This window comes from Oryctolagus cuniculus, chromosome 6, assembly GCF_051225735.1.
Source record: "Oryctolagus cuniculus isolate XC-2025 breed Fujian yellow rabbit chromosome 6, ASM5122573v1, whole genome shotgun sequence".
Lineage (NCBI taxonomy): Eukaryota > Metazoa > Chordata > Mammalia > Lagomorpha > Leporidae > Oryctolagus > Oryctolagus cuniculus.
In genome coordinates, this window is record NC_142872.1 from 14,428,223 (window position 1) to 15,581,655 (window position 1,153,433).

The window sequence follows — 1,153,433 nt, forward strand, 5'->3', positions numbered from 1 at the left end:
GCCACTTTTGTGATTTAGAAGCAGACACAGCTCATCTTATAGGTTTGGGTGTGTGTGTGTGTGTGTGTACGTGCGAAACTATTGGATTTGACTAACTGCAATGAAGAACAGTTCTGTAAAATCAGGGAAGCTTAGATTTGTCCTTTGAAAGTTAGTTTTCATTGAATTGCTCAAAGCTACTGAAATTATACGGGAAGCACCATTATATTCTTCTTTTTAAAGAATTTGTTTTCTTTTATTACTATTATTATTATTTAGACAGATAGAGTTAGACAGTGAGGGAGAGAGACAGAAAGGTCTTCCTTCCGTTGGTTCACCCCCCAAATGGCCGCTATGGTTAGAGCTGTGCCGATCCAAAGCCAGGAGCCAGGAGCTTCTTCCTGGTCTCCCACGCGGGTGCAGGCGTCCAAGCACTTGGGCCAACATCCACTGCCCTCCCGGGCCACAGCAGAGAGCTGGACTGGAAGAGGAGCAACTGGGACTAGAACCAGGTGCCCATGAGATACTGGTGCCGCAGGTGGAGGATTAACCTAGTGAGCCACGGCGCCAGCCCCAGCATCATTATATTAGAACTGTACCTGTGAACTATATTAAATCTGTTCTCATTACTAAAAAAAATATACTTATCAAATAAAGCTGTGATTTGATGTTTCTTTATTTGGAAGGCATCTTTCCGGTTAGAAAATGTGGAATTTGATCTTCACCTGTGAATTACTGAAAATGGGCCCCAAGATGTTCCATTTTGAAAGAAATTATAGCACTCCATTCTGGAACAAATTTCTCCAGGGCTTTTGAAATGGCCTGATTTTTAATGCACAATAGTCTTAAAATTTTCCAATTTGATCAATTCCTTTTTCACTTGGAATGAGATTCAGCTTTTCCTCACGTACTCAGATAAGCTATCGACCCAGTTCACAGGGCAAGCACGTTGAACAGATTCTGCAGTCCGGGTGATGCGAACCCACGCAGATCCTGAAGCTGTCACCCAGCTCTCCCTCATCTAACTAGCGGCACTGCTGATCAGCTAGGACGTAGATCTCGCCTTTAGAGATGGAACAGGCTGTGGGGCCTCCTCTAAGCCTGGATCGTGGGGGCACCACCTTCTGATCCGCAGAATCAGCTAGCAGCACGTCGTTATCTTCCATCTCTGAAGTACGTACGTGTACAGATATCCAGACTTCCACCCTCTCTGCTGCTCTCTTACTCTTTCCTTAGGTTGGAAATTTTTTGTTTGCTAATACTTCCTAGCTTAGGTTGCGTTTCCAGCCAAGGACGTTTCTGCAAGAGCGGCAAGAATAGAAAATCAATACCACATCGATTGCCAGTAAAAATGGCCATGAACAGCTTCAGTTACCTCTTTGTAGTTTAAGGCTCACTGCTTTGTCTTCCCCATCTATGGCTCTCCGGGTTTTTGAAACAAAAATGTTAAGATTGAATCAAATATCTATACACGCTTGTAAATTCCTAAATGGTATGCTTCACAAAAGCCTTGCCACCTTGGACTTAAAAAGGATTATTTTCCTCTTTAGCTTTTTGATTAAGAAAAGCGTCACCATCTTGGTTACAGTTATAACAGAGTGGTCATATGAGCCTGATCTAATTTAAAGTAAAAATATTTACCTGTCCACAGTATTTTCACTTGATTTCAATACTTCAACAGATGCTTCCATGAAAATCTACTTGGTTTAGACCTGACGTTTCTTTTAGACACTGAACCTGAAAAGCACTATTTACCTATTCTATCAACACAGCAATGTTCTAAATTTCAGACAAATCATAGAGAACTGGGTTGTGCTTTAGGCATACGGGGCTTAGGAAAACGTATTTGTTAGCTCTAGAACCAAGAGTGAGGAGCTGTGAAGATGGAAAAATCTGCCTGATTTGGTCGGCTCCCCGAGGAAAATAGGACGCTGCAGATGACAGCGGCTCTTTGGGGGCTTCCTGTATTGCAAATTCAAGGACACCGACTCGGACTGCATCTTTGGGGAGGCGGACTCTGAAGAGAATCAGAATCTCGTTGACCTTGTCAAGAGTAGTCACTTATGATATTTGGTTACAAGCAACAGAAACTAAGTTAGCTAATTTAAATGAAACAACACCCAGACAGGATGGAGATATTCCAGGATCCAGGGGGTATTGAACATGCAAATTTCAAAAAGGTCTGGAATGAGAACAGCTGTGGCCAACTAGGTGTCCACTGTCCCAGCTCGGGAATGAAACAGCGTCAGTTATTTCCTTTCCTTTCCTCTCTCAGCTTAAGATTTCAAATTCTGGGAGCCAAAGTCCAACTTACCTAGTGAGGACGCTGGGCTCCGGTAAGGGAGAGACACCTTCACACTGTGTTTTGCCTATATTCCCAGGGGACAGGGAGGGGCCCAAAATGCCAGATGGAGGGCAGGAAAAACACAACAGCTATCCTGCATACATATTACTTTTCTCAGCTGGTGTTAGGCATCGTCCCGATACCCTCCTCTCTCGATTGCCCTATACTCTTGGTACCACCCTTATCCCTTCTCCAACTATTTCCCTTGTAGGCTCACCACCCCTAGAAACAACTGAACATCTAGCTCAACTTTGAGAGAGGTCTGTGCATGGAGGAGCTCTTGCTGTGGCTGGGATGCCCCGTATGGTTTAATTCTAGAATAACTTCTGCCCTTTTCTTAGACCCAGCCTCCTTGTTTCTGACAAGAGCCTCAGCTACCTCCAGGACCTCAGTGGCACGGTGACACTGCTAGATTTCTTGCCTGGCCCTCTCCTGCACCAGAGTCTTGGGTGCTTTCCTGACTCTCCAATAGGTGCCTGGTGCCCCATTTCTGCCGTGGAATTCGCCTGGGGCTCTCTGGCTGATCGCTTCTGTATTTCCTAGCACAGTGTTTCTTCTATGAGAATACATCTGATATTCCTGGTGGGAGGCTGCTGATGCCAACTGATGCTCTGCCAGCTTTTTCCTCTCAAATTCAGAAGCATCCCTTTATACAGTTCTGGCTCATCCAGAACTCCCACTCTATTTCATTTAAAAAATTGTTTTGGCAAATATTGAATAAAGTCCCAATAATATGAAAGGTTTAAAGAAATGCTAAATAGTGATCGAAATGTACCTACCACTGAGCCTAAGAAACAGCATGGAGGGGGCTGGCGCTATGGAGTATTAGACTAAGCCTCTGTCTGTGGTGTTTGCATCCCATATGGGTGATGGTTCATGTCCCAGCTGCCTCTCTTCTAATCCAGCTCTCTGTTAGTGGTCTGGGAAAGCAGTGGAAGATGATGGCTCAAGCGCTTGGGCCCTTGCATCCATGTGGGAGATCTGGAAGAAGCTCCTGGCTTCTGGCTTTGGATTGACTCAGCTCCAGCTGTTGCAGCTATCTGAAGAGTGAACCAGTGGATGGAAGACCTTTCTTTCTGTTTCTTCCTCTCTCTGTCTGTAATTCTATCAATCAAAATAAAATATTAAAAAAAAAATTTCAAGAAACAGCATGGAGTATCATCCTCTCTCACAGTAACTCTGCCTGAACTGGTATGGTAGAATGAGGCCCCACCTTGGCAGTCAGGGAAACTGCTAGAGGCTCAGCTCTGACAATACCTGTGTGATCCCAGAGAGGTTGTGCACCACCATGTTCACCATAGGTTTATTTTTTAATATTGATTTTATTTATTTGAAAGACAGAGTTATAAAGAGAGGTAGAGACAGAGAGAGAGAAATCTTCCATCTGCTGGTTCACTCCCCAGATGGCTGCAATGGCTGGAGCTGCGCTGATCTGAAGCCAAGAGCCAGGAGCTTATTCGTGGTCTCCTATGTGGGTGCAGGGGCCCAAGGACTTGGGCCATCTTCTACTGCTTTCCCAGTCCAAAGCAGAGAGCTGGATCGGAAGAGGAGCAGCTGGGACTAGCACCGGCACCCATATGGGATGCCGGTGCTTTAGGCCACAGAGCCGGCCCCACCATGGGTTTAAATGAGATGCTATGTAAGGTGCTCCACATACACAACTGTGTTTCTTTTATCAGATGGTGCTCGGTTAATGGGTCTGTGTCCTGCACCTTCAACACCTCCTACCCACTGCCAACCTGCTCATTCTGTCACAAGCTAGCACTTCTACGGTAGTCAAACCAGGGGTCCTTAAATCCTTTCTAACTGAATGAATTGCTGGTCTTTAAGCAGAGCATAGCAGGGACTTTGGGGTCCTGAGTGCGGGAAGTAGGCCTTCACTGTTTGAGGATTCACTCCCCACACCCAAATTTACAAGGCTGCATAGAGAACTGAGAGTTATTGCAGTAGAACATTAATCTAGAAACTGACCACTTGAACACTGCCCCATTTAACCATCCCTCCAATCTCAATACCGGTGTTTACTCCCGCCTATGAAATCATCTTTGTTGGACAGTGTTTCCTGGGGTACATGTCCCCAGTATAGAGTTTACTCTGCCAGATGCTACTGTCTGTTTAAATGCCTGTTTTCACACTAGACGTAGCTTCTTAAGTGCAGGGCTCTTTCTTGCCCTTATTATCTTGTCATGGTCTGCACTCAGCACCAAGACTAACTGGAGGTGCTCAGAAAATGTCAATGCCATGGGAGGTGCAGAGGATGAGTTCAGCAAACCTTTATTAAGGAAGCTCTGATCTAAAAATAGCACTGCACTGTTGCAGGGGCGAAGACACCAGCCCTAAGACAGATGCTTTGGGACTTAACGAGAACCAATAACCCTACTTGCACACATGACTCACGCAAAGATGCAGTGGTGTTAACCTGCCTTTTTGCACGGATTTTAAAAGGCTCAGCCTCTACTCCAAACTTCCGCCTCATGAGATATTCTGCCATTTTCTCCCCCCAGTTTGAATTCTCTGCTTCAGGCTGCCCTTGTCTGTGCTTGAGTGGGCGGGAGAATACTTCAGCTTCGGCCTGAAGCAGCAAGCAGCACCACTGTATCTGCCCCCACGCCCACCCCACACGAGCGTTGGGGGTGCTCTAAAATTGCTGGTAGACAGAGTCACTCTCATAAGTTAGTTCATTTTGCTTAAATGAATATGCCCATGTGAATTGCCACCCACATCTGAAATTCCCCAGTTTTCATAGTAACAGCGTTTCCCTCCATCCCCCAAAAGAAATCTCATTCTGCTAACAATAAAAATTATTCAAAATTTAAATAATTTTGATACTGTCTTGTCAAGATCACTAAATCCTTTTCAATCATATTTAGAAAAATGTCTGTGCATATGTATAATGTTGCTTTTGATTAGGAAAAACAACAGACTTTAACATATCAGATTCTCAGGCAGACATAATAAGCACTTTAGCAGTTACTGTGTGGGGGCTGATTGTGTAGTGGCTGAGCCGCTCGGAAGATTCAAAGAGCAGTATTTTTCCGCGTGGGTGGTGGGCGGGAAGCAGTGTCTCATTTGCAGGCAGCTAAGCCGCAAACATGTTTATGACTGCAGTGCCAGGGAAGGCATTGGTAAAGCTTTGGACTGTACAACAATCGCTTATGGATCTCGTGCCAGCGGCAGGCGTTAAAGCAAGGATAGGCAGCCATGAGCCCGTGGCCTGATTCTGGCTCACTCAAGTGTCTTAAACCACCATCCAGCTCTTACCACACCAGACTAGTTCTAGCCCACACACACTGGTGGTTTGAGATACCATATCTGTCCTTTTTCCTTGTGTTCTTGAGAGCTAAGAAACATGATACACTTAACTCCAACACAATGTTTCTGAATTTAGAACTCAGCTGGGGTTGGCTTTATATGAAGAAGCCCATGGACATTCTGATGAATAAATTCCAGAGTGCTGTTGTTCTTAGAAAGATGAATTTCTAGGGTTTTTGGGAATTCTGAGCTTCTCGTTTTCTTTCTCCCCCTCATCCCCATTGTCAGCTCCTGTGTGTTTAAAGGCCTTAGGTAAGTGAGATCCAGTGCCTTGGTGTTGCAGGATGGTGGGGCAGGGTTCAGAATAGAATCAGATTTAAAAGCAATTTGAATTCAGAAATCATTTTAAAATGAGGATAATTACTGTTTAGCACACCAGAGAAAAAAAAACAATCTGAAAATGCAACATTCATCATATAAGAAACATCAAGCAAAAATGACCTTTAAAATCAAAAAGTAGCTTGAAAATATGTGAAGACGGGAAAAGAGGAGGATTAGCCAATGGCAATTCTCTAGGACAAAGATGTTCTGGGAAAACCCAGTTTGGCAAGGCCAGCCATCGTATTCATGGAGGCAATGGGATGGAACACTTTCAGAGTCTGAGTTCAGGGCCTGGGGAAGGTTTGCAACAAAATTCTCACCTATTTTAAGTCCATGTTCTGCTCTTACCTTGAAATATCTACAGCTGGGTAACTGATGAGGAAAGAATTTTTTTGGCTCACCGTTCTGGAAGCTGAGAGGTTCAAGAGCATGGAGCTGGCAGCTGCATGGCTTCTGGTGGTGGCCTCATGCTGCTTCAACTCCTGATAGGAAGGGAAGGGAAACGGAAGCATGGAAAAGAGAAAGAACTGGGTGGACTCACTAACAACCTGAATTCACTAAGTAACTAACCCAGCCTGCTGACAACTCACACAGAAAGGAACACCCATTCATGAGGGCTCCAACTCCAGGATATTACCACATTCCACCAGAACCCACCTTCCAATGCTGCTGTGTTAATTCACAAATGAACTTCCGGGTGACGCTCAAATGATAGCACCTACTTCTCAGTGTCTCCTCCCCTTGAAATTCTTACAAGAGGGAGTCTCCGGGGCAGGAGTGGTTGGGGTTGTGCCCTACTACAGTCATGATATAACTTGCAAATATCCCTGGGATTGGTGATACATTTCTATTATTAATAGTGAATTGTTTTATCTCATTCCTAAAGGAATAGCAAACTGTCGCTCCCCCTCTTCGTGGAGGAACGACACTAAACCCTGCCTAGGTTTCCTATCCGAGTCACGGCACCATTATGTCGCTCCCTGTCTTCGTGGAGGAACGACACAGGACCCTGCGCTGTTCTTTTGTCTGCTTGGCCCTCCCCGGATTTGCTGCTGGTTCTTCCCGGGTTGGCTACTGTCCCTTCCACCTCCGTGGAAGGGCGGTTCCCCCTGCCACTTTCCCCACTTCCGCGGGGGAGTGGCACACCGCCGGCCAGCTCTCTCGGGGGCTGCTCAGGTGTTCCCTTTAGATGTTCCTGGTGCATGGTGTCTCTCTCCTCCTTTATAGTCCTCTTCCACCAATCCCAACTCTGCTACCCACACGCCGAGTACGCTGCTCTCCTCCAATCAGGAGCAGGTCCTGCTGTTTATTGATTGAACTGGAGGCAGCCGTGTAGAAGCTGTTTACTCCTCTCCCAGCGCCATATTGTGGGAAAGCAGATGCATAAAATAAGTCTTAATTCGAGTAACAGTCTAGTCCGAGTTGCTCCCCACAGCAAACCAGTGAAAATTTAGAGAAAATTTTGGAACACAGATCACTGTCTTAGGAGTATGAGAGCACTCGGTGGGAACAGTGGTTGTAGGACAGGGGTATGGAAGAGAAGGTATTTTATTTATTTACTTTTTAAATGTTTATTTTTCATCTACTTGAAAGGCATAAAGAGATATCTTCTATCTGCTGCTTTACTCCTCAAATGTCCCAGTCCGGGTTAGCCCTGGCTGAAGCCAGGAACTGAGAATTCCACTGGATTTCTCATGCAAGTTGCAGGAACCCAGGTGCTGGAACCATTATCTGCTGCCTCCAGGGATGCTTCAGCAGGAAGCTGGATCAGAAGGGGAGCAGCCAAGACCTTGAACGAGCCTTCCAGCGTGGGATGCGGGCTCATTAATCTGTTGTGCCACAGTGCCCATCCCAGCATGTTTCACTTAAATCAGACTTTTTCCTAGGACAAGATTTCACTTTTAGTTTTCCACCCTGGGACAAGGGTGATCTTTTATACTATCTAGTAGTTTTTCCAAACACCTGATACAATTTAGAGTAGAAAGAACTCAAGCTTTACAATTAGGATCTAGTTTTAAGCTACTCCCCCTCTTGGGCAATTAAACTCTTAGAACATGATTGGAACTAACAGTATGTCTACTGGACTCATGGTGGTCACCCACACAGCTGCAGTTCTCTTGTTTCATAGACTATGACTCCCAGCCATGGGTAGTTTGGCAGAGATCATGCCCAATCCAGCCCAAAGAGTTGGCTTTGGCGGATTCAAGCAACTTACTCCATCTCATGAGCACGTGATCCAATTTAAACTGAAAATATAAAGTGAAGCATTTTGGGGGAAATGTCTGGCATACACACTAAGTCATCTGAGATATCTACTATGACACGTGCTCTGTCCTTACATACTGTGTGATCTGCTGATGTGGGCCTGGGAATGACTCTAGCCATTGTTCTAACACAGATGAAATTGAGTTTGACATATAATGGAGGGAAAATCTGAGAGAAACGATGAGAAATTCACCCAGAGCAATGATAAAATTGTACCTGCAGGGGCTGGCACTCTGGCATAGCAGGTTAACCCTCTGCCTGTAGCAATGACATCCCATATGGCACCAGTTTGAGTCCTGGATGCTCCACTTCGGATTTAGCTCCCTGCTAATGCACCTGCAGAAGCTCTGGAAGATGGCCCATGTCCTTGGGCCCCTGCACCAATGGGGGAGACCTGGAGGAAGCTCCTGGCTCCTGGCTTTGTCCTGGCCCAGCTTTGGCTGTTGCAGCCATTTGGGGAGTGAACCAGCAGATGGAAGATCTCTCTGTCTCTCCTCCATCCCCTGCACCAACTCTGCCTTTCAAATAAATAAATAAATCTCTAAAAAAAAGTATACCTGTGGCCTCACATACTACCACACTTTTTAGTTATGTGAGCTAGTAAATTCCCTTTAGTACCTAAGCTAGGTTTTTATTTAGGGTTTCTGTTTTTTTTTTTGCAACCATAGCATTGATAACAAATGCATAAATCTCATGTAGTTTCTCTGAAGTTGACGATCTAGCACACTACTGACTAGATGAGTATTACCTGGAGTAGCATTTCTCTACTAGTTCTTTTAAAAATTAATTGAACAAATATCTAGTGAATACCCGTATGCCATTATGTACAATATATGGCACTTGGGCCGGTGCTGTGGCGCAGTGGATTAACGCCCTGGCCGGAAACACTGGCATCCCATATGGGTGCCGGTTGTAGTCCCGGCAGCTCCTCTTCCAATCCAGTTCTCTGCTGTGGCCTGGGATAGCAGTAGAGGATGGCCCAAGTCCTTGGGTCCCTGTACCCATGTGGGAGACCAGGAAGAAGCTCCTGGTTCCTGGCTTCGGATCAGCACAGCTCCAGCCATCACGGCCAATTGGGGAATGAATCATCGGATGGAAGACCTCTCAAAAGTCAGAGTTACACTGAGAGAGGAGAGGCAGAGAGAGAGAGAGAGAGAGAGAGAGAGAGAGAGGTTTCTTGGGTATCACTAGAAAAGTAAGAGCAGAAGATATGGGATTCTTTCATTCCAAATAGAAAGTTAGGCTTCCTAGAACTTAAAAAGTTTACTCTTGAATGCATTAGTCCGTTTTCTGTTACTACAGCAAAATACCTGAAGCTGGATACTTATAAAGAAATGTGGATTATTTACCTCACAGTTTTGAATGTGAGGACCTCATGGCAAAGGAAAGGGAGAGATCTCATGGAAAACAAGAAGGCTGGGAAGGGAAGGACTCTTATTCATGTATTTTTGTGTATTTACTTTTATTTACTTGAAAGACAGGGAGAGGGGGAGGGAGGGAGGGAGGGAGGGAGGGAGAGAGAGAGAGAGAGAGAGGAGAGTGCATGCTAGAGAGAGCTTCCACGTACTGATTCATTCCCAAAGGCCTGCAACAGCTGAGCTGTGTCAGGTCCAAGCCAGGAATCCAGAATCAGTCCAGGGGTCTAAACTGGGTGGCAGGAGCGCAAGCACTGGAGTCATCACCTGTTATTTCCCATCACCTGTTATGTACACATTAGCAGGCAAAGGAGTGGAGCAGGCCTAGGACTTGAACCCAGGCACTGAGATACGAGATGTAGGTGCCACAACTGAGTCTTAACTGCTTGTAGGAGGGACTCTTTCATAACAGGGGCTCTCGTGTGAAATAGTTTAAGGTCCCAAGAGGACTATCTTAATCCCTTCCAATGACAGTGCTCCCAAGGACTCCCACTAGGCCCCACGTCTAGGTGGTGCCACCACCTCTTAATATCCCCACACAAGGGACCCATCTGCAGCCCATGAACATTTAGGGGGCAAACCATATCCAAACTGTGGTTCTAAATAGATGCTGATCACAATGTTAATTTGCATGCACATGACTATAATAAAAATAATCTAATCATTTCTTTAGAAGTCGACAAGTAATGGGGAATGATGCTAGAGAGGTTTTAGTGTGCTTTTCTCTTTTTTTCACAACATTCCAACAGTGGTGTGGTTCCTTTTAAGATCATTTGTAAACATCCTTTTGTGATTCAAAAAAAATAGTGCAGTAAGCTCAGTACCAATTTTTCCTGTTTAAGTATAAATAACTCAAAAGAACCTGAAGCACTTTCAGAATACAGACGCTTTCTTCAAGACTTCTAGCTGAACTGCCGCTGCTACTGTGAGAGAAGTGGGAGCGTGCTATCTTTAGAGTCAAAATATACTTGCTCCTACGAGCAGTTCCTTAAGGATGATGCTACTCATCAGTCGATGTTACTAAACACTCCGTTGGCTTCCGTAGTGATTTGCTTCTGCTTCCTGATGGCTGTGGGGATTTTCCCCACGTTTCCTTTTCTCTCCAGTAGTTGAATACACTGAGCTGCTCAGATAACACACACAATACAGCTACGCCTGACAGAATACTCCAAATGGCCTTGTTACATCACTGATGACGCAGCTTGTGCTACAGTGTGGTAATATAATTTCCATTTGGACTTAGTTTTGAGGCACCGATCTCACTAATTCCTAGTTTATAGAAATGTGTTTCAGGATCTAAGTCTGATCTGAGGAAGGTATGGGTTCTGGAAGGTTCCTGAAACAACAACAAGAAAACAATATATAAGAATGCTGTTCCAGCCCATAAGCAGACCAGAAATTAAAAACCTAAAAGGCTTCCCATTTGGTAATGGCCTCGGTTGTTGGGGACTCTCCTGGCACTCCACCTCTAGCAGTCAATGGAAACCAGATCCATTCTCAAGAGAATGTGCCCAATAGGAGCAGTGGGCATGCTGCCAACACAATCTCTCCACGGTGCTCAGCCTGTTACAGAATCACCCGTAAGAGAACTGTCAGCCTTGCAAGAGACAGCAAATGCAGAGGGACATTTTAATATCCAAGGCACAGAGGTCTTAGTTAACATTTTAAAAATACATGTTAACAGTATGTTTTGTTGTTGGCACAAATCTCATTGGCTTTGTAAATTTTATTATGATTTAGACTTTTAGCACTCATTGTATTGCTTGTTAAACTTACCAAAATACACTCTAAAGCTTTTAAATTACTTTTTTTGAAAAAAACTTATATACTTATTTAAAAGCAGAGTGACAGAGAGATAGAGGGACACAGAAAGAGAAAGAGAGAGAGAGAGAGAGAGAGAGCGAGAGAAAGATCTTCTCTCTGTTGATTCACTCCCCAAATGACCACAACAGCCAGGTCTGGGCCAGACCAAAGCCAGGAGCCAGCAGCCAGTAACTCCCTCCTGGCCTCTCACATGGATAGCGAGGGGCCAAGCGCTTAGCCATTTCCACTGCTTTCCCAGGCACATCGGCAGGAAGCTAGACTGGAAGCAGAGTAGTGCTGATGCAAACCCACAGTTCAATAGGGGATACAGGTGTTGCAAGCTGTTGCTTAACCCGCTGCACCTTAATACTGGCCCCTGCTTTTAAATTCTTTAGTCAGTTACACTAAAACTAAATGGTATCCTCATCGCCAGAGAGCAACTTTACTGCTAGAAAAAATAATGGGAGGGCTTTAGTTTCAGGATTTTTTCTGTGAAAAAAGGCAATTATTCTAGGAAGGAGCATCCTTTTTTTAAACTTTTATTTAATAAATATAAATACAACTTTTGGATTATAGCAGCTTTTTCCCCCCATAACCTCCTTCCCACCCGCAGCCCTCCCATCTCCCGCTCCCTCTCCCATCCCATTCACATCAAGATTCATTTTCAATTATCCTTATATACAGAAGATCAATTTAGTATATACTAAGTAAAGATTTCAACAGTTTGCACTCACACAGAAACACAAAGTATAAAGTACTGTTTCAGTACTAGTTATAGCATTAATTCACATAGTACAACACATTAAGGACAGAGATCCTACATGAGGAGTAAGTGCACAGTGACTCCTGTTGTTGACTTAACAATTGACACTCTTATTTATGACATCAGTAACCACCCGAGGCTCTTGTCATGAGCTGCCAAGGCTATGGAAGCCTCTTGAGTTCGCCAACTCCAATTTTATTTAGACAAGGTCATAGTCATAGTGGAAGTTCTCTCCTCTCTTCAGGGAAAGGTACCTCAGAAGGAGCACTCTATTACTACTAACTTGAAGAATAAAGGATAAAAAGTCGATGTTGACTAAGAACAGTACCTGCAGTTTTCTCCGGCACCTATGTTAGTACTCAGATACAGTTTTCTTATGATAGACAATAAGGCAAATCGACCCAGTGGTATGCTAGAGCCAAATGTTCAACAAAGAAGAAGTCTACAAGATGGCTGATGTCACACAGGAAGATGCATTCTATGGAAATTAACAAAGTCTGCAAGTCATCCCGTTGACCCGCCACATAGACCTGGTTGCTAGACATTAACCTGCGTAGCCCAGACACCCACATATTGATGGGGTGAATGACCTCTCACATTTGTGAATTTCAGAAGATAAACTGAAGATGGTCTTGTCTACTTTCAAAGAACTCCTTAACTAATCTTTGGTAGAAATCACACCGCTGTTCAGTAGAGGAACTGTGGCCAGAACGTCTGTCTGATAGGGATCTATGACTTAGGAAAGTACAGTCAGCCGCTTCCATATAGTCTTTTTATTATTTTTTGACAGGCAGAGTGGACAGTGAGAGAGAGAGACAGAGAGAAAGGTCTTCCTTTGCCATTGGTTCACCCCCCAATGGCTGCTGCAGCCAGTGCACTGCGGCCGGCGCACCGCGCTGATCCGAAGCCAGGAGCCAGGTGCCTCTCCCAGTCTCCCATGCAGGTGCAGGGCCCAAGGACTTGGACCATCCTCCACTGCACTCCCGACTTCCATATAATCTTACACAGATTACAAATTGCTCAACAGGTTGGAGCCATCTGATCTTTATGAGTATCCTAAGAAGCAGGTGTATTATTATTTCCATTGTACAGATGTGGTACCTGAAGCTCAAATGGATTTGTTGGCTTGTCCAACATCACATAGCAGGGATGGAACTGATAAGGAAATGTAGATCTTCTATTTGACTTCAAAATACTTTCTACCTGACCATGTTTCAGAAAGAAAAGTACACTAGGATTGGCAAGAACTACTAAGTTGGTTTGGACTGTGGCTGAGTCTATTTCGTGTTGCTCTAACAGAATGCCCGAAACTGGGTAATTAAAGAAGAGATTTATTTGTTACTGTCTGGAGGCTGGGAAGTCCAGGTCAAGGACCTTCTAGCTGCAAAATTCTACAGAGTAAGGTAAAAGGCAGGTGTGAGTGCATGAGAAAGGAACGGGGTCACGCCTGCATTAATGGCCTAAACGCACTCCCGAGGGAAAGCCCTCAGGACCCAATCACCTCATAAAAATGCCACCCCTCAGCATTATTGCCATGGGATTCAGTTTTCTAGCTCATGCACTTTGGGGGACACATACAGACCATCACAGATTGGGAAACCGGTGCTGGAGGAGGTACGGAGCACCAAGTGCCTCTGTAGCAATGGTAGCATAGTCCCAAGCAACCAGCGAACATGGCAACAGGTACGTAAGCAGCAAACTGCCCGCAGGAGAACCTGGAAAATCAGGAGGAGACTAGCAATTGTGCCAGAGGCAAAGCTGCCAGCTGAAAAGAAAGAGAAAGCCGACTTGGAAGAGCACTTCAGCCCCTGGGGCTGCATCTCCGCAGGCACCACAGGCCTCTACGAGCCAGTGCCCATCAGGAGAGCAGAAACCACGGCAGGTGTTCCCAACACAGGTGATTTAACAAGGGGACTTTTAACAAAAATAAGAGATCATAAGCTCTGGAGGACAGGATAGGCAAAGTGCTGACTAGCAATTAGTAACTGCAAGAAGCTACTTCCACTTTGACCTGGAAGAGAGCTAGAGAGCTAACTCTTGAGCAACTCAGATGCTTCCAGACTATTGGGTGGTTTTGGGAGAAGGACAGGAAAAGTGAGTGAAGCGATCCGGGGACAATTTCCCTTGGGACTTTGAGTGTGGGTCCTTGGCACTCACCACATGAATGATTGGAACCAATGGGTTATCTTAGAAACAGCTCAGGTGGGATTAAGGTAGAAGAGGTTTTAGAACGTTCAGATATGACATCGCTTCCCAAGACAGAGGTGCACTTGACTTCCAGGGCTTCACTTCTGGTACCCTTCCCGAACAGCCACCACAATCCAGTGAGGAGCAAGGGAGCCAAAATGACCTCAGAGGCCCACTTTGTAAAAGGAGATGGAATTAATGCAGACCAAAAAAATCCAGGTACTTTGCAGAGGTCAGCAAACCTTCCTTGGAAAAGGATGTGGGCACAGGAGGTTTCTCTGAGGTCAACGCGGCTGAATTTGTTTGCTTACCTGAGTGATTAGTCAGAACCACTAAACATGTGCGTGTGTTGAAGAGGATCACACACAAAACAAACACACCATACAACAAAACAATTACCTAACTATTGAACACTACATGCATATCCACCCATATACAGTGTACATATATCCTGTGTGCCATTTAATACACTATAGATATCATATATAAGCAGTATCTATATACCATCCACATATGCAGTGTACATATACTCTATATGGCATATAATACATATGCATATTGTATATAAGCAGTATCTATATGCCATCCACATATACAGTGTACATATATCCTGTGTGTCATTTAATACACTATACATATTATATATAAGCAGTATCTATATACATCCACATATACAGTGTACATATATTCTATATGCCATATAACACACTATGTTTACCATATACAAGCAGTATCTATATACACCCACATATACAGTGTACATATATTCTATATGCCATATAATACATATGCATATTGTATATAAGCAGTATCTATATACATCCACATATACAGTGTACATATACTCTATATGCCATATAATACACTAAGTCTATCATATACAAGCGTTATCTGTATATACTATATCACACACATAATTAAGAGTACAGATAGCTACAGACTTACAGTAATGCCCTTGATGACTGCCCCATCCCTCCTCGGATCTTGGTTCAGCCTAGTCCGAGAGTCTGGTGGCAGCTTCATGCCACATTAGAGAATCTATGAAACCTATAATCTAGCTGCAGACAGTCGAGGGATATATGGGAAACCCATATTACCGAGACCACAATGAGGAGATCATAGAGGAGGAATACTTGTTTGAGGAAGACGAGGGCAGGAATTAGGTGAGGTCAGTATGTCGACATCATGCTCAGTCATCTTGAACTGCATTTTGCTCTGGGGGAGGGGAAGGCAGGGATTTGGTAACTCAATAAATCCACTTCAGTCTCATCCCTTAGGCTTGAGACCGGGCAGAGATTTCAGCTGATTCTTACCTTTCTGTGTAAGACTGTCCAGGCTGCTGGACTCCCCAGGGCTCTTATTTATATGGCAAAGCTCTATATGCAGTAGGGGCAGGCTTACAGAAGGGAAGAGTCGAGAGGTAACTAAGAAGTGTTGGGATCTTAACCCACTGCCACGTTCTCATCTCCCCAGCATCCGTTCCTCCAGGCCCCAACACAGTGGGTCCAACGACATGCTCATAGGGGAAATGACGTGGCCTTCGTGAAAAGGGAGCAGAATGAGGAGGCTGGAAATATTCTCTCTTCCTTCCCACAACAAAACCACAGCCCTTCCTGAGAAGGCTGCCTAGATGGGTAGCATTGCTTCATCAGGAAAAGGCCCTGGCTTTACCTGGAGCATGGACTGGAATGACAGGGGACTTCACTGGACATTTGATAGCCTTCATTTAGTCTACTGGGAGGCTACTGGTACCCTCTCTGGTCTAGGGGCCATACTGTGTGCTTTCTATTGCAGCAGTCTCCTAACTGTCTGCTCTTATCATCTGATCTCTTCACCGCAAGCCAGGAAGACCTCTAGATGCATATCACATTGTGCTGTGCTCCAGCTAAAGGCCTCCTCTGAGTTTCCTTTACATTCTCATGTGCAAAATGGACTGAACAGTCACCTACTTTCTGAGATTCTGAAAGTTAAACAAGATAAGGCAGGCAAAATATTTCACACAGTGCCTGGTATATAGTACACACTCAATAAATGATCAGTGCTATCGTGAGTATTCTATTTCTTCCCCATGTAATGAGTTGATGAGTATTTTATACTTATAATTCTTTTTCAGTTACTAGTGACTGCTTGATATTGCTTGGGAGAATCATTAACTATTGCTAAATAAACAAGGCCTCTGCCACTACACATTTGGAAGCAAGATGCAATGACTAAGTGAAAACAGCTTCATAAGCAAACGATTGCCTCTCATCGCTTCTTTCTCAGTTTTCTCTGATCCTAACAGCTTCATCTAATAGCACATTATTCCCAGTTAGGTCTCTCCTTCACCTCCTCGTGTCTCAACTTTGCCTGCTGTAGCAGATACGTGCATTTCTCCTTGAGGGGTCCCTCAGGACCACCCTTGTGTGAAATTTAGGAGTGCCACATGTGTAGCAGAGTAATCCAAGTACACTCTTCAAATGGGGGCGGGGGATCAGCCATTTTCACTGGATGTGCTAAATAAGCAATCAGAAATTTAATTTTTTCCACATCTTTTCTACATGTGCTTCAATAGAACCAAAGGAATCAAGGTAGTTTATAAAAACATACATTTCATGACAAGATTCAAATAAAAGGGGGAAATAAAAGATCAGATGAGATTATATCAGGGCTAGTTAACTGACATATGTGTCATCAGGTACACAGACCACCTAGCAGGGGTGGGGAACATCTGGCCAGGTGGGGAACACCTGGTCATTTGGGCTGGTGTTGCCAAGGCAACCACAGGCTGGATTTGAAATTCCACACATCAGGCCAGAGCCCCGGCTCACTAGTCTAATCCTCTACCTACGGCGCCGGCACCCCGGGTTCTAGTCCCGGTTGGGACGCCGGATTCTGTTCCGGTTGCTCCTCTTCCTGTCCAGCTCTCTGCTGTGGCCCGGGAAGGCAGTGGAGGATGGCCCAAGTGCTTGGGCCATGCACCCACATGGGAGACCAGGAGGAAGCACCAGCACCTGGCTCCTGGCTTTGGATTGGTGCAGCATGCTGGCCTTAGCGGCCATTTGGGAGGTGAACCAATGGAAGGACGACTTTTCTCTCTATCTCTCTTTCTCACTGTCTAACTCTGCCTGTCCAAAAAAAAAAAAAAAAAAAAAAAAAAAAATTCCACACATCTACTGCTAATTTTTAAGTTGATAATTTTGTAAGGTCCATGGATGTTATAAATATCCAAATGGCCCTTGGCAGAATGAAGCTTCCCTACCTCTGTAAGAGAAGTTGGCTCCAATCGGTCACATAAATCCACCTAATAGTTGCGTGATTTATGACACATGTAAGGTAGAAACAAATGAGCTGCTTTAAAGAAATTTAGTTCTTCCTGTAATGGCAACTTCACAAAAATTGGTTCCCTGGATTTTCATGGAGAAGATAGGGTGTGATGTAGTAAACATCATCCTTAAAAACATTCCTACGGGGCTGGTTCTGTGGCATAGTGGGTGAGGCTGTTGCCTGCAGTGCCGACATCACATACGGTGCCAGTTCGAGTCCTGTCTGCTCCACTTCCGATCCAGCTCTCTGCTATGGCCTGGGAAAGCAGTGTAAGATGGGCCCAAGTGCTTCGGCACCTGCTCCCACGTGGCAGACCTAGAAGAAGCTACTGGCTTTGGATCAGTGCAGTTTGCAGCCAACTGGGGAGTGAACCAGTGGATGGAAGACCTTTCTCACTCTTTCTCTCCCTCTCTCTCTCTACCCCTGCCTTTCTGTAACTCTGCCTTTCAAATAAAATAAATCTTTAAAAATATATTCCTATAGTGTTTAATAAGTTTCACAGAGATTTGTTTATAATGCTCCTAAAAGTAAGTAGTTGTCACAATAGACATGCACAGCTTGGTAAAACAAATCTATACCAAGTGTATTTGCTGGAGGGGTGGGAGTGGGGGGGAGGCACAAAACCATGAGACCAGAGCTATCTGACTAAATCCAAGCATAAATTTGAGAGTTCTGTAGAAATAATGCTACAGAAAATGCTTTTTTTCCCCAAACATTTTCAGTGAGTATTATGTGACAAGACAGTTTATAGTTATATTCTCAAACGCTCCTCTTACTAATTAATGGCAAACCCATTCATTAGATTTACATCCTTTTTTCAAAGCTGAGCCTAATCAGGGCATGTCAGAGCAGATACTACTTGATTTCAAACAAGCCACTTCCCTCTGCGTCCTCAAGGGTAAAGTGGTTAAAAAGAGTTCCCAGGGATGTGAATAGTTGAAAGTTGGAAGCCATTTGCTAAAAATAATTATTAATAACTGTATATATATATATATATGGCTGAAAAGATCCATTATATAACTAAGCCAATTGTGCACAAGTAAATATTAGTTCTTTGGCTTGAAGCACCTGTCATGGTTTGGAACTTCACTTTTGGATAAAATATCTGACTACCGACCACAGTAATTCTCACTGACGGTGCTCCCTTGAGTGTTTGCTCCTTAAAGCTGTGCTTATAAAGGTTCTCCAGTTCTCCTTTGGCTTCCCCCTTTTCACTGATCTCCCATCTACATCCTTACAGCTCGTTCCAGTTCAGCTTGGTATAAATCTCTAATTTAGGATCCCTCCCTCCTCTTCTTCCAATTCTCCTTCTGTACTCCTCCTTCCTTTACCTAAACAGGTTCACCCGGAGGTGTGGCCTTGCTGTAGGTAGCTGCGGCCTGCCAGTGGGTCTCCCGTTCACATCATGAAAGGCAGTGTAAATGCGTGGCATTGGAGTTGGACATATTTGTATATAAATCTTAGCTCTGTCACTTCCTAGCTGAGCGATCTGAGCACTTGAGTCTCAACTTTCCTCACCTAGGGAAAGGGGACAACGATATCTCCCTAGGAAAATTAACAGAGACGTTACCTAGAAAAACGCCTGACATTTTTGAGTCAGGCACTCAGCAGCTCTTACATGCGTTTTAGTCCATTTATCATTACGTGAGCCTTCCAGGAAATGCTGATAAAATTATTCTAAAAGCCACATGTGGCATTTGTCGGTATCAGGTCCTTGTGTCAGCAACAGGGGTTAGATTCTACCTCTTTTTTAAAGATCCAAAAGCCTTCTATTTGACTTAGAGCTTCTGATAGGCAGAATAATGGCTCCTCAAAGATGCCCACACAGTAATCCCCAGAAACTGACTACATTATCTCACACAGCAAAGGGGACTTTACATCAAGTTAAAATTAAAGATTTTCAGACAGGGAGATTATCCTGGATTATCTTGGTGAGCTCCGTGTAATCACAAGAGTCCTCAGAAATCAAAGAGGGAGGCGGGAGGGGATGGGATGATGGAAGCAGGATCCGGGGCCTGTGATGCTGCCTTTGAAGATGGAACAGGGAAGGCAGAAAGCCTCAGGAACCTGGGGAGTGCAAGCAGATGCATTCTCCCCCAGAGTCCCCAGACGGCACACAGCCCTACCGATGCCCGGATATGAGGCCAGGGATAACCTCTTTGGACCTCTGACCTTGAGATCGATGAGACAGTAACTCATCCTCAAGGCACCACGTTAGTACTGACTTGTCTCAGCCACAACAGGAAACTTACACACTGCCATGTTACACTCGTTTCTTTGCAGTCTGCACCGTGAGGGCTGAAGAGACTCCTCCCAGGTGAGCTGGGCTTGCCTCTGGGCCTCTTCAGTGGACTGGGCTGGGACATATCTGCATAACATACCTGTGGATACATGATGATTCTTCCAATTCAAACGCAGGACTCTTACACTGTTTAGCTGGTTTCTCTCTTTCCATCTGTTTCAATAGAGAGAGCAGAATTAGAATAGACAATACACAATTTGCTAGATCTCGCATTAGAAATACAACAGTCTTAGAAAAACAGTGTCAACACTAACACCAACAACATGAAAAGTCAATACTCTTTTTTTTTTTACTTTTATTTATTCTTACAATATCCTCCACTAAAGATATGCGAATTACTGTTTCAAAATCACTCCTAATTATGATCTTTTGGAAAATTTATATGTATAGGATGAAATTCTTACTTTTCCCTTATTTACCAATCATCATCCTGGTATGTGCCACAGAAATGTTTTATGACTTTGGTCAATGCGTTAGCTTGTTGAGTTTAGTAAGAAATAACACTTACAATCATTTAATTATTCACAGTTGGGCTTTCTGATGTCTGGAAATGAATTCTCAAGTCAGCTTCTTTTGTGCAACCCTGACAGTGACTCTGTGGAGCAGCCTGTTCCACACCATCGGATTTCCACTGAGATGTTCATGTCGGGTTTAAAGGTAGGTAACAGGAAGCCGGGGACTGCACCTTTAGTTTGAGCCCCAAACACTCTACAACTGGATTCTCTTTAATACTCCAAAAACAGTACTGAGCACACTAGGCAGCTTGTTGAAACAAGTATAGCCCTCTCACCAAGTACCTCAACTGCTATTATAACCGTATAACACAGAATTTATTCCACTGCAAAGAGACCAAGTTGACTTCTCATTACCAACATGAGTGAAGAAGATCAGATGAGTATAGGCAAGCTATATATAAAGGAAATGGGATACAGGATCATATTGGCTTTTATTATGAAGATAAATTGATAAATATCCACTAAGATGTGTTAAAGCAAAAGGTCTAAAAAGCAGCAAGCATTTGTATTTGATTGAAATTTGTTCTCAGTTAGCTCAGGTCACCCAAGTTAGCAGAATAGAAGGCACAAGTTCATAGTCCAAAGGGTTTGGTCTGCTGTTGGCAGGGTTTCAGCAAGGAGCAGAGGTAGGACTGCCTGGTGACAGGAGACAGCGGCCCTGAAATGTGGCTCCTGCACAGGGTGTGACCAGCTCTGTTACTTAGAACACACGCCTGAAGTCAGGAAGCCTCACAAGAGTGAGACGGTCAGAGATTATGTCCGGGTGAAGCCCGCGATGGAAAGCTGAGTTGAGCCGTGGAAGCTCAAGAGGATGCTCCAGGAAGGACATGGACATTGGAACAGCTGGGGCGACACTCCCTGCTGAGCGCCTCCCCCACGGGACTGCGGCTGTGAGCCTGCTGTGATCCCTGGCTGCGAACCATGGCTTTGAATTCCAGTGTTCATGCGGACCTAGCACCAGACCACAAGACGAAGGGACAGAGTGAGCTGAACTGAAAGCGAGGAATCAAAGTTGGCAAAACAGAATTTAGTGAGAGGGACCTGGGAGGGGAGCAGTGGGCGGTATCTTCCAGAGGTGACGGCAGCTAGACGACCTGGTCTAGGCAGAACCCAGAATGGGAAGTCAGAACACAGCCACAGTTCTGTGGCAGGAGCTGCGTACTCAGGGTGCTGCTCTTCTCCCTCTGCTGAGAATTCATCGCTGGGAAGAGAGCATCCAACTGCACTGCATAGGCAATGTGGCCCTCGCTCTTGCTCTGTGATGTCATATCTGCAGGAAGGCAGAGCTCCCGGTCAGGGAAAAGGATGGGATCCAAAGGAAATCTGAATGCCTTCAGAGAAGAGGTAAAGCAATGCCCATGTGGGTGACAGGGACCTAGGTACCTGGGCCATCACTTAGGGCCTCCAAGGCTGCGCATCAGCAGGAAGACTGGATGGGAAACAGAAGAGGCAAGATTCAAACCAGAGTGGGTATCCCAAGTGGTGGCTTAAACTGCCGTGCCACAGTACCCACTCTGAGATGAGAGCATTCTGACTGGAGTCTTTACCAGGCCGACTACCCTCTGCTGATAGAAGTATTACTACATTGTGCATCTGTGCTGAGGTCCAGACTACCAAATAGTTTGTAGCAGGCAGGAATACAGACGGAAACCATCGTCTTAACCAGAGTAGAAGCAGAGAGAGAACCAAATGAAGTGAAAGCTCTAACTCAATTCTTCTTTTTTGTCAGTTTTAACTTCTGTTGACCTTGTGACCTTGTGCAGTCAGAAATGGCATCAATACCAGAACGGGAACCAGTGGGAGGCTGAAGACACGCCAGGAATTTCGCAGTCCTGCTTGCTGGAGACAGGGATGAAGTTAAGACGGAGCTTGATCAAGCGTGACAGAGACTAAAGAAACATATTTAGACAAAGAGACTGACCCCAACAAGGTGGTTCTTTGTTCAGCGTCCAGAGGGCACATGAAGTTCAGACATGGCTTAGACGAGCTTTGGCACCAGCGCCGTCCTGTGCTGCAGAGGCACACAGTAATCCAGCAAGCCTGGTCGGGGGTGGGGTGGCATGGGGGTAGGGGATGCTTGAAGTTGATAGTTTGAGGGGAATTCATCACAGTAGGCGCCTATCCAGAGCTGCAATCCAGTCTGCGCTGACTAGTCAGAAATTTTCCAAACCAACTTTATACTTTCTCTACACTGAACAGGGTTAGGCCAGGCTACAGTTTCAATCAGGAAAAGAAAGTCAAAGAGATGCCCATCACTTGGGACTGGGAACACATCCGAACAGTTGCAGTCCACCTTGCAGCCAGCGCTTGTACTTGGCCATCGACACCTTCAGCCAAAGGACTGCAGGATTCCTATGAGGGGGCTGATAGACACTGTGTCTTGCTTAGGTTTGGTTCATGAGCTGAGATGAACTTCTGAGGGAGACACAGGTGCATTTACCAGGAGCGAAAGAAGACAGGGTGTTGGGACGGAACAGGGACTAATCACCTTGGTCATCCTCAAACCTCGCATTTATGTATGACCCAGATGCAAGCTACTCTTGAAACCATCACACGTACACGATCACAGCTTCAGCTAACTCCTGCATTTATCACAAGCAACATTGTTTGGATAGCCAAACTTGCTTAAAAGCTGGCAAAATTCAGGTCTGCTAATGGAAAAAACCAAATATTAAATTGTCTAGCTAGAGATTTAGCCACTCTTTTTTGGCAAGATGTTCTTAGACTTTTATGGTTATAGCTTGTCTCTGTAGAGTTTTCTTTATTGAAGTCCTTTCTCTGAAAAATGTATTCTTTTGCTCTGTGACATTTTAACATTGCGGTCTGTAAGTTGTCTTCCCCCAGTAATATCCCAACTTTAGTTCCTCTTTCAATTACAGAGAATATATTCTCTACAGGGAAAGTATTCCTTTGTGGAGAGCTATGGACTGAATTTTGTCTTCCCCAAACTCATGTTGAAGTCCTTAATGGGATGGTGTTTGGGACCAGGCCGTTTAGTAGGTAATTAGGTAGAGATGAGGTTGGGAGGATGGGACCCCTATGGTGGGGTGAAGATGAGAAAAAGAGGAATCGTTCATTGTCCATGCCCTCATGCTGAGCAGAGGTCACGTGAGGACAGAGAGAGAAGGCAGGAAGAGAGCTCTTCACCAGGTTATGACCATGCTGGCACCCTGATCTCAGCCTTCCAGCTTTCAGAACTGTGAGAAAATAAATTCCCGTTGTTGAAGCCATGTAACTTCAGACAAGGGGTCCTAGAGCGCCACTTTACTAAGCGTTTCTGAATGTGCTTATTGGAAAATGAAAGTTCTCAGAAAAGGCTTGTGATTTGGGGAGCACTCTTCTACCTACAACATCCTTTAGCCATCCTTCCAAGGATGTATAAATCAGGGTCGTGGCACTTGCTCGTTGCATAAACTTCTGCAGGAAAACCTGTTCTAGCTGCTGTGAGACTGGCCTTCTGGCTGGCGCCGCGGCTCACTAGGCTAATCCTCCGCCTTGCAGCGCCGGCACACTGGGTTCTAGTCCAGGTCAGGGCGCCGGATTCTGTCCCGGTTGCCCCTCTTCCAGTCCAGCTCTCTGCTGTGGCCCGGGAAGGCAGTGGAGGATGGCCCAAGTGCTTGGGTCCTGTACCCACATGGGAGACCAGGAGAAGCACCTGGCTCCTGCCTTCGGATCACCGCGGCGGCCACTGGAGGGTGAACCAACGGCAAAAGGAAGACCTTTCTGTCTCTCTCTCACTGTCCACTCTGCCTGTCAAAAAAAAAAAAAAAAAAAAAAAAAAAAAACCAACAACAACAAAGAGAGAGAGAGAGAGAGAGAGAGAGAGAGAGAGAGACTGGCTCCCTCCCAGAATCCTTCCCAGCCTTTCCTTTGACTCCAGGCTGAACTACAGAAGAGGTTATTTTCCTTTCTTAGTAAATACTATTGCTCTTCTCTCAGCCCCTGACTACTCTTAAAATGCCTCTTTTTGCATCCTTTGTCTTTCTGCTTGATCATTTACTTTTCCTTAATAACATCTTTCCCCTAGGTACCTGACCTTACTGAGAAATTGAAAAAGAAGTAAGTATAGTTTGGAGATGTCTCAGGCGTTTTCCTCTGTCAACCAGTGAATCAACACACGAGGTTTACTATTATAGTTAAATCATTTGGAAGAAGAAAGTGAATGTGTCATCTCTTTATTTTGAAAAATTTTAGTAAATTCCTTAGTTTCATCATTTCCTCTTTAAAACTCTAATCAGAGGGCAGCATTGTGGCATAACGGGTTAAGCCATTGCCAATGACGCCAGCATCCCATATGGATACCAGTTCAAGTCCCAGCTGCTCCACTTCTGATCCAACTCCCTGCTAATGCACTGGGGAAAGCAGTGAAAGATGGCCCAAGTGCTTGGGACCCTGTACCCACGTGGGAGACCCAGCTGAAGCTCCTGGCTCCTTGCTTCAGCCTGGTCCAGCTCTGGCTGTTGTGGCCTTTCTGGAGAGTGAACCAGCAGATAGATGATCTCTACCCCCCCCCCCCCGTAACTCTACCTTTCAAACAAAATAAATCTTAAAAAAAAAAAAAAACCTAATCAAACTATTCCATTGCCTTCTTTCATTCACTTGAAGACTTACTGCTTATGGAGAAGGGAGCAAGGCAAGTTTTATTTTCCACATAATCCACATACCATTCTCTCCCCCAAACAAAGCATTTGTAGGACATGAAAAGAAAGCTTTTGTCAAAAGAAAATTTGATAAATCCAAGTTTCCACTGGACTACAAAAAACTGACAGCGTTAACACAGAGATTTATGCTACAATCATAATGAAAAATATTCAGACTACAGACACCTGAGGAATGGCAGAGCTAGGAAATACAGGGTGACATAACAAATAAACTGTATTCAATTTGTAGTGCGGCACATGGGAAAAGTATGTTGTCAGCTTACGTTGAGAAATCATACCATAAAACAAAGTTTTGGTCCAGATGCCTGTGGTTTGGCTAGTCTGTCATTAACGTCAGTTGTTCTCATACTGTCACCCTTTCCTTACAAGTTAGTAGAATGACCTGAAAATTTCATCACTTCTTACCTAGGTTACTTAGGAATTTTGACCTACAGGAGCTGCTAGGCCAAATTTTAATAACATCAAAAAAATCTTTACTAAAGTGTTAAAAATGTAAACATTTATCCACATCCCTATGTAAAAATGTGACTTGATTATATAATTATTTTCGTGTTTGTTTACCATTTACCAAAACATAATAGGGGCTGGTGCCACGGCTCACTTGGTTAATTCTCCACCTGCGGCACTGGCATCCCATATGGGCGCTGGGTACTAGTCCTGGTTGCTCCTCTTCCAGTCCAGCTCTCTGCTGTGGCCCGGGAGTGCAGTGGAGGATGGCCCAAGTGCTTGGGCCCTGCACCCACATGGGAGACCAGGAAGAAGCACCTGGCTCCTGGCTTCAGATCAGTGCAGTGCCGGCTGCAGCGGCCATTTGGGGGCTGAACCAAAGAAAAGAAGACCTTTCTGTCTGTCTATCTCTCTGTCTATAACTCTACCAGTCAAATAAATAAATAAATATAAAACATAATAGGAAGGTTGTCCTTCATCTAAACTAATCAGTTTTTTGAGCCAGCGAACATAAAATGTTGAGGAAAATATTTAGATGATCATGTATTTGCCAATATTTAGAGTTTCATGTATTCCAGACAAAGGGATACAAGGGTAACTTGACTTCTTGTCCAGTATTGCATCCAGGGATGAATCAGAAACTGCAGGATTATTCCCATGTCTAAACATGCATCCCAGGTCTTAGCTGCTTTATGAGTCTCTTACAGAGTGATGGTGTGTACGGTAAGCAGGAACAAGTGATACTTGTCACTTCCCTTTTTTAATGTCAATTTTAAAAACATACATTTATTTTTGTCACATACCAGTAACTTGTCTACCTCTGGTTTGGAAAAGAGTGTGAGGACAAAAGTTAAGAAGGCAGTGTTAACTACAAAACAAAACCAATCCAGCAATTTCCCATTCTGGCCGCCACTCTGAAGGTAACATGCTAATCCCAGCACCAGTGTGGATGAGATAAACCCTCACTGGTTTGAACGTTCCTTTTGCTTCCCTGGAGTCTTGGAGTTTTGAAGGAGATACAAGGGTAACTCAACATATCTCGAATACGGAATTAAAAGATAAGTTCATTTCGGTGCAAATTATTTTTTGGAAGTCCGTGCTTAGTTTTTCCATAATATGCATCTGTATGAACTTTCAAAAGACCCCCTGGACTGCATTTCAAGTTTGCTTCGCTCCAGAGTGAAATTATCTTTTCATTGCGTTTCCCACTGCGTTTCTGGCTGGACTCTCAGACAAGACCCAGGTTTCCGGACGCACTGAGCGCCAACAAGAGCATACGAAAGCCTGGTTCTGGAGTGCGATTTTTCTCCTCGCACGCCTTAACGCCGAACTTCTGCGAAAGGTCTGGAACCCTACGTGGCACTCAGAGCTCAGAGACCTTGGCAACGCCTGCACGGGCACGGTTCGCGGCCCGCACGCGCGGGAGGCAGGGGCTGCGGGGGCTGGGCGCTCGGGGCTTCGGGACGCCGGCCGGAGAAACTGAGGCGAAGCCGACGCCAAGGTGCACTGCGGGGATTACCTGAGCTCACGAACGCCACCCGGGGCGCACACGCCAGCCTCCGCTGCGGCCGCGGGTGTCTGCGCGTGAGTGTGTGGCGGGGACGCGAACCCGGTGATGTCACCCTCCGACCCACTCCAGGACCGGCCGTGGCACCCCCAAGGCCGCGCGCCGCCCCGCACGCACACGGCGCCCGCAGGGCTCTCGGCTCACTCAACCGCCAGCAGCGCCCCTAAACCGCGGGCTCGTGTTCTCCCACTTCCCTCCGGGAAGCCCCCTTAAGCGTCGCCGCCCACGGCCTCCCTCAGAGAAACACGCCCGTCCCCGCGTCAGCTCCCGGGTCTCCTCACGGCCCGCGCGAAGGTGGCGAGGGGGGCGTGGCCCGGCCTCGCCTGGCCTCGGCAGCCAATGAGCGCGCCGCCTACCTTCCGGTCAGCGATCCGACCAATCGGGCGGGCCGGTGTAATCTTCGGCTGGACTCGGCTCTTTCCGTGGCTGCGGGCTGCCTGGGGGCCGCGGCGGCCGCTGAAGAGACGCTTTCCTTTTTTTATTTTTTTTTTTCCATGCGTTCACTTCCGGGTCCGGCGCCGATCCGGATGCCCGAGGCCGAAGGATGTTTGACCTCCGGATAAGCGAGGCGCCGCTGTGCATTCATTGCCGGCTGCATCGGTGGCGACAGCAGCGGCCCGGGCGGCGACTCTCCGGCCAGCGGCGGCGGTAGGCGGCGGCGGCAGCGGCAGGAGCGCGGGCCCAGGGTCCGAGCGGCGCTGCGTCCCCTCCCTCTCGCGCGCCTTCCCCTGCCTCGCTCGCTCGCTCGCTCGCTCCCTCCCTGCGTGGCTCGCTCGCCTCCTCCGGCCGCCGGCGGCTGCGATGAGCGGCCGCTGCCCCCGCCGCCGCCGCCGCTGACCGAGCGAGCGAGCGAGCGAGAGGCCGGCGGCCGGGGGCGCCGCCCGCGCCGGGACCCAGCCCGCGGAGGTAAAGCCCCCTGGGCGCCGGCGCTCGCTCGCTCGGCCGGCCCCGGCCCCCTGCCTCGCGGGTGCGGCTGGGTGGGCTGGGGTCGGCGGGGGGCCTGCGGGCGGGGGTCGCGGGCCCGGGGGGCTCCGGAGCGGGCGGCGGGCCGGGCCGCGGCTGCAAAAGTTGCCCGAGCGGCGCGGCGCGCGTGGGGACGCGTGGGGGCGGCCGAGCTGGGCCGGGGTCGAGGGGGCTGCGCGGCTACCTGCGGAGCTGGGCTTGGGGAGGACCCGCCGGGCCCGCCTGCGGTTCACGGGCGAACTTCCCGTGGAGGTGGTTTTTTTTTTTTTTTTTTTTTTTTTTTTGTTATTGTTGTTTCGGGAGGGGGCTGGGATGTACCTAGGTAATGGAGCTTCTTTCTGATCGAGCTGCGAACTTCGCCAAGGCGGTGGTCAGCCGAAGGGGGCCGCACGTCCACGGCTGCCCCCGCACGCGGGGAGGGGACGCACCACGGCCGTGTGTGGGCCCCCCGGCCCGCGGCGCCCTGGAGGGCAGGCCCGTGTGGGGCAGGGGGCGAAAGTTGGAGGGTGGGAGAGGGAGAGGGAGACGCGGCGACCGCCGCCGAGGCCGCGCGGGCGGAGGCGTGGGCACCCGGGCTGTGCTCGGTGCCCCGGGCTGTGCTCGGTGGCCAGGCGCTGCCGACCCAGGCCGCCTTTGCAGCCCGGGGGTTCGGATGCTGTCGGAACGTCCCCTGGAAAGCTGGGCAAGTGAAAACCTGCCTGTCTGCCATACGGGAGCAAAACGAGTCCCCAGTTGTGTTTCTTTTGTGATTGTGGCCACAGGCAGGAAGAGTGGTTGCGCTGTATCTGCCACTTTTTGAAATGAACATTGGGGTTTTAAAAAGTTCTCCGGGTTTCTCTGAAGACTCTGGGCTTTTCCCGTAGCTAGTGGGACGGGTATCACAAAGGTGATGAGTAATTGAGGATTAGAAAGAGGTGAGGCCAGTGTAAGGAAAGGTGTTCCACCAAAAAATCAGATCTGGTTTGCGACATTCTTAATACAGTTTTTTTTTTTAAGATGTACTTTATTTGTTACATTGATTTTCGTAGTGTACTCTAGCTGTATCCTGAGCTAATGTAAGTTGTCTTCAGATTTTGTATGTAAGCCTTTATGGTTGCAAGAAAGATGAAAATTAAGTTTCCAGGCATTGGAAGAATGATGTTATCAAATACTTTGGGTGACTTTGGCATGAATTGTGACAGAAGGGGTAGACAGTTAGCTTTAAGTGGGCTTGCATTTCTGAAGAGGCATCAGGTAGTAGTTCTTATTAGACTTAAGGACATTAAGATTAATTTCAGTGTTGATATGTATAAGACTTTTGGCATGATATTGAGGGATGATTATCTTTACTGATATATTGCTCTCATTGGCCTCTTCTGCCACTCATGAACTTAAGAATTAATGCATTATGTAATTATTGATATTTTCACCATTAGACTTGCAAACAATAATATTAACCGAGTCTCCAACACATGAAAGTCATTTATTGCTTGCTTCAAAATAACAGGTTGGTGTTAGAATCAAGGAGTAGTTTCATCCAGTAAGGCCTTTGCTGTATGTAAGGGACTTTTATGATGTGGTGAGGATGGAAGAGTGCATAGAATACGAAGATGAGTGAGACCAGGTAGCTGCCTGCAAGGAAGAAGCAGATAATGCCCAGAGTATGGCAACACAGCATTCCTGCGGGTTTTATTAGAGGTGCATCGAAGCGCGGTGAGTGTGTGTGTGTGTGAGTGAGTATGGGGGCACTTTCTGTTGGAGGTTTATGAACATGTGTGGAGTTGGTAACCCCCTTTTAGGGTCTTGAAATAGTTAAATAGGCAAAGCGGGGGCTTGGGAGGGTTAGTCTTCTAGGTAATGAGACCAGGATGAGCAAGGCGCACGACTGCGTGTGGTGGGGCCTGTTGAGGTGGACGTAGGCTCCTGGGCCAGGAGGTCTTTGGAAGAGGAAGCTGGGGAAGTAGGTGGAGATGACCCGTGGAAGTCCAGAACATCTGTGTGTGTGCATGAGTCAGTTTAGGGTGTGAAGGTCCCAGCATGTGGCCTCTGCGCTGGTAGTAGGTAGGCAAATATGGATGGTAAGTTTAAGGAAACCCGATTAACGCGAGAGGGCCGACTTGATGTCACTCATGGTACCAGAGCAATGCAAGGAAGTGTCTAATCCAGAACAGTTTGTGCATGGTGGTGTTCTGTTTCTCTGGTTGTCTGTGAATGTGGGTGTGTCTGGTAATGTGGTAATTGGTTCTGAATGAAATAAATTCAGACTGTAAAAGTGTGACTCAGGGAGGAATAGGAAGCTCTCCAGTTACTGCTCTGTGTCTCTGATCCATATGATCCCCTGCAGGCTGGGGAGAGACCATTATTCTGGTATCTTTTATTGGTTCAGATTTTTCTCAAAATGAGACAAATGGCTGCTTAGCATTTGAGGTCTTCCCAAAAGGATGTATCCCACGAAGTAGAGGAATGGTGAAATATTAAATAGCAAAATACAGGTTGCTTGATAATTGTATTACTGTTAAAATGTTTGAAAGTCAGGTTTATTATGGATAAAAGTGAAATGTGAAGAATCTGCCCATGAAAAAAAATTAACTACAACAATGATATAAAATGAGAAAGTCCCATAGTTGAAGATAAATATATGCCTGTTTTTTGGTCATCTTAAATATCAGGTGACCCTAAAGCAATGTAGCCCTAAACGTAATCATTTTCAAAGGAAGTGCTTAGAAAAATGTCACTCTGATGCCATTACTTTGTTTTAAGATTTTATTTACTTTACTTGAAAGGTGGGGGGGGGGGGTTGGAAGAGGGTGGGGCGAGGAGTTAGGGCGAGAGAAATAGAGAGAGAGGGAGAGAGAGAGATCTTCCTTTCATTGTCTCACTTCTCATTTGTCCATAGGAGCTGGGGCTAGGCCAGCCTGGAAGCCACATTCCAGGGCCCAATTTCAGTGTGGGTGGCAGAGGCCCAACTGCTTGCCATCCTGCTGCCTCCCTGGGTGCACATTAGCAGAAAACTAGAATCTCCAGTGTAGCTGGGACTTGAACTCAAGCCCATTGATACGACATTTGTGGGCATCCCAAGCAGGATCTTAACCACAGTGCCAAACTCCTCTCAGCACACCACCAGCTTCCACTTGTATATACAATCATGTTACAGGGAAGGCTGTTTGATTTTTTTTTTAAACTAATTATTCTCCTCTTAGCATTCAAGAAGGACTTAACATTATAACTGAATTTGTATTACCTTGAACTTCCCCATAACAATACTGCCTGTTACAATTTAAGTGCCTACTTTGGATAAAGACCGTAAATGATACATTTGAGACAGCTCTATGCTGTGGTGGTGTAACCCCATTTTTGAGAGCAGGAAACAGTTTTCTAGAGCTTAAATATCCTGTTGAGGATTTCTTCTGCAAGCAGCAGAGTGCATAGTTGGGTCTTTTTTTCTCCTCGACTTCGAAGTCTTAAACCACCAATGATCTTTTTTCTTTTTCTTTTTTTTTTTCTTTTTTGTAGACTTCTGTCTTCTTTTCTCCTTTCTTTCTCTCTCTCTCTCTCTTTCTGCCTCCCTCTCTCCCCTCCCTCCCTCTGTCTTTTCCAAAGCAGTTGGCTTATGTGATATTACTTGTTAGTGTGTGTTTGAATGTTGGCTGTTCATGATGTCATTTCTTTGAAAGTGGCACTTTTGGGGTATGTATTTGTCTCTGTAGTTGTAGGAATTCAGACAACGTAGTTCCAGTACCTTCAGCTATCAGAGAGTATTCCCTTTGTGCCCATCTGCTGGAAAGACCCATACACAGGAGTCATTGCCTTTTCTTTTTAATCAAAAAATGTTTTTTCAATTTATATGAGAGTCAGAGAGATAGAGAACAGAGATAGAAAAGAGAGAGAAGTAAAGGGACAGTCAAAGAACGAGGGTGAGAGAGAGCGCATCAGCCAGGCTGGTCTGGAGCTGTTACCAGGAGCTGGGAATTCAGTCTGAGTCTGCTGTGTGGGTTGCAGAAAGCCAGTTACTTGGGCCATCACTGCTGCCTCCCAGGGTCTGCATTGGTGTAAGCCAGAGTCAGGGGCTGGAGCCAACAACAGAACTCAGGTACTTTGTATGGGATGTGGGTGTTTTAACCACTAGGCTGAACACTTCAGTCCCATACTTGGGATTTTCAGTGTGTAAGATCAAGCGTGTAATGAAGTGACTTTGGGGAGCCTATGACAGTACTCAGAGAAGAGGGGATGGCAGGTAGATATGAGGAGAGAGAACTTTCAGAGACATAGTGGTAAGCTGTTACATGCTTTATCTAGCTCCCTTCTCAAAGCTGAAATTTAGAAACTGTAAATATTTGGAATTCCCTGCTATTACGGGACCTGAGGAAGGTGCAACTGATTTGTTCTTAGAGTGTAGTAAATGGTTGGTTATAGTATTCTTTTCTGCTACTGCCTGCCTCATATCTGAGTTACGAGATATAATTTTAACAATGAACTTGAAGTGTTTGTGTAATTGAGGGCTAAGACATGCTTTCTGTTCATTTTCTTTACTAGTGATACATTACATAACTTCATTTCAAGTGGTGAAATTGATGGCCAGATCATGTCCACAAAATCATGTCTATCTTTTTAAGTTGCTCTCAGTGCAGCTAAGTAAGGTCTCATGATAGATACTGGTTTTAAATACAGATTTTTTGTGCCCCCCGCCCCCAGTGTAGTGGATGTCAGATATGAAGCTGTACTCAAGCTTTCTTAAATTTGCTTAGATGATTTTGTATTACTGGGGCTGCTGTTTTAGCTGACAGTTACGTTTGCTTAAAAAGGCAGTCGTTAGGGGGTTTGGATGAGAAGGGTTGGGGGGGTGTGTGGAGAGAGGGACTAACTCTCCCATCATGTTGTTTATCTAGACTGAGAAAATTCATGTAAAGTGACAAGGTGTGGTGCCTGGCAAACAAGAGGCGCTTATGTAAATCTTCTTCCTTTTCATTGCAGAAGTTGCTGATCTGTATGAATTATCGGAGGGTTGAATGGTGAGTAGAATAAGCAAAGACTCTTGGGAACAGCCTGCTAACGGGACTTTCTTAACTGACCTCTGCTTAGCATCCTCATCAAATTATACTCCTCATTCTCTCTGTAAAATGCATTGACTGATGCCCATGCTACACTGAGTGGCAGGACACTACTGGAGTTCACTCTTGAATTTTATTCTCACCAGTATACTTAACAGAGAATCATTTGTGTTTGTACCCAAAAACTCTTATTAATGGCTAATGTGTTTGATGATGATGGAATTACCTAGTCTAGTGGAACATTGTTCAGTGAACTCTGAAGGCAAAAAGGTGTTTGGGAAGAAGTTGACTGCTTTGAAAACAGGGGAACAGCTAAGGTGGATTACTGTTGAAACAGATGAGGGTGAAATAATCTTGATCCCCTGGGCCGGTGCTTTGGTGCAGCGGGTTAACACCCTGGCCTGAAGCGCCGGCATCCCATATGGGTGTCAGTTCGAGTCCTGGCTGCTCTACTTCCCATCCAGCTCTCTGCTATGGTCTGGGGGAAGCAGTAGAAGATGGCCCAAGTCCTTGGGCCCCTGCACCTGCGTGGGAGACCCGGAAGAAGCTCCTGGCTCCTGACTTCAGATAGATGCAGTTCTGGCTGTTGTGGCCATTTGGGGAGTGAACCATCGGATAGAAGACCTCTCTCTCTTTCTCTGCCTCTTTTCTCTTGGTGTAACTCTGACTTTCAAGTAAAATAAATGAATCTTTAAAAAAAAGAAAAAAAAAAGAAAAAAATCCCCAACTAACATGAAAAGATTCCACAGTAAGATTACTTTTCAAGTGTTTGTGAAATGTTGTTTCCTAGTTAAGAAACAGAAACTGTAAATCCCAGGTGAAGTACCATGACTGTGGTTTTTGTAAGGTGAAGAAAGTAGAACTGCATCTGTCGACCCGCAGTTGAAGAGGCTTTGACCTGGGGTTGTAAGGTTCTTCTTGAGAAAACTTGTGTATGTTTTAATTGCAGTAAAATGCTTAAAGTGTATAGATTTTGAAGTGTTTTCTTTTTAAGCTAATTAAGCATATGAATTAATAATATGAATAATAACAACATGGTAAATGAATAGTAATAGCATATCTGCTTCGAAAACACTCCCTTTCCTAATTTGCACTCCCTCTCAGATGTTTATTTAGTGGCATCCCCTTTTAAAAAAGAAGTGGATTTGGGTCTTGCTAAACCTACAGGGGTTGGTTATGGAGAGTGCTTTGTTTAGTCACGTGTCACTTTGCAGTTCTTGCATGTCCCCAGGGTGGTACCTCATCTGCTTTTGTGATACCTCTCAGCTTTTATGGAGCAGGAGGGGTGGGGAGGAGCCATCTCATAGTTTCAGCATCTCCTCAACCCAAGTGGGGATTTCACGGGAACTGTTAGAGTCGATTGTTCTCTGGAAGGGGACATGCCATCCCCTTGGTTTGTACCGGTTGCATTTGACATTGCTGTGAAGCATGGTGGCCTAATAGCTTGCAGTAGCCACTCTTCTCCTGTCTTGCCTCACTCAGCCCAAGTGGAAAGCAGAGAAGTACAGGTAAAGGAGACCCAAGCGTGTGGGGTATGCTGTTTAAGGTGGTGTCACCACAGTCCAATCAGTGATGTGCAGTGGATTCGGAAGTGGAACATTAAGATCGGATAGGATGGCTCTGAGCCAGTAATTGGGAGCTCTGTTCTCTGGTTCTCTTGGCCGTGCTGTCCTCTGTGTTGGATCCATCCTTAGGCTGTCAGTAAGATCCCATCTCGATATGCATCAACCAGAGGGAGAACTGGAGCTTTCTCTCTCTCTCCCTTTTTGCAAAAGCAAGGACATCTGGTCAAGCCTACCAGAGTACTTTTCCCTGCGTGTTTTGTTGATTAGAATTAGGTCACAGACAGTTCCTGAGTAGTTAGGACAAGGGAGGTGTGTTACCCTTGTTGGTTTCTGCTAGTTAGGTCGGATCTCCTGCAGTTGCTGGTGGGATCACTTTCTCTGTGTTTCATAGTAAAGGGAGAATATTTTAAAAACTTGTGGAAAGGAAGACTATGAGGGAAATGGGTGTTAGAGAGGCAATCAGCAGTGGCCTCTTTATCTGTTTTGGGGATGAAAGTAAATAATGCACATGAATGCACTTTGAACTTTGAGGTACCCTGCAGCTGTCAGGGGTAGAGAGTTAGAAGGCGCTTCCCATTGCTATCTTAAATATGCTAAGGCCTGAGTACTTTTGGAGCAAAAAACACTTTTTTTTTTTACTAACTTTTTAAAATGAGTTATCTTAAGTAGTAAGAGTATGCCTTTTTCCCCTTCGATCTCATGAAGCTATTTTTTTTTTAATATTTATTTGACAGGTAGAGTTATAGACAGAGAGAGAGACAGAAAGGTCCTCCTTCCATTGGTTCACTCCCCAAATGGCCGCTGCGACTGGCGCTGCGCCAATCCGAAGCCAGGAGCCAGGTGCTTCTCCTGGTCTCCCATGCGGGTGCAGGGCCCAAGCACTTGGGGCATCCTCCACTGCCTTCCCGGGCCACAGCAGAGAGCTGGAGTGGAAGAGGAACAACCAGGACTAGAACCCGGCGCCCACATGGGATGCTGGTGCTGCAGGTGGAGGATTAGCCAAGTGAGCCACACCGCCAGCCCCTCATGAAGCTATTTTTATATTAAGTTAAAAATTTGTACCTACATACATTTTTTTTTTTAGTTCTGTCTTCTCCCCCTAAAATTGCTCACACTTTGCTCTCATCACTTACTAGGGGAGAATCAGTGCTTTGAGGAGGTGGCAGTTTGTGGGAAGGATGTGGGATGTGTGTTGAATCGTGGAAACCCAGTGAGCCCGGAGGAGAGGATTTATTTATTTATTTGTTTGTTTTGTATATCTTGAGAGGAGCAGAAAAGATGGTGGGGAAGAGAGAGGCAGGGGAGAATCCTGGCATTTTGAAATAGAGTGAGTCACAGGAAGGTTGAGTGAAGCGCACAGGTCACGAGCTTGGTCAGTAGAGCTCTCAGATCCCAGTTACAAGGAGACCGCTCTTTGTGTCAGGAAGGCGAGGCCCTTAAAGCCGACTTGTCTGCTGTGCAGTTTTGTCAGGACCATAACCTGCTCCTGGGTTCCAGGGGGCCAGCCTTCTTTACTACAGATGTCTGTGTTCTCAGGCTTTGGAAAACTCAGCCAGGGTCTTCCTTTTCTTTATCCTTTTTTTCATCCTAAAAAAAAAAAAAAATAAAACAAGCAAACAGACACAGTTTTTCATCTTCTCTTAAGCAGTTGACAACAGTAACCTGTGCGCGTGCATACACACTATTTCATATCTGGCCTGCTTAAATGGAAGTACATAAGCGGAATGAGCGGAATGAGGTATATGTTTCTGATTTTCAAAAAATTATCTTAAGCTGTTCTTACATTTCTTCAATATTTGTGAAGGAAAGGACTGTGTGTGCATATATATACACATATATGGATGTGTTTACATTGATTCATATATGTGTGGTTGTGAATATATAGAGCCCATCCATCTTCTGGAATGATATTTATGTTAATGATAGTTACTTGTGAATAGTGAGATTCAGGATGATTTTATTTTGTATTTTCTGTATTTCTGTGTGTTGTCGGGTTTTCAGCATGATTCCTTTTTTTTTTTTTTTTTAAAGATTTATTTATTTAAAAGTCAGAGTTACACAGAGAAAGAAGGAGGGAGAGGTCTTCCATCTGCTGGTTCACTCCCCAATTGGCCACAATGGCTGGAGCTGCGCCTATCCAAAGCCAGGACCCAGGAGTTGCTTCCCAGGTCTCCCACACCAGTGTAGGGGCCCAAGGACTTGGACCATCTTCCACTGCTTTCCCAGGCCATAGCAGAGAAGCTGGATGGGAAGTGGAGCAGCCGGGACTCAAACCAATGACCAATATGAGATGCCAGCACTGCAGGCGGTAGATTTACCTGCTACACCACAGTGCCGGCCCCCTCAGCATGATTCTTACCATCTGAAAACTGAATTTATTTTTTGAGGAAAGAAAATGGAATGTTGATGGGGATGATGTTTTCTGCCAATTTAGAATTTAACATATCATTCTGTTTAACTGTATATTATCTTGAATAAAGTCAACTTACAGTGCATTGATAGTTTGTAGTTTTCTCTATTTTTAAAATTTAATTTATAAAAATTACTTACCTTAAAGTTTTAAGTTGAAATTGACCATATGACACCTTTTAGGACAAGGGCATTTTGTAAAAGTAGTGGACTCCTGAAAATTCTGAAGGCATTAACTGTGTTATTTATTTTTTTAAACTTGTTTGATTTTGACTTCAGGTAGTAGCCTAGGTTTTGGATTAGAGTGTGATATATTAAAGTTATACTCAGAATTTCCTTTAGTAAAAAGGGAAGTAAAAATGATTTTTTTCTTACACCCAGTCTGTGTGTAATGTTTATTTTCTATTTTTATGAAGTACTTATTTTATATTCTAGAGATGAATACTGCCCTTTCAAGGGGCAGGCAGATACACTAGGTAACGCAGTAGAGGGAGAAGAGAGGACATTTATGGTACTCTGCTCACTTTAAGGTGCAAAAATATATGACTACAAGTCCTTTTAATAAAGTTCTAATTTGGAGGACAAAAATAACTATAATTTTGGACCTGAAACTTGTATCAGTTGTGGGTGACCTTTACAAAAACCTGGTATTTCTAGATTCATACTTTTATAAACCATTTTGTTTTCTCTTATTTGCTCCATGGACCTGAGATATGAGTCCCCTTACCCTGAAAGTGCGGATTTTAAAGATGTGGAATGTTGTGGCACCAATTTCTGTTTACAGAAACAGTACATTATTGACTGAGTTGTTTTTCCAGCATGTGATTGTCAGGGTGCATTGTGGCTAATAATCTCTATAGGATTGAATACTGTTAATAAAGTATAAGAATGAAGTTAGCCCTGTAAAATTATTCTTCTGAGTGTTTTTGATAATTTATTGAAAGTTGATCGATTGGAGTGTGTAGCGTGTGTTTGCGTGTTATTGTGTGTTTGTACCTTTATACCCTTCTAAGCCTATTTTTATGACTGAAATGAAAACTTGAACATATGGGAATGAGAGTATAAAGTAAAATGAATTTTTACTTTTTGCACTTGTTAAAAAACTTCTAATCAGAAATTAGGATTATTTATTTATTTTTTCTGTGACAGAGAACTATAGTTTTAAAGGTAGTCCTCACCGTGGGGCCTGGAATGCTGACAGTAATAGATGAGAGCAGTTGTTCTCAGCTGACTTCATGTTAAAATTTCCTTGTGATGGTTAAAAAAAGAAAAAAAGGATGTTGGGTTACTGCCCATGCTCATTTACGTTTCAATCTAGGGATAGGATCATGGCATTGACCTAATTTAGAATTTTCACAGGATATTCCAGTGTGCAGCAAAGTTGGAAAAAAATGGGTATTTCTCCTTCCCATTGTGCATGTCTTAGCTCTTTTTTTTTTTTTTTTAAATTTTAAGTTGTCTTTTTAATTGGGAATGGAAGTGTGAAGATGACAAAGAAGAAATGCATAGAAAATATTAGCAAGAGGACTGCATTAAAGAAGTGACTTCTGTTCGTTACTTCATACTGGCATCCTTAATGAGGCCAGTGTATTCATTACTTTGTGGCAATTTTTAGTAAGTGCAGCACCAGAGTTGGAGAGTTGCTGAAGTTTGGAAAGATTGTTAAAGGGAAATTTACCAAGAGTAAATTAATGTATCCATTTAGAAGGAATCCTGAGAGACCTAAGTGACAAAGATTTGCCTATCTTTAAAGTTATTGTCAACTCAAAGAAGGTAAAAAGTGTTGCTACCCAAAGTTACTCATTTTAGGTTGTATTTATCATACTTACAGTATCTTTGAGATAGTTGTATTTTTCATGAAGTGTCAGGAAAGAAGCTTTTAACGGCTGTTGTGTGTAACTACTTCTGCTTTACTGTCCCACATACTGTTGCTGATGAAGACTTGTCTCTGTTTTTTTCCCTTGGTGGGAATATTTTACCTCATTTATAGAATGTTCTGGTTATAGTGTAGTATCCGTGTCATGTATAGTCAGCAGTTACACACATTGGTGCACTGTGGTAATAGGTTTAATGGGTTATTGTATCTTGACATTTGTGTCAAATTGGTGTCCTTTTTGTGAATCATCAGATGCTATTTCTAAGGGTGTAAGAACACCCTTACTGTTACAGCATTTTTCCTGGGACAGAATGGGGGCATACCATTTTATGATTTCACTAAGTTCAATTCAAGAAGCATGGTTTTGCTTGGTGGCAAAACCAGATTTGGCAATTGTTCTCTGCATTGCAAGCTCTAGATTCCTGAACACTACCCTGATGTGACAATTTGTGGTAGAGAAATTTAACACTGAAGTAAAGATTTAAAGGGCGTATTATCTGTGAACCTGTGAAAGACTTAAGAGTTACTCTGGGATCTCCAAAATATCCACACAGGTACAGAATAATGGTTATTGTTCTCCATAATTATTATTCTTTATTCAAATTTTAGCATCCAGCATGCTCTGAAAACCAATTTTTTTGTGTGTATGTTTGCTACCAACTGAGTTTTTTTTAAACCAAGTCTATTGTGAATTGTTATCTGTATTGTCATGTATTTGTAGGTTTCACTGCAGAAATAGCAAATGTCTGGTGATTGCCTGCTGTCCTTACCCTCCTGGGCCATCCCAGCTTTCCCTAGGGCCTGTGCACACTTTATCACCTGTGGGAATCCCTTCACAGTGTGGGTTCCGAGACATGATTGACCTTGAGAAAGGTGCAAAGGGACTGTTGGACTTTAATAGAAATGCTGGAGTAGAAACTACTTACATTTGACTTCTGAGATGCAGCTTCTGTAAAATGCCAGTAAATTGCATTTGCTTTTTCTTTTTTTTTTTTTTTTAAAGATTTATCTATTTATTTGCAAGTCAGAATGACAGAGAGGTATCTTCCATCCACTGGTTCACTCTTCACAAGGCCACAATGGCCAGAATGGGGCCTGTCTGAAGCTAGGAGCCAGGAGCTTCTTCCGGATCTCCCATGTGGGTGCAGGGGCCAGCCAAGCACTTGGGCCATCCTGCACTGCTTTCCCAGGCCACAAGTAGAGAGCTGGATCAGAGGAGGAGCAACAGGGACACATTTGGGGTGCCGTCCTCACAGGTGGTGCCTTCACCTGCTGTGCCACAGCATCCCCCCCCCCCACCGGCCTTTTAACTTATAAATATATACATACTGTGAGACATGTTGTTTTAATTGGTGTTGCTTTGAGAGTTGTTGAAGGCTTTTCTCTTTTTTTTGGGGGGTGCTAAGTTATTAACCCCAGTCCTGTGGGCCCCAATGTATTCCCAGAAGCACTGTGTAATTAGGATGCTTGAGATGGAAAAAGTTTCAGATAACTTTGGCATAGCTGAGTGTTCATCAGATGCTCTCTCTGGTCCTCGGGGTAGTATGGTTTTACCTCTGAACATGGTAACTTCATGGCAAAACACCTGCAGGCGGTCCTCTTTTTACATATCCTGGCTTCCTTTTTTTGTAACAGAAAGAAGCAGGGGTGTGGTTCTAATGCCTCTGTTTTAGTTTCCTTGCACTTCCTTGATTTGTTTTTAAGACTTCATTGCAAAAATCTTTATACCTCCTTTGGCTTGTTTTTTGCCTCCAGTTCCTGTTCCTATCCTTTTTTAAATTTTTTTTCTGTCCTTTTCATTTTCTTTCCTACTTCTCTTCCCTTTTTCCCCTCCCTTTTAAAGTTATATTCCCCAGAAAGAGTAGCTTACAGTTATGGTATTCTTTATCAGATGTGTTTACTGCTCCTGGGATGTGACAGTAAATCTGCATGTTCCAGGATTTCCCTAAAGAAAGCCTTCCTAGAGTGTGGTGGTTATCTTAATGCTGCTGGTAAAGAGATACCGTCCTACTTGCGCCGTCTCTTTGCTGTCTTTCCATCCTTAATCCCTGAAGGGTGATAAGATGGTGACCACTGGTGTTGCATGCTCTGTCAGTTGTGTCTTTGACTTCGCAGAACGATCAGGCACTCTGAGGCCCAGACCCTGATGGGCGCATGTGGACCTCACGGGCAGCCATCTTCTCTGCTTCAGACGAGATTCAGAACTTCCACGGTTAGGTGACAGGTGCCTGCTGCATGCTCTAAAAGCAGTGCGATTCTGCCAGATTCATGTTGTTGCTCATTTAAATTTTGTGATACCAGGGGTGGTTTTCTTGTTTACCTTTTGTATTTCCTGTTTGGGCACATAATAGACCTAATATTATTTGTTGAGTATGTGGATTCATTATTTCATCTTTTTTTTATTAGAGAGAATTCTAGGAGGGAAGAACCTTAATTAAATGCTTCCTGAGGTACCCATTTATTTTGCATTGTCACAAATATATGAGACAAATCCAAAAAACAAAAAATTGACCTCAAGTAAAATCATAAACAAAAGCACCTGTTACTAAGGCTTAAACATGCAAATACTTCATGGTTTTTTTTTAACTGATGAAGTTGAATACATTTGTGAGCTGGCCAAAAAATTTCAAGGGAATAGTTCGTTTTTTGAGCATTTCAGTTAACTGTGACTTTGTGTTAAAATATGTTTATAGGGGCCTGTGTTGTCGCATAGAGGGTTAAGCCGCTCCCTGCGATGTTGGCATCTCATATTGGTGCCAGTTTGCGACTGGCTGTTCTACTTCCAGCTAATGCGTTTAAGAAGGTAGTGGAAGATAGCCCAAGTGCTTGAGCCCCTGCACCCATGTGGGAGAACTTTATAATACTTCTGGCTCCTGGCTTCCACCTGCCTCAGCCCTGACCATTGAGGTCATTTGGAGAGTGAACCAGTGGATGAACAATCTCTCTCTTTGACTTTCCTCCTCTCTCTGTAACTCTGACTTTCAATAAAACAAATAAATCTTTTTTTAAAGGATGCTTTTATACTTTAGATAAAATTTTCTCCCTATTTCTACTTATAAATTTATACCCACTAATAGTTACTTAGTGTAGACATAAAACAATCCCAGCACCACCTGGAATTCCCCATGCAGCTCTCCGTAGTCAGCATCCATGCTCTGTTTGTCCCTCCTATAATTGCTTCTTTTCCAGAACATTACGTAAGTTGAGCCCCCCAGCATTTGTCCTTTAGAGCCTGGCTCTGAGTCTTTCTGTAGAGTGCCTTGTGGTCCCTCTGTCCTGCTTGGTATGTCAGTAGGCCCTTTCTGCTGAGCACTGTTGCATTGTGTGTGTGTGTGTGTGTGTGTGTGTGTCTCAGTCTCAGCATGCATCTTTTTTTTTTTCTTCTATCAGATGAGTTCATAGAATTGGGAGCATTGGGTTGTATGGAAGTGTGTGTTTATGACACTTTTTTTTTTTTTGACAGGCAGAGTTAGACAGTGAGAGAGACAGAGACAGAGAGAAAGGTCTTCCTTTTTCTGTTGGTTCACCCCCCAAGTGGCCACTACGGCCAGTGTGTTGCGGCCCGCACACTGCGCCGATCCGAAGCCAGAAGCCAGGTGCTTCCTCTTGGTCTCCCATGCGGGTGCAGGGCCCAAAGACCTGGGCCATCCTCCACTGCCTTCTTGGGCCACCCTCCACTGCCTTCTTGGGCCACAGCAGAGAGCTGGACTGGAAGAGGAGCAACCGGGACAGAATCTGGCGCCCCAACCAGGACTAGAACCTGGGGTGCTGGTGCTGCAGGCAGAGGATTAGCCTAGTGGGGTGTGTCGCTGGCGCAGCCTGTTTTCTAAAGTGGCTTACCACTTTGATTCACACCTCAGTGTATAAGAGCTCCAATTACAGGGAGTTTCTAAAATTTAAATTGGCAGTATCGAGTTACTTCAGTTAGGTATAAGACTTGCTCACCAGCAATACTATGTACAGTATATACAATGACAGTAATATAATTCTGAATAGGTTTTTGTTGGTCTAGGTCTGTCATGGTTAGTGATTTAAGGGGAATAGCTTATTTTTCAGTGAAAAAGAAGCAATCTTCAGTGTACTATGGGACTACCTTTTTTTTTTTTTTAAGCTTTATCTGTTTGAAAGGCAGAGTTAGAGGCAGGGACAGAAAGAGAGAGAGAAATAGAGAGAGAGAGGGAGAAATCTTCCATCTACTGGTTCACCCTCCAAATGGCTCCAACTGTGCCTGGCCCAGGTTGAAGTCAGGAGCCTGGAATTCCGTCTGGGTCTTCTACCTGGGTGTAGGGGCCCAAGAACTTTAGCTGTCTTCCACTGCCTTCCCATGCGCATTAGGGAAGTGGATCAGAAGTAGAGCAGTGGATTTGAACTGACATTCATATGTGATGCTGGCGTCATAGGCATTGGCATAATCTGCTATGCTGTAACATCTGCCCCAGGCCAGGTTTTTTTTAATATATCTGTATCTATATCTATATGTATATAGATACAGATATAGTTCTGTATATCTATTTATATATATATATATGTTTTTTAAAGATTTATTGAAAGAGTTACACACAGAGGGGAAAGAAAGAGAGAGAGAGAGGTCTTCCATCTGCTGATTCATTCCCCAATTGGCTGCAACGGCCAGAGCTGGGCCACTCCCAAGCCAGGGGTCAGTAGCTTCTTCCAGGTCTCCCACGCGGGTTCAGAGTTCCAAGGACTTGGGCCATCTTCCACTGCTTTTCCAGGCCATAGCAGAGAGCTGGATCTGAAGTGGAGCAGGCGGGATTCAAACCGGCACCCATATGGGATGCTGGCACTGCAGGCTGTGGCTTTACCTGCTTTGCCACAGCGCAAGACAACTCTGATCTAAGAAAAACTAACCTCTTAACTCTGTTACTCATGTGTGTTTGGGGAGGAGGGTGTGTGTGTTTAAGGTTCTTTCAGATCAGATTTGTGTGTTTTTCTCCTCAGACCGTCAGACATACTTTGGAAAGAGGTTCTCTGGATTTGGTCTGGGCAGAGGAAATTTCGTCTGAGTAGAAGTAGTTGTCGGTTTAGCTTGTTTCTGTTACTTGTTGCATATTTCATTCCAGAATGTTGTGGTACTTGGTTGGTTATAATTTGCACTCAGTTACACTATTAAGTCTCTTCTATCATGAGAGATGAAATTATTAGTTTCATAATCAATGCCCATGAATGAACTATTCAAATTTGTGATCTTTGCCTAAAGTAGGCTGTTTGTAGTTGCATTTTTTGTAAATTGGGAAATGAGCCTTGTAACTGAGACAAAAGAATATATCTTTGTTATGCGAACAAAGGTAGCAGTCCTGGCTTTTCTGAATGTACATTTCTTTATTTGAAGGTACTTTCTTATTTACCAGGTATTGTAGGGAAAAAATAAATTAGAAGATTGAAGTATGCCCTTTATACCAAAATATATTTTTATTTTAGTTTTTTTAAATGAGAAATTTTACAAAGTATTGTTTTCTAAATATTCAAGTCTTTTCCTGCCAATTCAGAGTTCTCATTCTGAACATCAGTTATAAAGTGTATTATAAGGCAGAGATATCTAAAGATTTACTAATGAATTAGGGATGTCTGTTTTTCTATTCTCTGCCATATTTTTATGAGTCATTTCAACTTTTCCCTTTTCATTTGATTTCTAGGGTAAATTTATTAGAATTATTTAAAAATAAAAATGAACGTCTTTAGATGGAGTTTAGGGATATTCTCATTTAGTTAAGAAAATGTACATTTTGTCACCTCTTTCAGTGACTTTTTTTTTTCTGGTTCATAACTGTGCTTTGGAGAGTTGAAGTCAGTATAAATGAGCTTTTATTTGTGAGGTGTTTTCCCCCTTTTTGTAGTATTTCTTAGAGCTATAAATTACTGTCCTGTCTACTCAATCTTTTCTTTTCCTCCTTTATTTGAGAAGAGATAGCATATATAAGTTAACATTCCTAAATTTCTAAGAAGTTCTTCATTATCTTACTCAACAGACTTTTTTTTTTTTTTTTTTTTTTTGACAGGCAGAGTTAGACAGTGAGAGAGACAGAGAGAAAGGCCTTCCTTTTTCCATTGGTTCATCCCCCAAGTGGGTGCTAAGACCAGTGCGTTTCGGCCAGCACGCTGCGCCGATCTGAAGCCAGAAGCCAGAAGCCAGATGCTTCCTCCTGGTCTCCCATGCGGGTGCAGGGCCCAAGGACCTGGGCCATCCTCCACTGCCTTCTTGGGCCACAGCAGAGAACCGGACTGGAAGAGGAGCAACCAGGACAAAATCTGGCGCCCCAACCAGGACTAGAACCTGGGGTGCTGGCGCTGCAGGCGGAGGATTAGCCTAGTGAGCCGCGGCGCCGACCCCAACGGACTTGCAGTGGGTGTCACCTGTCTGCTATATATTAGAGACGGAGTTCCATAAAATATGACCCCTGCTTTTAAGGATCAGATTATAACATTGAAGTATCTTAATGTGCAAGAGTAAAAGCATTGTCCTCTATTTTTCCTCTAAATTGGCAGTGAGCTGGAGCAGTTTGAACAGATTCACTTTCAGTTTTTTTCCTTTTGTTGAGAAGATCCAAGATTTTCTCTCTTGTTGTGATGCTAGCAGTCACTGAGGATCCCTGCCTAGTTCCATCAAAGCATTAAAAATTGCATAATAGTGATCTTTAATTCTCTCATTTCTTATTTATTTGTTAGCTGGAATACTTTTTATTTGAAAAAAGATTTATTTTATTTGTAAGACAGAGTGGCTGAGAGAGAGGGAGGGAGGGAGAAAGAGTGGGACAGCTTCTCTCTGCTGCTTCGCACCACAAATAGCAGCAGTGGCCATGGCTCGGCCCCACTGAAACCGGGGCCTGGAACTTCACTGGTTCTCCCACATGGAGGCCACATCGATGGTTATCATCTACTGCCCTGCTACGTGTGTTAGTGGGAAGCTGGGTATGAAGTAGAGTAGCCTGGACCCAAATTGGTGTCACAAGTAGTGGCTTAATCCACTGTGCCAAAATGCCAGCCACTGGAACAGAGAGAGAGAGAGAGAGATCTTCCATCCACTGGTTTACTATCAAAGTGGTCTCAGCAGTTGAGCTGAACCAGGTGGAGGCTGGGAACCTGGAACTCTAACCTGGTCATGTTGGTGGCAGGGACCCAAACACGTGGCCATCTTGTACTGCTTTTCTAGGCATCTTAGCAGGGAGCTGGATTGAAAGTGGAGCAGTCAGGACCAGAACTGGTGTTCACATGGGATGGTAGTGTCACATATTAACCTGCTGTGCCAAAATTTCTGAGCCCCTAAACTATTTTTATAGAGAAAATTTTCTCTATCAGTTAGAGTTCGGCCTTGTTATTTGAAATTTCCATATTTGCCTGCTTCCTAAAATTTATTTGTAACCCCAAATCTGTGGCCCAGGCTTAGTTTTGAAGTACTGTCTGGTGTTCCTAAAAATGAGAGAGCTATGATATGTCTTATGAAGAAAATGCATTTTTAATAAGCTCAGTGGATTTATGATAGGATGCTGTTTGCTGTGAGTTCATTGTTACTGAGTCAATAATATACGCAAAGTGAAGTGTTTGAACACGCACACACCTACACACCCACACCCATCAACATGGTTATATATTGCCTGCTTAGTGAAAATCTTGTGGTGAGGGCCACTGGAAGGAACCCACTCCCCCTGTGTTTTCCTATGAGCAGTAGTTCAGTGTCTGATAATTCTAATTACAGTGGGTTTATAATACATAAATATTGCAAATGAACTGCTTTGGTTTTCCTAAGGTACTACTGCAGAATATTGTTTTTAATTAGTATAAAAATATACATCAAAAAGTGGTGTGCTATGAAGTCTGATGAGACTGTTTTTGGGGGACACATTCATTACTATATTTCTAGTAGCTAGGCTAAATCTGGCACATCGTAAATACTCAATAGAATGAATTGGAACTTCTTTCCCTGATGGTGTACAGTTTAAGTTTGCTATTATTGTTATGATTAGAGTTTGCAGTCAAGTTTGTGGTTATGGGTAAATGAGATGACTTGCTGTAGAAGTTAGTGTGGTGAGGATTTCAGTAATGTGAAGTTAGCGTGACCTCTGTTGAGGCCTTGATTCTTGTCATTCTTTTTTTTAAGACTTACTTATTTTATCTGAAAGTCAGAATTAGATAGGAGAGACACACACACATACAGATATCTTCCACCTTCTGGTTCCTTCCCCAGATGGCTGCCATGGCCAGGGCTGGTCCAGGGCAAAGCCAGGAGCCAGGAGCTACTTCTGGGTCTCCCACACAAGTGGCAGGGGCCCAGACACTCAAGCCATCTTCCACTGCTTTTCCCAGGCCACTCCCAGGGACCTGGATCAGAAGTGGAACGTCTGGGAAACGAACTGTACCTGAGCCCGTATGGGATGCCGACATTTCAGTGGGTGACTTTACCCAGTGTGCAACCATGCCAGCCCAGACTCTTAAAGACAGGAGATAAGGGAAATCTGTGCATCTTAAAATATAATACTTAGTAGGCTGATCATTTTTAAATTGAACATCTCTTTCCCTTCTACCTATTAAGACACCAATGAGAATGTAAATTCACTTGAGAAATTGGGAATAAATGACACAAAAGGTGTTTTGAAAACCTGTGAAACAGTTCTATCCTGTTTATGGAGAACAGTCAAACCTCAATTAATTAGAATATTAATTTAATTAGACTTCCAGTAATATTTATGTTTACTGAGGAAATTTAGATTTTAGTGAAGTTTCTCATTTAAAAACTGGCTTAATTATGCCAAATTGTAAGAGTGTGTTTTGATACTCCATGCCTTTGTATAGTAGCTTTGAAATTGTAGAAATGTTTATTGACCACAACTCATAGTAATGATTTTTTTCATGATTTATTTATTTATTTGAAAGGCAGAGTTACAGAGAGGTGGAGAGAGAGAGAGTGAGAGGGAGAGAGAATGAATGAGATTCTTCTGTCTGCTGGTTCACTTCCCAATGGCTACAACAGACAGGGCTGAGTGAGGCCCAAGCCAGCAGGCAGGAGCTTTTTCTGGGTCTCCCACATGGGTGCAGAGGTACAAGTAGTTGGGCCATCTTCACTTTCTCAGGCCCATTAGCAGGGAGCTGGATCGAAAATGGAGCAGCCTGGACTGGAACTAGCTCCCATATGGAATGCTAGTGCTGCTAATATATTTTAACTATACCATACGGAAATATTTTATGGTGTGATCCAGTGATTGTGTGTGTGTGTGTGTGTGTGTACATGCATACATACACATTCATTTAAAGAATGAAAATAGCATTAAGTATGACTTACCTTTATTATACATGCGCACCATATTTTCTGTTCCACACTATTTGTAAAAAACTCTTGAGACCCTTTATATTGCTTACTTTCCTGCTAATGAATCCTGATCCCCAGTTTGGAGAACACTAAGAGAGCTGGATGGTAGTTTTTAAAGGCTGGAAATTCCTGGATCTTAATAGGAGTACACAGGGACATGACTGAAATCAAGTTTTGAAAATATAAAATGTGTCGATGATAGTTATAAAGTCTTTCTGAGACAAGAAAAGCTTCTGTAGTATGTAATTAGAGAAATTGATCTCCATTTTTGACATTATAGTAAATGATTTAGCTTTTAAAAATAAGTGTTTATTCTTTTCTTAGACAACCACAGTTGAGCTAATGCCAGAAGCAGTAGCTGGGACACTTGCCGCTATGGAAGCATGTGCTGGAAGGGCACCCCCACTTCAGGAACAGGGAGGTTTGAGGACATACATTGTAGTGACCTTTTTATAGAGACTGAACATAGCATTTGAAACACTGCATAAATAATTTCATATACTAAGTATGGACTTTTCATTTGGAATAGTAAAGCAGTGGGAAATCCAGTGCTTTGACAAGTAGCATTTGAACATAAAATTTGATTCTCCGATTTCCATTTACTGTGACTTTGTTTTTGCAGAAATATTGAATATCGCGGTAACCATGAAAAGGGTATCTGTAGAAAATCTTAATGCTCAGTGTTATGGGGTACTCGGCATTTCCTTTGCAACAGGATTTTGGAAGCTAGGAAGAATATTACTAGTCATATAAAAAATTAGAGTTTGTCACTGGTGTGCATTTGAAAATTTCAGTGAGGTCTTGATGGTGTTTTTTGGGAATGTGCTATACTGGTACATGCTCAGATTGCTTTCTGTGTTTTGTCTGGTCACAGCCTTAAGGAGGTCAGTTGGCTCCGTAAAGCCCTGCATTACTGGCTGTGCAGATCAGAGAATCTGATTTTCTGTTTTGTGGATTGATCAGTGGTCATTGGATGAGACATATGCCAGCCTGCGTTTCTGCTCACCTCATCAGAGCGCGTCTTACTTTTTCTGTATTTCGCAGCTTATTTTTTTCTCTATCAGTGGATGCTACCAGGTCAAAATTATAATTATTTCTGAAAGCAAGGCAATTAATTGTTCATATTTGTTTATTCTCAGGGGTAATTTTAAAAAGCATGCTTTTGATGATTTTCCTGTCTTTAATTTAGATTTCTAAAATAAGTCAGCTGAGAATAATTATAGAAGCAAATATGGTTGTAAATGCTTTATTACTATTTATGCCTACTCATGTAACTTTATGCACATTGATCCTATTACCTGTTTATTAGTTTTGGTAGTAGCAGAATTAAGGTTTCAGTTAAAGGAATAATTTCTCATAAAAATGAGAATATCATTAAGCAGTATAAGTAATTATTTTGCATTACAGCAAACTTTAAGCATGGCATATTTTTGTGAGACTTCTCTTGGTAGTGTTTGTTTCTATGGATGCATAGTTTTTATGTTTTTGAGATATATTTTTCCATTTTCCACCTGTATCTTTTGACTTGAATCTTTTCTGAGGCAGATTTTCGGTTTTCACTATTGGCCACGTTCCTAGCTGTCATCTATTGCTGGGGCTGTGCCTGGGTCTTTTTAGCAACTTGTGTTGCTACAGCAGAGGCTCTGAATCTTGTAACTGATCGTATTTCCATTTTCTGCTTGGCTACTAAGAAGATAAAGAGAGAAACTTGTTGTGTGTGTGTACTGAACTATATGGTATATTAACTTTACATGGTTTTATTTCTAGCAATACTTTTTTTCCTTCCTGGTTTCCTTATGTAAGTCTTTCTCCAGTCCTTTTGTAGTGCACACATTGTAAATTGCCCTAAGTACTTTTTTTTGGAAGGAGATTGGCTTTTAAATAAGTACAGATGCTACTTAGTTTTTAGGCTGTTTCTAAGAATGTATTTATAAAACCACGCAGTGATTAAAAAAAAAAAAGTGTTCTTTTCAATGTTCTTAACTTTTTTAGGGTCAGATAATCTTTGGATAATCTATTGAAAAATACTGAGTATCTCTTCAAAAAATGCTAAGGGGATCTAAACTGTGAGTTGTAGAGACACTTAATATGTTACTGTCCCATCATTGAAAATATGCTGGCTTTGACAGTGGTTTTTAGAATGAAAGCTTCTTGTTTTTTGATACTAGAAATTGTTTATTAAACTGAAGCCTACATACAGAGAATAAAATATAGAAATATATAAGCAATATATTGCTAATCTTTGAATTTTTCAGTTGAAGAAGGACTTTAATTATTTATTTTAAATATTTTAGGTGGTTACTTTCATGATACCAAACAGCATGCATAGACTTGTCTCTTTGATACTTCTAAAATTTTTCCATTTTAAAATAAAAAAAATTATTTATTTATTTGAAAGAGTTACAAAGAGGCAGAGACAGAGGGAGTGAGTTCTTCCATCCACTGGTTCACTACCCAAATGGCTGTAATAGCTGGAGCTGGGCCGATCTGAAGCCAGGAACCTGGAGCTTCTTTCAGGTCTCCCACATGGATGAAGGGGCCCAAGGACTGGTGCCATCTTCTGCTGCTTGGCACATTAGCAGGGAGCTGGATCGGAAGTGGAGCAGCCGGGACTTGAACCAGTGTGCCTATGGGATGCTGGCATTGCAGGTAGCAGCTTTCCCTGTTACCCCACAGCGCCAGCCCCTGCATTTATCTTTTAAATCTCCATCAAATATGATGAGATTTTAGCTCATATTCCCAGTTCTCCATCTTTCTTTAAATGTTTTGATAGTTATTATGTATACTTCATGTGGTTACTTACTTTGGACACTTTAAACATTCTCCCCTGTGTTTCTTGTTGTAGTCAGTTTTCACCTTAACTCTGCACTGCTTGAGGTGCAGTTACTCTTGCCCCTGTCCTTCCCTCTACCTTACATGTGCAGCGGGAACAGCTGAGCTTCTGTCAGTTGTTGTGTTATTTTAACACTGTCGAAGTCAATAACATTTACTTTCTTTTTTTATGACATTCCTCTTGCATTTTTTTAGTAAGATTCGTTCTAAATGTTGAGACTCAATTGAGCATACTTAGATGAGCTCTAGAACCAAGCGGTATGCCAGGGTTACTTTTCTTTTCTGTTTAGCATTCTGTAGCCCATTTTTGTTCCAGCTAAGGGAAAACAGATTTTTTATCTGAAAAGCTGACCGAGAAAGAGAGAGGGAGAGAGAGCCAGCGAGCAAAGAGATATCTGAGAGAGACAGGCAGAGATTTTCTATCTACTGGATCATTCCCCAAATGGCTGCAGTAGCCAGTTGTGGACCAGACTAAACCCAGGGCCACAAACTCCATTTGTGTCTTCCACATGGAGGCAGGCTCCCAAGCACTTTGGGCATTTTACACTGCTTCCCCAGGCGCATTAGCAGGGATCTGGATTGGGAGTGGAGCAGCTGGGTCTCAGACTGGTGCCCTTATTGGATGCCAGCATCACAGACAATGGCCTAATCCTCTGTACTGCAACGCCAGCCCGTAATGTATTATTTTTTATTCTGTTGTACTTTCCTAAGCTTCTGAGGAGCTGGCTGTTTTCGTCACCCCGCCCCCCTGCCCTTTTGGGAGTATAGCTGCCTTTCATGTTAGATGTGTTCACTTATCTAGTGATCCTTTAAACTTAAAAAAAAATTTTTTTTGTTTAATTAGTTTTACTTACATGAAAGTCAGAAAGAGAGAGACTGGGACAGACCTTCCATCCTCTAGTTCACTCCAAGGGCCTGCAACAACTGGGCCTGGGGCAGGCTGAAGCCAGAAGCCTCCAGGTCTCCCGTGTGGGTGATAGTGACCTACATCCTTGAGCCAGGACCTCCTGCCTCCCAGGATGTGTGTTTGCAGGAAGCCAGAACTAGGACTCGTTCCTGGATTCTGAATTCCAGCACTCAGGTACATGATGCAGGTGTGTGAAGTGGCGGCTTAACCCCTGCTCCACACATCGGCATCACGGCTGACGCTGGGCTGTCAGTTCCTGTTTGTGAAGGAAGGATTAGGTTGATATTTCTGGATTTGGATTTGCTTTGTTTTCCATTTCTTCATGAATCTCTGGGAGCTGTGCTAGGGCTTGCTTACTAGAAACGTTCAAAATAGGAAGTACTTACTTATTGATGTATAATATGTATTTAACCATACTAGCTTGTGGGCAGTGTGCTACGTTCAGGGATAATAAAGTGACATATAATAGAGTCCTTGTCATCAAATACAACAGAAAATTGTACTACTGTGCATAATGTGAGAATGCCATTATAAATCTTCTGTCCTACCCCTGCTATTTGTAATTATTAAAGTAAGGTTAGATTAAGTCCCTTGCCCAAGGGCGCAGATAGTTGCTAGCTAAACTGGGTTTCTACGATTTCTCTTGTCTAATACTATGCTCTGTTAAAATGATAGGCAAGCAGCATGAAATGGTCTGGAAGCAGACAGCTAGGATCCCAAGACTTTGCAAATTTGGAGTATTACAGCAGAGTACAGAACCTGGGTCTTAGGTGCAAGAGAAGGTTACCTTATCTAAAGCTCAATCTTAGGCTGGCACCGCGGCTCACTAGGCTAATCCTCCGCCTGCGGCGCCGGCACCTTAAGTTTCTAGTCCCAGTTGGGGTACCGGATTCTGTCCCGGTGCCCCTCTTCCAGTCCAGCTCTCTGCTGTGGCTCAGGAGTGCGGTGGAGGATGGCCCAAGTCCTTGGGCCCTGCACCCCATGGGAGACCAGGAGAAGCACCTGGCTCCTGGCTTCGGATCAGCGCAGCATGCCGGCCCCAGCGGCCATTGGGAGGTGAACCAATGGAAAAGGAAGACCTTTCTCTCTGTCTCTCTCTCTCTCTCTCTCACTGTCTAACTCTGCCTGTTAAAAAAAAAAGGCTCAATCTTGGACAATTGCAGCTAGGTCTTCCTTTTAGGGGCTTGAAGAAATAAGTGACCATGTTGGAGAAGCTTGAAGAAATAAGTGACCATGTTGGCGAGGAACGGAAGAAAGCCTATAAAATCTGAGAGTAGCCTCCATGTGACTCTTAGGACAGGGTGGTGGCACTCAGATGGGCACTGCAGGGCCTGAATTCTTCCCACCGTCTGCAGGAGCTTGCAAGAGGACCCCCCCCACCCCCAATTTGAGCCTTCATAAGGGAATGCAGCCCAGGCCTTGAATACAGCCTGAGCAAGTGACTCAGCTAAGCTGTGCACAGGCTTCTGATCTCAGAAAGTGTGAGGTAATAAAGTGTTGTCTTGAACCTCTGTATTGTTGGTAATTTGTTACTCAGCAATAGACAACTAATACATTTGGTCATGTCCAACTAGATTGTATTTTTAGCATGTGTCATTGTGCAATAAACACAATGCTTTCCCGCATAATTTGATAACAGTCCTCCACTGCGCCTCGAAAGTGTGACAAAGTCCACTTTTCCCTTCTGGCTTTGACATGATAAGTATGCACTGATAATAAAAAAGGAACACAATGGTACTTTGTCACGGTGTGACTATAGTGTGGCCTGTAAACACTATCGGTTGTCCTGGTACCCCTGCAGTTGAGGATGCCCTGAGGAGCAGAGGGAGGTGACAGGAGTGCCACATGCTGTCTGAGCTGCTCGGCTCATGCAGTGAGAAAGCAGCATAGCATCTGGAGTGAGTGCATGAGGCCTCATTTCTGCACAGCCCTTGTTGTGGATACTAAAATTCAAATTTCTTATGATTTCCAAAGGTTACAAAATATTGCTCATAACTGTTTTACAACTATATCAAAACATAAAGTCCATTCTTAGATGGAAGTCTGTACAAAAATAGGAATTGGACTGGATTTATCCTGTAGGCTACAGTTGATTGACTCCTGTTATTGACAAACATATAGGCGATTGTAATATTGTTTGGTAGGTCTATAATAGGGAAAATGCTAGCAATATTTGAAGCTTTTAAAAAGATAATATTTAAAATATTAAATTGTTAACAGTATTTTTAAAACCTTAAAAAATCTATTCTTAGAAATTTATGTATATGTTGAACTGGATGGAGTACAACAGGAAATGGTGTCATTTCTCACTAACCACTTTTGTCATATTTATACTTTTCGCCCTCATGAAGTTTAGTCAATTTTCACTGATTTCTTATCATGAAGTTTTATAAGAATATTCCAGTTTGGGAAATAGTTGCATTTTCAGGCATTAAAATCACCCGTTGACTAAGCATTAAAAAAGAAAAAGAGAGACACACACACAGACACGCATACACAGAGGGAGAGGGAGAGGGAGAGGAAGAGGGGGAGGGGGAGAGAGAGGGAGAGGAGTTCCCGTTTACTGGTTCACTCCCCAGGAGCCCATGGTGGCTGGGCCAAGTGGAAGCCAGAAGCTGGGAACTCAGTCCAGGTCTGTTGCTTGGCAGTCAGGAATTCGAGTGCTTGAGCCCTCACCAGTGTTTCCCAGGCTCTGCATTAGCAAGAAGCGAGCCAGGAACCAGAGCTGGGCGCCGACCTAGGCACCACAATGTGGACTGTGGGTGTCTCAACTGCTAGGCCAAGGCCCACGCCCTGTTGCACTTTTACTTCATTTTAAGTTAATTCGTCGTTTCTTCCTACCTCTGCCTCCTCTCTTCCTGTTTCCAGGCTTGGGTCCTTACTGTGGACCCTCTTTTAAGGAAGGGAGTTGGAGTCTATACTTGACTTTTCTCCTCACTCATTTTGCTATCCTTTGCCCTCCAGGGTTTATGCAGGGTGGAAGATGTCAAGGGAGGGACATAGAAGTCTTTCAATGTATGATACGATTTTAAATACTCTCTTTGTTGTGGGACTGTTTTGTATCTTCAGATCTTCCTGTGTAAAACAAATCAACCTGCAAATATTTCTGTGCATAAACATATGTAGGTACAAACTTCACAAGAAAAGTGTTAGAATGTGTTTTAGATACTTGAGTCATTAAATAAACATAAATGAAAAATTAGTTGCTGAAGATAACACAAAAATTTGCCAAAGGGAAATTACATCCTTCTAAATAAACTACAGGATTCTGATAGAAAATCCGCCAGATCACATGCTACTCATTAACTGTTTAAAAGAAAGTAATGTTTTTAGGTAGATTTCATAGTGATGGTATAGTGAGGAAAACAGGAATTTTGGCGTATGAAACTCAGTTTTGGAGTATGTTATGAAAAAATCACAGTGAGGGGGTAATTTACATATAATACGATGCATAGATTTCATATGTAGTTTGATGGATTTTGACAAATGTTTGCTTATCTGTTTTGTCAGTGGATATTGGAATATTTTTGATTTTTGGCTATTGTGACTAACGTTGCTATAAACATTGGTGTACAAGTCTTTCATTCTGTTGGGGCGATTCCTAAGAATGGCATCAATAGGTGGTAGCATAGGTGTATGTTTCACTTTTTTAAGAACATGTCACAATGTTTCCCACCGTCATATGGCTTTATAATCCCATGAAGCCATTTATAAGCTTTCTAGTTGTTGTTCATTTTTGTCAGCATTTGATATTGTCAGTCTTTTAAATGTTGGCCATTTTGATGGGTGTGACATGATATTTCATTATGGTTTTAATTTATACTTGCATTATTAGAAATGACATTGATTACTACTTTATATGCTTACTGGCTTCATGTGTAAATTATTTGAGAAATATATTCAATTGTTTCCATGTTTATAAAATGGAATTACCTTGGGGCTGTCGCTGTGGCATAGTGGATAAAGCCACTGCCTGCAGTACCAGCATCCCATTTGGACACTGGTTCAAGACTCGGCTGCTCCACTTCTGATCCAACTCTCTTCTGTGGACTGGGAAAGCAGTAGAAAATGCTTTGGGCCCCTGCACCCATTTGGGAGACCCAGAAGAAACTCCTGGCTACTGGCTTGATCGGTGCAGCTCTGACCGTTGTGGCCAATTGGGGAGTGAACCAGTGGATGGAAGACCTACCTCTCTCTTTTGCTCTCTCACTCTCTCTCTCTCTGTCTCTCCTTCTCTCTGTGTAACTCTTTCAAGTAAATAAATAAATCTTTTTAAAAAAATGAATTACCTGTCTCATTCAATTTCCATGGATTTATATACACACGTAGTTATGTCATATAATACTTGCATTCTGTAGTGTTTCTGGTAATTGTCTTAATGCTATTTTTTGATGAATGGGTGTTTTTAATTTTCATGAAGTTCTACTTATTTCTTTTTTCTTGTATGAAAAACTGAGAAGTTTTTGTTACTTTGAGTAGCAGAGAAATCCTCTGTATGGTTCTGACTTGGTGTTTAGCTTTTTTTACTCCCTCTTTCATTCATGCAGTGATCTAGCATTCAAATTCATTTTCTCCATGTTAGAGAAATGATTATTCTGGCACCATGTTAAAAATGCTTTCTTGACACTATTGAATTGACTGGGTACCTTAATGAAAAATCAGTTGTATACCTGTGGGTCTGTTTCTGAAATCCGTATTGTTTCATTCATCTATTTGTCTATTTTTATGGAACTTCCACATAGCCTTGATTACAGTAATTCTTTAATAAGTCTTGAAATTAGATAATATGAGTCTGTTGACTTTTTCTTCTGTTGATTTATTCTGGATTTTGTATTTCCATATCAATTTTAGGACTGACTTATCAATTCCTCCTGTGAACATATTGTTTGGAGTTGGTTGCTTTTCATGTAAGTCATTGACTTTATTGGCAGAAAGTTGTTAATAATTGTCCTTTATCCTTTTACTATTTATATTATTTTTTAGATATCTCTTTTTTCATTCTTTTACCTATAGTTTGTATATAATTTTTTTTGTTCATGATCATTTTTGCAATTCACTGAATTTTTTTCAAAGTGTCATTTTGGCTTCATTTCTCTATTGTGTCTGTTTCCTACTGTATTGTATTAATTTTGTCCTCTGGACAGTTTCCTTGGATCTCCCTTTAGCTTCATTGCTATCTTCTTCTTTATGCAGTTTGCTGCTGTGTGTATTCAGTGAAAATTTTCATTTCAAATGCGATTCTTTTTATTTTAGGTTCTCTGTTTTGTAGTTGTTGACTTGATTTTTTCAGTTTATCTGTTGAGAATTGCTGTTTTCACTTAATAAGATGTTTTCCCTAAGCCCATGGATTAGCTGTATTAAAGCACTTTCTCTTATGACCAGTTTGTTCTCTTTCTAGCTTGACTAAAAACTTCTGTTTTAATGTAAGCATTTAAAACTTCTATTTTCCTTCTAGGCACTGCTTTAGTTTCAGCCTACAAAATTAAAATGTGGTATTTCATTATTCTGTTACAATTTTTTTCTGATTTTGTTTTCCACTAATGAAGTATTTAAAAGTGTGCTTAGTTTTCTGATGTTTGATGATTTTATAGCTATGTTATAATTAATGATTTTGAATGCTTTTTTTATCAAATAAAATTCTCTGTAATGTTCCAGTTATTTGAGTCTTATTTCAGAAATGGCTGGCATTTGATCTTTGTAGGTGAACCTTGAAAGAAAATTTTATTTTGTAGTTTTGGATGTTATACTTTTTTTTTGACAGGAAGAGTGAGAGAGAGACAGAAAGGTCTTCCTTCCGTTGGTTCACCCCCTAAATGGCTGCTACGACCAGCGCGCTGAGCCGATCCGAAGCCAGGAGCCAGGTGCTTCCTGGTCTCCCATGCAGGTGCAGGGCCCAAGCACTTGGGCCATCCTCCACTGCACTCCCTGGCCAAAGCAGAGAGCTGGACTGGAAGAGGGGCAACCGGGACAGAATCCGGTGCTCCAATGGGACTAGAACCTGGAGTGCTGGTGGCGCAGGTGAAGGATTAGCCTAGTGAGCCGCGGCGCCGGCGCAGATGTTATACTTTTTGAAAAAGATTCATTTATTTATTTAAAAGACAGAGTTATGGAAAGAGAGAGGGAGAGACAAAGATAGAGATCTTCCATCCGCTGGTTCACTCCCCATATGGCTGCAGTAGGTGGGGTTTTTCCTGACTAAAATGAGGAGCTTCTTCTTCAGTCTTTTCTTCAATCTGTCTGTCTTTAATTTTGAAATTGTTTCCTGCAGCTTAAAGTTGAGTCTTGCTTTTTAATATAGTCTGAGAATTTTTGCCTTTTTTTTGGAGAAAATTGGTCTATTGCAGTATATGTGTGTTTTTAAGTCTATTGTATTACTCTTTTTCTTTTTCTCTCATATGTCTTTTTTCTCTTTTGTTTTAACCAAAGAATGTTTAATATTCAGTTTTATTTCCTTTCTTGGCCTTTTAGCTAATCCTATTGTATTTAACTTACATATTAGGTTTGTTCTAAATATTACAGTGTATATTCTCAGCTTATTACTGGCTACTCAGGATTAATTTGGAACTATATCAACCCTTGGCAAATATAAGGCTTTCAAAACTTCTCATCTTTTTCTTATTTATTTTTTGACAAAAATTGTATATATCATGTGCAGTATTTTTATTTTTAAAGACTTTCTTATTATTTGATTGGATGTTAGAGTGACACAGAGAAATCTTCCATATACTGGTTCACTCCACAAATGGCTGCAGTGGCTGAGGGTGGGCCAGGCCAAGGCCAGGAGCCTGGAACTCTTTCAAGGTCTTCCATATGGGTGGCAGGGGCCCAAGCCCTTATGCCATCTTGGGCTGGTTTCCCAGGTGCATTAGTAGGGAGCTGGGTTGGAGGTGGAGTACTCTGCATGTGAACTGATGCTCATGCAGGATGCCAGCTTAACCTGCTGTGTGGCGCCAGCCCCATGTGCAACATGTTTTACCATAGTCATTATCATATACATGTAATTTTTTTGTGGTGAAAATACTTAAAATCTCTTTTAGAAACATATAAAACAGTGTAATCTTAAAACAGTGTAAGTACATTTAGGGTGTCATATATTTTACTTCCATATAAGTTATAAGTGACAGTAATGCATTTTTTTTTTTTTTGACAGGCAGAGTGGACAGTGAGAGAGAGAGAGAGAGAGAAAGGTCTTCCTTTGCCGTTGGTTCATCCTCCAATGGCTGCCGCGGCCAGCGTGCCGCGGCCGGCTCACCACGCTGATCCGAAGCCAGGAGCCAGGCCCTGCACCCCTGGTCTCCCATGGGGTGCAGGGCCCAAGCACTTGGGCCATCCTCCACTGCACTCCCTGGCCACAGCAGAGAGCTGGCCTGGAAGAGGGGCAACCGGGACAGAATCTGGCGCCCTGACCGGGACTAGAACCCGGTGTGCTGGCACCGCAAGGTGGAGGATTAGCCTAGTGAGCCGCGGCGCCGGCCAGTAATGCATTCTTTATGTTTTAAGTAGTAATTTATTTTAAAGGAGAAGAATACCCATGCATTTCCTGTTTCCAATGCACTTCATTTCTTCTTGACATTTCACATTTCCGCCTGGTTTCATCTGATTTACTTCAACTTAAAAGACTATTTAAAAATATTTCTTCTTGTGCAGGTTTGCTGGTGACTAATTTTCAGCTCTCTTCATCTGAAAATGATTTGTTTTCAAACCTTTTTTTAGAGAATAACTTTGTTTGATATATAATTCTGGATTGGATTTTTTTTTTTAACCTGTACCCTCATTGCTCAAAAATTATCTTTCTTTTTTTTTCTTGTGGGTCACCACTATTACTGACGAAAAGTTTAGTTTCACTATATGACATGCTTCCAGTGATTGATTTTATATGTGTGTGTGTGTGTGTGTGTGTCTGTTTTGGCTATGATGTGCCTAGTTTTAGTTTCTTTGCATTTCTCTCTTATGATCAGATTGCTAGAGTATCTTCAATTTGTAGGTTGATATTTGACCAAATTGGGACGTTTTCATCCATCATTCGAAAATTTTTTTTTACTGTAGTATTGCTTTTCTTCAGTTAATGGGGCTCATCTGATTTAGAAGCTTTGAAATCTTGTCTTCTCATTCAAACATCAGGGGCTTCTTGAGCCTCTGACATCTTTGTTTCCTGACTGTGGGTCACATTTATTGCTTCTTTGCGTGTTCTACAATTTGCAATTAGATGGCTTACATTAGCCAATTAGATGGTTTACATTATAAATTAACATTATTGAGAGTCCTAGTATTTTTGAGAATGTTGACACAGTTAAGTTATGGGGAGCTATTCTTAATCCTTCCTAGGCTTGGTTTTCAGTTTTAGGCTGGTCTGGAGTAGTCTGTACTTGAGAGCGTGGGCCTCACTTATGAGACTTGGTCTTTGTAATGCCTCAGCTGGGTGCCTTGGATCTCCCTAAGGCTCCTCAGCAGGACTGGACCAGACCTGAAAGTCCTTCAGTCCTGTGCAGCCTCCAGTATCTCATTACCCGTTATCTGCAGAGTGTTCCAGAGTATTCTCCTTTACACGTCACCCAGTTTTCTGCCCTGCTGCCTTCTCATTGTCACCCACTCTGGGACACACTCACGTTTGGTACTAATGTCCTGCAAATTCCACTCTTCTCAACAGCTTTAACTCTGTAGTCTGTGGTCTGTGTGTGCTGCCTGAGCCTCATGCTGAGGTCAGGAAATTATGCTGAGCTTGGGTGAGGGTGGGACCCACCTGTGTGTCTTTTCCCAGGGATCACAGTTTGGGCTGCCTGTTATCTGATGCCTGCAAACAGATTTTGATGCCTGCAAACAGTTTTGTCCAGCTGTGTAGTTATCTACAACAGGAGGGGTTGTTCAATATCAGTTACTCTATTACAGCTGGAAGCAGAGATCTCACTCAGTTTTACATATGGTAAACAGGAGCTCACAGTTTCATCCACAAATAGAGTTTGGCAAAAACCCAGAAAGTTCATAAACAGGTTGTGTTGTAATTGTATTTTGGGGGTTGCTTAATATTAATTAGAAAATACTCAAAAAAACCCTTTAGATTATTATTAGATTAATATTAATATAGTATAGAAAATAATAGTAGAAAACCCTTGTTATGGTTAAATTTTTTAACTAATTTCAGAAATAGGAAGTCCTTATCATTAATGCTAGTTTCTACATTAGTGGCTTACTTTTGAAGTCAGAGCGTCTTTAATGGCCAAAAAATAGGAACCCACTCAAATCTCTCAAGCAAACGAAAGTAGACCACGCAGAGTTATATATTTACTACAGAATTGAGTGACGATTTATGGCTAAGTTTTCTACAGGAAAGATGGATGGGGCAGAATCTTCAAGTCTTGAACATTTTCCTGAACTTTAGTGTTTTCATCTGTGTATTAGAAAATTTCATATCTAACTTCTAACTCGTACGGCTTATGCCCTCTCCGAATTTCTTAGTCTTCTGAAATTGCATTTTTTTTAAGACCCAGTTCAAATGTTACATAAAAATTATTTTCCTTGGGGGTGGGTAACAGGAGTGTGCATTGTATTATCAGTTCTGTGATGCTTTACTGTGTAGAGTGAAACATGATAAATATTTGAAGAAATGAAGATCAAGTGAGAATGTGTATTTGAAAAGACTTTGAAAATTATTACATGTGAACATGAGGAAGATATTTTTATTAAAATGTTTTACTAATTTTTGAAAAGTATTCTGTTTTTCTGGTTTTGAATTGAAGATTTTATTTTTTTAAAGATTTATTTTATTTGAAAGGCATAGTTACAGAGAGGCAGAGACAGAGAGAGAGGTCGTATATCTGCTGGTTCACTCCCCAGATGGCTGCAGTGGTCAGAGCTGTGCCTATCTGAAGTCAGGAGCCAGGAGCTGCTTCCAGGTCTCCCATGCAGGTCCAAGAACCCAAGGACTTGGGCCATCTTCCACTGCTTTCCCAGGCCACAGCAGAGAGCTGGATCAGAAGTAGACCAGCTGGGATTCGAACTGGTGCCCATATGGGATGCTGGCACTTCAGGTCGCAGCTTAACCTGCTATGCCACAGCGCTGGCTCCCTGAAGATTTTAGATAGGACTTTTGGAACTTTTTGAGTATCTTTTTTTTAAGGATTTATTTATTTATGTGAAAGGCAGAGATATGGCGAGAGAAGAAAGAAAGAAAGAGAAATAGAAATAGAGAAAGAGAAAGATGTCTTCCATCCGCTGGTTCGCTATAACAGCCAGAGCTGGGCTGATCTGAAGCCAGGAAGGAGCCAATAGCTTCTTCGGGTTTCCCATGTGGGTTTAGGGTCTCAAGGACTCCAGCCATATTCCACTGCTTTCCCGGGTACATTAGCAGGGAGCTAGATCGGAGGTGGAGCAGCCTGTTCTCCAACTGGTGCCCACATGGGAGGCTGTCACTGCACGTGGAGGCTTAACCTTCTGTGCCACAACATGGCCCCAAGTATTTTATTTCTAATTGAGGTGATTTTAAGTTGAAAGTTCTAGATTAGTGAATGTTTATTAGTTTTTGAAACAGTGGGTATATGTTTATTCCTTTAGTTTTAAGAAATAATCAAGCTGGCACTGCGGCTCACTAGGCTAATCCTCCGCCTTGTGGCGCTGGCACACTGGGTTCTAGTCCTGGTTGCCCCTCTTCCAGGCCAGCTCTCTGCTGTGGCCAGGGAGTGCAGTGGAGGATGGCCCAAGTGCTTGGGCCCTGCACCCCATGGGAGACCAGGAGAAGCACCTGGCTCCTGCCTTCGGATCAGCGTGGTGCGCCGGCCATAGCGCGCCAGCCGTGGCGGCCATTGGAGGGTGAACCAACGGCAAAGGAAGACCTTTCTCTGTCTCTCTCTCACTGTCCATTCTGCCTGTCCAAAAAAAAAAAAAAAAAAAAAAAAGAAAAGAAAAAGAAATAATCAAACCCTGTAATTTTTTTTTTGTGTTGTCTTTGGTAGAATAATGGTTAATTTAAAAGACTACTGTGTTTTTAAATTTTTAAATACATTTATTAAATTTATTTATTTTTGAGAGAGAGAAACAAAGAGAAAGTAGAGACCTCATAACTGCTTATTCACTCCCCAAATACCTGCATCAGCTATAGGCTAGGATGAGCCAAAGTCAGGAGTCTGGAACTCAGTCTAGGTCTTTGATGTTGGCTGCCTCCCAAAGTCAGAATTAGCAGGAAGCTGGAATCAGGAGAGGAGCAGGGACTCAAACCTAGGCCCTCTGCTGTGGGTGCGGACATCCCGGGTGGCATCTAACTAACTGCTGTGGGTGTGGACATCCCGGGTGGCATCTAACTGCTGTGGGTGTGGACATCCCGCGTGGCATCTAACTAACTGCTGTGGGTGTGGACATCCCGGGTGGCATCTAACTGCTGTGGGTGTGGACATCCCGGGTGGCATCTAACTGCTGTGGGTGTGGACATCCCGGGTGGCATCTAACTAACTGCTGTGGGTGTGGACATCCCACGTGGCAACTAACTGCTACGCTTAATGCCCACCCCTTGCTGTGGACATCAGCAAATAGCCGTAATTTATTGCCCAACATTTTGTTACGTTGTCTAATTTTTCCAAACATATTTTGCATTTCTTAGCTGACTGATTTTCTTTTCATTTTCCAGCTCTGTATCAATAGCACCTCACGTCATTAAAAAGATAACTTTGAAGACATGTTTTGCTGAAAAGACAGCTGAGCAAAATTTTCACGAATGGGATGAACACGCTCCAGCTAACTGACTACCTACTGCAGTTTGAATGTTGACGTTGCCCACTTGGTGCAGCACCCTAGTGATGTACCTGCTCTCACAATACCCTATTTCAGTGTGCTGGTCTTGATTCAAGAATTCAAAGTGGAGTACCGCAAACTTGATATGGATAATAAAAAGAAAGACAAGGACAAATCAGATGACAGAATGGCTCGGCCTAGTGGTCGGTCGGGGCACAGTGCTCGAGGAACCGGTTCTTCTTCTTCTGGAGTTTTAATGGTTGGACCTAACTTCAGAGTCGGAAAGAAAATCGGGTGTGGCAATTTTGGAGAATTACGATTAGGTGAGTTAATTGTATTTCCATATGTTAGAAGCTTTACTTTTTAAAGTGGAAGATTTTTTTTTTAAGAAAATGATTTAGTTGTTTATTTGTAGTGATTTTAAAGAATACACATGTAGAAAATTTCTCATGCACTTATATTTTTGTTTGTAAGGAATCCCCTAACATAGGCATATTTACTTTGTTGAGATTAAACATCCAGAATATAGAAAGTCAATTAAAAAAGCCCAGCAGGCTGTAATAACTGCCAGTGAAACCTTTGCAGTTTGTCCTTTAGGAAGATTTTTTTTTGGTTACTTTTACAGATATGTTCACTTCAGGAGCAGTTGTTAAATGGTTGTTTATGACTGAAAGTCGAGGTAGTGTACTGAAACTGCATAAAGTTAGTGAAGATTACGTTGATGAACTTTAGTGTATTTTCTCTGTGAGCTTCTCCATCCCCATGCATGTCTGCGGTGGGGCTCAGGGATCTATATCTGGGCAGGGGCCTGAGCGTATTGGCTCAGACTGCTGTAAGCTGGCAGCTTCAGGAAGCACGGGTCGAGTGAAACTGTCTAAGTCTACACTTAAGGCATTAGAAACAGAGAGGGAAATTTTGCCAGAGGTCAGAGCAAGTTAATGACAGACTTGGGATCAAAATCTAGGCCTGTGAACTCCTGCCCTCTCTACTGGAGAGAAATAAAGAGAGTGGCATGGTTCTGGCGGAGTTAAGTTTTGAGGTACCAGGAGGGCTCTGGCCAGTAGACCACCAGGAATGCCAACTTCAGAAGTAAAAGGAAAAACAAAACTGGCTTCAGAATTTTCTTTAGATTGGACCCTGCTGCTATAAATAAATCAAATTGTATGTTTATCTACTTACCTGTTTGTCTTCTTCATCTTGTAAAACACTGATTTGTAGTGACTCCTTCCCTGTGCTAGTTTGGTATCTTAAATGTGAATTCATGTTAATTTGAAGCAAGCCAATAAAAGACAATGACATACTTTATGCATAGATGTAACCGGATGTCTCTGGCAGGCTCTGTGACACGTTGTAGGGACTCATATATTTGAAAGGGGAACATTCTATATTTTGATTTTGAACAATATTGAAATAAATACTTTGAACTTCTTAAAATGTTTCTGACTTTGCAGTTAGAGAAACCACATTATCTAGTTGTCTGACTTTGAACAGCATCCAGCCAGTATTTAAACCATGTGTGTCGTGTGCAGGCACAATTAGTCACCAATAACACACCAGAACAACAGAAATATGTTACCTGCCACTGTGTTCTAGTGTCGTTTAAGCACTCAGGGCCTCAGCTTTCTTAACTTTAAAATGGGATTTTTTCCACTTCCCAGGTTATTGAGAGGATTCAGTTTAGATGATAATGTAAGAAGACCAACACTGCATATAATTTAGTGATTTTTATTCAGAATTTATTTATTTCAAAATAACTGTGTATAGGTGTAATATACATATGTGCATGTATATTCATGAGCCATTTTTAACTAGGGCAGCATGAGAAACTACATGTACCATATACTAAAACTGCAGGTGCTGAGTACCGGAAAGACAGTAGAACAACCATTTCTTTCATAGTCCGTGAATAAGCAGGATAGGAATAGTATGGCAATTTGAGGTTGTTCTGTCTAATCTTTCAGTGTTTGATGTAGATTTATATATATCCACATACATTTGCATGTGCACCTATGTTTCATATATATATTTACAGTACATATACTTGTTAAGCTCATTAAATCATCTTTCTTTCCTTATTTAGACGACTAACCGGTCATTTCACTGCTTTTGTAAAAAGTCCACGGTGGTTTCTCAGCTTAGAAGAAGTTAGTATAAGCATTATTCTTTCTATACTAAAAAAAAAACAGGTTTGGATTCTTAAAATTCTTTTCCTTAAAACCTTATTTTGTAGACTTATCTTGAATATTTGGTTCCTGAGACTAAAATTTTTTGTGGTTAATGTTAGATAAGAAGGTATTCATTTATATGTAAGCAGGTTTCAACAAAGGTGCTGTTGGTATTTGGGCTGAACAGTTCGTTTTTTTTAGTAGAAGTTTGTCCCACACCTTGTAGGCCGTTCAGCCTCTTGTGCGAAAGCTAGGAGTTGGCAAGTCTACCCACAACTTAGAATATTCTCCATGTCCAGATGCCCCAAGGAGAGATGGAACCTAGTATCCCTGTTGAAACAGGTTTTTTTTTAAGTTTTTTAAATTTATCTGACAGTCACAGTTACAGAGGGAGAGGGAGAGACAGAGACAGAGGACTTCCATCAGCTGGTTCACTCTGCAAGTGGCTGAAATGGCCTGAGCTGAGCAAGAGGCTTCATCTGGGTATCCTACCATGGTGCAGCAGCCCAGACACATGGACCATCTTCTGCTGCTTTTCCCAGGCCATTCGCAGGGAGCTGGATCAGAAGTGGAGCAGCTGAGACTCCAGCTGGCACCCATATGGGATACTGGCGTCGCAGGCGGTAGCTTTACCTGCTGTGCCACAGTGCTGGCTCAGGAACAGTTATTTTTAAAAAAGATTTATTTATTTATTTGAAATTCAGAGTTACAGAGAGAGGGTGAGACAGAGAAAGAAATCTTCCATCTGCTGATTAACTCTCCACAAGGGTGCTGGCCCTGGAATTAGCATTTTCTGCTTTGATTTTGTAGATAACAGAGTATGTAAGAGCCAATGAAAACAATACTCTTAGGAGTATTTGGGGGCCCGGCACTGTGGCATAGCAGGTTAAAGCCCCAGCCTGCAGCGCCGACTTCCCATATGGGCACTGGTTCGAGTCCTGGCTGCTCCTCTTCCAATCCAACTCTCTGCTATGGCCCAGGAAAGCAGTAGAAGATGGCCCAAGTCCTTGAGCCCCTGCACCTGCGTGGGAGACATGGAAGCAGCTCCTGGCTCCTGGCTTTGAATTAGCTTAGCTCTGGCTGTTGCAGTCATTCAGGGAGTGAACCAGTGGAATGCAAGACTGTTCTCTCTCTCTCTCTCTCTCTCTCTCTCTCTGCCTTTCCTTCTCTCTCTGTGTAACTCTGACTTTCAAATAAATAAAATAATTGTTTTTTTAAAAGAGTATTTGGGCCAGGCTGAAGCCAGGAGACAGGAGCTTCTTCCGAATCTTCCACATGTGTTGCAGGGGCCTGTGCACTTTAGCCATCCTCCACTGCTTTCCCCAGGCCATTAGCAGGGAGCTGGATTGGAAATGGAGCAACTGGGTTTGGAACTGTTGCCCATGTTGTATGTCATTGCAAGTAGTGGCTTAACCTGCCAATGCTACAACACTGGTCTCTGGAACGGTTCTTACGCATAATTAGTTAAAAAATTGAACATGAGTTTTTTTTAAAGGTAAGAATTTAATACAATAATTTAAGTAATATTTAAATTAATGTATTTATTATTTTTATATGTACTTGATTCTTTTTTGTTGTTTTTTTTGTTTTGTTTTGTTTTATTTTCCATTTTTTTTTTTTTTTTTTGATGGGTAGAGTTATAGACAGTGAGAGAGAGAGACAGAGAGAAAGGTCTTCCTTCCGTTGCTTCACTCCCCAAGTGGCCACTATGGCAAGCACTGTGCTGATCGAAGCCAGGAGCCAGGAGCTTCCTCCTCGTCTCCCATGCGGGTGCAGGGCCCAAGCACTTGGGCCATCCTCCACTGCCTTCCTGGGCCACAGCAGAGAGCTGGCCTGGAAGAGGAGCAACCAGGACTAGAACCCGGTGCCCATATGGGGTGCTGGCGCTGCAAGGTGGAGGATTAACCAAGTGAGCCACTGTGCCGGCCCTATACTCAATTCTTTTTTTTTTTAAACTTTTATTTAGTAAATATAAATTTCCAAAGTACAGTTTATGGATTACAATGGCTTTTTCCCCCCATAACTTCCCTCCCACCCGCAACCTTCCCATCTCCCGCTCCCTCTCCCATTCCATTCACATCAAGATTCATTTTCAATTATCTTTATATACAGAAGATCAATTTAGTATATATTAAGTAAAGATTTCATCAGTTTGCACCCACACAGAACATAACGTGTAAAATACTGTTTCAGTACTAGTTGTAGCATTAATTCACATTGGACAACACATTAAGGACAGAGATCCTACATGAGGAGTAAGTACACAGTAACTCCTGTTGTTGACTTAACAAATTGACATTCTTGTTTATGGCGTCAGTAATCTCCCTAGGCTGTAGTCATGAGTTGCCAAGGCTATATGGAAGCCTTTTGAGTTTTTCGACTTTGATCTTATTTAGACAAGGTCATAGTCAAAGTGGAAGTTCTCTCCTCCCTTCAGAGAAAGGTACCTCCTTCTTTGATGGCCCATTCTTTCTACTGGGATCTCACTCACAGAGATTTTTCATTTAGGTTTGTTTGTGTTTGTTTGTTTGTTTTTTTTTTTTTTTTTTTTTTTGGCCAGAGTATCTTGGCTTTCCAAGATAGTCTCATGGGCTCTTCAGCCAGATCTGAATGCCTTAAGGGCTGATTCTGAGGCCAGAGTGCTGTTTAGGACATCTGCCATTCTATGAGTCTGTTGTGTATCCCGCTTCCCATGTTGGATTGTTCTCTCCCTTTTTTATTCTATCAGTTAGTATTAGCAGACACTAGTCTTATTTATGTGATCCCTTTGACTCTTAGTCCTATCATTATGATCAATTGTGAAATGAAACTGATCACTTGGACTAGTGAGATGGCATTGGTACATGCACCCTTGATGGGATTCTTAAAAAGTTGACTTGATGTAGTTGTGGTGTCATTTGATCTTTATGTGTTGGTGCCAGGGCCTGCACAGTTGGTGGTAGATGTATCTCTAGTGTTGGTTAACTGGAACCCTGAGGGGTGTTTTTTCACAGGCACTGAATGAGACCAAACATGGCTAAAAAACAGGGTTTTATGGCATACATTTTAAATGATTTTCTTTGTTATGAAGTTTAGACGTCTTAAAAAAACCTTTCTGGCTAGAACACCTGGCCCCTTCTGGGATCTGCCAGTTCCTAGAGACAGCAGAGGATGATGCTGCGTGCACATGTTTGATATGCAGCCAACCAGCTCATCAGCACACGGCCTCTCCCTGGTCAGTACACCATTTCAGGACCAGGCAGCAGGCAGGTGGGGACCACCTCTCTAGCGCACTGGTCACTGAGCTAGTCCAGCTAGCTGGCCCCCCGCTGTTTGTTGTATCCTGCCTTGCCTTGCCGTGGAGTCTCTGGTAAAGGCCTCGCCGAAGCCCTCCTGGTGCTCCCGTTCTCTGCCTCCCTAACTAACACCTGCTGTTGTCTCGGTGACCCTGTGTGGCCTGCAGTGCCACTCCGTCGCTTTAGAGCTGTGAGACTGGGGCACTGGGGCCTTTTCTGCGTCCTCTTGTGCTACACCTGACTGGTCATCACCCAGAGAACGCTGAGCAGGAGTGGTGCATGTTATTTAGGAATCGCCATATCTGAAATAAGCCGTTACAAATTTGGACACAATTAACTCTGCTTCAGGAGTTTGCCCAACTTCTCATTTTTGTTGCTTCTCTTTCTATTGCTGTATAGCTCGTAACCCTACTTATTTTGTTGTATGTACTGGAGAACTGTTTTGTTCAGAATTCTGCAGGCCATTCAATAAAACATCAAATACATGGGCAGATTTGGCTGTGTTCTTCATTTTAATGTGTATAGGTTTTCTGTTGTTTCTAACTGAAGGGTATTATAAAACTTACATGAAGAAATAGCTAAGTAAAGAAGTAAAGAACCTGAAGTTCTAACAGAAAGTTCCCAGGATAGTGGTTGTTATTGAAAAGTTCATTTTTTTCTAATGTAACACAGACCAGAAGGAGAGCATTCATGGCTTCTGGGTCCTCTGGATCGATCCTTCCTTCCTTCCTTCCTTCCTTCCTTCCTTCCTTCCTTCCTTCCTTCCCTCCCTCCTTTCTGTCTGTCTGTCTTTCTGTCTGTCTGTCTGTCTGTCTGTCTTTTCTGGCACAGTTAGACAGTTGAGAGAAAGAGACAGAGAAAGGTCTTCCTTTAGGTGATTAACCCCCCAAATGGCTGCTACGGCTGGTGCGCTGCGCCGATCCGAACCCAGGAGCCAGGCACTTCCTCCTGGTCTCCCATGCGGGTGCAGGGCCCAAGCACTTGGGCCATCCTCCATTGCCTTCCCAGGCTACAGCAGAGAGCTGGACTGGAAGAGGAGCAACTGGGACTAGAACCCGGAGTACCGGCGCTGCAGGCGGAGGGTTAGCCTAGTGAGTCGCGGCGCCAGCCATGGGACCTCTGTATTCTTAATGTGTGACTCAGTCTGTGCCGCGTGATTGCTCCATTTTTTGCCATCTCCCAGCTGGCAAGAAGAGACATTCCTGGGAGTGGGGAGTGGTCTAGCTCAAGTCCACCCAGGCCAGAACTCAATCACCTGGCCACGCGGAACTGAGAGAGAGGCTGGGAAATGCTGCCTCTAGCTGCAGCCATTTTCAAACGTGGGTATTCAAACGAAGGGGACAGTGGGTATCGATGGACAATTAGGAGACCCTGCTATAAATACATGAGCTTACATAGTTTCTGAAGAACATGATTATCACTTCAGTACCACAACATGGGTGAAAGTGTCATTTGAAGTTCAATGTCGCAGTATGTGCTACTAGACATGTCTTTTGAAATTGGATTAAAACTTGGGTTAACTGGCCCCAGACCTCTTGGAGACTTGTTTGAATGTGATTCCCTCCGCACCCATATTCCCTCCCTCTCAACCATACCATACACACACATAGTTTGTGCATCATTTGTTTGTGTGTGAAACACACACTCATTGAAGGCTAACTGTGTGAGGCTATGGCTATGCTAAATGATGAAAATACATTTGTGTTTAATCTTTGTTCATGTATATAACTGTGACTCCCATTATCTTGAATGTTCAAAAATAGAAGATGCTTTTAAGATTTAGCACTTGATAATCCTCCACCTTGCGGCGCCGGCACACCGGGTTCTAGTCCCGGTTGGGGCGCCGGATTCTGTCCCGGTTGCCCCTCTTCCAGGCCAGCTCTCTGCTATGGCCAGGGAGTGCAGTGGAGGATGGCCCAGGTGCTTGGGCCCTGCACCCCATGGGAGACCAGGAAAAGCACCTGGCTCCTGGCTCCTGCCAGGATCAGCGCGGTGCGCCGGCTGCAGCGGCGGCCATTGGAGGGTGAACCAGCGGCAAAAGGAAGACCTTTCTCTCTCTGTCTCTCTCTCACTGTCCACTCTGCCTGTCAAAAAAAAAAAAAAAAAAAAAAAAAAAAAAGATTTAGCACTTGATTGATTTATTTATTTGAAAAACAGAGTTAGAGAGAGAGAGAGAGAGAGATGGAGAGGTAGAGAGAGAGATGCTCTTTTATCCACTGGTTTACTTCCCAAATGGCTGCAAGACTGGAGCTGGGCCAGTCCAAAGCCAGGAGTGTCTTGCAAGTTCTTCCATGTGGGTGCAGAGGCTCAAGCCTTCTGCTTTCCCAGGTGCATTATCAGGGAGCTGGATTGGAAGTAGAGCATCTGGGACTTGAACTGGCGTCCATCTGGGATGCCCACAATGCAGGCGGTGGTTCTACCCGCTACACCACAGTGCCGGCACTGAATTTAGCACTGTATGCTGTGACCTAAAAGGTAGATACCAAATTATGTAAGAGCTATAAAAATAATACTTTTAAAAGCATTTGATGTGTTTGGATTTGTGGAGTCCATATTTAATGTAACATCTTGTGAATTTTTCCCCTGCATACTTGTGAATAATGAAGATAAACAAAACAGTTATGAAAAGATGATAATGTCTTGATGAAACAGAAATTCCATCTTTGAACTCAAAACCAGAGTTATTCATTTGTTAGTTAGATAACAGTTCCTCAAGATTACGTTCCTCATTGTAAGTATCTTTACTCACTGTAAGCTTATTAGGGGATACCTGAATCTTCCTACAAAGTGGATCTTTGGAAATGTAAATGACGGTGTGCTTATATGGTGAACTAATCAACAAAAATATGAAACAGTCTTTATTATATTTGATAAGTTCGGTGAGTACTTGGGTAGAGATTAATGTTTCCCACCCTTTGTACTGGCGTGGAGTTCCATCTTTGTGCCAACTGTATTGAATTTGTGAGATTTTAGGCCTTAGCATTAGTAAGAATGCTTGTTTTTTTTTTTTTATCTTCACTCTGTTTTTGCTCATTTTTGTGTAAAATGACAAAATTCAGAGAAGTGTTATGATATGGATATGAAGAAACACTGTTGTCCAGTGGTGGCGATTGTGTGAGGCTGAGGTTCTGCTGGGAGGTGTTACCACCATCCGGCAGCTGCCGTGTGCAGAAACACGAGTGTGAAAGCTGCTGCTGCCCACCCCGTGTTCTGTTACCACTATGACCAGGGCCAGTTAGTTCCAGTCTTAAAAAACGTTTCATTGATCTATTTTTATTTAATATAAAATATAATACATGTTGGAAAAATGTTAGAAATTCAGAAATACCAAGTTGTACTACTCCTCATTTTCATTCTTTTGAATATACTTATAAAGAAACATATTAATTTATATATTTATTAAGTTGTTATTTCTTCCAAAATTCCCTGTAGTTTTTTGCTTAGGCTACAGATGTTGACACGCTGGACTTTTCTGCATTAAAGTTGATTTAACATTGCCACAGATTACTATAATTCATGGGAATCTTTTACATGTTCATGATATTAAATCTCTATTCTGGTTTGTCATTCACTTGTTCTTTCTGAAATATGGTCTATTTTTTCAGCATTCCAGAAGTTGAAAATTTCCAACCAAATTTGTTTAAAAATTGGATCTTTTTTATATCCTGTAATGCTCAGAAATTACTCCCTGTCTTGGGATGATAAAAAGTTTTTCTTACTTTATAGCATATATTTAACTCTTAAAATACTTGCAATTAATTTGGGTGTGAGATGAGCCACAAATAATTCTTTTTTCCCTCAAAGAGGTTAAATAATTTATCAGCGCTCATTAGTGAGTAACGGTTTTCTCTTTATTCATAGTATTTTTTTACAAGAAGTTTTCTTTATCCAGGTGAAAGCCAGAGTTACAGAGAGAGGGAGAGACAGAGAGAGCTCTGCTGGTTTACTCTCCAAATGGCTGCAACGGCTGGGGCTGGGCCAGGCTGAAGCCAGGGTCCTGGAACTCAAACCAGGGAAGTGGAATGGGAATTGAAGTACCTGGGACCGGAACTGGCAACCGAATGGGATGCCAGTGTTGCAGGCAGCGTCTTAAGCTACACTATACCACTGTGCTGGCTCTATGATTTCATTTTATTTTAAATGTATGCCGTGTTTGCTATATGTACTAGATTAAACATGAACCCTAATAAGATTGTATCCCATAATAACGAAGAAGTTAACATGAAATGATGGTCAGGAAAGAAATTTTGTATTTCTGTTTTTAGGTAGGAGTTTTGGTTTCACAGTTCACTTAACATGTGTTTGACTGTTGATTACTTTCTTATTTGAATACAGTGGTACAAAAAATCAGTGTGTTTCCATCTGTGTATTTGTTAGTATCACTTTCTGCTCTGAAACTAGATGAAATACTAAATACAACACGGAGTTGATCATGAAATTAAATATTTCCTCAGTAAAGACTATTGTTGCTGAATAGTTAGAAGCAAAAACGTATGCTTCACTTCAATATATTATGTGCTCTTTCCTCCAAAAGCATAATTTTACATATTATATCTTTAAAAATTAATTACTGACAAAATCTGACTTTTTTTCTTTCTTTTTCAAGGGAAAAATTTATACACAAATGAATATGTGGCAATTAAACTGGTAAGTTTATGTTTCTTTTTCCTTAATTGGTTCCTTGTTATTTCCTTAAAAGGGAAAATGATGTGCATAACTGATGTTTTGCTAATTAGCTTCTTCACATCATTCTGCTCTTCACATGCAGGTAGGATGTTGATGATTTTCTCTGCCACAAAAATCAGTCTTTGTACTTGGCCAGTATTGTAGACTTCAGTTTGTGAATTTGGGCATTATTTTTTTGATTAAGGGATACGTTTTTAATTTTGTGAAAATTAAAAAGCAGTACCTCTCTGTGATTCAACCATTTGGACACTGCAGTGTGGTCCTTTTGACTTAGGATTGCATCTTCTAAAAACATATTTCCAAGAACTTTCTCTGATTTCTTTTTCTGGTGGTATGGTTGGCCATTGCTTGGCACCCAGGGCTTCAGAAGTCCTGGATATGGGTTGGGGTAGCAGGGAAAGCGAACTCCTGTGCGATTGTTCTGAAGTCCTACGTGGCCAGCATGGCAGTTGTGCAGCAGAGAGATCTGTGGGATTAACCGGGCCCAGGGATTGTTTTTCTGTGATGTACTTTGTTCAGGGACATATTTTCTCTCTGGCTTGCCGGCTTGATTTTCCCATTTGTCCTGCTTTTGTCAATGTTTGTGCCCTTACAAGCTCAGATAGTAGGGTGATGTGAATTAAAAGAGGCACCAGTAGAGGAAGGGGCAAGTGAGAGAGAATAGAATACCTTTTGAGATGAAGTGAAGAAACTGTGCTACTCAGTTTTAAATGTCTGTGAATGTAGGCCCAGTGTCAGTGAAGTAATTACTGTTTATTTTCACTGGGAAATAAAGATGCACAGCAGGTGTTGTGGTAACATGGGGAGAGCCTGGCTGGATGACATTTGAGTTCCAGCTGGGCTTTTCCTAGATAAGTCAGTGTTGTAAGGGCTGATCCTTGGCTTTCTGACGCAAAGTCTGGGTGAGTGATCCCACCAAGACTGCCATGTTTCTGATGGGTGGATTCATGGTATTCTTTCACAATAATCAGTTCACAGTCCAGTGCTCAGGGATTTAGTAAGTATTCAGGAAAAGAGTTAAATTTCTAATTATGATGAGGCAAAATAAAGTGTGTTCTTCTGTAGTCTGATCTACTTAGAGAGCCATGTGAAAATTACAAGCTTCCTTCATGTGTGTGACATCAGGACAAAGGGAGTGTGTATGAATATTGATAAAGCAGCCCAGGATACAGGGGTTGACAGTGTTTGAACCGGTGTTGCTCGCTTTCATTTCTTTGGAATTCTTCCTTTTCCCATCTTCTAGGCCAGTGGTCTTGAGTTTAGATACTGCGCAGCACTGGGGTGGGTGGAAGTGCCAGGATGGAAGTGTGGCAGTGGGTGTATCCTGTTACTGATGGAGGAGCCTGCAGAGAGGCGCTCCACTCCCGGGAGTAGGTCTTGTGTGTGAGTCAGCTCTGACTAGGATTGGAGGATGCAGTGTGTTCTGTAGTCATGGTCTGCTCAGAGTCATCCAAAGCATATGCTGGAAGTTCAGAAAACTCCATGAACTGTTGGACTGTAGTTTGTTAGTTTGCGTTTCCCTGTTATGTTTTTATTTGAATGAATTTTATGTGTTTGTAAGCATATAATTTTGTGCACAGCCTGCAACCAAAGTAATGAGTTAGAAATATTACTTTTGTATACTCTCAGTGGAATCTAATTTTTCTATGTTGGTACAAGTGAAGGCAGTGTTTGATAACATGGTGTTCAGAGAGCAGATTTCCTGTGACTGTTTTCAGCTTTGTCATCTCTTTTAAAGATTTTCACATTTATTTAATTTTACTCTGGTTCAGTTTGAAGGTTTGTTTCAGGGTAGTTTGTGGTTTTGACCTCATCCACCATTCTCATATCTTGCTGTGTGCAGTTACTTAGTAACTGGTTTTCATGAGTGATGAAAATGTCAGCTGGAGTAAGGTGACTGTTGTTGTAGTGTAGTATATTGTAGTGTAGTAAAATTTTACTACTAGGAAGGTGCTGGAATCAAGTTGAAGTGACTCACTTGAGTCAGATCTGGGTCTCTATTTTTAATCTGGGGAATATTATTGATTGAATAAGTTAGATACATAATTTCACTTGTGATTGCAAAAGTGGGCATCTTTTTATTACATATTCAGTTTATGTACTTTTGGTAGTTAACTGAAAAATTGTGGGCAATAAAGCCCTTTGCAGATGATACCGTTTTAATTACTTTATACATATTTTGAGAAAGATAAAATTTTAACCTTATTTTATAGATGAGAGAACTGAAGAGTATAGATACATTAAGTAACTTGCTGAATATCACACAGCTAAGCAAATAAGTAGTGTTTTTTGAATTCAAACCTAGTACAGTTTAGTTTCAGTGTCTGCGCTGTTAACTGCTGTACTATCCTGCCTGTCAAGAACTAGGATCCTTGCTTTATTTTATAGTAATCTTTTTTTTTTAAAAGATTTATTTATTTATTTGAAAGAGTTACACAGAGAGAGGAGGGGCAGAGAGAGAGAGAGAGAGGTCTTCCATCTGCTGGTTCACTCCCCAGTTGGCCGCAATGGCTGGAGCTGCGCCAATTCGAAGCCAGGAGCCAGGAGCTTCTTCCCGGTCTCCCACGTGGGTGCAGGGGCCGAAGGACTTGGGCCATCTTCTATTGCTTTCCCAGGCCATAGCAGAAAGCTGGATCAGAAGTGGAGCAGCCGGGTCTCGAACTGGCACCCATATGGGATGCCGGCGTTTCAGGCCAGGGCGTTATCCCACTGTGCCACAGCGCCGGCTCCTATTTTATAGTAATCTTTATGATGATTGGTTTCCCAGTGAGAACTTCCTAGTTGCTTATCAGAAGTCTGCTGTTGGTCTGTGTGTGTTAGTATCCATTTCTTTTTAGTTATTCTGTTTGGGATTCATGTTTTTCTTCAATCTATGGTTTATCATCATCATCAGTTCTTCAGTATTCATAGAAATTATTTCTTTGGTTCCTACCTCTGCTCACCTTCTTTCCCCTGTCCTCCTGAGACTGTTATCCTGAGATGCATATTAGACCTTCTTGCTGTATTGTCATAAGTCTGTAATCTTTCTTTCTTTCTTTTTTTTTTTTTTTTGACAGGCAGAGTGGACAGTGAGACAGACAGAGATAAAGGTCTTCCTGTTTTTTTTTTTTTTTTTTTTGACAGGCAGAGTGGACAGTGAGAGAGAGAGAGACAGAGAGAAAGGTCTTCCTTTTGCTGTTGGTTCACCCTCCAATGGCCGCCACGGCTGGCGTGCTGTGGCTGGCGCACCACACTGATCTGAAGGCAGGAGCCAAGTACTTCTCCTGGTCTCCCATGGGGTGCAGGGCCCAAGCACTTGGGCCATCCTCCACTGCCTTTCCGGGCCACAGCAGAGAGCTGGCCTGGAAGAGGGGCAACCGGGACAGAATCCGGCGCCCCGACCAGGACTAGAACCTGGTGTGCCGGCGCCGCTAGGTGGAGGATTAGCCTATTGAGCCGCAGCGCCGGCCTGTAATCTTTCATATATGTGTTCTGTGTTTTTATTTTTAGAAAGATTTATTTATTTATTCGAAAGGCAGTATTAGAGAGAGGGAGAGACAGAGAGAGCGAGCGAGAAAGAACCAGAGAAAGAGAGAGAAACCTTTGATTCACTGTTCCATTCCCCAAATGGCTGCAATGGCCAGGGCTGGGCTAGGTCAAAAACCAGGAGTTTGGAGTTTCCTCCAGGTCTCCCACATGGGGCAGGAGCCCAGGCCCTTGGGTCACCTTCTGCAGCTTTTTCCAGGCTATAGCAGACAGCTGGAATGAAAGTGGAACAGTTGAGACTGAAAGTGATGCCCAAGTGGTATGCTGGCCTTGCAGGTGGAGGCCTTACTTACTGTGACACAATGCTGGCACCATCATTCATTTTCTTTATGTGTAATTTTTGTGGCTACCTTCTAGTTTCCACACTTTCTCTTCTGTTATGTTAATCTTCTGGCAAACTAAGTTTCTGATTTAGTTATTTATTTTTCAGTGTTCTTTTTTTTTTAATTTCTTATTACCATGTTATCCTTTCTTGTTGGTTCTTCCTTAAATTTTGTTAGCCTGTTGTAGTTTTCTGTTTCTTGCAGATATTTTCACTATTTAATATTATTTATAACATATGAGCTCTGTGCTTCTATTCATGTCTTTGTGTCTGTATGCATCTCAGACACATTTGTAAAACATATTGCAAGGTGTCCGGCGCTTTAACAAATCTTCCCAGGCAGATGAATCAATTAATTCACAAGCTTTTATTGGAATTCCGCTCCCGGGCGAGGTTCCCAGGTCCCAACAGAGCAACAGAGCGGGGGCCGGGGAAGTCGCGCGTCAGAGATTGGGAGAGCTCCTTTTATAGATTCAGGGCGTGGAGGTTAAAGGTTGAGGCAGGTCTGATCCTCATTGGTTGACCTTTAGGCACCCGTGGGGACCTTGACAAGGACTTTTCTTCCCCGGAAGTACAGATAGGGACTCTCCATTCCCAGAAGTATAGGCCTTCTCTCCTTGTGGATTCCAAAGCTACCATCCCGACCTTTTGATGATAGGAAAGGCGGCGATGATGAGTCTCTCTGGCTACTTCCTGCTGATTGGGGACGGTGAGGTACTCTTCGCTGGCATGGGGCGATGTCTCAAGCCACTGTCTCCTGGGTGGGTAGCCAAGTATATCCCTGTAGCAGCATTTGGTTGACCACCTGGTTGCTGAAGGCCTTGATTCGTTTCATTATCACCTGCTGTAAACACTTAACTAGACACTGTAGTATACAAGTCAGGGTGAGAATAGCAACCAATGATCCTGAGTGGCATTAACCAGGTAATGAGAGGATTTCATAGAAGAGAAGAAATGGGCGGGGGGGGGTCTCTGGACCCTTGTGAGGATTGTTTGATGGATTCTTAAAATTTATAGAAGGCATTAGACCTTCTGGTAAATGTTTTCCTAAGTTGTTATCTAATGATTGAAACTGCTTTCTAAGTTTTCATTTGATATTGCTATTGTCAGTAAGTGATCTGGGACTGGCACCCCCATTTCTCTATTCTAAGTCCAGCTTGTTCTCTCATTTCTCTATTCTCTTCGAGGTAGGAAACTAATTCTATTCTGAAGGACTCTCCAAGACGCACAATTTGATTTTTAGATCTTATAAAAGGGATAGCTAACATTTTCTGTAATAATAACATAGCCAAAATGAGAGCTTAAATTATAATTTCACAGCTAGATTTACTTCGCCATGGGCACAGTGAACAGGCAAGACCTCCCTTTCAGACTGTCGCTCCCCGTCTTCGTGGAGGAACGACACAGGACCCTGCGCTGTTCTTTCGACTGCTCGGCCCTCCCCGGGTTTGCTGCTGGTTCTTCCCGGGTTGGCTGCCGACCCTTCCACCTCCGTGGAAGGGCGGGCCCCCCTGCCACTTTCCCCACTTCCGCGGGGGAGCGTCACACCGCCGGCCGGCTCTCTCTCGGGGGCTGCGCAGGTGTTCCTTCAGATAGATGTTCCTGGTGCATGTTGTCTCTCTCCTCCTTTATAGTCCTCTTCCACCAATCCCAACTCTGCTACCCACACGCCGAGTACGCTGCTCTCCTGCAATCAGGAGCAGGTCCTGCTGTTTATTGGTTGAACTGGAGGCAGCTGTGTAGAAGCTGTTTCCTCCCTTCTCAGCGCCATATTGTGGGAGAGCAGATGCATAGAATAAGTCTTAATTCCAGTAACTTAGTCTAGTCCCAGTTGCTCCCCACACAGACCACACAAAGGGAAAGAAAGTTTTGAAGCGAGGACATAGCTCTCCCCATGAGCATGTCTACCTCAGAGAAAGCACTGTCAGACCTGCCCGTGACTGCAGACTTCTAGTTCAGGCCACAAAAATCAGAGATGGACTGAGCACCCCCGTGACTTGCATCCTCTGGTCTGCTTCAACAAAAATCAGGAGGAAAAGAAAGCCAGGCATCAGAAATGTAAAGATAGGTGGCAGGCCTATTAATGGCTGTTCTGTACAGTGATCTGCCCTCATAGAGACCCAACAGGCCAGTCCACCTCCATGGCTTTCGATGTGGTAAGCTTGGGCTTCAGCAGAAGTCAGCTTATGAAGAGCCCTGGCAGCTCTGCCAGCCAAGAGTTGGATCACTGGAAGTGGACCTGCCCTGGAGTCAAAGGATGCCCAGGTCAGAGCCACAGATCTTGCTGGCTCTAAGCTGAAAAACCCTTCACTCAGACCAGCTTCCAAAGTGACCACCTCAGCCAAGGGGACGGCCAAGTAGGGGCAGCAACATTGCAGGCAGAACTGTAAATTTCCCGTTAGAGTTGCCACCTGCCTTTACCTGGCCAGCTCTCCTCCCAGGCCAGATAGGTAATGGAAGTCAACAGGGTGCCTTCCCCAAGGAGATTCACACCTCCCTTAGGATGTACCCCATGTGAAGGGATAGATAGGTCTGGGCCTCTTAACTTACAAGGCCTAAAGCCCACCAGATTATTATCAAGCCCCTTCTGTCAGTTTCTATTTGTCTCTCAATCGGAGAACTTATTTGTGGCTTACACAGCACCTTTCTTGGGTCCTCTAATAATGACTCTGTTCTTTGTTCTAGACCCTGTCTAGCCCACTTGGGTCTCATTCCTTTATAATTATAGCCTCTACTCTAACATCAATGTCTCTACTCCCAACCTGTGTGTACTGATGGTCCTCTCTCTCCTCCACTTAATGTTGTATGATTATTCAGAATTTCTCTACAGACAAACCCCTCTACCTGCAAAAGTTGAGTGGCCTTTCTCCCGGTCCTGGCTAGGATCAGCTTCAAACCATGTCCATTTGTTATGCGCCGAACACCTTGCACATATACTGCATAATATCATTTAGATGGCATCCAACATCAGGAAGAACTGATTCAAATGTGTTTACATTCAGAAGCCATCACCTCTGAGGGAGGGGTGGTGGCTATGCTCTGTAGTGTTTGTAGGACATGTGCAGTTTACAGAGCTCATGGATCTGACAATTAGGAACTGTGTGTTCTATTGCATGTAAGTTACAACTCAAAAAAAAAAAACTTAAAAAATATCTGAATTTCCATATCACCATTTTTGTTCTTTGTTTTCTATGACTTTGCTTTAACCTAGAACCTTCACATCAGGTGTATGCATTTCAGTTGAGGCACAGTAGGTTAAGCCACCCCTTCTGATGCTGGCATCCCATATTGAGATGCTGGTTTGAATCCCAGCTGCTCTGCCTCCCATCCAGCATCCTGCCCAAGTGCTAGGGCTCTTGCCATCCACATAAGAAACCAAGATGGGATTTCTGGTTTCTCACTTTGGCCTGGCCCATGTCTGCTGTTGTGAGCATTTGATGAATGAACCAGCAGATTGGAATAGCTCATTTCTCCTTTCCCCTGCCCTCCTCTTCTCTCCCTTCCCCTCCTCTTTTCTCCCCTCCCCCCCTTCTCTGTCTCTCTCTCATCATTCTCTGTTGCTCTTTCAAAAAAATGAATAATTTTTTTTAAAAAAGACATGCTGTTGAGTGTTAGGCATTAGGCTAGGGTTAAGACACTGGTGGAGATGCTGCATCCACATAGGAGTTACTTACATTCAATACATGTTTTGGCTACTGACTGTAGCTTCCTACCAATGCACTCTGTGGGAGGCAGTGATTGTGTTTCAAATAAGGGGAACCTGCCTTGCACTTGGAAGACCTGGATTGAGTTCCCACCTGGCGGCTATCTGGGGGTACTGTGTGCATCTGGGGAGTGAACTAGCAGGTGGGAGCTTTTTCTGTGTCTCTCACTCTGTCTTTGAAATTAAAAAAGTAAACAGTTCACAGGTGATTTCCTGGGAACAGCAGTTACAGTGTTACTGGCACCATTTCCTTAGTTACCAAGGTACAAGTGTATTTTTCTTCACAAATTTAAACATAAGAATTCCTTCCTGCTTGTTCCTAACCTCATGCTTAGCTCCTTAACCTTATGTACGTTTACGAATGTCCTCAGTTTATTTTACTGTGAACATTTAGTTGATTTTTATATTGGTCGTCTTTCAGAGATACAAAGAATCTTGATGGAATATTATAGAAGAGTTGACACCCGAATTTAATACATTTTAAAGTGGGGCTTAGTTCTCTTGGTAACTTTTTTTTTTTTTTTTTTAAATTAGGAGCCCATGAAATCGAGAGCACCACAGCTGCATTTGGAGTACAGATTCTACAAGCAGTTAGGATCTGGAGGTAAATCTTAAGTTAATGTTAAACTTTGGAACAAAGTGAATTATCACAATAAAAACTCGTAGTTTCAAGGAATAGTATTTTAAATTTGTCTAAGAAGAGTCACTTCTTAGGGCTTTTGCTTACTACAGATTTTCTTATTATAGTTTTAATGATTCCATTTTGTGTTAAATACAGTGAAATTGGAGGTTTTTTTTTTTTTTTCTTTGCTATTGCTTGTATGAATGGAGAACATTGTGGAAATAATTGCTGGGAGGACATGAGATGTAAATAGCTTCCAAATTCTTAGCCTTTTTGGCAGGACTATAGCTTAAGATATTGGTGGTGGGCTGAGCAGTGGCCCCATAGAAGATATCTACATCAGAATCCCTGGAACCTGTACATGTTACCGCATAGCACCAAAGACTTTGCAGCTATGACTGCATTGAGGACTTTGAGATGGGTGTTACTCTGAATTAATCAGGTGGACCGAAAGTGCAATCACAGCTCTGCTAGTGAGAGAGGGGCAGATGGGCATTCTGCCTACACGGAGAAGGAGAAGGCAGGAGAGCAAGGAGCAGAGATTGGAGTCATGTTGCCATTAACCAAAGAATGCTTGCAGCTCTGAGAACCTCTGAGAGGCTCTGGAATTCTTTCTAGTAGCAAATGAACATAAGTATATTTTTGCATAAATTCTTCAGTGATATTTTGTGCCATTGGAAAAAAAATTAAAGCAAATCTTTTCTACTGTATGTTGCATTAGCTCTGTGTTTCTTTACACTCTTATTCTATTAGTTGTAATGATTTTCTTTGTATAATCTTTTATAAAATACGGGTAAAGGTATTTTGTTTCTGCAGGTTTAATAAAAACGAATTTCTTCCTGTATCTTTTTGTAAATATGTTTACATTTTTGTCGGTGAAGCTGTTCATTTGTTAGTGCGGATATTGATTTTGTACTCTAATTTTCCAAAAGCCGTATGTTTTCCAGATGGGCAGTCATTTCGGGGACAATAACTTTGAGATTCTGAAATAATATATTTATCAGTATAGACTTCTTACACTGGATTTTTTTTTTTATATGTATAGTCACAGTGGATATTTTAATTTGGATACAGATGGGCCTTGGGGAGTTGTTAAAGTTATCATTGATAGAACTAAGATTTAAAGGATATGGGCTGAAACTAATTGAATGTGAAACCCTACACATTAGGACTAGCAAGTAAGGGGGGTGAGATTTATTGACTCATTATTGAAATTTTCAGGAAATAGCCAGACATATGAGACAGCCAGAGCTTCGCATGCTGTCTCATCTTGAGCATCTGATCTCCTTTTTCCATGTAAGCTTCTCTGAGCTTGGTCCTTCTTGGGACATGGCAGCAGTATGGCCGTTAGTGGTCTAGGTTTGGCAGTTAAAAAGCCACTCTTTCCTGAAAGTTCCAGCAGAAGCTCCAGGACTGAATGTCGCTCCAGTGTGCTGTGTGCTGCAGTTGCCTTGACTGCATCCCTCGGAGCAGGATTGCTCAGGGCTAGCTCACCTGCGCATCAGCCCAGAGCTGCCTGCACTCGGGACCTGAGCGTGGAGGGGGTGCAGTGGCTGCTTGGTGGGAAAGGGAGGTGTTATCAGATGGGAGATGGGCTGCTGGGAGATGAAAACAACACATCTGTCTTCTCAAGTAGTAGATTATCTCTTGGGAAAATAGGATGGAATGATTTAATTATTTGAGAATGAGTAAATCAGTCTGGAGTTGTTGATCTGAATAACAAAAGTGCTCATTGCATTATTTTAATCTTTCCTGTTTTAAGAATTCTGTCAGTTAGTAATAATAAAAATGGGACATATATCTTTTAGTACTGCAGTGCTGCGCTGTTACAGGTAGCAGCATTTACTGGGTGGTCCTTGTATGTGGATTGCACCCCTATACTCCATGGGTGTCAAGCATGAAGAATGAAATATGGATAGTCTTTCCAGAAGACATGTATTACAATGGCCCTGAAACTAACAACTGTGAGATTAAACTACCATTTAATCTCAAATACTGCATATGTGTATATGGGGATTGAAAGCAGAATTCCAACAGAAAATTGTACACCAATATTCCTGGCAGTATTGTTCACAATAGCCAAAAAGGTGGAAGCAACCCAGTTGCCCATTATCAGGAAAACTGGCAAACAGAAGTAGTATATACATATGAAGGAATATTATTCAGCCTTCAAAAGGAAGGACATTTTGAGATATGCTATATATATGGATAAAACTTGAGGATATTAAACTAAGTGCAGTAAGCCAGTCACAAAAGAACAAATGTGCTTAAGTTCCACTTATATGAGATACCTAGAGTAATTAGGTTCATTGAGGCAGAAAGTGGAATGGTGGTTTCCAGGGACTTGGTAGGGAGAGGAGGTAGACAGGAGAAGTGAGGAGTCATCGTTAATGCATGGGCATTTCAGCATAGAATGATGCAAAGGTTCTGGAAATGTATAAGGCTGATGGTTGTACAATAATGTGAATGTGCTTAGTGTCACTGAACTGTACGCTTAAGCAGTTAAAATGGTAAATTCTATGTTAGTGTATTTGCCACTAATAAAAATACAAATTAAAAATCAGTTTATTTAGAGTTATTTAGTGAAATATCTGTGAATAAATAAGCAATTTGTCCGGTTCTGCCTTGTTGGGCTTTGGTCTTGCTGTTAGTCCATATGTCTCTGTTTGCCTTTATGTAACTCTCTTACTTGTTCAATGAATTTGTTATACACGTGATGTTTTCAAAAAGTTCAGGGGAAATGTGTATTGTAAAAAAAAGAAACATATGTATGGGTTTAAACTTTCTTTGGTACAAAATAATCTTTTCTTTCTGTTTTCTGTGTATTTTTTGCAGTATTCTTACATAGATATGGCACTATCATAACTTCATACAGCAAATATTTGATGTATTTAATATGTTGAATAGTCTTATCTGTCATATCTATTCAGTGTTCATTGAATAAAGTAAAGATTCAGGTTTGCAAGTCAAGAGCACATAGATTATTTATTCATTTAATTTATTTGAAAGGTAGAGTGAGAAAGAGACCCAGCAACGGTCAGAGAGATACCAGAGATCCTCCATCCACTGATTCATTCCCCAGGTACCTGTGACAGCTCAGGCTGGGCCAGGTTAAAGCCGGGAGCCTGGGACCTAATCACAGTTTCTTGTGTGGGTGTCACGGACCCAAGTACTTGAGCAATTATCTGTTGCCTCCTAGGGTGTGTATTAGTAGGAAGCTGGAATCAGGAATGGAACTGAGACTTGAACCTAGATGCTCTGGTGTGTGATGTAGACATCCCAAGGCTTCTTTTTTTGTTGTTTTATTTTATTTTTTATTTATTTGAAAGTTAGAGTTACAGAGAGAAGGAGAGACAGAGAGAGAGAGAGAGAGAGAGAGAGAGAGATCTTCCATCCACTGATTCGTTCTCCAAATGGCTGCCATGGCCAGAGCTGGGCCAGGCTGAAGCCAGGAGCCAGGAGCTTCCTCCAGGTCTGCCTGCAGGGGCCCAAGCACTTGGGCCGTCTCCTGCTGCTTTCCCAGGTGCATTAGCAGGGAGCTGGGTGGGAAATAGAGCATTGGGGTTTGCTGCAATGCCTGCTTTCATAGATTCTTTTTAAAGCTAAGAGAGTGGACGAGACATTTAGGGGAGAGTTAAGTATAGAGAAGCAAGGACGCTTTCTACTAGGACCTCTGAATTGAGTAGGAATGATTTTGGCTCTCAGTGACAAATTATGAGAGGTGCTTAACCAAGTAAAGGGATGTTATGTGAAATATAAGCATATGAACAAGCAGTTCTGAAGCAGGTGATGGTAGGTTGGGATAGGGACTCACACATAAGGAACCAGGCATCTATCCTTTGTGTGCAGCTTTTATCCTACAATCCTGGATCTTTTGTAATAGGAGAGAGGGAAGAGAGAATGCAATGATTATTTTTATAAAGATAATTTCTAATTATTTGCTTTCTGACTCTGTTCTTAAATCTAACCATGCATGAATGTCCCTCCTGGAATCAGAAACTTACTATTTCTATAAGTGAATTCTCCACCTGCTTTTTTTGTTTATTTTTCCATTGATTATTCTCTGTTAAAAGGCTTGCTTAGAGGCTGGTGCCATGGCTCACTTGGTTAATCCTCCGCCTGCGGCACCGGCATCCCATATGGGCACCGGGTTCTGGTCCCTGTTGCTCCTCTTCCAGTGCAGCTCTCTGCTGTGGCCCGGAAGGGCAGTGGAGGATGGCCCAGGTGCTTGGGCCCCTGCACCCGCATGGGAGACCAGGAGGAAGCACCTGGCTCCTGGCTTCAGTTTGGCGCAGCGCTGGCCGTAGCAGCCATATGGGGAGTGAACCAATAGAGGGAAGATCTTTCTGTCTCTCTCACTGTCTATAACTCTGCCTGTCAAATAAATTAAAAAAAAAAAAAAAAAGGCTTGCTTAGTCTCTGCATTACCTGTTGGAGACTCATTGTTAATCTCTCTTGATTTTGGCCCTTTGGTGTAGTCAGAACATTCTGTGACTTCTCTCTCTTAAGATCTTTCTGGACTTCACTGTCTTCTTGCCGTCCTGATTGTCACATTTCTTTGAATTGGCTTCTTTATCATTGGGCATCTTGCCTCCTCCTTACCTTCACTTCCTCTTTGGGGCTGATCAGTTAACACAAAGTCCAAATTTTCTTCTTTCTACTGACCTGCTTTTTAGTTGTACTAAATTACTACTACTAAATCCTACTGTTGTCCATCTCTATGATTTTCATTGTAAACTTCTTTTCTCAATGAATTCCTTCCTTTAAGCTAGATGTCACCTGCTTTGTAATGTATTTCCTGAGGTTTGTTCTTTCCTCCTCAGGAAAGCAGCTGCTACTTCTGATCTGATGTTATTTTGAATAGACCTGTGTTTTCCTCCTACCACAGAGGATATTATTACTGTTTATGTTTGTTTCCTTCACTGAATTTTGAACTCTTTGAGGGCAGTAGGAATGATATGTTTGTCTTTTTCTCTTTGAAACTTAGCCAGATGATTGACAGTTGCAGGTTTGTAGGTTTTTGGGTAGCGCTTGAAACAATAAATTCCTATATGACAGTAATAGATTATTTTCTTTCATTACATGTGAAGTTGTAATATATGATATCTGAATTTTCTATGGTTTTGTAATACCAATAACTGTTATAGTTACATTTTTATATTTTAATGTAATATACGATTGTTACCAATTTTGAGTTTTAATTACCTCTGGACAAACAATAATACTTAAAAATTATTTTCTGTTTGTATTATCCTATGTATGTACTTTGAGAACTAGTTATAGAATAGGAAGAAAAATATGATAAAAATTGTTCAGATTTATAAAAATGGTAAATTAAAGGGATATGCAGAAATTTTATATTTAAACACAGCATTCTGAGCTGTACAGTTTGACCTCTGTAAACAGTTACTTTCTGTAGAAGCACATACTTTAATTTTTAAGGTTATTGATGTTTCCTGAAAATGCATGAAATATATTGTGGAATTTGTGTGAAATTTTTCATTGAAAATCTGTAATTTGGAACAGTGTTTCTTTATATTAAATTGTTTCCTTGATATCAGATAGCTGAAATAGGCTATATTGTGAGAAATTCTATAATTAATTCATTATGTGGAATTTCTTTTTAGTGAATCTTTATAAGAACTAAAATATTTTTTGTGTCGTAGATGACCACTTATCAGAGGAAATAAGCAATTTTTATTTTGTGTCATAAATTACTGTTTTTGGCAAATTTGTAACTATAGAAATAATATTGAAAATACTATTTTGTACCCAACAGTGCTGTCCTTTAGATAGGAAGGAAAGAGAAAGCCATTCCTATGCAAAGATTTAGAGAACTTGTTTCCACCAGACCTGTCCTTCACCATACGGTAACGAGAATTCTTCAAGCTGAAACAAGTGCTAAGAAGTAAAAAGTAGGCGGCGCCGCGACTCACTAAGCTAATCCTCCACCTGCGGCGCCGGTGCTCCAGGTTCTAGTCCCAGTTGGGGCGCCGGATTCTGACCCGGTCGCCCCTCTTCCAGGCCAGCTCTCTGCTGTGGCCCGGGAAGGCAGTGGAGGATGGCCCAAGTGCTTGGGCCCTGTACCCGCATGGGAGACCAGGAGAAGCACCTGGCTCCTGGCTTCGGATCGGTGCATCGCGCCGGCCGTAGTGGCCATTTGGGGGCTGAAGACCTTTCTCTCTGTCTCTCTCACTGTCTAACTCTGCCTGTTAAAAAAAAAAAAAAGTAAAAAGTAAATATCAGAAACTAGAAAACCCAGAATAATAGAGATCCTCAAAGTAGATCTGTGTGTCTACAGCTAACTGATCTTTCAGTTAGAGAGGCTAAGTGCATGCACTGGAGAAAGGATAGCTTTCAATTAAAGGAATTATCTACATGCAGAAGAAGGAAGTTACACCCCTGTCTATTATCATTTATCAAAGTCTGCTCAAAATGAATTAAAAACCCATATGCAGGACCTGAAACTATGAAACTTTCCAAGGAAACAGAGAAAACACTTCAAAATGCTGGAATAGGCAAAAATTTTATACATAAGACCCCAAGAAGCAGCAGAAACAAAAGCAAAAGTAGATACATGGGATTTCAGCAGTTAAAAAGTTTCTGCACAGCCAAAGAATGATCAGCAGAGTGAAGAGACAACCTACAGAATGAGAAAATACCTGTATTTTCAGACTGTACCCCTGACACAAGGCTAATGACCAGGGTATATATCTTCAGACTGTACCCCTGACACAAGCTTAATGACCAGGGTATGTATCTTCAGACTGTACCCCTGACACAAGGCTAATGACCAGGGTATATAAGAAACTCAAAAGCACAAGAAGAAATGATCTGATCAGAGTGAATGAGAACCAAGGTATCATCTCATGCACTCTAGGCAGATCATGAAGAAGATGGAAGATAATGAGGACTAGCAAGGATGTGGAGGAGAGGGAGTACTTGGATGGCCTTGCTGGAACTCTGAGTACAGCTCTTGTGGAAAACTGGAGGGTCTTTAAAAAGCTAAACAGCACTGTTATCACCAGGCAGCCCTGTTACTGCCACATAACCCAAGGAAATGAAGCAGTTTCTCAGTGAGAAGTGTGCGTTTCCATGTTCACTGCAGCGCTGTTGACAATAGCCAAGAAATAGAAGCCACTTAAGTGAAAAGATGGATTGATGAAGAAAATGTGATACATATACACAATGGAATATTATTCAGCCATAAAAGGATGAAAACCTGTCTTTTGTGACAATGTGGAGGTCATTATGTTAAGTAAAATAAGCCAGGCAAAGATATTCAAGTACCGTATGATCATGCTTATATGTGGAATCAAAACATGGATCTAATGCATTTTGAGAATAGAATGTTGAGTGGAATGTGGGTACCAGAAGCTGGAGACAGGAGATGCAGGGCTGGTGAAATGATGAATGGATACTAACTTAGGAGAAGGGAGTTCTGGTGCTCTGTTGCACAGTGGTGTAACCCTGGGTAACAGTAATGTGCTTACAACTTTATACTACACCTGTATGTGTATATATAATCCAGAGAGGATTTTGAATGTTTTCACCAAGAACGTGTGCTAAATATTCGGGAATATATTTCTGTTCACCTTCTTTAGTGTTGTACAATGTATACATGTATTGAGACATTACATGTAACCTCAGAAATGTGTGTAGTTCTTATCAGTTCAAAATAAAAAGTTAAAAATACTGTTTCAGAGCATACATATGTTGAATCATTATTTCTCAGGTGGGTGGCTTGACTTTTCAAGGTTCCCTGAACTGTGTAGTACTGAACAATAATTTGAAGACAGCAGCAGTGGCTGCTACTAAAGTTACGTTTCTTTGTGCTTTTGCCTTCTGAGAGGTATTAGAAAGCCCATCTTCCTTCTTCCTGTTGACTCCTCTGCTTTGCTGATGTGTACGTGTGCCTTGTGTGTTTGTACTGGTTTACAGACATCTCCATTTTCACATTCTTCCCAAGACTAGTTAGTTCTGTCTGCTAATTAAATGAATGCTAGTGATTCCAGAGTATATGACATTGTTGTATTCACTTTTTTTTTTTTTTTAAACAGGCAGAGTGGATAGTGAGAGAGAGACAGAGAGAAAGGTCTTCCTTTTTGCCATTGGTTCACCCTCCAATGGCCGCCACGGCTGGCGCGCTGCGGCCGGCACACAGCGCTGATCCGAAGGCAGGAGCCAGGTGCTTCTCCTGGTCTCCCATGGGGTGCAGGGCCCAAGTACTTGGGCCATCCTCCACTGCCTTCCCGGGCCACAGCAGGGAGCTGGCCTGGAAGAGGAGCAACCGGGACAGAATCCGGCGCCCTGACCGGGACTAGAACCTCGTGTGCCAGCGCTGCTAGGTGGAGGATTAGCCTATTGAGCCACGGCGCCGGCCTGTTGTATTCACTTTTGAGCACTACTGGTAATAGTTGTTGTTATTGCTAGCAGAGTCCTGAGGTGGCAGAGGGTGTCACATTGCTGAGATATGCAGTGCATGTGGCCTGTCTTGATATTCTCTCTCCTCTTATAAAGCCATCAGGATTCAGTCCCCAAGACTATACCCTGATAACCTAGTCCACTCTGCTCTCCAAGGGGCCCACCTTTATGTTTCTCTTGGCTTAATCCCATTAAGATAATACTTTTAGGCATAGTAGGCTAAGCCTCCGCCTATGGCTCCAGCATTGTCCCGGCTGCTCATCTGCTGATCCAGCTCTCTGTTATGTATGGCCTGGCCAAGCAATGGAAGATGGCCCAAGTGCTTGGGCCCCTGCACCCATGTGAGAGACCTTGAAAAAGCTCCTGGCTTCGGATCAGCCTGCCTTCAATCATTGTGGCCATTTTTGAGGGTGAACCAATGGATTGAAGAGCTTTGTCTCTGTAACTCTACCTCTTAGATAAATAAATAGAATCTTAAAAAAAAAAAAAAGATAGTACTTTTAATCCCCTACGTGAGTTCAAGGGACACATCATATTCAAAGCATAGTAGATGGTGTCATGGTTGGAATGCATGAGGAAGAGAGGAAACACTTGGGAGAATGGAAGGTAGAGAGGTTCAGCCCAAGCTCCTTTTTTTTTTTTTTTTAAAGATTTTATTTGAAAGGTAGGGTTACAGACAGTGAGAGGGAGAGAGAAAGAGAGAGAGAGAGAGAAGTCTTCCTTCCTTTGGTTCACTTCCCAAATGGCTGCAATATCTGGAGCTGTGCTGATTTGAAGCCAGGAGCCAGGAGCTTCTTCCCAGTCTCCCCTGCAGGTGCTGGGGCCCAAGGATTTGGCCATCTTCTGCTGATTTCCCAGGCCATGCCAGAGAGCTGGATCAGAAGAGGAGCTGCTGGGACTAGAACCAGCACCCCTATGGGATGCCAGCGCCACAGGCAGAGGATTAACCTACTGCACCATGGCGCCAGCCCCTCAAGCTCCTTTTTGTAGCTAATTCTTGCAGGGGTAAACCAGGACCTCGTGAGATCCACATTAATATATTTTTTTAAATAGATTTATTTATTTGAAAAGTGTTTATTGAGAGAGAGGGCTAGACACATACACAGATTGTGATTTTCCATCTGCTGGTTCACTTCCCAAATGACTGTGGGTACAATGGTTCACTTCCCAATGGCTGGGGCTGGGCCAGGCCGAAGCCAGGAGCCAGGAGCTTCTTCCAGGTCTCCCAGGTTGGTGCAGAGTCCAAAGCACTTGTGCCGTCGTTCATTGATTGCCCAGGTGCATTAGCAGTGGAGCAGCTGGAACTCAGTCTGGTGCCCATAAGCGTTGCCCGCACTACAGATAGTGGCTTAAGCTTCTGTACCACAGTGTCAGCCCCAGCACATTAATAACTCCTCAGTGAGCTGAGGACTTTGCACCAGACCTTAAAGGTTCCATCACTTGAGCAGGGCTGCACTGGGGAACAAAGCTTCCAGACAGTGGGCTTCTGGGGGACACACAGGACCATATCCAAACCAATACAGGGAACGGGTACACTTAGAAAGTGCTGTGCATGGTCAGTAAGAAAGAAGGGTTAGCTGAGAGATGTTTCAGTTTGGAATGTACAGTGCAGGCAGTAGCACATTCCTGTGTGTCAAGTGGTAACTGTATTTTCAGCCATCTGTTAACCCCGTAAAATGTTAAAGTAAAACATATTTTTGAATAGAGTATATCACTAAACAGTGATGACAGGTATAGTTTTCTTAAATGCTGAATCATTTTTTGTAATTTCCATAAAATAGTAAGAAATAGAAAATATCAAACCATGACAAAGCATGTGATAATTTTATATTTCTTATTTATTTTTGCTTTAAGTGTTGTAACTTATTGTGAAAAGGTTTGTAAGCTTTTTAAGTATCTTGGGGACTTTGGGGTAAGGATGATAGAGAAAAACTTACTTCCTTAATTATTTAGGTCCAAAGAGGATGATAATAAATTGTTTTCAGTTTTTGTGGCATGTAAATTTTATGTATTTACAGATAATATTATTTCGTGTTCTTTGAGTTTGAGGGTAATTTTTAGTTGTGTTATTAGTGTTATCACAGATAGGACCATTGTTTTTCTGCATTTCAGTGACTTCATTGCTTTTATTTGGGATTAATGAGTAGAGAACGTTGCTACAGAATGGATGTGTGAGGTTTTAGTGGAAGACTGTTAGCAGGTCTGTACCTCTCTACACCTGTATGTTCATTTAGGTGCTTACGGATGCAGCAGGTTGCAAACTTTGGAGTGTCAGGGTCCTTTTATACTCTGAAACTGGCGATCTCAGCTTTTGTTGCTGTGAGTTATAGCTATTGATATCTACCATATTCAAAATTAAAACAAATATAAACTGTTGCTATATTAATTCATTTTAAAATAACAGTAGTCCAGACATTTTAAAATTAAAATGAACTGCACTTTCCGAAAACAAGACAAAAAAAATAATTGAGATAGGTGGCGTTTTTACATATTTTACCAATCTCTTTCATGTCTGCCTCAGTAGACAACAGCTAGATTTTTTATGTTCTGTATTCTTTCCCTTGCAACTCCACATGTCCTGTAATCTTTGGAAAATTCCACCACTCACTTTTCAGAGAATGAGTAGAAAAGGTAAATAACATCTTTGTGTTCCTGTGGACTAGTTTTGGTGGCATTGATCCCTGGAAGGGTTTCATGGACCACTCCCTCTCCCATCACCTGTGTCTTCAGACTGTGCTGGGAGCTGCTGACCTAGGAGTGGAGTAAGCATTTGTGCTAAAGGTTAAGATTATTATAGCACAAAATGTGAATAAAAAGGAATATAGCCTGTGTGATGATTTCTGTACTTAGCATTTCTAATCAGATGTTAGGTTTTCTTAATCTGAGCTGTGGAGTAGAAATTTCATAATCTGCATGTTAATAGTTTTGCTCCAGATCTTCTCAATTTAACATTTTATAAAGGCCAGTGCTGTGGTGTAGATGGTAAAGCCGCCACCTGCAGTGCCAGCATCTCATGTTGGCGCAGGTTCAAGTCCGGACTGCTCCACTTCTGATCCAGCTCTCTGTTGTGGCCTGGAAAAACAGTAGAAGATGGCCCAATTCCTTGGACACCTGTACCTGCATGGGAAGTCCTGGAGGAAGCTTCTGCCTCCTGGTTTCCGATCGGTGCAGCTTCGGCCCTTGTGAGCAGTTGGGGAGTGAGCGGATGGAAGACCTCGACCTCTCCCTCTCCCTCTCCCCCTCTCCCCCTCTCCCCTTCTCCCCTTCTCCTTCTCTCCCCTTCTCCTTCTCTCCCCCTCTCCCCCTCTCCCCCTCTCCCCCCTCCCCCTCTCCCCCTCTCCCTCTCCCTCTCCATCTCCCTCTCCCTCTCCCCCTCTCCCCCCTCCCCCTCCCCCCTCCCCCTCTCCCCCTCTCCCTCTCTCCCCCTCTCCCCCTCTCCCCCTCTCTCTCTATCCCCTTCTCCCCCTCTCCCCTTCTCTCTCTCTCCCTCTCCCTCTTTCTGTGTAACTCTGACTTTCAAATAAATAAATGTCTTTTAAAAAATAAGAAAATATTTATATGAACAGTTCAGGAACTGAAAATGGATCATGATATTTCCTTTAACGGGCTACTCAGCGAACGCCACCTATAATAAACTATAGTATTTCCAGACAAGGCACAAGATACCTGTGCATCCACCCTCCAGTGGGTTATTGTTATGTGACTTAAACTGATCATTGTTGTTTTGATGCTTGAAGGCAAAAATGAAATTTGAAATTAATGAAGTGAGTTTTGGGGGAATGAGAGATTGTATTTTAAAATGTGAACTCGGGCTGTGGCTCCGGCATCCCATATGGGTGCAAGTTCTAGGCCTGGCTGTCCCTCTTATGATCCAGTTCTCTGCTATGGCCTGGGAAAGCAGCAGAAGATGGCTCACGCTCTTGGGCTCCAGGTTCCTGGCTTTGGATCGACCGAACCAGCGGATGGAAGACATTTCTGTCTTTCATTGTTTGTAATTCTTCCTCTCAGAAAAATAAAAATAAAAAAAAGTGAATTTGTCTATTTTTACTAGTCTGAAGATGTGGTGGTGGAAATACACTTCAGACATGCAGGGTAGCATCCCTGAAAACTGAAGTGATCAGAGTTAACTTTCCCAAATTCACAATGGGTGGCTTTTTATAGCAGTCTCCAGTAAAAATAATTTTAGAACAATTGGACATGGGTGGAGTATGAGTCTATGGTTGAAAATTCACCAGGGTAAGAACAAAAGCTTGCTTTTGCTTGTGAAACTCATCCTGAGAAATAAAATTATAGTATTTTTACGTATTATTACGTATTTTTTTCTTACTCAGGTTTTTCTTTGAGGTCTCAGAAGAGTTTTTAAAATGTACATTTTCCCCCAATAGCAAAAAATGGTATATATTCTTCAAAAAACTTGGAAAAGTCCCAAAGCTGTGAAGTGAAAGCAGAAATCACCTGTGCTTCCAGTAATCTCTGTCCGCTTTCTGGTTTTTCTTTCTAGTCTCTTATTCACATGTATATTAATGACTCATTAGATATATTTCATTTTGAAGGTAAGACAGAGTTGTAAACCACAACAAAAATTTAATCATCTGTGTTATAAGAAGTGAATAATAAGTTTGTCTACAGTTACGTCCAAACATTGTTAAGGGCTGTATTGTATTCCACAGAGTGCGTATTCTATAATTTGTTTAACTTGTGATGTGTGTTCTAGTACTTGACGGTTGTAGGAAGCAACATAGCTGGAATACAATGATAGGGAAACTTGTCCCGACTTTGAAAAGGGTAGTGTAAATAGCCAAAAAATGTGGCTACTTCATATTCTCACCTGGGGTTTAGTCCACAGCTTTGTGAACCTTGACTAATTAAACTTAAATTATGAACATCATTTTTATTGTGTATCATCACCTGAGAAGTGCTGGTTTCTTAAGGTTAGTGCAGCCTAGTTAGGGGCTGTCTCAAAAGTCCTGCTCACTTCATTCAGATGCATTTGTCTTTGGATGTCTCATTCACCCATGCATTATTCTCTAACTGCATGCATTGGTCTTTTGGAAATACTAGCATACTGATTTACACATATATTTGAAATATTGATATGTTTCATTACTCCAAATTAAATCATAAGAATTAATAGCACCACCGTTTGGTCTGTACAAGTCTGTACATATTGGAAATCTGACAAGATCTTCAAATTGTACATAATTATGATTATTGCTTGAAAGCTTGAATTTAATTATCAGTAACAAACACTTTTCAATTTTTCTTGAAGTAATAGTCTTTTCATTCTCAAGAATGTTTTTTGTTTTTCTTGCGTCACTGCAATCTGTCAAATGACAAAATTATAACAGTTTGGTTTTAAAAGAAATCTTCTTTGGCTTCATTTTCAATTCTAGAATCAGGTGAAGCTTCATGCCATCGAACAGACTAAGTGCTTCTGTGGGCTGAGCCAAAGAGTTCAGCTTTATGGAGAGAGAAAGGGCTGAAAAAGGCAGAAACAGAACAAAAGCAGATTAGTCACTTCAAAGCTACTTTCCTTGTATGATGGGGACCTAAGACAGAACAGTAGAAAAATAACTTACTGGTGAACCTTAGGATGTTTTAGGTTACACCTTGTGGAAGGTAAAGCAGAGGTTATTTCATTGTGCTGACCAGATTCACCCTGTTTGGGAGATTTGAAAGTTACCTCTTGTTCATCTTATTCTGGAAGGTCAGCTAAACAGTTAGTCACAGTTTGATGACATGGCACTTTAGCATGAGTGACTTTTTGATTTTTAATCTCTTGGGGCCTGCTGCAGGCCTAAGCAAAACAGTAGCCTCCTTTAATTTTTGCTTTAGCGCACTTTTGAGTAGAATAGACAAAAGCGGATGTCCATGATTGCTCCCAGTCCCGAATGGAAATTGTTTCATATTGTACCAGGCTAGTTTTTGGTTGATTTTCTTTTAAAAATATTTATTTATTTATTTAATTTGAAAGTTAAGATTACAGAGAGAGAGTGGAGAGACAGAGAGGTCTTCTATCCACCAGTCACAAAGGGCATCAACTGCCAGGCCTGGGCCAGGCCAAAGCCAGGAGCTAGGGGCTTCTTCAGGGTCTCCCACATGGGTGCAGGGCCCCAAGGACTTGGATCATCTTCCTCTGCTTTCCCAGGCTCATTAGCAGGGAGCTGGATCTGAAGTGGAGCAGCTGGGATTCAAACTGACTTCCATACGGGATGCCGGCGCTGTAGGCCATGACTTAACCTGCTGCTCCACAGCGTTGGCCCCTTGGTTGATTTTCTTTATCAGATTTAGGAACCTTCTGTTCCAAATTTGCTGAGCGTTGTGTTAGATGCTTTCTTTAGAACTATTAAGATGATCTTAGAGTTTTTCTATATTTATTCGGTTAACGATGTTGAGTTCAATTGGTGGATTTTACAATAGTAACCCAGCTTTACGTTCCTGGGATAAGTCATCTTAATCATGTGTTTTCTGAACTTTGGTATCCCAACTGTCCAACCCAGTGTGACTGGTTATGATGCTGATCGGGATGCTTGTGTCCCATGTCCATGTGTGTGGATTGGAGTTATACAGGGTGTGTGTACCAACAGATGGGAATTGTGAGGTGTGAGATTAGCGGTACTCCTTCCACAGGATTAATTAAGATAGTGGCTCACTTGTTCAGTTAAAATGGAGTATTCCCTATGTGCTGATAAGCATTTTAGGCCATGGAGATTTGAGCATACTTCAAAATGTGCTTGGAAAAAGGACTAAAAGATTAGTTTGGTGCAGAAATACTCTAGAGTCTGCTGCTTTTATAATATGCGTTTTCGATGAACGTTTCGAAGGTGTCTCTAAAGCTAAGCAGCCTGCAGGTGGAGAGACGGTGCAGTACCATGGATCCTGTGGTTCACTCTGTGTGTGCCGCGGGGGTGGCACCAGGCTGCAGGAGGGCCTCCCAGAGGAGATGTGGTCAGGAAGAACTTGTGTTTCTGGAGAATGGACAGATACTGCCCTGGAGCTTGGAGCTATAAAATTAAAAAGTCTTTATGTGTTGTTTTCCTGGGGTGGTGGTGAAGCTACTAAACAACTGTTTCTTTTCTCCCAGATGGTATACCTCAAGTTTACTATTTTGGCCCTTGTGGTAAATACAACGCCATGGTGCTGGAACTGCTGGGTCCTAGTTTAGAAGACCTGTTTGACTTGTGCGACAGGACGTTTTCTCTGAAAACGGTTCTCATGATAGCTATACAGCTGGTAAGTAAAGCCCGGCGCTGTCCGAGCGCTGGAGCGGTGGCGTGCTTCCTTGGTTACACATTTGGATTACAGGCTTGTGGTGTTATCTTACATACCGGTCGGTCTAGTACAGATGCTTGTGTGTTTCGTATTGTCTTTCTAAAATGTATATATAGCTTAAGGAAACTGAATCAAGTGTATTTTATTTGTATGAAAATTAACATCTTAATTGCTTTAAGATCAGGATTGATATTTAAATGACAGCTGCTCCTTTCACGTTTTCTGTGTAGAAGATGGATCCAAAGGGAGTGCTGAGTAACATGAATTGTTAATCATGATGATGGAGTATTGGTCTAGAAAAAGAAGAAACAGACTAATGAAGGAACATTACTACATTATTTAAATTTCAGGGAACCTGTGGGAAAATACTTTAGAGATTGAATTGAGGGCGGTTTTGCAATGAATGCCAAGAGGAGCACGCTGTGGAAGCCGTGAGACGGTTTCTGTCCGTTGACTCGTTCCTTCCACGTGGACGCGTTCATCCTGTGGAAGCACTCAGATGCACTTGAAACTTCGTGTTCAAGGGTGTCTGTAATCAAAAAGCGAAGCAGCCCAAATGTGCAGGCCTAGCAGGGTTATTTGGATAAATTATTAATAGCCATAAAATAATATGTAGCTCGTAAAAAGTGTATGTTAAAGGAACATTTCATGACCTGAAAAGTGCTTGTAAAATTGTCAGTTGAAAGGTCAGGAGCTAGCATTGTGGCGTATAGTGGTGGCTGCATCCCATATGGGCACCTGCATGTGCTGGCCACTCTTCTGATCTGGCTTCTTGAGAATGGCCTGGGAAAGCAGTGGAAGATGGCCCAGGTGCTTGGGTCCCTGCTCCCACGTGGGAGACCTGGAGGAAGCTCCTGGCTCCTGGCTCGGGCCTGGCCCAGCCCTTGCCGTTGAGGCCCTCTGTGATGTGAACTAGCAGATGGAAGATCTCTCTCTCTCTCTCTCTCTCTCTGTCTCTCTCTCTCTGTCTCTCCTTTCTCTGTGACTCTTTCAAATATATAAATATTAAAAAAAAATTGTAGGTCATAGAAGTTACAGACTACATCATCAGAAGTTTGTTAATAAACTGGTTAGAAGGGCCTATAAATACATTGTGTTTACATTGATTATTAACTATGATTATCACTAAGTGAATCAGATTTTATTTTTGTAATGTTCTATTTTGTGACAGTTTGTCAAATGAATATTACTTGAAAATCTGTAAAACAGCTAACAATATACCGTGTTATTATTATAGTTGGATTCTAAACTTTTCTAGGTTCAAGATGTTATTTTTAAGTGTTCTCAATGCTTAGGAAAAGTAAAGAAAAGACATTATAAACAGGAAAAAAAGAAATATTGAATGGTGGTGTTAATTATTTAACAGTTCAGACTCTTAAGTTTCCATAATATGATTGTTATGTTGCTGGGTTATTGAACTAATGAAACATAATGCAACTTTATTAAGATGTCTGCTTATACTTTGAGTTCAAAATTTTGTGTGATTATAGCTTTTAGAGTTCATGAGACAGCATCCTCTGGAACTGTTGATTGAGTCATACTTGCTGATCAGAAAATAATTCATAAAATCTAAGCGTTTAATTGTCATAACCATAATAGTAAAGGCAAATGTTTTAATATAATTGGATGGGGTATATGGGGAACTGTAGACTGATAATGCATACTGTTAAAGGGTTGAAACCGTTACTGATTTTTTTTAAGTGTTGGTTTCATTGTGAAAGTTCTGTCTTGCCTCTATCATGCTTTCTTACACTCATCAAAGCCTAAAATAAAATTTCTCTTTTTTTCCCCCTTAAACCAAGATTTCTCGCATGGAATATGTCCATTCAAAGAACTTAATATACAGAGATGTAAAACCTGAGAACTTCTTAATAGGACGACCAGGAAACAAAACCCAGCAAGTTATTCATATTATAGATTTTGGTTTGGCAAAAGAATACATTGATCCAGAGACAAAGAAACATATACCATACAGAGAACACAAAAGCCTTACGGGAACAGCTAGATACATGAGCATAAACACGCACCTAGGAAAAGGTATGTGTGTTTTTCGTAAGTATGGAAGCTTGAATTCAGCAGTTACATTGACAATGTGATTTTTTATTTCTTATTATGGTTCAAGTTTTGAAGATTACAATAGCTTCTCGTAATTTTCATTTATTACATGTACGTAGAATGTATTTTCATTTATATTTTAATAAATCTCCGTTAAAGTTAGTTGCTGTAGAGTGAATGAATGACAGCTATCCTTACATTAACTTATATGTATATTTCTGTAGAACTTGAAATGTTGAAATTACATTAGGGGGAGACATTGGAATATTTCTGTTGATGAATATGAGATAATATTGTTCCTACTTTTAACTGAATTTAGTGTGTAAGAAAATTTTTGTTTGCAACTGTAGCTCCCTGATAGGGCTAGCTAGGGCAGTAGCACCTGCCTAGGAAGTGTGATGCTTAGAGCGTGCGCTTTGGCAGTGAGGAGAGCTGGATTCCTACTTGAGCTTTGACTTTATGTCTGTGACCCATCTAGAACTAACTTTCACATGGAGTGAAATAAGGATTGTTCTTTCTGTGACACCGTATTCTTTCCTATTGACAGTTTTTTAAGTTTCTAGATTGTATTTGAAGTAGTTTATTCTTAAGTCATGGTCACTGCTCATGTCAGAGGAAGTACAAACTTAGTTTTCTACTTTTAGGTTGTGTTCCTGATATCTTTGAAGGAATAGATACGAAAATAAGCCCAGTCAGTTACATATCCAACCCCTGTGCTAAGAAGTCTCTACAGTGTGGAATCGCAGATTTAGATAGGCCCTTAGAAGTTACATCATCCACTTTCCAAATCTAGAGCTTAGCTCCTCTCCACCGTCCCTCTCAGATTCACTGTTTAGTGTGTGCCCCTGCCCTGCCTTTCACTCAGAACTCACTTGCCTGTGTAGTCTTTGCCTTCAGCAGTCTTTGCCCTCAGCCTGCCTGATGGTAGGCTTATGCATGTTTCTTTTCAGAATTCTAATACACTTAAGAAATGCAAATTTGCCTTTCTTTAAGGAAAGTATGTTTTCCAACATCTAAAATTATAAAACACAACTCAGATAATTTTGGGGATACCTTTCAATGGCAAACTTTCATGATGGATTTGAACGGCAGTTGGGTGGTTTGTAGCCTTCTGGAGTGTACCCTGTGGTAAACCCAGGCACACCTGTATTTGCATATGAAATGTCTGTGAGAAATTTTCATTGCATGGGAATTGTTAACTGACTGTGTTGTAACAACTAACAAAGGTTCGCCACTAGCCACTAGTTTATTGTGAGCCATGAAGTCACAACTTCCTTATGGCTTAATGTTCTTTATCTGAACAATGGTTAAATATAATCTATTTGTAGAAGCAGCAAAGCAAGACTGATGTATTTGTTCTTGTTGGGAAAAGTCTTTAGAGTGAGGGAAATGGTACTTAATGTTTGTAGTCTTCTCTTTTTATTCCTCTTTTAAGAACAAAACAGTTGTTTCTTTGGCAAATATTGAAAACAGAACTTTTTTTAAAAAAAGATTTATTTATATATTTGAAACTCAGAGTTACAGAGAAGGAGAGACACAGAGAGGGAAAGGTCTTCTTCCATTTGCTGGTTCATTTCTCCAAATGGCTGAAACAGCCTGGGCAAGCCAAAAGCCAGTAGCCAGGAGCTTCATACTGAGGCTTAACCTACTATGCCACGATGCTGGGCCCATCACAAGATTTAATGTTTACTTTTCCCTATTTATAAAAGCCTTGCTTCTCAGTTTCCATTTAGATGGAAAAGAAAGGTAATATTAACAGGAAATTGTGTGTTTTTTTTTTTTTTTTGCCTGAATACTTGATTTCCTATTATTAATGAAATAAGAGTTTGCTAAAGTGATCTGAGTTTGAGTGCTGAAGAGTTCAGGCATTCTTTAACATGAATTTTTTTGTGGTATTGAGGTCAGAGTACTTATGTTTATGAGGTGTCAGAGATAAAGAAAAAGGAATAGAGAAAAATCTGACTTTTTAATGTGATTTTAATTTGTATATACCTAGTTGTTGTCTTCACTGCTTTGCCTGAGTCTTGGTGATTACTTTTAAAGCCTTCTCCCATCTGTCATTCACGTATTCATCCTTGAGTGCTCATCAGCTTCTTTTTAAAATAGAGAATTGGTTCAGAAGAGTGTTGTGTGCATTTATGTCTTCTTTTCTGTTTGTAGACTGAAGCTGTATCAGATTGAAAACGGACAAAATTTTCCTAATTTTTTAGGAGATGTGGAAGAATAATGTCAAATTATATTGTAGAATTCAGCATTTTGATTCCTGTGGTACCCATTGATCTGTACTAGGTGGTGTGCATTCAGAAGGCAGGTGTAGTGCCTCACTTCACACCCTTCTGCAGTCTGTTCATGCCACTGTCAGTCAAGAAATCTGGACAGTAGCTTTGGATGTCCACAGTCTGTTTGAACAGAAGCTTTACTTAGTATTGTCATGCTGAAATGTTATCAGATCTTATCAAATGGTCTATTTTTTCTTTTAAAATATTTTTTGTGTATTACATTGAACCTTATTTCATCTTCTTCCTTTGAATCCTTTTATATCTTCTTTTGTTGAAGTCGTTTGAGATTAAGTAAATACTGCATGGTTCTCTAATTTATGGTCATGAAATAAAAATTTAATCTTTTGGGGCAGCCATTTGGCACAGTGAGTAGGCTGCCACTTGGGACAGCTGCCTCACATATCAGTGCCTGGGTTGGAGTCCCAGCGCACTCTCTCTCTCTCCCTCTCGCTCTCCCTCTCTGTTTTTTAAATGTTTATTTATTGAAAGAATTACAGAGAGAGAAGGATTGAGAGACAGAGAGAGATCTTCTATCTGCTGATTCACTTCCCAAATAACCACAGTGACCAGAGCTGGGACAGGCTGAAACCAGGAGCCAGGAGTTTCATCCACGTCTCCCACGTGGGTGCAGAGGCCCAAGCCTTTGGGCTGTGCTCTGCTTTCCCAGGGAACTGGATCTGAAGTGGAGCAGCCGAGGCTTGAATGAGCACTTACGTGGGATGCTGGCGCTGCAGGCAGTGGCTTAACCCTCCGTGCCACAATGCCAGCTGCCCAGTTCCCCTGTTTCCAGCTTCTTGCTAGTGCGATGCGTCCTGGAAGGCAGTAGGTGATGGCTGTAGTAGCTGGGTTCATGCCTCCCGTGGTGGAGACCTGAACTGAGTTCCCGGCTCTTGAGTTCAGCCAGGCTCAGTCTTGGCTGTTGAAAGCATTTAGGGGATGAACTAGCAGAGGAACTGTTTCTGTCTTTCTGCCTCTCAAATAAATTAAAAGGAATTTATGTTCCTTAGTAGAATATTTCACGCTTTTTTTTTTTTAACATTTTATTTATTTATTTGAGAGGTAGAATTACAGGCTGAGGGAGAGACAGAGAAAAAGGTCTTCCATCTGCTGGTTTACACCCCAGAAGCCCATGGTGGTTGGAGCCGAGCCAATACGAAGCCAGGAGCCAGGAGTTTCTTCTGGGTGTTCCATGTGTGTGCAGGGGCCCGAGTGCTTGAGCCATCTTGCAATGCCTTCTTAGGCCACAAGCAGAGAACAGGATCAGAAGAGGAGCAGCTGGGACACGAACCAGTGCCATATGGGATGCCAGTGCCATAGGTGAAGGCTTAGCCTATGAAGCCACAGCACCGGCCCTTATTTCAGGCTTTTAAGTGGTATGCTTTTTGACTAGGAGAAAAGGAATTGCAGAATGACTATGTTAAAATGCCATTTTTCTGTGCTGTTGTTCAGTGATGTGATTCATTTAATTTATTTCTCGGTTAATTGCCCACATTCCTGAGGCCTGCTCATTAAGCTGCCCAAACAGCTTTTTTCCTTGAAGGTTTATTCCTTCATTGGGAGGCAGTGTTACAGAGAGCAAAGGAGAGACAAAGAGATCTTGGATGTGCTGATTCATTCCCCCAGCAGCTGTAATGGCCAGGGCTGGAAAAGGCTGAAGCCAGGAGCCAGGAGCTTTCTCCAGGTCTCCCATGTGGATTCAGGGGCCCAGACACTTGCGACATCCTCAGCTGCTTTCCTAGGCACACCAACAGAGAGCCAGATTAGAAGCAGAGGAGCGGGGCCAGTGCTATGGTGCAGTAGGTTAAAGCCCTGGCCTGAAGCTCTGGCATCCCATATGGGCGCTGATTCTAGTCTCGGCCTCTCCTCTTCTGATCCAGCTCTCTGCTGTGGCCTGGGAAAGCAGAAGATGGCCCAAGTCCTTGGGCCCCTGCACCCATGCGGGAGACCCAGAGGAAGGTCCTGGCTCAGCTGTGGCTGTTGTGGCCATTTGGGAAGTGGACCAGCGGACAGAAGACCTCTCTCTCTGTCCCTGCCTCTCTCTGTAATTCCTCTATATTTCAAATTAATAAAAATAAAAATATTAAAAAAAAAAAAAGAGGAGCCAGGATGTGAACCAATGCCCACATGGGATGCTGGTAATGCAGGCAGTCACCATAATGCTGACCCAGCCCCCTCCTCCCCCAAACAGCTTTTTCACAGTTTAAAAGCATTACATTTTACAATTATATTTTAATAGCTTCAAAATGTTTTTTTTTTAAAGTGTGAAGAACGTAGTGATACTTTCTTTTACTTATTTATTTATTTGAAAGGTTGCAGGGGTGAGCAAGAGTGAGAGAGATACCTTCCACTCAGCTGGGTCAATCTTCAGATGCCTGCAGTAGCCAGAGTAGGGCCAAGTTGAAGCCAGCATCTGGGAGTCTAGGTCTCCCCTGTGAGTGGCAGGGACCCAAGTACTTGAGCCATCACCTGCTGCCTTCCAGGGTGCATATTAGCAGGAAACTGGAATGGGGGTGCAGCCAGGATTCTAACCCAGACACTCCATTATGGGATGCAGCCATCTTAACCACCAGGCCTCATGCCTACCCTGATGATTTCTTCATGTTTCAGGATAAAAATTTTCGTGTGATTTTTTTTTTATCTTGTGTAGTAATATTATCAAGATTAGTTGGAATATCCTAGGATGTGCATATTTTTCTAAGAGAAAACACTGTTTTTTTTTTTTTGTTTTTTTTTTTTTGTTTTTTTTTTTTTTTTTTTTTTGGACAGGCAGAGTGGACAGTGAGAGAGAGAGAGACAGAGAGAAAGGTCTTCCTTTTTCTGTTGGTTCACCCACCAGGTGCTTTTCCTGGTCTCCCATGCGGGTGCAGGACCCAAGGACTTGGGCCATCCTCCACTGCACTCCCGGGCCACAGCAGAGAGCTGGCCTGAAAGAGGGGCAACCGGGACAGAATCCGGCGCCCCGACCGGTACTAGAACCCAGTGTGCCGGCACCGCAAGGCGGAGGATTAGCCTATTGAGCCGTGGCACCGGCCCACTGTTTGTATTTTTAATAGTTTCTTCGAAGTTTTATTTTTGGGTTTCACCTCTGTTTGTTTTTTTTTTTTTTTTTTTTTTTTTTGATATTGTAGGCAGTACACTGTTGGCTGCCAGCACTTTCATTTTGATTTGCTTCTCCTAACCTGGTAACAAAATTTATTGGAATTATAGCTGTATTAAGAGAACTACATTTCGGCCGGCGCCGCGGCTCACTAGGCTAATCCTCCACCTTGAGGCGCCAGCACACCGGGTTCTAGTCCCGGTCAGGGTGCCGGATTCTGTCCCGGTTGCCCCTCTTCCAGGCCAGCTTTCTGCTGTGGCCTGGGAATGCAGTGGACGATGGCCCAAGTGCTTGGGCCCTGCACCCCACGGGAGACCAGGAAAAGCACCTGGCTCCTGCCATCGGATCAGCACGGTGCGCCGGCCGCGGCGGCCATTGGAGGGTGAACCAACGGCAAAAGGAAGACCTTTCTCTCTGTCTCTCTCTCTCACTGTCCACTCTGCCTGTCCAAAAAAAAAAAAAAAAAAAAAAAAAATTGAAAAAAAAAAAAAAAGAGAACTACATTTCAAAAAGGACCACTTTAGTAATGAACTGAGTGTATGTACTGGGTTCAGTCATTCAGAAAATTCCTTTTTCTTACTTTTGAAGATTTATTTATTTAATTTTTTGGGGGGCAGTGAGTGAGTAAGAGCACATCAGAGTGCTCCCATCTGTTGGTTCTCTCTGTATGCCCACAACAGCTGGGGCTGGACGGAGCCCTAAACTGGGAGTTGAGAATCAATCCAGGTTCCCCAAGTGGGTGGCAGAAACCCAGCTGTTTGAAGCAACATCTGGTTCCTTCCAAGGTCTGCATTAGCAGAAAACTGGGGTCAGGCACTGAAGACAGGCTTCTCAGACACTTTGACAGGGCAGGAAGGAGTCTCAACCAGTAGTTCCAAGATTTGTTTTGATGTTGGTAGATTAGCTGTCGGCATTTGTGAGCTGTTGTTGCATTTTGTCTTGAATATTGTAGTTTTTCTTTTCCCTTTCAAGTTTATGTTCTCATTAAAAAATTTCATTTTTATTATATAGTTTTTAAAAATGTGAACTCAGTGCATCTTGGTGAAAAATGTATTTTTGTTTCTGTGGGGCGCCAGGGAAACTTTTACTTGCTTGCAGTAGATGGACTTTATTTTTTGATTCTTAGTGCGGAACTTTCTTCCAGGAGAATATTTATTATTTGAGCTCTGTTGTCATATCTGTAGTCAGTTTAACTAAAATGTCCTTTGACGTCCGTAGTGAGGTTAGTTTTGCTAATATATGCAAATGTAGCAGAGAGTTGTTTACAGAAATAAGGCATTCATTTAATTTTTTTACAGATAAGATTTTTTTTTGACAGGCAGAGTGGACAGTGAGAGAGAGACAGAGAGAGAAAGGTCTTCCTTTGCCGTTGGTTCACCCTCCAATGGCCGCCGCTGCAGCCGGCGCACCGCGCTGATCCGATGGCAGGAGCCAGGAGCCAGGTGCTTTTCCTGGTCTCCCATGGGGTGCAGGGCCCAAGCACCTGGGCCATCCTCCACTGCACTCCCTGGCCACAGCAGAGAGCTGGCCTGGAAGAGGGGCAACCGGGACAGAATCCGGCGCCCTGACCGGGACTAGAACCCGGTGTGCCGGCGCCGCAAGGTGGAGGATCAGCCTATTGAGCCATGGCGCCGGCCTACAGATAAGATTTTAATGAATGAAAAAGTATTTTTCTGTTGTTGAAATTGAAGTAACAGTTCCCAAAGAAGTGTAAGAAGTGCTAGTCATGGAATGAAATGAGACAGGAAACATAATGTTAGGTTATGAGATTTGAAATTTCACATACAAAAACATTACAGAAGGTTTGCAGTAGGTATTTAACTTACTAATGGATTCTTTCTGAATTCCTACAGTGCGGTAAGTATAGGCAATGGGCTGAAACCGTGCTCTTATTAGGTGCATGGTTGTAGTAGGTGAGTCACTTAACCTGTCTGAACTTTGCTTTCCTTGTTGGGGGTTACTAATAACAATTTTCAGTGTAGTTGCAATTTCAGAACATGGCAAGTGTGAGGTGTAGAGAGGCATTAGGCTTCTAATATCTGATGATTGTTTTATGTTTGCATATACTCTTGAAGTGCAAACTTTTTAAAAAAAATATTTATTTTGCAAGTCAGAGTTAACAGAGAGAGGGAGAGAGAGGAAGAGAGAGAAAGAAAGAGAGGTCTTCCATCTGCTGCTTCTTCACTTCCCCAGGTGGCCCCAACTGCCAGGGCTGGGCCAGGCCAAAGGCAGGAGCCAGGAATTTCATCTGGGTCTCCCATGTGGGTACAGGCGCATTAGCAGGGAGCTGGATCAGAAGTGGAGCAGCCGGGACTCTTAATGAGCACCCATATGGGATGCTGCCATTGCAAGCAGTGGTTTAACTTTTTAGGCCACACCAGCCCCCTTCCTAGTTTTTTATTTTCATAGCAACAGTCTTTGTAATGATTCTTGTCTTTGAGAAAAGATCCCTTTTCAAATAGGCCTTTTTAGTTAAGTGCCTTAAAAAAATGTGAACAGGGTTTATTTAATAAGGGCCAGATTGCCTTTGGAGATTTTTTTTCATGTTACGGACCTGAGGGAATGTTCTTTAGTTACTGTGTTCCGGAGCCTTCCTGTGATTCATATTAATAAGTACATGGTGAAATTTATTTCCAGATATGCCTGTTAGTGAAAATAACACAAAGAATATATGAGAGTAAAGAGAATTTCAGAGTCAGTTTCAGTAGTAGATTTATTTTACTACCTTTTATTTATGGCTTGAATTTTGAGTGCTTTGCATGTTATGAGACTAATGCTGCCTCTAATTTAGAACCATGTGAATGAAATCACTATAAGGTAATTGGTTGTTGATGCTATTGTAGCTGAAGCCCCTTTTGGTTGGGATTCAGAGAGGAATTGCCTTTTTGTACTGAATTTTTCTCCTTTTGAAGAGTCTTATTACAGGGTCCTGTTGTACATTTAACTCTTTTAAACTTTGTGCTATAATATAGTGATCTTGCATATATAATGATCAACTTATTCCTGAGTATTTCTCATTTTTTGATGCTTTGTAAAGACATTGATTTTTAAATTTAATTTTCAGTTATTGCTATTATCAAAATTAAGTTGGTTTTGGCCGGCGCCACGGCTCACTAGGCTAATCCTCTGCCTTGCGGCGCCGGCACACCGGGTTCTAGTCCCGGTCGGGGCGCCGGATTCTGTCCCGGTTGCCCCTCTTCCAGGCCAGCTCTCTGCTGTGGCCAGGGAGTGCAGTGGAGGATGGCCCAGGTGCTTGGGCCCTGCACCCCATGGGAGACCAGGAGAAGCACCTGGCTCCTGGCTCCTGCCATTGGATCAGCGTGGTGCGCCGGCCGCAGCGCGGTGGCCATTGGAGGGTGAACCAATGGCAAAGGAAGACCTTTCTCTCTGTCTCTCTCTCTCACTGTCCACTCTGCCTGTCAAAAAAAAAAAAAAAAAAAAAAAAAAAAAAAAGGGTGAGAGTGGGTATGTTTATTTTGTTTCTGATCTTAAGGGTGTCTTTCACCATTTAAGAATTATGCTAGGGGCGGATAAAGCCACTGCTTGTGATGTTGGCCTACCATATGGGCATTTTTGCAACTCCTGCCTTCTCCACTTTGAATCCAGCTCTCTGCTAATGAGCCTGGGAAAGCAGCTGAGGATGCCGAGGCCCTGTTTCCCACATGGGAGACCAGGAGGACGCTCCTGGACCCTGTCCTGCCTTTGGTCCTGTGTAGCCCTGGATGTTGCATCCGTCTGGGGAGTGAACGAGCAGATGGAAGATCTCTCTCTCTCTGTAACGCTTTCAAATAAATAAATAAATTAGTAGATCTTAAACAGAATTCCACAGTTACGCTAGTTGTAAGTTTTTTTGTGGTTGTCCTTTATCAAAGCAAAGTTGTTTTCTTCTATTCCTGATTTGCTAAGATTTTTTTTTTTAATCACAAATGCTTGTTGGATTCTGTCAAGTGCTTTTTAAATATCTGAGATGATCGTATGATTTATATATTTTATTCTTTTAATGTGGTGAATTACCATATTAGTAATGTTTTTAATTTTATTTGAACGACAGAGTTACAGAGAGAGGTAGAGACAGAGAGAGAGGTCTTCCATCCTCTGGTTAACTCCCAAAATGGCTGTAGCAGCTGAAGCTGAGCTTATCCAAAGCCAGGAGCCAGGAGCTTCTTCTGGGTCTCCCTTGTGGGTACAGGGGCCTAAAGACTTGGGCCATCCTCTGCTCTCCCAGGTGCATTAGCAGGGAGCTGAATCTGAAGTGGAGCAGCCATGATGCGAACTAGTGCCCATGTGGAATGCCGGCGCTGCAGACCGGGGCTTTAACCCATTGTACCACAGTACTGGCCCCAGTACTGCTAGTTTTTGAAAGTTAAGCCAACTTTACATTCTAAAATGAATTTTACTTGGTTATGGTGTATTATCTTTTTCAAGAATTTTTATTTCTGTGTTTGTGAGGGATATTTCCTATAGTTTCCTTTACTTCTGATGTTATCTGTTTTTGGTGACAAGGTAATGCAGAATTGGGAACTCTGATTATTCATAAGAGTTTGTACAATTGGTCTTGTTCATCAACTGTTTAGCAGAACTTACCATTGATACCACCTGGTCCCTAGATTATATGTTGGAAGATCTTAAACCATACTTTACATTCCTTTAATTGATACAGAGCTATTTGTATTCTCTTCTTGCTGCAGTGTTGGTAATTAGAAGCTTTCACAGTATTTGTCCAGTTCAACCAGGTTATTGACTTTATTGGTATAATGTTGGTTCACAGTATTCTTTTTATCATTCTTTTAATGTCTATAGAATCTGCTCTGTTCTGGTATTGGTGACTTGTGTTTTTGCTTTTAGCCTAGTCAGTGAATTTATGATGTTACTGAACTTTTGAAGTAGCCTTCTTTTGTTTTCATTGTCTGTTGGTTGTCCATTTTTGTCATTGATTTCCTCCTTTACTTACTACTTATCTACTCCTTTCTTCTACTTATCCTGGGTGATATTGATATGAAGACATAAATAGGTCATTAAATTTGTGACACTTATCTTCTTTTAAACATACTCTGAAGATAGCAAGAAAGCACCCAACCCAAAAAGGAAGCTTTCGTCGTAGAGGGAGAAAGTGGTTGCAAAACTTACATCTAATAATGACTTGTATTCAGAATATACAAGAAACTCTTAGAACTTTATAATCAGGCAACCCAATTTAAAAATGGGTGAAATATTTGGACAGTTTACAAAAAGGTGAATGAACGATCAGTAGCAAATGAAATGAAGTTTAGTGATATGCATCACCAGCATGGCTACAATTTGAAAAACTGGCTATACAAAGTATCTGCCAAGCTCTGGAACAACAGCAACTCTCCTGCTCTGCTGGTGGTAGTAAGAAATGGTACCATCTTTTTGGGAAGCGGTTTAGAGCAGTCTCCCAGAGTTAAACCTACAGATCTATGGTGTATGATTCCATTCATATGAAGCATTATTAATTACACATGTAATCTGTAGTGACAGATGCACATAAGCAATTGAAGTATGAGATTGTGGGGAGACAGGAGGGTGCCAGGTACTGGATAAGGGAATCTTTTGAAAGTGTCAGATGTGCTTCCTGATTGTGGCGGAAGTTCTGCAGGTGTGTGTTATCAAAAACCTAGGGGCCGGGGCCGCGGCTCACTAAGCTAATCCTCCGCCTGCGGCGCATGCACCCCAGGTTCTAGTCCCGGTCGGGATGCCAGGTTCTGTCCCGGTTGCCCCTCTTCCAGACCAGCTCTCTGCTGTGGCCCGGGAGTGTAGTGGAGGATGGCCCAGGTGCTTGGGCCCTGCACCCGCATGGGAGACCAGGAGAAGCACCTGGCTCCTGGCTTCGGACCAGCATGGTGTGCCGGCTGCAGCGGCCATTGGAGGGTGGACCAACGGCAAAAGGAAGACCTTTCTCTCTGTCTTGCTCTCTCTCACTGTCCACTCTGCCTGTCAAAACAAAAACAAAAACCTAGGAAACAGTACTCTTACTGTGTGTGTTTTATTGCATATAAATTATACTCAAGTGAAAGCAGTTACTTTGTAAGTTTGTCAGACATGACTGTACTTGAGAATCATCTGCTAACAGTTATAAAAAGCTCTCTGTCCCTCCCCAGAACCTGAAGGGTCTAACGGGTGATTCTCGTTCTCATCTCAAGTTCAGAAATATTTTTCTCTTTGCATGGTTTTTAATTTTTAAGATGCTCAGAACCCAGTGAAGTGAAATTTCATTTGAAAGACATCACTAGTTCACTGAAGCAGTTCACATCCACACTTCCAGAAGTGGATTGAAAATGAACTGTCAATTTCTGCTTTTTCTAGAAGATATTTATTGATTTCAAAGGCAGAATGTCAGGAAGAGGGAGAGAGAGAAAATCTTCTATTCACAAATGGTTGCGACAGCCAGAACTGGGCCAGGCGAAGCTAGGAGCCTGGAACTCCATTCAGGTTTCCAGTATGGGTGGCAGGGGTATAAGCACCTGGGTCAGCCTCCGCTGCCGTCACAGGTGCACCAGCCAGCAGGAATTTGCCATCTGCTGGTTCATTCCCCAAATGCCTGCAATGGCCGGGCTTCAGCCAGGAAAATCCAGGAGCCATGAGTTTCATTCATGTTTCCCACATGTGTGGCAGGGGGCCAAGCAGTTGGACCATCTTCACTGCTTTGCAGGCCGTTAGCAGGGAGCTGGTGTGGAGGTGGAGCAGCTGGGACACAAACCAGTACCTACATGGGATGCTGTAGTTACAGGTGGCAGCTTTACCTGATCATGACATAATGCTGGCCCCTATGAAAGCATTATTATACTCTTACTGTTAGCTACTGTTTTTGTATTATTTCAAAACATGTAGAAATCTTCAGTATTTAATAAGCAAAAATTGAAATATTGCTCAGGCAACAAATATTTATGAGCATTTTCCTGAGCCGTGGTTTGTGATTACTGCTTAGTTATGTGCTGTTATACAACATTTGGTTGCTAAAACGACAAAAATAACTTTCAAAATGATAGTTTTTTTTTCTAGTAGCATTTTTTTGTTAATAGTGGAGGGGGTGTTGGGATTTGTGTTAAGCACAAATGTTTCTTTTAAAATTTTTTGTTTTAATTTTAATTAATTTTTAACAGATTCAATACGATTTGTAAATCCTCCCTCCTTTCCTCCTGCCCTTCCTCCCTCTCTCATATCCTCCTTCCTTCTACCTGTCTTTTTTTGTTTTGTTTTTGTGGTAACATGTTGTAAGTTTACATTACAATAAAAAATTTAACAAATAGAAAGTAAAAGACTGTTGTTTAGTGGGAATATAGACAATGGCTGTAAACCGTAATTGAATGTATAAATGACCATTTTGCCCAAATATAGTTTTTTTTGGTCAATTAGTCATTCATAATTTTTTTCAGTGAAATACAACCAATGACAGTGTAGCTTGTAAATATTTCCTGTATGGTTATAAGATAATAATTAAGTTCATTTAGACTTGAAGCTATTTCCTCTCAAGAATTTATTCACAGGAGTAATTTAATGCAGATTGCAGTGTAAATAATTATACGTTACATCTTTTTTGTACTCTAATAGTTACCACAGATTAGGGAAAACATGTGATATTTGTCTTTTTGGGACAGGATTATTTCACTAAGAATAATCGTTTCCAGTTACATCCATTTTGTTGTGAAAGACAGGGTTTCATTCTTTTTATGTCTGAGTAGTATTCTGTGGCTGAGTAGTATTCCGTAGTGTATGTGCACCACATTTCCTCAGTCCAGTCATTGGTCGATGGGCATCTGGGTTGATTCCATCTCTTAGGTATTGGGAACTGATCTGCAGTAAACACTGGGGATACAGGTAACTCTTTCATGTGCTGGTTTCATTCATCTCCCTAATGGCTAACTTCTTGCATTCCCACTAATTGTGGATTAGAGAACCTCTTGCTCCAGTCCTCACCAGCGAGTATTGTTCTTTGCTTTCTGTTTGAGAGCCATTCTGACTGGGGTGAGGGGAAACCTCATTCTGATTTTGATTTGCATTTTCCTGATGTGCAGTGATCCTGACCATTTTTTCATGTGTCTGTTGGCCATTTGAATTTTCTCTTTTGAAAAATACCTGTTCAAATGGGCCGGCGCCATGGCTCACTTGGTTAGTCCTCTGCCTGCGGAGCCAGCACCCCATATGGACACCGGTTCTAGTCCCGGTTGCTCTTCTTCCAGTCCAGCCAGCTCTCTGCTATGGACCGGGAAGGCAGTGGAGGTTGGCCCAAGTGCTTGGGTGCCTGCACCCGCACAGGAGACCAGGAGGAAGCACCTGGCTCCTGGCTTTGGATCCGTGTAGCTCCGGCTGTAGCAGCCATTTGGGGAGTGAACCAACGGAAGGAAGACCTTTCTCTTTCTCTCTCTCTCTCACTGTTTAACTCTGTCAAATAAATAAATAAATAATACCTGTTCAAATCCTTTGCTGATTTCTTAACTATGTTATTTGTTTTGTTGTTGTTGAGTTTCTTGAACTCTTCATAGATTCTGGATATTAATCCTTTATCAGTTACATAGTTTGGAAATATTCTCTCCCATTCTGTTGGTGGCCTCTTCTCTTTGTTAAGTGTTTTCCTTTGCAGTGCAGAAGCTTCTCAGCTTGATGTAATCCTGTTTGTCTATTTTTGCTTTGCCTGCCTGTGCTCCTGGGGTCTTTTCCAAGAAGTCTTTGCCTATGCCGATGTGTTGCAGAGGTTCCCCAGTGTTCTCCTCTAGTATTTTGATGGTGTCAGGTCATAGATTTAGATCCTTGATCCGTTTTGAGTTGATGTTTGTGTAAGTTGTAGGTAAGGATCTTGTTTCATACTTTTGTACGTGGAGATCAGTTTTCTCAGCACCATTTGTTAAAGATAGTGTACTTGTTCTAGGCATTGATTTTATGTCATTTGTAAAAGATTAATTGGTTGTAGATGCATGGAATGATTTCTGGAGATTGTATTCTGTTCCATTGTTCTGCATGTCTATTTCTGTGCCAGTAACAGGCTATTTTGATCATAACTGCCCTATATACGTCTTGAAATCTGGTATTTTGATGCCTCCAGCTTTGTTTTTGTTAAGATTGCTTTAGCTATTCGGGGTCTCTTGTGTTTGCATATGAATTTTAGCATTGTTTTTTTCTAGATCTGAGAAGAATATCCTTGATATTTTGATTGGGATCTCATTGAATCTGTAAACTGCATTCAGTAGTATATACATTTTGATGTTAGTCATCCTTCCATTCCATGAACATCGAAGATATTTTTTCTCTTTCTTCAGTGTTTTGTGATTGTGAGGCTCTTTGATTTATTCCGAGGTATTTAAAATTTTTGTAGCTATTGTGAATGGGACTGATCTTACAAGTTCTTTCTGAACCATGGCATTGTCTGTGTATACAAGGCTATTTATCTTTGTTTTGATTTTATATCTTAAATGTCACCAAACTCTCTTCTAAGTTTCAGTGGTCTCTTACTGGAGTCTTTTGGTTCCCCTGTATAAGGAATCATGTCATCTGCAAATAGGGATAATTTGACTTCCTTCTTTCCAGTTTGTATCCCTTTGATTTCTTTTTCTTACTTCATGGCCCTGTCTAAAACTTCCAGGACTATAATGAATAGCAGTAGTGAAAGTAGGCATCCTTGTCTGGCTCAGAATGTTAGTTGAGCTGCTTCCAACTTTTCTCTGTTCAATATGATGCTAGCTGTGGGTTTGTCATAAATTGTCTTGAATGTGTTGAAGAATGTTCCTTCTTTTTTTTTTAAAAAATTTTTTTTGACAGGCAGAGTGGACAGTGAGAGAGAAAGAGACAGAGAGAAAGGTCTTCCTTTGCCGTTGGTTCACCCTCCAATGGCTGCCGCGGCTGGCATGCTGCGGCCGGCGCACCGCGCTGATCCGATGGCAGGAGCCAGGTACTTCTCCTGGTCTTCCATGGGGTGAGGGCCCAAGGACTTGGGCCATCCTCCACTGCACTCCTGGGCCACAGCAGAGAGCTGGTCTGGAAGAGGGGCAACCGGGACAGAACCTGGTGCCCCGACTGGGACTAGAACCCAGTGTGCCGGCGCCACAAGGCGGAGGATTAGCCTAGTGAGCCGTGGCGCCAGCTAGAATGTTCCTTCTGTACTCAGTTTGCTTAAGGTTTCATAATGAAAGAATGTTATATTTTTTCAAATGTTTTCTCTATAACTATTGAGGTAGTCATATGATTTTTATTCAATTTGTTAATGTTATATATCAGATTTGTTGATTTGTGTATGTTAAACCACCCTTGCACATGAGGGATAAGTCCCACTTGTCCAGGTGATGTTTCTGATGTGTTGTTAGATTTGATTAACTTGTATTTTGTTGAGGATTTTTGCATCTATGTTCAACAGTGTTATTGGTCTATAGTCCCTTTCTTTGTTGTATCTTTTTCTAGTTTAGGAATTAAGGTGATGCTGGCTTCATAGAAGGAATTTGGGAGGATTCTTTCCCTTTGAGTTCTTTTTTATAGTTTGAGAAGTGAAATTAGTTCTTCTTTAAAGGTTTGACAGAAGAGCAGCTGGTGCTGTGACGTAGAGGGTAAAGCTGCCGCCTGCAGTGCCAGCATCCCCTGTGGATGCCTGTTTGAGTCCCAGTTGCTCCACGTCCGATCCAGCTCTCTGCTATGGCCTGGGAGAGCAGTGGAAGATGGCCCAAGTCTTTGGGCCCCTGCACCTGTGTGGGAGACTTGGCGGAAGCTCCTGGCCCCTGGTTTGAATCAGTGCAGCTCTGGCCATTGCAGCCAATTGGGGAGTGAACCAGTGGATGGAAGACCTCTGTCTCTCTCTCTCTCTCTCTCTCTCTGGCTCTCCTCTCTTCATGTAACTCTTTCAAATAAATAAAATACATAAATATTTTAGAGAAAAAAAGGTTTGGTAGAATTAAACAGTGAAGCCATTTGTCCAGGCTTTTCTTTGTTGGGAAGGTCTTTTTTGCTAATTCCGTCTCTTGGTCATTGATCTGTTTAGATTTTCAGTGTCTTCATGTCCCAGTTAAAGTAGACTGTGTGTGTCTGTAAGCCTATTAATTTCTTCCAGATTCTCCAATTTGTTGGCATCTCCTTTTTCATCTCTGATTTTATTGATGTGAGTGTTCTTTCCACCTCCATTTTTTTTTTGTTAGGCCAATGATATATCAATTTTCTTTCTTTCTACTAATTTTGAGTTTGGTTTGTTCTTTTTCTAGGTCCTTGAGATATTGATAAATAATTTATTTTATATCTTTCCAGTTTCTTTCATTTTTTACATCCAACAATACATAACTTTATTAATGTTAGAAACATTTACTCTTTTGAAATATCAAAAAGGGTCCTTGTTTCTCAGATGGTTACATTATTAATTCCATAATAGCATTTATAGTATCATTACTGTTGTTCTTTAGGGTCAGACTGCCTTTGCTCTTGACACACTTGCCTGTGACATGATCAATTCTGTATCCTTAACTTGTACACCTGTTTCATCGACCACTTCCTCCTCACTCTCCTCCTGTACCGTTGTAGTCCGTGTCTTTTCCTGAGACAGCTTCACACTGAGCTTTGTATTTCTCAGCCACTGCTAGCTGTGTTTGGTGAGATCAGTCCTGAATCTTGGCTTCCCCCAAAACTATACAGGTATCTGAGGCTGGGTACTTACCTAGACATTTGGTTTTGCAGTAACAAAGAGGATATTCTTAGATTTCTGGATAGTGACTCTAGTAACCCCTGTATCCTGTTGAAGACCAGTTTGGACATGGCCTTTCATGCCTTCTTTTCACTCCGACTCTGTTTTGATTTACTGACTGGTTGTTCATCAAGTTTAGCTGCTTTGCCCAGCTGAGCCTGTGTTGTGGTTACCTGCATGGAATCTTGTTCTTCAGGCTGAGCCACTGACTTGTCAGTCAGATTCTGTTCCAGACCCTGGCTAAGCCTGGGGCCAGTGCCACTCTTGCTTTGTAGAAGGCGTGGCTTCTGTGGGTTCGTGGCTTCTGTGGTTTTACCATGCATTGTGCGGGGAACGTGGAAACCAGATGAGGACAGAAAGAGAATGAATGAGAACATGGCCTTTGCATTTTCTTGATTGCTACAAATTTCCCTGTTAACATTACTTTTTCCTGTATCCCATAAATTTTGACATTTGTATTGTCATATTCATTCATTTCCAGGAATTTTTTTATTTCTTTTTTTTTTATTTTTTATTTTTGACAGGCAGAGTGGACAGTGAGAGAGAGAGACAGAGAGAAAGGTCTTCCTTCCGTTGGTTCACCCTCCAATGGCCGCTGTGGCTGGCGCGCCACGCTGATCCAAAGCCAGAAGCCAGGTGCTCTCCCTGGTCTCCCATGCGGGTGCGGGGCCCAAGAACTTGGGCCATCCTCCACTGCCTTCCCGGGCCACAGCAGAGAGCTGCACTGGAAGAGGGGCAACCGGGACAGAATCCGGCACCCTGACCGGGACTAGAACCCAGTGTGCTGGCGCTGCAGGCAGAGGATTAGCCTATTGAGCCGCAGTGCCGGCCTTGATTTCTTTTATGACTCACTGTTCTTTCAGGAGCCTGTTGTTCATTCTCTGTGTGTTTGCATATTTTCTAGAGATTCTTGAGTTGTTAATTTCCAGCTTAATTGCATTGTGGTCACAAAAGATAAATGGTATTATTTCAATTTTTTTTTTTTTAATTTGCTGAGACTAGCTGAAGGCCTGGCATATGGTGTATCCCAGAGGAAGTTCTATGCACTGATGAAAAGAACGTGTATTCTTCAATTGTGGGATGAAATGTTTGGTAGATATGAGTTAGGTCCATTAGGTCTGTAGTGTAGATTAGCTCTGTTGTTTCTTTTTTGATTTTATATCTAGTTGATCTGTTCATTGATGAAAGTGAGGCATTGAAATCCCCCATTACTATTGTATTTGAGTCTGTGTCTACCTTTAGATTGATTAACATTTGCTTGAAATAGCCAGGTGCCCTGGCATTGGGTGAATGTACATTTATTGTAGTTATATCTTCCATTTGAATTGATTGCTTAACCATTACGTAGCACCCTTTGTCTCTCTTAATAATTTTTGTGTTCAAGTCTATTTTGTCTGATATTAGGATGGCTACAGCTGATCATTGTTGCTTTCCATTAGCATAGAATATCTTTTTCCATCCTTTCACTTTCAGTGTGTGTGTATCTTTGCTGGTGAGATGTATTTCTTGTAGGCAGCAAATAGATGGGTCTTGTTTTTTAACCCATTCAACCAGGCTGTGCCTTTAATTGGAGAATTTAGGCAATTTTTTTTTTCTTGACAGGCAGAGTGGATAGTGAGAGAGAGAGACAGAAAGATCCTCCTTTTGCCGTTGGTTCATCCTCCAATGGCCGCCATGGCTGGCGCGCTGCGGCCAGCATACCACGCCCATCCAAAGGCAGGAACCAGGTGCTTCTCCTGGTCTCCCATGGGGTGCAGGGCCCAAGGACTTGGGCCATCCTCCACTGCACTCCCGGGCCACAGCAGAGAGCTGGCCTGGAAGAGGGGAAACCGGGACAGAATCCGGCGCCCCGACCGGGACTAGAACCTGGTGTGCCGGCACCGCTAGGTGGAGGATTAGCCTATTGAGCTGTGGCGCCAGCGAATTTAGGCAATTTACATTCAAGGTTCCTATTGATAAGTATTGATGTAGCCCTGCCATTTTCCCGTAAATATTTCTATTGATTGATTGCTTTGGGTTTCCTTTGTGCTTTTACTAGGAGATTTTCTGCCTTTTTTTTTTTTTTAAATAATGATGACTGTCTGTGTGTTTCTGTGTGTAGCACATCCTTAAGCACCATTTGTAAGACTGGACCAGTGATAGCAAATTCTTTCAATTTCTGTTTTTTATGGGAGTTCTTTATTTTATCTTCATTGATAAATGAGAGGTGTTGCAAGGTAGAGTATACTGGGTTGACAATTTTTTTCTTTTAAGACTTGGACTATGTCTCTCCATTGTCTCCTAACCTGTAGGGTTTTTGATGAAAAGTCACCTCTGAGTCTAATTGGAGATCCTCTGAAGGTAATCTGTCTGTTCTCTCATGAACGTTGTAGAATCTTTTCTTTATATTTAGCTGTTGAAAGTTTAACTACAATGTGTCGTGGTGAAGATCTTTTCTGATCATGTCTATTAGGAGTTCTGTGTTCTTCCTACACTTGGCTGTCTTTTTGTTTCTCCAAATTAGTGAAATTTTCTGTTATTATTTACTGAATAGGCCTTCTAATTCATTCTCTGTTTCCATGCCTTCAGGAACTCCCCAAGACCTGTGTATTAGTTATTTGACCGTATCCCATAAATTGCCAACACTGTTTTTACACTGATCTTAGCAGAAAGGCCCAGAGCAATGCCTACACTCTTTTTAATTTGTCTCATTTCTTCTGTGTTTTGGTGTGACTGACATGTTTCCAAAGGTTTGTCTTCTAGCTCAGATATTATCTTTTCTGCCCCACCAAGTTAAGGCTTTCCACTGTATTTTTTTATTTGACATATTGAATTCCTCATTTCTAATATTTCAGTTTGATTTCTCTTCACAGTCTCAATCTCATGGGAAAATTTTTCCTCCATGTCATGTATAGATTTCTTTAACTCATGAATTTGCTTCTCATTGCTTCTGCGTAATCCTATGATCATTTTTTTGAATTTGTTCTCAGGCATTTCATCTGTCTCTTTGTCTGCATATTCTCATATTGAAGGGTTGTTGTGTTCTTTTGCAGGGGTCATGTTGTTTCCTTGTTCTTGTTTCTCCTATTTCTGTTTATTTTTAAGTATTTGTAGAAGCACTTGTTGATTTTCTCTACTGTTGGGTTTTATCTTTGCCCTATGCTTCTGTGGCTTAGTGGAGTATTGCTCTTTCACTGGATACCCAGAGGCGTGTTGTGAGTGTGTCCAGGAAACGGGTCAGTGCTCAGAGTTGGGGCGAGAATCCAAGGGTATGATAGGTCTGCTCTGTTGTCAGCAGAGGGAGGGTATCATCACATCTGTTGGCGTAATAATAGCCTCATCTCCTCTCTTCCAAGGTGATCAATACCTGGGGTTAGCCCACAGTGGCTACAGCCCTCATCCACCCTGAAGCATGAATCAAATAAGGAATCTGTACAGTCCTCAGTGTGAGCACAGATACCTCTGCATTTAGCCACGCCAGACAATCAGGGAGCTCTGAGCCTCTGACACCAGACACAGGGATTGCTCAGAGACTCAGGTATACGCCATACTGTATTGCACAGTTGCACAGTTCCCACAGTCACAGGGTACAGAGGACCCCCTCCCCACTCTACCAGCTTGCCCTGTCCCAGAGAGCCAGATGCCTGTGGGTGCTCCACTTTGGCAGTTGGAGCCCCAGACCATGAAATACGTTGAGAGGTTAGGGGCACCTCACAACCCGAAGTTGGTACCCAGCCCTCTGTCAACTCTTCCAGCCCATTCAAAGGCAGTGGGAAATGCAAAATCCCTTGGTCGTTCATGTGAGACCTGCTACAGCCTCTACTTGTGTCAAGAATGCACCTCCCCTTTGGTTGCTGGGTGCCATTGTTGGGGGGTGGGGAGAAGGAAATGTGCTTTTTCTTTGCTGGAGCAGGTTCTGGGCCGAACTGAAGGACAGTGTGTTCCTCAAGGCTCTCCCATATGCAGTATCAGCAGTGGCGCTGGCTGCTGCAGCCTGCATCGCCTCACTCTCAGAACCTGGCGTCTTCTCCAGTCTGCAGCTGTGGGAGTTGTGGATAGTGTCCCTGCTCGGTGTTGTGCATCTGCACTTCCCACACTGCTCCACGACGTTCCCTGCTTTCTCTAGAATTTCCATGGCAAACTCCTCTCCAGCTCTCCCCTGGGAATGCACTTCCTGTGTGTGTTTTTTCTTTCCTCTGCTGTCCTCTGGTCAGAATCAGCACGTCTTTTCCCTATTCAGTCACCTTGGAATCTCTGAGATTGTTAAGGCAAGGTGATGTGCTGCAAGTGTTTCTTAAAATGCATTTCAGACTACCGTTTGGATTTAGTGTTAATGGAGACTGTGTGGGATGGAAGTTTGTGCTCATATACATTTAGAAAATACAGTGTTAAATAAAGTTAGATATCTTGAATTCTAGTGCATCTCAGAAGCTCTTACTAATGCTAAGTTCTAAATCTTCAACATGGAGAAATAGTACACAGTGACTGTGTTTGGCTGTAGAGCCCTTGTCCCTTCAGCCCGTATTTCCATTAATAAGTATCTAAGCTGGTGCTGTGGCATAGCAGGTAAAGCCACCACCTGCAGTGCCAGCGTCCCATGTGGGCACTGGTTCAAGACCTGGCTGCTCCACTTTGGATCCAGCTCTTTGCTATGGCCAGGGAAAGCAGTAGAAGATGGCCCAAGGCCTTGGACTCCTGCACCCGCGTGGGAGACCCGGAAGAAGCTCCTGGCTCCTGGCTTCAGATATGCACAGCTCCAGCCGTTGCAGCCAATTGGGGAGTGAACCATCAGATGGAAGACCTCTCTCTCTCTCTCTCTCTCTTTCTCTCTCGCTCTCTGCCTCTCCTTCTCTGTGTAACTCTTTCAAATAAATAAATCTTTTTTAAAAAATAGGTATCTAAGCAGATATATAAATTTTTAATAATATCTAAAAATTCATAATGGTGTGTTTGAAACATGCACAGTAATTTTAATATAAAAACTAATGTAATAAGTGAATGTAATATAGTTTGGACACAATTGCATCACTTATAGGCACTAAACCTGTAATATATATTTACATATGAAACTTTTGTAAATTTATATGCAATGAAAGAATCAATTCTCCATTCTTATATCCTTAACTCCTAGAGAAAAGTCAAGTTTCCGTTTCTCTTGCATTTCAGAACAAAGTAGAAGAGACGATTTAGAAGCTTTAGGCCATATGTTCATGTATTTTCTGAGAGGCAGTCTTCCGTGGCAAGGCTTAAAGGTAACTTTTTGTGTTCTTTTTAAATGAATTTCAGAAAATGCTCATATATATTAAGGTCCTTTCCTCCAACTAAACAGTTCTCAGATGACCTCATTCACAATTTTCTGTTTCAGGCTGACACATTAAAAGAGAGGTATCAGAAAATTGGAGATACGAAGCGAGCCACCCCGATAGAAGCACTGTGTGACAACTTCCCAGGTAAAGGCTCCTGCCCACTGACATGCACTTCTGAGCAGAAAACCAGAGTCGCTCATTTTCATTGTTTAGATTCGTAAATGCTTCTTATCATACTTTAAAAAAATAAGTTTAAATCATGATTTAAAATACATCAGAATTTGGTGCATAGACCACAGAGATGTTTTATATGTTTGCTTTGTAAGATGTTACTAACGTAGGCATTATTAACATAGGCAAATTGCATGTTTTAATAATGTTGGCCAGTCCCCATCTGAAGTAATATTGTATTCAGTAACTTGCTTTGAATAGCTTAAAATATTTGCTATAGAATACCAACTATGAAGTTTTGCTGTACAGTGTTCTGTGATTAAGTCATATATCACTAAACTGTTGATTGAATCTCTGACACAATTATCCAAGGTTTCTCTTGAAAATATTATAAAGACTTTCTAAACTTGAAACAAAAAGTAGAGGTTGTTACACTAAACCCATTAGTCTTCTTTTGTCTCTGTTTCCTTTCCCCCTTTTTATTTTGTTATAAATAGAAAATTTTAAATTTGATAGAATTTTGTTACTTCTTCATGATTTTCTAGTCCATTGTACTTTCAGCAATTGAAATAATTTTATTACTGGGTGCTATAGAAAAATATGCAGAATAATTTTGATATTCTTTCTAGAAGAAATGGCAACATATCTTCGTTATGTAAGAAGGCTAGACTTCTTTGAAAAGCCAGACTATGACTACTTAAGAAAGCTTTTTACTGATTTGTTCGATCGAAAAGGATACATGTTTGATTATGAATATGACTGGATTGGTAAACAGTTGGTGAGTAGTTCATGCTATATAACTGATTATTTTTTAAAAGATTTATTTTATTTATTTGAAAGATTTACAGAGAGAGGTAGAGACAGAGAGAGAGTGAGATCTTCCATTTTCTGGGTCACTCCCCAAATAGCTCAGCCAGAGCTGAGCTGATCCAAAGCCAGGAGGCAGGAGCTTGGGCCATCTTCCACTGCTTTTCCAAGCCATTATCAGGGAGCTGGATTAGAAGTGGAATAGCCAGGTCTCGAATTAGCATGCATTTGGGATGCTGGTTTTGCAGGCTGGGTCTTTAACCCACTGTGCCATAGCACTGGCCCCCATAATTGATTATTTATAGTGTTTATCTTCCTTTCCACAGTGCATATCCTTCAACTGTATACAGTTGAGAACAAATAATTCTTTACAAGAATTTATTTCCTTTTTTAGGATGTTTCTTAAGCTGGTAACCTACTGTTATTTGAATTGTGTAACAGTCCTACATTTGGACTGTTTGCTTTTTAGAACTTTTTATCCAGATTTAATATCAGATGTACTCTTTGTGGATAGTATTCTCATTATCACTTCAATATTTTGATGAAATTTAAATTATATCCATTTAATTAGTTTATTTGAGTGACAGAGATTGTCCGGAGGAGGGGATTAAGATGGCAGAGTAGGGAAGGAACTTACTGCCCCTGTCTAGGAGAAGAGAGTTTAAAAAAAGTGGAAAAGTGCAGTCTCAGGAAGAGTTACAGAGAAAACAGCAGAGGAAACTCTATGCAAATTAGAAGGACACAGTGGACCTACATGGAGGGGGAGGACACACACAACTCAGGACTTCAGCTGCTTAGAGCCTTCGCCACATTGGAGAGTGAGGTGGGACCAGACTGTAGCAGCCTAAGCTGCTGGTGAAAGAGCTGCAGGAAGAGCCTAGAGGGAGCCCAGGTGGAGCTGCGTGGGGTATAGTGTACCTGGAAAACTAGAGGAGAAAAATCGAAGGGGAGGGGCTACTTTTCTCTCTCCTGGTCACCCTGCAGTTGCATCCTGCAACAAGCTGACAGAGAGCAGGTGCCATGTTGGACATATGTAACAGCTGCGCCAGCTTTTATCTGCACCTCACAACCCACCAAGTGGAGACTCCTGAGTCTGGTGGGGAGGAAAGACAGGGGGCTCCAGTGCAGGGACTGTGAAAACACTGAGGCTGCGTGGCAGGACTGAGGGTGTGGCTGGGACTTTGGGCTTTCAGTGTGGGAGGCTGCACACATTCGGGGCTCCCGGTTTACCTGGTGAGAGACATTGCTGGGGATCTGAGCTTACACTGAGGACTGCACAGATGCTTTGTGTGGTCCTGTTGGCAGAGCGGATGAATAATAGACTCAGTGGGGCTAGCACCCAGGCACTGGTCTCCTTTGTGGAGAGGAGCTCAGCTGAGCGTACACCAACAGACAATAAAAACCTCCCCTCTGATAAAAAAAAAAAAAAAAAAAAAAAAAAAAAAAAAGATAACTAGAGATTTATCACATCAAACCTGGGTATGTCACCTCAGACTTGCCCTTCACCCTGGGGCACTGAGTAGAGCTCCTTGGCCACACCTACTACAGCCTCTAAGGTATTCCCTGACAGCAGACACTCCACTAATCCACACAGACATTTTCCAAAGATAAAAGGCACCACAAGCGATAAAGCAAAGAAACCAACGAGTATTTCCCCAAATGCCAAGTAACAAATGCACCGACTTAAGAAACAAGAATAAGAAAGACAACATGATGCCCCCAAAAGAACACAACACTTCAATACTAGATTGTGAAGATGGTGAAATTGAAGAAATGCCAGAAATGGAATTCACAGAATTGATCATAGGATTACTTAGAAGTAATCAGAAGCAAATACACGAACTAATCAAATCCATACATGACATGAAGGAAAATTTCTCCCACAAGGTTGAGATCCTAAAGAGAAATCAGAATGAAATCTTGGAAATGAAAAATTCAATAGAACAATTTAAAAAATGAGTGGAAAGTCTTGACAACTGAATTGGTGAAGTAGAAAAAAGAATATCCGACTTAGAAGACAAAGCACAGGAAATTATGCAGTCAGACCAAACAGAAGAAGAAATTAGAAAACTTAAAAAACACTGTTGCTAATGTGCATGATACTATCAAAAGACCCAGCATATGGGTTCTAAGATTTCCTGAAGGTGTGGAAAGAGAGAAAGGGTTAGAAGGCCTTTTTAGTGAAATAATAACTGAAAATTTCCCTGATTTGGAGAGAGGGACATCCAAGTACTGGAAGCACATAGAACTCCTAATAGACATGAGCAGAAAAGATTTTCACCATGACACATTGTAATCAAACTTTCCACAGTAAAACATAAAGAAAAGATTCAAAAATGTGCACGAGAGAAGTGCCGCATTACTTTCAGAGCATCTCCGGTGAGACTCACAGTGGACTTATTAGAAACTCTACAGGCAAGGAGAGAATGGTGAGATATATTCCAAATCTTGAGAGGAAAAAAACTGTAAACCCCAAACACTATACCCTGCAAAGCTCTCATTTATGAACGAAGGTGAAATAAAGACCTTTCATGACAAGTAGAAAGTGAAAGAATTTGTCACTACACACCTAGTCTTGCTGAAGATACTTAAGGATGCTGCACACAGAAATACAGAAACATGGTCATTACTATTAAAGAAGGTAAAGGAAGGAAATCTCCCAGGAAAAGTACAAAGGAAATCCAAAGTAAAAAATAGGAATATTTATGGAAAAATGGCAGGGCAAAATTGTTAGTTATCAGTAGTCACATTGAATGTAAATGGACCCAGCTCTCAAGTTAAAAGACACAGACTGAATGGATTAAAAAACCCATCTATTCTCTGCCTACAAGAAACACACCTCACCAGCAAAGAAGCACACAGACTCAAAGTGAAAGGATGAAGAAAGATATTCCATGCCAACAGGAACCAGAAAAGAGCTGGTGTATCATCCTAGTATCAGACAAAACAGACTTTCATACAAAGCTGTTAAAAAGAGACCAAGAAGGGCACTGTGTAATGATTAAGGGATCAGTTCAACAGGAATATGTGACTATTATAAATATATATACACCCAATTATAGGGCACCAGGCTATTTAAAAGAAATGTTAAGAAATAAAAGGAGACAGACTCAAATACAGTAGTATTGGGGGATTTCACTACCCCATGTTCAGCCATGTACAGATCAGCTAGACAGAAAATCAGCAAGGAAACAGCAGATTTAAATGACACTATAGGCCAAATGGAACTAGCAGATATCTACAGCACTTTTCATCCTATATTTGCAAAATACACATTCTTCTCACCGGTGCATGGGATTTTCTGTAGGATAGACCACATGCTATCCCATAAAGCAAGCCTCAGCATATTCAAAAAATTGCAATCGTACCATGCATCTTCTTGGACCACAGTGGAATAAAGCTGGAAATCAACAACTCAAGCATCTAGAACATATGCAAACACATGGAGAATGAACAAAATGCTCCTGAATGAACAGTGAGTCATAAAAGAAATCAAAAGAGAAATCAAAGAATTTCTAGAAATAAATGAAGATGAAAGTACAGCATATCAAAGTTTCTGGGATATAGCAAAAGCAGTGTTAAGAGGAAAGTTTTAGCAGTTGGTGCCCACATCTAGAAATTGGCAAGGCACCATATAAATGAGTTATCAAAGCATCTCAAGGATCTAGAAAAACAACAGCAAACCAAACCCAAAACTAGTAGGAGAAAAGAAATAATTGAAATTAGAGAAGAAATCAATAATATTGAAATCATAAAAACAATACAAAAGATCAGGAAACGAAGATCTGGTTTTCGAAAAAATAAAATTGACACACCATTGTCCCAGCTAATCAGAAAAATGAGAGAGAAGACCCAAGTAAATAAAATTAGAGATGAAAAAGAAATGTAACAACAGACAGCACAGAAATAAAAAGAATCATCAGAAATTACTACACAGAGCTGTATGCCAATGAAGTGGGAAACCTACAAGAAATGGATAGATTCCTGGACCCATACAACCTGTTTAAATTGAGCCATTAAGACATAGAAAAACTAAACAGACTCATTACCAAGACAGAAATTGAATCAGTAATAAAGACCCTCCCAACAAAGAAAAATCCAGGACTGGATGGCTTCACTGCTGAATTCTAGGAGACATTTAAAGGAGAACTAACCCCAGTTCTTCTCAAATTATTCAAAACAGTTGAAAAGGAGGGAATCCGCCCAAGTTTTTTCTATAAAGCCAGCATCACCTGAATTCTCAAACCTGGAAAAGATGCAACAGAATAAGAGAATTACAGACCAATTTCCCTGATGAACATAGATGCAAAAATCCTCAACAGAATTCTAGCTGATCGAATCCAAAAACACAACAGAAAGATAATTATCCTGGACCAAGTAGAATGCGTCCTTCAAATGCAGGAATGGTTCACCATTTGCAGATCAATCAATGTGATATATCACATTAACAAACTGAAGAACAAAAACCATATGATTATATCAATAGATGCAGAGAAAGTATTTGATAAAATACAGCACTCTTGCACGATGATAACTCTAAGCAAATTGGGTATAGAATGAACATTCCACAACACAATCAAGGCAATTATGACAAACCCACAGCCAGTGTCCTATTGAATGGGGAAAAGTTGGAAGCATTGCCACTGAGATCCGGAACCAGACAAGGATGCCCATTCTCAACATTGCTATTCAATGTAGTCCTAGAAGTTTTCATTAGAGCCATCAGGCAAGAAAAAAATATCAAAGGATACAAATTCTGAAAGAGGAACTCAAACTATCCCTATTTGTGGATGACATGACTATATACATGTAGGGAATCCAAAAGATTCCACCATGAGACTGTTGAAACTCATAGAAGAGTTTGGTAAGTTAGCAGGATATAAAATCAATACACAGAAATCAACAGCCTTTGTACATACAGGCAATGGTATGGCTATGAAAGAAGTGTTTTGTTTTGTTTTGTTTTGTTTTTTTGACAGAGTTAGACAGTGAGAGAGACAGAGAGAAAGGTCTTCCTTTTGCTGTTGGTTCACCCCCCAAATGGCTGCCATGGCTGGCGCACTGTGCCAATCCGAAGCCAGGAGTCAGGTGCTTCCTCCTTGTCTCCCATGTGGATGCAGGGCCCAAGCACTTGGGCCAACCTACACTGCCTTCCCGGGCCACAGCAGAGAGCTAACTGGAAGAGGAGCAACCGGAACTGAATCCGGCACCCCAACCGGGACTAGAACCCCGCAGGTGTTCTAGAAATAGAACCCCAGCGCCACAGGTGGAGGATTAGCCTAGTGAGCCATGGTGCTGGCCAGTATGAAAGAACTTTTAAGATCAATCTCATTCACAATATCTACAAGAAAAAATTAAATAACTTGGAATAAATTTAACCAAGGATGTCAAAGATCCCTACAATGAGAATTACAAAACATTAAAGAAAGAAATAGAATATACAAAAAAAAAAAAAGGAAAAGTCTTCCATGTTCATGGATTGAAAGAATCAGTATCTCAAAATGTCTATTGTTCTAAAAGCAATTTACAGATTCAATATGATACCAGTCATAATACCAAAGACATTCTCAGATCTAGAAAAAAATGCTGAAATTCATATGGAAACACAGGAGACCTCAAATAGCTAATGCAATGTTATTAAAGAGAAATAAACCAGAGGCATCACAATACCGGATATTGAGGCAAACTACAAAGCAGTTATAATCAAAACAGCCTGGTACTGGTACAGATACAGATGGATAGAGCAGTGGAACAGAATAGAAATGCCAGAAATCAATCCAAGCATCTATAACCAGCTTATATTTGACCAAGGAACTAAGGCCAATCCTTAGAGGAAGGACTGCCTCTTCAGCAAGTGCCACTGGGATAACTGGATTTCCACATGAAGCACAACCTCTAGTTTCCCCTTACACAAATATCCACTCAAAATGGATTAAAGACCTAAATCTATGACCTGATATCATCAAATTATTAAAGAACATTGGGAAATTCTGCAAGACATTGGCACAGACAAAGAGTTCTTGGAAAAGTTCCCAGAGGCACAGGCAGTCAAAGCCAAAAGTAACAAATATCATTACATCAAATTGAGAAATTTTTTTTTTAAGATTTATTTTATGTATTTGAAAGACAGAGTTACAGAGAGGTCTTCCATCCGCTGGGTTCACTCCCCAGATGGCTGCAATGGCTAGAGCTGTGCCGATTCGAAGCCAGGAGCCAGGAGCCACCTCCATGTCTCCCACGTGGGTACAGGGGCCCAAGGGCTTGGGCCATCTCCTACTGCTTTCCCAGGCCATAGCAGAGAGCTGGATTGGAAGTGGAGCAGCCGAGATTCGAACTGGCTCCCATATGGGATGCTGGTGCTTCAGTTCAGGGCTTTAACCTGCTGCGCCACAGCACTGGCCCCAAGAAGATTCTTTACTTCAAAATAAACACTCAGGAAAGTGAATAGGCAACAGTCAGAATGGGAGAAATTATTTGCAAACTATGTAACTGATAAAGGATTAATAACCAAAATACATAAAGAGCTCAAGAACCTCCACAACAACAAAACAAACAAACCAGTTAAGAAATGGGCCAAGGGCGTAAACATATTTTTCATAATAGTAAATTCAAATGGCAAACAGAGACATGAAAAAATGTTCAGGAACACTAGCCGGCAGGAAATGCAAATCAAAACCACAGTGAGGTTTCACCTCAGGCTGGTTAGAAGGGCTTTCATACAGGAATCAATAAACAACAAATGCTGTCAAGCATGTGGGGAAAATGTACACTAGTCCACTGTTGGTGGGAATGCAAACTGATAAAACTACTATGGAAGACAGTTTGGGGATACCTCAGAAATCTGAATATTGACCAACCATATATCCCAACCATCCCACTCCTGGGAATTTACCCAAGGGAAATGAAATCAGCAAATAAAAGAGTTATCTGCACCCCCATGTTTATTTCAGCTCAACTCACAATAGCTAAGACATGGAATCAACCTAAATGCCTGTCAACTGAAGACTAGATAAAGAAATTATGGGATATATACTCTATGAAATACTCCACAGGGGGGAAAAATGAAATCCAATCATTTGATGAAATCCGATAATTTGCAACAAAGTAGATGAATCTGGAAAACATCAGACTTAGTGAAATAATCCAATCCCCAAGGGACAAATACCATATGTTCTCCCTGATCTGTGCTAACTAATATAGCACCTAAAAGGAAATCTGTAGAAGTGAAATTGACACTTTGATAAGCAATGACTTGAAAAGCCCTTGTCTCACTATCAAGGAACAACTTTTTTTTTTTCCTTTTCTTTATACTATTTGTTGAACTCTTTACTTAACACAGAGTTAATCATATGTGTATAAAGTCAATTGAAAATAGGTCTCAGTAAAAACTAAGAGTGGGAATAAGAGAGGGGGGAGGAAGTTTGTAACTGTAAAGCTGTATAGTTCTGCATAGATTCCTATGGACTTTTAAGGGTACAGTTTAAAAACTTGCCATGAGATCCCAAATCTCATTAAGCTGGGTGGTAAAAACACCATCTTAAGTGTTACAATGACCATATTAATTGATAAAGTGATCATATAGATCAGATTAAGTATTAAAAGGATGATATAAATAAAATCAAATATTGGTAATAATAATAGATAGAAATAAAAAGGAGAGGATGTTCCAACATGGGAAGGAGTTCACTCCAAGACTCATAGAATATGCTTTAAATAGCATGCTGACCTCAGAATCAGCCCTTAAAGCATTCTGGTCTGGCTGAAAATCTCATGAGAGCTCTTCTGGCATGGGAAGCCAAGACACTGGCAAAAAAATGTCCTACATCAAGGATCTCTGTGAGAAAGACTCCAGTGGAAAGCAGTATCCTTCAAAGAATGATGTACTTTTCTCTGAAGGGAGGAGAGAACTTCCACTTTGCTATTGTGTTGACTAAATACTGACAGAGATTGTGGATTCAGAAAGGTTCCATAGCCTTGGCAGCTTGTGTCAAGAGCCTTGGGTGATCAATGATGTCATACATAAAAGTGTTCATTGTTAAATTAACACCAGGAGTCACCGTGCACTTTCTTCCCATGCAGGACTTCTGTCCTCAGCAAGTCGTATTATGAGAATTAACTGTAAAACTTGTTCCCAAATAGTTGTGTGTGTGTATGTGTGTGTGTGTATGTGTGCAAGTTGTTGAAATCTTTGTTTAGTTTAGAGTTGGTCTTCTGTGTATAAAGTTAATTTAAAATTAATCTCAATGGAGAATGGGACTTTTGGCCAGGCCAAAGCCAGGAGCCAGGAGCTTTTTCCAGGTCTCCCACATGGGTTCAGGGTCCCAAGGCCCTGGGCCATTTTCCATTGCTTTCCTAGGCACATTAGCAGGGAGTTGGCTCAGAAGTGGAGCACTTGGGACTCAGACTGGTGCCCGTATGGGATTCTGGCACTGTAGGACACTGTGCCAGCCCTATCTTTAGATATTTATTTATTTGAAAGGCAGAGCTAGAGAGATGAGAGAGAGGGATACCTTCCATCAAGAGAGAGTGAGAGAGAGCGGTACCTTCCATCTAGTGGTGCACTCCCCAAATGGCCCCAAAGGCCAGGTCTGGGCTAGGCTAAAGCCAGAAGCTTCATTTGGGTCTTCTATGTGGTTGGCAGGGGCTTAAGCACGAGGGCCATCTTTGGCTACTTTTCTAGGTTATTAGGGAGTTGGATTAGAAATGGAACAACTGGGACACAAACCAGTGCCTAAAGAGGATGTTGGTATTGCAGGAAGTGGCTTTGCCCATTAAGCCAAAATGCCAGTCTCAGCTAAATGATATTAATTAAGCAATGTTAAGTAGAATGAATTGATGCTCATTCTTATTTCATTGTAGCCTACTCCAGTGGGTGCAGTTCAGCAGGATCCTGCTCTGTCGTCTAACAGGGAAGCACATCAGCACAGAGACAAGATGCAGCAATCCAAAAACCAGGTTTGATGCCCTTCTTAGATATGGAATATGCTCACTTGTCCCAAGAGTAAACCACTTAGTTTTCTTCAGTAGTTAAAATAGATCATACACAATTTTTTCTAATTTCACAATTTCTTAGTTTAATAATACATTAAAATCTTTAATCATAAATTCCTGACTAATGGCATAAGTTAGTTTAAACTTTATGCAATGTTTGGTGTCCTATTAGGGTGAAGATATTTGTATACACTATTGAAATGAATTTTAACAGCACTTGATCTTTTTAACTATAGTCTAGTTTAATTCAACAAATTATTTACTGAGTTCCTACCATCTAAAAGCTATTTTTGCATGTGTTGTAGGAATGCAGAAGAAAAGAAGATGGTATAACCTATATGAAGTTATTTTTTAATAAGTGACTAAGAGCAATATTGTAGTTAAAATTCACTCAATCTTTGGAATCAGATATACATGGATAGGTGGGACCCTGGGCATATTAATTTCTCACAGCCTCAATTTCCTCTCTGTAATTTGGAAATAAGGCGAGTTGATTCCTAGTGTTTAGCAAGCTCTCAGTAACTCCCACCTCTTGTGGCTGCTATTATTGTCATCATGATTACTGAAATAAATGCTCAACCTTCTGTGTTTCAAAGCTCAGTAAGCCAGCCATCTCATATGGAACAGACTCATAAACTGCTTTGGGGGCATCTGTAAAGATTTTCTGAAAAGGTAGCTTTTGAGATAAGCCTGAAGGATGAGTAGAATTTTTAAAGGCAGTTTAAGGAATAAAGGCATTTTGGTGAGAGTAAATAGTATGCAGTGTGAAACAGAGTTTAAACGTGGTGTTTGAGGAATAGCAAATTAGTATAGTGTGGTTGGTGCACAGAGCAGGCGCAGAGAGAGTACAATGAGCTTGCATAGACAGAGACCGATGGAAAGTGAAAGCTTCTGTTTCTTGGGTGGAAAGCTGTTACATTTTTGAGTGGTGATTAAAGTGTGAGTTTCTTGAAGCCATCTTTGACTTAAAATTTTTACTATCATCCCGAGTTTAAATATACATGAATTTTCAGTCCTACTTCTTTTTAGCTTTTTTTTAAATATTTATTTATTTATTTGAAAGAGTTACACAGAGAGAGAAGGAGGCAGAGAAAGAGAAAGGAGAGAGAGAGAGAGAAAGAGAGAGAGAGAGGTCTTCCTTCTGCTGGTTCACTCCCCAAATGACTGCAACGGCCAGAGCTGGGCCATTCCGAAGCCAGGAGCTTCTTCCGTGTCTTCCACGTGGGTGCAGGGGCCCAAGGACGTGGGTAGTCTTCCACTGCTTCCACTTGAGACTTCCCAGAGACTTGGGAAGTCTTCCACTTCCCAGGCCATAGCAGAGAACTCGATTGAAAGTAAAGCAGCCGGGACTCGAACAGGTGCCCGTATGGGATGCTGGCACTGCAGGTGTTGACTTTACCCTCTATGCCACAGTGCCGGCCCCCTGCATCTTTTTGAAGAAGGGTAGTATGTTGTGCTTTTTAACTCTGACAGGTTTTATTCCATCAAATTTCAATTGAGGATTAAGACAAGAATTAGAGGAAAGAACACCACTTGTTTAGAACCATAGCAAAATAACATGCTGCATTTTAGGGAATAGTTTACCATATTCTGTAAATGATAGTCAATATCAAACGATCACTTTAAAACATTTGACTTAGAAATATTGGAAGCTTAAGTGTTTCATGAGTAAATTATTTTATATATAAAATATAGTTAGTTGATGGCTTGAAGCACTCTGATATTAAACTGGCTTTAGAAAGAAATGGCCCAGCAGTCTAGACTCAAAAGCTTGTGTTTTATAAGACAGAGTTCATTTCTTGATTGCACTTTAAAGAAAATCGATTGTTTTCTCTAAATTCCTTGAGTTGAACTGTTAGTAAGAAAAACACATTGTTGTATTAAATATTTTTTTAAAGATTTATTTATTTCCTTGAAAGAGTTACACAGAGAGAGAAGGAGAGGTAGAGAGAGAGAGGTCTTCCATCCACTGGTTCACTCCCCAGTTGGCCACAACGTCTGGAGCTGCACCAATCCAAAGCCAGGAGCCAAGAGTTCTCCCACGTGGGTGCAGGGGCCCAAGGACTTCTGCTTTCCCAGAGCATAGCAGAGAGCGGGATCAGAAGTGGAGCAGCGGGGTATCGAACTGGTGCCCATATGGGATGCCAGCACTTCAGGCAGCAGCTTTACCTGCTACACCACAGCACTGGCCCCATGTTTTATTAAAATGTAAAATTTTTAACTTTACATGTTTCAGACATGTGTTGTGAGCAAGACAGGAGGCTTACTGAGGGTGGGATCCTTAGTTTATTTGTGTAAATCCCCACACACTCTGAAACTCACAAACCTATACACCTTTGCACACACACACGAACACAGACTCACACATACACACAAATATACACACACAGAACTGCAAGAAATTCTTTAAGATAGATTTATATTTGGAATTTGAGGTCTGGATATACAGATTCTCATCATGTTATAAAAGTGTAGTATTTAAAAAAAAAAAAAAACCTCTCCTTAAATATCTGTAATTCAGTAAGTAAGTTAAGTTCTATGAGATATACATAGTTTACAATCCCAAAGGGGGAAAAAAATTCTTTCAAATGATTGATACCTTTGAAAGGCCCCCAGATCAACAGTTAATAATCCAGAGTTCGTGGTTGAAGTTCAGGGGATTCTTCTGTTGTATGTGAAATGCTGCATGGATGTACCTGTTCATTTGAATGAGAAGTTGCATAGCTTTTAGTATATTTTTAGAGTTCCTTGGCTCCAGTTGCCTATTGTGCTAGATATCTGTCTCAGTGTTAACCATCGTTTTCATTCTTTCATCTTGTTTAGATTTGATTTCTTCTAATTTATTTCAGTGTAAGTTACAGATCTTCTAAGTGCTGGTTGTAAATTTGGAAAGTTTAAAGTAAATATATCGTAGAACTATAATTGTTTTGGTGACCTCGTTTATGCCGCTGAGTATGTGATTTTGCATTCTACAATTTAATTTAGAAAGCTTGGTGGCAGAACATTTATTCTCTCCCTCGGAAAGTTGCTCTGGCTACTTGCCCTTACCCGGACTCGGTATAGCCCAAAGGGCTTGGCACTTAGTGGCAAGATTTTCTTGGCTTTTGTTGCAAAAGAAAGCCAAGGTCACTGAAAGCTTTAAGGAATGAGTAATTGTGATGAGGAGCTAGGTGGTATTATTGCAAGAGAAGTAGACTCTGAGTTGGAGTCCAGGGTTGCACTTTGCTAGCTCTTGAGCTTAGGGAAGTCTGAGTGGCTTCATCAGTAAAATTCGAGTTAGACTGTCCATCTGAAAATGAAATAGCACCTGTAAAGCAGCTTTTGTAGAAGCCAACCATTTTTTTGTTAACACTGTCCACATTAAACTTGTTTCATAAAAATGGATTCCTTAATTTGAACCTGATAAGAAGAGATTAAGAAAGCAAAGGGATTTATAAGTAGGATTGCCACTTTTTAAAAAAATTGATGTTTTCAAAGAGCTTTTGCTGTTTTTTCAGTTTGCTGGCACAATCAGAAACAGGGTATTAAGTGAGAGAGAACATTTTTCTAGAATCTCAAGTACAGCTATTTAAGGTCTGTCTTTCTTACCTTGATGAAATAGCCCCTCATCAGAAAGCCAGTGGGACCTCTACTGTGGGCCTTTCAGGGCCTTCTTGGTGTGTTGGGAGTGCTGTCTTGGGCACTCCCTCTTTAGCTCCCTGGTTGTTTGTTGACATCATTTATAGAATTAAAGCACAGAGTCTGAGATCTCTACAGTCCTTTTAGTTCTGAAATTTTAAGGTTCAATTTTGTTTTTGTTGATCATTGCCTAGTTTAACAGTTTAATTGAAGTCTCTCCACATGCCATTTGCAAAAGATAACGACACTGATGATTCAGAATAGTAAGATTACCTTAACTTTCCTTTTATACATTTGTTTTTCACATTGTGAGGATGAGCTGTTTAACATATTGGGTTTTTCTTCTTCCATGCATGCCACATGCATGAAACACATGGCAGTCGGCAGACCCCAGGGCAGCTTGGGACTCCCAGCAGGCCAATCCCCACCATGTGAGAGCTCACCTTGCAGCAGACAGACATGGTGGCTCGGTACAGGTATTTTCTGATTTTTGCATGAGTGCTTATTCCCCAAATTTATACAACTAACCCTTTTTTTGGAACTCGTGGCATGATTTCATATCCTAATGGAAAGCTTGTTGCTGAACTCTATCTATAATTCTATTCTTTTGTTATTTAACCAGAAAACAAAGTTAACATGGTCGAGAAAGACCACCAGAGATACTAAGATTTTGCCTTTGTTTATTTTTTACAAGTATATGCAGTAGTATTTAAGTCATATTTATAACAAATTAGAAAAACAAACTGTATTACTTAAATATATTAAATTTTTTTTAATAATAAACTCAGTTTTTAATGCCTTAAGTAATTATATGTTTTCCCTCACATTGATTTTACCTTTTTCAGTCTCAAGTCAGTTAAGTAGATATTTATTTTTTATCTTCAGTACTCAGAACTTACTTCCTGATTCAGTCAGATAACATGATCTTAATTTTTCTAAAGGCATTAAATTTTTTTTTTTTAATTTGAACGAGTGAGACACACAGAGAGAGAGAGAGAGAGAGAGAGAGAGAACTCCCATCGCTGATTCACTGCCCAAATGCCTGCGGTGGCTGGGGCTGGGCAAGGGCTATGGCTAGGGATAGGCTAGAGCCAGGAACTTGAACCTTAATCCACATCTTCTAAGTGGGTGGCAGGAGCTCTGTTACTTGAGCCATCACCACTGCTTTCCAGAGTCTGCCTTGGCAGGAAGCAGATGGAGTTAGCAGCTGGAGCCAGGCACTGAGTCCAGACATTCTGTTGTGGGACAAAGGTGTCTTAACCAGTTTCTTAACTGTTAGGCCAAATGCCTTTCCGTTTTTAATGGCATGTTAATTGTTGTAGAAGATGCTGGATAAAGAATAATTTATGTCATAAGTATTTATTAAATACTCCTCGATACACTTTGTGGACCTTTCACACAAGTTTAGAGCATTCCTTTATTTATGATTTCCTCTTTTCCTTTTTTTTATACCCCTGGGCACAGGTGCTATATTCTGCCCTCCCATGACCTTAAATTTTAATTATATGTGTGTATTGTGGAAACAGGGAAAGATGACTGTGTCTCATGTCTTTTAAAATGTCAGTTTAAGATAATGTGAATGCTTGGTTAGAGTTGTTGAGATTACAAGTGTTACCTCAGTCCATTTCATTTTAGAATCATTTTGATTTTTCCTCCATATAATTTCACTTGAAAAAATTTTCATTATTTTATCAAATTTGCATTTTTCTTGGTATGCACCAATGGATTCTGTATTTTAGATGTTATTTCTTGCTTCAGTTACTAAAACATCAGTTTGCGGTTAAGTCTTAAGAGCACACATTTTTTTCCCACCATTAAATTTTAGAGATAATTTAAAATGCATAGCCGGATATTTTTACAGAATTTATAGTGTGTGGAGTGTTTAGTAATGAGTAATGGAAGTATTTGAATACTTCTTAAAAGCCTAGGGTAAAAGACCCAGAAATAAGGGTTCCTGAACTGTAAAATTTTTGATCAACTCAATTTCTGTCATTGGACAAGCAAACGGAGCAAGTTGTATATAATTTGCACAACACAAACTGATTGTACACATTTCTGTGATGCTGAGTTTGTGTGCACACTATTCTTTCTAATGTTCTGCTCAGGCTCAGGGAAATGTGCAGCTGTTTAGGCACTATATTAGAAAGCCTTCCTACCACTTCTGTAGCTTTAACTCCAGTGTACTTCCTTAACTTCTTCCTCTTCTGTGATTCCTAAAGGGGCATCCTTGGCTCCCTTTGGATTGTCAAAGGGTGAATAATGGTTATTGGCTCATCACTCAGTCCTTCATGGTCTGTTCTTTCAGATTGTTTCCATAGACGTATTTGGACTTTGTTATTTTCTTCCAGTTTCTCTCCCACACATCTCATTTCATTCTAACATGCAAAGAAGTGATCACTTTACATACTAGAATTGCGATAGTACATAGAATAAATACATATATAAAATAAGCAATTGTATACTATTCATTGAGTTCATAAAACTGTCTCAAAATATTAACTGACTTGATTTGATGGATATCAAAATAGTTTGATTTTCATGAAAAATTTACTAAGTAGGATCATGCGTGAGTCTTGTACCAATTCAAAATAAGGACTGAATTCATTTATAATTTATATCCTACATACTTTCAAAGTTACTTGAGAAATTATAACTCTTGTATAATTTAACTAATGAAATTACAAATTTAAACTAATGAAAGGAAAGAAAATTAGCTAAAATGTGAGCTAATGTGATTATAATTGAATACTATAGTTAAAACAGAACAAAGGAAAACAGTATGTTCTATCATTTTACATGTATGATAAAAACAAGAGATAAAAGAAAAGACCTTATTACAGCATGAAAGAATTAGAGGAATTTGCCTGTTAAAGGACTTCCAAGCATTGGCTTTGCAGGAAGTAGATACTGATACTTTATATGGCAATTAAAAATATTCTCAACAAATATTAAGGGCATATTATCGGAATAGGTAGCTGGTGGGTAGTAAGGTGTGATGCAGATCTGTGATCCTCAGATAGAGCCTGCAGATGCCTGCGGTGAGGCTCTGGGTGCCTGTGGCACGTGTCTGTCCCTCACCTGTCGTTTCCTTCTTTCTCTGGACCTGATTTTTCTCTCAGTCCAGCGCTAGAAACATTGCAGGCTAGTTGGAGCTGACGTGCGGGGTGAAATCTTGCCCTTTCAGACTACAGGAGGTCCTCAGGTGTTTGTGACTCCACTTGAGCTTCGAGTAGCAGCTGAGAAGCAGAGCTTGGATTTGACTCCTTGCCTTTGCAGAGCTAGCAGAGCACACACAGACTGCCCGGTGAGGCTGTGCCTCGGAGCGTAAGCGCCACAGTCCGATTGGAATTAAAGTCCTCTGTTTTAGAGGGTTTATCATTAAACTGTGGTTTTGTGAATACTCAGTGTTTTAAAGATGCATTAGCTTAGAGGCTGCTCCTTATGAAGTGCTAGATAAGTAGAATTTATTGCTTTTGCAAATTTTAAGGAGCCTGTCTAATGTTTTTCTTCATCTCTGGTAAGTAAAGTATACAGACATAGCCAAAAGAAGGCATTACCAAATGGAATCTTTCTAATTTAATTTTATCTCTGTAGTGAAATCATGTTAATTCATTAGCAGGAAGGATATAACTACACATCTGTTGATCTTTCCCACTGAGAAGACTAAGAATGATATTTGAATGAGTGAACGTGTTTTGGAAAGCCCCTAGGGCCATTGTATGTGCCCCTCTGTGGTTCCCTTTAGAATCAATGCTGATAAATTGCCTGAGAAACTTAGAACCACCACATTAAGATTCTTAGCCATTCGTTATTGAGCAATTATCTATATGTTAAAAATTTACCAGGAGCAAGATAGAGTGTTCTGAAAGAAGAGCAGAGAGCTTTAATGACTGTTCTCATGGCGCTTTTTATCAGTAGAAAAGGCTGATAGGCAGGCACCAGGGTAAGTGGGGATTGCACAGGGTGCTAGGAGAGTCTACAGGAAGAGAACCTCAGCAGGGTTTAAAGGATCAAGGTTTCCTGGAAAAAGTGTTCTCTAAATTGAGGCTTGAAGAATCTATAGATAGTGCTCAGTGAGGAAGACAGGAGGAGACCAGAGAGGGGTGTCCCAGGCAGGAAGAGAGCACGCACAAGGTGGAATTCAGGAGTACTGGTGTGTGCTGGGAAGTGGGACTGAGCACCAGGCAGGGTGCAGGTCATGAAGGAGCTAGTCAGTCTTGGTATTAAATTTGGACTTTGGGCTGAGGATATTGTGGAGCCACCAAGAGAATTAGGAGGCAGACTTGATTGGTCTAACGTTTGTGAGGACTGTGCTGTAGACTGGATTGGAGGGAGAGAGTGTGGCAGAGTCTCGGGCCTGGAGCTGGGGAGGAAGGGTGGGTGGTGGAGATGAAGAGAGATGAAAAGGCCTGAGGAATCATTGGAAGGCAGAGTTCAGTTGTGTGTAGGGGTGAGAAGAAAGGAAGAGTTCAGTTGTTCTCCTTTTTGGTGTATTTCTGCCTAGCAAATCAGTATATCCAAAATTTGGTTTTGGGATCGCACTCGAAGCAGACAGTGTGACCTCTCATTCCATCGCAGCTGTGCACTCCCCTGTAGCACAGCGCGGCTGAACTCAGTGCCCGCTGCAGGTCTGATCCATGAAGCTGGGCGGCAGCTCCGGAGGCAGAGGGAAGGGGGCAGTAGTTACAGACGCTGCTGAAGAACGGTTGTCATAGCACAGTGTGCACCTGCTTGTTGTTGGGAGATCTCTTGCGTTTGGGCAGCCTGTGGTCCGAATCTAGGGTATCATGTGGCAGGAGGGCAAAAAGGGCAGTCACAGGTTGTGCAAGACAGGTGCTGCCAGGCACTGTTGGGGAAACCAAAGGACACTGTTAGCTGTTGTAACGCACAGTGTGATATTTTATGCAGGAGAGCATCAGAAATACAAATACAGGTGGTGTTAACAGGAAAAGGATTAGACATGTATCTTGAGTGGTAAGGAGAGTATGTGGTTCATAGAGGTGTACTGATGGAGGCCACATCTGAATCAGTTCTCACGGTCGTGCCCACTGTGAATGCTGACTTTTCCAGACCATTTCTAGAACTGCCTTCTCTGTCCAGTCTCTGAAAACTGATGAGTTACTACAAGGAACAAAACGGGTACATCAAAACGGGTACATCATTTTGTTCCTACTCTTCTGGGGGTGCTGTAATGTGCAGAAGAGAAGTTGTGGAAGGAGTGTAGCTGTCTGCCGTCACTGCAGAAATGATTTCCAGTCCACTTCCTTCAGTGTACTTTAGGAAGTTCCTTGTCCAGTTATTACTGGGAGAGATCAGTATTGTGAGTGTGTTTTGATGTTCTTTTATGATAGCATTACAATCCCATCTTCAAGGATTGGAATGCTCAAAGAAAACAGAATTCTAATCAGTTCTTCTATACACAGAAGTTCAGTTGAACATCCATCAGGGTTAATCTCTGTGCTTGGGGTCATCTTCTGGAATATCAGGAACATCAGTTAAATAACTCTTGCTATCATCTGTGGAATGTTTAAGAAAGTTTATTTCATAAAGTACCTTGGTACCATGGCACAGGTCCAGTAAACTCTGAAAATTACTCTTTCAACTCTGTCTCATTTGTTAATGTGCTTTCTTATAGATCTCTTTGAGAAAGAGCTGAGTATGTAAATAAAATGCATGATGTTTAATGTTTCCAGTGTATTTATGGAAGAGATAGAGATCTGGTGACTTAATGGAGCCTCTGCTATGCCTAGGTTATTACACTCACAGGAAATCAAATAGAGACTAGGAAGACAGTCACCTGATTTGTGTGAATTCATTAAATCTGGAAAATATGCTAATTAGCCTTTAAAATATATTGACTACAAAGATCCCGTGTTTATTGTTTAGTCAAAAGTCTGCGAGAGGAAATTATTGCAAAATTAGATCGGACAAGCATCTGTTACATGAACTACTGTGTATCTCCCTCCCTTACCTGTGGACTGTGTTCCCAGTCCCTCATCTTCAACTCTGATCAGATAACTGGAGCCTGGCTGCTTTTTTTTTCCTTCCTTTTTTTACTTGTTAAAATAAGAACTGCTCTGAGTTTCTTGACAGATTGGAAATGTCAAAAGAAATTTTTTCAAGAGCAACACGAATCATGTAAAACACCTGACTGATAATTTTCAAATGTGAAACCTCAGATTATCTGTCATTTTTCATATTCTTTCATTAAAGGAATGATCCTGATGAATAACCACTATTTCAGAGATTGCCTTATCCTAGGTCAAGTTGGAATTTTAGGAATATCACCTAAGAAGAGGCATTCTTTAGAGCATGACTTATAAAAACAATTGATATTTGCAGTTATTCCTCCATTTCTGTTCCAAAGTGCCCCACCCCAGCACACGGCACAGGTATCCAACTGCACACACTCACGTCTCACAGACAGGAAGTGCTTGTGTGTAAGCTGTGTACACCCTCCATGACTTTTAGGTTTTCTCTGGGTTACTTCAATACTTAATACAGTGTAAATGCTGCAGTTAACAACACTGTGTTATTTAGGGAATAACAAGAAAAATGTCTGTGCACACTCAATATGCACAGAGATTTTTTTTCCTGGATCTTTTATCAGTTAAATCCATGGATGTCAAACCCATAGGTAAGAAGGGCCAACTGTATTTGCTTGATTGATGTATTTAGACTTCCAGGAATATAGTGACATTATTTACAGTAAGACTTCATTTCTCCTTTCCAAAGTGACCACTCATTTTAGGTGACACAGTTTTAATGCCATGCCACACTCTTACGTCATGGTGTGGAGCTGGCGGACTTGAGGGAGGGTGACAGTAGTGCGAGGTCTTTGTTACCATGTCTGTCTTGTTCTCACTCTGCCACTCTGGCCCCTGCTTGGTCTGGGAAGGGGGAAGGAATTTGGGGAACTCTGCAAATTTTACTAAGTAAAGATGCTACTTCTTCGGGTCTGCTTTGGTCAGGCAGTTACAATGAGGCTTGGAAGATTTCAGCAACAGAAAGTGTATCCAAGCCAGCGTGAAAAGTCTTTCTCTGTGAACGAATTATCTAACTAAAAAGTTTAGGTAGTTAATATTGTTGGAAAATATGTAGATCTCGTGGTTGGATATAGAATACCTGGGTTTCCAGTTTGCAGTTAGCTGCCTGCAGGGAAAGCATGTTGGAGGAGCTGCCTGGTCCTTTCAGCAGTTGGGGGCCAGAGACCCTGAGAGAACAGAAATGCTGAACGTGTCCCTGAGGGGCCGGCGGCAGGAGCTGCTCTGGGAGCTGCTTTGCCTCTCTCCTGTAGCGGCACTGTGCCGGGGAGAGCGAGGACAGAGCAAAGACCTAAATAATGCTGAAGAATTAGAACAAATAATTGTTTTTAAATGTCTCCAGAAAGAGAAAGAAACATAGAGAGACCAGTTCACTCCAAGTCAGTAGAATGACCGAAGTGGGAACATGAGGCCCCTCACGCAGGGAGGCGGGCTTAGATTACGTGAGCTTTCCCTGGGTTGCCTCTGTAGTTGATTAACAGTTTGGCATGTCTTCAGCTGTAGGGATGAATACAGGGTTCATTTCTAAGTTTATATTCCATGTAGAGATAGCAAACTGGATTTTCATAATTCCTGAATTTCTCAGATACACTGGTTAGTTCCGAGTTTTCCAGTTACTTTCCTTTGGATGGGGGAGAGTGGCCTGTTGCTTCATACTAGACTACCGCCAGGTCCTCAAGCACAGGATGTTTGTCCTGTTTGCTCTGGCAACAGTGCCCGCTAGGAACGTTTGAATGAAGATATGACGCTCTGTGAATAATACTCACAGGTCTAGTAGTTCGCTCCCCGACTTTGGTGTCCATGCCTTTGTGATAGTAACCTTTTTTCTCGTAGAAAAAGTGAATGATAGATGGGGAAGGTAGATTAGCTTTTCATTACTATAATGAGATGCCCGAGGCAGGCCGACTTCATAAAGAGAGGATGTTTGCTGTTGCTCGGGTTCTGAGGGTTCTCAGTCCAGGGTCAGGCAGGCCACACTGGCTGGCACTCGGGTGATGGTGTGCTTGCTGATAGAGTCCTGAGGCCCACAGGCCATCGTAGGACAAGAGATAGCAGGTGTTTCTGTCTCTGTGCTTTCCTGGTTTATCCCTCCTTTTAAATCCACCAGGATTCAATTGGGGGCCCACCCTATTCAGCTGACCTAACTTTAATTTCTTTCCAGAGAACATTGACACTGGATTAAGTTTCTGTCCTTTTGGTATCATTAATTTGTGATTTTGAGGATTAAGCTGCTGTATGAGTTTGGTGGCCAGTTCTTATATCAACTATGGCAGACAGCATCAAAGACTGTTCTTAGAAGCCAGTGGTGTGGCATAAGCAGGTTAAGCTGCCATTGGCAGTGCCTACATCCCATAGGGGATCCAGTTTGGATCCTGGCTGCTCCACTTCCAATCCTGGGAAAGCAGCGGAAGAGGCCCAACTCCTTGGACTCCTACACCCATGTGAGAGACCCAGAGACCCAGATGAAGTTCCTGGCTTGGGCCTGGCACAGCCCTGGTTGTTGCAGATGTCTGGGGAGTAAAGTAGTAGATGAAAGATGCTCGCTCACTCGCTTCCTCTATCTCGCCCTTCCTTCCTCCCTCTCTCTCTGCCTTTGACTCTCCTCTGTAACTCTGTCAAATAAATAAATAAATAAATGTTTAAAAATTAAAAAAGACTCCTTAGATTTGGAGCCTGGATTCTGGGAAGGTGCTAGAGCTTTAACTGGCATACAGACCATGGGAAAAGTAACATTTTCTTTTAAAAAAAGAGAGATTTATTTATTTGAAAGTCAGAGCTATAGAGAGAGTGAGAGCAGAAGGAGAGATCTTCCATTGCTGGTTCATTCCCCAAATGGCTACAACAGCCAAGGCTGGGCTAGGCCAAAATCAGAAGTGTATCAGGGTCTCCCATGTGAGTGGCAGGGGCCCGAGCGCTTGGACCATCTTTAGCTGCTTTTCCCAGATGTGTTATCAGGGAACTGGATCAGCCAGGAGCTGAACTGGCACCCACATGGGATGCTGCATCTCCTTCTCTTTAACGCTGACTTTTCGAATAATTCAATTTTTTTAAAAAAATTTTGATGCAAAAAATTGAAATCCATGCATATTTTTCATAATTTACATTTTCCATGAGTTATTTCAACATTCCTAGTATTTCGCGCCCAAGGAAATTTAACTTTTAATTCAGTTTTCCTTGAGGATTTTGATGTGGACTGCCAAGGCCGTAAGGAGAGAAGACACTTGATGTATTGGATAGAGGTTGGTGCCCTGAGGGGAAGGTGAAGTATGTCAGAGAGGTTGGAGGCATTAGATCATAAGGGGCTTTGTCATTTGGAGTTGGGAGTGTGACTTGTTACTGTAAATGAAATGGGAAACCAACAGCTGGAAGGCATTGAGCTGGGAATTATACCCAAAGGAGCACCCTGGTTGCTGTGTGGAAAATACATTTGGGAATGGGGGCAGGGCAGCAAGTGAAAGTTGGAGTTGATAGTTTGTTGTTGTTACTTACTGAAGATTTGTCGTGACCTGGATTTAGTAATAACAGAGATGGTGAGAACTGATTAGATATGAAAACGTAACTGACCTGCTGATGGTTTAGATATGCGATTACGGTCAAAGAGGAATCACAATGAGTTCTTGAACAACTGGGCAGAGGAACGCATTGCCATTGGTTTAGGTGAGCAGTATGAGATGGAGACCTGAGCATGACGTAGCTGCAAGTGAAGCATCACTCGGGAGGAGCAACCTTATAGTTTCCAGGGAAGTAGTTCTCGATGTGGCAAGAAAGCGACATAGACGGGTACACAGAGGAGAGCTGGCTGAGAAGCAAGTAGGAGAGTTGCCTGTAAAAACTAGGAGAGGAGACAAAAGACAGAAATTCCAAGAAAGGAAGTAAGTCAGAAAGTACATATTAGCACTATTATTATATTCAGTTATGAACAACTGCCTACTAATTATTTTGTACTGATTATATTAACTCTCTTATTTAATTTTGTTTATTAGTGTATATCCTCTGACTTAGTTTGTCTGCATGTGTATGTGTGTAATGTGTGTACCTATATATGTACAATTCCTTTTCTTTACAGGTTGTAAGTTCTACAAACGGAGAGTTAAATACAGATGACCCTACTGCTGGACGTTCAAATGCTCCCATCACAGCCCCTACAGAAGTAGAAGTGATGGATGAAACTAAGTATGTTTTGCTTTTTTTTAACTAATGTTTTCTACTTAAACTGCGCATGTTTGAGATTTCTGGTCACTTAAAATTATTGCAGGAATTTTTTTCTTCATGAAATCGTTGCATGCAAAACAAAGTAGTGTGCTGAATTGTTGTAATGACTAAATTTTAACTAGTTCTGTTTCAGTTACTACTTTAACAGTATAAAGAGTTATTTTAAACCTGGGTTCAAGTTCTTGTTTAGAATTAACAGCATAGTTTAGCTTTTGATCTCTTAGGAGTATTAGTGCATGAAAGTTCTTGCTGTGTTGTTGATGATAATTGTTCCCCATAAACATAAGAATAGTTGCTAATCTTATACAATGCTGCATGGTTAAATATTAGTTTAAATTTAATTTTTAAAAATTTAAATTATAGTGTTGCTTGGAAAAAATTAAGCATGAAAAACAATGTGATAATTTCAATATGGGCTGTTTCTGATGATCTCTCTCTCTCTTTGTCTCTCTCTCTTTGTTTTCTTGTGTTTTGCTTTCTTTTGTTTTTGTGTATAGCTGCCAGAAAGTGTTGAACATGTGGTGAGTTCTCAAGTGTAGGCAGGCAGAAATAGCTCCGTTGATTTTCATTTCAAAGATACAGCATCATTTCGTGGCTTTTAAAAACAAACCATTCAACATAAAAATTATAATTGGTAAAAGTTACTAAATGTATTTGATGTCATTAACATTAGTCTGAAAAGCAAGACGTAATTAAGGAGCCGTTTTGCCTGCTGCAACTTTTTTTGCTTAAAATGCTGTAGATTTGGGGACATTTTCTAACCAAGTAGATAATATGCCAATCCTGCTTGTGCATTTGTTTTGTAACACAGGGTTTTTGTTTGTTATTTTAAACAGAAACATATTTTTGAGTTAAGTTTTCTTTTTTCCTGTTTATTATTAAGAACATACAGCAGTCCACTCCTCTGTAGTATCACTAAAACAATATTTCATTTACTAACCAATTGTCATTGCCATTAAGTACAACACTGATAACATTTTATGATAAAATATAGAAGACACATAAAAAAATCACCATCCAAATAGCCTGTGTTAATTACAGATTTTAGGGAAAATAATATTAGTAGAAGTAATATTGAATGTAGATTAATTTTTGACATATGCTTTTAGTTGTGTTACAGTGTTTAAAATACTTCTCTCAGTTTCTGTCAGTTTCAGAACAACTTTCTAATCAACCTTGGCATAAATAAAGTTGCCTTGATTAGTCAATTTTGAAACCTCTTGTTCAGATTGAAAAGGAACCTTAGCTGTAATTTCCCAAATAATGCTTATTTGTTCAGTGCGAAATGAGGAAACTTTTGTGGATGCTTCTTGAAGAGCAGCGAACAAGTATCCGTTTAAGTCAGTTTTCACTGTAGAATTTATTGCTGATGTGACTTAGTGTATTTGAGAATAAGGATGCTTCAGAAAAGCATGTATGTTAGGAAAAAGCTATGCATAAGTTTCCAAACTTTTTGCACCAAGGTGAACTTACCTATTAGTTCCATTCCCACAAGGTTTTTGAAGCACCTGTATCATCAGTCAGCGATGCACTTGTGTGTTTTTAAGTGAAGAATAAGGCAGAGTGGCTTGTGTGTTCCTGTAAGTCTCAGTGCAGTCCCAGGCAGCTCTGAAAGCACGTGCCCTGTGTGCCGGACGTCGGCTGTCGAATGTCGCCTCTGCACGTCTTTGTGGCCTTCCTTCCTCAGGAAGTTGTTGAGAACAGGAAGTGAGGGGTGCCAGAGCTCTGGTGTTCTGCCTGGTGCCTGGCGGTTCTCAGTAGCACTTCGCAAACGCCTCCTTGTTTCCTTGTGCCCACCTGCCAGTGCCGTCTCCCTTCCGTGTTCCTCCCATTCCCTGCCAGTATCCTGTGTTTTCACTGGCTGTGCTGTGTTCACGTCCTTTTCAAGATTACTCTCAGTCCAGACTACTACGTTCATCCGTCTGTTCATTCAAAATCCATCCGTATGAGATACTCAGAAATATCTCATAGAGCCCTTGCTCTTAAGTAGACTGCACACCAACAGGGGGCGCTGCAGATCATCAGCATCTCCCAGCATACCCTAGATACTATCAAACAAGTATTAACCAAACCTGTAAGAATTTGCAAGGATAAAGATTCCATCATGGCCCAGGTGATCAGAGAATGTTTGTGGCGGTGGCTTTGGAAATGGCATAGTTGTGTGCAGTTGGGGTGGGCGTGGGTAAGTATTTTTATGGGGTTGTGTCTCTGTCTGTAAGTGGTGGAGGATGGGAAGGCTGTTTGTGTAGGGATGAACCTCTCCTGCCAGAGAGCTTGGTATAGCACCAAGGCCCGCTGTGACAGAGTGCAGCCCTGCCTGGCTCTCCCAGCCCGTTTCCTTTCTGGTCCCTATATTCCATTGATTTTTTTAAGGTTGCCTTTGCTGTGTTCTCTGTGTATCTCCTGCTAGACAGTACTTTTTGAATTTCTTGGAACAAGGTTTTAAAAATCTTTACATCCTCAGTGTCTAAGACAGTATGTCCATATGAATTATTCCTAAATAATTAACTAGTGTGATATACCCATATGATAGATTATCTGAGGTGAAATTCAGAAGGTTAGGGTAAATGAAAGACGCAGACACAAATGTGTTACATATTATGTGATTGCGTGTGGATGAGATGTCCGGAATACTCGCATACAGAGGCACAAAACGCAGATGAGTGATGCCAGCAGGAGAGGACGCTGGGTGACTGCTAGGAAATCGCAGACTTTCTCTGCAGGTGGTACGAAGGTTTTGAGTTAGATAGTGAACATGCGGAACGGCACAGGCTGTATAGTTTAAAGTGTGAATTTTATGACTGAGGCTGTGTCTTAAAGCGATTATTTAGGAACATTAGGAACACTCCTAAGAGTTCATCATTGTGTTCCTTTTAGTCTATGACTCAGACTTTTCTCTGAGTCGCCTCTGTTGCTCTCGGGTCTGCCACCAGTGGACGTGCTCAGCATTGTCCTTTGGCACTTCTTTCCCCTTGAGCTCTCCATAGCTGTGGCTGGCCACCCTCTCTGATAGTCACCCGTTAATTAGAACATACGTGGGGCCAGTGTTGTGGCACAATGGGTTAAGCTGCCGCCTGCACTACTGGCATCCCAAAGGAGAGCTGGTTTGAGTCCCAGCTGTTCCATTGCCCATGTAGCTTCCTGATAATGTGCTGTGGAAAGTAGCAGAAGGTGGCCCAAGTACGTGGACCCCTGCCACCTATGTGGGAGACCAGAATGGAGTTCTTGGCTCCTGGTTTCCTCCTGGCCCAGTTCCACCATTGTGGCCATTTGCGGAGTAAACCAGCAGATGGAAGATCTCTTTATCTTTTTCTTCTTGTAACTCTACATTACAAATAAAGAAATAAATCTTTAAAAAAAAAAAATATTCTCTGATAGATACTTTAGTATCCGCAAGTTTTTAAGAATAGTTCCTCACTAGAGTAAATATGAGGGTACTTCAAAAAGTTCATGGAAAAGTAGAATTAGAGGATAAGTTTATTTTAGTGCAAAATCCATGCATAGTTTTTTTTTTTGTTTGTTTTTTTGTTTTTTTTGTTTTTTTTGTAATACGCATTTTCTGGGACTAGCATCATGGCACAGTAGATTAAGACAATTCTGCCATTCCATATGAGTGCCATTTCTTTTTTTTTTTTTTTTGACAGGTAGAGTGGACAGTGAGAGAGAGAGAGAGAGAGAAAGGTCTTCCTTTTGCCATTGGTTCATCCTCCAATGGCCGCCGCGGCCGCGCGCTGCTGCTGGCACACTGCACTGATCCGATGGCAGGAGCCAGGTACTTCTCCTGGTCTCCCATGAGGTGCAGGGCCCAAGCACCTGGGCCATCCTCCACTGCACTCCCGGGCCACAGCAGAGAGCTGGCCTGGAAGAGGGGCAACGGGGACAGAATCCGACGCCCTGACCGGGACTAGAACCCGGTGTGCTGGTGCCACAAGGCGGAGGATTAGCCTAGTGAGCTGCGGTGCCGGCCATGAGTGCCATGTCAAGTCTTGGCTGCCCCATTTCTGATCCAGTTGCTCCCTGATGAACCTGGAAAGGCAATGGAGGATGGCCCAAGTGCTTGAGACCCCTCCCACGTAGGAGACCAGGATGGAGTTCCTGGCTTCAGCCTATCTCTTCTCTGGCTGCTGCCGCCATTTGGAGAGTGAACCAGCAGATGGAAGGTCTCTCCCAATGATTCCTTTCCCTTTCTGTAACTGCCTTTCAATTAAATAAATATTTAAAAATTACATTTTCTGTGAAGTCTGGAGACCCCTCATAAACATGTATTTCAAAAAATTTACATCAAAATAAACTTATAATTCCATTCTCCATGAACTTTTTTTTTTAAAGATTTATTTATTTATTTGAAAGTCAGAGATACACGGAGAGAGAAGGAGAGTCAGAGAGAGAGGTCTTCCATCCGCTGGTTCACTCCCCAATTGGCTGCATTGTCCGGAGCTGTGCTGATCTCAAGCCAGGAGCCAGGAGCTTCCTCCGGGTCTTCCCATGCGGGTGCAGGGGCCCAAGGACTTGGGCCATCTTCTACTGCTTTCCCAGGCCATAGCAGAGAGCTGGATTGGAAGTGGAGCAGCTGGGACTCGAACTGGTGGCTATATGGGATGCAGGCACTGCAGGTGGCAGCTTCACCCTTTATGCCATAGTGCTGGCCCCTCCATGAGCCTTTTGAAGTAAGGTTATATTTAGTTTCCAAATGATGGACAATATTGTCTTCCCCATGTATAGAATATAGAATGGCCCCTTCATTAATAATGAGATTTTGTCTTACTTGTTCACAGTAGCTGAAAATTTTATTTCAAAACAAGTGATAGAAATGATAGCACCACCATCATTCTTTCTAGAAATTTAGGGTAACAAGGCTTCCTTTATTTATTTAAGACTTTTGTTTACTAATGTGAGAGACAGAGAAGCAGAGACAGAGACCTAGAGAGAGCTCCAATGTACTACTGATTCATTCCCAAAATGGGCCGGGCTGAAGCCGGGAGCCATCCTGGGTGCCGCAGTTGTAACCTGTTCTTAACCTACTGTGCCACAGCCATGGCCCCAGTTTACTTTTTTTTTTTTTTTTTTTTTTTTTTTAGATTTTTTTTTTTTTTTTAATTTAAAAGGCAGAGTAACAGAGAGAAGATGAGACACATAGAGAGTCTGTCTTCCATCTGCTGGTTCACTCCCCAAATGGCTGCAGTGGCTAGGGCTTGGCCAGGCTGAAGCCAGGAGCCTAGAACTGCATCCAGGTCCCGTGTTGCTGGAGGGGCCCAGCCACATGGGCCGTATTCTGCCTTCCCAGGCGTGTTAGTAAGAAAGAGCAGGATGAACTGGTGCTCAGGTGCGGGACGCCAGCGTCACAGGCAGCGGCTTGACCTGCTGTACCACAGCACAAGCCCAGGTACTTTGGCTTGTTTCTGTTTCTTTCCCTCCCTCCTGCCGCTGCTGCCTCCTCCTCCTTGTTCTCCTCCTCTTTTCCTTTTCTTGACTGTAGCGTGGGCTGTCTGGCAAGGAAGTCTAATGGAGGGTGCCACTGAGAGGAAGTAGGTTGAGGAGCTGGATTTTTAATAGCTGTGTGGACTCAGTGCTTTAGCTGTAGGAAAACGATTGATGAGATGTGAGAGGACAAGGAAGTGACTGCATTTCAGTTTGGATGGCAGATGAAGAGATGTAGGAGACTGGAAATCTGTTAGGAGGCTGTCGGCAGTGCCGGAGGTCAAGTTGAAAAGCCCTAAGCTAAGCCGCCGTGAGAAGACGGCAGAACTGCTGGTGCTTGGAGACTTGAGGGTCTTGAAGCTGGAGATGAGGGGGGGTTCACAGGCCCCCACCTGGTGTCGGTAGGTGGCTGATCTTGCTCTTCCTTACTCATTCTTAAAGTCAAAATCCAGAGATACGAAATTGTATTTCTGGTGTACATTTTAAGAGGAAAACGCTTTGTCAAAGAGTTAAAGATTAGATGTCACAGAAGCATGTTCTCTTTATACTCGTCGGCCCAGCCGGAGAGGCTGGGTTGTGGAGATCTGAGAAGGGAGGGTGGGGAGGTCCCAGAGTCCCTCAGTTGAGGCGTGAGCCAGTGTGACAGACGCGGGAGGATGGCCCATCACAGGCGAAGAAAAAGGTATGCATAAAGGCAAAATGGCCGTACTGTCTTGGCCCTTACGTGAGTGTTGTCTGCCTAACAGTACTTAAAGAAACAACCTGAGGGTTCAACAAGAACAGGACGTAGCACTTATTCGCAGAGGATTCTGGGATAGACACTTAGCTCACGACCTCTAGACTAGCTACTGAAAGATCTTGTCGAAGTGAGGACCTAACTTGGGAGAGCACATTGGCTCCCTAGAGCCATGAAAGGAATGATAGATAAAGAGCCACAAGAAAAGACGTGTAGACAAGAACATGACTTCAGTATCTGGTGAGTGTAGTTGCTTTCCCCAGGGTCGTGTCCTGGGCTGGATTGAAGAGACATCACGTGCGTGTGAACTAGCTCATCAGAAAACCAGGCCACTGCGTCGTGGGCAGCAAGGGGAGAGGTACTGAACATTTCTGTAGGTGCCCGTCATTTTCTCAGAGCAGCTGATTGGATTTACTGGTAACTTGCACACACTGTGTGAACCGCTGTGTGTGCTTATTCCTGGAAGCCCTGCTGTCACTTGCAGGAGTTAGGATCAGTAACTGCCGAGGGCCTATTTTGCCCCCCAAGTTGTACTGGTGTGAAATTGCATTGTGCTTTTCTGCACACTCACTTGCCCTCAGGTACACTGGAGCGGGGATCCACTCCGTGTCCACAGTACTCAGCCCTGCATCCGGCACAGAGGCCCTGATGGAGCTCTGGAAGGTGGGGGACTGACGAGCAGCCATGTGCTCAGGGCGGTGCTGCCTGCCAGTGCCATCAGGCCCTGTTAGTGTCTGCAGACAAGTCTCACACGGGCACGGAAGTCCCCATGTGACGCTTCATGAGGGTTTGTGGCTGTGGAACACGCTCTAGAATGATGGCAGGGTTCTCGCTGTCGGCGTTGACCGTGTTTCTGAGGCACAGCGTTCACCTGGTAAATGTTAAGTGCATGCCATCGCTGCGCCACTTCTGTTGGGATGTGTCTGTGCACAAGTGTGCACAAATGGAAGAATTTCAGTGTGGCAAGAAGTGAGAGAAGTAACAGACAGCAGTGGGACGCAGCAGCTGTGGGGGAGCGGCAGTTGCAGATGGAGTGCTCAGGACAGTTAATGGGAGACTGCACTAATTGATCTCTAAGACCATACATTATTTGTTTTGGTAGTTAATTTCATCTTAAGAAATTAGCGGCAGGGCTGACGTGGTGGCACAGTGGGTTAAGTCATGGCCTGCAAAGCCACAGCCTCATATGGGCACCAGTCTTTGTTCCAGCTGCTCCAGTTCCAATCCAGCTGCCTACTAATGCACCTGGGATTGCACAGGAAGATGGCCCAAGTGCTTGGGCCCTTGCACCCATGTGGGAGACCGGATGGAGTTCCTGGTTCTTGGCCTCAGCATGGCTCAGCCTGGCTGTTGGGGCTATTTGGTGAATGAACTAGCAGATGGAAGATCTTTCTCTGTCTCTCCCTCTCTCCTCTCTCTCTCTCTCTCTCTCTCTCTCTCTCTCTCTAACTCTACCTTTCAAGTAAATGTTTTTTTAAAAAATGAAATAAATTAGCTGCAAGGTTAAATCATCAATTTACTAAGTACATATTTTGAGGGAATTTGTTGTTTTATTTGTGTGAATTCATAGTGCCTAAACCAATGCTACCCTCTGGTGGTAGTCACTGTAATAGCAGGCACCCTTGAATTTGCAAATACTGCAGTCAGACATGTAGAGGCTCAAGGCCTCCGTATCCCACAACTCATGTTGCTTAGTTTATTTTTCCAGTCTGGCTTTCAGTTCTGAGAATTGAGTTCTTACCTTTTCCTAAATAGCCTTTCCTTCAATAGCATAGATATTACTGAACACAGAAAGCCATGCCAACTGTTTATGTGAAACTGAAGAAAATTTAGAAGTCATTCTTAATAATTGAGTCCATTTAAATTCAAACACAGTGTAAAAATTACATTTGCATGGGTTAAAAGGTAAGTTTATTTTGCTACAAGAATTTTTGAGATCCAAGCATAGTTTTTTACAGCATACATTTTCCATACCTTTAATATAACATAAAACATCTTTTTAGTAGAAAAATTTTAAGAGAACAAACTCTGGAATTTGAAAAGGCAAGAGATAATGTAGAGGAACAGAGAGAATTATTCAGTAACTTTAATAATGAATTTTCACTATACTGTGACCAGGTTCTTACACTTAAAATTCCAGCTAGTTGATGTCTTTCTAATGTAACAGTTTTTCTTGTTTTGTTCTCTTTTCTTGTTTCTCTTCCTTTGCTTTTCTTTGTTTTGTTTTCTTGTTTCTCTCTTTTGGATCTTTAATTGAAAAGTTCATTTTAAAGATTTTTTTATCTCAGTAATTTCTCTTGAGTAATGTTTTGCTTTCCTTTTTCATTGAAGAAAACCTATGTACTGAGGAGAGTACGAGGAGTCTTCAGAAAGTTCGTGGGAAATGTGTATTATGAAAAGTTTGTGCCTGGACTTCAAAATCCTTATGCACAGAAATAAGCTCCTTTAACCTTGTTCTTCCATGAACTCTTGGGCGCACTCTTGTGTTAGGTAGCTGATAGTTACACATCAGGACTGAAGGGTCGCGCCTGTCCCGTGTACAGCAGGAGCTCGGCTTGAGGGCCTGGCCTGGGTGGTGACTGCAGTTTCTGGTGTGCACCTTGGCGAGGTGAAGTTCACAGAACTTCACAGTTGCCCGCGTCTTCCTCATCCCAGAGGTTGCCGCTGGATGGCTCAGAGCCCTGGCAGTGCCAGTGCCGTGGGAACAGGCGCAGGGCTTGCCGCCTGGGGTGCCCCGTCCACGGGAAAACTTTGTGCATGCTCAGTGCGGAAGCCGTGTCTGAGGAGGTTGCTCCCACAGCTGCAGGCCTTGGTGGGGCTGTCTCACTTCCTGTCTGTAAAGTGATGAAAGATGGCTGTTGGCAGGTGCACTTTAGCTCTCTCTGTATGTTTAGAAACTGCGCTGGTTGTCAGTGGAAGTAGCGCCTCCTCCCCCGGCATTAGGGTCATGGCTGCCTCTCCCTGTGGCTTCAGCAGTCCATAGTGGAGTGGCCTGTCCAGCAGCGCGGGGCTGCTGGCCCAGGAGCAGTTCCTGAGCCTCCTAGGGACGGGCTGGTCAGCTGGCGCCCAGACTTCAGCTGCTTCCATCTGAATTTCGTGTTTGCCTCGGGTGGTAGGTAGGATGTTTTTCGCTAACCGAGACGCACGCTCGTGGACTCTAACAGTACTAATCAGCCGGCTGTGTGCTGGGGGTGCCTCGCCCTAGCCCGCTGCTTTGGGTGGCCCTGGACGTGAGTGTGGTAGATTCGCCCAGACCCCGTGCCGCCCCCGTGCTTCTGTAATAAAAGGACTGTCTCCCTCCCCTGCAGGTGCTGCTGTTTCTTCAAACGAAGGAAAAGGAAAACCATCCAGCGCCACAAGTGACCGTGGCCGCAGACGCGTCTCCCCGCCGTCTGGTCTGACGGAATCATCGCTGCAGTGCCCACGGTTTTCAAGACTCGCTCCCGGAGACGGAGGCGTCCTATCCCAGACTTCACTTTGTGCTTGTCTTACATCCATTTTTTTTTTTTTTCTAATTTTTATGGAAGCTTTAAAGTTTTGTGCAAACACGAGCGCTTTGCCCGTCGGTGAGTGGAGCGGACCAGTGAGGTGGTGTCCAGATACGCTCGTGCAGAACTTTCTTCTCTGGCCAGCTGTGTCCTGGATCTGGGATTTATGGCTTCGGTAGGAGCCCCTCACGGAGGGCTTCCTCCCCGTGGACAGCACAGCAGACAAGCCTAGTTGCCCGAGTATTTAAAAGCCGCTCCTGTGTTGTGACACCTGCATCCCTCGCAGGTCAGACTGATGCCCTCTGTGAAGTCCCGGTGCAGGCACCGCCCATGGTCCAGAGGAGAGCGCCCTGGGTCCGGAGAGAGCGCCCTGGGTCCAGAGAGAGCGTCCTGTCCACAGGAGAGCACCCTGGGTCCAGAGAGAGCGCCCTGGGTCTGGAGGAGGGCGCTCACGGCCCAGAGAGAGCGCCCTGGGTCCAGAGAGAGCGCCCTGGGTCCAGAGAGAGCGCCCTGGGCCGTGCGCAGCCCCCTGTGGCAGAAGCGGCAAGATGGAGTCTTTTTTCAAATGCAAAATATTTGTAAAATGTTATCTTTATGCTTCCAGATAATAGTGTGTGTCAGACAGCAAGAAGTGAATACTTGGAGATGTGATGTGTGTTGAAGTTTTCAGAAAAACACAAGCTACACTATGGAGAAGACCTGAGCGTGCGGCCCCGCGGAGTGAGGCTGAGCCTGGTCTAGCGCCCGGCCTCCCCTGCCCTGCCCGGAGACGTGGCCATGCAGGCGGCCGTGTCTGTTGTTGGTTATTTTTCTCTTTGATACAAAGGCCCCCTGCAATAAAAACTGGGTCCCTCGATTGCCCTCGGCGCGCGTTGGTGTCTTGCATTCGGCTCTGCTGGTTCCCCGGAATGCCCCTGCTCCTCAGCGAGGTTTCCGAGGTTGAGGATCGCGTGGAGAGGATGGGTCAGGTGCTGCTCCTGGTCTTTTGCAGTCTTTCGAAGTGCCTGCATATGAGTAGAGTGACAGTTCTGTGAGGAAGGAAGCCCATTCCACCTTTCAAGTCTGCTTTGTTTTAAGCCATAAAGACACAGGTGTACTTTTGTCCTAGCCAGGATTTTCAAGAAGGGTTACAAGAATACATCTGGCTGGAAAGATAATTACATTGCTCAAGTCTCGTGTGCACCCTTCATTTATAAATTGTCGCCTGCTCTCTCTGTCTCTAAGCGCATGTCTCCAGGTGTGCGTATTTATTTTTATTGTCTCAAGGTAACATTTAAAATGTGTATTAAAGGAAAAGAAATCCACAGTTTTTACTTTACTATTACATTTACATGGATTTAATTATACTTTGTAATTTATTTTTCTTCTTAGCCAGAAGTTCAGTGCATTGTTTCTGAAGAATTAGGCACCCGTCTCCAATCAGGACGTCTGTATCGGCTCTGATGCCGAGGAATGACCTTTTTTTGATTTCAAAGACCTGTACTCAGCCTCGAAAACATTTGCTGTATAATTTGGTCAGCAGTTTCCATCCTATTTATATACTGTCACAATAACTTAAACTACAGGAGCTATATACTGAGTTTTTATTTTTGTTTGCTTGGAGCAAGGTAGATGGATGTTTTGGCCATTATAATGTGAAACCACTTCTTTCTTTACAGTATTTGACCAAATGTGTGTGTCTATGATATTTGTAAATACATGCGATATGTGTATTTCTTATCATAAGCCTATTTAGTTTTATCCTCAGTAAGGTTTTTTGGACTGTACAGTGTTTATATGATCTGAACTCCTTATACATAAGAAGGTGTGTATATTAATCCAATTATGGACTTAAAATATTTTAAAAGTATAAATACCCTTATTTGCTGCAATGACCAGTGTGTAGACATTTGCTTTTTAGCAATATTTTTAAGTGCTCCATTTTAATGCCAAGGAGTCAGTCTTTCGGCAGCACAAACTGGTCAATAATAGGTAATGCAGGTATGTTCAGGTTAAGCCAACAATGTTTTGCATTTTTATGCTTCTTTTCTGTCAACACTAATGAAGTCAACATTGCCTGAATGTCTGAATAATGAAACACATCCCTGTTTAAAAATATGTAACTGAAAAAAAAAAAAGAAATAAAAAATAAAGGTAGTTTTTTTAAACTCGCTTTTCCCCTTTCCTCTAATCATGGGTAAAATAATGCCACTCAGTAATTTAAGACGGATTCCATCTGTTGTACATGAGAAGCAGAACTAAAAGAATATACTTTTCATTTGTTGTTTTTGTTTTCTTTGTTGGACATAGTTGTAAAGAGCACACACCAGGAAGGATCTAAGCTTTCTTTGTCTTTAAACTGTTTTTTACTACTTCTCTGAACTACTTAGTACAGCAATTGACTAACAATAATCTCTTCTGATAAACTAAGGGAAAAAAAAAAAACAGAATTGTTTATTCCTCCTTGGAAGTGGAATCAGACTATGTTCTCAGAAATTAAGCATTATTAATCCAGCTTCAGGAATGACTGAAAACCATTGCCGACAGTGTCCCTCAGGTTGTCACCGCGCTAGGGGCTGTAAGAGGTTCTACAAAGTGGCAATAGTGGCGCTCAGCTTGCTGAAGCGGGCTACAGGTAAGATGAGGTACAGCAGCAAGCTCCCGGCCCAGGGTCAGTGCGTCCCGTAACCGCTGCAGTCAGTGAGAGGCGGAGGAGGATCTGGAGATGACGCGTACCGCTGAAAGGCCCTCTCTGGGAAAGCCTCCCTTAGGATTGGGCCTGCAACCTGAGTGAATTACGGGTGATAGAACAGTAGCCTGGCTCAAGCAGGAGTAGTGTAGATGAGCTTGTTTAACTGCAGGTGCAGTGCTAGCACTGGATTCTGTGTGCTTCGTCCTGGTGTTGAGAGCGGGAAGCTGCATGTCTCTTGGTCGTGTGTTCACCCTGCTGTCTTATTTCAGACACACTCCCCTTGTGTGATGACTTGAGACTCCCACTGTACCCCCATACTAACCTCAGCAAAGACAAAGGGCCATGTTCCTCAACAGTTGTAGCAGAATCCCAGGACTGCCTTTATTTCCCCACTTCTTCACTTGCTGTCTACCCTGTGCTCGTTACTGTGGACAAGGGAGTGCTGGTCTCTTGGTAGCTGGCCCTCAGGCCTACGTCCACTTTCATCACCCTGAGAAATGAGTGAGAAAGAGGATTAAGCAGAAGGAAATGAAGACACTGTTATGAGAAAGATAGTGAACTACTAGGGGCAAAATCAGTGGCTTTCCACTTTTGTGCTGGGAAAAAATGTATCAAAATGGGGAACCTTATTTTAAATAGAAAGTATTGGAAATTTTCTCAGTATTAATACATTATATTAAATCATTTATGTGGTGAATGTGTAAATTTGAAACGTGTTTTGTGCTTAGGTGAAAAGTTATAAAGATCCCTGCTTGGTGTGCTTTTTGTTTAGCTTTCCAGGGTTCTGGTGATAGAATTGAGTTAACAGAGTTAAGAAGCAGTGATTTTTTTTTTCCGACCAGAGTACAAAGAAGTGGAATGACAAAGTTTCACTGTTTTTCATTGTATCTGGTTTCTTCTCTGCCCAGTTCTTTTTTTTTTTTTTTTTTTTTTTACAGGCAGAGTTAGACAGAGACAGAGAGAAAGGTCTTCCTTCCATTGGTTCACCCCCGAAATGGCTGCTACGGCCGGCACACTGCGCTGATCCAAAGCCAGGAGCCAGGTGCTTCTCCTGGTCTCCCATGCGGATGCAGGTCCCAAGGACTTGGGCCATCCTCCACTGCCCTCCCGGGCCACGGCAGAGAGCTGGCCTGGAAGAGGGGCAACCGGGGCAGAATCCGGCACCCCAACCGGGACTAGAACCCCGGGTGCTGGCGCCGCAAGGCAGAGGATTAGCCTAGTGAGCCATGGTGCCGGCTGCCCAGTTCTAATGCACACCCACAGTAGTGCTCTTAGGAAATTTACTTCATAAGAATTCATGGATTATAACCAAAGACAAGATTAGAGAAGAATGCTAGGTAATCTTGATGGGATATGAAAGTAACTTTGCTGGAACAGTTGGTCATAGTGGTGTTGTGCCATTCCTTGAAGGGGAAAATGCTGCTGCCGTTTTCTAGTCTGGGGCTGCCAGACATTTTTTGGGGTGCAGGTCAGGCTTAGTGGGCCTAGATGCTGTTACCAGGAAGACAGTGGGTTCCTATGATATTAACAGTATGAGGATGGAAGGTTTTACACTTAGGAGAGGGAAAACAAGTTCCCACAAATACTCTGCTGATGCATTCAAACTGAATTTAAATTTGTCTTGTAATGCAGGACTACTAATGATGAGAACAGAATTATTTTGAAGGAGTAATATTTTACTTAATTAAGTGAAATTGATTAAGAATGTTCATCTATTAACTGCAATGTGATTTTACATATTTCATCATTGAAAATATGTTTTCACACAGATAGATACCACCAAATACTGTCAGTTCTTCAGCATGTGCTTTTGAGCCGAGTCATCATTTGCAGTGTATTTGTAGCATTCTGTTAGGTTCTGCTCTTGGTATTTACTCTTCAGCATATCCTCACATTGCAGGTTAGTCATTTCCTGTTCAGGGTTAGGTGGATGCTTCTTGATTGTACAGCTGAATAGGTTTTGAAATATGGAAACTTTCTGTGCACTTGGATTGAGGTTCATAAGTGCAGCTGGAATTGTAGTTGGATGTAGAAAATACAGTCACTGGAAATATGTGTGAGTGTAGGTCTTGCTTCTTTTAACTTGACAGCATGGAAGTATATAAGCCAGCTTGACATGGCTTGTGATTTAAACATCAGTTGCCCTTAAAATGATTTTGTTGCATTGTAAGTTGAACATACATATGCTGGTTAGCCTTGTGATTATAGCTTCAAATTTTTAAAGAGACATTATCAACCCTTCAGTATCAGCTAATTTCTAAAGGTGTTTGTTAATGGTCATTGAAGGCGATTCTTTGATTAAGAGACATTTCAGTCTTGTTCTGAGCTCAAAAAGTCGCATCTAAACTCCACTGCCATCAAACTGCTATGTAGTTGTGCAGGCTGTTCTGGCAATATTTAATAAACCTGTAGAGGGGATGAGATTCACCATTGAGTTTATTAATTCCATTAATTTCACTGAAATGTTTTCCACAAAGTCCCTGCTGATGAACAAGTACCTGTTGATGTGCAGCCATCAACCTTACACATATTCTGTTTTCACAGTCTGTCAAATAAGCTGCTGTTTTAATCCATATATATCTTTGCCATCATCCGTTACAGTACCTCGTAGCAGATTCCACTTCAGGTTCTAATGAATTGGTGTTTTTCTCAACTTCTCTGAAAATTTTCGTACCTGTAATTGTTCCGTGCAGACTGAATTCTTGGGTCACTGCAGCCTCAGCAATGGCTTCTCAGATAAGACTGGGTAACCTCTGTTGAGTCATCAAAAGCCAAGCACAGGCAAACTCATTTTCCTTATTTTTAGTTGACTGTTGGTGACACCTCCATGTCCTCAGGCCTCCCAGCCGACCATTCTTGCTGACAAGCTGCAGTCAAACAAGTCAGTTAACCCTGACCCACCTGTCAGTAAGCAGCATTCCTCCCTTGGCTAACAAGCCGCTTGGAAAGTTAACTTTGATTACACCCTTAATTATATTTTTGTGTGTGTGAATAAATTCTCCTGTGATGAGGTATTTTCATTTTCTAACTGCTCTGACTGTTGCTTCCTGTGAGCTAGGAATATTGTGATGAGTGCTTATTCTGCCAATGTTGAAATCTATTTTAGCACAGCTGAAGTATCATTGCATAATAAATACAATGCTTTGCCATGTAATTGTGTAACAAAAAGATCCACACTCCACTGTGCCTTAAATGCGCAACACTCAAAGTTCACTTTTCTTTACTTTTTGACATGATGAATATGCACTAGTAATAAAAAATAATAAAATATCTATGACAATATGTGTGTCACTTGAAATACTGTCAAGTTACCATTACTGAGGTTTATGGTGTTGAACAGCAGTGAGAAGCAATCAAAGTGCCACATGTGGTCTCTGTCACAACTCTTCCACTCTGCTTTTGTAGCATGAAAGCAGCCATACATAATATGTAAACAGATGAGCATGGCTGTGTTCCAATAAAATTTTTATTTGTGGACACTGAATTTCATATAATTTTTCTGTGTTCTGAACTGTATTCTTTTGATACTTTGAGCCATTTTAAAACATCAACATCCTTCTTAGCTCATGGGATAGATGAGCGGGATCCAGTCTACAATGATGGTTTGCCAACCTCTGTTCTTGTCCACCGTGGGAAAATTGGGATGTTTGAGGGAGAAACTATGTAAGTTACTGGCCATGGCCTCAGCCTTCTCACCTCAAGTTGGAGACAGTGCCTACCCTCCATGTGGTCTGAGTATTGGCAGTGATGTTATAATAGCTCTCAGTTCAAGGTTCCTTTTACCATTACCCTGCTAACAAAATGAGCAACTCCTTGCTTTCTCATACGGTGTTTCTGTTCTTCCACATAAGGGTAAGGCTTGCTAAATTTTGCTGCCACTTCCACCTGTTTAAAATATTTGGACACTAATTCTAACACATTGCATGCTGGCTGTCTTACCTTAGTTAACAATGCTGATAGATTAAAAATCCTTAATTCTATACTTTCATTGACAAAAATGACTAAGCCCCCTATTAAGCCACTGTAGTCCCACGTCAAGGTCCACCTCAACCCACTGAACCAATCAGTGCCCGACATCTGGGAGTTCTCCTGATGGATGATCCTTCTGCGCCCCTGGAGTACGGTTAGGTTTTAATCAGACACCTGGCCGAAATCCAGGTAAGCCACTTTGTCTCCTTGCCCTGTCCTCATCTCATCAAACAAGGAGCTTGACTTAGTTCAGGAGGACTTCTGTTGGTAAACCCATCTTTTCTCCTGAAGATTGCCTTTTGTATTTCTAATACTTAGAAATTGCTTTTGACTAAACATTTTATTTGGGATCAACACTTACCAGTTTGTAGCTGTGTAATTCATCTTTTTTAAATTTAGGAATTCCTTTTTCTGGCTGTTGCTTTGTTGTCCTCCTTTTGCCACCCACAAGATCTCTTTGTAAATGTGTGCAGGTCTGCGAACTTAGTTTGGTGTTTTAAAATACCTGTACCTGTTAGGGGTATTTTATTCTGGCAATTTCCAGGTTTAGCTTGAAGATTATACTTGGTTTTAAAAGGACAATAGGAGAAAAATAAAGCTGAACTTTGCATCCATTTTGTTAGCCTTCAACCCTTCTCTTACGTCTGCCTCTGCATACAATTTAAAAACTCTATCTGGCTTTAAAAAATACTGCAAGCTAATTGGAAAGCTTAAGATTGTATTGTTTCTCATGATTGTATTGTTTCTCCTGTTCTTTTTGCTACACTGTTTTTCAGCTCTAGTATGTATCTTGTGAAAGCGGAGTTTTTCAGAGAGAAGAGACACTCTAATTTCTCTTTTGCAAAGCTCGCTCCTTTTGTTCCTTTTCAGGATCATTTTAAATTGCATAATTGGCATCAGAGCCTTGATTTCCTTTGCTTCAAGATGCCTTTGAGATGGGATGCCCGTCTTCTCTCAAGGTGCTCTCTACATCAGTTTCTCTTGCTGGTCCTTTGTGGGACCCAGAACAGTAACTTTGGTTTTTGCTTTCTGTATTTTCTGGGAGGTGATCTTTGGCTTATAAAGAGCTGCTAGATGTTCTGGCTTTAGTAGAATAAGAGCTGCAGGTGTCTGGACAGTTGGAGTCTTCTATCACTCCCTGAGTCTCATTCTGGACACTTGTGTCAGGGAATGGGTTGTGCCCTTCCAATCTGACTCTATCTGTGTGGTCTGGCATCTTGGGAAGTATTTGCATAATAGGATCTCAGTTTCTCTGTTTTTGTTTGCCCTGGTTTTGTAGATTTGTCCAAACTGTTTATCATGCTTTTTGTCATGGGTGCCCTGAGTGTCACTGCAGTGTTAGTTCCCTACATAAATATGTGTTTCAGTAGGAAACTTCATTAGAACAGGATCCATGGCTTCATGGTATTTATTGTGCCCTGTTTTTATGCAAGCCTTGTTCAAAGTTCTTACCTGCGTATGAGGGTGAAGACTTCCTCGTTGCTTAGTGAATCACATGGTCATCTCTAAGCTGATGACACATGCGTGCAACTACCACTTGTGATTTTTGTCATTTTCGTGTTGTATTTTTACCTTCCTTGCTGTTCACTGCAGATAGCATTTGAACCCACCGACCGTGCTTCCGCCAGGGTCTGAGCAGAGTGCTGTCTAGGCATCATCGATCAGGCTTGCAAGTCATTTTGAGCACCATTTGCGTAGGAATCAATCATTTCTTTCTTGTATTTTGTTCTGCACTCAATACTGAGTTTGTCAGGATTCCTTAAGTGTCATGTGTTGGGCATTTCTCAGAAAATTGCAGATACTCAGCCATTAGAGCTGCTTTGCCTGCTCAGGAACGTGGAGTGCTTAAATTGCATCAAGTGTCAACACCAGCTGAAAACTGTGCCTCCTTAATAAACCTCAGCACAGCCCTTAGTGTCTCTGTGCAGGTGGAGCTGAGGGAAGTTACTGAAGGTGGGAAGTCTGAGAATTCAAAGCACTTACTTTTAATATCTAAGAAAGGAAAGACTTCTTTAACAAAAGCCCTAAGCTGTGAACAAATAATCAGTTCTGTTTTTGAAAAAAAGATTTATTTTATTCACATGAAGGCTGAAAGGGAGAGCAAGAGCGAGGAAGGGAGGGAGAGAGAGGTCTTCATTCCTCAAATGCACAAAAGGGCCAGGGCTGGGCCAGCAGAAGCCAGGGGTCAGGAGTTTCTCCCAGGTCTCCCACATGGGTGCAGGGGCCCAAGCACTTGGGCCATCTTCCACTGCTTTGCCAGGTGCATTAGCAGGGAGCTGGCTCAGAAGCGGTTTAACCTAATGCACCACAACGCCACCCCTGGTAACCCCTTCTTAATTCAAGAGAACCTTCGGTCGTCACGTGAGCTCTGGGAGTCAGTGACATCACTCCCATGGTTCCTTCTAAAACAGCTCAGCCACATGGGCCTTGGGAATGTGAGCAATCACTGATGCCTGTGGGTCCAATAGCAGCAGATCAGCCAAGGCCGGGTTCTCGGCATCAGTGGCGCACCGTGGCCATCCTCCAGGGACCGCACTCGCCCAGGTATTGTGTCAGCCTTTGTCCCTAAGCCCCTTCCTCCACAGCCCCTTGATCTGTTACTCTGCCGGAGTGCCCTCCTCTCCTCCCGTGAGCCTGACTCTTGCATTGACGTTCCAGAAAAAAAAGTTTGATTCTCTTAAAAAAGTTAGCAAGGTGGTGCCCCAAATAATATGACAGATTTCATTTATTTCCTCTGTAGTGCTTGAGAAAGCAGAAGGCTACATACTGTATATTCTCGGTACTTAATCATCTGTCGAGAGATTTCCATCAGAATATATTGAACAAGCCTGGCACCTGGACTAGCAGATAGCCACGGTCAAGGTGATGCACCTGGGCGGAGTTCGTCCTCAGGAGGGCCACCTGGCTCAGGAGGTTGAGACTCCTGTGTGCACATTTTAGGAGAAAAACGGCTCTGAGTTTTAGGTTCCTCGCAGAAGGAGTTTTGTCCATGGTTTAGCATAATTGAATCTCCACAGCTAGGGGATTAGGGCACCCTGAAGGTGCTACTGTGGGTGAAGGGCCCCAGGGTGGGAGTGGGGGCGGGGCTTGAACCTGTGTTTGAGTCACTGTTGGGACAGCTGCTGACTGCCTGACCTCGGCCACACTCTCCAAGCCACGTTCCCTAATTTCTAGAGGGAAACCATTAAAACCCGTTTCCTGGGGAGGAATAGGTGGCTGGTGCCCAGCAGGTGCTCGGTGAGCGCCAGTGCTCACTGGCCTGCGCTTGGTTAGGCAGCGCAGGGGAGTGGAGCCGCCCAAGAAAGTGAAATGCATTCGTCAGCACAAAGCTGAGGCACAGGTGTGCCGTCTCCCGACTCGGCGAGGAGGGTGTTTGTGGCGAGCTCCAGATCAGTGGGAAGTGGAATTTATTTTATGGACAACAGAAAAAGCTGCTGAGAGGCAGGGGTTGGAGCCACTGGGCAGGGGGTGTTGTGGCTTCCCTCTTCCTCCGTCTCCACACAGTGGGCTCAGCAGTGGGTCCCTCATCCCGGGACCCATCCCTAACCCCTCTTTCACCTAATCTTCCCGCCTCCATCACATCTCCGTGAAGGAATGGTGCAGGCATCTCCCGGTCTGCAGCTTCCTCCCAGGCTGTGCCCTACCCGGGAAGGGAGGAGGCTGTCTTAGTAACCAGTGTTTGCCATCCTGACTGGCCTCCCCCCTCAGATCTGTACACAAAGCCACGCCTTTCTGACTCTAAACACAAGCCAGCACCCTCCCTTGGTCCTGCTCTTCCATCCGGTCAGCCTTCTGTCTCTCCTTGCCTCCCAGCGCAGCTTCTGGAGAGAAGAGCTATCGTGTTGCCAGAGAATATTCCAGGGCCCAAATCCGAGGCGGCGCCAGCACTGGCCCAGCCTGCAACCTGGTCTGCTGCAGGGACCCAGGACGTGGGAAGCAGCAGGGGCTGCCCAGGCTTAGGGTGTGTGGAGATCATCCGAGGGGGTGCTGAGAGCATTGTTCTGTGTTTGGCTCCGCTGCCTGATGGGTTGGCGTGTTTGTGAGCCCCAGAGGAGGCTGCCCCAAGTTTGCCTGGGGGAAAATGACACTCAAGAGACTGGGGGTAGCTCTCAGAAATGTCAAAAACTAAGATTGATTTCTTGCTTAGTTTCGTTAATGTATTTGCTACCCATGGCTTTTGGATTTTCTTGAGGCAATGTATAAAGTTACTGACATAAAAAGCACTGAGCTATAAGTGTGTTAACGCAAAAGAAATATTTTGTATTTTCTGTAAAATGAATAAAAATCTTTTTGGAATGTAGCTTTATATACAAAATGTTCCACAAGCAAATGACTGCTATAGAGTACTTGCTAGGGGCTCACGCCATGATGTAGCTAGTAAAGCCATCGCCTGCAGTGCCAGCATCCCTTATGGGCACTAGTTTGAGTCCTGGCTGCTCCACTTCCAATCCAGCTCTCTGCTATGAGCCGGGAAAGCAGTGGAAATGGCCCAAGGGCTTGGGCCCCTGCACTCAGAAAAAGTTCCTGGCTCCTGGCTTTGGGTCAGCTCTGCTCTGACCATTGTGGTCATTTGGGGAGTGAATCAGCGGATGGAAGACCTCTCTCTCTGCCTCTGCCTATACTGTCCTTTCAAATATATAAATAAATCTTAAAAAAAAAAAAGAACTTGCTAATAGAGTGCACTTTCCATCTACCTGACAGTTCTTCAGTGCTCTGCATTAATCATCCTCTCTTTTTTCTGGCACAGATGTAGAATCTAGTTATCTCTAGATATAAGAATTCAGTGCTAATGCAATTCATTTTCAGATATGTGTAAATCATAAATTGCTATTCTTATGTATTTACCTTGTGAGGATTGTACACATGGGATAAAGTCTTCCCAGACCACATGTTAACCAAAATGAAAACAAGAGAAATGCATAAAATTCCATTGCTGCTAACTGATTTTGGTTAATGGAAAACAATAAGGAAAAATAATTAGGTAGAATAGCAAAATGAGTTCATATTAGTTCATTGCATATTTATTATTGGTTAAAAATAGAAGCTTTAATTTTCATTTTATTTCAGAGCAAAACAAAGTTTATGTTTTAGCTAGTTAAGGTCTTAGTCTCTTGCCGGCTAAGACATGTTAAGTTTCCATTTCCATTCATGCACGTATGCAAATGACCACATCAATTTCCTCCTCCGGGGGAGGAGTCAAAGTTTGCTTAGCTCTTCCTTCCTTTGTGCTTTCCCAGTGAATAAAGTGTGCATGGTGGAAATGGAGATAAAACACAGGGGGCCAAAGAGACTATGAGTGCAAATCGGCAACACTTCTCCACCGCCAATCTGATAGGGTTTTTCCTTCTGGGCATTTTAACACTGCAAAAATTGTCTTGAATTTTAAGAAATCCTTGAACTGGGTGAACTCTTATAGGCTTCCTCCATCTCAGAGCACTTGGGCACTGGCCTACTTCTTCCCATACCCCATCATTATCTGTCCACTATTGAGATCCAATGTAGCCATTCAGCCATTGTAATTTAGCCATTTGTAAAATGTGCGATCAGTGACATGACATACTTTGTACAATGTTGTACGGCATGACAAGCCCAGAATGTTTGCATCACCCCAAGAAGAATCCCAGTACCCATGAAGCAGCCACTCCCCATGGCCCCTACACCCTAGTCCCCAGCAGCTGCTAATCTACTTTGATTTTGTGGACATTTGTATCAATGAAATGATACTGAAACTAGAGACTTTGAACTGGCACGTTCTCAGAGTTCAGGCATGTATAAATTCACCATATTGTGTTTTCCCAAATATCTGTTCAGGGATATTTGGTATATGTGTGTGGTTTTTTTGTTGGCTGTTATGAATTGTGATGCTGTTAACAAATTTGTGCAAGTGTTTGTGTGAACCCATGTTCTCAGTTCTTGAAGAGTAGAATGTGGCCATGTAATGACTGTTTTTTAACAGTTTCTCAGACTGCCACATTTTCCCACAGTGAGTCACTGTTTTACAATCCCATCAGAAACGCATGAGGATTTTAATTTCTCCACATCGTAGCCAATGCTTATTATTTTCTATTTTTAAAAATAATTTTCCGGCCGGCACCGCAGCTCACTAGGCTAATCCTCTGCCTTGCGGCGCCGGCATACCGGGTTCTAGTCCCAGTCCGGGCGCCGGATTCTGTCCCGGTTGCCCCTCTTCCAGGCCAGCTCTCTGCTGTGGCCAGGGAGTGCAGTGGAGGATGGCCCAAGTGCTTGGGCCCTGCACCCCATGGGAGACCAGGATAAGTACCTGGCTCCTGCCTTCGGATCAGCGCGGTGCGCCAGCCGCAGCACGCTGGCCGCAGCAGCCATTGGAGGGTGAACCAACGGAAAATGGAAGACCTTTCTCTCTGTCTCTTTCTCTCACTGTCCACTTTGCCTGTCAAAAAAAAAAAAAAAAAAAGGGAAAAAAAAAGAAAAATAATTTTCCTTTATTATAGACATCATAGTGCTTCTGTAGTTTTGGTGTCGTTTCTCTGCTGACTAATGACATCAAACACATATTTGTGTTTATTGTCCATTTGTGTGTGTGTGTGTGGTGGGGCAGAGCATTTGGAAAAATGTCTGTGTGAGTCCTTTGCTCATTTTTGGATTGGGTCATTTGTCATTTTTGTTGAGTTGTAAAAATTGTTTAAATATTTTAGATAACTGACCTTACTCTGTTATAATTTACAAACTTTGCGGTCATTCTTTGGGTTGTATTTTCAGTTCTTGATTGTGTCATACAGTTTTGCAGCACCCATTTAATAACTCTAGTAGTTTTTTTTGACGCTCCCCCTCTTCATGGAGGAACGACACAGGACCCTGCGTTGTTCTTTTGTCTGCTCGGCCCTCCCCGGGTTTGCTGCTGGTCCTTCCCGGGTTGGCTACCATCCCTTCCACCTCCGTGGAAGGGCGGTTCCCCCTGCCACATTCCCCACTTCCGCGGGGGAGTGGCGCACCGCCGGCCGGCTCTCTTGGGGGCTGCTCAGATGTTCCTTCAGATGTTCCCCTTAGATGTTCCTGGTGCATGCCGTCTCCTCCTTTATAGTCCTCCTCCGCCAATCCCAACTCGGCTGCCCACATGCCGAGTACGCTGCTCTCCTCCAATCAGGAGCAAGTCCTACAGTTTATTGGCTGAACTGGAGGCAGCTGTGTAGAAGCTGTTTCCTCCTCTCCCAGCGCCATATTGTGGGAGAGCAGATGCATAGAATAAGTCTTAATTCCAGTAACTTAGTCTAGTCCGAGTTGCTCCCCACAGTTTTTCTTTTCTTTTGTTGGTGGATTATTTAGGATTTTCTGTGTATGAGATCATGTCGCTGAATAATTTTACACCTTCCTTCATTTCCACTCTGGGTGAGTTTTACTCCTATTTCATTTCTTTTTTGTTGCCTATTTGACCTGCCTAGGACTTCCAGTATAATGTTGAATAGAAGTGGGGAGGGCAGACAGCCTTATCTTGTCCTTTAAAAAGTAATTTATTTTCCAACTTACTTGAGAGAAAGTGAGAGTGACAGTGACAGTGAGGGAGAGAGAAACAGAAACAGAGGGAGCCCCAGTCTGCTGGCTCGCTCCCAGAGGCCTGCAGTGACCGCCCTTGGGCCAGGCTGAAGCTGGGAGCCAGGATTTGAATCCAGGTCTCCAAAGGTGGCAGGGACCCAAGTGCTCAGACCATCTATCACCTGCTGCCTCCCAAGGTGTGTGTCAGCAGGAGGCTGGAACACAGAGCAGAGCCGGGACTCAAACCCAGGCTCTCCCATGTGGAATGTGGGTGTTGCAACCATCAGTGTCTTAACCATGCACCCACCCCCTTGTCTTGTTCTCCATGCTTGGGAAGAGATTTGAGCACCATGCCAGTCAGTGCTAGGTTACTTGAAGAAATACCCTGTACTTTCTAGTTGCTTAAGGGTTTTATGTTTATGAAGAAAGCACTTGGGGTGTCACTGATGCTTTTTCTCTTTTGACTGAGATGATTATGTACTTTCCCTTCATTATTAATGTGACGTATTACAAGGACTGACTTTATGTGCCGAGCCAGTCTTCAGTACGCTGTTGGGTTTAGCGCTGATTGTGATATGTAATCCCATTAGTATGCTGTTAGATTTAGCTTGCCTAATATTTTGTTGAAGACTCTGAATTGTTGTGGTCTGTGCTTGTCCTGAGAAACCTTTATCCAACCTCGTAGTGTCAGTCGATGAGTTTCCCCCTTCTTTTTTATTTTTGGAAGAGTTTGACAAAGATTGGTGTTGATTCTTCTTTGAATGTTTGGTAGAATTCACCAGTGAAGTCATCTGGTCCTAGAACATTTTTTTTTTTTTTGCTTGAAACTTTTCTTATTTTCTTTTTTTCTTTTGATTAATAAAAAATAATGTACTTGTTACTGGCCTGTTCAACATTTCTGTTTCCTTTTCGGTTTGGTAGGTTACATTTCTAACAAGTGGACCATTTCATCTAGGTTATCTAACTTAGTGGCGTATAAATGCTCTTAGTAGTCTCTGGGATGGTGTGTTGTTTCTATAAGGTAGGTAGTAAAATCCTTGCTTTTATTCCTAGTTTTAAGAAGTTGAAGCTGTGATTTATTCTTAGACCCATTAGTTATTTGTGGATATGTTGTTTAATGTCTGAATAGTTAGGAATTATCCTAATTTCCTTCTGTTACAAATTTCTATTTCCGATTTCACTTCATTGTGGTCAGAGTATATACTTTGTTTTGATTTCAGTTTTTTTTGGACAGGCAGAGTGGACAGTGAGAGAGAAAGACAGAGAGAAAGGTTTTCCTTTACCGTTGGTTCACCCTCCAATGGCCGCTGTGGCCAGTGCACAGCGCTGATCCGAAGCTGGGAGCCAGGTGCTTCTCCTGGTCTCCCATGGGGTGCAGAGCCCAAGGACTTGGGCCATTCTCCACTGCACTCCTGGGCCACAGCAGAGAGCTGGACTGGAAGAGAGGCAACTGGGACAGAATCCAGTGCCCTGACCGGGACTAGAACCCGGTGTGCCAGCGCTGCAAGGCGGAGGATTAGCCTAGTGAGCTGCAGCAGCGGCCTTGATTTCAGTTTTTAAAAATCTGTTCAGACTTGCTTTGTGGTCTAACTCGCTTTATCCTAAAGGATGTTCCATGAGCACTTGAGTAGAAAGTGTTGGGAGGAGTATTCTATGGTTGTCGATTTTCGCTTCACATATTTTGGGTATCTATTGTTAGGCACATAAATAAGGCACTTCAAAGAGTTCAGGGAAAATGAATTCAAAGATAAATTTATTTATTGTTTTTTGAAGATTTATTTTATTTATTTGACAGACAGAGTTACAGAGAGAGGTCTTCCATCCGCTGGTTCACTCCCCAGATAGTCACAATGGCCGGAGCTGTGCCGATCCAAAGCCAGGAGCCAGGAGCTTCTTCCTGGTCTCCCAAGTGGTTGCAGGGGCCCAAGGCCATAGCAGAGAGCTGGATCGGAAGAGGAACAGCCGGGACTAGAACCGGCACCCATAGGGGATGCTGGCACTTCAGGCTAGGGCTTTAACCCGCTGTGCCACAGCACTGGCCCCAAAGATAAATTTAAATTTTAATGTAAAATATTTCACATGTGAGACATCATGAAAAAGCATATTATTAAAAAACTATGCTTGAGTACATCTCTTCTGTTTATAATTGTTTTATGTTGCTGAAAACTGATCTTTTTATCATTATATAAAATTTTGCCTTATCCCTTTTAGTATTTTCTGTCTTAAAATGTACTTCATTAATATGACTGTATTTATTCCAGCTCCTTTTTGGTTACTGTTCACATAGGATACCTTTTCTTGTACTTTGAACCTATTTGAGTATTACGACCGCCTGGCCTTTACTCTGGGGTGGGCAGGAGGAAGGCCTTTTTCCCACAACATCCTTGTGCATTGGAATATAAATGTGTTTGGAATATAAGTGTCTTTTATTTGAGATCTTATTTAATAGCTGCTGAGATTCCCAATCTCCCATTGAAGGCTGTGTGCTTGGCTCCTAGTATTGTGTATGTGGTGGTGAGAGAGGGATCATCTCTTTACGTTATAATGAGGTGAACTTGGCCTAAATTGCCCTCCATACTTGAGTAATAAAAATTGACCCCTTGGCCGGTGCTGCAGCTCACTTGGCTGATCCTCCACTTGCGGCACCGGCACCCCAGGTTCTGGTCCCGGTTGGGGCGCCGGATTCTGTCCCGGTTGCTCCTCTTCTGGTCCAGCTCTCTGCTGTAGCCCAGGAAGGCAGTGGAGGATGGCCCAAGTGCTTGGGCCCTGCACCCGCATAGACCAGGAGGCATCTGGCTCCTGCTTCGGATCGGAGCAGCGTGCTGGCCTTGGCGGTCATTTGGGGGGTGAACCAACGGAAGGAAGACCTTTCTCTCTGTCTCTCTTGCTGTCTAACTCTGCCTGTCAAAAAAAGAATTGACCCTAAGTGCCGTGGTATACAGTGGGCTATAATCTTGCTTGATACACAAACAAGTAAGGACGGAACCTGAGAGTATAACCCCGTAACTAAGCAACAGAGGCAGTTAGAGCAGCCAAACCATCAGCCAATTCCAGACTGACAAACTGCCAGAGTCTACCCACGTGAAGCATATTCTAACGGCACCCGTCGGGTCACCTTTGTATATCATCGCCTGTCTCTGTGGTTATAAAAATTAGCTTACCCTTCAGAATCGTGTTTGGTTTGGAATGCTTCCCTGTTCTAAAGCCGTTTGCTTTCTAAACCAAACATCGCTAAACTTAACGAGTCTCGGGTGTTCTTTCAACACCTCCTGCTGCATACGTCACCTCTCTTTTTAATCTGTTTTTCCACTCAAGACCCCTCCTCGCCTGGTGTCCCCAAAAGCTAGCCTTTTAAGGATTCTGTGGGATAAATTGGCTCTAACATGATCTGTGCCCCTCTATTGGGTTCCTTAAGATGAGGACATTGTCAGAATCTAAATCTTTGTTATTTCCCATTCTACTAGCATGCGTGTGTGTGTGTGTGTGTGTGTGTGTGTGTGTGTGTGTGTTTGGGGGGAGGGAGAAGGGGAGAGGGAGGGAGGAAGAAGGAGGGTGTGTTTGTCTAACAGCTCCACCATCTGAGTGGGGAGTCAGGAAGGGAGTATTCCTTACCTCTCACTGTGCCTTCTCTATCTGGAAGCCATCCGTGTGCTTAACCCAGAATGGAGACCGCTCTCCAGCGGCAGTGAGGCTTCAAGCTCTGCCTTCAGGCTGGAGCAGGGCCTAAAGCTTTTCTGCATTTCTGAAGCCACGGTGGACTGTCACCACCATCGCTGAGAGCAGACAAGCCCCACGGATTGCTGATCTTTCTACCTCACAGTCTGCCGAAGGAGGGAAAGTGAGACAGGATTGTCCCCTGGAAACACAGCCTCAACTCCAGGCAGTGGTCCCGTGATCATGTTTGAAGTCAAGGAAGGGAGTTTCCTTTTTAGGAGAGGTCTCCAGCTGGAAAGGAAAAGTGTGCTGAGCCACTGGGGAAGGGCAGGGGTCTTCGGGAATGCTCGGCTGTGTTAGGAGCCATGGCGGGAGCACCGCGCTGCCTGTCTCCGGGCAGGGTACCGAGGAGGTGTATTGACGGCAGTCGCTCTTGCTGGTTTCCTGACTTCTGCATCTTTTTTTTTTTGGACAGTGAGAGAGAGAGACAGAGAGAAAGGTCTTCCTTTGCCATTGGTTCACCCTCCAATGGCCGCCGCAGCCAGCACGCTGTGGCCAGCGTACCACGCTGATGCGATGGCAGGAGCCAGGTACTTATCCTGGTCTCCCATGGGGTGCAGGGCCCAAGCACTTGGGCCATCCTCCACTGCACTCCCTGGCCACAGCACTGACTTCTGCATCTTTGCTTTGAACCTGGAGACCTGGATTTTGCCTCGGGGGATAAGTGCTCCCTTCCTATTCCGCCATCTTGCCTCCACCCCCGCCCCGGGGGATAAATGAATCCTGCTTCGGTTCCCTGTATTCAGTGAGAGACTCTGAGTCGTGAGGGTACATGTGATTTTCTGACTGTTCTGCCTGCTGGAAAACAGAATAGGAAGCAGTTTTAAAAAATCCATGTGGACCCACTCTCCTTCATTCTCACCCTGCCTGAAATGTGAACACGTAGGAAGCATAAAGTCAGAAAAAGAATTTAACGAAGCAGATCTTTTCTAACTGTATCCTTCCTTAGTTTGACAGTACTCCAAAAAGTTCATGGAAAAATGAAATAAAATGTTTATTTTGGTTCAAAAATGTTTTGAAATCATGCATGGTTTATTCATAATATGCTTTTTCATGAATGTTTTAAAGATCACTCACATACATGAATTGCAGTTATTTTTATAGCAAAATAAACCTGTAAAAGGTTCTTAAAAGATTCGTTTATGGGGCTGGTACTGTGGCACTACATTTAAGCTGCGGCCTGCAGCACCAGCATCCCTTACGGGCTCCGGTTCGAGTCCCATCTGTTCCTCCTCTGATCCAGCTCCCTGCTAACGCACCTGGGAAAGCAGCAGGAGATGGCTCAAGTGTTTGGGCCCCTGTCACCCCCAGGGGAGACCCAGATGAAGCTCCTGGCTCTTGGCTTTGCAGCTGTTTGGAGAGTAGGACACGTGAGAGATGCAAGATAGAAGATGCCACTTCCTGTCTCTCCTCTCTCCCAGTCACTCCACCTTCAAGTAAGTACTTTTTAAAAAAAGATTGATTTATTTATTTGCATCCAGTATGGGATGTGGGGGTCCCAAATGATGGTTTAACCCGTTGTACCACAAGGCTTATTCCTATGAAGGCAATCAAATCTTCCAACAAGACCAAGTCACCCAAATTTATAAATCATGAAAATTATATCCCTAGGTATTGCAATATTCTTTTCATTAGAAGCCCGTCACAGGTGGAGCCCACACTTAGAGCAGGGAGCTACGCAATTGTCAACTGGCAGGAATCCGGGACCTGCAGGTGTCATGTCAGAGGTGCCAACCACACACTGGAGGTCGATGTTGGACTGGAAGATAAGAAGAGAGGAAATAACAAAATGAAAGCTTGTGACAGACAGAAGAGATCAAATACAGGCTTTGGGTATGGGAGAAGCATCAAGGGACAAACCAACACTCAAGGACTGGATCAAGGGGCTATGCGCAGGCTCTAAAACACCGCTGTTGTGTGGATTTCCCGGATTTCTTCATCAATGGCACAGGTTGGGTATACCAGATGGCCCTGGAAGTGCAGGAGCTTTGCCTTACCTGGGGTCACTGATGCTGGGAAGAAGCCACTCAAAGTAGATTAGAATAAAATGGAAACCATGATTTTATAACCAAGAATGACTTTGTACATTTTGATAGTTTGTATGAGTCTAAGTTTTAAACATGAAGCAGAAATTTTATAAGTCTTTATTTTTAGCAGATTTAGGTTAACAAATTCAAAGTACCTGTAAATCAAACAAGGGATTGATATTTTGATCCGTAACAAAATTGTGCGATGGCAGGATCTAAAATTTTTCTCTTTGGTTTTACAGGATGCTTGCAAAACAAGTCAGTTTTGTAAAATTATTAGAAGGAGTTATCATTTTAACTTTCTGACATTCAATTTAAACCTTTGCGTTTCAAGCATGAATTCTGGAGTTCTGTTTTTGATACGGCTGAGTGAACTCCTACAAAACCTGCTCCAACCGTAGAAAATCAACTCTGGCCCTGAAGTGTAAAAGAAAGCAAGGATGTACCGTGAGATCGCCGACATGAGACTTTTAACCTGAAAGATGGCAGCAGCTGGTATGTGGTTCAGCTAACATTCAGATAGAAAACCTGTGCTACATTTTTTTTTAAAGAAATACCAGAGAGGATGCCCAACTTCTGTGCAGGATCTCTGACAAATCTATAGGTGTTCCCCTAGCCATATGTATGAGGGACAGGTTCCAGCTAGGGGTAAAATGAATGAGATCAAAAGGTACAATTTGAAGTTTGAATACAACCTATCTATTCAATCAAGCAATTGAGCAAGTAAACTAATGCACTAATCTTCATCTTGAGAGGAGTAGAACATACTGTAGGGGCTCCACAACTAGGCATCCACATGTGCACGATATGACCCAAAACTGTTGAATATATTAAGGATATGACCTGAAACTATTCAATATACTACAAAGCAGAATAATGTACCTTGAAAGAAGAGCCAGTCAGTGAAAACCCAACCTGAAATGGCCCAAGTTTAAAATGAGAAGATAAGAATTTTAGAGTGGCTGTTAAAATTATACTCAAGGATATGAAGACAAATATGCTTGCAATAAGTGACACAATAGAAAAGCTCACAATATCAAAAATAACCAAGTAGAAATTCCATAACTGCAAGCTAGAGTATCTACATTAAAAATTCACAAGTATAACAGCAGGAAGGACATGGTGGACAAAGGTCAGGGAACTCGAGGCTGGAGCAATGGAAGTTCTCCAGAGAACATGAGGGAGAAGATTGAAACCTAAGAATGAGAGTTTCAGGCACCCACTGGACAAAAGCAAGAGGTCTAATGCATGTGTAATTGGAGAACAAGGAGGTAAGAAGATAGAATGGGGCTTACAGTTATGTGAAAATATAATGACCAAAAGCCTCTCGAGTTTCATTAAGTTGTGACTTTTAATAATGAGAAAGCTCATCGAGCCCAAACAGGATTACACACGAATGGTTTATTGCCTTTTCTTCTTCCATGTTTGTTAAGAGTTTCTGAGCAGTTCACAAGTTTCAGCGCGGTGTTCAATGACATCATGATGTCCTTTTTTAATTTTGTTTTGGAAAATTTGGTATTTTAGTTTGCTGTTGGTAGCCACTTTGCTTGTATCATGTTGTGAGATATTGTAAGTATCTAATGAGAAAAGAATGACCTGCAAATGTATAAGCATGGTATTTGACAAAGAAGCAGCGATAAGGGGAGAGAAGTATACACACACATATACACACACACACATTATATATCTCTATGTAAATACAAATCTGCTGGATTTTGTATTCTTGATTTTTACTTTAAAAATAGGTCCTAGAAATTGTTCTGTATTAATGCATGCATTACTTGATTGCAAATATATAAGTTGAAAAATCCCTAGAATCAGAGTTGCTGAGCTGGGGATATGTGTACTTACGATGTTTTGAAACTTAATCTGTTTGGGGTTTATTTTAGTAGGGGTGAGGCAGGGATGTGAGTTGATCCATTCCAGATGGCTGCTGGCTTTCTCCAGCACTCCTGTTGCCAATAGACCTCCTTGTGCTGTTCTAAAATACAGCTTTTACGAGTATCAAATTCCCATTGTCTATCTCTATTATTGGACTTGATTCTGTCCACTTGATTTATTTATTCAGATTTTAAAATGATCAGGGTTTTGTAATATATGTTAAACTTGTCACCTATGTTTGAGTGTTTTTTAAAAAAAATTCAGTTTTCAGAGAGATGGAGAGAGAGCTCCCACCCATTGGTTCACTCCCCAAATGCCTGTGATGGCTGGGGCGGGGGAGGGGGCACGTTGGAGCAGGGAGCTAGGGACTCAGTCCGGATCTCCCACGGGGGCTCAGTCCGGGTGTGTTTCCTTTGTCTCCAGGGTGCGCATTAGCAAGAAACTGAACTCGGGAGCAGAGCCAGGAGCTTGAGCCAGGGCCCTGCTGTGCGGGATACAGGCCTCCTAAGTGCTTACTGCTAGGAGAAATGCTTGCCCCTGAGTAGATCGATTATTGGATGTAATCCTTAAGCAAATTTTTTTTTTTTTTTAGTTAAAACAAAAACAATCCTGGAACACAATGTGGAGATTTGAAGTCATTACAATCTACCAGTCTCTTCTGTAACAGGTGAGCATATTGTTTTAACTTGCCTGCGTGAGTGTCTTTGAGTGTTTCCCTTTGTACTCGAAAATCAGATTATCTCTGCTACTTAATTTACAACTTTATACAATCCAGTGATAATCTGCCTTGCAAAATTAGAAAAATCAATGTGCTTATCTTCCGTACCCCATGCTTTCCCTTCATTCTGTCAGCATTTATTAGACTGTTCTTCACGTATTCCTGATTTATAGCATTTATATTTCATTTCTTCACTGCAGTTTCAACAGCTTTTATATTTAAGTGGAATCAATTTGCTCCACCAGTGCTTTACTGTTCCTTCAATTATTCTTGGTGTCCTCATGTTTAACAATTTATGTTGTTGATGAAAAAATAGCTTAGCTGGGACTAAATGCCTGCACCACCCTTTGTCTTCTACCCGCTGAAACTGGTTCCCTTTCGTCTGACAACAAAGTTTGCGTGCAAGTGAGCTCAGTTCCTTGTGCGACTGTGTGAAGCTCTTCTGCCCAGCAGCTTTTTAAGTGCATCTTTGGAATGTTGGGGTTGAATGTGTTGAACAACGTCAGGGGGGCACGGTTTGCCTTTCCAATCTTTTATTCCGTGATAATTCTTACTGATTTTAGCCAATTTCTGCTTCATTTGCTACGTTTGCTTTTTAAGCAACAGCAGTCATGCTTATTTGGAAACTGTTTCCCTATTATATTCTTGCATTTGTTTCCTCAGTTACTTACATAGTATTGTCTCTTTTCTATTTTACTTTTCTCCATTTCCTCAACACAGGGCAACGCGGGGATGGACAGCATAGGCTTACAAAGCTAGTCTAGTGTACCTGCGATTTCTTGAAGATTGAGTGTGATGGAATAGTTGTTAAGAGTGAGCTGGGTTCATGAGTTGTCTTTATAGGCCTTGCAAATGAAAAAGAAAGCCCCTTTTTCTGCCGGTCTGATGCTTTACTATGTAGTGGAGTATCTTCTGAGGTCACACTGGAAGTCCCTGTGTCTTGAGATTTCTTGTGCACTGATTTGATGTCCCCCCTTATCTTACTAAGAATCGCTGACTGTTCTCTTTTGTCCATTCACCCCAACAGGAGGGTTTTTCTTTGAATGTGTCCATGCTTTCTTCCTTAGCCCCATGTCTTTTGCTGTACTTTGTTGTCAAATGGCTATAGGGGGGCGGTGCCGCGGCTCAACAGGCTAATCCTCCGCCTTGCGGCACCGGCACACCGGGTTCTAGTCCCGGTCTGGGTGCCAGATTCTGTCCCGGTTGCCCCTCTTCCAGACCAGCTCTCTGCTGTGGCCAGGGAGTGCAGTGGAGGATGGCCCAAGTCCTTGGGCCCTGCACCCCATGGGAGACCAGGAGAAGCACCTGGCTCCTGCCTTCGGATCAGCGTGGTGCGCTGGCCGCAGCACGCTGGCTGTGGCGGCCATTGGAGGGTGAACCAATGGCAAAAGGAAGACCTTTCTCTCTGTCTCTCTCTCTCACTGTCCACTCTGCCTGTAAAAAAAAAAAAAAAAAGGCTATAGGGACTCTCTCTCTCTCTCTCTCTCTTTAAAGATTTATTTATTTATTTGAAAGGCAGGGAGTTACAGAGAGGCAGAGCGAGAGTTCTTCCATCCCCTGGTTCACTCCCCAGATGGCCACAATCCCCTGATACGCTCCCCAAATGGCCACAATGGCTGGAGCTGGGCCGATCTGAAGCCAGGAGCTAGGACCTTCTTCCAGGTCTCCCACATGGGTGTAGGGGCCCAAGGACTTGGGCCATCTTCTGCTTTCCCAGGCCAGAGCAGAGAGCTGAACTGGTGCCCATCTGGGATGCTGGCACTGCAGGTGGTGGTTTTACTGACCACGCCATGGCACTGGCCCCCGTGGGGACTCTAAGAGCTCTCCGTGCAGGTCAGCAGTTGTTGGCGTCACCCTCACCCGGTGACCTCCCTGTGATGCTGCAGATTCACCTGGTCCTGTGCTTCTCAGCTTTTTCCCTCCGTGCGGTCTGACACACTTGGCAAACTCCTGACCCCCTGGTTCCTCTCTGGGACTGTGCGTGCATTCCTACTCAGATTTCCCATTTCTGACCTTGCTTCACATTGACATTTTGTGTTTGTTTCAAAGAGGAGAGCCTGGGCTGTGCTGCATTAAGTAGAAATCTCCAGTGGCCAGATGAGAAAGCGGCTCCGTGGTACAGGGCATGGCTCTCTCACTGTCGGTCGTCTTCTAGAACAGACACATGTCTGCAACACTGACCTTGGAATTTATTTCCATTTCATTCCCAAGGCCAAGTGCCAGAAGTGTGCATGCAAGGTGAAGAAGCCGAGGGAGGGATGCGGTGTGTGTTCCCGGCACCTGCTTTCACCACGATAGCCATCAACGTCCTGCCAGTGACTCTGCTCTGCAGTGGGTCCTGCGATCGTAGCAATCCTGTGTTCTTCCGTGGAGCTAGCAGTGTTGCCCACAGGGCAGCTGTAAGCCCGCGGTGTTCGGATGGCCTCCGAGGCGCAGGAATACCTCCTTCTGCTGCAGCTTGTATCGTGTTATGGGACCATGCCCCGCCAACTCTGGACCCTCCACAACTTAGCTGCTGAATGAATGAACACTTTGACTCCAGCTCTAGAAGGGAATCAAGTTTCCAGCTTGTTCAGTCCTATTTTTGTGCTTCTGTCTTTTTTTTTTTTTAATTTTTATTTTATTTGAGAGGTAAAGTAACAGACTTGGAGAAAGGTCTTCCATCCTCTGGCCTCAACAGCCAGAGGTGGGCTGATATGAAGCCAGGAGCCAGGAGCTTCCTCCAGCATGTCTCCTACATAGTTGCAAGGGTCCAAACACTTGGGCTGTCCTCCACTGCTCTCCCAGGCCATAACACAGAGCTGGATCTGAAGAGGAGCATCCAGGACTAGAACTGGAGCCCTTATGGGATGATGACACAGCACCGGCCCCAAGTGCCTTTGTCTTCATAGGGCTTTCTATTCTATCGCCTTTGTCATCTCCTGTTGTTTCTGTAACAAGCAAAGAATGAATGTTGAATGTAACACGGTATTTCAAATCTACCTGGTTAATTGTGAGGAGGTCATCTTGAGATCTGTAACTTAATTACATCTGTCAAGAGCTTGTTATTGGCTGGTGCCATGGCTCACTAGGCTAATCCTCCGCCTTGAGGCGCCGGCACACCGGGTTCTAGTCCCGGTCGGGGTGCCGGATTCTGTCCCGGTTGCCCCTCTTCCAGGCCAGCTCTCTGCTGTGGCCAGGGAGTGCAGTGGAGGATGGCCCAAGTGCTTGGGCCCTGCACCCGCATGGGAGACCAGGAGAAGCACCTGGCTCCTGGCTTCGGATGGGCGTGGTGCACCGGCTGCAGCGTGCTCGCTGCGGCGGCCATTGGAGGGTGAACCAACGGCAAAAGGAAGACCTTTCTCTCTGTCTCTCTCTCTCACTGTCCACTCTGCCTGGCAAAAAAAAAAAAAAAAAAAAAAAAAAAAAAAGAACTTATTTAAATAAGGCCACATTCACAAGATCTGGGTGAATTCTATTTTGGGTGCTGTTGTTCAGCCCACGACAGCTATAAGGTGCGTGTTGGAGAACATTGTCCTGCGGTACTGGAGCATGTCCGTCATAAGAAGGTGCTATATGGGACAGTCACAGCTGAGATGTATGTAATATTCTTAGGGGGTCAGACATGGCCTCACCTGCTTACTGCTCACTGATAACAAACATAACCATGAATTAGACCACGGTGATTGAAAACCAGTGGATTATTGTAAAGCTACTTAACTGCCTGCGTTTGAATGTAGCTGGGTTTTTACTTGTTGCTGTGTCTCCTCAACAGGTTTAGACTCCTCTTGTATTGATACTTGTCCCAGCCTGATCTAAGTTTGCTCTGTTCTTTTTTTACCGTGCTTTGGTTTGGCACCATTGTGCCTGGTCTTGTATATCATCTTCTCTTAGCTGTATTGCGGAGCTCCTGGTATACTTTTAGCACCTGGATTGTCAATGAACTAAACACTTGGAAATTTTTCAGTTGTATCTACACTCACTTTGCTGAAATTTCATAAGGTAGGAGTAATAATAAAAAAAAAATGCAGGTGTTCCTTTGGTTGAATGCAAAATAAAAATTAGGCAACTTGCCTGGGTTCTCTTAGCCAAAGACTGGTAGAATTAAGTTTCCGATCCAAACCTTTCTAACTCCAGAGCCCAGTATTTTGCCACTAGGCCGTGAGGCTGCATTGGGAAGGAGCCACCTGCTCCAAGGCCGGGCTTATGCCATTGTGTGCAAGTTTAGAAGGAAGCCAACAGTAGGCAATATCCACGTGATTGTGTCACTCCTCAAAACAGTGCACAGAGGGGCAGGTGTATGCGGTTAGGATGCTGCTCGGGACGCCTGCACCCCATATCGGAGTTTAACTCCCTGCTAATGCACGTTCTGGGAGTCTGAAATGATGGCTCAAATATTCACATCTCTGCCACTCCAGTGGGAGACCGGGATTGGCTCAGGCCTGACTATTGCAGCCATCTGGGCATTGAACCAGAGGATTGAAGGTACCCCCCCACCCCCGTCACTCTGTCTTTCAAGTAATTAATTAAAAATAGTATGGATAATGAAACAATTTATTTAACCTAAGTGATTAATTACTTGACTAAAGAAGTTTGTAGCACTATTTCATTAGTAGAATTCTTCTTGCTTTCTGGTTCTAAAAAAGCCTCCTTTTAACTGAAAATTTTAAAGGCTGCATGTGTTACATAATTTCTGTAGTTTGTGGAGAATTAAAAGTAACCTTGCACAGTTTAACAAAAAAAAAAAGGGGGGGGGGGGAGGGCTGGAGAGAACAATGGTAAAAACAGTCAAACGAGGAACATCGGACGGCTCACCATCAGGAGTAAGGAAATATGTGAACTAGACTCCACTGCCTAAAGACACAAAACATTTCATTTCCCTTTGCATGGAACTAGTCTGACCTTCATGGTTCTGAAATAACAGGAATTCTGATTTCCCGGGCAGCTGTGCTGCATTTTAGGCTAGTAGTTAAGCAGAATGCTCAGCGTGAATAAATACAGTTAGACATTGTTAGGGTAGATCTCTACGAAGAGCGCATGTTAAGCAGTAATATAAATGTAAGAGCTTACAGCAAAATCAAAGTCGTAATATAAAGGTCAAACCTACCTAAGAGAGACTTTGAGGCAAACTATCGGGTTGAAGAACCGATTCCTGTTCATTCGGATAGTCGGTAAAGCCTGGTGTTGGAGAGCTTGCTTTGCCGACCGGATCCGGGAGCGTTCTCGCGTGTTCCATTCAGCGGAGACGGGTCGGATTCTGCAGCGCTGTGAAACGTGCCTGGATTTCCTCGCCCTGAATCTGAACTTAGTGACTAAAAACAGTATCAACAAGGCAGGTTATAAAAAATAGCATATTTACTCTAGAAATAGTATGTTTTTCCTTTAACACTGAGGACTCCATGGGATTGTTTAGGATAAATTTATGTATTTTTCAATTTATCTGCAGTGTTTGATGAAACAACAGGGGTTTGGGTTCAGCGAGGCTGGATTCCCTGAATGTGCAGTATGTCACTGAGGCTTGTTCCTCACTGAGGAGGTTGAATGGGGTCACACACATTGTTGGAGGATGGGAGTGTTTGGGCTGGTGCCTGAGCCATCACATGTAGCCTTTATCTTTCAGCCTTACTTAATGAGAACATTTTGTGCTTACTTAGTTCTACATTTACCAAACCTATATGGAGCTCCAATGACCTACTGGCCATGCGTCTGGAGATGTAGAGAAGAACCAGTTCCCGCCTTCGTGGTGGGCATGATGAAGAAGCAGGGCTACCAGTTGCTGTTTGAAGAGCTTAGGGGGTGCAGGGGTTGTGAGAGGGCCCCGCTGATACCACCTCACCCCACTGGGGGGAGGAAAGGGGAGGGGGAAAAGCTTTGTAGAGACCACGCAGTTTGAGGAAGGATGCACCTGCTTCCCCTCCTGCCAAATGTTGGCCATCTCCTGCATCTCTTTCAGGCTTCAAGAGAGGATGACACAAGATAGCGTGTGTGTGGGAAAGCCTGGGACACATGAGACTCTACATTTTTACTATGATCTTTGTGGATGGGTTTCTGCTCTCTTCCTAGCCCGAAAGGCAGGAATTCCAAAATCTGAATAAGAAAATCAAACCATGTTAGCCCAGGTTCAGTCTGGGGTCAGCTGTACGGACAAGCAGAATGTCAGTGATCAAACACCCCAGGTGCATATGGGAAAGGAGGGCTGTGTATCAGTTCCCTACTGCTGCTGTAAGAAACTGGTGCGGAATTTGTGGTTTCAAATAACCCTGGTTTGTTATTTTACATTTCTGGAGATCAGCAGTCTGAAATCAGTTTTTACTGCACTGAAATCAAGGTGCTGACAGGGCTGATTTCTCCTGGAGGCTTCACGGGAGAACCGTCCCTTCTTCCTTCGGCTTCCAGGGGCTACCATATTCTTTGGTTCACCACAGTGTCACTCCAATCTCTGCTTCCACAGTCGCCTTCACTTTGCTTTCCTCTGACCCTCTGTCTTTGGAGAGATACGTGGGATGACTTGGGCACCCTCGGAACATCTGGGATAATCCCATCTCCAGATTCTTCATGATATCTACAAATTCTCCTTTCTCATATAACATTGACAGGTTTGGGAGAATAGGATATTATTCTGGGGACTGTTTTTCAACTTCCCACAAGGAATGCCAACCAGAAGAGAGTATCTTTGCCTGCATTGCTACAGTGTTTTGCCCCAGACAATTTTAAACTACCCCCATCAGGGGCCAGTTCTGTCTGGGCCAATGACAGAACTGACTCAGAGGGCACAATGCCTACTGGTGACTGTGCTGGGATACTGTTATCTACCAAGTTGATTTTCAGGCTTAGCAAGTCAATGCCAAGTGTTGGTTGTTGGCCTTGAACTTGGGCTCCTGATCCATTCTCACATAGATTTTATCTGTTGATTGCTCCTAGGTCAGGATAATGCTCAACTTGGTTTAAATGTGTACAAGAGCCAGCTGTGAGGAAAGTACAAAGGGACTTCAGTGAGTTCGTGGAAACATGGAATTAGAAGATAAGTTAATTTTGGCACAAAATAAGGTTTTGAAGGACTTTTTGCAGTCCTCAAGTCTGAACAGAATTCGGGATAACAGTTGAATTTAGTACATTTATGCTGAGGGGAGGCTTTGCTGACCATGAGAAGGTAAAGCAAATGTGGCAGCATTGTTGTTCTATGACCATCAAGTGTAAGACATGCATATTGCTTTATTTTTCTGCAACAAAGGAACATTAGGCCCCTGTTCACCTCGGTTAGCAAGGTTATCCAACATCAGTCTCCACTGGCGAGGCCCTCTCCTACCCTACAGTTGAACACATCCTTGAAAGCTTATTTGGGCCAGAAATCTGGGCAAGCCCTGTCTGGCTGGGGAAGTGGCCAGTGTGCTGTTGAGAGTGTCCATTTCTGTGAAAATGTCTCTGTGGGCCAGGGGCCATCGATCCTAGGGGTCATTTTTATCACCCTCAATCGTATCAGGACAGTATGTTTTGGGAGACAGACTGGTGTCTTCCAAACGAGAACCACAACCACAAGCATCCTCGCTAACTCTGAAATGGACAATTGTTGTTTCTGCTACCTCCAGCTTTACCTCTTACAGCAAAACTCCCTATCTTTTTGAAGCCCTTGAATTCTCTCACTCTTGGTCTACCGTGAGATGTGTGAGAAATTTGGGCACCCAAGGGCATTCTGGGTTTTCATGATGTTCATTGTTTGCCACTTTCCTTAGGATTTCACACCAAATACATCCTAGTTGTATTTGTCTCTTATGCATACCTAAATCAGTTATTTGAAGTATAGTATAGAGAAGAATTACGTAGACTGTATCAGACAGTATGGATTTAGGATCATGGCTTTAATACCTTTATGCATATATACATTTATAAGTATATCTGTCACATATTTGTGTATGTGTGTGTGTGCATATATATATATATATGATACAAATGGAGTGAGATAGCAGTCCCTTCTCCTGATTCACTTACCAAATGCCTGAAATAGTAGGGCCCAAGCCAAGAGTTGGAAATGCCATCCACTCAGGTTGCAGGAACCCGACTACTTGGGCAATCACTTGCAGCCTCCGAGGAAGCAGAGCGTCGAACCCCGACACTCAGATCTGGAATGTGGGCATCTTAACCCTGATGCTAAAAGCCCACTCCCAGACCGGGGCTTGATGAGTAGAATCTTCCTAATACTCTTCCCTAGGAATCTAGGTCATCTCTGAGTTAGCAAGAAGTCTTTCTGGCACATTGTGAGGCCGCGAGTGTATTTACCGCTGGGAATCCATCTTTTATCCACTGGTTCACTTCCCATGCGCCTGCGACAGCTGGAGCTGTGCTGGGCCCCAGCAGCAAGCCCGGAGCTCAGGCAGTCTGATTCTCCCACCCAGCCCTGCCTGTGTGAGCCACCATCTGCTGCCTCCCCGGGTGCATTTTGGGAAGAAGCTGGAATCAGCAGCAGAGCCACCCTGGTGCTCTTGTGGTCACGGTTCCCCCTGGCTTCTTGGCATGACTGCCTGCTGCTGCTAAAGTATCCAGCATTTTGGCCCACTGCCGCTCTCCTGGAGAGAAACTGTGGATTCTTTCCTAGCCTGGCAGTATCTGCCATTCGGTGGATACTGCCAGGTTTATTGAGGGTCTCACAGCCTGTGGGTGAGGTCCAGCTGGCCCGTTCAAGCAGAGGGTGATTCTCTCCACCTTGGTATGTCCCGTTGCCCGTGAACAACGTCTGACTCTGCTCCAGGCCTGGGCAGGCTTGCGTCTCTCACAGAACCCTCCCTGCCCTTGCTCCTTTCTCTGCACTTGACAGCAGTTGTGGTTGGGCACTGTGGTTGTTTAGACTTAGGTTATTCCTTAGCATATGAATTAGCTATTGTTTTGTAACAAACCACTGCAAAACTTGGCGACTTCCTTCTGTTGAATGGGCACTTATCACACCTGGGTTCAGTCACAAGGCTGTGCTCAGCTGGTGGCTCAGCGGGCATGGCTGAAACAGTTTGAATGAATGGGTGAGGCTTCCATCCTGGGGGGTCTTCATCGAGTGGTGGTCTTGTTCCAGGAGAGTGAGAAGCTGCAGGGCCACTGAGAGCTGGCGCTGGAAAGACCGACAGCATCACTTCTGTGTTCTAAGGGAAAGGCAGTCAGGGCACTAGTCCCGTTGCAAGGTAGCCAAGCGATATTGTAAAAGAGCGTGCATCCAGTGATACCTGGAATTATCAGGCCTTTCTTCAGGCAGACAGTCTGCCACATTTACATTCATCTGGACTTTTTTTTTTTTTTTTTTTTTTGGACAGGCATAGTGGACAGTAAGAGAGAGAGAGACAGAGAGAAAGGTCTTCCTTTACCGTTGGTTCACCCCCCAAATGACCGCTACCACCAGCGCACCGCACTGATTCGAAGCCAGGAGCCAGACGCCTCTGGCCTCCCATGTGGGTGCAGGGCCCAAGCACCTGAGCCATCCTCCACTGCACTCCCGGGCCACAGCAGAGAGCTGGACTAGAAGAGGAGCAACTGGGACAAAATCCGGGACTCTGACCGGGACAAGAACCCGGGGTGCCGACGCCGCAGGTGGAGGATTAGCCTAGTGAGCCGTGGGGCCAGCCTTATCTGGACTTTTTTTAGGGGGGTTGATTTCCTAGTAAATAAAAAAAGGTGCAGAGAGATCATTGCATTGCTGCCCTTAATAGGAAGTCAGGTTATTAGTTTGAATGTTGATGAATAATAATAAAAGAACAGCCAGATAGTTACAACCCCAGCATTTCATTGACATTGCACCTCTTCTGTTTCTTTTTTAAAGACCATAAGATAGACTTCAGCACGTGCCTCTACTGTGTGTGTAGCTGCTCGCTCCCAGTCATGATACAAGGATTCTGAGAATTGCAATGGGAAATAATTTCCAGTTCAGGACAATGAATTTTGGACTAGAGGGCAGGAAGGATACTTCTTCTTTTGATCTTCATTCTCATTTGGGATCTTAAGAAATGCAGTTTTTGTTAGTCTCTTGTTTACTAAAATGCAATGATTCTTAAACTGTAAGGCCATAGAAGTTATCCACAGGATTTTTTTTTAAAAGTTCAGATTGCTAGTCCTGTTCTCCCTTGAAATTCTGACTTAGTAGGTTCAAGATAAGTTCTAAGAATCTCATTTTTCAGATAAGTGCTTCATGGGGCCAGTGCTGTGGTGTAGTAGGCTGTTTCCACCTGTATGCATCCCGTATGGGCGCTAATTCGTGTCCCGGCTGTTCCTCCTCCCATCCAGCTCACTGCTGTGGTGCAGGAAAGCAGTGGAAGATGCCCAAGTCCTTGGGCCCTTGCAGCCACATGGGAGACCCGGAAGAAGCTCCTAGCTCCTGGCTCCTGGCTCCATATCAGCCTGGCTTTGGCCGTTGCAGCCATTTGGGGAGTGAACCAGAGGAGGGAAGACCTTTCTCTCTGTCTCTCCCTCTCTCTGTCTGTAACTCTACTTCTCAAATGAACAAAACAAATAAATAAATCTTTAAAATCAGTACTTTTTGCTATTTTGTTGTAGGCAATCTGTTGACTAGATTTTGAGAAATATTTTATACCACAGGTTTTATCCAAATTTGGAAACTTTAGAGCTTTCTCCTACTTCCAAATTTCTATTAATTATGGAGTACATATTTAAAATTCTTATTGATCGTGTAATTTCCCTACACCATTTACAGTATCTTTGGGATTCATCCTAACTTATACTTAATGCTTTTTTGGCATCTTCCATTATGTAAATAATAGAAATAAAAATAATTAGCTTTTGATAAATATTGTTAAAATCTGTTGATTAAAAATTCACATTTTATGACTTCTATAGCATACTTTTCTTCCATGCCATGACAAATGGAAATAAGTTAGTATTACAATTAATCTTAGGGACAGGGAGTCCAATCTTCAATGAGTTTGAAGCCTGTATCTCCCAGTGTCTGATATGTGAGAGTTCCAGGCTGCCTTCCCAAGCAGCTGTTTGTCATCCCTGAAATGCATTTCATCCGCTTCAAAGTCGGTGCTAAGAGATGAACCGTCGAAGTGATCACGATGAAGTTGGCACGTATCGGTGTTAGGACTGTTCCATAAAACAGTGTTTTAATATTAGAAAATAGGAGGAGGGGAGCAGATTAGTGATTATTAGGGGCTAGGAAGGGTGGTGTGGGGAGTACAGGGACCCAGGATGGCAGGGATCAAAGTACCGGGGGCTGGGAGGTTGACGTTCCAGTGTTCCACAGCACAGGAGGGTGTACTTCATGACAATCCAGAGAGAGGAGCGTGAAGGCTCCAAATGCAGAGAAGTGGGAAATGATGGCGCTGATACTCACCCTGTGCCATCATCACACATAGTGGACACTGTACTCCATAAATATGCACTGTTATTAAATGCCAATTAAACAGAAAACGGAGTCCAGTGACTTAACATTACAAAGTAGAAGGCCAATGCAACCAAAATACATCTTAGCGGTAGTTAGACTTATTGGTGTGGACATGTCATGCAGTAACAAGGGACTCTGAAAATATTTCCTTGTAGAGTTTGGTTGTAATTTAGTTTGCTTTGTTATGCTCTGGGGCCACATTTTTAGCAGAAGGGCACTGTAGAAAGACGCCATATGTTTCTTTTGGCCTGTGTTTAGAACAAAAATCTACATCAAACTATGAATAAGATTGATTCCAGGTTTAAAGATGTCTGTAACGGAGTTGACAACTTTATTGTTCTTGAAGACAACTCTCTATGTGACCACTTGATGGCAGCATTTACTTCAGCCTAATATTGAACCTCAATTTTTTTTTTTTTCCCTCTCTAGGTTGTTCAGCCTCGTTTAACATCAGTGGTGGAAAAGATTGATAGCAATGCAAATGTATTTATAACCACGAGAGATAGTCACCTTCCACCCCAATTAGCCTTTGCATTGATTTACCGAGGAAAAACATCTATTACTGAAAAACTCTTACAGATTAGTGTTGCATTATTTGGTTACAGTTAAAATATCTGCAGGAAAAGTGATCTGACAGATCTCACTTTAACCAAAAACGTTCTCTCCCAATAATTAAGCAAAATAAAAAGATGTAGCATCGGGAATGCAGCTCTGGTTCAGAATACCGTATGACATTTCCCCCTTCACTCTTTATACTTATTTGAATATTTTTTAATAATGAGCTTGTGTCACATTTTAGATCTTTAAAAAGATTTATTCATGAGCTGTTGCTTGGATAAAGCCATTGATCTACCAAAAAAAAAAAAAATCCCATTTCTCAATTTCTTTGTGAGAATATAATTATGGTTTGAACTTGTCTTTTTTTTTTTTTTCCTCTCTATGAAAAAGCTTCCTGCCTCTGGAAATACATTTTTGCATCCCCAAAAGGATGGGGCTGCAGCTGAGTGTTTCCTGCAGAGGAAAACCTACCAGTAACGATTTTATAAACATCCTGGCAACCACTTTCTAAGGGAAGGGGAACTAGGAGAACTCCCGTTGGAGATTTACATGGAGCACAAATTGGTAGAGATTTATAAGGCAGTAACGATTTAGTGCTTTCGGCTTGGAAGAAGGGAATAGGTTTTTTATTTGTTTTTCAACCGCCCCCTCCTCTCCCTTGGCTCCTCATTTCTCTTAAAAAATAATGGCGTTTGGAAAAGTTTGGTGGCTTTTTGTTTTCTGAGCTGTTACTGGGGAAGATTCCCCATATTATAATTCATTGCCGCTGGAATTTATATGTCAGAGCAAGGTTAAGGTCCTCAGCAGTAGTGTTGTAAAGCAGACTCGGCCGAGGCCACCAGGGCTGCCTACACGGCCAGCAAGCAGCAGAGGAAGTCTGGGGCTGTGTGTATAAATATCTCGGTGAGTGTATATAAATATTCCGGGGCTGCGATGCAGGCTCTGTGTTTTCACAGGCTCAGCTCTGTCTTCCGGAGCCCCGTGCCTGTTTACGTACACACAATTGTACATGTGAGCTTGGGCGTTCTGGGTCTCTGTGCAGAGACTTATGTTCCATATTCATCCTGAGCGCTTCTCACGCTAGCGTAAAACAGTGCTTTTACAACAGAAGTAATCCGCGGTTATGGAAACCTGAGAAAATATGTGCAAGTGAAAATAAAGCATGCCATATCGCGCTGTGAGCTGAGCTTACGGTCTTCTGGTTTTTATGTACACACACGTATATCTAAACAAATATATATTATACAAATTGGATCACAGATTAGCCTTGTGTCGCTTTTCCCATCCCGGCTGAATGCTGCACAGCTCACTTCTGTTCCTTATCTCTTTTAACACAGTGCGCAGTTCTCATTTCTCTAGTTCTCATTATGAGGACTGCTCCCTGGCTTGGATCCCTGGAAAAGAAACCTTGAAGTGATCGCACCGTAGATGATCCCCGGGTCTGATTGTGTACATGCGGGGATTCGCAAAGCCAGCCGCACTCCAGATGGCCTGATGACAACAGGGGATACTTTCACAATTGTATAGGAAGTTTAAGTCTTGATTTGACAGGCATAATTGCTGATATGTTCAGTCTCAGATGGAATCAATGTGGAAAAGAAAAGGAAAATAATAGCTCTGACAGCTTTCCCAAGCTGCAGTGTTGGCTGTCTGTGAAGCCCTGGTAAAATCCAGCCAGCAGTTTGGGAAGAAAAAGCTTAAGTGAACACAGGAGAGAGGGGCTGCTTGTCTGTTGTGGAGTGCTTTGTTTTCAGTTTGCCCAGTGCTCTGAAATACCGAGTGCCACAGAGCTGCGCTGTCCCCATCACCGATGGAAGGCATACTTGAGCTGGTTACCCACAGTTGCCTACGGCAAGTCAGAATAGCCCCAACAGCCCTCTCACCAGTCACTCCCTGCTGTGCTTTGTTCCTGAACACGCATAGCCTGCCATGGACTGAGGTTTCCACTCAGAGCCTGGCCACTGGAACTGGAGTTGGTGTCGATGTGCTTGGTCTCCCAGCGTGTGGTGGTCTGAATACAGGTACCCAGTCTGCTTCCAGTGAGGACTCTGCCTTGATCCTCAGCTGTGTTGGATCTCAGAAAAGAGAAGGGAGAAATGTGCAGGTGGTTTATGTGGAGGGTGGAAGTAGAGAAAATATTGAAGTGACTGAGGGGCCGGCCATCACATGTTGGGACTCTCCCAAAATTCTGAAGCGATCGTATGATTTGGCAAGTTTGTTCAATGGGAAGGGTATGCTGTGTAGGATAAGGACAGTTTCTGGTTTGGAGCAGTTGACTACTGGGTCTGATTTATTAATTTATTTTCTATATTTTATTGAAATACAATATACACACAAAGAAATGCACATTAAGCATATAGATAAATGTGTTTCTTTGTCCTCTGATCACATTCATAACCAACACACAAAAATAAAACATTACAGAAGACTGTATTATCTGCTACATGGTATATTCAGTGAAGCAACATTTATAAGTCTTTACCAAATGATATGATATCCATACAATTTTTATACTCTATTAAGATAAATAATAGAAACTGTGATATTTGTCGTTATGGGTCTGGCTTATTTCACTTAGCACAGTTGTATCCATTTTGTTGGAAATGTCAGGATTTCTTTCTTTCTTTCTTTCTTTCTTTCTTTCTTTCTTTCTTTCTTTTTTTTTTTTTTGACAGGCAGAGTGGACAGTGAGAGAGAGACAGAGAGAAAGGTCTTCCTTTTCCATTGGTTCACCCCCCATTGGTGGCCGCAGCCTGTGCACTGCACTGATCCGAAGCTAGGAGCCAGGTGTTTTTCCTGGTCTCCCACATGGTTGCAGAGCCCAAGCACTTGGGCCATCCTCTACTGCACTCCTGGGCCACAGCAGAGAGCTGGCCTGGAAGAGGAGCAACCGGGACAGAATCCGGCGCCCCAGCTGGGACTAGAACCTAGTGTGCCGGTGCCGCAGGTGGAGGATTAGCCTAGTGAGCCGCGGCGCCGGCCAGGATTTCATTCTTTCCTAGATCTGAGAAATATTCCACTGTGTGCATATCCCACATTTCCTTTTTTCCAGTAATCAGTTGACAGACATCTAGGTTGATTCCATATTTCATCAGCTGTGAATGCTGCTATTCCTAGGGGTGGGATAGCTGGATCATATGGTAGATCTATTTTTAGTTTTCTGAGGATTTTTTATACTGTTTTTCGTAATGGTTGTACCAATATGCATTCCCACCAGTAATATATGAGGATACTTTTCCCCTCACATCCTTGCCAGCAGCACTTGTTTGTTCATTTCTGTATGAAAGCCATTCTACCTGGGGTGAGGTGAAACCTCAGTGTGGTTTTTGTTTGCATTTTCCTTATGACTAGTGATCCTGAACATATTTTCACTTGTCCTATTTGTATTTCATCCTTTGAAATATGCCTGTTCACACCTTTTGCCCATTTATTATCTGGGCTGTTTATTTTTTTATTGTGGAATTTCTTGAGCTCCTTCTATATTCTGGATATTAATCCTTTATTGGATGCATAGTTTGCAAATATTTTCTCCCACTCTGTCAGTTGCCTTTTTACTTTGTTCAATGTTTCCTTTCTGTATAGAAGCTTCATAATACATTTATATGTTTTTGATTTTATTGGCTGTGCTTCTAGGGTTATTTCCTAGAAGTCTTTGCCTAGGCCAGCATCTTGTAGCTTTTCCCCTATTTGTTCCTGTAGTAATTTAATGGTATCAGGTCGTAGATTTAGCTCTTTCATTCATTTTGCATTGAGTTGTGTACAGGGTGTAAGGTAGGGATCTCACTTCAAACTCCTGCATCTGGACATGCAGTTTTCCCAACACCATTTGTTGAAGAGTTTGTCCTTTATCGAGGGAGTGATTTTAACTTGTTTGCCAAAGATTAGATGATTGCAAATGCTAGTATTAATATCTAGGTTTTTATTCTGTTCTATTGGTCTACATGTGTATTTTGTGCCAGTGTGAGGCTGTTTTGATTGTAACTGCCCTGTAGTATGCCTTACACTTTGGTATTGTGATGCCTCCAGCTTTGTTTTTATTGTTTAAGAATGGGCTTTTCAGAGTCTTTTGTGTTTTCCTGTGAGTTTAAGGATAGTTTGTTCTAGAGCTGGGAAGAATGTCCTTGGCATCTTGTTAGGAATCATGTCTGCAAATTGCTTTGAGTAATAAGACACTTTGATGGTACTAATTCTTCCAATCCATGAACATGGAAGATTTTTAAATTTCGTGTCTTCTATTTCCTTTATTAATGTTTTGTAATTTTCACTGTAGAGATCTTTCACATCCTTGGTTAAATTTATTCCAATGTAGTTACATTTCTTACAGCTATTTTGAATGTTCTTTCTCACACAGAGCATTGCTACTGTATACAAATGTTAGTGATTTTTGGATGCTGATTTTATGTCTTACAACTTTGCCAAATTCTGAGTTCCAAAAATCTCTTAATGGAGTCCTTTGGTTCTTCTATGTAAAGGATACTGTTATCCACAAATTGACTTCCTACTTTATAACTTGTCTGCCTCTGATTTCTTTTTCATGCCTAATGGCGCTGGCTAAAACTTCTAGAAATATATTGCATAAATGATGTTGGCAGTGTGCATCCTTTTCCAGTTGCAGATGTTAGTAGAAATGCTTCCAGATTTCCCATATTCAATATGATACTGACTATGGGGTTATTATAAATTGTCTTGATTGTGTGGTGGTATGCTCCTCTTAAAATCTCATTTAAAAATTTCTTTTTTTTATCATGCATGAAAGAGTACTACATTTTATCAAATGCCTTACCTGCATCTATTGTGGTAATCCTTCATTTTGCTGATGGGATGTGTCATGTTTACTGATTTGTGTATGTTGAATCATTCCTGTGTCCCTGGGATAACTCCTACTTGACTGGGATTGATAATCTTTTTGATGTTGGATTTTGTTGAGGATTTTTGCATCTTTTGCAGCTCTTCTGCAGCTGTGGGAGGAAATGTTGTGCAGATATTTATTAGGTCCATATGGTTGTTAGAGTAGATTAGCTCTGTTGTTTCTTTGCTATTTTTTTTTTTTTTTTTTGGGTCTGGGTGACTTCTCCATTGATGAAAGTGTGGGGTTGAAGTCTCCCATTATGGTATTGTATGTCTGTCTCCTTTTAGGTCCATTAACATTTGTTTTATAAAACTGGGGGCCCTGGCATTGGGTGCATATACCTCTATTATAGTCACATTTTCCTGTTGAATTTATCCATTAATCATTACATAATGATCTTCTTTGTCTCTTTTAACAGTTGTTTCCTCAAAGTCTCTTTTGTCTGACATGAGAATAGCCACTCCTGCTAGTTTTTTATTTCCATTTTCATGGAATATTCTTTTCTATCCTTTCTCTTGCAGTCTGTGTTTATCTTTATTGGTGAAATGTGTTTCTTGTAGGCAGTATACAGATGTCTTATTTTCTCTTATCCATTCAGCCCGTCTGTATCTCTTAATTAGAAGTTAGTCCATTTACATTGAAGGGTATCATTCATAAAAAATGACTTTTCCTAATCATTTTCCCATAAAAATTCCTATTGTTTATTTTGAATTTCCTTTCTAATTTTACTAGGTGGTTTTCTGCCTTCACATTCTTTCATGATGTTGAATGTTTCTCTGTTTCTGTTTGTAGTATAACCTTTAAGTATCATTTGTAAAGTAGTTAGTTGATGATGAATTATTTCAGTTTTTCTTGTGTTGGAAAGTCTTATTTCACCTCCACTCATGAATGAGAGCTTTGCAATGTAAGTTATTCTGGGTTGGCAGATTGTTCTTTTTGGGCTTGAACTATATTTCTCCATTCTCTCTTGGTCTGTAGGGTTTCTGTTGAGACATCTGGTATTAATCTGAGGAAGATCCTTTTAAGGTGATCTGGCATTTCTCTCACACATATTAGGTTATTCTCTTTATGTTTTACTTCTGATAGTTTGACAATAATGTGTTATGGTGAAGATCTTTTCTGATCATGCCTACTTGGGGTTATTTTGGATTCTCACGTCTTTCTCCAAATTGGGGAAATTTTCTGCTATGATTTCATTAAGTAGGTTTTCTAAGTCATTCTTTTTTTGTTCCCATACCTTCAGGAACTCCGAGGACTCATGTATTCGGTTGCATATTGGTATACCATAGATCCTGAGTGCTGTTTTCAGTGTTTCTAAGTGTTTTACTTCTTTTGGTCTGATTGAGATACTTGAAAAGACGTGTCTTTTGGATGAGATATTTTCTTCTGCCTCACCAAGTGTGTTGTGAGTGCCTTCCACTGTGCTTTTTATTTGACTTATTTGTTACTTCCTGTCTAAAATGTGTTGGATTTTTCTTCAGCATCTCTTATCTCTGCAGAATTTCTCATCCATCTTGTATATTGGCTTCTTCTTTCCTTTAACTATTCTCTGTGTAACCTTGCAGTCATTCTTTTGAGTTACTTTTCAGACATGTTGTCAAACTCCTCTGCTTCACAGCCTAATATTAATATATTCCTCTGTTCCTGTTAGAGAGCCCTATTGCTTTCCTTATTCATGTTTCTTGGGTTTCTACATTTTTTTTTTTTTTGACAGGCAGAGTAGACAGTGAAAGAGACAGAGAGAAAGGTCTTCCTTTTGCTGTTGGTTCACCCCTCAATGGCTGCTGCGGCCAGCGTACTGCGCTGATCTGAAGGCAGGAGCCAGGTACTTCTCCTGGTCTCCCATGCGGGTGCAGGGCCCAAGCACTTGGGCCATCCTCCACTGCACTCCCTGGCCACAGCAGAGAGCTGGATGGGAAGAGGAGCAACCGGGACAGAATTCGGCACCCTGACCAGGACTAGAACCCGGTGTGCCAGCGCTGCAGGTGGAGGATTAGCCTAGTGAGCTGTGGCGCCGGCCTCTACATTGGTTTTTATGCATTTGGGGAATTTCTTGTTTCTATCTCCAGCCTCTGGAGGGTGGGTTTTTTGTTGTTCATTGAAGGCTTTGTTTCTGGAAATGTGTTTCACATCAGTGAGTACCTAATGCTTGCCCTTGAGTTTCAGAGGTATCTGCTGGGTGGGGTCAGAGATCTCCAGCCACGGTTTGTGGGTGGGGCAGAAGCCCGGAGGGATGTCCAAATGGGCATAGTGGAGCACCTCTGGTTACAGTCCATAGGTGGAAGGAGTGTTGCAGCTGGCTAGTATTTTCAGAGTCCCTGCCCTTCTCTGCCAGGGTAAAACAGTTGACTAACTCCCTAGAGTGAGCTCACAGTGGCAGTGGACTGAACCCCCCAGCACAGGCACGATCAAGTGCACTGACCTACTTCACAGTGTGTCCCCATCCCCAGTGTGCAGGGAGCTCCACGTCTAATGTCAGACGGGAACCCAGCCACAGCCACAGCCTTCTCACTGGTCTATGCTTAGAACTCCCACAGTCACAGAGTACAAGGGATCTGTGCTCCTCTCTGCAAGCTGCCCCGTCCCTGGCGACCTTTATCAGCAGTGGGATTGCCCACCATTCCCTGAGACAGCAAGATTTCTTTGTGACTCCATCACAGCAAATTGAGTCTGGTGCTTTGGTCGCGGAGGGGATAGAGGCAATGTGGCCTCCCCTCACAAAGAAAGGTGTTCACCCAGAAGCCTGACAGTTCCTCAGGCTGTTCGGAGCCAGCGGGGACAATAGAACCCCCCTCAAAGTCACCAGCCGCAGGGTCTGTGGCAGCCCCTCCTACCTTACCCTGGTCAGATGGTGTTTCCTCGCCGGCTGGTAGCATGCAGCTGGTGACTATCCTCGCTGCCCCGTAGAGTGTTTTTTCTGTTACTTCCATTCTCTCCTAAGTGTTTATCTGAATTGGTTCCCTGAGAATATGGCCCTTCCTTAAAAAAAATATTTTTAAAATTTATTTGAAAGGTAGAGTTAGAGAGAGAGATCTTCCATCTGCTGGTTCACTCCCCACATGGCAGCTGCAGCTGAAGCTTGCATCAGGGAGCTTTTTCTGGATCTCCCATGTAGATGCAGGGGTCCAAGGACTTGGGCCATCTTCTGCTGCCCTCCCAGGCGCACCAGCAAGGAGCTGGATCGGAAGTGGAGCAGCCAGGATTTGAATTGATGCCTATGTGGGATGCTGGCACCATAGGGGGTGGCTTCACCCTCTATGCCATGATGCTGGCCCACTTTTTGCTTTTCTGGTATCTTTCTGTGCCTGCTGTCACTGCGGCTTCTCACTCTTTAGCCATTTTGGATCCATCTCCCTGTTGTTTTCCGTGTTGTTTTGCCATGTGCCCATGTTCTACCCCTGTGAAATTTTTATCTCTTCATAAAAAAATTGCCCACAGAGTTGTAATTGGCATTGATTTTTAATTTATACAGAAGTTATTAGAAATATATATCAGTGTCAATTAAAACAGTTACATAGCCTCCTACATATAGGAAATCAAATTTCATAATTGCATTTAGCATGTGGGCAGTAGCGCTGGTTTCAGAGTGTAAAGGCCATTGATGATTAGGCTGTGAGTTTCAATTAAATTGCATTACATTTTCTCTTTCTTCATCTGGCCTGTAAATGGGATGGACAGGAACCACTGGCACAAGAGAGCATTACCTAATAAAAGAAATGTTGATGCCAGTTTCCCTTTGCCTTCTTTCTGGTATCCTGTTCTCCAAAATTGCAAAGATCACTCAGAGGTAAACATCCTGTTGTTTTAACACTCAGAACAATAATCCCAAGGTAAGTCATAAAACAGAAATGGGAACATTGGCCTAGATTTGTAAAATGACATGGAAAAAGTCAGTTACCATTTTTTATCATATGGTAACTTAGTGTTGTCGTATTCATATTTCTGCGGATTCTTCCTCTAAATTGTTTCCTCTCTTACCTTTGCCTTTTGCCACATTCCCTTAGTCACTACGATCACCACAGAGTTTGTGGTTTCTAGTAATTCTCCTCCTTTTCTGGCATGTTTGAGTAAGGGATAGCGCTTCCGTATATTCTGGGGCTGTGATCAGAGATCTCGGTAACTCCTGGTCACTGCTGCATCGTCTCTCTGGCCTTGGACTTCGACATTGAGGGCAATGAACTATACCTGATTGCTGTGGTCACTTCTAACATTAAATCCTATGGTTCTAAGTTTAGTTTCTTTGCTCCTATGAAAAATTTCAGGAATGGGTATGAAAGTACTAATTTTACTTGACACAAAGGTAAGATTTCTAAGTGCAGGCACATAGAAGGTGTACAAATAGGAACAGGATTTATTTAACAGCGAGAGACAAAGAATACACTCAGGTACAAATGGGGGCTGTCCCACAGAGAGAAACATCCCTCATGAGTTGGCTAGACGATTGATTACCTGGTGGAAGAAGGGGTGAGGGAGAGGGAGAGACAGAGCATGTGTGTAGCACTTCCAGCCATGGTCCATGGTGAAAGAGAGGAACGGAGCTTCCCCCACTTGTTGGCCCCTTTTATGAGGTGGAGAGTGGTACCCCTACATGCGTGAAGCCACCTGGGAATTCTATGATACCCCCACAAGTTCCACATGGAGCTGAATAACAATGTTTTCATGAAGTTCCCTTCTTTATCCCAGGATGAAGCAGGTGCATTCTGGGAAAGGGAGTGTTTTGATGACAGGGAGAGGGATTGGGTGACACTGGGGGCGTGCAGGGACTTTAAGCTCATGTAGACCTAAACCAGCTACCTAGTTACACCCCATCAAATTCACTCGGCTTTTTTTTTTTTCTGTCTTTCCTTTTTTTAAAACAAGGAAAAAAAACAAGTACAGGAAATTCGCCTGCAGGATACACTTTGATCCATGGAAGTAGCAGTGATGTTTTTGTTTTCTTTGGGAATGTGATTTATGATAGGGAGGATGCCGTCTGTCATGAGGTGGTGGCTGCTGAAACACAGCTGTTGGATGAGCAACCCAGAGAGCCTGAGTGTCCCTGTGGTTTGTCCATCTGAACAACGGGTGACAAAGATATGGTTTGGGTGATATGAGGGGCAAGAAGGCTGGCAAATGAAAATGCTGGTCGCAGGAAAGACACTTTGCTGGTCTTGAGCTCTACCTAGATGTAAAGAAATTCGTGAGTTGCCTGATGATATTTTGAACTTAAGGCTACATAAGGCATCTTTCTAACCAAAATTTCTGGATGTCTTTAACTTTCTCCAAAAGAAAACAAAATCAAGAGCCATTTTGAAGTGACTGATGAAGGGTAAACCTCTACCAAGACTGATCTACCTTAGATAAGAAGAGAGGAGATAAAACATGTAAAAAATGCTAGTGGTTACAGATGATGCTGGATTTAAAATACAAATGCTACAAAGAAATATATGCATATAATTAGAAGCATAGTTGAAATGGATGAATTCTGGAAATGTCAAAATTTGTGTGTGAATAGAACAATAGTCCTTTAAAAGTTAACAGTGGATATTAAAGGGCTTCTGCCAAAAAATTCTCACACCCAGACTATTTTAATAGAGTTTTCACCAAAAATGGGAGTAACAGAATATACTGGACTGTATACAGATTGTTCTAGAAAATAGAAAAAAATTAGAGTCACCTCACTCATTTAGAAGCTGCCATAAACTTGGTTACAGGCCAAATGAAAGTATAAAAAATTAAATTACAAACCTCTCTTACCTATGAGACTAGATGATAAAGTCTTAGTAAAATGTTAATTAATAGCATTTAATAGCCAATAAAAATGCAATAGCTGGTATTTTGTCTATCTAAACACAGTGAAAGCCTTTCTACTACAAAATATTTTGCAACCTTGGAAAATGCATAACGAATCAACTTAAATGTATTACTGTGCTCCAGTAAATTAAAGGACATCAGTACAGGTCCAACACGGAGGTGAGTGGGGTCACGGATGTCCAAAAAGAAAGCATGAGGTGATGTCGCCACCCTAGCGAGGGGTCCTGGTCACTAACCAGGGAGCTTGATCCAGGTGGTCCAACCACACAGGTCTGTGATGTGGGAGCCTGGATGTTTAAACCTTCCAAGGGCTGTGCTCTGAGTGCAAACAAAGGAATAGAAAAATACTGCAATTTTCTTGTTTTATTTCCCCAGCATAGAACAAAAAAAAGTTCTTTTTTTCCCTTAAGCAATTTTAACTGCAGAATGGTTTGCTGCATCTGCGCACTTCTAAGTGACGTTAATACAACCAGCCTTCAGAAGATACGCTTGATGGAGAACACGTGAACTCACAGAGCAGCTTGCAGTGGGATGCTAGGGCTCAGGTGCCCCTGAGGAGGTGAGGGCCTGCCAGCACCCAGGCCGCGTGGAAAGCCTCAGCCGTGCACAGGGATCCACGGCTGCTCGCTGGAGTCTGCCTGATGCGCATTTTTATGAAATTTAGACTATAACCTAAAGGGCTTAACCATCTGAAGAAATGGGAAGTAGAACTGAAGACCAACCAAATAGATTATTTGAAACAAAAACTGTAGTCATGAAAATTATGACAAAAGTGGGAGAAGCACAAAAAGCACTAAATGTTGAAGAAGCTATGAGAGGTGTGTCAAAACGATCAACAAGAAAGCCAAGCAAAATTAAGTGTGAATGGGAAGAGATTAAATAGAAGATAGTTCTAAATTAGATAGAAAATAAACTAAAAACACTTAAATAGAAAATAACAGTTAAAAAGTAAATAACTTAAATAGAAAATGACAGTTAAAAAGTATCCAATATGAGCACAATTGCAGACTTTGAAGAAACCTAAAATGATTAAACATTTTTATGGCCTACATTGTCTTCTGTTATAATTCCACTTAATCATGGACAAGCACAAAACTTTATGCAAAGTCTTTCTGTTTATAGAACTTAGACATATATAAATCAAAAATGAAATAACCATAAGACTAAGAAAACCAATAAATTTTAGTAATTATTAATGTGATAAAGATTTAGATTTTCAAAAGCTTTGTAATTCAGGAAGTTTTTCTAAGATTAGTATAATTGAATTTATATACTAAAAGTTCATTCTATGTACCATAAAAATTGACCTTATTAAACTGTCAGTTTTAAAGTAGAAAATTCCTAGAAAAGTCGATGATTTTTAAATTCTCTAAATAGTCAAATAAAAAGATCAAATCACTTATCTGAGAAAAACAAAACAGGTTTAGACTTGGATTTTTTGACAACAACTTATAATAGAAAATACACATTCAACATTTTCAAATAAAAAAAATGAGAAAGATTTTTCATTCAGCCAAGCCATCCTGCAAAATGATAAGGCTACAGTTTTGAATGTTCAAAAAGTCAGGCTGGGGTTCTGTGCCTCCTGGGTTTTGTTGTCTGTCTACAGGACTGTGTCTAAAACAGGTGTGAGTATGCTAATGGAATAATACAGTGCTGTTTTCCCACTGATACTGAAGTGGCACAAAGAACAAGAGCTGGAGTAGAGGAGGGGAAGAGGTGACAGGAAAAGTAAGCCTGCCAAAGTCTTTATTCATAAGTGCTGGAAGTTGAAGTTCATCATTGAGAATTTATATATCAAATAAGAATCAGATGCAGGATGAAAAGATAAACAAGCAAGATTTGCATGCGAAGGTCTACAAATATTTATGAAAACAAACAAGAAAATCTGTATAAGTGGAAAATGATAGTGTATGTATGGATTTAATATTGTTGTGATGTCAACATTCCTCCAAGCAGTCTACAGAGTCATTGCAATAATTAAAACATTCCAGCTGTGTGTGTGTGTGTGTGTGTGTGTGTGAGAGAGAGAGAGAGAGAGAAATTGGAGAATGGCAAAGCACACTGAATAGCCAAAGGAATTTTGAAAAGAAAAAGGAATTTGGAGGACTCGCCCAAAAGGCTTTCTTTTTTTGTTTTTTATTTTTATTTTTTTTGACAGGCAGAGTGGACAGTGAGAGAGAGAGACAGAGAGAAAGGTCTTCCTTTGCCGTTGGTTCACCCTCCAATGGCCGCTGTGGCTGGCGCGCTGCACTGATCCGATGGCAGGAGCCAGGTGCTTCTCCTGGTCTCCCATGGGGTGCAGGGCCCAAGCACTTGGGCCATCCTCCACTGCACTCCCTGGCCACAGCAGAGAGCTGGTCTGGAAGAGGGGCAACCGGGATAGAATCCGGCGCCCTGACCGGGACTGGAACCTGGTGTGCCGGCGCCACAGGCGGAGGATTAGCCTAGTGAGCCGCGGCGCTGGCCCCAAAAGGCTTTCAATTCCTTCACTGGAGTCTTGAAAGGAAGAGAAAACAGCAGCAGTGAACAGGATGAGCCCTGTAGCATCAGAAGCAGAACACCTACAAACGTGTGGGGAAGGACAGTAGGTGTTCTTTCGGTCCTTGAGTTTTGAAATCGTCGAAGCAAAAATTCAAGCAGGGTCTGATGTGGTTCTAAATGCATGTAGAGGAAGCGCTTAAGACAATTCTACCATAGAAGGTGGAGGGAGAAGGGGAGCAAGGTCTTGTACTTGACCGGACCCGCCAGAATGGTCTCCGTGGACGGTGGTGATGAGACATGGGACAGCAGGCACCCAGCTCTGGTCTTCTCTCAGAGAGGCGTCCCTCAGGGTTTGACTGTTACTGTGAGGTTTGCCATAGCAGCCACAGACATCATCTCAGAAGCTAAGCTGTTCTCATCTGTTTCTAGGATCGTAGCAATTTTTGTCATGAATAAATGCTTAATTTAATAAAATCATTTTCCTGCATCTACTGCGATGATCATCTGATTTTTCTAATTTAATCTTTGGGTGTAGTGAATTACATTGATTTTCAAATGTGAAATCTGCCATGTATTACTAGAGTAAGCCTAATTTGATCTTGATATATTACCTTTTTCATTTATCATTATACTTTGCTAATATTTATATAAGACTTTTACATCTTGAATCCTTTCCTTTGGATATGTTCTGGGTAAGCCTACAGTAATACAGAGAATGTATAATTTAGCAAGATTTTAGCTTCAAATCACAAGAAATTCAGCCATGCTTAAACAAATAGTGGTTAATTTTCTCACATACAGACATTATTAAAGTTGACAAAATTCATTCATTTGCTTAGTGATGCCACAGGAATCAAGTTTATCCAACTTCTTTTTATCTGCAATTTTTGTTGGGGCTTTTTAAAAATCATTGTGGGTGTTACTCGGTATGGTGACTTAGAGCCTCACCATTTTAAACCAGAGTCCCTAGGAAGGCAAGAAGGCAGGGTAAGACTTTTCCTGCTTGAGGTCATTGATGTAGCATGGAAAGGAGCTCTAGAACACGTGTGTCGCTGGCCAGAACTGAGTCACACGGGGATTCCTAGAGCAGTCGCTGGCAGAGGAGGGTTGAAATCCTAGGACTGCGTCAGTGGTCTAAAGTCAGAGAGAGACCTACTTCCCCCTGCAATCAAGGGGTGTGTGCTCGCTACAGAGTTGGTGTTCTGTAGGCTGGGGAAAACTAGTGGGATTTTTAAAAATTATTATTTCATTTGAAAAGCAGAGTTACAGAGAGGGAGAGGAAAAACAGAGGAAGAGAAGTCTTCCGTTCGCTGATTCCCTCCTCAAATGACTGCAGTGGCTAGGGCTGGCTCAGTCCTAAGCCAGGAGCCAGTAGACTGGAGTTTTGCTTAGGTCTCCCACGAAGGTGTGGAGTTCCAAACACTTGGGTCATCTTCTGCTTTCCCAGGTGCATTAGCAGGGAGCTGGATTGGAAGGGTTGCAGCCGAGACTCAAACAGGTGCCCATATGGGATGCTGGCTCTGCAGACAGTGGCTTTACCCGCAATGCCACAACACCGGCCCCAACCAGAGGGATTTTAACTGCTATAAATATAAATATAAAACTTTCCTATAAATATATAAACTATAAATATAAAACTTTCCTATAGTTCATAGGAACATAGATCCAAAACTTCTTACACAACTGTTAGCAAGCTGAATCTAGCAACTAATACACACATGAACACACACACACATACACATACTCCAGCACATAGCTGAGTTTATTTCAGAAAAATCTCAGCCATGAAATGGACGATTACAACTATGCCATCTAAACAGAGCAGAATTGAGTGCTTACAACTAAGTCCATGTAGACACAGGCACCTGACCCCTGATAGAAGTGGATCTAACAGATAAGGATTATTTCTTTATTAAATGATATTGGGGAAATAGGCCATTGTATAGAAAAGTGTAGTTGGTTTTCAGATACATGATTCATATTGATTAAAGATTTAAAAATAATAAGTAAAAGTTTAGAGTGAATAAAAGTATATCAGAAAATACTTCAGTAATTCTGAGTTGTGGAAGATTTGTTAAATAAGGCATCCAAAATGTAAGATATTAGATAAAAATGATGAATTTGGCTACATAAAAAATTGGGAATTTCTGTTCAATAAAATGTATCATAATAAAACTAACCAACAGATTGGAAGAAGTTATTTGAGGAGTCAAAGACAGACAAGGGATTGATATCTAACAAGAGAAAACCTTCTAAAACCAAGGAAAGCAACAGAGAAGTGAGTGAAATAGAACCTATGGACTCCGAGAGCTAACCTGGGAACAGTCTGGAGCTACCTGGCTTCAGTGAGCATGTGCCAATCCTGTGACCCACTTCCTCCATGCCTCTCCTAGGGGACTCTTATTCCAGGGGGCAGGTGCAGGAATATTTGGCTAAGCAGTATTTGTGTGGTGGTAGGTACTCCAGGTGTCTGTAGGGAATAGATCATGTGGATACTCACAGAGGTTACAAGTTAAGGCTAAGGTTACGTGGCTAGGTCTTTCAGGCAGTATCTGGAGAAAAAATAAAGATAAGGTCTTCACTGCTTACTTAGAAAATTTAGAATATAAATGTGTAACTAACCAGTAATAAATACTTACAAATATATGTACTTAAAAATCTAAGAATGTTAAACACATAAGAATGGTTTCTAACAGGTAAAGGGAGGGGAGTACAGACTGAGAAAGATGGAAAAAAATATAAAAAATAGCAAGACCTGGATGACTCTGTCATGAACTTGGGAGTATGTTCTCTGTGCTAAGTTACAGTTACCAGCCAAGTCCTATTAAGATGCTAACTCACATGGTAGTTCCTAGTTAAAAGTTGGCACTCTTTCAGTATTTGTTGCTTGGAGATAAAGTTTAAGGAGAGACTTAGTTATAATTATTATTATTTTTTTTTATTTGACAGATAGAGTTAGTGAGAGAGAGAGACAGAGAGAAAGGTCTTCCTTCTGTTGGTTCACCCCCTAAATGGCCGCTACAGCTGGCACTGCGCCGACCCGAAGCCAGGAGCCAGGTGCTTCTCCTGGTCTCCCATGGGGTGCAGGGCCCAAGCACTTGGGCCATCCTCCACTGCACTCCCTGGCCACAGCACAAAGCTGGCCTGGAAGAGGAGCAGCCAGGACTAGAACCCAGTGTCCATATGGGATGCCGGCACTGCAGGCGGAGGATTAACCAGGTGAACCAAAGCCCTGGCCCTATAATTATTTTTTTTTAAGATTTATTTATTTATTTGAAAGTCAGAGATACACAGACAGAAAAGGAGAGGCAGAGAGATAGAGAGTTCTTCCATCTGCTGGTTCACTCCCCAATTGGCCACAGTGGTCGGAGCTGTAGCAGTCTAAAGCCAGGAGCCAGGAGCTTCTTCCGGGTCTCCTACATGGGTGCAGGGACCCAAGGACTTGGGCCATCTTCCACTGCTCTCCCAGGCCACAGCAGAGAGCTGGATTAGAAGTGGAGCAGCCAAGACTTGAACTGGCACCCATATGGGATGCTGGCACTGCAAGTGGTGGCTTTACCTGCTAGGCCACAGCGCTGGCCCCTGTTATAATTATTTAATCTGTAGAAGCCACTATATGCCAACATGAGTCCTCACGTCACTGCAGACAAATGCATATCTCCTTCCAAAACCACACTTTAAAATTATTGTTGCAAATATTTTCTTTTTTTCCATTCTGTCTCAAAGGTTTTTTTTATTTCTGGGAAGTGACAGTCAACTTCATGTATAATTTTACTGTGTTTCTGTAAGTTCTGTCTTACTCTGTATTCCTAGTCCTTCTTGACAGTAAATATTAAAATGTTAAATCTATTCTGGGATGTATTAGTCAAGGTTTCCAAGAGAAGGGGAAAAATATATTGTTATTTTGTATACACACACACAGACACAGGCTTCAAAATTTTTGCATAAGAATAAACTTTTGATTCAACTTGCCCATGAACTTTTTGAAGTACCCTTGTGTGTGTATGTGTGTATGTATGTATATGTGGTACTGAGTATTGGGGTGTGTGTACTCATTATCAGGTATTGGGGTTTGTGTATTCATTATAGGGCTGGGGAGTATATATATTCATTATCAAGTATTGGGGTGAGTGTATTTGTTATGAGCTATCAGTGTGTGTGTGTGTGCAGCACTGGGGTGACTGGGGTGTGTGTATTCATTATCAGGCATTGGGCTGTGTGTATGGTATTGGGCTGTGTGTGTGTGTGTGTGTGTATTCACTATGAGGTAGCAGCCCACGTGACTGTGTAGTCTGAGAAGTCCCACAATTTCCTGTCTGCAAGCTGAAAGCCGGTGGAGTAAAGACCCAAGGCTTGGAGAGCTCACGGTGTAGCTTCCAGTCCCAGTTTGGAGAGCTCAGCAGCACAGGCACTTGGCTGAGGACAAGCTTGGTTTCTCAGCTCAGTAATGAAGCCACGTCAGAGGGACTGTGACGCTCCATTTCCTGTCTGCTCCAGTCATGCCCTCAGTGGGTTGAACGATGTCGGCCCACACTGGCTTCACCCCACGAGCTCCACAAACACCCCTGTAAGAGCTTGCTGTGTGCTGTGTGGCAGTAACCTCTTTCCACCATGACTCTGTTCTCCCTATTCGGTGGTTCACTGTAAAAACTGTGTGCCACAGCTGTGCACACTTAGATAGTCCTTGATACCAGAAGCGCTGAGTTTCTCAGGAAAATCTTGCGTCTTCTTAACTTGCCTGATTGTTACAGCTCAAAGAACAAGAGGAAGAGGATGTGAGTGTGGAAGTGACAAGCAGCTTCAAGCAGGAAGCAATGCAGTGCTTAGCAAGTAGTCAGGGTTCAAGACGGGGCTTGCAGCTCAGCTTCCCAGAGGAAGTCAGAGTGACCCTTGGACACGCCCATCAAGCCAACAGAGCTCTGTAGCACCTTGGAGGAACAGCCACACCGATGCTTGTTGAGGGCTCCTGAGTGCAGATGTGCCTGTGCTGGGAGGTGCCTGGCTGCTGTGGCCTTGCTCCCTGGCATGTACGGGGCTAGGAGCAGACACAACAGCCTTTCCTGTTTTTGCAACAGAAAAGTGCAAACCTTCCGTGACTGCACCAAGGGCTGCCTCCCATCCCCCACCAGTCATGGGTGGAAATGGAGTTAAACTGCAGCCAGTGGAGTCCCAACCTTTTGTACCTCGATGGGCCATGAAGCGAATTCCAAGAGGAGAGAAATTTGACAACAGTTGTCATGGAGCAGGCAGGCGAGATGTGTGTGTAAGCTGCATGACGGGATGGGATTCTTGCCGGAGGTTGAAGAACTGGCAGAGAGTAAGGTTTTCAAAAGTAGCTGCCATTTGCTCTCATTTGAGTTGTTTTCTCCTTAAAAGGCAGAGCATATATAATATTCATGGCTATAATTTCTCTGTACTACACCAGGGGTCAATCTCTCTCAAAGCCAAATGGTAGGCCTGGACCTCAATGACCAACTTTTATGTTGACTTACCTGAGACTGATGTTGATTAAATAAAGTTTGACTTTGTACACATCTGTGGAAGATGAGCTGCACTGGAGGCATTGTGGTTAGTAACAAGGGGATTCTTTCCTTGGCTACTCTTATCAAGCTATTCAATTCTGCAGCCATGTGAGAAATGAATAGGCAAGAAAATACTTATTTAAGTTGTAGGGAAGACGAGGAACAGGGTCGTGACATAAGCACGACCTAACAGCATGCGTGGCAGAGCTGTCCTGAGGGTGTGGCAGAGGAGAGAGCAGTACTGGGATTCCAAGCTCCTGTTGTGCTGTGAGAGCCCCAGGTCAAAGCTCTTGCAGTCACCTCTGCAGCGGTCCATAGAAGAAAGAAAACGCTTTGATTCTTTAGCATCCGATTCATGAAACTGGAATTTGATGGTCTTGTCGGTGGCTCCCCACCCCTCCTTTCAGGAGGCAGCCTGTTTCTGTGGGTTGCTCAGATGTGTGTAAGCCACCTTGTCTAGCACTCAGGGAAGGCATCCTTTTCACTCCCGAGACCTTGGCCTTGTGCTGGCTTTTACTGCACAACATGATCTCTCTTCCAGGAGCAAAGACCCTGCTGGGTTCACTGAGCCAGTGGCGGGGTGCCTGCAGCCTCTTGGCACGCAGAGGCAGCTGTTTGAGCACTGGACGGCCCGGCTTCCTGAGATGCAGCCGCATTGCTTCCCTGGACTCATCTGGCTCCCCCTGTGGTTCTGTTATACTTAATTTATTCATTGTCGCCGTGCAGAAAGGACAGGTGGCCAACAGTTCTTCAGTGAGGGAAGAACCAAAGACTCTGCGGAGCAGTTTCAAGTCTTGTTATCAAACAAAATATGCCCATGAATCCATTTTAGAGGCCAGTGTGTGGTTTCCAGGGGGCAACCCCTGTGTTCTGTGGCCAAGGCCCAGTCTCTGTGAACAGGTGCTGCCCGGAGAATCTGCTTCCCTACCACCAAGGGGTGCCTGATCCCCTCCAAAATCCAGGGTTCCAAAAGTGAAGAATGTGAAGTATTTTATTTAGTTATTTTGTTAGGGACATAGTACAGTACTACAGAGAAAAGAAGACAACTCACTTGTCAACATTCACTTGTCAAAATTCAGGAGTTTGAGTCCCAAGAACCTGTGTACCTCAATGATGCTGTTAACATCTGATGCTTTCTTGTCTACTGTAGGATTTTGCAAACTGGTTCTATCTTTTTGATGTGTCACAGGGGTTATTTTTGGTTCTCTGGAAATTCCCTAGAGGACAAAGTTCTACCACTGACAGGGGTTGTCTGGACTTTTAATCTCTCACTGAGCATATGTTCTAGAAAGCCTGGGAGAGGATGGCAACAGCTTGCTTTGTTTTTGCTTTTCTTTGCTTGTTGCTGTGAGACTTGCATTTCAAGTTACATCTCTGTGGTGTGACATCATGTGGTTTGACATCAGTGCCACACAATTTGAGGTCAAGCCTGTACAGTGAAAATAAGGGAAGAATAGGAGTTATTTTCTTGGTAATTCAGGCAGCTGAAAAATGGCTTTCACCTTGGATTCAAGGGGACGTGATTATTTCTGGTTGCTTGTATGTGCTGCTTTTTGTGTCTTTGGGTTAAGGATGTCCATTTTAGGGGTTAAACTTCAACCATTCTCACTTTCTGCCATTGCACACAGACTTAGGAATTCTTGACAAACTAAAATTCCAAGTCAGAATGAAATGAGGTAGAGATAGGGCCAGTGGGCTTGAATAGCACACTGTGATATATAATTGGAATTCCGAGTATCTATTAATCTCCAAGTGGAACCAGGTCTACTCAGTATGGGCATGAATTTACTTAACTGAGCTGGACAAGAGATTCTGGCTTGGAGTGTATTTTTTTTTTTTTCCAATCAAGATACTGATGCACTCTGTGGTTACAGGAATTCTCTGAGTGTGAGCTCTAAGTTATGTTTACCTACCTCACACTCACAGTTTGCTACCAGCAAAAGCTGGACGCAGCCAGGAGTTTGATAAAGAACTGAATTAGCAGCTCCTCGCACTGTTAATGGCAGCATCTCTCCAATCCTCCTATGAGGCCTGCACATACTTCTTATAATAAGATGGCTTCTTTTCTAAGCTGTTTCAGTTAGGCGGTGAGGGTTTCGCACGGATAAAAGAGCTATTTAGGCACGCGGCCACAGGAGATTGCTAACAAGAGAAGCATGAAAGGTGAAAGCCGCCTGTGAGGAAAGGGATTAAAACAAGACAGAAAGTAAACATGACTGTGAGAAGCCCGCGTGTCTGGCTGATCTGACTTTCCCCTAGGTCTGGAGCGCATGCTTGTGTTCTTGTGCTGGGACTGGTGCTCATCATCAGCGTCCTGAACACAGCACAAAGATGCCCAGGGGCCAGCACTGTGGCGCAGCGGGTTAATGCCCTGGCCTGCAGTGCCGGCATCCCCTCTGGGTGCCAGTTCTAGTCCCGGCTGCTCCTCTTCTGATCCAGCTCTCTGCTATGGCCTGGGAAAGCAGTAGAAGATGGCCCAAGTCCTTGGGCCCCGGCACCCACATGGCAGACCTGGAAGAAGCTCCTGGCTCCTGGCTTCGGATCGGCGCAGCCATCTGGGGAGTGAACCAGTGGTTGGAAGACCTCTTTCTCTGTCTCTACCTCTCTCTGTAACCCTGTCTTTCAAATAAATAAAGTAAATCTTTGGGAAAAAAAAGATATTTGCTCTCTTTGGGTTAAGAACATGAAATTCATTTTTTGTTAAGTTTGTCCATCAGTAATTAAAAATTAAACCTTGTGATACACAAAGGGTTCTACTCTCCACTTTTTGCAAAGCTGGGTGCTCTCAACAATTCTTTCTTTGCCTGTGGCTGGTGTTCAACCTACATATACATGTGATCTAATGGTGACATAGCTTGGGATAGAGCCTGGAACCCTAACTAGCACACGGCCATGTCCGGGCAGCGGGAATACTGCTTTAGGAGGGCCCCTGGGCAGGGAGTGAGCTTTCTGCCTGTTCACACTCAGCTCAGCAACATCACCGCCCCCTCCTCACTCAACCCCTTTTCTCACTTGACTGGCTCAGATTTAGTTTTCTGAAAGGCCAGGAAGTATTATTAGGATTTTATTTCAATCTTATGTAAGACATTTCTTTAAAACTCGAAGTCATATGTCTTCAAGAATATAAGATAGTTAGGAAAGAGCAGACATAATAGTATAGATTTGAAAGAATCCAATAATATTTTTCTGAAAAGATGGCTTTTGTGATTAAGGAGGATTGGAAAACATAGAAATATGCAGAATTAGAAAAAACAAAGCTATGTTTGTGACAGCAACTGAATACCCAGAAGTTCTTGGCCAGAAACTTCTTCCTTTGTTTGAGCCTCATTTTCATTGATCAGAGGTGCGGGGTGGGGGCTGGCCCAAAGCCCCCGGGGGTGCACTGAGCTTGTCTTGTGGATCAATGCGGGGGGGATACCCTGTGGCTTATTGTTTGTTCAGAGAAGGAAGGTGTACTGACTGCTAAATGCTGTATTTGACAAAAGCCTTGTAGTAGCGGGAACGTTTTCCAGTTTTGTCAAGTGTGTGCATGAATAAATGGCTTTATGTTCCCAGGAGAGGGCTGTTTGCTTCCCAGGGGCCTCTGGGCCTGTCCTCTCTGTCCCTCTCCTCTTCTTCTGTCCCTCTCCTCTGCTTCGCTTTCTGGTCTGTTTCCCCCGGGTTAGCTGTTGCCTTCATGCTCTCTGTCCACTTTGTGTAATTAAATGTGTTCTCAGAAAGGGAACTGGAGGTTATTTATGCTACAGGCTACAATGAATGAAGTGAACAGAAATTCGGTCATCAGCCAGGGGTTGGAGGAAGGATGTGGTGGTTTTTAGCCATCCCATCCCTACTCTGTGTACTGTACATTCACATAGACCAAGGGATTCCAAAGCTGGGGAGGAGGCTGTGAGCATCCCAGGATGGGCTCCAGGCAGTGCACCATAGGACACATACACATGCCAAAAACATACACACACAAACACAAACACAAACTCCTAGCTTAGGTTTACCATTATGGGCAAGGTTTTATGGTATGTATATACCATATATTAGTACTTCATGCTCACGTATAATATATAAACAAACCCATGTGGGGGTCAAGATCAACCGTTGTGTTTTTCTGATCAATCATGTCAGGTACTCTGTAGATGATTTGTCTAGGTGATGATCTGTGTCTTTTTCATGAAGCTACTCTGTTTTCTAACTATTTGGTGCAGTGTTTTCTTAATGGAATTGTTTAAGTTCTAGGTGCCTCTTACTCTCTGTCATAGTCAAATGTTGTTCTACGTCAGATGGGGTGTGGTCTGCCAGAGCTTCCTAGTTGAGGTCGGGGGTTCTGGACTCTGTAGACTGCCTTTAGTTTTTATATCTCAGTTATGCCCTTAAAACATGTTCACTGGGGGACTGGAGTTGTGGTGTAGTGGGTGGGTTAAGTCACCGCCTACAACACCAGAATTCCCTATGGGCTCTGGTTTGTGTTCCTGCTTTTGCACTGCCCATCCAGCTCCCTGCTGTAGTCTGTGGAAAAACAGCCAATGATGGTCCCTGTGTTTGGGCCCCTCCCACCCACCTGGGAGAGCTGGAAGAAGCTGCTGGCTCCTGGCTTCAGCCTGGCCCAGCACTGACCGCTGGTGACCATCTCGGGAGTAAAGTGGCAGATGGAAGATCTCTCTGTCTGTCTCTCCCTCTCTCTCTGTAACCTGACTTTCAAATTAAAACATCTTTTTTAATAAGTTACTTTTCATCTACTATTTCTAGGAGTTTAAAAAATATATGCATTAATGAGTTTTTTGGTACTTAAAGTGTGATTGAACATTTGGGGAGGCAGAGAAGGCTTATTTTGGTTTAGAGTTTGATGGGTCACAGTCCACTTGCAGGTGGCCCCGTGGGTTCAGGCTTCTGGTGAGGCAAGAGCAGGGTGGAGGGGCTGACCACACGGCAAGCCAGCAGGCAGGGCGACAGAGGAAGCTCAGTGTTTGAATCTGATCAGTGCTCTGTTGGGAACTCCCTTCTTCGAGAAAGCTCCCAGTGGCCAAAAAACTCCCCCTGGGCCCACCTCCCAGACACATAATTGGATCAAGTCTCCACCCTTAATCCATAAACTGTTAACATAAGACTTTGGGGTTTAAACATTTGTGTGAGTTTGGAGAGCCAAATCTTGTTCAAACCATAACAATATAATAGTTCCAGAAATGGAGTGTATTGTATTTCAATCAGGATAAATGCTTTCTCATTACTCTTCTATTTAATACATAGCTGAATGGATTTGCCATTATTACCCCTTTCTCCCTCTTAATAGTTAACTATTATTGTCTGTTCATTCTTCCAGGAAAATTTAGTATTAATTTTGTCAAGTTTGAAAAGATATTGCCATTGAGAATTTCATTATGTGTGGATTACTGCTCGGATTGTCACAGGCAGGAGATGTCCACCAGCCATTTCCTCTCATTCCCAAACAGAGAATTACTTTGTCTCGGATAAATATAAATTTAGAACCATCATTTCCTCCAGTTCTGACACTTATATTTATAAATGAGGCCATTACGAACATTTTCAAGTGGACAGAAAAGTTGAACACATTTGAGGGTGAGCACCTCTGTACTCACCCTCTATCTCTAATGTTCTATTGTTCTTGCTTTATCATCTACTACTATCCCTTATGCCATTCTTTCAATTCATAGCCTAGTTTTTGATGCATTTCAAGGTAATTTTCAGATACCTGTGTACTTCTGTATAGCAGCTTCAGCATGTATCATAAATTAGAATTCACTTGTTGTAGCTTTTATTCTTTAAAATCCTGATGTCATTAAAAGCACTTGGCTTTAAAAAATGGTTGCATGAACTTCCTCAAGGATATGGAACACTGCCATTCCTGTCACTGGGTATATCCACCATCCCATAAATTTTCCTCACACCTTAGGGGTCTTTTTGTATATGCCCGGTTTATGGAATTGTAGAATACAAAGTGACTTTATTGACAAAGAATGTTTTGGCTGCAAGAAGCAGACAATTGGGCATGCAGCAAATATGGAGTAGAGCTGATCACCAAAGGAGAAGCTTGGAGGGGCACCCACTGTCGTCAGTTCAGTGCCACAATGACATCAGGGATGCTGCTGCTAAACCTTTCTGATCGTCTCTCTGTAGCAGCCAAGTAGCTCTTGTAACTTACGACATCCTTCAACCATATTTTTACTTATTCAGTAAATACTTACATGTGCTTGGCTCTCTTCTCAGGCCTGGGATAGAACAATAAACAGAAAAGCTCTTGTGTCCAAGCAGGAATCAAAAGGAAGGAGACTGGGTCTCACTGCTCAGTACCCTTCCCTTGCCCCTCGCAGAGTTCCTGTCTCCTGTTGAATGCTGGGGAAAAATGATGGTTTCTGCTTTGTAACTTCTGGTCTAACAGGGGGTTTGGGATAACAGTGGGGTCAGCCAGTAGACGTTGTCCTGCACAGGAATGTTGGGAACTGGGCTGTGTTGCAGTTTCCTTACAACAGTAGATATTTAGATGTCTGGGTTTTTTCTTCATTTTCTAAAGGGGTAGGTTCTGTACTCAACCTCTTCCTAATGCTTATGGTAAGAGAGGTATGAAGAAGAGCCCCAACCCCGGAATGCAGCCTTGCATAAGAGCAGAGCCCTGAACTGGGAGCGGAGAGACGTGGCTCAGGGTGGAAGTCCTGGTGAGTTACTTCTTGTCTTCCGGCCTTGGTCTCCTGAACTGTGAGCGAGTGGCTCTCCTGCTTCAACGTGGGTGTCACAAGGATGATGTCTGAGCATAGCCAGTAGATTAACGATCGCTGTGTTGCAGAAATGTAGACGTTGCCATCTGCAAAGCCAGAGCTTCAGTCCTTCATACTCAGGATGGAGGCATCGCCCAGGAAAATGAGGCGTTTCGGTTTTAGAACAACAGCAGACCGTTACTGTCTTTGGAGAATTGATGGCCTTGTGAAACTGCTTTGCATACTCTTTGGTCTTTCTCCAGCTGAATCTCCCTGTGACCTCCCACCTTCTACTGTAGGCAGAAAAAGGGCCCTCCTGAAATGCTCACATGCTACGCCTGGGACTTGTGACTATGTTGTGTTAGCTGGCAAGGGACCCTTTAAGTTGCAGATGGAGTTAGGATGGCTGATCAGCTGACTTTGAGATGAGAAGATTATTTGAGATGGATTCTTGCAGGTAAAGAGGGGGAGGGGGACAGAATCCAAGTGATGTGAGCTGAGAAAGCCTTGACTGGTCAATGCTGGCCTTGAAGACGAAGGGGCTGCAACCCATGACATGCAGGCAGCCTGGGTGAGCTGGAGGAAGTGAGGACTGATTTCCCCATAGAACATATAGAAGGAGTACAGCTAAGTGGACACCTTGATTTTAGCTCAGTGGGACCTCTTTCAGATTTCTCACGTCCTTAGATCTGCAAGAGCATATATTTGTGTTGTTTCAAGCTATTAAATTTGTGCTAATTTGTCATCACAGCGTTAGAAACTAAGACGCTTTCCCACGTTACTATACCAGGTACACGGAGTGCAATAGAACCGAGTTGGCTCTGGATCAAGGAATATCACCAGGCTGAAGCAAAGATCTGACTGCACATTGGCAGGTTGGATCATTTATCATGGAATGTGCATTTTTTAAAGTCATCAGAGGAGATGATTTATTCTCCATGTGTTACACTCCACCACTGCTGAGAACAGAACGAGTGCAGAACGTCTCTCACTGACAGGAGCTGTTGGGTGTCAGCAAGGTGTGGCTCTCAGAGGTAGCTTCAGTGGTCTGACAATGCTGGAAGCTTCGGATCCGCTGAGAGACAAGACGCAGACAGTAGTGGGCAGTCCAACAACTTGGAGCAGCATCCCCGGCCTCCAGCATCTCTGACTTCCGGGTCCTTGGCCATTGTGGGCACACGGGCCAGCAGTTTGCTTCTGCCTCTGCCTCATTGTTTGCAGTCCAGTTTGTGCATTCGCTTCTTCCTCTGCTCGGCTGTCATGGCGTGGAGGCTTCTGAGAAAATGGCGCTAAAGCTGAGAGAGAGGAATACACATTTTAACACAAGGAGACGCAAGGGAAAGTCAAGCCTCACCTCTAGAGAATTAAGTAGGACCCGACTTCCCCTAAAGGGAGATCGTGTCACGGAGTAAATGCTTTGGCAGGCCCTGGTTGCAGGAGGAAGATGATGCCAAGTGCTACAGACCAGGTGGCCACCCAGAAGAGCTCAGCTAACTCTGCCTGGACAGATGAGGAAGGCCACGAGTAAGGTACTGACAGGCCAAGTTCATGAAACCTGGATGGAATTGTGATCGCTTTCTGTCCTGGGTCATTGTAGGGATGACGTCAGGAGGGGTCGCACACCACCAAAGGGACAGACAAGAGGGGAAAACTGGGGGTACAGAGCTTTGCTGCTCTTATCAGGATGCTTGTCCATCCTGCTCTTGCCTGGGTGTTTCCTGTCTGCCTGCCGGCGATCTAAAGTACTTGCTTACAACAGGTTCTCTCCGAGGCTGCTGAGTGTTTGTTTTGATGAGAATGATTGAAGACATGGGGAATCCTTCACATGTTGTGGGCTGCAGAACAAGGAGTGCATCTTCCATAAATACGTGCTGAATCCAAGTTGGCTTAATCAACATCTGTTCAAGGCAAATCAATGGGAAAATTATTCATTGGTCCCCAGGCCACTTCTTATGTTTGTGAGTGAGAGAGACTCCTGCTGCAGCCCAAGAAGAAATTCTGTTCAAGAATAATATTACCTTGTCTCCCCTTAATGAAAAGAGAATTCTTGAAAAGAGGGGATTAGCCGGGTAAATGCATGTTTCCAAATAGCAGAACAGGCAATAAATTGTACCATGCGCTTAGGTTTGCGTAGTCCTTGGCTTTTCGCTGAGTTGGGAGATGAGAGAGGTGGGGCCGAGGCTGTGTCATCACAGTGGCATTCTGGGCTGGCTCACACGCTGGTGGGGGTCTGTTGCATACCTCCCTCTCACTCCGTGTCCCATTGCAGAGAAGACATTGATGGTAATGGAGAGTCTACACAGTGTGATGTCGTAAAGTGGGCCGAAGGAGGTTAAGTGTTTTGGCAGAGGTGTCAGTGTGGCAAATCCCTTGGATCCTAGAAATAGCTGTTTGTTAGGGCTCACGCTTCTACCTTGACCTTTGGGTATGGTCCTCATTCCTCAGAGGTGAGTCTGTGGGTTTGCAGGAATTCTAGCTCCCATAACAGGGTGGGGCCTTGGTCTCCAAGCCCTGTCTCCGCAGCACCGGAGGCCGCTCAGCTCTGAGCTTAGCTAGTGTAACCCTGTGCACACACAGCTCAGTCATCATCCAGCTACAGCAGCCTGCAGACCTCGAGGTTCTTTTCTCTGGGCCCCTCTACTCCGTGACACTTTACTCTTGTCCTGTTCAGACTTGCACCTCTGCTTTTGCATGGGCTCCCTTTGTCCCTGACTCTGTAACCTGGGAAAGTGCTCAGGTGAAAAACAGCCAAGGTGAATGCTGAGGTCAGTTTCTGTATTTCCCTCTTCTGAAGGAACACACAGCACTTCCACACAGCCTGCGTCGGCTGCTCTCTAATGCCTGCAAACCATTTTTTAATAAACTGTGCCACTTTCACGGCTGACTCAGTAGGGAGGTTAATCCCGTACCATCTACACTGTCACAGCCAGAGCTAGAAACGCCAAGAGAAGCTGTAAAGACGCGAATATTATCAAGTCTTCAACAAAACCGATTTCAAAAGCCATTCAGTGTCTGATTATCATAGCTCAAGGTGGTTCCCATTCAGGCTTAACCCTGTGTTCAGAAAGTAACAATAGAACTTGGCCACTGCTGAGCCACAGAATTGCTGTGTGGCACAAGTGAGGACGTTCATCTTGTGTTCTGTCAACATCACAGGCCTGACCATGGTTTCATGTAATTTTCATCAATCACATAACAGCTTTCTATGGATTTAAAAAAAAAAGTTCAAAAATTCAAAAAACATTCTTAGCTCATGAGCCATACAAAACCTGTAGGCTGTAGACGATGGTTTGCCTGGGGCTAGTATTCATTTTGAAACTCAGAAATCAAGAATCGGGTCTTTTCTCTGACTTCATCTGCTCTCCAGACTTCCCAACGTTGTCTTCCTGTATCTCTGTTGTAGACTCTTTGACCTTGGGAAAGTTAGCTGACTTCTCTGTGTAAACTAGAGATTATAACCGTCCTACGGCTCCAGGTGCTTGAGGTGCTTGAATGAGTGAGGAAGGATAAATTAATGAGCGCAGGTACCATGAATACCTTGAGAAATACGTGGGGGGAAATCCAAGGAGAAGCTGCAAAAGCTAGGAGCGACCTGCGCATTAGGTGTCTCCAAATTATCATCTCAGTGATGTAGTTGTTCTTTATTATTTGAGGGGTGGAGAGTGAGAGAGAAAGCAACAAGGAGGGAGGAAGGAAGGGAGAGAGAAACAAAGAGATGAGACGTACAGGGGTGGAGAGTGAGAGAGAAAGCAGCAAGGAGGGAGGAAGGAAGGGAGAGAGAAACAAAGAGATGAGACGTACAGAGAGAGCTCTCATCTACAGGTTCACTTCTCAATATCTGCAATGGTCAGGGAGCTGGAACTCGGGAACCCACTCTGTGTCTCCCACAGGGCGGCAGGGACTGAATTACTTGAGCCATAACCAGCTGCTTCCCAGGGTTTGCATTAGCAGGAAACCTAATTTGGGAACCAGAGCCAAGAATTGAACTCCAGCACTCTACTGTGCCTTAACCACCAGGCCGAACACTTGCCCCTACTATTTTTCAATATAGGTAATTACAGCTATAAATTTACTTTTTTTTTTTTTTTTGACAGGCAGAGTGGACAGTGAGAGAGAGAGACAGAGAGAAAGGTCTTCCTTCTATTGGTTCACCCTCCAATGGCCGCCGTGGCCGGTGCGCTGCGGCTGGCGTACCGCGCTGATCTGATGGCAGGAGCCAGGTGCTTCTCCTGGTCTCCCATGGGGTGCAGAGCCCAAGTACTTGGGCCATCCTCCACTGCACTCCCGGGCCACAGCAGAGAGCTGGCCTGGAAGAGGGGCAACCGGGACAGAATCCGGCATCCCGACCGGGACTAGAACCCGGTGTGCCGGCGCTTTTAAATGCTGTTTTAGTCATGCCCTGTAAGTTTTGGTGTATTGTGTTTTTGTTTTCACTAGTCTCAAAGTATTTTCTAGTTTCTTTTGTACTTTCTCCTTTGATGCTTTGGTTATTTAGGAGTGTGTTGTTTCATTTATGTATATTTCTTTTATTTTTTTAAAGATTTGTTTATTTATTTGAAAGTCAGAATTACACATCTGCTGGTTCACTCTATAAATGGACACAACAGCCAGTTCTGGGCAAGGCTGAAGCCAGGAGCCAGGAGCGTCCTCTGTATCTCCCATGTGGGTGCAGGGGCCCAGGGAATTGGGCCATCTTCTGCTGCTTTCCCAGGCACATTAGTAGAGAGCTGGGTGGGAAGTGGAACAGCTGGGACTGGAACTGGCATCCATACAGAATGCTAGCAATGCAGACAGCAGCTTAACCCACTTCTGGCCCCCTTATATTTCTGAATCCCCTAATTTTTCTTCTGTTGCTGGTTTCCATCTAACTCCAGTTTGGTCAAATAATATTTGCATAACTTCAATTCTTTTCAATGTAATTAGGTTTTTAAATAACCAAGCATGTGGTCTGTCCTGGAAGGTGCACCACGTGCTCTTGAGATGAGTGTTTGTCTGCTGTTATTGGGTGGTGTGTGTAGATGTCGATGGTCTAACTGGTTTCTAGTGATTTTTTTTAATGAATACAGACTTCATGTATTTCATAAGTACAACTTTAGGAATATAATGATTCTTCCCACCATACCTGCCCTCCCACCCACACTCCCACCCTCTCCTCCTCCCTCTCCCTACCCCAGTCCCATTCTCCACTAAGGTTCATATTCAATTAACTTCATACACAGAAGACCAACTCTACACTAAGTAAAGAGTTCAGCAATTCAAATTAAAACAACAACAAAAAGCCTATTCCTCAGCAATCAAGACAAGGGCTGTTCAAAGGCATTGCATCTTGAAAAATTAATTTCACATCTTATTTTTTTCTTTTTTTCGAAACTTGATTAACATTAAAGAAGCACCCAAGAATGATACATCTTTTGCAAGTACTTCGACATAATTATAATACAATTCTTTGAGGACAGAGGTGTTGCATGGGAAGTTAGTGCACAGTGACTCTTGTTAATTGAACAGTTAGCACTCTTATGTATGACATCAGTGACCACCTGAGGTGCTTGACATGAGCTGCCTAGGGTATGGAAGCCTTGTGAATCCACAAACTCTGTCAGTATTTAGAGGAGGCCATAAACAAAGTGGAAGTTCTCTCCTCCCTTCAGAGAAAAGTGGCTCCTTCTTTGATGACCACTTCTTTCCTATAGTGATGTTTTAATATGATACAATTTCTTGATCTGTCCAGTTGCTGTATCCATTATTGAAACTGGAGTATCGAAGTCTGCAATTATTACTCCTCAACTGTTTTTTTCTTTAATTCTGTCTGTCTTACTGTGTGTATTTTGAGTTTCTGTTGTAAGGCACATAGATTTATAACATAAATTATTGATGACTATGCATTTTGTCATTAGAAAATGTCTTTTTTTGTCTCTATGAAGAATTATTTTCTTAAAGCATATTTTGTTTGATATTAAAATATAATCTCTAGCTGTCTTGGTTCTTGTTATATAGTATTGTTTACCACCCATTTATTGTTTTTAAGATTGATTGATTTATTGAGAGGCAGAGTAACAGACACAGAGGAGGAGAGACAGAGAGAGAGATCTTCCATCTGCTGGTTCACTCTTCAAATGTCCACAGTGGCTGGAGCTGGGCCCATCCAAAGCCAGGAGCCTGGAGTTTCTTCTGGATCTCTCACTTGGGTTCCTGCAGGGGCCCAAGCACTTGGGCCATTTTCCACTATTTCCCAGGTGCTTTGCAGGGAGCTGGATTAGAAGAGGCGCAGCCAGGAGTAGAACAGGTACCCACGTGGAATGCTGGTGCCGCAGGCAGAGGCTTAACCGACTATGCCACAGTGCCGGCCCCTGTACCCTTTTACTTTCAAATTGTTTGTGTCTTTGACCCTAAATTGTGTTTTTTTTTTTTTTTAAATCCATTGTGCCAATCTCTGCATTTTGACCAGAGTGTATAATACTTTCCTACAGCAGCTGTAACAAACTGCTACAAATTTGTTGCTGAAAAGAACATAAATTCATTATCACAGCTCTGGAGAGCAGAAGAGTGAGATCCAGAAGGGTCATGCCCCCTTCGGCTCTAAGTGATGATCGCTTCCTTCCCTCTTCCAACGCATGACTCATCAATTCTTGACTCATGGCAGTATCATTCTCGTCTCTCATTGTACCTCATATTCTTCCTCCTTTCTTTACACAGATGTTTGCCTTATGACTTAGGGGCCCCTTGGATAATCCAGTATGATCTCACATCAAGATCCTTGATTACTTTTATGTAGATCCTTTTTCTAAGTAACCTAACAAGGTATCAGGGCCTGGACATACTTTCTAAGGAACCACCATTCAACCCAGTGCAGTTTGCTGTTAGGTCCCTTCCCCTACCCCAAAATTCTTGTAATATCTTATATGAAAAATCTGTGCACCTCCTGCTGATGTCATCCTGAGAGTCTCAGCTTTGCTTAATATCATCTAATTATCATCAGCTCAGAAGTTACAAATATCATCTTCTAAATTTTCTTAATCAGGTATGGGTGAAACTCTGGATGTAATCCTTCCAGGATCAAAATTGCCTTGTTATTTCTCTTACTATATTTTTTGAGTTATTTTCTTAGTGGTTGCACTGGGATTAAAATAAATATCTTAATGGAAAACAATCTAGTTTGTAATAATACTAAGTTAAAGATTTATATAATTTTTTTGAAAGGCAGAGTTACACAGAGAAAGAGGGAAGGAAAGAGAGATCTTCCAACTGCTGCTTCACTTCTCCAAATGGCAGATACTGAGAGAAAAGTAAAGTCTGGAGCTGGACCAGGCTGAAGCCAGGGGCCAGGAGCTTCTTCTGGGTCTCCCACGTGGGTGACAGGGGTCTAAGAATTTGGGCTATCTTCTGCTGCTCTCACAGGCATCTTAGCAGGAAGCTGGGTTAGAAGTGGAACAGCTGGGATTCAGACGGGTGCCCCACTGGGATACCAGCATTGCAGGCGGTGGCTTAACCCATTATACCACAATGACAGCCCCTTAATACCAAGTAAATTTTAGTCATACACCAAACTTTGCTATAATGTAACTCCATTCTTTACCCACTTCACTGTGTGATTATTGTCAAACAAATTGTATCTTTGCATATTATAAACCCATAAAGATAGTTTTGTTTTTATTGTCTTATATAGGTGTCCTATAAATCAAAGGGAAGAATAGTGTTAAAAAATACATTTAAACTTGCCCCCATAATGTCAATGCCCTTTATTTGTGTTGACTGAAGTTGCTACACTGTATCCTTTCTTTTAGTTTAAAGGAATCCCTTTAGTGTTTCTTATAATAAGAGTAGTTAATTTCTCTCAGTATCTGCTTATTTGGAGTATTTTAATTTCTCCTTCATTTTTGAAGGGTAGATTTTCTGGACACAGAATTCGTGATCAACAAGTCTTTCTTAAAGCAACCCATCTTGTCAACCCACTGTCCTGAGACATCCATAGATTTTGGAAGAAATCAGCCATTAATCTTACAGAATCTCCAGGGATGTCATGAGTCATTTTTATTGTACTGCTTTCATGCATTGTCTTCAAGAGTTAGTTGTGATATGTCTGGGTATTGGTATCCTTGGGTTTTTAAGTTTCTTGGGTTGTATTAATATTTTAAGTCAAGTTTGGGAAGTGTTTTAGCGATTATTTCTTCCTGTGTTTTGTCTTTTTCTTTCTCTCTTTTCTAAGACTTCTATGGGCCCATGTTGGTGTGCTGGATGGCTTCTTAAAGATCTCACATGTTCCATTCATTTTTCTGCTTTCTTTTTCCTATTAATTAGGCTAGATAATCCCTACTAGTGTGTCTTCAAATTTGTTGCTTTGGTCTCTGCTATTTTGCATCTGCTGTTTAACTCACCTAGTGAATTTTTCATTTCAGTTATTATACTTTTCAACTCTAAATTTTTTAAGTTGTCTAATTCTTTGTTGATATTTGCTATTCTGTGAGACATTGTTGTCTTTCTTCCCTTTAATTCTTTTTTTTTAAAACACATAGACTATCTTTAGAGTAGTTTTACATTAATAGCAAAATTGAACATAAAGTATAGAGAGTTTGCATCTACACTCCCTCCCTCCCCACACATATCTTCCCCTACCATTGTCCCATACCAGAATGGTACATTCGTTAGAATCAGTGAACCAGTACTGACATATCATTATCACTCATAATCTACAGTTTGCATTAGGGTTCACTTATAGTGTTGTATGGATATGAGTTTTGACAAATGTATAAATATATGTATCCACCCTTACAGTATTATACAGAACAGTTTTTCTACCATAATGTCATTTCTGTTCTGCTAACTTCATCCCTCCCACAACCTGGATGCCTGGTAGACACAGATCATTTTGCTGTCTCCACAGTTTTTGCATTTTGCAGTGTCATGTAGATGAATGGTATGTGGTCTTCATAGTGAGTTCTTTCATTCAGGGTTATGCAGTTAAGTTTCATCTGTGTTGTTGCATGGTTTGATGCCTCATTTTCTTTCGTGTTCATGGTTTGATATCTCATGTTGAATAATATTCCATTATTCAATAAAATAATAAAAAATTGAATCATTTTCTATACTTGATTTATTTATCCATTCACCTATTGAAGAAATCTTGGAAGCTTCTGAGTTTCCGTAATTATGAATAAAGTTGCTGTCAACATCTGTGTTCTGGGCTTTGAGTGTTACATGTTTTCAACACATTTGGATAAATAATAAGTAGTGAGATTAATGGATTTTATGATAAAAGTATATTTAGTTTGTAAGAATTGCCAGACCATCTTCCAAAATAGCTGTAGCGCATGTGTTTGTACCAGCTGTATCAGAGTTCCTGTTTCTCCATAACCTTCCAGCATTTGACGTTGTCAACATTTTTGATTTCCAGCTTTGTAAAAGATGTATAGTGGCAGTTCATTATTGCTTTGATTTGCAATTCCCTATTGTTCTTTGATGTGAAGTGTTCTTACATTTCCTTATCTCCCATCTGCATATTTTCCTTGCTGAAATATTGAAATCTTTGGCCCATTTTTTGGTCACATTGTTTAATTTCTTGAGATTTAAAAGTTTTATGAATATTTAGGATAATTGTCCTAGGTTAGATATTTCTTTTGCAAATTATTTTCTCTCAGTTTGTGGCTTATCTTCTCATTCTCTGGGTCCTTTAGTTCTTTATACATGTTTGAGTTCTGTGAATGTATTTATAGAAAATATTTTTTTGTAAACTTGAAAAAAGTTCTTAATTTCAAATTAAAGGTGTTCAGTATATTTTTACCACATTAAATGAATATGGAAACAAATTTAAATTTATTATGGAAAGTTTTTCAAATTATAGGGTTTAAAATAACTTCCTGTACATTTCCAGGCAGGAAAAAAACAGTGCTATATTCCACAGGATTCAAAGTAAGGCTCAACACTCCCTATAGTGCAGAACTCCAGAATGTTATAAGAGTTTCTAATGTTACAAAGAGATTTGAAAGAAAACGTCTGCTCTTCAGTCTTTTCCCAGGAAAGAGTTTGCTCGTGTGTATAGACAACAGAGTGACATTTTCAAATATGCAGGGAGTCTGAAGCTGTGCGACCCCTCCCCCTTGAAAACTGTGATGGAGCTTTGTGCTGGGCAAGGCGCTGCATCAGCATCTCTGGGAGCTTGTTAGCAATCAGTATGTCTAGCCCCACCCCGGACCTGCTGAAATTACAATCTGCATTTTAACAAGATCCCCCAGGTGATTGCTATGCATATGAAAGTTTGGGAAGCACAGTTCCTGCTGATCAAAATAAAAGTAGTGAAAAATGGGACATCAGACTATAAAAAGACATGGATATATGTTAAACATGTACGGCTATCTTAATACTCCTTGTGCATTAAAAATTATCCTTGAAAGATATGATATATAACATGAAAATATAGTAAAACAATACTTCTTGTTTAAATCTGTAGGTTTTATTGGCCAAGATAACTATAATGTGGGAAAAAGTTGTGCTGTATTCCTTGCCTTTAAAAGGGTAGTGTCATTTTACCAAGGAAGTGACATGAAATGCTTAAGATAGGAACTTTGTAGCTATGGAAATTGAAATGAATAAAGTAAGCCACTTTTGAAAATATTAAGATTGGAGGGCCCGGTGCCGTGGCTCACTTGGTTAAACCTCCACCTGAGGCGCCGGCATCCCATATGTCCCGGTTGCTCCTCTTCCAGGCCAGCTCTCTGCTGTGGCCCTGGAGAGCAGTAGAGGATGGCCCAAGTGCTTGGACCCCTGCACCCACATGAGAGACCAGGAAGAAGCACCTGGCTCCTGGCTTTGGATTGGCATAGCTCCGGCCATTGCGGCCATTTGCGGAGTGAACCAATGGAGGGAAGACCTTTCTCTGTGTCTCTCTCTGATTGTCTGTAACTCTACCTGTCACATAAATAAATAAGAAAATCTTAAAAAAAAAAAAAAGAAAATAAGAAAGAATAAGATTAGATTGAAAAACACCTCTGAGCAGAAGAAGTGGAAGCAGTTGTTAAGGTTTGTTTGTGTTTGTGTTCCATGGCTAGCCCACACTGGTGATGTCCATCCTCTCTGGGAGAGATCATTCCTTGCCTCTTTTTGTTTATTTCTTAAATGCAACAAAGGGGGGATTAGGAAGACCCTGAAAGACAACAATGGCCAGTGCCTTGTGTCAGAGAATTTCCTGCTGATTACAAGGCTGTGTACTAGTGGACCAGTTCCTGTTCTGCTTCCAGCCTTTTCCTGAACAAAGTCCTCTCCACAGATTGACGTGGTGTGGGCAGTGGCAATGGCAGAGGGTCTGGCCTGTGGTCAGCACCCAGCTGCCAACAACTGTGGGACAGCGAGAGATCTGCTCTGGGACCGGGGCAGGAAGAAGTCAGAAGTGGGAACAGCGCGGCCTGGTTTTGGAAAGTACCGTGTTCAGGGTCAGTGGTAGGAACCCATGTTCTCTAATTTTGCCTTAGCACAAAGGCACAAATTTCATGTCATTTTATTTTGTTTTTGCTTTCACTTAAAAGCCGGCGACATTGTTACAAGCTATTTCACCTGTGTCATGAAGTGTGGAGGCTAACCTGTCTGCGGATCTTGAAGTTTCCAGTCTCCAGGTATTTTATAAAGAAACGAAAGCCCACGGTGAGAGTAGAGGATAGCAGGGTTTCTATCAGGCGTCCTGCACTGGGCCCAGAACCTGGAGCTCCCAGGCTACAGTCCCTCATGCTGAGTGCCCTGTGATACAGCTATACTGGGAGAAGGGCCAGTTTTCAAACAGTCCCAGGGACACTCATCAGCCTGAGCCTGTGCAGGGTGAGCACATCCCCTGGGTTTTCAGCCTATAAGGAAAACCAGTTTGAAATGACCAACCTGCTTTCTTGTTCTGTTTGCGTTCTTCCTATAAATCCCATCACTCCTGCTGTGTTCATCAGAACATCCCACTCTAGAATGAAATGTTGGCCAGTTCTAGAATCTAGATCTAGAAATCCAGAAATAAAAGCCAATTAAAGCTCTAGACTAAATTTATGATAACCGTGAAAGTCATAGTCCTACCCTTCCCCCCTTGTCCCTAACACAGAACTACCAGCATGAATTTGAATGTCTTTGATTTCAGTTTTTAAATTTTTTTTCATAAATACATGTCTCTATACGTGTTTGGTATATGCTTGCAGATTTTTTTAAAAAATATTTGTTTATTTGTTTGAAAGTCTGAGTTACAGAGAGGGGAGGCAGAGAGAGAGAGAGAGAGAGAGAGAGAAACAGAGAGAGAGAGAGAGAGAGATCTTTTATCTGCTGGTTCACTTCCCAGATGGCTGCAATGGTCAGAGCTGTGCTGATCCAAAGCCAGGAGCCAGGAGCTTCTTTCAGGTCCCCCACATGGTTGCAGGGTTCCAAAGACTTGGGGCCATCTTCTACTGCTTTCCCAGGCCATAGGAGAGAGTTGGATCGGAAGTGGAGCAGCCGGGACTCGAACCGGCATCCACATAGGATGCCGGCACTGCAGATGGTGGCTTTACTCACTACGCCACAGCTCCAGCCCCACTGGCAGACTTTTAAACTATGTTTTTCTGTGTTTTTTTTTTGTGACTTAGTTTTATTTTCACCATAATCTGTCTCCATGTTAAAATGGCCCCAGTTCATTCATTTTAGCTGCTGTGGTTTTCCACTATTGAATATGCAACACTGTGAGTGGCTTCAAAGAGTGCCTGGGAAGGGGAATTAAAAGATAAATTTATTTTGGTGCAAAAAGTTGAAATCCATGTACAGTTTTGTCATTGTATGCATTTTCCATGGACTTTTTGGTCACCTGTTAATGAGCATTTCATTTGTTCCCCAACTGTAGCAAAATGCTGTCAATAACGTAATTACAGATGTCCTTGTGCTTAAATCTAGGTTTTCCGGCAGAACAGAGCAAGAGCTCAATATCTGTAAGTTTGCTGGGCATCCCCAGATCACTGTCTTGTGCCAATCTCCCCTTTCCAAGTCTTTTTGTTCCCCATCTTCATCAACATTTGATCTTGTCTGACTTGAAACTGTTTGCCAATTGAATGGGTGCACCATTGTGTCACATTGTTAGAATTTATATTTTCCTTACAATTCTAGGAGTTGAATTTCTTTTTTAAAAAAATTATTTATTTGACAGGAAGAGTTAGAGAGACGGAGAGACAGAGAGAGGTCTTCCATCAGCTAATTTACTCCCCAAATGGCTGCAATGACCAGAGCTGGCCCAATCTGAAGCCAGGAGCCAGGAGATTCTTGGGTTCTCTCAAGTGGGTATAGGGGCCAATCACCTGTGCCATCCTCTACTGCTTTCTCAGGCCATAGGCAGAGAGCTGGATGGGAAGATGAGCAGCTGGTACACGAACCGGCACCCATATGGGACGCCAGTGCCACAGGCGGAGGCTTTACCTTCTGTGCCACAGTGCCGACTCCAAGAGTTGAATTTGTTTTCAGAAGTTGTTGGCTATCCAGACTTTGCCTTTGAATTGCTGTTCATATTCTTTGCCCATTTAAAAAATTTGGCTTTTCGTGTTTTTTTCCTCTGTAGTATACAGGAATGCTTTATGCAGGATGCAACTTCTTTTTTTTTAAACTTTTATTTAGTAAATATAATCTTACAAAGTACAGTTTATGGATTACGATGACTCCCCCCCCCCCATAACTTCCCTCCCACCCGCACTCCTCCCATCTCCCGCTCTCTCTCCCATTCCATTCACATCAAGATTCATTTTCAATTATCTTTATATACAGAAGATCAATTTAGTATATATTAAGTAAAGATTTCATAAATTCTTTGTTACCTGTGTGCCTTCTCTCCATCTGTGACTTGATGTTTATGGTTGTTTGCAGAAGCTTTTTATTATTATATGGTCAGGTGTGATATGGATTTTGGTTTGTATCCTGATTAAGAAATTACTTCCCACTTTAAGTTTCTCTAATTATTATTTTACAGTTTTTCTGAAAGGTCCTACCTGTTGATTTTGTGTCTAATGTGAGATAGAAACCTAATATTGTTTTATTGCAAGTGGATGGACAGTGGTCCTAACACCCTTCATTTTCCATTTCATTCTTTGTTCTCTCGGTAATGTCAGTCTGTCCTAAGCCCAATATCTCTTTGCTTGAGTCTGAGACCCATGATGGCAGTGGTCATGGACAGGGCAGTGATGCACCTAGGAGACTTTAAGTTTACTGGTGAGTCAGTGAAGATGTGCGTGGTGTTTCTGGTGTGCAGCATCCGCCAGCAGGATTTCTGAGCAAAGGGACTCTACGCAGACATTTAGGGTGTTCACTGCTCTCTGGTCTCCTTCCTGAGAGCGGCCCCTGCCTCTGAAGGATCCCAGATGCCTGAGAATCTCTCCTCTGAGGACAACAGCCACATGACCTGCATCTGTTGTAAAGAAACGTAAATGTTCCACTTCAGTGGTAGCTACCACAGAACCCATTATGTGGACCCTTAAAACTTGGTTATATGGTTGTATTCAGATTTGAGAGTAGAAAGATAAAGGAGGACATTCGATTAATTGGGCACAAGGGACTTTTACCTGTACTTCTTGCTTTATTTAATTTAAAGATTTTAGTTATTTATTTGAAAGAGTTACAGAGAGAGAGAGAGAGAGAGAGAGAGGTCTTCCATCTGCTGGTTCACTCACCACAGGGCTCCAGTGATTTACTGAGGTTGTCTTGGGAGAAGCAGTTGGCAGGTGGAGAGGGACCTGTCAGGTGATGAGCGTGCTTCACGTGTGTCCCATTCCAAGGAAATGGCCCGTAACCATGTCCTCTGGGACTTTGTTCAAGTCTAAAACCAAAGGGATTTGAGTTCAATTTCATTCATCGTGACTGGTGAAGGGCATCTTTGTTCATGCAAAATCATAGGGAGAAACAAAAGGGAAAGGTGGCTTTGAATAATCGATTCACTGAGCAGAGCCCATAAAGAGAGTTTTGGCATGAATGCCTTGAGCAGGAACTTGGCTTTGAAGGGAGGGCTTTAAGTGAGCGTGTCTACCCAGTGAGCTCCGTGCTGCGATGTCTGGGAAGTCAGCTGTCTGAGGGCTTTGAGTCTACTGCCAGCCGTGAGATGGTCTATACAGCACCAGGGCCTGGCCAGAGAGGTCTCATGGCTCCCCTAGACACACCGAGGTGTGCTTCCTTCCCTGTGCATGGTGGTGGGAGGGGAGGCCCCTCTCTGTGCTGGCCAAGCTGCTGCCATGACTGAACCTGGTGATGCACCTGCTCAGGGGGCATCAGAGTGGGAACAAGGGGCTCCGGCTCCTCCTCTATTCCAGCACAACGTGCTGTTGCTGCAGCGTTCCCAGAGTTTATGTCAGCAAGCAGCAATCTGCCCACCCATTGCAGCCAATGACCTTGTTTGAATCCCTCACCAATCGTCCAAGGCAAGAACCTTCACAGATCGTATGACACGAATTGGCTGGGCCGTGGGTGCTTGCCTGCTCGGTGTGAACAGGGAGGGATGGAGTGCTCTGGGCTCGTGGAGGATACGGGTACAATCTTCAGTTTTTTTGCAGTTAGAAGGGTGCAGGTAGGAAGGAAAGCATATGCCTCTCTCCCCCTCATTTGATTTTCCTTCCTGAATGTAGGGGAAGTTGACTCTGTGCTAACATTGGGTAATGTCTATGTGGAGAAACACACCCAGAGAATTCTCCCAGAGAGGCAGCCAGCATGGCATCTCAGGGTGACGAGGGACCTGTGCGGGGAGCTAGGGAAACTGGGGCCAGCTCAGGGAGCAGTGGACCCTGCTTGGGCAGGGGGCTGGGAGCCAAAGGTGAGAGGAGGCAGGGGCCCCAGGAAGCATTGGGAAAGGATTGGCGCTGCAGTGGATGTGGGAGGAGCTTGCCAGGTGCTGGGGAAGGGGTCTTGGGGCAGGAGAACGCAGTGTGAGGGTAGGTTTGCAGGTGTGAGCGAGACCTGCATGGAAGCGCTGAGTTCCTTTGTGCTGGCAACTTTCTCCACTCTTCCTACCCTGCCAGGACCCGGAGGAGGGGTGAGGTTTCCGTTCTCTCTGATACCCCGCCCTGAAGATCCTTGTTTTCTAAGGATTTGCACTTTATCTCCTCCCTGTTAGTAAACTCGAGAGTCTCTGAGAGCATGCATTCGGCGTCACTGTTGCATCCAGTGGCCTAGGAGAGCGTCCCCACCAGGTGGGAGCAGAGGCTGTGGCGTGAACCAGGTGGATGCTTCCCAGGTCCGCTGGGGCTGGGACGTCTGGCTGGGCCACACCAGCTTCTGATGAGCCAGACTAGGCGCCTGCGATTAATCCGCTTCTCTCCATTTCCACTCGTGTGTGTTTTTCACTGTTGTTTGCTTTTAGCAGCCTCCACGTTTGGAATGGTGATAGAAATGGGTAGAGTAGGCACGCATGTCAATTGTAAAGAGCAATGATTTCTTTAAGGTTCCGTCTAGCTCTGGTCTTGCCTGAGTCGTTGGCGAAGAGCGCCAGGACAGTTTATAACATTAAAACAAGCGTCACATTGCAAGGGATGGCATCAGAGGACATGGTGAGAACTGTAAATTTATCCATAGATCAGAGCTTGTAACCAGAGCTGAAGCCCATCTGGACAATTTGAATTTTTATGTCCATCTCTCTAGGGCATTTATCATAGACCCGCTCTCTGACACGAACTATCTGGGGAGGAAACGCGTGATGCTGGTGATCAGAGCCAGTAGAGTTTGAGAGCTTGACTCAGCAACATTTGACCGAGTCATTTACCATGGTGGGTGAGAATAGAACCGCCGAGGGATGCTTTTTTATACGGGCAGTGAGACTTGACATACATCAATGTATAGAACCTGGGAAGGCAACAGGAACTAAGAAGACATTGAATTCCACTTTTTTTTTTTTTTTGCTGATGGGATATCTTTGTTGATGGATTACATTTCTGGGAGATAGGAGGTTTCGAGATAAGTAGTACATTCTTTCAAATTGAAAAATATGAAATGTGTTAAGAGTTCCTGGGGACTTGACTGAATGATCAGTTCTAGGAGCCTCGTCTGTCTGTAAGACCCAAATTTGCTTCCTGCAGGAGTGTATTGGTCCTTGGAGCCTACGGGAAGCAAATGTTGACAGCAGCACTTAAATCAGTGTGTCGTTCTTTACTGCGGGCGTTTTCGCCTTGTAGAGACATCATGGTCTTGCCCGTGCACACGCTTTCCCTCTCTTTGTAGATTACATTTTCCAGGTGAATAGAACTGAAGCCCTGGGATGATAGAGCATCCCTGCGAGAAATTATGTAGCTAGTCTAGAGACCTATTCCGCAACAATTACCCCATAAAGCAGCCGGCAGAGCCTGCCGTTACACTGTTGCTGTGCGCAGTCAGCTCCTGCCCTCTGCACCATTTCTGAGGCAGGAAGCACATCCTGTTAGTGGCGTGCTGTGGCCCCTCGTGTCCCATCGACTTTGGGTGTCAGGCCAGGTAAGGTCTTTTTGCTGTTCTGCCAAGAGCACATCTTTCATCCGCCAAACCGCTTGTAACGAGGAGGTGCGAGTGGTTACCTTGTGCTTTTCCACCTCCTGTCAGTCTTTATGAAGCCCAGGACCTGCAGAAGTTTGTGTGCTTGCATGGGTATACAGGTTTCGCTAAGTGCTGACGCCTTTTTTTTTTCCTGGAGGAATCAGCTGTCTTCTTTTTGCTTACTTTGCTACACTTTTCATTTTTAATACGTTGGCCACTCTTTGAAATGCCTTGGGGAAGCAAGTTGACGGTTCTGTGAGAATGCCGGTCGGAAGAGATTTATAGAAATGTTTTCAGGGTTGTATTATTTATGAATTTATTGGCGGTATTTATTATCTTTCTGATAGATGGAGAGTTTCAATATTTTACAGCTGTCATCGGGGTTCTATAAGCAGCAAGCTTAAATCAGAATTTTGTAAGAAAAGGATACTTGAAAAAAAAATCCCCAAAATAAAACATTAAGAAGCCTCACACTAATTGACTGATATGTATGTTTCTGCAGAAAACATAAAAATTGTAAAAGCTGAGTTTCTTTGATCCAAATCATATTGAACAGCAGTTTCTTTCTACCTGCCCCAATGGTTTTACCCAATTATTTGTTTACTTAGAAAAGTGACCTTGATTTGGTCTCAGTGATGTCTGTATGACCTAACTGTGTCATTGATGATTGCACACCTTGCTGGTTCAGGATTTTAGTAATCAGTGAGGCTGATCACTACTCGTGAAACCTTCCGAGTGCGGCAGACCCTGCAGGAGCCCCTATGATATAGAAAATATGCCAAAACTACAAAGAGAGATGATCACACACAAAGAAAATCACAGGACAGAGTTCGTGCCCTGAGCACGCTTCTGCCTGATGCCATTACGTTTCATACGTTACTTTGCAGACCTCTCATTTGATCCTCAAATGCGGCGAACAAGGTGCTGACCCCCCCTTTTTTTTAAGACTTTAAAAAAATTTATTTGACAGGCATAGGGAGAGACACAGAGAGGTCTCTATCCACTAGTTCACTCCCCAAAGGGCTGCCATAGCTGAAGCTGGGCTGATCAGGAGCCTGGAACTTCTTCTGCGTCTCCCACGTGGGTGCAGGGGCCCAAACACTTGGGCCGTTTTCCACTGCTTTCCCAGGCCATAAGCTGGATCAGAAGAGGAGCAGCCGGGACTCAAAGTGGTGCCCGTATGGGATGCCAGTGCTGCAGGTGGAGGCTTGACTTACTACACTGCAGTGTCGGCCGCTGGTGACCATTTTTCTGATGAAAATGAAGTCCGAGGAAGGTCAGTTCCTGGCTGAAGAACAGGAAGGTGAATATCCCAGGCCCATGTTCTGATGCCAACGCATTCGCTGTATGGTGCTTACGCAGCCAATCCCGAGAGGGGGGTGGGTGGGCTGCTGTTGGAGAATCTGCCAGTTATTTTACCTTCAGAATTAGTTTCTGGGGACATGGTGGGTGGGACTCCCTACTCCTCAGGGTTCCACTGGGAGGGAGGCAGGGAAGAAAAACCTTAGAAACCTTTTCTGAGCTGTGCTACTCAGAAGTTGGTTTGCTTAATTTGTTATCTTCCCAGTGGGTGGAGAGTTTCTGTATCTCAGTTGTTACTTTGTGTTCTCTGGAAGCAAAACAACTCAAACCCCAGGCCTTGATTAAGTCATTTAAGATATTCCCCCACAGGCCTGCGCCTTGGCTCACTGGTTAATCCTCCGCCTGCAGTGCCGGCATCCCATACGGGCGCTGGGTTCTAGTCCTGGCTGCCCCTCTTCCAGTCCAGCTCTCTGTTATGGCCCGGGGGGCAGTGGAGGATGGCCTAATTGCTTGGGCCCCTGCACCTGCTGAGAGACCAGGAAGAGGCTCCTGGCTTCGGTGTAGCGGCCATTTGGAGGGTGAACCAACGGAAGGAAGACCTCTCTCTCTCACTGTCTATCTGTCAAATAATAATAATAAAAAAGATACTCTCCCACAAAACAGTTTTCATCCAAAGCATTATCTTCTTAGTCTTTGCCTTTTTATTTGCTGACAAAAGTCCGAGTTTTCAACAGTTTGTGGATGAATCCTGCATTTATTTTTGGCACGATTCCTCTGTCGTCCCAGCCTGATGGTGTTCTGACTCTTATGACCATGAGCTGGCATTGCTCTGAGCTGACACTGGATATGAGGGGTCCCAAGCTGACCTTGGCCAAGCTGACCTTAGCCAAGGCTATTCTGTGGCACACTGGGGGCTGGCTGTCTCTCTCTGCTTGAATGATATGTTGACTTACCATTGACAATGCCACTGATCTGCAGGAGAGACATGTAACATACACACAAAAAAAATTGGCTTATTTGAGGGGTTGTAAGTGATGATAGATACATAACGAATAAATGGTAAATGTCAAGAGATATGTTTTGTTTTCTAAAAGGAAAAAGAATTTGAAGCCTATTCACTTCGTGTGAGCCAGCAGGTTGTGAATATCACTTTCCTCCTCGGTAGCCATTGTTCATCCTAACCTGCGTGCACAGGCATCACCTTCATTTTTAATAGGTGCATTCAATAACGATGATCACTTTTAGCTGGAAGTTAAAGCTAAAGCAATCTTTTAAAATGTATTACTTTCAGATGCTGGATTTAAAAAATCCCTGCTTACTTTTTTTTAACATGTACTCTTCCTGTTTCTCATTCTCCAATCCAAATGTTAGAATGCTAATGGTTTTCAGTCTGTAGGTAAGAGCATTAGATTCTACATCTGAATGCAATCATGGAAGTCATGAAATTTTAAATGTAGTTGCTCTCTAAATGGCATCAACAAGTAATATTATAGTAAGACTTTGACTTATATTGAATGTCTCTGCATTCAGGAATTGAAACTCATGTTTGACCTACTCAATTCAGTTGACTGAATCTAAACACAAATCAATTTTTATGAAGCATGTTGTGCTGTAACTCCATATACACAGAAACAGCAGGGGATGCAGAAAGAGAACCATCAGGGCTTATCTCCATGGGCTTTCGTAGCCTTGTTTTTTAAATCATCATAGCCCAACCCATGGACTCCCCTGGGCATTCTGGGATCTCAAAGAACTTGTTGAGCTGTCCCCAGAGTCAGGAGTCAGGAGAAGGCACCTCACCAAAGCCTGTCATTGCTTTGTTGCCTGTTTCATCTGATGCCAGACTTTCCGGAGAATGTTGCAGATAGTAGTGATTGCTACATAGTTGATTCTTTGTGTAGTTGTTTCTCTTAAAGTTGGAGTTAAGTTAGTATCCCATGATATTTCTTTTATTTTTATTTATTTTATTTATTTATTTTTTAATTTTTTTTGACAGGCAGAGTGGACAGTGAGAGAGAGAGACAGAGAGAAAGGTCTTCCTTTGCTGTTGGTTCACCCTCCAATGGCCGCTGCGGCCGGTGCACTGCGCTGATCCGATGGCAGGATCCAGGTACTTCTCCTGGTCTCCCATGGGGTGCAGGGCCCAAGCACTTGGGCCATCCTCCACTGCACTCCCTGGCCACAGCAGAGAGCTGGCCTGGAAGAGGGGCAAGTGGGACAGAATCCGGTACCCCGACTGGGACTAGAACCTGGTGTGCCAGCGCCGCAAGGCGGAGGATTAGCCTAGTGAGCCACGGTGCCGGCCTAGTATCCCATGATATTTCTATTTTAGCTTAAACTACAATTGGTGCATAGAAACTTCTATGGAAAGGAAAGGTAACCTGCAGACTATCTAAGTGTGGCCCATACTTGCTTTTTATAATGTTGACTACACTAAGTGTTCAGCATAGTTTCTTGCATGAATATAGAGACATGTGTGTAAGGGAAATCCCAGTTAAAGATTTGTATGCTGTATACTAATAGAATGAGAAAGACCAAGGTGACCTCACATTCCTTTTTTAAAAAGATGTATTTATTTATTTGAAAGGTAGAGTTACAGAGATGCAGAGGCAGAGAGAGAGAGAGAGAGAGAGAGAGAGAGAGAGAGAGAGAGAGAGAGGTGTCTTTGATCTGCTGTTTCACTCCCCAGATGGCTGCAATGGCTGGAACTGGGCCAATCTGAAGCCAGGAGCCAGGAGCTTCTTCCACGTCTCCCAAGAGGGTGCAGGGGTCCAAGGACTTGGGCCATCTTCTACTGCTTTCCCAGGCCATAGCAAGAGCTGGATTGGAAGTGGAGCAGCCAGGACTCGAACTGGCGCCCATATGGGATGCCAGCACTGCAGGTGGCGGCTGTATCCATTATGTCACGGCGCCAGCCCCATGACCTTACAGTTCTAGAATGGCCATCTACAGCTCCAGGCAGAATAGCGTTGAGCCCTCTCATTGACAAGGTAATAGGGTGTCAGAATGAGAGCTATTGGCCTCAGCCTCAGAGCTGCCTTTGTCCTGGTAGGTGAAACAGAACACAAATGGGTGTCAGTCAGTTGATGCTCGCGATGCACCAGGCAGACCAGTGGAGGTCGACTTCTCTCCCACATGCTGAGGAGGCTCATGGGTCATGTGGCATTCAAAGTATTCTTGTTAGACTTCCAGGAGGAAGTAAATCTGTTTAAAAATCTTTTTTGCGTGTTTTTAAAAAATATTTATTTATTTATTTGAAAGGCATAGACAGAGATATCTTTCATCTGTTGGTTCACTCCCCAAATGCCAATGGTGGGGGCTGGGCCAGGCCAAAGCCAGGAGCCTCGAACTCCATCAGGGTGTAACTCATGGGAGTCCAGGGTCCAAGCACTTGGGCCATCTTTTGCTGTCTTCCCAGGTACATTAGCAGGGAGCTGAATCAGAAGTGGAGCAGCCAGGACTCGAACCAGTGCTCTTAAGGGATGCCAGCGTCCCAGCTTAACCTGCTGGACTATGATGCTGACCCTGAAAAAAAGTTTTCAGTAGCTTCACCCAGTAATACATATGTTAAACACTTTGAAAATTTAAACAATTCAGAATTCCCTCTAATATTCAAACACAGTTCTACACCCTTGCCTAAAAGTAACTGTAAGCTTTCCTACTTTACAATGTACTGTAGTTCTATGCAGGTGTCTATACGGGAGTTAGACAGTGAGGGAGAGAGACAGAGAGAAAGGTCTTCCCTCTGTTGGTTCACCCCCCAAATGGCCACCACGGCTGGCGCTGCGCTGATCCAAAGCTAGGAGCCAGGTGCTTCTCCTGGTTTCCCATGCGGGTGCAGGGCCCAAGCACTTGGGCCATCCTCCACTGCCTTCCCAGGCCACAGCAGAGAGCTGGACTGGAAGAGGAGCAACCGGGACTAGAACCAGGAATACTGGCGCCGCAGGTGGGGGATTAGCCTAGTGAGCCATGGTGCGGGCCTCAATTTGTTTTTAATTCATCAGTATGTATTACAGATCATGGATGTATCATAATTTAAACCTTCTGTGATTGATTAATTTTTACATTTTTAAAATTCAATAAGCAACATTGCAGTGATAAGCCTTGTAGTTAAGTTATTCACTTGGGAATATAATAATAGCAGATTACGTGATTGCTGCTAGCATTGGGACTGGGATGAAGTGAAAGGAAATATTTACCTTAGGCACAAAACTTAAGGAAGCACTGGAAATTTTAGGAATCAAGGTAAATGAGATCGAGGCTGGTGTTATAGTATAGTGGGTAAACCCTGAGCTCTGTTTCAAATCCAGCTGTTCCATTTCTGATTCAGCTCCCTGCTAATGTGCCTGAGAATGCAGCAGAAGATGGCCCAAGTGCTTGGGTGTCTACCATCCATGAGGGAGACCTGGATGGAGTTCTCGGATCATGCACCTGGGTTCAGCCTGGCCAGCCTTAGTCGTTGTAGCCATCTGAGTAGTGAACCTGCAGATAGAAGATATTTTGTTCTTTTTCTCTATGTAACTCTGCTTTTCAGATAAATAAATAAATAAATAAATAAATCAGTCTTTTTAAAAAAAGATAAATATTTTAATGTGATATTAAAATTAGTTCAAAAATTCTTATAAATGAAATATGAAAATTTTAAATAGTGTATAGTCTATTTAAGCAGAAATTAAGTAAATGCAAAATTCTTATTATTCTTGCTGTTTCTTACACATTGTCATAAAGGAAAACAATAGAGCAACAGGAAAGCGGGTCTTGTGCTGATTTGGGTTTGGCTGCGTCGCTCCAGAAGCTGGCTCTGACGAGAGCGGCATTCAGGGTTATTAGGGCGTGCGCTTGGGAGGGAAGAGGAGGAGGAGGGAGACGCTGAGTTGCAGCGCTGACCCTTTGGGGTGTTCTGAAGATGTGACAGTCTCTGATTGTGCCACCGAGTTAGGACGAGAGGGCTGGACTTTCAAGACCTCATGTCAGGTCACCTCATGCGGATGCCTTGGGAAGGGAGCGTGCCCTGGCACCAGGCAGCTTGCTTCCCTTAAGCCTGAAGCTGGCTATAGCAGAAGGCTGGCTGCTGGTGCCACTCAGTGCAGTGGGATGCTCTGTCCTTGGTTCCTGTGGGGGAGCCAGGGAGGCGCACCTCCCAGGTGGTGCATCACAGAAATGTATCTCAGGAGAAAATTCAGCGTGGTTAGGGTCTCTTGATTTTTGTCTACTTTATCATTATGAAATGCTCTTACTTGTCCTTAGTGATATTCTTAGTCCTGAAAATTTTGTCTAATATATATTTTTTAAAGTTTTTTTTTTTTTAAATTTATTTGAGAGGTAGAGTCACAGGCAGTGAGAAGCAGAGACAGAAAGAAAGGTCCTCCATCTGCTGGTTCACTGCTCAAATGGCCGGAATGGCCAGGGCTGGGCCAGGGTGAGGACAGGAGTTGGGAGCCTCCTCCAGGTCTCCTACACGGGTGCAGCAGCCCAAGCACTTGGGCCATCCTCCACTGTTTTCCCAGGGAGGAGCAGCCGGGAGTAGAACCAGCGCCCATATGGGATGCCTGTGCCACAGGCGGAGGATTAACCTACTGCACCACAGCGCCAGCCCCTGTCTAATATTATTATAGCCATCATAGCTATGTGTTTTATTTTTGATGATTTCACATATTTGTTTCCACCATTCTCTCATTTTCTACCTATGCATGACTTTCTTGAAGACAGTGTATGATTTGCCCTGGCCTTTTTTTTTTTTTTTTTAAATATGTATTTACTTGAAAGGCAGAGTCAGAGAGAGAGAGAGAGAGAGAGAGAAACACCGAGACACCTTCTAGTTGCTGGTTCACTCCCCAAATGGCCGTAAGAACCTTGGCTGGGCCAGGCCAAAGCCTGGAGCCAAGAGGTTTATCCTCGTCTTCCATGTGGGTAGCCAGGTCCAAGCCCTTGGGCCAGTTTCCATTGCTTTCCTGGCACATTAGCAGGGAGAGAGAGAGGTCTTCTGTCCAATGGTTCACTCCCCAGATGGCCGCAACAGCCGGAGCTGTGCTGATCCAAAGCCAGGAGCTTTTTCCGGGTCTCCCATGTGGGTGCAGGGGCCTAAGGACTTGGGCCATCCTCCACTGCTTTCCCAGGCCATAGCAGAGAGCTGGATGGTAAGAGGAGCAGCCAGGACTCAAAGCCAGCGCTTCAGGCCAGGGTGTTAACCAGCTGTGCCACAGTGCCGGCCCCAAGTGGCAATTTAACTCTTTATAGCGTGGTGCTGGCACTCAATAGCCAATTATGAATCTTTCTTTATATGGTACCCACAGTGCTGCTAATCCTACTGAGTTTTTATTTCCAGTAGCATCCTTTTCCCATCTACAACTTCATTTAGTCATTTCATTCTATAATGTCCATTTTCCTCTTCTTTCTGTTCTTTTAAATCCTTGAGCCTGTTTAGCTATTTTAACATCTTTGTGTGATAATTCCATCATGTCTGTCACTTGTGGCTCTGTTTCTATTTTTTCTTGAATGAGCTCCCTGGGTATTTGTCATGTTTTCCTGCTTTCTCAGGTGTGCAGCACTTTTTTTTAAATAAAGATTATTTATTTGAGAGTCAGTTACACACACACACACACACACACACAGACTTCATGTGCTGATTCACTCCTCAAATGGCTGCAATGGCCAGAAATGGGCCGATCAGAAGTCAGGAGCTGGGAGCTTCTTCTGGGTCTTCCACTCAGGTGCAGGGGCCCAAGGACTTGCATCATCTTCCACTAATCTCCAAGGTGCATTAACAGGGAGCTGGGTGGGAAGTGGAGCAGCCGGGACTTAAACTGGCACCCACATGGGGTGCTGGTACCATAGGCGGAGACCTAACCTACCACACCACAGCACCAGCCCTGCAGCATTTTTCTTTCTTTTTTTTTTTTTTTTCTTTTAATCATGTGTTGGTCATTTGGTTGAATTTCTAGACTTGCTCATTTTCCTTTAAAGAGTGTAGGATTTTTGTTTGTTATTCTGGACTTTATCTGAGGCCCCTTCACTGCATTGTCTAAGAACTTGGCCGTCTCTCAGCCCTGTGTGATCTTGGGAAGTGTGCGCATCACAGGCCCCCAGAGCTCTCTGTCTTATGGCTTTGTGAGGCTCAGAGTGCTTGCCAAGTGCAGTGTGCTTGTGTCCCGATTTCCGAACTCATGTCCAGAAGGCCCTCATCAGAGGCGGGGCCGCCATGGCCACCTTGTGTTGCCTTCCTTGGTGGTCACAGACATGTGCTGTCACCCAGTGTCTGACAACATCTGCTTCCTGCGATGTGTCCCGTTTTCTCTGTATTTCTGGTGAGGGAATCAGAACCGGTACCAGTGACTTCTTCACTGCTGAGCTAGATGTTCTCTTCTTGGTTTTAATTCTGTTATTGTAAAGTTGTGCTGCTAATGACTGCACTGAGTTTTTGGAACCCTACTTCTCATTTAATACATTTTTTGGTTAATTTCACTAATATTTTATTTTAATTTTTGTATTTGTATCCTTAATTGAAGTTAATTAATGCTGCTTTAAAATTCTAATTTTCCATGACTTTAATATCTGAGTTATGATCATGTGTACTTTATTTAGGAAGTTTTAAAACTTTTTACATACCCTGGAATAGTTTTAGAAGCAGAATTTATACAATTGTGTCTTAAATATCCTATGAAAATATCTACATCACATGATTTTTTTTACAGAGATAGAGGAAGGAGTTTGATTTTTGGGAGTGCCTTTTGCATTCTTTTTAACCCCTTCTTGCTTCTGTTTTTATCTTCCTAAAATGTTTTTGGTTTCATCTATGTTTTTAAATTTATTCATAAGTATTTATATCTACAAATGTCTCACATTTCAACAATCTTTGCCAATTTTCTATGGTCCTTTCTCGTTTTTTATACTTTAAAATACAAAAACCTCACTTTCTGTGTTGCCTTGGCTGAACTTTTGCCTCTTTCATTGTCTTTTCCCAGAGTACCTTGTGATATTTTTGTAGTGAGGCGAGTGAAGTCTAGGAGACAAGAAGGGTGAAGGGAGCTGTGGAGGGAGACGAGAGGCGGCACAGGCAGAATCTTGCAGCCAAGAGTGCAAGTGTGGGCCGAAGACATGAGTGAGGGGTGCAGGGGAGCATTTGAGGGGGTGCAGAAGGCTCAGCGAGGGGTTTCTCAGTGCAAACAGCAGGTTATGGGCAACAGGACAATGTTTATAAGCTTCGCAGTCCTATCATAGAATTAGACACTAAAAAAGTTATTCAGTGGCTTTGATGTGTGGCCACGTGCAGATATTGAAGAGGGAGAAGTCTTGCTGCTGGTGTCTGTGCGGAAGGAAGGTGAGATCATAGGACTCATTGAGATGGGTTGCTTTGGAATTGACAAAACAAAGTGCAGACCCAAAGATGCTATTGATGAGCACGTGGTGTCTAATGACCGAACACGTGTGTGTGATGATAGTGCTGGGACCAGGTGTGGGAGAGAACCATGGAATAGGGAGAACTCTGCAAAGTGGTGAGATTCTGAGAACGTCGATGAAGAGGTGGGGTAGGGGCACGTGGGGTCAGCTTGGGATGTATCGCTGATGTGAAATATTCACGTGCAGACGTGCTACAGGTGCCCTAGAGAAGCAGTGGAATACAAGGCCAAGGTCTTGGGTTCTACCAACTGTATGGGTCAGTGGCCTTCAGAACGATGGCTTTCTTTTTGTGGCTTCTTTTAACCTTAAAATAGAGTGAGGCATGATATTTGCAGATGAATGTAAGCATATGAGCACATAAAGGTCAGATGAATTAAGCTGTTTTTATTTATTTATTGAGAGAGAGATCTTCTGTCTGCTGGTTTACTCCTCAAAGTCCCGCAGTGTCCAGGGTTGGGCCAGGGCTAGAGCTGGGAGCCAGGAACTCCATGTGGGTGGCAGAGACCCAGTGACTTGAGCCTTCAGTGCTGTCTTCCACGGTCTGCATTAGCAGGAAGCTGGAGTCAGGAAGTGGAGTAGGAAATGCAAATCTGGTCATCTGATGTGCTTGCAGTCATCTTTTTTTTTTTTTTTTTTTTTTTTGACAGGCAGAGTGGACAGTGAGACAGAGACAGAGAGAAAGGTCTTCCTTTGCCGTTGGTTCACCCTCCAATGGCCGCCGCGGCCGGCGCACCGCGCTGATCCAAAGGCAGGAGCCAGGTGCTTCTCCTGGTCTCCCATGGGGTGCAGGGCCCAAGCACCTGGGCCATCCTCCACTGCACTCCTGGGCCACAGCAGAGAGCTGGCCTGGAAGAGGGGCAACCGGGACAGAATCCGGCGCCCCGACCGGGACTAGAACCCGGTGTGCCGGCGCCGCAAGGGGGAGGATTAGCCTAGTGAGCCGCAGCACCAGCCACTTGCAGTCATCTTAACCAGTGTCTTAACAGCTGAGCTAAATACCTGCCCCTGTTTGTTCTCTTTATTTTCCTTTTAATATTCTGAATGAGGTAAGAGAAGCTTTCATTGAGAGCGTTTAAGAATCAAAGAGATCAATACGGGAAAAAATCAGGAGCAAGAGAAGATGAGGTCCTTGAATTCCTGTTGGTGTCTTCATGACTGGCAGGAACGCTGACGTCTGGGCAGATGTCACTGTGCTCTGATGGTCTGTGCTGTGTCCCTGCACTTGCTCTCAGGAGGAAGGCCAGAGACCATCGGGGAGCCTCTGTAAGTGGAAGCATGTGAGGTCCTGACTGAGAATGTACCGTGACCTCGTGTTTTCGGCGCAGTCATAGCTGTTGTTCAAATCACAGCAATTAATGGCACTTGTTTTCCAAATAATGTAACATGTTTTCCCCTTCCCTAATAGGTTATTTAAAGATCCATTTTCCCAAGTTACCCACGGATGTTGGAAATCATTTCTGCGTTTCCCCTGGCTTATATTCTGGTTGTCAAAAAGTCAAAACACAAACACTAGCTGAGCAGACTCAGTTACATCTCAACATGGTAATTGTTAAATCACTCAGTAGGAGGAAAACCAAAAAAAAAAAAAAAAAAAAAAAGTCACACAAGGAGCTGTTATTATGCATATGCATTTTTAATGTCTGATTCTCTGTATAACCTTAAATTACAATGCAGGTTAAATTTCCCTTGCTGATTTATAAGCATAATGTAAACTCTAGACACAGTTAATGATATTGCAATGTAAAACTGTTCTGTAGCAAACTAAAGACCTTGCTTAGCGCTGCAAAGTTCCGAGTTCATTTCAATGTGATCATTGAGGCACTATGCAGAGATTATGCATTTATTTTATTTTTTTCATGAATACATGAATGAATAATAAGTTCAACAAACAAGAGTTTCCTACTGGGAATGTCAAACAAATCATTCTGCAAAGTGCCCTGAATTTCAATCAATCACTCTCCATAACTCTTGCCCCACTTCCTTCTGCAGCTTCAGCAGAGTCAGCACTGGCAATCACTGCAGGAGACACAGGGCGCCACAGGGCAGACCAGGCTGCCCCTCTCTCCCCAGCAGCCCTGCCTTGCCAGGACCCAGACTGGTGATCGCCGTGCTGGTGGAGGCCTAGGGCACTGTGTGTTGCATTCCTGCGGTCTTGCTTCAACCATACCCTTGCTATTCCTCATGGGCTGGAATCAAGGGGGCCTAGAGGAAGGCTCAGTGAAGGGATAGGGTCCCCTTGGGGTGCATGGCAAGCAGAGCAGCCCTGGGAAACAGGACTGCACGGCTGTGACACATGTAAGAGCTGGAGATGCAGAGTAAGGGTGAGTTCATGAGTGTGAAGACAGCACCAGGCCAGTCTTAGCTGGGGGGCCTGGAGTCATTATTTTTGAGTCAATATTGGGAAATATTATTGGAATCAGTATTGGGAAGTATTGCCTGAGGTTCTGACTTTGAACTTCAGTGGCTCTGTCTTAGGAAATCACCTTGCACCTGAGAGTTCATGTGTACCGTGAAGATGCTCTTTGTTCCTACTGAGGTCAGGGGAGAAGGGGCTTGAGGAGAAGTCTGTACTTGGAATTGTTGGGCCAAAGGCAGTTTGGGGACAAGTGACTCTTTCTATGGAGCTGGCCCCTTTGCCTATGTTGTGGCCTGGGGCAAATTATTGTGGAGAAGACAAGAGGCTTCTTGTAGGCGAGGGGCCAGTTGAAGGGACTTCTAAGTGAGGCAGCACGTTCAGTCCCAAGACAGTTGTCCATGTACCAGGAGAGCCTGGGTCTCATTTCCTAAATCAGTGAGTGCTCAACCAGTTTTGAGTGAAATCCAAAGCCTGTGATATCAGACTTCTACTTCAGCATAAATGTGCATTTATTTATTTATTTATATGGCAGACAGAAAGAGAGAGAGCAGGAGAGAGACAGAGACAGAGAGATCTTCTTCTGCTGGTTTCCTCCCCAATGCTCACAACTGCTGGGTTGGGCCAGGTCTAAGCCAGGAGCCTGGAACTTAATCCAGGTCTCCCACATGGATGGCAGGGACTTAACCACTTGGAGCCAACGCCTTCTGCCTCCTGGGGTGCTCATTAGCAGGAAGCTGGAATTGGAAGAAGAGCTAGGATTTGAACTCAGGCCCTCCAAGATGTGATGTGGGTGTTCCGAGCAGATTCTGAACAGTTGTGCTAAATGCCCGCCCTCGGAATCTTATTCTTACTAACTCCAGTTAGACCCCCTGGCTGCAGGACCCATATCTGCTGCTTGTTAGTTTCTGTAGGGCAAAGCTTGGTGCCTACTTGATAGCAGTTGGCTCCCTTCCTCATGTCCCATTCCCTAATATTTACCAGAACAACAAATACTGTAAGTTGAAAAATGTATGAATTGTGTCACAAAGACACCTTTCTCACCATGAATCTGATATGAATAAAGAACGCCTGTCACTATTGTCAAATTTCAGTATTGTCTATAAGATACCAAAGTTTTGCATATTTTGCATATTTGCTTCAAGGACCCTTCTTGTAGCGGATTTTATTTTATTTGAGATTTATCTGAAAGTGTGGAGTTTGGTTATAAGTAATTAATTCAAACCCTAAGTTAGCTTAGATTAAGGACACAACAAAAGGTGAAGTGACAGAGAAATAAGAAGTCGTAATAAGAAACCATCTGCTGGTTCTCTCCTCAAACAGCCACAACAGATGGGGCTGGGGAGGCTGAAGCTGGGAGCCAGAAACTTCATCTTGGTTTCCCCTAGGAGTGCAGGGGCCCACGCACTGGGGCCGTCTCCTGCTGCTTCCCCAGGCGCATTTGCAGGGAGATGCATGAGAAGTGGAGCAGCCAGGACTCGAGCTAAGTCCTCATACGGGATGGTCATTTCATAGGGGAGCCTTAAGCTGCTGTACCACAATGCTGGCCTCTTGTAATAGGTTTTAGAGCCCAGAGTCTGCAGCTGAAGTGCTGATGGCTGGAATCCTTGGGCAGTTGCTTAACCTCTTTGTACTTCAGGGCCATTGGCTATAAAAGGGGTAACCACTAACAGAGCTGGTAGGTGTAAAACACTCACCTAATGCAGGTAACTTCTATATGTAAGCTATTGCTATTCTGATTCTGATTTCTATGTTTTTGATAATAGCTATCACTGATGGAATAGCTCATGTTATTGCCACAAATGGGCTGAGTAGTATTTATATCTCATAAAAATATCAGAACAAGCCTATGATAGACATCCTATAATTACCTCCGTTTTAGAAACAAGGAAAATGAGACTCAGTACCAAGTTAGTTCCTGGTCCGACAGCTTGTAGTGATGGAGCAGGAACCCAAGTCCAGCGCTGGGTCTCCCCCGACATCCCGTGTGGTCGCGCCAGCTCTCCAGGGCTGCTGGAAGCTGCGCAGGTGTCCAGATGTGTGGGAAGACAAAGGCAGAGGGAGGAGGAGAAAGGCCAATGGCTTGCAGGTGACTCCAGGAGTCGGCTCCCACCAGTTTCATGGCTGACTTTGATACTTTGTTTCCCATTTCATCCTGGTTAGCAAAACGAGTTCAAGTCATTTTCCTCCTTCAGCTAATCCCTAGCAACCTCTGGCTTCCACGTTAATTGTGAATTCCCTCTGCCGGATGACTCTTGCCTTTGCTTCCTGGGTTGAAGTTGCTGTCGTTGCACGGTTACCTTTACCTGCCTGCCCTGTCTGCTTCTTCTCAGCTCGCACTGGCTCACTCGGAGCTCTCAGATTCCCCACCGCTCCCATCCGTTCCTCTTAGACAGTTGTTGCATGAGGCTGTGTGTGTGTGTGTGTGTGTGAAAGAGAGAGAGAGAGAGAGAGAGAGAGAGAGAGAGAGAGAGAGAGAGAGGAGAGAGAGAGAGAGAGAATATATATTTCATTCTCTGATGCACTCCCCAAATGGCTGCAACAGCCAGGACTGGGATGGGGTGAGGCCAGGAACCAGGAGCTTCTTCTGTCTCCCATGTGGGTGCAGCAGTCCAAGCACTTGGGCCATCTTCTGCTGCCTTCCCAGGTGTATCAACGTGGAGCTCGATGGGAAATGGAGCAGTGGGAACTGAACTGGCACCCGTGTGGGATGCCGGCAGCACAGGCGTCACCCGCTACAGCATGACATGGGTCCCTGCTCAGATCTGTTGTTCTTTGATTCGCTCACTCTCAGACTGTGGGTAGGGAACCATCTTGAAGCTGAAAGAACATAGCGTATTTAAGCTGGGCTTCCTTTCGACTCCGGATCCAGGAAGTGAAGGATTCTAAGGTTCTACTCTCCTGTCCAGCTACGCAGTCAGTGAGAAGCCCGTTCTCATCTTGCAGTGTTCTCTACCATTTTTCTTTTCATTACTGATATTTAATGAGTTCTATGTGTGTTTCATCTTCGTAGGGACAGATGTCTGTCAGTATAGTGAGAAGAAATACGGTGAGAGCGAGTTGGACGAGGCACCATTTTTTGGGAAATGGGGTATTGCGCATTCTGAACGCGTTTTATCACTTAGGAAGGAAAATGTGCAATACCTTGTCACCCTCACACATGTACAGGTGGGACATATTGGGGCTGTGTGCCCCCAAGTCTAGAAATGGTAAGAGTGGGTCATGAGCCGGCAGAATCCAGAGAGAGGAGGGGCTTTCTGTGCGTGCCCCGTCTGGGGCTCCAGCACCCCATTTTCTGCTGCTGCTGCTGCTTCTCTCTCTGTCTTTCTGATGTTGTCTCCTCTGTCCTGAAGGTTCAGTTTTCTTAAACTGACCCAGGCTAATTGCCCTTGGGCGTGTCCTTTCTGAGGTGCCTCACACTTCACTGTCCTCGTAAGTCTTCCCTCCTGTCTGTATGTCCTTCGAAAGGTCGATGCTTTCTGTTTTGATACTGAAATTTTCTTTTTTTTTAAGATTTATTTATTTTTTAAATTTTTTTATTTTTATTTTTTGATGGGCAGAGTGGACAGTGAGAGAGAGAGACAGAGAGAAAGGTCTTCCTTTTGCCGTTGGTTCACCCTCCAATGGCCGCCACGGTTGGTGCGCTGCGGCCAGTGTACCGTGCTGATCCGATGGCAGGAGCCAGGTGCTTCTCCTGGTCTCCCATGGGTGCAGGGCCCAAGCACTTGGGCCATCCTCCACTGCACTCCCTGGCCACAGCAGAGAGCTGGCCTGGAAGAGGGGCAACCAGGACAGAATCCAGCGCCCTGACCGGGACTAGAACCCGGTGTGCCGGCACCGCAAGGCAGAGGATTAGCCTAGTGAGCCGCGGTGCCGGCCGATACTGAAATTTTCTAGTTTGTCCTCCACCTGCCGTCTTGCTGGGAACAACAAGTCCTCATTCCTTCCTGCATGTCGGTGTCACCACTCCAACTCAGGGGCTCAACACGAAACTCAGGGGCTCTTTGATTTGCTCGCCCCACACTCACTCTCTCCCATCCTGTTTCCTCTTGGAGTTAACAGCACCAGCATCGCTTCAGACGCTCTGCTGGGAACCTTAGAGTCATTCACAACTGTTTTACTTCCCTCATCACCCATCTCACACGCACACACACACACACACACGGACATACATATACATACACACGGTCCAACATGCATACGCACACACACTTGCTAACATGCATGCACATGTGGATAACACACATGCACACAGAGCACATATAGGCACAGCACATGTGCACACATTATACACACATAGGCATACACATGCCCTGCATGAGCACACCCATGTGTGCACTCAAACACAACACACATGTACACAGAGATTTAGTGAATATCTGTGTGCACATACACAATATATACACATATGCACACATGTACACAATCAGGCACACACAAGCTTCTGCCAGTTTTGTCCTATAGCTCTATCTACGTCTCCTAGAACTTCAGGGTCTTGTCTCTTCACTGACACTTTAATATCCTCTCCTTGGATAGCCTGTGTTCAGCCTGTTCTCTCTTAGATCTGCCCTTTCCTTCAATTCCAGAGAAATATTCTAAAATTCAGGTCTCCTTTTGTTTCCATTCCCAAATGCTTGAGGTAGCCCAGGGAACAGACTTCCAAACAAGATAGACAGATAATCCTGGGTATCTTCCCAACACTCCCCACATTTCCTGCTCTGTGTGGCACAAACTGCTTACTTACAGTTCTGTGAAATTACCATGAAGTTTTCTTTATCTGTGCCATTTTTTTCCCTAAAAGGCTGTTTCATTTATAGTTAGAAAATTGCGGCCAAGACACCATGTCTCTCTCTTCCAGTGTTGAATCCCAGGAACCCAGAACAGTGTCAAACACGGAAGGTACGCAGAATAGACTGAATTACCCAAGAACACACAAGTACGCAAGAGAAAGACTTAGTATTTGGACTTCTTAGCTCTTAGTCTTATATTTTCTAATCCAAAGCAAGTGAGAAAGATTTCCCAAGCGATGTGAAGGAGAACCATTGGTCTTGACTTGGTTAGCCCCAGGACTTTATAAAATATGGATCAAATTCAAGTTGACAAATTCTAAGGACTAAAGGAAAAAAGATACTATGTTGGGTTTAATTCGTCTCTTTGTTTCTAACATCTTAAAAATAACTATGTCAGTGCTTCTTACATTTTGATGTACATGTAAGTCATCATGGGGATCCTGAGGCAGATGGATTCTGCTTCTTGAGGTCCTGTGACTACCAAGCTACAGGTGATGGCCATGGTGCTGACCCCTAGGATGCACTTGAAGTACAAGGTGCTCGTGATTTAAACATTGTTTGAAGTTAACGATGAAATTTGGTGAATTTAAGAACTATTCCTGTCTAACCCCTTGTGGTGGATGACAATGAAGAGCTGAGTATTATAGCAACATGCAGAAACAAGGGCAGAGCTGTGAGAAACTGGTCCTGGTACAGGGAGATGATAACACGGTTGGGGTGGGGAGTGGGAATCGATGTTCATCCACAACAGCTCTCTTCCCGCACCTTATTTCAGAGCAGTTTTCTTAGCTGCCAGTTCTCCATGCCCAGCAGCCAGTGACTACTGCTCAGTAATTCTTCAAGGAGATCTTCTGCATGATTGGTCTGGTGGTCTATCAATCCCGACCTGGGGAAGCCATTAGCAACTGCCCTTTAGCAAAGGTGCCTCTCGCTGCTCAAGCGTCTGCCTTTCACAGGGTTGACATCATCTATCCCATGGCTGGATTTTTTCCAAGTGGCTAAAAGCAGACCCTTAATTTCACTGTTGCCTTGAGGACTTTGATTTTAAAGAATCCCATGTGTAACAGACCCGATATGTGGTTCCTCCACAAAGTTTGCGTTAAAAGCAAGTGCAAAGGTTAGTTAACTTTGGTGCAAAACATTTCTGAAATCTCTGTATTGTGTTTTCCTAGTATGCATTTTTTCGTCAACTTTCGAAGACCCTGTGTGCTAAGTCCAGAAGAGATGGGACAGCCATCCTTAGCGAAAATTCCGAGCCGAAGCTATACATCTTTTTGCAGTACCACTGTCAGGTAAACTGATGAGTGTCTCCTTACTGATGAATGACATTAAATTTGCTTTGTGCAGCTGCTGCATTGTAGCGGTGATACAGTGGGTACATTCTGTAATCATGTAACTGCTATGACTCTAGGTGTAGTGATTATTCATTTTTAGGAAACTGACAACAAAAGAAAACATGGCTAGTGAATAGCTTGGTTCATAATGATATTCCTATATACTACATTTAATCTATTTTAAAATAAGTTTTATTGAAAGTTAAAATAACATAGGGTGATTTCCACTGTAATTGGATCGATGGGAGAGTGGGGGTTGATGGAGCCAGGGATGGAATTAAAGTGATTAATCTGAAAGCAGAATCCTTTTATATGTCTGGTTAATGGCACTGTTCAGAACTATAGGAACAATGTTGAATATTGAATTATATAATTTGATGGTTGGGGAATGATTTTAAACGTACTAACAAGTCCTCTTAAGCCTTATCTGGGAGCTCACATCTCAGCAGTCTGTAGAAAGCTGGGTGTTTCTGTGATTGACATGCAAATTATCTGTTTGGGAAATATTTTAAGCATCAACAACCTCTCCCTTCCTGCTAGTCCAAGCTGGAGGCTTTCTGGTGTGATCATTCAAGTTGAACAAACTGAATTCCTGTTCTAATCCCGGCTTTGAGGGGATAATGTAGGCTGGATCTGTGTCTGCCTTGAAATGGAAAAGATATTCAGGGAGAAAGAGTTGTTACACTGTGTTTTTAATTCGCTAAGGAGCTGTCTGGATGTTTGCCATTTCAGGACGAGAAAGGTCCCATAGTTCTGTTGGAGAAAAAAGTGGGAGTTGAGTGATTGGCCACGTTCCCTTCAAGTCGCTGTTTCACGTGTCACTACAGGTGAGGAAGTCCGTCTGGTGATTCCCTACCCTCCCAGGGTGCTGGGGGCAGGAGTCCTTCTCTGTGACAGCAGAGGTACATGATCCCGAGGGCTGAGGGGTGCAGTTGAGAGCCAAGCGTTCTGCTTACACTTCCAGGCCTTTCTCTGCCCGGTGGCAATGGCTGATGGCTCAGGCCAGGCACACTTTGGGTGTTGCCTCAAGTGTGTGGGTAAGAACAAAACATCCCCTCCAAGGCATTCTCTGTGCAGCCTGTTTCAGAATTAAATACTTTGGGGCTCTCTTTTGACTCCCTTAGAGAGAGGTATCTGTTTTTCTTTAGAGAATCTATGGGAAGCAGGAGCTACAGGCACCTACAGGCACCACCCCAGGCACACGTGGGTGGTGGTGTTGGGTGGTCTTGCTCATCAGCCCGAGTTGGACATCTCTGTGGGTGCTGAACGGCAGAGGAGCCGACCCAGACTGTGAAGTGTATGTGTGTGCATGCATGTATATGTGTGTATACATGTGTTTGTGTGTACATGTGTGCGTGTGTTTTAGTACAGAGGAGCTCATCAGTGCACCTTAGTTGTGGGCCTGGTCTGCCGAGAGCCAGGAAGTCCACGGGCTTTGTATTCCTGGGCAAGCACCTGGACATTTCTGGGCTTCAGTTTCCCTGTTTAAAAATAAGACTCCATGACCTCTCACGTCCCTGCGAGCAGAATGGTTCCGTCATTTCCCTTTCCCTTCGCTTCCAACAGCCCCAGAACAGAAAATTCTCTGAACACTTACTTTTAGCACCAAAGTAAAAAAAAAAAACATTAATACATGCATATGGTATTTTAGAGTATTTGTTTCTTAGATGCTAATCTTCGGTAAATTGCTTGATCATTTGGTGCGCTGTGAGTGTGTTGCCTCTTGTATTTGTGTTTTGCACTTGGAAGTGACACTGAGCAGTGCATATGGCTCTTCTGGACTTGCCAGTGATGTTCCCTGTGCATTGCATATGGGAACCACGGTGCAACCCTGATATGGTAATGCCGCTGTTACTTTATATAGCCTCACAGTTTGCACAGTGAATGCATATGGATTGCGTAGTCTTGCACTTTCCCGGCTTACGCCTCTGAGGAGGAAACTGTGGTTGGAGCTGTGCTGTGGACCTGACGTCTCTGCCTCCTGCCTTCCTTCCCACCTTCCCTCCCCCTCCTCCCTCTCTTCCTGTCTTCATCTTTCTTTCCTGCCTCTCTGTCGCTGTTTCTTTCTTCCTCTCTCCTTCGCCCTCTCCCTCTCTATCTCTCTGTCTCGCCTTCCTCTCTATCTCTGTCTGTCTCTCTAAGATTTATTTTATTTGTTTGGAAGGCAGGGTGACAGAGGGAGAGGAGAGACATCTTCTATCCATGGGTTCACTCCCCACATGGCTTCCCTGGCTAGGGCTGATCCAGGCTGAAGCCAGGAGCCTAGAACGCTCTCTGGGTCTCCCACGTGCCTAGCGGGGTGCCAAGTAGTTGGGAGATCCCCAGCTCTTTCTCAGCACTCCAACATGGGATGCCAACGTCCCAAGCAGTGGGCTAACCCACCATGCCACAATGCCAGCCCCGGTCTCCATCTGCTTCTTTTCTCTTTCTTCCCCACACCTCTCTAAAAAAGACCTTTCTGCAGAGAAAAATCTGTAGTCACATTGTTAACTTTCAGGAATATTTTTCAGTAGCAAAATCATATGTACTTGTATATTACTAAATTTTGGTTGACTATAACTTCGGATCGCATTTTAAACCTATAAATGTGCTATTTTAATAAGGCTACACATGGATAATTGTGAATATACTTCTTTACATATTTTGCATAATGTACTTCCATGTACACCCATGCGAGAAAGCATGGGTGGTTACGGTTCGGGAGTAGCTCGAAAGTAGTCTCCTTCTCAGGGCTTTGCGGGACACAGGCTGGGCCGGGCTGTTGACAGCCAGGGAGCCAAGTGCAGAAATCACTTCTGTGAGAAGAGCCAGTTAGGCAATGGCAGGGCCCCAGTAACGCACAGAAGATGGTTACGCCCCTTCCCACCATCATGTCGACCCCGCCCCCCCCCCCCCCCCCCATGCATGTGGCTGGCCTGCAATTTGAGATGTTCTGAGCCACAAGTCTCTTCTTTGTTGATGGCCATTTGTATCTAGTTAATGAGCTAGCCAAGTCCATCCAGGTTCCTTTGCTTTGCTTGCATGCTCCTTGCTCAGAAAAGCTTGCTTCTTGACGACAAAGAGGCTGTCCTCTGCCTGTCCTGTGCATACTCCTGCCACCCCATTCATTTCCCTCACTCATCTTAGGTTCGGAAAAAAAAAAAAAAAACAAAAAAAAACTGCATATTTGTTTGGCTGTTTGAAAAAAAGCCTCCCAGTGGTGTTTTTTTTTTTTCTTTCTCATGTCTGAAATGGTTCATATTAAAGCTTTCATAATCCCCTTCAGTTTCTGTGTTAAATTGATGTTTAAATTGGAAGGAAAGTGGGAAGCTTGGCAGTTGGGCTAATTCACTTCATCTGGTGGCCAGCTATGTTAACAGGCGCGGCATATGCCAGCACTTACTCCAGATGAAAGTAGCCCTCGGGCAATGGGGCTGCGCTGTAGCCGGAGCCTCGGAGGGAAAACACAGGCCGAGTTCTTTGTTTCATCATTCTCTCGTAGAAAATGGGAAGTTATTTTGACCGAGTTTTGCAGTGTTAAAAGAACAGTTTCAGGTTCTGCGGTGGCTCTCCTGTGTAGCCCAGTGCAGCCTGGTGATCTGTCTGCCGGGCGGGCAGTGCTGAGCCCCTGTCAGCAAATGATGCCTTTTATTCCCTGGGAGGAAGTGGGGATATTGTTAGCATATGAATAACATCAAAGCCCTCTGCTGGAAGATAAACCTTCATGTTCTGAAATACAGGGCAGCCTCCCCGCCTGCGTTCAAGGGCCTCTCTCTCTGGCTGTGCTCTGTCCAGCCCCAGAGCGCTCGCAGCCGGCACAGACACGTTGACATGCAGCCCTGGGTTGCTGGTGCGTGACTGCACATTCCATCACTTAGGAGAAAAACATTTTCACGTCAAATTGCCTTGCTCCAGGAAGGCTGGGAAGGCTATTAGCTTTTGTGTGTTCCCCCTGAAGTTTGCTGGGGAAGGGGGTGCAGAGGTGGGAAGCAACCTTCTCTTTAGAGATCCCACAAGATGCTCATGATTTTATTATGATGTGTTCTAAAAACGAGAGACTGATCTCACCCATTGACAAGAAATAGAGTGGCTAACCGCCTCTCCATCTCGGAATGCAGACTTGACGCTTTTTCTGTGCTGCTGAATTCTTCAATCAATACTGACATCCTGGCCAGACACAATTTAAAAATAATGCCCTCGTCTCAGTCCTCTCTGCTGTGCACATTATCCGAGCATGATACGTAGTTCTGTTCGAGCCCCTTCTCCTGTCTGCTCTGATCCTCAACAAAAGCTGCCGCTACTCAAAACAGAATTTTAGTGCAGTCGCAGAAGGACTGGGGCTTTTAAGAGCACCAGCCAGTCAAGTAGGTCTTGGGATGATAAACTGTATGACAGCCCACAGCAAAGCAAGAATTCCAGATGCCTGCGATGTTTAGTCTATTAGTTCACAGGGACAGGGAAGACATAGTCAGTTTGCATTAATGTTCCATTTATTATTGGCCAAGATGCTCAGGGTCTGATGCTGCGAGTCATTTTCTAGAACAACTTTATTTATAGGGGGAGTCTTTTGTGAAAGTTACATGCTGGAACTTCATTTCTGAGCTCATATGTTATGTTGACCGAAAATGGCTGTCAAAACTGAGATCCATGTCATGTGCTACAGTCTTGTTTTCATTACTCGTGGAATCTATTGCTTGGTTAATTCGTGTTGCCGGCTGTTGTATTAACGTTCAGGAAAGTTTAGGTTAGCTGAGTTCCAGCCTATGGTTTGGAAATAAGCAGAACATAATATTGATGTGATTGATTTCCAGCCTCTCGCTGTGGTTTCTCGTGCACACTTACAGACCTGTCTGTGTACAAAAGCGAAGGAACAACACATTTGTTTCATAAAGAGCCGGCTGAACTACAGATGGAGGGCTGGTTAATCGTCTCTGCGTAAAATAGCCTTTCTCACTTTTTGCTTCTTACTAAGGCCACCAGATTAGTTCTCCCCTATTCTCCCTGAGTGAGATGCATTAAGAATGTGAACCTTGGCTAGGCAGATTTGTTTGATTGTTAGATTCTGGGTTGCTTCCAAATGGGAGATTGGAACTGAAAGAACAACACAAAGGCATCCGGGACATGTTAGGAATATCAAGTACTATCTCCAGATTTTCTAATTAGTTTTCAAGTCAAATGCTTGGGATATTACAACAATGCATCTGATTCAGTGCAAATTTTAGCCATAGTGGATCTTTAGTAAGTTAGAATTCCTGGCTTAAGGTGACTCTGATTTAAGCTTTAGTTTATTTAGCTCTTATATTTGAAGTCCCAAATTATTATTATTTTTTTGACCCAGCAAATGCCATTGTTCTGGGCTGGATTTTCCTTTCTGAAGAAGTGGCAGCTTCATTTATATCTATTCAAGGAAGGTGAAGAAGACACTATATTTCATTCAGTAATGGATAGGTCCATGGACATGGCATGGCAGAAGCGGCTGATGTTACTCTTCAAGTTATTTTTCTATAATATTCCTTGGTGATAATTCATACATTTTCAAGAATATTGCATGCAGGAGTAGGAGGAGAGGTTGGACAGAACCAAGAGACTTCACTGATAAAAAGAATAATCTTGGTTAATGATGTCAGAGTTAAATGAACTGGTGGTTTTACATGTCACAGATTTCAAGGCATCTAAATTATCCTAAAGTTATTGCCAGCTATCCTGATTATTTGGGAAAGCTATTAGACATCACATGCAATCATTAATCTCTAGGCTGGCAAAAAAGATGATTGGAGTCGCCTGTGAAAGTAAGAAATATCATACTAAAAAAAATTACCTGGCCAAGTATTGTTTTGCGATTAAATAGAGTACGGAAAAAATTGTTTTTGTCCTTGCAATTTGCATCTGCCCTTCGTTTTTGTGACTAATGATGAAAGACTATCATATTTCTGTCCTGAAATCAAAACCCTGGTGACTTGATAGCTTGCCAGCAAGTCTAGTGACTAATTTTGGAGCCTGATTAAGCTTTGAAAGCACCTCTCTGTATTTTATCCTGTGAACATTACTGATAACCCCATCTCCCCAAGCCCACCCTCCCTCCTGATTGGCTGTGCAAGGATTCTGTTTTAAGGTCACGGGGAAATCTCAAATGATGAAGCTCCTAGTGTGAGGAGTGAGATGGTATCTGCATGGATGGGCAGGTAGTGGTTGATTAGTAATGTCTCAGACATCTTCAAAGTGTTTTTTTACTTAAAACTCTGCTGAGTTATTCCTACTTCCCTCGTAAAGTGTTTCCTTCCTATTCCTATGAAGGATTACTACCTGTGCAGACAAGAGTAATGTTATTTCGAAGCCAGATGGCAGCCTGTAAGACTATATGCCATAGTTCTTCAGCAACATTATTTTATTTATTTCAACATTTAAAAGATTAGAGGAGTATAGTTTTCTCTTTTATTAGCACTGTATGTCACTTGGTCAAATGAACTGTTTTCGGTAGTAAATAGTCATGAAAGAATACAGAAATATCTGTGTACCTAAGTCAATATTTTAGTTTTGTGTGTATGGCCAGAAAATATACTAATGTGATTTAAAATAGATTAACACTTAGGTAGACATTTCCATAAGAGAACAGAGTTTCAAATACTAAGTAAGAGGCTTAGACTGAGCATTTTTTTATTGGACATCTAGGAGGGTCGTGAGCTTGGAGAATCAGGAACAGAATTTAGTGAATCAGAATCAGTGGTCATGCATTTGTTCATTCATTCATTCATTCATTCACTTTAATAAAAAATTATTGAGGGAGGCAGGCACTGGGCTAGGACAAGGCGTAACACAGCAGCCAACCTGTTGATTAAGGCAAGCAGTGAGAAGGGTTTGGATGATAATCAGGGCAGAGTAGGTCAGGATAGGGGAGGGGCATTGAGAGCTACCCAAGAGGACGAGTGGGGGTGGTTTACAGCCCAAACTGCCAGCCTCAATGCCAGAAATACACATCTGAGGTGCGGCCCCTCACTGTGTCTGAGGCCAGTGGACGGCCCCACGTGTTCTCGGGGCGTCCCTCCCTGGCCTGCTCGTGGTACTGTCACATCACATCTCTGGCGAAACTGCTCCTTCACTGGGCACAGAGCTGGTTGGCCAGCGTCCACCATTTCTGCCATTTTTCTCTCATGGAGAGCTGACACTGCTGTGCACAGAGACACTCTTTGGCCAAAACAGGTGCATTGGCACCTCCATAATTCCCCGTGATCCAGAGTGCTAGTGAGGATACTGAAATGCTCTATTGTATGGGGCACAAGACAAATTCTGTGTCCAGTTATGCTTTGGTAGTTGTGGGGGATTGGTTCCAGGACCTGCGCTGCCCCGTCCATGGATACAGAAATCCTTAGTGTTCAAGTCCCGTAGAGAAAATGGTGTAGTATTTGTGCATAACCTCAGAACATCCTTCCACACACTTAAAATCATCTGCAGAGCACTTGTACATGCAATGCAAATAGATTGCACATTCTGTGACTTCAGGAGAAAGGACAAGACGAATGTACGCACAGATGCATTTTCCCCAAACCTTTGCCATCTGCGGTTACTGCATCTGTGGCTGTGGAACTCACAGATGTGCAGAGCGGCCTCCCGACGCTTCTCCGCCCTCCACAGTCCCGGAGGGAGACGTTAACACTCGGGAGAGTGTGTTAGTGGAAGGGAGTTCTATTCTGAAATACATTAACATTCTCCCCTCTTTTGCAAGTCCTTGTCCATGGCCTTCTTTTTGGTTAGCTCAAGACATCCCTTTTCCTTGGGGGCTACGGTTAAAATTTTTATAGTAAAAAAATGCAAAGAGGAGGAGGAGATTTGTGTATTCAGCTTCTGATACCTACAAGGGGATAGTTCAGGTTAAGGCAGTGACAGGCTTGGAATTTAGGGATCTTAGAGGCAGAGAAACACTTTTCACATTGTTTTCTCTCTCTGTCTCCAATAAGAGAGGTCTTTATAAACTTTATGGAAAATGTGAATTCTGCAAAACTGGGTATGGGTTTCAAAAAATTTTTTTGGTACCAAAATGTAAGTCATTATTTAATTTCCTTCTTCCATGAACAGTTTGAGGTACCTTGTACAGCAAGAGGCAGGCCAGGGAGATGAGACTGCAGGAAATTAGAGGCCTAAGTAGGGCAGGGGGAAGACAGAGGTAAAGGAAGCGAATGTTTCAAGGCCGCTCCTGACACCGCTGTGGGCCGGCGACTCAGCAGAGCACGCAGGAGGGGGATGCCAGCGGCAGGTGTGACTTGCACTGTGCCATCTGAGCTTTTCCCTGGACTGGGGGATGATGCGGAAAGGGGCGAGGGGAAGGCTTGTCCTGTGAGTGGGGCAAGCCTCCCGAGCCAATCTGGGAACCGGGGTTTTACAGTGAACGGAGACGCCCAGCGTGGTTAGGAAGCAGGAGGCAGAGTTCATATCGGAGCGATCCTGGGTTTCTGGGAGAGAAACAGAAACAGCTAAGCTGAAATCAGTGGGTCCCGGTCAGCTGTGGCAAGAGGTGGGGCATGAGTTCCAGAAGCTGTCTGGGCCAGGATCCAGGTGAAGCCCAAAGAAGAAGTGCAGAATGTTCCACGTACCTTTACAACTGGGCTGAGGCCTTGGTGTCTGGGAGCCTTTCCCTGTACCGCCCTGAGTCCCTCCAGCTCTGCCTTGGGCCTCAGCTTGCTTTGCCAGAGTCCCTGACCGAAAGGGACAGGGCTTGGTGGGTAGCGGAGAGGCCACAGCACAGGTAGGATGCACCTGTGGTAGGGTTCCTCCTGGAAATGTCCACACTGCTGCCTGCTCACACCCTCCGTGTAACCTGGCCGTCTGCGTGTTTGGGTCTAAGCAACCTTCAGGGTCCTTTGTCCTGTTTTCTCTTTCAGCTTCTTGTTCCTTTCTCAGCGTGCTGGTGGACAACTCCAAATACTCTCTTACGTTATTATACAGAGAGTTGTCGCCTTCTGTTTCTAAACTTCTCCCGTCTGCCTAATGAACTCCATAGTTTCCCAAACTCCAACAGTTTCCCTAACAAATAACAGCCACATCTTAGAACATTCATGCATATCTATCATTGTCACCCATCTGTATCTGTGGGACACTATTATAAATGGAAGATTTGAAAGTATACACATGTTTTGTATTTAATTCTAGAATTAGCATGTCATTATGCACTTCTTTGAATCACAACATCTCCCAATGTGGATATACAATACTTTCTGTCATGTGTTTCTACAACGAGAGGTGCATATAGGCCCCTCCTATCCCTAGTAGTTCTGTTAAAGTGAAAGAACTAAGAAACCTGATGTGGTTAAAGTCAGCAAGTCTTTATGTCAGAGGAGAGACAGGTTGTAACGTTCACTAAGTGAGAAAGTCAGTGTCCTAACCAGTTTTGAGCCTGTATGAGTATTTTTAGAAGTTGCCTGTGGAAATTGCTGCAAAAGAGAAGGGCATTGCATGGGAAAAGTTGTTCGAACTCAAGTCAGGTCAAAGTGAATATTGTTTGGTTGCAAAAAAATAGTATTTTCCCTTTTGCAGAATTTTTAATAACAGAATACGAGGAATCAGAGGGTTTAGAATTCCAGCTCCTCGTATCTTTGATCTTCTCTGAGGCATCCCTTTTATTTAATAAAAGCAGATAGAAAAATAAGCTCAGGTGAACTTGGTCACATCACTGGCTATTTGTATGGGAGGAAATTTCAGTTTGGTATAGTCCCAATGAATGATGTTTTTAAATACCGCCAACACAGTCTTACCTGTGTTTACTCACAGTCTTACTGTGGACAACCTTTACATTTCACAGAGCTGAGAAGCAACGTATTCTGCTTCTTTGTATTGTGCAGTTCCTCTTATTTATTCAAAGATTGAGGCTTCTATTTCAATCCATTCGCTTGGTACTTGGCATTGAGTGAAAGTGCCGTGAGACATCTCAGCGAAGCAGATCAATTTTGACTAAATGAGATAAACGCTCTTGTCGAAAGAGTATCAACGGACAGCCAGGCCTTGCATCTTGCTTAGTTTACTGGGGTTTTTCTGGTGGCTACTTTGCTCTCAGTTATCTGGCTGGGAGCAGGTCACAGGAGCAGCTGGAGAGAGGAAGGTTATGTGTGTTTGCACTCTGAAATATGTCAGTCATATTCACAGTTCCAAAAACAGACAGAGATAGGGTGTAGGATAGGACTTGTGTTCCTACTTCATTTGATTGAGTAACTATATGTTGGATTTTTATTGCACACAATGCACTCTGAAAAATAAACAGATAAAAAGAAAACACAGAATAACTCCCACTTTGGTCTATAGCTTCCATTTCATTGTGCCCAGTAACTTTAAAAATCTAGAAGCACAAGTGTAGAAATGAAGGAATTAATATATATGGGGAACCCAGAAATAGTCCTACTATTTTGGAAAATTAAGTTCAGAGTATCTGCTGTGGGAATTCAATAAAACTTTTGGCCTCCAATATAAGGTAGACTGTAAATCAATGAAGTTTAGATAGTTCTGCTCTCTTGAACACCTGCTTATCTGTCTTGAGAAAATTCTGTAGTGTTTGAACCATCATTTTATGACATTAAAAAGTAATGCTCGCTATTGCAGTACTTGGAAAGGCTATTAAAGTTAAGGGTCTGTCAGCCATTCCATTATAAGCCCTGATTTCCCGGAGTTTAATATAACCCAGACATCTCATGTAATAAACCCTAATGCAGGAATCTCAAAGTTGGATCATTATTTTCTCTATTTAAAGACCAATGGCCCCACAAAGACTGGTTTTAGCCATGGCAAATATCTTTGGATATTGCAATTTTAAAAATTCACCAAAAGCTATTTTTTCCTTCTCTTGATGTTTTATCTCTAATTTAAGAGAAGCCCTCAGGAAGGAAGGCTGTGGACTTGGAAAGGAGCTCCCTCTCACACAGTTTCTTGCTGCTTTTCAGGGAGCAGAACCTGTGCTGTACAAATGTGAGCTGTGAGCTTTTGATTTTGGACGTGACAAATAACCACAAACACAGTGGCTTCCAGTGTGGCGCACTCATTCTCGTGATAGGGCTCGCGAGGCCTGAATCAGACAGAATCAGTGTGCCCAGCACAGTCGGCAGGGCTGGCTCCTCATGGCATTCCTGGGGGGAGCGTGATGCTCCCCTTCATCAGCTTCCAGGGACAGAATCCCTTCCTCCTGCATCAAAGTAGATCACTCTCTCCTCTGCTTCGTCTGAGGAATGGAACAGAGGTGGGAGCACTACCTTTCATTGTCTAGAACATAACCTCTTGGGTGGTCCAGGGGTGGTGCTTGGGTAGGGTAAAAGTTAGACCCCAGAAATGGCTACTTTGGTGTCACAGAAGAGTTTCCAGAGCTGTGCTTTTGCTTCTGACCTGGGCATTTGATTTTCTTCAGTCTCGGGGGTCGGTCACCTGTAAAGTCATCCACATAAATTTATAGGCACTCTCTCTTTTTAACTTAACTTTAGCTTAGGATGCATCTCGATGGCACCCCAAATCTCAGCTATTGGGCTTGTACTTGCAAATGCCTCATCCAGCCTGCCCAGAACTTGGAGAAGGGCATGGGCTTGGGAAGAGGGGCCCCAGCTGTGCTACTTGTTTACTGCCTGTCCTCGCTTAGGGCTGGCAGGGCTGGGGCTGCCCCCCAGGCCCCAGCTGGCCTCACAGCTCCTTTGTCATGCATGACAAGGAGAAGCCTGGGGTCCCAGGATGGCTTGCAACACAGCTTTGTGAATCCCAAGATAATTCTTTTAGGGAATGAAGTGTAAAGAGTGGTAATAGGCAAATAGGCCAATTCAGGAACATGTGCATCAGGGGCGGGTGTGTCGCTCCCCCTCTTCACGGAGCAACGACACTAGACCCTGCATTGTTCTTTTGTCTGCTCGGCCCTTCCCGGGTTTGCTGCTGGTTCTTCCCGGGTTGGCTACCGTCCCTTCCACCTCCGTGGAAGGGCGGTTCCCCCTGCCACTTTCCCCACTTCCGCGGGGGAGCGGCACACCGCCGGCCAGCTCTCTTGGGGGCTGCACAGGTTGTTCCTTCAGATAGATGTTCCCCTTAGATGTTCCTGGTGCATGTTGTCTCTCTCCTCCTTTATAGTCCTCTTCCACCTATCCCAACTCTGCTACCCACACGCCGAGTACGCTGCTCTCCTCCAATCAGGAGCAGGATCAGCTCCTGCAGGTCATCACTCAAGTTGGCGAGAGGCAGCTGCGTAGAAGTTGTTACTCCCTTCTCAGCGCCATATTGTGGGAGAGCAGATGTATAGAATAAGTCTTAATTCCAGTAACAGTCTAGTCCGAGTTGCTCCCCACACGGGTGCTGTGGCACAGTGGGACATCTGCGTCCCGTGTTGCAGTAGCTGGTGTGAGTCCAGGCTCTTTTGCCACGTGTGACCCAGCTTTCTGCTGAAACGCATGGGACACAGCACATGATGGTCCATGTGGGAGATCTGGTGGAGTTTCTGACTCCTGGCTTCAGCCTGCCTAACCCTAGCAGGTGCAACCATTTGGGGAATGAACCAGCAGATGGAAGATCTCTGTCTGTTCTTTTCTGCCTGTTACTCTGCCTATTAAAAATTAAAACAAAAAAACAAAATGAAATTCTTTTTTTTAAAAAAAGAATGCATTTGGGGCTGGTGTTGTTGAACAACAGACTAAGCCAACACCCGCAATGCTGGCATCCCATATAGGCGATGGTTTGACTCTTACCCTCTCTACTTCCAATTTAGCTCCCTGCTAATGTGCCTGAGGAAGCAGCAGAAGATGGCCTGAGTGCTTGGGTCCCTGTCACACAAGTGGGAGAACCTGATGCAGCTACAGCTATAGCCTCTTGGCTTTGGTTTGGCCCAGTCCTGGACATTGTGGTCATTTGAGGAGTGAGCCACTGGATGAAAGATCTCTCTCTCTCTCTCTCTCTCCCTGCTTCTCTGTAATTCTGCCTTTCAAATAAATAACTTTTTAAATAGTGTATATTAAATTAGTTACTACTTCCTGATGATTTAAATGGTGTTTTGTTTGTTTCACTGTATTGTAATGTATTGCTTTATTTCGTTGTATTATTTTATTTTTGAGCTACTGAGAAACCAACTATTCTGTAGATCATCGTTGCTCTGAGTAAAATATTTTCTGAGCAATGAATGACTAATTAAAGGACAAGTGTTCACAGGTCACCTGATAGAAACGAGACAACGTCCTTATGTCCTGGGTCAGGAATCTCAATACCACCTTCAGATGCCATACCTCACTAGAAGGATTCATGGGATTTATGCTGTTAAAGCACCTAGCTATTGTTTATGACAGCAAAAGAATGTAGACGGAAATCAGAGATGGGGAAAAGCACAGGGCCTATCCAGGAGAGCAAGCCCCGGCTTCTGTCCTCTCCTAACAGAGTCACATGGGGATGCCCTCCGTTATCCCCAAACCCACGTGTGAGCCTTGGTGTCCAGGTATTTTGTGGGGGGCAGTTGCACGGGCAGGCAACACCTGTGTGAGCTGACGTTAGCCACTTACTTCCCTGCCTTACCGATGCCAAATGGGTACTCCTCTTTTCACGAGGAAAACCCTAGAATTCCTCGGGTCCAAGGGAGAGTGACACAGATCAGGCATACATCTTCCAGAAAGAGGGTTTTGCTCATCACTGTCTCTTAGGTGCTCTCTGTCTTCCTGTCTCTCCTGGTGACTGGCTGACTTGTCACACACGCATGGGAAGGGCACACAGAGCCACATCCGTGTGAGCTGTGCAAGCGCAGTGCATTGTGGGGCAAAGCCCATACTTTCTGCATGTGTTAAGCTTCCTTCCCGGAGTGAGCGCAGAGTTGATTGCACATTTCTCACTTCCGTAGTCCACGTGCTCAGAGAGGATAAGCATGTGAGGCGACATCTCCAAACAACCCTCAAGGAAAAGGTATCTTCACTAATTCTGCTGCTCTGCAGGCCTGTGGTTCTGAGCCCTGACTGTTTTTTAACCACCTGAGGGGTGTCTACAATTCCAAGTCCTGGGAATCTGCCTCAGAGGTTCAGCTATCTACGAGGTGACTTGAGAGCTGCTATTTCAAGGTGTTTCTCCAGTGATTTTTAGTGTACAGGAGCTGAAAATCATGCAGTTTATCAAAAGAAGATAGAGAAGTGTGACCTTCCATTAGTCAGTGGTCCTCAAGCCTGGTGTGATGTATGACTCACCTGGGAAATGGGGGCTGTTTACAGAAAGACTGATTTTCACACGGAATTCCCAGGGGTTCTCGTTCAGTTGGTCTGGATAAATTCTGAGCGTTGATGAGTCTAATGTGTGGTCCTGGATGAGAAGCCCTGGTCCAAGCAAATCCTTGTTTCTGTGGTTTTGCTCTGTTGTGTTCATGATATCATCCAATTAAATGACAGCAAATAGGTTGCAATCTTGAGCTGTCTCAGGGGACAGACAGTGAACACATTGGATACCCATGGCCTATATGCAGGTGGCATTTGATTGGAAATTAGAAAGATAAGAAGGCAGTTATAGGAAGACCTTGAAGCAGGTGCACTATGCAGAAAGAATGGCAGGTGCCAAGAGGTGTGAGGGAGGTTCTTGTGTTCAGTGAGTAGGAAGGTGTTTGTGTTCAGTGTGTGGTTGCAGTGAGGTAAGTGACTGGAAGAAGTGGCGCAAGTGGAGGTTTGATGGCCATATGAACCAGGTCATAGAGAGCCCTGTGTACCATTTCCAGAAGTTCAGGATGTATTGTAAGGTTAATAGGAAGTATTGCAAGGGTTTGGTCCTATGATAGAAAGACTGTTCTGTCTGCACTGTGGATAGTAGATGGGGACCAAGAGAGAAAGTGGAAAGATACGTGGGAAGCTTTGCAATGGTCTGAGTAGGAATAGAGTAGCTTCTGGGTATGGGGGTGGAAGAGGAGGAAGGAGTTCAAGACAGATTCTGGAAACAGAAATGACAGAAGTCCAGGATGTTGTGGGCACGGCGTCTGTTAGAAGGGAAGAAGTAAGGAAGCTTGTGGGAGTATGGAGCCATTGCTGAACTGAGAAGAGTAGAGGAAGACAGAGCTTGGGGAGAAGGAATCGATTATTTTTTTGACTCATTAAAGTTGACACTACTAGGTAACCAAGGGGAACTGTGAAGTTTTCAGTTGTACATAAACAAATGTGGAAAAGAAAGGTTGAGACTGGAGATGAGATGTGGGCAGCATCAGTGTGTTCCAGACACTGGGAGGAATGAGATTTCCTGTGAGAGAATGAGCCAGGGATGTGGGGGTAGGATGGAGAAACAGACGTGGGCATCGGGTGTAGCATCTAGAGCGGTTCTTGTGGCAGATAAGAGATGGGGTCCTGGAGTTGTGCATAAATGAATGGGAGCTGAGGAGGTACACAGTAAGCTTAGAAGAGCTTTTAAGAATTGGTTATGGAGGGAAATAGAGAAATGAAGCAGTAGCTGCCAAGGACGGCTGGAATCAAGGGAGAATTTTTGAAAGGGGGAGACCCAAGAGAGTATTTATGGGTTGGTGCCAAATGCTCCTGTATAGGGATTGAGGAAAGAGAGGAGACTGAAGAAAACTCCCCAAGACAATGGCAGGGGAAGGGCCCAGAGCCCTGGTGGAGGGACAGGTTGTTGACAGGTGCATTTTCCATTGCATCAACAGGGAGTGTGGGAACGTGCGCCTGGGGACCCCTGTGTAAGGCAGACTTCCTGTACTTCTCAGCCGTCTTCATACTTGTAAAACACTCCATACTTTCTGCATATGTCAATATCACATTTTGACTCTAGATCAAAACTATGCTTAAAAACAGTTGAACCACTTCGTGAATTTCTCCCTTGGATTATCCCAAGACTTCTCCTCTTGTTTCCACAGGAAGTCCTCAGTAAGGGCCACTTTCCCTCTTCTTGGGTGGATGCTCCCAGTCTCCCATTTCCTCCCTGAGCCGTCGGCTCATCATGGTCTCTCTACACGTTCTGTCCACTTCCTTGCAGATTGCTTAGTGTCTCCTCTGGACAACTGCTTGTTTAATTCATGGCTAATGTAATCTTTTTCTCTAAATGCTTCAATTTCTCTGGCCCATCTCAAATAACTACGTTGAGGGTTATCAAGAAAGCTTAATTTCATCACCGGCCGTGGTTTTTTTAAGCGATTGATTTAATTGATACAGCCAACACCTGTTTGTTGAACTCTATGGAAGGTGGTAGGTTATGTTTACATTTCTCATAACAACACACCTTTTAGCACAATTAATGATTTTCATCTTTGCTCTCTCTCCCACTTTATTGCTTGGTAACTTGAATCCCATCGTGTGATGCTCATATATTTTTGCTTAGAGTTTTCAGTTACTCCTGCCTGCTGATACTACCTTGGCCAAAAGCAGAATTCTCACATCCTGTGTTCAAAGACCTTCCCATTGGAAAGGCTATTCTATGCAATGGCTTACTTGGCATTTATCCCAATATTCCAATAATTCTGTCTGAGAAGAAATCAAGAGGAAAAATTCTTCTTTTCATTTTCACGAGGAAAACCCCAGAATTCCCCGGGTCCAAGGGAGAGTGACACAGATCAGGCATACATCTTCCAGAAAGAGGGTTTTGCTCATCACTGTCTCTTAGGCGCTCTCTGTCTTCCTGTCTCTCCTGGTGACTGGCTGACTTGTCACACACGCATGGGAAGGGCACACAGAGCCACATCCGTGTGAGCTGTGCAAGCGCAGTGCATTGTGGGGCAAAGTCCAGGAAATGTACTCTTAGGTATTTATCGGGCATGTCCTAAGGTCTCGGTTTGGTCAAGGAAGTAAGTGGATTAAACTTTGTTGCCCCTAAAGAAGGCCTTCAAATGGAAAACCTGCTCTTAACTTGAAATGGGCTTGTTTGGGTGGGTAATTCAATTCCTCCAGCTTATGTTGTTTTTAGAAGATTGAGTTTGTGTGTTACAGTGTAGGCCCTGGGGGTTATGTATGTGATTGAACTATTATGTCATGACTTTGGAGTTGTTTGAAGTCCACTGCTTATTTTTATTAGAAAAATATCTGGACTTTTGGGAGAGAGCCAGACTTTCTCAAGTTTCACGTGGTCTTAGTAAGGGCTGCATTTCCCTTGTAAATAGAAGCAGCCAAACTTTATTGGTGTTCACCACATTTTCAATTCAGAGAGCCCTCGGTTCGGCGCAGATGTCTGGTTCTGGGTCCTGTCCGTTGTCACAGGTGTGCATTGGCGGGGGACCAGGAGGCTTTGCTGCCTGCACCCAAGGGCAGCAGCCCGGCAGTCTGGGGCTGCAGGTTCTGTGGCTGGTGCACCGGGCGCCCTGCGGGCCTCCCTGCCTGTCCCTGAATGGGACGGTCACCCGGGTACACGCCATGCCACACAAGGCAGGCACACATGTCACTGAGGATCGGAACAACTTGCTTTCTGTTTTTGCAAGGGGTTTTTAAACATCACTCACATCCGTCAGCAATGTGAAAGCTGTGGGATTTAGGGAAAGCATTTCCTTAAGGACTTTACGTCGCTTCCCTGGGGTCTGACGTCAAGTTTGCTGGGCGTCTTTCCGTAGCTCTCTACCTTTGAGCCGTAAGACAGTGTTCTGAGGCTATTTTTGGAACGAGTGTGAGGAAATGGCCCATCTGCAAGCCATTGCTCAGGGAGACCATGTGTTCCTGGTGATGAATCCAACAAAAAGCCACGCGAGCGATGCTAACGGGGGGGAATCTGGGCTCCCCGCCTCCACCGGCCCCCTTGCGTCCTGAGCCAGGGAGACAGCTGTTTTCTCCTCCACGCTAGAGGACAGAGATGGTGCATAATGAACTGTGCTACCTACCTGCCCAGCAGCACAACAGCCAACCGCACAGCTGTGGGCTCCTGGCAGGCGGGCGTGGCGAGATGACTCACATTGTTTTCTGAGCTTCCTCTTCTTCCACACACACCACACACCGCTGGCTTTGTTTCTCTCTCCTTCAGTTCACAAAGGCTGACATTTCTCTCCAGGGGCACTGGGGGAATTCAGCTGCTCCCGATAAACAGGAGAAGGCGGATTTTCTTGCAGGACCTGGGTTAGTGCCACTTCTGCACCCCTCTCCACCTGGGCCCTCTCCCCCTCCCCGAACTCCTCACACAAGAGTTCTTTCCCTCTTTCCAATGCCTGCTTTGCATCTGCAAGCATTTTCCCTGGGCAGCCTCTCCGGCTTCCTAGAGGCGATCCAACAGCCCCTTGAGCTAATGGCTCATTTAGCGATCAATTTGTCAAATAATGTTCACAGATGTTTTTCTGGTGGAGCAACATGCGGGGCAGGTAATGATGGAGTGAGTGATCACTTGTGATAGGTGACAGATCAAGGCATTGCCTCACTGGGCAGATCCACGGTTGGGGCTTCCTGGTCAACCCTAGAGAGGAGGTGCGCCTTTTCATTTTCAAACATTAAAACAGCCCCGTCATTCCTGGCGTCCCGGGCTGGCAACTCAAGCAGTTCCTTCTGTCCACAGCGGGGAGTCACACTGGTTTGAGGCAGAGCAGGAATTCAAAGCTGTTTGTCCCTGGGTCCCGTGCTTCCCCACTGCTGTGCACTGAGCATTGTGTCTGAAGCTGGGAGTGGGCACATAGCAAGCGCATAAACCTGTTATCGATGCAGGAATATTATCCCAGCTGGAGATAGCGTTGATACCTGTTGACACGTTCCTGCCTCAAACAGAATTCAGAATTAGGGCGTTACTTGGCAAGAAATGTGGAAAACAAGGTAGCCGCAGATCTGGAATGGCTGATCAAAGATCTGGTAGAATGGAATCCCTGTGTACAGTGGCCACTTCAACCCGGGCAGGGCCACCGAGCCCAGTGCTCTCCAATCCCCATAGCTGTTCGCGCTGGGCTTTCCATTCGTGGTTCTGAATCATTTCCATTAGCCTGGGAAGGGTTATAAAACCTACAATCAAGTTAGTTTCTGGGGCATTGTGCTTTGAATGCCGTTTAATAGGGTGTGACAAAAACACATAATTTCTCCACATGTTCTTGCATTGCAGGCAGATCTTGCGTGGCGCTCGGCTGTGCACCAAATAATGTGAACAGTACCGGAAGCGCTGGGGATGGGAAATAAAGGAGCAGCCACAGACAGCTGGAATGCTCAGGGTATGAGCAGAATGTTAAGTGTGCTAGCTGAACACAGATCAATAACCAAAACCTTTATCGTCTGCTTTCAACTCAGCTCGGCTTTAGCCAGAGATAAACAAATTTAATTATTTTGTACATGAAAAGTAAAATGATGTTTCACAGTAAAAAGATGAACTTGAACACAGATGGACAGAATCCATTTAATAAGAACATTGACAAGGAGCTGTGGGTAGGCTCTTTGCAGCTGTGAGTGTGAGTGTATAAGGACTTCTGCTCCTTTTTGATGAGTAGAAATTGAACTGCTCTTCCAACTCCATGTGCCAACCCCCCTTTTCCCTTCCGATGAGCAGGCTCGTTTATTTTAATGAGAGTTTTTGACTAAGGAGAGAGACCAGCTTACCTCTGCAACTGCTCTTAATCCATTTAGGCACTGTCTGAATTTCTCACTTTTATGGTTATGTTGTCTCCTAACACTGCGTTGGATTACAAAGGAGTAGGGTCTGCTGGTGCTTGCTAAAATGGGTAAATTTGCATACTCTGGAAATTGCATTATTTGGCATCCGTGTGATAGTGGTACTTTAGGTGACTTACAGCCACCAGGAACGTGGATTGCTCGGCTGTAATAGACAATGCACTGTGAGAGTGCTCCATCTCTGCTCAGAGCCTGCGCGATGTGCATTTCTTGTGTTTTGTCTGAATTTGAGATACAGTAGGGGCCAGGGGCTCCTTTACTTGACCTTTGCTTACAGGATATTCTAGGATATTTTTTGTTTTTGTCTTTTAAAAAAAATTTTAGCTCCCACGTTTAAGGGAGAACATGCTGTATTTGTCTTTCTCTCTCCAGCTTATTTCACTCAATATTATGTCCTCCAGGTGCAACCATTTTGTTGCAGATGATTGTATTTCATTTTTTAAACAGCTGAACAATATTCCATCATACATGTTTACATAGATATCATATTTTCCTTATCCATTTTCTATATCTGATGAGTGTCATCTTAGTTGATTCCATATTTTGGCTATTGGGAGTATGGCTGCTATAAACATGAGGGTGTGAGTATGTCTTTGATACAATGTATATATGTCTTTGGAAATACTCCCAGTGGTGGGATTGGTGGATCATATGGCAAGTCTGTTTCCAGTTTTTGAAGAAATCTCCACAGTGGCTGCACTAATTTACATTGCCACCAACACTGCATAAGGGTTTCCCTCTCTTCACATCCATACCAGCATTTGTTACTCTGTCTTTTGAATAGGGGCCTCTCTAGCGAGGTGAAGTGATGTCTCATTGTGGTTTTGATTTGCATTACCATGATGGTTAGTGACATTAAACATTCTTTCATATATCAGTTGGCTTTTGGGTCTCTTTATTTGAGGTCTTTTTCCAATTTCTGAAGTGGAATGTTAATTTTAATTGTTAAATCTTTGGAGTCGCTGATATATTCTGGATATTAATCTTCTGTCGGATAGGTGGCTTACAGATTTTTTTTCCCGTTCTGTCAGTTGTTTCTTTATTCTGTTGTTGGTTTCCTTTTCTATGCAACAGCTTCCAAGTTTGATATGGTCCCATTTGTTTAGTTTTGCTTTTGTTGCCTGTGCTTTGAAGGTCTTATCCAAGAAGCCATCACTGCAAGTGTTTCCCCTGCATTTTCTTTAAGCAGCTTCACAGTTTCAGGTCTCAAATTTAGGTCTTTGATCCACGTTGAGTTGATTTTTGTATGTGGCGAGAGAGATGGATCTAATTTCATTCTTAGACCTATACACATCCAGCTTTGCAGCTCCATTTGTTGAAGAGATTATCCTTTTTCCAATGTATGGTCTAGGGAGTTTTGGCAAAAATCAAGTGGCTGTATGTACATGGACTTACTTCTGGGCTGTCTATTCTGTTCCAATGACCTATGTGTTCATTTTTATGTCAGTACCATGCTTTTTAAGTTACTGTAGCTTTGTAGCCTGCTTTGAAGTCAGGTATGATGATTCCTCCAGCTTGATTTTTTGTTGTTATTGTTATCGCTCAGGATGGCTTTAGCTATTCTGGATTTTTTTGTGGTTTCATAAGAATTTCAGGATTGTTTTGCTAATTCTGTGAAGAAGGTAATTGGTATTTTGATCTGGATTTCATTGAATCTGTAAATTGCTTTAGGTAGTATAGAGATTTTAATATTAATTCTTCCAATCCATGAATAAAGAACATTTTTCCATTTTTTGTGCATCCTTGATTTCTTTCATCAGTGTTTTATAATTTTCATTGTAGAGATCTTCGTGTCTTTGGGTAAACTTATTCCTAGTATTTGACTTTTGTGTGGTTGTTACGCATGGGATTTCTGTTTGATTTCTCTTTTGGTGACAAGTTCAGCATTAGCACATAGAAGAGCTACTATTTTTTGTTTGTTGATTTTGTAACTTGCAACTGAACTGAACTGGTTTATCAATTCTAACAGCTTTTTGGTGGAGTGCTTAGGTTTTTTTCATGTATAGCATTGCATCATCTGCAATCATGGAAATTCTAACTTCCTTTCCAATGTTGATGCCCTTGTTTTCTCCTTCATTATTGTGAGAGTAATATCAATTTTATTAATCATGACAAACAAAATTTTGGGCTGGCACCATGGCTCACTTGGCTAATCCTCCACCTGCGGTGCTGGCACCCCAGGTTCTAGTCCCAGTTGGGGCACCAGGTACTAGTCCTGGTTGCTCCTTTTCCAGTCCAGCTCTCTGCTGTGGCCCGGGAGGGCAGCAGAGGATGGCCCAAGTGTTTGAGCCCTGCACCCACATGGGAGACTGGGAGGAAGCACCTGGCTCCTGGCTTCAGATCAGTGCAGTGCCGGCCGTAGTGGCCACTGGGGGGTGAACCAACGAAAGGAAGACCTTTCTCTCTGTCTCTGTCTCTGTCTCTCTCTCACTGTCTAACTCTGCCTGTCTAAAAACAAAAAGCAAATTTGGGGGCTGGCATTGTGGAGTAGTGGGTAAAAGCCACCCACTATGATGCTGGCATCCATTATGGTTGCTGGTTGGAGTCCTGGCTGCTCCATATCCAATTCAGCTCTCTGCTGATGTGCTGAAGGACAGGGAAGATGGCCCAACCATTTAGACTGCTGCATCCCTGTGGGAGATGTGGGTCAAGCTCCTGGCTCCTGGCTCCTGGCTTTGGCCTGCCTAGGTCTGGCTGTTTGGGGAGTGAACCAGCAAATGGAAGTGATCTCTCTCTCTTTCCCCCTCTCTCTTTCCTTCTCTATTTCTTTCTCTTTTTCTGCAACTCTGCCTTTCAAATGAATATTTTAAAAAACACAAAATTTTGGCTTTGTTTTTACTAAGATCTATTTTTAGTTAACTTTATACACACTATACTAAGTAAAAAGTTCAACAAATAGGTCCCCCCCCATTATCTGTTTTCTGCTCTACTTTCAATTTTTGTTCATGTACTTAGGTTTCTTTTGCTCTTTTTTTCTGTCTTCCTAGGGTTGATTGTTTTAGATTTTTTTTTTTAGCTTTTTAAAAATATTTATTTTATTTACTTGAAATGCAGAGTTACAGAGAGGGGAGAGACATGGAGAGAGAGAGAGAGACAGAGAGAAACAGAGACAGAAAGATTTTCCATCCACTGGTTCATTCCTCAACTAGTTACAAGTCAGTGCAGTGCCAGGCCATAGCCAAAAGCCTGGAATTCCATCGGGTTTCCCACATGGGTGGTAGGGGCCAAGCCCTTGGGCCATCCTCTGCTGCCTTCCCAGGCACGTCAGCAGGGAGCTGGATCAGGCACTTTAGCAGGGAGCTGGCTACGGGGACTTGAACTGGCACTCACATGGGATGCAGGTATCTTAGGTGGTTGCTTAACTCACTGACCCACAATGCTGGCTCCTGTATTTTTTCTCTTAAAACTATAGATTTCCTTCTAAGTGCTATTTCATGCAACCCCAAAATTGATAGATAGTGTCTTCAATATTATTCACCTGAAGATAGTCTAATTTCCTTCATGACTTCTTCATTGACCATTGAATTATTTAGAAATGGTATTAATTATTACTGTGAAATATTCCCTTTTTAATAATATTCTTTGTCTTGAATTCTCCTTTATCAATATATGGTTACCATGTGCATGGGATCTTCTGTAATTTTATTTAAAATTGTATCTTTATGAATCAGAAAATATACAGTACACAAAAACAGAGAAGTCCTAAGCACTCCTTGCATGGCTGAGAACTGTGGCAGGCACTTGGAACAGCTGGTGGGCAGCAAATCCCTAGAGATGGCAAAGTCTCTCGGCATGGGCACTCTGCCTCCTCTGTAGAGCTCCCAAATTGTATCCTTGCCTACCAGTCAGCCTCTGGCTTTCCTGTCCACTGCTCCATTGCAACATGCTCAATAAATCTAATTCTACTCACTCTGACTGCTCTGGTGAATTCTTTAACCACCCACAAAGCCAGCATCAATCAGTAGCTTCCTGAGATTAGAACTAACCTCTGTTACTATTTGAGGCATGCTTCCTTCCAGCTTTTCTTCTTTAACACTGGTATACTTATCTCTATTTGTGCTGCCTCCAGGACAGGGGTGATGAATTGGTGAAACAGAGATGATGAGGCTTCCTATCACCAAGCATTCTGCGAGCTGGAGAGGGGTGTGGGGGTGTACCGATCTGGCCCACAACAGTACAGCAAAGGAAAAGAAGCACAGCCCAGAGATGGGAGAAACAGATGAGCAGTGGGCAACTTCCGCAAATGCATTGAGTTTGGAGACAAGATCTTATTCAGTCTCAGGACTCTTTTGTAGAGCTTGGAAAAAATAAAGCAAATAAATTCAGGTGACAGAATCATTGTGTTACAAAGAGGGAGGGGTGCTTTTGAATGGCACCTAAGTCTTAGTAGAGAAAGAGATGGTTAAGTGTTCTGAGTGCATTCAGATGGAGAAGTCAGATTCTTGGCTTCATCACACGAGGTATGAGGGTTCTGTGTGTGCACTTCCTGTTCTTTCCAGTGTTGGCATACGCTGCTTCTGTTCAGGAATTCCCAGTAAATACATTCAAGTGAGCTGGGAGATTAAGTCAGATTTGGGACTTTGAACTCAGTTGCCTCTTTTTAGCTCTGCAGTTTATAAAGTCTTGAGACCTGTAGGTGCTGTGTCAAACACCTACACAGGATTCTATTTGCTGTTTTAATGACTTGGGTTGGATTTGTGCTTTCTGCTGTTAATATATAGCTCTTTAGATACTGAGAGTTGGTGGAATGAAGTACCAAAAGAAGACAGGCGAATGAGTGATCTTTGTCAATGAATACGATAGCAGCCCAATCTAAGAGGAAATGATAGCAGCCCAATCTAAGAGGAAATAAGATTGACAAAGATGGTTTTCCAGATGTGTACAAAGTAGAGTCAGTGTAAGGAAGTGAGTGTTTCGTGGGCTTGGATATCAGAAGGCTTCAGATGTGGAGAACTTGGGCTGGCTTTTCTTCTCTGTTGTGAACCAGCTGAGTGATCTTTGGTAATGCCTGGATTTCTGTGAGGCCTAATGCTTTCTCAGGCATGAGAATGATTGTCAACTGCATGTCATAGGCTCTGGGTTTTTAACTAAATTTGTGTAGTGTAACTAGGGTTGACTGAGAAATGCCTATGTGTGGGCCCCATTATGCTTGTAGCTGATGTTAGAACATGAGACCAAACTTCTCGTGTTCCAGATGACTGCAGAGTCTAATGGAGAAGCTCACTGTTGATGATTTACTAATACTTCAGGACTTAGAAGGACAGTCTGCCACTTCAGCAAATAGCAAAGGAATGCATGTTATTTAGAAGAAAGCATTAGAGAGAAACGCAAAGAAGAAGGGGGGACGTGGGAATCTAGAATCTACCGCTGTGAAATCCTGTAGCTATGAGGTGGGCAGCACTGCATTAATCCCACTGTGAATGTACACATTACAAGTCGGGTGGAGACCGTAAATAAGCCCAACTTATTACGCAAGAATGGACACTCTTGCATATTTTAAAATAGAGTTTTAATTTAATTTTATCTGAATCTAAATTTTAAAAGTAAAACTAAAATAATAGCAAAGGAATTGATGAACTTTAATTTTTTTTAATTGCAAATTATGTGGAACTTCAAAAATTCTCTCCATGATTAAGACAGTATAAGGTCAGAATTAGAGTAACTTTTTTCAAATTTAATCACTAACAGTTCTTGTTATTATGAAACTTGATGAATAAATACTTGCTCTACTTTTTATACCTTCTCTCCCCTACTTAAATCTCCTATTTTATTATCACTTGCTAATGTGACTTTCATTTCGTCTTAGTTCTACATTGAATCGTCACTGAACTCTACCCTGATAATCACTTAAATTGAATGTTATGTTGATGCTCATTGCCAGGCCTTTTTTTTTTTTTTCCTTGACAGGTAGAGTTATAGACAGTTAGAGAGAAAGACAGACACAAAGGTCTTCCTTCCCTTGGTTCACCCCCTAATGGTCACCACGGCTGGCGCTGCGCCAATCCGAAGCCAGGAGACAGGTGCTTCTTCCTGGTCTCCCATGCAGGTGCGGGGGCCCAGGCACCTGGGCCATCCTCCACTGCCAGGCCTTTTATAATCTTAAATTTCTTTATCTCTTGGCTACATGGATCACACACACACACACACACACACACATTCAAGTGAATCAGAGAGCTATGTAGAAACCAGAGAGCAACCCAGGCAGCCAGAATGCAAATGAGCAAGATCCTTATGAGAATGAGGCAGAAACAGGAGACCTGTGCTCACCGTTTTAAAGGGTGAGATGCTAAGGTGGAGGAGACTTGGCAAGGGAAGAGAACTGGGGAATGTAACCTGACAAGGAGGAGCGCCCTCGTCAGCTCTCAAGATACTCAGTTAAGACCCTGGGAAAGTCACATCCTATAGATCAAGGTGAATCAGAGACCCAAACCTTTCCAAGACTGTAAGGTTAGTGCAGTGGCTATAGAGAGTAAAATAAAGGACCTAATTTTACCTTCTTACCAGAGGCTAAGGATGTGAAAGAAGACATTTTTCAGAGTTTCTATTACTTTTCACTTATATTTCTTCTATTTTTCAGATGTGATATTAATCCTTTAATAAAATATTACCATGTGACAAAAAGCAGGAATACAAATGGTAAAAATAAGCTCTTAGAGGGCCTGAAATTGGAAGTATCAGGTGCAAACAATATCATAATTGTTATCAATATGTTGAGAAAAATATATGGCAGGATGAAGAATTTCATCAGAGAACAGGAATCTATTTTTCAGAAGACTCAAATGGAAATTCTAACACCAAAATTGTGTCAAAGAAAGAACCCAGTCATGACTTCTGTTAGAGTTTGAGATCTGGATCAATCTTCTCCTGTCTTTAATGAAAACACCCTTTGTTCCTCTTTAATCTATTTCCTGTCTCTTTTCAGAGTCGTCATCTCTGTTATTCCCTCTGGAAAGGAATATAAAAATGTTCTTCCGTGTATTGCAAAGAGTCATAATTCAGCGCCCGGAACATCAGCCTTGTCAACCTCCAACCGCTCACAGAAGGAAAATTAAGAGTTTCATGTGATGCGATTGAACATATGGTTGAGAGATACTTTCTTTAAAAATCGTCCTTAACATTCTCGAAGTCGGTGTGAACATTTGGAAGTCACTGCTTCTCCAAAAAAGGCCATCATTCATTTTTGCAGTTTCACGTTTTATTACTTTTTAAGCCCAATTTTGACTGGAAACATTACCAAGGTGGCAGTACCACATTTAGGAGATCTGCCAACAAGATGGGAACTGCGAGTTTTAAGCTTGTTGAGAACCACGTACACCACCTTCTGGTGTGAATACGTGTGTTTTTCCACGTAGGCTAAAATAAAATAGGGAATTTCTGTGTCATTCCTGACTGTTGGTTATGTAATTATCCATAGTCACCATCCAAAGCGGCCTTGGATTGCTTATTTGGGATTCATTCATTCAGGCATTTGCTAAGTATGTATTACAATATTGTCCTTGGTTTTGAGAACTTTGACATGGAATGGTAGAGGCAGACATTTTTTTAGTTTGACAAAGTAAGACAAAGGTGGTGAGTATGAGTCTGGACCGGAAACCCTCCCAGTTTTAGGGCTGAGTGGATTTGGAAAGGGGGCCTTCGAAAAGTGCTCTCAAGGAGTGTGGGGGGGGGTTAACAGGAGGCCCCCCGATTAGAAACAGCATATACAAGGACACAGTGGTGGCTTGATGGGGTTGGGGGTGTGTCAGTGTTCGTAAGGAGTGCTGGGAAGTGACCAGGGTGTCCCAGTGTCCTGCATGAGAATGTGCCCCCAGCTCAGCCTGCATTCTGACTTCATGGAGATGGGACCCCTTCCATGGGCTCGCTGTGCTGCACCCTGTCAGCACCCCTTCCCTCCTCTTTTCCCAGCATCTGTGCCTGGAGCTCGCTATTCCCTGAGACGCTCATCTCAGGGGTGATGGGGACTGGAGGCCCCACAGCACTGAGTCGGGCACGCCTGGCACTTGGGAAGACACAATGAAACCCTGTGGGAGGAAAGCCAGTCTTCCCATGTGCAGAATGGAGATTGTCCAGCCCCAGCATGCGTGCAGAACCCCTGAGGGACTTAACAAGACACCATGTGCTCGCTGGGTGATGACTGGTTGCTAAGAAATGATGGAGTTCCATGCCACAGGTGTGGAGAGGCCTCAGCATTTGCATATGCCCCAAGTTTCTGTCCACGTGATGTCCTCGCTGCTGGTCCTGGAACCCCACTTTGAGAAACTCTACCCTAGTGAAAATGTATTGTCCTTACCTGGAAACAAACCATCATACAACCAAGAAAAAAAAATAACAAATCCTCCTCTGATGATTTATCTAGGTTAGCATTCAGAGACTTGCTGATTCCGAAAATCTATTTATCATTACGGTTGTCTTTGATGAAGCTAGTTTGATTTGACAGCCTTTGGGTCTCCAAACTCATACAGATGTTAAAACCCCAAAGTCTTATGTTGATAGTCAATAGCTTAATGTTAACTGTTGATGAATTAATGGTAGGGTCCTGATCGAATTGTGGCCTCTTGCAGGTGGGACTAGTCACTGGGGCTTGACCTTGGAAGGTAGTTCTCCTGTGAGCGGTGGATATATAAGCCGAGTGAGTTTCCTACATCTCTCTCTGCTTGCTGCCTGGCCTGCCTCTGCCTGTGCTCCACCATTCGCTGTCCTCATCAGACACTGCAGTAACTGTGCTGCCTGATACTGAACTTTGACCCTCCGAAACCGTAAGCCAAAGTAAGTCTGCTTCTTTCCTAAGTAGCTCCCATAGGGTACTGCAGTTGAAGTAACAGAAAGCCGAGTCAAAGGGCAAGATGTTAGGGAAGGCAAGCCTTCAGCAATTTTGGTAGAGGAGATAAATATAGCTCAAACTACAGTGCTTTCAAGGTAAAAGTTTCTTAAAAGGCAATGGAAGTGCATGGTACTTGATTAAGAAAAAAATCCCAAATATGCAAGATCTTCACAACGTTTATGGAAAATGAGTATTATGACAAAACTGTGTAGTGATTTCGCCTCTTTTTGCACCCAAGTACATTTCTGTTTCTGTGAGCTTTTTAAAGTGCCCTCCTAACCTGTAAAACTTGATCTGGTAGCGTGTTCTTCCTGCGATCCGTCTGTTGGTCATAAACATTACTATAGAAGCGGTAACTCGTATGATGGGATTGCCAGCTATCCTGCTCTGTTCCGACGTCTAACCTCCCTCCATGTCCTACTAAACAAATAGGCAGGCACTTACTTATTGGCTAGACCTGTGACTCTCAGCCCTGGCTGACCCTGGGAGCACCTGGGTTGGGATCTGGGCTCTGTGAGTCCGTGGTGGGGGCCAGGTGTCTCCATGCTTCTAACAGCCCTGCAAGTGATGCGGAGGCACATCAGCAGTTGGGAATCAGTGGTCTGTCACTGTAGAAGAAGTGACTTAGGCTTCCTGGGTGAAGATCCTATTATTTTTCTGTGAAGCTGAGAGTCTATGAGGGAATTTTATTTTTCACGTGTCACCATGAGCCGAGATTTCTCGAACTTAGGTAAGCAACACTTTGAAATAATTCTGTACACCTTTTATTGCCAGCTGGTGCAGGAATCATGTTTTTTCTTTCTAATGAGTTTCTTTATGCAGATTAGGAATAAATTTTTTAAATTACAACTCATCGTAATACTGAAACAAGAGCACGTTCCAGTGACATGACAAAAGTGACGGAAGTTCTCAGAAACTGCCTGGCAGCAAACCCACTGCCGAAGTTCCTGTGAACGCCTTGTTTGCTGTCATCCTGTTCATTACACTGAAGGGAGCTTTTGATGAAGAGTATGGCCCAACGTAGATCAAAGTGGAAATGACTCCTGACACTTGGATTCATTTTAAGAAAGAGGGGTTTGGTCATTCAGGGGCTTGACTGACCATGTGAGTGGACATAAATTAGGCAGTGAAACAGGTTCCTATTGAGAATCGGAGATGAGAAATCTCACCAACTACAATTTAACCCTTCATGATCTGATTTTCTGCTTATCCTGGATTCCATGGTTTGCCTTTTATACCCTCACTGTCACATTCCCAAATTTTTCTCCTGCTTATGTATTAATAGACGTGACCCAGGTGGAAGGAAGGAGTTGGAATGTGCGAATGTCCTGGGGAACTGTTTCTAGTTACATGGACATAGTCTCCCTTCATGCCTTCTCTGTAGGAAATCCAGTGTCCAGTGCCAGTGGGATGAGAAAACGAAGCTGTCTCTCATCTTCATAGGGAAAAAAGCCGATTGTCTGTGCCTACTTTGCCTTTTTGGAAGTTGTGGTTTCCAGGAGGAAGTCCCAGGCAGTCCTTCCCGCGGGCAGTTCTTGTCTCTCCGTCACTCTGATGACTTCTGTACAAAGGAGGTTGTTTTGCTTTCTCTTCTCCCGTGGCCATACTTGCCACATTCAGAACTTGGCCAGTCGTGTGATGCTTCTGCTCGCCCTAGGGCTGGATGCATTCTGTTAGCATGGGCTTGCTGCATGGCTATGCAGACAGACCCTCTGGGCATTCAGTAGCACCTGTTAACTGCCTCACATTCATGGTCCCAGAGTGATAATCAGAGGTGCTCCAATGTCACAACTCCGCTCTAAAGCCAGCCCACATTGCCATGGGTTTATCTTTGGGCACGTGTCTGGAAAGTGTTGTGATTTGGGCTAGTTCATGTTACTGTTCATGTCTCCATGGGCAGCGTTTGTGAGACAAGAAGTCGGTTATGTTAAACCCTTGGTTTGAAGGCAGGATTTTCTCCCATGATACTGCATGTGGTGGAGCTGGCCATTTGGATGCAAACATCTTGAATTCTTGAGAAACAGCCGGCAATGATAACACCGTGGGTCAGTGATGCCAGTGGGCTGGGGAGGGCTTAGGAGAGCAGTTCAGTAAGTACCCGCCCCCCAGCTGGGTGCCGCTCGGTAGAAAGTGGGTGCATGTCATGCGGAGCACCTGGTGCTACACTGACAAATGTCACATTGTGTGGTATCTCTGAGGCCAGGCCTTCGAGCCGGTGAATTCCAGCGCCTGGTTTTCACTGAACAGCAAAACCCTCTCGGTGAGTCTTCCTGGGGAGGACAGCCCTGTTCGCACAGTGCTTCCTGCGGGGAGCTTGGGTCGGGGGAGGGGTACACTGCTCCTAACTTGGCACCTGGGCATCAGAGTAAACACCAGAAACGGGAAGGCCACTGGCAGGCTCCTGCGTGCTTTGTCCCATGGAGCAGGTCGTCATATACTGTGGGGTCACTCTCTGAACTTCTTCCCTGTAGCAGGTGTCATGGGACTCTCCCGGGAGTGGCCCCTCGCTACACCCAGATGACGGAACACTGTTAACACTGAAGACACAGGGAGGCCAGGATGCATCTGAACAGGCTGGCCTTGCTGAGTTCCACCCTCGTAGACGACCTTGAGTTCCCATTGCTTTTATCAGCCATACTGCTCCAGGACTGTGCACTTCGTCCTTAAAGCTACAATAAAAGTACGCAGGTTTCTAAGTTTGGGCCCTCACTGAAAACTTGAATGTATTTGCCCACTTCTCTTTCTCTCTTGCTAATCTGTCTTTTGTTAGGAGAACCCAGTTCAGTGGAAAAACAGAACTCTCCCACTCTGAGCCACAAAGCCCCTGGCATGCCCAGATAATGGTTTGTCTGTGTACAGCTGCTTGCAGCAAGCCAGGTGGTGATACCTCTGATACCTGGAGGTCAGAACTTCCCCTCCAGGTGTGTTACAGGAGCCCTGACAGAAACAGCAGCTCAGTGCAACAAGGATGCGTCCTCGCATGTGGAGCTGGCTGAGGGGCCTCCGGGCACTTATGACGATGTACACGCCGTTCAGCAGGGAGATTGTGCAAGAGACGTGGGGGAGTGCTGTGAAATGGGGCTGCGCAGCTCCCAGAGCAGTTCTGCAAGGCGGTGGGCAGGAACGGATGTGCGGCTCTAGCTCTATGGTCCTTGTGCCAGACACGAAACAAACCGGCACCAGTGAATGGCCCAAGAATGTTTGTCACTGAGACTACGGGTCATGGTGATGGCAGAGGGACACAGGGGGCTGCTGGGAGCACAAATAAAGTCCGGGCCAGATAATTGCACCTGTGTGTATTTCAGAACTGGGTCTGATCTTAAAAACCTGCTCTTGCTCTTTGGAGAACATTGTAGTGCTGGAACACATTTGGGTCACGTTTTCTTGTGTTATTTGAGGCTGCTAAGGGCAACGCTTATAGTCTCTGTTAAAATTCACTTGATGCATCAAAGGGAAGATTATGAAAAGGAACTTTGACTTAAATATTTATTATCTCGGGTGGCTCCAGAAAATCTGAAATCCCATGATTTTAGTGGAATGTACTTACAGTGGGAATGAAGAACTCTTTGTCCTAAATACCTGTATAGGCCACTGGATATGGAGAGTACATAAATGGAAAAATAACCTATGTTGCCAATGCAAAATAAATCTTTTAAAAAAGTGATGGGATGAGAATCAAATCTGAGAGTTGGCCACACAAAGCCAAGACAGGGGTCGAACGACAAAGCTGAGGATTTCATTGGCATTCTGTGATGTGTAGTGTATCTTCTGTGACTTTCTCTGCAGCCTCCTCTGGGCCCTTCTGTGTGTGATGGCTTGGGCGCGGGGTGAAGCAGGAAAAGATGTTTGCCAGATGTGCACTCCTAAGTCTTGGCCTTGCTGCCTCTGGTTCTGGGGGCCTTTTAATCTCTGTTCAGTGTAGGTTAGCCAGTCCTGTTGGTTCTGCTGGAGCAGCACAGAGTAGACTCTGATCCTGCAGGTTCTTCTCCCTCCCTCCCCCTCCTCTCCTCTCCGTCCCCTCCATTTCTCCCTTTCTCTCTTCCCTCCCTCGCTCTCTCCCTCCCTCCCTCCCTCTCTGCCTGGAGGAAGATGAAGGTTGTCTCTTGAATTCCATAGGAGTCACTCCCAGCACTGAGTTTTGTGGGTCAGCCTCGCTCCTCTGCCTCCCTACAATTCCTGTTGCTTGTGCCGGACGTCGTGGGCTGTGTGTGGGTGGAGAAGCCTCCCTGTGGCTTGCATGCGCGTGGGAGCCAGTCATGCCTGGAATTTCCAGGGCGCTGTGGGAGGCGGCATTGCAGAAGCCTCTTGATAAGAAGACAAAGGCGCCTTGTGAGCACGTTCAACCTGAAGGAGGCAGGGGCTTGGCGCAGCTGTGTGGCCCTGTAAGAAGGGCCCAGCTGTGGTGCCAGAGAGGACACACGTGGGCCCGTGTGGCCCCTGTCACGCGGGTCTGTGTCCTGCCCCTCTGTGCACTGGATTCTTGACTAATTGCTCAGGAGTGTAGGGTGAGCTGTGCCTCCCTGGAGACTCTGGAAGGCATCGTGGCCCATTGGTGACCCTCGAAGGGAGGACACCCAGAAGACAGAGTGGGGCTGGGGCCATGTGGAGCCACAGTGCCTGACACAGCAGCCCGGTGCCAATGGGGTCAGGGTTATGTAGGAGCACAGGTGACTCCCTGCCTGGGGACCGCCAGAAGTGAAATTTGAGCGGTTACTGCTCACGGGACCACATGTGTACCTGTGGCTGGCGAGGCCTGGGGAAATGCTGTTTGCACCTCTGCTCAGAGCACGTGGAGTAGTAATTACTTGTTTATGCATTGGCTCCTGTGCTGTGGCCTGAGAACCTGGAGTCCAGTTCTGATGTTGATGCATCTCTCATCTGTGTGTGTGTGTGTATGTGTGTGTGTGTTTAGAATCCAGCCTTTGTCCCTGGGACATAGTAGGTACTCAATAAGTGGTCTGATTTTTTTTTTTCCTTGCACTTGAGTTTGTTGATTCTGGAAGTCAGAATTCCTTGGTGACTTTGTATTTGCACCACGGCTGCTGCTTTGTGGATAGCTGGTGCCATCCGTATGAGTACGCTGGTGCAGAGTTTCTCAAGGGGAACGTGTTGTAGGATTTGAGGAGAGCAGCTCAGGATATCCCGTTCGCTGAGAGCAGTCGTGGTTTTGTGGTGTCGTGGAGTGGGGAGCCGAACGAGGCTGACAGCGTGCACAACACGACTGTGGTGACTGTCGCCTACACATCGGCTTTCCTGGGGGAGAGCAGGCCCGGCCAGTCCCAGGAGGAGGTGTGCGTCCCCAAAGAAAGGGATGTGAGCCGCGAGCGGCCTCTGCCATAGTGCTCAGAGCACCCGGCTCCTGCAGGCAGAGCGCAGCCAGCCGCGGCAGGCGTGGCGGAGACGAGCGCCGTCAGAACGCTGTAATTAACACGCGCTGGTGTAATTCATGAGGAATGCGCTGTGTAGCCCGAGCCCACGCCAGCGTGAGCCCACACAGTCAGGAGCAGCCTTGTCTCTGATGCTGGCCGCTTCCTTCCCAAAGGCTCTATAATTTATTATTATTATTATCATCATCATTATTATTATTTAACTCCCAAATGCCTTTGTCACCCTGAGTGTGTTCTGGACCAGGCAAGAGCGAGCCTTGCAGGCGACCCCCGTGTCTGCCAGTGAGTCAGGCAGGCTGGAGGCTGTGCAGACCGGCTCCGCTGTACATAATTAAGCAGTTCCCAGCGCTCCGTGCAGCTCAAATGGGATGGCACGGCGCCTGGTAATACGACAGTTAATGGGATGAGACCAGCACTGCCTCTGCCTCTGTAATAAGCAGCGGCTTTTTGCTTTCCCGCTGAGGATGGGGAGGGAAGGCAGCAGCCACGAAAGCGAACAACACTGACAACATGGGGTTAGGGGCACCTCTCCCCACCTTGGGTGCCTGTATCCAAAATGGAAAATGCACCCTCACTGGAAGAGGTTACCTCTTAATTACCCTTGTTCAGCGGCTGTAATAAGCAAAGGCTTTTTATTTGTGCATGGCGGCAGATCGGTGTGAGATACATTCCCAGCAAATAGCTCTAATGGGAGGCTGTATGCCTCCTCACTCTCCTCCTGCCTCCTGCAAACCTTGACGTGAGCTGAGATACGGCCCGGATCCTGCTACCCGATGAACAGGCTACTTAAGAACTTGAGGTGCTCTTCTGCTTTGAGGCGATGGTCAACGTACGTTTTGCTCACAAAGGACCATTTGCTGGGTCTGTGGTTCGCCTTCCCTGACCCCCAAATACAAAAGGGGCACCTTTTTCTTCGCCTGAGAGGAAGAAAGTGGGGGAAATTACCTCGGAAGCCAGGGAACGCAGAGACAGGAAGCAGCGGTTGTTGGAGCTGCGTGCTCTCGGTCTCGGAGATTACAAATGCTCCTTGGCTTTGTCCCTTGAACAAGTTGATGAGAAAAATTCCCTGTGCTGTGTACACTGTAGGCATAAGAGGCGTAATGCGCTCATTAAATGATCCCGCAGAGGAGAAAACAAACCAGACATTCGTCTGCGATGCAACTGAGCAGCACCGCGGGGCTGTCCTCTGCGTGGGGAGACGTTCGTGGGGTGCCGACCCCGAAGGAACAAAACCCAGTCCTGCTAGTTGGTGCCGAGTCCCTGTGACTATTTGGGATCCCTGGGGGTGAAACTGTCCACGGCAAGATGCAGAAAGGGAGCTTAGGATTCCACAGGGCGGGGGGCAGGGGGCAGGGGGGCAGCGATGGTGGCTAGCTACACCGGCTTTTGAGGACCCCGAGATGGGGATGTGAGGGTTGTACGTGGGGCTGTGCTGCAGCCTTCGGCACTGCCGTTAGCAGGTACTTTGGTTGCTTGCAGGGTGAGCCCGAGCATCTCTGCTGGTGCTGTGGGGCTGGCACTGCTCAGCATCCAGAATTCTCTGTCTTTGGGGACTACGTACGTGAGAGAGCGCCTGGCTCCCAACAATCTTTTCTCTGGGTTCAGTGGGGAATGCAGGTGTTGGGCTTCAGAAACCGGGACTGGAAACCGCGAGGAACGCTCTGGTTTTTGAAAGGGAACGATTGAGAGCCCTGAAAGTGTTGTCTTCCTTTCCATAAGGAAGAACAGAAGTCCTCTCATTCACACCCATCGTATTTTATTTCACATTCAGAAACCTTTTAATTTCAGCAGAAATCTCAGCATATGTTATCTCGCTCCAAAACAGCAAATGGTGGCTTGAAATACATTCATGCGTTTCAAGTACTTGCTCTCCAAACAATACAATGTATCGCTACTCACAGGACACACGTTTCAGCAATTTTGTGGAGGAGCTGTTTCTTTGTCCCTCCCTCTCTCCACCCCCTCCTGTGGCGTTAAACCACACAGGCACGGAGCACATGTAAGGAGAATTCAAGAGCGTTTTGTAATTCCTGAAAGGTTAATTGCACTATTTATAGACCCGACTGTAAAGCACAAACCCTCCGCGTGACCCTTCGGGGTCATCCCAGTAATAGCAGCGTCAGTGGAGCCCTGACCAGCCATGAATTACTGTCTGTGATAGTGAGAATGCTGACAGTTCAATCACAGCACTGTTTCAATAGAGAACTCCATATATTTAAAGCGCTGATACTGTTTTCCCTCTAAATGACAGCCTTGACAGATGGGCCGAAAGCAGCGCAGACGTTTGAACAAGGAAATAGAGAGGGAGCCTGTTGGAAGCTGGGCTCCGTGCAGCCAGCCGCGGATGATGAATAGAGTGTGATTGTGTCTGACAGGTAGTAATATAACTATTCATTCAGCGCAGAACACCTGGAGCACACTGTATTAAATGCTACAAGATGGAGAGGTTCTGTGACAAGAATAGGAAGTGTGAATCCCAGCCTGGGTTTAGGTACAGCAAGAGGAAAGGGCACGGGTCAAGCGGCAGAAAGCGCCTCGGAGAAGGCTGTAATTAAATTATTTGCTTACTAAAGTGTTTCTAATGTTTTGCTAACATGTTGCCGGGATCATTACTTCAGCATGTCTGAACACTTCAAATGCAAGCCGCTTCCCCCACCCCCACTCTTTCTCTCCCTCCCTGACAATTGTGGTTATTTTTTTTTTTTTTTACTTCCACTCCTTTTTTTTCTTTTTTCTCCATTTTCTGCCTCTGTTACTCCTGCTGCAGCTAACAGTCCTAGAAAAGTCAGACAGGGTGAGGAGCCAGAGGGTCCTTATTCGGGTCCTGGGACCTCCCCCCACCCACTGAGCCCACTGTGGTTCTGTTCTAGAACACCCCAAAAACTGGCTGGATGAATGGCTCCTGTGTCCTCCTCCCACCAAGGCTGGGTGTGCCCCCCGACCCTGACATGGGGTGGGAGAAGAAAGCAGGTGTTGACTGCATAGCACAGAGCAGAGCGAGGAGCTGGGCAGTGACCCCTTAACTCCCAGGCTACCAGCAGGTTGGGCCTTGAAGCTTCTTAGAGATGGAAGGCGGGGTCGAGAGGCAGAGTTCAGCTCGTGCCTAGGTCTCTGGTTGGTCACCATTGCTCGTGGTGACCTTTGATTGGTGAGTGATACCATGTCCTCCTGGGCAGTTAGAGCATGGCAGGTGTGCCCCAGTTGATCAAGTGGTAGTCACTTATCGCTTAGGGCCTGGGGTTCCTGGAAGGAAAACCCAAGATGTGGAAGTGTTACCTATAGGAGAGAGAAACGATGCTTGGAGTCTTGATGTTTGGAGACTCTGTGTGGCCGGCTGTATCACTTCTTTAACTTGGAGTTAATTTTAGTGAAAGCAGGACGAGGAGTCTTTTTAACCAAGGGAGGGACTGGGAGATGGGGACTTGATGACATCCAGCATGCACCTCCAAGGCACAGCACAGGGATTGAGTTCTGATTTGATAGGGGTGGTGTGGGGTGTGTCAGTACAAACTCAGGTAACAGGTGCGTTCTCCCAGGTGCAGCTTCACCCAGGATGAAGGGCTCTGTGCGAATGTTTGCCTTGGCCTCTGAGGTCTGAAGCAAAGCAGAGACAGTTTGCAAAAGCAAACACATAGGATGGGGTGGGCATTCCAAGAGATAGGACTCTTTGTCAGCACATGTGGCCTCTTGTGCAACCTTCTCCTGCCCTGCTTGCCAAGTATTTCTTCACCTAGGTTAGCATTAAGCGTCACTGCCTGTGTTTGACTGTCACATTCTGAAAGCTTTAATTCCCAGGGAATCTCCTATCATGATTGAGCTAACTCTTTAAACCTTGGCATTTCAGTTCTCCCTACAATTGAGTGCCTTCTAGGTCATGCATGCATGCAAAGCAAGCAACACCAAATGTCAAAGCCACGATAGGGTGTTCCTTCGTACTGTGTGTATGTGAAGGAAGCACGTCCCATTGTGTTGTGGGATTCAAGCCCTGCTGAGACACAGGAACCTGTACAGAGCCCTCCTTTGTTTCCAACATCCTTGGGAAAGGGAGCACTTGGCGGTGGCTCTTAACGTGGCCAGTGTCCATTGACTGCTGCCTCACATTAGCTTTGCTTGTCATTTTCTTTATTCACAGGCTCCTGTGACAGCCAGGGACAGTCACAGTGCTGCCATCACTGTGCTATGGGGAAGGTCCCCCTGGGAGCGGGGATGCTGGACACTTTTGTCTTTTCACATTCCATTTTCTCTTCTTGTCTCTGGGGCTGCGGTGGCTGGTGTGAGCCTGAGCATGGCCCCGACAGCACACACTGCCCATGGAGAGGGCTGTGGGCTCCCAGCTGCACCAGTTCAGATGTCCCTTGGTCAGGAAGCACTGTGTCTGCAGATGCAGGTCTCCTCCCAGCCTACTGCAGGGAGAGAGACCAGAGGTTAACACTGGGGAAGGATTTTGCAGGTGCCTACTCTGATTAGCTATGGAAAACTTAATCCAGGTCAAGTTGCCCTCCTGCCCATACACACCCTGTTAGTTCATGCTCCTCCACTCTGCATTCACGTCCTTGACACCCTTCTGTGCCAACCAGTATTACTGAGCTGCGTTAAATACTGTTGGCTATTGATTTATGGCCTCACCTATAACTTCTTCTGAATCTACAAATTTTATCTGACTTGTCGTATGAACGAGTGCTTAATAGCTGTTAGCGCTATGCTGGCCTCAGAAGAATGCGGTTTTGAGAACTGGGCAAACATGCAAATTCTGGTTTGATGAAGAGACCCCCAAATGAAGGCTTATAATAAAATCTGTCATTTTTTTTTTTTTACAGCCTCTGTGTGCTTTCTTCTCCTGGGTAGACTGCTTTGTGGACATGGAGTGCATATGCTTACAAGCTACAAGCAAATGCTTCTCACTGCGTCTCCACTTTCTTTTCACATGAACTCTGCCTTATTTACTGAATTGGGCACAGTCATTGTGTGACTCTTTCTAATGCATATCCTTTTTTCCTTCTAGTTGAGAGGCTGTACAATGCTTAGTGCTGCCAAGAAGGGAAAAGGGGCTGTTTTGCAAAATAAGCAAATTGGATTATCCAGTGTGTAAATAGGCACTCAGTCTTTTTTTCCAATGTAAATCAGGAAAAGCAATTTGCGTGTGCAGAAAAAACCCTGCATCAGTGCTCGGCGCTCCCCCATCTTGGCTGGCGTTGGGAGTTCATTATAGGTGAGGAAAAGGAACTTGTTAGCATCCATACGGCTGGAGACAGTAATTAACTAATTTGCTTTCATTTTTCTGCAGTTTAAACATAGGCACTATGAAAAATATTCTGCTGAGTGACTTGAAATCTTTCGTGTTGTGTTCATATTAAGATAATAACAGGATTTTTATTCTTAAAGCTCTGTTAAAAAGAGTACTCGATGCAAATTTGCTCAATAATTTATTTTTAGTGGGAGTCGGACTTGGGCATTGCCAGGACAATTGAAACCTTGTTTTCCTTTAAGCAATGGGCCCAGGTTGCCATGGTGTAAATTGGGCATTATTTGAAAATGAGAAACCACATGGCCTCATTGATGCATTAGAGAAAATTGCTACTTTTTAAGAACTGTTTGCATCGTGGGAGAGTAAACCAGAAATACGGTTCAAATTAATGTTATCGATCTAACAGTCTTGGATATACGGACTGATGAGGGCTTCTTTTAATCATTGCTAAGAATGTGGAATTACAAAGTAATAAAAGGAATCTGGGTGGGAGTCATTTTGTCCTGGTCTCGAATCAACAGTTTGCGTGCTGCCTTGAGACTCGTCCGAGCAGGAACCTAGCTGTGCTCATCTCGGTTCCCTGTTTGCTCATCTGACTGTAGTGAGAAAGAGTTGAGGCAGAATTCACCACCAGTTCAGAGAGATGTGACACAGAACTGTCGCAGATCATGTGGGATCAGTTTATAATGTTTAGCAGTTTAAGATACATAATGAGCATACACACATTGGATTAATTAACATTATTCTTAAATGTTTACTTTTGATAGTGTTAAAGGTAGGCATTTTTTTTTCCTATTCTTGAATTCCACTACTATTATTGCAAAGTTTCAAATAAAGAAGCCCAGAAGGGGCCGGCGCCGCGGCTCACTAGGCTAATCCTCCACCTTGCGGCGCCGGCACACTGGGTTCTAGTCCCGGTCGGGGCGCCGGATTCTGTCCCGGTTGCCCCTCTTCCAGGCCAGCTCTCTGCTGTGGCCAGGGAGTGCAGTGTAGGATGGCCCAGGTGCTTGGGCCCTGCACCCCATGGGAGACCAGGAAAAGCACCTGGCTCCTGGCTCCTGCCATCGGATCAGCGCGTTGCGCCGGCCACAGCGTGCCGGCCGCGGCGGCCATTGGAGGGTGAACCAACTGCAAAAGGAAGACCTTTCTCTCTGTCTCTCTCTCTCACTGTCCACTCTGCCTGTCAAAAAAAAAAAAAAAAAAAAAAAAAAAAAAAAAAAAAAAAGCCCAGAAAATGAGAAGACAGAAATCTGAAGTTGTACTAGGAGGAAAGTTGCGGTCTGTAAACAGGTCATCTTCAAAAAGGAGGGGGAGGGGGAGGGGGATAAAAGAGGGCGACTCTTGGGGCAGATAGGTGAAGGATTACTCTGTTCTTATCTACTGTACTTGCCTGACTTGGTGGGGTTTTCTAATCTCCACTGCAGAAATACAGATGCTGCCCCCCACAGCGATTTCTGTGTTAGAGATGGGAATGTGATTCTGAGTGTTTTCAGGCCATTCCTACCTTTGTATGGAGCCTCACGTTTGATGTCTGAGCAGTATTTGTAAGCAAAGATGATGACTGGTGCAGGCATTTCTAAGTATGGGGTGTTTGTAGCACTTACCGAAGCAGCAGGCTCTGAAGCAAACCGCAGTGTCCCCAGGCAGAATGAAGTCAGAACTATAAAAAGCAAACCCAGCAGACAGCCAATACTGGGGCAAAACCACAGCTTGCCAGAGCTTTAATTTATGAGGGCAAATTACAGGAGATAACTAAAAAAAAAAAACACCCAGATTTAATGAGGCCTTTTGCTGACTATTGTATTTGAAAGTGCAAATGACTTGCTTGTAATGAAGAAGGGAGGGAGAGAGGATAAACCTGGTAAAAGAGCATTGTGCTCCAGCCTGCAGGTAAATACTGGGCTTGAGGCTGAACTGCCTCTTGGATGAGTGTTATTGATTGGAATTTGCTCTGTGAGTACCCTTGGAGGACGCGTCTATAGGATTTACTCCGTACAATAGAGGCTTGCAGACATGGTGTCAGGATCCGCCTTGCTTGGGCATCAGACTTCAATTAGATAATGACCATGGCAGGGAGGGAATGGCCGGGGAGTCATTCATCTTGCCCGTACATGACACAGTGGAACGGGTGTTTCTGACCATCGCTGCACACTGAATTAGGTCAGTGCCGAGCTTGTTGGCCTTTGAGAGAGCCGCTGCGCTTACGTGTGATGTGTTCGCCCCCCTCAGCCTCTGCTCTCCCTCCTCTCCAACGGCATCTATTGTTCCAGGACCCATATTGCGCAGGGATCTGAATTTATGTCCGTGGATTAGAAGCCGGGGACCCCACCGCAGCCCATAATCAGCTCATTAGCATTCTGTGTGTGTGAGCCAGTGTGAGTACAATTTTCAATGGCCTAATGTGACAGGTAATCATAAATTAGTATTTGCTTTAAAACAACAGCAGAGCGCAGAGCCCGCATGCCTAAGGAGAGTGACGCAGTCAGTAGCACAGCCCGTAATGAAGTGGAAGCTCATTAAGCAAATGCTGTCTACTTCACTGGGCTGCAGCAGCAGCAAACAAACCAAATGGAAATGTCTCAGCAGAACACTGCAGTCCTCCAGGACAAGTCGGGTTCATTAGCCGTGGCTCCATCTACAGGAATCAGAGTAATAATTAAATAGTCGCTTGCTAATTTATCATTTTATATTTGTTAGGATGTTTGCATGTTGTTGTCCCTCCCATCTCCAGCTGTGTGTAAAAAAAAAAAATTAGAATGGTGAGCTTGCTTTTTTTTTTTTATCTTGAAAGATATTTTATATCAGAAGTGGCTTGCATTTGGCACTGGGTCGCTGGTAACCTTGCTGATGGCTGCAGAATATGGACTCTGTGTCAGGTTTTAGGATTTTGGGGTTCAGAGAAGGGAGGAGGTAGCTAGTTGAAGGAGAGAGGACTTTATTTTATGGAGGACAGAATGGGCTGGGTGCGAGTAGAGGCGGAGCCTGCCCAGACAGGGCAGATGGTTTGAAACCGGGCTTTACAGGGCGGGATCTTTCCTTAAGCTGCTAATTGGGAGTGGTACAGAGCATCCCATGAACCCAGGTCAGGCAGGTGGGGGCCATGCAGGAGGCTCTCACAATGCACTGTCTTAACATTTTGGAATGTCCCCAGGTGCAGGGCTTTCCAGAGCAATCAACATTCCAGTAGCCTTTAGATGAACTATCAGTGTCCAGTTTCATCAGGCCCCCGGGGGCTCAGGCTGGGGAGGAGCTGAAGACAGGAGCCTGTCCTTGAACAGCTCCGCGGCAGAGCTGGGTGGGATAGGAACTCAGCCGCGAAAGCCGCTGAATGAACCTGCTGGTGGAAAGAGCTTGGCATGCCAACTGTGCAATTTCAGTGTCCAAAAATAACAAATCTGCAGAGTGAGCCTTATTGCTGTAGCAACAGTGGACGGGAACAGGTCCTTGCAGGTGCCCGCGTTTGTGATGGGGTCATCGGCCCTTGTGGAGAAACATCAGGTGTTGTCCTTGCTGTAAAGCAATTGCTCAGTGCCTGTTGAAACTAGCACATTTAGGGCTGGTGCTGTGGTGTAGCAGGTAAAGCCACCACCTGCAGTGCCGGCATTCCATATGGATGCAGGTTTGAGACCAGGCTGCTCCACTTTGATCCAGCTCCCTGCTAATGGCCTGGGAAAGCAGTAGAGGATGGCCCCAATCCTTGGACCCCTGCACCCACGTGGGAGACATGGAGAAAGCTCCTGGCTTCAGATTGGCCCAGCTCCAGCCATTGTGGCAAATTGGGGAGTGAACCAGCGGATGGAACCCTCCCCCCCACCTCTCTGTGTAACTCTTTCAATTAAATAAATGAATCTTTAAAAAAACCAAAGAAATTAGCACATTTCGCTTCCATGAGGGAGGACTCAGGGTTCCCAGACAGAAATACTGAGAACTATGGCCGTCGGCCCTGGGACATCCAAAGGAGACACAGGACCTGGGGGTGGGGATTGAGAACATCGCTGTGTGGGATAGGAAAAGTCGGATGAAAACTGCTTCAGTGCCCTGGCCCTGAGTGGGTTTGAGGATAATGTGGCAATAAATTATGCAGTGGGACAAGGACAATTTTTTCAGGATTTTAATTAATTATCTCTTATTGTTATTGATATGAGGTCCCTTTATAATGCAAAATAAACCATTGGAAGGTTTTTCTATGCTCTCATTCTCTTAGGAAACTTTGGTTTCCCAGCCTCGGAAAGATGTTTGGAGAGCAAGGGTGATAGGGAAAGCTGGGGTTCCATGGGCCTTGAGGGATAGAAACCAGGAGGGAGGTCAACACCCACGATGAAGTTGATGGATCGGCTTCTGTGTGGTAAGGGGGGGGGTGCAGGCAGAGAATACCCGCTCTGTTGTCTCCCTGTCATTTCCGTGTCCTTTGGACATCCTGTGTTTGTAGCAGTGCTGTGAGGTTCTCAAGTCTTCCTGGAGCATTTGTGGGTGCACTCTGAGAGCAGGGAAAGGCATTCGGGAAACAGGAGTGGCCCGTTCAGAAGGAAGGTGCACAAACTGGGGAGCGTCGAGCAGTGTTCTCGCTGCAGAACGAGCGAGCAGGCAGTCAATCCCGTGTGCTGCAGGGACCACCAGCGCCTTATATTGGGAAATGCAGACGTGCGCTTTGTCATGACGAGCCTCAGAATGTACAAATGGCCTCTTTGCTATAAGGATACGGAAGCAGGATACAGTAACTGTTAAAAATGTAAAATGATGGGGCAGGCTTTGGGCCTTGTGGTTAAGAGGCCGGTAAGACGTCCACATCCAGTATCCAAGCTGAAACCAAGCTCTGCTCCAGATTCCTGCTTCCTGCTAACAGACCCCAGGGAGGCAACAGCTGATGTCTCAAGTAGTTGAGTCCTGGGAGACCTGGACTGGGGACTCCCCTCCAGACTTCAGCCGGACACAGCCCTGGCTGTAGTGGGAGTGTGGGGAGTGAGCATGGGAGATTTCTCTGTTGCTCATTTTCCATCTCAAATAGATAAATAATATATAACAGTTTAAAAGAGGAAGAGGAATTCACTGTAGTGGTCATTGAAACATTTCATCGGTCCAGCAGTGTCTTTTCCTTTTGGTAGTTACTGCTCTTTTTCCTAGGGGGCTGCACCTCAGCTGGTCTCCTATGTCTGCCCCAGGAGTGGGCGTGTTAGCTGGGCTGGCATCAGGGCCACGCCGTTCCCCAGGCCACAGTGATTGGGTCAGGCAAGGGCATGTGACCACCTCGGCCGAGTAGAACCACTCGGGAACGTTTGATGAAGTTCTGGGAGGAGTATTCCACTTGGCTGGGGCCTGGTGGCTCTAGTGTCTGAGCTGCAATGGGCTCTCCGTGAATCCTTGAGGAATGAGCTCAAATTAAGAATGAATTCAAGGCAAGAGAAACTCAAGGGAAATACTGAAGAGACAGATAAGAGCCAGCCCATGTTTTCCCTTCTTCTTGGGCCATTGTGTGATGTTTCCTAGCATTGTAGCAGGATGAGCTCTGGACAACAGTACTACCCCCCACCCCTTGGTTTGATGATGGCAACTGAGGTGCCATTGGTGGGATGTGGCTAAGTTCCAGCCTTGCTTCTCATGCTCTTCTATCCAAATCAACGTATTTTAGCTTTGTTGTGCAACCTAAACAAGTCCCTGTGGATAGCCATTGCTCCTGATACTCACTACTACTACTTAGAATGGCAGTAATAGTAATCAATAAAAATACACTACTGAACAAGATGTAACCTTTGAAGAAACCTAGTCTTGGGTTCATTTTGGGAAAACTGCACCATCATTTTCCTCGACTTCAACTCATGTTTATCCACTTCAAAACCTGTTCTGTCGCTTTTAGCCCATCTTCATCCCCTGCACCTGTCTACCCTCCTCCCCAGCCTGGGGGAAACCAGTCCGCCAGTTGTACGGGCCATTGTTTCTATGAGCATTCTTCTCTCCTTTGAGGCTTTGGGTGTTCCCCTGTGTTGACTGGGCTAATACTTGCTCATAAAGTTACTGAGTGAATGGCCTAGTAAAATAGAATTTCTGGATTAAATCCCAAAAGCTGCATCTGAAGGTGAGCAATTTTGACAGGTGTCACAGTGATGTGAATTTGGTTAATTATGATGCGATAATGTTGACATATAAGTGGCACAGTTTAGGCTATAAGCTGCCAGGAAAGAAGAGAGAGTATGAAGCCGAAGCCAGACCAGGTTCATCCAGAGTAAAGCCTGGGAGAGCTGTATCCAAGGTGCACGCACGGCAGAGGGTCCCCAGCACACACCTAGCAGAGAGCACACCTCGCCTTACAGACTAGTGGTTTACATAGTGCAAAGAGGTGGTCAGGGGCTTGGGGTCTGGGCCCAAGATAAGCTGCCGAGATAGAGGGAGAGCTGGGGCTCCTTCTAAAGGTCCTGTGAGATCACGGTGTGAGCTGGGAGGGGTTGATCTGAGGCTGAGGCTGGACTCTGGGACTGAGCTGCTGAGCTGGGGGGAGAGGGCTGGGGTGGAGTGGGGGACCTCAGGCTGATGGCTGGATTCCTCAGATAGTGTTGTGTCCAGCAGTCTGGGCAGGAGTGGCCAAGGCAGGGTGAGGCTGTGTCAGCAGGGCAGAGGAATGGGAGCCTGCTTGCTGTATGCAAGAGGTCAATAGGAATCTAAGGCTTTTTTTATTTTATTTTATTTTTTTGGACAGGCAGAGTGGACAGTGAGAGAGAGAGACAGAGAGAAAGGTCTTCCTTTGCCGTTGGTTTACCCTCCAATGGCTGCCGCGGCCAGCGTGCTGCGGCCGGCGTACCGCGCTGATCCGATGGCAGGAGCCAGGTGCTTCTCCTGGTCTCCCATGGGGTGCAGGGCCCAAGGACTTGGGTCATCCTCCACTGCACTCCCTGGCCACAGCAGAGAGCTGGCCTGGAAGAGGGGCAACCGGGACAGAATCCGACACCCTGACTGGGACTAGAACCCGGTGTGCCGGCGCCGCAAGGTGGAGGATTAGCCTAGTGAGCCGCGGCACCAGCCTGGAATCTAAGGCTTTTTGTTGCTCCCTCTTAAGCCACTGAGGAGCTACTGAGTGGGCAGTGACAGTGATGGTTTGCTAATAGCTGCTGTAAGAAACATTAACCTGACGCTCAGAAGCAAAACTGGAACAGTGCTAACTCAGCATGGGTCTTGAATATTCCTGAACAAACAGTTAGGACTGATCTGACTGTTACATCTGCATTTCTAAAAAGGTTAGTTCCAATACTTCATCTTTGTGTTCTAAGAATATAAGCAAGGTATTAGAATTAGAGCTAAGAAAGTCCTTATTTGACTATTTGGTTGTCTTCCTACAGCTCCATTGTTAGGCAGATAAATGACTTGACCTTTTGCAATAACTTTAACTTCAAATTAAAGATAATCAATGACTCCAGTGTGTTTTCTTCTCTCTGTGTCTGTTTCTGCCACCAAAGATGAATTTTACACTAGGAGTTCTGAAGTAATAGTTCTGTGTAGGTTCTAAAATTGTAACTGAAGGAATAAAATGCCTCCCCTGCCTTATTTGGGAACACCACCGCTGAGGACCACTCCAGAGACTGAGTACTGAATCGGTGTTTTAGACCAAGTCTCTGTCTTCCGGTGCGTTGCTATTCCATCACAAGATGGGACTGAAACACTGAAGGGGTGTTGGAGAGCAGCATGTGTCGCTTTGGGAGTGGTGAGTGAGCATTTGGAAAAAAGTTACAAGTAATGTTAATCCACTATATGAAGTCCATCTCCACTACATTAAACATCATTTTATCCTAAAACTCAGGGTCTTCCAGTCACTACCACGTATCTGGAGTGCTGATTTAATGCTTGCTTGAGATACCACCAGAACAGAGGCTTTGATGAATATCTTGAAGAATTGTGTAGGGTAGTAGGGCAAGAAATGTCTTTATTCTTCTTGGTCTGATCTCATGTTTTCTTGTTTAAAGCATTCCGAAATGCTTTGTTTTTGAAAGAAATGGCACTTATTGGGTAGCACAGAATTGATTGGCTGGGGTCTTTTTTTTTTGACAGGCAGAGTGGACATGAGAGAGAAAGGTCTTCCTTTTGCAGTTGGTTCACCCTCCAGTGGCTGCTGTGGCCGGCGCACTGCGGCCGGTGCACCGCGCTGATCCGATGGCAGGAGCCAGGTGCTTCTCCTGGTCTCCCATGGGATGCAGGGCCCAAGTACTTGGGCCATCCTCCACGGCACTCCCTGGCCACAGCAGAGAGCTGGCCTGGAAGAGGGGCAACCGGGACAGAATCCGACACCCCAACCGGGACTAGAACCCGGTGTGCCGGCGCTGCAAGGCGGCCAGATTGGCTGGGGTCTTAATGGTATATCATATGGTAGTAACTACCAAGACGTGGCAGATCTAAACTTTCTAGTAGCTAGCATTTAATCTATGGGTTATGAATTCAGTCATCATTGCCAACTATAATCAGGAAGAAGGCTGAGTGTCTCCAACTGGTCAGTAAGTAGCACTACACCAAGGCTGTAATATAATCCTCATATTTTAGGGGAAAATACTCTACAAAGAATTGTTCTAACTGCTTTATAAACTTTTCTAGCCCAGGAGTTGGGAAGTTGACAACTACACTTGACATCCTTAATACATTTAGTAACTGGATAAGTATTTGACAGATCTGAAGCTTCTTCCTTTAGAGAAGAGAAACTTGGTTGTACCTCTAAAAAAAATTGTTTATTTGAAAGTCAGATAGAGGGAGAGACAGACAGCGAGATCTTACATCTGCTGGTTTACTTTCCAGATGGCCACAAAGCCAGGAGCTTGAAAATTCTTGCAGGTCTTCCATGTGGGTGGCAGGGGCTGAAGCACTTGGGCCATCTTCCGCTGCTTGTCCCAGGCCATTTGCAGGGAGATGGATTAGAAGTGGCACAGCCAGGACACAAACCGGTGCTACATCACTACATTGGCCCCTTGGATCTACCTCTATGACACAAAATAATGAAAGAAAGGATCTACTCATGTAGTGATTCATGTCCCCTAGCACATTTCAAAACATGCACAAACTCACGGACAAGATAAGCCTTGCAGACAATTTGTCTGCAGTCTGTACTATTTTTTGATGCTTCAGCACAGCAATTAGAAGAGACCTTAACCTACAGTTTATCTGCTATCAAGTATATTTTTTATAGGTACAAAATTTGCTTAGTCACCAGGATTACCAAGCAATTAGGAATTGAACTCTAATCCTGTGGGAAGTTTGCAATGATGACTACTTGCAGTGATCAGTCTTACATTAATCAGATGCAATGCCCATGCAAGCAGTTCAAATTCCTGATTTTTAAAATTATATCGGTATAGATTATGCATTTGCTTCGTTTGATCATTGTACTTCAAGGTTATGTTGAATTAAGTAGGGCAAGCAATTCTGTTGAACTGCCACCCTTCAGTGATTAATTAGGAAAGAATAAAAACTAATAACAACTCTGAAAGTACCTAGATGATTCTATTTATTGAAGTCACATATGAGGGCACTTTAAAAAGCTTATGGAAATTGGATTAGATAATTGTTTCACACCAAAATTATATTTGGAATCCATGCGTTGAAGTGGTCTTCAAAACCTTTATGATGGAAGTATATTAGGAAAGAAAAATGCATAGAATTCTGTTTTTATACTAAATCACAACTACCTTTTTTTTGTTTGCTCATGATGCTTTAGAAGTACCCTCACGTTTGTCCATATTCTAGAAAAACACATTGTACAGCACTGACATTTTGCCTGGTTTGAACTGTCGATTTGCAATGCATATTGGAAGCAGAGTTACAGAACTAGCTAGCGCTACAGAATTTCTTTGGTATCATATTAGTGCTCTCTGTTTACTTTTGGATGATAACTTAAATATGAGGTAAAGTCCATGTCTCTCTATCTTTCTACACTTTAGTACTGGGCAAATGTAATGTCAATCCTTGTTCCAAAAAAAAAAAAAAAAAAAAAAGCCGTGAATTACCTGATGTCCTAGGAAGACCCCACCAATCAATTCTGTGCTACCCAATTTATCCGCCTTCAAAGGGGTGAAGGACTGGGCTGAAGCTTTTCAGATTGGAATCTCTGGCTCCAGGGAAACTTGAGTATTTTGACCCTGAGGTCTCCACCACTAAGCCAGTCCTCCAGCATCTGACAGTTCATATTTGTTGAATTCTATAACCTTGATCCCGGTCCTGTTTCCCTGTGAAATGTGTCATCATTTTTGTTCCTCAAATGCACAGCACATGAGAAAAAAATATCGGCTTGTCAAGGGCAGCCAAGCCACAGGAATTCTCAAACCGTGTGACTAAAATGGCATCAGCAAGGAGCTGAATATGTCTGCGTTCATGGCCTTCACGTAGACGAGTCTGTCCCAATTCACAGTCCCAGTTGTAGGGCAAGAACTGTTTGTGTGATTTCTACATCCCCATGCATGCAGATAGTAGATGGCAATTTCAAATAGTTTGGTCTCTTAATTCCACAAACTCTTCCAAGCGAACGATCTGCAACACCTGCTATGGTTTGCGTGTATGTGTACCTCTGAAATTCATCTAGAATTTAATCCACACTCTGAGACGATGGGAAGATGGGATCGATGTTCCACCCTAATGAATAGAAAGTGTGAAAGTGGCATTACACAGTAGTCACTCTTTTTTGGCCTTCTGCCTGCCACCATGTGAGGACACAGTGTTTGTCCTGCCCGAATGATTCAGCCACAAGAAGTCATGTTGGAAGCAGAGAGACCTGGCTCTCACCAGACCCAGAATCTGCTGGCGTCTTGCTCTTAGATTTTCATCCTTCTCAGCTGTGCGAAATAGATTGCTGGGGCCAGTGCTCTGCGATACAAGGCTAAGCCTTCGCCTGCAGTGCCAGCATCCTGTATGGGCACCGGTTCGTGTCCTTGCTGCTCCTCTTCAGATTTAGCTCTCTGCTATGGGCTGGGAAAGCAGTAGAAGATGGCCCAAACCCTTGGGCCTCTGCACACAAGTGAGACCCGGAAGAAGTTCCTGGCTCCTGGCTTTGAATCAGCTCAGCTCTGGCCATTGCCACCATTTTGGAGTGAACCAGCAGATGGAAGACCCTCTGCCCCTCCCCCCCCTCCCCATGGAAGACCCTCTCCCCCTCTCCCCCCTCCCTCTCTGTCTCTCCCTCTGTACGTGGCTCTGCCTGTCAAATAAATAAAATTCTTAAAGAACAGCAGTCTATCTCTTACACATTTTACCTATGCTCTATCTTGTTACAGCAGTTCAAAAGGACTAAGATATCACCTCATTCATTGCAATGGGAATACTTGAACTCGTTATTCTCAGTATTTGTAGTGGGAGGGAGAATAGGGTTGGAAAAATAACTGTTCCTAAATTTGTGTATATAAAATGCATCAAGTTTGTATACCTTAAAAGGTTTCTGGGTTAAAAAAAATCCATAATCATTCCGTATTCTTAATTTGAAGAGTCTTGCTCCTCAACCATGAGCTGCTGTCTTTCAACTTCACTTCTTCTATTCTACTTCCCCCAAAGTATAAGGAATCTCCTCGGACCCTCTTATCCACCAGTCCTGCTCTGTCCTGATCCTTGGTGTCCTCATTTCTATGCTGATTCTGCTTAGGTTCTCTGGTGCACCCTTTGCATACACACTCAACTCCCTTCGTCTTGTCATAGCATACCCTTATATCAATTTTTATTTCAGAATAACTCAAGCCTATGCCTGTTCAGTGAAACACAGTTAGGAAAAAAGCTTACTCTCATCGTTTTACATTTATGCTGTTTATTCCAAAGTGGCTCTCAGTGCTAGTCAGCAGTCCTACTACGTTTCACTCTGCTACCTCTTGGGTGGTCATGTATACATTCCTTTTCTTCCTCAAAGCCCCAGTGCCCCCTCCCCACCTCTTACTTGATGTTGTCAAGCACATTTCCTGTTTCCCTGAGAAAAAAGGAGCAGAGCACCTCCAAGAGCTGCTGACGCTTCATCATTGCGACCTTCAAGCAGCTGTGCTCATATTCTCTGCCTTCCAAGCCGTTGTTGCCCATCCAGCCTTAATTCCTTCATTGGTGGGTGAGAACCTATTCCTGGTTGCTCATTTCTGGATTCCTCCATTCTTTGTTTTGGGCAGCCATTGTTTTCACTTGGTCTTTTCCAACAGCACACAATGTAGTTGCTAAATTTTTCTATCTCTAAAAGCCCTATTTCCCCGTACTTCATCAAGGTTTTGCCCGTTTCTTGGCTTTCTTTCACTGCAGATTCCAGTCTTTGGCTTGCTTTTTCATTCTTTCAACAATGTCTCCTGCAGAATAGAAGCTTTACATTTTAATGAGTTTTTTTTTTTTTTTTGACAGGCAGAGTTAGACAGTGAGAGAGACAGAGAAAGATCTTCCTTCCGTTGGTTCACCCCCACAAATGGCCACTATGGCCGGCATGCTGCATCAATCCAAAGCCAGGAGCCAGGTGCTTCCTCCTGGTCTCCCATGCTGGTGCAGGGCCCTAGCACTTGGGCCATCCTCCACTGCCTTCCTGGGTCACAGCAGAGAGCTGGACTGGAAGAGGAGCAACCGGGATAGAATGCAGCACTCCGACCGGGACTAGAACCTGGGGTGCCAGCACCACAGGCGGAGGATTAGCCTAGTGAGCTGGAGTGCCAGCCCATTTTAATGAGTTTTAACTTAAAATGTTTTATTTCTTGGCTCGTATTTTTAGTATCGAACCTAAGTTCATCATCAGATCCAAGATCACCTTGTTTTTTTTCCTGTTATATTCTGGAGGGAGTTTTAATCTAAGTACAAAAGTCTATGATCCATTTTGAGTTAAATTTTGTGAAAGGTATGAGACTTTCTAGATGCGTTTTTCTTGCATCGAGATGTTTAGTTCTAGCTCAGACTGGGCTTCCCAAGTATTGCATTTGCTCTGTATCTGTCTCTGGGCCCTTTATTTTGCTGCTTTGATCAAGTTATCTATTCTTTTTACAAATATCATAGTATCTTGATTACCTTAGCTTTTTAATAAGTCTTTTTTAAAAAAATATTTGAAAGGAAAAGTTACAGAGAGGCAGAAAGAGAGAGAGAGAGAGTCTTCCATCCTCTTATTCATGCTCCAAATGGTTCCAATGGCCAGAGTTGGACTGATTTGGAGTCAGGAGCTTCTTCTGGGGTCTTCCACACAGTTGCAGGGGCCCAAGGACTTGGGCCGCCTTCTACTGTTTTCCCAAGCTGTAGCAGAGAGGTGGATCTTCTGAAACAGCTGGGACTTGAACCATTGTCCATATGGGATGTGAGTGCTGCATGCAGTGGCTTTATCTGCTGTGCTACAGCACTGGTCCTGGCTTTTAGTAAACGTTGACATTGGGTTGTGTCATTCCTCTAATTTTTGTTCTTGTTTTTCAAAATCAGTTTGACTGTTGGGCCCATTGCCTTACCAAATGAACTTCAGAATTAGTTTGCTGATAGCCACAAGTAACCACTAGGATTTTTGAATCTATAGATTAGCTTGGAAAGAACTGATACTGTAATGATGCTGAGTTTGCATATCCATGAACATGGAATATCTTTTATTTAGAACTTTGATTTCCATTATCATAGTTTACTTTACATAGATCCTGTACATATTTTATTAGAATCACATAAAGGTATTTAACTTTTTGGTGCTAATATAAATGTGTTTTAAATGGGAATTTTTAAATATTTATTTTTTTGTTCTAAAGGCACAGTTAAACACACACACACACACAGAGTGAGCTTCCATTTGCTGGTTTACTCTCCAAATGGCCACAACATCTAGGGCCAGACCAAGTCAAAGTCAGGAGACTGGAAATCCATCCAGGTCTCCTATGTGAGTGGCAGGGGCTTAATCACTTGTGTCATCTTCTGCTTTTGCAGGCATATGAGCACAGAGGTAGATTAGAAGTGGAGCAGCCAGTTCTCGAACCCATGCTCATAGGGATTCCAGTGTTGCTGCACTGTAATACCAGTCCTGTGAATTTAATTTTTAATCACTTGAAAGGCAGAGAGGGGCAGAGAGAGAGAGAGATTGAGACAGACAAAGATAAAGATAGCTGTTTGCTTGTTCTCTCCCCAAATGCCCACAGCAGCTGGGACTGAGCCAGGGTAAACTAGAACCCAGGGACTCTGGTCCTTTCACATGGAGGATATGGACCCAAGTACTGAGCCATCACCTGCCTACTCCCAGGGTGCACACTGGCAGGAAGTTGGAACTGGGAGCAGAGCTAGCACTGAACCAAGGCGCTCTGATCTGGAATGTGGATATTCCAAGTAGCAGCTTCACTACTGCACCAAATGCACACAGTACTTTAATTTAAAATTTCAATTGTTCTTTGATGGTATCTAAGAAAAAAATAAACTTCATAAATACTAGCCTTTATCCTGAAACCTTGTTATAATCACTTACTAGTTTTAAGAGAGTTCTGTTGTTAATTCTTGGCAAGTTCCTACATGGACAATGACATCATTTGTCAACAAAGACCGTTTTATTTCTTCCTTCCCAATGTTGTGTGCGTTTTCTTGCCTTACTGAATTTGCTAGGATTTCTAGTATGATACAGGAAAGGTGAGAAGGGGTGGTCTTGACTTAGTATTAGGGGGAAATTATCTAATATCTTGCTACTAGCTATAGGTTTTTGTGGTGGTTATATTTGCTCTTTATTTGGGTGAGGGAATTCTCTACTATTTGTATTTTATGAAAGCCTTTCTCATGAATTATTTGTCGAATTTTTGGCATCTATTGATATATGATATCTTCAACCTGTTTTTGTGCAGCATCACATTAATTGATTTTTGAGTATTGAACACATCTGGCATACAGTATATGTTTACAGGGCTCCAAAAACCTTCAAAAATTCCTCCACTTGGATCTCCAGCCTAGATGCATCCCACAGCCATCTGTTAGATCCTGTGATTTCCTGAACTAAACTCCAGATCCTGTTAGGAAAAATCTGCTGCTGCTCTCCTTCTCATCCCAGTAAATGTAAACTCCATTATTATGTTGTCTTCCCCTGGAAATATTGCCTGGCTCTTTGACAATGGAGCCCCAGACTACAGTTACCAATATTGATGTGTTTTTGCAGCACGCCTGCATGCTGGGATTGGCTCTCTGGGGAGGGGAAGACATGGAAAAAGCAGGGGCAGATGGCCTGCCCTGACTCCAAGACTCTTACATGAACAACCAACAAATGGGAACTGTGTAGAGACAGAAGGATTGTGGTATTAGAGTCCCCAAGGGAGCATGAAGTTAAAAATGAGAAGTTTGAGCTAGTGAGCCAAGAATCTGCTTTACTGTGTGGATCCATCAGGCTGATTCCAGCAGAAATTTTCTGCATGAGATAACAAGGGAAGGTAGCCCATGGCAAGAAGATTATAATTAAGGAGCCCATATGTCTCCCAGGGCAGTTTAAATTTATGCTTATCATAGGTCAGTTATTGACTTATTTACAGGGACTTCTTGTTCTCAGTGGTAATTCAGTTTGGGTGATATGTAATTTAGTTAGTTATTAATAGCTCAAGGGACACTTAAAAAAAGTTGGACACTTTCTGCAGGTGGAAACTCCATATGGACGATTTGTGATGGGTTTCCAAACCCTCTTCCTGACGGCATCAGGTCCTTCAGCAGGTACCTTGGAGGAAGTAACGGGAGCCGGTTCTGCTGGATGCTTCCAGATACTGGGTCTTCAAGGTTATTTCAGTGGGATAATGATGGCTGCCATGGAAGAAAAAAACCAAAACCTGTAGGATTAATTAGGGACATGCATGTAAGTGAAATGTTTGAGAGACTGAGAAGTTCTGCCATATTGTGGAGACTTCAGCCTGGGGTACAACAGCCTGGGGTAGCCCCATGTCTTGGAGAGGGTCTTGCCTCTGGCCTGAGAATTGGTTCAGGATGTGGGGCAGAGAGGGATGATGAGCTAGATTGCTGATGCTGGTGAACCAACACCTTGCTGTGTTTCTCCTGCCTTGGTTGTCTCTGGCCAGTCTCACAGACGACACACACAAATACTAGCTTGGAAGGCAAGAGTATCCCAGGTATTTGAGAGAAAGAAACCCACGGCTTCTGCTAGTGAAATCACATTCTGACACTGGGATCATACTGTGCTGGAGTGATTTTAGGAGTATGTTCATATATACATGTAATATACACATGATATAGATATATGTAGAAATACAGAATATATACTATATACAAATAGAAATATACAAGTGCATGGAGTATGCATAAAATACAAAACACAGGGTCTGGTCTCGTGGTGTAGTGGGTTAAGCTGCCACCTGTGATGACGCCAGCAACCCCCATGGGCACCTGTTTGAGTCTCAGCTTCTTGACCAATCTAGCTTCCTGCTAATGTGCCTGGGAAAGCAGCAAAGGTGGCCTAAGTGCTGGGGTCCCTGTACCCATGTGGGAGACCTGGAACAATCTCCATGCTCATGGCTTTGGCTTGGCCCAACCACTGCCACTGAAGCCATTTGGGGGGTGAACCAGTGGTTGGAAGAACTCTCTGTATGTCTCTCCTCTCTCTCCGTAACTCTGACTTTGAAATAAAATAAAGCCTTAAAAAACAAAACAAAACAAAACAAAATACAGACACTGTACAAATGAGGATAGTGTAGATTGAAGGAGATCCCAGAAGGACTTTACAAAGCAGAAGAGGTGGACCCGAGCCCTGTGGTCTGACGTCTCAGTCCTGTGTGTTGAGTGGGGTGGGTTCCAGCCAGGGGTGTGCTGGAGCCATGTGGCTGGTGGTAGCTGTTCGTGCATCTCCTCTCTTCTCGACTGTTTAGTGGCATCAAGCAGATAGTCATCCTCGACCCTTGGAGAAGTATTCCATATTTACACTGTGGAAAGAAGCAAATTACATAAATCAGCTTGGTTTTTAAAAAATTCTTATTGAGGACCGGTTGCTCTTTATTTCCCAGCATACCATGGAATCCTAGACTCTGCAATAACAGAAACAGATGCACCTGCCGGTTTGCTTCATAGCGCACTCTGGAAATTCTCTGAACTTGCTTCGTTGGCAGAAAGGAGGCATGACCTTTCTCCAGAGTGAGGGAAGAGGGTCTCGCCCCTTAGACTCCAAAGGTCCGGTGCTTATGTCTGGGTCTGAGCCAGGTGTTTCTGCGAGGGGCTAGGCTCTGACTCCAGACTGAGCTGGTCGTGAGCTTGGTGCCCTGAGCATTTTGTTGCTTCTGAACTGCCGGGCTGTTTATCTGGAGGTGAGAAGGTCGGATAACAACTCTGTTGCCTCTCCTGAATTACATCGCATGCCAGGAAACCTGCCGCTGGTAGGAGCCTGAATAAGCCAGGGTCTCACAGGACTCTGTGTATGAGTTTCAGAGCCATTTAAAGAACTGAGCACTCTACAATTTCTGTGTGAGTTTGATGAAACACAATTTGGTGCTGATCTGATTTTTGCCAGGATGTTAATCCCGACTATCTACTGATTGGGCACACAGGTCTGTCTCTGTCTCTATTTGATAAAGGAAGGAAATTTATTTCAGCTCATGTTCTGCAGGCCCACAGTCCAAGATTAGGTGGCTCCATTAGTTTGGCATAAGGTAGTATTCTTTCTTTAAATGTTGATGTGAAGGGGGGTCGGAAGGAGACAGAGGAAAGAGAGAGAGAGAGAACAAGTGAGAGAGTGACTACCTGAGAGAGATCTGTTGACTGGTTCACTTCCCAAATGATTCAATGGATGGGACTTGGCTGGGGTGAAACCAGGAGCCAGGAACTCAATCACATCTGTCGTGTGGATCTAGGTACTTGGACCATCGTCTGCTGCCTTCCCAGGCATGTTGGTAGGGAGCTGTGCATAAAGCTCTTAAACATACTTTTGATATGTCTTTTTTCTCCAGTATTTAAATGATTCTAAGTGAAAGATTGATTTTTGTCAATGGAAAGGACTGTTAAAACTTTCTTATAGTAAGTCTGTAGGATCAAGAATTAAACCCTTCATTTTCATACAACGGAGAACCATGTGTTTGGTATAAAGAAAAAAAGTATCTTTATTTTATGGGAGGGAAAACCAGTGCAGAAATGCGTGCGTATCTTAGCAGACACTGCCAGGAGGTACATAGCTTGCAGTATTGGCACCTCTCGCTGCGTGGAGTCTTCTGAAGAGGGTGTGGTACTTGGGGAGAAACAACAGGGTGGTGAGTTTACTTGTGGATCCCAAATGATTTAACAGATACTAGATTGTGAAGGAGAAATCTCATGTTGTTCACTTCTACATTAAGTCATGGGAACACAAAATAATTGTTCCTGGAAGCCCCTGGAGCCTTGGAGAATGAGAGTATTCACATTAATACTGGATTTCTCCATCCTGGGTGCCCTTGCAGTGGTCAGAGAATAGACAAGGTCATTCAAGATGTCTTCTAAAAATGTACTGACGTGGGAGGGAGGGATGAGGGAGGGGGAGAGAGGAGGAGAGGGAAAGAGAGGTCTGCTAGCTGGCTCACTCCCCAGATGCCTGCAGCAGCCATGGGTCGGGAGGCCAGAGCTGAGTCAGGAACACAGTCCAGTTCTCCCATGTGGGTGACAGGACTTCAGTCACTACAGTCATAAACTTGGGCCTCTCGGGATGCAAATTAGCGGGAAGCTGGAGTCCGAGATGGAGCCTGGCACTGAGCCCCGGCACCCTGCTAAGGACTGTGGATTGCTTAACTGCTAGGCTGAACACCCACCGCAAGCAATTTCCATTGCTGGAAGAGTTGGTGTCAAAGTTGGCAACCAGTAGTTCCTGCTGCCTTCCCTTAAGCCATGTGACTTTCTTCCAAACTCAGCAGAGGCTGAGGGAAGGTGGGATCAGAACACAGGGAGGCCAAGCCCTATTGTTAAGAACTTGAGTGCGTTTGTTTCTGTTTGTTGATTTTCTCTGCCTTAATTGGCGGTAACGTAGGTAGTACAGCCACTGTGAGAACCAGTATGGAGGTTTGTAGAAAACTAGAGATAGAACTGCCATAGATCCAGCAGTGCCACTTGGGGGTATGTATCCAAAAGGCATGGCAGGTTCATATTAAACAGGCCTACTCCTGCATGTTCGTTGCAGCACTGTTCATGGTAGCCAAGACGTGGAATCAACCAAGATGACTACCATCAGATGAATGGATAAAGCATATATGATGTGTATATGCACATGATGGAGTATTATTGAGCTATAGAAAAGAATGAAACTCTGTCGTTTGCAGCAACATTGTTACGACGTGACAGAAGTCAGATAGAAACAGGAATAACACATGTTCCCCTCACATGTGGAGACTGAAAAATCCTGAATCTGGACACAGAATGCAGATGGCTGGAGGCTTGGAAGAGGGCAGGGGGATGAAGAGATTTCGGATAACGGGTCCCAAACCAGAGCTGGATCGAAGGAATAAGTGCCTAGCGCAGTAGCCTAGTACGTGTTACATGGGCAAATAGAAGAAAGATGCTACAAGCTGCCAATCATAAAGTTAGAACAAAGAAGAGGAAATACTGATAGCTTGCTACTTATCAGGACACATTGTATTCCTGTATTTAAATGTCACACTATAGCCCATATTTTGGTACAGTCATTAGCAAAAAAATGGAGACATATTCCGATAAAGCTTTAAAAAATGCAAGCCACGCAGAATGCATTTCAAATGGGACAGATGCAGTGGTGTGGTAAGGGCGTCTCTGGGTCCTGCTCCCGGCTGCATGCTGTGTGCGTGGTCACCTGGGGGGACATGCAGGGCCCCCAGCTCTGCAGCAACCAGCCCAGAAAGCAGCACATGATGGGCTCCATGTCTTAGAAGACACGTGAGATCAAACCGAACAATTGCCGAGGAGAAATCAAAGCTATTCCTGCCCCTCAGTAAAGATGGCTCCTTTGGGTGCTTGCAAGGAGGACTGAGAACAGCACTGAGTGGTGTCCCCACAGCATCCTTGGTGTGGGGGCACAGGGTGTGTTTCTCGGGCTCTCACCGCAGTGGGCCAATGGCATCACGGCACAGGTGACCTAGAAACAAAGACGGGCAAGGCCACTGTGATGCAGGAGGCCCAGAGCTTTGATGAGTGAACTTCATATAGGAATGGGTTCTAAGTGTTTAGCAGAATGGGTAGAATGGATATCCTTCAGAGAATTCTCCGTAAGTACTGTATCTCTCAGATGAAATTTTGGTTAGTGTGGGGCAGTGTGGGGAGCAACTCGGACTAGACTAAGTTACTGGAATTAAGACTTATTCTATGCATCTGCTCTCCCACAATATGGCGCTGGGAGAGGAGAAAACAACTTCTACTCAGCTGCCTCCAGTTCGACCAGTAACCTGCAGGAGCTGATCCTGCTCCTGATTGGAGGAGAGCAGCGTACTCGGCGTGTGGGTAGCAGAGTTGGGATTGGTGGAAGAGGACTATAAAGGAGGAGAGAGACAACATGCACCAGGAACATCTAAGGGGAACACCTGAGGAACATCTGAGCAGCCCCCGAGAGAGCCGGCTGGCGGTGTGCCGCTCCTCCGCGGAAGTGCGGAAAGCGGCAGGGGGAACCGCCCTTCCACGGAGGTGGAAGGATCGGCAGCCAACCCGGGAAGAACCAGCAGCAAACCCGGGGAGGGCCGAGCAGACAAAAGAACAGCGCAGGGTCCTGTGTCGTTCCTCCGCGAAATGGGGGAGCGACAGGGCAGTACTTCAATATTAAGTTCCCCGAAAGAGACTGATACTGTAGAGAGTCTTTAAGTGAAGCCTTTGTATTGTATTTCATTCTGTGTCTCACTATTGTTGTATTTCTTTTAATTTTTTTTTATTTTTTTAACTTTTAGTAAATATAAATTTCCAAAGTACAGCTTATGGATTACAATGCCCCCCCCCATAATTTCCCTCCCACTCGCACCCCTCCCATCTCCCGCTCCTTCTCCCATTCCATTCACATCAAGACTCATTTACAATGATCTTTACATACAGAAGATCAATTTAGTATATATTAAGTAAAGATTTCATCAGTTTGCACCCGCACAGAGCATAAAGTGTAAAATACTGTTTCAGTACTAGTTATAGCATTACTTCACATTGGACAACACGTTAAGGACAGAGATCCCACATGAGGAGTAAGTACACAGTGACTCCTGTTGTTGACTTAACAATTTGACACTCTTGTTTATGGTGTCAGTAATCTCCCTAGGCTCTAGTCATGAGTTGCCAAGGCTATGGAAGCCTTTGAGTTTGCCGACTTAAATCTTATTTGGACAAGGTCATAGTCAAAGTGGAAGTTCTCTCCTCCCTTCAGAGAAAGGTCCCTCCTTCCTTGATGGCCCTGTTCTTTCTACTGGGATCTCACTCACAAAGATCTTTCATTTAGGTCCTTTTTTTTTTTGTTGTTGTTGTTGTTTTTCTTTTTTCCCCCAGAGTGTCCTAGCTTTCCATGCCTGAAATACTCTCATGGGCTTTTCAGCTGGATCCGCATGCCCTGAGGGCTGATTCTGAGGCCAGAGTGCTGTTTAGGACATCCGCCATTCTATGGGTCTGCTGTGTATCCTGCTTCCCATGTAGGATCGTTCTCTCCCTTTTTTATTCTATCAGTTAGTATTAGCAGACACTAGTCTTGTTTATATGATCCTTTTGGCTCTTAGTCCTATCATTCTGATCAATTGTGAACTGAAATTGATCACTTGGACTAGTGAGATGGCATTGGTACATGCCTCCTTGATGGGATTGAATTGGAATCCCCTGGTATGTTTCTAACTCTGCCGTTTGGGGCAAGTCAGCTTGAGCATGTCCCGAATTGTACATCCCTTTCCTCTCTTATTCCCACTCTTACATTTAACAGGGATCACTATTGTATTTCATTATGCCCATTTTACAGAAGGGTAGACTGAGATCTAAATAAATTTCATACTGATTTCAAGGTCACACAGCTGATAAGAGGAGCAAATGAAGTTGGGCTTAGACCTATTTGACTCCAGTGTCCATGTTCCTCGCATCTGTCCCTCCCAGGTGTTTGGTGATGACATCGATGATGGCCATAGCAGCGTGGTTGAGGCTGTGAGAGCCTCACAGAGGGGTGGGCCCTCCTCACCTCTAAGAAGGACCGTATGGAGAAGTCTAGGCTTCTGTCTCTGCTCAGAGACAGAGTGTGTCTGTACGACTCAAACTTTGGTTAGAGAAGCATGCTGGTGCGGCCCTAGGCGCAGGTATAGGCAGGCTCGGTATCTCCAGACTTACTCGGGATGACCTCCGGGGAGCACAGAGGGGTGGGGTAGCCCTGTGCACGGTGGTGTTACTGAGTGTGACCATCACAGACAGGGGAAGGGGCTCTTGCCTGGGGGATTGCTCAGGGTGGTGGGAAACATCCTTAGACAAAGTGCACCCTAAATACAGCGGAGCCAGAGCTTGTTCTTTGCAGAGGGTCTTACAGGACCACTATGGTGTGTGATTCAGTTTGGGAAACGTTAGCCTAGAAAAATGACTTTATTCGAGCCACCTGAGGCGTCCCTAATGAACCTCCTAATGCCTGGGACCCAAGCCAGAGCGATTACGCTGCCATCTTGGGGGCGGGGACCAGCATTGGTATTTTTTTTTCAACCTCCCCAGATGATTGTACTGCATAGCCAGGGCTCTGGGAAGCTGATGGCTGAGCTCCAGTAACTCAGAGACATATTAAGTCCAAAGCTCTAAGAATTTTGGCCGTTCTCTAACTAGTGTTAGGGGTTCAAAGTTGTCCTTATCAGCATAATTGTCTAAAACCTTCTCAAGTTGGTTGCTTTTTCCTGCCTTTGATTTTGCCTTCCAGCTCAAGCCTCCAAAGCTTCGTGTGTACTCTGCATCTTGTACAGCCTCCATCCACTCTGACATCAAGGCCTTTCTGGCTCCTGTCCATTACTTGGCTAAACTCACTCTTGATCAGATTAGCAACTAATAACCACCTTGTCCAGGGCAAGTCCAGATCGCTGTGCCGCTGGGAAGTAATAAAGCCTGAGATTTATATGGCAACATGTAACTTTCAACAGTACTATATATAAAATCCCTCCTTTCCTTGTTACTTCTTACTCCCCTGCCTCTAGCTTGGACTTAAACATTATAAAAAAGATGGAGATTTCCCAGAATTGGAAGGTGCGTATCAGTCCACTTCTTGTTCATCATTATTATTATTGATTAAATGTGCTTTGTAGTTTGTTTCTAGTACCATGTTGTTACCTACATCCAAGCCATTGCTTCTTACAAAATCACTACCACATAGATGGAGCAAAAATATGTATCTTCCAGAGAATACATATTTCAGTTTTGAATGCTCTGATGGTTATTTGTTTTAAGTTTTTGTTTGTTTGTTTGTTTGAAAGGCAGAGTTAGAGAGAGAGAGGGAGAGACAGAGAAAGATCTTCCATCTTCTGGTTCACTCTCCAAATGGCAGCAATGGTCAGGGCTGGGTCAGACCGAAGCCAGGGGCCAGGAGTTTCCCCCGGGTCTTCCATGTAGGTGCAGGGGTCCAAGCACCTGGGTCGTCTTGTGCTGCTTTCTCAGGTGCATTAGCAAGGAATTGGATTGCAAGTAGAGCACCGGGACTGGAACCGGTGCCCATATGGGTTGCTGGTGTTAGAGGTGGAAGCTTTACTCGCTACACCACAATGCCGGCCCGTAATGGTTATTGTTAATCAACGTCCAGAGCATAAATGCAGGGTACAATGGAATATACCGTGGTATGTCAGGAGCACATGGATTAATCTTTCCCAGTCCAGCATCAGACCTGATTCAAATGCAAATATTGTGGGAGAAAAAGATCTTAAAGATGTCTCCATGTGCCACCATATGTGTTCTGGACTCACCCTCAAAGGTGTTTGCTGTAATAATGCCTTAAACAGCAGCGGGCCATGATACCACCTAAAAAAGTGCGTGTGAAGTGCACTGGAGAGCATTTGAGGCTAATATAGACCCTACTAGGGGACAATGACCAAGCGTGATGACCATGGAGGTTGGAGCTGCAGAAACCCTGGTGTCATCGGAACAATGGAGAGAAACAATGAGAGAGCAGAGGGAGCTGAGACTGCCAACAGGCAGCAAGCGACCTGTGCCAAGCCAAGAAGCCCAGTGTGAGCGAGCCGTGGAGGGCAAGTGTGAGTCCCGATGTGGCTGAGAAATCTCTGATCTGGCAAGCTTTACAAATGGATGTAATCAAGGAAGGCAGATCAGCAGTCTGAGGATTCTCAGATAGTCAGGTGACAGCAAGCTGAGCATAACTGAAATTAGCCCAGACGGCACTGTGCTCTTCTAGGAGCGAATCAGCATATGGGCAGCACTCGGGAAAGGGGCTGTAGAACACAGAGTGTTGAGGCTAGAAGTGATCCAATGCACTGTGCCCTGGCTACTCTGGTTGGTTGGAAAGAAAAGTGAGTGCATGACATGAGGCGGGGCTTGGGGGACAGAGGAGCAGAAGTCCAACATCCAGGACCTGGCAGGGTCTGGTGGAGACCTGTAGTGGTAGATGGCTGTCTTCTTGTGCTCTGATGTGTTGGAAGGGGGCAAGGAAATTCTCTGGGCATCTTTTTATTAAAGGTTCCAATGCCCTTTACCAAAACTGCCCTCATGACTCAATCATAGCTTACAAATGGATTTGGAAAGGAACACACACATGTGAGCCATCACACTCATCTATGTGGAATGAGCTGAACAGCACCAAGCATTATCTGTGCTGAGGCTCTGTTACGAGATGTGTGTGTCCCCTCAACTTCTGTGGGTTGAATTCCTAACCAGTATCTCAGAATGTGGCCCTCTTTGGAAACAGGGCTATAGCAGATGTCCTGAGTTAAGGCAGGATTGTACCGTAACTCAGTGGAGTGAGCCCTGACTGGATGTGACTGGTGTCTTAATAAAATGAAACACTTGAACCGGGAGACCTCCTCACTGGGAGAAAACCACATGGACACAGGGGCAATGCTACTGCAGGGAGAAGCTACCGGAAACTCTGAGAGATCCCACTTTTGTGCTTTCATGTTGGTTGTAGAAGACACTCTGTGTTGTTGTGACCAGACTCCAGGAAAGGAACACAGCCTCCTATGGGGTCCCTTCCTGGGGCCTGACTCTGAATTGCCTAGTGGGTCCAGAAGAGAACAGGGCTCGGGGAAAAGAGCACCCTGGCCAGGGTGCTGGGGGCAGTGTGTGGAGAAGTGATGGAGCAGCATGTGGCTAGTTTGGAGCAAAGACTTAGAAGGTGTGTGTTGCTGTATATGTGAAGGCTCCTCCAGGGGATGTGGGTTTGGACTCCCTGCAGCATATTCCAGGCCTGGCCATGGTGGAGGAGTTTGAGGGATGCTCCAGGGATTGCAAGATTGGCAGCTCAGAGACTGGCTGTGTGGGCAGAGACTGAGGAGTCTTGTGAATGGAGTTTTGGAGGTATCTTTTGTTTTGTTGTTTGAGAACAAGTTTCACACTTAACTCTCATAATACAAGTCATTGAGGGCAGAGGTCCTGCATGGGAAGTACGTGCACAGTGACTCCTGTTTATTAATTTAACAATGAACACTCTTATATCTGAGGTCAGTGATCACCTGAAGCACTTGACGTGAACTGCAAAGGCAATGAAGTGTTTTGAATCCACAAACTGTGTCAGTATTTAGATAAGGATATACGCAAAGTGGAAGTTCTCTCCCCTTTTCAGAGAAAAGTGCCTTCTCCTTTGATGGCCACTTTCCACTGGGGTGCCTGTCATAGAGATCCTTCATGTAGCACATTTTTTTTTTGCCACTGTGCTTTGGCTTTCTATGCTGGAAATAATCTTTCAAGCTTTTTAGCCAGACCAGAATGACTTAAGGGCTGATTCTGAGGTCAGAGTGTTACTTGAAGCAATTGTCATTCTATGAGTCAGCTGTGTGGACTGCTTTCCAAGTTGGAACATGCACTCCTTTTTAATTCTGTCTGTTATTATTACCATACAATGGATCTTATTTATATGATCCCTTTTTAAATTTTTTATGTATTTATTATTTTTGACAGGCAGAGTTAGAGAGACAGAGAGAAAGGTCTTCCTTTTCCGTTGGTTCACCCCCCACAATGGCCACTATGGCGGGCGCACTGTGCCGATCTGAAGCCAGGAGCCAGGTGCTTCCTCCTGGTCTCCCATTCAGGTGCAGGGCCCAAGCACTTGGGCCATTCTCCACTGCCTTCCCGGGCAACAGCAGAGAGCTGGACTGCAAGAGGAGCAACTGGGACAGAACCTGGTGCCCCAACTGGGACTAGAACCCGGGGTGCCGGTGCCACAGGCAGAGGATTAGCCAAGTAAGCCACAGAGCCGGCCTATATGATCCCTTTAATAGTTAATTCTATCTGTATGATCACTTTAACATTTAAAATGATCACATCACTTTAACACTTAAGATGGCATTTTTACCACTGAGCTTAATGGGATTTGGGATCCCCTGGTAAAGTTTTAAACTGTACCCTTAGAAGTCAGTCCCTAGGAATGTATGCAGAACTATATGGCTTTACAATTACAAACTTCCTTCTCCCTCTCTTATTCCCACTCTTATTTTTTACTGGCATCTATTTTCAATTGACTTTATACAACTATGATTAACTCTTTGTTAAGTAAAGCATTCAACAGATAGTTTGAAGAAGAGAAAAAAAGAAAAAACCAAAACTGTTCCTTGACAGTCAAGACAATGACTGTTCACGTCATTGCTTCTCAAACTGTCCATTTCACTTCTATAGATTTCCTTTTAGGTGCTCTATTAATTCTTACAGATCAGGGAGAACATAAGGTATTTGTCCATTTGGGAATGGCTTATTTCACTAAGTATGATGTTTTCCAGATTCATCCATTTTGTTGCAAATGGTTGGATTTCATTTTTTTAACCATTGTGTAGAGTCCTTTAGAGTACGTATCCCATAACTTGTTTATCCAGTGTTTGGTTGACAGTCATTGAGGTTGATTCCATGTCTTAGCTATTGTGAACTGAGCTGCCATAAACATTAGTGCAGATAACTGTTTGATTTGCTGATTTCATTTCCCTTGAGTAAATTCCCAGAAGTGGGATGGCTAGGTCATATGGTTGGTCTGTATTCGATTTCTGAGGTACGTCCAAACTGTCTTCCATAGTGGTTTTACCAGTTTACATTCCCAGCAACAGTGGATTAGGGTACATTTTCTTCCACATCCTCACCAGCATTTGTTGTTTGTTGATTTCTATATGAAAGCCATTCTAACTGGGGTGAGGTAGAACCTCATTGTGGTTTTGATTTGCATTTATTTCGATGACAACCAGTGATTGTGAACTTTTATGTGTATGTTGGCCATTTGGATTTCCTCTTTTGAAAAACGTCTGTTTAAGTCCTTTGCCATTTTCTTAACTGGGTTGTTTGTTATGGAGTTTCTTCATCTCTTTATACATTCTGGCTACTAATCCTTTACCAGTTGCACAGTTTGCAAATAATTTCTCCCATTTTCTTACCTCTTCACTTTCCTGAGTATTTCTTTTGCCATACAGAAGCTTCCCAATTTGATGTAATCCCATTTGACAATTTTTGCTTTGATTGCCTGTGCTTCTCATGTCTTCAAAGAACTCTTTGCCTGTGCCAATATCTTACAGGGTTCCCCCAATGTTCTCTAATTACTTGATGGTATGAGGTCACAGATTTAGGCCTTTAATCCATTTTGAATGGATTTTTGTGTAAGATGTAAGCTAGGGGTTCTGCTTCATACTTGCATATATGGAGATCCAGATGTCCCAGCAGCAACTGTTGAAGAGACTGTCCTTGCTCCAGAGATTGATTTTTATTTCCTTGGTCAAAAATAAGTTGCTTGTAGATACTTGTATTGATTTCTGGAGTTTCTATTCTGTTCCATTGATCTGTCCATCTATTTTTGTACCGCTACAAGCTGTTTAGATTACAACTGCCTTGTAGTATGTCTTGAGATCTGGTATTTTGATGCCTTCAGTTTTTTTTGTTGTACAAGATTGCTTTAGCTATCTAAGGTCTTCTGTGTTTCCATATGAATTTCAGCATCATGTTTTGTAGATAAGAGAAGAATGCCTTTGATATTTTGATTGGTGTCGCATTGAATCTGTAAATTGCTTTCAGAAGGATGGACATTTTGATGATACTGATCAGAACAAGAACATGAAAGATTTTTCCATTTTTTGGTATGTTCTTCTATTTCTTTAATATTTTGTAATTCTCTTCATAGAGATTTTTGACACCCTTGGTTAAATTTATTCCAAGGTATTTGATTTTTTTTTTTGTAGCTATTGTGAATGGGGTTGAATATCTTTTATTTCTTTTTCTTGCCTAATGGCTCTGGCCAAAATTTCCAGGACTATATTGAATAACAATGGTGAGAGTGGGCATCCCTGTGTGGTATCAGATCTCAGTGGGAATGCTTCCAGCTGTTCCCCATTCACTATGATGCTGGCCATGGGTTTGTCATAAATTGCCTTGATTGTGTTGAGGAATGTTCCCTCTATATCCAATTTGCTTAGTGTTTTAATCATAAAAGATTATTGTATTTTATCAAATGCTTTGCCTGCATCTATTTATATATCATATGGTTTTTGTTCAGCAGTTTGTTAATGTGGTGTATTACAATGATTGATTTGTGAATGTTGGACCATCCCTACATATTAGGGATATAATCTGTTTGGTCTGGGTGAATGATCTTTCTGATGTGTTGTTGGATTTGAGTGGCTAGAATTCTGTTGAGGATTTTTGCATCTATGTTCATCAGGAAAATTAGTCTGTAGTTGTCTCTCTCTGTAGTGTCTTCTCCAGATTTAGGAATTAAGGTGATGCTGGCTTCGTAGAAAGAACTTGGGAGGATTCCCTCCCTTTCAGTTGTTTTGAGTAACTTGAGAAGTATTGGAGTTAGTTCTTTAAATGTCTGGTAGAATTCAGCAGTGAAGCCATCTGGGGTCCTTTAGTTTTCTTTGGGATGGTCTTTATTATTGATTCAATTCCCATGTTGGTAATGGGTGTGTTTAGGTTTTCTATGTCTTCATAGCTCAATTTAGGTAGGTTGTATGTGTCCAGGAATCTATCCATTTCTTCGAGGTTTTCCAGTTTGCTGGCATAAAACTCTTTGTAGTAATTTCTGATGACTGCATTTCTGTGGTCTCTATAGTTAAATTTCCTTTTTCATCTCTAATTCTATTGATTTGGGTCTTCTCTCTACTTTTTTGGTTAGTTGGGCCAATGGTGTGTAATTTTATTTATTTTTTTGAAAAACCAGCTCTTCATTTTGTGGATGTTTATTGGTGCCTTTCCAATTTCTTGTTGTAGGCACCAACTTTTCTCTTAACATTGCTTTTGCTGTATCCCTTAAGTTTTGTAATGTTGTGTTGTCATCTTCATGTGTTTCCAGAAAGTTTCTGATTTCTCTTTTGATTTCTTCTGTGACCCACTGTTGATTCCATAGCACGTTTTTCAGTCTCCATGTATTTGCATATGCTCTAGAGATTCTTGAGTTGCTAATTTCCAGCTTCATTCCATTGTAGTCTGAGAAGATGCATGGTATGATCTTGAGTTTTTTGAATTTGCTGAAACTTTCTTTCTTTATGGCCTAGTATGTGGTCAATCTTAGAGAAAGTTCCATGCAATGCTGAGAAGAATGTGTATTCTGCCACTGTAGGATGAAAAGTTTTGTAGATATCTGTTAGGTACATTTGGTCTATAGTGTTGATTAAATGTACTGTTTCTTTGTTGATTTTCTCTCTGGTTGATCTGTCCATGGCTGAAAGTGGAGTATTGAATCCCCCAATACTACTATATTGGAGTCTAAGTCTCCCTTTAAATCCCTTAACTTTTCTGTTACATAGCCAGGTGCCCTATAATTAGGTGCATATATGTTTATAATAGTTAAATATTCCTGTTGAATTGACCCCTTAATCATTATATAGTGCCCTTCTTTGTCTCTGTTAACAGTTTTTGTGTTAAAGTATATTTTGTTTGATGTTAAGATGGCTATGCCAGTTCTTTTTTTGGTTTCTATTTGCGTGGAGTATCTTCTTCCATCCTTTCACTTTCATTCTGCATACATCTTTGTTGGTGAGATGTGTTTCTTTTAGGCAGTAAACAGGTAGGTTTTTGTTTTTAATCCATTCTGCCAGTCTTTACCTTTTAACTGGGGAATTGAGGCATTTACATTCAAGGTAACTATTGATAAGTAATGATTTTACCCTGTCATTTTTCCAAAAATATTTCTATTTTTACTTTAAATTTCCTTAGAACTTTTACTGAGAGATTTCCTTTCTTAACCTTCTTTCATAGTGATGACCATGTTTCTGTGTTTGTGTGCAACACATCCTTAAGCATCTTTTGTAGGCTAGATGGGTGGTGACAAATTCTTTGTTTCTCTTTATTATGGAAGGTCTTTATTTCACCTTCATTCACAAATGAGAGCTTTTCAGGGTATAATATTCTGGGATGACAGTTCTTTTCTCTTAATATTTTGAATATATCTAGCCATTCTCTCCTAGCCTGTAGGGTTTCTGATGAGAAGTCTGCTGTGAGTCTAATTGGAGATCCTCTGAAAATAATCTGCTGTTTCATTTGTGCACATTTTAGAATCTTCTTTTTATGTTTTACTGTGGTGAATTTGATTACAGTGTGTTGTGGCGAGGATCTTTTCTGGTTATGTCTTTTAGGGATTCTGTGTGCTTCCTGTACTTGGATTCCCCTTTTTTTCTCCAAACCAGGGAAGTTTTCTGCTATTATTTTACTAAAAAGGCCATCTAATCCTTTCTCTCTCTCTATGCATTTAGGAACTCCTAGAACCCATATGTTGGATCTTCCTATAATATCTTGTAGATTTCCAGCAGTGTTTTTTAGTTTGCTAATTTCCTCTTCCTGTCTTTGGTTTGACTGTATATTTTCCTGTGCTTTGTCTTCCAGGTCTGATATTCTTTGCTCTGTTTCACAGTTTCTGTTAAGGCTCTCTACTGAATTTTTTATTTGTTTTATTGAATTTTTCATTTCATTTTGATTTCTCTTTAAGATCTCAATTTCATGGAAGAAATTTTCTTTCATGTCCTATACAGATTTCACTATTTTGTGCTCTTGATTCTGATTACTTGCATGTAATCTCATGATCAATTTTCTGAATTTTATTTCTGGCATTTCTTTGGTCTCATCATTTTCACAGTCTAGTATTGAAGTGTTGTGTTCTTTTGGGGACATAATGTTGTCTTCCTTATTGTTTCTTGAATTGGTTCATTTGTTATTTGGCATTTGTGGAAATACTCATTGGTTTCTCTGTTTTTTCACTGTGGCAGCTTTTATATTTGGACTACATCTGTGTGGGTTAGTGGAGTGTCTGCTTTCTGGCACTACCTAGAGGCATGTCGTGGGTGTGGCCAAGGAGCTTTGTTTTTTCTCCTCTAGTTTGGCTGGTACACAATCACTCATGGGAGCTTCAAGCCAGATCCCCTGTAGGCTCTTCCTGCAGCTTTTTCTTCAGTGGCTTGGACTGCTTTAGTCTGGTCTCAACTCATTCTTCAGTGCTAGTCAGAGGTTCTGGCTGCTGAGGTCCTGAGTTGTGCGTGTCCACACCTCCATGTAGGTCCACTGTGTCCCTCTATTTTGTGTAGAGTTCCTTCTGTTTTTTTTTTTTTCCCTAACTCTTCCCTGAGACTGTGCTCTTGCCACTTTTTTTTTTTAACTACCTTCTCCTAGACTAGAGCAGCAAGGTCCCTCCCTACTCTGCCATCTTCAGGTGATTTGGAGGTGTCTTTTTATTAAAAAAATTATGTGTTTATTTGAAAAGAAGAGTTGGATGTGTGTATGTTGGGAGGAGATGTTGCATGGACTGGTTTGCTTCCCACATGGCTGCCTTGGCCAGGGCTGAGCCAGGCTGAAGCCAGGTGCTCCTTTCAGGTCTCCTGTGTGGGTGAAGGACTTGGGACATCCACTTCTGCCTTCAGAGGCTCATTAGCAAGGACCTGGATTGCAAATGGAGCAGTCAAGACTCAAGCTGGTGCTGGAATATGGGATGTGGCTATTGGAGGCAGCAGCTAGACTTGCTGCACCACAACACCTACTCCATGGTATCCTTTATTTTCTAAAAAGATGTATTTATTTATATATTTGAAAGGCAGAGCTACAGAGAGGAAGAGGCAGAAACACAGAGGGATCTTTGATCTGCTGGTTCACTCCTCAATTGGCTGCAGTGGTTGGAACTGGGCCAATCCAAAGCCAGGAGCCAGGAGCCAGGAGCTTCTGCTGTGCTTCCTACATGGGTACAGGGATCGCAGCACTTGGGACATCCTCTGCTGATTTCCCAGACTTATTAGCAGGGAGCTGGATTGGAAGTGGAGCAGTTGAGTCTCGAACTGGAGTCCATATGGGATGACGGTGCTGCACACAGGTGCTGCACCCACTATGTCACAGCGCTGGCTCCCTTTCTTCATTTTCTTAAATCAGTTTGAATTTTAGAGCATGATGAAGAGATGGAACAATTACACACCAAACAACATAAGAGGTGGGATGGGTAGGGCAGCGGAGGTGTCTGAGTGCACACAGCCCAGCCCTGCTGCAGGTTTGGTTCTGCAAATGTGCTAGTCTTTGGGTTTGGAACCTGGGTTTAGTTTTTGATCATCTCCCCTCCCACGCCCATCCATGGAAGGAGTTCTGTGCTCATTGCCTCCGTTTTCTACCTCTGATAAATCTTGGAGTCATGGGATTTGCCTATCGCAGGGAATGCTCTGTGCTTAATTGCCATAGATTCCCTCCTGCTTGCTGCTCTGAAGAGTGTCTTCAGATTTCTTTTTGGGATTAAATCTTTGTATCTAAAACATGATCTTTTATTTTCGATGTTTGGATACCTTAGTGACACTTATGCTAAGGGTGCAAAATAAAAATACTCAATTGCCATAACAGGGAATCGGAATATGTTACTTGATACAGTGCTACAGTTAAGTATGGTTGCAAACGTGAAGTTTCACCTCAGGAGATAAGCAGGTAGAGGATGGGTGGCTAGATGAGTAAGCTCTAGAATTAAAACATGCAGTCCAGTTTGGGGGTCTTGATAGATAGTAACATTGCTCTGACTGAAGATCCAGATAAAAGAAGAAAAGATTAAGTCGATTATTTCTCTAGAAATGGAACAATCAGGAAATAGATGGAAGATTAAACAAATAAGACTAAAGACCTGTTGAAACGAAAGAAGAAAGACTACACAGAGCACAGCAAACTATTTTAAAAAATACTTATTTATTTGAAAGAGTTACACAGAGAGGAGAGGCAGAGAGAGGCAGAGAGAGACAGAGAGGTCAGTCTTCCATTGGCTGGTTCACTCCCCAACTGGCCTCAATGGTCGGAGCTGTGCTGACCTGAAGCCAGGAGCCAGGAGCTTCTTCTGGGTCTCTAACACAGGTGCAGGGGTCCAAGGGCTTGGGCCATCTTCTGCTGCTTTCCCAGGCCATAGTAGAGAGCTGGATCAGAAATAGAGCAGCCGGAACTCAAACCAGCACCCGTATGGGATGCCGGTACCGCAGGTAGCAACTTTACTCGCTATGCCACAGCACCAGACCCAATTGAGTGGCTTCTTTCTCTAGAGATGGAACAATCAGGAAATAGATGGAAGAGTAAAGAAGTAAGACTGAAATCCTGTTGAAACTAAACAAGAAAAATGACTACACAGCAAACTTAATACTGGATTTGAACTTAGTTGTCAGTCATGTTATTCTATATTTTCTCTATATTTGAAAAGACTATCAAGAAAGTAGACATTTCCAGCATAAACTTCAAAAGCACTTTTTTTTTTGGTACCCAGATAAGTAGGCAAAGCCTTAAGCTGCATGGCTTTGAGGCTGTGATAGTGCCAAATGCCCCCTTGGCGGACAAAGTTAGTCCCCACTGAGAAGGGGTTGTGGTTTTAATGCTTGGGGCAGACAGAGGTGTTGCTATTTTTAGAAAATCCCAAGGTGTCTTTACTGTGGAATCAGAATCAAATTTGGAACAGTTTGACAGGGAATATGTATTTTTAATTGACTTGGTTACTGATAACTAAGTATTCTGAATTAGAATTCTTTAATAGATGAGGGGTGTTTCTAGAGTTGAACAGAAGTTGTATAAGGTAGCAGTGAACAAAGAGTATTTCACTGCTACTTCCACTTGGGTAGGAATATTTGGGGGTGGGAGACAGGTATTTGGCACAGCAGTGAGCATGCTGATTGGCATGCCCACAACCCGTGTTGGAATGCCTCTGTGTCCTGACGGCACCGCGGGAGGCAGCCGATAATGGCCCAAGTGTTTGGTTCCCTACCACCTGCATGGGAGGCCTGGAAGAAGTTCTGGTGTTCTGGTTTTGGCCTGGCCTAGCATTGTTTGCTGTGGGCGTATGGGGAGTGAACCAGCAGATGAGAGGTCTCTCTGTCCATTTCTGTCTCCCAATTAATATACCCTGTCTACATGCCTTTCAAATAAATAAAAATTAAAAATTTTAAAAACTTAGGAAAGAAAGAGGGAAAAATTGTGTGAATTAAAAAAAGACTAGGAAATACATTGAAGAAATAAACTTCAGTGGAATTAATGAAAAAGAAAACAAATAGCTTAACACTTTTTTTCTTTTGCAAGCATTCTGAACAATATTTTGTTCACAACTGATTATTGAAATGACAAGTATAATCCGGTAAGCACTTGATTAAGGCCAAAGTTTTGAAAAACACTCTAGGTTTAGTCTTTAAAGTAGCAGTATTTTGATTTCATAATTTGCTTCATTTGATAGAAAAATGATTTTGTATCCTAGAAAAATGGGCAAGAATAAGATGACTAAAACGTACTCGTAGCAGCCATGTTTTATGTAAAGTTGGTTGCAGTTGGCAATAATTCTGCATGTGCCTATAAGCCTGGAATTGGGCAGTGTAGGCAGTCATGGCTCCCCAAGGACATCACATGGTAATCCTCAGAAAGTGTGAATTTGCCGCCTGTGGTGGCAGGAGGGACGTGACAGATAGGACTGCATTAGGGGGCTGGGTAGGGTGAGATTATCTGGGTGATGTCTGTGTAGTCATGGGTCCTTAGAACTCCAAGAGGGAGCTGAAAAATCAGAGGAGAAAAGGTGACAATGGAAGAGAGAACGAGAGATGGGAGTGGGAGAGGGGCGTGGTGATGACATCACTGCTGTGAAGATGGAGGAAGGAGACTGTGAGCCAAGGCACGTGGGAACAGCACACGGATCATCAGCTGGAGCCCCCCGGTGAGAACATAGCTCTGCCCACAGCTGGATTTCAGCCGAGAGAGGACTGTGTAGACTTCCGACCTTCAGAACTGTCAGATAATACATTGTTGCTACTTTGAGCCAGGAAGTTGGTGGCCATATGTTACAGCAGTATCAAGAAATGCATCTCAGATAAACCTTCGGCTTTCACTGCTGTTATGAAGTCATATGTAGGATCTTATCCTGGACATACTGATACAGTAAACAGTTTTTGAAGGAGTGGGATTTGCTACATGACAGAGAAAACAGCAAATCTCAATTTCCAGGAGCAGAAGAATGACTAAACTGAGTTTTTTCTATTGAAAGGAATCATAGAGTGCGTCATTTAGAGTTATGTTTTGAATGATGTATGAAATGCTTATGATGACATGAAAAAAATAAAAAGTGAAACACGTAACATTGTATCTACAATGACAATTAATTGATCCAATGGATGATTTCTTAGAAAAATACCTTCATAAGGATTTTCAGATGAATTTCAAAGGCTTACAAATGGCCTTAAAGGACCCTAGAGCCCAAGATAAAAGAAACTAATTTAAAGAACCATCCTAATTCTTAGAAATAAATAACTTTCTGTATGCTGATGTAAATGTATGTGATTATGTAGAGGAAATACATGAAAATAATACAGTGATAACTAATTCCAGAATTTAGTTTATACTTCTGTTACCTATAGTGTAACAATTTATTTTATTTTGCCAAAAATATACTTTGTTCATTAAATTAAGGCACATAAACAACAACAACTCAGCATTTACAAGTTGGTTTAACTTCCTATAAATTGCATTTAAAGGCAGCAGTCAGATGTCAGTTAATATCTTAGGTTTTTCTCTACTATCAAATCACAGCATCTTATTCACATGTGAAGTGTTAGGAATCCTCTCTACATTGGATTTTTTTTTATTTGACAGATAGTTAGACAGTGAGAGTGAGACAGAGAGAAAGGTCCTCCCTTCGTTGGTTCACCCCCCAAATGGCTGCCATGGCTGGAGCTATGCCTATCTGAAGCCAGGTGCTTCTTCCTGGTCTCCCATGCGGGTGCAGGGGCCCAAGCACTTGGGCCATCCTCCACTGCCTTCCTGGGCCACAGCAGGGAGCTGGACTGAAAGAGGAGCAACTGGGACCAGAACCTGGCACCCCTGTGGGATGCCGGCACCGCAGGCGGAGGATTAACCAAGTGAGCCACAGCGCCGGCCCCAGTCTACCTTGGATTTTGATTTGAGTGTCCGTTCTCTGAAATAAACCATATGTGTTCTTGGACCTGTAGCAAGTTTAGGTATAGTACGAAGTTAAGGGCCTGCAAATGAGTGGGCCCCATGAATCTTTGCTCTTGCTCAGTAGCAAGAACAAACCCTTTGGAGCTATGTCAGGGACAGTAATAAAGGTTTCTCCTGGTACCCTGAGACCATCATCCCTGGTACCCATCCATCCTGACAGGAGGAAACTAAACCACCATAGAGACGGACTGAATGGGCCACTGCTGTGGTGTAGAAAGTTAAGCTTCTGTCTGCAGTGCCAGCATCCGGTACGGGCACGGGTTTGTGTCCTGGCTGCTCTACTTCTGATCCTGTTTCCTGATAATGCGCCTGGTCTAGCAGTAGAAGATGACCCACGTACTTGGGCCCCTGCGCCCATGTGGGAGATCCGGATGAAGCTCCTGGCTCCTGGCTTCAACCTGGCCCAGTCCTGGCTGTTGCAGCCATTTGGTGAGTGAATCAGTGGATGGAAGACCTCCCTCTTCTTGTCTCCCTCTATCTCTCTGTAATTTTGCCTTTGAAATACATAAAATCTTTGGGGAAAAAAAAAAAGAAGGAATTGAATATTCCAGTCCTGTTCCCAGCTCGGGTCTAGCCAGTAGCTGGCATCAGCTACTGGACATGTGCAGGGCGAGCCTCCAGATGATTTCAGACTCCAGGCTTTGATGTGCCCTGCTGACACCAACTGGAGCTGAAGTCAGCTGTCTCTTGTAAGCCCTACCAAACTGCACATCTCGTGAGTAAAACAAATGTCACTGCTTTAAGCAACTCATTATGTTTTGGGGTGGTGTATTACATAGCGATAGAAAACTTCAATAACCTCCGTATCTCCACCAAACAAGGTATTCGTTTCTTTATCTCTGAGTACTCAGTGGCTCTGGCTTTAACTTAGACTTAAAATCTGATCTCTGATGCCCCACTGCTGTGTCCACATTGTTAATTTTCTTCAACCCTCATAATAGAGAGCCCAGTGATGTTTGTGTCCAACTATGCTCATCTACGTCCTGCTCTGTTGTCTTGGCTCTTCGATATACAAGGCGTTAGGTCTGGTGCCAACTGAATGGTTTTCCTTGAGTGGAACCATTTCTTCTTACCACTCTATCCAGAGGCTCAAACCAGGGCAGACTTTACCTTCTCATTTGAGGTGGGTAGTTGGCCCAGAGCTGGTCTGTTGTATTCTGTCTTCCTAGCCCGTGTGATTAGTTCGAGGGTGAGTGAATGCCACTGATGGCTCCACTCAGACCGAATCCTGGACTTTGCCCAGAACCGTCTTTTGGCAGCACCTGCCGAGCCAAGCGTGTGTCAGCCCAGGGTGGCCAGTGGCCAACACAGAGTGAAAGCCTTCCTGAAAAGGAAGCCGGCGCTCAGGAACGTGGGGCCAAGCAGCAGGTTTTACATAGCATCATTGCAGCATCTGGATCCACCATGCCTGAAGATTGTCTCCCTCCAGCCCTCAGCTTGTTAGTTTTGCCAGACAAACCATCCTTTTTATTGCCTGGAAGCTAGCTTGAGTTAGATTTCTATCACTTGGTAAATAAGGGTCCTGGGTAATACAGGGTACTTCAGAAAGTTCATGGAAAATATGTGTTAAGAAAAACTATGCAGGTGGATTTTTTAAAACATTGGCAGCAAAGTAAACTTGTCTTTTAATTCCATGGTTCTACTCGAGCTCTTGGAAGTGTCCTTGTGTAGACCACGTCTTCCTAGTCAACGAGGGAATCCCTGATGCCTATTTCAAATGTGATTCTGGGCTTGGAGTTGGGACATGGACAGTGAGCACCACAGGTGCACAGGTTGATGCTTATCTGCTACTCCCTCCGTCCTTTGAAGGGCGTTGCTCATGTTGCAACTTGATGGCAGCATTTCCCAAAGTTGTTGGGCAGTATCACTTGCTATCATGAACTTGGCAAAGATGACCTTGCCTGATGAGCTAAGAACCCCATGTAAGAAAGTGCTGGGTATACAATGTATCTCAGTAGGAATCATTTCCTATTTGTTTCACACTGCACCTAGCCTGGGTCTTGTTTGTAATGGACATTAATTATGATTACATGTACATTATCCTATGTCTAAGTACAGTGGAACATGTTTGGGGCAGTGACTAAGATGCTGCTTATCACGTGATGTTTAAACTCACATTCCATACCTGGGTTGGAATCCTGATTCAAGTTTCCTGCTGACGCATACCCTGGGAACAAGCAGGTGATGGCTCAAGTACTTTGGTCCCCTGCCATCATGTGGGAGACACAGAGTGAGTTTTCAGCATGTGGTTTCAGCTGGCCCATTCCTGGTTGTTGGCGATATTTGCAGAATGAACCAGTGAATGGGAGATCTCTGTAGGTGTCTGCCTTTCAAAAAAAAAAAAAAAAAGAAAATATCTAAGTAATACTAGGAAATTTCTATGGAACAATTATTATGTGCAAGGTATGGGAACTATCTCATTTCTCATAACACGAGGTATGAACTAGTCTTCATTTTGCACAGGTGGGAAAAGAAACCAACAAAATAAAACATGGAGAGTTTTTAAATGTTTAAAAAGTTTTAAAATGTAGCCTCACAACTGGTAAGGTGTGAATGAAGGCTCCAACTCAAGTCTCTCTCACTCCAAGCATTTGGCTCACGGTCACTACACTGTATGAAATACATGGCATTTCCTGCCTGAGAAGTGTTTTAAATACCTATGCCGAGTGATAGTGGATTGACGATCTTAAGAGCTTTGAAAGCATGGGAAATCGGCCCTCTGGTTAGGGCAGTAGTGCTGCCCAGGTCACAGAAGCCGCGTGATAGCCGGTGTTTGGAAACATTGCTGTGCGCCCAATAGCAGAAGCAAATGACCTGAGCTTTGTTTTTCTTGCATTGAGTGCTGAAAATGACAGGAGTAGAAATTGCGAAGCCTTTGTTAAAAAGTATTACAAATTTGGTGGCTGTCAGTTGGGAAAACAGAGCATCCCTGGTTGTCACATAACAGAATAAAGACTCTCAGGCTGTGGGCAAAGATGATAGACCCAGAAAGGAAGGGCTTCTGCAGAAGCAGAAAGTAAAAATGTGACCAAGGGTCCATGAGGGGGAAAGGGACTTTTGAGTCTGGGGAAGCCCTGGACAGGGTCTGAATGAGCAAACGTAGGGAGACACGCAGTTAGAGTTCAAGGTCAGCTGCTCCCACCACCCCCTTGGGGAACAGAATGGACTCGGAAGTCTGCTCCTTGTTAGGCAGAAGGAAATGCATTCACAGGCAAATTGAAAAGGATGACCATGTAATCTAGTTTTTTTTTTTTTTTTTTCCTACAGTGCTTTGTAGAATTAAATGTGTATAACAGATTAAAAAATACTCCAGAAAAGGTCGGATTTCTTCATCTTCATTTGCTGGTGGCTCCAGTGCAGAGCTGCTCAGATGAGTGGGCTTCTGAGTCTTGGTCCCTTCCCCAGCCTCTGCTGTGGTCCCATTGCAGGGTGGAGACATGGGAAATACACAGGTGTGTGGGTGAACCTTGCCCTGGGGATGGGGAAACAGAGAAGAAACTTCTGTGCCCTTGACACTGTAGATCCTTGTGTTTTGACGTCTGAAAAATGAGCCATAGAAACGCCAAGTGGTGCTTTGCAGAGTTAAGTGGACACTGTGTGTGTAAATCCTTGACTGTCTTGTTCACTCCCGCCCTTTCCCACAAGTCTGAGAGCCCCAGGTGGGCGGAGACTCCCTTGTCCCTCCCAGAGCCTGGCATGGAAGAGGAGCTGAACAAACAGGTGTTGGTTGAATGAATACGTGTTGGTTCTGCATGTGGGAAGATGAAAAACTGAGTTTTTCTTCATGTATTCAGAAGCTGTTTGGCTAGGCATGTGTTTTCCCAAGAATATTAAGTTTCCCCTACATGACCTAGGGCATCCAGTAGATGGGTTCAAAGGGCCATTCACGTTGAGTAACACAAGTGGGGGAGCCGGGTCATCTTCCTTGCAACAGTGGCAGGGGCCTTCCTAACCTGTACCCAATGTCTAGGACCATCTTCCTAAAAGGCACTGTAAGTGACAATTCACGCGTGGTCCTATAAGGTTAGAAATCTCTGAACCTCACCCTGCTTTGTGTCTGACCTCATCAAGGAGGAAAAACAAGGTAGCAATTGATAATTGCTAGGTTTCCCTTAAAATCCTTGCATTCTAATTTCAGCTCCAAGAAACTTCTTCAGAAAACCCTTTTTAGCATAAGTGACACAGTCATGCGTTAGAGGCACGGGCCGGAGAACCTGATAGCGCTGATGGATACACTTCAGAGAGTTCTGGGAGTGCAGGAGGAGGATGGCTGGTGGGGAGGGAGGGGGCAAGCCAGAGAGCTCACTTGAGAGGAGGGTGATGACCAAGGGGGATATAGAGGCAGACGAGTTAACCAACTCATTGAATCATCCAAAAGCCACCTTAGGAAACCACGGATCATGTGTCAAACTTGATAAAATGCTTCAGCTTTGTGACAATTACTTACCTTCTAAAATTCATATTTTTCTATTTTAGTTATTTACAGTTTTGTTTTATTTTTATTCTTTGATCCATCTATGCTTTCCACAAGACTAAACACTTAAGAATTTATTAAGGATTATTGTAATGACTTCATTTTTGCATAATATTTAGCAAATTCTAAATTGTTTTGTAGGTGAGTATAATATAAGTGCCCATGCAGTATGAACGTTATGCTTTTATAATCTTTGGTTATATTTAGAATGTAAAATGATTGGCTGGCGCCGCGGCTCACTAGGCTAATCCTCCGCCTTGCAGCGCCGGCACACCGGGTTCTAGTCCCGTTCAGGGCACCGCATTCTGTCCCGGTTGCCCCTCTTCCAGGCCAGCTCTCTGCTGTGGCCTGGGAAAGCAGTGGAGGATGGCCCAAGTGCTTGGGCCCTGCACCCCATGGGAGACCAGGAGAAGCACCTGGCTCCTGCCATCGGATTGGCGCGGTGCGCCGGCAGCGCAGCAGCCATTGGAGGGTGAACCAACGGCAAAGGAAGACCTTTCTCTCTGTCTCTCTCTCTCACTGTCCACTCTGCCTGTCAAAAAATAAAAAAATAAATAAAAAAAGTAAAATGATTAACTTTGCCTCATTTCACAAATACTGGGTACTGTTTTATGTTCATGCCCAATTTTTCTTCTTTTTGTAGTATATTAAATTTATAAATATTATCATTTTGGTTTTGCAAATTGAAAACATGGTAAAGTATAGATTTAGTTTAGATACTGATTATGATATCAACACTGATCAAAAACTGTCTTCATGTACTATTTGGAAATGTTGCTTTTCTCAATTAAGAATCAGTTGTCTGATTTTGATAATTTTCTTGTTTTATTTTTGAATTAGGTGATGATCTGGAAAGTATTAGGCTGCTATTTGGAATTATTCGCCCGTAAGTAAGATGTTCCAGATGTTTGGTAGCCTTTATTCCCAGTGAATAAAAAGCAAAATCATTTATAATTGTTAATGTCCTTTTATATTTTTTTAAAGATTTATTTATTGATTTGAAAGGCAGCCTTAGAGAAAGAAGGAAGGAGAAGCAGAGAGGGGAAAGGAAACAGATCTTCCACCTGCTGGTTCACACCACACACATGGCCGCAATAGCCAGGACTAGACCAGACCGAAGCCAGGAGCTTCCTCCCTGTCTCCCATGTACATGCAGGGGCCTAAGCACTTGGGCCTTCCTCTGCTTGTCTCCCAGGTGCACCAGAAGGGAGCTGGATCAGAAGTAGAGCAGCCGGGACTTGAACTAATACCCATACGGAGTGCTGGCATTGCAGGCTGTGGCTTTAACCACTACGACACAATGCTGGCCCCATAAATCCATCATGCTCTTAACAAGAGGATCAGAGGAGATCCCAGTGAGTGAGGTGGGACTGACTCCTCTTGCGTGGATAGCAGCATGTCTACACGTGTGCTGTTATGGACTTTAGGTTTGTGCCCCACAAAATGCGTATTTTGAAGCCCTAAGCTTCATAGCAATGCTGCTTGGAGATGGGGCCTTCAGGAAGTATCTCGGTGTGGGTTCCGTCAGGAGAGTGTCCTCTCATAACGGGGTTACTGCCCTTACAAGAACAAGGGAGGTGGGAAGGCTCCCTCCCTCTACCACACTGCAAAGCGGCTGTCCCTAAGCCAGGCACCAAGCCACCTCCGGTTAACAGAATCAGCCAGCACCTTGACTGTGGACTTGGAGCCTCCAGAAACCACTCCATATTTTCGTAGGACAGCTTGAATAGACTATGACATGCCTTGCAATGCCCTGGTAAGGTCTATGGGTCATAGGCATTGCTTACGCAACACACCAGCAAAACGTCTACTGAGAACCCGCCTGCTCCCTTCCATAACACTGAGTGCCTGCAACCTCGGAATTGCCTGCCTGACGACTTGGCACCGGCTTTAGGCTCTGTAAAGGGGCCTTTCCTCACCCGAGTGCAAGCTGCACTGTCCGTGTAGGAGCCAGGAGACGGGCAAGGAGTGAGAGTTGGCAGCCAGGGAAAGTTCAGTGCTGGCTGGGCGTCCACGGGCTGGACAAGCAAATGGAATCGAAAGAGCAGGGGGAAGGAGGCAGGCACTCTTCGTGCCACTAGGTTCTAGCACCACACTCAGAAAATGCAAGGATTCTACATGCAGACCTGAACTTCCAGGCGATGGGGAAGGTTCCTAGTGCAGTAGGAAGAGAGAGAATGTGTCGTATTTAGCAGCTGGGTTAGGTTGGTTGACAATGTGTAAATCTTGGGACGGATGGCGGTCCTGCTCGGCTTTCACAAATGTCGGGGTCGGCTCTGACAATCCCTACTGGTTCTCATGAACGTGTGCAAGGGTACTTCAGAAAGCAAAAAAATGCACCTAAGCTATAATATTTTGGTGCAAAGAATTTTGAAATCCACTTTTTTTTTTTTTTTGACAGGCAGAGTGGACAGTGAGAGAGAGAGAGACAGAGAGAAAGGTCTTCCTTTGCCGTTGTTTCACCCTCCAATGGCCGCTGCTGCCGGCGCACCGCACTGATCCGATGGCAGGAGCCAGGTGCTTCTCCTGGTCTCCCATGGGGTGCAGGGCCCAAGCACTTGGGCCATCCTCCACTGCACTCCCGGGCCACAGCAGAGAGCTGGCCTGGAAGAGGGGCAACCGGGACAGAATCCGGCGCCCCGACCAGGACTAGAACCCGATGTACCGGTGCCGGCCCACACTTCTTTTTTGATAATACACATCTTTGGTGAACTTCTCAAAGATTCTCCTATATTTAAACATGAGTGATTTTCATGTGTCTTCTCTCTAATATTAGAAAGAGAAGTTAGGCTACTTTTTTTATTGCCTGAAAATAAAAATAGCCACATACCTAGCTCTGGTCTAACCATCCTGGTGGCTGGTGGGGTGTCACTGAGGGCTGGAGCATGCTCACCGTTGAGAGTTCTAGAGTTCTGAGTGCCCCCGAGGGTTCGTTTGGTCCGGAGGCCTGGGACCAGATTGTTCTGCTTTGCAGTTCCATGGGCGGTTAGCAAACGCCCGCCATCTTCACTAATCATTGATGTTGCCTTCTTTTCAGAATTACTGAAGAGTATCTCTTACTGAGTTGAGATTTTGACACTACCATTGATGTCCCACAGGAATTTTGAGGCATTCTTTGCAAAATGACACTTGGCTTTTGTGTCCTCAGGTTGTTTGTGTGTTTGCCTTTTGTCTGTTTGTTTTCATATGTTCTTACCCGCTGGATAATAAGAAGTCATTTATTCATTCAGCAAACATGGTGTATTTGACTCATTCAACAAACATGATTTGTGTCTACTGCATGTCAGGTACATAAAAACAATTTGGCGGTCTTGTGGAACAGGAAGTGCTGCTCTGTGTGTGTGTGTGTGTGTGTAATTTACAAAAGGGACATTGAGCTCTTAACTCATTCTGTTCCTGTTGCTTTTCTTCTTCCTCTATTGTTTTCATTTCCTTTCTTTCTCCTTCCCTTCCTCCACCAGTCTGTCTCCTCCCCTCTTTATCTTCTTCCTTGTTTTTTTGTCTTTCTTCCTTTTCATTTGTTTGACATAATTTTACTAAGCAGCCATCTTGCTATATATAACAACAACCGTACTTAAGTTCGCAATTTCTGATTGATGTTTTAGGCATTTGTTGAGCTTTCCCAGTAGAAGATTCTGTGACTTCATTCCATAAGAACAGCTGGAGTTCGTGAGTAGCAGCAGCAGAGGAAAGATTAATGCTGAGATAATTCTGGGATGTTTGTCCTTAAAAAGAAGACCATCTCTGTGACTTTGGGGAGAATAGGCCCATGATGTGGCCATTCACGTCTTACAGACAGGCAGGGTCCCTGGGGTAAGACAAGACAGGTGTTGTGGCCACCAGGAACAGGAGCTGCAGTAGTCGAGTGTCTCGTCCCCTCGTGTGGAGTCAGAGTGACCCAGTGCGTCCCCATGAGACGGCTCGATGCTGAGGCAGGGCACTTGATGCAGTCACACTGCACGTTTGCGGTGATTTCTGGTCAGCTCTGGTTTTCCTATTGATGTCCCTGTTGTGGGCCTTTAATTGGGATGCTTACGACGCATGGCTTTCTTCTGTGCTCTCTGCCTTTGACCTACTGCCTCTCCAGCTGACCTGGCTGCTGTGTCGTTCCTGGAATGCCACGGATGGTTGTGAGGGAGAGAAAGGAGCTTTCAGAAAGGGGCATTGGGCTTGTGGGCAGACAGGATTTTTATTTATTTATTTGTTTATTTATTTATAGACAGAGGGAGAGACAGAGAGAAAGGTCTTCCTTCCATTGGTTCACTCCCCAAATGGCCGCCACGGCCGGTGCTGTGCCAATCCGAAGCCAGGAGCCAGGTACTTCTTCCTGGTCTCCCACGTGGGTGCGGGGCCCAAGCACTTGGGCCATCCTCCACTGCTTTCCCGGGCCACAGCAGAGAGCTGGACTGGAAGCGGAGCAACCAGGACTAGAAGCCGGCACCCATATGGGATGCTGGCGCCGCAGGTGGAGGATTAACCTAGTGAGCCACGGTGCCGGCCTCTACAGACAGGATTTAAAAACCAGTGATTATTCTGCAAGGCAGCAGTCCCATCAGAGATGCGTGGAGGCATTCTTTTTTGGAAAGTCAGAAGTCTGTACTGCCAGGACGACATTCCATGCTCTGGGTGCTCACAACCTCGAGAAGAAGGTTCATTAATCTGCAAGTATCGCCTCTGTCTCTTCCCACCTAAAACTCATTTTGTAGTAGAAGCAACTCTTTCTCGCATGGTGTCCTGTGCATTTTGGGGGCTCTGCCTGGTAGAGTGCGACTTCACGACAGAGCTCATTTGGAAGCTTTGCGGAGTTTTCCACATAGACTCATGTGATGGCTGTCTGCCTATATTTTTGTTGCTAAATGATAATGCTCAATTTATAAACAGATCTGTCTTTTTGACCAGTATGGTAACGGCAAAAGAGACATCAAAATCTAGAAATAGAAAAGTTCTCTCAGCAAATACAAAGTTTAAACAATGATGGGGTATGTGCTGCTGAATGAGGCGTTACTGTCTTCTTAGTCTCAGGAAGAATTATTTGAGTAACTTTTATTTTTCACTTGCTTGAAGAACTGGATATGGAAATGAGAAAGTGCGTGGCTTGCAAGTTTTCTACCCAAATATCCCTTTATTTCTTTTGCCCCTAGCTGTCCTCTTCAACTAGGGGCCAGCTTGCCTGTCGCTAGCTGGGAGTAAGCAGACACCCATCTTCAGCAAATACCAACATTCTCAGTGTTTTGCTCAAACACAGAAAACAAACAAACAAAAGACATCCAGAAGGAACAAAAAAGACAGTCAGTAGAAGCTCCTCGCAAATCCATTTTTAGATCCTATGTCTGTGAGTTTATTTTCACGACTCCTGGAAGCAAACAATTTTGTTTTTCTGTTGGTAGGTCCTGGCAGAGTAGTGTGGATGTCTGAGTGAATTGGGTGGGGCTTGCCTCCTATTGCCACAGGACTGTGGTTTCAGGGTGATGGGGGGCAGCCTTCCACCCCTGATGATTGTTCTGCCCAGTCCCGATCCTGCTGGGAGCTCTCTGAGATTTAGCCCTTGCATTTTGTTAGACTTGTCGGCCATTCTTAGTTTACTGTAGATGGGTTTATCGGATGTTTCCTTAAGGGAAATGTTTTTGAGGATGAAAGCCAGGAAGAGGTAATAGAAAGAAAGACATTGGGTAATAGCTTGGGATAAGAAATGATGGCAAGAAAACCTCCTGCCAGCTCTGGTTTTAGCCTGGAACAAACGGGCAGCTTGCTTCCTTTGTTTCTTGCCAAAGGTTCATGTGAAAGTGCTGGGATGCAGCTAAGCTGAGATTAATGTCTTGACTCTGATCTGATCTCTTTTTCCTCTGTTACAAAATAAAAATAATACTCTTCACAGAGAGAGCCAGTCTGATGGAATGTGTTGAAAGGTAGTAGTATTGTTACTAAGTCTACAAAATATTTCCCTGTGAAACTCTGCTCTTCCAACAGCAAGATTTTCATTACAACTCAGCAGAGACATTTCTGCTCCTCAGAGTGGCTTGCCAGCTCCTCCGTGTCCTCTTAGTAGTGTTTTGACATATCTGGTTAGGTGTTTGACAGTGTGGAAAACTCTTGTTACTGCTCTAGCTGTGGTGGCCGCTTTTTGGGTTTCATGATGTCATTTCTGGCCTGCTTTGCTTTGTATGTATGTTATTGTATGAGGTGTTCTTTTCACATGTAAAAAACGTACTGAGCTGTAGAAATCGTGAGCGGGGACTCCAGGCATGTAGGAGGAAGTAGAGACATAGTCGCTAACGTGTGCCAGTATGCCAGATTTCAGAGCCCATCTTAGGTCTAGCTCATTTCTCCTAACATCCCCAGAAGCATGGCTGAGTGTTTAAACTATAATATGTTCAGATAAGCAGTGGTGTATATCTGCATGTTCTTTGATTAGCCAAATGTAAAACTTTGTTGCCTTTTAAAAGCACTGTTATTAATAGTGTGGTACCTCCTGCTGTAGGTTTGGGAAAATCACACTCTCCGGCCTGAATGTAATAACCAGAGGTTGAGAGAAGCAATCGGACTTCTTAAAAGCCGGCTTTTCTTGGGTGAATGAACAGCCATCTGCCTGCACCTGTGTCAGAGCCTGGAGTGCCTCAGGCCCTGGCTGCGCACAGTGGGTCCAGTACTACAGCATCAGCATCCCCTGGGGTTTATTAGGAACGCAGACTCCCAGGCCATCCCTGACATGCAGAATTGGAATCTGCATTCTCACAAGAGGTCTGCCGATGAATTGTGCTTACGTCAAAGTTCAAGAACACTGCCTTAGTAGACCTTGCTCTTGGTTTTACCAAGGAATGAAGAAATCAAGAGTTATTTGCTGCCCGTCACACAAGATTAAGCAAGGTCAGTTAAGCTGATTTATTAGTGACTTAATCATCTGTGTAGCCCAGCACCAACCAGGAGAAATTTAGGGTGAGTTATGTGTGTGTTTGAATTTTCTAGTTGTTGTGTTAAAAAGGTAAAAAGAAATGTAAAATTAGTTTAAATAATGTATTTAACCTAATTCATATAAAATGTTCTTTCACCAGATAATTCATGTGAAGAAAACATTTTCTCAAATTATCTATTCAGTTATTTATTAAGATTTATTTATCTGAAAGAGTTAGAGAGATTGAGATCCTCCACCTCGTGGTTCACTCCCCAGATGGCCCCAACAGCCGGGGCTGGGCCAGGCTGAAGCTACACCCTTGAACTCCAGGCAGTCCTCTTGCTGGGGGTGGCAGTGGCCCAAATCCTTGAGTCCTTGTCTGCTGCTTCCTGGGTAGGGAACTGCATCTGAAGTGGGGGAGTCTGGACTCTGCCATGATCTGACAGTGTTGCAAGCTATGACTTAACCCCCATGTGCTATGATGCTGGCCATGTGAAGCAAATGTTAACGGGATACTCTACAATCTTGTTTTCAGCAGGATGGTAATTTTCACCGTAAGTCCTGTTGCGTGTACGGTACAGTCGAGCTGCCGTTGAAGTGCTCCGTGGCCTCGTGGAACAGCAGAGGATGCTGCTGTGTCCAGCATCCCAGTCCAGGGTGCATCATGTTGTCTTTGCTGAAAAGCAAGGGAAGTGATGGACCCACTTGCCCCATGGTTTGTGTGTCTGTCATTAAGTATCGGATGCCAGGCTTTGTGCTAGATTGGAAGGAAGCAAAGATGATTAAGAAGTCACAGTTTACAGAATAATTCCATGGGGTTAACTTGCCACTTGGGATGCCCACAACCCATTTTTGGGAGATCGGGTTCAAGGCCCAGTTCTGCTTCTAATTCCGGCTTCCTGCTAATGTGCACTCTCATGGCAGAGAGGATGGGTTCCGGTGGTTGGGTCTCGGCCACTCTGCTGGGAGACTTGCATTGAATTCCCAACTCTATGCTTCAGCCTGGCCCACACTGGGACAGTGAAGTGGCATCTGGTAGAACTGCCACTTAAATAATAAATAATAAAAGTAAGGAAAATACGCAAAATATCACATGATAAATGCAATAGAGTTGTGTAGATGCTTGGGAATCACATGACCCAGGGCAGACATAGAGCATGAGTTTTTAAAAGAAAACCAATTGTAGAGTCAATAAATCTAGGCTCCAAAACTCAGCTCTGTCCTATGGGCTCTCACACATGGTTAATGTCAAAAGCTTTTTCTAGGGTTGTTAAAACAGTGAATAAGATCTCATATACATATGTACATATTTATATGTACATGTAAAGTAATGTAAAATATGTAAATAATGCAATTCTATGAACACTTTCTCAGAAATAGGTAAAATTTCAGCAAGTAATTCATATGAAGAAAATATTAGTGAGGTAGTCTACATTCTTCACAAAATTTTTCACAAATCCTGTTGTATATATTATACTTAAATCAATCTTAATTTGCATTGCATGTGTATTAATACAACCCAATAGGTGAGTTGATCATTGCTTATAAAATTTTGGGATCAAGCCGGTGCCGCGGCTCACTAGGCTAATCCTCCGCCTGCAGCGCTGGCACACCGGGTTCTAGTCCCGGTCGGGGCGCTGGATTCTGTCCCAGTTGCTCCTCTTCCAGGCCAGCTCTCTGCTGTGGCCAGGGAGTGCAGTGGAGGATGGCCCAAGTGCTTGGGCCCTACACCCACATGGAAGACCAGGAGGAAGTACCTGGCTCCTGGCTTCGGATGGGCATAGCATGCCAGCCGCAACGCGCCGGCCATAGCATCCACTTTGGGTGTGAACCAATGGAAAAAGGAAGACTTTTCTCTCTCTTTCTCTAACTCTGCCTGTCAAAAAAAAAAAAAAAAAAATTGAGATCAAAATGTCCTCTGCTGGGACTGACACTTGGCCTGGAGGTTAAGTTTCTGGTTGGGCAGCACAGGTGTTGACTGAGTTCTGGTTGGGGCAGCAGCTGCAGAGGAGGGGCCACCAGACAGAATCTGTTTGGGAGGGATGCTGCCTCCATCTGAGATGGCAAAGTGCAAGGTTGGAGCTAGAGGAGGAGATGCGGTGACTCCGGTCTCTGCCGGCGCTTGCAGGTGCTCCCACTGGTGGCACCGAATAAGACATGGATAGTGAAACCCATCCTGGCAATTGGGCCTCACCAGTCGGCACCCGGGAGCGATGAGGATGGCTCAGCAGAACGAGGTGGATCCTGCTGGAGTTGGTGGAAACCGAGGGCAGCCAGCGCACTGAGGAGAGAAATGGGGAGAGCAGAGAGAACAGGGTGTGCAAAGGCACGGAGGCAGGAAAGATTGAAGAATGCCGAGGGACCTTCTGGAATGCGTCAGGGAGCTGGAGCAGCTGGACCAGGTCCCTTTGGTAAGAGTATTGCCTGTCAGCCAGGGACTTTGGGTTGGATCCCACAGACGAGAAGATTATTAAGCAGGGTATTTATACAGTGTGATTTATGCTACGGAAAAAATAGCAGTGGTGGCAACAGAACAGAATGTGGTGCTAGAGAAATGAAATTTGTGTAGTGGTCAGGGCAGAGATAAGGAAAGCTGCACGACATCAGTTGTGAGGGAGAGATGAAAGAGGCATTTGGGACGAGTACAGTTGGAAAGTAGAAAGGGTCAGCCATGCTTGAGGTTTAATTAGTAACAGTACTATTGACAATGGCAGCTAACACAGTTGACTACCTACTATCTGACAGTAAACTAGAGATCTCATTAATCTTGAGGGCAACTCTGAGGCAGGTGTTACTATCAGAATTTTTTAACTGTAAAAAATAAAAATGTAAGGGGGGATGATGATGCGAGTGGAGGGGAAATGTCTCCAGTTGCCAGCGGCACATTGAGTGAGCTCCAACCAGGAAGATGCTGGAGACGGCACATGCAGCTGCGAAGGCAAATCCGGACTGAGACTGGAAATTGGGGTCAACGTTCTGTTGCTGATATGACGGCTGCAGTGGTTTAATGTATTATTTGACCAGAAGGAGATAAGGAAGAAGAAGAAACACTATCCTATTTTAATAAATGTTCAGGCTGGCGCCACGGCTCACTAGGCTAATCCTCCGCCTTGTCGCGCCGGCACATGGGGTTCTAGTCCCGGTCGGGGCGCCGGATTCTGTCCCAGGTGCTCCTCTTCCAGGCCAGCTCTCTGCTGTGGCCCGGGAGTGCAGTGGAGGATGGCCCAAGTCCTTGGGCCCTGCACCCCATGGGAGACCAGGAGAGGCACCTGGCTCCTGGCTTCAGATCGGTGCTGCACCGGCCACAGTGGCCATTTGGGGGGTGAACCAATGGAGGGAAGACCTTTCTCTCTGTCTCTGTCTCTGTCTCTCTCTCACTGTCTAACTCTGTCAAAAAAAAGTTCAAATAAGAAACATGTGTTTCAGTGAGAAGAAGCCTGTCCTGGCGCCATTTCTGTTTTGGCTGTAATTGGTCTATCCAAGGATAGCACTTGTGAACTTGGGTCTTATTAGCACTGTGCTTTTCGACCAGCCCATACTTGTAAAGGAGACTTAATTTATTAGTTTGGGACAAACACCTTGTTAGTCTCCAGGAGTATGGAAGGAACTCTAGCCCATTACTGAAAGTGCAGCTTGTTTTGAAGGAGTGTACCTGATTTGTGCTAGCCTCTGCCAGGATTTTTATCAAGTGACTTTTCATATGCCATTTAACTTCTAGGGCATTAAGTGCTTTTTGAGCTCCTAAGTGTGGAATGATCTCTTTCTCATTGGAAAAGGATTTTAGGAAAGTATTTCAGAGTTCTTAATTTAGAAAGGATAGATTTGTAAAATGTTTGTTTTATGTAAGATTATGTCTGGATCCCGATCAGAGTACAAAGGTCTCTTAAATAGTTCCAAATTAGTCTGTCTTAATAGCCTGGAGTAGAAGTATTACTCATTTTTCATTTTGGGGAGCCAAATGGAAAACATGTTACATGTGGAATAGGAGTCATGTTAGGAAGTATGCAAACCACTAATCTAGCTTAATGCTCTCTATTACTTTGGAAACATTTATTTTTATCCCTTGGTTACTGGCAGTTCTATTATGGTTGACAAAGACAACAATAGAAGGCTTTATGTTTTATGCTTCAGTGGGAAAAAACAGTTTCCAGATACCTGACCTCAGATAATTGTCAGTCCCACTGAGGGTGCATCACCTGTTTTCTGAGACTGGGCTTTTTTTCAGCCACAAAGAAGCAGCGCACACAAGTGGTCCTGGAAGCTTCCCTTTTAGATGTATGGTATCTTTTTGTGGATTGTTAATATATATTCTATATGGTTGTATTGTGTATTATATCTCTTATTAACTCTAGTGCCATCACTAATGCTTTAATATATAACTCTATGTGCCTCTGGGGAGCAGTTTGTGTGTTTTACTGGCAAAGGGCACAAAAAAATTCTGCCTGCTGCTTCCTTCTATTATAAATTAATATCTACTACCAAGGGACCTCTTACGATATAAAATTGTCATTCTGTGAGTGGTATGGATGAAATTACCATGAAGAAAACTGAGCAGTAACCAGAGTATGAATTCGACAGCACCTATTGTGCTGTGAGACCCCTGATGTCTTGTGTTAATTTATCACAGATAATTTATATTGTTAATTATAAAGTTTAATAATCTGTGTTATCTTTTCAGGCACAGACTTTTCTTAACATAAGGCCACTTTCTGTACTAAAATGGAATATTCCGATGATTCTAGTAGAATCATTTTTGCCAGCTCCAGGGTACTGTGCAACTTTAGGCAGCGAGAGGGCCTGGAGGAAGCAGCCTTTTAAGTGACATTGCTGCCTGCATAGCTTTTCATTTTGGCAGAAAATGGGTTAAAGGAGAGGCAGATTGATCCATCATGACAGTCTTGTGTGTTGTAGTGTGGTGGTTGCCTGGCAACTGTACCGGTGGAAACTAAATATTGGACTTGTATCTGTATTAATCCCCTCTATTTGTCAAGGTTTATAGGTATTTAATATATTAAGCTTGGAAAATAGTTAAAAGCAAAAAGCTTTGCTCATCTGATGATCTCTTGAAATTGTGTACGGTTGTTGGGCATCCGCAGGTGCGGATTTAGAGGAGGAGGTGGCGTAGCATGCTGTGCACAGAAGCTGCACGTATGCGAACGTTTCAGGAGTCACACGGAGCCTCACCTGGGGGTCGCACATCCCTTGTTGAAACTCCTCCAAGAACTCAGCTCTCACTTAAAGGTTTCTTGTTCGTCTCCCATGTGTTAACTGTGCTAGACCAGGGTGCGTGCACTCACAGGAGAAACGTAGAGTCCCTGTGCTGGAGTTGGAGTGGAGACTTTGTCACCATCCAGCGCCGAGCACAGCTGGAGAGGAATGTCTTCGCTTGCCACACACTCAGGGCCCGCGCCCGTCAGTATCCGCCGTTTTTATACCTCCGCCGAGAGCAAAGCGAGCTGTGGATTCTAGCCTGCGGGCAGCCCACCCTGCACCAGATTGAGCCTCCAGCCCTGCCCCCTGGTGTGCCGTGCCATAGCCCTGGTTATCGCGCTCATCAGGTGGTCCCCAGATCTTGTTCCCTCAGCTCTCATTTCAAATCTCCACTGTTTTTGACCTCGGTGTGGCCCCGTCCCTATCGCTTATCTCCCTTCTATTTAAGTAGAACTCCCCTGAAAACCTGAGAGGGAAAGTTGGCTAAAGAGTGTCTCACTTCCCCATCTGTCACACAGCACCCCCGTCCCTGTCCCCCAGCTGTGGCACAGCCCCCTGCGATGGCTGCTCTGGCTTTGCCTGTCCCCTGCAAAGTGAGTTAGACTCAAGTTCATTGTGCTGGTCTGCAGGAATCAAGATAGGGCATCAAGCGCCTGCTTTGATGGCTTTTACGGGATCCGCAGTCCAATGGAAGAAGGGTGATAGAAAGTCACGGCAGATTAAATATTAATAGTGACAGAAAATAGAGATGAGGCTTTCACAAATGCCGGGTTCACAGGCAGCAGGGCCACTGTGGCTCAGCCCTGAAGGGAAGGTTTCCGGGAGGCATCTCAGGGGAGGGGGTGGCTTGAGTCCTGGAGGGGCAAGGCGAGCTCGGCTCTGCCAGCAGAGAGGCAGCTCTGGGGGCGCAGGGTGCGTGTGTGACCTCAACATGTCTGTCCAAGGAGACAGTGACCAAGGCAAACACAAGGATAAAAAAAAAAAAAAAAAACAAAAAAAAAAAACAAAAAACTAAAGACTGAGGTCAGAATAACTTTGGAAAGTAGGACAAAGGTTATATAATGATGAAATGAAAAACACAGGAAAAAAAATCTGTCATCTATTTTGAATCCATAAAAATTGAGTAAAATTGATAACACCCATATCTGAAAAAGTCTATATATTGTGGGAACTATCTTTGTTGTGTAGTTGAGACATTTTGTCTTTCATATATCAAAGTATAAGGTTAGGGTTTCACTCTCTGAAAAGAATTATAATATTGGATCATTGTACAGTGCTTTGCATCAGAATTAGAATTAAATGCTATAGCTGACTTGGCAATTCAGGAAGATAAATAAACCCCAGGAATGATCTTGCAGAATAAAATAGGCCCAAGCTTACAGAGTTGAAGCCCATGAATGGGGTCATTTTTTCAATGTCCCATTCCACTCCGGGACATCGTAACTCATAAATTCCCTTTAATTACTTCCCATGTTTTACTTTTTTTTGATTTCAAGGTCTGGAACATTTACACAGTAGGTTGGCAGATTGGCTACTATTGATCAAAAAATGTGTGGGCATGTGTTGGGTGCACTGGTTGATATGCCTGGGATGCCCACATTCCTTGCTAGAGTGCCTGGTCAGAGTCTTGGGCTCCACTTCCAATTCAAGACTCGTGCAAGTGCACATCCCGGGAGGCAGTGGATGATGGCTGTAGTACTTGGGCCCTTTTCTCTCACATGGGGGACTGAATGGAATCTTCAGCCTGGCCCACCCTGGATTCTTCAGGCATTTGTTGAGTGAACCAACAGATAGAAGGTCGATCTCTTTGTCTGTCTCTCCCTTCCCCATTCAAATAAAATAAATACATCAAAAACCTAAATTATAAACGTCCAATTTTTCTTTTGCATAATTACATTTAATTTGTAGTTTGCATCTACATAGACTACTGATTTCTAAGTAAAAACAATGGACATACTAAAACTACTTAGCAACGTAGTCACTGCATACACACACACACACACAGGTTCCGTGCTTTGGGATCAGCCAAACAGACACAAGGCTGTCCATTGCTCTCGCCTCTTTGGCCTCAAAATAAGACCCTGAGAGGATATGATAGCTTATCCCTATTCAGGAGCTGAGAGCGGGGGAACTAATGAACACATCCAGGAAATTTACAGCCACAGGTCTGTGTTAGAAATCCCTTCCCATGAAATGCAGTTGCACTGAGGCTGTAGAACCATTAAGAGCTTGTCCTTGCTTGTCTGGTGTGGGCTGGGATGTGACTGAGCTGTTAGGGTGAAGTAAGGTAATGCTGATGGGAGCTTTTTGAAAACCATAAGGCACTAAGCAAATGTCAGTCACTCATGGCAGAGGCAGCCCGCGAAACTGTGTGATGATATGAGAAGTAAGAGATAGATTGACTGAATACAAGATGCCTCAATAAATACCTACTGACTATAAATAGATGGTCACAGGGGAATCACAATACCACATTGTGACAATGTGGCAGAATGTTGAAGCTTCAATCTTGTAAAACTTTGAGTAGTAAGTGGTTGCTTGAGTTTCTACCCAATGTCAGGACTTCTATGATTATGAGCCAATCAAGTGTCTATTAGAGAAGGAGCGTCAGAGAGAAAGGGGTCTTTCATCTGCTAGTTCATTCCCCAAATTGCTGCAATAACAGGGGTTGGGCCAGGCCAAAGCCAGGAGCTTCCTGCATGTCTCCCATACGGGTGCTGGGGCCCAAACACTTGAGCCAGCCTCTGCTGCTCTCGAAGATGCATTAGCAGGGAGCTGGATCAGAAGTGGCGCAGCTGGGACTTGGTCGCTGCCCGTGTGAGATGTCGGCATTGCAGACGGTGGCTTAACCTGCTGCCCCACAGCACTGGCCTAGTTTTTGTTTTGCTATCTTGTTGTGATAGGGCATTGCCTGCCCACCCACCCCTGCACTTTGTTGAGGTCAAATCAATGATCTCTTGGCTTCTGAGCAGCTGTGTATGTTTCTTTCTTCATTTCTTTATTTCTAGATTTTATTTATTTGAGAGGTAGAACTACAGACAGAGAGGGAGGGGCAGAGAGAAAGGTCTTCCATCCTCTGGTTCACTCCCCAAATGGCTGAAATGGCTGGAGCCAGGAGATCGGAGGCCAGGAGCTTCTTCTGGGTCTCCCATGTGGGTACAGAGGCCCAAGGTCTTGGGCCATCTTCTACTGCTTTCCCAGGCCATAGCAGAGAGCTGGATCAGAAGAGGAGCAGCCGGAACACCAACCGGCGCCTATATGGGATGCTGGCCACTGGCAGCTTAGCCTACTATGCCACAGTGCCAGCCCCTAGGTTTTTCTAAGATCCATGGCAGGGTGGGGGGTGGTTAGTGATAAGGGCAGGTGGAGAGGATGGTGCCACAGAGTCTGTGATCAGAGTGACAAGCAGGAAGCTGACACAATCACAGCCCCCCCTTCTGTTCACTGCTGTGTAACACACAGCCCTGTTACTAGCAGAGCTAATCTGTGCCGGGGGATATTGTGACAGAAACACAGCTCCCCTCATTTTAAAACACTGGGACACGTGATGCTGGCTCCAGGGGGAGGGTGTGGAGTGGAGGCCGCAGAGTCTGGACCGTTGGCCGAGTGTGTTGGAAAGCATCAGTGGGGGGAATTACCTGAGCCCTGGCCAGAGGGGTGTGTGTTTCGAGACAGTCCGAAGTTGAGCACCACAGGTTGCCTGGTGTCTGCTGGTGAGAAGTCGCTTGGCTGCTGGTGAAGCAGAAAGCCGGCTGCCGACAAAGCTTTCCTTTCAAGCTCTCCAAATGAACACATTTCTAATCTGAAATTCAAATAGTTGACAACCGAGAGCCTGTGCACCGGGCTTTGAACAGGAAATTGCTTCATGGTTTTAGCATAATGAATTAGGCAGTTAGACCAAATCCATTTAGCAGGAGAAGAATGCTCTCCCAGGCTTTGTGGAATAAACGTGGGGAGGAGTGGGGGGCAGGGACTGGACTGCTGAATTTCCTAGCACTTAGACACCCATGTTCTGGGTATGTGGCATCTGCTGGGTCCCGTGATGGGTGTGTCAGCTGTGTAAGAAGAGGCAGCTCAGCTCGCGGTGGGGAAGCCGAAGGTGACGCCCGTGGTCGCGATGGACTCGTTGTTCCCCTGCATGCTGTTCCTCTTCGGCCACTGGGGAAATGCAGTTGCCTATGACTGAAACAGACCCTGGGTTGGGACAGCAGAGGTGGGACAGCCGTCAGGGCTGTAGGAGGCAGTCTGCTGTTAGGGGAGGAGAGTGAAGTGCACTTGAATCACATCTTTGTGACCTTGAGGGAGACAGGTGACAGACATCCACTAGGAGGGGGTGGGCTGGAAAAAGTGGGGAAAAAAAAGCAGAGAGAGAATTTACATACTGATAGCAAGGCAAGGGGCCTGCAAAACAGAGTGCTGGTGTGGACTCTGTCCCCAGAGAAGCCTGTCCAAGCAGCTTGGTGAGTGTAAACTCTGTGGTGCAGGGAACCGTGGTCTGGGGGTCACTCTTCCCCTCGGGAGGACGAATACACAGGAAGGTCTGCTTGGACCCACAGCTTGCTGGGTAAGGCACCCACACTTGGTGCTGCTCCCCGCCTCGAGGGAAACCCAGCCTTGGTAAGTATAGCTGCTTTTTCACCAGTTCCAACCCCTGTCACAGGGAGCATCAAGTCCTCCCAGCTGGCGTGGTGATGCAGGCACTGTGACACATCACGTTAGGAAGAGATGCTTTCTCAATGATTAGTGCGTGCGAGGCGTCAAGGTCACGGTTGCAGTTAGAAACTGGAGGGGCTGCATCTCCAAACCCTCAATGCAGAGGGTTTGCCCCTCTGGGAGGGGAGGCTGACCTTGGTGGGCAGACAGACTGGTTGTGAGGTCACCTTCCTGAACGGATCTGGATTAATTAAGCTGAGAACCGGTGCTGTTTGCATGATGGCACCCTGTGCCCATGAGCCGTGCCAGCCAGACCTAGTGGAAGTCTGGTCAGCATCACGCCTCAACCCAAGTAGTGAGAGATGGGCAGAGAGGAGACAGGGAGAACTCAAGTGGCACCAAGGTAACCTGGGGAAACAGGACAGAATTGCAGCCATATGCCTGGTGCCCCAAGCTGGCTTGGCTTCAGATAGCATTGCAGAGTCTGGGAGAACAGATGCCTACAAAGGGGTTATGGAGGGGAGGGGTATGCCTGGAAGCTGGCCCTCAGTGAGGCCATATTCTCACTCCAGTAGAGAGCTTGGGAGCAGGCAGGGGGTAAGTGGGAGAGGTTGGTGAACAGGAACAAAACTAGAGTTCGATCATAGGAATAAGTTCTAGTGTATCCCAATCATAGTAGCATGACTTCAGTGAACGGTAACCCACTGTAGATTTCACATTAGCCAGGAGAGAGGATTTTGTATGTTCCCAGCATAAAGAAATAGTAACTATTTAGGGTGATGGATATGCTAATTACTCTAATTGGATCATTGCACACTGTATACATATGTTGTACAATTACTGAGTCAACGAAAAATTTTAAAATGACCCACATCCAAAAAGACAGGAAGCAGGTCCTGCCATACCAGCTTTCCTGCCTGTGGAAGCTGAGAGTGCCTTGTGTTGGTGCAGGGTCTTTAATTGTATGTTGAGAAGAAGCGTAAAGCAGAGGTGGCCAGGGAGGCTGAGAACTGGGTGTGATTCCTGCTGAACTATAAAGGCCCACCTGTGAGCTTGGTTATGGGGAGCACAGAAATCTAGATCCTCACGAAGGCTGCGATTGTCCCTGTAGAGCCCCAGAAGTCCTGCAGATGCCAGCACAAGGAGCTGGAAGCACGGGGAGAAGGCGGTGATACAACCAAGGCTGCCTGGGAGCAGCAGACACGGTGACAATTCAGACCCCAAGGCCTTGTGCTGCCTACCCCAGCTTCTTCGACTCACCTGCAACCAGGCATTGAGGTCAGTAGGGAAGCCAGACAAGGCTCCTTGAGGGGTAGTGCACCTGCACAAAGGAGGCAGCACGATGGGAAAGGGTTCCACCCCTGATCTTGTTCTCTCACAGCATCAGGGAGGCATGGAGGCTACCCCCTCTTGTTTTTGTTTTTGTTTTTTTTTTTCTTTGACAGGCAGAGTGGACAGTGAGAGAGAGAGACAGAGAGAAAGGTCTTCCTTTGCCGTTGGTTCACCCTCCAATGGCCGCCGCGGCCAGTGCATCGCGCTGATCCGAAGCCAGGAGCCAGGTGCTTCTCCTGGTCTCCCATGCGGGTGCAGGGTCCAAGGACTTGGGCCATCCTCCACTGCACTCCCTGGCCACAGCAGAGAGCTGGACAGGAAGAGGAGCAACAGGGACAGAACTGGCGCCCCAACCAGGACTAGAACCCAGGGTGCCAGCGCTGCAAGGCGGAGGATTAGCCTATTGAGCCGTGGCGCTGGCCCCCCTCTTGTTAAGGTGGATTCTTTCTGAGAGGAGGAGCATGGTGGGGGCAAGAGGCATGGAGTCACCACACAGACCCTGGGAGTCAGGTAAAAGCAGGCCAGAGGCAAGCAGCCTGCGGACTCATTTATTTCAGTTGGCACAGCAGCTTATATAGCCAAAGCAGCCAATCCAGTCAAGGGACAGTTTATGCCCTAACCAATCACAGCCTGTTGCCAGGCACTATCTGAAGCCATCCAATCACAGCCTGTTGCCAGGCAGGCTTGGTTGCCATGTGGTTTCCATCCAATCACAGCCTGTTGCCAGGTTCTGTTGCCAGGTGGGTTTCGAAGCCATTCCTGAGTAACTGATGCTCATGTTCCAGCAGCCATCTTGGCATGGCCTTCTCATTCTACCACATGCTCTGCCAGTGGCTTTGCCAGCTGCACCTGTATTGGAGTTCAGCTCCTCCCCCTCAGCTTTGAGTTGCCCCCAGCTTTCTGTTCTGTGCCGGAACCTGCTGTAAATGGTGGTGGCTGCTCACTGCTGCCATCCTGGAAAGTTCACACATTGGTCTCACGGGGCTATTCCACACAGGCCTGCAGGTGGGAGAAGTCCCTAACAGGGCAGTGGGAGGTGGGAGGGGGATCTTTGGTAGTTAGGGTCTTAACTCTTCTTGGTCCTGACTGGTTTTGGGGGAAGATTTATATGTAGGTCAGGAGGAGCTTGATTGGTGGAGTCCTGTTTCTATGCTGTTGGATTTGCAAAGGCAGAGGAGAGAGAAGGAGTGTGTGTGTGTCCCTGGAGAACTGGGAGTTAGGTTAAACAGGCCTATTACAAGCTCAATATTTCCTTCAGATTTATCCTGAGAATCAAGAGTAACTTATTTTCAGTTCCGGTATGTGCGGATGTGAATCTAATGTGATTGACAAGTGTCCCACTCTTAGGCTCATTTATGCTTCAGCAGGAGGTGCCCTGCCTGTTGGGAAGCTTTGCAGTTACCTGGCTCCCTGCTGTTGGGCTAAGTCTCAGGTGAGGGACCAGAGACCTGGGATGAGCTCTGGATGTCGTCATTGCAAAGTGAGTTGCTAACAGCCCAGCTCTGGCTGTTGCTTTCTTACTCAGTTCTAACCCAGTTCTTGCTCAAATGAGGCAAAGCAATGTAAGGAGAGCTTCTCCCTTCTTCTAGAACTTCCATGTTGCCCTTTTAAAAAAAAGATTTATTTTTATTTGATTGAAAGGCAGAGTTAGAGAAGTAGAGACAGAGATTTTTCATCCCATGGTTCACTCCTCGAATGGCTATAACAGCTGGGACTGTGCCAGCCTGAAGCCAGCAACCTGGAGCTTCTTCCAGGTCTCCCAGGTGGGTGCAGGGGCTCAGCCACATGGGCTGCTTTCCAAGGCACGTTAGAGGGAGCTGTATCTGAAGAGGAGCAGCCTAGTTTCGAACTGGCTCCCAGATTAGATGCTGACATCATGGGAGGCAGCTTCACACACTGCGCCACAACACCGGCTCCCTTAGTGTTTTTTTTTTTTTTTTTTTTTTTTTTTTTTTTTTTTTGTTTTTTTGACAGGCAGAGTGGACAGAGAGAGAGAGAGACAGAGAGAAAGGTCTTCCTTTACCGTTGGTTCACCCTCCAATGGCTGCTGCAGCCGGCGTACCACGCTGATCCGAAGCTGGGAGCCAGGTGCTTCTCCTGGTCTCCCATGGGATGCAGGGCCCAAGGACTTGGGCCATCCTCCACTGCCCTCCCAGGCCGCAGCAGAGAGCTGGACTGGAAGAGGGGCAACCGGGACAGAATCCGGCATCCCGACCGGGACTAGAATCTGGTGTGCCGGCGCCGCAAGGCGGAGGATTAGCCTATTGAGCTGTGGTGCCGGCCTAATGAATCTTTGTTCCTACTCCAGCTCCTGGAGGTTTAGCACATCTTTTGGAATGACTTTTTCCCCTTCTAGCATGTAAAATACCATTAGAAGCACATCTCCACTATGAAACATACTTATTGCCAATGCAGATTTATCCCATCCACCTTGGTGATCTGTCCTTTCTCACCTTTTTGGAAACAGTGGACTTCTGTGAACTGTCAGTAAGGCCAGTGGCAAGCCTTGTGAGTACCTTGTTGTTGGAAATCACCCAGTGTTGGCAGTCCATTTTTCGGCTGGGTTTTGCCCTGGGGTCCCTTAGCCTGGGGTCTGCCCCCGTCTCTCAGGCCCGAGTGTCAGACCTTCCCTGAGCAGCCGACGGTGCTTGTCCAGCACTGCAGCGGGTCCCTTGAAAAGAGGAAAGAACAGCAAGAACTGATGAAAATGCATTAGCCACCTGTTTGAATCATTTTGTTAGTTTTTCATTGAGGTTGGTCATAAAACAACTAATATTTAGTGTTCACATTTGGCCTTACTCTATGTCCCTTCTTCCTTTCCTTAATTCTTTTCTGCAGTTGGTGGACAAGCAGTATAATACTCTGGTTCTCAGCCAGAAAGTTGAGGGCACCCGATAGTTAGGATAGGAAAACAGACTTTTCCAAAAGTTCACTTGTAGCTGCAGTACTTTCATATATCACATGGGCATATTTAATTTTTCATTGCACAGCTGTAATGGCAGAACTTCTGTAAAACTAGTTTTGATATGCTGCTGTCTGTCTCTTTCTTTCTTTCTTTCTTTCTTTCTCTTTCTTTCTTTTTTGACAGGCAGAGTGGACAGTGAGAGAGAGAGAGAGAGAGAAAGGTCTTCCTTTTGCCGTTGGTTCACCCTCCAATGGCCGCCGCGGCCGGTGCACTGCGGCCGGCGCACCATGCTGATCCGATGGCAGGAGCCAGGTGCTTCCTCCTGGTCTCCCATGGGGTGCAGGGCCCAAGCACTTGGGCCATCCTCCACTGCACTCCCTGGCCACAGCAGAGAGCTGGACTGGAAGAGGGGCAACCGGGACAGAATCCGGCATCCCAACCGGGACTAGAACCTGGTGTGCCGGTGCTTCAAGGCGGAGGATTAGCCTAGTGAGCCGTGGCGCCGGCCTGCTGTGTTTCTAAATGCAGTGAAGAGAGTACACAACTATTAACACAGACGATCACTCGGTGAAATGCCAGCAGCTCAGTGAGGCAGCCACAGAGGGCCGCGCAGTGACTTATGGGACAGGGACAGTGTCAGACATGGAGGGAGCGGAGGCTGGCATTGCTGGCACGCGGCAGCTGTCAGCAACATCTGTGTTCCCAACAGAGAGGAGGGAAGTTTGGGGACATAGCGGGGCCAGCAGGAGGGAAATTGGGGCCTTCTCTGGGAGTTTTCAAGGGAGGCTCTTGGCAGAAGGAAGTGCCTTCCGGAATCCATAGGTATTCAGAGCTGCACAGGAGCCTGGGTTGCCGTCTTTGTCTGCTCCTATCATCCTGGCTCGTGGCTGCTACAGGGGTGGAGGGAGATGATGAGTGGTGTTTGTAAGATGCGGTGGAAAGTGCCCACCAGGCTGTCCCTTGGCTCTGCATTGGCCAGTCGCTGTGGGTTATCGTCCCCTTGGACCAGTCGAGGCTCAGATGAGGGTACCTCCAAGCATCACACTCGCGTGTGCTCAGCGGGTTCGTCTGGAGGACACTGGAAAAACCCCAGGAGCAAAGTCACTCTCAGTCCTGTCTCCTGTCGCCTTCTCTGCCTCAAGGCAGGCTGTAGAAAGGAGAGACTGTTTTCCCCGAGGGGAGGCAGTAAAATGAGAACCTCTGTCCTCAAAAGCCAGCTGGAAAACCCAGAAATAGCACTCCGATCTCTTCTCATCTTTCTGTGCAAGCACTGGCCAGAAGAGACATAGCCTGACCTACCTGGGCTAGTGGGTCAAGACCTCCAACGGGGGAGGAAGGGATGCCATTACAGTACGGAGACAGGCCTTGTTGGCTGGGTTTCCCCTCTCTATTACCTTAGGTTACAGCGTTTTTCTCAAATCATTCTTGCCTGCATTTCTGCATAGCTGTCTGTTCTTAATTGTAATTGTAGAAATAGCTTTCCCTGTGTCTTTGGGTCTTCAGTTCTGAGGGTTCCCTTGTCACATAAAATTTAGGCTATGTAAATTCTCTCATTAATTTGTCTTTTGTTCTTGGGGTAAGGCCGTGACATGTATAATGGGTAAGGACAGATACCATACCTTTATGCCCTGTAGAAGTATTATTGCAATAGAATGAGCTTTACTGGGGGCAAGCCAGTTTTAAGGGCTCATAAGTGAACTTGGCCTTGTCTGGGTGATAGAGGTGAATGGGAGGCGGTGATCCATGAGCAGGGTAAGAGATGGATGCTTTCTTGGGAGGATGTGCAAATCCTGCAACAGTTTCCAGCCAAAGACTAACGCTACCTTGAAAGGGAGCGGTCAGCTTGTCCACATGAGCGATCAAAGGGTTGTGTGTGGCCCTGATGTTGACCAGACAAGAGAGCAAAGGCGCATCCCATGCACAGTGACCATGGGGGGCCTGGGGAAGGCTGCTAGGGGCTGTTTCAGCCAGGACCAGCCCTGTGTTCAGCCGTACTCTTGTTGAAGTATCTACTTAGGAAAGTAAGAGAAAGGATGTGACAGAGTGGGGTTCAGGATGAAGTCTGACCACTGTCCTGGGCTTTGTTCTTTCTTCAGTACGTCAGTAAGCAGGTCAGAGTTCTAAGACTGTTGGAGGATTTGCTAAGGGCTCAGCACAGTGTCCCAGGACACCGCTCTGCTGCTACTACTTAAGACCACAGTGACAAACACCATGCTTACTACCCACAAGGAGTCTTCAGACCTTAAGAAAAAGCTATGCGTGGATTTCAAAACATTTTTCCAGCAAAATAAACTTAATTCCATTTTCCATAAACTTTTTGATGTACACTCATGTGGGCAACTCTTACAAATTGTTCGCACATAGTGATTCCTTTAATCCTCACCACAGATTATCTTCAACACATGTTATTCCTTGAATAAGAGAAGCAAAGGCCCAGTGTGGCTGCTTCGCCCATGTCCTGTGGCTCTGGTGGGGTTAAGCTTTTGAGATCCTGCAGCCTGGCTTGTGTTGTCACTCTGCTTGTCTCACTATCTGCGGGATGCAGTTGGGGTTTACTTGACTTAGCAAACTTGATGTGCTTCATCCTGTGTCACCCAAAACTTGGTGGCTCTGACTTCTTTATTTGTCCTGGAAAGGTGCAGGGTTCCCTTTCTCCCCACATTCATAAAGTAAGGAAGGTTCAACTCAGGAGAGCCTTGGGTATGTTGGGGGAAAATTTATTACCAGGTTCCTGTTAACCACAGCAAACACTGGGTGGACAAACACTATGTTTCCCAATCTTAACAGTTGCCTTTGAGACATTAATAATAAATTAGCAAATTCAAGATCATACTTTGTTGTAGAGTGCAGACAGGATATAAATAATTGATTCTGTGTGTATTTTCTTGGTTCTATGTCCTTACAGAGGTTCACTCGGAATAGTCAAGTTCTTTGAAATAGAATACACGCACACAAGCTTTCTTGAGTATTATCATCGGGGTTGAGCTGTTTTACGTTTTAGGCACAGTTGGCACAATTGGATCTTCACATTGAAACCCTGGGTAAGGGTTTGGATATTAAAGTGTTCGAAGCGTAACATGGCTGGGTCGTTTTTCTCCTAGTGGCATTCGAGGTCCATGGGTGAAAGGTAGCCCAGAGTTCCAGAACCACACCTCCCGTTGCAAATCTGCTCTCAGGCCCTGTGGACTGAGGCAGCTACTCAAGCTCTGTGAGCTTCTGTCTCTTCGTGAGCAAGATGGGCCTACCATAACCGACCATCACGAGCTGCCCCATGCAGTCAGCTTTCCGTACAGTCTCTGTCACATTGTCATGGCTCAGTAGATGCTAGGTGACAACGCAGGAAGACTTAGCCATTGTAATTTATAGTTTAATAAGAGCTTCGTTTGACAAAAACATGTACATGAGAAGAAGGTCTGGCTCTAGTTGGTTCACAGACTGCAAGCTCACCAGGTGTTAACTTTGTATCTTAATTATCTAATTGATGGCTGTCTGGTTGATACTCTGTCAGATTGGCTCTGTGTAAAACTGTGGCTGCTCCCCAGGCATTTCACTGTATAAAGCAGGCCAGTAATGGGAGCATGGCTCCCTATAGTAAGCACAAGTGGGGCTTGAAAATAGCCATTCAGTAAGGCAACATTATTTTTCCTTGGCAGTTTCACTCCTACAGTCATCTAATAACTTCGAAGCAGATTAATCCATTAAAAGGTGTACTCTTAGTGTTCAGTAATTGCCAGTAATGTCTAATCAGATAGCAACTGCTGAAGAGCCTTCCAGAAATAGTATAAGATAATTAAAACATAAAGGTTATGCAAAAGTAGCAAATCAATAGACACAGTAAACATAGTTTATCAACAGAGCTGAGAACATTTTTTCAGTTCTAAAATGTAAATGGACTGGGGATAGAGCACACGCTAGGATGATGGATAGGATCCTGGTAACGGTTTAATTAACTCCAGTTTCCTGCATGTGAAAGGTTGCCTCAGCCCACTGGCTCATGTAACAAACCCTCTTAGGATTTCCTTGCCCGCTGTCTGGTGTGAAGCCCAGCAGCCCGGCAGCCTGCCTGCCTTCCAAGTTAGCTTCTGCCCATCTTCTCTGGAGGCCTTATCAAAACACAGCCCTCTGTTGTCTCTCTAAATACACAGATATTTCTAATTTCAGCTAAAAGGGTTTGACTTTGTAATCAAGGAAAAGGAAACAACACACACACACACACACACACACAGAGCTGATGTAATGAGAAGCATTGCTAGGAAGCATTGCCTAATTAAAATTATATATTAAAATTCACATGCAGGCTGTGCAGAGTTTTAGCAAAACCACGGCAGCTCTCCAAGTGACTCATTGGCTGTTTTAATTCTCCTGTAATATAGGCTATTTTATAATTAGCTGCAGAATTGTGCCACTTGGTTAGTTCGACCTGATGAGAGGGATAATAAGGAATATTTACTATTCATGGGTATGGAAACTGCTATTCTGAGCAGGGCTGGTAAGGAGTTGTTATTGACTGCTCTCAGCTAGCTGTTAGAAATGGAATGCACCCAACATTTGGCTTGCAATCATACCTTAGTTAAAACAGTAGAAGGTGAGGGTAAGTCTCATTGGAAGAATTGCAGTTTTTCATAAAAATCACGATGATGGGCAAGTGTTAGTCAAAAGAAAAATTCTTTTTCTGACATGGTAGATGGAGGTTTCACACAATTAACTTTATCATTAGTAAATAAAAGAGTTACTTAACCTCTGCACTTGGAGAAGTCTTTGATATTTTGCTTAGTGAAGGGCAAGGAACCCATTATGGTTTATTTATTCACTTTGTGAAAAGGTTATTCTTGAAGCCGGTGGTATAGAAGCGCATCCTAGATAATGCCTGTTAATAAAGACGCATTTACTCCGAGATAGAAAGGGGCTGTTAGATAGTGCTCATTAGCCCCGTGAGCAGGAGACCTTTTTCTGTTGTTCCCACGGGAAAGGTTATCAAGCTGTTGGTAAAGGACTCATTTTCTTTAAATTAAAAATCACTGAAGTCTCCCATGTGGAGAGTATTAAAAGCAAGTGTAGTCAGCTTGTGGAAAGGGCGGGGCTTTTGCTTTTGAAACGAAATGTTAAAAATGCCAACCACCTGTGATGTAGAAAATTTCTCTTTTTTTCCCCAGCAGTTAGATTTTCCTCCCGAAGCATGAACCCAAGCTCCTCCTTTTAAACCTTGATGCAGAGGAAAGACTCTAACACCCTGCTGCTTGCGACCTGCGTTTCTCAATAAATCTATACTCTCTCTGCCTGCTCCGTGTTATCAGTCATCCACACCCCAGGAGAGATGCTTCAGGCTTGGGGTTCAATTAAGGTCCTATCTCTGATGGTCTAGAAAGCTGTCTGCATGCTCAAACAAACTTATCTGCATTATAGATGCACGTAAATGCTTCCTGCCAAGTGGACAGAGCTTGTTTGTTTGGCTTTATTTTTTCCGTTGGTGTCAACAGGGAGGTTATTACTTGCCAGCTGAAAATTAAAAGAATCAATTCTATCTGATTACAAATTGTAAGTTGTTTGGACTTCAGTCAGTATAGTTCTGTGATGCTGAAATTGACCTGGGGCATGGGTGTCCCGTATTCTTAAAGAAAAATAAGTGTAGTGTATCTACTAGATAGGTCTATTGTATCTGCTAGATACAGTCTATATGGTCAAAATAATAGTTCAAGTTCCACCACTTCTGTCTTTCTTGCCAGTTCTGCTCATTTGGGGTAAATACAGCATCTGAGAGGAGCATTATTTACAACCTCTTCCTTAATAAACAAGAAATAGGAAAACACACCCAACATGAATTAGATTTACTAAATAGAACTGCCTCTGTTACCAGGGTTAGTCAAGATTAAAGATAACTAAATTTTCTGATAAATGATTTTAAAAAAATCATTTAAGACAAAAAACATGCTGATGAATACTTTAGATGGTCTTCCCTCAAGCCAGACACATTTAAGTGCAGTTTGTAGATAAAGCCAAGTATCTTTTATTCTACTTATCCAATATAATGAGAAATTAATAACAGTCTGATTAGGGAGCTAAGCAAAACATGCTTTACCAAGTGAAAGGGACTCCACAATAATTTGCTAAAAAATTCCAGTAGAGGAAGACATCACTATGAAGTATGCATATGGGTGATGATAGTTTATTCTGTTTCACAAGCAAATCGTGACGAGGTGGAGAGTAGGGAGGAAGACATTGTACTGTGTGTGCAGCAGAAACCATTAACTCATTCATTCAGTAAATAGGAATTGGGTTCCTACTATGTGCCAGACGTAGTTTTAGACACTGGGATACAAAACAGTGTGTCTCCCTGGAGCTTACGTTCTAGTGGGAAGAGAGAGATAATAGGTAAACTTACAACTGGTATTTTTGTGACTATGGAAACACTTGCTGTGTATGACTGCACGTGTGCCCAGTGATACCTAGTGCTGTGGAGAACAATGAGGTGGCAGAGGCTACTGTTGGGTATGCGGGGCTCAGGGAAGGTCTCAGAAACAAGGAGACCTTGGAGCAGGATCTGCAAGGGTGCTAGGTAGACGGTGAGCATGAATGGGGGGAGAGCATTGCAAATGGAGAGAACCACAAGCACAGAGGTCCTGGTGTAAGCTCAGCAGACCAAGGAATTTGGAGTGGCCCGCTTAAGGGAAGAGTGGTGGGAGGTGAGGGCTGCAAGGTGTTAATCGGCTACCACGTGATGCAGGGGTAGCTGAGTCCTTCGGTTATTCTGAGCAGAGGAGTACCATGAAGTGACAGATGGTTTTGGGGGCCTGATATGTGCATCATGTTTTAGGGCTGCTGTGCACAGAACAGATAGCAGGGTGCAGGGAGATGGTTGGGATCACTGAGAGAAGAGATGATTGTGGCTTGGGCCAAGTTGTTAAAAAATAGAGGTGAAAAGCAATTGGAGTTTGAACACATTGGGAAGGGGTGAAAAGATTGTACTAGCAGATTGCAGATACTATTGAGAGAAAGGTGCTTCCAAGGATTTGGGCTCCAAACTTGGAGTGATGTGACTATAATTTACAGAACTTGGTGTGCTCTTAGGAAAGGCAGGATTGTATGGGTGGCAGGGGTGGAAGTAAGTGCTTGGTGGTGGCCTTCAGTTGGAGATGTGTATTAAACAACCAGAGATGTCAAGCAGAGAATTGGATTCATGGCCAGCCTGGAGACATATATTCGAAGTCATTGAAATGTAGATGCCACTAAAATGCGTGATAATGGATGAGCTCACCTAGGAAGTAGATGTAGACAGACGAGAATTCTCAGTGCCAAGCTTGGGACACTGTGTGGTTTTAAGTTCAGAGAGCTTAATAAGAAGGAGCAAAAACATGGAGAAAGATGACTGGTGAGGCGTGGAGGACAATCGGAATGGAGCGTTGTTCTGGAAGCCGAATGAAAATGCTTCAAGGAGGGAGTGGTGCCCTACGTCAGTGCGTCAGTGCGTTGCTCTCTGAAAGCCACTCTTGACAATGGTGGCAGTGAAGTGATAAGGCTTCAGCCTTGTTTCAAGGTAGAGTGAGAGCAGAGAAGGTAGGAAATGCAGGATTCTTGCTGGCACTGAGAGCAGAGAAATGGGTGGTAACTAGACAAAGGCCTAGGTGGAAGGAACGGTGTTAACGTGAGGAATATTACAGTGTACTCATACATGGCTGAAAATAAGGACACATCGCTGCTGCATAACAGAAAGGAGGTAGTGGCCTGTGTGACTACTACGAAAGTACCGGAAACTACTAGAAAATTCTACTCCATAGAATGTAAATCTCTGGTATTTAATGGATTCACATACATTTATGTAGACAGAAATGCTCCTTGTCAGACTTGATGGTTTCAAAGCTCCCCTTTTACTTGTACTCACAAATCTACATCTACGATCCAAGTACGGGGCAGTAGTAACTTTGTAAAGGAAATCCACTAAAGTATCCAAAAGCATCAAACATGCAGTATTCCCGCTTTCTACAGTAAATTCATTTTTGATTAAAGAAAGATTTTACTGTTGATCTTACATAAAAAGTATGAGACTTTCGCTGCCTCTGTGCACTGCTGGTTCAGTTTGACTTCATCAGCCTGAAGACACGAGGGCGGTAGCTTTTCCGTGGCATTGCTATAGTATGTTCTGTTTGACGGTATCTCTGAGATTATTAGCATAGTCTAAAGTTGCAATTAGAAGAGCTTAATGATCAGGGACCAGCCCTGTAGCAGAGCAGGTTAAGCTACCTTCTGCACCGCATCCCGTGTGGGTGCTGCTGTGAGTCCTGGCCAGACTGCTCCTCATCCAGCTCCCTGCTGATGGGCCTGCGAAAGTAACAGCGTATTGTCCATGTGCTTGTGCCCCTGCTCCCACGTGGGGAGCCCAGAAGAAGAATCTGGCTTCAGCCTGGCCCAGGTGTGGCGGTTACAGTCATCTGGGGAGTGAACCAGTGGATGGAAGATCTCTCTCTCTCTCTCTCTCTCTCTCCCCCTCTCCCTCTCTCTCTCCCTCTCCCTCTCTCTCTGTAACTCTTTCAAGTGAATAAACAAATCTTCTTTAAAGCACGAATATAATGAACAGGATGTTTGGAACCCGGCTGTATCATGAACACTCCAAGTCCAATTCTGGGTGCAGTTGGTGCTTCCCCGTCAGCTCTGTTTGTGACATCATGGGCCATCTCTGTGACCATCTATCAGGCCACATCAGAAAATCCCTTTCTCCTAGGGTTTGTGCCTCTTGAAGGTTATATGATGGTGCTGGGAGTCTGGCCAAGCCGTGAGTGTTAGTGCTGGGTTTCACTGGCAGACTTGGTTCCTGACTGTAGTAGCTTCACACTAACGCAGACTGTGGGAAGCAGCGGTGATGGCCCAAGTGGTTTGCTTGCTGCCACCCACGCAGGAGATCTAAATTGTGTCCAGCCCCAACCAGAGGCCACTGTGCGCAACTGGGGTGTGAACCAGTGGATGGGAGCTGTTTTTCTGTGTTCAAAGATGAAAACCTCAGTGTTTCCGTGGACGACCGAGTCAGCAGCTAAGAACATGATCTGTGTTGCTCTGATGGACGCGTGTCAGCGCCTTGCTGTGCCTTCCAAATATGTTCACTGACAAGTTACAGCGGATACGTGGTGTAGAAAACAGCATGCAAGGTGCGAATGCTGGTGTGTGTGTGTCTTGATTTTCAGAATGGGAAGTTGCTTCAGCCGAGAGATCCTTGCTTCATTCTGTTCAAAGCTGTTCCATTGGAGCAGGCGTGTCGACAGCTGAAGAATCAGTGACCTTTTTCTAAGATCTGCAAGTGATTACTCCTCAGAGCGCCGGCTTCTCATGCTTTTTTTAACCAAGAAAAATTATTTAAGGAATTTATGAGTTTTGTTTTGAACCCTCTCCTCATTTTAACTGATTAGAATAAAAGCTGTTTAATAACAAGTTAGCAGCTATAACTAACTCGAGTTGGAGAGAAGAAATAAAGCTTGCTCTTGCATTGGCATGTGCTGTTACTGATTTAACTTTCATTTTCAAGATCATATTTTTCCCATAAGCTCTCTGGAGTTGCTTAGTTAAATAAATTGTGCTACTTAAAAAAAATAGTTCAACTCCAAATGCAACCAATCAATTGTATGGAAATGAATAATGTGGCTCATGTTACTATAAGGCAAAAGATTATTCACAAATCTAAAGCAGTATATAGTGTGCTTGCCAGGAGTGATAGGCCAAAAGCATTTATTGATTTTGTTTTGATACAGAATGAGTAGAGACTTTACTAATATTATTAAAAAATTAAATAGCAGATAAAATTATAAAAATAAAATTGCAAATTCAACCCAAATACAACTATTCATATATTAACAAGTAATTTGATAAACAGGCTGGTAGTGATACAAGAGGACTTATAGGTAGAATTTTATGGAAACTATATCATGATTGCTATTTTTAAAGGCCCTGTTGCAACTGTTTGAGAAGTGAACCAGCAGATGGAAGATCTCTTTCTGTCTCTGTTACTCTTTCAAATAAATCAGTAAAAAAAGAAAAAATGATCATGAAAAAACTTAAGGAGTTTGGAGTTAATTTGAAAAGTCAAATTCTTTAGCTTTAGCTAGCATTTTTCCATGACCTACTGTGAGCACATTAAAATATGTCATCTAACTCTTTGTTAATTACCTCCTGGATTTTGGTAGCTTTTAATATTAAATCTCAAAATTCATAACATTTATATTTTGTAATAAATTTCCCCCAATTTTAAAAGTGTTGGTTCTGTATTTCTTGAGTTCTATCTATTGGTTTCTCCATTCTTAGGTTCTTTGCTTTATTTATTTAAAAGAGTATTTTACAACACAGTAGTTTTTAAAAGAATATGGGTGTTTTGTCCTGAGTTTTGGCACTCACTGGTATGCCAGTTTTGTATATATTCAATGAAGTTTCATTAGAGAAACTGAAAATTATTCCAGGCACCCCAAGACAGGAGGAGTTTGAGGGAGGCAGGTAGAGGTTTACTAAGTGTTGAAAGAGTTGCAGAAATGGCAGTTGGGGATGGTGACATTGGGAAATCAGAAAGGACAGTAATCACTGTTATTTATTTGTAGAATTATAGACAGAGAGGGAGAGACAGAAATGTCTTCCATCTGCCGGTTCACTCCTTACATGGCCGAAATGGCCAGAGCTGGGATGATCCAAAGCCAGGAGCCAGGAGCTTCTTCAAGGTCTCCCATGCAGGTGCAGGGGTCCAAACACTTGGGCCATCTCCGACTGCTTCCCTGGGCCACTAGCAGTGGGCTGGTTTGGAAGAGGAGCAGCTGGGACAGGAACCAGTGCCCATAGTGGGTGCTGGTGCTGCGGTGTGGAGATTGAGCTTACCATGCCATGGTGATGGCCCAGTCATCACTTAGCATCAAATGTACGATTTGCAGGAAGATGCTAGCAGCTCCCATTTGCCAAAGCCTGTACGCTTGCCTCCCCCAGCACCACACCACGTGGCTCTGCCTTCTCAGTCTTGTGCAGGTTCCTCTCAGTAGCGGAATCCAATCTGGAGATCTGCTTGCTGGGATGGCAGAAAATGGTGTGTATCCCAGTCCTTAGATCTTGTAGTAACCGGAGAGAACATGGAAGAGAGAAAGCCATATCTCACTGCCACCAGGCAACCTGGGCACACCTAGAATTCTCAAGTCATGTGTTCTTTCCCATAGAAACATTCTCCAAGCTCCGCTTTTGTGGAGTAGTACCAGAGAGCCTACTCAGTTTCCTTCCATCCTCCTACTTTTTTGAAAAAATGAACTTCGATACCAAAAGACTTTTTCCTTTATTTTTAAAAAAAGACTCATGAATTTATTTATTCAAAAGGCAGAGTGACTCAGGAAGATGGCTACAGATATATAGATATAGCTATATAATGATAAAGAAATAGATGGGTGGATTGATTTTTCTTCCTCTGGTTCTCTCCCCAAATGCCCACAACAGCTATGTAGGGTCAGGCCAAAGCTAAGAGCCTAGAACTCTATCTGGGTCTCCCATGGGGATGACAGGGACCCAGTTTTTTGGGCCATCATCTGCTTGCCTTGCCAGGAATATTAGCAAAAAGCTGGATCAGAAGTGAAGTAGCCAGTCTTGAACTGGCACTATAATGAGGGATGTGGGTGTCCCTAGTGGTAAATTAACTCATGGTACCACAGTGCCCACCCCTTGTGTCTAAGTTTTTCAAGTTACATATTATGCAGGTGTTTATAGTTGATGGCATTATTCCTGCTCATCCACCACTTTACTTGTTGGACGATTGTGTTTTCCCAATGCCTTACCATGCTTGATCGTGTGACTGGCATAGACCAGTGGACTGTGAAGAGAAAAGACATGGTAGGAGTTCCAGCCAGAAGCATTTTGATGCTGCCGGTTACTGCTGCAAAGCTGACATTGCTGTCTTCCTCATTTTACATCCGTTCCCAAACTGTTCCTTCTACTGTATTACTTAAAATTCTTCTTAATTTCAGGAAACCTTGCTGCCTTAATATTTTAAGATTGTTTTTGTTGTCCATTTTTTTCTGAATTATTCAGATCACTTAAACATGGTAAGACATTTGCTTTTGTCTTTTTTTTAACCAAAAAAATGGTTTAGTTGTTGGTGTCTTCACTGTCACCCAATAAAACGATGGTAAGGAGCAGCTTATCCACTCCACATCTAATACAAAGCCGAACACAGAGGAGTCAGAACAAACGTTCCTAGAATTTGTTCACAAAGGTTTTTTTTACTACATCTTTTCTGCAATCATACATATGTTCTTTTTTTTTTTTTTTTTGACAGGCAGAGTTAGAGAGACAGAGAGAGTTATAGACAATGAGAAAGAGACAGAGAGAAAGGTCTTCCTTCTGTTGGTTTACTCCCCTAATGGCTGCCACGGCCAGCGCACTGTGCTGATACGAAGCCAGGAGCCATGTGCTTCCTCCTGGTCTCGCATGGGGTGCAGGGCCCAAGCACTTGGGCCATCCTCCACTGCCTTCCTGGGCCACAACAGAGAGCTGGCCTGGAAGAGGGGCAACCGGGACTAGTACCCGGGGTACCGGTGCTGCAGGTGGAGGATTAGCCAAGTGAGCCACAGCACTGGCCAATCCTGTATATATTCTTAAATTAAAATATTGGTTACATTGTGCATTTCAGATTATTTGTAACTACTTCAAGCACTTCAACTATGAATTGTTTTCTTGTATGCTGTTTACTGAAACATAACTTACTTATCAACTTTTCCATTTGTTTATTTTTCCTGCTGTGGTGTAGGCTTTATAGAAAGGTTCATTTTAGCATTTTATTTATGATTACCACATGTCTTTGAATTGGGGAAAATGTTGGTTAATGTGAGTGTGTGTGGTTGTGGTTGTCTCATTATTGAGAAAGGGTGATCTGTGATTTATAGTTAGATTTATATTCCTAAGTATGTTCTCATAGCTATGATTGCTCTCTGGTGTACAACTTCCCTCAGTTTTGAATGGTCACAGTTAGAAAGTCTGTTGACAGCAACCTGAAATCTGGTGGCTCCAGGGGTAGACGCAGCTTGCAATTGTACTTTATTTGGCTTGACAATTATTTATCTGTATAGTGTATTTTTGCAGTTAAAATTAAAAACTGGTAAACCCCTCATAATTATCTATCTGCAATCTTCTCTCCTCCCCACAAATGGAAAGATTTGAAAATAGTGGGTCGGCTTTGTTGGTTGAATGCAGAGCAACACTGCAGCTGAACAACACCACTTTTCATCAAGGAAGTAGATGTTCTCCAGTGGGCCACAGTTCCTGCTCTTAACTGGCAGTGTGGTGCCCAGAACGAGGTGACCCCGTTGAGTCAAGACCTTGTAAAATCCCCCCTCACTGAATGTAGGCAGAATCTGTGACTAGATTCTAGGCGAGACAATATGGCAGAGGTGGTGGCATAGTCACTCACAGAGTTGACTTGCATCCACCTGGGCACAGAGGCGAGCGATTGTCCTTGTGACACGGAACAAGTGAGTTGTTGGGTTGTGAGAGGGTCTGTGTGAGGACCTGTGAGAGGCCTCCCTGAAAGACAGGTACGAGCATTCTCAGATCCTAACGGACATTCTCAGCGAGGAAAATAGGTCCTCCGTCTTAGAGCTGCAAGGAACTGAACGGTGCCAGCCACTCTGATCGTGAAAGATTATCCCGGGTTGTACAAAGGGATGCAGTGTGATGAACACACGGACTGCAGCCTGGGGAAGTGGTGAGCAGAGCACCCAGCTCAGCTGTGCAGAGCCTACTGACACGCAGAACCCCAGAGAGAATGAAGGTGAGGTGCTTTACGTCACCAAGGTTGTGGTACTTTGTATGCAGTGGAAGAAAACAAATAGAACACCCACAGTGGGGTCCAAGTTCAGCCATCAGTTGGCACTGATCTTGGCTTCAGTGTGCGTTCACTCTGGCCCCGTCCATCAGTTTACCTTATCTGACAGGCCCAAACCCTTCTGTTGTGACTAGAAAAAGCCAAATAGCCTTCAAACTACCATATTTTAAAGAAATCATAGATCAGCAAAACCAAAGAGAAGCAGCTGTGCTCAAATTTCAGCGAGAGGAAAAATGCTGTGAGTTAATCTGTTAGAAGAGATTTGCTCCCTGAGGCCATTGTTCATTCTGGACACAAACAGGGGATTGGTCCCAGCTTGGGAACAGAATTTGTTAGGGGGAAAAGCAACCTGCAAGGCTCTCACCGACAGCCTGCGCTGGGACGACAGGGTTAAAACGTGGGAGCCTTAACGGCAGCGCTGCTTTTCTGGGGAAACTGACGGTGTCCTGGTTCTGTCGGGAGCTCTGGAACCCAAAGTTGCGAGAAATCCTCATCTTCGCAAGTCACAATAACTGCCAGTGTAGTAAATACAAGGAGACCCACATCTGGGAATATCAGAGGGAAAGGTCTGCAAGTCAAAGGAAAGATTCTAAGCAGCCAGCAGGCCGCAAGGCTACTGTGCGGGTACTGGGTGTGGTACTTAGGATGCTTGCTGCAGTGCCCTTACTGGAGTCGTTGGCTCTGAGCCCCTCCTTCACTCAATCCAGTTTCCTGCTGATGTGTACCCTGGAAAACAGCAGGTTATGGGTCAAGAATTTGAGTCCTGGCCGGCGCCGCGGCTCACTAGGCTAATCCTCCACCTGCAGCGCCGGCACCCCGGCTTCTAGTCCTGGTCGGGGCGCCGGATTCTGTCCCGGTTGCTCCTCTTCCAGGCCAGCTCTCTGCTGTGGCCCACGAGTGCAGTGGAGGATGGCCCAAGTGCTTGGGTCCTGCACCCGCATGGGAGACCAGGAGGAAGCACCTGGCTCCTGGCTTCGGATCAGCGCAGTGCCGGCCGCAGTGGCCATTTTGGGGGTGAACCAACAGAAAAGGAAGACCTTTCTCTGTCTCTCTCTCTCTAACTCTGCCTGTCAAAAAACAAAAAACAAAAAACAAAAAAGATTTTGACTCCCAGAGCCAATGCATCGAGTTAACACCCTGGCCTGAAGTGCTGGCATCCCATATGGGCACCGGTTCTAGTCCTGGCTGCTCCTCTTATGAGAGCTATGGCCTGGGAAAGATGTAGAGGATGGCCCAAGTCCTTGGGCCCCTGTACACACGTGGTAGACACGGAGGAAGCTCCTGGCTCCTGGCTTCGGATCGGCATAGCCCGGGCCATTGCGGCCAATGGGAGAGTGAACCAGTGGATAGAAGGCCTCTCTCTCTGTCTCTGCCTCTCTCTGTAACTCTGTCTTTCAAATAAATCTTTAAAAAATGAAAGAATTTGAGTCCCTGCCACTCACTTGGAAGACCTGGATTGAGTTTGACTCCTGGCTTCAACCTGGCCTTGAGCTGGCTGCTGTGGGCACCTGGAGAGTGAGGCTCTAGATAAAAGATAACCTAGCTCCTGCCATTGGATCAGTGAGGTGTGCTGGCCGCAGCACGCCGGCCGCGGCGGCCATTGGAGGGTGAACCAACGGCAAAGGAAGACCTTTCTCTCTGTCTCTCTATCTCACTGTCCACTCTGCCTGTCAAACAAGAAAAAAAAAAAGATAACTTTCTCTCTCTTTGCCTTTAAGATAACAGGAAAAAAATAAAATTTTAGGTGATCTTACCTTGCAAGAAGCAATAACAGAGTACAACTGATGTGTCCCAAGAATGATGCAAGTTAGAAGACGGTAGAATGCCATCTCTGAGAGTAAACAGTAAAAGTTGATGGTGTAAAATGATTGACCCAGAGGGACTGTCCTTCAAAACAGAGGCAAAATAAAGGTAGTTTTTAAGGAACAAAAAAGGAGGGATGTGCTCTGAAATAAAAGAGCTAGCAAAAGGGGGAGGGAAAATGAACTCAGGTACAAACATTGTAATACAGGAAGCAACGGAGACCATAAATGATGAGAAGAAGTTGAAATAAACACTGACCTTGCAAAAACAGTAACTGTCATGTTTTGTTGAGTCTAGAATATACATAGAAATAAAATAGTAACACCAGTAGAAAAAGTGAGATGAGGGTAAGTTACAATATTGTAAAATGTTAATAACATCAGGAAAATAGGTTAAAAATAATCTCTTCAGGCTGAAATACAGCAAGGATCCATGCTTTAATGTTAAGGTGTCATTAAGATGGCTGAAAGTGTTCTTCCATTGAGTTATACTTGATATTCTCTTGTATCCAACAGGGTCCTTTTTGATTCTTTTGTGTTCTATTAGCATCTTTAGCTTTGGTATGTGTGATGACTATTTTTTAAAGATTCCTCTATGTATTTGAAAGGCAGAGTTACAGAGAGGCAGATATAGAGAGAGGTCTTCCATCTTCTGCTTCACCCTCCAAATGGCCTGAATAGCCGGTTCTGCACTGATCCAAAGCTAGGAGCCAGGAGCATCTTCTGGGTATCCCACGTGGGAACAGGGGCTCAATAACTTGGGCCATCTTCTGCTTTACCAGGCCATATCAGAGAGCTGGACTGGAAGTAGAGTAGCTGAGTCTCAAACCAGTGCCCATATTAGATGCCGGCAATGTAGGAGGTGGCTTTTCCCGCTATGTCACAATGCTGGCCCCAGTGACTATCTTTTGATAAGATAGAACTGTGATATTCTTACATAAAATCTATTTTGCTTGGCACCTGAGATAACACAGTATGACACAGATTTACTTCTACCTTACACCTTATAGTTCTTTGAAAACCTCTATGTAGTTCCACTTTGAAGTTGTGGCCAGCTTACTGTGTTATTGAATATGAAACTTTTTTAAAAAATTTATTTATTTGAAAAGCAGAGTTACAGAGAGGCAGAGGCAGAGAGAGAGAGAGAGAGGTCTTCCATCTGCTGGTTTGCTCCCCAAGTGGCCACAATGGCCGGAGCTGTGCCAATCTGAAGCCAGGAGCCTAGAGCTTCTCTAGGGTTTCCCACCCAGGTGCAGGGGTCCTTGGACCATCTTCCAGTGCTTCCCCAGGCCATAGCGGAGGGCTGGATTGGAACAGGAGCAGCTGGGACTTGAACCAGTGCCCATATGGGATGCTGGCACTGTAGGTGGCAGCTTTACCCTCTGTCACTGCACTGGCCCCTGAATACAGGACTTTAATGATCGTCTAACTTCAGTGATTGTCTGAATTTTCTGTAAAGAACAGTACACTAAAAGTGCATTTACTTCATCTTTAACCAGAAGACCTAAATTGATTTTTATAATTTTTTAATTTTAAATATTTATTTATTTATTTGAAAAGTAGAGTTACGGGGCCGGGGAGGAGTGGGTAGAGATAGGGACCCTTTCCACCTGCTGGATTACTTCTCAAATGGCCACCCCAGTCGGGGCCCTGCTGATCCATAGCCAGGAGCTTTTTCCAGGTCTCTGATGTGGGTACAGAGGCCCAAGCACTTTGGCCATCTTCCACAGTTTTCTCAGGCCCATTAGCAGGGAGCCAGATCCAAAGTGTAATAGTCAGGACTCAAAACAGCACTCCTATGGGATGCCAGCACTGTAGGCAGTGGCTTTATACCCTATGCCATAGCGCTGTCTCCTATAATTAAAATTTCTAGATGACTGGAACATAGCATTTTTTTTCTCATTGAAGGAATGAAGAAATGAATGGAGAAAGTAAAGAAAATCTCTTAAAATATGCTAACATCTTACTTATATTGGAATGGCCTGATAGGAAGCTAAAAACAAAGAATGGAAAGTTGAGAGCAAATCAAAAGTGTAGACAAGAGTCTCATTATAATCTATAGCATCAATTTTGACAGTATCAATATATCTATATGTGTCTACAGGAAACAGCTAACAAATAAATATGCAACTGCTGAATTTGTGACTTCTGGAGTAAGGATGATTTTGTAGGCAGAAGAATGAGTAGGCAAACATTTTACTCTGCATACTTCCATACTATTAGATATTTTTACAGTGACAATACATACAGTAATGCATGTGTCAGTAATCATTTAATGATTCAACTAAAAGGGAGAGAGAAAGCTTATTGTTAAAGGACATTCTTATTTCCTAATGACAGATGAGTTGAAGAAAGAATTGAAATGAAAAAAAAAGAGGGAAATCAAAATTTATCAAGAAGAGATTGCATGCCTGTGTCTGTGTCTGGGACAGGCATTGTAGTTAGTGTTGTTCATGGTGGTCTGTGAGGCGGGTGGTGCTGTCCCCATGTTAACAACGAGGAAACCTGAGTGATTTTAACCTGACATCATGCTGTCAACAAGTGGCAGAGTCAAGATCAAGATCCAAGATCTAGCTACTGTATTGCTGCTGTCTGTTGCCGACGGTGATTGCCTAATCATGAGTTTCTTTTTTAAACATTCTTGCTCACATCCAAATGACTTTTTTATTTTAAGATTTATTTATTTGGGAGAGTTACAGAGAGGTAGAGACACAGAGTGAAAGAGGTCTTCCATTTGCTGGTTCACTCCCCAAATGGCTGCAGTGGCTGGAGGTGAGCTGATCTGAAGCTAGAAGTTTCTTCCAGGTCTCCCATGAGGCTGCAAGGGGCCAAGGACTTGAGCATCCTCTGCTGCTTTCCCAGGTGCGTTAGTAGGGAGCTGGATCAGAAGTGGAGCAGCTGGGACTCGAATCAGTGCCCATAAGGGATGCTGGCACTGTAGGCTAGGGCTTCAACACCACAGCGCTGGCCCCGCTGTTCCGGAGTTTAACTTTATTGGTAACAACTGCCGTAAGCCTGAATTTGTGATGGGCACTGAATGGCATGTGCAGTACTGCGGGTTTCTAGTTTCTCTTCCTTTGCCCTTGTTTCTATTGACCCTTGTACTTCCTCTCACTGTTCATACTTTGTCAGCTTTAGTTCCCATATTTCTCCTCTCCCTTGATCTTCCATACTTGCTTATTCTTGTCTATCAGATTCTTGAACCTAGTTAGTCTTTGATGTAGTTGCCCATTTCTCACAGAGTTAGTCTCCTTATATTGTGTGGATCTCTACAGAAATTAAACCTCTGTGTGAACTAAGAATGGGTGAACCAGGAGGATTTGGTGCCTTAAGATGTCACTCCACAAGATCATAAAGGCTAATTGAAAGTACCCATGGAAAAACCAGCTAGTGTTCATAGAATTATTTTGTGATACTATAAAGTATCTCTAATTTTAGCAACTTTATTAACTTGGGTCTTCTAAACAAAATAATTTTCCCTGCTCTGTATTTAGCAAGTTTATATTGAGCTGGGATTTTCAGAAGCAAATGACAAGAATTGAATAATTTTCTTGTTACTGGCCTTAAATAACCTCAGAAATTTATTACAGGGATATTAACTAATGATGCTAAACCGTGTCAATTGTGTAAATGGACTCATCCTATTTTATATGTTTTTATACCTGTTTATTTGGCTTCTGACAATTTGCAAAAGGCTTTATGAGTTCTCCTTAGTTAAATATTAGCCAATACATTATTTTTCAAACTGAGAAACTTAGGAGAGAGGCCCTGCTACTGGTTGTGTTGACAGAAACAGCAATAACTGGCAACAATTGATTTACTATGGAATCTCTACAAGGCCATTCCTTGTCTTCCAGGGAATAATGCTGTCGGGAATGAGGAATTTTTCTCCAGAGGGTGGAATGATTAATACGGGACTACAGTGTTCCCTGGGAACTGGGCAATGAGTGTCTAAACCATACCTCCCTGTACTGTGACTAGAACTGGAATCTTCTCTTACGCTCTCTGTTACCCCAGCTCTGACACTCCTTGCTTATTCCAGCTTCTGACTGCTCCAGGAAGGCCCTGTCTGGCGATCCTCTGTTCTAAGGTTGCCGTATGGATGTAAGACACTGACCTCTCTTGGGTTGGTGGCCTCCGGAGTTCTGGTCTCAGGAAAAAAGGATCTCACTGTGCAAGGCTGACCTGCTTCTTGTCACTTTGAGAGACAAAATTAATAGCAGTCTCTGGCTGGGACACGTTGATGAGTGAAAACAATCTTTGCGTGGTACACTTTCAGCTAAAACATTCTCACTGTGTGAGTAGTGGTTTAGTTGGCGAAAACAGAGTTCTGATGGAAAATTACCAGTTTTAACTTTTTCTTCACAGTCTCCAAGATGAGTTGATAAGGACAGAACTCTAAAGAAAGCCACATTCCCATATCAGTATGTAAATTTATGGCATTGGCATTGGTTAGGTATGAGGATTTTTATTAAATAAGATAATTATTCTTCTTTATTTGAGAGGTGGAGTTAGAGATACAGAGAGAGAGAGGGGGCACCAAGTTCTGCCGATTTGCTCTCCAACTGGCCACAACAGCCAGGGCTGGGCGAGGCTGAAGCCAGGAGCCAGGAGCTCCATCTGAGTCTCCCAAGTGGGTGCAGGGGCCCAAGCACTTGGACATCTGCTGCTGCTTTCCCAGGTGCATTAGCAGGGAGCTGGATGGGAAGTGGAACAGCCAGGACTTCAACTGATGCCACAATGCTGGCCATGCAAAATACAGGTTATTGTAGAAAAATGGAATGAAAAATAGTTTATTTTGAGGCAAAGAAATGGTTGGTATAAAAAAATCTGCATACTCTGTGAAAAATGCATATTGGTAATAAAACTATATATATTTGAAAATAGTTGATGATAGACACTTTTCCTTGCCAGTTGATAATCAAGAGTATTAGCAGTGCCATGCATTGATTAGAACAGCATAAAGATGAAAACAAAAAACTTGACCAAGCCAAGGTATCTTTCCGGGTCTTTATTTCACCCACCCCCTGTGCATTCACTCACCTCTACCCTCCCCCCGCCATTGCTACCATGGCTGTTGAGGAGTGGCTGTAGGCATGGAAGAGGCGGGGCTCGGCAAACCTTGAAGTCCCTTGATTGTCCCTCTATGTGGTTATTTTTTTAAAGGAACCATCTAACCTTAAATTGAAAGTGTTTTCTGTTACCGTGATTTATGAAAATTCATCTGTAGTTGTCATTCGGAAGGTACTAAATGCATAACCCCAACCTCGTAGATGCCTTGACATTTGTCAAGATGTAGTAAAATCAGAATTTTTCTCACTGTTTTTGAATAGCATTGTGTTGTATGAAATTTATGTATATTTTTGAGAGTAACATTTTTTAAAAAATTGGTGAAGGTTAGGGATATTATAGGAAATATATCTTCAGTGCAAGAGAAGTTAATACTACACGTAATTTTTGAGGCTACTTGACCATGTGCTAGCTATTTAAGAGCAATGACTAACTGTGAGGCCTAATCCAGAGATAACTTAGCATGTTTTAATTTTTAAATTTTATGTTAGTTGAAGGAAATTAAAATGATTTTAAAGAATATATCATTTGGGGCCGGCACTGTGGTGCAGCAGGTTAACGCTCTGGCCTGGAGTGTCGGCATCCCATATGGGCGCCAGTTCAAGACCTGGCTGATCAACTTCCCATCCAGCTCTCTGCTATGCCCTGGGAAAGCAGTGGAAGATGGCCCAAGTCCTTGGGCCCCCGCACCTGCATGGGAGACCTGGAGGAGGCTCCTGACTTCAGATTGGCGTAGTTCCGGATGTTGCAGCCAATTGGGGAGTGAACCATTGAATGGAAGACCTCTCTCTCTCTGCCTCGCCTCTCTCTCTGTGTAGCTGACTTTCACATAAATCTTTTTTTTTTTTAAAGAATATATCATTTGATATGTATCCTAGAATTGAAACTAAGAATTTAATGTATGGCAAAGAAGTGACTTTTATATTCTGTATGTAATATTTACTTTAGAGAATCAAAAATCTAAATTTGCTATATGTAAACTTTAAAAATAATATTTCTTGGCCTGTGCCATGGATCATTTGGCTAATCCTCCACCTGTGGCACCGGCACCCTGGGTTCTAGTCCTGGTTGGGGCACAGATTCTGTCCCGGTTGCTCCTCTTCCAGTCCAGCTCTCTGCTGTGGCCTGGGAGTGCAGTGGAGGATGGCCCAAGTCCTTGGGCCCTGCACCCACGTGGGAGACCAGAAGGAAGCAACTGGCTCCTGGCTTCAGTTCGGTGCAGCGTGCCAGCCGTAGCAACCATTTGGGGGGTGAACCAACGGAAAAAGAAGACCTTTCTCTGTCTCTCTCACTAACTCTGCCTGTCAAAAAAAGTCAAAAAAAATTTCTTTTTATGTTGATATGCAGTCATATTAGGTGACCAAAAAAATAGTCTATGCTTGGTATAATGTTGCATATTACAATATGGTTATTCTAATTTTAATATATCTGCCATGACATAGGTGCAGTATTCTACTTTTCTATCTCATCTCACTCTGAGATGGAACTATACCTGTTTCCTAGACTTCATTGAAGTTAACACGCTCATGATGGCTTATATAATTAAAGATAGCACATAACTTTTTGAACTTTGTCATAAGACCATGCAATATGTGGTGGCTACAGTTGTATAAAGCATCAAGAATTGGAAACAACCTTCATACAAGGAGATCAAAGAAAATAATCAAAATGCTATTTGATAGAAATACGGTCAAGTTATTACCTGGAAGATTGGTAGGTACTTCACTGAAGTTCTACCTGAATAGGCTAGTATTTTTGTATCGTCTAATTTTTTAAAAACATCATATGTATATATGCAAGCATGCAACTTGAGGGGCAGAGAGATGGAGCCAGAGAGAGAAGAGGACTCCCATCTGATGCCTTAATTCCCAAATAGCTGTGTGTGCCAAGGCCGAAACTTGGAGCTAGGAGCCAGGAGCTCAACGCAGGGCTTTTTGGATGGTGGAAATTTGATGACTTGATGCATGACTTAGGGTTTCTCAGGGTGTTCGTTAGCAGGAAGCTGGAATCGGGGGTTTGAGGCGAGTGTTGAACCTCGTTACTCCAAAACAGGCCACAGGCATCTTAATGGCTAGGCCAAATGCCCATTCTTGTTTTGTTTGTTTGTTTTTTGATGTAAAGTTTTGATCATTTAGAAAACTCAAGGGGCCGGTGATGTGGCATAGTGGGTAAAGCCGCCGCCTGCAGTGCCAGCATCCTACATGGGCACTGGTTCGAGTCCCAGCTACTCCACTTCGAATCCATTCCTTGGACCCCTGTATGGTGTGGGAGACCCGGAAGAAGCTCCTGGCTCCTGGCTCCTGGCTTCAGATCAGTGCAGCTCTGGCTGTTGCGGCCAACTGGGGTGTGAACCAGCAGATGGAAAACCTCTCTCTCTCTCTCTATCTCTGCCTCTCCTTCTCTTTGTGTACCTTCGACATTAAAATAGATAAATCTTAAAAAAAAAAAAGACAAGTAGCCATTTGTAGCTTCTTAACAATAAAAAATTAGAAGAACTGTCTTTTGTAATCTTTCAACTCATTACTGAGCAAATTTAAAGACATGTTAAAATCAGTTTCACTTAAATTCAGTTTCTAGATGAAAAGTTGATTGCAATAATCGACATTAAGCGTTGTTGTGAGTAGCAAACCAGTGACTCCTTAATTGGCATTACACAGGAAAAGTTTGTGAACTGGTATTAAATTAGGATTTATATTAAATTAATGAAAACAGGAGATTGAGAAAAGAACTTTCCCATTAGTGGGAATTGCCATTAATAGCATTGCTGCTGAGTGAACTTGATAATAGTAATTTGGCAAGGGGAGAGATATCAGAGAGAAAGGCACCGAGCACAGTACTGCTAGAAACAATGTGAGCTTTAAGGAGGAAAACTGGATTGGCTGGTGTGGTGGCAAAAGCTATAGCATGAGCTGTTGGCAAAGAAATCAAAACCAAGATTCAGTTAAGCAATCCAGAGGAAATGTTTAATAAACTATACCTTCCCGATTCTTATTATGGTATTGAAGGAGCAGTTAGCAGAAACAGCTACCTCGATAGGTGTTGGAAAAAGGTTAGTATTTCTGATGGGCATAATGTGACAGGGCCATTTTACTGTCTACTCAGCTTCATAATATTTGTTTCTCAGGTTCTCTTTATGAACCTCAGACTGACATGTTGAGTCTTGGATATGTATTGAAGTGAGGTGTTCAGTTATTGAGCCATTTACTTGCTCTGTGTTCACAGAGTCATCCGGTAAGTGTACAACAGAGGAATCACCTCCTGGGAGGAGAGCGGGAGAACTGTTTGAACAGTGGTCATCCGAGTGCCTGCTGGTGCCGTCCTCCGAGGGTAAGGCCAACTGTGCTGTGTAAATCTAACACCAGTATTGCAAATGGCTGTTTTTCTATTGACACACATTAGAATTGTCATGTGAAAGAAACAATAGGTCATTCCAGAGATTGATAATTTGAGCAAATATGGAGGCTTCAAAATACAAGATACTCATTCTGTTAGAATGAAACCAGTCAGATGTACCCACTGTTGATTTGACTTCTGGAGCTAATGCCATACACAATCCTAAAGAGAAGAAAACTGGTTTCTTCAGTGACACTGGTGACGGCATCAGTACCCATCTCCCGGGACTGCATTGTTGGTGGAGCAGCTGTAGCTGGTGCAAGTTCCGGTAAACAGTGTGCAGAAGTGGGCTTGATGTTCCCGCTGCCTGGGGCCCGTGGCATGGGCCATGGCTCTAGCTTTGTGGGTTTCCTGTTCTGTGCCAGGCTGTCCTGTACTCTCAGCGAGTCTGTGGCCTACCCATTGAAGTTGTACTCGTTTCCTGTTCTCTTGAGTAAGCCTGGATTAGACTCTGTTGGTTGCCAATCAGGAACGTGAGTGATATAAATAGCTTGCATTTAATTATGTGGGAATATGATACGTAATAGGCATTCAATAAATATTTGCTGAAGGTATTGAATATGTGAGTAAGCCTGTTGATCCTCAAATATAAATTTACTCTATCTTGACACGTGTCACTGCTAATAAATGGAACATCTCAAGGAAATGTGTGAACTGTTCTTGAAATACCTGTACCCGTGACAGGCAGTTTTGACTTCTCACAGTGAGAGTGGCATGGCAAGCTGTAGAAATGCTCCCAGGAGCTGTCATCTTGAGACTTCTCTGATACGCTTTATAGGGACACGTGTGCAAAAGCAAATGTGTGCTAGTGGGATTTTTACCTTTTGTGGCTCACCATCTCAGTATCAAGCAATGCATTTTACAAGTAATTTTAGTAGTTTTGCTTTGGAAAAATGCCTAACCTATTAGACCTAATGTCTATGTTCTCAAAGACACTAACACTGTATAGGCAATTATCTTGCTATTAGTTTGCTTGTCCCTTTTCTCACTAGAACTCTGCCACCAAATTACCACTTCATATTAAGTTTCTTGATTTGAGTGCACTTTGTTGCAGCCTGACATTTTATCCTCTTTACCTACTTTGTTCTTATTTAATAATAATAAGGCCGACGGTTTCTTGTTGCTGTCCCTGGGGTACTTTGCGTTGCTGTTATTACTGGAAATAATCTGTGTCTGGAGCTTTCCGCACTGTCTCATCACAGGGCGAGTGATGATCCTCTCAGAGATGCCGATGACCTCTTTTAGAATATGTTTGCTCATTACGGATGAATCTCTTTGAGTTTTATGAAACATCATTTCATTATGCCGTCAATCTGAAAACTGGACAAGACATGGACTGTCATCAAGGGACTTAGAGGAAGCTTGGGCAGCCAGGAAGTGCTGACACAGAACACTATGTCAACTGAGTGCTGCAGGACAGCTTAGGGGAGGGGAGGGGGGGAGTGTTAGAATGGCCAGGGGTCAGTCTCCACGAGGAGCTTCAGTAGATAAAGGCTCTCAACAGTGGGGCTGGGCCCCGGAGGTGTGCCAGTAAGGAGGTCGAGAGAGGCGGTGGGATTTGCTGCTTCCCAATTGCAATGCTTCTCCTTCAGTTCTCCCCTAGATGAGGTTAAAGAAAATTCCAGATGGGGTTGACGTCTGGATAATAGAGCAAAAACTCACTGGTAAATCAGGCTTCATCTGGCCCCCGCTTCATTGACCATGTGGAGGGTCACAACATTTGGACACGTGTTTGCATTGTTGACTCAGTTCTGCCCAGAATAACTGATTTATAGTCAACTTCTATAGAGGCTGAAAAAAGGAACCGAAGAACACGTTGGAAATTCCAGGAAGCCGTGCAGGTCCCCAGGTGGTCTTACCAGCAGGTGCTCAGTGCAACTCACTGTGCAGGTTAACGTCAGCTAAACAGAGCTGCGCTTCTGAGCTCCCTGACCCGACAGTGGCAGGAAGTAGGCTGTTTTCCATCTGCTTCTCTTCTGAGGGGTCAACCAATCATGCTAATTAGGGATTCTTTGGTATTTAACTTGTTCAGCTTAGGAAGAGAAGACTTGAAGACAGTCTCGAAGGTGCTATCGCTCATGGGGTCCCTCAGTATTAATGAGACTTTCAGGAAACGGACATGCTTCCAATGTTTTGAGTCCTGAGTGTGCGTATCTTCACTGACTTCAGATCGATTTCACGAGAAATGCTTTTGATAGTCATTGTGAACACAAGGACAACTCCGGAAAACAAGATAATCCACAGTGTGTTAATCGCACTACCTGCATCGACACTCAGATGACAATGTTTGTGAGTTCACACTTCTCAGACGTGGCTTTGGTAAATAAATACACACTGGCTCTTTCTCATCAGCATCCGTCTAAATGATAGCCATTCTTTGCTTGTAGTTTTCTACCAAGCTTGATGACTATGTGTGTCTACTTAGGCAATGCACATGTTGTTAAGATTTTTTATTTTTTCAGCAAAAAAAAAAAAAAAAAAACCTGTTGGAACATTGGACTAGTTAGATGTTAAGGGTGGGAACCAGAGTTTAGAAATGGGATGAAAGGGGAAATAGAGACTTGAGGACCCCCAGCTGCACAAATTCAGTGTTGACAAAGGCAGCTGAAGTAGTTGTTGTCTTCCTGTAAGGAAAGAATGTAGGTGTGAGATTGAGGGTAGTGGTAAGGAAGGTTTAATGCGGGTAGTGTGTCCATCAGAACAGATGGGCACCTCTCCACATGCTCTGAGACCAAGTGCCCAGTCATCCAGCCTCTGCAGCAAGTACTGTTGCTAAGTTGAATGGAGAGAAGACACCTGACAGGCCAGGTGGGCATCTCAGCAAAGAATTCATAGCTGAGAGAGCTGTTTGCATTCAGACAGGGGCCAGGTCTCCATCCTGTTCTTCCAGACAGGGTTTGCTGGGTGTGAAACAGGTGAAATTCCTCTGAGGTACTTATTCCCAGTGTTACCAGAGTGGGTAGCCTTCTTGGACCTGGGCAGAGAGGGTTTTCCTGGGATGCTTTCCTTGTGGGAAAGGCTGGGAGTACCTGACAGTTACTGGAGTAGGGGTAGGACTTTGAAGTGTAAAATACTGCACTTCTTCTGCAGGTGCTTTGGCTCATGCTCCCCCCTTTTGGGCACTCTTCTCTGAGGCTGGTCCTTTGACGTCCTCTTCAGATGCTACCTTGTCTACAATTGCTTTCCTGAGTGTCTTATTCTCAACTGTAATCCTGCAGCCCTAGGATTCTCTCTCCCCCTTCTCTACTTCGTAGAATTTAGAAGGATCTGACTTAACACAAGCTTTATTTAGTTACTGTCTCTTGAAAATCGAGGTCAGAGGGGTTTGTCTCTTTTGTTCATTGTTCCAGCTCCAAACCTAAGAGGCCTGCTACCCAGGAATTCAATAAATATTTGTTGAATGGGGGAGAAGAAAGAAGATTTGGAATTTCTCTTCAAGAGGTATACTTTGAAAAGTATACCAAGTCTCTGCCGTGCCTGCAAAGATGGGAAGCAGAAGTGTGAACATGCAGGCAGAGTTTTGATCTAAAGCCACAGGAGCCAAAGGAAAGCTGGATGGTTTTTCCGAGATAACAATTATTGTGATGCATCCCTGGGACCACAGAAGGTGGTCAAATTACAAAGTGGGAGTAGAAATAGCAGGCTACGGTCTAGGAGGGTTGAGAACTGCAGGGGAGCAGAATCCCTTCCAGTGTTACTTCTGTGTTCCTCTCCTTTGTCTGCTCGCCTATGTAAGCCTTAACACAAGCAAGAGTTCTTCAGTGCGTAGGCGTTGGTTTCAGCCTCTGTAGATCTGATGCTGTTAGCTTTCTAGTCCATGTGGTAGCTAACATGCCATATTTGTGTTACAATCCTGCTACCTGAAAATAGACTTAATTATTTTATTTTCCTTTTTATTTTTTAGTTCTTAGGGAAGGACTCTGATCAGCTGTGCCACTGGCTTACTTATAAACTAAGCTTTGCCCAAGGGACAGTCACATTTGTAGGGGGATCAAGTAATGCATCAGCCCAATCAGGTGCCAAAATAATAAAAATTATGGAGGATATTTTCTCAATTAAAAATGTGTGATCTGTAAAGTAGAGTCAGCTGATGGTGCCCAGTTTTGAATTCTGTTGTGGGGCCTGTGGGTGTGCTAGCGGCTGCAGTGCCTGTGTGCAGTATGGAAGTGCCTGGACTCAGTGCACATCGCTGGCTCCTGACCCCAGTTTCCTGCTGTTGCAGATCCTGGGAGGCAGTGCTGATGACCCAAGAAATGAGGTTCCTGCCACCCATGTGGGAGACCTGGATTGGGTTCCCAGTTCTGGGCTTTGACTGCAGCCTGGGCCTGGCACTTGCAGGCAATTAGGGAGTGAACTATTAGAAGGGAGCTCTGTCTATTTGTCTCTCTATTTCTCTGTATTGGTCCCTCTCAGATTAAGAAATAAAAACTACAAATAAACAAAAAAAATTTCTCTTTACACCTTGAGAGATAAAGAAAATTCTAAATGAGAGGTTTCAATTTAGATCTATTTTTTAAAAACGGAGAGAGATCTTAATCTGCAGTTTCACCCCCAAAATGGCTCCAACAGTTGGAGCTGGGCCAAGGCTGCAGACAGGAGCCAGAATCTTCACTTTAGTCTCCCACATGGGTGCAGGGACCCAATACATGGGTCATTTTTTGCTGCCTTTTGCATGCACATGAGCGAGAAGTTGAACTGGAAGTAGAGCAGCTGGGACACAGGCACTATGATTGGGGTGCCGAAGTCCTAAATGGCAGCTTAACTAGCCCAATTATATATTCTGATTTCTATTTTGGAGTAAGTTGGAATATGAAAGTATTTCATATAAAATAGTTTCACAGGTCTTGTCTTCAACTTTTTTAAAGTTTGAAGTGATTTACAAATTCAAATTATGAAAAGTATTTTCACTGTAATAAAAACAGCATGATTAGAACATTCTACATTGAGATCCTGTATACTGCTTGAACTCTCCTCATAGCAGCTGGCAGCTACCATGTATTACTATTAGAGAATGAAAGAAAGAGACAGAGTGAGCATGAGTAAGCGCTCTGGGAAGCTGGTGCTCTGCCTGATTCCCCACAGTGGCTGAGGCTGGACCAGCTAAGGCTCGGCTTGCTTTCGTAATGATTGTTCTCAGTTGCTCATCATGGGCTGAGTGGTAAGAAGTCTGTTGACTGTTGGTTCCCCTTATATACCATTGGATGTGACCGTGGTAGAAGTTCAAGTATAAAGTGGAGTCCACGGGACCTATCCTGGTTTATTTGTGTGCAACGATTGGTGATGATGTCTCGTTAACAAATGGGAAATCTTGGATGAATGCTAAGCCCAATGACATAACAGATGTGAACAAGGGCTGTGAAACAAACTGGATGAAGGGATATTACAGTTAGAGAGTGCTGTGAAAGTCATGTGCATAGACAGGAAGGGAGCTGATTCCTACAACAGGGATGGTGGTGAATAATCCCAAAGATTTCTCTCCACCTGGTGATGTTGGGAAAGCAAGGAAGGTCAAAACAGCAGTGCAAGTCAGTCCTGCTCCAGGAAAGGATACCAAAATAGAGCTATACTGTTTCCACAGTTAAAGGTCAGTAAGGGTTGGCATTTGAAACATTTGCTGGCAGTTCATATGCATTCTTTTTTAGAAGTAGTAAAAATATTATGTTTGCACTGTCAGAAGTAGACGAAAAACAACAATTTTTATTTTGCTGTTACCACTGGTATTATTCTTTCATATTTCTATCTTGGTGACATTCAGTTTCATTTCTTGTTTTCTTGTGAAATTGTACTAGTGGAATAAGCTGTCAAGTGTCAAATGTGGAAAAGTGTCTATTGCTACTTCTAGAGCAACTCTGCCTTCGATTATACAGGATGACAGTGTATAGATGTGCCCTCAGTTGCACCGTGGTTAAACAGTGTCATGAATAAACTACATTTCTAGGGACGCAAATGCTCCAAGTAAGGGCAGCAGGTCAGGTCAGTGCTGAATGAGGTCACCAGAAATACCTCCCCACCCCACTGTGCTTCCTCATATGCTAATTTAAGTCATTTTAGTGCTCTCTGGGTGCCAAACTGTAGTGATTTACATGCATTCTCTCATTTTATCCCTGTTCCAGCCACAAGAGGTAGGTATCACCCCCATTTTATAAGAAAGATGACACTGGATGGTGGAATGATGACTCACTTCAAAGTCGAGCAATGAGAACCAAGTGTTGGTAGAACCAAGAATTGATGTCAAGTCTGACTCTAAACCCTAGACTTAAAACCATGACAAAGTTTGAACTCCCAGTGACCTTTATCCCTGGGTCATTGATTATCTCTTTGAAAACTGCATTTAGGGGAATGAATTCATCCTTTTCCCATCATCAAGAATATAATTTTGACTTCTCTAAAGTGTTTTTGACATTTGTAACCGTATCAATTTCAACAAGTCAGCTGTTCTAGGGATTTGAATAATAACGCAAGAACCTTTATTGCCAGAGATGGATTTATTTCTAACACATTCTACTCTTGAAGACTTTTAAATCTTAAGACAGTCATTTTCTGAAATAAGTCCAAAACTCACTCTCTATAACTAAATTCTAACCATCTATCCCTGTCTTCTGGAAATTGGTTGAAAAAGTCCAATTCTTCCTCTGTTTTGCAAACCTTCAAGCATTCTAGAACACTAATATTTTGCACTCCCTACCCCCTTTTATCCAAAAAACATCCTCAGGTCATATGTTGCTGATCTGGTTCTCAGGAAAAAAATCTGATTTTTTTTTTAAGCCACAAAAGTAGAGGTTAGGAAAATAGTACTTACAGCTTTCCCCCTTCTGAGATGAGCCTGCCTTACAGCCCTGGGAGCTGCTTTCAGGCGTTTGGCTGCAACTTCCTATCGGACTCTGGAACAATTGCACCTGCTCTTCTGCTCCTTCTCCTGAATTAGAATATTACCACCAGATCTCGCCTGCGCTTAGAAATCAGGGTGCTGCCGCCACCCTGTTCCCACAGGTTTGCCATCTCCTGAACTCCGATTAGCCCTGTAGCTTGAGTGACACCACACTTCTCTCCATTCACCTTCTCCTTTATTGCTTACAGTACTGCTGTGAAGGAAGAGGATGCTGGAGGGTGGAGCATAGCACCTGCCCCAGGAAGCCTCAGAAACTGAGCTTCCTCTTTGTTTCTGGCAGTCTAACTGAGGTTTAGAGTCATTAAGTACTTCGCCCAGTACACATAATCCAAGATGCCACATGAACTCTGGATTCCCAAGCTGCCTCTTTTTCTATCACTTTCCAAACTCTGACAACTCTCTGCTCAAATGAAGTAACGTGAGCTGCACAATGGCCAAAGCAGATGAAGGTGGCACTTCAGAGTAAATCATGTGTGTCTTATTTCTAGTATATGCGCTGCCGAAGTGAGCACCATCATGTGTGTTTTGTAAGTCAAAATTGTAGTGTATAGTTTTCATGTATTTCAAAGCCAGTTAGGGAGAACAATGATGTTTCTTTGATGTAGAACACAAAATCACAAAGTTCTGAGCTTGTAGTGGGTAACACCACCTAGGGTCTTACCATCTCAGCCTGTCAAAATGACTGTCAACGGTTTGCACATGTACTTGCAGGTAAGATTTTTGAAAAACTCATCTTTTAATCAGAGCACCTTCATTTAAACATTCAGGAGTGTCAAAGTGTAGTAGTAGGATTATTTATTTTCCTTTTTGTTTATTTAATGAATATAAATTTCCAAAGTACAGCTTATGGATTACAATGGCTTCCCTTCCCCTTTCCCACTCCCTCTCCCCTTCCATTCACATCAAGATTCATTTTCGATTCTCTTTATATGCAGAAGATCAGTTTAGCATACATTAAGTAAAGATTTCAACAGTTTGCTCCCACACAGAAACATAAAGTGAAAAATACTGTTTGAGTACTAGTTATAGCATTAAATCTCAATGTACAGCACACTAAGGACAGAGATCCTACATGAGGAGTAAGTGCACAGTGACTCCCGCGGCTCAACAGGCTAATCCTCCGCCTTGCGGTGCCAGCACACCGGGTTCTAGTCCTGGTTGGGGCACTGGATTCTGTCCCGGTTGCCCCTCTTCCAGGCCAGCTCTCTGCTGTGGCCTGGGAAGGTAGTGGAGGATGGCCCAGGTGCTTGGGTTCTGCACCCCATGGGAGACCAGGAGAAGCACCTGGTTCCTGCCTTCGGATCAGCAGATCAGCGCGGTGTGCCGGCTGCAGTGCGCCAGCCACAGTGGCCATTGGAGGATTATTTATTTTCCAAGTTGAGTCATTAAGATCCACAAATGATCAAATCCTTATTCTTGAGAGCTATGAGGAATTAGAAGTATTCTGAAAAACTAACATTTCTAAGAGTTTGACCATGGGAAAATCAAGTAAACTTCTTTCCTAATCAGTACAACAGGCACAGTGTTAGGACTTTGAAAATGCTAGCTATATCACAAACTCTCCAAACTGTAAATGAGTCAGTATGGATAATATCATCCTATGTGTTGACACATTCTTGTGATTGCCAGGATCAACTTGTTTGCCAAGCAGATCTACCTGGGTACACTAGGAACCATCTTGGAACAGTTGAAACCTACTTTTTAAATTTCACTAAAATGAAATTTCAAGAGGGTCAGGCCTGAGCTACTCATCTCCTAATAAAAGAAATTTATGAGAAGTCCAAACATAATCCCAGTATAGTAAATGAAGACTTTATTACAAAGTTCCAGTGAACCTATATGTGAATGTGTTATATAATAAACTTTGTCCAATAAATATATAAATACACATTTATGACAGTACTTCAAAGAGATCATGAAAATGGAATTAAAATGTGAGTTTGGGGTGGACATGTGTTTATCAGTGAAGATGCCACTTGGGGCACCCTCAGCCCATATTTGAGTGCCTGAGTGGATTCCAGTACTGCTCCCATTTCCAAGTTCCTGTTAAAGTGTACCCTGGAAGGCAGCAGTTGATGGCTCAAGTAGCTGGATCCCTGCCACACATTGGGAAGCAAAATTGAATTCTTGGCTCTGGATTTGGGCATGGTTGCAGGTTTTTTAAACCTGAAAGATGAGTTTATTTTGGTGCAAAGAAATCTGAAATCCAAAATTCATGGAAAATATGTATTATGAAAAATACACGAATTTCAAATTTTTTTGAACCAAAATAAGCTTATCTTTAATCCCAGTTTCCCATAAGCTTCCTGAAATTCCCTTTAAGAGGTATAAATCAAGAGCTATGAGATGTCATAAGCACCTATATAAGAAAGTTCCAAACTACATTCTATATCTTGAGGCTATAAGATTTCCTCATTTATTTATCAAAATATGTTTCAAAAGGATTCCTTTTAGGAAAAATCTGCTTTTGGTTACCAATCATCTAAATCTGCAGTGATTAATTGGATACATTTCTAAATTTCTCTTAAACTATTTCCTTAGGCAAAAGCAGGGATGTTAACAGCTCTGTGACAACAAGGTTGTTGGGGAAAATTACATGAAACAGTATTTATAGTGCATTTAACACTTGCTCACGACATGGTAAGTATTCATTAAATGATAGCTAAGTTCATTATTGCTGTTGCTTTTTTTTCCCCTTATATTACGTAAGGTTTATGTGTTTTGAAGTGGACGCATTAGAAACAGCATTCTGAGAAGGAAATTAGAAAGGGCCCCATTTCCCTGTCTCCTCTCAAGGAGCAAACATACTAGTTACACCAGCTTCGAACTGAACTTGTTGCAAATTAAGAGAGTGAACTCTGGGAAACTGCCTTCAATTATATGTACGCCGATGGTTTTCTAATTCAGAATATCGCCCATGTGGGAGAATTTGTTAGGTGAATGAAATAAGAATTTTAATGACACAATTGCTTTTTATGTGACCACAGATTTATCTAATTTACAGTGTTTGGCTCTTAGTGGCTTGCAGAGAGTACAGCAGTTGGTCTGAGTCTAAATCAATTCTACTGCAGTGGAAAAGCGACCTCCGAACAGAACTATAAAATCCTCCAAGAAGTCGGTTCTCACCCGTCACACAGGCAACCTTTACCAGTAATAGGATCTTCTTTGTCTTAAAAACCATGGTACTTGAAATACTTCAACACTGCTGTCCATGTTCTAAAAACCAGGTCTCAAAAAATAACAAGTATTCTGAAATAATAAGCTAGAAAATAATTCAATTACAACATGCTTTAATATAATCAGTGTGTATGAAAACACGTATTAACATAGACGCTCTATCTCATTAACATTCAGCAGACATCTGCTCAGCTGGAGCTGGGCTTACATCCGACTCCCACATACAGAAATCTAAGGTTACAAATGTATGGGCCTGCATCAAATTAAATAGAAAATACTTTGTAAGTGTTTAAGACCAGAGATTATTTTGGTGAGTGCATATGTATATTTTTATGACACACTGTGCACTGCCTCTTCAAGTCTGAGTAAATTATAGTTTTGTAAATCATAATTACATTGGCTCCTACTTGATGGTTATGCTTTGTGATACTGAGCCAGTATTAATCAAGATTTCTTAAATTTATGTCTCATTCCCTGTCTGTCACATTCCTGCTTATGTGTGTTAGATAATTACACTCATCTATTGCTTTTATTATGTGGTCACATTCCACTCCCGTGGTCCTGTAGCTTTGATTTGTCTTGTGGTGCTCAGATTGTGGCTTGAAGTCCCCCCACCCCTCACTTTTGGAAGGGACTCACTCTTAGACTCAGTGATACTTTGCACCTTTCTGTCCGCCATCCTTCTGACTCATCAAAAGCAGATTGCATTTTGCTGCAGAAAAAGGATGTGTTCAATACAACTTTGCCAAGAAGATGTTATTGATAGGTCTTTGAAAGGCAGCTGTATTGCTTATGTACCACTGGGGACTGGAGTGGCGAGACTTTAATTGCTTGTGGTACCCAGCACAAGATCTGATTCCTTGCAGCTTAAACATTTGAACTAAAATCATCTCTCTGTCTTTTGCCATGTTTGAGAAAAAGAGTTGTTAAATAAAGAAATAGTCCCTGGAGAGAGCCTAAAGAATTAAGTTATCATTATAGCTAATGTTATTCATAGCCTATCCTAAAGTACTTTATGGTTAGAGACTGGAGAAAGTAATTAGGTTTAGATCTACTGTAGTAAAGACACTTGCAGTTGAGTTTTAAGTCTTTTCCAAATTTCTGTAAAAACATCTTTGCAAACATGAATACATATTTAATATCTCTAGACATGCCATAGTATTTCTGTATGAAAAACTTGAGGAATATTGCATTTGAATGAGCCTTCACGAAGCTGAGTAAGGATTGTTCGAAATTTCAGGAGGCTAAGTAATCCTCTGATGAATATACAGGAAAATGAGTGCTTGTAAATATGTGAGGAATCATCAAAGGCTGCTGGAAACCATTCAGACACGGAGCAGTTACGTAGAAATGAGACTTGGGGAGGGGACAAGTGACATGCAAGAATGGGCCTGTTGATGCTGTCCAGTGGAAAACTGTGAATTACAAAATATGTTTCTGCAAAGGGCGACTTCGGAAATTGCCTGTTAGCGGCCCAGTCTGAGATCTGAAAATGCCTTTTCTAAGGTTTTCCTGAATAGTATTGTCATAAAGTGTTAAAAACATTCTTGACATTTTATAATTCTGCCTAATCTCTAACTAAATACTCATCACTTCAAGTTAATTCAAACTATTTTCAACATTAAAGATTTGATTTTCTTTATACTCTTCTGCTAACTAGGCATGGTGCATCTGATTTTTCACTTCTTCGCCAATTAAAAATAGTGGAGAAACTACTTGCACATTTCAGGCTTTGTGCAATGTATATGGGAAGATACAGTCCTGGCACGAAGGAGTTTCTCTTCTGATTGTGTGGAATTTCGTTCTTACCCGCCACTTTCGTCTCCAGATAGTTCTCTCTCATACCGCCTTCCAGAATGTCAGCAGACACACAGATGCAGACCTCAGGTCCCCTGACGATGTGACGGATTTGAAGTCTCTGTTCAGTCTCCTTTCTGTATCTCAGCCCATGCCACAGGGCCCAGCAGAGACAAAGATCAGGGCAGTCTTGAAGACAAAGTGGAAGTTGAAGGTGCTTCCTTATTAACTTACACGTGGGCCTCTGTGGGAGAGGACTGCAGTCTGACATCATGACGCGCTCACGAACAACCTCTGTCCAATCACTGGATGACAACTAACTGTGCGACCCAGCGACAGCTCTAGAAGGCAAAATTAAAAATAGAAACAATGACAGCAGTGACGGTCACTTGAATCCTGAACCGACGTCCCAGTGGCCACGCATTGCCCTGAAGCACCTTTCACACACTGGGACCCAGGCTGTCGCTACAAAACGTAACAGCAGAACCCAAGTGATCGGTACTGTAGCAACTTCAGCAGAGACCGCAGAAGCCATACTTGGTGCATTGTGTCACCTAAAGGTATAGTTTTCAATAATAAAAAAACCTATTAGAGCACATAAAGAATTAGGAAAGGATGACTAATGGAAAATAAATCTGTTGATGATCAGAGTGATCATCTGAAGACAGGAGATCCAGGAGAACAACACCTCAAAGCAGCTGTCATGAATATATGCAAAGAACTCGGGGAAGCCGTGTTAGACAAATGAAAGGAAAACATAACAGTGATGGATCAACGCATAGAGTATTTCAATAAGGAGATAGGAAAAAGAACCAAGTGGGAGTTCTGGGATTCACGAGCACAGGAATACATGTAAAAACACAATAAAGGTTCTCAACATCTATGAGGGAGAGAGACAAGGATCCATGAGCTAGAAGGTGGAACAGTAGAAACGTCTGTTCGGAAGAACAGAGTGAGAAAAGACTCATAAAAATGACTTGAATCTCAAAAATAGGAGGACAGTTAAATGAACCAACATATTTGTAACTAGAGACTCAGAAAGGGAAGAGCACAAAGAGGGGACAGAAAACTCGTTTTAAGAAATAATGGCTGGATGTTTCCCAAAGTAGGATAAATAAAAAAATAATCCATACTTAGGCACATCATGCTGTTGAATGTCAAATATAGGCCAATACTTTAAAGCAGCAAGAGAAAAATAATTGAGCAGCTGTTAATGGCCGAGTACTCAGATCAAAGAACTGAAACGAAAAGTTAGTAAAAGAGCATATTCACAACGCTGAAAGGAAGGGTTGTCAGTGAAGAATTCTCTCTGGGTGAACTGTGCTTCAAAAACGAGGGCCAATAAAGACAACCTGTTAGAAAGACTGGGAGAGTCAGTGGCTCTGAGTCAGAGGAGGTGACAGTTCAGGACGGGTAGGAGGGAATGAGGGAGTTGGCCCCACACCTCTGGCAGATCAGATCCCTGGTGGAGGAGGAAATGCAAAGAGCCCAAGGAAATTTGTGCTTGGCTTCCTGTAGGAACGATAAAGGAATTCCTATGAGTTTACTGGAGCTGGGTGAATGATGAAAACAGTAGAAGCAGATGATATCAGAGAGTAGGTGGCCAGGTTGTGTATGGCACTCAGGGTTTGGCACTATGGGGGAAGACGGGGGAAAGTTTTGAGGTAGGGGGCAGTTTGCCTTGAGTTGACTCGTGTTTCAGCAGACTCTCTGACCACTGTGCTGTAAGTATTTTGAACAAGGGTAAGGGATGAAGACCAAATAGGAAGATAGTCCTTTAATCCAGGCAACACGTAATGATAACTCAAACCAGATGGTCTAACTAGAGAGGAAAAATGGCTGTGTTCTTAATGTAGCTTTAATGTAGAACATGCAGAGCTTTGGTTATGAGAAAAAAGACTGGGCCAAGACAGATTAAAGATTTTGACCTAAGTATTTAGAAAGATGGAGTTCCCAGGGCTGGCGTTGTGGTACAGCTGGCTAAGCTGGAAGCTATGAGGCTAGCATACTGTATGAAGACGGTTTCAAGTTCTGGCCTCCACTGCCAATCCAGTTTTCTGCTAATGTTCCTGGGAAAGCAGCAGATGACAGACCAAGCACATGGGTCCCTGGCACCCATGTAAGAGTTACAGATGGAGTTCCAGCCTCCTGGCTTTGGCCTGGATGAGCCCTGGCTGTTGCAGCCATTTAGGGAGTGAATCAGATGTTGAAGATCTCTCTGTCTCTTTCTCTTTCTGTCTCTCCTGCTTTCCCTGTAATTCTGCCTTTCAAATAAGTAAGTCTTTAGAAAAATTGAGAAAAGAGAGGGAGTTCCTGTTAACTATGGTGTGAGGCTAACGGAGAAAATACAACAGGGAGAATATCAAGAGTTGGATTCTGGACACGTTAAGCTTGAGATGATAATGACACATTTAACTGGGGTGTCAGCTTGCATTTGGGGAAGAGGGGAATTGAGGTTGGAGACAACTTAGGGATCACACGCATTTGGGTGAGACAGAATCATGGTGTGGATGGGATACTACAGAGAAGAGAATTCAGGGCTGAACTCTGTGGTACTCCTGCATGCAGGGAACACGCTGTGGGGAGGAGGTGGAAGAGAGGCTAAGAAGCAGTTGCCAGTGCAGAAGGTAGAAGATCAGGTGAATGAGTCTTCAGACCCAAGGACAGAAAACTCTACAGGAGAGGGTGTGATCAGTTGTCTACCAGTCATTTGGGATGAAAATTGGGAATTTCTTTTAGATTTTTGCAATGTATATGTTTTTGTCAAAATAGGTAACAGCAGCTGGTTGACTTATGGGAATAAAATGCTCACAGTTTGAGCTTAGGAGAGACCAGAAGGGAAAAATTAAAGGTGTTCAAGAACAGAGAAACCTGATCGGTATTCTATTCAAAGGGTAAGGAGAGAGATGGGTGTTAGCTTCATGGAGTGGGGAGTGAGGTTTAAAAAGATTTATTCTAAGTGGGAAAAAAGCAATAGCTTGATTGCTTTCATAGTAACTCAGCAGAGAGAGGCATACCTGGTGATTGTTGGCATTGCTCTCCTGAGCAGGTGAGAGAAGAAGAGAGCTCTGGAGGTTGGGGGTACTCTGGGTGAAGGGTGGAGACCCTTTATCTGCACTTGCGGGACTGAACATAGAGTATGTGGGTGCAGGCGTTGGTAGATGGGCAAAGTCCCTTTGTTTTCCATTAATAATTCACTTGTCCTCTCGCTCTGGGGTGACAGTTGCTCATCGTGAGAATCCAAGTCTTCGTCTCTTGACCAGTGCTGCCCACATTGCCCTTTGGATGAAGATGACTTTACTGCCTGTCTTCCTCTTTACACGGCACACGTTAGTGCACTCGCATTGTTCGTTGGAGCCAGGTGCCCCACATCTTTGATGGTGAATTTCCTTGATGTGCACAGGGCACTTTTGTTCTTATTTATAGGTTTGTTATTTTCCGGATAGTTAACTACAATGTGGCCCTCTCGTAAATAGGATATTAAAATGGCTAACGTATTAATAGTTGCTATTATTGCTGTAATGCTGTGTAATTCCCTTAACATATTCAACTATTTCACCTGATAGAATCATCCTCCTAAATCTGCAGGCGAGAGAAAATAGTTATTAATTATTATTACTGCCGTACAGATTAGGAACCTGGGATCAAGTGACAAGTGCAAGTTAAAACAGCTAGTACGAGTGAAACCAGGATTTACATGGCAAGTTGATCAGAACATTCTGTGCTAGGGGACCTAGGCCCCATAATTTCCATTTTACTATAAAAGAAAGTCTTCATTATAAAGGAGGAAAAATGTAACTCACTTGCAGGAAAAGCCTTTAGCCATGGACAAGTTAACCAAGAATGTGCAAAATGCAAATGGAATATTGCTGACAGGGGAAGGAGAGGGTGGGAGGGTGGGAGTAGAAGTGGAAAGTGTGGTAGATTTCGGTAGCTGTTCTGCCCAAATGGACTGCAATGCATTTATGATGTTTTTGGCTGTTTTTATAATATCATAATCGTTATTGAGTAATTGTTTCTGCAATAGTCTATGGTAATGGGATACACTGTTGAATATTTTACTGGTCAGTGCTAACAATGTCCTCAGGGCAGAGGAGGTTTTTATTTGACCTTGGGGCGTATTGAACAGAGGTAGGATCACTCTATGGTAGGGAGAATTGGGAACTGCAGTCTGAGGATATGGCCCTTGCTCTAATTCTGCTTCAGGAAATACGTTCTGTTGAAACTGCTGTGCTACGTCTTGGCCAGAGTCTCTTAGGTGGAGAAATAGAGGAAAGTAAATGGAGTCAATCAGTAGCAAGGCTGGGGAGCAAGCTTTGTAGTCTACAGATTTTTCTGTCTTTTTCTAGCTTCATCCAGTTGTAAGCTGTGGCCTGACTTCAAATTCTTTGCAGAGGAGTATTTGAGTCTTAAAGAGAAAAGAAGAAAAGAATACTTAGGGTAATTTGCCTTTGAGTAAAAGTAATTGAGTCACTAGTTTCTCAGGTAGGAGGTGATTTATTTTATTTTTTTACTTTATTATTTTGAAGCCTTTGAAAACAGGCAGCACACACAAATGCCCTTCTTCTCCTTGTTTTTAAATGACCCAAGGTTGTTCACTTCTTGGAGTCGTGGGGAGACCAGGCACTCCTGACTATGGTGTCTTTTCTCCGTCCCACAGAACCTGGTTTGACACATCCACCGTGCTGTATAGATCATTCGTGTGGCAAAGAGGAACCCATGAATTGTAGCTGCTTTTTTTCTTTTTTTAAAAAAAAGGTTGAAAAAAATCAATAATAAATTATCTTCCATCCAGCAGTTTAGGCTCTCTGCACGTCCCCTCTGACATGTAGATGTAGTTATAAATTGATTTAGTTGGGGACCGTAAAGAATTTCACTTGCTTTGGACGGCCTGGTGAATGTGCATTAGTGAAATAAAAATAACCTCCCTTGTCAGAGAGCCTTCTAGGAGCTGCGGAACCCAGCGAGTTATTTTTATAGTTTAATGAGCTAGGTCCCGGCTTCCACAGGGAGACACAGCAAGTGGAGTGCTTCATCATTTACTGCTGTAAAATGATCGGGATTCATGTTGTCTATAAAACATGAAAAACATTCTTCATTCCTTACCAATTAGATCATAGTTACAACTCACAGTTCCTTTGAGCTTAAAAGAAAAAATTTAACTGCTAGACATAAATGAATGCTGTGGTTAAATTAAACCCTGCAACAGCCCAAACAGGCTTGAAAGAAATGCCTTCTGGATGTTATTAACACACATATTTAAGTGCTATTTTTAAATTTTAACTGCAAGCCATAGCAAGCACAAATGTTTAGAATAGCAATGTTGGCATCAATGTGTTGCTTTCACATTTTTTTCATCTTTGCTAATTCTTTCCCATAATTACTTCACCTTTGGCATTTAAAAAATAATCTCCAGAGATAGAAAACCCACTTTATGGGAATGTTGTGTTGCGGAAGCAGAAAACAATTGGTGACCACGCGGTTTTCTTGGGAAAAGTTGACTTCAATTATCAGGTCAATGGGATCCTGATTATCCATTAACTATGTGTAATCTACTATTTGGAAGAATTCAGTATTGCAACTCAGTAACTTCTAGAATGTTGATTTATTTATAACTATTAAAATACATTGATTATAGAAAAATTTAAACAAAACTTTGAAGAAGGCAATGGAAGCCAGCCATATACCATAACGGTTGGAATATAAATATTTCCTGTGTGTGTTGCGTATGAGACAGATCAAGAGACAGAGAGGGAGAGACAGAGACAATGAGACAGACTTAGTTTTCTGTCTTGTCTACATCGCAAGAGACATTTCCTTAGGATATTACTTTCTGAACGTGTGATTGATGACTTGGCTAGCATTGCCGTAACGCAATACAAAAGACCAGGTGGCTTAAAAGGAATCTGTTTTCTGCAGTTCTCGAAGCTGGAAGTCTTGCTTTGGTTTGGGTTGGTGTCTTGCGACGCCTCTCTCCTCGCCTGCCCTGCAGAGTGCTGTCCTCTCCCTGTGGGGCTGGGTGACCTTGCCTGTGTGTCCACGCCTCTGCTCTCCCCTCCTCTCTTCCAAGGGCACCAGCCCTCTCGGTGTAGGATATCAGAGTAGGTTCTCATCTCCTTTAACCTTCAGTACCCACTTAGAGGCCCTGCTACTATTAGCACAGTCACAATGTGGTTAGGGCCTGAGGGCAAGAGTTTTCAGAGGACACACTTCAGTCAATAACACATGATTTCAAAAGTCTATTTCATAGCTATTCTTAAAACTGCCTGATTAATAATTCTCCTGGTTTTTGAAGAGTAAAATTGTGTTCTTAATTGACAGACTAAGATTAAGTGTTCTATGGGATGTGATGAGGTATTTATAAAAATGATTGCATTCATGGAAGGATTGTTTAACATCTCTGTCACCTCACATACCTACTGTTGCTTGTGATAAGGACATTTAAAGTCTATTCTTTGCACAATATTGAAGTATATGACACGTTTTATTAACTATGGTCACCCTACCATACAGTAGCTCTCAGAGGCTAAAGCTACTCAACCCTTTAACGGCATCTCCCCTCCCCTCCCCTCCAACCCAATCCCTACCCTCTGTCACCACACTTTGATGAGTTCAATTGTTCTGGGTCCCACAGAAAATGTGAAATCATGATATATTTGTTTTTTTGTGCCTTGCTCATGTCATTTAAGATAAAGTTCTCCAGGTTTAGCAATGTTGTTGAAAGTGACACAATTTCCTTCATTGAGAAGGCTTGTCTTTTGTTGTCTTAGACTCCCTGTTCAGAAAACATGTGAGGTAATACCTCACTGGGAATTGAACTTGCACTTCCTAGGTGATCATGGTGTTGAGAATGGGTTTCTAAATCTGATGGCCATTGTCTGTCTTGTTTTTGAGGATGAATCTAATGATTTATTTTTAAATTTTATTTAAGGTATACAAATTTCATGTATTTCCTATATTCAGGTCCAGGAGCATAATGATAATTATGTGAGAAATGTCTGTTCAGGTCCTTTACCCACCTTTTCGTTGGGTTAATTGGTTTCATAATGTTGAGTCATCGGAGTTCTTTGTATATTTTTTATATGAATTCCTTATCAGATGTATGATTTGCCGATCTTGCCCCCTCTCTGTAAGTGGTCTGTTCTTTCTGTGGACTGTTCCCATTGCTCTGTAGATATATTTTAATTGGATGTAATGTGATTTGTTGATTTTTTTGCTTTTGTTCTTTGTGCTTTCAGGGTCATTGCCAAAACCAAAAACAAGCAAGCAAACAAAAAATCCCAAATCAATACCCAAACCAATGTCCCTGTGTGCTTCTAGTAGTTCTGCAGTTTCTGGTCTTAGATTTGTGCCTCTAATCCATCAGGAGTTGATTTTTATGTAGTTGTTAGGTAGGTGAGAATACATTTTATAGTTATTCTCATAATCACTGCGTTTGGTGTGCTTCATTCCTTCCTATAGATGCACCTTTCCTCAGATGCTATTTCTGTTCAGCCTGAAGAACTTCGCAGCATTCCCTGTGGTGTCGCATGTGGGGGAGATAGTTCCTCATTACAGAATGTGACTGGGCCGGCGCCGCAGCTCACTAGGCTAATCCTCCGCCTTGTGGCACCAGCACACCGGGTTCTAGTCCCGGTCAGGGCACCTATTCTGTCCCTGTTGCCCCTCTTCCAGGCCAGCTCTCTGCTGTGGCCAGGGAGTGCAGTGGAGGATGGCCCAAGTGCTTGGGCCCTGCACCCCATGGGAGACCAGGAGAAGTACCTGGCTCCTGCCATCGGATCAGCGTGGTGCGCCGGCCGCGGCGGCCATTGGAGAGTGAACCAAAGGCAAAAGGAAGACCTTTCTCTCTCTCTCACTGTCCACTCTGCCTGTCAAAAAAAAAAAAAAAAAAAAAACAAAAAACAAACAAACAAAAAACAAACAAACAAACAAATAAAAAAGAATGTGACTGAACCTGCTGATACTTTACCTTGCTTTTCATGGTTTTTCTCAAAGGGAATAAGTGCTAGTTGATGCTTCTGGCCTCTTGGGTGGCTCATGAGAAGTTCTTCCTTATTCAGGCTGCCTTGTGTAAATTCTCTCATTTTTTTTTTAAATTTTCTTTATTCATCTTGGGTTCAGATACACAGAGAGAAACAGAGAAACAGAAGGAGTTCGGTTCTCAAATGCCTGCCATGGCTGGAGCTGGGTTGGGGCTGAGCCTGGGAGCTGGCTCATTGGCCACAATGGCTAGAGCTGAGCTGATCCAAAGCCAGGAGCCTCTTCCAGGTCTCCCACATGGGTGAAGGGTCCCAAGGACTCAAGCCGTCTTCCACTGCTTTCCCAGGCCATAGCAGAGAGCTGCATCAGAAGTGGAGCAGCTGGGTCTCCAACCAGCGCCCATATGAGATGCTGGCACCACAGGCCAGGGATTTAACCTGGTGTGCCACAGTGCCAGCCCTCTGCTGACTCTTTTTAAATATTTTTTTCTGCACAGCTTTTCACAAAGTTTTGAGTTCAATTTTGCCTGAAGTGTGAGGCATGTATCAAGATAGGAGTTTTGTCTGCATATGGCTTTCTGGTTATTCCAGATTATTGATGGAAAAGTCTATTCTTTCCATGTTATGCCACTTTATTTTTTTCTAGAACTATGAAGTGAAAAATCTTTAATCGTCTTTTAAAAGTGATCGTATTGTTGTGTGTAAATAGCATTTCACTTCTTTCTTTTGGATCTGAATGTTTTAAAAATTTTTTTTTTGGCTCTTACATTTTAGGGCCATCAGTGGAAGAAAAATAGATATGCTAAGCAAACATACCATTGTACTGTGACTGATTTTAGGTATAATGGATCGTGTTTTACCTATAAGGAAGAATGTTAGATGTAGGACTTCTGTATATCACTTTTATAAAGTTAAAGAAATATTTTGTAATACTAATTTGTAGGGAGACTTTTAACATGAGATGGATATGAATTCTATCAGCAGCAATTTCTGCATCTATAGGATGATCATATGATATTCCTTTTTAAATCTGATTGATAATATAAATTATATTTATTTTTAGCTGTAGTGCTTATCAGCTTTATTTTTTAATAAATTTCACATTTATGTAAGGTGAACGATGTCATGTATTTCATATACATAGATTTAAGAACATAATGATATTTTACGCCTTGTTCTATCTGCTGCCCATGCTCCCAACCTCCCTCCTGCTTTCTTTCCTGTTTATTCTTTAAAATTTTTAATGACATACTTTCAGTTTATTTAGTAATCACAAGCTTAGCCCACCACCAAATGAAGAATTCAGCAAGCAGTAAGTAGAAAAATCATTGTCCCTCAAAAGTACAGAAAAAGGCTTTAAAATTCAAATCTCAAAATGATACCTTTGATCATATGTGTTACTTTTTTGTGCTCCATATATTAATTACCACAAATCAGGAAAAACATAAGCTATTTGTCTTTTTGGTCTGGGCTTATTTCACTAATCATAGTGGTTTCCAGTTGCAACCATTTTGTTGTCAAAGACAGGATTTTATTCTTTTTGTACAGGTGAGTAGTATTGAATAGTGTATAGATGCTGTAGTTTCTTTATCTAGTCATCCATTGATGGACATCCTGGTTGATTGCATGACTTGGCTATTGTTAATTAGCTGCAGTAAACATGGGGCAGAGATAACTCCTTCATATGCTGAGTTTGTTTACTTTGTGTGAATTTCCAGGAGTGGGATGGCTGGGTCTAGGGTAGATATGTTATCAGATTTCTGAGTTACCTGCATACTGCCTTCCATAATGGTTAAACTACTTAATATTCCTACCAACAGTGTGTTAGGGTATCTTTTTCCCCACATCCTCACCAGCATTTATTGTTTTTTGATTTTTGTGTAAAAGCCCTTCTAAATGAAATGAGGTGAAACCTCATTGTGGTTTGATTTGCATTTCCCTGATGGCTAGTGATTCTTAGCATTTTTTTTTCATGTGTCTGTTGGCCTTTTGAATTTCATCCTTGAAAAAATGCCTGTCCATGTCCTTTGCCCATTTTGTGATGGTGATGTGACTTGATTGTTATGTTGTTATTGAGCTTCCTGAGTTCTTTATACATTCTGGGTGTTAATCCTTTATCAGATACACAGTTGGCCAATATTTCCTCACATTCTGTTGGTGGCCTCTTCAAGTTGTAGAGTGTTTCCTTTGCAGTGCAGAAGCTTCTTAGCTTTATGTAATCCTGTTTGTCTATTTTTGCTTTGATTGCCTATGCTTCTGGAGTCTTTTTCTGTAAGTCTTTGCCTACGCCAATGTCTTGCAGAGTTTTGCCAATGTTCTCTAGTAATTTGATGGTCTCAGGTTGTCAATTTGGATCCTTGATCCATTTTGTGGTGATTTTTTATAAGGTATAAAGTATGGGTCTTGTTTCATATTTTTGCCCATGAAGATAGAATTTTCCTAGCACCATTGGATAAAGAGACTGTCCATTCTCTAGGGATGGATTGTCAAAGATTAGTTGGTTATAGACATGTAGACTAATTTCTGAGATTTCTATTATGTTCCATTGGTCTACATGCCTATTTTTGTGCCAGTACTAGGTTGTTTTGAGGATAACTTCCCTGTAGTCTATCTTGAAATCTAGTATTGTGTTGTCTATAGCTTTGTTTTTGTTTAAGATTGCACTAGCTATTCAGGGTCTTTTATGTTTCCATATGAATTTAGCATCATTTTTCCTAGATCTGAGAAGAATGCTGCTGGTATTTTGATCGGGCTGCATTGAATCTGTAAATTGCTTTGGGTAGTATGACATTTTGGAGACATTAATTCTTCAAATCCATGAACATGGATGATGGAACCAGTAATAAAAACCCTGTCCTCCCCCCCACCAAAAAACCCTGCCAACAAAGAAAAGCTCAGGACTGGATGTCTTTACTGTCAAATTCTACTAATTTTAAAGAGAAACAATTGAAAAGGATGGAGAACCTCTCAGACTTTTTCTATGTGGTCAGCATAATCTTAATTCCAAAAGCAGAAAAAAAAAAGGATACAGTGAAGAAAGAGGTCTCTAGACAAATATCCCTGGTGATAGTAGATGAAAAATCCTCAACAAAATACTTGATAATCCAATCCAGCAACACATCAGAAAGATCATTCACACAGACCAAGTGGGATTTATCCCTGGTATGAATGGATAGTCAACATATACAGATGAATAAATGTGACACATCATATTAATTGAAGAATAAAAACCGTATATTATCTCGATAGATGCAGAGAAAGCATTTAATAAAATACATTATCCTTTCATGATAAAAAACCTTTAGCAAAATGGGTATAGAAGGAACATCCCTTAGCACAATCAAGACAATATATGACAAACTCACAGCCAGCATTATATTGAATGGGGAAAAGTAGGAAGCATTTCCACTAAGATCTGGAACCAGACAAGGATGCTCACTTCACCATTGTTATTTAGTATAGCTCTAGAAGTTTTAGAAGGAGACATTAGGCAAGATAAAGAAATCAAACGGATACAAATTGGGAAGTAGGAAGTTAAATTATCCCAGTTGGCAGACAACATGATTATATTGGGAAACCCAAAGACTCCAGTAAGAGACTACTGCAATTCATAACAGAGTTTGGTAAATTTGCAGGATATAAAATCAACACACAAAAATCAATAGACTTCGTATCCACAGAAAATAACATGGCCGAGAACTGTCTCATCAGTTCCATTCGCAATATCTACAAAAAATTCAGTACCTTGGAATAGATTAACCAAAGATGTGAATAATCTCTACAGTGAAAATTGTAAAACATCAAAGAAATAAAAGAAATAAAAATGGAGATTACACAAATATGCAATGACTTGGGTATTCTAAGATATTAAGCCATATAGATTAAATTAAAAATGCTTTAATGAGATATTGTGTATAGATGCTACTTAGCATTTTCCTATACAGAATCACTCTTTCTTTTATTTAATAAATATAAATTTATAAAGTAAAAAAAATGGAGATCACATTGATTGGATTTCAAATATCACTCCAACTTCTATTTTTGGAATTGATGTAATTTGATTGTAATGTGAATGTATTACTTTTGGTGTGTGCTTGTGAATTAATTAAAAAAAAAACTTTATTTGAAAGACGGGGCATTAGAGAAAGAATGATTGATTGATTGATCTAACATTTGCTGATCCACTCCCCAAAGATCGACAAGAACCAAGTCTTGGCTAGGCCAAAGCCATATGCCAGGAACTCCATCTTGGGCTCCCACATGGGTGGCAGGGTCCCAGGTACGTGGGTTATCTTCAGTTGCCTTCCCAGGTACAATAAGAGGGAACTGGCTTGGAAGCATAGCAGCTGGGGCATCAAACTGTATTCTGATGTGGGATGCTAGTGTCATTAACAGCAGCTTAAGCAGCTGTGCCACAAAGCTGGCTTCTTCTGGACTCATTTTTTAAAATAGTTATATTAAAATATTTGTGGCTACATTTAGGAGAAGTATTGTTCCAGTGTCTATTTTTAAAAATATCTTTGGTTTTGGTATCAAAGTAATTGTAACCTCATAAAATGAATTGATTTGGGAAGACTTCATGTAGAGTTGTCTTCTTTATTAAATGTAGATTTCATCAGCATGGGTTTGATTTTGTGAGAATATTTTGTGTCTGTAGTCTATATATAGTAGATACAGGGTTATGAAGGCAATTTTTTAAAAAGATTGATTTAATTTGAAAGGCAGGTTAGAGAGAGACAGACAGACAGACAGACACAAGTCTTCCATCTGCTGGTTCACTCCCCAGATGGTCGCAATGGCCGGAGCTGGGCTGATCTGAAGAGTAGCCCGGAGCTTCTTCCCCGGGAGCTTCTTCCAGGTCTCTGTTGTGGGTGGAGAGGCCCAAGGACTTGGGCCATTTTGCACTGCTTTCCCAGGCTATAACAGGGAGGTGGATAGGAAGTGGAGCAGCCGGGACACGAATCAGTGCCCAAATGGAATGCCAGCACTGCAGGCGGTGGCTTTACCCACTAAACCACAGTGTTGGCTCCTGAAGGAAGCAATCTTTTTAACGTGAACTTTGATATTATCTATGTTTATAGTGACTTTTTGATTTTATTTAAATATTAATTGGCACAAATATATTCAATATTCTTCCAATCTTTTTTAAAAAGATTGATTTGAAAGGTAGTGTTCTAGAAACAGAGAGCAGGGGAAGAGACGGAGAACTTCCACCTACTGGTTCACTCGCCAAATAGGTGCAGTAGCCGGAGCTGGGCTGACCTGCAGCCAGGAGCCAGCAGCTTCTTCTGGGTCACCCATGTGGGTTCAGAAGCCCAAGGTCTTGAGCCATATTGTGCTGCTTTCCCAGGTGCATTAGCAGGGATCTGGATCAGAAGTGGAGCAGCTGGGACTTGAACTAGCACCCATTTGGGATGCCAGTACCTCAGGCAAAGTCTTTACCCACTGAGCCACAGTGCCAGCCCTTTATTTTAACATCTTTAAAATCTGTGTAAGATGTGTAGCAATGTTCTATCTTTGATTCCTGATATTGGTAACTGTGTCTTGTCTTTATATTCTTGGTCACTCTTGGTACAAATTTATGATTTTTATCCATCTTTCCAAAGAACCCAAGTTTGAGCATCATGTTTTCCATTGCTTTCTATTTCACTTATTTCTGTTCATCATTATTGATTTCTTTCTGCTAGTTGTTGGATTTATTGTCATCTTTTTTCCATATTTTCTTAAAGCAAAAATTGTATCATTGACCCGAGTGCTTTCATTTCTCTAAGTATTTAAAGTTTCTTCTGAGCATTGCTTAAGCCATGTCCTATAAATATTTATGTGCTATGTTTTGTGTTTATTCAAGTCAAAAATATTACTTTTCCCTTGAGATTTCTTTTTTGGCTCATATGGTTTTGGTTATGTTTCACAAGCTTTTTCTTTACTTTCATCATAATTATTTTGAAATTCTTCTCTGAGGGTTACCTGGTCACCTCAGCACCTTCTTTGAGAAACCATGTTCCTCTTGTTCCTGGGTGTAAAGTTTTCTTGATGCTTTATATGTTCCACAATATTTGATCATATGCCAGTCCCTGAATTTATGATACATTTTGATCAAATGACACTTAGTAAATAAGAGTGGCCGTTAAAAGGGCATACTTCTGTCTTGCTGCTAGGGTGAGTGCCCGAATCCAGCCAATCTGTCGTTAAGCTCAGTTGGGGTAGTGTTGCAGCTTCAGCTCAATTTAGTTTATTATTGGCTTCAAATGGTTTGAGGATGGAGTCAAGACTTTTATTTCTGCAGGGCTTGAGATCTGAGCTCTGGCTAGATTTTAGACATCTCTTTATGCTTTCCATCCTTAAATGCCAGCTCCCTCTCTGCTTTATAGCCTGGCTGACAGCTCCGTGGGCCTTCAGGGACTTGATTTTTCCTCTCCAGCACTTCCTGACTTTGTGGGCCTTGAAAGACTTCTCTCCACTCTCTTCTCCAGCTTCCAGCACCTGGCTATCAGTGAAGGGTCAGGGCGCCTTTGAGGTTCTCAGTCCTCCTCCTGCCCTGCCCTCAACCTTCAGCTGCCAGCTGCTGGGCACTCTGAATGTCTGAGTCAGTGCGGGCCTCTCTGGCTGCTCTTCTTGCTCTCAGAAGTCACTAATAGTGACTTTCCAGGGTAACCTGGAAGGATTTCTCTTAACCTTCCTCTTCCACCAAAAAGGCTTCCATTGAGTGCTTTACACACTCATGTGGGCTTTTAGGGAAGAGTCACTGGGTAGGTGCCGACTTGCTCTGTGGCCAGTGATCCTAGGCATCATCATCCATGCTGTCTGCCCACAAGACCACTGGGACTTCATTACCGTCTTCTCTGGTTCCTCCCTGCCTTTACCTGTGATGGATTTCCTGTTGTCACAGTGCTCCCCAAAGCCAAAATCACACATAGGTCTTGTTCTGCTAGAATGGGTCCAACACATAACTCTATGGAAAATACACGATTCTGATTTCTAAAACATCTAGAGTTTTGTTGCTTACACAGCTTATTGGCGTTGGTAGGAGAGGAGCAAGAATATGTGTGGCTCTATGCACCGTAGTTGGTTATGTGTGACCCACTGGAATTTTCTATGGAAAACAGAGGTAAGCTAATCAATCATTTTGTCAAAAATAGATAGCACAGAATTATCTTAAACTCACCTTCCTAATACATACTTTGGCTGTCCACTTGAAAGTTTATACAAATTGACTTTGTTCCCACTGTCAGCTGCTTTTCATAAGACATTCTAAAAAGGCATTTAAAGATAAGAATGCTTGAAAACAATAGCATTTGTTGTTGTGTGAAAACTGCAAAAAAGCTGAATATCTAATAATTAAATAGATTATACTTCATTCTCACACTAAAATATTTTGCAGCAAAGAAAATCAATTTTGAAGGGAGTATGGCAGCATGCAAACATGTTCAGATTTAATCTTTCCAATGGTATTTAGTGAGCAACCATTTTAAGTCCCAAATATTGTAGCAGGGGCTGACTATAGGTAGGCAAGTAAAATATACATGGTTTCTGCCTGAATGGAGCTTTTAACCTGGTGGGAAAGACAAGTAAGTCAACAAATACATAATAACAAACTTTGATGTGATAGGAATTTAATGAAAGGAGTACACATTACTAGTATCACATAGTCCCAAAGGCATCTGCTAGTTAAGGCCTCCATGGTTAGAGATTTAGTCCCATAACGGAAGGCATTATTACGTTCAGTAGGTGGAAGCAACATGTATGAAGACTCCAAAGAGGAACTGGCTCTGCAGGTGGTTTTGAAATATTGGAAGGTAGGATCAAAGTGCAGTTGACCAACAGGGAACCTGTGATGTAAAAGGGACCTGTTCATCCAGTGCTTTGAAGGTTTTACAAGGTTTTAAATTGAAGGAATACAGATTTGTGTCTTACTACAAGTGTTTACATTTATTTTGAATATGATATGGTTTATGTTACCACAAAAAGGTGTTTGTCTTCTGAGTAGAGAAGTAATGCAGGAGAAACATATGTTAGGAAACCAAAAGGAGGCTACCTTGTAGTCCAGGATAAAGAGTGGGACAAACAGTTGGCATTCTGTTTGTGCATGTGGCCAGATCTGAAGCCTGTTTGGAACATGGATTGGGTAGGACTTTCTGGTCATTTGGATGAGGGCATATGCAAGTCACAGCTGAATTCCAAGTTTGTGGATTATGGAGAAACTAGTGGTGTTATGGGTAGAAGGATGGCCAGCAAAGGCAACCTCTGTTCTATGTCTCACGTGAAAGAAGAACTTCCAAAAAAAAAAAAAAAGAAAGAAAGAAAGAAAGAAGAACTTCCATGCAGACAAGACAGTGAGCAAAGCAAGATTTACTTAAGTCAGAAACCTCCTGCTGAAGCAGCCTGGAGTGGGACTCTAAGAGAGGTAAAACCTGAGGGACTGGTGCAAGTGGGGTTTTTAAGCACAATTTTGGGGGAAAAACCCTGGCAATCAGCTAACATTCAGTTACAAGGCAGGAACAAAACCCATGGAGAGTCCAGCTTTGGAGTCCTGTCTGTCCTGTCTGGCTTGTTCACGATAAGACTGAAAAGCCATCAGAAGGTTGGAATCTCCACTCCCTTGCTATTTTGTGATAAGATTGGGAGCTCCCAAGGAGTGGGATAGGCACGTTCTACCTTGCTAAACATAACTTTTGGGAAAGGCAAGCATTTTTACACTCTTCAAGGAATTCCCTTTCCCCATTTTCCACTGAGACCATCCTAACTGCTTATGGACCTGTGTGACTCCTCACAGGGACATTTGTAGATGATCATTATCTACATCACCAGACTTTTTTTGTCTATTGCCTCTTATAAGGCTATTTATGTGGATCAAAACTTGGATCAACTGGATCAACAGAGAATCACCTGGATTCTCTGTCTTAGAGGATCAAATGTGAAGGTAGCTGAATGAGCTCCTCCTTTCTGGAGATCACGTGGGAATGAAGTCCCCATTCTTAGCTCGCTATCAGCCAGCATCTGCCTGCATTCACGATCATGTAGCTCCTATGACAACAAAGCCCCAGGAGCATAGTGTAGTCTCCTGACTCCCCAGGTATCTCTGGCTCTTTGTCTAATCCTCTCTTCTACTTTTAAAAGCTTCTATGATTGTACGGGGCTCAGAGCTAGTACAGGATGCTATTTCTTAAAATCATCTGCTTAGTAAAAGGAATTGCATCTACCAGATCCTTTTTGCTATGACTTGTGACATAGTCAACAAATGGCACAGAAGCTGGGGGCAACATGGTGCCTACCAGAGAGATCATCCCAGAATATATGAAAAGGAATGAGAGAAAAGGAATTGGGTAGCACAGACAGACATCCAGAAGGCAGAACCATCCACAAAACACAGTAAGTGCCACCTGACATGCCATTTCACTCACTGTGAAGAATGAAGCAGCTAAGAGAGGTCAGGATCTCATATCCAAACATGCCCAAAAGAGAAAATGGGCGCAAAGACCAAGAGTCTTAAAGTTGCAATCAGCTTTCAGTGGCAGGCAATTTTTTTTAATGAGTTGAAAACAAAAACATGAAAGTTCATAGATCAGGTAGGGAAAATGGATGTCTGAATAGTCCATTCAAAACTGGGGAGGAAGGGAGAAAATGTATCTAGTATTTAGTAACTAGTCATTCATTGAAATGTTAGGTAAATTAGACTTTACGGAAGGAAGGAAGGAAGGGAAGGGAGGGAGAGGGGGGAGAGGGGAGGGATCCCAAAGGAGGATGTTTCTGTGAGCCCAAGATGCTGGTTAATTAAAATGCACGCGAGGCTTAGGAAAGTGCAGGGAACTTGATCAGGCTGTCTGGACTCACCTGGCGAATGCCATATGTGGGGCAGGGAGGAAGAAGAACAGACTTGGGAATGCAGCCTCCTCAGGGCGGGTGTGCATTGTGATTTTAAGAGACTGCACGCACTGTTAACACAACTACACTAAAAGCACCCCCAGGGTTGTGCGAATAGCCCAACTCCCAGGCCACCCACTTCTGATGTTTGCAGGTGACTTCATACTCTGGCTCTTTCTTGTTTCATCCAGCTGTCATTTGCATTTTGGAAAAATTAAATGACGCCAGGGAAAATAAACTAAAGTTCCAATTGCAACTTAATTTGGGGGGAAGAAATGGGAAACTTTTGAAAAAAATTAGAAAATGAGTGTGTAGACCATTTTCTTTTTCCCTGTGAGGCTGAACAATATGACAGCCAAAACCCAATTTTTAAGAAGCACAAGAAACAGGAAGTAGGGGTTTAACCTAGTGGTTAAGATGCCCATGTGCCATATGAGAGTTTGATTCCCAGTTCTGGCCCCTGACCCTGGCTTCCTGCTACAGCACAACCTAGGAAGTGCTGGTGATGGTTCAAGTAATTGGGTTCCTGAACCCATTTGGGAGACCTGGGTTGTGTTCCTGGCTGCTGTGAGCATCTGGGGTTAGAAAACCAGTGAATGGGAGCTCTCTCTGTCTCTGCCTCTCAAATAAAAAAAAAATTATGTGAGGGGAAACAAAATCCCATATCATCATTCTTGAAACTAAGCCACTGCTTCAAGTTAAGGAGTGCCAGACACGTAGAGAATGGGTTAGACAGAACAGGATGGACACAGCGGTTACCTTCAAGAGAAACCCTGTGTTGGTGCCGAGGTTGTCGCTTGGCCTTTCTGAGCCTGCTGCACGAAAGTCATCCTCAGTAAATGACGTTGCAGGTTTCCGCAGAGAACTGGAGAAGCAATGGATGCAGCGTGGACTCGAACTCCTTCACCACCAAAGTCCATTCCCTCATCTCAGAGTCTGCTTTCCCATCCCTTCGTGGCACTTCCAGGTCTCGGCATCGCAGAGGTGTAGGACTTCATCCTTGGGCCATGTCCCTTCTCTGAGTAAACTCCCTCTGCAGAGGGGCATGCTGCCCCAGAACTTCAAATCTCCCCTCCGAGCTGATGTCGTGTGGGCTGTTCCTCTGAGTTCCAGAACCCCGTACTCGGTCCCCGGGTTAGTATCTCAAGGCGGCTGTTTCATAGGCACCTCAAACCCAGCGTGGCCGAGATGGCACTCCCAACTCATTCGCAGCCCAAACCGCTCCTTTCCAAGTCTTTCCCTCCCCAGTCCAAGGCACCCCCGTTCTTGAAAGTCCTGATGCTTGTGCTTGGCTCACTGAGTGTGTAGTCTACCCACAGTGTTTGTCCTCAGTGCGTCCGCTCCTCCTCTGCTCCTTAGGTGACCACAGTAACCTCTCGCTTCCTCTTTCAACCATGCTTCCCACACCTTCCTTCCCAGGGAGTCTTACTCAGGAGTCAAGGGAGCGGGAGATGGGAGGGGTGTGAGTGGGAGGGAAATTATGGGGGGGGGAAGCCATTGTAATCCATAAACTGTACTTTGGAAATTTATATTTACTAAATAAAAGTTAAAAAAATAAAATAAAATCAGGCAGATGAGGTGATGCGCCGGCTGTTCTGCAAACTCCGCAGGCCCCGTCTGCTCCCAGCCCTTCCTTCCTCTCTTCCGGCTTCTCTGCTAAGATTTCCTAGACTGAGTAACTTAAAAACAGAAGAAATGGATTGCTCATAGCGTCGGAAGCTGAGAAGTGCAGGGCCAGGACACCAGCACCCTGAGTGTCTGCTGGGGCCCAGCTTTCTGGTTGCTGCTGGCGACTTGGTGCTGTGTTGGCACAGGGTGGGAGGCCAGGCAGCAGTCAGGGGCCTCTCTCCTAGAGGGCACTGATCCCAGACCAGAGGGCTGTGTCCCCCTGACCTATTGACCTCCTAACCCCTTTATGTTTGTTACTAGATTTCCACAAATGAACTTTACGGGGCACAAGCATTCAGAATGTGGCAGCTTTGCAGCCTTCCAGAACAATCTGTGTGGAATGCTCTTCGGCCAGGTATCGATGCACTTTGTATCTCTATCTCGCTTGCTTTTGGTGTCTGTTGCCAATGCCTTCTCACCTACATACAACTTTTCATCATTTCTTTCTCTTTAGTTTTCTTCCAGCAAGGGTCACTTTTAAGACTTTTGTATTTATTGGGTTTATCGTCTGCCTGTGCTAGTGCAATGTCTGTTGTAGTTAGTGCTGTAATGTCAGTGTTTAGAATAGTGCCTGATACACACAGGGACACAGAAATTTTTGAATGAATGAATGAATGATCAGCTCATGACTGGGAAGAATAAGGGCTGAACAGAGCCAGGCATGGTCAATTTGTTGATCTAAGCTGACTGTCAGGGAGAGCAAAGGAACACACGGAGGCCATGCTGTTGAGGCCCTTGGAACTCTCGGAGCAGAGGCGGCAAGATAGGAGTGCGACATAAGGTACCCCATGATATTTTCCCTGTTACCATGCTGTGAATTAAAAGCCAAGGTAATGGTGTGCTTCTAATCTGAGACTCTCTACAATAGCTGTCTATTGATTGCAGCCTGAGGGTCCCTCCTAGCCTGCAACCTCTTTGCTGCATGGCCCGTGAGATACAAATTGCTCTCGAAACAGGAAGAAGAGGAAGAGCAGAGAGTTTTCCTGTTGAAATCCCTAAGCTTCCTGTCAACAGGACACCTCGCTTGTTCAGTTTAATTTCATTTAATTTTTCCATATATGAGATACCGTTTTTGCCATGCCAAAAAGCAAAGGAAGCACACACACGCTGAAACACACACACACACACACACAAACATCTTTGGAATCAAGAGTCATTCTGCGCCCACCCCGATCTGAGCAGAAAAGCTCAGCCTCTCCCTGAAGTGTTCTGGGCCTGAGCAAGGAGCAGCAGGGTGGAGTCTGTGTTTGCCTTTTGCCTGCAGGTGGAGATACCAGGTGCTCTCGAAAGGGCACTTTGAAGACTGGGCTGCCACTGGCATGCATTTGGGAAATGGTGTCTGAGACACAATAATAGGGGCCCTGGCTTAAAGTGCATGACGGGATCACAGGAGCACATCTCGACTGCGTGTTCAGATCTGATTCAGAGACGCACGTCTTCTGATCTCCCGAGGGGCGAGGCCACCCCGGCACAGAATAGAGACTGAGCCTCGCAAATAGGGTTACGGACTGCACATCAGACGTAATGAGCGAAATCGCTGTGCCAGGCGCTGTCCGCGGCTCAGGGCAGGGCAGATTGGTCAACAGATGGGCATTGTTTTCCTGTAGAGGACTGGGGCAAGGGCAGAGCATGTGAACACCCGAGGAGGGCAGGATACAATAATTGAATTAACCTTTGAGTTTTGGCTGTGTGTACAGTCAAGGCTCACAGCCCACTACCCTTATATTTTTAAAAGATATATTTATTTGAAAGGTAGGGCAGTAGAGAGAAAGGGAGAGATGCAGAGATAACTTCTCTCTGCTGAGTCCCTGCCTCACGTGACTGCAATGGCCAGCACTGGTCCAGGCTGAAACCAGCAGCCCAGAATTCCATCCTGGTTTCCCACGTGGCTGGTAGGGGTCCAGGCAGTTGGGCCATCATCTGCTTCCTTCCCAGGTACTTTAGCAGGAAGCTGGATCAGAAGCAGAGCAGCCAGGACTTGAAACTGTACTCCAGCGTGGATGCTGGTGTTGAGAGTGGCCGTGAACTTGACATTCCACGACTCTGGCCTGCCAAGCAGCCCCTATATTTTACATGTTGTCTTTGCATGTGCCACTTTCCTAATCAAATTTAAGATGCTTCACCATAAACAGCATGCAATAAAATTAACAGATATAAACACTTAAAATTGTAAAAGGGAAAAGAAAGCAAATACAAAACACTGGAGGCCCAGGAACAGTTGTAATTAACTTTGAAATTTCCTGCAGAGCTTGTTGGTAGCCAGCTGCACTTTTCCCTGGGAAAGGCACTCGGGTCTAGCATCTACTCATCTGCTGTAAGCCATTCACCAACCACCGTGGAATGTGCTCTTCCCATTCCTCCCTGTAGCCAGTTGCCCAGGAAATTCATGGTCTGGTTCCCTCCAGAAATGACCTGGCTTTCCAATTAGAGCTGCTTCTCTGGATTCAACAGCGCTGCTTTTGCCAGTGAAATGATTGGGAAATGGGATGAACGGAGCCACAATTGATTTCAGATGGCCAAATAATAAATGAGGAGATGATCGCGAGGGGATATTCTCACACAGTTGGGGCTGCCCTTTGCTTCTCATATGCTCCCGATTCTTCTGAAACTCACTTACTGCTTAGAGATGCTCTGTATGGATTGTTGTTGTTGGATTTGATTCCCTTCCGCCATTCCTCTGCACTTTAATTGGGCTGCTATCTCACCTTGCACGTCCTGTTTGCGCAGCCCAAGTGTTCTGCCTTCTCTCCTGCCGGAACAGAGATGGGTGAAGATTTCTTTGAAGTCGTTGCCTCTCCCACGAGAGTGTACACACCACCTCGTTATCAGAAGCCTCTGTAGTGCACCTGCAGCTCAGCCAGGCAGTTAACCCGCAGTGCTGAGGGTTTTGAGCCTTGTCTTTGTTCTCTAAAATTGTGTCTGATCTCATTAATAGATGACTCCATGAAGGTAGATGCCAATAATGCCAATATTTAACATTAGAAATCATCCCAGATTAATGCTGCTGCTGTCTAAGGATTGTTTCTGGGGACCTGCTTATCTTCGCAGTAGTAGGAACTCTGGGACTCCCAGACACTGCCACGCAACAAGTGGGTTTCAATACCACAAAGACTTCTCCAGCGCTAATGTATTCAGGAGTGAACCACGACATCCTCCACCTGTGTTGGCCTTGTTCAGCGCCTCCTGCCCTGAGATTTAAGTTTGCGTCTGTTCCTCCAAGAACACCATATCCCACCTACAGAGTCAGACCCCTTGCAGAAAGCCCTGGTTCCCAGACTTCCTCCTCAACAGCCTTGCTCTTTGGTTCCACATCTTTTTTTTTTTTTAAAGATTTATTTATTTATTTGAAAGTCAGAATTACACACAGAGAGAGGAGAGGCAGAGAGAGGTGTCTTCCACCTGATGGTTCACTCCCCAATTGCCCGCAATGGCTGGAGCTGTGCTGATCTGAAGCCAGGAGCCAGAAGCTTCCTTCAGGTCTCCCATGTAGGTGCAGGGGCCCAAGGACTTGGGCCATCTACTTCTGCTATCCCAGGCCATAGCAGAGAGCTGGATCGGAAGAGGAGCAGCCAGGACTCAAACTGGGGCCCATATAGGATGCCAGCGCTTCAGGCCAGCGCATTAACCCGCTGCGCCACAGCGCCAGCCCCTGGTTCCACATCTTGCTTGTCTTGGATGGATGCCAGTGTGTCGAATGCTTGTTCTGTGTACTGTGAATGTGTGTTCTGCAAGGTAACCAGGATGAACATTTAGAAATGCAGCACTCCTCAGGGAGCTAGCATCCATGTGCCACTTACAGACACACAGTATTTAAAATCCACCAGTGACTGACTTTGGTTCTATAGGTCAAGACCAGACTCTGAACATTTTACTCATAGCCTCTGCCTGTGTCAGCATCTGTCTGCATCTCAGTCCTCCCTGAGTGCATCCCTCAGTCTCCCTGCTGCCCCGTCCCCAATCCAGCAACGTTTCTCTAAGTCCTTCCAACATGCCATTCTTGTTCCACTCCAGGACCTTGGTACACACTGTAGCTCTGCCTAGAACACTTATCCCCAAACCCAACCCTCTGTAAGGAACTAGGGGAGGCATCCTTTAGACCTTAACTAAACGCCCCTGCCTCGGGGAAGCTTTCGGGCCATTGGGGTGAGTTTCTTTGATGCTGTCACTGTTCTCCCTTTAGATCACTTAGTAAGATTTGTCACCTCCTTATTTCTACCAATAGTGTGATTTCTTTTTTTTTTTTAGTGCATAAATATTTTATTATTTTAAATTTTCTCTTTGAATTTTTATTTTATTAATTTAGTAAATATAAATTTCCAAAGTACAGTTTATGGATTACAATGGCTCCACCCCCCATAACTTTCCTCCCACTCGCACCCCTCCCATCTCCCGCTCCCTCTCCCATTCCATTCACATCAAGATTCATTTTCAATTCTCTTGATATACAGAAGATCGATTTAGTATATATTAAGTAAAGAGTGCATCAGTTTGCACCCACACAGAAAAACAAAGTGTAAAATACTGTTTCAGTACTAGTTATAGCATTACTTCACATTGGACAACACATTAAGGACAGATCCCACATGAGGAGTAAGTACACAGTGACTCCTGTTGTTGACTTAACAATTTGACACTCTTGTTTATGGCATCAGTAATCTCCCTAGGCTCTAGTCATGAGTTGCCAAGGCTATGGAAGCCTTTTGAGTTCACCGACTTAAATTTTATTCAGATAAGTTCATAGTCAAAGTGGAAGTTCTCTCCTGCCTTCAGAGAAAGGTACCTCCTTCTTTGATGGCCCATTCTTTCCACTAGGATCTCACTCATAGAGATCTTTCATTTAGGTCTTCTTCTTTTTTTTTTTTTTTTTTTCCAGAGTGTCTTGTCTTTCCATGCCTAAAATACTCTCATGGGCTCTTCAGCCAGATCTGAATGCCTTAAGGGCTGATTCTGAGGCCAGAGGCCAGAATGCTCATCTCTGCCCCTGAGACTGTAGACAGCAGCTGTAATGTGTGATCACATCCCAAACCAGAGTCTAACATTGTATCTGGTAACCATTGTCTTAGTGTCTAGCACATGTATGGTAGGAGTGTTCAAATAAATCCCCAGTAGACGATTCTCTGAAGTCTGCTTGGGCGTTTTTAGTGTGCCTGAACTGGGGGATGAGTAGTTTGAGGTGGGCAGTGGGTGATCAACACTGAAACAGCAGTGTATTTCCTTTGGGAAGAGCCCTCATGGTTGAGGAATTTCATTACATGGAGACATCACCTTAAATCTCCCTTTACTGGCCCAGATTTTTCTGAAGAATAGCAGAGATGAGATGTTGTCTGCACTTTAGAGGTCAGTCCCTCAGATATTGGAAGCATTTCTATTGTTGTACAAATACGTTAGGAGCTACACCCAACAGCCCCAGATCGTGTGTTGGTTTTGGTTTCCAGACCCTGAGCTACTTCTGTATGGACACTGCTTGGCCATATGTCTCCTGCAGTTGCTGCCCAGAGCAGATCCAGACTTGGAACTATCCTAATCAATTCACATTTCAATGATGCTGCTCCCTTCTTACTTCCAAACTGGAAAGTCACATGATCTCCAAGATTACATCAGCTGTAGAGATACTGGGTCACAAAATTGGCCCAAAGAGTTTTCCCGCAACTAAACCTCCTACCTCCTTTCTCATGTAACTCCTTGTATTTGTTTTATTTTTTCTAAATATAAGCATGCATCGTGTATACGTATTTTGTATTCTACTTTGGTCATCCAAGAGCAAGCAGCTTGTACAGGCTTTCAGTCATCAAGACATTGCATGAGCCTGCTTTCTGTGTTAATCATAATGCTTCTGGATTTTTCAAAGGTTTGATCCAGAGAAGTTGCTGTAGGGAATCAGTGGGATGTTCCTATTAGAAAGCTGGCATTCACTGGACAGTGGACATTGTGTTTGTATTTGTTCAAGAATGCTTTGAGTTTATGTAGTTGTCTTTAAGCCTGTTTGTTTGTTAGAACTGCAAAACATTAGGATGTTTCCAAAGTTCCAAGGAAATCGGGTTACTTACTCGGTCGCAGTGGGATTATCATCATGGGATTTGGGAAAGGGTTACTTTAGCTTCATACTTTCATTTATTTTACTTCTTCATCCTCTTCCAAAAGAATAAACAGCATTAATTATGCCTGATGAGTGTCAACAAAGCTCCCTTCACTAAACACCAACTTCAGGGGTCAGAATTCACTCTGCTCTGCATTCTTTGAGCTGCTCTGCCTGCAGTGGTCCTTGACTCCTGGTGCTAAGCTCTGCTGTATATCCTAGTCTCTGCAGGTGCCCACTCTGCCTTGTCATAGAATTGAAGTGGGACTGAAAGTGACCACCAAAGTGAGTTAAGGGATCCTTAACACAGTTTCATCTCATGGCACGGTTCACAGTGATAGTTGTGAAGAAGCCACGGTATCCACATCACACAATTTCTTTTAAACCATTGTAGTGATTCATTGTTCCTCTTATCGTGCTTGAGAATTACAATCTTTTTTTAGGAAGACGTTTAGTGTGTGTGTGTGTGTGTGTGTTAATATTTCTTTAATTCTCTCCAGGAAGAGCATCCATAAGTCACTGTACCGCATGTGGGGTCCCATGCTGGAGGCATAGTCGCCAAGGTGGCAGTGTTGAGGTGGTAGAACTTTGAGGCAGAGCTTGGGGAGCCATAACTCGGCCCCCAGGCCATGGCTCTTGGAAGAATTCATGCTGCTCACTTGCAGTCAGGAGTGGGTTGGTAGGACAAGGTCAAGTTTGGCTGCTGCATTAGTCTGGCTTCCTGTCTCAACTGTGTGTGCTCCCACCAGTGGGAGGCCACCACTATGAGCTCTCACCAGGGTCCCAACAGGTGGGGTTGCTTAGTGTTGGACTTCCAGCCTCCAAAACTGTGAGCTCAATAAACTTGTTTTCTTTCTAAAATGCCCAGCCTCCAGTATGTTGTCATAGCATCCAGAAATGAGAAAATACAGCACATAAAGTGGTCGGATGGTGCCATGGAAAGAAAGTTGAATTTGGATTCTTCCACCCCATGGATTTGTGTGACAGTGCAGATTCACTTCACCTGTCCGGACCTCAGTTTTCTCCTTGGAAATCGTGTGGATCTCAACGACCTGTTGAGAGATAAAGTACTGTCTGTAAGAGCAGTGTGAGAAAAATAGTGTGCTGTGTTGATGTAAGATGTTAGGAAAACGTGAGACTTCCTGCCATGAGCGAGGCAGCAAACAGCTGGCAGAACCCATTCTTAGCGACTGAGAAGGGATCAGAGGATGCCACTGGCTTCCAGCTGTGCCACGGAACTCAGCACCTGCGAGTTAGCAGAGCTCGCCGTGGAGCTCCCTGGATGGGAAGGGTGAAGAAATTATGTGGATCATAGAAGGGTGCAGAGCCCGTGGACTAGAAACACGGAAACGGCCCCCTCCAGAAAGAGGTACTTCGACACCAAATTCCACCTTGGAGCACTTCTGAGACCTGATGGTCCAGATCCCACCAGTGGAAGGATCCTCACAGAGAGTCCTGAGGGCGTGTGGGAGTAGAGGTAGGAACCTCGAGAGACACCGGTGCTGGGGACCAGGAGTTAGAGGGAAGGGAAGGGCTCATGGGAGGCTGGGGCTGAAGAGGAGAAGGGAGGCCGTTCTTGGACGTGAGGGGTTCTGTGGAAATCGATGAATCTGAAAATCCTGAAACATAAAATACTCCCTCTATTCCAAAAGCAAGAGTTGTTCATTCTCGTACAAGTTCAGTTCCACATACAGAGAGGAGGGGACATCCACAAACTAAGAAACCCTGCTGGCCAAACATCCCACTGGCCTCTGCCTGGTATCTTCATCATCACCAATACAGCAACAGGTGAGACACTCAAAGTTAGCATAAACTAGCATTCAACAATGCAAAAGTAGTGTATGGAGAAAAAGAGGCTCAAAAGGGGAGAACCAGATGTCAGCCAGTAAAAATTCTCCAGCAAAAAGAAATCAGGTGAAAATTTCAGTGTAACACCAGAACCTAACCTAGATAATCCTAAGTATTTATGGATGTAAGTAAAACATGTCAAATCAGAAACTCAAAAATGGAGAAGCAAAATGGACAAGAAAAAAAAATGAGAGTAAATGAACCCAGAAAAAATGAAACACACAAAATGAACTGGAAATTAAGACTAAATTACAAGATGACTAAGAAGGAATAGTCAACTGGAAAGATAATACAACAGATGAATACATAGAATACAAAGATAATATGTAGATGAAAAGGATACAGCCAAGAGATGGAAAATGAAATAGATTAAAAAAAATCAGAGACGATAAATGTAGAAGACACAATGTCCACAAAACCAGAAAGTCTGAAGAAAAAGGCAGACAAGTAGAATATTTAAGTTTACACTTTGGATGTAAGAAATCTTCCTAGAAATAAAAGGAGGATCCTAGACACCAGTAAGACCCCACCATATGCATACGCAAGTTGGTCCAGTCATTATCAGTTCTAAGATGTAGCCACTAAAGCTGTTAGATGTAAACGTGAACAAAGATCCCTCTGGCCCTCTAGGTAACTGACTGAATTACTTTTTGTTTGTTTTTTTATATTTTATTTATTTGACAGAGTTAGAGAGAGAGAGAGAGAGACAGAGAGAAAGGTCTTCTTTCCGCTGGTTCACTCCCCAAATGGCCGCTATGGCTGGAGCTACGCCGATCTGAAGCCAGGAGCCAGGTGCTTCTCCTGGTCTCCCATGTGCGTGCAGGGCCCAAGCACCTGGGCCATCCTCCACTGCACTCCCGGGCCACAGCAGAGAGCTGGACTAGAAGAGGAGCACCTGGGATTGAAATCGGTGCCCATATGGGATGCCGGCGCCGCAGGCGGAGGATTAGCCAAGTGAGCCATGGTGCTGGCCCCCAAACTGGGTTACTCTAAAACAACCAAATTGACATAAGATTTTTGAAGAAATAAAGCAAGACAAATGAAGGTAACATTTGTAAGAAGCTCAAAAGAAAAAGCGTGAGTCGGACTTCTCTGTCTAGCCAACCTCTTACGATGCAGAGGCCACAGACAAACAGTGTTGGCACGCAAACTCCCCGGGAGTACACGCCTCAGGGACAATTCCTAAGAAACCTACTGTAGCTTCGTTTGATGAAGGGGTGACAGAGGAGAAAGAGTAATAGTGCGAATCAAATAAATTTAATTGGAGATCCACATTAAAGCAAGCAGAGGCAGGGGAGGTGGAATTTTATAGATTCTGACAAAATAGTAATAATTCAACCAAAACTTGAGCAAGAAAGAGACAAAAACTGGGTCAGCTCACAGATTGTTGTGTAGTAGGTAGGAGATAGTGATGTCATGTAAAGCTGAAAAAACAAACAGCAGGTATCTAAATGAGGGAAAAGAGGACTATGGGTGTTACGCAAACTAGTACCATAAATATAGTAGCACAAAAATAAAAATCTTTATAATAAATGAAAACACTATAAGGAAAAAATACATAAGGAAAAAAAGCACAGTAACTATTAGATAAAATATATGACCTATGCTGACACCAAGCATCTGTGTCACACAAATAAGGCAAATTAGCCTTATCTTGTATTTTTAAAAATTCAGACTGGTTCAACAGCTTTTAGGGTATACGCTGATGCCAAGTGATACATCTAAGAAGAAGTGATTCGGACAAGCTGAAAAGAAGATGGAAAAATGCATACAGTGAGATTATAAGGGGAAGGCAGGGTGGCAGTCCTGATAGCAAACAAGGTAGAATTGAGGCCATGGCTCAATAGGCTAATCCTCCGCCTTGTGGCGCCGGCACACTGGGTTCTAGTCCCGGTCGGAGCGCCAGATTCTGTCCCGGTTGCCCCTCTTCCAGGCCAGCTCTCTGCTATGGCCAGGGAGTGCAGTGGAGGATGGCCTAAGTACTAGGGCCCTGCACCCCATGGGAGACCAGGAGAAGCACCTGGCTCCTGCCTTTGGATCAGCATGGTGCACCAGCTGCGGCGGCCATTGGAGGGTGAACCAACGGCAAAGGAAGACCTTTCTCTCTCTCTCTCTCTCTCTCTCTCTCTCACTCTCACTCTCACTGTCCACTCTGCCTGTCACAAAAAAAAAAAAAAAAAAAAAAAAAAAGGTAGGACAGCGTGCGCTGTAGTCACCGGAGCGGCCTGTCAGTACTAACCCGTGGTCTCACGTCCGGGAATTTTGGTTGTTTGAATTGCAATATAACTGGATCCTCAGTTTCTTCACAGTTTCCCAAATGTTTTCAAAGTGCTTAGAGGGTTGAAAATCACAGAAATAAGGCAAAAAGATTGTAGAAGAAGTAGTAGAACAGTAGGAAAATAACATTCACCATAGCAAGTAAGTAAATAAAATACTTAGAAAAAATTAGTAACTAATGTGAGGAAAATACATAAAAAGACATGTTTAGTAGGCATTTATTTATACTGAATGTGATGAGCTGTGTATATATTTATGTATGAATATCAGATTTATAAAACTTCTAAGATATAAACTTAAAATAATCCCAGTAAATATACCAGCAAATTATCCGGGAGCTCAACTAGTTAATTCTCATAGTTACATAAAAGGTAAACATGTGTACAGCTGTAAAGCTCCTATAAAAGCATTTGTTAGTGTTAATACATTAAAACAAAGAATGAAAACTAATTAAAGGAGTGATACTGGTGAATGAATACATGGACTATCTGACCAGTGGGCCAGGAGAGGAAATCCAGGAGTAGCCGCCTACACATGGTGATCTAGTGAGTGACAGCATATAGGATGACTGGGGGCAGAGATGGACTTTATGGAAAATGGTTCTTGGGATTCATAGTTTATACCAAATTGATAGGAATTGTAAAAACTGATATGTGTGTAGAAATACTAGGAAAACTCTTGAGTAAATTTCTTGGCAGTTTGGGTAAGGGAAAAGCTTTTCTGACAAAAAATTCAGTTGCAAAAAAAAAAAAAAAAAGGATGAAGGCATTCTATTATAACAAAAAAAAAACCTCCTTTTGTATTGGAATAATCATTAGAATCAAAGAATAAATGAAAATTTTGGAGAAGACAATTGAAACTTCTTTAATAAGTAAAATGCTAATTTCCCTATTATACATGAAGAAATAAAAATAAGGGGGAAAAACCACCCCTTCACTAAAATGAACGAGATAAGGAGGCAGTTCAGAGAAAATATTTAAACAAAGAGTTTTTAAGCTATGAAAAGATGGTCAACTTGATTGACGAAGATTATCACACACTCAAAAAAACTACAGAACCATGGGCTGGTGCCGTGGCTCACTTGTTTAATCCTCTGCCTGTGGCGCCGGCATCCTATATGGGAGCTGGGTTCTAGTCCCGGTTGTTCCTTTTCCAGTCCTGCTCTCTGCTGTGGCCCAGAAAGGCAGTGGAGGATGTCCCACGTTCTTGGGCCCCTGCACCCACATGGGAGACCAGGAGGAAGCACCTGGCTCCTGGCTTCGGATTGGCAAAGTGCCGACCACAGCGGCCATTTGGTGGATAAACCAATGGAAGGAAGACCTTTCTCTCTGTCTTTCCCTCTCACTGTCTAACTTTATTTGTCAAATTAAAAAAAAAGAAAGAAAGAAACTACAGAACGAGAGGACAATAATCGGTATTGTTTTGACTGCTGTTACTTTGCTGCAATATCAATAGGAAATTCACTGTGCACCTGCTCCCCATGTAGGACCTCTATCCTTAATGAGTTGTACTTTGAGAATTAATGGTAAAACTAATCTTCAAACAGTACTTTATACTTTGTGTGTCTGTGTGGGTGCAAACTGTTACAATATCTACTTAGTATAGAGTTGATCTTCTGTATATAAAGATAATTAAAAATGAATCTTAATGAAGAATGGGATGGGAGAGGGAATAGGAGGTGGGATGGTTTTGGGTTGAGAGGGTGGGTATGGGGGGAAGAAGTGCTATAATTCAAAAGTTGTACTTATTAAATATATCTTATTAAATAAAAGCTTTCTATTAGAAGAAGAAAAAGACCTAAGCCAGACCCTTGTTTCTGTCTCTGCCTTGTTGTTTCACAGTGGGACTTCTTTCTCCTGAATGTACTCCCACCATTTACCACACAGTCCTATGCTCACAGCCTCCTCAACAAGGAGCTAAATAAACCTCTTTTCCTTATAAAGTTGCCATTTCTCAGGTATTTCATTATGGTAATGAAAACCAAACTGAAAAAAAAAAAAGAAAGAAAAAACCAAACTAATCCATATTGTTTCTTAACTCTGTGAGAAAGTTTTAATTATATGACCTTCAAGGGTTTGGTTTGCTGAAATTATTTTTGTAGATGTATTCTCTGTGATTCACAAACTTTTATTCTATTTTTAGCTGTTAAATTACTATTATAGGTAGGCTGGCACCACGGCTCACTAGGCTAATCCTCTGCTTTGCGGCGCAGGCACACTGGGTTCTAGTTCCGGTCGGGGCACAGGATTCTGTCCCGGTTGCCCTTCTTCCAGGTCAGCTCTCTGCTGTGGCCCGGGAGTGTGGTGGAGGATGGCCCAAGTGCTTGGGCCCTGCACCCCATGGGAGACCAGGAGAAGCACCTGGTTCCTGGCTTTGGATCAGTGCGGTGCGCCAGCCGCAGCACGCCAGCTGCGGCGGCCATTGAGGGTGAACCAACGGTAAAGGAAGACCTTTCTCTCTCTCTCTCTCACACTGTCCACTCTGCCTGTCCAAAAAAAAAAAAAAAAAAAAAAAAAAAAGTACTATTATAGGGGCCAGCACTGTGGCACAGCGGGTTAAAGCCCTGCAATGCCAGCAATGTGTTTGGGCACCAGTCGAGACCTGGCTGCTCCACTTCCAATCCAGCTCTCTGCTATGGCCTGGGAAAACAGTGGAGAATGGCCCAAGTCCTTGGGCTCCTGCACCCATGTGGGAGACCCAGAATAAACTCCTGGTTCCAAGATTCGGAATGGCTCAGTTCTGGCCATTTGGAGAGTGAACAACGGATAGAAGACCTCTCTCTCTCTCTCTGTCTCTACCTCTCTCTGTAACTCTATCTTTCAAACAAATAAATTAATCTTAAAAAATATAGCGATATCAAATTTTCTTTTAAAAAGCCCTGTTCCTCAACAGTAGAAGCGAGGGCTGTAAACAACCATTGAAGCTCAAAATGTCAATTTTACTAATACACATTACCTTTTAGGAACTCTGTTAGTTATCACAGGTCAGGGAAGCATAGGGTATTTGTCTTTTGGGGCTGGTTTATTTCATTAAGTATAGTGGTTTCCAGTTGCACCCATGTTATTATGAAAGATGGGATTTCATTGTTTTTTTGGCTTAGTAATAATCCATATACATACCACTTTTTCTTTATCCAGTCCTGGGTTGATGGACATCTGGGTGATTGTATGTCCCAGCCATTGTGAATTGAGCTTCAGTAAATGTGGGGGTACAGATAACCCTTTCATATGCTGATTTAATTGCATTCTGTTTGGGCACATTCCCAGGAATGGGATGGCTGGGTCATGTGGTAGATCTATTTTCAGCTTTCTGAGTTATGTCCATTCTGTCTTCCACCTGTTTGCTTGACTTCTGGCATCTAGAGGCTGCTCGCATTCTTTGGGGTGTGGTGTCTTTCTCCATCTTCAGAGCCAGCACTCTGGGTTCTCTCTGTCCTTTCTTCCTTGGTCACCTAAGGAGCCTGACTCAACCATCCCTCATCTTAACACGCTAACAGTTTCCAGGCTTTGGAAGCAGGCGCTACTCAATCATAGTTGGGGAAGGAAGTTCCTGTGTTCTCAGAATTTTACAAAGTAGATTAATTACTGATTGAAAGGTAAAAAAATGCACCTTTCCAACAATTGACTTGAGTTCATTAAAAATGTCAGTGACATAAAAAGAAAAGCATAGCAAGTGACCTGTGGCAGCTCAGAGGGGATTAAAGAGATGTGCAGATAAGTGAAATGAGTTGTTTTTGTTGGATTCCGGATTTAAGCTGTAAATCGGTAATGACAATGTTTTTTAGACCAATGAAGGATTTCAAATATGGGCTGGGTAATACACAAATTAATGTTTTCATATTAAATATGTAGACAACTGATGACATTGTGAAGATTGTCCTTGTTCTGAAGACAGTAGGTTGTGGAAGGATGTCTTCAGTTTACCGAGGTGTATGTGATGTGTCAGGGAAGGCATGGAGTGAAAAAAAAAAAAAAAAGAAAATGTGAATATGAAGATGTATTAGTGTTTGTGGAAACTTAGTGAAAGATTAACTTGATGGCTGAAGCTTTTTGCCATGTTTCCTGTGTGAGTGGTCATTTTTGCCATTGCACCGATAAAAATCAGCTATCAGTGAATTGTTTTAAACATTTGACACTCAAAAGTATGCTAAATGTTGACCTCTTGATTTTCTGAAAACCTAAAACCTTTCCTGTTACCCACTTTTGATTTTTTTAAAAAGATTTATCTATTTGAAAGTCAGAGTTACACAGAGAGAGGAGAGGCAGAGACAGACAGAGATCTTCTATCTGATGGCTCATTCCCCAGATGGCCACAATGGCTAGAGCTGCACTGATCCGAAGCCAGGAGCCAGAAGCCAGGAGCTTTTTCCGGGTCTCCCACGTGGACGCAAGGGCCCAAGGACTTGAGCCATCCTCTACTGCTTTCCCAGGCCATAGCAGAGAGCTGGATAGGAAGCAGAGTGGCCGGCTCTCAAACCGGTGCCCACATGGAATGTGGGCGCTTCAGGCCGGGGCGTTAACCTGCTGTACCACAGCGCCGGCCCCGTAGTTTTGAATTTTAGTCTATTGCCATTTTGACAGGCAGAGTGGACAGTGAGAAAGGTCTTCTTTTGCCATTGGTTTACCCTCCAATGGCTGCCACGGCCGGGTGCACTGTGGCCAGCACACCGCGCTGATCCGATGGCAGGAGCCAGGTACTTATCCTGGTCTCCCATGGGGTGCAGGGCCCAAGCACTTGGGCCATCCTCCACTGCCTTCCCTGGCCACAGCAGAGAGCTGGCCTGGAAGAGGGGCAACCGGGACAGAATCCGGCGCCCCGACTGGGACTAGAACCCAGTGTGCCGGCGCCACAAGGCGGAGGATTAGCCTGTTGAGCCACGGCGCTGGCCCTATTGCCATTATTTTTTAAGTTGGCTTAAATGCTTCACACTTGGCCTTTAATTAACTGGCTGGTGTGGGTTGAACATGGGCTCCCTTTGGTTCTTGGGAGCCTTCCCTGCAGCTCTGCTCTCCTGTAGGCAGGTCGTTAGGATCGATCCAGGAGGTCACCTTCCCTCTCTCATGTGTAATGAAAGGGTTTTCTTGCCTCCACCTTGGTAAACAGGATACCAGGCATTTCTCTCCCGGCTCCACGTGCTCTGAGTTGATGGCTGTTTGCAAACTGTGTCCCGTATCAGGGAAGACCCCTTTGCAACCTAAGTAACTTCCCCCATCTCACATCTCACACAAACATGTGCATTATGGCAACTTTTTCAAGCCACAGTTCTGCATGTTCTTAAGAAGGGAAGCTTTTTAAACCAACCCTTTGTCGTCGTTTGCGGATGTGACTTTGATTTCCAAACAGTGAGCATGGGCGAGAGAGAAGCCCAGGACTGGGCTGTGGACAAAGCCAGCATACATGCCTGAAAAGCTGTTCACCACTTCCGGCTGGCTTTTTTTCCCCTTACAGAAGTTTCCTCAGGGTTCCAGCGTTGTATCACCTGATGAGCTACACAGCTCCTTACTATGTGAGATTAGACGCAACTGGGTTTTGGAGAACTCTTTATTAAAATGCCCTGAAGTCATAAAAGTGCACTTTGAAGTAGCACGGGAGGCAGCTGCCTGAGTAAGTTGCAGATCAAAACATGCCGCTATCCCTGTGGCCAATGAATAGGAGAACTGGGTTTCAGTGCACAAGTGTTTGGGGCGAAGAAATGATTTTGTGCTGATAAAAGCAAGTGGAGAATGGAGCACGGAGGCTATGGACCTAGCTCCTTGACCATGGTGGTTCGTAGTTCCAGTATTTCTCCAATAGCCTATCAGGCTTTTTACATTGAAAACCTTTCTTTTCAATTCATCACTCCTTCTCTGCTCCACTGCTGACCTCCTTATCTTTATTCTTGAAAGAGAGCCCACTGGCCTACTCCCCTACAGACAAGCCCTCTGAGGCCGGTGTGGGCCATTTCTGCTTTTCCCTGCCCTTGTTCTGATACAAGCCATCCCACATTAGACTCTTTTTCTTCCTCATTATTTTCCCATTCATGCTTGGTGAAAGCCTGCAATAGGACATCAGAATAAAAATGCTCACAGCAGTCTCTGTGAGAAGCTGTGCATTATCGACTTGGGAGACAGGCTGTTGACTGGCCATTCGCTTTGGACTTCAGAGCTTACTGGCTAGTGAGTGAAATTGAGGCAGTTGAAAAATCTCTTGATCATTGTCTTCCTGGGGTTTTTCTGAATTCAGAAAACAAAATGGAAATGGTCAGTTCATCTCGGCGCATGGTGTGAAAGAACGTTGGAAAGGGATGGGGAGACCAGATTGGCAGTGACACAGTCCCCGATCACTAGGTACTGCTGTCCATCCCAGTGCACCTTCTGGGCAGGCCACGGAGAGCAAGTCCGGCTGGAACTGGCCACAGGCTGATCCTGATGAAGGCCCTGTTTTAAATAATGCACTCATCAAGCTATTTGATACTTCATTCACGTTCAAGTACAGTTACCCAGTCGTGCAAGAGAACAGTGCAGATGTGAGGATAACCCACTTTGTATTCTTTCTCAGAACTGACAGAGGTTGTAGCCTAAGGAGCCACTTTGCTGAAATGTCTGAGAATTCCCTCTACTACCCAAAGACCGCATGGGGATGCCCTGAAGATGCCAGCAAAGCCCAAAGCCAGTATCACATACCCCCTGCCAAGGATGTGCATACATCAACAAACAGAAAACTCACTAAGCATGTGTCTGAACTCAGTTCTGCCCTACCACACCCTTACAACATGTTTCTGTCTGGATGAGAGAGAAAGCTCAGAATTGATGATTACTTGTTCCTCTAGGATAGGACGTAATTCTGCATGTAAGCACTCTCAGTATGCAGAATATGGATTTCAACCTACAATGTGAATCTCTACAGTTAATACACTTTTTGTTTTTTACGTAGCCTTTTCTCCAGTTTTATAAAAAAAAAACAGTGGCATATAGACTGTGAAGCCTCAAAGATAACCTGATAGTATAAATGTTCTAAGTGCATGTGAATGATACATGTGAATGTGTTTTGCTATGTGCATACAAGCAATCTTCCACAAATAACAGCTCTGTTCCGTCTTGGTTGTCTAAGTCAGTGTGTTTGTGGACCGGAGTTCTCTCTGGATGGAACATTGAGTCACTGAACAGACTCGGACTCTTGATGTTGGAGCAAATGGCGCCATCATGACTGCAGGCCTGGAGGGTCTGAAGTGGGTGATCTGAGTCAGACTGGCAAATCCGTGTGGCCAGCTCAGTGGCTCCGTCTCTTCCTTAACCATGACCACCTCCGTTGACCACCACAACACCCAGAACAAAGAGCTCCATAATAAAGAGTTGTGCTAGGGACAGTGTCTGGAGGACAGAGGTTGTGGGGAGCAACTGGGAGCAACTTGGACTAAACTAAGTTACTGGAATTAAGACTTATTCTATGCATCTGCTCTCCCACAATATGGCGCTGAGAAGGGAAACAGCTTCTACACAGCTGCCTCCAGTTCAACCAATAAACTGTAGGACCTGCTCCTGATTGGAGGAGAGCAGCGTACTCGGCGTGTGGGTAGCAGAGTTGGGATTGGTGGAAGAGGACTATAAAGGAGGAGAGAGACAACATGCACCAGGAACATCTAAGGGGAACGCCTGTGCAGCCCCCGAGAGAGCCGGCCGGCGGTGTGCCGCTCCCCTGCGGAAGTGGGGAAAGTGGCCAGGGGGAACCGCCCTTCCACGGAGGTGGAAGGGACGGCAGCCAACCCAGGAAGAACCAGCAGCAAACCCGGGGAGGGCCGAGCAGACAAAAGAACAGCGCAGGGTCCTGTGTCGTTCCTCCACGAAGAGGGGGAGCGACAGAGGTTACAGAAGGGGTGAGGTGGACTTGTTGAAAACGTTGAAACTGTTCACATTTAGAATGCCCTTTCGAGAGGAAAGCAAGGAGACACACTGTGTATTCCTGACATGATGCTTTTGTTTTTGTGAGACTTACCTTCACTGTTAAGGATGACATCATCCATACCAATTCTAAAAAGTTAACCATGGGAATAGACAAGATCATCACGAACGCTGTCATGTTTGCTGCAGCTATTTTAAATAATTTTATTTTTACATAGTCTTAGACACACAGCTGAATTGAGCAGAAATTTCAGGGAGCTCTCTCATACCCAATGTCAGCGGTAGATGTGTTAGAATCAAGGAACCAACATGAACGCATTGTTACTACCTGAAGTCTGCAGTGAGGGTAGGGTTTGCTCTTGGGCGTTCTGCAGTTTTGGACAGATGAATAATGGCATGGATCTACCGTTCCTATAGTAGCACAGAGAAGTTGTAAAAACCCTTGATGCCCATTTTCTGACCCCTCTGACCTACTCTTAAACACTGAGCAACTACTGATCCTTTTATTGTTCCTAGTTTGATGCTTTCCAGAGTTTCACGTTGTTGGATTCACGCACGACTTAGATTTTCCCCAGGTTGGTTTGTTTGATTTACCAACAAGCATTTAAGTTTTTTTTTTTTTTTTCCCATGTCTTCTTGTGAATTAAGAGCTCATGCCTTTTTTTAGGACTGAGTAATATTTTACTATATAAATGTACTACAATTTATCCACCTTTTCAAGGACATCTTGATTTCTTTAAAATTTTGGCAATCATGTATAAGGATGTATAGACATTCAAACAGAGTTTTGTTGTTAGTGGTGATATGTGTGTAAGTTTTAAGTTCGGGTTAATTCCAAAGAGAGTGACTGTTAGATTGTGGGGTAAGGGTAAGCGTTGGTTTAGTTTTGTAAGAAACTGCCAAACTGTCTTCTTCCAATGGCTTTGCATCATTTTGCATTCCCAGCAACAATGAATGAGAGTTTATGTCGCTCCACATCCTTCATCGCATTTGGTGTTAACAGTATTCTGGATTTTGACCATTTTAATTGAGGTGCTATGATATCTTGTTACTGCTTAAATTCTAATTCCATGGTATTTTTGCTATTTTTTATGATGTGTTGTTTCATATCTTTTGCCCATTTTTAAAGTGAGTGGTTCATTTCTTTACTGTTTAGTTTTATGTGCTCTTTATATTTTGGATGATAGTTCTTTAGAAGATATGTCTTCTGCAAATACTTTGTCCCTATGTGTGGTTTGACTTTGCACCCTCTTAACTATTTTCTTAAATCTTCTTTATTTGACCATGGGTGCTGAAAACAAGGCTGAAGTATGGGTAGCTCCAGTCCATTGTCAGGATTCAATGCTAACATCGTACAGGTCTGCACTGTCTATTGCTTGTGTGTTGGTGGCAGTAAAACCTTTTACAGACATAAATCTAGTGTAATCATGAGAATGAAAGTTGTTTCTGGACTTCGTTAAACTCTTCCTGGGAGGAGTGCCGTGTTGAGCATTTCCACAGTTGACAGATGAGAATGTGGATATTCGGAAGCTTAAAATATCTCCTGGCCATTACCTGATGAGTGAACAACCAGACTGATTTGCAGCTATTTCCTTCATTGGGTTGTTCAAGATGAAGGAAGAATCGTAAACGTGCATAAATTACAGTAGATTCAATGTGTTGCAAGGTGTTTAAACACCATTACATGGTCATGTTAGTCACTTTGTAGTGTGCTTTACTACAGGGTATTAAAGGAAGAGTAAGAAGCAGAAAATCATTCTGATGGAAAAAGATTTGATCAGTACATGAAATGAAAAAAATGATTCTTGAGATAAATGACTGCTTTGATGATACGGAGTAGCAGCCAAAGAAAAATACATTCTACTGTGGCGTGCTATTTTTTTTAAAGAGGGCCAGCATGTAACTGTGCTACCAAAAGATATAGGATGCTTCTTATATTAGCCACAAAACTCTCTGATCCTGTGTTTGCTCTTCTGGCCTTAAATGTGTATTTATCCACTGGTTTTATAGTGGAAAAGAATTGAACATAATACCACTTGTACCTTAAAAACCTACACTGTGATTATTTGTGTATTTCCTTTTTCTGACAGAAACAGAAAACAGAGCTCTTTCCTGTTGCTCCATCCGGCCATCTTCTCCTCCACCCCCACCCCCTGCTTGGAAATCCTAGGTTCTATCGCTTCAACAGAGCGGGCTCATCCTTTTTCTCTCTGCTCAGATCAGGAAAAAAAATAGCTCTTGCTATTTGACAGTGAGAAACTGAGGCACCCACTTCGCAGCTGGTGTGTAGTGGCCTCACTTCCTTCCCCTCCTAAATCTGTGAGATTCACATACACGGTGCTGCTAAACCCGTGGTCCTGTCCTCATTCACTTACAAAACAAAGGTAACTGGATAATATCTTGAAATTAATCATGTGTTTCCCTCTATTGCCTTCAGAGTGCAAAATCCTCACCCTAGTCTGTCTTTGTATGGGTGATTAGAAAGGCAAGGAAAGAAAGGTTAGAGCCATGCAAATTCTACTCATGCAAATAAAAAAGCAAAACTGTAGACATTGAAGCCAGGTTATTTCCTTGTGAGATGATTTGCCTTATTTTTCAGTTACAACTCCTGCCCTTTTAAAGCTACCACAAGCTAGGACTGTGTGTGTGTTTGGTGAAAAATCCACTTTCTTGCCCGCAACCCCCAGTCCATTACAATGAATTATTTATACAATACAATCAAAAGTCACTACTGGTAAAATTAAAGTAGAAAAGCACAGATGTAAAACATAAGCCCCAATTATTTTATTTTAATTTTTTGCGTCAGCAGACAAAATTACTCTGTCAAATTGCTATATAAGTATGCACAAAACCCACTTAGGTTTTGTGCTTGTGTCCTCATGGAGTAGGAACTTGGGGTTGGCAGGGTGGCACCAGCCCTCAGACCTCATTGAAAAAGCCCTGTGTTAGTCACGGCTTCCATCCTGAGGGTGAAGATCCACAGTGCAGTGCCCTTACCTTCCAGCTGGTGTGGGCTTGTGGAGAACTTCAGAAGGGCATGGGTAGATGGAGAAGCTGAGAGTAGAAGCCAAGCTGATGCTCACAGTAGGAGCGACAGACTTGTAGGGAGGCTGTTGGGCCAGGGAAGGCAAAGGGGGGCTGAGTGAACAGGGGGGCTTCATGGTTCTGACCACGGCGAGAGAGAGAGACAGGCCAGGATCAATGGTTCAAGTATTCCAATCTTCTGCCTCAGTAACCATAAGCTTGCTGCCAGTGACTTGTCTTCCATCTTCCCATGAGGGCGCAGGAGCCATGGCTGCCTTCCTCCAACTGCAGTATCACCTTAGGGAGAGAGACAGAGGGAGGAAACAAACTAAGAGGCTGAAACATTGTTTTCAAGTAGAAACTGAGTTTTGCCTGGAGAAACCAGCTGGTCTCATCAGAGGAAGTTTCTACTGCATGTGACATTTCTTTTCCCCTTGTCACTTGAGAGCACTTAGCCCCAGTTTTTCTAGGACCTTTGTAGTTCTGAAAAATCTCCACCTGGGAAACCCCTGAGTCCTGGGAAGACTGGGTCTCTCCTGGCAGAACAATCAGAAGGTGGGGGTTTTAGGGAGAAAAACCAAGCAATTCTATATGCAATAAATAACTTGGCATTCCAGGCACATCAGAAGTGCAACATGAGCAGTAGTTTGCAACCCACTTGTGCTGTTCTCACGTGTGGTGAGATGATTCTAAGGGCACCATGATAGCTAGTGTAAGATTGTGTCTCTGAGATTTGCGTTTGAGTCAGTAGGGAGTCCAGAGCATGGCTCTTATCTCTGTGGGTAGTCAGCATGCGATCTGTGCACTACCTGCAAAGAACAAAAATGTAGGGGGAGGCGGATCCATTCTCTCAGCCTGAGCAGAGGGAGGTCTGCTCCTGCCCTTCGTCACCACTACTCCTGGTTTTGAGGATTTGGGCTCAGAATGGGATTGAACACAGCTGGCTCCTGGTTCTTGGGCCTTTGGACTGGGGTTAACTTTACCCAGTGACTCTCTAGTGTTCCCATTTACAGATGTCATATTGTGTGACTTTACTGTCAGCATCTATGGCAAACGTGAGTGACATGACAGGTTAAGCCACCCCTTGCAGTACTGGATCCCATATTGGAGTGCTAGTTTTTGTCCCTGCTGCTCCACTTCTGATCCGACTCCCTCCTAACACATCGGGAAAGCAGCAGAAGATGGCCCAAGTACTTGGACCCCTGCAGCCATGTGGAAGAACTGGAAGAAGCTCCTGGCTCCTGCCTGGCATAGTCACAACCATTGCAGCCCTTTGGAGGAGTGAATCAGTGGATGCAATCTCTGTTTCTTCCTGTCTCTCACACTGCTTTTCAAACAAAACAGTAACCAAAAAACTCACGTTCACTGTTTCCCTGGTGAATTCTTAGTAATAATCAACTATCCTGGAAAATATGAAGAGTCTTTAAAAACTTCATGGAAAGTAGATATTATGAAAAACTATGCATGGATTACAATTTTCTTTGGCGTCCAAATAAACTTAGACTACCTTGTTACGACATGGCTGAACAGGATCTTGATTGAGGCACTGAAAGAGAATGTTGAAGTCTTGAGGTCTCTTGCATGAGAGAAGAGGGAAAACACTGATACTTTACAAAAAGCTTGCGGTGCCAGAGAAATCATCAGCTGACAAATGAATGAGTCATTTTAAGGAGGGAGGAGGCAGTGTTGTCAATGAAGCCAGCAGCAGCAGCCCATGCACATTAGTTGGCAAAGAAAAGAAATCTTTGGTGTCCATGCCCTGTTGGAGGGGACTGGTGACTGACTGCAGAGACAACAGCGAATGCCGTAGACAGTACAGCTCATCGGCTCACAGAGTTCTGACTGGCTCGGTGGGTTCAAAGCTGATGCACCCAGAAGGGCTGCAGACGAGAGCAAAGCTTCTAATGGGAGACTTAAGGAACTGGGATCTAGATCCTCAAAGAATTGTAAGAAGAGATAAAACGGAGCTTTGCTGAAGATCATGCATAGTCAAAGTAATGGCTACCAAAGAGTAAAGTGGAAACAAAAACATATTTTGGAAAGCAGTCTGCTCAGCCACAGAGGTCATAGGTTGGATGTTGTCCTGCTGCAGGTTAAGCCACCACTTGGGACGTCTGAATCCCGTATTGGAGCGCCTGTTCAAGTCCCAGCCTCTCTACTTTTTTTTTTTTTTTTTTTTTTTTTTTTTTTTTTTTTGAGAGAGAGAGAGATCGAGAAAGGTCTTCCTTTACCGTTGGTTCACCCTCCAATGGCCGCAGCAGCCAGCGCACTGTGGCCGGTGCACTGTGCTGATCCGAAGCCAGGAGCCAGGTGCTTCTCCTGGTCTCCCATGCAGGTGCAGGGGCCCAAGGACTTGGGCCATCCTCCACTGCCTTCCCGGGCCACAGCAGAGAGCTGGCCTGGAAGAGGGGCAATCGGGACAGAATCCGGCGCCCCGACCGGGACTAGAACCCAGTGTGCCGGCACCGCAGGTGGAGGATTAGCCTAGTGAGCCATGGTACCAGCTGCCTCTCTGCTTCTGATCCAACTTCCTACTTAGACATTGTGGAAGGCAGCAAATGGTGGCTCCCGGCCACCCCAATGGGAGACTGAGTTTGAGTTGCAGCCTTCTGGCTTCAGTCTGGCCCAGTCCTGACTTGTCATAGCTCTTTGGGAAGTCAACCAGTGGATAAAAAATCTCTGTCTATCATGTGAATGAAAATCAATAAAGAAATATAAAGAAAGAGCAAAGGTCACAGTATTAGTTCTTTGGGGACATTGGAGGCATTTTGTTTGTTGACTTACTGGAGGGCCAAAGAACAAAAATGTCTGCTTTTTATGAGTGTTTTGAGAAACTCAGCCAAAGTAATAGATGCCCAGGAAGGCTTTCCCTTGGCCACCACAGGGCTGCTGATCATTCCCCCCATTAAACAGGAGTGATTTTGTACGAGTTTCAATGGGAAACTTTTTGGCATCTCCCAAAAGTCTTGATTTGGCTCCTTCTGACTTCTTTTTGCTTCCTAATCTGGAAAGAACCTTTAAAGAGTGCCCATTTGTTTTCTATTAACACAGTGAGAAAGAGGACACTGCCAAGGTTACACCCCCAGGAATCTCAGTTCTTCATGGAAAACATGGCTGACGTAATCAATTACAGAAGTGGTTTGTACTTGATGGAGCTCAGGATGAGAGACAGTTTATCTTTTGTTTATATCTCATCTCAATTTTATTTTTCAAGAGCCTTTGGAATTCCCTCATTTTTATTTATGTAATTAATAATTAATAACCAACTAAAATTTATTCCAACAGTACCATGTCACATTAAAGATTAAAGAAAATCATGTATCTTTGTAAATTTTTATTTAAGTTAATTTTGACGAGATTCAATATGATTTGGAGATAGATGTACAAGTACAAGAACATAATGATATTCCCTCACAACAAACTTCCCAGCCTCCTTCATTCTAGCTTCCCTTTTTTTTACTTTTTGAGATAACATATTTTATATTAAAAATAAAAAGGCTTAATACTTAACTGAATAAGAAATTTAACAAGTAAAGAGTAAAATAACTTAGTCTAGTGAGAATATAAACAATGGCTATACAATAATTGAATGGAAAAATGGCCATTTCACCCATATACAGTTTTTTTGGTCAATAAGTCAATCATAATTCCTTTCAGTGAAATACAACCAGTGACAATGTAACAGCTAAATGTTTCCTGTGTGATTACAAGTTAGTAAGTTCATTTAGACTTTAAGCCACTTCCTTTCAACAGTTTATGCACAGGAATAATTTAATGGAGATTATAAGTCAAATAGTTATACATTACATTTTTGTGTACTCTATTAGCACAAATCAGGGAAAACATATGGTAACTGTCTTTTTTGAGACTGGGTTATTTCACTAAGTATAGTGGTTTCCAGTTTCATCCATTTTATTGAAAAAAATAGAATTTCATTTTTTTAACAGCTGGGTAATAATACATAGTACCTATGTGTGTATGTATATATCTATATATGCATATATATATCTATATATATATATAGATAGATATATGCACACACACACACACCCCATACTTTATCCAGTCATTGGCAGATGGACATCCAGGTTGATTCCATATCTTAGCTATCATGAATTGAGCTGCAATAAACATAGGAGTATGGATAACTCTGTCATATGCTGATTTCATTTCATTTGGGTAATTTCCCAGTAGTGAGATTTTTGGGTTGTATGGTGTATCTATTTTCAGCTTTCTGAGGAATATCCATGCTGTCTTTAACAATGGCTGTACTATTTTGCTTTCCCATCAACAGTCAAATAAAGAATATTTTTCCCCACATCCTCGCCAGCATTTATGGTTTGTTGATCTCTGTATGAGAGCCACTCTGACTGGGGTAAGGTGAAAACTCATTGTGGTTTTGAATTGCATTTTTCTAATGGTTAGTGATCATGAGAATTTTTTCATGTGTGTTGGTCATTTGAATTTCCTCTTCTGAAAAATGGCAGTTCAAGTCTTTTGCCGATTTTTTTGTTTGCTTTGTTGTTGAGTTTCTTGAGCTCTTTATAGTATCTGGATATTAATCCTTTATCGGTTGCACAGTTTGCAAATATTTGTTCCCATTCTATTGGATGCCTTTTCACTTTGTTCGCTTTGTAGTGCAGAAGCTTCTCAGCTTGATTTAATCCCATTTTTCTATTTTTGCTTTGATTGCCTGTATTTCTTGGGTCTTTTCCAAGAAGTCTTTGCCTATGCCAATGTCTTGCAGAGTTTCCCCAATGTTTCCCTCGAATAATTTGATGAAATCAGGTTGTAGATTTAGATCTTTGATCCATTTTGAGTTGATTTTTCTATGAGGTGTAAGGGATGGGTCTTTTTTTTTTTTTTTTTTGACAGGCAGAGTGGACAGTGAGAGAGAGACAGAGAGAAAGGTCTTCCTTTTGCTGTTGGTTCACCCTCCAATGGCTGCCACAGCTGGCGCACTGTGGCCAGCGCACCACGCTGATCCGATGGCAGGAGCCAGGTACTTATCCTGGTCTCCCATGGGGTGCAGGGCCCAAGCACTTGGGCCATCCTCCACTGCACTCCCTGGCCACAGCAGAGAGCTGGCCTGGAAGAGGGGCAACCGGAACAGAATCCGGTGCCCCAACCGGGACTAGAACCTGGTGTGCCGGTGCCGCAGGTGGAGGATCAGCCTAGTGAGCCACGGCGCCAGCCCCAATAGTATCTTAGTGGAGTGTTTTGGTTCCCCAGTGTATAGAATCATGTCATCTGCAAGCAGGAATATTTTGACTTCCTCTTTTCTAATTTGTTTCCCTTTGATTTCTTTTTCTTGCCTAATGGCTCTGGCTAAAACTTCCAGGGCCATATTGAATAGCAATGGTGTGAGTGAGCATCCTTGTCTGGTGGCAGATCTCAGTGGGAATGCTTCCAAGATTTCTTAATTCAATAGGATGACAGCCATGGGTTTGTTGTACATTGCCTTGATCGTGTTGAAGAATATTTTTTCTCTCCCTGATTGCTTTAGGTTTTTATAATGAAAGGATGTTGTACTTTATTAAATATTTTCTCTGCATCTATTGAGATAATCATGTGGTCTTCATTCTTCAATTGGTTAATGTGATGGATCACATCTATTGATTGTTGAGTGTTGAACCATCCCTACATAGCAGGAATAAATCCCACTTGTTTCAGGTGAGTGGTCTTTCTTTTTTTTTTTTTTAAACACACACACACACACATACACATACACACACAGATTTTTTCTTTTTTTTATTTATTTATTTATTTATTTATTTTTTGACAGGCAGAGTGGACAGTGAGAGAGAGAGACAGAGAGAAAGGTCTTCCTTTGCCGTTGGTTCACCCTCCAATGGCCGCCGCGGCCGGCGCACTGCGGCCGGCGCACCGCGCTGATCCGATGGCAGGAGCCAGGAGCCAGGTGCTTTTCCTGGTCTCCCATGGGGTGCAGGGCCCAAGCACCTGGGCCATCCTCCACTGCACTCCCTGGCCACAGCAGAGGGCTGGCCTGGAAGAGGGGCAACCGGGACAGAATCCGGCGCCCCAACCGGGACTAGAACCCGGTGTGCCGGCGCCGCTAGGCGGAGGATTAGCCTAGTGAGCCGCGGCGCCGGCCTTGGTGAGTGGTCTTTCTGATGTGTTGTTGGATTTGATCAGCTAGTATTTTGCTAAGGATTTTTGCAACTATGTCCATCAGAGATGCTGATCTATATTTCTTCTTTGTTGTATCTTTTCCAATTTTTTTGAATTATGGTGATACTGGCCTCATAGTTTGAGAGTATTCCCTCCCTTTAAATTGTTCTGGATAGAGAAGACATGAATTAGTTTTTCTTATAATTCTGGTACAATTCAGCAGTGAAGCTGTCTGGTCCTGGAGTTGTCTTCATCAGGAGGGTCTTTATTACTGATTCAGGCTCCATCTTGGTTATTGGTTTCTTTAGGTTTTCATTGTCGTCATGCATCAGTTCTTTGCATCAGTGTATGGAACTTCCTCTAGGATAGACCATATGCTAGGCCATAAAACAAGCCTCAGCAAATTCAAAAATGAAACAAAAAAAATCTGAAATCCTGCCATTTATCTCTTTTAACCACAATGGAATGAAGCTAGAAATTAACAAGCTAAGAATCTCTAGAAATAGACAAACACATGGAGACTGAACATTGTACTCTGGAATGACTAGGAGGTCATAGAAGAATTCAAAAGCAAAATAAAAAAAATTCCTGGAAATGAATGAAGATGACAGTATAACATATCAAAATTTAGGGATACAGCAAAGGCACTGTTATGAAGCAAGTGTATAGCAGTTAGTGCCTGCATGAAGAAATCGGAAAGGCATCAAATAAATCATCTAACAATGCTTCTCAAGGACCTAGGAAAACAACAATAAACCAAACCCAAAATTAGGAGTAGGAAAAGCATAATAAAAATTTGAGAATAAACAAAATTTAAACAAAAACAACAACAAACCCCACAGAAGATCAGTGAAGTGAAGAACTGGTTTCTTGGAAAAAAAAAAAAAGATATGGATACACCATTGACCAATCTAACCAAAAAAACAAACAAACAAAAAAAAACAAAAAACAAACAAAAAAACCAAAAAAACTGGGAGAGAAGACCAAAATCACTAAAATCAGGGGTGAAAAGGAGATGTAACAAGATACTATAGAAATAAAATTAATCATCAAGAATGACTACAAATAGCTATATGCCAACAAACTGGAAAATCTAGTCCAGAAGAAATGGAGATATTCCTGAACACATACATTCTATTATTTTTTAAGATTTATTCACTTGAAAATCAGAGTTACAGAGAGAGGGGGAGAGACAGATCTTCCATCCACTGCTTCACTTCCCAGGTGGCCACAATGGCTGGAACTGGGCCAGGCTAAAGCCAGGAGCCAGGAGCTTCCTCCAGGTCTCCCAGGTGGGTAGTGGGCCCAGGAACTTAAGTGATCTTCTGTTGCTTTTCCAGTCCATTGCAGGGAGCTGGATTGCAGTAGCATAGCTGGGACATGAACCAGTGACCCTATGGGATACCAGCGCTGTAGGCAGCGTCTCTACCCACTATGCCACAACACTGGCCCCTGAAATTCCCTCTTTTTATAGTACTGCTGCAGGCCAGACATGTGATAGGCATCACTGATACAGTAATAAATAAGGTAGATATGATGACTGCCTTCATGGTGCTCTTTATTGGTAGACAAAATTTTTGAACATTCTTCTCTTTGGTTAGGATATGCTTCATTCAAGCCTGAAATAAAAAAGGGAAAATAAAGTCCAAATGCAAATTTCACCTTAATACAAGAATCACTCCCCAACCCTTCCCAAATACTTTGACCTTTCATATTCCTCTGTGTGCTCTGTGGGGTTTTGCTTAATTGAAAGTCTAATCAGTTATCCTGCTAATCACTAGGTATTGTTGCCAAGTCACTCTTTTTAATAAAGGGAACCAAGACTTTTGAAAACCAATCTTACTAAACCTAATTATTGTCAGATTTCTTTACAGAAAAAAAAGTAAACTACATTCAGCAGTTTGTAAGTGTAAGGAACAAAGGAATGATTAGTCACACCTGTAATCCTACACTGAGATGATCACCACTCTTGACATTTTGATGAATAGTCTTCTATCTACCTGTTTGCACAAACATATCCAAACGTGTATGATTTAATGAGCTGGGTTGCTCTTATGGATTGAACAGGACTCTGCTTCTCAAATTCACACAGTAGTTTAAACCCCACTATCTTATTTTAACAGTTAATTGATAAATGCTAGGAGTGCATGGATTGGAGTAGAGACGTGTTCTTAGACTGGCAGCCCAGAGGCAGGTCTAGTGTGAAATGTGGATCATTGGGTGTTTATACTTCTTACAAGAAGGTTGGTTATGTAAACTGAGTTCAACTTGATAAGGCAGCGAGGTAGATATTAGCCTATGTGTGTAAGAGAGGTCAAAGACAATAAATTTATGAGCAACTAGATATGGAAACAAATCCTGACAGTGGGACCCCAGCCTCTTCTCTGTCTCCCCTAGCCCAAGGAGTCCTTGCCTGTCCTTTATGAATAGGAATTCACTAGACTGGGGGAGCACTCAGCTGGCTTGGTAATGTCAGAATCACTGGACTGAAGGAGCCACTTGCTTCTCCAATCGATAAGAACCTTGATGGCCAGTGTTGTCCTAGGGTTTGTTTAGGGGAATTCCACATCCAAAAGTCCCCTGCCCAGACTTTCCCAGAAGAGGAAGGAGGGCAGAAGAAATGGGGCGGGGGTGGTGGCGTGGGGTGGTGGTGGGGGGAATACTCATGTCCTTAAACACCACAGTCTGCATGCACACTGGGCTGTCAGAGCTTGACTGAGACACCCGTCTGGGTGGCAGGTGCAAGAATTTCTGTCTCTTCCCTTTTTCCAATAAACTGCGCTAAAATCACCTTCTCATCTGCTCATCCATCAACCACATATTTCATTGATGATAGAACGAGTTCCCAGGATTCAAATCAGCGGTAACAAACCCAGTTCTTCTCTCTGCTCCCTGGCTTGCCGTGCCATCCTCCCTCCACACATGTGCTGCTGTCGCCAGCCCCCATCAGATGCCAGACTCCTGAGCCCGAACTGTAAACCTCCAAAATCTAACCCTAAATACACTGTTTGCTTTACAAGAAGCTCCTTTGAGGTATTTTTAGGTAAAAAAAAAAAAAAAAAAAAAAAAAAAAAAAAAAAAAAAAAACAAGCTGACTAATTTAGATGCCAGAACACAGGGTTGGGTGTTCAGTGGAGTCCGTTACTCATGTGTTGCCAACCTGATACATATCCTTTCAGACTTTTCTCTGCATTGCTACAAATCTTAGCTCCTATTGTGATTTTGGCACAATGCAACTCAGGCTTAGGTACTGGGATCTCCCTTTTCCCCCCATCCTAATCTTGGACACTGAAGGACCCCCTTCAATCCCGTGTTTGGAAAGCCCTGGGAGAGCATCTTGTTACTGAAGGCTTGATCCTTGGCAGTGATGCCAAATCAGAATAGCACAGACAAGGCCTGAGGATGCTGGCAGGAGGAAGCTGATAGTGAGGAGGTAGACGACCCAAACCTGCAAAACTCCCGTCCTCCTGAGTGAGGCTGCTGTGGGGTTTTGAGGAGGCTGAGAGGAAGAGGGATCAGAAATACTGGAAACAAAGAAGCGGCAACGCCATGCAGGCCTCAGGCCAGGCAGGGAGAGGCAGCTTGGAGTCGCAGTGGGCATTTGGTCTGGGTGTGCGTGCAGGTCGTGTCCAGGTTCCTGGTTGGTCGGTGCTGCTTGTGGCTTTCCTTTGGTTCATTAGCAATTCTGTACTCTTCTGGGAGTTTTTACTATAGCCCGATGGGCGTCAGTGTGGCAGCAGCTACATGCAGGTGGTAGTTAACGTTCGGGCCAGGAATTCCCCTGCCCAGACCTGGAATTCCCCCTAAACAAACTGTTTTGAGACATATCAGCCATTTATTGGAGAAGCAGATGCCCTCGTGGGCCTGGTGATTGTAGCCATACAGGGCTGGCTATACCACTCCCTCAGTTCAGTGACTCAATTTTAGTGCCATCAGAAGGTGGGGCAAGACACTGGAAGCTTAGGGAGGGAGGCCGGGAGACTGGGGCCTGATGGCATCTAGAGTCTGCATCCAGAGCCCTGTTGAGGGGCATCTGTTTTTGGGACAAGTAGGCTGCTCAGTCTCCCTCAGTTTCAGTCTCCTTGAGCCTGGTGAAGATTAAATAATACGCTGACACGAGTCACCGAGTTCTCCGTAGATAGCATTTTTCATTAAGCACTTGTCACACTGCAGAGTGCGAATTTGTTAACGGATCTGCCTGTCCCAGCAGAAGGCGAGTCCCTTGGGAGCAGAGTCACAGTTTATTCATATTTTCGTTTAACATCCAGCTCCTAGAGGGTATTAGAAAATGGCTTTGAAGGAATTGATGGTTCTCGAACAGTGTGTTAACCGCTGGCTAGCCTATCAGAAGCAAGGGTTCATTTTGGCCATGATGGATGTCTGTTCACAGAGCAGAAGGCAGTGGGGGTGACTGAGGAAAAAGGCCTGACTTCCCCACTCACCAGGAATGAACAAAATATTCCCATCACTGTTGTCATCTAGCTCTCAAAGGACCATGATGCAACAGGATGGGATCGTTATTCTTAGGTTCATACCAAAGGAAATGGAGGCTCAAAACAGTGAAGGAAATTGGTCTGGAATTAATTAAGCATTACTGCTAAGCATTAATATGGACTGAAATACTGTGTACCTCAACATTCATATGTTGAATCTCTGACACATAGGGTAGCTGCATTGGGGGGGGGGCCTCTGAGCCACGAAGTAAGATTGAATGATGTCCTGATCTAGTAGGATTAACGTCCAAGAGCAGACAGTAGAGCTGGCTCCCTCCTAACCCCACATGCGGTCCCCAGGAAAGGCCAAGAAAAGGCCTTGGAGGACCTAGCACGGGGTGGTCTGAACGCCAGGGACAGAACACTTAAACTCAAACCGGCTGTCTTCTAGAGTCCAGAACTGTGTGCAAACAGCATTCTGTAGTTGGAACCAGCCAGTCTGTGGTATTTTTTGGGGGCTGTCTGAAGTCACTAACCCAGGAATTACTCTAGTCAATCTTAGACTAGACTGCAAAAAAAGTGCCATAAACTGGCTGTCTTCTGAACAACACATATTTGTTGGAGTTCTGAAGCCTAGAAAATCCAAGATGGAGGTAGTGGCAATGATCATGCCCTCTGTACATGCCTGGTGGAAGAGGCCAGCCAGCTATCTCATCTCCTCGGAAGGGTGCTCACCGTAGATACAACCCAGTCACTTCCCAGCGGCACTACCTCCTAAACCAGTCGTGTTGGTGATTGGGGTTCAGCAGATGTGTACAGGAGAGACACACTACGTAGACAGTAACCTCAGCTATTGACAAATAAGCGTTGATGCTAGAACTTGAGGTCCATGAGATTGGAATGACTGGGGCCCGGCTGGGCATCTCCTCATGGGCTCAGGGTCACCCCTGGGGGTCTTGCTGCCTGCACTTGCTCCTGGAAGAGTCTTGCTGGGAGAGAGATGGATCCCATGTGTTTTGTACTCTCAACACCTGGCCTCGTTCTTGATGGTATGAAAACATGAACAAAAAGTCGCTCTCAGAAGGTCTGGACTTGGCCCACAGAGAAACCTGAAACACGGCTAAGGCTGCTGATCACCGTGTTAATCGAGACCTTGAAATAATGCTTGCAGGTAAACCCCCTGCCAGCGCTGCCCCAGCACCAGTTATCCAGGTGCAAGTCCCAGGGCTAGCTGAAGACTTGAGGTGCATCAAGGTGATATTGATTCATAAGTTTTTTGAAAGGCAGAAAAATTGTTTTTTTAAAATAAAAAATTTAAAATAGAATCTGACAGAGCTGCAGAAGTGAACAGTGATAAAGTTGATTATCTGGCACTCCTTAAACTCTTGCATGAAATCAATGATATCTTAGTCCATTTGGGGTACTGTAGCAAAATCACATCATCTGGGTGGCTTGAATACAACAGAAGTTTATTTCTCATGGTTTTGCAGGCTGCAAAGTCAAGATCAAGGCACCAGCATATTCTGTGTCTGGTGAGGGCCCACTTCTGGTTCACAGTGCAGTGATTTCTCCCCATGTCCTGCTTTTTATTTTAAATAGTGAATTTCCCTAAGCAACAGTATACTCCTCAGGGCTCAGCTCAGCTCAGAGAAGACTGAGGTGCAGTAGTTTAGGGATCAGGGAACATTTCATTGTCATTTCCCCTTTCCTTCTCGATTTTAGAAGTTGCTCTTCTGTAGGCGGTAGATTCGTGTGAAGTCTTGTGAACTTCATTTTTCCTCTCATGTGTGCATTGAAATGGGAGGGGGGGTTAAAGTAATGCAGAGAAATAAAGCCCAGAGAGTTAGGCCTTAGGGAGTAAATTCTAATTTTTATTCAATATTTAGATGTGCAGAAGAAAAAAGTGTATCTGTTGATGTAATTTTCTTCCAAGTTCAGCTCATTTTCCTTGGTCAGTTATCTTTCATGACAGAAACTGATGTCCAACCCTTTGTTCATGTTCTCTAACCATGTTGATGATCCAAAGGGATTCAACGAAGCATCTTTGATCTGAGAGCCTTGATCTGATGAATAAGGAATAGTGTTTTTGCCACCAGTGAAGGTTGTCCTGCTCAGTTAGGAGAACGATTTGGGGAAAAGAGAACACCACAAAATCAGTGATTGCATTTCAGTGCTCCAGGGAGGGAAGAGCTGGCCTCGCTAATTCCTACTGTGCTTGCCGTAAAGGTCGCTCCCTCCTACCTGCCTTCCCACCAGTTCACCTGCCGCACTTCTGATCACCCACCGGCAGGAATTTCCCGCGAAGGGTTTCCTTTAGAATTGATTGCTCCAGGAGAGTCACATCCCTGGAATGGTTTCTCATCATGTTTCCACAACCCAGATTTTAGAGTGGAATTCAGAGCCAAATGAATGGGAAGCCAAGCTGAGTATCCACCTAGGATGCATATCTAAAAAGGGAACTGAACATCACTGACATAAATTGGCAGAATGTAAATTGGATTCACTCCTCCTGGATGTCAACCTGTCTGTGTTAAGTACTTTTGTGACTCACACATGAGCTTGTCATCGGCTCAGTTCCAAAATCAATACTGCATGTTGTTTTGCTTAGGAGGAGTGAGTAACTTAGTTTAATTGTCTAAATGTTAAACCTCTTAATTCATTTCCCAAGATTCTGTTTCAGCTAGAAAACTGCAGGAGAAAAACACAAGAAAAAGGTACCCAAAAAGTTGGAAAGATTTTGTGGTTTTCAGTCTGCTTCTCTATAGCAAGTAAAGTTAATAAGTGACTATTCTTAATGCAGCTTTTGATAAGAGAAAATCAGTTCCTTTAAACTTCCTTTTAAAAGGGTGTGAAATATTTAAAGAAAAGGGGTAAGAGGTGTCATGTCCTTAGTCATCCTAGAGTAATCCCTGGTCTTAAGTCAGCCCCAAATGACACAAGATCTATTTGTTAGCCGTTCCAGCATCTGTGTTGTGGGAGGAAATCAAGGCTCGGAAGGTGCGTGTTTGTGATGCTGACCCTCAGTGGCCCATTTGCTAGGTGTGTTCTGATCAGAAAATCGATTCCTGGAAGTTTAGGGAAGCATGCTATGGACTTTTGCCTCCACTTACTAACTTCTTCACTTTTACTCTAGAAATTTTTGTCATTTGGCCAACCGATAATCAATTTTGAATTCTTTCCTTGTCTTTTATGAGCTATTCAGAAATACTCTGAAAATTCATCAAATTCATTTGATTTTTTTTTTTTACTCAATCGTTGGGTGACCTTCATAGTTTTTTGAGGACTTACCATGTGCCAGACACTGGGCTTGTATGTTTAAACAATGTTCATTTTATGTTCACAATACTTAACACAGATATTACTATATCCATTCAAAATTTAGACAATTGAAGCTAAAGCAAGTTGCCTTTTTGCCTGAAGTTGCGTGGACAGTTAGAAACCAAAAGTAAAATCTGACTGCTGGTGTATTCCAGTTGCCTGATGTTGAAATCCATGCTCTGAAACTGTGCTGTAACTTACCTGTCACTTATTGAACGAATGGTAAGTACCACGCTCTGCACTGAGCACTTAGCATCCATTCCAGATGGACTCCCCAGAATTCGGGGAGGCTAGATAATGGTTTAAGTGGGCTCCTTACCTGTGCATGGCAAAGCTAGAGTGCAAAGACGTGTCCTCTCCAGGGGTTTACACGACCATGATGTACTCCGTCTTGAGACAGAAGGTTGAGGATTTGCTTAGAATGACTGGATCTCCCTCGGTATCCCCATGGCTTAAATGATGAGCTTTATGCTACTGAACTTTCAGTCCTTGGAAGTTAGAGTTGGCTTGATAAAATTGTGGAAACTTTTTTTTTTTTTTTTGACAGGCAGAGTGGACAGTGAGAGAGAGAGAGAGAGAGAGAGAGAAAGGTCTTCCTTTGCCGTTGGTTCACCCTCCAATGGCCGCTGCAGCTGGCACACCACGCCGATCCGATGGCAGGAACCAGGTACTTCTGCTGGTCTCCCATGGGGTGCAGGGCTCAAGTACTTGGGCCATCCTCCACTGCACTCCCTGGCCACAGCAGAGAGCTGGCCTGGAAGAAGGACAACCGGGACAGAATCTGGCGCCCCAACCGGGACTAGAACCCGGTGTGCCGGCGCCGCAAGGCGGAGGATTAGCCTAGTGAGCTGTGGCGCCAGCCAAAATTGTGGAAACTTTTGTCTGTATCTTGGATCCTCCATTCTGAAATTATGACAGAAAGTTCTAGATGCAGACTGACCAAAGTTTCTGACGTATTATAGTTAGATGTATGAGGATAGTTCAAGAAATTCATAGAATGGAATTAAATGATGGGTCTATTTTGGTGCAGAAGCTTTTGAAATGAATAAAGTGAAGAATCTTCAATATGTTCATGAAAATGTATGTTATAAAAAACTGCATGAATTGCACTTTTTGCTTATTTTTTAATTCCACTTCTCCAGGAACCTTTTCAAATGCCCTCATTTTACTTCTCTGAGGATTTAACCAGAATTTTTCTCTGTCCTTTCCTTCCTGCTTTTCTTTCTACTAGGTCAGGTATATAGGTAAGTGGGAAACTTGGAAGTACTGATCCTAAGTCACTTTTCATTTAGCCTTCCTTTTCTTTTGATTTTTGGCAAAAGCAGAGAGGCAAAATCTGTCTTAGAGACCGAAGTTGCTAACACTGCAGTATTTAGCACACCCTGCCCATTTGATTAGATGTCGGGCAGAGTTTCCTGTTCTGTTTGCTCTGTCAGTTTCCCTTGAAGGACCATGTACTTTAAGCCTTAGGAAACATTTCCTTTAATTCTTCTCAGTTGCCAAATATGGCTAAGCTTGAATCGCTGTCTTAAACAGACATTCTTCTAAATGGATTTTTGTCATTATCAGTTTGGGTGGGTGCTGGATTGAGGCCTGACTGGGGCTCTTGAGAGGAGCAGTTTCAGATGTGGCTTCTGAAAACTCTTGGTACCTAGGCCCTCGAGGATGCGCTGGGTCTGGTGACCGACTTCTGATGGGAATGAGCTGACGCCATAGGTTAGGTGTCGTTTCCATGATTAGGTGATAAAAAGGTGTTGACTTCGTTTTTGCAAGAACCTTCTTTCTTTCTTGTACTCTGTCTTGCCCTCTTATTTGCTCCCTGCCGTGTTGAGAATGCTCTGGGAAAAGTCCTGCGTGGCAAAGAACAAAGGGGAACATTTGGCCAAAAGCTTGTGCGGAGCTGAGGCTTTTGTCCCACAGCCTGCCAGGAACCGAATCCTGCCAACCACTGTGTGAATGTCAGGAGCAGTCAGTCCTCCCCAGGGGAACCACGAGGTAACTGCAGCCACACGAGGGGCCCTGAGCTGGAGGACCCGGCCAAGTGCACCCAGGTTCCTGTCCTGCATGGGAGATGATGTGTGTGTCTGGGTGTGTGTAGTTCCAGGCCATTGCATTTGAGGGTGGTGATGGTGGTGATGGTGGTGGTGGCAAATTGCTATGCTGCCATAGATAATGAATACAGACTATGGTACTGGGAACGAGTTGATTCCATAAGAAATGAGTAAAAATGTAGGAGTGGCATTGGAACTTGTGGATGCTGAGAGAATGTGGAAATGGTGGTGAAGAAAACTGAATGGTCTGGGATGGACTATTAGTAGAAATCCGGACTTGAAGGATGTTGGAAGTGATGGCCAACAGGAAGTGAGGAACGTGTTCCTGGCATTTGAGAAAGGGGGATCCTTGGTACAGAGGAGGTAAAAAATGAAAGATGATGCTGTCTTCAATGCAATGTACAGAAGAATATTTTGTTTAATAAACTTTGTCACAAAGCTAAGAAGATTGACAAGCAGAGTGTTGCAGGTGCTGCCTGGTTTCTTCTTGCTGTTGAGAGGAATACGGAGTGTGTGAGATAACTTGGAAGAGCCCCTGTAAAACAGTAACTTAATGACTTTGAAAGGTTTCACCTCTTCACACAGAAAACAATTCTAAAATTAAGAAATATTATCTGAGCATTGTGAGAGAAACATGACATAGAGAAAGAGAGGAGGGAGTAACTGTAGGGCTCCCAGGCCTCTGAAAGGTCATGCAATGAAGTCTCAGTAACAGAGCAGGTGAAGTGTGTGCCTCACAGATCCTCTCCTGCAAGCAACGTGGTCTCCAGGAAGCTTCCAGCATTCACCCTCCTCCTCCTCAGCAAGGCCTCGAGACACAGAAGAGCTTTTTTCAAAACCATCTGTGGTTGTGGTTTTCTTTGTTTACTTCTTTATTTCCATAGACTCAATGCCAACAGGCATCACAGAGGTCCACAATTTTTGGAGAAAACTGTCTTATCAGATACATCATCAGTGGAAGGGGCAGAGAGCACACAATGATGAAAAGCGGGGTTGTGGTGCCCCCAGTTATACTGTCAGGAAGCTACCTGGGAAAACCCATCTACGTACATGTTGCCACCTTTTATAAAAAAGGAATAAAGACTCAGAGCAAGGAACTAAGAACTCTAAGGGTAGACTTGGGCGCCCTAGAGATAACTCCCAGGACTTGAGACACAATCAAGTAAAGTAAAACATTTGTTCAGCTGCATTTTAGAACTTCTAAGAACTATTCTACCATTTCCCACTTCTTTGAAGAAGAATGTCTAAGATGCCTATCTGATGTTGCATTGTTCTGTTCTTGGGTGTGTTGAGGCAGCGAATGTATCTCTTTACATGGAAAGATCTACAGATGGGAAGTGTGTTCAAGGCACTACACCCAAGGGACTTCACCCACACGTGAGCTTGATTCAGTAGACAAGCCTTTGGTGGTTGAACTGATGCTGTAATGGGGTGAGACTTCTGGGGATTTTCGTACAGGTTGAAAGTACTTTGCTTATGGGAGAGACTTGAATGACTGGGCAACAGAGTACCCTGTGGTAGGCAGCTGCGGTCACGGCACCCAGTGATCTATCCTCCCCTTTTCCCCAGTGTGTGATCTGGACACAGTGATTGGCTGCTAAGGAATCGACTGTGCCCGAGCGCTGGGGCATACTCCCCTGATGCAGCTACAAACTGGAACTTGCTTCTCCCTGGTGCACCCTGTCTTGCTGACCGTCTGTCTTGCCCTCTGTTTTGCCTGCCCTGATGAAGCAGGCTGCTGTGTTGTGAGAAATTCAATGAAAATGCTCATGTGGCAAAGAACCAGGAGAAATCCCTGGCCAAAAGCACGTGAAGAGCTAAGATTTAGTTCATTCCTACCAACAGCCCTAAGGATGACTTAGAACAGTGCTTTTCACAGTCGTGCTTTGAAAGCATTGTCCCCTGGTTGGAGTCAGAGACATGGTGAAATCAGAGACATGGTGAAATGAAAGACGTGCACTGGTTGAGTCTTCTGAGTCTGTGGTGATTTGGTACACCATAGCAGGTAACAAATAGAGCTCTTGACTTCCAACCTCCCCCAGGAGAGCTGTGGTTCATGGCTCCGCTCAGCTGGGGCTGCCCAGGGAACACCTGTTCTCACATGCCCTGGTAGACACCTATCTCTTCCATGTCTTAAACTCCATGTTTATGAAATCCAAGCTCATTTTCTTTCTTTTTTTAAAGATTTATTTATTGATTTGAAAGGCGGAGTCACAGAGAAGAAGAAGCAGAGGAAGAGAGGGTTCTTCTATCCACTGGTTCACTCCCCAAATGGCCACAATGTCTGCAGCTGGACAAGTCTGAAGCCAGGTACCAAGAGCTTCTTCCCCATCTCCCATGTGGGAACAGCAGATCAAAGACTTGGGCCATCCTCTGCTGCTTTCGCAGGTGCATTAGCAGGGAGCTGGATCGGGAGTGGAGAAGCCAGGACTTGAACCATTACCTCTAGGGGATGCTGGTGCTGATGGTGGCAGCTCTATCAGCTACGCCACAGTGACGACCCCAAAGCTCATTTTCTTTAACTTTCTGTTGCTTAGAGAAGAAAAAGTCCATTTTCTTCAGAAATGTAATCCTTGATATTGGGGTGTCATTGTGTCATTGTCTCCTGCCTTCTCCTCTTAGTTCCTAATTTGGACCCCAAATAAGAACTAACAGATAGACTTTCTCCCTTGACCTTCAACCTCCAAATTTTTATTATCAATTTTATTTTATAGTTAGAAAGTTATTTTTATAGTCATGTTATAAATTCACAGTAATAGAATATTTAATAACTAGTAGTTTTCAAGAATTTCAGTGTCTTTAATGAGTGCTTAGATTGGGTCAGACAATATGCTAATACTTTTGAGTTATATTACTTAAAAGTTAAAGCCTCTATTATTACTAATTTTATCCCCTATTCTATGTTTCCTAAATTATAGATGAGAAAATGGAGATTTAGGGAGGTTATATGACTTGCTCGTTGTCACAGATAGTATGAAATGGAGTTGGAATGTGAACCTGAGTTCAGATATCCATCTCCAGAGATCAGACTCATGTACTCAAAAGTGGGGAAAATTTAAATAACTTGGCTACCACAAATCCTACTATTGGAAATAATGTCTGTTAATATATTGCCATATTTATTTGATTTGGCTTGTCATTCTTTTTCTATGTAAATTGTTAAGCATGTATTTTATAGGGTAAAAATTCTGTTCCTGTTTAAAATTGTATCATGAATATTTTCTTAAGCCACTTTTGAGAACATGATTGCCACCTTGCATAAAATATGCAGTGTATTACATATCTTAATAATTTAATCATTATCTCATCAGATATTTCCTAAATTTTTTCAAAGAAAAATCTTAGAATATTTTAATTTGAAGGTTTATATTCAGGAATATAATTTTTTAAAGATTATTTAAACACAGAGAAAGAGGAAGAGACAGAGACTGAGGTCCTCCATTCTCTGGTTCACTCTCCACATGCTGTCAGCGGCTCAGGCTGGATCAGGATGGAGGGGAGGAGCTAAGTACTTGGGCCATCACCTGCTGCCTTCCCAGGCACATTGGCAGGAAGTTGGATCTGAAGCTGAGTAGCTAGGCCTCCAACCGCTGGTCAGGATGTGGGTGTCTCAAGCAGTAGTTTAACCCGTGGAACCACAATACTTACTCTAAAAATATAATCCTAAATTCTATATTTCATGCTAGGTTATTTTCTTAGCATAAATTGTAGGATGTGGCAACACTGGGTTGATGTACAGACATTTTTAAGGCTCTTTATATATATGAACCATGATTCCTAGAGAGGTAGAAAACCAGCTCTCACTAACAAAATAGGCACTGTCCTGTCTTGTCAAAATCCTCAATATTTCTATTACTTCAAATTTCCCAATGATACATTTTCTAAAAATGTCAATTTTAGCTTTATTATCCTCAAAGTATAAAAAAGTATCTGAGTATTCATCCACGTATTCCTAGCCCCTTGTTTTCTGTTGAGGAGGAGGTGGGGAGGGACGAGCAGCGGCGGGGGGGGGGGGGGGACAGACGGACATGGGCAGTTAGGAGGCGCAGGTGGGGAGGAGGCGAGATTAAAGGCAGGTGAGAACCATGCCAGAATTGTAATCATGGAAGTCACGGGTTAAGAGTTCCCGTATCAGAAGACCGTTCTGAACTAGAGCTGAACCGCAGGAGTGGCAGCAGCGTGAACAGGCAGCCATCAAGGCACAGAAGTCAGTTAAGAAAGTCATTTTCTCATCGCCGCAAGGAAATCTGCATGAAGGGGGAAGACGGTGGTGGTGGCCATGAACATGGAGTTACAGGGAAAGACTTAGGGGGACGCTAAGGGGCAAAAGAAACAAGGGAGTGTGGGGAGGCTTCCAGGACGTGGGAAGAGCAGCCGTGTGAGTGACGAGCAGATTGCTAGCGGGAGATTGGGGCAGCAGCATCTCACTGGACTGAGAGAGCCTCTGGGGCAGGCACAGGTAGACAGCCAGGGGCCTGCCGGTTGTCTAGGACTGCCACCTAGAAAAATGTGGGGACTGGAGATAGAGGCTTAGAGAGTGCAAGGTGGTACTTCTAAAATAGTTTTGTTTTTTAGAGATTTATTTGAAAGGCAGAATGGAGAGAAAGATGGGAGAGATAGAGACGTAAAGAGAGAGCTTCCATCTGCCGGTTCACTCCCCAAATGGCCTCAGTGGCTAGAGCCGGTCCAGGTGAAAGCCAGGAGCCCAGACCTGCATCCGGGTTTCCCACATAGGTGGCAGGGGCCCAAGCCCTTAGGCCATGTGCTGCTGCTTTCACAGTCATTTTTTTTTTTTTTTTAATTTTTTGACAGGCAGAGTGGATAGTGAGAGAGAGAGAGACAGAGAGAAAGGTCTTCCTTTGCTGTTGGTTCACCCTCCAATGGCCGCCGCGGCGGGCGCACTGCGGCTGGCGCACTGCGCTGATCTGATGGCAGGAGCCAGGTGCTTCTCCTGGTCTCCCATGGGGTACAGGGCCCAAGCACTTGGGCCATCCTCCACTGCCTTCCTGGCCCACAGCAGAGAGCTGGCCTGGAAGAGGGGCAACCGGGACAAGATCAGGGGCCCCGACCGGGACTAGAACCCGGTGTCCCGGTGCCACTAGGTGGAGGATTAGCCTAGTGAGCCGCGGCACTGGCTCATAGTCATCTTAGCAAGGAGCTGGACTGGAAGTGCAGCAGCCAGGACTCGAGCCGGGATTCTTGCATCACAGGACGGGGGGCTTAACCCACTGGGCCACGCCGTCGGCTCACTCAGTGGTACTGGAGGTTACCGCTCTGAGCCTGCGTGTCAGCATTTCTAAAGTGTGGTCGACAGTGTGTATTTTCTAGCATAATCCGCAGCAACAAAGGAAATCACATAAATGAAGGCTTAGTGCTTGGAGTGTGGTAAACACTTAATAATGACAGCTGCCTTGCTATTATGAAGAATGGCTGTGGTCATAAGCATAGCGCTACCTGGCAGATGGTCAACACTCAGCCGGTTCACCCCTCAACGAAGAGAATCTAAGCGACTCCAGCTTCTGGGGAGAAGGAACTGTGGCTGGCAGAGTCCAGGGTTGTTGTAAACGGTGCCACACGTATATGGCAGAGGAGCGAGAGGCACAGGAGGCTGGAAATAAAATGGAATGGGAGAGTAAATCCTGGTGCTTGGTCCCTGTAATGAGTAGCATTGCCCATACCCTTATGTCTGGAATGGAGGAATATGGCGCGGTGCAGAACAAAAGTTTTGCAGCTGTGATTAACTTCAGGATCTTGAAGAGGTGAGAGGATCTCAGGTTATGTAAGTGGTCCTCTCAGAGAGGCGGGGGCACAGAGTGTAAGGAGGGGACCTGCAGCGATGCAGCCAAGGAATGTCACGCAGCCGCAGAAGCTGGACAGCTCGGGAGCAGCGGCTTCTGTCTCAGGCCTGCTAGAAGGGGTGGACGTGTCTGCCCACACTCGGATTTCAGCCCCACGAAACCCATTTCCCTTTTCTGGCCTCCCACACTGCAAGACAACCCATGTATCCATGGCCACTAAATTCTTGGTAAACTGTTAGAACAACTGGAGAAAATGAGTGTAGTCCCATAAGAGTTGGACAGAGGAGGAGAGGTGAGACCCCGAGTTCAGGACACGGGGTCAGCCTTGGCGTGGGCGGGCACCAGGGCAATGTCCAGGATAGGCAGTTGTCCAGATGGTGTCCACATGGCTGAGCAGCTCAGCTGTGGTTGCACCCTGGAACCACGACCGACACATGGACGGCGCTCCATTAATACGTGCTGCCTGTGTGTCCTTTCTGCTCCTGTCACGAGACGCCACTGACTGGGTCGTTTGCAGGTAGCAGAATTGTATTCCCACAGTTCTGAGTGCTGGCAAGTACGAGATCAAGGCACCGGCTGATCTGCTGTTCGGAGAGGCTGAGCCTTCTTACTGTGTCCTCACACGGCATATGGGACAGGTGCGCCTGTCAGCTTCTGGAAGCTTCACAGATCCATGCATGACGTTTACCCCCTAAGGCCCACCTCTCCTGCCTGTCACCTTGGGGTACAAGTTAAGATGCCACCACCTGGCTGGCGCCGCGGCTCACTAGGCTAATCCTCCGCCTGTGGCACCGGCACACCAGGTTCTAGTCCCAGTCGGGGCTCCGGATTCTGTCCTGGGTGCTCCTCTTCCAGGCCAGCTCTCTGCTGTGACCCGAGAGTGCAGTGGAGGATGGCCCAAGTACTTGGGCCCTGCACCCACATGGGAGACCAGGAGGAAGCACCTGGCTCCTGGCTTTGGATCAGTGCAGCGCACTGGCCGTAGAGGCTATTTAGGGGGTGAACCAACAGAAGGAAGACCTTTCTCTCTATCTCACTGTCTAATTCTGCCTGTCAAAAAAAAAAAAAAAAAAAAAAAAAAAAAGATGCCACCACCTTGGAGGGACACACATATTCAAAACATGGCACAGAGTAAATTAAAAAAAAATCAGAAAATTTTTATAATACTTTCTAAAAAGATTTATTTGAACGGTAAAGTAACAGAGTTGGAGGAACAGAGTGAGATCATCCACCTGCTGGTTCCCTCCCCAAATGGCCACAATGGCTGGAGCTGGGGACCCAGAATTCCACCGGGGTTGCCCACATGGGATGCGGAGACCCAAGAACATGGGCTACCATCTGCTTTCGGAGGGCCCAATAGCAGGGAGTTGGGTCAGCCGTGGAGCAGCCGGGACTCACATCAGTGCCCCAGTTCAGGATACCAGTGTTGCAAACAGAGGCTTACCTTGCAGTGCCACAAAGCCAACCTCATTTTATTATCCTTGGGCTTCATTTTTTTTTTATCTTTCTAGCCTTGTCAGGTGCTCATGGAAGAGCTCAGATGGTAGCAGCTATTTTACTTCTGTTGGAAATTGTTTGCATCTCACGTGTGTCGCTGAATGTGAAAAAGTAGACTGAAGTTGATGAATTCCAGCGCGTCGCGGCAGGAGAACTAATTCAAACAAACCTCTCATTTCTCTCTGCCTTGAATGGAAAGTTGATCTGAACAATTCAATCTCCATCGAGATGAATGAGAAATTAGAAGCTTTTGATGCAGGTTTAAGCAGTTCCGGGATTTGTCATTACAGGGTTACAAATTTCTTTAGAGGGAGCGAACAATGCCGATGAAAAGCAATAACCCTGCTAAGTACACAGTGGAGCTGGACTTGAAAGGACACAAGCTCCCGCGCGGAAGCTCAGTCCCCGAGGCTGCGGGCTCTGGCCTTCTGTGGATTCGTGTCTTGCTCCCACTGACATGCTTTTAAAGCAGCAACCACAGCGTTGGTTTTGACATTCAAAGGAGACTCTGTTATCTGTGCTGCAGCCTGGAGAAGTCAAAATGTGTGTGTGCGGTGTTTGCTCCGAGTTGGAAGCCGGGCCTGGCATCCGTGTTGCTCCTCAGCCCCAGGCCTGCCTGCCTTGAAGCTGAGTGCTTGAACGTGAGGACTTGGAGACCGCGCACCTGCAAGAGATGATGTTTGTAGATCGTCTTGTCTCCTGCAACCGTTCTGTAGTTGATGAAGTTAGGTGGTTTTTAAATTATTTTTTAAAATTTGTTATAATTGTAAAGTAGAGTGACAGAGAAGGAGAGATGGAGGAAGAGAAAGACATCCTCCTGTTGGTTCACTCCCCAGATGGCCCCGACAGCCAGGGCTGGGCCAGGCCGAAACCAAGAGCCTGGAACCATATCTTGGTCTCCCATGTGGGTGGCACGTGGACCACTTCTGTTGCTTTCCCAGGTGCATTAGCTGAGCGCTAGGGTGGAGGATTCTCCATAGCTCTACAAGTCCAAATCCTTTTGTGTGTCTACTTTAAGACACACGTGTTCTATATGTTTTAACAGTTGATATATAGTGCAATGCCATGGTTGCCTTTTTAAACACACACACTCACACTCACACATGCACAAATTCTGGGGAGAGACTGTGCCCTTGTTGCCAGCTAGTTCTTGCTTTTGCTGTCCAAACCAACCGATGCTGCCTCTGTCTGGCCCCTGCATCCCAGAAGGTGATCCTCTTCTGCCTTCATTATCGCAAGCTCAGGGCCAGGAAACCTGCGAGCAGCAGTGTAACCCAGTGCCTACCAAAAGTATTCAGACCAGCCAATCCTACGGTTACGACTGGAAAAGGATTTGACCCTGAACGCGTGAGGGTACTTAAACTGCAAAGTCGTAAATTAATGAAGCTGAGAGTAGAAGTTTTATCCAATTGTGGTATTTAGAAAATGGGCCTACTGAGAGATCCTTAGGGTGCATAGTTGGTTATTTGTTGAGCTTTTTTACTTAGGGTAGGGTTAGCTCTACTAAGTGTCTTGAGAAAAGATCATTGTAAAAATTAAGAGTGAGAACCTGAGAGGGAGGGGGAGGGAGGGCTGGAGTATGAGTGGGAGGAGGGGTTGGGGGAAGTGCCACTATGTTCCTTAAACAGTATAAAGGAAATACATGAAACTTGTATAACTTAAATAAATATATCTTGAAAGCATAGTTGGGCACAGGTGCTCTGCCTTCTGGCTTGGCCTGGGACTTCTTCGTGCTTGCCACGTGAAGGCCATCCACCACACCCATCAGGGGCCAGACCAGTGTGGCCACCTCATCTTGGACTTGAACCTCCAGAATCATGAGCCACATACACTGCTTTCTTTCACGGAAGCCTGTGTCAGGTTTGTTTTTTTTTTTTTAATTTTGTAATTACAAAATATTTCCATGCCTGCTTTGTTCTGTGGCTATCCTTTGCTTTTCCCTGAGAAGTCTCCGTAAAGACAGTGGGCGACACTTTGTCTCGCTCTGTCTTCTGCCCAGGAGACTCTGGAAGCTGTGAGTACATGGCAACTACGAAAGGGCAGTTCCCTGAGCCCCGTCTGTCACCTCCTCTTGTGGTTGCACCAGAATGACCACTACACAAGGACACAAAGCAGACCCCTGCTCTGAGCCCGGCACTGTCCCAGCCCACAGAAACAGCATCAAGTGGACCAAGTCCCTGCAGCCGTGAACTCCCAGGCTGGTGGGAGACCCACACTAATGAATAGAGAGCTCCCGTGGCAGGTGCTGATAGGTGTTCTAAAGGAAACTAAAGCAGGATGGAGAGATACCTACGGCTAGGAGTGGGGTTTATTTTATGTGGGGTGGCTAAAAGAAGGCCTCTCGGAGGAGGTGACATTTGACATTTGAGTCTGAAAGAAATGGTTTTGCAGCATGGCTAAATGCTCTCAGACCCGGAACCACTCGTCAGTAAATCTGAGGATGAAACTAACATCTCCCAGATGAAAGCCGGGAAAAGACAGGAAACTCGCATGATAAATCCACATTGATCCAATTCAGGGGCTAATTTATGTTTCCAAAGCATGTTGAGAAAAAAGTTAAAAAGAAATCCCCACCCGAGGACTCTTTGATGAATCACCGGTAGCTAATTGTTGCTGAGCTCCCACAGGCTTGGCACATCATTGGAAATCTGCGTGGATGGCAGAAGAGAGATGGTAGTGCATTTTCAACAATGCCATTAGCCAATCTGATTTCACTTACTGGCGTGCACTTTGTTCCAGCTATCTCGTCTCAAGATGAATTGGCGGATGGTTCTATTGTCAAAATGACAGCGTGAAAAGAGAGGGATGTGGGTTGTAATAATAATGCGGTACATGTGTAGAAGGTCAGGGAAGCAACAGATTAACATTCCAGGGACAGATTTCCCCGGGGACAGCTCTTGAAAGTATCAAAGGCCAAAGGTCAGGACACTGATAATGTGTCTGGTATTGGTGGTGAAATTGTTGTATGTATTTAGCTCAGCCGAGGACAGGGATGTGTTCCTTTCAATTAGTCGATGAAATCTCTCCTGAACATAAAGAAGCCAACCACGGCAACGGGTTTCAGTGCAGTTGAATGTATGGAAATGAGGTTGTGTGAACATATGAGTTGCTTACTTTAGATTAATGAAACAGAATTGAACATGTTCCCTGGAGAAGCAGGCTAAATATTTTCCCACCTTGGAGTTGAAAGCCCCACAGAAAGAGCATGGCATTGCTCCATTGCATTTTCAACCCAGTTCTGATGCTTTGCAACCTAGCCGAGAGGTAACTGGGGATTCTCGGGTGGGAGAATCTGTTGTGCCTTCCTGAATACAGTCATTGTGCAGCACAGAGGTGGGAGCTGGGAGAGCACTCCGGCTCTGCAGGGAGAGAAAACTGGATTTGAAAACTAAACCCACACCTTACACTCCTGTAGCAGTAAACCTCATTTTCTTTGTTTTTAGAATGAGGGAAATATACAAAGCCCAAACAGTTGTAGCGCTGATAGAGAAAGCCAGTGTTTGTGGACTGTTTAATAAACAGAATGAATGGGAGATATTGCCACATTTCTTTGTTGCTTTCCTCGGTGTTTCTGCTGCTGTGTTGAGCTTTCTAAGGACCTTTTAGGTTGATGAAGGAAAAAGATCGGCTCCATTGTTTACTCTCAAAGATATCCTGAGCAAACAGGCAGAGGTTTATCGGGAAACTTCAGGAAGTAGGTGAAATACGGCCAGTGGTTTCCACAGTACAGAGGAGGTGGATCAGCGACTGTTTCGGAGGCGGTGTGTGTAATGGTCAGAGTCGTCTGTGGCCAGTGGATGGGCTTGAATTCCAGTTCCTCTGTTCCCAGCTGAGTAACCTCAAGCAAATCATTTGACTTCTGTGAGTCTTGCTTCCTTACCTGTGAAATGGGCGAGTTATAGCACACACCTCACAGCATTGATAGGCTGATTAACTGGATTTGCAGAGAGCTTAGAATAATGCCATGTTACTGTTTGCACTTTGTTTTAATTTTTTATTATTTGAGAGGCAGAGCAACATAGAGTTCACATACAGTGGGGCACAGCCTAAATGCCTGTGATTACCCAGGGACCAAAGGCAGAAACTCAATCTGCATCTCCCTGGATTGTCAGGAACCTAGTTACTTGAGTCATCACCACTGTCTGAATTAGCAGGAAGCTGGAGTCAGGAGCCAGAGCTGGGAGCCGAACCCACATAATCGGGTGTTGGCTGTGGTATATAACCAGCGTCCCAAGTGCTTGGCCAAATGCCCACCCGGGGAGTCATTCATGATTACTTTTTTTTTTTAAAGGTTTATTTATTTATTTGAAAGTCAGAGTTACACAGAGAAAGGAGAGCCAGAGAGAGAGAGAGAGAGAGAGAGGTCTTCCATCCAATGGTTCACTCCCCAGTTGGATGCAATGGCCGGAGCTGCACTGATCCAAAGCCAGGAGCTTCCTCTGGGTCTCCCACATGGGTGCAGGGGCCCAAGCTCTTAGGCCATCTTCTACTGCTTTCCCAGGCCATAGCAGAGAGCTGGATCGGAAGTGGATCAGCTAGGTCTCAAATTGGCACCCATATGGGATGCCGGCGCTTCAGGCCAGGGCGTTAACCCTCTGCGCCACAGCACCGGCCCTGATTATTTAATTTGTTACAAGTATAATTCCAAGCGTGGAAGTGTTTCAAGGGAAGTTAATAGTGTTTTCCGTATGGAAGCTGTAATTGTGGTTGATAACTTGGTGCTGATGTGTTACCTTTTTGCCGTACATTCTGCTGCTTTTGACCAACGTGAGTTCCGTAAATACCAGTGCAGTGGATTGAGAATGAGCTGTCTTGGCTCTGAACCTTTGGGAGAGAACAGGTTTCCTGTCCCTTTATCAATGAGAGTCCGCATTTCTATCCCTGGAGACACCCAGAGCCATGCCTGGAAACACAGCCCCTCGCCCAAGCCCCACTGAGAGTCAGAAGTCACAGCTCCATTCTTCCATGCCCGCCTTCAGGGCAGACAGCCGTCAGATCAGGTTATGACTCGAAGACGCCAAAGAAACATCCCATGAAAACATAATGTGTCCGTGTGGAGTGTACAAATCTCCCTTAAAAAAAAAAAATCTGGCTTCTGTTATGACTCAGCCCCTGTCTGGGTAAGATGTTCGAGACCAATGGAGTAGAAACCCTCGGGGCAGAGCTCCTAATCTTTTAAGTTGCTGCACAATGGTGTCCGTGCCTGCTCGGCTGTTGACAATTATCGCTTGATGGTCTTTGCATCAACAATCGAAGAGATAGTGTGACCTGACCTTAAGAGAAGGCTGTGGGGAGCTTCCAGTGGTTGCCCGGGGAAGATGCAGGCTGATGAACACCCGACCAAAGGATTAATAGATTCAATAGCTGCTTGATGAATTTCTCCAAAGAGAACGGCCCGAAGGACGTTGGCAGAAAGAAATGGGAGAAACATAAATGGCTCAGAAAGAGCCAAATGCCCTTTTCCTGTTTCCTAAGAGACTGAATCTCCTGAGAGGCAGAATGCGCTGTTTCTTACAAAAGCTTCTGGAAATGCACTTCTTTACCCAAATTCAAAGCAGGGCCACAAATCATTTATAGGAGACAAAAAACAATAAGTAGTGTCAGCACAGAGGAATATATTTTACTTTGTTCTGCCATGAGGAATTATGGTGGGTTGTGATGAGTGGAATATAAAGTAACATCAGTTGCCTGTTGACAACAGAGTTTGAAATTGTAAAATGTAAAACCAATATATTTCCTGCACACTGTGAAACAGCTGGGGTGTTTTTATGGCTTGTAGTGGGATACCGTGCCATCTCGCAGGACCCTATAATTCTGTATGCACGTTAAGTGCATCGTGTTATTTAGTTTGTTTATTTGGCTTCAAGGATTTCACAGGCGACATGGCACAGAATCAAATGCAAAGAAAGTGAACAACACTGAATTGTGCTGTCTTCAAGAATGTCCAGTCCCAGTTCTATTGTAGGGTGGCTTGGAGTTTATGTTCAGTGTGCCAGTGTACCTGGGCAGGCTGCCATCCTTTTCCTGTAGCAGAGAGAGAGAAAAAAAAAAATGACCCAATCAGAAATGCTGCGGGATTGTTTGCCTCAAGAGTCTGTCCAGGATCTAAGTATAGAAATTTAGTCTTTTATGATGCTGACAGCAGTGTAGGTCAAAGAAGATCCTGGAAGTGACAGATGGCGATAAGCAAGTCAAACAGTTCTTAGATGCTGGTTTATGTGCTAGACATCAGTAGACCCATGTTAATGCAGCTCACAGAAGACAGGCCCAGAGCTCTGTGCTGAGCCTCCTACCCCAAGCAATAATATCCTCCCATTTTGGTTGCTTCGTTGAAGCCCAGTGCATGTCAATCAATCAGGCCAAAATACTTTGATTGCTCTAAATGATTTGGCTGTTCCGTTTGTTGGGTTTTTATGTTTTGCTCCTGTTTCAAATTTTCCATGATTATTTATGGGCCGCAGGACCGTGATCCAGAGTGGCTGGAAACATGTTGGGGCTTCGGCAGTACAAGCTGCTGGTGATTGGAAGTGCATATGTGGCTACCATGAAGAAAGGGTTGGCAGGGAGGTTGGGGTGAGGCCAGACAGTGCTCTGCTTGGGGACAGACAGCAGCCGTCCTACCCCTAAACAGACCCCCGCTGCATGTGCACATAGCTGCCACTCTCCGCAAATACCCTTTCCTTGTTGGAAGCAGGGGCTTTTTTTTTCTTTTTCTCTCTCTCTCTCTTTTTTTTTTTTTTTTTGCCTTGCAGGCTCAAGAATTTTGTGAGGATAAGTATCACCCTTCACACAGCAGCTTGTCAGCTGTCAGTAGTGCCTGACACGACAAAATCCCAAAGCAGAGAACAGGGCTGCATCCCACCGAAGGGCCCAGTTGTCTGAGTTGAAAAGACAGGAGGCATCAGATGTCGCTTTTCAAACAAAGACCTAGTTTCATGCTTAACACCACAAAGATAACTTGGTTTTCTGTTCTTAGGATTAAAAACAGAAATAACCTCTCCCCACACCCCCCCAAAAAATGCTTTGTTCCTTTGAAGCCAGAGCAAGCTATGTGAAATGAATTTTAACCAGGGCCTGCCAATATCTATCAGCACACAGCATTTCATAGTGCAGATAATCAGAGACTGGAGAAAATGACAGGCGAGAGACAGGTGCGGGCGTTTCAGGATCCCGGTGGGACTTGGGTCGAGAAGGCCTGGAGGATGTGGGTGCAAAGCTGGTGATGCTGAATTGCCCCTTTTGCAAAGCATGGAATATTCTTACATCAGAACTCCATTAAACCAAGAATCTGGGAGGATTTTGCTCCTTCTGGGCCACTCCTAGGGAAAAAAAATGCTGGCGATCCAGAGATGTACTTCTAAATGAATGGAGTGTGTAGTCGATTATTTGGGGCAGTGATTAAATATCGTTCAGGAAGGTTTGGGAAGAACTTCCCAGCTAGGTCAAAGAAGTGATGATTCCGTCTCAGGGCAGACAAGAAGCCAAGGTTTTGCTAGATAAGAGGATGACACATTGGGCAAAAGACAGGCTGTTACAAGTCTTAGGGCAAGTGACATTGTCAGGGGCAGTTGAGACAGCAATGGAAAAACAAGCGGAAATAGAAACAGGAGGGCTTCATGAAGGCTCGGGCTAAAGTACCCTGTTTCTGAGTCGCTCTGTGCCTCTAGAGAATTTAAAAAGGATGTGAAAGAAAGATGACTGAACTGTAGCTGGTGGAAACAAATAAATGAGAGCATGAAATTCGTTTTATGCTACCAGTAGCTGTCTCTTGGTTACCACAGAAGTCAGACAGCCAGAAGCAAGTTCAAGGAGGGTCCCAAGTAGGATGCTTTTTGTGGGTAAATTCTCCACTCGGGGAAGCAAGGGTTAGAAATCACAGCTCTGAGACTTTCAGCCAGTCCATCAACTCTGTTTCCCTCAAGAGTGTTTTTTTTTTTTTCTCTTTTCTTAGATTTAGCCATGCTGGGATAGAAATGAGTGAATACAGAAAGAACGAAGAAAGGTGGTGTGGGCACAGGGCACTGAAGTACATCAGAGGGTCAATGTGCAAACCACCTGGCTGTGCACACTGGGGGTGCTTCCTGGGCCTCTCTGTCTTCCACAGAGGGAGGTGCCGCACGGGGCTTCTCTCCCATCCTTTCTAGGCCTGACTCCCACCAATCCCAGCATTGTCCTCATTTTCCCAAGGACAGCATCATCAATGGCATATGCTTAACCTAGGATAGGAGTTTAGTAGTGCATGGAGAGAGTGATAATAATTTTAATGGCATTTTTGGCTGCTTACTGGGAATCAGGGAACAGAAGTGCTATGTGTTAAGGCAACTGGAGAGGACTTGGTAGCCTAGAAAATAATTCAATTTACTGTAAAATGTTGCCTTCATGTCACAGTAGGTACAAAGATGCTGGCATTTCTGGGTCTAACTTTAGTCCTCCTACACTCTGGGCCTGCCTTGTTTTCTGTTACTACAGAGTAAAGGCAATGATTGGGTTAAAGATGGCTTAGATGACTTCACCATCCCCGTCTGAGATATGTGTGGTGTCATGGAAACTGTGTTTCCAGGCAGTGAGACCAGGACTGGAGTCCTGGCTTGGAAGCCTGCCCCCATGCCCCGTTAGATGGCTCAGCTCTCTGGACCTGTCTCGGGCGTCAGGATTAATTGCAGTGTGAAGACACAAACCAAGTGGCAGGAGAAGATGTAACTGGAAGTTAGGGAAAGTTCCTGATTCCAGGAGGCCTGCTCTGATCCCTTTTTTATTGTGTTTGTAGATCCATTGTCTGCACGTAACCACCTCTCTGCAAGTCTCGTTTTAATGTTCTTTGTACAGTTTGAATGGTTCTTCATATGGTGTGAATGTTAGCATCTGAGTTTACCTTCGACCTTGAACACATGCTTTCAGAATTCTCAGGTCCTGGGCGGCTGCCCTGTTAACTTTGTCTTCAGGAAAGAGCAAAGCCTGAAATGCTGAACGTGGGCAGAGTTAACCCAAGGGGCACAGCTCCACCTCGGCAGGGAAGCCGCAGAAGCCACGCCTGACTCTCGAACCCACCAAGGCAGTGAAATTCCTCCAGTGAAAGGGCTCCCAAGCTGTCCCCTGGAGACCAGTCAGATGGACACATACTCACCATCTGTCCACAGTACCCACTTCATCCAAACTACGCAGCTGAGAGACCCTGGGCCCAGAGCTTCTGCAGAGTCAAATCTGCACTGCAGAAAGAAAACTGCTAAAGCAAAAACAAAAATGTAAACAAGACCATTAAGTAAATTTTGTAATAGGTAGGTGTATTTTTTGCATGTACACGCTGCATTTGTAGGGTACCTCTAGCGAAGAAGTACAAACAAAATGTCAATTTCCACACTGCAGAAATGATAGAGCAATGTTTCTCCTTGGTGTGCTTACCCATGCATTAATAACATGGAAACTGAAGCGTGGAAGACGGTTTCGAGGCTATGTAGTGTAACATCATCATGTGTAGATGTGCAAACTTCCATCAAAACAGTTGCCTTCACTCGACCTCCCTGAAGTTTCCCATGCCCGATTTCAGACAGCTATGACATATGATGGAGTCGCCAGGATACGTTCTCCCCACGCAGTTCAGTGGTACATGTCTTTACGTCGATACTCTTCCACATGCAGAATGCCATCTGTTGGCCCACACATTGTGGCGGGAACCTTAAAGAAACAGCACATTCTGAGCATTCTAGACAAAAGCTACAGGTTCACCGTCAAGCTTGGTTATTCAGAGGCTTAATTTCAACCACTCCGAGAGTAAATGCGTATCTCAGATGATAAAACTGGTACCTAAAATTAGGTGTTTTTTTTTTTTTTTGTACTAATTGTCTCCAGTTTGAGCCACTTGCTAGCATAGAAGTTAACCTTTGTGAAGAGATTGTGGTTTTAGTGTGAAGAAGAAAGCAATGTTTGCTGTGTTAGACAAAATCACATCCTGCAGCAGGTGAAACAGTTGGAATGTTTATTTAGCAGAAACAGAAAATACTGATATTATGGAAATCATACACACATCCCTCCTAGTACCACAGTCAACATGGAATTAAATACCATGGGAAGCAACATGGAAATATGGACAAATTCCGTGAAAATCATGCCTTTGGGTATAAGATAATTTCTACTGTTACAGACCATGTATAGCCACCTAAGCTTCTACTGACTGACTCTACCCAAGCCTGAAGAAATTGTCAAGTTTTTCTGGGCCATTTGCTGGTAGAATGAAGCCTGAACTGAATGGTATCTTTGCTTCTGCAGGATGTGTTTGTCTATGCTTGCTTTTTCAGATTTCTAGCAGGAAAATCAGCCAGGTGTCATTCAAAATTAATAACAAAATTAATTTTCCTGAGTCTGTTTATATGTTAAGCAACGCACAATTATAACTAACATTCACTGAGTTTAATTTGTTTATAAGTACTTTATTTTTGTGTATGGATTGTCTCATAATTAAACATATGTAGAAAAGGTGAAAATTTGATTTGGCTAAATACTTACACAAGATTTTCTTGAAATGCAGAGAAAATCTTAACTGGATCTGCAAGCAGATATTATAGACTAAAGGTTCTTTTTTTTCAGAATTTGATTATCTCTAAAGTATGTATACATTAACACTGTTTGTAATGTTCTTTCCAGCTATTTATAATGCTTACATAGGAGAGAGATACTCAGATAAGCTAAAAATGTTTCAAGCACACACACTTTTCATCTGCCTGTAGGCCCTCCTTGTTTGCCTGTTATCTGTGAATAGATATTAATAGTTTCTGTCCCCTTTCAAGTTCAGAGATGTTCAGGTAGGGGCAATAAGCTGTGTGGGCAATCGACCAAAAATGGCAAGTTTCATTCCAGGATATGCAGGAAGTAAGAAAGTGTAGGCATCCATATAGCCACCCGACGGTCAGGTGTGCTGGAAAGCTGACACTTTTATCAGAATACCACAGCACTCTGGAGAGCCAATGCTAACTTTGTGCAGTCAGATAGCAGAAATAACAGCAAAGAAATGATTAGGCTACAAAAAAGTCAGACAGCTCTCAATGGGTGGGAAATGTTGAGAAAAATCGTATTGTAGGTTGGAAAAAGTGACTCATGTAGTAGTGAGACTACTAGAAAACTGTTGCCTGCAGAAAGTTGGAAGAAAGCAAATGCACTTAATATAATTGTAGAACTTGATAACATGATTTTCAATTAGAATGTTGAAAGTATCAGTTGAGGTTTAATTAAATACGTGTGGGAGATCAGTTAAATACATGTTCAAATGTTTTAAGAAAAATTTAAGGGGACTCTACAGACAGACTAGGAATTGCTGAGTTGGTAAATAAAACCATTTCTTATTTCCTCCATTCTGAAAGTGCTCTTTTATGAAAAAATTATTTATTTATTTGGAAGGCAGAGAGAGAGAGAGAGAGAATCTTCCATCTGCTGGTTCACTCCCTAAATGACTGCAGCAGCCAGGAGTAGGCCAGGCTGAAAGAGGCCAGGAGGCAGGAACTCCATCCACCCTTGTGGGTGGCAAAGACCCCAAGCACTTGAGCCATCTTCTACATTCCCAGGCATATTATCAGGGAGCTGGATCAGAAATGGAGAAGCCAGGGCTTGAACTGGCACTGTATGGGATGCCAGCATTATACACAGCAGCTTAAACAGCTGCACCACAATGCTGGCCCCCTAAAAAGATTCTTAAGGTAAAATTTGAACCTAGGGGATTGATGAAACTACATATATGGCTATTACTTTTTTAAGAGCTCTAAAAGATTTAAGGCACTATCAGGTAGATACCCTCTCTCCAAGTATAACAACAACAAACAGGTTTTCTAGGAATCTCAGGGGAACTGTCCCACTGCAGTCTGGCATTCTGAATATAAGGAGAGGAATGCCTAAGAATTGTGCATGTGGTTTTTAGGGCATGGACCCAAGTTGAAAACATAGGAGACACAAAAATGTTCTTAGAGAGGTAACTAGTGATTACTACGGTACTAAGATTTTTGAAATTCCTAAGGCTTGCTGGACACTTAAATTTCATATAGATGAGAAGTAGGTTGAGGAACTTTTTTTTTTTTGACAGGCAGAGTTAGACAGGAGAGAGAGACAGAGAGAAAGGTTATTTTTCTGTTGGTTTACCCCCAAAATGGCCTCTATGGCCCGTGTGCTGCGCCGATCTGAAGCCAGGAGCCAGGTACTTATCCTGGTCTCCCATGGGGTGCAGGGCCCAAGCACTTGGGCCAACCTCCACTGCCCTCCTGGGCCACAGCAGAGAGCTGGACTGGAAGAGGAGCAACTGGGACAGAATCCAGCGCCCCAACCGGGACTAAGACCTGGGGTGCCAGTGCCACAGGCGGAGGATTAGCCAAGTGAGCAGCAGCACCAGCCAGAGGAACATTTTTAACTTATAGCCATGAGCTATGTATTAGGGGAAAAAAAGCAAGTTTATTGTGCATTTATAGGAAAATACAAAGGTTATACAAGACAATTTGGAAGAAAAACTGCAAAAAACTCAAAACTGAACCTTCTAACTACAATTCATATTTCCTTTATATAATGAATAAATATTAGTCATAATAAAGGACCCAACAGTCATTATACATGATCCTTAGAGTCTGTGAAACCTCCAATAGTGAATAATTATATCAGGGATTATAAAGTTTTCCTTAACAGATACCAGAAATGTGAGAAAAAACACTCTCTTCAGATCTTTAAATCTGAACTCATAACTTAGGGAGCTGGCTGGGCTCAGGTGGGATTATCACTCCCTGTACTGAACCTCCTAATTCTTTTTGTGCAGTGAGTTCGAGCAATTGAGAGTTCACCTATTTTGTTCCCCTATTCTCAAGAGTTGCTCCTCTGTACTGCCTGTTGCCTAATGTCTGGAAACTGTCATTCAATTTGTTTCATTTGGTATTAATTTTTTATGGCAGTTGAGAAAATCTGATCCTTTTTCTCCATCATAGCTGAAAATGGTGTCTTCATTTTCTATTAACTTCCATAGTTGTCAACAAGAAGTCTGCTGTCATTCTTATGTTTGTTTCTCTTTAAGTATTGTATCTTTCCCCCCACTACTGGTTGCTCTTTAGATTTCTTTTTCAGTATCAATTTTCTGAAGTTTAATAATATGTCTTGTCATGATTTTGTTTATTTTGCCTGGGGTTAATAGGTCTTCTTGGATCTGTGAATTGATGGTGTTTAAGAAATTTGGATAATTATTTCTACTTCCCTCATAGACCCTAATTACACATTAGAATGTTTACAGTGTTTTCATTGATCCTGAAGCTCTGTTACTTTTTCTTTGGTCTCTCTCTTCTTCCTCACCTCTCTGTACTTCACTGTGAATAATTTCTGTTGGTATGATTTCAAATTCAGCTTTCTTTTCTTCTTCAGTGTCTAATATGTTAATCCCATTCTGTGAATTTTTCAGTGCATTCGTTAAAATTTTCATCTGACTTTGGGTCTTTAAAAATACTATAATGTACATTACCATGGAATCAGATACAGTTCACGGAGTTTCTCAGACTTACTTAACCATAGCACCCTTTTAAACACAGAACACTTTATCATCTCTGTAAATAGTAGTTTGGACAGTCAGTTTGGAAAATGATATTCCAGACAGGAAAAAAAATCTTCTTTAACCTTTTCCATTAATGGAAAGGGTTCTTTAGGCACTGGATTAGTTGTATGTGGTTTAATATCTGATAAAATAAATTTGGGTAAATATCATTGCTAATTGACAGGGTATGTAATAAAGCATATACTGAAATTATAAAATACATGATATCCTATCTGGATGAAGGCAAGAAAAATAATGGATTTGATTATGTCCCAATATGGTTTGAAGTTGTCTTTTTATGCTCCTATTTAAAGATAGCTGTCTTATTTCTCTCTGACTACTCTCCATGCTTCATGTTCAGTGTTCCTATATCACGAATTTCAGTTTATGCTCCTCATGCCATACTTGTACTAGGTTAGGGCTGTGACAAGAATCATTTGCTTAGGTTAAACTGTGATGAATGAAGTTGAGATAGGTAATGTACATGATAATTTTGGCCCATACAAAAATTAAAAAATACAGATTTTAAAAGTATCGAACTCATACATCACATACTTATATTGGCTCTTATATAAGTGATGTAAATAAAATGCCAAGCATCCCAGACTAGTTACCTTAACTCCCTAACATATGTCTCACTTTTTAATTATTACAAATAAAAACTTAAGACATTGATTTTGTTTCTTTGCTTCATAGGGTCATTTCTTTACATTCAAAATTCTTGCCTTAGTTATGGGAGAAAGCTAATTCTTCTCTGAATCTATGTAAAGCTTACTTCCAATAAAGGACTGCTCTTAACAAATGCCCAGTTGTTTTCCTTGATCTCGTCTCTTTCATACATTTTATTTGTTGGAAGATAAAAGATGTAATCATGTTTTAACAGCGTAATTAATTCAAATATGTACATAACTCAGTTCCTTATGAGTGGTGTTTTTAACAGTCATTTAATTTCCCTACAACATATACTACATTGATGTATTGTACTTCAGCTCCAGAGTGATAGACAAAGGAACAGTTTACTTTAGTTCAGTGTTAGACATGACATCTTATTCCTGAAGAAAACATCAGTTCCTAATGATACTAGATTGATTTATACTAGTGATGATGTCTTTATTATCTGGAACAAAGGATTAATCTTTCTTTACCAAAGTGGCTGTTTTGCTTTCTCAACCAGGCATTTTAATTTTTACGTTGACAACCAGTCAGAAAGAATCTATTATAAATTATCAAAGCACATGCTTCATAGGCTAGTTTCTTAAAATGTCAAGTAGGACATTTTTGTGACAGAGAAAAGTTGATGTGTGCTTTAATCTCCGTATTTTGATGCACTGCACACTGTGTTACCTTAGCTGAAATGCATTTTGTTCTTAAAGCTTCCCCTAAGTGTTTGCTTTTAAGCAGTTTGTCAGATGGAGAGATGATCTGGATGGTCTGTGTTACTAATGGAGTAATCACTGTTTTACTATCTGACATGTTGTAAAGAACTGACTTGTCTTTCTAGTATCTGACCTTAAACTTCAAGTCATGAATTGAAAGAGAAATGAAAACATAAAACATAAAAGAAGGAAAAACTGAGAGTTCCCTTTTTATAATTTTAATATTTAGAGATTAACTATAGATGAAGTTAATACAAAGAAAATTAAAAATGGCATTAGTATTCAGAGTTGGTTAGCAGTGAGCAGGTGTGGTTTGGGGCATCCAAACACAAAGTAGCAGATGATTTTAGGTGATCAGGTAAACCATCCAGCTGCCGTATCTGAATCAGGGAGGGATTTTCCTCTGCCATTTGAGGAGGAGGAAATGTAAGATTTCTTCTTAGTCCTAAAATAAATCGTACCCAGCTCCAGGCTGCAGTGGCTAGGATTCTAACTCTTGCGTCCTTTCTAGTGGAGCGCCAGGCCTTCCAGGAGAATGGTGGAGCAGCAGCCTCTGCCGGCAGTTCAACTAGTTGTGTTGTTACTCATCACTAGCCTTAGGTGGTTCCCATAAAGGTGAGAAAGTGACTTGGCTGATGGCATGCAGCCCCACATAGAAGGGCCTTGTCCCAGCCAGAAAGGGCCATGGCATTGTTGATTAGCAGGATGAGAATGAGGGCAAGTGTGTCCTACCAGTCACAAAGCAACAGAGCCACACAGTTCCTGGGACTGACCCACCTGTCGCTGCCAGAGTGGACATTGAGTGCAGTTCCTGTTCTCTCTGTGGACAGACTTCTCTCCCGTTCTGATGACCCTTGTGCAGATTTTCTACCCTTAGAAGAAAACCCCATCTTGATTGTCTCTGTTACCCAGGGCCTTCAACAAACCAAAGCCTGACTGCAGTTGTTTTGCAAATACCTGGGAAAATGACTTCTTGCTTTGAGCCGTGTAAGCTGCCATTCTTCCCTGACATGAGGGATCAGAGACTACAAACCACAGCCCTGTCTGCATCTTCAGTGTGAGAAAATTACCTTATAATTCTTCAAAAACAAAAAGCTTAACAAGAGCACGCTGATTGATTTCTTATCACTAACTCCATTTTGAGTTCATCTCAAGATATTTGGTAGAGTAAAATGCCCACGTGGAAGAAAACCTAGTAGAAATCAAAGGATACTAGAACAAAAGGGAAAAAATTATGAATTAAAATGTGATGTCAGGGCCTGCATGAGAGGCCACTCCAGCTGGGAGGAGATATGGTAGGAAATCAGAGCTGCTCACACACCACTCCTCTAGATTCCTACCTCCTAAAAATCCAGGGTTTGCAGTTCCATAGGTTTCTTTGCTGGGTTAACAGCGATAACAGTAACAGTAGTAGTTATGTTTAATTAAGGACTTGCTCTGAAACTAGGCACTGTATAGACTTCGGTGTTCAATATGCATTTTTCCTTTAATCGTTATAAAAACTTTATGACATAGGCTTGTTCTTTTCTCCTGTAATACTGAGTGTTTGATGGCCAGTATAAAAAGAGAGAAGAACCTAGAACTCAAACTCGCTGTGAAATAACCAGAAGTATAGATGGAGGTGGAGCAGGTATCCCAGATTTATTAAGGGCCTTTCAACTCCATCTTCTCTCTGTAATGTCGGCTGCATCACCTCACACTCACAAGGTATCCGCCGTCAGCATTGGGACATCAGGAGTCTGTTCACCTCCAACACAGCTCGGCACTCTTGTGTGTCTTGTTCATCCCAAGTAGCTCAGGCTTGCCCTTCCTGGATGCAATCACTCACAAGGGGCTTAGATGGCAACAGATACCTTAGACCAATGAGTGAGAGAGGAATGGTGTTGGGGAACCAGTTGTAGCGAGGGAACTGGAACGTTAGAGTTCACTGATGGACGCAGGATCACACAGTTAATAGGGGGCACTTGCAGGTCTGCCCAGCTATGAAGCGCACGCTCCTAACCTTTGTACTACAGCATGTAGACGTATTCTGGAGATGAGAAGCAGGTTCTCAGACTGATTGCTCCAGATCAAGATGATCACGTTGCTCTTGCCTCGAGAAGTCCCATTGCGACAAATGCCAGTTTCTGATTATTGGCGACTGAGATGGTTCTCTGAGATAAAAAAGAGAAATTGTCAGAGGGTAGGGGATTTCAGAGAATGGAGAGGGAAATTTGGAAGTGGGAATCTGGACCACCAGTTTCTCGCCTTTCAGGGTCCCCGGATAATGGTATTGCAAATTACAAAAATGGTGCTTAGAAGATGCTAAGAATGAGTCAGACAAAATGGCCTGTTCTGTGTCTACCCAGAGACATGGGCCTGTCGGTGACTCTTGCACTAGTCTTTGATCTGCTGAAGAATGTGCTGGAACCTCTCTGGACAGCTCAGTTTTGTTGACTACTGGGTTATCAGGAAAATGAAAAAAAAAAAAATGGAGTTGTAGATACATTAATAAATGGCAACAGAAAAGGAAGTTTCATGTGAGGCACAGAACGTTGTTGCAGGAAAACTCTGTAAGAGAGATAAGCTAGCCATAATTTCTGAGGAGGTTGGGCTACAATGAACATCTAAACCCTTGATGAATATTTTCTTTGCTAATAATTGGATGGTCTAAGCTGGGAAGTGAGTAGTATCTGATTTGACACTTGTTAGGTGACCTGGGATCTGGAACTGCAAAACCCTCATTAAAAAGCAAAGTGGTGGAGGCCGGCGCCACAGCTCACTAGGCTAATCCTCCACCTTGCGGCGCCGGCACACCGGGTTCTAGTCCCGGTCGGGGCGCCAGATTCTGTCCCGGTTGCCCCTCTTCCAGGCCAGCTCTCTGCTGTGGCCAGGGAGGGCAGTGGAGGATGGCCCAAGTCCTGTGGGAGACCAGGAGAAGCACCTGGCTCCTGCCTTCGGATCAGCGTGGTGCGCTGGCCGCAGCGCAGCGGCCATTGGAGGGTGAACCAATGGCAAAGGAAGACCTTTCTCTCTCTCTCTCTCTCCCTGTCCACTCTGCCTGTCAAAACAAAAACAGAAACAAAAAACAACAAAACAAAAACAAACAAAAAGCAAAGTGGTGGTGGCCATGGCAGACAAGGAGCCAGGCTGGCAAGGGACAAAGCATGTCTTTCTGTCAATGTGCTTACTATACTCAAGTTACACAATGTTCAGGGAGGGAGGCTCATCAGAAATGATACCCAAACAATGACAGGTTTCCTTTGGGCTGCCCTGGCTCTTGCTGAATGCAGGTGACAGTGTTAAGGATGCTGTATTAATGGAGGATGTTCCAAAGACTGTGCCACAAACCCATCCAGACACAGAAGCCTGAGGCCCTGTGGACCACATCAGGTCTGACTCCCAAATCTCCCAGGCAGCACTATCTGACCATAGCACGGGTACCAGATCTGCATGTGTACAAACCTAAGCTCACGCTTGACCTGAAATCTGCTTGTAGTATGTTGCCTCTCTCAATAGGTGGCAAGTCCCTGAGTCACCAACCCAAATCCAATCATGGATTGCTGGAAATCTTTGAAACTAAGCTGTCCTAAAGTGGTTTGCCTTCAGTCAAGGTTGTGTTTCTGTTTCCTCTTGAAGCTGCCACCCACCACCAGCACAGCCCCCATAGCAACGGAGTACAACCCTCTGTTGAATCTCTCTCTGATCCTGGACTTGCATCATCTTGAGGGCAAGCCCTGTGTTTTAATCACCTAATCACCTAATGTTCATTTAAAGCCTGGGTGATGACCAGTGTTGGATGAATCTTTTTTGAAGAATGAATCATTGAAAGTTTGACCTTGTCCAGCTTTATCAATTGGAACCATTTCTGACAATTCTGAATATTTATTAAGTGTTTCTCAGTTACTGAGACACATGCCTAATCAAGTTCTATAGCTCTAAGTTTCTGGTCTAGTCCTGAGTTTTCTAATACTGTAAGAGACAGTGCTTTTTGCGACTCACAGACATGGTAACACCTTTGAATGATTCTTCTGAGTGCAAGTATGAGACGAGCTGGGGGCACAGATATCTGTATTCAAGAGCGGTTCCCAAGAAGAGTACTACAAGAACAAAACAAAACAAATCACAAGGAAGGCATTCCTGTTAGCACTAAATTCAAAAGCTTCACGCACATTTTATTTACAATTCATTCTGATTTCAGGAACCTTTATTGGTATTAATTGCAAATACAAACAATTAGTCAAAGAAAAACTGCACTTCCCAGGGTTCCCCTCAATGTGTAGGTTGGGTTAGCATTGGCCACAAGAGAAATCAAAAGAGATTTGGAAGGCAGAAATGAAAACTAGCCTCTTTTTTTTTTTTTTTTTTTTTTTAACAATCTGCTCAGGGTGAGGGTCGGCTGCAGCTCGTGCACTTCTCACAGGCGTGCCAGTGCGACTTCTTGGCAGAGAGAGGGAGGGTGGCAGTTCCTTTATCACCCCCCACCCCCGCTCTTCCTCCAGCTTCCCTAATTCTGGGCCCGCTGTGTGTGTGGCTCCACGGTGGGGAGTGCCAGTTATCCTACAGGCTGCCTGTCCCAAGATTCCAGTGATCAGGAGCAACTCGTGTTCACAGGGTCTAGTTTGTCCCTCTTGTGGGCGTCACTGGTCTCTTGATTCTCCTTTGTCAAGTCCTCTTTGCCCCCCAGTAGCCTGGCCTACTGACTTCAGGTCCAACACGAGCAAGCTTTCCACAGATTGCTTAACCGAGCCCCATAATCGGGTCGATTCCAATCACCCCATAAATGCCCCTTGCTTTGTATTTTCCAGAGTAGCGCGTCTTCTCTCAGCAAAGGCTGACACCCCGAGTGGGTTTGTGTCACCGTCTATGCTGGAATGATTTCTTCCAGACCATCTGACTGCACAGTTGTTTGCAAGGAAAATGTCAAATTCTGGTGTCTCTGAGTCATCTGCTGTGACACATTCTAAATTATATTAATTCATTTCCTCTGCGATTAGTAGTGTTTGGAAGATATTACCAGAACTTCTAGGCCTGCATTGTCAAGTTGTCTGGGTACCACGTTGAGACAGAGGCCCCCGCAGTAGCATCTGATGTTTTTAAAGGAGGTTCACACATCAATGTTTACTTAACCAAGTTGCCTGAGGAATTTTTTACAAGACATTAACCCTATTGTTTTCCAATAAAATTGCCTTGATGGGGAAAAAAGCTAATATTAGTCCAAACATCTGTCATTTTATTAACTTGGTTGCATAACCTTATATTTTCAGTCTTTTTGGAATGAAAATGTTAGGCCAGTGTTCGGTGATGAATGTTGGTATAGAAGAAGTTAATGCATATGACAGGCTATCTGACACACTCTATCAAATCCACTCACATTTTTATGGGATGTGACCAGAACTCTTAGCTGAGTATCATAATTATTTTGTGTTCCAAGGAATTAGAAGCATCTCAGTTATTGCAAAGCTCTTGATATGAGTTAGTTTCTCATGTCTTATCTCTTAATAGAAAATATTTTTAGCTATGGAGAATGACTTGTGATGTACTGGTATTTCTAGAATTTTTTTTTATTTATTTTTTTATTTTTTAACAGGCAGAGTGGACAGTGAGAGAGAGAGACAGAGAGAAAGGTCTTCCTTTGCCGTTGGTTCACCCTCCAATGGCCGCCGCGGCCGGTGCGCTGCGGCCGGCGCACCGCGCTGATCCAATGGCAGGAGCCAGGAGCCAGGTGCTTTTCCTGGTCTCCCATGGGGTGCAGGGCCCAAGCACCTGGGCCATCCTCCACTGCACTCCCTGGCCACAGCAGAGAGCTGGCCTGGAAGAGGGGCAACCGGGACAGAATCCGGCGCCCCGACCGGGACTAGAACCCGGTGTGCCAGTGCTGCAAGGCAGAAGATTAGCCTAGTGAGCCTAGGCGCCGGCCAATGTACTGGTATTTCTGAGTTTAAGAACTCTGTGGTTAAATGGTCACCATGTATGTGGACATTGTCCACCAAATTATTAGACTGAAGAGTGGCTCAGATGGCTTGAAATGCTCTGTTAAGTTTGTTGATGAAACTTTTGAAAACATTGTTTGAAAGGCAGAAAGAGAAGAAGACACACGGAGAGCTCCCATTTCCTGGTTTCCTTCCCAAATGGCTACAGCAGCTGGAGGTAAACCTGAGAGCAAAGGACAAATCCAGTTCTCCCACGTGGCGACGGGGAACCAGCTACTAGAGCAGCTGGTGTGAGAAGCCAGAGCCAGGAATGCAGCCCAAGGACTGCAGTGTGGGACAGAGGTGTCTTATCCACTGTCTAAATGCTGATCCTGGAGGAAAAAAATTTAAAGACTTATTGTATTCATTTGAAAGAGAGAGAGAGAAAAAGAGAGAGGAGAGATCTTTGATTCACTGGTTCATTCTCAAAATGGCTGCAGCAGCCAGGACTGGGCCAAGCCAAAGCCAGGAGCCAGAAACTTCTTCCTAATCTCTCATGAGGGTGCAGGGGCCCAAGCCTCTGGGCCATCTTCTGCTTTTTCCGGCACATTAGCAGGGAGCTGGATCGGGAGTGGAGCAGCTGGGACCCAAACCAGCACCCACAAGGGATGTGGGAGCTGCAGGCAGTGACTTAATCTGCTGTGCCACAGTGCCAGCCCCGGAAAATTGTTCTACCACTTGTTAATTCCTCATCAATAAGCAGAGCCACTCACATTCAATGCTGGGCATTAATTCATTGCAACTGTGTCAGGTATTCCTTACTTCAAACCAGTTCTCTCCAGACTCAGATGCTTGTCCATGAGAAATTAGGAGAGAGCTACTAAAATACTTTGTTTTTTGACATATGAGAAACTAAATAAGCAAGGATTATATATGGAAGGCAACACTGCATCACTGTATTTACGTGATTTAACACTTTGTGTTTTTGTATTTATCTATTGTAATGAGAAGACAGATGTGGAAGAAAGAGGGAAAGGTGAAACCAAGGTCAAATGCAATTGTTGATTATTCAGTATCTTTGAACTAAGGAGGATTGCTTAATAAAGACTTCTTGTGTGCTTTTTTTTTTTTTTTTTTTTTTGACAGAGTGTCACCCTCCAATGGCCGCCGCGGCCGGTGTGCTGCGGCTGGCGCACCGCGCTGATCCGATGGCAGGAGCCAGGTGCTTCTCCTGGTCTCCCATGGGGTGCAGGGCCCAAGACTTGGGCCATCCTCCACTGCACTCCCGGGCCACAGCAGAGAGCTGGCCTGGAAGAGGGGCAACCGGGACAGAATCCGGCGCCCCGACCGGGACTAGAACCCGGTGTGCCGGCGCCGCAAGGTGGAGGATTAGCCTAGTGAGCCGCAGCGCCGGCCCTCTGAGTCTGTCTTTTAAATCTCCATTCAGCCTTTGTCATGTGATTTGCAGTCCAAGTTTTAAAAATAAATGAGCAAAATATTTATTTTAGTAGAATGTTTTCCACTTCTATTTCCAAAACAAAATTCAGAGTGGTCAGTGAAATTCATTATTTGAATATAAATCATGTTTAATAGGCCATAGAAATGACTGATGCTATTAACTCCTGAATCAATAAAATAGAATCTCCTTGGTGCCAAGGGAATTATGTGATGGAGCTTTCCTTTTCATCAATAATCCTGAATAACACTGCATTAATAAATATTTCATATTTTTTTTTTTTTTTTTGACAGGCAGAGTGGACAGTGAGAGAGAGAGACAGAGAGAGAAAGGTCTTCCTTTGCCGTTGGTTCACCCTCCAATGGCCGCCGCTGCAGCCGGCGCACCGCGCTGATCCGATGGCAGGAGCCAGGATCCAGGTGCTTTTCCTGGTCTCCCATGGGGTGCAGGGCCCAAGCACCTGGGCCATCCTCCACTGCACTCCCTGGCCATAGCAGAGAGCTGGCCTGGAAGAGGGGCAACCGGGACAGAATCCGGCGCCCCAACCGGGACTAGAACCCGGTGTGCCGGCGCCGCAAGGTGGAGGATTAGCCTATTGAGCCACGGCGCCGGCTTAATAAATATTTCATATTTTTTATCAGAGATGATCTGTCAGTAGGAAGACCACAGGACCCACCCAGATCTGATCTCATTCACTGTCTATGTGAATTAAGGGACAGTGCTAAGGAACTCATCCACAAGTGATAAGAGTGGGAGTCACTGACATGAATGAAATTATCTTAAATAAATCAAATCTGTTGCATTTGTTCCTCAGATTTTTTTCATTTTTTCTTTAACATTTCATAAGGACTTTGTGTTCTAATGACTTTCAGCTTTTCTTTATTTTTTTAATATTTATTTGTTTTTATTTTGAAAGGCAGAGTTAGAGAGGACAGAGAGAACTTGCATGTGCTGGTTCACACCCCAAAAAGCCATAACAGCCAGAGCCAGACCAGACTGAAGCCAGGAGCTTCATCCAAGTCTCTGACATGGGTACAGTAGTCCAAGCAGCTGGGCCATCCTCCACTGCTTTCCCAGGCACATGGGCAGGGAGCTGGATTGGAAGTGGAGCAGCCGGGACTCCAACTGGTGCCCGTATGAGATGCCACTGTTTCAGGCCGTGCCACAAAAATGGCCCCTTTAATTTTATTTTTTAAACCATGAAGGAATTGCATACAAGGATTCTTCTCTTTTCCTATTTTATTCATCCATTCACCTTCCTTGTCTCTCCTGGGCATATTATCAGTGAAAGTTTCTACAGAGAAGTTATACAAATTAATTCTTACTTTCTGGTGAAGCTATTAATCTGATGTTGTAAAAGTCAGTTCTTAGACTTGATCGAATTTATGTACTTGAATCTTGAATTGTGTACTTGATTTAAAATGATAGAATATTAATGGTCAGGTGGTTTCTTCCACGTGTGCTCATGATTTGAACAAGTTTCAACTGAGAACAAAATTAGTATCCCTCGGCGATGCTGACTTGTTTATCAGTGCCAACCAATCCTGAGGTTGATGGAGAATGGCAACAGCTAGAAGATTTAATTGAAGACAAAGACAGTTTATTTCATAATGAAGCTGAAGACAGAAGCCAGAAGAGTTAATTTAGCTTTAAGGATTAATGTTTCAAGGTGTCAATCTCTCAAATTTTGGCCATTCTAGTGACGATGAATGATATCTGTTTGTGGTTTTAATTTAAATTTCATTGATGACTAAGGATGTTGCACATCTTTTCATGAACTTTGTGACTATTCACCTGCTTTGTGAAGTCACTAAGTTTTATTTTACTGAATGGTTTTTCTTTTTGTAGAAGTTTGTTAGATATTCTGAATATTTTTATATTTATATAAGTGTATTGCAGTAAAATTTTCCCAGTCCCTTCCCTATTTGCTTTTAATGGTTTCCTTTTTTTAAAAGATTTATTTATTTATTTATTTAAAAGGAAGAGTTGGGGGAGGGAAGGAGGGAGGGAGGGAGAGAGAGAGAGATATCCCTCATCTGCTGGTTCAATTTAGAATGGCTGCAGTAGCCTGGCTAGCCAGGCTGAAGCCAGGAGCTTCTTCTTGATCTTTGAAGTGGGTGGCAAGGGTCCAAGCACTTGGCCATCCCCTGCTGCTTTCCCAGGAGCATTAGCAAAGAGCTGGATTAGAAGGGGAGCAGCGAGGACACGAACTGGAACCCATATGGAATGCCAGTTTCACAGGTGGCAGCTTAACCCACTATGCCACAATGCTGGCCCCAGTGCTTTCCTTTAATGATCAGTTACTCTTTTTTTTTTTTTTTTTTTTGACAAGCTGAGTTGGACAGTGAGAGAGAGAGAGAGAAAGGCCTTGCTTCTGTTGGTTCACCCCCCAAATGGCTGTTACGGCCAGTGCGCTGCGCTGATCCGAAGCCAGGAGCCAGGTGCTTCCTCCTGGTCTCCCATGCGGGTGCAGGGCCCAAGCACTTGGGCCATCCTCCACTGCCCTCCCGGGCCACAGCAGAAAGCTGGACTGGAGGAGGGGCAACTGGGACTAAATCCGGTGCCCCAACCGGGACTAGAACCCGGGGTCCCGGTGCCACAGGTGGAGGATTAGCCTAGTGAGCCGCAGTGCCGGCGATCAGTTACTCTTAATTTTGATGAGACCCAATTTACCAGTCTGTCTGGATGATTAGTGCTTTCTGTATCTTTGTGGAGACTGGGCTGGGTGGAATCTGAGATGTGTGTGAGAAACTTGAAGGACACTTCAGGGAATGGAGGCAGGAGTCCCCATTATGTGTTAATCTGAGACTGTTCCTTGGCAGGATACCACAACTCCCTTTCTTATGCAGCTGCAGGCTATATCTGTCCTTGAAGGCAAATATTTTGGCCACCTTTTTACTATACAATGTACTTTCGATTGTATGAAACATAGATATTATCTCCATTAACAAAAAATACGTTTTCTTGAGCTAATCTTGTTTTCCTGGTGCTCACCCCCTGGGTAAAGGAGCATGCTGTGACTGTGCGAGTAGAAAAGCCCTTGTAGAACTAACAAAACTTGACGATTGTTCTGACAGTAGTCCCTGCACATCCTTCAACTCAGGGATCCAAACCTCACTGGAAAGCAGCACATAACCTAAGACAGCTTGGCCTACTCCAGGCTGCTGTGGTTTGGATGTGTCCCTGCCACATTCCAAGTGTTGAAACTTCATGGCCAGTGTGGCAGTGCTGAAAAGGTAGGGCCATATTAACAGGTGATTGGACCATATATCCATGTTCTATCTGTTTTCTCTTTTCCTTCCAAGTTATTTCTATGTATGCTATAAGCCTCACAAGACATCATTATCATTTTTGATTTAAAGATATGATCATTTAAGAAAATCAGAACATGTAACTAAAACATAATAGGACTGAAAGAAAAGCTCTTGGGTCCCATCAGGGATCGTGTTCTTCAGTCCAGAGAACTTTTCCGCATTTCATAATATAATGCCATATGGAGATAAATGATTTCTGCTTTTCAATATGATGGTATCCTTGTGTTGCTTTTCTTTTTGGAGGATATTTTTACAGGGTATAAAATTCTAGGCTGACAGGTCTATTTTGTTCTCTCAGTAGTTTCAGTGTGTCTTTCGGCTTTTATTATTTCTGACAAGAACTTAACCATCCTTTTTATTCTTCACTAGTGCACATTTACTTTTTTTTTCTGGTCATACTTTTTTAAAGACTTATTTTTTAATTGAAGGGCAGTTATACACACAGATCTTCCATCCACTGGTTTATGCCCCAAATGGCTGCAACAGCCAGGGTTGGGCCAAGGCAAAACCAGGGGTCTCCCACATGGAAGTCAGGGGCCCAGTTCTTGGGCCTACTACCATTGCTTTCCCAGGAGTGTTACCAGGGAGCTGGATCAGAAGCGGAGCAGCTGGGAGTCAAGGATTCTCACCTGGGTTTCTGATGTTGCAGGTGGCAGCTGAAGCCACAGTGCCACAATGCCAGCCCTCTCAGGCTATGAGGCAGAGTGGACAGTGAGAGAGAGAGACAGAGAGAAAGGTCTTCCTTTGCCGTTGGTTCACCCTCCAATGGCCGCCGCAGCCCGCGCACTGCGGCTGGCGCACCGCGCTGATATGATGGCAGAAGCCAGGTGCTTCCTCCTGGTCTCCCATGGGGTACAGGGTCCAAGCACTTGGGCCATCCTCCACTGCACTCCCTGGCCACAGCAGAGAGCTGGCCTGGAAGAGGGGCAACTGGGACAGAATCCGGCACCCCGACCGGGACTAGAACCCGGTGTGCCAGCGCTGCAAGGCAGAGGATTAGCCTAGTGAGCCACAGCGCCGGCTCTTTCAGGCTACTTTTAAACACAGCTCTTTAGCCTCAGTATTTAGCAATTTGGTGTTGATATGGTTTTTGTTGCATGTCTGTGGCTTCTATTTGTTAAGTAACCTGAATCTTTCATCACTTCTAGAAAATTTGTAGCCATTATTTTATCACAAGTTACTAATGCTCCATTCTCTTTATCCACTCCCTCTGGAATTATTCGACATTGTTCCACTGATCACAAATGGTCTTTTCTTTAAAAAAAATACTCTTCATTTTCAATTATTTTCTATTGAGTGTTTCAAGTTTACTATTACCTTCCCCTGCTGTGTCCAGTCTGCTCTTAAATCCATCTAATGAATTCTTCAGTTCTGATGTTAGATTTTTCATTCACCAAGTTACTACTTAGTTTGGGTTGTTTGTTGTTGATAGATTTTGTATCTCTGAGAATTTTCCATTACTTTGTGCATGGTGTGCACAATTTTAAACGTACCTTTCATCATTTTTTAAAATATTTATTTATTTGAGAGGTAGAGTTACAACACACAGAGAGAGGTCTTCTATCTGCTGCTTCACTTCCTGGATGGCCACAATGGCTGGAGCTGAGCTGATCCAAAACCAGTAGCCAGGAGCTTCTTCCGGGTCTCCCACGTGGGTGCAGGGACCCAAGCACTTGGGCCATCTTCCACCACTTTCCAAGACCATAAGCAGAAAGCAGGATGGGAAGAGGACAGCCAGGACTGGAACTGGCACCTTTATGGGTTGCCATGAATGCAGGCAGAGCGTTAGCCCACCGCACCACAGCGCCAGCCCCTTCTGTTTATCATTTATATCACATTCATTTTACAGTACTTTTCTGATGACTTTAGAATTTGGACTATCTGAGATATGCTTCTACTGATGATTTCCTCTCTTGAGAAAGGATGCCACTTTGTCGCCTTGTCTGTGTCTTAGAATCTATAAGTGTCTTTGAGACATTTAATATAAGAGATGAGTAGAATCAGAAGTCAATGACATTTATCTCCAAAATATGCAAGCTCTTTTTCTATAAGTCTACTAGAGATGGGATGAGGGAGAACTGACCTGCGGGTTAGCTGGGACTGGACTTTGTTGAAGCTTTAGTTTAACTCAATTCACCAATAGCTTGAAATATTCTGGAGGTGGGATGCAGCGTTCCCCAGCCGGCACTGAGAACTGAGCACTGACAATGTTTCAGATACTTATGTTTCACAACCAAGTCACCAACTTTCAGGATTGTTGGAAACATTGACTCATTTTCCTGCCCAGGTAAAAGATGAGGGGATCATTAGAGTGTCTCTTTGTAGCATCACTACCAGTTAATTCTGTACCACAGGAGATACTTTGCTAAAAGACCTGAGAGCTGTAATTCATGAAAGACCATAATGACTCTCAGGACTCCTCTAGTCTCTTGCCCAGCCCCAGTCTCTGGTAGTAAAAGCATGGACTTCCCAAGCAGGAAGAATATTTTCCGAGCAATTCTTCCAGACCCAATCTCTTATATGCAAAACAAACAAACAAACAAATCTCTTGCTTCAAAGATATCTCAACTGCTTAACTGGGTATTGTCCTAAGAAGATGGTATCAGAACTCTTATTTAGAGATATCATGTGAATACATTAGAAGAACTCTGTTGAAAAGTTTTGCAGTTAGCATAAAGCTAGTACAACAATTGTAGTTCAGTCAACATTGCGGTTTCATTAGGTGGACTAGAGTATATTAAAATAGCATTATATAGATACTCTAACTTTAGTGCTTAGACAGCTTCTTGGTCTAGGGAAACTCTGTCCCGAGCTGATTCATGATCATATTCTTTGCTTTTTTTATTGCTTAGTAATGAAGACTTTGTTTAGTTTTCTCAGTCTGTTCCTTATCTACTCCAAGAAGAAATATGGGAATGAATAAATCTCTAAAGTACTTTGAAAACTTTTAAACAGGTACCATGTAAAGCTAAGTAATTATTACTCTAGACATTTTCTATTTTAAAACTTACTTTTATAACTCAAAAAAATCATAATGTACTTTTCAGGTTCATAGTATTTAAGCCCATGCAGATGAGGAGTGGTTAATGCCTCATAGATCTGGTTTTTTTTTTTTTTCAGTTTGTACATAAAGCACTAGTAAAGTATAAAACTGGTTCGCTTTAATTTCATTGTGTAATGATATCTACACATGGGAGTCTGCATGCAGCTTGTAAAATTTAGGAAAGGAAATCCAGTTTATAGCAAGCCTACTGCATCTACCATTGTGTCCCCAAGCTAACTGATGCATAAGCAGACATTGCTGATGTCATCATAGAAAATAGAGGGTGGCCTTTGTTCCCTTTGAGGGCCAAAATCTGAGTGTCTATTGCCCAGTACAGCAAGACCATTGAGCAGATTTCTTTCCATATGTCCCTGTTAGTATTTCAAGCAGAGAGATCCAGCTCCACTGGGCATAACCATTACAGGGGCAACTTAGAAAGCTCTGTGAGAGGTAGGACATTTAAAACTATGGCAGAAGTGCAGTGAAGGTCCCAAGAGTACTTCTGAGTCCTCCTCATTGAGGCCCCCAGTCTCCCATGGGTATTAGAACCCTCTATGATGCATGGAGAAAGCAGCAACTCAAATGGGTGCTTTACCTCTGTGGCAGCCCACCAGGTGTCCATCTTCACTTTGTGGGGTCTTAACAGTCATTGTCAATACAGAAGATTTTGTTTCTTATTCTACCATATGGTGACTGAAGGAGAAATAAGTATACAAAAAAAGCCATCATGATCCTCCTCTATTCTTCAAGCTACACTTTACAGTTATGGGGACCTTAATGTTTTGTTGTTATATGAAAAAAATTGTTCATGTTATCCAATAAAAATGGACTGAGAGGTCTCTGACCTAATATTTTATGTCCTATTGGTAACATAATATTGAAGAAAATCCCCACCCATGAACACTTATTTGTAAATTATTTGCATGTGGTATGATTATTAATGAGTATCCAAAGGCAAAGTGCACACTTGGGATGGCAGCCATCTTTGATGACGATACACTTAAACATATATATTTTTTAATTTATTTAACAGGTAGAGTTATAGATAGAGAGAGAGACAGAGAGAAAGGTCTTCCTTCCGTTGGTCCATTCCCCAAATGGCTGCCATGGCCGGCGCTGTGCCGATCCGAAGCCAGGAGCCAGGTGCTTCCTCCTGTTCTCCTATTGGGTACAGGGCCCAAGCACCTGGCCCATCCTCCACTGCCCTCCTGGGCCACAGCAGAGAGCTGGACTGGAAGAGGAGCAACCAGGACTAGAACCCGGTGCCTATATGGGATGCCGGTGTGCAGGTGGAGGACTAACCAAGTGAGCCACGGTACCGGCCCCTTAAACATATATTTGAAACAGTCTGGTTAATAATTTCAACTTTCTTGGCTTCCTACTTGTCAGATCTTTCTCCCTTTTTCTTCCTGTGAGTATTGGGTGATGCTGAGTTCCCTTGAAAACGAGTAGTGACATCTCTGCCAATTTCTACTTGTTTGCTTCTGCTTCCATTACACATGTAATCTTTAATCTGCGGTTTTGCTGCCAGAATCTTTCAGAGTCACTGGGACTTTTTAATGAAGAATGGCCTTTAGTTGAAGTGGGTGGTATAAGGCATAGATTTCCCTGGCCAGGTGCACATAAATTATAATACGGCATAATAGGCTGAATATTTATTAGCATATGTAAGTGTGACATACAAACTGGGTGAGAGCCTCATTTAATTCACATGCTAAATATTTGAAACAAAGTAGCAATTTGTTTTTTTAGATAAAATTATTTTAGGGATTTATTTTATTTATTTAAAGAGTTGCAGAGAGAGAGATGGAGAGATAGAGATAGGCTTGCCATCCAACTGGTTCAGTCCTGGAAGGCCTACAACAGTTGGGACTGAGCCTTGATGAGGCCAGGAGTCTGGGACTCAGCTTGGGTTTCCCTCATGAGCAGGGACCCTACTTGGTCCATCTGCTCCTGCCTCCCAGGGTGTACATCAGCAGGAAGCTGGGTCAGAGCCAAGCTAGGACAGTTCAAGCCCTCCAATATGGGATGCAGGCATCCCAAGCATTAACTTACACTGTGCCATACACCAGCCCCAAGAGAGAGGATCCTGACACTTTGTCTTTGTCTTCTGTGTTGTTCACCTACTGGGTTGTGCACCCTCTCTTTGGAGAACACTTGGTTAAACAACTCAGTTTTGAAAATGGAAAACCAGAACATGACGGCAGGAAAGTGCTATGGTTAATTCTCACAGAATTAAGTGAAGTTGAAAACAGAAAAGATGACAACACAGGCACAGATCGAAGCACAAGACATTCTGATGGTATCTAAAAAGAAAAGCCAGTTGATTTCCTGGAAGTGAAGGCACCTGAGTGAGAGGAATTGAGTCCATACAGATTGTGGGAAAATGGGACAGAAGACTTTGGTGTGGAAACAATTTGAAAGTTTTACGTAGTTTTTTGCACAATACGCATTTTGATGAACCTTTTGAAGACCATTCATATATATGAACGAATTCCAAAGAATTTTTGCTCCAAAATAAACTCACTTTTTTGTCGTGTTTTCTGCTGACTTTTGTGAAGTCCTCTCATGTATGTAGGGGGAAGCAATTCCAGCTGTTCGTAGGCAGCACACACTGGACTGACCTGGCCGGCAGGACAAGTGCCACAGAGAAAGAATGCTGGTAGCAGTCAGGGGTGGGAAATCACTGGACTCCAACCAGGGTAAGGGACAGAGTTGCAGGTACAGGTGAGCACACACTTCTGTTGGCACGAGGATGCTGGCGTAGAAGTGCGGATCTCCTTGGTCTTGCCTTCAGCACTTGCATGTCTAGAATGGAGTCGTTGCCTGCTGGTGGTTAGGCACAGGGATCAGTGACATCGCTCCCGCACTGCTTAACCTTGTCTGTGTCTCCAAAAACAAGTCCTTCTGGCCCTCCAGAGCTCAGAGACCCCTCAGTCTCCCCTGCCCCTCCTCCACTGCAGTTCCCAGACCCTCATTCTCACTTTCTCTCGGGCTTCCTTCCATTTCCACCCTTCGGGCTTCAGACATGCCCACCTCCCCGATGACTTAGAAAATGCCCTGCTAGCCCAGCTGTCCCTTTTAGTTGCCCCTTGTACTGTGAAACTTTTCAAATGAGAAGCCTGGATCTGCTAGGGTTTCCATTTTCTCTGACATATCCTGGAATCAGACTCCGTTTCATCACGTCATTCTCACCCAGTCGTCACCATGGCCTGTGTAGGCTGACTGCCGTCCCATGTTGGATCCTGCCCTCCCTCTCTTTCCCTGCCCTATCTCTATGCCGTCCTTTTCCATTTCCTGCTCTTGCTCCTCCTCCTGCATGTCCAAGATCCTCACTGCACCCTGTAACACATCTCTGCCCATAGCATTAGTGTGGTCTAAGACACAGAATTTGGGACAGCTTTGTGGTGTAGCAGGTACAGCCACAGCCTGTAACACCAGCATCCCAGATGAGTGCCAGCGCAGGCCCTGGCTGCTCCACCTCTGATTCAGCTCCCTGCTAATGGCCTGGAAAAAGCAATGGAGGATGACTCAAGTACATGGGCCCCTGCCACCCACATGGGAGACCACAAAGAAGCTCCTGGCTCCTGGCTCCTGGCTTGTGCCTGGCCTGGGATTGTGGCCATGTGAGAGTGAAACAGTGGATGGAAGATTTGTCTCTGTCTCTCTCTCCCTCCCTCCCTTCCATCTCTCCTTCCCCCCCCCACCCCCGTATAACTCTGACTCTGAAATAAATAAATCTTTTAAAAACACAGAACTTTTAATTCCTCATCATTTCTTTTAATTTTCTCATATTTTCCCTCACCTACCTCAAACACGTCATTTGTTATAACAGAAATCATGGAATAAATGTTTTTGAATGAATGTATGGAAATAGACACATGCGCTATGCTCTAGTCAAATCCTTGTGGTTCTGTCAAAATAGTAGTTTTCTTCTGCCATTACTACATTGATAAATTACAGGCATTTGGCTTTGGTAGGTCATTGAGTCACTGCATATAGCAAAATAAACTATTTATTTGAAAGAGTTACAGAGAGAAGGAGAGACAAAGAGAGACAGAGATCTTCCATCTGCTGGGTCACTTCCCAAATGGCCAGCAGTGGCTGTAGCTAAGCCAGACTGAGGCCAGGAGCCAGGAGCTTCATGTGAATCTTCCATGTGGGTAGCAGGGGCCCAGGAACTTGGGCCATCCTCCGCTACTTTTCCCGGGCCATGAGCAGGAAGCTGGTTTGGAAGTGGAGCAGCCGGGACTTGAACCGGTGCCCATACAAGACACTAACTTTGAGGCAGTGGTTTTACCTGCTACATCGCAACACCAGCCGCTTCCTGGGTGCATTGTAATGAAAACAACTGAGGTCATGACTGTCCAGGCATGTTTTCTCGCTCTACATATTGCTGGTACTAAGGCACAGTGGACACGGAAAGCATTCATAAACATAAACACCAGACAGGAGCTACAAGAAACAGCGCATGCTGTTGAAAGCCAGAGTTCTGACATTCAGGGAATAAGTGATGATCTCGACTCCCTTCTATTTTTACCTGTGATCAATTCAGCTGCCTTTGTTCTTGGGGTGCTTGCAGCCTGGTATGTTTCGAAGCCTTTCAATTAACTGGCTGATATATTTAAGCTTTTCTCTCAGAGTGACATTTGCTATTTTCTCTTGGCAACTGCTCGCCGATCGATGCCGGCGGAGATGAACTCGAGTCATGACTAAGGTGATTACGTGGCTTTGTGCTCCTTTGCCTGTGCTGCTTCCCTCCAGGGAGAGCTTGACATGTCTGAGGGCCCTGCTTGCCTCGCCACATCACATCTGCAAATTTGGTTGTGGCTGATGTGCAGCTGCATAAAATCAGAGACCTCGCTGCTTCGCCCAGCAGCCTCTCCTTGCGGTGGGTCCTCCTCGCAGACTGTGAGAGCTGTTGACAGGCCGCCCCGTCTGCTCAGAGGCCCTCATCAGCCAGTGTGAGGGCTCAGATCAGTAATTCCATTAAAGGAACGACTCCACGGGACAACAGAGTGGCTGCATAGCACACGTGACATAGCATGATAAAACACGTATATCATGTTCTATGGCATTTACATGATTCGCCAATTTTCAAATCCCTGTGCTCCAGAAAGGCTTTTCAAATGACAATTCTAACATGTTCTGATATCCTTTGCCTCTGAGCCCTTACAGAAATTAATAATTTTCATAGAATTATATGAGGGTACTTGAAAAAGTTGGTAGACAATGAAATTTAAAGATAAGGTTTATGGTGGAAAAAAAATCAAATCTATAGCTATTCCATAATATGCATTTTCCATGGTGATTTTGAAGACCTCATATACATATCAATTTCAAACTTTTTGTATCAAAATAAACATCTTTTTAAAAATGTTAAGAGGGAGAGAGAGTGAGTGAGCACTTCTATCCAGCGGTTCATTCTCCAAATACGAGCAGTAGCCCCAGGCTAGGGACTAAAGTCAGGAGCCATGTATTCATCCAGGTCTCCACCATGCGTGGCAGAGACACACCTCCTGGAGCCAGGGCATGCTGTCTTCTGGGGTGCATGTTAGCAGGAATCTGGAATTGGGAGCAGAGCCGGAACTGAAACTCTGGCTTCTGGTATGAGGTAAAAATACTGGCAGCTTAACACTATATCCAAAGCTGGCCTGGAGATAAAGTTAGGTTTTAGTTTTTGTAACCTGCCTATCTGTCTTTGAGGATAGGAACTCCGTATTGGAAGTTTGCTCCCACATTGCACATTGTAAAATAAGTCATGGCATAGTAGTGTCTTAAGTGCATTGACCAATTACCATTGGCTGAGACAGGGAAGGGCAGAGAGTGTGAAAGAGAGCGACTAAGATGGTTACAGGACATGCAAGTTACGATTTTCCAAAGTGCGAGTGATACAGATTCAGCCCTTACCTGTTTTATTCCTCCTTTCATTCAACAAATATTTATTGAACACCTACTTGGTGCAGACACTGCCCCAGATAATTGTGACTGATTAGGGTACAAGGCAGAACAAGAGTCCTCCTACTGGGCACCTACAAGGAAATAGAGTAATTAGAGTAATACATAAAACATAACAAGGTAATTATCTAATAGAAGATCGTGGGAGAGAAAAGGAAAGCAGGGTGAATGGTGTTAGAAAGTTGGTGGGGGGGCAATTGTAGGTCAGGAGAGGTTTCACTGGGAAGACAGCAGTTTGGTAAAGTCTTATACTAGGGGCAGAACACCGTGCTGATACTCCTAGGTTTCTGGGCACAGGTAACAATTGGGGCACAGGCCCTGCTCCATAATCAGGATATGTCAAGTCCAAGTGCAATATGATTGGAGCAGAGTGACCAAGAGGGGATATGGTAGAGGAAAAGATTCAAGCGCTAGTATGGTGTGTGTGTGTGTGTGTGTGTGTGTAGATGTTATTATATGGGTGGATTCTTTAATAATTAAAAAATTAAGTCTTTTTTTTTGACAGGCAGAGTGGACAGTGAGAGAGAGAGACAGAGAGAAAGGTTTTCCTTTGCCGTTGGTTCACCCTCCAATGGCCGCTGCTGCCAGCATGCTGCTGCAGGTGCACCGCGCTGATCCGAAGGCAGGAGCCAGGTGCTTCTCCTGGTCTCCCATGGGGTGCAGGGCCCAAGGACCTGGGCCATCCTCCACTGCACTCCCTGGCCACAGCAGAGAGCTGGACTGGGAGAGGAGCAACTGGGACAGAATCCGGCGCCCCACCAGGACTAGAACCTGGGGTAACGGCGCTGCAGGTGGAGGATTAGCCTATAGAGGCACAGTGCCGGCCCAAAATTAAGTCTTAAGCAGGAAGCTGACACTAACATGAGTTTCTGAGTAGAGGAATGACGTGATCTGATGTTCTTTTTAAAAGACTCACTCTGGCTTACATGAGGGTGATGTCCACAGCAGGATAACAGTTAAGCAGTTGCAATGAGACACCTGAAAAATGGTGGTGGCCTGACCCACAGTCGTGTTGGTATATCATTATTTAGGTTCTAAATATCTGATTTAGATTCTAGATGTATTTGGAAAGTAAAATCAAGATAGTTTCCTGATAGATTAGATTTGAAGCATGTTTTGGACTGAAGTAGGTCCACATAAAATGTATATTAAAATTTGTTTAAGATTAATTTATTTATTTGAAAGGGTTACCTAACGAGAGGGTGATACAGAGAGCAAAATCTGCTGGTTCACTCCCCAACTGGCTGCAACAGCCACAGCTGAGCCAGGCTGAAGCCAAAGCCAGGAGTTTCCTCTTGTTCTCCAATGTGGGTACAGGGGTCCAGGCACTTGGTCTGTCCTCCACTACTCTCCCAGGTGCATTAGCAGGAAGCTAGATGAGAAGTGGAGCACCGGACAGGAGCGGGCGCCCATATGGCATGCCGGCATGACAGGTGGCAGCTGTACCTGCTATTCCAAAATGCCGTTCCCAACCCCATAAATTGAAATGTTGAAACCCTAACCCCCAGTGTATACTTGGACACAGATGTTAAACGATATACTTAGGTGGGAATGTACTTGGACTTAGAAGAGGTTATGAGGGCGGTGCCCTCATCATGAGGGTAGTGTTGTTAAGAGACACAAGAGAGATTGCCCTATGAAGACACAGCAAGTAGGCGGCCATCCAGCAGCCAGGCAGAGGGCCCTCACCGGAACCCTGCCATGCTGGCACTCTCAACCAGGACTTCCAGCCTCCACAGTGATGAGAAAATAAACTTGCGTTGTTCTGAAACCTGTGGTCCATTATGACTTGGAGTAAGAGGGCTGAGCTCTTGCAGGCTACAGTTGCCATTTTCAGCTAAGACACAGAGACAGTAAGAGGAGCCAGTTTCTGGAGGAAAGTAGTCCAGATGCGGACATGTTTCATGTGAAATTCCTATAGGATGTTCAGAGGTTGAGTCAAGGGCTAGATAGGCAATTATGAAGTTTAGGGCATGAGATCAAAGCTGGAGCAGAATGATAGCTCTTGAAACCACAGTGCCCAGGAGCAGTCCGCTTGCCAGCCCTAGAGTAGCTGCATGGTGTGTGACAGCTCGGTGTCCCTGCACAGTTGTGTGGAGTCATCAAGGTTGTGGTGACAAAGAGTTAACTTGTGGGAATACTTCCATCAGCTTCTACTGAAGTTTGGAATACTTGTTCCAAAGAGAAATCTTCCTACACCGACCTCCATCCTTGAATTTGGATTTTTTTTTCCAAATGAATGAATATCAAAAAATGAAATATGACATATATTTTCATGAAAAGGAGAGAGCTCTGGTTGTCTGAGACTAATTGGTATGAAAAAGAGCAGTTCATGAGGAATGGTGAGAAGTTTGTGCTAATTGCGTACTAGGATTTGCTATCTGCTGTTTTATATGCTAGTTTATTACAACTGAATCAGTCTGTCAAAGTTAAAACATTCACACCAGGTAGAACCTAGTGGTGTGTTCTTCCACCAGTGATTGACATGAAATGTGCTTTTTTTCACTTTACGCACTGAAAGACACGGCTGGTACTGAGTTTAATGGAGCTGTGCTCATTTTTGTACCTTTGGCCTCAGAGTTACCCCAACCAATTTGCCTAAGAATAAAGATTTCATTGTCCTAGTTTCCACTATATGTCTACAGCCCAGGAAGTCCGACATAAAATGATTTTTAAAAATAGTTAGACACTGCAGAAAATGTTGCTAAGTAACATACAACAGAGCTTCTAATACTGACAGTCCTAAATAACAAAACAAGAAATAGAAGACTACCATAGCTGGTTCGTAGGACTAACAGCAGGGAACCAACACTCGATTTGGTTGCATTCAGTGTTGGATGCCTTGAAATCAACTCCATATTTTCAAAGTAGCACCCCGGACATCTCCCAGGCTCAGTCTAAGAACTGTGACATTTCTCTGTGTCTTAGTTGCTCCATCTGGAAGAGCAGACAAATGTCACTAACCAGAAAGGGGATGGTGGAGAGCAGAGATGATCTAAATGGACTGGGGAAAAGTAGTTCTCTAAAAGAGTGTGGCTGTGAAGATGAAAATTATTCATGATAATACATACTTTATTTCTGAATGCTATAATAGTCAACAGAAACCCACGGAGTTCCGACGTAAGGAAATCCTGGTCAATATCCTACCAGTGATTCTGGAATCACGCTTGTCTCTGTGCAACTCGATCCTGGAGTACTCAGGGCCCTGAGCCACTGCTTTCAGCAGTGTAAAAGCTGTTTTATGGCCCCCATCGTGGCCTTCGTGCATCTGATTTTACCGAGCGCATGTTTTATGAGGAGCAGGCATAGGAATGTCAGAATGTATGTGTAACCTTCCTGAGCTAACTCGGGTGCCGACATGAAAACCTTCGGCTAGAATTCTTTTAACAGTCGCATCAGGTTCCGGAGTCCCTCAGCACTTGGGGTCAAGAGCTTCCTTTAGAGAGGCTGAGGTTTCCTGGTGACTACCCGGCAACGTGGCTCATAAAAAATTCATTCTGTTGCCCTTCTCTTCCTGCGGTCAGACAGATGTAAAATCGGGGGTTTTCCCAGTCGATTGTTCTTACAAGATATGGAAAATGAATCTGCAAAGACAGATGCACAGGACTGGCAGAGGTGTGGAGCTGGATGAGGTGCAGGTAGGGGATGGCACACACCCAGATGCAGGATGCCTTGCGTTCAAGGACCACCTCTCGTCCCCTCTTCCTGCCAAGACTCCCCCGCCTCGCCACACCGTGCTCCAGCCGGTGGATGGGCCTGTAGGCAGAGAGTTCGGGGAGATGCCGGTGCAATGTTGAACTTGCAGAGACGAAACTTCAGGAAATCAACATTCCCTTTCAAGAAACTGTTTTCAGCTCCTTGAAAGCCGAGTGACAGCTAAATTACAGTTGCAGGAAGGCACAGTTTCCATTTTCTGATTTGATACAATTTATTGGCTCATACTACCTTACCCAGAGCCAGGGCTGCCACCTCTGGTTGGGCTTCCAGGCTCAGTGAGAACTTCACGCAGCTGAAGGGATGCCTGTCCAGTGGCACAGAGTGCCCCGGGTGCTGTGAGAAAGCGTGTGGGGACGTGGGGTGGTTCTTGGGCTAACCTTCCTTGCATGTTCATAGTCGTTGGCTGTCCAGGGTGTGGCTGCTCCTCTGTATCCTCTTTGGGCCAAGCTGGGATGTGTTTGTAGAAACTCTGCCGACCCTGCCTGAGGAATAGCCCACATGCATCCCCCTGTGGCTTGGCTGGGACAGGAAGGGGGGAAGAGTTGGTGAGAGTCAGAACAGCAAGGCGCAGGTGCACATGGGTTGACCAGTAGCTGTCAGGAAAATAAATAAGGTGCTGATATCTGACAGTCGAAGAAGAAAGAAAGGAAATTACGCTTTTATTAAAAGAGATAACAGAAACGCTATCAGGCAGGTGGCTTCCATTGCCTGCTGAGCCCATTAATGAGGAGTCCCAGCTCTGTGGATGATAAACTGTCAGGAAGCGCTTCTGGATACACGGTCTCAGGGGAGCTCCCTTCGGAGGGAGAGCCTACAGTTCTTTAAGATCCTCTGGCCAAATAGTTTTGAAATATTTTAAAAATGCTATATAACCTTGCTTCATTTGAAGCCCTGTGCTAGGTTTTCCTCCATTAAATCCTAGAACACAATGCATTAAAACTATGTATTCAAAAGAGAAAATACTGAATACAACAGTTTTACGAACAAAAAACTGAAGCTAAGAACTTCCAAGTAATATTCCTGGGCTCTCTGTCATTAAGATCTTATGTTACCATTTATTATGACATTGTGCAGCTGAGAAAACAGAACACATTTTAAAAATTGGAAGTCATACTAGAGTATTAAAAACAGAAAACGACAGACTCTTTTTAGATTAATCCATTTGGACTATCAGAGTTTACTACTCAATCAACTTGTTGAACTAGGTAGGGTTTGTTTGTTTTTTTTCATCCGAAGTAATGCCTATGCTTCAGGAACTGTTGAGTTTTAACATAATTATAAGTGCCCTAATAATTGAGGCTGGAACGAAAATGGAGATAAAGAACAGGACTTGCTGCAACTGAGTTGGACACTCTGAAAGCACCAATCAGAGTTGTTGCGATGTTCCTGCTTCCTCACAACTCTGACTAGAGAGCCCCCGGCACTCCTGAGAACCGCGCCGCACATTGGCTCACCGTGCTATGGAGAGTTCTTGGGCTGCACTGAAAGTGGATTTTTTAAAACCATAGTTTTTCAAATTGGGATATTCTGAACAGTGGTTGGCTGATTGCATGATTTGTGGTAGTGCATCCTTCAGTCCTGGTGAAGTGGAAAGATGGGCAGACTTCAGTGCAGTAGGTGACAAGTACAGACACTCGTGTTTCCAGCTTACAGGGCTGTTTTGGTGTGGAAAGGGATCCAGCTGGATTGAGGATTGAGGGAAAATGATTGTCCGAGGGATGAGAACAGAGTAGCATTGCTTTTGATTTTAAATAAAGTTGCTTTTTGCAGAACCAGAAATAAATACTACATATTCTATCAAAAATGATTTCTAACTACTAAGCTTATTTTAAAGTCTTCAGAAAGAAACATAACTTATCTTTGAGGAAACAAAGAATAATATATATAAGCAATTTAGTTACTACATGTGTATTCTTTAATGAAATGAATTACTTAAATTGATTACAGACCATTTGATATATTCAGCAGGAAACCTTGACTAGTAGTTATTGAAATCTTTGAAGAAAGATCCATTACAGAAAATAAGATATTTAAGCATATCAAGCCTAAGATGGCTCTGGAACTTAACACCTCTCTCTTTTCCAGGACCAGAGCAGTGGCGCGGTCAAGCAGTTAAGAAAACTAAGCTCAGACAACAGTGGGTAGGCATTTACACGTAACGGAAGTGGAACAGAAAAACACGCCGTCCCAAAGCTGAACCTTGGTGCTTTCTGGTTCCAGGGCAGGTTGGCCCAAGTCTTGGCTTGCGTATGGTCAACAGGAATAGAGGATTTCAAGTCAGACACAGGCAGCGTCAGGTCTTGTACTCAGATCCAGCACTCAGAACTCTCTCTACAAGCCTTTCAGGCAGTGAGGCTAAGGAAGAGGGCGGAACAGTCAGGAAAATCTGCAATTTCTCCCCAATCCAGTGAATTTTAAGAAGCATTTTGGCAGTCTCTAAAATGAGGATACTTTTGGCCGGCACCGCGGCTCACTAGGCTAATCCTCCACCTTGCGGCGCCGGCACACCGGGTTCTAGTCCCGGTCAGGGCGCCGGATTCTGTCCCGGTTGCCCCTCTTCCAGGCCAGCCCTCTGCTGTGGCCAGGGAGTGCAGTGGAGGATGTCCCAGGTGCTTGGGCCCTGCACCCCATGGGAGACCAGGAAAAGCACCTGGCTCCTGGCTCCTGCCATCGGATCAGCGCGGTGCGCCGGCCGCAGCGCGCCGGCCGCGGCGGCCATTGGAGGGTGAACCAACGGCAAAAGGAAGACCTTTCTCTCTGTCTCTCTCTCTCACTGTCCACTCTGCCTGTCAAAAAAAAAAAAAAAATGAGGATACTTTTGATATTCATCCCGTCTTTCACAATGAGGAAAAGAAATGACAAAAGTCAAAGTGAAGAAATACAGCGTGAGAAATGTGGCTATGTAAAAATCATAGGAGACACCTTGGAAATTTTAAAAAATGAACTTAAAAAACTCAGTAACTTGCATTAAGGCTGAGATATGTACACAGAGAGCAAGTGCAGGTTTAGGTCTGATGAGTTCACTCAATGTGTGTCTGAGATGTAAATAAAATGTGGAGCCATTAGGATCTAGAGGGACCTGCTTGGAAATTCTCTGCCTCACAGAGAAGTCAGGAACCCCTAGGGAACATCAAAAAATTCATGGAAAATCAGAATTAAAAAACAACATTGGTGTGAAAAGTTTGCAATCCATGTAGTTTTTTCATGTAACATATTTCCCATGAACTTGTTGAGACTCCATGGAACATGGATTTCAAAATTTAAGCACCAGAGTAAACGTCCGTTTTTTAAGAAATTAATTTTACTTTAGAGATTGATTTTTTTTGAAAGGCAGAGTGACAGGGAGAGATAAGGAGAGGGCGACCCATCTGCTGGTTCACACCCCAAATGGCTGCAATGGTTAGGGCTGGGCCAGGCCAAAGGCAGGAGCCAGGAAGCCCATCTGGTCTCTCACATGGGTGCTGGGGCCCGAGTACTTGGGCCGTCACTTGCTGTCTCAGGTGTGTCATTAGCAGTGAGCCGGGTTGGAAGCACGGAGTGGCCAGGACTGAAGAAACTACAGTTATATGGACTCCAGCTTCGCATACAGCAGCTTTTCCAGCCAATGGCACAAGACCCACCCAGCTTACCCTTTGATCCCCTTTTCCGTGGACGTTTTCAATGAGGGCTTCATAAACTTCTAGACTCTCCTTTTCCTCTATGATTTCAGGGTAAAGTTGCTGCTGAGTGGCATTTTCATGAAAATGTGGAGTGGAGGGGTGAATGGGCATTTTTGTCCTGAGACCGTTGAAGCCAACCGTGGGCACAGCCGCGAGACCAGAGCAGTGGTCTGGAGCAGCATGCTGGGGTGATCAGGAATGGTTCTTTCTGGGTTCACTTCTCACTTCTTGCAGTATAAACCTGTGATGGTTCTGTGGCTCTTTTTACCTCTGTGGTATAAGTAGCGTGTGAGTGCCAGACTGTGTCCTGTACACCTAGTTTGCGTGGGGTAATTCATCATAACTTTCTGTGAGCCTTTAATAGATGAGAAATTGGAGGCATGCAGAATTGGTTGGGATCGTGGTTAAAGATGGAGCCAGATTAAGTAGACAGAGCGTGTGGGCAAGGATGCCAAAGTACGTGGGCAACCGCTGGAGACATCCATGGCAGTGCCCAGGGACAGAGCAGGGAGTGGTGGTCAGTGTCCTGGTCAGCCACCTACTAAAACAGCAAGGGCTCTGGAAGGGGCCTCGGTGACCTGGCCTTGTGCTCTAGGAAGTCACATTTGCCTGGGTCAAGGGCATGACCCTGTCTGTGCACCAGTGTGGACCATGGATGTCATCTCTTACGTCAAACCCTGTATAGCAGTTACGTCATTTCTTTTTAAAGTACACTTGTGCATCTCCCAAATCACTTTATGGCCCGTTCATTGGATTGCTCTGAACCCTCAGTGGGGAAATGCTCTTTCTTGAAAAGGTTGTTTGTTTTGGAATATGATCTTTGCTGGGCTTATTCAGACAAATCGCAGTCTTTGTCAAAAGTGCCGGGTCACGGGGTAGAACCTGCCATTCATCCCACAGAGCTGCGTGCCCTTGCCAACAGTCCTGTCTCGTGCATCCCGTGCCCTGAACTCTGCCCTGGCTGAACGTGGCACCTCCTGCACAAAAGCCCAAAGGGCAGTGGAAAACACAGTGTTGCTGCCGCCTGGCACACTGATGCTTGTTTCACAAGCAAGGCGCGATTTCATTGGGGTTGGACTTCTCTGTTCCGCAGTATGTGCTTCTCTGGGAAGGCCAAACGGGAGGAAATGACAACTGCGAGTGTCTTGGAAGAGTGTGTCTTACACCTGAGCCAGGAGCTACCAGATCTGCCACGTGTCAGATCTCTGTCCTTGGTTTGTGCGGCCACCGTTTGTGTTCAATCATTTATCTTATTTTTATTTCACAACCACAGTTGATACACTACGTACTGTAGCTGTTACAAAGAGTGATGGATAGGTCTCTTTAGCTATGATAAATGGTTGGGAATATGAGGATGGAACAAAAGAAAAAAATAACCTCAGAATATACAAAGAGAGACCCACAGTAGTGCCATGGCTGCTCGTCTGGGTGTGGGAAAGAGGGCACGGATGTGATGGAAGTAACTGTATTTTCCTGGGAAGCACTTTGTATTTGCAAGTCAACCTAAAATTTTGATTTGTTTGATGGTAAGGTCGTCAGTCGACCCTGGATGAGGGATAGTCAGAAAAGTCATGGAAAATGCGTGTTACGAAGAAACTTGGCATGGGTTTGAAACTTACATCACACTGAAGGAAACTTCTTGCAGTTCCATGTTCCATGGACCTTTTGAATACCCTGGTATTGTTAAGAAGGCAGTATCTTAGAAGTTTTAAGAACTGCTTTCAGTATGTATTTCATTTGCAGCTGGCAGGCGGCTTTGATTCAGCGTGGGTGAGAGCACTCATGTCAGTTGGGTCCGTCTCATAAGCAGAACATTCAGGCCACAGTTGGTGGGGTGGCTATGATCTGCTAATGTCCTCACAGGTGATCACCAAATATCCCGCACTCTGCACTGTGCATCAAGCTGCCCATTCGGTTGTTAAGAGAACCAAGAATACCAGCTCAGTAATTTTTTTCCCAATCTGATGTTTTTAATATTTTTGCCGCTTTATCTTGCTAGTTACTTAATTTCACTGTTTTGCACTCACTTCTCTGTACACATCAGAGGAATAAATCAGTGTGCCCAGGTTATCTTAGTTTCAAGCCTGTATAAGAATCCAACAATGCCTTTAAATATGACCCTAATAAAAGGAATATTAAAATTTTCACAGCAAGATATGTAACTGGTCTCAGGAGAAAAAAAAAAAGGCTGAGCTCAGTAGCTTGGGAAATAAAAACAGAATCATTTTTCTACTTAGAGACTGTGTATTCACACTGTCGTGATGTACTTTGCACTTAGTGGAAATACTTAAGCAAATATTAACAATCAGTATAACATTCCTAAGGACTTTGTCTTCAGAGATAAAATTCAGAAGAGAGCTGAGAGGCTACCAATGCATTTCATCCACACAAGTTCCTGGAAAAGTATGGTAAAGCAAAACCTTATCCTCAACTTAAAAATTCTTTTTTCTTTGCATTTCCCCTTTTTAAATTTTTTTCTTTTTTTGTCCTCTGAGCACACTCTTAACCAAAACCCAAATTCAGAACAAAAGGTTTTTAGTACACCAGCAGTCTTCATTTCTCCCCAGCCTTTTTTCAAACGTGGAAAAGAAAAGTATATGGTCATTGACATGGTATGATCCAGTGAGCAAACATTGCCAGCTAAATACCAAATGACATCCACACAGTGTTTACACGACCTATAAATACTAACTTCTACATGTGATGTTAGTCTTTCTAGGTAGTTTAACAAGTATTTAATGGACACTGACCTTGTGATAGGTTTTTGGGTATTCAAAGGATAAGAACACCCTCAAGAAGTAAGAATTCATCACAAATTGAATCGCGCACTCTATCTCCTTGCCCCACCCACTCACCAAACCTCAGTTTGATGATGTGATAGAGCTGATTAAAAAGAAATTGTAACTTTATGTGAAAAATACATGAAGCTGGTTGCATAAATGATGAAGTACACTAATGATGGAGTAGGTGTAAAAATGCACGTTTCAAGAACGAAAAATAAATTCACGGTTTTTTATAACATTCAGGAGAGTCAGGCTACTACAACGTGCAAGTTACACGTGGGATACTGTATCTCAAGCTGTTTCTCCCTGACCTTCCAATAAAGCAAAGAAGCTAAATGGCTGTGATAGAGGCAAAGACAGGTTATGACAGGTGCATGCAGAAGGAGCAGCTGACCAGAACATGTCCACAGGAAATCCTGGTTTTCACAGGATGGTGTTCCACAGTGACATGGAGGTCCCCCATTTTCCTAGGTCCCCATGAGAGATCAGTAACAAGAGGTAAACTGAGGCCACCCATTTACTAAGTGTCTTCGCAGCGTACATACATTGATTGCATATACCTTCAGTAACTATTTCTGAAATACTTGTGTGCCAGGCATATGGCATTTTCCAAGAACCCCTGTGGTATTAGGTGTTGCGTCATCACCACTGAAGGGGTTGTTCCATCTAGAAGGAACATGAGATGCCTAAGGAGGGGCAGGTGCTGTAGTATGGTGTGTTAAACCACCACTTGGGACATCTACGTCTCACATCTGAGTTCCCAGTATGAACTCCTGCCGAAACTTCCAGCCTAGCTCTCTGTTCACGTGGAGGCGGTGGGTAATGGCTCACGTACTTGGCTGGGTCCCTGCCACCTGTATGAGAGATTCAGATGAAGTTTCTGGCCCCTGGCTTCAGCCTGCCCTGTCCTGGCTGTTAAGGGCGTTGGGTGATGAAGCAGGAGAAAGGAGATCTCTCCCTCTACCTCCTCCTCCCTCCCTCTCCCCACCTATCTCTGTCATGGTGCCTTTCAAATAATTAAAAATGAATAAATCACCTTTTAAAAACACCCGCACAGAGCCTCAGATCCATTACCTTATCTCACACCCATTGAACTAACTGTGTCTTACACCTTCTGTCCAGGAGCGACCCAACCCGCATGGAGTGAGTTTCCCAAATCTTCCTGAGGGTAAAACCCTCCCCATTAGAGATTCCCCTTCAAAGAAGTTCGACTTGCTCTTGTTTTCCCTTGTAAGCCATTGTTAAAGAGATCGAGAAAGCTCCTAGTATAAGGCAACTCCTGGATCATATCCAAAAACAGGATGTGTACGGCAAAGGATATTGAAATCACTGAGAAGACCCTTCTTTGATTGTTTTGCTTTTACAGTGTTGGAAATTTGTAGACACAAAAAAATCTACTCTGGAAAAAACACCTGTAAGTGAGTTATTTCACTTAAATGAAATGCAATTTCACCTGTAAGGACCTTTTTACTTTCAATGTGAGGCAACTATAATTTAATTTAGGAGGCTGTTACCCTCCAATGGAACAGATATATAAATCATATTAAAACCACCTTGGAATTTGTGGTGAGCAATGAAATAGATCCCAAGGCCAATAAAAGAACTGAGCTGAGTGACTTATCTAAAATGTACACCAGGTTTCAAAAAAGGGGATTCAGCCTTAATTAAAAGCAAATACCCACTTTCCTTTTCCTTCCTGTGTATAGTTATCTTCTCACTCTGATAGAGTTTCAAAGCCATTTTCTCATTCTTTTCATTGGATTTCCTTTTTTCTATTTTTTCTTCTCTCTTTCTCAGGTAGTGGGTGTGGTTTTTTTCCCTCAGTTTGGAGGCTACTAATAAGCACAGAGGCCATTTTAAAACTCAAAACCAACTCATTCCTTGTCAAGCAGAATGTGGAAATTTTGCCTGTATTAAGTTCACAAAGTACGATTTTGTATGATCATATTGCACAATTCTAGCATCCCAATTAAAATTTTAAAATGATTGGGAGCAAGTCTTTTCACACTTCATAGGAAAGAGGAGAAGGGTTTAAGATTCAGAAACTCAACAGGTGCTTCAAAGAACACGTATAATACAGAATCAAACCTTGTGAGCTGAGACGATATCCTGCTTTTCATTCAAAACTGTGTGATCTCTTTGAAAATGATGCAAAGACTGTGCACTTGATCTTTTACAGAGTAATGAAATATAACCCTTGAGCACCTCTGTTGAGCTTTTGCTTTTGTTACTAGAAAAACAGCTTTGTCAGTGCAGCAAAAATAATTTGTAGAAATAGCATTACTACGTTAATGTACTCGCTAGACATCTGCTTTTTGTGATCCTGGTGTCCTAAATCATTATCACCCAATGAAATGTATTTCAGCCAGCACTTCTGACTGTTGAGAACATGGGGGAAGTGGTGCCAGAAAAGGGAGCATTGAGCTTCCCCAGTCAATGATATTTCGACAGCCAGGAGGGTGCTTCTGGAGTGGCTTCATCCAGATCTAAGTGTGATTCAGTCTGGCACACACTGGCCCAGGGGCACCCTTCGCAGTGCCCATCTCTGGGATGGGCAATCATTGAGACTGCCTCTGTATACTTTAAGATTTACATTACTTATCTGAAAGTTACAGAGAGAAAGAGAGAGAGGTCTTTCATCTGCTGGTTCACTCCCCAAATGGCTGCAACAGCCAGAGCTGAGCTGATCTGGAGCCAGGAGCCAGGAGTTTCTTCCAGGTCTCCCATGTGGGTGCAGCAACCCACGGACTTGGGCCATCCTCTGCTGCATTCTCAGGTTCATTAGCAGGGAACTGGATGGGAAATGGAGTAATGAGGGCTTGAACCGACACCCTATGGGATGCTAGAACTGCAGGCCAGGGCTTTACCCACTCACTCTGCCATAGTGCTGGCCTGAGCAGCATCTGTATCTTAAAGAGACTTCTGTATCTTAAAGAGTCTTGATGCCTGCACGGAAGAGAGTCCAAGTTTTGGACTAAGAGATGGTTGGTGACCTCAAAGAACTAAAACTTAGTTCACTTAGGACAGAATCAGAGAATGAGTCATGGAAGGGTATCTTACCCCGGGTCCAATCTCAGAGAAAAAGGGGAAGAGGAAAGAAAAGTGGAGCAGCAAAGAGGAAAGAGGTATGATGATGAGAGTCTCACCTATCTGGCCATCCCTGCTAACAGATGCAGTTGACCCCTGGAACATGGTTGAGTTACTGCATCTCCAGACAGTCTGTCTCAGGGGAAGGAGAACAAAGAACATCATCTCTTAGCTCCTTCTCATTCACCATTTCCACGTTAATGGCCCTGGAGCATTACCACCATACATTTCTCCATCTGTCACGGGGCTGTTCTGGGTAACAGTGGGAATAGCCAGAGCTCCTCGGGCTCCAGTTTGGCCAGCATGCACCTGCTAGAGCCAACATCGTGTATGTAAGTTCTAAACTGGAACCCATATCTGCAAAAAGGAGTGGAAGTGGTTACAAGGCCAGCATCAGCATGCAGAGCAAATGTGTGGGTCTGGGGATGGTTGGGAATGGAATCTGCAGAGGACTGAGAAGAGTGATGGCCCTGCCCAGGATCAGCTACGTCCTGTGTTGTGTTTCTCTAGCTGTCAATGTAAGTTAATATCAGGGACTCTAACTCAGAGTGTGTTATGAGTTACGTTATATGCATATGTCTGTCCCACAAAGAGAGAGCACTCCTTAGGTAGAATAACCTCATTCCTAGATTTTCTGGAAGTACAGAATCTACTCCAGTTTAGAACAGTTAATATTCCAATTCCCCTTTTTACTCAAAATATTCTTATTTGGATGATGCACTATGGGATCATCATACACACCTTATAGGGGCCATTTCTCATTCAGTACTGAAGATACCTGTGTGCTCAGGATAGCATCTGGATCATAATATGTGCTTACCAAGCATGTAATGCCATCTCACTATTCCAAGTGATCAATTTCAGTTCACAGTTGATCATAATGAAAGGACTAAGAGTCAAAGGGAGCACATAAACAAGTCTAGTACCTGCTAACACTAACCGATGGAATAAATAAAGGGGAGAGTGATCCAACATGGGAAGTGAGATACTCAGCAGACTCATAGAATGGCAGATGTCCTAAATAGCACTCTGGCCTCAGAATCAGCCCTAAAGGCATTCGGATCTGGCTGAAAAGCCCATGAGAGTATTTCAGGCATGGAAAGCCAAGACACTCTGGCAAAAGATCTCTGTGAGTGAGATCCCAGTGGAAAGAACAGGTCTTCAAAGAAGGAGGTACCTTTCTCTGAAGGGAGGAGAGAACCTCCACTTTGACTATGACCTTGTCTAAACAAGATAAGAGTCGGAGAACTCAGAGGGCTTCCATAGCCTTGGAAACTCATGACTGGAGCATAGGGAGACTACTGATGCCATAGACAGGAGTGTCAATTGGTAAAGTCAACAACAGGAGTCACTGTGCACTTACTCCTCATGTAGGATCTCTGTCCTTAATGTGCTGTGTATTGAGATTTAATGCTATAATGAGTACTCAAACAATATATTTCACTTTGTGTTTCTATGGGGGTACAAACTGTTGAAATCTTTACTTAATGTATACTAAACTGATCCTCTGTAAAAAAAAAAAAAAAAGAAAAGAAATTATCAACTCCCAACTTGACTCTCACTGGGATTAAACATGACAATAGGTCTGATCTGATTTCATCATCATTTAAAAAAAATCATCTATTATTTTTCACTTTATGTTTCTGTGTGGGAGCAAACTGTTGAAATCCTTACTTAATGTATACTAAGCTGATCTTCTGTATATTAAGATAATCGAAAATGAATCTTGATGTGAATGGAAGGGGAGAGGGTGTGGGAAAGGGGAGGGTAGTGGGTGGGAGGGACGGTATGGGGGGGAAGCCATTGTAATCCATAAATCGTACTTTGGAAATTTATATTCATTATATAAAAGTTAAAAAAAATAGTTGTTTAAAAGGAAAGAGTGGGGAGCCAAGATGGTGGAATAGTGAGGGCGCGCACCGATAGTCCGGGAAAATTTAGTTTAATAAAAGGGGAGTTACGGTAGCCTCAGAAAAAAGAACCAGGAAAATATTGCAGAGGAAACTCTTCTGGATTGAGTGGCCGTGAATCGGAGGACCTACTGGGAGAACAATGTCGCCCACTGCGCGGAAGCTGAGCCGCAGGACCGAGCCGCGGAAGCTGAGCCGCAGGACCGAGCTGCGCAAGCCGCAGGCTCTGCGCGCCAGTGCTCGAAGGGGAGTGCGTGCCACACAGACAACAGCGGGGAGACTTGGGACGTCCAGGGCTCTGAGTCCACACATCGGCGCTGGAAGAGGAGCGGACCTGCGTGGAGAGCGTGGGAGCCCACAGTTCGGGACACCAGCGGCAGACCCAACACACCAGCGCTGGAACGCGAGGTGAGCCGAACCTCAATAGCCCGAGACACCAGCAGGCAAGTGGAGAGAGGAGACTAGAGGGAACGACCCCCCGGGGGGGGAGGGGGAACTTCACCAGGCTAACTGGAAGAGAGAGAGAGGAAAAAAAAAAAAGGGTGACTGGTACGGACACGGGTTTCTCTCTCTCCGCTCACCTCTCAAGGGCGAGCAAGACAAAGAGCAGGCACCATCTTGGACATACGTCATAAGCAGAGTGACCTCAGGTCTGCACCGGCCCTGAGCCTAGCAGAAAAACCTGCCTCTGGGCGGGGCAAATTAACAGGAGAATAGGACCTAGTAAATTTGTGGTGCTACTGAACTGAGACTGTGAAAAAAGAGACGGTGGGGGAGAGAACTCACGGAATTCACATGAGCACTCTCCAGAGACGCTACAATTCCATAACTTTGGCAACCCAGTGGGAGACTGAAGGAGAATTTGAGCCCACTCTGAGGGCCGAACAGATTCCCTGTGTGGTCCTTGGGAAAGAGCTTCTGATCTCTGGCTCCTGTGGGTATATCATTTGCCTGATAACTACCTCCAACTTCGTTCAGCTGTGCAGAATAACTACCCTTTTGAATCAAAAAAAAGAAAGAGAGAGAGAGAGAGAGGTTTACCACGCCTAACCTGGGAGTGTCACCTTTGGCACACCAAACAGAGCTCTCAGGCCACACCCATCTCAAGCCCTAAGGCTCCATCAAAAACAGATAGTCCACTTAATCTAGAGTCATAGTATAACAAGAAAAAGCACCACAGTGAAGAAACCAAATATCTCCAATATGCCAAATAACAAACGCAAAAACCAAGGTAATAAAAACAAGGAAGTCACCATGACGCCCTCAAATGAAAAAGACACCCCAATTCAAGATTATGAGGATGATGACATAGAAGAAATGCAAGAAGCAGATCTCAAAAAATTGATAAGAACATTAAGAAGTTCTCAAAAACAAATTCTTGAACTACAGAAATCCTTAATGGACAAGATAGAAAATCTCTCTCGTGAAAATGAAATATTAAGGAGGAATCAAAATGAAACGAAATAACTAGTACAACAGGAAACTGGGATAGTGACTGAAGTGAAGAATTCAATAGATCAAATGAAAAACACAATAGAGAGCCTTACAAACAGAATGGGTGAAGCAGAAGAGAGAATATCGGACTTAGAAGACAGAGAACAGGAAAGGATACAGTCAGACCAAAGAAAAGAAGAGGAAATTAGGAATCTAAAACATATTGTCGGGAATCTTCAGGATACTATTAAAAAACCCAACATTCGGGTTCTAGGAGTTGCTGAAGGCATGGAGAGGGAGAAAGGATTAGAAGGCCTTTTTAGTGAGATATTAGCAGAAAATTTCCCAGGTTTGGAGAAGGACAGAGAAATCCTAGTACAGGAAGCTCACAGAACCCCTAATAAACACGACCAAAAGAGATCCTCACCACGACACGTTGTAATTAAACTCTCCACAGTGAAACATAAAGAAAAGATCCTAAAATGTGCAAGAGAGAAACGTCAGGTTACTCTCAGAGGATCTCCAATCAGACTCACAGCTGACTTCTCATCAGAAACTCTACAAGCTAGGAGGGAATGGCGAGATATAGCCCGGGTACTAAGAGAGAAAAACTGCCAGCCCAGAATATTATATCCTGCAAAGCTATCATTTGTGAATGAAGGTGAAATAAAGACTTTTCATAGCAAACAGAAATTGAAAGAATTTGTTGCCACTCGTCCAGCCCTGCAAAAGATGCTTAAAGATGTGTTACACACAGAAACAAAGAAACACGGTCATCAATATGAAAGAAGGTAAAGGAAGGAAACCAAGGAAGGAAACCTCATAGCAAAAGATCACAGGGAATTCAAAGCATATATTAGAACTTATCTTTGGCAAATGGCAGGGCAAAGTTACCACTTATCATTAGTCACATTGAACGTGAATGGCCTGAACTGTTCAGTTAAAAGACACCGATTGGCTGATTGGGTTAAGGAACAAAACCCATCTATTTGCTGCTTACAAGAAACACATCTTTCCAACAAAGATCCATACAGACTGAAAGTGAAAGGCTGGAAAAAGATATACCATGCCAACAGAAATGAAAAAAGAGCAGGCGTAGCCATCTTAATATCAGACACCATAAACTTTACCACAAAAACCGTTAAGAGAGACAAAGAGGGACACTACATAATGATTAAGGGATCAATTCAACAGGAAGATATAACAATTATCAATGTATATGCACCTAACTACAGGGCACCGGTTTATCTAAAAGATTTGTTAACGGACTTAAAGGGAGACTTAGACCCCAATACAATAGTACTGGGGGACTTCAATACTCCACTCTCAGAAATAGACAGATCAATAGGACAGAAGATCAACAAGGATACAGTAGATTTAAACGACACTATAGCCCAAATGGATCTAACAGATATATACAGAACTTTCAATCCTACAGCTAAAGATTTTACATTCTTCTCAGCAGTACATGGAACCTTCTCTAGGATTGACCACATACTAGGCCATAAAGCAAGTCTCAGCAAATTCAAAAGAATTAGAATCATACCATGCAGCTTCTCAGACCATAAAGGAATGAAGTTGGAAATTAGCAACTCAGGAATCCCTAGAGCATACGCAAACACATGGAGATTGAACAACATGCTCCTGAATGAACAATGGGTCATAGAAGAAATCAAACGAGAAATCAAAAACTTTCTGGAAGTAAATGAGGATAACAGCACAACATACCAAAACTTATGGGATGCAGCAAAAGCAGTGTTAAGAGGAAAGTTTATATCAATAGGTGCCTACATCAAGAAATTGGAAAGGCACCAAATAGATGAGCTTTCAATTCACCTCAAGGATCTAGAAAACCTACAGCAAACCAGACCCAAATCTAGTAGGAGAAGAGAAATAATTAAAATCAGAGAAGAAATCAACAGGATTGAATCAAGAAAAACATTACAAAAAATCAGCCAAACGAGGAGCTGGTTTTTTGAAAAAATAAACAAAATTGACACGCCATTGGCCCAACTAACCAAAAAAAGAAGAGAAAAGACCCAAATCAATAACATCAGAGATGAAAAAGGAAATGTAACAACAGACACCACAGAAATAAAAAGAATCATCAGAAATTACTACAAGGACTTGTATGCCAGCAAACAGGGAAACCTATCAGAAATGGATAGATTCCTGGACACATGCAACCTACCTAAATTGAACCAGGAAGACATCGAAAACCTAAACAGACCCATAACTGAGGCAGAAATTGAAACAGTAATAAGGTCCCTCCCAACAAAGAAAAGCCCAGGACCAGATGGATTCACTGCTGAATTCTACCAGACATTTAAAGAAGAACTGACTCCAATTCTTCTCTAACTATTCAGAACAATCGAAGAAGAGGGAATCCTCCCAAATTCTTTCTATGAAGCCAGCATCACCTTAATTCCTAAGCCGGAAAAAGATGCAGCACTGAAAGAGAATTACAGACCAATATCCCTGATGAACATAGATGCAAAAATCCTCAATAAAATTCTCGCCAACAGAATGCAACAACACATCAGAAAGATCATCCACCCAGACCAAGTGGGATTTATCCCTGGTATGCAGGGATGGTTTAATGTGCGCAAGACAATCAATGTGATACACCACATTAACAGACTGCAGAAGAAAAACCATATGATTATCTCAATAGATGCCGAGAAAGCATTTGATAAAATACAACACCCGTTCATGATGAAAACTCTAAGCAAACTGGGTTTGGAAGGAACATTCCTCAATACAATCAAAGCAATCTATGAAAAACCCACAGCCAACATCCTATTGAATGGGGAAAAGTTGGAAGCATTTCCACTGAGATCTGGTACCAGACAGGGATGCCCACTCTCACCACTGCTATTCAATATAGTTCTGGAGGTTCAAGCCAGAGCTATTAGTCAAGAAAAAGAAATTAAAGGGATACAAATTGGGAAGGAAGAACTCAAACTATCCCTCTTTGCAGATGACATGATTTTTTATTTAGGGGACCCAAAGAACTCTACTAAGAGACTATTGGAACTCATAGAAGATTTTGGAAAAGTAGCAGGGTATAAAATCAATGCACAAAAATCAACAGCCTTTGTATACACAGACAATGCCATGGCTGAGGAAGAACTTCTAAGATCAATCCCATTCACAATAGCTACAAAAACAATCAAATATCTTGGAATAAACTTAACCAAGGATGTTAAAGATCTCTACAATGAAAATTACAAAACCTTAAAGAAAGAAATAGAAGAGGATACCAAGAAATGGAAAAATCTTCCATGCTCATGGATTGGAAGAATCAATATCATCAAAATGTCCATTCTCCCAAAAGCAATTTATAAATTCAATGCAATACCAATCAAGATACCGAAGACCATCTTCTCAGATCTGGAAAAATTGGTGCTGAAATTTATATGGAGGCACAAGAGACCTCGAATAGCTAAAGCAATCTTGTACAACAAAAACAAAGCCAGAGGCATCACAATACCAGATTTCAGGACATACTACAGGGCAGTTGTAATCAAAACAGCATGGTACTGGTACAGAAACAGATGGATAGACCAATGGAACAGAATTGAAACACCAGAAATCAACCCAAACATCTACAGCCAACTTATATTTGATCAAGGATCTAAAACTAATTCCTGGAGCAAGGACAGTCTATTCAATAAATGGTGCTGGGAAAATTGGATTTCCACGTGCAGAATCATGAAGCAAAACCCCTACCTTACGCCTTACACAAAAATCCACTCAACATGGATTAAAGACCTAAATCTACGACCTGACACCATCAAGTTACTAGAGAACATTGGAGAAACCCTTCAAGATATTGGCAAAGGCAAAGACCCGGGAGGCACAGGCAGTCAAAGCCAAAATTAACTATTGGGATTGCATCAAATTGAGAAGTTTCTGTACTGCAAAAGAAACAGTCAGGAGAGTGAAGAGACAACCGACAGAATGGGAAAAAATATTTGCAAACTATGCAACAGATAAAGGGTTAATAACCAGAATCTACAAAGAGATCAAGAAACTCCATAAAAACAAAACCAACAACCCAATTAAGAGATGGGCCAAGGACCTCAATAGACATTTTTCAAAAGAGGAAATCCAAATGGCCAACAGGCACATGAAAACATGTTCAAGGTCATTAGCAATCAGGGAAATGCAAATCAAAACCACAATGAGGTTTCACCTCACCCCGGTTAGAATGGCTCACATTCAGAAATCCACCAACAACAGATGCTGGTGAGGATGTGGGGAAAAAGGGACACTAACCCACTGTTGGTGGGAATGCAAACTGGTCAAGCCACTATGGAAGTCAGTCTGGAGATTCCTCAGAAACCTGAAGATAACCCTACCGTTCAACCCAGCCATCCCACTCCTTGGAATTTACCCAAAGGAATTTAAATTGGCAAACAAAAAAGCGGTCTGCAGCCTAATGTTTATTGCAGCTCAATTCACAATAGCTAAGACCTGGAACCAACCTAAATGCCCATCAACGGTAGACTGGATAAAGAAATTATGGGATATGTACTCTTTAGAATACTATACAGCAGTAAGAAACAACGAAATCCAGTCATTTGCAACAAAATGGAGGAATCTGGAACACATCATGCTGCGTGAAATAAGCCAATCCCAAAGGGACAAATACCATATGTTCTCCCTGATCGGTGACAACTGACGGAACACCAAAAAGGAAACCTCCTGAAGTGAAATGGACACTATGGGAAACGGTGACTTGATCAGCATAGCCCTGACTGTTAATGAACAACTTAATACATTATCCCTCTTAGTAGTTTTTTTGTCTGTTCTACTTAATATGACTGGTTTAATTCTGTAATTATCACACAGTTATTCTTAAGTGTTAAAAATTAACTGAAATGTGATCCCTGTTAAACATAAGAGTGGGAATAAGAGAGGGAAGAGATGTATAATTTGGGACATGCTCAAGCTGACTTGCCCCAAATGATAGAGTTAAAAACATACCAGGGGATTCCAATTCAATCCCATCAAGGTGGCATGTACCAATGCCATCTCACTATTCCAAGTGATCAATTTCAGTTCACAATTGATCATAATGAAAGGACTAAGAGTCAAAGGGAGCACATAAACAAGTCTAGTACCTGCTAACACTAACCGATGGAATAAATAAAGGGGAGAGTGATCCAACATGGGAAGTGAGATACTCAGCAGACTCATAGAATGGCAGATGTCCTAAATAGCACTCTGGCCTCAGAATCAGCCCTAAAGGCATTTGGATCTGGCTGAAAAGCCCATGAGAGTATTTCAGGCATGGAAAGCCAAGACACTCTGGCAAAAGATCTCTGTGAGTGAGATCCCAGTGGAAAGAACAGGTCTTCAAAGAAGGAGGTACCTTTCTCTGAAGGGAGGAGAGAACCTCCACTTTGACTATGACCTTGTCTAAACAAGATAAGAGTCGGAGAACTCAGAGGGCTTCCATAGCCTTGGAAACTCATGACTGGAGCATAGGGAGACTACTGATGCCATAGACAGGAGTGTCAATTGGTAAAGTCAACAACAGGAGTCACTGTGCACTTACTCCTCATGTAGGATCTCTGTCCTTAATGTGCTGTGTATTGAGATTTAATGCTATAATGAGTACTCAAACAATATATTTCACTTTGTGTTTCTATGGGGGTACAAACTGTTGAAATCTTTACTTAATGTATACTAAACTGATCCTCTGTAAAAAAAAAAAAAAGAAAAGAAAAAAAAGAAATTATCAACTCCCAACTTGACTCTCACTGGGATTAAACATGACAATAGGTCTGATCTGATTTCATCATCATTTAAAAAAAATCATCTATTATTTTTCACTTTATGTTTCTGTGTGGGAGCAAACTGTTGAAATCCTTACTTAATGTATACTAAGCTGATCTTCTGTATATTAAGATAATCGAAAATGAATCTTGATGTGAATGGAAGGGGAGAGGGAGTGGGAAAGGGGAGGGTAGTGGGTGGGAGGGACGGTATGTGGGGGAAGCCATTGTAATCCATAAATCGTGCTTTGGAAATTTATATTCATTAAATAAAAGTTAAAAAAAATTAAAAACAAAAGGAAAGAGTGATGAGATTGAATGATTGCAATACTTTAGAATGTTAAAAAGCAACAGACACTGGTAGTATTTGTTTATCTAAAAAAATCTAATGCTTTCATAGAATTTCATGGACAAAGCGCACAGATAGTAAGTTTATCCGGTCTAGTATGTAGATTTCAGTTTCTGGATTTAAGAGGGAAATAATATTGATTGATAAATGAGCAGTAGTAGCTATAGCTAATGCGAGGGCTACTTAGCCTCAGACACTGAGCATGGATCGTCCACTTTTTGTGGATCTTCTCATTGCTGGCATATATCAGCAGTGCCAGCCTATGAATAGTTTGTGCTTCTCTCCCAACAGACCACTGACTTTTTTGGGGTGGAAGTACGTCTAACTGCCAAGCCTGCACTGCACTAAGGGCTAGCCAAGTGATGAGGAATGGCTTCTGGGCTTAGTGGTATGTACTGAGAAGCCTCCTGAAAAAGGCGTTACTCCCCTGCCACAGGTGGGTACTGCCGCCTCCTTTTTGTCCTGTCCACTGAAAATGTGGATGACATTTGCAAGATGAATAGCAACCTTGCCACCATAAATACAAACATCACATGTGAGCAGATGCCAGGATCCTGGTGGCAAATTCCAGGCTGCTGCTTATATGAGAAATGAATCTTCAAACACTGTTCATTGCAGGTACTTCATGAACTTTCTGCAATGTCCTGATAAAGTATGAGACTGATTCAGGTGAAATTTTGACCTAAAAATGCCAGTTGGGTTCATTCATTTATTCATTTAATAATATTCATTGCACATATTTACTCTGTTCCAAGAACTTGCATGTGCTAGAAAACTTGAAAAGCAGTGTGGTGGGTATTATGGCGCCAAGAGTTAAGCTATCACTTGGGTATGCCTGTATCACATATTACAATGTTGGTTCAAGTCCTGGCTACTCCATTTCGAATCCAGCTCCCTGCTAATCCTGAGAAGGTAGCAGATGGCCCATGTCCTAGGGTCCCAGCCCCCCAGATGGGAGATATTCTTGGAGTTCCGGGCTCCTGGCTTCAGCTCAAGCCATCCTCCTTCTATTGTGGACATTGGCAAGTGAACCAATGGATAGAAGATGGATTCTCTCTCTCTCTCTCTCTCTCTCTCTTTCTCCTTCTCTCTCTCTTTCTGTTACTCACTCTTTCAAATAAATACATATTTTAAAGAAAAAAGTATTCTTAATTTATGACTATTACTGAAAGAATGCTAGTTAGCCCCCAAATTCACAAAATTATAGAACTCTAGTTAACCAAGCAATCATGATTATCACTTGACTATGAGGTGGATATGGCAGGATGAAAATTGAATATGTGTATTCATTGAAACCAAAGACATTATTTCCTGCCAATCGTAATATGGGAGCAATTCAGAATTCAGCATTCTGTAGAGTGCGTTTTACAAACTTGAGAAGAGTTGAGATTCTACAAAGATAGAAAAAATAGGACAATTCCACTAATTGACTTAGCTAGAAAAGAAGAGGCTAAGATTCAGAGGCCATTGGTGAGATGCTTTAGATCCTCTACAGTTTCTCTGTAAAATGTAGGCCATGCACTTTGTATAGCAGCTCCAAGTGAGTTCATCTTCAAGTGAGATTTTATTTTTCTTGGCAAGAACAAGCAGACTTGGCGTGAGGTGCTGACACACAAGTATCAGTCCTCAGCAGCACCACGTGAGGCTTCTAAGACCTGTGGTCAGATGCGCTGATGAGGCTCTTACAAGGGAGAACATTATAGTTCTCGACCTGAGAGCTGCAGAACAAGACAAAACCAAAAAATGGAAGATGTACTTCAGTTGGTTTCTAAAATTCCTCTTAGGTAGAAGAAGTGCCCTTTTATTTTTTCCTTAATAACCTTCCTTTAGAAAATCTTGATTTGGGAACAGAAAAGATACTCTAATGGATCAGGAAATCACATAATAATAAAATAATTATTTTAGGGTTTACCAATCACAGGATTTAACTTGAAAGTGGGGAAAAATTCAATTTTGTTTTGTAAGATTTTTATAAGGTTTTCCTCGTAAGGAAATGTGCTCTTTTTTTTTTCTGCATGTTTTGAGGGATTGGAAAAAATCAGCCTGTGTCCATGAGAACATTGATGGCTTTTATTAACTTATATTAAATAACATTTAAGTGGTGACTTCATATTATGTCTCTGTTGATGGCTCAAGTCTTGCAAATTTTAAGTACAAGCACACAGTAAAATCTATTCATTGTACGCTGCAACACCTCGGCCCCTGGAGACTCTACCTGTGTTGGTACTTTCTGGTTATGTTGTTATTCACACATAAAAATGTGCTCATGTTTTCTGAGAGGAACTAAAGGTGACTTGAGGTCCTGGTCTGCCTGACTGCACCTTTTTTTTTTTTAGTATTTATTTATTTATTTATTTGAGAGGGAGAATTACAGAGAGAGGGGGAGACAGAGAAAGAGGTCTCCCATCTACTGGTTTACTCCCGACGTAGTGGCAATGGCCAGAGCTGGGCTGGTCCAAAGCCAGGAGCCAGGAGCCAGGAGCTTCTACTAGGTCTGCCACGTGGATGCAGGGTCACAAGCACTTGTGCCATTTGCCGGTGCCTTCCCAGGCCATTAGCAAGGAACTGCATTGGAAGTGGAGCAGCTGGGACTCGAACCAGATAGTGCCTGTATGGGATGCCAGCGGACAGAGGCTTAACCTACTGTGTCGCAGCACTGGCCCCAGCTGCATCCTCTCTAAAGCAGAGCATATGTCTTGTACATGATCCTGTCGTTGTGGGGCAGCAAGTGCTCGGTTAAGGATGGAGCCCGCATTGAAATAAGAGATAACAGCAGACTTAAATAATCATGTGTGAAAGAAAGGTCATTTCCTGTAAAATATTTCTTAACCCTAGAAACTCAAAAACAACACACACACACACACACACACACACGCACACAAACTATATGAAGGCTTCCGGATCTGATGGTTGAAGCAACTCCGGCAAAGTCAAGAACCAAGTTCCAGAAACCAACCAAGCAGCCCACTGAATACAATACTTGGATTTTACCAAATACTGAAAAGACCCACCTAAAAACAAATGAAAATCTTGGCTTATTTCAGTAGTGAATACAAGGAAGATTTATAAGTAAATTTAGTTTTGAATTCTCAAAAGCATGAGAGTTTGCAAAAATTCTGATTATAAGGAAAATGTATGTAAAGTTGGAATACATTGAAACAGTGATTAGAGTCTTCATCACATGTAGCCAATGATCTCTCTTGGAAAGACCTTCTGCTACATATGTGTGTTGCTATGGTTTGTAAAGGCATGCCCTCCAAAACACCTGTGTGGGCAACTTAATCCCCAGTGTCACAGTGTTGGGAGTTCGGATGAAGGATGTTTAGATGATAGGACCCCGTCCTCATGAATAAATTCATGCCCACTATAGAGTGTCTTGAAGCTGCAAATTCTGTCTTCTGGTTTATCTTGCCTTGCCTTTGCCATTTTGCTGTAAGATGATATAGAAAGAAGGGCTTTGCAAATCCTGGCCTCTTGATCTTGAATAGTCTGTAGAATCGTGGTTACCAGTTACCCAGCCTCAGGTCCTCTGTTGGAGCAGCACAAAACAAACTAAGACAGAAAAGTGATACTAAGAGGTAGGATTGTTGTCTTGATGAATATCGGGTGATATGGGAGTGGCTTTGGAACTGTGACATGGGTGGAGGCTGAAGAATTTGGAGGACACTGGTAGAAAAAGCCTAGATTGCCATGTATGTGGCATTAGGGGCAATTCTGGTGAGGGTTGAGAAGAGGGAAAGAATGACAGGGAAAGTCTGTAACTTCATGGAGATTTCTCACGTGGTCATGATCAGACTGTTGAGAAACAAGGACAGTAAAGGCCATTCTGGTGAAGTCTCAGATGGAAGTGAGGAATAAGGCATTGGAAACTGGGTTACAGTCCATCTTGGTTATACTGGGCTGGAGAACTTGGCAGAACTGTGCCCTTGTCCTAAGACATTGTGGAAGGTGGGATTGTGGAGCTTGGGTATCTGCAGAAGAAACATCTAAGTTGAGTGTGCAAGGTATAGCTTGGCTTCTTGGCGCTGCTTCAAGTAATTAGGGAAGAATGATATGGTTTAAAGATGGTACTTATCAGAAGGGAAGAGAAATGGAAAAATCTGGAAAAGTCCCAGCCTGGCCATGTAAATAGTAAAATACCACGTTTTCAAGAGGATACCGATAGTATGACCAAGGGACTGTTTGCTGAAGAGAGTAGTGTGGATGAAGGTGCTCTTCAGGAAGACAATGAGAGAATCGCCCTGAATGGATTCAGAAATCTCTGAAGTTGCCCTTCCTGTTGATAGGTTTGGGGCACTGGGAGAACAGAAGGGTTTTGGAGGACAGGCTTACTGGCCACAGCTGTCGTGGGATTCTGCTCCTTGCTTCCCAACGCAATGCTCCTGGTCACCCCAGCTGTGGCTCAAGCAGGCCCAGGACACCTCAGGCCACAGCTTTTGGAGAATGCAAGCGCTAAGCCTTGGCATCATGCCCCTGTGCAGATGCACAAAACACGGGAGTGTTGAGACAGGGTAGCTTCCTGTAGATGTCAGAGGACATCATGGGCAGCAGGGGGCTGTGGCTTGTCAGAGAGGCAGAGCCACCACAGAGGGCCCCAGTGGGATGATAGAGTTGTGAGCACAGCGCAGCCACCAGGACCACCAAGCTGCAGCGCCAGCCTGGGAAGCTTCTGGAAAAGACTCCAACCCATGAGAGGTGCTGGCTCTGTCCAAGGGCCTGAGGAACTCACCCTGCCCCGGGGAGCCCAGGACACGGGGTTAGAGGAGGTCAGTTCTCCAGTGTCAAGACTTGATGATGTTCTCCTTGACGGGCTTTGGACGTATTTAGGACCGTTCACCTGTTTGGTCTTGCACATTCCTCCTATTTGGAGTGGAGCTGCCTGTCCCCTCCCCTCCCCTCCTCCAGCACGGCATTTTAAAGCATGTACCTTGTTAATTTCACATGTTCACAACCAGAGAGGAATTTGCCTCAGGCTGAACACTTGAGTCTAACCCACATCTGATTTAAATGAGGCTGAATTTTGGACTATTCGGTTGATGCTGAAATGAGTTACATCTTTGGGGTTATTGAAATGGAATGGATTTTTTTTTCTCTCTGAGAAGAACGTGAACATGAATTGAGGGACAAGGAGTGGAATGCTGTAGTTTGAATATGTCCCCCAAAGATCTTGTGTTGGAAACATGATCCCCAGTGCAACAGAGCTGAGAGGTGGCACCCTGAAGAATTCATTAGGTCCTAAGGGCTCATGGATTCATGTCACAATCAAGGAAGTGGGTTCGTTACTTCAAGGCTGGGCTTGTTAAAAAAAAATGAGTTCTAGTTTCTCTCTCTCTCTCTCTCTCTCTCACTCTCCCTCACCCCCTCTGTCTCTCTCTCTCTGTCTGCCACAGGATGGTGCACAAAGAAGGCTCTTACCAGCTGCTACCACTTTGAGGGTGGATTTCCCAGCCTCTGGAACTCGGAGAAACAAACTTATTTTCTTTGTAAATGGTGCAGGCAGCAGTATTGTGTCGCATGCACAGAATGGACCAAGACATGTATATATGTGTTGCATTTTCTCCTTCCCAGTATGCCTGCATATGCACTTGATCAATCTTGCTGTACTTAATACAAAAGGTTTTAATACTGCCTTTTAATCTGAACACTGTATTCTGCGAAATTTTGCATTTCTAAACCAGGGTGTGGCCAGGGATTCTAAGGGGCCTCTGTTAGCTCACATCCCGGGGCTCACACTCTGGTGTGCACTTTGAGTTTCTGGCAAAGCTGGCAGGAGGTAAGCAGAGTACTTGTACGTGGCCGTTACTAAGTTTTTTTAAGATAGTACCTGTCATCCAGGTCTCTCTCTCCGTCTCTCCTTTGTTGGCTTTGAGGACATACATGCTTCTGTGGGGAGGGGACTCTGGCGGTCCCTGGAGGCAAAGGACAGGAATACAGTTGACAGGCAGAAGAGACTGAAGCCCGCAGCCCTCAGCCCTGCAGCGGCTTTCTGCCTGCAAGCTCAGAGAGCCTGGGAGAAGATCCCTCCCAGTCGGGCCTCAGATGTCGACATCTTAATTGTCGCCTTGTGATAACTTAAGTAACACACTCAGTTAAGCTGCGCCTGGATTCTTGGCCCCTAACACTGTGAGGAAATGAATGTGTGTGGTTTTAAGCCACTGTGTTTGTGGTAATATTATTGCATAACAGGGGAAGTACATAAAGTATCTCACCCTATGCGTGCACTGTGATTTATTTGGTCAAATCTTTATTGGCCAGTGGGGTGGCTTTCAAGCCATGATTTACTCTGGGGACTTCCACCCCAGCCTCTATAAGTATTCAGAACCAGGACCGGCCTGTCCAGAGCCTTCAGGGGACAGAGAGGTGATTGGTGAGGGCTGGTGAGGTTCGAGTGGACAGTCTTGATCCCATTGGAGGCAGCCGACTATGACTGAGCACTACAGAAGTAGGTTGAATATTGGCTGTTAGCAGGTCTTTGGATTGAAAACAAGGCAAAACTGGGAGATCGTGTGTGTGAATTCCTTTTTTATTTTTGTAAGTGTGTTACACCCCAAATCAAACATGCCTGCATGCTGGATTCAGCCCCTAGATGGTCAGTTTGTGCTCCATAGTCTTAGTATTTACTTAAATATGACAACAATTATATGTCCATTTAGCAACTGAGGGAGAAAAGTAAGTAGAACCGAGGATTAAAAGGAAGCAACTTGCCAACAGAGATCACTAGGCAGCCATAAAGCCCACGAAGCAACACATGTGGCTGACCTGCTGTACTTTCTGTAGATTAGAACATCACCAATCCAGTTTGCTCTTGAGTTCAAAACTGGTGGAAACTGTAGGACACATGCTTTTTGGGGTTCTTATGAAGACATTGTTTTTGGTGGAATAGACCATACAGGCACATACGTGGAGAATTAGCTACTCAAAAAGAAAAACTAAAATCAACAAATCCCATCAGAAAACGTCCTGATGATGTTGTATCTGGTTGTCAAGAATGTTGGCATGTTGAAATCTTTACTTAATGTATGCTAAACTGATCTTCTGTATATAAAGAGAATCGAAAATGAATCTTGACGTGAATGGAAGGGGAGAGGGAGTGGATAAGGGGAGGGTTGCGGGTTGGAGGGACGTTATGGGGGGGAAGTCATTGTAATCAATATTCTGTACTTTGGAAATTTATATTCATTAAATAAAAGTTAAAAAAAAAGAATGTTGGCAAACAATTAGAGATGTCTAGGTCTGCTTCCAAATGCACAGTGTCTGATCCCTGAGCTAGATAGTGCTGCATTTGGCAAAGCTGTGTCTGCATCTTGAATTTCAAAAGCATCGAAGCAACTTTATGAGCCAACTTTCTTGAAAGAGTTTCTCTGTAGTGGACATAAAATATGCAAAGTGTTCTCTGAAAGTATATGCTGAGAGTGACATGTCGCTGTACCCACACTGAAATTCTTCTCATAGAAGTAGGTCGGGTTTAACGTTCTTCTACCTTTAACAGAAATCTTGCCTTTTAGAACTTGCTATGTCAACATCCTCATTTTAGCTAGTCTGCGCTATTAGGCAATCATTTGTGTAGAAATACAGGACAGAGAATTCACAGTTATTTTTTCCCCCAAGTCTGTTTGACCCAGATAGGCCCAAATGCTCCCTACCTTGTTGATGATTTACTCCACTCTGCAGAGGAGCAGAGGGAGTTTTTGCAAGGTTTTCAAAGTCACACAAGAAAAGAAAAAAGAAAATGGACACAAGAACTTGAAGCAGGAGGATGTACTGCATTCCAGAGAAGGAGCTATAAGAGGGGAGTAGCAGGAATGTGTAGTGGGCTTGACACATGAACTCAGTGCTAACCATGTGGGACAGGCAGAGAGCAGGGCCCGAAACCCAAACAGCTCTGAGAAGCTGCTGCAGGGCAGAGGCCAGCTCGTGGGTAACGGAGTCCGGGATGCACGCAGGCTGGGTAGGTGTGCCACACTGGCCCCTTTGTCTGCTGTATTCCTTCATCTCAGCATCTCTTTTTGGTCTTGAAACGTCTCACTCGTTCTAGGTGTTCCTGAATGCTCGACAAACCAATCAATCAGCAGCAATTGCCAGTCTTGGGAAGAGAGGCTCCTTAGCAGCCTGGTAGCTCTGCGGAGAGAATTCTGTAGCTTGGATGCTGTAGTTTGTGAAGCTACCCTCTCCCCTAGGATGTCTTGCCTTCTTGCCAAAACTTTGTGCATCAAATGATAGGAGCCAACCGGAAGGCTCCATCTACAAAGTCATCTCTGAATTTTAGGTCTTAGGAGAAACGGAGGTCCAAAACTCATTCTTGGCACAATGGTTGGTTTTTCTGCCAGGAATCCTGGGACAAATAAGCACAGCTAATTTTGAATTGCCTGTGTCCCATAATCTGTTTGTAGAACTCTATGTTTCGACAGTGCTTTTAAAGATAATGATTTTCAGACTTGCATCATTGAATTTCCTGCTTCTGACTACCTGATTTATGAGGCATTATAGTTGGGTTGGATACATTTTTTGAGATTTTCATATTAAAGATCAACAGAACATTAAAAAGGGGGATCTATGTATTATCCCTGAAATCCAAAGGACACCACTAGCCCACAAGCCAAAGGACTGAGAATTAGAAGGCTGTGTGGAGGTAAGAGTCAACCCAGCAAAACTTCCTTCCCTGGGATGCAGAGACCCTCCCAAAGCTCCCAGTGAAACTGGGAAAAGAGGAACAGATATGAGAGAGCAGTGATGTAGCCGGGTTCAGTTACTTAGGTTTTCCAACTTTGAGAAGTCTCTACCTAAACAGAAAATCCTTCAAAGTCAAGCACAAGTTTAAGATGTGTATTAATACGTACATAAACTAAGGTAAGAGTCTTAAGGACATATAAGTTGTCTTAGCCTTTGGGTGATTCAGCTTAAAGAAGTGTACAAAAATCTTAGTATTTTGTAAGAGTGAAAGCTATACGATTGTATCAAACCAGTGAGAGAGAGCTAATTCTACTGAACTTCATTGAATATTTAAGAACATGGACATCACAATGTATTATTTGGAAAATGAGGCAGAGAGCAGAACATTTAGAAAAACTGTACATTTTCTGTGCTAGACATGTAATGTTTTTCTAACAAGAACACCAAGCACATGGAAGATTAAGATAAGAAGATATTTTTTAAAAAAAAATCCCTAGTGGTTAGGACAGTCTGCTGCCAAAAAATAAGAACTTTTCTTGTATTTTTGTTTAAAGATTAATGTACTTTATACATTTCCTGCTGAAAGTTGGAGACTCTGGCTCAGTGCTGTCTGTCATTTGACAATAATGCCTTTATGTTACTAGGTTACAGCATCATTTTCTTCCAATGTATTATATTATTATTCTTGGAATTCATTCATTATACAAGAATATCCCTGGATTCCCAAATACACGAGTCTTGCACTTTTGAAGACAATAATAGATACCATTGAACTTCTGTCCAAGCTGTCCAAACTGTTTGAACTATTGTCTTCTTTATTTTAGTATCAATGTCATTTTTGCTTCCTGTCTGTTTTTGACATATCAATATAGTTCTTATATTTTGTGAATTGAAAAAAAAGAATTACTTGGCAGAATTTTTACTTACTGCTTGTTTATTTTGAAAACATAAATTTATACATTTTCAAATTTCCAAATACTTTAAAATTTTTTTAAAGGTTTTACTTATTTATTTGAAAGCAAAAGTTACAGAGAGGCAGAGGTAGAGACAGAGAGGTCTTCCATCTACTGGTTCACTTCCCAGGTGGCTGCAACAGCTAGAGCTGGACCAATCTGAAGCCAGGAGCCAGGAGCTTCTTCCAGGTCTCCCATGCAGGTGCAGGGGCCTAAGAGCTGGGCCCATCTTCCACTGCCTTCCCAGGCTGCAGCAGAGAGCTGCATCGGAAAAGGAGCAACCAGTGCCCATGTGGGATGCTGTCAGCACAGGCGGAGGCCTAGCCTACCACACCCCGGTGCTGGCCCCAAATTTCCAAATACTTTAATGATACTTGATGATCTGCCTTTTCTCATCTGCCCATATCTTTCCTGTTACAATCCACGATTTATTTAGCCTTCCTATCTTTCTCATAGTTCATGTGAAACTTTACTCCAACTTAAGCGAAAACTGCTAGTCCTCTTTTTGTTGGCAATTTCTTTCGTTTGGTGTTTCCTTATGTCTTTCCATCTCCTCTCCTGTCTGTTATTTTCTTGCCTCTTTTCCACAGACTTTACGGATCCTAATTTGTCATTTTGTATCCCATATTCTTCTCTTTATGGACAATATTTTTTTTGTTTTTTTTTTTTTGTTTGTTTTTTGTTTTTTTGACAGGCAGAGTGGACAGTGAGAGAGAGAGACAGAGAGAAAGGTCTTCCCTTTGCTGTTGGTTCACCCTCCAATGGCAGCCGCGGCTGGCACGCTGTGGCCGGCGCACCGCGCTGATCCGATGGCAGGAGCCAGGTACTTATCCTAGTCTCCCAAAAAATCATAAAGGATAAGACAACAATGCCACAGAGATAGTTACATGTTCACCTGTCTTTTTAAAGGATTGCGATGACTCATGATTGATGTACTTTTTCCCACAAATATTCCATCCTGCATTTCCATTTGAACTTCAGCAGCCTTGTCTGAGAGGTGGGTCCTATCTACCATGCAGTCGTGGCAGGGACATGTCACCTGTATCTTAAGGGAAGGCGAGAGTTAGAACAGGCATAGGGAGCATAAGAGAAATTACATGTGTGGCCTTTAGTGAAACAAGGTGATATTGAAAGAATGGATGTGGTAGAAATCTCCCTTGAAATTCCATAAGCTTCAAGGTAAACAGTTTAGGGCGTTAATATGGAAAACTCCATGAATGCCTTTATACCACACACTTCATGTTTTCTTGGGACGTAGTAACGTAAGTTGGAGTTGAGTGCAATAAACAGCAGTGACAGATTTTAGATTCACTTTCGGTTGTGCTTGAGGATCATGTGTGTATAGCCTCCGAAGGTAGCACTAGTGAATAAAATCTAAAATCTGTTTGAGTCAGAACGTACTTTCGGATCTTCATGGGAAAGAAGAGAGCCTAGAGGCTGAGGCCCCTGGCACCAATCTGCTCAGTGTCACTCTTACCCGACTGTTGATTAGTACCAAATAAATGGGAACAGTGACATTGAGCCTCCTGGCTCATCTGCCTTCCTGAAATATCATCTCCTTAAGGAGTGGTAGGCGTAGAGAGCAGTTCATCAGGAAATCTCAACTCCAAAAGACTGACACACACAGTGACCACTGGATGTTCACGTAATAAGGTGCCACAGTGGATTTTTCTTCTGTATCTTTTTGTCAGGAGTAAGGACAAATGATGAGGGCACCAGTGCTAGTTATCTCACAGTCTAAGTTGGCAAGACACCAGTGAGCTGCTGGCACATACAACTACCTTTCTCCTGTGGGGTTTCCTTAGAGAGGCACTGGTATATTCTCATTGCCAATATGATGGCCTCCATCACCATAGCCATCCCAGTTAATATAAGAAAGGAGAGCAGTACGGTAGGATTTCAGCTGAATATTTTTGGAGAAAATGCTTTCCTCTGTGAAACTAATGTGTGGGTGAAGAACGAGGGGCAAACCCAAAACATCAGTCACAGAGAGTGGAGGGGTGGTGAAAGGAGGGGAGACCAGGCTCTTCCTGGATGAGTGACCACTGCTGTCAGAACCCAGGGACCTGCCCACATGCTGCCCCCAGAACGGCTGAAATATTTGGGAGGGAGTCTCCATTCCCAGTGCTGTCATTTTCAGTAGCCGCCATGGCCCTACCCACATGGGAAAGGGGAAGGGGACTTGGAATGTGCATTGTAACATTTTGAAAAATTACTGGATATGCAGACGTGTCCAAGGATTTTGGAAAATGTGAGGCCTATTGGAGTAGCAAATTGCCTCAGAGTTTGAAAAAATCATATCAGGGTACTAGAAAGAAGAGGGGTTCCCTCCCAGTTTTCATTGGCCCCAAAAGGATACAGAGATGTATCCCAGTAGACCCTACAATTCCATAGGTTGGAGAATGTACGGCAACAAAGGGAACTAACAGAGAGTAGTACTCAGGAGGTTCCTGGACCTTGCAGAGGGATTTGCAATCCAAGAAATGGATCGTGGCCTGCACGGATTGACTTTGGCAAAGACAAAGCAGGCAGCTCACTGCCCCTTTGAAGGGAAGGAGAGTGGTCCATTAGCCAAAGAGGAGGCTGGATGGAACCCTACTAGTCCGTAAACTACAGGAACGGACAGTGAGTCAACCATGGCCCCCAGTATCAGATGGGACCAACTGAACCAGAGCAAACCAGAGGCATTCCCATGTCTCCTCACTGATGTTGGGCAAAGTGGCCTTGAAAGAGTTCAAAGGGAAGATCTACTAGAGAGAGGAAGGAGTGTGTCACACCCCTCCCCACCCAATTCAAGCTACAACGCAGGCTCGTGTGGGTGAAGTGAGTTTGGAGAGGTTAGGAGAAGACAAGCCTGGAACTGTGTTTGAGATTTTATAAAGCCAGCTGAGAATGTCTTAAGCCAAAAATAACTGGAAAGTTAAGAAATCTCACCCTTATTTCATGATAGAAATGGAAAACTGCCAATAAACCATGACTCAGAAGAGCTGTAACCGGCTAACAGTGTGTGAGGGTGAACTGGGAAATTTCCTTTTATTCCTTACTGCTCGGCTTAGGCAGAATGTAATGACCTTGAAGCAGCTCCTCACTTGTCGCATCTCCAAAACAGAGCATTATTATGTAATCTTGTTTAAAAATCAGAGTGTCAGCCAAGAGCTGCCCTGGAGTATCACACAAGTGGTTAAAACACATGAGCTCTGTAGTCCGGAGGACTTGGGATGGAATTCTGTTAGTAACCAGGTCCCAGCCATCCACCAGAGCCTTGGTTTCTTCCAGTGAAAGCATGAGGATAATAACACTTCCTTCAGAGGCTGTCACAAATAGTGATGGGAATAATCTATGAAAAATACTCCTTAGTAAGCACTCCATAGAGATTACCATTGTTGGCATAAATAAAACATTCTCTGTGTTGGCCGTTATGATCGTGGGTGAAATTTAGTTACCAACAGTGCAGTAACCTCTCTGTTTTGCTCCAGTTGAAAGTGCCACAGCCAAGCTGGCTTATGTTCACGATGGAAACCTGTGATGGTATAGATGGGAAAATCTTGCTGAGTTACTTAGGGAGACGTAAAGCATTGCAAGGGCTTACGAGCAGGCTCACATTTCAAGAAGAGATTATTCTTTACTCTCTGATTGTGCATGAGCCAAAATGCAGACGAGAAAGTAAATACTATTTTTAGAGAACTTACACTGTTCTTCACTTGAATGATTTTTCTTCCTTTTCCTCCTCATTTGATTTGAACTCCATTTTCATTTAGTCCCACATCCATGGCACTCCGCCAAGGCTGAGAGGACTGAAACGTGATCTACCTCTAAAGAATTGTTCTTAGAGCTCCAGTGTTTTTCCAAGTAAGAGTTTTAGTGCACTTACTTCCCTCACCCACTGAAGGCTAATGTCAGCAGCCCAGAAACCAGCCCTGTCTAACAGGCTGTTAGCAGAGCAGAGAAAAACATTTGCCTATGCAAACATCCTCAACTTTCAAAGCCTGGGAAAAAAACATAAAGCAGAATGATTTGATAAAGTATTGAGAAATACTTGCTTAAAGAATGTCTGTGGCTATCACGAGACCTCATGTAGGAATTGGTTGGTTTTTGCTGCCTCACCTTCTCTCTCCTAAAGGTTATTTCCTCATTCTTGTGCACTGGTTGCAGCTGGAGCAATTGGACACTCTGGTTTTACATGAATATTAGCACTCCACTCTCTTGGTTCCAAAAGCTTGCTAGCTGATCAGATTGTAACAATGGGTTTTTAGGAATATTCTCTCTCTTACGCTAACATGCTCAAAATAATGCTGCTAGTGGAATCATTTTTATTTGCATAAGCTCCAGTTGCAAAAATTCCAATAGCACAGCAACCCCAACACCAACACCAACACACGCATGTGTGCACACACACAGCAGGGATGAAGTGTGGTCACTTCTTTTTACCCTGAGTTAAGCCACAAAGCACAGGTGCCATTAACAAACTCAAGAATGTCACCGGAATTGGGGTATAAAGGAAAATGCAGAAAAAGAAGGTGGTGAGAAGGGGAGAAAGGAAGAAAGTTTGGGTGCAGAACGTGAAGTCTTGGGAGGAGTCGGTGTTGTATTGGAGTTCTCGGCAGGTGCCAATCTGTTTCATTAATTGCTTTTTGCTCTTTTGTGCAAGATAAGCTGATTAAAGGCTCAGAATTCCCATTATCATTCATTTTTTCCTGCTTGGAACTCCTTTCATTTCCATTTCACTAAAAATTACCCTCTACTATCTCTTCAATTTGCCAAAAATTCACTTCCAATCAGCTCTATTCATTTTGTTCAGGACAGGTTGATCACACAAAATCGATACCCCAAGATGATGTTGGCCAACTTTAGATGAGATTACCCAAGACAAATCCCCAATAGCTCACCATTTAAAAAATGTAACTGAAATACATTTTTAGAAATAGGTGTGTCTGTTCCTGTTCTAACACAGTGTGCTTCAGTGGGCTGGGAATACGTAGCAAGGCTTGTGCTTAGGTGAATCTAAGTGTATTTGGCTGGGGAGAGACTGACCTTCATCAAACCATCTCTGAGATTTAAGCAGTAAAATAACCATCCAGGCCACATTGGTGTTTGCCTTCCCAGCATCTGTTTCCCCTTTACTGATAAGCAAGCCCCACTTTTGATGGGGAACTCAGCCATTCCTTCTTCTCCATTCAGCGAATAGGAGGGGACTGTATCTGCCACTCCAGGAAATGAAGCATCTCACCAAGCCCAGCTGTGCTGAACATATCATGCCCTGCAACACAGAGGTTCAGGGGTGGCTGTGTCTTTAGCTGAATGGTGGTCTGTAACCAGAAACCTTGTAGACTGAAGTCGCTACAGATGGCTTGCTTCCACAGTTGAAGAGCCTTTGGAGAATGGAACCAGCACAGAGGAACGGGAGATTAGAGAAGGAAATGCGGTCCTATGTCTTCACAATGTCATTTGGACCCTGGATCAAACTAAACACTGAATTCTGCACAGCACTGAAATTTTTAGTCACTTGAGGCAATATAAAAACGTGCCTCAACCCCCTGCCCCTCGTAACACCCTGGCCATTTTCTTGAGCTGATAGAACTGGGCTTTCTGGGTGTAGCCATAGGAGGAATAGTAATTGTCACACATAATTGTATAAATAAGACAGTGATACTCAGAAAGTTTTATAATTGCCCCCAAAACATTCCAGAAGTGGCAGACATGGATTTTGAATCCAAGTCTCATTCAACTATCATACTCTTTGTGTTGTATCATGAGGCATGAAGGCAGTTGGTTCTTTTGCAGAGACGTGATAGTGGATTGTATGCGTCAGCTTGGCTAGGCTGTGATGCACAGTTGGGTGATGAGACACCAGTCTTGAAGGTAGACCAGATGCTGTGTGGGTATTTGTGGATGTGATAGATGTCATCAATACTGTCAGTTGACTTTAAGGAGAGCAGATTGTCCCCTCAGTGAATCAGTTTAAGGCCTGAAGAGCCAAGACTGAGCTTTGCCCAAGGAATCTGTCTCAAGTTTACAACAGAAATCCTGCCTGCATTTCCAACCTCAAGGGCCACCCTACAGATCCCAGAGTTTCACCCTCCCCAGTCATGTGAGCCAATCTCTTAGAATAAATCTCTCCCTCCAGTTATACCTGGGTTATTAATAAATATGCTACTGTATATTAATATCCATCATATTATAGATGTACTTGGAGCCATATAAGCATAAATCTAAATCTCTGTGCAATTATCCCTATAAGGTCTCTTCACATTTGTGGACAATGCAATTAAAGAATAACTTTATTTGGTGCAAAAATATTTGGAAATCCACGCATGTGGATTATGTGTGGATTGTGACAAGCTTTCTTATCAGAACCACCTTGCCTTTTAATTCCATTTTCCATGAACTTTCTGAACGCCCTTCACAGTTCTCCATCAACAGCTCATCCCCCAGATGGCTTCCCGGAATCTGATGTGCAGGACAAAGCTTCAGCATCAGGTCTAAAAGATACAGTTTCTGTCAAGTGTCTCATGAAAACTATTTGGTTTTGTTTTTTCCAAGGTTAGAAAAGTTTACGAATGTTGAAAAACAGTTCATAACACATCTTCCTTGTACAAGGATTTTTTAAATGCAGACTGACTGTGATCACACAAGATAACCAAACAGCATTTGCTTGGTCAGGCAAGAGGAAGTGTTCGTATTCTTTCAAAGAGTTCAAGAGCAGGGGTAGAGTCAGGAAGGAGACCTCCTTGGCTCACTCTTGATTTCTCAGACCATTCTTTGCTGCAGCCATGCAGTGCTGTTCAGTATAACTTAGAGGGTTGCTGAACCCTCAGCTGGGCTTCAAACCGTAAGCATGCCAACATCCGCTACAGTGCCCAAACCCAGCAGGGTAAATAATTCAGTTTCCCTGAAGTAGATGAAGCAAGGGGTTTGCTGGCTGCGGAAGAGAGCTGCCGATGTGCTACTCTGCTTTGAAAGGATGCAAGGACTTGTCAGCTCCATCCTGGTTCTCCAGGAAACCATGAAATGCACCTCGTCAAACCGAGTCTCTCATTTTCAGCCGCATCTATTCTTCTGTTCTCCCAATACTATAGGCCTAGAGAGATAAGTCAGACGGTGTTCAGCCTGAAATATAAAAGAAGTTTCAGAGAGACAATAGGAAGCAAAAACCGGTTTGGTAGGTTTGGAAAACTCTCTTTCTTTGGATACACTCTAAAACCTGTCGCAGAAGCACAATGGCTTAATGAGTTTCCGTCTCTGTACTGTGACAAATCTACAATTTGGCCATTGTAAAAGTAATGATATGTTTCATTAATTTCATATGTTCTTTTAATAGAGTATTTGGAGGCAAGGCATTTTTGCTTTAGAAATTGAAGCAAAGAAAAGCTGATAAAAGCTTCAAGTTGGTGTTCAGGGTTTCTTGGCATACATTAATAACATTCAACCGCCTTTTCAAACACACAGACAAATCTCAAAGCAATGCTTTGTCTTCCTAGTCATAATCCTAATAAAGCACAACTCGAAATCCTTGCTTCCCGGCCTCTCTCCGCATCCCTGCTCCCCATCCACACACAATGCATGCTTCTGGCCAGTGTATGTGCACCTGCAAGTTCACGGTGTCTGTCCACTTGGGCACCATGGGGCGACGTCTTCTGTGTCATTTAAAATCTTCCAAGGTGATTGTTCTCGAAATGCAAGTCACATAATCCCAGCCATCTCAACTCCTTTTCGCAAATACCCTTATGGTAGACTTGCTTAGATTGGAGTCCTCCAGGAGCCAACCCCAGGCAGGGATTTGAACACACATCCTGCATTTGTGAAGGGATCCAGGAAGCAGAGGTAGCAGGAACGAGAGAGGGACACTGGAGAACCCACTACAGACTGCGCTGCTGAGCGCGGTGCCCCTGAGAGGCAACCCTGCTGGGAAGTGTCGGGGTCCAGAGTGAAACAACTCAGTTACCTGCATACGGGCATTCATGCAGCACCTGTGATGTGCAGCTAGCTGAGGGCTGCTCCCGGGGAGCGAAATCCCTGCTCTGCTGACAAGTCAGTGACAGTGGTTAGCAGGAAAGCCAAGCAGGCTCGCAGCAGTGCCCATCAGCAAGTGCGGGGTGAGTGGCAGCAGGGAGGATGGGGGCCGAGCAGATACCCCGGCTCGTGGTGTCGCAGGCCGTGTCTGGCCTCTAAGTCCTTCACTCAGCAAACCCCCCTTCCCCTCTGTTGTCCACGTGCTACTGTCCACAGCCACATGGCAGATCTGTCACAGCACGCACGGAAACCCATTCATCCGCCCCACTTCCTGTTTGCATTCACAGACTTGGCGGGGGTGGGTTTTACTTGACTTGGCCTTTGACTTGGGTGTGTTCCTTAATTCCCTAAGGCAGGCAGCTGGAGTCTACAGTCCCAGCGTGAAATGGGATGGGGCTGGTGTGCGGATTCTCCAGAAATGGTTTGCTTCCTTAATGACCCTGCTGTCCCAATCCTGTGGATGAAAAGTCTTTGGGGGCGGGGGGTGCAGAAAAGTTGATATCATAGAAAAAGTTTTTATATAGAAAAAAACACAGTTGTAAGGGAAAATCTCAAGGCTTGTTGCAGTTAGTTTCTGAAGCAGGGAAGGTGCTAGACTTTTCTTGTTGGGTATTGCTTTTCTTAGAAGCATCCTTTACCCAAGCCTTGGGGGTTGCAGGCTGCTCCTGCAGCCGTGTTGTCATCAGCATCTTGGCCATGGGTGGGATCCTGCGATTTCCCTAGAGGCCTCTTCAGCTGGTGGTGCCCTTGACTGTGAGAAATCTCTTGAGATGCTCGTTGCTGGCCTCTCCACTTGTTTGCTTGTAGGAAATCATTAGCCCTGTCCAGAGAAAACATTAATTCTGGTACTGAGATCATCACATTCCCCAATTATCTTATCACCTGGGAGTGCGTTGTTGAGAAGGAGGGAGACGGAGGGAAGTCCGAGGGACACAGGAGAGTGAGGATCGTGGGCTGGAAATGCAGTGAAAAACCAAAGCCAAAAGCAGAAACTGATGGACGGTCAGAAGTGCTCCCAGCACTTTGGTGCCTGCTCCCAGCCTAGTGCACGAAACACTGCAGGTTAACCATGGCCCCCGTGGGTGTGACACGTGAGCAGTTACCTTGCTACAGGAACCTGCATTTCGGGGTGGATTTTCTTGTTTGTAAAGTCATGAACTTTCTGCTCTCCTGCCTAAAGTCCTGGTACTCCCCGGGCTGGAAGGACACGGGGTGGCACTCCTTGGCCTCCACAGCAGTCGTGTCCCACGAGGCCCATCCAATCGTCCAGAAACCCAGACCTTCCCTGACCCACAGGAAGACGGTGCTACGTGGGTGTGCGTCCGGTAGGGTAGCGTCTGTGTAAGCACACACACACGCAACACAGCCGTTGGAGGGAGCAGACGGCATTCTCAGTGTGCCCCAGAGAAGAGAACAGCTGCTTGAGTCAGATATGAAAAGAATGTAAATTGGGCCGAGCTTGCTTTTGGCACAACAACAAGGAACGCTGAAGTTTCCCACTTGGACCTAATTTATTTTTAGGTATATTCACCGCCATTTGTCAGGTTTCTGGAGCTTGACCTGAAACTGACCTCTAGATAAACGTGATGGCAAACAGAGCCCCGAAACTCTAACTGTATGTTCTTTTGTCTTGGGAACTGTAAATCGGGCATTAGGTGAATAACACAGCTTGGCTTTGTGTCACGGAAAGTACTCGGGGCTGTGGTCAGGGCGGGATTTATGAAGCTGTCTGGCCAGGCTTGGGCAGAACGCCAGCTTCCACCTGCTTTGCAGACAAAGATGTGTGCAGTTGTCACACTGCTGAAGTAGCCAAATTCCTTTCCCTGGAAGGAGGCCCTGCTGTGCTGGCCAAAGCAGAAAGCAGGTGGGGGTGGGGCGTGGGAGGGGAGGGGAGGGAGGGGGCACTGCAGGGGGAGCCAACCAGGGTTTAGGAAACGCATACATCACAAACTTCCCTTCTCTGACTCTCAAGCAAAATCTCTTGAAAAACATTAATCTCTATTTCCCAAACAGTGTAACTAAGTAATCTTGTGGGGATGGCAAGAAAAGCAAAGTACATCAATCTGTCAAGTTCTAGAGCTTTCTTTAAAAAAAAAAAAAAAAAAGAGGGATGGTGTCATCGGGTCAGGTGGCGGTTTAGTCCATCACGCAAACGTGGACACCTTTCGAAGTGAAAGCGGGGTGGGGGTGGGCTGTGTGTAATTAATGAGGCTGGGATACCAGGCAAAGATTGGGCCTGTCTGAGGCAAACTGGGATGGATGGTGACCCTGGTCATGAGAATTGACACTGCCACACAATGGAGCCACTAAACGGCTGTTGTGCTACAAGGCTGCCGTTCTAAGAAGGCACAGAAAACAGCCTTGCTCTTTGATGCGACTGCACTAGCTCCATAAAGCAGATGGCCCAGCTGTCCCAGTGCCAGAGCACACACGGCAGGATTGCTGCTGTAAAATTGTCATGTCCCCTTTGACTCACTCTCTTTCTCTGAAGAGTGCAAAAGCTCAGCTTATCCTTGGCTCTTCCCAGGAATGAATGTCCGATGACACACACACAACCCCACGAGCGTCTGATTCGTCAGGTTTGCAGATGCACGCGAAACGTACACAGGGCTAAGTGCCGCTCGTCATTTAGGTTGCCACGCTAATGTACTTTGACGTGAGCTCTCCCTTTGCCAGCAAAGTCATCCGTGGTAGTTTCCAACTCTCTTCCCTCTCTCCCATGCCTTACAGGTTCACTAGGGTATTAGTTGGCACAGCAAAATACCAAAATTTTGGTATCGAAAATGCAACCAGAATTTATTAGTCAAAAGTCTGAAATCAAGGTGGCTGCAGGGATGTGCTCCCCGCAAAGACTCCAGGGAAGAATCTCTTTTTCTCTTCCAACTTAGACGGAGGCGCCCGGGTTCCTTGCCTGTCCCTTCTGCCTCTCTCGGCGCAGGCCGTATCCCCCATTCTTTGTGCCCAGAGTCTTTTGTAAAGACATTTGTCAGTGGCTTTAGGGTCCACCCAAGATCCAGGAAAACTTCATCTTGAGATCCGTCACTAATTACACCTGCAAAGCTCCTGTTTCCAAATAAGGACACAGTGTGCGCCTCTGGGTGGGCATGAATTGGAGGGGGAGGTGGCTCCTTCCACTCTGATCAGGATACCACAAGCAAATGTTGACCTAAAAAGTAGCCTTTTAACTCCTGCTGTGCCCTGCTCCACATCCAGGAACCTGGCCCATGTGCTCCTACCCGTCTGGGCTCCCCAGGGCCTGCAGGTGTGTGTCCCGGTGAGGTAGGACTTGAGGACACTCGGTTCACACGCTGGGTCTTCTGTGTCCACTTCCTCAACAGACCACCCTGTTACACAGCAGAGGGTCCTCTCCATGGGAAGTTCCTAGGCTCTGTGTTTTAACCACCTTCTAATCCTGTACGTTGTGGGTCTCATAAGTTGCACACAGACACACACACAAAATATTGGGTAAGGGAGTATATGCTGGGCACCTGAAAGTTTGTACCAAGAAATGGCAGCCCAGAGGCGTAGGCCACCCATGGAGACGGAGGAGCCTGAACTCAGCCTTCGTGGACCGACTTGTACCTTCTCTTCTCTTACTTGACTCTCTGAGAAATGGACACCAGCAACTCACCTTAGGAAACCCGACAAAAAGTGCATTTCTCTCGGCAAAAGTATGTGGACTGGATAGGAAATGGCTGTGACTGCCATGTGCCCACCCTCAAATGATCACTCTTACAGGGAGCTTCTGACCGTCCTTCTCCGGGTCGGGGCCACCTGCCCGCATGGGATGAGGTCACTCCTTACAGCGAGCTGCAGAGATGCTGGACAGAAAGGGGTAATAGATGTCCACTGCGCTTCCCCTAGTGCCTGTCACCATGTAGGACACTTCCAGAACCTTCCAACCTCGAGAGCTGTGCCTCTCGCCCAGATAATCCACAGAAATGCAAGGCGTCTGCCTGGCACCACAGATAGTCCCACCCATCGTATTTACATACATGACCTCATACCCTCATATGGAAAGTGTATGAGTCAGCTCGCGCTTGCCGTCGCCAGCACCACAGACTGGGCAGCTTAAACAGGCTGCTGCTTTGCTGTCCACTCCAGAGGCTGCAAGTCCAAGATCAAGGTGCCAGCCAATTTGGTTTCAGAAGAGGGCGCTCTTCCTGGCTTTGAGGGGGACACCCTGTTCTGTGCACTCAGAGGAACTTTGCCCTGTGGTCCTGGAGAGAGGGAGAGTGGGAGAGAGGAAAGAGGAGAGGAGAAAGGTGGGGGGAGAGAGAGAGGGGAGAGGGGGGAGAGGGGGGAGAGGGGAGAGGGGGGAGAGAGGAGAGAGTGAGAGTGAGAGATCTGGGGTCTCCTCTTTCTTATAAGGGCATCGGTCACACTGGGTAGGACTCGGGCCCTTTGACCTCCCTTAACCTTGATGACCTCCATCAAAACCCTATCTCCAAATACAGGCACACCAAGAGTTGGGATTTCAGCCTCTTAATTCTAAGGGGACATAATTTGATCCATAACAAAGGGAAAAACGTATTTTCATTCTTTTACCTCCTATTCATTTTCCAAAGACACAGAGCAGTGCATTTTGACACTGATTAACTCTGGCATGTGGTGCTGCTTCAAATGTTTTTTCAAGTGCAGGATCTAAAATGATTTCCAGTTTCCAGTCCATGATATCTCAGAGGTCATATCCTGATCTCAAGTCCAGCCAGAATCCTATTAGTCTTCCCCTATCAATTAACCCTACAATTTTTTCCATTTAATTGCCAGATGTTTTTCCTTAAGTCAGCAGACCAGCAATCAGACTGCTGCCCAAAAGGAGTATTTTCAGATGGGAATGACACCTGCATACACACACACACACACACACACATATTTTGTGTCAGGCTATAATTATATCCTAAACAGACACTGATGATATAACCAAGCATGATTTATGGATACAATCTCTCAGTATTGTGGTGCTTTCTTCTTTGAATTCCGTAACCCACCCCCTGCCACAAGCCAACATTCATATATAGGAAAGACCAAGTGAAAACATGTGATACTTATTAAGTAGAACATGAAATATGACCCTTAAAAGCAAATTGGTTACTAATTCTTGGAGCTGAGTTTTGTCCAAATCCCATTTAAACCAAGTTACCTGTTCTAAGGAGACATTTAGAAATCAAACTATAGAAAACAAAGCAAAATTCAACCCTGACCGTGGGTCGCCTAATAAAATCCATTCTGTCTGATTTCTTCAGCTTCGAGTGCCAAGTTCTCCCAGCATCTGTAACACAATCCTTACTTACATAGCTTAGGCACTCATTACCCGAGATGGTAATGTACCAACCAGGTCCCTGTACCCCCTGTATTTGCCAATTTGACTTCCAAGACATACATACGATTTTATTAGCCAATTCTCACACTGTCCTTTGTTCCTAATGTGCAATTAAATCAGCATTTACAAGTGAAAAAGAGTAGTCTAGAAATCACACCTAAAATGTTTGCACCCGGCAAAAATAGCATCTACTTAACACATTATTTCCTTTAAATAAACCTTAGTTTTAGATGGCTTGAGTCGACTTTGGTATGTCATTCTTGGCATAGCTTTCTCACTGGAGCCTTGACAGTGTCAGCACCTCCATCTTGGTAAAGACTAGACCTGGAGTTAGCACAAATCTTGGATTCAATGTATCTTACTATTTACACTCACCAGTTATCCTTGTCTCACAGGCTGTCCTTTGGAGAAAAAGCACTAAAAACCAGGGTGGGGTGAGTGAAAGTTTTATCCTCACAGTCTGTGTCAATATTCTTGGGTGAGACAGAGAAATGTGCTTTGATGTGGTGGTCTCCCTTTAAGTAGGCACAATTAAAAGCTGTTTGGCATTCATTAGACCAGTCTAATAGGCATGAGTGTGCACTTCTATTTAGCTCTGTAGAATGCAGTATAAATTTAAAATAACAACCAACTCTGGGATTGGATTTGCATACGTATTACTAACCTTAGTGGAATTAACAAAAGGAGGGTAGCATGAAGGGGTAGTAATTATATCCCAGGTTTATAGGAGATTCATTTGGAAAAATCTTTCTCTAAACTGAAAATGAAGAGGATAACATCTTGAATGTAGCACTTGACAGCTCCTATTATGGGTTCTGTCACCATTTAGTGCATTTCCTAACTGTGCACGCTCTAGCAAAGGGCAAGGGATTAATCAGGTTGCCAAAAGACTTGGGTTACACAGCATGCAGAAAGCACTTCAGCCACGTTATTTGCACAATTTCTGTAGGGAGTTGTGCAATAGCGGCCTTAAATTTAATATGTCTGGCCCCCTTCCACCTGGACTCGGTTCAAACCCATCGCCTGCAGCTCCCAGGATCCAGAGTGGGAAATCAGTCATTACATTAGGGACGGATGGCAAATGATTCCAATTCACATTTTTCAGCTGGTATGTTTTTTAACCTGGAGCAACACCAAATTGGAAAATTCTGCAATTCTGCAAGCTGGGCATTAGATCTGTATTGCAGTCTAAGTACATTTGTAGCTTGAAGAAGTTGACAACATGATTTTTCTTTAGAATTTCTTTAGTTGCTGTGTCACTGACAGCAATCCCAATGAGAACCGTATCAACACCCTCCTACTGGTCCTTCCTCCATCTCTCAGTGGGCACAGGCGTGTGTCGGTGCATTTAGACTGCAATGACCTACATAAACATTGACCCGGCTCCTTCAGGCTCATGGACACACTATGTAATTGAGAGACCATAATCAGTAAAGGTGAAAGTCTCCTAGGGATTATCTAAAAAAAAGAGGAAAATGATGAAAAATAGGCAGAGAAAACAAAGAAGCAAGCAATACAGAAATGCCACTACTTCTTAACCTTATTAAAACATAGCCACTGTTTTTAGTTGCAAGGACATTTAAAATATAGGTGAAATATTATTTAATTATAATACTAACACTAACATCCAGTGTTGGTTATCCAGTGAAGATATGGGGCCCCACACTTCACTGGTGGAACAATGATTTTCTACAGCCTTTATGAAAGGAATCTATCCATATCAGTTAAAATTTAAAATGTTCCCATTCTTTGACCTCACAATCCACAATTGTGAGACTATACCAAAAAAAAGTTTGTGAAGTAGAAAGTACAAATAGGTTTAATGCAGCATTATTCAAACTGGCAAAAATAATTTTTAAAACATAAAAGGCTATCAGTAGGGAAATGCTTGGCCAAGTACGTATAGCGACTGGTATGAAACAATTTTAAAATTAGCTCTTTAAAGAGTTTACCTAGAGTGGTACTTACAGTACCTCGCTTAATTTTAAGAAAAACAAATTAGGCCGGCGCCACGGCTCAATAGGCTAATCCTCCGCCTGCAGCACCAGCACACCGGGTTCTAGTCCTGGTCGGGGCACCGGATTCTGTCCCAGTTGCTCCTCTTCCAGTCCAGCTCTCTGCTGTGGCCCAGAAGTGCAGAAGAGGATGGCCCAAGTGCTTGGGCCCTGCACCCGCATGGGAGACCAGGAGAAGCACCTGGCTCCTGGCTTCGGATCAGCGTGCTGCGCTGGCTACAGCGGCCATTGGAGGGTGAACCAACGGAAATGGAAGACCTTTCTCTCTGTCTCTCTCACTGTCCACTCTGCCTGTCCAAAAAAAAAAAAAAAAAAAAAAAAAGAAAAGAAAAGAAAAAGAAATTAGAGATTAGGCAGCATGTAACCACCTTTACAAGCTAAAACATAAGAAATTCTAGATGGGTGAGTATGGATGTACATTTGTGTGTGTGCACATAAGTGTGTTTTATGGAGAAGGGTCTGGGCAGATTATGCAACAAAGAAAGAGTATCAGAGGGACAAGAAGTGAAGAGCATCCACATTTTATTTCTCCAACTATGTTATGGACTTGCTTAAAGAGACATGTGATTGTTGTAACATAAAAGGGAGAAAGGGGCATTTAATTTTGGAACTATAATTTACAGGTGTATATGTCTCCAAGGAAACAGACCTAATAGGGCATGTGGATATAGATGTGGGTCTTTGTATGTAGAGCTGTTTATATACAAGTGCTTACGTTTGTATATAATGCTAAGATACATATATATACATATATAACTGTAATACATATATAAAACCGATAGATACAGACTGCCCTAAAGAATTTAATAATGGGGCCGGCAGTTCTAAAATTTACAGGGTAGGTTGTCAGACTGGAAACTCAGATACCTTGAGACAGAATTTCTTCCTTTCTGAAAAACCTCAGTTGTTAGCCTTGAAGGCATTTCAGCTGCTTGGGGGTGGCTCACACATTATCGAAGAAAGCTCTTTTGTGGAAACTCAACTGATTGTATGTATCAACCACAACTGCCAAATGTTTTCATAGCGCTGCCTAGAATAATAGTTGACTAAAGAACTGAGTACCACAGCTTAGCCAAATAGCCCCAGAAAACCATCCCAGTCTACCCCTTGTTTAATGGGCATCTATACCCATGTCCTCAAAAAATAATTCTTCTCCAAAGAAACACACTTCCACCTATAATGATAGAGCGACCCAGTAGGCAACCAAAACTACATGGACCTTCCCCAGAAAGGGGTATTGGGTGGTTGGGTGATGTTCACTCTTCTCTTTGATGCTCTATAACTTAATACTGTGATGTTGTGATAGAAAGGTAGCTACTATTGAATTCATCTTATGTGATTATGATAAGAAGATAAAAAGGAAAGAAAACAGATACTTGCCCCCCACACTTAGTTAAATAAGGAAGAAATACATATAAATGTATATATGTATGTATGTATGTATCATAGCATTACATAGCAAACATGGTTTCCATTTATGATTTTGTTTTGGTTGATATTTTAACCACCTTGTCCATCACCCATTCTGGATGCCCTATGCCTGGTGGAGTGACCCAAAGCTTCATTGCTAAAAGATCCAGGCTGTTAGTATTGCCTGAGTTGCGACTTCATTGTTTTCCAGTGCATCACAGGGCACGGCAGTACGGAGGGAGGTTTATGCTGATTCTCGTGTCCATTCCATTGCAGCCACTGCTTTTGTCCTTAGCAAGCCAAGATCAATCACCTCAGCCATGCAATATCTAGAATATTGGTTTGTCTGTTGATTTAGAGGCACGAGGACATCAACGCGGCCAGTGGCAGTCTGAACGTTCAGCTGGAGAGAATCGTAGTATCTTCTCATGGAATCATGTCTCCTTCTGGAACTAGTATCTCTAAGCCAGCAGAACAGAAGGCAGTAGGGAGAGGAAGCACCATCTTGCTAGGGAGTCACCAGGGTGTGAGGGTGAGCAATGCCACTCGTGGTTTCACCTCTTGATTGCTGGACCTGTATTTCCTGACTATGAGAGAAGCGGCACCATTTATAAGGTGCTGATTTAGAACATAGACAGCATCCCGAAGAACACGGTTTCTGCAGAGTACAAAAGTCCCTGGTTTTATCAGGCAGCTGCTTCGGATGATGGGAAACGTGGTAAGATCAGTGAATTCCAGGAGCACATGCCTGCTGCTTTATTTCATCTGCTGTGGAGTCCTTCATCAGGCACAACGATGTGAAGTGCGTGATGGTTGATGAGTCATTCAGTAAGTCCAGGGGGGGTGGTTTTCTCAGAAGCATGGTATGCAGGGAAGGCAAATCTTGATCCAGAATAAATATCAGCTTCAAGAGGCTCACAATGCTGCCCTGTCCATGAAGCTGCCCAATGTGATCAACCTGTCACCAAGTACCTGGGTCATCGCCCAGGGAGCGGCGCCATGTTGGGTGCTCAGTGCTGATCTCTGTTGTTGATAGACTGAGCAAACAGCAGCGGCTGCAGTTAGGTCAGGCTTGGCGTGGGGTGGTGGAGTTCATCTGACCAAGTCCATCCCTGCCACCGTGTCCACATGGTTCATGAACCCCTTGGGCACTGGCGGGAGTGGGTGGGAATGGAGGCTGACCATTATCCACAGGAAGAGTCATCCTGTCCATTAAACATTAAACCCCCTCTGTGCTGAGTTCACCTCTTGGTGAGCATTCATGCCAGACACAGAAGTCGTCATGCCTTCTGCCTTTGAGAGAAGTCTAGGCACACCCCCCTCCCCTGAGCATCCCTGTCATTGATTTCCCAATCACGTGTCTTCCAAGGCCCTGAATTGATCCACACCTGTACATGTGATGTTTTTTCTTCCAAGAAAATCAGATGTACTTCTTGAAGTTGGACCCATTGCAGGGGTTTCTGGAACCATTTGCCTTCAGGGATGTCTCAGAAAGGGAATAGAGTGCTATTCTTGTCCATTTGGGGGTGGTATCTGCTGATTGCTCAGAGACATCTGTAAACCAGACCTTTCTCTTCTGCCGTTGCTGATCTGTGGGAACTTCTCTCCAGTCATAAGTATGGGTTCAGAAAGAAAATATAAATATTGTAGCAGTGTCCAGACCATGGGCCTTTGGGCCTCTCCCTCTGGAAATGCATAACTTGCTGGACCTGAGAACAGCAAGTCCACCTCGGAAGGTAACTTGGTATCTCATGGTCAAGAATTCAGTGTCTGCTGAAACCCAGCAGCAGCTCGAAAGCTTGTTCTCCAAAGGAGAGACGTTGCATACAGAGGATGATAGGGCTTTGTTCCCAAATTCTAAGGTCTACACTGTGCTACACCTGTTGGTATCTGCAAAGGATCCAAATAGCCTCCCTAGTTGCTGTTGCCAATCCAAGCTCAATTGGATCTGCTGGACCATGTGGCCCAAATGGCATAGCATCTTGCACAGGTGTTTGAACCTCTACAGAGTATTCTCTTTTTCTGGGCCCTGCTCAAAACCAGCAGCTTTTGGATCATACAGTAGATGGGCCAGAGGAACGCAAAGTGAGGAATATGTCAACTGCAAGATCCAAAAGGCACTATGCACTGTTCCACTGTGTGTGTGTGTGTGTGTGTGTGTTGCAGAAGGGATCAGATGCAACAGCTTATCTTTCACCTTAGCAGGGACTCCTTGACATCCCCCATGCCAATGGATTTGTAGATATCTCAGAGGTAGACTAGAAGGTCCCTGAATTTTTTGTAAAAATAATTTTCACACTCTTACAGGCAAATGTTTTGCTAGTGGGCCTGCAGTAGCTGCTGCATGGGCTCATTAGGTCAAATCAGCATCAAATCAGTGAATGAGATCAGTATGGTACCTTCTAGAAGGGCAAGGCAATCAAGGACCCTGTGGACTAAACCGTGACCTAGAGCAGAAAGCTGTTATGTCTCTGAGGTAGGTATGTTGCTGGTCTTGCCAATGAAAGCAAATGGCTTCTGGTGGTCTTGCTAGTAAGAATGTAGAAAAAGATACTCGCTAGATGAATAGCTGCGTACCAGGGCATGCATTGATTTGCTGAAGTCATGAACCACATCTGGTAGGATAGCTGCAAGTGGAACAGTCACCTGGTTGAGCTTAGGGTAATCCTCTGTGATTCTCTAAAAGTCATTTGTCAAATAGGAAAACTGCATGGGGGTGCAGCGAGAACCCCTACTGCCTGCTTCAAGGCTTGCATGGTGTCACTCATCCAGGCAGTCCCTCCAGGAAGTCAGCGTTGCTTCTGTCCTAGTACTTTCTTACATACAGGAGGTCAGGGAGACTTCACTTGGCCTTTGTCACATAACATCCCTCATCCCACAGGTCAGGGAGCCAATGTGGGGGTTCTGCTGGTTGCTGACTGTGCTTGAATTGTGTATTCCAAAACAAGGGAAATAACCTCAGAACGGGCCCCGGGACCCTCTGGAACCACTGTGAGGTGGGTCTTAGTTGAAACCTCACTGAGCACCTACTTGCATAAACCACGTACTCTGGCTGGTGGACCACAGTGGCAGTTTGGGATCAGAGCCTGTGTCCAGTGATACTTGATACGATGGCTGAAGTAGATGGGTTCCTGCTGCTCACATGTGAGATCTGGATTATATTCCTGGTTCCTGGATCCGAGCTTTGGTCTGGCTCGATCCCAGCCATTTCAAATACGTGGGGAGTGAACAAGCATAACGGAACTAACTCATTCTGGGTGTATGTCTGACTCTTACATAAATAAATAAATGTCCCCCTACCTGTGACACTGAATCTAGAATCTCTTTTTAGTGAATCTGTACCAATAAAGTTGATCAAATCCAGTTTTATGTTCCTTCCACCATTATCCTGCAACCTTGGTAACCATCACAACATATATTGCACAGGTTTCTGTCTATACAACATGGGAAACCATGCAACATTTCTGGAGTGGAGCATTCTCTTTTGGGCCACATGTGTTCTTCAGCCTTTGGGGCCTCCTGGGACCTTATCCAAGTTATCAGATGGAAAGTAGAGAGGGGATACAGGTCTTGGTCCTTAGGGGAACCAGCAGAGAGCCAGAACTTGACATTCCATGGGATTTTGACCAGGAGTATCCAGTGGGGAGATTTACAATTATTTCTTTGCCATGTCACATCGGGGACTTTGGGTGCTCTTTTACCATGGAAAGGAGATTCATCAGTATCTTTAAATATTTATTTATTTGAAAGTCAGAGTTACACAGAGAGAAGGAGAGGCAGAGAGAGAGGTCTTCCATCTGCTGGTTCATTCCCCAATTGGCTGTAACCATCAGAACTGCATCGATTCGAAGCCAGGAGCCAGGAGCCAGGAGCTTCCTCTGGGTCTCCCATATGGATGCAGGGGCCCAAGGACTTGGGCCATCTTCTACTGCTTTCCCAGGCCATAGCAGAGAGCTGGATCAGAAGTGGGGCAGCCAGGACTTGAACCAGCGCCCATATGGGATGCCGGCACTGCAGGCGGCGGCTTTTCCCACTACACCACAGCGCTGGCCCCATCAGTGTCTTTAAATATAGTCATGTTAAAGAACCAAGTATAGAAACTCCTGAAAGACTTCAGAAAACTCATTCTTAAGATTCTGGTCCTCTAGGACCAATCTTGATACTAAAAATCTGCATCAACTAGTAGTACAAGAGGAGTTTGTAAAGTTTAAGGAAAATGTGTATGATGAAAAAGTATGCATGAATATCAATTTTTGCACAAAATAAACTTAGCTTTTAATTATATTTTCCATGAACTTTCTGAAGTACCTTTGAGAATACCCTCATATATAGATACATACACACCTTAATCACATCTACAAAATATACTCAGAACAACACCCAGATTAGTGTTTGATCAGCTAACTGGGTGTTACAGTATAGCTAAGTTAACACCTGAAACTCAGAAAACCAGACATCACAACCGATGACAACTAATAGCTCTCATTTGAATACATGCTTGACTTTGGCCCTGGGGTGAACTTCTCTGAAATGCTCTGGACTTAATGAAAATGTGTCAACTCATGTTAGCTTCTCTCTTTTCGGGTGGGACCCAAAACTGATTAAATGTAAAAATTGGAGTTCCTGGCTCCGGGGTTCAGCCTGGTCCAGTCCAAGATGTTGCAGGCATTTGGAAAGGAAACCATTGAGTGGAGGAGCTCTGTATTTCTCTCTGGCCTTTCAAATAAAACACACACATTCATACATAGATACATCAAATTTTAAACTAAGAAATAAGAAAGAGTTAAGAGACCACCCAGGTTTGCCTATAAGTTTGGTAGATGAGGAAGAGCTAAAGCATGTTTTGAGTCCATTCCTATTCACCCATTGTGGTTGTGACCTCTAACGCTTTTTTTTTTTTTTAATTAATTTTTTTTTGACAGGCAGAGTTAGACAATGAGAGAGAGAAAGAGAGAGAAAGGTTTTCCTTCCATTGGTTCACCTCCCAAATGGCCACTACGGCTGGCACACTGCGCCGATCCAAAGCCAGGAGCCAGGTGCTTCTCCTGGTCTCCCATGCGGGTGCAGGGCCCAAGCACTTGGGCCATCCTCCACTGCCCTCCCTGGCCACAGCAGAGAGCTGGCCTGGAAGAGGGGCAACCGGGACAGAACCTGGTGCCCCGACTGGGACTAGAACCCGGGGTGCCGGTGCCGCAGGCAGAGGATTAGCCTAGTGAGCTGCGGCGCCAGCTCTCTAACCCTTCTTGGCCAGTAGACCAGAGCTGAAGGTGCCTGAGGTCCACTCCCAGCTCAGCCTGGCAGACTCCTTCATCTCAGGAAGCCTCACTGGACACCTCTCCAGTGCAGATTCATCATCTTTGTCTTTCTTTTATGTGCGTCCATAACATTTTTAAAAAATTAAACAAGCATTGAAATAACATAAATGTATACAGCTGCTACAAGCTTGCTGTTTTCCGAAAAGCTGGAAGGGTTTACTTGTTTTCACACAAGGTGCTTTTGAAACACGAACAGCACAAATGGATTCGTAATCCCATCAGAAGAGGGTCAGTGAGTTTGCCCTGGAGCAGTGCTGTGTGTTCCGAGTCAGAGGCGACCCGCAGGTCCTGTGCTCTCTGGAGGTGACGTGGGTGGCCCTGACACTTGCTGTAGAGGTTCTTGCTTTGCTAAATAAAAAGAAAACCCTCTGGGCCTACTGGGCTTGCAAGGTTTTTACCTGAATTCGGTCTCCAGGAGTATACAGCCCATGCTCTCTTCTTGTTTCTGATAGTCACTAAAGAGAGAGACTTCTAAGTTGCCCAAAGGCTCAGGACACTGTTCTCGAACAGGAGTTTTCTTGGTGCAAGAAAACCGAGCCGCCTCAGCATTGCTTGCTTTTCTCTGACGCTCTGAATGAACTCTGACACCACCGCAGTGTGGTTTCAGTCCAGATACTCCTGGAGGCCTTGACAGAAAACAACCTTCGCTGCATCTAAAAGATAGAATATTGTAAAATGTGACCTGTTCACGTCTTACACTAAGTGCTGTAAGAAAGTAAAAATAAAGTATGCAATTGGAAATGAGTTTGAGAGCATTTTCTAATGGTTTAACATTAGACAGTGCACTTGGTGCCTCTGAGTCTCCATTGTGTCGTATAATATGGTAATAAAAATAATATCTATGTCTGAGTATTGAGATAATCTTATAATGATGTACATGAGAGATTTGTAAACTTCACTTGGGAGATAAGCGCAGTTCTCTGACAATTGTAAGCTCTTAGGAAAACAGAACTCACTACAAAAGAAGCAGATGTTGTTTGAGAGAACTGAATCACAACAATATCTCCTTAAAATGAAATCACGATTTCTCAGACAGAGCAACATAAATCCACAAGTGTTTATCTCCAGAACCAGGGAAGTGGGAAAGGATTATCAGTCCTTTGTGCAAACAATGTCTGGTTTCAGGCGCAGAATAGTGCTGAAGTGTGGGTTTCCCGTGTCTGCTCCTCCAGGCAGAGGGAGAGGATCCGGGAGAGGCGCAGTGTGGGAGGAAGGCTGAGGACTGCTTTTCCATGGGGGGCGGGGAGGACGTGGAGGTGGGATCGCTGCAGACCACTGGTGCGCAGACTTCAGGAAATGTCAAGACGCACAATGGAACCCTCCCAGTACAGATAGCATCTGTTTCTCCAGCTGCTCCTCAGCCTGAAATCAAAAGGAAAACAACGTGGCGGCAGGAAAGGATCAGTTTAGGAAAGATTAGATTCCAGTCCAGGAGCCGTAGAATCCACAGGAAGTTCCTGCCTGTGGTCTCGATTCAGAACTAGAAAGGGGATCCAGTTGAGAACATCAGCTTGGCTGGCGCTGCAGCTCACTAGGCTAGTCCTCTGCCTATGGTGCCAGCACACCGGGTTCTAGTCCTGGTCTTTTGTCCCGGTTGCTCCTCTTCCAGGCCAGCTCTCTGCTGTGGCCGGGGAAGGCAGTGGAGGATGGCCCAAGTCCTTGGGCCCTGCACCCCATGGGAGACCAGGATAAGTACCTGGCTCCTGGCTTCGGATCGGCACAGCGCTGGCCGTAGCGGCCATTTGGGAGGTGAACCAACGGAAGGAAGACCTTTCTCTCTGTCTCTCTCACTGTCTAACTCTGCCTATAAAAAAAAAAAAAAAAAAAAAAAAAAAAAAAAAAACCAAAAACAAACAAAAAACAAAAAAAAAACCATTAGCTCCATAGTTGCTGTAGCCCGGCCCAGACTGGCCACGCTCCCCTAGGGACAGGACTGTGCTACATAAGGACTTGCAGTAACTGCCATTGTGGCTGTCCTGGTCCTGAAAGCAAGGACTCGAAGGTCATCCTTGGTGGCACCTGTCACGTTGCAGTTCTCGAATGTGTCTGCCTCCCTTCATTGCCCCCTCTGCCTTCCCAGCCTCAGCCCCACGGGGCGGCTGCCTCCTCAACAGGAGGTCTGTCATCTCTATTGTGACATCTGGAATCCTCCTGCTAGACGCTGAGCACGCACCTCTGTTTGAAACCGTCAGTGGTCTCCCGTTCTGCTCAGAATCAATGCCACATCTCACGGCCGCAAGGCCAGGTGTTCCTGGTGCTCCCTGCCTCTCCAGCCTCACCGTCGGCACCCACCGGACTCTGACTCTGCTTGACCATTGCAAGTCCTGGACATCGGCACCTCCTCTCTGCTTCTTCATCCCGCCTCGGCGAAGGCTCCCTCTGTCTCTCTTCCTTTCCTTCTTCAGGTTTCAGGTTGAACGGATGCCTCATCGCACAGATAACCCCCGCACACGTGTGTGCCCTCTGCTCTTCTCTGTCACAGCCCTTGCTCTCCCTGCTTCCTAGCAACTGTCACAGTGTGTCCAGTGATAGATGTATGCAGCTGTGTTTTCACTGATCCCTTCCTACCCACGACGGATGTCATGGAGGCAAGGACTATACGGTTGTGTTCACAGTTTTATACTCAGCACATGGCACAGTGCCTGGATTACACAGTTGTTGAGTGAAAAAAAGGATTAGATCTTGAATAGGTTGTCGTAATGATGAGTCATTCCTCTGTGACAGCACTAGCACTTGAAATCTTGTTTTTCTTTTTTTATTATTATTGGATTGCTCCACTCCTGTCTCACAAAAGGCTAAATACCTTCTTCAAATTTTGAGACTGACAATATATAATGTTGGAATTTTTTTACAAGTCCATCTTCTTAGTAGACAGCAAACTACCAGAGACTATAGACAGAGTTTTGTTTTTCTTTGGATAACTAACATGTGACAAAGAAGAAGCAGTTAACAAATGTGTATGCAGTGGCTTTTACCTTTTAGCTCCTATAAAGGAGATGGTAAAATTCGTAAAAATTAACCATGTCTTAATTTTTAAAAGTCACTAATCTGCTTGATTCTTGCATTATACAAATTTTAGACAAGACAGGAACAAAATACTCTGTCAATGGGAAACAGCCTTGTTCTTGTAGAGAAAATTAGGGTAAATAAAATTTCAAACATAGTACATTTTCTTATACTATACTTGCTTTCATGTATGTGGTGTTGATGTTAAGGTGGCCCTCATGTTTCCTGTAGGCGAGAGCATGCAGTTAAAAACAATTCTGGAATCAGAATTCCTAAGGTAAAGTCAAACCAGCTCACCTACTGACAATATGACCTTGGCTAAGTTCACATTCTCTTCATCATACAGTTTCTTCATCTGTGAAATGAGGATACTCATAATACTGACTTTGCTGATTCCTTCTGAGGTAGCCTTTGAGCTGAACTTTCAGTAATGGAAAAAATGTAGGTAAGATGGACAAGGGAAGCAGGCAGGGACTCTAAAGTCACAAGACAACGAAGACGTTTTGTAGACAAGGTGCAGATATGAATGCAGGAGGAGGCGTGGTATGAACAGACATTGGCAGTTGAGAGTGTTGAAGGCACAGACAGGTTGTAGACTTCACGAAAGAGACTAAAAGGACCTGGGTTGTTTGAGAGTGGATTTGGCAGGTTTGGAACTTCAGGGTGAGTATAGTAAGCCAGTATTGTTTTTTATGTTCATTCATCCATCTGCTAACAGTAACAAACTAATATCCTCTATATTTATTTTCCTTGCGTCGTGCTTTGTCTTTTGCATGGAACGTATTTTACTCTTCGCTCCAGGGGCAGCTCTGTGACTCAGGATATTTTTCCCATGGCCTCTGAGATGGGTTCAGAACTGACATGTGATCCAAAAAGTTAATGAAAGGCAATGGGACTTTGGTGGATACCAGTACCGGGCACAGCGTCCCTCCTGCCAGACCGAAGGAGGAGGCTGTAGGCCTGGCATTGCTGACTGAGAAGCCCTCAGACCTGCAGGCCTTGAATTTTACACATACCTCGGTCGTTAAATACCCTGCCTCCACTGGATTTTCTGCCTCTGTGACAGAAAGAATCTTGATTGACACTGCAGTGACAGAATAAAGCTCAAGGCCAAGGATGTAAGAATAACTGTAAGAAGAGACAGAGGTGAAATCTGGTATGTGGGAAAGGGGGACTTGGAGAGGACAGTGGGCACTGTCCTTCCTGATGGTTGAGACACTCAGCAGCATCACTGAACAACATGATGCCCCACCCATGGGACTCCTACCTGGAGGCTTCATAGGAGTTTAAGAATATTAAATACACAGATAAATTTCCATTTGATTATAAAATGCCATCTTCACTTTTCTACCTCCTCCAAATTATCAGATACAACGTTAATTCAGGAACAGGCATACTCAGTTACTCATGCACATTCTAAAACAGTACTTACAATCTCAGGAAGTTTAAGTGAAAGAAGGTAAGCTATCATAACTGAAAATAGACCCATCCAACTCATAAAGACTAACTCGTTTGGCGAGGAATACATGTAATTGGTAGACAGCAAATTGTTGTTGATGAATGATAACAGCTAACACTTATAAAGCATTATACTCTAAGTCCTTAAACTGTTTCTCTTCCATATTTGCACTTTTATTATTTATTTGCAAGGCAGAAAGAAAGAGATAGCACAGACCCATCCACGTGTTCACTCCCAAACACTCACAATGGCTGGGGATGAATGAGGGATGGAGCTAGAAGCTTGAAACAAATCCAGCTCTCCCACGTGGACAGCAAGAACACAGTTATTTGAGCCACCAGTACCGACTTGCAGGATCTGCAAGTGGGGTCAGGAATAGCAGCCAGAAATTGAAACCAGGCACTCCAGTGTGGACATGGGCATCTAACCGATAAATACCCACTCCTACTTTTTCATGTCCCTTTTACAGTTTATGTCATAGATAAGGTAAATAACTTTGTCTGAATTTGAAGGGTACCAGCAAGCAGAACTGGATAGTTTAGCTCTAGATCCACATGCTGAAGATTGGCTTCAGCTACCATACTCTCAGGAAATGAATGGTCATCCTTTTTTCCCAGTGCTGGAAAAACACACTGCTGTTGCACTGAGTCTTGGTGATAACTTGGTTCTGTTGCTCTTCAGTAGAGACACATTCTTTTAATGTCTCCACGACGACCCGATCACCCTCTAGATGCTTTGGGGAACCTGTGGCCCCTGTTTCAATCTCCCAGGTACAATTGAGTGCACTGAAAAGACGATTTACTCTAAGGAAAATCTTGCTGAATGCCAGCGTGGTAAACCGGAGGACTAGATTCCATTTCCATATTGTCTACTGGTAGTAAGGGAGTGGTTGAATCGCTGCAAGAATTTTCTTTACTGCCAGTCTACTCCTTGGCACCCTAGCATTTCCTGCTCTGGTCAAGATGGGTGACAGACACCATGTGTGCAGTTTAGATAAAAGTCTTGCCCAGGAGCCAGTGATAGTCACCCACCCCGTGTATATGACCCCCAGTATTAGGTAGGATGGGTAAAATCACTAGTCTGAGTCGACAGTTACCACAGCGGTGACACAGCTTTTGCCACTGAATTTGTACCTCTCAAGTTAGCAAAGAAATGCTAATCATATATCATGCAGACAGCAATTTAAAAATCAATCTGTGTGTTCATGGAAATGTGACATTTAATTCTTGGCTGATGTCACTATTACAAAAGAGGTAAGATCAACTTCTGTGTAAAAACCAGGTAGTTCATTCATTTAATAGTGAAATATCTCATTGTCACCGCCTACCGCCCCTTTGTAGATGTGCCTCTTTGAGTGGATCACAACTCCTAGTGGAGCCTTCGACATGAGCAGGCAACTCCTTCTTCCCCTGAAATCTTGCTCTCCTGGAGGCTGCCTTAGCAGCCCCAGAAGAGGTGCTAGGCTGATGAATTTGTGTACTCCTTTGGATGACAATAGCTCTGTGATTGTGATTGGAAAAAGTTAGTTCCACTCTCTTTAAGCCTCAGATCTTGGCTACAACGCTACTACCAGCAGTTAGAACGAGGGTACGGGAACCAGGGAAGCATTTTTTGGGGCACTTTTCAGCCCCCTGCCCTCGTGTTAAAGGGCTTCATTTATCTCCCGTGGATGTGGTTTGCAAACGCTCAGATTACCCTCTGCTGCCTCCTTTGCTACAAGATAAACAGCCATGCTGCACGCCTCCTTCCCAATGTCGTGTATAGCTAATGCCCTTTTCAAAAAATGATTTTCCCTTTTTTTTCATTCCCCCAGGTGCAGATTTAAGTGGAAAATAAAATTTGCCAAGCAGTGTATTGAGCATCTGTTGCTGAATTCTTCACTCTCCAAACTTAGATTCCTAAGAGCCATGTGTATCTCTCTGAGAAGCAACAAGCTCCTGAAATTTCAGCAACAATTCTCCTCCCTCAGCTCTCGATGATGTTCTCATTTGCGTGAGCATTGAGAGCCTAACTGTGTTTATTCATAGCTGGAACCCTCATGTCAGCTCATTTAGTCAGGGGTCCTTGAACTCCTCTGAGTGCACGCATTTGCTGCATTTTGCTTTGGGTCCTCGTGACTCAGTCTGGTTTGTGGTAAAGCATCCACTGGGAAAGAAGCTGATAGATCTGGATCCTGTAACTTGAACACATCCTTGGAAAAGTACGTAGAGCAGCTGGGTACCGTGTGTACTTTTGGTCTACCACCTGCATGGATGATGTTTATTTTTTAAATATTTCCCAAGGATTATCTTACTTGATTTGAAAGGGAGAAAGAATAGGGAGAAGGAGAGGTAGAAGGAGAGGAACATGCGGGGTGAGGAAGAGAGAGAGATCGGGATCTTCTCTGGCCAAGTGAGTGCAACAGCCAGGGCTGGGCCAGCATGAATCCACGAGTCTGGAACTCCATCTGGGTCTCCCATGTGGGCTTCATAAACACAAGTACTTGATCCATCATCTGCTGCCTCCCAGGTTACACATCAGTAAGAAGTTGGATCTGAAACAGAGTAGCTAGGACTGTAGCCACAGCCCCTAAAAGGAGATGCAGGCATCCTATGCAGTGACGTAGCCCACTGTACCACATGCCTGCTGCAGGATCAGTTATTTGGACTCCAAATTTTCATTTGTATAATCATTTAGACAAAGTGGCTCTGTTTTTTTTTTTTTTTTTTTTTTTTTTGCATTGTCATATTCAATCAACAGTTGACTATTGTCTTAACTCTCTCCTTAGGGTACTAAGTAGATTTCTGCTTCCTTGAATATTTCAAGTGTAGTTGAAATTTCTTTTCCTTTATTTTCTGCCAGTGCCATCCACCATTTTTTTCTATTGATAGCTTTTCTCTATTGTACATGTTTTTATTTTTTATTACTTTTATGAGCAAGCTGAGCCTGGGAGCTCCTAAGGGTTCGGACAACCTCAAGTGCATCTTTTTCATAAAATGCACTACGTCAAAAGTGCAGATTGTTTCAAAGCAGAAAGTCAGAAGACTTACAGATGCTAGGTGAGCCAAGGCTGAGAAGACTCCCCCAGTGAGGGGTGAGGAATCAGATCTAAGGTACTGTTGCCCTCTTCTGCACGCCTCAGGCCAGTCCCTCTGTCACTTCCGAATCCCACTCTGTAAACTATCCAAGACCCTTCTCCCTCAGAGCTTCCTCAGCTGTATGCTATTTTTTTTTTTGAAAGAAACAGAAGGAGATCAGTCATTTCCTGGTTTACTTCCCCCGTGGCCATGACAGCCAGGGCTGGGCCAGGCTCGAGCTAGGAGCACAGAACTCAGTTGAGGTCTCCCATGTGGGTGATAGGGACCCAGGTGCTCCAACCTGCTGCCACTGCCTCCCAAGATGCAATTAGCAGGAGGCTGGCGTTGGGAGAGAAGCTGGGACTTGAACCCAGGCACTTGAACATGGGATGCAGGCGTCCCATGCCTTGTCTTAGATGCTAAGCCAAATCCTTTGCTTTTCAACCTACCAACTTTAGTCCCGGCACTTCTATTTATCCCAACTTACTGAGTCATACTGTTGACATTAGCAAGGTTGTTTCTCTCTCCCAAATGTGTGTGTAAATTGGATGCTGATGCACTTAATTTATATTGGTTTAATTCTTTGAGCTGGAGTCCAAACATACAGGTCATCTATCCAAACTATTGAGCAAGGGGAAAAACTGATTACACATGCAGTTTAAATTCACTTCTGTACTAAGAAAGAGTTGAGCCACAGTTGTCCAGGATAAAGTTGAAAAGGGTCTGTCAACCTTTCTTGATGTTTATATCAGGCAGTCGAAGTGAGACGGTGAGAAGTTAAAGATGACTGTTTTAGACTACAACCTTTAACATTTGGGAAATGTTTCCTTTAATAGTACCATACTTCACTCCATCCAAACACAAGCTTTTACTAAGATAATGATCTCTAGCCTTTCTAATTGTACATCTTTATTAGTAAAAAAAATTTTGAGCATACTGTACACAGACACAAATATATTTAAATTATTCACAATAGATGCTCTTACTGTTATATGTATAATAAGGAACAAAGATCAAAATTTAAAATGAATGAGATTTTAAATATTGTTGAATGAAATTATATTTTTGCTCTATCCCAGTGGATTTATTGAGTGACTCTGATGCATATGTACATAGTAATAGGACAACACTCTGACTTCTGTTCCATGTCCTGTCCCAAGAATGACTAAATTCTGTCCATTTGCCAGTGTCAAGTTGCCACTTACTCTCCACTCCTCCTTACCATGTTGTGCTAGCATCCCACCAACTCTCGCTAGCACTCTTAGGGGTCTTTTTGCTGTTTTATCTCTTTCTCTCCAATGGTAGTTTCATCTGGTGGCCTTCAAGATGGAGTCTGTGCGGGTTCACCTTTCTGGTCTACCTGCCTGCGTTCTCGCCTGACTGTCTAGCCATGTCAGACTGCAGCTGTTGGGAGTCGTTGGCGCCCTTCTGACTTTGATTTTCACTTGTCTGTGTGTTATTTCACCTTCCAGGGGTGCTCTTTTCCTCTGCTCACTGGGCAGACCTCAGTATCAGCTTCACAAACCACTTTCCTTAGAAGGTTCTCCATGCTGCCTTGCAAAACCAGTACCTCTCTTTCCGTACTTCCTTACCACCTCCTTTGTATCAAATTAAAGCATTTATCATATTATTCAAATAATTTATCTCCAGGTTCCTACATGATATAAACGCTGCTCTATTACTCTTTGGGATTGTCACTGTCTATCACAAATTAGACATGGAGCCCATCCCTTCCTTAACAGAGTGGATGCTTAACCATTAATTGAACCCGTGCAGTAAGGGAAAACATCAAGTGGGTAGTCTGCAATAAATAATATAACATAAACATGTAAATAATAAATGAGAAACAATACTGCCTATCTACAGTTTGTAGTATTTTCTTACAGCTCATCAGCTTTAAGGTCACTTTCAAAGTCTTATTTCTTACATTACCCAGTCAACATAGTTAATAATGATCACAAATAACAATTATGAGTGTGCATTATGTGGTGCTGTCATATGCAATTTATTAGAATATTTGATTTAACCTCCTGTAAACCTCTAGCAAGTGAGCTAGTACTACATTCATCTTATAATTGGGAGAGTCATTGAGCTTATAAAGGGTACAGGATGACTCGCACCAAGGAAGTGAAAACAATGAGATTGGAAGTAGATCTCCAACTGCAGGCTCTTAACCCAGATGCTCTGCAGCCTCAGACCCTGTATCTCTGGTCTTTCTGCAGAGTATCTGCCCTGATACTCATGTCTGTCTATGATAGTTTGGATGCTTCCGAGTAGCTTAAGGTAGCTCCAGGTGAAGTGTGTAGTGAATACGATGGGTTTGTATAATGCGTGTCTCGTAAACTTTCTAAGATCCAGAAATTCTTTAGAAATCTCTAGACCAGACTGCTCATTTGTAACTTAGTGGAGTGGTTTGGTTTCATTGAATTGTACTTCCACCAGCACCATCTCTTGTGTGATGCTATCATGTGCTATGTTGAGATGCCTGCTCCAGACTATGGAAGTTTTGTTTGGTTGGTTTTTTTTTTTTTTTTTTTTTTTTTTTTTGTATTTGCTTTGGCTAATTCTTACTGTATCTAGAACTTTGGCTGAAACTTATACTGAATTCTAGACTGCCTGGTCACTCTTCATAGATGCAATAATTAGATTGGCCTCACAAATCAGTAGGTGGGTGGACGGTAGCTTAAATTGGATTTGCTTTGCATTGTATGACAATGTTGTTTGTAAATTTTTCATTCATAATATTACAATCCATATGATGTCCATTAGAAATAGCTAACAAAGATGGAGGAGGGCAGTAGAAGAGAGATAACCGAATGACTCCTCAGACATTTGAAATGGCGGGAAAATTATGAGTTTATTCAACTGCATGAAATGTGCAGGTGCTACAGTACTCTTTTATTTCCTGGCAGCCTGGTTACTCTCAGTAATTGATAAAGTAGCTAAGTGACAATTTCAGTAAGCAACCTAAGAACAGTTCTGCTCCTCTCCATGTAAGAATGCAAAGGACTGGTTTTATTTTATAAAATTCTAATAGAAACCATCAGCAACTCAGTGCAGAGTCCTACTGAAGACAAATTGGATTTCACATTCGATAAAGGAAATATCTTGAAGGTCATTTTGAAAATGTAAACTATTTATTTAGGGTTCATTTATCATCTCTATTAAATAATATTCGTTACACGTCCTCACACACAGGAGACTGTAGCAGTCTTCTGCCTACTAGCAATAGGGACTCCGGGGGTCCCAGAAAGCAAAGAACAAGCACAGGAAAGAAAACAATACGTGCCTTAGCTCTCCAAGAACCCTGGGGGATGAGGAGACATGAAAACACATACAATGTCATCTTCATATGTTCTCGGGTCTACGAACTGACCCAACTGATGACTGCTACTCCAATGTCAGCTCCCTGATGAGTGGTCCTAGCATGTCTCATTAGCATACACACCGACCAATCAGGGAGAACTTCCTGCTTTAAAAGCCCATAGAAGCAGGCTGGGGCAAGCAGCCTCCTGGGGTTGGCATTCCCTTGTGGGGTGGGTGCTGCTGGCAGCCAGGGAGCCTAGCTCGCTGCTTCATTGTGCATGTGCCTTGCTCTATGCGGTCACAGCACAACCCAGCCGAAGAGAAACAACAGCTCTGAAGACAGCAGCACCCGAAGAACTTGGCAGAGAGGGGAAGCTACAGCTCTCCCTCCCTCCCTCCCTCCCTCTCTTTATTAAATAATTAATCATAAAGAAATAGGCAACTGAAACATCTTAAGACATGATTATTTGGTAATTACTGATTATCCTGCTGTTGGAGTTTTCTTTCTTAGTATTAAGAGATGACTGGTGACCATGTTGTCATCAAGGCATCAATGAAAGTTGCCACAAAGCTTTCTACACAATAAATAAATAAATAAATAAAAGAAAGTGGCCACTTACTGTCTTCCTATTTAGGAAAAGCCTGAGATATAAAAAGTGTTTACTAGGAGGCATTGGGTACAAATGGAGAAGCTTGGTATAGAGGGAAAATAAAGACGTGGAATCAATAAAGAGAATTTAAAAAGCGTCTCCACTAATCCAGACGTATGCCAGGGACACACACCTAAGTATCTGAGGCCTTGAGCCAGCCCCTCACCTACAGCCCCTCACCACCACCCCTGCCCCAGACCCCTGCCCCAGGCTGCATCCATCTGCAGCCACACAGCCGCTAGTGTAACATTGTCCAGCAGAACGCAGACCACAGCACATGTCTCCTGCACCCTCCATCAGCTCCTGGTCTCCTTTGAAGAGAACTCCAACTCCTGAAGAAGAATCCAGGCACCTGCAGCATCTTCTGTGACCTTGCTTTCTCTCCCTCTCCCCTTAGAATCTTGCTGCAAAACCTACAGTTCTATTTTTTAACTTGGATTTTTCTGGCGTGAAGCTCTTTTCACAGAGCAGTTTCCCACACCTTGATTCCTTTGATCTTCACTTGGCTTGCTCCTTCTAGTCACTGAGCTGCTATCTTTTCAAAAAAAGGTCTCCCTTTCTCGGCATGATTGTCTCTGACCGTCCAATCTTCAGCAGCCCTCCTTCTTGTGCCCCGAACTCCCCTCTATCGTGTCAACTTCTTTAATTTCCTCTATAGCACTGGAGCTCACTGAAATGGCTGTATTTATTTGTCACTTTATTAGTCCAATGGATACCTCCTACTGGCTACTAAGTCACCATAGAGGAGAAGTCTATATCATTTTATTAAGAACAGCCTGGCGGAGTTGCCATAAAAAGTGGTCAAACCAATTAAAGAGGAACCCCTAGAATCATTGGCTTTCCAGGAGTTGGCGGACGAAAAGGAGCTCGGTCAACCACATTTTTAAAAGTTCACAGCCTTGAAACATGGAAAGGAAGATGTGAGCCCATCCGTGCATCAGGGCTGAGTGTCATACTCACAGAACAGCCTCGGCTTATGAGAGTCACTGGAGCTCAAGTAGTCCACTCTCAGTGCTACTCGTGCTTCAGTACACATGTACCAATGGAAGTGCAGAGCTGCAGAGCTGCTCTGTGGATTTTGCTGCTTTGTACAATTTATAGAAACAAGTGAAGCCATAGGGTGGCCAGCTACTTAGCCTTGAGACAAACCCCTCGTTATTAATCACTTACGCAGGGCTTCCAGGTCCAACTGTCTTTGTGACCACTTCGGATATGAGAGATGGAAGCATAAAGCCCGACTGTTAAAGTAAGCCACCTACAGCTGGAGACCATTAGCAACAAAACTGGCTATGCAGACAACAGCCGTGGGAGCTACAGTTATCGCAACTGGAGAAGCCATGTGGACGTTGAAAACGTTGTGCCAAATCCGATCCTCAGATAACACCAGTGACGCTCTGTGGCGTTCTCCTCGCCGGCTTGGGCTTCACAAAGCACCCTGTGGATTATTTCACATCTTCCAGCAATTGCATGTGTGTCTGCACACTGGAAAACATGAGCCCAAATATTGGGTATCCTTGGAACTGGGGCCAGGCTTTGAAATGATCTCTCAGAGAGAAGCCCATGGGAGTCAGAACACAGGCGCAAAGCTGAGTGAATGCAGATGTGGCCCAGGCTCCTGGAAATGATTTGTAGCCATTTTGCGGCTGCACTGAGGTGTCTCCTAAATTGCATCAATACTACAAGGTTTTATGACTCCCTTCTGGGAAATATTAAGCTCAAATAAGATAAGACGTAACCACAGCCATGTACTACGTCTGCCAAGAGCGCATTTTCAGGACAGAAATGCCCTGCTGAGGGACGAAGGGTGGGCAGGACTAGGGGAGTTGATACATGCGACTGGGCCAGTTCCCCTGTGAAACAGACCCTGGGGAGGTGACCCCCCCCCCAGCCTGGCTTCCCACCAAACCCCACCCACCCGCAACATCTCATCAGAGAGGCAAGGACAGGTTTTCCTTTAATAGCAGGGGCTAAAATATTGCTCCCTAAAAACACAGACCACTGTTCTTGTCACCGTGATGCAGATCCTCATTTAGGGCCTCTGGTGATGAACTAACAAGAATGATGAACTCTTTACCTAGAACAGAGTTGATCTTCTGTGTATGAAGTTAAACGAAAATAGACCTTAGTAATAAATCAGACTGGGAACAGGAGAGGGAAGAGGAAGAGGGGTGGGAGTGTGGGTGGGAGGGCCGGTACGGTGTAAAGAATCACTGTGTTCCTGAAGTTATATTTATGAAATGTATGCAAAAAAATAAATATAAGTAAAATGAATAATGACAATCACAATCCCTACAGCGCCTTCCCTGGGCTCTTTGTTTACTTATATTGTGTCATGTATTCTTTTAATTGAACAATGAAACATTGAAATACACAACCCATCCCTCCTTCTCTGACCAGTAAACACTGACCTTCCTCTTTTTTGGATAACTGTAATTGGAAACCAATACTAGAAACCCTTAGCTAGATTTTTAGGGAAAGCTGTGGAAACCAGTTTTGCCAGTCTGTTTAGAAAGCCTACCTTCCCCATTGCCAGCTGCAAATGGCCACTGGACCCTTTGATGTCTGCTTAAAATCTCTTTGTCCCATGGAACCCTCCTTGGAAACCAAAAGAAACCTGACCTTTCATAATATGCTGTGATGGAAAACTATTGACCCAATGGAATAATCCTTAGATTTTACTTGCTAAGTGAGCAATAAATAAGCTTTTAAAGATGCCAGCAACACCATCAGCCAAGGGGTATTTCTTATTTGGAATTTGCCAGCTACTTCCAGCACCCCCTCTTCTGTGATACCATTCTATGGAAATTGGATTCACTTAACCCATATAGAAAGACCGTAATGGCAGGTGAAAGGGACATGCAGAAGGAAACAGGTGTTCAAAGGACGTTTATGTAGAGAGGCTGGGAGCAGCTGCTTTGCTCCTCCTGACTAGAGGGTCGTTTTACGCCTCCAAGTGAATCGCTTGTAATGTGTTCCTCTCGGTCCTGCACAGGCATTGAGAAATGTGGCAGTGGAACCTGGAGACATTTGGGAGTGGGTCTGTGAGAAAGGCTGTGTGTTTGTAGTCAGCTGATGTGGTGTGTGTGTGAGAGAGAGAGGGAGGGAGGGAGGGAGGAGAGGGAGAGGGAGAGAGAGGGAGGGAGGGGGTGAAGAAGGGAAGGGGGAGAGGGAGAGGGGTGAGAGAGGGGGAAGAGGGAAGGAAGGAGAGGGGGAGGGAGAGTGGGAGAGAGAGGGAGAGGGAGGAAGGGAGAGGGAGGGAGGGGGGAGAGGGGGGAGAGGGAGGGGGGTGGAGAGAGAGAGAGTGTCAGTCTATTTGTAAATGAATGCCTCCTTCCAGTCTGGAAACACTATGTACAGCTACATTAGGTGTGCATTTTCTCCGTGTCAGCACTAGGGAATGGACAGCCTGTCTCTTAGCTGCCGGTTGGCATCGTTTGGGCTTTAAATCATTGCCTTTACTTTTTCATTGGAAGGCAGAGGATCTAAGAATAGTGCATGAATGACTTTGCCATCTGACTTTGGAGATTTGAGTGCTATAATGCCGTGTGCCCTGTTTCAATTGAGAAGTTTTTTCTTTCTCTCTCTCTTTTTTTTTTTTAACTTTGACAATTCCATCAAACAAGGGCTGCTTTATGGAAAGGGATTCATTATCTTTTTCTTAAGAAACATTACTTAGGGACATAAGAATGACACAACGTGAGGCTGATTTTCCTGAAAGACAGAAAGAGAAAAAGTGACAGTGGTAATGCCCAGTCTAATCCTTCTTGGGAATAAAAAAGCTCGAGTTGAAAGGCAGAAACTGACCCGGGCTTCATAAGATAAAGTGGTGCGGGGCACTGCTGTTCTGACCTAATGGGAGCTGTAAGGGAATAATGAGGTTACCTGACCCCCACGCTAGTTTGTAAATGACTACGTTCCTAGGGAACAATGCCATTTTCAGCAACTTTCCACCTATCACATCACTGACTCAGATACACACGCATGCACACACACACACACACAGAGAGAGAGAGAGAGAGGTGGTGGTAGTCCTCTTTCTTTCCTTTCTGAATCCAAGAACTTCCCATTGCCACCTCAAGGGCTGTTTCAATGGGTTTACAGCAAGTTAATTCCAAATAATCCCGCATTATTCAACCAGAGGTTTTTGCCTTCTCTTCAATTATCCTTGGGCAAAGCCCCCCCCCCCACTTTTTTTTAGCATATTTACTATAGGCATTTTGTCTAATGTCTGTTGCTGGGTTGAAATTTGAAAAAGATGTTGGGGTAGAAAAAGTTGAGCCACTCCTGTATCCCTTCAGGGACCCAATCAGGGAGAGAGCAAAACTGTGTGTGCATCACCGTGTCAGACAAGGCAGATTCTCAGGCAGCCCTGTCAGGGATCCCTCCTACGCCTGCAAAGTAAATAGCTTCCTGTCTTGCCTGTCACCATTTGATCAATGTCTTTATGGGAACACAATAGCATTGAAGACACACTAAAAGGAAAGATGAAAATGATGAACACAAACAAGGACTCTGCAACTTGAGACAGGACCGGAAGGGGCAGAGGGTGAGAGCAAGATGATGGGGCAGGAGTGGAAGGAGAGGAAACCCAGCGGAGATATTCCATGCCTGCTTCGATGGGCTGCCTGATTCTTCACCCTCTCACCACTTCTGCCTCCAAACAGCCAACTCAAGACTTCATTATTTCCTTTGTAAGAGAAAGCAAGAGAACGAGAGAGCGAGCACGCAGGAATGAAGGAGAGAGAGAAATCTGTGGACCAGGGAAGCAGTCACTGGCTCTCGGTTTCTTGCAGCACTTAAGGGTCATTAGTCTAACGCTGCAGCCAATGTATTATTCATTTTGCCTTAGCCCAATTTCTCGGCTAAGAATTTTGCGAGAAAACGATACACAGTTCAGCGGAGAGGTGATTGATCAAGCCAGAAGGAGCAGAATTTGGGCATCCTGATAAAAATTTTTTCTCAGTCGTCTCAGCATAAATCAATTTTATTTATGTAGTAACACTTGAATACTAACTACCCAATGCCATCCGTCAGGACAAAATTGATGACTATACCTTTAGGTTAATATTACTTGAACATTTCGTCCTGAATAATTTATACACATTTCTGTCTGAGTGTCAATTCGCAATTGTTTATTTGGTTTCAGCAACTGTAGCTGAACCGTGGCTTTTATTAAGAAAAGGTTTTCATCCCTATTTATTTTGTGAGTTAAAGGGGCCTGTCTGATTTGAGAGCCTTGATATGATTCCATAGGAATTGAAACATGGAACAATCTTGTGGCTTCTCTAGGGTTATTCCTAAAGACCCTTGTGCTAAATGAGTTGTAGTTTCCAGTGGAGAAACAGCTAGGTTTATACATAACCCCAGATAAAAAGCTGGCAGTGTAGCGGTGAGCAGGTATTTGATAATGACTCCTGCATGGTGTTTGTAAGGAGGATGTGAGTGCAGCGGTTAACCACCTTGATTGCTGTTCTTACTCTCCAGCGAGTCATTTAATCTGTCCACCAAGACTGCTTCAACCAGCATCCCCTCCTTTTGGGTGACTTGAAGTGTGTGTGCTGTTATGCATCTTAGAAAGGACGTGATACATTCTATAATCACTCCATTTGCTGCTGCTTCCTCAAGTTTATGGTAACCACTTTGCTACTGGGCAGATAACAAGAAAACATCACATGTTCAAACCTTAGGATGGAGATGACTGGTTGATTATGCAGTGCTAATAAATTTTGTACAATTAAAATCAGAAAGGCTTTCTCAACTGAGGATTCTGACCTAAGTCAACCTAATTAATTGTGTATTTACATTAAAAAAGAGAGTCTGGTTTAATCTGAAAAGTTCTGCCTGTTAGATGTCTTAATTCCTTTCTTTATCTCTCTTGTGCTATACCCTCCCTCCACCATCACCTGCGATGCTGTCTCTCGCTTGCTCTCATTCTCTGTCTCTCCTCCCCCCCCAACCCCGACACACTCCTTTATTTGTGAGAAACTTTCGATCAAGCAATGATCACAGAATTGAGTGTCACAGAATGTCTGACAGCCAATGGGTGGGAAGCAGCACGTTCTGCAAGGTGATGCCTTAGACATGGGAGAAGTATGAAAACAAATCAGGAATTCCAAAGAAATCACTCTGCAGTTTGATGCATTTTACTCATGCAGTAACATGTCTCTGTGTTCAGAGTCCTCATCAGCCGAAACCAGCTGAGATGCTGGATCTTTTCAGTGTGCCTGTACGTGCGCGTGTGCGCACACACACACACACACACACACTGGAAATGAAGCATGAATGTCATTAGAAAGAAAGGCTTCAGGTTTACTTCATATTTAATTATGATGTTAAAGGAATAAAAACAGAACCCACCCATGAAAGACACATGTATGTAGGCTCTAATTATAACGTAGCCTAAGCGTCTACTCTGCTTTGCTTTGACAGTTATATATAAGCTCCAGGTCTTTGAATCATTTCTGCAACTCAACAGACAGATATGGAAATCCAAGTACTTGGAAAATACTACTCTAGAAACTACACAAGCAGCAGGCTGAGTGACTCTGAATCCCTAAATGACCTTGTATTTTAAAATAGATGAAGCAGTATTACAGTAAATAATGTTATTATATTTGTATATATGACATGTATAAATAAAGATAAGCTTTATAAAGGCAGCATACAAATACTGCTGCTGAATTACTAGAGCATGATATATTTTTATTGGGAGCATTTATTTTGTTTGTGCTATTTGCATTATGCATAATGCCATGTGTTGATTAAAGTTTAGACAAGATTTTAATTAAGAACTTTTTAAGTATTTTGTAAGTACTATATTGTTATGCAAGGATTAACAGTTATTAGAATCACTTATGTTTACTGGCTAAGAAGAGAAAGGTGTTGTACTTTTTTAAATGCTCTGTTTAAAGAACAGGTATCTATAACATCATTAAACAAGAGCAACTGCGGGTAACACCCAACAGTTTGAAAGACACAGGTATTAGGGGCTTGATAAAAAGATGACTCTTACCACCTCATAACAAATAGCAGATTATGTAATCATAAGATATGTAAATCTAATTTTATCCATATTATAATATCTCAGTGAATATTCATAGTTACTATTAGAAATATTTCTCAGACATTTTTGGTTCTATCTTGCTAAATGAAGCATGCCTTTAAAAAACTATATCATTGAAAAAAACAAAAAGGGTGTAATTTAATAGAAATGAAACCAAACCTATATTGCTTACATAATTTATTTAATTAAGGCATAGTTCTTAATAGTTACTATTGTAATACTTATTGAAGGTCAGTAAATATTCTTTTTTTAAAGATTTATTTATTTATTTGAAAGTCTGAGTTACACAGAGAAAAGAGAGAGAGAGAGAGAGAGAGAGAAAGTCTTCCATCCAGTGGTTCACTCCTCAATTGGCTGCAATGGCCGGAGCTGTGCTGATCTGAAGCCAGGTGCCAGGAGCTTCTTCCAGGTCTCCCACATGGGTACAGGGGTCCAAGGACTTGGGCCATCTTCTACTGCTTCCCCAGGCCATTGCAGAGAGCTGGATCAGAAGTGGAGCAGCCAGGTCTCGAACCAGCGCCCATATGGTATGCAGGCATTTCGGGACAGGGCATTAAACCGCTACGCCACAGTGCCAGCCCCCAGTAAATATTCTTCTCAATGCTGTTAAAGCAATGATTAGAATCATTGACCATTTCCATTAAGTCTCATTTTAAATAGTCAATTGTCTGTGTTTCTGATCTACTTGACTTCTGAAATAACCTTAAGATAATTTCTTCCTGAAGTTTTTCCTTGAGTCATATTTTAAAATTCTTTTGAGATGGACCACAACAACTGGATGGATATTTTTAAGAGGTAACTTAAAACAAAATATATAGGAAAATCCTGGGACTCGCATGACAAGTAAATGCCTGGATTTTGGTTTCTTGCTAAAACTCCTCTAAACCTCCTAGATGTTTGGACTGAGCTACAGGAATGGTGTTTATTGAGCTTCTTGGAATTGTTTTCAGATAAATTCTCACTATTGCAAAGAGAGATGGGTTTGTTTATGGGCGGGTGTTAAGATAAAATAACACACAAGCAGTTGCTGTTGACATTTTCCTCCATTGTATTGGTGGAATGGTCTTGCAGTGGGTCTGCTATAGGATGCGTTGGCCACTGTATGGGCTTGCAAACTAAGCAGTACTGAGAACAGGAGCAGAATTCTTCAAATTCATGTTTATAGGCCAAGGATCCTTGAAGCTTGTGGCCGCTCCCAATAACCCTCTAAAACACATGTTACATTTCCATGTTATAGGTCAGGAAACCAAGCTCAGGGCCATGAACCTTGAATTAGGTCTAGATCCCTAACTACATAACTTTGGTCTACTCACCAAAGAGGACACATCCTCACTGAGAATTAACCCAGGGTTTTCCGGTTGGAGCCTAAGTAGATGAGTGGTCCTGTATTGGTCCACTATTAGACTGAACACCTCAGAGTATTCCTGGGCACTCTCAGGAACATATATATTTGGGATGGTACAGGAAACATATATATTTGGGAGGGTGGGAGGGAAAGAGAGACAGACACAGACAGGGACAGAAAAGGAACTCCTGGGTGCTAGTTCATTCTTTAAATTCCGCCATGGCCAAGGTGAGACTGGAGCTGGGGCAGACTGAAGACAAGAGCTAGGAACTCAATCCAGGTCCTGCACATGGGTGGTGGGCCCAACTACTTGAGACATCATTGCTTGTATCCAGGTTGCACTTCAGCAGGAAACTGGAGGCCAGAGCCAGAGCCAGGCACAGATGATTCCACGTGGGATGCCTCATTGCCATGCCAAATGCCAGCCCCAGGAACCTTTTCACGTAGAAGGTAATGAAGCTAGTTACCAGGCCATAGAATGGTGAAACCATAATGGGTTTGAGATACAATCAAACCCACAAGTTTTCTCTGAGTGGTTCCCATGGTCATTGTAAACCGAAACTGGGAGGAGTGAGAAGTCTTAACTGCAAGGCAGAAAATAGAAAATCATCTGGGACAGTAATCCAAAGGCCAGTCACACTGGTAAAATGGGAAATGTATCCAGCGTGAACTATCCAATCTTAGATGCATGTTAAGGGTCTCTGACCATTCCAGCTGCTAAAACAAAAAATACCACAGACTGGGCACTGGGGCCGGCGCCGTGGCTCACTTGGCTAATCCTCCACCTGCAGTGCTGGCACCCCATATGGGCGCTGGATTCTGTCCCGGTTGCTCCTCTTCCGGTTCAGCTCTCTGCTGTGGCCCGGGAGTGCAGTGGAGGATGGCCCAAGTGCTTGGGCCCTGCACCCGCATGGGAGACAGGAGGAACACCTGGATCCTGGCTTCAGATCGGCGTAGCTCCGGCCGTAGCGGCCATTTGGGGAGTGAACCAACGGAAAGAAGACCTTTCTCTCTGTCTCTCTCTCTCACTGTCTAACTCTATCTGTCAACTGGGCGCCATATGAACAGTAGTGTATTTCTCACAGTTCCGGATGCTGAGATTTCCAAGATCAAGGTAGCAGCAGGTTCTGGTGTCAGCCCGTTCCTCACAGACGGCTGTCTTCTCACCCGGAGCTCTGGATGGAGGGCCCGGGGTCAGTCTGTTGCAGGCATCTTTTCTAAGAGTCGCAATCCCATCCGTGCCAGCTCTGCCCTCATGGTCTAATCATTCCCCCAAGGCTGCACTCCTGATAACATCACCTTAGGAGTTCGGATTTCAATGCATGCATTGCAGAGTGTACAATGTGGGCAGTGAACAACAATGCTCACCTGGGGTACCCATCCTAAGTATGAGAATTTGCCTCCTGCTCCATTTGATGCACCTGAGACAGCTATAGTTCATAATACCTGAAGTATTGTTTCTTCTTTAAAGACAACGTGAAATACACTGTAAATAGTTCATCTGACATAGTAAATTAATATATTCAATGTATACATGAACTATGATATATATCCCTATATAATTATATTCCATAAATACATTGGTGTAAGGTTCTATTTTCTTTCTTTCTTTTTTTTTTTTTTTTGACAGACAGGCAGAGTTAGACAGTGAGAGACAGAGAAAAAGGTCTTCCTTCCGTTGGTTCACCCCCAGATGGTTGCCACAGCCTGCACACTGCGCCCATCCGAAGCCAGGAGCCAGGTGCTTCCTCACAGTCTCCTATGTGGGTGCAGGGCTCAAGGACCTGGGCCATCCTCCACTGCCTTCCCAGGCCACAGCAGAGAGCTGGCCTGGAAGAGGAGCAGCCAGGACAGAATCTGGCACCCCAACAGGGACTAGATAAGGTTCTATTTTCTATCACTGTCATTTATGCAGTCTTTCTTCAAGTTAACATGTATTCTTCGACAAGTATTTGTTAAGCAGCAAACCAGGCAGTAGAAATACAGACATGAATGAGCCATTTGATTTGCATTTATGAAAATTCTGTTAATTTAGGAAATGTGAAACAGCTGGAGTTAGACAGTAGCATCAATCACTATTTTTTTAAGAAAAATATGCTTAAATAATTCACTTTTGCTAGGCCACAACCTCAATGTTTGTACTAAAGAAAAGCTTCAGACATCCCCACGAAAGCCCTGTTGTTTGGAAAACCTTAACTGATCTTTAGGTTGACAAGTCTCCATAATTAAACCGGGAGAGAAATTTCTATGTTGTAGGTGCTAAGGCAAAAGGGAGGTATTTGCAGACGTGAACAGGAATCCATGATTTCTGCGGTAAAGGCGTAGTCCAAGAGACAGAACCTTCCCAGGCCCTTCCTCCAGCACCTGGAGTGGTGCTCTCAGCCCAGGAAGATGGTCGTGCATGCTGGGAGGGCTCTGTAGGTAGTGGTTGCTAAGGTACAGACGACAGAACTGACAGACGTGCTCTCTCACTAGGACAGTTTTCAAAGCAAGGGTCCCTTTTACAGTTTTTCACATCAGCCCACTGCCTTCCACTGCCACTTCTTTAGGGAAGTTTCCTTCGATCGCATTAATTGTATTAATATAGAAATATTAGAATATTTTTCATCTCCATTGGTACATTTAAAAATTCTTCTACTTCTTTGTCATTGCAAGTGATGCTACTGGACATACAAGGGCTGCCACCTTACTGTCGCTGTGTGCACGTCCACGGTGCGTGGTTTGTGCGGGAGGGGTGAGGAGCATTTCTGAGTCTGTCTCTTCGTGTTGAAAGACACTGCTGGTGTTCTTCCGGAATGATTGTGTTTATTCTATCAGTGGTGCTGTGGATCAGCCCGCTGCTTTGTGTTACCACCATCTGGCATCATTGTCTGTTACACTAGTTGAGAAGTTGTTTCATTGGTGTGCCATTCTTTTGTATTTTTTCTCTAGAGTGCACTGTGAACTCTGTTTCCATTTTATTCTTATTAAAAATATTTTTCTAATTAATATTATTGGAACTCTATATATTTCTTATATAAATCCATTGTCTGTTAAGTATGTTGAAATCATTTCCTTCAATTTCTCTTTTGCCTTTTAGGTTTAGAATTTTTTTGTTGGTGGCTGTAAAGAATTTTAAATTATATCAAATTCAATCTAGCATATTTTGTGGTTTTCCATCATATTTAGGAAGTCTTATCTCCCATGATTTAAATAAATATTCTGGACAGTTTTATAGTCTTATACTTTATCATGCTTAATTCTTGTGTCTGTAAGATATTAACATAAGTATTAACTATAGGTGTAATTGTATTATCTATTTGTCACAAGCTATTTATTGAATACTTCGTGTCTTCACTGATTTGAAAAACAATATTTATCATAAAATTATTCCCACCTGTGTACTCTGCTTCCAGGCTCTTCCCCTTATTTATGATCTATATGTTTATTCCTGACACAAGATCAACCTGTTGTAATTACTGTAATCTTAAAGTATGCTTGGACAACCCCTCTTCTTGGTTTTCAAAACCCCATTGACCATTTCAATGTATTTTCTCTAACACATAGCTTTATCAGCATATCAGTACCCATCACAAAAACTCTGGGAACTTGGGATAAGATTTCATTGTATATACAGAATTTTATGGGAAGAAATATTTAAAAGAATAAATATTGTTAGATTTATTTATTTTATTTGAAAGGCAGAATTGCAGGCATAGAGAGAAACATAGAGAGGGAGAGAGGGAGAGAGGGAGAGAGAGAAGTCTTTAATCCACTGATGCATGGATTCACTCCCCAGATGGCTGCAATGGCTGGAGGTGGGCTGATCCGAAGACAGGAGCTTCTTCTGGGTCTCCCACATGGGTGCAGGGGCCAAGGACTTGGATCATCTTCTACTGCTTTCCCAGACCATAGCAGAGAGCTGGATCGGAGGTGGAGCAGCCGGGGCAAGAACCAGTACCCATATGGATGTCGGCATTGCAGGCAGTGGCTTTACCCGCTATGCCACAGCGCCAGACCCAAGAATAAGTGTTAACATTTGCTTGGGTTTCCTTTTAGGCCCTTTCATATGGAGTATTGTAATCTGTTCATTGATGAGTTGCATTTTAAGATGAACAACTATTCCCCTCCATGCCACTCTGGCTAAAGGTCTTTGACTCTAATAAATCTTTTTTGTTAACTTTTATTTAATGAATATAAATTTCCAAAGTACAGCTTATGGATTACAATGGCTCCCCCCTCCATAACTTCCCTCCCACCCACAACCCTCCCCTTTCCCTCTCTCTCCCCACTTCCATTCACATCAAGATTCATTTTCAATTCTCTTTATATACAGAAGATCACTTTAGCATATATTAAGTAAAGATTTCATCAGTTTGCACCCACATAGAAACACAAAGTGAAAAATACTGTTTGAGTACTAGTTATAGCATTAAATCACAATGTACAGCACACTAAGGACAGATCCTACATGAGGAATAAGTGCACAGTGACTCCTGTTGTTGACTTAACAAACTGACACTCTTGTTTATGGCCTCAGTAATCACCCTAGGCTCTTGTCATGAGTTGCCAAGGCTATGGAAGCCCCCTGAGTTCACCAACTCTGATCATATTTAGACAAGGTCATAGTCAAAGTGGAAGTTCTCTCCTCCCTTCGGAGAAAGGTACCTCCTTCTTTGATGACCCATTCTTTCCACTGGGATCTCACTCGCAGAAATCTTTCATTTAGGTTTTTTTTTTTTTCCCCAGAGTGTCTTGGCTTTCCATGCCTGAAATACTCTCATGGGCTTTTCAGCCGGATCTGAATGCCTTAAGGGCTGATTCTGAGGCCAGAGTGCTGTTTAGGACATCTGCCATTCTATGAGTCTGCTGTGTATCTCGCTTCCCATGTTGGATCGTTCTCTCCCTTTTTTATTCTATCAGCTAGTATTTGCAGACACTATTCTTGTTTATGTGCTCCCTTTGGCTCTTAGTCCTATCATTATGATCAATTGTGAACAGAAATTGATCACTGGGACTAGTGAGATGGCATTGGTACATGCCATCTTGATGGGATTGAATTGGAATCCCCTGGAAAGTTTCTAACTCTACTGTTTGAGGTAAGTCAGTTTGAGCATGTCCCGAATTGCACATCTCTTCCCTCTCTTATTCCCACTCTTATATTTCACAATGATCACTTTTCAGTTAAGTTTCAACACTTAAGAATAACTGTGTATTGATTACAGTATTCAACCAAAAGTATTAAGTAGAACAAATAAACAAAAAAATACTAAGAGGGATAACGTATTAAGTTGTTCATCAACAGTCAGGGCAAGGGCTGATCAAGTCACCGTTTCTCATAGTGTTCATTTCACTTTAACAGATTTCCTCTTTGGTGCTCAGTTAGTTGTCACCTATCAGGGAGAACGTGTGGTATTTGTCCCTTTGGGATTGGATTATTTCACTCAGCATAATGCTTTCCAGATTCCTATCAGGGATCACTTTTCAGTTAAAATTTAAACACCTAAGAATAATTATGTATTAATTACAGAGTTCAACCAATAGTACTAGAACAAAAAAAAATACTAAAATGGATAAAGTATTACATTGTACATCAACAGGACAAGAGCTGATCAGGTCACTGTTTCTCATAGTGTCAATTTCACTTCAACAAGTTTCCCCTTTGGTGCTCAGTTAATTGTCACCGATCAGGGAGAACATATGATATTTGTCCCTTTGGGACTGGCTTAATTCACTCAGCATGATGTTTTCCAAATTCCTCCATCTTGTTGCAAATGACCGGGTTTCATTGTTTTTGACTGCTGTATAGTATTCTATAGAGTACATGTCCCATAATTTCTTTATCCAGTCTACTGTTGATCGGCATTTGGGTTGGTTCCAGGTCTTAGCTATTGTGAATTGAGCTGCAATAAACATTAAGGTGCAGACAGCTTTTTTGTTTACCAATTTAATTTCCTTTGGGTAAATTCCAAGGAGTGGTATGGCTGGCTTGAACGCTAGGGTTATCTTCAGGTTTCTGAGGAATCTCCAGACTGACTTCCATAGTGGCTTAACCAGTTTGCATTCCCACCAACAGTGGGTTAGTGTCCCTTTTTCCCCACATCCTCTCCAGCATCTATTGTTGGTAGATTTCTGAATGTGAGCCATTCTAACCGGGGTGAGGTGAAACCTCATTGTGGATTTGATTTGCATTTCCCTAATTGCTAGTGATCCTGAACATGTTTTCATCTGTCTGTTGGCCATTTGGATTTCCTCTTTCGAAAAATATCTATTGAGGTCCTTGGTCCATCTCTTAAGTGGGTTGTTTGTTTTGATGTTGTGGAGTTTCTTGATCTCTTTGTAGATTCTGGTTATCAACCCTTTATCTGTTGCATAGTTTGCAAATATTTTTTCCCATTCTGTCGGTTGCCTCTTCACTTTCCTTTTTCTTTTGAAGTACAGAAACTTCTCAATTTGATGCAATCCCAAATGTTAATTTTGGCTTTGACTGTCTGTGCTTCTGGGGTATTTTCCAAGAAGTCTTTGCTGGTACCTATATCTTGCAGGGTTTCTCCAATGCTCTCTAATAATTTGATGGTGCCGGGTCATAGATTTAAGTCTTTAATCCCTGTTGAGTGAATTTTTGTGTAAGGTGAAAGGTAGGGGTCTTGCTTCATGATTCTGCTTGTGGAAATCCAATTTTCCCAACACCATTTATTGAATAGACTGTCCTTACTCCAGGAATTGGTTTTGGATCCTTGATCAAATATAAGTTGGCTGTAGATTTTGGATTGATTTCTGGTGTTTCAATTCTGTTCCATTGGTCTATCCATCTGTTTCTGTACCAGTACCATGCTGTTTTGATTACAACTGCCCTGTAGTATGTCCTGAAATCTGGTATTGTGATGCCTCCGGCTTTGTTTTTGTTGTACAAGATTGCTTTAGCTATTCAAGGCCTCCTGTGTCTCCATATGAATTTCAGCATCATTTTTTCCAGATCTGAGAAGAAGGTCTTCAATATCTTGATTGGTATCGCATTGAATGTATAAATTGCTTTTGGGAGAATGGACATTTTGATGATATTGATTCTTCCAATCCATGAGTATGGAAGATTTTTCCATTTCTTGGTATCCTCTTCTATTTCTTTCTTTAAGGTTTTGTAATTTTCATTTTAGAGATCTTGAACATCCTTGGTTAAGTTTATTCCAAGGTATTTGATTGTTTTTGTAGCTATTGTGAATGGGATTGATCTTAGAAGTTCTTCCTCAGCTGTGGCATTGCCTGTGTATACAAAGGCTGTTGATTTTTGTGCATTGATTTTATATCCTGCTACTTTGCCAAACTCTCCTATGAGTTCCAATAGTCTCTTAGTAGAGTTCTTTGGGTCCCCTAAGTAAAGAATCATATCATCTGCAAAGAGGGATAGTTTGAGTTCTTCCTTCCCAATTTGTATCCCTTTAATTTCTTTTTCTTGCTTAATAGCTCTGGCTAAAACTTCCAGAACTATATTGAATAGCAGTGGTGAGAGTGGGACTGGTTAACTTTATTCCAAGTTATTTGATTTGTTTTATAGCTATTCTGAATGGGATTGATCTTAGAAGCTCAATTTCAGCCTTGGTATTGTCTGTGTATATAAAAGCTACTGATTTTTGTGTATTGACTTCATATCCTGCTGCTTTACCAACATCTTCTATGAGTTCTGATAGCCTCTTGGTGGAGTCTTTTGGATCACTTATATAAAGATTCATGTCATCTGAAAATAGGGATAATTTGACTTCCTCCTTCCCAATTTATAGCCCTTTCATGTGGGGAGCAACCCGGACTGGACTAAGTTACTGGAATTAAGACTTATTCTATGCATCTGCTCTCCCACAATATGGCGCTGGGAGAGGAGGCAACAGCTTCTACCCAGCTGCCTCCAGTTCAACCAATAAACTGTAGGACTTGCTCCTGATTGGAGGAGAGCAGCGTACTCGGCGTGTGGGTAGCAGAGTTGGGATTGGTGGAAGAGGACTATAAAGGAGGAGAGAGACAACATGCACCAGGAACATCTAAGGGGAACATCTACCTGAAGGAACACCTGTGCAGCCCCCGAGAGAGCCGGCCGGCGGTGTGCCGCTCCCCCGCGGAAGTAGGGAATGTGGCAGGGGGAACTGCCCTTCCACGGAGGTGGAAGGGACGGTAGCCAACCCGGGAAGAACCAGCAGCAAACCCGGGGAGGGCCGAGCAGACGAAAGAACAGCACAGGGTCCTGTATCGTTCCTCCATGAAGAGGGGGAGCGACATAATGGTGCCGTGACTCGGATATGAAGCCTGGGCAGGGTTTAGTGTCGTTCCTCCGTGAAGAGGGGGAGCGACACTTTCATTTCTTTTTCTTGCCTAACAGCTCTTGCTAAAACTTCTAGGACTACATTGAATAGCAATGGGGAGATTGGACTTCTTTGTCTGGTACCGGATCTCAGTGGGAATGCTTCTGACTTTTCCCCATTCAATAGGATGCAAGCTGTGGGTCTGTCATCAGTTGCCTTGATTGTGTTGAGGAATGTTGCTTCTGTATCCAATTTACATAGAGTTTTCCTCATGAAAGGGTGTTGTATTTTATCAAATGCTTTCTCTGCAGATAATGATGCAGAATCAAAGAATCATAGGTTTTGTTCTGCAGTTTGTTAATGTGATGTATCACATTGATTGATTTGTGAATGTGAATACCAGGGATCAATCTCACTTGGTCTAGCTGGGTGATGTTTCTGATGTGTTTTTGGGTTGGATTGGCTAGAAATTTGTTGAGGATTTTTGCATGTATGTTCATCAGGGAAATTGGTCTGTAATTCTCTTTCTCTGTTGCATCTTTTTCAGGTTGAAGAATTGGGGTGATGCTGGCTTCATAGAATTTGGGAGGATTCCCTCCCTTTCAATTGTTTTGAATAATTTTAGAAGAATCAGAGTTAGTCATCTTTAAATGTTTGGTAGAATTTAGCAGTGAAGCCATCCAGTTCTGGGCTTTTCTTTGTTGGGAGGGCCTTCATTATTCATTCAGTTGCCATCTTGGTTATGGGTCTGTTTAGGCTTTCTATGTCTTCATGGCTCAATTTAGATAGATTGTAAGTATCTAGGAATCTACCCATTTCTTCTGGGTTTTCCAGTTTGTTGGCATACAGCTCTTTGTAGTAATTTGTGATGATTCTTATTATTTCTGTCATATCTGTTATATTTCCTTTATCATCTCTAATTTTATTGATTTGGGTCTTCTCCCCTTTTTTTGATTAGTTGGTCCAATGGTGTGTCAATTTTGTTTGTTTTCTCAAAAATCCAACTCTGGTTTGCTGATCTTTATTTTGTTTCAATTTTGTTGATTTCTTCTCTAATTTTATTATTACCATTCTACTAGTTTTGGGTTTGGTTTGCTGTCGTTTTTCTAGATCCTTGAGATGCACTGGTAATTCATTTATTTTGTGCCTTTCCAATTTCTTGATGCAGGCACCAATTGCTGTAAACTTTCCTTTTAACACTGTTTTTGCTCTACCCCATAAGTTTTGGTATGTTTTATTGTCTGCATTCATTTCCAGAAATTTTTTTATTTCTCTTTTGATTTCTTCTATGACCCAATGTTCATTCAGGAAAACATTGTTCAGTCTCCACATGTTTACATAAGTTCTAGAGATTCCCAAGTCACTGATTTCCATCTTTTTCTCACTTTAGATCCCTTAAAATTTCTCTAAATAGTCAGGTGCCCTATAATTAGGTGCATATAAGTTTATAATAGTTAAATCTTCCTGTTGCATTGATCCCTTAATCATTGCATAGTGCCCTTCTATGTCTCTTTTAACAGGTTTTGTGTTAAAGTCTATTTTGTCTGATATTAGGATGGTTACACCAGCTCCTTTTTGGTTTCTGTTGGCATGCAATATCTTTCTCCATCCTTTCACTTTCAGTCTGTGTGCATCTTTGTTGATGAGGTGTATTTCCTGTAGGCAGAAAATAGATGCATTGTTTTTTAACCCATTCAGCCTGTCTGTGTCTCTAACTGGAGAGTTGAGACCATTTACATTCAAGGTGACTATTGATAAGTAACAACTTTGCCCTGCCTTTTTTCCAAAAATATTCCTATATTTACTTTGAATTTCCATTACACTTTTACTGAGAAATTTTCTTCCTTTTCCTTCCTTTGTAGTGATGACCATCTTTCTGTGTTTCTGGGTAGCACATCCTGAATCATTTTTTTAGGGCTGCACGGGTGGTTGCAAATTCTTTCAATTTCTGTTTGTTATGGAAGGTCTTTATTTCACCTTCATTCATAAATGAGAGCTTTGAAGGCTATCGTACTCTGGGTTGAGTTTTTTTCTCTTAAGACTGGGACTATATCTCACCATTCTTTCCTAGCCTGTAGGGTTTCTGATGAGAAGTCCACTTTGAGTCTAATTGGAGTTCCTCTGAAAGTAATCTGGTGTTTCTCTTGTGCACATTTTAGAATCTTTGATGTTGTACTGTGGTGAGTTTGATTATAATAAGTCATGGTGAAGATCTTTTCTGGTCATGTCTATTAGTTCTATGTGCTTCCTATACTTGGATGTCACTTTCTTTTTCCAAGTTAGAGAAGTTTTCTGTTATTATACAAAAAGGCCTTCTAATCCTTTCTGTTTGCACACTTTCAGGAACTCCTAGAACCTGTACTTTGGGTCATTTGATAGTATCCTGTAGATTACCAGCAGTGTTTTTTAGCTTTCTAATTTCCTCTTCTTGTTTTTTGTCTGACTATATAATTCCCTGTGCTTTGTCTTCTGAGTCAGATATTCTTGATTCTGCTTCACCAATTCTGTTGTTAGGGCTTTCCACTGCATTTTTATTTGTTCTATTGAATTCTTTATTTCATTTTTTTCTTTAATATCTCAATTTCATGGGAGAAATTTTCTTTCATGTCCTGTAGAGATTTCAGTGGTTCATGCATTTGCTTCTGATTACTTCTATGTAATATTATGATCATTTTTTTAAATTCCATTTCTGGCATTTCTTCATTCTCATCATCTTTACAATCTAGTATTGAAGTGTTGGGTTTTTTGGGGAGCATCATGTAGTCTTCCTTATTCTTGTTTCTTGAATTGGTACATTTGTTATTTGTTATTTGGCATTTATGGAGATACTCATTGGTTTCTTCTTTTTTTGCTGTGGAGGTTTTTATCTTTGTACAATGCCTCTCCCTTTCCAATGCTGGTGTGTAGGCTCTAGGCTACTGGAGTTCCGAGTTGTGGGCGTCCACACTCTCCATGTAGGTCTACCATGTCCCTCTGTTTTGTGCTGTGTTTCCTCTCCCAATTTCTCCCTAACTCTTCCCTGAGACTACACACTCTCCACTTTTTTTAAACTACCTTCTCCTAGACTGGAGCAGTAAGCTCCCTCCCTATTTCACCATCTTGGAACTCCTCCCAATTTCTTAGTTTTGACAAACATAATGGTGATATAGTTTTGAATATTATGCCAACCTTTGTTACTTTTCCATAAATCTAAAATTATTACAAAAGAAAAAAATTTAAACCATTTTATCCTTAGATTTTGATAAAAATGAAGCAACTTTTAGCTTAATAGAAATAGAAATGTTTCTATTGCCCAGTAGTCATTGATGATTTCTCCACAACTCTCTCATCCACCATTCCACGCTCTATCCCACCAAGAGCCCAGGGTTACAGTATTTGTTCCTACAAGTTTTCCATCTGGGTGGTAGAGGTTATTGATGTGTGTGTGTGTGTATGTGCACATGCATGCATATTACACAGATGTGTGTATGGTTTTGCAAATACCTGTTAAGATGAAGTTGTGGAACTCATAATGATAGCCATGATAAGACTGTTAACCATCAGGTACTCGGTATAAAGTCTTCAATGCAGAACCTGATAGTATAAATGCAAAGTACATCATTTCCTGCTCATGGCAGCCTATAACTATAAATAAAATACTTCTCATCATCCTGCTTAAACGTGAGGAAACAGATAAAAAGGCCACTTGCCCAGGTTCACATTGCAAGTAGGTGCAGCAGTTCCTAAAGGTCTGTATGAGTTCAGAGTCCATGTGTTCACATGCTGCTCAGTTATATTTATCTAGGATAATAACAGTGTGGTTGAAACGATTCAGAAAGCAAAAACATTGATGCTGATTATCTGGTTTTTTAGGGTCATAAAATCCAACACTGCTGTTTAATCATTCTAAGACTTTAGGGAAATTACAAGGCCTCGCTAATTTTCTTGATTACTGTCTGTGCAGTGGGGATAATCCACCAATTTCAAAAGATAGGATGAGGATTAAGTAAGACCATATAAATGACCTATCATGATACCTCCTACATGGTTAAGTTCCCAATTTATTTTAAAAATGTTTAATGGATGTATAAAAATTGTACATATTCATGGGGTACTATGTGACGTTTTATTACATGCATGAATTGTGTAATATCCCACTAGGATAAATATATTTATCCTTCGAAGCATTTAACATCTCCTTAGGGTGTCAACATCCAAAAATCTTTTCTGCTGTGTTTTAGAGTAATATACAGTAAATTCCCAGTATCTAGCGTCACCCTACAGTATAACAGAACCCCAGATCTAACTTCTTAGTCCATTCTAGCTATAACCTGGTACCAGTTCTTTCCCAATTCTTCCTTCCCCACTTCTCTCTTCAGCCTATGGTAACCAGTTATATTTAGAACTTCTGTGAAACCACCTATCCTTTTTAAAACTCTGAAAGAATGAGATTGTATGCTCATTGCCTGTGAGTATGCTTATTTCACCTAATAGAACAGCATGCACATGCATTCGTGTTGCTTCCTTTTATGACTGAATGGTATTGCGTTGTGCATGTATGTGTCTCATACATTCTTTATGCATTCATCCACTGATTGACACTTAGGTTGTCTCTGTTGTCCCTGCTGTTGCGATTAGTGCTGAGTAAACATCAGCATGCAACTGTCTCTACAACAGATGGATTTCACTTACTTTAGCTATACATCTTCAAGTGGGATTGCTGGGTCATATGTTAGTTCTGGTTTTAGGCTTTTGAGGAATAGCCATACTTTTTTCCACAGTGGTGTAGACATTCACATTTTGACCAACAGTGTGCAGAAGATGTCTGTCACCACATCCTTGCCAATGCTTGTTACCTTTTAGCTTTTTGATAATGGTAAATTTTTTAACACTTTATTTATTTATTTGGAGGGCAGAGTTACAGAGATGGAGAGGCAGAGGCAGAGAGAGATCTTCAATCTGCTGGTTCACTCCCCAGATGGTCGCAACTGCTGGAGCTGGGCCAATCCGAAGCCAAGAGCCAGGAGCTTCTTCTGGGTTTCCTATACGGGTGCAGGGTCCCCAGGACTTGCGCCATCTTCTACTGCTTTCCCAGGCCATAGCAGAGAGCTGGATAGGAACTAGACCAGCCAGGTCTTGAACCGGGGCCCATATGGGATGCCAGCACTGCAGGTGGTGGCTTTACCCACCATGCCACAGTGCCATCCATGACAGTTTTTAAAAAAAATATATTTATTTGAAAGAATTACAGAGGGAGAGGGAGACATAGATCTTCCAACCACTGAGCCAAAATTGCCATAATGGCTGGGGCAGGGCCAGGCTGAAGCCAGGAGCTTCTTCTAGGTCTCTCATGTGTGTGCAGAAGCCTAAGCACTTGGGCCATTTTCTATTGCTTTCCCAGGAGCTGGATCAGAAGTAGAACTTCAACTGGTGCCCATATGGGATGCTGGCACCGCAGGTGCTTAACCAAGTACGCCATAATGCAGGCCCTTTTTTTTTAATTTTAAGCAGGCTTTTTTAAAAAAAGTATTTATTTATTTATTTGAAAGGCAGAGTTACAGAGAGGTAGAGAGAGGTCTCCCAACTGCTGGTTCACTCCCCAGATGGCCATAACGGCTGGAGCTGCACCAATCTGAAGCCAGGAGCCAGGAGTTTCTTCCATGTCTCCCACATGGGTGCAGGGGCCCAAGGACTTGGGCCATCTTCCACTGCTTTCCCAGGCCACAGCAGAGAGCTGGATCAGAAGTGCAACAGCCAGGCCTCAAACTGGGACTCATATGGGATGCCGGCCCTGCAGGCAGTGGCTTTACCTGCTGTGCCATGGCACCGGCCCCTGAGAATAACCGTTCTTACTTGAAGTGGTTTTGACTTGCATTTCCATGGTGATAAGTGATGATCAGCAATTTTTTTCAGGTGCCTGTTAGTCTTCCTTTGAGAAACATTGGTTTAGGTCAGTTGCCAACTTTGAAATTAATTTTTTTGCTATTGAACTAATTGAGTTATTTACATATTCTAAATAACAGCCTCTTGCCTCATGGACAGCTTGAAAATAGGTTTTCCTTTCTGTACATTGTCTATTTGCTGTTTTTCTCCCTTTATGTATAAAAGTGCTTTAGTTTAATGAAAACTCATTTGGTTTTGCTTGTATTTTCTAAGCTTTTGGAGCATGACCCAGAAAAATCTTTGCCCATGCCAATGTCCAGAAGTGTTTTTCCCTGTATCTTCTTCCAGCTGTTTCAAAATATCAGGTCTTTTTATAATTCATTTGAGCTGATTTTTGTGAATGGTGAGAGGGATCGAGATTCATTTTTCTGTGTGTGGTTTTTCAGTTTTCCCAGCACTACGTATTAAAAAGTTACCCCTTTTCCAGTGCATGTTTTTGGCAGTTTTGTCAAAGAATAGCTGCTTGTGGATATGTGGAGTTGCTTTTTGAGTCTCTGTTCTGTTCCTTGTCTGTGGGTCTGTTTTGATACCAGTAGCATGCTGCTTCAGTTACTATAGCTTTGTGAATTTTTTTTTTATTTCCATAAGTTTGTAATAGATTTTTATTTTGGGCATCTGAAATAGACTGTTTCTTTTATCTATTTTTATTAATATAAAGACTTCAGGTAGTTCATAGATAAGATTCAAAGAATGTAATGTTACTTCCTTTCCACTTTTTAATATATTTGCAATAACAAAAAATATTTAAAAGATTTATTCTATTTATATGAAAGAGTTGCAGAGAGAGGCAGAAACATAGAGAGACAGAGGTCTCCCCTCTGCTGGTTCACTCCCCAAATGGGTGCAATGGCCAAAGCTGAGGTGAGCCAAAGACAGGAGCTTCTTCTGGGTCTCCCTTGTGGGTGTAGAGGCCCAGAGACTTGAGCCATCCTCCACTGTTTTCCCATGCATGTTGGTAGGGAGCTGTATCAGAAGTGGAGCAGCTGGTACACAATCCTGCTCCCATATGGGATGCTGGCCCTGCAGGCTGGGGCTTTAATCTGCTGCACCACAGTGCCTGCCTCTGCAATAGCATATTGTCGGTTTTCTTTATAATTGCAGGCTTAATGCTCCACTAAGGGTTCAACTAGTAAAAAGTAGAAAGTGCACTATTCAGCAAGAATATATACCAGAGCCATAAATGATAACCAGGGGCTGGTACTGTGGCACAGCAGGGTCAAAGCCCTGGCCTGAAGTGCCGGCATCTCATATGAGTGCTGGTTCCAGTCCCAGCTGCTCCACTTCTGACCCAGCTGTCTGCTATGGCCTGGGAAAGCAGTAGAAAATGGCCAAGTGTTTGGGCCCTTCACCCAGATCGGAGACCCAGAAGAAGCTCCTGGCTTCTGATTTCGGATCAGCTCAGCTACTGGCGGTGCAGCCATTTGGGGAGTGAACCAGTAGAGGAAAGACCTCTTTTGTTTCGACCTCTCTATAGCTCTTTCAAATAAATAAAAAGTAAATCTTAAAAAAAAAATCAAACTCCAAGCTGTCCACTTCACTCATATAAATTACATTTTTAAACCATGTGTATTAGCTACCACAAATCAGAAAAAACATATGATACTTATGTTTCTGAGTCTGGCTTATTTCATTAAGCCTAGCGGTCTCCAGTTGCATCCATTTTGTTGCAAAAGACAGGATTTCATTATTTGTTGTGGCTGAGTAGTATTCCATCATGTATATTATCCCATATTTTTTCTAGCAGCTTATCAATTTGTGGACATCTGAGTTGATTCTATATCTTAGCTATTGTAAATTGGGCTGCTATAAATATGAGCATAGAGATAACTATTTTATATGCTGATTTTGTTTGCTTTGGATATATTCCTTGAGTGTGATGGCTGGGTAATACGGTAGATCTATTTTCAGATTTCTGAGAGATCTCCTTACTGTTTCCGTAGTAGTTGTACCAGTTTACATCCCCACCAACAAAGTATTAGGGTAGCTTATTCTCCACATCATTGGCCACATTTGTTACTTTTGATTTTTGCATGATGGCCATTCTAACGGGAGTTTGTATTACATTTTAAACTTAGGGATCATAATATCTCCTGCTTTTCTTTTTTTTCTCATGATCACTTGGGCTCTTTACGGCCTTTATTAGTTTCATATAAGTTTTAGTGTTTTTTTTTTTTTCAGTTCTGTGAAAAGTATTGGACTTTGGATACAGATTGCATCTAAACATTATTTGACTGCTGTGCACATTGTAGCAATATTGATTCTTCAAACCCATGAACATTGGATGTCTTTCCCCTTGTTTATGTCTTCTTTAATTTTGTTCATCAGTGAATTATAGTTTGCATTGTAGAGATCTTAGACTTCATTAAATTTATTCTCAGGCATTATTATTTTTGTAGCCATTGTAAATAGGACAGCTTGCTTGATTCCTTTCTCAGGTGCCTCACTAATGATGCATAATTTTGTCCTATTAATTTTTGTCCATTGACTTTGTATCTTGCATCTTTGCTGAGTTTGTTTATTCTAGCAGCTTTTTAGTGGAGTCTTTAGTGTTTTCTCTATGTATGAGATCATGTTATTTTGCAAAAAGTGGCACTCTGAGTTTCTCCTTTCCGATTTGGCTGCCCTTTATTCCTTTTTTCTTTCCTAACTGCTCTGGCTAGGACCTGCAGTGCTATGTTGAATAAAAGTGATGAATATGATTATCTATGTGTTTTTTCAGATCTCAGAAAGCATTTAGCTTTTCCCCATTCAATATGGTATTGGTTTGCTGGTATATACGGCCTTTATCATGTTGAGATATGTCCCTTTTATCAAATAATTTTATCAAATCTTTTCCTCATCTATTGAGAAGATCATATGGTCTTTGTTCTTCATTCTTTTGATGTGTGTCACATTTATCAGTTTGCATAAGTTAAATCATCCTTGCATCCCTGGGGTGAAGCCACCTGATCATGGTGAATGGTTTTTCTTAATGTACTGCTGGATTCGTTAGTATGTTGTTGAGGATTTTTGTATCAATATTCATCAAGGATGTTGGCCTAAAGCTTTACTGTTTTTATTGTGTTCTTGTCTGGGTTTGGTATCAAAGTAGTGCTGGCCTCACAGAACGACTCTGGAGGAATTCTCTCCCCCTCCACTTTTTGATAAATTCTCAGTCAATGCTACTCTACCTCCCCTTACATCATGCTATCACTGCTTTATTGGTATCTCTTGAAATCGTGGCATTTCCTCAACTTTTTATCTCCGTTTTCAATTGAACTTTAGAAACTATTAGAAACCATACATTTAATAATAATAGAAAACACATACTTAACAATGTTTATAGAGTACTAGGCACAGTAGTACCTAGATGGAACTAAAGATGGGTGTAAGAAAAATAGGTAGATACCTAAAAAAAGTGTGTGTACACATATAGGTTTGCACTAATTTGAAGGAGGTAAGTATCACTATTGTTAGGCAGTTTGACAGACGAGGAAGCCAGACACAGAGTTTAACATAGGCCCCAATGAAAAGCCGGTCAGCGAAGCAGCCAGGATTTGATTGGATGGGGCTAGCTCTGGAGTCCAGGCTCACAGCCATGTCTCTTTATTTAATTTTAAAATTTGCTGTTACAATGCTGTTTGCTATTTATCTTAAAAGCAACAGCAGTGCTATGTGTGGGATACTCTACTGCTTTGTGATGGAAAGGGAAGCACAAGATGCTGCAGAAACAGGGATCAGAAAGTTGCAATCGGGAGTGCACAGCTGAGGGCTCTGTGGAACTCCAGTTGAGGTTACAGCCTTGAACTAGGGTGATCATTATAAGAAGCACCGACTGCTGTGTCTGGCTAAAGTGTTTCCTTCCTTGTGGATACAAAGTCATTGTAAGTCACTAGATAAAGGGGGGACATCGCCCGGTGACAACTACCAAACCGCATGATCTACCATGGCCTTGCACTTGACTGAGATGGCAGATGTTACTATGACATTATTCTATGGGACATATCTGAAAGAGGGCAGGCAATTTTACTTTAGGTCATCATTGACTTAAGCTCATAGAGATTGTTTCAGTCCTAAGAATTAATGAGGTTTTGCCTGAATTCTCTCATTTTCCTTTTTTCTATCTACTTTTTTTTATTTCCAGCCTTTTGCTAGGAGATGAGAAGGAAAGGTGAGGAAGAGTGAGACGTGAGATTACATATGCAGGAATATCTCATAATTTAGTTTACAAAGTGGTGAGCTGCGATTTATAGGGTCTGAAGTAAGCACTTATGCTCAGAAATTTTGGAATGTAGTTTTAATCCAAAATTATCACTGTGGCATAAATGGTAACATATTAGTGAAGAGGGCCCTATGAAAACTCGCCCTTGAGAAGGTGTATTTGTTTGTCTGAAAACAGAGAAATTTGTAAAGCAGCCTGCTTCTCTCTTCTCCCTTTCTCCCCTCTTCCTCTTCTCCTTCTTCCATAGCTCATTCATTATGTAAAATTTCATTCATGCAGTGAATATTCAATGAGTGACTACCATGTGTCAGTGACCGAGCTCAGACAAAAATAACTATAACGTGGTCATTGCCCTCAGAAATAGTGAAACAGAGAAAGACGAGAGTCACAGTAAGCATTTAAAGCCTTGCTGTGCCATAGGTGAGTCACCTGTGAGACTGTTAGAAGTGCAGAATGGCCAGCCACATCCAGACCTACTGAATCGCAATCTGCATGTGATGAAATGTGTTCGTGTGCACACTGAGTTATAAGGATTCCTACACTATGGTAGCACCATAGGTGTGCAGCCAGTATCAACACAGGAGACAGCTGAAGCAGAGGCCACTCCTCTTGAGGTGAGAGTAGATATTTTAGGAAATGGCTCTAAGGCAGCAAGCTAGGTGTTTTGAAATGTATGTAAGTGGCTGGGGAAAGGAGAAGGAAAGGCTGGCATGGGGCATAAGCCACCACCTCACCAAGCAGTCTGCAACAGCTTCCGGTTCTTTGTGAATACAGGACGCAAGTCAGCATGGGATGACTCCAGACTGGAACTCATGTGTGGACAGGCATCTGGCCAGCCATTAGGTCACTTAACGATTTAGGACTTAATTCTGTAAGCTACTGATCTACTCCTGGTTGTAGATTAGAATTATTTTGGGGAAGTTAAAAATGCAAATACATGAGCTCTACCGTCAGAGATTTTTGATTGGGGATGGGAGTGTGTTTTTTTGGTGAGTTTCCCAGGTGATTCAGATGTGCAGGATGGACTGAGACCACTGCCTTGGGCCAAGAGAAACCTTTGACAAGTGTTAAGTAGGTGACCTGGGGAAAGGCAATCACTCTGCTGGTATCCAGAGACTGACTGTTGGATACTCTGGGAGGGAGGTGAGCCATGGCAGACCTCAGGAGACCAAGTCAGGGAGCGAACGACCGTGAGTGGGCTGGGGTTACGCAGTGACACTGGGCCAGTGGCAAGCTGGACTGCAAATGATGCCCCAGGCACACTGACATCAAATCTCAAACTAGCCTTGTCTGTGAGCAAGGAGTTGCCCAAGATGGCTGGTTTACAACCCCGGGCATGAAAATGTCATCAAAGTGTCAAGGCTAGAGAATCGGTGGGCTTTGAATTGCATTTGTTAGTGCCAGAATTCAGTGAAATGAGAATGTCTCAAAAAACCAATTTGTAATACTCCATGACCCAGAGATTTTCAGAGCAGGGAAGAGCAGAGATTAATTAACCTTGAGTTTCTTCCATCCACCTCATGTTGTTCCTAATATGTGATGCTGGCTTTTGCTTTACTTCTTCTTTTTTTAAGATTTTAACTCTGGCCGTGGCTCACTTGGCTAATCCTCCACCTGCAGCGCCGGTATCCCAGGTTCTAGTCCTGGTGGGGGTGCCGGATTCTGTCCCAGTTGCTCCTCTTCCAGTATAGCTCTCTGCTGTGGCCTGGGAAGGCAGTGGAGAATGGCCCAAGTGCTTGGGCCCCTGCACCCGCATGGGAGACCAGGAGGAAGCACCTGGCTCCTGGCTTCAGATCGGCACAGCGTAGCGGCCATTTGGGGGGGGTGAACCAACAGAAGGAAGACCTTTCTCTCTCTCTCTCTCAGAGATTCCATTTACTGGCTCACTCCCCAGTTTGGGCCAGGAAGAAGCCAGGAGTGAGGAGCTCTATCCATTTCTCTCACGTAGATGCAGTGGGTCAAGGATTTGGACCATTCTCCTCTGCTTTTCCCAGGCCATTAGCAGGGAACTAGATCAGAAGTGGAGCAGCTGGGACATGAACCGGTGCCCGTGGGGGATGCTGGCTTTGCAGGTGGCAGCTTAACCCCCAACACCGCAAAGCCACGCCCCTCACTTCTGCCTTAACAGTACTGATGCGGAGGGGTTGCTGCCCTGTAAGACAACTCTATTTTCCATTGGTTGAAAACTCCACTAATCTCACCACTTGCATAGTTATCAAACAGACTCCATATATTACACTAGACTCTGTGAATAGCAGGCTTGATCCATTTTCCCATTTATTTAGTAATAACATAGATGAGGCATTGGGGACATAGAGAGGGGCAGAACCAGGGTCCAGGTCCTAAAGTAATGGGCACTCTCATGGCGGAGACAGACAGATCCCCAGTTGCCTTCACTACGATGGGGTCAGCACCGCCAATGGCATGCACCTGCGTGTCCAGAGCTGCCTGCCTGGCATCACCTGCTGCGGCTCTGGGAGTGGTAAACAGAGAAAGCTGTCCAGAATGCGGAAGTCAAGGAAGGAGGGAAAGGGTCGCCCAGACAGTGGGAATGAGCGTAGCGACACTGACTTGGCGGCTGTGTGTGAACCCCAGGCACTTCGGTCTGAGTGGAAGGGTACCTTGGCTGACAGATGATTAGAGGATGGACCTGACTGTCCGGAGTATAAGCACAAAAGGGTGGGATTGTACAGTGCCTTCAGCTCAGAAACCACTGTTTACCTAATGGGTTTCAGCATTGGCTGTTATTTAATGTCTGGAGCTTCCTGGAAACTGTGGTCTGTAGTGCATTCTTATAGTTTGCATCAGAGATCACTTCTGGGGTATCTGGAAGATGATTCCGGAGGGAGAAGGCCAGATGCAGCACACAGAGGCTGTGGCCGTTTCTTGGAGATAGAACACGCACTGTAGCTAAGAACTGTGTCACCTAAGGAGGAGCCCGCACAGGGGGGAAGTGCCCAGATTTTACAGGGGCAGGTGCAGGAGCAACTAAGGGGAAAAGACCAGTCTGGAAGAACTTGCTCTTTTGATTCAAGTCAGGAACTGGCCTGCGTTCATCAACAAAATGCAGGCACATAGAAGTAACACAAAGCCGCGTGCCACAGGGCACGGGTGACAAAAGGGAGCAGGAGAATCATTCTTATCCATGGACAACCTAGAAATAGACTTACATTTGCAGAGAAAGCTGCAATGAAATCCTCCCCCAAATCTCTAAACCAGAATTTTCTAGTCTTATTTTAACAACTATCAAGTCATCCAACTCCATGTTCTAATGAAGAGGTTCAAATAGGTTCAAATACTGAGACTGTTGGCTTAAAGCTGTCATGTGAAAATCTTCATTTTGATTAATATAATTGAAGTATGAAGTGTGTATATGCTAAATTGCAATCAAATCAGGAAAATGTTATTCATTTTTCAAATGAACCTGTCAAAAGTTCTGCGGGTATCATGCCAACAGTGAACGCGAGTGCACAGCTTTGCTGCAGAGATTACTGTGTTATAAATGGGTAAACTGAGACATTGAAAATGCGATCCCTGGAGGAGGTGGAGTCAATAGCTGACTTGCACACAGGTGCAATAGCTGACTTGGCACAGGTGACTCCTGTGCCAAGTGGAGCAGATTTAATGAAGGCTCTAAATCAGCGTATCGAGAGGCACCCAGGTAGGTAACAAAAAATTCACTCACTTCATTCTGTCTTGACTCTCTACACACACAGACACCAACTCAAGAAATCTTGAGAGACTCGGTGGGGTTCATGCTGCTGAATATAAAACATAATTCCCGGTGCAGTACATGAGTAACTTATGCATACCCCTGTCTTTCTTTTTCTAAGGCAGGCACTGCAGGGTTCGCTGCCCTCACCCCTTCTCCTACTGCTGCTGCCACACCCATTCCTCTTGCTTCTCCCCATCTTTACCCTCCCTGACTCCCTTGAAGGAAAAAAGCCGTTGCAGAATTGTGCAACAGTAAGTATTGAGAGGTTGGCACTGGGTTCGTTGAAGATAACTGAAAATTACAGCTTTGTCCTTGCCTTCATAGTGCTTCTAGTCTAGTAAAAAAAAAGTGCAATAATGCAAGATGTGCTATGACTTGTGGAAGTGCACAGTCCCAGGTCTGTGACAGGCACCCGAGCGAGTCCTAGTGGGAGGGATCTGTGTGTGCAGGTAACTTTCTGAGATGCACTTTTCCCTCAACTACCAACACAAAAGGGTATTTCACAGTATTGATGGAAAAACAGAGTAAGAAAATTTATACCAGTGCAAAATATCATGAAATACATTTTTTTCATCATATGCATTTTCTAGGAACTCTGGGAAGACTCCTAATACACACAGATTAAGATTTATTTGAAAGTCAGAATTACAGAGAGAATCTTTGTTCTGCTGCTTCACTCCCCAAATGGCCACAGTCGGTGGGTGGGGTGGGCTGGACCAGGCCACAGCCAGGAGATCTTTCTTGGTATTTCACATAGCTGCAAGGGCCCAGACACTTGGGCCATCTGTTGCTGCTTTTCTAGGCACAGCAACAGGGGACTGGATCCAAAGTGGAGCAGCCAGGACTCAAACCAGTGCCTATATTGGATGTCAGCACTGCAGGCTGAGGCCTAACCTCCTATGCCACGGTGCCAGCCCTTCCAAAGATTTTTACAGCAAAATACTTCCCTTTAACTCCACTTCCTGTGAGCATTTTGAAGTACCCCCAGTGTGAGGGGGCGCCAACCATGGATGCACACTGGAGACCCTGTATCAGAACAGTGAGGGAGGGCCCAGGCACCAGGTTTGTTCAACAGACTCCCATGTGAATCTGATGCGCAGCCAAGATGGAGGTATACTCATTCACAAATTAAGGAAATAAGAATTACTTTATAACCAAAATTTTTTAAAGATTTTTTTTACTTACTTGAGAGGCAGAGTTACAAAGGAACAGAGATCTTCCACCCGCTGGTTCACTTCCCAAAAGGCCGCAATGGCTGGAGCTCTGCCGATCCAAAGCCAGGAGCTTCTTCTGGGTCTCCCACCTGCATGCAGGACCCCAAGCCCTTGGGCCATCCCCTACTCCTTTCCCAAGCCAGCAGCAGGGAGCTGGGTCGGAAGTGGAGAAGCTAGGACTCTAAATCGCTCCTATATGGGATACTGGTGCTGTTGGCGGATGCTCAACCTACTACGCCACAACACCAGCTCCTGAAAAAAAATAATTTCTAAATAATAATTCTAAAAAATAATTTCCCAGTCACCTTTGCTGTTCATTTTCTCTTGAGAATCTTGCTAGAATCCTCTCAAATTTTCAAGTTCTTCAGATATTCAGAATAGACACACAAACATAAAACAACAGTGAAGCAGACAGAGGGAGAGGGAGCGAGAGAGACAGAGTAGGAACCAAGGTCTGTACCTTGTATCGAGCAACATATTTGAAGTTCACAGAGAACAGGATAAAATGGCATTGTTTTCCTGCTATAATGCAGCTTTATCACTCCTCTGAGTTTCTTCCCCACTGTCGTAACCAGTTGAACTTCTCAGGGAAGAGATGAATTATACCATCAAAGCTGAACGCTTTCTGCATAGATTTGATATTATCCACAGGACAGGTTTTTGGGTTGTCTTTATTTTGCTGTCATCGTCGTCGTCATCATCATTATTTTGACTGAAGCTTCCTCCAATAGACACAGTGTTAGGTATAAACAATTACGGAGGAGTGAATCGGTCCTGTTGGGTAACAGAAAAAAGGAAAGAGCTAAGAAGGATCTACTGTGTGCCAGAAGCTCTCGAGGGCCATGGAAATTATTGAATGTGGTCCTCAGAGCTTCCTGAGGAAGCTGACAGCTGGGCCTAGGCTCAGAGACAAGCAGTCATTGCCCCTGTGTCTCCCGGGAACTGCTGGCAGGACGGATGGTCACCAAAGCCCACAGCGCTTGCCCTGCTATATATGTCATCCAACAGTATGGGGTGAGGAGCTGCTTGTGTTCCCGAAGATGCGATGGCTCTGTGCATGTCTAGGAAGAGGTAGTATTACAGGAGCTGGTGCTATGGCGTGGTGCTAGGCTGCCGCCGCCTGCCATGCCGGCATTCCATATGGCCACCAGTTTATGTCCCAGCTGCTCCACTTCTGATCTCTGCTAATGGCCTTGGGAAAGCAGCAGAAGATGGCCCACGTGCTTGGGCCCCTGTACCCATGTGGGAGACCCCAAAGAAGCTCCTGGCCCTTGTAGCCACTGGGAGAGTGAAGCAGCAAATGGAAGGTGTGTGTGTCTGTGTGTCTCCTTTCCTCACTGTTAACTCTTTCAAATAAATGAATCTTTAGAAGAGATATAAAAACTTCTATCACAAAATGCACAGAGTTTGGATAAAAATACAACCTCCTTACAAACAAGCTTTGGTTCTTAGTAGTCAGGTGGTCTTGGTATATAACTCTAACCAACAAGTCTTTAAAAGACAGGACAACAAAAATCTCTGCCATTTACAGACATTTTTAGCTGAATGTAAGTCAGAGACTAACATATGGTTTTTCCCCTCAGAATCCCCTAAGTCTAAAGCCCCAAGGAAAGCCAACAAAAACTGATGCAGCGAGTCACGAAGAAGGACGTTGGAACAGCAAGCGTTTAATTCATGACTTGTAAATTCATTGCAGGACCCTCCACTGAATTCCAAAACAGTTTAGGAAGATAAAAGTGACAGGGTTGGATGCTGGCCGTACGATGGTGAGGACAGGTGGCTCAGTCTGCTCTAGGAAGCATCTGTAACCTCAAGATTTAAATTGACTGTGGTAAGTCTGTTTGCATCTCACACGACGCTTTGTTCTCTAAGGGTGATTTGGAGAACTCATAGTCCATTTCTGGCACATGCATACGATTTTTCGGTTTATCATGTCTGTGCCAATTTCATGCTTGTGTTCCTTTTTTCCTTTATGGACCATATGCATTGTTTGTGTTGCAAGGGGTTATACAGAAATCAAATAATTTTTATAGAGAGAAGCTCCTCTTATGCTAAAATACATGAAATATTAGAGCCAGATTTTGAGTAAATACGTTCTAGCCAGCCAACCCAGAAGCAACCTCATTTGGGATAAATGGTTTACTCTCCTATCTGCAGGGGCATCAGATGAATTCTCCCTGCTCAGAGTCTAGAGAAGAGCGAGCAGTGTGGAAAACAGGTGTTTCTGATGTACAGTTCTCAGATGGGCGGGAGTCAGGATGGATACTTATTTTCCTGGAAGTCTGTGTGGCTGTGCAGACATCTTCCATCTCCTCCAAGGGGGCTCTCTCTCCTGTTGCCCAAAGCCCCACAAAGACAAGGTGTGGGTCCAAGAGAAAGGCACACGGCCCAGGCCAGCCTTCTGCTGAATTTAAGCCGGTGTTTTTGGGAGCAAGACAAAAAGCTAACACGATCCAGTCACCTTTAGAGAATAAAAAGCTGAGTGAGGAGTAGATGGGAAGGGAGCAGCAACCAAGGCAGCTGTGGATACCTAGAGCAGGAAGCACTGGAATTGTCTTTGCAACAGGGAGAGAAATGAAGGACAAACAAAGGCGAGCACAGTGCGCTAGCTGTAGCATCACCAACCACTCCGTCCCTTGTAGACGGTAAGGCTACTGCTTGGAGGAATCTGAACCAGCCCTCTGCCTTTTGATCATTTACTCAAAGCACTAAAGTGTTAGGCAGCAGGTTCCAGTGGACCCACTAAAGCCAAGCACTGGGTTTCCAGGTGCCTGAGGTGGGAGACATAGGGAGCCCCAGGACTGCCTCCTGCTGGTAAATACTGGTACAGCAAGCAGGCCAGCAATTTTTTTTTCTTTTGAGCTGGGGCCTGTGCTGTTTCAGGTATTTAGCACTTTGAGTATTGCCCCAGAATTCCAGGTTCCTTTTGGCAGAGTATATTTCTGAATCTTAATAACACTCATTCATTATGACAATCTTTCAAAAACAAAGTGGTGGCAGACGAAAGTAGCCAATATCACTACAAGATTTTGAAGGAGATCAGTCAGAATCCTCTTAGCTCATATGAAATGCAGCCTACCTCAGCAGGTTGGCAAATACATCTATAGTTATTTACCTGGAGGGAAATGATGTAATTGGGTGAGTGCAAAGCATACCTCCCCAGGCAGGAATGGAGGAGCTGCAGGGCCCTCGGCTGAGGATTTAATCAAATCCTTCTTGACACCAATCTCAGTGCTTGGACTGGGTCTTTCAATTGTTGGGTAGGAAGTCAGAAATGAGCTTAGTGTATGTGACAAAGGCCCAAGGAGTTGACAACTAGGTCCAGCACAGTATCTGCATTTCAAACACCCTGCCCCTTCTACCCGATAACCATCCTTCCTCTAAGGCTCCTCGAAGGTGGGGCGATGCCAGCCAGGCTTCCCTCTGTCTGATAACTTCAGGGGGGAAACTCAGGAAGGAATTTTTTATATTTACATCCAAAAAGTCCTTTGTTCCAGGAGAAGAGGCAGAAGGCAAGACCCATCCCCTTAAACACCCCCAGCTTCAACCAGACTGCGCGCTCAGCCCTCTGCCTCTCTGCTGAGCCGCCCACCTGGCCTGCCCAGGTGTAATCTCACCACTCAGCCATGTAACCCCGCTCTCCCCCAGTCTGAGCGACTGGGCACTCTCTCTCAGGTCCTGTCTGGAGAGGAGAGGAGCCCATCCGTTCTTATGGATGTCCCTGCCCTAATAAACCCTGCTATGTGGCTTTCCACTACTCTCTGTCTCATGCCTGAATGCTTTCTTGAGCCAAGACAAGGACCCTTTGCTTCTCCGGTAACAGAATCATTGAAGAAGAGGTCAGTAGTGGGGAGGTGGCTTAGCAGTGGGGCCTGTTTCTTGCGCCTGGCTGGCCTTCACTTGAACAACCGCAAAGGTAGGGGAGCCAAGAAGGAATACTGCTCTCTGCAGCTGGGTGACGTACTTGGTGCACTGCGTGGACAGTCACCCTCACCCCTGCAGGAGCCCAGGCTGCAGTGTCTCCGAGAGTTAGCATCCGTCCTCGGGTGCTCTAGGTATGGGTGTGCCTGGTTCACTCAGCCGTTCCCAACCACACCAGGTGTGATAGTAGGAGAGGAAATCCAGCAAGACTATTCCTGAACGTTCTACTTCCAGCAGAGTAACCTCCAGCAGATCTGTAGCTTATTGTGGGGAGCAACTTGGACTAGACTAAGTTACTGGAATTAAGACTTATTCTATGCATCTGCTCTCCCACAATATGCGCTGGGAGAGGAGTAAACAACTTTTACACAGCTGCCTCCAGTTCGACCAGTAACCTGCAGGAGCTGATCCTGCTCCTGATTGGAGGAGAGCAGTGTGCCCGGCGTGTGGGCAGCAGAGTTGGGATTGGTGGAAGAGGACTATAAAGGAGGAGAGAGACAACATGCACCAGGAACATCTAAGGGGAACATCCGGATAACATCTGAGCAGCCCCCGAGAGAGCCAGCCAGTGGTGTGCCGCTCCCCCGCAGAAGTGGGGAAAGTGGCAGGGGGCACCGCCCTTCCACGGAGCAAACCCGGGAAGGGCCGAGCAGACAAAAGAACAGCGCAGGGTCCTGTGTTGTTCCTCCGCGAAGAGGGGGAGCGACAGCTTATGAAGGTGTTCTTGACACATCTGCCTGTCACAGAAGGTTCTCGCACAGATGGGTCATTCAGGAAGCAGGAATATGCAATACATGTTCCCCAAGGCAGGCATTGTGTCCCAGTGGCCTAACCTGCCCCGTAGACACCCCAATCAGAGTGCTGGTTTGAGGCCTGGCTACCCTGTTTCCAAGCCAGTGTCATGGCCATCCATCCTGGGAACCAGCCGAGGATGGCTCAAGTGCCTGGACCCCTGCAGCCTACGTGGAGGGGAGTTCCATGGAGTTCCCCTGGCCTTGGCCTGGCCCAGAAGTGGTTGTCACAGCTATTTGGGGAGTGAATGAGCAGACGAAAAATCTCTATCTATCTATCTGTCTTTCAGGTAATGACAATAAGCTTCAAGAAGCTTCCTGGTAGCAGTGCCCAGGCCGGGACTGTGCCACACCATGGGGACCAGTGACGCAGAAGCCACACCTGACTGTTTTCCTCTGTTGGGCAGGCAGAATGACCAACACATCGGCTCTCCTGGAAACGCCTGGCTTGCTGGCAGTGTTCTCTTTCTGACCCTTTCTCCTTCTGCCGGCCTGAGAGAAGGGCTTTATGCTTTCAAGTGCGGCGGGCATCTGTTATGAATGAGGACAAAAGGCACAGCCGAGGAAGACAGGATCACAAGTCGGAGACCCCCAACTCTGACGGTAGCCCCCAGCCACATACACGCCTCTGAGACAATGTCAGGTTTCACGTTGGGTGAGGCTTAGCAGCCCTGACACGTGCAACAGGTCCTTTTACTTGCAGCCACATGCAGTCCTACTTCTACCAGGGGTGGCTTCTAGCATGAGAGACTCCTGTGGCCATCATGTCCTGGCAATGAGCATTCCTTCTACAGTGTCATTGATCCTCGCCCTGCCCCGACAACGACACCCCAACCTGTGCGTTTAACAAAGGCTAACACAGGGACTTTAATCATCCAACGTCTGGGACGTGCCCTTTTATTTATATTGCCTTCAGCTTTCTCCTTGCATCTGAGTTCTTCCTAACCACCATAGCTGACATTAGTAATATAATCACAGGCTTTTATGATATTCAGTATCATCAGAGTTGATGCTTCGTGTTTGTCATTATCCTGTTATTTCCCTTGTTTGGCATTACTTTGTACTGTGGACTACAATGCAACGATAGGAAAGTAGCATTTTCCCCCAGTTTTTTCTAATTTATAGGATATTGTGAATAAATTTGGTCCTCTTGCTAGTGACCATTTTTCAAATTCTTATTCTTCTTACTGTGAATGACACTTTCAGATTCCACCATCTAACTACGACAATGGTATGATCCCTTTCATATCACACCCTTTTAAAATTTTATTTTCTGAACTTGGAAGAAGCTGCTGCAGAAGTGCTTAAACAAAACCTTTTTCAATCCTTGTACTGCTTGTGTTACCTGATAAAAAACACGTTCCTGAGAGGAGTTTAGCAAGGCAAATTGTTATGCCTTTAGCTACAATACTGTAGCTAAATAACGCTTTACTTCATTTCGGGAAAGAAAAAACATGAAGTAAACTCTAACTATGCTCAAATTTCAGGATTCAGTGGGGATTTCCAAGTTTTACTAAAATAGCTCCACATCGCTCATGTTTGCTTATTCTCACAGGACACAGAAACTTTCCCTGCCTAAGACACACGGGGGACGGACAAGGAGGGGGCATACCTCGGCTGAAGGCACCTTGTGAAGAAGGCAGAGAGAGCTGTCAGACAAGATCAGCAAATATGGCTAAAATCCACGGCTGGGAATTTCTTTCCAGCAATGAGTCTTGCTTTCAACTTCCAGAAATCAAATTTTAAAAGTCTCGCAAAGATAGCTGACCTACAAGGATGCAATGAGGAAGGAAATCCATTGGCCAGTTCCTCCTTCAGCAGTAATAAGAAATGCCTAGTTGTAGTTGAGATGGACTTTCTACCTTCTTTATGTACTATTCGCAATTAAAAATAAATTAGAAATATCATATAACATTGAGTGTGTGCATTTATAAGGATTAGAATGGTAGTAAAATTAAAGAAAGTATTAGTTAAGAACAAAGGCCCTGGAAAGGGAACTCCTAGGTGAGTTAGCTCTGCTGTCCTGTTTCTCAAACTGTGGTCCTCATCAAAAGCCTTAGAATCAGGGAAATGTATGTGACATGCAAATGAGTGGGCAGCATCCCAACCCTTCTGAATTAGAAACTCTAGGGTGATACCCAGAGGCTTAGTTAAAACACATGGTGCTGCGTAATTCTGGCGCTTATTCAGAATTCTATAAAATAAGAGGAGAATGAAGAGTCTCTCTGTCCCTGTCTTCCTCCCTTCCTCTCTTAGGGGTTTGGAGAAGATAAAAGAATAAATTTAAATTCATGCAAGCATGTTCACCATAGAGTGAGTGGTCAAGAAGATTCAGTTACATGGTTAGTTTCTTTTCATGGTGTGGTATGATAACTATTTTTTGGCATACAAAGAGATTTCATATACTCTGTCATTTTTGCTCACAATTGTCCCTGAAATGGAAGGAAGGGCAGGAATTAGGCTTCACTTTCCAACTACATCAGTTGCCTGTCTGGTCTGTGTGTAGCCTTGTGCTAGACTCTGGGTCAGGCGTTCAACAGGATCAATATGTTGCCAGCCCTCCAGGAATGGGCATTCTCATTCAATTCAACCCAACTACAGAGGCAGAGCTGTCCATCACATTTTTAACAAAAGGGGAGACAACTGGTTAAAACACCAGATTCCTTGCCCACCAGACTGTGACTCACTAGTCCTGGGTGGACTCTGAAGTTCTGGTAACCTCTCTAGGTGATACAGAGGATCATCCAGGAAGAACATGGAGCAACGCTGGAGTGTCGCCTATTAGCACATGCATGAGTTCCAGGAGTGCTGGCCACACAGTGCCACTCTCCTGCCTGGAGAGCTCCAGGATGGTGTGGGAGAAGAGGACTTTCCTAGAATACGAGGTCTCTATCCTGCTGACGTCCAGGGCTTAGATCCACAGGTTTACGGGGGTGCCATGCTCCTACTGACCACACAGGAGATAAGACATGCCATCAGACCATGGGCTCAGAAATAGAGAAGCAGGAATCAGTGCGTAGCAGGAATCATTTTGAAATCATTTTGCAGATGAAAATGAGCTTTGACAACAAATAACCTCAAAATAACAGAGTTAGTGAGTACAGCAAGAAAGACGAGTTTTTTCTGTGGCATCCATGACAAATAGACATAAAACTCCAGCTGCCTCCCCCAGGGCCTGCTGGGGAGCCTCACCTGATTCAATGCATTCGCTTTTTCTGTAAGCCCTGTTGTAGGTGCTGAGAGTTCAAGGACGAGCAAGACATCAAGAATGTTTCCAGAGAGCTCCTGCTCCAAGGGTCAGTCACAGCACACTGAAAACGAGACACTTCACACCGTGAAACCTAAGAGACAGGAAGGACAAACGTATGAGGTATGTGGGCAGCCAATCATAGAAGAGGGAGTTAATTTCTCAAGGTAAGGATAGGTTCATAAAAAGGCAACGTCGGAGGTGAACGTGGAAGAATTATCACAGTTCCACTAAGAAGTGGGCAGACCTTGGGGAAGAGCTGCCAGACGTAGAGCTCAGGGGCATATTTTTGAAATGGCAAAGAGTGTGTCCATGAAGGCTCCCAAGACAGAGAGTGTTAGAAGCTTTCAAAATCCTTTGGACTTAGGGAGTAAAAGGCCCACAGTGGTACACCCAGTAGGCTGTTTTTTTCTTTTAACAAAATGTAGCAGGTGATGAGAACAATTTTTAAGTAGAGCAGTGAGATTTCAGTTTTTGAAAGACAATTGTGGGGCTGCCGCTGAGGTATAGCAGGTAAAGCCGCTGCTTGCAGTGCCGGCATCCCATATGGACGCTGGTTCGAGTCCCGGCTACTCCACTTCCGATCCAGCTCTTTAAGTAATCCAAGAAAATAGTGGCGGCTCTCATTATTGATTGCCATCCTAAAATGTTAACATCAAAATCGATTTTCTAGGATGGAAATCAATATCAACCCCTAAGACTGTGCCCACGGTTAGGGACATAAAAGGACAATTCAGTTAGCAGCTGCACAAATGCCTAAGGTGAAAGAGCAGGTAGTCTGTTCTACAATATCAATGAGCCCATTAAAATGCTCAAGCATCCTCCGCGTTGGGCTGTTGGAACGAGCTAACGTATAGCCTGGAAGGGTAGTTAGAGCACTTGGAGACAAAACCGATCATTTCACGGATGGAAATACAAGGGCAGAAGCTGAATATAAGGATCCAGGTCACAGGTATTTCTTGCTGTCCTAGACCAGAAACCCAAACCCAGAGATACACACAGGTGATCACTGACTGCTCATTGACAACAGTGGTCCTCTGGACGCCTTCAGCCTGAACTCACCAACGATCGGCTTCCGGGGCCCCGTGAGGTGTTCTGTGTTTGCTTCTGTGCAAAGTGGGCTATAGGACTTTATTGGGAAGCCTCACCTTTCTCTGAGGAAGTTTACAGAAGGAAGAGCATATATTGAAACACTAGAAGAATAAGAGTTTCACTGTGCACTGATGTGCAAAATCCCTACTGCTTACATGTACAGACACTTCTTGATTCTCCTACATTGGATTATCTAATTTTCAGATTATGCCGATTCTGTTTTTAAAAGAAGGTATTACGGGGCCGGCGCCGTGGCTCACTTGGCTAATCCCCCACCTGCGGCGCCGGCATCCCATATGGTCGCCGGGTTCTAGTCCCGGCTTCTCCTCTTCCAGTCCAGCTCTCTGCTGTGGCCCAGGAGGGCAACAGAGGATGGCCCAAGGACTTGGGTGCCTGCACCTGCGTGGGAGACCAGGAGGAGGCACCTGGCTTCGGATCAGTGCAGCACCGGTCGTGGTGGCCATTTGGGGGATGAACCCACGAAAGGAAGACCTTTCTCTCTCTCTAAATATATATATCTTTCAAATAAAAAAAATTTAAAAAAAATAAATAAACGAAGGTATTAGCATAGAGGAAAAGAGATTCATGTGTGCTGTCAGTTCATCAATTTGTTAGCTCTTATCATATTGGGTGAAATAAAGTGTTTGTTTATATCAAGATCAAACCCCTTCTCTTGAGAAGATCCAGTAGCACTTCAAACTTATCTACACTGAAATGGGGAACCAAAGTATCAAAATATGTATGTGAATTAAATACACAGGCAGTTTGAAACATAAAGCAAAATACATATTAAAGTTCATTAGCTAGCCTCATATGATGCCAATTATCAGAGTAGGGGGTAGAAGGCAACAAGGAGTCATCCTATCTAATCCATGTAATGACCAGTGCACTTAAATAGTAAGGCTTCCTGGGGCTGCCTCCTATGATGCCGGCATCCCATATGGGTGCCAGTTTGAGTCCTGGCTGCTCCACTTCCAGTGCAGCTCTCTGCTATGACCTGGGAAAGCAGCAGAGGAGGGCCTAAGCTCTTGGGCCCCTGCACCTGACTGGAAGACCTCGAAGAAGCTCTTGTCTCCAGATTGTCACAGTTTCAGCTGTTGCACCCATCTGGGGAGTGAACCAGCAATGGAGGACCCCTCTCTCCCTCCGCCAATGCCTCTTTGTAATTCTGCCTTTCAAATAAATAAATATTAAAAAAAATAGTAAAGATTCTTTTCTCTTACCATACCACAGCTGGTACGTCTCAGACAATTTTATCCATGGGAAAGTTTCCATTACAAATAATATACAAGTGACTTACAAGTTTTATCTCTTTTGGGCTTCAGACCTGATTTGCTTGCAGTGGTAAATAAAGGGCAGGTTTAGAGTTTAACATATTATGTTGAATGCCTTCGTTTCAGGAAACAAAGGGGAACTTTCCCCAGTGAAACGTCCGACACCCATCTCACCTTGGCTTCTTCCAAACTGCAGGCTCTTTTATGCAGTAGAATTAAGGTTTTATCTGAGAAACGCTTTGTGGCAAGCAAGACAGTTCTCTGCAGTTCTTCCAGCACGCCCGCTACCTCTCTCCACGGGGTCTTCCCACCCATTTGTTTCCCTCTCGAAGTTCTTCTTCAGGTAGGCACAGATGGCAGCTCAGTCAGAAGCTCCAGTGATCACCTCCCTGGAGACACCAGTCTCCACAGCCGTTCACACACCAAGCCAGCCTCACAAGGGCTAAAGAAGCCAGTAAAGCAGTGACAGAACAGTGCAGACACTCCAGAAACCAGCAGAGAGAGAGAGAGAGGGCAGATACACTGCAGAACCCACTGGCACCGGCAGCTGCAGCTCCTGCCGCACCTGATCCTAGCCAGGAACACCATCTTGCTGAGAACAGTAAGAAGGTACCCAACCCCCACCAGCAATACATACCAGCAGCGCTGGCTAGAGAATCCCACCATCCTCAAGGCACTAGGCCAACCTAGGAAAACACTCCTGCATTTTACCAGGGCAGACTGAGCCCCATGAGCTGGGCCCAGTAGTGTAGTGCTCACTCCAGTGCCCAGGCCCACACAGCCCTCTCCACTGTGCAGGAGAGAGTGGGAGCAGGGATCGGCGTGACAGCCAGAGGACTCTGTGGCCCACACTGTCAGAATTAGGGAAATACTCCTCCCTATTACCTGCCCTCCCCCAAGCACCTGAAACATTTGCACGTTGTGGCAGAGTGTCTGTGCACCCACCCGGTCTGACTACAGAGACCTGCAGCTCTCTCCACACTGGGGGTGGATGTCACAGTGGTGCCAGGAGGAGCTGGCACTCCTGACAGTGTGCACATCAGGGTGAGTGAGGGGACTCCAGACGTACTCATCAGTTGCAACATGCCCTTCCCCCCGACAGTAGCCACAGGCGCTCCACCATGCACATCTGGAGTATCTGGGCCTCCTGCTCCAACCATGAACTGAGGCTGCAGCCCCCCAGCCCCACCCAGTGCATACCTCTGAAGCTCAGACGTCAACCTCAGGCACTCCACCCAGCCCAGCAACAACCTGCTTATAGGATGCACCACTGGGCTCTTTGTGCTGAGCCCAGTACCGTACAAGCCTATTCTTTGCTGCTATCTCTGCTGCACAGGATCTGTGTTTGGCTCAGGCCCAGTGTAGGGCTCTGGATGCTAGCCCCTCCCATGCAAACTACCGGAGTTTGGGCGCTGCTTCCCACCTGATGCTCAGGCTTGAGGTCGCTGCATACAACTCAAACAAGTAAACAGTACATGGAGAGTCGTCCCAGACAGCTTGCCCTGCTGTTACAGAGCCAAAGTCACTCTCATAGATCCAGCTACTCTCTCAGGTAGCATCTGTGTTACTGCCTCCTCTACCCAGAAGCAGTGAAACTCTTAGAACTATGAATCTGGGCTACAGCTAAGAGTCTCTGTGTCTACTCAGCCCCTACAGCCACTACTGACCTTCAGAGCACAGACACTCAGCCACAACGTGCAGTGTTTCAGGTGCTTGGGGGAGGGGAGGTAATAGGGAGGAGTATTTCCCTAATTCTGACAGTGTGGGCCACAGAGTCCTCTGGCTGTCACGCCGGATCCCCTCTCCCACTCTCTCCTGCACAGTGGAGAGCGCAGTGAGGGCCTGGGCTCTGGAGTGAGCACTACACTACTGGCCCCAGCTCATGGGGCTCAGTCTGCCCCGGTAAAATGCAGGAGTGTTTTCCTAGGTTGGCCTAATGCCTTTGAGGACGGTGGGATTCTCTAGCCAGCACTGCTGGTATGTGTTGCTGGCGGGGGTTGGGTGCCTTGTAACTCCAGTGCCTAACTTGGATATTGGCTGGGACTCTGTGCGCCAGGCACACCCACGACCCTAGCAAGGCCTGCTCCCAACACTGAAGCAGCTCATCACAGCACTCTCTCTCTCGGAAGAAACAGCTGGAGACCCGCCTAAAAGGCATCTCAGTTACCACAACGAGCTACAGGCAAAGCTCAGATCCCTGCTGTGGTTATCATCAACTGTAGGGAATAAAGGCCTAGGGAGACTACATTACAGACTCTAACGGATCCGAAGATAAAGCACGCTACCCAACCAACACGCAAAGGCACATCTCTAGGAATAAAACCTTCAGTCAACAAAAAGCTTCCTCCAGGAGTGACAGAATCAAGAGATATTCCCAGATGCACAACCATCAGTGTGCAAAAACAGGAAATATGGACAAGAAAGGCACCATGACTTCCCAAAGGGAAAGTGCTGAATACAGTAATACTGTACTGTGAAGAGAGGGAGATTGATGTAACGTCTGAAAATAAGCCAAAAGAATGATTGTAAGGTTAATCAAAATCACAAAAAGTTAAATGAAATTAGGAAATTAGTATATAACACAGATGAGAAATTCAGCGTAGAGATATTGAAAAAAATAAGTATTGTACTCAGTAAGTCAAACAGAGTGGATAAGCCTTAACAGCAGACTTGCTGAGGGAGGAGAAGCGGTATCTCACCTGGAAGGCAGGGCTTTGGAAACAGTGAGACAAAAGAGAAAGGAAGAAAAGTTAAATGGAATGAAAACAGTGTTTGGAATCTATGGGATATGCTCAAATATTCAAATATACCAGTCTTGGAAGTTCTGAAAAAATAGAAAAAAAAAACAACAATGGCTTAAAAAACCTCTTCACTGAAATAAGAGCAGAAAATCTCCAACATTTGGAGAAAGATGTGGGCATCTAAATATAGAACACACATAGAACTCCAAATAGGCATGATCAGAGAAGATCCTCATGGCTACACATTATAGCCCAACTTCCAGAAGTAAAACAGAGAGAATATGCTAAAATTTGTGAGAGAGAAATGCCAGGTCATTTTAAAGGAACTCTCATCAGACTGTCAGCAGATGTTTCAACAGAAACCCAGCAGGTCAGGACAAAGTAGAGAGATGCAGTCCAACTTCTTTAAAAAAAAAAAAAAAGGGTTTATTTATTTCTTTGAAAGGCAGAGTTAGAAGGAGGGAAAAAGACAGTAAGGCCCTCCATCCATTGGTTCACTCCCCAGCTGGGTGCAGTGGCCAAGCCAGGAGCTTCTTCCAGGTCTCCAGGGGTCCTAAGACTTGGGCCATCTTCTGCTTTCCTAGGCCATAGCAGAGAGCTGTATTGGAAGTGGAGCAGCCGGGACTCAAACCAGCGCCCATATGGGATGCTGGCATTGCAGGTGGAGGCTTTGCCTGCCATACCACAGCACCGGCCCCATCCAAGTTTGTAAAGAAAAAAACTCTGTTGACCCTGAATATAAACCCAGCAAAGTTCACATTCATAAATGAGAATGAAATAAAGACCATTCATCACAAGCAAACATTCAATAATTTGTCATCACCCAGACAGCATTATAAATGATACTTAAGGATGTAATACATACAGAGATAGAGAAAGACCATAGCATCATGACAGAAGGTGAAAGCAGAAACCCTCCTAGTAAAAGAGCAGAGGACATTCAAAACAAATAGGAGTATTCATTGGAAACTGGCAGGACTAAGTCATCACTTATCACTAACACTGACTGAGTGTAAACAGACTAAATTCTCCGATGAAAAGATGCAGGCTGGCTGAATGGATAAAAATAAGACCCGTCTGTATGCTAGCTCCAAGACACACACTTCACAAATAAAGATACACAGAAACCAAACATAAAAGGGTAGAAAAAAATATTCCATACAACTGGCATTCAAAAACAAGCAAGAGTAGCTATACTTATGTGAGAGAAACTAGGCTTTAAGATAAAAAACGTTAGAAGACACAAAGAAGGGTTACTATGTAATCAGTAAAGATTAATTCAACAAGATGTGCCTATTGTATATGTATTTGCACCCAATGCTACAGCACCCAGTTTTATAAAACAAGTGTTAATAGATATAAAGGGAGGCGTAAGCTCCTATACAATAATCCTAGGGGCTTCAATACGAAGCTCGCAGCAATGGTTAACCAACCAGGCAAAAAATAAATAAATAAATAAACCGCAGAGCACATCTACCCTACAGACCACATGGTCCTAATAAACATACATGGCACATTCCCACACAACATCCTACAGCAGCAGAATGTACCTTCCTTCACTCTGAGTATGCAACTTTCACTCGGATTGACCCTATGATAGGATTTTAAAACAAATCTCAGCCAATTTAATTTAAAAACTGAAATCATGCATCTTTTCTCCCCATAGTGGAATGAAGCTGGAAATTTACAAAATAAACTGGAGTAATGATACAAACATGGAGACCGACCAATATCCTCCTGAATGAACAGTGGATCATAGAAAAAAATCAGAAAGGAATTTAACAATTCCTCGGAACTAATGAAAATGAAAACACAACATACCAAAACTTATGAGACACTACTATAGATTTTCCTTTTAACACTGATTTTGCTGTAAGTGCCCACATCAAAAAAATTGGAAAGGCATTTTAATGGTAAAACTAGTACTCAAACAGTACTCTATACTTGGTGTGTCTGTGTGGGTGCAGTCTGTTGAAATCTTTACTTAGCATATACTAAGTTGATCTTCTGTATATAAAGATAATTGAAAAAGAATCTTGATGAAGAATGGGATGAAAGAAGGAGTGAGAGATGGGATGATTGTGGGTGGAAGGGAGGTTATGGGGGGAAAAGCTGCTATAATCTTAAAAGTTGTATTTTTGAAATTTATATTTATTAAATAAAAGTTTAAAAAAAATCGGAAAGGCATCAAATGAATTAGCTAACAGTGCATCACAAGGACCTAGAAAATCAAGAACAAATGAAATCCAAAATTAGCAGGAGAGAAACAGAAAAGAAACAAATTTGCAATTTATAAAAAAAGATAGAAAAGATTAATAAAATTAAGAACTGGTGTTTGGCTGGCACCGCGGCTCAATAGGCTAATACTCCGCCTGGCGGCGCCCGCACACCGGGTTCTAGTCCTGGTCAGGGTGCCGGATTCTGTCCCGGTTGCCCCTCTTCCAGGCCAGCTCTCTGCTGTGGCCCGGGAGTGCAGTGGAGGATGGCCCAAGTGCTTGGGCCCTGCACCCCATGGGAGACCAGGACAAGCACCTGGCTCCTGCCTTCGGATCAGCCCGGTGCGCCGGCAGCAGCGCACCGGCCATTGGAGGGTGAACCAACGGCAAAGGAAGACCTTTCTCTCTGTCTCTGTCTCTCACTGTCCACTCTGTCAAAAACAAAAAACAAACAAACAAACAAAAACCCTAAAAACAAAAAAAAAAACCTGGCGTTTTGAAAAAATCATCAAAACTGATATACCATTGGCCAACTAAGAAAAAAAGACTCAAATCAGATAAAAAAAAAAAAAAAAGGCGATATGACACTGATACCACAGAGATACAATGAAGCATTAGAAATTATTATAAATAAATATATGCCAACAAATTGAAAATCTAGAAGAAATGGATAGATTTCTGGACAAATAAAATTTACCAAAATTGAGGCATGAAGACACATAAAACCTAAATAGACCAAAAACGAAAATGGAGACTGAGTCAGTAATACAGATCCTCGAAAAAAAGGAAGCCCCTCAGCATACGGCTTCCTTGCCGACTTCTACTGTGCCTTCAAGGAATGACTATCACAATTCTACTCTAAGTATTCAAAACAATCCAAAGAGAGGGAATCTGTGCAGACACTCTGTGTGGCCATCATCACCTTAATCCTAACACCAGAGGAAGACACAACAAAAGAACTACAGACCAATATCCTGGGTGACCATAGATGAAAACATTCCCAATAAAACACTAGCAGATCAAACCCAACAACACTTCAAGATCATCCACCCAGACCAAGTGGGATTTATCCCAAGGATAAGGGGATGGTTCAACATTTGCAAACCAATAAACATAATGTGTCACCCTAACCAAATGAAGGATAAAAACCAATGATTCTCATGGGGCTGGCATCCCACATGGGCTCCAGTTTGAGTCCCAGCTGCTCCACATCCGACCACGTCCCTGCTAATGAAAGCAGCAGCAGATGGCCTGAGTCTGCAGGCCCCGGTACCCACGTGGGAGACTCTGAAAAAGGTCCAGGGCTCTGGCTTGGCCTGACTCAGTGCTGGCTGTCGCAGGCATTTGGGGAATGAACTAGAGGATGGAAGACCTCTTCCTCTGTCTCTCCCTCTCTCTATAACTGTTTTCAAATATTCAAAATAATATTTTAAGATTTCTTTATTTATCTAAATAGATACAGAGAAAGCATTTGTGAAAATACAACATCATTGCCTGATTCAAAAAAAGAAACTTTACACTTTCTGGTATAGAAGGAATATACATGAATACAGTCAAGGCTGACAAACCCACAGCCAGCATCATATCGCATGAGGAAAAGCTAGAAGTATTTTCAGTAAGATCTGAAACCATACAAATATGTCCACTCTCGACACCACTATTTAGTATGGAAGCTTTAGCCAGAGCCATTTGGCAAGAAAAAGAAATCAAAGGGATACAAATTGGAAAAGGCAAATTTTCCCAGTTTGAAATGACATGATTTTTTTAAACATCTATTTATGTTACTTGAAAGAGTTAGAGAAGAGGAGACAGAGACAGGACAGAGATTGAGATCTTCCGTCCACTGGTTACTCCCCCTACAGCAACAATGATAGGGGCTGGGCCAGACCAAAGCCAGGAGCCAGGAGCTTCATTCAGATCTCACACATGGGTGCAGGGGCCCAAGGACTTGGGAGAAGCAGAGGAAGATGGCCCAGGTGCATTAGCACAGAGCTGGATGAGAAGTGGAGCAGCCAGGATGTGCCAGCACCCATATGGGATGCCAGCATCTCAGAGAACAGATTAACCCTCTACACCACAACGTTGGCCCCAGATTGGTTCTTTATTTATTATTTTTTTATTTTTGACAGGCAGAGTGGACAGTGAGAGAGAGAGAGAGACAGAGAGAAAGGTCTTCCTTTGCTGTTGGTTCACCCTCCAATGGCCTCCGCAGCCAGCACTGTGCTGATCTGAAGGCAGGAGCCAGGTGCTTCTCCTGGTCTCCCATGGGGTGCAGGGCCCAAGCACTTGGGCCATCCTCCACTGCACTTCCTGGCCACAGTAGAGAGCTGGCCTGGAAGAGGGGCAATTGGGACAGAATCCAGTGCCCCGACAGGGACTAGAACCCGGTGTGCTGGCGCCACAAGGCGGAGGTTTAGCCTGTTGAGCCACGGCACTGGCCCGCAGATTGGTTCTTAATATAGGAGAACCAAAAGACTCCACTAAGAGACTATTAGAACTGATAAGAGAATTCAGCAAAGTTGCAGGATATAAAATCACCAGACAACCATCAGTAGCATTCTTACAAGCCAACAGTGTTCCGGCTGAGGAGGAAGTGTTAAGATCAGTCTCATTCACAATGTCCAGATAACATTTAAACAGCTTGATATAAGCTGCAGAAAGTTGTGAAAGATCTCTACAATACAATTACAAGCATTAATAATAGAAACAGAAGAAGACACAAAAAGGAAAGGTTTTTCTATGCTCGAAGATTCAAAGCATTAACATTACCAAAATGTCTCTGCTACCCAAAGCAATTTACAGATTCAATACAGTCCTACTCAAAATTCCAAGGACATTCTTTGCAGAACTACGACAATCCAAAAATCCATTTATATACACAAAAGACCCAGACTAGCCAAAGCAATCTTAAACAATATTAACAAAGATGGGAACATGAAAACACCATATTTCAAGACATATTACAGAGCTATTATAATCAAAACTTCCTGGTATTGATATAAAAAGGCAAGTGGGCCAATGGAACAGAATGAAAACCCCAGGAATTCATCCACACATCTACAGCCAACTAATCAGTGACAAATGTGGTATAAAATTATTCACTGGAGAAAACACAGTCTCTTCACACATGGTACTGAAAAAACTGGATCTCCAGATGCCTACGTATGAAACAAATCCCCTACTATGCACCCTATACAAAAACCAACTCAAAATGCATCAAAGATCTCACCTTAGGACTTGAAAACATCGAAGTACCAGAGGAAAACGTAGGAGGATATGATGTAAGACATTGGCGTAGGCAAAGACTTCTTGGATAGGACCCCAAAAGCACAGGTAATAAAAGTGAAAATAGTCTAATGGGATTACATAAAACTAACATAGCAGTCCAAGGAACACAATCAACAAAGCGGCAACTGACTGAATGGGAGAAAATATTTGTAAACTATGCATCTGATGAAGCATAATATCTAAAAATATATAAGGAACTCAAGAAACTCAACAGCAGAACAATCCATCCATTTAAGTAATGGGCAAAGAATATGAATGGACATTTTTCAAAGGAAGAAATACAAATGGCCAACATCATGATAAACACGCTCAGTCATCAGCCATCAGGGAAAAGCAAGTAAAAACCTCAAGGAGGTATCAGCATATTCCAGTGAGAAGGGCTGTTACCCAAAAGAAGATAATAACAACAAATGCTGGTGAAGTTGCAGACAAATACAATGTTGGCAGGAATGCAAACTAGCACAACCATTATGACAAACAGTAGAGAAACCTTAGAAAACTAAAAACTCATCTACCACATGACCTAGCTATCCAACTCGAGGAAAACATCCAAAGCGAGTGAAATCAGCATAGGGAAGAGTCCTCTGCACTCCAATGTTTACAGCAACTCATGACAGAATCCACTTAGATGTCCATCAGCTGGCGACTGGATAATTAAAGTTCATGCATGTACATACACACAACGGAATATTATTACTCAGCCTTAAACAAGAATGAAATCCTGACATTTGCAACAAAACGGATGCAACTAGAGATCACTCTATGTGAAATAAACCACCAGAAAGACACAGGTCATATGCTTTTTCTTATTTGTGAAAGTGAATATACAGAATAAAAAAATTGGATGGGTGCCTTATCACTTAGTGTATCATACCATGTGCTTGGTAGTATACCCTTTGGTCCCTACATTTGATCATTATCGTGAGTCCCTTACTCTGTGATATTAATATCTGTTTTCAAGAAAAAATCAGCATGCATGTTTATGTATATGTCTGCATACAAAGTAATGTGGCAAAATGTTAGAACTGTTAAATTTTGAAGCTAAAAAATAGCAAGTATATAAATTTCAACTGGATACTCTCAACTCACCACCACTCACTCACACACACAGACACACAGACACACACACACCCCAAAAAATATATACAGATGCATGCTCTCTATGGCAATATCCACAGGAGGCTTCTAACTCGGAACTTAAGACAGCATTGCTAACTAAGAATCGCTACATTATACTTTGAACAGAGAGTTAACAGGTCACTAACATAAGCATGAAGAGGACATATATGCAAGTGCTACCAGTAATCCATAGTAACTCTGACTACTGAAGAGTGGTTAGTTGGGGGACTGGTGCTGTGGCGCAGCTGGTTAAAGCCCAGGTCTGCAGCTCTGCCATCCCATATGGGCACCAGTTCGAGTCCCAGCTGCTCCACTTCCAATCCAGCTCTCTGCTATGGCCTGAGAAAGCAGTAGAAGATGGACCAAGAGCTTGGGCCCCTGCACCCACATGGGAGACCCAGAAGAAGCTCCTGGCTTTGGATTGGCTCAGCTCTGGCCACTGTAGCCACTTTGGGAGTGAAGCACCTGATGGAAGATCTCTCTAACTCTGTCTTTCAAATAAATAATTTTTTTTTAAAAAAAGAGTTGTTAGCTGTGGTTTTGAGATAACATAGCTGTATATTTTAAATCAAAATGTTTAAATGTGCAATTGGTGATTTATTTTCAAACACTTGGAGAAGGTATTTCCATAACAGACCCTGTGGGAGAGCTGAGAGGCCAGCAGTGCCTCTGCAGGGGAACAGAAAGGCAAGGACGAGCCCACGCACTCTACAGCTGCATGGTTTGGGAACTGGATGCTTTCTGGGACTTTCATGGGCTTGTGTCTTCCCTAAATCTCCTGTTCTCTAAGAGACCTCCATCTTGTCAAGGTGCCTTTGCCAACCAGGGGCATGCTTCTCCCTTGCACACGAGTATTGTTGGAGGGACTGGGATATCTGTTCTAACTGGAACAGCACTTTGTCAAAAACAGAAGCAAATACGCCACTGTGATATGAAGGCTGATGGAGCAGGACAGACTACACCACGGGAAGCTCAAAGGCAAAGGAGGGGTGAAGCAGGACATCTTTTTCCATGTGCAGGCTCCTCCAACAACGCCCATCAAGTGATTCCGGCTCCTGGTCCCTAACACTTCTGACATCCCGGCTACCAGTGTTACCTCCTCGGAGGATAAGACCAAGCTAAGTCTCTGCTCCGGCTGGCCAGAGATTTCTGGTAGCATCTCACTGTGGCCCGCAGTGTTCCCTTCTATGGCTACGGGCAATGTCTGTACCCAGCCAGGGCTGTCTGTCACACCTGTCACATATGTCATCAGACTCTGGTCCACAGCATTGCCTGGGCAAGACACTGATCACAGACGAAGTGCTCAGTCCCCCCGTGCCCCAAGTTCACTCAAGGCGAGTCTCAGCAGCTGTGTTTCTAAGTCAACGCCTTCCACAGAGGACGTGCCTACAATGATAGCAGTGCAAAAGCTGAGTGTTCACTTCAGACTCCCTTTGAAACTCCAGCGGAGGTTCTAGAACCCCTCTTTTTCTCTAACTGCCAAGTTTTCTGGACTCAGGAGCTCTGGGTGACAAAGGACCTAGGAGACAACTTTCTTTTCAACTCAGATCTGCCCATAGGGGCCCGCTTCCTGGCTGTTTATCTTCAGTAAGCACGCAGAGTCACAACTGTACAATCCTTTGTCTGGTGTATTTAAATCACATTTATTTTCTCTCTTCCATCCAAAACAACTTCGAGTTCTGCTCCTTCTCTAACCGTGCCTGCCCAGACACGAACACTGCAGTGTCAGTCTCTCTGGAACAATGGGTGTGAGATGGTCAAGAGCTTACCAACTCCCCTGCGGCGGGGCCGCCACCCACGGCGAGGGTGACTCCCAACAGCCCTGCCTCCTTGGTTGACACAAGGCTGATTAATCTGGAGTGCATGGCTGAAAATGCTGCACGGTCTGTGGATGCTGTTGGCCTTGTCCAAGCTCTGCCCCATGGCATGGATTTCCTAAACCCAACTTCCTTTCTTTGTGGGAGAAGGGCAATCGGTTATGAGGATGATAAAGAAGGCAGAGGAAAAAGCACCCCTCATGTTAGTTCTCCCTCACAGCATTTACTCACATTCAAGTGTAAGGTGTGTGATGCTGTGTTCCAAGGAGCAAAGCCTTTTTTGGCTTGGGATTATGGAGATACATATGAAAACCTCACTGATGTACTGCCGTCATTAGCATTAACACATGATTCCTCTTAGCTTTATTTTGAAGCTTCTCAAATGAAACCTGTTTGTGATGAGGCTCTGGCCAGTCGGAGTGGACAGTGCACTCAGAAACTCCCATTGAAAGCCTCTCAGCCGGCCCCCATAAACCCACCTTCCACTGCGCCTCTGTGGTCAGACACCACGCACAGGCCATGAGCACGAGCAGGGGATGGGCCGGCCGGAAGCGGGGCTCATTCTGCCCAAGGCCTTCTGCGTGGCTTCCTGGAGTCCCTGGGACAAGCCAGGGGGAAACGGCAGCACTTCCAAGCAAGCTTAGCCTCAACAGCCACAAAGGACTTTGTGTACTTGGTGTCTAATAGGCTTTGCTCTGAAAAGCTTGCCATCGCTGTGCCAAATCCTGGCTCCCGCCCCAAGTCATGCGCAGCGATTACATTAGGTAACAAATTCCATGCTCCCCGGAGGCCCCTCCCCGACATCCCGTCAGTGTCGCTGCCCTTGGAGGATGTCAAAGCTTTTATGTTTGCAGAAAAATCCTCTGCTCAGAAAGCAGATGATTCATTTAATGCCAGCAACCGGCGATGAACACGGTATAAAACCCATCTCTCTGGGCCTCCCAAAGAAGCCAGGCCCCCATTCACCGCCCCTCATTTGTCTCTAGGTTAAAGATAACCCCAATAAAGAATAAAAGGGAGCCAGTAAAACTGTGGCACCTGTGATGTCAGCATCCCATATGGGTGCCAGTTCGAATCCTGGCTGCTCTCATTCCAATCCAGCTCCCTGCTCCTGTATCTGGGAAAGCACTGGAAGATGGCCCAAGTGCTTGGGCTCCTGCACTGCCCAGATGCAGTTCTAGACTCCTGGCCTTGTCCTGAACCAGGCCCAGCCACTGCACCCTTATGGGAAGTGAACCAGCAGGTGGGAGATCTGTCTGTCTCTCCCTCCCTCTTTAATGCTCTGCCTTTCAAATAAATAAGTCTTTAAAAAGGAATAAAAGACTGCTGACTTGTTAGGAATAAGTAAATGTAAGAGGATATCTACCTGTAGACACACACATCCAGAAATATCTCGTAACAGAACTGCCAGCCAGCCTCCCTAACGGGGTTCCCAGATTTCCCCCTTCAGCTGGACACAGCCATCCAGCACCTCCCACTGTGACCAGCACCAGGCTCGTGCAGTGTGGGTTTTGGGCGCCCCTGAGTTTGTTCTGGGGCAAGCATCAAACTGACGGCAGTTGGAGAAGGTCAACATTACTGCTTCGTTTTATTTTAAATAATGGATGATGTTTCCTGTCTCCGCTTACATTAACTGCTCTCAGGTGTTAGAAAACGGCTCGGTGAGTTGCCTTTCAATGTGTTTCTGTAGAAAGGCTGTGTGGCTCTCTTTGGAATACTAAAAGTAGCATTGACTGTGCAGGACTTTGTGAGAGGAGGTTAATCAAGGGAAAGTGAACATACATCTTGATGCTCTCGGCGTGTGGAGGAGGAGGGGCATGGATTTGAGTAGACACTCAGGACGCGAGCACCTGTGGAGTCTCAGAATACAACTCCTGTTTACCCACACGTGCCCACGTGGGTGTGGTTGGGGAAAGCACCTAGGAGTCTTCCGCACAAACAGTACCAACGATGGAGGACGAAGCACAAAGTCTCCTTTCACAACCAGGCCACAGGGAGATACTCCCTAGCAAGTGAAACCCACAGGTGATTTTTCCAGAAGGTAACGTCTCCCAAAGGAATGCTATGTTGTTGGAAGAAACAACAACGGATGGAGGGCCCCAGCTGAAAACAACCTTAATTCTACAGCTGCTTAAAAGATTCATTCCTCACCCACAGCCGCACACAGAAGGTCTCTTCCTTTGGTTTTCAATGTTGATTTAGCTATTTGTTCACTTGAGACAGACAGACAGAGTCAGAGAGAGACACAGAGCTCCCTTCCGCTGGTTCACTCCCAGAACGCAGGCATCACACCAGGGCCTGGAACTGGAAACGCAGTGCAGGCCTCCCACACAGAAGGCAGGAACTGTAACTTGAGCCATGCCCACTGCCTCCCAGGATCTGCACTGGCGGGACAGCTGGGCTGAGCACTCAGAGCTGGGAACTGAACCCAGGTACTCTGAGAAGGGACATGGGCATCCTAAACACTCGGCTAAATGCGCCCTCATAATGTTGTTTTTACCATAGCTGGTTCTATGACACAGCCCCATCTGCTCATCCTGCACGGGTGCTTCCATGTTTATGATCTCTGTGTACTTAAAGAAGGTCAGGAGACTTGCATGTGAAATCATTTCCTGGGATGTGCGCTTCCCGAGTGGGGCACTACTCACATTCAGGGCCAAGCTCAATCTCAGAAGCACAACTGGCTTTCAAGCAATGGCTGCTGGCACTGGGGAATGTCCTCGGGGCACATGGGTGCGACATCCAGTCACTCTTTTTTTTTTTTTTTTTTTGACAGGCAGAGTGGACAGTGAGAGAGAGACAGAGAGAAAGGTCTTCCTTTGCCGTTGGTTCACCCGCTGATCCGATGGCAGGAGCCAGGTACTTATCCTGGTCTCCCATGGGGTGCAGGGCCCAAACACTTGGGCCATCCTCCACTGCACTCCCTGGCCAGAGCAGAGAGCTGGCCTGGAAGAGGGGCAACCGGGACAGAATCCAGTGCCCCTACCGGGACTAGAACCCGGTGTGCCGGCGCCGCAAGGCGGAGGATTAGCCTAGTGAGCCGCGGCGCCGGCTGGCATCCAGTCATTCTATGGATGATGGCTGTGTCAGCCTCAGGAGCCTCAGCGCCACTGTGATGGGATAGGGACAGACACAGTCCTCCTCCTGTGTGAATGCAAACTACAGAGTCACAAATAAAAATTAAATTCAAGACTTACACTTTTTTAGATTTCCAGAAGACAGCAGCAGGAACCAAAAGGCTTTGTTCCTGGTCTACATTTTGACTGCTTAGGACGCAGCAGAATTCCAAAGACTGCAAACCATAATGTGATCATTAAGGTCGAGACGGCACCATCCAGTACTTTCTGTCATCGAGACCTACAGCATCTCAGCATGTGCACAAAATACACATGCAGTGCTCAGAGATACAGCGAGCTGGGTGGCTGTGCACAGCCCCCAGCCCCCGAGTCAACACGCCAGCTGTTCCGTGTTATTTACAATGCACTGGCATCACTGCTGACCTAAAGCGCGGAAGAAAATAACAAGCCATATTTTCAGCTTAGTCAAACCCTGCAAGAGGGAGCCCTTTCTGACCAATTACAAGCGTTTGCTGGAAATACATTGGCTGATTTAACAAACTGGCTGGGACAAATGTTTAACATGCTGTCGTAATGATGTTCAAATGCTTTTCTCAGTATTCCTTGATCTGAGATAATGCGTCCCCGCCCAATCACGCTACAAAGCCGCGGCGGAAATAAATAAATAAATACATGTAATGTGATGCGCTCTCACAATAGCAGAGCCGCTGACTGCCCCTGACAGATGGAAAAAAAAAAAAAAAAGTCAATATGATGTCTGAGACAGGCCAGGCTCAGCACTGCAGAATAAATTACATGATTCACTGAATGCCTGGGCTTCGCTCAGACGTACAAAAAATTGGAAAGATAAAAGCTTGCATTGGCTTCAGATGATATTTACTGCTTGATGGATTCACTAGCAGCCCCGGTACAGCCGTACTGTATTGAATTATTGGCCCCTATTTAGCTGTGTGTCTGTCGGAGCTTGAGTGTCCATTTAAGCATAAGTGAGCTGGAGGCCGGCCAAGGCTCTCGGTGGCTCGGGGTCCAGAGAAGCGGCGAGCTCACGGCCACCAGCTTGACTACCTGGGAGTTGGAGGACACTGGTGGAGGCGACGCCCCCAGCTCCAGGGGACTTTCTTATCAATATTAATGCCAAAATAAATATTAATGGAGGCTGCCCTGTGCACCATTCCGAACGTGCCTTGTTTTCTTTGTATTTTAACACAAATGGCTGGGAGTGACTGTGTGGTTTCTCTCTCTCTTTCACACTTTCTTCCTTCCTTTGGATCTAAGAAGGAATTTGGGAAAAGACCATTAGCTTTACTGCTGCCCGTTGTCCCAGTGCCACGGTTTCTTTATAGCAAAAGAGGCCAAGGAAATGCTGGCTTTGGGATGCACACGGCTCCCAGTAAAATATAGGATTAGAACAGTCATGTAGAGCTGCAGTTACGCATTCTTTATTGCATGGTGCAGCAGCAGCTCCATGGAGAAGTGGTGTTTCATGTACACTGAGCCTGCTGGAACAGTCGCACTGTTACCTCAGCTACATAAAACGAAGGTGGCGAGGGCAGGCAGTGTGGCAATGCTGTGCTTTCTGGCTCTGTTTTGCTGTGAGCATAAATCTGCTCTGAAAAATAAAGCGGATTCATTAAGTAAAAAAACACACCAAGCAGGAGCAAGTGGATTGGGGTGTGGCGGGTGAACAGAGCAGAGCCGAGTGCTAAAGACCGGAGCCCGAGCTGCCCAGGGCTCAACCAGCGAACCTGCAGCACATGAGGTGACCTGGGCGATGCAGCAGCCAACTGCAAGGTCAGGGCCAGCATGATTCCTGGGCTCACCACGGCTTAGGGTAGAGATCAGGGTCCAAGCGAGAGATGTGCGGTGAGAAGTCGCAGGTGTCTGTGCCAGGCAGGTGTTTCCATTAGCAGCACAGAGACCACATGCTCTGGGAACATGACCATGGGGCGAGCCAGACACTGATGGGCCAGGTCCCCTTTCAGGGGCGTCTCCCCACCCTGGCCAGAGCACACATGACCTCTGCGGTCAGAGACAGCTGCAGATGACACAAGCCTGAGCCTGTCCCCAATTCTCTTTTGCCCCTCCTCCCTAGCCTGTCAAACAGTGCATGACATCATCAGAAAAGCGCATCTGGGGGCGTCTGAGTAGTGAAAAGGGGGGCACTGTTGCGTCTTTATGCTTTGTAGAGCACTCTCACGGATTCTCTCTTCACAGTGCAGTGTCAGGGGTCTCGCTGTGCCCATTTCATAGAAAAAGAAAAGGGAGGCAGATCAAGGCCACACTGAGAGGCGGGACTCGGAGCTCCCCCCATGGGGACATCCCTGGGCTGTGAAAGCTGCAGGGGATCCTGTCTCTGGGCTGCCGGAGGAAGCTGTCAACCAGTGCCAGCAGAAGTGTATCGATCACCTGACCCCGACTGGTCACAGGGACCAGGAGCAGCTCTCCAATGCCCCGCCCTCCCTCTCAGCTCAGACTCGCACCTGTGATGGGGTCCTGGGATAGATGAGCTGGGGTAACTCGAGGCCCACAGGGCATGGCATGGAATCCCTCAGCTGGCTTTAGCAGAGTGGGCTGCACAGGAGCTGGTGGATGTAGAGGTGAGGGTGGGAGGGGGCCTGTCCCCTTCCCGCTGGGTGCACGCCCCTCTGTGGCTGTGCAAGCCATGCAGCAACCATCTATTCCAGTCTGAGTGATCCTTACACTACACACTCAAGTCCACTCCTTGTGTTGCTGTCTCAGAACAACAGGATCCATACAGCAAATGCAAATAATCACTGATGGTAACGGTTGTTGTCACCTGGGTACCCGGCCCACACTGTCTCCTTTCTTTGTACGAGGCACAAGGCACTGAGCTGCTGGTACGGTTCCCAGTTTGGGCAGAGAAGGATCTGAGGTTCCTGGAGGTTAAATCCTTGCCCAGGCCACACATCTGCTAAGTCAGCATGCTCAGCTTCAAAGCCTGGGTTTGCCCACCAGATGCTGCCGTCCCTGGGGCTGGCCCCAGAAGTCTCTGCTAACGATGCATGAGGGTGGGTCATGCATTTTTTAGAAATTTCATGAACAATGATCCATTTTTCCCTGATACTTCTGGCAAGGAGGAAAGCAGAAAGAAATTAAGTGCCAGGACTTGTAACTCATCTATCTTGTAGGAGTCGTCACCTGAGTTAGTGCAGCTTCCAGTGCCTCCTGGTAGTCAAGAATAAGTAATGGGGATATCAGTACTCAGATCATTGAAACAGTGCACGGTGGATGAACCCACAGGCCTCATTTCTGGATGGTCATTATCCCTGTTAACATAACCAATGCCACGGATTTTCTAGCAGGTCTAACCTGGAAAGCACTAGCCAGTGGCTTCATAAATCGAGATCAGGGTGGCGAGGGTGCATGAAGAAGAGCCATCGACACACTTGGGGCAAGGGAACCAAGGGAGGCCGAGTTTGCGAGGGAGGGGCAAGCCTACCTTTTAATGGCAGTCGCCGTGGCACCTGTGCATGGGGGTGGTGCCGGGAGACCCCTTGCTCCCTGGTTAGGATACGTGATTTCGAGCAGTGGCAGAAACATATATAGAATCCCTGGACTTGATGTGGTAAAAGCAGTCTGAAACTCTTTAGTAGCTTGTGTGCTGCCCGTTGATACATCTGTCTTATTAATACCAGAGTGTATGGCCTCTTAAATGAGGACAAATTGAACCAATACGTACACTGAGAAGACGAAATACTTTAGACAAAAATAGCCATGATTTTGAATGCTTTCAATGTGAATGCCTTTACATAAAGCAGTGATAAGTGTTTCAGGACAGAGATGTTTCCCCTGATTTGCACATTGTACAATTGTACAATTTATACAAATACCGCAATTTCCCATGGTAGCTGACAAACGTATCCACCTGTTATGTATCAGAATAAAAATGTAAATATCCAAGACATAGCAACAATACTTGCTTTAATTTGTTCTCTTATACCTATCACTCCTAGGAAGTTTTCATCTATTAGCCCAGAACCTTCAGTTTCCTTTAAGTAGTTGTGTGAAAGTTGACTGAGGCTCCGTCCTCAGTATACATGATGTATGTCAACTAAATACACTCTCACTCACCAACAGTCATTCTAGACAGCGGGGCTCAGCTAAAATCTAGCAGGACTCACAGTCAACAGGAGATGTTTGAATAGGACCCCAGTTAGTGGGTGTGCAAGTCTCTGTGTGACAGTATCTGGGTTTCTAGTTGGGACAAAGAGAGGTCCCAGAGCACCAGAGCAGGGAGGTCACCCACGCCGACACCTCATGCACACAAGCGTGGTTTCAGACCCCAAGGTGCAGAGCAATTACGGTAGCCCTGGGAAGCCTGTGGAATGCTTAGAGTACAATGAAAAGAAGATATTATGGTGTGAATATTTCTGATCTGCACGCAGAACGAAGAGTAGTTAATGGGAGAATGCAACAGCAAGGATAAATGACTAAGGTCGAGATTGAAGTGATTAATAGGAAAGCTCCCTTGAGATCAATCAATACCAGGTCCACCATTCTCCACTATATTTATTAACAACCTGGAAGATGGATGAGGTGAGGAGTAGTTGAATTTGTCGATGACAAAATTGAAAGATTAAGGAAGATAATGAACTAGTGTAGAATAAAATCTGAGAAAGCCATGTAGTAATCTAAGGTACACAAGCCAAAGCTGAAACTTGGAGACTTTGGAGTCTCTGGGGAAAAAGGAAAAACAGCTGCTCTGTGGCATTTTTCAAAGAATCTTTTCTGAATATTCAAGAGCAGCCTAAATTTGAATATGGACTCAGAGAATTGCAATGAGGATGACCTGTTAATAAATAAACACAACCTGCACAAGCACTCAAGTGACACTAGAGGAAATGACCCATCAGTCAGTCACCACCAGGACATCTGGGTCCTAGTGCCCGGTCACCTCCAGTCTTTGAGGACTCTTCCTTGACCCCCACACAACTGACATGGCTAAGGTTTCAACATGTGACTCCCGGCAGGATGCAAACATTATCAATGTATGTATATATTATGTACATAGATGTATATGCACAGTCATCTCTCAGTAGCCACGGAACTCCTTCTAGGGCTCCCTGCACAGATAACAGAACCTGTGGATGCTTACACAAAATAGTATCATGTTTGCATGTACAACACACACATCTTCCTGTATACTTTAAATAATGTCTATTTTAATCATAATACTTAAAAATGTGCTATACAAATAGGTGTGATGAAATATTGCTCAGGGAATAATGACAAAGGAAAAAGTCCATAGGTGTGCAACACAGATGTAATTTTTAAAAATATGCTTAGGGCTAGCATTGTGGTGTAGTGGGTTGGGCCACCACCTTCGACGCCAGCATCCTATAAGGGCATCAGTTTGAGTCCCAGCTGCTCTACTTCTGAGCCAGTTCCCTGCTAATGGCTTGGGAAAAGCAGCAGCAGATGTCCCAAGTGAGTGGGTCCTTGCACCCACGTTGAAGACCAGGATGAAGCTCCTGGCTTCTGCCTGGCCCAGCCCTGGCCTTTGCAGTTCTTTGGGGGAATAAACCAGAAGATGGAAGATCTACGTCCCTCCTCCTCTCTCTGTAACTGTGCCTTTTAAATAAAATAAATCAATCTTTACATAGGGTATCTTTGATCCATGGTTGATTGAATCTGTGGAGGGCTGCCTTGGTGTAAGTATTATACAGCAGGTGAGCTCCCTTGATTACAGCGAGGTTAGCAGCAAGCTTTCATATACACAGAGAGAGGTCACACACAGCTTGTTGCCTCAGAAAACGTAACTGGGGACTAGCATTAGAGTCTCAATCATTACAGTAAGTGAACTTATCAGAATACTAGTGAACCCCAAATGGCAGTTCAGTCCTCACATCCAAGTTCCAGACCTTAAAAGTCCTATGGGCAGCCCTGCTGTGAATGACGGAGGCCTGACAACCATTCCGTTACGGTCCCCAGGTGTGAACTCACGCATCACACTCCGGAAAGTTGTTACGGAACAACACACGCATGTGTGTTGCCACGGTTTACACACGCATGATTTACACGCCCAGCTGCCATGGTTCCCGCAGCAGCAGCAGGCCTATCTGCTTTCTCAAGTCCTTCACGCTTGTCAGTGTAGCCCTCCAGACATCGTAGTTCAACCTAGATGCCTCCACAGAAAGCCAGATACTGACCACTGGAGAACACTACCTAGGTCAAGGTCACCACCTAAGCGCCTGTTTAACCTAATCAGCCAGCAAGTATTACTGACCTTGAAATTTCCAACTGTCAAATGGGAATATTTATTTCAAAAGCCGTTATGAGGATAAAATGAGTATACATGTGTATATGCAAACACTATGTAAATGACAATATCATCTATATTCATATAATTACATTTGTTTATATATAGCTTTGTTAAAGTACTACATGTGACAGTGGAAATTCCTTAGAAAACAGGACTTTACTGCACTGCTTTGAGAAAATTTTATCCGAACAACTAAAGGAACTTTTGCCAGGCAAGGAACCCTAAGTAGGAAGTGGGGCTCCCCTGGTAAGAATCCCAACAGTAACATGTTCATGGTGCGACTCCAATGTAAAAGAGACGTCTACAGTTGTGTGCAGAGCACACACAGAGACGTCTGAAATGGGATATGCTAAGGGGAGGAATCTTCCCCAGAAGAATCATTCATACTTAACGAACTAATGAGATCATCCGCCAAAGATAATGAATCCATTAGTTGGAAGAGGAATCAAATTGCAAATCTATATCCTATATTTGTGCTGTTAAGTATAAATATTGAATGAAATATGAATGAAAAATACCTCTTCTTATCACCCATGTGTCCAACTGAATCATTTCCAAAGTAAATAAAAAATCTCACTGAAATTGTTGCTAGTTTTCATGATCTCACAGGGAAGAGAAAGGATTTTCTTCAATAGTCTGTTGGAACTCTGTCATTACGCTGCAGTGAGGTAATTTGCTAAAACAGCTGCCTCTAATGAGTAAACCTTCCCATCTGGCACATCCAATATAGACACAAACAACCTCATCAGTTCAAAAAAAAAAGTCAAGGAGAAGAACTTCAGTTCATGGCTAAAGAAGAAAGGATTGTTTGCACAAGTGTGTCTGAGCTACACACGGGCTGAGGCGTATTTTCAGGGACTGAGCAATCCTGTTTCTCTGGGTGGGGTCATTCTGTCTGGACCCAAGCCCAAGGCACACAATTTTGGCCCAATTGTGTTTTTTGTTTTGTTTTGTTTTGTTTTGTTTTGTTTTGTTTTTGCCATTGTGGTAATGCGTTGCCTCTGGATGGCCTGCAGAAGAATTCAGTCTATGTTTCTAACAGGAACACTGAACAAGACACACACAATCTAGAAGGAGTGCTGTTTTAGCACGTTAGCTTGAACGTGAAGTGAGTAGACAGATTGCTTTTCCTAACATTGTGTGTCTGTGTGCATTTGCTTCACTTTTATTCTGAAGAATCATTATTAGGTCCTTGGGGGTTGGGGAGCCTTTTTTTCTGCCAAGGGCCATTTGGATATTTCTAACATCCCTCGCAGGCCACACAAAATTGTCAGCTTCAAGATTACTCTGCTATGCATTTATGGAGTTTCGAGTTCTGCCTCTGGTTGCCTTGGCAAGGCCACACCGAATGATTTCCTGGGCCATATGTGGGACACGGCTGAACGTTCACCACCTCTGTAAGGATCATGTTCCGCACAGAAATCCCTGATCTCTGCTTGGGGCTTCGACTAGTAGATGTTCAAATAAAGCTCTGATGTCTGATGAACTCACGTAGAACTCTACAATGCTATCATCTTAACTGCTAAGTACCTGGGGCCAGTTTTTATAAAATAGGAACCATTTTCCCTTTACCATGTCTCCGTCACTATTTGCCTCCAAATATCTGGGCTGAGGTTTTAATGACTCCTTAGACCCTGTTGCTTCACCTTTCACGATAGACATTTTGGCTCAGGTAATCAAGGGTTACTTAATTTTGCTTTGCCATAAAGCTTATTTATGCAATCTCAGTATTAAAAATCCAATCACTGTGATTCCTCAAACTCCAACACTGTATGCCTCCTAGGTTACAATCAAATCTAAATATGTAAAAATGTGTTGTAGATTTAGGGTAGAATTAGGTTTTGTAGCGCTGATCTTACTGAAATGCTGACTCGGCAAAGATTAAATACATGTTCATTGTAACGAAAGTCAGAGAGATGTGCAGGTGTCAAGAACACTCAGTCCAAGTGCTGGCCCTCCGCTTCACTGATCAGTAAGAGGTGACAGACGCACAGTCTTGGCATGCCTGAGCCTCATGCCAAAAGGTTATCCAGCCCTTTTGGGGAAGAGAGTAACAAAAGCTTTCCTTTTCTCTCTGATGGGGCATACTGTAAAATTAACATACATTGTGTCAAGGTTATGGCAAGGCATCATTGTCTAGAAGAGAAAACTATTTCCCACCCTCCAATGCCTCGCACAGACCACGAGAATACATTATTGAAAAGCAAATTTCTTTGTCACTGTCACTCGTGGTGAATTAGCACAAAATCTGCAGGAGGAAGTCAACAGATCCCTACAGCTCAGTCTGAAAACAAAGAACACATTTTATTTATTCATAAAACAAAAATAGCTCCCCTTATCTAGCATTAATGTAACCCAAGGAAATGCAAACAAAACATTTGTTCAGCAACTACCATGGGCATAGCCTTGTGTGCAGTATCAAGGAGCTATGAGGATAGGGAAGAAAGGATACCTGTGTCCCCAGCATCAGGTCTTTAACTCAGTGATTCTTGGACTCTTAACTGATCCCCTGAGCCTGCAACAGACCCTCAGATCTATACTTTTACCAAGAACCACCACTCCCACTGCTTCAAGTGATTCTAAACTATACAGTTAGTACAGAATGATGGCTGTGTCTGAAGAAGATGGGAAAAGCTAAAATAACACAAGCCATATGCCTCATCGTCTGACTCTTCTGCTAAGTCCAACCTTAGATGCCAATCTAATGGTAGAGGCAAACCCCAGCCCTGGCCTTGGAAGGCTGTGTGCACTTTGGGGCTAGACTCTGGTATCAGGTTGTGAATATTCCCCCAACAGAAGAGAATTAAAATGGCATTCCCCTCCTCTAAGGAGAACAGAGGGAAGGAACCAAAAAGGAAATAAATATTTGTTGAGTAAACTTAAAAAGAATAGAATTAAATGAAAGAATGTGAGCTGTAAGGATCAGATTGTGGAAAAACAGTGGACAGAAAACCAGCGTCCAAACTCACGTTTCGATAGCGGTGATGAACCCAGTGGGAAACCGAGCTCGGTTACCTGATTGAAAACACCGAACCATGGATGTGGATCCCGTTTCCCCCTAAGTATTAAATGCGAATCCAAATAGTCCGCCAAAGGTAAACTGTTTTTAACTAGATCCACATGCTCTCTACTCTGCTCCTTAGTAACTAATAACGTGCTGTATTTCATGAGCATTCGGCACAGTGCTGGAGCTCTGTGCAGACAGACCTCCAGAATATGACAAGGGAAAGCCCCTAGGATTATCCAGTCTTTGTGAAAAGTAGGGTGAATGAAGAGGCCCACATGGAGCTCACGTCATGACTGCAGTGTATTAATCAGGAAAAGCTGGCGAGATTTTAAGGGCTGTCGCGGTAGCCACCTTTAAAGGTGTGGGGTGCGAGACTACAGGTATTTTGGGGAATCCCTGCAGGAATCCTATCACCTTGCCTCCATCCTAGTGGGTGTCCCTGGTGCAGGCCGCTGCCACTCACTGCCACAGGCTGGGTGACTCCTACAGCACACATCTGTTTCCAAGAGTTCTGAATCCTCCAAGTCCAAGGTCAAGGCACAGACACATTGGGTTCTGGTGAGGGCACTCTTCCTGGCCTGTCAATAGCAGTCTCCTCACTACCTCCTCACCTGGCCCTTCCTTTGTGTTAGCGCAGAGAGAACGAGCAAGCTGTGACGTCTCTACCTCCCCAGAAAACGACAACCGTTCTACAGACCAGGGACCCAGCCTTACGATCTCATTTAACCTTAATCACTTCCAAATATAGTCACAGTGAGAGTCACAACTGAAACATGCAATCTGGAGAGAACATAGGACAGAGCCACACACAGCCCACAGGCCACCCAGGCAGGCGGTTCCAGAACCAGGCACTTGTTTCTCTCAGTGGATGGGGGCCACAGCCGCAGAGCGGGCAGATACAGAATTCATGGACTGGCACACAGACTCACTTCTGGCCCTGTTACCTATCACTCACCCGTTCTCAGCAGCACCATGCCTACAACCTCACGTGGACTTGAAAAATCCCAAGAGGTGTCTGGTGTTCCTGAGGACACCAGTAAGGACACGCACAGCCTTCAGCCAAGACCAGAGCCAACTGCAAAGTGTGGATACGATGAAAACCCTCTCCCAAGCATCCAACTTCTGTGTTAGACGGCGGAGGGGCAAGGTGGCTGGAGATCCCATCAGACTCAGGCTCTCGTGAAAACGTGCCCTCGAGCACCCTAACATACAAGAGGATATCAGGAAGTTCACGCAAGATGCTAATTTTCCTTGCCTATTACTTTTCCACAAATTTCTGAAGCCTTTCTGTACACATGAAGCAAGTGTGGGAGGCGTTTCCTTAACATCGGCAGGAATCCACCTGCCCAGTACACACAGGATATACACTCCAGTCAGGGCTCACAGAGGACATCTAATGAAGACCGACTCGGTCTCCAAGAGGCCTTTGCCATGGAAAGTATTGGGGGTCAGGCTAGACTTCCTGGACTGCCCTGCACGGAGGCTCCCCAGGAGGGGCCATGCTACACATTGATCCGACCCCCAGTTCTGAGGCCAAGTCGTCTGAATTTGAATCCAGGGTCTACTCCCTTGCTGGCTGTAGAAGCACAGGCAAGTTTCCTAACCGTCTATGCTTTATTTTCCTCATTTGTAAAATAGCCATAATCACACTAGCTAATCAAATTGATTGTGAGGATTAAATGAACCAGACTATACACATAATCCCCTTTGCAAAATTCGCCAACCAAAATAGCTGAAAACATAAATGATTTTTTTGCTCTTTTAGAGACAACTGACAAACTTATCTGGCAGCAAAGCCTAACTTGAACTGAAATTAGGCTGTGTATAATCCTTATTTATCCTACTGAGTTTTCATACTCATATTTTTGCTACAGAAACATGAAAATGTATTTGATTATAGAGTGCTGCCTCAGACTCAGCTTGGGGTGTAAGTTTCTATTCGTGTATATAAACCTTTCTTAAATAGCCAAGTGCAAAATGGCTCCAAGGGTTGAAGATAAGAGATTATGGATTTAGAACAGCAACCAGCACTTAGCAAGTCTATTTAAGTGTTAGTGTTTGAAAGACTGCCCTGTGACTAAGTGTTCCACATGCACACAGCAAGAGCGGTGACCCCATTTGCTCCACAGACTTGAAGTTAAACTACAAAATCATGAGATACAGAGAGAGAATGAGGCCGATGAGAATGGGAGATGGTTTAAGTATAGTCACTTCTAAATTGATCTTTGCACTTTAAGTAATCAAAATGTGGATAAAACAATGGTTTCCACTGGAGAGGCACTGACCCCAGGACACGAGAAACAAGCACGCTGAGGCCTGGGATTGCCACATCCTTCTGAGAGTTTCCAAGGAGGGAAGGGAGACACAGAGCACTGCAGAATCCTTCAGTTCTGGGTGCAGACTTGAGAGGCCAGACGCACGCATGGTCAGAGCGTTCAAGACGATGTGACGACGACTCGAGACGCACACAGGTACATCTTCACACCTTAGCAGAGCAGCCTGGAGTGTGCAGCAGAGCACGGTCTGCTCATGCAGATGAAGCAGCTCCAGGTGGGGGAGACGACTGCAGAGAGCTGGTTTCCTGCGCCCAGGCACTCCCCAGAGCTCATTCAGTGATGGTGTCTGACCCATGAGCCATAAGGGGGCAGGGGAGGTGTATGGTCCACCACACAGAGCACAGAAAAGGATCTCTCTTCAGCAGTGAGCAGTGAAGAATTATAAACCCACAGTTAAACAACGCTCTGCTCCTGTCCAAAATAGTTTAAACGTTAAAAAAAAAAGAAGCCCCAAGGATTTCCAAGTAACTTACGTGAATCCTAGAACAAAGCTTCCAGACTGTGTATGGCAATATCAAACAGCCAGTAGCCAACAAGGTGACAATCACAAAGTCTGGCATCCAACCGAAAATTATCAGGCATACAAGAGCCGGGAACACATGCTCTGTCAGCATTTTCAGGGGTGAGTGTTGAGTACAGCAGTGAATATACGGTTTGGGACACCAGTGTCCCATGTCAGAGTGCCTGGGTTCAAGTCCCAGCTCCACTTTCAATCTAGCTTCTGCTAACATGCATCCTGGGACATAGCAGGTGTTGGCTCACACAGAAGATCCACATTTAATATTTTAATAACAGACCCATTACTGACTCCTAGAGATAAAGACTACAATGTATGAGATGAAAATACACTGAATGGAATTAATGTCAGATTAAACACTGAATAAGAAAAGCTTAGTGAACCTGAAAAACCAGCAACAGAAACTATCCAAGACAGAGAGATAACAGGGTATTTTAAAAATAAATAAACTGAGTATCAGAAAGCTGTGGGACAACTTCAAGAGACCTAATTGCATATAAATGGAGTCTCAAAGGAAGGAATGGGAAGGGTGAGATTAAAAAAAAAAAAAAAAGGCTGAACACATAATAGCTGAACATTTTACAAATTCAAGGAAAACCTTAAACCCATTGACCTGAGAAACTCAACAACCCACTATCACCATCAACATGAATCAAACAATATCAAAGCAGGCCGGCGCCGCGGCTCACTAGGCTAATCCTCTGCCTGCGGGGCCGGCACCCCAGGTTCTAGTCCCGGTCGGGGTGCCGGATTCTGTCCTGGTTGCTCCTCTTCCAGTCCAGCTCTCTGCTGTGGCCCGGGAGGGCAGTGGAGGATGGCCCAAGTGCTTGGGCCCTGTACCCGCATGGGAGACCAGGAGGAAGCACCTGGCTCCTGGCTTCGGATCAGCGCAGCGCGCTGGCCATAGCAGCAGCCATTTGGGGGGTGAACCAACAGAAGAAAGACCTTTCTCTCTGTCTCTCTCTCTCACTGTCTCTCTCTCTCACTGTCTAACTCTGCCTGTCAAAAAAAAAAAAAAATACCAAAGCAAATCAAAAGCGTAAGAAAGTATCTTCAAGGACAGCAAGAAAGAAAAGGCATGTTAGAGAAAGGACAGATAAGGGTGACAGCAGATTTCTCAGCAGATGAAATCCAAGTGAGAAAATGGCAGAGCAACATCTCTAAAGTACTTGGCAGGAGAAAGGGCAGGGACAGCACATTGTCAAACTAGAATTCCCCACGCAGCCAGAATAAATTTCATGAGGTTGAAATAGAGGTCAAGTACAGACTTTTTCAGATTAAATTTATTTGAAAGTCTTCATCACCAGTAAACCTGTATTCCAAGAAATAGTAAAAGAATCCTTTTAATCAGAAGAAAAATAATGCCAGATGGAATTGTAGCTCTACACAAATGAAGAGCCCTGGAAATGGATAACGACATATTTTTTTCCTTATCTTTTCCATTTATGTAGCTGGTATTTGTTTTAACCAAAGTTAAAATAATGTACTGTGTGGTTTTAACATCCATAAAAATAAAACATACGATAAGAATAGCACAAGAGCTGGGATAAGAGAAATCGTAGTCTGCTGTTGCATGCAAGTTTTAACCACAATGTGAATGAATCTCAAGATAATTGGTTGAATGAAAGAAGCAACACAAAAAAGGATACATACTGTATGGCTCTGTTTACATTCCACTAGCTAGTGTGCAGACAGGAGGACATAAAGCAGATTCACAGTTGCATGAGGAGGAACAGAGTAGAGTTCAAGGAGGAGTTACAAAGGCCCAAGGAAACAACACCTGGAGGTGACGGGCATGTTCACTGTTGTGTGGTAGTGTTGCATGTGTCCACGAGTGTTGTAACTCCTAAGTGTACACTTTCATGTGTGTAACTCACCGTGTGTCAAATATACCGCAATAACAATGTGCTAAATATAGGCACATAACAAAGTGAACTCAGCCAAGGTCAGATAATTTTGTAATTTCCTATGCTGTTTTTCAATGTGAGCCACTCTAGCTTTTGCTCACGTTCAAATAGTCCAGTGTTTGCTTGCAGAGATTTATGGTTTTACCCTTCTCTGTAATTAGACTCTTATCTCATGTGGCTCTTCTAAATACGTCCAAAGGCTGTAGACTTGATGATGGGCACAGCCAAGACTGAGGCTAAACACATCAAGTGCCACCAGGGATCCGTGTCAGCTGCGCATTCTTTCGCTGTTATTTTTAGGGAAATGAAAGCAATGTGAGCGTGGCAGTGTCTCCAGCTCCAAGTGTGCCTCTCTGTTGTGCATGAGGAACCTTCATCCAGGCCAAACACTGAAGTGGGAAATGGCTCCCAAAGGTGTTTTCACTCATAAGACGGCAAAGCAGATATATTTCCATGCTTGTTAAATATTAGCTCCTGGGCATGCTGCCATAATTTTAAGACAGCTGAGAAAAGATTTCTTAAAGTGTGGTCCACAGCCTCCTCGAAATCTTTCAAGGTCTTCTGGATGGCTCATAAAGTCACTGAAAGGACAAATCAGAGCAAACGGTAGGCACACAAGTGTTTCTCTCAACGTCAGACTGAGATCTACTTTTAAAAGTCAAGAAAATTATCATTGCTTTTCTCCTGTAGGGTTAATGTAATTCAAAACCCAAACTGGATATAAAAGACCCTGGTGAACTGGAGTAGTCACTTCTGCACTTTTTCCTCAGTATATCCTGCAAAGCAGTTGCTCCACAAGTACCCAGGGAAGTTATTAAAAATTTCAAATACAGATTTCTTCTCCCAACCCCAAAATTACAGCATTAGATTCTCTAAGGATGAGGCCAGGAACCCACATTTTAACTAATCCAGTGGTGTTTATCATGTATACTGAGATCTGAATGCTACAACTTGTCCCTTGTGCGTCCAGCCTTTCCTGAATAGTGGAAATGTTTCATGAAAATGAACGCATACTACTGTGTTGTTTGCCTGTGGATGCATGCGTTCATCTGTAGCTGTGGTCACCTGAGCTACAAGCAGAAATGTCAGGACACATTCAAAGATGACCAAGAACCAAAATACTTCCGGGAACGGATTCAAAGAGTAAACAAGGAAGCGTTCAGGTGAGCGTTCTACCAGTTTTGAAGAACAAAGGTATTGTTTGTAGATGGCAGTAAAAAATTCATTTCTAGTGGCAAAAAGTATTTACCCCTGAAGGCCTTATAATGGATAAATGTAATTCTTACACACCTAGAGCCCCCATTGACACAACTGGTTTTAGAATGTAGTTTTTGTGGATGTGAGAAATCCAAGAACAGAGTTGTACCAGAATATTCAGAAAAGTTCCTGAAGATTATTGAGCCTTTATGGACCAAACATTGTGAGCATTAAAGAGGTAGAGAGGTGACACAAAGACAGGGACCAAGATCAAAGAGCCTGGCTACATTGGCCAACACTCTAGAAGTTATTTACGTTTTTATACCTACGATGTCTTTTTGCCAACAATAAAACTATCACTGTGGTAACATAACAACACCTACTTAGTTAGCTTTAGGTTAATAGCTACGGTTAGACACAAACTTTAGGCACCTTGGGCTGAACAAGAGGCGATAAAGATTCTACAACCAGACAAAGCAATGTCTAAGACAACTCAATTAAAATATAATGCTTTGTGGTGGGCATTTGGTCTAGCGGTGAAGATGTTGGTTAGGATCTTGTCCCATATTGGAATGCCTGGGTTTGATCCCTGGTTCCGGATCCTGATTCTAGTTTCTAGCCAATGTGGATGCTGGGAGGCATCAGGAGATGGCTGAGGCAGTTGGACCCCTGCTGCCTATGTGGGAGACCCAAGTGGAGTGCACGACTCCCAGCCTTGGCTATGCAGCTATTGTAGGCATTTGGGAGTGAACCAGTTGGTGGGAGCTGTTTCTCTCTCCGCCCACCCACTTCTGAAATACCTCAATAAAAACATACGCATGCCTAGACACACACAATTATAAAGGGAGCACACCTCAGCATCCAGAGGTAGCAGACAGGTTTCAGTGGTTTCCACCCAGCACTCTCCATCCACTGACTCACTACTCTACAGCCAGCGTGGGGAGGAGTACTGGTGAGTTTGAAGGGCTTACCCATGGACTTGGGAACTTGGACTCTGTCCACTTCAAGTCCCAAGGTGGTAGGGGCTCGAGCTTCAGATCCTCATTTGGAAACTTCCACTGTTCCTGCCTTACTGAGTCACGTCTACACAGAATGGGGAGCCACCACTGTTGGGAGTGCAAGGCCCAGCCTGTGGGTTGACAATGGCCAGCTGTGTGCATGTGACAGTACCAAGTGCTTCATCTGCATGTTTATGTCACATACGTTCCCATAATTTTATAAGGTCATAGGAAGAAGCCAAGGAGTAGATACAAGATCATGCAAACAGGAGTGAATGGCCTGTGAGGCCTCCACATCAGCCTGGGCCCTTGGTTTGCATGCCATGTGCCCCAGCTCTGGGTTATGACAGCGTGTGTGAAGGGATGTCACATTCACCACCTCCTCCCACATCCAAATCCTCCCACCTACCTCAGATAGCACTGCCCTGCAGTCATGCCGCCTTACCCAGTCAGACTCACTGTCTGCTCCTGCTTCGTTCCTAACATCAAGGGCCTTTACTGAGCTTGGGGAAACAGCCAGCATTGTGCTGCAGTGGGTTAAGCTACTGCCTGCAACACTGACATCCCGTATGAGCGCCGGTTATAGTACCGACTGCTCCACTTTTGTTCTAGCTCCCTGCTAACGGGTCTGGGAAGGCAGTAGATGACGGCTGAATGATCTGGGCCCCTGACACCCACGTGGGACACCTGGATGCAGTTATAGGCTCCTGACTTTGGCCTGACTCAGCACCAGCCATTGCCACCATTTGCAGAATGAACCAGAGAATGGACAGTTTCTCTCTGTGTCTCTCTAACTCTGCCTTTCAAATAAATAATCCTTAAGAAAAGGTTGTTGAAAATATGTATTTTGAAAAACTATGTATAGATTTCAAATTTTTTTGTACGAGAATAAACTCACCATTTAATTCTTTATTTATAAATTTGATGAGACACAAAGAGGAGAGAGCCCCCTTCTACTGGTTTACTCCCCAGATGCCTGCAATGGCCAGGGAGGGGCCAAAGTCAAGAGCGTGTTTTACAGCACGTGGACATTTCATGATTAAGGTGTCACCTCCTGGGTTAATCCGTCCGAGACAAACTCTGTATCTGATCATCTTTGCACTTTCCATAGCACAAAGTTCACTTTTCATTTTTCCCAGAACCAGCAATGCATGTTTTGTCGATTGAATTTAGAGCCAGAAAAACTGGTCATGGAATTTTCAGAGTAAATACAGCTAAACAGATAAAGTTGTGTGTATGTAGTGTGGTTTTTAAAGAGTCATTAAAATACCTCCTCAAAGTGGTCATTATGGTTACTCAATTTCAGCAGAGATCTACCTAGACAAGAAGCCAAGGGAATGCTATCTGATGCTGTTGGTGTAATCGAAATGTGTTTGTTGCTTTTAACATGTTTGTTTGTAAGGCACAGCAACAGACAAAGAGGAAGAAACTAACAGACTTATCCTCTGGTTCACTCCCCACATGGCTACAGGAATCAGGCCAGGACCAGACCAAATCAGGAGCCACGAACTCAATCCGGGTCTCCCACATAGGTGGCAGGGGCCCAGGGACTTGGCCATCCTCTGCTGCCTTCCCAGGTGCATTAGTAGGAAAGTGGACTGGAAGCTGAGTAGCTGGACTCAAACTGGCACTGGGATATGGGATGTCGGCATCCCATGCAGCAGCCCGGCAGGTGCACCACTACACTAGCCCCTTCAAGGTGAATGGACAGCACAGTCCAAGAGCTTCGCTTCCTCCATCCTGCGTGTTCGGAACAGCTGCACACGGAAGCTTCAATGCCATTTTACAATCCATGCCATTTTTTGCACCTCTTTCATTCTGACTCGTGGCTGGGAAGTTTTTGATGGCATCACTTAAGTTTAGATAAAGGGCCTCAACTGATGTTTAATCTCCACAGGATCAGAGATCTACTCCAAAGCCTACTGCCGTACACATTCCGGTGAGAGGAATGCAGAATTCAACATCTGTCGCTAAACAGATAATCAGCCAAAGAGATGCAATGATTTTGAACATGTGATGACAATCTATCTATTTAGGGAAACATTCTGAATCATGCCATTACTGTGATCAATTTTATAGTGGTAAAATCTTTTGATCTCTGTCTTGAAAATTAGATAAAGACTTAGACTTAGTCACATCCATATGCATCCTGATACAATAGTCAAGTGGTTTTTATTCCATAGCAATCTGCATCTCGAATGTATGCTTAAGTGTGTAAGTATACATCTCTGCCCTGTATATAATGGAGCTCAGAAAATTCATTATTCATTTTCTCAGATACAAACATCAGTCAGACAATTTGCAGGTTGGGAGTGAGCAGTTAGGAGCAGTTAACAATATCTTGGTGTGTAATTTCAAAATCAGATAACTGATAGAACCTAGGGAGCAACTCTATAGGCCAATACATTTTCTCAAGCTATAATAATGTCCTTGGGCCCCTGCACCCATGTGGGAGACCCGGAGGAAGCTCCTGGCTCCTGGCTTCAGATCAGTGCAGCTCCAGCTGTTGTTACCATCTAGGGAGTGAACCAGTGGATGGAAGGTCTCTCTCTCTCTCTCTCTCTCTGCTTCTGCCTCTCTGTAGCTCCACCTTTCAAATACATAAATCTTTTTTAAAAATCTATTTTATACTTCTTACATATCTCATTTGCATACTGCTTGCGTTTTTTCTACGTTGGGAGCCTTTGATCTCTGGGTACAGCTAATTGAGTCAAAGTTCAAGGAGAAACACTTCTCTCCATGGGGGTCCCTCAGCGCTGCAGAGAGAACTGTTCTGCCCTCTTGCTGTTGGAATTGGTTTCCCACTTTTGCTGGTCCCTCTCACAAGAGAGTGGCTGCAAAACACACTTCTGGTCCCTTCCTACTGGAGATCAAATTTGGATCTCTATGCTCTGCAAAGAACACATCTTATCTTGAAAGCTTCATGCATACGGTCTCCCCTCCCAAGTGCCCTTTCTTCTCTTTAATGACCAGTGGCCTCGCTGAGTGGACACTGCCACTTTGCAGGGCAACTGCATTCAGATGTGGCCCTAGGGGGACCACGACAGGCCCCGGGAGACGAGAGTGTCTGGCGTGACTCGGGAAGTCTGTGAACTTTGCTTTTCCTCCTCCATCACTCGATGACCTTTCTTCTCTCAGTGACAGAAATTCCAATGTGCAAACCACTGGCTCACATTTAAGGCCCGGGGTTTGGGGTACAGGGGGATCCTGGGATTAACTGGATGCAGGTGCAACCAAACCAGGGCTCAGTAACTATCCTCAGGGCTCCCTCTCTGATGGGCAGTGTGCGAAGCCCATGCCGCTGGCTCTGCAAACCCCACAGAAAGGTCAGGAGAACCGCTCCACCAGCATCATCTCCCTCTGTTCAGGCCACAGGCACGCCCGAAGTGCTCTCTTTGTCCAGACGCTAGAGCACAGATCAGGTGCTCCCCAGACAGCAGCACCCTAGTGATGACGTAGGAAGGGGAGTCTGGAACCACGCTGCCCAGGGTCAGGTCTCGGGCCCGCCACGTACTGCCTGTGTGGCATTAAATGAGTGCGTCAGTCTGTGACTCCACCTCCTCCTCAGGCACATGCGGGCCAACATGAATTGCACCTGTCTCTCCGGGCTGTCGTGCTGAACGAGTGAGTTAACACACGCTGCACATTTAGAATAGCCCATGAGGCACTCAGCAGGCTGACAACTCTGAGGAGGAGGGGCCTGGGAGGGGGAGGAGCAGCCATCAGGGACTGACAGCCCCACTGAGAGCACATGGAGTGGAGGAGGACTCTCTTCAAAGGAATTCGAGGATCAAAGCAGAAAACCACAACAAGGAAAACCCACAAGAATTAGCAGGCAATTGTTTGAGCTACACAACCCTGTTCTGCTCGGCTCTGTTCCCTCATGGGCTACCCCATACTGGCTGCTGGCAGCATCGAGTCTCACCTGCCTTAAGGAAATCATGCATGCCCTGCCTAGTGTCTGCAACGGATCATGCCCTTGGGTTCATGTACTGGGGTGGGGGTGGGGCCCTGGTCCCTGGGCTGGGGGAGCCGAGGAGCCGGCAGCTCCCCGAGGTGGGCTGTGCACAAGGTAGCTAAGCCCCAGGAGCTGCACCTTCATGAATGGCTGGGTGCTGTCACAATACAAGGCCACTCAACTCCCTGTGCCTTCCACACAGTGTGGCTGCCTTCCTTCCCTTTTCCCTACCAGACTGTGACACGACCAGGGGCCCCTCACCAGGATGCCAGCACCATGCTGGATGGACCTTGAGCAACCAGAATCCTGAGCCTAATAATCTCTTTCCTTTATGAAGTCCCCATCCTCAGGTATTTCATTACAGCAACACAACCCAGGCTAAGACGGTGACATCAACGTGCATGCCACTCGTCTGCTTTTCAGAAGAGAGCATGTGGGGGCTGGTGCTATGGCGCAGTGACCTGAGCCGCCATCTGTGGCACACGCATCCCATATGGACACTGGTTGGAGTCCCAGCTGCTCCTCTTCCCATCCAGCTCTCTGCTGTGGCCTGGGAAAGCAGTAGAAGATGGCCCAAGTCCTTGAGCCCCTGCACCCACATGGGAGACCCGGAAGAAGCTCCTGCTCTTGGTTTTAGATCGACCCAGCTCTGACCATTGTGGCCACTTGGGGAGTGAACCAGAAGATGGAAGACATTTATCTCTGTCTCTCCCTGTCTCTATAATTCTGCCTCTCAAGTAAATAAAATTAAAAAAAAAAGAAAAATGAAGGAAGCATTGTGGCATGCTACAGTTGTAGCTGAATCTCCAAATACATAGTTTGTCAGTCTTCTTGATAGCTATACAACTGAAGGAACACTTTTTTTGTTTTTTTTTTGTTTTTTTGTTTTTTTGTTTTTTTTTTTTTTGACAGGCAGAGTGGACAGTGAGAAAGAGAGAGACAGAGAAAGGTCTTCCTTTGCCGTTGGTTCACCCTCCAATGGCTGCTGCAGCTGGCGCATAGCGCTGATCCGAAGCCAGGAGCCAGGTGCTTCCTCCTGGTCTCCCATGCGGGTGCAGGGCCCAAGCACTTGGGCCATCCTCCACTGCACTCCCTGGCCACAGCAGAGAGCTGGCCTGGAAGAGGGGCAACCGGGACAGAATCCGGCGCCCCCACCGAGACTAGAACCCGGTGTGCCGGTACCGCAGGCGGAGGATTAGCCTACTGAGCTGCGGTGCTGGCTGAAGGAACACTGTTAAACACAACTATGTGTCAGGGTGCAAAGCAACTGACAGTGGGCATATCTTTTTTTAAAAAATATTGTTTATTGGGGGCCAGCACTGTGGCTCACTTGGTTAATCCTCTGCCTGTAGTGCCGGCATCCCATATGGGCGCCAGGTTCTAGTCCCGTTTGCTCCTCTTCCAGTCCAGCTCTCTGCTGTGGTCCGGGAGGGCAGTGGAGGATGGCCCAAGTGCTTGGGCTCCTACACCTGCATGGGAGACCAGGAAGAAGCACCTGGAACCTGGCTTCGGATCAGCGCAGTTCCGACTGTGGCAGCCATTTGGGGAATGAACCAACGGAAGGAAGTCCTTTCTCTCGTCTTTCTCTCTGTCTGTAACTCTGCCTGTCCAAAAAAATATTGTTTATTTATTTGCAAGGCAGAATTACAGAGAGAGAGGGAGAGGGAGCGATAAAGAGAGAGAGGTCTTCTATCCACTGGTTCACTCCTGAAATGGCCTCAACAGCCAGCATTGGGCCAGGCCAAACCTAGGAGCCAGTAGCTTCATCTAGGTCTCCCATCTGGGGTCACAGGCCTGAGTACTTGCTTGCCCAGGTGCATTAGCAGGGAGCTGGATCAGAAGTGGAGCAGCCGGGACTCAAGCCGGTGCCCATATGGGATGTCAGTGTTGCAGGTGGCGGCTTAACCTGTTATACCACATCGTTGCCCCAGCCTTATCTTTAAAAACAATAATGCTACTCCCTGAAAATGTCTTTCCTACAGGAAACAGGCTACACCTCTGTTGGGCAAACAGGGGCAAAGGAGGTAAAAGAGACAAAGGAGCAAGAGAGGAAGGAGGGAACCAAAGTAAACCCCATCCGGTGTACGGCACTGGAAAGGTGGCCCTGACAAAGACTTCCATCCGGCACAGAGTCAGTGGCGGCCGCGGCTGAACTCAGCTGTGCAGAGCTGATTATAGAAGATGAAAGGACTTGGCGATTTATTTCATCTCACACTGAAGCACTGCTGACAACTCAAAGTGAGGACAGAGGATTCATTTGTTCAACTTCTGTTCTAAAAAACAGACTTCAAATGAGACCACAGAGAAAAAGGAGGAAATGCTGTGGTGTAATAAAATGTCTATTTAAAAAATGAAAAAAAAAAATGCAAGGGCTGCAGCGTTTGTATTTTGTGGATGGCTTTGGAAGGAAAAGGGGGTGGATTTTTTGTGGTTGTAACTAATTCCAGGGAACACAGCTGAAGTATGCGCCCTCAGTCACTAATCAGATACATCGGGTTCACCTCGTATGACCAACGCTCTCCTGTCCACTTCATCCCTGAGGCCAAAAATGAGTCAGAATGCAAAGAATGTAAAACCACGATATTTAAGGACTGCTTAGAAAACTGAAGGTGAGAAAGATTTCATGCATCTTTATACAAAGTGACTAAGCATATATCCTATGATAGATAATCTATTGTAAATTTAATTTTTTTAGCAGCAAATTATTTACTTTCTTTATGGGCATATGGGTTGTCCTATATTTTTTTTTTGTTTTTCAAAATACCCAGGGAAAAAATAACTCTCCCCAAAGAAACCTTTTATTTAAGGAATACAAATTTCCTAAGTACAACTTTAGGAATATAGTTATTCTTCTGAACATCCCCGCCCTCCCACCCCTCTTACCTTCCTAGTCTCATTCTCTGTTAAGGTTCATTTTCAGTTAACTTTGCATACAGAAGACCAACTCTACACTAAGTAAAGATTTCAAAAATTTATACACACACTCATGTTTGAGAACAAGTTTTACACTTAATTTTCAGAATGCAATTCATTGAGGACAGAGGTTCTGCATGGGAAGTTAGCACACAGTGGCTTCTGTTGTTAATTTAACAATTAACAACTATTATGTATGACGTCAGCTATCACCCAAGGCCCTTGACATGAGCTGCCTTGGCTACGGAAGGCTTTTGAATCCACAAACTCCTTCAGCATTTTGACAAGGCCATAAGCAAAGCTGAAGTTCTCTCCTCCTTTCAGAGAAAAGTACACCCTTCTCTGAAGGCCATTTCTTTCCACTGGGGTCTCACTTACATAGATCCTTCATATAGGACATTTTTTGCCATAGTGTCCTGGCTTTCACTGCCTGAAATGTTTTCATGGGCTTTTCAGCCAGACTAGGAAAACTTAAGGGCTGATTCTGAAGTCAGAGTGTTACTTAAAGCAATTGTCATTCTGTAAGTCTGCTGTGTGGACTGTTTATCACCTTGGAACATTCTCTCCTTCCTATTTCTGTCTATTATTATTACCTGACACTTGATCCTACATATACGATCACTTCAATACTTAATCCTATCTATATGTTCACTGTAACACTTAACATGATCACTTTAACACTTAAGATGGCATTTTTACCACCCAGCTTAATGTTTTGGGGTCACATGGCAAGATTTTAAACTGTACCCCAGAGGCTGGCGCCGCGGCTCACTAGGCTAATCCTCCGCCTAGCGGCGCCGGCACACCGGGTTCTATTCCTGGTTGGGGTGCTGGATTCTGTCCCGGTTGCCCCTCTTCCAGGCCAGCTCTCTGCTGTGGCCAGGGAGTGCAGTGGAGGATGGCCCAGGTGCTTGGGCCCTGCACCCCATGGGAGACCAGGAAAAGCACCTGGCTCCTGGCTCCTGCCATCGGATCAGCGCGGTGCGCCGGTCGCAGCGCGCCGGCCGCGGTGGCCATTGGAGGGTGAACCAACGGCAAAGGAAGACCTTTCTCTCTGTCTCTCTCTCTCACTGTCCACTCTGCCTGTCAAAAAATAAAAATAAAAAATAAAAAATAAATTAAAAAAATAAACTGTACCCCAGAAGTAAGTCTGTAGTAATGTATGCAGACCTGGAGAGGGCTCCAAGATGCTGGAAAGGGAGGGAGCTCACTGATAGTCCGGAAAAAGGTAGTTTAATGAAAGTGGAGATACTGTAGTCTCAGGGAACAGTTAGGGGAAAAAAAACTGCAGAGGAAACTCTTCCAGAATTAGTGGGACACGGTGGACCTATGTGGAGGGCGCAGGCGCCCATGGCTCAGGACCCCAGCTGCCGAGTCTACGCACCAGCACTGGAAAGAGAGGTGAGGCGAAACTGCAGTAGCCTGAGATACTGGCGGAAAAGCAGCAGGAAGTGCCTAGAGGGAACGAGGCTTGAAGTGTCGTGGGGGAAAGTTCACCAGGCTAACTGGAGGAGAGAAAAAAATAAAAATAAAAGGGACCAGTATGGGCACAATTCTCTTTCTCCACTCACCTTACAAAGGTATATGAGATAACAGAGCAGACACCATTTTGGACATACGTAACAGCTGCACCAGCTCGGGGCTGCACCTGCTCTCAGCCAAACAGAAAAACTTGACTCTGACTGGGAGTAATAACAGGAGACTAAGACCTTAGTGAATGTGTGCAGCCTATGAACCGGGACTGTGAAAAAAAAAAAAAAAACTGAGGGTGTGTGGCAGAACTCATGGTGTGGCTGAGACATGAGTAGTCCCGTTGGGAGACGCCACAAGCTCAGGCTACGTGGTGAGAGACATTACAGGGGAATCTGAGCTTACACTGAGGACTGCACAGATCCTTTGTGTGGTCCTTGGGAGACAGCAGACGAATATTATACCCACAGGGGCCAGCGCTCAGGCACCCGATTGCTATCAAGGACAAGAGCTCAGCTGAGCAGAATTACTTCCCTTCTGAATAAAAAAAAAAGAGGGAGAGAAAATTTACCATGCCAAACCTGGGTGTGTCACCTTTGGCACACTCTTAACCCTGAATAACTGAACAGAGCTCTCTGGCCACACCTACCACAAACCTCTAGAAATTCACCAAAAGCAGATAGTCCACTTAATCTAGAGTCCTAGTATAACAAGAACAGCCACCACAGCAAGAAAAAAAAAGAAACCAAAGAATATCTCCACATGCCAAACAATAAATGCAGTAACTGAGGAAACAAGCAGAAGGAAAACATCATGACACTCCCAAATGAACATGACACTCCAACACAAGATTATGAAGATGATGAGATAGAAGAAATGCAATATACAGAATTCAAAAACTTTATGATAAGAACACTTAGAAGTTATCAAAAGCAAATGCATGAACTACAGAAATCCACCCAGGACAGGACAGAAAATCTCTCTTGTGAAAATGAAATCTTTAGGAGGAATCAAAATGAAATGAAGAATCTAGTAGAACATGAAATTGTGATATTGAAGAGAAATCAAAATGGAATGGAGAATTCAATAGAACAAATGAAAAACACATTAGAGAGCCTTAAAAAACAGAATGAGTGAAGCCGAAGAGAGAATATCAGACTTAGAAGACAGAGCACAGGAAAGTATACCGTCAAAAAAAAAAAAAAAAAAAAAAAAAGAAGAAGAAGAAGAAGAAGAAGAAATTATCAATTCCCAACTTGACCCTCACTGGGATTAAACATGACAATAGGTCTGATCTGATTTCATCAGCATTTAAAAAATCATCTATTATTTTTCACTTTATGTTTCTGTGTGGGAGCAAACTGTTGAAATCTTTACTTAATGTATGCTAAACTGATCTTCTGTAGATAAAGAGAATCGAAAATGAATCTTGATGTGAATGGAAGGGGAGAGGGAGTGGGAGAGGGGAGGGTTGCGGGTGGGAGGGACGTTATGGGGGGGAAGCCATTGTAATCCATAAGCTGTACTTTGGAAATTTATATTCATTAAATAAAAGTTAAAAAAAAAAGAAAGATCTCCACGAGTGAGATCCTGTCGCTCCCTGTCTTCGTGGGGGAACGACACAGGACCCTGCGTTGTTCTTCTGTCTGCTTGGCCCTCCCCGGGTTTGCTGCTGGTTCTTACCGGGTTGGCTACTGTCCCTTCCACCTCCGTGGAAGGGCGGTTCCCCCTGCCACATTCCCCACTTCCGCGGGGGAGCGGCACACTGCTGGCCGGCTCTCTCGGGGGCTGCACAGGTGTTCCCCTTAGATGTTCTTGGTGCATGTTGTCTCTCTCCTCCTTTATAGTCCTCTTCCACCAATCCCAACTCGGCTGCCCACACGCCGAGTACGCTGCTCTCCTCCAATCAGGAGCAGGTCCTGCAGCTTGTTGGTTGAACTGGAAGCAGCTGTGTAGAAGCTGTTTCCTCCTCTCCCAGCACCATATTGTGGGAGAGCAGATGCATAGAATAAGTCTTAATTCCAGTAACTCAGTCCAGTCCGGGTTGCTCCCCACAAGATCCCAGTGGAAAGAATGGGTCATCAAAGAAGGAGGTACTTTTCTCTGAAGGGAGGAGAGAACTTCCACTTTGACCATGGCCTTGTCTAAATATGATCAGAGTCAGTGAACTCAGGGGGCTTCCATAGCCTTGGCAGCTCATGACAAGAGCCTAGGGTGATTACTGAGGCCATAAACAAGAGTGTCAATTTGTTAAGTCAACAACAGGAGTCACTGTGCACTTACTCCTCATGTAGGATCTTTGTCCTTAGTGTGCTGTACATTGAGGTCTAATGCTATAACTAGTACTCAAACAGTATTATTCATTTTATGTTTCTGTGTGGGAGCAAACTGTTGAAATCTTTACTTAATGTATGCTAAACTGATCTTCTGTAGATAAAGAGAATCGAAAATGAATCTTGATGTGAATGGAAGGGGAGAGGGAGTGGATAAGGGGAGGGTTGCGGGTGGGAGGGACGTTATGGGGGGGAAGCCATTGTAATCCATAAGCTGTACTTTGGAAATTTATATTCATTAAATAAAGGTTTAAAAAAAAAGAAAGTATACAGTCAAACCAAAGAAAAGAAGAGGAAATTAGAAATCTAAAAATTTTTGTTGGGAATCTACAGGATACTATTAAAAAACTCAACATTCGGGTTCTAGGAGTTTCTGAAGGCATGGAGAGAGAAAAAGGATTAGAAGGCCTTTTTAGTGAGATACTAGCAGAAAACTTCCTGGGTTTGGAGAAGGACAGAGACATCCTAGTACAGGAAGCTCATAGAACCCTTAGAAAACATGACCAAAAGAGATCCTCACCACGACACATTGTAATCAAACTCACCAAAGTGAAACATAAAGATTCTAAAATGTGCAAGAGAGAAACGTCAGATTACTCTCAGAGGATCTCCAATTAGACTCACAGCAGACTTCTCATCAGAAACCCTACAGGCTAGGAGGGGATGGCAAGATATAGCCCAGGTACTAAGAGAGAAAAACTGCCAGCCCAGAATATTATATCCTGCAAAGCTCTCATTTGTGAATGAAGGTGAAATACAGACCTTTCATAGCAAACAGAAATTCAAAGAATTTGTCACCACTCGTCCAGCCCTGCAAAGATGCTTAAAGATGTGTGACACATAGAAACACAGAAACACGGTCATCAATATGAAAGAAAGTAAAGGAAGAAAATCTCTCAGTAAAAGATCACAGGAAGTTCAAAGCAGATATTAGAAATATCTTTGGAAAAATGGCAGGGCAAAGTCACTACTTATCAATAGTCACATTGAATATAAATGGCCTCAACTCTCCAGTTAAGAGACAAAGACTGGCTGAATGAATTAAAAAACAAAACATATCTATTTGCTGCTTACAAGAGACACATCTTTCTAATAAAGATGCATGCAGACTGAAAATGAAAGGTTGGAAAAAGATATTCCAGGCCAACAGAAACCAAAAAAGAGCTGGCGTAGCCATCTTAATATCAGATAAAATAAACTTTAACACAAAAACTGTTAACAGAGACAAAGAGGGGAACTAAATAATGATTAAGGGATCAATTTAACAGGAAGATGTAACTCTTATGAACATATATGCACCTAATTACAGGGCACCGGGTTATTTAAGATATGTTAAGGAACTTAAAGGGAGACTTAGACTCCAATACAATAGCACTGGGGGACTTCAATACTACACTTTCAGAAATAGACAGATCAACTGGATAGAAGATCAACAAGGAAACAGCAGATGTAATCGACACTATAGCCCAAATGGATCTAACACATATCTGCAAAACTTTTCATCCTATACTTAAAGAATACACATTCTTCTTAGCAGTACATGGAACCTACTCTAGGATGACCACATACTAGGCCATAAAGCAAGTCTCAGCAAATTCAAAAGAATTAGAATCATACCATGCAGCTTCTCAGACCACAGTGGAATGAAGCTGGAAATTAGCAACTCAGGAATCCCTAGAGCGTATGCAAACACATGAAGACTGAACAACATGCTCCTGAATGAACAGTGGGTCATAGAAGAAATCAAAAGAGAAATCAAAAACTTTCTGGAAGTAAATGAGGATAACAACACAACATATCAAAACTTATGGGATACAGCAAAAGCAATGTTAAGAGGAAAGTTTATAGCAATAGGTGCCTACATCAACAAATTGGAAAGGCACCAAATAAATGAGCTTTCAATGCATCTCAATGATCTAGAAAAACTGCAGCAAACCAGACCCAAAACTAGTAGGAGATGAGAAATCATTAAAATTAGAGAAGAAATCAACATAATTGAATCGAAAAAAAAAAACATTACAAAAAATCAGCAAAACGAAGAGCTGGTTCTTTTAAAAAATAAACAAAATTGACACACCATTGGCCCAACTAACCAAAATAGAAAAGACCCAAATCAATAAAATCAGAGATGAAAAAGGGAATGTTACAACAGATACTACAGAAATAAAAAGAGTCATCAGAAATTACCACAAAGAGTTGTATGCCAGCAAACAGGGAAATCTATCAGAAATGGATAGATCCTTGTACACACACAACCTACCAAAACTGAACCATGAAGACATAGAAAACCTACACAGACCCATAACTGAGACAGAAATTGAAACAGTAATAAAGGCCCTCCCAACAAAGAAAAGCCCAGGACCAGATGGATTCACTGCTGAATTCTACCAGACATTTAAAGAAGAACTAACTCCAATTCTTCTCAAACTATTCAGAACAATCTAAAAAGAGGGAATGAAATCCTCCCAAAGTCTTTCTATGAAGCCAGCATCACGTTAACTCCTAAACCTGAAAAAGATGCAGCATTGAGAGAGATTTACAGACCAATATCCCTGATGAACATAGACACAAAAATCCTCAATAAAATTCTGGCTAACAGAATGCAACAACACATCAGAAAGATCATCCACCCAGACCAAGTGGGATTTATCTCTGGTATACAGGGATGATTCAACGTTTGCAAATCAATCAGTGTGATACACCACATTAACACACTGCAGAAGAAAAACCATATGATTATCTCACTAAGTATGATGTTTTCCAGATTCATCCATTTTGTTGCAAATGACCGGATTTCTTTTTTTTTTTTAAACCACTGTGTGTGGTGGAATGAGACAGCCATGCTAAGATGGCCACTGGCAAGTGAGTGTCAGTTACTCAGGAATGGCTTTGAAACCCACCTGGCAACAGAGCCTGCCTGGCAACAGGCTGTGATTGGATGGCTTTGAAACCCACATGGCAAATGGAGCCTGCCTGGTAACAAGCTGTGGTTGGTTGGGGCATAGACCGCCCCTTGACCAGATTGGCTGCCTTGGATATATAAGCTGTTGTACCAACTGAAATAAATGGGTCCGCGGGCTGCTCGCCCCTGGCCCACTTTCACCCTACTCCCGGGGTCTGTGTGGTGACTCCGCACCTCTTGCTCCCACCACGCTCCTCATCTCAGAATGAATCCACAGCAATAACTGTGTAGTAGTCTATAGAGTACATATCCCATAATGTCTTTATCCAGTCTTTGGGTGATGAGCATTTAAGTTGATTCCATGTTTTAACTATTATGAATTGAGCCTCAAAAAAAACATGAGGGTGCAGATAACTCTTTTTTTTTTAAGATTTTATTTTATTTGAGAGGTAGAGTTACAGACAGTGAGAGGGAGAGACAGAGAGAAAGGTCTTCCCTCTGTTGGTTCACTCTCCAAATGGCTGCAACAGCCAGAGCTGCACCGATCTGAATCCAGGAGCCAGGCATTTCTTCCTGGTGTCCCATGTGGGCACAGGGGCCCAAGGACCTGGGCCAACTTCTACTGCTTTCCCAGGCCATAGCAGAGAGCTGGATTTAAAGTGGAGTAGCCAGGTCTCGAACCAGTGCGCATATGGGATGCCAGCCCTGCAGGCAGAGGATTAACCTACTGTGCCACAGCACCAGCACCCAGATAACTCTTTTATTTAATGATTTAATTTCCCTTGGGTAAATTTCAGTTGTGTGATGCCTGGGTTATATGGTGGGTCTATATCCAGATTCTAAGGTATCTCCATACAGTCTTCCATAGTGGTTTTACCACTTAACATTCCTACCAACAGTGAATTACGGTACCTTTTTCCCCACATCCTGGGAAGTATTTGTTGTTTCTTGATTTCTATATGAAAGCCATTCTAAACAGGGTGAGGTAAAATCTCACTGTGGTTTTCATTTGCATTTCCCTGATGGCTTGTGATCCTGAACATTTTTTCATGTGTCTGTTGGCCATTTAGATTTCCTCTTTTGAGTATCTGTTTATGACCTTTGCCCAATTCTTAACTGAGTTGTTTGTTTTGCTGTTGTGGAGGTTCTTGAGCTCTTTATAGAGTCTGGTTATCAATCCTTTATCAGTGGCATAGTTTGCAAATAATTTCTTCCATTCTGTCAGTTGTCCACTGCCCTCCTGGGCCACAGCAGAGAGCTGGACCGGAAGAGGAGCAACTGGGACAAGAACCCGGTGCCCATATGGGATGCCGGTGCTACAGACGGAGGATTAACCAAGTGAGCCATGGCACTGGCCCTGGAATGTTGCTTTTATACCCAATTTGCTTAGAGTTTTATCATAAAAGGGTGTTGTATTTTATCAAATACTTTCTCTGCAGCTAATGAAAGAACCACATGGTTTTTGCTCGGCAGTTTATTACTATGTTGTATCACATTGATTGATTTGGGAATGTTGAACTATCCCTGCATACCAGGGATAAATCCCACTTGGTCTGGGTGGCTGATCTTTCTGATGTGTTGTTTTACTCATTTGGCTCCAAGTTTGCTGAGGATTTTTGTGTCTATGTTCATCATGGAAACTGGTCTATAATTCTCTTTCTCTGTTGCATCTTTTTCAGATTTAGGAATTAGGGTGATGCTGGCTTCATAGAAAAAAATGTGTGAGGATTCCCTCTCTTTCAAGTGTTTTGAATAATTTGAGAAAAATTCAAATTAGTCTTCTTTAAATGTCTGGTAGAATTCAGCAGTGAATACATCCAGTTCTGGGTTTTTCTTTGTTGAGAGGGTCTTTATTACTGACTCAGTTCCCATCATGGTTATGGGTCTGTTTAGGCTTTTTATGTCTTCAGGGCTCAATTTAGGTAGATTGCATGTGTCAAGGGATTTATCCATTTCTTAAAGGTTTCCCAATTTGTTGGCATATAGCAATTTGTAGTAATTTCCAATTATTCTTTTTATTTATGTGGTGTCTGTTGTTACATTTCCTTTTTCATCTCTAATTTTATTGATTTGGGTCTTCTCTCTCCTTTTATTTTGTTAGTTTGGCCATCGGTGTGTCAATTTTATTTTTTAAAAAACCAGCTCTTTCTTTCATCGATCTTTTGTACTTTTTTTGTTTCAATTTTATTGATTTCTTCTCTAATTCTTATTATTTCTGTTCTACTAGTTTTGGGTTTGGTTTTCTGTTGTTTTCCTAGATCCTTGAGGTGCACCGATAACTCATTTATTTGGTGCCTTTCCAATTTATTGAGGTAAGCACCAATTTCTATAAACTTTCCTTTTAACATGGTTTTTGCTGTATCCCCTAAGTTTTGTTATGTCATATTGTCATTTTCATTTTTTTCCATTTCCCTTTTGATTTCTTCTGTGACCAGGAGCATGTTATTCAGTCTTCACGTGTTTACATATGTTACAGAGCGTCCTGAGTCACTGATCTCCAGCTTTATCTCACTTTAGATTTCTTAACATTTCTTTAAATAGCCAGGTGCCCTGTAATTAGGTGCATATATGTTTGTAAGAGTTACATTTCCCTGTTGAATTGATCCCTTATTCATTACATAGTGCCCTTGTCTCTTTTAACAGTTTTTGTGTTAAAGATCATTTTGTCTGACATTAGGATGGCTACACCAGCTCCTTTTTGGTTTCTGTTGGCATGGAGTATCTCCATCCTTTCACTTTCAGTCTGTGTGCATCTGTGTTGGTGATATGTGTTTCTTGTAGGCAACAAATAGATGGGCTGTTTTTTAATCCCTTCAGCCCATCTGTGTCTTTAACTGGAGAGTTGAGACCATTTACATTCAAGGTGACTATTGATAAGTAATGACTTTGTCCTGCCATTTTTCAAAAAATATTCCTATATTTTACTTTGAATTTCCTTTGGCATTTTATTGAGTGATTCTCTTCCTTATCCTTCTTTCGTAGGGATGACCATCTTTCTATGTTTCTGTGCAACACATCCTTAAGCATCTTCTGCAGGGCTGGGCAGATGGTGACAAATTCTGTCAATTTCTGTTTATTATGTTATGGAAGGTCTTTATTTCACCTATGTTCATAAATGAGAGCTTTTCAGGGCAGGGTACAGCATCCTGCATTGACAGTTTTTTTTTTTCTCTTAATACTTGGATATATCTCACCATTCTCTCCTAGCCTGTAGGGTTTCTGATGAGAAGTCCACTGTGAGTCTAATTGGAGATTAGGTCCACCACGTCCCTCTAATTTGCGTAGAGTTTCCTCTGTGGTTTTCTCCCTAACTTGTCCCTGAGACTGCACTCTCTCCACTTCTTTTAAACTATCTTCTCCTAGACTAGAGCAGTAAGCTCCCTCTCTACTCCCTACCATCTTGGAAGAGCCCCCTGTAATTTTATAATCCTGGTCATTTCATTTCACAAATCTTCACTTTCTCCATGTATTGTATTTGCTTGAATTTTTAGAAAAAAGTTTCTATTTCCTTTTAAGTAAAATATGCTATTATTTTTCATCAGCATAGTTAATGTTTGACAATGAGCAATATTTTTCAGTTCACAGACTTACATAAATTATTATGCAATCTAATTTACCTAGTGAAGTGGTCTTATCCCAAAAGATTTCTAAAGATTGGTAATATCCCGTGCTGGAAGCACATTAGTTATTTATGATCCATACACAAATACAGATCCAAATGTTAATGAAACAGATTAAGAAATGTATTCTGCCTACAACCATTAAGTAGCAGTAACATGAGCACATCTTTCTTAAGCAGTTTCCTTCTTAGGCAAATCAGTTAAATGACTGGTTCTTTGCCATGCCATTTATATCAGAAAAGTGGTTAATTTCACTGTTTTAAAAAACCACCAGAGCAATATACATAGAAAACATTATAGCTAAAATAAAGGATGTAGCTCCTTTAGCTTTCTCAAATCCATTCAGTTCAAGAGTTGATTTCTCAACAATGTTTTTGGAGCACCTGCTGTGTGTCAGGCACGGTTTTGGATACAAAAACAGCAGCGTTTATCAAGGGCTGGTGTCACAGGAGGCCACCGGGGTAAGCTGTGCAGGGTGGCACTGCATGTCTGGAAAACCAGTGGGCACAGAGCCCACCAGGCCAGAGTGGCCCCTGGAGCCATGCAATTCGCAGGCCTGCTGACAGCACAGCAGAGCCAGACAGAAAATGCACAGGTACACCAACAGGTAGTCAAGATTAAGGATCACATGCTTGATGAAGAAAATGAGTATCAAGGGGATGCCTGCAAAGACCTAGTAGGGGTTAGGAGAAGGGCCGCATTGCTGCAGAGTCCAGGGAAGGTCCTGTTAAAGATCTCACAGCGAAGCTGGGACAGGAACAATGAGGACCTCCGGTTTTGAGAAATGTAGAGAAGAGCATCCTCAAGAGGTCAGCGTGGAGTGAGAAGGGCAGTCCTTGGGCTCAGAGCTACCACGTGGGGAGCGAGGAGGGGCAGCACTGGGGGCTCGGGCTCAGAGAGGGGCTGCTCGGCCGACAGCCTGCCAGGCTGGTGAGGCAGGCAAGGAGAAGCCCCCAAGAGAGACGGAGCTCAGTGACTCGGCCTGGAGCACAGGCTGCCGAGTCGGCCATGGCTGAGTCACAGGGTCGGCCAATGGGATCTGCAAGGAAGATCAACAAGTAAGGGGATGAGTTCAGATCGAGGGGGGGTTATTTTATTGAGGGTCTCATGGGAAAATAGCAATTCAAACCGTACAGAAGCAAACAAGCCAAGGATGCCAGAGACTTGTTTTTCTGGATGAATAATCATTTCTCAAAGATGCTCAGGCCCCAAACTGTGCATTCCTTGCTCTCTGCCAGTGAGTAGCTCTTAAACCAAATGAAGGATGAACACACACAGGAAAGAATCTATCACCAGCAGCAGCCCACGCACCAGCAGGCTAAAAGACCAGCGGCCCTCTCCTTAGGATGCACCCAGCTATACTTCACAACAATGAGCCTAATATTGAGTACTCAGTGTTACTCCAATATTGGGTATATTTTTTAAAAATCAAGGGAAAATGAAATTAAAATTTCAGTTTATTTGGTGCAAAAAAATTGAAATCATAAAAAAGTGTTTATTATGAAACAAAAACTACTCATGGATTTAAATGCATTTTTATCAGAATAAAATAATTTTTAATTGCATTTTTCCATGATTTTTGAAGGATATTCATAGCTTAATATTGAATAAACATCCAGGGTAACACTGAGTACTCCAAAATACAGCAATATTGAGAATAGCTTAATTATATACAGCTTAATAATGAATTTCTTTTAGTATACCACACCAAAATGTATTAAGTTTTCTATACTGGCTAACATTTATTATTGAAAATCTCAAAGATAACCTGGAGTGGGAAAAACACATGAAATATAACAGGTATTCTTACGTATACAATCCACAAATGTTTCAATGTGTACATGAAGTCCTAAATTTCAATTATTTGTTTGCAAGGTTATTTAATTGAAATTATTTGAGTCGTAAGTTAAACTTGGACGTTACTTTTGTAAAACGATTGTTTTAATTATTTGAAAGGCAGAGTGACACAGAGAGATCTTCCACCTGGTGGTACATTCCCCAAATTCCCGTGCCAGCCAGGGCTGAGCCAGGCCAAAGCCAGGAGCCAGGATATGCACCTGAGTGACCCACAAAGGCCCAACTACTTGAGCCACATTCTGCTGTTTCCCCAGGTGCATTAGCAGAGAGCTGGGCTTGGACTGGTGCTCTGATACTGGCGCCAGTAGAACTGCACATAGTACCTTAACCTGCTGTACCTTGAGGCCCACACTTAGAATATTACTTACTTTTTTAGGATAGAATTTACCTCCAGGGGCAGGTGTTGTGGCACAGAGTTAAACTACCACCTGCAACACCTCCATGCCTTAGGGGCAATGGTTCAAGTCCTGCTTACCGCGTTTCCAATCCATCTCCCTGCTAATGTGCCAGGGAAAGCAGTGAAGGATGGCCAAGCGCTTGGGCCCCTGTCACCCATGAGGGAGACTCAGAGAGACTTCCTGGCTCCTGGCTTCAGACTGACCCAGGTTCAGCCATTGTGACCCTTTGGAGACCGAACCAACAGATGGAAAATCTCTCTCTCTGTCTCTGTAACTCTCTTTCAAATTTATAGATACATTTATATTTCACTTCACCATAAATAAATCAATAAATCTTTTTAAAGAATTATTTCTGTATGATAAAATGACGCTTATTAAATTGTTCTGCACTAATAAGGGACACATTGTGTGTGTGTGTGTGTGTGTGTGTGTATAAATGATGTTTCCCCATTAGCAGCTCCAGAGCAGAACAGAATATAATGGGCAACATCATATGTACATGCAACTTGGGGCACAGATTTTATTTCTACAGAGAAAACTTTGCGGAAGTCACAATTGATCTTAGAAACTTTTGAAAAAGTTCGTCATGAAATAAGCTTTTCATATATTTCCCCTTAGAGAAAAGGTTAAAAATAAGTCAACAGTTAATACTTCTAGGAACACAGAAATAAGAAAAAGAAATCACTGACTCACCATGTGAGACTATTAACAAGCGAGTTTGGCAACTGGGCAGTTTTGATGATGTTCTTCACACTCTGCCCTCTCTTTGCTTTCGTGGAGGTGTAGATTATCTACAGCGAAACAGGTGTAGAGTTAATGGGCTCAGACAAACGCACACACCCACTTACACAGTACCCACTCCACAAAAACCTTCCTGGCCTTTCCCAGGCCGTCTTCTCACCCTTTCCTGCTGAGGCAATCATGTTTCTAATCTCTATCACCACAGCTTAATTTTACCAGTTTTAATAATTCACTAAAGAGAATTACTTTATGTAGCAATAAACAGGCATGAATTATTAATAGTCTCAACGACATGGATGAACCTCTAAATAATAATGAGTGAATGAAATAAAACACAAAGCAGTTCCTACTGTATTATTCTGTTTATAGGAAAGTATAACTAATCTTTGGTAGACAGAACTCTGGAAAGTGGCAAAGCAGATGAGGAGGCGAGAATCACAAGTGGCCATAAGGAAAATCTGCAGTTTTACTCACAGGTCAAAAACAGTCAAAGCATATAATTTACATGTCGTTGATTTTTCACAGCAGCTGTTTAACAGTAGCAACTCTAAACTAGCAAATTAGTTTTCTGAATAAGGAAACATCATTTTGCAAGTTACACTGAACTTTGGCCTACAAAAGTAATCTTTCATAATTTTTTTTATTTTGGAAAAATTCTGACCATTCAAATGTTTTTTGCTAACCCAGTTTTTTCTCTCCTTCTCCATGCTTTTAGTTCCATGTTTGTTAAATGTCTTGATACCTCTTTTTATTTTTTCTTTATGCTTTTTGGTTGGCCTTCTTCTATTATCTTCACACCAACTGAATCTTTTCTGAATCTTTAATCTCTTGCTATGAATTTCAATACCTTTTTTCATATTTCAAATTTCCTTCTAATTTTTTATAGCTTCCAATTTTCTATTATGAGCTTCTACCTGTTCATACATTACATTTCTCTTTACTTTAAATCTTTGAAAATACTCTTAATTTTAAGATTCTTTGGGTGACCAGAGGGCTCAAGTTTTCTTGCAGCATACACTACAAAATAATGATGTATTCAACTCACTTTAGTCTGAGTCAATGGCTTCTTTATTTAATGCTGGTGTAGTTTTGATATGCAACCACCCTTGCCTATCCAGTATCTTGGATATGTGTTATGAGACGTATAATGAACTTAACATTAAGAGTTCTGTGAGTGGCCGGCATAGTGGGCTAAGCCACCACCTGCAGTGTTGGCATCCCATACGGGTACCAGTTGGAGTCCCAGTTGCTCCACTTCAGACTCAGCTCTCTGCTAAAAGGAACGGACAGCCCAATGCCTTGGGCCCCTGCATCCACATGGGAGACCTGAATGAAGCTCCTGGCTTTGGCCTGGCCCAGCCCTGACCACTGTGGCCATTTGGAGAGTAAACCAGCAGACAGGAGATCTCTGTCTCTCCCCTTCTCTCTCTGTAAGTGTACCTTTAGAATAAATATTAAAAAAAGTTATTGATAACTACCATCATTGCAAAAAGGCAATTATATCCTGAACTTTATAATAGTTTCAATAATATACTTAATTATTTGTGGTACTAGTTGATCCATTAAAGGACATGGCCACATGCCCAGTTCTACATTTGGAATAAATAAAATGCAAATAACGTTATTGGGGCGTTTTTGTCAGCCTGGGAAATCTCACCATGTGCCATTTACAGTGAATTTGTCTTCCCTTAAAGTAGATATTTAGTGACTTCTGCTAGCATGGAAGGTAGCTGCCTATTCCTGGAACTCATCAAAAATGAAACTGTATGTAAGTACTCCTTGCTATCTTGCTTCCTTCATGCAAATACTAGTTTTGAGATGTAGCCATGTCCAAAGTTCCTTCTTGTTTGTGGTTAGGAACTATTCAATTGTATAAATATGCAACAGTTTCTTCATCCATTTTCCTATTGATGGAACTTTGCATTATTTCAAATTTTAGCCATTATTATTTTATTTTTCTCAATTAATACTTAAAAATGGAATTGCAGTGTCATTATGTACATTTATATTTTATATCATCATCAGGGGCTTTCCTATGCTTACTGTTTGAGTACCGTATTTTTTAAAGATTTATTTGTTTGTTGGTTTTGAAAGGCAGAGCAATAGACAAAGAACGGGGAGGGGGAGATATTCCACCTGTGGCTTCAGTCCACAAATGACTACAACAGGTCTTGGTGCCAGAACCCATCAACTCCATTCTGGACTCCCATGTTGGTGGCAGGGCCGCAGGCAGTTGGGCCATCCTCTGCGGCCTTTCCAGGTACATTAGCAGGAAGCTATATCAGAAGCAGAGTAGCTGGGACTTGAACGGGCATTCTGATATGGGATGCAGCAACTAAACCTGCCATAACAAAATACTGGCCCAGTGATCTATTTCTTCTACCCCTTTAAGTGTAACTTGAGTGTGTCTTTAGACATGACAGAATGTTTCTTACAGACAACACGTAAGTGGATCTCACTTGTGAGCCTGTCTATTTTCTTTCTAACAGAAAGTTCAGGCCAGTTACTAATAGATGTATGATTCTGTTCAGTTCAATTTAATTCTACCATCTTGATATTTATTTTCTATTGGTTATATTGTTCAACTATTTCTATCTTGTTTTGGGTTTACAGAATAGAATACTTTTATAATTCAATTTTATCTACTCTATCCACTTGTTAGCAATAGTTTGGGGGGGGGGGCACAAGTATGGTTTTGTGGTTATCCTAAAGATCACACTATGCACACCTACCACACTATCACTTGAAGTCATACATATTACTTACAGAAGAATCCAAGAAGTATATATCAGTATACTTTCATTTAACTTCCACTGAATTATTTGCATTCTTATGTGATCTGTAATCTGCTGTAATTGTTTTTGCTTTAAACAGATACTGGTTTTAAAGAGCTTCAACAGGATCGTGGGTTTAGTAAGATTGGAGTTAGAGTTCTAGGACCCCAGAGCAGCCAGGACCTGAGAGACCAAGAGCCGAGAGAGAGGGGTTCAAAGGCCTGAACCCTAAGAGGCTGAGCCTCTTTCCCCCTGAGGCATGTGCTGACGTGTAAGCCAGCAGAGAAGCAGAAAGGAGCTGTGATGAGATGAAGAATCCAGGTCATTCTGGGAGGCTTAAAAATGCAATTAAAGGAATACCAAAAGGATATGCTTCTGATGAAACTACAGCCTTCAGTTGAACCCCAGAAGGGCTACAGTCCAAGAGTGAGGTTAAACAGCAATAGTCTGGCCCAAAAAGACTAATCCTGAGAACAAACTCAATCTCTATTTGGAATACAGCAACCCATGACTGTGTTAATTGCCTCCCGGAACTAAGGAAATCCTCTCTCCAGGAAAAGAGCATTTTCTAGAAACACTGTCATTTTTATCATTTCTGTCTTTCAGCAAAGTATCACCAGGTATCTAAGGCAAAGATAAGGAAAATGGGACAACAGAAACAGATGCACAGTTGACCCCCACATTGATTCTCAGATATGGACGTTAAAATAATGTGAGGATTTCAAGAGTGCTGGAGACGCCAAGAGAAATGAAGCAGAAAGCTCATAGTTAAGTCCAAACAATAAAATGGACATTCTGAAATTAAGGAGTGATGAAATCTCACATGCCGCAGAACAGCTAAAATTAACACCCCTTAACCGCCTTGACACTGTGACAGCGACAGTGTAGAGCAGCCGAAACTCTCGCACACTGTGGATGGGCAAAAAGATGGCACAACTGCTTCAGAAAAACCATCCAAGTTCTTTCTACAACTAAACGCATACTTTACCTGTCATCGAGAAATCTCACTCTGAGGTAGTTAACGCAGAGCAAGGGAAAACGTCATTCACAGGCATACTTCTGGCAGCTTTGTTCATGGTAGCCCAACACTGCAACCAGTTCCGTTGGCCATCAACAGAATGGATAAAAATACAGAGATCTGGAGCTGGTGCCATGGCGTAGTGGGTAAAAGCCACTGCCTGCAGTGCCGGCATCCCATATGGGCGCTGGTTCGAGTCCCGGTTGCTCCACTTCTGATCCAGCTCTCTACTATGGCCTGGGAAAGTAGTAGAAGATAGCCCAAGTCGTCGGGCCCCTGCACCAGCATGGGAGACTCGCGGCCAACTGGGGAGGGAACCAGCGGATGGAAGACCTCTCACTCTGCCTCTCCTTCTCTCTCTGTGTAACTCTTTCAAATAAATAAATAAATCTTAAAAAAATTACACTGAGATCTATTCAAACAATGGGATACTACTGCACAATAAGAGGGGTTAAATTGTATGAACCTCAAACAAGATATATTCAAATTCTGATCCCCTGGACCACAGCATGTGGCTCTAGTGAGAAATCCGGCCATGACAGAGGTAATCAACTTAAAATAGGGTCATCAGGGCAGCTGCTAAACCCACTATCCTTGGGGTCTTTATGAAAAGGGGAAATTCGGGTGAAAAATGCAAAGAGAGGGAAGATGTGAAGATACACAGGGTGAAGACAGCCTCGCAAATGAAGGGATAGAGCTACACAAACCACTGAATGCCATGGGTACCTGGCCACAGCAGAAGCCGCAAGAGAGAGGGAAGGATTCTCCCCTAGAGCCCTCAGACAGCATGGTCCTCCCAACAACTGGACTTCAGACTCACAGCCCTCAGAACCACACGACAGCGAACGCCTAGTGTTTTCTGTCAAGCTGTTATTGACACTTTGATTCTACCACCCAAAAAAAAAAAATATAGGGACCGGCACTGTGGCATTGCAGATAAAGCCACCACCTGCAGTACCAGCATTCTATATAGGTGCTGGTTCGAGTCTCAGCTGCTCCACTTTTGTTTTTTTGTTTTTTTTTGTTTTTTTTTTTTTTTTTTTTGACAGGCAGAGTGGACAGTGAGAGAGAGAGACAGAGAGAGAAAGGTCTTCCTTTTTGCCGTTGGTTCACCCTCCAATGGCTGTGGCGGCCGGTGCGCTGCGGCCGGTGCATCGCACTGATCCAAATCCAGGAGCCAGGTGCTTTTCCTGGTCTCCCATGCGAGTGCAGGGCCCAAGGACTTGGGCCATCCTCCACTGCACTCCTGGGCCACAGCAGAGAGCTGGCCTGGAAGAGGGGCAAGTGGGACAGAATCCGGTACCCCGACTGGGACTAGAACCCGGTGTGCCAGCGCCGCAAGGTGGAGGATTATCCTAGTGAGTCGCGGCACCGGCCTCAGCTGCTCCACTTCTGATCCAGCTCTCTGCTATCGCCTGGGATAGCAGTAGAGGATGGCTGAAATCCTTGGGCCCCAGCACCCTTGTGGGAGACCCAGAAGAAGCTCCTGGCTACTGGCTTTGGCGCAGTTCCAACAATTGCAGCCATCTAGGGAGTGAACCAGTGGATGGAAGACACCTCTCTCTCTTTCTCTCTCTCTCCCTCTCCCCCCTCCCCCTGTTTCTTCCCCTACCTAACTCTTTCAAACAAATAAATCTTTAAAAAATTATGAAAAAAACTAGACCAGTCAATAAATGAACAGACATGTTATTTTAACGTCCATATCTGAGAATCAATGTGGGGGTCAACTGTGCGTCTGTTTCTGTTGTCCCATTTTCCTTATCTTTGCCTTAGATACCTGGTGATACTCTGCTGAAAGACAGAAATGATAAAAATGACAGTGTTTCTAGTTGTAGTGAGATACATGTTAATACAAGTATAATATAATAGTAAAAGTAGAATCTCTCTGGTGCATATATATGGATATTTAATGTGCTATTATCTCAACTCCTCTGTGTGTGAATATTTTCATAAAAGGCATTAGTGAGGAGCTGGCATGGTTACACAGTTTATTACACTATCACTTGCAATGCTGGCATCCCATAATGGGGTGCCAGTTTTAATCTCAACTGCTCTGCTTTCAAACCAGCTGCCTGGCAATGCATCTGGGAAGGTAGTATATAACGGCCCAGGTGCTTGTGCCCTTGCTGTCCATGTGGTGACTCAGATGAAGTTCCTGACTCTTGGCTACAGTGGTCATTTGGGGAACAGAGCAGTGGATGGAAGATCTCTGTCACTGTGCAATTCAAAGTAATCAATAAATCTTTGAAAAAATATCAGAGAAAAGAAAAATGTAATATTGGAGTTTGCCAGCAAATAAGATATGTGGAGAGATATTTAGTCAGACTAAAGCACAGAATATATAAGAAAATTCAAAGTATTAAAAAGGATACAATGATAGAAGATGGAGAATTGAAGTCCAACAAGTATAATCGAAGCTGTATAGTAAAAAGAGTCACAGAATGGGCTAACCACAAATATATTTTAAAGTTAATAACGGAACAGGGTGCCTGGCTATTTAAAAGAACTATTAACAGATCTAAAAGGAGATACATACTCCAATATAACAGTAACAGGGGACTTCAACATCCCACTTTCATCAATGGATAGAGCAACCAGACAGAAAATCAACAAGGAAAAAACAGAGCTAATCAACACCAAATGGACCTGATATTTATAGAAATTTTCACCCCACAGTTGCAGAATATACATTCTTCTTACCAGTGCATGGAACATTTTCTAGGATAGACCGAATACTAGGCCATAAATCAAGTCTCAGCAAATTCAAAAAAATCAAAATCATACCATGTGAGACTGGGGAGGGGGCATAGCAGGTAAACCCACCACCGGCAGTGCCAGCATCCTATATGGGCTCAGGTTAGAGACCAGGCTGCTCCACTTCCGATCCAGCTCTCTGCTATGGCCTGGGAAAGCAGTAGAAGATGACCCAAGTTCTTGCGTCCATGTGGGAGACCCAGAAGAAGCTCCTGGCTCCTGGCTTCAGATCACCACAGCTCTGGACGTTGCGGCCAGTTGGGGCGTGAACCCGCAGATGGAAGACCTCTCTCTCTCTCTCTCTCTCCCTCTGCCTCCCGTTCTCTCTGTGTATAACTCTGACTTTCAAATAAATAAATAAATATTAAAGAAAAATCATACCGTGCATCTTCTCTGATCACAATAGACTGAAACTTGAAATCAACAACTTGACAATCTCTAGAACAATAGGCAAACATATAGAGACTGAACTACATGGTCCTGAATGAACAGTGGTTCAATGAAGAAAACAAAAGAGAAATCAAAAAATTCCTGGAAACAAATAAAGATGACAATATAACATATCAAATCTCACGGGATATAACAAAAGCAGTGTTAAGAGGAAAATTTATAATAGTTGGTGCCTAAATCAAGAAACTGGAAAGTCACCAAATAAATGAGCTATCAATCAATCTCAAGGATCTAGAAAAAGAAAAAAGATCAGCAAGCCAAACCCTAAACTAGGAGGAAAGAAATAAACAAAATTGAAACAAAAAAAATACAAAAGATCAGTGAAATGAAGAGCTGGCTTTTAGAAAAAAATAAATAAAATTTACACACCATGTGCTCAACAAAAAAAAAAAAAATAAAGAGAAACAGAGAAGACCCAAATCAATAAAATCAGAGATGAAAAGGGAACTGTAAAACAGATGCCACAGAAGAAACAATAACCATCAGGAATTACTATAGAGAGCTGTATGCCAACAAATCAAGAAGTCTAGGAGAAATGGATAGATTTCTGGAAATATACAATCTAATAAAATTGAGTCATGAAGACATAGAACACCTAAACAGACCAACAACCAAAACAGAGATTGAATCAGTAATAAAGACACTTCCAACAAAGAGAAACCCAGGACGGGATGGATTTGGATTCACTGCTGAATTCTACCACATAGTTAAAGAAGCATTAACTCCAATTCTCAAGCTACACAAAATGATTAAAAGGAAGGGTACCTCCTGAACTTCTTCCATGAAGCCAGCATTACCTTAATCCCTAAATCAATAAAACAAACAATAGAGAAAGAGAATTATAGACCAATTTCCCTGATGAAGATAGATGCAAAAATCTTCAACAAAATACTATTTAACTGATTCCAACAACACATCAGACAGATCATTCACACTGATCAAGTGGGATTTATCCCTAGTATGCAGGGATGGTTCAATATCTGAAAACCAATAAATGTGATCCATCACATTAACAAGCTGAAGAACAAAAACCATCAATAGATGCAGAAAACCAGCAATAGATGTTGATAAAATTCAACAACCTTTTCATGATGAAAACCTCAAGTAAACAGAGTATAAAAGGAACATTTCTCAACATAATCAAGGCCATTTATGACAAACTCAGACCAGCATCCTACTGTATGGGGAAAGACTGGAGGCATTCTCACTAAAATCTGGAAGCAGACAAGGATGGTCACTCTCACCACTGCTATTTAATATGGTTTGGAAGTTTCAGCCAGAGCCATTAGGCAAAAAAAAGAAATCAAAGGGATACAAATGGGAAGGAGGAAATCAAACTACACCTATTTGATGAAGACATGATTCTATATATAGGGGACCCAAAAGACTGCACAAGAGACTATTGGAATTTATAAAGGAGCTTGGTAAAGTAGCGGGATATAACATCAACACACACAATGCCATAGCTGACAAAGGACTTCTAAGATCAATCCTGTTCACAATAGCTACAAAAAAACTTCAATACCTTGGAATAAATTTAACCAGGGATGTCAACAATCTCTATGATAAAAATTATAAAACATTTAAGAAAGAAATAGAAGACACAGAAAGTGGAAAAACCTTCCATGTCCCTGGATTGGAGGAATAAATATCATCAAAATGTCCATATTACAGGAAGCAATTTATAGATTCAATGTGATCCAAATCAAAATACCAAGGACATTCATCTCAGATCTAGAAAAAAAAATAAACGCTGCTAAAATTCATATGGAAACACGAGAGAACCCAAATTGCTAAAGTAATCTTAAACAACAAAAACAAAGCTGGAAGCATCACAATACCAGATTTCAAGACATACTATGGAGCACTTAAAATCAAAACAGCCTGTTACTGCACAAAAACAGATGTGTAGACAAATGGAACAGAACAGAAACTTCAGAAATCAATCCAAGCATCTACAATCAACTTAGCTTTGAAAGGAGCAAAAATCAGTCCCTGGAGCCAAGACAGATTCCTCAACAAATGGTGCCAGGAAAACTGGATTTCCACATATAGAATTATGATGCAAGACCCCTACTTTAGACCTTGCACAAAAATCCACTCAAATGGATCAATGACCTAAATCTATGACCCAATACCATCAAATTACTAGAGAACATTTGGGAAACCCTACAAGACATTGGCATAGAGAGAGACTCCTCAGAAAAGACCCCATAAGCACAGTCAAAGGCAAAATTAACAAATGGGATTACATCAAACTGAGAAGCTTCTGCACTGCAAAAGAAACACTCAATAAGGTGAAGAGGCAACTGACAGAATGAGAGAAAATATTTGCAAACTATGCAACTGATAAAGGATTAACTTCCAGAATCTATAAAAAGCTCAATAAACTCACCAACAACAAAACAAACAACCCACTTAAGAAATGGGCAAAGGGCCTGAACAGACTTTTTTTTCACAATTTATTTATTTATTTGAAAGTCAGAGTTACACAGAGAGAGAAGGAGAGGCACAGCCACTGTGGAAGACACTATGGAGAAACCTTTGAAAGCTGAATATAGACCTACCATATGAACCAGCCATCCCACTCCTGGGAATTTACCCAAGGAAAATGAAATCAGCATATGAAAGAGTGATCTGTACCCCATGTTCATTTCAGCTCCATCTACAATAGCTAAGATATAAAATCAACCTAGATGTCTATCAACTAAAGACAGGATAAAAAAAAAAAACATGGTATATATACACTATGGAATACCACACAGTAGTAAAAAAAAAAGAAATACTGTCATTTGCAACAAAATGGATGCTACTGTAAACCATTATACTTAGTGAATATCAGAGAGTCACAAAAACGCAATTACCATATGGTTTCTCTAAACTGTGGTAACTAACAGAGTACCTAATAGGTAACCTATAGGAGTGAAACTGACACCTTGAAATATGATGCTTTTCAACAACCCTTGTCCTGACTTTTAAGGAATAATGTTTTTCCTGTTTGTTTTGTCCTGTTTTCTTTTTTCTTCATAGTTATTCAGTGTACTCTCTACTTAATATAGGGTTAATCTGTTGAGTATAAAATTAACAGGGGCTGGTGCTGTGGTGTAGCCGGTAAAGCTGCCGCCTGCAGTGCTGGCATACCATATGAGGGCCGGTTTGAGTCCCAGCTGCTCCACTTCTGATCCAGCTCTCTACTATGGTCTGGGAAAGCAGTAAAAGATGGCCCAAGTCCTTAGGCCCCTGCGCCCGCGTGGGAGACCTGTGGCCAACTGGGGAGAGAACGAGCGGATGGAAGACTTCTCACTCTGCCTCTCCTTCTCTCTTTGTGTAACTCTTTCAAATAAATAAATAAATAAATAAATCTTTTTTAAACATTAGCAAAAAACAGATCTTTGTAAAAAATAATGGGAAAGGGAATGGGAAGAGGAAGAAGGATCAGAGTATGGGTGGGAGGGAGTTAGAGGGGAAAGAATCACCATGTTCCCAAATATGTATTCATTAAATGCATCAAGTTTGTTTTCCTAAATTTTTAAAAATGGAATTTTTCAAAGGAAATCAAATACTTCGTCACATACTCAGTTATTAAGATGAACTACTGCAGGATAAATACAAAGGAAAACACAACTGGAAACACCCAGTTAAATTATTTACAATAAAAGCAAAAAACCTTAACACAATCAGCAAAGCAACAGACTGAATGCTGACTTCAATAGGAACGATGCAAGCAGAAGTCAACAGAACAACATCTTTATAGTAAGGCGCATGGATACAGCCAAGGATTTATAGGGCTTCTATTATGTGCCACATTCTGAGCCTAAATCCTATACAGATATTGCCCCATTTAATCCCCACACCTTCCTAATGAGGTAGAACTAATATCCACATTTCAAGGAACAGAAATTTGTGCTTAGAAACCATATAATTATTTGCAGAAAGTCTGACAACTAAACAATTGTAGAGATCTAAATTTTGCTGCGACATGTCCACACTTAACATCTTCTCTATTATATTGCTTCTTATTGGTCTGCATAGGCTCTGGGTTCGAGTATTTTCTAACTTGTAAATCCCACTGACAATTCCTTTTTTAAAGATGTATTTATTTATTTGAAAGTCAGATTACAAAGAGAGAGGGAGAGATATAGGGAGAGACAGAGAGAAAGAGGTCTTTCATCTGCTGGTTCACTCTGCAAATGCCCTCAACAGCCAGGGCTGGGCCAGGGTGAAGCCCAGAGTCAGGAGTCAGGAACCTAATCCAAGTTTCCCATGTGAGTACTGGGGCCATCTTTCCCAGGCACATTAGTAGGGAACTGGATAGGAAGTGGAGCAGCCAGGACTTGAACCAGCACTAATAAGGGATGTCAATGCTGCAGATGGTAGCTTAACCTGTTGTGCCATAGCCCCTCTGTCCACTGACAATTCTTAAAGTCAGTATAAACTTACACTTGGAATTAATACTGAAACAAAGGGTGAGAGACAGAACAACAATTGTGTTGGAACATCGGTGTCTAATACTGAATAACAAGAATATAAATCAAATTATTGACGGTACTGGAGCACTGACTGAACAGAGTTCCATTTAAATGGCATCTTTTTCCCCTGAATCCGGAGCTGTGTTTCTAGTCTCCATTTCAACGTACAGTAGGTGACTGAAATGCTATTTTCTGTCTTATTAGTGCTATATTATAAAGCGTATATTACTATTATAGAAAATTGACAGAGATGAGCTGTCACTTTACCTATGACAATATCCTATTTTAATGAATATTATTTCAAAAGGAAATGTGCTGATGACAGCTTATTTAGTGCAAACTGTTGATGCATAACCTTTTTGCTCAACAACACTGATCACTAGTGAAGATGTCTAAAAGGCTATGCTCAATGATAGCGATGTGTTTTCAAAAATAATATTTGAAAAATGAGTACAGAAAAGTAAGCAGACTATTTTTAAATATTGTACTAACCTGTATGACTGGAGGTTCTATGGGAAGCAGGCATCATTTACATAAGGTAGTCATTTATATCAACAATATTTTGCTTTTACATTTCCCTTTGAGCCTGTGATAACATGGAAAAATTGTTTCAGAGCTCAAATACGTACAGGAATGCATTAATTGTGTGTCGATAGTTCCTGACTCACAATGCTTCTGCTCATGATTTTTTGTCTTTATGATGGTACATTAGGAACACATATTCTGCAGAAATGTAATAGGGGATCTTGAACTTTTTCCTAGCTCATAATACACGTTACTCTCTCTTTATATCGAGAAGTACCAGGGAACCACACCTCACAGTCAGGCAAGCGATTACAAGGGGAAATAAATGCTACCCAACAGTGTACTCTGTCGCGAAGCTATCGTGTTCTAGGTGAGGTGTACTGAGCCCACTCTGACTTACAGTCTTTCCCCCTTGGGGGAGTTCATCCCAACAATCCCACTTAAGTGAAGGAACATCTACACAGATGTTCTTTAACATCTGTGGGGGAGTGTTTTCAGGACTCACAGATACTGCAATCCACAGAAGCTCAATTCCTAATATAAGGTGGCACTGTTGGGCAGGCACTTGGTACATCAGGTAAGACGTCACTTGGGACCCCTCATCCCACATCAAGAGTGCCTGGGTTCAAATCTCAATTCCACTTTGAATTCCAGCTTCCTGCTAATGTGTGCTCTGGGATGCAGCAGGTGATGGCTCAACGCCTTGGGACTCTACCACCCACATGGAAAACCCCAAATGAGTTCTGGGCTCCTGGCTTTGGCCTTGCCCCATCTCTGGTTGTTTTGTTTTTTTGGGAAGTGGATTAGCAGATGGAAGATTTCTCTCTCTGCCTTTCAAATAAACATAAATAAATGTTTAAATTGCATAGTAGTCTGTGTATAAGCTTTCCACATTCTCCCAGTATACTCCAAATCATCTAGATAATACTTGTAATATCTAACACAATGCAAATGCTTTTGAAATAATTGTTACTCCATTTTGTTCAGGGAAAAATGACCAGGAAAAAAGTCTTACATGTTCAGTACAGATGTAGTTTATTTTTTCAAACCTATGGAAGGTTTGGATCCATGGAATGTTGACTCCTAGGATAAAGATGGTTGACCATATTGATATGCATACAGATAAGAAATTCCAAAGCCAGCTCTTTAATATCCTATAAATACATCCAATGTAGCCTATGAGCACTGATTCTGTACTGATTTCTGGAATTAGGAAAGTTCAGTTCAAATCCTGGTTCTGTCACTTTGATTCTGGAGTATTAGGAAGATCCCTTAAACTCTTAAGATGACTTTACTGCTCAACTCAGAGAAAATAATATTGTCCTTTATACTCCATACAGAGGTCAAGAGACCATTTCAAGGGTACAATGTATGAGGAGGAAACTTGATACTACAAAAACTTAATTATATTATATATAGACACAGATGTCATTAAACATGTATCTATCTGAATGAATCTATGTCTGTATATAAACACAAGTGTAATGATTTGACCTGAACTGTTCTAAGACTCACCCCTCTGGTTCATTTAGATTATCTAGCAGTAATATTTGCATTGTACATTCCATTACCCACCTACAACCTCAGACCTAACCTGTCCCAGGAGAGGGAGGCAGCACGCAGAGCTAATGCAGTTTAAGTTCCCCATCCTCCTCCACTCAGGGGAGGACAGCTGAAGCCCCTACACCACCCATCAAAGCCACCTGCCCAAAGCAAAGGCATCCTCGGCACCCAGTCACCCCCTGGCCCTTCACAGCATGGTCAGCAGCCACGGGCTCAGGCAGAGTGGCTGTGCTCCGTTTCTCACAAAGCAGGCAATGTCTGCCCTTCCCCGACACCCCAGGACAAGCTGTGCTCCCAAGTGCCCTCTGTGTCTCCAAGTTGCCTCTCTGTCCCCAGGAGCCTGTCGTGAGTCAGCTCTGAGGCAGACAGCCTGTTTCCATTGTTCTTCCTGGATTTCCCTTCTGCTTTGTTCCTCCGTGACCAATACTACCTCGTCTCACTTCCGTGCAATCCAGAAGTGGTTTTCCAAGGGCCTCCTGTCAGGCATATGCCAGCAGTTTCCCACACTTGCCTAGAAATGTTGAAATCCAAATTGGGCTTAGTCTTAACTAGTTACTCGTAGAGTGAGTAACCACTCCAAAATGTAGTGGCCTGCAACCATACGGATGTTTTCTTTTTCACATCCTGTATATTGGCTAAAGGATCCTTGAGGTGGTATTTCAGAGCTAACTCATGGAAATCCATTCAGCTGAGGGGCTGAGTAGGGGCTGGGCACAGCCAAGGCAGTAGAAATGACGGTGGCCTCCTCACGCAGGGGTCCAGGTGAGCAGCCCTTCCCCAGCATAAGGAGTGTTCCACATGAATGTAGACGAGCCTTGGACACACTTCCTTCCCATCCTCTTTCTTCTATTCAAATTGCTTGACTTGATTCACTGAGTCATAGCACCTGCCTGAAGAAATTGCTCTGTTGGCGTTTCCTACCTCTGTGTTGGGTTTCAAACCCATACTCTCTGAAATGCTTCCTCTTCTTTCCTGTCCCCAGTTCTTTCTTTTTTTTTTTCATTTTCAATTATCTTTATATACAGAAGATCAATTTAGTATATATTAAGTAAAGATTTCAACAGTTTGCCCCCACACAGAAACACAAAGTATAAAGTACTGTTTGATTACTAGTTATATCATTGATTTGCATAGTACAACAACACATTAAGAACAGAGATCCTACATGGGGAGTAAGTGCAAAGTGACTCCTGTTGTTGATTTAACAATTGGCACTCTTACTTATGGTGTCATTAATCACTCTAGGCTCTTGTGATGAGTTGCCAAGGCTATGGAAGCCTCTTGAGTTCACCGACTCTGATCTTATCTAGACAAGGTCATGGTCAAAGTGGAAGTTCTCTCCTCCCTTCAGAAAAAGGTACCCCCTTCTTTGATGGCCCCTTCTTTCCACTGGGATCTCACTCGCAGAGATCTTTCATTTAGGGTTTGTTTTTGTTTTTGTTTTTGTTTTTGTTTTTGTTTTTTGCCACAGTGTCTTGGCTTTCCATGCCTAAAATGCTCTCATGGGCTTTTTAGCCGGATCCGAATGCCTTAAGGGCTGATTCTGAAGCCAGAGTGCTGTTTAGTACATCTGCCATTCTCTGAGTCTGATGTGTATCCTGCTTCCCATGTTGGATGGTTCTCTCCTTTTTAATTCTATCAGTTAGTATTAGCAGACACTAGTTTCGGTTCTGCTGTTCTCAATCATGCTGACTCACAGTGTTCTGCTAACATCCATAAAAAGCATTTTTGTACAATTCCTAAAGCAATTTGTAGATTGTCCTGTCGCCTCAGTCTTACATGAGTATTGGCTCCAGTACTGTTATTTAACTTTTCACAAACCTAGATTTTAAGCTCCCACCGTAATGGACTATTTTTCTAATTCCCACCACTTCTGGCCCAGTGATTAAAGCAAAAACACTCAACAAACTGTGTGTAATAGGAACAAAAATGAGCTATATGGGTAAAAAGCTTTTCAAAATGTATATAAAAATTATAAAAGCAATGTATGTGTAAACATGAAGAATATGGACATCAAAGGAAAATTTTACAGCCTATAAATATATGCTAGTCCTGATGGTTTTATTACGATAGACATGACATTTCTGGGATACATCATTATCCATTTTGAAGTTACTGGACAAAAAGATAAAACTGAACATTTTTCCAAATCATATGTTTAACTGTAAATAATTTTTCCTAGACCTGCTTCTGTAGTTCACTGATAATTTTGGCCCAAAGAAGCCTCTGGTTACAGGGAACTGCACCTTAGTTGGATGTGTAAGCAAACTGTAACTAAAAGTAAGCCCTTATAATCAAGTCTCTGAGTCTTAGCCAATCAAAGCCGTTGGGTTTGAGCCAATCATGGGCTGCCAACTGATCACAGCATCCCTATATATATTGGAAATGCCAACTGTAGCTAATCAGGTTACTCTTGTATGTCACTTGCTATTCTCTGGCTATAAACATTTCCTGTACATTTGGTGCAATGGGGTATTCCGAACCATCTTCAGTCTGGAATGCATCCATGTTCTAGAACCTTTTTCTCAAGTAAATTTTGATACATTGAACTGGTGTTTTATTTATATAAAGTAACAACAAAATTCTCTGAGAAAAATAGGTTTTACTAGTCAAAAAATGTTTCTTATCTGGTTTCCTTAAATTAAAACTAATTTATTTTCTCCATAATTTAAGCAGAAGTAAATGTAATTTAAGTTCCGATTAGATACAAACATCAGCAATAAAAAGGTACTATTAATACATTTTGCAATCTTTTTTATTTTTTGACAGGCAGAGTGGACAGTGAGAGAGAGAGACAGAGATAAAGGTCTTCCCTTTGCCATTGGTTCACCCTCCAATGGCCGCTACGGCCGGCGCACCGCGCAGATCCGATGGCAGGAGCCAAGTACTTATCCTGGTCTCCCATGGGGTGCAGGGCCCAAGCACTTGGGCCATCCTCCACTACACTCCCTGGCCACAGCAGAGAGCTGGCCTGGAAGAGGGACAACCGGGACAGAATCCGGCGCCCCAACTGGGACTAGAACCCAGTGTGCGGGCGCCGCAAGGTGGAGGATTAGCCTAGTGAGCCATGGCGCCAGCCACATTTTGCAATCTTGACCAAGGCTTAGATATGACAACTAGCTAGAAGAAATCATCTGAAAGAGGGAAATGATTAACCTGAGAAGTGGGAAGGTATATAAATTTAACACATAAAAATATATCAGAGGTAACAGTTAAGTGCCTATGATTTTTTGAGACAACAAATATTAACATAAAGATGTAGTCTTCCATGGTGGTGGTGGTAGTGGGGCTCCAAAAACAGATACCTGGCCTAGAAACAAGCTAACAAAAAAAATGCAGCAGCTCTATATTTACAAGACAATGTCATGCATTCATGGGAGAAACTTAGCTTTTAACATGGAAAGGTGTTCATTATACACTGCTAACACTTAAAACAGCAGTTAAAATACATACTAGGTGATTTTATCTCTAGGAAAATTCCACATGTTAAGTATTATGAATGAAGGTGAAATACAGAGCTTTCATAACAAACAGAAATTGAAAGAATTTGTCAGCACTTGTCCTGCCTTACAAATGATGCTTAAGGACGTGCTACACACAGAAACACAGAAGGATAGTCATCATTATGAAAGAATGTAAAGGCAGAAAATCTCCCAGTAAAACGACAAAGGAAATCCAAAGTAAGCAATAGTAATATTTACAGAAAAATGAGGCCGGCACCGCGGCTCACTAGGCTAATCCTCCGCCTTGCGGCACCGGCACACAGGGTTCTAGTCCCGGTCGGGGTGCCGGATTCTGTCCCGGTTGCCCCTCTCCAGGCCAGCTCTCTGCTGTGGCCAGGGAGTGCAGTGGAGGGTGGCCCAAGTGCTTGGGCCCTGCACCCCATGGGAGACCAGGATAAGTACCTGGTTCCTGCCATCAGATCAGGGCGGTGCGCCGGCTGCAGCGTGCCGGCCACAGCGGCCATTGGAGGGTAAACCAATGGCAAAAGGAAGACCTTTCTCTCTGTCTCTCTCTCACACTGTCCACTCTGCCTGTCAAAAGAAAAGAAAAGAAAAGAAAAGAAAAGAAAAGAAAAGAAAAGAAAAATGACAGTGCCAAGTCATTACTTATATAAAACAACAAAGGAAATCCAAAGTAAGCAATATTAATATTTACAGAAAAATGACAGTGCCAAGTCATTACTTATCCATAGAAACCCTGAATGTAAGTGGCCTAAATTCTCAAATTAAAAGATACAGACTGACTGACTGAATTAAAAAGCAAGACTCATCTATTTGCTGCCTACAAGAAACATACCTCACTAATAAAGATACATGCATACTGAAAGTGAAAGGATGGTAAAGGATATTCCATGCTAATGGAAAGCAAAAAACAGCAGATGTAACCATCCTAATATCAGAAAAAAATAGACTTTAACACAAAAACTGTTCAAAGAGACAAATAAGGGCACTATGTCATGACCAAGGGATCAATTCAACAGGAAGATGTGATGATAGTAAATGTATATGCACCTAATTACAGGGAACCTAGCTATTTTAAAGAAATAATAACAGATTTAAAGGGAGACATAAACTCTAATATAACAGTTACGGGGAGACTTTAACACTCCACTTTCAGCAAAGGACAGATCAACTGAACAAAAAATGAACACAGAAACAACAGAGCTAATCAACATTATGGACCAAATGAAGGTAACTGATATCTACAGAACCTTTCATCCCACAGTTGCAGAATACATATTTATTTTACCAGCCTACAGAACACTGTCTAGGACAGACAGTATGCTAGGTTTTAAAGCAAGCCACATCAAATTAAAAAAAAAAAAATTGAAATCAAACCATGCATCTTTTCTGACCACAATGGAATGAAGCTGGAAATTAACAAGTCTAGAATATTCAGAACAAATTTGAACACATGGAGACTGAATAACATGCTCTTGAATGAACAGTGGGTCACAGAAGTCACTAGGGAAATCAAAAATTATCTGGAAGTGAATGAAGATGAAATACAACATTTCAAAACTTGTGGAATACAGCTAAAGCAGAATTAAGAATGAAGTTTACAGCAATTGGTGCCTACATCAAGAAATGTTAAAAAATCAAATAAATGGGCTATCAATATATATCAAGTAACATAGGGGGAAAAAAAACAAACCCAAACATAGGAGGAAAGAAATAATTAGAGAATAAAAAAAAAACCTGAAACCAAAAAACAAAAGATCATGAAAGAGCAGATTATTTTGGAAAAAAAAAATTCATTAATCATTGTCCCAACTAACCAAAAAAAGGGAAGACCCAAATCAACAAAATCAGAGATGAAAATAAAAATGTAACAATAGATACCACAGAAATAAAAGTAACCATCGAATTACTACAAAGAGCTATATGCCAACAAACTGGAAAACCTAGAAGAAATGTATAAATTCCTGGAGATGTACAATCTACCAAATTTGAGTTGTAAAGACATAGGAAACCTAAAAAGACCAATATCAAGACAGAAATTGAATCAGGAATAACGACCCTCCCAACAAAGAGAAGCCCAGCTCCAGCTGTCTTCCGTGCTGAATTCACACAGCATTTAATGAAGAACTAATCCCAATTCCTCTCAAACTATTCAAAAAATTAAAAGGGAGATAATCTTTCCCAAAGTCCTTCTATGAGGCCAGCATCACCTTAATCCCTAAACCAGTAAAAGACACAAGAAAGAAAGAAAATTATAGACCAATATCTCTGATGAAAACAGACAGAAAAATCCTCAAAATATACTAGCTAATCAAATCCAACAGCACATCAGAAAGATCGCTCACCCAGACCAAGTCGGGTTTATCCCTAGTATGCGGAAATGATTCAAAATTCACAGATCAATAAATGTGACAAATCACTTTAACAAACCAAAGAATAAAATCCCATGATTATCTCAACAGAGAAAACCATTTGATAAAATACAGTATCTTTTCATGATTAAAATCTTAAGCAAATTGGGTATAAAAGGAACATTCCTCAACACAATCAAGGCAATTTATGAGAAAACCACATGGAGCATCTTACTGAATGTAGACAAATTGGAAGCAGTTTCACCATGATCCAGAACCAGATAAGGATTCTCACTCTCATCACTGCTATTCAACATAGTCTTTTAGCCAGAGCCATTAGGCAAGAAAAAGAAATCCAGGGGATACAACTTGGAAAGGAACAAAGTCAAAATATCCCTGTCTTCAGTTGGCATGATTCTATATGTAGAGGAACCAAAACACTAAATTAACAGACTATTGGATCTCATAAAGGAGTTTGATAAAAGCATATAAAATCAACACACAAAAATCAATAGCCTTTGCATACACAGACAATTCCATGGCTGACAAAACACTTGTAAGATCAGTCCCATTCACAATAGCTACAGAAAGAATTAAATAGCTTGGAATACATTGAAGCAAGGAGGTCAAAGATCTCTACAATGAAAATTAAAAAACATTAAAGAAATAGAAGGCACAAAAAATTGAAAAATCTTCCATGTTCGTCAAGTGCAAGAATTAGTATCATCAAAATGTCCATACTGCTAAAAGCAGTTTACGGATTCAATGTAATCCCAAATCAAAATACCAATGACATTCTTCTCAGATATAGAAAAAATGATGCTGAAATTCATGTGGAAACACAAGAGACCCTGAATAGCTAAAGCAATCTTAAACAACAAAAGCAAAGCTGAAGGCATCACAGTACCAGATCTCAAGACATACTACAGGGCAGCTATAATGAAAACAGCTGGTAACTGGCAAAGAAATAGACACGTCAACCAAGGAAACAAAACAGAAACTTCAGAAATCAATCCATGAATCTATAACCAACTAATATTTGGTGAAGCATCTAAAATCAATCACTGGAGAAAACACAGTCTCTTCAACAAACAGTACTGGGCAAATTGGGTTTCCATATGTAGAAGTATAAAGCAAGATGCCTACCTTATACCTTGTACAAAAATCAAATCAAAATGGATCAAGGATTCAAATCTACAACCTGAAACTCTCAAAGTACTAGAGGACAACATCATGGAAATGCTGAAAAACACTGGCATAGGCAAAGACTTCTTGGAAAATACCTTGGAAGCACAGGCAATTAAAGTCAAAATTGACCAATGGGATTATAACAAGTAGAGAATCTTCTGCACACAAAATAAACACTCAGCAAAGTGAAGAGTCAACCAACAGAATGGGAGAAAATATTTGCAAACTATGAAACTGATCAAAGACTGATATCCAGAATCTATCAAGAGCTCAAGAAACTCAATGACAAAACAAGAAATCCAGTTAAGAAATGGGCAAAGGACTTGAATGGGCATTTTTCAAAAGAGGACATCCTCATGCTCAACAGACGTATGAAAAATGCTCAGGATGACCGTGTGGTTCACCTCGCCCCAATAAGGATAGCTTTCATATAGAAATCAACAACAAAATGCAGGTGAGGGTATGTGGAAAACCATGCCCTAATCCACTTTTGTTGGGAACATAAACTGGTGCATCCATTGTGGAAGACAGTTTGGAAATACCTCAGCAAGCTGAAAATAGATATACCATATGACCTAGCAATCCGACAATGGAAATGTATCCAAGGGAAATGAAATCAGTGTAACAAAGAGTGATCTGTACCTTCAGGTTAATTGTAGTTCCATTCCCAACAGCTAAGATATGGAATCAACCCAGATGTCCATCAATGATGACTGGATACAGAAAATATGACACACACACACACACACACACACACACTATTGAATACTACTCAGCCAGAAAAAAGACTGAAATCTTGTCATTTACAGTATAATGGGCATAACTGGAAACCATTATACTTAAGGGTGTAAGCCAATCCCCAAAGACAAATGCCACGTGTTCTCTCATCTGTGATTGCTAACAGAGTACCAAAAATGTAATGTAGAGGAGTGAAATTGAGATTTCAAGCTTCGATGATTGTTTATAGCCCTGAACAGTGGTGTTTTCTCTTCTCACCATTTGTGGAACTCTTTACTCAGTGTAGGATTAATCTTATGAGTATAGAGTAATATGAAAGTAGACGACTATAAAAATTAAGAAAGGGATTAGGAGAGGAAGGAGGAGGAAATGTGGGAGTGTGGGCAGGAGGGAGGCTGCAGTGAGAAGTATCACTGCATTCCTAAATCTGCATACATGAAATACAGGAAATTTGTTATACCTTAAATAAAATTTTAAAAAGCAAAAAAAATTATGAATAGAGATCAACCTAATTCAAATTTTGTTTTTGAAAAAAAAATGCTATAACTAAAATGAAAGCAGAGAAACTCCCCCAGATCCTAAAACTATGCCTGGGATGTAGTACATAATAAATTTTTAAAAACAGTAATAACTCATTTGTTTCTAACATGGTGTGTGTGTGCCTGTGTGGTTTTAGCATTGATGTCAGGTACCATGCCGGGCACGCTGCACTAGACTTTCCATCATCTCCACAGCTCTGCCTCCACACTGCTATCACCATCCCTGCTAGGGGCTCAGAGGTACTAAGTATCTCAGACCCGAGGGTGCCCTGTCTATCACACCATCCCTTCCTGTTCCTGCAGTATCACTGAGTCAGACTCACTTCTTTCTTCTGCAGTACATTCCACACTTTTCTCCACAATGTCCACCAAGAAGAAGTGATGGCAAAGTTCACTCTAAGGAACATGAGCTGTGGCACGGTAGTTCTGCCTCTACTTGCCATGCTGGCACCCCGTATCAGAGTAGCAATTCAAGTCCCAGCTACTGCACTTTCAATCCAGCTCACTGCTAATATGCCTGGACAACAGTGCATGATGGCTTAAGTATCTGAGTTCCTGTCACCTACATAGGACACCCAGATGGAATTTCTGGCTTTTTTTGTCAACATAGCCCAGCTCCGGTTGCTAAAGCCATTTGAGGAAGAAACCAACAGGTAGACAATTCCTCTGTGTCTGACTCTCCTTCCCTCTCTCCCTCCCTTCTTCTGTCACTCTTTCAAATACATCAGTAAACCTTAAAAGGAAAAGCTTCCTTTAAATAAATACCAAGTTTTTATCTAAAATAACCAAAATTCAAATATCTTGTAAGAGAAAGCTTAATAAAGGATAACTTATTATTTTAAGGACATCCCTCAGAGCTACAATGATAAATGAAATTATATTACATTTCTCAATAAAGAAAAAGCTATGTTCTCCAAAGCACATAAAATTAGTTCCAAAATTAAAAATTCAGAAGTTAGACTTAAATGAATGCCATCAATTAATTTTTATAAAAGAACCAGAACCATTTTGAAAAAGTTCAATTGTCTTTTAAATGAAAATTAGATAAATAACTTCATTTTATTGGGAAAAATTATTATGATCTGAGAGATAGACCTAGCAGGCTTTTTAGCCTTCAATTAAAAATATCAATCCTGCAGTACAGTCCCCAAATCTTTCATCCACAAATGAGCAGAATTCAGAGAACTGTACTAGAGAATAACAATTGACAATGATATCTTTGTGATTCCACAGTCTTTAGGAGAAATTAGACTTTTTTAAACAATATATCCTGACACTGACCAAATAAATATTCAAGTTCTTAAAAACTCCAGGTACTGTCTTGACCCAACAATTGAGAAGCTAATGGGCTTTTCAAACAATGAACATTTCCCATGAGCTTTATGCCTTTCTAGAATTCAGATACAATCTTGAGGCAAATAAAGAATAAAAAGAGCTCCTTTCTTTATGACTAGGGTGTCAGCATACAAATGTGTAAGGAGACTATGTGAGTTCCTGATTATTCTTTGTGGCAATGTGACTGGTGATACAAAGGGCACAGAATGTCCGTGTTTTTACAGCTTTTCACATTTTCATTTCCACTATTTTTCTTCAAATCCCACATAAAGGTCTGTAGCCCTGGGCATCCTGTGCACCGGCTCCTATTTTTTTATTACTGTAATAGCATTTGTCAATGCACATTGAGTTAATCTAAAGAAACAGAAACATCTAGGAGCCCTGTAGAAAATTTTACAACAGAGCCAACAGTGACCAACTCATTTGTTCCCATCTACTCAAAGGTGACAATGGCCTCCATTCCAAACATGATAATCCCACTGAAACAAGACAGAATGGACCATTTTCTGAAGAGCATCGCCTTTCTAGTTAAGGGATGGAAGCATTTGCTGAAATGCGATCTCTATAATAGCAAGATAGAGACAGAGAGGGGGAAAAAAAAAGCAAAAACATCCTTGCACAGTGATGGTATCCTATTACATGTAGCCTACCCACACAAATGGGTCCCAGCAGTTTTCTCTTTAATTCAGGATTTATGGAAACATCTGAGATTATAAAATTAACCAAACAAAAACAGATGCTGTCATTGTGAGGGACCCAATTCTTGGATGAATACCAGAGCTAAACATTAGTATATGGAGTGGAAACATTTTAACTTAAGTTCTTACATATCAGTTTACAAGCTGATGTAAACATTCCACATGAAAATAACTATCTAAACAGCTTGGAGAAATGAAATTATGTTCACATAAGTGGCTCGTTTTTCTCCCTTTCAAAAGGAAGACAAGGGCTATTAAAATGATAATTTCCTCAAGTTTCTTAATTAATAATATAACATCTCCCACCTATATTTACAATTCCTAGGGAAGAGAGGGGGAGAGGCACATCTTAGATATAGCTCCCAAATTGTGCTTTTATAACACTCCAGGGTGTGCATAATAACTCCATTGTCATCTCATTTGCATGTCTATTGTGGAAGACCAATTCTGAGCTGTACTTAGCATTTGGTCAGGGGTAGTAGCTTCAACTGAACAAAGAAAAAGAACATCTTTACCCTTGACTTAAACGAGCCTATTTCAAGGTAGCTGTGAATCTCTCTCTAGGATAGGCTGCTGCTACAGACATGGTGAAAGCCTTGGAAATGACCCTCAAGAAAAAGCGTCATTAAAAAAAAAAAAAAAAAAAAAAAAGGCTGCTGGTTTTATTTCCATGTAAGGGCTGGGTGCAGTTTTACCAACGGATTCCTTGGAGCCATGCCTTCGCGGAGACTGTTTTTAAGGTAAAAATGCAGGAAATTGAAGATGCCAGACAGTCAAATCGCACGTTCTTTTTAGGAAGGAAAAGGCTGGAGTGGTTGGAGAGGTTTTTCTATAATGTGGTAGGTTTCTCTGAAGACAAGAACACGGGAAAGGCTATGGTTCTAATACTGGGTAAAAGGGCTTTGTAAACACACCCAGAGAAATGTCAGCATAATACCTCCAGGGGATCTGGGCCCAGATTTGTTTATTGGATTTACACAATTGAACCAATCATGATTAAATTGCCTCAGGGCAGAAGTTCAAAGGGATAACAATCAGAATGCATCAAAAGTGGAACAACAACTGGCATGTATTAAAATAAACAAGATGTCAATGTAAAGAGATGTGTCTTTCAGTCCTGTACAGTTCTGCTTCGAGAAGGTCATTAGACAAGGATTGGGCCAAATTATGGTGAACAAAGAATCCCACAAACATGAGCCTTCCACAGAAATCCAATTTCTTCTTGAGTTCTTTTCAGAGGAAATGTGGTAACTGTTAGCTCAAGCCCTCCAGCTGATTTATATTTCTATGAAGTTCAAGAAGCAGTGTTTCCCACAGTGTATTCCAGGAAACGTGAAATCCATGAAGGTTACTAAGCACGAGCCGCCCACTTGCCTTTCCTACAGAGGTGATTCATGGAGGAAACCTGGAGCCCAACCTAGCTACCAGACTGGAAAACCTACGTGCTGCAACAAGGACAAACGTAATTTGACCTTATGACCACCTTTGGTATTCTTTTTGGCGTATACACTGGGAAATTCAAATCTACATCAACTCATGTAAAAGCTCCATACACAGTCCTGGCCCCGAAGGCACAGAGAGCTGATAGGCTGATTCATGCTAGCACCCCAAGTCTCAGTCACCCCATTTTTGCTTCATAATATGCAGTCTTCCTTCTGCCTTATGAGTCTGCCTATTTATTTCATGCTCTTCTCTAAAACATAATGATCTGAATCTCCTTAAAATAAGGCAAAAATGCTTAATAGTAGTGGGATTTTCTTCTGCAAAAACATTTGTACGCGGGGCAAGTGTTTGGCTCAGTGGATAAGACGCCGCGTGGGATGCCCGCATCCCATACTGAAGCGCCTGGGTTCAAGTTTCAACTCCAATCCCAGCTCCCAGCTAATGTGTACATTGGGAGGCAAGTACCGATTCAAGCACTTGGGACTTAAAGATTGAGTTCTGGGCTCCTGGTGTTGGCCTGGCCCAGATGTTGCCAGCATTTCAGGAGGGAGCCAGTGCATGGCAGATCTCTCTCCTTCTCTATGCCAATCAAAATTGTTTTCAAAACTACATTTGAGGCCGGCGCCGCAGCTCACTCACTAGGCTAATCCTCAGCCTAGCGGCTCCAGCACACCGGGTTCTAGTCCTAGTCGGGGCACCGGATTCTGTCCCAGTGGCCCCTCTTCCAGGCCAGCTCTCTGCTGTGGCCTGGGAGTGCAGTGGAGGATGGCCCAAGTGCTTGGGCCCTGCACCTCATGGGAGGCCAGGATAAGTACCTGGCTCCTGCCTTCGGATCAGCGCGGTGCGCCAGCCGCAGCGCGCCGGCTGCGGCGGCCATTGGAGGGTGAACCAACGGTAAAAGCAAGACCTTTCTCTCTGTCTCTCTCATTGTCCACTCTGCCTGTTAAAAAAAAAAAAAAAAAACAAAAAAAAAAAACCTACATTTGACTTTAGGAACCCATGAATCTTGTTGTGAACAAATGAAATTCTTACTGAGATATTTTAGCCAAGCAAATCAAATCATGTTTTTGAGACGAGGGAAGGTATTTCCAGTTTCCTTGATCTCATGGGCCACACATAGTTGGACCTGACAACGACCGAGTTCAAGCTATTAAGGACTTGTCAACCCCTTAGCATTTTGAACTTGACCCAGTTTCTCAAGTTTCCTCTATGTTCCACTCCATGAGTCATCTGTCAACAGTCACCATGACTTCCATGTTCTAACTGCCCACCCATACCAGAGAAGCATGCCTTACACTGCACAAGCTCCTCTCCATGGAGAGGTGCTCACAAAGCACATTGCAAAGAAATTTCCCCCCGAATAACCTTTCAAAAATGTCCCTATCTCTCCCACGTATCAGTTGTGCTTGAAAACTCATTCTGTCTACAGGACTACAGCAGAAACGAGAGCCCACATTTCACCTCCTCTTTGCTTCTGCTAGTCCAGTATCTCCATCCTTGTAGGGCAGGGCGTCAGACCCCTCGCAATTCTCGATGCCCTATTTCACGTGTTAACTTCATTGTCAACATCCCTCTCAGATCAGGTGTTCAAAACCCAGGTACTCACGCCACATGTGACAGCCAGCGCAGGACAAAGGAGCCACACTGTCCTACGAAATGGATGCTGCTCGTCTGCCATCATCCAGAACAATTTCACTGGGTTGGGCTGCACGCAAACAATAAACAAATTTTAATTTATTATACGGACACATTCTTTCCTGTAATTCCCTAAGAAAAATCCCAACAGTGTTCAGTCTTTTTGCTCCCCCATCAATCATGAGATTAATTGACAGAAAGGAAGTACTATCACAGCAGAGCAAGAGCATAATGACAGGAATTAAGGAGAAAAATAGTTCTTAGGCTTTGGAAATACAGTGTTTAAGAACGTGGTGAACAGCTGTTTGGGTTGTGTAAGAATTTGGGAGGAGAGTAATGACATTTTGAAGTGATTGACAAGGATCACAAATGACTTCTTTTAAGTGCAGTTGAGACACAGAAAGCTACATATAAACTACACTTTAAGTATGTTTCTTTGCTAGGCTTTGATATTTTTAATGTGACTTACTGCAGAGACTGGGTGACTGAGACCTTTAGGAGTTACAAGAGTTAACCAACTCAAACATGAACATCTCCTAGAAGCTATGGTAGGCGTGGGCACCCACAAAGACACCACCTCTGTCCTTTGGAGACCTTCCATCTATCATCCAAGGAGGCAGATGTAAATAAAACCGTCAATTAAAATTTCAACATGATTATGTTATTAAAGGCCATATCACACTCTGGGTTCTTTTTTTTTTTTTTTTTTGACAGGAAGAGTGGACAGTGAGAGAGAGACAGAGAGAAAAGTCTTGCTTTTGCCATTGGTTCACCCTCCAATGGCTGCCGCGGCCGGCACACTGCGCTGATCTGATGGCAGGAGCCAGGTGCTTCTCCTGGTCTCCCATAGGGTGCAGGGCCCAAGCACTTGGGCCATCCTCCACTGCACTCCCTGGCCACAGCAGAGAGCTGGCCTGGAAGAGGGGCAACCGGGACAGAATCCGGCGCCCCGACCGGGACTAGAACCCGGTGTGCCGGCGCCACAAGGCAGAGGATTAGCCTAGTGAGCCGCGGCGCCAGCCCACACTCTGGGTTCTAATGCTGGTATACTTTCAAAAAATGGTTGGCATGTCATACATACTTTATATATCTACGATTATTTATCTAAATGAAGAACACAGAAATTCTTCCTATTAATTTTCCATCTGGTTTCCTCAAACAGACTACTGAAATTATTTGAGGTCTTGATTTTACTCCTTTCTCATTGAGCTTTTTCTTCCCTAAGAGCCTCATCTTCAGTCACAGCAGGTGTGCCTTCACCACCCCGCTGCAAGGTGTTTGCTGCAGAGGTCAAAGCCAAGGACACTGAACTCGGTCTTCACTAATGATGACCCTTAGGTAAGCTTTATGCTACATGGTACAGTGCATAGAGTTCAGTAAATGATTTCACACATCTCATTTAGTCCTGCAACAACCCCTCCGAGGCGGGATGGAAACACAGACACAGAGCAGGTGAGTACTTTATTCATGGTCACATCATCTGTAAATGACAGAATCTCTATCTCTTGACAAATATAAAATTCTTTCCATGTCGCCACATCCCATGTTTCCCAAGGCATAGCTGGTCCTCTTTTAGGTACTGTTTATTTGAGGCAACCTATCTGAGGTGTATTACTATGTAATAAGCAACTTTACTTTAAAAATATACTATAAAATAAGTGGCTACGCAAAGCTATATCACATGTATATCGAAATTCCTGTTGATTTAATATTCTGGTAATAATTCCTTCCATTCCGCACCCCAAAAAGAGAGGGTAAGCTTGACTTAGCCTAAGTTGTTCTTAGTGAACTGACAGTAGGTTCTAGATATAGACAGTGTTTGTTAAGAATTCATCAACTGCCTGATAAAAACATTCTGAGTTATTTCTGAGCTATCTATACCAGGCTCCATAGTCTGAAACTTCTTTACATCTTTTAAAATTTTTGCCTGGGTCCTCAGATGTCCCTTTTTCATATTCTGGCACCTTTCCAATTATCCATGATATTTCAAAGATACCTTGGCTCAGAGAGCACACCTGCATGGTTTTTCCCCATCCTGGACTCACATTCTTGTTATCTAGAATAAATTAATGAAATTAGTGGGTTTTTCCCTCAACTTAAATGAGCTGAAATTCCTTGCTTAATTTATTGTTGTATACTTCCAATAAACAGCAAGCCTTGGGCATTGTTATGATGATGTCACATGCAACAGTGAAGAGTTACAACCTAATAAGGTAAGAAATATGTATACAAATAATCATAAGGCAGCAAGAGAAAGCTTGGAATCCAGATAGGACAATGCACCAGACAGGAAAAAGCAGATGAGTAATATGACTCCCTGGGATTTCAGTTTCTTTATCAGCAAATAGTGATGATGTGGCTTGTTCCAGGATTCAATGAGGTCTTTCCAGTACTATGACAATGCCTCTCAAATTTATTAAGGACTTAATAAATGTCAGCTCGAATTATTAGTTAGCATCAAAATAATTTTGATAGAGGCCGGTGCTGTGGTGTAGCAGGCTAATCTTCCATATATGGCAATGGCATCCCACAGGGCACCAGTCTGTGTCTCAGCTGCTCCTATTCCAATCCAGCCCCCTGCTGATGGCCTGGGAAAGCAGTGCAAGGTGGCCCAAGTGCTTGGGCCCCTGCACCCACATGGGAGACCAGGAAGAACCTCCTGGCCCTTGACTTTGGATTGGTGCAGCTCCAGCCGTTGCAACCAACTGGGAGGTGAAGCACCGGATGGAGGACCTTTCTGTCTCTCTCTCCCTCTCTCTGTAACTCTATTGCTAAAATAAATGAATACATTCTTTGAAAAAACTAACTTTGATAAATGAAGAATCATTTTTATTCTTCACCAGTCCAGAGGGCAAAACGAGGACACATGTATGTGTGGGAAGATTCATGGTCGAGGGTAGGAAAGCTTCCTAAAACTGCCTATTATTCACAATGTTTAGAGTGAAGCCATCTGCTCCGTCTTGGGAATACTGCTTGAGTAGGTGCTGAGCCATCAGTTGCAACGGCTTTTTACATTCAGTTAGAGGTTGCATTAGCTCAGGAATGACACAGCGATCCCTTTAGATCAACTGGTATTGACGAACTGAAATAATACGAATGGGAAGCCATGCCTGGCTCGGAGGGACAGAGTACTGAACAATTAACCATCGCACTCTTGGTAACAGAAGGGCACGTGGTGGTATCAGTGCCCTTTCACTACTGACCCTGAACCAGACAGTTCCTAACGAGGAGGAACCTGGCACAAACCCCCCCCCCCCAAGTTGGCTGAGGCTCCATGGAAGGTAGATGTTTGATGATCTGTCTGGGCACCTCAGGGTCCCACCCTTCCCAGGCAGTGTTCACACAGCTGTTAGCACCACCAGTCCATGAAGCAACCGAGTTCCCTAAGGAATCTACAGCATGAATACTCAAATGCCAGGCAGAAAGTCAGCATGCATGTTGGCTATCTTCCTACTGGAGGGTTTATTCATTTCCTGAACAGTTCCTGAGCCATGCTGCAGGCACTGGAGGTAGAAGAAAGAACAAGCCAAGAGAGCCACGCACTCATGGTACGGACATTTTAGTTGGAGGAAGGTGGTCAAGGAATAATAAACTAACCAGGCAGTTTTAAACAGTGCTTAAGTACAATGAAGAAAATATAACCAAGAGACACGAAACAGAGAGGGACTATTGGGCCAGTGGCCAAAACCTCCACTTTCCAGGAATAAGAGTGACAAACACACAAGGTTAGGCCCTACCAGGATGGCAAGACAACAACGAGTCGGTGAGACAGAGGTAGGTTTTGTCGGGTAGGATTTTTTACCTATTACCATAGCTAAAGAGGAGCTCAGGGACTCGGGTGCAGACAGACACTTGCAGGATGGGGGTGAGTGTGCGTACCACAGGACGCTCTCTGATCACAACTCAGCATGCGGTGAGTCTATTTGCAAAGGAAGGGATTGAAGATCAACAATGGGGCTTCAAACTGCATGGACCAAGCAGGCAAAAACAATCAACTACAGTTCCATCTCCAGACTATGCTTTTACCTTCTGCCCCAGTTAAGACAGACCCAGCGTGGGAACACTCCCATGGCTTAGTGGGAAGTGAATGACGAAGAGGAGCCAGAACCTGGCATTTTACCATTCTGGAGTCCTGTGCTTACTTCCTCAAGACTAAGATCTCAAAGACCCGTGCCTCATCTGCAGCCTGATTTCAGCCAAATCTTCTAACTGCACATTCAATCTGGCTTTACCTGTTGATCCATTTCCTGAGCTGGGATGAGACACAGCAACTCCTTGTACTGGCTTCAGGCGGGATTTCCCAAGACAACCGGGCTGGACAGATGCTTGACTGAAGCAACATTTTCTCATTTTTCCATGCTGTTAACTTAGGCAGCTATTAGTATTATTTGTAAAAAGACTCTAGATTTTTTATCTCCCATGAAAAACAGAAAAAATAATTTTTCTGAATGTAAATACTCTGGAAAATTCAAAATTTCCCAACTGGTGACAGAAAATATTTATGGAGATTATTTTTCATGAATATTTAAATCAAGTATATAATATTTAATACTGACTTGAGAATATCATTCCAGCCCAAAAACCACACTATAGATTGTGGCAGGAAGACTGCAAACTAACTTCAGGATGGTTCTATATTACAACACCTTGAGGCTTATCTGTAAACAGCACAAGAAAATATCAAAAGAATTAAGACAAAAAACTGATTAAACATGAATTAAAATTGGCTTGCGGTATGTCTCCACCCATATTTACTCTGGAATGAACTACAAAATAAAGAAGAGTCTCTCCATTCCAGCCATCTCATTGTCTAGCCAGGAAATAAAATGTAGTTCTAAAAACATTGGGAAACCTGGCTAAGAAATTTTAGGTATGGTCAGCTTTTATTAATGTCCTAAAATGAAATGGAAGACTTGGGTGAGCTAGAGAACGACTATCTCAGGATAAAATAGAGAATAAAATAGAAAACAGATTTAAGATTCCCTTGGCGAAAACCTTGGTTGAGATTAACGCTTCACATCATGTTAATGTTTTAGAACCTTAGCACTTTCAATATTTGCTCAAAGTTTATTTTCTATTTTCAACAAACACTAACTACATAACTTACTGGGCATTATATTCTGCTACTTTGTGTGAGGAATAAAAGGGAAAATCTCATTCCAATTCTGGAAAGGGCTTCCGTACGTGTTCTATACCTTCTAGTTAGCCTAAAGTATGAAACATGCTTGGTACTATGAATGGGTGTTATGGTAGGCTTCAGCCTTCACATAATCTCTACTGATCCCCCAAACTTGCCCTAAAAATTCACATAGTGAGTAAAAGTAGTACACTTGCTATGGAAACACAATTTGAACATATTCCCTTGCCTTTTCTTCCAAAGTATGGTAACTTTAGACTCCACCTTGAAGAAAGTCTAGATCATCCAATGCCTTAGCCATAGGTTATTTGCTGTATAGCAGAGGAAGAATGAACAGTCCCTCTTGGGCAAAAAGAACATAAAAACAATCTGGGAAAGCTTTAAGGAGGAGCTGACTTGAGAGTCACCTGTTGGCTCTATCCGATTTCCACAGTGGGGATCAGGGTAGGCTTGGGTCTGGGTAGACACTGACAAGTAAGTGGAATGATGAGGAAGAATCTGTACTCACAGTTCAGCACAACTTCAGGGGCAGTTTCCATGTCGCACATGGTGTGGATGTGGGACCCCTCAAGCTTACGGCACCCGGTAAGAAGAAAAATGAAGTGAAAGCTAATATTAGAAGTGTAGAAAGGGCCAGGACTGAAATTTTTTATTATCTGATGTAGAACTTCAGAGAATAACTGTTTAAAAGTAGCTGAATCATCATAGAGTACTCACTCAGTCTATTTACAACATGCTTGGTTGGAGTATGTCACATAACATCGAATAAGGAGGGACTAAGTAGGGAGAGCAGGCAAGGTATATACATTGTTAATAGTCTCAATGGAGGTTAATAACTTCAGATAGAACACTTGTGGTGGGAGCAGAAAAGAATGGGAACACAGCTACAGTAAAGAAATCAAACTAGGTTGGCATTGTCAAACCACATATTAAGCCACCACCTACAGTCCCCTATGGGTGCCGGTTTGAGTCCTAGCCATTCCACTTCCTATCCAGTTCCCTGCTCATGTATCTGAAAAGGCAGCAGAAGATGGCCCAAGTGCTTGGGCCCCTGCTACCCACATGGGAGATTAAAATGGAGATTCAGGCTCCCAGCTTTAGCCTGCTCAGCCCCAGGCCATTGTGGCCATTTGAGGAGTGAACCACTGGATGGAAGAACTCTCTTGGTCTACTTCTTTCACTCTGACTTTCAAATAAACAAATCTTTAAAAGAGAACAGCAGGTACAACCATTCAGATTCTGTAACTGACCGAATTTGAAAAGAGTATTATGTGAGATTTCTGAAGCCAGAGGTCATTTGCCAATTCAATCAAAAGACAAAGGGCAGTATCTATGGGTGCAAGAATTGTATACCCATGATAGAGTTTTGGGATTGATTAGGTTTTTAGACATAGTTTTAAATGACAGGGGATGCACAAGTAAACGAAACCTTCAGGCATATGAGGTTTGGAAAACAAGATTTTAACCCAGCTGATTGCATTTCATTTACTTCTAGTGGTTTGGAGACAAACTGACCAGACCACAGACACAATTTGCTGCGCTGTTATTCCTGCAGGCATCTCTCCTGGGTCCATCTCTGAAGCAGTCCTCCTTGGGCTACTCCTAGAGGGAAATTCCAAGACCAGAATTCCCAGCAATGCCTTCATCACTGGTGGCCACTTCCCAGAGCGAGGGGATTTAGGCATTTCTAGTTCCCAGAGTCTCTGGATGAATCCTTCCCGTAGTTGCTCGGTCAGAATTAAACTGACCACAAACCAACGTGGCATCAAATCTCAATACAGTGCAAGCAGAGCTGTTCCCGAGCTGTGCCCAGAATTCCTCTCCTAAGTACTACTGCCACTTGCAGTCTAAGTATAAATAAGTAGCATCTAGTATGTAGCAAGTTATCCAACAAGACCTTGTAAGGAATCCGTAACAGTTGGAGGCGGGGTAGGGGTGGGGCAGATGCAAGGATTTTGATGCTTTATGGTGACCATAGACTTTCTTGAAAAGGAAGGTAGTAACACAGTGAAACATTTGCTTAGGAAATGAATGCTGACTGTTGTTGAACAAAAATCAGAGCAATTGCATGCACAACCTCTACAGTAGCACTAGCTTCTAATTTTTACTTTAGGAAAACTCATTTCTGACTGTGCCTCAGATTCCTCAACTATGGAGAATGACGTGGATGGCTCCCTCGTGGGTTTGCACTTGAGAAAAATAAAATAACAGCTATATGATAAAATAATAAGTGCATAGAAAGCACTCTGAAAAGAAAAAAAAAAAACAAAACACTAAATAATGATAGCATCTTTTCCAGCTGGTAAATACTGGTGACTGCTTCCTGGCTTAGCTGCTGTTCTTGGGAGACTATTCAGGGAGACTTGTATATATGTGTCTTTTTCTATTGCTTCATTTGTCTTTCTCTTTCTACTGTGATAGCCCTGTCTCCAGTTCTCACTTCCACGGCTATCAGACAAGTGTCTCCCTGCTGCTGGCTCCGCAGCCTCCTCTCCATCTCTGTTAGTCCATCTTATTTAATTTCATGCTCTCTGCAGACCTTCTTTATTCTGTCATAGATCTTACTTTGAAAAATCTATTGTGCATTTTAGGTTCTCTCCTCAGCCCTGACTTGCTCACCTCTCTGACATCTCATTTTCTTCCAGCATTTTCCCTTGCACCTCGCTGTGCCTTTATTCAACAGTCCAGAAAGGGTGACGCCAGAAAGGTGAGCTTATAAATTATAGAAAGAACCAATCTTCCTACTACTAAAACGGTGTTCCACTGATCTAATTTGTCAATATATTGTTTAGTACCTCACAAAGTCAGACATGCACAATGGGTAGTAAAAATTGACCAAATTGGGAGTCTTAAATTCCCTCTGATTGCAGGTCCAAGAAGTGGAAATCCATACTGCGGAGCAGAGGCTTATTGATGGAGGTTCATTTGCTTAAGGGCTTAAAATCCTACTACTGACATCTGGAGAATGTGCCGGCCCCAAGTCCCCAGCTGCATCTCAGAGGGCTGAGCAGTGCGATGCCAGTGAGAAGCGGGACCTTTCAACATCCATGCCAATGTGCTTGTGTCTGCCCAGGGCACATTGCATGAACGTGGGAGACGGACAAGCTCTCGGAAGAACAACGTAAACCCCACGTTTACATAACGTAGCCCATGAAGTTTACCAATGAGTATTCACCAAAAAGACACGGTGTTTGCCACAGGAGTCTCTGAGAGTCTAGCTGTTCACAGCGCCCTGGACATGCCTTGTCAGCATTCTACTCAAAGTGTAAATCTGAGTCTTCCACATAAAAATTACTGGAGCCAGCTCTTTGAGACAGCAGATGCCTTTACTGTGACGCGGGTACCCCCGAGTTCTCAAATGCTATCTACAGGATTATTACTGCAACTGTAACTTTAAGATAACTGAAATGTTCTCTTTCACACTGTGATGCCTACACGAACAGTTGCACCATACTAAACTGCATAAGCCTTATGCGATTTGTAACACGCACACGAGGACAACAGAGAGGCAAGTATCTCACACCGCCTGGTGAGCACAGACCCGATCTCCATCTTTCTTCCAGTCTTCACTTTCCCTTCTTATTGCCTCTTTCTCTTTGCTTTCCTCTCCCCACTGCTTGACTGTGTCTGGATTAAGCTTCGCTAACCTACATACACTTGATTTATTTGTGGTTCGAATTTGTCATGCTTCAATCTTTCTTGGGAGGTATTTCAGAGAATCAGAGAACTGTATGAAATGGTTGCTCACTGCTCCTATAAAAGACATTAATGGTGTCTTCAACTAAAGAAAATAACGGAACACTTCTTACACAAATGAACACAGACTGAGGTACCATATGAAAAATCATCCATCTGAGTGCTCCCCCCTTTAAGATTTTTTTATTTATTTACTTGAGAGGTAGAGTTACAGAAAGACAGAGAAAGGGAAAGACAGAGAGAGAGAGGTCATTCATCCACTAGTTCGCTCCTCAAATGGCCGAAACGGCCAGGGCTCAGCAGATCTGAAGCCAGGAACTTACTCAGTGTCTCCCATGCAATTGCAGAGGCCCAAGGACTTGGGCCATCTTTCACTGCTTTCCCAAGCCAAAAGCAGAGAGCTGGATCAAAAGAGGAGCAGCCAGGACTACAACTGGCCCTCAGAGGGGATGCCAACCCTGCAGGCAGGGACTTAGCCTACTATATCACAGTGCCAACCCCTGAGTGCCAATTTTATTTCAAGTAATTTCCTTCAACAGCTAGATTCTTGAATCACACACACACGAATATATAAATATATATATTATATTATATATGAAAAAATGAGTTGTTACAGAGCAAAGAATAAGACAGGGAGAGCACTGGACCTGCATGACTCCTGTGTATCATACAAGCACGTTCTAGGATTGCTGTCAGATATGGACGCACAGGTACTGAGGGGTGGTCCGGACAGCGATGATGCAGACACAGATACCTCTCACAGGGCGATCTTTCTGCACCCTGTCCTCCCTGCTCCTTGATTAAAAGACTAGACATTTCCCCTCGAGATTTGTTCCTCGGCCTAATGTGCTGTAATTGCAGCCGAGTGCTTGATCCAGCAGCGCGAGCGCTGTTCTGTAATAAATTTGGGTCACTGCAGAGTTCATCATGTAGTCCTTGGCAACAGGAGATAAAGTGTCGGTTACTCCATCTCTCCCTTCCAGCCGCCGTGTCCCCGGCTCTCTGGCCTAATGATATTAATAGAGCTAAATGTAGGCAAATTGTCCCTGTCCTGGGCCTCTCCCTTCCCACTGTCTAGGTAATGTTTCATCTCTGCAAAACATTTCTCTTCACAGCAGAATGAACCAGAACTGGGAAAGTGTGGTTGCCAAGTGAGAGACAATTCCCTTCTCTGTGGCCCATTCTTTCCTTTGCCCTCTGTCTCTTTAGCTCAGTGTTTTAAAAGGTCTTTGAACTCATGTAAATTCTTTCATCTGTTTGGTAGAAAATGAAGTAGGACTCCAGTGAAGGCTTTTCTGAAGTGTGGGTTGTGAGAATGTGGTGTTTCAAGGAGCTTAGTGAATACATTTGTTAAGAAAGCTTTTATTTAATAAATATAAATTTCGCAGGTACAACTTTTGGAATATAGCGGTTCTTCCTCCCTAACCTGCCCTGCCACCAACAAACCATCCCACCTCCTACTCCCTCTCCCATCCCATTCTTCATTAAGATTCATTTTTAATTATCTTTATATAGAGAAGATCAACTCTATACTAGGTAAGGATTTCAACAGTTTCACCCACACAGTCACATAAAGTACTGTTTGAGTACTAGTTTTACCGTTAATTCTCGTAGTACAACTTATCAAGGACAGAGGTCCTACATAGTGAGCAAGTGCACAGTGACTCCTGTTGTTGATTTAACAATTGACACTCTTGTTTATGGCATCAGTAATCACCCTAGGCTCTTGTCATGAGCTGCCAAGGCTATGGAAGCCCCCTGAGTTACAGAAGATCAACTTAGTATATATTAAGCGAAGATTTCAACAGACTAGTAGTTTTATCGTTAACTCTCATAGTAAAACACATTAAGGACAGAGATCCTATGTGGGGAGCATGTGCACAGTGACTCCCATTGTTGATTTAACAATTGACACTCTTATTTATGACGTCAGTAATCACCCGATGCTCTTGTCATGAGCCACCAAGGCTATGGAAGCCTCTTGAGTTCACAGACGCTGACCTTATTTAGACAAGGCCGTAATCAAAGTGGAAGTTCTCTCCTCCCTACAGAGAAAGGTATCTCCTTCTTTGATGGCCCCTTCCTTCCACTGGGATCTCACTCACAGAGACCTTTCATGTAGGTCATTTTTTGCCACAGCGTCTTGGCTTTCCATGCCTGAAATGCTCTTATGGGTTTTTCAGCCAGATCTGAACGCCTAAGGGGCTGTGTGAACATCCCCCTTTAAAGAAGCGTTCTTTGCACTAGATTCACTGCCCTTCTATCTCAGAGCTGCTTATTTGCAGGTTACTGTCCACAGGATGTTCATTTGTTCTCTCTCCACACTCATAATTCTCTCATTCATCCATTCATTTGAAAGGAAGAGTGACAGAGAGAGTCCTTGTATTCTCTGGATCACTCCCCAAATGGCCCCAACAGCCAGGTCTAGGCCAGGCCAAAGCCAGCAATCAAGATCTCCATCCTGGTCTCACCTGTAGATGGCAGGGACCCAAGCCCTTGGGTGATTATGTGCTGCCTCTCAGGCACACTAGCAAGCAGCTGGACAGAACGAAGGATACCTGGGACTGCACCAGCAGCTCTGATACAGGATGCACACATCGCCAGTGGTGGCTTAACCCACTTCAGTGACAACACCAGCCCTGGGGAATTAACTCCTGCCACCTCTACACACGCTGCAGGGGTGTGTCGGGGGGAGACACAACTGGTGGGATTTAACTCTACTCTCAAGTCTACACAACTCTCCCATCACCTCTTTCTAGACTCTTCTATGATCATTTCTACCTCTCCTTCTCTGTACCTGTTACCCACCCTGCCTAATCTGCACTGAAAATCCAATACTCACTAATTTCCAAATTCACTCAATAAGACTATTAAACATCATGATTTTACCAGAACGGGAGAGAGAGGGGTTCAATAAAAGGAATTCAAACCACAGAGGAGAAATGAGAACTTGAGAAAGTATCAAGATCGAATCATTTCCTTCCAACTCAGCACGCACACTTAAATGGGTGAACGCTATGTAGCAGGCTTCAGACTGATGGCCAAGACGTACATTTTACTTTTGAAGATCATTGCCTTAAAATGCCTTTGAAGCATTTAATAAGTGAGCTAGGACTGTGTAAATCTTGTTAAGCCGAGGGAACATGAAGTACACAGCCCAGAAGGCAGCCTTCTAAGGCTTAGAGGGGAATAAGTGTCCTTCACTCTGCTCTTACAGCGCAGTGAGGGCAAGCTCTGATGCTCACTGTACCTTGCTTCTGATTGATGGCAATTCCAAACCCTTTGAAGAGACCAAAGAGTCTACTGTCAACAGTCATCCAGCTTGCTATTAAGGACCCATTTGTAGAAGGCTTTTTTTTTTTTCATTTCATTTTTAAATTTTCTTTTTGAGAGGCAGAGAAAAATAAAGGGCGAGGGGAGAAAGATAAAGCGTTAGCAAGCTCCCCCCATCCACTGGTTCACTCTCCAAAGGCCTGCAGGGACCAGAAGTGGGCTGGCGGAAGCCAGAAGCAAGCAGGGAACTCAAGCCAGGTCTCCCATGTGGGTGGCAGGAAATCCCTCACTGGAGCCATCACTCTGTCAGGAGGCTGGGGTCGGAGCCTGAGCTGGCCATCAAACCCTGGCATTCAGCTATAGGAAGCAGCTTATCTCAACCAGGGTCTTAACCATGAGGCCACATCCCCACCCCTATTTAATTTTTTTTTTTTACAAAGCATTACTAATTTCCTAGTCCTGTGTGAACATGGAAAACAACCTTCCCCTGAAGTGAACAGTGGCATGGGAAAAGCTCACAGCTCAGACCTGACTCTAAATCCCTGAGAATGAAAGCGGAGCCCCCAACTGTGGAAGACCACCCTGCCCCCCACCAAGAGCTTTGTCATGAAAAGCGGAAAAAGGAAAATGTTCTAGAGGAGTAAATGCCCCAATAAACCAGGAACAAATGCTCCGGACATAGGGAAATACTTCATGAAACCAGGGTCCAAGTTCCTCGTGTCCTAAGCGCCACCATATCTTCCAACAGGCAAAAATAAATAAATAAATCATATCAAAAATCATAATGGGGTTTATTCCATTGTGTACCAAGTATGCCAGAAGCAACCCAAATAAGCCACCTTTTCAACCTGCCTTCCCACGAGTTTTGATGGCCAAATGTAGACTCTGCAGATACATTTCTTACTTATAGGTGACCTTGAACAGGTCATCCAACCCCTCTACATCTCACTTTTTCCTTCTGCATTGTGGAACAGTATCTACTCCCCTTCACAGCTGCTGAAAGACTTGGATGAGCTCATGTAATCCAGACACCAGGCACAGGGCACCTGCCCCACTGATTTCAAGTCCTGGCTGTCCCTATTCTGAAATGCAAAATCCATGTCTTGCTTGCAAGCAAATTCCATCTGAATCATCTTGGCCATGGCTTTGGAGTTTTATTAAAAATGGTTCATATTTGACCTACTGTGAATTCAGAGAGCATTTATTGCCGTGAATCTTGTCCATTCCCCCCCGACCCAAAAAAAAGCGTGCTCGAGTCATTTATTTCCTTGCAGGAGCACTGGGGATGTCTTTGTAAGTCTGATAGCATTATCTGACAAATAATCAATGTTTGGCTGTAACCCCAGGGCCTCGTGAGCCAGAGGCTATTACTCAGCATGGTACCACGCAGGAGGCGGCAAATCCAGCACAAATTGTTTTCTGCGTAGGAATTATCATGTGGTTTTTGCCCTGGACTCTCCATCATCGCACTTCCTGTAGGATTAGGTTTGCAGCTCAGAATTATTTTGATTATTCATCATGTCATCCTCTGTGTCGGGACAGCTTTCCTTACACAAGGTTATTCCAACCCGAAGCCCGGCTGACTGCTTACCGATGTGTGTTGGTAAAGTGACAGCACAGTGCCACGTCTTTATGCTCTTCATTTTACAAAGAGGTTACAGTGACCTTTTAACAGACCCACAATAAAACTGGAATCTGCACAGAGTGTGGGGCCCAGGTATAAAACACTCTCCCACCTCGCTGACATAAATACTAATAGGGTGGAATAATCTGAATGGACACAGGAGAAATAAATCAAGTTCACTCACACTTCAATATATAAAACTATTGTAGAGACACAGACCGTGACTAAAAGTGTGATTTATTTTTGCCAAAGCCCAGCAAAATTGAAATACTTAATATCATTTTCCATAGCACCTTCAGAAAAGCACACATGCTTAAGAATTCTTTCTTCCTTCCAAAATACACTTACTCTGTTATCTGCTCAAGTGAATGCAAAAAACACAGAGAACTGATAGAGAAAGTCACTGGTAGGTTTTCCTACTGTAAGAAATGTGCATGGAATTTACAAACAGTGTGAGACCTTGTGTTAAAAACACATGATCCTCTCGAGTTAACTATCTGACTTTCTATCACATACTGCAAACAGACCAGCAGAGCAGGGCAGAAAATTCTTAAAACTCGAACGCAAATTGGACATAAATAAGCTCTGCTGAATGGTTTTGTTTTTTTTTTTAAACCTGGCATCCATAAGCAGATAATTGTGAAAATCTAGGGTACTTTCAGGACTGCGGTCACTTTTGTTATTTGGCGGGCCCTGTAAAATCCGAGCCATTGTTGAAGTGGGAATTGAAAGATACAATGGGCGTCCCTACTGAGATACAAAAGGGGACAGGACAAGAGAGGGGAAAGCAAAGTTCAGGGCCGCAACGAGGTCACTGGAGTTTCCTAAGAGATTTTAATTATTAAGAATAACCACACCAGAAATGATGTTTGCACTTACAACGGTATCCTGGACAACAGGGTTAAGAATTTGAGACCTTGACCTAGGAGACAGAGATTTGTAAAGTGAGCTCCTCTTGGAATATTAACTTGATAAATTAGGTTCTAAATTCCTACTCTTTCGTCTCTTTGAGCCACGGAAGACTGAATCCAACGCTCTTCGGACAGCAGCTCCCATCTGGAGACTTTGCATAGTGGAGCCCACAGTCCTAGTTTGAAACAAAGGCTGTTCTCAGAGCAGCCAGCCCCCTGCGAGTAATCCTGGCAAGTGGAGTGTAAGATGCTTTGTGCTATCGAAACCCTTTAGAGTCTTGAATCTCAGAGCATTCCGGACAATGTGGCAATAAGAACCCAGGCTACAGAGTAAACCACAGGCAACATAGATTCAAATATTTGACCTAGAAAATACAGAAAATTCACAGAAGGGACAAAACCTACATCTTTATTTACACTGAAAATGAGGCCTATGAAATTTATAAATTAATTTGTAAATTCTCTTTGGGAGTGAGTCTAAAGGAGTGATCATTGAGCAAAGAAGTTGTAATTGTACACAACTAAGCTCAAGAAACCCTTCAACCACGCTTCATCCCAGCAATAAGCACTTATTAAGTAACATAAATATTTATTGAGCATCTAACATTACGCCTGAAGCAAAATGACGCAACACCACTCTTGTGACACGCAGCTCAACACAAACAGTGTCCTGGTCACCGTTTCTCCTTCCTGGCTTTCGATTTAAGGTTCCTGTTTGAATTCCTTCTCAGCCTTCCCAGTTTTTTAATATACACTCTACACTCTCCCTAAGGCAGTCCCACACGTTTCTCACTGGGTGCTTCCGTTCAGCCACTCTGAAAAACGTGCCTACCTGTTGAAGGTGCTCCCAGAGGCCTCTGAAATACATTGTGTGCAGGCCAAATGCCCTGTTCTTCAACTGAACGCCCCAAAATATCTTTCAGATTCTGAAAAAAGCATCTCGGAGTCCCATGTATGATAGAGGACCAAAGAGAGAAGATGATAGTATGTTGTTATTGTGTAGCTCTGATAAGGGGCTCATATTTGACATTTATTGGTTGCTTCCGTTTTTCTCACCAATGCATAACAAAGCAAGATCGTGACCACAACAAAAATGATCCCCCCACCAGCTGACCAGTTATAAGGGTAGATGAGTTATCAACTCTAGCATTAGCATTACCTACATAACTTCGGAAAGCACAAATGCCCAAATATGTTCCCTGGACATCGCAATTCAGCGACGGGTGAGGCCTGAATATCCTACTTTTTCTGCTCTCTAGTGAGAATCATACATAGCCAGGACCAAGAAAACCAAGGTAGGGGAATTCTTAAGTTCCGTTGAATTATCATGCATAGGTGCACGCTGGGAGGGTGAGAACCCCTTGGGACTCAGCAGCAGGATGTCCTGGGTTTCTCGAGGAGTGAAACGAAGTCACTAGCAGCCTTGGATGTGCTTGGAAGACACATCAAGGTCAACGAAGACAGAGGATGGAGGGGCAGCAGACAGACTGCTGTCAGAGGCCCCTCACAGCAACATCACAGCAGAGTGCAGTCAACACGGCATGGCTGCCACAAACCTAAGCAGCTCTGAGAACGTGTGACTCTGGTTAGACACTTTTAGAACACATTCATGACAGTGCGGAGATTCCTCAGAGACCTGAAAACCATCTACCATAGGACCCAGCCATCCTACTCCTGCGGATTTACCCGAATGAAAAGAAATCAGCATATGAACCCCCCATGTTTATTACGGCTCAATTCATAAGAGCTAAGGTATGGAATCAACCCAGAAATCTATCAGCTGTTGACTGAATACAGAAATTATTTTATATATGTATATATACACACACACACACATACACACTATACACACACACACATACACACTGGAATACAGTGCAGCCATAAAAAATAATAGAGTGCTATCTTTGGCAACAAAATGAATACAACTCGAAACCATTATGCTTAGTGGGCACCAGCACACTGTTAGAAACCAGCAGCTCGTGACCCATCGCCAAGGTCCGCACCTCTGCTTTTACCCCTGCCTCTGCTCATTTCCCATCTCTTCCTTCCGTCACGTGACTCCTCATCCCAGAGCAGGCCACTACCAGGACTGGGGTGCTGCAGAAAGACACGGCCAGTCTGGGCACCGGGTTGACCAGTTTCACTCCCTTCCTGTTGTATTACTCTGATGACACTTAAGGTACATTCTGTCTGCAAGCACAGGAGGGCTTTTGCATGTTCACCCACAAATAAAGCATTTAGTGACCTTGAAATCGAAGTGTTACAGAAATCACATCCTACATCAGCACATTTCAGGGTCACCAGGTGAGGGCTCCGCGGCTGCTGCTTCGCAACGTAGTGCAGCCGGGAAAGGAGCCTCTGTGTTAAACCTGCCGCAACCCCAAATCAGCATTATTTATTTATGATGCTCCATGAATCATCTGTACTTCCCCTAGATAAGCCCTGGGCTGTGTGTCTTTTATTTCAGCTGCCATTTTGCTGCCCATTTGCCAGGCTAAGTAACCACTGTGCAATCACTCTGAGCTGATGCATGGTCATTGTTTTGTGCAAAATGGATTTTTAAGTCAGTAGAAAGGCTTTCTGAAGAATATAATTTGACAAAGTAAATTTTTGCCCATATAACAGAAATCAGCCAGGGCTGCACCAAATGTATTTTTCAAGATAGCTAAAAGGATTTCTGCAGAGAGTTTGACAAAGTATTTTACTTTTGTGCACAAAGCAAAAATTGATTAGTTTTGAACAAAAAGGATTTCTCAGGGTACTGAAAGGCTTTTCTCGGGAATTAAATATATTCTTCAGCTTGCAGGATAAGGTATTTGAAAGCAGTGTCTTTGAGAAGACAAATAGTTGTCAGTGACTTTTTTTTTTCAGGAACAAGTTAAAAGAATTTACTTAAATGACATTTTCAACCCCCGAAACCTGGTTTGGCTCCAGATGTCTTCCTGCTCGCAGGAAGATGACCCAATTTCCAACACGTGAGGCTTGTTGCATGATTCATTCTCTTGTTTGATCCTGCTCCCCAAATTGATAGAATCATGGAGCAGACATTTCACTGAGCACTTCTCCCCCATTCAGTGTAACTATAGGAGACAAGAATCTGAACAAATTGAAGGGCACGGAGTGCTAACTTAAATTGTTTGGCTTCAGGGAAATTTTGCTGACAATTTTCCAATATCCACAGCACTTCTATTTGAGGAGAGGAAGTGATTTGGAAACAGGCGACTTCTATAAAAACAGATGCAGGTTTTTTTTCCAAAAGCGTCAGTAGGCTGCCGTGGAAAGTTGTAAGGCTGGAATTCAAATGTGATGACCTATTTAACCAATGTGCTTTAGACGGGTATGTGTTAGTGGGGGAAGGGCATAAGGAGGACGTGATTGTGTGTGGGTGTGTGCGTCTGTGTGTGTATGGGTGTGTGTTACTGGCAGGGTCATAAGCATGTATATGGTATGCGACTGTGGTAACAATCAAATTTTTGGTTTGCAGTACATGTAGGAATAGTAACTTACAATCCTATTTTCTGGTACCTAGCTCTGATCACCATGGATGGATTTTTAGTGTTTTTATGACTCTCAGGTACAAATTTTACATTTCTTCTTCTTCTGGATCAGGGTGTACTTCCTGCATAAAACCATCAAAGAGCAAGATCAACTCGTTCTTTGGTTATAGCATTAAAGTCAATATAAAGCACAAATGTAAATATTCTATATTAAAAACAAAAATGTAAAAACTTTCAAATACTGTTTTATGTCTAGCAATTAACACCAGCTTATCTTTAAGAGACTCATTGTTCATCAAGACTATATTTCTATGTTTGCAACAAGTTCTTGATTTGTTTACATTAACTGGCACAGGAGACTGAATATTAATCTTATTCTGTGTCCACTGTTCTCGCTCTTCACCAAGAAGATTTAATTTAAGCAGCATCCTAGAGGTGTTCCTTATCACATCCTTTTTAAAGAAAAATGTTTAAATAAAGGAGAGGAGAACCAGTAGTGAACTCCTTTTCATTATTCTGTTCCCCAACACTCGGAGCACAAACCGACTCACACCCCTAACACTTGACAGTCATCATCCGGCACAATGTCTTTGCTGACCAAATCCTCTGGCTTACTCTCAAAACACAAGAAAGCAGAGCAAGCCTACAGAATTTTGCTATCTCACCCAAACACCTTGACTGAGCCCAAGCCCACGCTGTGTCCTACCCACGTGGTAACACACGCAAGTTCAACAGAACACTGTCTCCATCCATGGCTAACCTAAGTAAACCGTCCTCTGTGGCCATCCAACTCAGTGCTCCCAGATGGATGAAAGGTGCTGGACAGTGATTCTTGGCTTGTGGTGTCTGTGTGTAGGTGGCGCTATAGCCTGGAGCCAACAAAACACTGAGGACACGGCAGGCATAACCAGTGTCCTAAAACCCTGAGATTGTTGGGGTGGGAGTCTTGCTAAAGCAAGTACACTTGCATCTTTCCATGTTTCAGAAACAGAACAGCCTAACAGCAACAAGAGCTCTCCTGGGCGAAGAAGGAAATGATGCTGAGAGGAGCCGCGGAAAGATAACCGTCCACGAGGGCCTAGTTCACAAAGACAAAGCGGTGTTTTCTCAGGAAATGGGGGAGTTGCTGAGAAATCAATAGTCACGGAAATGCCACATCCTAACCATCGCTCACTTGCAAACGCTAAGCAATGTGAATTGCAATGTGGAAGCCAGGACTTCCCTGGCTGCACTCACAGCTCTCACCTCTGAGCACTCTTGTTAGAGCTGCAGCTACTCCTAGAGCAGCTAGTGCTGTCCTTCTTGTCTTTGTAACTTTGTGGTGACAATGCTCTCCAGGATGAGTGTGCACTGCACATTTCGAGGAAGCGACATTAACTCCTGCTTGATAAATAAAATGGCCTTGAGAGCTCTCCAAGGGCAAAGAAAGGAATCCCAATGATTGCCAACAGCGATTTTTCTGCTAAGTCATCAAGATGTGAGCTGGAATCAGATTTAGCTAAGTTTGGGGAGTGAAAAAAAGTAACTATTTCCTGCACATGAGCATGGCCTGAGGGTACTTCAACACATTTATAGAAAACCAGTTATTAAAACAAGGGGACGGGGCCGGTGCTGTAGCGTAGCAGGTAAAGCCATGCCCTGCAGTGCCAGCATCCCATATGGGTGCCAGTTCGAGTCCCCAGCTGCTCCACTTCTGATCCAGCTCTCTGCTTTGGCCTGGGAAAGCAGTAGAAGATGGCCCAAGTGCTTGGGCCCCTGTACCTGAGTGGGTGGACCCAGAAGAAACTCCTGGCTCCCAGCTTTGGATCAGCTCTGGTCTGGCTATTGTGGTCATCTGGGGAGTGAACCAGCAGATGGAAGACCTCTCTCCCTCTGCCTTTCCTTCTCTCTGTGTGTAACTCTGACTTTCAAATAAATAAATAAATATTTAAATAAAATAAGAGTAATGGTAATGCGTACCCCGTGGGAATGATATTCTGAGCACTGAATGAGGGAACGCATGTAAAATACCCATGTGCTCAGCTACGGTTCACTCCAGGCCAGGGCCGCCTGACCTGGGTCCGTGGACCAGCATCAGATGACAGCAAAATCCCTGGGCTTGAAAGAACTCTGTGAAACTCCAACAAAACTACAGAGCCCAATCTCCAGTAAAGGAACTTGGACTTGGACGCAAAGAATAGGATGGCAATGTCAGGGTGTGCAGGCACAGGTGTGTCTGGAGAATAAAGGAAAGGTTGGGGGGGGGGGTAGCAAAGAGAGACCCATGTGTGTTACTTACAAGCGAAGTTTATAGGTCCCTACAGTAACTGCAGGAACCGGCAGGCTCTGGTAGGTGGCTGGAGGCGCTTAGTACCTACAACTAGCGCCAAGGTCGCAGCTGGGAGTTGTGTTGTCAGCTGCTAGGTAGAAATAGTCTCTAAGTCAAGACAAGCTGTTTCAGCGGTTCTGTGAGCTGGTTGCTAGAGCAGGCACTGATAATCTGGTGGCTCCCATTTCTTTGCCGCAGCCACGAGAGTGATTTCACGTGGTAGAATGAATGGCCACACTCACTCACCAGTTGGACAGACACGCATGCGTCCAGTGCTGGTGCACAGGGCGCTAGATGACGATACTCCCCACTCCAGGAAAGTGTGCACCAGGAAGGCACAGAGAGCATAGGGAATCTGTCTCCTGGAGCCCACAACAGTGAAGGAGCCCCGAGATCATCTTACAATTTGTAAAGCCAAGAATACCTTAACAGAGCAACCCTCAGTCTTGTTCTCCACTTGACAGCCAATTTCAGCTAAAAAAAAAATTTAAGAAAATAAGCACTTTCAGAACTATTTCTTCGGATTTCCTGGGTATGATATTGAAATTCAATTGGTAAGATTCTGATTGTCAATTACACTTCATTTTCTGACCCTTTCTCCAAATGACCATTATATGAGACTCCAATTTTCTTTTATTTTTTTAGACTTCCTAAAGTAACTTTTATAATGGGAATACATACATAAAAAAATTTCGCACTTCAACATTTCATTGATGGTGGTTTTTGTAATACAGATTTAGTTTTTTTTTTCTTTTTAGGATTTTTTTATTTATTTGAAAGGCAGAGTTAGAGAAGGAGAGAGAGATTCCATCTGCTGGTTCCCTCCCAAATGGCCATAACAGCCAGGACTGGGCCAGGATGCAAGGAGCCCAATACTTGGGCCATCCTCCACTGCTCTCCCAGATGCACTAGCAGGGAGCTGGATCAGAAGTGGAGCAGCCAGGACTCAAACTGGTGCCCACATGGGAAATCCAATTTTAAAACGGGGAGAAAATTTTTTTTCCAAGTTTCAAGTCATTCACCCACACCTGAGAAGGCAGAAGTTGATCTAAGGGCTTGGGTCCCTGTGACCCACATGGAAAACCAGATTGGTGTGTGATCCAAGGGCTTGGGTCCCTGTGACACACATGGAAAACCAGACTGGTGTGTGTTCCCGCATCCTGGCTGGGCCAGCTACTGTGGTGATTTGCAAAGTGACCAGCAGAGGTACTATCTCTTTTTCTATCTCCCCCCTTCTCTATCACTCTGCCTTTCAAATAAATAAGTATTTTCAAAAAGGGGAGAGGGTGGCTGGCATTGTGGCGTAGAGGGGTAGGCTGCTGCCTGCAGCCTTGGCATCCCATACAGGCACTGGTTCATGTCCTGTCTGCTCCGTTTCCAATCCAGCTCTCTGCTAACGGCCTGCCAAAGCAGAAGATGTCCCAATTACCAGGACCCCTGCCATCCACACAGGAGATACAGAAGCAGCTCCTGCCTCCTGGTTTTGGTCTGACCCAGCCCTGGCCATTATGACAATCTAGGGAGTGAACCTGCAGATGGAAGATCTCTCCCTCCCTATCCTTCTCCCTCTCTTAACTGTGCTTTTCAAATAAATAAATAACTCTTTTTTTATAAAAAAAAAAGTTCCAAGTCAAATTTGATAAATCTCCCATGCTTTTTTTGAAGATCTAAGAATGTACAGTAAGGTCAAGGCCAGTTACTAGCAATGCACGAGTACATAGACTTTTATTCAGAAATTATCAAAGAACCATCTATTTCCCTTCTGCACTGTACACTGAAAATCTGGAAATGACACAGAATAAAAGGCTCACTTTTTATCTTCCCTTGAAACTCATGAACATTTGGCAACACCAGACCTCCATTTTTAAATGTCAAGAGCTGGCTGGTGCTGAGGGGCAGCAGGCCTTAGTATATTTGCTCTTCAGTCTACCACTGCCCCCACTGTTTTCTTATGTCTAAGACCAGCCTACTCCACTCACGTAGGCTGCCTACACTGGGCTTTGTGATCCCCGATTCAGAAACCAAGCTGTATTTACAAAAACAGCTAAGGTTCCTAAATGTTAGAGTCTGGCTCACGCATGCAGCTGTAATTACCTTAGAACTGGACTGCCATGAAGTGCAGTGTAAGGGGGTCTCCTGTGGAAGTGGTCAGCACTGCCCATGTCACAGCTTGCTAGATTGACAGCCAACAAAATGGGAGACTATCTATATGGCAGAAGCAAGAGACTAGCTATGTGTTGCTGAAGGAACTGGTTTTTCCTACAGTCCTAGCAATTAGCTAGAACTTTCTACCATGACTATTGGAAGATAAATCTTGGGCTGAGGTTTTATGTGCTACTTCCCATAAAACTGGACTTGACTACACTAAGCATTTTCTTCCCAGTATATTGATTTATGCAGTTCTCTTTCAAACAGACATCGGCAGAGAGTAAGGACAGCAGGGACTCGGCCCTTGGGGAGCTTCTGTACCGCTGAGGAAAGCTGATATGGAAATAATGAAGAAGAATTTGGGGCTGGCAACATCACAGGATCAACTGGAGGGAACACAGCTGGAGTGGCGAAGATAGATTAGATGCTGCAATTGCGACGCAGAGACAGGAAGTGGGAGTAGACTTACACTGAATATTCTAGAGAAGAAATCAAGAGAGGCTAAGCTAGACTAGAACCAGGAACAAAGGGAATCTTGAATGCCTTTCAAGACAGCCACTCAGAAACTCAATGCTTAGAAGAACAGCCGGTTCACCCAGGAGAACTCCGGTCCAATCTCAACGGGAGAGGTGCAAATGTGGTCCTTTAGGCCCCCTACTACGTCATCATATCCCCAGTACAGCATTTGTTCTGTTCACCACAGTCCTCACCGTTCTCCAGGGTCCAACATTAGTATACCTCCCTCAGCAGCCACTCAATATGGTTTAAAATAACTGTAATTCTAACAGCATGCTTTTTATTTGTTTTAATATCTTTGCTGAAGGCCCCGTAGTAACCATTCTATTTGGGCTTGAAATGTCATTCTTTTTGTGGTTTCTTGGGCACCACCTCTCCTCACGCCAACTGTTCTCTCTTCCCGAGCTCTTAATGCCAGAACTGGTCTTTCCTCGAGCCCCTCACACGTTTGCCAAACACCCAACACTTCGTCATGCTTGTGTTCTAGCACGTACCAAGCTGTGTTTTACTCACCCGAGTATCTGTCCTGCTAGCTCATGTTTGAAGTTTCTGAAGAGCAGTACAGCAGGTTCAATGATATCCACCCCCTCTAAAAGATACGTCTACCCAGAACCTATGAATTAATGTGACTTTAATTAAAGGAGGATCTTTGAAGATGTCAATCAAGGTTCGGTAGATGAGATCATCCCAGATCATTCAGGTGGAGCCAAAAGCCAGTATTTTGTCCTTAGAAGATGTGGAAGAAGAGGCATGCAGAGGAGACAGCTGCACAGAGACTGGTGTGAAACAGGCACAAGGAATGCCAGCAGCCACTAGAAACTGCAGGAAATGGGGGCCGGCACTGTGGCGCAGTGGGTTAAAGCCCTGGCCTAAAGCACCGGCATCCCATATGGGCACCGGTTCTAGTCCCGGCTGCTCTTCTTCTGATCCAGCTCTCTGCTATGGCCTGGGAACGCAAAAGATGGCCCAGGTCTTTGGGCCCCTGCACCCATGTGGGAAACCCTTGGGAAGCTCCTGGCTCCTGGCTTCAGATTGGCCATCTGGGGAGCGAACCAGTGGATGGAAGACCTCTCTCTGTGTCTCTCCCTCTCTCTGTAACTCTTTCAAATAAATAAAATAAATCTTAAAAAAAAAAAACTGCAAGAAATGAGCTAGAGTCCTCCAGCGCCTCTGGAGGTAGTGCCGTTGTGCCTATCCCTGGGTTTCAGAACTGAGGTCGCTAGAGCTGTGAGCATCTGTTTTTGTTGTTAGCCACCCTGTTTGCGGTCACTTGTTAGGGCGTTACCAGGAAACGGTACTTCCCAGTGCTATCCAGTATGGATTCATTCAAGTGTTCAGTTGTTTGATGAGTAAGTAGTTCAGGGTTCAGGTCACTCGGTCTAGAGATTGACAACCGAGAGAAGAAATTGTCAGCCCCATCAAAGTAAGAGTGGTAAAAGCTAGTGTGATGATCAGATAATTGTGGACAGCCCTTGCAACAAAGACTGGACAATGCCCCGTCTTCCTCTCAGACCTCACAGGGAAGTGGAGAGTGAGCACCAAAGCAGAGAAACAATCCTGAATCGGCTCTTCCTGCTCCTACACTCACCGAGCAACAGGTGCTGTCCAGGATGCGGCAACCACCAGCCCCACTGAGGGCCAGGCAAACGTCTGTCCACTTCAGGGCTGCTTCTACCTGAGAAGGGTCACACCTCCTGACAGCACGCTTAGGTGAGGGTTCTCTCTAGAGAACCAAAGAATTCCCCTGATCCAGTTCTGCTAATATGACTCTACCAGTAGACTTAACATTTCCCCTGCAAAGATATTTTTCTGAAACATGTCATTTAAAACAGCAATGGAGTAGCTCATATATTGTTAAACCAATGGGCAAGACACAGGCTAAAAGTCCTGTTTATAGTTGGGTACCAGTATTTGAAAAGCTTAAAGAGATTTAACTGATAGCCATTAGGATAGGAAGATAAAGAAACAAATATTAACGGTGAATGTTTCTAGGTAGCAAGATTAACATTTATATACTTTTTGAACTGTGTGATTTCCATGTTTTTAGTTTACATTTTCTCTTGGATAAAACGTATTTGCAAGCAAGTTAAAACACAGCATAAAGGAGGTTACATGTTGGGGTGTTCAGAAGCCAGGATGAGCTGGCAGGCCTGGAGGTTCAGGTTGGCCTGCAGTTGCCCAGAGTCCAAATGCACAGACCTACTATAATGTATGACATATCTTCAATCTAACTAGCCCATGAGGAAGTGGAAGGGAAATTCAGTAGTTGGAAGCTCAGACTACGGAGTAAAGCAGATCTGAGTTGAAATCCCAGCTCTTTAACAGCCATATAAAAAAATTTCCTGACCATTCAGCCTCGGCTTCTTTCCCTGTAAATGAGACACATGGTTCTCCCTTTCCAGAGTTACTGAAAAATTACATGAGATGGTGTATCAAACTCACTTGACATCTAAAGCAAAATATGCTGCAGATAAATATCATTCATCGGTCAATGACCAACATGTTCCTTATTCATAGACAGCCAGAAAAATTAAATTTTCAATTGATACTTCATCATCGAATATTAGTTAATTTCACAGAAAGTTAAGCAGAACAAACTGGAAAGATAAATAACCCGAAGTTACATAGAAGCCATGTATTTCAAGTAATTCACACTTCCACTTACACCCTTCCTCATGCAAGAGAGAGGATGCTTCCAAAGTCACGATATTCAGTATCATCACCAAATAACACATTTCTATTACGAAGCTAACCTATTCTTAACTCTTACAATATCTGGTAAGAATTACAGGATACAGATGCATGAAGCCCACGGCGTTGCTGAGTGCGAACTTTTCATCTCATCCACTAACTTTACCATGGAGGAAATCCTCAAGGCCACGCAGGTGCTTAGCAGCAGGCAAGCCAGCCATTCGCATCTCCTTTACCAGCAAGGTCTTCCCACTGGGCCAGTTCTGACCGTCTCTGGCATAGAACCAGGTATGAATCCATTCTGCTGCCACAGGACTGCTGGGTGTCAAGGGTAGTCAAAGCAGGCTCCCAGCAAACACTCACTGCTCAGCCAAGGAAGGGAGTTCATGACGTCAATCAAGCCTCAGATTATTAACTGATGAGCAAGTGAATGGTGAATCCATGAGGGAATTCTGTGGTGTTAATGCTTGGTGTAGTATCACCTGATAGGATTAAGTAACATCAAGTTACTAGAAACTTCATGACATCACTTGCTGCATGTTCACAGAGTTAACAGGATGCATCTTTCATAATCCTGCATGCTATCTTTCTTGTCTTACACCTAATCAGGACATTGCCTACGGGATTCTGAAAATATGTGAAATATGAATTCCCAGGCAGCAAAGGTGGAGAAGATGATGACACAATGACAATGTATTTTTCTTCCCTATTTTCATCACAATTAATCCTTGTACAAATACCAATCAGTAGGGGGAAATGTGGGAAGAAAAAACCACAACCGATTCATAGGAATCACGCCTTTGTAATACCAAGAAAGAAGATATGGAGAAGAACTTGCCCTGTTGGCTCCAACTCAGTGATCTAAGACCAGCGCTGCAGAAGATCTGGTCCAAGGGATCAGGGATGCCAATGAGAACAGAAGTCAGCACCCTGTTCCCAGGCTGAACACTGAAGAAGTTCATGTTTTGAGCAACAAGCAATAAATTTCATGGATGTGCTGGTGACTTCAGGTACAGGAAAAGAAAATTCTGCTTGGAACGGGGTGCCTTAGTCGATTTTGTTCTACTACAACTCAACAGCACAGGCGGAATACTTTGTAGTATTCAATTTGATTTGACTCACAAATTTGGCTGGGAAGTCCAATACTGAGTGCTTGCGTACGGGGAAGGCCCTCTTGCTGTGTGTCAAAAGGCATCAGAGGGTGATGACAAGCCCACTCGCAAGATAACCAAATTAATCCACTAATGAGGGCACAGTCCTTGTAACCTAATCCCTTCTTAAAGGTCTATCTATCAACACTGTTCCACTGAGGATTTTCTCAATCATGCACTTCGGAGGACATGGTCAAACCACAGCAAAGGGACAGGATATGACCTACTTACCAGGACTAAAGACATGTACAGCTGCCTCTCTTTTCACAAGTCCTCAATTTATGGAGGGGATTGGATGTAAAGCTGCCCCTCCAAGGTAAACAAATACATCATCTACGCTAACCCGATCTCACCAGCACAGCACAACTGCAGAGTTGTAACTTGACCAACCCAAAATTTGACCAAATAAGTGGCTGGGAAGGACTTTTGCTATTGACTCGCAGCTGGCTTTCTGTACAACACATTAGGCTGATCTGTTTCCCAAACAGGTACAATCTAAAGATTACACATTCTAAAGAGAGGTATAAGGTTGCATGTTTCCTTTAATGCTTACTGAAGTATAGTCTTTGCCTGGCTATCACCAACCTGTTGCACCTGTTTCCCAGGCTGCTTAAGACTCGGAGGAAGAGGAGTGTCCGTGAGTAGTCATAGATCCATGGGGTGCACTCCTGTGCCACTTTCAAGCCAATAATGGCGTAACTCCAAAGAATTACTCAGAGATTAGACCATGGTGGGAAGCGGAACATGGCATTTCAGTCTTGATTGTACATCTGCTTAGGCAATAGACTTCCTACTTATTCTTGGATTTGTGAGAGCAACAAGGATAAATGCTGGAAAGAAATGACAGGGAATATCAAAGGCTTTTCTTGAATACTTGCCTTTTGCTAAAATGTCAGGAATTCACGAATTCTACAAGGTTTAACCAGATTCCATGGAAGATACCTGGGATTTTGTCTTCCAGCCACTATCCCACCTGCCCTCTTAACAAGGAAATCCCCAAAACAAAAGACTATCGGATGGAGCTGAGGAATGAAGGACAAGGTTGCCTGGAACTGGATTTCCGAGGTCAGGGACATGTTTGATGGGGAGGGACTACAAGGGATTCCATAGAATTCATCCATGTAGCCCATGAGAGTTAGCCAGCATTTGAAGCTATAATATCAGGCACTACACACACACACACACACACACACATTTATCTCCTTTATCCACCACAGCCCATCCCACTGGACAGAAGAGGCAGGAAGGTATTTCAGGCAATGGTGCCCATCTTCTTACGCCATGCCACCCACTCACAACATCAGGATCTGCTCTACAGAGCAGAGAGAAGAGACCTAAGTAATGTTTCAGATGATCCAGACTTCTTAATGTTAAGCTAATACACCTGCTATGGATTTGACAATGCAGGTGACAACAGAGTATGAAGAAAAACAAAACTGATTTATATTGTCTAATCCATACAATTAGTTTCTTCAATACATGTTTTTAAAAACACACAAACAAGGGAGGAACTTCTGGCCTCGCAGGTACTGTTCCCATGTCCCGCATCAGAGTGCCTGATTTTGATACCTGGCTCCTGACTCTAGCTTCCTACTATGGACCCTGGAAGGCAACAGCAGTGGCTCAGGTAGTTGGATTCCTGCTACCCCTGGAAGAGACTTGCATTGAGTTTCCATCTTCCAGCGTCAGCCTCAGTCCAGGCCAGGCCAATGGAGGCATTTGAACAAACAGGAGTGCTCTTGCACATGCGATCTCTCTTTCTCTCTCTCTCTCTCTCTCTCTCTCTCAAATTTTACCAATTTTTTTCCAAATTTTTTAAAGATTTATTTATTTATTTACTTGAAAGGGTTACTGAGAGCACAGGCAGGAACAGAAAAGTCTTCCACCTGCTGGGTCACTCCCCAAATGGCTCCAACAGCTGGAGCCGTGCTGCTCTGAGGCCAGGAGCCAGGCACTTCTTCTGGGTCTCCTCCAGGGATGCAGCGGCTGAAGCACTAGGGCCATCCTCCACTGCTTTCCCAGGCCACAGCGGAGAGCTGGATCAGAAGTGGAGCAGCCAGGACTCAAATCGGCATCCATCTGGGATGCCAGTGCTGCAGGCGGAGGCTTAGCCCACAGTGCCAGCCCACAAAAATGTAACATTATCTCTTCGAGTAATAATTCAATACTACTCTGTTAGCAGTAATTCACTACCTACCACTAATTGTGTAAGGTGTAGAGAGCTCCCGTGTGCCTTGCCCCTCACACACAACCTCCCCTGCTCTTATTAGCCCACACTAGAGTGGAATATTTGTCACCATCAATGAAACTATGGTGACACATCATTATCACCCAAAGTTCATAGTTTCCATTAACACTCACTGTTGGTGCTGTGTGTTCTATGGACTTTGACAAACACATAAAGCCTTGTATTCTCACTGTGGCATCATACAAAATAATTTCAATGCACTAAGAATACACTGTGCTCTACCTAGCAATACACTCGTTATGTGTCTATTTTATCTGGAATTCTACTGGGTTCATTCAAAATTTTCACATCCTAGCCTCTCCATATTGACAAATAATAGCCCTCTATGAGAATGTCTTTGCATTTCATAGTTCATGAACAAATGGTGTTTTGTTATTATTTTCATGACTGTTTATTCAATTTTCATGTTACAGTTTTCCTGCTGCTAGGGTATTCCAATCCACCAGAATAGAGTCTACCAAAATAACACATTCCATGAAAAAAAAATCAGAAATCGTTTCAGCACATGTACTCAGGCGTTCACCTGTAACTGAGGCATTTACTCATAACTCTGATGGGCTCTAATCTCAGAAGAGGTTGATATTGTCAACACATTGCAAATGAAGCCATAAGCATAAATATGCCCTGAGTGTTAAAGGCTACAAATTCAGCCGGTGGAAAAACTAAAATTAAAGTCAATATAACATCCCTTTATTAACCTAAGTAATGGATGCCTGGGAGGAGAGGAAATTCCACCTAAGAGCGCTGATCAAGTGCTGATTTCCTCTTACTTTAAGTAGGAAACACTTATAATCCACTATACTTCCTTAAAGGAAACTAAACACAGTGTATTGCTTAAGTAATAAATGATCATGTTATAATATTTCATGCTTAAACCATTGCTTCTTAATCACCAATTAATATTGCAGTTAACCAAGAACTGCTGGTGTAGCATAATTCATAGAGCTTCCTAAAGCAGGACTGTGAGGTTCTAACAATTGCATTTGGAATAGAATTTCAGAGTATTTCAAGATACCACCTATTTTTAAATGCCCTACTAACTGTTGTTTTCACAAAATCAATTCCTTTCCTAACAAAGAGGGGGTAGACAATGTTTTATCAACAAAAACCTAAGGTTCATGAAGTTTAGGTATTAAAAACAGTGAGGCACTGACCACAAAATGAGCTAGGCACCATTCTGCCAAAGTCTGACTGAGGGAGGATCCAAGAAGCTGCACCGACCTAGCCACAGACACCAGGAAGAAAACAAAGGAAAGACCCAGGGACCAATGGTGAGAAATTTTCAGTGCAGAAGTGACAGAACCAACACTTAGTCCATGCAGGAGCAGGCAGAGCGCACAGACTTGCTGGTGCCAGCCGCGCCTGCATCTACATGGCCAGCACCTAGCTGGGAAGTGCCATCTTCCCAGGGCAAGACTGGAGACTTCCAGGGCCCCTATCACTAGAGGCTTTGAATGAGGGAGAATTCCATAGTCCCTACTGGCTTTCAGTCCAGCCCGAGGATTTACTGCAGGTCTGGGTGAGCTCTGGGAAGGGAGGCCATCCTGCCACCCGCCCTCTTCCCCCTCAAACTGCTGAAGTGGAGCTGCAGTTGAACTCTGTCCTGACTCCAGGAGCAATGAACAGATTCACTGCTACCAGAGGCTGCCAGGGCTAGGGTAGCTTGCAGGCTGGGAGTGGACCCTCTGTTCCCTTCGACTGTAGCAGGTGAGGGCACCAGCCATGGAGCTTCAAGGGTCAAAGGCTGTGGCTCGGTTCCAGGGCACCCACCTGGTCTGACTGTAGAAAGACAGAGCTCCCTGCTCGGGACGTATCCCACAGCGGGGCACACTGCACAGTGGGTCAGTGCTCTGTATGATGCATGTGGCTGGCGGGCTGGGATAGGCTGGCACTTTGAACTCCGTGCATCGGCTGGTTCACCCTGGCACAGGGAAGGGCTGGGAATATGAACAAATTACCCAGCTCCAACATTCTTTCCCTACGCTGATTGTACCCAGAAGTTTTCCACCATGCCTAACTTGAATGTCACTCTGGACACTTGCCCCACCCACAGATGTGGCCACAGCTCACTGGTCCCAAACTTAAAATGCAACAAACCCCAAAGGCATACTTCCAGGGAACGGAAGCACAAAAACATGAACAAGAAGGGCAGTATGTCTCCCCCAAAACAGAACAATAACTTATTAATAATGGACTGTGAAGAAGAGAGATTGATAAAATTCCTGAAACAGAAGGAAATAATGATTTCAAGTTTCCTCAAAAAACACAGTTAAAAAGTAAGTCACACAGCTGAGAAAACCTGAAGAGATTTAAAATAAACACAGCAAGATTAGGATGAATTATTCAATATGTAAAATAAAAAATACAACAAAAAGCCCTAACAACAGACACGGTGAAGAGTTCCTGAAGGCATTGAAAAGAATCAGAACTTTAAAAACCTACTCAGTGTAGTAAAAGCTGCAAACTTAACCATTGTGGAGGAACACAGGGACATCTTAACACAAGAAGCATATAGAATCCCAAATAGGCATGATCAGAAAAAAAATCCTAACTACAATATATTAAAATCTAAGACCAGCTTTCCAAACTGAAACATGTAAAGGATATCTTAAAATTCCCATGACAGAAATGCCAGGTTCCAATTAGAAGAACTCACATCAGAATGACAGATTTCCCAACAGAAACTCTATAGGTCAGAAGAGAATGAGGGGCAGGTGCTGTGGTGTAGCAGGTAAAGCCACAGCATGCAGTACCCACATCCCATATGAGCACAGGTTTGAGCCCTGGCTACTCCACTTCCAATCCATCTCTCTGCCTCTCCTCTCTCTCTGTGTAACTCTGAATTTCAAATAAATAAATAAAAATCTTAAAAAGAAGAGAATGAAGATATACAGTGTAAGTCCAAAAACAAAACAAAACAAAACACAAAACCCTGCTAACCCAGAACACTTTAGCCACTGAAGCTCATCTTCATAAAATGAAGGTGGAATAAAGACTTCCCCAGACAAGCCAAAATTAAGAATTTGTCCCAACTTGGCCAACCTTACAAATAATACTTAAGGATTTACTGCACACAGAAACAGACAAAGAGAACTGGCATCACGAAATAACGTGAAGGCAGAAAACCAAACCTCCCAGTAAAAAAACAAATCAGAGCCAAACAAACAATAGGAATATTTATCAAAAAGTGGCAGGACCAAATCATTACTTAACAATAGCAAGCAACCCTGAATGTCAATGACCTAAATTTTCCAATTAAAATATAAAGACTAGGGGCTGGTGCTGTGGCGCAGCGGGTTAACACCCTGGCCTGAAGTGCTGGCTTCCCATATGAGCACCGGTTTGAGACCCAGCTGCTCTACTTCCCATCCAGCTCTCTGCCACAGCCTGGGAAAGCAGTAGAAGAGGGCCCAAGTCCTTGGGCCCTTGCACCCATGTGGGAGACCTGGAGGAAGCTCCTGGCTCCTAGCTTCTGATTGGCACAGCTCCAGCCGTTGCGGCCAATTAGAGAGTGAACCATAGGATGGAAGACCTCTCTCTCTCTCTCTCTCTCTCTCTGCCTCTACTCTCTCTGTGTAACTCTTTCAAAAAAATAAATAAATCTTAAAAAAAAAAGATAAAATGGACCTCATATCTACAGAACATTTCATCCCACAGCCTTAAGACACATACTCTTTTTATCAGTGTATGGAACATCCTCTAGGGTAGCCATTCACTGCACTACTAAACAGCTCTCAGAAAATTAAAAAAAAAAAAAATGAAATCCTGTCAGTTATCTGTTATTGCCACAATGGAATGAATCCATAAATTAAAAACAAAAACTCCACAAAATGTACAAACACAGAGACACTGAACAATACACTTCTGAATGAACAGTGGATCAAAGAAGAAATCAAAAAGGAAATAAAAAAACCTCCTTGAAACAAATGAAAATAAACCACAGCATATAAAAAATTCTGATATGTAACAAAAGCAGTGTTAAGAGGAATGTTTATAGTAGTAAGTGCCACCATAAAAAAATTGCAATGTATCAAATAAGTGATTAACAATGCATCTCAAGGACTAAGACAAAGAACAAATGAAATCCAAAACTAGTACAAGGAAGGAATAAAAAATAAAAGCAATTAAAAATACATAAAATACATTTTATTTCATAAAATAGAAACAAAAAATATATAGAAAGTATCAGTGAAATTAAGAGTGCTTTTAAAAAATTGATAAATCATTGGTCCAACTAACCATAAAAGGGGGGGGGGGTGGAATAGAAGACCCAAATTAATAAAATCAGGGAAGAAAAAAGAAGACATTGCAACTGATACTACAGAAGTAAAAAGAACAATTGGCAATTAATACAAACAGCTTTATGCCAATAAATGGGAAAATCTGGAAGAAATGAATATAAAACATAATTTTGTTTAACTTTTATTTAATGAATATAAATTTCCAAAGTACAGAATATTGATTACAATGGCTTCCCCCCCATAACGTCCCTCCAACCCGCAACCCTCCCCTTATCCACTCCCTCTCCCCTTCCATTCACATCAAGATTCATTTTCAATTCTCTTTATATACAGAAGATCAGTTTAGCATACATTAAGTAAAGATTTCAACAGTTTGCTCCCACACAGAAACATAAAGTGAAAAATACTGTTTGAGTACTAGTTATAGCATTAGATCTCAATGTACAGCACACTAAGGACAAAGATCCTACATGAGGAGTAAGTGCACAGTGACTCCTGTTATTGACTTAACAAATTGACACTCTTGTTTATGGCCTCAGTAATCACCATAGGCTCTTGTCATGAGCCACCAAGGCTATGGAAGCCCCCTGAGTTCACTGACTCTGATCATTTTTAGACAAGGCCATGGTCAAAGTGGAAGTTCTCTCCTCCCTTCAGAGAAAGGTACCTCCTTCTTGGATGACCCATTCTTTGCACTGGGATCTCACTCACAGAGATCTTTCATTTAGGTTTTTTTTTCCCCCAGAGTGTCTTGGCTTTCCATGCCTGAAATACTCTCATGGGCATTTCAGCCGGATCCGCATGCCTTAAGGGCTGATTATGAGGCCAGAGTGCTGTTAGGACATTTGCCATTCTATGGGTCTGCTGTGTATCTCACTTCCCATGTTGGATCATTCTCTCCCTTTTTGATTCTATCAGCTAGTATTTGCAGCCACTATTCTTGTATAAAACATAATTTACCATAATTGAGGAACAAAAACAGAATCAGTATAAACCAATGTAAATAATGAGATTAAATCAATAATGACGATCCAAAGAGCACCCCAGTAAATAAAAATCCAGAACTTTTATGGTTGACTTCACTGTTGAATTTTACCAAAGTTTTAAAGAAGACCTAATTCCCAATTCTTCCTGAACTATTCAAAACAGTTGAAAGGGAGAGAACTCTTCCAAATTCATTCTGTGAGGCCAGTATTATCTTAATTCCACAACCAGAGAAGGATAAAACAAATGAAGGGAACTGTAGACCAATATCCCTGATGAACTAAGATGAACAAATCCTCAACAAAACACTAGCAAATCAAATCCAACAACACATCACAAAGATCATCCATGTAAACCAAGTGGAATTTATCATAAACGTTTGGGGATTATGTAATATAAGCAAATCAATAAATATGACAACCAAAACCAAAATGCAGGATAAAAACTGTATGATTATCTCAAGTAGTACAGAGAAAGCATTTGATAAAATATAATATCTTCTCATGACAAAAAAAATTTAATAAAAGGGTACAAAAGGAACATATCACAGCAACCTAGGCCAAATATGACAAATTCATATCTAGGATTATACTGACTGAGGTAAATCTAAAAGCATTTCCACTAAGATCCAGAACCACAAAAGGATGCCCACTCTCACTAACATTATTCAATATGGTTCTAGATGTTTTAGCCAGAGAAATGAGGCAAGAAACCAAAGGGATATAAATTGGAAAGGAGTAAGTCAAATTATCCCTATTTGCAGATGACATGATCCTTTGTATATGGGAGTCAAAAGACTCTACACTAGGACACTATTAGAACTCAGACAAGATTTCAGTAAAGTAGCAAGATATAAAGTCAATACACAAAAATCAAAAGCCTTTATTTATACAGACAATGGCAAGGCTGAGATCAATCCCATTCAGATTAGCTACCAAAAAAAATCTCAGAATAAATTTAAAAGTATATCAAAGAGCTCTACAATGAGAATTACAAAACATTAAAGAAAGAAATAGAAGATACAAAAAAAAAAAAAAAGGAAAAATCTCCCATGTTCATAGATTGGGAGAATCAATATCAAAATGTACATTCTTCCTAAAGCAAATTACAGAATCAATGTGATACCAATCAAAATACCAAAGACATTCTTCTTAGATCTAGAAAAAATTTTGCTTAAATTCATATGGAGACACAGGAGACCTCAGATAGCTAAAGCAATCTGATACAACAAAAACAAAGCCGGAGGCATCACAATATCGGATTTTAGACATACTACAAGGCAGTTGTATTCAAAACAGTCTGTTACTGGTACAAAAACAGATGGGTAGACCAATTAAACAGAATAGAAACACCAGAAATCAATCCAAACATCTACAACCAACTTATATTTGATCAAGGAGCTAAAACCAATCCCTGGAGCAAGGACAATCACTTTAACAAATGGTGCTAGGAAAACTGGATTTCCACATGCAAAAGACCCCTACCTTACACCTTACAGAAATATCCACTCAACATGGATTAAAGATCTAAATCTATGACCTGGCACCATCAGATTATTAGAAAAATTGGAAAAACCCTGGAAGACATTGGCAGAGGAAAAGATTTCTTAGAAAAGACCCAGAAGCACAGGCAGCCAAAGCCAAAATTAAGAAATGGGATTACATCAAATTGAGAAGTTTCTGTACAGCAAAAGAAACACTCAGGAAAGTGAAAAGGCAACCAACAGAATGGGAGAAATTACTTGTGAACTATGCAACTGATAAAGGATTAATAACCAGAATCTACAAAGAGATCAAGAAACTCCACAACAACAGAACAAACAACTTAGTTAAGAGATGGGCCAAGGACTTAGACATTTTTCAAAAGAGGAAATCCAAATGGCCAAAAGACATATGAAAAAATGTTCAGGATCACTAGCTGTCAGGGAAATGCAAATCAAAACCACAATGAGGTTTTATCTCACCCCAGTTAGAAACACTTTCATACAGAAATCGAAAACAACAAATGCTGGAGAGGATGTGGGGACAATGGTACCCTAATCGACTGTTGGTGGGAATGCAAACTGGTAAAGCCACTATGAAAGACAGTTTGGAGATACGTCAGAAATCTGAATGTAGTGCTACCATACTGTCCAGCCATCCCACTCCTCAGAATTCACCCAAGGGAAATGAAATCTGCAAATAAAAGAGCTATCTGCACCTCACTGTTTATTGCACTTCAATTCACAATGTTCAAGACATAGAATCAACCTAAATGCCCATTAATGGAAGATTGGATAAAGAAATTATGGGATATGTACTCTATGGAATACTACACAGCAGTAACAAAAAAAAAATGAAATCCGGCCATTTCCAACAAAATGGATGAAGCTGGAAAACATCATGCTGAGTGAAATAAGCCAGTCCTAACAGGACAAACATCATACATTCTCCCTGATCTATGACAACTAACTGAGCACCTAAAAGAAAACCTCTAGAATTGAAACTGACATTATGAGAAGCCATGACTTGATTGGCCCTTGTCCTGACAGAGAGGAACAGCTTATTTATTATTATTTTTTTTTACTATTTTCTTTTTCTACTTAATATCATTGGTTGAATTCTTTACTTCGCACAGAATTGTTCACAGGTGTTTAAATCCAATTGAAAATTGAACTAAGTAAAAAATAAGAGTGGGCTAAGAGAGGGAGGAGATGTACAGTTTGGCACATGTTCCAAAAGACTTACTCCGAAGGATAAAGCTAAAAACTTGCCATGGAACACCAAATTCCATTAAGTTGAATGGTACTAATGCCATCTTAGTAAAGTGATCATTTTAAGTGTATAACTGATCATATAGATAGGAATAAGTGTAAAAGGGATCACATTAGCAGACACTGGTCTTATTTATAACAACAGACAGAATTAAAAAGGAGAGAACGATCCAACAGGGAAAGCAGGCCACACAACAGACTCATAGAATGGCAGATGCCCTAAACAACACTCTGGCCTCATAATCAGCCCTTAAGGCATTTGAATCTGACTAAAAAGCCCATGAGAGCATTTCATGCATGGAAAGCCAAGACACTGTGGCAAAAAATGACTTACATGAAACATCTCTATTAGTTAGATTCAGGTGGAAAGAAGGGGCCATCAAAGAAGTACCTTTCTCTGAAGGGAGAAGAGAACTTCCACTTTGATTATGGCCCTGTCTGAATAATGGTGGAGTTTGTGGACTCAAGAGGCTTCCATAGCCTTGGCAATTCTTGACACAAACATAGTCACGTGGACCCAAGGAACACAACAGGAATTACAGAAATTAATCCATGCATCTACGACTTTATCTTTGACAAACAAGCTAAAATCATTCCTAGAGAAAGGATAGTCCCCTCAACAACTGCTGTTGGGAAAACTGGATTTGCACATGCAGAGGTTTGAAATAAGACCCCTATCTTACAACCTAGGAAAAAACCTAATTCATAATGGATCACCGATCTAAACCTAAGAACTTGAAACCACCAGGTTACTAGAGGAAAACATAGGGTAAACTCTTCAAGACATCAGCCTAGGCATACACTTCTGAGCTAAGATTCCAGAACTCCTTGGATTACACTCTAGAAGCACAGCCAATAAATCCTAAAGTAGACAAATGGGATTACATCAAGCTAAGCATCTTTTGCTCAGTAAAAAAAAGAAAAAAAACAACAACAACAACAGTGAGGAAGCAAGCGACAGGATGGAGAAAATATTAGCCAAGTATGCATCAGATAAAGGTTATGTATCAAGAACATACAAGAAGCTCAAAAAACTCAACAAACAATCCAGTTAAGAAATGGCAAAAGGATATGAGCAGGTTTTTTTCAATCAGAGTATCAAAAAAATTGTCTGAACTACCATGTTTATAAGCAGCTCAAACCACAGTACAAAGATATAGAATAAACCTAGATGTCCATCAACTGATAATTACATAAAGGAAATGTGGTATAGATACCTGACAGAATATTACTCAGCCACCAAAAAAAAGAATGGAATCCTAACATTTACAACAATTCATTATGCTAAGTGAAATACCACACTCCAAATGACACATACCATGTTTCCTGTTATTTTTGGTAGTTAACACATAGAAGATAAAAGTTGTGAGGATGATGTATCACTCAGTATAAATAGTTATTCATGGAATCATACCATTAAATGAAAATATATTCTTATCTCACATTGAAATAAATGCAGAAGTGGGGAATAGTGATGACTCTTGGAGTACTAGTAATGCTTTGTTTCTAATTTGGGTATTGATTATGAGAGTGATCAGAGGACAAAAATTTTATCTGTGCATGTAGATGCATTTCATAGTATATATACTATTTTCAACAAAATATTAAAAGAACAAAGGTGTGACTGAACATTCTTGGAAAGCCAGGTCCAGAAGAGCTTTGGTAAAGTGCCAAGCTAAAAGATAAACTATTAGGAGGCATTACCAGTATAGTAATGATTATAAAACCTCAGTGTACATTGGATTTCTAATTAAAATGGAATTCCAGAGAGCAGGCATTTAACCAAGCAGCTAAGACTCCTGTATCCCACACTAGGCATCTACGTTCAATTCTCAATTCCAGCCCGACTCCAGCTTCCTGCCAATGCACACCCTAAGAGGCAGCAGTGATGGCTCAAGTACATGGGTCCTGCAACCCACAGAGGAGACCTGGATTGGATTTCTACTCTCTCAGCTTTGGCTCCAGCCCCTGGCCACTGTTACAGGCATTTGGGAGTGAACCAGTAGACAGTTCTCCTCTCCCGCCTCTCCTGCCCCAGCCACACCATCTCCCTCTGTGACTCTAAAATAAATTAACTTTAAAAAAAGGGGGGGGGGAATTCCAAAGGGAACATACCAGGTACTTACAACTCTTAGGAACATATCTGCCCTGGAGAAGCATATATGGAAAGTAAGTCATCAGCTTCCCTGTGGCCAGTTACTATCAGTTCAGCAAAGTGAAAGATCAGGTTTGGATGCGAGCTAGGAGAAAGGGGAGTTTGAATGAGTTTCTTGGGCTTGGTCATGGTATTTGGCTGCACAGAGGAATGTACTTCTGAGACCTGTCCCTTTCACTACATACCAATGAATTCAGAAACCAAGGTGTCATCATGTACACAACCTACAAATGGTTCCCTGCAGAGGGAGAGACAGAAAGAGAAGCTGAGAAACATAGAGCGAAGTCGCCACTGCTGAGGTTACAGCAAGAGCTTTGCATTCAACATATTCCTGTGCATTTCTACATGGTTAAAGTTTCCAAGAAAAACTTGGAGAAATAGTCGTTGATGGCAATCTAGTTGAAAAAAATGAGAAATAATACTTAGCCCTGTTAATATAGTACTATTTTACTACAAAGTTTTTGTTTTTACTTCTGTCAATCCCGTATCACCTATTGGCTCTACACATTTTAATTCGCTATATTTCTTATCTTTCAAGTGAACAGTTTTTGAAATGAATGGTAAAATGAACAATTATACATCAAAATGTTCATCTATGCAACATGTTGCATATCATGGTGGAACATACCCGACTTTAAGGAACAGTGATTTTAACAGGTGAACTCCTCACTAGGAACAATGGAGGCAACTGTGAAGTTTGGACTTTATTTATTTATTTATTTGAAAGGCAGAGTTACAGAGAGATGGAGAGATAGACATAGACAGAGATAGAGAGAGAGAGAGAGACAGAGAGAGAGAGAGGTCTTCCATCTGCTGGTTCACTCCCCAAATAGCCACAATGGCTGGAACTGGGCCGATCTGAAGCCAGGAGCTTCTTCCGGGTCTCCCACATGAGTGCAAGGGCCCAAGGACTTGGGCCATCCTCCACTGCTTTCCCAGGCCATTAGCAGGGAGCTGGATCGCAAGTGGAGCAGATAGGACTCGAACTGGCACCCAGATGGGAGGCCAGCACCACAGGCAGGGGCTTAACCTACTATGCCACAGTGTCGGCCCCTCTCTTAGCCCTTGAGCCCTGAGTTCCTCGCCTGAAGATGTGAGGGACAGACAAGGAGTGACAGACTCGTGGTACTGCTGCAGTTTGCCATCTCCTTCCGTAACAATCGCCTTCAACAGCCATCAGATGTGTGTCTCATTCGTTCTTTCAGCTGCTCTGAGGCAAATGCAGCTGTAGCAGCCATCGTGCTGTCCTTTTACCTATTGTGTCCGCTGTAGTGATTTTCAAGTACGTATTACGAACGTCCATGAATCTACCACGTAACTCCAGTCATATCAACATCTCACTAACCTCACTTATTCAAGCATATTTATTGTAAAGGGTATATGCAAAAAATAAAATGGAATATAGTTAATGCCAAATTTAACTTAACTGGGATACATTCCTTGACAATATTTTGAACTTAACACTCCAGATTGTTCAAATAAATGCATTTTTAGCAAAAGGGCAATTTTACCCTTTGGCAGCTCTTTGTTTTCAATTCTTTGCATATTGCGCCATATTCCACAAAAAGAAATGCCTATCTACATTATTTCAATGGTTCAACAGTGTTTTCTTGTATGAATATAATTTGGTTAACTAGCAACCTATTTTAGAATACAGGGTCTGTTATAGTACTAAATAACCTGCAAGGAACAATAAATATAATGATTTTAATATGTTTTTGCTCTTCACAATTCTTTTTATTTTTTTTTTTGACAGGCAGAGTGGACAGTGAGAGAGAGAGACAGAGAGAAAGGTCTTCCTTTGCCGTTGGTTCACCCTCCAATGGCCGCCGCGGCCGGCGCGCTGCGGCCGGCGCACTGCGCTGATCCGATGGCAGGAGCCAGGATCCAGGTGCTTTTCCTGGTCTCCCATGGGGTGCAGGGCCCAAGCACTTGGGCCATCCTCCACTGCACTCCCGGGCCACAGCAGAGAGCTGGCCTGGAAGAGGGGCAATCGGGTTCTCTTCACAATTCTTAAACATTTTTTCCAATATGAACATCAGTGAATTTTTCCCAGTTGCTTATCAACAGGCTAATCCTCACTGTAACAGCAGTTACCAACAAGCTGTGGGATTTGCTTTTCCATTGTCGTCACTGTTGCCAACCAAAGGGGAACACCTGTGAACTTTTTTGACTTCGCATTTTGTTTTTAGTATTTAACCCTAAGTGTATAAGCACAGTATCGTTTCACATGTGCTCGTCAGGTAATATCATCTTCCTGGGTTGCAGCTCTGAGATCCAGTACGTATCACAGATCTGCGGCATGTCTCCATTCGTGCTGCCAGCGAAGCACCCACGCTTATCCAGAGGTGCACGCCCTCCCAGGCCCGGCATGACTACCCAGAGTCCCCAAGGGCAGTAAGGTGGCCCACAGGAGGGCCAGACCGGCCTGGAACCCGGATCGTGAGCACTCAGGTTCCGAGGAAACAGGGCTCCGTCTCAAAGTGTTGGCAAAGACCCAGGTCCCAGGCCTCCCCCTTCTCTGTGTACTGCTGCTCTGCATACCTGCCTCCCACCAGGCCCCTGCCCTTACCTCTCCCCCCCACCTTCCGTACAGCCACAAGGCTCCTTGATTCGTCATGCTAACCCCACTTTATCTCAGAGACCTGCAGCTCATTCTCTCTCAGCTTTACTTGCTTTGCTAGCAGGGAGGCTGATGGCTTTTTCATAGGCCAAGTGTGTATCTTCTCTGGCAATTTCCTCCCTCTGTCCTTCCCGGACAGAGATCTTCCATCTGCGGGTTCAATCCCCATCTTCCCTAACAGTAAAGGATGGGCCAGCCCAAAGTGAGGAGCCAGGAACCCCATCAGGATCTCCCACTTCCGAGGCAGGGACCCAAGCACTCAAGCCATCACTGTTGGCTGTCAAGATGACCATCAGCAGGAACCTGGGTCAGAAACCAAGCAGCTGGGACTGGAGCCAGCCCTCCTGTGAGGTGGGGCTGTCTCAAGCTGCAACTGAACTGCGGCACCAAATGCCTAAACCCTACAAATTTTCTTTAAAAAAAAAAGAAAGGAAAAATGGATTAAGATTTATTTATTTGCAAGTCATAGTTACAGACAAGCACACATTTAGTTTTTTAAATTATCTTATTATAGGAATTTTTTAATATATTAAGAGTAGCAATACAGTTTCTACCATAATGTATTTTATAAGTATCTTCTCACTACTTTTTTTAAGATTTTATTTATTTATTTGAGGTAGAGTTACAGAGAGAAGGAGAGAGAAAGAAAAGTCTTCTATCTGCAGCCATTTGGGGAGTGAGCCAGCAACGGCTGGAGCTGGGCTGATCCGAGGCCAGGAGCCAGGAGCTTCTTCCGGGTCTCCCACTTGGGTGCAGAGGTCCAAGCACTTGGGCTGTCTTCCACTGATTTCCCAAGCCTTAGCAGAGAGCTGGATCGAAAGAGGAGCAGCCGGGACTTAAACCAGTGCCCACACGGGATACAGATGCCTCAGGCAGAGGCTGAGCCCACTATGCCACAGTGGCAGCCCCTCCACATTCTTTAAGTGTGCTGGTTTGAAAATAAAACTTTGAAATTTTTATCGTTATCAACTCACGTAGCATTTTCTTCTGCCTTGAGGTTCATAATCAGCCCTTTCAAAATTATGTAAATATTTCTGTTTTTCTATCATTTAAAATTTTAATCTAATAGAAACTTATTTTGGCAAAAGGTATGAAGGATGTTGACTGATTTCCAACGATTATTAAATTACCTAGAATACTTAACTGAATAATCTCTTTAATCTCCACATTTATTTGAGGCCTTTTCTCCTTGTGTAAACTGTATGTATTTTGTCTGTTTGTGGATTTTTTTATTTTGCTCCATTAACTTTACTATTTCCTATGCCACCACCTTCTCTAACTGCTATATCTGTATGATTTATCAACTCAGGTTTTCAATTTCCTGTAGATCAATTTCAGTCATTCCTATTTTGTGAGGAAATTATTAATTTCATGAATGCTAAATTTACTGTCCATGAAGTCATAGCCATATCTCTGTGTAGTTTTCCTTATATCACAAACTTCTGAGTCTCCCCTTAATTTGTAGTTAACAAGTTTCTAAAATTCTTATTTCTGTGTTTTTTTTAAGATAAAAAAAAGTATTTATTTGATAGACTCACTCCCCACACAATGACCTGGACTGGGCCAGGCAAAAACTAGAAGCTTTATCCAAGTCTCCCATGTGGTTGGCTTGGGTCCAAGCACGTCGGTCATCTTCCACTGCTTACCCAGGCACATTAGCAGGGAGTAGGATCAGAAGTGGAGCAGCCGGGACTCGAACCAGCACTCATAAGGGATGCTGGCATTGAAGGTGTCTGTTTAATCTACTATGCCACAAGGCCAGCTCCAGATTTAGAGCAGGTTAAGCCACTGCCTAAAGTGCTAACATCCCATTTAGGCACAGGTCCGTGTCTACACTGCTCTTCTTCCAATCGAGCGCCTTGCTAATGGGCCTAAGAAAACAACAGAGGATGGCCCGAGTGCTTGGGCTCCTGTACTTACATCAAAGACCTAGAAGAAGCTCCTGGCTCCTGGCTTTGGCCTGGCCCATCTCTGGCCATTGTGGTCCCTGGGGAGCAAATGGAAAATCTGTCTCTGTCTACCCACCCATCCCTACCAAATGAGCCTTTCAAACAGTCTTCTTTAAAAATGTACCCTTTTCCTCTTCCCTACTTAATCATTCACTATTTCTCTTGCCTTTATTCTTACTGTTTTATGTTTAAATGGGTGTTGCTGTTTTTCTTATTTCTGTAATCACTATATTGTCTATTTTCATTTATTATTTTATAATAAAAACCTCTGGTGAATTTTGAAAATATTAATTTGCTTGTGTCCTAGAGCTTATGAGTAATAGTTCAAAATTTTTTTTCTTAATTGCCTGTGATTTCAATTTTTATCAAGCCTCTCATCAAAGAGTTGCTTAATAAAATGCCTTAATTGTAACCAGGAAGAGTGTTAATGTCTTGGAGAATGTAGTGGGAGTTTTCTAGTGGCCAATGGCTACATGAGGGGTAAAAGAAAAATTATATTCCCTGTTTGTGAGATACAGGTTTTCTACCAATATGTAAAGCTTTATAGCAATCATACCATTGAGAGCTTCTAGGACCGCCTGTGTTGTGTGTCTTCCCAAGAACTGAAGTGTTAGGTTCAAGCTTCCTCACACTATTGTATTCCTCTGACTTTAACATCAGGGTCTGAAGCGATAACAAGAAAAACAAGATGCGTGAATGAAGCGCAGGAGACCACTGCGGGAAAAATTTCTCGAATGTTGCTGAATCAAATGCCTTTCTTGGGGTGGATGCTGTGGCACAGTGGATTACGCTGCCACTTAGCCTATCTGCATCCCATGTCACAGAACCCGGGATCAAGTCCTGCCTCTGCTTCCCATCCAGCGTGTCTGAGGTGACACCGTGGGAGGCAGCTGGTGACAGATCAAGTACGTGGGTCCCTGTAGGCTCCTGGCTTCATCCTGGTCAAGCCCTGACTGCTGCAGGCATTTTCGGAGCCAATCAGCCTATTGAAGATCTTGAGATCTCTGTCCCCTTCTCTGTCTCTCTCCCCCTTTCAAGTAGAAGAAAAAAATTTTTTTAAATGTCTTTGAAACATAAAGTCCAAAAAAACCATTTTAAAGGATTAGCATATTTAAATACAAAACTTCTAAGACATTTATAATGAAATATGCCACAAAAACCTTAAAAAACAGCAAACTCTTAGAACAAATTAACAAATATTCTCAAGTTGGCATATCCTTTCTTTTTTAATACTCAGAGGAAATATTTTATTAAAACATCTTAAAAACTTCAATTTTGGAATGCTGAATTTCATTCCTCACTTCTTTCACACTCATTTACGAGCAGTCTACGTAGTACTGAGAACTACCACACCCTGAAGTCGCTTCTAAGCTGAGCGTTCAAAGATCATTTCAGTTGACTTCTGTTCCTTGTCTAATGTCCTTTGCAATTCTCTCCACAGCTCACTGCTCTAACGCTGTCAAATGCAAAGAGTGTCAAAAAGAAAATAAAAAGGAGCCCGAGTAACTTGTGAAATAGTATAGTGTAAAGGGGCCAGCGCTGTGGCACAGTGGTTAATGTCCTGGCCTGAAGCGCCAGCATCCCATATGGGCACCAGTTCTAGTCTCAGCTGCTCCTATTCTGATCCAGCTCTCTGCTTTGGCCTGGGAAAGCAGTAGAAGATGGTCCAAGTGCTTGGGCCCCTGCACCCATGTAGGAGACCTGGAGGAAACTCCTGGCTCCTGGCTTTGGATTGGCACAACTCTGGTCATTGCAGCCAATTGGGGAACCTGATGGTTCCATCAGGTGGAAAATCTCTCCCCTCCCTCCCCTCCCCCCTCCCCTCCTCTCTCTCTCTCCGCTTCTCCTCTCTGTGTAACTCTGACTTTCAAATAAACAAATAAATCTTTTAAAAAATTAGTATAGCATAAGGACTTTTCCCAGGAGACACCTATCACACCCACTAGCAACTCTAGGACTCAGCAAGCCTACACCAATATTCTTCTTAGGGTGTTAAAACTCAAGACATGGTGGAGTATGTCTCACTAGACAGAGAATCTGAAAGACAGAAATCACAGAGAAAAGTCTGTAAGCAAAAACCAATAGGCTGTGGGAGTCGTAAATTCAAAGAAAACTCGAGGTAAGCAGTTAGCAAAGACAGAGAAATGACAGGTGCTGGCGTAGTGAGGCAGCAGGATGAGCCACCACCTGCAGCAATGACACCCATATGAGTGCTGGTTCAAGTCCTGGCTGCTCCACCCCCTAGCCAGCTCTAAGAAGGCAGCCCAAGATAGCCCAAGTGCTTGGGCCCCACCTAACCATGTGGGAGACCCAGATGGAGTTTCAGGCTCCTGGTTTCCAACTGGTCTAGACCTGGTCAGACTTGAGGCTATTTGGAGGGTGAACCAGCCAATAGAAGATCTCCATCACTTTCTGTCTGTAACTCTGCCTTTCAAATATATTTTTCTTCATGAGACAGAGAGCAGAGAGACAGAAAAAAAATACTGTTCCACTATAAAGAGAGAGATGAGGAAAACTCATCATTAATGAGTAGAGCAAAGCAGAACAACACCGATGTCCTCTGAGACGTCAAGACCTATGTTCTCTCCAGATGGACATGAGCAACTTGGCACCTGTGGACTGGAGCTCACGGTCCCTATCTTTCAGATATGCTGAAATAACACTGAAATATCCTAAGCTGCTGTCCTATCCTTGTCATCTACCTGCGGGCATTCCTTGGTGCCACTGTAAATGGCCCCACTCTCATCTCATAGAACACGTTCCAGCAACTCCCTGAGCCTACTGAGTGTCTCCCTTCCATAGCCACACTGCCCGCCCACTGAGGGCACCACGTAATTGATGACTTCTTTGCTCCAGAACTGTAACATGCCCTGTAATCTCAGTATAAATACTTTATTAATAATTTGTATTTACAGAACATCTGCCTCCCAAAGAGCTCAAAGCTGTTTACAAACATCATCTCATTAATCCTGATATCATTCTTTTCTTTACAAGGTAGAAACATGTAACATCTAATGAGTACTGTCGGCTCCATTTGACCCATGGGAAAACTGAAACCCAGGAAAGAGTTACTTTTTCAAGGTCAAACAGTAACTTGGGAAATAGCATAGAAACACTATCTAGAATTTCCACTTCCTTTTTCTTTATACTGCCTCCTCTAACTTCTGATCTCAGATTGTACACATTTTCATTGATATGTACCACAATAAACGTTTTAATATAGCTTCTTCTACTGAGAGTGAAAAAAATAAATAAACCCTGTAAGCTCAAGTATGATAACTTAGCAGACTTTGACCTAAGAATTCAAGAGGTTATCACTATAGTCAAAGCCAGGAAAAATTATTAAACTCCAGAACTAGACAGCATTTTTATTGGCATTTTTTAATCTAGCAGTGCTGTTCTGTTTGGCCTCTGAATGTGCCCTTTCTCCACCTCGGATATACAAGAAGCAACTTCAAGATGACAAAAGCTAGAGTGGTAAGTATTTTCAAGGACACAAGCAATGGTGTTTCAATAATGTGATATGCAGCAAGCTGGCTACAAGCTAAGTTTACTCGTCCATGCTGTTGTTGCAACCCTATGAAGATGACATTGCCATCTTTACTGGTTAGGAAATGGAGACTGAATGTGGTTGGGTGCAAAGGGAGGCTCAGCCGTTGAGCCCCATGATGCTGTTTCTCTTGCCTGCGATTTTAGCTGACTCTACACGGCTACTGCAAGTCATATTAACAGTTGCTGCTGTTGCTTGGAACTGTATCATCCTAGAATTATAGAGCAAGCTGATTACAGCTTAGTACACTCACTAGAGCCTACGCTGTCTATCAGGTACAGAAAAACCTAAGGAAAGTTATTGAATGAATAGTAGACTCTGATGTTGAAAATCGTTCAATACTATTTGCATACCCGGATGCTGAAATGTAACCTAGCTGTATGGAAAAGCTCATCATCAAGACAGTATATACCAGTCAGAAAACAACGGTCTGAAGTTTACTGTGGCCACTCAAATCCCTAAAACTTTTAGAACAGGTTAATGCAGCTCGTTTGGAAACAATTCTAGAACTTGTTTCCATCTCAACAAGCCACATGTAAGAACCAAAAGGATACATAATCTTGACAATTCTTACAACTGGAGATTACTTTCATGGTAGTTTTCTATGGACAGAGTAAACTTGCAGCACTCCAAGTGTAATATGTAACATTTATCATGCAGTCAGCATGGGCAGTCATGGTGTTTTATTCCCATTCATTCCCTCTACATATTATCCCCATTTTACAGATAAACAGCACTCAATAGGTCAGGCAGCTTGTCAATGCTCAATTCAACAGTCTCACTTAAGAGCTTCTGCACTTCCATTGTAATAGCTTCCGCTTACCTTTGGGAAGCCCACCATGGTTTTGATTAAAGTACCTTTTCTATAGCAGGCATTCCCAATGAATGAACGTCACTAAGAGTGAATAAAACTTAATACTGTCAGAAGTCCACAAATAACTACTGAGTAGGCCTGTAAAGGAAGCAGACTGTTCAATCTAACACCAGCCAACAAGCAGTCATCAAGTCCCAATGGCCCTTGGTAGGGAGGAGGGAAGGCCTCCACACCTGCCACAGCAGTCGCTCACGTCGTAGTCTACAAAGCATTTCTCCGCATCTTTACAGCTGGAACCAAGTCTCTGTTCTCTCTGTCCACAGGTTTATAGTCATACTTCTCTGATGGTACTTTTCCAGTTTTGTTCTGTCTCTTGCCTGACTCACCTCTACAACATTCTGGGCCATTTCCCACTTTCCCATTCAACGTCAGCTTTACAAGACATCAGTAAGGTGGTGTTTTTCCCCCCTCATTTGCTAAAGTATCCAAAATGGAGCCAACAATTTCCTTCTCTACAGGAACTATTAAGGGAAATGATTTACAGACCTCTTGCAACGTGCTAGCTAGGGAGCTAAGATCTCTCTGTCCTGACCAGCACAGGCAGCTATTAAACCATCTTGGGCTAACCTCTGGTGTAAAGTTCAGAGGAATGAATTCACGGACTGCAAAAAAAAAGAGTGGCTGAGTATGACTGGCACCATCTCCTTGTCTACAGGTTGAGGGCTGGAACCAAGGTGAAACAGTTGCTAAAAATTCAGTAACCAAGAAAATTATCTCTGTTACAAGTTATAGAAATGAAAATTAATGCCAAAAATCCACAAGAAACAAAATATCCAAATTTCTAATCATGAAGAGATCAGTATTTTTAACACATCTCTATTGGTTACAGCTTTTCAGTTTGACCTAATAAAAGCTTTCTCAATATTAGGAATGTTTTGGCATTTTTTAAAAAGGAAGCTAATTAGAGAAAAATAAAATTTACTCACTTTCCTTTTTTTTAATTTAAAATCAAGATAGCTGAGGATGGCACTGTGGCATAATGGGTTAAGTTGGTTAAGCCACCACCTATGATACTGGCATCACATAAGGACAATGGTTTGAGTCCTGGCTGCTCCACTTCCAGCACAGTTGCCTGGTAACTTGCCTAGGAATGCAACAGAATATGGCCCAAGACTTTGGGCCCCTGCACCCACGTGGGAGACCCAGAAGCAGCTCCAGGCTCCTGGCTTCCGCCTGGCCAAGTCTCTGCCATTGTGGCCATTTGGGGAGTTAATCAGTGGATAAAGATCTGTCTCTGTCTCTCCCTAACTCTGCCTTTCAAATAAATAAGTAAAAATATTAATCAACCTTTAATGAAATGAAATCGCTTTAAGAATCCTCTTGAATGTGGGAATGCCAAAGAGAAAATTAAAACAGGTTATTCAGCTAATCAAATATGAACATCTTCAGAGATGAGCACCCCAGGAGCAGTTTTTCCTATGCACCAACTTGAAGGTGACACTGGCAGTGATGTGTAAATTGCAATAGACTCTACGTGCTACTCTTCATTATCCGGTGATGGCTCTGGTTGTCCATGGAATTTCTAGAATCAAAGATCACACACATGTCTAACACAGCGGCATTAGTTCACTAAAGCTGCCATCATCAAATGCACCAGGTAAGGTGGTGCAGGCAACAGAAACCTGTTCTCACCATTCGTGAGGCTGCAGGTTTGCGGCCAAGGTGCAGACACAGCTGGGCTGCACTGAGACCGCTCTTCACCCTCTTGCTGCCTCTGTGCACGTCTGTCCCCCGAGGGTGTGCATCTCTGTTGATCTCTGCCATCACTAACTTTCTCCTCCTCTGAGGATACCACTCAGATACAACAGAGGCCTAACATAACTGCTCATCTCTTTCAAGGACTTCACACGTCGTCACATTCTGAGGCCCCAGGGCTGGAGTTTGCAGAGGGCACTATTCGGTTCATCACAAGGAAGCAAGAGACAACTGCAGCAAGCAGGTTTCATTCCTGGACAAATCATCTAGGCTGACAGCCCCTGTTCTAAAAAACAGACTTGCTCGATCATTCAACCTGTTGGGACGTCAGGAACACAGCAGCAAATCCCGGCACCACAGAACAGAAAGAAACTGTGACGTACCTAGAGTCCTTTGGAGCTGCCGCTACAAGGCTACCCAGTTCATTGAGTCATTTGTGAACACAACGCCATACCATGGAAGTCTAGGACAAAGTCACCAGAGACAAATCCGTACAATCCAGCCAGCGCCCCAAGGAGACAAGTGATTCTTACAAGCTGCTCAGAATGATCAGCAGGGCAGTGGGACAGCTGGAGTGAAGCGGTCCAGGCACTGAACTTGGAACCACAGCCCCTAGTGACGCAGCCATTGGTGCATGCCCACGGAACCCTGGTGCCCGACGGCTCAGTGTCACTTTCCTATAGAACAATATTCTTCAGTTGAAGTTTGACAATTTGTAACAGGTGGCATCAGAAATACCAGGACCCTTTCTGTTAGCAAATTCAGTTACTATGAAACTATGCACATCTTTTTTATAGAGTTTGCCTTCTAAAAAATATGCAAACATTTGGTTTCCCAGATGTAACAGATTAAGGAGTTCTTTAAGGGTTCTAATTCCTCTGCCCTTCTTGACAAAGCTATGGATTATATATATTCTTGAGGCACTACCAATGGAAAGTGAGGATCTCAACAGGAGGTACAATGACCAAAGTAAGGGAATGGCTCTTTTATAAACTTCCTAGGTCCCTCAGCAAGAGGATTACCTAATGCTTACAATAGTTTCCCTAAAATGGTGGTATGTTTCAGAAAAGCCATTGTACAAGGTTCAAGTTCACAAGAACTATCTCATTACATTACACTGTTGGCCTCTTGGAAGGTATTAGAATCCCAAAGTCCAAGTTTATGAGGCATGAAATAAGATTTTTTTTTTGACAGACAGAGTTAGACAGTGAGAGAGACAGAGAGAAAGGACTTCCTTTTCTGCTGGTTCACCCCCCAAACAGCAGCTATGGCCGGTGTGCTGCAGCCGGTGCTCCACACCGATCCGAAGCCAGGAGCCAGGTGCTTCCTCCTGGTTTCCCATGCGTGTGCAGGGCCCAAGCACTTGGGCCATCCTCCACTTCCCTCTCGGGCCACAGCAGAGAGCTGGCCTGGAAGAGGAGCAACCGGGACAAAATCCGGTGCCCCAACCAGGACTAGAACTCGGGGTGCAGGTGCCGCAGGCGGAGGATTAGCCAAGTGAGCCATGGTGCCGGCCCTAAGATTTTGTTTTGAGGAAGGATGTTGACTGATTGTTATTTCTAGAATAGCACGATTTCTGCTGCATTCAGTATCTGGCATCCTAACACAGGGGAAGATACCTTCACAGAAGGGCCACACATCCTTCTAATGCCAGCCTTCGGGGGATTGGAGTTATTGCAAACTGCTTTTCCTATCAGCATTCCCTCTTAATGCTGCCATGAAGAAAAAGCTGCTCATCTCACCTACTTATTAATCTGAAGTTGCTTAAAGGAAGCGTATTGTGGCAAGCATATCTTAATGGGTGAATAGCTGTTAAAAAAATAACAAAAGGGGGGGAAAAGGCATGGCATTAAACGGTACAAATGATCTAGGCTTTTCCTCTACCAAACCTTGGGCAATGTCTTTTCAATGTCATTCTTTAGGGAAAGTCTTTGAGACCATGTGTGTCTTTTTAAACAAAGCAGATGAATAAAAAAAAGAAAGAAAGAAAAAGGAGGAAAGAAAAGCAAGGGGAAAATGAGGCAGAAGGAAAAAAGCTTTTATTTTAAAAGCAAACAGCTAAGTGATTGGCTGCACACTCGCCATGAATGCTAAGCAGCGGATTTGTGCGGTGTGGCTCTGTTTAATTAGCGCGTCTCCCGCTGCAGCAGCACACTGTCTCCTCACAGGGCACCCCGAGAGCCCCTCATGCAGCCACACATGCAACACGATGGGCGAAGGAGGCCCACATGGTCATCTCCAAGATGATGCGAAAACTTGGAGTTTTTCCTCTCCCCCTCCCCACTGGAAAGTTTTCTCCAAAGTCTACGATTTGTTTTGTTTCACCTAAAACACAATGTAGAAATCCAAAACTATCTAGGTGCTCAAGAAGTTCATGGAGTGGGAATCAAAACGGTGTCTGTTTGGGTAGGAAAATCTACTGAAATACATAGTTCTGCAATACACATTTTCGAAGACCCCTGGTTCCCATAGTCTGGGAAACTGTCTGCTGTTGCTAATCCTCACGTTACTCTCCAGAGTGCGGAGCTAAACACTGAAAGCACCATTCAAGGTAGGCAGAAGGCGAGACCAGGATCAGAACTCGGCTTTGTCAAGATCAGAGGCGACAGAGTCCTGGCCACAATCTATCCTTAGTAACACAGTGTTCAAAATCTAACACGAGCACTTCTGAAAGTCAAACAACAAGGGAACTGGTTAATGACCTCTGTTCCCATGTCCTTGTTTTTTTTTCTGGAGAGATTTCATGGTCTAAATTAAGCTTCAAAGAAGCAGAAGCCAGAGAGCAATTCCAGTAACTTGGATAACTTTATGATCTCTTGCAACATACACATCAAGTGCAGTATGTCAAATTAAGAAAAAAAAAATAAGAGCAGTTAGGAAAACACATCAGTCTTAACAATCATGCTCCTATCTGTAATGAAAAAGCCTTCGCAACATTGCTGTCAACAAGCCCTGAACAGCACAGCAAAACACAAGCCGAGTTCCTGGTTGCTATAGGATTCTGTTTGCGTGTACCTACACCTGCTGCACAATGTGAATTTGTCTTCCATCATCAGTGTTGAGCACACCCACACAGCTAGGAGGGACAATCTGAAACCGTTCCAGGATGTGATTTTCATGCGAGTGTAGCCTACAGCTGCATAGGATCGCGTACCGCATGGATAGGACGCCTTTCCTACAAGGTCTTTGGTGGAATAATACATCTGCTGAACAGAACAGAAACAAAACATGCACCTTGACTCAAACTTGTGGCAGGGACCTATCAAAGTGTAAACCTGTCCTGATCCATTTGCATAATATGCAGATGGAAATCTAATGAGAAAGGTGTATTGACAGACGTTGCCTTGTTATCTGGCAGTGCCGCGCCTAGCAGCATGTGGTACCTAGACATAATCTCCTGTAATGTTATTTTGCAATTTAAATGGTTTTTGCCTCTTCCCAAAGAAGACACACGTCAATAAGTGCCAGGCATCAGTAACTGACATCTGAGATAAGATAAACCGCATGAGCCACTCAGACACAATCAGCCGAGTTTATTTCGGGACATGGGTCTCCACATCACCAATCATTGGCTGAGGAAGAGGGAAAGGAGGCGGCCCCAAAAGCTCACCCATGCCTCTCATTTTCCCTGTGTTCTGACGGCTGCTCTTTGAGTCCCGGTGCCACTCCTGAGTGTATTTCAAGGAACATTACTGAGAACAAAATCGAACGCCATCAATATTAATGATCTGAACCAGGAAGATAGCTTTTAGTGTGCAAATTAATTACCCTAATCACAGGGTTTTTTGTATCCATTTTAATGAAATAACTATTTATTTCATTGAATCCTGTGCTTTTCTTTTGCAAATAAGGCACATTTACATGATAAATACATGAAATTTAAAAGGATGACTAAATTAAATTGAGAAAAAAAGACCTTTTTAAATACAATTTTCTTAGGAAAAACAGCTAGATTAATGGGTTGGTTAGCTGACTGGCATCTGTGATTAAATCTTTTTTAATGTACGTCAAATAGAATTTAATGGACCTTGAGAAATGTCTACACAGTCAGTAATATTCAGGGACTGGGGAAGAATCCAGGTGTTCTCTCTCTTCATTTCCAGTGAACTGGGGGAGGCAGGCATAGCACTCCATACTGGGGAGGTGCCTTCCAGTCCTGGCCTTAGCACCCAGGGCTCTCCTGCCAGCTGCCCTTCCTCTCCCTCTAGTCGTCTGGAGCTCAGACTGCCTTCTGGACCAATGCAACCCACACACTGATTCTTCAGCAGGGCGGGCTACAAAACCACCACGCCGCCAATCACGCCTGAAAACGTTGAAAGATGCCTTATACTTAATGTTCGAATTCACCTTGCTTTCCAACTGTGCTGACTTTGGTAATGAGAGAGGGAGACAGAGACACAGAGAAAGACAGACAGACAGCAAGGAGGAGGAGGAGGAAGAAAAGGATGCAGACAAAGAGCAAGAGGCTTGATTCACAGGAATTTTCTCGAAAGCTTTCAGCATCTATGGGTTTTGTCAACTTTACTTCTTGTGGGTAAGCTTTCAAAGACGGCATATTCAACAGAAGGGAGATCTGAAACACGTTCCAGCTCGGCCTTTTTTTTTTCTTTTTTGATAACAGACCTAGAGAGGAGAGTATCTTTCTCTGCTGGCTTCCCACACTGGTTGTGCCACCAGAGACACCTCCCTCCCTTTGATCTGCACTGATCAATTGCAGCTGTGCAACTAGGCAAGCCCCAGGCACCCTGAATACCAGCTCTCTCCTGGCAAGTCGGCATTTACATTTCAATGGCTGCCACCATTTGAAAGATAATTATAACCTTTTTAGATTAATAATTTTCTGTGGCTTCTCTAATATTTTAACAATGTAAATATTAATTTAGCTGGTTTAAGAGGAAACATGTCCCTCCCTCTCCCCCTCCTCTCCTCCTTGTTCTACCTTGAAGAAAGTAGAACAAAGCCTTCAACCCCAATCTGAGTTAGGCAAGATGGAGTATAAAGTTAGGACGGGGAACTAACAGATTCAGGCATCTTGGCCCAACCCGGCCCATGGTCACCCATGGTCCACTGGGGGCAGTTATCAGAATAGTGGGTAGAAGAAAATGAAGCTACTTGCTGTTTGGGCGATGTTTCTAAAGCTGGAATTATTAAAAGTAATAGTGATAGTAGTAAATAAGTAAATGGTATTTAGTTTCATCCTACCCCCAGTGTTCACCTGTCCAAACTGGCAGATGCAACTTGCATTTCTTCCACCACGTTCCAAGGGTGGTGGGGGAGCCAAGAAAGATGGAGCCGTCTGGAGGAACTCAATAGTCTTGAAAAGCGAGAAAGGGAAATTGCCCACAAAAGATATTGAGACTATAAAGAGGCGCATATTTCACTGTTACTGCAAACTTCCTCTCTGCTTATTATCATTCCAACACTTTATTTCCCACCAGCCGATGCAGCTGGGAAAACCATCATGTCGTACAAACAGATGTCGCCTCTCTGAAATTGCCTGCCCATGCTCCATGGACCGTGCTCAATTTTTTTCCTGTCCCATACCTAGTGAGCACGTAGTAAGTGTGGGGACATGGCTTTTTTTTTTTTTTTTTGCTTTGCCTTTTACATTCATTAGGTTGCCGCAAGAATTCTCTTAAGAGCCTAATCCCCTTACAATTTACAGCAGACAAATAAAATCGGAGGACCCTGCTTCCCATACCCAGGGCTAAGTAAGAGGAATCATGTATATTAAGAAGGAAACAGATGAAAGCAACCGTCCAGTGTTTCACGCAGGTCACTCGTTGTTGTCCTTGATGAAGTGCAGAGCCGCAATAATTGCCCGGAGATCTCTTGCCGAACAAGACCTTTATTTCCTAGGCACCAAAGCCAGGGGATTGCGGATTGCTTGAAAGAGACTTGGGGAATAAAACTGCTCATGAAATATGCATGGCTAACACATAGGCTGCCAGGGGAACTTAGTGTATTATGTATGACCCTGCTGTAATTGTAAGGAAATGATATTCATTTAAGTGGATGTTTATCACAGTTCAAGGTGCACCTAATGAAACAAAGGTCATAAGCCTAAAAACCTAAGGTTACAGCCCTCTTACGGCACCACTTCTCTGTTTGAGATGGCTTGGCCTTTACTCACAGCTGTTTTTCTAACACCTGTGTGCTCTGTTTATGCAGCTTTAAAGAGTTCCTGTCACCTATGTTTAAATGCCAAAAGGACTATTACATCAAATGCTCTCCTGAAGTTACAGCCACACATCTGGGAAATATCCCAAGGCCTGCTGCAGTGTCTTGTCAGTTCTGGCTCGAGTTCTGGCTACTGACATTTGGTTAACTGAGGGGGCCCTGTCTCCCCGCCCCGCCGCTCTGCGGGGAGTGCCTCCTTGCACGCTCTGATGAGAACTGGGCTTTGGTTCTGAGGCTAGCAGTGACAAGATCCTCTGGAGCAGACCCGGCTCTGAGGCAGCTCTGCAGGGTGAATCAAAGCCAGGAATTCAGGCTGCAAACTCCCCAGGCTGCAGACTTAGCTGCTGATGCCACTTGGTTGTGTGACCTTGGGCTTCTGGCACCTGAACAGAATTCTCATCTACAAACGTAGCCCTGAGTTGGGACAAGCATTTGGCACGGCGGTTAGGTGGTTGGTTGGGATGCACACAACCCATTTTGGAGTACCTAGGTTCCAGACTTGGCTGCACTTCCCATCCAGCTTCCTGCTAACACCCACCCTGCGAAGCAGCAGATCGAGACTCATGGACCTGGGCTCCGGCCACCCAGGTGAGTGACCCGGATGGGGTTTCCGGCTCTGGGCTCCGCCTAGCCCAGGCTGAGCTGTTGTGGACATTTGCGGAGTGACCCAGCAGATGGAACGTCTCTGTCCGTCTGTCTGTGCCTTTCAAATAAAATGAATAAAACCTGAAAATGGGGCCCTGGGAAGCTGTGACCTCAAAGGATCATTTTGAGGAAAGATGAGTTAATATTTGAATCGGGCTTGAGACAGTCCCTGGCACGCACTAAGTGCTGTGTATTTGTTGAACGAATAAAATGCACAGTTTGCATAGTGGGTTTGTTCTGCTAATTCTTCCTCTCCTCCCAAACTGCCACGTTCTCTTGTACCCAACTCCTGAAACCTGTTTTGATCTTCCACAGGTGTCCCTTAGTAAGGTGCATGCTCTTGTCACTGTGTTAAGAAGAATGGAGACCCAGTGATCACAGTCCTGTGGCTGGGAGCCTGAGCTATGGCTGTCAGAACGCACAACCTCTGCGGAGGGTTCTCAGCCCAACTGCATCGCTGTGTCCCCACGAGACAGAGGGCACAAGGGAGCCTCACACAAGAACACCAACCCCACAGTTGAGGACACTGCCCTCGTGACCTCATCACCGCTCAAATGCCCCTCCTTTTATTACTTTCGGGGTTGGGATTTCAAGCTATGAATCTGAGGGCACACAAGCATTCAGGTCACCGGAGGGTGTTCGGGCCCCACCACGTCAACCACTCGAGTTTCTGCCCACGGCCATTGTGTAGAATCATGGGCCCTGCTGGGGACAGCAATGCCCCCACTGGATGGCAGCTCACCCATTTGCGAACACTTGGGATAGGGGGCGGGGACTCCAGAAAAATTTGCAGGACTCTGCAAATGACCTGACACTGTTCTGCCCGGCTTCAGTTTGAGAGGCAGGGAGACAGAACAGGACAGAGATGGCGCTGAAAGCACAGATCGTCTACCCGAGTTGGCTCCAGAGCCCGTTACAGACTTCACAATGCGTTCATTCCTGGTGTCCTCCTGGTCTCAGCACTAGCATTTGGGACACACAGGGCTGCCTTGGCCATCCTCACAAAGTTTGGAATGACTTGTAAACTTTCCAAACTCTAACTGCATGCGATGACCACGGTGGTCCGACATGGTAGAATAGAAGCCAGGAAGTCAGTAAGAAAGACTGGGTTTTATAAATACCACTGCACGGGGAACCACAAAATAAACCAATGAAACAAGTAAAAAAAAAAAAACCTTGTTTTCTTACATTTCAAAGGCAACTCACTGTAACCTGAACCCATGTAGCCAAAGGCTGGCGCAGCTGGCTTGTGTTTGAATCCCCACTGTAACCCCTACTGTCTGTGTGACCCAGGGGGGCTTCCTTAACCTCTCTGTGGCCCCACTCTCCTCTGCTACACAGGAATCAACATAGAATTAGCCCCTGGGATTGCAGAGGATGTATGTAAGTGCTAGAACAACGTGTGGACTATACCAAGTACTCTATTAGCTAATTAGTAATTACATTATCATTGCAGTCTTCATAGGTAAGCAGCTGCATTACTACTGGTTATGGAATGGAAACCAACATTTTAGGAACTTGTTGGCATTGTCACAATCCCAACCATGTTTCATGCTCAGAGGAGGGGATTTTGCTCAGAATATTTTCCGTGGTTTTAAAATATGTCCACAAATTCGTTGACACTTCACCCTTCGAAAGGTGGAACTTGCTTCCACTCACCTGGACCGTGAGCTCTGCTGATTCATTTCTAATGATGAGAATGCACTGTCGTCCCCTCCTAGCCGTGGTCCCTGTGTCACCTGCCCTGCGGGGAGCGACCTGCCATACTCTGAGGACACTCAAGCTCCCCCTGGAGCGGCCATGGAGCAAACCCTGGGAAGCAGACGGCTTGGCCCCCTTCTGGCTTCCAGATTTTCTGTTAGAGAGACAGGTGGAGTAGGTGTAAGCCAGGATCCCTAAGCCAATCAAAACCATGAGATATCAAGTCAGCATTGGGGAAATGTGTGGTGCACCAACAGATGACTGACAGGTGGCGGTTCCCCTTGCCCTGCTGGGGACCTGACGGATGGGGGCTGGGGGTGAAGCTTGCAGAGGGGATCTAAGTGAGCACAAGCTTCCCAGCCAATCAGCAACCGTGCTGTGCCTTTGGATCACACTGACTCCCATGCTGCCTGTGCACACAGGGCATCTATTTTTCACAGCTAAGGAAAATAATCCTTTCCCATATGTTCCCCTTACTCCTTGGATGAGCAGCCGTGCTGGCTGGCCCGGTACTTTGTCTTAGCAGTGAATTGCCCTGGGTCGTGGGAGACCCATGTGGTTCTTCAAGAAGCTGCTTATTAAGGTCACATGTGGGCCAGCACCGTGGCTCACTAGGCTAATCCTCCGCCCGCGGCGCCGGCACCCCGGGTTCTAGTCCCGGTCGGGGCGCCGGATTCTGTTCCGGTTGCCCCTCTTCCAGGCCAGCTCTCTGCTGTGGCCCAGGAGGGCAGTGGAGGATGGCCCAAGTACTTGGGCCCTGCACCCGCATGGGAGACCAGGAGGAAGCACCTGGCTCCTGGCTTTGGATTGGTGCAGCGGCTGGCCGTGGCAGCCATTTGGGGGGTGAACCAGCGGAAGGAAGACCTCTCTCTCTCTCTCTCTCTCTCTCTCTCTAACTCTGCCTTTCAAAAAGAAAAAGGCCCCATGTGCTTCAGAGGAGAGGAGCAGCTCAAACAGTCCCTACCTCACCCAGAGTCTCCAGATGTCACCAAACCATGACAGGGCGCTTCACCTGCAGAGAAAGCAGAGGGCGAGAGGGGACGAAGAGGTCACTGTCCCCAGGCCCTGCACTGCCCTGGGGCACAGGGCATCTAGGGCTTGCGGGTGGACACTGAGGATGGCTGCTGGGGGAGAGACTCTGCCAGGGAGTGGGAACAGTGTTCTTGAACACATTCCGCAGCACTTGCTGAAAACGGCCTGAACTGAGCTTAGAAGGAGAAGTTTCAAAAGGAGTACCCCCCCGCCCCCGCCCAAGGATGATTCTTGGTTTTGTTCTGTGATTTGAAAGTTCAGGAGGGTTGTGGTTTAAGTACCTGTATGTTCTAGGGAAGCTGCTGGGCTGCATTCATATCCAAAAGTAGAACAAAGAAGCCAAGATTGAGCTGCACCCCGCACCCTGCCTTTCCCTGCCTTGTCAAGATTCCCAGCGTCCCTAGCCACAGCAGGTGTCTTTCCTGTGGAGCGCTCTTGCAAGCGGGAGAGAACCGGGGTCCTATGGCACTGAGACAGTCACACCCAGATAACAAGTCTCAGTTGCTCGATTCCACGGTGGCCACGTGGGAAAAGTTTTCCTCTAAAAGGATTCTTCAAATGGAAATGTACCTGGCTAAGGAACAAAGAATTAATAGGGCTAACCAGGGAGATGTTAGCTGACACATTTGTATCCAAACAGCATGTGTGCAGATGATCAGTTTATCTGTTCCTGGGAGCACTTTGCCCCTCCCTTTTCAGGAGGGTTGTTCTGACCTTAAAAGCAGTAGTCACAATCCTATCTAACAGGTGTTAAGCCACACACACAGTGCACGTGCCACCACACTCACCTGTGCCTGGGACAACTGATTTATGCCTACCTGAGCTCAGCAGATACCTACCGGACACCTAACAAGGCAGGTGCTGCTAGTCCCTCTTCTACAAATGAGGAAACTGAGGCACAGAGTGGCGGTTGAAAAATGCCCCCAGGTCATCCCCAGCAGGGAGCAGCTCCTTGCTCACATTCCACACACGGCCTCTTTCTCTGATGTCATCAGTCTCTGATTACTTGGAATTGTACTGATCAAACGTGCTCCTCCTCTCCCAAATAGAGGAAATCAGCGACTTCAGTGCTGGGAACAGGGATTGGAAAAGCAGATGGTGGGAAGGTGATAGCAGCCAGACAGCAGAGGAAGAAATCTGAGAGCGGGGGTGGAGGTAGGAAGGTGCACCTGAAACAGGGAGAAGAAGGGAGAGGAAAGAGGAAAAAGAGAAATAGAAGATGAGAGAGGAGAGGGAGGGAGTGGGGAAGGCAGGAAGCTCAGCTGAGCCCTGGAAGAAGAAGCGTGGACAGAAGCCAGGGCCTGAGCTCGGGTACCACCAGTGTTTCACATCTAGAAAATATTCAAGTGCTAAAAATATGGGCACGGCATTTGTTCATAAGAATTGTGCGGGATGGGGGTCGGTGCTGTGGCAGAGTGGGTTAAGCCGCGACTGCAACACCGGCATCCCACGTGGGCGCCAGCTGGAGTCAGCTGCTCCACTTCCAATCCAGCTCCCTGCTAATGCACCTGGGAAAGCAGGGGAAGCTGGCTCCTGGCTTTGACTGCTGCAGCGATTTGGGGAGTGAATCAGTGGATGGACGAGCCCTGTCTCTTCTCTCTCTGTAACTCTGATTTTCAAACAACTAAATGAATCTTTTCTTAAAAAAAGAAAAGAAAAAAATTTGCGCTATGGAAACTGTTGTTAAAGGTAAAAGGAAGGGGACGGTGCTGAGGCATAGCAGGTAAAGCTGCCACCTGCAGTGCCAGCATCCCATATGGGCGCCAGTTCGAGTCTTGGCTGCCCCACTTCTAATCAGCTCTCTGCTTTGGTCTGGGAAAGCAGTGGAAGATGGCCCATGTGCCTGGGCTTCTGTACCCACGTGGGAGATCCGGAGGAAGCTCCTGGCTCCTGGCTTTGGATCAATCAGCCCTTGTGGCTGTTTGGGGAGTGAACCAGCAGATGGAAGATCTCTCTCTCTCTCTCTCTCTCTCTCTGCCTCTCTTTCTCTCTCTAACTCTTTCAAATAAAATAAATAAATCTATTTTTAAAAAAGAAAGGTAAAGGGGAGAAGAATAGGCATCAGATGGAAAAAAAATTCCCTGTCCAAGATTTTGTTTGAGGCAGGCCAGGCTTCTCGCTGTGAAGGGAAGGCTAGAGAAAGTAAGAAACTTCAGAAAACTGTTGCAGCACAGACAGAGGCAAAAGTCCCACCCCAGAGAACATTCTGGAGCCGAGCCTTTTCTAACAAACTTTCAGGAAACAGATTGACATCCCAGTTGTCAGACGGTGGCGATGGGGGAGCCGGTGTTTGGCCCAGCAGTTAAGAAGGCGATCAGAATGTCCGTATCCCGATTCAGGGTCGCAGGGTTCCACATGCGCTCTGCCGCTGGCTCCTGCTATCAGCTAATGCACACACTGGGAGGCAGCAGCGATAGCTCAAGTAATTGGGTTCCTGCTACCTGCTCTCGTGAGACTCGACTGAGTTCCTGATCCTAGTTTCCTGGCTGCTTTGGACATTGGGAGAGGGAGCCAGCAGGTGGGACTCTCTTTCTCCCTCTCTTTCTGCTTCTCAAACACATAATAATAATTATTAACAAAAGACAGTGATGAAAACTGCCCCTGATATATCTGATGTCTCAGAATCACCTGTGGGAAGCCTTAAACCATACTCAGGAGCCTGCCCATCCCAGCCTAATTAAGGCAGAGTCTTTGCTGTTTGAATATTTCCTTAATTTTCTAACATCCTCGCTGTGAGACATTCCAGGTTGAAACAGTGGCAGAAATGTTTCCAGCATGTGATTCTGTAGAGACCAGCAAACTGATGCTAGGGTCTCTAAGGTGGGGGTGGGGGGAGAGCAGCCTATACAACATTAAAGAAGAACAAAGGCAGAGGAGCGAGACTGCCTCATTTCAAGACTGGCACTGGCGCTGCCGTATTCAAGGCAGCGCGGCACTGGTGAGAGAAGAGGCAGGTAGGTCAACGCAACAGAACAGGGGACCCAGGAGGCCCGCCACATAGAGCTGCTCTGTTGGAAACTTGGTCCACCATATGCTGGAGTTAGCAGCCTCGTGAGAGGGAGTGAGACAGGAAAGGCTCCACCATCAGGGGAGTGCGTCCACGGCTGAAGAAGACAAGGTCAGCGCCCTGCTGGGTTCCGTGCCCTCTCGCTGCTCTTCCGCCGTGGGATGAGGGCCCTCGGCAGGTGCCAGCTCCTGAACCTGGCACTTCTCAGCCTCCAGGACCGAGAGCTAAGAAATTTCTGTTCATTATGAAAGGTCCAATCAGTGGTTTCCTCTCTCTCTCTTTTTTAATATTTATTTTAAAGGTAGAGTTGCAGAGAGAGAGAGAGGTCTTCCATGCACTGGTTCACTCCCCAGTTGGTTGCAACGGCCAGAGCTGCGCCAATCCGAAGCCAGGAGCCAGGAGCTTATTCCGGGTCTCCCATGTGGGTGCAGCGACCCAAGGACTTGGGTCATCTTCCACTGCTTTCCCAGGCCATAGCAGAGAGCTGGATCGGAAGTGGAGCAGCTGGGACTCAAACTGGTGCCCATATGGGATGCCAGCACTGCAGGTGGCGGCTTTACCCGCTACACCACAGCACCGACTCCTGGTTTTCTTGTACAGTCTCACCAAATGGACTGCAGCAACAGCCAGCCCTTATCTAACAAAGCGGCAAAGGCAACACAATGGGGAAAAGATAGTATTTTTCAATGAATGAGTGGTCCTGAGCCAACGAGGCACACGCAGGCAAACCCTCATGCCCTTCCTGAAACCTAACTCACGGTGGATGGTGCACCTGAGATTCAGCGAATGGCTGTATATCCAGCTCTCCACATGGAGACAGCGATGAAATGGAGAGTACACAGAAGAAAATCCAAGTGGTCTTGGGTGTGGCATGCAAGAAATCATTGATAATCTGGATTTAGTTAAAATTAAAAACCTTCTGCTGGGTGAAAGACCTGTCAATGGAGCAAAACAAAAAGCCACAGACCCGGAACTGGGTATCTGCAAAAGTAGCAGCAGGAACACGAGGTCATGAGAAGGATGAATATCTTAGAATGATTTCAGTACCAAGAAAAAATGCAACGTCTTTGGACGTTGTGTTGTCCGGCTCGGAGGGTCATCATCAGACACTTTCGCTTGCTTTTTCAGCTCTGCATTTGCAAATCTCTTGATTCTTTGCAAAGCGTGACACACACCAGATGAGTGTGGTGTGGCCATCTGAGTTGTGTGTGCCACTGGTTATGTGCTGGCTCTTCCTGTCGACCTCAGGGCTGACTTTGATTTCTCCCCAGGTGAGCCAGTTACAGGAAGGTTGTAAAAACCCCTGGGCCTTCTCCCTGTGTCCCCTCCCTCACTAACTCCAGTGCAAACTCAGCTTCCAGAAAGCACCAGGCAACGCCAACCACCCCGTCATCTCCATGTTTCAGACGTCGCTTTTTGCTGTGTACACTACACGTGCTATTCCTCCCTGCAGTTTCATCTCACTTGTCCACTGCCATAGGCTACAGGGTGGAACAAAGTTCATTTTCAAATTCAATCGCAAACAAAATGAAAAAGTGAGAAAACCATGAAGCAGAAGGCTGGCTCTGGCCATTACTGGAGGATCTTGCTGGCCGATTCTTCTGTTTTACCCATCAAATGGGAGCAGAAAGTGCTCCGGAGCACAGCTGCTACAGCTCTGACCCTGGTCACAGGGCACTGTCACTCAGCGGCACCGCTCCCAGGAGCAGCGTGGAGTGAGTGCTGGCTGCCCGCAGCAGATGGTCCCCACGCTACTAACACCATGAATGCCAGGGGACCGTCTCTCTAGGCACAGGGGCAGCCCCTGGGGCCTTGTAGCCCCACAGTGGGAACCACCCTATACTTATTTCACACAGCAGGTTTAGGAGTTAGGGATCTGGGAAGAAGTGGCAGGGTTTCCAGAGGGAAGGTGTACATTTTCTTAGAAAAAAAAAATGTTTGAAAGCCCACGCAGAATATAGTTCTCTGCTGGGAGCAAGTAGCCAGTTCAGTATGCTTGAAATACACTGGGGATCTTGTTCACTTACACGTGCAGGTGGGATTCCTTTTTTATTTTATTTCTTTTTTATTAAGATTTTATGAATTTATTTGTTTGAGAGGCAGAATTACAGAAAGAGCTAGGGAGAGACAGAGAGAAAGGTCTTCTATCCGCTGGTTCATGGCTGCAACAGCCGGAGCTGAGCTGATCCAAAGCCAGAAGCCACAAGCCTGCGCCAGGTCCCCCACACAGGTGCAGAGGCCCAAGCACTTCAGCCATCTTCCACTGCTTTCCCAGGCCATAGCAGAGAGTCAGACTGGAAGAGGAGCAGCCGGGACTAGAACCAGCGCCCGCAGCGGATGCTGGTACTGCAGGCAGGGGATTAACCCAGTACACCACAGCACCAGCCTCCAGAGGACCAAATGTTATGTCTGGGTTTAGTTTGTCTTGGACAAGTCAGCTGATGTGGGACTGGGGTCTGGTCTCCCCCTGCCCCCGACACACATACACAGACACAGACACACACACACACATGCAAGCTCCCTTGAGGAGAGCAGGGGTATGAGCGACATAGAACTGATGCCATGATTTTACCCTGAGTGTTCCTAGAATAAAGATGCCAAACATCCGTTAGCCCAGAGCTGACTGGGCAGCCCTGCTATGAAATTGGGCCACGCTGCACTTCATTATCTCCGAAACTCTGGCATGCCTTCTGCCTCCTTCCCTGAGTTTGCAAGGGTGCGTGCTGGACACACGCCAACAGCGAGTGCGCGGCCCTGCCTCCTGCCTCTTCCTGCCAGGCTGAGAAAGCTCACGAAGAATCTGAGTGTGCAGAGCAGAGAGGACACACAGAACGGCTGTAGTGTGAGCGCTGAGTTGGTTGGGATTGAGCAGTCAGTGCCAATGTGCTGCCTCTCTTCCAAGAATTATATGTGATCGATTCTCTTTAAATAAATCTGGCTCGCTAACAAATAGCTTTCCCTTGCCAACATTTTCTCAATATGGTCTCCAGACTCTTTAGGGTTTGAAAAAAAATTACCAAATAAAATTCATGAAAAGGCAACAAGAAACACATCTTACAGAATTTCCGTACAGAATTCAAACACTGTTGTGGTGCCAGGAACACACAGCTGCAGGCCTGATGCGGCAGGACCATCTGCTGCTAGCTCCACACTGGAGCTGCCCGAGAGAGGCCGGCTCGGGTAGGTTCGCCCTTTGTTGGAAACACACAAAGCACAGCTATGGAGCGTCCCTGGTTGTCCCCCCTCTTGCTGCCGTCTGTCCATTTGGATGCAATTGTCACCAGAGTGCTACATGCACAAGATGGCACAGACAATGTGGGAACAACACAATGGTTTAAAGCAAATGGATGTTTGCGGCTTCATGCGGAAGCCTGCCTGATTTCCACTGGTCTGGGGATGTCTCAACCTCCTGCAGGGGTGGGTACCCTCAGGACAAGAGCACAGACACAGAACTGGTCACGCTGTGAACTCTGCAGTCATCCCTGATCTATAGCAAGTGTCCTGTCATTTCTGCATACTGGCTTCCTTCCAGTAAGTAGACACATCACATTTTATATTACTATGCTTTCATTTTCCAGAGGAGTCTTACCAAACTGTATTGCCATCAAAACGTATCAGTGGGCCGGCACTGCGGCTTGCTAGGCTAATCCTCTGCCTACAGCGCCGGTACCCCGGGTTCTAGTCCTGGTCGGGGCGCCGGATTCTGTCCCGGTTGCTCCTCTTCCAGTCCTGCTCTTGGCTGTGGCCTGGGAGTGCAGTGGAGGATGGCCCAAGTGCTTGGGCCCTGCACCCGCATGGGAGACCAGGAGGCACCTGGATCCTGGCTTCGGATCAGCGCAGCACGCCGGCCTCTACACGCCAGACGTAGTGGCCACTCAGTGGGGTGAACCAACTGAAAAAGGAAGACCTTTCTCTCTGTGTCTCTCTCTCGCTAACTCTGCCTGTCAAAAATAAAGAAAGAAAGAAATAAAAGAAAAAAAAACTTATCAATGAAACAAAGAAGAGGGGCGGATGTTTGGCATAGCAGTATGGACACCACTGGGACCCCTCGTCCCACATCAGAACGCCTGTGGTTGACTCCCAGCTCCGCTTCTCGTTCCAGCTTCCTGATCACAGGCTTCCTGGGAAGCAGAAGTGACTGCTCAAGCAGCCGGGTCCCTTCTAGCCATGTAAGAGACCCACACTGAGCACCAACGGCCTCGTTCTGGCCACTGTGGCCCTTTGGGGAATGAGCCAGCACACGGGAGATCTGTTTGCCCTCTCTCTGCCTTTCAACTAAAGGCATGACTTGGAGGACTCGGGCTGCCAGGCTGCCTGTAGGATGTTTGCATCATCAAATGTCCTTGCACAGAGAGGGCTCGTGTGCCCTTGAGTTAGTGCTCTCCCTGGGTTGAAGGCAGGGGTCCTAACCAGGGAAGCCCACGGACCCCTTCCATGAATGATGTGTTTACGTGCAGAAAACAAAATACAAAAGAATCCAAAAACAATCAAGCATACTGGAATACACCAAATTGTTCAAGCAACAGTGACACAGTCATGTACAGTCCCCACCCCTCACACTCAGGGGTACCTTCCAAGACCCCCAGTCAGTGCTGGAAATGGCAGGTTTTATCGAACACCCCACTACAGTGAGTTCTTTCCTAGTCATATGTACCTGTAATAAAGTTCTACTTATAAATCACTCACAGCAAGAGAGTAACAGTAACTACTAATAATATAGAATGGAGGTAACAATAGACCATAATGGAAGTCCCAGGAATGTGGCTTATTTCTGAAAATTTCCATTCAATATTTGCAGACAGGGAGCCAGATGTTGTGGCACAGCAGGGGAAGCTACTGCTTGGGGGGCCTGCATCCCATATCGGAGCTCTTGATTGAGCCCTGGCTGCTCCACATCGGACCCAGCTCCCTGCTAATGCACCTGGGAATCAGCCAGTGATGGCTCAAGTGCTTGGGTCCCTGCCACCCCTGCGGGAGACCAAGAGAGAGTTTCTGGCTTTTGGCTTCAACTTGGCCCGGTCCCAGCTATTCTGGCCATTATGGGAGTGACCCTGTAGATGGAAGACTGCTCGTGCCGTAGCCCATTCATATTCTCTCTCTCTTTCAATCTCTCTCTCTCTCTGCCTTTCAAATAAATAAATAAATACATCTCAAAAAATCTGTTTTTGGATCATGGTTGGACTCTGATAACTGAAACCACAGAAAGTGAACCTGCAAGGAAAGAATGCTGTCGTGTGTATGTGTTTATTAACCCACTAAGCAACAGAATTCAGTGAAGGGACAAATAGCTATAGTAATGAGTAAAAACATTTCTGCAAAATAAAATTTCAGTGTGACACAGAATTATCTGCGCATTTGATTGGCAAGAAGTCGTAAGTGCTTGTGATACCATGGAGATATCTGGCCCATAGGCATTACTGAAGGAAACCCACACTCTCAGTTAGAGAGCAGTAAAAATCAAGTTGTCTTTCTCCATTCAAGCTCACAGGCCCCTGAGAGCTATCCACCGGACCTTTTGCATTCCCAAGTTCTACAGTACCACATCTCTGATCTGACAGCCAAGGTCTTGTGTCCACGTAGGAAGCGAAATGTCTCTCCCCTGTCATTCTACTTCCAGATGTAGCGTTGACCCCTTCATGTCCTTTCTTGTTCCATAAAATCTCCCATTCCTCTCCCGTCTGGCTTTTCCTTCCTCCCTAATGCATCATTCATGTATTATTAATCACCAACAAATGCATTGATCCCCATTATTTATTCAGTACTCACATTGTATTTCTCTCTAAATGATGCTATCACAACCTGTGAAGAGTTCGTTCTCTCTGCTTCCCACCCCCATGCCACCAATGTCCCTGAGAACAACCTGAGAACACAGGCCGACTTCATCAACTGCTTTCCGAACACACTCTCTGGGAGGCTGACAACCTGTTCTCTTCTCCTGAGAAGGCTGGCAGGCTCCCAGCGATCAGCAACTCGCTCATCTTCGGTTGCTGTAAGGGCTGCACACACGAACAGAGGCGTGTATCAGGTGGACAGTTGAACTGAAAGTCCTTGTCCAGGCCGGCGCCACGGCTCACTAGGCTAATCCTCCACCTTGTGGCGCCGGCACACCGGGTTCTAGTCCCGGTTGGGGCACCAGATTCTGTCCTTGCCCCTCTTCCAGGCCAGCTCTCTGCTGTGGCCAGGGAGTGCAGTGGAGGATGGCCCAGGTGCTTGAGCCCTGCACCCCATGGGAGACCAGGAGAAGCACCCGGCTCCTGCCATCGGATCAGGCATGCTGCGGCGGCCATTGGAGGGTGAACCAACAGCAAAGGAAGACCTTTCTGTCTCTCTCTCTCACTATCCACTCTGCCTGTCAAAATAAATAAATAAATAAATAAAAGAAAGTCCTTGTCCAGCTTTGAGATCCTAACTTCTCACTATGGTAACTGTGGCTGCGCAACTCCTAATTTCGGATCCAGACTCTGAGCTCGTATATTGGTGTATTCCCAGGTGAAGAATGGATCAGGCGACAGAGATTTGGAGAATACCAACTACTCATGTGTGTTGAATATGTGTTTCATTTTTATTTGGTTGTCAGTGTGTCTTGTATGGTCCTGCTTTGTTGTGTAATGGAAGGGCAGGGTGAAAGTTCACTCATATGACTGTACCTAGAGTCAAAAAAGAAAAAAAAGAAAAAAATGCCTCAGGGGGTTAGCACTGCAGTGCAGGGCAGAGTTAAGCTACAGCTTGCATTTAAAGCAATCCACGGCAGAGTGCCAAGTTAAGTCTCGGCTGCTCCACTGTTGACCCAGTTTCCTGCTACTGTGCTGGGGGAGGCAGCAGAGGATGGCCCAAGTAGAATTTCACCCAAAAGGAAGACCTGGATGCAGCACCTGGCTCCCGGCTCAGCCTGGCTGCACCACAGCTGTTGTGGTCATTTGGGGAGTAGAACAGTGGGTGGAAGATCTATCACTCCTTCTCTCTCTGAGGCACTGCCTTTCAAATCAATAAATGAATAAATAATTTCTGTTCAAAAAGCCTCAGTCACAGATACACTCTGTTAATACTTTTTGACACTGTTAGATAGCATGGGATTGCAAAATTCCTCAATAAAAACCTTGGGAAAAGCCTCTTTTATGAAGTGAAGTGGACTTTATTTTCTCCTTCTCCTAAAAATGAAATGGTCTCACTGTCAGAAACTTTTAAATTACACGATCATAAGGCAAAGTATTTGTATTATGACAATCTACCACCCAGAAGCGAATGACCACACAGTGAATTTGGGGACCCTGTGCAGCCATCTGATGCCCCCCAGAAATACACATAGCTCCAGACGTTGGTGACTTCACACAGCAGAAGAATTTTCTCCATGCCACAAAGTCAGCAGAACCTCTCTAGGTCAGGATATACAGCATCATGTCACCCTTCCTAGTTGGTATTCCAGGGGAAGGAGGCACCATGTTGTATTCCGCTAACTCAACTGTTATTTCTAAACATCCACTTTGGGAAGCTGAACGTATCTGGTGGCGTAGCAGCAGCCTGCTCGGGAATCCCAGCATGTGTCACACCACACAGAGTCAACGTCAGCCCTGGAGTCACTTCATGAACGCAGCTTACAGTCAGGGGGTCAGGCTCTCAGACCTGAGTCCACGTGGTAGAGACCAGGCCAGGTCAACAGAGGGAGTCAAAAAGAATCTCAGAGGCCGGCGCCGCGGCTCACTAGGCTAATCCTCCGCCTTGCGGCGCCGGCACACGGGGTTCTAGTCCCGGTTGGGGTGCCGGAGTCTGTCCCGGTTGCCCCTCTTCCAGGCCAGCTCTCTGCTGTGGCCAGGGAGTGCAGTGGAGGATGGCCCAGGCGCTTGGGCCCTGCACCCCATGGGAGACCAGGATAAGTACCTGGCTCCTGCCATCGGATCAGTGCGGTGCGCCGGCCGCAGCGTGCCAGCCATGGCGGCCTTTGGAGGGTGAACCAACGGCAAGAGAAGACCTTTCTTTCTGTCTCTCTCTCTCACTGCCCACTCTGCCTGTCAAAAAAAAAAAAAAAAAATCTCAGAGACGCTCCAGGATGGAGACCCAGAGCCATCAGGGGCAGTGCCCCCTTCTCTTTCCACACTGGGCACAGAACCTGTGGCTGGGCAGGAGGCCCTGCTGGGCGCCACAGAGGGAGAAGCCTGATCGGCCATGCACAGGCAGGGGCTCCCAGGCCCGTGGCGAAGGGCAGTCAGCCACCTGCGGCAGATGGGGCGGTCTCTCCCTGCTCACAGCCGGAACAGGAAACAGCTATGCCGACAATGGCAAGAGTACGGTGCAGACCCTGGGCCCGGGCTCCCAGTGCTGGAGAGAAGGAAAGTGCAACACGGGAGGAGCTTCAGAAGCAAGACCGGATTTCTATGCAGAAAAGGCCCAAGACGTGCATGGCGTGTGACTGGGTGTCCAAGTGGGCTGACGCAGAGCACAGGGCACACAGCTGGCGACTGTCCTCTTGCCTTCTCAAAACCCCATTCCCGGGGAACACAAGAGCGTTCAATGCCTCTGCACCCTGCCTCCCCCGAGAACTGATTAGCACTCTTGTGAAAACAAAACGTGGGGAGACTTGCAGCCGTTCACTACATGTGTGTGCTCTGAGTCCTGGAGTACCCCTGAAGCAGATGGAAATGAAACTAACTGCCCGGGGTGGGGGGGGCAGAGCTGCCCGGCACTGTTGTATAACAGGTTAAGCTACCACCTGCAACACTGGTGTCCCATACAGGCATCCGTTTGGGTCTTGGCTGCTCCACTTCCTACCCAGCTCCCTGCTAATGTGCCTGGGAAAGCAGAGGAAGATGGCCCAAGTGCTTGGGATCCTGGACCCATGTGGGAAATCCAGCTGAAGTTCCTGGCTGCTGGCTTCGGCCTGGCCCAACCCCAGCCATTACAGTCATTTGGGGAGTGAACCAACCAGTGGATAAAAGATTGATTGTGTGTGTATGTGTGTGTGTGTGTGGCCCTCTCTCTCTATAACTGCCTTTCAAATAAATAAATCTTTTTTAAAAAAATGCCCTATCTCATAACACTATTGTGAAAGGTACTGAATACCTTGAAAGGAGTAGACAGATAGAAAAAATGGAGCAGGCCGCCAGCCTATTGGTTAAGATACCAGCATTCCACATCAGAGTGCCTGTGTTCAATCAAGTCTCCAGTTTCCTGCCAATACACACACTGGGAGGCAGAAGTGATGGCTCAAGTAATTGGGTTCCTGCCACCCAGGTCCTGGCTCTGGCCCTAGGCACAGCCCTGGCCACTGCAGGCATCTGGGGAGTGACCCAGTGGATGAGAGCGCTCGCTCCCTTTCTGCCTCCCAAATAAGTACATGAGTGCATATCTTGCTTATTCTAGAACGACAAACAACGAAACAGACATATCGATTCCCAGATGAGACTTGCAGCTAACAGTGCATACGCCTGTATTCCACGGTGCTAACTTGCAGGGCATGGCTCCAGCTCCTGGGGAAACCAGGAAGGCACAGGACAGCTTCCACCTCCAAGGAGCTCCCCGGTCTCTTTTAACAAAAGGGCAACTGCTAGGTCTAAAACGAGGACTCTGGCCCAGGATCACTCAGCCCCCAACAAGGTCCAAGGTCAGGTCCTGCCTTGAACACCCCTGATAGAGAAGAGGAGGACGCGAGATGTGCCTGGAGCTGCCCACCGTGTCCTCTGACACTGGTCAAGGACCCCTGAATGGGAAGGCACAAAGGTGCCATCTCTGTTCTGACCCATAAACCCAAGCGGACTGCAAGAAAACTGTGTTGTGTAAGTGGGAGCAGACAATAACTCCGCCCTCCGTGGAGAGAATGTTGGCTTCAAAAGCAGACATGTTTGGGTGTATCTCGTTAAATATGCATGCTGGGTCTGGAGGAACCCGTCCGTCCATCCCTCCGTCCATTTGCTCCTCTCTCCCCTCCTAGCTGACCCTGGCATCCTGCTGTCATCAACATCCCAGGCTCCCCTCCCCCCGCCCCGCTGTGTTGTCTGCAGGTGCCTTTGCCCTCAGAACCAAGCTCTGCGTGAACTGTGCCAGCCTCCACAGGCGTGCTTGGCAGGCACGGCAGCCTGGCTTGTTTTGCACACGCATTTGGGAGACATCCAAACAGATGCGTGCGCATCTTCACTTTCTTGGCAGGAGGGCTGAGAATTTCAGGGTTCTTGTGAGGAACTGCGCTGCTCGGAAAACTTAGCCCGCCACGGAAGCGACATAAAAGAGATGGCATGAAAGACATGACCTTCTGCCTCCTTTTGCAGTCTTTGTTGCCTTTTATTAGGGCTTTAGCGACTTTCTTTGTGAACCAGTGATTTCCACCGTCTCTAGGGTCTATTTGATTTTCAACAATGATTTCCATTTCATCCGAATCTATTGTGGTGGCCCAAGAGGTGTTTCTTCTTTCAGAAAGCGCCATGGCTGGCTCGGAGTGGGATAAAAGTCCTCCTGAGAGGACTGGGGGGGCAATGTAGAAGCCAGGGGTGGGGGGTGAGGGTAGAAAAAGGAGAGTAACCTGTCATTTTATTACCTGGGGCTGCATGCTCCCAAGGACAAAACACAAAGTCCCAATAATGGGGACTTAGATGGGTGTACCATGGATGGACTCCAGGCCCGCTTGCCAAATCCTTAACAATAACTCATTCCTCTGAGGCATTTAATCCCCACACGATCGGAGAGAACAAAGAAAGCCCTGCGTATCAGGAAGATTTCATAATTTCATATCTGCCTGTATTTGCCTTGACTAAATACAGCCAAGAGCTTTTCAGTATTCTCCCCAAAGGGTACTTTGAAAACTCACCGAGCAGGAATTAGCCTATAAAAAGGCAGAGACACAGTGTTCTGCAAACAGTATTTTCTTAGCCTGGATAAACTGCAAATAAAACAAACACGCACGGAAAATTAAATGCTAGGAGAAAAGAATAAGAAAGTAACGCGGCCTCCTTTATTTGACATTGCGAATGACGTGGCCAGATCCTCTGATGAACACACCTAGGCTTCTATGGGCCAGGATACACCAGGCTCCAGTTTCCATGTGTTTCCTCAGCTGAGCTCCTCTGCCATCCCCTGCCTCCTCGCCAAGCCTTCACCTGTGGCCCCTGGATAAGGCCAGCATGGACTCCACTGCTCAGACCTGGAGTTCAGGGGCAGGCGGCTCTGTCTCTGCACCGACTCCCTGAACCTATTCTGCTCCGTGGGGCGCCCTGAAGAAAGGTTCTCCAGCAGGGTCTAACAGGGTCTTGATGAGCTGGGAGTTTATTTTTTCCCTCTTTAGGGTAACTGCTTTGCTGGGAGATGACAGAGGCACTGAGACTCCCCCGTGGGGGCTTCTCTCCAGGCACCCAGCACTGGGGATTTATGATCGGCCCAGGCCCAGGGAGCACCTGCATGGACGACTGTCACCAGCCCTTGTGAAACAAAGGGCATTTGTCCCAACGGCTTATCTGCATCCGCAGTGCTGGGTTCTAGGTGGGCTGGTGCCCCCGAAATTCTGCCTGAGGAATCACAGGGGCTGAGGAGAACACACTTCCAACTGGGAAGCAATTAGAGAGCTGGTGAATGGCTGCCTGCGTGCGTGGGGTCCCCTTGGAGCCAGGGGAGCGCGCTTATCACTCTGCAATTGGATAGAATGGATTGGGATGAGCGCCTTCACACAGAACCGCCAGCTGTTCCGCTGTTAACAAAGACGCTATTTAGCTATTAATACATCCCATTCTTCTGTGTTGTGCCCATTCAGACAAAATATCTTTGTTTTCAGAGGGGGTGTGACTGCACCTGTTCCTGATTGGAGAATCTGTGGCCTGCGGAGGACCCCTTGTTACCATGCGGCTGCAACTGTAGCTTCCAGGCAGTGTCTTCCGGCGAAAGAAATGGGGCAACCATGCAGTGGGGTGACAGAAAAAGGCAATGAATCTGTGGGTTCACTGGAGCCTCCATTTCCTCCTCCACTGTCTTTTAAGTGAAAAAAAAAAAAAAAAAAAAGTCCGATTCGCGGGGCAAGCTGGAATTTATGTGTAAGCAAGTTCCACGTGACTCATGACTGCTTTCGTTTTTCAAGAGGTTATTGCATTTTAAACCTCCCTGGGTGTGAAGGCGGAATTCTCTATGGTGTATGAGCAGGTGACACCTGAGGCCTAGAGCTGAGTCACTAAGGAAGGGGGATTCCACTTCTCAAACAAGCAGAACAGAAAAGCACTCTCCTTCTTCCTGCTGGCAAGCATGCTACCAGGCTCCCTGGCCTGCTACCTTCAGGGAACTGAGGGTAAGAACAGGGAGACAAGACACAGCCCACCGGAAGCAGGCTGTGCGATGCTTCCATTTCCACAGGGACAGACAGAAAGCACGGAATCCACCCTACAGCTGTGGTTAAGACCCACAGCGGACTTACAAGTTCACGGCCGCAAGTAGGAGAAATTTTCCCAGCACTTGTGAAGAGGCTGGGTTACTACTGCTAATGTCCCCATCCCCCCAGTCTGCGCGAGCAGAGGACAGAGGAGAATGGAGAAGAAGAATCTACAAGGACATCCATCAGCCTACACAAACTGGGGGCTCCAGGTGCCCCAGGCTGCCGGAGTTTCCAAAACAAAATGGGGGGGGGGGCTTCAGAAGGCTCATTAAAAAAAAGCAGAAAAAAGTGCGCATGGACTTCAAAGTTTACTGAACCAAACTAAACTTGTCACTTAATCCCACTGGCATGAACTTTTCGAAGCACCCAGCACGCTAAGTGGCTTAAACAACCAAAATGTATTGCTGTCAGTGCTGGAGGTCGGCACATCCAAGGTTAAGGGGCCAGAGGGCGGGGTTTGCTGTGTCCTCATGTGGTCTCTCCTGTGCACATATAGAGAGTGAAAGAGGAAGAGGGTCTCTAGTGTGTCGCTCCCCCTCTTCACAGAGGAACGACACTAAACCCTGCCTAGGTTTCCTATCCGAGTCACGGCACCATTATGTCGCTCCCCCTCTTCGCGGAGGAACGACACAGGACCCTGCGCTGTTCTTTTGTCTGCTCGGCCCTTCCCGGGTTTGCTGCTGGTTCTTCCCGGGTTGGCTGCCGATCCTTCCACCTCCGTGGAAGGGCGGTTCCCCCTGCCACTTTCCCCACTTCCGCGGGGGAGCGGCACACCGCCGGCCGGCTCTCTTGGGGGCTGCTCAGGTGTTCCTCAGGTGTTCCCCTTAGATGTTCCTGGTGCACGTTGTCTCTCTCCTCCTTTATAGTCCTCTTCCACCAATCCCAACTCTGCTACCCACACGCCGAGTACGCTGCTCTCCTCCAATCAGGAGCAGGATCAGCTCCTGCAGGTCATCACTCAAGTTGGCGAGAGGCAGCTGCATAGAAGTTGTTACTCCCTTCTCAGCGCCATATTGTGGGAGAGCAGATGCATAGAATAAGTCTTAATTCCAGTAACTTAGTCTAGTCCGAGCTCCCCACACTAGTGTCTCTTCACAGAAGGATACAAATCCCACCCAGTCTGGCCCCCACCCTCCATGACCTTCAGCGACCTTTCTGAACCGTAATCACTTCCGTATAGGTTCTATCTGCGAACGCAGCCCCATTGGTGGTAGGATTCCAACGTGGGACTTGGGAATGACTTTCCCTGTGCCCCTCCGGAGGGCTGAGGAAGCCGAAACACATCGTACAGCCATCTGGAGAGATTGCAGATGATTTCAAAAGGGGGGAGTCGGCCTCCCCCTTCCCTGGCTGGACTCCATCTGGGATGCAGAAGCTCCAACCAACCCCACTGCGGCCGTCTGGGGCCAGTGCTGAGTTCTGGAGAGAATGCGGCACGGTCTTCCCAAGTGTGGCAAATGTCCCAGGACACCCTTTCTGGTGCAAAAATGTGTAAGGGTGAGAAGGAAACACACAGAGGGTCCGTGAGATGGGAATGGTCCAATTGTGCTCTTAATTCTATATAACTTGTGATGTTTTATAGCTTAACAATCTTGCTGGCTGGGGAGAAACTGCCCCTCCCAGAGCCAGGCAATTCTCAGAGCAGCAAAAAGCTTGGGTGAGAGCCTGCCTTTCCTATGCAAACCACTGTAGCTCTCAGTACCTCCCTGCAGTAAATCAAGTCTGAGACGGCTACACCCCTTGCCTCTCGACCAGACTCAAACCAGGCACTACCAGCTGCTTGCCTAGACTTTCCCACGGAAACCCTAATGAGGCTCTGGCCTATGCCGTCTTTGCTTCCTGCTTCTGCCTCCTGACCACATCCTGGGACCTCTCTGTGTGGCCCTGCAGGACACAGCACGCCCCCTTCCCCTAGGAAATGAAGTAATAAATGCTTCTCTCAGTGGCACTGGCCTGTCCATCTCATCACTCGGTCGCCAGCAACAGCAAAACCCCACAAGTACATTTTGAGACCTGGTGGCACACGCAGCAACCATGGGAAATACAAAAGATGCCACTGAGTCCTGTAGCTCTACCTCAGGGGCCTTGGGGTCAGAGAAGGGGCAACGGTAACAGGCCCACCCCCAGAGAGTACTGAGCTACACACCACAGGCTTTGCTGTACCTCTATAAGGGGTCCTGGCCTGCAGCTGAGCATTGCCCCCAAGCAAATGGCACTGACCTGCTCAGAAGGCCACCAGCAACAACTGGAAGCAGATAAAACCATGGACCTCTTTTTAATAGGTTTATTTATTTATTTACTTGACAGGTAGAGTTATAGACAGTGCGAGAGAGAGACAGAAAGGTCTTCCTTCTGTTGGTTCACTCCCCAAATGGCCGCCATGGCCAGAACTGCGCCCATCTGAAGCCAGGAGCCAGGTGCTTCCTCCTGGTCTGCCATGTGGGTACAGGGACCCAGGCACTTGGACCATCCTCCACTGCCCTCCCGGGCCACAGCAGAGAGCTGGCCTGGAACAGGAGTAGCCGGGACAGGACCAGCGCCCAAATGGGATGCTGGCGCCACAGGAAGAGGATTAACCAAGTGAGCCATGGCGCCGGCCCCCCACGGAGCTTTTAAATGAACAGTTACAGAAGGTCATCTTTGTCTTCCTTGTCTATTTCCCCAGTCCCCTACACAGGAGGAATTACTAGTTGCAAATCCAACATCTGATGCAACCTCAAAGCTCTCCCTCCTTGACCAAGAACTTCCCCGGAAGTAGAAGAGAGCCGACCAGTTCTTAAGATAAACTATCGTCCAATGCATTCTCCGCCTCTGCACCCTGGTTTTGCACAACAACTGTTTATTCAATGTTTCTCAAATGCTATTGACTGGCATGTATTAGATGGAAAAGAGAGAGGGAACGAGGAGAGACCAGTAAGAGAAATGAGGGTGAAAGTTGATGTGGGGTGTCTCATTTGTGAGTCAGGAAGTTTCAATTTTATGGTATAAGAATCTCTGTTGGAGAAAACATACAAAGCAGTTTTCCCTTTGTTTTCTTCTCTCCCCAAATCTCAGACTGTGATCGTTAAAACCTGAACAGAACGTGCCAGCCCGAATGAAGAGCGAAGCTTCCAGGCCCAGCAGTTTGTTTTCATCGTCTGTTCACAGAATATTGCAGGGCTGCTTTTTGTCCGCAGCAACAGGCCCCACTTCGTCATTCTCTCCGTGCCGGCATCACAGCCTCACTTAACTATCATGACCAATAAGCAAACTGTACAATCTTAACAGTACTTTGTATCCATCTGATTCAGCACTTGTCAAGGTGATATAGTGCATAAGTCTTAAGTTATTAACTTGTTCACTAACTAAAGGTCATGACACTATACTCAAAAAAAATGAAACAATAGGAAAACAACAGAAAAACAGAATTTCTTTCTTACCTTCAGCAATGCAGTATCCAATCAGTGGCTCCTACAATGGTTTTATTGGATCACCCCCTGTTCAGAAGATAAATGAGAAAAAAAATCCCATCTTCAACAAACATGCCGTGTTATAATTATATATAATATATTAATATATTATTATATTGATATGCAATTATATATAATAATATCATCTTTGATAGTCACAACGACTGTCAGCAAATGAAAACTCTGAGATGTCCTGCAGTTAAAACAAGAAAAGTGGTTGACTTTCTCCCCCTACACTTAACCTCTCTTTTTTCTAAAGTGCAGAGTAACACCCAAGATTTAGAAATATTTCATTAGGCACCTGACTCTCTTCCATGAGCTGTCCTTGGATTTTAGCAACGCAGTGACGTGACTTGCGAGGACATAAGAAAAATGAGCCTCATTATAATCTCAAACACAACAAAATAAATATTTTAAAACTTCACACCCTGAGGGATAGATTATATAATCTTCCTGCAGTCTTTGTTTATTATATCAATCATTTTTTAACATTTATTTATTTTCATCTACTTGAAAGGCACAGCCACAGAGAGAAAGAGAAAGAGAAAGAGACAGAGAGCTCTTCCATCCCTTGGATAACTCCCTAAATGCCCAGAACAGCCGTATCTGGGCCATGCCAGAGCCTGGAGTAAGAACCTCAGTTCAGGTCTCCCCCATGGGTGGCAGGGACCCGGCTATTCAAGCCACCATCCGCTGCTCCCCAGGACGCATTAGCAGAAGCTGGACTGGATGCAGAAATGCCAGGACTTGAAATGCAATTCTGGTGCAAGATGTAGGCGTCTCAAGCAGCACCTACTCCAGCCATCATATTCTTAATTACTCCTTCCAAAATATGACGGTACATTTAGTAATTCTTCAAGAAACAGCTGTTTAACAAAAAAAAAAAAAGCCTCTGATATTCTAAGGTTATGCAATCTAGACACCTCATCAGGAAACACTAATTTCTCCAACTTTTCTCCAACTTCGGTTAGAAGAAAGCAAAAATCAATGAAAAGTTTGGGGAAAGTGTCGTAAATGTTGAGAAATCTGATGTTCTGTATCTTAGTGACTACTTCATAGTGGTCCTCAGTATGTGAGAAGCGAATGTGTGATAAATACCCCCATTGTGTACTGACTGAAACCTTTGGTCAATTCCTCAGGACACGTGACCTCTCTCCTTTGCAGTTCGTTGCATTCTTTTCATCTCATACTTCCCACCTACCTTACAGTGATCGCAGCCGAATGCTGTGTGATACCCCAACTCTGCAAGCCCTTCACTGAGTGCTGCCGCAGGTGAAGCGCGAAGGTAAGAAGTCGAAAGGACAGAAACTAACTAAGCTCTGGAAAGGGGAAGACAGGCACCGAAATGGAAGGTGGGAGGCAGAGTGGTTGGGAGCCGGACTACACAACCAGACTGCAGGAACTGGAGTTCTGACTTTGACACACGATCTTGTACAGGTTCCTTAACACCTGTGACATCAGACTCCTCCATCTGTACACAGGACTAATAAAACCTGCGCCACACAGTGTACGTGCAAGTCACATCGAAGTGTCCAAGCACTCAGCACTGTGTTGTGCACTGTGCACAGCCAACACACATTTCTTCTCTTGTTAAGTGACCAAGGGTGTGGCCACATCACAGTGCTGGAGAGCAGGGAGCAGCAGATCTCTCTGTGACTCTGTGAGTGCAGATGAGGGACCATCCTGTTCTACCTGCCAGGTATGCGCTCAGAGAAGGTTTCCCAGAGTCTTTGCTGGGCCCTGAAGGCAGAGTGAACAGAAAGGTGGCGGGGGTGGGGTGGGGGTGGGGCAGGACACAGAGCAACAGGATAATGACATGAACAAAATCAGATGACGCAAAATTGCATGACACATTCAAGAAACAGACATTCTGCCATGACAGCGTACTGCAGAGTGGGTGTCTTAGCATCACAGGAATTGGCAGGAACTGCTCTCCCTCTGAACTTACAAGAAACACCCCCACTTAAGAGTATACTAGAGCCCAGAGGGCTCTAAGCTATGAGAAGTTCTAACAAATAAAAATAAAATCATCATGACCTCAGCCTCCGAGGTTCTAGAAGGCTCCAGGTTTGCATTCCTAAGTTGACCCAGAGGGTCCTGGAAGTTCATTTGGGAACCAGCAGTGGAAGATGTAAATCCTCCAGCCTGGAGGCCCACACCTCTAGCTCACAGCCACCTGCTGTCTGTTGGGGGCCCGTGCAGTGTGGAAGGCCAGAAAGTCCCCTCCCGCTCCCACTGCCTGCCAAGGGCAAGGCCTGTTTGATGCAGACAATGTGCCTCTTGGCCATCTCCTTTCCACAGAGCCCACTGCCTGGTTCTGTTCTTGCCGTTACTCTGCCCCTGGTCTCTAGGCCCAGGCCATAGCAGGTTTGCTAACTGAGCCAGCTACCTTGCACCCATAAGGGAAACTCCTTACAGGAAGTACCACCCAGCCATGGCTTCAGCTGGAAGGCCCAGCTTCGCCAGGGGGCAGGGCTCATCAGAAGCAGACTTCCCTGGGTCCCCCCCACCAAGACCAGCTCACTTCTGTCATGCACACTGCACAATGTCTACTTACAATTAAGCCTCTAGTACGCAGTCAGATCCTAATCCTAGAGCTTAATGCATTTGACGAGATCTTTGCTTTGGACGAGACTTGAGTGGAAACCTTGCAAAGGTCAACAGCAAACAGAAACCTTTCACCGTCCACTATGGACCTAAGATATTTTCCTCTGCATACTGAGTTCCTGCATTAAGACAAATGTGGATAAGGCCTTCATGACTTACCTCCAGCATTCAGGGTGTAAAAAGTGCATAGGTGACCTGGGTTTTCCCGTCTACCCTGTTTCACAACCATCAACAGTTGGTGATGAGGAGCGTGAAGACAGGGGGCGACAGTGTCAGGGTCCACTCCATCACTCCATTTCTTGTGTGACATATTTTCTCACTTCTCTATTCATACATCTTTAATTAATGTACTTTCTGAGTACCTGTCACACAGTAAATTTTCAAACATATGTTTCTTTGCCTATGGGCAGTCCCTAATGTAGGTTTTTTTGTTTTGTTTTGTTTTTGAACAAGGGTGTAGCATCCAGTAGAAACCATACTTTGAGTTTTGAATTTGGATCTTTTCCTGGGCTGGTAATGGACAATATGATTCTCCCCATGGGCACAGCACACTGTGTTGCTAAGCTATGATGCCCAGCAGGGTAGGCACAGTAAACGCTGTCTGCATTTAGCAGAATTTCTAACTGCTGGTATGCTTGCTGTTGCTAGCTCAGCTTTCTCGTGAGTGTAAGCCAGGCACACAGTCCCCGAGAGGGGCCCTGTTCTAAGTTATTTCCAGGGTGTGTTTCCGCAGCCCTGGGAATTATTTTCTGGGTACAATCTTAGGACCAAACATCAGATCACTGCCCCATCAAGCACATCAGGTCACTGCCCCACGAAGCTGGCGAGCCTTAGACAAATGTTGACACTCAGTGGGCAAAAGTCAGACAGCGCATAGGAGTAACAACCTTACATGCCACTTCCGCTAAGACTACAGCACTCAAAAACATTTATGAGAACAATATACACAATGTTCCTGATGGCTGGGGAACATTACCTATTGCCTTCCTTGAATCTGCTTTTTCAAACGGATTATTCCTCTAAGTGGAGCTCTTGAGGGGCCCCTGCCTGAAACCAGAATGGATCTAACCGCCTTTGAGGACAAATCCCTCAGGATCCTGTGAGAAACTTTTCCATTCTTACAGCCAAGTCTTTCTAGCTGGCTCCTTATCACCAAGCTATTCTTTAAAATCTCATCAGGATGTTCCCAAATTGCCTCTGTTGGTAAATTATTCATATAAGGCAAAAGCTTTTAAATAGATGTGACGGGACAACTCCTTTAGCAAAGTCATTAAGATAAGAGACCCCAGCAGGGATGGAAGTGATTCAGATGAGACACAAAGCCTCCCAGTGTGAGCCTGGCTTTCCTGCTCTCTTTCTTTCTCTTTCTACCTCTCAGTTTGTTTTTTTTTTTTTCTTGGTATCTTTAACTAAATGTCATTCAGTATAACAAATCACCACTTTGCCACAAGTAATGGAGCTTTCTGGCAGTGTGCAAAACCATTTCACTTGCAGTACTATAAAACATTCAACATGGAAATGTAGCCCGAGGGAAAAAACTTCTTTCCAAGTTCAGAGGTGATTTCAGAGCCACGCTGAAGACAGTCTCTTCCGGAGATCCTGGGGGTGACGGGAATGGCAGAATTGGGTTAGGACTGGGTGCTACATGTGTGTTGGCCCAAGATAAACACAAGAACAGCAACCTCCCAGAGCACATATGTGCTTATTTAGACAATATTCAGTGGCTGCAGAATTTCCCAGCTAACAAAAGACATGTGCTCCAAATCCACTGTTACTGCTGGATGACCTCAGAAATCCATCGTCGTCAGCCTTGGCTTGGAAGAAGCAACAAAGTTTATCGTGTGGGGCAATCTGGGTCGGGAGAAAATTGCATCAGCCAAATTATGATATTATTTAGGAAGCAGCACACAAAAAGAATTTCAAAGTTTCTGCCCAGCTGTTCATAGCTTCCTCTTCATATATAATTAATTAATTCAACTCCCCACATAATGACAAGCAATTTGCATGAAATGTGGTGCTAATGATTACACAGTGCTGACTGGAGAACTTTAGCAACTCAGTTTTGGTGGCTGACCTGGAAAAATAACCTAGATTTGAGAAATTGCCTCATTTGTCCATGACGCACCCCTCGTATATTATATTTCCCTGAGTGTTCCAACTTGTCAAGAACTTCGGGGACAGAAGACGACACGGCACACAAAGGACTCAGCGTATGGGAAGAAGGCTGACTCAGCCGCTGCCTCTGGACCACACACTTCTCCCAGCCCAGTGAGACCCTCCCTCTTCCTGGGTGACCTGGGCTGTGGACCAGGGAGGAGAGAAACACGACGGGACGCAAGAGGCAAAGGGGTGACCAGTGCACACAGCCAGGCTCTCCTCTGCAGATTCTCATCTTTAGTTCTGATGGCAATACAATGGAACTCGGCACAACCTTGTCGGTCCTCCATGACATTTCACACCTTAGAAAAATGCTAAGTGCCCTTTTCTCAAAAGGTCAGAAGGAGGCAAGATGCAACCTCAGGTATATTTCATGGGACTCCTCACATGTTTCCAAGTTCAAGTTAACTATAAACTTTAAAAATGTTTAAAAAAAACCACCCTATAAAACGAAGTCTATTAAAAATGGTGAAATTTCACATATACATCAGTTTCTGGCTCCTCTGAATAGCTAGAGGTTGAAGCAATATTTGGAGCTGGGTTGGTGCTAGCTCCCTTTAGGCCTAGTAACTTTGCAAAAGTCTCGGTGCAGCCTGCAAGCCTCTCTTGCTTACTCAGCCAGCTCGCATCCCGCAAAGATACCTGGTACTCTCTGCTCCAGTCCAGCCCACGGATTCTACAGGTGAGTGATGCAAGGCTCAGAGAAGGTAAGTGACCTGTGTGCAAAAATCAGTAGTCAGCAGCAGGGCCAACGGCAGCCCACGGTTCTTTACACTGCACCACTCTGCTTTTCTTTTCTTTAAAAAAAAAAAAAGGTTTTCTTGACATGCAATATTTATATGTATTTACAGGATAGATGATATTTGATATATGTATATTTTATGGAATGATTAAATCAATCTAATTAGCAGATGCATCACCTCAGATACATTTTTGTGGGGTGTAAGCATTTAAAATCAACTCTCTCAGTAGTTTTGAAATACATGTATTATTACTATAGTATTTATAATATTATATGTTATAATTACAGAGTTTCTAGTATTATGTATAGTAATCATACTCTGCAGATGCCCAGAAGCATATGCCTCTAACTGAAAATTGGCCAACATTCCTATTGCACTTCACGTACGCACTGTTCTGTCTCTGCCCCTCTCTGTTCAGATTCCACATATGAGATCATGCTGTGTTTATTCTACCCCTCTTTTTGATTTCCTACGTGGCCATGATTCTCAAGTACTACCCACAGCAGCCTACTGTAATTACAATAGACCCAAGAATAGGACATAGTTTTCAATAAACAAATTAAAAACAATGCAGTGGTATAACATATCAACTGTAGGCAAGAAATTAAACTTTGATATCAATTACACCTATTGACTTGTGATTTTTGAAGGTTTTCACAAAGCCTTCAAACAATGAAGTAGGTAGAGTAAAGCCAGATTTAGGAACAGTGTGCAGAGGAAAATGCAGCAGCTACATTGCCATATTATTTAGTAGGCAGGACTTCAAAACCAAGAATTTCAACACCTCCACCCAGCTGTTCAGATTTTCCTCTCCATATATAATTCCAAGTGTATTTACTAGAGTATGAAAAATACAGACTAATTTTTGGTTTGAATCCAGTTTGCTTTGGCCAACAGGATATATCATTTCTCTGGCCCAGTTTTGGTCAAGTTCCCGTTAAATCAAATGATTCTGAAAATCCTGTGCTTCTTTGATTATTGGAATCTGATTACTTTTAGTAAGACCACTGCAGTTGCTGGATGCAGACCATCCTCTGCAACTGGCTGTTAAAGACTCTTCCTAATTCTAGGAGTCCCTGGTTCCCACACTCCCAGTTGCACCAGCATATCTCTATTTCAACAGCCTGAGATATTCAGCACAGAAGCTTAATCTTGGAGTGCTGCCTGGCCTCTGAGCACAAGCAAATCAGTAATCTCAGAAGCCTTTGAACTTCCGGAAACTCCATTCTGCCTTTGTTCCTATGCTGTGAATGCCAGGTGCACTGGTGACAACAGATGGGACCAAGACACTGAAGCTATCAAAGCTCAAACTCAACAATCCACGTCAAACAAATGTCTGCAGCTCTCGCCTGTGATATAGTCAGGAGAGATGGCCTGAGCATTAAAATGTTGTCATCAGTAGTTTTAGCATCTGCCTGTTCTTGCCAAGTCTTGATGTCACGCCCACTTTTCTATGTGTTCTTAGTAAAGGACACAAGGGAGTGATGGGATAGAAATGCAGAGGCAGCTGGGAGGTTGGCATTTAGGCACATACTCCACAGGAAGTCATGGCCCTCAGTGGAGATATCTAGTTCCTTCCTCTCACCAGCACATTCACAGACATAGTACTCCACCTTTCTGTTAACTGAAAAAGTCAAGAAGCCCTGCTTTGAAAACCATAACATTGCAACAACTCAACACTTTGTGATTTGAAAAAGGTTTTCTCATTAATAAGTGAACAGGTTAGGTTAAACACAGAAGTTCTAAGATCTCACAAGTTTCTAATTATTCAGCAAAATCCTATGAATTCAGAAATGCAACCCATTGACATAAGAGAGAAGAAGCTGGTGTGTGGGTAACAGTCACTTCAAGAATGGCTATAGTTTCTTCCATGTCAACAGTGGGTTTCAGAGACTACGGTATCTTTTCAGGTCAGCTCTGCAAATATTTCTTTAGCCTTGTTAGATATTGGGGGCACAAATATACAATCAACCATTCCACAAATATTTGAGGAGATGACGTTTGAATTAGGACACAAACACACTGTTTACACAGGAGCAAAGGCAAAGACCCTGAGAGCTCAGGCAGGAGAATTTGAGGAGCTTAAAGAAGCCAGGATTTGCAGGCAACAGAGTGGCAAATTAGACTGAGCAGGAGGCCAGCATCTGAGTATGCAAGGGGACTTCAAAAACTTCACAGCAAATGCATTCAAGGATCAGTTTATTTTTTCGCAAAAATTTTGAAATTTCTGCATAGGTTTTTCATATTACACATTCTGCACGAACTTTTAAAGACCCCTTAATATGCACACAGAGAAAACAAAATTTGCATTTAATTCCATTATCCACAAACATTTTGAAGTGCCTTGATACTGCCTCAGGGAAAGACTTTATGTTTCATCCTAATGCAACTTGGATTGTTCTCTAAGTGCTGCTGGAGAGGGCAGAGCAGAGCAGCATGGGACTCCCAATGGATAGGGCAACACAACCTCGACGGACTGCCGGAGTCAGGACAGTCGGGACCAGGCTGAGAACTGAAGATTAACGTGTGTGAGCTAGAGAAAGGGAGTAGGAGAAAAGGCTGGGAAGGAAAGAGCAAACAGAGCAAGGAAAAGGCGGTTCAGGTAGAAGAAACACCCTGGAAATAGACACGGAATTCTCATGCTGTTTTTGAGAGTTGCTAACGCATCACAAGAGGAGACAGGATCTGAGAGGAGCAGGCAGGTGCTGGAAATGTGGATATTACAGTCAGAGCTACTCAGGACGATGAAACACATTTGTTTGATGGATGCTAGGATTCTGCATTTCATTAGACTAAATCTGTGGCCAAAGGGTTTATAATCTTACCCAATTTGTTCTTTCTCTCAGCATCTACCATAAAGATACTAGAAGTTCAATATATATCTGTGGATTGAGTATCATTCAGTAGAACTCACTGACAATTTTCTATTCATTTCGGCCAAATGAGTCACTGAGTCAGGTAGATCAAGATAACTTCTCATTGATAATTGCTGCTTAGAATTCATCAGGAGTTCCAAGTGTTCAAAGGGCTCCAGCGCCTCCTGGATGTGGCCTGTAATGCTAACCAGGCATCTGATTTGATAGGATGACTTGTCTCACGTAAGTGGTGCTTTACTGCTCTCCCTGAAGTGCAAGGCAACTTCCTTAGGGAGGACCACTTCACAAGGAACAGTAAGAATGTACATATACCAAGTGCTTCGTGGCTCTGAAGCTGCTTGCGCATACATGATGTTTGGGTCCTCACAGCAACTCTTTGAGTTACACTAGGTAAATTTTTATCATTTTCACTTCATTTTTTAGAACATCACATCTCAGAGGTCACACAACTAATATAGTGGAGCCAAGCCTAGAATTGAGCTCCTTGATGCCCATATTTTTGCCACCGTGTGGCTTTTATGAACCCTCATCTTCGGAAACACAAAGGCATCTTAGTTTTATTGTTGAAGTAAGAAAAGAGCAATGAACTTGCTAATCATGTACAAGAAAGATCTGCATCTGTTCTGCCATTGCTTTACTGCACAAATATCAATGCAGAACACTCTGTGTACCTGTTACTGTTCTAGTCCCTGGGGATGTAACAAAGACACCTGACTTCATGTGGCTTTCATTCTGGTAGTAGACAGACAGCAATCAAGTGAATTACATACAATGTCAGATGACCCTAAGTATTGGGGGCAACAAGAAAGCAAGGACGGCCGGCGCTGCAGCTCAATAGGCTAATCCTCCACCTAGCGGCGCCGGCACACCGGGTTCTAGTCCCGGTCGGGGCGCCGGATTCTGTCCCGGTTGCCCCTCTTCCAGGCCAGCTCTCGGCTGTGGCCCGGGAAGGCAGTGGAGGATGGCCCAAGTGCTTGGGCCCTGCACCCCATGGGAGACCAGGAGAAGCATCTGGCTCCTGCCTTCGGATAGGTGCAGTGTGCTGGCCGCAGCGTGCTGGCCGCGGCGGCCATTGGAGGGTGAACCAACGGCAAAAAGGAAGACCTTTCTCTCTCTCTCTCTCTCTCTCTCACTGTCCACTCTGCCTGTAAAAAAAAAAAAAAAGAAAGAAAGCAAGGAGCCCTAGGTGGGGGAGTGTGATTTTGAATGGGATGGTCAGGCAAGGCATGGCCACGATTATGGCACGTGAGCATAATCCGTAATCCAAGGAAGGCAGGGTGGCAAGCAGGTGGCTAAGTGGGGCTGATAAAACAACTGCCATGGCCCTGAGGTGGCAGAACATCTCCCGTGCTGGAGGGATGGCAGGGAGCTTCAGGCGGCTGGAGCAGAAGTCAGCTGGGAGGAGCCGCCAGTGGAACCAAGGATGTGTCTTTTGTAGGCAGGGAGCTCACTGGAGAGTTCAGGCACAAGGCTGACATCATCTGCTTCACCTTTACAAAGGACTATTCTGGCTGGGATGGAAAGAATGGGATGTGTGGAGGAGGCGGTAACCTAACATGGATATGGCGAGACTCACAGAGTGTTCCCACACCCCAGGCAAGCCAGGGCGTGGCTGATTCCAGGTGGCAGCAGAGAACAGGTTGAGAATATATTTTGTGCATGGGAACAAAGGACACACTCAAGGATGACATGCAGGCTGTAAGAGCCAAATATTTTCATTGAGCCCCTATTCTGTGCCAAGAACTTGGTTAACTGATGGACGTGCTCTGATGTTGCTGAGAGACACAGTTTCTAACTTCAGTTGCTTTACCACCTTGCCTGTTCCCTCTGAGTGGCCACCTTCCAATTCAGCAAGCAGTCACACAGACCAAATGACCTCACTGTTCCAGGGCTTCCCTGTTACAATTCTTAGTGAACCCATCCCCGGAGATCTCAGCAAGACAATTATTCTCACTGGGGTCCCATGTCCTCATAGAGGGTTTGCTAAAACAAACTGAGTTGCCTGTTAGTTTCAGTTCTCTGGAACCATACATCTGAAAAATCTGCACTCCCTGCAAAACGCACGTGGTTGCCAACACATCTGTCCTCGACTCTCTGAACTGCCGTCAACAGCTGCTAAAGTGCAGCCTCTAATGTTCACAGAAAAGTGAAACCCAAGAGAATGCCAACTTTAGGGAAACCCTTGCTCCATTTTTATGATGCCAGGGAAGGCAATGAAACAGCACACTTGACTCTGCTGTTCTCCTACCCAGGCTTCAACAGCCAAGTTTACATCTTAACCTGGAACTTGGCCTCTGAACTAATGAAAAGCCTTGTTTCTATCTCATCACCTCAATATTTACCTTCTGGTTGTCTTTTTAGTGGAGAAAGCTATACAGACTGGGGATGAAACATTTTCAGCATCCCATTTACCACCACCACCTGAGCACCAGGCCAACGGGGGAAACAGGAGCAGAAGAACCGTCCAGGCAGAGCCCAGAAACACACAGCCACACGGTGACTCAGTAATGTCCACAATCTCTTGGCTCCATTGCAAATCAGTGTTCTGCCTGCAGAGATACACAGGAAATGACTGGCTTCCCCTCCCTCTGCCTTGGCTCCTCACCTACTCTCACCCTCCCTTTCCACCTGCCTCCCTTCTCATGCCTGTACCCTATCCATCACTCAAGCGCCATTCTCCCCTGCAGGATAACAGATGATGCTACTTCTCTGCATCGACAACTTCAGCTCTCCCTCCTGTGAGTGCACATACTGTTTGTTCTTCCAAGCGAATTTATTCAGGCATTTCTGGGTAAAACCCCAGAATCTCCCTTTTGGTACTGCATTGCCTGGCAATCAGTCCTTTCACCATACAGAGCACCTGGGAAAGAGGCATGGGTTTAAAACAAAGAGCATGTGTTAGCAAGCTTCTGCACCCAGAATCCCAAGGTCCCATCTCTTTTTGCTTCCACGAAGATTGTTTGCTATGGGGAAGTCTTGTCCTGAGACACAGTGAATCCATGGACCCACAGCAGACTTGGTGTGGCTGCACCCTGGCCCACTCAGCCTACAGAAGTCAGCACTCCTTATCCAAGTCCTTGGCCTTTGTCATGTTTGGGTTCTGTCATGGTTTTCAGGTATTTATGGATTATTTCTTCTGTTTTCTCCTCTGCCCTCCAGCTTCAAAATCATTTGGCATTTCTCCTACCTGTCAGTTTGTGCTTTAGATGTGTCTATCATGAAGTACAAACTCTTGGTTATTTCTATGCAGTCCTATGCATCTTTGAGTGACTGAGAGGTTTCTGCTGGGTGTGCACGTGTTTGTTTGTGTATGAGAGGAGGCTGTTATCATTTTTAAGGCAAAAATCTATGAAGCTGTGTAGCCCTTGCCAGAGGAAGCCACAATCTGGCTGCCTGTCTACCAGAAGAGACTCTGTGCTGTCGTTGCTTGAGCAGGGGCCAGGGCCAGCATGTGGCACTGGCCCGGGGCCAGGAGGACCGTGCCGCAGGCAGGGAGGTGGCGAGAAGCTGGCGACTCCAAATCTTCCCATCACTGTTTCTCAGGGAAGTGAGCCCAAACTCATTTCCTTGGTTCTGACATTCCACTAGAGGGAAAGCCGGCGAGCATCACAGAAGATGAAGTTTTTCAACACACAGGATTCTTTCTCACGAGCAGGGTTAGTGAATCGCGGAGGAGGAGGAGGTGAGGGAGCGTTCCCTGGCCACAGAGACATGTAGTTCTGTCTTAGGGATTAGAAAATAAAAACAAATGCTGGTAACCTGGCCTCCAGGTGGAGAAGAGGAGAGAGGAGAAAGGAGATGTCAGAGGATTCTGGGCCAAAGAGTGGTACTGACTGGCCAGGGTCTGGCTAGAATGACTCTCGCTTCCCTGGGACGGTCCAGCAGTCCCGTGGCACCAGCCAACCTGCCCAGGGCCTCTCCTCTGGCTGGGAACTGGCAAGGCACGTCCACCTGGCTGTGTCAACACAAAGAGGGCCTTCTCCCTGCCTGCAGCTTTATGGGTTGGCAGCTCCGGAAAAGCCTCCCTTTGATCTTGAGCTTTGAAGGGATCAAACAAGCTGCTTTAATGGGCGGGAATGCGGCTCTGAAAATCCTACCTTTTGTCAGTAAAGCATTTCTCCTTCTCCTCCTGGGGCAGGTGCAAGCGGAGGATGGAGTCTGCTTTCCAGGCCCTGAGCCAGATGTTCCTTCTTGCAACAAGTAGAACAAAGGGGTGAAGGTGAGATCAGGGCAGCGCTGACAAGGCCTCATCCGCCAATGAGCTTTGCCGGTTGGGGAGTTACTTCTTGATGTGTTTCTTCCTGAAACCTGCCTGCACTGCGCGGCATTTCACACGGGCCAGAAATCAGCTGCTCTGGGGCCAAGTGTGCTGATCACGACTTCTTGGAGCTTTTAGGTTTTGTTTGGAAGACGGCTCACCTTTAAGCAAAGGGATTTGGGCTAACATTCTTTGATTTATGAGATGGGCTTCCCAAGCCTTTGCAGACTAGGGTCTCAGACTCCTTCTGAATGCCAAAACAGCCTTTAAATAACCACGGTTATTCCCTCAACCTCTGCTGCCACGGTGACAGCAGAGACAGAAAAAGAAAAATTGGACCACGTTCTTGTTTCCTCAGCAGTGCTCCAACATGACTCGAAGGAGCTGCTGTTAAAATCCCACTTCAAACAGAGAACGGATTTCTCAAGTTCACCTGAAAAAAGTAAATTCTGCACCGTCTAATTCCCAGATAAGTTGGGCACCATTTCTTTGTCAATGTTTTCTAGCGCCTGTTTTAAAAGCCTGCAGGGAAGAGACAGGGAGTGGTTTTGCCCACAGATGATTTCGTATCTGCTAAAGCTGGAAGTTGAAGATGTCTGGGTGATTGTCACATGCATCCTTTGGAACCGGATCTCCCAGGGTAGGTTCTACAAGTCCCTAGCCCCATGAGAGGCTCCTTGAAGACACTGACTCCTGGCCGGAGAAGTTAGGGAAACATTTGAATACTACCATGCCTAAGTTTAAAGTCCATTAGAAGACACTCCGTATCATTGAAGCCACATCTCCCCAGATCAGTCGAACAGGGGAAATGTTTAGCCACACAATGGTTGAAATTCCACTGAACCAAAGTCTTGGGGCCGTACCTCCCGAGATACTGCACCTTAGCACACAGTCCTGGGATCCATCTGGAGTACTTCCTTCACAGATTCACAGGTTCACCCTTGGGGAACTTGACTGGGCAGATGTGAAATGGGAACCTGATTCTTAACAAGGACTCCAAGTGATTCTTCTGATGAGGTAGGATTGAGAAATTCCTGTCTTCTGTGTGCCCCACCACAACTAACACCCACACACAAACACTACAGGACTTTAACAACTTTGCAGAAAACTGGAATCCAAAGATAAGTTTATTTTGGTGCAAAAAGTTTTTTGAGATTCACACATAGCTTCCCCATAATACACGAGCTTTGTGAAGACCCCTCATATCCACCAGTTATGACAGCCTACCACGAAATAAACAAATATGCAGGGAACTTCTTGGACAAGAAGGGCAGAGATAAGGTAGGTGGTGGCATTCCAGCTCATGACACATGCACAGCAAGCCTGCCTTTAGACGGCAAAGCCTTGAAGAACAGTGACCGTGTCGGCTAAGAAATGGGGATGAGCAGGGGAGCCGGGGAGGCACGAGGCCACGTCGAGCTCACAGACCTGGAGAGGCCCTGCCCGGGGTCACGTTCCTTACTCCACCACTGTGTTCTCCAAGCCTCAGTTTCCTCCTCTGTAAATGCATGGGTGCTAAAAGTAACAGCAGTTCCCTTCCATGGGCCCTGCAGAGGCTCAGAGGAGACAACACAACTGCATCGCCCAGCACCTGGCACAGTGCCTTAAGCAAGAGACCTGAAGAATCTAAGCCCCTGGTCCTAAGATTTTAAGAGGCATGCAAATACATAAAAGAAGGGCAAAGCCGAGGTGAAGGGAGCCTGTCCTTGGGTACCCAGAAAATCCCCCCAGCCACTTGGACCTGGTGACTGGCTATTTTGCCTTTTAGGTGTTGCTCTCTGCAGCTCCCAGGTTCCGGCAGTTGGACTAGGTGAGTATCTCCGGATGTGGCCCCTGGACCGACCCTGTGCTTCGCACCCTTCTAAGCTCTGGGCACTAGCACCCAGGGCTCCCCTCAGCCCTCTCAGCAAATAAACCAAGGCAGCACAATAAGGGTTACAGCCATGTTTCTAAACAAATAAGAACTGCCAAGTCTTGGTGCTGATATGAAATTATAATCACCGCCTTCTCGGAATGGTAGTATTTATCATGTTGTTAGCATTGTAAATTTGTACCATTGTAGATAGGAGTCACACAGCTTGGGGCCCTGTACCTCACCTATTGTTTTCCCTGTGTTATGATAAATTTCCAGCAACACTTGATTAAAACTGCCAATTTGTTGGGAATAAAGAGAATCTCTCGACACCACCAGGACTAATTACGTTGTCCTTGCCAAAGGGGTAGTTGAATAATTGCATGTGATTATTGCACAGGCATGGCGCTTTGCACGTCAGTAGCAAAGCAATGAAGATTGATTCCCTTTAATTAATCATTCAAAAATAGCCCCCTTGTATCATTCCCCAAATAGGAGGGAGCATGTTCCTACATCTTTCTTCCAAAAGGCGCCTGGATGCAATTGGTTCCCTGATGAGATATCAAAATGTGTGTGCCTGTCCGAGATAGGAGGACCCTCTCTGTAATTGATTGTGGATCCTATTCTCCTGGTTCTTTATCCCCAGCCCTGAACTCTCTTTGTAATCTTAACAGCCCGAAGCACATTTCCATAGCTTTCCTTAATTGTACTCTGGCTTCTCATTAGGAAAGAAGGCAACAACTCTTACCTGATCCAGGGTAGGATTTATTCTGCAGTTCTGCTAATGTGATATATCGGGCTCAGGTATTCTTAGCGTTTGGTTTGGAGGACTGGTGCCGTGTGGTACAACATTTTATTAGAAGGCCTTATAGACACCATGCCATATTATTTGCGTACTTTCTGGCTTCTTCAATCAATCTAACAAGGGCTTGTTTCTGTTTTCAAGACACTGTATCTACTTTCTCAACTCCACCCCTTCGACTTCAAGAGGCACTGCACGGGGAGCTTGATATACTGCTTTCTCTCATGTATTCTTACCATTAACGTGACCATTAACATTCTTTGCTCTGGGAGAAGACCCAGTCCACAGGGCTTGCTGACGGTCTTCTGGGAAGCAGTCCCATCTACGCTTGGGAATAGTGCTGCAGGAAGCTCACACCGCTTCCTAACTGGGGAACGGACTGTGGCACAGGCGAGCTCACCACACCCACACCTCTTTCCCTCCATCTCACTCCTCTTCCTTCCCGGAAAGCACCATACTAGCAAGTTTTCATACAATCTTATTTCCAACTGTTTAAGTCACTAGGGAAACAGGGCCAGTGCCCATCTTACTATGTGCGCTCCTCTCTGTGTTTATTTGGCTCCTTCCTTATCCCTTCTACCTCTACCTGATCTCGGTGGACAGATAGGATTGGATTGATTAGGTTTGTGAGCCGGAAGACCATGCCCTCCACCATGCCCCCTGTGTGATCTCACGCCCCTACCTGACCCCACCTGTACACCCAGCTGTCAATCAGACTATGTAACCATGCCTCTTTGGGAGTAAATTAAAGGCTTGGAACACAGGGGGCCCCTCCCTGAAGGCGAGCACCCTTTTGGCCTCCGCTCTGCCTCTGCTTTCCTGCCTGTCCGCTTTGTTCCACGTGGCACCCGCCTGCTCTCTGCCTGGGATGGACCCTGCTTGTGTTTACAAACTTCTTTCTCCCCTAAATAAAGCCCTCACTTCTCTGGGCATTTCTCTCATTGAATAAAATGTTAAAACTTACCCATGTTACCTGGTTCATTTTGAACTGGTATTCAGAATTCTTATTTGAATAGATGGCAAGAAGCCACCAGAATTCCTAGTATTAAAATTATTAATAAGGCTGGACACTATCATACCCACCAGCCCTACGTGGGGGAACAAAGCCCTTCCCAGGTCACCTTTCCAGGCTTCGTGGATCAGAGACAAAGGATGAAACAAACACACAACAGGCGAGGATCACATCAAGCTTTGCTTGCTGTATGCCTGGGTGCCAACGACACTGTTATTCTTTACACTTGCTGATACATTGTTTGGATGGGCTTTAGAGACGTGGGCTGGATATCTGCATGGGTGGGGTTACCTTCCTAGGAGGGGCGAGGAGTTGGGTAGTGTCTCCCAGAGTATCCATTCCAACAGGTTAGGTTTGCAGATGAAAAGACAGAAAGCCCACAAGAAATAATCCTCTCTGTGAAGTTCAACGAGGCTTTCTACATGGAAGAAGGAACAGGGCATGAGCAGAAATGCAGTTTAGGGTGCCATCTTCCAGAACAGCTCGGCCTCAGTGAACTAGCTGTCAAAGTCAGAAACAGACCAGAGAGAGAGGGCAAACCCAAGATCACACGGAGGGAAATGTACTGGGGGTGGGGGTGGGGGGAATGACTTAGACAGAAGCGTGGCCTGAGACTACCAGGAGCCAAGTCCCTGACACCTACGTGGGAGACCCAGTTCTTGGTGTCAGCCTGGCCCAGTGCTGGCCACTGCAGCCATCTGGAGAGTGGATCAGCAGAAGGAAGATCTTTCTCCATATCCCTCTCTTTCAAAATAAATCAATACATCTTAAAATATATATCTTAAAAAAATGGCCACGCCCACGTCAAGCTGGATCCCTACAAGTACTACAAGTTTGGAGTTGGCTCTGTGTGATAACCTCAACTACAGTGCTGACGCTTACCCCTTGAATTTCCGTTTTTATATGTGACATACAGAAAAGACAACGTGATTTTATAGGATACCGACAGAATGAGAAGTCATGCACATACATCAATGGGCACCTCATAGATTCTTACTGAAAGATAGGAAAATGACAAAGCGGGTATCAAAGTGACTTGTCTGTTGCCATGTTTTCCAGCCTCAAGGTATTGAGCTTTGAAAAGAATTTCAATTTGTTAATCAGTTTTCTTTACTTCCTTCCTGGCGGTTTATTTTAACTCTGAGGACAGTTAGAAATAAAATAATGTAAGGAAAAGCATGACATTTGGCTCTCTCAGCTTCTCCCTCACGATTCTTCTTCCTATTTCTTCTCACCTTTAGATCCAGAGAGCAGGGCTGGCGTAAAGAGAAATCACTACATAGCTGAGAATTGGCAAACTGAAGTTCTTGTAGCCCTGGACTCGTGAGAAGATGGGCAGAAAACAAAGACGTCACTCAAGAGATACCTGGGGGACCACCGCTGTGGCATAATAGGTTAAGCCTCCACCTGCGGTGCCAGCATGCCCTGAGTTCTGGTTCGTGTCCCGGTTGCTCCTCTTCCGATGCAGCTCCCTGCTAATGTGCCTGGGGAAGCACTGGAAGATGTCTCAAGTGGTTGTGCCCCACACCCACCTATGAGACACAGATGAAGCTCCTGGCTCCATATCAGCTCAGTTCCAGCCATTGCAGCCATTTGGGGAGTGAACCAGCAGATGGAGGACCTCTCTGTCTCTCCCTCTCTCTGTCTGTAACTCTGCCTCTCAGTCAATAAATATTTAAAAAATAAATAAAAGAAACACCCAGAAGGAAGCAATTGTGCACCTGCTCGGTCTTGGAGAAACTTGGTTGTTATTGCCTGTGAATATTGTAGGGGAGACAGGTCATCTTCTCATCCAAGGAAAAGAGAATAAAATAAGCATTATGAGAGTGCAAAGTAAGAAGCAAGTCACTGTCCAAATTCTCAGGCTACCTGGGCAGGGCGTGAAGGAAGGTGTGACGTTTGAAGAAGAGGAGGAGGGTGTTGACAGGTTATCACGGAAGCAGAGGCCATCCAGGTGGAAGGCACTTCCCCAGAGACCAGAGTCATGGAAGTGTAGGGACCACCGAGGAGCTGCAGAGAGGGGCAGCTGCGTGGGGGTCAGGAGGGATGGAGGCCAATAGGCGGCTGGCTCAGGAGCTGAGAAGACAAACAGCGGAGAGCGCTACTCACAGTGTTGATCTCATTCTGGGCAGAGGGCACTGGAGCTGGCAGCAACTCTACTCACTAGTAAGTTGGTCAGCAGAGATCACCGGAGGAGGCAAACCTGTCAGGCGCTCATCGCCATTATATCCCAGGCAAAAAATGAAGACGGTCTTCACATGCGTGGGGGCAGTGAGGACACAATGAGAGAGGCTGGATAGAAGTGTATTGGTAAAAAGGCAAATGCCACACAAAACACACAGTTTAAAACACAAGACTGAAACTTCTGGGGGCCAGCACTTTGGTATATGGGGTAAAGCCACTACCTGTAGTGCCAGCATCCCATATGGGTGCCGGTTCGAGTCCTGGCTGCTCCACTTCCAATCCCGCTCTCTGCTATGGCCTCGGAAAGCAGCAGAGGATGGTCCAAGTCCTTGGGCCGCTGCACCCACATGGGAGACCTAGAGGAAGCTCCTGGCTCTGGATCGGCACAGCTCCGGCCATTGTGGCCAATTAGGAGTGAACCAGAGGATGGAAGACCTCTCTCTAAATCTTTCAAATAAATAAATAAATCTTTAAAAAAGGAAGGAAGGAAGGAAGGAAGGGAGGGAGGGAGGGAGGGAAGGAGGGAGGGAGGGAGGGAAGGAGGGAGGGAGGGAGGGACGGGGGGGAGGAAGGAAGGAAGGAAGAAACTAACTAACTTCTGGCAGGTGTTTTCTAGGGCTTCCCTCAGCACACCCCAGGGTCTTGCCCTGCGTCTTCCACAGCCCCTCCTTCCCTCTGCCTCTGACCATGTCCTAATCACCACTTCATATAAGGACACCAGTCCTGCAGGAGGGTCCCCCAACACCATCAGGTCACCTCAGCCACCTTGGGAAAGGCCCTAATTGCAAGCAAGGTCATGTTCCGGAGGACTGGCCACCAGGACTCCAGCATGGGGCATTCTGGAGGACACCAATGTGCTGATAACCCTCGTGTTTTAATCTTCACTGATTCTGTACCTGACGCACTGTGTTTATGGTGTCGCATGGATAACAGGACTTGCAGCGCACATGCTCGGCTAGGACTCCCAGAGCAGCTCACGTATTTCCATCAGGTCCTCCCCAGATAAAAAAGGCGCAAGACAAAGATGCAAACCAAAGATTTTATAGGAATGCCCTTGAGAAATAGGAGCTCTTGTTTCTTAAACAGTGTTGTTTTTTTTTTTTGTTTTTTGTTTTTTTTTTTGTTTTTTTTTTTTTTTTGACAGGCAGAGTGGACAGTGAGAGAGAGAGACAGTGAGAGTGAGAGAGAGAGACAGAGAGAAAGGTAGTCCTTTGCCGTTGGTTCACCCTCCAATGGCTGCCATGGCCAGCACGCTGCGGCAGGCACACTGTACTGATCCGATGGCAGGAGCCAGGAGCCAGGTGCTTCTCCTGGTCTCCCATGGGGTGCAGGGCCCAAGCACTTGGGCCATCCTCCACTGCACTCCCTGGCCACAGCAGAGAGCTGGCCTGGAAGAGGGGCAACCAGGACAGAATCCAGCGCTCTGACCGGGACTAGAACCCGGTGTGCCGGCGCCGCCAGGCAGAGGATTAGCCTACTGAGCCGCGGCGCCGGCCTCTTAAACAGTGTTAAGTCAGGTGGGTCACAGGCATCCCGAATGGATTTGGGATCTCATGTGTGAGAGGTACACATGCAGCAAAACAGCCAAGGATACCTCCCTTCTGTTTGACTTGTGCTTCTTTTTATATTTAAAATTTTTTTTTTTATTTGACAGGTAGAGTTTTAGACAGTGAGAGATACAGAGAAAGGTCTTCCTTCCGTTGGTTCACTCCTCAAATGGCCACTACAGTTGGCTCTGTGCTGATCCGAAGCCAGGAGTGAGGTGCTTCTTCCAGGTCTCCCACGCGGGTGCAGGGGCCCAAGGACTTGGGCCTTCTTCTACTGACTTCCTGGGCCACAGCAGAGAGCTGAACTTGAAGAGGATCAACCGGGACCAGAACCTGGTGCCCATATGGGATGCCGACGCCGCAGGCGGAGGATTAACCAAGTGAGCCACGGCGCTGGCCCCCGAGGTGTGCTTCTACAGACCCAACTTCAAGGAAAACCATTTTTACAAATGCCAGCATTTTTTGCTAAAGAAATGATTCTCTCTCTCTCTTTCCCTACACACACACACACGCACACACACCAACTGCATTCAACATCAAGAACCAGCCCCTTGCCTCTAACTAAATGTGCCAGCATGGGTCTAGTGGCATTAGCGTGTTCTGAAGTCCCGAGGTGGCTACAGCTGATAATCAATACTCCAGATGTAATCTCAGAGTCTCTGCTTTTTTTTTTTTTTTCTCCCAAAGAGCATGAGCCTTTAAGGCTCGCATTAGGCAGCGTCAAGTTTCTTTTGATTTGTCAGTCACTGTCACCCTGGGTCTCCTCCTGCCTTCCTGTTTCTGGTGCTCTGCCGCCTGCAAGGCCCACACAATGCTGTGTCATGCCATAAAGAAAAATGAAGGACTTTCCAGCTCCTCAAATTGTCTCTTCTGGGAGCCTACTTATCAGAAGGCGCAACACAAAAGGAGGAAGTGCTTTAGGTGGATATTATAAATTCCGTCGGGGTTTCAGAAGTTGAACCATCTATTTTATTCTAGCGGGAGATGTTTTCTATGTATCTGCTGATTGCACATTCATTCTTTAATCTTTATACACGAGAAGCTAAAAGCAGAAAGCCATGGACTAAAATTTTCTCTGTAAATTGTTGAACATTTGCAACAGATATAGAAAATCACAGTGTGAAAGCTGTTAAAGCTGTGAAAAAATAAATTTGAGGCACCACAGGGAAGGGAGGTTTTACAGGAAGGCAAGGAAAGCAGCCGGAGTTTCCAAGTCCATTTTGTAATAAAGGAAATTATGGCCCACATAAAGCCCACTTTGGGAAATTTGCATTTTGATGGATAATACGCTTATAACAATTAGTATGAAATGTTTCTGGTTTACCTACGACAGGTTTCTAATAGATAGTCCACACGCGTCCTTAGAAGAACCTAACTGCTAATATTTGAAGTGCAGGTAATTCCTTGGTTCTCATTTAAAACACCATAATGCTCTCCTTGCTCCAGGCAGGCGAAAATAAAATCTCAATTAAAATAAAAGCAGGCATGGTTCCAGTTAAGCAATGATCATTTGGAGAATTAATGCAATAAAGCTTTTTTCCATAAAGTGCACAGTCGGCCTGGTGTGGGAGCGGTAATGACAGCCTGGGATTCCAGCCCCCAGACCCAGACCCAGCTTCTGCTTGAGCAAATGGGTGCAGCCTGCACGCATGACCTCACGTCTCTGGGCAGTGGCTTCCTGGAGGATAAGAATGAGATTGCGGTGATCAGCCCTGCTCCTCATCTAGCTCTGAAATGCTGAGCTTCGTGGGCTAAGTAACCTGTGAAAATCCTGTAGCAGCGAGACACCAGTGAACCCGCAGGAACTTGGCTTCAATATCATCTAAACTCAAGGAAATGAAGAAAACTCTACAGCAACAAGGTACAGAGATCACACGTTGGCAGCTCTGTGCCAAATTTGGTCTTTTATGCTCTGACACAACAATTTCATTTAAAAACAAGAAATCTTCAGGTGCTCAGTTTGCCGAAGTACCCAGCTTCCTTCCTGAAGTTTCTTAAAATTGACAAATAATAATTTTATATTTGTTTATTTGAGAGGCAGGGGTACAAACAAGGGTCACACCTGATGGTTCACTCCCCAAATGCCAGCAACTCCCAGGGCTGAAACTGGGAGCCAGACCCGCAGTCTAGATCCCCGACGTGCGTGGCAAGGATCCAATTACTTAAGCCATCTCCCGCAGGGTTTGCATCAGCAGGGAAACTGGAAACAGGGGCTGGAGCCAAGAAGCAAACCCAGGCACTGCGAGGTGAACGCAGCCATCTCGGCCCCTGTGTGAAAGGCCCACTCCTATCTGGATGTATTCATAAGGTGAACGGTGATGTCGTGATCCCAAGCTCGCTCCCTCAGTCTCCATCGAGTGTGATCCATCCACTCACATCGCCTGTCTGACCCCTTGGGAATCTGAGTGTATGACTTGGACCTAATAGTCATTCATTTGTTAAACCAGCAATTTATGCAGTTCTACGCAGTGGAATTGTAACAGTGAATAAAACAGACAAATCCACGCAGCAACCACATCTACTTGGGTTAGTGACTCCGAAGTCCGTTTTCACTGTGTGGGGAAATGGAAGCAGTCGGATGAAGTGCACGTGCAAAGCTGCGTATCCAGGACGACTGCATTTCTAAAGCAGAGGGGAAGATGATGCGGGACACCATACCGGGGATCGCGGCGCCTCACAAGTGCGAAGCTTCACCCCTACCGTCATAAACTTTACCAGGCACCGTGTTTCCCAAGGGATTCTATTGCTCCCGTCTGCTTCAAGCCAACATTTCTCTTCTGCCCCATCTCGGGGACTGAGGAGGGTCTCACTACCTTCTCATCACCTTAACAATGAGCGAGACATCCTAAGGCAGAGGCGCTGGATCCTTCCATTGATATTTCCTAGCTCTGCTGTGCTCTTGCTTCCACTTCTCGTTCCACTTCCTCTTTACCCATCTAGTTTCCATTCTAGCTCTCTCTCCAACCCAACGCCCATCTCTGAGTGGGAACGGTAAGATAGTTTCAGATATTAATGGAACTGCCCGTGGAATTTTGGATCTCGGGGCAGGCATCTGGCTGAGAGCCCTCTTGGGTTGCTCACATCTTTTATCAGAGGGGCTGGTTCACGTCTCATCTCCATTTTCCAATCCAGCTTCCAGTTGATGGGCATCCCATCAGGCAGCAGGTGATGGCTCAAATACGTGGATTCCTGCCACCCATGTGGAAGACTTAGACTGGATTGCAGCTCCTGGCTTCTGCTGGATCCAGTGTTGGCTGTGTGGGACATTGGGGAGTGAACCACCAGATGGGAGATCTCCCTTTGCCTCACATCTTCCCTACTTTCCTGTATTTTTCTTATAAAGGCCCCTTCCCCATGCTTCTAATTCAGTGTTCTGCTGCTTAATAAGCACCAACCCTCCAAAAAAAAAAAAAAAAACCGAAGTATATGAAGAGTTAATAAAGTTGAACAAATTTCTTTACTGATGAACTTTTCAGAACTCTTTATCATTCGCTAAGGTAGGTATATCATGTGATATATCTCACATATTTGATTGGAGAAATTTGAAGAACACAGCACAGGAGTAACACTCCATAAAACATTCTCAAAGGCTCACCTACTGCTCGAGAACTGGCTCACGTACCTTACCAGTGGCGTCTTCCTTCATGTCCCTAGGAGACTCTGAACATGAACATGAGGCAGATCATTGGTTCCTAGGGATTCCACTGCATCAGTGATAGTAGTTTTTATTTCAAATGTAAGTGTTGAGTTCATGAGTAATAGTAGGAAAATAAAATAAGTCTATTTGTTATTTAATAAATATTAACAATATTCTAGACTAGAACAAGAAGAGAACAATCTGTTTAAGATTTATTTATTTATTTGAAAGGCAGAGTTACAGAGAGGCAGAGGCAGAGAGAGGTCTTCCATCTGCCTGTTCACTCCTCAGATGGCCACAAGGGCTGCAGCTGCGCCAATCCAAAGCCAGGAGCCAGGAGCTTCTTCTTGGTCTCCCACATGGGTGCAGGGGCTCAAGGACTTGGGCCATCTTCCATTGTATTCCTTGGCCATAGCAGAAACCTGGATCAGAAGTGAAGCAGCTGGGACTCAAACCAGTACCCATATGGGATGCTGGCATTGCAGCTGGCAGCTTTACCTGCTACATAACAGTGCCAGCCACAAAGGAGCAATCTGAAAGAAATGGGCACCCCCTGGGCTGCTGGAAGCATGCCTGACAGCTATGGGGAGAAGCCATGGGGTAGGATTACACAGGTGAAGCTAAGTGACTAACCAGTGTCACTTGTATTGCTTTTTACAGATTTACTTATTTATTTATTTGGAAGGCAGAGTTACAGAGAAGCAGAGGCAGAGAGAGAGAGAGAGACAGAGAGACAGAGAGAGAGAGAGAGAACTTGCATCTGCTAGCTCACTCCTGGCAGCAACAGCCAGAGCTGGGCCAACCTGAAGCCAGGAGCCAGGAGTGTCTTCTGGGTCTCCCACCCAGGTGCATGGGCCCAAGTACTTAAGCCATCTTCTATTGTTTTCCCAGGCCACAGCAGAGAGCTGGATCAGAAGTGGAGCAGCCAGTTCATGGACTGGCGCCCATGTGGAATGCCGGCACTGCAGGCAGCAGCCTTACCCACTATGCCACAGTTTCATCCTCATCACCTGAATTTCAAAGGAAAACTTTTTCATACTAAGCATTCAACTGTCAAAAACAAATACCCATAACGGCCAAGGAAAGATCAAAAAATATAAATAATTTTTTAAAATTATTTCCTCCTCTCTCTCTTCCTTTCTTCCTTTCCCTTCTTTCTCCCCTGCTCCCTCGTTGACAAAGGCATTAGACTGGCCTGAATAAGGAGCTTACTGGAGTAAGCAGGTCTGAGCCCTGATTAGCCTTGTGCTTTGTGGCAGGGTGGGCAGGGGTGGCCAGAACAGCACCAGAGATTGGCAGACCGACAGACTGCACACAGAGACAGTGAAACATTGGAAGTCGGGCTTCTCAGAGGAGGAAAGGACACAGCTAGAGAGAACTCTGTGGTATTGGTTTACAACTGGATGCATCAATGTAAATTCAAGACTTTCAATAAATAAATATTGAAGGGCAGCAGAATCTATCACCTCAAAACAGGCCACTATAACATAAGGATTATTTCGAGCCGAAGGCAGTTAAGATGAAAAAGCAGTCATGCACCACGTGATGACGATTCACCCAACCATGGAGCACACATATGTTGGCTTTTCCATAACATTATAATGGAGCCGAAAAATTCTGTCCTGTAGCCATGCTGGAGCCACTGTAACACCCCAGCCCACTAACTACATGTCCGGGGTCACGCCGGTGTCACAAATCTACTGTACTGCCCGTGGTATCAAAGTATAGAACAGGGACTGGCATTTAGGGCAACAGTCAAGCCAGCAACACTTGTATCCCATACTGGAGGTGCCTGGGTTTGAGTCCCAGTTCTGCTTCCCACCCAGCTTCCTGTTAATGCACACCCTGGGAGACAACACGTGATGGATCAACTACTGGGGTTTCTGTCACCTATACAGGAGACCTGGATTGAGTTCTGGCCTCCTGTCTGGCCTGTCCCAGTCCCAGCAGCGGCAGGCATCTGGGGAGTGAACAGCAGATGAAAGATCTCTGTCTCTCTGCCTTACAAATAAAATGAAATAAGTATTTTAAAAGTGTATAGCACATACAATTACATACAATACATAATATTGGATAAGGACAATAAATGACTACATTATTGGCCTATGTACTTATTTTACTTTTTCATTTATTTATTTATTTGACAGGTAGAGTTATAGACAGTGAGAGAGAGAGACAGACAGAAAGGTCTTCCTTCCGTTGGTTCACTCCCCAAATGGCTGCTACGACCGGCGCTGTGCTGATCCGAAGCCAGGAGCCAGGTGCTCCTTCCTGGTCTCCCACATGGGTGCAGGGGCCCAAGCACCTGGGCCATCCTCCACTGCCTTCCTGGGTCACAGCGCCGGCCCCTACTTTTAGTTATTTTAGAGCATACTTCCACTTAGAAGAAAAGTTTTGCTATAAAACGATGCCAGCCAGCACCGTGGCTCAATAGGCTAATCTTCCACCTTGCGGCACTGGCACACCGGGTTCTAGTCCTGGTCGGGGCACCGGATTTTGTCCCAGTGGCCCCTCTTCCAGGCCAGCTCTCTGCTGTGGCCTGGGAGTGTAATGGAGGATGGCCCAAGTGCTTGGGCCCTGCACCCCATGGGAGACCAGGAGAAGCACCTGGCTCCTGGCTTCAGATCAGCGCGGTGCGCCGGCCACAGTGCGCTGGCTGTGGCGGCCATTGGAGGGTGAACCAACGGCAAAGGAAGACCTTTCTCTGTCTCTCTCTCTCTCACTTCCACTCTGCCTGTCAAAAAAAAAAAAAAAAAAAAAAAAAAGGCAGGATGCCAGGGTCAGCACCGTGGCATAAAGGGCAAAGCCGCCACCTGCTGTGCCAGCATCCCAAAGGGGCACCAGTTCAAGTCCCAGCTGCTCCACTTCCGATCCAGCTCTCTGCTATGTCCTGGGAAAGCAGTAGAAGATGGCCCAAGTCCTCTGGCCACTGCACCTGTGTGGGAGACCCGGAAGAAACTCTTGGCTCCTGGCTTCGGATCAGCTCAGCTCTGGCCACTGCAACCATTTAAGGAGTGAACCAGCGGGTAGAAAACCTCTCATTCTCTCTCTCTCTCTCTCTCTCTCTCTCTCTCTCTCTCCATCTGCCTCTGCCTCTGCCTCTGCCTCTGCCTCTCTGTAATCCTGCCTTTCAAATAAATTTTAAAAAATCATAAAGAAAAAAAACAGGATTCTATGTTACACCATCAGTAGCCTCATGCATCTCATGTTTCCTGAGTCTCTTGATGGCATCATTTTCTCTTGCACTTGGTTCATTATCGTGTTGTTTTGTTCATCATGGCCCTAGGAGTATGTATGTGTATGTGTATATATCTCCTAGGTATATCTTGCCCCTAGAAGCTATGGCCAACATCTCATCATGAGGACATCCCAGACAATTCAAGTCAGGCCTACTCTACAAAATAACGGGCCTATAACCTTCAAAAATGGCACGACCAGGAAAGTCACAGAAAGATCAAGGAGTTGTTGCAGATCAGAGAGGAGAGAAGGGTATTACATGGGAGCAGCCCGAGGATGAGGTTGGATTCTTTGCACAAAGGAGGTGACGAGTGGCGACATTTGAGCCCGATCTCCTGCAGAAGGGGCTGAAGGAGCCCTGTGTTCCAGCCTGGCCCGTCTTCTGTAAACTTGAACCATGTTTCCCTCCACCACCATCTCCCTTCTAGTTCTGCAGCTGTTTGACTTCATGATCCACAGCCCACTGCCTGCCACCCCCTCTATGCCTAGAGCACAGTGAACCTTCTAGAATGTGTGTGGAAGACAGGAGAGGAGGGAGAGAAGGAAGGCAGTCAGAGTGACCCCTGGGCCCGACGGTTCAGTTGGGCTACTCTCTAGGATGGGGCTGGGCTATGCAATGACTGTGGAAAATTCCATCCTTGCCTCTAGAGGACAGAAAAATCATTGAACTGCATTTCTGGACCAGTTTGTCATTAAGCTGGAAAAAGCTATTTTGTTGCCTTAATTAGTTTTATTGTTTTGACATTTTAGCTTTTGAGAGGTTTTGTGGTGAAATTCAAGTACAGTATTCCATTGCCACTGGAGTCTATTTTAATGATTATTATACAATTGAACCTGCTAATAGGAAATATTTTTTTTCTCCAGAAAACAAACAAAATTCACATAGGAATGCTCAAGGGCCTCCACTCTACTCTAAACCTGTGTGTGGTGTTTTCCTTTAAAATAGAGAAAAAAAAAAGTGGGGGGTGGTGTGGGGAGGATTAAACTATACTGGGTTCTGCTGAAAAACCCTCCAAGGAAGTTGCGGTCAAACGGACAAGTTAGGGAGGCAGGGCGTCTCAGGAAGGGGCCTTCTCCACCCTATTTAATTCCCGGGATTAGAACACGTACTACTAAAACAATGCATTCGCCATTTCGTTCAGGGTCATCTTTTTATACGGCGCCTAAAGCTTTGCTTCCGTCTCTTACACGAGGCTCTTCCTGGGACTCTGTTCTTGGTCACCAGACTCCCACACGCTGCCAACCACACAAAGCAGATTTTGCTGCTGGAAGCAAAGCCCCACCCATCTGCTCAGGAAGCAGGCCTGGGCTCCCTGGATGACCCCAATCGGGCATCGTCTGTCCTAATGGGAGCTGCAGCGTGGTACCCAGAGGCATTCCAGTTACAAGAGCGTGGTAAACAATTAAACCTCATTTCCATTTCACAATTAGGTTTCACTTACATTTTACTGTGATTTTTACACGCATCAAAGGCTTTATTTCACATCTTTACTAAATCCACAAACCGTGAATTTAAGCGTCCCATATTTTTGACATGTTATTCCACATGCTAAATGTCAGGAGTCTACATTTGGTTGAACAAAGGCTAAGAATTATACAAGAGTGTGCCCAAATTGAAATGAAATGGCTCTGAAATCTAAAAGCGAAGCTAAATCATTCACAGCGGCTTTGTAAAAGCCTGAGAGATGAAATGCAAATTTCCTCCGGTGTTAAATAAAATATGTTTAACTCGTGTCATGTATTCTAAAGATCTCCTTGGCAAGACTTCTGAAGGGCTGTCAGTTTATTAGGACACAGACGATATCCATCAATTGGAAATCAATACTTACTGCTGGGTTCTAATTGTAAATTACTGCGAAAATGCAGGTGGTAAACAGTCAGGGCATTTCCGGCTAATCGTCTGAAATGAAATGGGGCTGATTTCCAGTACATGGGTTGGGAGAGGCTTTTTCTTTCCCTATAAATTTGCTTTTAATCCTCATTTTTTTTCGGGGTTTGGCTTTCAGAGAAAGCTCTCTGGATTGTTACTTTTCAAATTCTGCAAAACAGTGCTCTATGAATCCAATCTGATGATGTTCATGGGGAAGGAACGTGCATTTATGTTTTATTGGCACAGATAAGAAAGAGATTTTTTGCCTCTTTACTTTCCTTTTCATGGACACTTTACTCCCAAATATACAACAGTGCGCATTCATTGGCCTTTTAAAATACTTTCTATACAGAATTTCAAATGCTTTCCTTTTTCAAAGTTCCTCATCCTGACTTAATGTCAGTATAACAAAATATTCCCTTTTTGTGCAAAAACACAAAAAAGAATTTTATACTCAGTGAAAAGGCCTGAAACTTCACAGAGAGAACAGAGGCTTCCTTTTTTCTTTTTGTTAAGTACAGGTTGTCTTAGTTCCCCCACTAACATCTACCACTATGTTATTTACAGTGTAATCATTAAAAAACTTGGCTTTGCTTGCCTCATCAGCAGAGAGAAGGATTCCACCTCCAGGACTAATGCTTTCCACTCCACATTTGCATTAGGTCCTTGGGGCTTTCCAGTTACCTGGCTTCAGGCCAGCATTCAGTCAGTGGCCATCCACCACGTACAAGGCACACATTCAATAGCCACTACCCTTACATGACACAGGATCTACTAGCAAAACATGAAAACGAAAAACGATGTCCAGTGTGGGAAGCAGTAGGAGAGAGGTGTTGGGGCACGCCCGGGAAACCTAAGGCCAGAAGCATCACGCAAACCCTGAAAATCGGGGCTGGGTAGGGGGAGCAGGGCAGAGGGGAAGAAGAGACCTAGAGTGACTCTCCACTCCGCCTGCTAGTTTCCCAGGAAGAGATGACGCAGTAACAAAGACTAAAAGTAAAAAAATCAACAGGAACTCAGAGTGGTCGTGACCGTGCCTCCGCTTTGAAGAACTGAGGACATGGAGCTACACCCTTGACCCACATTCTGCAGAACTGAGATTAGCAAAGCGGTGATGAGGGCATGCTGAGAGAGCCTCACACACCAGCAAGCTCCCAAGATCCTCCCTCTCATTTTTGGCAAAGGCTTCAAAGAGCACCCAAAGCCCCAGGAAGTTATTAACAATTTATTTTTAGTGCATGTGCAAAATGTTAATTCTACTCACATATCCTAGAAAAGTTTGGCATGCAAAAAAATAAATAAATAAACCAAAGTTGGGTCAGCACTTGCTGTACCTGTTGAGAACTGCTTGGGATATTCTGATCCCATATCAGAGTGCCTGAGTTTGAGTCTTCGCTCTGCTCCTAATTCCAGTTTCCTGTTAATGTGTAGCATGGGAAGAAGCAGGAGAGAGCTCAAGGAGTCAGACGCTGCCATCGCTGTGGGAGACCCAGACTGAGTTCTAAGTCCTAACCTTAGCCTGTCTCAACCCTGCCTGTTGCAGACATCTGGGGAGTGAACCAGCAGACAGAAGATCTCTCCCTGTTTCTCTTTCTGTGCCTTTCAAAATAATAATAATAATAAATTTTAAAAACCTTGGAAGCATTTTGAGCCATCAATCAGAACTCTAATCAATTGCCAATAGAAAATATTCACACAGATACATATGTGCACATACTAAGACATACCAAAACATGTAGCACACACATACACATGTATATATATATCAAACACAGCCATTTGCAGGCAATATACACACATACACATGAAAACACATGCAGCAACAAATATGCAGATGCAGATACACACATAAGCACACAGAAAGAACACCACTTAGAAATATCATCCTCATCATGGCACAGCCTGACCATATACACTCTACCTTCAATTCTCTCTCACTTACACTATTTCATTAACCTTTACCAACCCAAGACTACTGAAAACCAGAAAACGGTGCCTACGTCTCCAAAGCCCAGATTGCTTTTCTATTCCAACAGGCTGTTCTGCTACTGAGTGACATTTTCACGGACTCGATCCTTAACTGAAAAGCAAAGACAGGAGGAAACAATGCCTGAAGATTTGGGGAAAGGAATGCCAGAGCCGGAACAAGATCCCAAACGCAGAGCTTCTCTTGGAACCATTTTAGAAATGTTTATTCCACTGTTGTTTAACAACTGGAATGCTAATTTAAATCTTCCACTAGGGTAGGGTAGACCATTTCTGCTGCTACTCGTCTCTCTCTCTCTCTCTCTCTCCCTCCCTCCCTAATATTTATTTACTTGAAAGATAAACAGAGACATAGAGAGATCTTCCATCCAGGAGTTCACTCACAAAATTGCTGCGACAGCCAGGTCTGGGACAGGCCACAGGCAAAGCATTTTAACATATGTAGGCACGTGTACATCAAAAATAAAAGGATGGACATGAGCATTTCACTCTATAAGGTACTATAAAATTAAAAAAGTTGACTTTGTTACACATTATCATCTTGCAGTAATAATGGTACCTTAAAATCATAGAACTCTATGTCAGACCTCAACTGACAGAGGTGAGCAGTCCTGCCTATGCAAATATATATCCTCAAACAGCTATATTCTGATCAGCTTTGCACCCTCATCTATAGGTTTTGCTTTTCCCTTACCCACTGCTTAACCAGATCCCAGGAAATCCCCCTTTAGCAAAGGGTTTTAGGTTGACAACAGTGTTGCAAAGCTGAGAAGTACTTTCTAGATCACATGCAGTTTTTGTAAAATGTAGCTTTACTACCTTCCTATAAATAAGCATTAACCTCATCTACCAATAGGTGGATAGTATTGTCAACCTATGCATCTTCCCCTTGTTTCCTTCATAAATTCATCATTCATGCATTATCACCTGTTGTTTTTTTTTTTTTCTTTACCATTCCTGGCTACAAGAATAATGATTATTTTCAGTGATCAGAGACACAAACTTACAAATTGGATATGGTAGCAGTTTTTGTCCATCTGTCATGTTCGTAAGAGACTTGGCAAATGCCAGTCTTATATTATTCAGTGGTGAGACTGACAGTCTTGTGGAGTCAGAAATGGATACAGTAGATTCAGCTGCCATGTCAAATCAGATGGAAAGTCTATCATTGTTGGGATCTGAATAAGGACGCAGGAGTCAGCATTGTGGTATTACGGTCTCTAGTTGAAATCAAGTGATAGAAATTTATAACTTTCCCAAGGTGTCATTTATCTACCCGTGGTTCTGTGTATGAGTTACTCAGCCTTCAAGTGCTGCATTTCTACAGTGCCTAAAGCCATGAATCTCCAAACACAGCACCCACAGTGCAGCCAGGCTTCACATGAACTGTCAGGTCAGCTCCACACCAGGTACGTGCAGGGGATGGGGTCAAAGCAAGGCTGAATGGCACACTACGAAAGTAGTACAGTCACTGGTAAATCATCCTTAAACTGAGAAATAGGGTGAAGAATCTCCGCAGAGGCCTCCACCTTTGGGACAAATTCCATGTCCTCATTTAAAGTCCCATTTTATTCCCCAAAATAGGAGCATAAGCTTTTTTTAAAAAAAGAATCCTGATGATAAATCATTTTAAAAAGTAGTCAGAAATATAAACAGTAGAGTCCAGTTCTGGTGGGGTAGAAGGTTAAGCCCCTGCTTGTAATGCTGGCATCCCATATGGGCACGGGTGCGAGAGCTGGCTGCTCTGCTTCCAATCCAGTTTCCTGCTAATGCACCTGGGAAAGCAGTAGAAGATGGTCTAAATGCTTGGGCCCCTGCACCCATGTGGGAGACCCTGAAGAAACTCCTGGCTCCTGCTTCGGCCTGGCCCAGCCCCTGCTACTGCTGCCATGTGGGGAGTGACCCAGCAGATGGAAGCTCTTTCTCTCGCTGTCTCTCCTCCTGTCTCTGTAGCTCTGCCTTTCAAATAAATAAAACATAAATCTTTAAAACAACAGTTTTTAAAAATGTGAATAATGATCCTAGCTCCAAGAACTCCTTGATGGAGTTACAATCATAACAAAAAAAACAAACAAAAAAAGATATCCAACCGTGTGAATAAATGCATTTTGGTCTATAAATATGGTGAATCATAATAGTGCTAGAATAACTGCTTATAAAAATTTTAATGACAAAATACATCACATTAGGTTAAATTTCTCAGGCTATAATACTATATCCATAAAATAGCCATGTAGGAAAACATGGAAATAAAATAACCAAAATATGAACAGTGGTGGTTATGTAATGTAGACATACCAGAGAATGTTTCCTTTTGCTTCACCTATTTTCTGTATTTTCTATGATATGCATGCAACTGCCTTCGTACTCAAAGAAGTAAGAGGAATTAAAATTAAAAGCCTTTAAATTGACCTGTTCTGGTGATTGGCTGGTAAAATATTCTGTGTATGGACTTACAAGCTGTGGTGGATGCTGTTTTGTAACAAATACCCTTGTATGCATTTTATGAAGGAAACATGCTCTTTGAGATTTCTTAAGTTTACAAAGAAAAGGACATGGACAATGACGCAAAGGCTTCTGCTCTTTCCAATCTTAAGGGGTGAAAAATAACCATTTCCCTGGCTGTGACCCCTACCTGTCCCACTTCCCTGTGCATCTCTGGCCTGGCCCCCAGGCAGGGGGTACCCCTGCTGGGCAATGACTGACCCTCCTACTCAGTGACCTGAGGCCACCTGGGAATTTTGGACCTACTCTATTCATTTTATTCGTCATCCAAACTTTGGCTATGAGACATGTTGCCATCAAGCTAACTTCACCCATGGGGCTCCCTTTAGCTGTAATCATTCACGCTGGCTTTCAGTCTCCTCGCCTTTATCCTCATCAGAAAACTTCTCAAGGCTCCAGTCTGGCAGGGAGATTAGCACTGAGGCCTGCTGCTTCCATCAGTGTCCATACGTCACTAGGGCCCATGACATAATGCCGGGACAGGATGGGCCCCAGTGACTGCTAGTGACCTGCTGCTGTGGTTCCCCAAGGCCACAAGCATTTTCCAGAAGCCGCATTCTTGTTGGTGTCATGCTTTCTAAAATGCCAGCTTTTGCACTGGTTTTATAGCAAATTATACAACAGGTCTTCAAACAGTTCATGGAAAACGTGCCTTACAAAAAAAAAAAAAAAAAAAAAACAACAACAAGCATAGACTTAAATTTTTTTTTGCATCAAAATAAACTTATCTTTGAATTCCCTTTTTCCATGCACTTTGTATCTCTCTTTACACAGCCACACCTTTGCCCAAGAACACACACACGGTCCCGATGGCCTAAACGGAACATGAACAAGATCCTCATACTTTGCAGGAATTGCTTCATAAATACTCGGTTATACTTTGGTGTCAATCAACAGTTTGTGTGTGTGTGTGTGTCTGTGTGTGTATAGCGAAGGTAGATGAAAAATTGCTTTTCAAGCTGAATTTTGTACAACTAAGTTTACTGTGTTCTATTTATACACATGTGGCTATCTGACACTAGGAATTCCTCCATAGGAATTAAAGATAAACCTTCAAAATTTAAGGTTGAGAATCACAAAAGTTGACCCTCACGTTTTTGTTTCTTTTGGCCAGCTACAGGTGATGAAAGCAGACCAGTGTTTTGCCCACTCCACCTATTCAAGTCCTCCAAGGGTTAGTAGAGGCTGACTCAAAACCAAGAGCTCCATCTGCATGGGCCAGCTCACCCATCAGATGTTAATGTCTTCTGGAAATACCCTCACAGACACACACAGAAATAATGCTAGCCAGATATCTGTGCACCCCATGGCCCAAATTAACCATCACAGATGGCCTGGGGCTACCTTTGAATCCACTTCCAGACAGTGTGATGCAAAGTCCAGATGCCAAGCGGCAGTTTTTTCCGGATACCAGGTCAGTTTTCTTTAGTCATCACTTGACTTGGTCCTGTACCACCGCTTCAGATCCGAGCAGTTTTTATAACTGGTTTTCTTGCCTTAATTGTGTATTTTTCCATAAAGACTCATTGTTCAAACATATCCCTAAGACCATGGAGATTTGTTTTAAGATTTATTTTTACTTATTTGAAAGGTGGAGTTAACAAAAAGAGAGAGGGAGAGACAGAAAGAGAGCTCTTTCATCTGCTGCCACACCCTCCTGTAAGGTTACGACAGTCAGGGCTGGGTCAGGCCAAAGCCAAGAGCCAGAAGCTTCATTCGGGTAGCCCATGTGAGTACAGGGGCTCAACTCCTTGGGCCCTCTCTGCCGCTTTCCCAGGCACATAAGCAGGGAGCCCAATCAGAAGTGGAGCAGTCGGGTCTTCAGCTGGCACCCCACCCTTATGGCCTGCCGGCATTGCAGGCGGTGGCTTAACCAATGGTGGTCACAATGTCAGCCCTGAACATGGAGATTTATTACTCTTCAATTTGTGGTTATTTGGTCTTTTCACCTTAATCTTGTAACTGAAATCTAACTCCTCTTTGAACTTGAATCACTGGAGAAAATACTAGGAAAAAATATACCTAAGTCCTTTGTGCACTAGCAACATACAATTTCTAGCATGGAAAACAAGCCACAAATTTGGGCAATAAAAATTTTTTTTGGATATATTAAGTGCCTTATCCTTTTTGAAATTTAGTAGCTTACTAGTGTATATCTTGCTTTGGGTTGTTTGTGAGCTTCTTATGGCCAGTTCTACCTTTCATCAGGAAAACCAATGCACTTTTGTTTAGCTACTGGACTTAACAATGAGAGTGAAGATGGATAAAATATGCAGACCAGTGACAGAACCAGGATCGGTCAAAACAAAAAGAGGAATTTGTCTTTTAAGCAGAACTGAGATGCACATCTATCCCTAAAACATAAACCAAATGCTAGGAGGCATGCCCAGTAACACTGCTGTCTGAACTTGTCTGAAAGATGCACTACTTCATCCTAAAAGAATTCAGTTGGAAAGTTGTGCGGAACTAGAGATAATGCATTCGGAATCACTGACAAGCAAATGTGCCTTCAGAAACTGGCTAAGCTTGGAAAAGGGGAAAATGTGGTGCAATGGCTGAGAACCAAACACGTGGCTCTTGAAAAGCAATCAGCACCATGCCCAAGGTTTAGAGCAGAATTTAAAGCAGTGGGGTCCAATCCTCTCTGCCACTTTACTCCAGGAACTTCGTAACTGACTGAGCCTCGCTGAGCCTCGGGGTCACTGTGGGCAGAATGGGGCAAACAATCTCTCCTCCTTCCTAGCTCGGCTGTGCAGAGGAAATGAACACAGGTAAAGCCCCACTGATACCACTGAGGAAAGCACCTTGCAAATGTCCGTAGTGGACAAATGCCACCCTCTGCGTGGCGGATCGTAGAAACAGGCCTTTATTTTGGATTACAGAACAAATAAGCTGATCAAAGAAGCTCTGTGTGTCTCAAAAGCAAAGACTCTGTGAGGCAGCAGAGTAAGAGCGTGACAAAGGAAGTCAGCAGAAGCAATTTAGAAAGCAAAATTAGCTGGCCAGAGTAGCTCAGCCCAGAAGCAAAGAAATATTACTATTGTGAATGGAATCATGCAATAATAAAAGGACTTCCGCTTCCTTATATTTAAGGATTAGAAACTGCTGGGGGTGTAATCTTCCTCTAACAAGAATTCAGTGGAAACTCTAAAACTCCCTTCAGGCTCACCAAAAGGTCACAGTTATACTTTGACCTGTACAAGAAAATGTTCTTGCAAAAGTGTGTAACCAAACATAAGTATTTTAAAAACCACTAACCCATGAGGAATAATGGTGAAGGGGCAGTGCCTCTAGGCCTCCATTTAATTGTTTCTTTCTCAGAAAGAGAGAATGAGAGAGAGAGAGAGAGTGAGAGAGAGAGAGAGAGAGTGTGGTAGAGGTATCTTCCACTTGTAGGTTCACTCTCCAAGAGCCTGCAATGGTGAGGGTTGAGCCAGGCTGAAGCCAGAAGCCAGGAGATCAAACTGGGCCCCTCATGCGGGTGGCAGGGACTCAGGTACTTGTCTCCCAGGGTGAGCATGAGCAGGGATGTGGAGGTGGGAGCAGAGCTGGGGCTCCAGCCCAGGCACTCTGATATGGGATGTGGGCACTCCAAGCAGCATAGTAACCGTTATGCTGCGCTTGGGGTTTTGATTAGCACAGGAGACATGATAAGAAATTGTCTGATACTCAAGATGTGCTTTGCAGATCTGAGTACAGAGTGTGGATGCAGGGATTGTTGGGAGACTACAGAGCAGGAAGGCCAAGACGACTCATGAGAAACATAATGGACCTGCTTCCCCAAGACCCTAGTAGGTCAGTGGGTCTCTTTGGCTTTTCCTGTGTTGGTAGAGAAACAGAATGTGCTTATTGCTTCAGATGCATGATCCTCTCCAGAAAAGCCTCACAGGGAACACGCAGGTCACATAATAAGAGTAAACTCTAGGGGCTGGCGCTGTGGCGCAGCGGGTTAACGTCCTGGCCTGAAGCGCCAGCATCCCATGTGGGCACTGGTTTGAGTCCCAGCTGCTCCACTTCTGAACCAGCTCTCTGCTATGGCCTTGGAAAGCAGTAGAAGATGGCCCAAGTCCTTGGGTCCCCGCACCCACGTGGGAAACCCTGGGGAAGCTCCTGGCTCCTGGCTTTGGATTGGCGCAGCTCCAGCCATTGCGGCCAACTGGGGAGTGAACCAGCGGACAGAAGACCATTCTCTCTCTCTCTCTCTCTCTCTCTGCCTCTCCTCTCTCTGTGTAGCTCTGACTTTCAAATAAATAAAAAAAAAAAAACTTAAAAAAAAGAGTAAACTCTGCAGTTCAGTGAACAAACCAAGCATACATAAGATCCTTAAGAAAAATGAAGTAATTGAAGAATATTCACTTGGATATTAACGTAGCAGGAACAAATTTCAGCACCCTAACCTCAGCTGGGCCAGAGCATAAACTCTGTTGTCTATCACTCAAATTATCTTTTTTTATTTATTTTTATTTATTTTTTATTTTTTTTTTGACAGGCAGAGTGGACAGTGAGAGAGAGAGACAGAGAGAAAGGTCTTCCTTTTGCCGTTGGTTCACCCTCCAATGGCCGCCGTGGCCGGCATGCTGCGGCCGGCACACCGCGCTGATCTGAAGCCAGGAGCCAGGTACTTATCCTGGTCTCCCATGGGGTGCAGGGCCCAAGCACTTGGGCCATCCTCCACTGCATTCCCGGGCCACAGCAGAGAGCTGGACTGGAAGAGGGGCAACCAGGACAGAATCCGGTGCCCTGACCGGGACTAGAACCCGGTGTGCTGGCGCCGCAAGGCAGAGGATTAGTCTAGTGAGCCGCGGCGCCGGCTTCAAATTATCTTTGCTCTGTGATCACTCACCCTGCCAAGTGGCAGAAGACACAACAATGCCAATTCAAGGCACAGTATCAGTCCATCCAGATGGCTCATTTCTTCAGATCTATTGACAGATTGAAGACTTTTTTCCAACTGACTCCTCCATTCTCTCTCCTTATCTTTCTTCTCCAAAGAGAGCTTACAGGAAAAAAACACCACATCCCAGTCACTGGCTGCTTGCCCCTGAGCTGCACAACCCCAGGGACTTCTGGAGGTTACCGTCTGTCCGCCCTGAGGTATGTAGAGATCAGCCAGAGCCAACCTGCATGTGCACACACACACACACACACACACACTCTGATACTTCCTCCTTCTAAATACGAAGCCCTCTGGATCCCCTTGCTTACTCCTAGACATAGTCACACCCTCCGGGTGAAATAAGGATCTAGGCTTCTTCTGAATTCGATCCACTCACACGTCCTGTCCGTGGGTGTCAGGATGAGCTCTGCTAAAATGCAGCCCCTTGGTATTTGAGAAAATAGCAGATGCAAGAAGCCCACCTCACCTTCCTCCCCTTTCTCCATGAAGCAGGTCCTTAAACCAGGAAAGACCTTCTGCCCTTCCTCTGGAGCAGAACACAAGGGGCTCATGGGAGAACTGCCTTCCCCATACCCTGCGGCACGGAGAGCCCGAATCTGAGGGGATGGGTCACAGAGGGGAGAGTGAACCAGCGGGCTTTGCCAAGTTTTCCCTAGTTTACTGCCACTGGGGGCCACTGCTTTCAGAAGCCCTCCAGGAATAACGGGCAAGGTAGGAAGCCTTTTGCCAGGAAACCCCCAGAAAACACGTTGTTCAAGCTCGCCAGCCTAAACTGGGTCAGGCAGTGCTATGGATTTGCTGGTTTTTTTCACCAGTCCTCCCCGCAGGGCTCACTTGTTTGGATCTTGGTGCCCAGAACGGCTTCACTGCGAGGTGATGGACCCTTGAAGAGGTGAGGCCTAGAGGGAGGCGCTAGGTCCCGTGAGGGCACGAGCTGACAAAGGGTAAGGAGACTTCTCACGGGGCCCTGGTGAGTTCTCATGAAAGCATTGCCATGAAATGCTGAGACTTGCCCAGCCTACTCTCCGTCCGGCTTGCTATGTCCAAATGTGATTTATTCCGCTTGCGCGTGATCCTGCCATCTGTGGCGAGGTCCTCAGAGAGCAGAGCTGAGGCCAGCCAGGAGCATGCCTCTGCAGCCCCAGAGCTGGGAGCTACAGACACCTCTTTTCTCGATCGTTCGTCTGCCTCGGGCATTTTGTGATAGCAAGGAAGAGGTGACTCATTCCTGAGTGCACGAGGTGGGAATGGGACCGCATACATAGTCTAGGCTTCATCCATCTGCTGTTTTCTCCAAGTCCCATGGCCTTATGGAGCAGATTAAACACCCACGTGAGAATGCGGGCAGTTACTGCACAGCAAGGGAAGAAGCGGTGGGAAATCAGACACAAGATCCACACCAAGAGTAATGCACCATCGTGGTGAACAGTTTAAGTTCTGGAACCAGACTAGGAAAAACATCTTGACCCTATTCATTGCTAGACGTGTGACTGTATGCAACTTCTTTAATCCCTCTTTGCCCATCTATGATATAAAGATGGTCATCTTACCCACTTCCCAGGATTATCGCTGTAATTCAATAAATTCACAAATATAAGACACTCCGAATGGTGCCTGCTGCATGTGTATAATCAGAACGCATTAGCCATTCCCTCTTCTGATACTGACAAGTCTCCAGTTCACAGGTCTATTGGTTCACTCTGCTGCACACACTGAGAAGGTGATGATACTCCAGGTAGCCCAGATCCATCGAAGAGGAATTTAAAGATGCTGTTCATTTTAGGATCCCACAGAGAGTAAATGCAGAGCTTGGCTTTGTGGGCAGGTTTCTCCAAGTCTCACTTCTCCTCCAAGAACCAGCTTCCCCGTAGGTAGAGGGCAGGTTGCACGTACCAGGCAGAACGGCAAAGAAAGGAAAACTGTGGTATTTTTCTCCAGATTTCCTACCACAGCACGTATTTGTAAACTTAGTCAATTTTAAAGAAAATTTTATTCATTTATTTTACTCATTTGAAAGGCAGAGCGACACAGAGATTGATCTTCCATCTGCTGGCTCACTCCCCAGATGCTCACAGCCAAGGCTGGGTCAGGCTGCAGCCAGGAGCCAGGAACTCTAACTGGGTCTCCCGAGCGGGCAGCAGTGATCCAACGACTTGAGCCACCACCTGCTGCCTCCCAGGGTGTGCACTGTCAGAAAGCCGAACAGTAGGCAGAGAGACTCAATCTAGTGGGTATCCCAAGCAGCAGCTTAACCCGCTGCACCACAATTCTGTACCCCAACTTTGTGAAATTTTAAAGCTGTGGTTGAAAGGGGCCCATGCCATGGTGCAGTAGGTTAAGCCTCTGCATGTGGAGCCAGCATCCCATATGGGCACTGGTTCGAGTCCCAGCTGCTCCATTTCCAATCCAGTTCGCTACTAATGGCCTGGGAAAGCAATGGAAAATACCCCAATTGTTTGGGCCCCTGCATGCACATGTGAGACCCAGAGGAAGCTCCCGTCTCCTGACTTCGCATTGGCCCAGCTCCAGCTGTTGCAGCCATTTTGGGGAGTGAACCAGCAGAGAGAAGACCTCTCTCTCTATGGCATAGCAGGCAAAGCCACTGCCTGCAACGCCAGCATCCCATGGAAGCAGCGGTTTGCGTTCCAGCTGTTCCACCTCCAATTCAGCTCCCTGCTAAAATCCCTAGGAAAAGCAGAAGATGGCCCCAAGGTTTGGACCCCTGCCACCCACATGGGAGACCCAGATGAAGATCCTGGCTCCTGGCTTTGGCCTGGCCCAGTGCTGCCTGTTGCAGCCATCTGGGGGACTGAACCAGCAAGTGGAAGGTCTCACTATCTCTTCTCTCTCAGTAATTCTTTCAAAATAAGTAACTTGGCTGGCGCCACGGCTCAACAGGCTAATCTTCTGCTTGCAGCGCCGGCACGGCACACCGGGTTCTAGTCCCGGTCGGCACACCAGATTCTGTCCCAGTTGCTTCGCTCCTCTTCCTGTCCAGCTCTCTGCTGTGGCCCAGGAGTGCAGTGGAGGATGGCCCAAGTCCTTGGGCCCTGCACCCTCATGAGAGACCAGGAGAAGCACCTGGCTCCTGGCTTCAGATGGGCGCAGTGTATCAGCCATAGCGGCCATTGGGGGGTGAACCAACGGAAAAAGGAAGAGCTTTCTCTCTCTCTCATTGTCCACTCTGCCTGTCAAAAAAATAAAAATAAAAAAAAGTAACTCCAAAAAAAAAATCAAGATCATAGAATGAATTCCCTTGAGAAAAAAAAGACATTTTTACGGCCAGGGAAATGGGAAGTTGATGGTAGGAGGTCTGGCTAAGCACATTTCTGCTACAGTGGTTTGTTGTTGGTTTTTTGGTTTTTGTTTGTTTGTTTGTTTTGTTTTGTTTTTTTGCCAGGCAGAGTTAGACAGTGAGAGGGAGAGACAGAGAGAAAGGTCTTCCCTCCATTGGTTCACCCCCTAAATGACTGCTATGGCTGGTGTGCTGCGCTGATCCGAAGCCAGGAGCCAGGTGCTTCCTCCTGGTCTCCCATGCGGGTACAGGGCCCAAGGACCTGGGCCATCCTCCACTGCCTTCCTGGGCCACAGCAGAGAGCTGGACTGGAAGAGGAGCGACCGGGACAGAATCCGGCCCCCCGACCGGGACTAGAACCCGGTGTGCCTGCGCCGCAGGTGGAGGATTAGCCTAGTGAGCCTACTACAGTGTTAAGGATGATACTAACAACCTGCATTTCACTTTGTAGTTTACCTCTATCCCTCCTGGTGGACCCTGCTTTAAACAATGCCTCTTAGCAAATCATATACATAGAGCTGTCTCAGTAAGTGGTTTTTAACTCCTAAAGTACTATTCATGCAGGATACACTCAACAGGGGTCTAACAAGGATATTGGCCAGTATTTTCATTGGAGATGATATATGCTGCAGATAAAACTTGAGGATAAGTGGATCAACTCACTGCCACTGGAGACTGACAATCAAGAGGCAGGGGCACACTCCGAGCTGACAGCCACCCGCCCTACACGTGTGCTTTCAGAAGATAACTTTCAGACAACCAAGGTGGTTTCATTTTTCAAGACCCGGATTACACGGCCTGAACAAGATCTCAAATATGCAAAATTAAATGTATACCAATGAGATTTACTTCACAAAGGAAAAGGGAGTGACTGGACAGAAGAGATGTTCAGGAGAATAAGGAGCCATATTCCCCATTCCACTGCCGGATGTGAAATGGAAACAATAATATTTACTCCATGCGTGATGTAAAGATGGAATCCAATAATGTTTATAATACCTTAGCACAGTTTGTGGCATAAGATAAAACTCAGTAAAATGTATAGCTCTTATACACTCTAACCTGCCATTAGATGTGCTACATGAATACTTCCAGGGGATTTTTTACCATAGCCACACAGATTATAAATAACCCAACAGAACAACCACGTTGGAATCTTGCTCCTTTGTACTATGATCCCATTGATGACATGTTATCAGTCGTATTAATGATCACCATGCTTTCCCTTACACAAATATTAAGCTTTGCTTGTTAGCCCTAGGCCCTTACTCCTATGCTCATTAACTCTCTACTGTTGTAAAGTCATTCTCTGCCACTCTTTATGTTTGCTCCTCTGGGTGATTTTATATTAATAAGAACCCCTCGCATTTAGCAACCTTGCCATGAATCTTGCTATACCTTTGATCATGGGTTGAATGCGCTACAGCCCATTCAGCTTTGAAATTAAGCCATAAGAACAAAAACACACCATCTGCAGGACTTCCATGGTATCACTGCAAATCCCCTTGGGGCCTTTCTACTCTTGTCCTTTCACGTGCTCCACGCCCCTGCAGAGAGCCTGTGCATCACCCCCGCACCGGCGCTACCCGGGGATCCAGCTCCCAGGACTCAGAACAAGGACAGCCCCTGCCAGGAGCCTCTCAGGCCTGTGTCCACGTGGCATTAGTGTAGATCCCCGTGTAGACGTTTATAACTGTGCCAGGCCAGGAAATCGCCTTCAGTCATATTCCCTTAAGCCACGTCTTTCTGAGCATGTTCTAAAATCTTCTTAGTGGAAGGGATGAAATTCTAAATAGCTTTCCTTAACTCCCTGGATGAGAAGCACGCTGTTATTACTGAGTCGAGTGCTGATACTACCGATAATATAATGCCCATTCTCCCTCACAGCTTTTTAAATGTTTATGTATCTATTTATTCAATAAGCCTTTACTAAGCCTTTTCTGTTTTTCGAGATAATAGAAATACAATATCGTACAGTGCAGATAGGATCTGTGCCCTTAAAACCCCTAAGATCTAGTGTGGAAGACCAGTAATTTAACAAGCAATTATACGTGAGAGCAATAAACTCTGCCATAGAAGACACTCAAAATTACGGTAGAAGCACACGGCACTTCACGTGCAGGAAGCCGGCAGACGTCTGCGAAGGCATGCAGGTGAGTGAAGGGAAAAACAGTGACGGCAGAGAAAACAGGGCCGGCACATGCAGAGACCTACGAGTTCCTGGCACAGGCTCGGCACGCAGTAAATGCTCACTACACACCGTGCTGACGCGGCATACTGAAGGGAATGAAAAAAATTCTCCACGGCAAAATGCAAGTGGACAAGTAGGACGATCGAAAGACGAGGCAGATCGGACTTAACATGGACAATGTTAGAAAGGCCACATCATAAAACTCACATAACGCAGTCAAAGCACCGTGTTTTCAGACAACGTAAGGCCACCGAGGAGTCTGAAGCCAGACAACGACGGGGTCAGATTTTCATTTTAGGGATGCTACTCTGAGTGCAATGTGGAAAGTGGATCAGGAGCGATGCAAGAGGGGAAGACGCAGTTTTCAAGTCCATGGAGCCAGGACCAGCAGAGGCAGCAGCTGGAGCAGCTGCAGCCTGCGTGCTCTCGCAACCACATGCCGTCCACTGCCCTTCCCCTGCCCCAGGGTCTCTTTCCACCTTCCTCCTGCTCTTCCTCCTGCAGCCTCCCTTCCTCTCCTCCACTTTCCCACCTGTCCCTCGTGTTCTGCCCACACCCCCACCCCACCGCCTACGCTCCCCAACACAGCCCCGCCACTTTCCCCTCAGTTGCCTCACACCTGCAGTTTTTGGCTTTCACCCCAAACCCACCACTCAATATCCAGCTCCCATGAACGCTGCTCGAAGCCACACTGGTGTGACTGAAGGTGGAGTCAATGTCACTGTCACCACCCGGCTCCTTATGCATGGCAAGGAAGTTGGCAGCATCACTGGAGAAAAAGGACAGTCTATGAAGATGTGCAAGGAGAGCAGTGCACGTATCGACACCTCACAGGAGATCACCCGAGAATTAGCACTTGGGCTGGACCCACGGATGCCACCTTCAAAGCCTTAGCCACAATCACTGGCAAACTGGAAGAGGAACCAGCAGCTCTATGAGCTACAGCACCAGTGCCAGTCAGCTCCGGGTTCCCTGAGGCTGGTGGTCCCTCTGGTGGGTAGCACTCTCTCGTTGGGAAAGGTAGAATTAAGATCCAGGAAATACGAGGGAGTCCCGGGGCTCAGGCGCAGGTAGCAGGGGACATGCTCCCCGATGCAACTGAGTGGGCATCGCTATCTCTAGCATTGCGCAATCCATCACGAGCGTGCCAAGCAGATGTGCACGGTCACGTTGGAGACTCGCTCAGGAGCTCCTGCAGGACGTAACCACCCTGTACCAGCCCAAGCTGCCCAGCTCTCTACTCCCCTTCTCAGGTGGTCTGGACAAGTACAGCACAGGCAGCGACACCCCCAGCCATGTCCCTCAACCCTGACCTGGAGGGACCACCTCCAGAGGCCCTTATCATTCAAGGACAGTATGCCACTCCACAGCCAGATTTGACCAAGCTGTACCAGCTGGCAATGCAACCGTCTCGATTTCCCAGGATGCCTGGAAACACAGGACTCAGGGCAGGTCTGGATGCACCTGCTCAGACCACTGCTCATGAACGCACCACTGCAAACAATCTGACTGGCTGAATAACCGGGTGCCGAGGTGCCAAAACCAGTATCTGTGGGACGTGTGGGGTGTGGATCAAATGTGCGACCCCAGAAGAAGGATCTACTGATGGGCAGATTACCATCAATGGATCTGCCGCCGGCACGACCCTGGCTCCGTATCTAATCAAAGTCAGGCTTTCCTCAGAGACGGGTGGAATGGGGAGCAGCAAGAAAAATGCAGACTCATCCATAAGCCGCCTCCGCTGTGCGCCACCACCCGTGATCCATCTGTGTCATTTCTGAACAGTCAGCGATTCCAGGTTTTAAATAGTTTGCAAACTTTGTGAGTCTAAACACTTTATCATCTACTTGAGATTTTTTTTTAAAGTGTTTTCATTCCTTTCTCTGTTCAGCTGCTAGTGCTGAGATCCATATTTAGTTTTATAAATTTCTCCCAGTGTCTGTTTTTGTTTTGTTTTGTTTTGGGTTTTTTTTGGCTCATGTAAATCTAAGAGTAGAATATTAATGTACTTCACTTTAGTTCTCTGGTGTCAGGATTTTTTCAAAAACTTAAAATATGACTGCAGCTTTTTCTTTGTGAAAAGAAAAAAAACGCTAAAGACCAATCCAGTCAAGAGGAGACAGTGACTGGACTAAGATTTAATGGGGGGCGGGTATGGTGGCACTGTGGCATAGGGGGTTCGATTCCCGGCTGTTCCACTTCTAATCCAGCTCCCTGCTAGGCTAATGGTCTGGAAAAGCAGCAGAAGATGTCCCAAGCACTTGGGCCCCTGCACCCACACGGGAGATCTGGAAGAAGCTCCTGGCTCTTGATTTTGGATCAGCCCAGCTTCAGCCACTGTAAAAATCTGGAGTGTGAACCAGCACATGGAAGAACTCTCTCTCTCTCTCTCCCTCTCTATCTCTCTTCCTCTAACTCTGCCTTTCAAATAATTAAATAAATCTTTTAAAAATATTTATGGAATGTTCTCCCTGATCGGTGACAACTGACTGAACACCAAAAAGGAAACCTGTTGAAGTGAAATCGACACTATGTGAAACGGTGACTCGATCAGCATAGCCCTGACTGTTAATGAACAACTTAATACATTATCCCTCTTAGTAGTTTTTTTGTTTGTTCTACTTAATATGACTGGTTTAATTCTGTAATTAATACACAGTTATTCTTAAGTGTTGAAATTTAACTGAAATGTGATCCCTGTTAAACGTAAGAGTGGGAATAAGAGAGGGAAGAGATGTACAATTTGGGACATGCTCAAGCTGACTTGCCCCAAATGGTAGAGTTAGAAACATACCAGGGGACTCCAATTTAATCCCATCAAGGTGGCATGTACCAATGCATCTCACTAGTCCAAGTGATCAATTTCAGTTCACAATTGATCATAATGAAAGGACTAAGAGTCAAAGGGAGCACATAAACAGGTCTAGTACCTGCTAACACTAACCGATAGAATAAATAAAGGGGAGAGTGATCCAACATGGGAAGCGAGATACTCAGCAGACTCATAGAATGGCAGATGTCCTAAACAGCACTCTGGCCTCAGAATCAGCCCTAAAGGCATTCCGATCTGGCTGAAAAGCCCATGAGAGGATTTCAGGCATGGAAAGCCAAGACACTCTGGCAAAAAAAAAAAAAAAAAAAAAAAAAAAAAAAAAAAAAACACCTAAATGAAAGATCTCTGTGAGTGAGATCCCAGTGGAAAGAACAGGTCTTCAAAGAAGGAGGTACCTTTCTCTGAAGGGAGGAGAGAACCTCTACTTTGACTATGACCTTGTCTAAACAAGATAAGAGTCGGAGAACTCAAGGGGCTTCCATAGCCTTGGAAACTCATGACTGGTGCATAGGGAGATTACTGATGCCATAAACAGGAGTGTCAATTTGTAAAGTCAACAACAGGAGTCACTGTGCACTTACTCCTCATGTAGGATCTCTGTCCTTAATGTGCTGTACATTGAGACTTAATGCTATAATGAGTACTCAAACAGTATATTTTACTTTGTGTTTCTATGGGGGTGCAAACTATTGAAATCTTTACTTAATGTATACTAAACTGATCTTCTGTAAAAAAAAAAAAAAAAAAAAAGAAGAAATTATCAATTCCCAACTTGACTCTCACTGGGATTAAACATGACAATAGGTCTGATCTGATTTCATCATCATTTAAAAAATCATCTATTATTTTTCACTTTATGTTTCTGTGTGAGAGCAAACTGTTGAAATCTTTACTTAATGTATGCTAAACTGATCTTCTGTATATAAAGAGAATCGAAAATGAAAAAAAAAAGCCTGAACAATGCATGAAAGATATTTTATCATAAGCAGAGTAAGCTGATTTGTCTATACTTTTGTTTATCCTTTAATTAGTTTAGTAAGTTATTTTTCAAAGATAGCACAAGGAGAAACTTCAGCCAACTTAAATTATCCACAGATGCCCAAGTTCAGCCATTCAAATTATAATAGGAAAATTATTTGTTAAATTACACATTAGATTCTTCCTGAGGCTTCTACATGCTTATTTGTGGTATCCATCTTCCTTGTCAACTCATATTTTACTGTAATCTCTCTGATTGCTAAGTCCTATATTTTTCTACTGATCCTTTGTTCCTGCTGGATTTTCTCCTTTTAACTCCTCGTGACTTCTCACAGTCAAATGGCACCAGCCCACACTACTTCTGGCATCTCAGAAGTGCTGAGTTAGGGAGTAGAGCTCTGATGTAGCAGGTAAAGCCAACAGCCCATAGGGGTGACAGTTCAAATCCCAGCTGCTCCACTTCCAATTCAGCTCTCTGCTATGGCCTAGGAAAATATAGAAGATGGCCCAAGTTCTTGGGCCCCAGGTCCATGTGGGAGACCTGGAAGAAGATCCTGGCTCCTGGGTTTGGATCAAAATTGTGGCCATTTTGGGAGTGAACCCAGAGGATAGAAGACCTTTCTCTTTCTCTCTCTTTCTCTCACTCTCTCTCTTTCTTTCTCTCTCTCTCCCACCCCGCCTCTGTTACTCTGCCTTTCAAATAAATCAATAAATCTTAAAAAAAATATTTATGGAGAAATCTCATGGATTGGGGAAGTACTTAAGGTTGTATGGGATCTTGAGATACTGTATGAGAAGCACAAGTGAAAGGGAGGCACCTCAGGTTACTGGTCTGGGCGATGGGGTGAGTTCTGCTATGATTCATGGAGACAAATAACACGGGAGAGAAGAACAGGCTTGGATTAAGAGGCAAGCTGTTCCGAATTGAGCTGGAGATCCCTGTAAGACATCAACTAGAGGTGTCCAGGAGGAAACCTGAAAGCTGCAGCAGAAGTTCAAAAGAAACATGTGTTGGAAATAAAGATTTGGAAGCTGTCAGAATATATGTGGAAAATTAAACATAAAAATGGATATGCTCATATAGTTAGGGTGAACCTAATCAATACCAATACTAAAGACCTTGGTAGCTGCAGAAAAAAATATGAAGGAAACTGAGAGGATGGAGCCAGAATTTGTGCAGAAAACCAAGAACATACCACCAGGAGGAACTTGTTTGCAGACAGGAGACACCATTAGTAGCAATCAAATGCTGTAATGGGATAATTATTATTATGCCTGAGGCAGGCCCATACAATCAATCTTTTGATAAACTGTGACTTATAAGAGTAGTTTCAGAAGAGCAACAGGAGCAAAACCTAGTGTATTGGCCCACTTTTTGCTCCAATGACCACATACCAGAGGCTGGGTGCTTTACACAGAGTTCTGGAGGACTGAGGGCGTGTCACTGCAGTGAGCCAGCTCCGGTGACTACCTCCTGACTGGTGGCATCACACAGTGAGAGCACACACAAGAGGGAGAGGCCACCAGCCAGACCGGAAGTCAGAACCTAGGAGCGCACTGCAACTAGACCGGAAGCCAGGGCTGCAGAAGGCGTGGGGCAGGGAGAGAGCCTGTAGCCAGACTGGAAGTGAAGGTGAAGGCAGGGGTTAGATTCACTCTTTCCCAACCACCCCTCTGGCAGGAACAAACTCAGGGGTCCACGAGAACTGCCTCTATCATTTCCGGGGCCAGCGCCCCAGGGACTAGGCCGCACCACTTAAAGATCCCCTGCCTCTCTGCACGGCCATACTTGGTGCCAAGCTCCCAGCTCACGAACTTTCACAAGGCAGAGGGCATCCAAGGTTCCTCTGGCACCAGGTTGCTTGGGTTGAAGAGTGAGAGTGAGGAAAAGGAAATGCAAGTAGCATTCAGACTTATTCCAGAGACGTCTACTGAGAACAAAAGGAGAAAGATAGGGCACTGGTTACAGACAGACATGGGGACAGTAGGATATGGGGACAGTGTGGTGTGGAGGTAGCAGCATGCATGAGGCCTTGTCGGCTGGCTTCCGCCTCCTCAGTGACACAAACTGTGATGGTGAGAATGAGAAGGCAGGAGGCAGGTCTGAGAGTGGAAGGTGCATGCAGGCTTGAGAAGAGAGGGCACGCTGGGACACAGAGAGGGTACCCGGGTAGCGGGAGAGCCCAGTGGAGCCCGGAAAGTCCACAGCTGTGGCTGTGGCCATCTTCAGAGCTGTGTGATTCATGCAGTTGGCAGCACCCGCCCCTCCCCGGGTGGCTCCTCACACAGGCCTAGGGACATACCTGGGGATTACTCTTTTTACTTCCAAAGGCAAACAGGGAGCCTCTGCCTGGGCTTACAAGGAGGAGTTGAAACCATGGGTTCAGACAGATTCCTGCATAATCTGTAAAACATACAATGACTATTGTCCCCAACACCACAAGACCGGAAGGAAGAGCGGAAGTGGCCATGAGCTACCAGCTGAGGCCTGAATTCTTACCCTAACTCTCATCCTAACTGTGCAGCAAACATTTCTGACTCCTTCCTCAGTTACCAAGGCTCAGTGCCCACAGGGATAAAACCAAAGGACTGTATGAGAGGTCACCTCCAAGCCAGCCAGCCACGCTTGCTGTGTGAGGGGACCCCCGTGACACCACCGTAGCCTGGAAAGAACATTCCAGAAGCAGCAACACCAGGGTCAAGCTTCTAGAAAAGCTCTCATGTAGGAGAGCAGAGGGCCCTGGCCACCTCCAAGACCATGTTTTACCCACATTCAGCCATAACGTCCTAGCAGGCTTGCAGCCTGAGTGCCCTGGGGGTTCCATGTCACCAGGAAGGAAAGCACGTCCATGTGTTGGCAAATCCCAGAGAGAAGCCGGCGTCCCCAGAACTGCAGGAAGTAACCAAGCCAGACCCACCCCTGTCAACATCATCCCCAGACAGGGAAAGACGTATTAGGGGACCACAGCAACGGGCCTCCGGGTAACTCAGAAATTAATCGCCCCGGTTTAAAGCCAAATCAAAGTAATTTTTATTGTAGAGTACTTTTCCTAGAAACTCAGGCCACACAGTGGAGAAGGGATTTGCCTTTCAGTTTCTTTCTCTGCCAGATGAGTAATTTCAGAACAACTGCTGAGTGCTGAGTGATCAGACATTCAAGGACCAAAACTGGAGAGTCATTTTTTTTTTCCCATAACACCCTCGGGTAGCTGTTCACTGTCTCTGGAAGACAAAATTATTTTCCAGCCTGCTCCTGGAGGACCATCTATAAACAAATTAGAAATTTCAAAGGGTTTGTTTTCTGCCTTCTGGCTGCCAGTAGGGGCTGTGCGCTTTGTGTCATTCGTATGAAAAAGTAATTTAACAAAGAGAAGAGAGAGACAGCTCCTCAGCTCCAAACAGACAAGCATGAACACCCCCGTCCTCGCCCTTCTGTCCTCCCGCTCTGTCCAGGGTCTTGGTTGGTCAGTGCTCTGTCCAAGCACATTTTTACTGGACGCAGCTTGCAGTCCTGCAGGGCTCCAGGAGCCTGGGAGACAGGCTGTTCCATCAATAAGAAGAAAATGGGAAATGAGCGCTGATTTATGGCTCAGTCTTACAAATAGCTGAGCTCAAGGAACCGCCCACCCGGCTGTGGAGGCAGGCAGGGGAGAGCCGCATCCATTCCCTCCCAGCGAAGAAGGAGACGCAAGTAAACACGGCCCCAAAACCAGAGGTCTTTCCAAGCGTTTTACAACAGCCTGTCAAGTGAGGCACTTGGAGATATTTCAATAGGAAGGGGAAAAAAAAAAAAAAAATCAGGGATGCCTGATGCTAACTCAGGACAGGAGTTAAGCAGAACATTATTGCCACCAAAAAAATCTTCCTCCCCCAAATAGCTTAGCTGACAGAAAGCACCAGGTTCACAGGTATAAGGAAAGCATTATACTCCCATGGGTGCTGGGAAACTCAGAGGCAAAGAACAGGGAAGTGCTTATGTATGGCATGCGGCAACCTCTCGTGAAGGCAGGACCAGCGGGCCAGGGTCACTGCTCCCCGTCCTTTGTGGCCCAAAGTCAGCATATGGAGAATGAGATGCTTTCCTGAGTTCTGGCATGGAAAGTCCATTTTCTCATTATTATCTTAGTTTTCATTCTCTGGGACTGATTTGGGGCTTGGCTGGCAGTCAAGAGCCGAGGAACAGGAGGTTCACAAATACAGCTATTTCTAGCACACTGATACTCTCCACTACTCCTGGCCTAAGCGGCGTGCCAAACCTAGACTCTGCTTTCTAGGGCCCTATTCAGAGTTTTGCACTTTAAGGTGAAGAGGTCTTAAAAGGCTTCCTAGCATGGTGCATTTCATTTAAAGAAAATCTTGGCTCAGGAAAACCAATTTGAAGCTGCTGAGTGTACGCCAATAGGAAAAAAAAAAAAAAAAAAAAAAAAAAAAAGTACCATGCAGCCTTAACTTGCTTCTCTACACCTCTTTTTTAAAACCTACATTTTACACACCTTGACTTTCCAAATCTATGTCTACAGAGTCTCTGGAGCCTTCCCACACATTTCCAGCAACCATTTTAGCCTTGGGTCCAAGGGAACAAGGGGAAAAATGATTTGTAGGGCCAAAGACCTCAAGAGCAGCCTCAGCCCAGGTCTGGTGCATGCGTGGGCAGGCAGACATGTATGTGTGTGCGTGTCACTGGCAGCAGAGGTGGGGGTGAGCTGCAGAATGAAGTGGACAGAGGGTAGAAGACACAGCATCCCAATCTGGCTAAGGCTCGGCTGTCACTTTATAGCCCTGATTAAAATTTTCAGAACTATGTTCAGATCAACAGCAATGAAGTCAGTCGTCTGACCACTGCCCGGGAGAAATGTTCTGACACCTTCAAACACATACCCTTCATCCATACCCCAGTACGCACAGTCTGGGAGCCAGCTACCAAACAAACCCTATTTTAAATCCACTTATTTTTACAAATGCCGTGCAGGGCAGGACTATTCCTAGTCTGTTGGCCATGAACGAGACAAAGCCATTCCTTTCTGCACATGTTAAGGAGAAGCACAACCTTGGCAGCAGAGAGGATCAGTTTTCATCGAGAGCATTTATAGTCCTGGGCTGAGATGATTGACCTGGGTTCAAATGACTAATCGAGAACAGACAAATGGCCTTCCCTTCCCCCCTGCTCCCTCAAAGGAATGCCATACTACACTGCAGACAAGATTTAATAAGCCTAAGCACATGCAATCTAAGGAGGATGAAACACGAGGCACAGGGGGAGTCCAGGTAGTGTACTCAATACCATACAGCAGTTTTACAAATTGTTTATTTCCTTCACCAGATGGACCTCTTTAAATTTCCCCTCTGTGTACCTTAGTCCTAATGGAAAACCCACCTGAATTGCTTCAGTGCCTGCACGGCCCTTTCTGGGATCTGAGCCAGGCGCAGTGCGTGCAGGGTTAACGCCAGCCTTGAGCGGTGCTCTGCCCTGAGTAAGGTTATTAAACAGGAACATTTGACTCATAATTTGTTCTCCTCATGTTAAGTAGATTGCAATAACTCAGCTGTCCAGGATCTGTTTATCAATGCTCTGTGGCTTTCAGCAGCAAATATTTTATAACCACTAAGTAGATGTTCAGACCACTCATCAAATGAAAGTCTCCCGTACTCAGAGCCAGTGTTATCATCACAACCCACCAAGTGGAGAGCTCGGGAGAGGCAGGAGCCCTGCCCCGGGGCCTTTCAGGCTTAGCCAGACCCTCAGCCTGGGAAATTCTCTCCCACTAAATGACTGTAATAGCAGCTGGCTCACCCTCAAGAGAGGCTATAACGTGTCAGGGACTCTTCATTGGCCTATACTGCCTCATTCATGGTCACTATTTTGTTTGTTTGTTTTATTCTCTCCTTTATGAGCATTCTAGGCAATGGTCTCCCATGTATTCTAATTCAAGAAGACAAAGGCAGGTAACAGGTCGTGCTACAGTCTGTACTGTGTTGACGCTGTATCCCTAAGCCCAGTTGATGAATATTAGTGAAGGAAATTACTAGTGTCACGGATATCCTTTTTCCACAATAATCTGGTTGTGGTTCATGAACTGGCACTTTCCCACCTAACATATAAGGAAGGCATTATCCCCAAAATGAAGGCATGCAAGAATTTTACCACGACATACTGGCCAGTTGTCAAGGTACTTGTAAGGAAGCCAGAACCTAGGCATGTATTAGATAATAATGGCTAAAACAGTATAAAGACTAGATGGCTACCATTTATCGTTTTTATTCTTAATGCAAATTCCCACATGCTGAAAAAAATGTGCTTGTGTCTCCAGTTTTGAATGATGTCCTTGTACTCATCAGCTACATAAACAATGCAATTCCCACGTCAATTCAGCTTCCTTAAGTTGGGATGCTGTCACGTGCAGCCAAGGAGGACAGAATAGTCCCCGTCCGAGCAGCAGCGGCGGGCTCGGCCCACAGCGGCAGAGGGAAGCTGCTGAGGGCCACTGGACAGTGACAACCCCTCGGTTTTCCATCTAAAGCAGGACAGACGTTGCCCCAGAGGGATGGGGGCCGCTGTTGATTAGGAAAAACAACAAGATGGGCCGGCGCTGTGGCGCAACGAGTCAAACCTGCCCCCTGCAGTGTCAGCATCCCATATGGGCACTGGTTCAAGTCCCGGCTGCTTCTCTTCCAATCCAGCTCTCTGCTCTGGCCTGGGAAAGCAGTGGAAGACGGCCCAGGTGCTTGGGCCCCTGCACCTACAAGGGAGACCTGGAGGAAGCTCCTGGCTCCTGACTTGGGATTGGCTCAGCTCCAGCTGTGGCAGCCATCTGGGGAGTGAATAAGCAGATGGAGGATCTCTCTCTCTGTCTCTCTCTCTCTGCCTCTCTCTGTACCTTTCAAATAAATAAAAATAAATCTTCAAAAAAAAAAAAAAAAAAAGAAAGAAAAAGAGAAGTACAAGGCAGACATGGCACAGAAAACCTTCTCTGCTTGCCCATCTCGTTTTCTGGGAGTCGCAGCACGTGCATCCCAGCACGAAGATAACTGCTCAAAATCTCACCAAGAGACGGTTTCCAGGGAGACACACACCAGGATGATGAGAGGAAGCTTCTCGCCAGGAAGTGCTATCTGACCGGAAATCTGGGGGGACCAGCAGGAAGGAAGACACATTCAAGAGCTGGAGAGAAGCACTAAAGGTACAGCATTTGGAAAATTATGCCCTAATCCACATGTGGGAAGTAACAAGATCATGATGGTAATCAGTAGCCAAAGAGAACAATGATAACAGCATACAGGAGTTTGACAAAAGAAAACCAAGAGATAGTCACGCATCACCCTAACGACACGCTGGGTAACAGTACTGAAAACCCAGTCAGAGAGGACACAGGAACTAACTCCAGAGAGGCAGGGACCCTGTACAAGAGACAAGGACTCAGCCTTGCTGTCAGGCCTGGCAGAACCGCAGAGGAAGGGGTGTCCACCAAAACCCAGGAGCCAAACGCCATGACCTTTCACCAGCGTCCTGACAACCGTAGTCTGCAGGAAGCCCGGGCACTGGGCCAGACGCCAGCTCCTCACCTTTTCTCTGACTCCCACTGAGTGTCCTGCAGCAGTGCAGAGGAGATGTGACAACAGCCCTTGAGGTGCTACATACACACATATGCACATGTACATGCATGTGATGTACAAACACCTACCTGTACAGATAAATGCACACACACATGCAATGTGGGACACACATGTGTGCATGCACACGTGTTCAATCAAGCATGCGTGCACGTGCACATGCAACATGCATACACTGAACACACACGTCAGAGTGGAAAACATTTTGAAATTTATGCATAGTTTTTTTCCTAAAGTGCATTTTTTATGAGCTTTTGAAGATCTCCCACATGCACGGTGTTCAAATTTTTTGAACCAAAACAACCATCTTCTATTTCCATTTTCCATGAGCTTCTTGAAGTACCCTCCGAAGTATGTGTGTTTATAAATACAACCATGCATAATACATATTAACATTACATATTTTTATAAATAAAATTATAAACATTACATATTTATATGAATGATATATTTGTATTTTATTACATATTAATACAATATGATTGGCTAATATAGAAATTATTTCACTGCTATATAGTACTACATATAACAGATTATAGTATAATATATACACATGCAACACACCCAAAGATATATATATGTAATTCTTTAACTCAGATGTATAGTAATATATACAAAGCCAATAACACAAAGAAGGGGTTAGACAGAAGGAATTATTCTATTTTAATGTTCTCATGTGGTTCACGAAAGTAGATGACAAGCTAGTAAATCACACAGTAAACTATGAAGCAATCACTGAAAAACAAATTTAGTACAAGGAGTTAAGAAGTTAACATCTAAGACAAAATGGAATATTCAAATAAATGCAGCCCTCTCAAGAGAAGGTAGAAAAGTAGCACTGGAAGCAAGAAAAATGAGTTAAATACAAAATAAACACGTGTGGGAGACTTAAATGCAGATAAATCAATAATTATCTTAAATGTAAATAATGCACTAGACAAAAGAAGGAAATTATTAAGTTGGATTTAAAAGGCAAAACCCAACTTTCTGCTGCTTATAAGAAACGTGTTCGTTACGTCAGTGCGGCCAAGTTGAAAGTAAAAGGGTGGAAGGAAGTGTAACAGACGTGCAGGTGACCTCGAGGGATCTCTCGAGAGAAGGCCGCCATCAATCCCTGCCTTGCCCAGACACGCAAGAGGTTCCTCATATCCAAAGACGCAATCTAATTCCACTGCCCTTGCACTGGACTGGATTAGTGATGTGGCCTGCTGGGACCTCCGAGGTTACTCTGTCATAAACCCTGCCACTGCTGCCTGAGGTTCTTAGCATGTTTGCTTCTTACATGCCCCCTTGGAGAAATCACGCGCCACACAGCGGGAAGCTGGGGTCCTCCCCCACGGAAGGAGAGAAAGGTGGCTGGAATGATACAATGATGAGACCCTCCAACAGGGACAGAGATATCCAGAATAGGAGACAAGGGCATCTCCATGAGATTCCCTAAGTTCTTTTTTTTATTCTTAACACTGTGGACTTCCCCACGAAGTTTATGGCCAGTTGGGGATGAGGAAGGGTGGGGGGCGGCCAGCACACCAGGATGAAGACAGGCGACTCTCACGGCAGCCTTCGTAAGAGTATTCCTGCCATTCCACTCTCCTTTGGGTATTTTCTTGGGACCAGTGGGGAGAAAGAGCAACACTCCTTGCTCCTGGGATGCTTTAAAACTAAGTCAGTAAAGTAGTAATTAAAACAACTTCAGGACCCTGCTGCACCCAAGGCCGAAAACTCATTCACTATTTAACTGTCCTCTCTCCCAAAATGATGCTTGGGCATATCCTAAGATGTAATATATGAGGAACTCAGCATGGAGATTAAGTCACAATATTAAATATCCCATTACAAATGCACAGAGATACTCTAGTAGTAAAATGTCAATGATGCAGAAATGACTCAGACTGTAATATAAACACCCTCCCATTATCAATTAAAATTCATACACATTACATTTCACATATATTAGAGTCCAAATCCAATCATTTTGTCCATATGACTTAAAGAGATTGCAAGTTATGGTCCAAAGGCACTAAAGTTGAAAATCCAGGTTTGGTTTTGTTTTGTTTGCCTACTGAGTCAATGGTTCATAGTCTGAAATTCTTCTTTTGTTATTTTTATTTATTTATTTGTCTTACATGAAGTTCAGAATCCATCCTCCCTAACTGCAATATTGCTTCCTGTCTCAGCTCAGGGGGTTCTTAATGCCTCCGTCAAGTTGTTTTCTTCAGTTGTCTTAGCAAAGATTGTGTTTCCTGCAAATGGACAAAGTTCCTTCTGCACTTGGTCTTAGCCTAAAGACTGATAAGTGATGAAGTTCCTTCTGTACATCAAAAGGATTTAAAGGACAGGCGTAAGGTATAGCAGGTTAAGCGCCTGCATGCCAGCATCCCATATCAGAGTGTCACTTTGAGTCTCAGCTGCTCTGATTCTAACCTAGCTTCCTGCTAATGCACACCCTGGAGGGCAGCAGATGATGATCCAAGTTCTAGGGTCCCAGGCATTCACGTAGCAGACCTGGGTAGGGTTCCAGGCTCCGACTTCAGCTTGACCCAGTCCTGGCTGTTGCAGGCATTGGGACTGATTGAACCAGCAAATGGAAGACCTCTATCTGTGTCTATCTTTCTGTCTCTGTCTCTCTCTCTGCCACTCTGTATTTGAAAAAAATAAGTAAAGTCTTTTTAAAATGATTAAAAAGATTTAAATTCAATGCAATTCTCTGGTCCCTAACATTTATTATGACCCATAACACTACAGCTCTGGCCCCACAACCACCAAGCTGAAAATGCAAGACAATCTCATTACTGCAGGCCAAAGCATATTCTGCAAATCCAAAGTTGCTAAAGGCCATATTGCAAAACTTCATTGTTGATGTCTGAAGGAGGGCGCACAGCTGGGAAAACACGGCTCAGCATCACCGTGTGCAATCAGTTGATCCCTGTTGTTCAAAACCTACAAACTGTGAACTGGGCAAAAAACGCTCATGTTGGTACTATTCATTCACCATTCCTGTGGATGACCTCTGTAACCTGCAGTCTCAGGTTTTCAGACTGGCTTTTGAGATTCTGCTACCTTTCTAAAAGTTTAGAGGTTTGAAATGATAGGAGCATAGCCAGTATGTAAGATTTAAGGGGCTCCTTTTTCCAGCTTATGTATTTAACTGCTTTGTTTCTTTCACCTTTTGAATTCCTGGAACTTCATTACTATTACTGTCTAGTATTGTAGCCTTCACAGTTGCTTACAGGAAAACTCTTTTTACTTGGGCTGCTATCTTTGCCTCTCACCTTAGAATTGCTTAGGAAAGAAGTTTACCTCTACACTGAATTTATTTATCCAGAAAAGCATGCTCAACTGGATATCCAGTGGAAAACGGATGAACTCCCTACCTCATACCATATACAAAACTAACCCAGAGTGCATCAATGATCTAAGTATAGGAATGAAGCTGTATGCTAACTCAAAGAAGTGAAACACAGAAGGCCACACATTGTATGGTTCCATTTGTACAAAATATCCAGAAGAGGCAAATTCATAAAGGCAAAGACAGACAAGTGCTTGCTGGACAGTAACGGCAGAAGAGGATGGGCAAGGACTGCTGATGTGTATGGGGTATGTTTCAGGGTTGACAAAATGCTCTGGCACTAGATAGTGATGATGATAATGATACAACTTGGGAATATATTAAAATCCACGGGATTCTACATTTTCAAAGTATTAACTTTACGATGTGCAAAGTCTATCTTAATTTATAGAAAAGAAGAATACTCAGTACCTTCTTAAACCAAAGCTTGTGCCTCTACTTCAGATTTCTGTGTTATCTAGGTTTCATGAGGACCAATATTGTGAGGAGTAAGACAGGTCAACTGGCAGTCAGGGTGGTCCCAGTGGAACTCGGGGTGTGGAGTGTTTGCTTTCCCCTCCAAAAGGTTACCTTTAGCAAGATCAAAATGTTCAGGCTCCTTCCTTCGGAATCTCCAAATTTACTATGAGAACAGCAAGGGGGTAGTGATTTCATCCTCCTGAGCTCAGCTCATTGTGAAAACAAGTTACGTACCCCACCCTTCCATGGTTCCCATGGTTTTCTGCTTTACCGTGTGCAAGCCAGACAGGATAAAGGATTACACATCAGGTCTTCTGTTGGGTTTGTCCCTACCTTACTGATTGACAGTTTCATCCCCAAGACTGCACTTAAAAACCACACTACCACCAGCCCCTTTGGTTTTTTCCTCTCTTGGAAGCCTCCCTCCATGCTGCTCTGGCTGGAGGTCTTTGACTAATAAATCTTGCTTCTGAGTCTCTCTGCTTGTCCGCTTGGAAATTCTTCTTCCATTTGAGATAAAGAATGGAGGTAATAACATGTTTGCAGCCGCCATTTTCCCATATCACCATCACATCTTCAAGATATCATCTATTCTTCTCCTGTAAGTAATTAATTTGCTGTGTTGTCTTAGAACCAGTCAGATTTTGCATAGTCACTCTAAAACGGTGGCTTAAAACAGCAACTATTTATTTAGCTCAAGATACAGCAGGTTGGCCTGATGAGCTAGGCTCAGCTGGGCGTTTTTTCTGGTCTGGGATGATAACATGTGTTTAGAGTCAACTTCTGGGTCAACTACAGGCTGCCCAGTCTAGGACAGCCACAGCTGGAGGGGTCATCCTTGTGGGTCATCCTCCCCTAGGCTGAGGTTATTAACATGAGGAGTAGCAAGGCTGAAACAGGGGAAGAGGCTGAAGGAAGAGGCAGGTCACCACTTCCACTGCGTTCTATGGGTTGAAACAAGTCACAATGCCAGCCAAGGTGCAAGAGAAGGGAGCTAAATTTCTCTGCTTGCCAAGAGGAGCTATAAAGCCACCTTGTAAAGAGCATAGATGCAGGAAAGGGAGAGGATGTTGGAAAGTTCTGGAATCTACCACTTTCTACAGAACAAGACCACATCAGAGAGGAAGGATGGGAGTTTCCAGCACGGAGAGAAGAAACAAAAACCCAGACGGGCAGCCTGATGTGGTAGACCAGATTAAAAGGATGTTTAGAGTTCCTTCAGAAAGCAAGCGACGCATTACACCAACACAGAAAACCATTCCTTTGGGGTCAGGTAACCAGTGAAGAGGTCAAATTTAAGTCAGAAAAGCATGACCTGGAGAGTGCATGACCACCTTGGAACACTCTAAGTTACTGGATTCAGGGAAAACAAAAGGGACCTCAAATATATTAAATATAATATAGACAATTGTCTCTGTGCTCATATTTACACACTGACCTACTTATATATTTACATGGTCATAATCATACAAACACTGAATACTAATTAGAAACCAAAAAATGTGATGTAACTGTAGTGAGAGAATAAAGTAGGGACGGGTATCATTTTAGGATCAAGGAACAACAGGGCAAGTAACTGGGGAGTTAAAATCAAAAGACCAATAGAAAACCCAAAATTTCTTAAGTACTGCTGTCAGGAACTGAGACATCTTTGATTTACTGAGAAAGTCCCAAAATGCAAGCTAAAAAGTAAGGCTGTAAAGCGAGGCAGTAATTGTCAGACTTTGGTTGTCCTATGATCTCAGAGTACTATATCTGTCTAAAAATAAAATTACTTGAAAAACTCTTGGCAAAGTAGTGCAAAGTATAATCTAAAACATATGCTAATTACACTTAGATAAATATAGGAAAAGCAGTTTTAAGATTTCCAGTTGCAAATGGTCAATCTTTGTGGCTGTCCTTAAAAAGGATCATAAATGGACAGGAAACCTGGGAGTTCACTGGGGATATTTCCAAAATTCTCCAGTATTAACTTGAAATGACTACCCACGATCAGGTGTTTTAAGGCATTACCTTTAATCACTCTAAAACATCCTTCTCCTCCTTGAAGATAAATTTATAATGTTGTCTTAAGCAGGACCTGCCATTTTAAGGACTGCCTTAAACGTCACACTGAGAAAATTGGTATGTATAAATCTGTACAACATCCACACTAGTAGAACATGAAGGCAAACACATTCTTGTACGATGAAATAAACTTTTCATCTCCTGGTTTGGATCCAAGAAACTTATTTTTAGCTTGGAGGCTTTATAATTTTTATAAAATAAGGTTACCTATAAATCTGCCTTGTCAGGAAACAAGTGTAATTGACAGTGGTTTTGGGTCTTGGCTTTCTTGAAGCAATTCTCTTTCATTTTCTGTATTTTGAGAGCCACATACCAGGGTTTCTCCTGGAAGCCAATTAGGTTGATGTAGTGGTTCGCAGGGACGGGTAACCTATCAGAGGAAGAACTGGCCGCGGCCATGGTTCCCAGAGGCACACTCACATGACACACCTGAGTCTCATTCGAGCCTTCACGGCATAATGCCCTCATTTTAAGCAGAGCTTGTAGGTAATAAACAAAATGCATCTCAGAGGCAAAGCCACTCTGTCCCGTTGAACAGACCACATTTTCAGGGCCACTGGGAATAAAAGCATCTGTTTTGTGATTCTTTTTAAAGCCAATGACAAAAAAATCAGACCTACCTGTAATTTCGGGCCTTGAGGTCTCGTCTCTTGCTTTTGAATTCTAGATGGGGATGGAGAGGATGCATTAGGAAAAGGGTAGATTTTAGCCAAACCGTTTTAATAGCTTTAAATGACATTGTTACCGGCAGATTCTATGGAAACAAAATGACAACTCTCAATTTGAATGTTAGAAACAAGTTTTCTGCTTTTTACATTCAACTTAGCAGACATCTGTCCGGCAGTGACATTGTGCAGAGGCTTGGCCTGAACACCCAGTGTCTGCTAACCTGTCAGGTTACAGGCCCAGCCTTGAAGGTTTCCCACTTCAGTCAAGTAATCAGGTATTTAACCAGGGTTTGTAGGTATTTTATCTGCCCGTTTTGCTGAGTTTCTAACTTGAAATTTTTTTTTTTTTTTTTTTTTTTTTTGCAGGCAGAGTGGACAGTGAGAGTGAGAGAGAGAGAGGGAGAGAGAGACAGAGAGAAAGGTCTTCCTTTTGCTGTTGGTTCACCCTCCAATGGCCGCCACGGCCAGCGCGCTGCGCCTATCCAAAGGCAGGAGCCAGGTACTTCTCCTGGTCTCCCATGGGGTGCAGGGCCCAAGCACTTGGGCCATCCTCCACTGCACTCCCTGGCCACAGCAAAGAGCTGGCCTGGAAGAGAGGCAACCGGGACAGAATCCGGTGCCCCGACTGAGACTAGAACCTGGTGTGCCGGCGCCGCTAGGCAGAGGATTAGTCTAGTGAGCCGCGGCGCCAGCCCTAACTTGAATATTCTAAGCTGGGCATGCACTCACAAGCTCATTTTTTCTGACTTCCAAGTAGCCACTTCATACAATTATATTACCTATCAGATCCCTGAAGAAATTGAATTTGCAACACTGATATAAACAACCAAATATACTGCATAAACAAATGTAGTAAGAGGGAAACATTTCTGAACCAAAAGAAATTCATTTATGATTCCTAGTTCTATCAGTTAATATCTATGTGATCTGAAGCTCATTGTGATACTTCTTTCAGTTTGGCTTTTTTTTATTATATGTAAATAGAGCTAAAAATACCATCTTGAGAGGTGGTGATGGGGAGTAGACAAGATAACACTTCTGATTAGCCTGGGGTCTGTCACACTGTGAAGGCGCTGTGTAATCTGACAGCTCTCCTTTCCTTCCGTGCAGTAGACGCCTTTGGAAGGTCAAAGAGGGGTGCACTCATTGCATCTGAGGTCAGGGCATACTTCACAGAAGCAAGCAGTCTTGTATAGGAACTCAGCCTGGAGGCTGCAAAGGATTTCAATGGACAAAGAAGGGAGCTGGGGCTCTGAGGCCGTAGAGCCTTCCGTTGTTGGGATGGGAGGAGCTAGGTCCGCGGAGGAGGGTTCTGTGCAGCCAGGGATGCAAGAGCGCCTCCATTTAGAGTAACCAGATGGGGACTTGTGCTGTGGTGCAGTGAGTTAGGCACTGCTCCACTTCCAATCCACCTTCCTGCTAATCCATCTGGCAAAGCAGCAGAGGATAGCCCAAGTCCTGAGGCCTGCATCCACAGGGGAGATCCAGAAGAAGCTCCTGGCTCCTGACTTCGGATTGGCTCAGCTCCTGCCATTGAAACCATTTGGGGAGTGAACCAGCAGATGGAAGATACCTCTCTCTTTCTCTCTCTCTCTCTCTCTCTCCCCCCTCTTTGTCTCTACCTCTCTCTGTAACTCTTTCAAATAAATAAAATAAATCTTTTTTTAAAAACAGACTAAACAGATAAGAGAGTCAGTCTGGAGCAGGCACTTCCGCTCATCACTTGTGTACACCTGCCCACAGTATATGACACACAGCATCCACAGCAGGTTCCTGGAGCAGAGATGAAGAGGATGAGGGTGTGGACAGCATTCACAGCAGACAACCATGAACCGGAATACTGGGCCCTAGGAACTCACCCTACCATTCTAAACACACACTGACGTTTCTTGAAAACAAATGCACAAGCCATGTCCTATTCAGAGGATCTCCCTGGGGTTCAGGGACAGGAAAAGCATGTTTTACGTGATTCTTAAGGTGACAGTGATCTGGGTTATTCTGAGCAGTATATAAGTTCTACCCGTAGGCTGGTGCCGCGGCTCACTAGGCTAATCCTCCGCCTTGAGGCGCCCGGGGCGCCGGATTCTGTCCCGCTTGCCCCTCTTCCAGGCCAGCTCTCTGCTGTGGCCCGGGAGTGCAGTGGAGGATGGCCCAAGTGCTTGGGCCCTGCACCCCATGGGAGACCAGGAGAAGCACCTGGCTCCTGCCTTCGGATCAGCGCGGTGCGCCGGCCGCAGCACGCCGGCTGTGGCGGCCATTGGAGGGTGAACCAACGGCAAAGGAAGACCTTTCTTTCTGTCTCACTCTCTCACTGTCCACTCTGCCTGTCAAAAATAAATAAATAAATAAATAAATAAATAAAGTTCTACCTGTAGGGGCCAATGGCCTGGCATAAAGGAAGAGTTAGTTGCTGTGAATAAGTGGGTTGTGGGTGGGCTGGTAAGTGGGATGCTTTGTATTGCTTGCAGTTTCATAGATTGTTTGGTTTTTCTTTTAATTTATTTACTCAAACAATAAGTTACAGAGAGAGAGAGAGGGAGCTTCCATCCACAGGTTGACTCCCCAAATGGCTTCAATGGTCGGGGCTGTGCCAGGCCAAAGCCAGGAAATGAGCCTCATCCAGGTCTCCCACATGGGTTTACAGGCCCAGAGACTTGGGTCATCTTCCACTGCATTCCCAGCCACATTAGCAGGGAGCTGAATCGGAAGTAGAGCAGCCAGGACTTGAAACAGTGCCCATTTGGGATGCCAACATCACAGGCAGGGGCTCAACCCTCCGAAATCCCAACCCCAAAGTCATAGTTTTCGCAAGGAAAGTAGAAATAGGACATGCTAGTGAGGATACTTAAGTCGCTCCTCCAGGCCATGAGTTTGTAGCAGGTGATAGTGAACCTGTTGGTGGACTGGGGGAAGGTGAACAGTGCCCTCATAGTCTCCAGACATGGGAACGTGTCTCTAAAATAAGCAAGACTGATACTTCAATGAGATGGAAAACGTGCTTCACGGGAAGGAATGCAGAAGTTATCATGGATGTGGGGAGAAGGGAGGGATAGTGGAGTTCAAGGAATAAAATACACCATGTAAGAAAATGAACCCAGCATCTGGACCACAGGATAGAGGACATGAAATCTGAAATGATCTGACACCAGAGTGTCCAGAAAAAAAAAAGGCAAAAACACAAGAAAAATAGGAGTCTGCTGGGGTCGTCTCCATTTCTTCTTCCAACTCCGCTTCCCACCCTGTGCTGTGCCCCGGGAGCTGACCTGTGTGCGTTAGCGACGTCCACGGTCCTCTTTCTGCTGGCTCTGCTCCGGCACTGAGTGCACTCTGGCCAGTGGAAACCTCTGGTCGAGATGAGAGGTGGGGAAGACAATGCAGTTGGTTGCTTGTCCCCTGGCTCCCTCCCTGCTTGGTTGCCCAGGTTGGCTGCGCCCCTCTCTGAGGTCCACAGCTACTGTGTGGTGTCTTCTCCATGCAGCAGTTCTGGAAATGGCTCCCACCTCTTGTCCCCAGGAAGGGTCACAGCTCCTCTGTCTCTAGTCCCAGCCTACTGCCCCATCCCTTGGTCATTTCTTGTACTCTGCCTTTCATTATACTTTCTTCATTTACTCAGTGTGGGTGTGCATCCTGTCTCCTGCCCTGATCCCCACTGGTCCAGGAGGTAAATCCAACAACTTCCAACAGTACCCCAGAAGCCATGGTAGGAGAGTTTACATAAGGAGACCAGAACTGAACAGAAGCAGAATTTGACTCCCCTACCCTGCGCTTTAGAACACTGCCATGGGCAGAAATCAAGTTGCAAGGTTTGGTGAAGAAATGAATGGTAAGAGAAAACAGAGGGGGCCAGCGCAGTGCCTCACTTGGTTAATCCTCCGCCCGTAGCGCCGGCATCCCATATGGGCGCCGGATTCTGTCCCGGTTGCTCCTCTTCCAGGCCAGCTCTCTGCTGTGGCCCAGGAGTGCAGTGGAGGATGGCCCAGGTGCTTGGGCCCTGCACCCCATGGGAGACCAGGAGAAGCACCTGGCTCCTGGCTTCGGATCGGCACAGCACCGGCCGTAGCGGCCATTAGGGGAGTGAACCAATGGAAGGAAGACCTTTCTCTCTGTCTCTGTCTCTCTCACTGTCTATAACTCTACTTGTCAAATAAAAAAAAAAAGAGAGTGAAAACAGATGTAGCAAGTAAAATCAATAGCTTCTCAAAGACTGACACTCCATGAGGGGCTGGGAGAGAGCACACAGGACATCAGTCCGAAAAAGAACTAATGGTGCCTTAAAGCTAAGGAACATGGGAACAGCAGCCTAAAGCTGCTTCTCCTGCTTAATTACCTCACTCGCTGTCACGTGATTCAAACAGCCTCTTTAAATTAGCAGATCACCTTTTTCCTGGGATCTTAACATGACAGACAGGTTACAAAAATGACCAGGAGTCAACTACGGATGAAATACCTCGTTCAGGCTTACCTCTGAATTATTTCAGCTATTAATTGTTTATAGGACACCTCTATAAGCCACCTCTAGGAAAATGATGATTCTTTATTACTTGTTAAAAATATTTACATTCTCCTCTACCAGCTGTGTATGAGGAATTGATATTTTCTGAATTGCTAAGTCAATAACATCTTCCTTGAGCCATCAAAGGATTTGATAAACCAGCAAAACATGAGAGCCTCGGCTGCAAATAAGAGGGAGGCACTCGGGCTGTCAGGCAATTAAGTGGACTTGAATAAGCTGATGTAATTAAGCCTCTTACTGCATAATTATCTTTATTTTAAATGTGTCTTTTGATGAAACATCTGTTCCCTGCTCCAGATATGAACAGAGGGACCAATGCTCACGGAGAAGACAGAGCGTGCAAGGCTCTCACACACGCTGCCAGGCTGCTCCAATCCAGGGCAACAAATGCTGTCATTTGTTCCCTCTCTGAAGGCAAGAGGCAGGTGTCCTCATGTCCTCAGCCCATGCATGCCCGACCTCCATGCTCATAGCAGCTGCCTGCAGTCCTGCTATACAAAGAAGTCCCTGGGTGCCCTCACAAGCAGGGACGTTTCTTGCTCTAAGGGCCAACACTTTGGCCAGTTGAAAAACAACAGGACAATCATGTGTGTTTGGCAAGTCACATCCAGGGACTAATGGCCTGCAGAATTTGCCTGGGTCCCTGTCTTCAGGCAGCGGTGTGCGACTCTGCCCCTTTTGTCAAGGGTAAGTAAGATTAATCAAACTGCAGGCACGAAGGGCGCACTAGCTTTGCCTTGGTGTTTCTGTCCATCCTAAATTCTATAGGCCCTAAACTCTGTCACATCCTATGTTTGTCTCAAACAGGAACTTGGAATCACACGAATGGATGTTTCAGTGGGAAGGGCACAGGCTTTGATGAGAGAGAGAGAGAGAGACTTGGTTGTATAGCTAGGAGCCGATAATTCAACTTGGGTCTCCCACGTGGGTGCCAGGCTCCCACACACTTGAGCCATCACTGCTGCCTCCCAGGGTAAACACTGGCAGGAACTTGGAAAGAGGAGCAGAGCCAGAACCCTAATTGAGGCACTCGGATACAGGATGCCCACTTCCCGAGCAGTGGTTTAACGACTGTGCCAAACGCCTGCCCCACGTCTGCCCCTTGGATTACAGCCATCAGAGGGGGTAGGAAGTATGCCTCTTTGCTAGGTTGATTTGCAGCTCCCTGATGGCCAACTGTATTAGTCTACTGCAGAAGACATTTCATTGACCCCCTACTATAAGCCACTGCCTCTGGGAATATCTAACTCTGGTTGCTTTGTGCTCCCGAGACAACCCCAGCCAGTACAGGCTTCACTGTAGTAAGACAGCCACTGAGAAGGTCGTTTTCAGCTCAGAACTCAGTGACAACACCTAACACTGTTCAGCAACGATAAAGGACACAGCAAGTACTTGAGGAGCAACTGTTCATCCTGCAGCAAGAGCACCAGGGAGCAGCACCACATAAGCCCAGGACGCACTATGAGAGGCTCTCAGAGACAAAGGTAAAAGTAAACACTGAAATCAAACCCCGTCACTAATGGACTATTTGAAACACAACTTGTATACCCGGTTACCAGGGACATCATGGTGTCAGGTATTTGTACCTCACTTAGGTGGCAGCCAGGACCCAGAAATTAAAAATGGCATCCAAACAGCAGAAGATGAACACTGCTCCTTCCCTCTGATTCTAATGACTTTTTAAAAAAATTTTTTTGACAGAGTTACAGAAAGAGAGAGAGAGAGAGAGGTCTTCCTTCTGTTGGTTCACCCCCTAAATGGCCGCTACGGCTAGCACTGCGGCTGGCATGCTGCACCGATCCGAAGCCAGGAGCTTCCTCCTGGTCTCCTACGCAGGTGCAGGGCCCAAGCACTTGGGCCATCCTGCACTGCACTCCCAGGCCACAGCAGAGAGCTGGACTGGAAGAGGAGCAACTGGAACAGAATCCGGCGCCCCGACTGGGACTAGAACCCAGGGTACCGGCACCGCAGGCGGAGGACTAGCCTAGTGAGCCACAGCGCCGGCTGATTCTAATGACTTTTAAAAGTCACTAGCTTTAGGTTAATCTTATAAGACAGAAAACTCCATTTCCTCATAGGGTTATTATCAGGGTAAATTAAGATAAACTTCTAGGGCCTGTTTTACAAACTGTAAAACACTATGTTTAATTATCGTTATCTAACAAGCAAGACTAGCTCCACTCATAAAAATGTGTTCTGTACAAGGACTGGATTTCAAATCCACTGATTATAGGACTTGGGAAAAGGAACCATACTCACATGACACTGTTCACTGGCTCACTACCCAGTCTATACACTCATCTGGGGATGGCAGCTCTGGCTGAAGTCGTAAATGGGCCCAAACTGCTCACACATACTTACTCCATGCACCAAGACACAGCATGCCAGTGGCACTCAGCCTGTATGTCCCCAGCATGCGGCCAGGGAAAAAGGCAGGCACAGGGCTTGGGAAAGAGCAGACTGCCAGGAGAAACGGGTTCAGGGAAAACCCAAAGCCAAGCTGAACAGGCAGCACAACCTCCGAAGCGCCTGTGAGGCCAACTGAGTATGGGCGTGCCCTGCAGGTGCGAGCATGGCTGTGCACTCACGTGTGGATCTACCATCCAGGCTGTCACATGTGGCTGGATTCAGGTAGAGGTTTGCAAGGGATGCAAGGTCTAAGACAACCTCCTTCCCATGTCTAACAACTCACTAACCAGTTGGTCACGTCAGAGCATGCCTTCCCGGTGTGGCCTCTTGTTCTCCAACAGGCTGAATTAGCTTCCTCCATGGTGGCCTCAGGGTAGCTCTCCACAGAAGCAGAGGTTGAACCTACGTGGTGTCTGGAGGCCCAGACCCCAGGACTCATACAGTATAATTTCTGCTAATGTCAAAGTCAAAGCCAGTCACAAGGACAGGCCAGATGCTATGTGGTGGAGGAAGAGACCGCCTCTTGATATGGTAGGACAACCCGTGTCCCGTTTAATCTACCCCCTCTGGACACAGGAACCTTGTCCTTCCTACAATACAATGACCTCACTACAACACCTTGAGATCAAGCATTCTTTTCTTTCGTTCTTAGGTAAGGAAACTGAGACCCTAAACTTAAGAGCACATGGTGTGTGACAGACCCAGCTTTGAACTGGAGGTCTGTCTGACACCTCCTTTCAAAGCTAGAGATTTGAATCTTGTTTGTTCTGATCAAATCTCCCAAAGAAATGGTTCTCTCCTCCATCTGTCACCAGGTCAGCACTCAAACAAATGGCTCCATTAAGTATATTCAGCCAAGAGCTTCAGCTTCTCCCTTGCAAGATTTTTCAGGCCCTCTTCCTGATCTCTAATTTTGCACTTCCCCTAAGCTCTAGTTTCTCCGTGCAGAAATGAGTTCTAATTCAAGCCAGCTTCAATCATGGAATCATGATGTAAATATCAGCAAAAACATGAATTTTCCCTACTTACTTCATTTCTCCTGGCTAATAAAGGAGATACAGACTAATAAAGGAGATACAGAAGTTCTGTAGGCTAGGCAACAAGCTTTGATTCAGTCTATTCTGCTATAGATTAGCCATCACAATAGAAATACCTACCCAGAGTGGTCTTATATGTATGAGGGGAAGGGCCAGCCACAGAGAAAACACATCACCAGCTTCATGGAACAGTACAAAGAGCAGGTGACGCTAACAAGACCAGATTCACTGGAGCTCTGAAAATGACTAGCTCTCTGATCCTGGGCAAATGGTTTCACCAATCAGGGCCCAGTTTTTTTATTTTTTATTTTTTGACAGGCAGAGTGGACAGTGAGAGAGAGAGACAGAGAGAAAGGTCTTCCTTTTTCCATTGGTTCGCCCCCCCCCCCCCCCAATTGGCCGGCGCACCGCGCCGATCCAAAGCCAGGAGCCAGGTGCTTCTCTTGGTCTCCCATGGGGTGCAGGGCCCAAGCACTTGGGCCATCCTCCACTGCACTCCTGGGCCACAGCAGAGAGTTGGACAGGAAGAGGAGCGACCAGGACAGAATCCGGCACCCCGACTGGGACTAGAACCCGGGGTGCCGGCGCCACAGGCGGAGAATTAGCCTAGTGAGCCACAGCACCGGCCAACATTATGTGATTGTAATGCCAGAGCAGCACTGTATCGTGTACTCCACACATGTTTATTCCAAAACACAGTGACACCATGTTAGATTATGTTGACTCAACATTCCCCATGTAAACAATTATGGCTATGGCCAAAATGTGCTAACAAACAGAAAACAAATACATTTCCAATGTTATCCTGCAACTCGGAGCAACATTTTTGATCACTGGAAAAACCACAATGCATTTCTGAGTGCTGCTCTTCACCGGACTCCTTAGATCACACCAAAAATACTCACAGAGCCTCTCTGCTGCCTTTTCTGGAACATCATCCAAAGTGGAGCAAAAATATTTGAACAAGATGTCTTGATTTTTTTTTTTAAAGTACATCTGTGTTGGGGGGGGGGAGCAAATGCACAAGCTGGATGTTAATCTTCCTGTTTAATAAACCAAAGCATATTGATAAGTACCTGCCAAAGAGTCAAGATGTATTATAAATGAACCTAACTGGCATCGGGCAGCACACTGGCTGAGCTGGAGAATACAGCCCCGAGGCATTTCTTGCTAGAGAGAGATCCCAGAGTATACAGAGTTCTCAGGAAAAACCACGGCTCAAATTGTGAAATGTTTTGGAAAAAAGGAATTCCGAACGATCATCTTCCCAGCAGATCTGATTGCTCTCATGTGTTGTGATTTCACGGCAAGCACTGATCCAATTGAGGAAGTTTCCCAAACAAATCATTCGTGGCATCCTTGAAAATATTTCTGGATGGTTATGCATAATGGGAAGGCCTGGTATCCTCACAGTTCAAATCTGCATCCACTGAGTTTCTCTGATTAAAAGAAATCTTGGGGAGCAACGTGAATCCAGACGGTCACACATACTGCTCTTTGGTAACTCCCTGACCTCTACTAAAATCCTAACTCAAGGCAACAGAACCCAAGGCACAGTTGGCCCCAATACTTCCGGCCTCTTTCTCTTCTTCCTGAGTGGCCCTAGGACTCATCTGGATTCAAGAGTTCCCATTTCTCCAAGTGACCTGATGTTTGAGATCAACCCATGAGGGCGAGGAGTAAGTATTCTCATCCTTCCTCAAGGGCCTTGCTTGACTTAATTTTCTTTCAGAACTGACTTGCTCTCCCATCTGAAAGAGTGGTGTGGCCATTTTAGGTGGCGTACATCATTCCAACATCTTCCTCCGCGTCTTCAAGAAATAACACTGTCTATGAGAAAAATTACTGTCTATGAGACAGTAAATAGTATCCTTAGAAAGAATTACAGTTTTCCACGGTCAGGGGGAGACTTTTGTTTTTACTAGGATAGTGCATGGGGTTGAGCTCTGGAACAGAAACACAGAGGGACTTCCTCTGCTCCCAGGGCAAGTGCTCAAAGACAAGGAGAGAGAAGTGGTCTAGATATGACTTACGGCTGAGACCAGAAGTCCCCTGGGTACTGCTACCAGCAGCACAACTAGGCTTTGAAAGAACTGGAAGACAAGGAGCACAGATTCTCCCTTCCACTACCACACATAGGAAAATAACTACCGCCAGGATAGGAACTTTGGACAATGGACAGTGTGTTACTTCAGTGCACTGGACACCTGACTGACAGTACATACGTGGTCAACCATGAACCTCAAGCAGTGCCAAGGAGGCCAACTCCAAGGAAGCTGGGTCATTTAGAGTTCAATAGGGTCAAATTGACCAGCAATACTGCAAAACCCCAGTCTAGGTCTCCTGGGTAGGTGGAGTCAGATCTCAAGCTCCCTCTTCTGTTCTGGAGGCAGGATGGTTGGCGCTGACCCTTTGGTTGGAGCCATTCTTCTTCTTCTTGGGAAGTGAAACTCAAAGCAGGGAGTCCCCGTGGTGACTGGGAACAAGGGCTCAGAATCACTGAATCTGCACTTATAAATGTTACACACTGGGCCAGTGCTGTGGGGTAGCAGGTTAAGCTGCTTCTGCAGCACCGACACCCCATGTGTGTCCCAGGTAGACACCCAGCTCCACTTCCAATCCAGCTCCCTGCTAATGAGAAAGCAGTAGAAGATGCCCCAGCGTTTAGGCACCTGCTATATATGGGGAAGACCCAGGAGAAGTTCCTGGCTCTTGGCTTCAGACCGGCCCAGCTCCAGCTATTGTGGCCATTTGGAGAGTGAACCAGGTGATGGAAGGTCTCTCTCTCTTTCTCTCTTTCTCTCAACTCTGCCTTTCAGATAAATAAATCTTTTTTGTAATATTATATCACAAATGGGGGAAACAGTAAATATTGATCTCAGAATATTGTCTTTGTTTGAGCTACTATAACAAAATACCACCAACAAATTGACCTCACACAGCTCTGGAGGCTGAGAATGCCAAGATCAAAGCACCAACGGCTTTGGTGTCCGATGAAGGCCAGTTTCCTGGTCACCAGCGATGCCCTTTCCCTGGATCCCCGGGGTGGGAGAAGCAACCCTCCAGCCTCTTACAAGGGTTCTAACTCCCTAAGCACCTCCGAAGACCACACCTCCTAATAACACCCCCTTGAGCATCAGGATTTCCACACAGGACTTCCTCTGTTACGAGGGGCACATGAACATTCAGACCACAGCCCAGGGAGCAGAGGCTCGGAGCTGCTGAGCGCATACACGAGTTCCATGTAATACTGGGCAAACAAGGCGCACTCAACTCCCACTGTGCAATTTTCAGCTTCCATCAGCACTCTGATTTCTTTAGAGAAACTACATTTTCCATACTAGACACAGTATAGGACAGCGGTCAGGAGTCACGTCCTTCCCAACCGAAGGCAGCCAGATGCTCCGTCGCCAGTAATTAAACCACAGCACAGGGTCAAAGGGACCAGAAGTGACCAGAGCAGAGCCCACTCCATCCTCACCGGCAGGTCCTGCTGGGGCTTTGGAAATGCCCAGCTTCTCAGCTGCCTTTATTTTTTGTGTCCCACCCCAGCCCCATCTTCCAGACTCCCGACAATTCTGTGAGCCTCTGCTAGCCCTACAACAAACTCCCTCTAGCATCAGTTAGCCGCAGTTCATTTCCATGACTCATAACCAAACGCATGCAATTCCTACTCACCAACGTTTATACAACAGCCAACAGTTTACAATGCATTTATTTGTTTAGTGCACAATACTCTGACATTAGTAGACCAGATAGGATTCTCACTTTATAAGAGAAAACAAAGACTCGAAGAGTTTCAACAACTTGCTCACATTCCCAAGCCCAAGACTTTTGGCCTCCTATCCAGGGCCCTTTCGCTGCAATGAGGTGTGAGTTTCTCATCTGTTCCCCATAAAGCAGTCAAAGGAAGACAACTTAATTGGAAACACCCATGCTCTTTTGCTAGCATGCATGTGACTAATCCGATGTGCTGCTTTTAAAATTTCCCTTTTGCTTCACAGGGATCTAGACATAAAAACATTCTCTGATATACTACAGCAACGTTAATGGAGCTAAACCACAAGACTGACATATTTACATTTGGAAATCTTAAAAGTAATGGCAAATTGGCTTTGATGCCCCCCTATAATTGCAGCCTTTTAGAAGAGGGCTACCTAAGTCCAGGATCCACGTAGGAAGAAATGGTTTCCTGAAACAAACACACAAGCCTGTCTCCCCAAAGACCAGGCCTCGAAGCAAGAGGAATCTGAACACAGGGCAAGCACGGGCAGTAAGTATTTGGGAGTTAACCCCCTGAGTCCTTTTCCTCTGTTTATGAAAGAACCAACTCTAAAGCTTCCCTGAGACGCAGGCGGGTGTCACGGTGGGTTTTGCCACCACTTGGGATGCCAGCATCCCGTATTAGAACTCCGGTTCGAGCCTCAGCCCTGTTTCCCCGTCCAGCTCCCTGCTAATGCGCCTCTGAAGCACCAGGTCATGGCTCCAGTACCCAAGATCCTGCAGCTCACTGGGATTCACAGATGGAGTCCCTGGCTCCTGGCTTTGGTCTGACCCGACCCCGACTATTGTGGGTGAACCAGGGGATGGAAGGTCTCTTTATCTCTCTGTGTCTCCCTCTCTCTTGTCACCGCCTTTCAAATACATGAGTGAGGTTTTCACAACATCAGTGCAGTTTAGCTGATCATTACAAGATTCATTTAAAGTCAGTGGTACTTGAAAAATCTAAAATCAGTAAACAAAGTACTTGAAGTGGCATTTCAGATCCTGGGCAATGTTTGGTGCCGAGGATATTTTACAGATAATTGTTTACAGAATGCATCGACGCCCTGGGAGTAGAAGTGAATCGTACCTTACTGGGGGCCAGAGAGCATGAAAGAGCCGCCATGTCCACAGTCCGCTTGCTGCCTCACACTTTCCTGCCTCCCAGTTCTCTCCTGCTCCGAGGGCTCTGTGAAATGGATCAAATTTCCTTTTCCTCCCCCCGCAGCTGAGTGACATTTGCTGTGAAGGCCGGGTGATTGCTAGCAAACCAGAACCAGAGCCAGGGAGCAGAGGCTGCATCTCAGGACCCCCGCCCCGCCCCCTCCTCCCCCCAGCACCGGCCTCCACGCACCTGAAGAGAGGGCCCTGCGAGTCCGCACGGTGCGCGTCCATAAATAACACTGCTGCCCACCTGGCACTGTGTCAAAGGCCTCTGGTTCCTCCTTCAGTTTCTGCAGAGGACAAAGTCAAGTCCCTGGGCACGTCACGTTGTGGTGTTACGTATTCTATTTATTGCAAAGTGCCCATTGCTGAAAAGGCAAAAAGCAAACTTCAGGATCTTTTTTCTTTTAAACCACTTCTCTGAACACTCAATTTCCCAGATTCACCACCAACCATTTATTCACTAGGCCCGGCTCCAAATACGTTCTGACAGCCTTCCAAGTCCAAATGCACCCTCGGAGGACGAGAAACCACAGACAACATGCTCCAGAGTGTGTCCGAGACCAAGGCGAGGTCCCGACCAAGCCTGTGGGGCGATGAGGCTGGGGCGGGAGAGTCAGCTCTACTCAGAGGCATCCCGATCTGACAAGGACACTTCGGCGCTAATCAGAACTCAGACACACACACACCAAGGTCTTCAAACAATGCAAACAAGGAGCGAAGAGAAAAAAACAATCCTCAAACTCCCTCCTTAGGGAGAAACAGCCTGCTTCTCCCATTCCCTCCAGCCCGCACGGGGGTGGCAGCTCTGAGCCACACTCTTGTTAGGAGTTTGGGCTTCCATTTGTGTCTCCGGCTCCCTATTCCCACCTATCACCCAGGGGATGAGAAGTCTCCTAGTCCTGCCTCATTTTCTCTGTGTGTCTGGTGTTACTCCACCAAACAAAGTGTGAGGACTGCTCAGGGTTCACCAAGACCAGAAGGTCTGTGCCCTCTTTCCTGGGGACCCGGGTTCCATTTTCCCTCCTACATAACTGACTCCGAGGAATTGCTCCATGGACGCTTCAGCTGCGGAACTGCACACGTCCGGAGGGAAAATGGAGGGGAGAATACTTGCAGCTTTCTTCCCGAGCAAGCGACGGTGCCTGGAGTCGCCGACAGCCGGGAGTCTTGGGTAATTATGATCTTAGCCAGTTCTAATGGAGCCGTGATAGTTTGTCATTCCCTGTGGGTAGTGTGCATTTCAGAGCCCCCACCAGTTCCAGAGGAAGAAAGTTATTCTTTTACCTCAGGAAAAAAAGAGTAATTGACCTACTGGGACAAAGAGAAAATGGACTACAGTTCCTTCGGCACTAGAGTCCCTGTCATCCAGAAAATAGTGATTGGATTACAGCGTGGATTAGCATAATTTAGTGGTGTCAGAACTCATAACCATTTATCTTCTGGACAAACGGCTACTCAACCATGTTTCCTCAATCCCTTCTCTTCTACCTGCATCAGTGTGTTAGGGAAAAAGGGGGACAGGGAACCCCGGAAGAATGATGTAACTGGAAAACATTATAAACACAAAACCACATGCCTTGCTGAGCGACCCACTGTGCCGGGAGAAGGCCAAGTGCTGCATAAAGTATTACCAGACACACAAAGTGGGAAATGAAACTCCTCCTTGGCTCCGCAGGCCTCCTGTAGCTAGCAGGGATTCTGAAATGCCTCTTTGTACCTCTAGATTCTATATAGTGAAGGGTCATTTTGAATGATTAGGTTTCTCCGCATTGAACTGATTTCAGACTATCTCAGAGTTTTAGTCCTTTTTTTAAAACTACAATAATACATACAATATTTAAAAAATCAAACCCATAAAAAAGATGTGTTATTTCATTTATGTCTATTCCCTCTCCCCCACAAAGCCATTTTAATCTTCTTGTTTTTATTTAGTTAGTTAGCTCTAAATCATGTTATATTGAAATGCTGATTTTCTTAGGGCATTTTATTTTACCTTAAAGAGGAGGATTTAGTTAGGTGAAGACAAAAAAAAAAAAAAAAAAATTTGGGGACTTATATGACATGTAGAATAAGGTTAACTGTAGAGCTAAGCAGTGTGCAGGGCTTGTACTTCTTTCTTCACGGGTCCAAAGTCGTGACTCTGTGTCATTCAAAGGAAAAAGATCAAGTGAACTAAGCCCTCAAATGAATGGCCTTTTCTTAAAAATAATCAACTCTAAGAACTTATTCCATCTGACACTTTGCTTCTATTTGGACTGTGGTTCTTTGCAAACTTTTTGGTATATTTATTTTGCTTTATTCTTTCCTGAGTTTTGTAACTGCCTTTCTTTTGGGGGGTGAGGGATGAAATAAAAAACTCACATACCTTCTTTACCCAAAAAAACACTGCTTTTTCTGTGAAGCCTCTTTGTGCTCCAAAAATGAGGTAAGTAATTTTTACCTTATAACTCCCAGAGCACACATGTCATTAGCTTTAGGTTAGCAAAAGACTGGTTAAAAACAGAGTCCTTATTCTGTTGCCTTCTAATTGTACATTTAGGTCTACATCAAATGAAACAGACTGAATTCCATGCAGAGGAAGAAAATCATGTTATCTTTTCACACCACCCTTCCTACCACCAAGTCCATGTTCATTACCTTTGTTGCATGATTAAACCAACATGGTCTTTAAACATGAATGTCTCTCTTTTTTTAAAGGTTTATTTATTTGAAAGGTAGAGTTACAGAGAGTGAGAGACACAGATACAGAGGTCCTCTATCCTCTGGTTCACTCGCCAAATGGCTGCATCGGCCAGGGGTAGGCAAGGCCAAAACCAGGAGCTTCTTCCGGGTCTCCCACGTCAGTGCAGGGGCCCAAGCACGTGGGCCATCTTGTGCTGCTTTCCCAGGCACATTAGCAGGGAGCTGGATCAAAAGTGGAGCAGCTGGGACTTGAACTGGCGCCCATATGGGATGCTGATGCTGCAACCGGCAACTTAACTCACTATGCCATATCGCTACACCCAAACATGAATCTCTCAAGTGACTATTAGTCCTTAATCATCTCACCCTCCCATCTGCACTCTCCTTTTCTCTAGGTTCACTTGGAAACATCTAAAATTAGAGGACAACATAAGCTTTAAACTGTTTGCTTAAAAACTCCAGGAGAGTATAGTTATGTATTATTCTGTGACCTTACAAACGACAGGAACCATCCGCGAAAATGTTGGTATAATCCTTCTTTTCTTCCTACACTGATAAGCACCTTATTTAAGAATACATTTTTTTTTTTTGACAGGCAGAGTGGACAGTGAGAGAGAGAGAAACAGAGAGAAAGGTCTTCCTTTGCCATTGGTTCACCCTCCAATGGCCGCCGCGGCCAGTGCGCAGCGGCCAGCACACCGCACTGATCCGATGGCAGGAGCCAGGTACTTATCCTGGTCTCCCATGGTCCCATGGGGTGCAGCCTGGCTAGTCTTGGGCCATCCTCCATTGCACTCCCTGGCCACAGCAGAGAGCTAGCCTGGAAGAGGGGCCACCGGGACAGAATCCGGAGCCCCGACCGGGACTAGAACCCGGTGTGCCAGCGCCGCAAGGCGGAGGATTAGCCTAGTGAGCCACGGCGCCGGCTAAGAATACATTTTACTAACAACTTGTGGACAAACACCACCACAAAGGCTTGACTTAATCTCATCATTCTCTATTTTCTTTAGAGCTCATTATACCCCCATAAAGAAACAGAATGCAAATATAATAATGCAGAAAACGTAAATTTGAAGACACAGAGTATGTAAATATAGGCACAGGTTAGGCCAATAAGACTGACTGTTTCTTTGCCATGATCACTGATTTCTCTCTGAGTGATCTGTGGTTACAACTCTCTGGGGAGTTTTTCAAAGTCTGTCTTGTTTCATGTTATCAAACGTTTCCTGTTAGGGTGGAACATTTAGAATAATACTCAGAAAACATAAAACATAGAATATATAGACTTTGAAATGTCCTCACACTTACTGAAAGTGGTTTGGTTTTAGTTGAGGCTACATGTCAGCTAGGGAGGTCAGATCTCTTTTGTGCATTACTATGAATCATCTTGGCTAAAGTTTGTTTGACAACAGAAAAGTCATTTTAACCAGGCCACTGACATGTATGTATACGGGACTGGCATTGTGGTGCAGCAGCTTAATAAACATTTTTTTATTTTTTAAATTAAAAAATTTTTATTTCTTTAAAAGATTTATTTTTTTATGTATTTGAAAAGCAGAGTTACAGCAACAGGAGGAGAGACATAGCAAGAGTAAGAGAGAAAGATCCTCCACATGTTGGTTCGCTCCCCAAAAGGCCATACGAGAGCTGTGACTGGCTAGGCTGCAGCTAGGAACCTGGAGCTTCCTCCAGCTCTCCTGCATGGTTGCAGGGGCCCAAGCACTTGGGCCATCCTCCGTTGCTTTCCCAGGCAAATTAGCAGGGAGCTGGACTGGAAATGGAGCAGGCTGCTCTAGAACTGGCATCCATATGGGATTCCGGCACTGCAGGTAGAGGCTTAACCTGCTACGCCGCAACACCAGCCCTCAATAAATCATTTTTTAAAAATTTAAAAGTAAACATAAAATACATACACATACCCTCCAATATCCTTTTAGCTGAAGCATCACCTTGACAGTGAGGGTGTTCCTGGCTTCCCCCTTGCACTGTCTCTGAACCCTCTCCAGCCCATCAAAGGATGTGCTACACTTTGCTACACTCCCTGCTTTGCCTTACTTCTTTCTCATCCACGTATGTCCCGTGAAGGCATGCCTGTGTGTTTATAGCCCACTGCCAAAACAGGGTAGCCACCCAATACTGTTCAAAGACTACATGAAGACATGTTTCATATGGAAATGTTTTAAAACAGTTACAAAATAAAATCTTATATAAACATTCCAAAATTATTGCTTTGTGCCCTAATTCTTTGCCTCTAATTAAACAATTACTTTTATGAATAATTATAGTTTCTGACAACTCAAAGCCTGGGATCTCAGGGGTTTGGCCAGATGGCAAGGCTCAAGAACCCATGCCTGCCTTGTGCTGGCACTCAGGCACGTCTGGAACTGTTTTCCACACAGGGAGAACAGCCTGCGGAACACACCTTCCTCTCATGGAGCCGGGGTTACGCTGAGGATAAAAGTTGATGCCAAGAGGAAAAAGAAAAAGGCCTTTAATTTTGCTTCTTGGAAATGTGTTCCTTTAAAAAGAGAGATAAAAGTAGAGAAATAGTGTGAAAACCTTTCTCTCAACTTTCAAAGCACTCCGATCCAGGAGATACCGTTCTGTGATTCCTCTAATAGAAAGAAACCCTGCTGTGCTACCTCGGCCCAGGCCCCCGGTCAGAACACCCCGCAGGGTGGGCCCCACGGTCAGCCGTGCCAGCAGCAAGGACCTTGTGTTTAGTAGAGGGGCAGGAGACACAATGAGGCCCGGAGCTAGAGATCAGCGCCAAGCGATGATGCTTCCACCACAAGTGATGACACCCGGAGGAGCTGTGGCACCAGCTAAAAGCATGTTTGTGACCATGTGTCCAAGAGGCCCTGAGCACTCCTAGACATACGTGGAGAGAATTCATATTTAGCAAGTTAAAGGCCCTACAGCAGTAGTAGGGCTGGCATTGTGCAGCAAGTTAAACTGTTGCTTGTGATGCCAGCATCTTCTATGCGAGTGCTGATTTGAGTCCTGGCTACTCTGCTTCTGATCCAGCTTTCTTTTTTTTCTTTTTCTTTTTTTCTTTCTTTCTTTCTTTTTTTTTTTTTTTTTGACAGGCAGAGTTTGACAATGAGAGAGAGAGACAGAGAAAGGTCTTCCTTCTGTTGGTTCACCCCCAAAATGGCCGCTATGGTCGGTGCACTGCACTGATCCGAAGCCAGGAGCCAGGTGCTTCCTCTTGGTGTCCCATGCGGGTGCAGGAGCCCAAGCACTTGGGTCATGCTCCACTGCCTTCCCGGGCCACAGCAGAGAGTTGGACTGGAAGAGGAGCAACTAGGACTAGTACCCAGCGCCCCAACTGGGACCAGAACCTAGGGTGCTGGCGCCACAGGTGGAGGATTAACCTAGTGAGCCGTGGCGCCGGCTAATCCAGCTTTCTGCTGACATACCTGTGATAGCAGCAAAAGACAGCCCAAGGGCCCCTGCAACCCACGAGGGAGACCAAGAAGGAGTTCCCAACTTCTAGTTTTGGCCTGGCTTATCCCTGATTGTTGTGGCCATTTGGGAAGTAAATCAGCAGATGGAAGACTCTCTCTCTCTCTCTCTCTCTCTCTCTCTCCCCCCCCCCCAGCTCTATCACTCTAACTTTCAAATAACTAACTAAATAAATCTTAGTTAAAAATTGTAACAAAAGGAACAAGTGACCCCTGAAATTTGGGTTCTCTATTCTAATACTACTTATGCTCTGGGCACTGTGCTGGACATGAGATCTTGCTCTTAAAGTGACTCCATCTGTATGCTCAGAAGGAACTGTCTAAAAAACTGTTGCTGCAGTAAGGTTTAGAATGACTGTCCACAGAAGCAAAATACAAATATAATATTCAAGTGAGAAATATGACCATTAAGAATATGAATAAATGCAAACTGAAAAGTTAGCAGACCGGCGTCATGGCTCACTAGGCTAATCCTCCGCCTGCAGCACCAGCACCCAGGGTTCTAGTCCCAGTTGGGGTGCCGGGTACTAGTCCTGGTTGCTCCTCTTCCAGGCCAGCTCTCTGCTGTGGCCCGGGAGGGCAGTGGAGGATGGCCCAAGTGCTTGGGTCCCCTGTACCCGCATGGAAGACGGGGAGAAGCACCTGGCTCCTGGCTTCGGATCAGCATGGTGCACCAGCCATGGCGGCCATTAGGGGAGTGAACCAATGGAAGGAAGACCTTTCTGTTTGTCTCTCACTGTCTATAACTCTCTCTCTGTCTCTCACTGTCTAACTCTGCCTGTCAAAAAAAGTTAGCAAGTTTTCTCTTTTAATTGGTAAAAAATTTAACTACCAATAATACCAACATTGAAACATTGAAGAAATACATAAACTCTCATTCAGTGTATGTCCCAAGCATAAATGAGGGTAACTTTTGAAGGTTACTTGGATACACACACTATACGGACAGGCAGACACACCTATCAACCCCGAATCTCTTCTTCGTTTTGGAGAAATATATGCATTTATATTCATGGAAATACAAATACAAGACCTTTTTTTTTTTTTTTTTTTTTTTTTTGTAGCAAATACTTACAGTGAAAAACTAAGAAAACCAGAAGGATTCTGGGAAGACAGTGGAGTTGGAAGCAACCGGAATCTGTCGCTCCTCTAGACAACAATCAGAAGTCTGCTTGGTGTAACGATTTTGGATCACTGAGTCTATTGAAGCCTTGTGACTTCTAAAACAAGGGCTGCATGCTTAGGTGTGAGTAATTTCTACTCTTAGCACAGCAGCTCTTACCTGTTCTCCACCCCCGGGCCCCACGGCAAGCTGAGGTGCATCTGTTCCTAAAACATGCGACACACAGCTCCTGGGAGTCAGAGCGTGGAAGAGGGAACCTGCCCTCCCATTACTGAGGACCCCTGACTGCAACGTCCGCTCACAGAGGTACAGATGCCAATGTGGTTGCACCCCTCCCTCAGGCTAACGTGGTTTCCAGAGGCTGGGAAGGGCTGCCACACACCCTGCTTCATTTTTTCCTTTCCACATTTTGGGAGCCATGCACTAAAGATTAAGACATTGAAAATTAATGGCACTGGGACTGGTGCTGTGGTGCAGCAGGTTAAAGTCCTGGCCTGAAGCACCGGCATCCCATATGGGCGCCAGTTCTAATCCCAGCTGCTCCTCTTCCAATCCAGCTCTCTGCTATGGCCTGGGAAAGCAGTAGAAGATGGCCCAAGACCTTGGGCCCCTGCACCCACATGAGAGACCCGGAAGAAGCTCCTGGCTCCTGGCTTCGGATAGGCGCAGCTCCAGCCGTTGCCACCATTTGGGGAGTGAACCAGTGGATGGAAGACCTCTCTCTGTCTCTACCTCTCTCTGTAACTCTGTCTTTCTAATTCTTTAAAAAGAAAATTAATGGCACTTTTGTGGAAAATTAGAAAGTGACTGTGTGTGCCCACAGAAAGCTGTGACTCAGAAGAGATGTGAGAAGATATCACATTCCATGCTGATTCTTTGCATAGAGATAGGCTATAAGTAACAGTAACAGAAAGACCAAAAAAAAAAGAAAAGAAAAACTTGAGGAAAAAAGAGACTGATTTCTAAAGCTACCACATTATTAGATTCAAATGTCCAGTTTCAAAAGAAAATCATAAGGCACATTAAAAAAAAAAAAGCAAACAAAACAAAAAATCAGAAACTACAGCCTATTCAAAGAAAAGAAAATCAACAGAAATTGTCCCTGAAAAAGAGCTGATGGAAAATCTATTATAAAAAGACATTTTAAAAACTGTCTTAAAGATGCATAGAGAACTATAGAAAGTTGTGGAGAGAGTCCAGAAAACAATGTAGGAACACAATGAGAGGCAGGCACTCTGAATTTTTGGAACTGAAAAGATCAAGTGAAGGGAGGCATTTACTAGAGGGATTCAAACTCAGAGTTGAGCAGTTAGAAGAAGGATGAGTGAATCTGAAGATAAAATGATTGAAAAGCATCAAGTCTGAGGAACATAAAGAAAAAAGAGTGCAGAAAAGTGAGTGGGAGTCTTAGAAACCTGTAGGAAACCATGAAGTATACAATATACTCATTGTGGTAGCCCCAGAGGAAGGTAGTGAGGAGAGAAAACAGAATAAAAAGAGTAATAACAAAATGATGGCTGAAAACTTCCTAAATCTGAATAAAGGCATGAATGGGAATATCCAGGAAGCTCAATGAACTCCCCATAAGATAAACTGAAAGGTCTACCCTGAGACACAGTACAATCACACTCTAAAAATACAGACACAGAGAATCTTGAAAGTAGCATGACAGATGTGACTTTTCACATACAAGGGAGCCCCTACGTGAGGATCGGGTGTCACATCACAAACTCTGGAGGCGGGAGACACTCGAGAGACACATTAAAAACAATTATCAACAAGAGCGTGAGTACTGTAGCCAGCAAAATTGTCCTTCAATTTTTATTCCCAGATAAACAAAAGGTGGGGGAGTTGGTTAAAACAAGACTGCTTCCCACGGAATGCTCATGGAGTCCAGCAAGGTGAAATGCAATGACACTAGAAACTAACTCAAAGCTGCATGAAGAAATCGTGAGATAAATACACACACAAATATAAAAAGCTAGTGTTATTGTGGAAATTGTTTGTAATTGCATTTTTGTTTCCTTCACAATTTAAAAGACTACTACAGTTCTTAAAAATGCCATTAGTCTATTTTGTCTGATACTAGTACAGCTAACCTTGGTCTCTTTTGATTAATATTTGTGAAGTCCTTTGTCATCCTTTCATTAGCAGCCTGATAGTGTCTTTGGGTCTCAAGTGCTTTCCTTGTATTCAGCGTGCAATCAAATCACACCTTAAAATTAATTCTTCCAATCTCTTCCTTTTGATTCAAAAGTTTGACTCTTTTAGATCTAAAGTAATTGTTAATGGGGGAGGAACTTACTTCTGTCACTTTGCCTCATGGCTCTCTTGTCCCTCATGTCCTACATTAGGACTAGGTTCTTTAATGGATTGGAAGAATCAATATCATCAAAATGTCCATTCTCCCAAAAGATTTTTGTCCTTAGTGATAATCTTAATATGAGAAAATATCTTGGGGTCATTATTAATTTAAATATTAAAACACCTTGAACAAAGAAATAGACCCAAGAAGGAAGAAAGGGAGAAACTCCTGTGTAGAAGGCAGCCTTTTGAATCTATGGCCCAAAAACACTAAGTCTTGTTATCCAGACTCAATATAGCATTGTGATAGTAACAGTGCTACTCCCAGTGCAATGGAATTGATGATTTCTGAAAAACTAAAGAAACAATGATCAATGAATATAAAATATGTCCCAGGAATATTTCAATAATCATCAAAAAACTTCCATGTATCATTCAAATGGATGGGAGGCCATACAAAACACGATGGAACTTTGAAAACTTCATGGAAAATGCAGATGTGTTTCATGAAACAATGATGCGTGGACTTCAAGAAATCTTTGCACCAAAATAAATTCGTTGTTCAGTTGCATTTTTCCACGAACTTTCTGAAGTGCTCTCATGTATGCGGCGTTTGGGCTTGCCACAATGCTGCCTCATCCCGTGCCCTTGGCCTCACTGTGTTTTCTTCTCTTGTTTTCTCTTTCCTGTTTGGCTCTGTGGAACGTTGTGAGCTTGGTAAGCCTCTGTATAAACATCAAACATGGAACACTAATTACCAGCTTAGAAACCGAGTTCCTTTTGAAAGGGTGATAAGCCACAGTGCTGTCAGCCCAGAGCTTGACGTCAAAATGCCTCCGTGTAAGAAGGGGAGGGCTCTATGAAGAAAAGCAGCTTCCAGGGCCAGGAACTTTGACTGCTATCTCAGTCCCAATGGGGCTCAGACAACGGGCGGGATACCAACACGCAAGTAGAATCTGAAACCTGTCCAGATCGGAAAACGCCTTCTTTGAGAGCTGGGAGCTGAGCGCGCCAGGGGGCTCTGTAACTTCATCCCAGTCTGAGGCAGGCACCTGCCCCGGCTCTTGGCCCCACACTCCCTGTGGCCCAGAACCCGGCCCTCTGCTCCCCACCTGACCACCCCGGCCCTCCTCAGGGCATCTCTCACCCCCTGCACTGCTGTCAGGGCAGTGAAACCTCTCTCAATGATATAAACAAGAGACAGTCACTAGTGAGCGCCAATACAGATGGATACGTCCAAAACATGGACAAACACAGGGCAGTCTCACACACACTTAGGCAGAACAGCAGAAGACGAACAACAAACACATCCCTGAAACTACCTCTCATCTGCCTGAGAAACTTTCCTACTTTTTTTTTTAACTTTTATTTAATAAATATAAATTTCCAAAGTACAGCTTTTGGATTACAGTGGCTCCCCCCCACCCCATAACTTCCCTCCCATCTCCCACTCCCTCTCCCATTCCATTCACATCGATTCATTTTCAATTATCTTTATATACAGAAGATCGATTCAGTATATATTAAGTAAAGATTTCATCAGTTTGCATCCACACAGAAACACAAAGTGTAAAAATACTGTTTCAGTACTAGTTATAGCATTACTTCACATTGGACAACACATTAAGGACAGATCCCACATGAGAAGTAAGTACACAGTGACTCCTGTTGTTAACTTAACAATCTGGCACTCTTGCTTATGGCATCAGTAATCTCCCTAGGCTCTAGTCATGAGCTGCCAAGACTATGGAAGCCTTTTGAGTTCGCCGACTTCGATCTTATTCTGACAGGGTCATAGTCAAAGTGGAAGTTCTCTCCTCCCTTCAGAGAAAGGTACCTCCTTCTTTGATGGCCTGTTCTTTCCACTGGGATCTCACTCGCAGAGATCTTTCATTGAGGTGTTTTTTGTTTTTGCTTTTTGTTTGTTTTTTGTTTTTGCCAGAGTGTCTTGGCTTTCCATGCCTAAAAAAGATTTATTTATTTCAGATGCAGAGTTACACAGAGAGGGAAAGAGAGATCTTCCACATGCTGGTTCACTCTCCAAAATGGCCGCCACGTTCAGAGCTGGGCCGATCCGAAGTCAGGAGCCAGGAGCTACTTCCAGGTCTCCCACGTGGGTGCAGGGGCCCAAGCACTTGGGCCATCCTCCTCTGCTTTCCCCGGTCATCAGCAGGGAGCCGGATCAGAAGTGCAGCAGATGGGACACAACCTGGCACCCATATGGGACGCCGGTGCGCCACAGCGCCGGCCCTGTGAGAAACTTCCAAATCCAGTGTGGAGGTGTAGGTTTCCAGTTCTAGGAGTCAGAAGTCCCAGCCCATGTGAAAACAGGGTTGACTGTTTCAAGGAGACGCCCTGAAGAGGAGAGAGGCACGGAGAGGCAGCTGCCTCTTTCTCTTTATTAAACAAAGAAAGCTTGATCCTTTTCCCTGGCAGCGGGAGAGCTCACCTGACACAGAAAGGGACAGCCTTGATCCCTGTGTCCGACCTTAGATGACTCACTATTTGGTACCTCTCTCGCCATACGCAATTTCAGGGCTTTGTCTGAAATACAAACAAAGCCTTGCCTTTGGGGCTAATGAGAACTGCCTTTTCTTTCTCTGGATTTGACTAAACCAGGCCAAAACAAATAAAAGACAATAAAAGAAGTTTCTATAAGGCCAGAGTGGGTCACCTGCCTTCAAGGTCAAAGCCCTGGCTCCAGTGGGGTCCCAAAAGCCTTGACTGCATGCCAGGTGTGTGTAGGTAGGGATTGGGCAGGCCAGGGCCTCATTCCCTGACCCAATCCTCCTGCTCCACACCCATCACCCTCCCCGGCTGCAGGTCTCAAATGCAGGCGCAATCCCTGATAAGCAGCTGATTCCCAGAGAAAGTGATAACGCCCTCGACTTAAGCCTGGCGTCTGTAAGCATGTTTTCACATCCCCAGTTCGTAGGTTACCAAGTTTGGTGCTGAGCTGGGGCCCCCATACAAAGCAACTTCAAACATCGAAGGTTTATAACGAACAAGGCTTCAAAGCCACAGCCCCCTGCTACGTGACCACCCCGTCTCCCGTCTCCCTCTGCTCTGCTCTGCTCTGCTCTGTCCAGGGCTGCTGCGTTTTAAAAACCAGACCTTCCTCAATCCAGATGGCATCATCCTATCGGCTACAGGGCAGACTGCTGGTGACTGTGCTGTGAGGAGCAGATCACAGAGCAGCCGAGCCAGGTACTGCGTCTCCGTGGCTTCCAGGAGCCCGAGTCTCCGCGGCAGCAGGGAGCACTAATTGCTCATTTGCCGCTGTGACCTTTTCCACTGGACAGCGCCTCAGACCCGGCTCCCGTGGCTGTCTCTCTTCTCTAATTATGGTGCACCAGCAGGGAAGGGGGAGCCCGCGGCACTGACTACAGTAGTATCTGTGTCCGCACCAGGCTCCCCGAGCGCCTCAAAGCAGCCACAGAGGACAGAGCCATCTCTTCTGTTCCCTTTGTTTCTGCACCTGGACTCGCACAGGAATGTAAGCCACTGGGATAGGGAGTGCATTAGGAGACAGTGACAAGACATTTATCCGGGAGTCACTCATTTTCAAAGGAAAACTGGATACGTTTCCACCATGAAGTGGGTGGCGGAGACAGAGATCTGGTTTTGAAAACCCAAACCTCACGGTTTTGGGTAAGTTTGACACTGGTTGCTGCCTCCCATTTGACGCACATTAGCTCCAGCCTGTGTGGACTGGCCCACTTCTCACTGCGTATGCAAATCTGCTCCAATGCTAATCTGACGCAGACAAGACAGTACTGAGACATGGTTTTTCAGGAAAGAGAGCAGACTGTGGGCGCGTTGTGAAGGACCTGGAAGGACCAGAAGAAGCTTGACACAGAGAGAAGAAAGACTGAGGCGACGCTAGCAGAGTGGACCTGAGACCCCTGGAACACCGCGTGCAGACTGCCAGGAGTGGAAGGAGAGAGGCGACAGCAGTGCCGGGCGGCGCCAGGGCAGCAAAGCAAGCTGTCACCCGTGTTACGTTCATTCGGGTACTCCAGTCCATTGACTGGACACCAAGAGCTCACATCCAAAAACACACTGTCACAGAAGTTCAGTGGTGTGGAGAGGACGGGACACCATCCAAGCCCTCCATCGACCCAGACCCTGTTGGAAAAGGTGGGAAAAGAAGACTTCTAGGGGAAGCGCGAAGCACCACTGGTAATGGCAAGAGCTCCATAGCAAGGCAGGTGCACCCAGGCTACACTTCGCAATGGCTGCCCACATCAGCTTCACTTTTCTCCTTGTGTCTCACCAACAACTTTACACTAAAACCTGAAGCATCCAATAAACACTCCATCCCCCTCCCAGAGCCCACACTTCCGACTTCTCCCTTGCCAATCATTCTACTCAGGAGCTGGACTTTGCGGGGTTACAGAGACATGGATACTCACATTAGACATATTCAAAGATTGCTAAAGGAGGTTGCAATCAATTCTCTGCCCTCAACCTGAATAGTTTCCAAAACAAAACAAGAAATATTTTGCCTTAAAAAATAATTTTGTAGATTGCTAGGAAAAGAGTTGCAGATTGGTACCTCCTCACACGGGGCACCAAAAGTGTTAGGAAAAGAGGTGCAGAATAGAGAGGAGGCCATGCACGAAGCTACAGCCAGACCGAATTTATTCAGAGAAAAGTAATTCGCAGAGGTGGGTGACCAACTGCCACCATGCACATTGATGGAACACGTGGCAGAAGGCCCAGACCCCAGGGACTGGACCTTTTTCTATTTTAGGAGGGCTAGGGGTGGGGGTGGAGTAGGGGGCAGCGGGCAGAGGTGAATTCCTGGAACTGGTCTTTCAGTGGCCATGCGGGGCCTTGGAAACGTGGGAAAGAAGGCGGCAGGTGGGGTGTGAAGGCAATAGGGTGTGAGAAGCAGCTGAGATTCTAGGGCAAGGAATAAATCCCAGTGCTTATCTGTCTTTCAGGCAATGAGTGAAAACAGCTGAGGCTTATGTCTTTGTTCCACCAACCACTACCTAAGGTTATGACTCCACCCACACAGCTGCCACCATCACTGTTTGAGGGACATTGTCATGCCTGTGTCAGGGGCAGGAGGCGATAAAGGCTCCTCCATGTCCAGACCACAGATCAGGGGCCCTGGAGTGGCTCTCGGCCTTCCCAACAATCCCACCTGTGACTGTCCCAGGCTTCTGTCTTTCTACGTGGGAACAACATGTGAGTTCCAGCTATCACATTCATTGCAATAGTAACTCTATGCTGGGGCACGCATTAAGCAATACCAAGTAAAGGGTGTTAGTTTAAATTCCTATTGGGCATTTCATGTTTACATCAGGGATAGAATGAGATTTGTTTAGTTTATTTATTTTTATTGGGGGGGACAGATAGAGAAAGAGAGCAATATCTTCTGTCCACTAGTTCACTCCCCAAATACCAACAATATCCAGGACTAGACCACTAGTTCACTGTCCAAATACCAACAATATCCAGGGCGAGACCATGCTGAAGCCAGGAGCCAGAAACCATCCAGGTCTCCCACGTGGGTGGCAGGCACCCAAGCCATCATCTGCTGCCTCCCAGCGGGCACATTCACGGGACGCTGGATGAGAACAGAGGCAGGACTTGACCCCAGGAAGCTGGATGAGAACAGAGGCAGGCCTTGACCCCAGGCTCTGACACGGGATGCAGACATCTCAAGCAACCACTTTAACCCACTGGGCCACAAACACCCATCCCAGAGTGAGGTTCTTGCTAGATTTTTGGTGAGGAAAGTTTTCTCTGAGACTTTTATGAAGAAGCCAGGTAAACCACCTCAGAGACAAGGCGGCAGCTAACCAGCATGACTACAAAGTGAAGATCTCCTTTCAGGAGAAAAGTGAAATTTCCAGTCTCTCAGCCACATCACTGGAATGGGCTTCAGCTTGTTGGGCTAAACGTGGGTTACACTGTGTGCACCCAACAGAGCACGTGCCATTGCCCATTCTCCGTCTGAAACCCCCTACTGACTTCAGAGGGAGGCTCTCCTGAGTACAGCCGGCAGGATAGAATCCCAGGTCCACTGAGCAGCTGTCTATCATTTTTATTACTTGGGCTGAAAGCGTTTTCCAGCAACAGCAACCCCACGGGGCCCCGTGGTGCCTAAATTACCCATCTGTGATGCTACTTCCAGCTCTGCCCATCTGACTCCACCAGGGGCCAGAGGTACTCACCTGCTGTTGTGCACATACGCACAACTTCTGTGTCTCACGTTAGTGACCAAGGAATGCATTTGCCAGCTGTGAAGACGGCGACCACAACTGTCGTATTCAGAGGCAGAACAAACCCTGGAATCCACAAGGGCTGACCGACATGGCCATGAGGTAGATCTGCACAACCAAAGCCAAACTGAGAAACGATCCATGGGGCGGGGAACTCAAAGATCTTTTCCGTTATTGGCCGGGGGATGCTGAGTCATTTAACGGGGCTGGAACTGTGAACATGACCCACTCTGTCAAGACCTTGACTCTTTTCAAACTAACAAAACATTTCGCATTTAGATCTCATTACACCAAGTACTCAGCAGATGCCCGAATAGTCCACATGCAATAATTTTTGATATGTCATTTTGATGCCATATTAGAAACACCACTTCACAGAATAAGAGAAACAACAAAGTAGGACTTCGTTGTTATGAAAAATCTTTCTCTAGGGTCTCCTCACTTAGTAGCTTGCACATTTAAAAAAAAAGAAAACCAGAAATTCTTTTATCCTGGTGAAACAGACAGGAAAAAGATAAAAGTGCATTTTGCAACAGTCCTTTCTAAGGGAGAATAGCTCCCAAAAGTCAACCAAGAAGGGATCACAATGTTTTCCCTTATCCTAGCATTGATTGGCTCTCCGCCTTAGGTGACAGAGAAACAAATGTCCTCCTATTGTTTACATCTGAGGTCCACACAGACAGCCATCAGCAGATTTTCTCTAAGATCCATCTACCTGTCACCATGTTTTATTGGATGCGGCTGCAGCTGAATCAAAATGGGGAAAGAGAAAAGAAGGGCAAAGGACAAAGATGGCTATCAAAATAGAAAAGGAGAGAAAACTCTGCATGAGCGGGCTCCACACAGCTGTGGGTACTCCCCCTGCTTGTGCGAGCCACCGAAGAAACGAGCTATGCCGACTAAGCAGCCTTCGCGTTTGGGCATCGTGTTCCGACGGAATCCACCAGGAAGCCCAGCACACACATTCCCCACCAAGCATGACGAGTTCTGGGTCTCAAGACAACCACATCAGCACCACCACACTCACCCCAAGCCTCAAGCAGTTCTCCTTGTCCACAGATGCGAGGCAGAACTCCTACTGACCCGAACCCCAGTAAAAACGGACCCTGATGTTTCCTGTAACCTTAGTTCCCATCCTCTGTGCCCTGCCCCCACAACAGTGATTCCTGCAGGAGTGATGTCCGCTTTCTCTGCGGCCACAACACTCACGCACTCTGCCGCTACCTTGACAGTGCCCCAACACCCACTCCCGCTGCACTTCGCTTTCTAAGTCTCGCCTTTCTTTAAAGATCTTCCCACTGCAACTACACGAATCGTATCTTACGTTTAGATGCCATCACAGAAAACTGGTAAGAAGACAAATTGTTGTCAGGCACTAACGAAGCACTCGTAGGCAGTCACAGGCTTCCAAGAAAACTGTTTATTTTCCCAGTTTCTGTGGATTGAGGATTAGACTGTGTGGTTCTGAATGAGAGTCTGAGGGGCAGGTGTTTATCCTAACAGTTAAGAGGCCCATCTCCCACTTGGAGATGGAACCCAGCCTGGGTTCCATACCCGCCTGCAGCTCCTGGAAGCCAGCGGGGATGGCCCAGGTGGTTGGGTTCCTGTCACCCCCGTGGGAGACCTCAATTGCTCTCCCGTCTCCCAACTTCAGCCCCCAGTCGTTGTAGGCATTTAGGGAAGAAACTGGTCTCTCTTCCAAACAAGTAAATGAATAAATGTCTCGAAGGCAAGATTTCATTTTTTGACAAAGTCTCTGTGTTCTGAATTTGGAACACTGGACAGTTAGACTACCCAGGCCTGGCCAGGGAGCTGTGCTGTTGTGTGTATGTGTCCACCCAGCCTCAGGGCCTCTGCCTGTACCTTGTCTGGGCTACTCTGGACCTCATCATATGATTGGTCACTTGGAAGCCTAAAGCTTGAAGACTGAGTGCTCCCGCAAGCAAGGCCATATTCAAACTCCTATTTATTCAGAACTCACACAGTGCCACCTCCATCTCACTGCACGTTCCACTCCGTCACCAGAGGCTGCCTGGTGCCAACAGAAGACACACAGTTCCCAGCATTTCTGAAAAAGAATGTCAAAGTCACACTGTGGGAAAAGCAGTGAGATGGGGAGTGTTGTGGGGGCTACCTCATTTTACTCTTTTTCTTTTTAAGTTCTACCTACTTGAAAGTCAGGATTACAGAGAGAGAGAGGGAGAGAAAGAGAGAGAGAGAGAGAGAGGTATCTTTCATCCATGGGTTTACTCCCCAGATGGCCGCAATGGCCAGGGCTGAGCCAGGCTGAAGCCAGAAGCCAGGAGCTTCATTCAAGTCTCCCACATGGGTACAGGAGCCCAAGCGCTTAGGCTATCTTCTCCTGCTTTGCCCAGGCTATTAGCAGGGAGCTGGATCAGAAGTGGAGCAGCCAAGTTATAAATTGGTATGCATGCGATGCCAGCATCACAGGTGGTGGCTTAACACACTCTGACACAAGGTTGATCCATGGGGACTACCTTTAAAAACCAGTTTGAAAAAAATTAAATAAATAAATAAAAAGCAGAGTTTGCCACAGAAGTAGACCTATGGAGAAAAAGAGAGCAAATCGGCCAGGGCCAATTTTTTACATCCTTATTTTCAGTTAATTAGATTCTAAAAGGCTGGTCTTGAACGTTTTCCAGCTTTGCGTGCATTTTGGAATGCGTGACGTCGACAAGGACAAACGAAAGTGATGCCTATCCTTGCCATGAGAGAAGGCTGGCATCCAGGCCCGGCCTGCAGGCAGCCTGGGTGCGAGGGACGGGGGATGGGGCGTCCCTCCCTGAAGCTGCACACCCAGTGTTGACCACCCCATTCTCTGAGCCAGCCTGTCACACATCAGATGCCCCCTCCGTGTGGCCTACTGGTGAAGGAGCAGGGTTGCAGCAGTGCGCTGTGAGCTGCCGCTGAACAGGAGCCAAGGGCTGGAGAAACAGGTGCAGTTTGTCCAGGGGCCCAGGCAGGGGCAGACGAGAAAAGTCAAGAAGGAAGGGACAAGCGCTCACAACAATGCCCCAGCTCTGTCAATGCTAAAACTTCCCTGCCTGGGGCCTGGGCCCCTGCTCCATCTACTTCTTATAATTAACTGTCCCTAGTGAACAGACACATGCCTTGTTTTTTAGACAATCTTTTAAGCTTTACGTATCTGAAAGGCAGAGTTCCTGCACCAGAGGAGAGGGGAGACAGAAAGAGAGAGGCCTTCTATCCGCTTTTGTTCATTCCCCAGTGGATGCAACTGGCCAAAGCCAGGAGCCAGGAGTTTCACAGGGGTCTCCCATGTGGGTGACAGGGACCCAAACATTTGAGCCTTCCCTCCTCCACTGCTTTCCCAGGCACATTAGTAGGGAGCTGGATCCAAAGTGGAGCAGCTGGGATTTTACCCACCACACTACTACACCAGCCCCAAAGACGTGGATTTAAACCTCACTGAGCTGTTTGTATGTGTTTATTTAGGATATGTTTATAATCCCAGATTAGGTCATTTCCTTTAAAATTAAAAAAAAAAAAAGTACACAGCTGAGGAGCGGGAGACCCTTTATCTGATTGCTATGAAGGGCAGAGGTGTAAAGAGAATTTTGTTTCAAAACTTCACAAGGGCTACTGAGTTTTCAAAATCAGTGTGAACCTTTATGAAGACTAAAGAGATACCCACATAGTCCTGATCAGGCACTGTGGCTGCTGAGGTTTCTCAGTTCCTAACTTCCCAGTGCTGTGAACAAAACAGAGCTGCCATCACATTCCTTCCGTCTCACGCAGAACTTCCGCTCACAGGGGATTAGTGGGTTTCACTGGAATCTTTCATGCACCTTGGAAGAGGCAGCTCCTGGCTTGCTTTATTTGCTCTCTGCATGGCTATAAAATGTTCATACGTGAGGACCCCGTGTGGCCCCTACCAGACCGCCCATGCCACAGGAGTCCGCTCCTTCCACTTACTTTCTTGATTCAATAACTTGTGGCTCAGAGCCTACAATAAAACCATGGTAGCAGTCTATAAACATTAAACCATTAATCCTCTCCAAATAGGGCCTGACAAGACGAAGCCTAATTGCAGTAATGACCTCAAGTGTAGACACTCCCTCGCTCTGGTGGGAACCAGCGCATGGAACTCTGGGACCCTCCCGGACTATAATAAGATGTCCACACATGGGCATTTCACTGAAGTCTAAAAAAGGTAAAAAAAAAAAAAAATTAAAGCCACCTTTCAAAGACTAAGCATTTTTTAAAACTTAATGATTGCCATGTTCTCATTGAGTTGCATTTGTAATTTTCAACTACGGCTACTTGAGCTATGAAAAGACTTCACTGTGATGACGTGAAAATGTGTCTAACAGACAACAGCAACTGCTCTGTAGTAAGAACGAAACTGACTACCACCTGACCCTGGCTTTCACAAGGCTTTGATTTCTCCACCCTGGGTAAGTTGCCGGAATGTTCTTTGGGAAAGCAGTCAAGGAAAAACAACAAAAGAAATTTTTAAAATTCTCCTCCTTATGCTGGGTGAGAAAACCCCCTACTCTGAGGACAAGCCCGGTTTGTTTGTTGGAAACAGAACACAAACACCCACACCGCCTGTCCTCCGTCACCAGGACAGCATCCAACGTTTTCCTCACAGCAATGAGGAAAACCACCACGGTTTGTTTGTTTATAAGGAAAATGGATTCCCAGAAACTACGAGCGCTGACATCCTAGCCCCTGTGTACCCCCACACCTAGAACAGTGGGTTCATCATACATAACTGGGATTGCGATGGTGGGGTTTCCTAACAGGTCTGAGCGCTGATCCCACCCCACCTACTCAGTCTCTCGGCACAATGCAACGCCTGACTCAGCAAAACTGAGTACGGCTGTCTAGGACCATCCGAACAGTGCGAGGTTGCCAAGTTCTCAGTTTTATTTTTACTTTTCAAAATGATTTATCTTACTTATTTGAAAGTTGGAATGACAGAGAAAGGAGAGAGAGAGAGAGAGAGAGAGAAAGAAGGTGGGGTAGGATCTCCCATTCATTGGTTCACTCCCCAAATAGTCTCAAAGCAAAGGGCTAGACCAGGCAGAAGCCAGGAGCCAGGAGCTCCATCCAGGTCTCCCATGTGGTGCAGGGGCCCAAGTACCTGGGCCATCTTCTGCTGCTTTTCACACACATTAGCAGGGGGCTGCATCAGAAGCAGGACAGCCAGACTCAAAACGTTGCCCAGATAATGGGATGGCCGTGTTGCAAGTGGTGGCTGACCTCGCTGCACCACAAAGCTGTTATATTTGTACTTTCTTAAGTATTTGGAGTTAAGCGCTCCAGCAACTTAAAAATAGAGCTAAATGAATTAACCAGATTATGAAGCATTTCATCAGCATGAGATTCAGCAAAAATGTGAGAAAGAACGATATAAAATTATTAAAGCATATCTGCAAATTCTGTTTATTTAAATTGAAAGTCTAAGTTTCATCTGAGGATTTTATTGTGATGATTATATGTCTAAAGAAAAATAAGCTTCAAATTGAGATTGAGTCTACTTTTAATTTTTTTCATTATCATTGATTATTATGAAAGCTAACTAATACACTTAGAAAGGACTACACAGAATAAGTTAATAAAAGTACAGCTATAGCTTAGCTGCAAATTTTTACATTTAAAGTTGGACATCTTCCCAATTGCAATTAATATAAAAAATCTGGCCACCAAAAACAACAGTTTGAATATTAAAACCCAAAAATTAGAATAAAAGCCATTGAATGATTTTCAGTGTTACTGAATAAAACTGAGATATGTTCCTAGGAAAGAAAATAAATTTCCTGGAAATCCTTTCATTACAACACTTGACTCTTTAAGTATTTTTGTTAATATTAGAGCGTTACTGAGGTTAATATGTAGCTAGCGATCATACACCCAGGAGATGGATTTATGGTTCACCTGTCTCCTCATGGTGAATTCTGAAATAAAAGTAAATTATGCCTTCTTTTCCCTACATCGTCACTCTCCCCTCGAACATCCACACGTATTTACATTTCAGTATGTGGACTGATATGCCCTGCAGGCTGTACATCTATCCTAGTTCAGGAGAGATGGTTAAATGGAGATGACAGAGAGAATTTTTAAAAAGAAAACAGAAAATTGAAGAGTATTCCTGTCTTACTTCAAGGACTAAGGCAATAAAACCCATGTGTTTTATTGTGTTTCTTCTCTATCCTCATAAACATGTGTATAATCAAATAAGGACCTTTTGGTATTGGAAACAGGAAACGTCTACTATACACAATCATCTTTTAAACACACTGCCAGAAACAGCTGAGCCAAGGATGAACCAGGCTGGCTGCTGCCTAGGGCACTGCTGTGTAAGAGTGACCAGACAAAAATGTTGGATTGTGCTCACCAGGCGGCTTCTTAGGGGAGAGAACGGAACCCTGGGGTGGGAGGCACCGTCAGTTCTGCCTTCCAGGAGGAGTGGGCCAGGGGGCTGTAGGCACGACCTTGATGGGTGGAGCATGTAAGACCAGCAGAGCTGAACAGCCTGAGAGTCTATACCCACATTCCCCTGCACCTTTCACCCACAAAGTTCAAGGTCTCTCCAAGACAAACGCAGAGCTAAAGAAATGATTTTCCAAGAATCAGACTATTCACCTGCCAAGTTGCCCACTGCCTCCATCCAGGTCTGGTCACAAATCATGATGACCGCGCCCTGTCCCTCTGCCAGCCGTCCCAGGCGATGGCGGAGTCGCTCAAGAACGTTGCTTTCTTGCTGCTCCTTGTAGTGGGACACTGGGTGGATGGCTCATCCTTCACAGATAAAAATTGTAATTAAAAGCTTCTTCACTCCGTGAACTGCCTATTAGCAAAGAAATCACTCCTATTCCAGCTACTTCCTTCCAGCCATCAGCATCCCATTTGTTCTCAGCTTCTCTCACAGCAACACTGGGCTCAACCACCCTGGTGGTTCCAGCAAATACCTGGGTCCTCAGGGCCTTGTCCTCATCATGACGTACTTTGCTCACCAGGAAAGAAGGAAGTACACAGTACATCCAGCTGGCTTTCGGGGTACTTTTTAAGAATCTTTTTCCATCACCTTCTGGTAAAAAAAAAAAAAAAAAAACTTCATGATAAGAGGTCCAGATTAGAAAAACTAATTACTAAACAACATTATAGTCTCAGAAACTACGTCCTATAAGAATTTCTTGTTACCATTTTACAATTCAGTGACTATATGAGAGTACTCTTCATCCCATTACTTGTATATGAAAATTTCAAAATGGGCCCTAACCCCATCACAATGGAAACTCAGCTATTTTCTGACTCTGCCTCCCTAAGTGTGATCTGGAAGTAATGACACAAAATGGAAAAATATTAAAGGCTGAACGAGGTGTCATGAAAATTCTCCATCAACTACTGGGCACAGGCTGGTCCACTGAGAGTAAGGTCTGCAGGCTTTTGCCCACTTCACTAATTCTAAAAGAATTCACTAATTCTAAAAGAAGGTTCTTTGTTAAGCACCATCTCACTGTAGGATCTGATTTTGTTGCTGCAAACCCTAAGTTTCTTGTTTTTGGTTGGAACATTTACACAAGAAAACGGGTACAGATTACTGGAAAATGGAGTACAGTACACAATGGGTGACAAAGCCCAGCATTTAGCCTTTGACATCAGTGCCATCCTAGTGATAGATGGAGTGAGGATTTGTCACTGAAATTTGGAACTCAACTGCAAGACTGGCTCATGCTAGCTCTGTTGTCATTATATCACAGAATCGCACCATTTCACCCAGCTTTACCAGGAAACCACAAAGGGTTAAATCTTTTAGGATGATGCTTTGGCTTTAAGGAAAACACACAAGGTTTCATGATAAAGTTGTTATTAAAAAGGACTGCTCTGGAGCTGGCGCTGTGGCACAGTGGGTAAAACTGCAGCCTGCAATGCCAGCATCCCATATGGGCGCCGGTTTGAGCCCCGGCTGCTCCTCTTCTGATCCAGCTCTCTGTTATGGCCTGGGAAAGCAGAAGATGGCCGTTGAGGCCAACTAGGGAATGAACCAGAGGATGGAAGACCTCTCTCTCTCTCTTCTCTCTCTACCTCTCCTCTCTCTGTGTGACTCTGACTTTCAAGTAAATAAATAAATCTTTAAAAAAAAAAAAAAGATTGCTCTGATCTGAGCAAACATTAAAATCACTAATTTCATAAGGCCATGATGTTTGGTCTTTATCCTAATGAGCTTACCCGTTCTAACTGTTCAGTTTGCTGAGATGTATGAATCAGCTAGGCTTACACTGACTCTGATATTTTTTTTTTTAGGTTAATAGTAGTTTTTCTGAGACACTGTGAGCATGAAGACAGCTATTAATTTGGGACTCTGTCATCTGACACCAGTAACTTTTTAAAAAGTTTTGTTTATTTGTTTATATAGGTGGTATAACGATAGAAAGAGGGAGAGGCAGAGAGCTCTTCCATCCAGTGGTTCACTCCCCAACAAGCACAACTGCTGGGACTGGCCCAGGCTGAAGCCAGAAACTCCCTTTGGGTCACGCATGCAGGTGGCGAGAGCCCAAGTACGTGAGCATCATCCACTGCCTCCCAGGACGCTCACTAGAGGAAGCTGGCGCACACGCTGCGATGGGGTTCTACTCCAGGCACTCTGAAACAGGATGTGGGAGCCCCAGCAGAGCTCGCCCTGCTGCAACACAAAACCCAGCCTCAACACACACTCTTTACAAGAGACAATTTTCACCAGGAATTTTCTTTCTTTTTTTTTTTTTTTAAGATTTATTTTGAAAGAGTTAGAGAGGGATAGAGAGAGAGAGCGAGTGAGTGTGATCTTCCATCCACTAGTTCACTCCCTAGATGGCTGCGATGGTTGGGACTGGACTAGGCCAAAGCCAGAAGCCAGGAGCTTCCTCCAGGTCTCTCGTGTAGGTAGCAGGTGCCCAAGTACTCGGGCCATCCTTTGCTGTTTTTCCCAGGCCATTAGCAGGAAACTGGATCAGAAGTGAAGCAGTGAGGACATGAACCAGCACCCATGTGGGATACTGGTGTCAGAGGCAATGAAGTTACGCACTGCACCACAATGACGGCCCCTTCACCTGGATTTTTCTCAAAACTTACACAAGCATAGCTGCAACCTTATGTGTATCTGATATGCATGTATATTATGCAGTTTTAATGTGTACCTTAAATATGAAAATGCATTTTCTTTCTTGATTAGGCTGAGTATATACATCAATTAATCTCACATGGATTATTTTATGAAAAAAAATTAGAAGCTAATAAAGTCCAGCATTTCATTCCCACATCTCCAACATTGAATACCTTGTGATGTACATGAAGTCTTTCAGAGTACGTGAGAACAGGTGTAGATACTTTTGAGGTTATAATTCCTGGATATGGTTGTTCCCTGAGCTCTTCCAGAGGCAATAGGCAGATGGTTCTCCCGCAAATAAATGCTTGCATTATACATATAATTCATTATATTATCCTTGTAATAAGTACATCATTATACTCTCTAGAATAGCAAATATTTATTTAAATACTAATGAATATTTATAAATAGTATTTTATAATGATCAACCTCCCAACATTTTATAAAGTTACAAAAATAAATTTGGAATATTACATCTCAGAAAGGAAGGAAATTCTGCCATTGGCTACAGTGCAGATGACCTGTGTGGACCTTACACTAAGTGAAATGAGCCAGTCACAAAAATGGCAAATACTGAATGAGTCCCCTTACCTGCGGTGCTCAGGGTGGTCAGCATTATAGAGATCAAGTACAGTGGAGGCTGCCAGGGGCCTGGGGAGTTACTGTTTACTGTGCGTAGTTTCAGTTTATAAGGTGTGCACGTGGATGGTGGCAATGGTTGCCCAACATTACAAAGGTATTTAATGCCACTGAGCCGCCGTACAACTGAAACAACACCACCACCACCAGTGTGGAAGGCATTTGGTGTACCCATTAAGACACTTCTTGGGATTTCTACTTCCTGTATCAGAGTGCCTGGATTCAAGGCTTGGCTCTGCTCCCAACTCCAGTTTCCTGCTAATGCACACCCGGGAGACCCCAAGTGATGGCTGAGTGGTTGGGCCCCTGCCGCCAACATGGGAAACCGGGATGGAGTTCATGGCTCTAAGACTTCTGAGGAATGAACCAGTGTATGAGAGCTCAGTCACTCACTCTCTCTTTGCTCCTCTCAAAGAAATAAACATTTTAAAAGTTGGTTAAGTGCCCGGCGCCGCGGCTCACTAGGCTAATCCTCCGCCTGCGGCACCCGCACACTAGGTTCTCATCCCGGTCGGGGCACCGGATTCTGTCCCACTTGCCCCTCTTCCAGGCCAGCTCTCTGCTGTGGCCAGGGAGTGCAGTGGAGGATGGCCCAAGTGCTTGGGCCCTGCACCCCATGGGAGACCAGGAGAAGCACCTGGCTCCTGCCTTTGGATCAGCGCAGTGCGCCGGCCGCATTGCGCTGGCCGCGGCGGCCATTGGAGGGTGAACCAACAGCAAAAGGGAAGACCTTTCTCTCTAACTCTCTCTCACTGTCCACTCTGCCTGTCAAAAAAAAAAAAAAAAAAAAAAAGTTAGTTAAGATGGTAAATTTTATGTGTACTTTATTATCGTATTAAACTAAAAGGAAAATATAATGTGTTGAACTTTATTTAGAACCAGGTCCCTTCTAGTTTTTGGGATTTAAAAAAAAATCATTTGCTCATCTCTGGTGCTACTAGGATTTAAAAGGCCAAACCCCAGGTCAAACAACAAACTTCAGAATTTATTTCAGTTGTTCAGAATTCATTGAGCACCTGCCATCGATATATTTAAGAAGTATTAGGAAATGCAAGGCAGTCTCTTCATAAAAGCTTCCAGAATTCCTTGTAATTTCTTACCTATCCAAAACCAAATTCCAGTGAATTTTTATCAAATGGTGAACTCAGAGACATGAAGATCTGAGGTGTTTCCAACATCTCCTTGGGGTCTAGGTAGGTTTACTTCCAGAGCTTTGCTCCACAGCTATCAAGTCCACACAAAGTTGCAAGTTCTTGGATAACAGATTCAATGCCAAGATCAGCTTGCCTAGCAAACCAGGATTCTGTCAAAGAATGGACATAATTTAATGCTCAAGGAAGGAGACCTGGGGATATGACTAGGAGAGGTGCTGGTAGCAGGGATGACGTAATTTTGTGAGAAATGAGCTCCCCAAAATAAAAGGTATTTTGCTTTCACTGGAAATCCAACCACACACGGTTCTCATTTCTTAGTTTTCATGGTCCTAACAGTCCCAAACACGGCATCACTACCCAGGGTGGTGAGCCTAACTCAGTACTGACGCAAGGGAGGAGGAGAGGAGCTAAAGCCAGCCAGCCCCCAACCCGCGCCTGCCATGGGAGGTGGGGAGTGGAGCAGTGGGATCCCTCATTCAGGACTTGGTAGGGGCAGAAGGCGGAGTGATCAACATTAAGCCACTATGACCTACTTTTAACGCCAGCCATGGAGGCGCCTCACTGGATTGTGAGTCCTACACAGTAGAATGCTTTAGAACAAAGAGTGTGCAAAGTGCATCTTGCGCACAGAGAGGCATTTGAAGCTGAAAAAAATACCCCAATATACAATGGCCTCTTGTTTAATTATAGTAATTATTCATCAGGCTCCAGATGTTAGGAGAGGGGAAAAAAAAACTTTATCTTTTTATGATTAGAAGCATGAATCCTTTCAAATGTGCGTGTCACGGAAATGGAATGTATCTAATCATCAACTTGCAGCTGAGAGTTCAGAGCCAACAACTGCAGCCCATCCACATCCTTATGAAAAGGATTTGTTTCCAAAGCAAGAGAGGGATACCTTCCATTCAGGGGAAATGCGCCCCGGACAGAGGGCAAAAGTACAGGGCGCGTGCCAGCCGCATCTAGGACGATTTTCCAGTGTTCAGTCAAATTCTTGTCCCAAAAAACAGTGACGGCCATGGATCTGTTGTGAGGCTGCTCTAGTTTTTTGGAAGATGATTGAGAATCCCGAAGGGAATCAAGGTCCTCAAAAGTTATGTTTCATTCAGTGCAGGAAGAAGGCAAGGTGACCTCTCAGTAGACAAAAGCAGGAAGTCCTCGTCTGGAGACTGGTCCCTTAGGCCTGAGCAAATCTACATTAAAGAGAAGACAGCAAACAGTTCCTGCTGCCAGACTCTCTAAGATCAAACTGGACAATTTTTGGGGTAAGGTGAGCAGTCTCCGAGATGTTCTGAAAGAGAATCTCACCTCCTGATATTTGTTCATGCCCTTAAAAGTACCCTTCTTCCACTTGGAATAGGGCTGACTATGAGGCCAATAGGATATTGTAGAACTGTGTGTAATTCAACGTAAGCCCTTGAGGACATTGGTGTGTTCTCTCTCTCCCTCCCTGTCTCTCTCTCTCTTCCCCCCTCTCCCCAGCCCTCTCTTACATCACCCACTCTGGGGGAAGCCAGTCATCAGCCAGTAGACACTCAATCTGTCCAACAGAGGGGACCGTGATGAGAAACTCAGGCCACCTGCCCATAACCAACACTAATATGCCACTTGAGAAGTGCCCTCTGGAATCCGGCCTCCAACCTCAGTCTGGCCTTGCGATGACTTCAATCACAGCTGGGCGAGATGTAAACTACACTGTAGGGGAGACTCCTGGGCAGAATCAGCCAGGCCAGCTGCTTCCACATTCCAAACCCACAAGAACGACATGAGGTAGTAGATGTCTGTTGTGTTAAGCCACTACATTTGGGTTAACCATGGCATAGAGCAATCGTTCCCTGCTCATGTGATCAACCACTACTTAGCTGGATCCTCTTATCTTGAGGCTTCTCCATAAACTAAGTCACACATGTCATTTCAGGCCCAGATAAATACACGGACTATGTGTGCACACATGTGTGCACAAATATATGTATGTGTGTTGGGGGAATCCTTCCATCCCTAAGTCTATTCCGCCCCATGGTGTAGGATGCAGTTCAATGACATCACAACCTGCCTCACTTACCTATTTTACGGACTCTGACGTTACAACACGGGTTTCAGGAACCTTTTCTCTCTGCGCGTAAAGAAGAAACATAACAGTAGCTTCACAAATAAGTGACCTCAGTTTGAAGGTATCTTTAGATCAGCACCATATTCAAGGTAACTTGCCAAACATGGGCAAGACTCATAGATCTGCAGCATGCACAGCCCATCCCCATCCTCAAAAACTTAAGTAAACACCATGGACAAGCATTACCTAGGACGTGGGCATCCCAAATCGGAGTGTGTGGTTGGAATCCTGGCTCCATTTCCAATCCAGCTATCTGGTGCAATCCTGGGAGATGACTCAAGTGGCCTGCCACCCAAATGGGAGACTCGGATTATGTTCCAGGCTCCTGTCTTTGACCTCTGTCATCCTAGACCGTTGTGAGCACCTGGGATGTGAACAAGACGCTAGATTAGATAACAGGCAGGACTATGAAACAGGCTCAAGGGAAACTGATACAGCTATTTCAGGAGGAGGAAGCAGCATGGGACCCAGCCAGCCTGGGAACGTTCAGAGATGGAAACCTGGCACATAGACTGGGAACGGACAAAAGACCCTGAGTGCTGGTCCCAGGGATTTATAGTTAACTGGGAAGCCAGCAAATTGCAGTGAACAAATCGTAATGACTGTGTGAAAATCTTGCTTCAGGAAAACAGCCGTGTATATAGAGAATCAATTACAGGGCCAAAGGAGGATGAAGGCGGGACAGTCAATAGGGTGTGGTGTTGGTGCGGTGTTGGTTCGGTGCTGGTTCGGGGAGGGGAGATGGAGGGAAGAACGAGGGAGTGAGAACAGAAAGCATGGGTGTGTATGAGGTGTGGAAACTGAAGTCTCTGGATTCTGACCCTAAGGGAGGACGCTGAGGCAGACGAAGGTGGGAGAGCCTGGGGCAGACACGGAAGACGCAGGTGTTTGGCTCAGGATAGAAACCGGGCCTTTACAGAATTAGAAATGAACAGAAAAGCTGCTGGGAGGTGGGAGCAGGGAAATGCTAATTCAAATGAAATATACATTGGAATCTGTAGCCCTCCACTATATCACCCTCAGACTGCAGGTGGGTGCCTTTTGCAAGTACAAACACTTTGATTTGCATTGGAAACTGTCAGCTGGACTTGCAAATAAAGTAGAAAATCATTCTGCATAGCAATGCAAATGTCCTTTGCATCCACAGGTAAAAAGATTGAAAAGCTCCAAATGAGAGATGGGAAAAAAAAGCCTTTGCTTTTAAAAAATTTTTGGGCAAATGAGCTTTCTAAAGGAATCAAAGCTGACCCCGCCTCTATCTTGCAGATTGCTTTTAAAGAATTCTTTGCCTTGCCATACTTTCATGAAAGAGCTAAAAAAATACCATGACTTGATCTGTTTTTCTAACCCCCACCTTCCAAGCAGCTCAGCCAGGGAAAAATCAAAACCTGTCTACTTGCTGGCAATCAGTTAATTGTGTGAAGTGCCCCGCGCCATCTGATTTAAATGTACTGCTTCCCTCTCTATTCTTAATTTGTTCTATGTGCTTAGCTGGAAAAATTTTCCAGATACAGCTCTTCCAACATGCAAATGCCAAGGCTTTTATGCAAAGCTAGGGTTTAAACCCAGCTTTTTAAATAAGGTCACTGGGTTTTTAATTTTTCATGAAGCAAATGTTTACTACCTAGGAGTTTTGTTGCAAATTAGACCTGACCCTGGCTGGAGTAACATGATGGACAGAATACAAAACCAGTAACAACAACAGGGCCGACGCCGTGGTGTAGCAGGCTAAGCCTCCACCTGTGGCGCCGGCATCTCATATGGGCACAGTTCATGTCCCAGCTGTTCTTCTTCCAAGATAGCCCAAGTGACTGGGGCCCTGCACCTGCATGGGACACTTGGAAAAAGTTCCTGGCTCCTAACTTCAGATCGGCTCAGTTCTAGCTGTTGCAGCCATTTGGGGAGTGAACCAGCACATCAAAGACCTCTCTCTCTCTCTCTCTCTCTCTCTCTCTCTCTCTCTCTCCCTTTCTTGGTGTGTGTGTGTGTCTCTGTCTCTCTCTGTCTGTAACTCTACCTCTCAAATAAATAATAATAAACAATAACAACAACAACTGACCAGGGCCTGTGTGGCACTATGTTAAATACCTTCAATATTCTCACAATTACAGTACTGAGGGTTTAATCCACATCACGAACCAAGCACCAGACAGCCTGGGTTCTCACTCCGGGGCCTACAAGCAGGCATTTTCCGGGGGTGTTCTGGTTGGCATCCACTGGAACTGACCACATGCAGCTGTGTAAACAACACAAGGTGGCATCTTCCTAAGCCCCCTTTGTAGCCACATCTTCGCCAGTTCTGACCTCTTCCGCCTCACTCACCAGGCCAACCGTGTGATGCCCTCAGTGCCCCAGGGTGATGTCCCCATGTCAGGGTCAGCTGGTCAGCAGTCTTCATTCTCTCTTGCCTTGGAAGTAATGCAGTTACATAGTCTGGTGATTATGAAGTGGACACCTTTGGGGGACCAGTAGTCTGTCTACACATCGGGCCTCTGAGGTAGAGGACATAAAATTCAAGTAGATTTAAAGTGCTAGAAATTACAACAGTAAATAAGAGAAGATGACAGCGGTGAGTAGAAGATTCAGAAAAAACAGCTGGCAGAACCGATATGCAGATGAGCGAGCGCAGCCCTGGAGACCCACTTCCTGGTCCTGGGTGTTTACCCACGGCCTCTACAATGCCTTCATTCACCCACTGAGAGTCAATATCAACAAAGTCCAGTCTGTGCATGTCACCCTGACGGGGGTAATGAATATATCAATTTCCGATCCAGAGCTAAAACCAGTAAGCAGAGACTAGATCTGTGCAAAGAGTAGCACAGTTTATTTGGCAGTGAGGGAATAAATACACATTCACACGTGAGTGAAGAGCTAACATTACTGGGCCAAAGAGTTGCCTGGAAATGAGAAAGAAAAGAAAGAATTGTACCACTAAGAGACAGCAGGAGAGATCCCTCCATTCCACGGTGGGAAGACAGAAAACAAGAATCATACAGCCAAGTGCATTCCACAGTACAGAGAGAGCCCTCCCCTACTTTCCACTTCTTTTTATAAGGAAGTAGGTGGCACCCCAATCAGATACACAGCAAGGGCTGGGGGCAGGCACACACCCTGATCCTGGATGCGGCAGGTGCATCCTGGGAACATGGGCGTGTCCAGCCAAGAGTTAAAGAGACAGCATCATTTCGCAGGGCTACAAGAGTTCCAGCACGCCTAAACTGTAACTAGTTACCGCCTATCAATCCTTGTAGCTCAACCAGGAAGAACCATGACCCATTCTACGCTTAGCCTCCTGCCATCCTGCACTGTCATCATTACTTTGCTAATTCGAATGCAGTTTACTTAAGCCCTAACAGGGCCGGAAAGACTGCAGAATTCACTGAAGGAGAAAACCAGGGAAGTCACAGGAGAGTCTGGCAGGGTCCCAGACACGAAGCTGTTGCAGTCCCGACAGTCACGGGTGGCAGAGTTCACTGTTGTCAACCAGCACAGTAAGAAGATATGGCATGGGCAGCCAGGAAAAGCCAAGGAAGCTTCCCCACGTCACGAGGCCCAGGGTTTCCACTGAGTGTTCACCATGCAGACTTGACTGACCCGTCCGCGGCTTGCCCGTGTGGATGATCTGGGTCTGTGGCACAGTCAGTCCTGCAAGACTACAAATCCCCACCCTCAGTCACGTGACTGATCTTTCTGGTGTGGCCAGTAACATCCTCCACTGACTCAATGAATCCAGTCCCACCCAGAGATCTGGTGAGGCCAGTCCTTGCCCTAAGCAAAGTGACTCAGGTCAGATGAGACACAATTATCTTCCAAAAGCTAAGGTTCGAAGGCCAGGCCTCTGTTTGGGCAAGGTCAATGACTACACAGACTTCACGAGACTCACTGAAGCTAAGAAATTCTGAGAAGGAACGCAGTCCCTCTACCTCCCACCAGCGCTCCAGGAAGGACTCAGAGGGGGGTACTTTGAGACCCACCCAGGATAGACCTGTGCTGTTGGATGGAAGGGCTGATTCCTGACACGGGGCCCAGTAGCCATCACCCCACAGCCCAAGCAGCAGATATGTTGGGGGAGGTGGGGTCCTCTCTACAGGGGAGGGGAGAGGACAGCCGTTCCTCAGTGGAATGGAAGCCAGAGCAGAGGAGGGCACAGGCAGGGGAAGGCAAGGGGACGACTATACAGGTTGGCAGCAGTCATGTGCAGAACCCGCTGACAAGCAAAGGACCATTAGACAGAAATCGCAGCGAGGCATGATGGGGAGGGTGAGCGTGATCTTACACCTTGGACAGGGTGACGTGTCTGAGAAGGAATGGAGACCCAAGGTACAACAAGCCAGGACAGCAAGTATAAACAACATTATCCTAGACAACCCAGAGCACGTTCAAGACATTTTAGGGGGTGGCTACGGATTTCAGAAACAAGAGGCTGGTCACAAATTCCCCTCGTTTGGCACAATTCACTTGACTTCCTGTGCTCATCATTCATCCTGGACCACGTTTGGTCCTGTCTCCATGACACCTGCAGTGAGACTGGCCTGGAGGGCCTCGCCCAGGCAGTGTCTGTCTGATGGGTTTGGAACAGGGTCTCAGCACAGGCTGCCCAAGCTGTGCAGGGCAGTGTGCAAAGCCTGGGAGAGCCTTGGCCTAGAGTGAGACCTGCCCCTAAGCCTCGGGGCTAATCTTCCGCAGTGTTTAAGAACTTGAAACTGAAGATGACCTTAAGGCAGATTGTACCTGCAAGGACTCAATTGCCCATGGCCTCCGTAGTGCTGCCATAAGCAACATTTAAAGGTGAGATAGACAAGAGAGACAGAGAAAAGGCACGTCACTGCATACATAGCCCTGATGTAGAAGCTGTGGGTTGGGGCCAGCGTTGTAGCCTAATATGTTAAGCTGCTGCCTGCTGTGCTGGCATCCCATGTGGGCACCACTTCTCGTCTAGCTCCATGCTAATGCACCAGGGAAGGGAAAGGAAGATGGCCCAAGTGCTTGGGCCCCTGTACCCAGATGGGAGACCAGGAAGAAGCTCTGGGCTACTGGCTTTGGCCTGTCCCAGCCAGGGAATCGTTGATGACAGGTGCCCCAGAGTTCGGAGTGGACTAAGAGCAACACTTCAGTGGTTCTGGGAGCCTGAACTCAAACACACACACATCCTGTTCAAACAGTTAAAACACCAGCTTAACCCATAGGCCTCAAGCTTGACAAAAAACAAACAAACAAACAAAAAAAAAAAAACAAACCACTTTTTCCAACCAAAAATGCACTGGCACTGGCAGCTACATCTCGATTTCAATTCTGTCTCTGCGCATCACATGGGAGAGGAAGCGATGGAGTTGTCAGGGGCTGGCTCCTCCCGAACCCTCTGTCTCAGCACAGTTCCGGTGCCTGCCGGTGTTCCAGGCTTGGACACCCACCCTTTCTGTTAGAGACGAAATTTCTTTGCTTCATCTATCCCAGGTGCTAGGTTCATGGCCAAGGCCTGTCTAACAAAAGTCCTTCACAAAAGTGTCCCCACTTATGAGTAAGTGCTACCTGACACAGGAGCCTCTAAGAGGAAATGGGTGGCCCTGTGGATTCCTAGGCGGGGCTGCACAAAGGGTGGGCAGCGTGGAGAAATGCAACAGGGCAAAGAGGGTGGGCGCTCAGGGTGGTGAACCAGAGGGAGCCTCCCGGGTTTCTTCTCTCTGCCCTGCACTCTTCAGATGCAAGGCTGCTCCTTCCTCCAGGAAGACAGAGGCGCCTCTCTCAAGGGGGTCTCAGGACCTGCTGCAGGGGAGGCTCAGAAAGCCGGTTCTAGGGGACCAGCACCGTGGCGCAGTGGGTAAAGCAGCACCTGGGACACTGGCTTCCCACTGGGTGTCAGTTTAGTCCCGGCAGCTCCACTTCTCACCCAGCTGGTAATGTGCCTGGGAAAGCAGCAGAAGACGACTAGAGGGCTTGGGCCCCTACACCCACATGGGAGACCTGAATGAAGCTCCTGACTTCTGGCTTTGACCTGGCCCTGCCCTGGCTGTTTTAGGCATTTGGGGAATAAAGCAGCAAATGAAAGCACTCTCCCCCTTTCTTTCTTTCTCTCTGTCTCTCTCTATCTCTCTGTAACTCTGCTCCTGCTGTTTTTTCCACAGCATGTCCTGAACGCCCTAGGCTCTCTCCACTTCTTCCACTTCTGCCCTTTGTTCTCACAAGGAAGTGAATGGGAACCCACTGAGCACTGCCCTTCCAGGCCACATCCCAGCCCGGGTCCCTCAAGCAGGCTCTGGGTGCAATTTCATCCATCGATTGACGACAAAAAGATGTATAAAGCACTGTCAGAAAGCAGGCAGGGGGCCCCCACGCTGAGCATGAGCAGATAAGCAGGGGCAGGGCTGGCAGAGTGCAGCGCAGGGCATCCAGGCAGGAGGTGAGCAAACCCTGAGCCCAGAGGGTGCAGAGATCCCTGCCTGGAGCCGCATCTGTGGGCCTTCAAGGTGACCTTGACAGGACATGAAGCTGAAGAAGACAGAAGAGCTCCAAGACAAAGCTTGTGTGACTTATCCTGCGGGAGAAGGGAGGTTTATAGAGATCTTACAGGGAGTAGACAGTGTCAGCTTTGTGCTGACAGAGGTAGACAGTGGAGCTGAGTTTTACTGGACCAGATACTAGCTAATAGACAGTGGATAAGAAGGCCCAGACCTTAAGGACAATTTCTTCCGTGGAAGATGCAGATACACCACCTCCTGTCAAAAATGTGCTAAGGTGCCCTATACTTCCATTGTGGGTGATTAGATCCCTGGGTTCCTAGGCAGAACTCCCGCCTCCTGAGTTGGCCCCAGAATCCCTGTCTGTCACTCATCAAGTCCCCAGGGGCTCAAGTGTGTCCAGGAAGGTCTGACTGTGTGGTGTCTGTTGCTATATCTGTATGTACATGTTTCATATAGCTTTATTTGCCATTTTTGTACAAGAAAGGTACAGGAGGGAACTTTCAAAAATTCATGGAAAAATGAAATTGAAAAGGCAAGTTTATCTTGGTGCAAAAACTGTAGAAATCTAGGCATAGTTTTTTTTTTTTTTATATACTACACATTGTCCACAAACTTCTGGAAGAGCCCTCCTATTGTTATAATTTTAAATATACATTTTGAAAACACTGGTGCAGAAGTTAAATCCTGCTTGGGACAACCACACCTCATGTACGAGTGGCTGGGTTCAAGTCCCAGCTCCACTTCTCATCCTAGCTTCCTGCTAATGCAGATCCAGGGCGGGCAATGGAGATGGTGCATGCAGTTGTGTGCCTTGGCAACCCACACTGCAGACCTGGGCTGGATCCCCAGTTCCCAGCTTCGGTCTGGCCCAGCCTGAGTCACTGTGGGCTTTGGGGGAGTGAACCAGCACATGGAAACTTTCTCTCTCTCTCTCTTCATTTCAGATAAAATGAAAACAAATTCAACTGTTTTTTTCAAAACTCTCTTCCCTTTAAGAAACAGAGAAATTATTTCCAAAATTATCTGAGAATAATTCTGACTTTCCTCGGTTGGTCCTGTAACTTTCTTTTGGATTACACAAAAAAGGGAGCTGCGCAGGAAGACACTGAGACATTTTCAGATGAGCAGGGTCTACCTTCTAAAGTGAAAATCTGCAGCAAGCTTTCGTAGAAGTCAGGCTATCTTGAATAGCAAAGACAGTTTGGAGATGCAGTTTGGCATTATCTAACAAGTCTTTCTGCATCCCTTTAGGAGAACAGGTGCATCCCTAGCATTGGGATGGGGCATCTGTCTTGTGGCCACGGAGACATAAATGGTTTACAATACAACAAGCTGTATTTGGTAATTAAGATGCTGTGCCTTGATGCCCATCACTTATATCTTTTGAAACACCCTTGCAAGAAGATCAGAAAAGCACAGAGTGGAGCTGTCAAAAGGGGGTGTGTGGCCTGGGAGAGATGACAGCAGGGAGTAAAGTGAGAGGCTTTTCTGCTGCTTCCTTTGTCCAGTGATGCTAAAATTAACGGTGCTATTTTCACACTTGTAGGCAGTGTGATTATGGCCCCAGCGAAGTTTCTACCTTTCCCCAGAGTCCCTGAGGGCTTTCATAGCAACTGGTCAGTGGCAAAGGCATACATAATCACCATCTCCCATTGTTGAAAAATAAGCAAACAGCTGTTCTCCAGAACAACCATGGTTTGACAAATTACCAGGGCAATACAATATTTGGAAGAAATCATGAAAACCTTCCACAAGGCAAGAAAAAAAATCAGCGGGATCCAAACCGGAAAGGAAAAAGGAAAAAGGTCTCTTTCTATGGGTGACAAGATCTTTCCTAGAGACAACTCTAACGTTGCTATCAAAAATACTCTCCCAAAATAAAAGGTGATACCTATGTCACACACACTTACACAATGGAATATCATTGAGCCTTAAATAAGACAATCCGCTATTCACAACAACGTGGAAAAACTAGAAGACAATATATGAAATAAATACGCCAGACCCAGTCAGTTACTGCATAATCTCACTTCCAAACGGAACCTTAAAGAAAGTCCACCAAATAGAAATAGGGAGATGAGTGGTAGTTATGGAGGAGAGGGCGGGGAGGTTCAGTGTTGGGCAAAGGGCACAAATGTTCAGTTACACTAAGTTTGCGAGAGCTGAGCTTAAGTTCACTGAGTATGGCTGCCAGGGTAGGTAAGTCTGCTAAGCCGGAAATCACAAGTCTCCAGGTAATCCTATCTTCCTATGCTTCCATCAAACCTCCCCCTTTCCCGGATGCATCTACTTCATCCAGGACCTAAGGAGGGGCACCGTGAAAATATGGACTTTGAGATCCATGTGAAACATGTAGTGGTTTCATGCTGGAGGCTCCACCCCCAACCTCATGAAAGAGACTGACTAGTGGGTGTGGGGCTCCCTCCCTCTGCCTCTCTTCGGCCGCAGACCAGGCTGCAGGTGCTGTCAGCAGCCCTCTCTCACTCCCTATCCCCCACCCCTCCTCCTGTGGGCAATCTTCCGGCCTGCCGGCCACCCAGGTCAGGTATTTCTCTGGGCAACCCACCCTCACACGTGTGTGTGTTCACTTCTCACCTCTGGGATACATTTCATTACTCTGTGCACCATACACACGCCAGCACTAAGGATGCTTGCCTTTGTGGACAATTAAGTGCCTGGAGTAACGCACCCCTTGCGACATCATAGGTAGCAGTAACTGCAACATCTTCCGGACACTTGCTAGAAGAGCAGGTGGGTATGTGAGTAAGCCTGACTGTGGGTAATCATTTCATTAACAAGTATGCATAGCAAAACATCCCATTGCACACTGTAAATACCACCATTTTGATTTCTGAATATTGGCTCCATAAACATGGGGAGGGGCAGCAGAATTTCACAGGCAGATCCAAGCCGATTCACACCCTTCCGCCTGTGGCTCTCACCTCTCAGCCCACAGGGCCACCTTGGGGCCATGCCCATGTGCCCCGCTGAGGATGCAGTGGCCCGGGGCACCACTGATTCCCCAGCTGCCTCCTTGACCTCTACATCACTGCAAAATTCAACTCAATGCACTAACAACTCCGACTCCTATTTATGCCAGGACTTTCGAAAAAACTTAAAAAAAAACAAGATTCTCATCATGGAAGCATTATTTTTTACTGAAGGCACGGTTCATAAACAGGGGTGGGAGGGATTCGAGCTGGTTGATGAAGGTCAGGTCTATTTCTATTTTGAGATCCGGTAATGTAAGCACAGTCAGGCCTGTGTTTAAAACATGGACACAAAACCAACACCTAGATAGTAAATGTTTTTACATCTAAGTTGGAGATAAGATGGAATTTATTTGTGACAGTGGCAGTGACAAAACAAACCAAAAGCAGCATGTGACCAGTGCAATTGGCCAGAACCCATCAACTAGCTGCCTCAGGTGCAAGTGAGCCCTGGCTATGACTATGCTACCTGCACCTTTCTTTAATTAGTCATCCCCTACAGAGAACTCGGCCTTATGGTCTGGGAAACAAGAACGCATGTACAGAGAAGCAAAGACAGTTCCATATCCAAACACAGCAGAAGCAGTAAGAAGAGTCAGTCCCCTCATTCAGTTAAAATCCACAGAATTCAGAGTTTAAACAGAAACCCAGAGGACTATCTGTTTTTCCCAGCTTTTAAATGCCCTCCTTTAAGCAGGCTGCCTTTTCGCTCATTCCACTGACCTGTGACTATTCAATCCGTGTTTCCACAGCCTCTGCAGAGCAAAAACGCCTTTCTCGGCAACAGTGCTGCTTTGCACGACACTTTCTGTGTGAGCCAGTACAGGGGGAGAAGGCAAGGGAGGAGGGTGTGGAGTTTCAGAAATGCCAACTCCTGCGCACCTGACACCGCCTCCTCGTGCTGCGCTGTCTCTGCACTTGGCACTGCCACCCAAGTGTGGTGAACCAGATGAGAAACCTCTGTGAAACCCCTGTGATTCCTTGTCAAACAAAGGTGTGCAAGGAAACAACAAAGAGCAGGAAGAGCCCAGCCAGAGACGCAACCACCGGAGACCTCCCTACACCTGCCCAGGATTCCCTGTGTCCCTAGCACCCTGGATTTGATGAAGGCTTCGGGCAACTGGTCAACAGCTGAGGGTCTTTACCCGCAGACCACGTGGCCAAGGAAATAAAAGGGCGTGGCCAAGTTCTTGAGGTGACGTCACTGGTTCTCACGAGACAGCCTGGACGGCAGGCAGGTTCTGCCTGTCCTGGGTGAGGGTGACAGCACACCGGATGTGACCTGAGCTGTCCTTGTGCACACAAGTGTGTGTATGGAGAATAAAGCCTGTCTGTTGTGGGAACACAGAGGGCATTGAGCCCAAAGCCTCATATACATTAAAAATATAATGGGAGAGATTTTTATCTTCCATGAATATTTAATTCTCCTGAAAGCTAACCATCTGCAAATCACAATACCCCAGCGCACGTGTGTGATTTGTTCTGTTGTCTTTCAAAACACAGCTCTTCCTGTGATGCCTTGAAAGTTGCTTAAATGTGCATTGATCCCTTTGATCTAATGAGCTTGCGGGTTTTAAAACAAAGTCAGCACCATCCTCTCATCTGTTTGTGTGGAGGAAACACAATGATGAGGGAAGCCAGGTTGGTTTCCACTGTTTTCCTAGTGGCCTGTATCATAATTCACCCGTGTTTTGAATGCCGTTTAATTTTTGCTGATGTCTTTTTATCTGAGCTTCATGTGAACTTAAAAAGAGTTCCATTGATATGCAACCTACTGTGATTATGATATGCTGTCCGCCCTGTTGCCTGCAGCTGCCTGAAGCTTAATTATGCATGCATGCATGCAAAGCCCAGATGCTCGGCCAAGACTGCCTCAACCGGCTAGTTTCTCACTTGTTTTTGTGTGAATTATAATTGGGCCGATCTCTGCTTTCTCAACCCATTCTGTGGCTTCAGCCTGCTCCTCTTTGCCTCTGCTGCTCCCTCTGCCTCACTGGGGAAGGAACCCTTTGCCAATCTGAAGTGCCTCTGCGAACTGAGTAGGGGCATTCATGGATTTGACAAATCCTTTTACCTACGCAGCAATTTTAAAAGGTACAAAAACTGACCCTAGCCCCAATCAGTTTTCCTCCAGATGGTCGGTAGCTGAAGAAAAAAAAAGAACGAACGAAAGAAGAAAGAATAGTTAACTAGAAGCTGGCATCTGGGCGGAAACAAAGAAGGCTTGGAGCCAGGCGTCCACAAGGGAAAGGAATACTGGGAACAAAGCCTTACACCTGCTGGAAGAAGGTAATGGAGACCAGCGACAGCACATCCGTGAAGCTGCTCATCCTCCATTCAGGGAGCCTTCTGTGAACTGCTTTGCAGCCTACCTAAGGGATCCCAGTCTTTAGGAACAACAAAGCCTCCTCTCAGAGTGTGAGCCTGCGAACGGCATTGCACTAAGCACAAAACAACCACGGTAGTGTTACCCTGGCTGCCCTTTGCTGAGATGTGCAGATGGGGGACCCCTCCCACAGGAGGGCAGCTGCTGGTCAGACCTCTTTCTGAGGCAATGTCAGAGACACAGGCATTGTTTTTAAAAGGGATCATCAAATTAAATGCACAGATTAAGCTCAGTGACAGTCACAGGCTATTTTGTGATCCCTAACCTTTGAAACATTGTATGGAATGGTATTGAAGCTCCAAGAGTAAGTAGAATTATGATATGATAATTATCTGTGACAATTTTAAGACTTGGTAAAAAAAATATCATTGGGTATTTGTCATTCAGTGAGATGACTTCTATTTAAAGAATGATTTTAATAACTAGCATTTTCTTCTAAGACACTGTTATAGGAAAAATTGTTTCAATGTTAAGAAGGTCAGGTAGACTCTATTCAGGATTGTTGGGATGGGTGCAGGGCTGACCACAATGGAATTGTGCAGTCAGGGGAGATCGGTCTACACTACAAACAGAATAAGGAAAAAGGGGCACTTAGAACAGAGAGAGGATGGTTGATGGTCAGAGATGTCTGACTAAGGGGTGATTTTGGTCGAACCACCTCACCGAATTCTTGCCAAAGGCAGGCAAGGGTGTTCAGAGATCACACAGGGGATATTAACGCAGAGCAGCTATGGAGGTAAAGGAGTCCCTCTAACCTGAGTTATCAGGATCCATGCTGAACATGGGCTCTACCAGGATAAAAATGGAAGTTCTCGTTCAGCAGAGGGCTCTGGGGAGCTCCACGAAAGCTTGGTCAAGGGGAGAACCTCTTCCAACAGGGCCAGTGTAACTACTTGGGGTGGGTATCATTACTAAACCCACTTTGCATAGAAAGACACTGAGCTTAATTAAGAGATTTTCCTAAAACCAAGATCTTGGATGTGGCAGAGCTGGGGTTTCAAAATGGACAGTCTGAGTCCAAAATCCATGTCCCTACCCTCTATTGTAGGTTGCCTACCTCACAACACTTGACTCAGATATTCTCGGAAGCTTATAGACTCTCTGTATCTTGGATATAATGATACTGACATTTTGCCTAGTGCGCATTAAGTGCCAAACACTGTTAGAAGCTCTTAACTACCCTAGGAGGCAGATGCATTTATTACCCCATTTTTCATGTAAGCTCTCCCCACCTAAGCACAGACAAGAGTTTCCAAACTTCGGTGGGTCTCAGAGTCACCATGGGGCTTTGATAAAACATCCGCTGTGGAGCTCCAACCCCAGAATTCAGTCCATTTGTGGTGGGGCCCATATATTTTTTTTAAAGATTTATTTATTTGTTTCTTTGAGAGGCAGAGTTACAGAGAGAGGGAAAGACAGAGAATAAGGTCTTCCATCTGCTGGTTCACTCCCCAAATGGCCACAACAGCTAGGGCTGGGCCAGGCCAAAGCCAAGAGCCAGAAACTCCTTCCAGGTTTCCCACATGGGTGCAGGGGCTCAAGGACTTGGGCCATCCTCTGCTGCTTTCCCAGGCCATTAGCAGGGAGCTGGATGGGAAGGAGCAGCTGGGACTCAAACCAGCACTCACATGGGATGCCAGCACTGCAAACAGCGGCTCAACCCACTGCACCACAGCATGGGCCTCAAATTTTGTAACACAGGATGTTGATGCCGCTAGTCTGAGGACCACACTTAGAAACATTACACTATGCTGTGCTAGGCTTACTTATAAATCATAGGTAGAATCTGTGATCCCAGGTTCTTCACATATTTGTTACACATATCTAATCCTCATAAGATAGAGGAAAATTCAAGCTTAAAAAAAAAAAAAAAGAAAGAAAGAAACTGATGTAGGATTGCACTGCCAGTAAGCAACAGAGCAGTCACAAATCAAAGGCCGCCTCGCTGAGCCCAAGCTCTTCCCGATACACCGTACAGGCTCTCAGGTCAAGTAGTCTTCCTAACTGGCCAATCCCCGACAGAGACTTGCATGTGTCACACATTAACCGTCAGTATAATAGAATGCACAACACTCGTTACTGGGATTCCCTTGCAGGTGCGGAGTGAAATCATGTTGCACAGTTAGCAATGTTGTAAGTAAATAGAGAGGCTTCGCTGACTGAGCATGCTTGTCAGAAACAGGAAAAACATTCCAGTCAAGACATCAGGCACACGGGGACGAAGAGAGGAGGATGGAGACTCAGAGGAGATGGACATTCGTGGGCACCTGGCCTGCAGAGTTTGATTTTTCTTTTTTTCTTTTCTTTTTTTTTTATTTTTTTGACAGACAGTGAGAGAGAGAGACAGAGAGAAAGGTCTTCCTTTGCCGTTGGTTCACCCTCCAATGGCCGCCGCGGCCTGCGCGTTGTGGCAAGCACACCGCGCTGATCCAAAACCAGGAGCCAGGTGCTTCTCCTGGTCTCCCATGGGGTGCAGGGCCCAAGCACTTGGGCCATCCTCCACTGCACTCCCCGGCCACAGCAGAGAGCTGGCCTGGAAGAGGGGCAACCGGGAAAGAATCTGGCACCCCGACCGGGACTAGAACCTGGTGTGCCGGCGCCGCAAGGCAGAGGATTAGCCTAGTGAGCCGCAGCGCCGGCCCTGAGTTTGATTTTTCTAAACTGGACATACCCAACTGCCAGAACGAGAGATTACCACATCACATGCTTGTTCGTTTCTCAAACCTGAGTCAGTGACACAGAAACTAAGACAAACCTGTGGGCCGCAGCCTGAAGGGCACCAGGAAATGCATCTGCACAGTTCACTCCCTTGTGTTCCGTCCTGAAGAGGAAAAGACGCGAAACTGCTTGAGGAGACATTGGCCCCATCTGATAACAGCCTTGCTTTCCTCCAACGGGAAATTAAACATACTGATGGTGTCTCCTTTTATTTTGCCTCAAGCCTGTCAGAGTTATAGAAATGCTAACTTATGATTCACTAATATTTGAAGCAACTGCATCAAGTGACACTTTTTAAATTGCAATAATGTAACTTTATAGAAAAGGAGAATAAAATACACATTAAACTCTGTTGTTATGAAGAGAATTTGGGTTGGGATCAGACCTATCCGTGTTGGGGTTCCTGCTTTGTCCCCTCCTCCCACTGTGTTCCCCGATGTGTGCATTACCCACCCAGAAGGTGTCTCCAGCTGTAAAATGGTGATGCCAGAGCCAGCCACACACACTTGTCACGAGATCACCCATGAAAGTGTGGGGAAATCCTGCTCAGTAATACAAACTTATCATGGGATGTTCATCACTGCCTTTTTTCTTCTTTTGAAAAATGATATGCAGTTGTAACAATTTCTTATTAAATTGTGTTTTACATTTTTTCCCTTATCACTTCGTCATTTATATTCCATCTTTGGTAGTCATATAACCTAGAAAATCAACTGCTCAAATGCCCTAAACAGCACTCTGACCTCAGAATCAGCCCTTAAGGCATTCAGATGTGCCTGAAAAGCTCAAGAGAGCATTTCAGGCATGGAAAGCCAAGACACTAGGGAAAAAAAAAAAAATGTTCTACATGAAGGATCTGTGAGTGAGTCCCAAGCAGAAAGAAAGGGCCATCAATGAAAGATGTACTTTTCTCTGGAGAGAAGAGAGAACTTCCACTTTGCTTATGGCCCTGTCTAAATACTGATGGAGTTTGTGGACTCAAAAGGCTTCCATAGCCTTAGCAGCTCATGACAAGAGCCTCAGGTGATTACTGACGTCATAAATAAGAGTGTCAATTGTTAAATCGACAACAGGAGTCACTGTGCACTTACTCTCCATGCAGGCCCTCTGTCCTTAATGTGTTGTACTATGAGAATTAATGGTAAAACTTGTCTTCAGACAGTTCTTTATACTTAGGGGGGGTGGGTGGGTACAAACCGTGGAAATCTTAGTATAGAGCTGATCTTCTGTATTTAAAGTCAATTAAAAACAAATCTTAATGAAGAATGGGATGGGAGAGGGAGTAGGTGGTAGGACGGGAGTTGGGGTAGGAGGGCAGGTATGGGGGGAAGAATCGTTATATTCCTAAAGCTATACCTATGAAATTTGTATTAAGTAAAAGTTTTCTTTAAAAAAAATAGAAGAAAAAAGAAATTCATCTGCCTTTTGACATCTGCTAAGGGCAACATGTAGATCACCCACCCCCACTTGTCCTTATAATGAAGAACATTCTTTAAGCGTTTTTTCCAGTTTCCCTTTCTCACGTCTAGGGGCCACTTTCTTCACTGCGAAAAAAGTGGAAATGCGACACCAGGTGTAAAGATGAGCATGAAGGGGAAATGAATTTCCAAAGCCAAGTTCAAGGCACTAAGAAGAAGAGCGGGGCCTCTGCCAGGCGGCATCACTGGGGATGCTGCTCTGCTGCTGCAAATGCGTGGTGCACTGCTCTCTGTCTCGCTCCCCACTCCTCTCCAAGGAGGCTGGGTCCAAGCCTCGTCAGATGGGGAAAATGGGTTCCAAAGATGTAAGCAAGAAGGAAGCCAGCCAGAGTTAAGCAGGTCACAAACCTGACTATCCCACTCGTTCTGATGCCATCTGACTCCAGTTTATCCCACAGTGCCAAAGACTGTCTACTAACAGAGCTGCGGAACAGCACTTGGACCACACGCCAAGCCCTGGGCTCCCCAGGGGTGCATAAGCTCACTGCCGGATACCCCTGGAAACGCAGAAGCTTTATTTCAGCAAAACCTAATTTGTCCCTCTACAAGCAGGCGTCCAAGAGCAGCAGGATGTGGGGGAAGGGTGCAGCAGTGAGTGAGCGGGATGCCTACCACCACCCTGGGGAGACAAGGCCAGAGAGAGGAACAGCTACCGTTGGCTCCTGCTGGTAATCACGCACCATGAGCTGCTCTTTTCTGAAACGCCAGTGTGGATAAAAGCATTACTCAAAGCAGCTCATTCCCTCTACCCACGGGTGTTGGATGCTCTACTGGGTGCTCACACTCTTCTTGAAGCTAAGGATGCTTCGTGAATAAATCACCAGGACACGTGCTTTCAGGAGGCTTAGATGCTGCTGAGTCCTGACATTAACAAGAAAGAAAACACCAAACTGCTGAACGCTACTTGAGGTAACCGGTTTATGTTTCTCAGCATCAGACCTGGTGGGCCTCACAAAGCACGTCCTGCCAGCTATCACGTGATGGGTCCGTACGCTCCAAATGAAGGCCAAAATCTTTTTTTTTTTTAGTATCAAAAATTTCCATCACCCTGAGATCCCTAGATGGCCATGCACAGCTAAGTAGCACGAGTCCATACCAGACAATGCAGGTGCCTCGAGCGAGACTTTGCCATAGGCAACGGCTGAGGCCAGCAGTGCAGGGCTCCTAGGGCTGTGACACTCCAGTGACACTCCTGCATTTACAAGTTTAATTTCTTTTTACCTCTTTGCCACGATGAATGACTATCAACAGTACATGTGCCATAAGCATCCTGCCAACAAAAGTATTTTTTTCACACTTTAAAAAACCGCATCCTGCGACGGGCGCAAGGGTAGATGCCCCCTCGTGGGTCCTCTGCACAGGCTCTCTTTATGGCATTGAAGCACATCAGTTTTTATTACACACTGTAGTTCACAACAGACCCAAAAAATAACCATTCAACGCTGGTATTTTAGGAGAGTATATGGTAGGACAAAAGACACACACACACACACACACACACACACACACACACACAGATGGGGGGGGGGGAATCATGATTGAATTTCCCCTATAGGATGAAAGGGGAATGTTGGTGAGGACAACAGGGCCAGTCCCTGCCCCTCACAGCTCCACATGTATAAGACCCAGCTTTCTCTTTGCTTCAAAAGACTGCAATTCATTGCAGCCTCCGTGTCAGACAGCAATAGAAGAGCCCCAGGGAGGGCAATCATTGTGTTCCTCAAATACAAACAAATTTGTTTTCCACTAGGGATGGGCACAAAGCTTTGTATCCACTAAATTAAGCACGTTAAGTATGACCCTCTCTCCGGGCCGTGTTGAAGAAGAGAAGACAGAATGGGAGTCAATATACCATGCAATGTATATAATATATGCCTATGTCTAAAATTAATATTAGCCGCCACACAGTAAGGTTAATTGTCGCGTCTCTGAACACTTAATCTGTGAGCAGTTGATAAATCCCACCCTGAATAAAAGTGGCTCGTATTTAGGTCACACAAAGTCATTGCCGTTTTTTAATTTAAACTGCGCACTAGATTAAAACACAAGCGTGTTTCGGGAGGACAATTCAGAAGCAGCAGCAATAGGGCTGTCATTTGGCGTAAAAAGTTTCCACAGCACACCCCAGGGACATGTTAATCAAAGCTTTTTAATGGATTCAGTCTGATCTGTGACAGGCTTTGTTCCAGAGATGGCATTTGCTGGATGGAGCTGCGAGTTATCAATAAGACACAGTAATTGCGGGGAGTGACCGCGCCGTGTTGCCAGGGCTTCGCGCCACCCAGCCCGGGTTTATTATCAGTCCAGGCAGAGATGTCTTGCAGGAGGACGCAAAGGATGCTCTGGCTCTTTCTTTCATCTCCCAACACACACTGATGGAAAATTAAGCAACAAGACACAGTGACAGTAATTTACAAAAAAGAAAGAAAACTCCTACCACCTTCGGTTCATCCGTCTTGTTAAGTCTTTGTCTTATACTTTTAAGGCACATCAGCACAGCCAATCTTTCAAACTGATCAAACAAATCCATTCCTAACCACAGGCAGGCATGGGGAGCAACACTGTGGGCTCGGGCAAGTGCTGCGGTGACTGTGTCTCTAAATTCTTTATTGTCACTCTCCAGTCAAAACAGGCAGAGGCTAAATGCATGACTAAGGCCCACCCCCCACCCCGCCACCACCACTGGTCGCCCACAGGGATAGTTAGCTTCCCAGCCACTTAGAAGATGACCACTCCGCATAGGACTGTTCAAAACCAGTCATGCAACAGCAACTTCACACTGTAATGGGTCCGGATCCTCGCTCTGGATGACCAGAATCAGTCCTCCAGCGGGAGATGTCAAACTGAGCGATGAAAGCGAGGGGAGAGGGCCTTCCAGAAGGAACCTGCTTCAAGTCGCTTGTTCACAACTGCAAGCGGAATGTCTGCTCCCTTGTCCCCAGGCTTACATGTCCCTACTAACGATTCCCACACCGGCACAGCCAGCGTCCACACTCTCAACAGCAAGGAAAGAGCAACCAGACATCTGCAGGTCAGTCCCCGCCCACCTCCTACTGTTTCCTAGCACGCCAAAGTACAGGGAGCTGGGAACCCAGTTCCCCTGACCAGGGTAGTGCAGGTCCGTCAACCTTATTCAACCGAAATGTGAACCTACCACAACACAAAGTGCGTGCCTATCCATGTCTCTGGCAAGGAAACAAAATTACATGGAGAGGACCCGAGACACAAACATGGGATATCCCATTTCTAACGTGATGATCTTATTCATCGACGCCCATGAGCTCTCAAAAGGTACACAGCCTCCTTCCTAGGATCTTCAGGACTGACTACAAACTGTTCTGTCACTCTCATTGCTTCTGTTCAGCCGTTGCCATTGTGCTTTTGTTGGTCACACGCTGTGTCTTGCGATTCCACCCTCCTGTCTTGGTTGAACAGCATTCCAGTGGCCTGAAATGTCCTTTCCTTCATTCTCCACTTCCCAAATTTCTTCTTAACCCTCAAGCCCCACTCAAATGCCACCTACCCAGCAAGGTCAGAATTAACCGAGACGAGGGACACAGCTACGGAAAGTCAGGGCCCAAGGGTCACGGGTCCAGGGACTTGTGCTGTCAGAAAGCTTTAGGGAGATGGTACGGCTCCTGGCCAACAAAGACCACTTGTTCTGCTGACTGTGGCTGGTAACTTGCTGCCTCTCAGCATGAGTAAGCCTCTGAAAGGCACTGGGGAAAAAATAAACAAGAAAAGAAACCAAGCTCCGTTCTGCCCTTGGGACAGACGAGCCCTGGGAACACTCGGGTGTTCCTTCAGGACACCACATTCCCGGTTCCTACTTGCAGTTGCGACACTTGGGGGGCTTCCAGCAGCCCAGAACCCTGCTGTACACAAGATTCTGCCTCCCAGCCTCCATTTCCCATTCACAACACTTGATTACCTGCGAGGACAGTTCTTCTCAACCCTTAAATCCTCAGGGTCACATGGAGGGCTTGTTCCACACAAAGGATCACCCGCTGCCCGGATCTCCATCTGGTAGGTTAGGTCTGCTCTGGGACCAGGAAGCGCATTTCTCTTGAGCCCCCAGGTAATGATGAGCTGTCAGCCTGGAAAACACATCCAGATGAGTAGTAAACCATGTCGTCTCCATGTCTCTCTGTCTGCCCTGGGGAGCATGGGGTTTGAGGGAAGCAGAGAAAAGCCAAGGAGAGATGGAGAACTTATTGCCATGGTCCTAATAAGACATGATGAGGCCCCAAATAAGCAAGTGGTAAAGGAATGGGGAGAGCAGTGGGCCAGGCCAAAGCCATGATGCAGGAACTCAAGTCCTTGGACCATCACCCCCTGCTTCCCAGGCAGATGAGCAGGGACCTGGATCAGAAGGGGAGTAACCAGCACTTGATATGGGATGCAGGCATCTCGAGTAGCGGCCTAACCCTCTGTGCCACAGTGTCCACCCAGAGCCAGTGTTCTTCTCAGTATGTTACAACGTCCTCTCCCCAGAGACTTAACAGTCTTATTGGTTATTATTTTCCCCACACTCCGCCAATAATGCACCAGCAGGTCTGGTCAATGCTGCTTCTAAAATACATCAAGAACCTGTCCACACATCTTCTTGTGCCCGTCCACCATTTTGGTTTCCTGTGGCCCAATGTTTCTGCCTCCTGGGTCTCCCCTCTGCCACCCCACACCTTGGATCCACTCATCACAGATGGGCCAGCGCAGCTCCAGAGGGGCACAAATCGCATCCCTTGAGCATGGGCACCAGCACAGTGTTTAATCCACCACTGCGGGTGAGCGAAGGGGAGGAGCCTCACCATAGCCTGCAGGGCTCTGCGTCTCTCTTGAGCTTCATCATAAGCCACTTCCATATCTCACTATACCTCACTCCTGCTGGAGACCTCTCATGGCCAGAAACCCGCCCTCCACTACCCACCTCACCTGGGCACACAGCCCCTGTGCCCCCATTCCCTTTGTCTGAAGTAGGGGCCCCGGAGATGCTCTACATTACATAGCTTAACAACGATTTCACTTACTACCCATTTTCTTTTGAAATTTTTATTCTATTCTATTCTACTCTATTCTATTTATTTGAAAGACAGAGTTACAGAGAGAGGTAGAGCCAGAGCAAATGAGAGGTCTTTCATCCATTGGTTCAGTCCCCAAATGGCTGCAACCACTAGAACTGAGCTGATCCAAAGCCAGGAGCCAGGAGCTTCTTCCTGGTCTCCCACATAGGTGCAGGGGCCCAAGGACTTGGGCCATCTTCCACTGCTTTCCCAGGCCAAAACAGAGAGCTGGATTGAAAGAGGAGTAGCCAGGACTAGAACCGGTGCCCTTATGGGATGCTGGTGCTTTAACTTGCTGTGCCACAGCGCTGGCCCCTACTTTCCATTTTCTTTGTGTGTTTTCATGTGTCCTCCCCACAAGGTCAATGAGGCCTGAATAAAGTCTGCCTCATCCTTCACATGGGGCCTCTCTGCAGATCTTAGTTAATGTACACCCTAGAGTCTCCCGTGTTGTCTTTAGTGAGGCAAAAAATTTCAGAATGTAAGGGGAGGAAAATTCAAGATGTCTGAGTGGGGTACAGCCGCCCTGCTACACAGCCAGCTATGTGGCACAGCCAGCAGCCGGCTGTGACCACCATCTTGCCACGTGACGATAGGAAGAAATTGCCAGCTCTCACCGCTCACTCCTAGCTGGGCAGGAACTCCTCAGTCGCCCAATGACTTTGACTTCAGTCTAGGTGCTGACTGGGGTCGGAGCATCTGCTGGGTGGGAGCAGGGAAGCCACACTGCTTCCCTCCCCTTCCCTACCACACGCAGAACACAGGGCATGGCAGGGACAAGGCACACAGCAGGCCTCTGTTCCTCTCCTACCAGCGTCAGAGTCAGTCAGGGCAACACGTGGGGCAAGAACAGATCCCCTGACCCCGCAGCTGTGGAGGTTTTGGGATACTACCCACAGTGATGTCTCCAAAAGAACATAATACTCCTCCAGAATTAGACCCTGAATGATGGAAATCCGTGAAATAACAATGTGGGATTTAAAATAATGATTGCGGCCAGTGCTGCAGCTCAATAGGCTAATCCTCCACCTAGCGGTGCCGGCACACCAAGTTCCAGTCCTGGTCAGGGCGCCGGAGTCTGTCACGGTTGCCCCTCTTCCAGGCCAGCTCTCTGCTGTGGCCAGGGAGTGCAGTGGAGGATGGCCCAAGTGCTTGGGCCCTGCACCCCATGGGAGACCAGGAGAAGCACCTGGCTCCTGGCTTCGGATCAGCACGGTACGCCGGCTGCAGCGCAGCCTAAAGCAGAAAAAGCATTAAGTTACACATAAAGGAAAACCAGTTAGATTAACATCAGCCTTCTCAGCAGAAACCCTGCAGGCCAGGAGAAGGGGATGATATATTCAAGGTCTTAAACGCAAAACTTCCAACCAAGAATATTATACCCAGTGAAGCTATCCTTTAGAACTGAAGGAGAAATAAAGTATTTTCCAGGTAAGCAAAAGCTGAAAGGATTCACCAACAACAGACCAACCTTCTAAAAAATTCTGAAAGGTGTCCTGCATTGAAAATAAACAAGAAAATACATGACTCTGTCTAATTCATTAACACACCCATTAGAATCAGTATCCAATCAACAGAATGGCAGGTCTTAGTTCTTATCTATCAATACTAACTTTGAATATAAGTGGGTTGAGTTCTGCAACTAAAAGACTTGGGTTGGCTAAATGGATAAAAAGAACCATAACCCCAGTAAATGCTGCCTACAAGAAATTCACTTCACAAAGATACACGCAGACTGAAATTAAAGGGCTGGATAAAGATATACCAGGTAAACAGAAAACAAAAATGAGCAGGAATACTTATCTTGACATCATATAAAACAGACTTCAAATAAAAACTATAAAAAAGAGATAAAAGGAGATTATATTTTGACAAAAGGCTCAACTGAACAAGAAGACATAACAATTATAAATATATATGCACTCAACACAAGATTACCCAGATATACACAGAAAATACTGTTAGACCTCAAAGGAGAGATAGCCTCCAACACAATAATAGTGGGTGACTTCAACACCCCATTCTCATCAATGGACAGATCACCCAAACAGAAAATTAATAAAGGTACATTGGAGTTGAAACACGCTATTGAGCAAATGGACCTAACAGACAATTACAGGACATTTACCCAACTGTTAGAGAATACTTATTTTTCTCAGCAGCACATGGAACAGTTTCTAGAATAGACCACATAGTATATCAGAAATCAAGACTCATAAAATTTAAAAAGATTGAAATCATACCATGTATCTTCTCAGAACATATAGGAAGAAAACTAGACAATAAGAAAAACAATGGAATACTCATAAATAACAGGAAATTCAACAACATGCTACTGAATGATCAATGGGTTATTGAAGAGATTAAAAAATAAAAAAAAAATTCTTGTAATAAATGAAAATAAAAACACAGCATATCAAAATATGTAGGATATTAGGGCTGGTGGTATGGCATAGCAGGTAAAGCCACCGCCTGCAATACCAGCATCCCATATGCACGCTGGTTCAAGTCCCAGCTGCTCCACTTCCAATCCGGCTCTCTGCTGTGGCCTGGAAAAGCAGTAGAAGATGGAAGTTCTTGAGCCCCTGCACCCACATGGAAGAGTGGAAGAGAAAACTCCTGGCTCCCGGCTTTGGATCAGCACAGCTCCAGCCATTTCAGCCAACTGGGGAGTGAACCAGTGGATGGAAGACCTACCTACCTCTCTCTCTCTCTCTCTCTCTCTCTGCCTCTCCTTCTCTCTGTGTAACTCTGACTTTCAAATAAATAAATAAATCTTTTTTAAAAAAATATGTGGGATATAAGAACTGGCATTCGCTGTAACGGGTTAAGCCACCACCTGCAGAGCAGGCATCACACATGGGCAACAGTTCCTGTACCAGCTGTTTCACGTCCAATCTACTCTGCTAATGTGCCTGGCAAAGCAGCAGAAGGTGGCCCAGCCCTTGGGCCCTTGCCACCAACAAGGGAAACCCAAAAGAGGCTCCTGGCTCCTGGCTTTGGCCTGGTTCAGCTCCAGTCATTGTGGGATTTGGGGAGTAAACCAGTGGATGAAGATCTCTCTCTGGCTCTATTTCTCTCTCTCTGTAACTGTGCCTTTCAAATAAGTAAAGAAATCTTGAAAGAAAGAAAAAAAAAAACCTGTGGGATTCAGCAAAAGCAGTATTAAAGGGAATTTTATAGCATTAAGTGCTTACATTTAAAAAAAAAAAGAAATGTCTCAAATTAAAGATCTAATGATGCAACTCAAAGAGTTAGAAAAACAAGAACAAACCAAACCCCAAATCAGCAGGAGGCAAGAAATATAAGGATCAAAGCAGAAATAAATGAAAATGAAACTAAAAACAATACAAAAGATCAACAAAACAAAAAGCTGATTTTCCAAGAAGACAAAACAGATGAACTTCTAGCCAGACTAATAAAGAAAAAAAAGAGAAAAAACTCAAATAAGCAAACTTAGAATTGAAAAAATAGACATTGCAACCAATACCACTGAAACACAAAGGATTATAAGAAGCTACTATAAAGAACTATATGCTAATAAACTGGAAAATTCGAAGAAATGCAGAAATTTCCAGATATATTTAACCTGCAAAGATTAAATCAAGAAGACAGAGGCAATCTAAGCAGACCCACAACAAGAAATGAGATTGGAGCAATTAATCAGAACTAGTCCATCAAGAAAAAGCTGGGACCTGATGCCTTTCCTGCTGAATTCTACAAACCACTCAAAGAGGAAGTAACTCCAATACTCTTCAGACTATTCCAAAATACCGAACAGGATGGAACTTTGCTACACTCTTCTTAGGAGGCCATCTTCACTTTGATACCAAAACCAAAGACAGGACATGAAAAGAAAACCACAGACCTATACCCTTAATGAACATACACGCAAACATTCTTAACAAAATACTAGCAAATGGAATCCAAAACCACATCAAAAAGATCTTACATCACGATCAAGTGCGATTTATTCCAGAAACACAAGGGTGGTTCAGCATTCGCAAATCAATAAACGTCATAAACCACATCAATTGAATGAAGAACAAAAACCACATGATCTTCTCAATGGATTCAGAGAAAAGTATCTGATAAGATTCAACACCCTTTGTGAAAAAATTCTCCATAAATTAGGTGTAGTAGGAACATTCCTCAAAATTATCAAGACTTTCTATCACAGACCAACAGCCAATATCATACTGAAACAAGACAAAGATCTAGAACAAGACAAGGATGTCCATTTTTGCCACTCGTATTCGATATAATACTGGAAGTTTTAGCAAGAGCAATTAGGGAGGAGAATGAAATAAAAAGCATCAAAACTGGAAAAGAAGAAGTCAGATTATTCATGTCTGCAGATGACATGATGTTGTGCATGGAAAACTTAAACACTCCACCAGAAAGCTATCAGAATTGATAAACCAATTCAATAAAGTTGCAGGTTACAAAATATACATACAGAAAACAGTAGCTATTTGATATGCTAACGATGAATTCACTGAACAAGAAATCCCACTCACAATAGACACAAAGAAAATCAAATATTTAGGAATAAATCTAACCAAAGTGAAAGAGCTCTACAATGAAAACTAGCAAACCCTGATGAAAGAAATTATCAAGAACATACACCAAAAAAATGGAAACATATTTCTGATTCATGGATTGGAAGAACCAATATCATTCAAATATTTAAACAATGTAAAGCAATCTATAGATTCAATGTGATCTTTATCAAAATATCAAATACATTCTTTATAGAATTAGGGAAAAAAACTAACATACATATGAAATCACAAAAGACCCCAAACAGCCAAAGCTATCCTGTAGAAAAACCAACCTGGAGGCCTCACAGTGCCTGATTTCCAATCAGACTACAAAGCTATACTAATTAAGACAGCATGATCCTGGCATAAAAACTGACACACAGATCAATGGACAGAATAAAGAGCCCAGAAATTAATTCATGTACATACAGACAACTGACGTTTGACAAAAGTGCCCAGACCATACAGTGCAGTAAAGATAATCTCTTCAACAAAATGTGATGGCAAAACTGGACATATATGTAGAAGAGTAAAATTAGATCCATTCATTTCATCATATACAAAAATCAACCCAAGACGCATAAAAGACCTACAGTTAAGACCTGAGACTATGACGTTGCTGGAAGAAAACGCAGGGGAAACATTCCAAGACACTAGTGCAGATAACAACTTTTTGGATAAGACACCCAAAGCACAGGTAATAAAATCAAAACTAAATACGTGGGGCTGGCGCTGTGGTGTAGCGGGTAAAGCTGCCGCCTGCTGTGCAGGCATCCCATAGGGCATTGGTTCGAGTCCTGGTTGCTCCACTTCCGATCCAGCTCTCTGCCATGGCCTGGGAAAGCAGCAGATGGCCCAAGTCCTTGAGCCCCTGTACTCGCATGGGAGACTGGAAGAAGCTTCTGGCTCCTGGCTTCAGATCAGTGCAGTTCTGGCCATGTGGCCATCTGGGGAGTGAACCAGTGGATGGAAGACTTTCCCTCTGCCTCGCCTCTCTGTAACTCTGACTTTGAAATAAATAAATAAATCTTAAAAAAAACAAAAACTAAATACGTGGGACTATATCAAACTCAGAAGCTTTTGTACAGGAAAGGAAACAATTAATAGAGAGGAGAGACACCCAATAGAATTGGAAAAAATATTTTTAAACTACCTATCTGACAAAGGATTAATATTCTGAATACATCAGCAACTTAAAAAACTCAACAACAACAAAAAAACAACCAATCCAGTAAAAAAATGGGCAAAGGACCTCAATACAGTTTTCAAAAGAATACAAATGACTAACATCAAATATATGAAGACTGCTCCACATCACCAGCCATCAGGGGAATGCAAATGACAATCAGAATGACATACCACCTCACTCCTGTCAGAATGGCTATTATACAAAACACAGAGAGTAACAAAAGCTGGCGAGGATGTGGAGAAAGGGGAACACTTACATGGTGTTGGTGGGAATGTAAATTAGTGCAGCCACTGTGGAAAACAGTGTGGAGATTTCTTTAAAAACTAGAAACAGACTTGCCATATGGTCTAAGAATCCCAGTGGTGGGTATATACCCAAAAGACATGAACATGGTGTATCCAAGCGATACCTGCAGAGGCCACCACCGTAGTGCCGGCATCCCATATGGGAGCTGGTTCCAGTCCCAGCTCCTCCACTTCCGATCTAGGTCCCTGCTAATGCATCCGGGAAAGCTGCGAGACATGTCCCAAGTTCTTGGGTCCCTGCACTCACATGGGCCACCTGGACGAAGCTCCTGGCTCTGGCCTGGCCCAGCCCTGACTGTTGAGGCCCTCTGGGGAGTGACCCAGTAGAGGAAGGTGTCTCTCTCTTTCTTTCTCTCTCTCTGTAACTCTGACTTTAAAATAAACTAATAATTTATACTACTGTAGGTTTATTGATCTGTGATCACTTTAAAATTTACTGTATATGGGGGACATGGTCATTCTTACATTCAGTGACTGTTTATAGCTTAAGTCTATATTCCCACTAAACTAAGGTCTTTTTTTGCTTTTTACTTGTAAAACTTCTTATTAAGCCTTTTTTACTGTAATGTAAATTTGAAATATGTTATCTCAAAAACTATAAAAAGGGAGAAGGAAAGAGGGTGGGAGGGAGAGAGGGGCAAGGAGAGAAGGAAGGAAGGAGAGAATATCATTAAGTTCTTAGAACTCTATCTATAAACCATATTGAACATGGTAAAAACTAATAAAAATTAAAATAAAAAAAACCAGGATCCAAGGTTCCACAGGTTCTTAAAGGGAAACTTATTTTTATGAATTTAGAAGGATTTGCTCCTCCTGAAAGAGCCAAAATGAAGAGGGTATGATCTCCCCAGGCAAACAGAAATGTCAACTGTTGGAAAAGCTCAGCTCGGCAGAACTAATCAAGCTTGTGGTCACTGCCTCTATCAGCTAATGTGGCATACTGAATCCCTTTGACCCACAAAGTGAATTAGAGACTTAATTTAATATACATATTCAGAATTCCAATCCAAAGGCCAGGATCACAGATGCTCTGTCAGATTTCCATAGGGACATCATGGAGAGTTGAACTGCGGAGTAACAGAATGATGTAAGTGCATTACCTACAGTGTCAGACTGCTAAAAAAAAAGTTCCATTGCCTTTGTCCCTGATGTTCCAAGACTCCCATGTGAAACACGCATTTGCTGCCACACCTCAAGCCCTCTGGTTTATGCTTCCTGACGGGCAGCACGGGCAGCACAGCAGAAATGGTAGGCTCAGTAATGACTTTTGTTCAGAGAAATCCCAGGGCTAGTAAATTCAGCAGCACCAGCACAAGGACCTAGTCTGATGCTCCCTGCTGTAGAACTCCACGAATCTGCCCAACACCCTCCAACACCTTTTCTACCTACTGTGCTCTGCCCTCCTTCCTTCCTTCCTTCAGTCTCTCCTTTCTGGTTCCATGAGTCTACTTAGAGAGACCTCCACGTGCCAGGCCCTGCTCCAGGGACTGGGGCTAGCTCAGGGAACAACACAGACAAGAGCGTGCCCTCACAGCTTTCCAAATGCAGAGTGACGAGCAAGGAGGATGTAACCTACCTACAAAACCAGGAGACCCATGAAGAAAACAAAACAGGGTTGTAATAAAAGAGTGAGAGGGGGCCTTGGTGGGTAGAAATGGGGGCTTGGAGTAGCAGCACAGAACTCTGGGGTGGCCCAGGGTCTCTCTGCATCAAGTTAATGCTGGACTGAGGCTTGAGCAGTGCCCAGCAGAGCGTCACACACATGAGGCACTACACAAGCTCAGCCATTTCCTCTCTCGCACATCACAGAGCACACGTGTGCGTGCATGCCTGCATGCCTGTGTGTGTGGGGGGGTGAACCACAGGGTGACATATAAGCTCTTTGCCCTTAGCTTCTCCTCGGCTGAAGTCAATGCCGCACCTCCTCTCCCTAGCAGAGAACAGAGGACAGCGAGGGACTGAGAGTCGTGGACAGCTGTGACTGCAGGGAAGGTCACAGCTCCCATGAGGGCCCCTGCCACACGGTTCTACCTGGACTCCCAAACTGTCCCTCCACTTTGCCCTCCAGGCCTGGACAGTCATGGCTGTGCCCTTCCAACAGCTCTTGGAGTGGCTACACCATCCTTGGCAGCTTTCCCAAAGCCTGGAAGCCCTCCTCCAACAGGCAGCCTAAGAGAGCTGCTCCTGCCAGGGCCCTGACCCGTAGCTTTCGTTCTAAAAATCCAGCAGGTTATTTGCTGACTCTGGATTTGCTGAGCCACTGGCTGGAGGCTGGCACCTGTGAGTGGCATACAACACCACCTTCGGAATGTCTAGAAGTTTCTGGGTCGATTCAATGTCATCGAGCTCCTACAGCTCCCTTTCTTTGCACAAAGCCTCCCTGAGATCAGAGCTCTCTTCAGGGTGATACAGTCAGATCAATAAAACGATTCAGGAGAGAATTTTGAAACATAAAGGGGACGTGGTACAGAAAGACCACTGGCTTTGCAGGTCAGGCTGACTCCTGGCACATCAGTGTCCAGATCTTGAAGGCAGTCGAGGTAAGAATGTGCAGTTTGTACCCCATCACCAACACTTAGGGTAGTGATGGCGACAGAGTAGGTGGCCGGCCGCCATAAGTGACTCCACTCATTCCGAGGATCTGAAGCCGTCAGCAGCACCAAGTCACTCCAGCACTAACTGCTTTGCTAGACAGACTAGAAACAAAATCCAGGAGACTCTTGCTTGGGTCAATCCTTAAAATGGCGATGCCTCTACAAATGTTACAATGCAGAGGTGAGAGGTGGCAAAGCAGGTAAAGCCACCGCCTGCAGTGCTGGCATCCATATGGGAGCCGATCCACGTTCCGGCTAGGAACACTTGCTTCTACCTTTCTGAATCAAAATGAACTCAAACAAAGTAAGATTCTGCGACTGCCTCGCCTGTGACGACATACCCTCATTTAGACTCACCTTGACATTTCTTCTGGTCCTTTCGTGTCAAAGGTAAACCTAGCATCACTCGATATTTAGAACGTTCATCATACATTTTTATACTGCCAGCAGCATGGAAAGAGAATCATAGACAAGACTGAAGATTCTAGGCCGGTGCCGCGGCTCACTAGGCTAATCCTCCACCTTGCGGCGCTGGCACACCGGGTTCTAGTCCCGGTTGGGGCGCCGGATTCTGTCCCAGTTGCCCCTCTTCCAGGCCAGCTCTCTACTGTGGCCAGGGAGTGCAGTGGAGGATGGCCCAATGGGAGACCAGGAGAAGCACCTGGCTCCCGGCTTCGGATTAGCGTGGTGCACCGGCCGCAGCGGCCATTGGAGGGTGAACCAACAGTAAAGGAAGACCTTTTTCTCACTGTCCAACTGTCCATTCTGCTTGTCAAAAAAAAAAAAAAAAAGACTGAAGCTTCTTTGCTTAAAAGGAGGTTTCTGGGTGGGACTTTGTAGCTCAGTATCAGGTAACATCTGTGTGACCCTGTGTGCCAGACACTACAGTGCACACTTTGTCTTCAGGTCATGTTTACTTTTTTATAACAACGCATCAGACACCAGAGTCTTTACAACTCGTAAAGGTGCAGAAAACACACAGAAACTCTGTTCGGGCAGCCCACAGTTACGGAATCATCACACAAGTCTTCAAATTGAAATTATTTTTTCCATGGCCCTAGAAGATGGGCTCCAGGCTGTCAAGAGCCTCCCGAAACAGCCTTTCTCCTCTGCCCAACTGCCTACGCCTCCCTGCTGGGCACCACTGCCCACGGGGAGGAGCAGGCAATTAAATCGGAGCTCAGAATGACGCACGAGGACGGAACCAAGAGACACCCAACAGGGAGCCTTCTGTATCCAGAAGCATCAGACTGTCCAAGAGTAGGATTTCATGAGAACCCTGTAATCATCAGTTAGGCAAGAAAAACAAAGCCAACTCTGAATGTCCACTAGGGGATAACCTCAACATTTGAAAGTCACTGACATAAGGAATATTCCACTGCTCCATGTGAAGGCATGGGCTACGTACCTGAAACCCAGAAAACATAACCTTTAAATCAGCCCTTAGCTTAGCACTCATTTGCCTCAACAAAGGTCAAAGCCCATCTTGCAAGGCAGAAGATGAAAGAGTATCACAGCGTGTCTGAGATGGGGAAATTCTTTGTTGTACAGGTTTTGCATCAAAACAGATGTAGCAAGCGAAGCTAACTCTCAGTGCCTTTGGACTCGTGCAGGAGGACAATTGTGGTTGAAGGCAAGAACTGCAGATGTCTCCCTGTCATGGAGAAGAAGCTGTCCGGCCAGGCAGGTGGAGCCCAGTCAAAGGCCAGGATGATGTGCAGAAAGCACTCCTCCAACGGGAGAAGCTAACTCACCTGTCACCTCTCCCTGTGTCTAGATCCGCCACCCATGTGACAAGAAGGCCTTTTACAATAAAATAGGCACTGTCACCTTTTAACAAGATGTCCACTGTATCAGCACACAGGGTCCCTATGGTTAAAAATCTACCTGGCTCTCCTGGGGAATTCTGGAAGGCCACAGTAAGCGGCCCTACTGTGAATATTATTTAGGGGAAGACACTTGGGTGCAGTCAAGTTTACATTTCCAGAAAATCCTATACTCTTTGGAGGAGCGTTCCTGGTGATTTTGTACTAAACAGGTTATTTGAATCCCTTCTTTGCATGTTGAAAGCCACAGGACTGTATCAGAAATGACCAAGTCATGAGCATTTTTTATTTGACTCTCAGTGAAGCTAGAACGAGGGAGACTCTGCTCGTGACTGGTCTGTAGAGAAGCAAAAGTCTGTTCCCATCTCGCGCAAGCAGTGGATTGGCTAAAACCTCCGTGCTGTGGAGCTGATCCTCCGGAGATTCACTCATTTGCCTTCACGCAGTAAATGCTGGCACGGCAGACCTCGTGGAATATCCTGGGGCTGGCCTAATGACACATCTGCTGTGTTTATTTTCAAATGTAAATGGCACTCTGAAGTATGCTTTGAAAATTAATTTCAGCTGGAAAACAATAAACATTAATAAATACAGATTTTGTGTCTGCTAACAATTACTTTATGCCATTGTTAGATGTAGTGGAAAGAACTAGTTTACAAATACAGTTTGCAGCAATTAAATCCCTTTCAAACCAAACTACTGCACGCTGGATGGATTCTCCTCAGATGACGTGGAGGGTATCAGTACAGAGTTGCATGATTTTTATGACTTTGTGTGCTCGTAAAGAGCAAAGGAAGCAGTTAGGGCAGGGCTGTCGTTGCTGTGAAAATGAAGGAAATTAATTTCTGGCAACTGGATCAAGACAAAAGGATAGTTACGCAATTCTTTCATGAAAATTCATTCTTGGTGGATGCAGACAATGAAAGCAACAAAGACGACACTTTCCTCCTCTGTGCTTCCTAAATATCTTTTTGCAAACCACATCAAAGGCTGAGGGTGCTTTCTCCGTCTCTGCTAAGTCCCTAACCTAAAAGATGGAGAGGCAATCACAACCCTCCGGCCTGCGGGCTGAGTGAGGGACAATCTGCTCTCCACACGGCTGCAGGGGACAGACTAAGCATTCAGCCGGTCCCCTGAACCCCAGGCCACCTGCTTACACTGTGTGGTAGCTTCACAGTGCTGGGAACTGCTGGGGCACCTTCGGCATGGCCTGGAAACACGCAGCTCAGGAATGCTTGGTCCTGTGCAATTCCTGAGGAGGGAGAACAATCCCGGCTGTGAGCATACAGAGGCCTCTGTCCACCTGGTCCAGCTCTGGTCCTCGAACTTGGCATCCTGAGCTTTTTGTGCCTGACTTCCTCAATGGTTGACATCGGGTGGGGGGATTAGCAGACACCTCATTCTCGAAAGGCGCTCACCTGCCTCTTTTTTTAAAAGGGTGACCGTAAAACTGAAGCGACCAAACAGAAACAGGCAAGTTTCAGACAAACCCAAAGTGGTTCTTTCGTAACACAAACAAGCCAAACAGCTTTAAAATATAATTCAGAGTTGTGAAACACAAAAGACCGATTTTGACAAAGATGCTTGCATTACAAGCAACTCAAAGGACCCATGTGTGTGCCTTGCATCTTTGTGTTCTGGGGAGCCAGGACAACAACTACTGGGTAGAAGATACTCACATGAATTGGTTGCTGGGAAAGTGGGTACTTTTTAAGGGACAAAGTTAAGAGAATTTGCATTCATTAAAATAATAGTCGTGAGTTCACAAACTTTTAAAGGTAAACATCAACTGCAGAGTTACAGGTTACAACAGTGTCACCGTCCCCTGGCAAAGTTGAAGACGACCTGGGCAGACTTCAATGCAGTGCTGGGCGGAGACGCAGCTGAAGTGCACTGAGAGGATCCAGCAGGACTCAAGGGCAAAGGACACAGCCAGGCAGAAATTCTGTTGCACCTGAATTTGTTCTGTATATATGCACTGTATATACAGCCCGGAACAACTGAACTATAAAACTGGGTGATGAGTTTCCTCCCTTCACCCATCTTTTCCAAACAAAAATGAAATACATCACTGGGCACGGCCTTTCCATGTGAAAAAGTTTAGGAATTAAAACAAGAGAAACAGAGAAGCTCAGTACATTCTTATTACATGCACAAAGAGTTTAGAGGAAAAAAAAAAAAAAAAAAAACACAAGGCTCCCTCTCGCATCATCTGTTTTATCCTGGTTCTAGGTCACACTGCTGGGTCAGGCCCAAGATCAGCATGCCCAACATAGTGTCAGTCCCCATTTCAGAAATTGGGTTGTTAATGACATCCTAATGCCTATCATCATATAGCAGGAAGTATATTAATATTTTGTTCTCTCAGGCACTGTTTCACAGATGTCAGCTCTAATCCCTATAGAAGGCTGCTACAAGTCAATCTTCATGGAAATACATTAGTGATGTCTGTGAAGTTTCTAGAAATGTAAGAGGTGTGAAAATTATAATTGGAAGAAAGAAACCTTTTTAAAAAATTAAGCCTAGCTTCGAACATGTACAATTACTCAGTTCGATGACGATAAAGGCTGACAAATTTTAAAACTACAAGAGCCTAATGTAAACTAGCAAGACAGATATTAAACTCTTCCCCAGTGAGTCCATCGACTGTTTTATGCAAATTAAGCATAAGAAAGCTCTCTGGACTGAAAGTGATGCTTGACACTAATATTTCACGATCATGAATTGAACCAATACAAAATCTGGTTTGTGAAATGCTGTTGATGCTTCCTGTTCATTCAGCACACTTTGTGGAGCGCTCAGAGAGCAAGACACAGACATTTCCAACCCGCAGGGCTGGGGCAAGCCTGCCTTTTGAGAGCACAATTGTAAACCAATGAAAGGTGTGTAAACAGATGACAGGGACAATTACAATGTGGAATTGATTAGGCTCTCAATTACCGAGAGCACATCGCCTACATTATTCTTTTTAGGCCACTCTTTGATGACAAAAAACATGAATAGCTCATCAGGACCACAATATGTTTACGTTTGGAATTTCTCTCACCAGACAACATCTGCAAGTGCAGTTGGGGCTATAGACGGAGAATGAGCTGGAATGAGTTCCCGTAAATTGAAAACAGGAACTGCCACGATGCCACTCCCAATAGGTATTCATGGCTTTTTAATTTTTCTACATGTCCCTGAAGGGTCCGCAAGGGCCCTGGACTAAGGGGACAGCAGTGTTAGAGGGGAGAAGCGGAGGAGGCACAGTGGGGACTGAGACATAGTTAGTGAGGAGCACAAGCGCTCACTGGTGCAGAATCTGTCAATCTGTAAGCCAGTAAATCAAATGACCATTCGTTATCAAGGATCGATTACTTGTCTCTGCTCCCACAGAGGTGTGTAAGAGCTTTCCCCTTACGAAATTTCTTCTCCCTGTCCAGCCTCTGCCTTTTCAGCCTGTCTTGTAGATGCTGAAAAATCTTCCGAAATAATAACAGTCACGAGTTTCATAATAAATATCCCATGAAGGGCTGACTCCAGTTCAAAAGCCTCAGGACCCCAGTGCGCTCCTGGCAGGGAACAAGCTCCCGGGCTCACACCAGGTGACCCGGCCTCCCCCACTGCCCCTGACAACTCGCCAGAGCTCCCAATGGCATCGCCAGCTCTAGGCCCTGTGCCTTGACCTGAGTGGAATCCTTAAGTTCACACTGGAAAGTGACCCGTGTTTGAGGTCACGAGCAAAGGAGGGCATACCCAAAATTCAGCCTTCACCTTAACAACATGTCTCCTCTGTGAATTCTTTTTTGTCTTACTCTTTGTGGTTGTGTTTTGTTTTTGAAGTAAGGCAACAAGACAGCTAGCCTGTGACCCACTCCAGGGCTGTTAAAACAGCAGGAAGGATTTTAGATGTGGCCCCGAGTGCCGGCAGATGGTTTTGAGAACTGGGTTGGAGTACGTTTCAGAACACTGAGAACTCACGCTCACAACGTGCAGATGTGGGGAAACTGGAGTGAGTTCAGAGACGTGACAAAGATGATTAAAGGGATAAAGAGTGGTTTCTGAGGGAAGGCTAAAGGGATTCTTTCTGCCTTCATCCCAAGAAATGAGAAAATAATGATTATTAACTTCAAAGCCCGCTTGCTCTTCATGTCGGCAACAAACCCAAAGAATGGAAATGGGCTTGAATTTGAAAGAGTAGGGCAGAACTTGGTAACAGAATAGGAGGAATTCCATGTCCTTATGAGGGAGAAAGATGGCAGTTTGAGGCCACAGAGTCCACGCAGGCCTGCATGACATTCACGGGGAGATGACATTAAATGATAAGCATATTTTGCCTCCCTTAAATTTGAAATCTATGCACACTTTTCCCATAACATGCAATTTCCATAAACTTTTTGGAAATCTCTCATAATTTTAACAAAGGGATAATCTCATATTTTTTTTTTATCTCAGTTCTTCAGCTGCTCTTTTTCATTGTTTTTTCCCTTGGTAGTCTAGGAGCAAAAACTGGAATTACGTCAACATTTCACTTCCCCACATCGCTCCTCTCCTCTGAGCCCACATCATAAAAGGAAACTCACAGCTAACTCTCAGTTCTCAACGGCCAGTATTTTTCTTGTTCTTTACTGTTTTCAGTACTTTGCGGAGACATGCGAGGAAAAGGAAATGGAGGATGGTGGCTGATCGGGGAGGTTTAAAGCAAAGAGGAATTGGCCCGATCTGGGACAGCCCATGTCGCTGATCTTGTCCTCGAGCTAACGGAGCATTCCCAGGCTTCCCAGGCCAGTCCTGTCTCCAGACTCTCGGGACTCAGGAAGTGTTCAACAGAAGGACAGAAGACAGCGAGCTGCTGGACACGGAGGCTGGGGAAGCAGTAATGCAGTCTGTCCTCTGCACAGGAACTAAGGAGGCTTCGCTTCTGATTAGAGGCGCCTCCACACCTGCCACCAAAACAGCATATTAAAGTAAAAAAAAAAAAAAAAAAAGCAGGGCCTTTGTTCAAAAACAACCCAGAGGCTGCTCTCTTTTGTTTCTTTCTCTGGCCCAAACCTTCTCTCTCCCAACACTCCTTGTTGAGTGCTCAGTTCCTCTCGGGTGCCCCAGTGAGACTCCAACTACACATGAAAAGAGCAAAAGCCTCCAGGGGTGACCTTGAAGACCCAGCCAAATCCTGGTCCCCATATGGAGTTTCCATTTCCTGATGAGGAGCCACAGGGGTGCACACATGGGCGACATGAATGGAGGTGCTCCGATGGAAAACGTCATTCACAGGCAGGAGATCATTGTTATTGTTTCCTGTAATTATTCTGCCTAATAACAAAAGGGAAATAACTGATTTTGACACCCAAGTTTTGCTGCAAATAGGCAGAATGTTGTCATGAATATGCAAAATATTATGATCATTGCCATACCTAACTAATTGCATTTGAAACATGCTGGCCATAAAATAATTAATTAGCAGTGCAGAAAGGCATCATGATACCAGCTATAAATACTCAACGTAACTAATTATTTCCGTCATAAAATGGCCCTGCCAAGTAATTTATAACAAAACCCGGCGTGAGAGGCAAAACCCAGAGTCCTCCTCCAGCTCGGCACACAATGGCTGTGTCACCCCCAGCTTCCTATTTTCTGATACTGTTGGGATGAGTGCATACCAATTTGAACATACACTAAAATGAAACTAATCTCGGATTTTCAATGTTCTTTGAGCTGCTGGGTGATTGTGGTGGAAAATTCAGGCAGATCCTTTTGTTGTTGACATCAAAAGTGATAGGTCACTCTGGACCTGCCGAGTACATTCTGAGCGCAAGCAAAAAATTGATTTCCTTTTTTTAAAAAGCAGCTGGCATTACAATGAATAGCCTGCTTTCGATTTTTCTTCTCCAGTGAAGCAGTCAGTGAATGCAGCAGGCATAATAGGCTGAGGTAAACAGTGTCAGGTTCTGTTATATCAGGAGCTCTTTTAAACCAAGCAGACAAGCTATCATCGTGCCTGAAGCCCTGCAAATCATGGCAGAGTTGGAAAATGAGTTTGTTTCCCGACCAGTGTGTTGATGACATCTTGAAGAATGGAAGGAGGCGCTTTGCTAATCACTCTGCCTGCTGCATGCTCCATTATGATGCCATCTCGTTAATGAGCAAAAATAATGTGCCTGGATGCGGCAGTAATAGAATTAGAACCTCTGTGGGCCGGCGCGGGCTGCCGTGAAGGTTCTCGGATCTCGCGTGAAGCGTGTAGGGGAACCTTGGGATTCGCCTCTTAGAAGCCTTTACCGGCATCCTCCGGCCTCATCTTTCTCCCCCGCTGGTTTGAAAATGGGAAATTGGCGTCCCCCATGAACAAAATACCCCAGTTTTCAGCCAGGAGAGTGAAGAGCTCCTGCCAGACTCAAAGACAGCGAGTCTGGGTGGTGGCTTTTTTGGTTCTGTGGGGTTTGTGTCGTCCCTCCCCACCCCCACCACCCACGCTGCACACAGGCAGTGGGGTGATGGCAGTGCAGAACTGTGGGCATTCATGTCGTGGCACAAGCCGGCTGCACACTACAGAGCCTGAAGAGCCCGGCATTAATTTGTTCTTTAAAAAAAAAATCTCTTTGAAGAACACAACCCTGTCACCTGCAGAACGGCGGTGACAGTGAGGCGGGGTCCAGTGAACCCTCTTTCATTCGCTGGCAGGCACAGGGGAGTGCTGAGAGCCCCTAGAATTCAAGGCGAATGCTGTTCACAAAGCTTTCTCCTGACAGGGCATGCTCCCGCCCCTTGCAGCGGGATAGAGGCAGCGGCTGGGACAGCAGGGACTCCCCAAGCACCCGGAAGGGTCCGTGCCCAAGGGCGATGCAGGGAAAATAAACAACTTGCCACATGGTGCTGGGGACCCCTTCTCCTTCCCCCCTCCCAAGGACATTTCTAAGCAATAGCACCTCTAAATAGAATGTAATTACGGAGGGAATTAACTTCACAGCTGAAGATTGTGTTGTCATGATAATTTAGACGAGTGGGAAGGATGTTTTCGGAGCAATCCCTAATCTTTCTTTCTTCTCTCTTTTTGGTTATCACTTAATGGTATTCATTAAAACCGATAACAGAAATTGCTTCTCCTTAAATTTCCTACTGAGTCCCGACGGAGTTGAGTTAGACTTTTTCCTCAAACAGTGCCTCAGTGTCATGCCCAATTGACTCTGTTGTGAAAGAAATAAATCTCCCATGTGACTTCGTTGGGTGCATCTGGAAATGGTTAAAAGTGCGCGGCTCTGTCGGCCCATTGTTGAGAGAATGCCCCAGGTTCCTTCTCAGTGTTCTGTTACCAGTCCATCCTCTGCTGCTGCCGAACCTAAGAGCCAAGCAGTGCTCACCTCTGGGGAGAATCCGTGCCCAGAACACAGCAAAGATTTACTCTGCTTCATAGCCATGGTCACGGCTCTTTTACATGCACACCCTCTGTGCCTATGAGCAGCACAGCAGCCCTTAGAAACACAAACTGGAGCAACACCCCGGAGGCCCTTCGACGTTCACACGAACGACTCAAGGCGTGCCACCAAAAATTACAGCAAGTGTTAGTGTCATTTAAAATTGTACTTCTCCTTCCAGAAATGAGTAGAGAGAACAAATCTCCCCCACCCTCCACTCCTGGAAGCCATGGCATGATTTTTAGGTTCATTATGGGGAGCCACTGACACACATGATACGGTTTCCACCATTCACTCAAGCTGGGAAGTTGCCATGAAAACAAAAGGAGCATAAACTCAACAGGGACAAACTGGTAACAAATGCTCTGTTGACCTTGGCCACCCCTACACCCACATGGCTGACTGGTGCGTGGTCCTCAGGACCATGACCCAACAAAAAATCCTGTCTGCAAAGCAAGCATCAAAGTGATGTAGCCAATGAATGTATTAATTTTTGACCCAGGTTATTATTTCCCACAGAGATAGAAACACTAAATGGAGACTGGAATTGGGTGCAAAATGGGACAGAGCTTGTTTGGCCGAGAAGGAATAAATGTACATTCAGGTGCAAGTATGGGCTGCCCTACCCTGAGTAACACCCAGTATGCAGACCCAAAGGGCCCACAAACACGGGAGAAAAATAAAGAACCGAGGGCCATCAAGGGTGGATGAGCAGGAGAGTGGGAAAGACCTGAGACCCGTGGAGGGAGAGTGCAGGTAAGGGCGAGCGCATCCAAGCGTGGTCCACGGTGAAAAGGCAGGAAACGGGAGGGGACCTCTAAGCAGGGTCCATGGGGGAACCAGTGCTGCCCCTTCCTGCTCTTACAAGAAAGGGGGTGGTACCCAACTGGATGTGCAAACAGGGTGGGGTCTTAGCCTCAGACAGGAGCATCTCTGGGAGGTAGGCTTATCAAGTTGACAGTTTAAGTAATACCGCCTTATCAGGCAGGGATGGAGAGCTTCAGCTTATCACAGCTCGCTAGCTTCCTGCTGATTGAGCCCACATCAGAGGAGCCTCGACAGAGTGTGCCTGAGCTCAGGACTGGTGTTCAACATTCTCAGCGCTTGCGGTTCAGAGTCCCTCGCTGAGTCTTCACACCTCTAAAGGGTGTCGCGGGAACTTATCTTACTGATGGTGGTTTCCCTATTTTCTAGAGAAGGAGTTCAAGGCGTGGAGATGTGGAAGTCACCGAGTTAGTGAATGAGAGGATCCAGACCAGTGCCCAGAACCCCTGAAGGTGTCCTGTGTCCACCTGATTGGGCCACCGGGTTTAGTTTTGAATAAGACAATGCTCTTGACTTTTATACTGCGTAGTAATGTCAACAGATGTCACTATAACCAGCTGTACTTCAGAAACATGAACGAACCTGGGGAAAAAAAAAAACTTACTGTATCATTTCTAAGAGCAAAAGAGAGTGAGAGAGCAACCAGCATTTACTGAGTTTGTTAAACACATATGCACAGACAACAAGCCTCTATGGTGACTATTTTTATCTGTCTTTTCTCTATGAGGAAACAACTGTTCAGACAGGAAAATGGCTTGTTAATTTCACTCAGTTCAATAGTAACGGAGTCAGACTAAGACTGCGATATGGTTTGTCCCAAACCTTATACTGAAACCTGTTAGAGCAAGAACCTCAAATCTGGGGTAGGGGTAGGGGGTGAGGATTGATTGTGTCAAAGAAGCAGCAGACATGTCCTCAGTACAGCCCTGATCCTGTGGAATTTAAGAACAATACCACTGAAGCTTTGGAATTCAGTCTTCCAAAGAAAGGAGAAGGCGACAACTTCAAACTCATCATGCTAAAATTTCTCATGGGAGAAACACGACTATGTTGTTCTTCGTATGGCCCCCTGGGATTTCATGTGAATCATGACATATCCCCGCTAGCCACTAAGGAACTTAACGCGAAAATAAGCAAGCAAACTAGGAAGTGCAGTGGTAAGACTTGGCAATGAACAATGGTTTAACACACATGCCTGTGGGATTTCTCGATATTCAAGGTCAGAGTATCCTCTAAAATCTTGCTGTTTTTTCGGAGTCAAGCGAATCTACAGGGTTAGTAGCTCCTCGTTGTGGCATTTTCTATCTGCCTTTGTTGTGAAAATGTTTCCCTTGAAGAAAGCTAGACTCAGATGCAAAAGTGATAAAAATGCAGTTTTGCGGAAACAAAAGGTATTCTGTAGAATACATATCAAGCAAACACCACAGTAAGCCAAGGAGTTTCGCATGAATATGTGACATGAACAAGTAGTGAATGTTACCCTGCATTCGTAATTTCCTTTTTATTGAAGCAGTAAACAGTCACATGACCTGGAATATAGCCCTTCAGATTGCCGTAGAGCCAATTTTGACAGTCATCCAAAAATATGGTCGTTCTAGGGACAGAAAAGTGCTAAAATTGATCAATGCTCCAGGTAGAGCTGATGAAAGTTTTACCTAAGAGTAAATAACTGCTTCAATCTGAATATCATAAATAAAAGTTCAAGCCAACTGTCCAAATCAGCCCTATTATCAAGATGGAGAGGCAACCTAGTCGTGAATGATATGCCTTCATCTTGCAATGGGCTGCAAGGTGCAACATCAAATATTATTCTCCACGCAACACTGATGCTCACTGAGGCTGCTGTGAAACCATACCAAACTCCAAACTGAGAATGCCTAGAAGCCAGGAACAAGATTTTCCTCTGTGCACCGGTACCATTTGCAGAAAATGGTGTCAAATGTGCTAGCGGTGTAGAGGGGAGTCTAAACATAACTGCTTTCAGCTTGGAATGCACGCAACACTTCAATGCATGATGCTGTTGTGGTCACAAATGTACCTGTCACAGAGCCGATGTGGCAGGACACTGAATTTCTGAATTAAAGTGACATTAAAGTCTTGTAGCATTACCAATTTTCCTTCTCATTAAAATAAACTATATTAGCATATATACCCTCTGTAAGGTAGGAAAAGGGCAGGCATGTGGCCCAACTGTTAAGTCCCTGGTTGGGACACTGGCATTGCATACCAGAGTGCCAGGTTCAAGTCCCAGCTGCTCCTCTTCTGATCCAGCCTCCAGCTAATGCACCCTGAGGGGCAGCAGGTGATGACTCGTGGACTCGAGTCCTCGCCACTCCCAAGGGAAACCTGGATGCCTTGTGACTTCAGCCTGGCCCACCCCTGGCTGTTATGCACATTTGGGGGGAAAGAACCACAGGATAGACTATCTCTCTGTGTCTGTCTGCCTCCTGTCTGTCTCTCTGTCTCTCTGTCTCTGTCTCTCTCTCTCTCAATGTGTCTCTGTCTCTCCACCTTTCAAATCAAATGAAAATAAATAAAATGTAAAACAACAACAACTTACACTCTGGCTATGCATTATCTTGGATCAGCAGTACCACATGCTGGATGCCTTGTCACTTTAAGGATCAATCCCCAAGCGGTGACATCAGCACAATGACATCTTGGAACTCCCAGTGCACATCTCCTCTGGGGAAAGCAAATGGAGAAACAGCTACATGTCAACTGCGGTAGCTACGGGAGTGTGCGAGCGTAGAGCAAAGGAGCACAGGAACCAAGGACAGCTGCACAGAGAACGGGAGCAAACCCCCTGCCTGCACCACCCTAGCCCCCGTCAGGGTCATCTGGAGCCTGAGGGATGGAGGGATGAACAGGAGGGTGCCGGCTGCCCCTGACCCCGCCATGACCACCTGCACATTGGCCGCTGGGGATGCCTGCAGTGCTCACCAGCACAGGGAGTTCACTTACAACAGTGAAGCCCTCCCCTGGACACAGCCTTGGCGAATACACACTGACCACCCACTGAGGACAGCAGGGAAGATGATCCCACCTGACCTGCTCAACAGACACAGGAAAGACACTTGACAGATTCAGCATTCCTGCCTGATAAAAGCTCTCAGGAACGTGGTACAGAAGGAACTTCGCTCCAGTTAAGAATGGCCACTTATGAGCAGCTCACACTTAACTGCACTCTCCAGGGGAGGAGACTACACCATACATTCAGTACTGTACCAGACATATCCTCAATAGAGGACAGGAAGCACTAGCAAGAGCACTTGCACCAGAAAAAAATTCAAATGCATCCAAACAGGAAAGGAAGAAGTAGTTACACCTTTTGCAAATAGCAAGATTTTATGTGTAGAAAACCCTAAAGATTCAACAGCCAGAAAAAGCCATTAGAACTAATGAAGGAGTTCAGAAAAGTTGGATGTTAAAAAATCAATATGTAAAAATCAATGCATTTCTTTTTAAATTAATTTATTTAAAAAAAGTTGGAGAGAGAGACGGGGGGAGAGAGACAGAGAGAGAGACAGAGACAGAGAGACTGAGAGAAGTCATCCACTGGTTCACTCCCCAGATGGTTGCAATGGCAGGAGCAGAGCTGCACTGATCCAAAGCCAGGAGCCAGGAGCTTCCCCCAGGTTTCCCACACAAGTGCAGGGGCTCAAGCACTTGGGCCATCTTCTACTGCCTTCCCAGGCCATAGCAGAAAGCTGGATCAGAAGCGGAGCAGCCGGGACTCGAACCAGCACCCATATGGGATGCCAGCACTGCAGGCAGCAGCATTACCCGCTACACCACAGCACAGCTCCTGCATTTCACAGTGGCAACAACCTATCTGAAAAACAAATAAGGGCAACAGTCCCATTTGAAATAGTATCAAAAATAATAAAATACTTAGTAACTCAACCAAGAAGGTGAAAGATCTACACATAAAAACCTAGGAAGCATTCTCCTGGCTCCTGGCTTCCGCTCAACCCAGCCTGGCCTTTTTCACTTCCTGGGAGTGAACGAGAATGGAGGCTCTCTCTCTGCAGCTCTCCCTTTCTCTGTAGCTCTGATTTTCAAATAAATCTTTTAAAAAAAGAAGATTATGAAGCAATAATGAACAAAAATTGGAAGACAAAAATAAATGGGAAAATATCCCATATCAGACAGGAAGAATTACTACCCAAAGCAGCGTATATATTCAGTACAATCCCTATGAAAATTCCAATGGCACTCTTTACAGAAACAGAGAAAACAATTCTGAAATTCACATGGAGCCACATAAGAGCCATAACAATTTAGAGAAAGCAAAACAAATTGGAGGTACCAAACTTCCAGATTTCAAATTATGCTTGAAAGCTATAGTAAACAAAACAGTATGGTACTGGCATAAAAAGAGACACAGATGAATGGAACAGAAATAAATCAAAGCATACATAGTCAACTAATCTTGAACAAATGCTCCAAAAAGATTCACTGAAGAAAAAAGTAGTCAAAACCTAGTGTTAGGATGCAGAAGAATGAAATTTGGCTGGTATCTTATACCAGAGAAAAATCAATTTAATATTGGTTAAAGACCTAACACAGGCTTGAAACCATAAAATTCATAGATTAAAACAATAGAACATGCCTTGATATTCTTATTTTTGACTATCACTCCAAAAGCTCAGGTTTAAAAAATACACATAAAATTGCATCCATTTTGCTGGAAAAGACAGGATTTCAATCTTTTTTTTTGGCTGAGCAGTACTCTATATTATGTATATACCACAATTTCTTCATGCAGTCAATGGTTGATAGGCATCTTGGTTAATTCCATGCCTTAGCTACAGTGACTTGAGCTGCAATACACATGAGGATACAGAATATCCTTTCTTATGCTGATTTCATTTTGTTTGGGTAAATTCCCAGCAGTGGCACATCTGGGTCATATGGTATATCTAATTTCAGCTTTCAGAAGTATCTCCATACTATCTTCCACAATGGCTCTCACCAGTTTACATTTGCACCTCTAATAGATCAGGGTAGTTTTACCCACATCCTCTCCAGCATTAACTGTTTGTAGATTTCTGTAAAAGAGCCATTCTAACTGGGGTAAGGTAAAACCTCACTGTGGTTTTGATCTGCATTTCCCTAAGAGCTAGTGATCCTGAGCATTTTTTCATGTGTGTGTTGTCCATTTGAATTTAAACTGTTGAAAATGCCTGTTCGACTCTTTGGCCATTTGTTGGCTGGATTGTTTGTTTTGTTGTTGTTGAGTTTCTTGGGCTCTTCATAGATTCCGGATACTAATCCTTTATCAGTTGCATAGTTTGCAAACGTCTCTCCCATTCTGTCTGTTGCCTCTTCACTTTGTTGAGTGCTTCCTTTGCAGTGCAGAAGCTCCTTAGCTTGATGTAATCCCATTTGTCTAGTTTTGCTTTCATTCCCTCTGTATCTGGGATCCTTTCCAAAAAGTCTTTGCTTATGCCAATGTCTTGCAGAGTTTCTCCCAATGTTCTCTTCTAGTAATTTGATATCAGGTAGCAGATTTAGATCCTTGATCCATTGTGAGTTAATTTTTTGTAAATGGTGTAAAGCAGGGATCTTGTTTTATACTTCTCCATGTGGAGATCCATACTTCCAGCATCACTGGTTGAAGAGACTTTCCTTTCTCCAGGGATTAATCCTTTGTCAAAGATTGGTTGGTTGTAGATGTGTGGCTGATTTCTCGAGTTTCTATTCTGTTTCACTGGTCTACATGAGTATTTTTGTGCCAGTATCAGGCTGTTTTGATTTTAACTGCACTCTAGTATGTCTTTTTTTTTCATTTATATTTTATCTTATTTAATGAACATAAATTTCGAAAGTACAGCTTATGGATTACAATAGCTTTCCCCCCCCATAACTTCCCTCCCACCCACAACACTCCCCTCTCCCACTCCCTCTCCCCTTCCATTCACATAAAGATTAATTTTCAATTATCTTTATATACAGAAGATCAATTAAGCATATATTAAGTAGATTTCAACAGTTTGCACCCACACAGAAACACAAAGTGTAAAATACTATTTGAGTACTAGTTATAGCATTAATTAAACACCTAAGAGTAATTGTGTATTAATTACAGAGTTCAACCAATAGTTTTAAGTAGAACATAAAAAATACTAAAAGGGTAAAGTATTAAGTTCTTTTTTTTTCTTTTTCTTTTTTTTTGTTATATAGTTATTTTTTATTTAATAAATGTGAATTTACAAAGTGCAACTTTTGCATTGTTGTGGCTTCCCCCCACAACCTCCCTCCCTCCCATGGCCCTCCCCTCTCCCACTCCCTCTCCCATCCCAGCCTTCATCGAGTTTCATTTTCAATTACCTTCATATACTGAAGATCAACTTAGTATATACTAAGCAAGGATTTCAACAGGCTGCACTCACACAACTGCACAAGGTATAGGGTATTGTTCGACTAGTAGTGTTGTTTTTAAGTTTCATAGTAGAATACATTAAGGACAGAGATCCTATGTGGGGAGCATGTACCCAGTGAATCCCGTTGTTGATTTAACAATTGGCACTCCTATTTATGATGTCAGCAATCACCCAAGGCTCTTGCCATGAGCTGTCTAGGCTATGGAAGCCCCTTTAGTTCACCGACTCTGAACTTGTTTAGTCAAGGCTGTATCACAGTGGAGGTTCCTTCCTCCCTTCAGAGAAAGGTACCTCTCTCCTTGATGGCCTGTTCCTTTTGCTGGGGTCTTGTTCACCAGGATCTTTCATTTAGATTGTTTTTTGCCACCGTGTCATGGCTTCCCATGCCTGTGAGACTCTCATGGACCTTTTAGCCAGATCCGAATGTCCCAAGGGTTGATTCTGAGGCAGGAGTGCTGCCATTCTATGAGTCTGCTGTGTGCCCTGTTTCCCCCACAGGATCATTCTCTCCCTTCTAATTCTATCCTTCATTATTTGCTTACACTGGTCTTATTTGTGAAATCTCATCGACACATACCCTATCTTTTTGATCGGTTCTGTATTTATACTTATCACTTTACCAAGTGCGCTGGCATTGGTACCTGCCTCCTTGGTAAGATTGAGTTGAAATCCCCTGGCACATTTCTAGTTCCACCATTGAAGGTAAGTCTGAGTGAGCATGTGCCAACCTATATATCTCCTCCCTCTCTTATTCCCACTCCTATGTTTAACAGAGATCACTTTTCTGTTAATTTTATACACCTAAGAATGATTCTGCATTGATTACAGAGTTCAACCAGTGGTCTTCTGTAGAACAAACAGAGCAACAACAACAACAAAAATACTAAAAGGAATAAAATAGTAAGTTGTTCCTCAACAGTCTAGACAAGGGCTGATCATGTCATTGTCTCTCATAGTGTCCATTTCACTTCAATGGGTATCATTTTAGATGCTCGTTTGGTTGCCATCGATCAGGGAGAACATATGATATCTGTCCCTTTTGGGCTGGCTTATTTCACTCAGCATGATGTTTTCCAGTTTCCTCCATTTTGTTGTAAATGCCCGGATTTCATTGTTTTTTACTGCTGTATAGTGTTCCATAGAGTACATATCCCATAGTTTCTTTATCTAGTCATCCGTTGATGGACATTTAGGTTTGATTCCATGTCTTAGCTATTGTGAATTGAGCTGCTACAAATATTGAGGTGCAAATGGTTCTTTTTTTTCTCCCCTTTAATTCCATTTGGGTATATTCCAAGGAGTGGGATAGCTGGGTCCTGTGGTAGTGCTATATTCAGGTTTCTGAGGACTCTCCAAACTGTCTTCCATAATGGCTTTACCAGTTTGCATTCCCACCAACAGTGGATTAGTGTCCCTTTTCCCCACATCCTCGCCAGCATCTGTTGTTGGTTGATTTCTGTATGTAAGCCAATCTAACTGGAGTGAGGTGAAACCTCATTGATGTTTTGATCTGCATTTCCCTGATGGCTAGGGATCCTGAGCATTTTTTCATGTGTCTGTTGGCCATTTGGATTTCCTCTTTTGAAAAATGTCTGTTATGGTCCTTGGCCCATTTTTTTATGGGGTTGTTTGTTTTTATTTTGTGGTGTTTTTTGATCATTTTATAGATTCTAGTTGTTAATCCTTTATCTGTTGTGTAGTTTGTGAATAACGTCTCCCATTCTGTTGGTTGCCTTTTATTTTCCTGACTGTTTCCTTTGCTGTAAAGAAACTCTTCAATTTGAGGTAATCCCATTTGTTTATTTTATCTTTGATTACTCATGCCTCTGGGGTCTTCTCCAGGAATTCTTCGCCTGTTCCAATATCTTGAAGGGTTTCCCCTATGCTCTCAATTAGTTTCATGGTGTCGTGGCACATCTCTAGTTCTTTGATCCATGTTGAGTGGATTTTTGTATAAGGTGTAAGGTAGGGGTCTTGCTTCATACTTTGACATGTGGACATCCAGTTTTCCCAGCACCATTTGTTGAAGAGGCTGTCCTTGTTCCAGGGGTTGGTTTTAGGTCCTTTGTGAAATATGAGTTGGTTATAGATGTTTGGATTGATCTCTGGTGTTTCTATTCTGTTCCATTGGTCTATCCATCTGTTTTTGTACCAGTACCAGGCTGTTTTGATTATAACTGTCCTGTAGTATGTCTTGAAGTCTGGAATTGTGATGCCTCCGGCCTTGATTTTATTGTAAAGGACTGCTTTAGCTATTCTCAGTCTCCTGTTTCTCCATATGAATTTCAGCATCGTTTTTTCTAGGTCTTTGAAGAATGACTTTGGTATTTTGATTGGTATTGCATTGAACTTATAAATTGCTTTTGGGAGAATGGACATTTTGATAATATTGATTCTTCCAATCTATGAGCATGGCAGGTTTTTCTTTTTTTTTTTTTTTTGTGTCGTCTTCTATTTCTTTCTTTAGTGTTTTTTAATTTTCATCATAGAGGTCTTTGACATCCTTGGTTAAATTTATTCCAAGGTACTTTATTGTTTTGTGGCTATCGTGAATGGGGTTGATCTTAGAAGTTCTTCCTCGGCCCTGGCATTATCTGTGTATACAAAGGCTGTTGATTTCTCAGCGTTGACTTTGTATCCTGCTACTTTACCAAACTCTTCTATGAGTTCCAATAGTCTCTTATAGGAGTTTATCGGGTCCCCTATATATAGTATCATGTCATCTGCAAGTAGGGATAGTTTAATTTCCTCCTTTCCCATTTGTATCCCTTCAATTTCTTTTTCTTGCCTGATGGCCCTGGCTAACACTTCTAGGACTATATTGAATAGCAATGGTGAGAGTGGGCATCCCTGTCTGGTGCCAGATCTAGTATGTCTTGATAGCTGTTATTTTCATGCCTCATGATTTGTTTTTGTTTAAGGTTGCTTTAGCTCTTCAGGGTCTCTTGTGTTTCCATATGAATTTTAGTATCTTTTTAAAATCAATTTATTATTCTCTTTTTAAAGATGTATTTATTCATTTGAAAGGCAGAGTTAGAGAGAGAGAGAGAGAGAGAATCTTCCATCTGCTAGTTCACTCCCCAAATGGCTGCAATGGCCACAGCTGGGCCAATCCGAAGCCAGGAGCCAGGAACCTCCTCAAGGTACACTACACTGGCATGGGGGCCCAAGCACTTCAGCCATCCTCCACGGCATTTGCAGACACATTAGGAGGGAGCTGGATCACAAATAGAGCAGGCAGGATTCTAAGCAGCACCCATAGGGGATGGTGGCACTGCAGGGGATGGCTTTACCAGTGACACCACAGTACAAGCCCCTTTAGTATTGTTTTTTTCTAGATTTGAGAATAATGCCATTGGTATTTTGACTGGTAGAACACTGAATCTGTAAGTAGTTTTCAGTAGAATGGGCATTTTGATGATAATAATTCTTACAATCCACAAACATCAAAGATTTTTCCATTTGTGTGCCTTCCTCTATTTCTTAATGTTTTTAATTTTCATTGTAAAGACCTTCACCTTCATGGTTAAATGTATTCTAAGGTATTTAAATTTTTTATAGCTATTGTGATTGGGAATGATCTTACAAGTTTTTTCTCAGCTATGGCATTGTCTGTGTATACAAGGCTATTCATTTTGTGTGTTGATTTTATATGCTGCCACTTCACCAAACTCTCTTATGAGTTCCAACAGCCTCTTAGTGGAGTCTTTTGGATCCTCTGTATATAGAATCATGTCATCTGCAAATAAGTTTAGTTAGACTTCCTACTTTCAAATTTGTATCCCTTTGATTTGTTTTTCTCGCCTAATGGCTCTAGTTAAAGCTTCAGAACTACACTGTATAGCAATAGTAAAAGTGGGCATCCTTGGAAAAGCTGCCAATTTTTTCCCATTCAACATGATGCTGGCTGTAGGTCTGTCATATATGGTCTTGATTGTGTTGAGGAATGTTCCTTCTATACCCTACTTGTTTAACGTTGTTATCATGGAAGTGGTGTCCCCACTCACTGCTGCACCATCTGCACTTTCCACACTGTCCTACGGCATCCCTCCTTTTATGCACTGCAACCTTCTGCCCCACTCTCCCCTGAGAATACACTTCCACCACTTTCCTTCCGCTATCTTCCCCTGGTCAAAATCAGCAAATCCGGGGCCAGTGCTGTGGCACAGCAGGTTAAGCCTCCACCTGCAGTGCTGGCATCCTATATGGGTGCTGGTTCGTGTCCCCCTGCTCCTCTTCCAATCCCGCTCTCTGCTGATGGCCTGGGAAAGCAGTGGAAGATGGCCCAGATGCTTGGGCCTCCGCACCCACGTGGGAGACCCTGAAGAATTTCCTGGCTCCTGGCTTCCAATCGGCTCAGCTCCACCCCTTGCAGCCATTTGGGGAATGAATCAGTGGATGGAAGACCTTTCTCTCTCTCTGTCTCTCCCACTCTCTGTCTATAACTCTACCTCTCAAATAAATAAACATTTTTACAAATCAGCAAATCTTTTCCCTATTCAGCCATCTTGGAATTCCAAAAAAAGAGTTTGTTGCAGAGATACCTACACTTTCCTAGTCACTAAGCATTATCCACACTAGCCAAATACGGAAACAACTTATGTGTCTATTGTTGGATGAATGGATAAAGAACCGTGCTGTGTATATTCAGTGAAATACTATTTACTCTGACAAAAGAGATCCCACATGTGTCACAACACAGATGGAACTGGAACACACGACACTAAGGGGCATAAGCCAGAAACCGAACAAAAACTATTACATGATCTGACTTATATGTGGAATCATAAAAATAAATATGAATGTATATATGGATGTCAAATAGTACAAAGTGCAGTTAAATAGGATAATAAGTCTAGAGTCTACTGCACAGCTGGAAGACTATAGATAATAATACTGCATTGAACACTGGAAATTGAGATGCTCTTACCACAATAAAAAAAAAGGGGGGGGGGAGGATTAACTATGCAAGATGACAAAAATATCAACCGGCTTGATTGTAGCATTTCACTGTGTATATCAAAACATCTGTGGTATCCCTCAAATATATACGATAAAATACACATGCTACAAAAAAGAATAAACTCTCACATTCTCTTTCCTATGAAATCTGTTTTTTTTTCTTCACTTATTTGCACTAGCATAGGACAAAAGTGTGAGAAAATATATTCACGAAAGACTTGCATTAGCCGAGTGCAGCCAATTTCCAGGGCAGAAGTGTTTCCTCTTATAGAAAACTCAATCTTATTTTAATCTTTAAAGAGTGGTCCTACTGGGCAGTAGGCTATTGAATCACCATTGTGTATGCGAATTTCAAGCCTTCAAAGTTGCACACCAGAGGGCCTTCTGGACCAAAGTTGTTTATTTGCTACACAAGTACTGACAAGGCAGCAGTCACAGCCTCCCCACTGGGTCCTCCACGTCCTTTCTCCTCCTGTCCCTGGTGCATGACAACCACGACCTCTATAGAGAAGGCAGAGAGTTAACCTCTGGGCTTTGTCAGGATCTAACTCAACCTCCCATTTGGAATGCAGAACTGAGAATTCTAATCCCTGGATGCCCACTCAAAAGCTTTTGAAATGCAACTTTTTCTCTAGATTGAGGTTTCCCTGCCTTTTATGATGGAGATGATAGATAATGCTGACCTACAGAAATTAATTAGTATAATTCACTTGAAGGCTTATTGCTAACATCATTATAATTCATCCCCATAGGAGTCATTTGATTATTGCCTTCTTGCCAATAAAGCTTAAAATAGCTGGTTACCAGTTGCAGATCATTAAACCATTCCTGTCTTGGCTATCATACGGCAATGCTCAAAGAAGGACATCAGGAGCTTGACCCCCACGACCCAATCTCTCTTACTGCAGAGAAATGAATTCAATCATATCCATGAGCCCAACACCAAGAATACACCAGGCACAGAGCGGGGATTTCCAGGTAATCCACAACTCCTCAAAGCTGTGGAGTAGTCAGGAGATACTTCCTACACTATTTCTCTGAGTATCTTGTGGAAAGTAAACAGGATTGGGCAGGAAGAATGAGCTGCTAAATCTGAAATGCTTTTCATGCCACTGCAGCGGGCTGTGTGCACCATAGCATGCCCAAGCAGGTAGTTAATAAACAAGCAGCTATTATTAATTAATTAGTTAATGAGTTGATCTGACCTCCAAACATTGTCCTGTGGGAACAGCTTCTGATCCACCTGTGCCCTCATTCTTTATACAAAGCATATTTCGCATTCTATTGCCACTGTCTTGCAGTTTTTTCCAAAGCACGTCACAATCAAAATTTATGAGGTTATATTTTTATGGACTCAGTATCATTTGCAAATAAGTGGAAGATCTTCCTGCCTATTGTAAACAAGCAGTCAGCAAGTGTTTTACTAAATTTACAAATTCCACACATGCGTAACTACTCCAGGAGAAAAGCTGAATTAAAGTAGTTTGTAAATTAGAAAAAATAACACACGGGGCTGGAACTGTGGCGCAGTGGGTTAAAGCCCTGGCCTGAACTGCCAGCATCCCATATGGGCGCCGGTTCTAGTCCCATCCCAGCTGCTCCTCTTCCAATCCAGCTCTCTGCTATGGCCTGGGAAAGCAGAAGAAGGTGTCCCAAGTCCTTGGGCCCCTGCACCCACGTGGGAGACCTGGAAGAAGCTCCTGGCTCCTGGCTTCGGATCGGCGCAGCTCTGGCCACTGCAGCCGTCTTGGGAGTGAACCAGTGGACAGAAGACCTCTCTCTCTGTCTCTACCTCTCTCTGTAACTCTGTCTTTCAAGTAAACAAAATAAATCTTAAAAAAAGAAAAGAAAAAAGAACACATGACAAAACAGAAACCACTCACGAGTGACCGCTATGTGCTTACACATTTGTCCTGACTCTAAAGGCCCTCTCGAGGTTACTGGTACTCATATCACTTTCCTCCGCCCAGTGTACCTGGAGAACACATCTGAAAATGTTCAATCCTCACAAGTTTTGCCAAAATCCTGCACTTGCTTCATCTCTAAAACGATCCTCTGGAAGTGTGCACCTTCCCTCTGAAGTGTGGGTACCACTGCCGGATGCTCATGAAGCAAATTTCACCTGTGAAACTAATGGCACTGGCCTTGTCCTACAGAAAACCTTGTACAGTCACCAAGGGTGGCTGTCGACTTTGCGTGCGATCACCAGGTGTCCACAGTGTTAAGTTCACATGGACCAACACAAGATGAGATGACAAAGGACGACATCAAAGTCTGCTTCTGGGGTAACTAGCCTAAACTATTTTCACTTCCACAAATATTTTATCTCTATTTGCCCCTAGAATCTAGCAACTATAGCCTCCAGGAGAATCACTGTACAGGGAAAATTAAAAATCAAAGATTGTCCTTACAGAAACTGTGATCTTTCAACTTAGTATACGTAAAGGTATTTTAAAACAACTTAGCTAAAAAATCATGCGACAAGAAAGAGGCTTCCTCCTCACCTGTGGTTTTGTTTGTGTTTTTGTTTTGTTTTAACAGGAAGTGGTCACATGTATCACAGACACAGTGTGTAAGAGTTCAGATTTGGGGCTCTGTGCTGTGGTACAGTGTGTGAAGCCACTGCCTGCAGTGCCAGCACCCCATACAGACACTGGTTCATGACCCAGCTGCTCTACTTCCCACCCAGCTCCCCTGATAATGTGTCTCAGAAAGCAGAGGAAGATAGCCCAAGTGCTTGGGACCCTGCTTCCACAGGGGAGACCTGGAAGAAGCTCCAGGCTCCTGGCCTCGGTCTGTCCCTGCTCCAACCATTACAGCATGAACCATCGGATGGAAGATCTCTCTGTGTCACTCTGCCTCTCAAATTTTTTTTAAAAAGATTAAAAAAAAAAAAAAACTTAGTTCCAATTTCCCTGAAATCTAGTCCCTTTTGTTGCTGGAGTTCCAGGCAATGAGGGTGTGAAATAGTTGTGTGCCCATAATCCACTTTGTAAGTCATTTAGAGAAAAATGAAAACAAATTAAAATCTCCTATAATGCAGAATATGAAATAACTAGAGTGAAAAAAGGGGTGTAGTCCAATCGGATACTGCTACTGACATGAGAATCACGTACTAGAGACCCTAAAGTTACGACTTGCATCGTGTCCGCCATCCACGCTGTGTCAGTTTGCCACAGAATTTAGTGGCTTAAAACAGTACTCCTGATCACCTCGCCGTTCCATGGTTCATGAACGCAGCAACGCTCTGGCTGGAGCTGTTTCTGCAGCCGGTAGGTGACATGGTATCTGCTTAGGCTGCAGTCATCCCAACCCTGACTGGAGGCAGAAGACCTGCTTCCAAAAGGACTTAACCAGGTGTCCTTAATGCCCATTCCAGTGGGTGCCTGAGGGTTGACTTCCCTCAGAGCAAATGCTGTACAAGAAAGCAAGCCAGCATGGCACTACTTTTGATCTTGTCTTGTAAGTCATTTCCACCAAATTACTGTGGCCACGGGAACAACTTGGGTCTTTACAAAGGTTCTGGGGGAGGGGCAGGCAGGATGGTCGGGGTGAGCTGGGAGGCAGGGTGCCACAGTGCCCAGATGGGAGCCAGGGCCCTCTTTGAGGAGCTGGCCACTCCTTCCAACAACAAGATGGGGCAAACCCCTTCAATTTTCTTGCATAGACATGAACTGTTTGTCCAATCAGACAGCAGGTGAGCAGCCTGCTTGTACTTAGAGGGCATGTTTGATAGAACCACTTATCTGTAAAAGTACTGAAGTCACACGGGCTGTTCCCACTGCAGGAGGCTGTCACTCGCTCAGGGGTCAACACTCCCCTGCCTGCTCTCACTGCCTTCCCAGGCTGTTACATCTGCACAAGCTGCTGAAGGGTCAGGAAAACCCGACGTGAAGACCCGTGACTAGAAGGAAACTCACCCGCAACGGCCAGCTCATCCTTAGCACACGGATCTTCGGCCGTGCTCTCTCCACCCGTCCTCTACAGGCGAAACACAGGAAGGGCCGACCAGACACCAGCTTGACCATCACTGTGTGAGGGCTTCCACTTTCAGAAAGGAAACGAAGTGAATGGCGGGACACACTCCTGGGGCTCTCATCCCACCTCCTGCAGGGACACTTCCCACCAGGAAGGAGGGATCTGCAGGATTTCATTGTTCAGAACAACTTGACCAAGTTGCTTAACGTAACTTGGAAAACAAAAATCAACTTCACTAGGTATAATTTGGGTGCAATAAGCTGCACCCATTTATGTGTACGGAAGAACGAGTTTTGTCCATTTCCGGCCTACCACTACCACAAGCAGCATCCAAACCCAGAACACTCCCTCGAGCTGGGGCAGCTGTGGTCATTTCCACACCCAGGCAACCCTGACCTGCTTTCCATCGCTGTACATGAACCTGCAACTTCTAGAATAAAAATACAATCACACAGAATGCACATTTTTGCATTTGGTATACTTGCCATAATGCACTGAAATTTCAAATGCTCTCTTGTACCTATCAAGAGTCCATTCCATTTTAGCGCTGAGTCACACTTTACTGTATGGGTGTTCCATGATATTCTAATCCATTCATCCATTTCCAGTCTGGGGCTATAAACAGGCAAGCTATGAAGAGGACACCTTTCCATGTCTCTCAATGTGTGGAATGTCTGGGTCATACGTATGTTACATATATGTAACACTAAACCCTGGCAAGCTGACTTTCAGAGTGGTTCTACTACTTTAAAATCTCACCAGCAGTGTATGACGATTTCCTATCCAGTGTCACTTCTTGAATTGGACTTTCCGGGAATCATGGTAGGTCCTGTCTGTGTTCGGCCAAGAAGCTGACCATGGGGTCAGTGGAGTAGGAATAAAGCCACTCTTAAAAACCCTAACTGTGCTTGAGGTGATAGTGCCTGATTGTCCTAGGAATACTCCCAGAAAGTCGGCTGTGTGCCTGGGGGACCAGAACTGGTCTGCACGGCCCAGCTGTGCAGCTGTGTTTGCAGAACAAGGAGACGTCCATGCGGTATTGTGCAAAGGACAAGGTGGAACTCCTGCGATAAGCCCCAGAGAGACTGGCACAACAACTGGCAGGTGGTTGCCATGGCAGCTCTGGGGGGATTCATTTTAAGTGCTGAGCAGCCCTTTAGCTGTGAGGCTGTGCCAGGGTCCAGGTGCACTGGATGCAGGCGTCAAGGTGAGTGCTCTCAAGTAGAAAGTGCCTGGAACTGCACCTTCACCCGGAGCTTACCATTGCAAAGTTCTCAGCCTAGAATGCTCAGGATCACATGGGTGACCAGCGGTTTTCCTTCCCAGAACCAGGAGCCCGGGTAGGAGAGCTGAACAGGAATCTGCTGGAAGCAGCTGCACGTCCTCCTGTCAGAGCTGTGAATGAGAAACCCACTGCTGAGCTGGGCGAGGCTTTCCCTCTGAAAGGCTGCACCGCTCCTTCCCTTTGCTGCTACAGGAAGTACTAGTGGTCTCCAGTCCCGGAACTGTGATATCACATCCGCTGCCTTCTGGATTAAAATTCATGTAGATAACTGAAGATACCTCAAATTCTGAGTCCCAGACTGGTGGGACAACACAAGATATGGAAGACTTCCTAGTGTCATTTTTAGAACTTAGACCTCCAAAGAGTCTTTAAAGACACGGTAAGAAAGAAGTTCATGAAGGAATCTGTGGCCTGGCCAAGGTCTGCCTTGGACTACTGTGGTATCCACACAATTCCTTAATTGTTTTCAGCATCCAAACACTGAACAAGTCAGTCTCTGCTAGACCGACCTAGCAGACCTGTGATAAGGCCCTCACCCAGAAGCAGGTCCCGGTTTAGGAAGGAGATTCAAGGACAATTACATGTTATGCCTCCGTAGTTCTATCTATAGTGTGACCTACATTAGTGTGTGTGGGTGTGTGTGGGTGGCTGCGTGTATGCCAAAGACCTACATGCAATCAGTGGTCCTTTCTGGACTGTGTCTTCCTGTGGAAGAGAGCTGGGAGCAGTATCAAATGTACTACTGCCTTATTCCTACCACTCAAGTTGGAAAACACCTCCCAGTGATTGTACTTGGCCCTGATCATGTCCTAGGAACAACTGCAAAGGCAAGGCACACCAGACAGACGACACTGAGTAAATCATGTCATCTTTCCACGTCTGTTGCATTATTTATTAAATATGAGCAGCAACAGTATAACTCATAAAAAGGAGGAAGGGCTTCAAGTAAGGACTAATACAAACGTGTCAAAGTTCCAGATCAATATTGCTAATGGCAGAGCAGCAGCCAAGTCACTTTACTCTTCTTAGCCTTAGTTTCCACATTTATCAAACAGCAGTAGTGAGATCTACTTTACCAAGTGGTTGTGAAAATGAGGTTTATGAAAGCATAAGCCAGCAAAATGTAAACACACAGCAGCAACTCAATAAAATATGACTAGGGTTGCTCATAGGATATTTTTATTTGTTTATTTTATTTTTTATTTGAAAGATGACAGAGAGAGAGAGAGGGAGAGGGAGAGAAAGAAGGAGAGGGAGAAAGAAAGGGAGGGAGGAAGGAGACAAATAGAGATCTTCCATCGGCTGGTTCACTCCCAAATACCTCCAACACGCAGGGCTGGGTCAGGTTGAAGCCAGCCACCTAGCCCTCCATCCAGGTCTCCCACACAAGTGACAGAGACCCAAGTACTTGACCATCACCTGCTGCCTCCCAGCGTACACATTAGCAGGGAGCTGGATCAGAAGCATCGCAGCGAAGGCTGGAACCATGCATCCAGGCATAGCATGCAGGTGTCCCAAGAGGCACCTTAACCACGACTGCACCAAACACGGTTGTATCACATCTACAAGGAACACTGTTTGTATAAATAACTGAGAATTTGGCTCTGAATGTGTCACCAAAATTCACGAGTATAGAAGCCTGCCAGAGGATGGATATAATTTGGGGACAGTCCTGTAATGAAACTATGCTTTCTTGTGGACTTCTAAAAGCTCTAACTTACTGATTCATCAGTCATCTGAAGTTGTCCAGGGCTTCCAAGGACACGTGAAGGCTGAACTCAACCTCTTAGGTCTATTAAATCCAGCCCACCCATCACCCACCGCTCACTGTATTGTACCCAGAGTGGCTTCTTTCACTCCACAAACACTCCCAGCTACTGGGCCTCGGAGCTTCTGCATTTTCTATTTTCTCTTCCAAAGCAAATCTCACCCCCAGATGTGCATGATCCTCTCCACTCCAGTCCCAGCTCAGCTGCACCCCTCAAAGCTCGACTTTCCTGATGCCTGTGTCTCAGTCACTGTCACCCCTTCTTCTCTGCCCTCTGATCCCACTCTTCTTATTCATAGCTTTCCTCAACATACAGCCTTACATTGCATCACAACTAACGCAGGGATAAGTTTCCTGAGAGCAGCAATGTTATTTACCCATGAGGCTCCAGGATAATGCCTGGGGCACAGTAGGCCTGCGTTACATTTCTGATGATTAATTCTGAAATATTTTCACGTGAGTAGGATGATGCAGTATAGGTGGGCATCAATTAATCCTCAACAATATCAATTCCTGCGGCTGTTTTAACGTCTAAAGGAATATTAGAAATGTATTGGGACTGGTAGAGCTGATGATGTTTAACACATAGGATTGACCAGGAGGGATACGAAAGGACTCAGATCTCCGAAATAAACATCGGATAAATCAATTTCCCACAGCTCTGCTGGCCCAGAGGCCGGAATACGCTTCTTCCCACACTACTCCTTAGAGGCCCCAGTGGCTTGTGACAAGGGAAGGTTGAAAGCACACCGGAAGAAGCTCCTGCCTGCTTCCGAGTAAGCCTTTTGCATGCAGGAGTGGGGTGAATGTACCCAAGTGGGGTGGGCAGGAGAGGGCCGCTCTGCACTGCACACTAGGCCTGCGTGCTGACACGTGTCTGTAAGACCAGCAGAGCCTGCTCAGAGCCATGCCAGCTGATCACAAGGCCGCAGGGGCGGGAGTGCAGGCCTTGCTGGCTTCCAGCCTCTGTCGGCCAAGGCTACCCCTCGGAAACTGGCAGGCACCCGGGTTACAAGCGTCACAGAATCAAAGCCAGTCCCCCCTCAGCTGTAATGACACACCGCAGAGACATGTGGGAGAGAGCACAAGTGAATCGGTGACTACTCTCTGTTCTGTCTTCCAGGGTGAGTTACTGTGCCGATCCGACACTGAAGTCTTTGTTACCTGCCCGAAACAAGCTGGTGGGTTTGTTTTTGTTTTTGTTTTGTTGTTTTTTTTTTGGTAAGGGAAAGCACGCTGACCTAATTTTCCTTCCGCATCTTCACTGTTGCCCTGTTCTTTCTTCTGTGAAATAGAACTCGGTCACATGTGTTGGCAGGACTCCTAATCGGCCTCCGCCTCCACTCACCTGCAGCTTCCCGTCGGCTCTGCCTGGCACAGCCTCCTCCTGTCTTGGAGAAGAAGGTGTTTCGGGTCTTCATGTGAGGAGGCAGTGACCGTCTGCCCAGCTCTAGCCTCACAAAAGCTGCAGGAGCACCTCCCTCAAGTTTTGCCGAATCTGCCTGTGTCGACGACCCAGCGACGCCGAGGGCTGTTTCTCAAAGCAGATCTCCCGCAGGGGCGGGGAGGATGTGACAGGCCTCCCTCTCCTGATTTTTCCACGGACCAAGCAAGAAATTCTGTCTTCCCTATAGCACAACCTGGCTTTATTAGGATCTGTATTTTTCTTAGGAGCCTTGTGCTTTGTAACACAGTTGTTCATTGTCAAAGAACCATGTGACCGGGAAGAGGTCACAGGAGCAGTTTTGCAAGCAGGGAGGAACTCAGCCGTTAGAGTTGATCGCGCTGCTCTGGGCGGGCCCTGCCAGGCACCCAGGTGGGGTACCTGGCTCTTCTCCCACAACAGCAGGCTCATTTCCAAAAGACTAAATCAAGTCAACGTTGTCACTCGGTCCCGTGGACCACAGCTCACTTATCCACCCGCCTGGCCATGCAACAGACTCCTACAGAAAGCAACTGTCACGGAGGATCTACTTCTGCTCAGAAGGGACATCATGAGCCCTGAACCTGAGGTTGAACGAAGTCCATGAGCTGCAGGTACATCTGACCAGATGAACAAAGCCAGATGAGAAAGAAGGGCTTTCTTAAGCAAAGAGCAACAGAGACAACGGCCAGGAGTCCCCTCCCGAATTTGTGTACAGAGGATGATTTCAAGTTCACCTGTTTGGCTGACTGCCACTCAGCCCCCTAACACAATGAGACAATGCGGGCCAGTGACCCCACCTACATTTACACAACAGGGAACTGGAATGACAACAAATCAAAACCTGTTCTCTCCCAGCAATAATTATTTCTTAGAATCAGGGCTGACCAACTACACCGCCTTAGTCATCAGCGTTATTACCAACACGCTGAGTCAATAAAGCATGTACGACGGCCAACATCTCATTTAAAAATTATACTTGCCTCAGAAAGTTATTTTTAAAATGACCTTCACTTAGATTTAGTGAGGTCATCCCATAATGTCCTCACTGAACAAGGCAAATGACATGTTTCTTTTAATATGGCTGATTTCCAGCACCCTAAGTGAACAGCCACAGAATTATTAGCCACCCTCCCTGCCCCCAACCACGTGCTGCTATTTCTACCATCAAGACGGATTCAAGGGGCTGGCACCGTGGAGCAGCCGGTAAAGCCACTGTTTTCAACACCGGCATCGCACATGGGCACTGGCTGCAGTCCCGGCTGCTCCACTTCCGATCCAGCTCTCTGCTGTGGCCTGGGAAAAGCAGTGGAAGACGGCCCAAGTGCTGAGCTCACGTGGGAGACTTGGAAGAAGCTCCTGGCTTTGGACCCACCTCGTTCTGGCCAGTACAGCCATTTGGTGAGTGAACCAGCAAGATGGAAGATCTTTCTCTCTCTCTCTCTAACTCTGCCTTTCAAATAAATACATAAATCTTTAAAAAAAATAAATAAAAAAAAAGGTGATCCAAGCATTAATTATTGATTGCCTCTGTTCAACCCAGGGAAGGATTTCTTTAGTACGGTGACTAAAGTTCTAGATTGTATTAAATTAAGTGTAAAATCCTGACATTGAGTCCTCCTTCTCCTTAGAGACTTTGTAAAGTCCTTGATCCTCGTCATCTGAAGAGGCATGTGACAATGACCAGTCTCCAGATCTCTGGAACCAGAGGCAGTCCCATCTGGAACACATAACTTCCTGAGACCCTCTGCAAACAGCAATCCACCTCGAAGCCTTGACAAACCTCCAAACAATTAGCTTTGTCTTGCCTCCACTTTCACCAGTGAATGTTTACGACACACAGCATATTTTTTTATCAGTGACTAAGTTTCATGAACTAAGTGGATAGGAACTTCAACAGTGTTGATCACTTACAATGAGTTCAGCAATTATTCTAAGCATTTACTGACTTGTTTAATCAACTCAACAGCCTACATAAGGTACTATTATATCTCATTATCTCCATTTTTTAAAGATTTATTTATTTATTTATTTGAAAGTCAGAGTTAGTTACAGAGAAGAATAGGCAGAGGCAGAGAGACAGACATCTTCTATCTGCTGGTTCACTCCCCAAACAGCCACAATGGCCACAGTTGGGCTGATCCAAAGCCAGGAGCCTGGAGCTTCTTCCGGGTCTCCCAGGCCATAGCAGAGAGCTGGATTGGAAGTGGAGCAGCCGGGCCTTGAACCGGCGCCCATATGAGATGCTGGCAGTGCAGACGGCGGCCTCACCCACTACGCCACGGCGCCGGCCCCACAGTGACTTTTTTCAACCTAGCTAAATACAAATATCTATGAATGAAATAAGTATTCCAGTGCTTTATCTAAAAATTACTTTGGCATAGCCATCAATAACAGAAGAATAAATAAAAATGCAGTCATTTACGATGCAGAGCAGAATACTACACAGCAATAAGTAAGAACTGCTGATTCACACAGCAACACTGGTGAAGCTCACAGACACATTCCTGAGTAAAAGCAATCAGACTCTGAAGAATGCATACTGTGTGCTCTCACTTATCTCAGGGTTTCCAAACCTCGTTCTACTGACATCCAGCATCAGACAATTCTTTGCTACAAGGCATGGTGCTGTGCCTGGTAGGATGCTTGGTTGCATGCCTGGTCTCTACCTGTCAGTGGGATGGGGTTGCTCTCAGCCACCCTCTGTGCAGGCTGCCTGCAGGCTTCCTGGTAAGTGAGAAGCAGAAGCTGGGACTACTGAAGTCCTCTCCACTGAACATCATTTCACCTGTGGCTCACATTAGCTACGTGATGCAGAGGACTGGCCCTCCTTCAGACAGACCTCAGTTCTGACAGTCTGCTCAGGGAGAGCACACGCATGGCTGCTCTGAGGCAGGACTCCTGGGATCCTTTGTCATCTCAGACCTGCAGGGTGACTGTGTGCCCCACTCCGGGCTCTTTATTGGTTCTAGATCTCTGTAGGGAATATACAATGTCATGATGCAGCATAGGAAGTCGTGTTGCCCTCTCCTCCACATTCTAGCCTACACTACTAGATTCTGAGAACAAAATATATTTCCAGACATTGGCAAATGCCCTTTGTGAGATAAAATTGCTTTCAGGTGATAATCACCAATTTACATGCAGATCAAAAACAGGCAAAGCTTGTCTCTGGGATTGAGCTGTGCCAGTCATAAAGGAGTCCTCTAGATCTTGATATGAGTGACAATTATATTTAAATTGATCAAACTGTATACCTTCAATATATAAATTCTGTTGTATGTAAGTCACACAAAACTTTTCAAATAATTGTTGGCTTGGGGTGGGGGAAAAACATGGTTTGGGGACTCAGAAGAAACATTTCTCCTAAGACAGGAAGCAGTAACACAGGCTAACAAAAGAGCAGGAAGGATCTCAGAAGCAGTCAGTGGAAGAGGAGGGGCATTCCAGTCAAAGGGGACAGCAAGGGCAAAGCAGAGAAGCCCAGGTTTAAAAAAAAATGTCATCAGTACTCTTCCTATGAAGATAACCAAGGGAAACTCAAAAAGCATGTGGGCATGATCTACTTCGACGTGGTAGCGTCAGGGTCAAGGCTGTGTTCACAAAGGGATGCAATAATCACCATTTGGTAATGGTGAAAATTAAACCTTTGAAATTAAATAGAATGGAAAACTGCTGGGCCTTGCAGCTCATTACCTCACGGTTGCAGAATTCCCCACTGCCATCCATTCTTGCTGTCTGTCCAGCCTTGCTCCATCCCAGGTAGATGACGCTGCCCCTACATTTTTCGTACAGCTCGTCGAAAGAGGAAGAAAACTCTCCTGGGAAGTTCCCTACTGCTTTCTCAGCCATTACTTTCTTTCAGACTACTAATTACTGTGAGTTGCATTATTCGTCATCATCCTTAATTGAGCATGAACAATGGCTCAACACTGTAAAGAAAATGTTCGAAGAGAGTCATTTTATCCAAGCCAGAGGATTTGGAGCAGATTCAAAAGGGAAGAGAAATAAGAAATAGAAATGCTGGGTTGTCGTTATAGCACCACGGAATACAGAACTTCCTGTATGCGTGAGGAATGACCATTCTGCTTCTCTTACTCCTCAGCACACAAGGGATTCAGGCAGACACTGACCACACTATTGGAGAATCCTCACCATGGTTACCCTGCAGGGAGGTGGGAGCAGTGTAGGCTAGAATGTGGAGGAGAGGGCAACACGACTTCCTATGCTGCATCATGACATTGTATATTCCCTACAGAGATCTAGAACCAATAAAGAGCCCGGAGTGGGGCACACAGTCACCCTGCAGGTCTGAGATGACAAAGGATCCCAGGAGTCCTGCCTCAGAGCAGCCATGTGTGTGCTCTCCCTGAGCAGACTGTCAGAACTGAGGTCTGTCTGAAGGAGGGCCAGTCCTCTGCATCACGTAGCTAATGTGAGCCACAGGTGAAATGATGTTCAGTGGAGAGGACTTCAGTAGTCCCAGCTTCTGCTTCTCACTTACCAGGAAGCCTGCAGGCAGCCTGCACAGAGGGTGGCTGAGAGCAACACTCAACCAGAGTGTCAACCCAGCCCGCATTTCTACTCTGGTATCCTCAGGAAGTTGGTGATGCTTCCTCCAAGGTGACAAGTTGGCTGTTCCGATTCCAAGCATTGCACCTCCAAAGAGCAACCAACATTCAAGCAAGAAGTCAAGAGGAAAGCAAATGAAGAACTTCTCTTTGTGCTACCACTATTTAATGAAGACAGAAAAATTTCCCCAGAACCTGTGTTACATCAGATTGACTAAGATCTTCCCTAGTTAGTCACTGGGGAAAGAGAAACAAGACATTCATGATTGCCTTAAATTAATCATGATTCATTCTGGGGTTGGGCAGGATTCCCCATGGCTGACATAAAATCAGAGATCTTTTGTTAAGAGAGTAGAGCAAATGTCTGTTGGATGAGCAATCAAATGCCTTGGCCAGATCCTGATCTTGCATTTATTTTCCGTGAATAGCCTCCAAGTACACCTACATTACTGGCATGGTCCACTATGCAAAGCTGTGTCCCAGACTTAAATTAACTCAGTCACAAAGCCCAAATCTTATAGTGGAAGGCTCATGTAGGTTAGATTCTTCAAATGTCCAAGGTGTCCCCAGGGCCATTTGTGCACTTAGTCTTTCAACAAATAATAATTAAAATCCTTTTGTTAAGCACTGTGTTGGATGCTGAGGACACAGCAGTGAATAGCAATAACAAAAAGAGTAACCTGTGCTTTTAGGAGACAAACATTAGAGCAGGAGAAGAGGGGCACTACGTCAAAGAGAATATACTGCACCGGGGATTGTGCTCAGTGCCATGGAGAGTGAGAAGCACAAGACAGAAAGCGCAGAGTGGGAGCTGCAGCTTCAGTCGGGTAGCTGGAGAGGACCTTCCGGAGATGACACCTGCGTAAAGGCAGGATGAACTCATGAGCGTATCCAGGAGGAGAAGGATGACGCTGAGGTGCACAGGTGTTGGTGTGGGAGCGCCGCTGGCCTGACAGCAGGGAGTCTGCGGCTGGCCAAGGGGGTGGGAGAGAGGGCAGAGGAACAAGGAATGAAGCCAAAGAGGTGAGGCCGTCACATCAGGCAGGCCACCAAGCAGGGTCTAAGGACTTTGTCTTTTACTCTGAATGACACAGGAAGTGGTTGGATGCATTTGTGTAGAGAAATGACTTGATCTTATATTTTAAAACAAACACCCCCCAGTGGTTGGAGGGGAACACACGGTAAGCAGGTAAGAGGGGAGCAGAGGGTAGCTGAGGAGATCTCTGGGATGACGGACGAAAGGAAGTGGTGGGGTCGGACTGAGGTAAGTGGAGGCAGGGCTTTGCTGGTCGATGAGGTGTGGGGTGAGAATAGGAGGAGAATTTAAGCAGGACTCTGGATTGGAAGTCTGAGTAAAGGAAAGGACAGAGTTTTGTTTACTGAAATGGAATGACGTCAAGGAGCAGGTGAAGGGGTAGGCGAATCAGGTGTTCAATTTCACACATATTCAGAATGAGACATTTATTAGACATCCACATGTAGATGCTAAGCACATAACTGCATGGATGAGTCTGGGGCCCAGGTGTGAAGATAATTCAGCTCATACACACACACATGGTGTTTACAGTTATGAGGTCCAAGGAAGACATCAAGAGCATGAAGCTAAAGAGAGGAAAAGACCCCAAGAACTGAGGGCTATGACACCCCAGTGCAGAGATACAGAAAGACGAGGAATTCTAGCAAAAACTGGTGTTTGAAGAGCTCTTTGAGCAGGAAAACATGGTCACCTGCAAAAAAAAAAAAATGCTGTTTGTAGATCAAAAATATGAGCTGAGAAACCACAAAGCTTCTCATGAGGACTGTCAGTGTGCAAAGCTTAAGAGCTCATAAAATCTTGCTGTCATTTTTGCTGACCATGATATGAATCACTTACGATTTCTTCTAATCATTTTTTCTCTTGGTCACTATTTTTGCAGACATCTAAATTGTTTTCAGCAGTATTTTTATGCCTTATCCTGGTAAAATCTGATTTATCAAATCTACTCAGTTGGCTATTTTGGGCTAATCATTGGCATTACAAATGGACGCTGGTTTTACAAAGTGATAAACCACAAATGACAAGCACAATGATGTAATTTACAAAACTTGGACTGAACTGCTGCCCCTTGGAACCCATCTACAGCATAAGCTGAAGCCCAGAGGCCTTCCTAACAGGTGACACAGAATCTCTGATGGGAACTTCTACAATAGCAAATCCATCACGCTCAACGCACACCCCTGCAACATTTCATTTTGTCGTTGGTTACACTTTTCTCATCTTTTTAGTGAGACTCACAAAAGCCATAGGGTATCATTTCACTTGCATCAAGAATTTCATGTTTTCAAAAAAAAAAAAAAAAAGAGAGAGAGAATATCAAATTCCTCTTTCAATTTAATCATCTGAACCCATCCAATTTTTCATTCCAACCTGTTCTTTTTCATATTGTTTATCATAACATTTTTTCCTAATACATTCAGCTTATTTCAGGTACCTCTATTCATCACTTAAAATTTTAAGTAACATTATTCTATCATGATCAAAACCTAAGTATATATATGAAGGAGACTTGCTCTGGGACTGATTGGAAAAAATCTTCTATTTTATGCTACCTCTTTTTCAAGTCTGGTCTCTGTGATATGGCGATTTTTCTTCTGCAGCTGATACAACATTTATATTGGGGAGAGGTTTCTAATTTTACTTTGCTGGTGTATAAATGTGTCATTTCATACAACGAGCTGTTTTTCTTTGTTGTAACTTCTTTCTCTCTGTTGTAGCCTGAGGCGCTCCTCTTTATTTGATCAGTACAGTTTATATCATATTCTGGGCAGCACTTCTTCCCAGGAGAAAAACAGGATTTCAGATTGCTACTCAGGATTCCTAAGGCAAACTGAAAGGGCACTGCCTGAATTAATGTTTTCTTGACTGTTTTCAGCGCTTATTGGTTTTATTTCCATTAGCTGATGGATACATTTATTTTCTACCTTTTAATATCTTCCTCTCCCTACAACTGCCAATTATTTTGGGGGCCTTGATTGTTTATTGTTGGCTGTGCGTGTACTTAGATGGAAAAATAATCGAAGTGAGGACTTGGTGGGAGGCAAAATGTGAATTAACTCCCAGTAAATAACTAAAAGGTAATTGCAGGGTGCTGAGTTCAATTTTCCTTTGGCTTCTGAGATGAACACTTCATTTAAGGGAAGAGCATTGGATTCTATGTTTTCCATCACAATTCACAGCTTACAAGGATTCTACTTATCATTAGAATACAGGATCTGCTCTGAAGAGTCTTTCTGCCTGACAAAACAACATATTAAATGGATTTAAAATACGTCTTATGTGTCTTCACCTCCAAATTTAACAGAAAATCCTTTCCCACTGTAGAACTTGATAGGACTATTCGGCTACAAGATATCAGTTTCCCTCAGTAGTCAGAAGCAAATGAAATATCCTGAAGTGTATTCCCATGACAATAATCCCCCCCAACAAAAGGAATTTCTAAAAGATAAAGATAGGTGCTCAGACAAGTTTTTATGGGAGCCAGCAGGAAGAGAAGCGATGCAGACATCTCTGGAGTCAGATGTAAACACAAGCAGAAAAAGAATGGGGACCAGGATCCATCACCCTGTCCACAGGGTCCTGTCCACAGAACATGGGCAAGGTTCATGGCAACCCTGCCCTCAGGAGATGGTGAGTCCATGTGGAATCATTTCCGAAATGAGCACAAAGTTCTGGGTCCTTCATCATGCCAACTGTTCATCACCTATTAATAGCAATCATAACAAGAAAACATGGCTTCGTGTCATCTCATTATTTACCACTATTTCACAAAACTACTGAGAAAAGGAATGTCCAAAGTTCCCTATGTGTCCATTTTGCATGAGTAATTATTCCTAGAATTTTAACTAAACAGTTAAAGTTCAAGCAAAGCCCACTTATCATCGTAACAAGGTACAGTACTTCAGTGCTATGCTGAAATGCTAAGTTGCAGATGCTAGGGTACTAGCACCTCACTATAACACATTTTTCAGTTATGGATCTGAATGCCACTTGTCTCAAAATCAACATCAGCCATACCTGGGTTAGAAGGCCAGACAGATACCTGTTTCAGGAGAACCCATCCAGCCCAACCACCAACCCCCATTTAAAGCTTAATTTGGATGATGAATGAACTGGTCTTCATCTTTTCTTGTTACTACCCCACAATCCATAACTCTTCCGAGGATGTGAGTATATTTACTCTCCTTCAGTTACCTTACAATGAAGTACACTGGCAGGAAAGTGCTGTTGTTTAATTGATCATAAATTAAAATAATAAAATTAGCATCGAATGTCATTCCAGCATATACTTTGTTATCATTGTAACCCACAGGTAACTGAGATGATAAAATTGCAAATTGCACATTCAGCTATTAAAAGACATCAATGAAGTAAAGTCATTTAATCAAGCTTCTCCTTGCTTGTGCTATGTAATCAAGACAACCCGATTAATGTCAAAGTCAGAAAACCACGAGTTCCCTTCTCTTTGCTAGCATTTCCACTATCAACTTCAGCCTGGCTCATGACTAAATGCTATATTTTATAAGCACATTAATAGAGACTTGTTTCTTTGAATGGATGAGAACATGGTACAAAAGTAACTTTATTCACAGATGCAAAACAGAGAAGGTCAAAATGCCCATTTATCCTCCAGTGCAAACATACACACCAGAACAAATCTGTCCCCACAGAGAGAGACCAGCGAAACACTCTGACTTTTTACCCCTTTGTATCCAGCCCCTGGCACTGACCTCTATGCCACATTCTTCCATGACCCAGGGGACCCCTCGACTCCATGATTTTTCTCTTTCCGGACTGAGTCCTGAGCACCAGGATGGGGCCTGGTTTCCTCTATTATGCAGACCTCCAACCTAGCCAGGTGTGACTTCCTGACACCATTTCCAGGATCTTCTTGGTACCTGTCAAGTGACACAGCCTTTGGTTACCCCAAATACTCACACATTCCCTACAGCCTCCTAAAGATCTGCTTTTCTCCACTGGTCATTAATGGCCACTTAAGCCAACTAAATCAAGACGTTCAGAGGACAAGGAGCAAGGAAAGTAGATTAACCGATTTGACTTTTGAGAGTTGAGCTGTGGTAACGCCTGGTCCTGGAGACGAAGAATCCTGTGTTGGGAAACAGAAACTTAAGCCTGGCAATTACTGTTTACCTACAAGATTCACTGTGCTCTAAGCAAATGGGTTCGAATAGAATGGCCATTCATGGCATAAAAATGCCACCTAGTCAGATGTCCTATCTTAAGGAGCAGGTCCTGCCAGCAAGGACCCAGAGACACTGCTCTCCCACTGCAGGAGGGCACAGCATCACCCACACACCCTCCTGGAGGAAAGCTGGGGGTGGGGGAAGGGGGACTCTGGACGTCTGAACTGTACCTGCGTGAATCAGGAAGACTGGGCTCCAGACACTGTTCAAATGGTTGCATCAGATCAGACTTGATCTCACCAGCCTACAGTGTGGCGCTTTTTTCCCACAGACAATGAGTAGGGTCTCACAGGAAAGACCAGGTGTAAAAAAATAACAAAAGGTTAGATTTTCTATGATGAACCTGGGTTTATTTAATTCTGTGACCTTGTTCTGCTTATCTTGGGCACTTTAGGGGTATCTCCCTCTATCTCTCTCTCACACACAGACACAGGGAAGTAACTGGACGGATGCCAAACATAGAAAAAAAGTCTTTCTGGATAATGGGTTTATGTGAAAGTTTTATTCTCTCTTCTCCTAGTTCATTTTTTTCCAGATTTAGTACAACAACCCTATTGTTAATCCTATGTAATTCAACTGTAAGAGAATTATTTTAAAAATAAAGAATACACCATTTCTCAGGAGGTATCCTCATTAGTGTGTAAAGTGCTCATTAGATACACAACTTCCTGCCTGCTACATTGCATCAAACATGCAGACAACGATTTGTTCTGGTGTGTATGTTTGCACTGGAGGATAAATGGGCATTTTGACCTTCTCTGTTTTGCATCTGTGAATAAAGTTACTTTTGTACCATGTTCTCATCCATTCAAAGAAACAAGTCTCTATTAATGTGCTTATAAAATATAGCATTTAGTCATGAGCCAGGCTGAAGTTGATAGCGATTGTCTTGGTCCCCTGAGACCCCTGACCAGTAACTGGCCACGGATTACCCTGAGCATGAAAGTGAACATTTCAACCCACTGCTAGGCCACTTCACACAAGGGTGGAAATGGTGGCTAGCTCCACTTTCATTACTAAAAACTGTGGTTCTCTAAATTATCAAATTCTGTCTAGGTGCAGCCTCCTACTTGGCCATGTGTTCTTTAAAAATTCTCTTTGCTGAACATTCTCCAAAGTTTCCAACTGACACAGAAGCCCCCAGTACTCCTGCACAGGCTACACCACCACGTGACCAGCTCAGAGCTTGGAAGTAAAACCAAGCGAGACCATTATGTACTCTTCCTGCCACACTGCATCTTGCACTCACATTTTCTGTCCTCGCGTTTTCCTGCATGGAGCCAAGAGATGGAGGGTGCTTTGTTTCTAAAATCCGCAGCTCCTGCGTGTAATCAAGGCTGCTGTAGCATGTGTCAAGAGATTGCTTTGCAACACAAAGACTGAGGCAGAATACTCACAAGAGGCCGGCGCCGTGGCTCACTAGGCTAATCCTCCGCCTGCGGCGCCGGCACACCGGGTTCCAGTCCCGGTCGGGGCGCCGGATTCTATCCCGGTTGCCCCTCTTCCAGGCCAGCTCTCTGCTGTGGCCCGGGAAGGCAGTGGAGGATGGCCCAGGTCCTTGGGCCCTGCACCCCATGGGAGACCAGAAGAAGCACCTGGCTCCTGCCTTTGGATCAGTGCAGTGCGCTGGTCGCAGCACGCTGGCCACGGCAGCCATTAGAGGGTGAACCAACGGCAAGGGAAGACCTTTCTCTCTCTCTGTCTCTCTCACTGTCCACTCTGCCTGTCAAAAAAAAAAAAAAAAAAAAAAAAAAAAAAAACCACTCAGAAGAAAGCAGATTTTTTTCTTTAATATTATAGTCTTGCTTTCACCCATCCTATAAGTAGTGCGATACCCCAACAGATCCCAAGGAAATGCCCAAGACCAAATTTGAACCAAGTTATCAATTCCTGAGCATCCCAGCACTCTGGAAGACAACATGCTGCACTTCGTTTTGAGTCACTACTGCTTACTGGAACCTGCCCCGATTCTAGCCGCAGAGAACCTAAAACCCTTGTTGGAAGGTTAATGAGGATTTGAAATGAAGAGTATTACTAATGAGGGTCTTTGGAAACTAATCATGCCACATTATTATTAACAAGTGAAAAAGCTGAAAGTCCAGACATTAGACCGCACAAGATAATTCTGAAATGTGAGTAAGATAATACAAAAGTGAAAGAAGGCTATTTCCAAGGGAGAATAAAAAGATGTGAAACAGAATAAAAATGAAGAATGGAGCAGGCAATTAAGATGTTCCTTCACTTAAATGTGTCCACGTATTCGAAAATGTGATGCTTTATGTTTGTGGTTGCACTGCTGTTTTTATCCTTTGCCCTAATTACTGTGAGAATGACATACATGACTGCTGGGAGAACACCTTCACGTAATGAAAAATGGGGCCTAAAATAACCCAACGCTGTTACTAAGCAGGCCTCAATCAAACACAAGGCATCACCTGTCCACCTTACTTATCCAGCGGCCTCCTTTCCCCTGAGTTCATTTTCTGTGTCTGGACTGAGATCGCTGTCTAAAAGGTTTTTCAAGGTAGAGTACCGCCACGGCCACTACCCCATCCTTGCTGTGTGTGGTGGCCAAGAACCAGTAAACCAAACTCCTACCACAACTCCCCATGCAGTGCTGAGACGGGGTCTCCGCCACGCAAGGGAACAGGAGGCGGGTTTTACTAAGTAGGCGGTGTCATTCATTCAGGCAGACACAGGTCCTGAGCCCATGAGGCTGAACCTTCAGTGGAGGAGTCACACGATAACCGAGCAACCAAAGGAGCTTCGAGGAGCCGAAAAGAAAGTCAGGGGCTGTACAAGCTCATGTTAAGGTGGCAGGCAGGGGCCAGTCCTCATTTGGAAAAGACACCTGTTGGCAGGATGAATGTCTGGAAGAAGCCAGAGATAGGTGTGGAAAGACCATTTGGGAGGCTGTAGCCGTGGTTCTGTGGGGAGGAATCAGAGCTTGGTATCACAGACTACAGGAGAGACGGTAGCGGTGCAAAACCCTAAAGGGATGCAGGAGCTTCTAAGAAGGTAAACAGGACATATGGATAGATTGAAAATGCAGGAATGAGATCTTTTACACAGACCCTGAAAGAATTCCCGGAAGAGCCTTGTAAGACTGATAGGACTGATAGGATTGTCAGTCTAGATCTAAGCAAGCAAAAGCTCAGACAGGCGTGGAGGAAAGGACAAAAGGCACATTCCAGCCCGGATCTAAGTTAGGAGCCCATGTTTGTTCCGTGACACGCGTGTCCTGTGAAGCACACCATGAGTCACTACTGTCTCCCCAGAACTCTTACTATTACACCTGCTGCTCCAACAGGCCACGGGAATCCTGGCAGCATCCATGTGCCCACTCCTCTACTTCCTGGTTTTCAACCAACTGTCCTCCTTGGCTTTGTAAATGAAGATCAGGATTTTTTTTTTCCCACTGTGCTCTGTGCAGTTTCCTTTTTCTTCTTCCTCTCAGATGCTAAAAACAAAATTATTTTCCTGTGGCATCCAGGCGCGGGCTTATTTTTATAAACCAAGACAATAAATTTCCCCTTGACTGTCTTGCCTCATCCTCATAGACTTCACAGCCCCTTTCTGCTCATTACTATCTCAACAACCTTTCAGCTCTTTGGGACAGTTCAAAACCACATACAAAGTCAAGACAGCAGGTGATGTCACACGGCTGTCCTCACCTCTCCTCCTTCTCTTACCAGCTCCCACATCCCAAAGATTTACTGCACTCATTCCTTGATCTGTAATGTCACAGGCAATGCTGCCTTGTCTCTTTTAAATTTATGACCTAGTCAAATGTCTTCAGAAATTGGAATGATTTCTTTGAAGTGAGGAAACGCATTCGCTTCCATACAGACAGTGGTTGTAGCTACACGCGGGTCACCAAATAGAGGCAAGCGGCCATCTGGATGTGCATCCGTGTGCCTGGGCCACAATGACACAGTGTATTGTGAGGGTTAGTGAGGGAGGGCACTACAGGAATTTAGGGGACAGGAGAAACAGTGGCCTGGCCCTGAGACACCACCCACTTTATGAATCAGCATGTATCTCTGACATAACATTTTTCCTATTTCTAAAAAAGTAAATACATTAAAAGACCTTTTTTCATATCTTGACCTTGCATATCACTTTATGAGGTCTTAATTGGCAAAGTAAGTCCCTCCTCATCTAATCATATGACACCCTTTTCCCCAGGCAGGCACGTGACCCTTGAGGGTCACAGTGGCCAACGTCTTCCCTGGGAATCCTTTAGCATTTGCTTTTTAGATCAGTGTGTTTCCGAATCCTGTTAAACCACAGATTCTCAGTCAGCGCACCTTGGTGCAGATCAAGAGTCTGCATTTCCATCAAGTTCTCGGGGATGCTACTGCTGCTGCTCTAGGGACCGCACTTGAGTGACGATGCCTACCATGCTGAGAGCATATGCTAGCTCAAATAAAAAGGTCGTGAAAACATGGATTTTATCATGTGCACAACAACACTGTGTAACAGTTACCTACTTACTACCACCTGGTAGCTGCAAGATCTTGAGTAAGGTACATAATCTCTCTTTCCCAATTTTTCCCATCTACAACCTCAAAAACAGCAATATTATGTCCTTGATAGGTTGCTATGAGGACTAAACATGTAAAATATAAAATACTTGCCATAGTACTTCGTACAAAACAAATGTTCAAGAAATACCATTTGTTACCGTCATCTTCATCTTGTCTCCAGCTGACTGTGAACTTACCAAGATCAAAGAGTGTGTTCTGAAATTTACTGCATCGTCAGAACATGTTGGGTAGCACATCTTGGTGTGGAGGAGTTAATGTTTACTTTGTTGAGTGGTTTTAACATTTCTCTTCATCTGAACAGTATGTTTTTTAAAAGAAGGATTTGTTTATCTAAAGGCAGAATTACAGAGAGAGGGAAAGAGGGGAGGTGGGAAGAACGGATCTCCCATCCTTTGGTTTCACTCCCCAGATGGCTACAATGGTCCAAGCCAAAGTCAGGAGCCCGGAACTCCATCCAGGTCTCTCCCATTAGTGGCAGGGATCATCTGCTGCTGCTTTCCCTGGCACATTTGCAGGGAGCTGGGTCAGAAGTGGAGCAGCTGGGAGGAGAACCAGTGGACATACGGGATGCCGGCACTGTAGGCGGCAACTTAACCTGCTGCACAACAACACTGAGGCCCAGTAAGAACACTGTTTCCATACAGCTCATCAACAGCTTCTATTCATGATACCCCCTCCCACTCCTTTACCCAGCTGCACAAGTGTGGAATAGTGTTGACGAGCATGCAGTATTGCATACAAAATTTAAATCATTAATTTTCTTATATGATCCAAGAATCTACATAGAGCAGAGATATACAAAAGCAGTGTTAACTAAGCAGATAAAGAATAAACCGGGGTGGGTATTTGGAGCAGCAGTTAGCGGATGTCCACATCCCATCTTGGAATGGCTGGATCAAGTCCCAGCTCCTGTGCTTGTGATCCACTTTTCTATCAATGCCCACCCGAGAAGGCAGCAGATGACGGCTCAAGTACTTGAGTGCCAGCCACCCACATGGGAGATGCGAATGGATTTCTAGGCTCCTGGCTTCAACCTGGTCCAGCAATGGCTGTTACAAGTATTTGGGGTGTGAACCTGCAAATAAAAATTCTTTTTCTCTCTCTCCTCCCCACCTTCAAATAAGAATGAAAATTAATAAATTGAAATATAAACAAAAAAAGAGCAAGTGTGAACCACAGGTAGCACCCAGAGAAAAATTATCCGTAACACTAAGTAATAACTATCCATAAAGGCCCAGGACAGAACAGAGGCGAAGGGTGATCCCGGGCTCCCAGGGCAGGAACACAGACACCACCGCAGACGGCGCATCCAGCAAATCAAACAGCCCAGTCTTCCCACTTCATCAACTGAGCTGATTAAAAACGGCACCAACGCATCCCCACCCTCACCGACCACTGTGACCTACGCAGGGAACCATCCAGCCACCGGTTTGGAAGCCTGTTTCAGCTGCCTGTTTCTACCCAGGGAAGCATCTCAAAGTTCTGGGACTTTATGTATCAATTTCTTACTGTCTTTTGTAGCTCCAGGGCTGACCAGGCTCAGCCAGTCAGCCTTCTCGCTTGGTTTCCCGCACGCAGTCACACTCAGACAGCAGATGAGTCTGGCGTCACCTAAATTCTAGACTTGGACTGAAGAGAAGACGGCTGCATTGTTCGCCTGTCAGTTCTCAGGCTCCCTCTTTCCGCAGAGCCTCTCCACATGCCTAGCTTGGACTTCCTCACCTGCTGTGGTCTCAGGGCACTTCAACTTCTCAGCAGTGGCTGACTCTCTGAGAAAAAGGGTCCCTCGACAAAATCTACAAGGCATCTTTTTCCAGTGCCTGAACTGGATGTGGACTCTAAGTCACACTGCCAAGGCAGATGTTTGCTTTTGCAGAAACGATTTTGCATCTCTTATCTCTGCCTCCCATTCATAAGTGGGATAATTAGAATTGATTGCATAGCCACTGGACATAAGGTAAATATATCCGGCGCTCTGTCCAAAAACTTCTTATCTTACTTTTGCCATAAAGCAGAGACTAGATATACACAACTGTTGTCCCTGGGGTTTATCTGTGGACCCCAGGCAGGTTTTAGGGGGTAGCTAGGAAGGTCACAGATGAGTTCAGTAGAGTCTGCTCATGTGTTTTCAATCTCACACAAACCCTGTGCGTGTGTTGAGCGCAGAGACAGTGTGTGGCTGTCACTGCACATCACCCCTTGCTGCCCAGTCCTATTTCATCCTTCGAGGAGCGGCCCCCTTGGGGTTTGGGGGAGTTATCCCTGCCTCCTCGGCCTCAGAGATGCAATGCAGACCAGTCCCAGAGAGTACTGGTTCCCCTCACTCGGAGAAGGAAGCCTCAGGATGGAGCTGTAGAATCAGAGATGCAATGCAGACCAGTCCCAGAGAGTACTGGTTCCCCCTTGCTCGGAGAAGGAAGCCTCAGGATGGAGCTGTAGAATCAGATCTCACTTCCAGGGTCTGCATGCATTTGGGTGGAGGTGAGGAGGAAGGACTTCCCATATAAACTGCAAGGTCCCACACACAGGGAATACTTCAGTAAACGCACACAGCTAACACAGGGATGGAGATCTGAGAACTGGGTGGGTAGGGGCAGTGTTCCACGACCTCATTAGAACCCATGGATCTAGCCATGTCTACAGGCACCTAGCCCTGGTTCTTCAGTCATGGTCAAGTCTGCAAGTTCCACTTCCCTCCCCTTCGTAAGCTATTTGAGGTTGGCTTTTGATATTTGCAACTGGCTCCTGGCTTTTGCTCGGCTCAGCTCTGGCTGTTGTAGCCATCTGCAGAGTAAACCAGTGGATGGAAAACCTCTCTCTCTCTCTCTCTCTCTCTCTCTCCCCCTCTCCCTCTCCCTCTCCCTCTCCTTCTCAGTAATTCTGCCTTTCAAATAAATAAATAAATCTTAAAAACAAAACAAGAACCTTGTCAGGCCAGCTGTACCACTCCATCAGGTCACTGATTTCCTTTTGGTAAAGGACAGGCAAGGACACCTTGGGTTCAGGGGACAGACAAGAGGCTGGGTCTCATCTTCACATTACAGGGGTTTGGTCTGACCAACCATTATATTTTAATGTGATTACTTAGAGAGGAATGAGCCAGGTAAATGAGAAAACAATCACCCAGAGACTAACAGCATGTTGACAAAGCGTAACTGCCCACTACCAACCCTCAGAGAGAGCTGGAGTCTGCAGGGGCCCTGAACAGGAACTGTGACCATGGGGGTGGGGGAAGGGATGCTTGCCAGACACTCAGCACAAAGGCAGGGAGGGAGCAAGGAAGAAACTCCTGCCAGCCCCTCTCCTTCTGCCCTTTGATCGGCTGCCAAGGTCTTGCATTGGCCAAGTCCAACTGGAAGCCAGCTGGCAGGGAGGCCAACGTCAAAGGCATGAAACAGACAGAGGCGCAGAGAAAGGATCGGGACGAGCAGAAAGATAACCAGGGTATCTATGCACCTCCATTTTGGTGAAAATCATGTAACAGCATGAAAGAATTATCTGGAAAACAGAGAGTGAGGAGGCACCTTGGTGTTGCCCCTGCATGCCCTGGGGCAGCCAGCTTCACCCTCCAGTCTCCCACCGTCTTTGTTCACGCAGTCTGTGCCGTGTCTTCTAAGACGGTTCTAAAACAGTGAGCGTAGCATTCTCTTTTTTTGCCGCTTTCACATAAACCTTTTTGCTCTGTATTTTCTCACTTATTCCCGGGATGGCCTTTTAGACTGAAGGCAGAAGGAAACAGAAAAGGAGGCAGATGCTCTGAAGCCAGAGTCGGGAACGACAAAGAACTCAGCGTTTCACGCCCCCCACACTCTTGGAAGAACAAATGCACCCCAGTGTACGGTCTTTACCAAGACGACTGCACACACCAGGTTGCTTTGCTTTCTTTTAGTGCATTCTCAACATAAATCTGTAGGCAGACATTCCTACTTAATACATACAGTAGATGGGAAATTGTTTTTTGGCTATAAAAAGGCATTAACAGCTCCAAAGGAGCAATTACACCATGTATTGTACACGCACATTAAGACTGATAACACCACACTTATGTAAACCTCAGTGAATTCAGAGCTGCTATCCCACTTCCAAAGGTGACACCAATCAGTTCAGGCTATAAGGCCCCCAGGCGTGAGGGCCCTCGGCTGTGTCAGTTACAAGAATACAAGTGTAAAACAAGAAGCTGCTCCCATCTTGCAGCTTTTTAAAGCATCGGCTTTGAGGAGGAGGCTGCGTGCACAGGTGTGTTTATGCCCGCGCGTTCCCATGGTGGTTCCCTGCGCGCCCACTGACTCAGGGGAGCTCCTGGCTTCGGAAACCGCCGTGTCTCATCCAGATGGCGAGTCAATTACGGAGGCTACGGGCCTGCTTTTAGAGGAGACTTTATTTATTACCCTTGTTACGGCTGGGATGTGGAGGACCCTGCCCATAATGTGTGAAATCAGATTCTTCCACTGTTGCATTACAAATCTCATTGGATGCAGTGAATTTGCTTTATTCGGGTCCATTCTGGATTAACGGGAAGGGAAATATGGCTATTTTTCATCCGTATAAACAATGAAGACTTGTTAGAGACTTGTTTCTGATGTTTATGGATTTCTCTTTAGTGCACACAGCCTATGGAAAATTGTTTTTGGGAACACAGAGGTACTAGTGCCGTACTACATTCCACCTGCTGATAAATTTCTCTCATCTTTTTTTTTCTTTTAGACATAAAAATACAAAGACAGATAATAAATTTTCCTCTCTCTACTGCAACCTTTTCCACTTCTACTTTAGTTTCCACTACATTTCTCGTTTGATATTACCTTTTTAAATTGCTAAATATAAATATTCCACAATGAATGTCTGTAATTAGGTTGTCTGCTCCCCTTCAAGGACTTGTTAGGAAGAGAAAGGGTTTTAATCTAAAGCAAACTAACAGAGCTAGAAGTTAATTAGAAATTAGCCATATATCCTGGGTAAATTATTTATGCGAGGCCATGTGTTACTGTAAAAATAATACACATTTACACTGACTATTGTAAACATAAAATAATTAACAGTAAAAGGGGAGATATTATCCCTTAATAGAATTCTTTTGCCAAGACCAGTTTCATTTTCTCTCTTGTAATCCTGGAAGATAACCCAGGAGTCTCCGCGTCACACACAAACCCAGAGGGTCTGCTCTTTCTCATGCTGCCTCTCCCCCCGCCCCCAAATGAAGACTTGCTCGGATTTCTGTCCCTTTCAGCCTTTTCCTTCTCTTTCCATTTCCTTCCCTTTGTTCAATTTTTTTATGTCTTTCCTCCTTCCAGGTTTTTTTTTTTTTTTTGCTTTCAATTCAAATCAGTAGACATCTAAAATCCCAGAAAGCATGCTGCTATTCCCCCCACCTCCCACCCACCTCAGCCCCCTTCTCTGCCCCCCCCCACCATTTCTCTGCTCTGGTATCTAGCCTTCTTTAAAAAAAAAAGAGAGAGAGAAAGTTTATCATCTGAGCTACTCAAGGAAACAGAAACTCAAAGGTGCTGACACAAAGTACTAGATTTTAATTCTCTCCCCTCTCCTTCCTTATTCTACTGTCAAGGTCATAAAGGTCAAGGAGGATCCACCCTGGGATATGCTCTTAACCCACTTAGAGGCCTTTGCATTCAACCCAACCACTGAAAGACATTCAGTTCCCTAAGTGAACACATATATGTAGTAGAATTTCCCAGCCTCCCTTTTGAGAGCAGGGCATTTGTATTCACGCACTTTTATATGCATAATCAGTATTAAATACAATCTAATGAACTGTCTTTGTGCTACAATGCAGTTACCTGAGGACTCTCCATACAAAACATTCATTGAATTTTTTTTCCATTCATGTCTGGCAGCCACAAATACTGTGCAGCTTTTACATGGTGAGTGTAGGTGTTGTTAATGTACTTTCCACATCCATTTAAATGCAAATCTTCATGCAAATAATCACTTGGCAGAGGGGGAAGAAAGAGAATGTGTTGAGCTGAAGACAAAGCTAGCGGGATAATGGAAGGCATGAATAGGGTGTCGGTGGAGGGCTAGACAATAAAAACCTCCTCTGCACGAAATGAAAATACATTAACGACAGCACTGAGGATTTCTCAATAGGTTCTTACAGTATTGTTGTATGTAAACATGATTCCCAGCAGGTGAAACAAAATGAATGAATTCACAGGAAATTTACACACGTCTCTGAAGTAAAAGGTCGGGCTGGTTGCACGGAGCAGGCATTTGATCAATGCTCCAAAGACCAACCCTGGGCAAACATTTATGCTTCTTTCAGGAATCCAAAATTCAGAACCAAACAGCTCATTGTCCAAATGACTCGACGCTTAAATAACACTGTGGGGAGAGCGGAGCGACAACAAAGTGGGAAATGAGCTGAGGCTGAATAAACATAATTCTACGGGAGAACAGTAACTCTCAGGCTGAAGTCGGCTGTGGGGAGGGCTGGACTCTGATCCCAGGGAAACTTCCAATTTGTACTATTTGCAAAGAAAATGTTCCATCAACAAAGGTTAAGTGCTGACACAGAGAAAAGCGGAATGTCCTCAAGTTTCCCTGTTATTTCTATTTTAAGGACCTCTCCAAGTTTCCCTTGGATGCAGTCAAAGGAGTTGACAAGAAACCAAGGAAGATCCAAATTAACAAGGGAAAAGGGCTGGGGGTGGTGTACAGAGGGAATGAAATGACTGGTTGGTGTCACACATCGCCAAATGGGTAAACCTGTTTGTGACACATGCCGTTCTATTTGAAAAAACACTTGGGCATTTCTGAGGATTTCACGAATTACAATCGCTCCATTTGATGGCACCAATAGAGCAATGGAGCTTGGAAGACTTAATTTGGATGTGTTTTGGAAGCATTTCAATAGACTTCAGGCAGTGTTACACGCTCTTGAACTTGGAGTGATTTCACACTTCTTGGAGACTGCAACTGGCTAGGACGACCACTTGCAACTTCCTTGGCTGCACAAAACCCAGTCACAGCCCCAGCCACCAGCACCACTTTGCCAAAAGGAAAAAAAAAAAAAAAAAAGACAAAATAAAAACTTGGCAAAACTTAATTCTACATGTTCTTTCTTCTTCCCAGCAATGAACATTGCTTTTCATCCTTCTAATAAGCAGTCCTCTTGATGAGAGTTCTGACATTCTTCAGATTTCCCCACTTACTGACCTTTGAGATATCTTTAGCAGCCCAAGGCTGTTCTCAGCTTCTCCACTCCTCTGACCCAGATAATCTGCATTTGCGTGCTGTATGTCCACTGACTTCAAACCCTCAGACTGCGATCAGTGTTGGGTGACTTCTGTAAAACACTCGTCTCAGTCAGAACGTCAAAGGGGACTGAGAGAGGGGAGAATGCAAATGTTTTTCCTGAATGCAGCAAAATACTTTAGGGTAGGGCAAGGTGAGAAAAGGCAACAAGAGGAACTCAAAACAGACTCGGAGATATCTGAGCATCTGATTCTTCCCTGGGTCCTGGTGTTGGGGCATAGCAGGTCAAGCTGCCGTGTTCAACACCGCCATCCCACATCACAGGGCCACCTGGAGTCCCAGATGCTCTGCTTCTTAGCCAGCTTCCTTCTAACGCACCTGGAAGAGCAGCAGACGACGGCCCAGTGCTATGACCCCTGCCACCCATGTGGGAGGCCACAGTGCAGCTCCTGGCTCCTCACTTCAGCCTGGCCTAGCCCTGTCATGACCATATGAGGAATGAACCAGAAGACAGAAACTCTCTCTCTCTCTCTCTCTCTATCTCTCCCAGTCTCTCTCTCTCTTGCTCTGCTTTTCAAATAAATTAATAAACAGATATTTTTAAAAAATACTTCCCTGGAATAATACTACACGGATAATTGATTTCTATGATATTCACATTGTCAACTTATATTTAAGGTATTCCATATATTTCATTATTTATGTTTATTAAAATATTGTTTCAATTATTGAATATGTCTTATCAAACACTTTCATTTATAATTGTACTTATTTGCCCACTTTCCCATAAATAGGTCAGAATAAAGGTGTATGGATCAGGATACGCTAGGTAGCACTGTAACAACACCTAGCACCGCGATCCAACAAAGCTTCATTCTTGCTCTCTCTTTCAGCATCTGCTGTGGACCCCAGGGACACACACCATTTCTTCTTGTGACCCACTGGCTACAACACACAGCAGGTGAAAGCTGGGACCTTCACATCTGCTCAGAGGGACTGATGCCGGGCAGGAGCCAGCAGGGCAGTCTCGAGCAGAGAATGCAGCGAGCGTGCACCTGACTGTTCTTAGAAAACGCAGAGCTGGCCATGGGTGCCGTGTCTGTCACATTCAAAATAGTTTTGGATTATATTTGTGGGCTTCTCTATTTCATTCTTGAAGGCTTGGAAGTTCTTTGAGGTTAGGAAGTAGGTTTTACTCATTTTTTAAATACCCAATTCAGGCTGGCGCCACAGCTCACTAGGCTAATCCTCCGCCTTGCGGCGCCGGCACACCGGGTTCTAGTCCCGGTCGGGGCGCCGGATTCTTTCCCGGTTGCCCCTCTTCCAGGCCAGCTCTCTGCTGTGGCCTGGGAAGGCAGTGGAGGATGGCCCAAGTGCTTGGGCCCTGCACCCCATGAGAGACCAGGAGGAAGCGCCTGGCTCCTGCCTTTGGATCAGCGCGGTGTGCCGGCCACAGCAGCCATTGGAGGGTGAGCCAACAGTAAAGGAAGACCTTTCGCTCTGTCTCTCTCTCTCACTGTCCACTCTGCCTGTCAAAAAATAAATAAATACCCAATTCACCTTGTATATGTTGAGTTCTCTGTAAACACTGATTTAATTAAATGGACTTATTCTTCCAAACAAGGTTTCCCTGTCACTTCTTGGTGCAGTACCAGGCCACAAGCCTTAGAAAATGACGCAAGGCCTGGACAGAAAGACGCTTTGATCTATGCAGAATCAATGCCCCAGCTGGACTGTACCTTTAAGGAGTGCTGAGTGTAGTTCACACGTTGCTTCTTCTGTCATGTTGAAGGGGAAAACAGGCAGTTTTAGCAAAGAGATGCTTTGTGTTGCTATGACAGTGCCCCTGGGCTGGACGAGAGTCTGGACCACTGAGTCCTGTCCCGACTCAGCCCAGAGCTTGCTCTGGACCTGCGTCCTGTTCTCGCCAATTCGCTCAGCTCAGCCTCATCACGTGGAGAATGCAGCAGCCCTAGAGCCCCAAGTCCTTCCCAGCTCACACACGCAGTGCCCAGGAATGGTGCAACCAAGAGCAATGTTTAAATCATTTTTTTTGTAAATGTTCCAGTGTTTGCTGATGAAATCAAGGTGAAGAAAAATGTGAAATGAAGTGGAAGTCTTTGGCTTCCACTTGCTCTCCTTACCAAGGGCCTGTATTCTTCCAGTGACCTGCCCACCAAGGTCCTTGGTCATCCAGCACTCCCTCCTACCCGACTATTTTCAATTGATGCAGAAATTAGTTAAGCGCTAAATAAATAAATTTGAGATAAAACATGATCTCCCAGCGCACAGTGTACAAGGGTACTTCAGTTTGTAGAAAAATGAAATTAAAAGGTAACTTTATGTTTGTGCAAAAAAAAGAAATGCATGCATAGCTTTTTTTTCATAATATACATTTCCCATAAATTTGTAAAGTTTCTTCGCATATAATCTTATGTAAGCTGTTTCCAGCATGTTCTTGTAGAGGCTAAAGACACCAGATCTCCTGTCCCCCAAATGCAGGCGGCCAACCTAAGTGTGTGACCAGGAGCTGGCCAAGACTCCTCTCTCTTCCAGGCCTGTGACTCCCAGCCTGGTGATGTCCAAGCCCCAGGACTGTTCCCACTGACTTGAAGCAGCAAATGTGTTAGGAACACCCTCACTACCGGAGGGCTGGGTGGAAGCTGTCCTGTCAGCAGCAGAGGCCTTGTCCTCCAGACTGGGGACAGCGACATCATGCCCAGGCTGCCTCTGCTTAAAATAATTCCTGACTGTCTTGATCCTCTCTACTTCCCCAAGCCTGGTCTCAGTTCCCTCTCAATTCTGAAGCCTCTAAGAGCTCTGGGCCGAGTTCCTCTTTATCTTATACCACAGGAGCCCATCTCTGCTCCTCCTGAGGATAACATTCCAAACTGAAGAAGTGAGTATGAGTGCGAATGAGACAGTTTGCTATTCCTCCCTGAAAATACTGTGTAACCAAGGCTGCCTGGGGTGACCACTAACATGTCTGAAGCATGTTGTTTACGTGCTGTCAGCAAATATCCTATCTCATCTGATCTCATCAATCCAGGAAGGACAGCAGATACAAACACACAAGTAGTTTCCAGTTAAGGGGAGTACACTGTAGGTTCCAAGAGAGTGACTTGACCAAGGTCAATACAGTATTAGCTAAGAAACCAGAATTTATCACCAGCGCAAACCACACCCAATCCTTTTGCACTATACCAGCCTGCCCTTCTCCACACAAACTGGTTAACTGCTGGAGCCCATCACAGAAGAGGGCTTTCTACCCAGAGACAGAAGGAAATGCCCTGCATTCTAGCCCTCCTGCCAGAGCGTTAGCCCTCAGCTCTGTGTCCATGGCCCTCAGAGGAAACAGGCGATGAGGATCAGCGCCCCACAGACACAACAGGGCCACAGAAAGCAAACACACAGACAGGTTCTACCCATCTAGGAGCTGGAAACCTCCTCTCATATTCTGGCCTGTGACTTCTTCTTCCTTGATACTGCACTATCGCCCCTCTTATTCCCCCTGCACATGGACAGAATGTGAATTCTAGGAGTGAAAATTCTTCAAGATGTAACCAAAAAGGCTTCATCCATTTTCTAAAGTGCCACCTATGTGAAGCCTGCTCTGTACACCCTCCTCCATTCTGAACTCCTGCTTGGAGCCTTGCTTCTTTCAAGAAGGAACAGGCATGGCCCGCGCCACGGCACACTAGGCTAATCCTCTACCTGTGGCGCTGGCACACCGGGTTCTAGTCCCGGTTGCACCTCTTCCAGTCCAGCTCTCTGCTATGGCCAGGGAGTGCAGTGGATGATGGCCTGAGTACTTGGGCCCTGCACCCACATGGGAGACCAGGAGGAAGCACCTGGCTCCTGGCTTCGGATCAGCACAGCACACAGGCCATAGCAGCCATCTGGGGGGTGAACCAACAGAAGGAAGACCTTTCTCTCTGTCTCTCTCTCTCACTGTCTAACTCTGCCTGTCAAAAAAAAAAAAAAAGGAATAGGCCTTGAAACTTCTGATGTCTTAGCAAAGGCTGCACAGAGCAAAACAGTTACCTGAACTATGCAACCCAGGGGAAGGAACCAGTTCCAACACGAGTAGAAATGAGGGGCAAATCAAGCCTGGGATGGGGGACTGGGCAAGCCAGTGAGTACCAGCCATGGCTTAAGGTGACTGTGGCTATAAGGTGGGCTGCAGGGGACAGCAGTGGCAGCAACAATGACAGAATGACAGGCACATTCCCAATTCTCTTTACATCAAGTTGAGCCACTGGAATTTGAATGCATGGATGTTATTCTTAGGGCACGTGACACTTAAGAAGGAGCAATCTTTATAAAGACAAACTTTCCCGGGGATTAAAAAAGGCAGAATAATGAAGCAAGACTCATTTCAGAAGTATATGAAAGGAGAGCCGAGCGGTGAGTTCCTCGACCTCTCACACTGAGAGCCAGGAACACTCGGCCATCCCCTGGGTTTTGTGAGCAGCCCCACTCTGCCCTCTGTCACGACTGCTGACAAGAAACTTCAAATACATGTGGGTTTCATAGGTCAACAAAGTCTAAACATTCACAGCCTTTTCCAACAGTTCATGTAAAACTAAGGCCACGCAAAATAAAAGATGGTGACAGCTCTAAAGGAGACAGGTGCGCAGCACGCATCGCAGGAGCCAGAGGTGGGAGCAGAAGTCAGAAAAGGGAGGACGTGTAGGTGCAACCCTCTAAGAACGAAAGACCTGGCAGGCAGACTTCCCAGAGGAGGGTTCTACCAGTCACACTGTTTGTATTTGTTTGTTGTTTTAATTGCAGATAACAGAGTCCATTATAGGTAACAGAAACAGAAAGGGAATTATAACAGGAAGTGACCGAGTTCAAAAAAATCATTGTGTGTGGTTTGGCATTTGTCACAGCAGTTACAACACCATTTGAGATGCCCATATCTCATATCAAAGTGCCTGGGTTCGAGTCCTGGCTCTGCTCCTGCCACCTTCCTGCTTATGTGTCCATTTGAACACTATCATACAATGGCTCAAGTGACTGGGTCCCTGCAACCCACCTGGAAGACTCAAGATTGAGCTCCCAACTCCTGGGCATTTGGGGATTGAACTGGTAGATGGGCAGCTTCTCTGTCTTTCAAATAAAATGATTAAATAACAACTTGAAAAGAAAAATCACTGGGTGATGTGAAATAACAGGCTATAAACACAATTTTCAGCAACAGCATGCCTAACTATTCTCAAGAACTGGCACACTGAAGTACGTGCTGGGAGCATGGACCACTGCTCCAACGAGGAAGGGCTGGACGGGGAGTTACTGTGCAGCTGCCAGCCACAGTCACACTGCCTCTGTCTTAGTGCCAGAAGACTGGATCTCTATGCACAGAGCACCTCATTCTTCTTCCTAGTCTCTTGTGGTGTATCTACTTGGAGAACGGGGGTCAGGGGCACTCTGACCTACACAGAATCTGCCACAGGCCAGCCTGGTTGGGACGTGCTAGATGCAAGAGGTGTCAAACCCCAGACCAGGGTGAGATCTGCCACACTGGCCTCTGTGATTCACACATGTTGGTCTCCAACTCAAAGGCAAGGCTACGAGGGTGTTCACTTATCATCAAGTAATGTGTTTGTTCTTGGGAAATTACAACTCAGATTTCATCTTAAATATATAAACGGGCTTCCCCTTGGAACTCCCGTGCTCTTCAGGCAAAGGCCAGAGGGAAAACTGGCAAGAAAAACTCTGCAAGAAACAGGAGGCCTTGCCGAGGGACTGCCCTCTCCCTGATTTCCTAAAACAAAAGCTCTCTAAAACATTCAAGGCATAGCCAAAGCCCAGATCCCAGGGGCAGGACTCCCGCCTGGGACTTCTGAGAGCTTAGTAACAAAGCCCCTGATTGGCCAGGTTTCTTTTAAGTCCCCTAAAATGTGCAAGGAAGATCCCAGGACTGCAAATGGGAAGAAAATGTGGTGTCAGGAGAGCAGTAAGGCCACAAGAGAAAGCAGCTGAGCCTTACACGACTTGCTCTTCGTCGACACCGGGGGTTCAGCTTCCACTCTGAGGCAGCCGTCACGAGGCAAGACCCTCGCAGCCGTGCGCGCACACACACACACAGCTAACAGGTCACCGTGTTTCCCTTCCTCTCCTCTCCCACGCTCCAGTTTTCCTGCGGCTAACAAGACGTAAGTAATAAAGTCAGGGCTTTTCCCACAGGCAGCTTGAAGAGCTAATTGTTTGCTTGCTTATTTAAGTTCCATCTGCGAAGACACAAATCCCAGTATTAATTCTCATGAAAATTCATAACACTGGGTATTGTTATCTCTAAGGAGAGTGGCACACGTGATTCTGAGGTTTGCTCTGCCCTTTCAAACGGATCCAGTTGAACCCCACTAATCAAGCTTGTTAGTCATTAAACCAGAGTCACCGTCAAGTAATGTATTGCTTAATTGGAAATTAGAATCCTAACCCAAAGCTGGCTTCATGTTTAAAATCATGAGAATCCGGATATAAATCACGCCTCCCTGGGAAGCAGCTGTGGGTGACCATGAAAATCAAAATGACACTGCCATCCTAGAGAAATCTTTCAGCGACATTTTATTAGAAACGATCAACAGAAAGCCAGCGCACCATGTGAATAGATGTGTCCTCCTGTTCACAGGCGGGTTCTGGGAACACAACCACGACTTGGAAAGGAGGAAAACCGACTGCATGCTCTAACACTCCTGTCCCAGGGGTCGGCCTACCTGAAACTCCAAGGAATAAAAGCCAGTAGTTGGTACAGCTGGGTTCCCCAGGGGCTGTGCAGGCCCACTTGTATTGTTTCTCCACTTTCAACCTCTGTGTGACATCTCCATTTAGAAAAGGCACCAAGACATGGACACTAGGCTGAGACCACAGGCCCAAGAGCCACGGGCCATCATGCTGCACTGAACGAAGCGGTGCACACCTCTCCCCTCTAACATGGGAGTCCTGTCCCCACTCCAGGAATGACAACTCGCTTCTGCCATGACTCCTTCCACGGCCGATGTCAAGGGCAGCACACACAGGACAGGGGACTCCCTTTGCAAGTCCAATCTTGCCCTAACTGTGCCTGAGGGAGTCTCTGGCAAGAACCAGCATGGCCTCCTGCCCGCCGCCTCTCCTTTGCGTTTTGACTCTGCAGGGGTCTTGCTGTCCATGTCTCGCCAATTCAGCTTCTATCGGCCTCCATGTCGGAGGCCACCTGCATCCCTTGACATCTATGCCCTCCTGACACCAGACTGCTAGATCTGCCCAGTAATCTTCGGCCCGAGCCCTGCTGTCACTGACAGTCGTATCATCTCACCTGTCTCTCGGCCCACCATTTGTGCTTCTGTAAGCTGCCTCCTCCTGTCTCCAGCCTGTACCCAGGTATTCTACCTGCACACCCTGGCCTTGGAAATTAGAATCTTCATCTGCCTCTGGCATTTCTTTAAATGGCTTCTCATTCCACTTAGCCTCTGTGTTTTCAGTGACTTATGGATAAAATCACACCTTAAAAAGGGTTTAGACTATTCTGCACGGAACACCTGGTGATGAATACAAGTAAAATCAAACAGAGCCACAAGCCAGGTGCTCCCCACATCCACACAGGCTGTTAGCTATTGAGGGGGAAAACTCATCTCTAAGAATACTACGCTTCAAAATTTTGCAATTCATGGAAATGATATGTCTTCAGATTGCATGTCTTCTTTGTATCACTGCAAAAATAGAGCCCAAAACAACATGCAGGTCTGAGACTAGAATGAGACTAGGGGCCAATGCCCCTCCTACAACTCTGCCAGGACGGTGGGAGCGCAAGGCGCCCAGCAGCCCAGGTTCCACTGCTGTGAGGGAAACGCGCATAGGAAGGCATTTTGGTGCACAGCCTATGGTCTCCTTCCCGACTTGCTTACCACTCGGTACTAAGCACGCTGTCATTCTGACTTCCCTCTGCTTTTCACAGGGTCTCCTGATATAAAACCACCTACTCTTCACGCATTGATGGAGTTCTGAGTGTTTTTATATTTTCCCCCCTGATGCATTTGCTAATGAAATTTGAAGATCTTCATTGTCACCCTTTAGAAAAAAAGTGGCTTTCCAGGACACAGTGCTGTGGCGCAGTGGGTAAGCCATGACTTGCGACGCCAGCATCCCATATGGAACTATGTCTGAGTCCCGGCTGCTCTGCTTTCAATACAACTCCCGCTAATGTGCCGGGAAAGTAGCAGAAGATGGCCCACATGCTTGCAACTCCACCACCCACGTGGGAGACTCAGAGGAAGCTCTTGGCTTTGGCCTGGCCCTACACTGGCCATTGTGGCCATTTGGGGAGTGAACCAGCAGATGGAAGACCTCTCTCTCTCTCTCATTCTCTCTCTCTCCACTCCACCTCTCTGTAACTCTTTCAAATAAAATAAACAAATCTTCAAAAAAAGAGAAACTGTGCTGACTCCCTGCCACCATGGACCTCAAAGTCCATCTTGTGTGGACTTCCAGCCCGATGCATCCCCGACTCTAACACAAATGCCTTTTGTGAGGAAATCCGGAGAACTGAGAAGGCTGCTGGTGTGTATCTCAGCCCACCCCCAGTGTTTCATAGCTCCTCACGTGCTAGCTCAGCCACACACAATGGAGCAGGCTAAAGATTAAGAAGTTGGCCGGCACCACAGCTCACTAGGCTAATCCTCCGCCTTGCGGCGCCGGCACACCGGGTTCTAGTCCCAGCCAGGGCGCCGGATTCTGTCCTGGTTGCCCCTCTTCCAGGCCAGCTCTCTGCTGTGGCCAGGGAGTGCAGTGGAAGATGGCCCAGGTGCTCGGGCCCTGCACCCCATGGGAGACCAGGATAAGTACCTGGCTCCTGCCATCAGATCAGCTCGGTACACCGGCCGCAGCGCGCCAGCCGCGGCGGCCATTGGAGGGTGAACCAACGGCAAAGGAAGACCTTTCTCTCTGTCTCTCTCTCTCACTGTCCACTCTGCCTGTCAAAAAAAAAAAAAAAAAAATTCAAGCTGGAGGCAATCTAGAGTTCCATGCAGTTTGTACTGCCAGGCAGCTTCCATCAGATGTCCCAGCACATCTATTACAGCAAACAGCTCTGAGGATGGAGATGGGCAGGGGTGGGGCTGAAACCCACATCCTGCCAGGATTTAAATAGCTCTGAGTGTCATACAAAGTGCCCTGTACCAGCAGAAAGAGGCTGGGTAAAGGTGCGGGCACTGAAAACCAAGGCAGAAATAGGGGAAGTGCGGGGACAAAATGACTGCATGATCCTTGGTGACAATTCCAAGCATCATAATCAAGGGTCTCATTGCAGGAGAGACGTCTGGGGCCCTCCAGGAGAAGGCGAGGGCTCTGTTCACAAACTCCCTGGAAAACCATCTTGAGATGAGTCACCTTCAGGGATAGACAGAAGTTCAAAAAGCAACAGAGCACATTCCAGACTTTTACATTAATGGGTAGTTCCCAGGATATAAGCAATTCCCCTGTGACCAGGACAAGTGAAGCAAGCAACCTGCTCACCGCAAGGTCTGGAACTCAGGACAGGGTAAGGCTGGAACCCAAGCAACGGATGGCAAGGAATTGTCTGCTGTCCCAACAGGAGACAAGCTTAAAGACGGGCTTCTTTAATTCAGAAAACAAGGGAGCATGGCATTTTTAAACATTCGTGTTTAGAAATAAGATTCACAGCTACTGCGACAGAAACCGAACGACGCAACAGCACTGCTAATTTTATGAGCTCCCCTTGCCTTGCATTTATGCTTTGACACTTTCACATTTTCAAAATGATCACAGGAACTCTGCATCCCTATAGACAAGAGAGTTTGCCTGAATGCAGCAAGGTAGACCAGAGAAGAGCTGCAGCTGGCAGGAGAACAGGCTACCCTCTACAGCACTTTTACACAGACAGCCAAACACTGCCCCTAGAACTGCCCGTTCCAGATTGAACTGTGGATCTCACAGGACATGGAAGATCACAGCCACCTCTGCTCTTCCTCCTCCATGGTTTTCAAAGTGTTTCCCGAGTAGCCCAGGTGTTCCATTCTCCGTGGGGAGGGCGCTGGGGGCTTGACTGTCCCTTTCCACCCAGGCCGTGAGACACTGCCAAGCTTTTCTAAACCAGGTTCTGAATACAGCAGGCAGTCCACGTGGCTTAGGTTAAAAGGCCTCTTGGGACGTCCATATCCCATATTGGTTTAAGCCCTGAGTGCCTCACTTCTGATCTAGCTTCCTACTAATGGGCATCTCTGGGAGGCAGCAGGAGATGGCTCAAGTGGCTGGATCCCTGACATCCAGGTGGGTAGCCCAGATTGGGTTCCAGGTTCCTGGCTTCAGCCAGGCTCAGGCCTGGCTTTTGGGGGTATTTGGGGAGTGAATCAGGGGATGGAAGATCTCTCTCTGCTCCTCTCATTGTCTTTTTATTTCTCCCTGTGTCCCTTCTCCTTTCAAATAAAATGAAAATAAAGAAAAATATCCAAGAAAAAAAGAGGATTAAAAACCACCTTTAGACACTGTTATTTAAAAAAAAAAAAAATTAACTTTCTTCCATTCACTTCTAGTGGCCGTAGAGTGATGAATCAAATTGGCACACAACCATTTCAGAGCCTGCCAAGCAAGCACGCTCACAGTCAATGACATTAACACTTTCAACTTAACGTTTCATTTTCTCTTGCCTTTATATTCAGATTTCCATTCTAATTTCATATCCAAATGTCAAACAGTCATAAGGATCTCGTCTACAATGAAATGTTGTTTGTTTGAAAACCTATGGGATGTTCTGAGAGCAGCGGAGGGGCTTGTAGCAACTCGCTGAGACTGCCATGTGCTGTGTCTGTTGAACTGTGGTGTGTGAGTGAGCTTTCAAAGAGCAGGAGCCCATCTGCCTGAGGCATGGAGAGGAGAAAGAGATTGAACTGCTGCCTCTCGTCCGTCTCATCTCGTAAGCCAAGAAACAACCACAAACCTCTAAGATGCTTTCTACATGAAACACAAGGTGAGTGCTCCTGGTTCTACCCACACCACTCACGCCATGAGACAACCTGGCTACAGTGCACTTGCCTTTCAGCCAGTGCTAGTTTGCTCCTGCCTAAGAGGCCAGTTTCTTCTGCGAGGTCTCATCCATGCACACAGTGGAGAGGGATGCTTCAAAGGTTGAGTTCACTCACGTCTGAGCTTCCTGGTTCTCCCCTATAAAGATGCAGAGAACGAGAAGTGGGGGAGATACTTGGACTCTAGTCCCAGCTGAGAGCCTGAATGGTGTGTACACACCAGTCTCAGGCACCAGGGGAGGCGTCATTACCTTCTGCAGACTTTGTCAGAGCCATTTGTGAGTTATGCCTTCCCAGGATGCTGTTCACCCACGCTCTGACCTCGGCAGTGGCTACTCGCCCCACTGCGCCTCTCTTGCCACCGTTCAGGTACCAGGTGCTGTTCCCTTGCCCTGTCTGAATGTCCCTCCAACTGTTTTATTCTCCTCAGGCCACTGCCTTTGCTCTGCATTAAATGGGTCATTGCCTCAGCTCCTAATTAGTCTCCCACTCCTGGCCCCTACTCCCTTCAGTCCACGCTTTCAGCAACGTGATCTTCCCACACTGCAAAGCCGATCAGACCTCCGCTTAGTCTCTGCCTGGCCTCCCGCTGTCTTCATATCGCAGTGCATGAAGCTATCTGATTGATCCTCACCTGCCTTAGGGATCTTTTGTCCCCAGCTCCCAGGTGTCTGTTTCCATGGCCCGCCAGGCTCTCTGCATCATGGCTGTGCCTCACTTCCCCCTCCCTGGGCATGCTCACTCCCGTCTTCTGGGGATGCTTCTCATGGTCCACTCGGGAGACTTGTACCCACCCTCAAAGACTGACTTCAAATGCGACCTTCCCCATTAAATGCTTGGCCTCCTAGTGTCTACCTCTTGTGGAACACTTGTCCCAACATACTCCAACTGTTGTACTAGAACTCTTTCGTGACACATCTGTCCACTGAATATTGCACAAGTCCTCCAGGACAGGAACTGTCCTGTCCTTGTGCACAGCTTAGGTGCACAAGGTCTAGTGTAAAACCATCGTCCAATAAATGTTGACATATTGATGTCTTCCTTGTCCACAGCCACTTCCATTAGGCTGGGAGACAAGAGTTCAGGCCCCTTTTCTCACTGGTGCAACATTTAAGCTCAGAGGGACCCAGAATATTTAGGAACAAAGCTATGAGAATAAATGTGTAGGTAGAATTTGAGCTCCCAAGCTTCATAAAAGATTTATTCAATTCCATAATCTCTGAGCTGGAAAGGACGGCCACGTTTCTGTTCAAGGAAGAACACAGGAATGGGAACATAAGAAGGAACACAACACGGAACCCAAGACAGTGACGCTTCCTGCAGTCTGTGCTCCTTAGGCATCAAGGTGCCCAGGCCACTCCAGGCCTCTGCAGATGGTCCCACCCAACGAATGAAGAACTGAGTGGATGAATGAATGCAACCACCTTATTTTTTATATCTTCTACTTTGGATAATGAATTTAAATGTTGGCATCATACTCTCATTTCTGAAGGCTTTTTTTTTTACATCAAAGTAGACTAATGTAAAAGGGAAAATTCATGGTTAATTACAGATACAAACATACTCACAGGAACAGAACAGCAATTATATAATACTGAAATCAGTCCATAGAATTCTGATTTTGACAAAGGACTGGTTTCAAAAGACTAAAAAGTCAATGACACCTTAATTTTATGGTTTCCATATATCTCATATGAGAAAAAAAGTCAGTGGCATCATGTTTTTAGTGCTTAATCTTGCACAACAGTTAACACAAGAAAGCTAAAGAGGGCCTACGTAGTCACTTTCAAAGCCAATAATCCAATGGGTGAGAGGTGTCGTGATGGAGAGAAAAATCACATTAATCAGCCAGTTCTAAAGAAAACAACTTGAAGCATAATGAAATAACACACATCCAAGGATCGGAGTTTTTGTGGTAGCTTCAAACTAGGCACTGCACTTTTCCAATGGGTTGTTGTTGCCATACATGAAAAGGAGGACGTAACAGGCATGATGGCGGAGAGGTCCGCGATTCAGTTCTCCCCTGCAGACCAACTGGTGACTGTGGCCTAGAAAGTGATCCTTTGCTAGCCTTCTGTCAACAGAAATACAGCCCCACTTACCAGGGTGCAAGGCCAGCACTGGCTTTCCCTCGACGGTGACAGTATTTTTTTTCTCCCAAAAACAGGCTGGCCTCCCCCACACGGTGGCCTGAAAGCATGGTTTGATGTCGCTGTCATCAATGCATCATCAGAGTGCGCTGTGCCTGGGGTGAAGCTAATGACGAAAGGCACTCTGGACGCCGCCAGCAGCTCACGGGCTACAACCCATCACTGATGTCCTCGTGGGCACCCTCTTCAGTCATCCAGGAAGAGCCAGAGGCCAAAGGCGACTCAGTGGCTCAAAGCATTGATGAAGCTGCCTGCTCCTCTTGCGGCACTGTGGTCTCTGCACCAACTCTGGCCTTTAGCAGGATCGCCCAGGCCAGGGCACCAGTGCCCACCCACAGCTCCAAGTTTAACCACCTCCAGCAAAGCAGTGGTCCTGCAACCCCACCATTTGTCCTACATGTTAACTGCACACAGAAGCCCAGGCAGAGCCGGCCCTGTCTCTGTAGCCGAAGATGCCAGACAAGGGGTTCACAACCTTTCTCAATAGCCACACACTCCTGGGCCAGCTCCACCTACCTCAGGGGCTCACTCACCTTAAGGCTTCTCCACTCAGAGACCCTGAAAGGCTAGGTACGACTTGTGAAAACTTACTGGTGGTCTCACCTGCATGGCCCGTAGGCTGTCAAGCTGAGCTTGTCCATACTGACCTCACATAGTCCATTGAGTCTCCTCCTCCTCCTGGAGTCTACTTCAGCAGGTGCCATCGCATGGCTATCCACTAGTGACCTTAACACAATGAACTCCCGGACCCCCCCCCACCACCCTCACCATCTCCCAGTGACAGTGATGCAACATCTCCATCCCTCAGAGACCCCCCAAGTCTGCCAATTCTTCCTCCTACGTGCAGGGATCCTCACTGATGCCCTTTCTGTTGCTCCTCAGCCCCAAGGCCAGGGCCTCCTCATCTCTCCTTTGCAGTCTCACAGGGACTCTGAGGAGCTTTGGGGCCCTGTGCCTGGCAGAGGGGTCCTCCCTCACATCACACCCTGTCACTCCCCATGCTACGGCCCTGCGGTGCTCTCCCTCATCTATCTCGGTGGCTTCCTAGAGAAATCCTATAGGAAAACCAAGCACTTTCCAACATAAATACATTCCTACAGACTTCTGGGGGCCAGCAGTACTCAACCAAGGCCCCTGGCAGGGCCAGCTCCTTCTGTAGGCTCTGAGGGTGCACCTGTCCCTTGGCCCTGTGCTGGTTTCTATTGGCTCCAACAATCCTTGCAGCTCTTTGGCTTGTGGATGAACCAAGTTACTCTCTGCCTCTGGCTTCAGACAGCCTTCCCACCATGTTCCTCATCAGGATCCAAGCTCTCAAATCTCCCTCTCCTTCCTCTTGGGAGGCCACTGGTCATCCGGGTTAGGATCTAATTAATCCACCCAGTTAACGGAAGATGATTTATTTTTGAGCTCTTTAACTAAATATGCACAGATCTTGTTTCCAAGTAAGGTCAGACTGAGAGGTATCAAGGGTGAGGATTTGGGCACGTGTTTCTGGGAGGGACCTGTTTAGCTAACGACACCCAATATATGCAGTACATGGCTACAAGCCCCTCCAGGTCTTGATCTCTCAACAGCTGTGTTCTTGACTCTGTCGCCCCTGCTTCTCACCCCGCACTGGCTGGCCTCTCCCCTGGTGCTGCAGTTGTCCCCAAGGCCACTGCTGCCTCTGTGTCCTCACTGGTTCTAGTGCCTGCACCTGTGATGCCTCTCCCGCCCTGCACTGTATCACCCCACCACAACCATCAGAGGACAGGGACACGGAGGCAGAGGTCTGATGGGGAGTCCCAAGAAAATTTAACATCATAACTTCATTTGGCTTTTGCAGAGTTTAGGAAAAACTAATAACCCATATTGTTGGAAATCAGGAAATTCATCCAAAAACCTGAGTTGTGAGCCTCTCTTCTGCAGCACAGGCCTAAGTTCTGACATCTGAGTAGGACCAAAGCCTCCCCACCTTAGTCCTGAACATCAGCCCCAGGTCCCCTCCAGGCCTGGGACAATCAACCACATTATCACTGGGTCCTGCACAGCCCCAGGTGCACTCCCCGCCTCAAAATGTGGCTCCTTAGCTGGGTTCAATTCCGGGCTCTGTCCTGAATTCCAGCTCCCTGCTCTTGCACACCCTGGAGAAGGCAGTGGTGATGGCTCAAGTCGGGTCTGTGCAACCCATATGGGAGACCTTGATGGAGTTCCTGGCTCCAGGCTTCAGCCTGGCCAGGTCCTAGCCACTGCAGGCATTTAAGAATGAAACACTGGATGGGCGTTCTCTGTTTCTCCCTGGTTCTCAAATGAATCATTTTTAATTGAAAAAAAAAAAAAAAAAAAGACTTTGCTTCTAAACTGAATTGTCTTCACCTGAGGGAAGACAAACATCTAACCTTGTCCCTCCAACAGTCCTGTTTGTCTTCTTTTAAGATTTGCTTATTTATTTGAAAGACAGAATGACAGAGAAAGAGAGAGAGAGAGAGAAACAGAGGTCTTCCATCTGTTGGTTCACTCTCCAAATGACCACAAAAGCTGAGACTGGGACAGCCTAATCCAGGAAGCAGGACCTCCATCTAGGAGAAGTGCCCAGGCTCAGTGAGCACACCAACCTCCCCCTCCCGGAAGTGACCACGCTCAGAGAGCACACCCCCCTTCCCGGAAGTGCCCACCCTCAGGGAGCACACCCCCCCTTCCCGGAAGTGCCCAGGCTCAGTGAGCACACTGACCTCCCCAGAAGTGCCCACCTTCCTGGAAGTGACCACGCTCAGGGAGCACACACCCCCTTCCCGGAAGTGCCCACCCTCCCGGAAGTGACCAGGCTCAGGGAGCACACCCCCCTTCCCGGAAGTGCCCAGGCTCAGTGAGCACACTGACCTCCCCGGAAGTGCCCACCTTCCCGGAAGTGCCCACCTTCTCGGAAGTGACCACGCTCAGGGAGCACACCCCCCTTCCCGGAAGTGCCCACCCTCCTGGAAGTGACCACGCTCAGGGAGCACACCCCCTTCCCGGAAGTGCCCACCCTCCCGGAAGTGACCAGGCTCAGGGAGCACACACCCCCTTCCCGGAAGTGCCCACCCTCCCGGAAGTGACCAGGCTCAGGGAGCACACCCCCCTTCCCGGAAGTGCCCACCCTCCTGGAAGTGCCCACGCTCAGGGAGCACACCCCCTTCCCGGAAGTGCCCACCCTCCCGGAAGTGACCAGGCTCAGGGAGCACACACCCCCTTCCCGGAAGTGCCCACCCTCCCGGAAGTGACCAGGCTCAGGGAGCACACCCCCCTTCCCGGAAGTGCCCAGGCTCAGTGAGCACACTGACCTCCCCGGAAGTGCCCACCTTCCCGGAAGTGCCCACCTTCTCGGAAGTGACCACGCTCAGGGAGCACACCCCCCTTCCCGGAAGTGCCCACCCTCCTGGAAGTGACCACGCTCAGGGAGCACACCCCCTTCCCGGAAGTGCCCACCCTCCCGGAAGTGACACGCTCAGGGAGCACACCCCCTTCCTGGAAGTGCCCACCCTCCCGGAAGTGACCAGGCTCAGGGAGCACACCCCCCTTCCCGGAAGTGCCCACCCTCCCGGAAGTGACACGCTCAGGGAGCACACCCCCCCTTCCCGGAAACACCCCGTCTGCCTCAGGCTGCAGCTCGGCCACGTGCCTTATCCCTGATGACTCCTCACGCCCTGGCGACACCAGCTCTTTGCACAGCTCCCGCAGCCGCCTCCACCCCCGCCGCGCAGTCTGCAGGATTTCTCAGACCATTTTCCCAGACACAACGCTGACGCGTGCACAGAACCACTCCCACTTCCTGTCCTTGCCGCGGGCAGTGCCAACATCAGTGTCTACCCCAGGTTCCCTCCCACAGACAGAGGACCACACAGAAGATCTGGTGTTCCGATAGGAACAGGGTTTACCTGGCAGTGAGGGGATAAACGGGCCTGGCCGCGCAGGTGTGGGCTTGAGTCGCCCATAACCAAGCAGACAGAACAATCCCGGAAAACCGTACCTCGAGTGAGAGCCAGGAGGTCCCTCCAAGACCAGCCTGCGGTGGAGAGAAAACCAGCACAAGCCCTAAAGGAGAAGGAAAACACGCCTTCTGCCACCCCTTAGGAAAAAGAAGCCGAGGCATCGCCCCCATCGGATATGCAAATAGAGTAGCGTCTGAGCATGCGCCCTGGGCAAGACGCAACAGGTGCATCCTGGGAAGGTGGGTGGCGCAAATCAACAGTTTAAAGAGACAGCAGCATTTTACGGGGGTCAAGGTTTCCGGTGTTGTGGTGCACTGGTTAAGCGGCTGCCTGCAGCACTAGCATCCCGTATGAACACAGGTTCAGTTCCCACGTGCTCCACTTCTCACCAGGTCCCTGCTAACGCGTCTAGGAAGGCAGCGGATGATGGCCCAAGGACTTGGGCCCCACCACACGGGAGACCCCTGTGAAGTGGGAGACCCCGGGGAAGATCCTGGCCCAGCCCTGGCTGCTGAGGCAATGTGGGGGTGAATCAGTGGATCGAAGATCTTCCCCACCCCGCTTTGTCTCTTCCTCTCTGTAACTCCGCCTTCAAATAAATAAATCTTGGGAGGGGGCGCCCAGCACAGCTAAAAAACAAACCCGCTTCCTACTTATCCCGGATCATCCCGACCAAAGTGCCTTTCACAGCCACGCAGACAAGGGGGCCTCGCTGAGAAACCAGATGGAGCTGGGACCCCAGGTCCGCGAAGTGCCCTGCAGGGAGCGCATCCAAGCCACGCGCGTGTGAGGCGCGTTCCCCTCAGAGCCCGGGCGCCCAGGAACTGCGCGCGAAGCACGAAGCTACTCCGGTTCTGCAGTTTCTGAAATGCCTGCCTGGCGCTTTCCGCACCTAGTTTGCACTTTATTAGACCCTGAAGATGTTCCTCCAGCGGGTCTTTATTCTCATTTCAGGGCATATGGTTTGCAGTTTTGCAGCAATTGAAACAAGTTGGAGTTCTAGTAAAGGAATTGGAGAAGGGACTCGCCTTTGAAGCCCGCACTTTCAAGGGCTTTGAATGAGGAAAAAAACATTTGTTTTACTGATTTACTGTGGTTGAAAGGACAATTACATTTGCTTGTAAATCAGTCACAATCGAAGAAAGCAGAGTTGTGTAGAGGCTGAGAAAATGACCCACTCACCACCAACATATTTTCCATTTTGGCTCCGTAATAAACCAGTACTCAGCAGATGAGAGACACTGGAATTTGTTTGGGTTGCTTTTTTGAACTTTTTATATGAAACACTTCTGTTGCATTAGGATAATCCTCTTGACTTGCTTCTCTCAGTCAAAGACAGGGAGAAACTATTAAACGAGAGCCAGGAACAAAGGTTGCCACACCCCAGACCACGCTTTAGATGTTCACGTGGTCCTAACAAGGCCTCTGGCAGGAGCCAATGGCTTCCAGCTTCAAAGGACACACAGGCTTAAAACGAATGCCCCTCCCAGGGAAGCCACAGGAACTGGCCGGCACATTGCTCTGTGACCCCCGAGGACGGTCACTTCCTGCCCTACATGGGGGTTACAACGGCAATGGCTCTACCTATGGGAGAGCCCATTCAATTTCCTTTTAAGATTTGTCTGTTTGAGAGGCAAAGTTACACACAGAGGGAGGGAGAGACAGAGAGGTCTTTCATCCATTGGTTCACTCTCCAAATGATGGCAACGGCTGGAGCTGGGCAGATCCCACGCCAGTAACCAGGAGCTTCTTCAGGGTCTCCCACGCGGGTTCAGGGGCCCAAGCATTTGGGCCATCTTCAGCTGCTTTCCCAGGCACATTAGCAGGAAGCTGGATCAGAAGTGGAACAGGCAGGACTTGAACCAGTGCCCATATGGGATACAGGCAATGCAGGCAGTAGGCTTAACTTTCTACACCACAGCACCAGCTCTGGCCTATTCAACTTTATGGCCATGGAGTTCTTCTGTCCATTTCTTTCCTCTTTTTTTTAAAGATTTATTTATTTTTATTTGAAAGTCAGAGTTACACAGAGAGAGGAGGGGAGGAGAGAGAGAGAGAGAGAGAGAGAGAGAGAGAGGTCTTCCATCCTCTGGTTCACTCCCCAGTTGGCCGCAACGGCCAGAGCTGTGCTGATCTGAAGCCAGGAGCCAAGAGCCTCCTCCAGGTCTCCCACGCGGGTGCAGGGGCCCAAGCACTTGGCCCATCCTCCACTGCTTTCCCAGGCCAAAGCAGAGAGCTGGATTGGAAGTGGAGCAACCAGGTCCCAAACTGGTGCCCATATGGGATGCCGGCACTGCAGGCCAGGGCATTAACCTGCTGTGCCTCAGCGCTAGCCCATCTGTCCATTTCTAACACAGTCGTGGTGTGACGCTCCACCATCTCATACTGCACTTGTGTTAATATAATCAAAGAATGCTGGGGCCAGCACCGTGGCTCACTTGGTTAATCCTCCGCCTGCAGCGCCGGCATCCCATATGGGCGCCGAATTCTGTCTCAGCTGCTCCTCTTCCAGTCCAGCTCTCTGCTGTGGTCTGGGAGTTCAGTGGAGGATGGCCCAAGTGCTTGGGCCCTGCACCCGCATGGGAGACCAGGGAGGAAGCACCTGGCTCCTGGCTTCCGATGGGCACAGTGCTGGCCGTGGCAGCCATTTGGGGAGTGAACCAATGGAAGGAAGACCTTTCTCTGTCTCTCTCTCTCTCTCACTGTCTATAGCTCTACCTGTCAAATAAATAACAAAAATGCAAAAAAAAAAAAAAATCAAAGAATGTGTAGCACAGAGTCACTTTGTTCTTTGAAAAGAAAACATGAGAGTAGAAACCAACAGTTTTTCAAACAATTCACCGCAGTAAGATTTTTATACATGAGTCTTTTGGCTGCTGTAGCAAGTACTTTACACAGGGGGGAAAAAAAGAAGATATAAATTTGAAGCTGTCCTGGATCTACACAAACAAGCCAAAGCGTTTACACTTTCGCAAATTTTCTAGTTCAGCAACTCCATCAACTTTCAATTAACCTCAGAAGCCAGGTCATTACTGCAGCCAGATTAGCTCAAGAACTCTCTGGGACCCTTTAATTCTTTAAACCAGACCTTTCCTACATCTGTTTATCTCTTTATTCTCTCTTCCACATCCTTCTCTGTGCGCCACAATGCCATAGAAGCCATGACCGCCATTGCGGTATCAACAGGAAGTGGGAGCTCCCTGGAGAAGCCAGATAAAATGATGCAACCTCCACCCAATGTGGGGAAGACTTGGAGCTTGCAAGGCGTCCATGTGCCTTTCCCCCATCATTCTCACCCTCCTCCTTCACCAGTCCTCATGATTTCCACCCAGTTTGCCACCTCCCTTCCCATCTTGGGCTCCTACCATGCTGTCTTCTGAGAAAGCCTACCTTGAATTTATCCATTTGTACAAACCCACTCTTCACTGGAAAATGTAACTCCTTCTCTTTTTCTGAGCATTCTGTGACCACAAAAGCAGGTTGTGAAATCCCCCGCCTGGAATGCATGCAGCGCTCACATCCAGAGCAAGCATTTCATTCGTGCATCAGAGCTGCTCTGAGCACCAGCTGTATCCCTCACACACTGCTACACCCTGCACTTTAGGATAGTTTTGTAAGTGAATAAAATCTATTTTAGTGAGGGAGCAAAGATGACACACGGCACGCGTCTGAATGACAGTGTAGACGTGATGAGTGTCATGAAAGACACAGAAACTAATTTTATAATCCATAAGAAGGAGACAGATGACTTCTCTCCAGAGAAATCACTTCAAAGCTTTGCTTGTTGTGCCAGCCTAGAAGAAATGCCAATCTCTATCACATTAGTGTTTGTGGCCCTGGGGTCATCCCACGTGCCTGTTACTGCTTCTTGTCTTGCATTGTTCACTTGCGTTTTCAGCAGCATCTGTCTTGCCACTCCAACTAGATTACAAGCTCACAGTGCACTGAAATACAATGCCTTACATGGTGCGGAGTTCCTCCTGACTCCTACACGATAGTTGTGCAGTAAATACATGCTTTTTTTACCCAATAGACTCTTCCTTAGCCCTTAGCAGTTTCTAGACTCTGTGTTGCACACAAGCAGTAACACAAGTGAGTATGAATGTGAAATCCAATCCCCATCTGAGTGCAGCATTCAGTCTAGTATTTGAGACCTCTCCATTCTATGATGCGGAGACAGCAATGCAAAGATACCCAGAGAGCCACAGGCCTGGGGCCCAGGAGCCGTTCCACTGGGGAGGTGCAGAAAGAGCTGACCTTTAATAGGGAAGTGGCAGTTTACCAGATGGACAATGAGAGAAGACCTGCTTCTGATGCAAGAAGAAAATGTGAGAGGGCCTGAGACACTAAAGGAAAGGCAAACAGAAGTTGTTGTGGGAAGCATTTTAGTCACCACACTACTATCTTACCCCAATGCCCATCGTATGCATAAACAACGCAGGATTAACTCAACCAGTGTTTTTAGTTTTACGTTAGATGTTCTATCGGTAACACTGTATTGTGAATTTTGTTGTGGTTTTTCCTTTGGCTTCAGTCTCATGAAATGCCCTGAGTCAGTGTCCCATTTAAATAAACAACACAGTCATCCAACCCATCCCAGTGTCACCACTTCTCCAGCAGTTTAGTGTGAATGAATCCTAGCACACATGTAGTTTCTCATTAGATACAGCATAGTCCCTTTCTAGGGAAGCATTCTAAGCAAGATCTTTCAGAAACCATGGAAATCAACAATGGCACAAAATTATGGGTTTGTCAAGAAACCATTTGGGTAAGCATTGAACCAATGGCCGCTCCCATGTGGCTTCTCTGAGGTTTAACAAGATTCGCAGCAGGAAGCAAGCAACTTCATGAAATTTGATCTGCACCCCCCACTTTGCTGGTGGACTCCATCATCTCTGGCCACCTCTCTCCTACTCTCTCCTTCCCCTTATGGGGATTCTTGCCACACCCATTATAAAAATGCATGTTACTGGACAAGTGGGCATTTCGTTTACAACTTCCATTTCTATTTTAATGAGTGCATTATTCCTAAAATACTTCTTCAAACTCTCAACACGCCTATATGGATTGAGAACTTATTTTTTTTTGTCCTGAAGGCTATATGCCAGGACATATTTAAAAGCAGGCCAGGTTTCAAAAGACAGAGGGGATTCAGTTCTGAAAGGTGATGAAGGAAACTGCTGGTAGGAGGCTTCCAAAGGTAGCAACTCCGCAACATTTCAGTACTTTTATTAGGAACAAAATCAGACACAGGAAGGTATTTCATGACAAACTGGGGGATTCAAAATAAACATGGATTTCATGCTCAGCTAATACACATGAAAAACAAATTATGTGGAAGTTCACTCAAAGAGAAGAATGGGAACTAATTACAAGGGGCTCCAGGGACTTTGGTGATGACGTGAAAAAGTGGGAAGTGGATGCGGAATGTAGCAGGGCACGGCTGGGCTCAGAAGCTCACAGCAGACATTTCTATTTGTTGCTTTCCCAGGGACTCCACTTTCCAAGTCCCTGCGTAGAAAAGTTTGTCCAGAGTAGCGATGATCATGTTTCCATAAATTATCAAACAACACGAGTGGATTCTACTCTTCGTCCTGGCAACTGCCTCTCCCCAATTACAGGAGATGCCCCTTCTTTTCTTTCCCAAGTCCTGGGCCAGGCTTGGCACCACAGGACATAATAAACTGACACCCAGCAGGTTCTATTTTTTGGCAAAATTTGACTCCTTCTCAGGACATGAGTCTTAACGCAATTGCATGCCACTGGTTCCTACAGAAGTCTCCTACACTCATTACTTCTGCTGTTCCCACTCCACTTCCAAGCCCTCTTACATATTACACTGTCTTGAGCCTGTTCCTGCCAGCTCTGTGTGGCACAGGCTCCTTCCCCCCACGCAGTCCTCTGTCCCTATTCCCTCCTCCTCGCCCATTCCACTGCTCTCACATCTAGAATCACTAAGCAGATTGGTTCTGCCACCAGTTACCTGCTGTGCAGGAGAAAGATTGCACAGGAATCAGTATATCCCCAGGACTATTAGAATACAAGGTAAAAGAGATATTTCAGTCCTTTGACAAAGTAAGGACACAGGAAACAGGAGATATAGAGGTTGAAGAGAGGCGTTGAATCAATCTAGATTCCATAGGAAGCTTTGTGGAGTTATTATAAAATAGCAGTCTCATAGAATGGCAGATGTCCTAAATAGCACTCTGGCCTCAGAATCAGCCCTTAAGGCATTCAGATATGGCTGAAGAGCCCATGAGAGTATTTTAGGCATGGAAAGACAAGACACTCCGGAAAAAAAAAAAGAAGAAGAAGAAGAAGACCTAAATGAAAGATCTCTGCGAGTGAGATCCCAGTGGAAAGAACGGGGCCATCAAAGAAGGAGGTACCTTTCTCTGAAGGGAAGAGAGAACTTCCACTTTGACTATGACCCTGTCGGAATAAGATCGAAGTTGGCGAACTCAAAAGGCTTCCATAGCCTTGGCAACTCATGACTAGAGCCTAGGGAGATTACTGACGCCATAAACAAGAGTGTCAAATTGTTAAGTCAACAATAGGAGTCACTGTGTACTTACTTCTCATGTGGGATCTGTCCTTAATGTGTTGTCCAATGTGAAGTAATGCTATAACTAGTACTGAAACAGTATTTTACACTTTGTGTTTCTGTGTGGGTGCAAACTGATGAAATCTTTACTTAATATATACTGAATTGATCTTCTGTATATAAAGATAATTGAAAATTAATCTTGATGTGAATGGAATGGGAGCGGGAGATGGGAGGGGTGTAAGCAGGTGGGAAATTACGGGGAGGGGAAAAGCCATTGTAATCCAAAAGCTGTACTTTGGAAATTTATACTTACTAAATTAAAAAAAAGAGACTGCAACCTTAAAAAAAAATAAAATAGGTCCCTTGTGAATGCTATTGCACTTCTAACAAATTAAGATGAGACAATACTTGTTTATTCTATCAACACAGAGGAGAAAACTGGGGCCACCTTGGCCAACACACCGAGTTCAGCCCAGAGACTGGGTTCTCCAGAATTTGGGTCTCAAAGAAAACAGACAGCCATGGTGTTGGTAGCTTTGTCACACATGGAGTTGCAGCAATCCCAATAGGGGCATGGTCAAAGCTGCCATATTGGAAATAGACCCCATTGGTTTTCTGAACTGGGATTTTCTTCTGGAAACTGAACTACTGAAGTATAAAGAAGTAACTTTATTTGACTCTCATGATCAACCACATCAGGGTGACTTTTAGGAAAACATACATTAGTAAGACTCTTTTTTTTTTTTTTTTGAAAGGCAGAGTGGACAGTGAGAGAGAGAGAGAGACACACACAGAAAGGTCTTCCTTTGCCACTGGTTCACCCTCCAATGGCCGCCGCGGCCAGCGTGCTGTGGCAGGCGCACCGCGCTGATCCAATGGCAGGAGCCAGGTAATTATCCTGGTCTCCCATGGGGTGCAGGGCCTAAGGACTTGGGCCATCCTCCACTGCACTCTCTGGCCACAGCAGAGAGCTGGCCTGGAAGAGGGGCAACCGGGACAGAATCCAGCGCCCCGACCAGGACTAGAACCCGGTGTGCCAGTGCCACAAGGCGGAGGATTAGCCTAGTGAGCCGCGGCGCCAGCCTTAGTAAGACTCTTAATAGGAATTTTTATCCCACTCCCTGATCTAAGTGCCAAGCTAATCAGGAGGAGAGGACAAAACCTAGGGTAGTAACTGACCCTATTTGAAACACCTGACTCCAACTGCAAAGAAGAAAGGGTGTGCATTTGCCAGCAACTCTTTACAAATATATATCCTGCAAGCTGATCACAATTACACTCCTCAAAAGCTAAAGGAGCCGGCACTGTGGCGTAGCGGGTAAAGCCACTGCCTATAGCGCCAGCATCCCAGTGAGCACCAGTTCGAGTCCCAGCTGCTCTTCTTCCAATCCAGCTCTCTGCTATGGCCTGGGAAAGCAGTAAAAGGTGGCCCATGTGCTTGGGTCCCTGTACCCATGTGGGAGAACAAGAAGAAGCCCCTGGCACCTAGCTTCTTGGTTCAGATCAGCTCAGCTCTGACCATTGCGGCCACTTGGGGAGTGAAGCAGCAGATGAAAGACATTTCTCTCTCTCCCTCTCTCAGTCTGCAACTCTATCTCCCAAATAATAAAATAAAATCTTTTAAAAAGAAAAATAACTCAGCCAGCAGCAGCTCTCTCCTACAGGCAGGAAGAAGAATACAGAGGCCACAGCTGATTCTTAAGCCAAAAACCACCAGGGTACGAGACGGGTTTTTGAGGCCTGTGGTGAATACAGTGGGTCCTTGGGCTTTGCAAAGCATCCTTCATGTCGTCCAGGCAGTGCTGGCTTGAGTTGCTTTTCCAGCGTTGGTGAAAGATTGGTAACACTCATGCATGACCATGTGAATTTGAGGAACTCAAAATATTCCACAGACATTCATTCCAGCAACCACTCCACACACACAGACTCAAATGTTCTCATAGTCAGAAAAGCTATGTACTAAAAACATTTGAGCTTTGGGAGAAAATGATGTTGGGGAAACTGAGATCAAACCTATGGAACTTGGGGCCGGGGCTATGGAGTAGTGGGTAATAGCTGCTGCCTGCAGTGCTGGCATCCTATATGGGTGCCACTTCATGTCCCGGCTGCTCCACTTGTGATCCAGCTCTCTGATATGGCCTGGGAAAGCAGTGGAAGATGGCCCAAGCACGTGGGCCCCTGCACCCACGTGGCAGACCTGGAAGAAGCTCCTGGTTCCTGGTTTCAGATCAGCCGGGCTCTGACCATTGTGACCATTTGGGGAGTGAACCAGCAGATGGAAGACCTCTCTCTCTCCCTCCCTCCCTCCCTCTGCACCTGCCTTTCTGCATCTTTATATTCCAAATATATAAATGAATCTTTAAAAAAAAATAAATCTATGCAACTTTACCCAAATAAAACCATAACAACTCTCACAAATATACAGGTGCAGTTAACTTCTGACTGCTGTTAGTGCCCAGCACAACAATCCTTCTGAATGAGGAGTCCTTAAAGCCATTGCTTCTCACAGAGACCACATCTACAACACCAAAATCCAGGTCCTTTGTTTCAGCTTTGTATCTGTACTCTCGGTGCCCTCAGACAGCTTAGCACATGGAAAAATGCAGTGATTCTGGAAGCCACAAACCCAACCATTAGCAGTACTAAAGAAAGCCACTTCTGCTGAGTTTCTGGCATTTTTCTTTTTTTTTCTTTAAAGATTTATTTATTTATTAGAGAGGCAGAGGAAGAGAGAGAGAAAGAGATCCTCTATCTGCTGGTTCACTCCCCAATGGCTGCAACAGCTGGGGCTGTGCCAATCTGAAGCCAGGAGCCAGAAGCTTCCTCTGCGTCTCCCACACAGGTGCAGGGGCCCAAGGACTCAGGCCATCTTGAAATGCTTTCCCAGGCCATAGCAGAGAGCCTGATTGGAAGTAGAGCAGCTGGGACATGAACCCAACACCCATATGGGATGCCAGCACTGCAGGTGGCAGTTTCACACACTACGCCACAGTGCCAGCCCAGACATTTTTCTTGAGACCTTTATATATGGCCAAATCCTGCTCTACTATCATGCAGAAACCTGCTTCTAACTATTTAAAAAATATTGATGTGTCTGGGACAATCCTGTATGGCCTTCTGCATTAAATCCACACTATTCTCCATTCATGAATTGTGGTTCAGCTAATTCCTATGAAACAAACATGCATTGTAACAGAACAGGCTGTACCAGTTTGATTGCTCTGTTTTTAGAATAGAGGAAACTGTTAGAACAAGCGCCATTTTCACTGGCATGTTAGCATTTCTGGTACTGGCTGAAAATAAAATTATGCATTGTAGATATAAACAATAGGGAAGAGCACATTTAAGAAAATGAAAGTTAGCCCCAAGTGTCGATGAGCTGAATTTGCTGTTATTGGACCAAAGTCTTCAACTGAAGCAAATGCCTAATAGAGGTGTCAAGACTAGAGCAGGGGGCCAGCGCTGTGGCTCAGTAGGTTAATCCTCTGCCTGCGGTGCAGGCATCCCATATGGGCACCAGTTCTAGTCCTGGCTGTTCCACTTCCAATACAGCTCTCTGCTATGGCCTGGGAAAGCAGTAGAAGATGGCCCAAGTCTTTGGGTCCCTGCACCCACATGGGAGACCCGGAAGAAGCTCCTAGTTCCTAGCTGCAAACTGGTGCAACTCCGGCTGTTGCTGCCATCTGGGGAGTGAACCAGCAGATGGAGGACCTCTCTCTCTCTCTCCCTCTTGCTGTCTGTAACTCTAACTCTCAAATAAAATAAATAAAATCTTTGAAAAACAAAACAAAACAAAAAAAGACTAGAGCAGGAGATGCCTTAGGACGCTTAGATGATAACAGAGCTGAAATCCTCCAAAACTAGCAATCAGAGCTGCAGGTAGAATCCGGATAAAGTAATGAACTCATTCAGAGCTTTTGTCTCATCAAGATAAAGAAGGAAGAAAAGGAAGACTGGCTGGAAGCAAACAGGGTCACACGAACACTGGTGCTGAGGCCAAGTGAGGACTGTCTTAACGGAATAATGTTCTCACGGTGCATTCAAACTTACTTAATGTTGTTCCTTATCCTCTCACCTTGTAAAATCACCTCCAAAACCCCCATGGTGCACAGCTCACTCTGGGAATTATCATCTAGTCCAACCCATTGACCCCATTAGATCAACACCATCTAAGGAGCATGCCCTCAAGGGCCGTCTCAGCACCAAGGACAGTTCTGCGCCCACGGCAACATTAGACCCCTCTATGAGTTTCCTTTGAGAAACTAAGGGAAATCCAGTCCACCCAATGCCTTCATCCACTGCGTTCATGTGTTTGTGTCTGTGTGCATCTGTGTTGTGTGTGTCTGTCTGTGTTCATGTGTGTGTGTCTCCCAGGTCGATTTCAATGTCAACTTCAACAAGTTGTTTTTCTCTCCCAGATCACACAGACCCTGTGTGATCACACAGACCCTCAACTCATCAAAACATTACTCAAGATCAGTTATGGATCCACGCTAGAAGACAAATACATAATAATTAAATTTAAAGAATTAATTGGGGGCCGCCACTGTGGTGTAGCCGGAAAGCTGCCGCCTGCAGTGCTGGCATCCCATACAGGCGATGGTTTGAGTCCCGGCTGCTCCACTTCCAATCCAGCTCTCTGCTGTGGCCTGGGAAAGCAGTAGAAGATGACCCAAGACCTTGATCCCCTGAACCCATGTGGGAGATCCATAAGCAGCTCCTGGCTCCTGGCTTTGGATCAGCACAGCTCCGGCCGTTGCCTGTGTGAACTCAATCCTCCACTTATGAAAGCTACTTTCGGGGGATAGGACTAATCTGTCTTTGTCAAACTGTTGTGAAATTGTGGGTTAAGGCCAGCGCAGAGGCTCTCTAGGCTTATTCTCCACCTGTGGCAGTGGCACCCCAGGTTCTAGTCCCGGTTGGGGCGCTGGATTCTGTCCCGATTGCTCCTCTTCCAGTCCAGCTCTCTGCTGTGGCCTGGGAAGGCAGTGGAGGATGGCCCAGGTTGTTGGGCCCTGCATCCCCGTGGGAGACCAGGAGGAAGCACCTGGCTCCTGGCTTCGGATCAGCGCAGCATGCTGGCCATGGTGGCCATTTGGGGGGTGAACCAACAGAAGGAAGACCTTTCTCTCTGTCTCTGTCTCTCTCACTGTCTAACTCTGCCTGTCAAAAAAAAGAAAGAAAGAAATTGTGTGTTAACTACACAACTACTGACTTTGTGTCTCAGTTGAAGACCTGAACAACTGCAATTATAATATAAGTACACAATGCTAGGCATCTGTCTTACTTGTACCTCGTCTTATCTATTTCTTTTTTTTTTTTTTTTAAACTTTTATTTAATGCATATAATTTTCCAAAGTACGACTTATGGATTACAATGGCTTCCCCCCCATACCGTCCCTCCCACCCACAACCCTCCCCTTTCCCACTCCCTCTCCCCTTCCATTCACATCATGATTCATTTTCGATTATCTTAATATACAGAAGATCAGCTTAGTATACATTAAGTATGGATTTCAACAGTCTGCTCCCACACAGAAACATAAAGTGAAAAATAATAGATGATTTTTTTAAATGATGATGAAATCAGAGCAGACCTATTGTCATGTTTAATCCCAATGAGAGTCAAGTTGGGAATTGATAATTTCTTTTTTTTTTTTTTTCTTTTTTTTTTTTTTTTTTTTACAGAGGATCAGTTTAGTATGCATTAAGTAAGGATTTCAACAGTTTGCACCCCCATAGAAACACAAAGTGAAATATATTGTTTGAGTACTCGTTATAGCATTAAATCTCAATGTACAGCACATTAAGGATAGAGATCCTACATGAGGAGTAAGTGCACAGTGACTCCTGTTGTTGACTTTACCAATTGACACTCCTGTCTATGGCATCAGTAATCTCCCTATGCTCCAGTCATGAGTTTCCAAGGCTATGGAAGCCCTCTGAGTTCTCCGACTCTTATCTTGTTTAGACAAGGTCATAGTCAAAGTGGAGGTTCTCTCCTCCCTTCAGAGAAAGGTACCTCCTTCTTTGATGACCTGTTCTTTCCACTGGGATCTCACTCGCAGAGATCTTTTGCCAGAGTGTCTTGCAAGAAACAACGAAATCCAGTCATTTGCAACAAAATGGAGGAATCTGGAACACATCATGCTGAGTGAAATAAACCAGTCCCAAAGGGACAAATACCATATGTTCTCCCTGATCGGTGACAACTGACTGAACACCAAGAGGGAAACCTGTTGGAGTGAGGTGGACACTATGGGAAATGGTGGCTTGATCAGCATAGCCCTGACTGTTAATGAACAACTTAATACATTATCCCTCTTAGTAGTTTTTTTTATCTGTTCTACTTAATATGACTGGTTTAGATCTGTAATTGATGCACAGTTATTCTTAAGTGTTGAAAATTAACTGAAATGTGATCCCTGTTGAACATGGTGGTGGGAATGGGAGAGGGAAGAGATGTATAATTTGGGACATGCTCAGGCTGACTTGCCCCAAGTGGTGGAGTTGGAAGCATACCAGGGGATTCCAATTCAATCCCATCGAGGTGGCATGTACCAATGCCATCTCACTGTTCCAGGTGATCAGTTTCAGTTCACAGTTGGTCATGGTGAAGGGACTGGGAGTCAAAGGGAACACATAGACAAGTCTAGTACCTGCTAACGCTAACCGATGGAGTAAATAAAGGGGAGAGTGATCCAACATGGGAAGTGAGATACTCAGCAGACTCATAGAATGGCAGATGTCCTAAATAGCACTCTGGCCTCAGAATCAGCCCTAAAGGCATTCGGAGCTGGCTGAAAAGCTCATGAGAGTATTTCAGGCATGGAAAGCCAAGACGTCTTATCTATTTCTAATGCATTGTGTTTCCTCCCCTCATCCTCAAAAAGAGAATTTGAAATAAAAGCATAAAAGAAAATGAATTGCGACTTAGGTTGCCCTTTCTTCATTCTTTTATTTCAAACAAATAACCTGGAAAAAGGAATACCTTTGAAAGGCAAAGCACACAATTCTCTAAGAGGAGGGCACAGTGCGTGAGTATTATTGATTTTTCATCCTAAGTCATTTCAGCGATACAATCTTGAGCTGGGTGACCATCGATAATAAACGATTTCCAGCCAGATGCTCAGTCGTCAGAGCTGCTACTCTACAAGGTTTGGCACTGCTGTTGAAAATACATACACGGATTTTGAAGCTGTCACAGTATGTGATGGAAAACGTAGACTGCAGAGGATTTTTAGTTATTGTAATAAGCCCTTGAATTGCAAAGGAAAAAGTGAAAAGGGAGCCACAGTTCCTGATAGTTCTTTCTGTAAGAATGTCTTTCTTCAAGTCTGGAGATAATCACACTAGATAGCTAGATCTACTGCTTCCTAAACCTTAAAGCCAAAAACACAGCAGCATGAATTCACCCAGTGTTCAGTTTTCTCACCATGAGACAAAAAGTCAAGGTCCACCACCCTAACAGAGAGCAAAGTCACAACGCACAGATGGTTCGGTCCAAGGAACAGTTTCTCCGGCTCCTGGTGTGCTTTCCCTAAAGTTCCAACCTAACAACTATTCAGGCCAAACACCTTGGAGAACTGCTCGTCAATCCTCTTGAATTCTGTAGAGTGCCCAGGCTTTGGCCTCCAAGTTCAAGCCCCACTGCAGTTCCTGGGAATCCACAGAGAGCGGCCCAGACTTCCAAGTTAATTCACAATTTCCCATTCACACGTATCCTACCTGTGGACTCCCTCCTCACCTTCCCCACACTCCCTTCCCTCTTATATTCTATCCTGCAGGTCAGGAAGATTCCAGGCAAGCTGATGTAAGCCACTGACAATCAGAACAGCTATGAGAAACGACACCCAGCGGAGATAAAATCAGGACTATTGGGGAATACAACTTCAGGTTCCAGTAGATTCTTCCCAGACCTTCTGTCAAAAGAGAGTAGCTTTAAAAAAAAAAAAAAGAGAGAGAGAGAGAAAGAGTAGCTTTAAATGCTTAATCGATGCAGCAGAAATTTAGCAGTAGAAAGAACTCAACAGGGTGTGGTGCCAACGTTGTACTCCCTGAACTTCCCACAGGGCTAAGCCTTGCCCAGCTGTATCAGCAGCATTTCCACAGGCCCATACACATGACTTTGGCCTGCCAGGTGGCCTGGTTTTATTTTTTTGTTTCCTGAAAGGCAAGTCTCCTCACTCAGTAGATCTTCCTTAGATTGGCTACTTCCAAGCAACTCATTTCCTATCTAGCAGATCAATTTAAATTGCCTCTAACTTCACTGCAGTTTTGTCACTGATCATAATGATGCTAAATGGCTTTGAAAATTATATTGGATTCCTTAGCGTTTACTACACACACAGGAAAAACATCCTGTGGAAAATAAAGGGAAAATAGAAAGAATGAAATGAGATGAATTTTTCAAAGCCTGAGGACTCGTCTCAGAAGTCTGCTTCTCTCGCGCGGGAAACATGGAAGAACTAACATCAGGCTGGCCCAACCCTGTGAGCTGCAGGTGGTTCAAGAACGGAGCAAGATGCTTGGATGAGATGATGGCCACCACACAGGGTGCTCAGGGATGCAATCCACAGAGGTCCTTCTGCTCCCATCTGTGCTCACAGTCACACAATGGCTTGTTTAAGTCTCCTAACCAGCCTGTTTTCACCTTTGAACTGTAATCTCTCAGTCTGTATAGTAAACAACGCTATTTTCAAATACTACTGCTTTTCAGATGTTCTTACTTTTCTTTGCCTTCATCCCCTCTGGAGTGAGTATGACTTGACATCCAGCAGGAAGGGAAGCCGGTTCACATCTGGAATTACTGCTGAGCTGAGCTTCACTCAATGTGAAATACAAGGTCAGAGGACCTGTAACACCTGGCTTCAGGGAACAGCAGCTGCCCGGAGGCCAGGATCACTCTGACGTTATCCATCTGCACCTCCTCTCGGGCTCCACAAAGGGCCTCTGGGGGAAGGCGGTATCGGCCAATAAAGCAGTGAGCCTCCCAGAATCGGTGTGGGTATTTCTTTCTGATTGCCTAAGGACCTCAAGAAACCAATGTTACACCCTGAGGTCCTTCAGCTTGTGCTGCTCTGACTCAAGAGCCGAGTTCTGGGTCCACAGCTGCCCGCCTGTTCACTCCTTTGCACACCATTCAGAGCCTCTCTTCCCCCTGCAAGCTGCCCCTTCTCACCAGAGATGGGGGCAAACGATGATGTTTTATGCGACTAATTCGTTCCGAGGCGGATGCTGAGTTTCTGGGACCTGCAACCACTAGCACTTTCACAGGCTTCTGAAAACACGTTCCAGCCCCGGGTAATAATGATTTTAATATGCTAATACGATGTTACTCGTAAACAAGAAACACTCAGGCCTGAAGTTCTATATAAGTGCTATTATTGGCAAAGGCTTTTCAGAGAAGGCTAGTGATAGACTTTTTATATTCTTAATGCTGCTGTTGAATAAACACTGTCCAATTAACACACCAGCTGGAAGTACCCCGCTCCTCAGTTCTATTTCTTCCTGTAATATCCAACATTTGTTAAATCAATGCTATACTCACAGGGCAACAAATGGCCGCAGACGGAGAGAAAACAGGAGTTCTGGGTGGATTATTTATCTAGCAATGTGCTTTTGGGTCTTGGAAATTGCAGAAAACACAAATTGAGATGAAAAAGAAAATGCAGGGGGGTGAGGCGGGGCCGGGGGGCAAGGGGGCGGTACCCAGTTATACAGACTCTGGTCAGTCATTTAAAGAGGTTTCCTAAAAATGCAAAGCTGCTGTATATATGCACCACACTGGCTTTGCCTGGCAGCGGCTAGGTAGTCACATCCTGGGGCCGGCTTCTGTTCTGGGACTAGCTGTTTATCCAGAGCTGACACCGCCTACAGCCGAAAACTCGCTTTCTTCTTTCTCTCTGGTTTAGGTAAGGTAAAAACCCCCAGCCAGTCCCAGTACCTTCTGCCTACCTTTCTTTTTGCCACACTGTCTCCTTCAATCTGTTTGAGTGTAATAATAAATCGTTACCCACGGTAAGCGTGCTCCATCAGAATTTTGCTTCCTGCTGAATTCGTAGAACAGCCACAGTCACTGATGGACAGTCTGTAAAACCAAGAGCGACCGCGGCACTGCTGCTAGCATCAACTCAAGGTCAAAGCCTGGGTACTGGAAAGGATAAAACACTGAGTCCCAGAGGATACGGTTTCCTACTGTTGGGTGCTTACCTTGATAAAGCAAAGGACTCCCACCACAAAGAAGATGCCATGAAACTCCAAGTTATTTAAAAAAAAAAATTCTTCAATAAAACAAATCGGACACCCATCCGCCTGTGGGTTGAGACAAAGGCCAAAAACACAGAGGGGAGGAGAACATGAACTCACTGACTGTAGTCCAGCAAGGGCAGCAGGCTGCCGACAGCCACTCCGTCTTCACGCTATGCCAGCACCTGCAAACCAGAGTTCTATTGGAAATGACTTTCAGCCCAATGTACCGCACCAATGAGAGGGCTTTTTGCTTTATGGTTTGTTTATGCAGCCACATTATATTCCAGGACCAAAATGATCTCTCAGAAATGTGATGCAGGCCCAGCGTTTAGAACGCACAGCAAGGCTTCGGGCACAGCACCAATAATAATCCTGACAGCACCCAGGGACACAGCGGGGGGGTGGGGGGGTGTCGCTTGCCGAAAGGTATCCTTTCTGCTGTTGCCTGGGTTGTTCTTTCTTCTTACTATTCTCTCTCTCTGTATGTGTAATTCAAAGAAGTATTTATTCATTTGAGAGAGAGAAAAAGGAACAGATCTCCCAGCTGCTGGTTCACCCCCAAATGCCTTCAACTTCCGGGATTGAGCTAAGCCGAAGCCAGGAGCCAGGACCTCAGTGCAGGCCTCCCTTGTGGGTGGCAAGGACTCAAGTACTTGACCATCTCGTGCTGCCCCCCAGGAGCATGAGCAGGAAGCTGGAGCCAGGAGCAGAGCCAGGCTTCCCAGTATGGGATGTAGAAGTCCTAAACAGCGCTCAACAGCTGTGTCAAATGGTACCCCTCACCTCTGTTGCTTTTGTTTCGTAGAGCAAGTAAAGAGTGCTGTCATCTAGGAGTGTGTATGAGTGTATTCCACATCCCAAGCCCCTTCAACCTCATGTAGTGCCCCTAGCAGCCGTACGAGACAAGCGTCACTTTCTCCATTTCAGATGAGCCACAACATGGGTAATTAAATTGCTCGGAACTCAGTGACTACATCCAGCTTCGTCTGGCTCCACACGCTGCTCTCACTGTCTCCTCTCCTCCTCTTCCCGACACCAGCCACGTTCCCTGGAATTACTATGGAGACTGCAGAATAGAACTATCCCTGCCGTGGAAAAAGTCACAATTCAGCTAACAATTTAGAAATGTACTTTTTATACTATCAAAGGCCATTTTCACCTTATACCACATTTCCTAAGGGTCCATTTATGCTGAAACCTACATTGATATAATCAAAAATTCCAAACCACAGCCAACTCAAAAATTTGGACTTATCTCCTTTCTGTTTTACATAGTTCTTCTCTTGAACAAAGTGAGAGATCCAGGTAAGGAGGAATAGAACGTGTTTCCTATGAACACGTGTACATCTTCGGGCCAAATTCATCAATTTAACTTACTTAACTATAAGCAGATCTCAAACACTGAACTTCTACCACACAGTATACATGGAAAAGGAAGTAAGGTATCTGACTAATGGTGAATCAGAACTACAGTGGACCCTGTTTGCAGTTCCTTCTTCCCTTTAAAAGTTTCTCTGTTTCTTGCTCTCATGTGAATCCAGTGCACCTATGCGAGGCCTCCAATGGTCTTCGTCTCTCTCTCTCTCTCTCTATCAAAGGCAGGCATCACTGCTCTTCAGGGCCACACACATTGGAGAGTATACAATCTTGATCCCAAGATGGTGTATTTAAAATTTATTTATTTAATTGAAAGGCAGAGTCAGAGAGAGAGAGAAAGGGAGAGGGAGAGATAGGGAGAGGGGAAAGAGAGGGAGAGAGAGAGAGGTCTTCCATCCACTGGTTCACTCCCCATATGGCCTCAACGGCAGAAGTTGAACCAATCCGAAGCCAGGAACCAGGTGTTTCTTCCGGATGTTCCACTCAGGTACAGGGGCACAAGGACTTGGGCCATCTTCTACTGCTTTTCCAGATGCATTAGCAGGGAGTTGGATTGGAAGTGGAGCAGCCGGGACTCCAATAGGCACCCATATGGGTTCCTGGGGTCTCAGGCAGCAGTGTTAACCACTACGCCACAGCACTGGCCCCAGCTCACTGTTTTTGAAAATAATCCTTTTATTGGAATTCCTCTATGGTTATTACTTCACTGATTGTCAACGGCAGGAATCAAGTTGCTGTGCCGGAGGCTACGTACGACTCACAAATACTCCCCTTCCCTGTACAGAAAAAGCCTTGCTAAGATCAGATATAAGCTCTGCAAGGGTAAATACCTTTTTCTTCTTCTGTTTTTAAAGATTTGTGTTATTTATTTGAAAGACACAGTTATAGAGAGAGGGACAGACAGAGATACAAGTCTTCCATCCACTGGTTTACTCCCCAGTTGGCTGCAATGGCCAGGGCTGGGCCAGGCTGAACCCAAGAACTAGGAACTTCTTCCGGGTCTCCCATGCAGGTTCAGAGGCCCAATCACTTGGAGCTTTTCCCAGGCCATTTTGGAGCCAGATAGGAAGTGGATCAGCTGGGACTTGAACCAGTTCCCATACGAGAGGCTAGCATTGCAGGCGGGGTCTTTACCCTGTTAGGCCACAATGCCAGTCCTAATAAATACTGTCTCAGCTTTATCAGTGTGTGCACACTTGTGGGTGTAAGATAACAATTTGCTAAATTAAAGAAGCAACGTATTTAGGAAATATCAGTTTGCTATGGAAAGCATGATTGAAAGAATTTAAAGACACCTTTTTGGGCCAGTGCTGTGGGTAGCCACTAAAGTTGCCACCTGCAGTGCTAGCATCACATATGGGCACTGGTTCAAATCCCAGCTGCTCCACTTCTGATCCAGCTCTCTGCTGTGGCCTGGGAAAGCAGTAGAAGATGGCCGAAGTGCTTGTGCCCTGTACCCATGTGAGAGACACAGAAGAAGTTCCAGACTCCTGGTTCCTGTTTGGCCCAGCCGCAGCCATTGCAGCCGCTTGGGGAGTGAAACAGTAGATGGAAGATCTCTCTCTCTTTCTCTCTCTGCTTGTCTCTTCTTCCCTCTGAGTAACACTGACTTTCAAAATGTAAATACATCTTTAAAAAAAAAAAAAACGTAAATAGGCCAGAGTGAGCCTGTGGGCCTTGGTTTACTTAGCTCTATTCTATTAGATGTCATGTTGTTACTGTTTTTTACTTTTCATTATGTCTTGTCCAAGCCAACCTAACATTATTTCTCAGGAAACCATTCCACCACCGGAATCTGCCTCCTGCATCACAGAGCCACACTGACTCCTCTCCCCCAAACCTCTGCCTGAGCTCTGGCAGCCAATGATCGGTACTCCTCACTTCTACAACTTTGAAGGCTAAGAACAAAATTCTCTACTTCTTTCACTGTTAACACAGCACAGAGAGCCACATCTTAGCAGTTAGATTCTAAAGCCAGAAAACAAGGTACAAAATTCATTGCATATAATCAAATTTATCTTAAAACTTCTTAGAAAGTCACTACACACACCAACTCATTCCAAGCACAGTAGGGCTGCTGCTTCCTTTCGTGGTAGACCAGATGGCTGTGTTTCTGTTTTCAACATCTAAAGCAACCATTTATTCATATTCACACCCTGTGTCTTCAGTCACTACAATGACATTCGGCACTGTAAAAAAGAAGCACGTGGGAACTGCAGCTAGCACGAAACAACAGCTTTACCTTCCTACCTCAAGTGCTTGATGCACTACGAGATTATCCACTGCACAGAACATCCTGGGCTAGTCCTCAGGATCTCGTTTTTGTTCTCCTGCAACACACACACGCGGAGCACTAAACACATCCATTCCTCTGACTAGCTCCGAAGGCTTCCCAGTAGATTCGCTGTCTCCATAGAGCTCAAGTCACTCAGCAGAAATAGCAACACTTCCTCCTTGTCTGCTCCTTCCATCTCTTGTGTTCTACGTCAGCCAGCTGGTGTCTTACAACCACATCTGCTATTCACGAAATAAAAATCCTCTTGCCTTTAGCAGACATGCCGTAGCTTTGGGATTGCAACTCTGGCACACTGCATAAAGGCTCTTAGCTAAAATTGGACATTTGTTTTGTACATTAAGGAGACAAATAGGTTTGATCTTTTTTTTTCTTTAGATTTCACACAGCATAGAATGCAGATGTCTACAGAAAGAATCAATTACCTCCAGTACTGAGAGCTTTGCTGCTTTCTGACTTTCAAAGACCCTGGCTAATGTAGAACAAATCTTTTTTTTTTTTTTCCTTAAGAAAAAAGAGGGCTGGCATTACTCAGAGGGAGCAGTGTGGCCATGCCCCGTTTCACCCAGAGGAAGTTCTTCAGCACCAGGACTGTGACAGCAGGTGCCTCCCCCGCTCCCTGGGACAGCGGGATATGCATTAGCTACTTCTCCCTGGGAAAGATGGGAGGACCTCGCCGTGTTCCACCTGCACAGAACCATGCACCTTCTCAACCACTTCCTAGCACAACCGAGGTTTGTGACCAGCAGAGCAGCATGGCTGCCCAGCTGTTTCCTGAGATTCTGCGCTTCCCACCCATCACCCTTCTCATGGACCCCAGAGAGACTTGACAACTTCTGCGCAGCCGCACAGCCCGGGGCTGTCAGGAAACAGAAGCTTGTATCAGTGCTCGAATACAGACTCCCAGTTTTCCTGCGGACGGGGGAAGCCCTCCTCCTTAGCTTCTGCCTGGATGGTGGTTGAGGTCCTATGTCAGCAGATACCACAGGCTGCCGTATAGAACGGCTCTGCCCGTGTCCATTTTCCCCATAGGGTTCCGCGCTCTCCAGAACAAGGACACTGCTGGCTGCAGCATCAGTACAGAGACAGCACGTGCCGAGTGCTCACCGTCTGGGTGAGAATAAAGGCCCTGGGGCTGGTATTTTACCCCAGTGGGTTAGGCTCCCATTTGGCAACCAGTATCCCATATCAGAGGACCAATCTGAGTCCTGGGGGGTCTGCTTCCTGTCCCACTCCTGTTCACGTGCCTGGAAAGGCAGCAGATGGTGGTGTGAACGCCCAGGCCTCTGCCACCCCTGTGGCCTCAGAGTGCCTGGTGCCATTCCCAGGCCCAGCTCCCAACTCCAGCTTTTCATGAACACAGACCCCAGGGAGTGGGAGCTGAGCAGTGATGGCTCAAGTACTTGTGTCCCCACCAGCACGCAGGAGACCTGAGTTGCATTCGGCTCTGGTCCCAGCACAGACTCAACTAATGTAAGCATTTGGAGAGTGAACCAGCAGATGGGAGCATTCTCCCTCCCTCCCTCCCTCCGTCTCTCTCTCTTTCTCTCTCGCTCTCCTTTTTCTTTCTACCTCTCAAATAAATTAATTAAAATATAATAATCATAAAATCATGCAACTGATTTCCACAAAGAGAACAGAAAAGGAATGGAGGAGAGTCAAGGTTCAAGAAGGTAACAACTCATGATTTTCCCTAACGGATGAACGTCAAGAGAGAAGGCAAAACTCCTGGCAAACAGCACAGACAAAGGCAAACCCACACCCGGACACACTGCCGTGAAACAGCAAAATAGCAGGGACAAAACAGAACAAGATCCAAGCATCTAAGTAAAAGGCGAGGCACCTGCAGAGGAACAAACGGCAGCAAGTTCCAGGGCAGTGAGGAAGTCAGTGGAAGAAGCCCCCACGTGCTGACGACATAACCGGAAGCTGACTCAGCACATCCAGAAAAAGCCCTGTAAGACTGAGCGTGAAAAAGGACACGTCAGCAGACAGTGAGAACTTACTCAGCAGGACCTCACCAACTGAACATTTTTTTAAAGATTTATTTATTTATTTGAAAGTCAGAGTTACACAGAGAGAGAAGGAGAGCAGACAGAGAGAGAAAGGTCTTCCATCAGCTGGTTCACTCCCCAAGCAGCCTCAACGGCCGGAGCTGAGCCAATCCAGAGCCAGGAGCCAGGAGCTTCTTCCGGGTCTCCCACATGGGCCCAGGGTCCCAAGGAGTTGGGCCATCTTCCACTGCCCTCCCAGGCCATAGCAGGTAGCTGGATCGGGAGTGGAACAGCCAGGACTCAAACCGGTGCTCATTTGGGATGTCGGCACTGCAGGCGGTGGCATTACCCGCTACTCCATAGCACCAGCCCCCAACAAAACTTTCAAAAAGACGTATTTCAGGAAACAGAAAGCTACTCAACACAGAAGATCTAGGATGCAAAATGAAATGAGAAAAAAGAAAAAGATATTAAAAAAAAACATGTACTTGGTGCCAGGAGTAAGGCATAGCAGGTTAAGACACTGCCTGGAGTGCCAGCATCCCATATGGGTGCTGGTTTAAGTCCTGGCTGCTCCACTTCGCATCCAGCTCTCTGCTATGGCCTGGGAAAGCAGTAGAAGATGGCCCAAGTCCTGGGCCACTACACCCAAATGAGAGACCTGGAAGAAGCTTCTGGTTCCTGGCTTCGGATCATTGCAGCTCCAGCTGTTGTCGCCAATTGGGGAGTGAACCAGCGGATGGGGGACCTCTCTCTATCTCTCTATCTCTCTCTCTCCTCCTCCTCTCCTCTCTCTGTGTAACTCTGACTTTTAAATAAATAAATAAATCTTTTTTTTAAATGTGCTTGAATCTAAACAAACACTGGGTATTACTGTAAGAATATGAATGTTAAATATTATTGCCTTTTAAAAATTAAAATAATAGACAAAGATAGAACAAAATTTGGAGGTGGGCCAGCAGAATAACAAATATTTTTAAATTTCTTTTATGATTTGATACAACACTTAGATGAGACATACTCTGAACTTTGTTAAGATAAATAAACCCAGAAAATCTCAAACATAATCATTACAAATATAGGCTGCTTATTGCCCTCCAAACAAGTGGAAAGGAGAATAAAATGAGAAAACAAACAGAAACACTTCATGGACAGAGAGAATGAAACAGAAAAGTCCATATATGGAAGAAAATCACAAAAGCAACATTACAGAAAGAAAACTGAATTTATTAATAAAAAATAAGTGTAGGAGCCAGTGCTGTGGCGTAGCAAGTAAAGCCACCGCCTGCAGTGCTGGCATCCCATATAGGTGTTGGTTCAAGTCCCAGCTGCTCCACTTCCGATCCAGCTCTCTGTTATGGCCTGGGAAAGCATTGGAAGATGGCCCAATCCTTGGGCCTCTGCACCCACATGGGAGACCCGGAAGAAGCTCCTGGCTCCTGGCTTCAGATCGGCACAGCTCCAGCCATTGCAGCCATCTGGGGAGTGAACCAGTAGATGGAAGATCTCTCTCTATCTCTCTGCCTCTGCCTCTTTGTAAAGTGCCTTGCAAATAAATAAATAAATCTTAAAAAAAAAAAAAGGCATAAAGGAACTTAACTTGTTCAACTAAAGAATAGGAAAGATCAGATCAGAAACAAGCTGGACATCTACTATTTACAAGGTAGAGTTTAAAAATGAGGACACAGAGGGTTGGTTTTGTGACACGAAAGGTTAAACCACAGCTTAGGACACCTGGCTGTCCCACTTCCTGTCTAGCTTCTTGCTGACACTCCTGGGAAGACAGTAAATGAAGGTCCAAATACTTGCGTCCCTGCCGTTCATATGGCAAACTCGGCTGGAGTTTCTGGTTCCTGGCTGTGGTCTACAGCAGCCTGATTGCTGTGACCATCTGGGGAATGAACCAATGGATGGAAGATTTTTTTTAAATTTTTATTTATTTATTTATTTATTTGAGAAGTAGAGTTACAGACAGTGAAAGGGAGAGACAGAGAGATAAAGTCTTCCATTCACTCGTTCACTCCCCCCAGATAACCACAATGGCCAGGGCTGGGCCAGACTAAAGCCAGGAGCTGGGAGCTACGTCCAGGTCATGTGGGTGTGGGGGCCCAAGGACCTGGGTCATCCTCCACTGCTTTCCCAGGAGCATTAATAGGGAGCTAGACAGAAGTGGAGCAGCTGGGAGGCAAACCTGCACCCGTATGGGATGCTGGCACTGCAGGCGGTGACTTAACCCATTACACCACAATGTCAGCTCCCAAATAGATGTTTTTAAAGAAAATATTTCACTGCAGGTAAAAGTTTCTTCTCTATATAAACATGCAAAACTTTAAAAATTCAATATACCAAATAAAAACACAAAATACGTAAAACAGTTAAAAAGTGATTAAAAAAAGTAACAATTCCATTAGCAGTGGAACATTTCAAAAATCACCTATCCTTACTGAAAGTGCAAGGTGATTTGACACAATTGGGTAAATATATTAAATTCCTGATGACAACTGACATGCTGGGCCTACAGGACATAGACAGAAAGCTGAACTCAGCAACTGGAGACTATTAGAGAACAAGCAGTCCCCACAAGAAACACGGATCTTCTACAAAAGGCAGATTCCACAGAAATCATCAAGCAAACACCAACAAATTTTGTATTTGAATCATATCACAGTCAAGTTCAAAGTTGAAAATTAGTGGTAAATTAGATTGGTTGAAAAAAAATCACACAGACTTTTAAAAAAATAGACTTCTAAATAAGTTAGACATCCAAAAAAAATCTCTGCCCTCCATTTTTCAACACTTACAAGTAAGTGATACTGCCTGGTTTCCGCAGCGTAGTGGTTATCACGCTCGCCTCACAAGTGAAAACATGGAGGAGGCAAGCCTCGAAGAAAAGCAAACACATCGCACCCTGGCGGGGGCATTTGTCAGAGAGCTAACCAAGAAGGGGGTGCTCCTCAGGAGCAGGAGACCAAAGGGGAAAACACGAGCCAGTGTTTTAAAGACCAGGAGTTTCACTGAACTTCACTGACTTCCTCAACTGAAGAATGGGGCTAATCCCCATAGCACCTGCTTCATGGGGTTGTTATGGAAACAAAATGCTAGACGTGTGAAGAGCTTGGGATAATGCTGTTGTAAAATATACAGTGTGTAAGCTAGTGTTTTATATTGGGCAGGTTCCAGACAACACTTTTAGCTAGCTAGCTAGCTAGCTAGCTATTTACTTCATTCGAAAGACAAGAGAGAGAGAGACAGAGAGAGACAGAGAGAAATCTTCCACCTGCTAGTTCACTTCCCAAATATCCACAAGATCCATAGCTGGGGTATACAAAAGCCAGGAGCTGGGAACTCAATCTGAGTCTCACGTAGGTAGCAGGGGCCCAACTACTGGAGCCATCAGATGCTGCCTCCCAGGGTATGAGAGCCCTGCTGTTTTTATTATACCTTGCTAATGCTTATAGCTTGCCTGGTTTCTGTTCCAAATTGGCAAAAAGATCTGGTTCCGCTGTCAGAACTGGGAGATAGCCCGGAGTCATTACCTCCCAGTCTTTGCTTTACAGTCCTACAGCCCAGAAAACCCCAAGAGCACATGGGTTTCCCCTCCTGTAGTACCCTGGGTGGCAGGTGACCGAACCCCTCTGCCAAGTGCTCTGCTCAGCAGGTGCACCCTGGCCGGCTGCTTCAGCTCTGCACGCTTCTGCACTGTGGCCTTTGCTTGAGCACAAGGGCTGTCCAGGTGAGGGCTGCACAACACAGGCTTTACCCTAAAGATCTACAGTGAAACATTCATTATGAAAAATGTGTTCTTAAGAGAACTCAACGACCGTATGTTTTTCATGGCCACATGTTATTTTAAGTGCTGGGCCAAATATTAACTAGATTTATTTTAGTATATTTTATGGTGCCACGGGAGCAAAGTCTGCAAACAGCGAACTTTGACCTTTTTCACTTGCCAAAGCATCCTTAGTTTCACCCAGAAAGAGCCAGTCTTGTCCTGAAAGCTGCTCTGTTGTGGAGTGTAATGCCCCTGAGGAAGGCAGCACGTGGAGAGAGCGGTCCAGCCTGCCGAGCTAAGGGCTGATTCAAGACCGGGCCACCAGGCGGGGAGGGAAAAGGCGAGGCCAGGAGGATGGGGATGCTCACGGACACGGAAGAAGGCTGGCACTTAGGGCCACTCACTTAGGCCAGATAATCACTGAAGATACGTGGAGCAGAAGGCAGATCAAGCAAAACAGCATCTTCCCTTCAGAACACCTGACACTGGCAGCGGATGCAAAGATACTAAAGGGATTTGCCCATCATGGTGGTAGAGCAAGACGATTTGGGGGCAAGTCACCCAGAAACCCCAAGTCACAGGGGACCAGTTCAGCTGGCTTCAGCACCGTGATCTTGAAGCTCCCCGAACATGTGTCCTAAAGCAGGACAAAAGGTTTACTATCCCGACTCATCATGCACAGTGGCTCTAGAATAAAAGATTAGACATTGCTCTGAGCTTGGAGAGGCAGCCCATGTCGGATAAAGGCTTCCCGCTGCTACCTGACACGTGCCCAGAGTCCCTAAGGCGACCAGTGCACACCTTGAGACTCAGGATGGCAGATGTTTTAATATTTATCTTTCCTTATCGTGAAAGTGGTACATTTCACTGTGAAAAATGGACAAATTGAAAATGACATAAAATACCGTCTCTTATTCATCAGCTAGGCAAAAAATTGAAAAGTCCAATAACGGCAAATGGTTGCTCAGGATGCAAACAGAAACTCTTAGATACTGTTCAAAAGAATGGATTTTGGATCAGATTACTGGTTCGAGTCCTGGCTGCCCTGTTTGCAATCCAGTTCCCTGCTAATGTGCCTGGGAAAGCACCAGAGGATGGCCCAAGTGCTTGGGCTCCTGCCACCAACATGGCAGACCAGATGGAGTTCCAGGCCTCCAGATTTGGCTGGAGCAGCTCTTGCCATTGCGGGGAAGTGAACCAGCAGGTGGAACATCTCTTTCAACACTCAGATCATGGATCAGGTCCACTGAGAGAAACACAGACCAAGGGTTCTGCCCACCAGCTATGGAGGCCTGGACCCCATGAGTGAGCTGCCCCTCCCCTCTGGCTCCTTCCCAGCTGTTCACAGCAGCTCCTCCAACCTCACCAGCACCTGGGCTCTGGGTGGGTTCTAACACCTCTCTCCCACCCTCATTCTCGGGAGATTCTTCTCCCAGGAAGCCATCTCTAAGTCACATGGCAGCCTCGGGCACCTCGGTCTTGTCACTGGAGGACCCGACAAGGAGAAGCTAGAACACAATTGATGCTCTTAGCCAGCTTTTCCAAAACAGACCTGGAAAATGAAGCCCGCGGCGAAGGCTCGGTGAGTCTGAGCTGAGTGGAAGGAAGAACCAATGACCCTGGTTCTGGTCTCCCTCAGGCAGAGTGCTGAGCTTGTCATTTGCAATACATCGTGCATTGATTTCCTTCTGTGGTACAAAATTATGACTGCACCATCAGAATCTTTTAAAGCTTGGGCTTCTTTGTCTAATGATCTAACTCGGTGATCTCTACAAGACACGGCTTCAGGGAGCTAACGAATAGTTGGCTGCATGTTTCTAGAACGGGTGGGTGGGCCCACCTGTAAATTAGGAGTTCCGAGCTGGAGTTGTTACAACCCTAGCTGGTCCAGTATACCCAGGAGGCTCACACAGGGCGTGACCCACTCAGTGGGGTGCAATCACCCTGAAGAACACAGCTTGTCGCCTGGGGGGTCCTTTCCTTTAGGCACAGGAGTAGCAAATGACAGGGCACCCCAGGGAGTGTCTGTGTCGGAGGGGGGAGGATAATCGTCTCCAGGTCATAGCTATACAGGAATAGCAGTTAGACACTCGTCTCTTCCCTTTCTTCATAAACTGAACTGTGTTCCCCCAAATTCATTTGCCCAGGTCCTCACCCCCCATAGCTGTATTTGAAGATGAATTCTTCAAAGCGGTAATTAGGCAAAAAATGAAGGTCACTAGCACAGGCCTGAATCCAGTGTTACTGAGACCCTTGATGTATGTAGGGAGGTTGCCAGCCCGGAGGAGCGGAGTCGCCGGCCACTGCCTACAGCCTGCCCAGACAGAAAACAGCACCTCCCACCGTTACCCTGCTTAGAGCCAGCAGCAGCCAAAAGCATCCAGCCGGGCTACAAGCTGTGTCCCCACAATGGCCTTTAGCTCATTAGAATGTCATTAAAATAAAATTTACCGTGGGGCCAGTGCTGTGGTGTGATGTGGGTTTCTCATTTCAGAGAGCCAGTGCGAGGCCTGGCTGCTCTACCTCCGATCCAGCTTCCTGCTTACGGGTCTGGAAGGCAGCAGATGAGGATCCACGTGCTTGGGCCCCTGTTACCTCTGTGGGAGACACAGAGAGAGCTCCTGGCTTCAGCCTGGCTCTGATCTGGCTACTGCAACTATCTGGGAAGCGAACCAGCAAATGGAAGATCTATCCCATCCGTCTCCAATGCTCTGTCTTTCAAATAAACGTATCTTTTCAAAAACTAAACAAATAGAATAAAATTACTATGGCTGATACTCTTACTCCCATAATACATCTGATACCATGAGAGTTTCAAGTTTCTCCAAAAAGGTCAAGGAAATGGGCAGTACCAAACCTGCCCCAGACAACACCCCTTCTGCTTCCAGGTGATATAAAAGGATGGCCCTAAGGGCTGACGCTGTGGCGTAGCAGGTAAAGCCACCACCTGCCGTGCTGTCACCGCATATGGGCACAGGGTTCGAGCTCCGGCAGCTCCACTTCTGATCCAGCTTCCTGCTAATGCGCCTGGGAAAGCAACAGAGGATGGCCCAAGTGCTTGGGCCCCTATACCCACATCAGAATCTAGGAAGAAGCTCTTGGCTCCCCGATTCAGACTGGCCCAGCTCCCACGATTGGGGCCATTAGGGGAGTGAACCAGGGATGGAAGACCTCTCTCTCTCTGCCTCTGCCTGTCTGCAACTCTGCCTTTCAAATAAATAAATAAATCTTAAAAATAAAGAAAGGATGGCCCTGAACTTCACTGAGGGGCACTCTTCCAAGTTCACTTTCCAGTGTGCACCTTCCCTGTGCCTGAAAATCAATCTTGCTTCTCCACCAACCTTCACCTACATCTCACCCTCGAACCCCTTCTTACAACAAAACCTGGACACGACCACCCCACAACACCCTCATAAGGACAAGGATATCAAAAGGCATGTTTGGGCACAGACATGTACCCTCCCAGAGGGAGACCATGCACGAAACGGAGAGAGGCCTCACCGGAAACCAGCCCTGCACACACTTTGGTCTCAGACTTCCAGCTCCATAACGGTGAGAAGATGAATGTGTGCTGTGTAAGCCTCCCGGTCTGTGGTGGGCTGTGGCAACAACTCTGGGAACAAGAGCATCCTCCTTGGAAACTCACCACTGGGCTTCACCCAGCCCACCTCACCTTCCGTACCGTAACGATATTACATCGATGAGCTACCAGAGAGCTGCTCATGGGGTTTACAAATAGCACACAGCCGTCCTGAAAACTGCCACCCCCGCCCTGGTCCTTGTACAAAGCATCACTGGACAGAAGCCCTTCCCCTCCCCCACACTCGTTCTGTCTGCCTACGGTACCCTTCACGCAATCCATCATTGCCTTGCTTTGTGTCTGTCCCCTCTGACGAGAGTGAAGCCCCATGAGGGCCCAGGCACTGCCTCGCTTGTCCACGCTTGTATCCCCAGAGCCAGCACTAGCCAGGCATACAGTAGCAGATACAGGTTGTACAAGGCCACCATTTTTGGTCTCTTAATCCTCCTGGGTAAGTGAGATAATTATACAAAAGCAGAATTTTTTCCTTTGTCTTCAATAAACTAAGCTTTTGGAACCCCCTAACCAGAGATCTATATTTGGCTTCTTTATTCAAAAAATATTATTTGTTGGGGTCAATGCTGTGGTGTGACTGGTAAAGCCACCGCCTCCAGCACCAGCATCCCATAGGGGAGCTGGTTCAAATCCTGGCTGCTCCACTTCCAATCCAACTCTGCTATGGCCTAGGAAAGCAGTAGAAAATGGCACAAATCCTTGGGCCCCTGCATCCATGTGGGAGACCTGGAAGAAGCTCCTGGCTCCTGGCTTCAGATCGGTGTAGCTCCGGCTGTTTCAGCCATTTGGGGGGTGGATCAGCGGATGGGAGACTTTCTCTCTCTCTCTCTCTGTAACTCTGCCTTTCAAATAAGTAAATTTTTTTTTTTTTTAAAGGGAGAGACAGAGAGAGATCTTCCAACCTTTGGTACAGTGGCCAGGAGCCAGGAGCCCGGAACTCCATTTGGGTCCCCCATGTAGGTAGCAGTCGCCCAAGCACTTGGGCACATCAGCTGCCTTCCCAGGCACATTCGCAGGGGATCAGAAGTGGAGCAGCCACGACTTGAACTGACGCTCATATGGGATGCCAGTGTCACAGGCCACTCTGGCCCTGGAGTTGGCTTTAAAAAAAGGTAGAGGTGAAAGCAGAAGCCTTGGTTCGGGTGCACCAGGCTCCCTGACAGCCACAGTTCAGTGTTGGAAACGGTGGAGGCTGGGCAGGGGAGAGGACCAGGATAAGACTCCGGAGTGCAAAAAACAACGCATGTGTTGTACAAATAACATTCCAACGGTGAGGCTGATGCTGGATTTTGAACTCTGGCTTCTTCAGACACTGGTAAACCATGCACAGTCTCCCCGTTCAGCTGTGACACTGCAGGGGACTGATCCCTCTCCGTGGACCAGAGCTCCTTGCTGATCTTGTACGAGAGCAGCTCCTCACTCTGTGTGCGTGAAAGGCAAGGAGAGCCACACGCACTGAGCCGGACTCTGCTCCGCGTGGAGATGAGCCAGTTCTGAAGAGGGAAGGGGCACTTTGAGCACCAAGAGGCAGGTGGGGGATGACACTTCTGGGCTCCAGGTTCAAGCTCAAGGTACGTTTATCATGTGCGGAGGCCCTGTCACTGCAGCTTTCTCGCTTCCGATGGACTTCGATTCTGATTCTGAGAGAGGTACTGCATCTGCAGGCGGGCAGAGATGAGCGAACCAGGGGTCCACGGTGCCACCCAGCGCAGCCGGGCAGACCCAGGAGCGGCCCGGCCTGCCTGCCTGCCTGTCTCCCTGCAAAATGGCCTAGCAACAGAAACACCTGTTCACACCTCGCCCTGCTTGATCAACAAGGTTCCCTTGAATGCTCTTCTGAGGCACAGGTGTTTGGCCTAAAGGTGGAGATGCCGGAGTCCCATGTTAGAGTGCCCGAGTGTGATTCCAGCGTCCTGCTATCGTGCACCCTGGGAGGCAGCAGGTGATGGCTCAAGTACTCGAGGCCTTTCTGCCCACACGGAAAACTGAGACAGAGTTCCGGCCTCTTGACTTCAGCATGGCCTGCCTCCCAAATAAATAAACAAATCTAGAAACAATTGCCTTTTGAAAGCCAGTCTCACTGCCACTTGCTCCACCATTGCTCAGGCTCGGGCCAGCACTCACGGTGAATGCCAAGCCTGAGAGCCGAGCTTGGGCACGGCCCCCCCAGAGATAACAGGAGCTCACCGTCCACCTCCTCCCAGCTCCCAATCCCGCCTTCCTGCACATCTCCGGTTTATTCCCAGGGGGAGCCACGGGCCATCTGCTGGAACTGTGATGGGCTTGGCCCTGGAGCACTTATCTAAATGAGGGGTGGGGCGTCTCAGCCGCCTAAAAATCACAATGGATCATGGAGGGCAGGTCAAACACGCGCGCCCCAGCCCGAGGGCCAGCTGGGTCCACCGCTCCCCAGTGGCTCCCTACACAGAGCATCTTGCACCCGTGCCACAGCCCATGTTGTGTGGCTGCAGCACCCACACTGGACAAGCTTGATGGTCAAGGTCAATCTTTGTTCTTAGCACCCCAGGAGGGGGAAATAGCCTGCATTTGCAAAAAGAAGCACCTACAACCACTGCATACAGCATGGAGGTGAAGGGAGGGACAGGGGCTTTCTCCTTTCCATTGTTTTGTAGAAAACAGAACAGTACTAAGAGGTCTTGACTTTTTTTTGTCTGTGTGTGTTCTCTTCCAGATTTCCCATAAGACATTATTTGCTTATATAATTTTAAGTAAATAAAATGCATTGAGAAGCTTCACCGTATTTATTCATCTCTACAGCCCAGTGAGGCACCCAGGGTCAATGTAGCCCCAGTCCCAGTGTCACTCAGATTGAGGGCATGATCCATCTTTTTTTATGATTTTATATATTTATTTGAGAGGTAAAGCTTCAGACAATGATAGGGGGAGACAGAGAGAGAGGTCTTCCATCCACTGGTTCACTCCCTAAATGGCCACAATGGCTGGAGCTGAGCCAATCCGAAGCCAGGAGCCAGGAGCTTCTTCTAGGTCTCTCTTGTGGGTGTAGGAGCTCAATGACTTGGGCCATCTTCTACTGCTTTCCCAGACTACAGCAGTGGGCTGGATCAGAAGAGGAGCAGCCGGGACACAAACCGGCACCCATACGGGATGCTGGCACCACAGGTGAGGTTTAGCCCCCTTTGGCACAGCACTGGTCTCATGATCCATCTTCTCAAATCAGTCAGATGTGGAGTTTGTGTCAGTGGTTTAATTTAATTTAACTGGCATAATAGTTGAATCAGATTCATAGGAGAATTGTACTAGATACTATGAATTAGCTTTTAAAGATACATGAAAAACACTCAGGAATTAGAAGTTACCATTGTTGTTATTAATATCATGGTTACCAGCATTATTATGATGCAAGAGGCTAGCAGGTAAGTGTGGGGGCTGGCGCTGTGACGCTGTGAGTTAGACTGCGACCTGTGATGCCAAGCTTTTAGTCAAAGTGGCTCCGCTTCCAGTCCAGCTCCCTGCTAATACACTGTGAAAGCGGCAGAAGATGGTCCACGTAGCTGTGTCCCTGCTAGTCACATGGGAGACCCGGATGGAGTTCCTGACTCCTGGCTCCAAATTGGCCCAGGCTGGGCTTCTGTGACCATTTGGGGAATGAGCCAGCAGATGGAAGATCTCATATTCTATACTATTCTATTCTATTCTCTCTCTGCCTTTCAAATAATTGAGTCTTTAAAAAAGAAGAAAAAAGAGATCAGTCCAGGCAACACAGCTAGCAGCCAGCTAAGCCAAAGTGCCAGCCACATGCCTTCTGCAGCCACCACAGTCCGGGGGGTTGAACAGGACCATCCGTGTCACCCACCCTGAAGTTTCAGTCCTCCAGCATCACCCTAGGGACAGAACTCTGGGATGGGGTAAGGAGAGGGCTGTGGGTTCGCTCAGCCCTGATTGCTTCATGATCCAACCCACAGATGGTTTAGAACAAACACCGCTGTGAAAATGGTGCTTGGGAGATACAATGTCTTTGCCTCGTGGGCGTGGCCCAAGAGAAAAGTTCCAAGGACAATTATCGCGTGCTTCCTGCTCAGGGTTTTTAACAAGACTTTTTGGTTGCTCATAAAGAGAAACACCCACCATGAAAGTGATCCGACCTTCCTGGGGTCTGGCCTCCAGGTGGAGGTCAAGGCAACCCCACAGGCGTGAGGACTTCTGTGCCCTTCTGAGACCCTTCATTCCCTTCACTTGAGACGGCAGGACCGACTGACCGCTTCCTCAAGTATCCTGTGCCCCTAGATTGGGGTCTAGATTCTAGGTACTTCTGTTTGGGCCTGGAACAGCCTGCACAGGGCATTAAACTAACCCAGGGCACAGCACACAGCAGACAGCAGGGATGGCAGGGTGGCCGGGGTACAGGTCCCCCACCATGACGGGGAGCAGTCCTGACCCTCAGAAGTCACTTGCACCGCACCTCAAATGCCATGTCCACCTCCAGGCCCAAAAAGAAAAGAACTTTCCATGAAACCTCTCTGCACCCGGCACCACCACACACGCACACCCACGCCCCTCTGACACTGTCAAGTCTCGGGTATCGACTCGCAGCAGCACAATCAGCAGTGCTTGGTGGAGCGCTGACAGCGATGACAAAGTCCCTGGCAGGCCCTGCTGCTTTCTTGATCAATGATACTGAAGCCAGGAGCAAGCCTTGCCAGCCGTGAGCTGATCCGCACGGTGAAAATGCACACACACACACACACACACACACAGTGTTCACATTCCTTTATATTCTGGGCACAGAGGATGAAATAATTCTACACTGTGTCCATTTTTGTGCTGTTAAAGGCATACGGTTGCTTTGCAAGCAAAACAGTAGATCTTTCATTTGCCGGTGACATTCCACAAAGTGCTTATAATTCAGTGTTAGCTTATCAGCCGTCCAATCTCCCGCTCTCGGGAATGTGTCAACCATCAAAAGGCGCAGAGACGCCGCGCTGCATCTTAATGGTGTTCGTTTCTCCAGACTTACTTTCTTAAGGGCATTTAATCAATGAGGACAAGCAGTAGGCAGATTTTTAAATAAATGTGTTACTTTGGGTTAATCCACAGCACGGTGGAATCTGTTTGTTTATGCGACTCCCAAATATGCCCCATTGTGGCTCAGCAGAATCGATCATCTGTAAGCCAAAACGTGTTACCAGCAGTCTCCGACTGGCCCCCCAAGGGGCGGCTCTATCTGACCCCCTGGCAGGGGAGATGGCCAGGAGTCGCAGGTGCAAGGGTGCTGAATGTCAGGGCTGCTCAGAACGCGGGAGTGGAACACCAGCTCCGGGGACAACAAAGCTTCGATTCATCCTTCTACCTTCCTTCCTTTCATTATCCAGGTGAATAACGGGCTTTAAAAACATGTTTTTGAGATGACAAAAGGGGCCAGCAAGCGGAGACAAGCTGGGAAGCCAGCAGGCCTGCAGGAATCTTCATTTATTCTTGGAGCTACCATTAAACGCAGAAGCAGAGAAAAATTAAAAGTAGGCTGCACTGGTACTGGCAGGCTTGTCTCTCTCTCTCTCTCTTTTTTTTTTTTTTTTTTGCATTGATTATGCTGGGATACTGGCTTCTGTTCACTCTGCTTTCTGCATGCTAAATGCGGCCGAGACAAACAGAAAGGCTGTAATTGTGTAAACTCAGCTCCCATGTCAAATAGAAATTTCTTTTGCCATCCGTTATCAGCTATCTGAACTGTCAAAATATGATTGTCACATCTGCTGCAAGTGTATTGGCCGGGCCGGGGTGTGAATGCGGTGTTGTTATTTTAGATTGATTTTCTTAATGCTGGCCAGAAGCGTGCCTGTGTGCAGGCTTGCCATCTTTTCAATCCTTTTAACAAAGCTGGAACTGTGTTGACACTGGTTCCCCAAGACAGCAGTGTCCATTCAGAGCAGGACCTCTGTGGAGGCTTTTGTTGGAGACACTTAAATAATCTCTTTCTTCTTCCTCTTTTTTTTTTTTTTTTTAACAGAGAGTGTTTACCAAATAAGATTGAGACTGCACGATGCTTTTACCACCACGGCTAACGGACAGCTATTAACATTCTGCAGGCTTCAGAGTGAGAATCTATTTAATGGCTTCGAGAATCATTCAAATCCCAGGCACAGCCCTAACGGCAGCTTTTGTGGATAGCAGAGGAGGCTGAGATCCGCGCGTGTGACATTGCAGAGGACACTGGGGGTGGATAAAAGCTCTCTGTGTAATGTCTCTCTTCCCACTTCTTCACAGACAGCCCAAGGAGCAGCTGGTGCGCGCAGACTTGGGAAGAATCAGCACACTGCCCGGGCTGCGGAGTGAATGTCAGGTGGAGAGACCAGCCTCGCCATTGTATGTTAGGTTACAGAAAATAGTGACATTTAAATAATGATGTGCACTCTCTCCTTAGACCGTGGAAGGCCCCTCTCCACCCCCTGCAAGGGTCTCAGAATCTTGTGTCTGCTTGCTGGGGGTGCCTGCTCCTCAGAGCTTCTCAGCTGGGCAGGGAGAAAGCTCCCCACCAACACCCCAAGTGCTCCTGTAAACAGACATAATAGCCAATTTACAAGACAGACGAGTCAGAATGGATATTCATGTGCCAGCTTGTAATACAATTCAGCTTTCAGTTCTGAGACAAATTAAATCCATTCTTGTGCATCCTAGTGGTGATGTACAATTAGCTTTCAGAAACTGTAATGTATTTTCCTATCACCCAGGAACCTTTGGAAATTTCAAGGGCAACCTCTCCAGTCCCCTTAGCAGTAATCTGAAGTGTGTATCTGCAAAGTCACATAAATCAAACCATTTGGTAAACCCTGTTGTAACCTTTTTTTCGACATATCTCTCCCTGTTAGCGTTAACATCATTATATCCCATTGTGATGAAAATGGACTTTCTGTAGCCAGTGATAATGAAAATAGCCACTTTATGCAGTTTCTGCCTGCAATTATCCAGGCTTCTCTCAGACTCCAGAGAAATCTCAGCTAATTGCTTTGGGACTTCTCCTACATTTCCATAAATTCTTTGTTAATTTTTCATGAGTAACTGTTATTGCAGGCTCCTTTAAAGTTCCCATTGTATTCAATAATGCAAAGAAGTCATTAGGCAGCAGAAGTCCCCCCCAGAGCACCGGGGTTCTCCTGATCCCTGTGCACCCTCAGGTGGGGCTATACTCCCTACCTTTTCTTCATCTGAGTTTACTTAAAAGCCCCTCTGAGATGGTTCCGCGAACCCTGTCAGTACAGGGCAAGCACTGACTGTGCGGTCTCTGACAACCTGCTCTGGAATTGCTGCTATACCCTCTCCTCAACCCTAAACCAAAGGACTCTGTTCTAAGTGGTGGAGGAACAACCAGCGAGCCAAGCTCCCCAGTGGAAGCTCAGAAATCACCTTAGATGTCACTTTGATTTATTGATTGAGTCGAACTCTGAGTCCTGACTCCTGTAGCTTCCAGTAAGCACGACCCAACGACGCCTTAACCACAGTGCAGAGATTTTCAGGAACTTTTTGGCTTGATTCTCTCCTCTGAGTCCTCCCCAGTCACCAGGGGAGACCCCTCCCATCTCCTGTTCACAGGTTTCACTCAACACAGATTGACACGGTAGGGAGACAGAAACTGATGAGCCAAGAGAAAGGGAGAGAAGGAAGTTTAGCTTTGATTAAGGTATCCAGAATTAGCAATCCTGAAATCTTAAAAAACAAACTCGTTTCATTCCAAATCACATGCCAGCCTTGTGAGTTTCAGATTTGCACTGAAGATTTCTATCAGACCGCATGGGAGGGAGGTATCAGCCCGTGTGCCCATGCGGGAGACGTGTGCAGGTCATTGCACACGTGTTGTATTTCCGTGAGGGGGGCTTCTGCAGGTCTTTATGGGAGCGCAGTGAGCATCATGGTAGCTACTCTGCCACTTTCCACTGACCTTGAGCTCTGTGTTGGAGGCTTTTGATGGCTGACGTCTCAGCAAAGTGCCCCCATTCTCTGCAACTTACAACCTCTTCGTGAACAGCAGAGAAGGACCTTGAACCAAAGGCAGACGTCTCAGTGGCTGCCCTACACCCCCCAACTCGGGCACGAGAGTGGTCTGTGATCCCGGAGCTGACCCTCCGGCGTGGGAAATGAACGACCTCTCCCGGCGGGGGCTGTGGTCATCTGCAGGTAGTGGTGGCAGCCCCTTTTCACACATGCTCCAGCCTCGGCAAACGGCAAAGCACACCTCAAAGACAGACCACAGGGTGTGGCTGAAACACTCTCAATCCAAAGTCCTTGGAGCTCAGGGTCTCCCAGGGTGATGGTCCATCTCAGTGGGCAGCTCGCGTCCCCACCGGAGTTAGCATGTGCTAAATTAAATGGAAAGGGAAGGAGTGGGGCACGAGGGGTGTTCTGTTGTTGGGGTGTCTGAGACGACCTGGCTGCTGCTGCCTGCATCACAGTTTGCCACTGGCTCCTCTCCCGTCTTCCAGACGGCTTCAAGCCACTCCTTCCCCAGCTGTGGGAACCTCCCCTCCCAGGGCTTCTCACCCTGGACTGCGCACTGTGGAAGGACAGAAGCTGCTGGTTCACCGCGAACATCATCATGGAGCAAACGGCAGGCTCTGCCGCGGTCGTTCTCACTGTGCGTGTTTGAAAGCGCAGTATTGCGGGAGTTTGCAAGTACCCGGAAACGAAATTCACACGCAACCGCCATTCGCGCATCTTCCTCGGAATCGCAATAAGGCCGTGCTTTCCAAAGCAGAGTCCTCAGTAAACAGGTGAAGAAACCCAAGAGAACCTGCAGGTGACAGAGCCAGGATTGCCGCCTGCCTGTCTCCAAAACCCGGTTCATCCCCCCTGTGCTGCCTTCAAGCCTCAGCTCCTCTACGTTTCTGGATCTCGACCCATCCTGGGCTGCTTCCCTGGGCTCCCACACCCTCTGCATGGACCTCCTCACTGCGGTTTTTGTTTATGTGGTTCACAGACTGTGAGCTCCTGCAAGAGACACGTCTTGCCCTGTGTATTTTGGTATTCCTGCCATCTACTGCAGTACGGCAACAGCCCCACATTTGCTGAAAGACAACACCGATGCCAGAGAGGTGTATTAAAAGTTGCTCAAGGGGCCGGCGCTGTGGCATAGTGGGTAAAGCTGCCATCTGCAGTGCCGGCATCCCATAAGGGTGCCAGGTCGAGTCCTGGCTGTCCCACTTCTGATCCAGCTCTCTGTTTTAGCCTGGGAAAGCAATAGAAGATGGCCCAAGTCCTTGGGCCCCTGCACCTGCATGGGAGACCCAGAAGAAGCTCCTGGCTCCTAGCTTTGGATTGGCACACCTCTGGCTGTTGCAGCCATCTGGAGAGTGAACCAGCAGATCAAAGACCTCTCTCTCTCTCTCTGCCTCTGCCTCTCTGTAATTCTGCCTTTCAAATAAATAATTTTTTTAAAAAAGTTGTTCAAGTATTCACATCAGTGCAAATTAACACCAAAATGATATTTGACTTAAGTTAAGCTACCAGGTTGACCAGTATTAAAAAGTTTTTTTTTTTAAACACTGAGACTTTTCTAGAATGGAAAAAACGGCTCTCAAACTTTGTTGGTTTGCATCAAAATGAGAAGTTTCAAACAGATTTTTGGCAAAATCTACCAAAAGTGTAAGGTGTACATTGCTCTTCTAGACATTTATTTTTCAAAAATACTTGCAAAAAGATGGTAGGTGTACCAAAATGTGTGTCACAAAATTGTTTGTAATTTAAGTAATATTTTCTGAATTTAAATTGGAAGGGGAGCAGCCAGGACTTGAACCAGCACCTATATGGGATGCTGGCTCTGCCAGTGGAGGATTAACCTACTGAGCCACAACACTGCCCCACCCAGCTGCTTTAAAAAAAATCTTATATGTACAATGTAGAAATATATCTTTAGGCATAGAAAATTTTTAAGATTTATACAAGAAACTGGTTCCTGTAGTTGCAACGGGGGAGTGAGGACCAGAAACGGATTGAGTCAAATAACTTTCTCTTTTAATTTTACTTTCATTCATATATTAATAATTTCATAACAATCATGTAGTATTACTTTGAGCATATTGCACAAAATGAGGTGGAATTCAGTGACTGGCATTTTAAAAAAATATTTATTTACTTATTTATTTGAAAGGCAGAGTTACAGAGAAGCAGAGGCAGAGAGAGAGGTCTTCCATCCACTGGTTCACTCCCCAAGTTTTGACTGCTCCACTTCTGATCCAGCTACCTGCTAATGTGCTTAGGAAGGCAGTGGATGATGGCCCAAGTGCTCGGCCACCTGCCACCTATGTGGGAGACCCAAATGGAGCTCCTAGCTCCTGGCCTACCCTTGGCCATTGTAGGGTAAGATGAGTAGGTTGGAAGATACCTCTCTCTCTCTCTCCCTTTCATATTAAAAAAATTATTCATTTTTTTGAAAGGCAGAGTTACAGAGAGGCAGAGACAGAGGCAGAGACAGAGAGAGAGAGAGGTGTCTTCCATCTGCTGGTTCACTCCCCAAATGGCCTCAATGGCCAGAGCTGGGCTGATCTGAAACCAAAAGCCAGGAGTTTCTTCCAGGTCTCCCATGTGGGTGCAGGAGCCCAAGGACTTGGGCCATCTTCTACTGCTTTCCCAGGCCTTAGCAGAGTTGGACCAGAAGTGGAGCAGCCAGGACTCAAACGAGTGCCCATAAAGGAGGCCAGAACTGCAGGCAGCAGCTTTACCGTCTACGCCAGAGCGCCGACCACAGCATTTTTTTGTAGTCTGTTAAGTACCTGGCTTACTAAACCTGTTCCTTACCCAACTGCCTATCATTTATTAAACAACAGTGTGGGGACAAGCGTTGAGACATAGCAGGTAAAGCTTGCTGCCTGTGATGCTGGCATCCCATATGGGTGCTGCTTTGTGTCCAAGCTGCTCCACTTCCGGTCCAGCTCCCTGCTGAAGGCCTGGGAAAAGCAAGGGAAGATGACGCAAGGGTTTAGGCCCCTGCCACCCACATGGGAGACCAGATGAAGCTCCTGGCTCCTGGCATTGGTCTGGCCCAGCCCTGGCTGTTGCGGCCATCTGGGGAGTGAACCATTGGCTGGAAGATCAATCTTTCTCTATCTCTCCCCCTTTCTCTGTATCTCTGATTTTCAAATAAATGAATAAATAAATAAATCTTAGAGAGACAGACAATGCAGTATGCAGGGGAAAAACCACAGGACAGGGAGTCACAGAAATCAAGCGTTTTGTTGCAGACGCACTATTTGTATAAACTTGGGAAAACTACAGCAAACCTGTCAGTTCCTGGTTTTGCCATTGTTACGGGTGAAAGGGTGGCAGAGAAAAGATGACCTCGGTTCTTTGTCTCACATGGAAGAAGAATTTCCAAGCAGACAAGGCAGAGAGAAAAGGAAGACGTATTTAAAAGCAAGATTTATTTAAATCGGAGAACTCGGGGTGGAGCAGCCAGGAGCCGGGCTCCAAGAGACGCAAACCCAAAGGGACTGGTGGTACTGGGGTTTTCACAGACAAGGCCCGGACAAACCCACCAAAAGACCTGATTTACCCTGTCTGGTTTGCTCTGGATAAAACAAAAGCACCGTTAAAATTGTGGAGTCACCACTCCCTTGCTATTCTCATGATAAGACTGGAAGCTGCCAAGGACTGAGCACACAGGCACTTTGGACCTTGCTGAAGATAACTTTTGGGGAAACCAAGCGTTTTGCACCCTCAATGTCTACCATAACCAGCCTGACTGCCTATCAACCTGCCTGGCTCCTCACCTGCAAAATTCTACCAAACTCCAGGGACTCCTGATGAGTTTGGCGAATTACTGAACAGGAGAGCTGTAGGCTAGCTCTGGCCTGTGGCGGGACGCCAGCCATGGAGACAGAGGCCCCATCCGCTTTGTCTCTGACACAGGAACTGTGTTAGCCTTCTCCCTGCGGGTAGAACCTGGAGACTCAGGAACAGAGGGGACCTCTCACTAAGCAACTTGGCAGCTTACAGGGCACTATAGGGAAGATCCGGAAAATGGCCAAGGAGGACAAAGCAACAGCAGCTGATACAGAGATCCGCAAGATCCCAGCAGATTTCACATCTGTCTAAATCAGGGTGACCGCCTTGCCCAGGAGGGAGTACTGCAAGTCCCACATCCCTTCAGTTCCGGAACAGCGGAATAGACTACAAGTCTGATTTCCCTCCTGAGAGTCACCTACCTTCCCTCGCCCACGCCAGCCAAGTTGCAGCCGCTGGGCTAATCCGGGCCTGTGTTCCCCAGGGAGTGGAGCCTGGCCAGGTTAGACCTCGCCCTGCCTTTCCCAGTGTTGGGGTGCCGGAACGCATCTTTTCGGAACCCCAGCAGGGTGCCCAGGCTCATTTGCATATCCATGCACTTTCTGCAGGCTGGGCTCCGCGGGTCTCTGAGCTCTGGGAACCCACGGGAAGGGCTGTGTCGGCTTCAGAACGCCTGCCTTTCTCTTCGCTAGCTTTGCTCTCGGTCACCTCGAACGCTGAGGGTTAGGCAAACAGGGCCTCGATCGGTGGGAAGGCAGAAGGTATCCCTGACCCGAGGGAGGCTCACATGGATTTTCTCATTGAAGGGAGAAATGGCAAGATCGGCCGGTGGCCGGCGAATTCCAACCCGGGCCCCACGGAGGGATCCAAAGTGAATTCACTTTTCCTTAAGAGCCACCACCAAATTAGACGGGGACAAGGCTTTGTGCAGGTGTGGCTCATCTTCCAGCCCCTCCCAAGCCCGCACTCCACTGGTCCCAGCATCAGCCCACCCCATTCAGAGCAGACAATCAGTTCTTTGAAATCGACTGGAAAGCCGGCATTCCACAGCTCCAGTGGGGAGAGGGGGAAGGGAGGGAGAAGAGGGAAGTCCATCACCCGGCCGCTGCCCAAACAGATTCTTGCCAGAAAGCAAAGCAGCCCCAGGTGGCGGCACACACAGCTCGTGCAGGCCCAGGGTGCTGCAGCTCTCTCCCCTCCCTGGGGTCTCTGCACTGGGGGCCGCAGCTGGGTGGGAAGGCGACAGCCCATGAATCCACGTGCTGGGGGACTTACTCAGGGCCACCTTGCCAGAACAACGGTGCTTCTCTTAAAGGCACCGCCACTGCTTCACACCCACCCTACACCGGGATGCAGTCCTGTTGTATCTGTTAAAGGGGTTGTCAGGATCTATAATTCACACATCATTAAGTGCTTCATTAAGAAGACAACAGCCCTTGGGCCCTAAACTTGCAGCAGAGACAAAGCAAGTCAACACTCCCCTCCCTGGAGACAGCTGCCCGCCCCTCCCATGGATAGGAGGGACTTTGAGAAAAGTGCCCTATTCTAGGGAAAAAAAGCTATTCCGAACTCTGGAGCATAAAAGTGTAAAACATATTCACTTAAAACTGATTTAAGTTGAAAGCATCACTTTGCTGTGAGCTGCACATTCCGTCATCATCCACCAAACCCGAGCCGTCCCAGGCGGCGGCATCGGAGGTACTTGAGCAGGTTCATGTGCCCGAGCTTTGGCGTGCAATCCAAAGCAAGACCACGGCCCACACAGGAGGGGAAACATCTAGACAGTTGTCCATGGCTTGGTGCCGCTCTTCCTGCAACATTGGTGGTTTACCAAGCATCGTCTATAGCAACAGCAGCACCGAATCCGAACCCTGCTTCCTTTCGCAGGCAGCTCCTCCGGGCTGGTGCTGCAGAACTGGAAATGCAACCCAGGGGCCCTGGTTTCCTAGAGAAATCAGTGGTGGGTTTGTTTCCCCCACAACAAACATTGGAACTTGCCCCGCCCCCTTCTCCCCCACCAGGCCTGGATCAAACTGAGGAACGGCTAAAGATTCCAGCAGCCAGCCAGCCCCGCTGACTTCTTCCAACTGGACTGCCTCTGATTTGGTGACTAAAACAATGTGGAAGGGTCTTTGATTGTGGTTTGTTGACAGGCAGAGTGGACAGTGAGAGAGAGAGACAGAGAGAAAGGTCTTCCTTTGCCGTTGCTTCACCCTCCAATGGCCACCGCAGCAGGTGGGCTATGGCTGGTGCACCGCGCTGATCCAAAGCCAGGAGCCAGGTGCTTCCTCCTGGTCTCCCATGGGGTGCAGGGCCCAAGCACTTGGGCCATCCTCCACTGCACTCCCGGGCCACAGCAGAGAGCTGGCCTGGAAGAGGGGCAACTGGGACAGAATCCGGCCCCCCGACCAGGACTAGAACCCGGGGTGCTGGCGCCACAGGCGGAGGATTAGCCTATTGAGCCGCGGCGCCGGCCTGATTGTGTTTTTCTATCAAGACTTTCTAATCGCAATAACGTGAATGTGTCTCCTAACATTCTTTGCACTGGAAACCCAATCCCAGAATGTAGGGGTTCAGAGGCATTTGGGTAGTGCTGGCTGCCTTTGTGGTGCAGTGGGTTCAGCCGCAGCCTATGACGCCTGCAACCCCGTCCCATGGGAGCAATAGCAGGAGTCCTGTGGTGTAGTGGGTAAAGCTGCTGCCTGCAGTGCCGGCATCCCACATGGGCGCCGGTTCGAGTCCCTGTTGCTCCACTTCTGATCCAGCTCTCTGCTGTGGCCTGAGAAAGCAGCAGAAGATGGCCCGAGTGCTTGGGCCCCTGCACCCACATGGGCGACCCGGAAGAAACTCCTGGCTCCTGGTGGCCCAGCTCTGACCACTGCGGCTATTTGGGGAATGAACCAGTGGATGGAATCTATCTATCTCTGTCTGGCTCTCCTTTCTCTCTCACTCTTTCAAATAAATAAATATCTATTTTTAAAAAGAGGGACACTTATAGATAGAAACTTTGGGAGATGAGATGAGGAGAGGAGCCCCATGCTGGCGTCCATGGCTGTGTGGGAAGAGATCGGAGCTAGAGCACTTGCTGTCTGGCCACATCACGCCCTGTGTGGCACTGTGGCCCAGGGAGGATCCCAGCAGCAGCAGCCAGGGCCAACCTTCCTGCACCTGCCATACTCCAGCCCTCGGAAGAAAGGGACCTTTATTCTTCACAAATGACGCCGCCTGGAGCACTCAGCTACCGTGACAGAAAGCTGAGTAATGCATCTGTCCTTTTCTTCAGGGTCCCGCTAGATACCTGGCTGCCTAAGTTATTTGGAGATACAGTGGCTACGTAAGGGATGAAACATACAGCGCGTGCCTGCTGGGTGGCGTTTGTATTTAAGCAGCCTTCAAGCTCTATGGCAGATGCCTTGAGAATGGGGTATGGATGAGCACCCCAAGGGCTTGAAGCCATACCACTTGGGCACTGACCTCAACCACGATCCTCCAAAGCTGGCCCCTAGACCAGCCTCATCAGCACCCCATACTGAGATGGGCCCCACGGCTGTGTTCTAACCTGCATGGCCAAGTGATTTAAAAAAAAAAAAAAAAGTTCATTTGAAAGGCAGAATGACAAAAGCACATACACACACACACATGGAAATAGAGAATCTCCCATCCACTGGTTCACTCCCCAAATGCCCACAACAGCCAGAGCTGGGTCAGGCTGAAGCCAGGAGCCAGGAGCTCCATCCAAGCCTCCCATGTGGGTAGCAGGCACCCAAGACCGTGGGCCATCTTCTGCTGTCCCCCAGGCCATCAGTAGGGGGCTGGATGGGCAGCGAGGAGCAGCCAGGGCTCACAGACACGCAGGATGTGGGCGCACACTACAAAGCCCGCCCTTCCGTCCCAGTTGTACACACCCCACGTCTTTCCTCTGAGAGGGCGCCCTGATCTCTGCAGCCTTGCAGAAGCTGCAAATCACCCTGTCTCTCCTCTGCTACTCAGGGCGTGGGCACAGGGCTCAGTCTGGTTGATCAACGGCTTTGCTTGGAGTTCAACCTTGATCCCAGGGACAAAACTACCTGCGGTCACAGCCCATGCAAAGCAGTTAGAGTCTTGAACAAGCCCTTGAGTGGTTCCTGTCACCAGTTTCCCCAAGGGCCTTTTCCAGTGCAACCACTCCTAATTCTTTTAGCTCCTTCCAGCTCCATTTCCTGTCAATAAATTCTCTTTTGCTTAAGTGAGTTGGTTTTTGTGGCTGCAAACCAAAGAATCCTGACTGACACTGGTTCCCAAATTCCTTAAGTTTGTTTTTTCAAATATTTAATTCTTTATGCTGATATAAAACCCTAAACTTATTCTTTTTTGTGAGTAACAAATTACTCCCAAATTTAGTGTTTTGAAATCTTATTTTTTTTAAATTTAACTAATTATTTTATTTATTTTTACTTGAAAGGCAGAGAACAGAGCGAGAAAAAGAGCAAGGGATGGGGTCCAGGCCACGGCTCACTTGGTTAATCCCCCCCTGCTGTGCCGGATTCTGTCCCAGTTGCCCCTCTTCCAGGCCAGCTCTCTGCTGTGACCCGGGAGTGCAGTGGAGGATGGCCCGAGTGCTTGGGCCCTGCACCTGCATATGGGACCAGGAAGAGGCACCTGGCTCCTGGCTTTGGATCGGCGCAGGCATTTTGGGAGTGAACCAACAGAGGGAAGAGACTCTCTGTCTCTGTGTATAACTCTGTCAAAAAAAAAAAAAAAAAAAGAGCAAGGGAGAGAGTGAGAGCAACAGCTCTCCCATCTTCTGGTTCTCTTCCCCAGGTGCCCACCACCAACCAGGGCTGGGCCAGGCTGAAGCCAGGAGCCTGCAATCCCATGCAGGTCTCCCACATGGGTAGCAAGGACCCAAGTACTTGAGCCAGATCTGCTCCTCCTGGGTGCATTAGGAGGAGGCTGGACAGGAAGCCCACGCGGGACCCAGCGCCAGGCACTCCTACATGGGATGCGGGTGTCCCCCAAGCGACAGTTTAACCTACTACACCACAACACCTGCCCTAGATAGAGACTTAAGCCTAATGATTTTGGAGTGTGGGGAATGAGAGGACTCTAATCAGAAAAAGATCTTGTGCTGGCAATAAAATGCAGATAACTACTTCACTTGGACTCTTGTATGTAGGTCACAAATGAGGATAAGGCCTGGGTATAATTCATCAACATAAGCATGCGACAAAACTGCAGCTGCTGGGAAGACATTGTAACCTTTGTTTACAAACAACGGCTCCGTTCCCTTCCTCTGCAACACCTCAAGCCATTCCAGTTGATTCTCATGCATTGGACCTTAGTCGTGCACTGATACATTTCTGCTATGCAAAGCCTGACAAAGGAGATTACTGCAATCCCCTTATTTTTCTTTGAAAAGGCCTCTTGGATGATTTACTGTATTTGCTCACAAGAAAATGAAACAGGAGACTGTTCCAATATTTGTCAGTGAAAAGGACTCTAAAAACGATACTGGGTTGCCCCCCACAGTGCCCCCGGATCACCACCAACACACACACATGCGCATGCGCACGCGCACGCACTGGCCTCAGTCCTGACCTGGAAAGGGAGCACTCCTGGAAGGAAGACAAGCAAGCTTTCGGCTTCCGGGAGGCGTCGTCAGGGAGCAGGTGTGTTCCTTCTGGGCTGTGACGTCAATTCGCCCGTGTTTGTGGTGTAAAGCAAAGCTTGGGTAACTTCTCAGAGGGCAGGAAACATGATTGATATCCCTAAATACCAGCCGGCAGCTCTGGGCTTAATTGTTGCTGCTTTGATATTTGTACTGAAAGATGATTCTGTTGATTTTGAAGTGTTGTCAAGATACTCAGCAACCGCACAAAGACACTTGATTCTAAAAATCAAGGAAGCGACGCCGCAAGTATAAATAATCGTAAAATGTTAGTTTCTGTCTTGTATCAACAAGATAGGAAACACCTGGGACATCGTTGTGCCTATCAAACAGGACCTAGAGATCTTGATACTTCTGGGTTTATTCTCATTACTTAATGTGATACAACATTACCAGGCTCGCACTCAATCTGTCTCTCTCTCTCCCTCTCTCTCCCTCTCTCTCCTCTCTCTCTCCCTCTCTCCCTCTCTCTCCCTCTCCCTCTCTCTCCCTCTCTCTCTCTCCTGTCTTTGTTAGTTTTACCTCTTGTTAAGTTTTGGAAGATAGTTCAGGTGTTGCCAGAAGCCCATGTGTTAGTGGCTTGACATCAGAATCATGTTAGTTAAAGATTAGGAGTGGCGGCTGATACAATTACAGCATCTAAAGGTGGGTTCTGGAAGCTGATTAGATTGAGTTAGACTATGATTGGCTCACACTGGGCTTTCTGTTTTATTTTTTGTCTGACAGGCAGAGTTATAGGGAGAGTGGGCGAGATACAGAGAGAGACTGTCAATCTACCTGTTCACTCCTCAAATGGCCACAACAGCTGAGGCTGGGCCAAGTTGAAGCCAGGAGAGTGGCACTCCATTTGGTCTCCCACATGGGTGCAGGGGCCCAAGCACTTAGGCCATCTTCTGCTGCTTTCCCAGGTGCCTTAGCAGGGAGCTGGATCAGAAGTGGAGCAGCCGGGATGCTGGTGTCACGAGAGGTGGCCTCCTTGGCCCCTCCATGTGGCTTTGCAAACGGAAGTGTAAGCAGAGAGAGCACTCCCAGTCTCTCTTGGCCCCTGGTTCCCCATGTGGTCCTCCCCCTGCCACACCCTCATCAGACACCAGGTGCACAGGGTCACCTGATCCTAGACTGTGACCCTCCAAAACCTGAGCCTACATCAGCCTTTCTTCACAGGTAGCTTCTGTCAAGTGTTGCAATTAAATGGGTGCGAGACTGACTAATGCATCCCCTCACCAGAGAGGTCCTTGGCGTCTTGAATTGAAAATATTTATATGTATATATTGTTTAATGTTTACCTGTATATTTTCATCTACGTGAAAGGCACAGCGACCACGAAATGAGAATATTAATGTATTTCATGCCACAGACACCGTGTATCTTAATGTTATATTCCAAACAGGTTCTCCATCCCAAGTTCTAATCAACTGGATGCTGGTTCAGAAAGTGCTGAGATCAGAGGGCAGGCCGACCTTCGTGGCCCCTGGGCCTCCCTTCCCGGCCTGCTTTATCTAGGGATTCCAGATTCCCACAAACTATGCAGATCCATCCACAGCTAGAATGCTTTCAGCAGACACATACGAAGCAGTTGGAAGGACTCAGAAGATGGTCATACATATTAATCGATGATGTCACAATGTAAAACTATCTTTTAAAATTTATTATTTATTTATTATTTGAAAGGCAGAATGACAAAGAGAGGGAAGAGACAGAGGGAGACAGACAAAGAGAGATCTTCCATCCTCTGGTTGACTTCTCAAATGCCTGCAACACCAAGGGCTAGGCCAGGTAGAAGCCAGGCATCTAGAACTCCATCTGGGTCTCCCACTTGGGTGGCAGGTGCCCAGGTACTTGGGCCATCTTTCACTGCTTTCCCAGGCATATACAGAATAGCTGGGACTCCTCTAATATGAGACGTCAAGTATCGTAAGTGGTGTCCTACCCTGCTGTACTACCATGCTAGCCTATATTAAATCTCTTTTAAGATTTATATATTTACTTGAAAATCAGGGTTAGAGAGAGGCAGAGGTAAAGAGAGAAGTCTTCCATCTGCTGGTTCATTCCCCAAATGGCCACCATGACCAGAGCTGGGTGATCTAAAGCCAGCAGCCAGAAGCTTCTTCTGTATCTCCCATGTGGGTACGGGGGCCCAAGTACTTGGCCCATCTTCAATTGCTTTCCCAGGCACATTAGCAGGAAGCTGGATGGGAAGTGGAGTTGCTATGATTTGAACCGGTGCCCATGTGGGCTGCCAACACTGCAGGCAGTGGCTTTACCCACTGTGCCACAAAGCTGGCCCTTGCCTATATTGAATCTTAAGAATTTTTTTAAAGATTTATTTTATTTGAAATACAGAGTTACAGAGAGAGGTAGAGACAGAGAGAGAGGCCTTCCATCCACTGGTTCACTCCCCAGATGGCTGCAATGGCCGGAGCTACACCGATCCAAAGGCAGGAGCCAAGAGCTTTATCCAGGTCTCCCACATGGGTGCAGGGGCCCAAGGACTTGGGCCATCTTCTACTGCTTTCCCAGGCCCTAGCAGAGAGCTGGATCAGAAGAGGAGCAGCCGGAACTAGAACCGCCACCCATATGGGATGCTGGGCTTCAACCCGCTGTGCCACAGCGCCAGCCCCAAGAACGTTTTATAGTTTTCTTGAAGCAAGTCTTTGTAGGTATGTGCTTTGTAGATATTTTTCATCATGTACAGCTTGTCCTTAACATTTTCTTAACAGGATCTTCTGCAGAGCAAAACAAAAATGAGTATTACTGAAATCCCGATTTACTAATTACTCTTCTTTTTTGGATTGAGCTTTGGTGGCATCTCTACAACCCTCACTTAACTTAAGGTGACGAGAGTTTTCTCCTTTGGTTTCTTCTAAAAGTAGAATCATTTTGGGTGTTACCTGTAGATGCACGCCGCCTTTCCAGCGGATTCAGGGGGAACGAAACAAGAGGCGCAGAGGGACGTGGTCTGTTGGAGGAGGACGTCCTTGGCCGCAGCCTGTGCAGACTCGGGGCGGCACCGCACATGCATTGCCAAGTGCTTGGTGAGTAAGCAGACAAGCAGGCTGAGAGAAACACCAGCCGCTCTGAGAGGCGGGAGTGTCGGGCTGGTCTCCAGGGTCCCACGCTGCTTCCCCAGAGACCATCTCTCCTTGGGGTCTTGTCTGTGATGTGCATGAGATTGCGTGTGGGGTCCTTCATTTATCCCTTACCATGGCCCAAGTTAGCCTTCTGAGTTTCTGATCTTTGCCAAGAAAAGAACTTTGACAAGAACAACTCGACACCCGGCGTGAAATTCTTAGCCAAATGTGCGTGTGTGAAGGAGATTATAAATGCTACCAGTCAGATATGTGCAGAGCAAATGTAGTTTTTCCTTCTGTTCATGGCTGGGGCATTCCTCCTCCAGCACCCAGCTGATGTTGGCTGGGAACACATTAATTGGGTTTCCTGGCAGATTCGCCATCTACTCAGATCTTGTGTATAGTGCACTGCTTCTCTAAGCAGTGTGGGATACACAGGCTAATCTCTCAGATAATCTCAGCCTCTCCAGCTGGTAGCAAAAGACCTCGGCAGAGAAGCTGAGCCAAAGGCTGCCAGTTCTCTGCCTTGCCCGCCTCTGAAAAACCCGGATGCCACTCCCCCCAGCACTGTGAAACTGTTATGGTGGGGCGGTGACCTGGTCTCCCTGCATGGACAAGACTGGGTTCTTGATGTCTTGTGGTCTTGTTCCTCCAGCAGAGCCCCAGCTTGAGCTATTGGCTCCATATCTTTTAGGAGCAGCACCTGCCTCCTCTCTGGAATCCCCATTTGACATCTCCACAATCATGCTACCCTCTATGGGTCCCGCCTTGCCCCTTGGGAACCAGGGACAGCTGCGAAGACAGAATCCTGAGGACCTCACAGCCTCGGTGTCCTGTGGCCCTGTGTGCATTATCTGGTGGCTTTTCATGTCTGATGGATATCAGATCATCAGCTTGGCTACCTCCCCCAGCCCCTAAACTGGCATCATAAAGGGGAGGTGGGCAAGACCTATGTTGTTTTCAGTCCCACCTTTCCACATACCAGAGGGCTTCTCTCTATGAAATCCCTTTTCTTGCCCTGAACTCGCTAAGCTGGGTAAGGGTCATCTTGTCTGTGTGGCCTGTGCTATCCATGAAGTCTGGCTTATCATACAGTAAAACAAGGAGACAAGGGAATTTAGAAGTTTTCTTCTCCATGCAATATCTTAGTTTTAAAACTAGACCACAGATTTGCTGCAAAATCATATTTTTTGAATGTCAAAATTGAGCATGACTCATGTTCCTTGTCTATATACTGGACTGAAGGGCAGGTGAATACCTCAAGTAGAGTAAAGCCAAGATCAAGTGCTTAGAAAAAGCAAAGGAAATCACATACAGTTTTAACGTCTCATCATCACCATATCCTATGTACAAGTACAGTTGGTTGTGCACACACATTCATATAAGCACAGATATGCATACACACAGAAACATATACAATCATACAAATACACTCCTTTGTTTTTAATCTTTTACCTTTCTCATCCCCTTCTTATTTTCAGAATTTGGGGTCAAGCCCACCTGGGGAGTCACTTTGAGAACCCACACAGCCATCCTTACCCCCACACCATTCTCTTCTACCCAACCAGAACATGGGTGGGCCAGGACCTGCTGGGGTTCTCTGTGGACAGTGGAGGAGGGAGAGAAGCCTACATGCTGATATGCTATGGTTTGAGCAGGGTTTGACTCCCCAGCCATGCAGATGTTTGCACCCCAAAGTCTTATGTTACCAGTTCATGGGTTCCTGAGAATAGTTGATGGATTAGAGACGTGATGCCATCATGGCACCTGGGAGGTGGCCCGGGGGAGGGGTTTAGGTCAGCAGGGGCTTGCCCGTGGAAGGGTTGGTTATGAAAGCTGCCTCGTTCAGCCCAGCTTCCCTCTCTCCTTCCGACTCGCTGTGTGATCTGCTCTGCATGAGTTGTGCCATCCACCACCCTCATCACACATCAGACTGGCAGGGCCACCTGATCTTAGACTGGGACTCTCCAAAACTGTCAGCCAAAAGAAACCTTCTTCCTTCTTAGATAGCTCCTATCAGATATTTTAACTACAGTAACACAAAGCAGATGAACACGTCCACTCGTGAACTGATACAACATTTATGCACATAGAAAGCTCCAAAAGAAAACACATCACATGCCACTTGTAGTCATCTCTGAGTGCTGTGATTATAGGCAATCATTATTTTCTTCTTCATATTCTATGAATTTTCATAAAATTCAAAGATGCACACTCATTGGTCACATAATAAGAAAAGAGACTTCCAAGATTCAACTCGCTTTATTAACCTTTGACCCAACCCCTACTAATTAATTTATTAAACATCCAACTAATATTTACTGAGCACTGGCCATATGGAAGTCTCTGGGCTGGGTACTGTGGACCCAATGCTTAAGGAGTTCAATGCTCAGAGACGGTGTTCAAAATACTGAGCAACTTTATGGCCCACATAAGAAGTAAACGGAGTGGATCCAAACCCACATGCTGGACCGCTGACTGAAACCCAGGGCTGTGCTCTTAGCCGCTGGTGTGTGACAGACAGTTGGGACATCAGGCGTGCAAGGAACACCCTGAGATCATTCACCGACTTGAACAGGAGTGTTGCAGTATTAACAACAGGAATATTCCTTCTGGGGCGGACCAGCTGCCTGCAGGCCGGCTCTCACAACCAGCTAGTCAGCACCCGCATGCAGGCTGATCGGGGTGACTACAGGGCAAGCCCAGGGGCTGTAAGGACTAAGAGCACGCGATTGGGGTGTCACCTCCATATTAGTAGCTCTGTCCTAGTTCTTGTTCTAACTCAAGGAACCATTGGTTTCCTTGCCTGTCTCCTCTTCGCAGATTCCAAAATCCCCCGGAGTGCTGCATATGTTTTATGTATATAAGTGCTTATCTGGTACAGTGCCTGGCACAGGGTAGGCACTCACACTTTTGCTGAATAAATGAATATTTGATATCCTGATTCCCCGAATCTGAAAAGGGAATCAGTTTTTGCCAAGTGAAGCCCTGAAAGGATTCTGGGTAAGCAGTGTTTGCTAAGCTACAGCGTTTTGTTGGGCAATTGCTTGGGAACAGGAAACGGTGCTGAGAGACGGTACATCGAAGATGGCAAGGAAAGGAGAGAGGACTCAGCCGGGAAAGCCAGGGGAACAGCAAGGCAAACCAGAGCGAAAGACTTGCTCACTGCTGTGCTGGAACAGCCATTCACTTCCTCTGTAGCCAGGGTCTGGAGATGGCCCGGGTGCGACACACAGGTGCATGCTCACATGTGCTTGTCCCAAAGGACACACTAAAGTTAGTAGTAAATTCTCCACATAATATATAGATATATGTATGTGTGTGTGTGTGTATATATATATATATATTTGGACAGGCAGAGTGGACAGTGAGAGAGAGAGAGAGAGAGACAGAGAGAAAGGTCTTCCTTTGCCGTTGGTTCACCCTCCAATGGCCGCCGCTGCCAGCGCGCTGCGGCCGGCGCACCGCGCTGATCCTATGGCAGGAGCCAGGTACTTATCCTGGTTTCCCGTGGGGTGCAGGGCCCAAGCACCTGGGCCATCCTCCACTGCACTCCCCGGCCACAGCAGAGAGCTGGCCTGGAAGAGGGGCAACCGGGCCAGAATCCGGAGCCCCGACCGGGACTAGAACCCGGTGTGCCGGCGCCGCAAGGCGGAGGATTAGCCTAGTGAGCCGCGGCACTGGCTATGTGTATATATATATTTTAAAGATTGATTGTATTTGTTTGAAAGGCAGAGTGATGGAGAGAGAGAGAAACCTCCTATCTGCTATCACTCAAATTTCTGCAATGGCCGGAGCTGGGCCAAGAAATCCACCTGAGCCCCAACACGGGTGCCGAGGGTCCACACACTTGGGTCACCCTCAGCCGCGCTCCCAGGCACACCAGCAGATCGGCTTGGCTTAGCACTTCGATCTGGGATGCCAGTGAGACAAACAGCAGATTAACCTGCTGTGCCACACTGCAGGCCCCTATTGAAGTCTGGAGGTACTAAGTTGAGGGAAATAAAACAGGTCTCACTGTAAACAGGAAGTGACTCTTCCACTTCAGGAGGGCAGGGGCAGGGCTGGTGTGAGAGCCCCTTGTCCCCTGCAGCCTGAACTCCAGGCCTCCAGAGCGCATGTCAGTGTCTGCTGCCTCCTGGAACCTGGGGACCAGGCACGATCAGGAAGAGCCTGGCTCCATTAGACACGTGCCTGTGTCTCAGAACCCTCCTGTCTGACTCCTGTTCTGATGTCTACACCGTGGCCACTGACTCGTGGCCTGGCGTCTACACGGTGGCCATACGTGAGCTGTGGCTTCCCTGACACGAGCTGACACCAGAACCCTGGGCTCCCCTCCTCGCACATGGATTTCATCCCAAACACTTTCAAATTCCTGACAAAAATTTTTGTTTCTCATGAAATACTGGAGGGAAAAAAAAAAAAAAAGCCAAAACATCAATCCTGTCACCAAGGGGAGTGTTATTTCACTACCGAAGACCAAGTTCAACTCACAGGGTGCCATGTCATTGCTGTACTCAATATCTAGGTCTCCATAGGATTCATGGTGAGATAAACAAACGAACAATCCCAGAGTAAAAATAAAAAAGAAAGTGGCAAAATACAGTAGGAGAATGAAATACTGTGCAGAACAGAGCCCCGAACACTTCCCTCCCCTGATTCTCTTGTTCTCTCTCATGGTCTGCCCTTTGCTCTGCTTTGCCCTAACTGCAAATGTCTCCTAAGACCCGAGTCTCAGCTCCATTGTTTGTGCAACGGGCTCTCAAGTGCCAGAATGTCTCCCTTCTGCCGACAACACCGCACCCCAACTCAGCTTTGACATCCTGTCTCAGTCACTCTTCCACGTCACTGAATCTGACCTGGGCTCTCTGAGCCCGGCCCTTTCGAGTCCACCAGAAATGCTTGGCACCCCGCCAACCTCCCGGTCTGTCCTTGTCCTGCTCGCCTGCAGGTCAAACGCCAGCTAAGTCCCTTTGCCCCTCTCCAGGTCAGCCACACCTGAGTGATTTCCCATTACCAGTGGCTGGCTGAAGTCCAAAAACAACACACGGGAAATTCCAGAGATAAATCGTTCATACTCTAACTTGTGTGCTGTTCTGAGTGGCACGGTGACACCTTGCACTTTCCCAGTCCGTCCTGCTGGGCACGTGAGGCTTCCCCTTGTCCATGCCCAGCACAGCCACGCTACACGCGCTCCCTGCCTGCTGCCACTCCAGAATGACTTCATTTTTCCTGAACGCCTTGGTGCTGGACCACGGGTCACGCTTGTTCATACATCACTCTGGTGCTAGTCTCAAATCCCAGATATAAATACACACACACACACACACACACACACACACCATGTATAGGCATGAGTAGTCCCCCCTTACCCGTAAGGGATACATTCCAAGACCCCAGTGTATCCCCGGAACCTCACAGAGCACTAGACCCTATATATAAGCACTGAGACCCTGAGACAGCCTACGTGAGGACCCCAGTCACAGAGTGGCAGCAGGCGGGCAGTGCGTGCAGCGTGGCTGTGTTGGACAAGGGGATGCTTCGCGTCCCCAGCAGGATAATGAGGCAAAGTGTTCACCACGCCACTCCGGACAGCACCCGAGTTAAAATGTATGACGATTTATTTCTGGAATGTTCCGTGTCATATTTTTGGACCGCTGCTGCCCACTGGTCATGGGAAACCATGGAGAGGGAGATGCCGGGGAAGGACGACCTCTTGTACACACGCTCAGATGTCTTCCAACCACAATTCAGGTTGTTGTGAGTTGCCTGTGTTCCCCGTGACGCCTTGCCCGTGGGCGTTCAGTAAACCAGAGTGATCCAGCCAATGTACTGCCAGTGTACTACTGGGTGGCGGTCCAAATTCTTTCTCCACGTGTGAGATGGCTGGGGAAACCGACGTTCACAGACACAGCACTCAATAACACTAATAGGGAGCACTCAATAACTCTCCCTCCCTGTCACCCTTCGGAGCACATCGATGAGTTCTCTGAGCGTGGCACCGGGACACTGTTGCCTCCTAACACCAGAAGCTTCTCCTCTAACAGAAAAGGAGACCCGGCCTCAGCTCAGGGGCTTCTTCACCTTTACATCTTAACAGCCGCCACGCTGTCTTCCCAGTTCTGGGCTCAGTCTCATTTAGAGCATGAGATGGCTTGTGCCCTTCTCTGGTACATTTACTGAAGTTAAAATATGGGTGAACGTCTTTTTTTAAAATTAGTTAATTAAAATATTGGTGAACGTCTTTTTTTAAAATTAGTTAATTAATTAAAATATTGGTGAATGTCTTTTGTTAAATTAATTTTTAAGATTTAGTAAATTCCAGAGAAGTGGTTGCACCAGTGATTCAGGTAAGGAAACGCTGCTTTTGAGACATTCTTGCTGTTTTGTTTTGGGTGTTTTTTTTTTTTTTTTTTTTTTTTTTTAAACCCCAGTGATCACCTCTGGCCTGGAGCTTTGCATGTGACCAGGGATCAGCAGTGGGCAAGTTCGCACCGGTTCTGTGGGAGGGGTCAGAGACAGGAACAGGGGCTGGTTTGGACAGTGAGGCTGAACAAAAGACTTGGGTTTCATACACGCAGGCACATTCCTCCCTAAGTTCCTGCCAATAGCGGGGCGAGCCTCACCCACTGCCCTGCTGCCGCCTGGCTGGGATCCCTACTTTACCAGATTTCCCCAAAGCAAACGTGCTCAGTTAGGGAAGGGAAAGGCCACGTGACTCACCCAGGCTCAACAGCGTGTGAAGACCCGACCCTCATTTGTGCTCAGTGCAACTCCACGTCCTCAGGCTCAGCGTTTCCATTTTCCTCTGAGCTCACAGCCCAGTGAGGAGATCCTACAGGGGAGCCGGCAAGAACTTTCTAGCTTTGGGGATCGCCAAGGCAATCCAACCACACAGTTGCATAACATATCGCCAAGAATGGATGTAATAAATAATTACATGGTAGGAGCTTTGCTCTCTGTTAGTATCAGTTTCCAGGCTCTCCATCAGCCTGGGGATAAACAAGTGACCCTGATGTTCCAGCCTTACTTCTCAGAGATAAAACAAAACAATGGCTTTCTATTTGGAAAGCAGCAGGCTTTTAGTTTCGATGTAAACAAATAGTGCCCTGACAAGTCCTGTTATCCTCAGATAAGAGACCGAGCTGAGGTCAAGCTTCCAACTTTCAGAGACGTATCCTCAACAGGATTGGTAGGAGAGAAAAGTAGCAGAAGCAGGGAGAAAGGTGGCTGCAAATGTTAGGAATGAGATGCACAGCGGGCAGTGGCAGGTCCCAAAGACGGGAATGGGGTGGATTACGGCAGGGAGGCCTCCCGGACCGGCTTTCTGCAGATCAAGATTACAAGAACAGAGGCAACGTCATACATCATTTAAGCAACGACACAAAAAGTTGATTATTAACTACATTTTGTTTGATTAATAAGTATGTACAGATGTATCAAAATTGGAAGGCTTAATTGTTCAAACCAATTACTGAGACTTTGCATGGCATAGGACTAAGATTAAGGTCACCAGAATTCATGCTTATAATCCTATGTGGTCTGCCACCGACCTGGGTCATCCAACCAACACTGACCAAGGGATCACATAAAAAATGAACTGTCACTAGTTCCCTAGACATTTGGAATTTTAATTTTTTCAATTAAAAGCTGTGGATTTTAAATTAAAACCTGGACTTTGGAAAGGAAGTTCACATATCACCTGTGAATATGCCAGCAATACATGAAAAATTGTATTTATTTAAAATAAGACAATGGAAAGCTTTCCTTATTACCAATAAAACTGCATTGGAATAACCTCTGAATTCAGACAGATTGCAGCCAGATGTAAATACCACTCACAATACAAAAGAAAACACATATTAATAATAATAAATACAAAACAGAGAGTGAAATTAGCAATTGCTTATATGACATACAAAGCACATCCCAAAGTTCTAAGTTATACACTACACAAGACTTCAAAGGCTGGTGGGACATTTAAATTGAAAATTAAGTTTCTGGGGCCAGTGCTGTGGCACAGTATTAATCCTTTGTCTGCAGCGCCAGCATCCCATATGGGTGCCAGTTCTAGTCCCGGCTGCTCCACTTCCAATCCAGCTCTCTGCTATGGCCTGGGAAAGCAGAAGATGGCCCAAGTGTTTGGGCCCCTGCACCCACATGGGAGACCCTGAGGAAGATCCTGGCTCCTGGCTTTGGATTGGCTCAGCTCCAGCTGTTGTGGCCATTTGGGGAGTGAGCCAGCGGATGGAAGACCTATCTCTCTGTCTCTCCCTCTCACTGTCTGTAATTCTACCTCTTAAATAAATAAATGAAATCTTTAAAAAAAAAGAAAATTAATTTTACTTGATTTCAAAAAAATTTTGAAATCTATGCATAATTTTTTCATAACAGACACTTTCAATGAAATTTTAGAAGACTCCACATATTTTAAAGTTCTTCCTATGTAAAAAGTCATGGTCACCCACACCAAAAGTTTAAGCTCCCAAGATCAGAGTAAGCACATACTTAGAAGGGATAGTCTCTATTTTCATGACGCTTTGATAAAATGATTTTACATTGAATTCAACGGCAAAGTTGGCATACACAGGCATCTATGCAAATCCACGGCTATATCCAACCAAGAATCTTCAAGTGTTTCATTTACGTGTAGGCTTACTGAAAGTGACGTTGACATGTCCAGATCTCACAAACAGACGTGAACCTTGGAGATCCTGTGGGCTGAGAAAGAGGCTGCAATAGTCAGAGCTGGGTTCCAACACACCAGCTAGGATGCTTAGTAGCAGATCCACAGCTTTGATCAAAATGTTTGGCTTCTGTGCAAATCCGTAAGAAACAGCAAAGCCCTTTGGAGGAGAAGATGAGGTGTGGCCAGTCGAGCCTACCAGCGTCTGGCACCTAGTGTGGGCTCACTCAGTGCACGCTGCTGTCCTCAGTATCACTCACACCAGCTTCATTACCCTCCCAAGATAAGAGAGGCCTGGAGCAAGATCAAACATCCAGGAAGGGGCAGAATTAGGGCTTGAGTCAAGGATTCTGGAATTTTCCTCGAGTGCTCTTTCCACTGAACCCCGGCTGCCCCGCCTGCTTTGTCTGGTTTACAGATCCTGCTGTGACGAGCTGCATCATCGGCGGGTCCCGCTGCTTCTGCTCAGCTGGCTTCCTGTGCACTGGGCAGAGACGCCACAGGAACCCGGTGTGGTGGGGGTGGAAATCACACTGGGGCAAGGTCTGACTTACAGAAACCCCTCTTGTGTTCCCTTAGTTTTCATTACAGCACAGTTCAGGGGACTCAAGTCTCAAACGTGGGAGGACTCAGAGGAACACAGGTGCGGGCAGCGGCTGGGCTCACATTCCTGGATCAGGTGTGGAGGGCAGCACAAGCCAGTCTTGTTCACAGCCCCTCCCACAGCCAGCCAAGTGGCAAATGTGGACATCTGTGCTAGACTGTAGCTGTCCTGTTTGTTCAGGCTAATCTGTCAAGCTAACCATTTCCCCATTCTCTTAAACAAACACAGACTTCCTTGTTTAAACACTGTAACAGTTCTAACCGAACACACAGGTTTTAATCATTCTGTGTTAAGTAAGTACACTGGCCAGAGTCTGAGAAAAGAATCACACGTCTTCAGAGTACACTGGTTGTTTTTGCTACTTTGCAAATCCCAGGAAACAGGAGCGAGGGACCTGGAATGCCAGATAAAAAGAAGAGAACCCAGAGAGAAGAATCTGCAGCGAGTTTTCTGATTTCGATTTTCATTACAAGTGCAGCGGGCAGCCAGGTCAGCTTCTGATGAAAAGGAATCAAGGCTGATCACCTTGTGTGGTTGCTTCCTGGAAAGCGCTGGAGGTTTTGCACATTTCAGTTCACCCTCCTAATTGCTTTGTGTGTGCTTAGGAAGGCAACAGTAACGCTTGAGCAGGTGCAAGGCTCTGCTAAGCCTTAAACGCCAGCCAGGCGGCTTCACAAGTGAGCTCTCTCCCGCCAGCTCCCAGCGAAAAGCACAGTGCCAGTGTCCTGCACGTTCTTCCTTCATTGAGGAGGTGTTCTGGATCATTTCCTAATACTTCAAAACAGAAATGGGACCAACTGGGGGAAACTTGCCACGGTGGAATGAGCAGCAATACCGACAACACTGAAGCTATGGTTAGATACCTTCGGCGTTGCTCTTCCTGATGTCACTTGCAAAATGTTCAAACCGTCCCTAAAATATGAAGTTGAAAGATACAGAAAACTTGATTTGTTTACCACCTAGAGAAACGTGATGGCTAAATAATCCAAACTCTACCTTCTGGTTCTGGAACTTAATCATGTGACTTTGAAAAAGCTTATTTGTTTACTTTTTTTTTTTTTTTTTTTTTTTTTGAGAGGCAGAGTAACAGGAAGAAAAAAAGAGATTGTGTCTGCTGATTCAGGCCCCAGATGCTTGCAACAGCCAGGCCTGAGACAGGCCAAAGCCAGGAGCCAGCAATTCCACTCAAGTCTTCCATGCGAGCAGCAGAAATTCAACTGTTTGAGCCACCACCTGCTGCCTCCCAGGGAGCTGGATAGGAAGCAGAGGCTGGACTTGAACCCAGGCACAATGGGATGAGGCCATACGAAGCAGCAGCTTACGACTTTACATTTTTAATTGTTTAATAGAGAGGCAGAAGCAGAGAGAGAGAGAGAGAGAATCTTCCATCTGCTGCTTCACTCCCCAAATTGTCACAACAGCCAGAGCTGAATCAATCTGAAGCCAGGAGCCAGGAGCTTCCTCCAGGTCTTCCCATGTGGGTGCAGAGGCCCAAGGACTTGGGCCATCTTCTACTGCTTTCCCAGGCCACAGCAGAGAGCTGGATCAGAAGTGGAGCAGCTGGGACTCACACCGGCGCCCATATGGGATGCCGGCACTGCAGGCAGTGGTTTTACCCGCTATACCACAGTGCCGGCCCCAGTCATATGATTTTAAATAAGCCAATAACCTTCTCCAAAATTTAGTTTTTTTTTTTTAATCTATGAAACAAGCATAAAAATCTCTCACGGAGTTTTTGTGAACATGAAAAGAGCTATCATCACAATGCTAAGGGCTTGATAGAGTGAACACTTTCTGTTCACTGGAGAATCCATTAACACCTAACATAATTGGATCCCGTTAAGTTCTGACGGACATAAAATCCAGATTAATAAACTTTATATAGAACACACACACCACAAACTGTATACCATTACAAATGCATTTATTATTCACATACCAAACCTGTTTCAGACATTTAATTCTCTGAGTGTTGGTCACACATAAAATTCCTTGCGGAAAAAGCAGCCAGGATTTACAGAGTTTTCATGGTCATCCTCACCCAAGCACCTGGGCACAGATGGGGGCCCGGTCTGTAGATCCTGGCACATGGCCACCTTTGCAGGCTGTGGCCTAATCCATCAGCAGTTAGATGGCCTCACTGGCTGGCAGGTTCCATCTTCCACTCAAACGATAAAGTCAAGGTTGATGACACGGGCAGGCACTTGGCATGGAGGCTAGGATGCTGTTAGGATGACTGGGTTCAAGTCCCAGCTCTGCCTCTGATTCCTGTTTCCTGCTAATGCACACCCTGAGGGGCAGTAATGATGGCCCAAGTGTTTGGGCCTCTGCCACCCGGACAGGAGACCTACACTGGGCTCCTGGCTTCAGCCTGGCCCAGTTCTGGCTGGGTTAGACATTTGGGAAGTGACCCAGCAGATGGGAGATCTCTATATGGCTCTCTCTTTCTATCTGTCTCAACTTCCAAATAAAAATAATTATTTAATTTTTTAAGATCTTGATGACAGGGGCCAGTGCTGTGTCATAGCGGCTGAAGCCACCTTGTGCAGTGCCGGCATCCCGTACAGGCGCCACTGAAGACTCTGCTGCTCCACTTCCAATCCAGCTCCCTGCCGGTGTGCCTGGGAAAACAGCAGAAGATGACCCAGGCACTTGGGCCCCTACACCCACGTGGGAGACCTGGATGAAGCTCCTGGATCCTAGTTTCAGCTTGGCCATTGTAGCCATCTGGGAAGTGAACCAGCAGATGGACGATCTCTGTTTCTCTCTCCTCTCTCTGTAATCTTTCAACTAAATAAATTGTTTTTTTTTAAAAAAAAAACTTGATGACAATAAAGACTGAGAAACCGAGCTGTCATAGTGGCATAGTTTTGGAGTAGGGAGCAACAGAGACCAGGGCTGGGGGAAAAAGAAACCAGGTCGACAGACCTACAAATCCAGGCTCCAGGAGCTGGGGCAGTATGGTAAATGAGACTTCTAGACTTTCTTTACATTATCACGAATCCGTACATCCAGGACCCTAACCGGAGTGACCTGAATGTCCACTAATGGTTTTGTAGCTGAAAAGAGTTTAACAGCACCATTTCGCCCTGGAGGAGTCAGAAGGCACCTGGAGACTGCACAGCACGGGCAGGCCCCCATTATTTATGGCTGGTACCGTATGAGCCTGGATGTCTAGTAACTGCCCTAGAGATTTTATGCCCGTATTCTGACAGCTGCTACCAAATGGTAGAGGAGGACACTAATTAGGGTCTCTCAGGCCCAACCCCTGTACTTGAAGGACACAACTATTTCGTAAGAAACTACTATATGTAAAACATGTTGCCAGGTGAACGGATGCCAAAGAAGTTCAGCTGGCCTCCAGAAAGTCACAACACTGGAATCCGGCAGACCCTATGTATTACGAGATAGAATGTGATGAGCATTTTAGGGAAGAGCAAAACTTTCACAATGATCCAGAAGAGGAAGAAGCCACAGGTACTTGGCAGAAACACACCAGGAGTGAGGGAAAGCTGTAGGAGGGCTCGGCTTTAACCACTTTGCAATTCCAGAGGGATTTCAACAGGACAGGTGCAGCCAGGGCAGGCAGACAGCAGGGAAGGGCATGAGCTGGGACAGCGACTGCTACTTGGGAAAGACAAGTATTGATTGAATGGCTGGCGTGGAGGGAGCTGGTAGTGAGAGATAAAGATGGAAAGAAGCGGAAAAGTCCGAACAGAATTCACAATGTATGAGCCTGAGGTTTCCGAACACGGATGGATGAAATCAGCAGAGCTTTCACACTTCAACAACCTTTCTCTGGAACTATGACGTTATCAAGATGTCTTTATGAAGCAAATAACACAAGTCTATAAAATGAATGAGTAATGGGAACACAGTAAAGGCTAAGAATGTAAATAGTATAACATCTAGACCAAATGTGATTCCTAGTTTGCCTATTCAGAGGACGGTATCAGTTTTCTCCCTAATTATCACGTGGAAGCCAGTTCCTGCGACCAATAGAACACAGAACACATGGTACATGTGTGAGCTGTGGTGGCCACACAGAGTGGATGCAGACAGTCTGAGCTACACGGCTCTGAACCTGAATTTTCTTCTTTAATTGTTGTGTATAAATTATCATGCTCCTTTGGGAGGACAATCTGACAGGTGTACAGAGAGCTGTGCGCTGTTCAGACCCACTCAGACATGACACCCACTTTTGGGTCTCTAGCCTAGAACATGTGTGTGTTTCTTTTTAGATTTATTTATTTATTAGAAAGGCAGAGTAACAGAGCCCAAATTAAAATGCAGATTTTTTTAAATCAGAGGAATTCTTTATTTTTTTAAGATTTATTTTTATTTGAAAGAAAGAGTGACAGAGGGAGAGAGAGAGATCTTCCATCCACTGGTTCACTCTCCAAATGGTGGCCAACAGCCAAGTCTAGGTCTCCTATATGCAGGGCAGGGTCCCAAGCACCTGGGCCATCCTCCACTACTTTCTGCATTAACTGGGAGCTGGATTGAAAACAGCGCTCATACGGGGTGCCAGTGTGGTGGCAACTTAACCCACTGCGCTGCAACGCTGGCCCTGGGAGAGACTCTCAGGTAAAGGATAGACCATCTATTTCACAAACCACCATCCTTATTTTAATAATTATGAAGACTGTGGGAAAAACAGCAGTGTGCCTGTATTAAGTGCAAAAAATCAGACACCAGGGTCATCACTGTGGTACAGCAGTGTTTTTTTTTTTTTTAAATATATATTTATTTGAAAGTCAGAGTTACACAGAGAGAGGAGAGGCAGAGAGAGAGAGAGAGGTCTTCCATCCACTGGTTCATTCTCCAATTGGCCACAATGGCCGGAGCTGCACCAATCCAAAGCCAGGAGCCAGGAGCTTCCTCTGAGTCTCCCACGTGGGTACAGGGGACCAAGCACTCAGACCATCTTCTACTACTTTTCCAGGCCATAGAAGAAAGCTGGATCGGAAGTGGAGCAGCCAGGGACTCAAACCAGCGCCCACATGGGATGCCGGTGCTTCAGGCCAGGGTGTTAATCCGCTGCACCACAGTGTTGGCCCCGGCACAGCAGTTTAAGCTGTCACCTGCAATGCTGGCATCCCATACTGGAACAACGGTGTGAGTCCCAGCTGCTCCACTTCATCAACCAGCTCCCTGGGAAGGCAGCAGAAGACGGCCCCTGCTGCTGTGTGGAAGACCCAGATGGAGTTCCAGGTTCCTGGTTCCAACCTGGCTCAGCCCAGCTGTGGTGACCATTTGGGGTAGTGAACCAGCAGATGGAAGACCTCTCTCTCTCTCTCTCTCTCTCTCTCTCTCTCCCCCTCTATGCCTCTCTCTCTGTAACTCTGCCTTTCAAATAAAGAAAATAAATCTTTTTAAAAAATGATACATTGTAGTTACTAACTACATAAAGATAAATTTGTTTAGAAGCCTGGATGACACTGTATTTTTTAAAAAATGAGTAAAGCCAATTGTACTGAGATAATTACATTAAATGTGATAGGATTTTCCTTTATTTCGTCTTCTAAAAGGCTATTAAGTCATTATAACCATCAAAGAGCAAAGAAAAAAAAAAGGATTAAAAATAGATCTCAGAAACTCAACAACAAAACAAACAACCCAGTTTAAAAAAAAATGGGCAAAATATATGAACAGGTACTTTTCAAAGGAGGAAATAGAAATGGTCAACAGACACATGAAAAAAATGCCCAGGATCACTAGCTATCAGGAAAATGCAAATAAAAACCACACTATGTTATCACCTCATGCCAGTTAGAATGGCTGTCACCCCCAAAAATAAAAAATAACAAATGCTTGTACCCTAACACACAGTTTGTGGGAATGTACACTGGTACAATCAAATGGAAGACAATATTGCAATTCCTCAGAAAACTAAAAATAGATCTACACGTGACTCAGCTATCTCACTCCTGGAAATACAGCCTAAGTAAATGAAAGCAGTATATGAAAGTTACCAGCACTCCCATGTTTATAGCAGCTCAACCCAGAATCCCAGAATCAACCTAAACGTCCAGTAACTGAAGACTGGATAAAAACCATGTGCTCTACATACTCACAATGTAATATCACTCATCCTTAAAAAAAAAAAAAGAAATCTTGCCCTGTGCTACAAAAAGGATGCAAAGGAGGTCATTATGGTGAGACAAGCAAGACCCAAAAAGAAAACCAGCGTAGTTTCTGTTATTTGTGGCGGTTAATATATGGAGAGAGGATAAGAATTGTGTGGCTGGCAGATCATTTGGGATATAGTTAAACATGTTGCTTCATTGAATCATACCTTGTACATGACAATATTCTCAATTTATATGCTAAAAAAAAAAAAAAGGGCAGGCGCTGTGGTGGTGTAGGCTGGGGCTCCACCTGCGGTGCCAGCATCCCATATGGGCGCCAGTTCGTGTCCTGGCTGTTCCTCTTCTGATCCAGCTCTCTGCTTCTGGTCTGGGAAAGCACTGGAGGGTGGTGCGGGTGCTGGGGCCCCTGCACTCACGTGGGAGACCTGGAGGAAGCTCCTGGCTTCTGGCTTTGGGTAGACCCAACTCGTGCTGTTTCAGCCATATGGGGAGTGAGCCAGCGGATGGAAGACCTTTCTGTCTGTCTCTCTTTCTCTGTAACTCTGCTTCTAAAATAAAGAAATAAAATCTTTTAAAAAGAAGAAACAGAGAGGCAGAGTGTAGCAAGAACTGTTCAGATCCGAGTAGTGCTTTGTTCTTATGAGTTGGTTATGAGATGACAAAAAAACAACTCATTGATGTGTATACTTAGTGCATTTCTTGACATGCATACAGTGTCTTTTAAAATGCTTTTAAAAGTATTAGTAAATAGAATTCAGTAATGGATATTAAAACAATAAGACACCAAAAAAGAAAAAGTCTCTAAAAGGAAGCGAGGGGTCCGCGTGGCTTCTTTCCCGGCAGCCCCCATGGGAGCTCGGGGAGCCCTGTGGCTTCCAGGGAGAGCGCAAGCTGCCAACGCCACAGCGCAGAGTGAGCACCCAGCTCCACGGCGGCTCTGTCCCTGTGGTTCCTGGTGTGCGGCCACTCAGAAGAGGCCAGCGGAAGGAAGAAGGACATGTGACGACACTGCCCGGCGTTGTAGCGCCAGCAGGAGCCACCGCCGCCATCCCTGGCCTCTGCCCACACCCTCATGCAGGGTACGGTTTCCTCTTTTCTCTTCTCCCCTGGGGAGATGAGACATGGGAATCAGCGAGAAAAACAAAATCCCCGTTTGCCAGCCCATATTAGCACCGTACCTTTAGAAACAGAGCTATTCCATTCTCCTTTGAAGTTGGCCAGGAAAATAGAATGTCTTCTGATCCACCAGGCCATCACCTAAGACCGTGATAAAGACCCGCTTAAAGTCTGTGAGTGGAACAAAAAAAAGTTGGTGAGAGCTGGGGCCGATGCTAGGGTGCAGTGAGTTAAAGCCTGGCCTGCAGCACCACACCCGATATGTGCACCAGTTCAAGTCCCGGCTGCTCCATTTCTGATCCAGCTCCCTGCTAATGTGCCTGGGAAAGCAGTAGAAGATGGCCCAAGTGCTTGGGCCCCTGCACCCATGTGGGAGACCCAGAAGCTCCTGGCTCCTGGCTTCAGATCGGTGCAGCTCCAGCCATTGCAGCCATCTGGGGAGTGAACCAGCAGATGGAAGTCCTCTCTCTCTCTCTCTCTCTCTGTCTCTACCTCTTTCTGTAACTCTGCCTTTCAAATAAATAAAATAAATCTTGAAAAAAGAAAGAAAGAAAAAGTCTGTGAGTAGCATGACAGAATGTGGGTTTAACTGTCTGACAAACAGTTAAAGCAGTGTCTCCACCTTTCTCAGCATCCTCTTGTCCCTGGGAGGATTCACATTTCTAAACTATGTACAGCAACTAAGACAAAAAAAGAAAAAGGAAAACAAAGCATCACATGTAAAACACAGCAGGCCAAGTGACTGCTGTACTATTGTCTCATCACTAATTTTCTGCTTGTGCTAAAACAGGTTCTCAGGAAAAGTCTTATTCAAAGACAGTACTATTAAATGAATCTGAATCATTTACACGATAGCTTTTAGCACTCATTTAAATGGGGCCGTGGGAAGTACCACTAAATTACGAAATCTGTGTCTATGAAATACATCAAATTTGGCTGGCGCCGCGGCTCACTAGGCTAATCCTCCAACTTGCAGCGCCGGCACACCGGGTTCTAGTCCCGGTCGGGGCTCCGGATTCTGTCCTGGTTGCCCCTCTTCCAGGCCAGCTCTCTGCTGTGGCCCGGGAGTGCTGTGGAGGATGGCCCAAGTGCTTGGGCCCTGCACCCCATGGGAAACCAGGAGAAGCACCTGGCTCCTGCCTTCGGATCAGCGTGGTGCGCCGGCCGCGGCAGCCATTGGAGGGTGAACCAACAGCAAAGGAAGACCTTTCTCTCTGTCTCTCTCTCTCACTGTCCACTCTGCCTGTCAAAACAAACAAACAAACAAAAAAACAAAAACAAAACAAACAAAAAAACCCACAAAAACATCAAATTTGTAACTTGAATAAAATTGAACAGTTTTTAAAAATTAAAAAAATAAATGGGACGTCTAACCAGGTGGATGTGCGCAACAAGAAAGGAGTGTTCTCTGCGCCCATCCTCGCGTGTAGCCTCTTCCCAGCCGCCGCTGGCTGCTGAGAGCCGCACGGTGCGTGGGAATTGTTTTCTGCGTGTGCAAGCAAGCATCTTGAGCTCTGCCTCTCCTGACTGCTGAGAGGAAGATCTGCAGAAAGAATGCAGAGGCAGGGCAGCATTTCACACTTCATTCCAAGGAGGAGGCAAAGGTTAAGAATGAGGAAAATGAGGCGGACAGCCATGTGTGGCTGGAAAAAAAAAAAAAGACTTCCCATTCTGCAGGGGCCACCTCCCCGACACAAACCCAAGAGAGGCCGGTGAATGAGATCATGTCAACTTCCTGTATTTGCACAGTAATGCCAGCCTGCGTGCCTTTTGGAAAAACAAGTCATCCGTGCACCAGAGTTCACGGCGGCATCTCAGATGATTCCGAACTCCCCGGGGGCAGTCACTGACACAGGTCCAGGGGACAGGCCCAAGCAGGCTCCTCGGGGCGCAGCCCAGAGCCTTGTGAGAACCATGGGGTCAGGTTCTGCATGTCAATGAAATCTGAACCTCGGATTGTCTCCCAGTCAATGAGCTTCTGGGAACAGGCCAAGTGAGTGGACTTGATTATTGATGGAGAGCCCTGCTTTTAAGAATTGCAAGATGGGGTCGGGCTGGTTTGGGGCTTGTGAAACATTTTTCAATGCTAAAAGGAGGCAATTCTGGGTTTCAGCAATGCCCAAACTCACAGCAGATGAGACTCGGTGAAATCATTTCACAGATGAACTCTTAAGCTGGAGTTTTTTAAATTATATTTTAATCCATGGATTAGTACACTCGATTTCTTTTATGACTTTTTCCCTCAATAAATTATTTTTCCTCTCCAGGAGTGAGTGCAGTTTGGGAATAGGACACCAATTCCCAGGGTAGGCATTAAATCGTGGTAGACTGAAAGGCTCAAGATCATAATATTTTATGTCAGAATGAGGCTCCCACAATCTAATGCTGAACAACATTATACAATTGTTTTACAGGCAAATCGGCCTCGAAGCTACTGAACATTAAACAGGAAGTAATATGTGGCTGTGGAAATTCTACATTAAAATCACATGTATATATAAATATCTTCATTTCTCTTTTTTTTCATGGTGGTATTGGTTGCATATATGATTTTTTTTTTTTGGACGTCTTTGCCAAAAGAAAAAATTGGGGCTGGCATTGTAGCATAGGAGGTTAGGCCACTGCCTGCAACATGGTCACCCCATATGAGTGCTGGTTTGAGTCCCGGCTGTTCCACTTCCGATCCAGTTCCCTGCCAATGCATCTGGGAAAAGAGTGGAAGATGACTCAAGTGCGTGGGTCCCTGGACACAAAGTATGTGGGCCCCTGCTACCCACATGGGAGCTCCGGATTTTGTTCCAGGCACCTGGCCTTGACCTGGTCCAGCCACAGGTATTACAGCCAGATGGAGAGATGAAACATTTCTCTCTCTCTCCTTGACATTCTGCCTTTCAAGTAAAATATAAATAAACACCTTTCTTTCTTTAATGAAAGACTTTAAAAAAATGGAAAGATTCTGATGTTTTCCCTTGTTGGATGCCAGACGGGCAGCCATTCTGCCAAGTCAGAAATTGCTGCAAGGTGACAGGTGTTGCTCCAGCCTCAAAGGGGAGGTCCCTGGACAACAAGGGCTCACTCCAGGTAATCTGAAACTACAGTCGACGCTGTTAACTGTCCCCACCCTGCAACAGCCAAATCCTAGTCTGGCTGATGCTTTCCCAGCCCTGGCCTTGGCTCTGCCCTGGACAGACGGTCTGAGTTCTTCCGCTCTCCTTAATGACGTGAGCTAGTCAACAAGGGCACCTTGCATTTGCTCCCAAACCCATTCACCCAAGTTGACTTTGTGACTATGATGATGCAATCTAATGAATATTCAGATCAGTGTAAAATAAAAGTGGCAGAAGGAAGAGATTCATATTTTCTCTGAAAGAGGGTTTTAAACGTGTCTTCTAATCAGGTGTGAATGCGGAAAATGCCGACGATGGATGAGATACCGAAAAATCTAACAGGACTTTTGTTCTCTGATTTCTTCGAAAGTTCTGTAAGGACCTACTCTACTTAAAAGAAATCAAAACAAAAGAAACTGAGCAGTTAAAATGCTCAAGAACAAAAAGATGAGCAAGAATCAATGGGCCGGAAGGTGGCTGATGACCACACATTTGAGAGCTCCAAGATAAAAGAAGGCCTTTCAGATATGTGAGACCCATCACTCAAGGGTCCCTTTCGATGGACTTCCTTTTTAATTTCCCTTTAACCCAGAGCTACCAATCCTCATTGGTGTTTGAGTAGCAGGATGTCTACTGTAGTAGATAGAGTGGCCCAAAGTAAAGGAGTTCAGACATGTAATTCAGGAAGGTCATAGCAAGGAAGCCTGAGAAGCTGACTTGGGGTGATGACAAGAAAGTAGGAGATGCGTACAAGAGGGATCGCAGAGAAGGAACACGTTCCTGAGTGTGTAGGAGAAGGACTTAAGTGACTCGGGGGTCTGCGTGTGCGTGGGCTGCAGCATCCTGCAAAGGCACAGGGTGTCCAGAAGACGTGGTGGAGTGGACAAAGGGGACTCGGGCTGTGGGTTTATCAGCTTTGAGGTGGACAGTAGCACCACGGAGACAGACCCAGAAGTGGTCATGAGACACAGAGGTCACGGCAGACATGGGCTGCAGGGAAGTGTCGCGAGCTGGTGAACAAGGGGAGCCGGAGCGACAGAAACCCAAGATGCTTGATGGGAAATGGCATGACGTTGGGGATGAAATGGAGACGTTTTAGGATAACGAAGGCTTGAACTGATCCTACTCGCATGAGGAGCAAAGGCAGCATTGGAGAGAGGGCTGGCAAAGACGTGGGGCCCCCAGGAGGTAGGAGGCGGGGGCAGAAGCCTAAGAAAGGGCACACTTGGCGTAAGGAAAACAATCTCTCTCTTCTTCCCTGTGAGTGAGTGACTGTGCATCCCGGCAAGCCTCACGGTGTGGAGGCACGGCCGCCACCATTCGTGGACCAGGCATCCAACCACAGTTGTACGGGGTTCCGACTGCCCATTTGAGAGTTACGCTGAGCCGATTCTTAGCATCACCTGTGCTGGAAATCTGTTCAGTTCGCAAAAAGGGGTAGCAACTCAGCTTCCATCCTGAGCTTGTTTCTACTTCTCAGGAGTAGCACCAACAGCCTAACCAGCACAGTTTCCCAGAAAGGAAGCAGACAAGTCTTTCGAAGTCCAGGCACATTTTCTTGGCTATACATTGCCGTAGCCTCCATCCACAATGGGACGTCGTGGGTCTTTCCTGGAACACATGGCCACACGATGGGGGCCATCCGGGGGTGGAGAGGGAGCGGGAAGATGGGGCCAGGGCTCCTGCTCGCGTTTCACATCAGGGGCCAACTGTAACAAATATTTCCCCTTTATCATCTGGCATAACCCTCGATGTCGCCGTCCACTGCATCTTGGTTCCATACATCATGTTCTGCAGCTTCAACATTCAGTGGGCCATCAGGATTCAAAAGGACAGCAAACAAGGAGTTTAATCCCCAAGCAGCATGCTTTACCCCTGTGTGGGACCCAGCAAGTGCCACCATTCACGGTCTCTCGGTAAACTCAGACGCGTTGTCCCCTGCTCTGGGAGGCCAAGGTGCCAGATCCCGGCCTCGCGCTTCTCTGGGGCAGCAGGTTGAAGCCAACGGGAGCCACTGTTTCAGACTGAAATGTCCCACCATGGAGTTCCCGTCTGCTGAGTGACAGTAGCTGAAAGCGAGACTTGTTGGGATTGGGGAAATGCACCTTCACACACACAGGGAAATGAGCTTCGACTTTTGCAGCCTCTTTAACAACTTGTCTGAGAGGGGGTCCAGGGTCGTGGCTGGCGCCCAGGACCCTCTGAGTCTGTAGTTCGGTTTCAGTTTGTTTGCCAGTATTAGCGTGGCTGCCACCTTTATCCAGGGCATCCAGAGATTGGGCAGTTTTCTCACTTGTCTCCATTTTCTTACTAAAGTCCCCGTACATAATGGCCTAATCCTGCTTGGGGAATAAAAGTGTCATGTGTTAAACATGCTAAGGACAGGAATGGGAGGACCAGCATTATGGCAGAAGGGGTTAAACCACCCCTGCGATGCCAGCATCCCATGGCAGAGCGCCTGTTTGAATTCTGGCTGCACCACTTCTGATCCAGCTCCCTGCTCATGAGCCTGGGAAGGAAGCAAATGATAGCCTAAGGACTTGGGCCCCTGCCAGCCACGTGGAAGACCTGGGTTGGGTTTCAGGCTCCTGGCTTCAGCCTGACCCAGCCTTAGTTGTTGAAGCCATTTGGGGAGTGAAGCTCTGTAGTGGAAGCTGTGTGTGTGTGTGTGTGTGTGTGTATCATTCTGCCTTTCGAATAAATAAAAATTAAAACTTGAAAAAATAATAGGGTTGGGAGTGAATTGATGGATGCAATGGGAGAGGCACAGGTGCCAAGTGGACAATTGATTAGAACATCCAGTGAAATACAAGGTTGGCATTTCCTGGGGACAAATGTGATGAGGTATCGCCATAGGTGATGACACAGCTGCTCGGGAATCCATTTGACTTAATCACTGATTCTAATTCTCATAGCACAGCCTCCAGCTCTTCTGCACACAGGTTTTCTATGGCTGTGGTTGGTGTTTCAAAACAAGGCTCCCTCAAGCCACTTGGGCATTTGCTCTCTGAAAAGCAACGCTTTGCCTTGGTAGGGATGACAGGTTCCAGCTCCCCACGCAGAGGGGTCATTTGGCAGGACCTAGTTCCCCCGATTCACACATGAAGCAGCTGGACTGGCTTTTCCTCTCTGGAGACACTGAACAGCCAAGACATTTCAAGTGAAGGCGAGAGGACTCAGCTGTTCCCAGGTCACTGCAATATTATGCGGAAACTTTCCGTTCCTTCTGGTAGTTACCAAAGTTCAAAGACACGGCCACTGCTTCAGTGATGACGAAAGCTCACCCTCGGTGATCTTGCAGAAAGAAATCATCTCATGTGACTGAAGGGAAGAGACGTGGCCTAGATAACTCCCAAAGAAGGAAGCCCCTGCTGGCCAGATCAGTAGTATTTTCTGAGTCACCTTTAAGGCAAGAGGAACCCCAAGCGGGGAGATTATCATTAACAGCTGATAAACCAGAATATCACATTAGTTGTCTGTCAGCCTGGGGAATTCAGACTAGGGACAGCTAGTGCCAGCAAGGTTAAGGCAGCAGATGATCTACTGTCCACACAGACCACAAAGAGCGGACCTGGGCGACAAGCTATCCAGGGTGGAGGATCCCTAGTGGTCCTCTTGGTGCCCTAGTGCAGGAAGAGCTCAAACAAGGGGACCTCCCCAAGGGCAGGTCATCAGGCCCATTCCAGGGTCACTGGGTCAGAGCCCACCACTCTGCTGCACAGGCGAACTCCCAGCCCAGTGGGCCCCAAAGAGATCTCTGCTCCCCTTTGGTGCAGATAAGAGCCGATTGTAGAACAGAGATGACAAAAGGAGGTGGGCAGCTAAACTCGATGAAAATTAAAATCTCTTCTTACATGGAGATTACGCGATTCGGAAACGTTTCACTGAACGTATAGGAACTGAAGCTAAGGATTTGAAAGGTTCTGGTTCAATCAGACTCTCTTGCAATAAAGATTTGGATTTATTAAATAGTGAAAATTTCCCATTGAGCTAGGGTCTTTCTATTTTTTGCTTGTTCACCTCTTTATTCAGGGGGAGCATTAAGCCTTTGGCTATAATGGGATTTAAAAATTTTATCTCAAAAACAAGGAAGAAAGGAAGGAAGGAAAGGAGGAAGGGAGGGAGGAAGGGAGGGAGGGAGGGAGGGAGAGGCAGGGAGGGAGGAAGGGAGGGAGAGGCAGGGAGGGAGGAAGGGAATTATCATTGTGTTCTTATAACTTGATCTGTAAACTACATTGAATCTCTTCTCTTTGTACTAACGGCACATCAGCATCAGAACTGTGTTGTAGTAATTAGGCATTTGCTGTGACCCTGAGAACCTAATGTATTAATAAATTCCTTAATGAAAAAAAAAATAATGAAATCATCCCACCTGAACGTTCTGTTTATTTCTTGTCAGAGAAATCAGAAGTTTGCAAACACATTCCCTTCAGCAGTCGGGAGACCCTGACTCCTCCACACAGCTCTTGCTGCTATCCTGAGACAGGGGAGGAGTGAAAAGCAGAAGGCAACATTTGCCAAGCAGCTTCAACACACTTTAAAATTCATTATCTATTTAATTCTGTTTAGTGCCCATTTTCCTTTGCTGTCCCCATTTTATAGATGAGAGAACTGATGTCATTCAGGATAACTTGCCCAATGATGTAGAACTGACAGGGCACAGATTTAGGGTCAAACCAGACTTTCCGATACCAAATTTCATGTTTCTCTTCCAATGCGTTAGGTTCCGTCTCATTCTTTGAGATAAAAAAGGCACTTTGTGATGAATTCCACCAAACCACTTCCCTTCCAGTGTTGAAAGTCAAATGAGTGTTAAATGTAGCTGCAAGTCAAGGATATTCCGGATCCAGGTACAGCCCCACTAAGTACCTTTTATCAAACAAGGAAGTCTTTATGCCTATTCTAGTCACAGAATTAAATGATTGACGTCCAGTAAATCAGTACAGAACATTAAGTGCCATACAATGAAAATACAGCCCTGTTTGTTATATAATACACAGGACAGCAAAGAGTCAAAAGCAAAGATCGTTTTAGATAATGGGATCCTTCAGAACAAGAACGCGGTAGTCTAAAATACTTTCCATCATGACTGATACTGCACATCCAAATAAGATGTTGGAAATAGAATGTTACCGATTCCTCTTCATGTCATCTGTGAAATCACTGTGTACCCTGGTATTGAACTTAAATGTTTACAAAAGTAGTAAACAGATTCCCTTGAAATAGGGTGATAGTCTTGCTAGCAAATATATAACCATTTTTTAAAAATCATATTCTCTGGCACAGAGCAAATTAACAAAGTAGATCATGCCTTTCCATAAATTAGAGTGAAGGAACAAAAATAAATAGTAACCCACACACTTTGAAGTCACTTCCAAGCAGTCTATACAAACAAATACATATGCAGTTGAAACTAGCTGACTGATTTCTCCTATAAGCACGCTTCTCCAAATGTGTGGTTTTTCTTGCAAGGACAAACACATGGAGGTGGATCACTGATTGAGGCTTTAACTGCCTCTCTGTGAGAACCGCTCAGAGTGGCAGGGCTCTGCCCTAGCTCTGCAGACCACCGCCAGCCACTTGTGACCCTCAGGCTGGGTCACCTCACAAGATCCACCTCTTTCTAGCCTTCCACTAGCGAACTCAATATGCCCAGTTTTTGGATTAAGAAAGGGATAGGGCACAGAATTTATTTCCAAGGACTTTGGTAAACACCGGGGCCAAAGGAGAAGGGGAGCTTAGTTCCCAGGGCTGATTACCCTTCCTAGGCATCAACCAATCTTTCCTGCAAAGATAGGTTCCAGACGAATCCCAGAGTTGACAAAATCGTGCCAAATGCTTGCAAATGCTGAACATACTTCAAAGAAGCTGCGGCTGTCCTGTAACAGTTTTTGACTTAGTGCCTTGGGAATTTTTTCCATGGATACGGAACTGATTTTACAATAGGTTTCAATAGGGAAATGGGATTTGCTTTGCTAAAATTCACGTCGTGGCCAAATCAGCTAGTGCACTCATACAGTGTACTTCATACAGTGAGAGATGCATTTATGTATGTTTCCAACTATTATCCTCTGTGTGTGTGCCTGCCTGCCTGTCTGGCACCTCCTTCATGCAGAACCTGATGGCAGACAACCTACTCATGGAGAATGTGGTTAGCTCAACAAACACGACGGAGCTTGTCTGGGAGAGTTCAACATCACCCCGAGAACCACCTCACGCAATCCTGTTCCATCCAGGGCGTCAGGTAATCGCATCCCTACTCCCACCCTCCCCAGGTTAAAACATAAAACTAGCTAAAGATGTACGCATCTCTCTCACTTCCGATGCAAGCATCTCTCTCATCTCTGTTTCACAGACCCAGAGACGAAGGCTTAGCAGTTCCACAGGACCACAGAGTTGAAGAGGGTGGCACTGCCCTCAAGGCAGACTCTTCTGTGCCTTTAACCACGAATCCACTTACGTCTCCGCTCGTTCCACCAGCTTGTCCTGCTTGCTCTCTCTAGCCAGGCAGTGACTGCTTTCTCTTCTCTCTCATACATCGTTCTGTTTTCCCTTCTTCCCATTGAATTTTTCCACTTCTTCACCCAACGGAACCAAGGGTTTTATGAATCCCAAATCCACGAAACCAAACTACTTGGTCTTTGACTGTCTCCAAATTCTCTGATTAGAAATATAAGAGGATTCCAAAAGGTTTGTGGAGAAATGGAATGCAAAACAAAAGCTAACTTCCCCAAGAATGTTTTGAAGTTCCCACGTTAAGATGCGGACCAAGTTTTATTTCAGGTCACAGCAGTCTTTTTATGAAATTACGTAAAGAAAACCCAGTGTGGGGGAGAAGGTGGGGAGAAAAAAAGCCAGAACAGTGCAGACTTCCAGGTAAGATCATTGCATGGTCTTACAGGGCCAGGAATGAAACGGAAGCACCAGCGTCCCTCGTTCGGCCTTCAGATTATTCACTTTCCCAACTAATCAATAATTGTTATAATTAAAATTGATAGCTGCAAATAACCTGACAGAGGGCTGCTGCCAGAATACTGATTGTGTCTTTGGCTTGGAGAGATAGGCAGCAGCGTGGAACACTTATTTTCCAATTTGCTGTGAGCTGTGTGCAAATTGCTTTCGCCGTATCCAGCTGATTTAGACCCTGCCTGGAGGTGCACGAGATTAATTGGGAACCACACATTCACTGCTTACAGAATGGACTCTGTAATTGGCAAAATTTGTTAGTGCCAGTTATAAAATAACGATAGAGTTCGGCTTTTAGCTGTCTTTTCATTACTCTTTCTGGAAGAGGAGAGCAGACAATTGGGACCCCTCTGACGTTAAAGCTAGGGTCTTAGACACAGACTCAGAGGCACTTGAGTTTATATTTCATAATCAATATAGCTTACTAGTGTGAATACGCTACCGGTTCATTTCAAAACCTGAAAAAAAAGTACTTAAGCACTGTTTTCCATCTTTGTTGTGACTGAACCTTAGATAAGAGGAGGTGCTGTGTTAAAACTAGGAGCAGATTTTTCCAAACGATTCTTGGTTCGGTCTGCTAACCTCACTGAGTGAAACAGAACAAGCATTCGTTCTCGCTTACTGCATGTGGAGGAGATGAGAACAGCCCTGAAGCCACCATGCAGTGCCCTCCTGTTTGTCTTATTTCTTTTCTTTGGTCACTGGGGCCATGGGGGCATCCACACTGCCTACTTAAAATATCAAATGAAGCTCAGAGAATATGAAACTGTTTTGGCAAGGAACAAAACCCGGTAGGCCAATTAAATAACAACAACAACAAAAAACACAACAGCTAGAAGTATAGGTGATGGAAACAAAAATATGATTGTCCTCTTACCTTTTAAAACATACTTCCTGTCAACAGACATTAACATGGTAAATGATGTTTCTCAAACAGCTGTTTATTTGTTCACCAAATCGTCCAGCGGCTACTCCCACACATACTCCAGCGCTGTGCACAGGCAGGCATCTCCCACAGCAGATGAAGATCCCAGCTGGGAGGCCTGGTTCCTGTCCCAGGTCAGCTGCACTTCCAGTCCAGCTTCCTGCTAATGTGCCTGAGAGGCAGCAGAAGGCCCAAGCACTTGGGTTCCTGCCATGTGGGGGACCCAGACTGAACTCTGAGCTCCCCGTTTCAGCCTGGTCCAGCCCCAGTTCTTTCAGGCATTTGGGGAGCGAATCAGCACATGGAAGATCTCTCCCTGTCTGTCTCCCTTCCCCCCTCTCTCTCATGTGTGCACACCTCTGACTTCAGAAAGCTATATACAGAAACACGGAGTAGATACACCAGCCGTGACTCTCTGTCACGCGTGAAAAAATCCCAACTCAGCCTCATGTAACTGACGGAACAGACAGATGTGGGAAGGGGGCACCCACTGGTTTGGACCACTGACAAATACGGAAAGGGCCTGGGTTAGGCACTGCTGGATTTCGGGGCCTCCAAAAGCTATCGTGACGGCCTCCCTCCCTTCTCAACTTTATCTGACAAACAGACCAAATTTGTTTCGAATGTATTTCTCACCAATGCTGTAGGAATTTCACCTCCACATCCCCAACATTTGACTTCGTCTTCCTGATGGGTGAAAACCAATCCACTGTCATCAGCCACCACTCTGCAGCCAGCTTTCTGTCTTTGTCCAGGCATATGAATTCCACGCACCCACTGTTTCCACCACTCGGCCTACCCCTCTCCCACGAGGCTTCTGGCTCAATGCTTTGTAAAATCCTAAGGAGGACGGTTTGTCTTTTGGCTGAGGTGTATTTTGAAAATATTTTATTAAGTTTCTTGTTTGCTATTTGATTTCATTTATGATGTTTTCCCCAAGTGCAACTTGAAAAACATTTACCATAATCAGATTATCCATCTTTTCCTCCCGAATTTCACGCTCTGCACAGAAGCGCCATTCCAAGTTCAAGAATATCAGTGAACGCACCCATGTTCTCTCCTGGTACCTGGGCATTTTCACTGAAGATTGGATCCATCTGGAGTTTATTTTGTTGTAAGCTATTAGATAGGAATCCAGGCCAAGTTTTTTTCCAGCTGGCTAACCAACGTGTCTAGGTACATCTGAAGCAACAACACATCCCAGTTGCTGGTCAAACAATGTTTTGTTACCAAGATAAAATTTCTTTTATGTGTTCATTTATTCATTTCACGCCTCAGAAATACTAACAGTACACACCAGTTATTCAGTAAGTTTCCTTTTTGTTCTTTAAAGATTATTTGAAAGGAAGAGAGATGGGGAGAGAAGTATCTTCCTTCCACTGGTTCACTCCCCAAACACCCACAGTATCTAGGGCTGGGCCAAGCTGAAGCCAGGAGCCATGAGCTCGCTCTATCAGGTCTCGCACGTGGGTGGCAGGAACCTAAGCACTTGTGTCATCATTGGCTCCCTCCCAGGCTCATGAGGAGGAAGCTGGATAGGAAGTGGGGGCGGGGCTTGATCCTAGCCACTGTCAAGTGGAATGCAGGCGTCTCAAGCAGCATAATGCCACTGTAATGACTAAGAGTTAGGTTATGTTCCTTTAAGAATTATATTCTGCAGTTTAGAAGTATACAGATCACAGGTGTAAGTGCTAGGAGGGAACACGAGAGAGGAAAAAGACCCAGACTTCTTTTTAACAAAGACTCCCAAAAAAGGGAGAACAACTGTGTTCCGCAAAACCACTTCTAAGTGGCTCTTTCTCAGGAGCACTGCCATTCAACTCCACGGTCACACACACACCTGTCAGGTCAACTCGCAAAGCTCTTTGGCTTCCGGAAGAAACACAGCAACACCTTCATCACGGTTACAAAATACATTCACGCTCTGTCCAGACAAACCGTGGCAACAGTGCCATTAAGGTATTTAATGTCATAACGTTCAAAACACATTCACATAGGCAGAAAGAAATCCGTGAGGACAGAGTGCAGCAGGAACCGCGGCAGGGCGTTAAAGTCAAGGTTACTGCTGGGATGGATCCGCTGAGAACTGTGGCCCTCCCTGGCAGCAGAGAGCGGCCTCTCTCTCGACCCGCAGGCTCCTCCCACTCAAGGCCCTTCTGCACCTGCTGTGGGACTTCAGGCCGAGCCCTGTGCCCTGTCAGCTCCTCCCTGAACACCCTGGGGCGGTGCCTTAGCCCGAGCGGCAACACTGAAATGGCTGCAGGCCAACAAGTGAAGTTGGCATCCATCATCCTACCCACCGTCCATACCCCACGGCGGCAGCACCTCCCACGTGCCAGCAGCCTATGAAGAATCGGCCGGCGTCTGGGTCTGGCGCATTGCACCTCCTGCCTTTCCCGCAATCCTGTGTGTGCCTGGGACGGAGGTGCCTCCATACAAGCAGCCTCCTTCATCCCCTTCTGAGCAAGAGTAAGAACCTTATAAGAGCTCCCAAGACCCCATTGATTACGTCCCTTTCCCCACCCCACCCCCAACCTCACACACAATGAGCACCTGCTGCCCTGAGAGCATTCAACAACAAAACAAATGAGGCTCATGGAAATCATTAGATGTGTTAAGCATAGATAATTAAATTATAGACCTGGGAGATACGTTAGATAAAGTAATCAGGGCATATATGTGTGAACTTAGAAAGGAAAGGCAAAACCAAGTAAATACTAAATATTCATGATACACTAAATATACATGAGACACACAAAGCACTGAATATTCATTAGATCTTAAACACACAAGAGGACAGGAATCACTCACTCAGTGTCCAAGAGGTCTTACTGCCACCACCCCTCCCTGACACCCATGCACGGCCCCACCTGCCTCTGGCCCTGGAGAGGTGGGGAAAACCTGTAGTTGGTCACCAGGCTAATGCTACAGTTCCTGGCCACCTTCCAGCTTCCTCGCCCTCCGAACCGTACAATCAGTGGCAAAGGTGGACGCAGCACACACGGCGGGGTGATATGAGCACTGAAAGACAGAGAATTCAGGTCGTCCTTCTGTTTGCTTGCAAATCCACTCCACGCCTTTCACTTGCTTCTTACCTTACGCTTTAGTTTAAGCTGCTTCGATAAACTGTATGACTGGTACAATTTCCATCTCTCAGCTTTCTGTCTCGTGACCATGGAACAGCGTAGCTGGCTGCATAGCCGGAGGGCACCACTGTACCAGGGCTTTGACCACGCCGTTCTCCTTGCTTTTTGCTAAATACTCCAAAGATGCTCCTACCTCAGGACCTTTGTACTTGCTCTGCCCTCTGCCTTCAACGCTTCCTGCGGACAGGCACGTATCTTGTGCCCTCATGTCTCTTCCTTGAGCCCCTGGTATGCAATTACATCATTTCCCATCCAACAGTTCTCCAATACCAACCGGGCGTCTGATAATTCAGTTCAGTCCTGACACTAACTACCTGGAATTAGTGCAAACCCCACAGGCCAGCTACAAATGAGGTCTCCAGACTACCTGAACTGCTTCCTGCCGAACTACAAACCTGGAACTTCCTGTAAGCCCCCAGTGACACCCAGTTCAATAATGCTCTAGAATGACTCATAGAACTCAGCAGGAATTGTATTGACATTTCTATTATAAAGGATACAACCAGGGGCTGGCGCCGTGGCTTACTTGGTTAATCCTCCCCCTGCGGCGCCGGCATCCCATATGGGTGCCGGGTTCTAGTTCCGGTTGCCCCTCTTCCAGTCCAGCTCTCTGTTATGGCCCGGGAAGGCAGTGGAGGATGGCCCAAGTGCTTGGGCCCTGCACCCGCATGGGAGACCAGGAGGAAGCACCTGGCTCCTGGCTTCGGATCGGCACAGCACCGGCCGTAGCGGCCATTTGGGGAGTGAACCAACGGAAGGAAGACCTTTCTCTCTCGTTCTCTCTCTCTGTCTATAACTCTACCTGTCAAAAAAACAAAAAACAAAAAAAAAAGGATACAACCCAGGAAAAAGTGTATCAGGCAGCTTTTTGTAACTTTTACTAAAATACCAGTGAGAAGCTACTTACAATGGAAAGAGGCTGGTTTTGGCTCACAGTTTTGGAGGTTCTCAGTGCAAGATGAGGTGGCCCGTTGGTCTGGCACGTGGCGGAGGTTGGCAGTGTCACTCGCTGGCCCCACATGGGCTGAACGCTGTTCTGGGTGCTGGAGCCAGAGCAGTAAAGGAAGCAGATGAAGTCAGCTCTTTCATGGAGCGCCCACTCTAAGGGGAAGAAGACCGAGAACGGACACCCAAGAATAGCACACCACAGTGCACACACAGAGAGAAAGGCAGAGCCCGCAGGAGGAAGGGGCAGTGTCTCTTTCCTGTGTTACAATGAACACCACACATCGGTCTCTGTCCCACTCCCCAGCCACCACCATGCCTACCCCAGGGCTCCTACACCACTGGGGATTTCCTAGATCGCAGGCGTGCTGGGGACCCTGGGTTTTAGATGGTTAACTGCGCCTCACCCGTCCCAGAGTGGCACAGTCACAGGGGCTTCTTCTAGGGCTGGATCTGCATTACACACACTCCGGAGTGCCAGCCAGAGGCTGGTCCCTTAATCAGGCTGAAACCTGGCCAGAGCAGGCTCCACCGCTGTTGCCAGCCACAGGAGGGAGGGATGCTGTGTCCACGGAAGCAGAAGGGGGCAGTGACACCCAAGTGACACCGTCTCCTGAGGTGTGGGAAGGCTCTTTCACTGACACCCAGGAAGCCCAGACAGCATCCTTGCTCCCCGAGGACTCTTCCCTGCTCCTGACACAGCGTCCTCCGTCTGCTTTTGGTATGCCATGGCCCAACACACGCCCTCCCCAACGTGCTGGCGCCCTCGCCCCTCCCGGCTGTGTACCTGGTCTGGTGAGAACGGCCCGAGTGCCCCTTCTCCTCTGAGTGCAGGCCGTGTGTTTCCTGTGAGCTGTACCAGTTCCGTGGAGTTCTGCAGGCCCCAAGGAGTATGCACCTGTGTGCACACATGTGTGCGCATGCATTCGGGATGCAGGTGGCAAATGGATCCATTCTTCTCACCTGCGGGGTCGTCCTTGGCCATGTCACCAGAGAGGGGAAAGCAGCCTGGCGGGGACTGAATCCCTTTGTCACTCTTTGCATGTTCCAGTGGCCCAGTGCCACCATGGCCTCGCTCTTTCAACCCTGCCCCAGCCCCAGATCCTCTAAGGCAGAACCTCCCACAACTGAGGGAGCAAACTGCTGCCTCCCAGCCACACCCCCCCCCCCCCCCCCCCCCGTACGGAGCTACAGCTCAGGAGGGTGGGCAGGATGCAGGGGGAACAGATCAAGTGGCTCCTGGGACGCAAGGATGGGTCCAACGCGCTTCTCCCTTCCCTGTCCTGCCCACGTGATGGAGGGCCCTCGCCGAGTGCCGGGATGGGCCACGTCCCTCACAGACTCCGTTGAGCTCTGGCCACTGTGCTGCTTGTGGCTTCGTGCACAGCACGTGGACAAGGGTCCTGCCACGGTCTGACTGGACCACACACCTGCTCCTGCACCTGTGTGCACCTCTGCTCCCCACGGCCCCGGAGACCACGGTTTTCTCCCCCACGTCGGGTTTTGGCATGTTTCCTTTCCCGGATCTTCAAGTGTCGAAGCGAGAAAGAAAAACGTCCCTGAAATGCATTGTGTGTATTGAGAACCTCTTACAATTTAATTCTTGTGCATGAAACAAAAGGCCCTCCCTGTGGGAAGCAAATCCAAGTTCAATCAATTGTAACCTGACAATTACCCATTTTTTCTCAGGTTTTCTACCTTCACAGGCTTCATTCCATGGAAAATTATGTCTCTTGGAGGGCTAGTGTTGCTAATTGATGTGCTGTGAACGGAATTATGCACCCAAGTGTTAAAATGGAAGTCATTTTCAACCTTATCAAAGTACTCATTGTTATGCTAACATCTGCATCCCACAATGTTCTTTAAAAACCTGGAGCTCTGCTTGTGACCCAGGGAGCTAAGCTGCTGCCAGTCCTGCAGGAATCCCATGTGAGGGCACCCGTTTGAGTCCCGGCTGCTCCACTTCTGATCCAGCTCCCTGCTAATGCGCCTGGGAAGGCAGAGGAAGACGGCCCAAGTGCTTGGGCCCCTGAACCCGTGTGGGAGGCTTTGTTGGGGCTCCAGGCTTCTGACTTTGGCTTGGACCAGCCCCAGCCGTTGTAACCATTTGGGGAATGAATGAGCAGACAGAAGATATCTCTCTTTCCTGTGCTGCTGCTTTGCCTTTCAAATTAAAAAAAATTAAAAAAAAAAAAAAAACACCTGGAGGTTTGGTCTGGCTTTATCAATGAACACCCCCATTTTACCTGCACAGGACTACCAGGAGCCACCCCCGAAAGCCACAAAGTTCCAGGAAAGGCCGTGGTGTCCGTGCGGACAGGGCCAAGCAGGGGTCCTCCCAGTCACAGGGCCGATTGGCTGTCACTCGCCAAGGAGGTTGCTGGTGGCACAGAACAGTCTCGCATGTCCACAGTAACTGGGCTGAGAACCAACCCGCACGCTCAGGAGTGACCTTGTTAAGAAGTGAAGAATCCATGGCAGAGATCCTCAGTCAGAATGAAAGCAAACAGCTGGGGACGCAATGAATGGCCCGCAATGATCCTTGAAGCCGCTGGTCAATCATGTATCGGCCAGAAGCCTTCACCCCGGTTATCCGCGGACCACTGTCCACCAGGGCCCCTGGCAGTGTGAATGTGCAAGGCCAGGCTTTCTCCGCTGTAACTGTTAATGACCTGGACATCAACGGCAAGTTTCCATGAAAAGGCCACCTAATCCAGCAATCAGTGGATCTGCAGAGATGTTTTCAGTACCTTGTATTCAAGGGGGCAACCGCTGTGAGCATGGCTCTGCCTAGGGGTTCTGTGCACTGTCAGCGCTGTGAACTCCCAGGCTGTGTTTGGGGCAAGCCGATGTGTGCAGGCCCAGGATGAGTAACATTTAGTAAAATCAATAAACTCTATTATTAGTCACAAAGGAGACTGATTTTATGTCCACGAAAGTAAAACAATTAGGCCGCATTAATGGCAGATTCATCATAGTAATATAACGGAAGCCAAGGACGCTGCCTTTTGGGAATCTTTAATTTACCATTTGGTCTTGACTGCTCTGTACGCAGCCAGAGAAATGGCAGACGTCATAGCAACACGCTCTAGCCTTTGGCAATTCACGTGGTCATCAGCAAAGATGTCACAGAGAGGGAACGACGCAAAACTTCATGTAGTGACGAATGCAAACCAGTCAGGAAGGATACCCCAGCGAAAGCCTCGGGAAACACAGCTCGCATTGCACTGCGTGTGTTTGGCCTTGCATCCTGCTGTCTGTACCAGCAACCCTGTTCATTACAGTGGCAGAGTTAAGCACGTTCTGATGCACTTATTAATGGTCCTATCTCTTTCACCACCTCACTAGAAGTGATTACAAAGCTGGTGTGCCATAAACACACATCCAGTCATTCTGCAGCTGAAAGCTAAGATGGGATTTCACCGTGCCCGGCTTTTAAAATCTGTTTTCCTAAGATCAGGGCAGTCATCAGAAATCCACCATGTATGTGACCCAGCTCCCCACAGGAATCTGCCAGCTCAGCAGGTGGAGATGGACCCTGACCTGAGTTCTGCTCCTGGGTGCCCGCAGCGAAGAGGCCGATCAGAGGACGCCGGCAGCCTGTGATACAGCGCCAGTTTAAGTCCCAGCTGCCCCACTTCCCAAGCCAGCTCCCTGCACATGTATCTGGGAAAGCAGCAGATGGCTCAGGTACTTGGGCCCCCTGCTACTCACGCGGCTTCAGCCTGGTGCAGCCCCAGCTGTTGGCAGCCACCTGGGGAGCGAACCAGCGGATGGAAGATCTCTTTCTGTCTCTCCCCTCTCACTGTCACTCTGCCTTTCAAACAATTAAGGGGGGGGGGACAGAAACGAAAAACTGGGCCACATGAGACAACCAGCAGATTCTGTCAGTCACACCTGAACAGGGGATACACACCTGTTTTTAACAAAGTGAGAATAAATCTTCAAGGACACATCAACACATGGCTTAAGAACTGAAAATTTTAATAGCTTCAAGACGATGAGAAATACATGAGGACCCTTGCAAGTGCAGGAACAGGCACCATAAGCAATGGTTTCACACATGGAGACACAAATGAAATTTCAAAGACAGGCTGGAACTTGGGAGAAAAACTATCCTACCACTGAAACATACGAAGAACACAGACGGGGCTCCAAAGGCAGGCAGCAAATGTGACACCTGCAGGTGGCCTTTCAAAGGCAGGGAGGTGCCCCTCGCGATGGCAAAAAGTCCATTCATTTGTGAAGCCAATGCCTCCCAATAGAACCAACCAAATTACACCAAGACCAATTCTGCCAATCTAACCTCTTGGTAATCCAAGGCGCAGAACCTGTACTTAGCCATTACAGTCAAGTCCTAAAAGCCTACAGCTGGATTGAGCCTTGATCCCCTGCCAGCGCCAGTGCCCGTGCACCCTCCCCCGGAGGGCCCTGCACCTGCTTCTCCACCTCCGCAGGGCAACCAGGCCTCCTGGCTTGGTCCCAAGGCCTCCCCATGGACTCTGCTCAGCACCGTTTACTGCCCCATACTGGCCTCCTGCCCCTGCCGGGCTTTGCTCCTCTGGCTGGGCTGCGCTCCTCCAGTATCTAACACCCCTGAATGTTACGAACGTATCTTGCCCAGGCCCTAGAAAATGCCAGCTCTACGCGGGCAGGAGTGGCTGTCTGTTCAATCCATGCTTTACCCTAGTGCTCTGCACAGTGCCCGGGGTGAGTAGTGGCTGGGAGGAAAGGAGGGAGAGGGCAGGCGGAGTTCAAGTGTGGCACGGAACATTCCAGTAAAGCAGTTCAACGCCCGCTGGCTGCCTGGCTGATGCGTTTTAGCTCCTGTCCCCATGTCCCTGGATTTACATCTGGCCTGTCAGTCCACACAGCAGAAATGCATCAGGACCCATCTGTAGGGATGAGACGCCTCACGCTGGGGGAAGACAGCCCTTAGTAAGTGCACAGTCACTCAGTTAAATACAGCACTAAGAAGTAAGCCTGTGTTCTTCCATACAAAGGTGAATGTCTGGGCACTGTTCTGTTAAGCATTCAGGTTTCGAGACGCAGAAACCCTCGTTTGAAAGTGTGGGTCACTCTCAGCCAGCCAGAAATAACACGAGACAGACAAGAAGCCATTATAAAAAAAAAAAAACCTTTTTTAATTCTGATTGCCAAATTATTTAAGGCAGGTATAAAAAAGGAAAGCATTCAATATACATTTTACATAAAATAAACTAGATTACAGCATAAAACAAGTAACCAGGCAATGGCGTTAAAGTCTCTCTTTTCTAAAACTGGATAATTGTAAACATTTAAAAAAAACAAAACAGAACAAAAAGAAGGACCGCAGGACTATTCAAGTAATAGAACAATCACAGATGTCTCTGGTACGCAGGCTATTGGGTTATCTGCCATTCAAGATTATCCAAAAATGACACCTCATTATTCACAGATGCTCACCGTCTCCCCCTTTCCATGTTTACATTATATACAACACAGTTTTTGTGGTACTGGCAACCCCATGCCTTCCAAAAGTATTTTTTCCCACGATACACAAGCACACACAGTGACCACAGCAACATGTTCCACTGATGCGTCTTTCACAGGAGCCACCAAGTAGACATCTACATTGTACCCAAGTGTCGTCGCCTCACTGAGGGGCTTCTGGGAAACACAGGAAGGAGATGCAAGGTTCAGGCACACGATACGGAACGGTATTTATTTACAGTTGCAAAGGAAAAGGAAAGAAAAAGGAAAAGCAGCCGTTCGAACACGGCTAACACTTCTCAACGTGACAGGTATGTCTTTAAAAATCTCCTTTCACTGACTGGTAGCAGACCCTGTGTGTGCGAGCCTGGTTACTGATACAAAAAGTAAAGAATATATATATATATATTTATATATATATGTATATATACAGATATGTATACGTATATATATATATATATAAAACAGAAGTTTAATTACAGCAACATTTGTTACTCTGTGATAAAATCTGTAATTTACAAAAATGAAATGACTGGTTTTTGCCTGCCATTAAGGCATTTCAAATTAACACCATGGAACTGATGTCTGTATAAAGCCTTCCCCATGTGATCCAGTCACATGGCCACGGACACTTCCACTCCTGTTACTCTCTGCAAGAGAAAGGCACAGCTTAGCACAGGGCTCCCGAAACAGCGGCCCGCACCCCTCACCCCGCACGGCCCCTTCTACTTCTCAACCCGTGGGACCCAATTCCAGGGATCTCACAGGGAGACAAACACTCATTGTACAGGAATTTAACCCCCGATCAGTTACTTTCCTTTTTTTTTTTTTTGACAGGCAGAGTGGACAGTGAGAGAGAGAGACAGAGAGAAAGGTCTTCCTTTGCCGTTGGTTCACCCTCCAATGGCCGCCGCGGCCGGTGTGCTGATCCGATGGCAGGAGCCAGCTGCTTCTCCTGGTCTCCCATGGGGTGCAGGGCCCAACCACTTGGGCCATCCTCCACTGCACTCCCTGGCCACAGCAGAGAGCTGGCCTGGAAGAGGGGCAACCGGGACAGAATCCGGCGCTCTGACCAGGACTAGAACCCAGTGTGCCGGCGCCACAGGCAGAGGATTAGCCTAGTAAGCTGCGGCGCTGGCCTACTTTCCTTCTTAAAAATAACCTGACGAATCATTAAAAATATCACAGGAGGGGCTGGTGGTGCAGTGTTGTAGCGGGGTAAGCAGCCGCCTGTGAAGCTGCCCCACTTCTGATCCAGCTCCCTTCTACTGGCCTGGGAAGGCCGCGGAGGATGGCCCGAGCGCGTAGGCCCATGCACCCACATGGGAGACCAGACTGAAGCTTCTGGCTTCAGGCTGGCATAGCCTCAGCTTTTGCAGCCATTTGTGGACTGAACCAACAATCTCCCTGTCTCCCCCTTCCCTCCACCCCTGTAAATCTGCCTTTCAAATAAATAAAAAACAAATTAAAAAAAAACATAGGATAAGTATTATCTCCAGCATCATGAAAACAAGTCTGTCCACCTCTGACTTTATTTGAAACCCAATGCAGGGAGTCACGGTGAATTCTTTTCCACCAAGTGCAAGGATAACCCGAGAGAACTCGAACTGCCTAAAAACCGGGTCAGTGTGCTATCAATCCACGGCGCATCTACGGGATGGGGTTCACGGCACGCGGGCTGCAGGTGCAGCACACCTGTCGAACACGCACGTCCAGCGCCATGCTGTGAACACCACAGAGCCGAGGGTTTGGCCTCAGCAGCCTGTGTGCTTGCTCCCTCCCAACTGCTCAGAGTACGGAGGAGACTCACCTTCTCTGTGCAGGAAACATTCCTGAGGCAGAGGCCTGGGCAGCCACCTGCTGGGAGGCCACCAGGGCGGCAGAGGTCAAGCCTAATGGAGGGAAGAACGCAGCGTTTGGTGACCTTTCCCAGGATAAGAAAGCTCCCAGCACACAGGCTGCACAGCTGAGGGCTGCAGGCAGCAATGCGTCCTGTGTCGACCAAACCCACGGTGGTCTGCCCCCGGCCTGCCCAGTCCCAACCCCTCCGCCACACCCCCCACGGTTTCCGCAGTGGACAGAGCAGGCCAGCTCTCCGGCTCTGCATGGCACTGAACGGTGTGCAAGCCTGCCTCAAGCGGGAGCTCAGGACAAAGAGTAAGTCCAGGTAAGCCCAGCCAGCAGAAGGCACGCTGTTGAGGTCGCGACACTGCGCGGATGCTTGGATCGCTTCAACGCTCTCCCCTTCCCGTAGGCACACGCGATCAGGGACCAGCACTGGGGCCCAGCGGGTTAAGCGGCCTCCTGCGATGCTGGCATACCATAGGAGGAAGGGTTCGAGTCCCAGCTGCTCCACTTCCAATCCAGCTCCCCTGCTTATGCACCTGGGAAGGCAGCAGAGGATGGCCCAAGTGCATGGGCCCCTGCCACACACATGGGAGACCCCGATGGAGCTCCAGGCTCCTGGCTTTGCTCTGAACCAGCTGCAGTCACTGAGGCCATTCAGGGAGTGAACCAGGGGACGGAAGTTCTCTCCCTCCCCCCCCCACCCCTCTCTGTGTATATTATTTAACATAAAAAAGCTTTTTTAAAAAAGCACACACCATCAGTAAATTAAACTCAGAAGTCATCTCAGTCTAAATCAAACCCAGAAACAGTGTTAACATGTAAGAGAAAGGCGGCACTCCGAGGACGGGATCACTCAAGTGTGGACTTCTTTTAATGTCTACAGAAAGTGGTACCGGGCAGGGGCGGGGGAAGTCAACAAACGCAAACCTAAGGAAGGCTGCTCTCTGCCTGTCCTGGACTTGCGTCTGTTTTCCTTCCCCGGAGGGAACTGAGGGCGCTACAGTCACAGACCGGCCCCCTGAAAGTGCCCCACTGTCCGGCCCTCCAGACCTCGCCGCAGATGCACAGGTGCTAGAAATGAAACCCCTTTCTCTTCCAAGCTTGCTCACACTCAGCTCAAGCCAGTCAGGGACGAGAGGGGCTCTCTTGGAACACGACAGCTGACGGAAGGCCGCAGGGGCTGAATGAATCAGAACCACCCTTTGCCCCGGTCACTCCCTTCCCATTCCCGGAAGAGTCTCCGGTGTCACCGTCTTACTTGATAGGCACACAGCTGGGCAAGAGGCACCAGGGAAGAACTATGTCTAGACTAGATCGTGCCTCACCCTACATGGGGATGCTGTACCCACCACTGTGAGTAAGTTTAGAAACAGGGGCTCAAAGGGGTGACGTGAAGTGAGGTCACGAAGGCGGAGCCCTCGTACAACTAGGTCCTTGTGAGAGGAGACCCTGGAGAGCTTCACACACACACACACACACACACACATGCATTCACACACATATGCATACACACACAAACACGTACACACATGCACGTGCTCACACACATATGAGCATACGCACACACATAAAACGCACACATATGCAGAAACACACGGGTGCACACAACACACATACATGCACATGTGCACACAATGCCTACATGTATACACATACATAAACATGTGCATACATACATGTGCGCCGATTTATGCGTAGGCATAAACACGTACACACCCATTACACGTACACGCACATGGACACACCTACACACATATACATATAAACATGTACACACACACACACACACGCCTGGCCACACCAGCATCCAGCTACGGCGGCTGCTGGCACCCTCATCGCCAACTCTCAGCCTCCAGATCCGTGAGCAAACACAGCCTGCTGTGCTGCTGCCAGCCGGGGACCCCCCCACGCAGCCAAGGCTCCCCTGCACCCACTCTGCGCTCCGAAAGAAGGTCGCCCCTTCTCAACCCTCCCCCCACCCCCTTCAGCGAGGGAAGGGCTGCAAGACCCTTGAGCATAGTGTTACATCTGGTCTAGTTACTCATGCAACTTGCTTGGGAAAACAGGCTGCAGAGATGAAACAAACCATGTCGTGGTGGCCACCCCCAGCCCCGTCTTCTCTGCTGTGCCCCCACAGTCCCTATCTGATCTTTCTACTGCTACGGTCAGCGTCCCAGGCGCCGGCCACCATCCTCAGCCTGCGAGATAACCCTGAGCGCCCGGTAACATCACCCAGCAACGCATGACGATTACCATGCAGGAGCCACGCCGTGTCCCAACAGAACACAGAGCTGCGGGCAGGGCCTGGGCTGTACTGGGGGAAGAGGCAGAGAGCCCTCCCCACAGCTAAAGGCAACTCAACACTCCGCGTTTTTACTGGAAGGTGGGGTCAGGCAGTTTCAGCAACCGTTCCCCAGGGCAGGTGGAACAAAGACACCACAAGGACGGCGCTGCTGACCTTGAAAGGGGTCGTACTGCCCGGGGATCAGCGGGTAGCCCATGCCCACGTGGGTGTGGTGATGTGTGTGCAGGTGGCGCTGGCTGAACGGCGAGTGGCGGTCTCGTTCCCTCTCGGCCTCCCGTTCCCGCTCAGCCGCTGCCTTCTCCACCGGCTGCAGGAGAGAAGAGAAACAACACCCCAAGTGAACACCTCCGGACGCACCAGCAGGAGCACCACACCACCCTGTCCCGCTGCTAGAGCCCGCTGACCCCTGAGGGGTGGACAGACAGACACAGCAGTCTTTGCTCATCTGATAATTCAGGGTTGCCTCCCGCTGGAGTTCAAGCCAACGACTAAGGGAGGGGATCCGCAGCGGCACCAAGGGTCTCCTGCATGGCTGCAGCAGGGAGACAGCAGCCCTGGGCTCACTCGCAGCTGCAGGCTGGACCGTGTCCCAGGCTGGACCATGCCCCAGGAACAACTCCTCCACAAGCATTCAGGGAGACAAGGCCCTGGAGCTGCATCTTTAAACCCATGCTTTCCATTTAGACTTTTAAACTGGTAATTTGTGGGCGAGAGACTTTCTCATCATCTTCAACGCATCCATAACCGCTTCGCACCCTTCAAAGACGCAGCCCCACAAACAGTCCGCCGCCATCTAGTCGGGGACGTCAGCAGCCCACAGCCACCGTCCCGGGACGGTGAAGGACTGTGCATTCCTGCACATGTGTGCCTTTCAGAAGCCCCACCCTTTCACCCAAGTCCTCTTCCCCTATGCACCTGCACTGTGTCGGCACAGTCCCAGGGCGCTGACCTAAGCCAGAGCGCAGCCGCGACAGCCCTCGCTCCAGAGCCAGGCGGCTGGGCCCTGCCTAGGAGCCTCACCCGTGCAAGACTCTACTCCACGCCTGAACGACACCAAGAGGGCACCGGGCCCTCGGCTCTGCTCCTGAACAGCCCCCAGCAGGAAACTGACCGAGAGGCAGGGGAGACCGCTGACAGCTCAGACCGCTGCAGAAGCCAGGCGCCCAGTGTGGACACCGAGGGATGCAGGCTGGGGGGTGGGGTGGGTCTGAGCCCCACCCGTGCTCGCACAGGTGGGGAGCAGGACATACGGCCAGCTCAGGCTACCTGCTCTGAGCCACTGCGCCCAAGTGACTGCACCGGACTCCACTGTCTGAGGAGAAGGAGCCCATCTGAACTTGTACACTAGAGTCCCAGATTTTTTACAAACCTATCCCAAAAGAAAAACACTTTCAAAAAGCACAATTTGCCCAATGGATCAAGGGCTTGCAGGCTCTGAACTACTTAGCTACAGGCAGGCTGTACGACAGAATCCTCCAGGACTTAATTTCTCCGGCTTTTATTAAAAAAAAAAAAAATGGCTTTTGTGCCACAAGCTGGCCCCCACGCATCTAAACTCCAGCCCTGGGTGAGTGAGTTCTGACGCGAGATTTTCCAACAGGGAAGCCTGCTACAGCCACACGGACCTCGACTACATGTCCCCTTCCGTGTGACACAGCCTCACCCTTCAGCGCTCGCTCCTTGTGTGCTGGGATAACACAGCACCCCTGAATTCACAGCTGGGGCTCCCAACCCTTCTCTAGCTTGCCCCCCAGGGCGCCCCCAAACACAGCAGTGGCCGGCGGCTTACGACGGGAGACTTGCTGCGGTACTGGCTGGCGTGCTGCTGCAGCAGATCCAGGGCTTTCGACTCGGTGGCTGCTTTCGCGCTGATGCTGGGGCTGGTGTTGACTTTCTCGGCCTCTTCCCTCCCCGACATCTTCCCGTAGACAGGGTAATGAAATCCTGGCGAGAGATAGGCCCCTGCAGACACACGACAAAGGCTGCATCGAGTTACAGGCTACACCTTGGCGACAGAACACAGAATCCCTCAGGCTACAGGACCGTGGGATGAGAGGTGGGGATCTCAACACAGGGGGTCACATGAGGACCGGGCTCCGTCATCCTTAAACTGCAGGGACCACGTGCGCCCATTTTCTTCCCCCAGTTTATCCATCCTGGTGAACGGAGGTTACATACAGAACGGAGCTTACGGCCACTTCATACACTTGTGCGTCTGCTTAAGTGGAAGCAATGGCAGCCGTAATGATTACGACAGGAAGCGCTTAGGCTATTTTCCCAGGCGATAAAGGCTCTGTCAGTCTAACAGGCACACTGGACCATCACAGACGCCAAGCCCCCCACTCACGTGCAGTCAGAGCGTTCGGCACGTACCAGGATAGCTGTGCATGAGGACAGGCGAGACCGCCCGGTAGGCGGGGTGGCTGGGGTCGTACACCTGCGGGTATGGGTACGCGTGCAGGTACTGGATGTAGGACTGGTGCTGACTCATGGGGGAGGACACGGCCACGCGGCTTCCCCGCGAGTCCTTCCAGTTCACAGGGGTCTTCCGGTCGTCGCTCTTCAGCTTGTTCTCCTCCAGCGGCTGGGAATCGGGACGCTTGGCTTCCTTGGGCTCCTCTTTGATGCTCGCCAAGGACACGGGAAGGCTGGACGCCACGCCCTCCTTGTTAGGGGTTTTCCTCGGACTGTCCTCTTTCAATCTCTTCTCTCTGTCAAGCTCTTCGGACTTTTGCTGCTCCAGATATTTGGGCTGGTACACATAATGATGCCAAGTCCTTGAATCTGGGTCCTAAATGAAAAAGAGATTTGTGTGTGTGTGTGTGTCTGCAAATTTCAATTTCTAAGAAAACCCATTACATCGTCACGACAGCACTACGCCTCTGACTTCTGATAGTAACTTAACATTTATGTATGTGTCAGGCACTGGGCCAATAGCTTTACCCCCTTCCCGCACCAAGCAAATCATTTCTGGGGTAGGCGATACCACGGGTTCCTCGTACAGATGACAAGACCAAATTTTACAAGCAACATCAAGGTCAAGGTCACATCAGTGTCCAATAGCGGAGCTGTGCTCCAGACTCCAGTCTGCTGGAACTAAGGTCACTTCGCATAAATAACGCCATCAGACATGCTAATTCCAACCCTCATTCTCCTTTTACTATCTCATCTAGGTTTAAAAACAAAAAAAATAATTTTTTAAAAACCCCAGTGTAAGCTAGTAAGGGTCAGTTTATGTAATTACAACACCTGCTAACATCGCTGAGGTGGAGGAAAAACCCTGGGATTCCTAACACACTTCTGTGTCTGCTACGGCTGAGGTTCGCTTGGTACATCGGCTCACTTCTCGTCAAACGCTAACATCTCAGCCAAAACACAAGTTCAAATTGAGAGCACACAAGATGGCTTCTCTATGAGAAACACAGAACCATCTATGCACCCCGCCTCTCCCCCAACCCCGCCCCCGGGTCAGATGCTTCTGATGGAGCCCTGCGGGGCAGCCGCCGGGCTGCAGCCTGGGAAGGTGGGGGTGTGGGGGCTCGGCATCCTCCTGGCCTGTGGCAGGCGTGTAGCGGGGGAGGAGTTCCCGTCTGGTTCACCAGGGACGCTCTCAGCACTGCAGGGGGGTTGGGGGAGATGGCGAGGACGAGGGTTTCTGAGGCTGGGAAATACCAGGACCAATGCTCGGTGCAGCTGGCGAGTCAGCAGGGACAGGATGAGCTGGCGCACGCACGGCTGCACCGCAACCCGGGTTCACGGGTTCTCAGGCTGGCTGACCTTGGGGCCCCTCCCAAACTCTGCTCACAAGTGCGCACCTCTGAGCTCTGCTTTGGGGCAGTTAACACAGGGAGTAAGACAGAGCCCGGGGGAGAGACACCTAGGGCCCACATTCCGTTCAACAAACAAAAAAGATCATGAACGGCCAGGGTGAATGCAGGGGCCCGGTTTGCATTCTCCTAGAAGATGCTAACCAACCGGACACGAGCATCTGAGAGAGAGGACACCCACAGCCTCGGAGGTGGACGGGAACTTGGCCGCCCTGGGCTGGAACGCCTGCACCCCCCGGGGGCCTCGACAGAGTCACAGGGCGCATGAGCCAGCCAGGCGTACATCCCCAGGTGCCTCCGACTGCACGCGCCCAACACCGACAGCAGGCGCCGTGCCCTCCGCGGCAGCCCTAGGGCAGCTCCCGAGAGCCCCGAGACAAGGGGGGAGACCCTCACGTGGTGGTGGTGGTGGGGGCACAGGGGAGGGCGGGTGGTGGTGGTGGGGGCTCCTCGGCTGCGTGTGGTCTGCACCAGATCCACGCCCAGACTGCTCTCTCTCTCGGGGCCACGTTCCACAATCTTACTTGTTTAAATCTCGAGGTTGGGTCTACACCTGTCTGCTTCATAGAGTCCATGACAGATTTCATTTCTACAGCCTCCTTAATAAGCTGGTGGTTTTCCATTTGCTTAGCTTTGAAGCTGTCGGCCTGAAGCTGCTGCTGCTGATTGGAGAGAAGCTGCGATTTACCTGTCTCCTCAGTTTTATTAGGCACGGAAGGCCCTAGTTTAGAATGGCTTTTGCTAGGCTCCGGGGTAGAGGGAGCTTTTGAGACCGTGGCCGACGGCACGTGTTTCTGTTTACCGTCCTCCTGGCCCAGCTCCTTCAAGGGGAGCTCATGCTTCCGCTCAGAGTCTCCTCTCCCGGCCTGGGCCACCTTCTGCTCGGCCAGCCTCTGGTCCTCGTAGTACTTCTCGTATTGCTGCCTGTAGGCGGGGCTGGTGGCCATCAGGGACTTCTGGTCCATGTAGAGCCCGTAGGCGTACTGGCCGTAGTACAGGGACTGGGCCAGCGCCGGGTGCCTCTGGGTGATCACCGACTGGTGCTGCGGCTGCAGGGGGGCAGCGCCGTGGTCCCCTTTCTTAGACTCTAACTGCTCTGCCTTGTCTTTCTTCTCGGCGTCTTCCTCACACTCCTTCTTCACCTTCATCCCCTGCGAGCTCCCGCCGGTCCCGGCTGCAGGCGCGCCCGCCTGGCCCGCGTGCATGTAGCTGGGGGAGTAGTAAGGGTCGTAGCCGTGGTAATAGGGGGAGGGGGACTCCTTCAGTTGAGACGCCTGCGCTGCGGCTGCAGGATGCCCCCTGGCGACGCCGTCCTTGCCAGAGAGGATCTCCGATGGGGAGCTGGCCTTGGACCTCATGCCCTCCGACCTGCTATCCGAACCCCCGTCGTCTGCGGCGTCCGAGATGTCTGAGTAGGCGGGGCTGCTGGTCTTCGCCGCCGAGCTCTCGGGCCCGTTCTGGGCGAGCACGTGCAGGGCGGGCATGGGCGCCTGCCCGTTCACCAGGGTGCTGCACTCCATCCTGGAGGCACTGCCGATGGAGGGGCTGGGCGCGTTGTCGGTGAACGTGTACACCTTGTCGGCCTCGGCTTTGATGCTGGCCATGCGGCTCTCCTGGGACTCCGCCAGGCCATTGGCCAGCCCCTCGCCCTTGGTGAGGTGGTCCTTCAGGAAATGCCCCGCCAGGTCCTTGCCCGCCGCCCCCTTGGGCTCCTCCAGCTTCCCCAGCTTGGCGTCCGTCTTCGGGCTGCCCGAGTCCTTGCCCTCTTTGTCTTTGAGCTTCCGCTTCTCCTTTTTCTTCTTGTCTTTGAGTGACACGAGAGCCGGGTTCACGGTGAGCGGCTCTCCCATGATGGTGGGCTTGGGCTGGATGGGCTTCAGCGGGGGACTCTTCGGCGTGGCCTGGACGACGGTGGTGGTGAGGGAGGGCAGGCCAGGCATCGTCCCCGTGGTGGTGGCGGTGAAGGCCGCCGTGGGGATGGCGATGAGCTGCGGGGGGGTGGGCGCGGGCGCTGGGGCGATGGGCCGGGCGCCTTTCAGCTTGGACAGGTTCTTGTCCATTTTGCAGTTGCTGGCTTTCCGGCCCTTTTCCTTCTCTCCCAGAGTTTTCTTGTCAATCAACCCTTCGGCTTCCAGTTTGGGCATCTCTGCGGCCGAGCTGCCGTCGGCGGCCGAGCAGCTGTCCAGCGTGGCCGTCATGTTGGAGATCACGGGCAGGTTGCTGAGGTCAGCACTCAGGCCCTTCTTTTTGCCCGAATTCTTTCCAGCTTTGGACCCGAGCGTGGCGACCGGGCCATTGCTCAGCAGCTCTCTCTTCCCCTTGGGGGTCCCAGGGGGGTTCCCGGCACCAGGAGACGCGGGGGCCTTGGCCTGGTCGTAGGCTGGGGCACTTGTGCTGGGCTCGCTGCACTCCAGGGCCACATTGCTCAGGGCCTCCTCGCAGTCCGAGATCTTGTCCTCGCTGTCGGGCTCAAACTCCAGCTTGTTCTCTGGGTCCAGGTGTGCATGGGCCTGGTGGTAGCGCAGGCCGTTAATGTGCTTGTACTTCTTGTTGCAGTTCGGGTGGGGGCAGTCGATCAGCACAGGAGAGGAGCAGCCCTGATCCAGGAAGGTGGCCTCCGGCTTCCCCTGGGGCGTGGTAGGGGTGCTTCTGGAGTTGGTGCGTACCCGCTTCCCGGGCTTGCTGTCCTCGGAGCTGGAGTTGAGGTCCAGCTCCATGGGGGGCTTGTTTTTCCTCTTGTTGGTGGAGGAAGGGCTGGCTTTGATGTCCTCGGCGGCACAGTTCGGGGGCGTCCTGCGGCCGCTGGCATTGAGGCTGCCCCGCCTCCCTTTCCCATTGGCCCCCCCTCGGTTCTTGCTCTGCAGCCCCCGGCACTCCGCGAAGCTGGCCTCGGAGCCAGGGGCCGCGGCGGCTGACCTCGCTCTCTTCCCTCGGCCCCGGCCCCCTCTCATCTCCAGGTCGCTTGTTGGTGACTCGCAAAACCTGGGGGAAACAAGGAACACAGGTCAGAAAGAGCACCCACAGAAGAACAGGTGACATCACATGGGACAGGATGCGGCACCAAAAAAACGGGGAGGCAACACCCCAGGGGCTCCACGGCTGCGCCCAGCCCAGGACGAGGCCCCCCTGCCTTCCCTCCAACACCTGCACAAGGACAGGCCACCACCAGTCTTGTGACGGCTCCGGGGGACGGGGGTCGGGGGTTGGGGGGCTGCCTGCTTCCAGCCCAGCTCTGATTTGCAGTTTGAGAAAAGACGATGACAAGGGAAAGAGAGAAGGGGCGGCCAGCGGGCCTCTGAGAAGAGACCCAGCATCTGCGTCTCACCGTGCTCAATCCCAAGCTGCTCACGTTGCAACCACAGGCAGACTTGGACGAAGCACTGGTCTCTCCATGTGGCTCCCTGTGTGTGCAGAGAGCGGAGAAGCCAAAGAGCTGCTGCATACCTTGGGGGAGCCCAGTCGTGCTTGGTGCAGTCCAGGAGAGTCCCCACGTAAGTCTTGTTCCTCCATGTGACATTGACCACCAGGACACCTGGTTGGGGGGAGACAGCAAAGAAAGGGCCTCGCTCAGCACGGTGATTGCCAGCTCAGTGGTGATGATGATGATGGTGTTACCAGCACATTCTATCCTCGCTTGCTTTCAAAAGCTGTGGTTTGCCTTCTTCCTCTTTCTGGTTTCAGTGACCTCAAGTTAAAACCCACAGGAAATTGTGTATTCGTGTGTGTGTGTGTGTGTGTGTGTGTGTTCATGCGCATGCGTGTGGCAAGAGTGTGTGAGAGTGTAATCAAGATACCGCTGACAGAAGGAAATGGTTCTTGCCATGTCCTGCTGTAAAACAGCAACACTCACCTCTTAATTTTTCTATTATTACACATAATTGCTTTCGCTTGGCAAGCGGCCAACATCAACTGAGCGCCAGTTACCAGGGCTTAAACCAGAGGGGACTGGGAGCCATCGGTTCTGATTCCAATTCAACTCTGAAATGATGGCCATTTTTATTAAGAAAAAAAAAAGGTGCAGATGCCTAAAAACAGGGACTCGGAAGCCAGGCGGCAGACGCTGAGCTGTGAGTTCTCTCTCCTAACCCTCCCCTCTCCGACTCAGGCAGGCAATCACCAGCCTTCCTAGGGTATCCGTGTCACTGTTTGGTCTTGTGGCATATGAAGGGCTCCCAAAATAGCCCTCTTAAGAAAATAAATGTGCACAATAAGATGTGCTCTGGGGGTTATCTTTAGAATCAACTCTGGTAAGCATTTGCCACTGAGGATTAGAAAAGAAATCTCAAAACCAACACGGCTTGTTTCCTGCAAGCCACTCTGCCTCTCCCTACTGCTCTGCAGACAGACAATTTAATTTAGCTCTGCATCTGTGAATTACTAAACTTAAGTGCACTTAGTACAACAAATGTCACAGAGAAACAAAATATAACATCCTCTTTATTTCTCTGGAGGACAAGCGAGCTTTTTTTTTTTTTTTAAAAGACTCGCTGCTTCACAGCTGATGTTAAAAGGACCTGGATTTGGGGCCAGACCTCAAGAATCAGGGTACAGAAACATGGCAGTGAGCCTTCCTCCTCCTCGCTGCCCCCACCTCTCTCTCTCTCTCTCTCTCTCTCTCTCTCCCCAAAACCCAGGACAGCCTCACTCAGAGTCTGTGTGCAGCTGGCCCACGCCCTCGCCTGACCACTGCCATTTTGAATTTCACAGGAAACCCGAACTGAGCTTGCTGATGCTAGGGGAAATCTCACCAGGTCAAACTCCCTTCCTCGGGACCCTGTCACGGTTTCTGCGCGGAGGGACTCCAGGGGCGGGGCGGGGCGTTCTTTCACAAGGGAGATTCTGAGAATTGCTTCCCAGAAGGTGTGTGTCGCCGCTCCTGCGGGGGGGGGGGGGGGGGGCACAAATAACCACTAGGATGGAGCATGGCAGGCATTTCCTGCCATCACGTCCAGGTCTTCTGCTGTGCCCTGGGGAAGGGGGAATTTTGTTGTTGTTAACCACTGTGTACAAAAGGTCACATTGCATTGAGCACCCATGGTCATGAGGTATTTGGTGAAAATGAACACATTGGGGCGAAAGGGCTCTTTCACAAACCCCCTGCGGGAAAGGAAAGCGAGGGGGGGGGGGCTGGGGGCGGCCTCTGAGACACCCGCTCCCCCCAGCCCCAGGCGGATCCCCACGCTTACAAACACGCAGCGCTCCACGCTGGGAGCGGAGGAAGCACACATTGTTTGGCCGCTGCGTGCCCGGCTTTTGTTGCCGGCTACGCCCACCGCGGCCTTCGCCGGCCCCGCAAACGCTGGCCGCTCACTGGCCAGCGCCGGCCGCCCTCGCTGGAGGCAGGCGGGCCCAGGAGCTGCGTGCTGCGGGGCAGGCGGGGGCTGGCACACACGCTGCACCGCACAGGCCTCTAACCCTCCTGCCCTGGGCGGTGGGAGCTGAAGGGACACCAGAGCCGCTCTCAGCTGCCTTGCAAGGGCCTGCTGGGTTTCTCAAGCGTGTGCCCTTAGAATGCTCAAGACACACGCTCTACTCCTCATCCCACGCGTGCGCCCGCGCCTGTCTGTCCGCGCCAGAGCTGGAGCTGCGTAGTGCGCTGCAGCGCAGGGCGGTTTGAAGAATGGGCTGGTGTACACCGCGCGGTGCACAGGCCTCGGGGAACACGGGCTAGGCTTCCTCTGCGCCCTGCGGGGAAGGGCACTAGCAAAGCAGACGGCTTCAAGCGGATGGTTCTTACTCCAGGCTCACTGCATGCGCCCGATGAAAACGGGTGGTCCACATGCAAGCAAAAAACAAAACCCTTGACCCAGGCATACAGTGCCCGGCAGCAGAAGACGGCCCGAGTGCAGGGGGCCCTGCTCCCCCAGAGAGGCAGAGGGAGAAAGTTCCTGCTCCTGGCTCTCGCCTGCCCTGGGTGGTGCTGCAACTCAGGGAGCAAACCAGCAGATGAAGTGCAGGTTTCTCTCTCTGCCTTTCAAGTGGATGAAAATAAGTAAACTTTAAAAAAATATATATTTATTTGAAAGGCAGAGTTAAGAGAGAGAAGGAGAGACACACACAGAGAGAGGTCTTCCATCTGCTGGTTCACTCCCCAAACGGCCACAAGGCCAAGGAGCTTCTTCCAGGGCTTTGGCCGCCTGCTGCTGCCTTCCTCGCCTCACCAGCATGAAGCTGGGTTGGGGCAGGGCAGCTGGGACTGGACCCGGTGCCCTTGCGGGCTGCTGGTGCTGTAGGCCAGGGGTTAACCTGCTGTGCCACAGCACAGGCCACGAAGAACCATTGTTAAAGAGAATCCCAACACAGCTTTCTTCCTTGCTTTGGTGCCACTGTTTCTGTCTCACACTGGTACAGCGTCTAAACATCCAGGCATTTAAACAAGAACACATCTGTCACAGAACCTCTGAGAACCTGGGGGGCCTGGTCTCCCCTTGCTGGCTGGCTGGGCAGGAAATGACGGCAGTGACCTTGAAGGTGGCAGAGCCTCGTCCAGCGGGAGCCCTGAGCGGCACAGTGAGCCTCCAGCCCCAGTCTACCAGCTCACACCCAGCACACGTCCTGCCCTCGTACACACAGCGCGCCTGGGTCCTCCCGAGCAGCAGGAGCAGGGTCAGCCCCCAGCTCACTGGACGCCCAGGCATGGACGAGATTGGGGCTGACCAAGGAGAATGGACAGAGAATCCCCCCAGGGACTTCCTCCCACAGTGACCATGCTCCCCCCATCAGCGTCCTCTCCCCCAGCACATCCAGGAGAGGCGTTCTCTGTGGAGAGATCCTGCCCCAAAGATGTGCTCTAGGAATTAGCATTGCTCCCATTCGTGAGGTCGTTGCCTTAAGAACTGGGCAAATACCCCATTTCCCAAAGGACCTGCCTGTGTTACAGTTTAAAGGGGACCCAAGTCTCCGCCCGGCGTGTTTTCAAACTCTCACTCTGATGACCACATCTGGATGGACCAGGTGTGCGCATGGCCAGAAAACGGATCCTCATTCTAACAGCCCCCAATTCTAACCCAAGGATGCCAGGACCCTTAATAAATAAATAAATAAATAAATAAATAAAAAACTTGCACATTTCTTTCCTTAATTTATGATTTTTGTAGGGAAACATTAGTGTCAAGAAAAATGCCGCCAATTTATGGTCTTGTGGCCACAGGATAAAGTTATAGACTAGCAGGTATCATATCACCCTACATTTTTCAAAAAATTCTAAATAATTTTATGTGCTCTTTAAAAAAAAAAAGATGCACTTATTTCAAAGAAAGAGTTACAGAGAGGCAGAGGCAGAGAGATACAGAGAGAGGGAGGTTTTCCATTCCCTGGGTCATTCCCCAAATGGCCACAATGGCCGGAGCTGGGCCGATCCAAAGCCAGGAGCCAGGAGCTTCTTCAGGTCTCCCATGTGGGTGCAGGGGCCCAAGGACCTGGGCCATCTTCTACTGCCTTCCCAGGCCATAGCAGAGAGCTGGATCGGAAGTGGAGCAGCTGGGACTCGAACTGGCGTCCATATGAATGCTAGCACTGCAGGAGGTGGTTTTACCCGCTATGCCATGGCGCTGGCCCTCACCCTACATATTGACACAATGTGCCAGTGTGTAAGGCACCATTTACCACCGCGCCTTTGTCCCAAACTCCTTCTCACCACCAGCGGCTCAGTGTTACACTTAGAATCGGCGCATCTTACATTAAATGATGCTGCATCTCGCACAGTACCCTGGCTGGCTGTTCTGGCTTCAGAGCTCTGCACCCTGCGATGAGCCCTTTTTCAAAGGACCGAGGTAAGCTCCCAAGTATATAAGGGGAAATTTCAAAATTTACAGTTAAAGTTGCTCACAGGATACAAGCCAGTCCAAAGGCAGAGGGACTTTCCGGTGTGACCAGCGCCAGGTATATACAGGAGCACAAGACAAGAGAAGCAAGTATGGTCACATGACCCAAGAGGCAGGAATTTTTTCAAACAGCCCTACCGCTCAGGGCTGAATGTTTGAAGAGTCGCTCCAGCCACATCCTGCAATGGAGCCATCTGTAACCCAGGGCTGCGGAGCTCAGAGACAGGGCGGCACTCACCAAAGTCTGGTCAACCACTTCACACCCCAGGGTGCTGCCACCCCAGCCCCGGGCCCCAGAGACACACAGCGCTGGTGCTCACCTATGACTCTGCACAAGCACAGTGAGCTTCGAGAGTAAGGGACAGAGGGGCTCAGCACTGCTGGTCTGCAGGGATCCTCTGTGCCGGCGGCTGGGGCATGCCGGCATCGCTCTGTCTCCGTTAATCACAACTGCGCACACGGGCAGCCATCCTCTCTGGCTAGGTATCATCTTCAGGACTCGGGGAATGGGGCTTGTTTCTGGGAGCACAGCTCTGGTTCTCGACTTGCCAGAGGCTACTCCCAAAACCAGCAATGCTCTTTCTTTTGCTTCTAAACCCCTATCTATAAACGGCAACAAGAGGAGATTTTCAACCAAGTCCAAAGCACAACAGCAAAACGCTGCTTTTAAAGAGATGGCACCTGGCCGGTGCTGCGGCTCACTCGGCTAATTCTCCGCCTGCGGTGCCGGCACCCCGGGTTCTAGTCCTGTTCAGGGCGCCGGTTCTGTCCCGGTTGCCCCTCTTCCAGTCTAGCTCTCTGCTGCGGCCTGGGAGGGCAGTGGAGGATGGCCCAAGTGCTTGGGCCCTGCACCCGCACGGGAGACCAAGAAGAAGCACCTGGCTCCTGGCTTCAGATTGGCGCAGCGCGCTGGCCGCAGCAGCCATTTGGGGGGTAAATCAATGGAGAAGGAAGACCTTTCTCTCTCTCTCTCTCTCTCACTGTCCACTCTGCCTGTCAAAAAAAGGAGATGACACCCTTTTCTACCTGACTACACTTACCTCTTTCAAAAGTACATTTGATGGTGCACAATCTTATGGAGATCTCTTTTAAGAGTGTGAAAGGATTTCCTCCCCTAAATAAACTGAATAAGCCCTATTAAAAAAAAAAAAAAAAGCAGTGCACTCTGCTCAAGAAACCTTGTTCCCTACGGGCCTGGCGGTTTAATACACAAAAGAACACACAGCCACTTCCATCACTGCACCTCCCCCGCAGCCTTTGTTCTGAGGCCTGATGAGCTGTATTGATTTGGGAAAATCATTGAACTTCTTGGAAAACTAGACTCTCGCTTATTCACTGCCATCTATTTCTCTCCCATGAAGACAGGTGGTCAATACCCGGCTGACTGGTCAGCTCCAAGAAGCTCTTGCTGCGCCTCTTTTCCCCATTTCCTTGGTGACATCATCCTTCCCCTGTCCTTCAAAACACAGTGGCCTGCTGGGGAGTCCAGCGGGTCAGCAGCGGGAGCAGAAACGAGGCCTCTGGGAGGCGCCACCGGGAACCCGATGACGCTGTCCCCGCAGCCTGTGAGGACGCTGACATGCTCGTCACCATACTACGCAGGTCTAAGTGATCATGAGGACCCTGACAGTCCAAGATCGGAAGTGATCATTAGTGATCAATGAACGTCTACCACAGAAAGAGATGCTTTACTTCTTCCCGGTAATTAAAAGCTGTGTCCTACCAAGCGGGTTTCCTAGCTGCACAACACCTCAGGTGTCAGTATAGACGTCTGAAGCAACACACAGCAACGTGTGAGAAAAAAATCCTCACAAGGAGACCTTCAGGAAGCAAATTTAAACACAATCGATGACAGAAACCTCTGCTTTGGAGCCAGGCAGCCACAGGGATCCCGCCCTTGTCTGCTTGGGACTGCCCGGAGTGCGTGTGTGTGCAGCCCCACCCCCACGGCAACACTTCCACAGACCCTCTGCAGCACCCCTGCTAAGGTGCCCAGCGGAGCGGCATGGGGACAGGCCGAACAAGAGCCCGAGCTTGCCATCGAGCAAGCAGGTTGGACACACTCAACTGGGCTGTGCGAGAGCCACCTGGCCCCCGCGAGGCTCAGCCCCACACAGCAGGGCACAGGCGAATTCTCAGACACTGAGCAGGTTCAATGCAGACACGTGTTCGGTCCCCACGAGGCGGGGCGGGTGTCCATCAGTACAGAGAGGTTTCACTCCTGCCCGGGATGGAACGTTCCAGCACAGACCCACCTCCCGCAAGGCTGGCGGGCAATAGCATCACCACAGCACCACAAAGTCCTACACGTGGCTCCTTGCTCAACGCCCTCTGGTTCCCCTGAATTCTGCCGCCATTAGAGGATGGCTTCCTACACCCTCTCCCATTCCCTCCGGCTCGGGCTTGGGCTCCGGCTCCGCCTGGGAAAGACGCGGGTTCAAGGCGCCCCTCCAGCACCCAGGCTCACAGCTTCTGTCATTAGCTCTTTCAAATGCGTTTTTTCATCCTTTACATAAAAACGCTCACATGTCCAAGAAAGGCATTTTGCAAGGATGGGAGCTGTAGTAACGATTCAGTTCTTGCCATTGGACCTCACAGTCACTCCTTTCCTGAGATCGCTGTTCCAACTGCGGACAAGTGGCCCTGGGGACAGGCCACGTGGCCAGGGTCCCCCCATGTCACTGAAGATGAGCCACTGAGAGGACGCCGCTGTCCCAACTGGCTGTCCCAGTGGATCCCCCAGGCTCAAGAGCACTAATTACAGGGCCAGCAAGATCACGATGCCATTGCTGCAACCAGGAAACCAGGCAAAGGGGACAGAAAAGCAGACAGGGGCACACTGCCCTTCAGTAGGACAAGCCCCCTGCACCCCGCCCACCTGCCCAGGGTGCTCGGAGCCACTGTGTGGGGAAGGGTGTGAAACACTGTGGCTGTCTGTGCATGGCCAGGGGCCACATATCTGTCAAGGACCCACACGCCGGGCCAGGCAGCAGCAACCCACTTCTCACCCAGCGCACTGAGCCCCTGGAGTCAGAGCTGAAAGAAACAGAAAGGTGCAGAGGACGACAGGGAAAGGGTGAAAAATCCCCTCCCAGGGCCTCCGAAGTCCAGTCTCCCTCACACACCCGCCGTGGCCTGTCCGTCAGCACCGGCCAAGGGTGGTGAGCAGAGTTTCCAGGCCTAAGTGCTACGGGGGTGCCTGTCAAGACGCATGCGACACAGCCACAGGCTGCATTCAGAAGTAAGCCCTCACGATCGCCAGGCCTCAAGCTGTAAGGAGACACATCCAAAAGCTGCTCCCGTGCACACACGTTCAGGGACCAGAGCACCAGACCTTCCACGTCCGGGGGAGCCCAGTGCAGGGTGGGAGTGCTTACTGCTTTGGGGCTGCCTCCAGCTGTACTGGGTCCGGGAGAGCCCACCTTCTGGCAGCTCTGCTGGCCACCAGCTGTGTCTTGTGCACATCATAAAAACCTCCCAACAAGCCCCTTCTTTACAGAGGTCAGCAACCATGGCTGGAGACAAACCCTCTGCTAGGATCCCATGGGCTTAGAGTGTAAACAGCGATTTATGACAGCAGCTGACATAGGCTGCCTTTCTCTGCGGCTGTGTGGGTCTGCGTGTCTGTGCATGTGCACACAGGAGAGGCCCATGAGGGCACGGCACATGAGCAGGTCCATTCTGGGTGTCACCAGAAAGCCAGCACCTTGGCAAACCCAGTGAGAAAGCAAGGAGCAGAGGTGTCAGAAGAGCCAGGCCACCGGCCCTCCAAGGCAGCCTGGGCGGTAGTGCACCTGCTGTGGCACTTGTCGCTCCCCCTCTTCGTGGAGGAACGACACAAGACCCTGCGCTGTTCTTTCGTCTGCTCGGCCCTCCCCGGGTTTGCTGCTGGTTCTTCCCGGGTTGGCTACTATCCCTTCCACCTCCGTGGAAGGGCAGTTCCCCCTGGCCACATTCCCCACTTCCGCAGGGGAGCGGCACACCGCCGGCCGGCTCTTCTCGGGGGCTGCACAGGTGTTCCTTCAGCTAGATGTTCCCCATAGATGTTCCTGGTGCATGCCGTCTCTCTCCTCCTTTATAGTCCTTCTCCGCCAATCCCAACTCGGCTGCCCACACGCCGAGTACGCTGCTCTCCTCCAATCAGGAGCAAGTCCTACAGTTTATTAGTTGAACTGGAGGCAGCTGGGTAGAAGCTGTTTTCTCCTCTCCCAGCGCCATATTGTAGGAGAGCAGATGCATAGAATAAGTCTTAATTCCAGTAACAGTCTAGTCCGAGCTGCTCCCCACAGAGGAGAGCAGATGCATAGAATAAGTCTTAATTCCAGTAACTTAGTCTAGTCCGAGCTACTCCCCACAGATCCCCCTTTCTTTTTATTTTTTTGGCGTTGATACGCGCCTGTCTTCGGTGTCCCGCAGCACACACTCTGCTCTACTTGCTAGAGTTGCCACAGGTTCTTACAAGTTCTATCAATGAGGCAAACCGAATCCGGGTCCTCTCTTCGCCATGTTGTGAGGAGGTTTTTAGGCGCTGATGCGTGCCTGTGTTCGGTGCCCTGCAGCGCATGCTCTGCTCTGCCTGCAGGGGACTTACAAGACCTATCAGGCAAACCGAATCCAAGCCTTCTCATTGCCTTATTGTGGGGGAGACTTATTAGTGTTGGTTCGTGCCTATCTTCGGTGACCTGCAGCTCATACTCTGGTCGAGCTGCTTGCTGGCGCTTACCGCCTTAAATCAGGCAGACCGAATCCAAGCTTAATATTGTTGTATTGTGGGGAAGCCTTACTGATGTTAATTCGTGCCTGTCTTCGGTGACCTGCGGCGCATAAGCTGCTAGCTGCCCGCAGGTGCTCATCACCTCACTTGATTAGGCAGACCGAATCCAAGCTCTCACATTGCAGTGTTGTAGGGAGGCCTTTTTATTTCTCTATTTCTCTATCTCCGGGCATTCCTATTTCTCCCATTTTACTTCTATCTTCCAGCATTCCTATTTTTCTCACTTTACTTCTAAACTTCTGTTTCTCTTATCCCTGCGGCTTCCCGCTCTCATTCTTATCCCCGCGGCTTCCCGGCTGCGCCCGCCCCGAGGCTGCTTCTCGGCGGCTTCCCGGCTGAGCCGCTTCAGCCCGCGCCTCTCTCATCTGCGCAGCTTCCCGGCTTTGCGCGGCTTCCCGGCGCCTCGCCCCGCGGCGGCTTCACGGCTCTGCGCGGCTTCCCGGCGCCTCGCCCCGCCGGCGGGTTCCCGGCTCTGCGCGCACGCTCCGCGGTCTCCACGCACTTCGCGCCCGCACCACGGCCTCGCGCCAACGCCCCGTGCTCTCTCTGCACGCGGCGGCTTTCGCGAATGTTTCCGCCACCACCGGCATTCAGTCCAAGTTCCCCGGACTAACCTGGCGAATCCTGGCGGCCCACGTCTCTGCCTCTGGTTCCAGATCTTCGCCTCTTGCTCCCCGGGGTGACTTGAAGAATTCCAAGATGGCTTGGCCTGCACTCGCGGCTTCATCCTCCCTAACATTTTTCTCTACCCGGTGTGTTTCCCTAAGTTTTCTTCCAACAATATTCCTCTCATTTCTCCTGGCTTCTCCCCACAGTCCGTATCCGAGTCCAAGCCTCTTCCAGGTTTCACTTTCGCTTTCAGTCTCCTAGCTTCCCCGCCATAGTCCGCATCCGAGTCTATGAAAGCTTTCACTTTCGCTTTCAATCCTAACTTCTTTCCCACAGTCCATATCCAAGTCTATGCCTAGGCTTTCAATAGCTTCTTCCGGCACCTTTCTCGTCCGGCTTTCCCCTAGGCTCTTCGCTAGTCTCTCTCTCCGGTATTTTCCTGCTTCTTCCCGTTTCTTCCCTCCTAAGTTTCCTATCCGTCCTAGGTTTCCTATCCGAGTCACGGCACCATCATGTCGCTCCCCCTCTTCGTGGAGGAACGACACTAAATCCTGCCTAGGCTTCATATCCGAGTCACGGCACCATTATGTCGCTCCCCCTCTTCGTGGAGGAACGACACTAAACCCTGCCCAGGCTTCATATCCGAGTCACGGCACCATTATGTCGCTCCCCGTCTTCGTGGGGGGAACGACACAGGACCCTGCACTGTTCTTTTGTCTGCTCGGCCCTCCCCGGGTTTGCTGCTGGTTCTTCCCGGGTTGGCTACTATCCCTTCCACCTCCGTGGAAGGGCAGTTCCCCCTGGCCACATTCCCCACTTCCGCAGGGGAGCGGCACACCGCCGGCCGGCTCTTCTCGGGGGCTGCACAGGTGTTCCTTCAGCTAGATGTTCCCCATAGATGTTCCTGGTGCATGCCGTCTCTCTCCTCCTTTATAGTCCTTCTCCGCCAATCCCAACTCGGCTGCCCACACGCCGAGTACGCTGCTCTCCTCCAATCAGGAGCAAGTCCTACAGTTTATTAGTTGAACTGGAGGCAGCTGGGTAGAAGCTGTTTTCTCCTCTCCCAGCGCCATATTGTAGGAGAGCAGATGCATAGAATAAGTCTTAATTCCAGTAACAGTCTAGTCCGAGCTGCTCCCCACAGAGGAGAGCAGATGCATAGAATAAGTCTTAATTCCAGTAACTTAGTCTAGTCCGAGCTACTCCCCACAGCACTGAAACTGCCCACCCACCACGGCTCAGGCTCGGGAGGGAAGAAGGGAAGCGGAGGGGGAACAGACGCCACTCAAGTCTCATGTTCGTTCACCTCTGAAGAGACACAGGGAAGAACAGCAGGGCCTTCCGATGGAGCTGCCCAAGTGCCTGGAAGCATGGCTCTGGGGGACAGAGCCGCCTGGTTCACGGCCTGCTTCATGCAGTGAGCTCACTAGGGCCTCCGTGAGCCATAGCCTTCTCTCCCCCAAACCGGGGATGGGCACACAAGTTCAGTGAGCCATGCGACCTGCACGAGGGCCTCATGAAGTCCACAGTTATGGCACAAAAACAATTCTGAAACCCACGCATGGCACATGCCCCCGAGGGCCTGACTCCTGGGGACATGACACTCCCATCTTAAGGGCAGCAAACCCCAGCCTGACTGACTGCCCAGGAAGGGCACTGAGCAACGCAGGTGCCACATCACAGAGGGCCCCTCCCCCAGACCACCAGCACCTCAGTTACAACAGACGGGTGACAACAGACAGGGTCCACTGCCGCAGAGCCGCCATGTGCAAACAGCTCCCTGGAGCAGGGTACAGGCCACTGCTCCTCCCGATTCCCGTCCAGAACAACAGGACCCTCCACAACCTCAGGGCTGCCCCCCCATCCCCACCCCACCCCACATTCCGAAATTCCTATCTTTCAGCTGAGGATAAAAGCCCAGCAGTGCCAAGCTCCTCAGTACTTCGCTGGAGACCAGCTCCTTTAGGTAAACAAGCCTAATGAAGCGTGACTAACCACCCCCAGCACAGGGAGGGCGATGGGCTTTTGTTGGCACTTACTGGAGCACAGCAAAGGGGAGCTGGTCAATCAGCCCGCCCTGTTCCACCTCTCTGTGTGGCTGGCTGTGAGTACTGCGGATGCACACACGTGTGTGCATGGACACTTTCCCGACACCACTGCTGTCACACACCAGCCGCCAGGCTCCCTCTGGGCTCCCTTCCTATTTGAGGCACAGAGCTGAAATCCATTTCCCTTCCACACCTGCACGCCCCCCATCCCTCTGCTTACCCCACACCTGTCCCCATGAGGTCACCCCGCACTCTCCACAGGTGCGCAGCACTTGCCCAAGTCACTCCATGCCACCTGATGTGGTTTATTACAGCCTCCAGGCGATTTTTTTGATTCTTTTTTAATAAATCCAAAATTGCTGATGCTCCCTTTACCCACCCTTCACCTACTGATTCTGAAACACCTGAAATGTGGCTCCAATTGTTAGCTGCTACATGAATACTCCATGACCACAGTCACCCTTCTCTTCAACCAGGGCTCGCCACACAATGCACACAATCGCTCTAGTAGGGAGAAAAGCAGCAGCCCCCACCACCTTCCCAAGTTCAAAGCTGCTTTCCTTGCGATTCTGAACACAAACTCCCATATAAATGATCGACTGCACTTTGGCCCAGTCTGCGATGTTGGCCCCACAAGGCTGGTAAGTTTGACCCTGGGTGGCACATGGCCCCTGCACAAGGAGCAGAATCATCAGTGGTATGCACGGGGGCATCAAGGCGCAGGAGCCAATCAATCAAGCTCTCTGACAGCTTCTACTGCCTCTCCCATTGTTCCCATTCTTGTCTTTCTGCTCCGGTCTGATCAAGTTAGGGTGAAGTCCAAGGCTTCCAGGAGAGAGAAACGCTATTGTCAGTCTTTAGTGACTGGGACCCACGGGGCACAGCACTCCCAGTCTTGTCCAGAAAGGAGAGCAACGGTCATCACGCGCACCAACACAGAGGGTTCCGGGCGCCTCTTTCTACTCCAGGGAGGCCTGACTAGACATTTCAGTATCTCACTGGGTCACCTTGTAATTCTCTGCAGGGTCATAAAACACGCACGCGCACACTCATGCACTCACATTCTAGGCAAAGCCCTGCCTGGTCCCCTGACAGCCCCATGAATGGCTAAATCTAACACCAATGCAAACACGCACTGTTTGGCTGCACAACAGTCACATTTTGGGAGTTGGCACACGGAGCAATAAATCAGTGTTTTTTTCCATGGCAAACAGCTGTGGGGATTATTAGTACATGGAGTAGGAAAAGGCCTGGTGGAGGAATGAGGCAGAAACCTCTTACTCCCTTCTGATGTCCTTGGCTTTTCGTGCTGAGGTGGGACTGTGTCTGTGCAAGGCCTGGGGGCAGAGTGCAGCGTTCCACTGAGGCTGCCTCTCAAGAATCCAGGTACGGCCCAAAGCCTTCCGGTTTTGTTTGAAAGAAAAAACAGGCAAACCAGGGTCTTACCCCAAAACGACTCTGGGTGGCCGGGTGGGAGGCATGCATCCATGCAGTGAACACCGAAGAACAAAACCACTCACCTTGTTCAACGTGGTGGATCTGAACGAGGGTCCTATCACACGTGGGCATTTTGGAAATCAAATTTCTGGGGAGGGAGGTGGAGAGCACGGGAACCACGTAATGTGGATTTTTCTGTAGCATTGGATTACGACATTCTCGGCCACAAAAGCTTTCAACAGAGGCCATCACTGTACAGTAGCAAAAAGGCAGCTGCCTGAGACGCCAGCATCGCAGGTGGGCATGGGTTCATGTCCCGGCTGCTCCATTTCCCAACTAGCTCCCTGCTAATGGGCCTGGGAAAAGCACCAGAAGATGGCCTAAGTGTTTGGACCCCTGCCACCCATGTGGAAGACCCAGATGAAACTCCTGGCTGCTGGCTTTGAGCTTGTCCAGCAGCCATCTTGGGAGGGAGCCAGCATATAGAAGATTTCTCTCTCCCTCTGTAACTCTTTCAAATAAATAAATCTTAACCACCACCACCCCCCCAAAAAAAAGAGGGTTTGACGGGGCTATGTTAATTGGAACATCCCAGAACATGGGCTAGTATACGTGAGCGAGGCCTGGTGAGTGAGAGGAAAGGCATTTCGCACGCTGCTCCTTTTGTGTGCTTGATAGCGCAGGGGCTCTGAGGACATGAAGAAAGCACCGTTAAATTGGATAAGCCCCCCTGCCAGGTGCCGGGTAAGCGAGCAGCACTTTCCTGCAGGCCTCCTGGGGCAGTGAATTACATTCCCGGGTACCACACACTCCGACTCCGCTTCAACATGAGAGACGATCAGATCAAGAAAAACTAGAGTTTGCAATTAATCTTTCCTCTTGAAGACACAGTCCTATGTGTGGTTTAACTTAAAAAAAAAAAAACCTTAATTTTCAAACCACTAAGAATGCACAGTTGTAGCAGATTAAACTCACAAATACACTGGGTTACCGGGGCCCAAAAAAATATTTGGTAAAGTATTCAAAACAAAAGTGAATGTGTAGGCTGTTCTTACATAAACAAAGTCCTCAAGAGTCCTATTGCTCTTTTAAAAAAAACATTTTCCTTCCTTTCCCCCTCTTCCCTCTGCCTCCTTTGCTTTTTCGTTTCTTTCTTTGAAAGGCAGAGTGACAGAGAGAGAAGGCCAGAGAGAGAGAGATTTCATCTGCTAACTCACTCCCCAGACAGCCACAACAGCCATGGCTGAGCAAGGCCAACGCCAGGAAAAGCAAAGAACTCTGAATGCTTTTCCGTGAGGCTGGCAGGGGCCCAGGCACGTGGGCCATCTTCTGCTGCCTTCCCGAGCACATCAGCAGTGAGCTGCATCGGAAGCAGAGCAGCAGGGGCCTGAACCGCACTCTGATACGGGATGTGGGCACAAGAGAGGGGTCAACTCGAGGTGCCACAGTGCTGGCCCCTTGAAGAGTCCTACTGCTAATACCCAGAAATAAGTTCGGAAATCATCCAAAGGAAATCAACTGCTGTGTAAAGAGAGACTATCAATTCTCAGCGCTGACTTAATAAGGAAGGCAGCTGCAAGGACACTGCCATGCACTAAACGTGCCCCCTCCGAAATCCACGTGCTGCTAAGGTGACTACTCAGAGGGCGAGCCCTGACGAAGCCATCAGACCACAGAGGCGCCTCCCTCGTGAGAGGGATTAGGGGCCCTTCCAAGAGGACTGGCAGGGACGTGGGATTAGGAGCCCTGCCAAGAGGGCTGGCGGGGAAGGAGTCCACTCCCCTTTGCCCTTCTGTCTGCCATGGATGACACAGCAGGAGGGCCCTCACCAGATGCTGGAGTCCTGAACTTGGGCTTCCCAGCTCCGGAACCATCAGAAAACATTTCCGCTCTTTACAAATTATCCAGTCCCAGGCATTCTGTGTTAGTGGCACAAAAACACACTCGTTAGGCCTGTGCACGCACTCTACTCAAGACTTGCTCAGTGAGTCTTGGCAGGCGTGAGTCTGGGGCCTCCTATCAAGCTCCCAGCAGGCAATGCAGAACTAACAACACAGCACACGCCAGGAGCATCCATGTCACTGTCCTGAGGGGGCAGATGGGAGCTACATGCAGGGGGGGGAGATGGGAAACACATGCAGGTCTTGCGTCCCTTATCTGCAATGCTGCAGACCACAAGTGTTTCAGATTCTGGAATATACCTTGGGGATGGGACCCAAGTCTAACCACGAAGTTCACTCACACACACAGACTGAGTGAAGGTCACTTTAGACAACAGAACTAGTGCGCCTGTGTTTCGAATGCGACCCATCACGTCAAGTCAGGTGTGGAATTTTCCACTCGTGACATCCTGTCGGAACTCACAAATTTTTGGATCCTGAAGCACTTCCGGTTTGTGATTTGGGCAGTAGGAGTGCTCAACGTACAGCACAAGGGAAATGCCTCCACAGCGATCATCGCGTTTACTCCTCCAAGCCTGTCCGATGGGTTCTGTCGTGTTCACGATTTCACTGATGAGGAAAACATTCCTGGAACGCCAACTGCAGGGTGGGCATTTGGTGCAGCACCTGATGTCCCCGCGTGGGACACCTGCATCCCACAGGAGTGCCTGCTTCCAGCCAGTCCAGGCGACTCGGCTTCTGACCCGAACTCCTACTAAGTCGCATTCTGGGAAGCACCAGGTGACGGCACAAGTACGTGGCTCCGACACCCACACTGCACTACTCCGGTGCAGTTTCTGACTCCTGGCTTCAACCTGGTCCAGCCCTGGCTGTGGTGGGTATTTGGGGAATGAATGAGCAGACAGATCTCTGTCTCCTTCAAGTAAAATAATTCAGTGGATTAGCTCGCCTTCCCTTCCCCTTCCCCCTGCCCCCAGTTAAAAACACCATGAGATCCACCATGCACCACACTCCAATCTTCCTGCCTTCAGAAGTCAACAGAAACATGAACTCGTCAAGAGCACAGTTTCATGAGGAAACCAATGCATGCGTGTGGGCCTGCAGGGTAAGGAGGGCCACCTCCTCCGTGGGACTGGCAGCATGCAGGACGCAAGGGCTGCCCACGCAGGCATCCCTTCCCAACCCCATGTTGGCAAGGGAAGCCTGGTATTGACCATGGCGGTGATCAGCAGATGCCAGAGAGCAGGGAAGGCCCTGTGGCTCCCCTCTACCGCAGACCTGTCAGCACACCCACCAATGGCTGTCACCTGTGAACTCCCCCAGTCGCCTGCAAACGGCAACGGCTTAGAGAAAAGAGTGGGACCTGGGAAGCTTTATCTATTTTAAGCCACTTCCAAGGTTTCAGAACTCAACTCGGCATAGACGAAAGCTCTCCCGTCCCACACAATTCCAGGCCTCCTCTCCTGTTCAAGTCCTGACATCCAACTGGGCGCCAGACTCCTCATCATGCCGCACTCCATGACCCCATCCCTGGCCACAGCCAGGCCTCTGTGAAGTCCTTACCCTTCCCACTTACCTCAGCCCCACCTCACACATCAAGGTGTCCTTCAGCATTCCTGGAACAGAGTTCATACACCTCGCACTGTGCTTACCTTCTGGCTGGAGAACCATGCCCTCCCTTGATTGGCTTAATCTTTGGAGTCCAAACACCGGAAAGCCCCAAGACTGCCCAACTGCCCAGCCCTGTGGCTATTTCTACCAAGCCACACACTTCCTGGGAGATCCAAGGTGCCTGATATTACCCACCAGTCTCTCCTGTAGGCAACATACCATATCTTCAAAGAAGAAATGCTCAACAGATTTTTTTTTTTTAAGAAGAAAAAACGTATTTCAATGAATACAAGTAAAGGAAGGCTCTTTTGGGGCAAGTGTCGTGGGACATCAGGTTAAGCGGCTGCCTGGGATGCATCCCATATCACAGCACCTGTGGGATCCGCCTCCCCTTCCGATCCAGCGTCCCAACAATGCACCGGGGAGGCAGCTGGTAACGCTCCAGGTCCCTGCCATTCATACGGGAGCCCAGATGGGGTTCCTGGCTCCTGGCTTCGACTTGACCCAGCCTCAGCTACTGCACGAATCCGGAGAGTGAACCAGCCCGAAGATCGCTATCACTCTTACTCTCGCTGCCTCTCTGACACTCTTTCAAACGTCAGTAAATGAAACTTTGAAAGAACCTCCTGTATTATAATTGTGAACACACATTAAAATGCAGACGTGAGAACCGCAAGACTGAGCCGTCCATCAGCTAACTGCGGAGCCCATCTCAGCTGATTCTCTGACACTGACAGAGCTGTAAACAATCCACCTTTCCGGTGGGAAGAAACCAGAACCCATCCTCTGGGATTTCAGAAGACGTCCACCTTCATCCAGCGGTCACTAAAGCAGCTGATGAGGTCCTCCTGCGGCCCACCTGAAGCAGCAGCTCTCAGCACAGCCCAGAACCCACCCAGCCCCGGCAGCTCAGGACCCCTGGCCTCTCCCATTCCTCCTGGCCTCTCCCATTCACAGCCAACAAATCTCCTCTCAACGGCCTGCCAGGGGTTCTTCTCCCAGTCTCGTGGGCCCCAAGGAGAGACTCGTCATTGCTTAAATATCCTACAGACATAACAGATACAGGCAAGACCAAAAACACAGGTTTTATAAAACGAAGTTGACAGAGCAGAGAGCTCTCCCTCTCTATAACAGGCACACACGCAGCTGTGTGTGTCGACCAAAGGCAGACGATGAAGCCTAGGAACCATGAAACGACGGCGGCCTCTGCCTTTCAGGAAGTGCAAATTTTATTTGCTGAATGTACATCTTCAAGCCACGATCTTCACTCTGCATGCGTGCGACCAGAAACTGACTTCAAAGAAATATAAAAACCATTTCACTTACTGCTCAGCAGTGTGAATCCCAGGTTACATGTTCACGACTGCCGGTCGTGGACAACGTGGGCAATGCTTTCGCATGGTCCCACCTGCCCTGCAGTCACGGTGGGGTTCCTGGAAGGGGTTATAAGCTGGCAGTCACCTCCCACAAGTGGCCAGGACTTTCTTGGAGCCAAGTGAAATGCAGAAGGTGAAGTCCCTCCCCTGGATACACTTTGGGATATCTCATGCGCTCCAGAAAACACAAACTTGGCAGTTGGTTTGGACACGTCAGGCCTTGAAGCCACTTGGAATGATGCACCTGGCCCTGATACATGGCAGGGAGGAGGCAAGGAGACCACGTCAATACTCCCCTTCATGGTCGAGACACGGTTTTCCCAGAAGATAGGGAACGTGTCACAGCTCAAATGACTGAAAAGCAAATTTAAGCTTCCTCTATGTCTATCTAACAAATTGTGGCCTTCAATGCTTAGTTTTAGTGAATTCAATTATAGTCATGGTATATTCAGGCGTATTTTAAAATTGAAGGTTGGCAACTAGATAGAAATACCAGTATTCCACCGTGTAATGCACAAAATACAACAGCCAATTGTGAAAAATAAGTAAGTAAAAATTCATTCTAAAAAAAAAAAATACAGCGGGGGGGTGGGGGGACTGTTGGGCATTGCCTAAAATCCTAAAATCTCCATTACAACATGGTGCCTGGCGGATGTTGGAGGGGTGTGTCTGCGGCTGCCGTGGTTAGGCTACCTAAGATCAGACCACTGGCAGGGATAGGTCGGCTTTAGTTCCGGACGCGTGGACAGTGCGTGATCTCTATACTTCACTTAAGGTGCCCCTGTGCGTGCTCCACCCATGCCTGCATGACCTTTTCTCTGATTGGCTCCCTTACTGCGCATGTCCTACGTAAGCTTTATAAGCCTGTACACTTCCTCAATAAAGCGGTTCCTGCTTGGACAGAACTCACGGGTGCTTGTGGTGTGTTCATCACACTTCGACCTTACCTCTCCCATTCGCCTTGTTGGGGAGTGTCTGTACTGGCCCCTGCTGGTCAGGGGCTAGCCTCGAACACGAGACCCTGACAGGTGACTGTCTGACCTGGCCTGCGTCCCACATCAGAGTCTGATGCCCAGCTCCTACCTCCAGCTTCCTGCCACTGCAGACGCTAGGAGGCAGCGGTCATTGTTCAAGCTCGCTTTGTTGACTCACACGTGGGAGACCCGGACCGAGCTCCAGGCTCCTGGCTTCAGCCTGGGGACTGAATCAGCAGATAGGTCTTTTTTTCTCTCTCAGAGATGCATTTTTTAAACACTTTAAAAAAAAAAAACAGACTTCTTGATTCAATTCAACCCAGAGTCTGGTTTAAGAAGTCTGGAGTGGGATCCTGGAACTGCATTTTTAAAAAAGTAAAATTAAATTAAACAACAACAAACCATGGTCATAATAACAAGGACACGGATGCCAGAATCAACAGATGAGTAAATACAACAGGGACAGGTGCAGGAGGTCAGAGAATCCCCACTTCCTTGATATTGGAGAGCAGCCGACCAGCCCGATCCCTGAGTGCACGGGGTCTCGAGCATCAGCCCTTCAAGGCCACCTCTACCTCGGCTGCACTCACAGCCCTGCCCTTATGTCAAAGAAACAAGAACTGCCTGGTACAGGTCTGGAAGTCGGGTGGTGCAGGTGGCCGGGAAACACACATCAAGCACTGCTCCCAGCGATGGGATGTGTTTTCCAGAAGTTTACATTCTCTCTGACCTTGACCAAGGAATAAGGAAACTGACTCCTGGGAACAGTGGCCACTGCCTGCGGGGCCTGCGCTACCTTGTCTGCCAACCACTGCTTCCCTCCCCTCACACCACCTTTGCTGTTAGGACACGCGTGACAGCATTTACCTATTCTTTATTAACTAGAAAACTTCCAGGGCTGGCGCTGTGGTGCAGTGGGTTAAGCCACTGCCTGAAGCATCAGCATGCCATACAGGCACCGATTCAAGGCCCGGCTGCTCCACTTCGGATCCAGCTCCCCGCTGCTGTGCCTGGGAAAGCAGGGGAAGATGGCCCAAGTCCTTGGATCGCTGACACCCACACCCATGTGGGAGACCCAGATGCAGGTCCAGGCTACTGTGGTGGACATCTGGGCGGTGAACCAGTGGAAAGATCTGTGTGTGTGTGTGTGTGTGTGTGTGTGACCCTCTGTGTGTAACACTGCCTCTCAAATAAAAAGTAAATCTTTTTTAAACAAAACTAACAAAAGATCTATAGTATCAAGGAGTCTTCTGTGTTGAAACCCCAGGTGGACCTGGTGGCAGGGTGATGAAAGCACCTGTTTCTGCCCGGCACACAGATAACACCAGTGGAGATCACACTTCCGCTTCCGGCTTCACTTCACAACAGCGCAGCAGGCTAAGCCTTGGCTTCAGACTACCGCATCCCATACTGGAGCGCTGGGGTTTGAGTCCCAGCTGTTCCACTTCCCATCTAGCTTCCTGCTACTACACCTTGGAAGGCAGAGGAGGGGACCCCTCCCACTATGTGGGAGACCACAATGGAGCTCCTGGTGCCTGGCTTTAGTCTGATTCATTCTTGGCTGCTGCAGCCACCTGGGGGTGGACCAGTGATTAGAAGATCGGTATCTCTCTCGCTCCCCCTCTCCATCTTGTGTGTGCAGGAGCGCCTCTCTCTGTTGCTCTGCCTTTCAAGTAAACAGCTGTTGTTTCAAAGGGCTCCCTGGAGTCTGCACTGAGCAATAACAGGTCATATGGTAGACAACACAGGCACCAGTCTCTTCTTTATACTGATCAGCCCCAAACTTCTTGGCCCAATCAGCAAAGGCAACTAAACATGAATGTCCCAAGTTTATGGCACAGCTAATGATGGCGATGAACCCGAAGACTCTGTTGCAAAGGACACATCGCTGAACACAAGCCATCCAGTGCCACACTGGGAGCACTGAGCATCGAACTGGAAACTACCAAGGCTGGCAGGCAGGACTGAGGCACAGGGGTCACCTCAGACTTCCTGGGAAGATGACAGGGATGACCGACTCACCACTGCCCTTCAGAAACCCACGGGAAACAGAGTTGACCGAAACCCACACTGTGTCTCCGGCTCCACTGCCTTCGTTCCATCACAAGGCTCAAGAAGGCGCCAGAGTTGGTGACAGGTCGGGGAGCTGCACCCTCAGGCACCCGCTGGGCTTTCTGAAAGGCTGGAAGAGCTGCACCCTGCTTGGAGGAGATACCGTGCAGTCCAGGGATGGCAGCCACACCAGCGCCGCTGCCCATGACCGCGCTCCAGCTGGTTCTAAATGGTAACAAACAGGGGTTCTTTCTGAAAGGAAGTCAGAGCCTGGACAACGCAACGCAACATCCGGGAACCCCTTCTCTCCCAGCACCTCCCCCCTACACGCACACACACACACACACACATGCATACACACGTATAAAAATGGCACACATGGCTTCCAACCCACAGCCATCAAACTCCAGAGTTCCGCCAAACCCACCAGATGACACAGCTTCCCTGGATTGCTTATGAAAACCCCAACTCCTACCTCAGCTCCTCTAAGGACCTAAATTGGTCCCCCCCAGAGCCACTAGGCGAACAGACGTTAAAGACAAAACGTACATCGTACACAATCAAACACAGACCATGCCCAGTGTTTCCAGGAAAGAGGCAGGAAATAGCAGTTTGTGATTAATTACCTTCCAGCAACAGGGGGATGGGAGTGGCAGGAGGGGGCAGAACCAAGGAGCCGAGCTCCAGGCTGAGGGCTTTTGATCTGCCCAAGCCCTTGGACAGCAGTAGTAATACAACAGCTTTACTCAGTTTAGAGAAAGAATTATTTCCCCATCCACACTAATCTCCCTGGCAAGAGGCAGGATCCTGCCAGACGACTCACACGGGATGACGGAGCTCGGCGATCCTTTCTTCATCGAGGGGAACTTGGGGCTTTTCAAAATATTAATATAATCTCACTTATTAAGATAAAACGAAGTACTAAAGCACTGGAAATTCTCATGCCAGAGCAGCTATTTATTTTCCCCCTCTTTTTTTTTTTTTAAGGAAAGGATCTAAGGAATCTGCGTTTTCCCGTCCCAGCCTAAAATACAATGTTTAGTGTGCTCCTTAATCGTGTGATCTCTTACCAGAAGTCAAATAACCTAGCAGGGCATTGTCAAGACAAAGGAGAGGACGGGCACTGCGGTGCAGCACGCTACACCACTCACTGCCTGTCACGCTGGTATTCCCTGTGAGTCCCGGCTGCTCCACTTCCAGTCCAGCTCCCTTCTGATGCACCTGAGAAAGCAGCAGAAGATGGCCCAGGTATGTGGGTTACTGACACCTGATAGCCCCAGTAAGTGAATCACTGTCACCTTCGTGGGAGACTTGGATGGAGTTCCAGGCTCCTGGCTTTGGCCTGGCCCAGCCCTAGCCTATTTAGCCATTTGGGGAGCGAAACAGTGGATGGAAGATAACTCTCTGTAACTCTGCCTTCCAAATAAATGAACTGTTTTTTTTTAAAGCTAAGAGTAGGTAAGACTGTAGGCAAGGCGAGCTTTTGCCTGGACACAGGCACAGTTCCGCAGCATGATAGTGTGTGTGCCTGGAACCTCTCAGGCCACAGGATCACCCCTCCTGAGAACCAGGCAGCCACCGCCCTGGCCTTTTCTATTTAATCAAAGTACAGAAGAGGAAGAAAGGAAGAGGAGGGGAGAGAGGGATCGAGAGAAGCAACCACGCTCGTCTTTTCTTGGAGGGCCTCGAAACCAACAGTTCAGCATCAAGTGACAGCAGTAAGCCGCTTTCTGGGGGTCCAGTTTTCAATGCTGTTTCGGTTCTTCTTGGATGGAAAACTTCCCGCCCCTCCCTTTGGAAGTGGGGTGCCCATAGCTGCTGCGTCCGCCCTGCGTGGCCACGCCCCCGCCTGCTACTGCTCGGCTGATGGCGGTGTCTGAGCTCAGGAGCAACCTCAGGGGCAGGCGGCGGGCTCTGTACACGCGCTACTTTCCAGCTGGAGACTTCGGTGAATGGAAAGCACAACACCAATACACGTGCACCCTGGGCTGCAGGGAGTGCAGAGGCAGAAGTCGGCGGGCTCCAACCAGGTGGGTGGTCTTGATTCTCAGGGAAGCAAATACTCAGACAGGGGGTCGGAATGCACAGACTGCATGAAGGAACCCAGAGGGGACTTTCCTGCTGCTCTGGCTGCTCCCCACGTGTGCCCAGGCTCACCCAATGGCCTTGCGGACTGACAGAGCCCGCCCTGTTCACAGGTCACAGAGCACAGGCCATTCGACGGTACAGAGCCAAGTGTCAGCCCTCTTTCCAAATGCCTCCACCCATGCTGCACCTAGTAAGACACTTCTCTCTTTCTCCTGGCCAAAAGTATTTTCTGGAGATGAGTGACTCTGGCTTCCAAATACATACATGCTACATACATGCGTACATGCATACATGCATGCCATATGCACAATGAACCAGCAAATGGAACATCTCTTTCGAATAAACAAATATAAAAAAAACCTGCAGAAAAGAAAGGACTAAACTAAGAATCAACACTAGCTATCAGGGAAATGCAAATCAAAACCACAGTAAGGTTTCGCCTCACCTGGTTAGAAGGGCTTTCATACAGAAATCAACAAACAACAAATGCTGGCGAGGATGTGGGGAAAAAGGTATCCTAATCTGCTGTTGGGGGGAAAGTAAACTGGTAAAGCCACTATGGAAGACAGTTTGGAGAGACCTCAGAAATCTGCAAATAGACCTACCATATGACCCAGCCATCCCACTCCTGGGAATTTACCCAAGGAAAATTAAACCAGCAAATAAAAGAGCTATCTGCATGTCCATGTTTATTGCAGCTCAATTCACAATAGCTAAGACACAGAATCAATTTAAATCAGCCAACAACAGAAGACTAGATAAAGAAATTATGGGGGGCCAACGTGGTGGCATAGTAGTGGAGCCGTCACCTGCAGTGCCAGCATCCCATATGGGCGCCAGTTCCAGACCCAGTTGCTCCACTTCTGATACAGCTCTCTGCTGTGGCCAGGGAAAGTGGTGGAGGACGGCCCAAGGCCTTGGGAGACCTAGAGGAGGCTCCTGGCTCCTGGCTTCAGATAGGCGTAGCTCCAGCCATTGTGGCCAATTGGGGAGTGAACCAACAGATGGAAGACCCCTCTGTCTCTCTCTGCCTCTCCTTCTCTCTGTGTAACTCTGACTTTAAAATAAATAAATAAACCTTTATTTATTTTTTTTGACAGGCAGAGTGGACAGTGAGAGAGAGACAGACAGAGAGAAAGGTCTTCCTTCACCGTTGGTTCACCCCCCAATAGCCAAGGCGGCCTGCAAGCTGCGGCTGGTGCACCGCGCTGATCCAAAGCCAGGAGCCAGGTGCTTCTCCTGGTCTCCCACGTGGGCGCAGGGCCTAAGGACTTGGGCCATCCTCCACTGCACTCCCGGGCCACAGCAAAAAGTTGGACTGGAAGAGGAGCAACTAGGACAGAATCCGGTGCCCCGACTGGGACTAGAACCCTGTGTACCAGCGCCGCACGTGGAAAATTAGCCTATTGAGCCCTGGCGCCGGCAAAATAAATAAATCTTTAAAAAAAATTATGGGATATGTCTTCTATGGAATACTACACCGGGGGGGGGGGGAGTGTTAGAAATACAGTCATTTACAACAAAATGGAGGAATCTGGAAAACATCATACTGAGTGAAATGAACTAGTTCCAAAGGGACAAATATCATATGTTCTCCCTGATCTGTGATAACTAACTGAGCACCTAAAAGAAAACCTGTAGAAATAAAATTGACACTAACAGAAGCAATGACTTGATCAGCCCATGTCCTATCAAGGAACAGATTATTATTTTATTCTTTTCACTATCTTCTTTTTCTACTTAATACCATTGGTTGAACTCTTTACTTAACACTAAAATTATTCTTAGGTGTTTAAATCCAATTGAAAATTGATCTCTGTAAAAAAAATAAAGGTGGGATTAGGAGAGGGAAGAGATGGACAGTTCAGCACACATTCCCATGGACTTATACGTAAGGGTAAAGCTAAAAACTTGCTCCAAATCCCATTAAGTTGGCCATGGTACTAATGGTATCTTAGTAGTTGGCCATGGTAATGACTATGGTACTAATGCCATCTTACTAGTTAAAATTATCATTTTAAGCACATAACTGATCAAAAAGATAGGAATATGTGTCAAAAGGATCACATACATAAGACCAAGTGTCTGCTAATAACAATAGATAGAATTAAAATGGAGAGAATGATCCAACATGGAAAGCAGGCCAGACAGCAGACTCAGAATGACAAATGCCCTAAACAGCACTCTGACCTCAGAATCAGCCCTTAAGGCATTTGAATCTGGCTGAAAAGCCCATGAGAGCATTTCAGGCATGGAAAGCCAAGACACTGTGTTAAAAAATGGCCTACATGAAATATCTCTTTGAGTGAGATCCCAGTGGAAAGAAGGGACCATTAAAGAAGGAGGTACCTTTCTCTGAAGGGAGGAGAAAACTTCCACTTTGATTATGGCCCTGTCTAAATAATGTCAGACTTTGTGGACTCAAGAGGCTTCCATAGCCTTGGCAGCTCATGACAAGAGCCTCGGGTGATTACTGATGTCATACATAAGAGTGTCAATTGTCACTGTGCACTTACTCCCCATGTAGGACCTCTGTCCTTAATGAGTTGTACTATGAGAATTAATGGTAAAACTAGTCTTCAAAACAGTATTTTATACTTTGTGTGTCTGTGTGGGTGCAAATTATTGAAATCTTTACTTAGTATAGAGTTGATCTTCTGTATATAAAGATAATTAAAAATGAATCTTAATGAAGAATGGGATGGGGAGTAGGAGGTGGGACGGGAGTGGGGGTCAGAGGGCGGGTATGGGGAGAACTGCTGTATTCCAAAAGATGTACCTATGAAATTTATATTTATTAAATAAAAGCTTTCTTAAAAAAATAAACAAAAACAAAAACAAACAAACAAAAAACAAAACAAGGAATTGAGAAATTATGCAGCAGGGCCGGCACTGTGGCATAGCAGGTAAAGCAGCCGCCTGCAGTGCCAGCATCCCATACAGGTGCAGGTTTGAGTCCCGGCTGCTCTACTTCCAATCCAGCATCCCTGCTGATGGTGCCTGGGAAAGCAGCAGAAGATGGCCCCTATACCCAAGTGAGAGACCAGGAAGAGGCTCCTGGCTTCAGACCTGCCCAGCTCTGGCCACTGTAGCCATTTGGGGAGTGAACCAGCACACGGAAGATATTCTCTCTCTACCTCTACCTCTCCTCTATCTTTCAAATAAAAATAGATAAAATACTTTTTAAAATTATTCAGCAAAATATTTAAAAAGTAAAAGGCTCATTCTATCTCCTAAAAGATGTAGAGAAATCTAGCATGAAACGTTAGCAGATACCTAGTTAAATAAACTTAACTCTTTCTCAACTAAGCAAAGAGCTGAACTGGCTTTCCTGCCTCAGTGGTTTCCAATCTGCTACACACTATAATTATGTGGTTTATTTATTTATTCTTTAATTAAACTCATCATGCCATGACCTGACTCCTAAATATTATGATTCAACTGGTCTGGGTTTCAGGCCACTGTGGACTCTAAAGTACAGCCAGAGCTGAAAACCGCTGGCCTGGATGTCCTGCCACCACCTCAAATCTCTACAGAACAAACGAATCCAGCCCTGGGTACACACACAGGCACTGTGGACCAGGAAACTGGGTTCTGGGTGCTAAAGCAAAACAGTCCTCACTTATTTCACGGGTACGTAGTTCAAGACGTCTCCCAAACGACACAGGGGCAGCTGGCCCACCAAGGTGTCCAAGCATCTTTCCAACCAGAAGCCAGTGTTTTTGCTCAGACACTCATGTCACGGTGCCAAGAGTATAGCATAAAAACACCGAGCCCATTAAACACAGGGAGCCCAGAGCTAAACCAAGGGAAAAGTAATTACCATGTAAATAGCAATACAAAGTTCTTTGAAGAAACAGCCTTTTGATGTTGCCATCTCAAATGCTAAAAGGCAGAAAGCCTCAGATCTTACCACTGGTTCAGAGGGAGTCTACAGAAAACAAGTTTGTCTCCCGAAAAGTTCTTTCATCGCTAAGTATGAATGCAAGTCAGTGCGTGGGGCGGAAACCAAGGGCCTGTTCTACTAAGGTGACTCTCCAAGGAAAGGGGAGGTGCAGTGGACTGTCTGTTCTCAAACTGCAGAGAAACACGCGTAACCCGAGAGGCTCGGCACACACCATTGACACATTTTGGTTCCTCCAATAACCAGCGGCTGGGGACCTGGTGATGACGTTTCTAAGTCCCAGTGTGCCATGAACACGGGCAGAGTCTGTACTGCACCCTTCCCCAAGGTTCATCCCAAGGCTTGGAATGCCCACCATTACTACTCTCAGTGTCGGCTCACACGGACACCCGCCTCCTCCAAATGGCTGGACATCTCTCACAAACGGGGAGAGACACGGTCACGGTCAGTGTGCTACACACGGCCCAAAGTTGATTACTGCACCTGGACCGCAGGGTGTTACATTATTCAGACACTGTGAAACATTTATAGTTCTCTGCAACCACAAGAGATGATCTTACATTTTTAGCTTCTTTCCTGATGCTGCACACAAAGCTAGCACGCAACAGAATCCTACAGCTACTGAATCCTTCTGGCTTCTCACCTCTGGTTTTGGCTATTTTTCTTTCTGTCTTAATGTAATGTTGTATCTCGGTATGGCCACAACGCAAACACCACAAAAATAAAACAGGGTGAAACACAAACCAATCAACAGCTCTGAATTAAAAAAGACTCAATAGGAAGTGTGTGTGAAGGGAGTGGGGAAGCCCTCAAGTGTAACCAAGAATTGACATCAGTTTTGACTTTCAATTATTCATGATTATACTACTTTCCACGTAATACACAGTCGTGAGCTCACATTTCATCTAGTGGTTAAGACGCTGCTTGGGAAGCCTGTATCTCTTATCAGAGTGCTCGAGATCAAACCCTGGCTCCATCCCGAGTCCTAGCTTCCTGCTAATGTGCACTTTGGGAAGCAACCGTGGTGGCTCAAGTGGTTGGATCCCAGCTGCCCAAGCAAAACATTTAAACTGAGCTCAGGGTCCCTGGTCTTGGCCTAGCCCAGCCCTGCCCCAGCTGTTTGCAGGCGTTTGGGGGAATGAACCAGTGGATGGGAGGTTTCTCTCTCTTTGCCTCTCAAATAAAGTAAAATTTCATGAAAAGAATTTGCCACATTCCGATGCTCTAAAATCTAAAAGGCAGTCTATTTCAAGGACTTGCACACCATGCAGTTTATGACTATCTACCTACAGAGGAAAAGGAATCATAGCTATCCCTTAAAATGGCCAGACACCTTCTGCTGCTCACACACATCCTCCCTAAACACAAAGCCTTTGTTTTAACTATTCAAATGGCAGCAGTGCCAACAAAGCAGGCTTCTCTGTTCAGGTGCCAACCAGGTGACTGATGACAAAGTTTGCCACAAAGCATACTACAGCAAGGAGCAACAGAGCATCAGGTCATGTTCCCCAAATCTCCAGGGACTTGGAGACCCTACCCTTCCTCTATGGATTCTGGGGCGGCCCCCTTGAGTCAGCAGTAGGGCTGAGCTGCATCAGCAGGTGAGTGGGAAAGGACTAACGTGATTGAGGCTGGCACTGGGATGCAGAAGCCCATGAATGTGGCTGGCGCCATGGCTCACTTGGCTAATCCTCTGCCTGCAGCGCCGGCACCCCGGGTTCTAGTCCCGGTTGCTCTTCTTCCAGTCCAGCTCTCTACTGTAGCCCGGGAAGGCAGCACAGGATGGCCCAGGTGCTTGGGCCCCGCACCTGCATGGGAGACCAGGAGGAAGCATCTGGCTCCCGGCTTTGGATCGGCGCAGCGCACCAGCCATAGCAGCCATTTGTGGGGTGAACCAACGGAAAAAGGAAGACCTTTCTCTCTAACTCTGCCTGTCCAAAAAAAAAGTCCATGAATGAGTGCAGTGGCTCAAAACCTGCTGCATATTAGAATCCCGGGAAATGTCCCCAGGTCCACCCTCGCTTAAATCAGAAGCTGGCAGTGGGACCCACACAAGGTCAGCATGCTTCAGCCCTCCTCAGCACCTGGGAGGGTCTCAGCCCTGACTGCTCGGCAGAAAACCTGCAGGAAGTTACCAACTAACCTTAAAAAAAGAAAAAAAAAAAAAAAAAGGCAATGTCTACACCCCACCTCACACCAACTTTACCAGGATATGTGGCCTAGAAGCCTGGGCCGTGGTTCGTAACACGAGTTTAATCTGCAATCTGTATTGAGAAGAATGGGTCCAACAGATTCTAAATCAAAAGTGCTTAAACAACTTAATATGCTTTTGCCCAAATAAGTTTTTTTTTTTTTTTTTTTTTTTTTGTAAAGTCCAAGACTGTCTTTGCCAAATACAACAACAAATTAGAAACCCAAATAGTCTGCTGTGAGGGAGGCTGCAGCTCCGCTGCTCAGAACGTCACAGCCCTGGATGAAGGCACAGGACGCCCAGCCAAGCACCAGCGAGGCTCCAACCCGCACAGTTCTGGGTACCTAAGCAAGAAGAAGAACACTAAAAATTTCCTTCATAACGAGTTTCTAGCTAGCGAAATGCACAAATCACTCAACAGCAGGCAGATGCTTTATTTTACAAAAAGAGGGAAAAAAACTAACCCTGTCATTTTGTTCGAATGGCAGAGAGATGGAGACAGACTGAAGGAAGGGAGAGATCTTCCATTCGTGGGTTCAGTCCCCAGATGTCTACAACAGCCGGGGCTGGGGTGCGCAGGGCAGGACCCAAGCCAGGAGCTTGGAGCTCAATCCGAGAAGCCAACAGCAAGGTGGCAGAACGATGACAACTTCCCCACTGTTTTGTGTCCAGTAACAGTTTATCTGCTCACCGCCTCCTTAAGTCCATGTCACAGAAAAATAACGCCCAAGCGGTTTAACGACCTGCTTACGGAGTCTCTTGTCTCCACCAGAATTTATGCCATCAGACTGCAGCCATCATTTATTCAGAAATGTTCTTGATGAAGAAAGACTAATTTCCTGGATCCCTGCTCACACCCTGTCCCCCTACGGGGTTAGACAACCCAAGAGGGAACACCTGGGACAATTCAGCTCCCAAGCAGGAAAGCAGGTGTCATTTTAGGGGCTAAATCACAAAGAGTGAGGGTTGAGGGAGTGACGGGGGACAGGTGTCACGGAGGGCTTCCCAGGGGAGGCGGGACCGAGACAGCAGGAGCCAGTTGTGCAGAGGCTGCCCAGAGGCTGCAGCAGCGCCACAGAGGCCAGAGAAGACGAGCGTGCATTGACGAGGGTCTGGTGTGTCTCGACTCCGGCTGAAGCTGCAGAGATGCCACCACAGGCCTTTGGCACGTGCCGCTGGAGAGAAGCTTCCAGAACCCCAGCAGCGTGCTAGTGGGGGAGGACAGGTGAGTGCAGCCAAGGCACAGGAGGCAGGCGTTTCTCCTGGAGCTTTCTCCTTCCCTTCTTTTTGGTCTTGAAATTCCACTGGACCCCTGACCTGGAGCTTTACCAAAGATTAACGTGGTGCCGGCCCCTCAGCACCAGTGACTTCTGCCTGGGCCCCTCGTCTTCAGGGCAGGCAAACAAAGCTACGGTTCTTTGATGCTGCTGTGCACACACCAGCCTGTCTCTGAAGGGTGTTCTAAGCGGTCACTTCAGAATCTGTAATACTTGGGGCCAGCTCTGTGGCGCACTGGGTTGGTCCTCTGCCTGCGGCGCCGGCATCCCATATGGGCACTGGGTTCTGGTCCAGGCTGCTCCTCTTCCAGTCCAGCTCTCTGCTGTGGCCTGGGAAAGCAGTGGAGGATGGCCCAGGTCCTTGGGCCGCTGCACCCACATGGGAGACCAGGAGGAGGCTCCTGGCTCCTGGCTTCAGATTGGCACAGCGCCAGCCGTTGTGCCCTTCTGGGGAGTGAACCAACAGAAGGAAGACCTTTCTCTCTGTCTCTCTCTCTCTCACTGTCTGTAACTCTACCTGTCAAATAAATAATCTATAAAAAAGAATCCGTAATACCTGGAATATTTTGTGATGTAACCTCTTGGCAAAACAAACCTGGGACAAATACCCCAGCACACTCTTTAAGGCAGGGTGGTTTGTTTAAGACTGGCTCGGACACCAAGAGACAGTGAGAAAGTGAAGGGCTGGTCCTAACCCAACAGCCCACGTGCTCTCAAGGGACAGACCAAGCTGCCACTTTCAATAACCCCACCCAGCAGTGACAATGGACTCACGCTGAATTCTGAGCGACAAGGGGCACCCAACGAAGCACATGCTGGTGATGCCATTCACAGAAAGATGAAAAACACCCACAACTAAGTTGTGTGCTCTTTAGGAATTTAGAGATGCGTGATGAAACATGGGACTGAAAACTCAAGATTCAGTTTACATGGAGAGAGCAAGAAACAGAAACAGGCTGAGGAAAGTTCCACCAAGAGCTTCAAAAGGCCCTGAATGGAAAAGCCCAACTTCATGTACACAGGCAAGACACACGTTTGTCTAGGTGTTGTGTCTTACGCACAACACAAGCTTTAAAATGGCACTGTGGGGGCCAGCACTGTGGCACAAGTTAGACTGCAGCCTGCAAGGCCAGCTTCCCTTAATAAGAGGCCCAGTTTGAGACCTGGCTACTCCACTTCCAGTCCAGCTCCCTGCTAATGCTCCGGGGGAGGCACCAAACAAAGGCCCGAGGGATTGGGCCCCAGCACCCACATGGGTGACCAGGAGGAAGCTCCTGGCTTCTGGCTTCTGGCTTCGGCCTGTCTCACTAAGCAGACATTTGGGGAGTGAACCAATAGATCGGGATCTCCCCCTCCCCCATCTGTAACTCTGACTTTCAAACAAATAACTGAATCGCCTTAAAAGGATAAAATAAAGTTGAAAATGTAGCATCAGTGGGCAGGCACAGTCACTGTGTAATAACAGGCGGCTCCGGGCTTGTCTGGGAAGAACTCACCCCAAACGCTGCTGCAGCTTATCTCACGTCTGTACAGAACTGTCTCCTTTCAAGCCGAAGCTTACCATCCTTTCTTGCATTTATTTAATGTTTTGGTAAACAGGGAAGAGGAGGAGTCCCAGCCTTTAGAAGAGAAAGCACATTCAAGGCAGAAATGGCCCAAGCCCCGGCCCCCACCACCATCCCCAGAGTGCTTGCTCTTCGCTGAGCAGTCAGTGTGTCCTGGGCTGACGGACACGCAGCACCGCGCGCACGGTCGGCAAGGAGCCGGGCCACAGGAGTGGCAGCGTGCACTTACAGGCATGTATTTTTCAAGAAACCGAGGATTAATTTTCCATAGGCCCGTGGGCACCTACTCCCAAAAAAGGGAACAATAAAACTATTACATATCCGTGCAAATCACAACTCACGCCACGGTGGCAGGCAGCCAAGCTGGCTACTTCAGGTCTGCTGGCCCATCTGCTGGGCCTGTTAACTGTCGGAAAATACAAGCAAATCACTTCTTCTGCAACTAATTCTCAATGGGGCTCCTAGAAACCAGACTCCACGATGCGACTTTAATAAGACAGAACAGCTTATTACGATCAATAAAGCAAAGCCTCCCAGCAGAAGCAGAGCCAAAAGCTGGCTCAAGTGGCCCCTCGGCGGTCACAGGGGCACCGGCGCCATCCCTGCCGACGGCCCTGGGGCCAGGACACGCACAGATACCAGGGAGCCACTCTGGTCCCAGAGCCCTCTGCAGACAAACCCAAAGACATTCCATTCCTGCGAGATTTTATTAGCCCCAATATAAGGTAATTAATTTACTGTAGGCCTTAATTCATAAATGGATCAAATAAAGTTTTCCATGGCTTTTGGCTGCAACCCTTACTAAATTATGGTGACTCCAAGTTTGTTCAAATGCTGCCCGGAAGTCAGCCCCTTCAGCTTGCAAAGTTCAGTGAGAGAGTTTTTAGCTCATTGTAGGCCGTCAGCTTCAAAGAAGGCATTATTCATGGACTTGCCACCGCCAGGAAAGCAAAGCCGGCAATGCAGCAGTTCCTAGAATGTTTATCCAGGCACTACCAGGAAATTTAAAAACATCAACTCTCTGAACCCCAACCCCAAGGCCTCTACTTGGAGGAAAAAAAAAAAAAAACAACACAGCAAACCACAGCAGACCCACATGGATGGAAGCGACTGTAGAAACCCACACAGTAAGGGAGGTTCTGACCGAGAGTGCACGGGGCAGAGGCATCTCCTGGATGTCCTTTTGCTGCACTCCCCTTACAAGTGCCGGGGGCAGGGCCAGTGTTATGGCACGGTGGGGGTGGGGGTGTTAAAGCCTGAACTGCAGTGCCGGTTCGAGTCCTGGCTGCTCCACTTTCAGTCCAGATCTCTGCTATGGCCTGGAAAAGCAGCAGAGGACGGCCCTAGTCCTCGGGCCCCTGCACCCACGTGGGAGACCCGGAAGAAGCTCCTGGTTTAGGATCAGCTTAGCTCCGGCTGTTTTGGCCACTTGGGGAGTGAACCAGCAGATGGAAGACCTTTCTCTCTCTGTCGCTACTTCCCCCTCTAACTCTTTCAAATAAATAAATTAAATCTTCAAAAAAAAAAAAAAAAAAAAGTGCCAGAGCAGGCTCCTCCAAGCGTCACCTACATAGACTGGGGGCCTCACCGGGGTGGGGAACGAACAGCCTGGGGCTGCCTTCTCCACCACAGTGGGTGGCCAGGCTGCACACTGGCTAGTGCTGTGTGGGTGATGCCGTCTCCACAGCTGAGGACAGCGCTACCCAGGGCTGGCGGGCCAAGGACTTTCCCTGTGACGCCGCCCTTGCTGGCAGGTCAGACAGCGGACTTTAGTTCTCCCTCCCAACGCGAGAGTCTGTGGTCACCCTTAGATGCTGTATTTTCCGAGGGTGAACCAGGAAGTCAGAAAAGACTCAAGTGACCAATCTCTAAGACAACTCAGGGAAAACATCCCAGCCTCTCCCCCCAGCCAGGCAGCAGACTCAGAAGAAGAAGGAACCAAACAACTCCACTGGGAACCATAGCCAGAGAAGCCAAGGTCCTGAATCTCCTGGGTGCTCAGAACAAATGGGCAGCTTTGCTCCCACCAGGCAGGCCCTGGGAAAGAAGCTTCTCCCCATTCCGTCACCACAAGCCGTGCACCTCATGGGGAACACGTGGAAGGATGTAAGCCTGCTGCCTTCAGTGTAGGCTGACACCCACAGGCCCGACAGACAGCACTGCATGGCCTCACCTAACAGCCAATGCAGGGGCTTCCTCCATGCCTTTTAGGTTGAGGGACAAAGTCACGATCGTGTGTGACCACGTTGGTCTCCCTTCATTCACTCAACATGTAGTCACTGGACTGCCCACGTGAACAGCACTGGGGACACAGTCATGAACATGGCGGACAGGATATCCGGCCTTAAGACAGGATATTGGTATGGTGTTCATAAAGGTCTGATCGTCATGGTACTCAAGGAAGGAGGGCTAGTACCTTTCATTGTTTCAGAGTTTGAGGGAACTTCAAAAAGTTTGTGGGAAAATAGACCTAAAAATAGGGACCCGACTGTGGCGCAGCAGGTACTGCCACTGCCGCCACCCCAAATGGACACCAGTTCAGTCTGAGACCCGGTTGCTCCATTTCCAATCCAGCCGCCTACTAATGTGCCTGGGAAGCAGTAGAGGAGGGCCCACATGCTTAAACTCCTACTACCTAGGTGGAAAACCTATCGTGGCCATTTGGGAAGTGAATCAAATTAATTTTTCTTCAAGATCTTTCTTAAAAATAAGCTTATTTTGGTCCAAAAAATTTGAAATCCTTGTATAGTTTATTCATACTACATATTTTCCATGAACTTTTTGAAACCTCTACATATGCAAGGATTTCCTCCAACTCTTTATTTTTTGCATAAAAAAAAAAAAAACAAACAAACCTTGTCTTAATTCCATCTACCACAAAGTTTTTAAAGGAAAAAGCACCTAGGCAGGCTGAGAAGAAGAACATGAAAACTCAAGTAACCGCACGTGCTTTAGTTATGAGAGCAGGACTTTGGGGTGCTAGCCAATCACCCCGCTTAGCTGTGGCTGTTCCACAGCTCTCCATGGCGGACCTTGGTTTTAACAGGTGTCTTTAATTCATCAGTGCCTTGTGAAAGGAAAGTGCCCGAGAGCGCTGCCTCCACTTTGGCTTATTAAAGGTTTCCTCCATGAAGGAGAGCAGATTTTTGCTGTAAACACTGGAACGAGTTGATGAAAATCCAGGTGGGCGAACAGCTCACATCGCTGAGACACAGAAGAACAGTGCCCAGGCCCAAAATAACCTGGCAAGGACCCACAAGGAGGGCTGGGGCTCAGGGAGACTTTTCCATTCAAAGAGCTACGGAATCTGGTCTCCTTAGATATCCAACCAACAGGCAAGATCGACGTGCTGCTGTTTTAAGTTCCTCATGAAGAGTCTGTCTGAAAACCAAGTGCAACTGGAGCCACACTGGGAGGGAAAAACAAGAAAAGACCACAGAAGCCATGACACTGACAAGTGGAAGGATGACCTCTGTGGATGTCTCACCAACAGAAATGATCTGTTTTGGGTCATGAGATAAAGGAAACCTCAACAGAACCAACTTGAGGCTAAGAGCTTCTCATCTGTAAAATCAGGATAATATGATTAAAAAAAAAAAAAACAAACAGGAAGGTTAGGAAGTTTACATAGCTGCTGCTTAGTCCAAAAGCAGCACCAACCAAGTTGTAAGCTAGGAAATGAGGAAGGAGTTTCTGAGGACAGAGACCCAGCACGAGAACAGTACTGAGGGCAAGCCCAGATCTTCACAGCCGGGACTGGTGCCCAGGCCATCTGTGTAGACTGGAGCAGGCAGGAAGACTCTGCAAAAAAAAAAAAAACACTACCAAAAAATGTATAGCACACTTGGTATTTGTCAGCACATTAAGACGATCTATACAGTCTGACATGATAGGTAACAGTGAATTGGAGAGACGTGTGCACAGAACACGAGGCAAACAGCAAAAAAGTCAACTATGAACTCCAGGGATAAAGTTCAATGGAAAAAATTTAAAAGGAAACTAGAGAACATGGCTGTGCTGCGAGTAGGATGAGGGTAAACTTCACAAAGTTCGTGGAAAATGGAACTGAAAGGTTTTTGGCGCAAAATATGCTTAAATCCGTGCCTAATTGTTGTCATGGTTTGTATTTCCCTTGAACTTGCTCAGGAACCTTCATGTATACACAGTTCTGATTGTGCAAACACAGAACAGTGGCTGAACTGCAACTCCCATGTGCTGGGTAGCCTCGAAGACTGTCCCCACAGCACCTGCCTCCAGGTACTCATACCCCTGGGCAATGACTGTCCTGTCAGTGCACTGTACGTCTTTCTTTTTTTAAATATTTATTTATTTTTATTGGGAAGGCAGAGTTACAAAGAAAGGAGGAGACACAGAGAGTTATTCCATCTGCTGGTTTAATCCCCAAATGGCAGCAACAGCAGGGGATAGGAAAGGCCAAAGCCATGTGCCTGGAGATTCCTCCAGGGTGCAGGGGCTCAAGCACTTGGACCACTTTCACTGCTTTCCCAGGCACAGCAGTAGGGAGCTGGAGCAGAAATGGAGCAGCCAAGAATGAAACTGGCATGGCAGGAAGAGGTTTAACCTGCTACACCACAATGCCGGCCCCCAGTGTCCTACTTCTAATGAGCATAAGTAATGGGTTACCATTTCCAGTGTTAAGTTAAACAAAGGCTGTGGATTCCATATAGCACTCTGACTCTCTCATCTTGGAGGAAAAGCAAGCTGCCCTGTTGTGAGCAGCCCTGGGAGGAGAGAGAGCCTCGGCACTCACACCACCTGCTCGTAAAGAACTGAGTGAGGCCTGCCAGCACCCTTGGCAGGGGCTCCTTCCGCTGACTCAAGCCCACCAGCTGACAGTGGCACACGTGTCTGGGAGACAGCTCCAGCCACTGGCACCCAGCTGGGCTGCTCCCTGATTCCTGACCCACTGAACCAACAGGTAACATACATGAGTTGTTTTAAGGTACTGTGTTTTATAATTATTTATCACACAACACTAGAGAGCTCACAGCTCTTAGCTATGCTGGGGGCATGGGTGGTGGTAAAATACATCTGTGTTGGGGCTGGTGAAGAGTTACACACAATAAGAAGTTACCATAAAATACTAAAACTGAAATAAATTCATCGAGAAATACTTACACAGGGGTGGGCACTGTGGCACAGCAGGTTAGGCTGCAGCTTGGGGTGCCCGTAACCCCTTCACAGAGCCCGGTTTGAGTCCTGACTACTCCACGTTTGATTAAGCTGCCTGCTACAGTATCCTGGGAGGTACCAGATGATTTCTCAAGTACTTGGGTCCCTGCCGTCTATGGGGAAGACCTGGATGGAGTTCCTGGGTCCTGGCTTCTGCCGGGTCTGGTTCCTGGCGTTGCAAGCATTTATGGAATGAATCAACAAACATAAATAGGTCACTCAATCTCTCTCTCTCTCTCTCTCTCTCTCTCTCTCTCTCTCTCTCCATTACAAAAAAAAAGAGAAATACCCACATAAACATTTATCTTCAAAAGACTGAAGAAAAAGACAGCCAGAAGAGTTTAATTAGCCCCTCTGTGGGGTAGAAACTGGGTGATGGGGAAAGTGAAATTTAAAGTATTATTTTCTTTTACAGAGACTTGTAGAACTGCGTGGCTATTGAAATGACATACACATATAAGTGGAATGCAAGTTAAAAAGAAAATCAAATGGCAGTCACGTGTTGACTCACGCACCCAGTAAACTATTTCACAGTGCTCTTGGAATATTTAGTTAAGGGTTAGCACAAGCCAGGCATGAACAGCACTCGACACAGCGTGGGCTCATCAGAGTACAGGACCAGAGACAGGACTGCCGCACTCAGGGGTCTCTCCACACCACCGCTTTGCTGGGCTGGCTCTTCCCTGAAGGGCACCAAAGCCTCAGAGATCGAAGGCCAGCCTGCTCACACGGACCCCACCCACATGCCGAAGTGCCAGGCAGTCAACAGCTGACAGCACAAAACCAAGAGTCTTGGGAACAGGTCCAATTTTAGAGTCTCAAGTCACGTCCACAGGTTCAACAGGAGGCGGAGGTGGCGCCGTCAGGGGAACGGGATCATGGACACATGCTCTGTGTCCCTGAGGCCTGGAGAGACTCTGACCTGAGGAGCACCTGGTGCTGTTGCCACGCCTTTGCTACAGGTGCTGTGGCTATCTTCAAGGCCTCACGGGCTCCACAACCAACATTTTACACAGGTGAGACCCAGGACCAAGGCCCACACAGGGCAGGGAAGAGGGTGAAGCCATGGCCTGGCTCTCTGGACACCCAGGCCAGCGCTGTTTCACAGTGCTCCTCCCTTCCTTGGGGCCTCATCAAGCTTCCCCACAGGTCCCCAAGTGTCTGTAGACCCACCTTGTTACTCAGGTGGTGTAAAAATGCACTGGGAGTCAGAGGACCGTGGGCTACATGCACTCACGCATGTGCGCAGACACACACACACATACACTCAGGAATGGGGAAGTGCCAATTCCCAGCAGAAGTCAACAGTCGCATGCTTTCTCTCACCCTTTTCACAGGCCTCATACTTCTCTTCGACATGCTAACCACCCCAGAGTTCTGGCCGTTGTGCCAGCGTGCCTTAATCTGGCTTGCCTCGTTTAGCTACGGCTCTTCACTCAGTAGCACTTTGTCTTGTGGGAGTCAAGAATGTAAGAGGAAGACCTCTTGAGGATTCTGGAACAATTTTTTTGTTTTTTTTTCTTTAAAGATTTATTTATTTATCTGAAACACAGAGTTAAGGGTGGGGGACAAGGGAGCAGGCAGAGACAGAGAGGTCTTCCATCTGCTGGTTTGCTCCCCAGATGGCCACAACAGCCAGGGCTGGGCCAGGCCAGAGCCAGGAACCAGGAGCTTCCTCTGGTATCTCTCACTTCAGTGCAAGGGCCCAGGCACTTGGGCCATCCTCCACTGCCGTCCCAGGCACATTAACAAGGAACTGGATTACAAGTGGGGCATCTCATATGGGATGCTGGCTCCACTCTACCCACTATGCTACAGCACCTCCCCAATTTTTGTTTTTACAGGCACTAAATGGAGCCAACAGAATACTGCAACCTAAAGGATCAGGAATAATCTTGAATCACAGTATTACAGATGCTTCTTGCATTGGGCAATCGTAGCCTTCCAGAAGGTCTTAGTAAACACGGTATCTTGCATAAAACATAAAATGCACCTTCTGCATAGTTATCACGGGGCGGGCACATAAAGGCACAGCACTTGTCGTGTGCACCAATCATCACGTAGTGTCCCTCGAGATCATGCACTCCATTCCCAGATCCAAATCAGGTATCAAGTCTACGTGCAACGCAAGAAAGGCCTTGGGCACCATGCAATTTCACTGTTTGCATTTTGAGTTCTAATCTGTCTCACTAGGCTCACCAACTGACTGGCACTCCTGCTAGCCTCTTGTCACTTTTCATTAACGATGAGAAGGAAATAAATGGGAGAATGACACCAGACACTGAACCGTAACAAGCCGCACTGGCGGAACTCACAGACCAGGCTCCCTGACAATCCCCGACACCCTCGGGAAACACCACACCACTCTTCCCTCCCTCCAAGACACACAAGCTGCTGAAAGCTGACCCTCAGCTCGCTGAATCCCACTGTCAACCCAGAGCTTCCCATTTGATTTCTAGAACTCATGGTGAATGTAGCAATGCCGTTCAGGCGCCCTACCAAGCAGGGATCTAGGAAGAAGAGGGGAGCCCAGTGTGGCACCCGTGCTTTTCTACAAAGGTTGTCCCAGCTCCCAGTGGAGGCCTCCTGGCCGGGCTGTGGCCCCGCAAGAGTCAGGGTCAGAGAGCGCCAGGTCGGTGCCTCCTGCCATGTGTGCGTGGTCAGGCAACTACCCTGAATGTACAAGCAGCAGCCACCATGGGCTGCCTGGGACTCACACCCTCGAGGGTGGCTGGGGCTGCTCCTGGGGCACAGGAAGCAGGGGAGAGCCGCCTGGGTGGGTTCTGTCCACGGGCAAAGTGCGACCCACTCAGCCTTCTCAGCCGGCCCTTCCACCCTGAGTCATTTCCAAAGCTTTCCTCGACGTGAGGATGCAGCCGCCATCCACACAACACCACACCAAGTGTGTACGCCGGCAGGCAAGGGCCCGCCAGGAGAAGCCACGGCGCTGTCTCCCTAAGGCCTAGGAAGGGCTGGCCAGCTTTTTTCTTCTTATCAAAGACAGAGTTAAGAACAACATATCGGGGTCTTTTTGTAAAAATCATTGCTGAATATTAAATTTAAGAAGCATTTCACGCATATAAGTCCTCACGTCACTCAGAACCTCAAAATGACAGGCAAAAGACGTCTTTTAGCACGGGTTTAAAATAATGAGTTATATTCATCCACACCCAGGCATAAACACAGGCTCTGCGCAAGGAAAAGCCAACCACTCCAGGTGCGAACCCGAAGTTCAGAGAGAATATTCTCCCGTGGTCATGGTGCTGAGCGCGTGCCTGTTTTTCCATGACAACAGCAGGGCGAGTTTATCATCCATGGGAGCACTCCCTGCGGATGAGCACAGTGATGATCGGAGAAGATCGGACTGCGCCCGCCACGGGCTCATCGTCCTCGGGCCAGGTCAAGCTTGCGTGACAACAAAAAGGCTAGGAAGGGCCTCCGGGAAGGCTTCAGGAGACGCTGCGGCCAGAAACTACCCGCGTGATTCTTCCTCCCACTGCAGCTCTGCACAGAAGCCAAGGGAACAGGAACCAGGGCAGGAGACAGAGCACACGTGTGCCAGGGACACAGACACACACAGCACGGCCTGACAACGTCAAGAACAGACGCTCTGCGGTAAGCAAGTCACCAGGGGAAGTCCAGTCCTGTGGGTGCAGTGCGGGCGGGGCTAGGCCCAGCAGTTAAGACAGAAGGGGGTGGGGGAGCCATGGCCCATACATATTGGAGCATCAGGATTCAAGTCGTGGCTCTGCTGCCGATGCCAGCTCCACCACCCCCGTGGGAGACCTGCACTGAGCTCCCAACTTGCAAATCTACCTCAGCCGAGCCCTGGACATTGCAGACATTTGAGGAGTGACCCTGGAGATGAAAGATTTCATCTGTCTCAAATAAAATAAAGTTTTATTTAAAAAAAAAATCCTGTCCTGAGGTCAGAGTCACGGCAGAGTGGGCTGACCCACTCACTGCCTGTGACGCTGGCATCCCAGGAGTGCTGGTTCGAGTTCCGGCTGTTCCATTTCTGATCCAGCTCACTGCTTACGCTCCCAAGCACCCAAGACAGAGTGCTTGGGCCCCTGCACCCACGTGGGACACCAGGCTGGAGTACCGGTTCCTGTCTCCAGCCTGGCTCAGCCCCAGGTCACTGTAGCCATTTGGAAAGTGAACCAGCAGATGGAAGATCTCTTGCTCTGTCTCTCCCTCTCTCTGTGTGTAATTCTGCCTTTCGAAGAAATAAATAAATAAAACAAACAAACAAAAAAGAATCCTGCCTTCCACCTTTCCTTTTTCGGAAAGAACAGAACCACAAAGAAGACGTCTGGGGAGACAAACCCACACAGCTCAGGTTCCGCCAGTTAAAATGGGAGCCTGGCACACTAATTCTCTCTCCAGGGTATTTGAATTCCTCAGATTCGAAAGTCTCTTAAGTTCTTTCACTTGGATGGGGAAAAGCTTCAAATATGTCACTGTAGACATGAGCAGCAGTGCGATGCAGACCTCCCTGTGATCCAGAGCAGATCCCAGCCCCACAGCCTCTCAGGAGCGGGACTGCTACACCTGCTCTCCCTCACTCAACAATGCTGACGTCTAGGACAAGGGGAAGGTCTCTCCCGCTCTGCATCTGGGGCAGGGCCCTGGGCACCCGCACTGCACACTATGCACTTAACAACCTCAGCACCTGTGGCACCAGACTGTCACTAGGTCCAGAGCTGGGACAGGTGCTCTCAGGAAGTGGAAACCAGTGCAACACGTTGGGAAAGCAGTTGGGCAATACTTCCACCACTCATGCTGGAGACCAACATGGAGTTCCAGGGTCCTGGTTCATGGTCCTTTAGGGAATGCACCAGCAGATGGGAGAAATCTCTCCCTAACTCTGCCTTTCAAATAAATAAACAAACATTTGAAAGATAATAATAATAATAATAAATAAATAATGCTTGCACCTTTGATCCAGCAATCTAGTTTCTTAAAAACAGATTCTAGCATAACTTCAAATTCATAAAAAATACAATAAAGATTTTGAACACAAAGATATACCACACAATACTACCTACACTTCCTAAGAAGTTTCAAGTAATACAAACACACATCAGTAGAGGAATTTAAACTAAATTAAACTTTGGTGTGGATTCACACAAAATATATTTCCTACCAAAGAAAAAAGCTTTTGATGAAGTATTTTAATAACATCTGAAAAGTTTGTATGTTTTTAAGATTTATTTTTTTATTTGAAAGGCAGTGTTATAGAGCAAGATACAGAAATAGACAAAGGGAGAATCTTCCAACCACTGGTTCAATTCCTAAATGACTACAACAGCCAGGACTGGGCCAGGTCAAAGCCAGGAGCCAAGAGCTTCTTCTGGGTCTCCCATGTGGGTACAGGGGCCCAAGCATGCTGGCCCCAGAAATGTTAGTGTTTTAAATGTCAAGAATAAAAGAAGAGAAGGTGGTATCAGTTGTGGAGTAGGGTGTTGAGTTACCATCTGAGACACTGGCATCCCATTTGCGTGCCAGTTCATATTCTGCCTATTCCACTTTGGATCCAGCTCCCTGCTAATGTATCTGGGAAAGCAGTGGATGATGGCCAAAATGCCTGGACCCCTGCCACACGTGTGGGGGACCCATATGGAGTTCCAAGCTCCTGGCTTCAGCCTGGCCCAGCCCAGGGCAGTATGGCCAATGGGGAATAAACCAGCAGATAGAAGATCTCTTACCCTCTCCGTCTCTCTCCCTACCTTTCTCTTTGACATTCAAATATCTAAATCTTAAAAGCAAACACACACACACACACACACACACACACACACACACACTGGTACCACCACCAAATGCTGGTGAGGATGGAAAACAAGAACCCTCATTCCCCAGGAGCATAAAGCAGGTGCTGGGAAAGCAGACAGGTGTAGCCATGATGGAAGCCATTTTCAAAGTTTCTGATAAAAGCAGCTGCTTGCCTGAGACCCAGCAACTGCACCCAGGTGTTTACCTAAGGAGCTGCAAAAATGTCCACACGGAAATCCGCACAGCTTTACCCACCGCCAAACAGGGAGGCGATCATTACGTCCTCCTCCAGTGGGTGAACAGGTAACTAAGCCGTGAAAAGTCCAGACCATGGAAGACTGATTATTCAGTACTGGTAAGAAACAAGCTACTCAACCATGAAAGATGCGGAAGGAACTTCAGTATTACCACGTGAAAGACGTCCTTGTGAAAAGGCTATGTGTAGTAAGAGTCCAATACCATGACATTCTGGAAAGAACAGAACTATGGATGGGACAGCAGAAAAAAAATCAATAACCAGTGTTTGCAGGAGGTTAGATGGGAGGAGGGAGGAACAGACAGGTGGAGAGGACTTCTCAGAGCAGTGACAGTGCTCTGCCCGACACCCGGGTATTCGACAGTCACCTGAAACCCCACGCTGTGTACCACGGACAGGGAACCCTAATGCACTCTGGGTGACAAGCCCGTGTCACCGTGGGCTCACCAGTTACAGCACGTGTTACAACATATTACAACAAGTGTACCATGCTGAGAGTAAGTGCTGGTAAAAAAGGGGCTCTCCATGGAGGCAGCAACGAGTGTATGCATAATTTCCACACCCTCCCTCCTGCACCGATGGCCGTGTATTCCTTTTATGAATTGAATCAGAAAAAAATAACAACCATATTGAAGGGAAGAAGATAGCATGCCACATATTTTATCTTTTTTTTTTTGTCCTGATTAGTCTACTACATAGCAAGGTTGAAAGCTGAAATTAAAAATAATCTGATTTTATAACAGATTTAAGAAAAAGGTCGGGGCCAGCACTGTGGCACAGTGGGTTAACGCCCTGGCCTGAAGCGCTGGCATTCCATATGGGCGCTGGTTCTAGTCCCAGCTGCTCTTCTTCCCATCCAGCTCTCTGCTATGGCCTGGGAAAGCAACAGAAGGTGGCCCAAGGTGCACCCAGGTGGGAGACCCGGAGAAAGCCCCTGGCTCCTGGTTTCGGATCAGTGCAGCTCCGGCCGTTGAGGCCATCTGGGGAGTGAACCAGTGGATGGAAGACCTCTCTCTCTGTCTCTACCTCTCTCTGTAACTCTTTCAAATAAATTAAATAAATTAAAAAAAAAAAAGGTTAACAACAAATTGATTCCTGGAACTGTGTTTTCAATCATCAGAAACTTAAAAGTAACAGATTCCTCACTACAAAGCAACACTACTCAAGTGTGAACAGGCACCAAGGGCCTATCATTTAACTCCAAGGATTTACTCAACACTCAGCACATATGTGCGTGGGGCAGCATCTCAGTGGCAGGCACCAGGGATTCAAGAGGGAAAATGAGTGACGGGTGCATCGGGGCAGCTCACAGCAGGGCAGGCAGAAGAGATGGTTTGTGCACTTCAACCTATGTGAAGCTGGCTCAAGTACAACTGCCAAAATCAGAAGCTAGACCCAGAAAGAAATTCCTACCATTCCTTGCTAAAAATAAAAACCCCAGGGGACATGCAGCCCAGTGTCAAGACTCCTGAAGATGTCAAGTGCCACATCAAAGCACCTGCAACTGAGGACTCCACCTTCCTGCTGCTGCGCACCCTGGGAGGTAGCGACAACGGCTCACGCACTGGGGCTCCTGCCATCCACACATGAGATCCGTATTGAGTTCCTGGCTCCCAGCTTTGGACCTGCTGAATCCCAGCTGTTGTAGGCATTTAGGGAATGAAATGGTAAATGCTAATACTGTCATCTCTCTTGCTCTCAGATAAATTTTTTTTTCTAAAAAACCCTCCAGTTAATCCATCCTTTTATTCCCTCTTTCCAAAGAGCAGTATGTTAAATACACAGGGACTTCTGGATAGTAGTAGATAGACCCCAGTATATCCAGATATAGAACTGAGTAGGGGATTGCAAAGTTCAACCCAGGGGGCTCAAGTTCAGAGTCCCCCAATTGCAGCTGTGCGATCTAATGCAGGTGATCAGAGAAAGGAGACACAGAGCGATCCTTCATCCTCTGCTGGCATACTCCCCAAACGCCTACAATAGAAAGGAAGGGCCAGCCTGAAGCCAGGAGCTCGGAACTCAAGCCAGGTGTTCCACTTGGGTCATAAGGACCCAAGTACTTGCGCCATCATGTACTGCCTCCCAGGTGCACGAGCAGGAAATTGGATCTGAAGTGGATTCAGAACTCAAACCCAGGCACTCTGATATGGGATGCATGTGTACAAAGCTGTGGCTAACCTGCTGTGCCACAATGTCCTCCCCATCTTTCTAAGCTTTCTTTATTAAAACACAGATGGAGGCCAGCTTTGAGGCTGAGCAGGTAAGGATGTTGCCTTCGACACCGGCATCATATATGGGCACCAGTTTGAGTCTCACCTGCTCCACTTCTGACCCAGATCCCTACTCAATAGCCGGGGAAAAGCAATGGGAGATGGTCCAAGTGCTGGCCCCTGCCACCCACATGAGAGACCTGGAAGAAACTCCTGGCTCCTGGCTTCAGCCTGGCCCAGTCCTGAGCCATTTGGGGAGTGAACCAGCAGACTCAAGATTTCACTCTCGCTCTCCATCTCTCCCACTCTCTGTGTAACTCTAACTTTCAAATAAATAAATAAATCTTAAAAAAAAAAAAAATAAAAGCACAGACAACAGAAGTGAGCTAAGTTTGGACTTTGTTCTGAGGATTATACAGGAAGCCATTACCTGGCAAACACGCCCTGCACAAGGCCTGGCGCAAAGGAAGTGCTCAGCCCACACACAGGACGACAGAGTCACGGACAAAGACACAGAAACAATGAAACAGGGCTCTGGGGTGAGGGACAGTGACCGCCAACAGGCTTGCTTCTGGGGCTGAGAAGTTAATGGTGGTGACGGTTACACAAGGACGATGAGTACACCGAAACCACTCACTGCACACCTGAAATGGGCACACTTTTAGATCATGGATGTTACCGCCATAACCTGCTATAAAGCAAGTTTGCCTGTTCTCTGCAGCGAAGGAAAATGCTTGTAGTTAGGAAATGTCATTTCAGTTCCAAGTCACTACAGCAGTAAGGGTCTTTACCAACTCCTTCTTTACAGGGAAAAGGCAAGTAAGTCCAAAGGGCAGTGCTTGCTCTCTCTCTCACACACACACACACTCACACACACACGTGCGAGATGCACTGGTTCCCATCCACCCACACTCAACCCCGTCCACCCCCAGGCCCGGGCCATCAAAGGCCAAGCTCTCCACCTTGGACTCCAGGCCGGCCCAGGCTCCCAGGCTTCCAGCCTGCAGCTGCCGGTGACAACACTGCTCCCCGGTGCTGAGGTGTGCGCTGTGACGCTCACAGCCCCGAGCCTGCAGCTGCTCCCACTTCCCAGCTGCAGCCATGGTGGGAGTCATTCCCTAAGGGCTGCCCCGGTTCTGTGGGATTGAAGAACCCACCCTGGCTGCTGCATTCCCCTTGGGAGTCCAAGTGAGCTTCTAACGCCACGCATTAAGTAACACTTCACGACACCAAGGACTGTGCCCACTCACGCCAAGCAAGCCTAGCTCTGTGCGTAATCCATTCTCCAATCAAGCAGACATTTTCCAGGGCAGATCCATCTGAAGGCCTGACTGGCAATCAACACTGCTGGAGTGGAGTGGTCAAACCCACCCTGATCCCGCAGGCTCACTTCCCTTGAACGAGCTGGCCGGGACGCCCTTCACCACACACTCCAACACCGTCTCCCTGACGACAGCGTAGGCACAAGAGTTCCACGAAAATGAACATTTTCCTTGGTCTAAAGGAGAATGATGTGTTTCTCCAGTCAATTGCCTTGAAAACACTTCATTCCCCAAACCACTTTTCTTTCCTTGGAGAACACAGAGAACATCAGGTGGGGAACCTCATGGCAACAAGCAGGCCTGGCCCCCTGTACCTGGAGCCCAGCCCTCTCCTTACAGCCACACTCGCACAAGCCGCCACCTGCATTCCCACTGTCACCCCTGCAGACTCTGCTTCTCTGAGCACTGGTCTTTGAACACCACACAACAACTTTCCCAGGCGCCACTGTGGGTTTCTAAACCATTTCAGAAAGAATTCCACAGATGGTGCCGGCACTGGGGCACAGCGGGTAAGGCTGCCGTCTGCAGTGCCGGCATCCCATATAAGCACTGGTTCGAGTCCTGGCTGCTCCACTTCCGATCCAGCTCTCTGCTATGGCCTGGGAAAGTGGTGGAAGATGGCCCAAGACCTTGGGCCCCTGCACCCGCGTGGGAGACCTGGAAGAAGCTCCCGGCTCCTGGCTTCGGATTGCCCCAGCGCTGGCTGTTGCGGCCACTTGGGGAGTGAGCCAGCAGATGGAGAACCTTTCTCTCTGCCTCTCCTTCTCTCTCTGTGTAACTCTGACTTTCAAGGAAATAAATAAATCTTTAAAAAAAAAAAAAAATTCCGCAGAGACCTCACAGAAATCCAGCTGTGCACAGCGTCTGGCTTGCATGAGAAACATGCAGCAGGCACACCCCACCCCCACCACCACCGCCTGAGTCCATCAGGAAGCGGGCACTGAGTCACAGCTCCTTAAGCCCGTCCACGCCCCCTGTGGAGTTCATGTTGAGGGTCCAGGCTGGACCCGACTACTCCTGAGCCCCGAGCCTGAACAACTACGCTCGCCCACTACCCTACAGCATTTTGATAAACACAGCCAAAAGGGCAGGTGTCCCTGTAACTCTAACACTTGGGCAAAGAGAGGCAACAATCCACACGCCTCCCTTAACAGGACAAAGTCAAGGACCCTGCAAAGGACCCAGAGACAGAGGTCTCACCCTTGCAAGCACATTAGAAATCACCCAAATGAGATTATGTTGCGGGCGCGGGCAATGACAAGCCCACCTAGTGCCCCGGCGTCAGGATGTCTTACAAGGTCCCGGCGACTCAGACACAGAGCTGACAACCATGACTCCATCTCCGATAGGGACCCACAAGACCATCGCTGGCAGGTAGGGGTCTTCTTTCTCTCACTTCCGCTTCCTTCCCAAGGCCTCGCTCTTGGGAATGACATGGTGCCACAGAGGCAGTAAACAACAGTGCTAACAACCAAGTATGCTCCAGGCACGGCACAGAAAGCCCAGCAACAGACAGGACTTGGTGAGAAATAAAAATCAAAAGGAAAATGCATTGGCAAGAGGCTACAAAGCCAAGCTCCACACATATGGATTCACAAACACTGCTACATACACCACACTTTTTCTGGCTCCTTTTTGTTTTTTCAAGAAAAAAAAGAAAAGAAAAGAAAAGAAAGTCGTACTTTCAAACAAGTAACTCTGCACAGGCATGTGTGCCCCAAATGTCAGGAATGAGATGCTAAGGAAATTCTTTCCAACATCTGGGAGTGATCTGGTACCACACATCACTGCTTCCATGGGCTCCCCTTCAAGATCAGAGGAGAATGAGCAGACATGCCGACGCACTCACAGTTTTTCTCTCACGTTAAGCGTGATCGGAAACCCACTGGTTTGTTTCCAGGGGAACGCCATGTTCCTGAGCACAGTGTGGGTCGGACAACCAGGACGGGCAGAAACGATGGGTAAAAGATGGTCACGAACATACAGCCCTCCTCCGATACCCAAATCCCGGCACAACAGACGATTAAGCATAGTGCGGAGGGGTCACCTTCTGTTCTCGCAGCTCTCCACCACCACGAGAGAGAAATCACACCAGTCTTCAACATGGCCCCCGAAGACTGCAGGCAGGAACCCTGCAACTCCTGGATCTTAAGACACGCACACACACGCTACCTTCCCACAGGCGTGGGTGCGTGGGACGCGTCGGACTTGCGGCAAATACTGCAGTTACAAACAGCCTCAAAACCAAAATCCCAGGGAAAGGATTTTACTCAACACAACCTACATGACATTAGTCAAAGCCATCTGACAGTTTTACAAGCGCCTGACTTGAGGCCCTCTGTTAGTGAAACCTCATACTACTGTAGCATTTCCCCTCCCCTTCTCCCATCTCCCCAGATGCATCTCTTTAGGCTCTGCCAAACAACTGGCTCCAAATGTGTTTGTTCTGTGCTTCTTTGTTTTTCCCCAAAGGGGGGAAAAATTAATGGTCAAGTAGGTTTAATTTTTAAATCCTCACGAAGGCTTTCCGACGCACTGCCCTGAGAACAAGCGCAAATGGAATGCGCTCAGAAATGGTTGCACGGGGAACACACAGCTTAGGAGCCAGGCCTCGGCTCCAGCCAGCCCTCACGCTCCGTGGACGTCAGAAGTTTCGTTTATTCAGCAAGAGTAACTGTATTAACAGCTCCAGCCCCTTCTTGTCACCGCAGTAAACATCCACGCATTCCAATCCTGGAAATGTGAGGCAGTCTAGAAAGAGGAGGCTGGGGCTGCCCAAGGCTCCGCCACGGTGGCTCAAAACGCGCAGGCGCCAGCTGTCTGTTCCAAGCACGTATGGAGACATCCACTGACAGGGACGGACGCAAGCATCCGAAAGCAGGTACATCTCCTGAGTGGGATGGAGTTTCAGAAGACAGGGTAGCTAGAGCAGACCGGTGAGGCCACCTTTCACCATTACGGCAGCTGGCAGCTCTGTAGCACATGGCCAGAGAGTCACACCACCACAGCACTTCAATGATTGCTACCGCGCTTCTCTCCCCATCCCCCCACCCCCGCTTTGGCTTACGATTTATGTATTTATTTGAAAGGCAGAGTGACAGAGAGAAAGAGAGGGAAAGGGGGAGGTAGATCTTCCATCTGCCGGTGCATTCCCCACAGGGCTTGCCAACAGCTGGGGCTAGGCCAGGCCGAAGCCAGGGACCAGGAATTGCATCCGGGTCTTCCGCTGGGGTGGCAGGGACCCAAGAACTTGGGCCATCCTCTGATGCTTTCCCAGGCACACTAACAGGGAGGCAGAGCAGCCAGAACGCAAACCAGTGCTCATCTAGAATGCCAGCTGCACAACCCATAGCTTAACCCACGGCGCCACAACGCCACAACGCCAGCCCTGCCACAGGTTTTAAGCACAGGTTTCTCTTTTTTTTTTCTTTCCCCTAAATAATCCTACCTCTTACGAGAGGCTCAGGTTCAAAGTCAAAACTGAGCAGACTCCTAGGCAAAGTGAAAAATATTTTACCCAAGGCTCACAGCTGCTCCAGAAAGCTTGTGGCTCATTTTCTGACATCCGCCAGCCAGGGAGGTCACACTGTAGGAACCCAGCCCTGCCCCATGACAAGCAACGCTGACGGGGGCAGAGTCCTCGCTGGGACACAGGAAGACGGCCTGTCGCCCTGGTGAGTCCATTACCCAGCTATCAGAGAAGCTGGCTTGCGAGTCGATGAACATCAACCCCTACTCTTCCCACATCTTGTTCTCTTCCTGGCAATTTGCACCTAAACTCATTAACCGTGACCTTATTTGTGTTTTGGTTCCTTTTTCATACTTTCCACACTGAGGTGTCGGCCTGACACCCTTTTCCCACCACTTCTGCTTCGGGAAAAAATCTAAGAGAAAGCAAACTGTGCACAACCCAAGAGCACAAGAGCTTGTTCCCCAACCAGCACTGCTGGCACCGGCGAGCGTCTCAGACAACCAGGATGGGAAGGCTGCAATGCCAGTCCCTCCTCCACTAATTCTTCCCCGTGTGCGTTTGCAGCATTGCTCTGCACGGCTTCCTGGAGTATCTGAAAAAAAACCCGAATGCACGGGAACTATCCCTTTCTCTTTGACACAGAGGAGAGCTCACCCCAGTGAGTACTGGGCTTCCCCACCCTGCCTCGCCGGCTCCCTCTCGGAGTATCAAGCCTTTACTTTCTCTTACCGAAGCTCTCTACAAAACCATGTTCCATCTAATCATGGCACTTCTGGAAGAGGAAGTGTATTTTCTGTAATATTAACAACGCAAGGCCGGCGCCGCAGCTCACTAGGCTAATCCTCCGCCTAGCGGCGCCGGCACACCGGGTTCTAGTCCCGGTCGGGGCGCCGGATTCTGTCCCGGTTGCCCCTCTTCCAGGCCAGCTCTCTGCTGTGGCCAGGGAATGCAGTGGAGGATGGCCCAGGTGCTTGGGCCCTGCACCCCATGGGAGACCAGGAAAAGCACCTGGCTCCTGCCATCGGATCAGCGCGGTACGCCAGCCGCAGCGCGCTGGCCGCGGTGGCCATTGGAGGGTGAACCAACGGCAAAGGAAGACCTTTCTCTCTGTCTCTCTCTCTCACTGTCCACTCTGCCTGTCAAAAATAAATAAATAAATAAAAATTAAAAAAAAAAAAAAAGAACGCCAAGGTTGCCAGAAGAATCTGTCTTTCTATCTTGAAACGGCCCGAGCTGCTTCCTGCCGTCCAGCAGTGCACTGACTCCCGCCGCCTGGTTTCTTCCTTCAGCTCTGTTCTCTGCATTCACTCCCCAGCTGGCCACTGCCCTGCATCACTTCTCCTCCACCAGGGCTTGCCCGGCAGTTACTTACTGCCCGCTGTCTGCTCTCCCGTCCATCAGCCCCTTCCGCACACACCTCCCCCTCTCCCGGTGAGTTTCAGCCCTCAGCTTTTCCCCTTGATTGGGAGGAAACTAACGAACGATTCTGAGTCTCAGACCCTTCTTGTTCCCTTCATCCTTGCTTTCTCCCCGCCCCCGTCCTCCACCAGGATACTGACCACCACCATCTCCTTTAACCGCAGCCTTGAACCTCAGCCGATCTAGCTTAAGGGAACAAAGATCCCCCCTTCGTTTTCCTTTGTCCACTGCTGTACCCTGGCCCATGCTTCTTTATTTTTTCCAGTCTACCCATTCCTCAGTGGAGCAGGAAGTTCTCTCCTAAGTACTTGGTTTTCAATTATCTGTTAGCCTGTTAATGACCCCGGCCACCTTAAACAACTCTGTATGTGATAACCGCGAGCTGTGGTCTGCAGCCACCATCAGCACTCATGTGCTCTGATCTATACTTCCAGCAGCAATGACCGATTAATCCTGACCGCTTTCTCCTGTACCTTTTTCTCTCGTGACTAATGGACTGCACTCGCCAAATGGCTTCACTGAGCGAAAGGGCAGCAGAGGTTCTGCGTCCCTGGCCACGCAGGGGATGACCGGCTCCACCAGGGCCTGGGCCTTTGACCGAGGCTTCATTAGCTCTGAGCGCCAACCAGCCACGAGCGCATCAGGACGATGGCCGGCACCACGCACAAGAACCCCTGCTCGATCCAGAGGGCGAACGCGAGGCTCCACAACACACACACAGTCGTGCCAAGACGCAGTGTGGGAACACAGAGAAAGCGCGACCTCCCTCCTTCGCGCGTGTCCAGGGCACCTTTTTGGGGGAGGCTGGCCGCGACCCTGCCTCTCACAAAGCTTCCACGTTAACGCTCGGCGTGGAGAGCTTCCCTCAGGGGCACTCCACTCACCCCCAACAGCAGCAGCCACAAACAAGACGACACACACAGTTTTGATTTCAACAAAAACCCAAACGGCAGAAAATCCGCTTTCTTTTCTTCTCTGGGCACCGAAAACCAAATCCCCCTCAGAGAGAGACAGAAAGGCATCAGGGAGGAGGGCGTGGAGAAAAAGATAAAAATAAATTGTATTTACCTTCTTCTGTTTCATGCCACACGATCCCTTCCAAATTCACACTGGTCCCGGGTTCACAGGGCCCGAGACACTCTGGCTCTGTGACTACTCCAACTTCACACGTATTGACACCCACAGACCGAGTCCGAACCAAAAGCTGTTCAACCGGTGCTGCAATATTGGATGATGGGGAAAAGTAGGAGGGCAGAATCTGAGGCGTGAGACTGCTGGCAATCGGCGGCGGTGGTGCTGGCACTGTAAACAGGGGGTCAACCTGAAAGACAGACAGACTTACTGCAGTAGCGCTGTATTCCACGACTTCTGTTCAATGCAATCTGCTCACATCACGTCAACAACGTATCACCACTCCACATGCCATGTGCAATTCTAATATAAGGTTCAAGGGTGCCAAAATACAAAGCACAAGAGAAAAATGAGCATTGGGGGTTTTTCTTTTTTATTTTTCATGTCAAACGAGGTAAACACAGGAGCACCCGCTTCCTGAATTACAGGCAGCCCCTTCTAAAACTCCTCAGGGGACAACCTCTAGCCTTGGCAGATGTGAATGAATTACACTTGGCAGAATTCAAGACTGTTTCCCGCTTGTAGAAAAACCTTATTTTCAAAATACGAACATTTTCCAAAGGAGAAACTCCAATAAGTACCCATCAACAGTACACATACATTCTTGGACATTTAAGTACCAGAGATGGACTAAAATTGTTCTCAAAGCACTTTATAAATCATAATGAATTAAATCAGTACTAAAATACATTAACTTACTCCGCTGAATATATAAAATACATAATCTTGATTACACACACGAAAACACATCAACTGGGTATTAGCAGCAGGTATTCAGCATCAAGTCCTAATAGAGCACTCTACTGCACAGCTGAGCAGAGTCCACACAGGAGGGGAAATAAACGCGTGTGCTGGGCATCAACAGCACTCAAGTTACTCCCACGCACGTGTCCTTGGATCGCTCCCAGACACCTGGGACCGATGCTCGGCGGCCCTCGCTCTCAATTTGGGAAACAGAAACGGGAGCCAAGTACAAGATCTCGCCGTGCAGTGAAACCTCTGGGGCACCCCTATCCCCAGAACAGCAGCAAAAGGAGTTCCTCACTACAGAAAGCAGAGAAGTCTGGACATCACACAACCAAAGCCTACGCAGGTTCAACAGGCAGACCCCCCAACCACCCCCGTCATTCATCTGGCCCACTTTCACAAGCGCCAGGACTGCTGTAGTATGGCTGTGACCTGCTGGTGGGTTCCTGGTTGTGAGAAAGTCACAGACAGAGCACTTCTGCACCAAGACTCCAGACTACCTATGGCCTTGTGATGCACACAGACTCAGCCTACGCATAGCAAAACACCCGCACGGATTTCCAGCTGGGCTCACAAATCACATACGCACAAATCATGTATATACAAGGACACTTAGAAGAGGTCATTCTAGTACAACACCATCCTCTCTACTGTTCCTATATTCCCAGTTATCCTTCTCATCTTACGTAGCTGCTTGGCTACTACGGTCATCTTAGACAGTCTTTGTTGTTGAAGAGACAAAACAGAGAGAGTCCATTTTCAAGAGAGTGCATGAGGAACCGTGCTCCTGTTACCCGGTTGAGGCTGTCAGCTGTGTGCGCTATGACGGCAAGAGCTATTCCTACAGCTTGCAGCTCACTAAGATGATAAAGTGGTGTTCGCCTGCCTGAGTGATCCAAGACCCAGTCGAACAGCCCTGCGCCCATCTGTATGGCAAAGAAACTTAATTTCCTGCTCTCAAAGCTGCCATAAAATTCCTTTTGCGCCACACTTTTTATTGTCCTGCATTCTTGATCACAGAGACCAAGAAATGAAAGCCTTGAACAGTCCCAAATCCCAGAGATGGTGATTTATGCTTTGTGTAAACGCCACTTAATGTGGACCGAAGTTAGCACTGATAGTTCCTATTTTAAAACCGGGCTGACACATGAAGAAAAAGGATCTAAGGGAAATTTAAAGGGGGGGGGGGGGGGTCCAACACTATCCTGCAGTCTTTATAGCAACTAAAGCATTGTCCCAGAATAGAATCACTTTCCAGAATTTTTTTTTCATCAAAAAAAAAAAAAAAAAAGGGTCAAGCAAAATTATAAATCAGCTACTGTCTCATTTTTTTCTTGCATGCTTCCCAACATCTTAATTTGTACAGGTAGTTGTAAAGTGACAGCAACTTGATGCCACACATGCCAACGCAAAGACAAAATGGAACGAGATGCTGACGTCATTCTTTGAAGGACTTGCTCCAGGGCCCCTGAGAATACCAAGAGAACAAACTTGAGCTTCACTGGACGTGCAAGGAATGGAATGCACTGACAGTTTTACAAAACACCATTTCTCTTGGTCTGGGGACGAGGACACTCGTGAGCAGTTAACGCAACAGCAGTGGGCTGTGGGCACACCAAGATTTTGGCCCCAGCTTCGACACTAATTAGCCTGCGACCTTGGAGAGTCACTTAACTTCTAAGGGACCCACTTTCCTCAACCGGAAAATACATCTGTCAACCCTCACACAGTGATGAGAAACCGTCTAACAGAGCTCCTACACTGAAAACCCAGCTCCACCTTGTGCACACATACACACACAAAGAACTCGAGATATTTAGCAGGGGGACATTCCCCCTAGAAGGTTCCTGTTCTGCGTATCTCACGGGGTCAGACACAATGTCACATGTACTGTACCTACAGCAAAACGTTCACAAGATTTTAAGTAGTTTTTTCTGCCTTACATAAAAGACCCACTCCTCTGCACCCTGATTTCTCAGGCCAGGGGTCCATACACTGATACTTAATTTCTTCAACCAACGAGGCTCACTGAAGCAGGGGGACGACGGCGTCCACTGGGCTCCCTCCCACAAGGAGCCAGCACAGCAGGGTGCTGTGTGCAGGCCAGGCAGGGGTTCAAATCCTGCCCCCACCAGCGTGGGACCCTGAGCACGTGCCAGAGCTTTGCGAAGGCCCAGTGTCTGGATCCAAGAAGTGGGCCTGACACCTACCAGGACCCCCCAAGTTGCAGCAAGGAGATGATGCAGCCAGTTCGTGAAGAGCGCGATGTGCGGCTGTACAGAAACCCTGACTTGAAAGAAAAAATAGTCCCTGGCCTGATATTACAGTTCCCTAACTCTGCACACCACCTTACAAAGCTGCTTTTCATAGCCTACTATATTTAACATAAATCCATAATCCCCTCCACATGCGTGGGGAAGTGCGGCTAAAGTATGTTAAAAGCGTAAGGAAAAGGGCTCACCCCTGAGCAGCTCAGCCCGGGGGATGCCGCTTCTTTCAAACACTGCATCTGGCAGCCGTTGACTGGCCTAATCCATCCCCACGTTGCAGCAGCGAGGGCATCTTCATGAAGCCCAGAGTGCGTCCCACACCTCTGCAAACTCTTCCTGCCGACGCGAGGCCACCTCTTCCTCGTGCTCACCCACACCTAGGGCCACATCCACTGCAGAACTAATGACATGACTGCACACCTGCTGGGGGCCTGGCGCTGAACCACCTGCCCGAACCACAGTGGGCCAGGCTGCTCAGGTCCCTGCTCGTTGGACCTGACTATGCGGTGGGCCCGACTATGACACCAACCAAACCATCACACAGCTACAGCACAATGCCAACAGCAAGTGCAGAAGTGCATGCGAGGGACTGGCTGCAGGGGCCCGGGCGGCAAGAAAAGCCAGGGCGGTGTCCCCATCAGTCTCAGGAGGTGTGATCCCAGCTCTCCCGGTGGCTACAGCATCTCGTTTATTCTCCCCATGAAATGCAAACAGCACCTGGCTGGCTTGATTGTACAGGGCCTGGTAACCAGGAGCAGTCAGCCAACAGTCTCATTATCATGACTGCAAATACCTGTGAGATGTGAACCAAAAGGAAATCGATAGGTCTGACCCCGGAAGGTGGAAGGCGAGAATCCGCTCTATCCAAGGGCAGTTCAACAGACACGTGACGGACACTTGTAATGGGGGAGAAGGGTGGTATGGTTCTAATCAGAGATCCCTCGTTCACAGATGGGCTAGGATTTGGGATCTGGGAATACGAATAACTGGAGCAAAGGCACAGAACAGAGCCCTGGCCCACTGGGGGCACAGTTCCACAGGCACGGCTCTTTCCTGTCATCTTGACGGGACACTGATGTGACCTATGAGAAGGAAGCAGAGCCCAGGTCTCCAGCGGGGAGGAGCTGGAAGAGAGGGCCCTCGGTCTCAAAGCTGGTGGCGGCAGCCTGTCAAGCAGGGGGAAGCAGGCCCTCGCTGTTATTTTTGCATGATTATTCCCAGGTGTGGGCACGCGCTGCGCAGTAGCCCAAGTATTTACGACGCCCCAGAGGCCAGGGGCACGGGCGGGAGGTTGGCCGGGGGGACCCAGGGAAACAGCGGGGCTCTGGAGTCAGGGGCTCCCCGGGCGCTGCCCATCAAGGAAGGTTCCAAAGCTGGAGTGGAGATGGCAGTGGCAGCGGCACTGCCCGGGCAAGCCTCTGGCTGTCAGCCGGGGACGATTGCGGGGGGAACCGGAAATTGACAGCAAAAGAGGAGGGAGCCACAGGGGCAGGGCTGGGGGCTCCCATCCCAGCCAAGAGATACACATGGGGTGATGCAGCTGCCCTGCGCTGCCAGCAGAGAGCTGCTGAAGACGAGGCAGCGCCCCAGGTTCCTTCCCTCTGCGGCCACACATCCACACCCACCCTGCTACTGACCCCTGAGCCCTAGGAATCGCCGACTGCCCACAGCCCAGGGGTGGGGATGGGGTGTGGTGGGGGCAGGGTTCTTTTGCTAGGCTCTGATTCAGTGTTTTTAATTTTTTTTTTTTTGACAGGCAGAGTGGACAGTGAGAGAGAGAGACAGAGAGAGAAAGGTCTTCCTTTGCCGTTGGTTCACCCTCCAATGGCCGCCGCTGCAGCCGGCGCACCGCGCTGATCCGATGGCAGGAGCCAGGATCCAGGTGCTTTTCCTGGTCTCCCATGGGGTGCAGGGCCCAAGCACCTGGGCCATCCTCCACTGCACTTCCTGGCCATAGCAGAGAGCTGGCCTGGAAGAGGGGCAACCGGGACAGAATCCGGCGCCCCAACCGGGACTAGAACCCGGTGTGCCAGCGCCGCAAGGTGGAGGATTAGCCTATTGAGCCACGGCGCCAGCCTGATTCAGTGTTTTTATATTCTGATGACTTCATGCTTTTCTCTGCATCCTGGCATTTGGCTGTTTGGTGAGACGGTACAGTCACCTCTTCAGCTCCAAATCAGGAGACAAGAGACTGCACTGCTGGGTACGAGAAATCACCACCATTTAGAGGTGAGCACTGGACAGACCCTCACTCTGCCTTCTAACCACCTTTCCTGCCGGACGGCGCGGCTTCATCAACAAAGACAAGGGGAGCTTACAAGACTGTTTCCTCAAATCCGGCACAGATCTTTCCTCCAAAGTTACTCACTGTCTATCCCTGCTGGGTAGACATTCCCAAGTCTGCCTTTCCTACACGTGATGGGGCTTCTCCTTTTAAAGCCACAGTTAAAGCAGTTTCTTTACAGTTTTGCCGCATAAACAAACAGCACGGGCCACTTACTACTAAGGAGCTAAGGCAGCATCCCCGATCCGTACAGGCAAGAATGAGACATTTCAGAGGATGAGTAATTATTTCAAGGAGCTGAAACCCAAGGCCAAAGCGCTTCGGTTTCAAAGTCCAAGGGATTCCTCCTAAAGACAGACCCATCGGCAGCCGCTGCTGAACACACGAGCCACCCAGAGACGTCTGTCACAGAAGAGAAGGAAAACCTGGAGAAAGCTTAGTAGCTGAAAAGGTCACCCAGGGTCGACATGGCAGAGCTAGAATTGGAACCCACAGTTGTCTAAAACTAAAACAGAATATGACATGGAAAGAAAGCTTCCTGCGGAGTGTGGACCAGCGCCTCTCTGCTCTGCAAGCAAACTCCGTGAGCCCTGCACAAAGTTTGCTTAAAGACCCCGCTCAAACCAAAGCGGGGGTTGGCTTCTCTTGCTGTTGTGATTTTAAGTCATCCAAGTTTAGAAGCCACAACTAGGGACACACTGGGAGTGACATCACTACTTTCCATCTTCTTACTACCAGCTATGAAGAAGCAGCTGACCAGGTGCTGAGCCCAGGAGAAGCCCATGGCTCCCATCCCAGGGTCAGCGGGGCCAAGCGGATGCTTCCACTTCCAGGCAGAACCCTGGCCTTACAGGATGCCAACAGGGGTCTCTGGAATGCTGCTCTGGGGAGTGAAAGTCACCCCAGAAGTGGCCTCTGTGCAGTTCACGGAGTGGAGGCCCACAGGGGCCAGCCACATGTGTCAGAGTTGTTCAACAGCATGACTACCCTGAACTTCATTCCCCAGCCAAGCACAAGGCACTGAGCACACGGAGACAGTGTACAGTGCAAACTCCTGCGCGCAATGGCTTCAGCCGACCAGGTGCTCCCCTCATCTGTCCAGCTCCCCAGCACAGCCACGGAGCTGGGTGGGGAGTGGACACAGTTCTCAGGGGCCCTGAGGACTCAGCCACAAGACCACACCAGCTGTCACCCACTTAGCATCGCCTGTGTCCTTTGAAAAAATCCTGCCCCTCTGCCAGATACTTCATCCGTCCCTGCTCAGAGAGCTGGGCAGGCCGTAAATAGCAGTGATGGCCAGTGTTCTCCTATCTCGTTCCTAAGTGGGCTCTAATTTCCAAGACACTGAAAGCACCAGCCGCCAAGAAAGAAGAGCACCAGCAAAGCCACGGTTTGGGTTAACCCTTCCCACCCGTCCTTGCGTTTCTACAACGCTGACTTCCCAAGTGCACACAAATTCCATCTCAACCAAAGAAACCTTGTTCCCAGTGCCCTCAGAAGGGGACTTTGTAAAGATGAAGCTCGGCGGATGCTCCTGGACTTGGGTGTACAGATCAAGGTCCCAGCGTTTGAGAGCAACGCCCATTTCGGCAGGCGGGGGCCGGAGGTGAGTACACCGGCCCCCTGCGTGGCTGCTCGCTCGTTCCTCCCCCAGCCAGGATGAAAGCAGCAGAAGCTGCAGGGCTCACCCTTCTGGAAGCCGGCAGGATTCCTCTGGACACAGGCATGGCTTCACGGAGGGAGAAAGGAGACAAGAAAAGGAAAGAAAAGCCTGTTTGAGAATCATCATTTCCAATCTTCTCCACTAACAGCAGCTCTTTTCTTGACCTTATCTCACTTGCAGCCACCTAAAAAGGTTGCTGTCAACTAAAAAAATTTTGAAAATGTATTCATATATTTCAAAGGCAGAGCATCAGAGAGAGGGAGGAAGAGGCAGAGAGAGTGGTCTTCCATCTACTGGTTCACTCCCTAATAGCCACAATGGCTGGGGCTGGGCCAGACGGAAACCAGGAGCCAGGAACTCCATCCTGGTCTCACATATGGGTGCTCGGGCCATCAGGGTACATAACCTCCCCAGGGAGCTGGCTGGGAAGCCTAGCAGCCAGGATACCAACTGGCACTCTGATGTGGAATGCAGGTGCCCAAGTCACAGGTTAACAGGCTCTGTGCAAAACACAACACACCTGCTCCTTGTCTTGGCTTTTGACACCTTAGGCTTGTTTCACTGGTTCGTCAAATCAGCTAAGGAAAGCCACCCTTGCCTTTGTATCGAGCTACAGTAAGAGTAATTCTGTCTTTGATGCGTCTTGAATTCCCATGAATGTGGATAGGCCTACGTACATATAAAAGCCATGCACACACACATGTATAGCCATGTGTGAAGACATGGGCAGCGGCTTTTTGAGTCACTCCTTAATGGTTCCATCTCTGGGATAAGCCATGGAGAGAGAGAGCTTTACCAAGCAGTGTAACCATGACTCGATGAGATGGGTCAGTGTTTTTGATCTGCATTTGGGAGGGCCTCCTGGACATGTATTGGATCTATGTGAGCAGGTTAAGGACTGGCAGGGAGGATGGTGGTGGGACCAAGTCAGGATCGGAGCAGGGAGTTCCGAAAATTAGCCTGGGCTCTTTCCACATGCAGTAAACCTCAAGCCTCCCTAAACCCAGATGGAGTTCTGGGCGCCTGGTTTCAGCCTGGCCCAGCTCTGGCTGTTATAGCAATCTGGGGAATAAACCAGTGGGTGAAAGATCCATCTCTCTCTCTCTCTCTCTCTCTCTCTCTGTCCTTCTCTGTCACTCTGCTATTCACAAATATGAAAAAATAAACGAATATTTAAAAAAACAAAAGCCATGGAAGCCACAGGCCATCCCTGTGGAGGCTGCCATGCCCTGTGCCGAGTTCTCAGCCACATCCCAGCGGCTCACAGCAACAGCTGCACACAGGCCCTTCCTGAAAAGGGGCAGAAATTCACAGCCAACGGGCCCACCCCAGAGAGCACGGTTCGTCCAGCGGTTAGTTCCCCGTGCAGCCTCTCAGAGGTTCCCTGTGTGAGAACACGCGAAGCAGGAGGGAACCACTTCTGCATCGCCCAGGGACCAACATCAACGCTTTTGTTTAAAAGCCTTTCCAACGAGAAGATGCGAAGTCAGATGGCAAAGGACAATGCACAGGGAGAGGGCCTGTGGCTGACCCTCATCACTGCAACCCCTCACGGCCAAGGGTGGCCTCGGGACCTGGTCTGTGGGACAGGGGGGACCACATACTGACCCAGTGCCCACCCCTGTCTTTAAGGGTCACTGCAAAAAGCCGCCTCACTGTTGGGGATGTCATTCCCTTGGCCAACAAATTTTTGCCAGGAGCCACTGTGTGCCAAGCATTGCTTCAGGAGCCCTCTGGGAACCCGCGGCTGGCAGTGGATGGACAGTGACTGCAGAGCTGAGCATGGACAGGGCTGAGACAGTTAAGCCCAGGGCATTGTGGGAGCAATGGGGGTGGGGGCAGGCTGAGCCCCTCTGGATGTCTGTTCTAGGACACAACAAGCCAAGGCTGTAGAATATGGCAGCTCACAAAAAGACAGGGGCCAGGCTAAGACTTTGGGGGCTCACTGCCAAGTCGGGAGGGAGTGAATCCTGAGAATTTTAAAGCAGGGGCAGGGGACTGGGTAAAAAGTAGACAGAAATTGGTGGGGAAACAGACGAGAGAGGGTAAGCCCAGAGGAGAGAAGACAGTTAGGAAGCCACAGCTGAAAGCCAGAGAAGAGATGGCTGTGGCATGCGCATGGGGGAGCAGGGCTCAGCAGGGTGGGGGAGGGGGGTCGGCCAGGTGTCTGTGTCGGTTGGTGACTGGGTCATTCCCTGAGACGGGGGACACAGGCAGTGGTGTGCTTTGTGGGGCAAGGTCCATCAAGCAGACGGCTTGGATGTGTGGAACTCAAGGGAGCGATCCTGACTAAGAGGGGTCCTATAGGCGGTGGAGGCGGCGAGATGGCTCAGGGAGAATGCAAAGGGGCAGAATGCCGCAGACCCCAATGGCCGTGAGGAAGAGGGAGGCCCGGGACAGAGTGGCTGGTGGGACCAAAAGCAAGGGAGAAAAGCACCAGGCTTATGAGAAGGCTGAGCGTGCCGGCACCCACCATCACTGTGAGGAGACCATCCTTGCAAGGCCATCCCGGGGTACCTCTCAGCCCACCCCCCATCACTATCTCGACCCAGGCTGGCAAACAACTCAACACCAGGCCTGTAGTCACCTTTGTCTGTAAATGACCATGATCTTTGAGAAACCAGACCCCCCCCCCAAAATGTGTCTTGGGCAGCCAGGAAGATGATGGGGCCTTCGTTTCAGGAGGCTGAACCCCAAAACCAATGTGTGTCCCAGAGTGAGGCCTTAACCAGCCCAAGGCACCACATCTGCTCTAAGAACCACTGTCCTGCTGAGAACAGAGATAAACTCTTGTTTTCTCTTGTCCTACTCTTGTATTTAAGTTTTCTGTTCCTGAGGGCCCAAATTGTAATGCATCAAGCTAATCCAGCATCCCATATGAGCCCTGATTTGAGTCCTAGCTGCTCCACTTCTGATCTAGCTCCCTGCTAATGGGCCCTGAAAGGCAGCAGCAGATGTTCCAAGTGCTTGGGCCCCTGCCACCCATGAGGGACATCAGGACAGAGTACCTGGCTCCTGGCTTTGGCCTTGCCCAGCCTTGGCGATTGTGCATATGGAAAGTGAACCAGCAGATGGAAGATCTCTCTCTCTCTCTCTTAACTCTGCTTTTAAAAATCAATAATAAAAGGCGGCCGGCGCCGTGCTCAATAGGCTAATCCTCCGGCTGCGGCACCGGCACACCGGGTTCTAGTCCCAGTCGGGGTGCCGGATTCTGTCCCGGTTGCCCCTCTTCCAGGCCAGCTCTCTGCTGTGGCCCGGCAGTGCAGTGGAGGATGGCCCAAGTGCTTGGGCCCTGCACCCCATGGGAGACCAGGAGAAGCACCTGGCTCCTGGCTTTCGATCAGCTCGATGCACCAGCCGCGGCGGCCATTGGAGGGTGAACCAATGGCAAAAGGAAGACCTTTCTCTCTGTGTCTCTCTCTCTCACTGTCCACTCTGCCTGTCAAAATAAATAAATAAATAAATAAAAATAATAAAAGGCAATTTTTAAAAAAAATTATAAAGTCAAATTACTAGTCCTGGAGACTAGCATTGTAGTACAACTGCTTAAGCTGCCTACAACACCAGCTACCCCTGTGAGTGCCGATTTGAATCCTAACTGCTCCACTTCTGATTCATATTCTCTGCTAACGCATCTTGGAATGCAACAAAAAGACGGCCCAATGATTTGAGCCCTTGCCTCTCACATGGAAGACCAGGATGGACTTTCTGGCTCCCGGCTTCAACCTGATCCAGTTACAGCCACTGGAGCCATTTCAGGAGTGAACCAGCAGATGGAAGATGCTCTCTGTCGCTCTGTCTTTCAAATAAATACATCTTTTTGAAAAATCAAACTTCTGCCCCTTCGTTCCCTGGGAAGGGTGTTCCCACCCTAGGATCCCATTCCCCCCATGACACAGTCCTTTCCAGTCAGACAGCAGTGGAGAAAACCAACTGATGGCCTGGAGGCCACATCTGACCCACTCCAGGTTTTCTGTGATTCACAAGCCAAGAATATATGTTACACATACACTTTTGCAATCAACTTAATAACAGCAAACACTACTTTTGAAATCAAATTAAGGGAAATGTTATTCCCTATTCCTCTCCCCTCCAAAAAGAATTTCATTCTTTTCATTAGTACACCTCTACTGCCAAAAACTGTGCTCAAGTGCTATTGGTGGATTTTAAGTTTTGAGAGAAAAAAAAAAAGTCTATGGAAATTTTTTTGTCTTTTGCCAGCGTAAAATACCTACATCTTTAATTTTGCCTCTTGGCCTGCAAAGCCAAAAATCTTCACTGGGAGCTGTTTACAAAGCAAAGTCTGCCACCCCAAGGTCCAGTTACTGGGGATGCCTGAGCCTTCGACAGCTCACTCAGCTTCACCCTTGGGCTGGGACGCATGCTGGTGGGAGGAGGGCAGGGGAGGTACTTCATGAGCACCGAAGGAGGGGTTAGAGAGAAGCGCAGAGAACAACTCTCAAGGAGGCAAAGAGAGAAAGACGTTGCGTGCCCACCGCCACTCAGCCTCTCCCAGTAAAACCTGCCACAGCCCAGCAAAGAGAGCAAAGAGCTCTGTTCCAGTGTAACTTGAACTACCACAACCTACAACAGTCAGTGTTCCCTGAACATCTCTATTAGGCTGCTTGCTGTGCTCAGTTAGGCAAGATCTCTGCCTCCACAGAGCTCACACACAAGTGAGTTAAAAACAAAGCAAAACATTCTTGTCAGTAAGCTACACCGCCCTGAAAGGAATATAGGAACCTTGACCATTTTATGACATTGCCATGTGATTTTGGTAACATTTTAGTCTTGAAAACCAGATGAACACAGATAAACAACTGTTGCTCTCAGAGATGTGTTGGAGTCTAGAAAGCAACCAGTTTCCATCTGCTTTGTTTGATTCACAACTGAGGTCGAGAGGGCCGCAACTAAGTCCATCTCAGACAGGATGGGTGTCAGGGACAGGCCAGGCGCCACGTGACCTCGAAACACCTTTGAACTGTGATCACAGTGTAAAACCAGTAAGAGTGCAATCTCTCTGAATCTCAGATCACTTACTCAAGGCATGTACCTTGAAAATTAATTAACCTTTCTCAGCCTCAGACTCCTGGCCGACAGAGCATAGGACAGTCTTCCCAAACTGTACTCGATGTAACACAGGCGACACGACAGAGCCCATCACTAACGCGCCCGCCAGTGTCAGTTACTACAGTTGGACCCAGCACATGTAGCTTCCACCAATCTCCACAGCACGTGTTTATGGGGTTGGATGAGTTTGTCACATGGCTGAATCAACATACTGAAAACATGCTACTGGGGTCAGTGTCGTGGCACAGTACGCTAAGCCAGTTCCTGCAACGCCAGCATCCCATGGAAGCATCCGTGCAAGGTCTGGCTGCTCCACTTCTGATCCAGCTGCCTGCTAATGCACCTAGGAAAACAGCGGAACATGGCTCAAATACCTGGCCACTGCCACCCACATGGGAAACCCAGATGGAGTTCCAGGCTCCTGGCTTCAGTCTAGCGCAGCCCATCATTGAGACCCATTCGATGAGTGAACCGGCAGATCTCTTTCCCTCTCTCTCTCTCTTTCCCTTCCTCCCACCCTTCCTCTCTCTCTCTCTGTAACTCTGCCTTTCAAACAAAGAAATGTTTTTTTTAATGCTACTATAGTCAATGAAAACCAAAACTCCAATATCTGGAGACAGATTCTTAACTATTTACAGTTATTTAAATCAGAGGTAAAGATTTATTTAGAGGGGAACAATATTTCCTCTTGCAGATCCTGGTGTCCTGGGAAGAATCCTTGCCCAAGCATGAGGTCAGGGTCTTCTGGTGTCAATGTCCATAAAGAAGCCTCAGCTATCCCACGAGTACCTCAAGAATCATATGCATTCTCCAAAAATGGTAACTCTGGGTGGACACTCGGTCTAGAAGTATAAAAGCTTCTCGGGACGGCTGCATCCCATATGAAGTGCCTGGGTTCCAGTTCTGGCTTGGCTCCCGACTCCAGCTTCCTGCTGACATGCAGGCTGGGAAGCAGTAGGTGATGGACAAGTACGTGGGTCCCTGCCACACACATGGAAACCCTGGACTGAGTTCCTGGCTGTTAGCTATAGTCTTCAGCCCAGTCCAGCCCAGACCTAGTGGTTACAGATATCTGGGGACTGAACCAGTGGAAGGATTATCTCTGTCGACCTGTCTCTTTCTCTTTCTTTGCCTTTCAAATAAAAGAGATCAGCTCCAAAATAAATATTTAGCCATAACTTCTATAGTGGATATTAGTACCTATCCAACATTACCCAAACAATAAGACAATTTCTTAAATATAATTTAAAAAAATGATGCTAGAGGAACATTCTGTATGCTAGAATCAAACTGTAGGCATCAGAGCTTCTCATATTTATATAAAAATTTGTACTGCTAGTATTTGCTTCCTCAATGTTACAATAACTTCCTGTTAGCAAACAAGTACCTGCAGGGGGCAGACATCGTGGCACAGTGGGTTAAACTGCCACTTGGCATGCATGCTCTCATCCCATATTGGAATGCCTGGTTCAAGTCCCAGTGAAGAAAAAAAATTAAAGAATGCATGCATACTTTTGCCATTGTGGTAATATATTTCATAAATGTGCATATAATATTTTAAAAGAAAACATTTAAAGATGATATAAAAACCTTCAAGAATATCCCCATGATATTTATTTGTAACATTACCATCCAGCCCTGACATATGCGCACATATTTTATTTAATGAAAACCATACTCCACACCTTTTAATGTATTTTCCATCATTTACAGCTATATTAGAAAACTCCAATATAGTTGCTTTACACATGAAAACTAAATGGAGCACCTATTTAAAAATCACTAAACAACTATCTTCTCTCTGTTAAGCATGGGTTTCTTTTCAGTGTATTAAAATCTAATAACCAAGGGCCGGCACTGTGGTGCAGTAGGTAAATCCTTCGCCTGCAGTAACAGCATCCCATATGCATGCTGGTTCTAGTCCCGGCTGCTCCTCTTCCAATCCTGCTCTCTACTATGGCCTGGGAAAACAGTGGATGGCGGCCCAAATGGGAGACCTAGAAGAAGCTACTGGCTCCTGGCTTCAGATTGCTCAGCTCTGGCCGGTGCAGCCATTTAGGGAGTAAACCCGTGGATGGAAGATCTCTTTGTCTCTTCCTTTCACTGTCTGTAACTCTGGCTGTTAAATAAATAAATAAACTATTGTAAAAAAAATTTTTTTAAATCTAATAACCATAACAACTCGCACTTAAATTGCTTTGGTTAGTTAAAAAAAAAAAGAGGCATCCACTTCAATTAATCATTTTAAGATAAGCAGCTGACTTAAAAACCTCCTGTTTGTCAATGCTAACACTTAACACAAACTTGCATTCCTTTACTATAAGGCTCATTTTAAGTACAGCCCAAAAATTTACAAGGCAAACAGAGTCTCACGTCAAAGTCACACTTAAGCAGTGAAGGAACAAACGTGGTACCTAGAATTAAGGACATAAAACCATGAAGCCCTCTGACCCCTTGCGTGACTTGTGCTTGGTTTGGTGAGGCAGGTGACACTTTTTCCGGTAGTCCCGGTGCTAAGTGCATGCTACATTCTTGTGTTCTAGAGTTCTGGTCACTCTTTAAACCGTAATCACTTATTAACAAAAGCCCCACTCCCAATCTTTGCTACAGAACACACTATAAAAGTTGTAAATTTTATAAAGTATTTAACCTCGACACCCTTAAAAATCACAAACCTCTCTTTAGGCAGTGTGACTTTTAAGAACCCATTTAAACATTAATTTCTTGACTGTCACAGACAAATAATTCTGATTTAAACATTTCCTTGAAACCCAATATTTGACCCCAAGAATTAAGTAAAGAGCAATACTAGCAAACAGGCTTTGAGGGGAGTGGGCACTGTAGCACAACAGGTTAAGTAGCCACTTGGGACACTCATATCCCTTATCTAAGTATCACCTCTGCTTCCAATTCCAGCTCGCTGCTCCGCGCACCTTGGGAGGCAGCAGGTGAGAACCATGTTCTTGGGTCTCTGCCGTCCACAACAGAGACCCAGATGGAGCTCCAGGCTCCTGGCCTCAGCCTGGCCCCATTCAAGCTGTAAACACTTGGGGAGTGAACCAGAGAACTGAGGCTCTCTCTCTCTCTCTCTCTCACTGTGCCTTTTAAATAAAAATACAACCTTTTACAAAGGGTTGGAGGGCCTCTGACACAACCATTTTCGGAGAATATGTAAAATGACAGTAGAACAGCAAAACCACCTTGACAGTAGTTAGACCCTACCTGGAGTTCTACAGATGGGAAAATCACCTGAAGGTAGGTCACACGAGCTGGTAGCCAAAAAAAGGCCCCAGACTATCAGCAGAAGGCCCCAAGCCAAGCCTACCATGCAAGTGCACCCTGGCTTCCTCTCTGCCTCCAGCAGAGTGGTGCAGATGGGGGCCCTGGGTGTGGCTGTAGCTAGCCAAGTGCCCCCACGGGGCAGCGAGAGAGGACAGGAGCTGTTACCTCTTCCTCTTGGGAGACCTTGCTGTTGTCGCTCACGCTTGTGTGAAATGCAGTCAAGCACCACGACAGAGCAGCTCGCCATCCCAGGGTTCCAGAGGGCCTGCCCGCACGCCCGCCACGTCACAATCAGAGCACAAACCCACATTCTCAGAACTTCCTGCCCAGGGGACCTCTGCTCTTCTTTCAAATGCCACGACCCCACCCCATTCACCTGGGCCTAGGCAGTGGTGGCGAAAATACCACCCCAACAGGCCCAACCTCCTCCTCCAATGGACAGCAGGTAAACCTGCTCTGCTCTGCTCATCTCCTTAAAGGGGAACAGAACAATTCTCTCGCACATGCGCTACAGAGTCTTAATATTTTGCCAAACAGAAATGAAAAATAAGCCTAATGGAAGCTGTCATAGGATCATGAAATGCCTCTGGCAGCTCCAAAGTCTGCAGACATGTACGGACTCTTTGAAGAAATGAAAGTGCAGTTTATCAAGTGTGATTTATAAGCAGCACTGATCTAGCTGGTAGATAACACTGCTGTCTAATCATTAGCAGTCAGACAACAGCCATGTGAACACATCAATTATGGGCCACTGCCAGAAGCCCTCGAGATCTTGGAGATTAACAGCCAATCCTCTGTTTTACAAGCGCACATCAAAAAGAATATTAATAAGAGGAGGGGCGATGTGAAAGCTTGTCAGAGTAATTCAGCCACTAAAACAAGGCATTTCTCCCTCTCTCTCTCTCTCTCTCTCCTATTGAATTGGCCCAAAGAGGAAGCTGGCATCAGCTACAAGGTGCAAAGCTGCCAATTTCTTGGAAAATGTTTTTTACCAGCATATGGGAACTTGTGAGGGTCTGCAAGGCTGCTATTGGGTGAATGCAGACAGGCAAGGCTTCTCTGTCCCTTTTTAAACACTGAAGCAAGTGGAGTCATTCTTGAATTCTTCTTAAAGTAAGGCACACAACAGAAATGTCCATTGGCTTTTCGGTACCCACAAAACCAGAAATTCTGTGAGATCTCACATACAGTCTATTTCCAATACTTCAGCCAGCCAGCCACTAAAATTTAATTAAGAGAAACTACTGGTATTAACTAGCACATTAATGAGCTTCTTCAAATTAGCATGGTTCTTCCTGCCACAGAACAAAAATCAAAACGTGCGCTAAGTACTTAAATCTCTTCGTTTCAACTATCTAAGGAACAGACATAAATCCCAACTGATATCCCGGCAATTAGAATTAAACCAGCTCTCACAGCCCATATAGAGAAAGCATGTGCAAATGCGTGCCACAGGCACAGTGTTCATTTCAGTTATATCAGTATTTAACATACACGCCAGTGAGGATTGCTGTTTTTGTAAATGATCAGATTAAAACAAACAGCTGGCAACCCGTGGTTTAGTGGGGTTCCAGCAGGTGCCCTCATCCTCCTACAGGAACAGAAGCCACACTCGGAAACGCCTGCTGACCCCCCTGCCATTGTTTGCGTTCATGTTTGCAGCACTCTCCATACCTTCATTATTTCATTTGTTTTTTTCATGGCAAAATCAGCAGGAGGCAGTGGGGAAAACACTGGGGGCGGGAGTAGGGGGGCGGGAGGGGAAGCATGGGACAGCTTCTCAGTCTAGGCTGGCTGGCCCCTGAGTCAGTCACTTAATTCAAGGGCTTGTTGACAAGCAACTGCCAAATCACAGATTCTTTACCTGGGGTGGCCTCTGGGGAGCCAGTAATTACAGAAGCAAAGGTGTATGTTTAGTACACTTTCTCTCTTCTTTTTTCACCAGCCCAGGGGTGAGGGTGGGGGGAGGGTGGGCCATAGGTGCTCAGTAATCAAACTTAAAAAACTAACCTACAAGGAACAAGAACTGACCATGCAGCAAATGCAAGGGCATGAACCGTGCTGCTTTTTCACTCCAGGGCATTCTCAATCAACGGCTGCTAAATGAAAGGCGCTGGCATCCAAACCACTCTCCAGCTCAGCTCTTCACCTGCCGGTGGGAACACTAACATGTTCTCTGACGACCACGGAAGTAACGTAACCGGACGTGGCCGCTGAATTCGCAAATGCTCCTCGGGCCTCAGACACCAGGCGTTCATTGTGCCAACATTAAAAATCACTGACTGTGGCCGGCGCCGCAGCTCACTAGGCTAATCCTCCGCCTAGCGGCGCTGGCACACCGGGTTCTAGTCCCGGTTGGGGCGTCGGATTCTGTCCCGGTTGCCCCTCTTCCAGGCCAGCCCTCTGCTGTGGCCAGGGAGTGCAGTGGAGGATGGCCCAGGTGCTTGGGCCCTGCACCCCATGGGAGACCAGGAAAAGCACCTGGCTCCTGGCTCCTGCCATCGGATCAGCGCGGTGCGCCGGCTGCGGCGGCCATTGGAGGGTGAACCAACGGCAAAGGAAGACCTTTCTCTCTGTCTCTCTCTCTCACTGTCCACTCTGCCTATCAAAAAAAAAAAAAAATCACTGACTGTATTTTTAATATTAGAAAGGAAATAGCCCGGGGCCAGCGTTGTGGCATAAGGGGTTAAGCTGCCACCTGAGATGCTGGCCTGTTCTAGTTCCAGCTGCTCCACTTCCAATCCAGCTCTCTGCTAATGCTCCTGGGAAAGCAGAAGATGGCCCAAGAGCTTGAGCCCCTGCACTGACATGAGCGACGCAGAACCAACTCCTGGTTCCTGGCTTCTGCCTGGTCCAACCCAGGCCGCTGTGGCCATTTGGGGACTGGACCAGCAGATGGAAGATATCTCTTTCTCGCGCTCTCCTCTCCCCTTTTTCTGTCTCCCCTCCACCAACTCTGCCTTTCAAATAAACAAAACAAATCTTTAAAAATTTTTCAAAACATAAATAAAAAAGAAAGGAAGTCACCTTCGGAGCAGATGACTTATCTGGGGAACTTGCTGGGGAGCTGTCCCCGCCTTTCAGAAGCCCACTGTCGAAAGGGTTAGGCCGCTGAGCAGTGGCCATCCTCATCCGTTGTATTTGACTCAGTCTCGCTTTCTCTACCACTCCTCTATCAAAACGCTCTTCGATGTCAAGGGAGGCCCATAGCTCAGCTCAGGGTCCACAGGAACCACAACCAGGCAGTGGCCGCCTGCGGCAGCAGGACTCACTCCAGCAAAAACGGCAAACCCGCTTTGTTTCCACCTAGGGCACATCCCGCCAGCCAAGTGCGCTTCTTGGAAAAACATATTTTAATAACATGGTGAGTTTAACGGGCAGCTTCAAGGTGAAAACCAAACCCCTGTTCTTTCTCACAACAGTTAAAATAAGATTGTCATCAGTGATTATACACCAAAGTCGTCAGAATGTGTTGCGCCGCAAGTTCCTACACACACTTGGGCAGAGATAAAGGGGCCAAACCCACACCTCAGTTCCTAAGATCTTACTGCACTCTAAACCCCCGGATTGGCTTTTATTCTCCCCCAAATTAGAGTGTTAACCCAGTTTAAACAGCTTTCCCAAGGTCACGCCTCAGCTATAAGTTTTAATAAGACACTTCTACTCTTCAATAATGACTCTCTCTCTTTTTTTTTTTGTTTTGTTTTTTGGAAGAGCAGCCTGAAGGATTTGTGGGTAACAAAGAAATCATCACACAAAACTCTGCCAGCAAAACACATGCCACTGCAAAGTGTTCTGACATGGCGTGACCCTGCCGGGTAAAGCAGCTGTTAAAATTCAACAGACAGGCTCACGCGGACCTGGGAAAACAGGTGCGACAGAACAGATTACACAAACAACAGTACTTTTAACAAATTAAAATTATCGCAGAAACACACAACAGAAGAAAATCCAGATACTTCTCAGCAGCGTTTGTGCCTGTGATCAGCACGTGGACAGCTGCTATGCAGCCAATGGTGCCAGCCTGGAGATGCCACCCCCCACTCTGTATCCTAGTCCAAGCAGCGCTGACTGCACCTGGCCTCGAACAGGCACCATGCAAGGTGCTGGGTAGATAAAAAGAAGTAAGATGGCACCCGCGCCTCGGCGCTCTTGGGCTGGCAGGGGAACCAAACATCACACACCGCAGAACAGCAAAAGGGGAAACAACTCTGGGAACTGGAAGGACACTCAGGCTTCAGAGTCCAGGAGAAAACCAACAGCCAGAACATGACCTGTACCCAAGGTCAGAAAAGAGGGCAAGGCCCTGTCACCAAGTGGAGTCCTAGCCACCCAATTCCCAGGTCCAGAGCTTCTCCCTCATCTTGCTCCCCATCGTGACCCAGCAGCAATCAGAGAAAGAGGCCTGACAGGGAGCAAACTACCTGTCAGTCCCACGTGGCCCACCTTGGCGGGACATCCTGGCCACGTTCTGCTGACTAAAAGGACACCACAGCAAACTGGCCATTTTCTGACCACATAAGTGACCTCCCACAGATGAGAGCCACAGCACTGACACAGCCACACGTCGTATGCACCCCCAACCCAGACACACCTGCCGCCTCCCCATTAATCTTCTCCATGCTAAACCAGAATGGCTCCCAAGCAAAGCCACGGGTCCCGCTGAGTACTTACGTGGTTCATCTCTGCGGAGCACCTGCTGCCCTAGGAGCCTAGCAAGCACTGGCAAGTGCGCTTGTTGGCTGCCGGCCTCCCTAGCCCTGGAGCTGCAAATCCTGAGTCCTTCCTGCACAGTCTGCCATTTGCCCAAGTACACTAAGTTACCACCTGTAGAACACCTCCATCCCATCACACTGAAAGCAATTCCATGGCGGCTTTTTTAAAGAGAAGGACCTTTAAAACAAACAGGAAATGCTAATTTCTGCCCGAGGAGGAAGAGAGGAGAGAGAGGACAGACGCCTACAGATGAGCTATCTGAAGCTTCTGAATGCAGAGGGGAAGGATGGCGCCTGGGTTTGGGGAAATGCAAACAATTCTGCAGCTCTGCGCAGCACAGCTCTGATGAAGCCCCAACACTCACGTACAGGCTTCAACGACTCCAGACACCGCATTAGTCACGACTTACAGAGAAAAGTGAGCCCCAAAGCCAACAAGCTGAATATACAGAGGTCATCCATTTCAGCTAGAGGCCATAAAGATGGTTCAACAGCCATCAAAGCGGAAGAAAAAATTTTAATACCTTTGGAGTCACAAAGTCTTCCTAAACTGATATCAAACCCAGCAGCCATAATAGGAGGTGAATTACAAAGATGACTATACAATTTAGGACGTAGGAACAAGAAAACAAAACAACAGTTTTTCAAACCAGAATCAAAAAACAAAGGAAGGTTAAAAAAAGAAATTCACAAAGCAAATGAAAAATATTTGCAAACCACATGAACATGGTGTATTTCATTAACATACGCCCAAATACTTTAAGAAATGTTTGTCCAACGACTCACTAGAAAACTAGTCTAAGGTGGTAAAATTAACAATATGCAGGGAAAAAAAAACCAACAGCTTGCATACACAGAAAAAAAAACACAAATTAAGATAATGCATTTCCATCAGATTGCCCAGTTTTAAGCCAGAAAATCGTAACTCACAATGTGAAGCTGCAGAAACCGACGCATTCCATGGCCACTACTGGAGATGCAAAACATGCAGGGTGAGCCTGGGAGCCAGTAGGTTTTGAGGTGTGTGTGTGTGCAAAGGGATTTTGCAGAACACACGGTCTGAGAGATACCGGGCACATTCCCCAGGCTATTACAATCACAGAATCAGAGCAGCACAGATTCAGAAATCACAGAATCTAAGGTCGAAAAAGAACCCAGGATATCCAAGACAGGCTGTCCCACGAACACAGCTAAAACCTGATGCAGTTCATTTAATTTAAAAATATATATATTGTCCAAAGTAGTTTCTCTAGTCGCAGTTGCTCCACTTCTGATCCAGCTCCCTACTAATGTTCCTGGGAAGTACCTGAGCCCCTGCCATCCACGTGGGAGACCCAGCAGGCGTTCATGGTTTCTGGCTTGAGTCTGGCCATTTGGGCAGTGAATCAGTGGACAGAAGATCTCACTCTTCCCCTCCCTCTCTCTGTCTCTCTCTGTCCTGCTCTCTAGCTTCCTCTGCTCTCTGCCAGTCCTCCTTTCAAATAAACAAATCTTTTAAAGAGGAGAACAAGAGTTCCCACCCTCTGCTTCACTCCCCAAGTGCTCACAACAGCTGGGGCTGGGCCAAGCAGAAGCCAGGAGCCCCAAAAGGAATCCATTTCCTCCAGGTCAGTGGCAGGACTCAAGTACTTAATCTGTCAGCACTGCTGTCTCCCAGAGTGCACTTTATCAGGAAGCTGGAACCCAAAACCAGACATTCAGATGTGGGTGTCTCGTGGTGCCCATGCCCACCCTTGGTTTGCTCTTCAAGGTTCCTTGGAGCCTGGCCTTGTGCAATCTCCTCTGGCCCTCACACCCCTCCATCTCTGTAAGGCCGTGCACGCATGCACACACACACACACACACACACACACACATACACACTGTCCCTTCCCCCAGGGTCTGCACACAGGCTGCCCCTCCTGCCTGTCCCTGCCACCTTCCCCTTCCTGATTACCCTTTCCAGCAGGTGAACAGCCACCTTTGCAGAATAAAGCAGAACATGAAGCAGAGGCTCTGTGCGCTGGGCTGCCGTGCCTACAGCCTGTGCCTGGCACAGAACAGGCATCCAAACACAGGGTGGCAGACGCAGCTGGGACTGAAGGGCCAAAGAATGCTGAACTGTCTACAACATGTGCATTTTCTTGTTGTATCCCTTAACACGGCAATAACACTGCACACACATGGTAAAATGGATACTTCCTCCTTTTTTCACCATAGAACCTATCAACCTGCCTACATCTATACACACTAAGGGTCTTCAAATGTTCATGGAAAATGAATTTCACTGAACAGCTACAAAGCACAGACCTTGAGATGTCTGCATCATAATTAGCTTATCTTTTCATTCCATTTTTCCAGTAGCTTGCTGAAGCCCTCTGGCATCTTCTTCCTGTTACAGTGGAGGGCCTCCCCAGCTCCACCCTGTACCAGGCCTCCTCAGCTCCCACCCTCCTTCAAGGCAATCACCCCACCCCTCCTCTAGGAGGAGGGGGCTCCTCTGTATACCTCGCCCACCAGCATACAGAGAGGACAGCTGAGCTCCCCACTTCATGATAGTGTGGTCATTAGTTCTGATCTTGCGCTGCCCCTTACAACAAAGCCACAGCATCCGGGTTTCCGGTGCCCAACCCCCACCCAGCACCACGTGTGTCAAGTCACTACTGGGCTGAGTTTCACCTCGGTCTGATTTTGTGGCAGCACTCGTCACAGTTGCTTGCACCATCCCCTTGCTAGAAATGTCTTCCCTTGCCTTCCTCTGTGGTCACAGGTCAGTGCTGGCTCCTCCTTGGGGGCTCCAGGGCTCAGCCTGGGGCCCTGGTCCAACAACACTCACTATTCCAGCCTGGCAAATGTAAAGCCCCCCCCCCCCATATGTCCATGTCTCCCAGTCCGTGTCTCCAGCTCCACTACCCACGTGAACATCATCCCTACCCAGCAGCCACGGGATTTATCAAAAAGGAGTCACAGGCCGGCGCCGCAGCTCACTAGGCTAATCTTCCGCCTAGCGGCGCCGGCACACTGGGTTCTAGTCCCGGTTGGGGCGCCGGATTCTGTCCCGGTTGCCCCTCTTCCAGGCCAGCCCTCTGCTGTGGCCAGGGAGTGCAGTGGAGGATGGCCCAGGTGCTTGGGCCCTGCACCCCATGGGAGACCAGGAAAAGCACCTGGCTCCTGGCTCCTGCCATCAGATCAGCGCGGTGCGCCGGCCGCGGCGGCCATTGGAGGGTGAACCAACGGCAAAGGAAGACCTTTCTCTCTGTTGCTCTCTCTCACTGTCCACTCTGCCTGTCAAAACAAAACTAAACAAAACAATAAAAAAAGAAAAAAAGGAGTCACAACTGCTGGGTCCCTTCAAGCCCTCCACCCCAAATTCAAGTCTATCCTTAATTCTCCTGCATTCATGAACCCTCACCCAAGCCTGTCACCTCGGGCCCATGTGGCCACTTCTGGGGCCCATGTGGAGACTTCTCTTCATCTCCAACTCCAGGACCACCCAAGAAGTCCATGGTCTCTGCCCAGCAGGACGGGGAAGAGCTGTCCCTGACTCCTCCGCCCCCTTCTTGCCCCTTCACAGTCAACTCCCAGACAAGGGTCAAGAGCAAGCTTTTCAGAAACCAAGCCAAGCATGTCACTCCCTTGCTCTGAACTCTGAAAAGGTGTCTTTTCCTCACAGATAAACCAAAATGCAGACTCCTTCCCACGGTCTGCAAAGGCCCTGCCCCATCTGGCCTGAGCCCACCTCCCCAGCCATTCTGGACACAGCCACACACACCACGTTCCACTCCTGTTACCGGAATGGATTTAACAGCAGGTGCAGTCAGTCAAGGAAGAGAACAGAAGGCAAGACCAGAACAAAGTACACCCGTCCAATCAACCAGGATTCCAGGCTCTCTGCCGATACAGCCTCAGTGGCCGAAGCTGCTGACTCAGCACAACGTCCATTAAAAACACATTAACAAATAGAGAAAATAGAAATATCTGACACTTACATCACTTTCGACTGACTTATACCCCAACATCATGACACTACCAATCCTGGGGATCCTAACTTCTTATTAGGCCCCTATTTAAATCTCACTCCTTACATGAGTTACAAAAGTCTCTTTAAAACAAACAAACAAACAAACAAACAAAAACTGCTGGTAGCTGCTGCAGTCTCATTACTTACAACTTGCTGTCAGCTCTAAGACTCTTAAAGAACCAGCTTTACAAACAAGTAGAAAATACGACTGCCCACAACATGTGATCTACGACACCAGGCAAACTTTCAGGCCTCTCTTCCCCCCAACACACAGCCCCTACATGTGAGCTCCAGGCCTTGGGTCTTTAAAAGCCGACTGGTGACGTGGAGTGGTTCCATCTTAAAATCACCTAGCAGAGGGCAAGGGCTCATGATCGGTGGAGAAAACGTGGGCTCTGAGCAGGCAGGAACACAGCAGAAGGTAAAGGAGATTTAGGTCTAAAGGAGATCTAGCCATAAAGTTCAAAGCAAAGCCCACCTCTGTTTCGGGGTGGCTGGCGGGTTCTGGATCTTGCTCCCCCACGACACTGGCAGTCAGGGTCTCCCAGGGCTGCACCTCCTCCTCTGCCCTGAGTACCTTTCCCCATCCCACCTGACACAGGTTTTCCATAATCTGGAAATCACTGTCCCCACACAGCTGGCCTTCTCCTTGTCTTCCTCACCCTGTGAGACAACCTCAAGCTCATTCCTTGGGCCAAGGACTCACTAAGCAAATGTTAAAGCAAGTGGTACATGGTAAATTTAACACATATAAATTTAGCTTGTTTCGCTACACTTTCTAAATATTATGAAACGTATTTATTTATAGCTATGTACATTTCCCTTTTTTTGTCATTGTTACAAGATTTATTTATTTATTTCAAAGTCAGAGTTAACAGAGAAGTAGACACACATGGAATGATTTTCCATCTGCTGCTTCACTCTCCAGATGGCCACAATGTTTGGGCCAGGCCAGAGCCAGGAGCCTGGAATTCCATTCAGGTCACCCACTCAGATGGCAGGGGCCCAGGCACTTGGGCCATCTTCTGCTGCTTTCCCAGGCACATCAGCAGGGAGCTGGATCAGAAGTGGAGTAGCCAGGATTCCAACCAGCGCCCTAATGGGATGCCAGTGTCTCAGCCAGTGGCTTAACCTGCTACGCCACAAGGCCGGCCCCCGCATTTCTTTTCTTGTGCAAGAACTGCACCCATGTTGCTTGACTTAGAGAACACTGCTGGCCTACCAACCTCAAAGTTGGCCCATGGGCCTGAGATCTAAGTAGTCTAGACTACAAAGCACGAGGGGCTCTGTGGGCGACTGCAGCAAGCGAGGAGCAGACCTGCGCGGGCCTCATGGAGCCTCGGGGATTGGGAAGATCAGCCAGTTATTTCCTGGGCAAGGGCAGGATTGGCCTGAATGTTTGGTGGGGCGGGTAAAAACCAACACCTCATAGCCAATAAGCAGCAACTAGAAGCGGACATCTTAACACACTTCGGGGAAACCTATTCTGAGCCAGGAAAGGCCAAACACACATTATCAGGAAACGCCTAAAACCAGAACAGAGAGAACTGTAGCTCTTCAAAACCACTCCTCTCCTAGATCCCATTTGTTCGTTGTGTTACCATCACGTGTCTTAGCTTTTCCTGGGCTGTACATACTTCCATGCGTGTGTATGTGTAAGGACAGATGCCCGTGTGTGTTTATAAATACAAAAACGTACATGAATGCTATATTTAGTGGTTCCTAGGTCCTTTCGCTTCTTCCTTGCTGTTTACTTACTTGTTGTTTCCCGCACTCCCCCAAAGGGGCCTCTGAAATCTTTCCAGCTTTTACAATTAAACCTAACCATCTGGACAAAAATCTTCACTTTCACCAAATTAGTCACAGATTCTGTGGGTAAGCTGAGAAAGCAAATGCTATGCTCAGCGCTAGGACGTATAAACCGCATCTACCACAGTGAAAACACTCTCCCCCTTAGCAACTCTCCACATTCAGGCTCACTCAACATGGAGGCGGCTACACCTCACCGTGCAAAAACTGTGCGTGCAGGTGGGATCATCCTTCAGATCCGAGGAAGAGCTAAGACAAACTGAGACCAAACCTCTTGAAGACCTCTCCTGGTCTATTTTACAGACAAAAGATGGAGCATGCGCACTTTGACCACCATCTGACTTCCCACTACTGGTGTGGGAAATCCGTGATCTGCAGAGACGCGGGTGTAAGTGCAGGCCGTACCTAAGCGTTGAACACCAGTAACAAAGTGACGGGAGTTTTCTAGTCTTTGGGAAGGGAAAATTCAATGTATTTAAGATTCAGCACATTTAGAGCACTGAAATCCAACCAGGGCAAATGACTTTATGTTATAAACCAATCACTAGTGTGTAACAGGTCATCAGAGTGTTTCCATCAATCCATAATTGGACAGTATTACCAGCTGGAGGTAGCTCCACAACGCACTAACTCCAGGCAAATTGAAACACTGGTTTCTACCAGGAAATAACATATATGAGGGGCTGGTGCTGTGGCGTAGTAGGTAAAGCAGCGCTGGCATCCTATATGGGTGATGGTTCAAGTCCCACTGCTCCACTTCTATTCCAGCTCTCTGCTATGGCCTGGGAAAGCAGCAGAGGGTGGCCCAAGTCATTGGGCCCCTGCACCCGCATGGGAGACCCAGAAGAAGCTCCTGGTTCTTGGCTTCAGATCAGCCCAGCTCCGGCTGCTGCAGCAACTTGGGAAGTGAACCAGCCGATGGAAGACCTCTCTGTCTGCCTCTGCCTCTCTGTAATCTGCCATTCAAATAAATAAATAAAAATCTTTAAAAAAAAAAAAGGCATGAACTTCTAACAGGCTTATGGAGTCCTTTGTTAGGCTTTCAAAGGACACTATAAGCCTTTCATGAGTTTTAGATATCAACACAAGCAGATTTATAAAATTCATGTTCATAGCACCTTGGGTTAGCATTTTTCTTTTCCTACTTCATGTGACAACAAAAATATTCATTTACATAGTGTGAAGATGAAGGGGAGGGGCAAGGGACCTGCTCACCATCCTTTATGTGATATGGGAGGGAACATGGACCACACGGACTAAAACAAGTTTGTTTACCTGTTTTTTCTTCTAAAGACTGTATTTATTTGAGAGAGAGAGAGTTACAGACATAAAGAGGGAGCAACAGAGAAAGGTATGCCATCCTCTGGTTCACTTCCCAAATGGCCAAAACGACCCATGCTGGGCCAGGCCCAAGCCAGCAGCCATGAGTCTCCCACGCAGGCACATGGGACCAAGGACTTCGGCCATCCTCCACTGCTTTGCCAGACGCGATAGCAGGGAGCTGGATTGGAAGTGGAGCACCTGGGTCTCAAACTGCGCCCATATGGGATGCTTAGCCTAGTAACCCACAGCGTCGGCCCCTACCTGGTATGTTTCTACAACCTTCAGAGGCGTTCACACTGTGGAAACACTGACAGTGCACAGAGAAGCTCCCTTTCTTAAGACTGCAGAGAAATCGGAAGTTTGCCGAGCACCTAGGCTGCCATAAATATCCACAAGAGCCCTGAGCTTTTTCTTCACATCTTTGGGCCTCTAATTAAATCTGGACTGAGCAGATATGAACGTTCAAAACACTGCCAAAGAATCAAATTTAGGGGGCCAGCACTGTGCCACAGCAGATTAAAGCCCCGCCTACAGTGTGAGCATCCCATGGGGTGTTCCACTTCCGATCCAGCTCCCTGCTAATGCACCCAGGAAAGCAGGGGGTGACGGCCCAAGTGCTTGGGCCCTGCACCCTCATGGGAAACCCAGAAGAAGCTCCTGGCTCCTGACCTCAGCCTGGCCCAGGCCCGGTCATTGCAGCCTTTCGGGGAGTAAACCAGCAGATAGAAGACCCCCCCTTTCTCTCTGTCACTCTTTCAAATAAATAAAATAAATGTTTTTAAAAAAAAGCAAAGAAATCAGATTTTGACCATTTTTGTAAAATAGAAATTGCATGATTTTTAAAAAGTGTTTATATAAATGTAGTCTCTTTAGTGACTGTGACCATGCTATGTTGGATGCTCAAAAAGGTAACATTCAGGCCTTTTGAAAACATGAACAGAAAAGTATCAGGAATGAGCCAGCGGCCTGGAGAAGCCACCAGTCGTCAGACAGCACTGAGACCACGGCGGCCTCACCCTCTCCACGCTCTCAGGTCTGTACAATGAAGCTACCAGCCACAATTTAGACCTGAGAGCCAAGCCACTTCCAAATTACTGTGATACCAACAGAATAGGACCAGAACTTAACAGCAAGGAGAAGAAGCAAACAAGATCACTGTTTGCCAGTTCAGATGCTTTGTTTAATCTATCAAAAATGCATCAAGCATTGGTATTACAGTAAAAATGGGCTTTTTCATGGCTTCTTCATATAAAGACATCACATGGAAACAATAGTTGTAATCCCAAATTACCAGAAAGGGTGACAGATGATAGACAAAAAAGCATTCCAGATCAAGGGTCTCACTACCCGCCCTCCCCTCCAAGAATGAAGGTAAAAATTAAAAACAAAAAAATAGGCAACTGGGCAGTCTTTACACTGATCACTTCAGAAAGCAACAGTCCACTTGCAATTTCCATAACCCTGTTTAATCAGAAGATTAAAACCAACCACAACTACAACTGGGGACAAAGGCCACGATTTCCGCTCTTCTACTCCTAAATATAAGCTAGCCCTAAAAAAAGAAATTAAAAAAAAAAACCACCATGCTGAAATGCAGGCTGCAGGTCAACAGCTCTTCGTCCCCAAACTGCTGTACCACTTCAGAGCCGCTGCTGGAGAGTCCCTTTCTACTCACTTCGTAAAGAAATAGCAGGGAGTTTCTGTCAACAGCCCCAGTTATTTGCAGCAGGGCTCCGCAGCACACACCCGTCTCCCTACCGCCTCCTCCTCCAACGCCAGGGTCTTTCCTCCTCCAGCCTCCTGCCCCCTCTCTGCCAGAGCAACCTATAAGCTCTCAGCTTCTAGACCAGGCCGCAAAGAAGTTCACAACCTGCTCTCCTGCCCCTCCCCCTCCCCCTCTCCTCACTTGGCCAAGCCATTCTCACCATGAATTCACTGTGCCACTGTAAGGAAAGCAATAATAATAATTATAATAAAAACAGGGTGGGGGAGGTAAAAACAGCAGTGCCTGAGCACACAAGGAACCCTGGGCATTCCATTTCTGTACCTCCCAGTCCATGGGATTTGGTGACCAAGTAAGTCGTAATCTGTCAACAAATAGTTCGCTGTACAATTAAACCATTCATTCTTTTTTTTTTAATTGCCTGGCAGCTGCCCAATCCAGAGACTTTTCTAGGTCCTTCCATTATTTAGCTCTCCCAGTGGTGAAAAGGCAATAAGCTCATTTGGAGTTTATAAAACTGTGCAGCATCAACAAAAGCACACGGACCGCTTCTGGGATGCACGGTGGCTTTTACATGCACAGGGCAGAGCTGCGCACAGTCTCCGCACTCCCCCACCCCAAAACAAAAATGCCGGGCCCCAATTAAGCGCCCTGGGGGCCTTCCAAGCAGTTATGCTAAGTTGCAAATACAGCACGATCCACTTGAACTCCAACTGTCGTGTGTGCTTTTCCACCCAAGGTAGGGGGAGAGCCGGCCGGGGCAGACTGACCTCATTAAAGGGTAATTAGTGAACCCCAGGACTTGAGGTGCTACCACAATCGTGCCTATTGTGTGCACTTCACTATGGGGCCATCATTTTTTTTTTTTTTAAGCCCAGGAGGTCTGCAATCTAAAAGAACCACGTTTTAAATTTTTAAGGATTTCCATCTGGCTTTTTTCTCGCTCTCTCCTTGAGCCCAGTCATTGCCTAACAAGAAAGGAAGCAACACAAAGAGCACGGCTGCTGCTTTTGCGGAAACCCGGTACAGCAGAAAATGAGTTTTCCCATAACTCGTTTAAATAATTGATATTCTGTACACAGATAAAAAGTAAGTTTTGTTTAAACCAAGAGAAATAAAAGCTCCACCCTCTAGCCACACAGACTGTAAAACAGCACATTAAAAAAAGACGTCATGTAACAATCAATGCGGCCTTTTAGGACTCTGTAGGGCATCCCTTTACATGTGAAGGTGTTACTTAGACTCTGAGCCAGTCATGGGATCAACACCACCAGTCTGCCATCGACAAAATCCTGCCCACCTCCTTAAGGTCCATCACGACCCCGGAAACCAATCCGCCAGGACGCTGGACAAGTGGACTCTAAGTGGAAACAGTCAAGGGCACTGTGCAGGTTCCAGCTCTCGGCGCCGCTGTGGGCCCAGGGCTGCAGGAAGCAAACAGCTCCCAAGGCCGGCGAAGACAGGCCGGTCTTAAACCTCCGGCCCTCAGCAAGCACCAGGCAGGCCAGACTCAAAAAAAATCAGGGAGATCAACACGTTTGTGGGGAGACAAAGTCACTGAGGAGTAGGCGGGTCCTTCAAGAACAGCAGGCGTGGGGAGGAAGGAAAGAGGGAAACGACTCTGAGACCCACGCGTGATTTCTCCATGATACACGTAGAGCCCTCAGGAGCGGATCCACCCCTGAACCCCAGGGGACCACACGGCCGGGGAGACAGCGTCGGCAGCCCCCAGCGCCGGGGCACGAGGCGACCCCAGGGCCCTGTCACGGCCCGCGGGGACATCCTCGTGCAACCCTGCCGCGTGCCAAGACCACCCGGCACCCCATGAGTTTCGGGGGGCGGCTAAGGCCTTTCAAGAGCTCCAGAGGCCTTGCGTCTGGGCCACCTTAGGTTGTGTTCAGCTCGACAGGGCACAGGGTCCCAACATTCCCCGCACGCCCATTGCAAACAGCACCGCCATCCGCTTGGGCAAACGCGTTAAGGTGGGTAAGGCCCCTTTGCTAGTTTTATTTTCACAGATCCAGGAAAAGAGAAACCTTTCAGGGTAGGGGGGGGAATGCAAACCCCCACCCCCGCCTTGGAAGTCGCTCCAACCCGCTGGAAACTCCCCCTCCGACGGCAGGGCCCAGGGCTCGAAAAATAAATATTCAGGAGCATTAATGTGTTTCTAGCTGGTGTGCCTGCACGTCGAACAGCAGTCATCATGGGGAAATTTCACTCACATTTTGCAACTAATTGGAAGCAGATTAGAATTCCGCCTCGGGGGAACCTTGTCAAACCAGAAGCCCGAGCAAATGAAGAAAGAAGGGAAGGCGTCGCGGAGAGCTGACAGATTTACAGCGCTCGCGGCCATCCACGCGTCCCGGGGCGGGAAGCCGGGCGCGTCCCCGCCGCCGCCGCGCGCGCGCGCGCGTGCGCCCCCCCGACGCGCCGCCCCCGCTGCCGGCCACGCCCCCAGCGCTCGCGGCCTGCGGCAGAGCCCGGCGCTCCTGGGACTGACGGGTGCGGCCGAGGCTGCCAGAGCCCAAGAGGGCGACTCCGGCGTCGGATGCCAAGGGCGGGGCGCGGCCGGCGGCGCCGTAGCCATGGCAACAGCAGCGCGCCCGCCCCGCGCGGCCGGGAGCTGCCGCGGCGCCGTGGGAAAGGCGGCGGGGACGCGCGCTCGTGGGCGCGCGGGAGCCCGCTGCCGTCTCCCCGGCGGCGCCGCCCGTGGCATCGACTCCCGACTCCCGACTCCCGACCCCCGTCCCCCGTCCCTCACGCGCTCATTTTATTTTTAATTTTTTTTTTTCGGTCATCGCCGCTTGCTTCCCCCTTCCTCCCTCCCGCGCGGATTTTCTTTGCTTTTCTTTTTTAATTTTTTTCGTCACCGCCAGTTGCTTCTCTGACGCGGTTCCGGGGCCCGGGTCTCTGGTCCCCTCCCCGCGGACACTGGGCTCCCGCTCATTTCCCTCACGGAGGGGAGGGCGTGGAACGAGCCGCACACACTTGTGCGTGGAGCCCGGAAACCCCAAGCGTCACGCCACGCAGGGCTGCCAAGGAGGAGACGGGAGACCCCTAAGTCACCGGGTCTGGCCGGGCGCACTTCGCCCCTCACCCACCCGCCCAAAACAGGGGCCGGGAGGCACCTGCCAGCCCCTCATGATTTATGGGTGAGGAATGGGTAGAATCAAGGTGCTTTCACGCCCAGGAGACTCCAAACCACGCCAACGCGGGCCTCCAGAAACGACTTGGACATGACCTCTGCACCCTGAGTGACTGATGGGGAGGACAGAAAGGTGTCCAAAATGTACAAAAGCAGCCACAAGCCCACATGTGCTTTCCTGAGAAACCAAACCAGTTTATTTTTCCCCTTTCATCAAAGGACCAACAGTGACTTCCAGGAGTTTATGAAAGTGTGACCAATTGGAACTCTGTCCTCTGTTGCTAATTGAAGCATATAAAAAAGAGCCCATTTCTTGAAACATACTACAAACACTTTTTTTTTTTAATTCACTGCCACATAACAAAAACCAGAATCAAGTTGACTGGGAGAAGATCAGTGCAACCAAAGACCCAGCTATTATTTCCAACTGTCAGGGGAAGGCAGTAAAATTGCTACCAGGTCTCCTTAAGTTACCCTTCAATAAAAAGAAGCCATCGGGGAAATAAGAGGAAAAGAAAACACATCCAAAGCTTAAAAGTCCCTTTAAGTAAAATTATACGTCTGTGGCACCGTGCCATCTGCTCTCTGGTTAACATAATAGGCCAATTCCACAACCTAAATATCTGCTTTCTACAATCATTCTGCACGACACAAAATATAATCAATACTTTTTTCGTGACTCTTCTTAAAGTGTAAAAGCTGCATTCATATGGCGAGATTGGAATATGCCTAAAATGTCCCGGGAGGCACATTTTTCTTACGGTGACGGCTGACAATGAGGATTCCCGGGAGGCAGGAACTCGGCGGTGGAGCCGGAACAGTCACAGTGAATACTTATCACACTGGGCTGGGGGCGGGGACGAGAAAGAAGAGAAAGTGGCTCCCAGAAAAACCAGCAGTGGGATTTGTTCAGCATTTCAAACCCATTTGTTCTAACCGAGAAACACCTTTCCCCCGGAGTTCTCTATTGCAACTACAATGCATACTTTAAAATTTTTATTCAGCTTTGCTGGGGGTAAAAAAAAAAAACCTTTTGAATAACAGATGAGATCCCTGTGGTTCTAGGCGCACCAAGCTATCAAAATGGAAGTGTTTGCTTTGTGATCATTTCAGTTCTCCAGGCAAAACCCATAATCTCCTCTCCTTTACATTCCCAAAGGTATTTCCAAGCCACATTTAGTAGATATGCAACATTCCGCAGTTAGGAGCAAAGTGCCAGTCTCACCCTCTCGAGTATCTTCACAGCTCTCAAAATAACATTACAAACAGCCCCAAGTGCTGGCCAATCAACTGTGAATGGTTTAACAACCTTCCATTCAGCTGCAAAGGCTTTGTTCCAGTTGCCAAGACCTTAAGCTTAAATTAAAAAGAACTTGCAACAGAAAGCAAGTAGTCACTAGTGAAACTTCAGCTGGGGGGGAGGGAGGAGCCCATTTAGTCCGCAGCCCAGTTTTGGAAAGCAAAATCAACAGTGACCTTTTTTTTTTTTTAAAGAGTCAAGCCCATTCTAACTAAACAGTCCCAACCCACCACCTCTGTAGGCCTTGGGAGGATGTCCTGAGACACACCTGTGGAACACCAGGTCCATCACCCCATGTGATCTCTGTATTACTACCTCGTGACTGTGGCAGGACCTGGCCTGTTCTCATTGTCTGCTATCTTCAGCGACACAGAGATTAAGAGAGAATTGTCATTTATTGACAACAATGATAGTACAGAGGGCTGTGTGCACTGTAACACTGCCCACAAGGGACTTCCTCAGTTCTAGCTTCCTTATTGGGCTAGAACGCGGACCTTGCAACTGAGGAATCAGCTGTTCAGTATGTGAGTAAAACTCTTGATGTTCAGATAGCTGGCAAATTCAGAGTGCTGGCAGTCAAAATTATGCTGTGCTACCGTAATTGCTGTAAGAGAACCGCAGTACCCCCGCAGTACTTCGTATTAAACAATACCACGACCCCTTTCATCTCTAGACTGGGTTCGGCATGGCAGTTTTCTTCCTTTAAGAAGCCCGGAAACTCAATTATGCCCATGACCTTCTTGCCAAACATACACATCAAAAAGACTGCATCACACGCCAAATCACTGAGCACAACAACCTCTCTCCCTATTTATTACGAAGAGATTTTAGGCTCCTGCCATGAGACATCTGCAAGTATGAAAACGACTTCTTAGCTTTGGGCATGCTCTTTCGCTTTCAGGAAGCAGAGGGATGGATGGCTGAACACTGCTGTGAGACCCACAAATGCATCTGATGAATGCAGTCCCAAGCTGCAGCTCTCCAAATGCCACTCTGGGCAGCCCTCAAAAATTGCCACCATGTTTACAAGAAAAGATACAGATCACACACATGTTAACCAAGACACACACACATCCTGCACCACACACCCCTACTTTTAAGAAGCCCAAGGAACCGGGAGTAGCAGATTTACGATTTAAGTGCTTGTGGCTAAAATAGCTTTCCAATTACCAAGGGCCTCTCAGGAAGAGAGCGAATGCATTACGTGTTAATGACCACAACCAGGGGTCCCTTCTGGACTCTTTTGTCAGAACCTGGGCAGATCCTCCCCGCAGCTTCACCATTAACATGTCTGTTTCCTGTCAGCCCACTTGGAGATAATGTCATTTATCTCAGGGAGGCACAAGCCCAGTCATTAGCTTCCATAAAAAGACCTCAAACAAAGGCTGGGTAATGTTTCACCCAGAGCTCTTCCCAAACCCACAACCCACAGAGTCAAGGGCTCAAAAGTTATCTTAGAAGAGTATTTTCCCAGTAACCGACAATCCTAGGCTACAGCTCTGTGTAAGAGCAAGGGCTCTGGGTCACCAGCACCAGCACTGGCACCGGGCACCGGCACCATCACATAATACAATTAGATTAACCCACACAGGCTGACCTGCCAGCTCCCCCAGCCCCCACCCCTGCCTCCAGGCGAGGAAACTGACAGAATCATTCAGGTACTGGCTCAATAGATCTCCCCAGAACTGACCCCTCACACCACGACTGCCTGCAGGGACCGAATAACCATTATAAAGTGCTCAGGGGCTCAGCTTCTGGAAAGCTTTTAAATAAAAATGGAACTGGTTAAAATAAATGTAGGAACATGTGTTTTCACAGTGTTGGTCACATTACTGCAATTTCAAGTTTCTATGAAGTACCAGGTGAACTTTTTTTAAATCTTAAAAAAAGCACACACAGACACTGTCAAAATTGGAGCCAATCTCAGCCATGCAATCCCCGTTTTTCATGCTGAAAACGAAGAACAGATGGCCCCTTCCCACGTTGTTTGAATCTGGTTATTGAACACCTCTGGGCTTGGGGAGATTTCTGCTTAGCACTTTCGGCACACATTTCATTTACTGACTATAAAACGCTGCTTAGGAAAAATAAGTCTTTATAACGCTCTAATTAAAACCATCTTGCAGCCAAGCTGGCTCCCTTGAAGAGCATTCTTAACCTCCTGACACTGGGACGAGCAGCTGCCCTCCCATCCCCGCCCCCACCCCGCCTTTGTTTTACAGACTATTTGCAAAGTGACTAGAAGTTGCTCAATGTTATTTCTCTCCTTTGGTGCCATCTTCATCAGCAGGATCTGTTCATCTCTGCAGCAAATCCAACAGATTTCAAATCCTAAGCTGTGGCTTTGTGCTGAAGCTGTGATCCCCCCAAATACCCCAAGCTCCAAGGGTTCTCACAGAAAACCTCTATGGGGAAAGGCCAAGCCTCCAGAGCAGCCAGGCCCTGGACCTGTGCTGGTGGGGGGGGCCACCCTTAGTTCCCAACGTTCCCAACAGAACAGCTGGGTGACCCCAACAATGGACTTTGTTCTTTAAGGGCAGTGAGGTCACTTGCTGCCATTTTCCCTCACAGCTGAGAAGTGCCACGCCAAGCAGAAGGTGCAGGGGACACTGTTTGCAACCAACCGGCCACACCAAAGCGTCCAAAAACTCAATCAAAACAGGTTCCTAACACTGCTCACACTCAAAATGCACCAGAATTGCCTAGTGTTGTGTGCGGAAACGTTTTTGCAAGAGAATAAGAGGAAATGGGATCTTGTATGGACTGGTGCATTTGCAGACACCCCCTTTAGGATGACAAGGGCCCTATCAATAGCACTATTAGGGCACTCCTATCTCAGTAGGCACTAAATAGAACCCTAAGCCATGCAACTCTAAGACCCAGAGTACCTTTCCTGTCTACTTCAGAACCAGCTGTGGTTAAGAATTTTCCTGTGTCTTCTCCAGGGCTTCAGTGAACCAATACAGGCAGGTCCAGTGCTCCCTACACGTGCCTGCTGAGCTCAGCCCAATCTCTGCCTGTTCCAATCTGATAAGTGAACGCTGCAGGCCAGCTGAGGCTGCAGCTAGAGAGCTTGGTGCAAAGCTATCACGCCGCCCCCCCTCCCAAGAAAGGAGGGCGGAGGCAGAGAGGCAGGTCTTAACAACCAAAAGCCAACCCGTCAAATCTACTTATTCAGACATGTCACTGGTGGCTTAACCACCAAATGGGCTACAGAAGCACTGCTCACACATCTCAGAATTATGGCATGTTTTGATTTTGTTCACGTATTATGGGAGTGGCGACTTTTACAACATACTTATGGTTTCCACATAAAGGAATAGAACACTCATTGATTTAATTAGGTTTCATAAGGTCCAATTTATCATGTTTTACATGATGGTGCAGTGAAGAAACAGAATAAACAGATCAAAAATAGACATTTAGGCACGCTGTGAAAATTAACCGATGGCAGCCAGTCTCATGAATCTCCTTTGAACCTTCCAAACTACACACACACACACACACACACACACAAGTGCACACAAAGCGCACATGTACCGCGTCCCTTTGGTTCTCAGGTACGGCCCCTCACGAACCAACTCTGCTCAGACTCAGTCATTTTGTCTGACTCCTCAGAAACCCGCACAATCAAACAGAGAGGAAGTTAGGACACTGTATTAAAAAGGTCAGAAAACCTGCCTCCAAGGTGCCTCGCAGCTGCAATACCTTGTCAGGTGAAGCTGCTCCTGCTGAACCCTGACTTGTCCCACCATCAGGACGCCTTCTCTACACTGAAGCCTAATTTGACACCTATGCTAGTTAGCAGAAAGTTACTTCCCTGGGTGGCATTCCTGCAAGGAATGAAAGCCTTCTGCAGCCAGGGGCTGGGGAGCGGAGCCTTAAGGATCAGCGTTGGAGACTGCAACAAGGGCCCCTGTGCCAACCCCACTGGCTAAGGTGGGCGGTACAGGTGCAGCTTGTAGAGGGGGAGGGAATCTAAAGGTGCAAGGTGCTTCCGGCCCTCTCCCAGCCCCCAGCACCAGGGCTTGTGGGCTCCTCACTGATGTAATTCACACAGCGCTCAGACTCTAGAACAGGGGCACCTACATGAATAATTTAGTTCTCCCATTCTGCATCCAGTTTCCTCTGTGGCTGTTAAGTGAAAAGAACACAAAAACCAGAGAAGCGACACCATGCTCTCATCTCGGTTGCCATGACAGCAGCCTTTGAGAGTCTGAAATGTCCCGGTTGCCAGCTAAACAAAATTGTTGAATGTGAACATTTGGCTGGAAGATTAAAAGGCTAAGGGGGATGCAAAAGGGCAGTCCCTCCCACATTCCAATCAGCCCGCGAATCAATCACACGGCGCTGACTCCTTCGCCACGGCCATTGTGAGCACTGGATTAGGGCAATCCATCGAGACAGTTAAAGCAGATTAGAACTGCAATTTGAAGACTATTGGCAACAAAAGTAAATGCTCCACTGTACTCAGTAATGGGAAGATCTCAGAACGCCTTTTAGCAGAAATGATGAGAAACCACACATTTAAAACCTGGCAACACTTCAAAAACCCCACTTAAACTCATCAATGTAAAAAAAGACGCTGTTTTACCAAGGAAGCTGAAGTGTATGCGGGAGGGAGGGTCCAAAGGCTTTCGGTGGATTTGGCATGCTGAACCCCTTAACGTAACTCCATCAACTTGCAAAATCCAAACTTCATCTCTCACACTCCAACTTCATCTCCCATACTCCACCTTCAATCTTGGACACACAACACCCACGCCAAAACAACAAAAAGGCTTAGAGAGCAGAGTAACTTGACACAGAAAACAACTGCCCAAAGACATGATTTACCACCGCTGAGAATTCTGATCAAGTCGGAAACCGGAGAGACGAAATCAAGTCGTTTAGTAAGCACGTTTCCAAACACCCCCCTGTCCACAAAGTGTCGCTTCTACAAGGCTTAACTTAGAACAACGTCACTCACAGCCCCAGCTGGCCGCCACCCTGCCTCGTGGACACAGAGCCCCTAGGGCGCCCAGACATCACTCAGTGCACAAGATCACCAGACCAGGAAGACGCCCGCCTGTCTCTCCCACCCCCTCCACAGCACCACGCTGGGGGCAGTCTGTCCAAGGCTTGGTGTAAGGACCACCGTTATGACCACGGGACAGCTGGAGGGAGGCTCAAAATGGCCCAAGTCCCTGGGCACAGGGTTCAAATGCAGCCCGCGAGTCTCCTATTGGGCTCCACGTTCCTGGAACATCCACTCCACCGCTCCCCAGTCACGCCAGCCGGCGCAAGTGACAACTCCACTTTCCAGGGATCAGGGACTGCATCCCAGCAACCGCCAAGCCAAACAGCCTTTCTGCTCAGTTAGGAAACCAACAACCCAACACACCTCAGGGACCCGTCCAGGGACATCCTTGGACAGAATCTTTTTTTTGGGGGGGGGGTGAGTTCATGGCAAGACAGTGGAGGGCAAGTTAGCATCCTGGGCATGCCCCTCCAAGTAGGGTGCTGGAACGCTGCACCCCAGAACCGGTCAGTCCACACAGAAGACAGCTCTCCTTAGAGGAGAAACCCCCACCGCAAGTGAAGCGGGTGCAGGACTGCCTGCGGTTAAAACACACGCTGCAACTTGGGCTGGGAGCCCGCGTGCGGGGACAGGCGCTCTAGGAGCCCCCTCAGGCCCTCCCACCCGGGGACCCGACCGCTGCAAGAGCCAAACGCTGCAGCCCAGAAAGCTCCCCCCGCGTCGCAGTTGCACGCACAGGTGCACACCATGGACCCCTCCCGCAGAACCGGGAGGCTGCAGGGGGCGGGGGAGGGCACGGCCCGCACACCCACACCAAGGCACGCGCCACAGCGGACCGCGCGGAGGGCAAACTCTGTCCTACCTTCTCGGTCTTCAGTTTCTTGATCCGCCGGTGGCTCTCCTCCTCCTCCTCTTCCTTCTTGACCAACACAGAGTTTGCTCCCAGCAGCCCCGAATCCGCCGCGCTTTTGGTAACTTCCCCGGCGGCGGCGCCCCCGCAGTGGAAGGGGCTCGCGCCGCCTCCATTGCTCTTGGCCCCGAAGCCGTAGAGGTGCCCCCCGTTAGGGGCCTGGCCGCCCCCTCCGCCGGGGTGGCCCTGCGGCAGGTCGTGCTTGTCCTTTCTGGCTTTGCCCGCGTCCTTGTCCCGCTTGGCGCCGCGGCTGCCCTGGCTCTTGGCGGGCTTGTCGTCCCGGGCCTTGGCGCAGGAGCCCGCGCCCGCGGTGGGCGCGCCGGGGCCGGGACCGGGACCCGGGCCGCTGGGGCCGCCGCCGCCGCCGCCACCGCCGCCGCCGCCCGCGCTCTGACCCGGCGCTGAATTCATGCCAGCCGCCTCTCCAGGGCGCCCTTGGACTTCCTGCCGCTTGCCAGCGCCGCCGATCTCGGGGATCCCGTACAAGGCAGCAGAAGGCAGAGATTTATTAGCATCCTTGCAAGTTTTACTCCTTTTCACTTTGGATTTGCTGGTCTCTTTGTGCGAATTCCCCTGGGGAGCGGAGGGCTGCACGGCAGCGAATTTCAGGCCGTCGGCGAGGGCTGCGGGCGCCCCGGGCGCGCCGCCGCACTCCTTGGAGCTGCCGGCGCTCGCGGAGCCGGCGGGGTTGTTCATCTCGAATTTCTGTCTGTCCTTCTCCAGGTCGGCGTCCAGATCGATGATCAGATTGCCAACCCCGATTTCCCAATCATCACCACTGTCGTAGGCATCAACCGCGTTCGCATCCACGCCTTTGCCTGCAGCCGCAATGTTCACTGACATCCTGAAGACGAGTTCTGGAGCATCAAAAGCCGGAGAACTTTCCTGGGGAGGTGAGGGGACATTCGCTTGGCTCCGCGGGGCTCGCTCTCGGAAGGAAACAACAACAACAACAACAACAAAAGCTTCCACGTCTCCGCTTCCCAGTCTTCCGGCCCCCACGAGAGCGCCCCAGGCTTCCGACACCCTTCAGTCCTGGTCCACCTTTTCCTGCGAAGGGGGGAAAAGGCCGATCCTTCTCGTCTGGGTGTTGCCGGAATAGAACGCCCTTACCACTGCGGCGTCAGGAAGGGACCGGGACGCCTGGGGTATTGTCTGCCCCGTGCAGCGTCGGGGAGAAGGGCAAGAACCAGACCCGAAACACATGCCCAGGACAGTGAGCCTCCGACAGCAGCTAAAGAGGGAAAAAAAAAAAAAAATCCTGTAGCAACAACACAGGACAATCACTTCTTTAAAAAGGAAAAAAAAAAAAAGCATTATAAAAATCCTCAGGATCTGATTCAAGTCCAGAAAGGTTTCTGTAGGTTCCTATTTTTTTTAAGTATAGAATTTTTTTTTTTTTTTTTTGGCCTGGCACATGTGCTATTTCAACCCCTACATTCACAGGCTCAACACTCAGCACAGAGGAACAGATCTGAATGCCCCTGACTGTGTCCTAGCTCTTGCCATTTAAAAGCCCAGACCTCCAAGTTCTCTGGAGCGATCTGCTGAATTCTCCTTATTTCTGATTTCAATACTTTTTTTTTTTTTTTTTTTTTTGGAAATTATCTGGGCAATCTGGCTTTTGTTCCCAGGAAGGAACAGTTAAAAAAAAAAAAAAAAAAAAAAAAAAAACAACCACCAACAACCCCCCCCCAGCACACACACATACACCTCCCTCCCTCCTCTCCTTGCTCTCCCCAGTAGCACACACGATTTCTTTAAACACACATACACATGTCTCGATAGCATTTCTGTGTTCTAACAAAAGGTTAAGTATCTGCCTTCTGAGAAAAAAAAAAAATGTATCTGAACAACTCTGCTCTATTCCCAGCCCGCAGAATGGCTCGGTCTGTTAAATACGGTGCTGCTGCTGACTGTACAAGGAAACTGATTAAGACATACACTTTAAGTGATCCGCGCCAAGCTGGCCTCAATGACCGCAAATGAGTGTGTGTTTGACAAAGAGCAGTTAAAACGGTTTTTAAAGGGATCAGCCCCTTTTTAACAGTTGACTGTCAGGAAAAAAAAAAGAAATATATATATATACACACACATACACACACACACACACATCGCTTACCTTTAATCCTCTATCATTTTTTTAATTAGGCCAGCAAATCAAAATGCTTTTCCCCGTCCACTCGGAAACAAGCCTGTGCCTCATTTTACTTAAACACCGAATGATCAAGGAGGAAGAAACCCAAGAGCGCATCTCTGCCAGAATCATCACTCGATCGCATTATTCCGCCTCCCCACCCCCACCCCTTTTTGGCAAACAGCTCGGGAGTCCTTTTCTCCTTTAAAAAAAAAAAAAATGTGTCACTGTGGCTGGAAGATAATGTTTCACGTTCACGACAGAAGCACCAGAGGGGCTTTTTCCTCTTAACAAGCATCGAGAATAATAGTTGTTTTTTTTTTAAGAGAGAGAGAAAAGAGAGAGAGAGAGAGAGACAGAGGCGGGGGGGGGGGGTCCGAGACAAAACTTTCCCCAACTTGTGAGTGCGCCTCCGGCCCCGCACTCGAGCCCCGCGAGCAGCGAGCGAGGACCCCGCCGAGCGAGCCCCGGGCGCCCGCCGCCGCCGCCGCCGAGGCCCGCGGCGCCCGCACCGCGGCAAATTAGCGCCGGGGAAGAAAGCGAGGCCAGAAAGCCCTGAAAATCTGGGCTGGATTCCGCCTGTTAGCCGGGAAGTGGCATTTTTCCGCCCTTCCTGACAGATTTGATTTCTCCAACTAACTTAGGAGCCGAGGCGGGGGCGGCGGCGGCGGAGGAGGAGGAGGAGGAGGAGGAAGGCGGGGGAGGAGCGCGGCCGCGGCGCGGGGCACAGGTGTGGGGGCTGGGGGCGGCGGCCGCGCGCGCCGAGGCGAGGGGGCGCGGCCCTCCCACCCGAGAGGATGTGGTGCTTTCCTCTTTTATGTTGTTTTAAGAAAAAGGAACCGAGTTCCCAGGATAGTCCCTGAGGGAGCGGGCGACGCGGGAGGAGGAGGAGGAGGGCGGCCTGTGTCGCTCCAGCCCATCGGTCATGTGGTAATTCGATAATTAGAGTCAGGAAAAAAAAATCTTTTTTTTTTTTTTTCAAGGCGACCTTTTCCAGGACACTTTTCCCCTCCTGGTACTCGGCCGGTGCGTGTCCCCGCGTGTCTCCTCCTCCTCCTCCTCTTCCTCCTCCCGCCGCCCCCGCCCGCGTCGAGTGGCGCGGAGCCCCGGCTTCGTCTTTTTAATTAGCCGGCGTCGGGAAAGCTAAAAGCAGTAATGAATCGGTGATGGATGGGGAGCGCGGGGTGGGGGGCTCCGCGGGAAGCGCGGGGCTGCGGGCGGGGGCGGCGGGCTCGCGGGGCGGCCAACCACCGCACCGGAGCGGGCCCGCCCGCGTCACGTGCGCGCCGCGGGCTCCATTGGCCGTCGTGAGAGCGAAAATGGTGACAAGGTATCAAGAAAATACTGATCTGGTCTTTAAAAAAACACACACACACACACACACACACACAACCAGTCAGCTGCTGACGGTCTGTCCCCGCGCTCGCCCCCGCGCCGGGGCGGCCCGCACGTGCTGCGGGCTTCCCCCGCACCCACCCGAGCCCCGCACCCACCCGAGCCCCGCGTCCTGGGGTCTGCCCGGGGCGCGGGGAGCCCAGCAGATGTTTTGCAGAAACACCTTATAAACCTTTCCTCAACTTCGCTCCAATTTGTCGGCCGGGGCCGGGGGCTGCTCGGGGGCGTTTGAGGGGCTCCCCACCCCCACACTGCCACCCCACCGCCCTCGTAGGAAACAAAGAACCGTCTCGCGAGCTCCCGGGCCGAGCCCGGGAATAAACACACCGTTGTTACTATTTGTGGGTTTGTTTGGGTTGGGTGGGGCCTTTTTTTTTTTTTCCTCTCTTCCTTTCTCAATGGTATTTGGAGGGCTTGCTTGCTTTTTTTTTTTTTTTTTAAGAGGTGGAAAAAACGGTCCTCATCACCATTGCACTGGGACACGGGTCTGAGATTAAATTATTGGACACTGGGACGTGGCAGGGGGACAGAGACCCGGCTGGGTCCCCTCCCCCTTCTCCGGGCTCGGCCTGGGGAGGGGGCTGCCCCAGCCGGGACAGCAGAGGGAGGGCGCAGGCGGGCGAGAGGACTGACCCTGTGGCCCGGGACCTGGAGCTGCGTGGCTTCCATCGTCCTGCGGGTTGCAGCCCCGCAAGGGCAGCTCGCTGCAAGTCCCCCCGAGCGCCCGGAGGAGCGGAACTGCGTGAGGTTCAACTCACGCTGCAGCCTCCGCTGGGTAACACGGCTCCCCGGCCCGGGCTGCTGCAGAGGCGCAAGCCGGACCCTGGGGCCAGCTCCGCCTTCCAAGCACTCCCCTGCCTCCAGTCCCCGCTAAGCGCCAGAGAGAGAGAAGAGACACACCACGCAACCGTACTTACGGTCTGTCTGGCACCGAGTTGACCTTTTCCTTCTAACTGCATTGAATGTGTGTGGTGGTGGTGGTGGTGGCGGCCGCTTTATTTTGGAAATTCTAATCTCTTCAACAAATTTATTAGGAAAGAAGATGGACCATCAGAGTGTCACAGACCGTCCTGTGTACTTTTTATAAAAAAAAATGTAAAGTTAAAAAAACAACAACAACAACGAAAAAAATCTTCCCCTCCCTCCCCCTGCCCCCAGTGCCTACACGCGCAACCGGCTTGGTGTGCAGCACCGAAATCTGGGCTGGAACTCAACGCACGCACACGCGGGGGAGCGCAGCAGAGCGAGCTCCCAGCCGCTGTACCTGAAAGGGACTTTTCTTTGTTCGCAGTGCCCTTTCGCATCGGGCCAATCAGAGAGCAGCTTTTATGAAACCGGGCCCTCCGATTGGCCGGCTGCTTTCTCGGGGCTACTGGAGGGGGCCGAGAGACACCCGCGTATAAAGCACACCCTGGGCGCGGGTGGGGTGCGCCGGGGGGGTGGGCTGTGCAGACAAAGCGCTTTCTTTTCCAACCAGATCGGGGGTGAGGAACCTCCCGCAGGAAGAGAAAAAAAAATGACTGCCTCATTCACAGAAAACACTTATTTATTAAAACACAGCTCCAACAGGCTGCGAGGCCAGGCTGCCGGTAAATGCAAGGGTGAGGGTGTGCAGGACGCAAAACGCGGTCGCTCGCGGGCAGCGGGAAGCCGAGGAGCGGCGAGCGCCCGGGGGCCGGCCCTTCCCGGCTCCGGGGGCTTGTAGCCCCGGCTCCCGACACGGATGCTGCGAGTCGCGGCTCGGGCCTCGCACCCTCCCCCACCGCAGGGTCCAGCCTGCAACTCCCTTTTTTTTTTTAACTCGCTGATTAAATAAGAAAAATCGATTCGGGGGTAGAGGCGGTGGTTGGGGGAACCAGTAACCCTTTTGTTGCCAGGCTCCTGGTCCTCGAGCGCTGGCAACCATTGCAGCGCCACTCTGGGAAGAGATTTTCCCTGAACAAGGCTTTTCCACCTGGTCTTAGGCGGCTCCAAAAAAAAAAAGGCTGAAAGATAAAATAAAGCCCCAGCCAACCGAATTAACGCCAAAGGCCAGGATTATTTTTTTTTTAAATGAAAATCGATGGGTGGTAGAGAAATATTCTAGGCAGATTAACCCCTTAGACAAACCCAGGTGGCAATTTTTCAGTCGCCCTATCCTCGCCCCCAGATCTGTAACCCTATCTCGGGGTGGGGGTTAAGTCCTGGAAAGACCGGGACTGCAGCCCCTAGACAGGGAACTTCCTCTGGATTTATGGTGGGAGGAATGCCAGCAGCCGAGTTAATGGGACTGTGAGGTCACAGGATAAGAGAGGTTAATATGAAATAACAAGTTGAGCATTTTACTGTAATAGCTGTTCCAAGGGTACCTAAGCTAACGTGTTTATATATTTTAAACCTTTAGACCACATTTTAAATATTTCATTGCAATTTCCCATTCTTTTCTTCGGGAGATGGAATGTGGACATCTTAAAGCCAGAAAGTGCTGCGAATTTAATCAAAGGCATCAGGATCCCAGGTTTTGAAGGGGCGGGTACTGCTGGGACGGTAACTTCCACGGGACAGTGGAGGTGTCTACCTCACAGGGACACACAGAAGGCGTCAGTGCTGCCAGAAGAGGACCTGTGACTCCCGTGTTCAGCTGTGACTTTGTGGATGGTTATGTCTCGTATCTTAAGCAATGGCTACTGACTCACCTCTGAGCTTTCTATATATTTAGTCCATAAAAAAAATTGCCAATTAGCTGTTTCACTTCCTTACATGAACTAGATTTGACATCACAGGTTGTTACAAACAGCAGTCTCCAGCCTTTATTGGGGTATTTAAACCAGAGGAACACCATCTATAGGTCTTTAGATCTCCCCCAAGTCTATCTGTATTCAAATCAAAGCTGTACATTAAATGAAAGGGGACAAATCAGGTATCTGATATCCACTTATCCTTCATTTTAACTTTGATGTTTGTTTTATGTTCTGGTGTGCCCAGGTTTTTACATGCATGCATGGCCCATTGATGATAACAAAGCACCATATGGTGGTATTTTTTTTTTTTAACTTTTTTCTTTGAGAAGACTAGTTTCTCAAAGGACCAGATCACTCTTGGGCACTTCCTGAGTCCCTGGGGTGTCATCTACATTTCAGCCTTTGGAAGCCGATGGCTACTCCATATGTTATACTAGTTTAGAAAAATCAATGACTGGCTCTTAAAACAACAGGACTTCAAAGGGCATTTGGAAAAAAAAAAATGAGACCTAGTGAAGTTGGAAAAGGGCCTGCCACATAGATTTAATATAACTACAACCAAGCCATGTCCTCTATACCCAGTCTGATCTCCCCAGACCCCAAACATCACACCTCTGCATAAACCCCACTGGCCAAAACTGCAGGACAAGTACACAACTCCAGCCCGTCTTTAACCCAAACCACTTTGATAAAAATCAAAGCATTCCCTTCCATTCCAGCATCTAGGATCTCCACTTACACCCCATCCCCCACTCTCCGGCCTCCCAAATTCTTCCAGGAGAGTTTTGAATAAACCAGAGTTGTTCCGCTGGCTTTGCCTGTGTGTGTGTTTTGTTTTGTTTGACAAAGGGGCCAATCCAGAGGCATCAGAGGACTACCAGCTAACTGATGACTGAAACCAAGATAATTGACAGCCAGCTTTGAAAACCGGAGCTGCTCCCCCCTCACAGAATGGGGAGGCTAGACTGTATTTGTAGAGATGCAAATTTTACAGAGCTCAGGGAACATAACTGTCTGCGCACTAATATCTACCTGTATACCAGGGGGTTTCACAACGAGTTTGTGGAGAAATGCAATTAAAAAATAAGTTTATTTTGAGGCATGAAATTCCTGAATTCATGTGTAACTTTTTGGTAACAAGTCTTTTCCCATGGACTTTTTAAAGACCCTTCGTATAACTGATAAGGCCTGCTTGCTACTGTATATATATATGCACTTAGGAATTTTATGTTTTAGGGGAGGATATGTGTTTGGAATGGGGGCAGGGCAGAGAGCAGAGAGCCAGAGGATGGTACAAAAGGAGCCATGGAGGAGTGTCACCCCCACCTCCAATAACCCCCACCACCGCCTCTCTGCGCCTAAGATCATTCCTGCTTCTGCACATCCCAGGGACCCTTCCAGGGTCATCAGAAAGTCCTTCTGAGAGAGTCTTCCTCTCTTTAAGAGCCAAAAAGCTTAGGAGGTCTAGGGTTTCACGCAAGAACACACGAAAACACGGTGGTCTTTCTTCAGTACCTATTGTCTCTGATTTATCTGAGGATCAGGAATCATTTCCCAAGGCAAACTGTAGAGACAAACTACACCCGGGCCTGCCTTTTCTCCATCCATGGTAACATTCGCACTTGACATCCACTCAAAACCAAGGCCGAAAAGGAAATCACAGAGCTATAAAAAATTAAACTTACCTGGATATGAGTGTAATGTACAGGAAAAGGAAGTTCACGCAGACGTAATGAGAAACGCATGGGCTATCCACGAAGGTAGTGGAGACCGACTGGGGATTGCTCAGCTGGCCTGCTCTGGTGTCGAGGCAATGTGGAATTGGTGATTTGTTAAACACCCACACAAACGCTAGGAGGTCCAGACTCTCCCTACAGGTGATGGCTGAAGCTCCTCCTTGTAAACTGTCTTCTGGGGAAAGTTCTCTGTGGCTTTCTCACCAAGGCAGTGCCAAGGAGCAGGGCCACAGTGGAGCCAGAGGACCCTGTACCAGGAAACATTTCCGGTCCTTGGAGGGTGGGGGAAGGGTAGGTAAAAGCGCTGACCATTTGGCCAAGTGGGTGTTTACACACATTGTGTAGCAGTACTTAGGGTCATGTTTGCACTCTGCTAACTCACCTTGGATTTAAATTCCACCGTATAATCCAGCTTCCTGCTAATGAGCCTGGGAAAGCAGTGGAGGATGACCCAAGAGCTTGGGCCCTTGTACCCATGTGGGAGATCTGGAAGAAGCTCCTGGCTCCTGACTTCAGGTTGGCCCAGCCCCAGCCACTGAGCGCATTTGGGGAGTGAACCAGCAGGTATAAGACTTCTCTCTCTCTGTGTTACTCTGACTTTCAAATAAATAACTACACCTTTAAAAATATATAAAAGGAAATTCCCCTGTATAAAATACATTTAAAAATTACAGTTACAAAAATGCCTCAGTATAACAGTGAGCCTCCACCAATGCAAGGAGAAAAATGAGTATCTTGACAGAACTTTATAATCCAGCTTACCTTCAACTGCTTGAGATGATAAAGCAAAAACTACAAGAATTCTTATAAGGTTGCAATGAATTTTAAGGCTAAAGGAATATAAACTTGAAGATGGTATTTCTCCCTGTCTGTTCACCTAATTCCCCATTCCTTCTTGCAATCCTCCACACTCAAATAATAAAAAAGAAAAAGCAGCAAGGCCTGGTCTCTTATGCCTGGCAGTACTGGAGAATCTAGCAAAATATTGCAAAACAGCATGCTCTTTGAAAGGCAAACGTGTGTATACGGCACGCTTTGAGGGAACCGCAGTGTTGGTCAGTGGTGAGTGTCTGAAATCGTGCCTCTGTGGGCCCAGCCTCTCGTGCTGTGGAGCCTGCTACTCTATCTGAACCCACGCCCAAGCAAGGGCTGTGGAACCGTCAGCAAAGGAAGGCAATTTACATCGCATGGAATGAAATCATTTCTGGAAAAGGATTTTTCTTTTATGCCAGTGAAGACCGGGTGCATAAAGAAAATCAAAACACAAGCTACATTAAAAAAAAAAAAACTACTTATTGGAGATTGCTGTTGCTGGTTTTATTACAATATGTATTTTACAGATTTAGGTAATAGCCCTGATTTTTCAAATCGACCTCTGTTTAGACACGTTTCACCTTGGGCTGTTTCTCGTCTTCAAAATTACAGTTATTTGCACGTGATTACAGTGAGTAGGAGACAGATTGTATTTAGCGTTGGGTGGGGGAAGGGTTATTATGGGAAGTGATCTGCTACGGTCAGCACATAATTTTAGCCTGAAGAAAATTGCTTCTGAATGGCTGGTCTGTTAGCCAGCCAAGGAATGGTCACTGGGAGAGACAGCAAAATACTTCTGCTTAATCTGCATTATAGAGTTATTCTCATTTCCCGAAAGATGGCCTGTGGAAACAGTGTGTGTAAAACTAAATTTAAAAACTTGTAGGTGAAATGTTGTCGCTGCTGGATTTGAATTTTAAACAACTACCACATGCATTGCTGCCAAGAATAGAGGTCAAAAGGCAGCAGAATAGAGCCATTATGTTCCACTCCATCTTTCTCCTGCCCGGCCTTTCTCCACTTCCCCTTTTGTCAGGGGAGTGGGGGGGGGGGCGCTCCACGGGGGTGGGTCCTTAGCCTAGCAGTAAGAGGCCACCCCAGAGGGCCTCGGTTTCCTTCCTGACTCTGGCTCTCTGCTAATGCAGACCCTTGGGAGGCAGCAGTGAAGGCTCCAGGAACTGGGTTCCTTCCTCCCCACGGTTGGGAGACCCGGATTGAGTTCCAGGCTCTTCACTTCTGTTTGGAAGCACGTGACATGTGAGCCAGTGGCCAGAGCTCTGGCAAGCTGCCTCTCGACGAAATAAACAATTTTTGAAATCTCCATGATTGAATGATAGATTTTACATGCGTGTAAAACTTGGTGGAAGCCATCCCAAACACGTGGATAAATGTATCTAAGTTTCCTGCCTGTGAGCACACAACTCCATGACTGCTGGGGGAGGGACAAAATGTCTGTAAATGTGGATGTGCTTAATATATTTTCGGTGCTAGAACTTCAGGCTTTTAATACTTTATGATCCACGCTGTATTTGTGCGCATTTTGTAAAACCAGATGAAGACGAAGAACACAGCACTGCCTATCAGACACGGTGACCTCTGCCTAGTTTATAACTTAACTCCAACCCCCGATGCATCTCTTGGGAAATCTTCCCAGTGTTGGGCGAGAAGGAATCAGGACACTGAAGACTGTTTAAAAGAACAGAGTTTGCAGTGAGCTCTTTTGGCTGTGGACTATCACTTTTGTTGTGAACAGTTGTGCCTCTTTTGTTTTCAAAACACACTTTCCTAAAGGATGAATCACTGCGGAGAATA

General features: G+C 45.3%; 4 protein-coding genes, 8 long non-coding RNA genes and 2 pseudogenes across 82 annotated transcripts; 6 read left to right on the forward strand and 8 right to left on the reverse strand.

Moving 5' to 3' along the window:
* Positions 1-637: 637 nt before the first annotated feature.
* LOC149126024 (uncharacterized) lies at positions 638-27,680 on the reverse strand. 2 transcript variants are annotated; one of them, XR_016235236.1, is made up of 4 exons: positions 27,544-27,680; positions 20,077-20,150; positions 6,358-6,438; positions 638-1,278 (listed from the first exon to the last, which is right to left on the reverse strand). It is a non-coding gene; the product is annotated as an uncharacterized LOC149126024 (long non-coding RNA). The 2 variants fall into 2 exon arrangements; XR_016235235.1 differs by lacking the exon at positions 27,544-27,680 and adding an exon at positions 27,140-27,496.
* On the forward strand, positions 27,589-164,853 carry CSNK1G3 (casein kinase 1 gamma 3). Of its 24 annotated transcripts, none has more exons than XM_051843354.3 (16): positions 27,615-27,835; positions 33,101-33,138; positions 56,937-56,992; positions 63,700-64,126; positions 73,850-73,890; positions 82,014-82,083; positions 97,610-97,758; positions 99,600-99,834; positions 122,042-122,127; positions 122,241-122,325; positions 122,982-123,130; positions 132,019-132,114; positions 136,149-136,244; positions 145,879-145,985; positions 146,522-146,545; positions 155,487-161,617. In XM_051843354.3, the coding sequence occupies exons 4-16, from the start codon at positions 63,949-63,951 to the stop codon at positions 155,539-155,541; spliced, it is 1,371 nt and encodes a 456-aa protein (XP_051699314.1). In that variant the 5' UTR covers positions 27,615-27,835; positions 33,101-33,138; positions 56,937-56,992; positions 63,700-63,948; the 3' UTR covers positions 155,542-161,617. The 24 variants fall into 24 exon arrangements, with proteins under 24 accessions (XP_051699310.1, XP_089191013.1, XP_069932150.1 ...); XM_089334885.1 differs by having other exon boundaries at positions 122,985-123,130; XM_051843352.3 differs by having other exon boundaries at positions 27,685-28,093.
* Positions 116,474-120,424, reverse strand: LOC138850016 (nascent polypeptide-associated complex subunit alpha pseudogene; annotated as a pseudogene).
* A 4,594-nt stretch (positions 164,854-169,447) lies between the features above and the next one.
* On the forward strand, positions 169,448-180,839 carry LOC149126025 (uncharacterized). The gene is made up of 4 exons (XR_016235234.1): positions 169,448-169,671; positions 174,841-174,965; positions 178,030-178,104; positions 180,367-180,839. It is a non-coding gene; the product is annotated as an uncharacterized LOC149126025 (long non-coding RNA).
* Positions 180,840-279,088: 98,249 nt separating this feature from the next.
* On the forward strand, positions 279,089-590,467 carry LOC138850130 (uncharacterized). Of its 20 annotated transcripts, none has more exons than XR_016235270.1 (7): positions 279,089-279,304; positions 331,711-331,756; positions 337,349-337,734; positions 375,774-375,878; positions 582,754-582,886; positions 585,546-585,680; positions 588,852-590,107. XR_016235270.1 is itself a non-coding variant. In XM_089334892.1 (7 exons), the coding sequence occupies exons 2-5, from the start codon at positions 337,617-337,619 to the stop codon at positions 585,556-585,558; spliced, it is 369 nt and encodes a 122-aa protein (XP_089191018.1). In that variant the 5' UTR covers positions 279,089-279,304; positions 337,349-337,616; the 3' UTR covers positions 585,559-585,680; positions 588,852-589,164; positions 590,117-590,467. The 20 variants fall into 20 exon arrangements, 3 of the variants coding, with proteins under 3 accessions (XP_089191018.1, XP_089191017.1, XP_089191019.1); XM_089334892.1 differs by lacking the exon at positions 331,711-331,756 and adding an exon at positions 590,117-590,467 and having other exon boundaries at positions 588,852-589,164; XR_016235263.1 differs by lacking the exon at positions 331,711-331,756 and having other exon boundaries at positions 337,349-337,803.
* Positions 583,830-732,593, reverse strand: LOC103347857 (uncharacterized). 18 transcript variants are annotated; one of them, XR_016235254.1, is made up of 8 exons: positions 732,237-732,593; positions 731,330-731,377; positions 730,324-730,519; positions 671,785-671,883; positions 644,822-644,919; positions 591,754-591,902; positions 590,174-590,329; positions 585,678-586,310 (listed from the first exon to the last, which is right to left on the reverse strand). It is a non-coding gene; the product is annotated as an uncharacterized LOC103347857 (long non-coding RNA). The 18 variants fall into 18 exon arrangements; XR_016235253.1 differs by lacking the exon at positions 732,237-732,593 and adding an exon at positions 731,679-732,074; XR_016235245.1 differs by lacking the exons at positions 585,678-586,310; positions 731,330-731,377; positions 732,237-732,593 and adding exons at positions 677,459-677,522; positions 731,679-732,059 and having other exon boundaries at positions 590,197-590,329.
* An 8,400-nt stretch (positions 732,594-740,993) lies between these two features.
* Positions 740,994-825,161, reverse strand: LOC149126026 (uncharacterized). 5 transcript variants are annotated; one of them, XR_016235273.1, is made up of 5 exons: positions 824,620-824,831; positions 815,072-815,152; positions 811,761-811,803; positions 750,161-750,217; positions 740,994-741,051 (listed from the first exon to the last, which is right to left on the reverse strand). XR_016235273.1 is itself a non-coding variant. In XM_089334894.1 (4 exons), the coding sequence occupies exons 1-4, from the start codon at positions 824,829-824,831 to the stop codon at positions 754,361-754,363; spliced, it is 372 nt and encodes a 123-aa protein (XP_089191020.1). In that variant the 5' UTR covers positions 824,832-824,854; the 3' UTR covers positions 754,207-754,360. The 5 variants fall into 5 exon arrangements, 1 of the variants encoding a protein (XP_089191020.1); XR_016235271.1 differs by lacking the exons at positions 740,994-741,051; positions 750,161-750,217 and adding exons at positions 774,077-774,287; positions 799,961-800,061 and having other exon boundaries at positions 824,620-824,854; XM_089334894.1 differs by lacking the exons at positions 740,994-741,051; positions 750,161-750,217 and adding an exon at positions 754,207-754,396 and having other exon boundaries at positions 824,620-824,854.
* On the forward strand, positions 793,803-795,627 carry LOC100354594 (poly(rC)-binding protein 2 pseudogene; annotated as a pseudogene).
* Positions 825,162-846,705: 21,544 nt separating the features above from the next.
* LOC149126027 (uncharacterized) lies at positions 846,706-863,835 on the reverse strand. The gene is made up of 5 exons (XR_016235277.1): positions 863,719-863,835; positions 853,734-853,911; positions 853,500-853,550; positions 851,384-852,630; positions 846,706-847,586 (listed from the first exon to the last, which is right to left on the reverse strand). It is a non-coding gene; the product is annotated as an uncharacterized LOC149126027 (long non-coding RNA).
* A 28,912-nt stretch (positions 863,836-892,747) lies between these two features.
* Positions 892,748-953,629, reverse strand: LOC149126028 (uncharacterized). Of its 2 annotated transcripts, XR_016235275.1 has the most exons (4): positions 951,853-953,625; positions 909,905-910,038; positions 895,875-895,999; positions 892,751-893,896 (listed from the first exon to the last, which is right to left on the reverse strand). It is a non-coding gene; the product is annotated as an uncharacterized LOC149126028 (long non-coding RNA). The 2 variants fall into 2 exon arrangements; XR_016235276.1 differs by lacking the exon at positions 909,905-910,038 and having other exon boundaries at positions 892,748-893,896; positions 951,853-953,629.
* Positions 953,630-998,703: 45,074 nt separating this feature from the next.
* On the forward strand, positions 998,704-1,016,460 carry LOC149126029 (uncharacterized). Its single transcript, XR_016235278.1, has 3 exons — positions 998,704-999,039; positions 1,001,936-1,002,073; positions 1,002,804-1,016,460. It is a non-coding gene; the product is annotated as an uncharacterized LOC149126029 (long non-coding RNA).
* Positions 1,016,461-1,038,812: 22,352 nt separating this feature from the next.
* On the reverse strand, positions 1,038,813-1,143,663 carry ZNF608 (zinc finger protein 608). Of its 6 annotated transcripts, XM_089334896.1 has the most exons (10): positions 1,142,773-1,142,869; positions 1,110,549-1,110,589; positions 1,103,497-1,103,749; positions 1,050,593-1,050,680; positions 1,047,673-1,050,130; positions 1,045,695-1,046,112; positions 1,045,111-1,045,283; positions 1,043,475-1,043,628; positions 1,040,979-1,041,060; positions 1,038,813-1,039,818 (listed from the first exon to the last, which is right to left on the reverse strand). In XM_089334896.1, the coding sequence occupies exons 2-10, from the start codon at positions 1,110,585-1,110,587 to the stop codon at positions 1,039,812-1,039,814; spliced, it is 3,672 nt and encodes a 1,223-aa protein (XP_089191022.1). In that variant the 5' UTR covers positions 1,110,588-1,110,589; positions 1,142,773-1,142,869; the 3' UTR covers positions 1,038,813-1,039,811. The 6 variants fall into 6 exon arrangements, 5 of the variants coding, with proteins under 5 accessions (XP_089191022.1, XP_089191021.1, XP_089191024.1 ...); XR_016235280.1 differs by lacking the exon at positions 1,110,549-1,110,589 and having other exon boundaries at positions 1,047,837-1,050,130; positions 1,142,773-1,143,663; XM_089334895.1 differs by lacking the exon at positions 1,110,549-1,110,589 and having other exon boundaries at positions 1,142,773-1,143,663.
* LOC149126030 (uncharacterized) lies at positions 1,059,067-1,062,109 on the reverse strand. Its single transcript, XR_016235279.1, has 2 exons — positions 1,060,192-1,062,109; positions 1,059,067-1,060,147 (listed from the first exon to the last, which is right to left on the reverse strand). It is a non-coding gene; the product is annotated as an uncharacterized LOC149126030 (long non-coding RNA).
* Positions 1,142,744-1,147,103, forward strand: LOC149126031 (uncharacterized). The gene is made up of 3 exons (XR_016235281.1): positions 1,142,744-1,142,881; positions 1,143,544-1,143,713; positions 1,144,972-1,147,103. It is a non-coding gene; the product is annotated as an uncharacterized LOC149126031 (long non-coding RNA).
* Positions 1,147,104-1,153,433: the final 6,330 nt, after the last annotated feature.

What these genes read in the sequence shown, in the direction of transcription:
- LOC149126026 (XM_089334894.1), bottom strand. Translation starts at nt 824,831, where the DNA reads ATGCAGCCTCTGCTCCCTGGCTCTGGTTCTGGTTTGCTAGCAATCACC. An exon ending in GCTCTCTGGCCCCCAGTAAG is followed by an intron (nt 815,153 to 824,619) that starts GTACGATTCACT and finishes CATCTCGACCAG; the next exon opens with AGGTTTCCACTGGCCAGAGT. An exon ending in GACGTCGCTAACGCACACAG is followed by an intron (nt 811,804 to 815,071) that starts GTCAGCTCCCGG and finishes ATCCCCATCTAG; the next exon opens with AATTCAAAAGCAAGAGACGA.
- CSNK1G3 (XM_051843350.3), top strand. Translation starts at nt 63,949, where the DNA reads ATGGATAATAAAAAGAAAGACAAGGACAAATCAGATGACAGAATGGCT. An exon ending in TTCCGTGGCAAGGCTTAAAG is followed by an intron (nt 122,128 to 122,240) that starts GTAACTTTTTGT and finishes TTTCTGTTTCAG; the next exon opens with GCTGACACATTAAAAGAGAG. An exon ending in GACATGGTGGCTCGGTACAG is followed by an intron (nt 136,245 to 145,878) that starts GTATTTTCTGAT and finishes TTTTCTTTACAG; the next exon opens with GTTGTAAGTTCTACAAACGG.
- LOC138850130 (XM_089334891.1), top strand. Translation starts at nt 337,617, where the DNA reads ATGAATTGTGCTTACGTCAAAGTTCAAGAACACTGCCTTAGTAGACCT. An exon ending in GCTGGTGCCGTCCTCCGAGG is followed by an intron (nt 375,879 to 446,535) that starts GTAAGGCCAACT and finishes CTTTTTTTAAAG; the next exon opens with ATTTATTTATTGATTTGAAA. An exon ending in CTGGACAAGTCTGAAGCCAG is followed by an intron (nt 446,662 to 451,660) that starts GTACCAAGAGCT and finishes TTATCTTTCTAG; the next exon opens with CCTTGTCAGGTGCTCATGGA.
- ZNF608 (XM_089334895.1), bottom strand. Translation starts at nt 1,143,663, where the DNA reads ATGTCAGTGAACATTGCGGCTGCAGGCAAAGGCGTGGATGCGAACGCG. An exon ending in AGAAACTGAAGACCGAGAAG is followed by an intron (nt 1,103,750 to 1,142,772) that starts GTAGGACAGAGT and finishes TCTGTCTTTCAG; the next exon opens with GTTGACCCCCTGTTTACAGT. An exon ending in GTGGCATGAAACAGAAGAAG is followed by an intron (nt 1,050,681 to 1,103,496) that starts GTAAATACAATT and finishes CCCCCCAACCAG; the next exon opens with GTGTCCTGGTGGTCAATGTC.